This window comes from Homo sapiens, chromosome 4 (assembly GCF_000001405.40).
Source record: "Homo sapiens chromosome 4, GRCh38.p14 Primary Assembly".
Classification (NCBI taxonomy): Eukaryota; Metazoa; Chordata; class Mammalia; order Primates; family Hominidae; genus Homo; species Homo sapiens.
This window is the reverse complement of record NC_000004.12, coordinates 13,318,972-14,466,816: the sequence shown is the minus strand read 5'-3', so window position 1 is coordinate 14,466,816 and position 1,147,845 is coordinate 13,318,972. Positions and strand designations below refer to the sequence as shown.

The window sequence follows — 1,147,845 nt, the reverse complement described above, 5'->3', positions numbered from 1 at the left end:
GTGGTTTTGCTTTCCATGGTTTCAGTTATCTATGCTCAACCATAGCCTGAAAATATTAAATGCAAAATCCCAGAAATAATTCCTAAGTTTTAAATTGCACACCGTTCCTATGAATGTGCTGAAAGCCCACACTGTCCCATTCCAACCTGCGTTGGAGGAGAATCATCCCTTTATTCTGCGTATTTATGCTGTATTTGCTACCCATCCATTAGTGTCTTTGCAGCGACCTCAGTTATCAGATCATCTGTGGAAGTATCAGTCCTTGTGTTCAAGTGAACCTTATTTTACTTAATAACGACCCCAAAGTGCAAAAATAGCAATATTGGCAATTGTAATATGCCAAAGAGCAGCCGTAAAGTGCTTTCTTTAATTGAAAAGGTGAAAGTTCTTGTCTTAATAAGGAAAGAAAAAAATCACATGCTGAAGTTGTCAAGGTCTAAGGTAAAAACAGATCTTCTAACTCTGAAATTCTGAAGAGGGAAAAATTAATTTATGGTAGTTTTGCTGTCATACATCAAACTGCAATAGTTACAGCTGCAGTTCTCAGTTAAGATAAAAAGGGCATTAAAGGCTAACAATATATAGGGTGTACCATTCATGGTTTCAGGCATCCACTGGGAGTCTTGGAACATAGACTCCACAGATAAGGGGAGACTACTGTAATGCATAATAAATTAAAACATACTTAGATCTTTAAAACCACATTTTCTGAGGATCAGAAATTCAACCAAGGATTAGCTGGGTCATTCACTAGGAGTCTCACAAACCTACAATCAAGCATGGGCCACGGCTGGATTTTTGTCTGCAAGCTCAAGTTGAGGGGTTGTGGGAGCATTTCCTAGTTCTCTCTCAGGACACTAGTAGTAGAATTTATTTCGTGTGGCTGTAGGATTCGCAAAAACTTGCTTTTTCAAAGCCAGCAATGGACAGAGAGAGACTTTAGAGTGGGTCTGCTAGCAGACGGTTTTATGTAATGTAACATAATCACGAAAGCAACGTCCCATCACTATTCACATTTAGTATAATCACAGGAGAAACATTTCATCACCTTTGCTATTGGTGGTTGGTGATTACTATTGGTCTGTTGCCTAGAATCAAGTCACAGGTCCTGCCAACCTGCCAGGGAAGGAGATTATACAAGGGTGTTATTATCAGGCGGTGAGTACCATGGGAGCAACCAAAACATATTTCCTCTAATTACAGAATACACTCAGCTCTTCCCCAGTGAAGAAAATCAAACATTCCCTTCAGTCACTGTGTTTAGTTTAAAGTTAAGGATTTTTTTTATTTAAGCGTAGTCCTTGTCATCAGACTGGGGTGTGGCTGCCCTGCATCCAGCAACGTATGAACTAAAAATATAAGTTAACTGCTCACACCCACTAACACATATAGCTCAGATACAAGATTAAATGGGTTTAGGGTGACCGCAGTAAAATATTTCCTTCAAATAACAGAAGACTGAAAGATCCACAGAAGACAGAGGTCAGTCACAGTTATAGAATCTTGCTGGGCATGCATTGAAGACTGGTTGTCCTGGGAGTGAGATATTCACTCAGCTAGGCACTGCTTCTGACCTCTAGGTGGGAGAGGGGCATCCTAGGCTGTAATGCTTTCTTTCCTCTGGCTCTGCCTGCTTCCTTTTTGAAAGCTCTCTTGGACACATTGAATAAAGACATGGGTTATCTTGAGGGATCCCTTGGATGATAAACCAAGGTCTAAAAGTTTCTTTTGGTCTCAACTAGTCAAGAGGATTATCTTCAGAAACACTTTTCCTTTGATACCTTACTAGGCTTCTGATCTATTGGCTTCCAGTTGGCTCCACATGTTGGGAACCACACCTAGATTATTTCCCGGGGCATAGTTTTTCTTTGTGCCTTTACCTTTCTTACTCTACCCACAGCTCTATTCCCCCACCTCTCACTTTTCCTCTTAGCTTAATGGCAACTTTAAGCTATCAAGATTGAATGAGAAGGCTATACCCTTAATCCAATCTCTATTGCAATACTGGATTCTGATTGGCCTTTGCTTCCCAAAGTCTTTTTCAATGTCCTTCCCTACGGTTTAAGCCTAGAAGTTGGCTTTTCTTCCAATTTAAAGTCTGAGATGCCTAAACCATTCCTTTTCGTTTATGCTTGAAAACCTGTTGATTCTTTCCTGAATTAATTTCTCTCTTACATACCTTGGTAGAGTCAATAACTACCAGCACATATAACTAACATTGTGTGTTACCACTTCTTCCTTAGAAACACAAATTGTTTAGTCACAATGTAACATGCTTACTGTCTTTCCACCCTATAACATCCTTTTCCTTGCCATCCACTAGGCCAAAATCTCAGAAAGAAATATTATCTTAGGAAACTCCCTATTTCTGACACCATATATTCAAGTAATCAGATTTGTATTAGGAAAATACCACTCAATAAATTTTGAACAAAATATTATACAATACAGAGATTTAGAGGCATATAAAACCATTGAAATAGTTGAGGGCATTGGAATCAGAAATTTTACATATACATTTACATATTACTTGGCAAAGCTTAATCTTCTTCCATAAAGGGTTAGTGGCATCAAATGAAAAAAAGACAAAAATTGTACAGTGCAGGGCTGGGTGCGGTGGCTCATGCCTATAATCCCAGCACCTGGGGAGGCCGAGGTGGGCAAATCATGAGGTCAGGAGACTGAGACCATCCTGGCTAATGCAGTGAAACCCAGTCTCTAATAATTATACCAAAAAAAAAAAAAATTAGCTGGGCATGGTCATGTGCGCCTGTAGTCTCAGATACTCAGGAGGCTGAGGCTGGAGAATCGCTTGAACCCAGGAGGTGGAGATTGCAGTGAGCCGAGATTGGACCACTGCACTCCAACCTGGGCAACAGAGCGAGACTCTGTCTAAAAAACAAAACAAAAAAAAGTATAGTGCATAATATTTATTGGATTAATTATTCATAATAAATATTAGATAATTACTCATGAAGCCCACTTCTATCCCAGAGACTTAGAGAGCAACTTAAAGTTCAGCATATCTGCCACTTGGCCTGCAGAATTAACCCAGTTCAACCCAAGAAATGTCTGATAGAAGAATGATGATGAAGAAAAGACAAAACAATATTCCTATTGATTATTTAACTACCGGTCATTGGTATTTCTACAGGATAATGTTTGCATTGATGTATTTTGCCAAGGGGAATAAAAACATCCATGATCTCTTCTTAAACTTTTTCATACCTAATGAGCCAGAGGGAAATTTTCAATCTATAGCCTAGCGGTGTCACTCAACTAAATAGAAAAAGAAAGAAAGAATGGCCTGAAGTCACATGGAAGCTTCAAGAGCCCACATTGGCAGAGTTCACAATTTAGCCAGCCTCATAAGGAAGAAGCAAATTTTATGCTGTTTTATATCTATGGAAATACAAATTTGAACCAAGATTTGCATGACTCTGCTTCTCATGAGCTGTGTGATATTGACAAAGCTACTTAAATTTTTAAGCAAGTTACCTTCATCATTGAGGGTGGGAAATTCCTGTATTTCAAAAATATAATGATAATTAGAAAACATGAATAGAATGGGTGTTCAATAAAAGGTAGAAGATTTTACATTACATAAGGGTGAAATGAAGAGATGAAAAAAGGAAGGAAGGAAGAAATTTAAAAAGGAAAAAATAAAATGTAAAAGGAAACTGCAAAACATGAAATCATAGACAAAGATGTAAAACAAATAGTGTTTCTAAATAGTGAACCAGAAATTAACATCAAGGCCACCTATTTGTTGGATGGATTTTTATACGTAGTTGGCTCTTTAAACATTACATTGTTTCAATTCACTTCTATTCAGAGACATTTATTGAATATCTATTACCCACTTGCCATGCAATCCATCAGGCATCATGGTGCAGGTGGCCCTGAGAGGCTGGAGTTGGGATCTGAGACAGATGCAGTTATGGGTAACTCCAGGAATCTACACTATGGTAATCAGAGAATTTTACTGGATTAAATAAACATCATGACTAGACTACAGACTCAAGAAAAAAGTTACAATATGAATGGAGTGCTAAGAAATTAATTTTTCTTTGCCAACCAAGTATACCATCTAAACAAGATTCCCAATATGTGAAAGCCACCATCAGTTAGGACACTGCCCACTTTTCAATAGAGTGATAATAAAATATTATTTTATACAACTTGCTGAGAATTTTCAATTTCTGAATATAAGATGCTAAAAAGTTTGGCAATCACAAAACTAAATGAACAAAAATAATAGAATACTATTATATTCAATTCAGAAATAGGTCCTGTATAGTTCTTAAGGGTCTGAGAAAGTATTTTCCTTGTGGCTTAAAGGTATGTTTTAAATTATAATGAAACTTCTTATTTTTATAAAACTCTTCCATGGCTCCTCCTAAAAATACCCTGGAAAATTTGTTAACACAACACAAATTATTTCCACAACTGTTTTGGAAAATGCTTAAATGATCCATAAACCCTTTAAAAAGTGTTTCCTTTCTGGAGAAAAAGCAAGATGTAATAAACAGGCATTAGTTTTTTACAAATGAAACCTCAAATCCTAATTCTTCTATGACTACTTTCATTTCTTGATTATTTTACTTAAACTTCACCACAAAATGAAGAAAATGGTGGTGCTGAGAATATTCAGTGACAAGGAATGCGTGGAAAACACCTGTTACAGTGTACATGCTCAGTAAACAGTAGCCATAATCATTCCACTTCTGAGTTCCAAATTCTGGTGCACACTCTGCAATTTTATCGTTCTGCTACATCTACTAAGACTCATGTAAAAAGAGATCAATAAAATGGCTAATATCCCTCCTCAATGTGGCTGTTTCTGTTTGTTTCTTATCTCCTTACTCTCTATCAAACAAAACTCATTTTCTTTGTTCATCCCTAAAATAAAATGGAAGTAAAATAAAATGGAGCTCTAATCTTTATGGTTCAAAATAATTTGGTTCAAAAGAGAGACCAAGAGAAGTCACCCTGTGCCATACATGCACCAACTCTCCTTATTGGACCATAGCAGAAAATGTGGAAATAAAATTTTAAAAATAATGCATTAAAAACAGGAAAGGGCTTATCTCTGTTAAGAAATGAGCCTTTTGTGGATTTGTCAAACTGCTGGCAGGTAATTGTGTTGATGAGTACCGAATTCACTGAATCATCGAGTCTACAAATAGAGCATCAATTTTTCATTATTTTGACTGGGTACATAGTTTGCCCTTCATTATACTCTTGTGACAATTTTCTCAAAGAAAATACCAACAAATTGTATCAGAAAATACTAATGCAGAAAATACAAATGGCTTTTTAATGGGAAAGCCAAGCTTCAACATACTCGGGTGCAATTATTTTCATCGTCATAAATTTGCTATTTGTTCCTTTCTTGCTCCTTTCCTTAATTAACAAAGTTTTTAGAAAAGCATTATAAATTTATGGCCTCAGCTTCCCCTGACACAGTTTTAAACTCTTGTATGAGACTTTTTTTTCCCCATCCATTCTGTAGAAACTTTTCCTCAGTAGGTTTTTTCATCCTTTAGCAATTGCCTCAGCCAGCTATTTTCCAGTTTTACAAGTTCCTTCAAAAGCTATTCCTTTTGTGGGGCATTAATGATACTGCTTTTGTCTACTTCTCCTTATACATTTGAAATTATTTCTTCTCAATCTCCGTCAAGTTTACTTATTTCTTTATTTGTTCATTCTCATGATGTTCCCAGATTAGTCTGTTCATTCTCTCTCTCTCTCCCACATTCTTCTCTCTCATTTGACCATATTATCTACCCTCAATGTGTTTATTATTACATTAATCTACAACTTTAAAACTCTCTTCTCAGCTACAGATACGTATTTCCAACCAATTTCTCATTACCTCCTCTGGATCATTCAGCAGTAACTGAAAACAAAATTATTAATTCCTTCCCTGGCCCTTTCACCTCCAAAGAGGCATTGTGTCACAGCTCTTTACAAGAAGAACTACAAACCACTGCTCAAAAAATCAGAGATGACACAAACAAACGGCAAAATATTCCATGCTCATGGATAGAAAGTGCTGATCCACTCAAGAAGGATTAAAGACTTACATGTAAAACCCAAAACTATAAAAACCCTGGAAGACAACCTAGGAACTACCATTGAAGACACAGGCAAGGGCAAAGATTTCATGATGATGAAGATGCCAAAAGCAATCACGACAAAAGCAAAAATTGACAAATGAGATCTAATAAAACTAAAGAGCTTCTGAACAGCCAAGGAAACTATCAAGAGAGTAAACAGACAACCCATAGAATGGGAGAAAATTTTTGCAAACTATGCATTCAAGAAAGTTCTAATACCAACATCTGTAAGAAACTTAAACAAATTCACAATTTTTAAAAAAATCCCATTAAAAAGTGGGCAAAGGACATGAACAGACACTTTGCAAAAGAAGACATACATGTGGCCAACAATTATATGAAAAAAAGCTCATCACTGGTCATTAGGGAAATGCAAATCAAAACCACAATGAGATACCATCTCACACCAGTCAGAATGGCTATTAATAAAAAGTCAAGAAATAACAGATGCTGGCAAGGTTGTGGAGAAAAAGGAATGCTCATATACTGCTGCTGGGAGTGTAAATTAGTTCAACCATTGTGAAAAACAGTGTGGAGATTCCTCAAAGACCTAAACATGGAACATTCGACCCAGCAATCTCATGACTGTGTATATACAAAGGAATACAAATCTTTCTATTATAAAGACACATGCACACATATATTCATTGTAGCACTATTCACAATAGCAAAGACATGTAATCAACCTAAATGCCTATCAATGATAGACTGTATAATGAAAATATCATACATATACACCATGGGATACTATGCAGCCACAAAAAGGAATGAAATCATGTCTTTTGCAGGGATGTGGATGGAGTTGGAGTCCATTATTCTTAGCAAATTAATGCAGGATCAGAAAACCAAATACCACACATTTTCACTTGTAATTTGGAGCTAAATGATAAGGACACATAGAGGGAAACAACACACTGTGGGGCCTATCATAAAGGTGGAGGGTAGGAGGAGGGAGAGGAACAGGAAAAATAACTAATGGGGACTAGGCTTAATACCTGGATGATGAAATAATCTGTACAACAAACTCCCATGACAAAAGTTCACCTATGGAATAAACCTGTACATGTACCCTTGAGCTTAAGGTAAAAGTTTAAAAAAAAACAAACGTCGTGTTAAGTCCATCTTGGTTGGTGGTTGGGAAAGGGGTCTTTTCTCTACCTGTCTGTACACATAATATTTTGTCCAAGGGGATTGCAGAAGTCTAGCTTCCTTAGAAGTCATGATGTTTATAGGTGTGAAACTCCAGAGACCATGTCCCTAAAAATTGCATTCTACTGTCTTTTGAATCATCCATTTACTCCTTCCTTGTTTAGTCAGTGTACAAATATTGAGTGCCTACCATCATGGTACCAGATGCTCAATTAATTACCATTCCTAAACTCCCCAAATACTTCATGTACTCCTTATTGTATCACATATAATAGTTGCTTTTGTTAAAATTGATTACAGAAATGTTATAGCTCCACAATATCATGTCTTCAAGTCTTTAAGATGTCTTATCTATTTTTATGTGTGCTATAGCAACTGTTTGCCCCTAGCTAATTGAAAAATACTTGTCAAACTTAAATGCAAGTTAGTGACATATTTGATAGTGATAGTCACCAGTCATTGGTGGTATAGACAACCTGATTCTTTTGCTCTGAAGAGCAGAGCTGGTGAAGGACACAGGATTTTCTCCACCATGTATCTGACTCTTTGAACAAATTGGGTTTTGGTCATGGTATTTATGCACTCAAGAGAAACATTAATTCAAATTATGTTTGGGGTAATTTATGCTCACTTACACAATACTGGGCAGAATCCTTACTTGATCAAACTTTTTCTTCATACTGATCTCAAGGTAAATTATAGTAAATTAGAACTGCAGTGTTATGAACTGAAGTGTGTTCCTTCAAAAGTCATATGTTAAAGCCAAAGCCCTTGCCCCCAGTGCGATGGTACTTGGAGATAGAAACTTTGAAGAGGAACTAAAGTTAAATGTAGTCATAAAGGTGTGGCCCTAACTAACCTAAGCTTGAGCGTCTTTATAAGAAAAGGAACAGACACCAGAGATCTGTCTTCCTTTATGCTATTACAGAGGAAAGGTCATGTGAGAACATAGTTCCCAATAAGGCCAGAAGCAAGCCCTCAGTGGAAACCAAATTTGACAGCACCTCCACCATGAACTCTAGCCTCCAGAACTGTAAGAAAATAAATGTCTGTTGTTTATACCACCCATCCTGTGTTTTTGTTATAGCAGCCTGAGCAGATTAATGCATGCAAAATAGCATTTAGAGAGCAGGGAGGCACCATGCACTTCTTTTGTTTGTTTTGAGATGGAGTCTCGCTCTGTCACCCGGCTGGAGTGCAGTGGTGTGATCTCAGCTCACTGCAAGCTCTGCCTCCTGGGTTCATGCCATTCTCCTGCCTTAGCCTCCAGAGTAGCTGGGACTACAGGCGCCCGCCACGACGCCTGGCTAATTTTTTGTATTTTTAGTAGAGACGGGGTTCCACCGTGTTAGCCAGGATGGTCCTGATCTCTTGACCTCATGATCCACCTGCCTTGGCCTCCCAAAGTGCTGGGATTACAGGCCTGAGCCACTGTACCCGGCTGGCACAGTGCACTTTTTTTAACAGTGAGCCTTATTCTTAAAGTCAACATTGATTTGTTAATTGCTTATTCATTGCTATTGTTTTCTGATTCTAAATATGTTCTTTGTAGAAAATCTGGAAAAGACAGGAATAAAAAGTAAAAAAAGTAGGCTAGGCTAGCTTATCTCATAATAAACATTCTAAATTCTTATTAAAATCTCCAAGGCACCAAAAAAAATTAACAGTTTTGAAAGTTTACCAACCCAATCGCAGAATCTAAGAGAAAGTTTAATCAAACATCTATCCTATTTAACATAATTTAATCTGCAATTGTTGGCCCATCTACTCTAGTGGTTCCAGCTGAAAAGAAAGGGAGCAATTATTTGTTAGGGTGGGTGCTCTTATCCTCCTTTCCTGTTTCTGGGAGTGTTATACTGTCGACACCCCTTATTCACTCCTCCGTGTAGGAAACACATGCTCTCTTCCTCCTTCAGGCTTAGGTCATACAGACAGTACCACCAGGTGAAGGCCTGAGCTTGTCTTACTCCACATGAGAAGGTAGGTCCATCTAGTTCAGGGTACAATAACAGTAATTCCACTTGGCTGCAGATCTTAATCCAAGTTCTCCACCAATTTTATTATTAATGAAGTGAATTTTAATCTCAATATGCCTGGATTCTATGCCAATCATCCACTGATTCAGAAATCAGGCAGAAAAAATTGTTTTATAACAGGCCCCTTAAAATAGCTAGGAAGACTTTTTGTCACCTTTTCCTAGATTTCAAAGGTACAATTTGTTTTGTAATAGAAAACTGAGTTATTGTCACTTTTTCTTGGCTTCTTATCGTGTTCTCCAATTGGTGCCTCCAAATTCAGAAAATGCAAAATGAGAAACAACTAATTTAGAGATTGGGATAGGGATTTGCATGTGGCCAGCAGTGGTATATTCTATGATAAGAAGAGAGGTAGGGTAGAAGAAGATTACACATTATCTAAGAAGACCTTCTAAGTGAAAATTCTTTAGTTTCTGTTCACTGGGCTATGAGATGAGAAGATGACCTGCTTTTGATCCACAAAGGGAAAGTGATTTTCAGCCAATCAGGGATGGGATGGAACCCAAGACAAGATATACGGTGTGTCATTTGACAAATGCTGGTTCTGGGTAGACACCAACTTTCAAAAATGAGTAAAATGCAATTTTCAGATAAATGGGCAATTGTAATAAAATGTGAAATGTGCAATAATTGGAACAACTTGAGGGTCATGAAAAATGTACTGCAGACAAAAGTAAAAGACTGGGTACTTTAATGCTTGTGGATGACTCACTTCTGAAAATTATTTATAAAGGGAACTATTTTTATGTTATTACTTTTAGAGCTCAGTCAAGCAGATTTCTACAAGAAGGCATTCTCTGAAAGAATGCCAAACATAAGAGATAAAAAGACAATACAATGACATTGAAAAGATGATTGATATAGTATGGATATTTATCCGCGCCTAAATCTTATGTTAAATTGTAATCCCCATTGCTGGAGGTGGGGGACCTGGTGGGAGGTGTTTAGATCATGGGGGTGACCCCTCATGAATGACCTGTGCCATCCCCTTGATAATAAGTGAGCTCCTGCTCTGAGTTCACACAAGATCTGGACATTTAAAAGTGTGTGGCACCTCCCCCCTCTCTCTCTTGCTCCTGCTTTTGCCATGTGAGGTGCCTGCTCCCCCTTTGCCTTCCGCCATGATTATCAGCCTCCCGAGGCCTCTCCGGAAGCAGATGTCTCTATGCTTCCTGTACAGCCTGCAGAACCGTTTGCCAATTAAACCTCTTTTCTCATGAATTACCCAGCATCAGACATTTCTTTATAGCAATGCAAATGGACTAATAACAATGATAGCTAGGATATGAAAGTGTTTTATTTGTATATGGAGAATAACAATAAGACAGAGATAAAATTCTAAGTTTAGAAAATCAAAATCTGACCTAAAAGTTGAGGGGTTTTGCTTTGTTTGTTTTGGGATAGTATAAGAATACTTAGAAAAGAATAAAATTGAATGATATATTTGTTTTTCCAAGATCCTGAGGTTGAAATGGACCTAATGTATTGCTTTAAAACACTCATTAAAAATAAAACAAAGAAAAAATAACAAATAAGAGGAAATACATCTGAGCATATTCTGAGAGAGATGTGAAGTGGAATTTAAAGCAGAAAAAAAAATTTACAACTATTAAGAAAACTATTAGGCCAGGCACAGTGGCTTACGCCTGTAATCCCAGCACTTTGGGAGGCTGAGTTTGAGATCAGCGTGGCCAATATAGTGAAACCCTGTCTCTACTAAAAATACAAAAATTAGCCAGGCATGGTGGCATGCATCTGTAGTCCCAGCTACTGGGTAGGCTGAGGCAGGAGAATCGCTTGAACCCGGGAGGTGGAGGTTGTGGTGAGCTGAGATCTCGCCACTGCACTTTAGCCTGGGCAACAGAGTGAGACTCCGTCTCAAAAAAAAAAAAACAAAAAAACTGTTAATAAATAGCTACGTCTAGAAATAATAGAGTTATTATCAGACTTCTGTGTATCACTAAATGTTCAAAGATAAAGGAAGAATACTTCAAAATCAGAAGAAAAATATAAAGTAGTCAAAGAATGTTATACCAGCCAAGTTGTCATTTATATCTGAAAATAAGTTAAAAGTAAATAATATGCAAATACTAACATATATATGTTAAATTACCTCAAAAAATCACTTAATGATATGTTTCAATTGGTGGAGAGACAAATACAAACTAGAAAAATTATAATAGAAAACTTGGGGTTTTCAAAAACTTTTAGGTCTTCTCTTTCTTCGTTTGTACCCCAAATTCTATAATAATAAAGGCCATATGTTTTTCAGAGTACTCTGTCCATGGGGAAGAAACTTGGCCCTGTTTTACTTTTGTCTTTTGGTAGTATTTACAACTGTCCTTCTTAATAGGCAAGCTTTACTCTTGATGTGTTTCATATCACTTAAAACCATTATTGATATTGCTTGTTTCCTCTATTTAACTATGACCAAATGTTTGACACACACTGCCAGAAAAATTGTCAGACAAATTATGTTTTATTTTTGCTTTTCTCTCTCACCAAATAAAGCAGGTATCATTGAGCTACATATGGCCATTTTTATAATCAAGGGAATGAAAATATTATTTTCTGCAACTCTAAAACACCTTTGAATTAATTAAAGTCATTTTTAAAAATCAGGTAAATAAAGCAGACAGGAAAAAATTCTCCAGTATCACTCACTTGTTCACTGCATGTTCTGAGTGCCTGCAAATGCCAGGTATTATTCTAGACTTTAAGACTATATCTGTGAGCAAAATATATATGATACCTGTATGAGGAACTTTATAGTCTAGTGGGTGTGGGTGATACAGATAAATACATTGGCAATAGTAATTATTGAAGGTAATCACAAGTGTTTTTAGATAACGTATCTCCTATAACTAATCTTGTGTTGACATTTTATGTTGTTGTTAAAATAACGGTATACGGAGCCTGATTTCAACCATGAAAATATAATGCAATGAAAAGCTGAAAGAAACACTCTAAAATATTAGTGGTGGTCATTTCTAGTTGGCAAAATTACGAGCTTTTTGTTTCCTTTATTTTCTCTTTTGTATGTCTTGTTCAAAATGTTTAAAGTGAGAACAAGGAAATCAAATAAGTATATATACAAACATTTGTCTATCTCATAGTATGAAGATAAAAAAAGCTAAGCAGCAGAAAGTTCAGGGCTATCATTTTTCTTCACCTTTTTATTTTGAAATCTTTTCCAAGTTCCTATAAAATAAGAGATAATATCTTATATACTATATCTTAAAAAAGAAAATGAGATAAAAATACAAATATTTAATTTGCATAATTTTATATTTTTCAATTGCACATACTTCTGGATGTTCATTTTTTATACTTCTCTTACATGAGGAGTTTTCCATTTTTATTACAATCACTAAAATGTCACTTGGAGTGTTTTTTGAGAATGTCTCTTTGTGGGTATGCTATTATTTAATTTGTCATTTCCCTTTTATTAGACATACGGCTGATAATAGTGTCAAGTAGGAATACCATGAGCAGTGTGTGCCTAAATCTTTATCCGGATCTCAGAATATTCTCTTTCAATAGAGTCTCAGACCCAGGAAAACTGAATTCAAAGACACAAACTCTGAGCACTTTTGAGATACAGCCAAGTAACCCATCTACGAGTGTTTTCCATCTTTAAACAATTTGGGATTGTGTGCAGGCTCTGCTCCAGAGTATCTGCATTATCTTGGAAAATAACCCCTGTAAGCCTCAGTTTCTTCACCTATAAAGTAAGGACTAATACTACCTCATAGTTTAGAGTGCAGATTAAAGGAGAAGGTGCATTCACTGGATTTAACACAGTACTCAGCAAAAAGCAGATGATCAGCAACTGTTCTCTCTTCGCCTTTCCTGGAAGATAACTACCTTTGCTGCGATCTCACTTTTCTTTTTTTTTTTTTTTATTATACTTTAAGTTTTAGGGTACATGTGCACATTGTGCAGGTTAGTTACATATGTATCCATGTGCCATGCTGGTGCACTGCACCCACTAACTCATCATCTAGCATTAGGCATATCTCCCAATGCTATCTCACTTTTCTACCCTAAATCCTTTCTGCAGTTCCCTTTTCATCCAGCCATCAGCAATGCCCCTGGAGCTCTGCTTTTTGCAGCTCTGCCTTCCTTTTTACATTTCTTATTCCCAGCTACATTGCCTGTGCCCCATCTATATTAGAAGGAGCTTATCTTATTTCTCCGCTCTATAAATAACAGACTGCTGATAAGAATAATAATGGAAAGTCAGATTACAGCAGAGTAGAATCAGGGGGAAATAAAGGTAACATTGAGTGAAGTTCAAGCGGGAAGAAAGGAGACATAGTGGATAAATGATTCTATACCCAGAGGTGATGAATGCCATCAAGCAATAAATAAGCAAGAAAAAAAAAAAAAGGTCAGCATGAATACAGAGGAGTGAAAAGAAATCAAGGAATAGCGAGAAAGCCAAACAGGATACAAAAAGACAGGTCTTGAGCTAAGGGAGTGGAAAAAATGGCTAACGGCATGGATTTCAGGATAAAAGGCAGAGTGCTCAGGGGTGAGAGAAGATCCAGTCCATCATGAAAGCATTTCAGGCACAAAAGGAAGACAAGGTCAATGAAGAGCCAGGGACGCCAGCAGAGAGCGGCGTTGATAAGGTATTGATGTTCGAGTCCTGAAAAAAACAGATAGGATTTTAATCACCTGGAGATGAGCACAAAGGACAAGAGCAAATGTTGAAAGTTGGTATTTAAAAGCAACCACAAACTTGTGTGAAGCTGCAGACGACTGTGTATAGCACCCAGTCGGATGCGCCGAGTTGCAAATTTCAGAAAATAAATAAAATTTTAAAAGTGAGATATGTCCAGCCCTTGAGTGGCCCGTGGCCACTAGTTGCCCTGAGAATGGTAATTCTTTTATGGTTAACTTCTTCTTCTCTTCCTAAGGGTGGAGTCCTAAAACAAGTTTCTGACCTGTCCCCCTACCTCTGACAGTGGCTGTCTGATGGATGTTTTTGAAGAACAGCTTGGAGAGTGCCACCCACTTACTGCAACCCCTTCTGTGGTTTGCTGCTGCCTGCGGAGTAGAGCCCAAATTCCTGGCTCTGGTACCAAGACCTCCACCATGCAGCACAAACTGAACATGCCATTTGGATTCTCCATATTCCCTGTAAGATGTCTCAGGCTCTGGAGTCTATAATTCTCTCCCTTGTGTAGGCAGATACCACTGCCCTCTGTCACTTGAATACATTGAGAAGCAGGGCCCGCAGACTGGGCCAAGGGCTTCACACGCCCGCCGTTATGTGCTGAGAAGAGACGGCTCATCCCGGCTTACTTTGTGCGAATGCTTCTTGTCCCAAACACATCCGCACATTATCACCTATAATCCTCGCGGCAGCTCCATGAGGGAGAAATTGCTTTCCTCTTTTTACAGATAAGGTAGGAGTCACTATCCTTTGTTTATCACAGAGGAGTTAAGTGATGTGCCCAAAGCATCGCTTTGGGCAGTAAGTGTCCGAGCCAGTCTCTGCAGTTGTCTTGCAAAGTCTATGCTTTAATGACTGACTGTTGTGTTTCTGCTTCCCAACCAAACTTTTCTTGAAGTGTTTTGTGCTGGACCAAACTGTTTGTTTTTGCTTGATGTTCAAACTGGCATTCTGACCATTTGTTATGATCTTCTTCTCCGTGACTCTTTTAAAGTTGATATTATCATCCATTTTGGAATAGTCTATTAACTTGGTAATAGTTTTCTGTCTTAGGCTTTGACATCAGACAGAGCCTAATTTCAATCTCAATTGTGCCAATGACTTAAGTCATTAAAACTGTTTGTGCCTCAGTTTCCAGAAAAAATAGAGTAAGAGGCCAGGCATGGTGGCTCAAGTCTGTAATCCTAGCACCTTGGGAGGCCGAGGCAGGTGGATCACCAGAGGTCAGGCGTTCAAGACCAGCCTGGCCAACATGGCTAAACCCCATTTCTAATAAAAATACAAAAAAAAAAAAATTAGCCAAGTGTGGTGGTGAGTGGCTATAATCCTAGCTACTCAGGAGGCTGAGGCAGAAGAATCACCAGGACCCGGGGGGCGGAGGTTGCAGTGAGCCAAGATTGTGCCACTGCACTCCAGCCTGGGCAACAGAGCAAGACTCCATCTCAAAAAAAAAAAAAAAAAAAAAAAAATAGAGTGAAAAGAGAATGAAGATCTTTTTCCTGTCTACCTCCCAGGGTTGTTAGAAAAATCAGATTAGACAATGAATGAGAAGGTGCTTTCTAACATAGAACATGCTCTGTAAATGTACAGAATAATTAGGACATCATCTTGCCATCATCATTTTTGTGTCTCTTAATCCAAGCACAGACCAAATCTGTCCATAATCCTTGATTGGACCTTTCAGGCACTTAACTATCACTAAAGTACCATAAGTTCCTGTAATAATCTTAGGATATTGAAAAACACTTCCAAAATGCTTCATTCCTAGATTGAATTAAAAATTTCAATAATTTTCTCACCTGATCCAAAAGGCAAATCATTATGCCAGGAGTCATATGTGACTTTATATTTTTCTTCACCCTTAAGTGTTGGTACTTCTATAAATTTGTGAAAAAGAAGAACCAATAAAGATGAAACAATACCACATGAAGTGATTTATTTCCAGATCCAATAGAGTCGTCCTGAAATACAGAAAGAATACATTTTCACTGATTTATTGCTTTGCCAATTAAAAAGCAATTTAGTCAGATTTCATTATAGTTTCTCCACTGTGAAGAAGCCAGAGGAAAAGCTTTAATTTTTAAAGGCTGACCTTGTTGCATCTCATCTAAGAAAACTAGAAAATATCAGACTTTTCTCTTAAAAGTTGGAGTCTCCAAGCCTCAATTTCTTTTTTCTTGCTAAAACTCAAGGTGGGAAATAGGGCAACTTTACGTCTTCGTAACTATTTTATATAGGTTCAGAAGATGACTAGGTAATCATGAAGAGATTGTGAAAAATAAATCAATAATCAAATTCTGATAACAATGACACTTGTTTTCACTTCTGTATAGTTTATATAGCATGATTTGGATTTATTTTTACATTAATCACTATGACATACATGACTTTCATCACCTTTTTTAAGATGAAAAATCCAGCCTCAGACAGGAGAAATTGGCATGCTGAAGAATCCAGAATTAAATATGTCAAAATATGAGCAAATAGTCTGAAGATTAGAGAGCGAAGTTGTGCAATGCAGTCCTTCTACATATAGTACCTCACATCCTCATGACAACAATCTCTTTAGATAAAACCAATAATTTCCTTTTGAAATTATGGCATTGATGCTATAAGAATCAGGCAGCTTCCCTTTGTCTCCCAACCTAGGAGAGCCAGAGCCAGAGCCCGAGCCAGAGCCCGAGCCCGAGGGTGAATCCAGGGTTTTCTGCCCCTAGAGGCTTCGATAGTCCATGGGGCCACAGCATTTTCTTATTGAAAATCAGAAAAAAGTCAAAAGAATTCATGAGTAGAATTTGTCTATATGAGAGAATGCCACTGTGGTCACAGCAGGGCATTGTAGGCAGTCCCATAGTGCCTCAGCCTTAATAAGGACCCTGATGAAGGCGTCAGGCGAAGTGGCAACTGGATTCCCCAGGCTGCCAATTCTGAATGTCTTTGACCATAATGCTCTTGGACACAGAAGGTTCATGAGTCAACCCAATAGACCTCAGATGAGCCCATGAAGTTCACCTGTGCAAAGTCCAGTGTGCATGTTCTCTGCAAAATGGAAGAGCCTTTCCACATGGAACAAGGTAGGAGCATAGCTTCAGAGGAGCCGAGCTGAAAAGGGCATTCAGAGAAGTCCCCACTGGCAAAGAGGACACTTTTGTTAGCTGAATTTCTAAGATTTATCTAAAAAGTGAACCTAATTTCCCAGGAAGAGCACCTGAAATGAGTATAAGGTATAGCTGTGGAGTCAGAAGCCTGCCCTCTGGCTGGCTGTGGAAATTTTAGGGCTTGGGTCTGTCCCATGTGCCAATCAACCTTGAAGGGTCCTGGCTAGAGAGGAATGAAGGGCTCTGTGCTCAGCCCCAGCACAAGGCTGCCAAGCCTCCCTTTTTTATTTTTTTCTGAGACAGGATCTCACTCTGTCGCCCAGGCTGGAGTACAGCCTCCACTTCCTGGGATCAAGGGATCCTCCCACCTCAGCCTACTGAGTAGCTGGGACCACAGGCATGCACCACCACACTCGGTTAATTTTTGTATATTTTTGCAGTCAAGGTTTTGCCATGCTGCCCAGGCTGCTCTCAAACTCTTGACCTCAAATGATCCACCTGCCTCAGCCTCCCAAAGTGCTGGGATTACAGGCATGAGACACTGCGCCTGGCCAGAAGCCTCCTTTTTATGATTCACTTATTTGCACTTGTTCTCTGCTTGCCCATTGGGTTCTGAAAAGGTCCCTTGCAGTCTAAGAAACAGCAACATATACAGACAGGTAAATGTATCCTATACTCTGTTCTTTCTCCCTTCTGGTCTGAGAGTGGGAGGATAGAGCCTTTTAGTAACTGGCCTATTCCCTGACTATCAAAATTGGACAAACGTATAGAGAGCATGTTTCTGCCTGCCTCTCAGTCCCCTCGTCCCACTCTTTGTGTCTGTTTTGGCCTCTTGTTTTCTCTCTCTGTCTCAATGTGTAGTGAAGAACTTGGGCACTGGGGTTAGTCTTGCCCAAGATAAAATTATTTATTTTGTTCATATCAATAATACTTTCATTTTTTTTCTACAAAAGTTGCAATACTGTTTTAGATTTATAATTCGTATTGCTATTGAAAATGGTATATTTTCTCTAGTTGGTGTTCTTGGTATATAGTGAAATTATTTCCAGAAACATTTCCAGACTCTCCAGTTATATTGAGTAGATCATCTGTAGATACTTTACATTTTCTATATTGACAATCAAATAATCTATTGAGACTGAGATAAATTCCTTGATATCCTAGACACTGGTTTGGAGATCTTTTAAAATTACTTAGCCTTTTTGAGACTTTGATTCTTTATTTTCAAAATGGGGCCAATATGCCTCTCACAGGGGAATCATGAAGATTACTTGAGCTAATGGATCTTGGGTGGTTGGCTCAGTGTGGATCCTGGCTTGGGCCAGAACTCAGGCATGTGGCCCCAGCTTAGATTTCTAAGTGAGGACAAAGAATGTAGTCTAGCTCTGTGCCCAGAAAGAAAAAATAAAGACATGTCTCAGTCTCTGCTACATTGCTAATGCTCCTGCACTATAGAGATTGTCTTTTTTCAATATTTTAATATTTAAGAGATTCAAGATTTTAATTTGGATCTAATGATTCCATCTTCTCTGTTGGATTTTTTTTTCTTTTAATAAGTGACATTTCTGCTGAGGGGGGATTAGTAAGAAATTAGTGGAAGCTAAATTAAACTGAAAAGGATTTTGAAAATAAACCATTTAAAACCTTAATTTCTATGTTTCCTAAAGGAAGATTATATACACACATGCACACATTTGTGTATATATAGGGTTCAGACTAACATAAAAAGGATTAATAGGAGAATTTTAGTAGATTTTTGAGCCCAAGTCCAAACTTAAATTCATGGCTATATCTTTAAACCGAAAGAGAAAACTGAATGAGTTTAGAAGACAAATTGGTAACCAACAGGGCATTGAAGATGTGTTTACAACCAGAGTGATATTAAAGCTCCTCTCACCAGATGGGTTCCAAATGAAACACTGTTTTCAACATGCATGGTTGCCTATCCACTGCTGTCCACGCGATGTGTGGCTCTACCACCATCCCCTAAAACACACACACACACACACACACACACACACACACACCCCACCACCACCATCCCCCCTAAAACGCACATACACTTAGGTCTTTTCAAACACACTGGATATAGCATGTGGCACTCTCTACTCAGTCCACAGCCAATGATTCATAACTGTATTCAAGGGTTCACAATGCTTCATACATAACTGCCTAAGAGGCAGAGGGCTGCTTACGAAAAGCACGGATAATTGTCGCCAAGCACACACATATACACAAAATACAGATCTGCAAATAGAATGTGCAATTTTTCTTGGCATGCCATTCCCAAAGTATACGATGGTAAGAACTGCAAACGGTCTTCTCTGTTATGCCCGCAGCTAGGAGGTGGAGCACACAGACTGTGTGCCATGTGCAGTGCTGGACAATTTAGGAGCACATGCTCATGAATTCTTAACTGCCCAACATGATTTCACATGATCATCTTCAATCTACAGATGATGAAATGAAGACTCTGGGAAGTTTGGGACACTCACCAAAGATCTCCCATGCTGAAAAGGTAGCACTTTTGTGAACGAAGTCCAAGTCCGATTACATAAGCTGTGTGTTTTTTTTTTTTTTTTTCTTCACCCTACATTGAGAGCCTGGATAAACAAAGTCTAGTCAGGAGCTTGTCCGGAACAAAAGCCAGAGTGAGAGAAGCCATTAACATATTCCAGAACCAGATAGCAGTTCAGCTCAGCCAGCACGTATGTTCCATGAAAAAGAACTAGTGGGGGATAAAATTGTGAAAGTAGGCTGGGATTCTTAAGAAGGTGTATTAGGAATCCCTGAAGATTAGGAGAACTGCAAATTGTCTGCTCGGGCAGCAAGGGCATAGTATCAGAGGAATCTGGGTTTGAATGGTGGTTACTGCTGACTTGCTGTGTGTTCTCCGGTGAGTTGCTTAATTTCTCTGATCCTCAATTTTCTAATCTTTAACAAAAGGGTAATACTAGCACCTACTAATGAGATGAGATAATGAGGTATTATTCTCATTATTTATGAGGAAACAAATGTCAACCCAGCAACTTTACACATGGAACAGAGGACAGGATCTGGAGTCAAATGATAAAATTAAAATGCAGTATCAACTAATTTCTGACTCTGATTATTCACAGATGACTAATCATGTTTGATTAGTCACATGTCAAACGGGGAGGCACATAAACCACGCTGTGCCTACTGCACAGGCTTGTGGAGAACAAGTCAAACCACAAGGAACAAAAAGCACTTTCTAAGACATAAATGTTCGCCATGTGACATTATTTCTCAAATGATGAATTCACGAGTTCTTCCTGCATGTGCTAACTGTTCTCATTTTCCTAAACCTAAGGAATTTCCCTGGACACAGGGCTTTCAGTGCTGGAACTAGAACAGTTCCAAGAAAACTGGGACAGTTGGTCACCTTACTATTTCCCAAGAAAGATCAGAGGAACTAGAGAAACACTGAAGATGAAATATCTATGGGCAGAGCCACAGACTGGGTTTCAGTAGAATTGGGAGGAAAAGTTGGCTTTACCAATTGACATACTCATGACTGTGACCTGCTCAAACCTGCCCCTGGTGTTGCTGAATTAGATAACCTGGCCAAGGTATGTCCTTACCGTCTTCAGATTCTGGAGCACTGGGAGTATTGGGAGCACTTAGATTCCCTTGGCAGATTGACAAAGCATGTCTCAACCAGTGAGTTTCTTGGGATTGTCTTCCTCACCCTAGAGCTCCCTTGATGATCTTGAAATTTCTCTTTCCATGACTCATAAATGACAGGCCCACGGAGGTGTTCCAAAAGAAAGGGTGCTTCAATATTAACAGCACCCCAAATCCTTGTACATTTTATTCATTCTCTGTCATTCTTGCTTCTTTCTGTATCCTTTCACCTCTCCCCTGTTCAACGGAGGTGGTGTCTTGAATACTGTACTCTCCCTTCCCTCATCTTCAGCCAGTAGCACTGGGCAGCTCTCACAGCCTCCACCTTGCCTTCAACCCAGATATACCCGTGACCCCATGGAACCTGAATTATCTCCACTTGCTGAATTTGTTTAATTTTTCATGCATTTGGCTTAAAATGAAGACAAAAGAAGTAAAATAGAAATAAAATGCAGCAACTCCCTACCTTACTCCTTTCTGCTTCTAGGCCCACCCCTCAGAAGAACAAAGGTAGTTAGTTGGGTGTTTTTTGTATTGCTCTTTCGTAATTTTAAAATTTTAGATATATTCTGCTGTGATTGATGTTGGTCTGGTTCGTTTAACCCCCTCTTCACTTCTCTCACCCCATCTACTCAATTTTCAGCTTGTCTATTGGTTTTGTCACTTTATGAATATATTTGCAACTTCATTTTCTTACTCATCAAATATGAATGTATCTCTTGACTCCCACCTGTATGATAAGAATATTAATGCCTCTTTTCTTTCCTTCAGCTGTCTTCCTGCTTTCACATTCCAAATGTCATCGTCTTGTTTCAAAATCAAAAATAGGTGTTTCTGCACCCTAGTCTGTAACTACCTTCCTTGCTTTGTTTTTATGTTGATTCTAAAGGTTAACAATAAGTACTTTACATAACAAACAACCCTAAAACTAGTAGCTTAAAATAATGCGTCTCCTCCTATGGAGCTGTGGGTTAACTGGGCTCATTTGCACAATGATTGCCTGGTGACTTTCATACAATTGCAATTTTATAACAGCTGGGGTCCTATAAAGAATTTGCTGGTTATGAAGTTAAGCCTGGTTTCTTCCTCCCCATATCTGAGTCCTGAGCTGGGAGAGCTGCAACACCTGACTATGGCCAGGAATTCAGGAATTAATCTCCACACAGACCCTCTACATGGCTACTTCGAGTTCCCTCACAGCATGGCAGACTAGATTATCAGAATAATTAAACTTCTTACCTGGCGGATGGCTTACCCCAAAGTGTGTGTGTCAAGAGCCCCAAGCAAAAGGTCCACATATTCTCTGTAACTCAGAAGTACCAGAATGACACTTTTGCGGCACTCTATTGGTCAAACAGGCCATGAAGTCCAGCCCAGATTAAAAGGGAAGGGAATGGGACTCCACTTCTTGATTAAAAGACTAGCATGAGCCCACAGGAAGACAGGTATCAATGGAGACCATCTTTGGACACTATCCACCACGATGTCGTAGGTTCAAGTGTCTGACTTCTAGTGGTACATTCATATTTAAGAGTGAACAGTAGAAAAGCTGACTTTGAGCTCTGTGATAATGGGTACAGCCTGTAAAGTAACAGGTCTCATTTTAGGAAGCTGGCGTGGCACCACTAGATACAAGAATAAGTGTGGTTTAGCTTTGGGATTCTGGTTTGCTCTTTTGCTGCCATGATTATCCACAGAATGCTCATTCTAATTTTTAAGAGGAGAATCTCTGATTTTGTTTTCTCTGTTGGTTTGTTTGTTTTGCTAGGCTTCTTGGTGTTCTATGCCTGAGGATGGGACTGAAGAGTCAGGCAACTGTCCCATATACAGGTTTTAAGTTAATGCCTCTTTTCAGACCCTCTTCTCCCTTCTGTTCTTTGTTGTACTTCATATTTCCAAGTCTGAAATCACCACGGGGTTCTGCAAGGTCCTACATATCGGTTCCCTTTTCATCTGTAGACCTAATCATGTATTGAAATCCAGGCTTTGGCTTATCTTCCCTGTTTCATCAATCACCTTCCTTCCATTGGGTACTTCCCAGAAATTTTTTTAAACCTATTTTCTATTGATTCTTTCAAACATCATTATTTGTTTTGCTGTATTCTTATGCTAGCATTTTTATGGTGTCTCTGGAAGGAGACAGAGAGGTGACATACAACAGGTGTGCATACTACCCAGATGTATTAGTCCATTTTCACACTGTTATAAAGAACTTCTCTGAGACAGGGTAATTTTTAAAGGAAAGAAGTTTAATTGACTCACAGTTCTGCATGGCTGGGAGGCCTTGGGAAACTTACAATCATGGCCAAAGGGGAAGCAGATGTCTTCTACACAAGGCAGCAGGATAGAGAGAATGTGAAGGAGGAACTGTCAAACACTTATAAAACCATCAGATGTAGTGAGAACTCATTATCACAAGAACAGCATGGGAGAAACCACCCCCATGATCCAATCACCTCTCTCCCTTGACACATAGAGATTACAGGTCTCTCACTTGACACATGGAGATTACAGTTTGAGATAATTTGAGATGAGATTTGGGTGGGGACACAGAGCCAAACCATATCACCAGAGCAAGAAGCCCTAATCTGCGTTGGTTAAATTGTGTCTTCCAGGTCTGAACTTCTGCTTCTGTGACACTTTTGATCCCTCCATATTTGATACTCATCTTGGCTCTCTCCAAAAACTCAGACCTTGGCTCTCCTGTCCTGACTGATTCTAGATTTGTGCACTAGTCAACTCCCACTCCAACTTGCTTCCTTTCAGATGTTTCTCATTTCAGCAAATATCATCAATGTCCACCTGACAATCATTTTCTCCTCTTTTCTCATTTGCCAAGTATTAATGATTCTACTTTCCAAATAACTCTTGCATTGCTATAATTCTCAGTGTCTTCACTCTCCCATTCTTTTTAAACCACCATCCACTCTTCTTTTGCCTTGTAACTGATTGTTTCTCTCTCATTCATAACCTTCTCCACTGATGTTTCACATCACCATCAGCATATTTTAAAAAATCAAATTTTAGCTTGTCTCTGCAAAATCTTTAGAACTCATCTCATAATTTCTTAGAAGAAAATACTAAATAGTTGGCCTGGTCTGTCTTTCCCTCAAGAGTCTCATCCTTGCTTGCTCTTACCTGGTATCTCTTTTCTACCTCATTTTCTATTTTTCATCTACTTTGTCATGCTCTTTTATTTTTTATTTTTTTGAGATAGACTCTTGCTGTGTTGCCCAGGCTGGAGTGCAGTGGTGCAATCTTGGCTCACTGCAACCTCCGCCTCCCATGTTCAAATGATACTCATGCCTTGGCCTCCCGAGTAGCTGGGATTACAGGTGTGTGCCACCAAGCCCAGCTAATTTTTGTATTTTTAGTGGAGATGGGGTTTCACCATGTTTGCCAGGCTGGTCTCTAGCTCCTGACCTGAAGTGATCCACCTGCCTTGGCTTCCCAAAATGCCAGGATTACAGGTGTGAGCCGCCGCACCTAGCTTGCTTTTTTTTTTTTTTGTAACTGCATCACAGAAACATATTGCTTCCTGTCTTATCTGTTCCTCTTTCTTACCGTTGTAAAAGTCAAGCTGTTTATAAAGGCTTAAATGCTGTGTATTTATATTTTCTTATAATATCATCATATGCCTGTTTCCATGTTATTAGAATCTTTTCCAAAACATTATGTTTAATGACTATTCAATTCTACTCCTAGAAATTTCCCTAATATGACAGATTCTTTTTATTTCCATGCTATTATAAAAGCATCATTTTGGGCAGAGGTAAATGTTTGAATATCTGACTTTTTATACTTTTTATAATGAAAAAGTGAACACCAATCATTTTATACAACTTTCTCTTTCTTGGCTTAGTAATTTTGTTTGTTGTTTTGGTTGTTGAGAGTACTGCTTAAAATAAAGAATGGTCCAGAGGACCATGTTTTAGCCCCTTCATATGGGAAACTGATATTTTATGCTTGTCTTATACTTGTCAAGATAAACAATTATCGGTTCATGGCCATTTTTTGTAAACATTCTCTACCATTGCAGATGATAAGTCTGAGACATTGATTTTATTTCTCTAGAAGTAACCTACATTTCCCTGTCTGGAAAGTTGTAAAAATTTTTTCCTGATTTTTAAAATTATATAAGGCTATTCTTGCATTGCTATAGAGAAACACCAAAGACTGTAATTTATAAGAAAAGAAGTTCAATTGGCTCACAGTTCTGCAGGCTGTACAGGTAGCATAGAAGCATCTGTTTCTGGGGAGGCCTCAGGGAGCTTTTAATGTTGGTGAAAGGCACAGTGGGAGCAGGCACCTCATGCAGGGAAAGTAGGAGCAAGAGAGAGAGAGCCAGTGGTAGAGGAGGTACCGCATACTTTTAAACAAGATTTCGTGAGAACTCACTCACTATCATGTGGACAGCACTAAGACCTGAGAGATCTACCTCGATGACCCAAACACCTCCCATGAGGCCCCCCCTCCAGCATTGGGGATTAAAATTCAAAATGAGATTCAGGCAGAGGCAAATATCCAAACTACATCAAAAGTTATTTTTAATGTGTCCAAAAATTGTTCAGTTTTTTGAATTTCCTTAGAATGTAATGAGATGTTTTTACCTTTCTATTTTCAGATATTCTTTCCTCTAGAAAACTTCAATTTTTTAACTGATCTCAAAGCATCTTCCAAAATTCAGATAATATTCCTTTTTTGTCAGGATTCTCTTCTGTCTCTCCTAACTTCTAATTGTATTTACCATAAGTTTTACCTCTTTGTTCTTCTATTTTATTCTTTTTTTCATTTTCATTATTTTCAGATATTATTTTCATTTTTTACTGCCCAACATTAATTTAACATTGTGCAATGCCAGTTCTATTCATTTTGGTACCCAAAGCAGAATTTAATTTTGCTTTGGACTTTACTGTCATCTTTATATCTCCTACAGATCTTTTTCCATTGTGCTTTATCTTTTTCTCTTAGCATTTTCCTTCAGTGTCCAGCTTTCTTTGATCCTCAAGACAGACAGAGTACCTGCAAAACCACCAGGGTTTCCTCCTCCTCTTTTCTAACCGCAGCTCCATTGGATGCATAATAGCTGTGACATTGTGAGTCTAAAAGTCAGAAGAATTATGAGAAAGTTTTAATTATGTGAAAATTTCACGAGCTGCCACCTTGGGGAATGTAATTCCATTATAATTAGTGATATTTGAGAGATATGAATTCAAATTCAGATCAGCTGCTTAGTCTATGAAGTCTGGTGTTGAGGCAGTTTTACCAATGATAATGCCTCATATGAGGGTCAAATGAGTTTTAACGATTATTAGTAAGAATTAGGAGGAAAAAAACGATTTAGGAGTTAATAAGAGAAAAACAGATAAAGCAAATAGAAGAAAATGCAGTTTTTCCAATGCAGCTTTGGTGGAGGGAAATGAGAAAAATATACCTCTGAATTTTTAAGCATGTCTCTGTCTACTAGCAAGGGAAGAGAGCTTGGATGAGACCTGAGGAGGCAACTGGTCATCAACAAGGCTCTGGTCTTCTTCAGCATGGAGTTGTATCCACTGCTGATTATGAGTGCTGACCTGTGCCTATCCTCTTCTCTTTTCTTCCACCGATTAGTTTTTCAATAAATATTCTGGCTCAAGGATTATTTTAGTGGCATACAGTAACTCTTATAAGAGTAATACAACAGTGTTCCAGAAAGAATTGTCATCTTTAATCTGACATGTTGTTTTATGGATCCTATTGCTAGGTACTCTCCATATGATTTGATGAATGGTGGGTCATTTAATGTGTGTATGTGATGGAAGTGGAGTTTTATATGGGGGGTGGTTAATAAAATTAGTTCTGGTTTCAGTTCTTGTATATCCAAATGTAGATTACCATTTACCTTCAGGAAATAAAACAGTACCACTTTAGAGTCTTTCATCTACCTAACCTCAACATCATTTGACCTTGTTGACTGTGCCTTCTATGGAAAATCATCTCATTTCTTGGTTTTTGTGCTATTCTCAGGGGTAACTAACCACTTTTTTTCTGTCTCTTCTCTGCCTTCTTGCTTGTTATTTCTTCCTCTACTTCACCAATTGCTTCTCAATATTCAGTTTTAGGCACTGTTGTTCACTCTAACACCCTTAGTATTCCTCCATCCCCTTGCCTCCAGCAATAGTCAGGTAATTCGCTAATAAATCGATTTCAAAGCTCACAGCCTCCTTTTCAAATCAAGGCCCACATATCTAAATGTCTACCTGACATCTACTTTTGTATTTGCTAAGTGCACCACAGTCCTAAGGTGACAAACTGACGACTTCATTATTCCCCAGCCAATGTGGGCTTCTTCTACTTCTCTTTATTTCACTAAAAGATTAAATCATCTACTTAGTTAAGAAAGCCAGAAATTTAGACATCCTCCAGATATACCCTTCTCTCTCTAGTGGTTATAGATAACCCAACACGAAGGATTGTTCGTTGTTTTTCTAAACATTGCACAAATCATCCTAGTGGTTCTCCTTTACTACCATCTATTACGAATTGCCTCCTAACTGCTTTACCAAGATATACGCATTCCTAAAAATCCCACTGTAACCAGAGTAACCTTTTCAAAACGTATATCTGCTCAGGTATCTTTACTGACCAGTTAAAGAACTTCAGACAGATCTCAGAACTTAGAAAATAACAAGAGAACTCCATACCATGACTTATATGGCAACGCTTCCTGCCTAAAGCTCATCTTCCACCATTTTTGGACACCAAAAACACCAGCATTGTCTCAGTCCCCTTACCTGCCTGCTGCCCTTGATATAAATCATGTGTGTTCTTTGTTCTCTCTTCCTTCCTTGTTTTTCTACATAAAACTGCTTCTGTTTCAGATTTCATCTCAGACATCACTTCTGGGAAATTTTTCTGGGCCTCTCTGATGAGGCCAACTTCTCCCAACTCCATAGCATAGCACTCTTCCATTTCACTGCACTTTGCCCAGTTAAAACTTTATTTCTGTTTGTGCAATCATTTCATGTTTTATACCCTGATTCCAGGAGGGCAAGAATCATGCTCAAGAGTTTGCTCCCTCAACATCTGTTCTGGTAACTGGCCCACAGCAGGAGCTCAAAAGTGTTTACTGGAGGAATAAGTAAATAAAAACAAGAGTAAATTAAATTTAGTACATACTGTCTAACAGTCTTCATTGAACATTCACATCCGATATATATTCTCATCTATTAACCCTACGAACATTTCATCTTCCATTATGTCTGGGAAAACAAAGTGGTGTATCACATTGTCATGGGTATCACTAAAAAATTATTTGGTTCTTCTAGGCCCTGTGTCTATGTGGAAGCAGGAAGTCTGCTAGGTGAATTTCTCTGCACTTCTAGTTAAGAAATTATCATTTAAGAAAACATCTATCAGGTCTCAGGCACATTGATAGACAATGTTTTGTCATTTAAAGCCTTTATGATCTTTCGAAATTGTTATTATGAACCCCATTTTATAAATAAGGAAATTAAGACTCAGAAACTTTACCAGACTTGACCAAGGTCATGCAGTTCTTTCCAGGAGATACAAAATCACATTCCATTAATTTTATGGGGCCTTTAATGTTAAGCTATTAGGTACAAACACTAGAACAATTCTTATGTTTTTTCTGGGAGATACCATTTGTCAATTTAAAATCTATTTTACCTCCACTGAGATCAACCCTCACAGCTAAGTAATAATGCCTTTCCCTGAAGCCAAAGTGATAGCTTTATTTGAGATGGGTTGCCGTATTTCTAATTCTGACGAGGGTATCTCGTCTTTCTCTGTACTTTCGCACTTCCCTCCATATAAAATGGGCAATAAATAAATAAATCCCTGGGCATTGATTATGCTGCAGTTTAATGTATTTCTGATGCTGCCTAGTCCATGAAAATGGACAAAAAGCTCAACTGACATCATCTATTAAACAACTTCTTAAAAAACGTTACATCAGCTTTTAAAAGGAGAGCCAAAAAAAAAAAAAAAAAAAAAAAAAAAGCCAGAACAGTCACTTTAGCAAAAGAACATGACCATAATGGAGCTTTACTGTCATAACAGCTTATACATCAGGGCTTGAATTCAATACTGGTACTGATGATGGTGTACCTATTTCTTTATCTCACGACTTGGGAACAGTTCTCACATGAGGCACCAAATATTGAAATAACTGGCACTCCGAACCAATATGCATAGGAAGATGAAACTCTATCACATATGCCTGCTGGTCATACAGAATCAGAAATTTTCAGCATATTGCCAAATCCCTGTAGCAACTGAATTTTTTATATGTGGGAGGAAAAATGAATTTAGGCTTTCACATCAGATTGAGCTTGTTTTGCCTTTACACTGTCACGACAAAATATGTGACATTATGCAGTCATTGAAAATCATGTTAATGATTCCCAACTTCTCAGTGACTGGGAGGGAGGATAGCCAACCTGAATGTAAAGGGTTTAGCTCCTATCCCCATCCTTGTTGTACAATTAGCAGTCTGTGGAATGATATGTAATGACAATAGTATTAATGATGTGTTGATATCAATATATATGCATATATACAAAGCTAAAAATAGTTGAGTCCCAACTCTGTGCTGGGTTGTACTTTATCTCATTTAATCCTCCATATACATCTGAGTTTAATAGCATTATTTTCAGTTTGTGGATGAGAATGACGTTAGGAAAAAAAAGTGATTTGCCCAAGGTCTCATAGCCATGAAGTGTCAGAGCTGAGACTCACAACCTATCTGATTACAGAACTAGGACTCTCAATTTTCTTATCTCAGAAATGAGGGTAGCTTAGATCATTTGTGCCTGGGCATTTAAAACAGCATGAAACAGACCAGTGTTCTGCTTCCACACTACACAGAGTGCTTTGTGGATGTTTATTTTTACTGGGGAGGGAAGCTGCTTTCTCAAACCCCCACTTCACCCTGGGTTCTTCTGTCTAGAAAAGTATATTATATTAAGCAGCTTCCTTGGACCTGAGGCAGTTGGAGGGCTGAGAGAGGCAGAGAAGAAAATCTTATGCTTGTCCAGTGCTTATCCAGAAATGGCAAACTCCTGTCCAAAGGTGTTTGTGCCTTTTTTTTGTTGTTGTTATCCTGAGGTTTGCTTTTGAGGCACCCAGACTCTCACAGCCCTTCTTCCTCTCCTCCTCAGAACTTACCAGACGACTATTTCATTATACTCTGTTGCCACTGAGAAGCCAAACAGAGGAAAAGGAGGTCCCTGCAGCCATTTGACATGTATCTATAGAAAATTTTCCATGGGCTCAGTGCTGTTAGATTGCATCGCCTACAATCCAAGAGGGGAGGGTTTTATCAGGGTCATAAGAATAGCACATTATAACTTCCCTTCCATTCTCTTGTCCACCTGTCATTCTACCAGACTTCCATCAAAACACCTTAGAATTTAGGTATCTTGACCTTCCCAACTCAATTGAAGTTTAGATCCAACTTCCTTTCAGTAGCTCCCACCTTGATCAGTTCATCATGCCCTGCTCATCTCAAGCAATTCCCTCATCAGCTGGTACTCATTTTTGGTTACATAAATTGCTTTTTTATTTTATTTTTTTATTTTGAGATGGAGTCTCACTCTGTAGCCCAGGCTGGAATGCAGTGAAGCGACCTTGGCTCACTGCAACCTTTTCCTCCCAGATTCAAGTGATTCTCCTACCTCAGTTTCCCGAGTAGCTGGGATTACATGTACCTGCCACCACTCTCTAATTTTTTTGGATTTTTTTGATTTTTTTTTTTTTTTGTATTTTCAGTAGAGGCGAGGTTTCACTGTGTTAGCCAGGATGGTCTCGATCTCCTGACTTTGTGATCGGCCTGCCTCTGCCTCCCCAAAGTGCTGGGATGACAGGCTTGAGCCACCATGCCCGGCCTGTTTTTTTGTTTTGTTTTTGTTTTTAACAACCTCAACTTCATCACATTCCTGTGTTCTACCACACCTGCCTGGCAGCACCTGGAGTCTACATTTTCACCAGTGTTTCTTCTTCTTAAACTTGGGCAAGTGAAAGAAAACGCTAAGTGCAGCAGAAAGCATGATACTAAAAAGGACACAATGGACAAAGTCCTCAGTCTCGCCTGTCAATCATTTTACTGCTTATGGTCAACTTTTACTCCCAGCAACTCTTCTGAAGCATCACCACTACTTTTTTTTTAAGTTATTGACTCAGTTAATCATCAGTGCTCCCATGTAAAATGCTCTTCTTCCTAGTTTATTAAAATAATTAAAGCCATTAAACATCCTCATCCTCCTTGTCCCTCCGCACCTAAGCACACAATCACCTGCCTTTCTATACATCTTCCCTTCCTCACCTCTGATTCAAACACAGATGTCCCCTCCACCATGCACCACTGATCCTTTCACGTGGGCTCTCCATCAAATTTACTCTTATTATCATTATTATTATTATTATTAGTAGTAGTAGTAGTATTTAGAGACAGGATCTTCCTCTGTCATCCAGGCTGGAGTGCAGTGGCATGATCATAGCTCACTGTAGCCTCAGACTCCTGGGCTTAGTTAATCCTCCCATCTCAGCTTCCTGAGTAGCTAGGACTACAGGCATGCACCATCACACTTGGCTAATTCTTTCATTTTTTTGTAGAGATGGTGTTTCACTACGTTGCTCAGGCTGATCTCAAACTCCTGTACTCAAGAAATTCTCTTACTTAAGTCTCCCAAAACACTGGAATTACAGATGCCAGCCATCACACCCAGCCCCTTTACTCTTATATCCTCCAGGACCTTCTTTCATGAACACTGGTGCCAACAGCCAGGGCTTTTTATGTTATCTACTGATTACCTCCCAGATAATCTAGGGAATCCTCACCGCTGGAATCTTCATGTCCCACTTTCGTTTAACAGATGTTCTGCTCCTCCTAGGCTGGTGTTTTTTATTGGCCACAGAACACAGTTTCCTCATCCAGTTTCCACATCTCATCCCTAAATTGCGGGAATGTGTGTCAGACTTTCCCAAGAATGTGCTCATGTGCTCTTTTCCACCAGCAAAACCTGACTTGGCTGCTGGATTTCTTCAGTTCTGCTTATAACCAACCAACCAATGAGTGAAAGGCCAATATCTCTTTCCTGCAGACACACCTGTATCAATTGGCTATTGACAGGTAATAACTCCAACCTTTGGTTAAATAAATAAATAATTAAGTCACAATTCTTCAGGTGGGCAATATTGAATAAATGCAGCTAGGCCCTTCTTCTGATATTAGTTAAGCTCCTTCATGCGTCTGTGATCAGCTATCAGTGGACTAAAAGGTTTGGCTGATCTTGTCTGAGACTTTCCACATGTCTTACTGGAACTACTGGACTAGTTCAGCTCTGTTGTGTGTGTCTCATTCTCCAGCAGACTAGCTTGAAGTAATTCACATGGCATCTGCAAGGGTTTAAGTGAGACCTGACACAATGGCATTCCATCAGATTCTACTGGCCAAGACGAGTCACAAGCCCAGCCAAGATTCAAGGGCTGGAGAGTAAGTTTCACCACTTGATGGAAGCTGCTAAGTCACATTGCAAAGGGCATAGATTAAGGGACCAGGGGAGGTCAATTGGTACATTTTTGCAAAAACTCAAACATATCCTTAATTTCTACTGGTAGTTTCTTTGAACAATCCTTACTTAGTTTTTGTGGGGTAAACATAATGAGAAGAGGAAAAATGTCATGTTGTTCTCCTTAATGGACAAATCCTTGGCCTAATGCAATCTATTTGCATTTCTAGTGTTCTGTTTCTTTGACCCAAGGGAGAGATTAGGTGATATCAGCAAGATGTTCTGTACGTTTTTGTAACTTCTGCAGCTTTAAATTTGTTTTCATCTTTGAATTCCACAAATGTGTACTGAGTGTCTATTATGCCCCCAGATACTCTTCTATGTAGTTGGATTATATGAGTGAATAAAACTATCAACTACCTGCCCACGTGGAGACAACATTCTAGTGGCGGAGAAAGGTAATGTATGATTGATACAATAAACAATTATATTTTGTTTAAAGGTGATAAATGTGGAAAAAGAAAAAAAAAAAACTAGAGCAGAGAAAGAGGCATTGGGGTGATGAGACAAAAGAGGGCTGGCTTAGGCTTCCCTGAGAAGGTAATCTTCATCTGAGATTGGAGGTGAGAGAGTGAGTCGTGGAGATACCTGGCCACCTGGAGTGTTCTAGGGTAACAGAAGGCCAGGAGGCAGGAGATCACATGACATGTCTGGGGCACAAGAAGAAAGCTGGTGTGGCTGAGGTGCAGTGAGCAAGGAAAAGAGTTCCAGGAAATAAAGTCAGGAACAAGAATAAGAAAACAGGCTAGATTCTGCTTTTATAAATAAAGTTGTATTGGAAAACCCCCATATTCATTTGTTTATGTATTGTCTATGGCCAATTTCACACCTCAGTTGTATAACTGAGCAGCTGTGATAGATCATAATGGCTCACAAGGCCTAAAACATGTACTCTTTGATCCTATACAGAAAAACGCTTGCCAACCTCTGAAATAGGATCTTCTAAGTTATTGAAGATTTTTCTCTTTTATTCTAATGGAAGTGGAGGAATTCCATCATATGACAGACTTCATTAAAAATCACACTGATTTCTGGTGAGAAGGGGCTCTAGAGAAGTAAGGGGACATGTCTAAGAGGGGCCAGTTAAGAACCATTGTGACAATCTAGGCAGAGGGCGGTGATTTGGATCAGAGTGAAAGCAGTAAGGTGGTGAAGACGAGTAAGAATCTGGTTATATTTGGAAAATAGAATAGTCTACAGGTTCTTTTGTTACAGGAGGAGCCCCACTCAACCGCCAGAAGAATAAAGGAACACAGTTGTACCATTTGAATTTGACATTAGGACAGCTACCGGGACCCAGGAGAAATGACTCACCTAAGCTCACTTGAACTCTTCAGAGCCAGAGGATCAGTCTCATGGTGTTTGGCTGAGTGGTCCATCAGCCTAACAGTCCCTGTGTGTGTTCCTGACCCTTTCTCTATTCTCACACCTCTTTTTGCCTCTGCTGCAGAGGACCAGTGGCTGTCCTTTCTAAATAGCTGTTTGTCCTTTTTATAAAATTTATATTACTCTAAGTTCTGGAATACATGTGCAGAATGTGCAGGTTGGTTACATAGGTATACATGTGCCATGGTGGTTTACTGCACCTATCAACTCGTCATCTAGGTTTTAAGTCCCGCATGCATTTGGTATTTGTCCTAATGCTCTCCCTCTTCTTGTCCCCCAGCCCTGACAGGGCCTGGTGTGTGATATTCCCCTCCCTGTGTCCATGTGTTCTCACTATTCAGCTCCCACTTATGAGTGAGAACATGCAGTGGTTGGTTTTCTGTTCCTGTGTTAGTTTGCTGAGAATGATGTCTTCCAGCTTCATCCATGTCCCTGCAAAGGACATGAACTCATTCTTTTTCATGGTTGCATAGTATTCTGTGGTGTATATGTGCCACGATTTCTTTATCCAGTCTATCATTGATGGGCATTTGGGTTGGTTCCAAGTCTTTGCTACTGTAAACAGTGGTGTAATAAACATATGTGTGCATAAGTCTTTTTTAAAAAAATCAAGCTCAGTGTTCTGTGTTTCATTAATTCAAGGCTTTGCTGTCTGCCTATAGAATTTCACTACAAGGAGCAAACGTGCCTTTGTGACCAGGTCCCTGACTGCAAGTCCCGGTTCTATGACCTCGGCTAAGCTATTTAAACTCTGTGTACCTCAGTATTTTAACCAATAAAGCAGAGGCCTAATTGTATCTGCTCTGTCATGAGAATTAAATGTGATCATTTCTATTCAGTGATGTTCTAGTAATTAGTTACTGGCACGTAGTAGGCTTTGAGTAAATATAAATTCATGGATGATTTTTCTTTGGGTTATTTTTCTTTTCCAAGGGAGGGATCCTCTGATTTGTATGGGGAGAGTGTTTTTTGTTTTTTTTATAGCCACCCTGGAGTCAGAATGTCCTCAGTTCACCCTGGCTGGTGGATTATTGCTTGCAAATTTGAAACTTTTACAGATTTGCTGTGAGGTAGGATCAAGTAATATCACAGGCCAGGCTGGGCTACTGCAGGGAGGACATCGTGGTGCAGGTTATTCATGAAGTGCTGCATAATCAGGGCCTGCAGACAGAGATACCAGGCTCTGGGAGCTGGTTCAATTGAAGAGCTGTGCAGTGAGACCAGCCCTGCTTAGAGAGCTGGAGGATAGAATCTGTTCCCGGAAGTAGGGGATTCTTGAGATCATTGGCCACCTATTGAGGGGTTGGGATAGGAGGTTGTTTGCAGTTGGAGAGGCAGTGGGAGAAGGAGCAGCAGGAAATGGCAAGTTTTTAATAGAAGGAAGAATAACATACCTAGCTCTTTTAATTTGAAAATGAGATCTATTCCAGGCTTTCTGATGATGCAGTCTAGATAGTAAAACCCAACGAGGTTGTGAAAAAAATTATGTGGCCCTGCATTTCCCTTTTCTCTTTTGAGAAGCTCTGAAGGTGTGAAAAAATCAGTAGAGTGTGACTTTAATTTTTATAACTTCAGCACTGTATTTCTTTCCTATTTTCAAGGCAGTGCATCCTCAAAGAAAATTCAACATCAAAAAATTTTAGAAAACATTTTCTGTCACCCAACACATATGGCTCCACTGTTAATGTTTCCATGTTTTTGTTTCAGTTTACTTAACATGCATAATCTGTAGACCCCAACTTTGTAAATCAAGGTTCTTGGGGTTTTCCACAATCACTTTTCTGCCAAGAGTCACATATTTCACAGATGTCTCCTCAGGACAAATTTAGCCACCTGTTCAAGTGTCATTGAACTTTTATATGTCACTGGAAAATGACTTGTCTTTTTCAAAGAAATAAAGTCATTTTTACTTTTCAAAAGTCACTTCCTTGCACAATACATTGACAGCAGCAAAACTTTGTGATATCAAATCAGAAATGTCAGCTAGGTTTAATAGGCTTTGCAAAATACGTTTTCTAAGTCACTTTAAGAAACATTACATATTATGCAGTTTTGTATCCTTTTCTTGTCGTTATAGTGAAACAGTTTTCTTAACAAAAGTACTTATGCAACCCTCTCTTGGTAGATATTGTGACTGCTTCAGATTTTGGCCACCATATATACTGTTGTAACGCACATTGTTGTGAATAAATATTTACTGCATCTTTAGTATCTCCTAAGGATAAATTCCTAGTAAAGAAATTAAAAGTCCCAAAAGGTATAACTTTAAAAAAAAACTCAGATAGGCAGACATAGAGATATTTAGATAGAAACAGAGCTATATAGAGATATGAATAGAAAATTGAACTACTTTTCAGAACAGTTGAATAAATACTCCCAAACCCACACCAAGCCCATGTGGAGATGTAGTAGGTTCCTCCTCACCAGCAACAGGATGAAGCAGTAGACTTGTAAAATAGCTATGAGAATTTCCCATAGAAAAATTGTTTCATCATTCCTTCTGTTTTCACTTCTGTTACACTGGTAAGGTTGAATATTGTCCTTATATTTATTGGCTATTTTTTAATTCGTCTATAATGTTCTGTTCAAGTCCTTCAGCCATTGATATTCCTAATTTTAAGTGCTTTTTCCATTGATTTGTATAAACTGTTTGAACGCTAACGATATTTTCTTCTTGTGCTTTAATGTCAAACACTCTATGAAGTTATTTTAATTTTGCACATGGTATCTTTGACATTTAAAATATGTAGGCATTCAAATCCTTCACAAGTCTCCTTTGATTTTCTCTACAGTTCTTAAGATACTTTCATCCCGAGATCATTCAAATAGCCACCTCTATGTTAAAATACTTTTGTGCTGTATTTTTGACATGTGGTGATGAGGTAGAAATTTCAGGTGAGAGATGCTAGAGAGATAGGCAGGAGATCACACACAAGGTAGCATTAAACAATTAGGAAAGAAGCAAAAGTGTCTAACACTGTTTCATTTCTTTGAGTCCCTAGTTGGGGGGGAGGGGGCGGGGTTTAGTTTTGTTTCACCTGTTTTGTTTTAAGTAATAATTATTGTTCTGTACTAGTTCCTTATCATCTCATTACTGGATTGTTACAACCACAACCTAATTTTCTCGCCACACTTCCAATCTTTTCCAACTCCAATCCCTTCTGCAATCCCTTAAAGCCAAGGTGATCTTTCCAAGATAAAAATCCAAACTTTTAACTTTCCAATTAAAATTTTTCATCAGATTTAATGTGCAAAGTCATAGCATGGCATCCTGGTCCCTGACATCTGGTCCCCATCTACCACTCCAGTCCCTATCCTGCCTTTCTTCATCTCCTACCTTATATCCTCAGGATACCATGCTGTTTAAGATGTGGTGTCTTTGCTCGTGATGTTCCCTCTGCTTGAAATGTTCTTAATTCTCAGGCCAACCAACAACTCCCCCAGAAAGTGACTACTTAAACATACACTATACTAAGTGACTTTCTTTTTATTTGTGGACCTTGAGCTGAACTTTATCTTATAATATGTTATATTGAAATTCAACTATGTGCATTTATCGCCCATTAGACCATAACTACCTAAACATCAGGGACTCTTACTTTCTCTGTGCGACCACTGCTGAATATAGTCTTAGCACACCTAAAGTGTTCAATATCATGCAACTCTTAAAAGACTGACATCCACTTAATGCCTATCAGAAGCCATGCCAAGACCCACAATCACCAACTTCACAACACCAACCCGTTGCTGCATCTTCTTTTGTAAAATGAGACTATCAATTCCTGCCATACCTTCCTCTAAGTTCAGAAGTGAAACTGAAAGCAATAATAGAAATAAATAACTGTGTAAATGGTAATTGTATAATTGTGATTATACAATTGTGTGTAATTGAAATAAGTGTGTAAACACAAAAATATTTGCGTGTGTGTGTGTGCACATATGTATGCCTTCGTGTGTATGTGAATGTGTGTAGCTATTGTTAATGTTATACCTATTATTACAGAGAGGTGGCATTAAATTACTGAATCACAAAATTTGAGCACGCCAGATGTACATGTGGACTTGACTTAATCTAGACCACTTGTTTGCAAACTGTGTTCCCAGGTGTCTTAAAGTCCCTTAGAGGTACCTTAGTGGCCATTTCTGAAAGGGATTGAAAAGCGGTTTCCAGGATCCATTCCAGCATCAATCAGAGCAACACCAGTTTTAACTATGTCACACATTGCTGTTTATATATGGCTTGTATCTACTTAAATATTTGGACACTGCTAATTGTTCTAATGCCCTCATGTTACAAATAAAGGAAATGGAGCCAGAGAAGGTCAACAGACTTGCCCAAGATCACACAGCTTGTTAGTGTTCTTTCCACTATACAACACTACCTTAGAATGCTCCCTCCTCTTCAGTCCCAGGATATTTTCCATGCATGCTTCTCTCACGGAGTAGTTTTGCAGCCTGAGATCATGCTTCTAGAATCTTAAGGTGGTGTGGGTTCTGCTCAGTGCCAATTCCTACCTGAATTTATATCTTTCAAAGAAACTTAAGCACATTCCTAATGCTTGTCATTCCGTCATTCACACTTTAAAAGACTCTCTGTCTCTCTCAGATATTCCAGGCACATGTCTTTTTGGCCACCAGGCTGTAAAATCCTCTCCCTAACAAAGGTTTTAGCAATAGCAATCTCTTCCAGTTTGGTGGCTTATTAATCATCACATTTTCATGAATTGCTCAATAATAGCTTAAAGATGATGGGATTACCCTTTACAGTGCTCTGGAATAGCTGAAGATTGATTTGCTAGATGAATGGGAAACCTGCCACTATTTGGAAATCAGAGCAATGAATCAACACACTGGCTGAGCATCTCTGATATGCCAAGTCTGTTGTAGTTTCGAGTACCGGAAAGTGTGTTGATATTGTCCCTGCACACCACAAACTCACATCCTAGTAGAAGAGAGATGCACATGTAAACAAGCAATTCTGAGTAAAACATGCAATTTAAAAAGGAATGTACAAGGTGAGAGCATGAATCATTTCCCCTGGTGTTGTCAGGAAAGCCTGAAGATGGAGACTAAATAGGATTTTAACCATGAACATTTATTTTAAGGTGGCACAGGGTAAAATTGCCTTCCATGTACAGGGAATGGTATTCCAAAGATATGAGAATTCTTTATTCAATCACCATTTTTAAATATCTAACTATGTGTCAGGAAATGGGTTTGCAAGCAGGACCAAAAAAATAGGTTTTACCATTATGGTGGAATAAGGGCTAGTGAGGAGTAATTCAACAATTAAAATTCTGTGTCAGTATTACAGAGAGGGAGAGAAAAGTAAATCAAAGTTTTTAAATAGAAGAGGCTTGAAAAAGCATGACAGTGTCATGGCACATGGCTGGAGAGATGGACAGTGGCTAGAGAATAGAGACTTTACATCCCACAGTGAGGGTTAACAACTCCATCCTGAGGATACTAGGAACCTACCAAAGGCTTCTGATTTGGGAAATATTACATCTATTCCTCATAGAGAAAGAGATCTAAAATAGTATGGACAATAGACAATGGAATGTAAAGTTCAGAGGTAAGAACAGTCAAGGCAATTGGTCTGGAGGAGATGAGTCTTAAAGGGTGTGTAAAACACCTGTTAAGGGAAATTACATTTGGCTAAATTAAACACAAATTGTGTTACTCAGCCAGGCAGTCATTAAAGAAACCAGTTGAGACTGGACTTTGGTTCAGTCATGTGATTATTCAACATTTCTTTGTTGAGTTTGAATTATATGAAAGGTACTCTTCTGGGCTGAAAAGGTAGAAGAGTTAAGATGCTGCCTTTATTCTGGAGGAGGTTTTGGTTATCTGAAAAGATAATCAAGAGCTCAGCTAAATGTGACCATTCCATGAGTACATCCTTTGTGTGGTGTTTTATGGTGAATTTTTATTAGTTCTCACAATATCCCCATGAAGCTGGCATTGTGATTACCAACCCTTTCCAAGTGTGAAGTCATGATGTTCAGAAAGTCAGAGTTAGAGACTGCTTGACAGAAAAATCCTAAACCTCACCAACTGCCCATGACTGCCTCCCAGGTAATTATGGCACCAGATAATCAAGGTGGCAAAGCTGTGTAGAGTTCAATGGGAACCAAAAAAAGTGGGTGGAGAAAAATATGGCCAGGACACTATGAGGTTAATTTTTGGAATGACTCAAAGGACTGCAAGACGTAGAGTCATTTCTGAACCTGAAAAAAATAAAGACTTGGCACAAAACATTAAACCAAAGCAAATACCACCTCCTAAAACTAGATTGTTGGTGTTCTCCCAGTCCCCAGAGACCAGGACAAAAGAAGACAGTGTTGAAAGTTTTTGAGGAAATTGCATAGAAAGGTGAGAAGGGGTCTTTTTTTTTTTTTGGCCTTCAATTATAAGGAAAGGCAGAAAGTAAATCAAAATATTCAATAAAAAGATCACGGGAGCCAAGATGGTGGAATAGGAACAGCTCCAGTCTACAGCTCCCAGCTTGAGCAACGCATAAGATGGGTGATTTCTGCATTTCCAACTGAGGTACGAGGTTCATCTCACAGGGGAGTGCCGGACAGTGGGTGCAGTGTACCGTGCGTGAGCTGAAGCAGGGCGAGGCACCGCGTCACCTGGGAAGTGCAAGGGCTCAGGGAATTCCCTTTCCTAGTCAAACAAAGGGGTGACAGACGGCACCTGGAAAATCGGGTCACTCCCACCCTAATACTGCGCTTTTCCAACGGGCTTCACAAATGGCACACCAGGAGATTATATCCTGCACCTGGCTCAGAGGGTCCTACGCCCACAGAGCCTCGCTCATTGCTAGCACAGCCATCTGAGATCAAACTGCAAGGTGGCAGCGAGGCTGGGGGAGGGGCGCCTGCCATTGCTCAGGCTTGAGTAGGTAAACAAAGCAGCCGGGAAGCTCGAACTGGAAGGAACCCACCACAGCTCAAGGAGGCCTGCCTGCCTCTGTAGGCTCCACCTCTGGGGGCAGGGCACAGACAAACAAAAGACAGCAATGACCTCTGCAGACTTAAATGTCCCGTTCTGACAGCTTTGAAGACAGTAGTGGTTCTCCCAGCATGCAGCTGGAGATCTGAGAATGGGCAGACTGCCTCTTCAAGTGGGTCCCAGGTAGCCTAACTGGGAGGCACCCCCCAGTAGGGGCAGACTGACAACTCATACGGCCGGGTACTCCTCTGAGACAAAACTTCCAGAGGAACGATCAGGCAGCAGCATTTGCAGTTCACCAATATCCACCCTTCCGCAGCCACCGCTGCTGTTACCCAGGCAAACAGGGTCTGGAGTGGACCTCCAGTAAACTCCAACAGACCTGCAGCTGAGGGTCCTGTCTGTTAGAAGGGAAACTAACAAACACAAAGGACATCCACACCAAAAACCCATCTGTACATCACCATCATCAAAGACCAAAGGTAGATAAAACCACAAAGATGGGGAAAAAACAGAGCAGAAAAACTGGAAGCTCTAAAAATCAGAGCACCTCTCCTCCTCCAAAGGAACATAGCTCCTCACCAGCAATGGAACAAAGCTGGATGAAGAATGACTTTGACGAGTTGAGAGAGGAAAGCTTCAGAAGATCACACTACTCGGAGCTAAAGGAGGAAGTTCGAACCAATGGCAGAGAAGTTAAAAACTTTGAAAAAAAATTAGATGAATGGATAACTAGAATAATCAATACAGAGAAGTCTTTAAAGGACCTGATTGAGCTGAAAACCAAGGCACAAGAACTACGTGACGAATGCACAAGCCTCAGTAACTGATGCGATCAACTGGATGAAAGGGTATCAGCGATGGAAAACGAAATGAATGAAATGAAGCATGAAGAGAAGTTTAGAGAAAAAAGAATAAAAAGAAATGAACAAAGCCTCCAAGAAATATGGGACTATGTGAAAAGACCAAATCTACATCTAATTGCTGTATCTAAAAGTGACGGAAAGAATGGAACCAAGTTGGAAAACACTCTGCAGGATATTATCCAGGAGAACTTCCCCAATCTAGCAAGGCAGGCCAACATTCAAATTCAGGAAATACAGAGAATGCCACAAAGATACTCCTCGAGAAGACCAATTCCAAGACACATAATTGTCAGATTCACCAAAGCTGAAATGAAGGAAAAAATGTTAAGGGCAGCCAGAGAGAAAGGTCAGGTTACCCACAAAGGGAAGCCCATCAGACTAAGAGCTGATCTCTCAGCAGAAACTCTACAAGCCAGAATAGAGTGGGGGGCAATATTCAATATTCTTAAAGAAAAGAATTTTCAACCCAGAATTTCATATCCAGCCAAAATAAGCTTCTTAAGTGAAGGAGAAATAAAATACTTTACAGACAAGCAAATGCTGAGAGATTTTGTCACCACCAGGCCTGCCCTAAAAGAGCTCCTGAAGGAAGCACTAAACATGGAAAGGAACAACCGGTACCAGCCGCTGCAAATACATGCCAAAATGTAAAGACCATCAAGGCTAGGAAGAAACTGCATCAACTAATGAGCAAACTAACCAGCTAATATCATAATGACAGGATCAAATTCACATATAACGATACTAACCTTAAATGTAAATGGGCTAAATGCTCCAATTAAAAGGCACAGACTGGCAAATTGGATAAAGAGTCAAGACCCATCAGTGTGCTGTATTCAGGAAACCCATCTCACATGCAGAGACACACAAAGGTTCAAAATAAAGAGATGGAGGAAGATCTACCGAGCAAATGGAAAACAAAAAAAGCAGGGGTTGCAATCCTAGTCTCGGATAAAACAGATTTTAAACCATCAAAGATTAAAAGAGACAAAGAAAGCCATTACATAATGGTAAAGGGATCAATTCAACAAGAATAACTAACTATCCTAAATATATATGCACCCAATATAGGAGCACCCAGATTCATAAAGCAAGTCCTTAGTGACCTACAAAGAGACTTAGACTCCCACACAATAATAATGGGAGACTTTAACACCCCACTGTCAACATTAGACAGATCAACAAGACAGAAAGTTAACAAGGATATACAGGAATTAAACTCACCTCTGCACTAAGCAGACCTAATAGACATGTACAGAACTCTCCACCCCAAATCAACAGAATATGCATTCTTTTCAGCACCACACCACACCTATTCCAAAACTGACCACATAGTTGGAAGTAAAGCACTCCTCAGCAAATGTAAAAGAATAGAAATTATAACAAACTGTCTCTCAGACCACAGTGCAATCAAACTAGAACTCAGGATTAAGAAACTCACTCAAAACTGCTCAACTACATGGAAACTGAACAACCTGCTCCTGAATGACTACTGGGTACATAACGAAATGAAGGCAGAAATAAAGATGTTCTTTGAAACCAACGAGAACAAACACACAACATACCAGAATCTCTGGGACACATACAAAGCAGTGTGTAGAGGGAAATTTATAGCACTAAATGCCCACAAGAGAAAGCAGGAAAGTTCTAAAATTGACACCCTAACATCACAATTAAAAGAACTAGAGAAGCAAGAGCAAACACATTCAAAAGCTAGCAGAAGGCAAGAAATAACTAAGATCAGAGCAGAACTGAAGGAAATAGAGACACAAAAACCCTTCAAAAAATCAATGAATCCAAGTGCTGGTTTCTTGAAAAGATCAACAAAATTGATAGACTGCTAGCAAGACTAATGAAGAAGAAAAGAGAGAAGAATCAAATAGACGCAATAAAAAATGATAAAGGGGATATCACCACCGATCCCACAGAAATACAAACTACCATCAGAAAATACTATAAACACCTCTACGCAAATAAACTAGAAAATCTAGAAGAAATGGATAAATTCCTCGACACACACACTCTCCCAAGACTAAACCAGGAAGAAGTTGAATCTCTGAATACACCAATGACAGGATCTGAAAACGAGGCAATAATTAATAGCTTACCAACCAAAAAGAATCCAGGACCAGATGGATTCACAGCTGAATTCTACCAGAGGTACAAGGAGGAGCTGGTACCATTCCTTCTGAAACTATTTCAATCAATAGAAAAAGAGGGAATCCTCCCTAACTCATTTTATGAGGCCAGCATCATCCTGATACCAAAGCCTGGCAGAGACACAATAAAAAAAGAGAATTTTAGACCAATATCCTTGATGAACATTGATGCAAAAATCCTCAATAAAATACTGGCAAACTGAATCCAGCAACACATCAGAAAGCTTATCCACCATGATCAAGTGGGCTTCATCCCTGGGATGCAAGGCTGGTTCAACATATGAAAATCAATAAACATAATCCAGCATATAAACAGAGCCAAAGACAAAAACCACATGATTATCTCAATAGATGCAGAAAAGGCTTTTGACAAAATTCAACAACCCTTCATGCTAAAAACTCTCAATAAATTAGGTATTGATGGAACGTATCTCAAAATAATAAGAGCTATCTATGACAAACCCACAGCCATATCATACTGAATGGACAAAAACTGGAAGCATTCCCTTGGAAAACTGGCACAAGACAGGGATGCCCTCTCTCACCACTCCTATTCAACATAGTGTTGGAAGTTCTGGCCAGGGCAATCAGGCAGGAGAAGGGAATAAAAGGTATTCAATTAGGAAAAGAGGAAGTCAAATTGTCCCTGTTTGCAGATGACATGATTGTATATCTAGAAAACCCCATCATCTCAGCCCAAAATCTCCTTAAGCTGATAAGCAACTTCAGCAAAGTCTCAGAATACAAAATCAATATGCAAAAATCACAAGCATTCTTATACACCAATAACAAACAAACAGAATGCCAAATCATGAGTGAACTCCTATTCACAACTGCTTCAAAGAGAAAATAAAATACCTAGGAATCCAACTTACAAGGGATGTGAAAGACCTCTTCAAGGAGAACTACAAACTGCTGCTCAGTGAAATAAAAGAGGATACAAATGGAAGAACATTCCATGCTCATGGATAGGAAGAATCAATATCGTGAAAATGGCCATACTGCCCAAGGTAATTTATAGATTCTATGCCATCCCCATCAAGCTACCAATGACTTTCTTCACAGAATTGGAAAAAAGTACTTTAAAGTTCATATGGAACCAAAAAAGAGCCTGCATTGCCAACTCAATCCTAAGCCAAAAGAACAAATGCTACCTAACTTCAAACTATACTACAAGGCTACAGTAACAAAAACAGCATGGTACTGGTACCAAAACAGAGATATAGACCAATGGAACAGAACAGAGCCCTCAGAAATAATGCCACATTATCTACAACTATCTGATCTTTGACAAACCTGACAAAAACAAGAAATGGGGAAAGGATTCCCTATTTAATAAATAGTGCTGGGAAAACTGGCTAGACATATGTAGAAAGCTGAAACTGGATCCCTTCCTTACACCTTATACAAAAATTAATTCAAGATGGATTAAAGACTTACATGTTAGACCTAAAACCATAAAAACCCTAGACGAAAACCTAGACAATACCATTCAGGACACAGGCACACAGGCATGGGCAAGGACTTCATGTCTAAAACACCAAAAGCAATGGCAACAAAAGCCAAAATTGACAAATGGGATCTAATTAAACTAAAGAGCTTCTGCACAGCAAAAGAAAACACCATCAGAGTGAACAGGCAACCTACAGAATGGGAGAAAATTTTTGCAACCTACTCATCTCACAAAGGGCTAATATCCAGAACCTACAATGAACTCAAACACATTTACAAGAAAAAAACAACCCCATCAACAAGTGGGCGAAGGATATGAACAGACACTTCTCAAAAGACATTTATGCAGCCAAAAAACACATGAAAAAATGCTCATCATCACTGGCCATTGAGAAATGCAAATCAAAACCACAATGAGATACCATCTCATACCAGTTAGAATGGCAATCATTAAAAAGTCAGGAAACAACAGGTGCTGGAGAGGATGTGGAGAAATAGGAACACTTTTACACTGTTGGTGGGACTGTAAACTAGTTCAACCATTGTGGAAGTTGGTGTGGTGATTCCTCAGGGATCTAGAACTAGAAATACCATTTGACCCAGCCATCCCATTACTGGGTATATGCCCAAAGGATATAAATCATGCTGCTATAAAGACACATGCACACGTATGTTTATTGCGGCACTATTCACAATAGCAAAGACTTGGAACCAACCCAAATGTCCAACAATGATAGACTGGATTAAGAAAATGTGGCACATATACACCATGGAATACTATGCAGCCATGAAAATGATGAGTTCATGTCCTTTGTAGGGACATGGGTGACGCTGGAAACTATCATTCTCAGCAAACTATCTCAAGGACGAAAAACCAAACACCGCATGTTCTCACTCATAGGTGGGAATTAACAACGAGAACACATGGACACAGGAAGGGGAACATCACACACCGGGGACTGTTGTGGGGTCGGGGGAAGGGGGAGGAATAGCATTAGGAGATATACCTAATGCTAAATGACGAGTTAATGGGTGCAGCACACCAACATGGCACATGTATACATAGGTAACAAACCTGCACATTTTGCACATGTACCCTAAAACTTAAAGTATAATAAAATAAAAAATAAAAAGATCACAAAGGAAAAAGAAATCAGTAGTACCACCCAAAACACTAAAAATAAAATATTCTTAGTTCATTTTGTGCTACTATAGCAAAATACCTGGTACTGCATTATTTACAGTGAATATACATTTATTGACTCACAGTTTTGGAGGCTGGGAAGTCTAAGAACAAGGTGCCAGCGTCTGGCAAGGGCCTTGTTGGTGCATCATCACATGGTAGAAGGTAAGAGGGCAAGGGTGGACGAATCTAGCCCTTTTATAAAGTCGCCAATCCCACCCAGGAGAATAGAGCCCTGATGACCTAATGACCTCTTAAAGGTCTCACTTCTTAACACTGTTACAATAGAAATTAAATTTCAACATGAGTTTTAGAGGGGATAAACATTCCAACCTTATCACAAAACAAAAAACCAAATACAAATAACAAAAAGCACCAGGAGCTTAACGTTAGCAGGCATCAAATCACAAGTCTATAAACTTCACACAGTGAAACTTTCCAGTAACGAATTCCATAAACTTCTAACTTTGTGGGAATTCTCCCCCGCTTCTCCTCCCACCTTATTAAACACTAGATTGGAGTTTTACAGGCTTTGCAGTAAATGCAAGTCCTTGTAGTACTCATGGTACTCGTTGAAGAGTTTTAGTTGTCATTATTTTACAGTTAATAGATGAAGTTGAGCAGGAGAGGGAAGAAGAGGGAAGAATTTGATTTATAGCAGCTGTTATTCCAGAGTGTCCTTGACAATCTGCTTTAGGATGCTCCTCCAATCGCCACAGAAACATCTGCCGAACATTCTACTTCAGGGCAAAAACTCAGTTGGTTTTATGTGCTGCTGAATCAATGGCCTATTTCTCTAGACTGTAAAGTGAGTTCAGAGTTTGCTGGAAACTTAAGAAAAAGAAAATAGGAAGCTCATTTGATGGCTGGTTGCATAAAGCCCAGCACCTGCTGCTTGGATTCTTTTTAATGCCTGGTTAAGGGAAAATGTCAAGGGCTTTTCAAATTTGCATCAATTTGAATAAAACCATTGTTATACAGCTTGCAAAAAGTCAAAACACTTTGGGAGAAGTTAGAACAGATTTTTTTTTTCCTTCAAGAGATTGGCATAAAAGCAAAACCTTGGGGATCTTAATCTGAATTAATCTAGCAAGAATTGCCCAAGCCTAAATATGCCAATTAAACTCATGTTCCAGAAGATAAAGTATTTGCTGAATTACAATATATAATTTCATAGATAAGGGTATCTCTCCTCGTCAGAAATATTTTATCAGGAAGTGAAAACATACAAGCTTGTACTACTGATAAAGCCATGAATATCAAGGAAAAGTGATATTTTTACTTGGTTTTCAAGAAAAGGGAGATTATTTTGATTGGAAATGCGAGTGCCATGGTATGTTTTCCAGTAAAGACAATGTTATATATCTGACAACAAAAACAAAATTAAAAAAATTGAACATTATAGTTACAAATAGATTTCATGTAAACAGGTAAATTAGAAAAAAAAAAAAAAGTAGGCCAGGTGCAGTGGCTCACACCTGTAATCCCAGCACTTTGGGAGTCTGAGGCTGGTGGATCACGAAGTCAAGAGATTGAGACCATCCTTGCCAACATGGTGAAACCCTGTCTCTACTAAAAATACAGAATTTAGCTGGGCATGGTGGCACACGCCTGTAGTCCCAGCTACTCGGGAGGCTGAGGCAGGAGAATTGCTTGAACCCAGGAGGCAGAGGTTGCAGTGAGCCGAGATCACACTACCGCACTCCAGCCTGGCAATACAGCTAGACTCCATCTCAAAAAAAAAAAAAAAAAAAAAAAAAACTTTAGCCCTATATGCTAGACACAATCAGAAAATTTACAGATGGGAAAAACATTCCAAAAATTTGATTTCTTTGCTCACACTAATAAGCCCCAAGTGGAGAACCAGAATGCAAACTCAGGCCCAGTTGATGTCAATTATTTTTGTGTTTGTCATGTAGAAGAGCACTTCAGAGCACACGTGTGCCTCTTTGGAAAGGAAAACCAGAGAGGAAGCATGAGTCTTGTTTTGAGTGTCCCACTGGGAAATGAATTTGAAACACTACAATTCTGGGGTTTTACAGTTTCTAGAGTCCTTTTCCGTGATAGGGAAATCTTCGTTTTTGTGCGAAGAAATATCCAGCCCTTATCAGCTGATAGGGCTGAGATTAAGGACCTTTTCTTTATCTGTTTAAGATTGATGCAGAAACAGAGCAAATGTGGACAGGTGAGCAGGGATGACCACCTGTCAACCCTGTTCCAGTGAGAGAGCTAGTGACAACAAAGGGAGGATGAAGCTGGTGTGGGTGCTGTACATCGTCCACTTGACAGATGCTTGTTGAGTGCCTGCCATTTTCTAGGCAATGTCTTAGGCACCAGAACACAACACATGCAGCAGGGAACTAAGCCACAGTGTAAAAGGAGCAGAAACTTTGGTGGTAGGCAAGTCCCAGCACAGTCACTAACCAGCTAAGTGGCCTTTGAGCATGTGACTTAACCCAAGATTGTGCCACCACACTCCAGCCTGGCAACAGAATGAGGCTCCATCTGAAAAAAAAAGTAACATTTATTTTTGTCCCTATGAAAGATAAATAAATTGAACCCAAAAAAAAAATAACATTCTGAAGTATCTCTAATTGCCATTGGCTTCATAATTAAGGCTCAAGCAGATTTATGTGGTCTTGAGTACTCTGAGATAAGCATCATGGTGGGAAAGCTTTCTATGAGTAGACTTTGCACTGCTAGCCTTCATGAAGTGTTCAATAATGTAAACAGCATTAAATTAGGAAATTGATATGGATAAAGGAGATTAGTAGTGCACAATTAATTTTTTCAAGGGGTTAAGACTCTTTTTCTTTGTGTAATAGACGTAAGTCATTTAAGCAATACCTAACTCAAAAAGCTGAATTTTAACTTCTTCCATCTTGGGTCATTAAATTTGCCTACTAATTGGTCCTACTAATTAATAACTATGAGCTATTAATGTGAATGAATTGGCTCTTAAGTTACTCCTTAAAATGACTAAGGTTTTCCAAAATTTTTTCGATGGGCTGCTTGGTTATCTATTCCTAAGGAGATAAGGATGTAATGAAACCCTCTGGAACCACATCTGGGACACTGTGCTAGGCTGTGAAGCTCCCACTTGCAGGATTAGGTAGGCTAACTGCTCTTACAGCCAGAGAGCCTTATTTCGTAAGGAAGATGGTGGGAATGGGAGGAATTGCTACACCCTTGTCATCTTACTGTTTTCTGCCTGTACTACCAGTGCAGTAACCCAGGCTTTAGGGATCTTCCTAACTGTTGGAATAATAGGACTGAGGAAGGTTCCAGAGAAGCACAATCAGAACTAAGATCACTTTGTGCTGGGCCCTACGAACCCTTTTTTCCATCATGAACCACCACTTCTTCAAGCACTAACACATTATTGAGTGTCTTCCATGTTCCAGGCACTATGCCAAAGGCTGTGGATTAATTACCTCCTTTATGCTCACAAAAACTCTATGAAGTAGATATCATCACTATCTCCATTTAAAATGAGAAAACCAAGGCACAGAGTTGTTAAGTAGTTTTTCCCAGCATGGGACAGAGCCAGGATTTTAATACAGGCAGCGTGATCTCACAGCCCTTACTTTTAATTACCACCCTAGACCTTACTGACTTTCTAGTTTACATTATGATGCAAATTGATGTTCGGAAAAACATCTCTAAAGGCCAGAACCAAAAGTGGTTTGTTACATTTTTTTCTATTTGATTTTTTCAAAACTTTAATTATCATATAGTCTGCAGAATTCACAATTACGTGGAATATTAGATTAACCAGAACACACAGTATCAAATCTGTCTCCCATGGCACAACAAATATTAAATATCAGAAAGAGCCATCATTTTTCATCTTTAGCTTTAGTTCTGATCCTGAAGCAACATCATTTATTTCAAATCTGGCTTCCTTGCTCTTCTGCAGTGTGAGCTCTTGGTAATGTGAACCCCGGGTGGGCCCCTAACTCCCCCATAACTGCAAGCTATACTTTCTATTTATTTTTCTCTCCTCCACCCTGGTTTTGGAAGGCTGAGACCACAACTTAGTATTCTTTTCGTCGATCCCCAATACCTAAGATAGTGCCTGGCCCAACAAAGCAATATTAATTCTGAGAAAATTAACGAGTGGGAGAGCCTCAGTTTTGACTTCTATTTATTAGTATGATAATATTCTCATTAACTATCTTGGAGGGATGTTATGAAGCTTGAATGAGATAATGCACAGAAAAGTGTGTAGAATTAAAATGTGGTAGAAAACAAGAGATTTTTTTTCTCATGGGATTACCCATAATCATTCTATTCCATAAGTGAACTTGACTATTCAGAGAGAATCACACCCTAGGAAAATGATTATTAGATAACAAATTTTCCAAAGCCAATTTAAAAACTTGATTATTCCTGCCTTCACTTCAATAAATCTAGTTTTGGTTATGAAAGGAAGAAATAAAGAATGTTTGGTTTCAGAGGTGCTAGGTAAGGCAAACTTTATAGAAGCAGAAGAAATACAGACTTCAAAGTCATCATTTGAAGAAAGATGCTAGAGCTACAACTCAGAGTGGGTCATATGAAGCACCTGCTATACCAAGGGCTCCATCGTCGGCACTTGTACATAAAATCTCACTAAAACTGTAAAGTCATGTAAGATAAAATATCCCAATTTTATATAGGAAGGAAATGGAGGCTTAGAGAAGTTAACAACTCACTGAAGTCCATACAACTATGAGGTAGGAGAATTAGGATTTAATCCCTACCTGTATGACTCAAAAAAACTTAGCACTTTCCACTCTGTCACAGGGCTTACTAACAACAGCAAACACCCACTTTCACCCCAAACACCCTCTACTCTCATTTTCCATAAAGCCCAGTAGTGTGGCCAACAGGCTCTGGAAGCAAGTGTGACTGTGTTGATGAGTGAATTAAAAGTATCCCACCTGCAAGTCATAAAAACCCAACTCTAATAAGCTTATAAATTAAAAAGAAATTATTTATTGATATTAGGGTACCCCATAGAATAGCTCTAAGCTGATGGAAAGACAAGAAAACAGATGGATATAAGAAAAATCCAGAACAAAGGACTTAAATACCTTTAGAGCTGCTTCTCCATTTCCTAATCCTGCTTCTTCTTCTCTGTATGCCAGCTTCAATCCAGACAGGACCATAGACAGCTCCCAACCACTAGCAACTGGTAAGGACCCTAAGTGGGCGACTTTGCTAAGAAAATGGAAGAAAATAAACTGTTCTGCTGTACAGGAGGAAGACTCACATAGGTCACTAGACACAGGTACCCTAGTCACTCCTGGAACCCCTGTGTATTGTTATTAAATAGGGCCAGGAGAGGAGACAGGGAGACATATTTGGAGAGAAGTGGCTCCAAGATGCAGAACATGTTGAAGTCCCAGATGCTTCAAGTGTCATTTCTTTTTCTTCTATGGATATTTTTTCTCCTACCAAAAAATGTTGGCCCTTGGCAAACTTTCACTAGCATTTTTGCTTAGCTAGTAATGTAACAATTTTTTAAAATTCTACATTATGTTCATGAAATCAGCATTTAATTAAGAGCTATGTGATTTGGGCTCATCCAGGAAAAATTAACCGTGCAGGTTCAGGGTAAAACACAAGGTAGAGTGATCTGAATCTTAAAGTTTACATGTTTTATTGAAAACAGGGGATTTCTGGATTCATAACATCTCATTAGCTATAGAAACAAATCCTACATAAAAGGCTCCCCAGTAATATCTCAAAATGGAATTTTTAACATGTATTCTTTGTAATTCTTACGTTAGTCACATTGGGTTACTTGTTAAAGCTGCAAACATGAGATATACTGAATCAGGTTGTATATGAGTTGTGTCTGAAACCTGGGGTTTAACAAGCTGCTCATATGATTTTTTACAAACAAAAAAGATTGGGAATTTCTGACCTAATATAGCAACTGCTCAAACGTGTCCTCAGGCACCTACATCCTCTGCTGGTGATGGTATACACTGGCCCAGCCTTTCTTAGAAGTAACTTTACTACATATGTCAATATCCTTAAAATGTTTATCATCTTTGTTCTTAACAATTTTACTTCTGGAAATCTCTCCTAAGGAAATATTATGAAATATGGAAAAAATAAATCTCTAAGTACAGAGAAGAGTCATTAGTTTATATTATGAGAAAAAATATCCTAAGACAATAAAATGAGAAGAGTTATGTAAATTTTGTTTATGTACTTCAATGCAATGTTATTTAGATTGTAAAATAGATGTTTGTGAAAAGTGTATTGTTATTTGACAAAATGCTGAAATTATCATGTTAAATCAGAAAAAAATAGCATGCAAGCATATTTTATAACTTTGTAAAGTAGCTTTATACCTGGAAAAGACCAGAAAAAAAAATACATATTGAAATGATAATGGTAGTTCATTGGATTATGAACAGTTTTTTCTTCTCTCTGCATTTCTTTACTTTTAAAATGTCACGTAATAAACAAATATTACTCTCATAATAAATATTTAAACAAAAAATAATATTTTACTACATTCAATAGAATTTTTATCCCTAGAAAGAAATGTGGAAAAGAAACAAAGACCCCACTTCCTGCCTGTCTTTGGGTCTATGAATATTGTGAAACCGCAACCCCACTACCTGGCTCCCATGGTAAGCCCTTCCTTATCTTTCACTTTATTATCTGTGACTGGGTCCCTAGATACCCCTGCTCTGGATAGCTTTCTCTGCTTTTCCTCCTCTCCCTCAAGGCTGCAGTCTTGCCTTAGCGTCCCGAGAGATAAAGCTGATACTCCTGATATCTACTCCCCTACGTTACTGTATTTGTACTTCTGCCCACACAGGTCACAGTTTACAAACCTAGTATTTCAGATTTGTTTGGAACAATATAGACATCCATGTAGTTCTTTCTAATGTATAACAACACTTGGTGAATAGAAGAATAACTTGGAAGTTGTTTTTCTTTTTATACACCTCTGCAGGTGTAATTGTTGAGGTTATTTTTACCCTTCATTCTCCATCATCCTCTGTATCACATTTCCTATGAAATATTGTAGGTCCTTTCTTTGCAGCCTCTGATCCTGTTAGTTTTCATAATATACCTTCCTGCATCCTATTAATTTATGTATTTTTAACCTCACATTGCATTACGTTGAATTTGTCATACTCCCCAGATTATTGTTGATTCCATTGATAAATACAATCTGGCTGTATTTATTTATTTATTACATTTTATCATTCTCCATTTTTTTTTTTACTTTAGGTTCTGGGATACATGTGCAGAAAGTGCAGATTGGTTACATAGGTATACATGTGCCATGGTGGTTTGCTGCACCCATCAACCCGTCATCTAGGTTTTAAGCCCCACATTCATTAGGTATTTGTCCTATTGCTCTCCCTCCCCTTGCCCCCCCACACCCTAACAGGCCCCAGTGTGTGATGTTTCCCTCCCTGTGTCCGTGTGTTCTTATTGTTCAACTCCCACTTATGAGTGAGAACATGTAGTGTTTGGTTTTCTGTTCCTGTGTTAGTTTGCTGAGCATCATTGTCCATTCTTATCTCCTCCTTTTACAAAACCAACCATTCTAGTCTTATTTTACTTCTGTCCTTTCATGTGTATGGGTTCTTACAGATTGTGGTGGATATTGTTGTTGTTCTATATGTTTAACATTTTACTTACATTATATGATAGTGAGCTATAGATCTTATTTTGTTCTTTTTTCCATTTTCTTTTCCTTTTTTTTTTTTTTTTTTGACAGAGTCTCGCTCTGTCGCCCAGGCTGAAGTGCAATGGTGTGATCTTGGCTTACTGCAACCTTTGTCTCCTGGGTTCAAGCAATTATCCTGCCTCAGCCTCCCAAGTAACTGCGACTACAGGTGTGTGCCACCATGCCCAGCTAACTTCTGCATTTTTAGTAGAGACAGGGTCTCATCATGTTGGCCAGGCTGGTCTCAAACTCCTAACCCCAGGTGATCCTCCCACCTCAGCCTCCCAAAGGGCTGGGATTACAGGCGTGAGCCACCGGGTCCGGCTCTTTTTTCCATTTTCTTACCGGGCACTACGTTTTGAAAATGTAGTCATGTTGCTATGAACATCTCCAGCATGTTGCTTCTAAGTGCTATACAGTATTCCATGGTTCATAGCATACATGGTTTATTTACTATTCCCCCAATCATCAGAACCTATGTTGACTGCAACTCCAACAGTTATTTGTGGTGTTTGTTTGTTTGTTTTGAGACAGAGTTTCAACTCTTGTTGCCCAGGCTGGAGTGCAGTGGCGCCATCTCGGCTCACTGCAACCTCCGCCTCCCTGGTACAAGCTATTCTCCTGCCTCAGCCTCCCAAGTAGCTGGGACTACAGCCGCCCGCCATCACGCCCGCTAATCTTTATATTTTTAGTAGAGACGGGGTTTCACCATATTGGCCAGGCAGGTCCGAAACTCCTGACCTTGTGATCCACCTGCCTTGGCCTCCCAAAGTGCTGGGATTACAGGCATGAGGCACCGCACCCGGCCAGTTATTTGCTTTAAAAATGCTTGTGATAAGGTACGTATTCTGCAAGTTTTTTCTTTAATATTAATGGAAATAAAAGCTGAAAAAATGTATTACCTAAAAGTGGTAAGCACTATCTGTTCTCTGATTGGACATAAATTAAGTTGAACCTTGGACCAAACTATTTCTTTGTTTTGCAGAACTCAGACTTCGGAAACCAAGTTGCTTCTTTGGACCAAAAGCTTATTTGTGTGTGTGTGCGTGCGTGTGTGTGTGTGTGTGTGTGTGTGTGTGATTTTAGATTAATCTAATCTTATAATTTCTCTTGTACATTGTAGTACTGTATTTGTTGTTTTTTCTTTGAGAAGTTGTTTGCAGTCAATGTAGAGCTAAGATGTCAGTAAAGACCTATAGGCATGGATGTAATTCACAAATTCAACATAAATTTATGAAGAACTTACTATGTCCCATGCATTAACTTAAGGACTGGTTTTATGGCAAATAAAAAAAAGAAAGCTCCTGCTTTCTTTAAGCTTATAGTTTTCATTATACCATGAAAGACTGAGGAAAAAATAGCACCTTCTCTTCATGTTCCTCTAAATAGACATGGCCATTGATTTTTCATGTCTAGTATTATCATTTATGAAGCCACTCATTTTGAATAGACTAAGTGCCTTGATGGGAAGAAATGTGGCATTACATAAACACCTCAATAGAAATAAACTTATTTGAGAGTCATGTTATTTTAAAACAAAGGAATTATGTGTAAGAATGACTGGTTGGGCTAATTAAATACGGTGAATTAAAGACATCTGTGGCCACTTTCCTCCCTTGACACTCGACAAAATAATTTAAAAAAATAAAAAATGAGAATATCATCTCCTGTTTAATAGCACAATACACTAACCACAGCTACAGATAACAAACTATAAATGATACCTGAAAGAAAGCATGTGAAAATGGGGGACAATGGGAGACTTTTCAAGCATATGGGTAGGGGTAAATTTCTCTGAAATAAATGCCATAGTGTGGAAAGACCCCTCCAATTATCTTTTCATTAGCATACAAGATGAAGATGTATAAGAAGGCTGAATGGATAGAAGAGACCACAGAGAAGCTTGGGAAATGAAGCAGAAGGAAGCCAGAAAACATGCCAACTTCATTAGCAATAGTATTGTTGAAGTAGCCACCTAGAGACAATCTGGAAGAGGGTAGAAAATCAGATAACAGAGAAAAACTGTGACTTCCAGAACTTCACCGTGAGCTCTAAAAACTTTTGAATGTTCAAACTGGGGAAACACATGCCCTCAGGCCAAAGGGCATTGTTTGAATAATGGCTGAGACCATTAATCAAAATGTAAGCTGTTGACTTTCTCAGCCCTTTGCCTTCTGCCAGCTTTCCCACTTGCTGAGAGCAAATAACTGGCTCAGAAGAAACTGATCTCTACACGTTTCAAACACATGTAATAGAAAATAAGTGGCTAAGAGCGTATGTATCAAATATGAAATTAAAATAATAATAATATTGATGAAAGGAATGTAAGCAAAATAATACATCTGAAACTTCTCAGAATTACTCCAGAAAACAGCAAAGAATCAGTCACCAGAATCATTTGAAAACAGTTTCCTTAAAAAAGAATATCCCAAAGAATACATCTTAGAGATTTAAGGAAAACGAAACTGACAGTGCAATAGAAGGAGGTTAAAGAGTGAGAGAGAATAGATATTTAAAAGTGAACGAGAAATATAAAACTGCTGCAAAAAATGTCAGCCACATTTGAAGCAACAAGAGCAATACTAAAAAAAGTTAAATAGCATGACTGAAAACATTTTTAGGAACAGGAAAACAGGTTTGAAGAAAAAGAACTCAGATGCAGAAAATAAAAAATAGTAATATAAAACAATTTTCCAAAGATAGGAATGGAATATGAACTACATGTAGAAGTATGTTTCACATTGATAGTTATGTTGAATTAAAGAATAATTCAGAATGATCTAAGTTTTACTAGGATAGCATTGTTGGGGCCAAAGAATAAAATCCAGATGGATTTTTCTTGAAGGAAATGGACACTCATCCTCTTCATCATTCTGGGAAGTTGTATTGTCTGAGCTGAAGAATCACAACTGGGGAAGATGACTATAAGATACTATGAGAAAACAGTATTTTTTCTTTTTCTCTGCAGCCTCATGGACGTATATTAGTACCAACTAACTAGAAGACAAAAGATAAGAAGGTAATAGGCTGCAGGGATGAAATGGAGTCAGTCTTTAGGGACCTCCTCAAGGTGGTCTGGGGATGTTAAACATAGCTACATGGTTTTTAAGTCGTTTTAAGTTTTTTTGTTGTTGTTTTGTTTTTTGGTTTTTGGTTTTTTTTTTGAGATGGAGTCCCTGCTCTGTCACTCAGGCTGGAGTGCAGTGGCGCAATCTCAGCTCACTGCAACCTCCACCTTCTGGGTTCAAGCGATTCTCTTGCCTCGACCTCCTGAGAAGCTGGAATTGCAGATACCTGCCACCATACCCGGTTAATTTTTTTGTATTTTTAGTAGACGCAAGGTTTTGCCATGTTGGCCAGGCTGGCCTCAAACTCCTGACCTCAGGTGATCTGCCCGCCTCGGCCTCCCAAAGTGCTGGGATTACAGGCGTGAGCCACTGTGCCTGGTCCATGTTAAATTTTAAATCATTTTCTATATTCCCTTTCTTTATCTATCATTTGCCATCTCAACTTTCATTGCAATCTCAATGTAAAGTCATCTCTAGAGTCTCACAGTAGGAACTTATGGCAAAGGCATATACTGCATCTGTTAAGAGCTGAATTGTGTCCTCACAAAATTGCTGTGTTGAAGCCCTAAATTCCATCACCTCAGAATGTTACCATATTTGGAAATGGTGCCTTTAAAGAGGTAATTAAATTAATATGAGGTCATTGGGGGGGCCCTAACACCATATGACTGGTGTTCTTATAAGAAGATATAATTTGGGCACAGACAGAGGGAAGATCCTGTAAAGACACAGGAAGGAGAGGGTAGCCATCTACAAGCAGAGAGGCCTTAGAAGAAATCAACCCTACCAACATCCCTATCCAGGACCTTTCAGCCTCCAGAACTGTGAGAAAATGAACATGTGTTTTTTAAGCTACCCCATCTGTGGTACTTTGTTATGCCATCTCTAGTAAGCTAATACAAAAACCACAAAAGAAGTTATAGTAGTTAGAGTAGCAGTCATAGCAGAAAACGAGCATTTACTGTATTCTGTGCAATGTCCTAAGCACTTACATGTATTGATTCACTTAATCTTTACCACAACTCTAAGAAAAGGATTAAATGAGTTAATACTTGCAAATGCTTGGGAAAGAGCCTGTACAGAATGAATGTTCAATAAATGCCACTCATTGGTATTTTCTGTATTTTAGCGTGGAGGATGCGAAGGCAAAGACCCAGGAAGATGAAGTCACTTCTGTATATTTTTATGAGTGGACATATTAGAGCTCTCACCCTCTTCCCCAGGGCTGGGTAGAGATAAAACAGTGATCACCAGGGCAGAATAGCTGTGTTCAGCAGGATAGAGTCCCACAATGGACATCAGCAGTAGACGCTGTAGGGTGGTAAGATGATGCTGGGCCCAACACTGAACACTGTGAGGGGTCATTCCTGAACACTCATGAGGAGGCAAGTTGGGGGTGGATTTGGGGGACTTTAGAAATATGCATATTAAACCCATTCACTCAAAGACAAATATTTTCCATAACTCACTTGCTTTCCTGAATGTCTTGATATACGAATGGGTCACTTGTTTCCACATTTAACTCAGTAGCAGCATTAGCCCAGAATCTATGCCTAGTCATACCCTGCAGTGGTTATTCCTCATACTATAAGAAGTTAGCCTTCCAAAGAGAGAAGAATTCCAAACTGTGGTTGTTATTGTTTTTTAAAGATAACAATCAAAAGTGTGGTCATCTGCTGTAGTCCAGGGAATCCCAGCCTTGCTTGCAATAGATGGAACTACTTCTTTGGGCTTGCCTGCTGATCGCTTCCAAGGCAAGTAGCTTCAGAAACTCTCATATTATCTGATATTACTATATCAGGAATATGTGTTGCACAGAACATACCTGCTCATCCCTCCTCTCTCACACTGGGGTAACAGGAACAGATAGAAACAGGACAATACAGGTACAGAGAAAGATTGAATTAACAGAGACAATGGGTGACTAACATGTCAAGGTCAACACCACATGCAGCTCATTCCTTTGTGGATTATGTGCAGCATCCTAATCTCTCACTCTGAAGAGAAGATGGAAAGTAGAAGCTCACGTATGTGTATGTGTGTTGGTTGGGGGTGGTTTCAGGGGCCCCTCCATGGCGACTGTGAGCCACCACCTGTTCCTAGAAGATGCTGCCATTATTACTCCATCAACAGTTGCCGATTTACTCTCCATACCCTCAGCACTCTTAGCAGGAAACAGCATGGTTTCTTCTGTGACTCCTGTGACTATTTTTCTTGCTGCTTGATGCAAGTGCCATTTTGAATTTTCTCTAGAATCACCATCTTCTCTTTCTTCTCTCACTGTTTGGGTAGTCGGTTATTTATATCTCAAGAGCAGGGTGGGCTTCCTGAGTAGGGAAACAGGGTGGGGTGGGACAGTGTGGACGTTGGTGCAAAGATCCACATTGCTCCTTCAGGCCATGGATTATCTATTTTATTTTCAGGAATAAACATGTGTGTGTGGTGTGTGTGTGTGTGTGTGCATGTGTGTGTGTGTGTGCTTGTGAAGAAGCATTTCCTGCAGAAAGACACAGAAATGCAGAATAGTGTCTGCTCCACTATAGAAGCAGGACATGCACAAAGAATCTAAAGGCACCATTTCAACTTTTTGATGCTGAGACGAGCTGTGTCATCCCAGAGCCCAGATAACAACAGATGATGCAACATGTAGACGAGGGACCTTCTTTATCAGGAGGGAGGACATACCACTCACCTCCTTGGTGCTTTCTCCTTTAATATTCAGATTAAGGGCTCAAACATCTCAAACATAAGTATTAGTTACACTTTACTGAAGACCAGGAGCTGTCTGTTTACCCACTTCCTTTCATTGACTTCACTCTTCTCTCTCCTGTTCTCTCTCATCTGGTTTCAGGGCTTTCTAAATCAGGCCAATAGAGCACTATTCAACCTGATAACCAAGACAGATCAAACCCAAACATACAGTGCTTATGGAAAGAAATACACAAAGCTGTTATCAGGATGTGATGAGTAGAGTGGAATAAAAGAAGGCTTTGGTTTTCTTAACTTTTCTTTTTTTCTCTTTTTAACTTTTAAGTTCAGGGATACATGTGCAGGTTTGTTACATAGGTGAACTTGGTTCACGGGGTTTGTTGTACAGATTATTTTATCACCCAGGTATTAAGCCTAGTACCCATTAGTTATTTTTCCTGATCCTCTCCCTCTTCCCAGCCTCCACCCTTCAATAGGCCTCAGTGTGGGTTGTTCCCCTCTATGTGTCCATGTGTTCTCATCATTTAGCTCCCACTTATAAATGAGAACATGTGGTATTTGGTTTTCTGTTCCTATGTTAGTTTGCTAAGGATAATGGCCTCCAGCTCCATCTATGACCCTGTAAAGGACATGATCTCATTCTTTCTTATGGTTGCATAGCATTCTACGGTGTATATGTACCATATTTCCTTTATCCAGTCTATCCTTGATGGGCATTTAGGTTGATTCCATATCTTTGCTATTGTGAGTAGTGCTGCAATAAACTGTTTTTAAATGCAATACTATAAGGATGCATTGCTTTCATATTATGAAAAAATAATACATCTTTTAAAATAAAACATATGCAATATAACCCTAAAATACAAAACTCAGACCAGAGGGAGCAGCTGCACCTATAACCCAGGAAAATTCCCTCAGCACTTTTACTTCCCTCCTGAGGGCCTCTTCACATAGGTAATGAACAACTATTTAGGGGGCTTCATAGTTTACAAAGTACTCTCTCAACCATTGCCTTATTAAGCATTCATAGCAATTCAATACGATTATTTATTTCCATTTTGCCGATGAGAAACTGAGACTTAGAGGGTTAAATGACTTAATTTCTGTTGACAGTCACAATCTGAAATGCTGAGGGCAAAACAGAGTCTCAGATGTGGCTATGATGCAGAGGAGCAGCACAGAGAGGGCAGCTCAGGACCCTTGGGCAGGGAGGGTGGAGGTACAAAATGGAGATAGCAACATGCCCCTCCTCTTGGATACACCATGTGCCAGCTCTTTCCACAGATCATCCCATAACCATACTGTGTAAACACACTGCTGTCCCATTGTCAGATGAAGGATTAAAGCTCAGTGAGGTGAAATCACTGTCTACACTGAGAAGCTAGTACGTGTTGAAACTGGAATTCAAATGTGGATACACCTAAACCTAAACCTTCTTCTCTAAACCATTTGACCCAGTCCCTTCCTAAGAGGCTGTTCACAGAGGAACGCCATGGTGCCCTGCAACCTGATGTTGCATCCAACTTCTTCAGCAGACTATGGGAGCCCCAGGAAAGTGGATTTAGTCTCATTACCTTCACATGCTCAGTGCCCATTGAAGTGTCTGCCTCAGAGCAGTCATTTAACACTCACTTGTGGAAGAGCCAAAAGAAAAGTGATTTGTCTGCCTAGACAGGTTAGGTCCCTAGCTGAATCCTTTTGTCTGTTCCCACAGCATGAAGGAAGACACTGGTTAGCATATCCATGCTTCACTTTTATGCATTTGTTGTAGTGTGAGCTGCAGCATTGCCACTTTTAATCAGACATTCGTTGTCCAATAAACACAGGTCCAAAGCACCCAGTGCAACATTTGCAGAGGTTGGCAGGACAGGATAAGAAGTCTGTTATTGGGACCGCCCCATCATAATTCCCATTTTCGCCTTTCCCTCAGCACTGCCAGCCTTGGGCAGGGTGCAGAAACTGAAGCCAACTTTAGAGAAATCCAAAAGGTTAAAATCTGTGTTTCGGCAATGGGCTTTGTGCAAAGTGGCTGCTAGTCTGTGGATTACGCTGTTCCCTGACCTTTCTGGGATGAAGCATTCTTCACAGCTGTCATTGCGTCAGTGTAAGAGCCCAGAAATATCATTAGGAAAGATGTCTTGGCTGGAAGTCTGTGCCAAGCCTGGGGGAGGGGGATTGTGCTGAGGAAGCATGACCAGAAATTTAATAATGGGAGCTGAATCCAGTTATGGACACTGCTGCAGAGACCAAGGAGATTTGCCTTTTCTGTGGCCCTCACTACACTGTACGCAATTGTCTATTTCTATGTCTGTCTTCCTTTCTAGTCTTCAAGGGCTTTAAGGGGAGAAGCCTGTCATATTCCAGCATCCTCCACTATAGTGCCTAGCACATGGTACAAGTTATGAAAATTTTTCCTAAAACAAAAGAAATCAAAGATGATAGAATATAAGGGGCTTAACATCAACTCATATGTCTTAGTTAATGGCTTGGTTTATGTGATGACAGAGGCTGAGAATTCCAAGATCTGCAGTCAGCAAGCTGGAGACACAGAAAAGCAAATGGTGTAGTTCCAGTCCAAGTCTAAAAGCCTGAGAATCAGAAGAGCTAACTGGGTAGTTTCAGTCTGAGTTAGAGTCGAAAGGCAGGAGAATAACTATACCCCAGGTGAATCAGGCAGAGAGGGAAATTTTGTCTTACTCAGCCTTTTATTCTATTTAGGCATTCAATGGGTTAGACAAGTTTAGATAAGGTATACTCACATGGGGAGACAGAAATTTGCTTTACTCAGTCTTCTAATTCAAATATTAATGTTATCCAGAAACAGGCTGTATACCAAGAATAAAATTTTAAACCCCCAACTGACTAAACAGAACCCTTCTTGGCCAAGGGGATCCCAATGAAACCTGAAAAACTAATTCAGGCCATGAAGAGAAGAGGAGGTCAGACACACCTCATTATTCCCTCCTCCCTTTGGAATTTAGACACAACTGACCAGCATTAACATTAAAACATGTTAAGACTGAAAAACAGACTGTAGCAATAAGACACCCATTTCCAAACTGACTCTGGTACAGCATTACATTACAGATAGCAAGCTCTGAAGGAAATCAGAATGTTTAACCCCAAATATATTATTTTTACTTATTTTGTGATGCCCCAGCAAAGCTGTTATTATGATTTGGCTCCCCACCCAACTCTCATGTTGAACTGTAATCCCCAGTGTTGGGGAAGGAACCTGGTGGGAAGTGATTGGACCAAAGAGTTTGATTTTCCCCTTGCTGTTCTCATGATAGTGAGGAAGTTCTCATGAGATCTGGCTGTTTGAAGGTGTATAGCACTTCCTCCTTTACTCTCTCTCTCTCTCTCCTGCTGCCATGTGAAGATGTGCTTGCTTCCCCTTTGCCCTTCTGCCATGATGGTAAGTCTCCTGAGGCCTACCCAGCCATGCCTCCTGTACAGCCTGTGGAATGTGAGCCAATTAAACCTCTTTTTTTTTTTTTTTTGGTAAATTACCCAGTCTCAGGTAGTTTTTTTATGGCAATGTGAGAAGAGACTAATACAGCTGTCTCTTGAGTGAGAAAATTGCATTCTGTGGAGAATCTTCTCCTACTAGGTCTTTTCTGGAGAGTCTGATACCTTTCAAGGTCCCATAAGAACCATTAAGCATCTATTATCTCTGAAGTCTGCTACCTATGGGCTTCATATACATAACAAGAACCTTAGCTTCTACAACTCCCGCTTATCTTAACTCAAGCTGACTTCAACTCTTCAGGCAAAGTTTAACTCTTTCAACCACTTGCCAATTAGAAAATCTCTGAGCCCACCTATGGCTTGGAAGCCACCCCTCACCCCAACCCTCCCCTTTGAGATGTTCTATCTTTCTGAGCCAAGTCAATGTATACCTTACATGTGTTGGTTTGTCTCTTTGCCTGTAACTTCTGTCTCCCTAAAATGTGAAATATCAATCTGTAACCCAGCCACCATGGGCACATGTTCTCAGGACTTACTGAGGCTGAGTCATGGGCCATGGCCTTTAATCTTGATAAAATAAACCTCTGAATTGATTGAGACCTGTCTGAGATACTTTTTGGTTTACAATCCTCACAGACACAATGAGAAATCATGCTTAACCAAACAGCTGGGCACCCCATTATCCAGTCAAGTTGACATATAAAATTAACTGTCACAGATAGAGATCCCATGAAACAGAGATAGGGAGACAATAATTGAGACAACAGAAAAGGAACAGTCAAGAAAGATTATGGTGTTAAGTTGGAAACTGAGGTGAGTAGCTGTGGTTCAACCCTACACATACTCACTGAAGAATCTTGTAGAGTATGCTTCACAATTGTCCCTCTGAAGCATAGGAAACTGGACATATTCATATTCTTTCACTTCTACCCACTATAGAAAGGGGTGATTATTACCCTCATTTTCACAGGCTGCACCTGCTCCTGGTCTAAGAAGTGCTACAGATATTAAAATAAACTCTATGGCAATAAAAGGAGAGGCGAGTGTAGCAGACACAATTAAAATATACACCATAGTTTCGCTTAATTCACATGGGCCAATATAACGGGTTGGGGGCACAGAATGTGTTTACTGTTCTTATAGGGTTACTCTTATATGATCCTGAGCTTGTGGAATGTTACAGTCCCAATAGCGCTTCAGAATTTGCAAAGCACTTACCCATTTATCACCTCATTTGACCTCTCTAACAACCCCATAAGTAGGTAAGAATGTTCTCTCTTCCTGACTTTTAGACAAGGGATGAACCACATGGGGCTGAGTGCCTCCCCAGGTGTTCAGATGGTTAAAGAGCTGGAGCCAGAACTGTAGTCCCTGGGCTCTGCTTCCCCTTTTCCTTCTGCTTCAGCAGCATTGGAGTGTTTCTGTCTCCTCTCCTCAGCCTTAGGATTCTTGGAATAAGAAAAAACTAACCATTGAGGAAACAGAGTCATTCCAGGTTAGATTTCTGGGAAATCAGCTTGGATTTATATATATCATAGGTGAGAGACAGGTAGACAAGAAAGAGCTCAGGTAGACAGCTGGGTTCCAATTTTAGTACTACCACCAACCAGCCTTATGGTCTTCTTTCTCCTTTCTGAGTCTTCCATTTTATTTCTGTCAAGTGAGAAAGTCTCACTAAGTAGTGGTGTGTGTTTGTGTGTGTGTGTGTGTGTGTGTGTGTGTGTGTGTGTGAAAAAGAGAGAGAGAGAATCAACTGAGCAGCCTATGCAGCACTATAGCAGCAATAGTCTGTTGAAAGAATGTTGGTTTCAAAGTCATAGAGACCTGGTGCCATCTTGGCTTGACGGGAGTGTGATTTTGAGCAAGTATCCTGGCGTCCCTGAGGTTTGATTTACCTATATGTTAAGTAAGTTTCATAGTTACTTTGTAGCATGAATGAAAAATTTATGATAATATATGTGCAATTACTAGGTCATTGCCTTACACATAGAAAACAAAAATGGTTATTATGGCTGCTATTATTTCTATTAGTTGTATTATATTCAATAAGCTAATTTTTAACTTACCTAACTCCTTTGAAAAGTTTCTTCATGGACCAATTTACCCACTTGGCATCTCTTTATATGATAAATGTAAAATTTATAACTGTATCATTTATTTTATAAGTATTGAGAAGGTACAAATATTGTCTATTTTCCATAGATAAATCCAGCAATCCATACTTGGCATTGTGTAACTAATAAAGTCATGAATACCAGCACCTCCTGTTTGGCACACACTCAATAACAACAACAAAAAAACTGATGATTGATAATGATCCTTTTCACATTAACATTTCTAACATTCTTCTAAATACCTGGATGTAAAAACCACTTGCCAACAAGTGGTTTAGACCAACAAGTCTAAAAATAGTTCTTTGTTTTAAATATACTACCACATTAAAATACCAAATAAAGGAAACATACCATCTGGACTAGAGGGCATTTAAGAGTCACATTAAGTTCACTTAAGATTACAGGAATGGTTGTTAACACCTGCAGCTCTGTCTACTGATACAGGATTTAATGTTTGAGAGCCAGAGCTATAAGTTAGAGAATAAAAGAATGCAGAATTAGAATTGGATATAGTTTCTTTTTTTGCTCATGATTTAGAATATTTATGTCTTCCTTTATGAAATAAGAAGCAAATTCATGAGGGGAAAAACATGGTAATCCGTGCAAAAGTCCTTCGAGTCCTTCAGAAAAACTCTGTCCTTTCCAAAGGCTCATCAGGGCATTTAGAGGATTATCTTTTCATTTTGGGTTCTTATGCAAAGTAAATTCTTGTTTGGTCTTGTATTCTTTAGGAGACATCAGCAATTCTGTTCTTTGAATAAAATGATGTGCTTTTAATCCATTCTCAATATACCTCCATGGAAGATGACTCAGATCCCAAATAGCATAATGTGAATAATTTTCAAAGGCTCTGAGATCCTATTTCCTGAAAGCCTCACAACCTACATCACCAAGAGCAGTGATTGCTGCAAAGAGCAAAGAAAAAGGAAGTGAACAAACAAAAGAAGAACAGGAAGTGGAGTGCAGACAGAAGTGGCAGAACTGTGAGGTCATCAAGTTGAAGACCTCTTCTTATGCATCTTAATACTGCAGGACCAGCCCCTGTGGTTCTAAGAACTGCCAAGCCTCTGAAACACTTGAGCTTTTCCATCTACAAATGAATGTAGTAGAAATAGTACTGGATTTTTAGTTGAATATTTGTGAACTTGAGTGTCATGTTACCACAGACTAGTGGAATAATCTTGAGCCAATCTAGTCAGCTCTCTAGATCTCAGTTTCTCTATCTGTAAATGGTGAATTAACAGAGGGAAAAATGAAGATCTGCACTGAATAGAATGTTACCTGCTATTCCATCATTGTTGGAGGAACTGAGAGTCCTCACAAAGTCTCTAATTTCTTCCCCAGCCTGGGCTTTTTCTGGTACTTTCTTCCCCTGTGTTGTGATGTCCCTGTGTTTTGTGACTCACAAAGAACAGATCTCAATCATGTGCAACTGGTGAATAAAGCTCTGACCCTAAGGTCTAAAAAATTTGGGTTGTGTCTCATGTCCATGAGTAACTAATTCCATATCCTTGAATAAGTTCTGCAACCTCTCTAAGCCCCAGCCTGTCCATCCACAAAAAAACCATAATGACAATCCAAAGGGTTTTATGAGAATTCAGTGAGAAACTGCATTTTAAGCACTTAGCCCAGGGCTCTGTACATAGCAAGTGGTCAATGTAAATTGGATGTTATTAGCACACATAATTTTAGGCCAGCTAATCTAAAACTTCAGAAAATCGCACATCTATGTTTATGCAAAAGAATAAATATATGTAAGGATGAAATATCATTGACTTAGTTCACATATCAAACATAGATAAAAATAAATAATATTAAATTTAGCAAAGACCAGAGATGGAAAGGTGATGAATACAAATGATACTTACGGTAGTAATATAACTTTCCCATTAGGGAAAATAAAGGTTTGGCAAAGCTATTGCAATGGCCTGCTAATGGTTCTTCACAATTGCAATACTGTACCCTTCATCCAGATTACACAGAGCACAAAAAATAGTCATAGAATCCAAATACAGCCACATTACTCACCTACTTAAATCTGTTGGAGTATTCCCTTGCCCCTAAGATGAAGCTTGAATTTTTCAACATGATTTATAAGCTATTTCCTAAGTATCTACCTTGGCAGTTTTCCTCTTGCTACTCTTCCACTCCTGTTCTACAGTCTTATAGTTACCCTTTCCAAGGACTTGGAGCAGAAAACATTTTCCCTTGATTATGGTTTAGCATCTGCTATTTTTTGGCTCATCCTTGACTGCCCTTGACTCTGAGCCCCCTCCGTCTTTTGCCTTTTCTACTCTATTTATTTTTCAGGTCTTAGTTCAGATAGTTTGATCCCATTCTTCATAGCTTGTGTTTCTCCATCTAAATAGCTCATGATCATTTTTGTTACTAAAAACATCCTTCAATTTCCAAATGTAATTGGTACCTAAAATTGTGTTGGATGGCAAATTTAGGGATAGTTTAAACCCACATTGTGTTTTCTTTAAATTGGGAGAAGGGTCCTTGCCTTCCCTTTCATGAAAGATGTTGTGGGTGCCCGGCCTATCATTTACTAATGCAGGTGCAGTATACATTGTATACATACAAATGTAGTTTGTATTGATACTGTACATGTTGAAACAAAGTACATTTTCCTCCTCTGAATACTGTAATAGAAACAAAAATAAGTTAAAAATACATGATGAGTTAAAATAGTGCTTAGCAAAATAAAATCAATTAAAACATAATTAAAATTGTTATCTGCCAATTGGAGAGCTGCCTGAGAAAGGTTTGGTGGTGAAAGATGGTAGAGAGAGCATGTAGTTACTGTGGCTATTATATTATGTTATAAAGGAGGGAGAAGCAGCGGTGAAAGGATGGCTGAAATAGTAAGTGTCTTTGGTTTGTCTATATGCAAATTTGCAGAGCCGGAAGAGTCTTCAGTTCTTGGAGTTTTAGATTCAAGAAGTAGATACAAGAAAAAAACAAACAACCTCATCAAAAAGTGGGCGAAGGATATGAACAGACACTTCTCAAAAGACATTTATGCAGCCAAAAAACACATGAAAAAATGCTCACCATCACTGGCCATCAGAGAAATGCAAATCAAAACCACAATGAGATACCATCTCACACCAGTTAGAATGGCAATCATTAAAAAGTCAGGAAACATCAGGTGCTGGAGAGGATGTGGAGAAACAGGAACACTTTTACACTGTTGGTGGGACTGTAAACTAGTTCAACCATTGTGGAAGTCAGTGTGGCGATTCCTCAGGGATCTAGAACTAGAAATACCATTTGACCCAGCCATCCCATTACTGGGTACATACCCAAAGGATTATAAATCATGCTGCTATAAAGACACATGCACACGTACGTTTATTGCGGCACTATTCACAATAGCAAAGACTTGGAACCAACCCAAATGTCCAACAATGATAGACTGGATTAAGAAAATGTGGCACATATACACCATGGAATACTATGCAGCCATAAAAAATGATGAGTTCATGTCCTTTGCAGGGACATGGATGAAGCTGGAAACCATCATTCTCAGCAAACTATCGCAAGGACAAAAAACCAAACACTGCATGTTCTCACTCATAGGTGGGAATTGAACAATGAGAACACATGGACACAGGAAGGGGAACATCACACAGCAGGGACTGTTATGGGGTGGGGGTAGGGGGGAGGGATAGCATTAGGAGATATACCTAATGCTAAATGACAAGTTACTGGGTGCAGCACACCAACATGGCACATGTATACGTATGTAACAAACCTGCATGTTGTGTACACGTACCCTAAAACTTAACGTATAATACTAAATAAAAATAAAAAATAAAAAAAAAAGTAGATTCATATGCATCAATATCCAAAGGCATAGAGAAAACAATGAGAATGAGAAACCTACTCTTGTGCCTTTTGCTTAGTTATACAACTAATGATAACATGTTATGAAACTTACAACTGCATTTTTAAACATGGTATCTTTGCCTATGTCATGATGATGTTCACTCACAACAAGTCATTTTGTCTGCATGATTTATAATTTTTTGTAAAGCATTGGCATTGTGTATTTTGTTGCTTTCCTTCCTCTTACACCTTCTTGGAAGATATTTTCACTTAATACTATTGTGAAGACGGTAGCAATAACTTCATGGTATGTTTACAAAACATGAGCACTGAATGGGATCCTTTTAAGAGAACATTTGAGATATTACTGCAGTACAATCGGCATTCTATTGACAGGATTTGCAAATAACTTGGATGTTTTCACTAGCACACAAATTCAGGGTTTGGCTTGTTGTTTGGCTTGTTGTTTGGCTTGTTGTTTGGCTTGTTGTTGACATGCTTGTTGTTGGCATGTTGAATAGCAACATTCACATAGAAATTCTGCAAATTGTTATAACAACCATTTGGATAATAAGACTATGAAAATTTAGTTAGGGATAACTCTATTTGTTTGTCTATCCAGGGCATTCTAAGTTGATCTCTGTGAAGTCTAACATTTTGTCACTATTATGGTGCCATAATGATGTCATATTTTCTGCTAACAATTCAGAACCACTTGTGACCCTCTTTCTAGACTCTCTCATATCATTATGGCTGAAACAGTAGAAACTACATGCCCCAGGCTTTCTTGCCAGCACGGTTCTGGTTTTGGTACTACTAATGGGAAGGCAAGGATATGTTATTAAAAGATAGGAGAGAGTCATAAGTTGTTTGAAGAAGAGTAGACACAGTGGACTAATGCAGTCTTGTGCGTCCAAGTTTTCTGCAGCAACAGTGGCAGCTGTTGCAGTAGCATCAGAAGACCATCAGCACTGCAGCAGAGACACAGCTATGTGGGTTCTTGAGTAGTAGTAGCAAACTAGATTCAGCATACTGAGGTCCTGGTGGTAGCTTCCTTAAATTCTCTAGCTCTGGGTAAGAGTAATCCTCACCTTAAAAAAAAAAAAAATCCTCCAGCCCTCCCAACAAGTCTGCCAACTATCTCTTCATATTAAATTTATCTTGTTTGATACACCTACAGTCATTTCCATTTCTCTGGCCAAATATGACTCATACAATCATTCAATGCCGGGTCCCCAGGATCTTGGACATAAAATACTGTTCAACGAGCATTTTAAAAATCAATACAAGAAAGAAGTGTTTCACAACCAGTGAGTATTCTAGCCAAGACTTAAACTCAGGTCTTACACAAATCCCTTATTTGGATTTATATAATTTCTTTCAAATATCTCATGCTGAGTTTCAAATAAGATGCATTAATGACACTGCCTGATCTCATGGAGTGTCTATTTTGGGCATCAAGATGAATGACAGAGTATGAAGGAGTCCAACAAGGAAGTGTCAGTCTCAGAAATGATGTTGACCATGCAAAGATTTAAAGTTACAAAATGAATTAAATCAGAGTTCTATCCATGATCTACTGATCTATTTTATTGAAGTTGTATATTTGCTTTAATTCTTGTAACCACATAAATGTGGAAAATGGTGATATATGTGTATTTCACAGATACTGAAAATACTACTCATCTTTCAGGTTCGGTAATATATTTTGGGTGGTCTGCAAAGTAACATTACCCTAAGTAAATCAAGCAATGAAGAGTAGAGTATAGGGATGAAGATTTTGGGGAAAGCAAATTTATTTACTTTAACTGATTCAAATTGTGATAGAGGATGAGATATAAATACATGCATATGTACTTATATACAAAATAAATATAAATTATGTTTCATTTTATACCATTGAATTCAGCACACATTTATTAGAAAATTCATATTGATGACAATATACCAGGACTAGACTAGCAGGAAGAACCCTGTTTATGCTTAGAGGAAGATGTATTTAGGTGGAAAGAGAGAGAGAGAGACAGAAACAGTGTTCCCATAAGGACATTGATTGTCATTTTAAGGAAGTGGGAGTAGTTTTGTTAAGCTGGAATTCAGGTGCAAGAGTGATTGGAGGGTTTTTGTACCCAAGTGAACCCGTACCCATTTTGTACCCAAAGTGAAACCAGTGACTGATACAGGCAAGACCTAGATGCCTCGAAGATGCTTGAGGTAACCGTGCCGACTCACTACTCATTGACTCTGCCCACACTTATTTGGATTAATTTCACCCCTAGCTTCTCCATTCTTGCTTTCATTAACATTCTTCGTTTTAAGACTTTGGTCTTGAGATTTGCTTCTGGTCTTTTCACCTACTAACTTTTGTCTCCAACTTGGACTTGGCTTACATTGGCTGTGTTTTAAGAACCATACTAATAAGCACTGCAGTCTCAGATGCTGGCCCGTTTCCATCTTGCCAGCCTCATGTTTCATTGTTGAGGGAGGAGTAAAATGGGGTTTTTAGACAGGTAGAGGAAAAGATAGAAAAAAATGTTCAAAATTATGCAAGAGTTTATGCATTAAATAGGCTAGGACATATAATAGTATAAAATTTATAAAATTGTGTATTCTTTCTGCTGTTCATTCTTTTAGCTCTGAGTATTTATAAGAGACTTCACCATGAATATAGGAATGGTACATCCTTTGCAGGGAAGGAGCAATGGTGTCCTGCCTTCCACTTGCCAACTACTCTTCACCATCCTCCACAAACCCAAGGCTGAACTCTGGTTCTCATAGAAGATTAATAATACCCTTCCTTGAGGTTGACAATTTCCAGCATGTGCAATTATCCTCAATGGAAAAAGGCCTGAAGCCTTGTGCAGAAAGGCTTAAATTCTTAGCTCTACCATTGAAGTGGCCACAATTCTACTTCACAGTGCTTGTGAGCAGAGATAATGCAAGAAACTACCTCCAAAATATTCAAAGTTGAATTACTTTGACAAAAAGAACATTTCTCTTTTCAATTCAGCTGCAGATAATTTCAGAAATGCTAAATCTTTCTGAATCACCTCTTAAATCACAGTTAACAGTTCAGATTTTTAACTCAAATTCAATTAAAAAAATGATGCCCAAGGGGAGGAGATGGGGGTTACAAGACAAAAGGAAGTCTATGAGAAGAAAAATCCAGAAGGTGAAATAAAAATGTGCATATGCTGTTTGAGTCTACCACAAGCATTTATTAATGGGTGGTGGGCCAATAGTCTAAGATCAATGGTTTGAGCCAGACTGACTAGAATAAAACCTGTTAGAGGGGACCTGCATCCATGCAATCAATCAACAAACATATATCAATTGCTTAATACACAGCAGAGGCTCTGTTAGTGACAGACTATTACAAATATATGTAAATTATATCTGATATAACTTGCATATATATGTAAATTATATTATGTTATTCCCCTCCCCATGGACTGCGTTAGAATAAAGCCTAAACCTCTTGTTCTGACCTATAAGACCCTATAGGACACAACCTATTCATCTTTTCAGTGTTATCTCCTACCTCCTCTCATTTGTTATGTTCCGGGTAGACTCATTTTTTGTATTGGCTCTAGCTCCTTAGAAAATAGAGTCAGAGGCGAAATCTTATACATCAATGCTTTATTTGAGCACTTCATCCCAGGGAAACAAGAGTAAGAAAAACACAGGACATGCAGTGGGGAAGAAAGGAGAGCAACTCAAGCTGCCCACTGCCCACAGCAATACAATAAATGTTGCTCCTTACTTAGGCCCTTGGACATCTCATACGAAAACAAAGGCCTGTCTTAGAGTTTGTTTTAAAAAGAAAGGATGAATGAGTAATTGGCTAGTTCCCTCTTGTCTTCTGTCTCTAATAGGTCAGAGTCTTCCTTGCAGAGTATTGACTCCCATTAGCTTCTGGATTGTGTAATTCAGCTACCTTGAATAGCCAGTGAGGAAACTGAGTCTCTTTTGGTTTTACTGGTTTCATTGCAGGGACTTCAGCAGCTCTGTTTCAGCTGGCTCAAAGGAGACCTTGCTCAGGGAGACTCAACGTCTGCTGGTATAAAGAAATGAGGCATGCTGGCACAGGTTCACCCCACAGGGCTTGGTGACTGAGGACCACAGAAACCATTTTAGGGGCTGAGATGCCAGGCAGGTAGGTGGCTGAGGCCATGGACATGCAGGGCTGAACAGATCTGATTAACACACAACCTGGGCCTGGTACACTTGCTTTCTGCCCTTGGAATAAGTCTAGTTCATTCTCTTCTTAGATCCTCAATGCTGTGTCCTACACCTGGGATACTAGCTGTGTCCTCTTCTGGGAACACTTTCTCCCGGATCTTCTTAAATTCAGGTCTTTGCTCAAATATCACGTCTGCAGAAAAGCCCTCCCTGACCACGCTGTCTGCAGTAAGTCCCTGTCTTGTCTCCTAAGCCCTCTTCTTCTTATTCCTCTGTTTTATTTGCTTTCATGCAATTTATCACTATGTGTAACATTTTATATTTGTTAAATTATTTACATTATTAGTGTCTTACTTCCTGCCCAATAAATGAGAAGATCCATGAAGCAGGGAATTAATCTGTCTTGTTTGCCATATTCTCAGCCTATAGAAAAAGATTGGGATACAGTATGTATTTAATATTTATTATATAGAAGATGGATAGAAGAGAAAGTGAATAAAACTGACCCAGTCTCTACCACAAAGGAATTCTAGATATAGTGGGGGAGACAAGGAAGTTTTCGATCTCAAAGTAGTGTGGCAAATGCTCTGTTTGAAGTAAATTTAGAGTGACAAGAATGACAACAGAGACACCATTTCAGATGGAGTGGAGGGGTCTGACACTGAATGACTGAGGCTTGAACAAGTCTCAGAGAACCAGCAGGAGTCAGATGATCGACTGTGGCAAAGAACCTTTTAATCATTTACGCAATCACAAGGTAAAGATTAAGAGGCTAAACCCTGCCTGAGTTTGAATCCTGTTCTGTCATCAGTGGCTGTGTGACGTCAGATTCAATACATAAACATCCTTTGCCTGTCTCCCCATCTATAAACAGACACCATATTAGCAGCTATTATCACCTTGGTATAAGGAATAAACAAGAAAATGTATGTGCAGCACTCAGCTCAGGACCTGACTCATCGTATGTGCTCAATACATATTCATTATATCATCAGGACTGACAGTTATTAGTTTGTGGATTACCTAGCAAGTATCAGGTGCTGAAATACCTTGGATGTAGGGTGACAAACAAAACAGAACAAGTCCCTTCCTCTTAGAGCTGTCATAAGCAGGTGATAAACAAGTAAACAAATATTTTTTTTTTAATGTGAGCTGCTATGAAGGAAAGAAACAGGAACGCAGAATACCCAGAGGAACAGCTGCTACCCCTCACTGCGGAGATGACATTTAAGCTGAGATCTGAAGAAGGAGCAGGGGCCAGGCACACAAAGAGCCAGAGCAGAGCGATCCAGGCCCAAGGAGCAGCGAGTACAAAGGCTGTGAGATTCGAAGGTAGAAAGAGAGAGTAGTGTCTGAGGCTCTGAAAGAACAATCGATGTCTGGAGGGCAGAGATAAGGGTAGAGAGGTCTGAGATGAGGCTGGAGAGGTAAGCAGAGACAGAGCATGCTGGGCCTTGAAGGCCAATGTAAAGGATTTAGATTTACTTCAAAGCACGGTGGAAGTTCATCAGATGGCTTCAAGCAAAGGAATAGCAAGATCCAGTCACCTTTTTAAAAGACCACTCTGGCTCCTGTGTGGAGGATGAATTGGAGATGGCCAAGAGTGAGAATGAGGAGATCATTTAGTGAGCAGTGAATAGCAACCCCAAGAGCTGGAGGTTGTCACCAGGAGACATTTGTCATTCAGATGGTGCCTTTGCAACCACTGGAGCTTTGCATCTCCTTTCTGGTGGCTGCTTCCTGCAGTGCATGAGGAGCCCATGATGGATGACTATGGTCCAGAACCCATTGGGAGGCCTATATTACAGAGCTGAGTGAGTCTTCTTTAGAACATTCACAGACACTGATTTTTACAGCCCTCCTGATTTTAATCATGAATTGCTAAGTCTTAATGCTCTGCAGTCATGGTGGTCAACTACTTTGGTGGTCAAAGTGATTAATCTGTTTAATTATTAGGTGACACTTGTTAGATTTTATTACAACTCTTAGTAACATTCTCTCCTATAAAACTTCTCCTGGGTCCAATGACAGAGCAGACCTGGTTAAAAATCGTAAGCTATTCATTAAATTACAATATTTCCACAGAGAGAAGCTAATGTCTTGGAGTGTCAAGACTGTCAAACATCAGTTGAAATACATTGAAAGCATATTATCTCCTGTGATCTTACAAATTTTAATATGTGCACATGTACACACACACATACAATCTTTGCCATTTGTGAAAATGTTTGAACTGTTAAAATATTATCATCCAAAGATTAAGTTAAAATAAAATAATCATCATCATCACATCACAGCAACAAAATCAATAGTTAACATACACTGAGCTCCTCTCATCACATGCTCTGGATTGCGCTAAGCACTCTGCTTATTCATCTCATTTAATCCTCAAAATAACACTGTCAAGTAGACCCTGAAATCCCCAAATTTTAAGTGAGGAAACTAAGGCCCAATGAGGTTATACAATGTCTGCAGTGTTGCCCAGAGAGAACGTGGAGTTGGTACTCAGATTCAGGTAATTATGACTCCAAAGGCCAGGCACTAACCACTCTGCAGCTGATTTCACTGCATCCCATTAAGGGTGTAAAGGATAACATCATAATTATGTGTGTGACTTGACGGAAGAGAAGGAGACCTCATTTTGGGCAATATTTTCAAATAAAATTGTCTGTCTTATCCTCATTTTCCTTCATTGTATAGAAAGAATGTTGAAGGAGATCTCTAGCGTTCTGGTCCTAAAGCTGTGTTGGACTGGAATTTTTTTTTTTTATTTATCCTCCTTATCCCAGAAGCTTTCATCACCCATAACATTTTGGGGATAGGTGTTTGACATACCATTTCTTTACCAGTTTTATGGAAGCTGGCACAGCATCCATGGTTCTTTTTGAGTGAAACACAAGAATAGCAGGTGCATGCTTCCAACTAGTCATGTGCCTGGGAATGGCTGCAGGTCAGTTGCAAGTCTCCGGAGGCAGTCCTCACTGTAGCTCACTTGACAACATGGAACATAAGGAAAATTGCTCACTGGATCTTTGTAACTCACAAGAGTTTGCACAGTATCAGGTCACTGTGTTAACATTAAATCAGAAACAGAAGACTTCTAAAATTAGTCTGTGTTTTCTCAAAAAAGAAAAGTTTCTCTGAAGTTAATATGAGAGGTGATAGCAACATCCTCACTTCTGACAGCATCACTGTGAAGCAGGGAGCCCTACTTTGTCACCTCTCTGTTCACCTTTGATGATTTAAGGCATTGACTAGAACTGGGGATTATCAGTGATGGCTTTTTCAGATCCATCTGTCATCAAACCTTGGGTCTTAATCTTCTGCCATTGTTCAAATCTGTTTTCACCTCATTTTCAACTCTGTAATAATTCTTCTAATTCCTCATATTTTTCACTTTCCTGAGCCTCCTATCTCTCTGAAAGACCTTCTCACTATCTGTTCCCAGGCATACCTTTTTTTTCCTACACATGCCTCAAAACTCAAGTTTCTCTGCTTAAAACTTTGTCTTGAAGACTCTCTTCTTGTTCTTCCAAAGAGCTCTCCTCTTTCTCTGTGCATTCATTTAACAGACATGTATCACACATGTTAGACCAGGCTTTGTGCTGGGTGAAAGGGATTCAGAGATATTATGTTGAGAAACATCAGCATGCAGTGATGTACTGGTAAGTGTTTAATGACTGAAACTCAAATATATATATATATATATGTATATATATATGTGTATATATATATGTATATATATACGTATATATGTGTATATATATATGTATATATATACGTATATATATGTGTATATATATGTATATATATATGTATATATATACATATATATATATGTGTATATATACATATATATATATGTATATATATGTGTATATATATGTATATATATGTGTATATATGTATATATATGTATATATATATCTACACACACACATATATATACACACACATATATATACATATATATATACACACGCATGTATATATACATATATATATATACACACACACACACATATATGTATATATTAGCCTTGATTCATTTGCAGAATTCAGCGGTGAAATACTCCCTTCATGGCCAATTTCAAGTTACCAGTTTGGCTTCACCTAACTGGAAGTTGAGTAGAGAGGTGTGCAATTGGCTCTTGCTGCCCAAAGCAAGCATACTGTAGCCTACTACAGCTAATGGGCATGTGCTAACATTCTACTTTAAAATACATACACTTAAGCCAATATTAATAATGTATAGATATAAATATAGTTCCCTTAATCCCACATATCTAAAATAACATATCTCACATGTTTAATAATAATATGAGGCACATGTGTGACTATAATAGGGAAGACTGGTTAACTTCTAACCCTTTCTCACTTGGGCACTGGGGAAGATTAGTCAGGGGACATTAATCAGGCATCTCGAGGAGGAACTATCTTGTCTGAGACTGTATCTTTTCTCCTCAGATGGGTTCTAGGGCATGTGGTAATTAGAGTTCTTGATGTCCCTGTCTGCCACTTTACAAATTTCTCTCTCAGAAGCACGCAGCCTTATTAATTTTATTCCAAAACAAAATTCAGAATCTACTATTTTTATTAATCATTGTTATTACATAAACCTGTGCAAGACAGAGAGGTTTGGAAGACAGAGATCTCCTTAGCTAAATCTCCTCTGAAACTGTCCTATCCCAGATCGTAAGTGTGAACCTAGAGTTCTTTCTTGTTATATGCAGAGCAAAGTCATCATCCAGGCAGAAGGCTGCTTTTAAAGTTTCTACTTTATTATTTAGGAGGTAAAATACCTGCTTCTGGTTTCCTAGTAAAACACCTCTGTGGATCCAGCAGCTGAAGTTAAAAAATATTCACCTGTTAGCTCAATGGGAATTGTCATGTCAGCCATTGTTTCTATGACTCTTAAATAACATGACCTCTACTTTTCTCCTGTACTGTGCTCTTCCATCACATGAAGTTATAGTGCATATGGAGTTGATCTTAAGAAAATTTCTTAAGAATGTTCCAGAATTCTCTGGGAGGTAATTTTCCTCCACACGCTGACAAGATGTTTTTCATCTTCAGAATAATGAATAATTTTAGTCAGACGTTAAAAAAAAAAAAGGAAAAGAAAATTGTTCACAGATGCATTGAAAATCCAAATTCACAATCCATCATTTCTCTTTTATGAATTTGTCAAGTACAAAAATCTAATTTTTAGCCTTGCCGGCTATTGTTCTAGGAAGCCAACTGCTTCTTGGAACACGTAACACTTAATGAAGACTTTCTCATAGTTAAAATTACATACAGTCCACGCTTACACACTGTGTCTCATTTTGTCACCATTATGGAAAGGAAATAATTATGTCCATTGTATCCCCTAACTCAGTCTCAAACCTTTCTCTCCTTTCCACAGCCACTGTCCACACTTGAGATAAGTCTCTGTGATTCTTGTCTCAAGCTTTGTGTCCTTGATTCCAATAATATCCCTCCCTCTAGTTCATGACCCAACCAACTGTCAAAATGATTTCATAAAACTCAAATCTGAACAATTTCCTCCTTCAAATCCTATTTATAGAACCTCCTCAAGCCCTAGGGTAAAGTCCAGCATACATAGCTGCTGTTCTCAAATGTCTGTTTCCAATCATTTACACCTGCAATACAACAATAACCGTCCACATCTCTCATTATTCTTGGTGAGTCTCAGACATGGAAGCAGGGTCAAGTCAGAGGAGAAGGAAATGCAGAAGAAACGAAAAAATTGGAGGAACCTAAATAAAGAGAAGGGGTTTGAAAAGAGGCATAGAGAGACATGTGCAAATTTCCTTTTATATTTGATCAAGAGAAGAAATGAAAGTTGTAGGTAATACAGTATTTGAGAATTAGTGCATGTTTGTGAAAATATTTGAGTGTGTTTATACAGAAGAAAGAATGAGCATTGGAGAGAGAGAAAGAGAATCTGTGTGTATGTGCACCCTTGGTGAAAAACTGTGTAAAATTATTTCAGTTGAAATGCAGAAGAAATGGAAAGGAGAATGGTGTTGTGCAACTCTTTCTAGCAGGAAAAACTAGAGGGCTCAGTTAGTCACATTAGTCTATTAACCCTAGCATGCTATTAACCTGGGACAGTTTAGCAGCCTTTTTTGTTTGTTTGTTTGTTTTCCTGAAGTGTTTGTAATGAAAGAACAGAAGTAGAGTTGAAAGTTTGGAGCCCAGGTTTTATGGCCAGGAGGGAGAGCAGTGTGACACTTGCTATTATCTATGAATGCTCATGCATTTCAGTTCTAAACTGAGTGGGGAAGATAAATGTGATAGCATTTGCAGGGCTGTTCATAAAGACTGAAATTTACCATTAACAAGTCCATTTCATAGAAAATCTGAGTCATGGGAAAGGCAAGGAAATTAGCTGGTAGCAGAATGTTAAGAGTATCAGGGAATACGTGCTACAATTGCAGGAAGTACCAGGTGTAAACTGCACAGGTGGGTTTCCTGGCTCAGCTCAAGTCATGGCAGGAGACAGAAAGTTCTTTCCTCACAACACAAAGAATCAACTAAGTCTTGAGGAACTTGAGGAACAAGTAGCTCTGTGAAAAAGTAAAGGGAACCTTCTAAAAAAAAGAAGAGGGAGTACAAAATCATACAAGGGCAAGAGAGCCTCTTGAAGCTGAGGCACCTATTGCTCCAGGGGATGTGGAAAACCAAGATTGAAAAAGGGAAAGTTACTCAGTCTCTTCCTTTTAAAAACAGGCTCTTGAAATGCATTCAAAAGCCAACACTATGCAGGCAGAGGCTTTTGCTTGTTAGAGTCAGACTCTTTTGAGAAACTAGTTTTCTAAAATTCAAAAGCTTTCTTTTAAACTTCAAGGAACACAGGTCAGCTAATTAAGGTAGGAGCATGTTACTATGAACTTTAGAAGAGGGAGGATGGAGGATAAGACCCGAGGCAAATTTCCTTTACACAAGATAGACAAAAGCCATTTCTGGGCTTGGGTGGAAATGTTTGGAGAGTCTTAGGGCACACAGTGGAGTGAAGTTGCTGCCTGACTCCCTCCAGTGGTTTGAATGTGCCCCTCAAATTCATGTTGGAAATTTAATCCCCATGCTATATTGTTGGAAGATGGGGTCTAATTAAGAGGTGATTAGGTCACGAGCATAGACCCACATGAATAAATTAATGTCATTATCATGGGAGTGGGTTAGTTATCATAAGAGCAGTTTGTTATAAAATTAAATATACGCCTTATACTCTCTCTGTCTCATGGGCTCACTTCCGCCTTCTGTCTTCCACCGTGGGATCGCCGTTGCCAGATGCCAGCACCATGCTTTTGAACTTCCCAGCCTCCAGAACTGTGAGCTGAATAAGTTTTTAGTCTTTATAAATTACCCAGTCTGTGGTATTCTGTTACAGCAATATAAGATGAACTAAGACATTCACTGAGATGGAACCAGAAAAGCTAAACTCAGCCTTTTCCAGAGTTAGGGGCAGGGCTTCATTAAGCCTTACTTAAAGATACAGCCTACAACAAGAGGGAGGATTCTGCCTTCTTTCCTTTTGGAATCCTCTGGGGAACACTTTTCAGGAGTTCTATACCCACATAGACTGACCCCTGGAAAGTTGAAATGGTGCAATGACTTGTTTGGGCTGAAAGAGGGTTGAAGTTTATTTCCTAGTTCCTCATGTGTACACAACACCCAAGACTTCCTATGCACCCCAATGAGTGGTTATGCAGGTGACAATAGTCTTATGGGGCTAAAATCAAGACATTCATAAGACTGTACTTCTTCCTCTAAGAACACATCTGTGTTCTTACCCTTTTCAGTATCCCTACCACATTTCTTGATTAGTGGCCTCCTTCTAACATCTTTAAAGCCAGCAACATGACATTACTCTTGCCATCCTTATATAATCACATCTTAGACTCTCCCTTCTGTCTTCTTCTTCCACTTTTAAGGATGCTTATGATTATATTAGGACCATCTTGATACTCCATGATAATCTTCCCATCTCAAGGTCAACTGATTAGCAGCCTTGATTCCATTTGCAACCTTAATTCCCGTTTGCCATGTAATGTACTGTAATCACAGTTTCTAGGGAATAGACATGGACATCTTCAAAAGGCCACTGTTCTGTCTGCCACAGAGGACTTCAAGGCCAGAGGCCATTACTGATACATGAAAGATCACTTCTATCACCAGCAGGAACAGCAAGTACCCAGAAACAGGGTTCAGATGAGAGATCTGCATCTGCAATGTCACGTAAGTATCCCACATAACACTCTGGGAGAAGAAAAAGGAGGAGGGAAGTTAAAAAAAAAAAGTTACAAATAGCCAGCATTAACCTGGGGAAAGTCTTTGACTTAAACTGGAAGAGACAGAAAATCTGATAAGTGGCAAGATTAAATGTTTTTGCTGACATCAGTGGAACTGAAGAGAGGGCTTTTTACCAAGTTATTTGAGTTCTAGAAAATACATAAAATTATATGCATGCATATGAGCATAGCAGTATATAAATTTCAATACTACCATATTTCTAAATTTTTATGTCTTTTTCTGCTCCCATTCTTGTACTTGCCTTTTTTCTCCTTCATCTCTTCTCATTTTTTCCCCTCTGCATCTCCAAACCCCGTTGATTTCATTTGTATTATTTTGCCATCTTTCCTTTCCTTTTCTTCTCATTGTATAACTTCCTTTTCTCATTTCATTCCTTCCTTTTGTTTTCTTACATCAAATCTGATTACATAAAGAGAGATGGGAGGTGAGACCATATCTTTTCAATATTTCTGTCACCAAGACTTAGCATGGGCCTGAAAGATAGCAGATGCTCAGTAACTGTTCATTGACTAAATGAACAAATTGAATCCTTTGTTATGCAGCAAGAAAAGGATCCTACAAAACAGCCAACAACAGTGCTAGTATTCTGAAAACACAGAGAAAAGATAGGTTGAATTGGAAATAATGTTAATTATGTTTCCTTTTAATGATCCTAGTTTCTCCAGCTGTCAAGTGAATTATCACCTTTTAAATATGCCTGTTTGGAAAAATGCTTTAAATTACAGCCAGAAGATGCAAAAGAGTCAGAGTAATTGGAATTAAATTTATTTGGATGAGTTTCCATTTTTACTGTTGTTTAAATGGGTTCACATAAATTGAAATAGGAAGAACCTTCCAAATGAATAAAGGCAACAAAGTGTGATTGCCTCACTCAAAGCTAAAGGCTAGAGAGGAGCTGATCAGAAAAGAATTATCCTCAGAAACAACAAGCCAGGGTGCTCTTAAATCTTCAGGTTATGAAGGTTTCTCCCTTTGAAAATTACCTGCTTTGATAATAGCACACCATTCCCTGAAGGGCAAGAATAGCTCCAAATTCTATGACTGTCCAAATTATGGACTGAACACCTCGTAGTGATTATATTCCTGAAAATGTTACTTTAAAAGAAAGGTATTCTGATTTCATGAAGCATTTACAAGAAAACCACAATCAAAATGAGCCTCTAGACCTTGGAACGGCGGCCATATAGGGCTAAAGAGGAAGGAGAACCACCATAAAGTGGGTAGGGAAACAGAAAATGACAAGAGGAAGCCCTGCCTTGTAGCTGAAGATCAGTACCTTGTGTTAACTGACCACAGGTGAGAAAGCATTGAGGAAGTCAGATAAGAGGATGCTAGTGGGTGTTTTTCAGTGGATGGAGAGGGCAAAATATTGCATACATTGTTTTATGTAAACTTTTATACAGCTTTCAAACCTCATGTTATGCTAATTTTTCAGAAAAGAAAATTAAAATTGATAAGTTTTTTCACAACTTGTCTACATTTATACAACTTAACGGTAGACCTAGAATTTGAACTTTAATATGCATTGCTAAGCCTGTATACTTAGTCACTATGCTATGTGAGAAAAAGCTGCCCTTCTTCTGTATGGTCATTTTTTGGCCCATTTGTTTGCTCTTACCTGTGTCTATACAGATTATATAATGTTCTATGCAGAACTTAGATATGTCTGCTGGAGCTGTAAGTTTAAAGCAAAGATCACCCTGGTTGTAGGTAGGTTTGTAAAGCAGGAGTCGGGAAGCCAGGATTAGAAAAACAACTACCACCATAACTCTCATCACAATTGCCTTCTTCCATCTAGAAAGTTGGTTATATGGGGCCTCAGACTGTGGAGTCTGACCATTGCTTCTTGTTGCAAATTCTCAGTGATAGCTCCAAGGCAGGATACTTAAAACAAGCATACTGCAGCGGGGGGACATATGAGTCCACAAAACAGCCTAGAGCAGCAGGAAAATCACCTCCAACTTACTTCTGCCTTCCAAATGTTAGGTAGGTGCATGTAATTGGCAAAAGTCTAATTTGCATTTAAAAATCAAGCTGTGAAGGAATTAGAAATGTAGTTTTTACTTTGTCAGTCTATGGATTTTTTAAAAAGAATAGAAGAAAATAAGAATAAATGCTGAGTGCCAGTTCTATATAGCCAACACATCTAGTAAATACAAAATATGGTTTTTCAGCCTCTACTGTAAAAAAAGAAAAAAAAAAAGCAAATGATGAAAGGTGAAAGCAGAAGAATGTGGGCTGATATGCCAAATAGAGTTCCTTTCTTAGAACATGACACATGTCCTCCAAAGAGAATTAATCCCAGGGTCTTCAAGGCAGCAAGCTGAGAAAAGTTCTACTATTTCCCACTGGGGCTGAACTTGGAAGCACATAGCCCTGAGTGCTTCTGGCAGGCTTCTTGCGATCTCAAAAGGAAAGCCTGTCAACAAAGGAGACATGGAGCTAAGAAATGGAGAGGCTGTAACAAATCCAGAACTAAGTTTTTCAACTCCCTTTATCCAGCTACATTTGAAGCCACATCTACTCTTTAAATATTTGACTACATACGTTGATATATCATTTTTAAAAATTAAGGCTTTCCAACTGTCCCCTTTATCCAAAGAAATCTTCTTAACCAGAAATTTTGCATTGTATTAAAAGAGAAAGAGGCCTCAGGTCTTCAAATTTCCAATTGAGATACAGAGTAAAACATAGTGTTAGAGCCAAGAATAGCATAATGATTCCAATAATTTCATCTACAAAATAAGCCATAGTAAACAGAAGCAGATCTAATTTGTAAGGAAGATAGCTAGATTGGTACATGGAGCAATTATGATTAGAAAGGAAGCTAGTAGGCAGGCTAATGTTTCCACCTAGAGCACCCAGACCCATTAAAGTCCTAGTCTCAAACGAATGAATGGACTAGAACTCTAAAAACACTGAGAACTGTTATCTTAACCCAGAAGAGACTGAGAACACCATTCTAACCAAAGAATATACAGTAGTCCCTCCTTATCTGTGGGGTTAGGTCCAAAGATCTCCAGTGAATCTTTGAAGCCAAGGATAGTACCAAACCCTGTATATACTATGTGTGCCCCTATAAATAATTACTTATGATAATGTTTAATTTCTAAATTAGGCATGTTAGAAGATTAACAACAATAACTAATAATAAAATAGAACAATTAAAACAATATACTGTAATAAAAGTTATTTAAATGTGGTCTGTCTCCTTCCTTCTCTTTCTGTCTCTCTCTGAATATATTTTATTGTACTGTGCTCACCTATTTTTGGACCACGATTGACCATGAGTGACTGAAACTATGGAAAGTGAACAGTGGATAAAGAATGGCTGCTGTATTCCTAGCTTTCTGGAAAGTAGCAAAAGAAGTCTATTTTTGGTTATGTTTTGGATTTTTGGCAGTCAGGCATAACTAATATTCACCAGTATTTTTTTTCTTTTCCCTTTCCAAGCACACAAATGATAGTAATTCTCTGTTATCCCGCAGTTGGTTAAAACCTGAAACCAGTTTTAGTTGATAAAATATAATCATAAATGGCATGTATCACTTTGAAGCAGTCACCTAGAAATGCACTTGTATCATCTCCTCTTTCTCTGAAAGAAAACCATGGATTGTGCATGGGGCGGTTAGAAGATGGTGCTTTTGTAACTGTCTGAATGAGACACATCATCAACCCATGCGAGTCATGTAATGCGAGCAAAAAAAAAAAATCAACTTTTGTAGTGTTAAGACACTAAAATTTGGGGGTATATATTGATGATACTGCAGCATTACTTAGCCTACTGTAACTAATATTGGGGTACTAATATAAAATAAAAAATATCTAATCCTATTACCTTTTGTTTGGTAGCCAGTGATTCCAAGGCAGAGCTAGATCAGGTACATTTACTTGCACTAACCCTGGAACAAGCTCCAGTGTTGATGAGACTAAATCAGGCAAGAGTTTGTTTTGAGACAGAGTCTCTCACTCTGTCGCCCAGACTGGAGTGCAATGGTGGGATCTAGGCTCACTGCAACCTCTGCTTCCCAGGTTCAAGTGATTCTCCTGTCTCAGCCTCCCAAGTCGCTGGGATTGCAGGTGTCCACCCCTACACCCAGATAATTTTTGTATTTTAACTAGGGATAGGGTTTCCCTGTTTTGGCCAGGCTGGTCTCGAACTCCTGACCTCAGGCAATCCACCTGCCGTGGCCTCTCAAAGTTCTGGGATTATAGGCATGAGCCACCATGCCTGGCCCAGATGAATTTTTAATAGTATCTTAGAATCTCTGCAGTCAATGGGAAGAAGCATGGTTGTATAAACAGCAGACAGCCACTAAAGCCAGACCAAACTGGGTTTCAAATGCCAGCTTTGCTACTTATTAGCTGAGTGCTATTCTTCAGAATTTTAAATATTTCTAAGCCCCAATACATTTATCTACAAGGCAGAAATAAAACTGTCATTCTTGTAAGAGTATTGTGAAAATTAAATTAGAACACATGAAAAATATGATAGGCATACAATAAATGTTCTCTTGCAGTTAAAAGCCAGTCTTCTCAAAAAGTGAAATTAATTACTCAAGATCAAACAGTGATTTTGCTTTAAAAGTCAGTATATAGAAAACAGATTCCAAACCCCAGAACACTTATCTATCCTCTAGTCCACTGACTGCTTCTTCATGTAAGTGTCGATTCCACATAATTGAAGATGTGAACAAAGCATTCTTATTTATATATTATTAGTGCCCAACTCAGTCAATCAACATGTATTGAATAAATGAGCAGCTATAAATATGTGGCAATTGGTGTCCTTACCTATCAAAAACCTGCTCCAGGGTTAATTTTTTCCCCCCCTTATTTAGTTTGGCCTTAAATTCTTCATTATACTGGGAAGAGAAAACACAGTCTTTCCATTATGTCTACAAAAAAGTACATGTATTTAATGTAGCTCATATGGGGTGAAATATGCTCTTTAGACATAGGAAATAAGTATCCCCAGACTAATAGGATAAATAATCCTTCACCCATACTTTATCAGTTCAAATCCTCCCTGATGAGGTCAATAGAGGGTCATTACTGTCTGCTGGCTGTTCAGCGACCTATGTAAAATGAGTTAGAGGTCTTATTTCCTTGCATAGAGGAACAATGTTTCAGAATAAATAAAAATCAACATTGACATCAGCATCAAAACAAAGCTTGGTGCCATATGACAACCTGCAATAAAAAGGTAAGAAGTGTTTATAGTCTATTCGGAAAAGAGCAATAGATGGACCAAACATTGCTTTCCATCCATTACGATTGAGTTATTCCAGAGAGAGAGGAAGCTGACACTGAAATTATGTGTCTTTTTACCCTAGGAAGAAATTCTGTTCCTAATTCCTTAAAAACAGTATTTATCGCATATATGGTAGTATGTTTTCTTTTTTTAAAGATACTATTACCCGTATAGTGGATTAATACATAAATCACCCTCAACAAATCACATTTTTTGATATTCACAACCTTGTGCAACCCCCTTCCACACTGAATCAGTGGTCTGCCATATGACTTGCTTTGGCCCATGGAGAAGGTATCAAATGTGATGCAAATAGAGGCTTGGTAAGTGCTTGCACGCCCTTTTAAAGCTCAGTTGCCATGTAAATTCTATTATGATGGAGAGGTCATGTGGAAGCCTTTTAGCTGATTGCCTCAGTGCTGTGAATAGGGTATCCAGGAGTAGCCAGCTCTCAGAGAATCTGCCATCTGATGATAAATGCAGCAATAATCCCATCAAATACCAAACAATGCTGCCATAAGCTGTTTCAGCTGAGTCATGCTGTCTCAGTCCATTTGTGCTGCTAAAACAAAATGCCTGAGATTGGGTTATTTATAAAGAACAACAGTTTATTTTCTCACAGTTCTGGAGGCTGGGAAATCCAAGGTCAAGGCACCAGGAAGTTTGGTGTCTGGTGAAGGACTTGGCTCTGTGCTTCCAAGATAGTGCCTCCAATTCCTTGTTCTCACATGGAGGAAGAGCAGAAGATTGCTAACCCACTCCCTCAAGGCCTTTTATAAGAACTCTAATCCTATCCATGAGGGCTTTGCCCTCATGACTTAATTACCTCCTCAAAGGCCTGAGCTCTTAATAGTGTCACACTGGCCATTAAGTTTCAAGACATTTTGGGGGATGCATTCAGACCATAGCACATGCCTAATTTGCCATATCACAGAATCATGAGCAAATAACTGGTTGCTGCTTTCAGCCACAAAATTTTGGGGTGGTTTGTTATGCAGCAATGCTAACTGATACATAAATTAATATTCTGACTCCACTTAAGATTAAGCTTTATACAAGAGTCCCTTCACAATCATAATTTACTCATTTGTTCATTCATTCAGCAATTATTTGCTGAGCACCTTCCATGTTCTACTCACTCTGTTAATTGCAATAATGCAGCAGTGAATAAAGCAGGTGAGATGCTTCTCCACATGAAGATTCCAACAGTGGTCACCAATCAATGTCCCATGGTGCAAGTCTGGTGCAATGTCTCATGGTGCAAACATGTCATATTTGGCCAATGAGGGGTTATTTTAAAATATTTATTCAAAAATTAATAATTTTTTCTTTATAATTGGGAAATACAGTTTCTTTTTCACACTAAAAAGAAACAAAATCTCTGGTCTTCAGCCCCACAAGATATAATTAGCTGAGTTAACTAGCAGCAGCCCATCCCTCAGATTAGGCACAGTCTCTCTAGGGCCCACCATCTCCAGCATTTTCTGTATTCTTCAGTTCTTCATTAATCTAAGGACTAGTGTTGAATAAAGACTAGTGTCAAAACAAGTTTGGTGACCTCCAAATAGACTTTTTTTGCCTGGGAGATATATATATATAAAATTGTAATGGTTAATACTGAATGTCAACTTGATTGGATTGAAGGATGCAAAGTATTGATCCTGGGTGTGTCTGTGAGGGTGTTACCAAAGGAGGTTACCATTTGAGTCAGTGGGCTGAAAAAGGCAGACCCACCCTTAATCTTGGTGAGCACCATCTAATCAGCTGCCAGTGTGGCTAGAATATAAAGCAGGCAGAAAAATGTGAAAAGGCAAGACTGGCTTAGCCTCCCAGTCTACATCTTTCTCCAGTGCTGGATGCTTCCTGGGCTCAAACATCAAACTCCAAGTTCTTCAGCTTTGGGACTTGGACTGGCTTCCTTGCTCCTCAGTTTTCAGAAGGCCTATTATGGGACCTTCTGATTGTATGAGTTTAATACTCCTTAATAAACTCATATATATTTGTGTGTGTGTGTGTATAGGATATATATAGGATACACATATAGGATACATACACACATATATGTGTGTGTGTATATATACATATCCTACATACACACACACACACACACACACACTAATAGGATATATATGTATATCCTATTAGTTCTGTCCCTCTGGAGAACCCTAATACGATAATATAAATATAAACATATATATATTTTATATATATATATATATATATGTATTTGCCTGTATGGTACCTGTTAGCATCTAAATCTAAGACTTCCTATGTTCAGTATTCATGCAGGATAGTGATTCACACATGGTGTGTAGATATGGCCATCCAGACAAATGAAAAAGAGGAAAAAATATCATTAGACATGGAGTATGACAATAAATAAATAAATAGAGATAGATAATCCAGCCTTTCCAAAATTCAACACTTTACTCTTTTAATTTTTCATCAAAGAGGTTTACAGTACTCAATATATCATTCTAAGAATTGGGTATATTATTTATATATTTAAGAAATAATATCAGTTTCTTTCTGCATCCATATCACGAAATACTTGTTACTTTGCAAATGTCCTCAGAAAATCATTGGCCTTCACTGAGGCTTGTTCAAACCTGAACCTCCAGGACCTAGCCAGGCAATATGAAAGGGTAAACGAAATATCAAAATCCTCAAGTCATCAAGCTTCAGGGAGAGACTCAAATGGAGAAGATTTCACTCTGACCTTGTGCTGTTGGTGTATGCAATCTGTCTTTCTCCAGGCCCAGAATCTGAACCTATTTCAAGATTAGAACCTGAAGAAAATAAATGTTTATTTCATTAAAATTGATTTATAGAGTTTTGAGCTCCCATTTCGTAAAAAATAACCTTTGGACATACCCTCACAATCTGGGGCTCTCGGTTGCTCAGAAGGCATTTTCAGCTTTCCATGCTGGCAACACTCCTACAATCATGTCACTTTCAGGTAATACTTTGGCTCTATCTTCAACTCTTATGGAAGATAAATTAGAAACAGAAATACTGGAGAAATTGTAGATATAAAATAAGGTCATCATTAGTCTATTATTTATAGTGCTGCTCAGCACAAAATATCCATTATTAACAGTGTCTCTCATGATGTGCTTATAACTGTTTAGATTTTGTTATAAAAGTCATGTTTTAAAATCGTGATTGGCTTCAGTTGGCCCTGGGAAAGTTTTGTTGTTATTGCTGTTTTTTCTCCACAGGGTTTTGTCATTGTTGTTGTTATTACAGATAGAAAAGTATATCTCTTGGCATTTGAGTGAAAGTTACTATATTGTAGGTTATTTCAGGGATCAGCAACTTAAAGGCCAGGGGGCAAATCCAGCCCACCACCTGTTTTTATATATACAGTTTCATTGAAATACAGCCACACTTGTTCTTCCAAGTATTATCTATGGCTGCTACAAGTACAGAATTGAGGAGTTGCAACCAAGACCTCATCACCCACAAAGCCTAATATATTTACTGTCTATTTGGCCCTTTACAAAAACAAGTTTGGTGACCTCTGGATAGATGGTTTTGTGCCAAGGAGAGAAAAAAGGAAGATTGTCCACATAAGATCAAATTCAAGATATAGATAAAAGTGAAAAGTTCCATAATTCTTTAAATAATTTAAAATAGACAATTTTTGAAGCAATAAAAAATAATATCAGATAATTTGTTATAATCTTCTTAAACACCTTATTGTATGTAGAAGAGGAAACCATGATAACTTGTCTCCAAAGACAACTCTCCAGTGATTCATGCCTTCCAGTGATTGAACTCTTCTGTAGTCCTCTCCTCTCGTATCTGGCTGGCCCTGTGACTAATTTGTGAGCAAAAGAATGCCGTGCACAAGTGAATGTGGCCATATGTGGTTTCCAGGGCTAAGTCATAGAAAGCCTTGCAGTTTTTGCCAGTAACACCCATCTTCTGCCCCCCACCTCCCAACTCCGCACACACCTTGCTTTCGATTTTCCACCACTATCTTTCTTCAAGCAACCGTTCATTCAGTTATTCATCAGGCAATAGTCATATTATTGAGCAACTTTTTTTACCCAGAACCTTGAGAGGCTCAGGAAGTACAACCAGGTACCTGAAGCTCTGCCTGGTATGGGAAACAGAATTGCAAACAATTATGACACAAGATGGTGTTGTGGAACACAGCATGGACAATATAGAGGGACACCAGCAGGAGTCCTTCTGGAAAGTCAGGGAAGGCTTCTCAGAAGAGGTGATCATTAAATTGAGTCTTTTTTTTTTTTAATAGAAATGGAATCTTACTCTATCACCCAGGCTATAGTGCAGTGACACAATCATAGTTCATTGTAGACTCCAACTCCTGTGCTCAGGTGATTCTCCCACCTCAGCCTCCCAAGTAGCTGGGACTACAGGCTTGCACCCCCATGCCCAGCTAATTTTTTTTTGTAGAGATAAGGGTCTTGGTATGTGCCCAGGCTTGTCTTGACCTCCTGGGCTCAAGCAATCCTCCCTTTTTGCCTCCCAAAATGCTGGGATTACAGATATGAGCCACTGCACCAGCCTAAATTGAGTCTTAAAGGATGAGTAACAGTTTTACAGACAGACTGATGAGATATGGCTAGTTTGAGAAAAGAAGGTGACCATGAAAATCTTTCTAGACAAACAAAAGAAAGTTATGGGGAAATGACGAAGGTTTTGTTTGTTTGTTTTTTCATGAAGTCAACACTTAATTTTTTTCTAGCTTCTACTCGTTAATCTGGTATCCATTAGTTGAGATTAACAAGATAAACTCTCAACTCTTCATTACCTTTGGAGGACAGAAAACAAAGTGTCTTTTTTTCTGCTCTATATTCATATATATAAGAATATTATGTATAACATTATGTATGTTTATATACAAACATATATTTCACCAATTATAGTTTTTTTTATGTGAAAGATTTTGTTAAAACATTTCTTGAGGAAATTTTGACCAAAATAAATTCTTTCCCAAAAGACAGCACTTCAGACACTTAAAGGTCATTACCATGTTCTGTCTGAATCATCTCTTCCCAAAGATAATTTTCTTGACATGTTTGATTATTCCCACATGTAGGAACTAAGTGTCTTTAATTCATTGACTTTTACCTTTGACTACCTACTATGTGCTGGACAATCTGATAGACACAAGGTGAACAACACTGAACCAAACAGAAAAAGGCTCCATGCTCAAATCTCTTGGATAGCCCAAGTGATTTTCTCTGAATAGGCACTAGTTTGCCTAAGTCCTACCTAAAGTAAAGTTGTACAACCTAAGGCTGGATCCCAGACCTGGTCTAAATTAACTTTTCTGATTAAACAGACACTACAGCATTTGCAAGATGAATTACTTTTCAGTTCAGGGATTTGAAGATTGATGTTGTCTCTTATTTCCATTTATCCTAAACTCAGGCACATTATGTCCCGGATCCATACAAATTTATTATAAGAAATACCCTCATACTCTTAATGACATTAATGAGTGCATTTAATTACTGCACTTAATGAAAGAAATTGTCCAAATGAGATATTTTTAAACCATGAATGAGACCTCGTTAATAAGGAGGTTGGATTGTGAAGGAACAATAAGAGTAGCTTTCTATGAAAACTTAACCCTTTTCTCTGAGATAGAGAGGATGTGGCTATTATTTAATTGAAGAGCTGTCTCTTATATTCCCCCTTTAATCTTATGGGTATAAGGAAAGTGAGTATTGATTGGTGTGCTTGGAGAGAATTATGTTGAAAAAAACTAGAAGTATTTAGCCTAGAAAAGAGAAGATGGTAGAAGATACAATAGTTGTTCTTTAAAGATCTGATGGAGTGTCACATGGAAAGACACTTGTTTTGAGGAAACCAAAGAAGCAAAATTAGGAACAATGTGTTTAAATGACAAAGAAAAAGCTTCAATTATTCATAATAAGTAATGAATGGTCAGAGCTACATAGGATTTATTGCAAGGGAAGAAGTCCTATGCCTCCCAGCGTAAGACATTTAAGAGAGAATTCAGATATGACTCAAATAATATTGGATTGGATGATCCAACCATACCATGCCAACCTGCTTATTTTGCATTTGTAAAAGAGCCATTTGCTCCAGTACTTGCTTTAAATATCTGATATAAATCCCATTAATAAAGTATTTCAGTGTGACAGTGCTCACTGTTCATTTTGTTGGGAAGTCAGCAGTTGCCCCAGAAAAGGATTTTGAAAAAGTAAAAACAGATTCAAGGCGATACTTGCTATCTGGACATAGAAATGCACACTCTATCCAAAGACGCATCATAGGAGATGAGGCCCCCAAGCCCAGAACAGTGGATAAAGCAGAGTTAAAGACCCAGTCAGAGGCCAAGATTTAATGCAGGTGGAGACTATTTTGAGTTACGAAATATTTTTCTAATTTTAATAACATGAACTGTTGGTGTCAATACAGAAGAGAACATTATCTTATTTCAGTATTGTAGAGTCAGGTAGGAGAGAGATATTCAGAACACCAACCTTATTTGATATTGAGATTATTACAGAATCAACTGTGAGGGCAGGGCTTTCTTTGCAGATTTTCACAGAAACATGATTAAATAAAGTAACAAGGCCATGAGGTAGATGTCCTCTTCCTCAGCAGAGAACACTGACATCAAATTTTCCAGTTAGAACATTTTCCTAATGACCCATTGCTCATGAAGAAAAGGCATGGAGAAAACATTGGCCTTAAAAAAAAAAAAAGCAAAATATTTAATGGTCAACTACATCTTGAATATATTCAAGCTTACAATGTGATGATTTGATATATGTATACATAGTGTAATGGTTACTGCAATCAAATGAACACATCCATCACTTCATACTGTCCATTAGAACTCCGGAACTTGCTCATCTTATAACTGAAAGTCTGTGCCCAGTATTAATCCATTCTCACGCTTCTGTGAAGAAATACCCAAGACTGGGTAATTTATAAGAAAAGGAAGTTTAATTGACTTGCAGTTCCATGTGGCTGAGGAGGCCACAGGAAACTTACAATCATGGTGGAAGGCACCTTGTCTCACAGTAGCAGGAGAGAGAAATGAGCGCAAGCAGGGGAAATGCCTGACTCACTCATTATCACGAGAACAGCGTGGGGGACACTGCCCCCATGATTCAGTTACCTCCACCTGGTCCCACCCTTGACATGTGGGGATTATGGAGATTACAATTCAAGGTGAGATTTTGGTGGGGACGCAGAGCCAAATCATGTCCAACCTTTGACCAACATGTCCCTGGGTGGTGCCCCAGGGCAACCATCATTCTACATTTGGCTTCTATGAGCTGGACATTTTTACATTTCACAGATGAGTGAGATCATTCATACGGCTTAGGATGGCTGTTATCAAAAAGACAAGTGATAACAACTGTCCGTGAGGGTGGAAAGAAACTGGAGCCTTTTTACGCTGTTAGCAACAATGTAAATTGGTATAGCCATTATGGAAAATAATGTGGCAGCTCCTCAAAAAAACAAAATTAGACCTACTTTATGATACAGCGATTGCACTGCTGGGTATATATCCAAAGGAAATGAAATGAGTACCTCAAAAAGGTATCTGGACTTCTGTTTTCATTACAGCATTATTCAGAATAGCAAAGATGGAAAACACGATGTGTGTGTTTGTGTGTGTTTGAATATATATGTATACAAAGAGGAATATTACTTAGCCATAAAAAGGAAATTCTAGCACTTGTAAAAACATGGATAAAACTGAAAGACATCATGCTAAGTGAAATTAACCAGACACAGAAAAACAAATATTATATCATCTCACTTGTATATAGAACCATTGGCTTTTGAATGAGGCAGATCTATACCACTTACTCACCAAACATAGAAGTATTTAACCTCACTGATTTTACTTGTCTTCTTTCAGAAATGATTTCAGAAATGATCCACATAGTTTTCCTCAAAAGTACTTAATATTAGCCACTATGTTAGGTGCATGCTCATTCTTTTGCCTAGAAAATAATCCTCATTTTCTTTTCTACTTAATACTTACATCACAACTCAAATGCCACTTTTTCAGAGAAACCTTTCCTAGCCCCTTGGCCTAGGACGGGGCCCATTATCTACTCTCATAACATCTTATACCTTGCCTCTTGCATCTTCTATGTTTTATAATTCTTCTCCTACTTTGTGTTATTTTATCATCATTTGCCATCTCTAATATCCTGTAAGCTTTGTGAAGGCAGGGCTTCCATGGGTCTTTGCTGAGCATCACATGCTCGGTATCCTACACTGTGCCTAGGTGAGAGTGTGCTCTCAGCAAATGTGTTTTGAATACATAAATGCATTTACACATGTGAAATACAAAACAGTGATTTGATTCAAATTGTAATTTAGAGGCCATTTCTTTATGGCCTCTTTTAAATTCCCTTCTTTCCCTTTATTTCTTCCTGGGCCCATAAGTCTAACTGATTCCAATCTGTGCTCCTGGGTTGATGCTCCAAAATGAATTCACTGTCAGCTTCCACTGTACCCACTCTTACAGCCACCACGTGGGCAGAGATAATTAGCTTGGCCAGCGTGGGGGCACTTCAGCTATAGACCGTGTTTAAGTGCTGAGCTGAATTAATCATTGCAATTTCAATTATAAGGGGGCCTGAAATTACCTCCTTATTGAGGCTTTTTCCCTATTTTCCATTTTCTTTCTTTTCCACACTGGAGCTGAAAAGTAGAACCTGTACACTAGCCCCGAATTCCTCCTACGGAAAAACCCAAACATTATAGACGTTAAATGAACATCCTCATGGCTCCAGGAGTTAATTTATAACTCAGTTACAGCTTATGAGGCTGCATAATTCAGTTCACAACAGTGGATGTTGAGAGAAATCTATCATGACTGTTAGTTTTTAACTGCACTTCTCCAAATGCAAGAAGAGCTGTATTTTCTTCTTTTCCTCTGATAGAGAATAGGCACCCTGCTATCCGAGCTGTCTGAAAGCTCAAAAGAGAAAATAATCCATTGTCCTGAAAACTTGCATGGAGTGTGCCAAAACAACAGTGAGATAAGATAGAGTTTATTCTTCTTTGCTTTCTACTTTTCTTTCCAACTGCATGACTTGAGGACTAGAACATGTTTTGTTGTTGTTGTTTCGTTTGTTTTTTTCTACTTTGTTTAAAGCCAGCGTGATTACTTAGAGGCACAAATCTACATTTTCATAGTAAAAGGATGATTTAGTGGAAGAGCAAGGACTAAGGTCAGGGTGAATGCGGCATTCGTCTTGGGCACAAAATTAAGGGGATACATATGTGTGTGTGTGTGTGTTATCAAAGTAAATAATATTTCAATGCAATATTTGAAAAAAATAAAAACTGAGGCCAATCATCCATGATGAGCAAAACATCAACATTTTAAACAAAAAATGAGATGAGTATTGCTGATTTTTCTTTTTGCCTCAGGCTACAGTGTTTGCTTAGTAGGTCAAGCTTTTATTTAAACTTTCAATATTTTGATCATCATGGAAATATTTTGCATTACTTTTTAAATATATATATATAATATTATTTTTCCTGATTACTGAGGTTTTTTTGTTTGTTTTTGAGATCTCTTAGATTTTTTGTCTGAGATGAATGCCACATTAGCTTCTTCTTATCCATGTCCTGGTCCTTCCTGGTGGAAAGGAAATTGGAAGATAGAAATGTTTCCAGATCCAACTCATATGAGGCAGGGGGACCTAGGGACATCATGAAACCTCTGAGTTGCCTGAACTGTTATCTCTGCAGTATTTGTAGAGAGGTTTATCACATAGAGACTCAGCCCCACCAATGTCTGAGCCAATCCTCATAAAACATGGGGAGCCCTAGACTCAATAGCAGATGAAATCTAAAATAATATTAATAATATCTGGTATTTATTTACTACATTTATATTCCAGATGCTTTTACATGAATAATGATATTTTTAAAATATCAAAACCAGTGTTTTTAATTTTCTTGTTTTCTGCAGTCCTAACGTCTTATTTTCCCCAAACAGGAAATGGCCAAGATTTGACCTTCTGAGAGAGGTAATAAGCTTGAAAGCCAGACTTGGAAGACCAGATTAAGTATTTCCACATTAAGAAAGTAGTAATAGTTACAATTAACCCATTTCATGTACAAAGCACTATTCCAAACACTTTTCATGTATAATCCGTGGACCCTTTTAACAAACTAATGAGATAAAGAATCCAATATTTTTATTTTCAGATGGGAAAATTGAAGTACAGAAGAGGTTAGTGACTTACCCAAGGGCAGGTGGTTGCTTAAGGCTCTACCTGTTCAATCCATATACCAGAGAGCCTCTTTTATACATGTAAAAATATCAAGAGGGAGGCAGCAAGCCTGTTCTGGCTCTGGGGAAAGTGAAAAGAGAAAGAGGGAAGTAACCAGCATGCATCATAATCTAGGATGGTAACAGATAACCTCAAATGTCTCCATCTAATTCCTAGACTACAGAGTCTCCTAATGTCTGGTGGTTTTTCAGGCCACTGTCCTTTCTCAAGAAGCTTCATGGACCAGGATGTTTCTATCTCATGGTTTTATCATTCCCATAAGTTCTCCATGATCATCCATATAGGAGGAGAGAGACATTGAAGAATCCTACATGGGTGTTTCCCCTCTACAGCCAAAAGGTGACCTCAATCACTTCTGTTCCCATTCTGCTGTTCAAAAATAGTAACAAGGCCCATTCTACATAAAAAAGAGTGGGAATAATAATCTCTCATATGCCTAGAAAGGAAGATAAGACTAGACATGGGGGGGCACTAAGAGAAAGGTAAAAGATGCCAGCTGCTTTGATTTTTCCACTCCCAGGTCCCAAAGCCATGAAAAGGAAGTAGGTGCACTGTACTATTTTAGGTGAACACTTCGGGAAGAAAAATGTACTTTCCTCCTTCCTCCATTGAGTGGGGGAAGACTTTTGGCAGGCTGTCCCCTCTGCCCTCACTCCAATTGATATGGGAGGGGAGCAGAGACAGGCAGAGAAGGTAGGTAGAGAAGGGCAGGGTCCCTGGTGAGGGCTCTATCCTCAGGCCTGTGCCCATGGACCTAAGTGAGGACAGGCACTCCTGTTGCATTTTTCAAGACCACTCTGACCTGCCACATGCTCATCCTGTGCGTATAAAAATCTCAAGACCCTAGTGGGCAGACACAAGTGGCTGAACATTGAGAGGAACACACCAGCAGAAGAACACACCAGCAGAACACACTGACAGATGCTGACAGATACTGGCAGGCCATCAACAACAGAACGACTCAGACGCCAAGGGGAAATCTGCCAAAAAACGGTCAGAAGAGAGCCTGGCTGCTGAGCAGCCCAACTCCAGGGGAAGACCAGTTTCCCACTCCATCCCCCTTCTGGCTCTCCATCCATCTGCTGAGAGCTACTTACACTCAATAGAACCTTGCACTCATTCCCCAAGCCCATGTGTGATCTGGTTTTTCTGGTACACTAGGGCAAAAACCCCAGGATACTGAAAGCCCTCTGTCCTTGCCATAAGGAAGAGGGTCTAATTGAGCTGATTAACACAAGTTGTCTGTGGTCTACTACGCAGAAAGAACACACTGTAACACACGCCCACTGGGGCTTTGAGAGTTGTAAACACTCAACCCTAGATGCTGCCATGGGGTTGGAACCCCATGACCTGCCTGTCTGCATGCTTCCCCCAGGGGTTTGAGCAGCAGGGCACCTAAGAAGTGGGCCACACCCCCATCGCACACCCTGTGAGGGGGATAAGGGAACTTTTCCCATTTCACAATCTCCAGGAGAGAAAGGGGCAGTTACACAGGGTGCACATGTTTGAGAGAGGTAGATGGGCCCAGGAGAAGGCCTGAGTTTCGCTCCCCAGAATCCCTTTGACTCCTGTTTGGTGTGGAAAGGATCGGAAAGTGCCTAAGGGACACAGAAAAGAGAGGATGATAGTGGCTGAGGGTTCTGGCTGCTGAACTTGCCAGAGGGACCCATGATAGGAACAAAGTGATGCCAAATAAGGCCTGTAGGAAGGGATCCCCTGGGCCAGGGACTCATTAGAAGCCATTACAACAACCTAGGTTTCCTAATTTCAAAGACATCAAGGTGAGTATCAATCAATCACAGATCATAAATAAACTCTAACAAGGAGAGAGAGAGAAAATCACATGTATGTCCCTCCTCACCTCTCAGCCCTCAACCCTCTATTTCCGCCTTGTATACACATTGCAGTGCTTTTGCCAAAGAGAAGCAGAAAGTAGATTGGTTAAAAGGTATCTGAGAACAGAGTTATTTTTTTCCAAATAAAACCAGACATTATGTGGAGAAATTGTGTGTTATCCAGAATCATGGCCTCCCAAATACGTCCACAGCCTAATCCCTGGAACCTGTGAATGTATTACCTCACATGGCAAGAGGGACTTTACAGATCCAATTAACCGTACAGACTTTGAGATTGGGAGGTAATCCCAGATTCATCTGGCTGGGCCCAGTCTAATCACATGAGTCCTTACAAGGAAATACCCTTTCCAGACTGTGGTCAGAGATAGAGAGTTGACAATGGAAGAAGGATCAGAGAAGTGTGGCATGGCATAGATTTAATTAGCCATTGGCAGCTTCGAAAATGAAGGAGAAAAGCCATGACCCAAGGAATGAGCCTTGACCAGTGGCCTTTAAATACTAGGTATGTCCCTCAGCTGACAGCCAGCCAGAGAAGAGGAATGTCAGTTTTCCAATTGCAAGAAATTAAATTCTGTCAACAACCTGAGTGAATAGGAAACACATTTGCCCCTAGAGCCTCCAGAAATGAACACAGCCCTGCCAAATCCTTCACTTCCGTCCAGTGAGACCTGTATGGACGCCTGCCTCCCAGACTGTTAGATAACAAGCGTGTGTTGTTGTAAGCTACTAAGTTTGTGGTAATTTGTTAGGATAGAAATAGCAAACTAATACAAACTCTTTAAATAAGAGTTAACTAAAACAAAGTGTTTTGTTGTTGTTTCTTTTACCAGGTGTTTGAGAGCTCATGAGAAACACCAGACAAAACTTTTTTAAATTTTTTGTTTTCTCTGTATATCTGTGTTGTGAACCTGCTACATATGCCTTTTATTACTTAATTCTCTCAATATCCCTCCAAGGCATACATTATTATATTTCCTATTGAAGATATGAAATTGACATTTAGTGAAGTTAAGTAGGCCATAGAAGTTCATCTCATTAACAAGTGGCAAAACTAGGTTTCAAGCTGAGTCCATCTGATGACAGAGCCCAGGCTCTCAACAATCTCAACAGATCATGCTGTTTCCACTTCTCTGGTCTCTCTGCTTAGAGGCTTGTCTTCCTCACACACTTCCTTCCCACCTACTATTTCTAAAATGCAGATGTAATGATTTCCCTTTGCTGTGTGAAGGTATAACCTGTTGATCTTGTCTCTGCATAGCTCTCCATCCTCATCTCCTAGTCCCTTTTCATCACTGCCCAGCTGTACTGACCACTTATAGTTACCACACACGGTGAGCTGGGCCTCAGATCCTGTGTTCAAGCTGCTTCTTCTGAGCTCATCTTGGTTTTCCAAACACTGTCTTCAAAGTGGCTTGGTTGAGGGTTTGTGCCCATTAGACCACAGCCATTTCTCCTTGAGACCCACGTCTCTGCCATTCCCCACCCCCAAGATTTCTCTTTGGCTTTCCATCTGCAGCCTGGCTGAGTTCCATCTTGAACCCAATGCACATTTGACATTTCCTTGATTCAATGCAAAATTTTGACCAAGATTCTCTCAATATCCTCAGTGATGAACTGTGTCCTGAACCAGATTCAACATGCCATCTAGATTCCTTATATCAGTAGTTATCTCCTTCAAGCCTTGTTGATTTCAAGGAAATTAATGATCTCATATTCTACCCACCACAACCACTCCATTCATGGGCCTTTTGGTGTTAGGATCATCAATGGGACTATATCAGAAGAGGCAAGTATCACTAGATATCAGCTTTATCATCAACATAATCATTAACAGAAATTAACAGATTATCAACAAAACACCCATCATGAAAATCCAATGATTAGCATTCCACCTTGTGGAATGAATGAGAATGAACTGCACTAGATCCTAACCAAGTCACAGAGGTGAACTATAAACACTGGTATCCACATAAATTACCTAGAACCGCCTGCCTCAAGCTCAGTCTTCATTATTTTTCAATTATTTCCCTCTACTCAAAACACTTGAGTTGGAATTTGTACACATTCTGTTCCTAACATTGTTTTAAAAGTCTGTTTCAAAGAATAGCTGATCCATAAATTTCCCTGAGGTGCTGCTTACTATAGCCCTTTCTTGGAGATTTGAAATGGTTATTAGGATATTAAAGGCTTGGCAAGTACTGTAGTAGAGAAAGTGTTAACTGTTGGGCCCACATTGATTTGCTCATAGATGTTTATTTTTCTCATGAAATCTATTTGTGTCCTTCTATGCTAATATTTCACCCCTTGGGAGCCACTATCTTAGTTTTGATCATTCTTATACCACTGTGTACTCTCTTGGGAGTTAATCCCACACAGACTTCTTGTTTGTGGAGCCCAATAGCAGCCCCAGCCTGGTGAGCTGCCCACCCAGTTCTGCCAGCTCTGTAGTACTCTCACACTTACTTAAGGAAGAACTTTTCTTTATCAGCTGCCATGATCAGCCAGCCCTCTATCACAAGCTGTTAAATCTTTTGGTGGAAACATTCTGTCCTTCACTGGGGACATTCTAAAACCTTTATTTGGAGAGTCCCACAGCACTTCCTGCCTGCCTAACATCACTTTAAATCCCATCACTTCACCACCTTTTATCATTTAATTATGGCTCTTCCTTAAGCACTTGAGATTTAAGAGCAAACTATCACAGTAGTGATTCTTGTATTTAGGCTGGGCCTAGAGTCCCCTGGAAGACTTGAAAAAAGGAAGAAAAAAAAAACAGTTGTTCGGGCCCATCCTAGAATTTTTGATTCAACAATTCTGGGGTACAGATCAATAAATTGCATTTCCTACAAATTCCCAGTTGATGCTAATTCCAGGGACCATATTTTGAGAACCACTGATATACAGAAATGGTTACAAGTACAGAATACCTTTGCCTTCAAAAAAGTTGCAGACAAAGCTATTCCTTGCCTTCAAAAATGTTGCTCAAGGTTGGTAAAAACAGTATACAGAAGAAAAATGGGAAAAAATTAACGGTAACCCAGAAAATTATTCAAATGTCTAGTGTTCTGTATGGGGCAAGGGAAAAAAAAGATCCTGTTTTATTGATTTTTAATCTGAAAGGTAAGAAAAAATTTAAGCTGTGTGACTATTATTGATATGGTTAACCAGGCATCCTGGAGGCTGGAGGGGGTCACTGGGACTTATACAGCACAGTGGGTCTGATAGGTATCCACACGAATGTATTAACTATTTTTTTGTTTTTTGTTTTCTATTTTTTGAGATGGAGTCTCACTCTGTCACCAGACTGCAGTGCAGTGGCATGATCTTAGCTCACTGCAACCTCTACCTCCTGGGTTCAAGCAATTCTCCGGCCTCAGCTTCCTGAGTAGCTGGGATTACAGGCTTGCGTCACCACGCCCAGCTAATTTTTGTATTTTTAGTAGAGACGGGTTTTCACCATGTTGGCTAGGATGGTCTCTATCTCTTGACCTTGTTTGTGATCCACCCACCTCGGCCTCCCAAAGTACTGGGATTACAGACGTGAACCACCGCGCCCCGGCCGAATGTATTAACTTTTAGCATATTGTATTAGTTGGGAATGTTCACTTTGTTGCTATAACAAAAACAAAAATATCAATGAGTAATAAGAGGTTTATTTCCAAGTGCCCTAATAGCATGGGTGTGAGCAGCCCAGGGTTCAAATAGTAACTCTGTGGTGTGGAACACTCACAAACTTACAATAGTATTGTTCAGCCATTCTGAGCATAAGGATTCCCTATTGTGAAAAAAAGATGGAAGCTTCAGCTTTTGCCAAAAAAAAAATTAGGAAGCACATATTCTTTTTCTATTTAGGTCGCACTCATCAATTTGTTCACATGTCACTATCCAGAACCTAGTCAAATGATTGAATTAGCAGCAAAGGAGACCAGGGTAGTATGTAATCTTCCCAACCAGCTAAAACTTCGGTTTCGTTGTTTTTTTTGTTTTTTGGTTTGTTTGTTTGTTTGTATTGGAGAGCACAGATATTCAAGGGGAAGCCGGGGACCTCTATCGCTTGTATTTTAATGCGCTGCAGTTTATGTGTTCCTGGTTAATTATATTTATGGGTTGCATGATCTTATGTCAACTATGCGAATGCAAGGAGTGTAAGCAAGTGGTTTAACAGTGTTTATAGAATGAAATGACTGATTGAAGGCAATGAGAATAGCACAAGAATATGTGAATGAGAAAACGGTAGAATTGACAGTTTTTCTAAGACTCAAGTCATCCCCAGCAGCCACATTAATGAATTAAAATAATGTTCCAAAGAATTCCGGCATATAGTAAGATGAAAACAAAACTTCTGAAATTATCTGGAAGAACATTTAAAATGTTGATCCATATCACTTTCATGAGCATCAGCTAATATCTTGCAACATAAGGCACAGTTAAGGTAAAATGCAAGGTGAATACTAACAAGGTGCACACATTATCATACATATATTACTGTGCATGTTGTATTATCATACCTATAAAAGCTACAAATATCCAATAAAATATGTACATATCCTATAAAATGAATACATATAGTTACTACACATTATAATCCCACTTTAGTAATCAGGAACAGAAAAATTATGTAAGAAGTCCAAGTTTTAGGCTGGGCGCCATGGCTCACGCCTGTAATCCCAACACTTTGGGAGGCCGAGGCAGGCGGATCACGAGGTCAGGAGATCATAGCCATCCTGGCTAACACGGTGAAACCCCGTCTCTACTAAAAATACAAAAAAAATTAGCTGGGCATGATGGCGGGTGCCTGTGGTCCCAGCTACGCGGGAGGCTGAGGCAGGAGAATGGCGTGAACCCGGGAGGTGGAGCTTGCAGTGGGCCGAGATCGCGCCACTGCACCTGCACTCCTGCCTGGGCAACAGAGCGAGACTCCGCCTCAAAAAAAAAAAAAAAAAAAAAAAAAAAAAAAAGAAGTCCAAGTTTTATATGGTTGCTATAATGCCATCAGGAATAGCCAGACATTTCAACATATTCTTATGTCATCTTTATCACCTCCTTTTAATGTCCTTTTTTACAACATACAAAATATATTAGTCTTTTAGCACAAATATACAATTCAAAATTTTTAAAAGCATGCATATATTGGGGACTCATGCTCAAAATACTTAACAACTTGGATTTGCAATTGTGTAAATGCTAATGGAATTGATTATTGTGGTTAACATACTTGTAAAAGGAAAGAAGTCTTTAAAAGGGAGCAGAGTGGGTGCTTTCATTTGACCAGCCAGAAAAGCCCTTCAATTGCCATGGCATCTGATACCTTCTCTCCATCACTAAGCTTCCTCCATTACCAATCTTATCACTACAAAAGACTACATTCTCTGATGTTTGGAGTTTCACATGATAGATCTTTCAATGTCTCCCATAAAAATCAAAATTATGGAGAACTGACATCTAGTATTGCTGAATCTAGCTGTAAGAAGAGATTGAACAGGTTTGAGAAAACCCATCCCTACGGCAGTGGGGATGCAGGTCAAGAGTTAGGTACAGTGAGGAGAGAGACCCTGCTAAAGGATGTGAAAAGACAGCAAAGAGGACAACTCAGGCAGTCTAAATGTGGGCATGGCACTAAAATGCTAAGCCTTGAGGGATTTTGATTCATTAACACTTGATATGGCATCTAGCTCTGAGGCTTAGGACTCTTGTCACTCTGCAAAGTTCCTTATCTTCTCTGTGTTCAACATCGCTGGTTTCTGTTTTGTAAGGGAAAGCCAATGCTTCCTTCATCTATCTCACGCTGTGGGTATGAACCATGCCCTCACATACACAAAAACTACTTTGCAAACTACAAATACCTGTATGTCCAGTCATACTGAAGGATGGTAAAACCTAAATAGTAGGAGATCATAGAAAAAGGTATTTCCTGTGGAATCAAAGAACAGTTATGTTTATAGGAAGAGAACTAGTATTTATTTTACATCATGATCCATCAGACACTTTCCATTCAGCATCTCATGAAATCCTCACCACAACTTTTCAGGTAGCATTATTTATTCCTATTTTACAGGTGAAGAAACTGAAGCTCATGAAGATTTCCTAATCTTGCCACAGGTAAGACTTGGTAAGACTGTGGCAGAGCTTACAGTCAAACCAAGGCCTAACTGTCCAAATCTTACAGATAGCACAGCTTCAGTGAAGCGACAGACCTGTCTTGCTCAGTGTGTTTATACCAGAAAACACATCTGAACTCAATGAAAGAATAAGCTAATTAGTCCAAAAGGCTAAGGTAAAGAACTTTCACATGATGTTTGAGAAATCAACATTTTATGTAGCACTCGTAGCAGAACACGTGTCTGTGTTAGAAAGATAATACACTGGAGGTATGTTCAACAGCCTGGAGGGGAGGGATTTAGATTAGACAGGCAGAGTGTAGTTTGAAGTTTTTGTCACGTGACCAGGGAAGTTGGTAAAAACTTGCCTTGAATGCTGGTGTCTGATTCAGCCACAGTCAGATAATTTGGCTCTGAGCACAGACAGAATGATTCAGAATATCCATCTAAAGTAGCTACAGGTAAGTTTCCAAAGGACAGAGGTGCTGTAGTTATAGAGACACACTCAATATAAATTGTCCTAAGTACTGAGCTCAATACTGTGTGCCACAGACTGAGGTTGATATAGTTATGGAGTACCATCTCTACAGATGGTGCTATTACAGATTCTGAAGACTAATAATAATAATAATAGACATGGCTCCAGCCTTCAAACGGCTAGTGGAGGTCAATAAGTAAAATGATCGTTCTAATGCACGATGATATGCTACGTGGGAGGAAGGCCAAGAACATTACTGAAACTAACCAGAACATATCTTTTCCTTTCCTAGAACTGATGCACAAGAGAGTTTGGATCATTGCTTGGACTTTTTCAACCGCCCCCCCTCCCGGCACACTGTGTGAAGACAGATTGCCACTGTTCCCACACATGTTAGAATGGGATGAATCCCACACTATGGCTATGGTCTGCATGTACTGACATGCACAGAGTAATTGTCCTGTATAATTGAAAACATGGGCACTGAGTTTTATATCCCTGACAGTCAACCAATGTCAACGAGATTTTATGGTGAATTTATGGTAGCAGGCTCTGGGTCCTAGGTTAATATGCCTTCTGCCTCTGTAATAAGGGTCCATTAAAAAAAGGAGAAGGGAGGATCTCCGAAACCCAGCCTGAGGCTCAAGCTCTGCTGCTTAATTAGTATTAAATGGCTTCCTGGCTCAGGAGTTACATTGAGGCTAACGTTTCCTTGAAGAGAAGCCCTGATTTTACCTTCCTGTGTCATTCAGCCCAACACCTGCACCCATGAATCATTATATCCAGAGGAGACCACTTCCCTCTCATCACAGACATCTGGGGAAAACTCCTACCTCAGTAATGCTTGATGTTTGACACAACTTTGGAAAATCACTGGCAGTTCTAAACCTGCTGTTCAAGAAGTTCAAACATTAAGGCTGTCAAATTTCCAGCCACTGTGAGCTACTTAATGAGCAAGAGATGCAAATTGGCTTCATGGGCAATGGTCGTGATTGCCACAGACAGCTTGTGGCAGCAAGGCTTCCTAGCAAACATAATAGCAACACGTGCATTTAATTAAAGTGATGTCTACTACTGAAGGTGGTTAAAGTGCCAGGCCTGATTCTTGCGAGAGATATATCACTCCCCGCATTTAAAACCTAGAGAAACAAATTTAGAGATGCTAAATACTCACACCCAACCAAGAACATGGAGCAGAGCAAGATTTTGAACCCAAATCTGTCTAGGCTCTTTGCAGGCTGTTATATGCCCTTTTCAAACATCCTGTTAAATGTCACAGTCAAATAAAGTTTTAAGAAATATAAAGAAATACCTGTGTTCGTAATTGGTGGGTTCTTGGTCTCACTGACTTCAAGAACGAAGCTGCAGACCCTCGCGGTGAGTGTTACAGTTCTTAAAGGCAGCGTGTCCGGAGTTTGTTCCGTCTGACGTCCAGATATGTTCGGAGTTTCTTCCTTCTGGTGGGTTCGTGGTCTCGCTGGATCAGGAGTGAAGCTGCAGACCTTCGTAGTGAGTGTTACAGCTCTTAAGGCGGTGCGTCTGGAGTTCTTCGTTCCTCCCAGTGGGTTCATGGTCTCGCTGGCTTCATGAGTGAAGCTGCAGACCTTCGTGGTGAGTGTTACAGCTCATAAAGGCAGTGTGGACCCAAAGAGTGAGCAGCAGCAAGATTTATTGCAAATGGCAAAAGAACAAAGCTTCCACAATGTGGAACAGGACCGAGTGGGTTGCCACCCCTGGCTCGGGCAGCTTGCTTTTATTCTCTTATCTGGCCCCCACCCACATCCTGCTGATTGGTCCGTTTTACAGAGAGCTGATTGGTCCGTTTTGACAGGGTGCTGACTGGTGTGTTTACAATTCCTGAGCTAGACACAAACGTTCCACACGTCCCCACTAGATTAACTAGATACAGAGTGTCCATTGGTGCATTCACAAACCCTGAGCTAGACACAGGGTGCTGATTGGTGAGTTTACAAACCTTCAGCTAGATACAGAGTGCCGATTGGTGTATTTGCCATCCCTTAGCTAGACATAAATGTTTTCCAAGTCTCCACCAGACTCAGGAGCCCAGCTGGCTTCACCCAGTGGATCCTGCAATGGGGCCGCAGGTGGAGCTGCCTGCCAGTCCCGTGCCCTGCGCCCGCACTCCTCAGCGGGTCGATGGGACTGGGTGCCGTGCAGCAGGGGGTGGCGCTTGTCAGGGAGGCTCGGGCCGCACTGGAGCCCACGGAGAGAGGGGGAGGCTCAGGCATGGCGGGCTGCAGGTCCCAAGCCCTGCCCTGCGGGAAGGCAGCTAAGGCCTGGCGAGAAATTGAGCACAGCAGCTGCTGGCCCAGGTGCTAAGCCCCTCACTGCCCGGGGCCGGCAAGGCCGGCCAGCACTCCGAGTGCGGGGCCCGCGGAGCTCATGCCCACCCGGAACTCGCGCTGGCCCACAATCACCGTGCACAGCCCCGGTTCCAGCCCATCTCTCCCTCCACACCTCCCCGCAAGCTGAGGGAGCCGACTCCGGCCTTGGCCAGCCCAGAAAGGGGCTCCCACAGTGCAGCGGCGGGCTGAAGGGCTCCTCAAGCGCAGCCAGAGTGGGCGCCAAGGCCGAGGAGGCGCTGAGAGCGAGCAAGGGCTGTGAGGGCTGCCAGCACACTCTCACCTCTCATACCCATTCACACTTAACAACATGTGGCAGCATGGCTGGGAAAGAGAAGGAAATGGTGTATCAGTGAATGCAATAGTTTTCCACAATCTCTTATCTGAAACTTGAGGAGCCAAATGTGCATTGGGGCTTTCTGGATTTTATGGTACCCAATATTATACAGCTCTGCTAGAGGGGCCTGGGGCAACACCACATAAGCAAACACATTAACTGTCTGTAGGGAAACTCGTAAGAATTTACACTACACTCAATACCTTAAGGCTATAAATCTACTCCCTTTAGGTTCAGGTCAAATTTTACTACAAAATGAATATAGGTCAGGTCAGAGGTCCCATCTAATGAGTTAAGAAAAGTACTATTTTTTTTCAAAGCTTTTATTCCTTTGCCCAAGACATCATCCTACTTAATTCTCAAAATCATTCTCTGGTGGAGAAGAAATCTTTCTTTCTAGAGACTACTTGATGTCTTTCTGGCATCACAAGATAAAGACTCCTGCTCAACATGTCACAGCTGTAATTTGAGTTAGGATTAGGCCGTGAATCCCAATGTTGAGAGCTCCCATTTTGGAAAGCATTTCTGTGCAGCAGTGGACAGAGCAAAATATTGTGGTCACACAGATCTGGGTTCAAATACAATCTTTAGTCTAGTTGGATTACTATTACTATAGACAGGGTGTCTTAATGAATAGACATTTATTTCTCAAGGTTTTGGAGTCTGGGCAGAGCAGTTCAGTTCAGGTTCTGGTGCTGAGTCTCTTTTGGGTTGTAGATGACTGGCTCTCATCATGTGCTCAATGACCTCTTATGTGCATGAGAGACAAAGAGTTAGAGTGTGTGAGCAAATGTGCATTCTAGTATCTTATTTTAAGGACACTAATCCCATTATGAGGGCCCCACTCTCATTCCACATCTAAACCCAATTACCTTCCAAAGTCCATACCTCCTCATATCATCACAATGTTGGTTAGGACTTCAACTTATATTTTGGGGGATGGAACACAGCATTCAGTCCATAACAAGAAGGCCCTTTTTCTTTCTTTCCTATTCAACCTGGAGCAGCCAGTTCCAGCCTCCACCCACAGCTTCCACATCTCAGAAGGAGTGTAGTCATCACACCTGCTTCACAGTGGTTGGGAGAGGGCAGTGCAGCACAATTCTATGGCACTCTTCTCTGAGCATCCTTACTTCCACTTCACCGTTCTCTTCACCTCATTCTGCCTCCATTGCCTGTGATCTCTTGGACTTTAAAATGTGATATCCGGTTACTTACTCCTGTCTAACAAATTACTCCAAACTAAGCAGCTCAAATCAGCCATTTAATGTGTTCTACAATTCCACGGGTCAGGAATATGGGCAGGGAATAGCCGGCACGACTGGTGGCTGGGGTTGGAATCACCTGGAGGAGTTTTTTACATAGCACAGGTCTGGGGTTAGCTGAGACCTCGGTGGGGTTGAAGACAGGAACACGTATGTTCAGCCTTTCCATGTGGCCTGGGTTTCTTCACAGCATGGCAGTTTCGGAGTTGTGAGACTCCTTACATGGTGGCTTTGGGCCCCAAAAGCAAGTGTTTCAGTGAACCAAGCAGAAGCTGCATTACTTTTATGACCTAGTCTTGGAAGTCGCACAGTACCATTTCTACCGCTTTCTGTTGATGGCGTGTTAGTCACTAAACTTGCCCCAGATAACAGGAACGAACACATAGACCTTTTCCTCAATAGGAAGAGGATCAACAGCAGGCTTAAAACTGCCACAGGAGCATCATTCCTGGTTACCACAGGCAACAATTTACTGAACCAATGAAATCAGTGATCTTCTCCCTGGCAAAGGTTCAGTTAGTTTACAAACAGTTTTCAAGGTGAACAACTTTGTTTTAGTTCACCTGTCTCCCTTATTCTACTCAGGCCAGGGTCCTTACAGAGTTGAAGATAATAAATGTTTTCTGATTTACAGTGAACAAAGCCATCTTTTATTTTGTGTCATTGTATTTCAAATTTTTATGATTATAATACCAATTGCACAAACCATATTAAACTGATTTATTTTTGCTGGATTCTATATTTTTCTTTTGTTCTTGTCCCCTAAAAATAATAATGTATTTTAATTTTTATAACTTGGTAAAATTTTTCTGATATAAAACATGTTTATCAACATTAATAATAATAGCAATAAACCTTGGTCAAACCACATGTTATTTGTTCTTAGGAAAGCAAATAGTTTATCATAATTTACTGACAGTTTTTCTCAGGAGAAATGAAAAAAAAAAACCTAGGCCACTAATTATTATACCAATGCTTACATTTATTGAGTACCTGCTGTATGCTATGTGTCGGCTAAGTATTTTGCACATGTAGCTCAGGCACTGTGTCATAAAAGTATATGGTATTCAGAGGAAGATGGAAATGCTTTAGCATTGGGCTCTATCCCTTATTAATTGCACCATTGAGGGCAGATTACTTCATCTCTTTCAGTGACAACATTAAAATAAAAAATGGCTATGAAGATAACATGAATAAATATACATTAGCACTTAGCAGAGTGCCAGACATCCAGCAAGCATCCAGTAGATGAGAGATCTTTCTGTTTCATGCAACAATCTCTTTGTACATAGGTTGCATTTACTGAGAGCTTACTAGGTGCTAGGTGCTGTTACAGGGTGTAGTATTTATTGACTCATTTCATTTTCATCACAACCTAAGTGGTGAGAACAGTTATTGACATGGTTTGGATATTTGTCCCCTTCAGGTCTCATGTTGAAATTTTGTTTTCAGTGTTGGAGGTGGGATCTGATAGGAGATGTTGCAATCAGAGGGGCGACTCCCTCATGAATGGCTTAGCACCATCTCCTTGTTGATGAGAGTTCTTGTTTCCGAGTTCCTGTGAGATCTGGTTGTTTAACAGAGTGTGGCACCTCCCCCTTCGCTCTCTCTTGTCCCCACTCTCATCATGTGATGTACTGGTTCCCCCACATTTTCCACAGTGATTGGAAGCTTCCTGAGGCCCTCACCAGAAGCAGATGCTGGCAGCACAGACTGCAGAACTGTGAGCTAATTAAACCTCTTTTCTTTATAAATTACCACGCCTCAGGCGTTTCTTTATAGTGATCCAAAAACAGCCTAACACACGTATCATCCCCATTTTATAAATGTGGGGACTGAGCCCTGGAAAGACTAGACAGCTTAAGGTCACAACTTACAGCACAAGTGGCTAAGTGGCAGGACAAGTTCCAAACCTACCTCTCTGGTTCCAAAGTGTGTTTCTTTGTACCCGACATGTTTTCAAGACTATGGAACTGTCCAAATGCATTACCATTGCAGCATACTGATCCTAGAAATCTACAAATATGTAACATTCTGCCTTCAACTGGACCAACACACCATAACAGTCAGGGTTTTCCAGAGAAAGAGAACCAAGAAGATGTATATATAGAAAGTAAGATATTCATATTAAGAATTGACTGACAGAATTATGGAAGCTGACAAGTCCAAAATCTGCAAAGTGGGCTGGTAGTCTGGAGACTCAGGAAGAACTGAGGTTGCAGTTCAAGTCGGAAGAATGTTTGCTAGGAGAATTTCTTCTTGCTCAGGGGAAGTCAGTATTTTTGTCCTATTTAGGACTTCAAGTAATTGGATAACACCCACCCACATTATGGAGGGTAATCTGCTATACTTAAACTCCCCCAATTTAAATATTAATCTCATTCAAAAATACCCTCCCAGAAAATCATCCAAAAAAAAGACCCCTCAAATCCAGAGTTCTTTCTTAACAAATACCTGGGTATTATGGTCCAGGCAAGTCGACATGTAAAAAAATTAACCATCACAACTACTGTCAAGATGGCTAACAACAAACATCCATCACAAAATATAAATAGAAAGAAAAAACCATAACATTTTAGAAGAAAAATGCAGAAATGGTGAAATGGATGTTGAATACATGTCCTACTTCTTTGTCTACCACTGCATTGAACGCTGGAAAACGTCTAAGAAAACATTCAACAGAAAAGAATAATAGCAAAGAAAATAATTTTCTGGTGCAAATATAAAACCATTTATAACCTTAACAGACATGTTGGTTTTTGTTAACAAAGGTGGTGGCAGGTAGGGGTGAGAAATGGCCCAGGAGTTTCTTCTCTCTTATTGTTGTGGAGGCAGAGACGCTGCAGAGACAATGGGGCAGTGTCTGAGCCCAGCAGTCTCAGAACAGGGAAGTGACAAAGGATCCATGCAATTTATACCACAGGTGGACCCTGGCACACAGAATGCAGTCTCCAGACTCTGCAGCTTGGCTAGGGATCACTGCACTGTTGAAGAGTTCAAGGCTCGGCTCAACCATAGTCACAACAGCTTCCTTATGGTTTATATGGAAATCCAATGCTAGCCACAAAGCTACCCAGTATATCCACTTGGGCTTAAATATTCATGAGTAGAGTTGGTACTTATTTACCTTGGCAGGTTACTTGGGAATCATTCAACCAACCAAAGTAAAAATAGCAGAACCCAGGTGGTGGAAAGAGGGGGCCACAAGGTATTAACACAGCTAGAGGGCTTTAGCTTGCTTTGGAACAGGGAACTCAGCTGTCTCCTTAGAGCCCTTTAAAGATGGAAACAGTTTTTTTAAAATCTCATATAATCTGATAAATATTGGAATGTGTGTAGTGTGATGAAATCCCAGGTGTAACTATGCTTTGTGGGTCGCTAAGTGCAGCAGAATACCTTGTCAAGATTCAATGAAGTATTAGTTCTAGTGATTGGGAAGAAACCTGGCTCACCTCTCTGTGAGAGGGGAAGGCTGCAAAGAGTTAAAATGACTTAGTGTAACTTCTTAAATGCGGAAGAATACATATACAGAGAATATTCTCGGCCAGGTGCAGTGGCTCACGGCTGTAATCCCAGCACTTTGGGAAGCCAAGGCGGGTGGACCACCTGAGGTCAGGAGTTCGAGACCAGCCTGATTAACATGGTGAAACCCTGTTTATAATAAATACAAAAAAATTAGCCTGGAATGATGGCACACACCTGTAATACCAGCTATTTGGGAGGCCGAAGCAGAAGAATCGCTCAAACCTGGGAGGCGGATGTTGCACTGAGCTGAGATTGCATCGTTGCACTCCAGCCTGGGCAACACGAGCGAAACTCCATCTCAAAAAAAGAAAGAATATTCTCAATACAACCAAACAAACTATAGAGATATTGTGCTACAGACTTTCTTGAAGTTTAGGGACAGTGCACTCTGTACATGCCTGCTGGACAGTCACAATTCCCTATACATGTCCTGTATGTCACAGAAATAGTCAAAGGAAGTACTCTAAAATTTCAGTATTTTGGCATCAGAATCACAGTTTTTATACTCTGTCCCCCAACTGGAGAAAAAGGAATTATTAGAGGCACTCAGTATACATAACTTCATTTAATCTTTCCAATATTCTGAGATATAGGAGTAAAAACTCCCATATTGTACGGATAAATAAGACAGTTTTAGAGGGTCTACTTAAAGTGCAGTAAGTCTTATCAGAAGTAAATGAAAGAGGTAGTATTTGTATTCAGAAATATCCCTCAGTGGACAGATGGATGAGTGAATGGGCTGATGAGCCCTCAGTTATTTACTTTCATTTTGGTCTCCATTTCCTGCAGAAGGAATAACACCTTTGACTCTACCTAAATAGGAAAGAAAAAAACAAAAAAAAAAAAAGAAGAAATGCTGAAGTTGTTTTCAAAACAAATGTTGGAAACCCATATAATCTTTAGAAATGTATTGACTGTCAAAGGTGTAGCTAAAGTGGCCAGCTATATGATGAAGACAGCGTGGCAATGTAGACATTGAAATGAAACTATTTATTTCTGTAAGTTGTAGTGACCATGTAACTCATTAGTATTGCTGAAGCCTGTAAATTTCTTAGGATTCATGTTACATTGTATCATGGGGAATAGCACATAATTCATTTACTGGGCTTCCTTTGGTATGCCTAGGCTGAATATTTCAGCATAAAATTTCTTTTCTCTTTGCAGAAATGGAAGTGCAACTGTGATTTTCTGGCAGCAGATTTATTTGTCTCGAGAATAACAGTGTTTTAGAAGTGTTTGTATACTTGGCTCTGTTTGACAGATGCCAATGGTGACAGGCAGGCCACAGGGACGCCTACACTGACGTCACTAGACCACCCCCGTGATGTTCCTGGTCTCCTCCAAAGTTCAGTGATCCTTCAATAATACATTGCAACTATATAATTACTACACTAAAAATAACATGCTTATACTTTTAAAAATGCAGTAGTAAATAATTATTAGGAAGACTAAATAATACAGAGTAACCAAAAAAAGGAAGAAAGCAAAATTCTTTCAAGGCTGTCTACATAAAATAATTATTTTTAATAAGTTCACAAATATACTTTTATAACTATATATTTGGGGCTCTGTAAACTCTGTTCTAGCTCAACATACACATGTTTATTTAGTTCAAGGCCCTCCCCACTTGGCCCAAATGCTCAAAGATGATGCTGGAAGCTTGCTCTTGCTGAATATGCCGATGTCTTGGTACAGTGAGGCAAACAGCATACCCGGAACAGTCAAATCAGGACTGGGCATGATCCACCGACAGGACTGGTCATTGCTCCTGGTGGGCCATAAGCCAAGGCAATGCTATGGACTAAATGTTTGTGTCCACCCAAAATTTATATGTCAAAACCTTTGCGAAAGGAAAATAAATATTGGGATACCCAAATCACTAAGTCAATGGGAAAGTCAAGTTGGGAACTGCTTGGGGCAAACCTGCGTTTCATTTTATTCCAAATAAGATAGCTAAAAAGGTAAGAAGCTACATACCTCCCTACAGTTTGCCCACAAGAAAATTCCTTGTGGACCACGGATAGACAGAACTCACCTAAGGTAAGTGTATATCTGATTGCTTCCTCTGCCATATTGTTTATGCAAAAATGCAGAATCACTGAGCCAGACTAAACTGTGTATTCCGTGGAAGACTTATCAAGGACTCAAAAGAATGCAACCATTTTTCTCTTATCTGTTTCTAACCTGGAAACCCCCACTTTGAATTTTCCTGCCTTACTGGACTGCACCAATGTTCATCTTACACATATTAATTGATGCCTCATGGCTCCCTAAAATGTATAAAAGCAATCTATATCCCAACCACCTTGGACACATGTCCTCAGGACCTCCTGAGGCTGTGTCATGAATGTTTCCTTAACCTTGGCAAAGTAAACCTCCTACATCTGAGACATATCTCAGATACTTGGGGTTCACACCTTAATATCTAATGTAATGGCATTTGGAGATGGGGCTTCTAAAAGGTAATTAAATTTAGGTAATGTAATGGAGGTGAGACCACCATGATGGGATCGGTGTCCTTATAAAAAAAGAAGGAGGCAACATATCTTTCTTTCTCTCTTCGTGTAGAAACTAAGGAGAAGCTGTATGAGGACCTGATCAGGGAGAAAGTCTCCACCATGAACCCGATCATGCTGGCACTCTAATTTTGGACTTCCAGCTTCCAGAACTGTGAGAAATAAATGTCTTAAACCACCTAGGCTATGGCATTCTGTTATAAACGCCTGATCTAACTAAGACTTGGAGAAGACCATGATAAGGCCTCTCCTGTATTTTTAATGGAACTTTTCTTATAAATATGCTGTAATTTATTTTAATAATACAATGTTTTGTTCATTTAACCCAAGCTTTTGCTTTGTTTTAATAAGCATGTTTCAAATATATACGATCCTAGCATCAGTGACCTGACCTCTTAGGATTTAAAAAATTATTGGTCTCAAACTTCATTATAGGACTTATGCAGAGTCCAATGCCCCTCCCTACCAACAAGACACTTGTTAATTCTTAGAGTGCTAAACTTCTCAAGTTCATATATGCCTTCGGATTTATGCTCTTCCTGAAGGCTTTTACTAGTGTGTTTCCTCATCATCTTGCGTGTGCTTTTCCTATATTAATCTTTCCAAACAGAGAATGCAAGTGTGCTTCTGGGTTTTAGTACCAACAAAAGCAACTAAAGTGACTCTCAGAAGGCCTTTGAGTGTGTAGCTAGCTTTACTGAAAATTTGTCCAGAGAGAGATATTCATAAGCCAGCTTCACAGTGGATGTTGGGTTTTAGGGCTGATTCTTCTTAAATGTTCTTTCTGGATCTCCACCATCAATGAATTGCCATAGCTGAGGTGTGCCTCTCAATACTGCAACCCATCCCTAGAAGTCTTTCTGGCTCTTTCTGCAACTCTTTACTCTGGGAATCCAACAATATTTCAAATCTTTTTCATTTTCTTATGCATAACAATTTTGCTCTCCTTTGTTCTCTGGAGTCTCTTTCCAGATTCCACACTTGAGTATGTATATTCACATGTAGATGGTTGACCATCAACTCATTTTCTAAATAGAAATATTCCCTTTCAAGAGGACGTACCTCATATGACATTGGTATAGTGGTGAGCATAGCTACCTTCTAGAGGAACTCCCATATCACTTATAATGATAATATATTCTTATACATTTGGTTATCCATATTGACTTACAGAAAAGCTGGGAGAAGAGAATAGATAATCATATCAGGAAACCACATATTCTCCTTCCTTAAGCCTCAGGGCCACTATCTCAGGACTATATCTACCTTTTTCCTATGATATAATTTCCAAGGTGTACCTTATTCTTATTGGCTCTTTGAGGTTGTCACCACCCATTTCATCCATGTGGTTTATTTCCCCCTGAGCCTTGTGGATTGATAAAATAAGGTTGTAAAGATCCAAAAATTCTCATTGCTCCTTAAAACAAGAACGTGGACCATTTTCACTTTCTTATAAATATTTTTAGTTATGTAAGTAAGCACACAGACTTTATAGTTTTATGAGAGTAATGGAAGCTCAGAAAACTTCAAAGTACTTTTCGTCATGCATTTCTTTCTAATGTTCCTGACTTGTTTAGAACAAGTTGTTTGTGACAACTTGGACTCCTGATATTTCATTCCTCTCTCTCTGAGACTAGAGTTCATTTTTCCTACCCTCTTTTTTTCAAAAACTGTATAACCTCCCTTAAAAAGGCTTCTCTCCCTGAAACATGGGCCCCAAATGACCAGAATAGAACAGTAGCGTCCTGATCTCAAGGAAAGTCCTGATCTCACGCACAGTTTAGCAGTGAGAAAAAAATGGATTAAAATCATGGCCAAAATATGGCATCTAGCAAAAACTGCTTAATTACACAGAACACATTTTTTTCCTCATCAGTAAAATGAAACTAGTCCTATGGTGTAATAAGGATCACATAAATTAAAGAACCTACAAAATGTTTGATATTTACGTGTCCCTAAAATACCTTAGCATGGTATAAAAACAATAACTGGCTTCTTTATAGCTTTGCTTTTAATTATGTAACCTTGAACAAATAATATAACTTCTCTTATGTCTCAGCTTCATCACCTGTCAAATGGGAATGCTAACAGCTGCTGGGGGATTCATGAATATGCTTTGATATCAGCTGGAGTGTCCAATCTTTAATATTCCAAGGAAATCTGCTTGAACTCTATTGCATGCACAATGAAACAACTACCTGTACACAATTCAGCCATTCTGAAACTTTTGCCGGATGCATTGAGGGTAGGGATGTAAGTGCTCACTGGTTACCTTTGTTCCTGGAGCCCCATTGAATGAGTTCTGTCAACCCATGATCTTATCATCTCTTGATGTTGACACATTCCCCCATGTTTAATCTTCAATTCCTTTCCTTTGGATCCTACCTCCAAATTGTTACTCATCAAGACTTGTGGGCATGTCACCAATTTTACTGAACTTTTGTAACAGCACCAGGAGAATTACACAGAACCTTGGATTTTTGCCTTCTGTCTGCTGAAATCTCTAGGCCTCCCACTGTCAGGCGCTGACCCTTCTAGCACCTACTGCTTCCTGAAAGCTTAATTCCTCTCAGTTTTGTTTTGGGATTTGGGGTTTTGTTGGTGGTGGCTGTGGTGTTTTTTGTTTTTTGTTTTTAATTTTTATTTTTAAATAAACCAACATAGCTCTCCATTCCATTTTTGCTTATGTGAAGATTCCTTAATGTACTCTGGTATGCAGTGCTCCTCTTGGCATATGCTTTCTCCTTAGAGACAAAGTAGAACTGTCTGACTTTTCACATTTTCTTCCCTTCTCTCTGCCCCTCTGTCTACCAAGGAATGGGGAGCTAAAGTTTATGTTCCTACTATGATGCCACCTGCCTGCAGGGCAGAAGCAGCTATTGCCAATTTGGGTTTGAAATATTCTTCCTAGCCCTCTTTTCCTGCATTTAAAGCATTTAGTACATTTTTACTTAATAGGTTCTTAATGAGTATTTGTGGAGAGGAGTTGGGGAAAGATGGGTGATGTGGATAGAGAGTATAGTAAGATCAGAAGGAAAATGAGTAACATAAAAGGAAAATGTAAGGAGCTGATGTGACAAAACATAGGTTTCCAGGGATCCTATTTTTACACACACTTAATGCCAAATTTCTAAATTTCCTTAATGCTGTACACATCATGAGCAAAAAGACTCTGTCTCAGACCCTGAGTAACTGCCCCTCTGCTTCTCATTACTTATGCATAGTTCGTCCTCTTTCTCCACTGACATATCTCAGCACCTGTTGTGAGTTAGGAGAACATCTCTCTCTTCTAGGTAGAAGCACAGATGTAGGAAGGCAGTGATTTCAGAGGGTTTATTTTAGAAACAGAAAACGGTTTCCTAATGACAGGCTGGTTGGAGGGGAGTTGCATCTCATTGGTGATGCTGGCAGATCACCCTCTGCTGATCTGTTTTGTCATTTTGTTGTCGGTTGAGGAGACAACAAAATGCTGGTGAGCAGCTGGTGGCGGAATTATGTTTTACGTGCGAAATGTGGGAGAAAATTCTGGCCCCGTGCTATAATTGCCTGATTTGGTGGGGTTGGGAAAATGAGCTATGCTTTTATCTGAATTAAATGTGCTTTCTTTCCTCCAGGTTCAGCATCCTTAACTATGATTGGAGTCAATGTGCAACACCCTTTGTACATTTCAAATGGGATTTTTTAAAAAAGAGAAAAAAACTGCTATGAGCTTCCTGGAATGTCAGAGTCCAGCAGGACTGTGGGGATGTGATATCTTGGTTTATCTGCGAGGAGTTAGGGCTCCCCAGGGAAGTGGACCCTGACAGTAGACATTTTAACAGAGGAGCACGCACACGCAACAGTGGGGAGAAGACCTACCAACAGGGCTTGGAAGGAGATACAGTTAGTCAGGCACAACTCAGTAGAGTAGAAACTTTTAAGGTTCTGATATCTTTTTAAAAAGTATTATTAATATCCGTGGCACAATAAGTGCTCAGAGAATTTAGTCAGTTGACTCATGCACCATATTATTTTTGCTACAAAGTCTGCTTCTTAAAAGTTATATGTGTTTGTTTTCTAAACTGTTATGACAATTGCACTTCTTGTGTTGTTACATAATTTAATAAAATATTATCTCAAGTAGTGGTATAAGAATGCAAAAAGAAAGTGTTATGTGTTTGAAAATTCCGTTGAAACTGTTGTTAAAGATGACTAAAAACATCCCTGTTGAATGTGGTAAGAGCACATTAACTTAAAGTTTGGAAGATAATCATGAGAATAACGATGATCCACCTTCAGATTCATTTGCAATCATGTAAAAGATATTACTCCACTTGAAAGTAATACAAGTTAAAAATTAAAAATGATACATTGTGTGATTTTATTCAAGATAAAATTAACAGAATGTCATCCACAATATCTATGCTCAAAGGAATAAACTTTACCCTCTAAATGATTGACAGACAAATGTGTAACTAAAATGCTAACTGCACAACACGCATGCGTTTGTATACCATGTTTTATGACTTCCCTCCTTAGCCATTATTTTGAATAGCTCAGCAGTGTCAGATCTGTATTAAAAGGAATCAGGAGTCTTGAACTTTGCTATGAGTGCACAAAATCATTCTGGATAGATAAGTGGATGATATCAGGTGGGACTGAAAGGAGATAACATGAGACAGGAGGGTGCAAGGAGGTGGAACCCGCGTGGACAGACTGTAACAGAGAGAGGCAGCATGTCACCAGGCAGCACAGTCACAGTCACTGAAGTAGGTCTGGGGGTAGGACTCCAGCCCATGTGCAAAGGGAGTCAGGATAGAGTAAGTCATGGCATAGCCCTAATGGTGTAGGAAGATGGGACGGCTAACGATAGAGAGATTTAGAGACAAAGGAGAAAATAAACACCTGTACAAATAGAGAGGAGGGTAGGAAGGCAGAAATACTGGGGACTTCATCATCTAGTATAGCTGCAACACTGGCATGCCAGTTATTCTTTCTGACCCTCAATTTCCTCATCTGTAAACTGTGGCTAATTGGAAGGGTAACTGGATGAACTAAATGTATAATATATTTATACCACCTATTATACATATAATAGTTAAACAAACTAAACATCTCCACCATGCAAGAAATTATTTTAGGTGTAGAGAATACCATAGAAAGCAAAAAGAGGCAGAAAACTACTCTTATGAAGCCCACTCTCCAGTGGGGAGACCGACACTAAATAATTAGAATATAATGAAATGGCAACGAAATGTACTCAGAAACAAATAAAGCAGGTCAAGGAAATGGAAAATCTTCATGATCGTATAAGGATAGATGGGAGTTAGGTGGGCTATTAATCTATTTACTCTGTTTTTATTCTAACTGGAAAGAAAAGGAGAATACAGCATTGTAGCTATTGCTATAATTAGTCACAATTTCTCAGCTGACTTCAGCACAAAACAGAAGTGACTCATGTCCAGCATATTAGGCTGTTCTCAGTGTGTTAGTTTGGTACTGCTATAAATAAATACCCGAGGCTGGGTAATTTATAAAGGAAAGATGTTTAATTGACTCATAGTTCTGCATGGCTGGGGAGGCCTCAGGAAACTTGCAATCATAGAGGAAGAGGAAGCTGGCACCTTCTTCCCAGAGTGGCAGAAGAGACAGCCTGTGAAGGAGGAACTGTCAAACACTTATACAACCATCAGATCTCATGAGAACTCAGTATCATGAGAACAGCATGGGGGAAACCACCCCCATGATCCAGTCACCTCCTTCCCTTGACACATGGGGATTATAGGTCCCTCCCTGGACAGGTGGGGGAGGACTGGGCTCCACACCATCCCTGGAAATAAATCAGTTGAGGAGAGACACCCACCTCGGGAAGTTTAGCAGGAAGAACACGGGCTTGTGGGGTGCCTCCAGCTCTGTCAGTAATATATCATTTTTAAAAGACTACCTAAAGCAAATATGGCCACATTGATATTTGTCAGTCAAATATAAACTCCACAAGGGAAGGGGCATCTGGTTCCCAGACAGACATGTCCTCAGTCCTCAGAATGGCGAATGTCTTGTCCCCAATCCATATTTGTTGCATGAGTTAAAATGTTAAATCTGGGAGTTGAGAACAATGCATTTTCCTTTTCTTTTCTGTATGTTTAAAATATTTTATTATTCGTTTTTTGTTGTTTTAAGATAAAGTCTACTATCAGAAAGAAAATGGTTAACATGCAGGCTTAGGAAAATGGAGAAGATGAAATTTGACAGATTCATCAACACTTTAAAAGGAAGATAAACATCGTCCTCTTAGTATCTGAATTTAGAGATAATTAAATTGATTCAACAAGGCGCAGATATTTGCAAAGGTCACATGGTGAAGATTGTGGGTCTGGGACACACACCCAGCATCTGTAGATGGTGAGAGCTTAAACTTTGGAGCCAAATGGACGTAGAGTTGAGTTCTGACCCCACAAACTTTCATGTGTGTGGATGTGAAAGGTTTAAAAGAGGTCAAAGGGTTTAATAATACTCATTCGGCACAAACAGTTGAGTGCCTATGCCAGATACTGCTTTTTATTACCATGTGCCAGATGCTATTTTCAATGTTAGCCTTTTAATCATCATATAAAGTATCTGAGATTCATGGATTAAAAAAATGGTACCTCAGAGATGTTTTGTAACTTGGCCAAGATCACACAGCAAATAAATCACCAGCCATTCCAAGTGTGGTGATTCTGTGGAACTCCAGCTCATGGTGCCAAGTGTCCAGCCTACCACCAAAATCAAACCTTGAGAAAGAGGTAGTGTTTTGAATAGAAACTACATCTCTCTCCCTCCAAAGCCATTTCCTGTGTGTTTGTTCTCTCTCTCTCTCGCTCTCTTTGTCTCTCTCTCTCTCTTCTCTGTCCCTGTTTCTGTTTCTCTCCCTCTCTGTCTTCTCCTCTGACTGTCTTTTTCTCTAGGATCTGGATGGTATATCTGAAGTTTTTATCTTGCTCCCCACCGAGTATCAGCAAAGAGATTGGCTTGAGCACTCTTTTCATCTGGGAATTCACACAGAGAAAAGATTTCTGAATATACACCAAAGCACACTTTCTGTCGTACCCTAAAAGCCACACACTGCTCTTCAGCTGTTTGATAGGTCAAATTAAGAAAGTCCTAAGAATTCCAAATATAGTTTAACTCGTATTATGTTGTACAAATAATCATGTTTTGGACATCAGACAACCCTTTGCCAACCTTGCTTCCTTTGCCTGTGTTTTATTACAGCATAAAGCCCAGCCAACTACGTATTTGTCAGTTGTTAAAGATTTATAGAAAAAAAATGATTATAAGTACAAGGATAACTGCATTGGATTTACAGGAGTGATTTTTGGCTGAGAAATCTTTCACCTCCTAAAGCCAATGGAAGAGTAGCTTGAGAAAAGAGCTGAAGCCCTCGTTCAACGTTTAATTTCCATCTTCAAACACAGATGTCAGCAGAGGTTGGGGGTGGTCTCACACATAAATATGCCAACCAAAGAAGTTTCAATGCTGTCTTCCTTTTCTGTCTTACATGTCATGGAACTCCTATTTCTACGTATCCTCCAAACCTCAATCTCCCTATGGGAACTAAAGCCCCATTATTCTTAAGTGATCTGGTTTGATGTCACCATAGCAGTAAAGTAATTACAATTCTCCATTGCAATATTCTTTCTGGACTAATAATGCTCCATTAGTACCTTTCAAAGCCAGAAGAAAATTTGATTTAGGAAAAAGAACAGTGGTAGCCAAAAGTGAGAAGCAGAATAAAATATGTCCCACTGGCTTTATATAATCCTTTGCTGACACATGATTTCTCATTGAGACAGTCCTGGACACCTTATTCACTGCTGGCGAGGAATGAGGAGTCCATCAAACTGGGGAAAAGGCTTGTTTTCTTTTGTGGACTCCGTCTGTCAGCAAACACACAGAAATGATCCTGACAGCTGCTTTCCACTCTATAAAGAACTTAGAGGTGATGAAGAAAAGGGGCAAAATTAAATGCAGTTTCAAGAAATTGGGAGTTCACTATGATTATACAATATAATATTAAATATCATAAAAATCATGGCTTCTTAAAATTGTTAAGCATTTGTGTTTAATAACATAGTGGTATAATAATTATATAAGATACAATTAATAATAATATGACATAAGTATATAAGTATATCCTTGTACCCTCTTATAAGTGACACTAATTCTAAATTGTTTATGTGTATATATTTGCATATATATTATATAAATTGCACTATGTAAATGTATGTGTGTCTACATATGCATATGCATATATACACATGGACTAAATCTTTTTCTTGCATTTTCACAAATTTTTACCATATCTTGCTCTTGCTTTATTTCTACTGTGCTTTTTCTTTAGCAGCTGTTGCTGTGTTGGTCAGAAGGCTGGAAAAAAAAACAAAAAGAGAGAAGATTAATTTGTACTGCTAGGGGCTGAAGGAGAATGTATCTTGGAAAGTAGGAAGACACGGTTAGAGAGAGAAGTGCTCTGACTACCTGAATTCTTAAAAAGAAGATTTCAGGAGATTCTGTCCTGCTCTAAATGCTTTAGATGTGAATGCAAGCCCACAGCAGTTATGAGTTAATATCACATTTTAATTATTTCTGGATATTGGACTGGTATATATGTCTTCTGATTGTTGCATCCTGCAGAGAGGAATTATTAAATGGCATTCCAGCTTTATGGGAGTACATATGTATTAATAAATATATGCATAAGTATACCAACCCAGGTTACAGACCCAATTTCAGAATGCTACCTATTGATGGTAGCAAATTAGTCATCTCTGTGCTAATGGTAGCATTTTTCTCAACAGAATTTATTTAAATAAGTAATATATTCATTGCCTTTGGAAATAATGTCATAAACAAAAACGTTGTTATATATTATGAAATATTCTCATAAGTTAATAATTTTAAGTGAGAACCACAGCTATGAGCTCAAAGAATAAATGCTTGTAACTGTCATTACTTTGTCATATAATATTATGGGTAAGACTATAGGCTTTAGAAACAGACTGCTTGCCTTCAAATATTATTTTATCACTTACTAGTTGTATGACCTTGGATAGTGACTTAGTCTCCCTGCACCTCAGTTTCCTCATCTGTAAAATGAGGATAACTCTACTTACGTCTTAGGGTGGTTAGGAACATGAAAATGTAATACATCTAAAGCATTTAGAACAGGGACAAGCAGGTAGTAAATGCAGAATAAATGTCAGCTACCTCTACATTATATACTATACAGGATGGCGTAATAATTGAAGAGAACATATTTTTAAAGTTTTTAGTACAGTGCGTGCCATAAAATGAATACTCAATCTGCAAAGTAGCTTGTCTGTTGCTTGTTAACATGTTATCTAGACTAACAGAGTGTGTAACAACTAAATGCCTCAAATTTATGCAACCCTTTATAAGTTATACTGACATTAACACTTATTACCTTATTTTATTCCTTTAATGTATTATCATATGTACACTATTACCTCTGTTTTAAAGTTGACACTCAATATATGTAAGTGACCTCCCTAAGGTTATATAACTACAAATGAGAAACAGAAGGGAGGTAAGTTTTCTGAGCATCCACTTATAGCAATGACTGCACTGGGCATCTAATCTTCATGACGCTATTTAATCTTTCAATGATTAATTTGGGATTTAATCAATCCCTTAACCAAGTTAGGGATTATTATCTGTGATGGTTAATGCTGAGTGTCAACTTGATTGGATTGAAAAATACAAAGTGTTGATTTGGGGTGTGTCTGTGAGGGTGTTGCCAAAGGAGATTAACATTTGAGTCAGTGGGCTGGGGAAGGCAGACCCACCATTAATCTGGTGGGCACAATCTAATCAGCTGCCAGTGAATATAAAGCAGGCAAAAAACGTGAAAAAGTTGAGACTGGCCTAGCCTCCCAGCCTACATCTTTTTCACGTGCTGGATGCTTCCTGCCCTCAAACATCAGACTCCAAGTTCTTTGGTTTTTAGACTCAGACTGGCCCTCCTTGCTCCTCAAGCTTGCAGACAGCCTATTGTGGGACCTTGTGATCATGTAATTTAATACTTAATAAACTCCCTTTATATATATATTTATCCTATTAGCTCTGTCCCTCTAGAGAACCCTGATACATTATCCATTGGAATACACACTACCCACAGCTACAGAAGTGCCAGAATCAGTCTTTGCACCTAAGTCTGTGGACTTGGTGTGTTAATTCTCTCTATTAAATCACATACCGTATTGCATTCATATGGACATTTTGTTTTTATGATTTTTTTACCTTAAAAATCAAGAATAGGATATGTTAGCTTCATGCCCCATGTATGTGAAATGAAAACTCCATCTGTAAGGTTTGAATTAACACATCTGCACAGCTCCCATTTCCTTCTCTTACCCTGAATTCATCAGAGTTTTACTAAGAAAATTAAAATAAAAACAACAAAAAAAAAGCAGGCAAGAAAAGCAAAGGCAGCAGCTATGAAGGCTGCCAGGGCTGTATATATGCATCAGGCCCGTCTCTGGTCTCTGGGGTCCCGATCAGCAATGCTGGTCCTTTTATCTCTCAGTGCTTTAAGCTACTCTGATCTGTTCAGCCTTCTGTGGCTACATATGTCTCCAAGCAGAGTGATCACTTCTAACAGCATGAACTCTGCATTTTCGTCTCCCCTGCCTTTTGAATCACTCTAAATTAAGTAGTGGTTATGTGCACAGGCAGGAGGAACAAGCCTGCTGGGGACCAATAGAACTAGTTGAAGTTTACGATGGTTTAAAACCTCCCCAACAAAAGAGAAAATTGAACTTCCTTTGTTTAAAAAAATAACATAAATAGTTCTGCATTTTGCACAGAGGCTCCTGTGCCAGGAGATTTAGAGCTTGTAAGAGATAAGTAAAATCATTTGTTCAAATGCCACCCTGTTGGATTCATTGCAGATGAATGAAGGGATGTGAAATTCTCAATGAGAAAAGGGACTCAGCTTGGCTATTGTTCTTAAGATCCGAAAGTAGGGGATAATGTAGGGAATGAGATTTAGGAGAGAAAGAAGAAAAAGCAAAGGAATGAGATGAAATTATCTAGCGTTATTGCTAAGTTGTCCCCAGGGAAAGGTGAGCCTCATTGGGCACCACTTTTCATGACATATGCTGGCACCTAGCGCTGTCGAAGGGGAACTCTGTGACCTTGTGGGAGCTCTTCTCACCTGCGAGTAGTGGTCATGGTCATGCAGCAGGTAGGCAGCAGAGGCTAGTTTGGAATCCCTGTGTCCTGATCTGTGCGTTAGCTCAGATAGACAGCTTCCCAGCATAGTTGGGGGATGTCTCTGATTCCTGAGTCAGGTGATGGTGCTGCTCTGAGTTCTGCTGCTGGTGAGCTGGCTCATTTTGTACCAGTCACTTTCCTCACTCCCCCACCAAAAAAAGTATGCAATTTAACTGATTATTCTTCAGCAACTCCTATAGGCAAAAGCATTCTTCTGGGCATGCCAAGAGAGATGAGGGACAATGAGACCATAACATGGGGTCCTTTTCAAGCAGCTTATGGAGCATGGGAGTAGAACTTGCTCAAATAATATTAAGGGACAAAGGAGAGTAATGCAGAAAGTTGCTGAGCGACAGAAGGTGTATATTGCCATTACAAATAGGTACAATTGCAGTCAGGATACCACTTCTTAGATTCCAATGCAGGTGCATGGTAAAGGGTCTTAATGGGGTCTGAGATTGGCCTTCTCTTTTTTCTTCCTGCCTCCAGTTCCTTGCAGCATCACCATGCCTGTCCCCTGCCCTCCCCCAACTCATACAATCTATACCCCAGACAGCTCTGCTAACATTATCCTAATGCAAATCTATGTTTCCTTCCCTGTTTAAAACCCTTCAGTCATTTCAATCATTTCCCTTTAAAATAACTTGCGAATATTTTTAACAGGATAGGCAAGAACTTTCATGGTTAGATCCAATCTTCTCTTCCACTTTACCTTTTCCCTGCCAGCTTCTCCTCTATAAAGCCAATTGAAGTTCCCCAGATGGACTGTACATTCTCTCCACTCCAGACCTTTGCACATGCAGAAGGTCCTCTTCCTCTTTTTCTTTGCCTGGTACATACTATTCTTCTGTTAGGTCTCAGTCAAAATGCTATATTTTCTAAAACAGTCTTACTGTACTCTGGTTGCATACTGGCATCCTAAATTTGTATCACCTTAGAGGCAATTAAGAAAACACCACGGCTGCTCTAACCACCGGTCCATTGAATTAGAATATCTTGGGATAAAAAGGGATAGAGTCCGAGCATCAGTGTTTTTAAAAGCTCCTTGGGTGATTTTACTCTGCAGCTAGGTTTGAGGGCTCTTGTGTAGATAGCCTTACTGTCCCTCTTCTCAATTCTGCAAAAAGCACTCTTTCTTCTACAGCAGGAGCTGTAAACTCTGTAAAGAGCTATGTGGGTCATACCCCATCACAACTACTCAATTCTGTCATTGCAGCTTGAAAGCAACCATAGACAATATGTAAACAAATGAGCATTGCTGTGTTCCAGTAAAATTTTACTTACAAAAACAGGCTGCATGACAGATTTAGTTTTCAGGTAGAAGCTTGCCAGCCTCTGCTTTAAAGAATACTCTGTAGTCCATAACACACTAGATTGCAATTGTCTGTATACACATCCATCATGAATACATGAATATTCACCCAACAAGCATTCATGAATACATGAATATAAGGGTGGAAGATTGCACAATACTTAAATCCTGTTAAAAGGCTGGATTCTTATGAGAAAGGCATCTGAGTCCTGGTTGTGAGGCTGGGTAAAGGGGAGAGGAGTCATTTTAAAACCCTATTCTACTGTATAATAGAGGTTGATTTTCTAAAGTCTTTCCCAGTTCTGATATTCTATGGTATGTGAATCGTCCCCTAGGAAAATACTAATGGGAAATACTTCTTTAGATAAAGAAAATAATTCCCTCCCAGTGTCCTTTTCTTCATTCTCTTAAGACTCACCCAGAGCAATGCTTGAAGGCAGCCACAAAATCATTCAAGGGATCCTAACCCTGTTCAAGACTTTCAAAAGCATTATATTATTTACATATACCACCCCTCCTCCCTGTGCCATGGATCTTAGATTCAGACAGCTGATTAATCTCTCCTAAATTGTGCCTTAGGTCTCACGTCCCAAAATTCTTCCACACTTAGCTGTTTCCTCAGGCTAAAGTCTAAAAGCATTATATTAGCCTTAGAGATCTTCCATACTCTCTTGATTCCTTCCTTTATTTTGAGATTCTCAAAATGCTGCCTCCACTTCAAGTCAAACAGAATCTAAGGTGAATATTGGATTCACAGTAGTAAACCCAACTTATCTTAGCAATAATGGAAAGATAGCTCACTCTGTCTTTCTCTTTCTCTCTCTTTCTCGCACACACACATACACACACACACACATGCACACACACGCGCGTGCACACACACACCCATCTACCTTAGAGATAACAAAATATTTCCCATGTGCTTATCCATGTGATCTTGAACACATTATTTAACCTCTCTGGGTTTTAGGTTGCAAAACCTCAACATTACCTGAATCATAAAGCTGTCATAGGGATTAAGAGATGAGCATGTTGACCATTTAACACTCTATCTGGCATATAGAAAGCAGCTATTACCAGTAATATATTATTATTTTTATATTCTATGACCCTCTCCAAAAGCCTGTGAGATAGTGCAGAGGCAATTATCCCTTCCTTGTAGGTGAAAAACCAAAGCCCAAAGAAGTTAGGATATTTACCCAAGATCGCACAGCATTAAGCCATAATTAGACCTAAGCATTCTCATTCCTAGGTCATTTCCCATCATACATTGCTCCTTTTGAGACTTTACCTATTTTGGAAATATTATCATAGACAAAATTGCACTTTTACTAACAGGAGGCTAGATTTTTTTTTTTTCGTTTAACTGCAAGGTACAGGGGATGAACATCAAGGAGCCACCAGAGCTGCCATTAGCAAGATGCTTGCATTGGGCCCTAAGTTTCCTCATCTATAAGTAGAGGAGATTGGAAAGTTATATTTACGGTGCTGTCTGGCTCCAGCATTTCATAAGTTCACTGGTTTTCCAGGCTCTGGATTCTTAATTATTCATGCTAATGGAGAAAAGAAGTGGGAGGGTAATTGAAATTCACAGATAATCCCTCAAATTGTCTCTGAATCCTTGCCCACCAGGCCTTCATCCTTTCATTTCAGTTACTGACAAGTAGATGTAATTGACTGATTTGAGCTTGATCTTCCTTCTGATCTTACTCATTCTCTGGAGGAAATGACTAATGAGCAGAAAAATTGCCAAATGGGGGAGGGAGACATCAAGGCAAAGGTGTCAATGGTCTGTAAGTTGGTTATTTGCTTCCGGAGTCACTGAAGATGTCTCTGCAGTTGCGCCTCTTGCTCTGGAAAGATGTGATCCTGAAGGACTCTTTGCAAGCCAAATATTTATAGATTAAATTGTATATTTCTATTCAGTGGTGAGTTGACTTACAACAAAACAAAACCAACCAACAAAATATCTTGTGCTGAAACTTTACCTCTTCCCTCCAGTCTTTCTGTTGCTTTATGGAATCACAGAGCACCAATTTCCTCTTCTGTCAAATGGAAGCGATGCTCTTAGGTGTCCTCTCAGAGAAAAGTGGCGGAGGGAAATTAAGTGTACGCAGCCAGGAGCACTCATAATGGTTCAAAGTGCCATGCCTTCCACTTGGATGGTGCAGATTGAAATTGATATATTTTTGGGAAAGATATATTTTAAAATGTGGATTTATAAAAAAGGAAAACCTTCTCTGAGTGAGAATGTTGGGTATATTTTAGAGAAAGAACAAAATATTAATTAGTAGACAGACAGAAGGTGATAAACTAGAAAGAACACAAAATATTTCCAGTAGAAAGAACATAAAATATTCCCAGATTGTAGTTTCCACCATATACAATGAGTGTAGAGTTATGTCAGTTAGGAAGCTACAGTTTGCTAGCTATTATTAGTTAGAACCTGTTTGCTAAGCTATTTATAAAGCTATTGTCGTAAGCGCAACAAGTGAAGTGACATAGCGTATAATTTAAGGTACTAGAACCACCTCCAAATCCAAGCTTTAGCCTTTGGTAGCTGTGTGAGCTTGGGAAAGTTACTTAATGTCCCTATATGTCAGTTTCCTTATTTGTAAAATAGAGATAATAAAATTAACTACTTCACAGCCTATTTTGTGAGGAATTAAACCAGTTAATATACATAAAGCCCTTAGAACGAGGTCTCCATGTAGTATGTATTACATATTATTATTCATGAGATTATTTATATTTAAATGCATATCACATATGCTTATCTTTCTGTACATTGATATCTCTTAAACTTCAAATATTGCTGGGAAGTAGAAATCATTATTATTTTCTATTTTGAGAGCAGAAGTGGGTCTCCAATTCAGGTCTTTCTGATGGTAAATATTCATGCTTATTTTAGAGTGCATCTATGTTTTCACACAGGCCAAGTTTGAAGTCTTAAGTAACTCAGCCCAGCATGGGCCTCCACCTCTCTGCTTATGAGTCTTGCCTCAGCTTCTGTCTGAGTCCTGGCAATCACAGACTTAATAAATGTCGATATGATTATTGCCAGACTTAAGAAGTGTTTGAAAACCAGTTCACCATACTTACTTGAAACTCACACGTTTGATTGCTTTCTAAAGAAATAAACAAACAAATATTTAGACAACTGACTATGGCTGATATATTATTCAACAGGAAAGAAAACTCATCTGGTATGGAAGGAGTGATTAATTCATTTTCTTCCACTTTTATTATATGTTCAGGGGGTACATGTGCAGGTTTGTTACAAAGGTAGATTGCACGAGGCTGAGGTTTAGGGTGCAAATGAATCTGTCTTCCAGTTAGCGAGCATGGTATGCTAAAGGTTGTTTTTCAGGCCTTGTCTCCCTCCTTCCCTCTTTCCTCTTGTATTTCCTGGGGTCTATTGTTCTCATCTCTATTTTTTTCTTTTGAGAAAATGTCTCGCCCTGCTGCCCAGGCTGAAGTGCAGTGGCAGAAACATGGCTCACTGCAGCCTTGATCTCCTGGGTTCAAATTATCCTCCTGCTTCAGCCTCCTGAGTAGCTGGGACTACAGGCATGCACTACGATGCCTGGCTAATTTTTTAATTTTTTAATAGAGATGCCATCTCACTATGTCACCCAGGCTAGTCTCAAACTTATGGGCTCAAGTGATCCTCCTAACTTGGCCTCCCAAACTGTTGGAATTACAGGCATAAGCCATTGCATCCAACCTATTTTCATCTTTATGCCCATGTATACTCGATGTTTAGCTCCAACTTTTAAGTGATAACAGGTGGTATTTGGTTTTCTGTTTCTGCATTAGTTCATTTAGGATAATGTCTTCCAGCTGCATCCATGTTGCTGCCAAGGACACGATTTTGTTCTTTTTTATGGCTGTATAGTATTCCATGGTATATATGTACCACATTTGCTTTATTTAATCCACTATTGATGGGTGCCTTGGTTGATTCCATGTCTTTGCTATTTTGAATAGCACTACAGTGAACATATGAGTGCATGTGCCTTTTTGGTATAATTACTTATTTTCTTTGGATATATACCCAGAAATGGGATTGCTGGCTTCAACTCTTAGTTCTTTTGAGATATCTCCAAACTGCCCTTCACAGTGGATAGACTAATTTACATTCCCACCCACAGTGGATAAGCATTCCTTTTTCTCTGCAACCTCACTGGTATCTGCTGTTTTTAGACTTTTTAACAAAGGCCATTATGACTGGTGTGAGATGGTATCTTATTGTGGTTTTGATTTGCATTTTTCTGATGATCAGTGAAGATGAGCATTTTTTCACATGTTTACTGGCCACTTGTATGTCTTCTTTTGGGAACTGTCTGTTCATGTCTTTTGACCATTTTTTAATGGCATTATTTGTTGATTTGTTTAAGTTTCTTATACCTGCCAGATATTAGGCCTTTGTCGAATGCATACTTTATAAATATATTCTTTCATTCTGTAGATTGTCTGTATACTCCTTTGATAATTTCTCTTGTTGTGCAGAAACTATTCAGTTTAATTCTATTCCACTTATCAATTTTTATTTTTGCTGCAATTGCTTTTGAAGACTTAGCCATAAATTCTTTTAAAAAGGAACCTCCTTTCAGGTTCACAGGAAGCTTCTACTCTTCTGATGTAACCAATTCAGAGTCTAGCCAGTAATGTTTAGGATGGCTTATTTCTTTACATTTTCACCAATTCTGGCTTACGCCATTAGCAATGGCAATAGCCACGGGCTAAGTAGTTTCTCTTTGTGACTCAAAGAGAGGTTGACTAGATCTTTTATGTTTATTATGACTAATTGCTTTTCATTTTCTGAAAACTGCCTTTAAAAAAACTGTACCCATATTTCTATTAGACTATATATGTACTTACCATTAGTCTCCTGGTGCTACTGACAGTTTAAGAATATCAACCTTTTGTCTTTCTTATATATATTCTTTTGAGCCCATTATGGTAGCTTTAGTCTTTTTAAAAGCCTAAATTCACATAGTCAAATTTGTTTTTGAGGAATTCTAAATGTTTTTATTGATTAAGATGTTTTCTCTCACTCAAAGATTTATTAATATTTTCTAAACATCTCTCCTACTATCTCAGGTTTTTGATATTTAAACATTAACCCATTTGGAATTTTTTAATATATTCTTTATTTTGTTTCTTTACATTATGCTTGCACTATTTGTAAATAAAATAGCCTCTTTCTATGGAATTGAAATGCTATTTTTACCATATATAAAACATGAAGTTGCATTGATTTCCTTATCTTATATTCCCTGCCTTTGGTTGATCTTGTTATTCATAGATAATATCAACATAGTTTTGGTTACCAGGCTTTATGGAAACTTCTAATATCTCAGAAAGGGTAAAATATGCCCCCTTCACTAATCTATTTTGCTCTTGTAATTTTTTAAATTTGCTTGTTATTCAAGAATATTCACTGCTATATTAATTTTAAAATTGCTGTATTCAAGTTAAAATAGCATTCCAACTAAAATTGTATAGGCTCATTAGTTTTTGAAATATTGACATCTTTATGATACTCGTTATTCCTGTGCAGGAAAATTGTTTCTATTCTTTAGTTCTGGCCTTATCTTATGTCCAACAAAAATACTCTGGTTATTTTTATGTAGGTTTTGTTTTTCTGTTTTTAAATTGCTTATTAGCTATTTATAGGTTGTGTCTATTTGATTTTTTTTTTTTTTTTTTTTTTTTTTTTTTTTTTTTTTGAGACGGAGTCTCGCTCTGTCGCCCAGGCCGGACTGCAGACTGCAGTGGCGCAATCTCGGCTCACTGCAAGCTCCGCTTCCCGGGTTCACGCCATTCTCCTGCCTCAGCCTCCCGAGTAGCTGGGACTACAGGCGCCCACCACCGCGCCCGGCTAATTTTTTGTATTTTTAGTAGAGAGGGGGTTTCACCTTGTTAGCCAGGATGGTCTCGATCTCCTGACCTCATGATCCACCCGCCTCGGCCTCCCAAAGTGCTGGGATTACAGGCGTGAGCCACCGCGCCCGGCCTATTTGATTTTTTTAAGAAAATATTTTCTAACTAGACATTGTTAGTATAAGAAAAATAAGTGTTTATTTTGTATATTTTCATTGCATTTAGGAACCTTATCAACTTACTATATTAATTCTAGTACTTAATTTTGTTTTCCTAGAGCTTTTCTTCCTTTCTTCCCTCCTTCATTTCTTCTTCAGTTTCTTTCTAAAGTCTTCAGTCATCCATTTCTTGAATAAATATTATTTTATTTTATAATCTTTACACTTATATCCCTTATCTACTCTTCTTGAATTAGCAAAAGCCTCCCAAAACAATGTAATATCTAACATCTCCACCTTATGCTTAATTTCAATAAAAGTAAGTTTGGGCATATCCACATTTAATTTGGTGTTTGCTATTGGAAAGTAGCCTTTTTTTTGTGTTGAATGATTTTCTTCAATTTTTATTTTATGTGGAGATTTAGTACAAATGAACCTGCCTTACTGATAGAGTCATGTCATTTGTTTTATTAAACTTGTTTTCTCATAATAATTTTTTTGCAATTCCCATCAAAATGCCACCATCATTCTTCACAGAACTAGAAGAAAAATCCTAAAATTCATATGGAACCAAAAAAGAGCCTGGATGGCCAAAGTAAAACTAAGCAAAAAGAACAAATCTGGAGGCATCACGTTACCCAACTTCAAGCTATTCTATAAGACTATAGTCACTAAAACAGCATGGTACTTGTCTAAAAATAGGCATGTAGACCAATGGAACAGAATAGAGAACCCATAAATAAAACTAAATACTTACAGCCACCTGATCTTTGATAAAGCAAACAAAAACATAAAGTGTGGAAAGGACACCCTATTTAACAAACGGTGCTGGGATAATTGGCTACCCACGTGTAGAAGAATGAAACGGGATCCTCTTCTCTCACCTTATACAAAAATCACCTCAAGATGGATAAAAGACTTAAATCTAAGACCTGAGACTTTAAAAATTCTAGAAGATCACATTAGAAAAATCATTCTAGACATCAGTTTAGGCAAAGACTTCATGACTAAGAACCCAAAAGCAATTGCAACAAAAACAAAGATAAATAGATGGGACTTAATTAAACTAAAAAGCTTCTGCACAGAAAAAAATCAGCAGAGTAAACAGACAACCCACAGAGTGAAAGAAAATCTTCGCAAACTACGCATCTGACAAAGGACTAATATCCAGAACACACTAGAAACTCAAATCAGCAAGAAAAAAAATCCATTAAAAAGTGGGCTAAGGACATGAAAAGAATCCTCAAAAGAAGATATACAAATGGCCAACAAACATGAAAAAAATGCTCAACATCACTAATAATCAGGGAAATGAAAATCAAAACCACAATGCGATACCACCTTACTCCTGCAAGAATGGCCATAATCAAAAAATAAAAAAATAATAGATATTGACATGGATGCAGTAAAAAGGGAACACTTTTACATTGTTAGTGGGAATGTAAACTAGGACAACTACTATGGAAAACAGTATGGGTATTCCTTAAAAACTAAAAGTAGATCTACCATTTGATCCAGCAATCTCATTCCTGGGTATCTACCCAGGGGAAAAGAAGTCACTGTATGAAAAAGATATTTGAATACGTACATTTATAGCAGCACAATTTGCAATTGCAAAAGCATGGAACCAGTCCAAATGCCTATAAATCAACAAGTGGACAAAGAAAATGTGGTATACACACACACATGCACACACTGAAATACTACTTAACCATAAAAATGAAATAATGCCATTCGCAGCCATTATTCGCAGCCATCTGGATGGAATTGGAGATCATTATTCTAAATTAAGTAACTCAGGAATGGAAAACCGGAAAACCAAACATAGCATGTTCTTACTTACAAGTGTGAGCTAAGGTATGAGGACACAAAGCCATAAGAATGATACAATGTACTCTGGGGACTTGGGGTGGTGGTGGGAGCATGAGAGAGAGGTGAGGGATAGAATACTACACATTGGGTACAGTGTACACTACTTGGATGACAGGTACACCAAAATCTCAGAAATCACCACTAAAGAATTTATTCATGTAACCAAACACCACCTGTTCCCTAAAAATCTATTGAAAAAATTTTTAAAAACTATGTGTAAAAACAACAAAGATATTCTATATAGGTCACCAGGTTACACTACTTCAATAACATTCACTTCTCATGAATGTATCAGCAACAGGTGCTTTCTAGAAAAAATAACAATAAATCTATTTTTAAACTAAAAAAATTATTAGCATGTGTTTCATGATGCTGAACTCTTATGGAATTTTGGTAATGGTGTATCATACTTTTGATGCATTTTAGAGATTCCATTTGAAATTTTTAAAAATTTTAACATCTGTATTTACCTCTATAATCAATATGTGTTTATATATTTTGTATTATGTTTATAAAGTTTTGATATAAAATGTATGTTTTATTCCTAAAATGAGTCAGAAAGCTACTTTATACCATTTAGAACATTTGAAAAAAAATGGGAATGTCTTCTACTTAAGGATTAGATAGAAAGATAACAAGGGATTAGAGCATGTTTTATTTTTATTGGAATACTTCTATCCAAGCTCTTCCTATTAGTTATTTTTTAAAAATACATATTGGTAGTTTACATTTTGCTAGAAAACATCAACTTACTCTGCAAAGTTAGATACATTCCCATGGAATTGCAAATCTGTTCATATATGCTATCTCATTTCTAATAGTCAGTTTTTAAAAAAATTCTTAATTGTACTTATTCATGACACTAATGATTTATATGCTTTATCAGCTTTCTCTCTCTCTCTCCCCTTCTTCTGGGTACTTTGTGATTCTTTTCCTAATTTCTTTTTAAAAAGAAGTTTACTCCCCCTCCATATCTTATTAAAATGTATTATGTAAAATGATCTATTCATAAAGTAATTATAGAATTGTGTGAAACTGATATAAATAAACATCCCAATATATTTTACATATAGCTAATTGGAGAAGAAAGAGATCAATGGGAGCAGGAATATGTGAGCAAGTCAGTCATGAGTGATGTGGCTTAAGAGTTGAAAAAGAGAAAGAGAAGATGTAACATTCCTAAAAGTATGTGAGCTAATAGGTACTTACAAGGGGAGAGTCCCCAGTTAGTTCATCATGGCATCAGCATTTACATTAAAGGGAACTTAGCTCTTACCTGAAATAAAGAAAGGTTTCTTGGGAACTAATTAAAACGAAAGGGTTGTTTTTGTGTTCTGACCCTGACCTTCATTAAACCTTCACTTAGTTTACTGGATCCAAGCAAATCCAGGCTCAAAAACAATGAAAATACAAAAAATGCCTGCTAGGTGCAAGGTCATAAATGCCGCTCACTATTTTGACAATAACGCTAGCATTAAACCCACAAAGATGGTGGCAACGTGCTGCAGCTCTGCTTCAGGTGGACAAAGACCATATGCCAAATTGGTAGGCCAAAAATTCAATGCAACAAAAGTTTTCAGAGTAAATGTTTCTATTTGAGATAAAAGAAGGGAAAAGGAGGAAGCAATTTCCTTCAGTTGTTTCTTTAAAAAAGAATAGCATGTGAAGAGAATATAAAAGTAAGAACACTTAGTGTTTTAAAGACATAGGTTTGTTTTATACAAGGAGCCAGTGGACTTTGAATGTTCACAAAATAACAAAACAACTACCTCTGACTTCAGTCTTTATTTCTAAGACATGTTGCCTCAAATTATAGGATAAATGGTTTTCATTCAGGGGAGAAAACCCCAAGGAAGCATTTCTGTCTTTAAAGAGCTTTTTTGCCTTCATTCAGAGGGAAAAAGAAAATGCAAAATGAAAGGACCCTTGTATGTCACGTCAGCAGATATGTGATATTTCCAATTTTCTTTTCATGACCTCGCAGAAAAACGTAATCTCAAAAGTGCTGTTCAGTTGGAAAAAGAAATTGCCCAACAATTATAGATTAATTCAATATAAAGTGTGTGGTTTCTGGAAAATGCAGCAACAACAACAAAATATTCTACACTTTGCTACCGTTTTAGTGAGTCATAAAAAATTTCTAGAAGGCCTAGTGCTTTGTAATAAAAAGTAATTTTTGCTAATATATTCCCTAGATATAATGCAGTGTGTTATATTGGATTGCATACATTAGACCCAGCTGCTCTCCTGTTGAAACTTTTATAATTCCAGAGACTTCCTGCAAGTTTTATGTATGTGAAAGCATTTGCTCATTACAAATTACAGGTCATTACAAACAAGTTTTTTGTTGTTGTTGTTTTCTTCAGGAAGAGTAGTGTAAAAGAACTGCTATTGGCATGCAGAAGGAAAAATACAAGGAAAAAGAGCAGTTGAAATTCTTGACTATTTTATTCATAAGATACTTAAATGAGAAAATCAAGAAGATTGAATTTTTCTGCCATAGCAATTTTTATTAACGTTCACAGTAATTTATTGAGGCATAATTTATTTGCAATAAAATGCATAATCATAATTGTTCATCTTAATGCTGCTTGCCAAATGCTTACACCAGCATATCCACCACTTTGTCAACAAACAAAACATTGTACTCACATTGTACTCCAGAAATTTCTTGCCTTCTTTTTTCAACCTAAGTCTCCTAAAAGAGAATCATTATTTTAACTTCCATTCTCATTGATTAGCTTTGCTTGTTCTCGCATTTTGTGTAAATGGCATGATACGGTAGGTATTTTTTTTCTGCATCTGTCTTCTTTCACTCAGCATGTTTTTAAGATCCATCCGTGGTACTGCATGTATTAGTAGTTTGTTCTCTGTTATTGGTATTATATTGTATGAATATTCTACAGTGTGTTTCGCCATTCCCCTGTTGATGGGCATTTGAATTGTTTCCAGTTTTTAGTGATAATGAATAGCATGCTTTGCATAATTTTATACAAACATTTTTGTGTATATATTTAATTATTTCTCTTGGCTAGAGCCAAGAGGGTCAGAAATAAACTTGCTGGGTCATATGACTTGAGGTTTTTTAAATTTTTTATTATTACTTTTTTGAGACAAAGTCTCACGCAGTCTGTCGCCCAGGCTGGAGTGAAGTGGAGCGATCTCAGCTCACTGCAAACTCCGCCTCCCGGGTTCAAGCAATTCTCCTGCCTAAGCCTCCTGAGTAGCTGGGATTACAGGTGTGCACCACCACGCCCAGCTAATTTTTTGTATTTTTAGTAGAGACGGGATCTCACCATGTGGGCCAACCTGGTCTTGAACTCCTGACCTCAGGTGATCTGCCTACCTTGGCCCGCAAAGTGCTGGGATTACAAGTGTGAACCCCTGTGCCCGGCAGACTAATTTTTAAAAAATACTTTTTGGTAGCGATGGGGTTTCATCATGTTGCTCAGGCTGGTCTCAAACTTGAGCCATCTGCCCGCCTCAGCCTCCCAAACCAGGACATGTTTCTTAATATAGTCTTATTAATATCTCTAGAGATACACTTTGAGAAATTGTGAAAGTGAGATCATATTTCCCAACTTAAATAAAAGCGCTAGCCTTTTGAAAAAGAAAACAAGTAAACTGAATATCAGTTTTGGACACAAATCATCCCATGTTACTAAATGATCTCAGATAAGCTACTTGACTTCTCTGAGACTAATTTTTTTTATGTATATATAACCTTAGGAACTCAAACTGTATTTCATCATTTCCTATAGGAATGTTTAAATCTAGACTCCTTATTCATAAATGGGAACAACTTCCTACTTGTTTTACAGAAAAATTGAGTTATTGTTATGTCCTTCAATCCTGGCTCACATCTGAGTTTATATTACATAGATTGTAACTCAAAATGAGCTTCAAGTAATGAGAAAGCAAAGTCTGTAATAAAAGGTGTTATCTATAATACAATTGAACTTAATAAGGAATGCACAGGGACAGGGAAAGGAGACAGCAGTGGGACAAAAAACATGCAGAAAATGCTTTTTTTTTCTTCCTGTCATCATTATGCTGTACATATCACTGGGTTGGCTGAGTTAGTATAACTAACTTTCAGGCAGCTCTGAATATTTTATACTTCCAGGTGAATTATCAGTGCCGTTTTAAACAATATACCCGTCTTAGTTTGCTCAGGCTTCTATGACAAAATACCATAGACTGTGTGGCTTAAACAACAGACATTTATTTCTCACAATTCTAAATGTTGTCAAGTTTAAGATCAGGGTTCCCACGTAGTCAGGTTTTAGGGAGGGGACTCTTCCTTGTCTACAGACTGCTATCTTCTCACTGTAGCCACACATATTAAAGCAAGATACTGAGAGAACACTAATCACTTCTTATTCTTATAAGGGCACTAATCTCCATCATGGAGGCACCACCCTCATGACCCCATCTAACCTTAATTATATCTTAAAGGCCCCATTTTCAAATGCTATCACATTGGAAGTTAGGACTTCAACATATGCATTTTCGAGGGACAAAATTCAGTCCATAAGAGTACCTAAAATCCATACTCCTGAACAGTGGCCTTGTTGATACCTATACTCTAGGAGACAACAGATTCAGATACATTTCTTATTTTTTAGTTTTCAACTCCTCATGACAAACCCTTGATTTTATTTCATAGCCTTGACATGAATAAATAATGTTGTTATTATTTTCATTTTAATGTAAATCGATGCTTCTTTCAGTTCTGTCTTACAGGAAAACAGGGAAGTCTGAATCTTTTTAGTCTTGAGGACATCATGTTTGCTCTCTTCCTTTAACCAGATAACAAAAAGACTTATAAAGGCAATATTAAAAAGGCCACTTATGACTACAGCAGGAGCAAAAACAGAACAACAACAACAAAAGAATATTAACTACCATACAACAAACCATGCTAGACCTGGTAAGGGATACAGGTCACAGAGATAACATTGCTCCAGCTCTCCGGGAACCTAAGATACAGTCAGCAACGGCAGTATGTCCCACTTTAGATGGGCAATATTACAAGACAGAATTTGGTTAAGGGTGAATGCAGAAAACAAAGTGAGAGAGGTACAGAGCTCTGATAAGTCATCAAAGTGAGGAATTAAATCAGCCAGGATGGAGAGAGAATAGATCAGGGGAAACCTTTTGTAGAGATAGAATTTAAATGAGTTTAAAAAGATGTATAGGAAGGGACAAGGGTAAAAAAGAAAAAAGGAAAACAAAGAGAAGCATTTCTGGCAGAATGAATACATCTAATACGTACTTGGATATAAGAATTTCAGGTACAAGTAATGTGAACAGCTTGCAGTCAGCTACAAGTCCTTCCACATGAAAACACATTGCAAAGATGCAGAATAAGTGACTGGCTAATGTATATGGTTCCAAAAAGAAAAAATTAAATAAGGTTTGCCTTTTATCTTTATGTTATATCTTTTCTAACTCTTCTGCAATGTTAATTGTAAATAAACAACTGTACACAGTAAGAAAATATTGAATGTTGAGGACACATAGACAAATAGAGGGGAAGAACACACAATGGGGCTTTTCAGTGGGTGGAGGCTGAGAGGAAAGAGAGGATCAGAAAAAATAACCAGTGGGTACCAGGCTTAATACCTGGGTGATGAAATAATCCTAAAACAAACCTCCATGACACAAGTTTACCTATGTAACAATCTTGCACTTGTACCCCTAAACTTAAAATTTACAAAAATTTGAATGTTTTTAAGCAAAATAACAGCCTAACCATGCCATAGAAAGATTAATCCACAGCAGTATGAAGAATGGACTTTAGCACAAGTCTGCAAGTTCACTGAGTTTTTGGATGGCTATTGCAACAGTGCAGGTGAGAATGAGGATGGTAGGAGTGTGAATGGAGAAGTAGAAGTGGAAATAGGAGGTAAAGCTTGAAAGCATGTTAAGATAGTGTGGGTGAAACAGCAGAGGAGTAAGTATCGGTTGTCCAAGCATGGAGCCTGGGTCACTGGAAAGATATTGAGATCCTTAAACATATTACTTGTAACAAACATGAAGACAGGGGAGGAAGAATGGCTTCCAGATTGGTTTTGAATGAACCAAGTTGGAATAGTTATAGTGGATTAACAGGTAGACAAACCCAGCAAGATATTGGAAAAGAAGAGGTAAAGTCAGGACTACATGTATTAATTTTCTCCTCTTCCCCATAAAATGAGAATTTTATTCATAGCATGGATGAGATTTTCAGAAGGCAGAGAATGTCTAAAGTTCAGCAATCCAGGAAAATTTTTCCTTGGAAGACAGTGAGAATCAAATTAAAACTACAGGCTGTTTCTTCTCCAAAGTGTTTCAGTTCATTTTTGCCATTAGATTTCAGTACAAACCTCAGGCCTCTTGACAGATCACTTGTTCTTGGACCATCAAAGTTACACCTGATCCCAGATGTTTAGAAGCTCAAGTAGTCTAATTTATTTTATAGAATATTAATGAATGGGGGTTGATTTCAGCAGCCTCTGAGGAATAATACCCTCTTATTAATCTGACCAATAACACCCTTATTGGATATAATGTCCACTAGTCTGTTACAATATATCAAATACACCTAAGTTCTCTTTTTGTAGTTTTATGGTGGACTAATCATAATGTATCTTCCTATGCCACTATTGTGATTATCTATCTATATTCTCTATCTATATTCTATGTTTTTCTATCTACATTCTCTTTGTACTCTTGTTGTCATATGTGGCTTATTTACTCCAATACATGCAATACAGACAGACACACTTACTTCAAAATGTCAAGGAAATAATTTTGAAAATTCCTTAGGGACTTTATCTCTCTCTCTATATGAGTGTGTTAGTGTGTGTGCCTGTGTGTTTGTGTGTGTGTGTGTGTTTGTGTGTGTGTGTGTGTAGCTCTCTGTGTAGATACATGACAGATAGATAGATAGATAGATAGATAGATAGATAGATAGATAGATAGATAGATAGAAACAGTGCATGTGTCTCTATTTCTCCTGATGATAGGTTTTCACCTGAATAAACAGACTGGTATTCACAGTGGAAGATATTCGAAGAATGTAGAATCTTGCTTTTAAGATGTCTATAACTGAGAGTGTTTGTATGTCCTGAAAGGTTGTTTTTGTTTGGTTGGTTGTATTTTTTTTTTTTTGGTAGGCAAATTGAACACTGCACTTCTATTACAAAGCAAAATGCACATAGAGATGGACACTGACAAGATGACTAGGATGTAAATTGAATTTCATTAACAGCATACTGGAATAGCAAGCTATCTTAAGTACTCTGTTGTGGCTTCTGATGACTAGCACTGGTTCCTTCCAACTGTCCCACCAGGCATCTGCCTCTCAGATTCAATCCCTCTCCTCACCTTGTTCTATAGTGCAGGGAACTGCATTTCCCAGGCTCCCCCGCCTTCTGGTTTCTGAGTAATTTTGGTCATTGGACAACAACATCACCGGCTGGCAGGGCATGAAGGAGGATGTCTCTCCCCATCTTTCTCCACTTTGGGTAACATTTCTAGCAGCAGCTTCACATCTTTAGCAGTTCTACGTCCCATTGTCTAGGACTTCCCTCCATATATCCATCATGAGTGCAACTTCAGCTAAGTGGCCCAAGTTTTGGATTCTGGTAAGAATACATCATCTCTAGTCCCCCCAGGCTCAGCGTCAGTTTCATCCATTACTTAATCACTATTTCCTCACAGACCCCAGCCTGGATTTTCTTTCTTCTATCACTCATGTAATCAATTCCTTTCTTACAATTTTTTTCAGTATGAAATACCAAGAGTAGTTCCTGTATTTTGACTAGATCCTGACAGATACAAATGTCTTCTTTAGAATTTCATTTTTGCTCAGTCATCTGAGAGGTAGAAAAAATTAAAATGAAGTTTTCTTTCCAAGGCAGTTGATACATAGTGAGAAGGCAGCATTTGACTTGGATTATAAACCTAGATTCAGATTTTTTAAATTCATTTAAAACTTTTTTCTGACCACAGAAAAGATACATGGTTATTGTTTATTATAATTCAGAAATAATAAAGTAAATAGCAAAAGCCACAGATCACATTTAGGTATCATGTATTAGGTATGGCTATGTAGATGTTTCAATAGTATTTACAGGAATGAATCTATATATCTATATATCTATATCTATATCTATATATATGGCATAACAAATTGTTATTCAAGAAATATTTTCGTTAAGCAATTCATCTTAGACATCTTTTAATCTCTTTTTAATGAGTATATCCATTCACCCACTCATTCATTCTACAAATATTTCTGTTAGGTTCCTAGTAAATGCCGGTGCTATACCAGGTACTGCAAATAAAATAATGGTCTGTATAGAAAAATTCCTTCCCTTGAAGAGCTTATATTCTAGTGTAGGTAGATAAACAAACATATAAATAGGTAAATATACAGCTTGTCAGTTGGAAATAGGTGCTGCAGAGAAAGATAAGCATGGCTAAGTTGGACACAGGATGTGGTCTGGAAAGGGGAAAGAGAAGGTGACATTTGAATGGAGATTTGAGGGAAGTGCATGAAGAGGAAGAGCAAAGGGCTATGGTCTGACTGAGGAGGAGGCAAGGATGCCACTGTGGCTGCATCAGAATGAGAGAGCAAAAGACTCACCAGGAGAGGACATAGGAAGGGGCTCAGGAATCCTTTGCAAGGACAGGCTGTAACTTATCTCTGCTGTCTCTGCTGCTGCTGAGCCCTGAGGCTCATCATGTCCATGTTTGCCTGCCCAGTTAGTGCTGCAATTAACTTCTTCGTAAATATTTTTATGTTCATATGTGAATATTTCTTTAGCATAAATCTCCAGAAATAGAATTACTGGGTTAAATATACATATTTTCCATTTTGAAAAATATGGACAAATTGATGTATTCTCTTGTAAACTGCTGCATTCAGATACTTGGTATAATAGGCAGAATAAGGATCCCCCAGTGATATCCTATTAGTTGGTGTAATAGGCAGAATAATGGTACCCACAATGATATCCTCATCCTAAACCTCAGAATCCGTGATTGAATTATAAATGTTGAGATGGAGAGACTGTCCTGGATTTTCATGGTGGGCCCAGTATAATCACAAGGTGAAAAACAAAGGCAGGAAAATTAGTCTTAGGGTGATGCAATGTGAGAAAGACTCCATTGGCCATTGCTGGTCTTGAAAAAAAAAAGGGAACCACAACCCAAGGAATGTGGGCAGCTACTAGAATCCAGAAAAGACAAGATAACAGATTCTCCCCTAAAACCTCCAGAAAGGAATTCAGCCCTGCTGACTCCTTGATTTTAGCCCAGGGAGATCCGTTTCAGACTTCTGACTTCCAGATTGTGAGGTAATAAATTTGTGTTGTTTTAAGCTATCAGGCTTATGATAATTTCTTTTTTCTTGAGGTCTACTTGTAATACTTTTATTTTTTTTTATTTCAATAGTTTTGGGGGGAACAGGTGGTGTTTGGTTGAATGAATAAGTTCTTCAGTGGTGATTTCTGTGATGATGATGCACCCATAACCTGAGCAGTGTACACTTTACCCAATGTGTAGTCTTTTATTCTTCATCCCCCTCCCACCCTTCCCCTTGAGTCTGCCAAATCTATTGTATCATCCTTATGCCTTTGCATCCTCATAGCTTAGCTCCCATTTATAAATGAGAACATACGATGTTTTGTTTTCTATTCCTGAGTTACTTCACTTAGAATAATGGTCTCCAGTTTCATCCAGATTGCTGTGAATGCCATTATTTCATTCCTTTTTGTGGCTGAGTAGTATTCCATAGTATATATACACCACGTTTTCTTTATCCACTCTTGTTGATGAAGAGCATTTGGGCTGGTTCCATGTTTTTGCAGTTGCAAATTGTGCTGCTATAAACATGCATGTGCAAGTGTCTTTTTCATATAATGACTTCTTTTTCTCTGAGTAGATACCTAGTAGTGAGACTGCTGGATCAAATGGTAGTTCTACTTCTAGCTCTTTAAGGAATCTCCACACTGTTTTCCATAGTGGTTGTAGTAGTTTACATTCCCAACAGCAGTGTAAAAGTGTTCCCTCTTCGTCACACCCATGCCGACATACTACTTTTTAAATTTTTAATTACGGCCATTCTTGCAGGAGTAAGGTGGTATCGCATTGTGGTTTTGATTTGCATTTCCCTGATAATTAATGATGTTGAACATTTTTTCATATTTCTTGGCCATTTGTATATTTTCTGTTGAGAATTGTCTACTCACATTCTTAGTCTACTTTTTGATGGGATTGTTTTTTTTTCTTGCTAATTTGTTTGAGTTCCTTGTAGAGTCTGGATATTAGTCTTTTGTCGGATGCAGAATTTGTGAAAGTTTTCTCCTACACTCATCACCTGAGAAACCTGCCACTTTTTAATTGTGAGGACCATGAACAGGTCTTTTAATGTCTCTGTGTCAGTATGTCCTCATTTTAAAATTAGGAACCATTTTAATAGTACTCATTTCATAGTTTTGTTTTTGTTTCTGTGCTTTCTTTGGTTTTTTTTTTTTTTAAGGATAAATGAGTTAGTGTATCAAAGAATGCTTGGAGCAAAGACTATTATACAGAGAACTCCATATCATAGTTACCTATTTTTTTATTATAATTATATAATGATTTCATTTTCATCTTCTATAAAACTGAACGGATGCCAAATTTTTGGAGACATTGTAAAACTTTTCATTATATTACTATGTGACATGGTAAATATATATGTATGCATATATACATATATATATATATATATATGTAATTTTTACCCTTCCTCTCTTTCTGTGTGTGTGTACAGGTGTATGTATACACACACACACGCAAGGTATGTACAAGTATAGATATTGATATTGATATGTGAAAGCAGTAGGCACTAAACATAGAATAATGCAAGTACTCAAGAAATATTATTTTGAGCCACCTCAGCTTTGAGGTAGAATTCATGCTGGGTTCAGTCCACTGAAGGCCAAGAATACTGCCTTCCTTTTTCTCTAAACTTCATCCAGAACAAAAGAAAAAAAAAAAAAAAGAAAACATGGGAAAAGCAGCAAACTTTAGTCATGCCTAAGAGCTAACTCGTCTCACAAAGACAGCTTCCCTTAGGATGTGCTTTTCCTCACTTTTTTGGAAACAGGGAATTACCCTGAAAGAATCAGAATTGTTCTCTTGTCTTGTGCCATGAAGCTCTCAGAAGCCCCTTCCTCAGAACTGCAACTAGGCCTGTGTTTCCATTGCCCCTGGGTCTCCTAGATGCCAGCATGTAAGGTGGCAACCTTAGGTCCTCATTGCAATTAATTACTGGTTTCATGAGGGACAGAGAATTGTTGTTATTCTTCAGTCTGAATTGCAATAGTTTTAAAGAAGATAAATATATCATGGGATTATTCATTATTAAAAAGCTCCCTTGATGGAAAATGCCAGCTGCCACCTTTTTCATGAATCTGGGCCTAGCAATTATGTTCTAGAACCTTCTGCTGAGAGAGACAGGATATTCTGAGGAACATAGAATTGTTGAAAGTCTGCTGTGGAGGAAAGAGATCAAGGGGAAGATCCCAAATAACCAGAGGATTGTCCAAGATTTGGCCACTTATAAACTATAAGACGTTGGCCAAGCACTGACACTGTGGTAAAAGTGTGAAGAACACCTGCCCTGCCCTCCTGAAAAGGCTAGGGGTGGGGGGGCAGAAACCAAATCAAATGAGCTCAGTGTCCTATGGGTAGAGGCTCTTCCTTCTCCACTGCATTCCAAGGTTTGTGAGGTTAATGATCTCACCTTTCTATCCCACTACTAAGCAAAGTATCAGGAACATCATAAGAACTCAATCATGTGTTAATGCCTGATTAAATTCATCACATGGACTTGCATTTTGAGTTATAAGGCACTGGGTAAGCATAATGATATTGTGTTTTTCATTAGGTCTCTACATATTTGCCACAGCTTGTCAGAAACACCACAACTTGACAGCTTAAATGAATAATAGAGTGTTCTTTGCTGTAGACACTTCGGGAAAGTCATCCAGTTCCTATTTGAGTATTGCTGGAAAGAGGATGCCCACCATGTCCCCAGCAGTCTCTGGTCTCAGAGGTCCCTTCCTGAAGGAACCGTCTGAGTGCCTGTATTTGAGGTAAGATAGCATGCCATAGAGCAGGTGTGTACTCTTTCTGAATCTGGGCTCAACATGTGAGAACACTTAACAGGTGTTATTGTGCATGGGTGACTTTTAAAAAATCCTACAGCTTTACTATAACAGTTTAATTAGAAGCTATTAGAGGTGATAATGAATTTGCCAGATCTTTGAACAACTGTTGAGGATTTTTAAAAGGAGGCAATCTAGTTCTCCAAGGGCCAGCAGGTGGAAGAATTCCTTAGGGATAATCATTCACAGGCTTTTATCTCATTTGATGAACATTTTTGGCTATTTTCCTTCATGTATGAAATAAAATCAGCTATTCATTTGAGTATGTTGTCCACCTGCCTCAAAAAACTCCCACTGTGTTGCTTGAGCTCTTCTTTAAAAAAATTTAAAATAAGAAATATCTTAGGTTTTTACTTTTCTGATTATCTGCTAGACTGAAAATGATCTCTTGATCATATCACAAGCCTTTAAACTTTCATTCCTCACTCCACTGCTCTTCCCCCTTAATCACTTTTCACCTTACTACACATCTGTTCTTTCTACTACCAGGCATGTCCCCATTACTTTTCTTAAGAACTATCTTTAAAACCCTAACGTCTAAGAAAAGCTTTTCCCTGAAGTTTTCATTTCAGGGCCCATAGAAAATAATATCAATGTAGAACTCAGGAGCACACAGATAAATTTGCCCATGGCCAGAGGCAATCATCAACATTTGGTGCACACAGTGGGCAACTCTGGACTGAAGAATGCTTCACTTCCTCAGCATGAAGTCCACGCTCTTTTCCACATCATTCCAAGACCTCTACTCTGCCAGGGGCTGGATTTAACTTCCTGTGTAAAACAACAAACACGTTTTTTAAATGACAAAATACATGGAATTACAATTTTAAAAACACTGTGCATGGGGCAAGACAGGACATGGCTCTCTGACAGATGCAAAATAAAAGAGATGAGTACATAATTGCCTCACCTTGCTAGTTTTTCAGGCCCAGGGTAGGAGAACCAAGATAGAGCTATGTGTACTCCTTGAGCAGAGGAGCAGAACTGAGAGTCCAGGGAAAGCAAAATAGCTAGGGTTCACAAGACAGACTACTAGGGAGATGGAAGGTGCACACAGAGAGCTCTGCAGAAACCAGCAGAAGGTACCCTGCAGATGTTCAGCTGAGTACTGAGAAGCAAATGCACATGAGGAAACTACCAAAGGCCAAGGAAAGAGCCACCTTTTAGGGTTAAATAAAACAGTGTCCTGAGCTAATACAGTCATAGTGCCTGTTCTCACCAGCCAGACTGTAAAAGCCTCAGGATTCAATGAGAATTGGATAGGGTACAACGGGCCTTGGCCTCAGTAATAATAATAATAATAATAATAATAATAATAATAATAATAAATTAACTCTAAGCTCTGTGCTGCTAACTAGTGCTCCATGAACTAATAATTTTTGAGTCTGGCTAGGAGGAAACAGACACTATTCCTGGTCCTTTATATTGAGTACCAGGTATGTACCCTCTAATTCTCTTGGATGGCACTTTCCCTGGCCTCGGATGGTTAAACTGCATTTCAGAAGAAGGCTCAAGAGTATTTACAGGATGACAAAACTATTAATCACTTAACAAGATAAAATTCACAATGTTTGGCATCCAGTTAAAAATTACTAGGCATGCAAAAAAGAAAATATGATCCATAAAGAGGAAAAAAAGACAAATCAATTTAAACTGACTCAGAAGTAGCACAGATATTGAAACAGAGGACACTAAATAGGTTATTATAATATAACATATTATTTACATTATTAAAATAATATATTATAGAACTAATTTAGTGTCCTCCTCTGCTTATTCAAAAAGTAAACTCAAGACACAAAAGATACTAATTAAAATTTAAGCCTAACTTCTAGAGATAAATAAAGCTATGTGAAAAATTAAAAAAATATATAAATGAATTGGACCAATTGCAGATTTAACGTTGCAGAAGAAAAGATTAGTGAACACAAAGACATACCAATAGAAACTATCCAAAATAAAACACAGAGAAAAAAGAAAATCAAAGGGAAAAATAAACAGAACACTCTGAAATAATATATACATAAACAGTGTGGCTGTGTTTCAATAAAACTTTATTTACAAAAAAATGGTTCACAGATCATAGTTTGCTGATTCTTATTTTAGATGAAAGAAGAGATAAATGATAAACTCATGCTCAATCTTCCATGCTGACCTAAAAATTTAATAGGCCTCTGCTCCCTGTAAAATATTCTTATTTCTTAGAAAGGCTCTTTACAGAATACGTGGCAAATGAATTAATATTTAGTGAATAAATGTTCCACAAACTTTTGCTGCATGAATAAATGAAACAATGAATCAATCAATTTGGAGAAATCCTCAAAAAATAACCCCAGAATTTCTTTCTTTGAAAAAATTGTTTGAACCTACTGTCTTCCTTCCCCTCAGAGGGTATAGCCTGGTCTAACATGTTTACATTTGGCCTAATGTTTTTATGGGGCAAGAAAATAGTTTTCAAGCACATTCTGCAATCAATTTCTGGAAATGGAGAGAGAACTTGCTTTCCATTTAACTTGAATGAGGTAGATGCCCTTCATTTGAAATTCATCAGTGTGGTGAAAGCCATTCCTGGTGAAAACACAGGTGCTGTTTTTCCATAAATTATTTGGGCCTCTGTGGAGCCCGAGCAAAACAGAAACGGCAGGGAGTTTACAAAATTGTTTTCTATATTTGAAAATGCCACCTAAATGGAAAATGAAAAGGAGAAGCATCTGGCCAAATACAAGTCTTCGTGGAGAAAGGAGGGAGGAGCCAGAGCCCGGGAGGATTTTATTTCTGTTTGAAAGACATCTCTACCCGCAGGGAGATTATTCAATAAGACAGCAAACATCATATTATGGGATCATAAAATTACAACATTTCATGAGTGAATGGCTTCTAAAGACCACCTCTTCTAGTCCAAACGTCATTCATGTTTGAACTCTCTATACTGTATTCTACCCAACGGACAGTAACATTTGAGCACCTTAGAAACAAAGTGTTTACTGCATCTCAGAAGCGATTCCATATTTAAACACTTGCGTATTCTTTTAAAAATCTATAAAAAGACTATCTTTACTTTATTCAAATCCATTTTCTGTTTCCCTGTTATACACCCCAAAAATGGTGAGAAGTGCTAGACAAAGGTTTCAGAAGCAATCATAACTAAAGGTCAGGCTTAGAAGAAAGAACCAGAAAGCAAGTTCATTTGAAAACAGAACATCTGTTTTGTTACTTGCAAGTTGTTTGAACCTGGCATGCTCTAAATTTTCTGACATTCAGTTTTCTCACCTATAAAAAGATAGTATTAAGCTAGATCAATACTTCATAAAATTCTAATGTGTTTAATAATCACCTAGAAGGATTGTTAAAATTCAGACTGTTAGGCCCCATACTCAGTTCTTGATTCAGTAGGTTGGGATAGGCAGTATAATTTGCATTTCTATCTTGTTCATAGGTGATGTTAATGCTAGTCCTTGAAGTACACATGAGAATCACCGAGCTAGGTAATCCTGAAGGTAGCTCCTCCACATGTGTTTGAGAAGCACATGTTTGGTGAAATAGTCTCCAAATACAAAGATGGTTAAATAGTTTTTGCAAGATGTTAATAATCCATCTACCTCTTAGAGGTTCAAAATTTCACATTGGCAGGATATAGGTTGTGAGAAAATCCTGAAGTTAAAGAAAAAAACAAACAATTTGAATTTATTTACCAAACATTCACAAACATTGTCACCAGATTTAACATATTTGTTGATATTTGCTGACACTTGATCTTTGGATATTATTACTATTATGGAGTAAAGGGAGTTAACCTGAATTTCTTACAGATTTTAAGTTTTTTTCAGTGCTCTAAATTGTGTGGAAAACAGCTGGAATTCAGAGGGCAAATATGTGGAAAGGAGAACACTCAATTCACAGTAGTTATTGATCCTTCAGTCTTGAGTATTTTACCATACAGGCAGGGTCCAATCGGAAGAGAGAAACCACACAGAAATTTGAACATGATAAGTTTAATATGAAGATTCATCAACTATAAAGGGTCACTGGAGTAATTTAGGATTATCAACAAGAAGAATGAAGTCCACAGTATACAGAAATAGCAGATATAAGCAGCAGGCTGACCCTAGGTTTGAGATAGAGAGCCCAAAGGAGTAGCCTCTCAGGGCTGAGATGCAGACCTTCTTATAGAAGGGACAACCATCATTCACTAGATAACAGAGAAGTCTCTCTGTGATGCCATGCCAGAGAAACTTTCTGGTAATTACTCTCCAAAACTTGTTAGAAAACTTCCCTGTATAGTCCTGGAGAAAGCTGTTCATAGATAGGTGTCTTACTGGAGACACTCAATTATAAACCAGACCAACAGAAGAATGGCTGTGCAGGAAGTTGCTAGCTACTGGGTGAAGTTGACCATCATGCATTACAGTAGCTGGGCAATGGAGAAGCTGCACGTGCTGTCGGAGCAAAGCATTGGAAAATTTTGGTGCTGCAGAATCCAGGAGTTGGATAAGCCGAGTGCTCTACAAGATCCTGCCAGGAGAGCTTATCAGAACCAGGAAATTCTCTTCCTCCTGCAGTGTCTCTCCAGTACCCTCTACTTAAAAGCTTAACATTGTGTCAGGTAGTAAAGAAGTTGTATTCACCAGGCCCATCTCTAGTTTTATAGATCAGGCAATGAATATTATATTAAGAGCTGAGAGAATAAATTGATCCTTGGCACCTGTGTCTTCCTCTGGTGTGTATCAGCTTTTAGGCATTCTATTCATCAATTAACTCATTTACTATGAGTCAAACGTTGTTCTAGGCACTTTGCATAATAATTTTTTTTAGTGATCCTGATCCACAAAAGTTCATAGTTTAATGAGGAGGCAGATATCTGTACAACTAAATATAGTCATTCATGCCCATATACATTTATTACACAAATATTTAAGGAGTATTAATTATGAGCTTGGCAATTTGTTGCATCATGGGCACTGTCCTTACCCATAAGAAAGCACTGTCTAAAAGATTAAACAAACAAGTAAACAGACACAACTCAAATACTGCTTAAGATTTCAATACGATGAAATACCAGCACCTTCACTGGAGATTATATTACCACGGTTACCAATGACTCTGAGTTCCTGATTCCTATATATTTGATACATTAATAGATCAGCTTCCTACCTGTTCTGTATTTTATCAATTCAGATATGACCCTTTTTACAAAAGCTACCATATAAGATCTCTGTAAATGGCACACTTCACTGGATGTTAAATAAAATGAAGGAACAATGCACATAAGGCAAACAATGTAAAATCCCACGTCAGTCATCCTCGTTACTCCTTCTTCTGATCATGCTGCCACCAGAATTCTTCTAGTGGTTTGCTTTACCTCATGTAGCACCAGTAAATGGTATAAATACTGTTTTCTGATCTGTTTCTCCTTCTCTGGCTTATTTTTCACTCTCCTCACTTCCTCTATCGTTAGTTCCAGGAAGTCTCACATTTTCTCACTATTTTAAGCTGGGCCAATTGAGATTTCTCTAACCCAAATTCACCCATGCATCTCTAAGATTTGACTATTGGAATGAATCTCGGTGGTCAACAGAACAAAAGAGCCATTCATGAGACAGTAGGCACCTCCTTCCCTGAAAGAGTGGTTCTTTAGGAAGTAGACTCCGAGACAGAGTTCATCAAGAAGAATATTTATTATGGAGTGCCCTTGTCATCATCAACAGCTGTGGAAAGAAAGTAGGATCAGGCAGAGGGAGATGTTGAGTTGAGATGTAGGCTTTATAACCTCAAGTCAACCCACAGGAGCCTCTGGTAATAAAATGGCCCCTAATGTTTTCCTTTCTTAGGCTGAAATAGCTGGACCTTCACAGACCCCACCTCAACCAGCCATTATTAATAGATTGCCCTGGGAAGAGGATGACTTTGAGCAAGATGGATCTCTTGAGACAAGACTTGAAGGTTCTGACACCTGAAGGCTATGACCTCAGCACCTCCAGAAGCTAAGGCAATATGTTTTTCCCAAGAAGGACATCTTGGGGATTCATCACTATTTCTTCTGAAGTCCACCCCTTGTGCCGCTCACATTCACCTTTTTATATTCATTTGGGTATAACATCTCCTAGGTTCCTGAGAGGTAAATTAAAAGAGTAATGTTAGTGAGAAGAGCTACAATTCTTCCCATGCAGTTAGTCTTAGGACCACAGATGAAACTCATTATATCCATTCTCCATGACTTAACCTATATCACCTTTACCTGTAGCTGGCACCTATGCTGAACTTGGAGGCTTACCTATGGCAAAGCCCAGACCCTGCTTTGGAGGAATATGAGCCCCATAGTTTCTTACTATGCTCTTCTCAGGCCAGAATTTTGGTACTTGTGCATTTGTCAACACCACTGGGCTAGTGGATCATGTGGGCACCAAACATACTCCATTTTAGCTTTAGAAAATGAGTCTTCTTTTTCCCTATGATCCCTAGACAGTAGGAACCTAAAGTGCCCGGGCATAGCCATAGCTCCATATCTAACCCTTGCTTTGGTCCCTTGAGGGAATGTTCCCCTTTTGAAGATGAGGACTTGTAATATTGCACAGCATAGCATTGCATGTACAGGAAGCTCAAATTTTCTGAGTGGGTCATTGGGAATTATAGTAAGAGAGCCATACCTGCTTCCATCTCTTGGTTCCTGGCCCTGTGTGTTATTCCTACTGAGGACATGGTATAATATAAAGGTCTTCATTCAAGATGTGTACACAGAAATCTCTAAAAATATATTCAAAGACCTCTAGTATGTCTTCATCTCACACAGGGTATAATCCAGCAACCTCACCATGACCTAAGCCTAGCTCCCTGTTATCTCTCTGACCTCATCTGCTACCACTTTCTTCTTTTAGAGATTCCTGTTCCCACTACCTTGGTTTCTTGATGTTCCTGAAATGTTCTAGACGTACTCCATCTCAAAGACTTAGTATTTTCTGTCTGATATGCCATTCTTGAGATACCTTCTGCTTCATCCTTTCATCTATATCAGGTACTTCTTCAAATGTCTTCTTCCCAGTAAGGCTTTCTCTATTTTTCCCTATTTTAAAAGTTTACACTCCCTGGACCCTGAGGACTTTATATTCTCTTGCTGCTTTTTTTTCCTACCTTTCTCCACAATACTAATCACCATATAACATCTTACGCATTTATTTATTTGTTATCTATCTCACCCTCCTGGTATGTGAGCTCCATAAAGGCAGGTGAGCCTTTGTGTATTTGTTTTGTTTTATTTTTGTCTGTTTTGTTTGTTACTATTTCTTCAGTGCTTAGAACAGTGCAGGTGATCAAAAAAATTTGTTTAATAAATAAACACAAATGGAAAGTTTTGTTGTCATTATCATTGTTCATTTATGAGTATTAGAGTAAGAAGATAACCAGGTCTGTGGAAACACAGACTAAAAATAATCAGCTGGATATGAAAATGAGGCACAAGATTTGAACAGATGTCAAGGAACCGTACTCTTTCAGCCCTTTTTTTTTCCTCAGGATTGTCTTTATTCAATTATTTATTAAAGGAACAAGATAAAAACCATGAAACTAGGAGCAATGTTCAATTTTCAGTAGCTTCTGCTTGAATTTGGCTTAGAATTACAGCCTGTTAGAGCCCAAAGGAACTTGTAGAAGGACAAAGTGATTTATGAAGAATAGCATCTAGTTTTCATTAGCAGTGCCTCCCCACGAAAACCAAGGACAGCTATTTAACTTGGATTTCAAAAACCTTAGTCTTTGAGTCACAGGCTGATGCTGAAAATTTTGAGAAGTTTTGAGTGTTCTAGATTCTACTCAAGCAAAGAAAGTTCAGCTGTTCCAGCTTGAGTGCTATTGTGGCTCATTTTATTCCTGCATTGCTACTAAATCAATACAATGCATATGTGCTAACATCCATTTTCTCAGAAATTAAAAAAAATATGTTATTGGCCTCTAAAATGTGCCAGGTATTGTGCAAAGTACTACAAACACATACAAAAAAAAGTGATAAAAATCTAAGTCCTTGAAGGACTCAAGCATTGGAGGTAGCAACCAATAATCAGTGGCCCCACAATGAGATTAGTGTTAATAAAAGTTGTAGGAGGATGGTATACATGGGACTGTAGGAAGAAAAGGGAAGTGAGTTAGAAAAGGCATTTCATAGATGATGAATTCAGAGCTGTACCCTGAAAGGTCATTATGACTTTCCATGGTTGGAATGAAAAGGGAGTGGGTTTTTTTTTTTTTTTTTTTTTTTTTGGCAGAGGGGATTATATATATTTAAAAGAAACTGACTAATGATGAAAACGTGACAGTGTATGCTATACTTCATGCAAGTGTATGCTATGTTGAGTAGCAAATTAATAACGATGCTAATAGTAGCAAACAATTTTATAGCACCTAGTAGACATTGGAAACTTTTGAAAGCACTTTATAGCTATATTATGTTTCGTCTTTCTTATAGTCCTATAACATAGATACCATTATTATATCAATTTTACAGATGAAGTAGGTTGATCCAGGTTCTTCAAGAAGCAAATGTTGAGAGGTTAGATATGCAAGCGATTTATCAGGGAAAATACCTGTGAGGGAGAATGAAGTGGGATCCAGCGGAGGCCAGGAGAGCAGGTCAGACCATAGTGCAGGTCTATCCTTTGTGAAGGAGTAAGAAAGGAAGAACTGTTGAGTGGAAGATTTTAAAACTGCAATACGGTCAGAGGAAGTTCCACAAGGTCAATGGGAAATCTTCATGCCAGAGACAGCTATGAGAGAAGTCCTGTGATTCCCTGCAGCCAGAGATCTGAGAGGCACATACTCATGGTCACCACATGAGTCGATTGAGGAACTGAGAGATAATTCCACTGAGCTCACAAAGATACTAAGTGGCAGTTCTCAGGCAGTTTGTTTCTAAAGCCATGTTTAAAGTATAGCACACCTTTGAGCCAGGATGAAGTCCTATTAGATTTCAATTTAAGAATACCTATTCTGGTAACCAAGTGATAGATGGAATAACACAATGAAAATAAATTGAAATTGGAAAGACCAGAGAGAAGGCTGATGCCGTCTTCCAGAAAATAAAATTAGAAAATCTAAATTAAAAAAGGCTGCAGCAGAGAGTGGGAGGATTTCAAAGCTATTTAATCAGTAGAATCAATAGGGCTTGGTTACTGACAGGCTGTGAAGGAGAGGAAAGAGTGAAAAACATCCTAGTTGTTTCTACCATTAAGAAATTGAGACTATTTGCAGAAAGTAAGAATATAATAGTGGCTTAGCAAGAAAAGTAGTGAATTCTGCTTTGGATGTGTTTTTACATATCCAAGACTTTGCTAGGCACGGTGAAACTTCTGAAAAAATACAAAGCTTAACTTTGTCCTTTGCTACATTTTTATTACTTATAACTACTTTGTATAATTTTTAAATTAACACTGGCGGTGGGCATGTTTATAAGAGTAACCATTTTGTTGGCACTGAGATTGATATTCAATAAGGTGGGGCAACTCTTCCAAGATCATATGGTTTATGAATGACAGGATCCATATCGCTTGAACCCGGGAGGGGAAGGTGGCAGTGAGCTGAGATCGCGCCACTGCACTCCAGCCTGGCAACAGAGCAAGACTCTGTCTAAAAAAAAGAAGAACAGACTAAAAGATTAAGTTTCATCATAGAAGGAGATTTGCAACTTATATCAAATCGCGTATTGGAGTTTACAAACTCTTTCACACACTTCCAAATAAATCTTAATGATTAGCCTGTGAGATAAGAAATGTAACCATTTTACAGAGATTGACACTAAACTTGATGATGTAAGTAACTTGCCCAAGTTCACACAGATTCTGGGTCAAGGAGCCAAGATGTGATGCCAAGTCTGCAGGCTCCATGTTCAGTAGGTGAATTGTGAAAAGTTCTTAATTTAGAAGCAGGAAAATCATAGTTGTGACAGAGGAAGACTTATCTGGTTTCCAAGAATAGAAAAGACTAGCAAGTGGGAAGGCCAAAGATGAAAGTGAGTAGGGTAAAGACTGGCATGTACTTATAATATGTACACAACTTTATAAATATAATGAAACTGCCAGCCTTACTGGAAAGAGCATAAAACCAAAGGACAGACATGTCCCAACCTGACATATTAAACTTGGCAGGTGATTCACATTGGCTTGGCAGGGTTGCAACTCACAAAGAAGGTGTGTGACTTTCACAAGTCTATTTTTCACTGACTTGATGAAGGCTGAAGTCTTACCTTCAGTCACAGACATAAAAGCTCAGCTTTCTGGATAGAACAGTAGGAGCAATAAAAACACAGTCTCAAGGCGATTATCAAAGGACCAATTCAATTTTTTCCAAGAAGATATTTATTTATGTTTGTGTATAATAAAAACAGATGGTAAATGAGAAAGGAAGAAGGAAAAACCAGTGAGAGAAGATACGACAGGGAGCAAACTCATGATGTTCAAAGCCGATTTCAGGAGAAAAAAAAAAATCTGTCTTACACAAGAGCTCACCATAATAGACGTGTTTGGAGACAAAGTCAAAATGTGCCAGAGTGACACGGAGATCATTAAACCGTCCTGTATCAGGGCTATAGAAGATTCCTGGTATTAAAGAAGTGTCCAATAAGAAAGGAGGTGCAGCGGTCTAGAGAAAAATGAAGGTGAAAGTTTAAAGCCAGGGAACAAAAAAAATTATAAAAGAAAGTGGCAATTGAGAATTACCTATGGCAGGTGTAATCAAGAGCATTTTTAAATAGCAGAACTACTTAATATTTGATATTCAATTATGAGTTATGCGTTATTTCCTTCTACCTCACATCTGCCACTGCATCCAAATCTCTTGTAAAATTCTCCTGTGTGAATGCCTTCTGTGAATCGTGTTTGGGGGGAAATCTAGGCAAAGGAGTAGTGGTCTGTGACTAAGGCCAACTGGAACAAAGAGGGGCATAGACCAGAGAGGAGAGACAGAAAGAAGAATAAGGAATCCACGGGAGAAGTGGCAATGAGCAGTGAGCAAACATGGCCTTCCAGCCACCATTTCATGAAAACTTCCTAGAAGCAGACTATAGTGTCTCACCATGTGACCTTGGACAAAATATTTAACCACATTTAGCGTCATTTATTTTCCTAATTTGTAAAATTAGCATAATAATACTTATTCAATAAAAGGTGATTATTATTACTATTGCTCTGTACACGTTGATCTCTGGGTTATGTATAGCCTTAGTACCTTTTGACTACACTTCCCTAACTATGTTAAACGCAAGTGTGTTCTCTTCAGTTCTGTTACATACAGGAGTTGATCCCATTACTCTTAAGAATCATCCTAGAATTACCCTCTTGTTCCTCACTCCACATGCTGTCACATCCAGTCCATCAGTGAATCCAAGTGAGTCTAGCTGAAAACTTTTTGCAAAATCAGTTCACTCCACTCTATCTCCACTCCAGACACTCTTGTCTCAACCACTGTCACCTGGGCAATGGCATTTTTCTCCATGCTGTCCTCCCATCTTTCTACTACACTCCCTTCTCCATATGGCAGTCCAGTGGTCTTTATAAAAGGTAAATCAGCCAGGCACTGTGGCTCACACCTGTAATCCCAGCACTTTGGGAGGCCAAGGTGGGCGGATCACGAGGTTGAGAGTTCAAGACCAGCCTGGCCAACATGGTGAAACCTCGTCTCTACTAAAATCACAAAAAGTGGCCAGACATGGTGGCATACGCCTGTAATCCCAGGTACTGGGGAAGTTGAGGCAGGAGAATTGCTTGAACCCGGGAGGCGGAGGTTGCAGTGAGCCTAGATTGTGCCACTGCACTCCAGCCTGGTCAACAGAGCAAGACTGCGTCTCAAAAAACAAACAAACAAAACATTTTAAAAAATAAAATTAAAAAGTAAATCACGCCATGCCATGCTTCCATCTAAGAACAGTCCATGGCTTTCTGTCATGACTGAAAAAAAACTTTAAATTTTTACTATGACCTATCAGGCTCTACTTAATGACTGTGGACCCGGCCGGGTGCTGTGGCTCATGCCTGTAATCCCAGCACTTTGGGAGGCCAAGGTGGGCAGATTACAAGGTCAGGAGATCGAGACCATCCTGGCTAACACGGTGAAACCCCATTTCTACTAAAAATACAAAAAATTAGCCAGGTATGGTGGCGGGTGCCTGTAGTCCCAGCTACTCGGGAGGCTGAGGCAGGAGAATGGCGTGAACCTGGGAGGTGGAGCTTGCCGTGAGCTGAGATCACGCCACTGCACTCCAGCCTGGGTGACAGAGCGAGACTCTGTCTCAAAAAAAAAAAAAAAGACTGTGGACCTAACCTTATCTCACTTCCTCTTCTCACTCTGTCCTGACCACACAGGCCTTTTTCTCCTCTCTTTTCCATGGCCTGTTTTGCTGCCTCTTTGTCCTCTTCTTCCTTTTTTTTTTTTTTTTTTTTTAATTCCTGGAATAAGCACAGCTTGATTCTTCTTGGAGTCTTTGCATATTCTGTTTCCTTTTGTGAGAAGCTCTACCCCGGTGCTGTCTCATGGCTGGCTGACTTGTGACATTCAGAGCTCAGTGTCTGAACTCAAAGCCCAACTCTTCATAGAGCCATTCTTTTTCTTTTATTGTGGAAGGAACACTTAACATGAGATCTACCCCTTAAAGTTTTTTAAGTGTTGAATGCATTATTATTGACAATAGGTACAATGTTATACAATAGATCTCTAGAGCTTAAATACCTTGATTGACTGAAACTTTATGCCCATTGATTAGTAATAATCCATTTTCCCTTCCTCCAGCCCCTGGCAACCCCGTTGCATTCTTTCATTCTATAATGACTATTTTAGGTACTTCATATAAGTGGAATTATGTAGTATTTGTCCTTTTGTGACTGGCTTATTTCACTTAGCATAATGTCCTCAAGATTCACCCATGTTATCACATATTACAGAATTCCATTCTTTTTCAAAGCTAAATAGTATTCCATTGTATTTTATTCCATTCCAGGTGATTTAACTAATATCTCACTGATGAGCACTTTTATTGTTTCCAGTCTGCTGAAATGCAATAGTGTATGTCTGTGTATAAACACACACACAATGTATGTACATACCACATTTTGTTTATCCATTCATCAATAGACATGTTGATTATTTCCACATCTTGGTTATTGTAATGGATATAGGAACACGAATACTTCTTTGATATCCTGATTTCAATTACTTTAGATAAATACCAAACAATTGGATTGTTAGATCATTTGGTAGTTCTATTTAAAATTTTTAAGAAACCTCCACATTGTTTCCCAGAGTGACTTTACCATTTTGCATTCCTACCAAAAATATGCAAGGGCTCCAATTTAGCCATATGCTTATCAACATTTTTTTTTAAGATAGCCATCTTGACAGGTATAAGGTGATACTTCGTTATGATTTTGATTTGCATTCCCTGATAATTTGTGATGTTGAGCATTTTTTCATATATCTATTGTACATTTATATGTACTCTTTGGAAAAATGTTTATTTACTCCTTTAGCTCAGTTTTGATTAGATTAACAGGTTTTTTGCTGTTATTTCTTGAGATTTATTTTACTGTTGAGTTGTAGGAATTCCAGATATATTTTGGAGCTTAACCCTTTGTCAGATATACGGTTTGCAAATATGTTCTGCCATTCTGTTATTAGTGGCCTTTTCACTGCATTGATTTTTTTCTTTGTTGTGCAGAATCTTCTTAGTTTGATGTAGTCCCATTTATTTATTTTCTTTTTATTGATTATGATTTTGGTGTAATTTCCATGAAATCATTGCCAAGACCAATGTCATGAGGCTTTTCCCCTGTGTTTTCTTGTAGGAGTTTTATGGTTTCAGGTCTTACCTTTAAGTCATTAGTCCAGTTTGAGTTTGCATACAGTGTAAGGCAAGAGTCCAGTCTCATTCTTTTGCATGTGTATGCTCAGTTCTCTCAACATCATTCATCGAGTAGACTATCCTTTCCTCATTGTGTATTCCTGGTATCCCTGTGGAAGATCAGTTGACTTTACATGTGCTCATCTATTTCTAGACTCTGTTCTGTTCTATCAGTCTATACTTCCACCAAGGGTTTCATTTTGCCCACTGTGTGCTGAGGAGAAGGGACCAGCCCAACCTGCTGCCTCCGTTCTAGTCTGTGCCACATCCATCAGAACTCCAAGACTAGTAAGACACAGAGCCAGTCTTTTGACATATCCCTTGGAAAATGTGGGTGCTGAGTGTATGAATCAGCCCCTTCTCTCCCTCTGGGTAAAACTGGCAGATTGGAGTTTCTTTCTGATTGTATGACACTGTGCCAGGAGCAGGACCTCTGGAGAGAGGAAGCTCTAGATCTCCCCACCAGCTCCATTAAGTCTGGCTGTGTGTTCTCCCGAAGTGCACGAGCTTTTCCATTAGTTTCTGATTTCTCACAAAAGGAATCTGTTAATTGTGGCTGAATTGGTATGTCTGTGGGGAGGAAGAAGAATTCAGGGCTTTCTATTCTCCTATGTTGCTGTCATCACTTTCCCACAGGCTCAGTCTTGATTATTGAATCTAAACGCTCTATTTTCCCATCACTCTATAATGTACCATCCTATTTTACTTTACTTTTTAGATCACTTGTCCCCATTTGAATTTAGCTTGTTTCTGTATTTGCTTGTTAATGTTTGTTGTCTATTTCTCTCCTAAAGTGCAATATCCATGACAGAAAGTATCTTAACTATTTGACTCAATTACATAAATACCAAATTAGTTTTCAATAACCAATTAAACTAGTAGTTCTAAAGTTTTGAGAGTCCCAGTCTTCCTTATGAATCTATTATAAGCATTAATATCTTGCTACAGATAATTACACACATTTCTAAAATAAAATTTTAGAGAATTATTTGATTCCAAATATAATTTTCATGCATATGAGATAGCCTGGAAGGCAGAGATCAGAGAATACAACACTACAGAGCCTAGCTCAAGCCACCTTGGCATAGAGAAGTGTGTATTTAATAAGTATATATACATGTATATATACTTTTAATATAATACTTATTAAATAAGTATACGTATTTTTAGATTTATTTTATTATTTCAAAGTGTATATATATATTTATATATATATTCACACACACACACACACACACACAGAGAGAGAGACAGGCAGACAGAATAGCAGCACAGCACAGAAAAAGATTATAAAGAATTTCTAAAGCAGCATACAAATTTTATATGTAAGGCAACGGAGGTCCAGAAAGGGAAAAGAACTTTTCAATATCATGCAGATAATAAACTGCACTGCTAATAGTAAAACCCAGTTCTCCTCATTCATGATCCAGTGCTCATTCTCAGAACTCATAATGTTATCTGTTTCCAACTCTGAAAACTGAAAGAGTTGAATCAATGTCACTAATATCCCTGAGCACTGAAACACCCAAGTTATCTTTAATGAATCAAAAGGCAATTAAAAGTTGTACTTTTTAAAGTAGATCATGTATAATCTTGTCTAAATTTGAGAACTATCTAAAATGAAGCAAGAAAATCAAGAATGGGATGGTCAGGGAAGTAGAGCATTGATTCTAGGTGCCTGACTCCATTTGAGAATTAAAGCAGCTCAAGTTCTAAAAAATTTCTAAACTTCTTCTATCAGATATGTATGGAGAAATGGAATTTATCTCTGGAGGGCTTATCATTTCTCCTGAGGTGAGCTGAAATGAAGATACAGGATTTCTTAACAATACCAAACAAAAGCTAGGGAGTGATAGACTTGGACATTTTCTCTGCTAAATTTTCATTCTGCCCTAAAGCTAGTATCTTCAATTTGCTGAGGGAGAAAACAAAAACAAAAACATGCAAACAACAAATTTCTTGTGGGGATAATTTTTTAAATTCAATGGGCTTACTAAGCTTTTCTGAATCTAGGAACATAATTCTCTTGTCTCATTTGTGTGTGGTCATAAGTGTTTTACTGCAACTGTGACTCGCAATTTAAAGCTTGTTGATTTTTTCCCCATCTCTTTACCCCTCTAATGAGAAAGTTTTATGTCTGTACATCATCTCAGGTTACACATGCAGATATATGTGAATATTTCATACAGAAAGGCAAATCATTATATTGATTTTCAAGTCTTTTTTTAGAACAAGTTTCCTATTTCATCTTCTGTACCACAAATATGTACTCATCTACAATCATCCAGTGAGGTTACAAGAGTGAAAACAACTAATGCCCATGTATATTCCATGACTTTGCTCCAAATACATAATGATATGGTTTGGCTCTGTGTCATGTCCCCACCCAAATCTCATCAGGAATTGTAATCCCCATAATCCCCATGTGTCAAGGGTGGGACTAGATGGAGGTAATTGGATCATGGGGGTGGTTTACCCCATGCTGTTCTCATGATAGTGAGTTCTCAAGAGATCTGATGGTTTTATAAGCATCTGGCATTTTCCCTGCTTTCACTCACTCCATCCTGCCACCCTTTGAAGAAGGTGCTTGCTTCTCCTTTGCCTTACATTATGTTTCCTGAGGCCTCCCCAGCAATGCAGAACTGTGAGTCAATTAAACCTCTTTCCTTTATAAATTACCTCGCCTTGGGTATTTCTTCATAGCACGGTGAGAACAGACTAATACACATCCTCCCTTAAAAATGTAAACTTGGGGGGGTTTCCCCAAATTAGGAGTGGGGAAAGACTAACATGGTGACTTGTAATATGTGATCTTACATATTTTAAGTGGTTAAGAGAGAATGGTGGAGACTTTAATGACTCCATTTATTCAAGCTACAGAATAAAATACCAATTTTTTAGCATCACACATATATTAGTGTTCTCCAGAGAAACAAAATGTATTACAACACACACACATGCACATACACACACATACACACATATTTACGCATACAGAAACACACATATATATCTTTTTATATATATGAGGAAATTTATTATAAGGTATTGGCCCATGTTATGATTATGGTGGCTGAGAAGTCCCACTCTCTGCTGTCTGCAAGCTGCAGACTCAAGAAGGCTGGAGGTGTACCTTAAAGTCCTGAAAGCCACAAAAATGATGGTGTGCATTCCACTCTAGGTCAGAAGGCCTGAGAACTAGGAATGCAGAGGCCAGGAGAAGACGAATGTTCTGGCTCAGTCAGGCAGAGTTAATACAAAATTTCTCTACCTTTATATTTTATTCAGCCCTCAATATGGCTGAATGATGCTTACTCATTGGGGAGGGCCATGTGGTTTGCTTAATCTATCAACTCAAATGCTAATCTCTTCTAGAAACACCCTCAGTGACACATCCAGAAACAGCTATCTGGGCATCTCCTGGCCCAGTCAAGTTGATACATAAGATTAACTGTCACAATACATATTTGGTTAATCATAATACTCTTTAGGGTCCACTTTTATTTTCTTGAGTTTATAGTCCCATCCCAAACATTACAAGCCCCTTCCTCACACTATCCACCCTTGGTTTCAGCCATACTTAAAAACTTAATCACTTCCACCAAACACAGTTATAATTCTTTATGCCTTCACACATGCTAGACGTTTTCTGGGATTTTTTTTCTTCATATCTACATTTAATCATTCTTAAAAATCCAAAGAAAGAATAGTCTCCTCTTTAAAGACTTTTCTGATGCTTACAAACAGTGTTCATGGCTGTTTCTCTTGTACTTCCCCATTATTGGACTGTTGGATTTATAAGTTCTGCAAGCTCACATCTCCTACCCTGAATTTTCCTTACACACACTGTCATATAATGTCTTGACTAAGGTTAATGTCGATATCCCATTGACCTCTGTCCCCTAGTGTATGATACACTATTAAAGGAGAAAATAGAGCAAAGTAGTGCTGGAGAAATGGTGGTCATCTGGAGAAGAGGGAGGCTGTAAGCTTCCAGTGGATGCATCCTTGAAGGGCAAGTGTTCTGGGCCCAAGCAGAGCTTCTAAAAAAAACCCCTACTCTTTACAATGCCTCATGACCCACCAGTTACAAAGGTGGAAAGAAAAGAAGAGAGATAAAAGAGGAAGGAGTGTGGGAAAGGGGATATCAGGACAAAAGAAGATGAAGAAAATCAGGGAAAAAAAAGAAAGAATAAGAAAAGTGAGAGAAGAAATGAAGGAAGGAACAAAAAAAGACAAGGAGAGAAGAAAATCTAGTCAATACATGAGAATAAGTTTAATGAAGATTCATCTGTCTGAACAAATTTTATTTTTTTGTTTGTTATTATTCACATATTTCAACATCCAAAAGAGATGGTCATATGAAGTCAATGCTGACAAATTTTTATAACTTTATTATTTCTTAGTTATTTTATACATATAAAACATGTCTGTATTTCCTTTCCCCATAATTTTTACCCATATACTAAATGGTAGTGTATGATACATACATACTATTCTTTGTGTTCTTTTCACTTAAAATACATCCTCAAGTTCATTATCACTGCATAAAGAATCTCTTCAATTGGAATGATTACTTAAATTCCATGGAATGGTTTTATGCCAAGTGATTTAACCAATATCTCACTGATGAGCACTTTCGTTGTTTCCAATCTGCTGAAATGGAATAGTGTATGTCTGTGTATAAACACACACACAAACATAGACACAATACTTCATACATGTGGTGGTATATTTGCTGAATAATAAAATTGCTGCATCAAAGCATATGGGCTTTTTGGTTCAGGGGAATATGTTAAATAGCCACCAAGGACGAGGTGCCGTTTTATATTTCCATTATTGCTGTGATGTGGAATTTTCCAATAGCTGCACTAAACAGTATGCTACCAAACTCTTGGTTCTTTGCCAGCCTTGCAGGTGGAGGACAGTATCTCTGTTCAGTTGTTTACAATTTTAGACAATTGGATGATTTTTTTTGATCAGTTAATTAATTAGTATAATTATACTCATGATCCTCAGAACACAATCACAAAGCTAAATTGTGAGCTGAGAATACATGTAAGTAAATAGACATACTTGGAAATTCACTGGGCTTCCTTTGCCACATTTTCAGGAACTAGCATTCTCTATCCTAAGGGAGAATACGAGGTTTATCTTACCATTTGCATCCCATTTGTACTCTGCAAAACTGGGACAGAATCCAGAGTATCTCTGCCTTGCCTGTGACATCTCACCTGCTCACCCACACTTATCGTCATCAGCTGTATTCACCCTAATTTTTCCCTGGAAGTTTCCTCTCCTATGCTAAGAGAACAGAACACAGGGACAGAGGATATCAGAGTTCCCTGCTGCAATGATGCTGAGAGAGACACCATCATTCTTTTTTTTTTTTTTTTTTTTTTTTTTTTTTTTTTTTTTTGAGACACTGTCTTGCTCTGCCACCCAGGCTGGAGTGCAATGGCACAATCTCAGCTCACTGCAACCTCCACCTCCCGGGTTCAAGCGATTCTTCTGCCTCAGCCTCCCAAGTAGCTGGGATTACAGGTGCATGCCACCATGCCTGGCTAATTTTTGTTCTTTTAGTAGAGATGGGGTTTCACCATATTGGCCAGGTCGCTCTCGAACTCCTGACCTCGTGATCCGCCCGCCTTGGCCTCTCAAAATGCTGGTATTACAGGCGTGAACCACCGCACCCGGCCTTTTATACATCTTTCACTCACTTTCTCTTGTATTCCCTGCCTCAGATGTCAATCCCAGGACCATTTTTCAAGATGTCGTACTTGGAAGCAGCTCTTCCTGTGAAGGTGCTGATGTAGATCCCACATTCTCTGCCATAATCCACTAATGTTACAGTTCGCCCACCAGTCTGCATTTAATTTTCTGCCTCATCAGAATATCTAGTTCCTTGAAACCCACAGGAAATTACTGCATCTATTATGCTCTCCTTCTAGGTTGTATTTTAAAGCCTATCTTTTTATACCCATGTCTGCACCAAACCTTATATTGGTTTACCCCTTTTGTACATTCATTAAGCATCCCGTTGAAAAAATTTGAGATGGATAAATTCCAATTCTTTCTTTCTTTCCTTCCTTTTTTTTTTTTTTTTTTTTAGACAGAGTCTCTTCTGTCACCCAGGCTGAAGTGCAGTGGTGCAATCTCGGCTCACTGCAATGTCCACCTCCCAGGCTCAAGCAATCCCCCTGCCTTAGCCTCCTGAGTAGCTGGGATTATGGGTGCCTGCCACCACACTTGGCCAACGTTTGGTATTTTTAGTAGAGATGGAGTTTTGCCATGTTATCCAGGCTGGTCTCAAACTCTAGCCTCAAGTGATCTGCCTCATTGAGTGATCTGCCTGCCTCGGGCTCCCAAAGTGCTGTGCTTACAGGTGTGAGCCATTGCCTGGCCACCAGTTCTTCACCTTCATGTAATCTACTGAGTTTCCTAATCTGATGACTTGTACAACTGTACATTTATAGATCCTAATGCCAGTTTTAATTTAAACCCTGCCAAAAATACCTTACGATTTATTTTTAGTCACCCTGTTTTTTCAATATTTGTAAAGTCAGACCCTTTCCCTTCTCTTCTCACTCTTGGTGGATATCACTTCCTCCCAATTTACAAAAAATGAAGAACTACAACACTGAAAATATTTGAAATTTGCATCATTAATTTACAAGCTCTCCTTAATCTAGATTCATGCATCTTTCTCCCTTTTTGTCCATAATGAGGACAAGAAAGACACAGTAAGTATTCCCCTTATTCTACGTTTCATTTTAATTATTATTTATAATTAATCTTAAAATATTTTAGGTGAAAATTTTATTCCATAAATTTTTTCTTTTTCTTTTTTCTTTTTCTTTTTCTTCTCTTTTTTTTTTTTTTTTTTTTTTTGAGATGGAGTCTTGCTCTGTCACCAGGCTGAAGTACAGTGACACAGTTTTGGCTCACTGCAATCTCTGCCTTCTGGGTTCAAGCAATTCTCCTACCTCAGCCTCCCGAGTAGTTGTGACTACAGGCATGTGCCACCACACCCAGCTAATTTTTTGTGTTTTCAGTAGAGATAGGGTTTCACCATATTGGCCAGGCTGCTCTCTAACTCCTGACCTCGTGATCTGCCCACCTTGGCCTCCCAAAGTGCTGGGATTACAGGCGTGAGCCACCGTGCCCAGCCTCCCTAAACTCTTTTTAACCCAGTCCAACTTTGGCTCTTTCACATCCACCACTCCACTGAAATTGCTCCTGCTAGTGTTGCCTGAATTATTTAATACACTAAATCCAATGTCCTCTTTTCATTCCTCCTTCTGCTTGACCTTTCAGCAGACTATGGTAAGAAAACAGCATACAAGGACAGAGGATATCAAATTTGTCTTCTGCAAGGATGATGAGAGATTTCTCCATCTCCGAACACTCAGTTCTTCTTCCGGTCCTAGTTCTCTAGCTTCCTCTACTCAGCCATTAAATATTAGGGATCCTTGGAATCTCTCATAAACTCTCCTATGGCCTCATAGTGCTTGCTCAGTGGATAAGTATATTCATTTCTTAAGGTTCATAAATAACCCTTTTTTTTTCTTTTTGAGACAGAGTCTCTGTTGCCCAGGTTGGAATGCAGTGGTGCAATCTCATCTCACTGCAACCTCCACTTCCCGAATTCAAGCAATTCTCCTGCCTCAGCCTCCTGAGTATCTGGGATGACAAGCGTATGCCACTACACCTGGTTAATTTTTGTATTTTTATTAGAGACAAGGTTTCACCATGTTGGGCAGGCTGGTGGTCTTCAACTCCTGACCTCAAGAGATTTGCCCACCTCAGCCTCAAGATTCATAAATAATCTATTTGCCAATGATTTTCATGTTCGCATACCCTACACAATCTTCTCTTTGGATGTCCACACCCAGTTGTTGACCTGACATTTTTACTAAAATATCTTGCAGTAGCTTAAAATCTCTCAAAGTTCCCTCGGTGACATTAGGGTATAGTCTGTGTTCTAATTTGCATGATTTGGGCTCTTCTCTGCCCTTCCTCCTCATCTAATTCCAATCGCTCTTTCACCACGCAGCCTCTGGCCACACTTCATCTCCCCAGACATGCCACAAACTCTCTTGTGCTTTTTCCATTACCCTAGACACTCTTCTCATCTCATCAGCCAGCGCTTCGTCTTGTTTCTTCTCATCTCTAGGCCTCAGCTCATGCACACTTTCCAGGAGAAGCTTTATTTGGCTCCCCAGAGGCAGTAAGCCTTTCTGCTTTGTATTCCTGTGGCATGCTCTACTCTGCATTACATATTTACCTCTCTTCTAATTACTTTTCAAGCTCTGTCTTCTCTAAACTATAAACTCCACAAGAGTGATGCTAATGGCTGTCTTACTTACTGACATATTGCCAGTCCCTCATCTTAGTGGTCACCACTATCTCCCAATTCTCATGTTTCTCTAGGGCAGGGCCTGCATCAGTAACACCCTGGTCTCTCTCTTGCCCACCTTCCCTGGACTCAGTTACTACACTTACTCTCTCTCAGAGGCAGCGAAGGAACTCAGCTCATCAATGAGTTTGGAGAAGGATGGGAACATGTTATTCTCTCCCTTTGGGGACTTGGCTAACAAACTAAAAGCAGCATCTTCCAACAGTTTTATCAGGATATTTTGATCTTCACCTCTCAATTTTTTTTTTTTTTGTTATATGTGTTTCTCAACTAGTTTCAAACTCAGGCAAAGAATGGGAATTTTATTTATTGGGCCCTTTGAAATCCCAAAACATCCTAGTGCCTGGCCCACTGTAGCTATGTATTTGCTGAATGAACTTATGACACAATTTACTGATGTATTAAATTTGAGGTTGCAAAACAATAAAGAGTAAATAGGACTTTGGAATAGAGAGAAGGATAGAAACAAGGTGGTATAGAGGAAAGGGAGAGGGCAGAATAAAGGATTGACAAAGAAGGTTGATTACAAGATATTCAATGCAGATGATTTCATTAAACTTCAAAGCAATCATAGGTAGAAAATATGACAGAAAGAGACATTAAAGTATTAGTTAAATGGAAATAAACAAAAGTTGAGTGAAGGATCTATTTCTTAAGATAGTGGGGGAAAGCTCTAGATAAAAATTAGAAATTAGAGATAGGATTACAAGTGATTTGGAGATTGTGTGGTGCATTTTGCTTCTTAACAGGTGAGAAAACAGGTTCCCAAGCTTATAAAGCAAGTTGAAAGCAAATTTAAGATGAGGGCCAGGTTTCTTGACTCCGAGCTCAAAGCCTTTTTGTCTCCCCATGCTGCCTCCTTTAAAATGTAAAGAATCTAAGGAAAGGTCAAAGAGAAGAATATACGAAGAAATTAGGAAAATCAGATGAATGATGGAAAATGTAGCATGGGATGAGATAAGTGAATAAAATAATAAAAGGATTCATTTCTAATTCATAGATATTTTACTTTATTCAACATTTAGTGTCTATGATTTAGTGGTGGTTTGGCACAGGGAACAGGAGAACAAAAAATAATGAAAATATGATGCCAGTAATACCATCCATCAATCTGAAATATAGAGTACTGGCAGGTCTGCATTCAAGATCAAAAGTCTTAGTCTGGAACAGCCCAGTATGCTCGACCAAATACCAGTATTTCAGAGTTCTTTCATCTAAATTAGAAAAAGAAATGTCATCTGTCTATAACATGCACCCTATGGTGATCTGCTTCCCAAAGAAAAATGAAGCAGTCCAAAGTTAAAGGGACAAACACGTCATTTTGGAGGAATGCTGTTGCTTATTTTCATTTCCCAAAAGAAGTAATGGAATGAAGGGTGAGTGATAATAATTTTCATTGAAAAGTAAAACTTGCTTTGTTGTTCACATTCTTTGTGGTTGTTGGGATAAAAATATGAGGACATTTACAATAGGGCAGAGCTTTTTTTTCTGGATGTAATTTGATTGCATTGCATATATAGTATATTAAAAATGTATACTGCACCATGCCTAGTTTTTGGCTTTGCAAAAATATAGTAGTTGTCATCAAGTAGTATACAGTGCTTGAGGAATGCAAAGAACATGCACAGGTGTTTCTATTTCAGCTAAGCTAACTCAGATAAACATGGAGCAGAGAAGAAAACATTTTTTGATAAAAACAATTAATTGGTTTAATGAGATGTTGATATTGGCAAGGTATTGTTCTAAGATTTTCATATAGATATCCTCATTTAATCCTCACCACAACCCTTTCAGGAATGTCTTATTATTAAACCTGTGACCTGGCTGAGAATTCTGAAGCAGAGACAGTGAGTTTTCCAAATTTCCAAAGCTAGTAAGGGGCACTGATTATACGCCAAAAACTTCCTAAACATGACTTGACTTATACAGAAATCATACCAAACAAATTGTTAAGCTTCATTTTACAGAAAATAAAGCTGTAATAGTGTGCCTTAGTGATATGGCTTCTGAGAACTTATGCAAAACATCAACTCAGACATTTCTGGGGACTAATTTATGTACTTCTCCCTAAATTATCTGAAGGCCATAAAAATTAGCGTAATAATGGAGGTGATATTGAGCTTAGCCTATCAATTTCAAAAAGGCAGTTGGTACAGTGGAGGGAGGGTGTTTCAGGCCAAGGGGAAAGTAAGAGACAAGAGAAAGAAAATGGCAATTAGGGAGAAACCAGGAGAGGAAGAGGCAGGCCAGTGTCGCTCTTGTGGGTTGAGAGATGGACTTGACAAGGTAGGTGGGGGGCCGATCAGCGAAGGTCTTGACTGTGAAGCTCAGGAGTCAGGGAACAATTGCAGATTTTTGAAAGCTCCTTTTGATTTTGGATTAAAGACTGGGTAGTTCTGAATTGAATCCAGGATTCCCATTGTTCAGAATAGACCAACACTTGGCAAAGTTTCAGAACCTTTTAGAAGTTCATTACAAATCTCAAAAGCTTTTTCAAATACCAAAAGGCCCCAGCACTCTATTTAAATGTAAATATACTTGAGAGTTTAAATTCTAAGATTTAAGAATGATTAGGGAAAAGTGCTTGGAAATAAATGTTTGGAGGGAAAAAAATAGAGAAGTGATGAACAGCAAGGGACCCAGGAAAGATTTGAATGCATCTTGTGCTGCAGGTTTTCAGAAATCATTTCTGCCATTGTTGCAGTTCTCTTGATGGTGATCATAAGTCAGGAAATTCAGAAGTTGACATCAGATAGAAGGGCCATTGGACACTGAGATACAAGAGAATTAAAACCTCAGAATGAAAGCACAGCTGGGTTAGGCAGAGTGATGCTTCCAGGTGGACATTTGTATTAGAAATTCGTCAGGTCTGGATCCGTGATGAAGGGGTGACTGAGCTGACTTGGGTCCACAGAGAAACTCTAGTCCCATCCAGATGGCGCTCCCGTTTACCTGGTGACAATCTTCATTTTTTTTCTGCTTCTTAGTCACATCCATATAAGTGTACCCTTCTTGGACTTCAACAGAGAATCAGTTTTACAGTTTTCCAGAATATTATCTGGAGACAAAGAAGATGCAGATGCTGAGCTTCTTGATATTGCCATTTGTAAAAGAGAATGCAGAGAAACTAAAGAGGCAAGGCTAGAGGGCAAACTTGCCCTTGTTTACAATGAAGAAATACGCACCATGGGTATTTCTAAACCTTACTGCTCCCTTCATCACTTAATCCATTATAAAACATTTTAGTTTTATTAAGTTCTATACGGTTTATATGTTTATAAACAATATAAAATTTTGTCTGTTTTAATAAAAATATATATTGTATTAAAATCCTATATTTTATATGCTTTTATAAAACAACATAGTTTTTAACATAAAATACGAACTTAATAATTTTAGAAAATACAAAATAGACAGTAATAATTTATCCATCAACATACCACAAAGAAGTAACAATTAATGCTACATTGTTTTATATTTTTCCAGGTTTATACCATAAACATACCCATATAATTTTTGACACAACTGGAATCCTGCTATATGCAAATAATGCTTTAAAAATTGTATTATTTATATGTCTCTATAAAACAAAGGTATAAGGATTTTTAATACACTATTTTTTATTAAAAAGTAGGGGAAAGACCTTTGTTAGAGGTGGATTAATATCTAAGCAATTATTCATCTTATCTCTCAAAACTATTATTATAAAGAACTTTTAAATATTAAATATGATGTATATTTCTAAGATACATCATAAGAAATGATCCTTAGCATGCATTAAAAATTACATGTATAGTTTGGAACAAAAAAATCAAATATCATATTTTGACCTCAAATGCCCGTTTGGGTTTGGCTGGACCAATCAGATAGTTCAGAAGATCATTAGCATCCATTTTGAGGATTTTCAAATTGAAAACAGAAGTTTTCTTTATTAAACAGCCAAATCTATGCACCAATTTAGTGCAAAAAATTATGATATTGTAACCTTAAGTAAAACTCTCAAGTCAATATATTATTGTCCTGAGAAGTTAAAGTGAATTCTTAGATAATGACATACATTTCACTTTGAGAATTTCAGTATTCTGTGGTTTGGGGCATACACCTGGTGGTCTGGGATCTGCTTCCCACTTTTCTATTTTAACCTAATCACAGCCATATTATTCTCTCCAACCTTTTACTATCTCCTAAACTTTACGCACTTCACCAGGGTATTCTCAGTAATGGGAGATAGCAATGGGTTACTCTCAAGAATTAGATGAGACTCTGGGCAGTGAAGACATTTGCCATCTTTCTTTAAAAAAGGAAGTTTCATTTTTAGACATTTCGTGTTGGGCCAAAATATCCCTGTAAACAACACGGCTTCATGTAGGCGACCCACCTTGTCTTGGGATGTGCTGTGGGAGAAAACTCAAGCCTTGGAGTAAAAGAGCTGTAGGCTTTCAGTGCAAGTCAACTGACACCCTTGATCTTGGTTTCACAACCTTATTTTACACATAGTATTTTAGAAATCCAAAAACAAGCAAACAAGCATTGCATAAGCTTAGTAATATTTCCAATAATTTAATCATTCAGAGATAACTACTTTCAGAGTGTTGATGTGTTTCTATCTAACTAAAGATACAAAATTGGAATAATATAAATAGTGTCTCATTTCTTTTGTTAAAGGTCATTTTGTCTTTATTCTACATTAGAAAAATATGCATACTATTTGTCATATATTTAAAATATAATTTTCTGAAGCATTCCTGAGATATGAAGTGTATAGGTTGTTTACCATCAGTTAGTATGAAAAATATTCTGGTGAATATAACTTAGGTACATCTTTGAATTCCAAACTAAATCCTCAAAATAGATGACAAAAAGGATCCTTACAGACTTAAAAAAAAACAGCATAAGTGAAGGTATTAATGCATACTGACAAATTGGTTTGTAACAGATTATTTTACATTCTCACAAGTCATGGATAGGACTATTTCAATACACATCTTCAGTGTGTCTGTTGATTTTCTTCAAAATGCCACTTTGACAATAAATATTACATTTTTATTGTTATTTAATTCACAATTATTTGATTGCCAGTGAGGCTGAAGTATTTTTATATGTCTATGAATCATTTGTATTTGTGTCTCTCCAGTCTTTGTCCATATACATTGTCCACTTATTAACCTGTGTATTAGTAGTTTTAATAATGTTTTAAATATATGATTATGAAGGTACTATGTGTTTGTTAATAATTTTATAAAACAAATAAATAAATGGGCAATAAAATTGTCTCTAAACTCACCACATGAAGAAGACAACTGTTAAAATGCCAGCTCCATATTTTTTCAGTTTTATACCACAAACAAATGGACACATTAACTCACAGACAATTATTGGCAAAACCAGAATACCCTCTATAAAAGTTAATCTTATATTTTCACTTAATCTCAGGGTTTCAGCATTTCTCCCATTATTAAATATTTTGTTAAAGCACAGTATTAAATATTGAATAATATATATGTCTTCATGAGTGTGCCATTACATAGTTAATTAAATCACCTTATCGTATGTTTGCATTTTCCACCCTCTCACTGTCATGAATATCCTGGTGCCCAGAAGTTTAAGTGCAAAGAAATGTAAGACAAAATTTCTCCTCTCCCAAAGTCAACACAGCTATTTATATAGCATTCGAAGATGAAAATCATATTTAGAGACAATAACGGAAGATAAGTTACAAAGCAAAGTTTGAAGTAGACTATACTTGGATCATTCAAACAACAGAAGGAGACTTCTTGATTCTGCATGTGTTCTCCCTAGGATTATTGTTTTTCTCACTTTTTCCACTAAAGAACATTTCTCCTCATCTCAAAACTAATTGGTCTTCCTGCCTCAGGATTCTCTCCTCTACAAAATGTCCCCCTTCATCATGAGACATCTGATCTTAAAAATATTTTGCTTTTGTAAGATGCATTTGTATAAAATGCATTCACTCTTAAACAATCTCCCTTTTAAAAAATACCTCCTATACCTTATCATTTATTGGTATTGGATAAACCAATACCAGGCTAGGCTTTCTTCCTTCTCATGGAATGTATTACCACCTAACATAACATGATATGAATGCTGTTTTTGCTACTATATTATGTTTATTTTCTACCAGATTCCCAGCTACCACAGGTTAGAGAAGTAGTTTATTTGATGAATCATTAAATTTCCAAAACCCGAAACTATCCCTAACACAGAACAAATTGCTTAAAAATATATTACTCACCTTTAGTTTCCTTTTTATTTCAATTGTGTCTTTGCCAGGTTTTGGTATCAGGGTGATGCTGGATTCTTAGAATGATTTATAAATGAGTCTCCCCTTCTGAATTTTTTTGAAATAGTTTCAGTAGAATTGGTACTAATTCTTCTTTGAACATGTCTGGTAGAATTCAGCTGTGATCCATCCAGTCCTGGGCTTCTTTTGGTTGGTAAGATTTTTATTACTGATTCAATTTAAGAACTAGATATTGGTCTGTTTTGGGTTTCAGTTTCTTCCTGATTCAATCTTGGGAGGTAGTGTGTTTACAGGAATTTATCCATTTTCCCTATATTTTGTAGTTTGTGTGCATAGAAGTGTTCATAATAGTCTCAGAGAATCTTATGCACTTCTGTGGGATCACTTGTAATGTCATCTTTCTTATTTCTGGTTATGCTTATTTGGATCTTCTCTCTTTTTTTCTTTGTTAATCTTACTAGTGGTCTACCAATGCTGATAATCCTTTCAAAGAAACACTTTTGGTTTTGCTGATTCTTTGTATAGATTTTTGGATCTCAATTTTGTTCAGTTCTGCTCTGATTTTAGTTATTTACTTTCTTCTGCTAACTTTGGGGTTAGTTTGCTCTTATTTTTCCAGTTCTGCTAGGTGTAATGTTAGATTATTGATTTGTGATCATTTTAACTTTTTGTGGTAGCTATTTCACACTTTAAACTTTCCTCTTAACACTGGTTTGGCTGCATCCCAGCGATTTTGGTATGTTGTGTCTCTACATCCTGATGAACATAGACACAAAAATTCTTAATGAAATACCAGCAAACCAAATCCAGCAGTACATCAAAAAGTTAACTCACCATGACCAAATAGGCTTTATTTCTAGGATGTATGGTGGCAGGTGGGGGGGGGGGGGGGGCAGGGAGTTCAACATACACAAATCAAATCAATAAATGTGATTCAACACATAAACTGAATTAAAAACAAAAATCATGTGATCATCTCAATAGATGGAAAACATTATTCAATAAAATCCAAGATCCCTTCGTGATAAAAACCTTCAATAAAATAGGCATCAAAGGCACATAGTTCAAACTAAATAAGAGTCATTTATGACAAACCCACAGCCAATATCATACTGAATGGGAAAAAGCTTGAACCATTCCCTTGGAGAACTGAAACAAGATAAGGATGCCTACTCTCACCACTCCTATACAAAATAGTACTGGAAATCCTAGCCAAAGCAATCAGGCAAGAGAAAAAATAACAAGCATCCAAATAAGAAAAGAAGAATTCAAACTCTCTCTTCAGGGATGATATGCCTAAAAAACCCTGAAGACTACAAAATGATCCTTGAACTAATAAACAACTTTAGTAAAGTTTCAGGATGCAAACAAATGTACAAAAATCAGAAGCATATCTATACACCAATAATGTTCAAGCTGAGAACCACATCAAGAATTCAATCTCATTTACAATAGCCACAAAAAATAAAATACCTAGAAATATATCTAACCAAAGAGGTGAAAGATATCTACAAGTAGAATTATAAAATACTACTCTAATAAATCATGTATGACACAAACAAATGGGAAAAATTCCATGTTCATAAATTGGAATAATAAATATTATTAAAATGACCAAACTGCCTAAAGCAGTTGATAGATTCAATGCTATCCCTATAAAACTATTGAAGTAATTTTTCACAGATTTAAAAAAAATCTCAAATTCATGTAGAACCAACCAAAGAGCCTAAATAGCCAAAGCAGTCTTAAGCAAAAAGATCAAAGCTAAAGGCATCATATTACCCAACAAACTATACTATAAGGCTACTGGAACCAAAACAGCATGACACTGGTACAAAAACACATACATGGAGCAATGGAACAGAATAAAAACCCAGAAATAAAGCCACACACCTACAGCTATCTGATCTTCAACAAAGTTAACAAAAATAAGCAATGGGGAGAAGACTCCATATTGAATAAATGGTGCTAAGATAGCTGGCTAGCCAAATGCAGAAGAATAAAACTGGACCCCTACCCTTCACTGTATACAAAAATTAACTCAAGATGAATTACAGATTTAAATCTAAGACTTCAAACTGTAAGAATCTCAGAAGCAAACCTAGGACAAACATGATGCCTAAACCTTAGTATCATGCAATATACCCATGTAACAAACCCGCACATGTACCCCCGAATCTAAAATAAAAGCTGAAGTTACTTTTAAAAATAATTTAAACATGTAAATAAGTACATGTAAAACACCTTATGTATGTCATGAAGAATTTTCTCACGTAAATAACACATTGCATTTTATCCAGCATCCCTGTGGGATGAGCTGCTAATTTCCATAAGCTATTTCTCATGCATGCATTGTCTGCCACACGTCAGCTTCTGTTAGAAGCACTGATATGGTTTGGCTGCATCCCCACCCAAATCTCACCTTGAATTACAGTAATCCCCATGTGTCAAGGGTGAGGACAGGTGGAGATAATTGAATCATGGGGGCAGTTTTCCCCATACTGTTCTCGTGGTGCTGAATAAGTCTCACAAGATCTGATGGTTTTATAAAGGGGAGTTTCCCTGTACATGCTGTCTTGCCTGCCGCCATATAAGATGTGACTTTGTTCCTTATTTGCCTTCCACCATAATTGTGAGGCCTCCCTAGCCATGTGGAACTGTGAGTAAATTAAACCTCTTTCCTTCATAAATTACCCAGTCTCAGGTATCTCTTTATTAGCAGCATGAAAACAGACTAATACAAGCACTTTTGATGAACCTTACACACTCATCGATGTACCAGCCTTGTGAGGGGTACTGACACCAACAGTGCTCCTTTTCATCATTTTCACACATGCTCCTCCTACTCATTACTGTGAATACTTCTCCTATCCAATTCCTTTCTCTGACTCAGCTTCTCCTGACTTTTGGCTACAGTCAATATGGTTCCCCATATCCATAGGCATCTCCGAGATGGGCACCTTCTTCCTTGGAGTCTCTTTACTTAGTGCTTAGTGCTGGTCTTATAGGTCATAGTTACACATATTTCTGCCATGCCTCCATTACTTTCTTAGATGCTGTCATCAGAACACCCAACCCTCATTTTCTGGCCATTTGCATTCACTTTGGCTTGTGCAAGTGCCTCACCATATCTTTCATCCACTTGAGATATCCAGCATCATTAAACCAAAGTGAAAATACCCAATAGTAGCAACACATGTGTGTCAATTTACTGAATCATGAACAATAAGTAAATGAATGAATGACTAAATAACTGAAGGCATTTTTGCATAAGATGAATTTTTTAGCTAAAGAAATTCCTTACTCTTTGATTAATTTTGCCTGAATTTCCAAAGCTAGAGTTTTTTTTTGGGGGGGGAGGGGTGGAGGGGTTGTAATTTTTGGTGATGTGAAATCATTATTTATTTGATTATTTTTCTGCATTTTATAAGGGCACTATGCTAAAAGGAGATCTAGTAAATTTTATAACTCTCTTCTTGGTCCTAGATATAATGTTCAGTACTTCCCCCCAAAAGTTTTTATAAAGCATGCAGACTAATTTAAGAAAGTGTGATTTCTGATAATAATATCTAATGTTATTGGGTATAGACTATGTGGCAGGCATTGCATGAACTCATTTAATTTTCACAGAAACCTTACATCGTAGAACATGGATCAGGTTAGGCTACGTTATTCTAAGGTAATAAACTAACTCAAAAGCCCAGGGGTTTAGCACAGCTAAGCTTTATTTCTCATTCATGTTACCTGTTCAATGGATACAGGCAAAGGATGCTGAACCACAGTCACTCAGAGACTTAAGTTCATAGATGCTCTGCCATATTACATCTACTCCATCTGGAAAATGTGCCTCTACCATCATCCTAGAAGGGGGAAAGAAAATGTGTATTTTTTCTCAGAACCATCTACATTCACAGGATTTGAATTGGTACCATGTTTGCCATAGAAGATGGGTCCAAGTTTAACTAAAGAGCCAATTTCAAGCCCACTTGCTACGTATTTGCACTGATCTTGGCATTCTTGCTTGGATGTGGTATGCAAAGAAGAATTTAGTTATATCTTTTGATGGTTGTATATCTCACCAAAATTTTATAGTGAATTATTTGTGTAACATTTTGGAAATTCCTACTCTTCCCCAAATCCTATCACTTTGGTTTTAGAATCAACAATGTTGTATTCTGCTTATTACATTTTTTGGGAATATGTGAACTTGAATTTTGCTTTAGTTACTTAAATTATACAACATTTCTAGATTACTTTTTTTCTGAGTGAGCCTCATTGTTTTAATATTTAAGGCATAGAAATAGCAACTGCCTCATATGACTGTGGCTAGAATTATATGTAAAAAATGTATGTACTATATATGCATAAAATACATGTAAAACATTTATTATCTAGTATATATCTGGCACATAATTGTCAACGCTCAATAATGTTGCCTATTATGAATATTATATAACCAGATATTAGTAGATTTTTGTAAAAGTGTTTTGATAATTCTAGTTATAGAATTAGATGATCTGTATGATAAAAATTCCAAGGACAGACTCTTTTTTACAGAACTCATAAACCAAAGAGAAAATTTTATGTTTAAAGTAAATATTGAATAAGCTGATGCTAATATACTCCTTAGAATTCAGCCTTTGGAGTCTCAATTTTTGGCAAAGGACTAGAAGTTTTGGTACCTTTAAAAGTTTTATTTTGTTTTTAATTGACACGTAATAATTGCATATATTTAAAGGGTACAATGTGAAGTTTTCATACATGCATATATTGTGTAATGATCAAATCAGGTTAATTAGCATATTCATAACCTCAAACACTTATTATTTATTTGTAGTGATAACATCCAAAATCCTCTCTTCTTGCTACATTGAAATATATCATACATTATCATTTGTATTTTTACATTAATATTGTCATAATTATCTAAGAAACTGCCAAAGATGAAATAAGATAAGGAGTTGCTGATGATTTAAATAAAGACTCCTATGAGATTTCCAAATATACTTTTGAAATATTAGGAAATGCTAAGAAGTTGGGTTTTGAATAATGGTCAAAAATGTGTGGCCTCTTCTATCAGCATGCTAAGTCTCACCATATTTTAGCTTATTCAGCAGATCTTGATAATATAATTTGGAGAGCACATTGACAAGTTCACTTTTTAAAATATCTATCAAATTACAAGTGTTTTCTTTTTTTAACTCAGAGATTACACTTCTGGAATTTATACAATTTATACCTTCATGTACTTTTGAGATCATATTACAAGTTAATTTCACAGCATTATGTATTAAAACAAAATAGTAGAAGTAATTTAAATGTCTATCATTATGGTTACTGGTTAAGCTGCATTTACAACATGGAAAACATTTTTAAGTGTTTATTGTAGAAAAAAAAAGCTAGTCCCTTATATTCCATCAAAAATTATCTCTTGGTAAAACTTGAATTGAATTTACAGTCCACCAATGGGGCATATGATGTGAAACTTTAGAATACATTAAATTTAACGTTGCAGGGAATATCCCCGTAGAAATGCCACAGGTTCTTTGAGCTTAGTGTTGCTCTACTGGGAGCTCTTTTATCCTCAGGGCTTTCAGTGACTGGCTGTATTACTTAAGTTTGAACTCAGATATCAACCCCTCAATGTAGAGCTAATTTTACTCTTACACATTCTTGGTAGGGATATAAAATGATACACCCATTTTGTAAATACCATTTGGCAATTTCTAAGAAAGTTAAACACATACCAACAGTATAACCCAGTAATATCATTCTTGGTTTATATCCAGGAGAAAGGAAGACATATGTTCACCAAAATACATGTATAAGAATGTTTATAGTAGTTTTATAATAACCAAGAACTAATAAAAATGGAAAAGCCCCTATAATCTTAGCTCAAAAAACTCAGTATAATTAATCGCATTTTTCTAATTGTTGCAGTGTGAACATTGGCCTAGAGTAAACGATCATATTCTTTCTAGAAGCATAAGCTGGAGACACTATTTTCGTTTGTCAGATTGTTAAGAAAATAACAAATTTTGGTAACTCACTATGTTGGGAAAACTGTGAAGAAAAAACATTAATATATTGCTGATACAACCCACATGGAGGGCAAGTTGTTTACAGAAATTAATATTACAGATGTTTTTTCTTTGATCCATCAATTATACTTCTAGGAACTTTACTCATATCCTTGCAAAATGACATATTACAAGAGTATTTATTGAAACATTATTTCTAACAGCAAAAGATTAGAATCAATCCAAGTGTCCATTAGTAGGATTGGAGAATTGAATAAAATATTAAGCTAACAAATTATTACAGAGGTTTTTTTGTCAAATGACATAGAAAGATAACTAAGATTTATTGTTAGGTGGAAAGAGCAATGTGCAGATATGAATGTGAGGATGTTAATGTCTGTAGAAATTGGGTAATTTAGGGAATATATATTTGAATTTAAGTGTACGAAAAATAGCTAAAGATACACAAGAGCCCAGTAACATTGAACACCAATTGAGGGATGAGAGAATAAAAACTGAATAGAAGAAAAATGGAGTAGAGAAAGGAAATTTTTACTGTATACTTTTATAGATAGTTATAGATAAACCATGTGAATTAGTAACTCATTCACAAAATTTAATATCTACATCTACAAATGATAAAAATAGTGAAGTTTAAAATACTTTAAAGAGAATAATAAGTAATATCACAAATTGCATTTAAAATAAGTACAAGTTGTCATGACTCCAGAATTATGAAGTTTATATTTTTCTAAGACTGATGAAAATTTGGAGAAAATACAGAGAATGGACTATGAGCCAAAGAAATGAGGATCAAAAATATACAGGTGACATTTGGCTTTCCTCAGGTACATCAGCAATTTTAACTTCTAAAACTTTTCATAATAACAACCACACTCCCTTAAAGAGAGGAAAATATTTTCTTACCCAAGGAAATAAACATTTAATAACCTAAGTCTCCCACTTAAACAACCAAATTGTATTTTTCAGCATTGCTTTCATGAGTAAACCTCCTAGAAGGTAAAGACATTTCAAGATAAAACAGGTAATATGCTTCATGAAATTACCAGAGAAGACTTTCTGGAAATGTAATGAAACTTCTAGGCATTAGGCCAACTCACTCACAAAAAAGAAAAGATTACATGCCGCAGGACTTAGCATCTTAGAAGCAAAGTTTGCAAAGATTGTCTCTAGCATGATATTTCTCAGTGGAAAATAAAGATGAGAATCTTGGCTTTTGTCAAATAAGGAACTTACAGCTATTCATTCTTAATATTTGACAGTGTATCAGAATCCAATTACTTGTCTCTCAATGCCTCAGCATTCTTTAAGTATTCTATTTTAGTTGACAGAGCACTGGTTTGAGATGAGGAAATGGAGATTCCAATCTGAGCTGTGCCATTAGATGACCTTGGGACAATCTACTTTTCCTCTATGTGCATTCATTTCTTCCTCTGGAAAATAAGGTTTGGATCTAGATTATCCCTATAATGCCTTCAGGCTTCACATACTATAATTCTAAATAGGAAAAGAAATGAAACAAATGAAAGTCCTAGAGAGTGAACAATTCAAGTAACACCATTCCTTATGTTGAAATGGATAGAGCAGATTACATAGATTCGTTGGTTCACATTCTTGGAAGCAAGCTGGATTGGAGTCTGGTTGAGTCACCTTCCCTCTAGGTTTCAGGAGTCTTAATTGTAGAATAAGGAAATTGGATTAGATAATCTTAGGATGTTTTAAAGGAGATACTTTGTTCATGAGCTTGAAATCAATGTGTTGGAGAACTCTTTGGCCTTGGTCAGTTTGTGATTTTATTCATATACAGATGTTCCTTGACTTACAAAGTGTTTACATCTCAATCGACCCATTGTTAGTCAAAAATATCCTAAATTAAAAATGCATTTAATACCCTGATAAACCCATCATGAAGGCAAAAACCTTAAGTTAAATCACTGTAAGTCCTTATTAAATAAACTCTATTTGGACCCAAGGTGCCCAAACATTGAGGGTACTTTTCTTCTGCCTTTGTCCTTTCCAGTTCAGCTAGTCCTGATCATTTCAGTGCCTGCGGAATGAGAGTATGAAAAATTGAGAAAGAGAGAAATCTGAAGTCTCCATAATCTCTCAGCATGCCTCTAGACATGAGCAGAAAATGAGAGCTATAAAATATTTAATGTGATCTTTTTTCACCAACTAGCAATCTCTCAGAGTTAACACAATATTGTCTGCTCATTAGCCTTTAGTGGTTCAAAGAATCATCTCTCCTAATGTTTCCTTCCTTTTGATTTAGCTAACCTGTATTCAACACTTAACTAGCTGCCTATATATTATTCTAGTCCCTTTCTGTATCCATCTTACTTAATCTTCATAACAACCCTGAAATGTTAGTATTTTAAGCTCCATTTTACAGTCGAGAAAACTGCGATTTAGAGAAGCTAAACCTCTAGCTGATGTTACACAGTTATCCCCAGGCTACCAGTAGCAGACCCAAGTTTCAAAGTCAAACTTATAAACTCCAAAGACCACATTTCAAATCACTGCATTGTGGCAGATAATGGAAACATTATCTATTATTATCTTCATTTATTTTACGTCTCCCTCACTATCTGAGCTTTCACTAGCCAAATATGTTCTGCAGCAATTTGCAAAAATGTTTTATCAAAAACTCAACATCCAAATTGAAAAGCCATGCTAACAAATTTGTCACACATGCATGCGTTTATGTTGTTTGCCAGTCTAGGCTAGAGGAGCCAGGGTATGCTGAAGTCTTATCTCAGCTATTCTTCCCACAAGAGCACATCAAGAGCTTATATTGCTCTAATGTGTCATGCTTTAGTAATATCATCTTCCCCACATTATTAAGATAAAATGTTTGAAAGAAGGTGCAAAAAGCCAATGAGTAAAATAAGAAAACTGAATAGACTAACAGACAATTAATTAAAAGGCCAAGAAAAGTCTATGCATTGGGGAAAAGTTGGAAGTGGTAAAGTGAATTAAAGGAGAAGAAAAGCTGTCATTCTCTCCTAAACATATTCCAATGTGACCCTATCCCACCAATGACACCAATGACTTCACATGTCAAAATAAACAGTTAATGTCGTATCACTGTTTGACTCAGCCTTTCATCAGCATTTGACACAGTGATTTGATTCTTCCTTCCTGAAATATTTTCTTCACTTAGCTTCCAAGATAGCATGTTCTCATGGCTTTCTTCTAAAGTGGCTACTGCATCTCATCTTTCCAATGTCTGTTAAATCTCAATCTTCAGTCTAAATCCCTGTTGTACTTCATCCCAGCTATCTCTATACTTGTATCCCTATCTGCTCTGACAAAAAACGCTGGTGTGTAATATTTGTTGATATTTGTGCTGCAAATGCTCCCACCTTTGCCAATTTTAAGGCACCATTGTGACTTGTGACATTGTGTTTTTTCAACTTGTAGTATTTGGTTCCACAAAACTATTGGAAATATCAACTATGTACTTGAGCTGTCCCTGAATGCCAAATAATTCTCTCAAACATAATATGTACAAAACACAATGATGAAATTCTCTCTTTCCTTAAACCTGGTCCTTTACTAATATTCTTCTTCTTCATAAATGGCACCACTGTTTATCCAATTTCTCATCCAAAATTCTTGGCAAAAGCCTACCACTTTCCCTGTTAACCTTCAGTGGTGAAGGGAACTATTACTAGAAACCTGGAGGTAGAATTACAGTCATGTACTGCCTAATGACATTTCAGTCAACAGCAGACTTCATTTATGACAGTGGTCCCATAAGATTATAATACTGTATCTTTACCTTTTCTATATTTACATGCACAAATACTTACTGTGTTGCAACATTCAGTATAGCAACATGCTGTCAAAGTTTGTAGCCTAGAAGTAATAGGCTCTACCACATAACCTAGGTGTGTAGTAGGCTATACCATCTAGGTTTGTGTAAGTGCACTCTGTGATGGTCATATGATGAAATCACCTAACAATGCATTTCTCAGAATGTATCCTCATCCTTAAGTGACATATGTATGTATTCTGAGACAGCCATCACTGCCCCAGGTGTTTCTCCTGAATAAGGATTTAAGTTTGTAGACTCAGAGCTTGATTCTAGAAAGAGGAAGTCTCAACATTAGAAAACATCTCTTAAAAATAAAAACATGCAGCATTATTGGAAGTGTTTCTAGATGCATGAGGTATGGTCATATATAAAAAGGGCAATTATATGATAAGAATTCAACTATACACATCTTCTAATAACTGCCTTTACAGGAGAATGACATAGACAGCTTTGATTCCCCACCAGGGACTCAGGAACCGAGGAGAGCCATGCTAAGTTACTGCTATGCCCTATGTAGCCACATCACTGCTGATAAGATTTTGGGTTTGGGACTAATTAGAATGGATACTTAATCAACTCACATTTCTGTGTGCTTGCAAACTGTTTGTATGAGCCTGTGTCTTTTTCATGTCAATTCACAATTCACCAGAAAACCTGTCTTGCATATTCAAGCAGGATTAGAAACTGAAAATAGATCTGGATTCTTCCTATGATAATTATTAAAAAATTAAACATAGAGAAAACTGCACATGGTAATATAACAATGTACCCATCAAGGATATTTAACACTTCATAACAGTTTTGAATTGTTTATTTTGGATCCTTTTGTTAGCATAATTATGCATAGTTGCAGCTGTTTCTGTACTCCTTAAATCCATTTATCTCTCTCTCTCCACATATAACCATTAGTATGAATGTAATATATATTCCCAGAAAGAAGACTTATTGTGAGGATGTCTAGTAGTCATGTACAAGAAACTCAGAGCATGATGCTACTAAATGATGAAGGGAATATGTGTGCTTGTGCATCTCTAAACCTCTTGTGGTTATCATTGTATTAATCTTACTGCTAATATGCCTCACTGGGGTCCAGCATATATTTCCAAGAATAGTCACTGCAATATAATCTACCCTGCCAGAAATGTCCTCCTGTCTTTGGGAGAAGTTCTTTAGACAATCAGAAATCTGTACTTGGACATTAAAAATGACCTATGACAAACTTCTCTCCTTACTTTCTTCCATATCACTTGCATCCTCAGAGAACTTAAAAAAAAAAATAAAAACATTCTATGATATACTTTCAAAGTCCGCTATTTCATGAGTGTCTCTCCTGTCTCAGAGTTCAAAAACAGCTTTTTCAAAATAACTTTAGTCAAAGCATAGAGTGTTCAGTGTATTTATGGTGCAGACCTGCCTCCTGAATGAGCTTCAGATACTCTCACTAGCAATCTACATGTAACAAATTGGAAAAATTCACAGCTACAAGATCAGATACGTAAAAAGGTGAAGAAATACATTTTTTAAAAAATCACGTATTATATTCTTTGCTAATATATTTGGCACAAACATTATACATTTTTGGTATTTTTATTTAAAATACAAAGTGTGTATATACACATATATATTTTTAAAGTGCATATTTTGTTACATATTTATAAAAATGAGCTTCTATAACACCCTTTGTTTTTTGTTTATTTGAGGCTTGCACAGTAAGTTACTGTCTCAGATGTAGGTATGTTCTATTATCAAGTCGAATATGAGCCCCTTAGGGGTAAAAATTGTATTGATATAATTTATGATTTCTGTACTGTGATGTGCAGTGATTCCTGGAAGATAGTCAGTGTAGAAAAAAAGTTACAGAATTATACATTTGTAACCAGAAGGCAAGGTGAGCAATGGCAATATTATAAAATAATAGATGCTAAAAAGAAAGTAGATCTTCAGAAGATCTAGGCATCTTTCCTGTGCTTCAGGGATGAGCTGAGGCATACAGACAACTGAGGGTCTGAATTATGATACCTAGTCATCTTATGAACTAAAGGATAAACCATGTTAGATTGAGAAAAGAAGAGTCAAATTTTAGAGTAAAAGTCAAGTCAAGTGGTCAGCAGTTTTGATTCCATGATGGAGACAGCTAGAATAAGCATGTCTCTCATTCTCACAACAACAACAAAATATGCTGGGCAAACGATTTTTTTAAAAACTGTATCAGAGAACTGAAGTCACAAGGACATATGACTGACCCAAAATCTGGAAAGAAATTGACACAGGCAATGAAAAGCAGAACTTAATATTTGCTGACCATTGCCACTGAACGCCATTCAAGTCATAGGAAGAACCAACTAGACAATTTTATGAATTGCTAAAGACTAAATGTAGAGTGACAAGAACATGTAAAGCTACTATGGGCCACAGGCTTATGACGTTCACACTCTTTCAGGCTTTTCTTTCAGGTGCTCACCAGGAACATGTGGGAGGAACTCAAGAATGCTTTCCCACGGTACTTTAAGGGGCAGAAACAGGAGTCACTGCTGACTCTGCTCAGTTCCAAACCCACGTTGTTTTCTATGAAACAAAACACTTGACCTGTGTAAGGAAAAGCAATCAAACTTTAGCCTGAGGATATTGATGAAAACCTACTGGGGGGGAAACAGAGAAATAAAAACTCTACCACTGGGGGATGAGCAAGACTAAATGTAAGACCCAGCTTTACATCTTGAGAAGAGCAGGGATAGTTGTAAAGGCCATACCCGCAAGGTCCAGGTTCACAGTGCCTGACTAAGACTGACATCAATCATTAAATAAAACAAATAAAACATCAATGATTACACATCATATGCACGTATCAAAATATCAGATGTACCCTATAAATATGTATTGTTATATATTAATTTTAAAAATTAAAAACCAGAGAATGCCTCCAGAAATCACTCCCTCACACTAACAGACAATAAGTAAAACAACATTAGAACAGTTAAAAAAAAAAGAGATGGCTGCAAGAGACAAATTTTCTTGGAGAACCAGAGTAAATGGAAAGCCCAAAGACAAATGGGAAGACCCAAAGTCAAGTAGGGAGCAAACTTCAAACCCAGTTTGACTCCTCAAGTAGATTAGAAAAAATCACTACATTAAAAGGCTAGAAGAAGGAAAGGCATGATTATCTCCAAGCATCAAAATTATTTATGTCTGGCCGGGTACAGAGGCTCATACCTATAATCCCAGAGGATGGGATTGGGAGGATGAGGTGGGAGGGTCACTTGAGTCCAAGAATTCTAGACCAACCTAAGCAACATCACAGGACCTAATCTCTACTAAAAATTATCAAAAATTAGTGGGGTGTGGTGGCATGTATTCCCAGCCACTTGGGAGGCTGAGGCAGGAGGATTTCTTGAGCCCAGGAGGTCAAGACTGCAGTGAGTTATGATGGCACCACTTCACTCCAGCCTGGGTGACTGAGCAAGACCCTGTCTTAAAATATGTAAAAACATATTATATATAATAAATATATATTATATATATGTATATATGTAGTAGTACCTACTGCCCTGCGCAATGTGTCAGGCTTTTAACATTTCAAAAAAATGTATGAGGCAAACACAGAAGCTGAACAAACATAGTCTCCAGAAACAAAGCAAACATCAGAGTCAGACTCACATGTGAGAAAGATGTTGGAACCATCAGATAAGAAATTTAAAATGACTGTGATTTGTGTGTTAAAATTTGATTGGAAAGAGTGGAAAAATTGCAAGGTTAGCAGGGACATGAAACCCTCAGGAAAAAAACAAATAATGATATTAAAAATAAAAACAAATAAACAGTGTCACAAATAAAACAGTAATAGATGTGAAAAATGCCTTTAATGTATGTACCAGTAGATTCATCACAGTCTAGGAAAGAATCAATGAGCATAAAATAGGTTAATAGAGATTACTCAAACTGAAATGTAAAGAGAAATAAAGGAGTGGAGGGGAAAAAAACAGAATGGAATATCAGCGAGATGAAGGACAATACCAAATGGTGTAGCCTATGTGGAATTGGAACAATAGAGAAGAAAAAGAAAAAAATACTTGAAAAACTGATGGCTGAAAAATTTCCAAAATTAGGGACAGACAACTTCTCCAAGGTGAGAGGACACAAAGCAGAATAAATACAATAAAACGATGCCTGGTTCTGTCATAATCATATTGCTGAAAACCAAAGACAAAGAGAAAATCTTAAAGGCAGTCAGAGAAAAAGGATACATTACCGAAAGAGAAACATTTAAAAGAAGTACAGGACATTTCTTATCAGAAACTGTGCAAGCAGGAAGGCAATGCAGTGACATATTTACAATGCTGAAAGAAAGAACAGAGTCAACCCAGAATTCTATATTTCCTGGGAAAATCCATTAAAAATTAAGAAGAAAGCTTCTGATGCCAGCTCCAGCATGTAAAGAGCTCTGGACACTATTACTTCTATCTTTACCATAAGAAAAAGGCAAAGAAAATGAGTATCAGTGACTTGTTTTGAGCCCATCATTGAATTGAGGTCACTCACAGAGCACACCACTTCCCCAAATCTGGAGAGACAAGAAAATGCAGAAATTGATAACTAAAATATGCTCACCGGGAGCAGAAGCCACTGGAGACAAAAACTGGAAAATTTAAGTAGTGATGTTCAATAATTGCTGGAGACTGAGTGTGGACTAACATGAAAGAGAAATTCTTGAAGACCACAGATTTAGGGAGGAAGCCACGCTTTACTGAGTTTTACCTCTAGAAATTTCAACAAATTCCAACAGTGAAGATCCAAGAAGTCTGTCATGGGAGGAGGGGAAGAGTAATCCTTGTGAAATAAGCATAGAGTGTTCTCCATAACAAAACTTGAGTCTCCAGTGGTAAAGACTATCAAGTAATATTTTGCAGTATCAAGTAATAGTCCTCAGAGCACATTTTGGAAAAGATAGGTTGAAATGATTAACATAATTCATCTGGTACAGAGGGGGTACAGAGAAGTTACTCTATCCTGGCAGCTAGTATTGTTGTTATTGGATATTGGTATCTATTCTTCTCAACTCCCAGTTGAAAACATTTGAATGCCACCTAATTATCTATATCCCCCCCCCCAATTGTGTAATTTAAAATATATGCTTCGAGAAGAGTCAAAATGCAAATGCTCTTATAGGGAAGACTTAGTAGGGTAGGCACTATGATGTCAAGATGTCTAAGACGGCCTTCTGTCTTCCTGAACAAAATACCTTTCCTACTTGTTCGCAGGTTCCAAAGTCAAGTGCAAACATTCCTATGAGAAGAAAAAAATTATCAAGCTAATTAATATACTTCTTTTCATAAGAAATCAGTTTTGTAGGAGAAATGGGGTTTTAAATGGCTTCCAGATGCATAGAATGTATCATGAGAGTGTTTGTTAGGAAGCACAAAAGGGGGAGGCTGAGGATGAGTTCAAAGATTAGTTCTATCAATTTCACGATCCTCTGCAGGCCTGTGAGTTTCCTCTGTGGTTTACTTGAAGCTATCAATAATTTCAGAACAACAATCTGTGCTTTTGAGAATAGAAGCATGTGATAAACTAGGGCCTTGTTAATTTGCATGAAAATTCTCAAATGCCAACGACACCTCTCCCCAGTTCTGTAAGTGTTCCCGAATTTATTTTGTTCTTTACAGCAATCTCTTCTGCTGGAAAAACAAACAACCCTTTGAATCAGACTCATGTTTGTTTACACCCCATGGAGAGCTGGAGAATAGATAGATTAAATCAAAGGCTGACTTTGCACAGAAAGCATAAAAGAAAAAGAAAATGCTTCTACAGTCAGAAGCACTGTCATGTTTAGTGGTTCTCCATGAGATGTGTGGTTCGCTTTCTTGTTTGCCTTCTTTATTATTGCCTAGAATATCATCTATCCCCAAAACTCAGCCATATCTACCTACACTTCATGGCCAGATCCTCTCTTTCAGGAAGTCTCCACTGACATTTTTTTCAATATATAATACTGATTTCCCTTTCTGGTATAACCTCAGTGAAGAGAATGTCTCCTGATAGGGCACACTGACTTCACTATGTTCAGTAATTCAAAATTGGATCTCACTGAAGCCTCAGGCATTGATCTTCTGCAGTGCTCATTGGTATTCAGCATGCACTAATTGCTATGGCTATTTAGTGGTCTCCATGGGTATAGCTCTGACTGTCTAAGTGATGGCAAGAAGGAAATCTGCAGAGAGGACCAGCTATCCTTACACTCTATTTGTTGCTTCCTATGTAGTCTCTCCTTCTCACATTTTATTACAATATATAACTTTTTGCTTTTCACATTATCTAAGTTCTTTCTCAGGCATCAACTCATTGAAACTGCATAATAGCTAACTACGGAGTTCCTCATCATTGTCATTGTCATCAGAAACTAAGGCTCTGTTAGTGAGACAGAGCACCTCGCTGAAGCATGCTCTGCTGGACAGTGGTGAAGGCAACTCTGTACCAAAGATATAAATATGACCCGCATTCTTCTCACTAGGACAATGCTATTCTGTCTCTCCTGTGTGCCGCTGGTGACTACAGCAAGAGCTTAGGCTTTTTCTGGAGCCAGAGGAGGATGCTCCAACTACAAGAGTAGAAAGAAGGCAGAAAACCTGGTCATTGATCTGAAGCTTCTCAGATAGCTCTGCCACATTGGGTCTGTGTGGTGATTCACGCATCATCCTTTAGAAATGTTAAGTTCCAGAGGAAAGGAAAATATTCAAGAAACAGGGACCAAGGGTATTTTGTTTGATTTTTAAATGGTTGAGATTCAGAGTCTCTGTAGTATTGTACTGGGAAAATATACAAGGCTACAGAAACCAAAAAATCTTTAGTTTGACCTCCATGCCCTTTTTCTCACACCTCTTCATCCCACCCAATTAATCAGCTGAAGCTCTTGGGCAAGTTAAGTATCTAAGTCTCAGGAACCTTGTGAGTCTCCTCAACTGTGGAATGAGTGTGGTTTCAATAAATACCACAAAGGATGATTATGAGAATTGTGTTACCTAAGGATGTGAATCATTAAATAATTATAATATACAAATATGAGTATTTATAAAGTATCTAATAATACAGTACAACACTCTTAACCATGTACAATTAATTGATTCTCCAGATTAACCTACATTACCCACTGCTTTTGTAAAATATATTGACAGATGCTCACAGTACCATCAGTATACTTATTGTTTTTTAAAATAACAATACTTTATTAGTCCATACTCCAGTATTTCCATACAATTTTGCTCCCCAAAATCAGTTTGTATATTTAGCAAAACTCTGTTGTGTTTACTTCCAGATCTATTTATATTTGGTCATACTTGCTTCTGTAATTACAGATGTAATTAAATGTCAGGTCAACTGAAACATCATGGGTATGAGTGAAACGTTATTGATTCTATTATTTCTACTAAAATCAGATTAGTTTCCTGCTTTGCAAAGAATGGATAATGGTAAATCACTAAAAACATACCAGACTAAATGGCAGCAAGACCACAATGGGAAAAATAGAAAAGAAATAGTATTAATCTAGAAAGAGCATGAACTCATATGATCTCACAAATGTCTTTAAATCTTAGTCCACTTTAAGGAAACTGAAACTAGATGTCACAAAGGATTCATGAAGATTGAGGTTTACACAGGAAATACAATAGGAAAATTCAATCGGATGGCCTGTATTTGAATAAAAGGGCTTACTCCTACTTCAAAACCTTACTGAAGGAATGCACACTAGTCTGTTATGAGTTTTAATAAAATGTTTAAGGTAGACATGTATTTTTTTATGATTCTTCAATTTAACTGACCTTTATGATTAGTCAACCAATGCCTGGTCTCAGTGACATTAAATAAGAGGATTTCTTATTTAATGCAACATAAAATAATGAACAAAAAATTGGTCTCAAAATTGGTGCTAAAGGAGAGGAAGGGGAGGTCAAACCTGCGATGAGGACAGATACATTTTTATGTTTGGGCTTTGTCTGTACCTCTTGGGTGTTTCCATCTGATGGTCTCCTCACAGTTGCTCACTCATGCCAACCTTTCTGGCATTTCTCCCAAGTCAGCCATACAGACATGGCAGCTGTGTGCAGGGGGATGTCACTCTCTGAGAGATGCTTCTGAAAGAGCGGGCAGCTCTTGTCCTTTGCCTCTGGAATAAGCCGTAATTGCAATGTGTTATAAAGTTGTTACGGACAGCTCAGCCTAGAACTGCAACAAGAATAAATAGGAAGCCCACAGTAAGTCTGGCACCTACACTTTAGCCTGGGCTCAGATGTCCAAAGCAGATCCTAGTCCATCATCTAGGGTCAGTGAAGCTTGAAAGTGAGAGCCAATCCCACAGACACCATCTGGGGAAGTGGAAAAAACCTGTGAAGCGGAAGTCAGAAAAAATGGCTTTGAGGCTTGGCTGTGACTCTTTCCAATAGGAAGATTATTGGGAAGGAATAAAATTGCTCTGGGTCTAAATTTCCTCCACCTATAAAATGTGGATAATAATTTCTACCCAGCCTTCCTTAGAAGTTTCTTGTGAATGCAGGGACCAGAGAGCTCTCCTGATTCTCACGAAGGAGGCTCTGCCCATCTCCCCATGCTATTCCTCTCTGCATGCTTCCATTACCAGCTTCTTCAATGTGTGTGAAGGTGCTAATTCATGAATGTAGGACATTTACCAAGCCATGTTGACCAGTGGGCTTTAAACATCAATATCGACATGCGGTCTTCATCTTTGCTTGTAGTAGATTGACTTTGGTAGGATTTTCCTCCTAGTAAAAGCAGACCTTCTAAATGACAGACCTTCTAAATGGCCCCAGACATTCCTATCTGGGACAGAGTAGACATAGGGGATAAGACTCCACACTTCATTCTTCCACTCCATTCTACACAGAATTTTGAATCTTGAAGTGAAAGTCCAGCTATCAGTAATGTGTTTTTTATTTCTCATCTAGCTATTCATGGTTTATCACAAACTCAAAGGAGAATAGAAGTAAATAATAAGACAACAAAAATTCACTCAAAACACCTACTAGGAAAATCAAGCAATGTAAGATTTACTAAATAACTAATTTCATGCAAAATAGAAAAAAAATTACCAATGATTAATATAATCACTTCAGTGTCATGAATGTGTGGAGATCGGTGTTTACATTGTGTGTAAGCACATATAAAATAAAAGGGTAAGGGAGGAGACATCAATTTCTCATAAATATCCAAACTGCAACCTTGACTATGTTTTTTTGACCCCTGCAGAGTTGTACCTACTAACTAGTACTGCTCACTATCTCCAAAGATGCAACTTGGCTTAGATGAATGATATCTACACTGTCTGTTGAGTATGTTGTTGTTGTTGTTCAAGCAGTCTCAGACAAGCAACTAATTATCTTATGCCTCAGCTTCCTTATCTGTAAAATGGACTACGATAAAGCAGTTCTTGCTTTAGCAACGGGTTCAGGGAATAAATAACAACTACAAAGTTCTTTGTAAAGTCAAAAATAGAAATATGTATGTACATGCACACACAAATATGTATATATTCATGCAAATACATATATAGTTTTATATATATTTTGAGAACATTTATGCTCTTATTCCTTTTTTTAGACATGCTTTCTGATTGCTTAATATGAGCCAAGCATAGGGTTCACTTTTATAACATGTATTCATTGGAATCTCATACCAACTCTTTTGAGGCAGGTATTTTTGCTATCTTCATTTTTTTTTTTTAACAGATAAACAAACTCAGGCATGGGGAAGATGCTCTCTACTGGCCATTAGGCCAGATGTGTTGACCTTACAGAGCTTCTTAGTGAGTTGCAGTGTGTAAAGTTTGGGGAAGTGTCATCCATGTACTCCCTAACACCTGTTTTAAATACATTATCTTAGGCGAGGTATGGTCAGGTCAGACACAGATCAAGAGAAAGAAATCAAAAAGAGTCTTAGAGTTTCGTTACACTCACACTTCCCTAGAGAGACACAACATGCCATGCAGGGCCTCATGGGGAAGCACCAAAGTCAGTCACAGGCAGAAGGCAAGAGGAACTTTGAGCTGGCACTTTTATTGTGGTTTCCGCAGGAAAAAAAGGGTGAGGCTAGGCTCTGGGACATAGAGATGGTCCTTGGTTTTCTGGCAACTGCTCTGAGGCTATTAACAAAAATGTGTCATGGCCTGAAATGTAGGAACCTGATAAAGGAAGATGATAGTACACACACAAAACTACAAACTACATTGTACCATCTGATATTTATAGGATGGTTTAAACAATTTATTACAATTTTTTGAAACAAAATACTTGAGAAAATAGTATATATAAGACAGCAATATAAAAAGGTAGTAAGAGATCCAGTCCATGTTAAAATCTCAGCTAGTCTGCTTATTAGCTATATGAACTTGGATGAAATATTTAACTTCATTATTCCCATTTCTATATATGTATGTGTGTAAATAAAATACTAGAACCTAACTAGATAGTGACTTCTAGTGAGTGCTGTACATATCGTAGCTTAAAAAAAAGTGTAGCTTCTAAATAGAGTTATATGATGCTGCATTTGGTCATTCAGAACAATTCATAATATTTTGCTACCTTAGTCTACTCAAATGATAGATTTTAAGTGAGAAAATATCACAACTAATTATAGGATATAATATCAAGTTTACTGGAATGAAGCGAGTATATACATAAAGTTAAAACTTTTTTAAAATATTAGAATCTCAAAACAAATTTACTGTGTTAACTAATGAATGTTTCTGCCATCTCCATCTTATTAAGAGAGCCACTGAAAATTTGTGAAGGTTTGTCATATAGTCAAGATATCTTTAATATGTTTTATTAATGCATCATCTCATTACTAATGTAGAAATAAATTGCAAAGAAAAAAATGTTAGACTTGAGTAGAGCCTTGGGAATCGTCTGGTTTAGCACTATCATCTTAGAAATGGGCTTTTATGGTGACAGGGGAAGTCCCATCTTTAAATATTTTTGAAGAGGCTCAGCATTCAGGATCTCTGAAGCAGAGAACAGATCCAAATCCATTTCCCTTAGTAAGGCTTTGGATTTTTCAGGAGGCCAAGCATCAGACACCTATTTAGAACAGAATAAGAAATAGCCCCATTAAAATAGGAGTGTATGACATCCACCTCACCCTACACATTTTATAGCTTTCTATCCAACCATGCTTTTCTTCAGTATACAAAACTGAAAAAAAAAGCACTGGATGAGGGTTGCAGAAGCTGTGTACATTTGTAGGAGTCACTTTCTATTTTGATAGTCACTATCAAAATGGGCTGCATAATGATATTCACCTCCCAAGAATGTCACTGAGAGTCAATTCATGTGGCCGACACAGTGACTGGCACACAGTAGGCCCATTATAAGTGCTTCTTCAATCTTGGTAGGTTTTCTCTAAATGTTTAATGGAACCTATATTTTGTTGCCCTCTCAAACAACATAATCCTCTTTGAGGTCTTAATGGAAATTTCCATCAATGCTCCAAAGCTCCTCACCTCTACCTCAAAATGGATAGCGGTGGTACATATGGAAGCGACCTTCACTTAACATGCATCAAACATGTACTGAGAGGGTGTCCCCTATGCTCTGTATGTCATGGGATGCTCCCTTAGATCTCTATTCTCAATCATTCACCACTTTACAATTTTTTGTTGTCATTTGTTAACATCCAATTGCTTAATTATTTTGGGGGGAAACAGAAGTTTCAGACATAGAGACAAACACTGTGCATCACTGGACTCACCTTTGAGGTAAAGCCACTGGAATTACAGGAGTAACGATGCCTTTTTTCTTGTCAAACTCCAAGAGCTGGGGTCAAAAAAAACCTGCCACATATCCCAAGCCAAGCTGTGTGGAGATCGGTGTTTACATTGTGTTTAAGCACATATAAAATAAATGATGTGGGAAGAAGGTTCACCATCTATTTTAAAATGCTACCTTCTATTTTAGATCAAACATGTACAATTTCTGTTTAGCAATTTCAGCTAATTGTTGGATTAACATTTTGGGGAACAGATTGCAAACTTCAAAATGGAAAAGATCATTTTAGGGAGGGAAGCTAGGCAGCTGTCAGGGAGTCGGAATTAACATACATTTGCATAACAGATGTACAGTAAGGTGTCTATGACAGACAATCACTGAATATTAATGCTACAGACCATGACATCATTTGCGTAAATGCTGTCTGCTGGGTATTGAGGTTGGTGTGCTCTTTGCAGAAGACAAAGGGCCAGAGAATGGAACAGATGCACCAGATACGCCAATGCATCTTAATTTATGACATCCTCATGAAAGACCTTGTGGTGTGATTTCAGATTTTATTACAAATAATTTGGAGATAAAGGAACTAAGTAATTATCTTTTCCCCTACAGTTAGTCTCTCTCAAAGGAGAGGGATCATTTGTGGACTGCCATTGTGATGCTCTCAGGAGAGTGACATTCGTTTTATGAAGTGGGGGTGGGGTGCGGAAGAAAAGGAAAGCGTCCCTGAAAGTCAACATTGTGCGTTGAATAGATGTGGCTATTAGCATGTTGTCGGACACCTGTCACAGATCAACTCACCCCCATACACACACACTTGAATGAAGCAGCAGGTGATTCCATGGCAGGTTTCAAATGTTTTTTTTTTTTTTTCGAAGTGAATTAACGTTGAAGTATAAAACTCATTTTGTCAAGTCAATGTTATGAACATATGTTGAGCTTGTACTATGTGCAAAGCACTGGGTTTCCTTTCTTTGGTATCTTAATCAATTCTTCACTGTATTCCGGCCAGTCTCCACTGGACACCCTCTCCAGTAATTACAATCCATGAAGCTGCTTGCCTTTGTGACCTCTCATTGCATAACTAGCCCCTGATTGGCTGATTTTAAATGTCATGTACTTGATCAATATATATTTGAACATATAACAGGTGCCAGACCATGCACTAGGTATTGAATATGTAAAGACCTCGGGAGCTTCTGTTCTAAAGACTCTCACTCCCTAGTGGGAATGACAGTCAATCAGTCAACAAATGTTTATTGAGATGTTACTATGCATTAGACATTGTCAAGGTGTGGAGGCATAGCAATAAATAAAGCTGACAATCACTGCCCTCAAGTCACAATCTTTCTAGTGAGGAAGATAATAAACTGATAACAAAATAAACAGTATGGTATTAGATTCACAGGTAAAATAAGATAATGAGAAAGAGAGTGGCAAAGAATGACTGGTAGTGATTGGGGTGGGAAAGGTCTGCTTTCTTTTCAATCACTAAATACCTATTTTATTATCTTTTATGACCTAATACCTGAATAATGAGAGGGAGGCAGCTACACAGAGCATCTGAAGCAACATCATTCAAGTAGAAGAAATAGCAAATTAGAAGTTCCTGAAACTGAGTGCACAAGCATGCACATAATTTGATCAGGAGGAGATAAGTCCTAAGAATTACATCGTTAATAGATGTAATGGATGAGAACAAGGGAGAGAGCCCCTGATTCAACAGCTGTATTGTAGTCAGGTCCGAAGCAGTCAGCAGAAAGAATAGAATTCCACTGAATCTTTTCATCATTGAAGCCCACAAGTAGGGTAGAGATTGAGTATTCAAAAAAGAGAGCACAGCATATACAGAGACCTTAGAGAGAGATGCAAAGTGAAACGTTTCCTGACAATTGCATTTAGTGTGTATGTAGCTAGATCATAAATTGTATAAAGGAAGTGTCAGAATATAAAGCTGTAATTGGGGCATTAGGATTAGATTGAAAAGAACTCGTGTGTCAAAATATGGTGATTCTGGCTTAAAGGAGAGGTCACACTCCTGCTTCAGAGCTCTCTTCTGAAGACACTATGGTTGATCTGCTGGAAAGGATAAAACATGCTAACATGTGTGTCCCCTTTTTAGGGCGTTATCTCTAACCTATGGGGATAAATGAAGCCAATTTGATATAACTCAAATTCCTTTGATTCTCATCACACTGGCTTACCCAGGATCTTTAACAACCCCGAAATCTACCAGGGAGTTGAGAGAGAATGTCCAAGCTAATCCATAGCCATCTCTCATTTCCCTTATTAGTGTTGTTTGTTCACAAGTAGTTCAGAGGACTCATCACTGCCCACATATACAATGCTCCCTGAAAGAACGTCAAAGTCTATCACCGGGCAGAGGCGTCTATTGGTACTTCCAACAAGACCTTCCCCGGAAATGCCAGAGTTGAACTGCATTTCCTGGAGCAGAAGTTGAACATTCCAATCTCACATAATGTCACACTTGGCACCAAAGCAGTAACTATCCATGTCTCTGTCTCTCAAGAACTCTCTTGTGTGCTGCTTCCTTAGTGTGTGCTTGAAACATCTCTCTCTAAAGTCCCTAATACTAACTAGTAATATGCATTATGCACATACTCTGTTCTAAGCTCTGTGCTACGTTCTAAACATGGAGGATATTGTTTCAGCCTCACAACACCCCTGTGGTATAATATGATCATTTAGTGGATAAGGAACAGAATTCAGAGGGGATTAGCTACTTGTCTGGGTCTCACAACCAACAGATGACTGGGGTCAATTTGATATCCATGCAATCTGACTGAAGTGCCCTCGCATATCACTCGTGTTCTATACTGCCTTTCCAAGACCTCAGGGATGGGCTCATGAAGTTAGAGCAAGCAAAAGGCCCCTACTAGTGTTGTATTCTTTCTCTTTTGTCTTCTGTTACATACTAAAACCTCTTCCTCCAAATATGAATACTTCATGAGAATCCATTCGTTACCATTACATATCCAATGTCATAGTCAGTTTGAGCTGCCCTAAAAAAAATGCCATACACTGTGTGGCTTACACAACAAACATTAATTTCTTGCAATTGTGGAGGCTGGGAAATCCAGGATCAGTGCACTGGTAGATCCAATGTCATCTGCTGAGGCCCATTTCCTGGTTTATAGAGAACCACCTTCTCACTGTGGCCTCACATGCTCCAAAGAAAGATGATCTCTCTCTCACTTTCTTATAAGAATATAAATTCCATTTCTGAGCATTCCACCCTCATGATCTAATTACCTCCTGAAGTCCCCACCTCCAAATATCATCACATTGGGGTTCAAGCTTCAACATGTAAATTTGATGGGGGAGCTAGGAAATTCAAGCTTTCAGGACATGTTACCCAGACATTCTTAAATCACAGTTCACTTAGGTTCGAGAGAAGAGCTGCTTACACAGAGGTTGCGTACTCCCAGAAGGCACATATTACAGAAAATGCAGTCCTTATTTTCTGTAGCACAAGCCTACCTAAGCCAACTTTAAATTTATTGCTCCAAGCCTGTTTGGTGAGCTCTTCCAGTTTCCCTGCCCACATGAGGATGAAGTAACCCATTAAGACCATTGACTAATGGGGGCAGTATGGTATGGAGGAAAAGCCTAAATTCTGCTCCACCTTCACACTGCTTTATCACGGGCATGATGCAAGAGCTGGGGCAGCAGCTGAGAAGCAGATAAGAACTAGGGGCCAGGTGCAGTGGCTCATGCCTGTAATCCCAGCACTTTGGGAGATCGAGGCGGGTGGATCACTTGAGGTTAAGAGTTCAAGACCAGCCTGGCCAACATGGTGAAACCCCACCTCTACTAATAATACAAAAAAAAAAAAAAAAATCAGCCAGGCATGGCGGTGGGCACCTGTAGTCCCAGCAACTCAGGAGGCTGAAGGAGGAGAATCACGAACCCAGGAGGTGGAGGTTGCAGTGAGCTGAGATCGCACCATTGGACTCCATCCTGGGCAAAAAGAGCGAAACTCCATTAAAAAAAAATAGGATGCATTATTCTCCTAGTACCTTCTCTCCTTTGGTCATCTTAATTTCCTACTCCCTATGCCAAGCATGTTGCCAATGGTAACATATTAGGTGAGTGCAAAAGTAATGACTGTTTTTGCATTCGTGGAATCTGTCATTTGATATTGAAATACATTCTGAAATAAATGTGGTTATGATATACATCATTTTAGTGGGCATTTCTTGCTTTATGTTTTTTTGCTTGCTAATGACTTATTACTTGCTGTTTATTTTATGTTTATTTTAGACTATGGAAATGATGTTAGACAAAAAGCAAATTCAACTTCAAAGTGGGTCTTAAAACAGCCAAGACAACTTGCAACATCAACAACGCATTTGTTCCACTGAGAATGAACGTACAGTGCAGTGGTGGTTCAAGAAGTTTTGCAAGGGAGACAAGAGCCTTGAAGACAAGCAGCATAGTGGCTGGCCATGAGAAGTTGACGATGACCAACTGAGAACAATCATCAAAGCTGATCCCCTTAAAACTACACAAGAAGTTGCCAAAGAACTCATCATTGGCCATTTGAAGCAAATTGGAAAGGTGAAAAATCACAATAAGTGGGTGCCTAATGAGCTGAGTGAAAATTTTAAAAAATCATCATTTTGAGTGTCATCTTCTCTTATTCTATCCAACAACAATGACCCATTTCTCCGTTGGATGATGACATGCGATGAAAAATGGATTTTATATGACAAGCGGCAATGACCAGCTCAGTGGCTGGATCAAGAAGAAGTTTCAAAGCACTTCCCAAAGCCAAACTTGCACCAAGAAAAGGTCATGATCACTGTTTGGGGGTCTTCTGCCAGTCTGATCCACTACAGCTTTCTGTAGTGGATCAGGAGGCTGAAGGAGGAGAATCACTTGAACCCAGGAGGTGGAGGTTGCAGTGAGCTGAGATCGCACCATTGGACTCCATCCTTGGCAAAAAGAGCGAAACACCATTAAAAAAAAAATAGGATGTATTATTCTTATTATTCTCCTAGTACCTTCTCTCCTTTGCTCATCTTAATTTCCTACTCCCTATGCCAAACAATGTTACCAACGGCAACATATTAGGTGAGTGCAAAAGTAATAACTGTTTTTGCATTCGTGGAATCGTCATTTGATATTGAAATACATTTTTGTATTTCATTGCCAGTTGTCATCTAAAATCCATTTTTCATCGCACATCATCATCCAATGGAGAAATGGGTCGTTGTTGTTGGATAGAATAAGAGAAGATGACACTCAAAATGATGGTTTCCCGGTGAAACCATTACATCTGAGAAGTATGCTCAGAAAATCGATGAGATGCATCAAAAATTGCAATGCCTGCAGCCAGCGTTGGTCAACAAAAAGGGCCTAATTCTCCACATCAATGCCCGACCACATGTCGTATAACCAATGTTTCAAAAGTTGAATGAATTGGGCTATGAAGTTTTGCCTCATCCACCACATTCACCTGACCTCTTGCCAATCAACTACCACTTCTTCAAGCATCTTGACAACTTTTTGCAGGGAAAGCACTTCCATGACTAGCAGGATCCAGAAAATGCTTTCCAGGAGTTCATCGAATCCCAAAGCATAAACTTTTATACTACAGGAATAAACAAACTTATTTCTCGTTGGCAAACATGTGTTGATTGCAGTGGTTCCTATTTTGATTAACAAAGATATGTTTGAGCCTAGTTATAATGATTTAAAATTCATAGTCCAAAACTGCAATTACTTCTGTGCCAACATAATAATAGCCAAAGCCAGATTTAAGCCTCTTTCCTGAAACCCAGCCAAGAACTAGCCTCATCACTTTGTATTTTCTAGCTAGTGTCTCGAGGCTTCACATTCAGATGATCCAGTGTGTGAAGTGGCAGGGTGCCATTTTAAGCGAGAATCTTCTTATTCTGCCAGTGCCATAAAATTGCCTATGAGAAACTGGTAGGTTTTTGCGAGGGTCAAGAATCTCCCCAGGTCACTTCACTACCCAAGCACCAGACTTTGAGTTTCTTTTTGTGTTTGATTTCAGGGAATGGATACCCAACCTCATCAACTATGCATTAAAGGAATAAAGACAATGATGCAAGTTTAGATGCCACCTCCACAAGTAAGGACGCATCATTCCTGAGTCCTATGATATCTACAACAAGTAAATTTTTTGTTGTTGTTAAGAGTGGTCGTCTCTTAAAAGTGACTGGTGCTTAGGGAATTAGAATTCACCTGTGATAGAGGATCTTAAAGATGTGTGGATGCCTAGAGCTAAGAGCACACATAGGAGAAAGGCAGGAAACTGTAATACAAAAGGGTGATAGATTTCGGAGTGGCATTTAAGACTGATCAACAAGATTGAATTGTATAATAAAGGCAATGGGAAACCACTGAAGAGTTTTATGGAGAGAAATGATATGCTCAATTTTGCTTTTAAAAAAATCGCTCTCAGAACAACATGGGTAGTGGGTGGGAAGAGAGTAAGAGTGAATTTAAAAAACAAAGAAAATTTAATGAGTGTTTGCAATAGTCCAGATGATAAATGATGACAGTGGACTAGATTAAGGTTCTAACAGTGGAGATAATAAGGATATTTATGGCATATTTGAGATACAATCCAGAACATTTGGAATTGATTGAATATGGATGTAGGGAAGAAAGTAATGACCAAGATTAACCCAAAATTTCAAATTTGCATAACTTGGTGGAAAGTGACATTATGTTCTGATGGTTCAAAAGGTAAGGAATTTAATTTTAGACATTTGACCTTTAAAGGAAAATGCTACTACCAAGTAGACTTATTAACCTGGAACTCAGCAGAGATTGAATTGTATCTAGATATGTAAAAGATGTTAACATAGAAAGCTCAAAATAGTGATTGTATCTTTAAGAATAGTACGTATAGGCCTGGCACGGTGGCTCATGCCTGTAATCCCAGCACTTTGGGAGGCTGAGGTGGGTGGATCACAAGGTCAGAAGATCAAGAGCATCCTGGCTATCACGGTGAATCCCGTCTCTACTAAAAATACAAAAAATTAGGCAGGCATAGTTGCAGGAGCCTGTAGTCCCAGCTACTCAGGAGGCTGAGGCAGGAGAATGGTGTGAACCTGGGAGGCGGAGCTTGCAGTGAGCCGAGATCAACGTGCCACCGCACTCCAGCCTGGGCAACGGAGCGAGACTCTGTCTCAAAAAAAAAAAAAAAAAAAAAGATTAGGGTGTATAGAGTAAAACAGAGGAAAACAACATAAGAATAGAATTCCATGCAGCAGCAACATTCCTATGGCAGGTTGATCTAGGACCGCTCCCTATCCTGACATTAGGTACAGCTAAATAAGTAGGAGCACACAGAGTCGAAGAAGGACAGCCAGGCAGGCAAAAGTAAGAGAAAAGTGTGTGGAGTCACGGAATCAAAAGGAGAGGCATGCATCCTGGCAAAGAAAGCAGTGAATAATGAGAGCTCATTCAGAAAAAAGCACAAGTGTCCTTTTGATTATGGATGGAGTGGCATTTGGTGACTTCAGTGAGAACAATTCCAACAGAATGGTGGTACTAAAATCTAAATTGCATTGGGTTGAAGAATAAGTATGAAATAAGGACATAGAGATGCCAGTTTAGGTGATGCATTTGAGAATATTAATATTTAAGGTAAGGAGAGGAAGGGTAATAGCTATAGGAAGATGGATGGTTGTGTTTCAAATGAGTGAGACTTGAGTGGGTTCAAATTTTGGTAGAATGTGTCTATAAAGGGAAAAATGTTGAACATATTGAGGAGAGGATGCCAAATCAACACAATAAGGATCCCTGAGAAGGCAGGAGAAGTTGCCCTTATGAAAAAGGAGATAAACCTTGTTATTTTAACAGTAGGAAAGGAGGAAAGGCTGGGAAAGCAGATTTGTAATTTTAGTGACAGATACTTGAAGAATTTTTATCATCTTCAAGAGCTTCTAATTTTCTTTAATGTAGAAAAATAGCATCTGCTAAGTGTGATGAAATAAGATGACAAAGATTTAAAATTTGTGAAGAATCAAAAGAGTCTGAAATCATTGTTATGAAGAAAGAATGGAGCATGGAAACCTAAACGTGTCAGGCAGAGTCGAATTTTCTGATTCTAGTCTTTAAGCATTTTCCACTGTGTCCCCCACCCCGGAGGCCTCTTGCAGAGCCATAATGAAAACCATGCCATCCAAACTAAGAGAGAACAGCCCTTTTATTTGTAAAGCAAAATATTCTAGTCCTTATATTTGATCACTCTCCAGCCTTAAGCTTCTTCACTTATTCTCTTACTCTCCTTTCAAATAAGTCCGTGGCTCTGTTTTCTGTTGTGTTAATCATACCATGAACACATTCATGTAAGCGAGTGAATTATACTCTGGCAAAATGACCTGGAATCAACATATGCCATCATTGTAAACATCCTGGATTGGCTTTCCAGTGGCTTTGACCCCTCCCCTACTCATCACCTCATTCTCATTTTATGTCTCCCTGTACCCACAAAATAAGACAGGCTCATACCTGATTGTTTGACAGTGACTTTGATGGGCTGAGGAGGCACTTGAATCTGATGTCAACTATTTTAGCAGTTGAATCTGATCTCAACTATTAACCTCATGACACATGGAGTCAAGTTGCTGTTTATTACAGGATAAGGAAGCAGTTGGTATTAACAACACAGGTGATGCCGTAAGGTCACGAACCATCAGACACTGCTAGTATTAGGTAGGACTTTGGAAGATCTGCTATGGGAAAACTCAAAGGACATTCCTGAGCTAGGGAGAAGGAAGTTGAACTAAGCTATGTCACAAGTCTCTTTTTCAATTCAAGGATTATAGCATCAGAAGGGGTATTTAAAATAAATGCAAAACTGTTGTACTTAAGGGAACTAAAGTATTCACAAATGTTAACGTTCTCAGAAGCAACAGGGTGAAGAGGAAAGAGCATGGTCAGGAAATGGGGCAAATCCCAGCTCATGTGTTTGCCAGCTGAATAACCCTAAACAGGTCACCTAACATTTCTGGCACTATTTTCTAATCTATAAAACGAAGATAATATTGTCTTTGATTGTTGTTCTAAGGCTGCGTTGGGCAACATAGTAGATACTAACCACATATGGCTATCACAATTTAAATCAGTTAAAATTAAATAATGTTAAATATCAGTTCCCTCCTTGGACTAGCCACATTTGAAGAGCTCAACAGCCACATGTGATTGGTAGCTGTCATATTGAACAGAACAGATATAGAAGATCTCCATGATTACTGAAAGTTCTATTTGACAGCAATGTTCTAAGGATTAAATAAAATCTGCAAAAAAATAAATAAATAAATTCCCACCATATATTAGGTATTCACATATGATAGTTAACTTTTTGTTAACTTTAACAGAATTTTAAGACCATGTGCCAAAATCTGTGCTAAATGTGTTACAAATATTTAATAGAATGTATACTGCCATTGTGGATAGAAATGGGAATACTCCCATTCTATGGATGAAGAAACAAAGGAGTAAGAAGGTTAAATAATTACCCAAAGTTACAAAGATTAAAAGCTCTTATGTTTAGGAAAGTTTTAAAATCAGAGGGAGAAATTATCAGAAATTTCTTTCAAACACTTGTTAATCTGACCACAAATTTATGTGGATGCCTGGCTGTGTGTTTTTATTTATCCTCAGACTAATGGAAAAACTTCAGCCCTGGTAAAAAGGAAGGCAGAGAATTTTGAGTATTTTATACAGGAAAGAGTAGAACAGGGTAGGGAAAGCTCTTATGTATAAAGAAAAATGAGGGCTAAAGTGATGGCCTCTAAGCTCTATAATCTTGGATGGTCGGATTCTGAAAGGACTCATATTACATGTCTATTCTGTCAGAAATAATTGGAAGGTATAGTTATTTATTGCAAGAAATAAATGTATTTTCTCTTTGTGTCTTTGCCAATCAATACCTGCTTCTTCGAGGAGACCTATGTTCTGAGGAACATGTGGAGAGTAGCAATTTTATTTTGAAATAGGTTGGGAAATGGGTCCAAGTAGTTGAGTGTAGGATCTCATCAATAGGACAAATTGCACTCTCAAGAAGTGCTGTCTTTGTCTGCCTAAATCCTATGTTTCAGACCTTTATTCATTGTTTTCCAAAAGCAATAGACAAGACATTCAGGAAGAGGCACAATAGTATCTTGTCAAACGCATGCCTGATTCAAAACAACACAGAAACAACAACTACAAGGCAAAAACAAAATGAAACAAAACACTTTATGAATCTAGGAATAAATGAATACAACATTGTAGTAGTAATTATATTAGTCAGGAAGGACAAGCTAGTTTATGTAACAGTAACAAATATACCAAAAAACTCAGTAACTTAAGTGGCATAAAAATCCATTTCTCACTCAAATCACAGTTAAACTGAGTAAAACTGAGTAATCATAGCTGCCCTTGGGAGTCTCTTCCATATGGTGACTAAAGGACCCCAAATCTGAAACTAGTGTTTTCCAAGGGTGGAGAGTCATGGGAGATACTTGCAGAAGCCAAACCTGGAAGTATTTTACATCACTTCTGTGTATCTTACATTCACCAGAACCCAGACACATGGTGCACACCACACTATAAGAGGTCCTGGAATATGTTGGTTTGCTGAGGGTTCAAGTTTGGTGAACACATTGCCTTGTCTCCGAAGAGGTCAGAAAACAAGTATAGCCCCAAAACAAGTTATCCATTTATTTTAAAAATAGTCTCTTTGTTTTTAAATGGCTACCCATTTTACATTTCCCCAGACTCTTCTACTTAAATGCTACCTTTCTCATCCTTATCAAATACACTTGTCTCTTACTTCATTAAGAATAACAACTCCCCTCTCCTCCACACCCTGACAAGTTTTCCACTGTTCTTTTCAGCCTTGTATCCTCCTGTTCAGAGGAACAGTTTTCTTTTTCTTATCTAACGCCAAATCCTCTATGTGAACCTTGAGCTCCTTTTCTTCTTCCAGACCTTGAAATATCACTTATTGTCTTTTTTCCTATATCTTTACTGCTATGTATGTTTATCTCTTTAGCCCACAAACTCATTAAAATCTCTTTCATCCTAAAAATGCATCCTTAACATTCAGACTGGACTCCTCCCATAGGTGCAGTTCAGTCCCTATAGGACCCTGTAGAGTAACCTATCATTGTATACTCTTGGAAGAATAATCTGCAGTGACTTCTAATTTATTTCTAAATGTTTGTCTTTACAACACATCAAAATTTAACTATATATTTTTCATGTGACTGTTATTGTTCATATCTTCCACTAAACTTCAAACTCCACAGGGGCCTAACTATATCTGTTTTGTTAACTCTCATTCCTAATGCTAAACCCAGGGCCTGACACATGGTAATTACTTAATAAATAAATATTTGGTGATTGTATAAATAAATCCACTGCAGTTGATGCAAACTAAGATGGTCAATGACATTGCTATTAAATCTGATAGATATCTTTCCGTCTTTACTTTCCTGGATTGTTCTGCTGCATTTCACACCACCGATGAGCCATCTACTTTAATGCCTTGATGTCCTTAACCCATCACAACTCTTAGTTTCTTTATTTTTCCTACCTCTGTGATGGCTTCTTCTCAATCGACTCAATTGTCTGCTTCATCTTCCACTGTGCACCACTCAAGTGGAAGCACTACCTGGAGTTTTTTTGTCAGGCTGCTGAACCTCTCAGTAAACAAATTGCTAAGAGTGATGTTATGTACTTTAAAGACTGATATTGCCACCCATAGGCTGATGCCTCTTTAAATATACATTCATATCGGACTTTTAACATTAGTTACAAAAATTTTGACCAGACTGCCTACTCACATTATGTTCTTATTGGTGTCTTATTGAGGCTTCAAATTCATTAATCAAAATCTGAATTAATTATACTCCCCCAAGATTTTTCATCGTCTTTTAATCTGTATTCCAGAGCCATTATACATGCAGGTATCAAACTAAAAACCAAAGATCCATGCCTCCTTTCCCTTACCATTCTCCATCCTGTCAATCACTAAATGTGCTCTGCCACTGCACTTTCAAATATTTCTTGGCTCCTTTCTCCCTCTCCATACTAACCAGTTTCCTCACTCATAATCTCCACCATGGATTACAGAAAGCCTCCTACCAATTTCTTTGCCACCAGACCTTTCCAACCCATTCTATTCTCCACAGTGCAGTCAAATGTATCTTTTTAGAAACAACAGTCAGATCATTTCATACTCTGATGCAAACCCCTCCAAAGACTCCCCACTGTGTATAAAAACCTAACATTTTAAGATAACTTGAAGCTTCCATAAATTTATCCCTTTCTACCCTTATTCTTTGTCTTTTTGCATCTCTAACTTCATGATTAGTGATACCAGTTTTCTGCACAAACCCTTGCTTTTTTTTTTTGCTTCGGTAATTTTGCTTAAGTTAAAGCAACTCTTGCTAATGGCTTCTCATATTTGAAGTCTTATCTCAGGCTTCACGTCTTCCAGAAAGTCTCTGTACTTCAGTCCAAGCTAGGTTAGGTACCATTCCTCTGTGTTCATATAAAGCTCTGTAGATATTTGTGACACTAAATTGGATGGAGCAGAAGCCTGTGGCAAAGCATGTTGGACATGAGGTGTGGCTGGGAAATAACTTCATGTGGTGTTAAATCATTGAGATTTGGGGGTTAATTGGTTACTGCAGCATAGCCGAGCAAACTCTGAATAAACCATGGTCAGCATACTACAAATGAAGAAAAGTTATGTCCCCCACTCTGTTCATGCAGACAAAGCACAATTCTTTTATTCTTTCCAGCTCTAATATTCACTGGAACTATCTTATGAGAAAATGTTCAAAGAGAGCCAATTTGACTCTAGAAGGAAATGAAGAAATTATGGGAAACTGCTTTGCCTAAGCACAGCAAACATTTGTAGAATAAATGAGTTTGCAGTTTATAATCTGTTTTCCAGTCTAGCAAAGCCAGTGCGGTTCCATCTGAGCTGAGAAACTACTGGAGCTTGAATTATCCATAAAGGCCCTGCCTGTTTGTCATGCAGTCTAGCCCACAGAGAACAGAATTTTCACATTGAAATGCAATGAGGTCAAATTGGAGACCCAGCAAATGCTGCTGCACTTTGGTGGCTAGCACATCATGTGACTTTCCATGTTCAGACCACTTCAGTGCCCCTTGGGGAATAGCATCAAGAAAATGGGCCTTGCAGTGCCTATTCAGGACTCACCAGATATTCACAGAATGGCTTTGTCTCTCACAGTTCCACCACAGACATAGTCAAGGGAGGAAAAGGCAGTGGGATGCTGAAGCTTAGTTTGTGCAATGTCACTTCTAAATAAAGAGACTGACAAATGTGTCCTGAGAAAAACAGGCTGCATATGCCACATCACATCAAATGTTTAATCCTTTGACAGATGAGAGGGATCTATAACAGGCTCTATTCCATTGTGAACACTTTGATTATTGCTATATTTTATCTCTTAATTAGTACATATTAGTTGCTTTGGGGCATTCTGGAATCTAAACTATTTTCTATGCTTAGTGAATTCACCAATTCACCACCATATGGTCCAGGTGAAAGGCAGAGTCTGCCTTTCTTTTAGAAGCCAAAAGACCAGATACACACTTTTCTAGCCCCACTTGCATTTTGGAAGTTGGCACATGTCCTGGTCTCAGCAAATTAAATGCACACATCATTTAATTGAAAAGAAAGAATACACAGAAATGGGGCTCCAGAGAACACATTCTGGCCGACAGTGGCAATGGTGGCAGCAATGTCCATATACCAGGGCAGCAGTACCCAAGGTGACCACAGGAGGGGTGTAAGCTGGAATATCTAGCATTCATGAGTAACAATAGCAATGCCTGCCAAACTCATATTGGGCACAATTTTAGCTGAGGTCCTGGTGGCCGAGCCTTCCTTGCCGTGGCTCATTTTCTGCAACCGGTTCTCCAACCTTCCTGGTGGTGATTCTGTAGTTCTCTAAAAGCCCTTTAATAAAGTCCTTTCCTTCTTATGTTGGTCAAAGAAAGTTTCTGTTGTTGCTATGTTACAATTCTTGGCTGATAAACTCTCTCATGTTCATGGCAAGACAGGAACATTACTAAAATAATTATTATTAAAATGATTGTTAATGAAATCTGTTCATAAAACAGACAAAGAGAAATGGTCTCAGTGTTCAAAATCAATGTACCTTGTAACCTGCTAACATTTTACTTTTTCTTGCTTTAATTTGTCATATTAGATCAGAGGTTTTCAATCAGGGGCAATTTTGTTCCCTAGGAGACATTTGACTAAGTCTGCAAGCATGTTTGATTGTCACAATTGGTGGCAGAGATGCTAATGTCATCTAGTGGGTAGAAATCAGAGATGCTGTTAAGCATCCTACATTGCACAGGACAGCCCCCATCACAATGAATTATCTGGCTCAAAATGTCAATAATGCTGACATGAGGAACTCTGTCTTATTTCAGGTTGAACAGACCTTAGGACCAACTAATCCCTTGGATTCTTCATATTCTTAGCAGTTTCTAAAACTAGTAGAGAACACATCAAAATTACTTTCCATGTTTTATGAAGGCTTCTTATTTTAAAGTGTTTCTCCACCCAACAAATAGTTATTGTCAGCTTTATGCCAGGTATCATGCTAGGATAGACTGGTTAAACCTAACAAAAAAACAAGCAAACATGGTGCTGTCTTTCAAGAGGTTTCACACAAATGGGGAAAAGATACAACAAATAAATAAATTAACAAATATATCCATAGATATAAAAGATAACATACGTAAAGATAACAAACAGAAAAAATGCTCAATTAAGTTATACAAATTAGCAAGGGAAAATCAACTTGGATAATATGGACCCAAGGACTTCTCTGAGGAGGTGGCACTTAAACTAAAGCTGGAAGAAGAACAATATAAGAAAACAATCTGAATAAAGCTTAGTAATGGAAAGTGCTTGATGACTACAGAATTTAACAGAAGCTTGTGTTGTTTTGGAACAGTAAGTGAAAGGAGAGTAGCAGCACATAAAATGAGAGGTATCAAAAGAGACTCTAACACAAAGAGACTCTAGGCTGTGAAGAAGAGATAGTGAATTTTTATTTCTTTACAGATTGTTTTGTTTACTCCCTGTCTAGGCCATTCTTGCGTTGCTATAAATACCTGAGACTGGGCAATTTATAAAGAAAAGAGGTTTAATTGGCTCACAGTTCTGAAGATTTTACAGGAAGCATGGTGTTGGCATCTGTTCATCTTCTAGTGAGGCCTCAGGAAGCTTACAATCATGGTGGAAGACGAAGGGGGAGCTGGTATGTCACATGGCAAAAGCAGAAAAAAGCAAGAGAGAGAGGGGTGACTCAGGAGGTGCCACATACCATTAAACGATCGTATCTCCTGTGAACTCAGAGCAAGAGTTCGCTTATCACCAATGGGGTGGTGCAGGCCATTCATGAAGGATCCATAATTAAAACACCTCCCACAAGGCCCCACCTCCAGTATTGGGGATTACAATTCAATATGAGATCTGGGTGGGAAAAAGACACCCAAACTATATCACTCACCCTAAAGATTCTTGGACTATCTAAATATGGGGTTGCTTTATACTTGTCCAGACTGATAGGAAAAAAAATTGGGTTATTTTACTATGATTAGATGTTCACATTGACAATTTTGTGTCTGATTAGTAAAAATGAAGAACGAATTGTGCGCTACTGGGTGTCATTATTTAATAAATTAAAATAATAAAAAGTATATAATCTGTGAGGGAGAAGTTTGAAATCATCTAATTAAGCCCAACTACTGCAGTTATCGCAAGATGAAACAGAAATACACACAGCAGATATAACTTGTCTAAGGTCACACAACTTAGAGAACCAACGTTTAAGATCAGAATCTCTATGTGTCTAACTTGACAGTCTTTCCACCAAACCACCAGGCTTAGATGTAATGCATTTGGAGTCCAAGGAGAACTTAAGCTGGTTAAAGGAGAGAATCTGGTTTTCTCCTTTTGGGTAAAGATTTTCCTTGGATTCTGAATGCATTTGAATTTGTTACATTTCCCCTCATTGTCCAGCACAGATCAAATATACTTCAAAAATTACCCTTTCCTTCTGCATCATGAATAATTATTGCCATCAGATTCGAGGCCTGGCTTTACCTTTTCTATATACTTGATCCAAATGACTGCCTGGAGGTTTTTGGGTAAATGAACTATGCAGTAGGTAATCATTAGTTTCCATTCTATCACCCATGCATAGAAGCCTATGCTAGTGTTCAAGATGCTTTTGCTTTAGCTGACAAAAAATTGTTCCCACCTTGTTGTCTATGACCTGAATTTGTAACTACTGTTAATTAATATCATGTGTTTTGCCATACTTGATGAACACAAAATAAATAAGAGTTCCAAGGAGACCAATACAGCCAAAAACCTTCTAAATACCCATTCCCTGCTGGTGACAAGCAGTCCCACACATGAACATCTCCTGGGCTACCCTGGTCAAATTCTGCAAAGAGACAGTTTACATTTAGAGGACAGCCTCTGATTGACGTGAGATTAAATCCTAACCTTTTTTATTCACTATTTGTGAGCCCCTAGAATATTTCTTAAGTGCTCTAAAGTTCCCTTTCCTCATTTGTAATGGAAGATGATAATATTCAAAATGATTCTAACATTTATGAAGCCCTTACTTACTATGTGCCTGACACTTGTCAATATGCTTAATAGGAATCAGCACAAGGTATATATTATTATAAGATATTGATTATAAAGGGAAGAAAAATAAGTTATCTGAGTGACTTGCCCAAGATCACACAACTGGAAAATAACAAAAGAATCATATTCCAAAACTTTGTTCTCTTACCTGCATAAATCCTATAACACTGTGGCCCAGCTATTCGATTCTTTTTCTTCTGAAAAATATGTAAAAACTAAGTTTCAGAGAGATGAAAATGTCAAAGCTATTCCGTGACCTAGATGGGTAAACAGCCTCAGCCTTGCTCTTCATCCCAGTGCATTTTCATGAAAATCATGTTGCCTCAGGAGGGTTCTGTTTTGGTTTTGTTTTGTTTTATTTATTTGCTTCTTAAACTATTAAAGGTTACCTGAGCTTCATGAATTTGCCCAGAAATATGCATCTTCTAGAAAGCTTCAAATAGGCCTTAAATTCTGCAGCACTCTCTTGGATTATGAGACTGGCCATGGTGCTGCATCACGCTTATCTTCGTCACTGCCACTTTTTCCTCACATTTGGCCAATTACCAAGCTACCTCGAAACTACCTTGTAACCAGCTCTAAAGTCCACCCTCTTCTTTCCCTCATTGTTCTCACCATGTTGGCCCAGTTTACCATTACCTCTCTCCCCCAGTAACTCCTAACCGGCCTTCTTTCTCCCTTTCTACCATTTTCTACTCTGCAACAAGGGTGCCATTTCTGACATTTGTATGAGATCATGTCATTCTCCCTCAAAAGCCATTCAATGGTTCCTAAGTGCTCTTAGATAAAGGTGAAGCATGATCCACAGCTATGTGCATGATCTGATTCCTTCTCTGTTCTCTAGCCATTATTCTCACCACGCTACTCTCCCCTTCTCCTCAACCACATCACTTTTCTTCCTGCCTGCCCTTCACACAGACTCTGAAACATAACCAGGTTCTACCAGTAATGAGAGAGAACATATAGAAATGTGTAGACTTTTATTACGTTCTCTACTTGTTTCAATACAGGAAAAGTAGCTACCCTTGGAAAATGTGTTCGTTTCTGCTCTTCTCCCAGATATAACACTACACGTTCATTTTCTGTTTTAAAAACATGACTCCCCAGTCTTCACACCTATCCCAACTCTTCTCTTCCTATTAATTCTGTGTTAGTCAAGACTCTTTTTTTTTTTTTGTAAGTCATAGAAACCCAACTCAAACCATGGCATAATAGGAGTAACAACATTATATCATGGTTACTGTCTACCAGTCTTCTTCAGGAGCTGCCTGACCCCTATCCCTATCTTTCTCTGACAGAGATGGCTTCATAGAGATAGGTTTTCTATGTCCAGCTCCTGCACCTTCCTACCTCACCAGCCCTGGGCCATAGTAGATCAATCCAAGGTAAACATCTAACCCAATAAACCAAATATTATTTCTTCCTCCAAGAAACTGGAATTCTACTTTACCAAGTGGAAATAGCATGTCTTCCTCTTTGGCTAGGTCCAAACATCTTCTGCCATGTGTACCAGAAGCAAGAGAAAGATAACTTAGAGAAAAAAAAGGAGTTAGACACACTGAAAAAGAAAGAAACAAACAAAAATTCACAAGAAACAGAAGAGATGCCCATATTTTTCTAGTACTTCTTTTCTATCTTTCCTGATAAAGAGGCACATTTACACTTGGATTCCAAAAAATATCCATGTTTCCTCTCTTTTGTCTGCTGAAGTTTCCTCAAATTTACTTCTATTACCTTAAAACAAGAGTCCACAATAATATATTGCCTGCCTGTGACATATAATATTACATATAGACATATTTACATATATAAGCGTATATAAACGTATGTATATACCTATATGTGTATACACAGGGAGAATCATATGTAATTATCACCATAACTCTGAAGAGTTCATGTTCATTTCCCATTTTATAGATGAAAAATGTGAGAATCATAAAAGTTATGTTACATGTCCAAGACCCCACAGCTAAAAACTGTGAAATGAAGATATTTTTGATCTTCAAGTGCATCTACTTGTTCGGATTCTAGTATCAATCAATTGTTCCTTCATTCTTTCATTTATTCACTCATGAAACATGATTGATTTTGCTCTTAAGGCAGACACTATGCAGGCAATTTTCTCATAACACTTTCTGACAATTTGATAATCCTTTTGGGAGACAATTATCCATGTGTCTCTCACATTTCTGCATGTCTTGAATAAACCATTGTTCTGAATTAGCTTTTAAAGGATGTTTGTATAGCAAACAGCCTTGTGAGATATAGTCTACCTCCAGATTAGAAGGAAGATTTGTTTTTTGGCTGTTATAATAAAGATAACATCTCCCTCTGGAACAAATGTTGAGCATGCTTGTTAGTAGTCCCCTTTAAAAGGTAGAGATTTTCTAATCTCGAAGTTCCTCCACTATGATGCAGTCTCATCTACGTAGGCCACTGTGCGTTGCCCTATGGGACTTGGGGACAAGAAAAACCAACGTGAACATTAAGATCTTATTGTCTGCTATGTAGTGAGTAATTAACTTCTTTGCCTCTGATCTAGAAGTCTCCTCTTTCTGCCAGCATCTATGTATGGCAAGCTAATTTGTTAGCTTACAAAATGAAAGTCTCAGAATCTTCACATTCCTGACAAATATGACATAACAATTATACGTTAATAATTATGGACAATGCAACTTGATTCACCAATGTCCACGTAAACTTGTAAGTGGTAGAGACAATATTTGAATTCATATCTACCTGATTTCTAAGCTATCAAAGAAAGTATAAGAAAGTTAAAGAAGAGGAAAGAAATTAATAAAACAGAGGAACAGCTTTAATCAGTCAGCTGGGTACTGCCATATAGTAAATGTGTAATGAGAACTTTTAGAATGGCTAGAATTATAAAGTATCTCAGAGCCTGGTACAGGGATTAGTGAGTAGCAAGTACAGGAGATAAATGATCCTAAAGGTTAAGAGATTTTGGAGTCAAACAGCCCCAGGTTCAAATCTGACACTCTGCATGACACTGAGCAATTTATTTAAGGTGTTTGAACAGTAATTTTCTTAACACTAAGGCAAGAATAATAGATCCTATCTCACAAAAGAATCATAAGCATTAAACGAGGTGATGTATAGAGCATTTAGCATGAAGCTACACACGTAGAAAATACTCATTAGATAATAGCTATTAGTATTCCTAATAAGTTCTCAATAAAGAGTAGGTAAGTGATTGAACTTTCTTCATCAATTTACCTACACCTTAACTATCAGATAATTTACCACTAGTGCACCCCCCAGTAGTTAGCAGTGCAATCACGTTTACAAATACAAGTCACTACCTGAACTATTGCAACTTTAAGAGCTAAAGGGGCCCCTGATTTTAAGTGTGGTGGATACTAATGGTTCCTTTCTTGTAACAAAAAAATACCTTCAGGCTGCAATTTTGAGATAGCATTGAGGCTGAGCACTCACTTTGTACTTTTCTACAAATGGTATGAGAAATTACAAGGCTTGGGGTTTTCTTGGTTATCCATTTGTCTCTTTCCCATCTTCCAAGTAGAACAAGTACTGCTGTTGCCAAGCAACGGTGCAGTGGTGGGAGTGATGGTGCATGTGTAATGTGGCACTCGGAGAGTGAGGAGCTTAGTTCTAGAGCTGGTCCAAGGGCATTCAAAAGCAACACTAAAGAGAGTACTTTTCCTCATGTCATTCATGCAAACCCTCCAATAATTAAAAGAGCTGCTTCCACCGAGCAATCCACCAGCTTCCTGTGAACTGTGGGAAATCCTAAGAACCACAGAGCATAGAAGCTCAGGAGAGCTGCCATTTGCCCTCTTAGTGCCTTGGTCTGAATACATGCCGTAAAGACAGAAATCCTTCTTGGAAAATAATCAGAACTTAAGATCAATTCTGAAAGGGGGAGGGGGATTGGAAATCTCAACCCCAAGCATGGATCCTTTCTATGAAAATAATAGGAGAAGGATTCCTTTACTAAAGTAAAAATATTTTTAAAAAGGAATTGGGAAGTACAAATGGAGAATTAGAGAGAACACCCAGTTTGGTAATTGGCAGTCATCTGTTCCATGTTATTAAAGAGAAAAAAATGAAGGTTTGCAATGCCTCTGTTAACACCAGTAACTGAGCCCTCTGTAGTTAATTTTAGTCAAATTTCACTAACAAGGAATAATATATCAACTTGCACAGTGGGATAAGCAGTATTATAGAGCACTTACAAGCACAGGCTCAAGAGCCAGCCTACCTAGGTTTAGATTCCAGCTCTCCAATTTATTGACTGAGTTCTGACAGGTCCCTGAACCTCTCTGTGCCCTACTTTTTATGTATGAAATGTAGATAATTATAGAAGCTATCTTACAGGACTTTGTAAAGATTGAGTTAATACATTTTAAAAATCTAAACTGAAGCAGGCATAGACTAAGTATTAAATAAATATTAGCCATTACTAATAGTGGTTTCACATATTTTTATTAAGACAGAGGCCTCATCCTATTCCTCTATTTTTCTCATCAAGAACTATACCTAGCCTTTATTCAGTGTATGATAAATTTTTGTAGAATAAGCAAATGAGAGGGCAGTCTAAAAATTCAATTACCTCACTTTTGTTCAATACATTTTAATGCTAGCTAAAGGAGATACAATTCCAAATGAGAATAGGAATAATATTAGAAGTTTAGAGAGTAGCTTCACATCCCTTTTTCCTTGCCTAAACTGTCAAGTCAGATTATACCCTTGGTATGCCATTTATCTTAAAAATAACTTTGAGGTTGAAACTGTTAAAAAAGTGATTTTATCCTTCTACTTATTTTTCCTAGCTTTTTATTCTCCACCATCATTCCCCTTAAGAAGGTAAAACAAATAATGAAAAGTCAAGAAATAGTGAACATATAGTTAAGAAATGTTAATTTCAAAATTAGAAGTTAACATTAACCCCCTGTCCCACAGTTTATTCTTACAGGTGACTATCTCTGTCTTCCTGAAGGTCATCAAGAGTGTCCTGTACTTTAGGTTGCATCTTTAAATATGATGTTCTTGTCGTGTATTAATTCGTAATGGAGAAATGTCTAACCTAAACAGGAAGTGAGAAATATCTTGAATAATATCTGGCCACCTTATACCTTAGTAAGAGCCCTGGAACCCATTTGAGTTTTATCCTGGTTTCTCACTTGGGCAAACAGCTTTACCTCTTGGTATATTGCTTTTTCTATCATTAAATTGTGGATCATAATTTCAACTCTTCATACTTCATCAAATGTGACCATGTATTTCACAATGTATTATTACTTGAGAGGTTCTCAAAAAATTTTGTTCCTAGAAAATGCCTCATTTTGAACCTTACTTTTTAAATGAATAATTATAGTTTCCAGATCAATTAGTTTTATAATTTTTTTCTTACTTTTGGCATCTTTGAGATTGTTTTATACTTACCATATAAAATTTTCTCAAGAAATACTTTATACTTACCAAATAAAATTTTCTCAAGAAATAGTTACTATTTTGAGACAAGCAGTATTCTAGGTGCTGAGATAAGGTAAGTATATGTAAAAAATTAAAAAATTAAAACTGTGCCTTCTATATTACAGATTACAAAAAAGTCCCTATTTCTGCACCCATTGCTATATCCACTTCTTCTGTCATGTACATTTGTGGTATCCTGTTTCTCTGGCTCTGGATCTAGTCTAGGAAGGTGCGATGATAAAAATCAATAACTGGTTTCTTACATATAATGCATCTAAAACATACCCATGCACTGACTATAGTATTGTGTTAGTTTCCTATCACTGCATAAGAAATTATCACAGATTTAGTGGTCTAACACAACACCTACACATTAACACATAATTCTGTAGGACAGAAGTTTCCCATTGCATGGCTGAGTATTCTGATTAAGGTATTACAAAGATGAAATCAAGGTGTCTGTCAGGCCAAGTTCTCATCTAAAGGCTCTTGGGAAAAATCAGCTTCTAAGCTCATTCACATTGTTGGCATAATTCAGTTTCTTCCAATTGGAATAAAATCTCTGTGTCCTTGCTGGTTGTCAGCTGCAGGTCATCTTCCACTTCTTGAGGCTGCTCTCAGGTCTTTGCCATGTGGCCCTTTCCATCTCAGCAAAGGAAAATGCCACTCATGTTAAACTCCTCTCATGCTTCATTTTTTTTTTTAATTTTTTATTTCTGTGACCAGCCAGAGAAAGATCTTGGCTTCTAAAGGGCTTATGTGATTAGGCTGGACCCACCCAAATCACCTGCATATATTAAGATCAGCTGTGCCATATAAAATAACAGGAGTAAAATCCATCATGTTCACAGTCCTGGGGATTACACAGGGCATGTTACACCAGGATCAGGAAACCTGGAGGGATATCATAGAATTCTGACTATTAGATGTGCCAAGTGGAGGTCACAAGGTTGACTCTGTAGGAAGATCTTGAGAGAAATAAAGTGTGAGAAAAGAGAACATTATGAAAGTTAACCTGACAGTATTACAGCCATCCCAAGGCAAATTTGCTTGTTTCCATTTCCCAGAAGGCTAATGATTTTAAGAATTGAGTGAAAAGTGGCACACACACACACACACACACACACAAACACACACACACACCATTTTCCAGAGTGCTGGAAATGCTGTAGATCTTCTCTGAGTGTTGTTAGCTTGTATGTGTTTGTCAAAATGCATTGAGTTGCATCCTTAATACCTGTGTATTATAATTATACTTCAGCAAATAAAAGGATACCTAGGAGCAAATCAGGCATTGAAGAATATGTAGTCAGGTGATAGAGTGCCTGTGAATCCTAGAAGATGAAGAGATTGGCCCAAAACTGGGATGGAGGAGAAGCAGCCTAAGAAGATGTTCTGTTTCTTAAGTGACTTTGAGGGTTGTACACTTTTAATATTCATTTTGAGGAATAAAGAATTTAGATTTCCGATTAAATACAGATATTATGTATGTATGTTTTATTTATTCAATATCCCTTGAGATAACTTTCTTATAATTGGAGTGCCTCCAAAATTGTCCTGTGTACTGTTATTAGATATGATACTAAAAACATCATGTCCACAGACACACCTCAAATGTGGAAATGAAGTTACAATAAGACATTAGCACCTACATGATCATTACAGCATGTCTATTCTATGAGAGATTTCAAATGGGCCAAAATAAAAAATCCTTTTAATGATTCTCTCTGATCAGGTAGTGGGTGTATTAGTCCGTTTTGATGCTGCGGATTAAAAACGTACCCGAGACTGGGAAGAAAAAGAGGTTTAATTGGACTAACAGTTCCGCATGGCTGAGAGGGCCTCAGAATCATGGTGGGGGCGGGGAGGTGAAAGCACTTCTTTCATGGTGGCCGAAAGAAGAGAAAATGAGGAAGAAGCAAAAGCTGAAATCCCTGATAAACCCATCAGATCTCATGAGACTTATTCACTATCTCAAGAATAGCACTGGAAAGACTGATCCCCATGATTCAACTACCTCCGGTTGGACCTCTCCCTCCTGGGAATTCTGGGAGATATAATTCAAGTTGAGATTTGGGTGGGGACACAACCAAACCATATCGGAGGATTTCCAAGAAAAACCAACCTCACAAGTGGAATCTTGAAACAAAGGGAGATGTAGTATTAGATTGGTGCAAAAGTAATTGTGGTTAATTAGTTTTGCACCAACCTAATAGAAATAATGGAAACATAGGGAAGATTTCTGATCACTCTCCTGGCCGATTAATAACATGACACTTTTGTCCCGTTTCTTGTTCTGAAAGAATCAACATTAAATTTGGCTTCAGCAGAAGAAAACTGCCCCTAATTTTTCAAGCATGTATCTGTTCTGAGTGAATGAGCTCAGAGAGGCAGAGAGATGCAGAGCTTTGGAGATGGTAAGTTTTAGAACAGCTAGTGTAGAAATAGGAAAAGGGCTCTAGTGAAAAGGAGTAGGTGGAAGAACCATTTCTGTGAGATTAGAGTTTAAAATGGAAGCTGTGAAATCTCCCTTTTCCAAGCTCTTACCTATTTTCTGGTCCCAAACGGTGTTACTATCACTAACAAAATGGTTCCGAGCATTAACATGGCTGGAACTCAGTCTTTGTATTTTCCTAGTGCCATTTACAGAGACCTCTATGAGCCTCACATATTCCCTCTGAAGAAATATTCCTTCTGGTTCCCTCATACCCAGCCCCTCTTCCATCATTTTTTATTCTCCTGCAGTGGGGACCCTGATCATTGTGTTAATATCTTCTTCAGTTGTTTAATATTACTCGAGCACAACAAAAACAGGGAACATATGGTCAATGCCAGTATATTATTATGTATTTATTATTTATAAAAATAATTTATGGACTATTTATTATTTTGGCCCATTTTGAAGTCTCTCATAGACTAGACATACAGCAATTATCATGTAGGTGCTAATGTATTATTATAACTCCATTTCCACATTTGAGGTGTGTCTCTGGACAGGATGCTTTTAGTATTATATTTAATAATGTTATACAGGACTATTTTGTCCGAGTAATTTGTTGCTGGAATTTTGCTGTTAATACCCAGGCTATTGAAAATTTAAAGCTATTATCTAGGTGTTTAGTAAGTGGAATAATGAAAAAGACAATTGAGGGTTCTCCATCATCCTCCCCACAACTCCTAAAATCTCATGGGAATAGCTCAAATATGAAGGAAGCACTCCAATTACAAGAGTTATCTCAAGAGACATTGAAAAAAATAAAACATACATAAAAGCTGTATTTAATTGGATGTCTAAATTATTTATTCCTCAAAATGAATATTAAAAGTGTACAACCTTCAAAGTAACTTAAGAAACAGAACAACTCTTTGGCTGCTTCTCCTCCATCCCAGTTTCGGGCCAATCTCTTTATCTTCTAATATCAAAATGTATCTGATGGTGCAAAATCCTGTCAGGACAAAATAAAAATAATCAGTAAAACAAGCAAATAGAAAATCCCACAAGGGGCTTGTCTTTTGTCAAAGATTAACTCTGTACCCTAGATATGTCATTTATCTTCAAAATAGCTTTGAGGCTAAAACTGTTAAAAGGTTTTGATTTTATCCTTCTACTATTTCTCCCTATTTTTCTATTCTTCATCATCATTCCCCTTAAGAACTTGAGAGAAATAATGAAAAGACAAGGAGTAGTGATTTATAACATATAAATCTTTTCTTCAGTACAAGCACCAGAATGCTGAAGAATCAGATGCTTGTTAATGAACTGCATGACATTGAGATTCTTCAGTGAACGATTGAACCAATAATTTAATTAAGTTCTTTTGGCCACCTTAGTCTAGAAATGCAGGAATGCACCACTCTATGGCTGAAAGTTCATGGCATCTGTATTTTCACAGAGCTGAATAGAAATCCTGGCCCAACAGTATCTACTCTACGGGTATAAGTACTGGATAAATTAGTTAGCCACTTGGAGCTTCAGTTTTCTCATCTCTAAATTAAAAATACCTAAGTTAGCACTTATTTTGTAAGGACTTGTGGAGATTCAATATATATGAAGATTTTGGAACAGCTGTTTTCTTTCCACTACAGAAAGCTGTTATTACATAAGTTATAGGGATAAGGCACAGATATGTTAAAGTTTCCCTGATCACGTAATTGTCATGGAGAACTGGGTTCAGGTCTCTCAGGAATCCTCTAGGACACCAAGTGAAACATATCTCAAAAAAAAACCTCATCGGAGGGTTGAAAGGCTAGAGCATTTATACACTGACTCCAATTTCCCATTTGTTAAGGTTTGCTCCTGAGGCTTTCCTAGGGTTACGCAATTCTGGATTGTGCCTACTTACCCACTGAAGAAAACCTTCAGGCAAGGAAGAAGAAAAAACTGGATGCTTGGGGTGGGAAGCTGAGACCATGCTGGAAACTGCCTTGATGCATAAACTAAGGTGGGTCAAGGGATTATCAGGGCAGGTTATGGATAGCATCTAGTAAAGTGGTGAAGGGGCACTTATGCTAGGTTGGAAATCAGAAAACCTGGGACAAATTCCAACTCTAAATGTAACTAAATATGAGTCATTCACTCAACAGATATTAATTAAGCATCTACTAATTTCCAGATAATGTTCTCAGCAGTGAAGACAAAACAGTAAACAAAATAGATAAAATTTCTGTTTTTATGTTACTTAGAGTCTTTTGAATGCTCAAGTCCTATACTTACTAATTTGGAAAAAAGAAAAGGTAGTTTTATATTAGAATAGGGAACACATATATAGTGCTTATTATGAATAGGAAGATAAAATAAATAAGTAAGGCTGACTTGGTAGGGAAAGAATAGAAAATTCTTCTGTTTTTTACAGCTTACTCATTTGAGTCAGGATTCAAATAAAGCACATTCATAAGTCACTTTTAAAACATTATTTTATTTTAAGTTCCTGGATATATGTGCAGGATGTGCAGGTTTCTTACACGGGTAAACATGTGCCATGGTGGTTTGCTGAACCTATCAACCCATTACCTAGGTCATAAGTCACTTTTACTTTGTAGGCTTCCATCTCCATCTGTACTTTTTTTGCCTTGCAGGTCATTTGTTGAGGAAAAAGAGTTGTCTGACTTGTAGAATTCCTCACAAGCTGCTCCTGGTGATTGCATCTCCATGGTTGCTTGTAATGGTTTCTTATTAAATAGTACTTAGATCTAAAGGCTCAATATGATTCAGGGTGCATTGTTTCCCAAGATAACTTCACACATGGTGTTGTATGATTTCTTCATGAACTATCCAATGCTGGTTTGTCTCTTTGGGATGTTGGTAGCCATAGATGATTATTGCCTAGATCCATAAATCCATGAGCAGTTACAAAAATTGTCATATTCTAGTTCTGTCATTCCTAATCCTTTATTAGCTGAAACAAATGCTATTAGAAAAAGAAACTTATCAACAAATAGTTAACCTGAGATATAGATTATTATGAAAGGCAAAATAAATACTGTATTCTTTCTCTTTATTTACCAACTTTCAAAATAACAAGATAATTTTCTGATATCCTTCAAAAATATACAATAATGGAAAAACATGTGGAAAAATGATAAAGTATTTTTTATTTTTTGTTTTTTAACCTATTATAAACTAATGCATTTAAAATTTTTAATAAATATAAATACGTGACAATTATTATCTTTAATGATGCTCCAATTGTTCTGTCTTTGGCCAGGAAACATTTTCATGTCTTGAATCTTTTAATGTAAGGATATTTTGATATTTCTTGATTTCTGGAATGACAAGATGCTCCAATCAACTGTGACACAACTGCAATTAGCAAAGGATTCTTGATTCATTTTTTGACAGAAAATGGTAATTAGAGACCATAATCTGTATGTTAGAGGAGTTCATTACTATTAGATTAGCCATTGTTTCTAGATGTTTTCAGTGTGCAAAGCTAGAAGTCAACTTTGCTTTTGTTTATGTCACCATAGGTTTATTCTGATATTTTTTCAATTCAAACACAGAATGTAATTTTACTTAGTTTCATTGACCTTACATTTATATCTCCTTTTAAAATATGCTGAAACTCCACATTTTAAATGATATCCAAATAATTATTCATTTTATTTATGAGACAAAACAGCCCCAAAATTATAAAATCAATACTATATCCAACAAAATATTAAAAAATGTTTCAGTTAATTGTGTCCTCAGGGTATATCTCAGTACAGTCAAATTACCTTAAATTATTAGTTTAGTATTTTCTGTATGGTTTTCCACCACTGTACAGACTATTTTTTTATATAATTTATTTCATTTTCAATTATGAGAAACTATATTTTAAATATTGTCTTTTAATAAAATTACATAAAATATTTATCTAGTTACAAGGTCAAATCTATATATTAAGGTATATTTTTAAAAAGCTAGCTTCTCATAGGGAGCCTTCCACTCTGCTTTCTCCCTCCTATAAACTTTTTTTTAATGTAGAGCTTATCCTGCCATTGCTGTATTGTTTTAAATAAATTATTATACATTGACCTTCAAATACCACTTTCTTAAATAAAAGGTAGCATCCCCATATATTTTTTTCCAGCTTGCAATTTTTCTTTAATAACATATCCTGGAGATCTAACAGAATATAGAAATTGTCCTAATTCTTTTTTTCAACTATATAATATTCCACTGTGTGGTTATTTATTCAACCAGACCTTTACCAATGGACATTTGGATTGTATTCAATCTTTACAAATTTAAGATATTAACTCTTTTTTTCTGTGGTATAAGTTATAAAAAATAGATGTCAGTTTGATTTTGTATTTTTACTTTGCTTATAGTATTATTGCCATGCAAATATTGTAAAATCTTTTAAGCGAAACTTATCCATGGCTTCTATTATCATTTTTTATTTTATAGTCAGAAAAGTAATCTATTTTCCAAAATTTTAAATAGAGTCACTCAGGTTTTCATCTAGTACTTGAAAGGTCTCATTATATTATTTTTGTTTTGCTTTTACAAATCTCTGATGCATTTGGAACTTATTCTAAAATGAAGTGAAAAATGATCCATTATGCACTTTGATATAGCATATTAAAATAGCTCATATTAAAAAAAATCCCTCTCTTCACTAATTTAAGATGCCACATTTATCATATACTAAATTTTCATAAGAAATTATTTCTCTTGTGGGTTTTCAGTAGTTTTACATTAGCCTATTTACTCATTAAATTCCTGGACAAACTCAGTTATAATAGAGGCATTATGATATGTTTAATGCCTAATAGGGCTAACCTTCAGGTCCTTTTGTTATTTTTCTTTTTCAGAATTTTGCTTAATAGTTTTAATTATTTATTGTTTTAATTGAAACTTATAACCAATTTGTCCTGCTCCAAATCTGAAATTTTTTGTTTATGTTTTTCAGGTGTAAAATATCCTCTTCATAGAACTTTGGGACATCTTTTGTAAAATTTACACCCAGGTATTTTATTTTTATTTTTGCTGTTACAATATATTATTTTGTCTTCCATAATATCATCTATTAAGTTTTTGTTGGATAAATAAAGGCTGTTGATTTTTACATATTAACTGAACAACTTAATGCTTTATTAAGTTACTGTTTTTATTGTAGTTTTTTATTTTTTGGATTTTATATATAATCTGATAAAGTTTTACCTCTTTCCCTCCAATTCTCATGTTTCTAATGAATTTTCTTGTCTAATCGTATTCATTAATACTGCCATCACAATATTAAATACGGTGCTGGAGATCAAGTATACTGTTTTCTTGTTTCTGACATTAGTAGAAGGTCTCTAATGTTTCCACATGATGTAAGATGTTAGCTATGATAGATTTAATCATTTTCCCAAAGTCTTCACTCCATCCCCTTTGCAGACTATTTAGTCACACTCTTTGTCATGTGATTCAGAAAGGCCTGCCAGTAAAGATGTAAAGTGCACATGGTCTCCCCATTAGCCTTGAGTTTGTACATGTGACTTGTTTTATTGAAAGGATTGTTTGTCGATGTGATGCAAATACAGTTTTAAATATACTTGCATGGTTTGAGTTGGTCTTTTATGTTGCTGCCTTCTTTGATGAATAGAAAATGCCCCAAGTAATCAACTTTGCTCCCGAGTAAGAAAAAAAAATGACCTTATCCTATCCTGCAGACTGGAACTAAGCCCAGTTGATAACTACTGAGCCCAGTAAACTACAAATCTCCTGCAGACTTGTGTTTTTGTAAGCCACCGTGTTTTGGGTTTGTTCTTTACACAGCACTGTTGTAGCAATAGCTAATTAATATATTGTCCTTGAGGCTGAATTGTATACAGCAGTCTTCCCTTTTCCATGGTTTCTACTTTTGCAGTTTCAGTTTCCTGCGGTCAACTGAGGTTCAAAAATATTAAATGAAAAATTTCAGAAACAAATATTTCAAAAGTTTTAAATTGCATACAGTTTTGAGTAGCATGATGAAATCTCATGCCATCCCATTCCAACTTGCCCAGGCCATAAGTCATCCGTTTGTCCAGCGTATCCACAATATCAACATTATTTGTGCATTATTAATCATTTAATAGTTATCTCTATTATCAGACCAACTGTTGCAGTATCACACTGCTTGTGTTTAAGTAACCCTTATTTTACTTCGTAATAGCCCCAAAATGCAAGAATAGTGATTCTGGCAATTCAGACATGCAAAGTGAAGCTGTAAAGTGGTTATTTTAAGTTAAAAGGTGAAAGTTTTTAATAAGGAAAGAAAAATATATGTATATATGCTGAGATTGCTAAGAGCTATGGTAAGAACAAATTATCCATGTGTGAAACTGTAAAGAAGGAAAAAAAATCTTGCTTGTTTTTCTGATGCCCCTCAAACTACAAAAGTTACAGCCACTGTTTATAAGTGCTTAGTTAAGATGAAAAAGTCATTGAATTTGTGGGTGAAAGACATGAACAGAAGCACCTTCCAATTGATGACAATCAGGTTTGCTAGTATCTGAGGTTTCAGTCATCCACTGGGGGTGTTGGAATAAAACAAGGTATTGCAGATAAGGGAAGGCTACTGCATATACAATTGTGTGTGTGTGTATGTAAGTGTATGTGTGTATATATACACACATATACAGTATGTACATATATCTATAAGTTTTTAATAAAATCTTAATTACTTGCTATTTTATTATGTGTTTTGACTAAAAGGGTGTTAGATTGTATTAAATGCTTCTTTCTGCTTATAGAAGAATAATCATAAGATGTTTCCATGTCCAACTGTATTCTTGCTTTGAAAATATGAAATCTCAGGACAATAATTCATCTATAATATGAGATAATAGAAGAAAGTGAGTTTAAATTGTCCCTAATTCTCCATATACTCCGTTCTTGCCAAAGTGATCTTCAAGAATTCTATTGCTATAGTTTCAGACCAAAAGAAATTGCAGTGCAGCTATAACAAAAACAAAGTTTGAGGATCATTTTCTTCTGGAAAACAAGATCATTTAAAATTTTTATTTTGAATATTTATGCACTTCCAAAACAAGAGTTACTATGACATCATCAAGTTCTACCTTTTGACATAGGAAAAATACCCTCCCAAAATCATCAATTATTTTTCTCTATACCTCTATTTCAGCTAAATACCTAAGAAACGTATCATTTTCTTCATGTTATCATTTTACTTTTGGGTTTTCATTTTTTTCTTGCTCTAATAAAAATAAGGCAGAAACAACAGGAAAATTTTTCTTGTACATTTTTTCAGCCTTGTAGCAAGGCTAAAAGGAAGAAATGGATTATAAAATTAAAAGCTCTGCCTCCTTTATTCTTCAAAAAATGATAACACCTATTTCTTCAAAATAGAAAATTACTATGCATACATACAGAAAATTTGAAAAATATGGAAAAATAGAATTAAAAAGATGACAACACATACCGTAGAAATTTAATCACAGTTTACTTGTTAGTATTCTTTCTAGTTTTTCCTGTGTTTGCTACCCATAATACAATTGTATCTTAATTATTTTCACAAAACATTTCATAGTAAATCTATGCTGGCATCATTAGCAATACTTACAGATATCATTTTCAATTGAACTATAATATTTCTACTACTTCAAAGTATTAATATACAGTCAATCAGTCTTCTATCATTGGAATTTAAGATATCCCTCCTGTTTTTGTTCTTTACATAGTATTACTTGACAGGAAATTTAGAACATAAATTTTGGTTCACATTCTAGGGTATACTTTTAGGGGTGATCTCCAGAGAGGAATTACTAGTCATTAGATTACTAATATGTTGTGAGATATCAGGCAATCTCAATTAAACTATATACAAGCATAAAATGGCATCATCTTTACCTTTTGAATTTTGAATGAACAAATGGTGATGGGGCTGAAAAGGAAGGAAAACAATTAGGTATTTCATTACCTTCTAAGAAATATTGGTCAAATTTCCAAATCCTTATACCAAATTTTGGATGGTGCAGTCACAGTAAGCTGCCAGCAGAGAAGGTATGGTCCAAAAAATTATCCCAGTCTCTTTGCATTTCTCCTCCTGACCCTTTCTTCTCACCTTTTCTTAGCTTTCCCTCTCATCTTTCTTCTTTCCTCTCTGCAGAAGTAAATGAAACATGTAAAAGTATATGGAACAGCTTGTGCTTATTTGGACAACAAACGCAGTTATAGTACAATTTCATGTTCTCCTCTCTTCTGTCATCTGCTTCCCCACCTGACACTGACAGCCATTCAGGCTTCTTGGTGCAGCCAGCATCAGATGGTGTCCTCTCACTGCTTCTTTGGAAGTCTGTGTAGTATCTTCCTGCTTTGAGGCTTTCTATGTTGGGTTATTCTTCTTTCTGTTACCCCACATACAGTGAGCAATTTATACCAAATCTCATGGGTCTCCTCACTTATCTGGGCAGTTTTTGTAGGTAATCGATGAGATGTCTCAAGCTCTTCTTGCTTGACCCAATGGAAACATATCTTCTATTTTCCAGCTGAAACTCCGACTATTACCTGGCATGGTATCTCAGTTTTACCAACTGTCCTCTGTTCTAGTATTCATGCTCTGGAAGCAATAGATTCATCTCCTGGTGGTATCAGAGACACAATTCCAGGGAGAAAAAAAACAATCTTCAAAATTTTCAAAAAATATTCCCAGCCACATAGGCAGAACAAAGTACCCTATTGCTGTTTTCATTTGTACATATTTGATTCACCAATATGGTTAAAATTCTTGAAATAATTTTTATTGGTTTTAAAATATGTATTAGTCATTGTATTTTTCAATAGTAAACAATCTGTTCATGACTGCTGTTCATTTACTCTTTTGTCTACTTTCTTTTGGGAAGTGGAAATATATACATATGTATTTTGGCATAACATATATAATTTATATAATATACTTATTATTATAAAAGATATAAATAATAATTTTCCATATCCCTACTACCTGGAATTCACTGCTGTTAGTATTTTGCAATACACATTTTTTTTCAAGAGCTCTTGTGGTTTGCTAACCAATTTGTCAGAACTTGTTACTAAGGCTATTAAATATTTGTCATACTCACTGAAAATATTCCCCAGTTCTGTTATCATCAATAAATCTTTCAGATTTGTGCTGCTTTAGGTAGGCACCATTACAGGAAGGTTTTCTCTGTAAGTGAATATGCATGTGTGTTTTGCATAACTATGTGCAGTTGCTTCAGTTAAGCAACTGATGATGACAAGTCTAAGCCAGCAGACAGCTATTCTGTCCTGGGATATTTATTGAACCTTCATTTTTAAATTTCTACCCAGAATTCCCATCTGATTATTCAAAAAAAGAATAGGTGAGATATGACTTGGAATAACTAAATGAATAAATAGAAAGAATGAGAGCAAGAAACATGGAAGAAAGGGAGGACTCACAGATGCCCTATACATGAATAATGTTACTTCTATTTTACTTAAATAAATCAGAAGTACAAAACAATTACATGATTTGCCTAAGACAGGAAAAGGCAAGATTCAAATTCATGTCTGCTTGCTTTCCTAGTCTATTAGTCGATTTTCATGCTGCTAATAAAGACATATCTAAGACTGGGTAATTTATAAAGGAAAGAGGTTTAATGGACTCACAGTTTCACATGGCTGGGGAGGCCTCACAATCATTGTGGAAGGTGAAGGAAGAGCAAAGTCACGTCTTACAAGGCTACACGCAAGAGAACATGTGTAGGGGAACCTCCTTTTATAAAACCATCAGATCTCCTGACACTTATTCACTATCACGAAAACAGCACAGGAAAAACCCACCCCCACGATTCAATTACCTCCCATTGGATCCCTCCCTTTACACATGGGGATTATTACAATGTAAGGTGAGATTTGGGTGGAGACACAGAGCCAAACCATGTTACCTAGGGTCCTCCCACTGTAATAGTTGACTTTCCATCTTTAATGCCATTTTTAATCTTAAGTAAACTTTCAGTGCTTTTTTCTTCTCCCCTTTATTCATTTTGTTCCTTAGGTAAGAATAATACATTAACATCTGGGTCATGTTTTTAGGTTTACAGAGGACTTTAACATATACCAACTCATTTAATTTTCTCATCATCTCTATAAACAGATTTTCTTTTCTCCATTTTCAGCTCAGGACACAGGGTGGAAGAGATGATATCACTGGGGCACCCAGCTGGTTAGCAACAGATGTGAGACTCAAATATGGGTCTGATTCTTTATTTTCTTTTTCTTTCTTTGGTGCCTCCACCTCCTGCTTCTCAGCAACTGCAGAGATCTTTCAGTTCCTGGCACAAACAGCTTAGTGGAAACTTGGCTTGGAAACGATCACAGCAAAGCATTTTAGCACTTGCTGAGTTCTCTATCCACTACTTACTATCTCTGTGCTATGGCAAATTTTTCAGTTATCTAATTCAGGACTATGGGGATGATAATCACAGCTTGTCCATAAAGTGATTGTAAAAATATTAGAAAAGATATTAGGTAAAGAGATTGACCCATAGCCAAGCATATAGTAAAAGATTAATATGTACAAGCTAATGTTATTAGGACTATTTAACTAGCATCTGGAAATCAAAGTTTTAAAGTATTGGAGACTTAGAATAAACATGGAATAGGAGGAGTTGACCTAGAAGCTATCACCTGGAATTAACTACTGTTAGCCAAAGTGATCTCTATGTATTTGAAGATACTAATGCAAATGAATGCACTACAATACTGGAGATAGTTGCTCTTACCACTTTACCAAACATTTTAAACAAGGTTATTTGCCACTGTAGTGCACAGAGATTTCTGTAACATTTAGCACTTTGGTCATTAAATTTTATAAATCCAAATATACAGTTTCTCAATAAAAATGAGATGTCTCTAACTACATGTGTTCCTAGAGTTATTGTCCCTTAGCAACTCTAGTAAAGATTGCTAACGTTTACTGGTTGCTTTCTATGTGCCAGGCACATGTGCTAAACATTTTACAAGTGTTGTCTCCATAGACTCTCATGATAAATATCTCACAGATAGCTATCATTTTAGTCATTTTGAAAGTGCTGATCAGGCTTAATGAAGTTAAATTATTTGTCCAAGTTTTCATAGCTAATTAATAGTAGAGCAACATATCTATAAAGGACAATTGTTATTTTTTTTTTCCTTCTATGGAGAAACCCTTACTCCATGGAATAATCTAAAAACAGATCATTTCTCAAAAGAAAACAGAGAAGTCCAAATTTTTATTTTCACAGTCCCCTTGGCAACAAGAACATGGAAGGTGTGTCATCAAATCACACACCAGTCTTTGAATCTGTACTTCGTTTTGCAAAGATTCAGGGACGGTGGAGAATTCATTTTAGCACCAGAGACAGTGGCCAGAGGAGCAGAAATGTAGTGTCTACAAGGTACATTGGCCCTAGTGGTAGGAAGAGTACCCACTGTCTAATAACTTCAGTGTTTTAAGCAGAATTACCAAGCTGTATTAGTCAGTATTGACTTCGTTACTTAAATGGTTTGGCTCTATGTTCCCAACCAAGTCTCACCTTGAATTGTAATAATCTCCACATGTCAAGGGTGGGACCAGATGGAGATAATTGAACCATGGAGGCACAGTTTCCCCCATGCTATTCTGGTGATAGTGAGTTAGTTCTCACAAGATCTGATGGATTAATAAGAGGCTTCCCACTTTGCTTGGCACTCATTCTCTCTCCTGCCACCCTGTGAAGAGGTGCATTCCACCACAATTGCAAGTATCCTGAGGTTTCCCAAGCCATGTGGAACTGTGAGTCAGTTAAGACTCTCCTTTACAAATTACCCAGTCTTGAGCAGTTCTTTATAGCAGCATGAGAATGGACTAATACAGTCACTATAACAGATCTAACACCACCATCTAAACAAGCTTGTCCAATCTGCCGCCTGCCAGCCACATGCAGCACAGGATGGCTTTGAATGCAGCCCAACACAAATTCGTAAACTTTCTTGAAACATTTTGAGGCTGGGCACGGTGGCTCATGCCTGTAATCCCAACACTTTGGGAGGCCAAGGTGGGTGGATCACCTGAGGTCAGGAGTTTGAGACCAGCCTGGCCAACATGGTGAATCCCTGTCTCTACTGAAAACACAAAAATTAGCTGGGTGTGGGGGTGCATGCCTGGAGTCCCAGCTACTCGGGAGGCTGAGGCAGGAGAATCACTTGAACCTGAGAGGCGGAGGTTGCAATGAGCAGAGATTGTGCCGCTGCACTCCAACCTGGATGACAGAGCAAGACTCAGTCTCAAAAAAAAAAAAAAAAAAAAAAAAAAAAGGGAGATTTTTCTGTGATTTTTGAAGCTCATCAGCTATTGTTAGTGTCAGTGTATTTTATTTGTGGCCCAAGACAATTCTTCTTCCAATGTGGCCCTGGGAAACCAAAAGATTGGACACCCCTGAGTGAGCCAGAAGTGGGGGCTTTGCTCCACAAAGTCATTCAGGGACTGAAGTTCATTTCATCTAGTGATCCAGCCATTGCCCATGTGTAAGTTTGCTAAAGCTTTCATAACAGAGTCCCATAGACTGTGTGGCTTAAACAACAAAAATTTATTTCCTTACTGTTCTGGAGGATAAAAACCCAAGATCAAGGTGTTGGGAGGGTTGGTTTCTCCTGATGCCTTTCTCTTTGGCTTGTAGATAGGTATCTTTTTCCTGTGTTTCCGTATATGTCTGCGTCCTAATTTCTTTTCCTTAAAATGACATTATTCCGATTGGATTAGGGCCCACTCCAAAGGCCTCATTTTCATTTAATTATGTCTTTAAAGTCCCTATCTCTAAATGCAGTAAGATTCTGCATTATTTGGGGGGTTAAGACTTCAACATATGAATTTGGGGGAACACGCTAGCACTGCGGCACCTCAGAGTCTTCCACTTAATCTTCTGCATCTGGCCAGTAGATGAGCAGAATTGGAGACAGTGGTAGAGGATCATGCAGATTGTTTAGGGGCCACGTCTAGAAGTGCCTTACATCACCTCTGCCCAAATTCCATTGACTAGAACTCAGCCACATGGCTCCACCTACCTGCAAGGAACATGGAGCCCAATAGGCAACTATAGCAGGAATTTGGTGGTTGCTGCCTCTGCCATACAAAGACATAGCAGTAGTGTCCACAAGACCAATGGCTGTGACTCTGGCTACCTACTTTCTCTTCCTGAATGCCATGCTATTCAGAATTTTCAGAGTATTTCTTCAAAGAACTTCAAGTGAGGATGTTCCAGATGCTCCAGAATTAGTTAGTGGAACCCATAGAGGAAAACAAGAAGCACTAATAATTCCAAATTCCAAAAAGGTCTACCAGCAACTGGGTGAGATGACAGCATTTCCAGACTTTAGAAGGAGATGGGGGAATAAGCTGTACCACCATCAAACAGAAACCTAATCTACAGTCTTCCTGTTTGGGGCTGAATTGTGACCCCTCCAAATTCATATGTTAAAGCTCTAACCATCAGTACCTCAGAATGTGAGTGTATTTGGAAATAGGGTCTTTAATAAAGTGATTAAGTGTAAATAGGCTGGTACAATGTGTGTGGGCCCTTAATCAGTCTGACTGGTGTGCTTATAACAAGAGAACATTTGGATACACCAGGAGCATACATGCACAGGAAAAACACAGCAAGAAGGCAGCCATCTACAAGCTGAGTAGATGGGTTTCAGAAGGAAGCAAACCTGCCAATACCTTAATCTTGGACTTCTAACTTCAGAAATGTGAGAAAATGAATTTCTATTGTTTAGGTCAACCATTTCAGCAGTACTTGGTAATTACACTTCTAGGAACCTAAAGCACCACTTTTTCTATAAAAGATAATGAGGTGCTCAGTGATGGAGGGTTACTATCAGAGTTGGGGTTAGGGTTAGGCAGAGAGGACTGGGTAAGAGTAAACACTGCTCTAAATATATCCAACATCTACACATTGACCTGAACATTGGCAAAATTCTTCAGCTCCAGATGTAACCCTATGAGCTAAAGACAGAATAAGTCAATCACCAGGTACCTTCCTACCACTGACATAGAGCCAGTTACAAGACAATCCCAAGTGCTATGGTTTGAATGTGTCCCCCAAAGTTCATGTGTTGAAAACTAAATCCCCAATGAAACAGTGTTGAGAGGTGGGACGTTCAAGAGGTGATGAATGGATTAATGTCACTGTCACAAGAGGAGAATCATTATGGCAAAAGTGGATTTGTTATAAAAGAGTTCAGTCCTCTCTTCATCACTTTCTCTTGCCCTCTCATAACCTCTCACCTCCACTATGGGATGTTGCAGCAAGATTCCCCTCACCAGCTGTGACTCTTTAATCTTTGATTTCCCAGTGTTCAGAACCATAAACCAAATAAATGTATGTTCATTGCAAATTACCTAGTCTGTGGTATTCCATTATAGCAGCCTAAAATAGACTATGACATCAAGTCATTCCTTAGATGTCCTATCTCCTTCCAATATAAAGATAAAAAAAAAAAAGCAGAACTGAAAAACAAATTGCAGCCATCTTCTAACCCTTGGCTCAGTCCTTATTCTAACAGCCAGTAGCCTGTGATGAAGAAGAAAGCTTTAATTGGATATGACATTACAGTTTTAACTTAGAATGGGCTGAGTTTTAATGTTATCACTGACAAATAACCATAAATTTTATAAAATACCAAAAATGTCATCAAGAAAAAGGAATGCACGTTTCATATAGTACAATTAAATCCATGACTGGAAACATATAATACCACTTCATGTTTGCACATAGCTAAGTATAGACTCCTCAATAATCCTCTTACACTTGCACCAAGAACCTTGAGCAGTAGTTTCAAGTTCTGCTAGTGGTTTCTACAACTGGAACCATTTTCTACCATGCTTCTTTCCTGCTCAAATATTCTCTATAAACACCATCTGCTCATCAGATTAAATCCAAATTTCCCCTCTCTGGGATTCCCAACATGGCCCCAACCTGGCTCTTCAGCATTAGTCCACATTCTCCTCTGTCCATGCTCCAGGTTCCACCTGCCTCCTCCCAATCTATACCTTCCAGTCTCCAAGTGTAGTACTTTGCTAGACCTGCCATAACAAAGTCCCACAAACTGGGGGATTTAAACAAAAGTAATTTATTATTCCACAGTTCTGGATGTCAGAAGTTTGCAATCAAGGTGGCTGCAGGGTTTGTTCCTTCTGAGGGCTGTGAGCCATTTTGCTCTTAATATCCTCTGCCTCTCAACAAAATATACCATCTTCTTTCAAATATCCATTATACTTAGCTTTTATTTTTCTCGTAGCACTTATTTCCGACCTCTTATCATATGTTGTGTATGCCTCTTCCCCTTAACAAGCAGTGGCTGACTTCTGCATTGTCCAACTCTCATCCTGTGTAGTGCCAAATCCAGGTATTGGTATTTGGGAATTGAATAGGGAAATGTTTGTGTACATGGCTATTCATTTGACAGACAATTAGGGCAACCAGTCTGAAGAGCAATAGTTATCATTCACTTGCATTTGTATCTTCAATACTGGATGCAGTGCCTGGCACAGAAGCATTACATTAAAATGAATGAATGTTTGCTTTTTTTTTTTTTTTCTAAAATACTATATTCCAGGGAAAAGAGAGGAAAACAACTAACACAGAAGTTCAACAAAGCTAAATCCTTGCTACACAAGTCCTGCCAGCATCTCATTGCCATGTTCCTCTGGACTGCAGAGTTAGGCTTGCAGTCTTGGGTGGAGTGAGCTCCTTTCAGGAAAGGCATCTATAGGGATCACTTTGGCTAGCAGTACCTCATAGTAAGTGAGGAGTCTGCCTCTATAACATATTCCTTTAAGGTTTGCATTGGTGCACATAGAGGGACAGAATGAAATGACCAAAAAATCATTTTATACTGAGATGTGTTGGTTTGTCTAGCAGAAACTCATTGGGAATGATAGCATGAATAAAGAGAAAGGTGAAGAGAGATTTCATTAGTTATCATGATTCCATTATAGCAAGTCAGGAGAGAAAAATCTATGATTTTCTGGACCTGAGTGGGTCCTTGCCTCTGCCCAGCATGCTACACTCTTTTTACGGTTCTGTGATGGTGGGGTTAAGATGCAAATGATCTGAACAATGTTTTAATATAGGTTTCATTCTATTTTTAATAGGTATGATAAGGCCAGGGAATCAAGAGAGGATGCTATTATTTTGTTTTATTATTTATTAATTTTTTTTTTTTTTGAGACGGAGTTTCCACTCTTGTTGCCCGGGCTGGAGTGCAATGGCACGATCTCAGCTCACTGCAACCTCTGCCTCCCAGGTTCAAGCGATTCTCCTGCTTCAGCCTCCCTAGTAGCTGGGATTACAGGGATGCACCACCACGCCTGGCTAATTTTTTTGTATTTTGGTAGTGACGGGGTTTCTCCATGTTGGTCAGGCTGGTCTTGAACTTCTGACCTCAGGTGATCCGCCAGCCTCGGCCTCCCAAAGTGCTGGGATTACAGGCGTGAGCCACAGTGCCCGGCTGAGAGGACGCTATTAAAAAGATAGTTTCTTGTACTCATAGATCCCAAGAAGCGGGGATATACTACCTACACTATGGGGGGTGGGGCACACAGGAAGCACCGGGGTTGGTTAGAAGGCAGAGGGAGGGGGGAAACTGGGTAAGAGCCTTTATTGTGGATTCCACTGGAATCAAGAAACAAGCAAAGCAATTTGGTTTAGAATTGGCTAATTTGAATAAATAATTTTAGGGCTCTGGGACATAGGGACTGTCCCTGTGATCTGATATTTGGCCCTGGAGTGATTAGGTCAGGTGGCTCCATAGTGGCCCAGAATGTGAGAGCCCAGTAAAGGAGTTGGCTGGGAAGTGTACTCTAGATCGGTTGCTTTGCATCTGAACAGAGGGCTCAGCAGGTAGTAGTTTACTGTCTCTAGGAGTTAGCTAACCCTGGGAGGGGCAGGCCTTTCAGAGTAAGCAAGGCCTAGACGTCAAACCATAAGATACAGAAAATAAGGGACATGGTTCATGCAAAGAGTCAAGCTCTGAGCTGCCACCACCCCTTTTAAATACAGCACCTAAAACATAAATTTTACTTACCTGCATGATTTCCCTTGATCTTTATACTAAGCCTTCAAAACAGGTATTTATATTCCCATTTTACACAAGAGAAATTCAAGACTTACACAGGTCAAATAATTTTCCCAAGTTCCTACAGACGAAGTGCTTAGGAAGTTACTTCACCTCTTCAAGTTGAAGGGTAATTTTGTTTTCCATGTTACAATATTACGGTCATATTTGCTTATTGTTTCTAGGGGCTGTTGATAACAAATCTGTGTGAAAGTAAGTGGGGTAAAGTCTTGAAAACCATGATTTGGCTTACATATGAGGCAGAACCAACACCTCAGTGGCAACAGAAAAATCTCCATGTTATTCTAAGAGCCCTAAAAGAACCAGGGCCTTCAGAGCCTGTGTCAGTGGTTCTTCATCTGTTTTATTTTATTTTATTTTATTTGCATCTTCAAAGATTTTAAATAGGGACTATTTAATGGTCTAGAACATAACTAGTGTTTTTTTTATTTCCACAGTCCCTTGGCCACGAAGTCAGCAGTTATATCCAGACACACAAGTTTCACTGCTTCACTGACATTTGGTTTGTTTCTGTGGTTAGTCATTACAAAGGTGGGTTCCAGCAATCTTGCAAATGAGATTGGTTTTCTCCCTACTCTCACCTGCTATGAGCATCAAATATTGACAAAGCGAGGCAAAATAAACAATTGAAGGGCTCTTAATGGCCCTGGGATACACTCATAATGGAGTTACACAGATCGGAGTGTATACATTACCTCTTTATCCACCATTTCCACAGAGGACACAGAGACTTTTAAACAAACTATAAAAAGATGTTAGGAGGAATTTCTGTGCTAAGAAGCTCAAGCCATTGCCTTTCTACAGTTGCTCAGTATTACTGTTTACAAGTGCTGGCAAGTGCTACAGACACAGAAATGAGTTGAGACAAGATGGCAAATAAAAGGACTTTCAGGTGCCTCCAGACACAGCATTCCATACTGTTACAAACGTTTCATTTTTTTCTTTTCTTTTTTTTTTATTTTTTTTTTTTTTTAGATAGTCTCGCTCTGTCGCCCAGGCTGGAGTGCAGTGGTGCGATCTTGGCTCACTGCAAGCTCCAATGCCATTCTCCTGCCTCAGCCTCCCGAGTAGCTGGACTACAGGCACTCGCCACCAAATCCAGCTAATTTTTTTTTTTTTGGCATTTTTAGTAGAGATGGGGTTTCACCCTGTTATCCAGGATGGTCTCGATTTCCTGACCTCGTGATCCACCCGCCTTGGCCTCCCAAAGTACTGGGGCTACAAGTGTGAGCCACCGCGCCCTGCCACAGACTTTTCATTTCTGTAAGAAAGTGCCAAATGGTCTCAGTTTTATGCAGGTATTACATAGCCACAGGACACTCTGTTTTAGGGGAAATCAAAGGCAAAGAGGCTGTAGATAATATTGGTATGGCGCAAAGGCTTTTATGTCTGAGTCTAGGTTTCAGTCTAAATCCTTACACCTTCTAGTCGTATGACCTCAAACAAGTTATAGCTGTGAGCCTCCATTGACTCAACTGTCAATTGGAAATTATATTCTCCAGGGCTGGCTGCTTTGGGAGCTAAATGAATGTGTAAATATAAGGAGTTTATTTCAGTGTCTGGTATGTATGAAGCACACAATAAAATTTTAGCTGTTGATAATTATGTGTGTGTATATATATATATTTATTATGTATATATATCTACATAATTACATATATGCGTATATCTACATATTACCTATATCTACATATATATGGCTTTCTATTGGGAGTCGGTGATAACAGCCAGCTTTTTTGTTGTTTTTCATTTCTTTTTTATGTATTGTTTTGTTACTAAAGAAAGAGAATTTAAGTTTCCAAGGTTTGCCTCATAAAGCAGGGCAACCCTAGTGTGCTCAGGATTGTTATGAATGTTAGAGCTAGAAGAATCCTCACCACCCTTTAGTCCAACCTCTTATTACACAAGTGGAAAGTAGAGAGCATGATCTAAATATCACTTTGTTACCATGGAGAAAGTGGAGCTAAAATAATGATATAAATGTTAGTTTGGTAGAGACAAACATGCCTCGGGAAGAGTATAAATTCTTTAACAGAGCATAAACACAAAAGTTGATCAGTCTCAAAGCTAGTACCTTTGAGCAAAAAGCTACAGAGACTTAAAAGGAGCAAAATTCTGAATCTTGTGTCATAGCCTTCTACTTCACACTTTACTTAGAGAAATGTTCTTCTATTAATATTAAGCAAGACGATATTGTTATTTGAGACTGCCTTTGCAGTATACAGGATATATGTGGTAAAAACACTTTCATAACCCTGTTGAGAGAAAAATGTTTTATTCATTCACACTGGAGCTCTGCTGGGTCCTCAAGGATGTGGCTGAAGCAACCCCTTACGATATTTGCAGGGGTAATAATTCCTCTGTTTTGCAGACTTCTTGCTGTGTGCTCACAAGGCCGAAAGGTCCTGCTGGCTCTCTGGCCTCTTCTTATAAGGACACTAATCCCCTTCATGAGGGCTCTGCTTCACAATCTCATTACCTACCAGTGTACCAGTGATCCCATCTCCAGATGCTCTTACATTGGAACTAGGGTTTCAACATATGAATTTGGGGAGGACACAAACATTCAGTCCCCTGCACCGCTTCTCCCAAGAAGAGAGCTGCAAAACATGGCAACACTGAGAAAAACCTAGGTAAAGTGGTTTTAGCATTTCTAAGAAAGAATCAGAAGTTTCTATTTGTTAACTCTAATGATTATATATTGATTACATATTGATGATTAAGCTGATCACATAGCAAATATAGTAACATTTTCTTTCTAGTGTACATACTTTTTCAAGAAAAGCATATTGGGCCTTCATTCATCCCAAGGTTTCATTATCAACAGTTATCTGAAGTGAGTAACTCTCTGAGTTAATCTGTTACTATTAAGTCCAGAATTAATCAAGGCTTATAAATAGCCCATACAGCCATAGTTTCTTTTTAAAGGTTTTATTACTGCTAAGTGGTAGTCCCACAAAAATGAACATAGAATAACAGTTGATATATCAGTACCAAGAATATGTTCTTGTTTACATGTCGGATATAATCTAAAAGTCTGGAAAGAGGCAAATTTTGACCAAGCATCTGCAATTTAGCAAGGCTGAGTCTGATTTTTGGCAATGAACCCATATTGAGCAAGGAGAGACCTGGCCATGCCCATGGGCAAACTTCTTCCACAATGTTCTTCAGGTTAACTTTGTCTCTAGTGCTTTCAGCAAGATTGCTTGCATGATAATGGTGAGATGCAAGAGAGATAATTAAAAAAAGAAGGCTGTTATCCAAAATAGTCTTAAAACCCAGTAGAGATTGTCATAAACCCATGTCCAGAAATTATATCACCTGTCAGTCTCTATGATGCAAACAAGAAGTTGTAGAGAACATCCAAAGAAAGGCAGTAAACAGAAGTCTTGAGCTTCGAAGAAGCTAATGAGTAGCATAACAGGAAGAGATAGCAGGCAACCAGTGGCAGAAATGAAGAAATTAAATTACATGTATATTAAACTATTAGAACCTCAGCTGTATTGTGAATAGTGATACCCAGTTCTCTGGACAACTATTGGATTGTTGCTGGAACTATTTTCAGTCTTCCTGAATTCCTTTACAGCCTTATCAAAACAAACAAATACAAAAATAGAAACCACCATATCTTTCACCATATCTACATGGATTCTCAGGGTTTGGCCCCTGCCAACTCCCCAGCGTCACCTCTTCCCATTCTATCTACAGCCACACCCACTCTGGCGACAGGCATCACACAGGTCCCTGCTAGCTCATTTTTATTCCTATTCATCCTCCATATCTCAACTTACTTCCTCTAAGAGGCCTTCTCTGAACCATTGAGCTGCATTACATGTTCATAGGTATTAGGCAAGCTTCAACCAGAGCAGCTGAATTTGACACATGTAGCATGCATACACATACATATTTATATACATGCATATGCATATACAAACATGCACCTGTATATGTGTCACGCATATCATGGGTATGTATATATTCATGTGTGTGTGCATGGATTTATTATAGGGAGTTGCTATACACAATTGTGGGGGCGGACTAAGCCAGCTTGACAGGACAGGCAGTTAGGAAGGGAAGATCCAAGGGGAAAGGAAAGCAATTACAGGCACAGATAATGCTTGGAATATCTGATTATGAAGATGCTTTTTAAAGTCTCTTTGTGAAACCACACTCATCTAGAATAACTATCTCTTGATCAACTAAAAAGTTCAATTAATTTGGAACTTTATATCACATTGATAAAATTCCTTTAATGAAGCACTGACGCTAGCATTTGATTAACTGGGAAAAGGTGTGTGTTGTTACAGCATGGCTGAAGCCTCCCTTCCTGCTCTCTAATCTGAAAAAAAAAAAAAAAAAATCTTTGCAGCAAAACCTAACTGGAAACCTGGAAACAAACGCAACAGAAAGAGAATTCTGGGGAGTAAAGCTTAGCCAAGCTGATCTTTCACAAAGCCGCCATATCACTGCTTTCAGTCCCCTTGCTTTAATTGCACTTCTCACAAAATCAAATCACTCATGCACTTACATCCGTCTTCCCCAGAAAACTCTGTGCTCTCTGAGGGCAAGTGCAGTATCTGTTTCATAGAATATAATATCCTGACCACCAGCACAGTTTCTGCACAAAACAGAAGTCAATAAATATCCAATGAACGAACAGAAGAATGAATGAATGTAGTTATGTGATTGTATCTCAACCTTTTTGTCAAGCCTATGCGACCCTAACTACCACCACAGCAGCCAGGGAAATTATCCATGTAATGAGGAAAATAATCTCCATGGGATGAGTGGACACATAAATATAAAGCCACATCCATTTTAGTTAATTCTTTTTTCATCTCTTCTTCCAGACCAGCATAGTTCTTTCAAGCTGGCCAAGGTTTTTGAAGCAGAAACGGATCCAATAACTGATTCATTGAACCAGTATTGACAGAGCACCCAGTTCATGCCAGGGACTATGTGAGGCACCTGAGAAACAAAGATGACAAAGAACAAGGGCCTGTTCTTCAGTGGCTCACAGCACAGTGAAGAACAGGCAGGCAGGTCTAATGACCCATTAATAACTACAGAACTATGCTGGTTGCCCACGCAGGTTGATATGGTTTGGCTCTGTCCCCACCCAAATCTCATCTTGAATTGTTGCTCCCATAATTCCCATGAGTCATGGGAGGGACTGTGGGAGGTAATTGAATCACAGGGGTGGGTCTTTTTCATGCAGTTCTCATGATAGTGATTAAGTCTCATGAAATCTGATGGTTTTATAAATGGGAATTGCCCTACACAAGCTCTCTTACTTGCCACCTTGTAAGACGTGACTTTGCTCTCTGCCGTGATTGTGAGGCCTCCACAGTCACATGGGACTATGAGTTAAACCTCTTTCCCTTATAAATTATCCAGTCTTGGGTATGACTTTATAAGCAGCATGATAACAGACTAATACACGGGACATACTGGAGGGAAGAATAAGTCATGAATTCTCTCTGCTCAGGAGTCAGAGAAGATGTTACAGAAGCCATATGCTAAAAAATGCTTCACTCTAGTTTGGTAGTCCAGAGTGGTATAAGGGGCTGCAGAGGGAGGGTGCAGCATGAGCAAAGCCCCAAATGTACTGGGAGAATTGGAGAATACGTTTATTTTATTATGCATTTATTGGGGGAAGGCTGGATATAGGAGCCACTGAGCCAGTTAAAGCTAGAGGTGGAGTAAGTCACAGACAGTTCTCCCACATCACAATGACCATAAGAATCTCTGATCCTAACCTATCCTTTTGTCATACACACTGAGAAACCTGAAAGCTTTGGAATCCTCTTTGACCCCCAACTAGGTCTGCATAATTTTTTTCCTTGAAATAATTGAAAGACATCATGTTCAATCTCCCTCCTAATCTCTGGTGCACAAGTCCATTTCGCACATGCTGCAGGATCAGTTTCCTGAGTGCCCAGGGCAAGGTCAGTAGGATGTGCTCAATTTTTATTAATGAATAAGTAAGTTCTGGATCAATGCATAAACATTTATCAACTATGCCTTGAGGCAATCAAAGTAACTCTTGTTGACATGTTTCATATCATCCTAAGCAGATGTCTGGAGCTAATCCAGAGGTTCTCAAACTCAACTCTTTTATTTATTTATTTATTTAGAAACAGAATCTCACTCTGTCACCCAGGTAGGAGTGCAGTGGCACAATCTCAGCTCACTGCAACCTCCACCTCCTAGGCTCAACCAATTCTCCCACCTCAGTCCCCCAAGTAGCTGGGACTACTGGAGTGTGCCACCACACCCAGCTAATTAAGCTTAACTCTTTTAACATTTTTGGGCCAGATGATTCTTTGTCATGGTGACCATCTTATGTTTTGTAGGCTGTTCATCAGCATTTCTTGCTTCTACCTACCAGATCACCAGCACCCTCTTTCTTCCCAAATTCTGAAATCTGGAAGTGTCCTCTGATGTTCCTAAATGACCCTTGTGGGGCAAAATCACCCACGATTGAGAGCCATTGACCTAATTCCATATTTTTCCAGTATATTTGATATATGCCAATGGCCTCTTCTTATAAATGCAGTAAGTTTTCATGGAGTTACTAATATTTTTTCACTGTCACAGATGATATTAATTAAATGCTATTTTCCAGAAACTCTATGAAGGGGTGACTGTTATTCACATCATTTTATAGATAGGAAACGTAGGGCCATGGCATTTAAATGTTTCCTATGGGATACAGCAAATGAGGAGTGAAACCAGAATTGGATCCATTCTGTCTGATTTCAAAGATGAATCTCTTAGCATCTCTGATACACTATTTCCCAAGCAAGAAAAGCCTAGACTTTTAAGAGAGTTTTATAGGAATGCCAGGAAACCCATTAAAACCTAGTCTAACCAACTCAGCATGGAAAGCAGAATCCACCAGATGTTTAATGGTTTGCCAACTTGAATATTAAGTGTTGAGATAAAATGAGTGAAGACCAAGTCAGAGGAACATCTGCTGAAATGTCTTATCTGACGGCCAATCCAAGCCAGGATAAGTTGTGTCTATTTCTCCTAGGGGACTCTGCACTTTCCTCATCATAACACATCACCCATTACATCGCCAATGTATCCTGATTTACATGCCTGTTCTGCTAGACTGGGAACTTCTTGAGAGCTGAAACATTTTTACTCTTTTTTTTTTTTTTTTTTTTTGCAAAAAACAAGTATTTTTTTCCATATACACATAGTAGGAATTCAATCAAAGCTGGTTGAATGAATGAATAAACAAAGAAATAAATCCCAGATATATAGAGAACTGTAAACATGCAGAATGGGAGTTACAAATGGCTCCTGGCAGCCCAGGTACGAATGAAAGTCTGTCAACCACTTACAGAAAGAGTTTTCTATTATCCAGACAGGAAGCTGCTGGGAAAAAGTACGTACATTTAAAGCAACAAATAAAGAAAAAATTGGACTCAAATCAATAAAAATTGTCCATCCTCTTTTTAGTTTCATAATTTAGGCCACAGCTGACCCAAACCACAAAACTCAATTCCACCTTCATTTAGGACAATTACCTGCCTTGTTAAATATTCAAAGGCACTGCCCCTCCGGAAAGGGCGTGCGTACTTTAGCACCACAAATCCATCCACAATGCCTCTGTGTGTACAGCCTGTTGAAAGAGATTACAAAACACAGCGCCTGGTTTGACAAGTTTCCCAGACTTGAAGCTGGCAGCTGGGGGCAATTAGGTGGCCCTCTCTGTCCCCACCACCCACAGCTCTGGACTCAGAGAATTGCTCCTTTATTCTCAGAATGAATTGCTGACTTGAAAGATTTCCTGATATATCCTTCCCTCCACAATTTTCATTTTGTCTTAAATGATGATCTGAATACTCTTTTGTCAGAGCTGTTGGAGCCCAGAGTTACACTGTCTTGATGAGACACCTGAAGAACAAGGAGGAGAGATGACTTGCCCAACATCCCTCAGGGAGGTAGTACAGAACTGGAGTCAGCTCTGAAAATGTTGGGCAGAAAGAACTGGTTGAGCTGAGAAACTAATGGGTCAGATCTTCCACTAGACCTAAAGGTAGGCTCATTGGAAACACTGATCAAGCAGGCTGGAGTCAGGTTGGGAAATCCTGTAACTGGCAGTGGTAGTTATTCAGGATGTCTGTAATTATTTATTCATTTATTTTTGCACTTGTCAAATATTATAGTACACCTACTATGTGCTAGGTAACATGCAAGTTTCTGGAGATAAGTGATGAACCAGGCAGACACAAACAGAGCAAACAGGCTAGCAGAAAATAGAGATAATATAATATACAACATACTACATGATACAATGCAATGGAATATAATATATTATATTATGGTATATAATAGCATATATAATTACATGTGATATCATAAGATACATATTATCTTAATACACTCAGGCTGCCATAGTAAAATATCATAGACTGGGTGACCTAAATGACAGAAATTTATTTTTTCACAGTTCTAGAGGCTGGAAGTCTCAGATCCTTGTACCAGCATGGTTGGGTTCTGGTGAGAGCTCTCTTCTGCTGGCAGATGGCCTTCTTCTTGCTGTGTTTTCACATGGCAGAGAGAAAGAGAACAAGATCTCTAGTGTCTCTTCTTGTAAGAGACACTATAGTGTCTCTTACATGATGTTGCAGGACTTTTCCTTAGTTTAGCTAAAGATAGGGTTCTTCTCTGTCCCACAGCCACAGAAGTTTAGGCTCGTAGTTTAAGGGGTGAGTAAAGCAGGTTTTTATTGGGTGAAAAGGAAAAAAAAAAAAAAAGAGGGGGAAACAGAGATCCTCCGCAAGGTCAGAGTCCCTGCTAGAGTGTTTCCCACCTGCCATTGGAATACCAGATTCCACACAGGAAAGGGTGAGGCCAGGCTCCTCCCTGATGCAAAGGGCAGGAACTTGCAAAGGCTCCACCTCATTGGGCAGGCTGGTTGGAGTTTGTCCGGGGACCCCCTCCCACCTTGGTGTCTCTGTGAGGGCCCCACCCTCATGTCCTCATCTGAATCTAATTATCTCCCAAAGGCTTCATCTCCAAATACCATCTCAGTCGGGGTAGAGATGTAAGATGCTTAACATATGCATGTTGGGGGAGGGTGGGGCACAAGTCAGTCCATAGCACAGATAATTGGATATGATATGATACAGAAAATAAAACTACTGAAAGAGGAAAAGGCCAGAGAAGGGTCCATGGAGGAAGTAACATTTAAAGTCAAGTGTGATCTTGAGTTCAAAAGACAAGCATGCAAGCCAGAAGCTACAGATTGATGCAAAAGATCCTGACTACATATAGGAATTGATAAGGAAGCAAGTAGAAAGGCAGGAAAGTCCAGCTGCACAGCTCACAGGCTAGAGTCAGGCAGAAGTCAGGCTCTTACCAGATATGACCATGAACAAATCATCTGAATTCTCTGAGTATTGATTCCCACAGTTATAAAGTGTGGAGAATAACTGTAGCTTATTTACAGGGTAGGTGTGAAAGTTGTATGAGATTATTTACGTAAAGATTTTAACTCTGGCCAGGTGCGGTGGCTCACGCCTGTAATCCCAGCATTTTAGGAGGCAGAGGCAGGCGGATCACCTGAGGTCAGGAATTTGAGACCAGCCTGGCCAACATGGCAAAACCTCATCTCTACTAAAAATTAAAAAAAGTAGCTGGGCATAGTGATGCACACCTGTAATCCCAGCTACTTAGGAGGCTGAGGCAGGAGAATCCCTTGAAACCGAGAGGCAGAGGTTGCAGTGAGCTGAAATTGCACCACTGCACTCCAAAACTTTGTCTCAAAAAAAAAAATAAAAAAAAATAAAAATGATCTTAACCCTGAAGCAGTCACATTATAAATGCTTGATAAATGGGAGCTATTATTATTGAAATATTAAAAATCTTCCATCAACACATCCTGTTGGCTCTATCTTCCGAGTGCATTCTCCGTCCAACTGCCTCCAAGTCCACCACCCTGGTCCAACACACCAGTAACTTTTGTGACCTTGGATTGATTATTTAAATACTCTATGCTTTAGTTTCCTCATCTGTAAAATAGACACAATATTAGAGCCTATCTCATAGAGCTGCTGTGAGTACTTGTAAATTAACATACATAAAGTAATTTAAAGGATTTCTAGACCCTAGCACATTATAAGTGCTAAATAAATGCTATCTATTATTATCATCTCTCGTCTGGATTGTTGCAATAGTCTCTCACCTACTCTCTCTCCTTCCACCCTTCCTCCTCTGGTCTCTTCACGAAGTGGCCAAAGCAATTCTTTCAATAAATAAATCACATTACTTCCCTCTTTGCACAAAACCCTCCAGTGGATTATCATCTCGCTCAGAGTGAAAGCAAAGCCTTCTCGCTGAACCAGACCCCATGACCTTTTGAGCCTGATTCCCACTGTCTCTGCACCCTGGCCTCTCACGCTGCCCCTCTGACATGCTTGCCAGCCTGCATGTCACGGTCTTTGTTCTTCCAGTTGTCTCTCCGGGAATGCTCTCGCCCAGGTCTGTTCATGACCTGTATGTTCATTCCATTCAGGTCTCTGTTTCAATATCACATCAGCAGGAAGGCTGTCACTGACTAATTGACCTAAAATAAATAGCATACACCACCCTCACACATCATATCACCCTGACCCTTCCTCATTTTCCTTATCATCTGACGTGTGATGGATTTATACAAATAATTATTCATTGTCTACTGTCTCAACAAAGTAAGCTCCATGAGGGCAGGCATTTGATCAGTTCACTGCTGTGTTCTTGGCAGCAAGAAATGTGCTGGGACATTGTAGAAGTTAATAAATATTTGTTCAGTGATAAATGAATCAGAGACATCATTAGGGCTGAGATGCTTAGTGTCCCCCCGATTGACTACTGACCATATGGATAGGGGTGGGTTCCTGGGGCCAGAAGACACACTGGCTGTTCTCTTCAGTGAAAGATTTATGGACCCAGAGTCTTTCCTAGGAGCATCCTGCACATCTAACAGGACAGTTTTCCAGGGCAGAAGGCAAATAATATACATTGTTTAGCAATTCAAGAATTACTTTAATGACCCAGTAAATCACCATGAAAATCTGAATATCTGTAAAATATGGTGACCTGAGAAACTGCTGACTCCAACGGTCTCCAGGGGGATTCTGTTAGTGATCTGTTTTGGATGGGCCTTTTTAAGACATTTTATGTTCCACTTAGGTCAGGCTGCGAGGGAATAAAGGGAATGTACTTCATGCAGAGCACTATAATCCATTCACAGGCAAGGCAGGGCTGTAAATCCTGCAGAATGTGTGCGTGCATGTGTGTGTGCTTGTGTGTGTGTGTGTGCGTGTTTGTGTGTGTGTTTGGGATAGGGTAAATTTTGTGGTATTATTTTAAGCAGAAACTTCAGTCCACGGAAGTCATAAAGTTAAGGCTTTTTGTTATATCAAATATCACTGAAGTCACTTCTCAAAGCAGATTGGCTTCCTGCAGCTTTTCTTCCTCACCTCCTTACTCCAAGGGCTCATCTTCCATTTCATCCCTAGCGCAGTCACTGTCTAACCTGTCACTGTGTAGCCCTATCCTTAGATCTAGGCAACAAGGGCTTCTACCCTCAGTCTCATGCTTTAATTTATATATACAAACTAATCAGAAAATATATTTATTAAAGAATATACGATCACCTCTGCTTTTTAGCATCCAGCTCTCTGCTCTGACATAGCATGATCCCTAACCCTAAACCTTCTCCCTTATGTGAGTTCAAGCCACAGGGATACGCTTCTCCACACCTCTCGCCCTATATCCTCAAAAGGAAAGGTCAGTGCATCCAAATGCCATGAAGGTCTGCAGGTGTGTCACTCTCGGTGTCAGAGATGAATGCTACTGGGACTGGAGCAGCAAGAGCACCTTCAGCAAGAAAATAGACACATTAATTAACTTGTGAAATCTTGCCTTATAACCAGTAAAAATGCAAAAGATTTGTGCATGAAAAAGTGGTGCAAAGCATCTATTTTTTGCTTGTATTTAGATTCCATCTTATGATTCTAGAGCTAAGGATGAGTTGGTGAGGTATTCACATCAGTTTCACAGGGTAACTAAGAAACACCATCTTGTATTAAGCAATTCATGTTGCTCTTAAAGTTCTATATGTTTGTATGTAGATGAAATGGGTACAAAGAATAATTCCAGTTCTTTACATTATTAACTAGATGGACATTACATGCTTGAATACTAGAGAGAATTATGGCCAAAAAACATTGAGTAAGATTTAATTAAATTTGCAAACAACCAAATAAGATATTCAGTGTTATTTAAACAATTTAAATTTAACTATTCATATGTGATATAATTAAAGTAACTGCATTTTGAGTTTGGAGATTTCTCAAAGAACTTAAAACAGAACTACCATTCATCCCAGCAATCCCATTACTTCATATAGTCCCCAAAGAAAACAAACTGTTCTACCGAAATGCCACATGCCCTAGCATGTACTATGCACAATAACAAGGACATGGAATCAAACTAGGCACCCATCAATGGTGGACTGGATAAAGCAAATATGGTACATATACACCATGGACTACTATGTGACCATAAAAAAAAATGAAATCATATTATTTGCAAAAACACAGATACAGCTGGAGACCATTATCCTAAGCAAATTAGCACAGAAACAGAAAACCAAATATCACATGTACTCACACATAAGTAGAAGCTAAACATTGAGTTATATGTAGAACTTATAAGTAGAACATATAAGTATGTCACAAATTTTATGTCATGAACATACATATGACAGGAATAGACAATGGGAACTACTGTGGGGGAGGTGGAAAAACTAATTTTGGATACTGTGCTCAGTACCTCAGTAATGGACTTCAGATCCTGGCCACATTTTCTAATCCACCTGAATCAAGAATAAAGTCAATATTTTGATCCCTGTTTGACCCCTATGAATGTGTCTCAGTTGATTCTGAACTTCCAAGAGGGAAGAGATTGAATGAGATCTGTTTTTTTACAACTCTCTTCCAAGCAGGAATGATTAATTTTAAGCAAGCCTTCAAGTGTTAAGCCATGTAACTTCATTGTGGTAGACCCCCACTCTCACTTTATCTGGCCCACTTTTCAGAGAAGCCTTCATTTATTCCCATATTAGAGTGTGTTCCACTTTCCTCCCCATGGCTTTGCCCTTAGTACCCTCGAAAATAATACTCACCACAGTGAGTACTGTATTATCATGTTATATGTTTATTCTCAGTCTTCACAGTCCCCAGATTCTAAGCTCATTAGAAATAGATAAAGGTGGAGCCAAGATGGCCAAATAGGAACAGCTCCAGTCTGCAGCTCCCAGCGCGAGCGCCGCAGAAGATAGGTGATTTCTGCATTTCAAATCTGAGGTACTGGGTTGATCTCACTAGTGACTACCAGACAGTGGGAGCAGGACAGTGGGTGCAGCGCACCGTGCATGAGCCGAACCAGGGTGAGGCATTGCCTCACTCGGGAAGCACAAGGGGTCAGGGAGTTCCCTTTCCTAGTCAAAGAAAGGGGTGACAGACAGCACCTGGAAAATCGGGTAACTCCCACCCAAATACTGTGCTTTTCCAATGGGCTTAAAAAACAGCACACCAGGAGATTATATCCCGCACCTGGCTTGGAGGGTCCTACACCGACCGAGTCTCGCTGATTGCTAGCACAGCAGTCTGAGATCAAACTGCAAGGCAGCAGTGAGGCTGGAGGAGGGGTACCCACCATTGCCCAGGCTTGCTTAGATAAACAAAGCAGCTGGGAAGGTTGAACTGGGTAGAGCCCACCACAGCTCAAGGAGGCCTGCCTGCCTTTGTAGGCTCCACCTCTGGGGGCAGGACACAGACAAATAAAAAGACAGCAGTAATCTCTGCAGACTTAAATGTCCCTGTCTGACAGCTTTGAAGAGAGCAGTGGTTCCCCCAGCACTCAGCTGGACATCTGAGAACGGGCAGACTGCCTCCTCAAGTGGGTCCTGACCCCTGACCCCCGAGCAGCCTAACTGGGAGGCACTCCCCAGTAGGGGCAGACTGACACCTCACACCACAGGGTACTCCTCTGAGACAAAACTTCCAGAGGAACGATCAGAGAGCAGCATTCGCAGTTCAAGAAAATCTGCTGTTCTGCAGCCACTGCTGCTGTTACCCAGGAAAACAGGGTCTGGAGTGGACCCCTAGCAAACTCCAACAGACCTGCAGCTGAGGGTCCTGTCTCTTAGAAGGAAAACTAACAAACAGAAAGGACATCCACACCAAAAACCCATCTGTACATCACCATCATCAAAGACCAAAAGTAGATAAAACCACAAAGATGAGGAAAAACCAGAGCAGAAAAACTGGAAACTCTAAAAAGCAGAGCACCTCTCCTCCTCCAAAGGAATGCAGTTCCTCACCAGCAATGGAACAAAGCTGGACAGAGAATGACTTTGACGAGTTGAGAGAAGAAGGCTTCAGATGATCAAACTACTCCGAGCTACAGGAGGAAATTCAAACCAAAGGCAAAGAAGTTGAAAACTTTGAAAAAAATTTAGACGACTTTATAACTAGAATAACCAATACAGAGAAGTGCTTAAAGGAGCTGATGGAGCTGAAAGCCAAGGCTAGAGAACTACATGAAGAATGCAGAAGCCTCAGGAGCCGATGTGATCAACTGGAAGAAAGGGTATCAGCGATGGAAGATGAAATGAAGTGAGAAGGGAAGTTTAGAGAAAAAAAGAATAAAAAAAAATGAACAAAGCCTCCAAGAAATATGGGACTATTGAAAAGACCAAATCTATGTCTGATTGGTATACCTGAAAGTGATGGAGAGAATGGAACCAAGTTGGAAAATACTCTGCAGGATATTATCCAGGAGAACTTCCCCAATCTAGCAAGGCAGGCCAACATTCAGATTCAGGAAATACAGAGAACGCCACAAAGATACTCCTCGAGAAGAGCAACTCCAAGACACATAATTGTCAGATTCACCAAAGTTGAAATGAAGGAAAAAATGTTAAGGGCAGCCAGAGAGAAAGGTTGGGTTACCCACAAAGGGAAGCCTATCAGACTAACAGCAGAACTCTCAGCAGAAACTCTACAAGCCAGAAGAGAATGGGGGCCAATATTCAATATTCTTAAAGAAAAGAATTGTCAACCCAGAATTTCATATCCAGCCAAACTAAGCTTCATAAGTGAAGGAGAAATAAAATACTTTACAGACAAGCAAATGCTGACCGATTTTGTCACGACCAGGCCTGCCCTAAAAGAGCTCCTGAAGGAAGCACTAAACATGGAAAGGAACAACTGGTACCAGCCACTGCAAAATCATGCCAAATTGTAAAGACCATTGAGGCTAGGAAGAAACTGCATCAGCTAACGAGCAAAATAACCAGCTAACATCATAATGACAGGATCAAATTCACACATAACAATATCAACTTTAAATGTAAATGGACTAAATGCTCCAATTAAAAGACACAGACTGGCAAATTGGATAAAGAGTCAAGACCCATCAGTGTGCTGTATTCAGGAAACCCATCTCACATGCAGAGACACACATAGGCTCAAAATAAAAGGATGGAGGAAGATCTACCAAACAAATGGAAAGCAAAAAAAAGGCAGGGGTTGCAATCCTAGTCTCTGATAAAACAGACTTTAAACCAACAAAGATCAAAAGAGACAAAGAAGGCCATTACATAATGGTAAAGGGATCAATTCAACAAGAAGAGCTAACTATCCTAAATATATATGCACCCAATACAGGAGCACCAAGATTCATAAAGCAAGTCCTGAGTGACCTACAAAGAGACTTACACTCCCACACAATAATAATGGGAGGCTTTAACACCCCACTGTCAACATTAGACAGATCAATGAGACAGAAAGTTAACAAGGATATCCAGGAATTGAACTCAGCTCTGCACCAAGCAGACCTAATAGACATCTCCAGAACTCTCCACCCCAAATCAACAGAATATACATTTTTCTCAGCACCACACCACACCTATTCCAAAATTGACCACATAGTTGGAAGTAAAGCTCTCCTCAGCAAATGAAAAAGAACAGAAATTATAACAAACTGTCTCTCAGACCACAGTGTAATCAAACTAGAACTCAGGATTAAGAAACTCACTCAAAACCACTCAACTACATGGAAACTGAACAACCTGCTCCTGAATGACTACTGGGTACATAACGAAATGAAGGCAGAAACAAAGATGTTCTTTGAAACCAACAAGAACAAAGACACAACATACCAGAATCTCTGGGACACATTCAAAGCAGTGTGTAGAGGGAAATTTATAGCACTAAATGCCCACAAGAGAAAGCAGGAAAGATCCAAAATTGACACCCTAACATCACAATTAAAAGAACTAGAAAAGCAAGAGGAAACACATTCGAAAGCTAACAGAAGGCAAGAAATAACTAAAATCAGAGCAGAACTGAAGGAAATAGAGACACAAAAAACCCTTCAAAAAACTAATGAATCCAGGAGCTGGTTTTTTGAAAGGATCAACAAAATCGATAGACTGCCATAAGACTAATAAAGAAAAAAAGAGAGAAGAATCAAATAGACACAATAAAAAATAATAAAGGGGATGTCACCACCAATCCCACAGAAATACAAACTACCATCAGAGAATACTACAAACACCTCTACACAAATAAACTAGAAAATCTAGAAGAAATGGATAAATTCCTTGACACATACACCCTCCCAAGACTGAACCAGGAAGAAGTTGAATCTCTGAATACACCAGTAACAGGCTCTGAAATTGTGGCAATAATCAATAGTTTACCACGCAAAAAGAGTCCAGGACCAGATGGATTCACAGCCAAATTCTACCAGAGGTACAAGGAGGAGTTGGTACCATTCCTTCTGAAACTATTCCAATCAATAGAAAAAGAGGGAATCTTCCCTAACTCATTTTATGAGGCCAGCATCATCCTGATACCAAAGCCTGGCAGAGACACAACCAAAGAAGAGAATTTTAGACCAATATCCTTGATGAACATTGATGCAAAAATCCTCAATAAAATAATGGCAAACCGAATCCAGCAGCACATCAAAAAGTTTATCCACCATGATCAAGTGGGCTTCATCCCTGGGATGCAAGGCTGGTTCAATATATGCAAATCAATAAATGTAATCCAGCATATAAACAGAACCAAAGACAAAAACCACGTGATTATCTCAATAGATGCAGAAAAGGCCTTTGACAAAATTCAACAACCCTTCATGCTAAAAACTCTCAATAAATTAGGTATTGATGGGACATATCTCAAAATAATAACAGCTATCTATGACAAACCCACAGCCAATATCATACTGAATGGGCAAAAACTGGAAGCATTCCCTTTGAAAACGGGCACAAGACAGGGATGCTCTCTCTCACCACTGCTATTCAACATAGTGTTGGAAGTTCTGGCCAGGGCAATCAGGCAGGAGAAGGAAATAAAGGGTATTCAATTAGGAAAAGAGGAAGTCAAATTGTCCCTGTTTGCAGATGACATGATTGTATATCTAGAAAACCCCATTGTCTCAGCCCAAAATCTCCTTAAGCTGATAAGTAACTTCAGCAAAGTCTCAGGATACAAAATCAATGTGCAAAAATCACAAGCATTCTTATACACCAATAACAGACAAACAGAGAGCCAAATCATGAGTGAACTCCCATTCACAGTTGCTTCAAAGAGAATAAAATACTTAGGAATCCAACTTACAAGGGATGTGAAGGACCTCTTCAAGGAGAACTACAAACCACTGCTCAAGGAAATAAAAGAGGATACAAACAAATGGAAGAAAATTCCATGCTCATGGGTAGGAAGAATCAATATCACGAAAATGGCCATACTGCCCAAGGTAATTTATAGATTCAATGCCATCCCCATCAAGCTACCAATGACTTTTTTCACAGAATTGGAAAAAACTACTTTAAAGTTCATATGGAACCAAAAAAGAGCCCGCATCGCCAAGTCAATCCTAAGCGAAAAGAACAAAGCTGGAGGCATCACCCTACCTGACTTCAAACTATACTACAAGGCTACGGTAACCAAAACAGCATGGTACTGGTACCAAAACAGAGATATAGATCAATGGAACAGAACAGAGTCCTCAGAAATAACGCCACGTATCTACAACTATCTGATCTTTGACAAACCTGAGAAAAACAAGCAATGGGGAAAGGATTCCCTATTTAATAAATGGTGCTGGGAAAACTGGCTAGCCATATGTAGAAAGCTGAAACTGGATCCCTTCCTTACACCTTAAACAAAAATTAATTCAAGATGGATTAAAGACTTAAACGTTAGACCTAAAACCATAAAAACCCTAGAAGAAAACCTAGGCATTACCATTCAGGACATAGGCATGGGCAAGGACTTCATGGCTAAAACACCAAAAGCAATGGCAACAAAAGACAAAATTGACAAATGGGATCTAATTAAACTGAAGAGCTTCTGCACAGCAAAAAAACTACCATCAGAGTGAACAGGCAACCTACAAAATGGGAGAAAATTTTCACAACCTACTCATCTGACAAAGGGCTGATATCCAGAATCTACAATGAACTCAAACAAATTTACAAGAAAAACCAAACAACCCCATCAAAAAGTGGGCAAAGGATATGAACAGATACTTCTCAAAAGAAGACATTTATGCAGCCAAAAGACACATGAAAAAATGCTGGTCATCACTGGCCATCAGAGAAATGCAAATCAAAACCACAATGAGATACCATCTCACACCAGTTAGAATGGCGATCATTAAAAAGTCAGGAAACAACAGGTGCTGGAGAGGATGTGGAGAAATAGGAACACTTTTACACTGTTGGTGGGACTGTAAACTAGTTCAACCATTGTGGAAGTCAGTGTGGCGATTCCTCAGGGATCTAGAACTAGAAATACCATTTGACCCAGCCATTCCATTACTGGGTATATACCCAAAGGACCATAAATCATGCTGCTATAAAGACACATGCACACGTATGTTTATTGTGGCACTATTCACAATAGCAAAGACTTGGAACCAACCCAAATGTCCAACAATCATAGACTGGATGAAGAAAATGTGGCAAATATACACCATGGAATACTATGCAGCCATAAAAATTGATGAGTTCATGTCCTTTGTAGGGACATGGATGAAATTGGAAATCCTCATTCTCAGTAAACGATCGCAAGAACAAAAAACCAAACACCGCATGTTCTCACTCATAGATGGGAATTGAACAATGAGAACACATGGACACAGGAAGGGGAACATCACACTCTGGGGACTGCTGTGGGGTGGGGCGAGGGGGAAGGGATAGCATTAGGAGATATACCTAACGCTAAATGACGAGTTAATGGGTGCAGCACACCAGCATGGCACATGTATACATATGTAACTAACCTGCATATTGTGCACATGTACCCTAAAACTTAAAGTATAATAATAATAAAATTAAAAAAAAGAAAAATCTGAAAAAAAAAGAAAGAAAAGCTTGGGAATTCGGGTTTCTCCATTGTCTGATGTCACCTTTTAAAAAACTTGTTCTACGTGGTCATCCATGGAAGAGGGTGAGAGAGAAAAGAATCCAGCTGGGAGTTTTAGCTAAAACATAAAAAGCCCACATAATTTTACCTACAGTCTATTGGCCAGAGCCTTGCCATATGTCTGTCCTCATACTAATTTCATTGAAAGACTGGAAATGTAGTCATCTTTTTGTCAAGGAGAAGAAATAAGACTGATAGCGAGACTCTGTCGTGTCTTATAACTGGTAAAGGTGGGGCTTAAGTCATACATTTAGGGGTTGAAATGAGAGGAAAAGATGGAAAAGAAACCTCTGACGAGTAAGAAGAGACTCAATATAGGTTCCATGTCCTGGAAGCCAAGGGAAGAAAGAGCCTCTCTCTTTTCAGATCCCTACTATGTGTCAGATTCTGTGCTGCTTCAATGTTAACTCGTGAAGAGACAATATTTGGTGAATATTTTGAAAAGTCCGTTGGTTTTAGAAATTATACATATAAGAGATTTGTTTCAAGAGAGATGAATAAAGAACAGAGAAAAAAAACAGATCAGTTGTCAGATTTTGCTATGGCAGAGGCATGGAACACACAGTTCTATCTCTTGAAAAGAGCAGTGTTGGTTATTTGATCCTTACTATCCTTGTGAAGGAAGAACTCTGTGAGACACCAAAGACCTCTTGAAGAACAGTGATGACTTATCCCAGGTTAGAGAATGGGAAACGTATCTCCCCTCTATCTTCCTGTGAAAATACAGGAGACACTGAAATGAAGAATTGAAGAATAGGGGTTGGGAGGAACAAAAGATTACACAATGCCAGTGTTATCTCTTTATACTTTTATGTTTCTTCTCCCAATTGAGAAGCGACCCTTAAAGGAGAAAAACCAAATTAAACATTAGCCAAAGAGCTGGGGCTGATGGAATATTTTATTGGAACTACTTTTCATACTCAAGAACTGAGAGAATGAAAGTAGCCATCTAACCTTGCCAGAGACTTGAAGACCCTCTCCTGCCACACCCAGAACTTCAGATTCTCTAAAATATGCAGTGGCAGATAACTATTTCCCATTGGTCAGTTTCAAACTCTTAGTCTATAATGGCATTCCTAGTTTCTACCTCATTGCCTTTTCATCTCTGTTTCCCTCTTTAACACTTGTTAGTTAAGGATTTCTTTAGATAGTCTACCTGACTTCTAAGCCATTATGTCACTAAGATATCACCTATCAGTACACTTCTACAGCTTGCTGAAATCAATGTGCTATACCCATCCTAACCCAGAGTCCAAGATACTTCATTCCATATGTAACTCAACACCTTTTCTTTAACCCACCTCATCTGGGAGAGGAGCTCGGCCAGATATGATCCAGGAAAGACAACATGACAAGGATCTAGCTGAATATGCCTGGCTGCGCTCTTATCTTCAGTAAAGAAATGAATAAGGCCTCATAACTATCAAATGTCCAGTCCAGCTGCTCCATAGGGAAAGAAATTAACTGGTTCATTCAGAAAACACATCTGTGTGCACCAGAGAGTTTGCAGGCAATACAATAGTAAAGAAAACAGATCCTATTCCTGTCTTGAAGTAATTCACAGTACAATGGGGGAGATGGGTAAGTGGTTAAGTGATTACAGAACATTTACAACACAGAGACAGTAGTGGATGATAAGGCAGCTCCTATCCAAGCCTAGCAGGAGGGAATGTGCTCAGGGAACATTTTCAAGAAGGTGAGGCTGGAAATATTGAGGGAAAATTACTACTGAAGAATGGAATCACTTGTTGACATAGCTCGAAATCTGAAGGGAAAACAAGCAAGCAGGCTAACAAAACAAAAACAAACAAGAAAGTCCAACAGTCAAAAAGCAATGACAGGTAGCTGGTTGGCAACCAAGGAAGAGGAAACTCTAGTAGTTGAAAGTGAAAAATATGGGAGATACGGGGGCCAGGTGCAATGACTCACACCTGTAATCCCAACACTTTGGGAGGCCGAGGTGGCGGATCACCTAAGGTCAGGAGTTCGAGACTAGCCTGACCAATATGCAGAAACCCCATCTCTACTAAAAATACAAAATTAGCCAGGCATCGTGGCGCATGCTTGTAATCCCAGCTACTCAGGACGCTGAGGCAGGAGAATTGCTTGAACCTGGGAGGTGGAGGTTACAGTGAGCTGAGATTGCGCCATAGCACTCCAGCCTGGGCAAAGAGAGTGAAACTCTAACTCAAAAAAAGAAAGAAAGAAAGAAAGAAAGAAAGAAAGAAAGAAAGAAAGAAAGAAAGAAAGAAAGAAAGAAAGAAAGAAAGAAAGAAAGAAAGAAAGAAAGAAAGAAAGAAAGAAAGACATGGGAGATATGCTAACTTTACAAGAAAGAAATCGAGCCCATAGAAGTTTGTATTTAAGGAAAAAGAAAAACTGAACATGTATGTTGACTATAGGCAGTAAGTCAATAAAAAGGACATGCTGAAGATGCCACAGAGTGAGAGGGGTGGAGTACCACATCCCTGAAGGTGCCAATTGGATTTGTAGACAATTTCCTCCATGTAGAGCACTTGTCAGGAAGTGAGAAGTGAAGTGACAACACAGAATGCAATCCCAAGGGATAGAAGATAATGAAAGTTCATAGTCTTTGCAAACACTTTGGTGAAATGGAAGAGGCACTGTATTCTGATTCAGAAGATCTGGTTCTGCCATACACTGACTCCAGGAATTTGAGAAATTTCCCACTTTCTGTATCATCTTTTGCATAATGAAGAAATTGGAAAGAAGAATTCTATGGTTCCTTTCCAGGAACCAACCTGCAAAGCCTTTTTTCTCCCTATAGTTTTGCACTTACGAAGTAAATTTACTTCTATGTAAGCTAACATCTACAATAGATTTTTTGATGACCTATGAGACTCCAAATACCACATACGCATTTTCATCTGAGTAGCATGCCTAATTCAGAGTCATCCAATCAGGCATGACAGTTGCAGGCTGAGGAAGGGTCAGAAATTCCTCATTCTAAAACTCCCCAGTCTATTAAAGAATCAAATTGCTTTTTGTTTGTTCCATTGCAGTGGCCATTTTCTTTCTAATTTCAAAAAAAGTAGATATTACAGAGTTTTATAAAAACTCATCTTGGTGCTCACAAGACTGAGTGAATCTGGCATTTTCTTCTATTAGTTGTTGAAAGTGAAGTCTGTTGACTGGGAAAATGTTGACTTCTGCTGCTCTGAGTCAAGGTATGTGTAAGTGTGTATGTGCTCCCAGTTCAATAGGTAATAAAAAGATTAAATCTAAAAATGGTTCCATTCTACTAGATATAACATTTCACATTAAGTTGTATTTTACAACATTTTTAGGTAGAATTTTATTACTGTGAACAATTGACTATTGATTCATGTTTCTCAGAACTCAGCAGGGCATGGAGAAAAGTCTCAGCCAATTGCAAATTCTTGGAAAGTGTTCTCAGGCAACATGGCTTACAACCAAAAGTGCTGGGAATTTAAGCAAAATCTTAAAGGTTTAGTCCTGTACTCTATCAATGAAATAACTTACTCGTCCATCTTGAGCTTCCTTGGGACAAGTATAGCTGACTCCTGCTACATCAAATGTCACAACCATATAAAATCTGTTCAGTGTGACCCTGGCATTTTCAATAGTACAGTCCCAGCTGAAAATAATATTAGATATTATCTTGCATCTACAGTTAAAGCCATCTGAATGTAGCCTTAATCTTTCCTGTGCCAAATCAGCTCTGATGATCATCACAAATTAACATATTAGAAAGCTATTTTAAAAATTCAAGAGATTCATTAAAGTTCAATAGGCCTGTGTTCAAATCCTAAACCAAGAGGCCTTGAAAAAACTATCTTAACCCATCATAAGTGTCATAAGTAAAACAGGGATTACCTTGCAGGTTTATTGTGATGTTTAAATGAGATAACAAAGGAAAAAATGGAAAATAATTATTTAGCACTGACTTTGCATTCACTATAATCTTACTGTGAGAATTTACCAAGTACTTTATCAGTATTAATTTATGTAATCCTTTCAACAACCTTATACATTTTGACACTGGTATTATTCCCATTAATGGTAGAAAATACTACCTATAAAATAACTAAGTCCAAGAGAAGTTAGGTGATTTACCGAAGTAAGTAGGTGGTAATAGGTGGTAATTTTAAGCTTTGAATATGCTAGATCCTATGCTCTTAAATACCATACTATGTATGACATTTTATTATAATCCTGTGAATGTGAACTTAGAATACATTTATGACTTAAAGCTTTCCCTGATTCCTATGCTAGATTTGGTGCTTATTCTTTTATTTACTGCAAATTTGATTTAGGTATGTATTTGGCTATTTTTAATAATATAATAAACAGAAACTTAAGATGGAAAAACCAAACTAGAAACTTTGCAATAACTTACATCTCACTGCAAAGTTTATTCATCAGCTCAGACCTCTACTTCTACTAACAGGATGTAAATACTGTAAATACTAGAATACTGTATTTATCATTCCCTTGCTTTTCTTTCTATGCACTGCCATCTCTGGATTTCTAAACATTAAATGCAAAACATGCACACTTACATTTATTAAAAAATTTATAAGTAATATGTTTTTTGTTTGAGACAGGGTCTTGCTCTGTCACCCAGCTGGAGTGCAGTGGCACCATCTCTGAAATTTCACTACAGCTTTGACTGCTAGGCTAAAGCAATCCTCCCACCACAGCCTCCTGAGTAACTGAAATCACAAACATGTGCCAATGCACCCGGGTAATTTTTGTATTTTTTTGTAGAGACAGGGCTTCACCATGCTGACCAGGCTGGTCTCAAACTCCTGAGCTCAAGCAATCTACCAGCCTCAGCCTCCCAAAGTCCTGGGATTATAGGCATTGAGCCACCATGCCCAGCCAATAATACGTAATTTTTGAAGGTTACTTTTTTCTTTATATTATGACACTAAAAATTCATTAATATAATTGCTATCACTTTGATTCTTATATAATACTCTATGTGTGACTATTCCATAGTCTATTCATCCACTCCCCTGATGATAGACAACTGTGGTACCAGCTTATCATGATCACATTTATCATAGTACTCATTACAACACTGTTGGAAAACACTTTTGCATGTCTTTTGCTACACATGAGTAAAGGTTTCTCTTTTAGTATTACTCCAGAAGTGGGTTTTCTGGGTCAGAAGTATGACAAAATTTAACTTTAGTAAATAACACTGAGCCATTTTCAAGAACAATTCTACTATCTTAAATTTCCATCAGAAAGGATGTTGTGAATCCACATCCTCTTCAACACTTTTTATTGTAATTTTTAACTGTGCTAATCCAATAGGTGCAGAATGATATGTCATTGTGGTATCGATTTGCTAATAAAGGTAGCCATTTTCTTTCTCTTTTACTTATGTGCCAGATATGTTCATTTGAAACATATACAAAATGCAGGTGCTTTATCTTTTATGAAATGCATCTTTATGTCTCTTATACATTTTTCAATTGGGTTATCTATGTTCTTATTGTATAATTTTGATAGGAATACTTTGTTATTGTAAAAAACATTTCTACCTTCTCTCAGGTAATTTAGATTTTCACTTTCTTTCAGAGTCTTTCAATGAAAACTTTTTTAAAACTTTTAGTAATGTTTAATTCACTGTGTTATTTCTCTCTATTGATTGAACCCAACTGATACACATGCATGTTAATGCTAAGGAAGATTAAACCCTAAAGAAGTAATTAAATACAAATTGATTCACAGATTCAAAAATCAGATAAAATCACAAGAGAGAGGGTAGACTAGGATAGGGGACATGTAAGACATCAGTACTTGCTATACAGCTGAGATTAAGAGAGTGTATAGTATTAATATTTATGTAGGCAGAGAATAGAAAAATGACCAATGGGATAAACTGGAAGATCCAGAAACAGATCCTTATTAATATATGAAAATTTAGTATGTGACAGCAGTGATGTGCCACATTAGTGGTGAATAAAAAGTCTGTTCAGTAGTCACAGCTGGATAAAATGTACCCATAAAAAAAACTATCTCTGACTTATACATTATGCTAAAATCAACTCCAGATGGATTAAAGACCAAAATGTATTATAAACAACCAAATTTTAATAATTTTAGCACATTTTATTGGTATCATTTAGAACCAAGGATAAATGCATATTTCTTAAAAACAACAAAAGCTTGAATCTTTTCACCATGTTGTAGAGAATCTCTTCTATGATAAATTCTCTCTGATTAACATCAACATGAGATATTCCCATTTGTTCACACACGTATCACTTCCCTAGGACTCATTGTTTCCAATCTTATATTTTTATTCCATCCAGTCTCCTGTCTCATCAGCCATGTCATGTATCATTATTAGGAATGAATATTAGGAGATATTCCCATTTTTCCACATACATATCACTTCCCTAGGACTCTCTGTCTCTAACTTTGTATTCTTATTCCATCCTGTATCCTGTCTCATTAGCTATGTCATGTATCAATATTAGGAACCAATATGCATATACACCATGCTAATTCTCGCTTTACAAAACAGTGAACTAACATGAGGCTTTTGTTACCTGCTAAATATATTGCTCTTATAAATTCAGATACCAAAAAATAAAACTAGCAAGCTAGGTTTATAGATTAATTACACACAATAGAAAGTGGACTTGGCCTCCATAAGTTCCCAGTCTAATCACAGGAGCATGGGGACACTTCCAGATTATGTGGACACTGGTATGCAAACTCTGTATTCAACAGTCTCTAAAATATGAATAACCCCCAGCACTGTTTTGCTGGCAGTTAAAGGTTTTTATGTGAAGTTATTAGAAGTATATTTATTATAGATTTGTGATGGCATTACAGGGTCTTTTCTTAAGGGGTTCTGGCCTCTGCCTTTAATCAATTGGCTTTGGATTTGTGAACCAACTTCTATCTCGAAGCTGGATGAGAGGCTATAATTTTCTGTTGCCTTGGTTGATGTTAGCCTTTGTCACTCTCCATTGACTTCCATTACTCAAAGTTACAGGCACAGAATTTCAATTGTCTTGTACTTCCAGGTTGTATGGGCACGGAGCCATCTCTCTCACCTCAGCAGGAACAGAGAAACCTGAGATTAGAAGATGCGAAGAGTACAGTGCCATCATGAGGTTGTATGATTTTAGGCTGTGCCTATATACATCATTTGTTATAAGTTTTTAAGTAAAGTGAAAGGCAAAGAGTCCTAGAAATAGCTGTGGCCAAGAGACCATGAGAAGAGTAATAAGAAGCATCTAATATAAGTGGATATAAACTTAAAGAGGAATGGAAATCCTCTTAGTAGGCAAAATTATGAGTAACATCTGTTTTTTTCCTATAATTTTTTAGCCTGGATTTATATAGTACACATTCTATACAATGTAAATGCCCAGAGAGGACATCTACTGTGGAAAAGTTTTCACTAGGACAAGATAATTCATACTGTTGATGTCAGCATCTTTCTCGAGCTCTATTGATATTTGTTCTGTAGGCCAATGTACAAAGTATCCTTCGCTATAAGGCTGATCCAGATATTGTCATAGCAGAATGTCTATCTTGACAAGAATGGATGCTAATATTGAAGATCAGATATAAACACCATTTCTTGAGATAACCAGCCAGTCACCTATTGGCTAGTTGATAACATTGGATCCCTTCCATCATTGAGGTTTTAGTAATTTGTATTCTTGGGAATAGATACCTATTCTGAATAAGGATTTTTTGTGCCTATCATGGTCTGTCAGCATCATTATTTTTGGACTTGCAGAATGCCATTCTCATCACCTTGGACTGTAATAACAGATTACCATAAACTGGGTGACTTGAAAGACAAACATTTATTTCTCATAGTTCTGGAGGCTCAGAATTCTAAGATTAAGGAGCTAGTAGACGTGATGTCTGATGAGGACTTTTTTGTTGTTGTTGTTGTTGTTGTTGTTGTTGTTGTTGTTGTTGTTGAGACAGAGTCTCACTCTGTCACCAGGCTGGAGTGCAGTGGCATGATCTCAGCTCACTGCAACCTTGACTCCCTGTTTCAAGTGATTATCCTGCCTCAGCCTCCTGAGTAGGTGGGATTGCAGGCACGTGCCACCACACCCAGCTAATTTTTGTATTTTTAGTAGAGACGGGGTTTCACCATGTTGACCAGGCTGGTCTCGATCTCCTGACCTCGTGATCTGCCTGCCTCAGCCTCCCAAAGTGCTGGGATTACAGGTGTTAGCCACTGTGCCAGCCGATGAGGACCTTCTTTCTAGTGTGCAAATGACTGTCTTCTCCTTGTATCCTTACATGGCAGAGACGAGATAAAGGAAGTAAACTCTATCAAGTTTCTTCTTATAAGGAGACTAATCTTATCATAAGAACCACACCCTCATGACCTCATTTCTACTCAGATACCTCTGAAGCCTCCCCTTCAAATACCATCATTCAATATATACATGTTGCGAAGATATAACGTATTTAATCCATAGCATATCCAATATAACATCTCTTTCAACTAAAGAGCTCATTATATGGCAAAAATGAGTAAAAGAAGGCTTTTGTCTAAGCAATTTGCTTGTCTTATAGTATCTAATTCTTTAACCATAAACATTTGACCTAACAAAAACTGAAGCTTATGCATAGCCTCCTTCCCTGTTGTCAAGGATACTATTTAAAGCTTATTCATAGAATGACATGTAAGAAAACACCTTCCAGTATAAATGCTATCTTACATAATATAATATTTGATTTAAACCAATAACTGTCATGTGGTGTTATTTTCCCCAAGATCAAAATATAGAGGCCTGGGAACCAAGTAATGGAAGTAAAGCGGGCCATTCTTACTGTATTACACTCAATAACTCAGGGAACTTTTGAATTTCAGTGACTGAATTTCTTAAGAAAGGAATGTTTCCCTTAGGGGTCATAGCCAAGTTTCTATTAACTTAGAAGCCAAGTAAATACCCTGGACATTTGGGCTCCTCATGCCACTGAACTGACAAACATAAAAAGTGCTTAACATAAGCTTGATTTCATTTACTGGAGAGAAATTTAGTTGCTTCTAGTCAATGGAGAAAATAAGAAATATGGTTGGAACACAGGGAAATTATTACAGTAACAATACTCTCTTGCCAATAGTCCTGGTCAATGAAAGATTATGGCAACCCAATAAAGACAGAATATTTGGTAAAAATATGTGGGTCTCTCATAGAAAAAGGAGCACTATTCAAGGGGTTGAGGGAAAAGACAAGGAAATTAGACTAAGTAATAGGAAAATGAAGTTTGGATTACCAATATGTTTATCTATGCATAACCTAAGGTATTGCATTATTTATTCTACCCCTCTCACCTCTAAGCTACCATTTTTTGAATACTGCTGCTGATGCCTAACATTTACATCCCTGGTGGCAATATAACAGAATTGGAACCTCTGCCACTAGAATTGCAACTAGGGTGAGGTATATAAGACTCTTAGGACACAAAATTTAAGAAGTTATTCCCTTTTAGAGTCATAGAAGTTCACAGTGCCATCTGTGCGGAATTGGAGCCCCTGCTGTATCTTTCCTTAGGGACCTCCTGTGGATACTTCTATAATACTAGATTGACAATATACATTGTGTCCTCATATTAATTTGAGCTCTTAAAGATGAGGATCTCTACCTAACTCAAGTCAGTGTTCTTAGTGCTTATCATAGTGCCTGGCACATTGTGGACCCTCATTAAGTGTGTGTTCAATGTAAGTATGTATGGTCTCAAAAGATAAGATAAACTTTTTGTTGTTGTTATTTGTGTGTTTATATAGGTTTTATTACACCAATGTTCCCAAACCAACACCAGCACTCTTTATATGTTCTTAGTAAAGAGCAGGCATACTGCTTATGATAAAATAAACAGCATAAATTTGAAGTTAAAATATGAATAAAATATTATAGGGGAAAAGTTTAATAAAAAAGAAGACAGTGGGAAATACTGATAGTAAAACCTATATTTAAAGAATAAATCTTTTATTTACTAACTCTTGGACCTGAGGAAAGTTACTTAATTTTACTGTTAACTTCCTTTATTTGTAAAATAGTCTATATTATCTAGAATGTCAATCTTACAGAGCTGTTATGAAGAATTAAAATGAGTTTTAAGTACATGTGGAAATAATCTACCAATTTTTAAATAATATATAATTGTAAATGATTTATATTTACTTTAATGATTTTCTAATGTAGCACTAATCACAGATTACTCAGTGTGATAGACTGTTCTGCACATGTTGATCTTCTCTTTATAATAAGGGTCCCTGATGTCAGTGGAGATTCTCTCTCTCCCTCTATCCTCTCTCTTTCTCTCTCTCTTTCCTTAGTATCTATCCTTAGAATGTACCACAAGTTAAGGGCTCAATGATGTCTATTAGGTGAATTAAAGTCCACTTGTTTAGAATTTTCTGTCAAGTGTTATGCATGTTTATCTTATGAGTCATGATCCAAACCAACTAAGTGCTTAAAATTATAAAATAAAAAATAAAACCAAACGGGCAGTTAAATTGATATGACATGAAATTAAATTATATTTTGTGGTTTCAATGAAGAAAGCTGGGGGGAGTAAATACTTAGAATTTCTGCGAAAAGATAAATAACACTGAGCAGAGGGAAAGGAAGAAGGAGAGAGAAGGGAATTGGTCTAACACAATGAGAAGCTGTGGCACTGGTGCGCTCCGTGGTGCTGTCCACGGTGCTGACACGTTTCTTAATCTTGGGGAAGTTAGTCCATCCAGTTTCTCCCTGATTTTCCTAACCAGATACGTGGGGAAATCATAAATGCAGGCAAGAGAGGAAACTCTAAATAAAGAAAATGGGTAGAGGTTGTTGGTGATATCTATATAGCTCTACAATATTGAGGGAAACAAGTATTTTTTAAAAGATCATTATTTGAGCATCATTATGAAATCCAAAATTACCAAGACAGGAACCAAAATATAATATTGTTAGAATTTCAAAGTAACATAGAATAAGCAATCTGTAAGACAAGGACATAAGGACTGTGCTAGTGTTTTAGAAAAACAACTTTTCACCATGCCGAGACTGAAGTTACATCACCAATGAAAATAGTTTTTTTTTTGACAAAGAAATATTTACTTTTTAAATGTTGCATTTTTCTTTTTGAGAATTAAATTATGACTTATATTTTGAAATATACCTTATTAATTTGTATTAGTATGATGGTTTTATTAAACTCTTGACTATTATAATTCCTTTTAAATCTATAATTTATTGTGTTGGGGGGAAAATATAGGAGACCCCACCTTTCTTTCTTTATCCTGTGTCTGATACTAATGTGAGAGTTATTAGCAATAAATTGTCTCTTTCCTTCATGTGCTTTTAACATCTATTATCATTAACTGTCAAAAAAGCTAGAGGTCATACTGAAGTCCTGTTTCTGTTGAAATTGTTTTCTGCTAGGCCTTTCCAAATATATAAAATTACCTCTCTATTGGATATGGGCTACATTCTTTACAATAAAGATAAACTCCATATTTATTTTACCAAGATTAATATTTTCCTTCTTATAACTCACTACTCTCATAAAACTATTGTAGTCCACTTACTGTTACAAAAACATGCCATGCTTTTTATGTTTCCAGGTTTTTGCTGATGCTATTTTCTCTGCTCAGGATGTCTCTTTTTTTGTTTTTTGTTTGTTTGTTTTTTGTTTTTGCCTAGATAAAACTCTGGTCATTTTCAAAGACCCAGTCAAAAAGTTATCATGAAATGTACCAGCAAGAATTATTTATTTTATTTTTGATAATGTCACTGTCATAGTTCTTATTTAGTCCATGTAATTATAGCAGACAATTATAGAATATTGTACACTAGGAGAAAGCATGGACCATGGTATTAGAAGATATGGATTTCAAGTCAGCACACATTCACTCAGCAAACATTTGCTAGAACTTTTCTAGGCACTGTGACAGTGAACAGAATAGTAAAAGTACTTGCCTTCATAAAGCCAGATTTTTAGTCAAGAGTGGTACAAAATCTTAGTGTAAATGGAAAAAAATAAATTAATGAACTAATTTTAGATAGTAAAAAATATTATGAAAATAATAAACCATAGTAATAGTAATAGGCCAGTAAGCTTCCATGCATGACAAATGCTTTGCTGCAATGACTAGGAAAGGCTTCTTTGATAAAGCATGTTTATTCTGTGTGTGCGTGAGTGGGAGTGTGTGCATGTGTGTGTGTGTGTAACCAAGAGCCTGAATAAAACGAAGGAGCTAATGATGTATAAATGATACTGAAGAGGACAAGAAGGAGTTGGTGGATGAGTATCAAGAGAATGAGGATTATGGTAACAATGATTATGATAACCAATATTTGAAAGTTTAGTCTTTCAGCCACCTGATTAAAATTGTGAAATTATGAGCTCGGCATTACCACTATTTCTATTTGTGAATGAAGAAAAATAAGTGTTCAAAAATTTCAAGCACAACTTAAGTCAAAAAACACAATCAGGTTATTTAAAAAGTGATTTTGGTCTCAAGATGCCTATATGGCCCAGTAAAGGGAATTACTGTCTGAGGTCTCCTGATGGTTTCTATTTGTAACCAGCATTTTTATAACTGATAATTTACAAGTGATGTTAGGAAAAAGTGCAAAAATTAGGAAATGAATACCAAGATATAAAAAGGCATTCAAAGTATAAAGAAAAATTATTATAAATTATTGAGGGCTGAATCTACATGTACATATCCTTTTAAAAGTGTGCCTGTGTACATTCTATGCACAAAAAGACTGAGTTCATGTACATAAAAATTGAACAGGAAAACCAAAATTATTTTTAAAAAGGTTAAATTGAAGAAGTTTATAATAATGGATACAATAAAATATGGCATATAATAATAAATATAAATTTTTAAAAAATATATGTCAAAATAAAAAGTCAAGACAGGAAGAATCAAAATGTGTGTGGTGTGTGTGTGTGTGTGTGTGTGTGTGTGACAGCTATTTATACATGTGATTGTGCATTCCAATAAATTGCCTGTCTGAAATTGTCTGCAGATAAATGGTAGTGAAAAGATAACATTAGGAAAAAATTCAGGTATTTTGCTTTAGGCAAGTGATTATTTTGTGCATGTGGTTTTTTTTTTTTTTTTTTTTTTAGTTTAACATTAGTCTTGCGTATTGCTCTCTTTGATCTAAGAAAAGTTATTTTCAAATCCTGAAGCTTGCCAAGGCTTCTTTTTGAAGAATTGCTTCTCATATGAGTCATTAACCCAGGATTTCATTTTTCAGAAGGGCTCTGAATCTAGCTTTTCAATAACTAGTTGATATTACTTCTGTTTTGTTAACAGCTATGTAGTTGATGCACAGATAGTATATTTTTGAGATTTACTTGCATAGACTTAGCAGTTGTTTATGACAAAATTTTTTCTCTTTATTTATGAGGTATCTATTTATGAGGTATTTATTTATGAGACAAAAAATAATGTTCTCTTGAATGTTGATTTTTTTCTTAAGTTGAATTGCTTGGAGATGGTTTTTGTTTTAAGTAACTATTCCTCTCAATTCTGAATGATTGGTTTTAAATCATATAAAACCATCATTTGGTAGTCTATTTTCACACATATCAAAAAGTGAATGTAAGATCAGTGTATCATGATTTATTATGCTTCTAAGGAAAACCCAATATAGAATAAACAAGTTACTCAACAATATCTGTAAGTCTGGAGTTTGTAGTAATTCCACTGACTGATGCCCATGGGCTTTGAGCTATCACCAACCCTATCATCAGAGCTCACCAATAAGGAAGTATCTTGCTATTTTAGGCAGTTGGAGCCCCACTTCTGGAAGTGTCTAAGCCACTAACTTCTAGACTGAGCAGGATATAATAGCAGACATGCATTCTTTTATCTATGGTCAGGCAGGATAAACTTCATGAGATTCTATGCCCTGATATTCTGACTGTTTTTTTCACTGTGACACATTACATTGAAACCAAGTAGAATTCTTTTTCAGACAATTTCCCAATAGAACAGTAATCAATGAATTGAGGTTAACTGCATAGCATAATGTAATCAACATATATTTGAACATGAAGTATCTAACAGTAATAGCTTTAGAAAACCACAGGCAAGGGAATGTTTGATAATACAGAATAAAAAATAAGACAGAATTAGTTACTTCCGTGCATTATGGGAAAGCTTTTTCAGATGTTTTCCTTCTTTTCCTTTTTTCACAGAACAACTAATGAAGTTGTTCACTTTTCAAAGGCAGAGATTATCAATTCAAGTGGAAATGCCTCTTGTGCAGGCAGAGTCCTATATAGTCTTCAGTTTTCTAGGTTCATTTATTCTGGGTATCAGAATTTTTATTCAGTTTTATTCACATGCCAGATTATCTGAATAGTCTATCTGAATAGTCTTGTATCATCTGTCTGAAACTCCTCAGGTCTTTCATACATGCACACATAAAATACTTCATTGTGACCTTAGACACATGAGAGATCCTACATATGGAATTAAATGCATACCAATGGCTGGGTGTGGTGGTTCATGCCTGTAATCTCAGCACTTTGGGAGGCTGAGGCTGGTGAATTGCTTGAGCCCAGGAGTTTGAGACCAACCTGGACAATGTGGTGAAACCTCATCTCAACAAGAAAAAAAAAATATATATATATATATATATATATATACACAAAAATTGGCCGGGTGTGATGGTGTGCACCTGTAGTCCCAACTACTCAGGAGGTTGAGGTGGGAGGATAGCTTGAGCCTGTGAGGCAGATGTTGCAATGAGCTGAGTTTGTGCCAATGCACCCCAGCCTTGGTGACAGAGACAGAGCCTATCTCAAAAAATAAAATAAAATAAAATAAACAAAGAAATGCATACCATTAGTTAGTTAACATAAAAATGTATAAGAATTTGCAGAGAAATAAATATATAAAATAAACATACCCAGACACAAGCACATATATATGTGTATCCTACAGTCCATCTGATACTAATTGCCAATTTTGCATCACAACTACATTGGTGAAGAGACTAATATTAGCAGAGGTACTACAGGTAGAAAGAATATTTAGCGAGTACTGTCATGACTAATGCATAAATTAATGAAATGTCTGATGTGATGAACAAAATAAGATGTGCCAGTGGGTGATGTATGACATGCAACAGGCAGAATTTGAAATCTGACTGTGTTTAGAAGTGAAGGAAAGAGAAACTTCAGGAAATGGCTTTGAATTATTTGTCTTCCCCACCTAAAGAGCCAAGATGTTAGATAGATATAAAGTCTATCTAAGAAAAAAATAGAGGCTATTCTTCAGCTGCAAAGATTGCTATTTGAGAGTTCAAGAAGCAGAGAGAATGTGGAGAAATAGGAATGCTTTTACACTGTTGGTGGGAATATAAATTAGTTCAACCATCGTGGAAGACAGTGTGGCAATTCCTCAATGATCTAGAACCAGAAATACCATTTGATCCAGCAATCTCATTACTGGGTATATACCCAAAGGATTATAAATCATTCTACTATAAAGACACATGTACACGTATGTTTATTGCAGCGCTGTTCACAATAGCAAAGACTTGGAACCAACCCAAATGCCCATCAACGATAGATTGGATAAAGAAAATGTGGCACATATACACCATAGAATACTATGCAGTCATAAAAAAGGATGAGCTCATATCCTTTGTAGGGACATGGATGAAGCTGAAAACCATCATTCTCAGCAAACTACCACAGGAACAGAAAACCAAACACTGCATGTTCTCACTCATAAGTGGGAGTTGAATAATGAGTACGCATGGACACAGGGAAGGGAACATCACACACCAGGGCCTGTTGGGGGGTTGGAGGCTAGGGGAGGGGTAGCATTAGGACAAATACCTAATGTAGGTGACGGGTTGTTTGGTGCAGCAAACCACCATGGCACATGTATACCTATATAACAAACCTGCACATTCTGCACATGTATCCCAGAAAAAGTGTAATTAAAAAACAAAGAATTCACAAGAAAGTCTGATGTTAAAGAGGACTGTGGGAAAGAATACCAACATTTGCCCTGAGTATATTCCAGGACTACTTTAATATTAGGAGATTAAGATAGATTGCAAGAAAAAATGGCTCTACAATCTCAATGCTTAAAATAACAAGCACATAGTTTTTATTCATGTTACATGTCTAAGCAGGTCAGCAGAGAGATGGGAAAAGGTGGGGAATTTTCACATTGAAAAGTGGCTTTTTCTGCCACTCAGAAACCTGGCCTGATGGAGCAGCCACTGTCTCAAACATTGGCAGTAAACATACCACAGAGAATGAGCGAACTGTAGAGTCTCAATCTAGTGATTAAGAGTTTGTCTCTTATCACATTTTCTCACAATCTTCTGGTTAGAAATATTCACACAGCCTCACCTAATTGCAAAAGCATCAGAAGTTCTGTTATGCCATGGGCTCAAAAACAAGAAAGAAATATCCATTAAGTAGAATTTGAGGCTACTACAACTTCCATGCTTCACTTTTGTGAACATTCCATTTTTACCTATAAATAAACGTATTCTTTGATTTGTATTAAAGCTTTTGTCTGGCAAACACTGATTTCCTGAATGAAAGTGATTTTTCTTTGTTTATATTCAGCAAGAAAATATATAGCATCTCTGCTAGGAGAGTTGTCTTTATTTTCTAGTCTAGAGAAAATATTCTATTCTATAGAGTCTATTCTATCAATTCTATTCTATTCCATAGAGTCTGATCCAATTGTTAATATTAGCAGAACCAAAAAAGGACCAAAGCTTCTATAATTACAGAATGCCAATCCCTTGATATTCACTAGTGCTTGTCGTCGATCTGCATGATGACACGCATTTACAAAGAAAAGAGAAATTTAGTCTTTATCCTAAGAGCTGACACTGCAATACTTGCTGAGTCTCAGAAATAACCTCTTCTTCCAATAGATACCCTTTTCTGGGGATAGACATGTGATGTGGTAGAATGAACCCAGGATTGAGGATTTAAAAGGCTTGAATTTCATTCCTTGCTATATCACTGACTAACTGTGGAATCTTGAGCAAAACAATTTACTTCTCTTTGCCTTTTTTCTCTCTGCAAAGCCAGAATAAATGTTTTAAACATAGAAGACATGTAATACAATTTTATATGGTACCTTCATCCTTTCCTTTCCTAACTTTCCTTCAACCCAACTAGCACTTCAGCTATACCTTTTCTTTGTAATTTTAACTTCGCGATAATAATTTTTGCAAATATGCATGAGATTACATTGTCAAGAAATAACTTATTTAATTTACTATAACACTTGGAAATCCTGTATCAGATACTATATCAAATGGAAATCCATTTTAGAGATGAAGAAACTGGAACTTCGAAATAGATTAATCAATTCGTACTATTTTCTGCCTCGCCAGGTGGTTGGGATGATGACATTTAGCAATCTAAACTATAGCACTGTAAATGGTAAACTACTATTTCCTTATGAATTATGAATCCCTTTCAGGTAGAATCTATATTTGCTTTACCCCTTCATTCTTACAGAACCAAGTTCAATGCCTGGTAATGGTATGAGTTTGAGAAGCCAACGAGTCTTTGACAACCCTCTTCCAGGCTCAAGAAGGTCTATATATGAAGACACATATATTAATAGTAATGCTTCAGCTATCTGTATACTTACAAGGATTATGGAAAGCCAGTGTGATCAAGGAAAATAGCAATCTTTTTTTTTTTTTTCGAGACAGAGTTTTGCTCTTGTTGCCCAGGTTGGAGTGCAGTGGCGCAATCTCAGTTCACTGAAGCCACTGCCTCCAGGGTTCAAGTGATTCTTCTGCCTCGGCCTCCCAAGTAGCTGGGATTACAGGCGTCTGCCACCATGCCTGGCTACTTTTTTTGTATTTTTATTAGAGACAGGGTTTCTCCATGTTGGCCGGGCTGGGCTCAAACTCCAGACCTCAGGCGATCCAACTGCCTCGGCCTCCCAAAGTGCTGGATTACAGACGTGAGTTACTATGCCCAGCCGAAAATAGCAATCTTCAGTCACACACACACACACACACACACACACACACACACACCTGTATTCGAATTCTGGTTCTGCTTCTAAAATCTCAGTGTTCTTAAGCAACATGGACTTGATTTTAGATTGAAAAGAGCAAATAATGTATATAAGATACTTTGCACAGCTTTTGGAACACAGTGGAACCCAATAAAAATAAATGGTAGAACTCATCCTTTCTATGATTATTTTAGATGTATATGATGTATATGAAAGGAATTGATATAAGGCATTAAAACAAGGCATTCATAAATGGTGATAGAATCACAATTATACAATGTATTGGATTAGTGGTTATTTCCTTTCTTCCCGACCCAGGATGTCTATATTCTTGCATTTGCTATGCAAGTATTGACAGTTTTTTATATATTGAGCTCAGATGGTTTAGGAAGAAAGATTTATACCACTGTCATAACTAAAATATATTCACAGAGATTAAGGAAGCTACTTGTAGAACAACTTACACAAACCAAAAAAAAAAAAAAGAAAAGAAAAGAAAACCAAAAACCTCAAAAAGGAAAGAAGAAAAGCACTCACTTTTTGGGAATCCCCTTGAACAGAAATTACCCATGCAAATCCATTCTTTAGATAGCAATTCTGTATTAACTTGCTTCAGGTTCTTTATAAACCTGTATCACCTATATTCAGCCTTGGGATTTTTTCCATTTCAGTGAGTCCTTTACTTTCTGAAGGAAAGAACACCCACACAGGGTGGGACAGAACTACTAAAGATATTTTGGTCTGCTCTCCTGCCTGGGAGCAGGTGTTGCACTGAAATTGTCTAGCCAAAATCCAAATCATAGTATTTTAGGCTGATTATAAACAAGATAATTTTCAGTTGGCCTTTGATTGTTGTGTTTGTTTTGGCTGGCCATTAAAAGCATCAAGTGGAAATGTGTTAAGCATTGAAGTAAGAAGATAAGCATTAAGTCAGGAAAGTTGATGAGAGAGTCACCTCTCCTTTAGGGCCTTCAGTGTAGGAATGGGGGGGCCTAAGGAAATTTGTATGAAACATTTTCTCTCCCTTTGTATTCAGGCGAGAGAAGGTTATAATAAAGTCCCAAGATTCAGGTCATGTAGGACAAAGATTCTGGAATCAGATGGTCCCGGTGTCAGCCCTGATTTTGCCCATTACTAAGTCTATGACTTTAGGGGAAAGTCACCTAACGTCTGTCGTCTTATTTATTACTGACTTCCCCCAACCTTGTACCGTTTCTAAAATACAATAATGCTGATTAGCTACTTTTTGATGTAGTAAATGAGTGAATATATATTTATTCTTCTCCTCTGTAATGTGGGACAATAGTTATTTCTTCCTTATAAGAAATAATAAAAGTGAAATGTGCTGTAAAAGGCATACCTAATAAAAGAAAAGGAAGGTAGTGGCAATGCTATGTTAGAAGACTTGTGACTTGAAGAAGAGTAGGTTGTGTAGTTGGCTTTGGTAAGAAGGACTGGTTGATAATTGGTGGTGAATGGACAGAACATTGGACTATAAACAGTAAAATTAGTGTTCTTCCACTTATTAATGAAACTGCAACTTTTTTCATCTTTAAAGTAGGGATAATAATTGAAGCTTTCTTATAAGTTTGCTATAACAATTTTTGAAAACTTCAGGTAAAGTACCTTGAATAGTGACTACACGTATGCATAGTAAGCTTTCAATAAATATGTTTATTATCATTATTTTTATCCTGAGCTCTGAGAGGTAATCCAATGGATAGCCTCACACATCAGCATCCTATAGAGATTGCCTTCACTAAATACAGCTTCTGCCCAAACTCACATCCTCTTCCTTGGACTGTCTGCACTTGATAACTGCTCAATGTAAGGATAGAAACTAGACTTGGATTTCTGATTCTTAACTCGAGACAATGCTGAAGGATCATCCAGTCTTAGCGCTCCCCAGAGGGTGGGCTGAGGCTTCTGATGGGCCTGCGTCACTAATCTTTACCTACTGCATTTCCCTAGGAACTTGATCTACCACATTATTATAACTCAAAATGTCCGTCCCCTCTACATCAGCCCCCAGAAGGAACAAACTTCAGAAAGTCTAAGTGTCATTCAGGCAATGCGGAATAAGCCATTTATCTGTTTTTCTGCTTTCCGGTCCATTTCCTGTATCTCTGAATCTTGAACACCTCCCTCTTGCTTCCAGTCTATAATGTAACTCTTAGAAATGATATTTGACAAAAAAAGTCATATTTTATTCAATTCTCCCTGTACTTGTTTCCCCAGTCATGCAATTTCTATGAAACCAAAAGTCAAATTAATTTTTAAAATTCATTAATGAAGTAATCATATATAAAGTGAGTAACTCCTCACATACACCTTTCTTCTAACATTAGCATGTTTCCTGACCTATTGTATCAAGATCTTATTGGTTAGACTGTCAATGATTGCCAGGTGTTATAAATGTATCTGTTGTTTAGAGATGATATTTATAACTTGAGGAATATAATACAAAGTAATTGTAAAAGAATTGAGAATTTTACAAGAGATTTCATAAAATTGATGAAAGTAATAAAAATGATCTTGGAGAAGGCCCCAGTTCTCATAAAATCATTGACTGATAAGAAGATGGAAGAGTTAAACCAGACAATAATTGAGGAAGAGACAAACTACAAAGATAACCTAAAAGTATCTCCAGGGAGCATAATGTGACTGTTAAAAGATTAAGAAGAGACCTTCAAAAAATGGGTGAAGTACTAAGTACTTTTGAAAACAGTACTTTCTTTAAGGTGATGCTTAAGGTAATGTTGGAAAATGAAGGACATTTTATCCTGATCTCATATGTGTATAACAAAAATTATTTACTCACCTTCAAAACAGTAAAGTCTGCTTGATCCGTTCTTTGCTTATTCTAAGAATTAGATCATGATTGCATTTGCAACTTACATTTTTAAATAAGATAAGATAAACTTATAATCGTTAGTTTGATTTATCATGCATTTTCTCAGTCAAACTTGCTTTTACTATTTTTTCTAAATAGGTATCTCCATTTTTGTGGGTTCCCTTTAAATAACCTTTTCCTGTATGAATTATCCTGAGATAATGAGGTGCCCCTCTCCTCCCCTGAGTTGATCTCCTGCTTCCTCAGCATGTCTTTATTTCTACTGCTCCTCTAGACCATATATTACCTCCGTTCAGGGACTGTTAAGGTGTTACATCTTAGCATCTTAAACCTTATCATCCAGGCTAAGAGCATCCTAAAAAACCCAGACCTTTACTATTGATCTTGCTCTCAGCATCGGAAACCTGGCACTAGGAACTAAATTTCTTTCTCCCTGGCTCTTTATAAACAAAAATATTATTATTTTCATGAATATGAATAAGAACAAAAGGACTTGCAGGTGCATAGCACTGAAAAATGAGCATAGGCCAGGCACGGAGGTTCATGCCTGTAATCCCAGCACTATGGGAGACCAAGGCAGGCAGATCACTTGAGCCAAGGGTTCAAGACAAATCTGGGCAACATGGCAAAAACCCATCTCTACAAAAAATACAAAAATTAGCCAGGCCTGGTGGTGTGCACCTGTAGTCCCAGCTACTCGGGAGGCTTGGAAGGGAGGACCCCTTGAGCCCGGAAGACGGAGGTTGCATTGAGCCATGATTGCACCACTGTACTCAAGCCTGCATGACAAAACAAGACCCTGTCTCAAAAAAAAAAAAATTGCATAGATGTACTTTGTATATATGGAATCTGTTTATATAAATATATGTATGTGTATATATGTGTATATATATGTGTGTATATATATGTATATATATAAAAAATACCCCCACAGATTTCTATTTTTTATCATTTAAAATTCCATGAAAAAGACATATTCATATGGGTGTGTGAAAATGTTATGTCATACAAATTTAGTAATTATAATCTAAGTGCTTTTAATTCCCCCAAATCCTGAACCATAATACGGCTAAGTTACTAGAGTGACTGTGGGAATGTGGTAATTTACCAGAATTGGCTAAGAAAAAAGATATTCTGCCAATTAGATCTTGTTTGCATGACAAACCGCCTGGACATTCATCAGATTAAAACAATGTTCAAAGTGAAATCCTATTTGTGTGACAAACAACAGAGCATAGTCAGAACACACACTAGTGCTTAGGATCTGGTAAAAATTCTGCAGGAATAAAAAGCAGCAAAGGAAAGTGGGTACCAAATTTAGGGTAAAACATGGAGGTCAGAGAGAGACATAGGACTTTTGAATAAAATGAGCCTGGTATACAAGTTTCAGCAAAAAGCATTCAAAACAGCATGTTTATGGTTTTTATCTTTATAAAATGAGAACAAAGTCTAAACTAAAAGAGGAAAGGGAAGGAGAGAAGGAGAGAGGAAGAAACAAGGAGGGGATCGACAAGTAGGGGGAGAGAGAGAGAAGAGATCTTTCTTCCCTGGAAAGGAGATGCAGGCAGCTCCCTCCCAGGTCTGAAGGGAGATAATTCACCAGCCCAGCAGTCAGTAGCTAAAGGGTTTGGAAGGCTGCAGGAAGCAGATGTGCTTGGCTATAAAACAAGCATTGCTCGCCAGGTCCCGGCATCTTCCCAGACTCATGTGTAACTTGCAGACATATGTGGCTAATGATAATGAGGGACAGACAGGAGCTGGGAGCTCCAAATCAGGGTCATACACAGAACCCAGCTGTCTCATATATCCTCAGGCTTCTTAAGCTCTCTCCTTCTAGGAATTTGAGGAAGAAACTTTGGAGTCTGCCTTATCCATGCCTTGGCCCAGTGTTAAAGAGTCAGTTTGTCATCACGGAGAGAATATGAGCTCTGGATTCAGGCAGAAGTGGCCCTTATAACTTACCAGGTCTGTGGCCTTGATTATCTTATCTTCTGAGTTCCAATGTCCTCATTTAAAAATGGGGACAAGAGTATATTTTTCGTGTGGATTAAAAGAGATATAGGTGAGCATGCAGGGTACACAGTATGTGTTGAGTACAGGGTAGGCCACTTCCCTGTCTTGGATATTCGCAGGGCCTGTCTTTGGTAGGGTTATGGCTGCCAAATTTAGGTTTCATGTTGTTTTGTAAAGGAGATATCTAATCTGCTTCCTTTCCTCTTTAATTATGAAGTAGTATTTATCATGCGAGGCAGCAGGAAGAATTACACAGAAGCAGCTCTGAACTGAGAACCAAGAACTATCCTTTCTTCTTCCTTGGGCACTAGCATAACTTTGGGAAACTTCCGTCTCTGTTTTTCAGTACCCTCATTTGTTTAAGTCGGAGTTCTCCAGGAAGACAGAACTAGTAGGATGTGTGTGTGTGTGTGTGTGTGTGTGTGTCTGTTTGTGTGTGTGTGTGTATTATAAGGAATTGACTCACACAATTACAGATGGTGACAAGTTCCAAATATGTAGTTGGCAAGATGGAAAACTAGAGGAGCCTATGGTGCAGTTCCAGTGTAAGTTTAATGGCCTGATAACCCAATGGTGTAAGTTCCAGTCTGAAAGCCAGTGGAGTCAAGACCCAGAAAGAGCCAGTGTTTCAGTTCAAGTCTGAAGGGAGGCAAACAACATGTCCCAGCTCAAGGCAGTCAGTCAGAAGGAATTCCCTCATACTCTTAGGAAGGTGAGGATTTTTGTTCTAATCAGGTCTTCAACTAATTAGCTGAGGGCCTGTACCCATTAAGAAGGACAATGTGCTTTACTCAGCCTATGAATTCCAGTGTAGTATTCCATTCAGAATCTCCCACATGCACATCAAGAACAACGTTTGACCAAACATCTGAGTACCCTGTGACCCAGCCATGTTGACAAACAGAATTAACCATCACATCAACCATACCATGTGGGAGGAAAGAGGAGGGTAGAAGGTGTGTAGAGTTCAGGAATGTAGAATTTAACATCCTGGGAATCCACTGATACTTAGCATCCTCCAGGAAACACGGTGAAACATCTAGATTCTGTAGAAAACTTGCAAGGACTTAGAGGAAGTTGGCATTGTGTTGCCCTGTGAAGAAACTGGGCATGAACTTTCTAAGAGGAATTAAACCCTTAACAATTAATAGGGTTATTATTACTGTTTAATTGTGTGTCTACTATGGGCCAGGCATTTTATGTACATTATTCTTCACAGTGACCCGCAGAGCTGGGCTTCATCATGTCTCTCTGAGATGAGAAAATGGAGGCTTGGAGGGGCTAAGTCATATGCCCAAAAGCCACTTAGCTGGTTAGTGACTGTGCTGGGACTTGCCTACCACCAAAGCTTCTACTCCTTTTACACTGTGGCTAAGTTCCCTGCTGCATGGGTTGTGTTCTGGTGCCTAAGACATTGCCTAGAAAATGGCAGGCACTCAACAAACATTTGTCAAGTGGACTATGTACAGCACCCACACCAGCTTTATCCTCCCTTTGTTGTCACTAGCTCTCTCACTGGAACATCTGGTCAACGCTGCTCACCTGTTCACATTTGCTCTGTTTCTGCATCAATCTTAAACAGATAAAGAAAAGTTTCTAAATCTCAGCCAAATCAGCTGATAAGGGCTGGATATTTCTTCGCACAAAAATGAAGATTTCCCTGTCACAGAAAAGGACTCTAGAAACCGTAAAACCCCAGAACTGTAGTGTTTCAAATTCATTTCCCTGTGGGACACTCAAAACAAGACTCATGCTTCCTCTCTGGTTTTCCTTTCCAAAGAGGCACACCGCGTGCTGTGAAGTGCTCTTCTACATGACAAACACAAAAATAATTGACATCAACTGGGCCTGAGTTTGCATTCTGGCTCTTCACTTGGGGCTTACGAATGTGAGCAAAGAAATCAAATTTTTAGAATGTTTTTCCCATCTGTACATTTTCTGATTGTGTCTAGTCTATACGGCTGCTGTGAGAATTTTTTTTTTTTTTTCTTGAGACATAGTGGAGTCTCACTCTGTCTCCAGGCTGGAGTGCAGTGGTGCGATCTCAGCTCACCACAACCTCCGCCGACCAGATTCAAGCGATTCTCCTGCCTCAGTCTCTGAGTAGCTGGGACTACAGGCATGTGCCACCACGCCCAGCTAATTTTTGTATTTTTAGTAGAGACAGGGTTTCACCATGTTGGCCAGGATGGTCTCGATCTCTTAACCTTTTGATCCGCCTGCCTCGGACTCCCAAAGTGCTGAGATTACAGGCATGAGCCACCATGCCCAGCCTGCTGTGAAGATTTAACGTGCAGATTAATGCAAAGTACATAGCACAGTGCCTGGCACATGAGATGTGAGGATAAAGAATGATCTACTAGCTATTATTATTGCCTAATAACAACCTTTAGTTTCTGTCTACACAATATTTTTTGCTTCTCAAACAAAACAAAACAAAAATTTCTAGTGCTAACATTATTCTAAATGCTCCCTGAGTTGTATACACTTTTTGGATTCTGCATTAGAATGGCTCCCCTTGCCGGGTCTCTTTTGCTAGTTGAGTTGGTTCTCTCACTTCATGCCCCTCTTTTGGTTTCTGACTCATACAGAGTCAGCAAAACACTCAAATCCTATGATTCTCACGTCCCCATACCTTGCACTGTCTGCCAGTCTTGGAAGCTGCGTTCTCCATATTTACATAGTGATTTGTCACTCTCTCTATTAAAAAGTTCCCTTTTATCTGAATTAACAGCGTAATTGTCCCAGCTCACCACTTCCAAAGTAACTCCAATAAATAGAAACCACAACATTTGGAAATCACCTCCAGCCCCCACTGTGCAAGCCTTACCCGGAAATCTCCGGCAGCTGCATGTTTTCCTAATGACCTTCAGTTGCTCAGAGAATGTATAATTCATTCCCTACCTATCTTCACTAATCCCACTTTCCTAAAATAAATATTAACTCAACTTATCTGCTAAAACAAGCCCAAATCAAGTCTCTTATCAAATGAACTCAGAGGCAGAACAGAAAGGTGAGAGTCTGGTCAATAGGAAATTGCCTTCATTGGAAAGGCAGGGCTAAAACTCCCTTTGGCCTTCAGTTTTATTCAATCTAGTTCAGCAAACCTTTATTGAATACTCTATATGCAGGCACCAACAGTTCCATAGAGGACAGAAAATTGGATTCAAAGTTAGGAGGCCTGATATCAAAAGAATTGGATTCAAACTCTATCTTTACTCTTGACCAATTGTGAACATCAGGAAAGTCACTCTGAGGCTCAGTTGAGCTGTGATAATAACATCATTACTATTACCAGAATCCCTCAACACCCTCACTGCCTCCCTAATAGACATAGCTTTTAGTAAACACTCTCTGAATTTGCCAATGATAAGAGAGTGAGTGTCTTGTGGAATATGAAAAAAATTGACATCTTCATGCATGGATGGATCATGAGAGTGGATGTTGAAATGATTCTACCTCAATTCAAAGGAGAAAGTTGTTTGTTTTATTTCATGAAAATGTATAAGTGTCATTGACCATTGGAATATCTTTCATAATCCAATTTTATTTTAGCCCACTTCAGTCCTAGTACTCTAACAACCCACTTGCTTGCTGCTAGCACATAAAACTGGAAGATCATGCCAAGAAATGTGACCTGAACCTCAAATTCAGAGGCTTATGCTCCCACGGAACCAATCTGGTGATGTTGCCTTTTTGTTTGAGCTTCCTTCTGCCTTAGGCCAACTGGATCATCCTGGCACCAGGGATGCTATGTTGAGCCATAAATACCTGACCCATTTTCTAGCAGCAACAGGCAAGGGGAGAACCAAGATGACATAGATGACACATGGGGAATGGTTCCAGTTTTGTCCTGCTAAACCACAACTACAAAGGTAATTTTAAAATGTTCTATGAGAAAAGGGCATGCGGGATTCCCTGTGTTGAGCTTCATCCCAGTGAATTACACTGTCTGAACAGATAATAAATATTTTCAGATAAACAAAAGGAGTGGGAATAGCAAGCAGAATACTAGGAAAGCTTTAAGACAACTGCTGATTGACCTGTACCTTCAACCTGGCTACTCAATATTGTTCCCAATGTGTGGATTCCCCTTGTATCACCCTACCTAATAAAATTCTCTCCTGTTTCCTCCACAGGGAGGTGATGAACAACTTAGCAAATGTTTGTGAAAGGGCAAGGTAGATTGTCAAATCCTGAAAATGCCAGCTATCAGTGGCATTCTTAGCAACTGGGATAGATGCTATAAGGGGTAGAAGATAAAAATCTCATGACCCCCAGCTCTGTATGAGTGAGAGCCAGTGAAAACTGGCAATAGGATCTCCAACAAGAAAAATCACTGAGCATTGTGCAAGAGGATTAATAACAGAAAAAAATGCAAATGTTTAGGAAAATGCCTGTGCTATTAAGAGAGTCAAAACCCAATGGGGTAATTATGGAGAAGAGGATACAAATGTCTTAGAAATCGTCAAGGAAAATCATTTTTTTGCCCTCTGCAGGGACTTACCAATGCATTCTCTGTAAATCATCATTAAACCTGCATGGGCCTAATGAGGTAACTCCACATCATCCAGTTGTTAAACAAACAAAAAGGTCTGCTCCCACTTTCCAAAGAGCTCTCCAGCCCACACACCTTTACTTGAGTTCAAATTTAGGAATTAAATACTCTCACTTCTTGTACCAGACTGTATTCAAATCTTTGATTTATGGAGTTGGGAACCAAGAGGTAAAAAGAGAGGGTATATTAATAGTTTATTTTTCTCATTGGCATCTATTCAGTAATGCTGTTTTTCATAAAGAGAATATAAACTGGAAACACATTTCACTGTTCTAAACACTTGGGGGATAAAACAACATAGTAGAAAAAAATAGTAAAAATGCTAGAATGAAAAAGACGAAATTGTGTAGGTGTGTCTCATGTTATAGGTTTTTGCCTCTTCATTATTCACTGTTAATTTTTAAATATATTTTGATAGCATAGGAATAAACTAACTCCTATTAGTTTATTTTTTTGTTCTAAAAATCTTTGATAGACTGTATGTGACCCAGGAGTTTCAAGTTGGCTTTCTGCTGCTGGAGTGTACCATTCCTGTATATTCTAAGGGGCACTATATATGGAAAGACACAAAAATGGAAAGTACCACCTTGAGACAATGGGTACTTGAAATGTATTATTTTAAAAATACTCCCCAAAAGTTTTCAGAAGTGGACAATCAGACTATATGATGAGTGTGGCCACTTGGATTCTTAAATTAATAACACTGGTGTATGAAATTTTACTCCTGAAATCCTAGTAATGCACAAAAAACAAAAGACAAAGGAACATGAAGGTTTTATCCAAGACCATTTTTCTTATGTTAGGAAGCTTTTACAAGGCCTCAGTCTCATGATGTAAATTCAGCAGAATGAAAGACTTTTAGATACAGTGAATTCAGCCAGGACTCCTGTCCTTGCCCCTCCCTTGCTTCTTTCTCAAGGAATAGAAACCATTTCCTCTTGGGCCTTTGTCAGGAAATGCAGATGACTAACCAAGCAGGAAGTGCCTCTACCTTTGACATTTTACTTCTGACACCCCGGTTACAGAGATAACAACAGCTGCTACTCTGTCAAAATGCATAAAAGCTAAGTCTTCTCCAAATCACCAAATAGCAAAAATTACAATTTTAATTCTACTTGCATGACCCATTTATTTAGGCCACTTTTTCCCTACTAGTTTATTTTTTGTTGTTCTAAAAATTTTTGGTGGACCTCATTTGTCACAGAAGTTTCAAGCTGGCTTTCTGCTGCTAGAAAGCAGTGTACGTCGAAAGGGGTGGTATGGATGGCAAGTCACAAAGATAGAAACTACCACCTTGAGACCAGTGGGTACCTGAAATGGCATTAATTTGAATGTTTCAGTTCTGCCTAAATGCTTAGTCAAAGCCTGCATACTGGAAAGACGGCATTCAGAAAAAAATGACAAAGGAGACCAAGACTACACTGGTGTGCTGAAACCAGCTCACACTGGGTCACACAGGCAAGCAAGACCAATTGAATGCAGCTCTTCCCAATTCCTTGTTCAGTGACTTCTTGATGTTAGCTAGAAATGAGCCATGTGAAAGTATTCACACCATGGAGATCAGTAAACATCACAAATTAGAGGGTTTTGTTTTGTCCCAGAAAGTCAGTTGTTAAATTTTTACTAGCACAGGACTTCCCTGGCTAAAGGCCTGAGGAAAGTCCATGTTTAAAGAACCATCTGGCTCTCCAAAGCCTTAGAAAGGCCTCTTCTTTCTTGTGATTTCTCAAAGAAGTGCCAGCAAGAAAGGAAGATCCATCCTGTGACTGTTTTTCTTTCCATGCTCTAAAACAACCAAAACTAGAGTTCTGGCCAATTACCTCCTCTCTTTGCTTTGTGTGGTGTATAAACTTCAAAGTGGTTAAATTCCTTTAGCCATACAACTTTTTACACCTTTAATTGTGCTACAATCTGGCCTGTCAAGTTCTGGAATCATTCTGTGAAGACAGTATTTAAATTTTCCTTTTCTTCTGCTTTACCTATCAGGCCCTAACTTTCATTCCTTTCTAAGCAAAGCTTCCCCAAATTGGTTTTCTCTCCTGCTCCACTGACTCACCTTCCATCCCTCCTTACTCCCAGAGGTCAGCCTGCCTCAGTTTGAGCCTCTGATGCTAGTCAATAATTGTTGCTTCTCCCTGGGGCCATGGCTGGCCCATATCCTCTTCTTTCTCTCTTTTGGGAGTTATGTCCCTAAAATTCTTCCCTTACCAGCACAGCTATTCTAAGCTGTGAGTCTCAGCCTACATTTCTGAATGATCTTCTCTCCCTTCTTGATTGGGTTGTTTTTCTACCCCAAGTCCCTAAATGCAAGGCTTTTCAAGGAGTCTGAGATGAGGATCAGCCATTGAATCCACATGGAAATCTCTTTTATAAAAATCAATGTTTGTATTTGTAAATATGATATTCTGTATTCTTTACAGATCCTTTTAAAGTAAGAAATGTTATGTGGAACAACAATTTCCACTGATGACCTCTCCAGTGTCCTCGGTTTCCCAACGTATCATATAGCAGCGGTTCTCAAACAGGGATAATTTGCCCCTGAAGGGACATTTGACAAAGTTGGCTATTTTTTTTTTTAATTTCACAACACGGAGGATGTGCTACTAGCTTCTAGTAGTTAGGCCTGATGGATACTGCTAAACATCATACGATGTACAGAACAGCCCCACAAAATAATGACTTCTCTGGCATAAAATACCAGTGTGCTGAGGTTGAGAAACCCTGACTTAGGATGACTCTCATTGCAGTTTCCCATAGCAGTTCACTGACTAATGGGAATAAGAGTTGGGTGGTAGCTAAAGGGTACTTAAAGAAACACTTGTTCTTGAGATACATAAGCACAATTGCATTTTGTTGATTTCTTTAGTCACACTTGTTTAACCACTCAATACTTCAAAGGCATAAGGTTTGTTGTACTCGTGTAATTATCTCAACCTTGGGAAAGGAGGGTACCCCATTAGATTTCCGAAAAGTCTTGGTTCTGACCCTCAGTCTTCACTGAGTTCACAGCAGATGAGCAACTCAATCCGTGGATGTGTTTATAATATGCAATAAATAAGCCATAGTATTAGAACTATGTGTATGCATGCAGAGGCAGGAATCTGCATCCTTAACAAGTATGTCAAATACATCACAAGCTTACCCACATTTGGCAATTACTAATTTAGGGGAAATATAAGTCAGTGCCTAGAATCAAAGAGCTCAAAGATTGAACAACAGTTATGCTCCTAACTGCTTGAGTGATTGAGTCTTTGCTAAATCTCTTTCAGTTTTCCTGTCTGCAAAATGAGAATACTAATAAAACACTCCTCTTGGGATTCTGAAAACTAAATGAGGTAAGGCAAGCAAAGTGCTTAACAAAAATGCCTAGCAGCCAGTAAGCACTTAGCAAATATGAGATGTTTTTAGTAAACCAACCTTAGGTTTTTTTTTCTTTGGTTGGAGAAAAAAAATGGAAGATAGATTATTTTAATATGAGGGGATTATGGATTATCATCAAATAACCTACTTTTATAAGTACTCCATCAATGTTTGCTGTACTGAATTTAAATGAACTGATTTTAGTAGAGTATACATTTTGTCAGGCCTCTGTGCCCAAGCCAAGCCATTGCATCCCCTGTGACTTGCACGTATATGCCCAGATGGCCTGAAGTAACTGAAGAATCACAAAAGAAGTGAAAATGCCCTGCCCCGCCTTAACTGATGACATTCCACCACAAAAGAAGTGTAAATGGCTGGTCCTTGCCTTAAGTGATGACATTACCTTGTCAAAGTCTTTTTCCTGGCTCATCCTGGCTCAAAAACCACCCCCACTGAGCACCTTGCGACCCCCACTCCTGCCAGCCAGAGAACAAAACCCCTTTGACTGTAATTTTCCTTTACCTGCCCAAATCTTATAAAACGGCCCCACCCCTATCTCCCTTAGCTGACTCTCTTTTCAGACTCAGCCCACCTGTACCCAGGTGAAATAAACAGCTTTATTGCTCATACAAAGCCTGTTTGGTGGTCTCTTCACACAGACGCGCATGAAATTTAGTGCCGTGACTCGGATCGGGGGACCTCCCTTGGGAGATCAATCCCCTGTCCTCCTGTTCTTTGTTCCGTAAGAAAGATCCACCTACAACCTCAGGTTCTCAGACAGACTAGCCCAAGAAACATCTCACCAATTTCAAATCCGGTAAGCGGGGAAGTACCCCAACCCCTTATCTCCGTGTCTCTACCCCTTCTCCGCCTTTCTGGGGGGCAAAAAACCCCCCAACCCCTTCTTCTTCACCCTTAGAGGCAAGTCCCGCTTTTCTGAGGGAGGGACAAGTACCCCAACCCCTTATATCTCTGCGCTCCAATCCCTTATTTCCATGCCCCGACCTCTTATATCTCTGTGCCCCGATCCCTTATTTCCGCACCCCAGCCTCTTATATCTCGGTGCCCTGATCCCTTATTTCTGCGCCCCCAACCTCATATCTCTGTGCCTCGACCCCTTTCCCGCTTTTCTGGAGGGTAAGAACCCCCGAACAGCTTCCCTCTGTGTCTCTACTCTCCCTTTTCTTTCAACTTGGCTCCTTCACTATAGGCAACCTTCCACCCTCCATTCCTTCTTCTTCTCCCTTAGCCTGTGTTCTCAAAAACTTAAAACCTCTTCAACTCACACCTGACCTAAAACCTAAATGCCCTATTTTCTTCTGCAATGCCACTTGACCCCAATACAGACAGTAGTTCCAAATAGCCAGAAAATGGCACTTTCAATTTTTCCATCCTGCAAGATCTAAATAATTGTTGTCATAAAATAGGCAAACGGTCTGAGGTGCCTGACGTCCAGGCATTCTTTTACACATTGGTCCCTTCCTAGTCTCTGTGCCCAATGCAACTCATACCAAATCTTCCTCCTTTCCCTCCTGCCTGTCCCCTCAGTCCCAACCCCAAGCGCCGCTGAGTCTTTCTAATCTTCCTTTTCTACAGACCCATCTGACCTCTCCCCTCCTCGCCAGGCCGAGCTAGGTCCCAATTCTTCCTCAGCCTCCGCTCCTCCACCCTATAATCCTTTTATCACCTCCCCTCCTCACACCTGGTCCAGCTTACAGTTTGGTTCCACAACTAGCCCTCCCCCACCTGCCCAGCAATTTCCTCTTAAAAAGGTGGCTGGAGCTAAAGGCATAGTCAAGGTTAATACTCCTTTTTCTTTATCCAACCTCTCCCAAAACAGTTAGCATTTAGACTCTTTTACATCAAATATAAAAAACCCAGCCCAGTTCATGGATCGTTCGGCAGCAACCCTGAGACGCTTTACAGCCCTAGACCCTAAAAATTCAAAAGGCCATCTTATTCTCAATATACATTACCCAATCTGCTCCCGACATTAAATAAAACTCCAAAAATTCTAGCCCTCAAACTCCACAACAGGACTTAATTAACCTCACCTTCAAGGTGTACAATAATAGAAAAAAGTTGCAATACCTTGCCTCCACTGTGAGACAAATCCCAGCCACATCTCCAGCACACAAGAACTTCCAAAGGCCTGAACCGCAGTGGCCAGGCATTCCTCCAGAACCTCGTCCCCCAGGAGCTTGCTACAAGTACCAGAAATCTGGCCACCAGGCCAAGGAATGCCTGCAGCCCAGGATTCCTCCTAAGCTGCGTCCCATCTGTGTGGGACCCCACTGGAAATCAGACTGTCCAAATCACCTGGCAGCCACTCCCAGAGCCCCTGGGACTCTGGCCCAAGGCTCTCTGACTGACTCCTTCCCAGATCTTCTTGGCTTAGCGGCTGAAGACTGATGCTGCCCGATTGCCTCAGAAGCCCCGTAGACCATCACGGACTCCGAGCTTCGGGTAACTCTCACAGTGGAGGGTAAGTCTGTCCCCTTCTTAATCAATACTGAGGCTACTCACTCCACATTACCTTATTTTCAAGGGCCTGTTTCCCTTGCCTCCATAACTGTTGTAGGTATTGACGGCCAGGCTTCTAAACCTCTTAAAACTCCCCAACTCTGGTGCCAATTTAGACAATACTCTCTTAAGCACTCCTTTTTAATTATCCCCACCTGCCCAGTTCCCTTATTAGGCCGAGACACTTTAACTAAATTATCTGCTTCCCTGACAATTCCTGGGCTACAGCCACACCTCATTGCCACCTTTTCCCGCAGTTCAAAGCCTCCTTCACATCCTCCCTCTCGTATCCCCCCCCACCTTAACCCACAAGCATAGGATACCTCTACTCCCTCCTTGGCGACCGATCATGCACCCCTTACCATCTCATTAAAACCTAATCACCCTTACCCCACTCAACGCCAATATACCATCCCGCAGCATGCTTTAAAAAGATTAAAGCCTGCTATCACTCGCCTGCTACAGCATGGCCTTTTAAAGCCTATAAACTCTCCTTACAATTCCCCCATTTTACCTGTCCTAAAACCAGATGAGCCTTACAAGTTAGTTCAGGATCTGCCCCTTACCAACCAAATTGTTTTGCCTATCCACCCTGTGGGGCCAAACCCATATACTCTCCTATCCTCAATACCTCCCTCTACAACCCATTATTCTGTTCTAGATCTCAAACATGCTTTCTTTACTATTCCTTTGCACCTTTCCTCCCAGCCTCTCTTTGCTTTCACTTGGACTGACCCTGACACCCATCAAGCTCAGCAAATTACCTAGGCTGTACTGCTGCAAAGCTTCACAGACAGCCCCCATTACTTCAGTCAAGCCCAAATTTCTTCCTCATCTGTTACCTATCTCGGCATAATTCGCATAAAAACACACGTGCTCTCCCTGCCAATCGTGTCTGACTGATCTCTCAAACCCCAGCAACTTCTACAAAACAACTCCTTTCCTTCCCAGGCACGGTTAGCGTGGTCAGAATTCTTACACAAGAGCCAGGACCTCACCCTGTAGCCTTTCTGTCCAAACAACTTGACCTTACTGTTTTAGCCTAGCCCTCATGTCTGTGTGCAGCGGCTGCCACTGCTTTAATAATTTTAGAGGCCCTCAAAATCACAAACGATGCTCAACTCACTCTCTACAGTTCTCATAACTTCCAAAATCTATTTTCTTCCTCATACCTGACGCATATACTTTCTGCTTCCCGGCTCCTTCAGCTGTACTCACTCTTTGTTGAGTCTCCCACAGTTACTGTTGTTCCTGGCCCAGACTTCAATCCGGCCTCTCACATTATTCTGGATACCACACCTGACCCTCATGACTGCATCTCTCTGATCCACCTGACGTTCACCCCATTTCCCCACATTTCCTTCTTCCCTGTTTCTCACCCTGATCACACTTGGTTTATTGATGGCAGTTCCACCAGGCTTAATCGCCACTCACCAGCAAAGGCAGGCTATACTATAGTATCTTCCACATCTATCATTGAGGCTACCACTCTGACCCCCTCCACTACCCCTCAGCCAGCTGAACTAGTTGCCTTAACTCAAGCCCTCACTCTTGCAAAAGGACTACGCGTCAATATCTATACTGATTCTAAATATGCCTTTCATATTCTGCACCACCATGCGGTCGTATGAGCTGAAAGAGGTTTTCTCACTACAAAAGGGTCCTCCATCATTAATGCCTCTTTAATAAAAACTCTACTCAAGCCCGCTTTACTTACAAAGGAAGCTGGGGTCATTCACTGCAAGGGGCGTCAAAAGGCGTCAGATCCCATTGCTCTAGGCAACGCTTATGCTGATAAGGTGGCTAGACAAGCAGCTAGCTCTCCAACTTCTGTCCCTCACGGCCAGTTTTTCTCCTTCACATCGGTCACTCCCACCTACTCCCCTGCTGAAACTTCCACCTATCAATCTCTTCCCACACAAGGCAAATGGTTCTTAGACCAAGGAAAATATCTCCTTCCAGCCTCACAGGCCCATTCTATTCTGTCGTCATTTCATTACCTCTTCCATGTAGGTTACAAGCCACTAGCCCGTCTCTTAGAACCTCTCATTTCCTTTCCATCATGGAAATCTATCCTCAAGGAGATCACTTCTCAGTGTGCCATCTGCTATTCTACTACCCCTCAGGGATTGTTCGGGCCTCCTCCCTTTCCTACACATCAGCTCTGGGATTTGCCCCTGCCCAGGACTGGCAAATTGACTTTACTCACATGCCTCGAGTCAGAAAACTAAAATATCTCTTAGTCTGGGTAGATACTTTCACTGGATGGGTAGAGGCCTTTCCTACAGGGTCTGAGAAGGCCACCACAGTCATTTCTTCCCTTCTGTCAGACATATTTCCTCAGTTTAGCCTTTCCACCTCTATACAGTCTGATAACAGACCAGCCTTTATTAGTCAAATCAGCCAAGCAGTTTTTCAGGCTCTTAGTATTCAGTGAAACCTTTATATCTCTTACAGTCCTCAGTCTTCAGGAAAAGTAGAACAGACTAATGGTCTCTTAAAAACACACCTCACCAAGGTCAGCCACCAACTTAAAAAGGACTGGACAATACTTTTACCACTTTCCCTTCTCAGAATTCAGGCCTGTCCTCGGAATGCTACAAGGTACAGCCCATTTGAGCTCCTGTATAGATGCTCCTTTTTATTAGGCCCCAGTCTCATTCCAGACACCAGACCAACTTAGACTGTGCCCCAAAAAATTTGTCATCCCTACTATCTTCTGTCCAGTCATACTCCTATTCACCGTTCTCAACTACTCATACATGCCCTGCTCTTGTTTACACTGCCGGTTTACACTGTTTCTCCAAGCCATCACAGCTGATATCTCCTGGTGCTATCCCCAAACTGCCACTCTAAACTCTTGAAGTAAATAATCTTTGCTGGCAGGACTACGCTGAATCTCCTTAGGCACTCTCTAATCAGATGTCCTGGGTCCTCCAATTCTTAGACCTTTTATACCTGTTTTTCTCCTTCTCTTATTCCATTTTTTAGTTTTTCAATTCATACAAAACCGTATCCAGGCCATCACCAATAATTCTACACGGCAAATGTTTCTTCTAACAATCCCACAATATCACCCCTCACCACAAAATCTTCCTTCAGCTTAATCTCTCCCACTCTAGGTTCCCACGCCACCCCTAACCCCGCTCAAAGCAGCCCTGAGAAACATCGCCCATTCTCTCTCTCCATACCATCCCCCCAAAATTTTCGCCACCCCCCACACTTCAACACTATTTTGTTTTATTTTTCTTATTAATATAAGAAGGCAGGAATGTCAGGCCTCTGAGCCCAAGCCAAGCCATCGCATCCCCTGTGACTTGCACGTATATGCCCAGATGGCCTGAAGTAACTGAAGAATCACAAAAGAAGTGAAATTGCCCTGCCCCGCCTTAACTGATGACATTCCACCACAAAAGAAGTGTAAATGGCCGGTCCTTGCCTTAAGTGATGACATTACCTTGTCAAAGTCTTTTTCCTGGCTCATCCTGACTCAAAAAGCTCCCCCACTGAGCACCTTGTGACCCCCTACTCCTGCCCACCAGAGAACAAACCCCTTTTGACTGTAATTTTCCTTTACCTGCCCAAATCTTATAAAACGGCCCCACCCCTATCTCCCTTCGCTGACTGTCTTTTCGGATTCAGCCCACCTGCACCCAGGTGAAATAAACAGCTTTATTGCTCACACAAAGCCTGTTTGGTGGTCTCTTCACATGGACGCCCCTGAAACATTTATCTCATCATTTGTTACCGAGCAACAATTCAAAACAACAATGCAGTGTCTGAAAGGAATAATTCATGGGGCTTTAAAACAATGAGAGAAGAAAAAAGGAGAATACAGTACATAGAATACAAGATGTATTGTTCTGAGGCAAGTCTTGGATATCATCTATTTCTACATTAGGTGTGTCTCAAGAGTCCAAAGCTTCTTGCTAATCTGATGACTCCCCACAACATCCTGGTATTATCATTCCATTTTTTTGAAACCTGAGCAAACTGAACCACAGAAAAATTGAGTGAATTGAGAAGGTCACGTGGAAGTCAAGCCCAGAATAGAACTGATGTCTGCTGGTTTCCCATCCAGTCATGACCCTTCCCAATACACATTATTTGAAGCAGTCTGGTCAGCAGTGGCTAACGGCTTTAATATTTTTGAACCATTAATTTTTTTTTTCTGAGTAACATTCCTGGCAAGCTTGCTTATTTTCCAGGGTGAGAGATATGTCTGAAAATAAAGTTAATGGACAATGTTGATTGTCACCCTAAAAAAAATAGCCTTAAAGCAGTGAATGGATTTTAACTTAAAATGTGGATTTTTAGGTTGCATTTAAATTTATATAAATGTCATACTAATATCGTGCATCTTGAAAAATAGAAAGGTTGAATGAAAAATATTGAATATCAAGGTAAGAGTTTTTGAAAAGGTTACAAAACCTGGATTCAGAATAACAGCAAGGCCTTTGGCAATGAGCTTGAATTCTTGCCAGGAAATGTAGTTCATCTTGGCATCCTGCCCTGACCTCACAATCCTGGGCATTGGCTTATATCTCGTGCTTCAGCCAACTCATTTCCTCCAGCCGAATCGATGACTTTCTAATAGCTGAGCATCCTGCTCTGAATCACTTGCAAACCACTAAGATACACTTTCTCTGTTTATTTTCTGACTTGAGACAGAGAACAGCAAGGTCAGTTGATTCTTTCAATGATTGCTCTTAAAATAAAAACTTTCACTGCAGTCGTTTGAACTTTTGAAAACCAATGTCCAATAATACAGCCATTTCAGCAAATTCAGTTGCTCATGATTTCATAGTTTTTCTATAGCTTTATCATCTCTATCTCTATGTATATCAATACATATATTAATGCATCAGTAATTAGTTAATGGGTATGTACTTTTATGTCTGTCAACCATAGTGCCTTATGCCACATAAATACTCAATGGATGCTAAAAAAAAAAAATGCATATAAAGGTAATAAATTGTTCTTTTGCAATTAGAGAGTTATTTTCATGCCAGCTGGAATGTTCATATTAAAATCAGAATAATCATGTATTTATCATTTGATGGGAAGAAGAAAAGTTTCACTAATTGGAAAGGAGCTTGTCTGAAAGCTGTGGAAGACAACATTGAATGGGCTTGTTAGGCACAGAACATAATCTTGATGTTGTAAGAGAATACGAGCAAAAGAATGGAGAGAAAACAAGTCACCATGTGAAAGTTTTAGTGTAAAATTGCAGTAGGAAATAAATTCACTGCTCACAATCTTCTTGATAGCCAACATTTTCATAAGCTTTTCCACCGTCATCGTCAACGTCATCACCATCTTACGACTATAGGTCAAAGAAAACTAGCCAAACTGGCAATCAACAAGTCAGGAAATTGGAACATCAATGTTATTATCAGTTAGCATTAGTAGGATTTCGTAGTTGATGTGTGTTTAAGACCACTTTTACATCAACTGAGACAAGACTGCTTACCTTCTCAGGATTTTAAATATCATAAAGTATGTGGCAAATAATCTGCCTTTGGGCACTTTATTTTCAGATTTACTTAGTCATCATGTACTTTGTGTGAATGTGATGAATTCGAAGACATGAACGAAAGGCTAGATTAAACTGCTGACTAACCATGAAGAAAATGGTCAAAGTATGTAGTAAAACCAGTTTATCTCTCTATTTTAAAGCCATGTTATCTTTAACTTAGTTGCTGTTGGAAAAACAAGATGCTTTTTTCAGATGCCAGTCCCTGTAAAACAGTGACTGGAATAACCTGAGATTTTTTTTTTTTTTTTTTCAAACTCTAAATTCTGTCTCAAATGTTAGTTGCTAGTTGTGAAGGAAATCATTAAAGGCCAATTATCATTAAAACAGTCTCTGAAATTAGATATCTGATGAAGGGAGAATTGTTCTCTCTTCTCTTAAAGGCCAATGCTTGGACAGGCATTTTCTCTGGTTAGAAAATCCCATTTGTGTTCAGTTACTTTTCAATTTCTGCCTGTTTCTTAGGAAAACAGTGAAAGACAATTTCAAAAAAAAGAATCCGTGGAGAAGAGAAGGCAATAAGATTGATAAAATTGATAAGCTCTTAACATCGGGGTGAATCTATAGACTCTTGATGGCTACTGTAAAAGGAAATTCCATTTAAATTTGGGAAAGGGTATGAAGCATTTTTCTTTTACCATTTTTTTAAATGGGGCACAATTTACATATAATAAAAAGCAGATTTTATGTGCATTTTGATGAGCTTTAACAAATGCATAATAAATTTGTGCATCCAAACCCTCAAGTAACAGAATATTTTCGTCATCCTATAGAGGTCCCTTCTAGTACCTCATTCTGGTCAATTCTCTAGGGTCATGCCCTAGAGACGATTACTGCTCCAATATCTGTCGTCATAATTGTTTAATAAATAATAACAATCTGTCATCATAATTGTTTTACCTATTCTAGAACTTCATATAAATGGAATCATACAATATACAGTTCTTTGTTCCAGTTTCTTTTGACTAAACATAACCTTTTTGAGATTTGTCAATTTAGTTATGCTTATGAGTAGTATGTTACTTTTCGTTGCTAAACAGTATTCCACTGAATCAATATGCCACCCTTTTATGCCCATCAACTGTTGGTGAGCATTTAGTTTATTTTTAGCTACTGAAAATAAGACATTTTGTCTTATTTTAGTTATTTTTAGCTAAATATTCGTATACATATTTGTGAACATCTGTCTCCACTTCAAGTTTAGAATTGTTAGTCACAGATTTGCTCTGATGATCCTCTTTAGGAGAGACTTAAGTGGGGAGAAGGCTATTCTGAGCAGAAGAGCCTTTTCTTCATCGTTAGTCCATTGGTTGTCTCAGCCCAGGACTTCAAACCATTCCACCATTACCAATCTCCAACCTTAATTATGCATTGTAGGCATACCCCAAATTCTATGTTTCCTGGCATATGACAGCCAAGCAGTATAATAAAGTCAAGGTCTCTTCCTCCTTTCCATTCTCATTTGAAAAATTAGGACTTCTTTTAACATCTCAACATTTTGCAGCTGGTAAGGAGGGCCACTGTAGGCAGTGTCACTGAATAGATTAAAAAGTTGCCTGGTATTTTCAGAGTAGTTACTTCAAAAACTTACCTGGGAGTGAGCACTTTGGTAGGCATAGGTGGGCAGATGACTGGAGGTCAGGAGTTCAAGACCAGCCTGGCCAACATGGTGAAACCCCATCTCTACTAAAAAAATACAAAAATTTATCTGGGCGTCGTGGCAGGCTCCTGTGATCTCAGCTACTCGGGAGGCTGAGGCAGGAGAATTGCTTGAACTGGGGAGGTGGAGGTTGCAGTGAGCCTACAGAGATCGTGCCATTGCACTCCAGCCTGGGCAACAGGAGCACAACTCTGTCTCAAAAAAAAAAAAAAAAAAAAAAAAGAAAGAGAAAAGAAAGGAAAAAGAAAAGGAAAAAAAAAGAAAAAAACATACCTGGGAGTGATATCATCAAAATGGCAAAGTAGAAGAAATCTGATTCAACAAGGTGAGCCCAAGTAGTGGCTTACATTTTGCAGTCATGGTAAAAAAAGAATCCAGATTTCAACATTTCATATTTTAGGAAGATTCTGAGTGCCTCTCTAACTTTTCTGAGTTTTCGTAAGGGATCTATTAATAAGGCCATCCCAATGCTGTTTTGAGATCCTTGCTGAGAAAGATGTGCTGAGATGTTTGCTGTAATCCATAATAAGGCCATTCTAAAAATTTAAGGATTTTGTCTCAGTGGAGAACATTTTCCTGGGGAATGGTGGTGTGGCATAGAATCACCAGGGCGCTTCTGCTTCTGATGAGTTAGTAAGCACCGTGTCAGCTCTTCAACTCTGTTATGCACAAGTTAGGCCTGAAGCTCTCACATGCTTCTGGGAGTGCCACATCTTTGATCCCCATGAGCTCATTCTTTCTGTTCCTCTTTCTTAGATGAACTGAGGGCACCATTTAAACACCCTTAACTGTTTCATCTCCTCCTGGTTATTTTTTGTTGTTATTACTGGTCCCAATTTTAGCCACCTTCTGGACTTAGGCAAATTGCCATGCAGCTCTTTGCCTATTTTACAGATTGTAAAATAGGCATCCAGTGTAAAACAGGCATCCAGATTGTAAAATAGGCATCCAGATTGTAAAATAGGCATCCAGTGGCTTGTCATGTTGCATGATAAATTATGTAGCTTTGAGCATTACCTTTTTCTGGGTGGGGACAGCACGTTGTCTCTGTTCTGAGAAAAAATCACTAGAACAGATTTAAATTTCAGTGGAAGACAGGGGGATGCATGTATAATGAACAAGAAAGTGAACTCCCAATTCCCATTGATATGCATAGTTGATAAGGCAAGGACAAGTAAATTTGCATAGGGGCCAAGAAACCTCCTGAGATAAAAAGAACCTAGATTCTGACTCCTTTTGCTCTTAGGAGTCAATATTTGAACGTCTCTGATGAATTAGGATGGTCAGAACTGAAGGGTGCTAGCAATAAAGAACAAGTTCACCAGAGAGGAAATTATCATGGGGAAAGATGTAGTCTATGCAAGTAACCTGAAAACACCAAAGACTAAAATAGCAATGTCCAATAGAAATATTATGCAAGTCCCATATGCAATCTTGAATTTAGTAGTAATTGCATTTTAAAAAGTCAAAATCAAAAAATGAAATTAATTTTAACACTACCTTTTTTTAACCTAGTATATCCAAAATATTATCATCTCAAAAAATAACTAATATCAAATACTATTGATACACCATTTTATATTATCCTTTGTGTACTAAATCTCTCAAATCCAGTGTATGTTATATTGACAGTACATCTCAATTTGGATTAGCCATATTGCAAGTATTCTAGTCCTTAAGTGCTCACCATATTGGACAATGCAGGCCTAGATATTCACAAGGCATCTGTGTCAGAACTGTGCCATGCATTTGTATGTAATACAGAGAGCTGTAACTATGAAATGGTGAAATGTTACAGGCTATAAGTCAAGGACACAAAGGTGAGTGAAAATATTACCAGAGACCAGTAAAAGACGAACTATAGCCACATACCAGTGACCCCAAGGGGCCTTATAATTTTCCTTTTCTCTCTTCCTGTTTTATGGAAATAGAGTTGATCCCAGAATTCTTGGCAAGTTCGTGGAGAGAAAAGAAGGACTCAGGAGAGTATTTGATCTTTCGGCAAATTGAAGCAAATGAGACTTTGGCCAAGAATATGAAAAATAAGAGAAATATAATGTCGTCAGTTCTGAACACTTTTCCTATAAATTTGTTCAAATCAGTCACAACTATCTGGTTGTACATCAACCTTTCTTTCCCAATGTGCTATGAGCACCTTGAGTCAAAAAATTAGGACTAATTTTTTTTTAATAGCTCCAAAACCTTATGTAGCTCCTCAGTTGTGGTAAGTAGGGCACAGTCTTCTTCAACCTGTTCCTAGCACTTAGAAAAGGACCTGGCACAGAGTCACATGCAGTAAAAAATTGCTGAAAGATTGACCAGAGAGACCTGATCTCCCTTGTTTTCCAACTGCAGTTTCTTCCTTGAAAAATGGGCATACCTAGATGGTTCACTCTGTGCATATCTCAAGTAAGTTGCTGTGCAGATACAAGTATTATTATCTTTCGTGGGAAAAAAAGTGATAAGAATAAAAAATGTTACATTTTCATATTGCTTTTGATCATATAGAAAGGTTTTATATGCAAATCCCATTTACCTGTCCACATTTTACAGATACAGAGAGGGTAAGATACTTGATTAAAATCATGTAATGAACAAGCCATTCAACTGAAAATTAAACCAAGAATGTCCAACTCATTTTCAGTTTCCCTTTCTCAACATCACGGCCACTGCCAAATCCAGGCCCACATTTTGCTGACAATAAAATATTCTTCACAAATGCGTGTATTTTTATCATGTTGTTATCAGGAGTATCTCAGTAATCCCTGACTAAGAAAATGTCATCATTATTTGCAACTGCCTTTGATCTATCTTTACATATATTAAATATAACTATTGACCAGTCAGAAAATCCAGAGCGGTTCTACATAAAGATTTTTCATTTCCCAAGTTGTACTATGATAGTTTGTCTTCCATGATAAACTAACTTTGTTGGAAGCAGGGGAGAATTGATTTTTAAATCTGACCCAGACATGGGATGGTGTGGTTTATTGTATGAGTCTAACTGAATGCTTTCTTAGTAAGATCTCCTGTTATAAGAATAAGTAGATTTTGCACAATTTATTCATCAAGGCACGGGGGAAAATAAGGCCAGCCGCACAACTGGCTTAGAAAGCAATATAAGTGCATTTTTTTTCAGTAAACAATTGAAGAGGGAAAATAATTTCCTCCCAAGTCAATACAAAGTAGGAAAGGACAAACATTTGCTCTTGCCAAATTCAGTCTGAATTATTTATTACCTGCTACAGATCAGGGTATGCTAATAATATTGTAAGAAGCAATGAAGTTCTGACACCTTCTGAAGACATAGTTTGTAAACATCAGTAAATTATTGCACATCAGCCATTGCAAGGGTTGAGTTATGAACAGTAGTAACCATCGTTAAACTCTTGTAGGATCTGCATTTTTGGAATAATGAAATCTTAACACTTCTCAACAAGCTGTTGAGAAATATTAGTGGACTTGAAATCCAGAGACCCAGCTTCCCTTTGTAGCTGTGTCATCTTGCACAAATTACTGAATCTTTATTAGGCAGGTTAATAATATCGACTTCATAGGGTTATGATAAGAATCAGTGAGTAAATAGAAGTTAAATGCCCTTGTATAATGCCTAACCCATAGTAGAACACCCACAGGTAGCTGACCCATAGAAGAACATACAAACACCATTTTTCTTATTTAAATATGGTTGATATATAGGTGTTTAATTTTTAGTAACCTGTTATAGCTGTTCCATACTGGACTTGAAATTTGACAGTAATACACCGTTCATTCATTTATTCTTTCATTTTCATAGTCATTAAACAAGGATTTAATTTACGGTCCACTATGTTCAAAGCACTGTACTACATCCTGAAGATATACTAGTTATCAAGGCAGACAATATTTCTCTCTTCCATAGCTTACAATCAATAGGCTACTGTTTGGTAAATGTTGTTCTATAGGAAGAGACTTGGCTTCCTAGTATGGGAATCTCAATCTCTACTATGAACACTAAAGGACTTCATGAAAAAGGGTGTTTAAGTCACCAATCTCCATCACCCCAACTTGTAGTTACAGGATACTAAGGTGAAAGAGCTGCAATATCCTACAGCAGTTCCGGTTGACAAGTCCAATAGGTAAGCTGCTATTTTATGTGGCATGTTAAGAAGCAAGAGTTCATTGGTGATTAAGTTGAAAAAGCTCTGTACTTAAACAGTATTTTTTGAGCAAAAGTAAAAGAAGAAAGTCTAATATCTCACTTTTATTAGATAATAAATATCCTGAAATAGCAGAAATTCCAGAATCTGCTTGATCATAGATGACACAGCAATCAAGACAAACCCCAGGCAAAGATGGACTTTAAAATACATGGTGCTAGGAGAATTGGGTAATCATATGGAAAAAGTAAAATAAAATTCATATCTCACACCCTACACAAGGATAAACTCCAAATGGATTAGGGATCTAAATATAAAAAATGGAACTGTACAAGTATTACATGGGTGAATTCCTCTTAAATTCAAGATAGGGAAAGAATATCTAACCATGATGCAAAATCCAAAGGCAACAAGGAATGAAAAGATTGATAAATTTGACTGTGGACAAATATTATTTAAATGCATGGCAAGAATCACCATACACAAAATTAATAGACAACTGAAAAAAATGAGAAAATATTTGTAATAGATACCATATACAAGGTTAAAGGTTCTCGAGACATAAAGAATTCTTAAAAATTGAGGGACAAATAATCAAAATCAACTCACACAAAATATAAAAATGGACTTCAAACAGATTTAAAAGCTCAAGCTGACTCATAATTAAAGAAATCCAAGTTATAACAACACTGAGGTACAATCTCTCACCTTTCAGATTTACAAAGACTGAAACGTAGGACAGCAAATGGTGCTAGAACAGTTGGACATTCACAGGAAAAAAATGTGAATCTAGACACAGACATTATACCTCACAAAAATATACTCAAAATAGATCATAGATCTAAATGTAAAACTCACAACTGTGAAACTCCTAGAAGATAGGAGAACATTTACACAAACTTGAGTATGTTGATGCTTTTTTAGATAAAATGCCAAAGCCATAATCCATGAAAGAAAAATTGATAACCTGGACTTCATCATAATTAAAAGCTTCTAATGTCCAAAAGACACTAACAAGAGAATGAGAAGACAAACCACACACTTGATGAAACATTTGCAAAAGATAGATGGGATGAAGGACTGTTTATCAAAATATACAAAGAACTTTGAAAACTCAACGATTAGAAAGTAAACATGCTGATTTTAAAATTTGACCAAAGACCTCAGCAGACACCTCACCAAAAAAAAAAAAAAAAAAAAGATAGATTAGATTATAAATAAGCATATGAAAAGACACTCCACATCATATGTCATTAGGGGATTGAAAATTAAAACCAAGTGAGATACCACGATACCCCTATTAAAATGGCTGAAATCTGAAACACTGACACCACCAAATCCTAGTGAGCATGTGGAGTAAAAGAAACTCTAATTCATTGCTGATGGGAATGAAACATGGTACAGCTACTTTGGAAGACAATTTGGCAGTTTCTTACAAAACTAAGTATCCTCTTACTGTACAATCTATCAGTCACACTCCTTGATATCTAGTCAAAGGAGATGAAAACTTACGTCCACACGAAAGTCTGCACAAAGATTTTTATAGCAGCATTATTCATAAGTGCCAGGAGTTGGAAGCAACCAAGATGTCCTTCAGTAGGTGAGTGGGTAAATATGCCACCAGTAGATTCTGGTGCATCCAGACAATAGAATATGATTCATAGCTAAAAAGAAATGAGCTATCAAGGCATGAAAAGTCATAGAGGGAACCTAAGTACTGTCTGATGAAAACCTAAGTAAACTCTGATGGAGTGACAAGGAGGTAGAGCAACTGGGGCATAGCCCCCACCTTATTTCCAATGACAACCTGTGTGATCTTGGTTGAATAGCAAGTATCTTGAACTTCAAGTCCTCATCCGTAAGTACCTAAGTCATAGAGGAAACCTAAATGCATATTATGAAGTGAAATAAGCTGTTCAGCAAAGGATATATACTGTATGATTCCAATTATATGACATTTTAGAAAAGGCAAAACTATGGGGATTGTAAAAAGGCCAGTGGTTGCCAGGAATTAGTGGGGAGAGAGAGATGAAAAGGCAGAACACAGAGGATTTTAGGGCAGTGAACTGTTCTGCATGATACCATAATGGCAGATACATGTCATTATACATTTGTCAAAACACAAGCAATGTACAACACTAAGGTGGAAACTGTGGGTTGGAGTAGTAATAATGTGCCAATGCAGGCTCGTTGATTATAACGAATGTACCGCTCTGGGTTGTGATGTTGATAGTGGGGAAGGCTGTGCTTGTTGGGGGCAGAGGAAATAGGGGAACTCTGTATTCTTCGTTTCATTTTGCTGTGAACCTAAAATTGCTCTAAAAATAAAGTGTATATATTTTTTTAAATGCAGGACAACACATCTGGTTAGCAAAGCTGCAAGGAAACAGGCTTTCTTCAAACATTTTGTCAAACAGAACATTTTCTGAGTGCATGGCCAACAAAAAACTACGGTGCACGTATCTTTTAATCACACAGATCTACTTCTAGGAACCTACAGTATGAAAATGCATATATGCACAAGGATATGCATTGAGGATTTTTTGTTATTACAAGATATCAGGAACTACCTCATACCCATACCTAGAAGAGTTAGTGAAATAAAATGGTACATCTACACAGTACAGTAATTTGTAGCTATAACAAGACATAAAGGAAGATCTTTATTACCTAACATGAGGTGATGTTCATGATAATTGTTAAATGGAAAAAGGAAATTACAAAGGTCTATCTATAATAAGCTACCCTTTATGTTAGAAAGGAAGAAATATAAGAAAATATACATATACATAATTTGTGCAAAAGGCATACAGGAAAGATAAGCCAAAAACTAAGCTGAGTTACGTGCAGGATATGGGTAAGAAGAGGCTGGAAAGCAGCAGGGAATTAGAACAGGTAGTAGGGATAAAGAGAAATGCTTCTCTAAGTAGAACTTTTGTGTATCTCTAACTCTTAGAATCACAGGATAATATGGCAAACCCCCAAATTAAATAACTAAAATCATCGTGAACTCAAGGGAATGTGAAATGCCATAGACACAGTACTAAATGAATGTAGTTGCATGGAGAGGAATAACAAAATCACACTGAAGTGGGTGGTGATGAAAAGAACTAACCCAAGAAACTTTGAAAATTTTATTTTTTCTGGACAAAATAGTTTGTAAAGAGAAAGACAATAAGAACTGTACGCAAATGCTGTAATGTACTTAGTTCATTTGTTTCTCATTTGGATGTGGGTTAACAATTCAGAAACTATGAGTTTAGTAGGAGTGTAAGGATTATCTATTATAAGAATTAAATGTTTGTGATGAGAACCAGATTTCTTGCAGCTAGAGAGCTGGGTGATGGATCATGGTATCTCTCTGCATTATCTTTGCAACTTTCTGGAAATTTATACATTTTTTAAAGTTAAAAAACAATAGAATGGCAAAGGTATCAAGTAATTTTAAGGACTGGATTAAGATGTTTATTGTGGTTAGGCTAAGGGATCCTAAGGCATTTATAAGAAATCACACTTGCTTTTGTGGGGAGAGATGTGTGTGTGTGGACACACACTCATACATGTGTGCATATATTTATAGAAAGGTGATGATTTCTGCCGGGGGTGGTGGCTCACGCCTGTAATCGCAGCACTTTGGGAGGCCGAGGCGGGTGGATCACGAGGTCAGGAGATCGAGACCATCCTGGCTAACCCGGTGAAATCCCGTCTCTACTAAAAATACAAAAAATTAGCTGGGCGTGGTGGCAGGCGCCTGTAGTCCCAGCTACTCGGGAGGCTGAAGCAGGAGAATGGCATGAACCCAGGAGGCAGAGCTTGCAGTGAGCCAAGATCATGCCACTGCACTCCAGCCTGGGCAACAGAGCAAGACTCCGTCTCAAAATAAATAAATAAATAAATAAATAAATAAATAAATAAATGTGATGATTTCAGGAGGGATTGTAATTCGTTTTTAGTTTGTGCAATTTTTAATTTTTCTACCATGAACATAGATTATTTTTAGTTAGGAAAAATAAGGGCATGTTTTAAGTGTGTTAGAGAAAAATTTAGGAATTACTTGTCCAGCTTAACATTTACATATGGGGAAACCAAGGCTCAGAGAGCTCAAATATCTCGGCTCAAGTTGTCCAGTGACTCTATGACAGGGCCAGGACTACTGCCGTCTGTACAGGGGCTTCATCCACTGGGACTGTGACACTTTTTTCTCTGATGGGATTCTAGTATTTTTCTCCTCACAGAGTCCATGTTACTCCAGAAATCTGAATGGCAGGGCCAAAGAACTATGCACAAAGTAAATAAAAAGATATAGTTAATATTTCAGAAATATATTTTCAAAAACTAAGTTGGTAACCAAAAGCATTCCAAAAGAACTGTCTCTACTTATCAAATTCTAGCATAATTTTTCAATATGATGTTATTTTTTCTATTGATGGAAATGCTTTCCAAATAAGGTAAATCATAGTTGTAAGTAACACAGTAATGCAATAATCTTCAAAGACTTTTAAAAGTCCCCAGTGCATTCTTATTTATATAGGGTTGTTTTATTTCCCAAAACTCAAGTTACAAAATAATCTTAAGAAACTATTTCTAAAATTAAATACAAAATTAAAAGTATTTTACTGAGATTCTTCAAGTTAGAGATTTTAATTATTCCTTGAACGTAAGAACAAAGAATGTTAAAAATAAAAACAAAAATTCTAGCAGCTTGAATACCCTAGATTTCTTCAGAAATTTCTGAGACTATTTCCATCACAAGCTAAAAATCTGATATGAAAGTTTCACTTTGAAAGTAGCTATTTCTCAGGTGTGAAGAAAAGTCTATTTTGTAAGAAGTAAAATGAGTATAATTGTTTTCAAACATAGTTATTTTGTTTTTAGGTTCCATTTTCAATATGAGTGTTTGACAAAGACCTATTATGCGTTTCCTTTGGACAAGCTCCATTTCCATTCTAGGTTCTGAGCATACATAAATGAATTAGCAACAGTGCTTAAACTATAAAAAATGTCTCCAGGAATTTGGAGAAAAGACACACTTTTTTCCCATATTGAAGGAGCTGTCGTGGCAAGTATGAGAAGAGCCCTCACTCTACTTTATTCTTCACCCAAAGGGAAGGAGTATTGATGTTGACTGAAGAGCCTGGCATTTCACTAAGCACTTCACAGACAGTCCTTTGTCATCATCACAACCACCCTCTCAGGCAGGTGATTTTCCTACTTTTTTACAGACCTGGAAACTATGGTTCAGAAAGCTGAAATAAGTAAATAGGAGTAGACATAGTTAGTAATAGGGACATGATGGGAAGAGGTTTCTGACTTCAGCAAGTATCCAATAGGTCCTTCATTCTCATTGTCCTATTGAAAATTTTTAAAAATGAATGAATGAGTAAATGAATAAGTAGATGAATAAATGGAAAGACATAGAGATTCTCATTCTACAGCAGTTCCTTGTTCACGTATGGGCAAGTTTCATGTTGTGCTTTAGAGAATAAATATCTGTCCCTTCAGTTTCAGGAAGAAGCCTTCTATGGAGCAATAAAGCATCAGAAATTAGAAAGGATAAGAATGTTGCACAGCTCTGATGCAGTGACAAGGAGGTAGAGAACCTGGGGCACAGCCCCCATCTCATTTCCAATGACTAGCTGTGTGATCTTGGTTGAACAGCAAATATCTTGAACTTCAAGTCCTCATCCATAATATCAGAATAATAAAACATGCCTCATAGTACAGTTGTGAGGGAAAAAAATAAGAAGCATATTGCATACAAATCGACCAGGGGGTTAGTTGTCACTGAGTTAACATCATCTCTCTTCGTGGGTCCCCTCCTGAGGTCAGAGAAGGATCATCAGAAACACTGACTTTGGGTTACCTGAAATTCGAACCCAGAACAGGAACAAGTCCAGAGTTGAGGGGGGCAATGGGAGGAAGCAGCTAAAGGAATTAGGATCCAGATGGGCAGAATCCACACAATGTGTTTGAACAATTCTACAGATGTCATGATTGAATTTTGGTGTCAGCCTCTGAAGGTCTTTAAAAGTCAAATTGAACCTAATCAAATGAGGTATCACCTAGAAGGAGCAGATTGTCTTGATGGTTTTCCAAGACCCTTTCTAGCCCTAATGTTCGATGCTAGAATCATCTTAAAACTAGTCGGCCTTTAATTTTTTTCCAGTACTTTTTTTTTTTTGTAAAGTTGGAGTGTGCAGCTGATTGCTTATCTTCCATTGCCTCTCAGTGGGGTTTATTTATAGAATACCCACATGACAGCCAGAAATACCTTTAGACCAGGAGGGACACCAACCATCTGTTCCTCCGATAACATGCTTCCAGTGATTTCTCTGGGACTGTGGTACTTAACAAAATGTTGCCACGGCATCCTCCAATCTGTGTATTTATAGGAGAGAAAATGTGTGTGTGTTACATATTTGGACTTGTTTCTTTCAGCAGGAGAAATATAGCCTCTGCCATATGTTTGCCACACACATAATTACCTCCCCAATCCACACATCCCATTTTAAATATCTCACCATTCAGAGAGCAGCAGGTTAGAATCTTCCCCTTGAGTCCAGATACACTTAAACCCACCATCCTGGAATAGAAGCCCTTTGTGGGATTGCCATTAATCAGATAACTAGTAACTTTCAGCTGATTCTCTAAATAACATTCTCTGATTTGTGATATCTCCTGCAGCCTGGGAGAAGGCCATGTTTCCCATGTTGGCTCCTAGGCATGAGCCCTCACAACCCACTCTTTCCACCTCCTCTCAACGCCCACTGCCCCTCATGTGTAAATAAAGGAGTGGATAATGATAATGAAAATCACAGGTCTATTTACTGAGCTTGCTCCTTAGAGCATGCTGTGCTAAACATGTTATGTGCATTATCTGATTTTGTTTCTCAGAAACAGCTCCAGATAGTGGGATTTATTATTCCCATCTTACAAATGAGAAAACTGAGGCTTAGGGAAGGTAAATAGCTAGTAAGTGACAGAACTGGCTCTCTATCCCAGATCTGTTTCTCTAAAGGGAGGATCATTTTGTTAAATTCTTTCAATATTCATCTATCCAACCAATATTACAAGAAGCCTTCCAAATGCCACACCTGGCTTTAGGCTCTGGGAACATAGCATTCCACAGAGGAGGCAGCATTTTTTTTGTTTCTGTCTGTCTCTGTCTCTGTCTCTCTCTCTGGACTAGTAATTATGGTAGAAGAGGACATATGATAAAGAAGAAAATGGCAGGTAATAATGAAGCTGGCGAGATGGGACAATACATGGAGAGAGCCCTGTGGCTGCTTGGACTTTCAGTTTGGAGGAATGAGCTGAGACCGGAATGAGAAGAGGTCTGGCAAGTGAGGCTCTTTGGGAAGAACATTCTAGGCAGAGGAAACAGCTCACGGCTTAAGTGAAACAAGCTAATCTGCTTCCAGGTTCAGGTGGAAGGCTGGTGGGACCAGAGCCTGGGTGAGGAAGGGGAATACAGTAGGGAAAGAAATCCCCAAATCAGGCAGGGCCATGTTGCGTGGGCGCTGTAGACCAGGATAGGGAGATTGGCTTTTTTTTTTTTTTTTTTTTTTTTTTTGAGATGGAGTTTCACTCTTGTTGCTCAGGCTGGAGTGCAGTAGCATGATCTTGGCTCACTGCAACCTCCGCCTCCCATGTTCAAGTGATTCTTCTGCTTCAGCCTCCCAAGTAGCTGTGATTACAGGTGCCCAACACCACACCTTGCTATTTTTTTGTATTTTTTTTTAGTAAAGACAGGGTTTCATCATGTTGTCCATGCTGGTCTCGAACTTGAGACCTCAGGAGATCCACCCACCTTGGCCTCCCTAAGTGCTGGAATTACAGGCAGGATCCACTATACCTGGCTGTGAGTTTGGCTTTTATGAAGGTATTTGAGTGGCCACTGGCAGGGTAGAGATGTTAAGTGGAGGAGTTTTATATTATTTACGAGTTTTAGGATTCAGAATTGATTACAAGATGGGGAAGGACTGAGTACAGAAGCAGGAAGAACCATAACTGGGCTGCCACGGTAACACCGGGGCAGTAGGAGTGTTACTTCTGCCTGGGTGGGCAGTGTCCAGGAAGGGAACAGGATGTGCCTCTCATTTGAGATCTTTCTAGAAAGTTCAATAGGATTTCATCAGGCAGAGAAAAGATGAAGGGTGCTTTAGTTAGAGGGGACAGTGATTGCAAATGTACAGACATCTCTTAAGTACACAGTGTGTGTAGGAAACAGTAACAGTTTATCTCCAGATTGTGGTGGGGTCTAAAAAGTCAGGAGCAGACAGTGAGGGGCCTGGAGCAGGTGCATCTCCTTCCCATAGGATGTCTCTCACTGTGCTAATAAGCAAAAGGCACTGCTTCCTCCAGGTGGATGGGGCCCCAAACCAGAGTACATGGGAAGGAAAAGCAGTAATGATAATCAGTTCTGCCTTTCTTCCTGAGCTCAGTCAGAGCCCCATCAAGAAGAGAGTGCAGAAGTCTCTAATTTCGCTTACCTATCCCCACCCCAACCTCACCCTAACACCCTCTCTCAGGGCCCATTCTGGGCACTTGCTCAGTCTACTGGAATCCATACTGAAACATACCTCATGGAATCAATATCTATCCCATGTATGCAATAGTAATCTAAACCTAGTCTGTGGTCCCAGGACTGATACCATCATCAATAGCTCCATTCCAGAAGTTTGTTGAAGATCCTTGCTCCTCAAAATGTGGCTCACCAAACAGCAACATTGGCATAAGCTAGGAGTACATTAGAAATGCAGAATCTCAGGCTGGACTCTGGAACAATTAAACCAGAATCTACATTTTAATAAGATTTCTCAGATGAGTTGCGTGCATGTCTGAGTGTGAAAAACACCAGTCTAGATAAGCCTGTCCTTGCTAATGGTAAATCCTGCCTGAGAAATCCAGAATGGGTTGGAAATGTGCAGAAACCCACAGTGTGCTGTAGGGGGATGAGCTGTGGTGTGTCGGGGCAAAGATAGACGATGGATTTTTTATTCCCCTTACCAGCTGTGCTAGTGACACAGAGATGTGGGTCAAGAAGTGTTCTCAGGCCTGTGTCCCTGCCTGTGTTCCCTGCCTGTGTCCACCTGAAAACATACTTGGTTAAAGAGATGCAAACTTAAGTTTAAAAGGCTATACTAACAAATAAATGAATTTCCTTGAAGAAAAGTATAAGATTTTCCCTCGTTGTCTCAGAAGATTGTACACTGAACAGAATAGATATATAAAGAAAGTGAGAAATGTCTAAATCACTGAATGTCTGCAGGAAATACCCAGTGAGTTAACTATTCACATGGAGTTTGAGTCACTCTTGTGCACCTGGGGAATCCACTCTTTCATTATGCTGTGTTATTGATGTACAGGTAGAAACCCCCTCTATACAATATTTTTTTTCATTAAACTTACCATCTTTTAACACATTATATAATTTCCTAATTTTAATGTTTGGGTCTGAATATTTTCAGTGTGAAATCAGAGTGAGGTGGGCTCCAGTCTGAAGCATTAGATCAGAGGGAAGACATTTTTTAAAACCCTAAAATATTAAATTGCCACTCATTGTATGTGAAATGTGCCTTGAAGCTCATGCAACTTTTTTATTTTAGTGTTAGATGGGATGCTGCTGTGTCTTAAATCTTTGCAAGAAAAAAATCAATTAGCATTGTAGAGCTGGTAATTCTACACTATATTCTGCAACAAGGGGAATGACAGAGAAAGAGCAATTTAGGCTGATAGCTACATCAACCATAGTACAGTTGATTAAAAATTTAACAGTTTTTCTGATGAATGTCCTAGCTCAGATTTGGAAAACACTGACGAATTTAATTTTCCACTGAATAAATAATCATTTTATAAGCCATGTATAATTCATGTAATGGCAATGTTATGGGCTGTTTAAAAACAACTGCTACTAAACAGTTAACACTCTGTAGCAAGCAGAGGCTTGTAAAGGATCATTATTGGAATTAGTTGGCACCCGTTAACAGAGAATGGGTTTCCATCTTCTGAATTTTTAAAATGAAATGACTTCAACCTTTTAATATAAATAACATCCGACCCCTCAACCATCACCAAACACACACACACACACACACAAAATTGTGAATTGGGGAAAGCATTATTTGTTTTGTTCTAACCTGGTTTTTCAGTGGAATAGCATGGAGCAAAAGTTTCAGCTTTCCCAAGCTCAGTTTTCTTACCTGGAGGATGGAAATGGGAGTGCCTACCAAATAGCATTATTGGGGGAAGTTAATGAAGTGATGCTTCTGAATTCACAGTGAGGTCTGGTGTTATACCTTTACACCAGCTGTCCCTTCTAGCCATCTCCTGGGTATCTACAGGAACAGTCCTTCACTTTTTGCAGAATTTGCTCAAATAACCCAACAAAACACATGCAGGCAACCCAATTTAAAATTTCAAACCGAATTTTGTACCACCGCCCCCTTTATCTTCTTTCTCTGTTTTATTTTCCTTGTCCTATTTACTGTTAACATACTGTAGAACTTATTTTACTTATTATTATTACATATTTTATTCTTTATTAATTATTTGATGTTGTTCCTCTTTCTTTCACAAGGAAAAGGTAAGCTGCAAAAAAAAAATACTTTTTTATTGTTTTATTCCTTGATGTCCTCCAGGACAGGGCTTGGCACATAATAAATGCTCAAAAAATATTTGATGAATGAGTGAATGCTTCAGATATTTTTAATAATATTCTGTTTTCCGCACTGTAACAGAGGTTATAGACTCACTAGATGGAGTTATAGAAAATGCAATTTCTTGGGAAACATTCCGAGATATTCTACAGTCAGGGTAGTACCTAAGAATCAGCATTTTTCATGCACATGGGCAAAGGCCACAGTTTGAGAAGCATTACAATCCTGGCTGTGAGGCCTTAGCTCTGTACCCATACCACCTAACCCAAGGCCTGGCACATATGAACTTACCAATCCACAACCAGTCTTTAGTATTAATTTTTCAGACATACCTGGAGCATGAAGTATGTGTTCATTTGGATTCCGTACCCATGTGTTGGCAAACCACCCAAACCCTCACACAGAGGCAAACCTTGCTGCTACCTTCCTCTACCAGTGGACAGGGAGGCAGCCTGAAAATGAAATACAATTCTTCCAAGACTCTTTTGTTCAATGGAACTTCCTCTTCTTGGATCCCTTACAATCCACTCTTTCAACTGTATTAAGATCTTGGAGTTTGAACTTAGATCCGTGTGATTTTGATCAAATTGCTCAATCTCCCAAAGGCTTTATTTTTCTACAAGAGTGACTGATGAGTCTAGACCTTCCTCTCTTCTTCTCAAGATTGTCACAAAGATCAAAATATTTAAAATAATGTGATCTATACGATAGCAGTATGAATTGTAAAATGCAAAACAATAATATGAATAGCGGGGCTCCTACATGGAGACCTGTACATCATTTTATCAATGAATTCAGTTCACATGTCAGAGAGAACTTTGTAGCAGAGATGTAAAGATTTAGAGATATTCCTGTTTAGTGGCTCCTAGATAGCACTGCACAGAGATCTGCCTGGAGATTATTAGAGGTGGATATTCCAGGGCCCCAGTGCTAGAGATTCTCGGTCCATTGGTCTGAAATAATGCTGCGGATCTCCATTTTTACCCAGCACCTGCCACAGCCAATTCTAAAGCTGAGCTTTTAGATGCTAACTTCTGAAACATAGCTTGGTGAGCTCTGGGCTAATCAACTTTTCTTTAAGAGGAGGAACCTAGGACAAAGGAAGGGAGTCACATGTAGTGAGGTGACAGTGCATGGGGAACACAAGAGTAGGGATCCACTGGGCATTTCATGTCAGATTCTAATTCACCTCTGAGTGCCACTGAAGCTTAAAGTCACGTAAATCCACTGGGAGAAGTGATGGCGTGAAATGGGAAATGAAATCACAAAACAGGACCCAAGACTACAGAGAACAATTTTTCTTGTTTTCACCATGTAAAAAGGTAGATGCCTGAAGAATCTTTGGGCTGCATACATGGCATCAGCTAGGATTAAAGGGAGCATCCCAGGGCAAACTAACTTACCTAGATGAGCTGAAGGAAAAGAAGTTGCAAAAAAAGAAGGTCTGTGAACAGTTGGGTTTGGAAATCACACTGGGGAGAGAGTAAGATTGATTTGTTGTTGTTGTTTATTTTGTTAGCTATAGCAATCAGTATGCCTGTAAGCCTTTAAGGAAACCATATGTTTACCTTAAAGTATAAGACTTCTCTTTTGTACTTGGCAAAAGATGTGGATTCTTATCTAGCTGGACTCATGAAACTAGTATGGCCAGCAAATTCTAGTTTGTGCTAACAATCAACTAGCTTAGAGGACCCCATTTCTCTTTCAACTGATGGAGTATAAAGAAAAAGGTACTTAGCAACTCATGACATGTCAGATAATAAAACTGAATTGCTCAGTTGGAATTTTCATCTATCACATCATTATCTTGGGATTATGCAACCGTGTGATTTGTTTCTTTGCCTTTGCATTTTCCTGCTTGCTTGTTTCATTCTGCTTTTTTGTGCTGGGTACCGTGCCAGAGCTTGGGATACAAAGATGAATAAAACATGAGCTTCAAGGATCTCTCAGTCAAGTGGGGGAAATAGACATTTTCAAATACTCAAAATACAATGGGGTAAGTGCAGAGAGACCACACAGGAGGAAGTGATTCCTTCTTTCTTTTGCATTCAAAGAAAACTTCTCAGAAAAAGGACCTTTTAGTTGTCTGTTAAAAGAAGAGTAAGAGTTCCACATTTATTAAAACAAAAAAACAAAACAAAAAAAAAAACAGAGAATTATAGCTCCTGCAGAGACAGAAGTGTACCAAGGGCAAGAAGAAGCTTCGTCTTGCTGGAGCTGAGTGTGCATGCTTATTGAAACTTTTCTCATTATGGTACATTTAAGAAATCCTACCAAGAAGCACGCACTATTCCAGAGAAACACAAAGATAAATGCAGGCCTACTCTTTGGCTTAGAGTTCATACTTGGGACAGATAGCAGTCATGTGTGCACATATGGTACAGAATAAACAGTGCACCTCTAGAGGGATGCAAGAGTTGTCACGGGAACACGGATATGTGGAGAAACAAACTTGGCCTTAAGAAGGGAGATAAAGTTTTACAGAGAGTTACCCATGACCTGTGAGGAGTTTATCAGGAAGGGAAAATGTAAATGGTGACCTTCCAAGCAGGTGGAGCATCATGTGGCAACAAGCTTGGGGTTGGGGCAGCCCATGGCTTCATAAGGGATCGTGAAAAAATCATTAAGAATTTCAAAACAGGGACAGCAGAGCATTAAACTAAGCAATAACCCTTCTAAGTGTGAGGGCCTGTGAGACAAAGTCACACTGCCTACGGATGGATGTGCATGAAGTTTGCCTCTGCTGTTTTTATGTCTCAGAGTCTTTTGTTCAAATCTGTGTGATGATCATTAGAAGCACGACTGCAGGGATGTTATTTTTCTGCAAAATAAAACTCTTATGTTGGAAAACTTTCAACTAAATAAGGCTTTATTGCTACCAAAACCAGTCTAAGTAAACTTTATTAAAACTCAGTGCAATAAGCAATAATGAAACAAAAGGAAATAAGAGCAACCAGAGAGAATTTTAAAGGAACCAGGAGACTAAAATCCCAAGTAGACTAACTCCTGTTGAGCAAAGTAGTTGTCTAAGATCAGAGTCAGCAAAGAACTCGAGTTCCAGAATTCCCTCATTATAATTGAAAAACACTTTAGACTTTCCCGAAATCACTGATTTTTTTTTCCCAAACAGGGTTTGAAAATAGAATGCAAGATAAACAGAAATATCATGAAAAATTGTCTAGGAATTAGAAACATAAAACCTTTTATGTTTCAGAAATAAAGGCAATAAAAACAAAATATCTATATATTTTTTTAACTGCTCCTATGGATGGTAATGAGATATTTGTAGAAGAGAAAAAGCTTATAAGGCATCTGTGCGCTGCCTTGTTTAGATCAGGTTAGATTACGATGTAATGACTAACCAACTGCAGGTTTTATGGTTAAACAAAATTTCATCTTATTTATGTGTGTGTTCTCTTTATTGCTCTGCAAAATTTCTGCTTCTTAGCATTGAATATGGACCGAACTCTCATCTACTTAACATTCAGGAAAGCAGGGTCATTTTTTCTTAAGGGATCAAGTGTACCAATTGAAATAAATTACTGAAGTAAAGTAGTTGTGGGGGTCTCAGAAGAGGTTCCAGTCTTCCCACTCAACAGCCTAGGAGATGTGCTCATTAGCTAAACCTTGGGACCTCTGCCCAGACCTCAGTTTCTCTTGGTTTCTTCTGAGTCTATGACCTCCCCTTCCTGTAAGCATGTGTCTTGTTGGGATCCACCTCCACATCCAGGCCTACCACAACTCCTGTGCAAGTCCTTGAGAATGAAACAGCAGCCTGAGCCTTCCATTCAATGGCATTTAGAACACCAAGTAGGAGTTGAGAAGATGTTACTTATGTTATTAGAGCAATGATTAGTAATAATTGCCATTTACTGAAAAGTCACAATTGATTGCCAGAGGGTTTAGCATTTTGCATGGATTATGTATTTCATTTACTCATCACGACAACTCTATGGGGTAGGTACTGTTTTAGCCCCATTTTAAAATGAGGAAACTGAGGCCTAGAGGAGCCAAACCCTTTCCCAAGGCCATTCAATTGGTTTATGTCAGAGCCAGGATTAAAACCCAGCCAGGTAAACTACAGAGGTTGTGTGATTAGCCACTGGGTCAATGTTTCCCAAACTTTGGTCAGTTTCATACCACTGTAAATGTCTTTATTTATTTCCTTAAAATTCCATTTTCATTAAATTATTTGAAATAAATAATATGTTTAAAAAGATGTAGCTACCATAAAGTTACCTGAAGTTTTTATATAGTAGTTAAACATTTTTAATGTTTAATAGTAACAGATTTATTGGATTTTACTATGCTAGAGAAGAAAACTTTGCAATCATTACAGATGAACATATATATATTAATAATTTCAGTTTGTATGTTCAGTGTCTTTAAAAAGACATTAATCTATTGAATCCAGTTATATATCTTTCCTACAGCATTAAAGTTAATATATGGAAATGTAAGTTGTTTACCACATACCTTCTAAGATCATCTTGAACACCACTCAAATTCATTTGACAAACATTTATTAGGTCTTTGCTAATGTGCCAGGCATGGCATATAGCAAGAAAATAAGAAAGGCAAAAACCTTTGGAGAAAGACATTATTATTGAAGAATAGAACACTCTGCTGATGTCCCATAAGGAGCCCAAGGAGACAGTTATTCTAGAAGAGCACAGCTGGGTTGGAGTGGACAGATTTGATGGGAACAAAGGAGGCATTGTCCCATTTTATGTTATGACTAGTTGGGGGCTCTCAAGGCAGGACACCAGAAACAAAGCATAGGACACAGCCCTACTGTAAGTGACCTCCAACTGAGAGAAGGTAGGACTCAGCTCACTGGTGGAGCGTACTTGTTCTCCTCAGGTATCCATCCCCGCTGGTTTCTGGATGTGTAGTCAGAACCAGAATGGAGCTCAGCTTTTCAAAAAAGAAAAATGTCCAAAGGAACGAGTGTGTGGAAAGGCCTAAGATCTTTCCACCTAGGCAGAAAGCAAATGAAATGGATTAACCATTTTCTTGTCACCTCTGCCGGGTTCTTACCTAGCCTGGATTTCTACCTCTTAATCATCTTTGAAAGAAGCACAACAGCCAGGAAGCACAGAGATAAACATTAACAACCACTAAAGTGAATCCTACTGGAATGGACAGTCCCTGTGGGCAGGAACTTGCTGTATCTTGATGCCTGGAACATCCCATGGCATAGGGTCGATTCTCAATAGCTATTTGTTGAATTAATAGATAAATTAGAACAGGTACCTTCCTTCCTTTGTAACAGTAAGTTGAAGAGGTAAACAAGTGATGTGAGTCAAAGATTCACTCATGTATTTTGTAGTTTAGACTTTTCCAGTATCCCCTGAAGAAATACGCCTGCCCTAAGAGATGTGATATTCAATCTAGTTTTATACTGATGCAAGTTACTACACTTTCCCAGATTACCTTATCTCCCCAAATCCTTCTACCATAAAAAATTCAAAATTTATTGGGGATTTACTGCTCTGAGTGAATCATATATATTATTTAAATATTTTAAAACTTACAACCCAGGAGGCAGGTACTACATTATCACAACTTTACAAAAAAAAAAAAAAAGAAAAAATTTGATTACAAAAAGTTTTCAAAACATGCAGCTTGTGAGTGTTAGAAACAAGAGTCAAACCCAGGCAATCCATGCTCTTAACCACTGTTTTATTGCCCTCCCAATGCTCTCAGCACCAGCTCTAACCCCAGTGCAAAATTGCAAGATACCGGCACCCACCTTCAGGGCTTCATCCTCTCTTCTCTGTGACCATTCATCCATTTCAGCCTTTAATACCACCCTCACTGCTTTGTCTAGAAACAGCTTGCGATGGTTAATTTTATGTGTCAACTTGACTAAGCCACGAAGTGCCCAGACATTGGTTAAAGATTATTTCTGGATATGTCTGTGGGTGTTTCTGGATGAGATTACCATTCAAATCAGCAGACTTGAGTAAAGTAGATTGCCCTTCTCAATGGGAGTTGGCCTCCTCCAATATGTTGAAGACTTAAATAGAATAAAAGGCCTCACTTCTTTGACCTGGGGTATTGGTCATCTCCTGCCTTCAGACTCAGGCTCAGACTGAAACTACATCATCAGCTTTACTAGGTCTTAGCCTCTTTAATTGTGTAAGTCCATTCCTCCATTCCTTATAATAAATATATTTATATATATATAAATAAACAAACACACACACACATCCTATTGGTTCTGTTTCTCTGGAAAACAGTACATAGCCCCACCAACCTATTCTTATTTCTAAATAGGAAGATAGGTCATTTATCAAAGCATACATTTACTAGGGCGTGATTCCCAGGTTAACTGCCATGCATCTGCTGATGAGTAGAAAGAAAATGGACCATTTTTTAGGTTAATAATTTATATTCCCTCTTTCTCCTCCCATCTCATTTGAATGAGAGTGATGTCAAGTCTTGAGCAGTGCACCAAGATGGAAACAGCATGTGTGGAATAAACTAGACCTCTGCAGTTAGACCCAGTCAATTGGAGCCAACTCCATGTCTACCAGATCCCATCTTGTTCACTTCCTCTTGTGCTTCTCCATGATGGTTTCTCATGTCAAACTCTATGCTCAGCTCTAACGTGGTTCATCCTGTGTCTTGGGTACCATCCTAGTGGTCTTTTTACCTCCCTTAGTTTGTCAGCCAAGAAGATGGCTTTCCTTTTTGGGTCTGATCTCTCTTCCTGGCACCTGATTAGTTTAACACTTTGGCTTAAGGAGCTCTCCAGGAGCTGATACATTAAGGCCTCACCCCCCAATTCCCTTCATAAGTCAATGTTTTGACTAATTAGCTGCAATCACGATGGCTTTTCCCTGTCTCAGGTTCTACAATTCTACACACTGAGGGAAAACTATTAAAAAGTTACTGATTTTTCACTTTCTTACCTGTATAATCAGAAGCAGCAATGAGTCAATGAAAAGGTCATTGAGATTAAAATCAAAAGAACTAAATTTGAATCTCTACTTTATTACATTAAGTCCCTTAGATTCAGTCATCTCATCAATGTAAATAATAATAAAGCCTCACTCACTGATGTTTTAAGGTTTCATTAAGATAATGTGCTTGAAAGTGTGTGTTAATTATTATAAACTACAAAAAAATGTCAAATGCATTTTTATTATTGTCAGCTTCATCCTGTACTGAGATTTTCTAAACATCATTGGAACTAAAAGAGAGGATCAATTCAAAGCAGCACACATTTCCTCGTCGCCTGCTTCTATGCCAGACTTTGTGTCTGCTGCTGGGCACAATGCGCACACAAGGAGCTCACAGCTTGGGTGGCACCAGAGATGGTAAATAACCCCAGTTAAGATTTGGAAATACCTAGTTCCCAATTGGTATTTTTTCAAAAAGAAAGAAAAAAAAAGACTTGGAAATACCAAATTATGCCTGAAGATCAGTGAAGACTCATTTGTCATTTGGAAAAGCAAGTCAGGCATGAGTCTCTCCAAACAAAAGTCTTTTTAATACCTGTATACCACCTTTAAAAACAAGTGCTTCCTGGAGTGATGTCTGGTATGTCTTCAACTAGATTCGATTTGTAGTAAGCCCTCTAGAGGTAGGTTGACATTATCATCTGCATTTTCTCCTAGGAGCCATTAGTTCTTGCTTTAAGTAGTAACTAATTTCCAGGTGTGGACTGCTAGATCTCAGAGAATTCAGTACTCAATATCAGCTTTTAAAAAGAAAAGTAATATTAACATGGTAAAAATATTAATTTACTTGAACTTCATTTATATTTTCAGAAAAATGAAAACCTTGGAAGCAAAATTTGAAGAAGCTTAATACTCTCGTATCCTCTGGTATGTTTACTCCTAACTTGCAGCTATCTTTATTCTTTGTTTAACTGAATTCTTATTTTCTCCCCTTACTACTTAGCAAAAACATATTCTTATGAACTTTGAAGTTTATAAAGAATACTGTCTGTTGAATGTTTGTTCAGGTTCTTGATTAACCCTTACATGTTCACTTTCTTTTATCTTTCAGAAAAAATAAAAAAAAAAAACTTTTAGGCTGTAGAAAATAATGAGCTATTTTAATGCCTCATAAATTCTAGTGCTCCACTTTATCTTTATTTTGTGACAGGTATAATTTTTGCACAAGAAAGTAGTTTTTTAAGTTCCCTCCTCTATCATTATCTATGGGCCATATAGTTAATCTGGCAGTTGATTCTGGGCCATCTTTTGATAGTTGTATCTTGGATATATTTTTTTTAAAAAGTGTAAGAATCAAACTTAATATTACTCTTTTTGAGGTTGATCAGGATTTATACATGGTAAAAAGTCAGTGAATGGCTGGTGATTGAGTTGAAATAATTCTAGGTTTCCAGCTTCTCTTCCCACCTTAAGCATCTGAAAGAAAGAAAAAGGTTTTAGAATTTGCTTGTGCGCAAGAATAGATTCTCAGTGATAGCCATAGATTTTCTCCGACCTTGATGGCCTTGAAGCTGTTTAGTAATTATGTCTATATTGGAATAATGAATGTTGAAGCTGTTTAGTAATTATATCTATACTGGAATAATGACTGTTTGAACTGCAAATGATAGACTTGATATCCTTGTCAGTTTCAGGTATAATTTTTAAATGTCACTTGTCCCAGGAAGAGGGAAAGAATATAAAGACACTGGCACAGAAACCCAAAGTCCATGTGAGAAAGAAAGAAGTTGCTGAAATGGAATGAGGGAAGGGCCAGAGGCTTGCCATTTATGCTAGCTACCTTGATGGAATAATCAGATCACTACTTGATTTTGTCTTTTTATTTTCTGGAATATTTTCTTTCTTCCCTCTCTTCCTCGATTTCTTTCTGTATACCTGTTTTGGAAGAATTTTCACTCCCCTGAAAGCTTTGGTTTCCAAAAGAAGGGACTTATACTAGACAAAGAGGGTTGACCTCTTTTAGCTCTCACTGCTTCCCAGGTATATTCATCAGGGTTCTCTAGAGAAAAATAACCTTCTTTAAGCTTCTCCAGAGAAACATAGCTTTCTCTTATAAATATATTATCATAGGTAGCAACAAGCTGGAGCCTGTGGCATGGGCAGTAAAGGAATTTACCAGACAGTTGTAGGTAAAAAAAAAAAAAAAGACAGATTTTTTTTTTTTGGAGAAATTATGAAAATACATTACAAGGGCCAGGCATGATGGCTCACATCTGTAATCCCAGCACTTTGGGAGGCCAAGGTGGCCAGATCACGTGAGGTCAGGAGTCCAAGGCTGGCCTGGTCAACATGGTGAAGCTGCGTCTCTACTGAAAAAAAAAAAAAAAAAAAAAATACACACACAAAATTTGACCAGGTGTGGTGGTGGGCAACTGTAAGTCCAGTTACTTGGGAGGCTGAGGTAGGAGAATCGCTTGGACCCAGGAGGCGAAGGTTGCAGTGAGACAAGATCACGCCATTGCACTACAGCCTGGGGGACAGAGCAAGACTCTATCTCAAAAATAAAAATAAAAAAATATAGAAAATACGTTGCAAGGATGCAAGGGGCAGGCAAGCAAGAGAGGAAAGAGAGGAGCTGACTGCAAGGAGACAAAGGCTTGCTGGGAATTTTATAGGATGGTGCTTGTGCTGGAGAGGGCTACATGCAGTACTGATAATGTCAAAGTTGCAGTGAGCCAACTTGTATTTCTCTATCAGCTGAGGGTCTCGTGATAAGTCAGGTGCAGGATGATTGTGAGTTAGTTGTGCAGGAGGGCTCTGAGTCCTGGACAATGAAAAAGGCAGATTTATATCTTATCTCCTTTTTCTTTTTGCTTTCCTGTGCTCCCACGAGCCTGAATCCTTTTTGTTATTAGTACTCCACATATATCTATAAGAGAATATTTTATTAAATATAACTGTAAGAGAAGATTTATTATAGGAATTGACTTGCAAGATTATGGAGGCTAAGAATTCCATGATCGGCTATCTGCAAGTTGAGGAAACATGAAAGCCAGTGGTATAATTCAGTCTGAGTCTGAAGGCCCAAGAACCGGGAGCACTGAGGTGTGAGAGGAGAAGATAGATATCCCAACTCAGAGAGAGAGAGTGAATTTATGATATTTAGGCCCTCAAGAAATTGAATGATGCCCACCCACACTGGGGAGGGTGATCTTTTTAACTCAGTCTACTGATTCAAATGCTAACATTTTCCAGAAACACCTGCACAGATGTACCCAGAAATAATGTTTCATCAGCTTTCTGGGCATCCATTAGCCCAGTCAAGTTGACACATAAAATTAGCCATTACACCAGCAGAAGAGAAGTAGTTTATCTAAGAGGTGAACATGTGAGAAGTAATTAAAAAGGATTAGCTCAGCTCTTTCCAGGAGGAGCCTGTGGCTACCTATCTGTGTCAATGGCTAGGTTTATAAGTCTGTGTAATTTGGGGGTAAAATATAAGCAAGTCTATTTGCTTATAAATCTAAAGTCATATTCTACCCCAGACTTTCTCCTGCATCTTACCCTCAATGGTTCTTGGGAGTATTACTTACAGCTACCTGAAATCTGAAATTTCCTTCCGTGTCCTTTTGATTTGAGGTGGATTTCAAAATTACATATAAAACAAGTAAGATAAAATACTAGTAAGTAGAAAAACAGAAGAGAAGGATAAAAAGTTAGAAAAAAATAGAATAAAGTGAGTTGATCCTTTTTCTATTTTTTATTTTTTATTTTTTTTAATATATATTTTTTATTATACTTTTAAGTTCTAGGGTACATGTGCACAACGTGCAGGTTTGTTACATAGGTATACATGGGCCATGTTGGTGTGCTGCACCCATTAACTCGTCATTTACATAAGGTATATCTCCTAATACTATCCCTCCCCCATTCCCCACCCCACAACAGGCCCTGGTGTGTGATGTTCCCCTTCCTGTGTCCAAGTGTTCTTATTGTTCAATTCCCACCTATGAGTGAGAACATGCGGTGTTTGGTTTTTTGTCCTTGCGATAGTTTGCTGAGAATGATGGTTTCCAGCTTCATCCATGTCCCTACAAAGGACATGAACTCATCATTTTTTATGGCTACATAGTATTCTATGGTGTATATGTGCCACATTTTCTTAATCCAGTCTATCATTGTTGGACATTTGGGTTGGTTCCAAGTCTTTGCTATTGTGAATAGTGCCGCAATAAACATACATGTGCATGTGTCTTTATAGCAGCATGATTTATAATCCTTTGGGTATATACCCAGTAATGGGATGGCTGGGTCAAATGGTATTTCTAGTTCTAGATCCCTGAGGAATCGCCACACTGTCTTCCACAATGGTGCGTGCTGATTCTTTATTCATTCATTTGACACATGCTTTTTGTGACTCCATTGTGTCAGGTTCTATTCTATGTTGGGCTGTGTAGCAAAAGACAGACAAGGTTCCTTCATCATGTACTTTATAGAGCACATACACAGGACCATGAGATCCTACACTTTCTTGTAGAGGTATGAGGTAAAGTGTGTACTGATCTTAAAATAACAGTCCAAGAAAAGAAAAATCATGATCAATAAACATGATGTGTGGAAATTTTTGCCTACTCATAGGACAGTTGAACAACTATGTGAGGTTCATTTCCACTCTTCCACTAGGACACTGAGCTTTGAATAAGTTTAACTACAACCACAGAGAAGTACAACTATTTATTTTCAGTACTGATGAGTTTCACACAACTTTTTCTACTTATCTACCTGCCTCATTTACTTTCCCAATTAAAAAAAATATCTAAAATCTGTGAGTCTTGACACAATGAACAGTAAAACCCTAGAGCAAATACTGCACTTTGGCTTGTTCTTAATATCTATTAGAATGCATCCCTTGCTTCTCTTTTCTTCCATTTCCTGCCATGTCTTTTGTTGATTTTTAAAAGTGCTTTTCATTAATTTATTTATCACTTTTACATCCTGGACTCTTACAAAAACGTACCAACTGATGTAAGATGGTTATTTAACTTTTCAGAACACATTGGGGGCTTAGCATTTCATCTCTTTGTCTAATTTCTGACTTGTCATTAAGACAGATTCTGAACAATCACTTCTGACTCCAAACAATCTTCAGCATTTGACATTGTAAATATTTCTTCCTTGTGTAATTTAAACCTCACGAGAGGCTAGAGATGAAATGTGGTCATTGACTTTTTGCAACTTAGAAAAAAAAAGCAGAAAGATATTTAGATTAAATAAAATGCTATGTTCACCCTGTTGGAGCCATAGCAGCTAAAACAACATTCCAGATAAAAGAGTAAAACAGTCTCGGAAACCCAGGTTGCTTTTCCACTCTAGGATGTCATACTTTCATGACAACACCTGGATATAGTTCACAGTGATGGTCTACGATTCTGATAATGGCTTCTAAGTGGTTTCCTAATAGGAAACCAAGCCAATTTTCTTTTGTCTAGTCTGTGATTAAGGAAACTAAAACTGAAGTATAATACACAAATCTTTCTCATATTAAAAACAAAGAACATCAACAATAAAAGAAAAAAAAAACAGAATCACAGCCCAGAGGGAGTGGTGAAGCCAAAAACACAACTGTGTTGCAACATCTGGATAATCCATACATTCTTAATAGTTGGCAATGAGAAAGCTGAGATGGAAGTCACCATTAGAAGTTCTTCAGCAGTGATGATCAGAAGCCTTGGCAGTTCAACAAATTCATGGGACTTTACCACAAATCTGCATTGTTTTTTCTCAGTGGTAGCTCTCTTGATCTAAAATCTTCATGAAATTTTGCTCTTTAACATCAAAAGTATTCAGTTAGCTATTTAAACTATTGGATTTTGTAGCAGTAATGCAAAAACAGGCTAAATAAACCTAATGAATTTTGTTCTTAGAGGCTTAATATTAGTCACTGACCAATTTTAAACAATTCGATAAGAATACAATTATTGAAATGTGGTGTCTTCTGTGAAGCACCATCTCCATGTTAACCCCAAACTTGTATCATTGAAAGTGGTTCAAAATTTCCATTTCAGTCATTTCCAAAGGGAATACCTTCCCACAGAGCCCAATAGACCCAATATTACAGAATCTCTTCACATAGTTACTAATTTTGTTGGATATCTCTGGGATGTTTTTATCAATTTCCAAGATTCTTATGCTATGCCATCTTCTTGGCTACTGTCTTTTGCTTCTGGTTGAATCAGGTCTTCTGGAAACTCAGCCTCAAAGATAGAGCAGATGCTAAATGACTGAGATATACCCATAGAGTTGGAACCTAAAGGCAGACACAAAAACATAAGGTATGATTCATGCCCATCAAATCTATGAATTGTTTCTGAAATTAGGTTTTCATTTCCACTGAATAGCTCTACAATTCTTTGACAGCTGTGATTCCATTGACTTCAGGGTAGTTTAGCAATGGGAATTGGCTATAGTCTCAAGTCACCATCTGTTCAATCCTCATGTCCAGCTTTCTCTTGAGTGGCTTTACTTTCTGAAACCAATCAGCCAAATTGAAATATATGCTGTCTTTTTACAGCATCAAGTCTGGTGAATCCATATCTCTGCCATGGCACTGAAAAATTATAATTGAGGGTTTAAAGATGTGAGTTGTTTAGTCATCTGATTTACCAAACTCCTTAATCTGAAAAAGCAGATGAAAGAACCCCTTTCAAATATTTTCCTGACTAAATCATCCACCTATATTAAATAAACAAATTTATATTTCAAGTTTTTTAAAGTAAGTAGTACTAAGTATGCAGAAAATCTACAGCCTTTATCACCTCCTCAATTAAAATGCGCAATAAACTAGTTTTTACAAAATTCAGAGCCCTAACTCTCTTGATGCTTGGAATAATTGAAACCAAGTTCACTAATGTACTCTTGTGACTCACATTTATTACATAACTCTTTTTTTATTCCTTCATCATAAGTCTTCCTATAATAATTGAATTCTGCTTTTAGTGCAGACCAAAATGCTTTAATTTCTTATGGGAAGCTAGGTTCACACATTCTATGTCAGTAGGTAGTGTTTATGTTTTGTAGCATCCTCAAGGTAAATGCATTTGGCCTTATGTTGATTGTCCCTCTGAGGTGGTCAGACAAGTGAGTATAGAAGAGCTGGTGTCATAGTGCGTTTTGGTCTGCCGTAACAGATGACTGGGGACTGCACAACTTTATATAGAAAAGGGATTTATCTGTCACAGTTCTGGAGTCTGGAAAGTCTAAGATCAAGGCACCAGCATCTGTGGTGTCTGGTGTCTGGTGAGGGCCTTCTTGTTGCATGCTTACATGGCAAGTAAAAAGACAAGCAGAGACCAACATTATGTCTTCATATGGCAGAAGAGCAGAAGAGAGTGAACCCACTCCCATGAACACTTTCTATAGTGGCAATATCTATTCATGAGGAAGGAGATCTCATGACCTAAACACTTATTAGGACCCAACTCCCAATGCTGTTGCATTGGGAATAAGTTTCCAACACATATGTTTTGAGGGACATTCAGACCATAGCAGCTGGCTATCAGAACTGGGGTTCCTGTGAATGCCCTTGACGCATTGGTATCTGATTTTAAACTGTGAGGTCTGCTACTTTATAGAGCTGCAGAGGGGACCCCAGGGGAGCTAAATCAAAGCCATTCACAAATGGTTTCCTCCAGAGGTCCCTCCTTGTTTCTGCAGCTCCTTCTTTTTATCAACACCTGCTAGCCTGGCTTGTCAACCTCTTTTGGATATGGATAACTGTTCCTATATTTCCCCTGTGTTCATATTTGGTAACTCACTTGCCAGTGATTCTTCACCCTACTTTTCCCACACGTTTTTGGTCACTTTTTGTATATTGTGCTTTGGTGAATTGCTTAAAATCTATTTGTAACTGAAACTGGCCAGGATCCCATTTGGAACTTTGCTGTTCCTGCATGCTGGTGGTTACCCAAAGGGCCATTGTTTTACCCAGGAGGGGCCATGAGAGTCCTGACAGTGTCATGCGGAAGGGATTGAGTTGGGGTGGGAGTGAGATGCAGATGGTTTCTAGCCATGTTCACTTCCTACTAAGGAAAAGCAGGCTTGTTTGTTTGTTTGCTTATTTATTAGTTTTTATTCTACTTGTGTCTGAGAAGTCAATACCTGAACAAACACTGTGAAGGTAAATTCAGACTGTTTTCTGTCTGGTGTTAAACCAAAACACTTTTCTTTGTGCTCCCTAAAATAATGCATCATATTAGGATAATGAGGTTAAAAAACAAGCCTTTAGAGTCAGACAGGCCTAAGCCCGACCTATCCCATCCCTTTCACTACTCCTCTGAAGCCATGAATGCTTAACCTAGGTCCTCAGCCCCTCTGTGTCAGTTCCTGTCTACAAAATGGGGATAAAAGTAGCACCTACCTCAAAAAGTGGTATGAACGTTATATGTAAAATCACATACAATGTGTCAAGCCAAGTACATGGAATACTTATGATAATAACATACCACATTCTGTTGACCAGCTTTTATTCTCTAACACTTTACATAGATTTGCTCATTTAATCCTCACAGGTGCTATCTTTGTCTTTACTTTATAGATGAAGAAGCCAAGTTTAAGAAAGATTAATATATATTACCCAAGATCACAAAGCTAGCAAGGAAATGGGCTGGGGTTTGACACCAGATCTCTTTTATTCTATAGCTTCTGTTCTAAAGATAGTGCTTTAGAACAGAAAAGTAAGGCATCCTGTAGAGCTTTCTATTAAGTGGTGAAGTGAAGGCAGACCTCTAGTGAGAAATTGAATCTGGAAGCCAATTTTCAGGTAAGTGTGCTATACAGTGTACCAGGAGGAGAGTGCGAAAATTATTAGTGAGATATTTGAATTATCAAAAGCAGTCTTTCATTGCTATCAGTGTCCTTGATGCTTTGTGTGATTTTCTGCATTGATGAAACAGGTATTGGGTGTCTACTCAGTAACAGGTGTGTAAAGTACCATTTATACCAATAGAAATAATTGTTACCCCAACCCTCACCTTCTTAGCCCCATTCCCTAAATCACGTCTTTTACCATGGCTTTTTAGGGGACCACATGAGCATTAGTTAAAAAGAAGTTTTCCAGAATGGTATAATAAGAAAAATTTCATTAGGACTGGGGCCTGGGATCAAATCATGACAATAAGACCTGATGTTTGAATATCCTAAGACTTGGTTTTCTCAGAAGTAAAATATGAAAAACTAGCAGGTAGTGAAACATCAGATCTCACCCTACGGTCCGGAGTCAAATCGCGTCCTCCCAAAAAACATATGTTGAAGTCCTAACCTGCAGTACCTGTACAGGTGATCTTCTTTGGACGTAGGGTTTTTGCAGATTTAATTAAATTAATATGAGGTCATTACATTGTGCATTAATTTAATATGACTAGTGTCCTTCTAACAAGAGAAAAATTTGAACACAGACACAGAAACACAGGAATACTGTCATGTGAATATACAAAGACATACAGACACAATGAGGAAGGCCATGTGAAGACAGAGTCAGAGATTGGAGTGATACATCTACGAGCCAAGGAATACCAAGGGTTGTTCATCTACAGCGATCAGAGACTATGAGAGAGGCCTGGAACAGATTCTCCTTCAGAATCTCTGGAAGAAATCAGCCCTCCCAACACCTTGATCTTGGACTTCTGGACTCCAGAACTGGGAAACAATAAATTTATGCTGCTTTAAGCCACAAACTTTGTGATGTTTTGTTACAGGAGCAATAGGAAACTCACACACCTGCCGCATAATGAAGTCAGGAAATAATTCCTTAGAAAGTTTAAAATGATAGCTGCAGGAGGAGAGAACCCGCTCTTAGGTGGCCTGCTGCATCAAATAATGGAAGCCAAGTCACAGTGATTTGAAGTCCAGTTCCTATTGGGGATTAGAAGATTATCTGTTAACACCTTCTCCCTTAGTCCAATTCTTCCTAGAGGAATATAATCCTCACGCCCACTAACCCACTGTTTTCAGCTTCTTCAATATGTGTAGTTGTCTTCACCCACCTGCCTTTTTCCTTTTTTCTGTTTATCTTTCCACACTACTTTTTTAGTCCACCTGTACCTCAACTCAAACTTCATCTACTTTCTACTATCCCTTGTCACTTTAATTTAACTTGAGCACAGATACGCTGCTTCTGTGCCCAATAATTGATTTTATTCTATTTGTCTTTAAACATGGCCATGTGTAGGGTCCCATCAACTCACACATTTCACTCACTCCTTCTTGAAAAGCCTGTTTCAACAGTTTTGTAGATACAAGGAAGCTAGTAGCTTAGTTTTGTATCTAATGTGTTTTAAATTGTCCCTAGATGTTCCATTCTTTGTTGAAGAAAGAAGCTAAAGGGAGGGGAAATGAAAGTGTCTTTTCCAAATTAGGTGATTGGTGAATCTCAACAGGCCCAAGATTCCTTAATAAGAATAGTAACAGCCAGATTCAGGCAAGCTGGCTTTGAATTCCCAAATCTCTGCTCTCGCACTGACTAGCTCGGTGTCCTTGCAAGAATTCCATAATTTCCATATGCCAAAATGGTCAGGCTATAAAATGAGGTAACAGTGCTGCCTTTCTTAAAGAAGAGTTGGGCCGGGCATGATGGCTCACACCTGTAATCCTAGCACTTTGGGAGGCCAATGTGGGTGGATCTTCTGAGGTCAGGAGTTTGAAACCAGCCTGGCCAACATGATGAAACCCCGTCTCTACTAAAAACACAAAAATTAGCTGGGTGTGGGGACAGGGGCCTGTTATCCCAGATACTTGGGAGCCTGAGGCAGGAGAACTGTCGGGAGGCAGAGGTTGCTGTGAACTGAGATCATGCCATTGCACCCCAGCCTGGGCGACAAGAGCAAAACTCCATCTCAAAACAAAGCAACAATAACAAAAATTTGGAAAGGTAAGTGGGTTAATAATGCATGTGTATTTTATGCCTGGTTCTTAGTAAGGTCTCAGTAAACATTAGCTCTTCCTATTTGTCTCCTAGATTTTTAGCAAATATTTCATTTTTACGATAATGCATTCACACAGTTGTCTTCATTATTTGTTTAACTAAGTCCTTTGCATACTTATTTTTATGCAGTCTCTTAATAAGAAATTAAAGCATAAAATTGAAATATAAATCTAAAAAAAAGTGGAATAAATTTTTTAAAATTCCATGCTAGTAAATCTTAGTGGAGTGTTTTTTTTTTAACGGCTTGCCACAGTTGATTTTACACCAGCATTTTATGAAGCATATTTTATTTTTTCTAAATATTCAATTACATCAAATAGGTATACTAGTACAGGCTGATAGCTAGAACTGGAAATAACAGTAAATTTTAAAAAGCTTTTATTTAAAGAAAAAAAAACCTTTCAAAGTTACTGTCAAAGCTTTTCCTGTTTGTCTGAGATTGTGCACTTTAGGAATGAAAAGAAAAATTGAAATATACTGGAGGGAAGTTATACTTATTGGCATGAAATATAGGAGAAAAGCATGCAAAGAAAGCAGTCCAATATATCAAGGCAATTCTAGCTCTGGTCATTATACAAACTTAACATTACATCGTGGATATAAATTTCTTGAGTGAGTAGTTGATTCCTACTGGGATGGAGAAAACGTAAATGGAGCCGATATGCTTTCAAATAGACAATCTTTAGTCTTAATTTGAATAAATTTGGCCCAGAAGGTTTTTATTTGTTTCCTTTGATGAGGTTTTTTTCTTTTCCTCTTTTATTTATCATTTTTTGGAGGGGGCTAGTATATTATATGATTTAGCAATTAAATGATTTAGGCTAATTAATGATTAAATGGAAAGATGAGTGAATCAATATATTTATAAAAGTCTGTTTTCTCCAAACAGTCTAAAATACAGACACCAGATGTCTAGCACGTAATAGGCACTTGATAAAACATTTTGACTGACTAATTCAATTTTATAGATCCTTTATTCTCCCAGATACCTGGTAAATTCTGCATCCAATAGGCATCAAAGTTGGCTGTCTATGTACTATTGTTTAGCATGTATCTGTCTGACGCAAAGACAAAGTTACATGAGCCAGTGCCAATGTGAACAGATTCTGATCATCAAGATCTACTCCTAAGAAAAGGTGAGGATACAGGAGGTGGAAGTACCAAAGGAAAGAGGAAACTTCCCTCTTCCCACCACTCACTTTAATGGAGGAAGTCAAGCATAAGACTAAAATTAGAAGGAATGAATTTAGTGTCCATATCTGTCACTTACTTGCTGTAAGATATTGGGCAATTTTCTTAGCTACCCTGAGTCTCATTTTTCTCACTCATAAAATGGGAAGTATGCTTTCTCAGTGTTTTCCCAGTGGTGAGGATTCAATCAAAGAAATCTCATGAATGTGTGCATTAAAATTTAATGTGCTTCACAGATATGAGACAATAACCACATCATCCACATTGGATGCAACAGAGAAGGTCAACTCCGTAAACTGTAAAAGCATAAAAGGTGAGAGACCTTCCACAGACAACTGAGGTTTAGAGACCTGTGAACTTCAGGACCACATGACTCTGTTGAATGAATATTTTAATCCTTTGTTTTTAAGCAGTTTGTATAATGTGAAATTAAATAGCAAAGCTTGACAGCAAAAGGAACAACACAGATATATTTCAACACACCCAACCTCTTCCACAGTCATTCCTATAACTCCCAATCATACTTTTACTAAGTAATAAAAAAGGTGCTTTCTTCCTAGCAAAACCCAAACAGCCACGATCTGGACTGTGCCTGGAATCTCAGATGTTGAGTAAGACAGAAATGCATTATAAAACATGAGCTTGCCTCCCGTCAGTGCATCTTTATTGCATATTTATGCCTGTAGTTCCTGGGTGCTTCTGAGACAGGAGATATGCTTGTTTACCATTGGGACTGGTTGCATTTCTACACACCTGTGTGGAGTTTAATCTGGAAACCCCCTTCTGAGCCCCTTAAAGCTTTTTTTAATTTATTTTTTATTTATTTATTTTTGAGCCAGAAGGAACCTGGGGGGTCTGCATAAATCCAAAGACTCTACATCAGGCACTGGCAGGAAGAATGTGTTGAGCTACGAGGCTTTTCCAGAACTTGCAGGATCAAAAACACAAGGGTGATATAGCAAGTGCACAGTGTCACAAAAGACAGGCACCAAATCACACATGCTAATCAGAATGCCTGAAGGTTGGCAGAATTCAGGCAGCAATTTCTCTTCCACCAATCTCCACTTGACTTTTCTTGGGAACCAACAGGGAGATGTTGGATTTGACTATTAATGAGTCAGTACACACTTTATTGGTCCTAAAGCACATTTGTCATGGCAATTTACATGAGTTAGCACCATGTTTCTAAAGCTTGCTACAGAATCTAGCAAGCATTTGTTTTAATGAGCTAACACACCCAGAATGACTTATACTTTTTATGGTATTTATTACATATTGTCATAAACACTATTAACTTAAATTATGGAACCATTTGCACACTCAAAGAAAAAACAAAGTGTTCATCATTAGAGCAAGAAAGAATCTTTAGAGACACCCACTCCCGCACTTTGTATTCTGTTGTATATAGAAGAAAATCTGGTGGCATTCTTTGTCTCATCTTAGCTAAAAGGAAATCTGAAGATCTGCAACTTGGCTGGAGTCCTGGAAGTCTGTGATGGAGAGGGAAAGTCCATGGACTACAGTGGGTTAAACATAGGGACCTCCCAGTGGGTAGAACCCATGAGAAAAACTGAAGCCAGCTTTAGATAAACAGGGAGCCAAGTTATCAATCCTTAATAACTAGGAAGGAAAGTCCAAGTCATGGGAAAATTTAAGGATAATCCAAAGATTAATGGAGTCTGGAGAGCCCCCTGGAGTAGGCAAAACGTAGCACCAGGCACATTTCATGTTAGACTGTACTCTTGGCTGTGTGGCAAGAAGCTCTGTCAACTTGGACTTAAGCTTTTCATAATAATTACTAATTTCCTGGCTCTTAATATACATGTCCACTTGCAACTGGCATAAACTGGTTTTAAAGGCCGTATTTTGATGTGATGTGTCTCTCTAGGATTTTCTGGAATGCTAATATTCATCATCTCCCACATTTCTTTAATCTCTCACACTCAAAGCTCTTTCTTGATGATGCTGCCTTCCTGAGAGTTAATGTGAAATGGTGATTTAAGAGTGTAGACACTGGTTCACCAATAAGCTATTTGTCCTTGGGACACTTACTTAACCTCTGTGTTGTAGGCAAACAACTCAACCTCTGTGCTGTATGTAAACGGGTACCATAGTAATCTCTTTAGGGTTAGTGTGAGGATTGAGTTATAATACGCCAGGTCCTTAAAATAGTGCCTGGCAATTAATGAATGCTATTTAGGAGTTTCTAATATTTATTAATTTTAACTATGTATCATCCCTCCTCTATTGTCTAAGGCTAGCAGAGTGCAGGGAAGCAAGCATGTAACAGTGATTTTAAAAAAATTAACAGCATTTGATTTTCAGCTTAATGGGTTTTTTAAAAACTGTTTTTCATTTTGAAATAAGAGAACGAGACACATTGGTGTAAATAAGCAGAATCCCTTTGAATGTAAACTGATGCAGTTATGTTAAATTGGTGACTCAAATTACATAACATTGTTATTACTTTTTTCCACATTTTATTAAGACTATAAACCTTTGGATTGAAAAAAGTTCAATGAACCCCAGATTGAGTGAATGTAAAATTCAAAATCACACAAAACATATCACTATATCATTTAGAAATAGATATATATATATGAATAAAAACAATAAATAGGAAAGGCAAGATTAACAAAAATTTAGGATTGCAGTTACCCCTGGAGAGAAGAATGGGGGACTCAAAGGCTTTAAGTGTATTGGTAAATGTTTTCCCTCAGGTGACCTAAGGGGTAACTAAGTAGTATTATTATTATTTAAATTGAATATGTACAAAATATGTTTTGCAAGTATGCTAGATATCACAATAAATAGAAAATAAATTAATGAAGTTCATCCATTCTTTTTATGTGTTACTTATAATAACACTAGCCAGAAAACTGGGAGTCATTCTTGACCACTCCCTCACCAAGCAAATCTAATTAATTATCACATTCTACTTCTCCCTACCTTCACTATCACACCCAGGCCCAAGCCACGTTGACTCTCACCAAAAACACTGAAGTCCCTTCCTGTCTCTTAAACGCCTGCTCTAATCCAGTCTCCAGATAGCAGCCAAAGGAAGCGCTTTAAACCTTATATCTCTTCAACTTCTCTATCTCTCCATCCCCTTTGCTATCAGAAGCAACAGGTGACAAGTAAATTGCCCAAAGTCGCACAGCCAGGAAATGGCAGAGGCAGGACTTTGGGTGATATTGGGAAAGGCTTAGCCACTGCCTCATACAGGGTAATCTCTGGCTAAAGGACAGATTTATTTCTCCTTGAATTACTATCTCACTTTCTTTGTCTGCTTAGTTTTCCTTAACTCTGACCTCAAACCACAATTTCCAAGAAATGCCTTCCTAAGTCCCTGGCCCCATTGCAGTAAGTCTCCACTGTGTGTCCTCCAGCACTTTGTACATTTCTAGTAACATCCCTCCTCCATTCTATTGTGACCTCCACAAGGGTAGGAGCCTGTTTTGCCCACCATCATAGTGCACACCGTACACCCTTGCTCACTCTGGTACTCTCCATGTCCATCTCTCAGAGAAAATGATAGGTTACCAACCAGATCTCTCATCTTACATTCCAACAATAAGCAATCTGGTCTGCTGATCCTACCCACAGGGCTGTGTGTGAGACAGGTGGGCTGGGGGACAGAGATCAGCCCTGGCCTATGGAACCCGAGATAGCCTGCCCCATGGAAGGGTCCTGGTGCCCAGCTGGAAATGAAAGTGAGTTTGGATACCCAAGACCTCAATCTCTGGAGCCAGTGAACAGGTCACACATTAGCCCCTTCTGCCTCTGTTCTTTCAATCATATCCACTTCTCTCACTTGGAGATTGGGTGGAGGGCATCTGATGTCCACCCCAAGTATGCTGGGGCTACTAGTGACACAGACCAAGGTGGCCAAGCAAGATAAAGTCAGGATAGGGGTGGGAGGGCAGGGGCAGGTATGGCCAAGGCTGTGGAACTTCTCCAGAGAGCTGAATAAGCTTGATCCTGCTGAGGTCTGGCTCTTTTCCTTGGCAGCACTGAACATATTTACAATTATTGTCCATGATATTTCTGCCCCACAATAGAGGCAGGGTACCTTCATGCTCCTCTGAATTCTTGTGTCCAGCACAGAGCATGACCAAGGGCATATGTTCAAGAAATGGGTGGTGCGACCAACCCCCATGAGTCCTTCAGGTCTGACTCAGGTACTTCATTGAGAAGTCTTTATTTGTTGACACATTTTTTAGTTGTTTTGGTGTTCTTCACCATGGGACCCCATAGCCTTGGTGCTCTTGTATTGTGAGCTCAAAAGACATCTGCCAAATGAATGAATGGACACTTGCAGGCTGACTCTCTCCTGAACAGTTGCCAGGTCCAATGCTCTCTGTCTGGAATCCTCTTTCCTCTTCATTTACCTGCTCAGTTTATCTCAACATTTGAGGGATTGCTAGATACTTCACTCTCTTACTGGGCTCAAGGGTCACTTCCTCCAGAAGGCCTTTCTGACTCTTTCCTTTAGGGGCTCCTCGACTCCATGGCCACTGCACCTAGGTGGACCTGTCTGCCCCAAGATCAAGATGGTACCTTGAAACCAGATCTGATTCATCTCTCTGTAGCCATCATGTGGCCATGCTTGGCACCAGTATGGGTTCAGGAAACACCTACTGACGGCATCATCTTTTAGGAGAGAGACAAACTCTGAAGTGGACTGATCCTGATTGGGATGCCAGCCCTGCACTTGATAGCATAGCCAAGTTCCTTTCTTTCTATTAGCTTTCTGGAGTAAAACAGACTGCTGAGCCTGGAAACGAGGTCTAAACTATCTGGCAGAGTTGCCAGGATAGTCATTATCCCCTCAACCTCAGGAGAGAGCAGGACAGGATAAGCCCCTTAATATCTGGTACTTGGTAGTCCAGATAGCTGGGACAGGTGGGAGGAGGAGGAGAAGTTAGAGTGGAATTCATCCTTTTCTGCCCTAGTCTAAGGTTCTCCTTTCCCTCCACCCTCAAACTCACCTAGAAAACAGAGCCCAAAAACTAAGTACTGATGTTTTATTTGGGGAGGTAAAAACTCAAGGCATTAGGAGTGAGAAGCAAGGGAAGAAGCAAGAGAGGAAATAATGGGAAGTAATACAAGATGATGTATTACCAGGCTGGGCACTGCTTCATGACAAGCCTTGAGGAGGGATAGCAGTTGTGTCCACCTGCTACTTGGGAAGTTTCCCCATAGACTGTGTTATTTTGGAGAAATGGCGCTTTGCAGCAATTCATGGAAGGGAGGGAAGAAGAGGGAATTTATCTGCCTGGCAGTTAGCTATCTCCCATTTTCCATTAGTCAAATTTTATCCCATAAGTATTAACTCACCCACACTTCTAGGTTTGCTGGTGGCAACTTGGGATGCCAGATCTCATGCCCTGTGGTATGGCATTTTATCAATGTCTTTAAAGTGGTGGGAAAAGACAGAGACTCTATGCATGTGGCCAGGGAGAATCTGATATAGTACATATGTCCTGTCCAGTACAGTCCAATATTGGTTTTCTCATTTTCTGGAAGAGAACACAAGGCATAGTGATCAAAGATCTTTCCCAGGGTCACATGCTTATTAAGGATTTGAGTGCTGTTTGGCTCTGGAAACTGTGGAAGACCAAGATAAATAACTTGAATTTTATGTAGCAGGTAAAGGAGTCACTAAAGGGTTTTAAACTTGAGAGGCACATGAGATAAAGAGCTTTTTAATGAAGCTCCCAATCTCTACTGTGCCCTACCTTCCCACCTGGCTAAACTCCAGTAGAAGGAGGTGGCCACAGAAGAGTTAGAGCATTGATGACAGGTTTTGAGAAGTCTCCGGGTTCAGAGCTTCATTTGGGCTTCAAGTATTGCTCCATAATCATCCTGTGTTCATCTAAGCCTCCACCTACCAAAGAGAAGGTAGAGAAGCCAAAATGAGAAGAGATTGACCTAAAGACAAGGAGAAGGAGGACCATCCATCTCTTCATTATCAGCCTATGGATCTGAAGATCTTGGCATCTGCTGATGAATCCTTTGGTGCTGCCTGAGGTGGTCAGATCTCATGAACTGTCAGCCCCACTGATCACATCTATGCGATCTATATCTGTTATATATCCACATATTTCGCCCAAGCTCATCAGAAGGGAAGAAAGGCCATGTACAGCCTTCCTACCTGCATGTGTAGGGCCTCTTACTTGGGCAGCCTGGTGCACCACCTGACACTGGCTTAGTTCCTCAGCCTCCTGATCCACTTCAGCCTGGTATCAGCTGTACATGGGGACTGTGTGGGGTCCAGATCCACTTCAGGCCAGACAGGAGACCGGTCACCGCAGTGTCACAGGTGGGTGTCCGGAAACCACCACATCCAATAATGCCATTTGGATCAACTACCCCTAGTAAAGTTCTGAAAAACTAAAACAACAATTGCTTATTGATTTGTACATACATTGCATTTCTGGAATTCAAGCATATAATAAAAATAAGCAAAAAAAAATACTTTAGCATTTTATAAAAACTAGACATATGTTCTAGGCCCATGCAATTATAATCAGGTTTTTTACTTACATGAGTGTCAGGTTGGCCATTCAAAATCATGTGGGGCACAGGATAATTATCTATTTTGTGGGAGGGACTATACAATGTATTACAGGACGTTTAGCCTACCTAAGCCCTGCCCTCCAAACACCAGTGGGCCCCTTCTGTCATTCATCATCATAATAAAAAACCATCTCCCCAAATTTTCAAAATGCCTCATTGGGTAAATTATTGCCCTAGAGAGTATCCAGGACTGGGAGGTAGCTTATTGGTGGAGTGAAAGCCACAGAGTGGGCAAGATTGCCCAGGAAGTTCAGAAAGAGTAATAAAAGACCAGGGACAAGGTCAAGTGAAATACAAACATTTAATAAATAGGAAATGGTAAGAAACAGCCTGAAAAGACTGGAAACAGACAGAAGGAGAACAGTTTCAAGGCCAAAGGAGAAGAGGAACAGAAAAGGGGAAATAATGTTTTCTCTAGAAGAGATGAGTCAATAGTATCAAATGAAATAGATAAATTAGGTGAAATGAGGAACTGATGTAAGTCTACTGAATTTCACAATTAAGAAGTAATTTCTGAATTGTCCCAAGGCTGTCAGTGCTGCCTTTGTGGATTGAGAATGTATTGCAGCAAATTGGAAATTGGACATCAAAACTGGAGACACTACATTGTCAAATCTTTCTGAAAGGGGGAGAGAGATGGGAATTATGATTGACATGACTCATTGGATCAAGGCAACTGAATTTTAATTCACATTCCATTGCATTTCCTTCAGGAAGTACCTTATCATTCAATGCTTGTAAAATGCACAAGCAATGCCTGGCCTCAATCAAACTCTAAAGAAGCGTGTTTACCTGTTCATATATTTGCTTTTAAAACAAAAAACATTTCTGATTTAAACAAGTGAGACTTTCTTGAATAAATTCTACAGTGGGAATTGAACATGCATAGACCTCTCTCTTCCTCTTCTTGAAGTCCCTGGCAATATCTTAAAGTATGGTCTGTGTACAGCTACAAACTACAGCTCATGTAAACAATAGCATGTTTCTTTCTCTTTCCCCAACATTAGCGACTCTGACACTTCTTCAGTTTCTTTCCAGGGGACAGAGGTCAATATTGCTGTGTCTGAAATCCCATTGCAGAGCTTCACTAGGGCTCTCCACAATAACTGCACCTCTTTTCAGAAACGTCAACAATACCTGGGCTGTAAAGAATCTCTTTGCCAAAATGTGTCTTTAGTCTTGAAGTTGAATTGGTAAAGAATAGCATCCTCAGCATTTCATGTTAAGAGTAGAAAACTTGAGCATGTTTATATGCCAAAGAGGGCAAGATAAAGAGGGGAAGGCTGATGGAACAGGTGTTAAAATGATTTAATGATGAAATAAGAACATCAAGGCTGGAAGAAATTGAACTAAAACTCATAGATAGAAGGAGACCCTCTTTCAGTGTATAGAAGGAAAAAAGAAAGGTATAATCACACCTCTAGGGAGTGGGGCTTGGAGGGTGAGATGGTGCTTTTTAGAAGCTCATATAAAAGGGCCATATCACTTGAGATGCATTAGACTGCAAATAATAAATGTCCTAAGTAAACAGGTTAAACAATAAAGATACTTATTATCTCATTTAAGAAGAAATATATCCAGATTTATTTAATAATAATGTGAAACAGTGAATCGAATTATCTGAAAATGACCATAAAAACTCACTCTCAGTTGCTAGGAAAGCAGGCTGGCTGTCATGAGGGAATGCAGAGTGCTTGTTACCTTCTCTAAGTGGGCGGAACAGTAACCAGCCTAAGCATTCTGTGGAGTGTGACCATTGGCTCCCTTCCCCTAGCATTCCCAGACAATTTTTGTAAACTTATTGTTTTCAATAGATGATCCATGGTCCCTAAACCAGCAGCATCCACATCACCTGGGAACATGTTAGACATGCAAATTCTCAGAGCCCACCTCGGAACACTGAATTAGAAGCTCTGGGGGTGGGGTTCGGTAATCTGTATTTATCAGGCACTACAGGTTCATGCTAATGGTTAAAAAGCACTGTTGTGAACATCTGACACCCAAAATCCAGACGCAGGGACTAGATCATTGAGGGTTTCAAAAGCAATGAAGAGAACTTATGGAGTCAAACAAGAGAACAGTTCTGTGTGATACCTATACCATGCTGCTAGTAGCCACCCTCCTGGAGTCATTTCAAATTAATTCTCAAATTCAATTAGGAAAAGCAAAGGTTGCTGTTTTTTAGCAAATGTTGCACAAATTTGATCAATCACAAGGGTATTCACAAGAATACTGCAGAAACAATGCCCTAAAGGTCATGCTGATTCAGTTTTACCTGATAATTTGCCTCAATAATATAAATCTGAGAAGTATAGTAAGAGAACACGAGACAGACCTAGACTGGCATCCGAGATCTATTTTTGACCATGTGTATCTTAACTTCTCTGAGATAACTTTACTCCTAAAGCTTATACACACTGATCTCTTAAAGTTACTGCAAAAGAAAGAGGATAACATGCACTATACATAGCACAGTGTTCGATGTGTCAGAAGAGCTTAGTAAATGATGTGAAAAAAAGCTCATTGCTGTGTGGCTTTTGTTGTGACTCTTGTAGTTATTGGTGCCTGGGTGTGATATTGAAAATGTAAAGAGGAGGAATGATAATAGCTGAAGTGAATGTCTTAGAGCTTTCGTAGGAAGTGCAGACTGGGAGAGGAGGGACACATAAAAGGCTTCCAATGCTAGAGATGCTTAAAATAAATCTTGAAGAATGAGTAAGAGAGAGAAGAGGCTCAAGGAAAGGTGATTCAAAGCTGAGGACACAATATAGATATTGGCATGGAGGCACAAACAACTCTGCCTTTTAGGGAATATCTAAGGAGTGTTGTTGGGATGAAGAGTAGGACCCATGACAAAGAGAGGGATGAGATGAAATTGCAGGCTAAGCCAGGGTCCTGACATGAAGACCCTACTTGGTCTACCTAAGGAATTGGATATATATTTGAAGAAAATGTGAGGACTGGTGTGTTTTTAGCAGGAAAATAAGATCTGCTTTCAAAACCCTATAGAAGCTGAAGGGAAGAGAATGTATAGAAATGAAGAACTTGGAGTCAGAGGACTTGTTTGGAGCTTGTTATCATAAATCAGGACAGCAAGATGAGGGCCTGGGAAAAGCCATGAGGGGAGTGTGAGCAATTACAAAATAACAGATTTGGCAAAAATTTAGGGAAAAAGGAGCTCTTATACACTGCTGGTGGGAATGCAAATTAGTACAACCTCTATGGAAAACAGCATGGCTATTTTTCAAACAACTAAAAATAGAACTACCATAGAATCTAGCAATTCTACTACTGAGCATCCACCCAAAGGGGAAAAAAATCATAGCAAAAAGATACCTGTACTGGTATATTTATCACAGCACAATTCACAACAACAAAGATACAGAATCAACTTAAGTATCCATCAATGAAAGATTAGATTAAATGAGGTATATATACACAGTGAAATAGTATTCATTCATAAAAAAGAATGTCTTTTACAGTGACATGCATGGAACTGAAGGCTATTATCTTAAGTGAAACAACTCTGACACAGAAAGAAAAATACCAAATATTCTTGCTTATAAGTGGGAGCTAAAGAATGTGTAAACATGGAAACAAAGAGTAGAATGATGGACAATAAAAACCCAGAGGGGTGCTGGGGTGGGAGGGGGGTCATGATGGGAGATCAGTTGGTGAGTTCAATGTGTGTTGCTCCAGTGCAAGCCTTGACTTCACCACAATGAAATATATCAATGTACCAAATTGCACTTACACCCCTTGAATGTATATATTAAAAAAAAAAAAGAATAGAATACAGCAAAAGTAATAGAAATAAATTTGCAAGTTTGGGTTAGGAAAAACTAGAAACTCTCACACACTCTCTCTCTTTCCTCTCATTTAATCCCACCGATGAAGCCAGTTTTCATGTTCTCAGCTGCCCTACTGAGAAGACCACCTGGTCAGAAACAGCCAGCAAAGAACTAAAGCCCTCAATCAGACTATCCACAAGGACTGAACCCTGCCAATGAGTAGATACACGAACTTGGAAGCATATTCTTCTGTATTCCGGTCTTGAGATGATTGCAACCCTGGCTGACCCTTTGATTGTAAGAGATCCAGTGACCCCAGTTAAGGTGTACCTGGATTTCAGCCCCATGGAAACGATGAGATATTACAGGTTTGTTATAGTGGTAATCTGTTATGTAATGCAACATACACAAGGGATCACTTTGGGCTGTGGTCAGAAACACCCACTGAAATAGTTTTTCCCTTGTCTCTGCCCTTAGCAGCAGTTGGTGGAAATGTCTGTGAAACATCTTTAAGAAGAGCAACCTTTAATGAGGTGAGGGTAAGTGAAGGAGTGTTCCATTGAAAGGGTGACCTCAGATTCCAGATCTCTAGAAAAAAACTTCTCTGGGTGAGAAAGCGTTTATTTCTGCTGCTCTTTCTCAAGAACTTTTTGAAATAAATGAAAGTAAGGGAGATTTGTAAAGACTGTCTTTAGAGATAACAAGTGAAATTATCATTGGCATCCATAACTCAAAGACAATGTGGATGAAGATGTGTAATGTGAATGTAAACTGTGCAATTTTATATGTGTTTTATTTCACTTTAACGTGGAGGTGTGGGTTGGCAGACAGATGTATATGGGTGGCAGATATTTCTTATAATTAGCAGAAATTATTTACTAGTTTGTGCTTATCATAGGAAAAATGGAGGCTCTAGAGCAGGACAATCTGAGTTAAAATTCCAGCTAAGGATCAAATGAGTTAATTTTTGACATAGTATATAAATTATCTATTACTACCTCTATGTAACAAACAACCTAAAATTTAGTGGCTTAAAACAACAATGTCTTTTTGCGTGTGAGTCTACAGGTCACCTGGATGGCTCTGCTGATCTGAACTAGTATTGGTAGATCTCAGCGGGACTGGCTCATGAGTCCGAGGTCAGCTGGTGGATGGGCTGAGGGCTGGTTTCTCTAGGGTGTTCTCATTTACATTGTCAGGAAGTGGATAACTGTTGGCTAGGGTGATGGAGTTTGAATGGGCCACATGTCTCAGATCTTTCAGTAGCCTACCTTGAACTTGTCCATAAGGTAGCAGCAGTGTTCCAAACGAAAAAGTGGAAGCATGCAAGACTCCTGACACCTAGGCTTCTAACGGGTAGAACACCATTTCTGCCGTGTTTTATTGGTCAAAGAAAACCACAAGGCCAGCCTAGACTCTACCACTTGATAGAACTACAACCTCATACGACAAAGGGAAGGGAATAATTGTCACTATTTTTGCCAACAATCCGCCATAGTTGTTGGAATTGAAATGTTAGCTATTGTTATTGTGATTAGATGAGGTTGTGGCATAATAATACATAAAATCCTAGAATGTCAGAGTTTTAAGAGCCTTCAGAGAACAATTAGTTTATATAGTCAATGCTTTTATTATATAAATAGGGAATGTAAAGAAAGCCAAGCCATTTGTTTTAGGTTTCCTGGTTAATGATGAACTTGGACTAAAACCCAGATCTTCTGACACCTAGGCAATATTCTTCTCAAAGACTCTGAACCCTAATATATATGACTATCTATGAATGTACATGACTACATTATTATTATTTTTATATATATGTAATTATAGTCATATTTTTACTTAGTCTACAAAATGTTTTCTAGATATTTGCTTCTTTACTTGTTAGTTTAAGGCATATGAATGCAAAGATTTTGTTTTGTTTTTTTTTGTGTGTGTGCTGATTGTTTCAGTGATGCCTAAAGGATGCTATCAAGGATCTTTGGACAAGGATCACAGAATGCTGAATTGAAAACATTTCCCAAAGCCCCAAGACATATTTCAACACTCACCTCCAGAAACCATTGTTGCATGGCTGCCCAAGATAAGACGAGCCCTACTTTATAATTCAGCTTTACTTCGGGGCAGAGGGAGTGAGGCAGAGCATCATAAACCCAGCCAATGGAATGTGTTATAAAAGCCCTTGTTCTTTCACCCTAAGGACAAGCTGTGGAGAAATGATATGGGAAATGTTGATAGAGAGTCCCTGCTTCTAGAGAGCAGTGAATTCTTCGAAAAGCTAGTCCAACCCTCCCAGTGACTATAATTGCCATGGAAGCCCAGAGAGCTACGCATGGAGACATAATTGTGTTTGCTGCTGCTGTTGTTGTTGTTGTGTTGCCATTTTTGGTTGTTGTTCTAATGGTCCTCGGCACATGGCATGGTGTCATTCATCCATTTAGGGAATATCTCAACAATGGGGAGCCAAGTGTTTTTTCCTTGTGTGTTGCTTTTGTCAGGATGATCTAGATTATGCAGCAGTAACAATCAAAAGTTCCCAAACCCCAATACGTTAAAACAAGAAATATGTGTTTCTTACTGTCATGAAATTCTCATTATGGATGAGCTGGAAACTGTACTGTTTCTCTCTTCAGTGCCCGGGCTGTTCGAAATCACTGCAGATTGTTGTGGCAGAGGAGAAGACAACATAGTGATTGAGAACTGGTTCTAAGGTGTTTTCCCAAAAGAGATAGCCTGGCATTTAACTGGGTGGGCAAAGCAACTCCTACAGCCATGCCTAACTGCAAGGGAAGAGAGAAGTGCAATTTTATAAGATGCCCAGAAAAAAAAACCCAGAAACTATAATACTTTGAGGAGTTTGAATGTCTACTAGGCACATACCCTCAAGTTAAGGTTATAGTAGAGGCTAATGAGTGGCAGGTATATGAATACGTGCATCAACATTAAACCCTCAGATTTTATGACAAAGCTTACAATGTCCCATTCTCTTTAGGCAAATGAGATTCTCCCTCATTTCACTCCTACTTATTAGAAAGAATACAGACAAGGCAGTAAGACTTCTGTTCATGGGTAATCTGTTCTTTACTCCCATCCCATGGTAACCACCTCATCTGCTATTTTTATGGGATTTTGTTTCATGAAATTCCCTTTCTCTTCGGTATCTCCGACACATCATGTATCTGATGTCCCCATTCCCAGCGATCACCCTTTCTCTTCCCATCTTTTCACAATCAAGAATCTTAAGCATACTCAGAATCAACTCTGTCCACTCTCTAGTCTCACATTCATCACATTTTCAGGTTCTACTCATACTCTAAGGGAAGTGAATAAGAAAAGGGTGAGAGTCAATGAGGTTATCTTAGAATTCTGCCTGCCACAGCAAAGGCCAAAGAACAACAAATGTCAAGTATAGGTGGGAGCACTATTTCACTTGCTTAAAATGTCTAACCCAATAGGATAATGCCTGTTGAATGAAAAAAAAAAAAAGTGAATGAATGAGCACATGACTGAGGCCTCTGAATCATCCTCTATAATGCTACCTTTATCCCTAACAGATAGTATCTGTAGTACTTGTTAGTAGTACCCTGGAGGGGTGTACTACCTGTTAGGGGTAGACTACCCAGACATCATGGATATCTTGGTCATATGAAAATCCTGGTAACCCAACAGGAATGCTTCTCACTATCTTACCTTTAATGTAGCATAATGCCCTGGCATAAAACCTCTGCCACTGGATGGTCAGGGTTCACATTTCACCTATCCTTTTACTATTTTGTCATGCTATCCAAAGTCACTGAACCTCAGGTAGACTCAGCCTTTTTTTTTTTTTTGTAAATATAACAATAATAACTGTTTCATAGTGTTTTCACAAGGATTAATTAAAATGTCGTAAGCACACATCTAGGCACACACTGAGTACTCAACAAATGTTAGTTAACATTGTTATTATTGCTGTTGTCACTTTCATCTATTCCTTTAAAGCATCAACACCTTGTTGTTCACCTCTTTTCTTTTTCCTCCCTTTAGTCTTCTTCTTTCACAGAAATGATCAGAAGCCTATTACATTTGCTAAAGTGCTGATACCAAAAAAACAAAATCACCTTTTAGCCAGCTCACTCTGCCAAAAAGTGATAGGATTAATTTGTGTTCCCTCCCCATCACCCACTTCCTGGAACTAGACCACAGAAAGTGGCAGAAAGTAGAACATGGGGGCTGAGAAGGCCTATTTTTTTTCTTCGTTTGAATACAGTGATGTGGATAGAAAGGGCCTAAAGAGAGGGTAAACTTCTCAAAAAGAAAATCACAGATGGTTTATTAGAAATGGCTTTTCCATTAACCATCAGGGTGACCTTGGGTATGTTGCACTTCACCACTGCAGTCCTGTGTCCCCTCCTCTGCAGAAAGAGGAGATTACCCTGTGGTATCTGGCATCTCACACTGACATTCTGACATCCATGATACGAGGGCAGCACTGCAAACAGCCCAGAGCCTCCTGTGCAGGAATGGAACACACATTGTCCTGATGGCTGGGGAAGGCTCGGCTCATTGATTTGACCAGCCTTGTATTGCCAGCAAAGAAAATGATACCTCCCTCCATGAGATAAAGGTGAAAGTCATGGAGCAGAAAGGCAGCAGGAATGGGAACTCATTAATACCAATACTCTCCAGGTCTATAATATTACATTGGATTCTACAGAGCGCTTCCACATATATCATCAATCTGGATTTCACAAACAATGGCATGGGGTAGGTAGAGTGGTTATTAGTATCTGCATTTGTGACAGACCTAAGTTCAGGCGTCTGCCCAAGATGAGAGAGCAAAGGTTAAGTCCCAGATGTAGCATGGTAAACAAGTTAAAGAGATTTTAGGTCTATAGCCTTAGATTTTTGTCTATTGTCTCTCTGGTAGTTGACCTTGGAACATGACCTTTTACAAATTCTCTACTCTGAGATTTGCACTTTCCTGACCTATAAAAGAGGAATAATAATAATAATAATTAAAATATCAAAGGGTGGTTGCAAGGTTCACATCAGATCACATATATGATTCCACTTCACGGACTATAAAATGGTGAGCTTAGTTAGTTTTTTTTTGAATTGCCTTGGCACCTGGCACTGCATTGTATTCACTCTTTCAGAAATGATAGCTCATAGACAGGCAAAACAGTCTGCATCATGTGTCTGGCAGATTTATACTCCTGAAACTACTCCTTCATCTGTCTCATTCAATGTGTCACATCACAGGCTTAGCAAGCCCCTAACACTTCTCTCCCCAAATCTACGTCCCTGTCTTAAAAACTATCACAAGCTTCAACCCCACCAAGGACTTTTACGGTGATTAGACCCTCTTAATTCAGCCACTGCCCCCTCTACTGAACTCAGAGATGGATGGTCGCCTGTCAGTCTGTCCAGTTGGGCAATATCTACCTTGGTAGAGAGACACTACCTACCTACCTTGTTATTGGCAGGCCGCAGGAAACAGAAGGAACGCATACTTGGGAGGGGTGAAAATAAGTAATTCCAACTCTAAGTTGTTGGAACTTTAAATTATTTTGAGCCTTAAAGGAATAAGATCACAGGGCCTGAGTCAGGTGATAGGCAGCTGCAACATAGGCAGCTGTAACATAGGCAGCTGTAAACTTTGTTTCTGTTACTATGGATTAGCCTCCTCCTTCACCTATATTGTTTTATAAAATGTTAATGACTAAAGGGCACCAGGGAAGGGAAGACCCCTACCCTCTTATTGTTGATTTTTGTTATAGAGTAACTTCCCTCTTACCTCTCTCACACAAAGACCACAGCTGTCACATTATCTAATCTAGTAGTCCTAACTTTTTTGACACCAGGGACCAGTTTCATGGAAGATAATTTTTTCATGGGTAGGGGTAGAGTGGGAGGAATCGTTTCGAGATGAAACTGTTCCACAAGAAGTACGCATCATAGATCCCTCACATGCACAGTTCACAATAGGGTTCGTGCTCCTATGAGAATGTAATGCTACCGCTGATCTGACAGGAGGCAGAGCTCAGGGGGTAATGCTTGCCCACCCACTCTCACCTCCTGCCAAGTGGTCCAGGACCACTGGTCTGTAGCCCAGGTCTTGGGGACGTCTAGTCTACTGGAATGTTAAATATACTCTTTTAAATTGGAAAGGAAATGAAAAGTTGTACAGAAAAGAAAAACTGTAACTAATTAAATTGTTATAACTCATAAACCAGCCTTGTATAGAAAATGTTGTAATCCTGTTAAATTTTTTTGTTTGTTTTCTTCCTTTATAGGCAAAATCTTAACTTTTAACTTCAAAGAACTGACCTCACTTCTCTGATGTCTGTGTTTTCCAGGTGGCCATTCCCAGCTTTTCATGTGAATACACTCTTTAAACTGGATTCTGATCTTTCTGATTATTTCTCTCCCAGCTCTGCCACTGGCCAGCTGGGTGACTTTGGTGAAGTCACTGAATCCATCAGAAGCAGTTTCCTTTCCTACAATGTAGAAAATACAATTCCTGTCCTCCAATACCACAGATTTCTGAGCATCAGTAATGGAGGTGTTGTAGAATCGCTTTGTGAATTCTTGTGCTATGGAGACAGTCCTTGTTCCCGATTTGTTATTTAAACATTGTAATTTTGTTTGATTGTTTACTGAAGTCATGTCTGAAAACTCCCATCTGTAACTAATCTCTGACTCAATGAACTTCCATGATAATGTTTTAAGAGAGAAAAAGAAAAAAAAAACCATATTCTTAATACCTACTAAAAGCTAGATAATGTATTAAATTGACTTGTATTGCTTATCTCATTTTAGTCCCACAACAACCCTCTGAGGAAAATAGGATTCTCACTGCCCAGAAGGTAAGCAGCTGTCTTGGGTTTCTGGCCTGAGTAACCACAGGCTTAGTGATGCTAATGACAGACAAAGGAGGACTCACAGGCTCTGAGCAGATCCTGGGGGGTTACTTGCTGATATACCCAGAGGGAGCTGTCCCGCAGGTAGGCAGAACTCAGATCTGCACCTGGAAGGGGTCTTAGCTGAGCCTGGACACTTGTGGGTCATTCATGAGGAGGAAAATGAGACTGAGTGTGTAAATGTGGTCAGTCAGGGAAAATGTATAGACTGAAATATGGAGACCACAATGGAATACTTGGAACTAACATTTTAAAAATGGACTAAAGAAGAGAATGAGATGGAGAAAATTGAGGAGCTGCTAGAGAAGCAGGGGGAGTATGACAGTGAAGAAAGGTCTCACTTAACATTGTCAATAGGCTTTTGGAAATGGCAACTCTAAACAAAACAATGTGTGAGTGTGACAAAACCAGTTTTACCATAGGCTAATTGATATTAACAAGACTTAAGTTTGTACTCCATATTCTGGTCAGAAAAACATCATTATACTTCTAAATGGAAACTCCAAACACTTCTAATATTAAACATTGAAATAAATGTGAGATATGCATGTGTTTAAGAAAAAATAATAAAAACAAGTTAGATAATTATTTACTTATTTATTCTAGTGCAGGATCTTGGGTGGCTGGAGCCTGTCCTAGCAGCTCAGGAGCCAAGTGGGACCCGACCCTGGCCAGGATGCTGTCCCATCACAGCACACACTCATGCCCACATCCACACTCATTCAGACTAGGACCACTGAGACACACCAACAAACCTAATGTGCACAGCTTTGATGTGTGGGAGGAAACTGGAGTACTCAGAGAAAACACAGGCAGACACAGACATGGGGAGGACTTGCAAACTCCACACAGACAGTGGCCCCAGCTGGGCATCAAATTTTTTTTCATAAACATTATAATGAAACATTGTTGAATTAAACAATATTATTTGAGAAACTGCCGTATGCCACTGCAGAATTCAGCAAGAGGAATTTCAAGTAGGAGGAAGAGTTTGACAATGCTTACAATTGTTTGATTTTTATAATATAAGGATTAAAAAGCGTCCGGTGAATTTGGCAGTTAGTTCTTCATTAATCACAGTGAGGCCATCTTCAGTGGAGCCATGATGGCAGAGGAAGGCTGCATCACTGCAGTTTAAGGAATGACAGGGAAGTGAGGAGCCTGCAGAGGAGAATTAGTTGACAACCCCATGAGAAAGTACAGACTGGTGAGTGATAACCGGGAGAGGATGAAGGCTCCAGGGAGAGATTTGTGCATGCAAAATGGCTGATAAACTTGTAGAAACCCAGTGGTTGTTTGCAGAGGAATAGTGAGTCTGGAATCCTGCCGTCTGTGCACTACTCAGAGATATCTGAAGAAATGTGGTTCCAGCAGCCCAAAGCTGAAAAGAGACATTGGTAAGCTAGAGCACGCCCAACAAAAGTGATGAACATAAGAAAGTAATTCAACATTTCCGATGATGCACATACACACAATACACACAAAACACATATACAACATATGTATCACACACATTGAACACGCAACACACACAACACACAAACATATACAACACATGCATATTACATGCATACACACAACATGCATTAACCATGTATACAATGCATCATATGTACATCAGACACACATTACATACACAACACATCCAGTACAGGTAAAATACCGCATACACATATACATCCACACACTAGACAACACTCGTAGCATATATGTGACACACATGTGCATATATGCACCACGTGCTTGTATGCACAAAACATCCACATAACACACACACAGACACACACAGACACACACACACACAGTAGAGTTGCCTAGCAAGCCAAGGATATACATACCATAGTCCCAGCAAGAAGCATGGGAGGAAGGGAAGAGACTGATGTGTACTAGTCTTTGAAGGGCTACAAGCTCACATGTTTAACCAAGCAGAGAGAAGAGAAGGCAACCAAGAAAAAAAGGCATGAGAACAAGATATGATCACCCTCAATCTCTGCCAGTGCAAGCCACAGTACCATTGTGGGAGCAGAAACTGTAACCCTCTGAGCATACTGTTGGGTGTCCAGCACTGCATCAGAGTGAGCTACTATTCCTTTACAGAAAAGAAAAGACACTCAAACCGCCCCCCCACCACCTTTATTTATTTATTTATTTATTTTACAATGAATGAGTGGTCTCTTGGAAACTCTCCCATGTCTACTTCAAATGTGCTGTTTGAAATGTTGAATATAAATCATTGTACTATAAAGACATACACACATATGTTTATTGCAGTGCTATTTACAATAGCAAAGACAGGGAACCAACCCAAATGCCCATTAATGATAGACTGGATAAGGAAAATGTGGCACATATATACCATAGAATACTATGCAGCCATAAAAAGGAATGAGATCATGTCCTTTGCAGGGACATGGATGAAACTGGAAGCCATCATCCTCAGCAAACTAACACAGGAACAGAAAACCAAATGCCACATGTTCTCACTCATCAATGGGAGTTGAACAATGAGAACACATGGACACAGGGAGAGAAACAACACACACTGGGGCCTGTTGGGGGTGGGGGTTGAGGGGAGGGAACCTAGAGGATGGATCAGTAGGTGCAGCAAACCACCATGGCACACGTATACCTATGTAACAAAGCTCCACGTTCTGCATATGTATCCCGGAACTTCAAGTTAAAAAAAAAAAAAGAAAGAAAGAAAATGAAAAAAGAAATACTGAAGGCATGGGAAGACCATTACATATAGTTGCTACAGACTCAATTTCTGTTGACAGAAAAAAGAGACTTAGACAAAGGGCACTGGGCCAAACCTGAGGTAGAAAGAAAAGAGGTTTTCTGCCATCAGTGGGCATCATCATTTCACACTAAGGCCACCCCTCCACGATGAGTCTTGGAAAAAGTTTTTGTTTTATCTGACTGAGTTCTTTTTTTGTTTTCTACATAGGAAGAATCCCAGACAAACATGAAAATTCATTCCTTTCCTTGTTGCCTCCAGTGAAAAGAGATGGAGATGAGGGAGAAATTTACTGTTTACTCTTTTTTTTTTTTTAAGGTTTTTCCTATTTTCTTACTCCCCCCTGAGCAAAATACTCTGCAAATGGTCTCCAGGCTCTCAACAACAATACTCTGTTTCCATTTCTTACCGCATTTCCTTTCTTTCCCAGGACTCTTCTGACAGTGCCAAGTTGCACGCTGGGTTGTCATAGAATGTTCTGAAGTCGTGTAAAAGGAACTGGCACAAAGGAAAAAAAAAAAGAGTTTTTCTCCTACTCTGCTTAAATTAGTCGTTGCCTCCAGCAGCGATATCCATTTCCTTTCACTTTCCTGGTCTGGCTTCTTCTTCTTTTTCTTCTTCTTTTTTTTTTTTTTTTTTCCTGCAGATATTCTGATTTGAGCTCAGCACACACATTCACCCCAGAAGTTCCCAGGATGCCAATAAAGATCCTTGCCAGCAGATCTTATCATGTTCCTCTTGAAACGGTTTTGTCATTCTTTGGATGACTGTAGAACATCTAGTCTCATACATGCCTGTTTTTTTATTGGGTTTCTGCACAGTCACAACCCAATAATGCACAATGGTAAGATGCCCCAACTGACACAAAACTAAAGAGTCAAAATGCTCTCCGTTGTCAATTGCTGCTTAGCTCAGAGGCTGTTCCAAGATTTGCCTTGAGTTCAAAGAATTGACCCGAGGTGCATTTATCTTTGAAAATACATATTCTGTACAGCGCTTCTTCCTTTTGCCTGGGAAAGTCCTGGTTTGTGCCTATCACCCAGGAGTAATCATTTATAGCACCCATTTCATTCTCACAAGTGTCTCAGTTTGCACAGCAAGTTCCATAGTCAGCAAGGATACAGTATACATTGGAGACACAAAGATACAAAAGACAGTATCCTTGCCTTAGAAGAGCTCAGTCTTTTTAGAAAGACAGGTAAGTAGATGATTATAATATAAGAGCTAAGATAAAGATATGAATAGAGTTATATGACTTTGTCCCACTGTCTCTATGTCCCTTCTGTCCAGCACACTGTCCAGAACACAGAGGCGTTTGGTAATTTTATTGTTGCTGCTTTTGTTTTAACCAATCACAGTGTTCTTTCTATAGACAGAATTTTCCCAATAATGGGCCATTCTCCCTTTCTTCTGCTCCATCTTTTCTTGCTCCATTATTTTCTTCCATAACTCTTGAGTCTCCTGGACATATAACCTCAAAAAAAAAAAATAATCAAGAGCATGGACGAAAATCACAAGGGTAACAAACTGACATGCTAGCTCTGAGTCCCTCCTCAATCTTTGCATAAAAATCACAGGAGGTGCTGTTGCTGCCTCTTTCCACATGTTCTGTAGCCCTGAGTGCCAAGATACATCTGCCCCTGATGGCCCCAATTTGTAGTTTTTCCAGCTGTTTCTGCTTCTGCTGCCTTGGCTACTGGTAATATAGGCAGGTCTCGCTAATAGTACTTAAGATCAATACTGATGTTTTATCCAAATATGGTCAAGTTAATGCTAGGATTGAACTAATGGCTCCTGCTACCCCCAGGGAGGGCATGATCAGTGCCAAAATCACGGGCTATGGCCTCAGACTTCTGTGGCCATGCATAGGGCCCTTCTTGAGATGAGGGCAAGTGCTTCTCCACCCCAGTTATAACTCTTCTTATTCTCTGAAAAGGATGACTTCACTTATCATTTACTCATAAGATCCTCTTGCAAGCAACTCTTGTGTATGACTCCCACAAATGAATCATTCAAGCTGGGAGGTTCCATCTGAGTAAAAATGCAGCCTCCATGTACAAATGTTAAATGTTCCTGGGTTTATTTTCTATGTTTAATTTTTATCAACTTTTTAATTAAAATGTCATTACAAATTTAAGACAGAAGGAAAGGGTAGGAGAGAGGCCAGGATGGGAGAAGCGTGTTAGAATGTATTGAGTTGTGTAAGCTGTTTCTTTATTTCTTTACGCTAAAGTGTTCTGAATTTCTGACATTTTGATATTTTTAGTAGCTTCAAATCCTGAAGTTTGTGAGTAGAAAATTGTGAGGCACTGACTTGCCAAGTGGCAAAGAAATAAAAACAAAGATAAAAACCAGAAAAGTTAAGTGAACAACTGCAATTCTGTGAGAAAAAGGCTAAAGCTGAGATGAGAACAGAGACTTTTGAGGGCACAGAGGCAGGTGTCTAAATGGGGCATGGAGGGACACAAGAACATAGGATGTTATCATCTCTCAGTTTCTTCTTGTGTTGTTCCCTAAGATATCTTGTCTCCTAAGATTGTTAAGTTCTTCCGTGGAAAGGACAGTATTTTATTTCTCTGCCTCATTTGTCCATATTACTTTGTAGTGCTTAGTACAGTGGAGAAGCTTCAGACACAGGTGGTTGCTCGCTTGTTTGATTGATTGAATAAAAGAAAAGAGAGAGGAAATGAGATAATCTGGAAAAGTCCTAGAGTGGTTGAGTATTGCTGTCAAGTCCGCCAGTAATTCTCCGTGTGACCTTGAACAACCATTTACCTCTTAGTTTTTTCAACTGTAAAATAAGTATGACCAGATAATCACCAAGTTCCAGACTAGTTTTAAAACTTCATGAGTCTATAATTGTGACTGTTAGATCAAGTTAAAGGAGACATTGTAGGGCTTGATAACGCATACACAAAAGCCATTTTAAGGGCTGAACTTGGACCTTGGTTTCTCTATTATAAATCAAAGATATTAGAATAGATTATCTTTTTTATTGCCTCCTTCCAAAATACAAGAAATATCTGAATCAAAACGCTAATCTTCATCTTCAAAAACCAAATTCCAGTGACATAATATCAGTCCTCAATAAGGAAAAGGAATAAACTTTATTCACATATAATTCACTGGCCCATGGATAAGAAACCTGTATTTTCAGTAGGTTCATTTTTATCTAAACCGTAAAATCTCAATTCTGTCTCAAACATGGTATTTTCCCTTTCAATATAAGAGGCAATTCATTTTATTGTTACTTGAAACTAAAGGAATCCAATAAACTGGATTGGAGCCAAAGAAGACCATAATGACAAAATGATTGATCCTTTTATAATGCTATTCTAAGATTGGAGAAATGCAATATAGACAATATTCATTTATATCACCAACAAGTATTCATCTCTGTAATAGAATGTAATACTCCTTTGCATTTATTAAGTACCTGTCACCACTAGAAATACAAAGTAAAAGGGCTTCACTGTTAATTTGCAGGCATGGTCAAATATTATTTGTTATGCCCCCACTGACATGAAGAATCTATATGGGAACTTGAGGCAGAAATGTCAGCTCTATTGCATAGTGAGAACAATAAAAATGGTGTATCTGGGATCCATTGGTGGAAGCAGAAATTAAGTAAGCAGATAGTATTTGAAAATAAGGACAAAAAATGGATATTTTAAGCAACGGGAGCTGCCCAACAATGGAGGCTGGCAAAGGGTGTTAACCCCAGAGATGAGGCTCTAGACTAGTTGTATTACATGCCACCTTGGTAAACCTTTGCAGCACCCATCTGAGACAAATCTTAATTTCCATCACACAGATGAAAAAGCAGAGTCTCAAGAGAGTTAAGCCCTTTTCCTTGAGCTATTGAGCTATTACATGATTAAGCCAAAACTTGAAATGAATTTTGACTGATCCTAAAAGCCTATGTATTTTCATTATGTTACAGTGCATTCATGAAGTAGTTTCATTTCATCACCTAATATTCTCAAAGAAAGGCCAGCTGATAAAAAACAATAGGAACAGTAAATATTTTTTGAGTTCTTAGAGTCTACCATCCTTGGTTGAGAATGGTCTTGGACTATTTGAGGTCTTCAAGAACACCTCCCTCTCAATTATTCTGTGCTAACTTAATGGGACAGGTGTCCCATTAAGAGTTGACTACTCTTCCAAGCCTTCCTCAGACTCACTAAGATCCTGTGATTTTCAAGTTTCTCCCAGCCATCTACCAAGGCAATGCTGGGGAAACATCTCTGAGCTTACCCCAGCTCAGACATTCAAGAATGTCATGCCATTCTTGAATCCTTGTAGTTAAGAGGACTTATCACCTCCCCAAAACCATGCTCACTAAATTTTGATCTATGATGTGCTGACTTGTTCCATCTTTGTACAGCTCTAACTCCTAGAAAATGTTCTATATATTCATTTGAGTATTTTTTTATAATTTCAAACCACTTAACTCTTTTGTCATTTGAAGTCAAACAGAAAAAATTAACATGAGCCTTTAAAGTACTTCAGAAAAAACATATACTTTCCCAAGAGCATGATGGTGGAAATGATGAAGGTGTCACCCAGACACAAGCTCACTCTTAGTTTGCTTCTTGCCTGTGCTATGAGTACTTGATCATAGGTAGGTTATTTTGCCTGCCAAACCCTTCTACACGAGGCCATAGATTTCTTCTCTGAAAAATGAATGGGTTGGATGTAATGAATTTCTGAAGCTTCACCCATGATGTATTCTAGGTGAGTCTCTTTGATCCTTCAGAATAAACAGAGCTAGTTTATTCATGCCCTGCTCTTGCTGTCTTCCAGGATTTTCACTGGGAAGAGGAATTTAGTCCTTGTACACATTTTGCCACATAACCTAAGGATCCTCCCATAAGGCACTTTTCATCTTGTTCTCACCACCTAATCTCAAGGACCCAGAGCAATAAAAACTGTCTCATCCCCTTCTCCCACAAAGATATAGCATTGCATTTCAAATGTGCTTAACTCTAAACACACACCATTACCATCATCATTAGCAGCCTGGGCCTGAAACTTTTATTAATATTTCTAAATATTCTCCGATCAGAGTCTCTTTTATGTATTAACAGCTTTGTTGAGATATAATTGATATATGTGAATAAAAATCACACAGCTAATATAATACTCAATGGTGAACATATGAAAGTTTTTCCTCCAAGAACAGGAACAAGTTGAAGATATCCACTTTCATCAGTTGTATTCAACATGTACTGGAAATCCTAGCCAGAGCAATAGGACAAGAAAAAGAAATAAACATCACCAGAATTGGAAAAGAAGAAGTAAATTTTTCTGTTTGCAGATGACATGATCTTACATGTAAAAAAAAACTAAAGACTTCACAAAAGAACAATTAGAACTAATAAATCAATTCAGTAAATTTCAGGACACAAAATCAGTATATAGAAATCAGTTATATTTCTATACATTAAGAATGAACTACCTAAAAATGAATTTTTAAGTAAATCCCATTTATAAAATTTCAAAAAGCATAAAATACTTAGGAATAAACTTAACCAAGAAGATAAAAGACTTGTACACTAAAAACTACAAAACACTGATGAAGAAATTAAAGAGGACACAAGTAAATGGAAAGACATCTTGTGTTCAATGATTAGAAGACCTAGTATTCTTAAAATGTTTATACTACCCAAACTAATTTACAGATTCAATGCAATTCCTTTCAAAGTACTTTAAAAAATGAATGCTTGAGGTAATCTTTATATTTTGAAATACTTTTTTATCATAAAATGCATTATAGGTAATAATTTTTAATTTCTTGATTACTGCTTGTACTAATCAATGATCCATGTCACCAAACTTTGAAAATTCTGACCTTCAGGAAGGTAACCCACACAAGGAAATTGTTATAATTCCAACAATAAGTGGAGGCAGTTATTATGGGCATTGACCATTTTGATATTGATGCTGGCCAACATCTAATTCTGTTTGATATTTTGATACATTTAATGGTTTATAAGCCCTAACTCATCTCTTTACTAATGCTCAGGGACTGAAGACAACAGATGGGGAGCTTCTGTTCAAAGCCTCCCATGCCCTACTGTGCACTCTAAACTTACAACAGCCTTGTGTTATAAAGACTTCAGCTTAAACTACTAAGGGAGATCACAGGTGGGTGTAGGAGAGGGTAGGCAGCGGTACTGTCTGAGGCAATCACTTACCTTTGATAGAGACAAACAAGGACAGAGCACTCCAGGTAGTTTGTGCTCTGTCAAGTGGGTGACTTTTTGATGCCATGTCAGGCAAAGATTGGGTTTTTCCTGATCACAAATGTTGAAAGTTGATTCTACTTCCCCAAAAATTAAGGTTGAAGAGCCTGAAATTGGGAAAGGGAACAGGTTTCCCTTAGCCCTGTGCTGACCAAGTTCTGGAATTAACTGCAAATGCTTGATTCTTATTCCTCAAGGCACTTTATGACTCTGTAAGGATCAGTGTGGTTTCTCCATGCTCAAATTGTCAGGGGCTGTATTACCCAGAGAAGCTCACTCTTTAGAGCTGAAGAATCCTTAGACTTCTCTTTGCCTTTCATGTTTATTTGAAACAAAATTCAGCCTCCATTCACAATTGTGCTGACATTTTAAACTTCACTTTTCTGTTGTGCAACAAAAAATACTTTTCCCCATCCATTTTATGACTGCTGAAATGTTCCTGGGATTTTCTCTGGTAAAAATGCCTCAAATGACCCAGTACACCATCCAAGAATTTGACTGAGAATGGAAGATGAAGATTTTACATTGAGTTTAACCAAATCTCCTGTGATGGACATCTAATGTTTTAGTCTAACCGCTATCTAATTACTTCTTTAGTGACAGCCCTCCCTCCTTTTCTTCACTCCCCCTAAAAGATAAGCATCTGACCCAAGATGGAACAATGATACTATCTCACATCTCAGGTGACAAGAATTAGTTCACAGAGTGGAATGGCATTCCAACATAGATCAGTCAGTGACCTCCCATTGTATGAAATGCGTTTTTTCCTCTCAAGTGGTGAAGACCTGAGTGACCGAGCACAGAAACTTCTAGAAGTTGTCTTTCCAGCCTTCTAAAGAAAGACGGTCTGCAAGAGGAAAGGTTGAAGCCAGATGCAGAGAAAAGCAAAGATGAGTTGAGGAAAGAGAGCCCTTCTACATAACCTTCTACATTCAAATTCCTACCTTTCCCACTATAGATATCGATTTCAATTAACTCAAGTTTGAGTTATCAATCTTGCTACTAAAAGGTGTCATGAATAGAATAGTTGTTTGGCAAGAGATGTTCTTGATACAAAGCAAAGGGGAAAATTTGCGGACTGTGGCCAATATGCCCTCCTGAGGTCTAGGTTCTACTCCTATATACTTTTTCCAGCTGTCTCCACCTCATCAAGCCACTTAACTTCTCAGAATCACATTTTTCTCAACAGAAATACATAAATAAATACATATATATATTAACCATGTCTTTTTGTTTTCTATATTTTTGATGCTTTGACATCTTGAAGGCTTGCTGACTCTGGAAGGATTGCCTTTCCCAAGACTAGCTAATTCCTGCAAATAAAGGACTTGCCTAGGAGTCCTTCATTTGCAAACCAGCCAATACAGAGCCCATACCCTTGACCATCTCATTTATCAGGCTCTAACACTTCAGGTCACTATTCCTCTGCCCTAATCACCCCAGTGCCAACACCAGGCAACTAGGGACAGCTCCTATGCCCCCAAAGCTACTGAAATGATTCAAACTAGACAACCCTAAACTACTTACTCTACTTCACCTGTTCCTTCCTAAGAAAGCAACAATAAAGGCTCTTACCCCAGTTTTCCTCTTGCTCTCTCTGCCTCCTGATCAATCTTAGTGCTTTCCCGTGTGGCCCCTGTGGCATGGTGGGCTTCCTCTTTTTGGGAACTGTAATACATTATCTTATCTGGCAATTTTCTCCTGGTCTGTTGGACTCACCACCACACCTGAATATTAATAAAACCTAAATTTTAAAAGACTACCTCCCAAGACTGAATGAGAGGAAAGCACCTGGAGTTATGCTAGGTGTGGTGGATTTTGAATATTTAGCTATTCAATCAATGTGAGGAAAATACTAATGACTGTTAAGATTAGAAGGCAATTTGAGAGTGACAAAAGCTGTTGCACTTTGGATCACAGTGGTTGATACTCAAATTGTTTCCTTACAAACCTTGAGAGAAATACATTCTTTAATAAATGTGTGTGATAAGTTTTATCTCATTTACTCATGCTATCGATATATATTAAGGGCCTTTTCTGTGCTAGAGCAATGAACCAATCAGATATTTTGTCCTGCCCTTGTGAAACTTAATCTTATGCTTTAAAGATGTTGAAAAGTGTAAGGCTACAAAAGTGATATATACTGTGGACACTAAATAAACACTGTAAATGATGACTGGGAACTCCCCTTCCTCTTGCTTAAGGGGATATAGAAAAAATAATAATGTTTAAGATTATTTTCTGTACTTTAAATAGTCCATTCTTCTATTTGTCCTATATTTTTCTGTTATTAATTTTATACCTAACTTAATAATATAATCGTCTAAGTAATAATAACCTATATATAATCTAAATAATAATGCTTCAAATGCATACAGTGCTTTACAGTTTACAACCCACTCACAGGTACTAGAAACTGTGCATGTTGAATATTAACTTACAAAGTACTTTAGTCTGGCCCACCCCTAACATCTGCTTTTTGTTTGTTTGTTCGTTTGTTTTTTTGTTTGTTCTGAGACGCAGTCTCACTCTGTTGCCCAGGTTGGAGAGCAATAGCATGATCTCGGCTCACTGCAACCTCTGCCTCCCAGGTTCAAGTGATTCTCCTGCCTCAGCTTCCCGAGTAGCTGGGATTACAGGCATGCACCATTGCACCCAGCTAATTTTTTTTTTTTTTTTTGTAAATTCAATAGAGATGGGGTTTCATAAAATCTTGATGCTCAGATCTGAGCAGTTAAACCGAGTACTGGCTAGAACCAAAGCTCTGACTTCATCCAACCTCAAATAGAGAGTAATTAAGGTTTGGCAGAATGGTGCTGTTGCCATTGTTGAATTAATACATAATAAATCACTGGGCCATAGTTTGGATATCTCTGAAAAACAGACAGATGGTGCCTATGATATTCTCCCTGATATTCTCTGATCTTGGAAAAGTTACACATCACACTGTACCTACCAAAAATTAAGTCTATAGAATGTATGGAGGGAGCACCATGAAGATCAAGATCTCTCCAGCTGTGATGGTTAAGGATGAAAACTGTCTTACCTACATGCTCAAGTCATACTCTCTTTACTCAGCTGTGCTGTAGAAGGGAGGTGGACTGTCAAATCCACGTCTGCAGCTGCTGTCTCAATGTTGTAAAAATTAGCATTTCAGAAGACAAAAGATACTCACTGTCCAAATCAGATTTCTTCACAGGTGAAAATAAGGAATTTTCTATTAGAAGCAACACTCTTCTGAAAAGCCAGTCAGAGCAGCAGCCTGAAGGGAAATATTACCGGATTCCAAGCAGTCAGCACTGTGCTCGTTTTCTCGGCCTCAGGGACTCTGCTCAGCCTGAAAGCAGTGCAGAATTACACCACCAATTTGCAAGCAAGGGGTCTTGAATATTACCAACCAAATACCTGAAGCTACCCCTGACCCCTGACCTGCCATCGTTGAAGTGGATCTTGGCTGCTCCAATTTTGTGTCAAGAGAGTGCACGCACAGCAAAAAGAAGGAGGCTGTCCTTCTGCTGGAAGAAGAGGGCCCAAGGGATCCCAGTGGAGGAAACTCTCAGAACCAGAAAACCAAGACTTTGAAAAATGTTGGTAACTGACACACTTTCACACAGGCAAAATTCATGCACGTAAAGCTCATAAGTTGTTTGGGGAAAAAAAAAATGCTGATATCAAACCACTTAAGCAATCCTTGATGGCACCATGCTTGATTGAAGAATAAAATATGGTGCATCCCCGTGGGCACACTGTGCTGACTTCACAAAATTGCTACAGCTGAAAGCCCAGGGAGGCCTTTCAGCACAGTGATGGGTGAATCTCCTGAGGTTTAGAGTTCAGGTTCAGTTTGGGTAATGGCTTAGCTGCTTTTATGCTTCCTGAAGCTTAATAGAGTCTGGGGGAGTAAGAGGGGGTCAAAACAAGGGAATTGCTTTGAGCAGGGGATTGCAACTGCACAGATTAGAAAAACAGAAAGGATGGCCAGAGAGGCATGACCTTAGCCCAGAGATGGCACGTGGGGGGATTGCCAGGGCACTAGTCCTTGGCTACAGCAAATGAAAATGGAGAAAGATAAGGTGCCTGCTCTCTTGCTTCTTATTCTTAGGCCTTGAGTCAAGTTAAAAACATGAAGGTCATATATACAGTTCCCTTTGATCCCACCTGAAATGCAGTTAGAAATGTGCCTCATGTTTTCTGCCTGCACAGTGTTTCACCCATTCCTCTGGACTAGCAGTGACCCACAGTACCGTATCTTTCATCCACTCAGCAAATGTATTGTAGGGCCCATCCCATGCTGTACAATGTTTTAATTGCTGGCTTTAGAGCCAAATTACCTAGGTCCAAACCCCAACTCTACCACTTATTTCTAAGTTACCTTAAATAAGTTATTTTACCTCCCTATGTCTCAGGTCCTTTCAGTAAAATGACGATAATAATGTATCTGCCTCATAGAGTAGGTTAAGAGGATTGTTGAGAAAATTAAATGAGTGAATATATGAAAAGTGCCAAGAATAGTGCTGGGCATATAATCAGGCCTATATCGGTGAGGAAAGCAGACACTCATCAATTAATTACCAAGAAAGTGAAAAATTATATCAACTGTAGTCTGTATTATGAAAGAAAAGCATATGGCTCTATGAAAACACCTAAAAGGGAGACATGGATTAATCTGAGAGCGGGAGAATTGAAGAGAGTTACCCAGAAGTTTGGAAGTGGTCTGGTCCACTTAATTTCAAGCTGGTCCACAATCATCTACCTTCCCCTAGACAAGTGGTTGGTAAACTTTTTCCGTAAAGGGCTTGCCATAAATATTTTAGGCTTTGCAGAGTATAAGGTCTCTGCTGCAACTTCTCAACTCTGCCACTGTAATGTGGAAGTGAACATGGGCAATGTGGATTGCCTACCCCTGCACCAATTGTATTTCCAGGCCTTAGACCCTGTCTTAATCATCTTTGTATCCACAGTCTCTGATACCGAAAAGGCTTTCCACGAATGTTTGATGAAGAAATAAAAGATTAAGTAAGCAATACAAGTACCTACTCAGGAGAATACCTTAATCCCAGGTTTCTATTAGGAATATTGAGGGGTCAAGATACACTATAACTTAACTCTTGCCTGTCAGAGAATGTTTCTCTGATAAATCCACCCTCAATGCTCATTATAACAATTACTATGATATTGTTGCCTCTATTTTCAGCACTCCATCTCAATGAAGTCATCACAGTATTATCTTATTTCACATTTAATTTCAACCCAGGAGTTTAAAGAAGGGGTTATTTGCTCCTTTGAAATAGGGTAAAGGAAACCTAAAAAGAGATTGATATAGTTTGGATAAGTGTCACCTCTAAATCTTATGTTGAATTGTAATCCTCATTCTTGGAAGTGAGGCCTGGAAGGTAATAGTATCATGGGGGCAGGTTTCTCATGAATGGTTTAGCACCAGCTGCTTGGTGCTGCCCTCGTGATAGTGACTGAGTTCTCATGAGATTTGATCATTTAGAAGTGTGTAGCACCTTGCCTTCCATTCTCTCTCTTGCTCCTGCTTTCACCATGTGATGTACCTGCTTCTGCTTCACCTTTTGCTTGAGTAAAAACTCTCTGAGGCCTCTACAGGAGCTAAGCAGATGCCAGTGCCATGCTTGTACAGCCTGCAGAACCCGTGAGCTGATTAAACCTCTTTTCTTTACAAATCACTCAGCCTTGGGTATTTCTTTACGGCAAGGCAAAAATGGCCTAACAAAGAGATGTTGCTTTCTAATCCTGTACTCTTGGACCAAATCCAGCATATGTTTCTAGCTGAGATTATCAGCTTTTGTTCAGAGATAACATGCTTTTCCTTCCATAGCTTTATGTTGTTGCTGGGAAACAGCTGCTCAGAATGATTCTATCCGTCTGCGACCCCCCACCCTTGCATCTGAGATGATTTGACTAATTCTCACCAATAAAATGTGAACAGGAGAGACAATTATTACTTTCAGGACAAGGAGCTACAGATGTGGCATGCCTTGCTCACTCTTTGTCTCCATCTCCAGATGAAGGTGGAGGTTTTCAAGGCAAAGAGGAGGATGGAGCCACAAGATTCACTCACTACATAGAAAGCTACACATTGACCAGGAACACTCATGTATTAGAGTTCTTCAGAAAAACCGAGCCAATAGGGCACACGTGCACACACACACACACATACACACACACACAATGTTAGCTCACAAGGTTGTGGAGGCTGAGAAGTCCCATGATCTGCCTTCTACAAGCTGGAGACCCAGGAAAGTCTCTCTTGTAGATAGAAATATACTGTTAAAATGTGCCTCTAGTTAATGCATCCAAATTATTACTGTAAAAGCATGGGGCCTACCTCTTTAAGCCAGTGCAACTCAGTTGTTCTGAGCGCTGAGATTCTGGATTTCCATGGCATCCTTGGGAAGCCTACTTCCTTATACAGTAAATAAGGGCTTTGAGAGTAGACAATGAGTTTTGCTTCATAACACCATGTGCAAATGAGGGTTGCTTGTCTAAAAAAAAAGCAAAGTCCTGAAATACCTGCAGCAAAGGTATCTCCATAAAAGATTCCAAATAACAGAGGTCTTCTGGGCTGCCTAGAGTCTAAAAAAAGGTGTTAAGCACCTTAGGTGTCTGTGTGCCCATAGTATGGCAAAATCTCCTCACCATAGAGGGTACTAACTCTCTAACCTACACACAGACTCACACTTTGATAGCAACAACTGCAGTATTAGAACAAGGAAATCAGTCTGGCTCTGAATCGCAGCTTTGACGTCAAGTTGGAGTGTGCCTTTGGGAAAGTCACTTTTTGGGGTGGAGCTTCATCTTCCTCACTTCTAAATAAGATGTACTCTATTCAGCTTTTTATTGGAGGAAGTGGGGAAAGGTTCTATATCACATGCCCTTTTGAGATTCTGAAGAAAAAACCATAGACTCAGGAAAAATACATCTTTTTCATACAATATCACTGAGAAACAGATTTCCTGAAGCCCATCCATCAATCCCATATCTACCCCTGGAATTCAGGTACAGAATCTCTGGGATAGACTCCCATCTGGCAGTAAAATTCTATGACTCTAAGGAGAAAAGACGCAAAAGTAAGCAATAAAATCAATGGCAAAACCCTGGGAAGCATGTAACGCAATCCTGTTTTTCAAAAGGTTCTGATTTCTGAGCGGGATAGTTGGCTTTAATTTGCATTTGATTTCTGTATGTGCTTTACAGTATAAATTCTAAGTAATTTGATGAATGGAAATCTCCCCTGTGTCCACCTGTCCCTCTCCATAGCTCACCTGTAATTCTCTGCAAGCCTCCTAGCGTCCCCTCCCTACCCTGAATACCATAGCACATGCGACGCAGCAGGCCTGCCCCATAACTTCCCCAACACCCTCCAGATCCTTTTCACTCACCTCCCTTCATCTTCATTGCCATTGCTATCCCACGTCTGCTGTCCAGATACAGTCCCATTTTTAATTTACTCATTTTATTTATTATTATCTCTTTTTCAAATATATTGAGGGTGACTTATAAAATGGAGAAAGTTCTACATGTATTCTAAACATAGAAAAATAAACTTGAGATTACGGAAAGATGCAGAAGGGAGACATTTGAATCATAGCTGTTAATAACATAACTGCAATTCCTTGCAGTTAGGACACAAAAGAAAATCTAACATGATTTTCCTTATAGGAAAAATAGAAACAGACACATTCCTCATGGGACAAAATTACATTTTTAATTCTGCTGCTAAATTCTGAAAGAGATTTCTCATGTGAGCCCTTATGAAAATAACAGCATGATATAATAAGCAATATTGTTAGAATATTAACATTTATATGCACACACATTTCCTGGATGTTTGTTGAAGGCCTAGCAAGCCACTGGTTCCTAAGGATCTGAAGCACAACCCAGACGTTCTAGACCTCTGTTGAGATTTGTGCAAGATACTGACTATAAACTAGTCAATTCCAGAACATTAAGATAAGTGCAATGGGAAATACAGAGAAGGAAAGTTGAGGACACACCTGCAGAGAACAGCACATTTCATTCAGTCATATGCTCATTCAGTCAGTGAGTTATTACAAAACATACGTTGTCTTCCTGGGCCAAGCAATGCTGGAAGCCCATAGGATATTTCAGTGAACAAGATGGGAAATGTCCTCACCCTTGGGGAGCTTAACTTACAGTGAGGGAGATAGAAAACAAAACAATTAACGTGTGTGTGTGTGTGTGTGTGTGTGTGTGTGTATGCATGCGCATATCTATGAGGTCAATGATGTTTTAAAAATCAGGAAAAATGAAGCAAGAGAAAGAGAGGGAAAGGAAGAGAAAAAAGAGACCAGAGTTGCTAATTTAACAATGACATTCAGCCAATTCCCACCAAAGAAGATTATTTGAGCAGAGGTCAGAATAAAATGAAAGGCAAAGCATGTAAATATCTGAAGAATAAAAGTTCCAGGCAAAAGGATCAGAAATCACAAAGGCCCTATTTTGGGCTGAGTTTTTGTTTTTTTGTTTTTTTGTTTTTTTCAAAAATGTTATATGTTGAAGTGCTAAACCCCAGTACCTTAGAATATGAATGTATTAGGAAGTAGGGTCTTTAAAGAGCTGATTAAGTTAAATGGGGTCAATAAGGCGGGCCCTAATCCAATATGACTGGTGTCCTCGTAAGAAGAGGAAATTAGGACACAGTCACACACAGAGGGAAGAACACATGAAGACACATGGAGAGGAGACATAGCTGCATGCCAATGAGAGGGGTCTCAGAGAAAACCAACCTTGTCGACATCTTGATCTGTATCTTCTGGCCTCCAGAACTGGGAAAAGATAAATTTCTGTTGTTTAAGCCATGTAGTTTGTGGTATTTTGTTATGGTAGCCTACAGAAAAAGAATACAGATCTAAATATAGAAATTTGTTTGGCATTTATGGTGATGATCCGATTGCCACAGCAGAGTAGGGGATAGATGGAGTGGAGGTCTGAGTGGAGGTCCTCGGAGGCTGTGAGGACACTGTGGGTATCCAGACTCATAAACCTTTGTCCCAACTCTGTGTTCACCTGCTGCTATAGGGGGACTCATCATCCATGCTGATAGAGTCACACCCTAAAAACCTGCCTTCTCTCCCCTTGGCTGCCTGGCAGTTTTCTCCCACACCATGGAGAGGTGTTGAATCCAGAGTCAGGGCAGGCTTCATGTGCCAGAAGTTTAATGTGCCCCAGGTCAACCCTCCACCAATGAAGAAAGGACATGGTGGATAAGTGCCCAGATTCACCATCCCTTGATGGAACAATTCTTAGCATGTTCTATGAGGTTCCTCAGAGAGTGGTGAAATCCCAGTTCCCCACAATGATAACCTATTCATCAGGATACTCTTTCCCGGCTTTCTTTCTTCCCTGTCTCATTTTCATCCCAATATGCTATTTGAATTCAAGCCCTTGTTTCAGAGTCGGCTTTGGGAATATCCCAAACTAAGAAACCATTTTGGACTTTGTTCAAAAATTGTTATTTTTGGAGAATATTGAAGAAGGACTTAACATGACCGGATTTTTCATGATTTAAGAATGTTTTTGGCTATGCCTTGGAGAGATGAGCAACTTAGGTTGGAACTTGAACAATGCATAAGATTTTTAGGAATTTCAGTTAAAAGAATGCAGCATGTAAAAAAGTTATTTTTAGATCAAAGTTGGGTACATCTGCAGGGAGATGAGAGCCAGCTCCAGTGAATCTGCCTGAGAAAATCACAACTGAGTGTGGGTGACAATGCCATCTCCTCCTCTAGGCAATGCCTTCCCTTGTCTCTAGCAGTGACATTTAGACCCGATATCTGGTACAAGATTCAGTTGCCAAAAGTTAAAAGCAAGTAAACTAGCAGTTAGCCAAGAAAGCTGTTATTTATAATGTATAGATGAAGAAACTGAGTCCTCAAAAATAGAAGTAACTTACCCAAGGCCAATCACCACAAAGCCAGGCAAGTTTTGAAGAACTTACTTTTCTTTACATTTCTTCTAGTACCTAACAGATATGGCACTGGGTGCTCAGCAATATTGATTGATAAATAAATGAATGAGCAAGTTATAAGCAACAATCCTAGTTCACTCTCTATTTCTTGATGCCACACTAATGTCCAGTCAAGTCGCAAATATCTGTTCACTACATTCTCTAACTCTTCCTTCTCCCATCCTGTATTGCAGCCCTCAAACTAGGGCTGTGTCTTACAGGGACTTCCTGAACACAGCTTGGAAAGAGGCCATGAAGACAAACAATGAAGGATATAAGTGAATTAACATTTCATGAGAGCCCACTTGGGGGTCTGGCACTATTCCTGGTACTTTATATACTTCTTTGGTCTTCCACATTTTAGAGATAAGAAAACAGTGGCCCAGAGATGTCAAGACTTGCACAATGACACAAAACATTTGGAATTGTGAACCAATGAGTCTGACCCCAAAGGTCAAACACAACAGATACAACAGACACTGTGAACAAAAAGTGCAGCTGAACATAGACTGTGGTGCCTGTGTAAGACCAAAATAGTTTCCAAGAATCAAACAAAATATAATAGGTGAGAAGGCAGGCCCATAGAGGACAGAGAACAGGACTGAGAGTGAGGCAACAAAAGTTCCCATCCAAATGTCACCAACGACCACTGTACGACATGGAAAAGTTACTTAAGTTCTCTATGCTTTTGTTTCTTTATATATAATATGGAAACTTTAATATCTGCTTTAACATAGAGTGAAGTTGTACTGATCTGCTTTGCTAATAATAAGGCACAATTCAAATAACAAGACAAAGGTGGACAAGATCATCTATTTCAATTTTGCCCTCTTCCCCAGCACAAGCACACATGTCCCAGCTCAGATATGTGAGACTCCTCTATAGCAAACCTGACACACAGTTTTCAGTCATTGTGTTAAAAGACATTTTCCTTCATGAAATTATTCATTTCACTGAGGAGTAGCTGTTAGGAAGGCCGGTTCATCTGCTTTCAATGTGGTCATCTCCCTTTGTCATCTACACACTGATTTTTCTTATAGCTTAGACATAATTCATGTATCACATTTGGGAAATTGCTTAGCCTTTCTGTGCCTTTGTTTCCTCATCCACACCATGAGTGTCTGCTTAGATATTCTGTAAGTGTTCCATCAGCTATAAATTCCACAGCTCTGTGTAAGGAGAAAAAAAGGAGAGATGTTTCCTTTGAATGACCCTGCTGTCCCCAGTCTAGTGTCTGGCATTAATCAGGAATATCAGACACAAGTGGCTTCTGTGGGATAAAAGGCAGGTTCATTGTCAGTCCATGGGCAATGGATTCCAACACTTGTTTGGAGGGTTGCTTGGGGCCTTTGATATAATTGATGGAATTTCTGTTTCATGAAAGTCAGAAATGAGCCAGAAACCAATTATGAACATTTTGAACATGGTCTAGCCTAATCCCATCTTTCTTCCTGCCAGTAACCTAAAATTGACAAGCAAAGGAGCTCTCAGTTGCCCCAATATAACAGGAAAACAGCACCAGAATGGGAAGGAACACCCAGGATTTTATTAACTCAATTAAATGTCTGACAAATAAGGTGCTAAATTCACCTCCCAGGGTTTCCATTTTTTCGTTTGTCAAATGGGACCCTGATCCTGCCTGGCCCGCCTCACGTAGCTGCCAGAAGAGTGATAATAATTGGCCCAGTTTACATTGTATTTTACAACCTATGATACACATGAAACAACCACTAACATGAATTGAATGCATATAGGCCCATTAGGAGGAAGCTTTTCACAGATCCCTTTTGGCCCATGTTCAGGGGAAAAAGACCTTAGTTAAATCAATGTATAGGAGGGCTGGTGGGAAAGGGGAAGGATTGGCATTTGGAATGTGCATCAGTCATTAACACTTTAGTAAGAATAAATTTCCAACCTTTCCCTAAGCAGGCTTGGAAAAGGGATATGTGAAGATGAGGCCACATTGGCTACAGAAAGCTCTAAGGAGGAGAGGGCGAAGGGAAAGTGTAGATAATATAGGGAACAGGACCCTCTTGCTCCAAGAGGCAGCCTAGAATCATAGCATTTTGGAGTTAGACTAAATCTCATCTGAGATGGCAGCTCCAGTGTTGTAGAGTCTGCATTTAGTCCATTATGTAACCCCTCTGAGCTCAGTGTTCTTATCCATAAACAGGGCTGTATTCGGGGCTGCTGGGAAAATAAAACAAGTCAATGCATGTGGAGGGCTGCCCAGTGCTTGGCCTGGAGAGATGCTGGTGTGTCATGACTCTTGATCCTCTTGCAATGCTGCTTGGGCTAACTGCACTGCAAGAAGTGGACTGGTTTCTAGATTATTGGAAGATTAGAACCAGGAAAGAGCTTCAACACTGCATAATTCTGGCCCTGGGTTCAAAAGTGCATCCTGGGCCCAGTTTTGCCCATAACTTGCTCAATGTTCTTTGGGGAAGCCCAACCATCCCTCTGAGGCTTCACTTTTCAATCTCTAAACACAAAAGTTGGATAATTTCCCCCATTGAGATCCCTTTTGCTTATAACAATCACAGAAACCATTGTGCGCATGTGTGCTAAGAATGGGCTTGTGAGAGCAAACATTTACTTGGGTGTTTACTATGCCATACCCCAGCACTTGACATGTTGAAGCTTTTTAGTCCTCAGTACAGCCCTATGAGACAGGCCCCTTCATCATCCCCATTTCTCAGAAGAGGAAACAGAAGCACAGAATACTTAAACAACCACCTTGAGGTCAAGAAAATAAAGTCTTCCATATTAAAAACCAGGCAGTGTGGCTCCAGAGCTCAGACTCCCTTTTACACAAATACTCCTTTTGAGGTAAATATTCATCTATCCCCATTTCACAGATGGATAAAACTGAGTCTCAGACATTCTCCAAGAGACTCAGACAAGTGGCAGATCCAAGACTCACAGCCAAAGTTTTCTGGTCCCAACACTTGCTCTCTTGAACAATATGGGAGAAGATGCCCTTACCAGGAATTGTGCTCCATCTGGGATCCCACTGAGGTTTTCTCTGTATATGGCACTTCATCTCCTGGCTTAAGTCTGCCCTGACCAGGGCTCATGTTGTTCCATCCAGCTTCCTCTTCCACCCGACTTCTAAGCTGGTTGAGGGGGAGGGAGTCTGCAGGTGAATGAGCAGATGCCTTTATTTTAGATTTATGAGATTCCGGATCAAGTCCCCGAAGAAGCAGATTAATCACAAGAAGTTATTTTCCTTTTAATTAAAAAATACTATCAACAGAGGCTCCAGACCTGCTGATTCTTGGAGCAGACAATAAGGGTGAGCATAGCAAGTGAGCAATATTAATTTCCCCCAACTAATTTAAAGATAATATCCCTCACATGTGCCAGTGACTCACAAATCTGTTTGTGTACCAGCCGTCCTTTACCCCGGGGCTCTGTTGGGTTTCCTCTAACTTCTTGACTATTGGAAGCATCCCCAAGGAAGGAGACGTGCAGAATACAAGGCAAGGGATGCAACTAGATAACCAGCATCTGCATTGGGAACAACAGTCATCTGGGAAGCTGAATGGAAGCACTTTTAGTAAAAACCTGAGAGAGCACCTTCTTCTCAGGGAAAGCATGAGCTTCTGGGCTCAGTGCTGACATGATGTGACCGTGGGCTATGTGTTAAATTGTGCCCTGCTCCCCCATTGATATGTTGAAGCCCTAATGCCCAGTACCTCAGAATGTGACTGCATTTGGAGACAGGGTATTTAAAGAGGTAATTAACTTAAAATAAGGCCATTAGTGTGGGCCTTGGTCAAATATGACTCTTAACCTTATAAGAAAAGGATATTAGGACATAGACACACACAAGCTGGGGGACCATGTGAAGACACAGGGAGAAGGTAGCCATCTGCAAGCCAAGAAGAGGGTCCTCAGAAGAAACCTACTCTGCTAACACCTTGATTTCAGACTTCTAATCTCTAGAACTATGAAGAAATACACTTCTGTTGTCTAAGCCACTCAGTCTGTGGTAATTTTGTTATGGCAGCACTACCAAACTAATAAATTCGGGCAGGCCTATCTCTGGGAAAGTCTTCACATCTGCACAGTAGGAAGACGAATAGAATTGATCTCCAGGATCACTTCTTGCCCTGGATTTCTTAGCTGTGCTATCAGAGTGACCATGAAGTTTGCCTGATCATCCTCTGACACCCTGCCAAGAATAACATAAAGATTTTTAAATACTTAGTAGACTTCAAAGCAGGACTGCTTCAGTAAAAGACAGCCATTCCCTTCTGTTCTCCAGGCAGGCTCAGAAATCCAGACATCCCCAAGATCCACACCTAAGTGAAGCTTTCTCTGACCTCTTTTCATGCTACTCCCCTCTCCCCTTCCTCTCTGTCCCAGGTTCATAAAGTATTCTTCCTCTGTACCCATAGCCCACCACATTTACCACACTATAATGACATTGCTTGCTTGGCACCTTTGATAGGTGGATTGCATTAGTGGCCACAAATAATTGTCCTTCTATATCTCTGTACTTGGCAGCAAGACTTTGTACCTTCTCCTATCAAAGCATAGAGTCTATTTCCCAACCTCTTAAATCTAGGCTGGTCTTATACCTTGCTTTGCTCAATAGAATGCAGCAGAAGTGACTTTGCCCCAATTCCAAGCCTATGCCCCAGCAGGCATGCACAACTTCTCTTACTCTCTTAGACTTCCATATCTGCTACTAAGACAAGCTAAGGCTGTCTTCCTGGTGAATAAGAGTTCACATGGAGGACAGACCAGATTTCCCAACCAAGGTTATTCTAGACTAATCTTCAGGTAGTCAGTACCAAAACAAATGAAAGAGCCTAACCAGGATCAGCAAAACCACCCACCTCACCAAAGCTGACCCTTGACTCATAGGTGAGTATAGTTGAAACCAGAAGAACATCCCAGCAAAGCCCAGCCTAAACCGCTAATACACAGAATTATGAGCCAAAGGAACAGTTGTTTTTAAGCCATCAAGTTTTGAAATACTTTGTTACACAGCACAAACTAACCAATAAATCATTTTTCTTGCCTCTTCTGCTAGAAAGTCAGCATCTTACAAGCAGATGGTGTTACTTAGTCATTTGTGTAAAGTATGCATTAGAGTAGATGTGTGACGAAAATGTATAAGTGAATTGTTTTCATATACTCCTCTGTTCCTACATGATTATGGGAGATTATAGTTTTCAAATTGGAAGCAACGGTATTTCTCATTTCAAATATTCTTCTGTAATATAACTTTGCCTCATTCCCATCAGAAGTTGCAGTCCATTCTCCAACCCCTCAGATCTGGATGGTCTCTATAATTGTTTCGATTAACAAAATATAGCAGAAGTGACACTGTGCAAGGTCTGAGCACAGCCTTTAACTTATTTGGTACTCTTGAAAGCGAGCTGCAATAGAAGAAGAGACACTGCCATGTAGATAAGCCTAAGTCATGTGGGGAAACCTTGGAAGAGAAGTGACATGTGAAGGGAGAGAGGGAGGCAACAAGGACCACCAAGGCACCAGGCATGGAAGTAAAGATGCCACTGTGGAAGTGGACCCTCCAGCCTTAACTCTCCCAGCTGGTGCCGTGTAGACCAGAGACAAGTTGTTCAGGCTAGTCCTTACCAATAACCTGACCCACAAAATTGTGAGCAAAATAAATGGTTGCTTTAAGCCACTAAATTTTGTGATTATTATATGGCAATAAATAAACAAACATGGATAGCATGTTGCAGTAGGAAATCCAGCTCTAGAGCCATTAAATATAGATTCATATGCTGTCTTAACTTTTTACAACAATGTGCTGATGGGAAGCTCACTTAAATGTTCTTATTCTCAGTGTTCTCATCTACATGATAGGGATGGATTCAATCACTCAGTAAAAGTCCCTTGAGAGCTTGGAGGCAACACAGTAAATAAGCTTCAGTTTCTGCCTTCAGGGAGTTTACACTCTGCGGAAACAAGGCAAGAGGCCAGAAACTCACAGAGCAGGGATATCAGTCCTTCTATTGCACTAAGTACAGAAACACTGAAATACATGGTAGGGGTGGGAAGAGTACTGGATTCACTCCTGGGGCTGGTAGCAGAAGTGATATAATATAATCTAGACTGAGACTAATAATGCAAGGAGTTAAAAAAGGGGAGGAGAGAGGGTGAGGTCAGAAAGAGGATATTTAGGAGGAAGAAGAAGCATGTCTAAGAGTTCAGAGCTAGGAAAAAGCATGAGATCTTAGAGAAGAAAGACCTTACTGAATTGGGAATTGATGAATACATAGGATATATATTCCCATTTCAGGTTCATTATTGCAGATTTGACTTATCTAACAGAACCTAAAATGAACATCCTAGACATAGATTATGTGGTCATTTCTAACCATTAGGAAGGACATGACTAGATGAATGTACCATGGAAAAGTCATTTTAATCATTATTGAGATAAAAACAGAATTTGGAAGAGAAAATGGTTTCACAATTCAGGAAAGGATTGGGGAGGCAGCAGAGAATATATAAGATGGTTTAGAAATATAAACTTTTGTTTTTGTTTTAAATAGAAAAATTAGGACTCAGAGTGCTAAAAAAATGGAGTCTTTTTGAGTTGGGAAGTGTAGCTCCCTAGAACAATTATCAAGGAGAATGAATGTTATATCATGCTGTTTCAAGCTCTGTGTAAATTATACCAGCTTCAGGAGTATATCCATTTAATACAGAGACAGAGAATAGAACAGTTGAACAATCATTGAATTGGGGTCTGAAGGTTACAGTGAGAAGTTGCAAGCACAAGAAGTATGATGCCCAACCTAAGAGGGGAAGAACAATGTCCACACAACCTGCTGGGAATGGAGTTCCAGAAAAGCAGATCCTCAACCCAAAGGAAGTAGGGTTAGAGGAAACCCCGCCGCTACCACCTTTACTCAGAGGCTTTGGGTCAGACCGGAAGATGAGTTTACCAGTATATCATTCAAGAGAGTAATCCTGGAGAAGTTGCCTGGGCTTTTGCCTTGGATCAGCTATAAACCTCTCAAGAGGAGAAAATATCAGGAAGGTAAACATTGCAAGTAAATGACCTTAACAAAGTGAGAAATCAGTGTTACTTTCTTGGGCATGGCAGGTGTCCTGTCTGCACAATCCCTTCTAGACCATATTCTGGATTCTAGGAACCTGAAATTATATCCCCAAATGGCCCTAAGCCTGCTTCTAGAGTCTGCACAGGCCTCTTGCTTAGGTCTGCCCTAATAAAAATTAATCAGGAATGAACCAAAAGCACTTCACACACAATTATGTGTTAACCTCAGATCCTCTGAAATTGTATCATCTACTCAGACGTAAGTCATTCCCTAAGAAAAAGAAAATGCAGAGAAGTTTTCCTGACTTCCACATACCCCAAATATCTGGACCAGTCTCAGAGTAATTCAGTAGGTGTTGTGCCCCTAAATATTAAGTGAGAGGAGCTGCTTAGTGCAGAAGAACACATGCATAGAACCATTAAAGCCTGCCAAGATGAAGAAGCAGAGAACAAGTACCTTTGTTTAAGTATACCTTTTCATGAATGTGTGAAGAGTATGGACAAGAGCAGATATTTGCAAAGTACATTGTGCACAGAGACACACAGAAAACAAACTAACTTCCCCTGCACAAAGGGGCCACAGTTATGTCACCCTTCCAAATGTTCAGGTCACCCTCTGAGGTTTAAAACAGGGAAAGTGCAATAGATGAGGCCATCCATAAAAGTAACTAGGTATTAACAGCTAAGTTTCCCAGGAGATTTAGGAAGTCTCAAATAGAGACTTGGAGAAACATGACAGGAATGTGATTATCCCTTTAAAATTTGAGCTTCACAAAGTGAAAAGTTCTGTTTTTGAATTACAAAAGAGGCAACAGAGAAATGATACTTAGCACAAAAGCAAGAAATAGATGAGAGGGAGAAGTGACATTGATAAAGTAACTATCAGGTGCTGGGCATTTAGCACAATCACTCAATAATTCAGTGAGGTGGGTGATATGATTCCCATTTTATAGGAGGCAGAAGATTTAAAAACTTAAGACACTGGGCTAAGATTACAAATCTCCTTATTAGCGGAATTGGGATTTTAATCCAATGACACAAAATAAGAGTTAGACAGAAATGTCTGGTCTGGAAGAAAAGACATCTGGATAAAGCATTTGACAATTAGGTACTCATGACTGGCATCATCTGTCTCTCATTGCTGAGATGTTATTATCATTCACCAAATAACAATCTGAATATCATTTGGATTCCCATGGAAACTAGCCAGTAGGGAAAGAACTGGCTGCTCAGTGAGGCCACATATAGCAGATGCACTTGAAGATGACCTCTAACAAGTCATGCCCTTGTATGTCCCCTCCCCTTGGATGTGAGTGGAACCTATAACTTACTTATCATCAGTGGACTACAGCAAAAAGAATGGCTGTCATTCCTGTGATTAAATTTGTTACATAAGAGTGCCTCAGCAGACTGGAGTTACAAAGCTTCCTCTGACAGCTACTAAATAAAGTTTAGCCTAAAGCTGCCCCCTTAAATATTTTAAGTTCAGCCTATATGTTTCTTTGTACATAGTAAACTATAACCTAAAAGGAGATGTAAACAGACTATAACCTACTCTTGTGCCAATCACCAAGTTTCGGCCAATCAAAGGAAGTCAACTGTTCAAAACACATTCACATATGTTAAACACAGAGTTGTAACCAATTTGGCTATTTCTGTACCTCACTTTCATTTTCTCTACATCACTTGCTTTTTTTCTGTCTATAAATATCTTTCCATCATGTGGCTGCACTGGCATCTCTCTGAGCCTACTCTGGCTCAAGAGGCTACCTGATTCACAAATCATTCTTTGCTTAATTAAACTCCGTTACATTTAATTTGGCTAAGGTTTTTCTTTTTTTTTTCTTTTTTTTAACATGCCTTTGACCAATATACCTGATAAACATCAATGCAAAAATTCCAAACACAATATGGCAAATTGAATCCAGCAGTGTATCAAAAAGCTTATCAACCACAATCAATTAGGCTTCATCCCTGGGATGCAAGGTTGGTTCAACATGCACAAATCAAATGTGATTCATCACATGAACAAAACTAAAGACAAAAACTTCATAATTATCTCAGTAGATGCAGAGAAGGTCTTTGATAAAAATTAAACATCCCTTCAGGTTAAAAACTCTTAATAAACTAGATATTGAAGGAACATACCTCAAAATAATAAGAGCTGTCTCTAACAAACCCACAGCCGACATCAGAGTAAATGGGCAAAAGCTGGAAGCATTCCCCTTGAAAACTGGCACAAGACAAGTATTCCCTCTCTCACCACTCCTATTCAACCTAAATCAGGCAAAAGAAAGAAATAAAGCACATCCAAATAAAAAAACAGAAAGTCAAACTATCCCTGTTTGCAGATGACATGATTTTATATCTAGAAAACCCCATAGTCTCAGCCCAAAGGCTTCTTAAACTGATAAACAACATCAGCAAAGTCTCTAGATATAATATCAATGTGCAAAAATCACCAGCATTCCTGTACACAAACAAAAGCCAAGCGAAGAGCAAAATCATGCACAAACTCCAATTCACAACTGCCATAAAAAGAATAAAAAACCTAGGAATACAGCTAACCCTACAAGAAGAACTACAAACCACTGCTCAAAGAAATCAGAGATGATACAAACAAATGTAAGAACATTCCATGCTCATGGATAGAAAGAATCAATATTGTTAAAATGGCTACACTGCGCAAAGCAATTTATAGATTCAATGTTATTCTTATTAAAATACCATTGACATTCTTCGAAGAACTAGAGAAAACTATTTTAAAACTCATATGGAACCAAAAAAGAGCCCAAATAGCCAAGGCAATCCTAAGGAAAAAGAACAAAGCTGGAGGCATCATGCTACCCAACTTCAAACTACAGGGCTACAGTAAACAAAACAGCATGGTACTAGCACAAAACAGACACATAGACCAACAAAACAGAATAGAGAACCCAGAAATAAGACTGCACACCTACAACTATCTGAACTTTGACAAACCTGACAAAAACAAGCAATGGAAAATGCATTCCCTATTCAATAAATGGGGCTGGGATAAGTGGCTGGCCATATGCAGAAGATTGAAACTGGACCTCCTCCATACACCATATACAAAAATTAACTCAAGATGAATTAAAGACTTAAATGTAAAATGCAAAACTATGAAAACCCTGGAAGACAGCCTAATACCATTCAGGACATAGGCACGGGCAAAGACTTTATGACAAAGATGCTAAAAGCAATTACAACAAAAGCAAAAATTGACAAATGGGATCTAATTAAACTAAAGAGCTTCTGCACAGCAAAAGAAACTATCAACAGAGTAAGCAGACAACCTACAGAATGGGGAGAAAATTTTTGCAAATATGCATCTGACAAAGGTCTAATATCCAGCATCTATAATGAATTTAAACAAATTTACAAGGAAAAAAATCCCATTAAAAAGTTGGCAAAGGGCATGAACAGACTCTTGTCATAAGAACACATACATGAGGCCAACAATTATATGAAAAAATGCTCAATATTACTGATGATTCGAGAAATGCAAATCAAAACTACAATGAGATACCATTTTACACTAATCAGAATGGCTACTACTAAAAGTCAAAAAAATAATGGACACTGGCAAGGTTGTGGAGAAAAGAGAACACTTACACAGTGTTGGTGGGAGTGTAAATTAGCTCAGTCATTGTGGAAGACAGTGTGGCAATTCTTCAAAGACCTAAAGACAGAAATAGCATTCAACCCAGCAACCTCATTACTGACTATTTACCAAAGGAATATGGATCATTCTGTTATAAAGACACATGTACATGAATGTTCATTGCAGCACTATCCACAGTAGTAAAGACATGGAATCAACCTAAATGCCGGTCAATAATAGACTGGATAAAGAAAACATGGTACATATACACCATGAAATACTATACAGCCATAAAAAAGAATGAGATCATGTCCCTTGCACAGACACAGAGGGAGCTGGATGCCATTGTCCTTAGCAAACTAACTCAGAAACAGAAAACTAAACACCACATGTTCTCATTTACAAGTGGGAGCTAAATGATGAGACCACGTGAACACATAGAGGGGAACAACACACCCCTTTTCAGAGGGTGGAGGTTGACAGGAGGAAGAGGATCAGGGAAAATAACTAATTGGTACTAGGCTTAATACCTGGGTGATAAAATAATCTGTATAACAAACACTCGTGACATAAGTTCACCTATATAACAAACCTGCACTTGTAACACTGAACTTAAAAGTTACATAAATAAATAAACAAACAAACAAAAACATGCCTTGAAGAAGCAAACAGCCATTGAGTGAGATTCCTCTGGAAAGGGCCATATGACACTTAAGGAAATTAAAATATTTCTTTGATATATTTTGAAACAACTGCTACTTGGGTAGCAAACAGAAGTGGCCTTGCAAAGCCATGCCCCCTCCCCTTTCTGGGCCTTTCCGTAATCTGAGAGAGATTGAGAGTCTGACACCTAAAAGTCTGAAAACAAATGCTTACCGTCTATTCTGAGGGAGGCTTCATCTACATAACAAAGCCACCTTTGCAAGGCAAGCTTCTTCCTTTCTCTCCCTCTTAACCTGTCTTGCCACTAAACCTGGTTTACCTAGTTAATCTGTTCTGGGCATATTCTGAGTCTGAATTCTTTACTGTGGCCTTAGGATGGTATCTATGTTTCCATAATTCACTGGGAAGTTGGGTCTTCATTCTGAAGGCTCCCATGTATATGCATTAAATAAATTTATATGCCTTTTCTCCTAAAAATCAATCTTGCCTCATGCCAGTGATTTTTTCAGGGAAACTTTAGGGGACCAAAGGCCTATAACCCCCACAACTGGGAACTGTGGGCAACTCATAGGAGCTGAAGGTGGTCTCCAGCCAACATCCAGGAAGAATCTGGGGCTTTTAGTCAGACAGCCTCAAGGAAATTAAGTCACCAACAACCTCAGTGAGCTTGGAAGTAGATGCTTCCCCAGTCAGGCTTCCAAATGGAAATGCAGACTGCACTGACATCTTGATTGCAGGCTGAAGAGACCACTGGGCAGGCCAGCTCAACCATGCCTGGACTCCTGACCCACAGAAACTGAGATAATATATACGTGTTGTTTTAAGTTGCTAAATTTGGGATAATTTATTATGCAGTGCTATAAAACAAATACAGTTCTACTAGTTACAGCAAAGACAAGGAAGGATGTGCTGTCTGCATACTCATTATAGCAAATGACAAGTGTAGTGTGTGTGTTTGTGTGTGTGCATGCACGCACAAGTGTGTGTGTATGCACGCACAAGTGTGTGTGTTGACAAACTTTGCACACGATCATGGACTGAATGATGGCCTAGTACTTAGAGTAGCTGAGAGGATGGGAGAATGTCGAGAAAAAAGAGTAAGGTCAATGAAGGGAAGCACTTGGCATTCATAATTCTAAGATGTTTCCACTGTGATATTGTATGCAATGTTTAAGACCTGGCTTTTGGAGTCAGAGGATCTGGTTGAATTCTTATTCCCCTGTGTAACTTTAGGATAATTGCTTAAGTTCCATGTCTCAGCTTTCTTGTCTATAAAATGAGAATAATCGTAGTACCCAACTCATAGAGTTGGCATGTGCATTAAATGAGCTAATATAAGTTAAATGTTTAGAAGCAGGCCTGGCGCAAACTGAACCCTAAATGAACATTGCTATTGTAAAGCCACAGCTAAAATGTTAGTGTTGCTTATGCCTCCTGGAATTCTCAGATTCAACCTCTATGTCACTGTACTTATAAAAAGGCTCATGAAGAGGCCAACAATTTTCATCATCATGGATGAAAAACTGGGTCCTTTGACTTGGCACAAACCACACATTTATCACCATTGAGATCTGTTTTCTAACTGTCTACTGTGTACCCACTAACAGCAAATAAAAACAAAAATAACATAAGCATAAAACAACTCTGTCTCCTGTGCATAATGGATGGTAATCAACCATGAATAAATCGTTCATCAGAAGCAAAGCAAGCTAATGGTCACGCATTTCAGCAAATCAATCACCCACAATGTTTCTGGAAACTGAAACGAGAAACATCTGCAGGGAATCTAGCAAGCCTACCAAGATTAAAAAATAAAAAGGCAGACACAACATTATTCTGAACTGATTTTAGGGTAAAGTTCATCTCCTGGCTGACGACTTCAACTTCGCAAGTGACTATATAATGTGACCTTGTCTTACTAAAATCAGAGCACCAACAATCTGTTTCCTGGAAAGTAGGAGGAATTCACTGGTATGAAAAAGCAAACTTCGGCATCATCAGCTAGGAAGTTGGTATTTCCAAGTTCATTTGGACCAGATATACATTCCTGACACATTTTAGATATAATTTGAGGATCAATTTGATTCTGACAAACTAAACATAATTTTAATGATTAAATCTCTTGTTCTAAGGGAAAGAATTGCCTATCAAAGAAAGTCATAAAATCCTAAAGCTAAAACAAACCTTAAGAAATTAATGAGATTAACATAGGTGCTAGAAGATTAAGTGGTTTTTTTTTGTTGTTTTTTTTTCCCCCAAGATTACAAAGTAAATGGGTGTCAAAGTTGAGAATAGGGCCCAAGTCTCTAACTTCCCAGCGCAGGCTGAGATGTGGGCCTATTCCTGGATGCAGTAGAGGGACACTCCATAAACAGTAAATGAAGCTCAGAGAAGGTAAGTAAGTTGCCCAACATCAAACTGTAAATAAGGGGAAGATTTACAACTTGGTGTTAAGTCTTTCTAACTCTAATAATCTTGCTTTTAGTCTCTTCTATGGTAATACCACCATTGTGAGAGTAAGAACGATGGCTTATCGCATGCATTCAATATATACTACTTAATATTAAAGTTATTATTAAATTGAGTAAGTAGAAACACTATATTGATTTCTTTTTTAGTACCTTGGAAATCAGTCTTGATATTTAACCAATTTCCTGAAAAAAAAGATAGAGTTATATTAAGAAACCTATGCTGCATATTATGAACCACAGAAAGTGCCTCATTTGTTGCAAGTTCATCACATTTTCTCAAAAAGATTATAGTTGAGGCCAACTCCAGAATGCATTGCTCAGACTCACTATCCAGAGGAGGCTCACTGCCTTGTCTCCTATAAGGTCTGCCTTCTCTTTTGAGCCAAGGTCTCACTTAGCTTTTCCTAGAATTGTCTTCAGGTGGTGACTGAGAAAAGTTATGGTGTTATAAGGACCTCACCATTTCAGTCAAATATGGGGCTCCTTTAAGAGGTCATCTTTACTTTGGAACTCCCCATTGGGCTGACATAGACTTTGCCTGTCATCTGTCTCCCCTTGTCCAATCCTGTTTCCTCCCCTTTTCCTTTCATAGGTGTTACTTCCAAATAAAACTTCTGTACTCCAAACCCCATTTATTTCAGTGCTTGCTTCTCAAAGAACCCATCTTACACTAGTTAGACCAGGAGAGGTCTGAGAAAGTAGGTGATGAGATGAGTTTTTGCCCCAAACTGCTCACTGCCCAGCTGATAGACAGCCTGTATCCCTGGTGGTAGGTGGTGTAGGGGTACAAGGTAATGACCCATTACTAAATCTTTCACAGTGAGCTGAAGGAGCTTGCCAATAGAAGTGGATGCATTGGTTTGTACAAACATTCAGGTATATAACATGTATTTGGGAAATGATGGGTATAAGAAAAATAAAATTGATGAATGTTACTAGGTTGCATTGCATTGATACCCTATAGACAAATAATTAAAAGCTAAGGGCAATTAACAAAAATTGAAAACTAAGTATGCGAGTCAGAGGCATCTCTTCCATAGCTTGTCAAGAAGTTCTTATCTCATGAAATGGGTAAAAAGAAAAGCTTAAAGAGCAAGCCCAGGTCTGAATAGTCAGATTGGCTTATTGTAAATGAGTACTGGATGCTCTACCCAGGAAGGTCTGATATGCAAAGTCAGAGTCTTAGTTGGGAAACTGGAACACTGGCAGATGTGATAAGGACCTCAGGGTAGATGTCCCCAAAGACTTTAACTCTCCAGGCCTCTCTGAACCATCCAAACCTATCTAAGTGACCACTTGTCCCTCTTTAAAGCTAGCACTCTGCTCTGGAAGTAAAACATACAGAGGTCTCTCCCAAATAAGATAAGAAATTCACCTTTCAAATAGCTGCTCCACATCCTCTTCTGGGCATCAGGCCTGTAAGTAGGGCCAAATAAGAAAGAAAAGGAACTATATCCAAAAGGAGCTGCAAAGCCCAGCCATCATGAACCAGCAAAGGCTGGGGAAACACATATGAAACTGTATTTCAAGGATGCTTGATTAAGGGTCACTGGAAAATAGGACTGAATGGGGGTGAGTTTATGTGACTGGAACACATTGTCAACATTCTGGCAAGAACCCCAGGAGGTGACACAAAATTACTTTTGGGGTAGCTCTTAGAAGCCTGGAAAAAGCAATAACTCAAACAGAGTGAGTTTGAAATGCCTGAATTTCCAGAGGAAAGAATTCAAAATTCTCAGGAAGTGGATACGTTAAAATAGATATATTGTAAGGGAACGGAACATCTTCCAGAGGATTATATTCCAAGAGAAGTCCTAAAAGATGTACCATTCACTAACTGATGAATGCGGCCATCAAAAACATTCAGGAGTGTTTTCTATGAGCTAACAGTGGGAGAGTCTGTCCTAAAATTGTGTTGCTGATAACAATGGGGTGATGGGGCCCAAAATAGAGGTCAGGTAGCATCACTTAATAGCCAGAAGCCAGGGATCATACTTACAACCACCAATAAGATGGGAATGTCCCAGAACCCATAGAGAGTTATGGGGATAGTAAATAAAATATAGTGCTCCTAAGGGCAAAATCTGTTGGCAGCCTACAAGAGCAATGCTTAATATATTATAACCATAGAAGAACAAGAATGGATGATCACGAGGCTGAGGAAGGTGCCTTAATAAAATGTCATGACCCCTTGCTTAATTTTCAGTCCTTAGTCAGTTTCCAGACACAGAACTAACTGGCTAAAAAAAAGGGCTGATCCCTAGGAGAAACGAACCTGCAACACTACAAGTATGTACTGTAAAAATTTCACCAGGTCCTTTCCCCAGAAAACCTATGGTCCTTCATTCAAGTGGTAATGTACCAGGGAAATAGAAACCCCCAGATGTCTCAAGGATTGAGTTGACATTGAGACCAGAGACCCAAAGCATCATCCAAGCCAAGCTGTTAGAGCAGAAATATAGAATTTAGAAAATAAATGAAATCTTTAACAAAATTCAGTTTGCACTGGATTTGCTGCATTTGTGGACCTAGCTGGAGATCATTTTTCCAGTCCCCAGATGAATAACTGTGACTGATATACTTAGGTCCTTGCACTGTGGATTAACAGCTGTCATTGTGAGGAAAGCTGAGTGGAAGCTTCAGAAACTGTCTATCCTAGCCAAGATGGTGAATGAATTACATACATCTCAGAATGGCAGAAATGAGTCAACTTCTTAAAGATCTAAGGGGTGCAGGCTAGTGATCTCTTTTTTATCTCGATTTGATTCAACAGTCTGGCACCTGTAGAAATGAGATGAATAATTAAGAACAACTATAGACTAGGGCAAACTTAACCAGGTAGTAGCTCTAATTATGACAGGAGGATGTAGTAGAGCAGTTTGACATAGCTTCAGGTCTATGGTTTATTGCCAACTATTTGGCACATTTTTTCTATTTCTTACAGGAAAGAAGATCAGAAACAATTTGAAACACGATACCTGGTGGGCTTCTTTGAGTTCAGAGGAGACACCTTCCACAACTAGAACATCACTGTAACCTATACACTGGATGCTATGAAAGAATGCCATTTTAGAGCAGAGCCTAGATCAAGAAAGGATTCTTCATCAGGTTCAAGCTGCCATGAAATCAGCCCTGCCAATTGGGTCATACATCCTGGTAGATTCTATAATGGTGGAGATCCAGAGGTGGGAGATGTGCAATGTGGTGTTTATAGCAAGCCCCAGTAAGAAAATCACTATAAAGCCCCTTGGGTTCACATGCAAGCCATACCATCCATAGGGGAGAATTGCACAATTTTTATAAACAATTCCTAGTGTGCTGCTGGGTGCTGATAGAAATGGAACTCTTGACCATTAGGCCCAAAATGACCATAAATCTCGAAGTGACCATGAGTTATGATTTATTGGCCATGCAAAGTCAGGGAATTTGGAGGGCCCAGCAGCAGTTCATCATAAGATAAAAATGGCACATCCAGGACAAAGCATAAGTGATAATGAGAGCATAATCCAGCTGTATGTGCAAGTAGCCCAGAACCCTATGTAACCCATCATCTTGGCATCAGTGCCTCTCCCCTTTCACACATCCAAAGACATATAGGGGAGAGGGAGAAAGTCTTGTAGGACCAGCTGAAGACATATGAAAATGACTGAGCTTGGTTTACAGATGGCCTGGCTCAGAATGCAGAGGGAGGCCTAAAATGGATCATGGCAGCATTACATCTTCACTCAGGGATGTCTGAGAAACAATAGTGAAAAAAGTTCTTCCCATTCCCATTCAGCAGAGTTTGCAGACCAAAACTGGTCATCTACTTTGTGCGCAAGAATTTTCCAGAGTCAGAAAATGACTTAGTTACCATGTCAGGGACCAAATATGAAAACAATTAGAGGGTTGTGTACCATAAATTATGAAATAGAGGTCTGTGAATGACATATGGGAACATATCCATCATAGAAGAATCCCTGAGTGACCAAGTAGGCAAAATGATTTATTGTCATTAGCAGCCTTTGTCAGTGGCCGTCTCAGTACTGGCATGATGACATGACCACACAAACCAAGAAGCCAGAGTGGCAGAGATAGAGGCTAGTCACGAATCCAGAAGCATGAACTCCCTTCCACATTCCAAAACTGATGTAGCTACTGCTGCCTATGACTGACTTGACAACAGCAGAGACCAAGAGTGAGTCCCTGGAACAGCACTATTCTTTGAAGAAAATATGTGGTGGTCATTCAATGACACTGTAGCCTTCCCATTTGGAAATGACCAGTAGTTCATCCTACAAGAACAGATACCTATTCAAGGTGTAGAATTTTCCTTTTTCTGCCTGCAGAGACTCAGCCCATATAAATATTCATGGGCTCACAGAATGCCTGATTCACAGACACAGAATCCCACACATGTGGCATCTAGCCAGAAAATTTACTTTATCTTTTTACAGAGAAAGAGGCACGGGAGAAGGTCCAGGACCATGGGGTCTACTGGTTGTATCATCTGAAAGTTGATGGCCTGATAGCGTGCTGGAATAGTGTGCTAAAGGCACAGTGATGGGTCAGCTAAGAGACAACATCCTGTGTGGATTGAAGGGAATTCCCCTGTTTTTAGTATACACATTGAATCTGAGACTTTTCATGTGGCTCTGTGCCCCTATAGGAAAAATATATTGTTACAGAATAAACAAGCGGTGGAAGCAGGTGTGGTCCCACTTACAATCATCTCCAACAATCCACTGGGAGAAGCTATGCTTTCTTGACTCATACCTTTGGGATCTGCAAGATTAGGGGTCTTCTTCCCGAAAGAGGTGCGACAATCCCAATGAACTCCAAGCTACAGCTGCCACTTGCACGCTTTGTGTTCCTTGTACAGTGGATCATCAGAAAAAAAGGTGTCACCATCTTGTCACAGGCAAGTGACTCTGATCAGTAGGAGGAGGTAGAGCTGCTGCTACACATTAGGGTCAGAGAGGAACAATTGTCCATCTTGGATGATCTACTTGGGATCCCAAGTAGGAAATAGTTTTCTGGATCTGAGGTCCCCACTCAGAAATCAGGGCTTGAGTCACACACAGATAGGCCACAGAACACAAGAGGTAAATACTGAGAGTGAGAGAAATTTAGAATAATAGTGAAAGAGAGAGATAGATGATGGATACCAGTTGTGGACTCACAAACATCTGCAGTACAAGGATCTGCAGTTCATCCCACTAACCTCCTCAGAAGGAGAGGTTTACCCTCAGAAGAAGAGGACCACCAGAGCCCTTGAAGTGTTGGCCTTCACAAATGGAGCAAGAAGTGTGTCTGAATGGTGCAAGAGGTGGACACTGTCAGACACAGAAATGGGCCCACCAGTTCCCCTCTCAAGAATGAATGTGATGCCCAGATACCCCCAGCTATTAGATCCTCAAAAGCCTCCTCTGCTGAGGTCACACTCTTGTTGGGGATTAGCTAATAAGTTGTTAGCTAATAAGTTAACAACTGAGCGGGACAATGGTACTAGGATCTGGCCACGTTCATCAAATGCAAGGTTCCTCTAACAAGCAATCTACCGAGTTCTCCTTTCCACTGGTAGAGGCTTTGCCAAGCCTGTGTCAGCCTGACAGCTTCTCCTGCCCAACCCTCCTTGCTTCCCTTCTTGTGCAGCAACAGCCTTTTGCACTCTAACACCATCTCACAGCCTACTTCTCAGAGAACCCAACTTATGACTCCTGAGTACTTACCAAAAGAGAGCTGAGACTTGCCTTTCAATAGTATTTACAAATCTATCACCAATGTAAATTCTGCCTCTGCCCTCAATGAACTGATTTCACTCGTGTCTAAATATCCATTCATCTATGAGCTTAACCTAGATTTTCTCATGTGCTTTAAGCTCTTGGGAAAGTTAGAAATGACCCATATCACTCAGAGGTTATGCAGAGAGTAAAAATCACATTTATATCAGTCACATTTATAAATATACACATTTAAGCTATAGGAAGTATGTATTTATATTCTTATATATTTGAGAATGCTGTAGAAATAGAACATTTAATCAATCATTTCTATCATAAAATGATCTAAATAAAGTGAGTGATGGCTTCATTTCAAATAGACAAATATTTCATGAAAACCTGGTATGGGTTAGGTTCTAGGCTGGTCAATGGGGAGACTGTGATAATAAGACAGAGTCCATAACTGAAATAGCTCTCAAGCCAGGATACAGAGGCATACTAACAGATCATTTCCATTTACTAAACACCGCATTTTTAGTTTGGAACTATTGGGGTGTGTAGAGATTCCAATTTATTTTCACCCACATCTTTTTCTGGGCTCATACGCCAGTTATGCCTGAACGAATGTAAGAGCTAGCAAAATCTGAGTGCTAAATGTGAGACAAGGCCAGGCGCGGTGGCTCATGCCTGTAATCCCAGCACTTTGGGAGGCCGAGGCGGGTGGATCACGAGGTCAGGAGATCGATACCACGGTGAAACCCCGTCTCTACTAAAAATACAAAAAAAATTAGCAGGGCGTGGTGGTGGGCGCCTGCAGTCCCAGCTACTGGGGAGGCTGAGGCAGGAGAATGGCGTCAACCCGGGAGGCGGAGCTTTCAGTGAGCTGAGATAGTGCCACTGCACTCCAGCCTGGGCGACACAGCGAGACTCCGTTTCAAAAAATAAAAAAATGTGAGATAAAAACTTTGATGTCAGGCATAATTTAGTTACCCATATTTGGTCATCCTCATTGTCAAATAGTGAGTTATTAATAAACACTCGTTTTAGTGAGCTCCCCAAGAGAGAGCCCTCCTCCCAGTTTTATTACAGAGTAACTGGTATCTGAGATAATTAAAACCAACAGTGCATCAAAAGAAGGTGGAGTGGAGATGACCTAGGTTCCAGTTTCTAATTTTGGATGGGGTGGGGTTAGGGGAACTGAAACAAAAGAGCTGGGACCAGAAGGGATAAAGAGTTATTTTGTGCCATCTAAAGCAGTGCTCCAAGGGAGAATATTTTGCATCGTAAACACTAGGGCTCTCTAAGGCAGCAACATCCTCTCATTGCCAGGACTGCATGGTTAGGTTATCACCGAACCCTTGGCCAGCTGACTTCTACATGGGATCTGCTTGAGTCTGGGCCCCCTTTGATTTTTCACTTGCCTCTGAGTGATGAGTTAACTGAGCTCTGTTGCTTTCAATGTTCATATCCTTGTGATCTCATGGAGTTGATGGGGTTTGATTATTAGACTTGTTCTAAGAAAGTCGAGGTAAAGTCCCTTTACCAACAACCATTCTTTGTTTGATAGAGTAAAATAAACATTATTCTAGTTTCTTTCCTCTCTCAACTTTGTAAATGCAGCATCATTAGGAAGCATCATTGACTGGGGAGGCATACAACATTACTCCTATCTTCCCTGTTCACTGAATTGTTTCAAAAAAATGAAAGGAGAGGAAAGGAGAGAATGGAAAGTGAGCTGAAGTAAGGGGACAGGAGAGGAAAATATAATGCTGTCATTCTAGCTATGCCCTAAGGACATATTCACCTTGTAGTGGAGGCTCTTAAAAAACAGTCCCCCCAAAAATCCTTGGAGGCTTTGAAAAGAACACACTGCTACCAGAAATTCCTACATTTATATCTGAATGGAAGGGGGTTTTCCATGTATTAGGTATATGGGTTTTATTATTTTCATTAGGACTGCGCTACATTTTCAAAAACAGTTTTGAAAAATAGTATTCAGATAATGCAATAAGAAATGTGCAATTCTTCAACTCTCAGAGAATAAGTAGAAAATCTATTAGTATTGCATTCCAGTGGAATTTCCAGGAAAGCTTCACAAACACAAACACTTCTTAAACTTCCAAGGAAATTTTGCATTATGCAGGGAAAAAAAAATAAAAGAAAGCAGTATCACCATTTTCTTTTAAAGGATACTTCACAATTTTAACATAAAAACAATTCTTTTTACCAATGCTTGGGCTGAATTAGACGTGAAGAAAACATTGGGGGCAACTAACATTGCAAAGAAGGGATGTTATCAGATTATAATTTATTCTGTTTTCTTATAAGCCAAATGTAAAGTTGATTGTAACAGAAAGGCTTAGTTTCAGATTAGCTCTTCCTGCAGGATTTATGAATATCATTTTAATCTCTCTAATAAAGCCAGGCGCGGTGGCTCACGCCTGTAATCCCAGCACTTTGGGAGGCCAAGGTGGGCGGATCATGAGGTCAAGAGATCGAGACCATCCTGGCTAACATGGTGAAACCCCGTGTCTACTAAAAATACAAAAAATTAGCCGGGCGTGGTGGCAGGTGCCTGTAGTCCCAGCTATTAGGGAGGCTGAGGCAGAATGGCGTGAACCTGGGAGGCGGAGCTTGCAGTGAGCCAAGATCACACCACTTCACTCCAGCCTGGGTGACAGAGCGAGACTCCGTCTCAAAAATAAATAAATAAATAAATAAATAAATAATCTCTCTAACAAGAGAGAAAAGTAAATTATTTTCTGATAGCCATGTGGTCCATGTGCAGGCACAGCCCTCTAAACCAACCTGCTGGTAGGTTTCAGAGACTCCAAGAAGAATTGCTCCAAGTCTAGACTGTGCCCACTCTTCCTGCATCTAGTAGCCCCTCAGCAAAGACTAAGATAAATAAAATCTCTCTGACCTTCTCAAAATTAAGGATGTGGAGAAGATGAAAAACAGACAAAGCTGACCAACTTTTCAAGTGAAGAAGGTAAAAGAGTGGCTGTATTGGTCTGTTTTTACACTGCTATAAACAACTACCTGAGACTGGGTAATTTATAAAGAAAAGAGGTTTAATTGACTCAGTTTCACATGGCTAGGGAGGCGTCAGGAAACTTACAATCATGGCGGAAAGCAAAGGAAAAGTAAGCACGTCTTACCATGGTGGGAGGAGAGAGAGTGAGTGCAAAGGGTAAGGCACTATACTTCTAAACAACCACATCTTGTGAGAATTCCATCACAAGACAACACTAGGGGGATGGTGCTAAGCCATTAGAAACTGCCCCCATGATCCAATCACCTCCCACCAGGCCCCTCCTTCAACATGTGGGGATTACAATTTGACATGAGATTTGGGTGAGGACACAGAGCCAAACCATATCAGTGACCAAAAGAAATGACAAAGGCATTCTCATAATGTGAGCACCTACCATGTAACAGTCACCATTATGGGTGTTTTTACATTGTGGAAATAAAGAAAGGCCATCTAAATAAGAACAGACAAAGGCTATTTATTCAGAATTTACTGTAGCAAGAGAGTCAACCACTGTCACTTGCATTTTGGCAGAGATAGAGATCCAAAGGCACACAGAGGCATTGGAAAGCTTTATAGTGGAAAGAATGGAAGGCTTCAGGTGTGCACTGATTAGGGGCAGTTGGCCTGGGAAGCCATAGGTGGGCTAACTAGGAGCAGGGTAACCTGTACAATTGGTTGGGGGGGTGCATATTTGGCTTTCTCTGGTTGGTACAAACTTGGAAATGTGGATATAAATTAGGAAAAATGTCATTTATTAATTAAGTCCAGGCCATTTGGGATTCATTGTTAGAGAAGTTGTTGTTTGACTTTCTGGATTGCCACTAGAGCTAGTGATCTGGTTTCCTAGAAGTGTGACTTACAGCAGCCCAGCTTCCTGGGCTGGTTACTATAGATATTGATTGGATTCCTGGGTTGGTTACTGCAGATATGGGTTGAATTCCTGGGCTGGTTACTGTAGATATGGGCTGGATTCCTGGGCTGGTTACTGTAGATATGGGCTGAATTCCTAGACTTTTTACTGTAGGTATGGGTTGGATTCCTAGGCTGGTTACTATAGATATGTGTTGGACTCCTGGGCTGGCTACTGTAGATAAGGGATGGACTCCTGAGCTGGTTACTGTAGATATGGGTTGGATTCCTGGCTGGTTACTGTAGCTATGGGTTGGATTCCTGTACTGGCTACTGCAGATATGGGTTGGATTCCTGGGCTGGTTACTGTAGATATGGGTTGGATTACTGGGCTGGTTTCTGTAGATATGGGCTGGATTCCTGGGCTGGTTACTGTAGATATGGGCTGGTTACTGTAGATATAGGCTGGATTCCTGGGCTAGCTACTGCAGATATGAGTTGGATTCCTGGGCTGTCTACTGTAGATAGGGGTTGGACTCCTGCACTGGTTACTGTAGATATGGGTTGGATTCCTGGGCTTGCTACTGTAGATATGGGCTGAATTCTTGGGCTGGTTGCTGCAGTTGGTGGGTCAGGGTTTTATTTCATGTGGTCTGGCCATTCATTGTCTGCTTGTATATTCAGCCTCTCCACACAGATTGGCTCATTTCATTCTCACCTCTACTCTGTGAATTAGGGATTGTCTTCCCATTTCATGACAAAGTAAACTGAACTTCAAAAGTTGACAGAATCTTGTTTTAACAACTCAGCTGTTAATTTCCGAGTCACAAATTTAATTCGGGTTTAGCACCATATTACTCTGTACAGACATGGAGACCCTTAGCCTGATCCACTGTTTTAAATCTTGGATGATCAAGAAACACAAGCTTTCCTACTGATGAGAGTGCTTAGGGGAATGTTCCCCCAGGCAACTCTCAGAGCCAGTACCGCTGTACCACATCCTAACTGCTTCCAAAGAAGCTTCTAGATACAAAAATAAGTCTAACAGATGTTGAGTTTCTCCTCCCATTCTGTGTGTCTGTCCACTGTTCATCCCTCCTCCCTCAATTTATCAGTCTAGTACGACAAATGCTAATGCAGGATTTAAGGGCTGGGGTACAGCCAAATGAATTAATTCAGAATTATAACCTATGATTATTCCACATCCTAGTAGATTTGAGAGATATTTAAAGATATTATGATAATCAGCTGAGTACCATGTGAGAAATAGGCTAGGGCATTCATTACAAGAGCTCCCAGTCAATGTTTATCACCCAAGAAGGGGGGATGAGTTTAGGGTTCAGGAAAGCTTAGACACCAAAGATGGGCACCCAGATGGAGGGAAGGCATGCACCTTTGTCCTCAGCTGTTTTCTCTCAGGGCTACTTCCCACCTGTTGCTTAGGTAACTCACCCTTTCCCAGGGCGAAGCTATTCCTTGCATGGTTTGATATCTTCCTTTGCTGGTATCTGTTTCCAGGCCTGGACTAATATTTCTGCATGACCTCACATGGCTCACAATAGCTGATGATAGGCAGGGTTTGGAGTAGAGCTTTGGGACTGCAATCCCATCAATCTCCTCACTTCCAGGTTTTTCTGCCCCAGGAGGTATGTCCTTAAGCCTGTAGTAGAAAAGCCAATATAACTTTTCCTCAGAGCGAGGCAAGTATTTAATCATTACAATTTGTTGCATGGCTCCTCTGGTAAGTGGAAACCTAAAATCAAGGTTTGATAGGGCTGCCATAACAAAGTAGCACAGATTGGGTGGCTTAAACAACAGAAATGTATTTCTTAACAGTTCTGGAGGCTAGAAGTTTAAAATTAAGGTGCCAGCATGGTTGGTTTCTCCCGAGGCCTCTTTCCTTTAACTGCAGAGGGCATTTTCTTATGTCTTCATGTGATCTTTTCTGTGTCTGTGTCCTAATCTCCTCATAGGGACACCAGTCACACTGAATTAGGGCAAACCCTGACCTTCATTTTAGCTTAATTATCTCTGTAAAGGCCTTATCTCTAAATATAGTCATATTCCGAGGTACTGGGGATCAAGACCTCAACAAATGAATTTTGGGGGATACAATTTGTCTTGAAACACAAGGCTCCAGCTTGCATACCAAATGGGACTCCTGGAAGCACCATTTCTACATCTCAATGGTTGGGTCTGCTTGACCAGCTCTGAGTTCTCTCAGACAGCCCCAGCCACCTGGACCAGTAACTGGCACAGAGAACGCTGGAAGTTTCCAGATAAGCCTTATCTAAGAAGATAAGGGCTTGCCCAGTACAAATATTCCCAGGAAGTCAAAATGAGAAGAAATGTCCTGCCCAGTAGTAACGATAAACTAAATAAATATTCAGTTCTGAGCAATCTGATGAGCAACTCTGCCCCCATGAAGGAAGAGTGGGAGTCTAAACGTGGGCTGGGGAAAGGAGGAAAAACTGAAGTAGAGGTTCTCTCTTCTTAGGTTAGAGGCTAAATCAAGGTAGCCTGTAACCTTCTCCCAGCAGCTATTACTGCTCTGCTCTTGGTCCTAGCCATCATGCATGGGCCCCAAGAGCATCCACATTCTCCCTCCATCTTCCCCTCGGCTTCCCAGCTCCAGCACCTGCCAGAGCCCAGTCACTCTTGCTCACTGCCCAGCACGACATCCTCTGTCTCGAGATTTAGGAGCAAAGCATCCTTATCAACTCCTCAAGATCAAAGCTCTGCCAGGAACTTGCTCTCCATGAAATGTATAGATCAAAACCCTGAGGATTTTGACATTTATGTTTTTAATAGATTTTTTTCCTTCTTAAAACACCCACAGGCTGTGACTGAAGTGGAAATGTGTTTGCTTTTAATTGCACTGCATGCTTCATCTGCTCTGAGGCTGCAAATCCTCCCTCTCCTCAGAAGCTTAGCGTTTGTATCAAACAGAGCTGGGAATGTGAAGAGGAACAAAAAGTCTGAAATGCCACACGATAAGAAAATTCTTTTAAAACTCTTCAATAACAGGAATCTAGAGAGAGTTTAATTCATAGATGAAGAAGATTTAGAGGACAAGGTCACTGCAAACCTTTTAATAATTGTTTCTTGCAAACCCCACCCCCCATTTGGAAACTGGCTGCATTTCTCTTCATTTAAAAGGTAAATATTTCCAAGTCTGTGGCAACATCAATCTATAACAAGCATTCAGTGAGTGCCTCATAGGTTCTTTGGGGCACAGAAGGATGAACGAGGTGTGGCTCTCATTTCAAGTTGCTTAGAACCCAGTATTTTCAAAGTGGTTCTCCAGACTGCATACATACACCAGAGACATAAAACTGGAAACCTTTTCCCATCCGAGTCCAGCTGGTCTCGTGCCTGAAGTTCTCCTAAAGGTTTTGCTTAAAACATTCTCAAACCACCTGTTCACACATCTGAATTAATACTCTCTTCTGTGTTCTGAATTGGGATTAGTTGGAAATATTAATAATCCTGCTTTCCTGAATAAGAGGATTATAAGCATTCTTTAGAGGTCTCAGAGTTCAATTACTAACTTCTCTGCATAATAATAAGTATCATTCCTTCAACAGCAATATTTTCATTAGAATGAGCAAGGCTGAGTTGCTTGCTCTAATACCTACTCTGGAGATATATATTTCTAGTTTCAAACATATGCATCTAAACTAACAGACTCTGAGAATCACTTTTGGAATAGCTCCCTGTAAAGGAGTCAAGTGCAGGCAAGAGATCTTCCCCATACCTGTCCCTCTCTCCCTCCCTCCCAGTTTCTGACCTTAGTTTCTTCCTCTTTCCTGCATAATTGTAAACCAGAGCATCTCAATATGAGGTAAGTCTGAGAGTGTATACATTGTTTCTCAGGTTTTTACACTAACCCCACCTTGGATTCAGGCTAGCCAATCCCTAACCTAAAATGGCACAACTATCTCAGGTGTGTACGAGTTGACATTTATTTTTAGGCAAGACACATTGATCTGGCACCTAATGTGCACTATAGCCTGTACTGGTTCTACCTTGGATACGAGTTATGGAAAACAAGGTGTCTGTCCTGTTATAGCATCCTGGTAGTACTGTCATACAGGACACGATATCACACAGAGACATCTGTCCTCTGCTGCAGCTGGTTCTTTTCTTCCCATAGCTCAACATTTGCTCTCTCTTCTTCTCCACTTACCTACCTAATCTCTACCATCTGGACCAGGAGATGTGCTTTGCTAACACTGTAAAATAGATCATGCATATAACCATATTACTTCCATTTTAGAGATGAGAAAACTAAGGATTAGAGACTATAAGTGATTTATATGTAGTATTCACATTCACGGTGAGTAGTTGAAATAAGTTTAGTTATTCTAAATCCAAAGCTCATGGTCTTTCATCAATATAAAGAATTGATGGTGAAATTATATCTTGCAATTTAGACCTTTGTGGGAAATGCATATTTTTAGGAATATTATCTCATGTTGCTGTCACCACAGCTCAATGGGAAAGATAACATAATATCATGCATGGATTTCAACCTACCTCAGAATAACTCAGAAAATTAGGACAATCCTTTATAATATCACAGACTCACTTTCCTCATCTGAAAAGAAGGATAGATTTAAATAACCTTCCCTTGAAATGCTCGAAAACAGAATGAGTTAGAATAGAACTTGAAACATCTTTCCTAGCACTTTCTACTGGCCACTTGATTTCAACTCCCTTTTCATCTGTCTTAATTTCATACCAGCCTAGGTTGAATCAGATCATCTCTAAAGTTCCTTTCCAGGCTTAAAATTTTATTTAAACATACGTAGCCATTTCTTATTCCCTTCTTTCTTGTAGCCACGTGACTATGCTATTTGGTTCACAGCCAAATTATGCAAAGAATTTGTAAAAGATTGATAGGATGGTCTTTTCATCCAAGCATACATCCATGGGCTATAATTGTGTTGATTCCAGATGACTTTAAGTGACATCAGAGGAAGTTTCCTTTCCCCCTTCCCCTCTACCTCCCAGGCTATTATTGTTAACATCAGCCAGAGGTAAGGAAGTGATAGGTACAGGCAACAGACACAGTAAATGAATTATCTTAAGCAAGTTATTCCTTGGCAGTGAGGCAAGCAAACCAGCAATTTATCTGCAGTACAACTCCAAGTTTTTCCAAATCAGCTGGCATAGTGTCTTCACTGGCTTGCATATTCTACCTAGTTTTCATTTTTCTAAAAAATACGGGAATTCTGTTCATGTTTTTTTTTCTCCTTCTTTCTTTTCATTAAAAAGTAAGTACTTTCTAATTCCAGAGACTGATTAAAGAGTAGACAGGAAGTCTGACAGTTATCAAATATAGAGAATTTGAAGTTAAAATCACGGTCTGTAGTAGACTTGCTTTTACATATTGATGCCAGAGTCACCTAAGGTTATTTGAGGTTAATAGTTGATGATTGAGCTGTTCAGTTCCCCTCAATTTGGAGATTAATTCTCCTTCTTTGCAAAGAACTCCACCATTTAGTCAGGGTTCCACTCTACTGGGCTTGTTTTCTCTCTTTTCATTTAATCTAATTTGATGAACCTAATCCTTTGCACCAGACCACCTCCATCACCCAGCTCCCCAAACCCAAGGGGGGGGGAACAAGACAAAAAATAGTTGAAAAATGTATCTAATCAACCAGAAGCAAATGCATTTCTAATTCAAGATTATGAATATGGGTCACCCTTTAGAACAAGCAAACACAAGTCAAGCATCATTCTTCTTAATTTGTTCCAGGTCATTGTTCTCCTCTGCCTGGCTGCAGAACGCTAATGGATCATCTTGATAAAAATTCATTTTTTCATCCATCTGTTATATTGCACTTTTAATGTCAATTTCTCCTAATGTATCTTGACTTTGCCCCAGCCCCAGCTGCAAACACACTACATTTTATTAGAATAAAGCCTCATGTCTTGTGTCTCTAAATGAGAGAAGTAGCTACAAGATCATTTTCTCCCCCTGCATTTGCAGTTTTAAATTTCAACATATGTTAGCATAATGCTTTCATGCAATACTATTTCTAAAGACAGAGGCCCTTCTGAATCAATTTCTTACATTCAGAACCAGGTCAAATCAAATAAGCAGTTTATGCACATAAGAAAGGTGGTATCTGATGGCAACAAATGTCAAAGGCAATAGAGAAGAGAACATTTCATTTGGGAAACAATTCTTAAAGCATAGAAAGTTTTCTTCTATCCTAATCAAATGAGAAAATGGAAGGGGTAAAAACTCTCCAATTTTTTCCATAGCCATCTGACAAAACTAAGACCAATTAAAGTTTTTAAAGTAAGAAATGCACAGACAGATGACTTCTCAAGTTCATATATGAATTATAAAGTTATGCACTCAGAGTGGGAACATGCTTCTAAGCAAACCCACACCTCAGCAGCCCTTCTCTGGCTGTAACTCCAGATATCAGAGCAAGACTAGGGGAAACTTGGCAAAGTGAGATACAACACTGTGATGGCAAATGAGGACCCACAGCCATATAATAGGAGAGACAAGACAGATAAAGTCAGATTCCAGTTAAAAGTGAAGAAACTGAAACATGAATAATTTTAAGGATTTGCCCAATATTAACATTTGCAACAAAAAAGACAACAGCAAAACTCAGACTGTTGGATGTAAGTCATAACTTGTAGACCTTGGGATACCTTGAAAGTGTCTTAAGGGAGAACATGACAGAGTCTGTATACAGCAGTGTTTTAGGGAAATGAGTGAATATAATGCATTGTTTCTCCAAACCACTGAGTCCTATCTGCAGGGACTTAGGAGAACAGCCTATCAGTTTCTATTCATTCTGGCATTTGGGGGACCCCAAAGATGATTATTGTTCTGTTGCTTCCTGGAATAGCATCCTTACTCCTTCCCATGATCTACAAAGCCTATGAGATTTGAGGCCTTCCCTGACCTTTCTGCAGACCTTACCCTTCCTCCTATGCTGCTGCCCCAACACTGGCCTTGTTACCACCACAGTACTGTGATGCTAGCTATTCCATCAACCTGGGAAGCTTCCCCCCACCCACCCCGAGCTTTGCACAGCTGGCTCCTTCTCATTTGTTTCTCATTTCAGATGTTTCTTCCTCAAATTGACCTACCCCCAACCACCCTATGTAAAATACCTCTCCTCATCACTCTTTACCAGTAGTAATTCTTTGCATTGGGATTAACGCTATTTGATATTTCCGTGTTTGTTTGCTTACTGTCTTGCTCCGCACAGAACACATTTAGAATGCAACCTTTTAGAGCAGAAAATGTATCACCAATGCCTGGCACATAATGGAATCTTGACAAATGTTTGAATAAGTGTAGCACAAACCCAGACAAACAGATTGGAAGGCAAAACTCCCTTCAGTGTTGGTATGGATGCTGATTTGAAAAAAAAAAAAAAAAAAGGATTGCGGGGGAGATTATGAAAAAACTATTTCTTCCTTCCTGGCATTGTTTTATTACCATTCCCCACTTCCATTAACTGCCCTCTCACCTAGCGTAGTCAGTATTCATCTTTTTATTTGTATGTCCTTGCAAGGCAGTAGCTTTATTATATATTTAAATTTGCCTAAATGATTATATATATATAATTCTGTTTCTTTGTTCATTCAGTAACATATTCTTAGACATATTCTTGGTCATAATTTCATATGTAGCGTATTATTTCTAGCAGCCACATGCTGTTCTATAGCATGCCTTCACCAAACCTTACATTTCCTTTCTCTTGTGCTGAGAAACTCCCTGCTGCTATGAAAAGCACTGTGACAAATCTGCTCCTTTATGTCCCATTATGAATGTGAATGGGGATTTCTCTAGGATATCTGTCCAAGAATGGAATTTTGGGGCCATAGGGCATTTGTATGCCCTAATTTGACTAAGTTCGACATGGAAACCTGCAGTTCCTTGGATTTCTGAATGCCAAATTGCCCAATACACCTGCCAATTCCAGCTTTCTAATTTGTATGAATCTGATCATTTTAACTGATAAATCTTTGTTATCCTATTTTTTAAATTTGCTTAAAAATAAGTTTGAGAACCTTGTTATATGCCATACGTATGCGTATATGTGCATGTGTAGACATACATATGTATATGCCTGCATATTTTTATATATTTTTTTCTATTCATTTTGTTATTTTTTTCTAGGCTGGTTACCACATTGTCTACAAAGAATAACATTCACATCTTCTCCTAAAATTCTAATTCCTTTGGCGTATTTTCTTATAATTGAGTGCAATGCATCTGGTGCACATGAACAATCATTGTGATAACTTGTTTTGAATTTTAGAGGAAATACATCTAACTTCTAAGCATTTTAGCTTTAAAACTAGCTTACTTGTTGTTAATCATTCCAGTTTTCTGATAAGTGTATTGAAAGGTATAATACTGTAAAACATTCACATATGCTTTAGCCATGTCCCACAACTTTTGATATGTGCTGTTCTCATTGCCCATTGTTCTTTTTTTTTTAGACAGAGTCTCACTCTGTTGGCCAGGCTGGAGTGCAGTGACATGATCCCGGCTCCCTGCAACCTCTGCCTCCTGAGTTCAAATGATTCTCCTGCCTCAACCTCCTGAGTAGCTGGGATTACATGCACCACCCCTGGCTAATTTTTGTTTTTTTAGTAGAGATGGGGTTTCATCATATTAGCCAGGCTGGTCTCAAATTCCTGGCCTCAAGTGATCTGCCTGCCTCAACCTCCCAAAGCGCTGAGGTTACAGGCATGAGCCACCTCACCCAGCCCCATTGTTCTAAATATTTCATAATTGTTAAGACTTTCTTTGTAATTCAAAATTATTTAGTAATATGTTACATATACTTATAGGATTTTAAGACTATATTTATACTCCTTATTTCTAATTTGACTGCATTGTGGCCATAGAAGGTATTCTGTATGATACTGAGATTTAATTGGTAGTCTAGCACTTGGCCAATTTTTGTCAGTGTTCCACATATGTTTGAGAAAAACGTGTATTCTCTGAGCAGTGAGAGTTCGTTTAGATTTCTATAATTTTTCTTCATCTTTCAAGCTCTAAGTGAATTGTGTTAAATTATTTACTTATAAATATTGAGTTTTTTATTTCTTCTGCCATTTTGCTTCCGTTTATATAATTATATTAGTAGTGCATATATGTTCATGAGAGTTATAATTTTTAATGCTTTTGGTTTATTTTTTAATTTTCATAAAATATCCTATGATGCCATAGGAATGTTTTCTCAAATTCAATTTTTTAGATTGATTGCCACTTAAGCACTTTTTGATGCTGTTGTTTACAATTGCTTGATAGTTTTCAACCTTTCTTTTCCCCAAACATTCTGTGTCTTTCTGTATTAAGAATGTCTTGACCAGGCACGGTGGCTCACGCTTGTAATGGCAGCACTTTGGGAGGCCGAGGCAGGTGGATCACAAGGTCAGGAGATTAAGACCATCCTGGCTAACACGGTGAAACCACGTCTCTACTAAAAATACAAAAAATCAGGTAGCCGTGGTGGCGGGCGCCTGTAGTCCCAGCTACTCGGGAGGCTGAGGCAGGAGAATAGCATGAACCCTGGAGGCGGAGCTTGCAGTGAGCCGAGATCACACCACTGCACACCAGCCTAGGCAACAAAGCAAGACTCGGTCTCAAAAAAAAAAAAAAAAAAAGTCCTTTGTTGGAAAACATGTTCCTAGATTTTGTTTTTGCCTTTCTTTTGGTAAGTTTAACTCATTTACATTCATTGTAATTTTTAAATTATGCATCATATTTCATATTTCAATTTACTACATTTTCATTTTATTTGTTTTCTTATTTTCTATTTTCTATTGATATGTCAAATTTATAATCAGTGGTTTAAATTCATATTTTTTTATTATGGTAGATTACCTTAAACTGATGGCATTTACTAATATTTAATGACCTCTATTGATTTTTTTAAGATTACAATTATCTATTATTTTCCTAAAACAATACAAGTAGCTTACAATGTATCTTTGATTGTCCCTATGTTCACTTTTTTGATATTGCTAATAATTCTGGATTGTTATAAATCTCCTTCTATTCTTCTTTAATTTTCTTTGATCCTTGCTCTTTTAAAATATAATGAACTTTACTAAGTGTTTTCATCATCTTTATTTTCTTTAACTCTTGTGGCATCCCTCTAGAGTTATTTCTAGTATTGGAGTACTTTCTGTAAAAGAGTTTCAACATATGTATTCAATTTACAAAATTTTAAAGACTTTGTAAGCTGGAGTATCTATTTATTGGATCCACAAATTTTAATAACAGCATGATTGGATACAAATCTCTAGATGCAGAGGAATTTTTCTTCAATACTTCAAACATATTACTTCATCATTTTCTTGCATCAAATAATGTGATTCACAAATCTGTCAATTAAATTATATATTTTTTGTAAGAGAGCTATTCTTTCCAGAAGCCTTAACTTTTTTTTTATCTGTTATGTTCTTAAATTTTACTGTAGCATATGTATGAGTGGGTGAATTATTTAAGATAGATCAGCTATGGTGTGGTAACCCCCAAACACCAGTAACTTAATACAATAAAGATTTATTTACTTACCACACAAATTTCAATGTAGGTTTACATGGTCTCTTCTCCACCCCATGACTCAAACATCTAGGTTCCTTCCATCTTCACAGGTTCTCATCTCAACAGATGGCCTCCTTGGTTGCAATGAAAGACAAAGAGAGAGATTAGAGAATTGCATGGGATATTGTCAATGACTAATTCTAGGAGTGCCTTATATCAATTCTATCTACAAAAATATTGTAATCTTATTATAAGGAAGGGAGAAATATTATTTTCCTTTGTGTCCAAATAGAATACTCCTAAACCTCATCCCATCACAGAATCCAGCTCAAACCCTAGAGTCTCCAGGTAATGCTCAATCATTTCTCTCAGATCTAGATGTTAAACCTGACCTGTAGTTTGGTATAAACCAAAACTACAGATAATCCTTTTAAAACTCACATAGAGAGTGGAAAAGGAAGAGGAGAACTGCAATAAATAATCTTATGTGTATAGTAAAAGAATAAAATACACAATAAGTAGCCACCGACCCATAACAATTTTGAAATCCAACTGAGTAGACATTAAGAACACACCTACACCAAGGTTGGTGAAAATTTATTGGTTTCAACCTATGACCAATTATATATATTTTAATTAATTTTAGAGGTGCAACATATTTTCCATATTAGTCAGAACAAGACATGTTTGGAGTTGAAACAAATTTACTTGTCACAGTGACTTACCAGAACAAAAATAAGTTTCTTATTTATATCAGCAGTGGCTCTCCCCTATCCGATATCTCAGAGACCCCAGCTTTTTCTATCTTGTGTTGCTGTCATATGAACAAATTATATAAGTAAATAATCCTATTGCCCACTCTAGTGCTTAAAATCTACACGTACATTGCCTCTGAATCATTCCTTACCACCAAGCAGCCCGTAGAACTTCTGTTAACACTAGTTCTAGAGAACAGTGTTATTAATTTGGATCTAAGTCAATTCACATCTTTAGTATGGCTACCTCATTACAGAATTATGTCTAGAGTAATTTCATATATTGCACAAAAAATTCCCACTCATTTCTATGGTATGCCTTTTCCCCAATCTCTTGATTCTTTCAAACACTCTAATTTTTACAAATGTCCCATATTGCATTTGACATCTCTTATTAGACTAAACTAGCCTCGGGTTCTGATCTACTATGGACCTTCTGTTTCCTCGTAAACAAGGTTTGATGGCCATATAATCTTTCTCTCCTGCTTTTGTTATTGTTGCTGTTTTAGTCTTGACCTTTATCAACTTCCTATTCCTATCATAGCTAGGAGATAGAAAATTCTGTGAGAAATGTCTGTAAGTTAAGTTAATATACCTATAGTAAATATATTAACTTAGCTTACATTGCTTAAAGATGAGGAGTTCTTATGCACTGCTTTTTATTTCAAGTCATTGCAGACCATAAACACTGTTTATTGATCATATGGTCTTATTTCTCCCAACCACCTCTCCACTTCTGATATGATATGGAAATGGTAACACTGTATAACTTCATTTATGAGAGGTTAGAAAAGTAATATGATTATAGAGTTAAATATCAGTGTAATTAAAACATGTATTTGACCAGTGTATTGTTGAGAATACACTGGTCCTGGCCTTATGCTTGATAGTGAGAATTTAAGGAGGAATAAGATACAGTAAGAAGGTGCTCTCAATTTAGAAGGGAAAGACCCACACATAGCCAGTGATTTTTTAAATGAGTCCAATGAAAGATGTATGCACTGAGGACTGGGAGATTGTAAATGAGGGCACCCAGTCCATAAGGAAAAATGTGACCAAGATGAATCTTAAAGGTAGATTAGGTAAGCCCATTTTAAAGAGCAAAAAGAGCATGAGCAAAGACACAAATATGAGAAACAGTATGATGTTGACTTCACCCAGCATTAGATATCATGGGAAATGAGCCTGAAGGAAGGAGTGGTGGAAAATGGAGCCAGAGATATTACACAGTCCAAAATCACTAGAGTCCTTCAGTGCCATGCTAAGGCTCTCAGACTTCAACCCAAAGGGACTGTGAAGCCCTTAAAGAAAATTAAGCAGAAGACTGATCCAGATGATGCAGAGCTTAGATAAATTCTTTGTGCTTCACTCTCCTTACTACATGTGTGCAGAATATTTCCAGAAACAGTCCTTTTTAGAAATCACTTTCTCAGCACCCCTTTGTGTTAAGCATCTGTATTAGGCCCTTCTTTCATTGCTGTGAAAAAATACCTAAGACTAGGTAATTTATAAAGCGAAGAGATTTAGTTGGGTCACAGTTCTGCAGGTTTTATATGAAGCATAATTCTGGTATCTTTGCTTCTGAGGAGGCTTCAGGAAGCTTAAAATCACGGCAGAAGGCGAAGGAGAAGCAGGTGTCTTACATGATGGAAGTAGGAGCAAAAGAGAGAGAGAGTCAGGGCACGGGGGTGGAGGTGCTACACACTTTTAAATGAACATATCTCACAAGAACTTACTGTCATCAAGATAGCACTAAGCCATAAGGGATCCATCTCCATGATCCAATCACCTCCCACAAGGCCCCACCTCCAGCATCAGGGATTACAGTGCAACATGAGATTTGGTTGGGAAGAAATATCCAAACTGTATTAACATCATCTTCTCGCCTTCATCAGCCAAATAATCTGAGTAAACAGGCACCCCTGTGCTACCTGACTACAGAAAGACTGCCTGGAGCTCCTTCTTACACCTGTTGCGCATCAGTCAGGGCAAACCTCCAAAACAGACCAAGAGCAGAGCTCCTCTTTATCACACTGCTCATGGTGAATCCACTCAAGATTTGGTGGAAGTGTATCACATTTACCCACAGTAAAGTCAGGCTCTTGGATATTCGCCATGTTTCCACATCTAAATATGTTCTGAGTTTCTCATTTATTCACTCCACAAGCATTTGCTAAGTTCCTACTATGCCAGTGAAAACCAAAATGAATTTTAAAAGGCAGGCATTGTGAATTTCTCCAGGAGCAGACTCTGACACAGGATTCCTGTGTATTCGGTTCTTAAGGAAGTGCTCCCAGGAGAATTTCATGAAAAAGTAGAAGAAACAGAGGAGGAAAGAGGATAAAGTCAAGCAAGGGTGATTTCAGGCAAAGTCCGAAAGAAGAGAGTTACAGCATGATCCTGCATAGCACTGGAGTGTAAGTTAAATTCCAGAGCTTACCACAATTCAGAGCAAGAAAGCCGGACTTGCATAATCCCACACAACTCAGTCATTGATGAAGCCCTCCCTGAGGGGTGTACCATCCCAGGATCCTCAGAATCTCTTTCCTGCTCACAAACCAGCGCTAGTAACCTAAGGTCTCAGGTGTAGGTCCTTAGAAACAAAGAAACACCACAGCTGAGGCATATGTATTAAGAGAGGGTAAGAAAGATCTGAATGCATCTGAGTAGAATAGCAATTAGATGTTCTAGGGCCATCAGGAAACACATAATTTAATGGGGAAGACAGGAATGTGATCAGAAAGATATACTAAGGAATTTTACATACTCTGAATAGAAATCGGTATATGACACCATTCAATAAATAAATACTGAAGTCATCAGCTCTCCTGTCCATATGAACGAAGTCTTCATCAAAGTGAAGGCGCTGGCTTTCTCTCTGTGCCACAGTGTTTTATCTTATCACCTTCCAGCATGATGAAACTTTATCTTTTTTTAACGACTTCTAGTTTACAATCAGCTGCGCAACAAAGGAACTCTTAGACTTTGTGTGATCTGTGATCAATGTGACTAGCAGGTATTAATTATTTGTCTCCTTTCTTCACTTGATAAAGCCTTCTTGTCACCAACAATCTTCTTATATTGCAAGTTGCAATTGGTCATAAACATTCAAGTTTACCTACAGGGCTACTTTGAATATTGCTATAATCAATGAAGATTTCTCTTAGTTTTTTGATTGACAAATAATTATATATATTTATGAGTTCCATAATGATGTTTCAATACATATAATGTATAGTAAATGAATTAGGATAATTAGCATACCCACCAACTCAAATATTTATATCTTTGTGTTGAGAATGTTCTTTATCCTCCTCCTAGCTATTTAAAACCATATATTTTCAATTACACTCATCCTAGAGTGGTATAAAACACTAGAATTTATTCCTGTTATCTAGCTGAAATTTTGTATCTTTTAACAAATCTCTCCCTATATTCTCTTCCCTCTACCATTCCCAGACTCTAGAATCTTCTGTTTTACCTTTTTTTAAAAAATAGAGACAGGATCTTACTATGTTGCTCAGGCTGGTCTTGAACTCCTACTCTTGAGCTATCCTCCCACCTTGGATTCCCAAAAAGCTGGGATTATACATGTGAGCCACCATGCCTGGTCCTATTCTACTTTTTATTTCTATGAGATAAACTGAGTTTTGCTTCTTTATATGAGTGAAAACATGTAGTGTTTAGCTTTATGTTTCTGGCTTATTTCACTTAACATAATGTCCTCCAGTTTCATCCATGTTGATTCAAATGACAGGGTTTCATTTTTTATAGCGGAATAGTATTCTTGTGTGTGTGTGTGTGTGTGTGTGTGTGTGTGTGTGTATTTCTAAACTCTCACCTGTCACTAGAACCAGAACCTCTTTGTTTTATATGTTTATCAATGTCAAATTGCAGATCACAAATAAAATAATTGTTATTGACTTTCACAAGTTATGGGACTGCTTTCAACCTTCTCCGGAGTTCCTTACCATCAGTGTATAACTCATGACTAAAGATGAAATGCCTGTTTCCATGTTTAACATGAACATCCAGTGAGGTTATTTTCTTTCCTAATTAATTGATTATGTTCCAAATAAAACCAGACAAGATTAAGTGACTCTCCCCAAAATGCTCCTTATTTTAATTGTACATATTTTGACTTGAAAATTGTCTCGTCTCTGGAGGACATAAAATTGTATTCAGTTACTCATCAGAGCACAAGAAATTGGAGTCCTTCAGAATCCTCAATGAGATATCATCTCACGCCAGTTAGAATGGCGATCATTAAAAAGTCAGGAAACAACAGATGGTGGAGGGGATGTGGAGAAATAGGAGCACTTTTACACTGTTGGTGGGAGTATAAATTAGTTTAACCATTGTGGAAGACAGTGTGGTGATTCCTCAAGGATCTAGAACTAGAAATACCATTTGACCCAGCAATCCCACTGGATATATACCCAAAGGATTATGAATCATTCTACTACAAAAACCGATGCACACATATATTTATTGCAGCACTGTTTACAATAGCAAAGACTTGGAACCAACTCAAATGCCCATCAATAACAGACTGGATAAAGAAAATGTGGCACATACACACCATGGAATACTACGCAGCCATAAAAAAGAATGAGTTCATGTCCTTTGCAGGGGCATGGATGAAGCTGGAAACCATCATTCTCAGCAAACTAACCCTGGAAAAGAAAACCAAATACCGCATGTTCTCACTCATAAGTGGGAGTTGAACAATGAGAACATTTTCACACAGGAAGGGGAACATCACACACCAGGACCTGTCAGATGGTTGGGGGCTAGGAGAGGGATAGCATTAGGAGAAATATCTAACATAGATGACGGGTTGACGGGTTGATGGGTTGATGGGTGCAGCAAACATGGCACATGTATAACTATGTAACAAACCTGCACATTCCACACATGTATCTCAGAACTTAAGTATAATAATCAAAAAAAGAAAAAGAAAATTGATGTAAGAAATTTAGACTTGATATTTGTTACATTAAGATGATATATTTCTGCAAAATGATTTCCTCACAGGGTGATTTCTCATGTGCTCAAATAAACATTAGTTGTGTGATTATCTTTATTCCCACAAATTTCCAGAGGGGTTTTGGGGTAACTTATAAGGAATCTTAAGAGCTGATAGGATTAGAAATATTAAATGTAGAAATAAAGAATGTTGGCCAACAAGGGTATGGACAAGGAACCAGTTAAACCATGAGAAAGCATCTTATAATGGCCTACAGCAGTACTGGGATAAAACTAGCAATTAAACATTAATTGAGCAAGTTAGAATATTCTTTATTTTTTTATTCTACTTTAAGTTTCAGGGTACATGTGCACAATGTGCAGGTTAGTTACATATGTATACATGTGCCATGTTGGTGTGCTGCACCCATTAACTCGTCATTTAACATTAGGTATATCTCCAAATGCTATCCCTCCCCCCTACCCCCACCCCACAACAGTCCCCAGTGTGTGATGTTCCCCTTCCTGTGTCCATGTGTTCTCTTTGTTCAATTCTCACCTATGAGTGAGAACATGCGGTGTTTGGTTTTTTGTCCTTGCGAGAATTTGCTGAGAATGATGGTTTCCAGCTTCATCCATGTCCCTACAAAGGACATGAACTCATCATTTTTTATGGCTGCATAGTATTCCATGGCGTATATGTGTCACATTTTCTTAATCCAGTCTATCATTGTTGGACATTTGTGTTGGTTCCAAGTCTTTGCTATTGTGAATAGTGCCACAATAAACATACGCGTGCATGTGTCCTTATAGCAGCATGATTTATAATCCTTTGGGTATATACCCAGTAATGGGATTGCGGGTCAAATGGAGTATTCTTATGATCTGAGAGGAAACAGATTTGCTGCAAAAGCAATGAAAGTAAAAACCAGTATCTATTAGATGTAAGAGAATATTAATTTCTGATTGTACAAATTTTAAGAAGTATAGCATGGCTTCCCCATACTTGGAAGAAAAATCAAATTCTATTAAAGTTAATGTTGAGTGAGGACCAGCTGAGGAACCCAAAGAACTTCTCACTTTACAAAGATAGGAACATTTAAAAAAATTGAAATGGGCAGTTTAGTGGCACCCTGATAAGGTGGCATACATTATCCTAAAGAAAGCTAAATGAAGCCAAAACAGAGATCTAAAAGGAGGGGTTTTAGGTTGCAAACAAATGTGCGTGTCTTAACATGGGTGTGCGAACTGTTTGGAGTTAAAGAATTAGTTATTCATAGATGCATATATAACATACTTTTTACAATGAGTTAACTCAGTTGCACAGAAAAATGTGGAGCCTCCTACTGGATTGGATGAATTGACTCTATAAGTAAATCATACTGTGAGTCAATCACAAATTTAGCTCTAAGCTTCCTAGCAAGCAACATGAAAACAGACAACTTTTATCTTAAATGATTTGAAATACTCATGAAACAAAAATAGGACAATGGCACAGAAGAAGTACAACTTTCCTTGATACTAAGATCCTATAGGAATTTATCCCAATGGTTCTTATAAAAGAGAAAGAGAGAAAGTTTGTGATATGATGAATAAAATGACCTACACAACATCCTTTCTATAAACCTCACTAAGGTTTTTATAAGGGTATTTCTCATAACATCAAAATAGTCTGAATAGATATTACAGCAAAATGAAATTCAGTTTTAAAATATCCTTCAAGGCAAGGTCTTGAATAAAATTATCTCGTTATTTTATGTGATCCACGTGTATGTTCAAGGCTATCTGAGGAGGAGACAGGCTGATGTATCTCAAGCAATCCTCCCCCAATAGCATTTCCCTTACCTGATCTTTGTGCAAAGGTGGAGTAATAGTGGTGAGCTTGGCATTGTCTCTCCCTGTGAGATGCCCAGAGTTTGGCACATCTGTGATTTCTGTTTCATGCAGACCTGTGTGCTGGGAAATCAGCAAGCCAAGCTCCAGGGAAATAAGCTTTTCTGGGAACTGAAGAGCCAGATTATAACAAATGCTTGGATGCTAGCCTGCCCATTTCCACCCAGACATGGGATTAGGAAGAACTTTCCTGGAGTGAGATTGACTCAGAAAATTGTTTCCAATCTGCTCACATGACTCACTAATTAAGGCTTTCAAATCCCTCTCTATACGATTGTGGAAAAAAAGACAAGGCTAAATAGATACCCATGTAGGACAAAAACAAACTAATTTTTAAAAACACTTTGGTAAATCACCTGCCAAGTATCCAAATTTGGGCTACTCTACTTACTAAAGGATCCTCCAAGGTAAAACTATTTGGGAGACGTACAACCTCATAAGGCAATTTATTAATGGAGTTATAAGATTATAAGCAATGTAAAGTGAACCCCCAGAATTCCCCACTAATTTACAACTCATCCATCAGTGTATAAAAGTCTCTAGCTAATCCTGACCCTTGGATGTGTACATTTAAAAGGTTAATTGTGCTATATTTTCCCAAAAGGAAACTTTTCTGTTTACCCAATAATTTCATTTCTAGAAATTTACCCTACACATATACATGTAAATGTGTGAAAATCTGTACCATCTAGAATGACTGCTCCAGCAAGAAGCTGGAAACTATTTTAATGTCTGTCCAGAGAGGACTGATTAAAGGTGAGGAATTCTGTACTGTCATCAGAGAGGATAAATCTATTATATATTGACTGATGGAGAAATAATATAAATAGATTGATTAAATGTCAAATGACTAAAGTGCACAAGTGTTAATGGTATAACTAATGTATGTGTGTGTGTGTGTGTGTGTGTGTGTGTGTACTGAAAAACTGTTACAGCAAACTGTAAACAGAGGGAGGGACACTGGTAAATAGCAAACCACATTTAAACAGCCCACCTAAGCCTCTCAACACCAAAATCTGTGCTCTTTGCACCACATGAAAGACTAGACACTTTTGGCCTCATTTCCAAAGGACACACACAACTATTAAATGGCACGTGGGCCTTCATCAGTTAGCAAGGCCCACACACACTCTTTCCTTCTACACATTACTTTCTACAATCATTCAGTTTTCTTGAATGTCTTTTTTTGAATTGCTATAGAAATGTATCTCCTAAGACCCACACCCATCTCAACCTCTTTCAAGCCATGCTTTTTCTGGCAAAGGGCCTCATTTGTAGCTTTTATTGCCTCAGTTCTTGATTTATTACCACACCCTGAGCTGTCCTGTTGGGTGAATGGTCTGGCTTTTGATCTCAGTATGAACATCCCATGACTGCCCTTGTCCATCTTCAGCAACTCCTTTGTTTTCTCAGGATTATCATTCAGAAACAGATAAGCACTCACACAAACACCCAATTTGCCTGAATACTCACATTGAGCTTACATTTAATAAAACTTCACTCATGATATCAAACTTGTACACTCTGTACAAAGCTTTAGGGAGTTGTTGACTTATCACATAAGGCTTTATTTTTAAAGGAGTTTTGTATCAAAATCACTGAACGAGGTAAAAATCAGATATGGCTCCAAGCAAACTCTAACAAACACAAGATAAAGTCATTGGCTTACTTAAGGGACATGTTTAACCAAAATAATGATAATCTTAGAATCATACTGCTTTTATAGTACTCACCCTATAGAAAGAACAAGGGAAGTAGAACTGATGGAAGGATGAGCAAATTCAGTTAGGACAGTTAGGATAATTTGCAAAAGTTCTTCAAAAGCTAGAAAATTTCTTTCTTTAAATTATACTTTAAGTTCTGGGGTACATGTGCAGAACGTGCAGCTTTGTTACATAGGTATACAGGTGCCATGGTGGTTTGCTGCACCCATCAACCTGTCACCTACATTAGGGATTTCTCCTAATGCTATCCCTCCGCTAGCCCCCCCAGCCCCCGACAGGCCTGGGTGTGTGATGTTCCCCTCTCTGTGTCCATGTTTTCTCATTGTTCAGGTCCACTTATGAGTGAGAACATGCGGTGTTTGGTTTTCTGTTCTTGTGTCAGTTTGCTGAGAATGATGTTTCCCAAGCTAGAACATTTCTAAAATTCAGTTGATGGTGGGGAACAAAGAGCAAAACACGCTGAGATGCTGAACTCTTTTTTGTATTCAATATCAGATTTGTCCCCAAAACAAAGCTGTAGTCTATTTATTCTCAATGTAATATTGAATCTTTTTTGTAACTTCTGCCAACCATTGCTTCTGTTTTTACTGGTAGAACATTTAAGCGTATTTGGATGCTATTATGTTGATGTGTGCCTAAAGACAACGCTATATTTGTAGTTGATCCATAGATCTCTTACTTCCCCAAAACATGGCATATGCCACAATGCTATGAATGTTCCATCAATATTTGTCTTTAGATTAGAACCACAAACATAAATTTTCTTCACTGTTTAAATTTTAATTGTATTTATAGTGGTATTAGTAATAATGTCAGATGTGTGTCTTTGACAGGACAAAACTCCCCAAGCTTTCCCCGATTGTATTTAACAAATGATAAGAACAATTTAACAATTATTGGAATTATCCTGTTTTTTATTGTTTTTTTTTTCTGTTAATTTGAAAGATGAGACATTATCAGACGTTTGTAAAGGTCTTTTTTTTTCCTAATGGAGCCAACGCAGTCACAGCTATGCTTTTATTTTTAATTTACTCAGTTTTGGTACATGCACAAGAAAAATTGAATTTAAAATGAGGAAAATAAATTTAGAATAATCATTGATCTAAATAAAAAGCAATGTTTCACACTTTCTGTAATTGGGAATGTTAATTTGTCTTGTATTAGTGGAGGCTGCAATCAGTGATATTACTGTGGTCCTCATGGTGGATATTTAAATGTCAACAAATATTTTAGGCAAGTTCCACAATTATCATCAGCTTTCTAGAGAAATGAAAATCTCATTCCAAATGTTTTATTAAACATGAACTTTTGTTTTTTGACTCATGATTGTCAAAATAAAAGCTTATACCAAAAAAAGAGATTGTCAAAAATAAAATAGTGTTAATGATTTATGCCACAATATAATGGCAAGGCTACTGCAGCAAGGAAAAGGAGCCCAATTACTCTCTAGACACTCTTTGGCAGTGATCTTCAATCATTACAGCCACAGGTAGTTCAGGAACACCTGGCCTGTAATTCTTCTTGTTCCTCACTGACCCTACTGACTGGTGAACCCAAGTGGCTGACAGGAAAAGCAGCCGCAAGTACTTCTCATACCTCCACTGGAGAGCAGAACAAATTAGCTGTCCCTACCAACCTTCACATCCAAATATTTCATTTCACTAGTAAGTGCCATGCATGCTGTCTTTAAAAAGGAGGTCTTATTTTGTTACTGGAAGGAGCAGGAAAAGAGAGGCAGGCTATCACTGGTTGTTATTCAAAAATCTGTTAAGGAGATATCTCTGTTAACTGTATACTATTAGACATGATGGCAGCAATGCAATTTTTTTTACATAAATCTGGCATGATTATGTGGAGGTTCACAGAGTATCTGGTAAACTGGAGTGTGGCCTCTCTTTGGACTGAAGAACCCACTCACATGGGGTGCAACGGTGGGCATGTGACCCACTGGTCCTTTCATAGAAGCTACTAGCCTAATGAAACAATGATATGGCTTCTTTAAAGACCAACCTAACGTGCCAACCTTGAGATGATATCCTGAAATAAGTCAGCATATGGCTTAAATCAACAGTATATGGTTGTTTTCTCCAATAGGTAAACTACACAAGTCCGGGAACCTAAGTATATAAGTGGCCTCACCATCATTCTCAGTGACCCAGTTGAAGAATTTACCCTTCCTCTCCTTACAAATCTTAGCTCAAAAGTGTAGAGCTTCTGGTTCTCAGGAAAGAGAACATTTTCACAGGATAGAAAGGAAGTCTGCCACCAATTTAAGCCTCTTGACACCTTGGGCTTTTCATGCCTTTACATGGAAGGCAAAGAAAAGAATTTCCATCTTGGCAGAGGTAATGGATACTAAACATCCCAAGGAGGTGGGATTGCTGCTACAGAGGGGAATAAGGGACAAAAATATTAGGAGATCCACTGGTATCTCCATGCCCAGTTTTACTGTAATTGGGCAAATAGAGACACCAGGGCTAAAGACTGAAAGCAAGGTCAGGAGAGGAGTGGATAATAGTGAACTAATAATACCATCTGTCACAGCAAGTTAAACAAACAAAAAAAATCATTTTGATGTGCTCTGGATTGGAGCAAACTTCCTCCATGTTTTACTTTGGGCTTTTAATTACTTTCCATTATCATTAATAGGTGCTTTACTAGAAGCATTAATTTCCCATTTATCCTCTTATAATACTAGAAAAATGCCAGATAAAGCTGCCCAGGCTCAACATAACATTGTAGAAGGAGATTAGAATGCTGCACAGATTATTATTTTTTATAGAATTGCTTGCAAGACAAATTGAATTTCATTGCCTGAAATGAATTTTTATGTTTTTGCAGAGAGGGGACAAATGGGTGTCAGCCATTACAAAGCACAAGGCAATGACATAATTGGAAGAAATCAAACATATTTTTTATACATGAGATTTAATGCTATCTTTGAATGAGCTTTAGGAGGTTTGTGTCAAGGTCCAAACACATGATTCATCACTGCAGAGTACAAGTGAAAAAATTAAGATTACTGTGTTTCAATGTAAAGAGGCTAATTCTCATAATCACAGCTATTTTTCAAACCCAAATATCAAGATAGGGGAAGCCAAAGGTATTGAGAGGTCTCCAACCATGATTCCACCCTGAAATCCAGATATGATCAACAATATTGATTATTATGAATATTAAACAGTGTTTCCTTAAAAACCTGAAGGTTGCTGAAGATGTAAGCCAAGGAAAATAAGAAATGTCTTTGTCTTTTCACTATGGAGGCTGACCTAGCTGTGTTATGCTTAGTTAATCCTATCCAAGATGTATCCTTCCACTGCTGGAGGGCCACCAAGGCTAGTCGGATGCTTCTCGTTAGACAAATCAGACTAACTCAGCCTGACTGGTGTTGGACTAGGGGAGGATTTTTGTGAGTGATTTTACAAAAAGAATTGAGTATTTCTCCCAGGTTTTTAGCTTAAGCTACTAACTGGATAATGATGTCATTTGCTGAAACAAAGGGAGCTGGGAAAGAAAAAGTGTCATAAATCCATTGCAAATATACCTGCCTCCTTACTACTCTGAGCTAAAAGCTCTGCTTTTTTGTTAGGTTCTGATGATGGACTATTTAAAAGATAAATACTTACCTTTCTCTTCTGTAATTTGCACATGGGACTGTCCTTCTGGAACATTCCAGATGGTGATTCTGCAGCTTGTTTCCTCCCTTCTCTGGATTCAGCAGAGTCTCTCCAATCATTCTTGTGATTTTTAAAAAAATTTCTTCTAAGGAACTTGTGGTAATATTGTTGTCTCTAATTGCAACTAACTTCTCTCAAACTAAAATGGATGCATAAATTTGCAATATGATGTTTCAAAGGCCATACTTAGTGATAGGAAAGAAAAGGCAAAAACAGAAGCTTTCTTTTCATACAAGAACAAAGAGAAATGACATATCCAGTACCAGAAGGGGACTTTTTGATGGCCAAGAAAATATGTTATAATTAGAAGATAATTACAGCTTTCTTCTCTCAAATATCAATTCTATCACTTCCCATTGCTCACTTCAGTTTTGTTCCTTTAATCCCTAAAGTTGATCTTCGGTGAATGAGATTTTCTCTTCCTTGACAATCACTGCAAAGGCCATGGTCCAGAAAACTGAATGCACCTATCTTTGAGCATAAGTTAGGCCAGAAGATGAGATCTAACCTTTATTTTTTTTTAATCCAAAACTGTCTTAAGAAAGTGGGCCACTCAAAGTGAAGGCAAGAGGTAAGATCAAGCAAATAATGCGATGATCTAACCATGAAGGTTTCACTGATAGTGGTCTTAAGACATTTCATTCTTTCAAAAAATTGCCAGCCCTTTACATTCTTCTAAGGATTGGCAGCCGTTCAAAAAGAAAAAAGGAAGAAAAGAAAGAAAGTATTACAATAAGCTAACCAAATAACAGAAAGCTATTAATAATATGTTTCACAAAGTCCTTTCATATATGTTAATTCCCTTAAACTTGACAGCAGCCTTTTCTGAAGCAAATGCTGGAGAGAACTAGAGGAGATCAGAAAGGCTATAAAAGCCACACACTTAATACTGGGGAAGGCAGTAATCAGATCTAGACGTCTTGATATCTCAGGATCTTGCTCCTACCACTTTCTCAAGAGGAGAAATGAATGAGCTACAGATTCTGGCCTTAAAGGCTTTGGAGAGTATTAAATGCAATTATTTTCAAAAGAGGAGATAAGTCTGCCCACCACAAATGTGAGAACTAAACTCTCACCTAACACCTACTGGGAGTATATAAGTCAGAGTTTTTCAGAGAAACAAACAATAGGATGTGGATAGATAGATAGATAGATAGATAGATAGATAGATAGATAGACAGACTCTTATAAGGAATTGGATCACAGAATTAAGGAGACTAGCAAATCAAAATCTGCAGTGCGGCCTCAAGACTTAGAAGAAAAATTGTGCAATTTCTCTCTGAGAGCTAGCAGGTGGAGACCCAGGAGAGCTAATGATGCAGATGAAGTCTGAAGGCTGTCTGCTGGAGAATTATTGCTTGCTCATGGAAGCTGGGTATTCTATTCTATTCAGGCCATAAACTGATTGAATGTCCACACTGTGGAATGTATCTATTTTACTCAAATTTATCCATTTACATGTTAATCTCACCTAAAGAAATAAAACTCCCAGAATAACATATGATCTACTATCTGAGCACCCTGCAGCCCAGCCAAATTAACACATAAAATTAATAATCACAATGGCCCACAATATAAAGTAGCTAAGTGGAAAAGTCTGCATTTTGGAGGCAGGTAAGATAAAGGGGCATATGAAAAGCAAACATATTAAGATATAGACATGTACGTGCATGTGTGCATGCAAGCTTGGCATGGAAAAAACAAATTTTATCTCTATCCTTCTCCAGAACAACCTGCTAGGGCTCAAAAAGCACATATCAAGCAACTGTAATGCTTGATATACTGAGTGAAAAAAGGAAGAAAAGAAGGCATTTTCTCAAGGCATTATTTATATCAAAAAGAAGATGCTCTCTCCATTGAGGCAAAAGCCTCCAGAGAATTGCAATTATAAATGAGACTTAGGGCTTATCTAGTCAAATATTTTACCCAACACAGAAATCCTATCTACCTGTCTCATAAGGAGTTCTTTGGCTCCTGCTAAGTGCTTGTAATGAATGTAAGATCACCTCACCAGGAGACCTCTCAGGCCTGCATTAAGTAGCGCTAGTTATTAAAAAAACCTTTACTTTGAATGTAAACTTCCTTATTTGTAACTTTTACTTACATCTGTCTTCCACAGCCAAATTCTACAAAACTGCATTGTAAATGCCTACTTATTAAATGAATAAACATTGTTCTTCATGACTTTATCTTCTTGCCTGGCTTCCTTTGGCCTTATCACCATCAACTCTTATTTTCACTCAGTATATCAAGCATTACAGTCCTCAAATATGCCATCTTCCAGATCCATCTCTATGCTTGCTTTCTACCCATTTAAAGGAATAAAAATGCACAGATCATAACTATACAGGATATTGTGGAAGGAAACTCACTGAATCATCACTAGAAGAAGCACTGGACTGAATAGCCCTAGCTCAGAAATTATTTTCCAAACAAGAGAGGACTGACAGAAGGGTTGCTGAGTTAGAGAATAATGACAACAGCTTGGAAAAGAAGCTCTATTCCTTCCACAGTCTCCATTGTAACAGGACTGTAAATTAATTATCAATGGTTTCCAAGGGTTACTAGAGCCTACCTAACAGGCATGTTGTAAGAATATAATGACATGTCAAATATAACACACACAGAACAGTACCTAGCATAAAGAAATCACAAATACTTGTTAAGAGAACATAAGTGAGAGAGAAAATATAGACACATTCCAGCAACAGGGAATGTAGTGTCTGTCTGGCTTTAGCTACATTTGTCTTCCCTGTCCTTTATAGAAACTAACTTCACCAATTGATGTAAAAACTGTGGACTGAATATTTATATTATTTTCTGTTTATTAAACCTCTTTCTGTAGCATTACACTGTCTGATCTTTCATTTCATTTATTCTTCTTTTCTTGAATAAATATTCATTCGGCACCAACCAAACACCAAATATTATATAAGATCATGGTAGGGTGTGGACGGATCTAAGTTTCAGAGAATGAATTTCTAAAAAGCTAGAGAGATCATGAGTGAGTGAATACTCAAGGGTGGTGTATGATAGGAAGAAGTTTCTTCTTTACCTGATACATGGTAAATCAAACTCTACCTGGTAGCAGAAAGAGCATTCTTTATGTCTGAGTGAATGTTTTGTAGTCAGAGTCTATACCCTTTAAAGCACAAAGGGAGAGTTGTGTATGTTTGTTATATACAGTGTTGGGAATTTCTGGTAGTCAATTTATTGGTACATATACTTGATAAATTACCTGAAAATTGTAGTGACTTAAAATATTTATTATCTCACAGGTCTGGGGTCAGGAACCCAGCTGTGGCTTAGCTGCATCCTCCGGCTCAAGGTCTCTCACAGGCTCCAATCAAGGTGATGGGCAGAGTGGCACTCACCCCAAGGCTTAACTGGGGAAGGGTCTGCTTCCAAGCTCACTCACATGGCTAATCACAGGAGTCCTTTTCTCATGGGCTCTGAGAACAGGAGACTCAATTCCCCACTGGCTGTTGGCTAGAGGCTACCTTAGGTCCTTGCCATGCAACTCACAAGGTGACAACAGGCTTTCTCAGAGCAAGAAGGCAAGAGAGTTCTAGTAACTTGGAAGTCACAGTCTTTGCCATATACTTTTTGTTAGAAACAACTCATTAAGTCCTTCAGCCCAAACTTAAGGGGAAGGGACTATGCAAAGACGCAAGTACTAGGAGGTAGGAACCATTCAAGGCCATCCTAGAAGGCTGCCTACCAGACTCCATTGAGCATTACATGAAAGCAAGCCATCAGCACATCACCATGTCAGAATAGTGCCTAAAGGCATGACCAACGTGAGATTCATAGTGACTTCCATGTTTTCTTTTCCCTGTCATATTCTTGCTCTCATGTATTCCATGCTTGTTGAGTAGTGTTGGTAAAGAGGCTGAGAGATTAAAAAAAAAAAGGTCTAAATATTTGGCATCTCTAATCGTAAATGCATTTAGTTCAGTGGCTTATACCTTAGAGAGTTGGATCACAGAAATAATGCATGGAGGTTCAAGTAGAAATTCTAGATTTTTTTTTCTAGTTTCTGTCTTCTGAAATTGTCCTGGAATTCAGAAATGCTGTGTATTGATAAAGAACAACAGAAGCACTCCAAAATCATGACATCCCCTTACACACACACAATCAAGAAGATACATGAGAGATAGATATAGATGATATACATAAAAATGATATAGATAATATACAGATATATGATGATGGTGGTGGTGATGGTAATGAAGAATTGATACAAATTAGTAGCAAATGAAATTTTTTTTTCATTTACTACTTATCATTTCATTTTAGAAGAAAATCAATTTTCTTTCTCCCTGGCTTTCTAAAAATCAGGGAGTTGGGCATTTTAAGAGATTTCAAGGGAGGATAATTTAAGAACTAATATGACCTCATATCATTGTTTGGATTTGAGGGAATATAAAATAAAATAGAGTGAAACATGAGTACAAAGATTTAGCAACCATTGACTGCCATGTAAAGAAATTTGAAATTTATTTAGATGACAGTAAGGTATCATTGCAGGGCTTGAGCCTTTACGAAAATAATGAAAAGGAAGAGAAGGAAATGAGTGACACTAGAGGCAGAGACTAATCAGGAGGCTTTGGCTTTAATTAGGACCAGAAGAAAGGAGGGCACATGTTATGTGGCACTGTAAAGCTTTCTCGTATATTGATTCACTTAACTTGAAATAACCCCATGAGGTAGATTCTGTTCTTATAGCCTTTCCACTTTACAGATGAGAAAACAAAGCACCAAAAAGTTAAGTAGCTTCTCAAGTAATGGGACTAAAAATGGTAGATCTGGAATTCCAACCCAAGTAGCCTAACTCCAGAAACCATATTCTGAACCACTAACCCATGTTAAGTTCTAATAGTGATGATGAAAATGAGACAGAACTTAGAGACTGGCTAAGATAGTGAGGGAAGGAAAGAGAATCTTGGTTAAATTTCAGGTTTCTATGTTAGATGTCTTGGAGAATTATAGTGTCATTAGGTGAGAGGCTATAGTGACGGCAAAGATGTTGCAAGAGGCAGGAAAAGAAAATAAATTTAGTTTGGAAAATTGAACATTCTGTAAGACATCCAAGTGGAGATGTAGAAAAACAAGATTTGCATACAAAGCTAGAGGTCTGGAAGGATAACGGCTAAAATTAATCATTTGTAATCATGCAAGAAATGGACTGCTACTCAAAAACATTATTCTTTCTTCTTAGACACACTCTAGACTACATTTCCAAGTCTCCTTTGCATTCAGATGTGGCTGTGTGACTAAATTCTAGCCAGTGGAATATGATTCAAAGTAACAGATACCACTCCAGAACTGATGCATAAAAAATCTCCCTCGTGCAGTCATCCATACACGTTCTTGGTGACCTTGAAGGCACTATGTTGAAGATTGTGGAAACACAAAATGAAAGATGACTTTATGTGAGTGAGAAATAAACTTCTTTATAAGATTTGGAGTTGGTTTGTTGCTTCAACTAATGCTAACCTAACTAGTAAAAAGCATTATCAGGGGATACTTGGGTGTAGAAGGAGCATAGTCTCAGTATGGAAATGCTAAGTTGGTAAATACATCTGGTCCCCCTGATGAGACAAATAATGTACAGCAAACATTATTTTGCTCAATATGGGACTGAGTTCCAAGAAAGTCTGCAAAGAGCTGAGAAGTAACAAGTGCAAAAGGCTAGACAGCTTCACAGGCAAGTCCACACAAAGGGCAATACCCTACTGAATTCACCACAGTCTGAGCTTCATATCCACAAGCTCAAATCCTTGATTTGTCAGCTCTCAGAACTGAGATTGTATTAACCAGTTTTGTGAAGCCAATGTATCAATCTGATGCCCATTTGTTATCTTTCAATGAGAAATGTAACCTTCAAGTAGAACAAACTCAGGTAGGCTGATCAGCACTTTCTCTCCCTGTAGACCTGCCATGTGGGAAGTTAAATTATACTCAAAATATTGCTTAGTAAGCATAGATTTCCATCAAAAATAATTATTCATAAGATTTGAGAATAGTAAGGCACCAGACTAGGGGGGCCTATCAGGCTCTGGAGTTTGAAAGATCTCATTGGAATTTCAATTCTGACACACACTAGGCATGTCAAAGTGGGGAAGTCATCCCAGTTTCCTTTAGTGGCAATACCAAATGTATCTAGTATCTATCTAGTGTCTATCTAGTGTCTAGTATAGATACTCGATACATGTATCGAGTATCTATCTAGTGTCTAGTATCGAGTGTCATGTATCGAGTATCTAGTAATAATAAATGTATCTAGTAGAACTGCTGTAAGAATAAACTAAAATACTGTATATTAAAGCATTCTGCTAACATCTTATGAAAACTATTGATTAATGTATACTGGCATTATTTTAATGATGATAATATAATTAGTATCCACCTGCCCAAAGGCATGTCAAAAGGCCACATTGTTCTCTGCCCCAAACCAGGCTCAAGTGAGATCTTCTAAACATGCCTATGTCTCCTTTCTGATGAATATAGCTCTCCATAGATATAGTGAGAATCTCAGCCAAAGTCAAAGGAGTAGGGCATGAAATACCCTGTAGCAATAAAAAATGATATAGATGTATATTCAGTATTTCAAAATCATATGTTTTGTCCATTATAAAAACAGCTTTCATGCTTAATTATGATATGGTGTGTTCTCTAATCTTTCTGAATAAACCAATAGTAAGTCTGTGATCAAAATTAAGGAGAAAAATGTAACTCTAAGCTGTATTTATTGGAATATCAGGAGTAGGATTTTTAAAAATCTCTGTGCATGAATATAATGACTAGCCAAGATTGTAAGCTATCACTTTAACTGAAAACTATTTAGAGGAAACAAGTACTAAATGATATTTTGCACAGTTGAATCTAAGGTTTCTTGGTGACAATCCTATGATTTCCATACTATTATTATAAAATCTCACTTTTATGAATGATGAAACTGAAGCTCAGAGAGGTTAAGTAACTTGCCCACAAATACACAGCTAACAATTGGCAACTGCTATCTCAGGTCAGTGCTCACCATAGCCTCCATGCTAAGTAGCTTCTTGATAAGAAATGTATAAAACCAAAAAGTTTAAAATATTGGCACACACAGCGTGAATTTAAAACTGTCTTCATCTTTCTTCCCAAATTTCTTAAGCCTGTTTCACCTTTCGAATGGACACTTATAGCTTTGGAGCTGGAAAAAGAAAGGAGAAGGGAATGATGAAGAAAAGATGAAAATATATGAGGAAAGACCTCCTTCAGATCTGTCTGTGACATTTCAGAAGAAGAGGAGCTAAACAAAAGTCATCCTTCCCTCTCTAGCAGTCATATTACTCCCCTATAGTCAATCAAATACATCTGTTAAATTTCACAGACTTACAAAAAAGATAAATAAATCAAGGCTAACATTTTCAGAAATGAGAACTGTCATGAATAGGTGAAGTAATGTTCCCAGTTGAAACCCCCAAAACAATTTTTAATTCAGTTGTTTATAAAATATTTGTGAGGCTCTGGATCAGCACAGGAGATAGAAAGAGACATACCTTTGAGGGGCTCACAGCCCCACGGATAAATCCCAAAACCACTATGGAATGTAGACAGTAATAGAAGTTTATACAATGTACAAATAGGAAAGGAGGGATAATTCTGATTTGGACATGAGGAGAGTCAAGAAAGTCCTTATGGAAGAGTGTGACATCTGCAGAACATCAAAATGGTCCTAGGATTTTATCAAGAGGGATAGATTTTCGCTCCAAGGGGAGAGAAAACCAATGCTAAGAACTGAAACATTGAGGGCAATTTTAGCTGCATACCATGTAGATAGAAGGCTGGTGTGGCACAGGCCCAAGTACTCTTACCGTGAGTGGTGACTACGTTTTCTAGGATGAATCACTTAATCTTTCAAAAAGTTACGTTCCCCATTAGTAAAACAAGAATAATAATTCCTATTTCATAAAGTTATTATGGAGATTAAATGTGTACATGGAAAATGGCCACTAAATTATAGCTATTATGATGATCATATATTTCTCATACAATATACACCAGACAAACCATCTGGCTGAGCCTCGTAACATGTCCACAAACGTCAGGACCACAGCTGGCACAAAGGATGCTGCAATGGCCTTTCAAAGAAGCTGATCGTTGGCTTCCCAGGTAAGAAGCCAATGAGGGCTGAGGAAAATCAGAAAGGTGTGTGATATGGAACTTTCACACCTCCAACATGCTTGGAGCCATAAATCTACTCCTTCTCTCCAACCCTGATCATCTTTTTCTTTAGGAGACTGGAGACTATGGTTTTCATCCCCAAACCAGTTTACCTTCTGCACATGGCAATAAGTTATTGATTCCATGATGTGGAGCCATCTCTGATGTCCTTTCATGCAGCAGGGGAACTGGTGTGGAAGAGAATATGCATCCATGGGAGAAATCTCAGGCATGATATAGAAAGTGAGCTTAAAAAAAAATAAGACCTCCAGAGTCCCAGCTTTCACCTCCAGGAAGGAAATTCCAGCAACCTTAGCCTAGTCCAATCTGGACCTTGCAATCTCCCTTAGCTTGGTTTTGTCTGAGACTTGCAATCTCCCAGGTCTGTCTCCTACCTCCTCCTTTCACATCATCCTTTTGAAATCACTTTCAGGTCCTTGCACATTGACTTCTAGTCTCCACCTCTAAATGTTTGTACTGGACATGTCCTTGGGATGGAACACCTCCCTCTGCTCAACGTTTCAGGTAATTAAATCCTATGAACCTTTCTAAAAAACACTCAGCCCAACTTCATCCTTCTCCAGGAAGTTTCCTTGACCTCTCCCATCCCATTTAGATTCTGATGCCCCACCTCTGAGCTTCATATTCACTCAACAAATATGGAGTAGTTACCCATTGGCTAATAAGCCCTGCCTTCTCATGGCTTTCTGTGGATGTTAACTATCAAATAATTTCACACTATTTTATAATCATTTGTTTGTCTGCCTTTCTCACTTGAATGTATGCTCCTTAATGGCAGGGATCATGTTCCATTCATCTCTGCTTCCTCAGTGCACAGCATAAGCCAAAAATAAAATTCCCCCCAAACTAACTGATGGATCCCTTTCTCAGCCAAGGACAGTCTGAAGTAAACTTGAAAATCTAGTTCAGGCCATGATGGGAGTAGGGGTCAGATATGCCTCATTATACTCTCCTCTCTTTAGAATTCAGAAACAACTGACCAGCATTAACATTAAAACAGAGATCTAGATACCTTAAGAATTACAAAATAGATTTTTTTGTAGGAATAAGACACCAAATTTCAGCCTCACTCTAGCATAGTATCACATGACAGATAGCAGGCCCTGAAATAAATTGAAATATTTCACCCCACAATGTATTTCTTTGACATATTTTGAAATGGACCTGCAAACCTGTCTTTCATGGGGAAAATCTACATTCTGTATGGAATCCACTTTCTTTTCTGGGTCTTTCCTCTGATCGGAGAGAGAATTAACTAAGAGTCTGGGATCTTTGTAAGTCTGATAAGAGCTCTGAAGCTGGCTACTTGGGGGCTTCATCTGCAGGATAAAACTTTTCAACCAATTTCCGATCAGATAATCTTTGAATCCACCTATGATGTGAAAGCCATCCTTCCCACACCCCCAACCCCCACTTCCAATTGTCGTGCCTTTCCAGACTGAACCAGTGTACATCTTACATATATTGGTTGAGGTCTTATGTCTCCCTATAATGTATAAAACCAAGCTGTAGCACAGCCATCTTGGGCACATGTTCTCAGGATCTCCTGGGGCTGTGTCATGAGCCCTTGGTCACTCATAAATCAGAATAAATATTTTTAAATGTTTTACAGAGTTTGACTCTTTTTGTCAACACTAGTATAAAGCATTCAATGTACTTTTTGCTGAATAAATACATACCTTCTGCATAACAAAAGTAAATTCAAATTAGTGAGAAAAACATCAAGTTCATAATAAAAAAAATAGGCAATGCAGATTCAATTCATGCAAGAGGACAGATGATCAGCAGTGAGGCCCAACAGATCCATGTTCCAGGCTAGGAGCCATCTATTCAGCAATAAGTAGAACGAAGGAAGTAGGAATGAAGGAAGAAGAAGGAAGGAAGGAAGGAAGGAAGGAAGGAAGGAAGGAAGGAAGGAAGGAAGGAAGGAAGGGAGAGAGAAACAAAGAAAGAAAAAAGGAAATAAAAATGAAGGATGAACGTGTCTTTCAAATCTCCCCTCCCTGCCACCATGTACCACCATGGTGGACAGATCGAATTTCGCAGCCTGTCTCTTGTTATTGAAGTGATCTACATCTAGACTATTGGTGCCACTCCACTGAAGCTTCCTCAAGCCTATAATTTGCTTTAAACAAGCACCTCTGTAGACACCTTCTGATATATATTGCAGACATAGCATGTGTTTGGGACTTCTCCAGATATCTGTTTAATCTCTTCCCACTACTTAAAATCTCTCTGATGTTAGTAAAGCTATTTTGCATCTTTGCCTCATTTTCCTCATCTGTAAAAACTCTATTTATTATATCCACTGTGAAGGTAAGAGTAAAAGGACATAAGGAATATTTGAGTTGCAGGGAGTTTTATTAGGGCCTAAAGCAGTCAACAGGGGATCTCTCAACTCTTGGAGTTATTAGGTTTTTCTCAATTTCATTCCGTTTTTGAAAACCCAAGGAACTCTTATAAGTAAACATTGTAAAAATATCTCCTTCTGCTTCTTGCAATCACACACCTAGTACACTAATAAAATTAGACCTGCACTTTTCTCAACTTATGACTCCCTCAGCTTTAATATTTCCTGCTAAATGGATCTTTTAAAAGTCCTTGGGAAAAATATTTGCATTAAATATGCCTAGAAAATAAATACATACCTTCTGTGAAACAAGAGTAAATTCAAATTAGTGAGAAAAACATCAAGTTCATAATAAAAAAAATAGGCAATGCAGATTCAATTCATGCAAGAGGACAGATGATCAGCAGTGAGGTCCAACAGATCCATGTTCCAGGCTGGGCTCCATCTCCCCTCACTCTCTGACCATTAGAAAATTATTCAATTTCTCTCCATATCAGTTTTCCCACCCATAAAATAGATTCAATAACAATATATTCATAACAGAGCTAAGGTAAGAATTAAAGGAGAATTCATACTAAACCCATGACCAACTGTTTCACGTCCATGAAAAATAAAAAAAGCTGCAATTTATGGAGCATTTCCTACAATCTAGACAGTTGGTCATAGTAAATGCCCAATAAATTTAAGCCTTTTGTTTTCATTGAAATGATAAACTTCCCTTGTATTAAAAGAGACTATGGTTGTTAATTTTAGATTTCATCTTGAGGGGTTACTAAATGTCCAGATAGGTCTTAAAACATTATTTCTGGGTATGTCTACAAGAGTGTTTCCAGAAAAGCTAGCATTTGAATCAGTACACTGAGGAAAGAAGATTTGCTTCTTGCCAATGTGGCCAAATCCAATCCCTGAGGGGCCCAAACAGAACAAAAAGGTGGAGGAAAGGTGAATTAACTCTCTGTCTTTTAGAGCTGAACATTCATCTTCCTTATTCTTCTGCCCTTGGACATTGGAGCTCCTGGTTCTTGAACCTTCAGACTAGGACTGGATTATGCCACCATCTTTTTGGTTCTTCCATTTGCAGATATCTTGTGAGACTATTCAGACTCCTTAATCTCATGAACCAATTTTCATAATCTTCTCCTATATATCTACATATTCTGTTGGTTCTGTTTCTCTGGAGAACCCTGGCTGATACAGATAACTATATTAAAATGAAAGTGAGATGCCATTGATGCCTACTTTATTAACAAAATTCATTAGAGTGATAATACCCAGTGTAGTTGTTAATTTGGTCTGCTTACAGTTTTCTAAAAGCAGGGCAAAAGGATTCAATTCTTTAAAAAAAATACACAGATTGAGAGTCATACAGAGAATTTGAGAAATAATTTTAGGCTTTCACTCAAAATTCTACCCAGCTCCCTATATTTATTTATCCTAAAGCAGGAATTTCCAGCTTTCCTGAAGAACGATGGGGTTACCACTCCGAGGTGGATGACCAATAAACTTAATTTTTGCCTATTATACATACATTGTAAATCTATGCAGTATTTCGTTGGGAGGAAAGGAACTTTTCTTCCAACCAAAAATTATTCTTTTAGAAACCCATGTTCAAAGGCAAAAATCTAAAAGAAAAAAGATTATAAATACAACAGTTTAATTAAGCAATAACTTATATAAGATTGGAAAAAAGTAACTAGCCCAAATATCCAACAGAGTGTAATGATCTTTAAAAATGGATTATTCACTTGATAAAATCTTTTGCAAATTTTAAAAATAATCCCTATGAAGGCTTTATTCTAACACAATAATGGAGATACATGGAGGAGGAGCATTAAAAGAAAGCCAACATTTTAACATACACTGCTGATTATATGTCAAACACTGAGCTGAGCATTTACATAAAACATAGAAAGTACTGTGGTATCTATTACTTGAAAGAAACAGAATTCAATACACTATATATCCATCATTATTACAACTTTAACCAACTCTTTATGTTCAGAGTCAAGGACTGTAAGAGAATTGGGGAGAAAAAGCAGCCTTAATTTTCTGACATGGAGAGGTGAATTGTATTCTGTCTTTCTTCAGTTTCTTTTTTGTTTCTTTGATACTGGTTTTGCAATAAAGGGAAATTACACCCAACTCTCAAAATAAATTTGTAATAAGACATCATAATTTCCAGTCTAAACGAGTACAAGCAAAGTGCTTCCCAGTTTCCAAAAATGCCTCATAAACAGGTTGTTGAAAATAAACTGTTTTATATTAAACATTCTTTCTGTTGCTGTTATTTTTAAAAAAATTAATAGAAATGCACCAATTTCAAGACTCCAAATAGAAACTAAAAATTGCAACAGCCTACCATTTTCCAAGCTTGCTCTTCTCCAAATGATTCTATTCAGCAGCCAGAGTGATGTTTTGAAAACATAAATCAGATTGTGCCACTCTCCTGACAAAAAAAAAAAAAATCCAAAGGCTTCTTACTGCATGTATAAAATAATCCAGGCTCCTTATGGTGGCTCATGGTGCCCTCTCTGATGTAGTTCTCGTCCCTCTCACTGGAGTCCTCTCTTCTCATCATCTCTTGGGTTTGTTTTGTCCTCATTCTTCTTTCTCAAACATGCTTCATGATTCCACCTCAGGGCCTTGCACTTGCTCTTTCATGGCCTTAAACATGACTCTCCCTCATATTTTCCCAGAACCGGGTCCTTCTCATCTTTCAGTGTCCAGAAAGAGAAGGTGGGTGAATTAGAAGTTCTTGCCTACAAATCTTTATTGAACAGTCCAACTCTTAGGATGTACCAGGCTTTGTATTCAGTGCTAGTTGTGAGTCCTAGTATTCAAAGAGCTCAAGATTTCATGGAGTGCTCAGGAGGAAAACAGGCAAAAACTGTTCCCTGTGATGTGTGCTTTGGTGCTGGGAAAAAGGAGAGATCTGGTGTTGAGGAATTGGAATTACAGAACCAAGATTTGCAGGATTAGGGAAAAAAAATCCAGAGGAAGTAACATTTAAAGTGAAGGATGGGCAAGCATCAGCTGGAGGAAAGGTAAGAAAAATTGCTCCAGCTACAGGAAATCAGAAAGAGTGTGTCTCCTTCGGGGGCCTGCAAGTGGTTTACTTTAGTCACTAGAGTCTACTGGGTTCATCTAGAACTCTGCATAAACAGATAGAGGAGCAGCAAGTCATCTGATTTAAGAGGTAGGAATTTGGAGATCTTGACCAAGGGTGCTGCACACATACAAGGGCCAATTGCAAATTGAGTTATGTGCTGCTTCCTTCATAGCTGCACAGACACCGAATGCTCACTGTATTTTCATCTCATCCAGGATTTTCAGAAAAATGATCATAAATCCTAAGGCCTCTGAATGAGATGCTAACAAAGCTCCCTTTTCCTTCTAGACTAATCAAGAGTGTCTGGGATAGTCTACTCACCCAACCTGCCCAGGGATGAAAAGGGCCAGAAGCCCCACAGGCTGTTATGCTTAACAGCCAGGAAACCACAAGCAATAAGACAAAGGCAAGACCGTCAGCTTTGAAAGGCCCTCCATCCCACAAATGTCAGGTGCAGCTTCTGAGTGGCATGGGGAGAGAGGGGTTGTATATTCAAGGACTGGATGTGTTTTCTTATGTTCTATAGGCTAATCCTAAAATGAGGGGCAGCTGGGGTGGAGTGAAGAGCAGAAACAACTCCCGTCCCCTCCCCAACCACAAGCAGCTCCTGGGAAAACACTGAGATGCCATGAAACCTGGTCCCTACCCTGCTGACTGTGACTGTCTTGAAAATTTCCTCTCTTCTTTGTTATTTGTGATTGTTTCAATAACAATTACTTACAGTTATAAAGTAGTGTGTGCCAGATATTAAGAGTTTGATGCATATTAACTTTTTTTTCTTTACTAACTACTTTTTTCTCAAATTTGTTATTTTTTATTGACAAAAATGGTTTGGGAATATGTATACATTGTAAAATTGAACTAATTAACATATGTATGATTTCACATCTTATTTTGGGTGAAAACACAAACTCCACTCTGTTAGCAATTTTCAAGAACATAATACATTGTTATTAATTGTAGCCATTGTGTTTTACAACAGATCTTTTGAATTTATTCCTTCTAACTGAAATTTTGTACGTTTTGACCAACATCTCTCCAGAACCCCCTCTCCCACCTCACCTCCACCATCCGACTCTCATTTCTGTGAGTTCATCTTTTTAAGATTCCACACATAAGTGACATCTTGTAGCATTTTTCTTTCTGTGCCTGGCTTACTTCACTTAACACGATATTCTCCAGATTCATCCATGTTGTTGCAAATAATATTTCCTTCTTTTATAGCTGAATAGTATTCCACTCTCTATGTCTAACACATTTTTTTTAATCCATTCATTCATTGATGGACACTTAGGTTAGTTCCATATCTTGGCTATTGTGAATAGTGCTGCAATAAACAGGGGAGTACAGATGTCTCTTCCAACACACTGATTTTATTGGCTTTAGATAAATACCCAGTATGAGATTGCTGGACAATATGGTAGGTCCATTTTTAATTTTATGAGGAACCTCCATACTGTTTTCCATAATTGCTGTAATAATTTATATTTCCACCAACAGTGTATGAGTGTTCCCTTTTCTCCACATCCTCATCAGCTCTTGTTACCTTTAATCTTGTTGATAACAGCTATTCTGAAAGGTGTGAAGTGTTATCTAATTGTGATTTTAACTTGAATTTTACTGATTATGAGCATTTGAATTTTTCATATTGAGAATTTTTTAAATACTTATTGGCCATTTGTCTTTTGAGAAATATTGATTTAGGTATTTTGCTCATTTTATTTTAATTTATTTATTTATTAACTTATTTATTTATTTATTTTGAAATGGGGTCTCACCCTGTCACCCAGGCTGGAGTGCAATGGCACCATCTCGGCTCACTGCAGTCTCCACCTCCCAGAGTCAAGTGATTCTCCCACCTCAGCCTCCTGAGTAGTTGGGACCATAGGCATACACTGCCATGCCCAGCTAAATTTTTGTATTTTTAGTATAAACAGGGTTCACTATGCTGCCCAGGCTGGTCTCAAACTCCTGAGCTCAAGCTATTGCCTGCTTTGGCTTCCCAAAGTACCAGGATTATGTGCATGAGCCGTTTTCTCGTTTTTAAATCAGATTGTTGATTTTCCTACTATTGAGTTGTTTAAGTTGCTTATATATATTCAATATTAACCCCTTATAAGATATATGATTTTCAAATAGTTTCTCCCATTTTGTGGGTTGCTTCCTCATTCTATCCATTGTTTCCTGGCTTCAAAATATATTACAAAGCTGTAGTAATCAAAATGAATGGTACTGGCATAAAAACATACACCAATGGGACAAAACTGAGAGCCCAGAAATACATCTATGCATTTACCGTTAATTGATTTTCAACAAAGATGCCAAGAACACAATAGAGAAAGGACAATATCCTCAATAAACAGTGTTGGGGCAGCTGAATATCCACATGCAAAAGAAGACTGGAACCTTATCACATACCACATACAAAAATCAACTCAAAATGGATTAAAGACTTAAACATAAGACCTGAAACTCTAAAGTCACCAGAAGAAAACATAAGGGGAAAGCTCCCTGATGACTGGCTGGGTAATAATTTTTTGGATATGATCCCAAAAGCATAGGCAGCAAAAGTAAAAATAGACAAATGTGATAACATCAAAGTAAAAATCTTCTGCACAGCCAAGGAAATAATCAACAGAATGAAGAGACAACATATTAATTATTAATTCTTTTATTCCTCAAGAAACCCAAAGAGGTAGGCACCATTATTATCCCAGTTTTAGAGATCAGAATATTGAGACACAGAGAGGCTAAGTAACTCAAACAAGATCAATCAAATAATCCCCCCAGGAAAAGAATTCTAAACATGCAAGGAACACTGAGTTTGAGAGACCCAGCATAAAATGAGGAGGGCAGGGCTGGCTGGGGAAAGGCAGTGAGCATGGCTATGACAATTGAAAGCCACAAAACACACGATCAGTGCTTCGTAGATAGGTATTAAATGACTGGATCATCAGTGACAAGATCCAAACTCTAAGTTAAGCTCCTTCAGGAGGTCCAAGTTCCATATGCCAAAAATAATTTTCTACTCATCTCATTTTTACAATACCTGAAAAGAGAAACCTATTAATAAAATAGATAAGGAAAAAGACAGGTCAACTTGAAGTTAACTTCCAAGGAAGCTATATGCTTATTCATTCAACTTTTAAGAGGCTGAACCGATATTTGTGGAAAGGAAATTCGGTGGCCATGGTCCGGGGAATTGTTGCTGTTTTCTGAAACACAGTAATTGGAAAAAGAGCGTTTTGTGAATGCTGCTCTAAGCAGGACTGTCAGGGGTGCAGCCCCTGCAATTAAGGCTACTGTAGATAAAGGATGCATATTCAAAGATGTCATTGTGAAAATTCAGATGAAGGAGTAGAGTTAGTGAAATAATGGAAGTTAATTTCTATTTTCCTCTGTCTGAGTGAATGAGGCTTATAATTAAATCAAATCACCTTCACCCACTCACACATATGCCAAGCACGTGCGCATGTGCGCACACACACACACCACCTCCTGAGTTCACAGCCACTCAGATTAGAAGGGCAAGGACACACAAAAAAATAGATATACATGAAAGAACTACACTTTCTTTCATTTCACACCCACCACCATTTTATGGTATTAGTTAGCTGCTTTACTAGGAACATATTTGTTGTTACCTTATGGCAGGTAATTTAGATAGATGTGGATACCAGTCCTGGGTACATCAAAAGGAGATTTGCTTATCCTAACCCTAAATTCCCTCACCGTACAGTTGATATGACAGCATGGAAAGGGACAGCAATTTCAGCGTTGCAGCTACTCTTACCTTAAGAATGGAGACTTTCTCAATGAGGCACCTAAAAGCTGTTGTAAGGAAAGAGACCATATCTTCTCACTGTGAAACTGCCTAGGCTAGAACACCTGCCCCCAGGGAAGGCTTCCTTCTGGTTTGTACATTTGTTCAGCTGGACGTGCAGCCTTAGCACATTCCTGAGTCAAATCATCTGGCAAACCTACCAAATCCTGAGCCCCGAGGGGCTAATGAAGACCAAGAACTCTAGTATGGCCAACTCAAGCCTCTGTATTTCTCAGGTGGGGTTAAGGGTAAGTCTAGTGAGGTGCCTTCACTGGAACATTAAGGAAGTAGCTGCCTACCCTCAGGTTATGTAGCTACCTACCCTTCCTTACATTTTATACTCTAGATGCCTCATTCATCTTACCCTAGTCTATGCCTGATCTTTCCCCAGGTTTCTAATGTTCCATTCCTAGAGTCACACCTCTTACTGCATCATCCCTTACTGCTTTGGCAGGAAGCTGCTGATACACCATTTTCCTTATTCAGAATCTCTCTTCCTCACCAAAATGTTCAGATAAGCTTTCAGTAGTTTAACCCACAACTTAAGCAAAGTTCCTTTTCTTCTCTTAAGCTATCAGGGCTGGTACTATTTACTGGATAGAAGTGTCTTTCGGTCTTTTGGTTTATGACTTCAGAGCTTTCTGTGGCAAAAGGTGAAATACTCACTTGTGGTCCCAGGAGCATATACATCAGAGACAAGTTTAGCATGAGGGCGTTTCTCTCAATCTTTTTTTCATTATCACAGTCATCTTCTGGGCCAGATCCATAACACATGTATTCTCAATGAAGGCAATATCCCATAGGAGCTTTATAGATTTTGTTTCTGTCCCACCTGACCCATGAAATTTTAATACTACAGACATACTATATATCTGTTTATGTTGTCAGGTAGAGTTCAGCTTTGGAACACTAAAAACTATGATAATGCTTAAAGATTATTTTTACTAATTTTTACTACCCTAAGAATCACTTTTAGTGGTGATTTTGCCACCATCCAGAATGCATATATTTAGGAGTTGGCCCAGGAAGATGGTAGCCAGACTCTCTCTATGGGCTGTGGATCTCCTCCCACAAAGGAGACAGATTTACTCTTGGTTGACCACGGTCTCAGGGGTTAAGTTAATAGGTTAAGAGAACTGAAACATCAAGGAAGTGTCAGGAGGAGTACCGGCCTTCACTTTCTTCCACTGTCCCCCAGTCTCCCAGTTCCATGTGGGAGTTTCTCTGCTTTATCTCCCCACAAGTCATAGGGGGTGCTTAGCCACTGGTCCACATTTCTTTCTTGGTGTAGCTAATCCACCAAGAATTTGCAAGCCTTGGGGATTCAGTCGCCCATTTCCTTTCTTTCCAGATCAGTCATGAGGTGATAATTCCACTCGCCTGTGTCTGCCAAATGGACCTAAACTTCAGTTCAATTGGAATGGCCTTAAATGTATACTCAAGGAAGAGGATATTAACACACTTACCTGGCTAGAGCTCTAAAGCCATTAGCCAATCATTTAGTGATAATTTGATCCCTATCTTTCTCATGTTTTATTTTCTCATGTGGTTTTAAATCCAGGAGTGGAAAAATAGGTTGTTATTTCTATGAACCCTAACACTCTAGCACCTAGGGTTTTCACATAGGTTGTGGGCCTCTGAGAGAACACACCATTTGTCCTAGAACCTAGTATAATATATTGCAGATAGTAAATTTTGTTGAATATTTGTTGGATGCTTGACAGAAAGCTTAATGAATCAAATATTTCTTTGACCTGCCATTCAAACCTTTTTATTCCAGTCTTGACTCTGGGATAAATTATCTGTGTGCTCTTTAATAGATCTTTTCCTCTTCCTGGGTCCTTGGTTTCTCCATGTGAAAAATGAAGAGCAGCTTTGTCTACATGTTCTGAAGATCCTTTCAGCTCTGCCATTCTAGGATGCTGGAACACAGATGCATAGATGTAATGCTACTGAAATGTTTAAAGGGATAGGGTAGCAGGCAAGGAAAGAAATCTCATGATATTTCCTTGGACCTAAACCATAATTTCTCACTGGAGTAATGCTGCTTCTTCTCAGTTTCTCAGGATCTGGGTGACAGCTGTTCAACCTTTTCCAATAATCCTGTAGCAACTAAGAGAAGAAAACAAGGTAGGAGGGAGAGGATGAACAAGAGAGGGAGGGGAGGGGAGAAAATGAGGCAATAAACACAGAGATGATCAGAGAGAGGCAGGAACAGAGGGTCGTAGGGAGTCAGAGAGAGGCATAGAATGAAACGGAGGAGAGAGTCAGAGAGTGAAACACCGACATAGAATCACAGAGAATTCGAGAGACATAAACAAAGGAGGAACACGCACAGAAACACAGGCAAGGAAAAGGAAAAGGAGAGACAGAAAAACAGAGCTAAAATAAAATAGAAGCAAAAGAGAGCCACAGAAAGAATTAGAAATAGACACAGGCAAAGAAATTCAGAGATAGAGACAAACAGGAGAGAAAGTCTTCGGGGCTGATGACTAGACACAGGTGCAGAGATTTCCAGGGTGGAAAAGGACAAAAAGAGTTATTTGTATCACTTTTCCAAACAATCACCATTACTAGATTTTTCCCCTCTCAGGTAGCATGGGTTGGGAGGGAGCCTTGGGCCCCTCCTGTCTCTCTCCTCCTCTAATGCTCTGCGTATGCACAAAAGACAAAGTTATTTGAATCCTGAGTGTCATTAAATGCTCTCTTGCCTTCATTTACAACGTGCTAGAACATAATGTTCCTCGGGAGATTTCGTGTAGGAGAGAGTCCCCGCAGCCAAGAATAGCAGGGGCTGCCAGTCGTCCTCTTGAAACCATAGCGCAGCTCAGAGTGGGAGTACGTTCACACTTCAACTTCATGCGTTTGCAACTTCAGTTTAATAGGCCCAGCAGGGCCAGCACCAAACAAATCCACCCCTGGCCCAGAAGCAACCCCACCCCCGGCTGAGCTCCTAAGAAAGCACTTGCTTAAAATGTGATACCCGAAGCCTGGTGAAGACTCCACATACTACAGATGTTTGTTGATTCTTGGATTTCCTTCGGGGAGCCTATGAGCTCCTTGAGAACAGAGGGATTTATTTATTCATCTCAGCTTTTTTGAACTTCAGGCTCTCACAATTTGAATGGTACCTTCAGTCAATTGCCTCAAGTTGTGGCTCAGCATCCACATCAGTCCACGCATTGCCATGCTTCTCTTTGTTTGCTTTTTTAATCCCACATTTTTCACCAACATTTCTTTTCCCTTCGGTCACTCAGGCATCCATTTTCATTTCTGTTTCGTGCATGTCTTTTCCAAACCACCCTCCATACGTTGAATTTCAGACATGTGCCTCCAGGAACATGGGCTGTACTGCTCTGCATGTACCATCTCATTCTTACCTAAGTGACATTGCAGTCTGCCTTTCATGCTACCTTGTACTCATGGCATTTCTGTTTTAAAAGCATCTTGCATGGTGCTTGCCACTTAGTAAGTGCTCCACAAGTATTTTGAATAAAGTCATGAATTTCAACATCTATATATCACTCTTCTTTACAACAGTATATGACCACTGCATATGGTTTACACACAGGGCTTCAGTGCTTTCTACAAGTGGGAAGGCATAAATTCCCCTTTTTACTTTCCAAGCTTATTCAAAGAAGGCTTGAATCATCCTGGGAACTCCAAGGGTAAAGTGGAATGACCATTGGAATAGGAATCTGGAGATCTGAGTTGGTATTCTCAAGTCTACACATTTGTTACTTGAGAGATCTCGATTTCATTATTTCTAAAATATGGACAGCAAAATCTACCTTGCTAACTTCTCATGGTGGTCAAATGTGCTAAAAGGTGGAAAGGTTTTGGTAAATGGCAAGAACTTAACCCTCCACCCTTATATTAGGTTATTTATACTATCATTAACTTAGAGGTCAATAAAAATGTGTTCATGTTAGGCTCCATGGGGAATAGTGCCTGGCCGCATAGTAGAAATTTAATCTTTATTGAATGGAGAAATGATCTTGGTCCTCTTTGATAACTTTCTCTCATTTATTTTCTACATTCTAATACCTAGCTTCCTGCTATTCAGCTTTGTCTTCTTTTTCAAGCTAGACTCACGTCCTTGAGGTAGAAGACTGAAGAGTCACCATCTTTCTCATGACCTTCATTGCTCGATTGGATATGGGAGGTACTTCACCTCTGATTGCATGAATATCACTGTCTCTAGAATTCAAGTTCTTTGGGGGATTTTGACCACAATATCTTCCTTAATTCACACTCACATTTTTACATCAAATCAATGACCAAAAAAAAAAAAAAAATCTCTGTGCAACAGGTCATGAGAAAGGAAGAAATTGATATCAGAGTTGGCACCGGAGATTTAAAAGGCAATGCTCTGCTCTGAAGTCTTGGAGAGGTAGGAGAAGCAGGTGTTACAGGCCTAGCACCAAAAGGAAGGGATACAGTTGAAGCCACTTGACCAATCTCCGTCCCACCTAAATATTCCTTTCCAGTACTTTCGAACCCATGCCTGAGGTTCAGGGGTCAGTCCCTTACAATATCAAAGGAGATCAGCAATGCCCCACCTGTGGGGATGAAGAAGCTTTCTTTATATCTACAAAATTCCCAAGGAGAAGCAGCACTGTTTTTGTTTCCTCTGAACACTTCCCCTGAAATACCCTGCAAATAAAAACAGCTTTGAAATTCAGGCTCCGTTTAAGTTCAAATTTCCAAACCTTCGCTGTTAATCCTTTTTTAATTGACGTGGAATGTATCCTCAATTATTAACAGAAAGTGTACTTGTTGGAGTCTAATTAAATGCCCTAATCACATTCCTACCATTAAAAATGGTTTTAGGTTTTTGTTGTTTTTTTCTTTTAATGAGCTATTTACTCTGCTGATAACTATAGTGTGGCCAAAAGGGGAGATTCAAAAAGAGCTCCACATACTCAAAATGAAATAGCTTTGTTATTAATAAAAATAATAACCTCATGTACAGCAGGGGGTGGTAAGAAAGCCTAAATTTATGGCTGCTGTGTTGAATGCGCAAATGTCACTTCCTTAAAGAGGGAAAATTAGTTTTTAAGCCTGGTTTAGCAGCCAGAATCTCTGGCTGTCTGCATAATATTGGATTTTTCAAGGCTTCTATGATGCCCTGGGGTGGGCTGTTTTGCATGCAAATTGCAAATTATATAATGTTAAAGATGTTATTTAAGGAAAAAATGAAGACTGAGTTCTCATTCTTTTTTTATTCATTCTCCTTTCCAACCTTTCTTATCCTTCAACTTTATCTGACATTTATTGAGTACCTACTGTGTCTTAGGTGCTCTTATATCATTTGAAACTCATGACAATCTTTTGAAAGAAGTGGAGTTATATAATTTCAATGGATGAAGAAACTGAGGCTCAGAGAGTCTAAATGGTTTGGCTCAATGCTCAGCTACACCAGAGCTTCTGAAACTTGGGCACGTATTGGAATCCCCCAGAGGGCTAGTTGAAACAGAGATTGCCTAGCCCCACTCAGAGTTTATGATTCAATAAGTCTCTGAGTGAGGGCTGAATGTGTCTTTTCAACAAGTTCCCAGGTAGTGCTGATATGGCTTATCGGGGGCCACACGTTGCAAATCACTGCTCTACAACACACTACCTTTTCCTCGGACTTTTACGCCTTGGAGCTGGAAAAGTTTCCAAGAGGTCATTTGATCTGTGTCCCTGCTCTCAGATAAGATATTAATTATGCCTATTTTATAGATGACTCATTAGAGAATTGTTATGGGCAGCAAAGGGAGAAAATGTCCTGCCCAGAGTCAGCCAGGTTGTAAGTACTGGGCTACTCTCATTCATCATTAGGTTGACATTTAGCAGATAGGACACTTTTAAAGTATAAACTCATCTTGTAAGCTAATTTCTCACTCTACCTGCTGCCCTGTAGGCCAAGCCTCAATTGGAAGCAAGTTAGCTGGTTGGAGCCAGTCCCTTCCGGACACCAGGATCAATGCCCATCACTCACAATGGGGGTGAGAGGAGTGGAAGAGGAGGGTGTGGGAGGCAAGAAGCATCCCTCAGTCTAAGCCTAGGATTCAACTTTGCCAAGGCCTTTGTCCACTCAAGAGGAGGTTATTCAGGTGGCTCACAAAGTTACAGTGAGGGTCTGGGGCTGAAGGAAGCATTCATCATTTCGTTTTACCTTGTGTATTATACTCCCTGTCATACCCTATTTTAGTAATTTAGTAAGTTATTGTCTTCCTTTGTATTTTTGCACCTGCAAAAAGTTTAATTGAAAAAGAAAGGCTTAAGCGTTTCAACATACACATTTAAAATGAAATATGATTTCTATAAGTCTGTTGTCATATTTCTTCACTTTTTTAAATTAGAATGACCTTCACAAGAGTGGCCTCTCCACCTCTGAGAGACGCTGACCAGGGTACCCACGGCTGTATAGCAGCAAAACTGCAGGAAGCAGCATTTATCAAAGTATAAATGAGAGGAGAATTGCAGGGAAGTCCTGGATATGTGTTCAGGGCTGCACATCTCTGGGAAAGCCCCATTCTATTCTGGAGAAGTAGGAGGAGCAGAGCCTCCAGACAATGCCTGATTATGAAATCAGAGAAACCTCGATCTGCAGAGAAACCTCCAATCAGCCCCCATCCCAACCCCTATTCTTCTGAAACCTGTGCTCCACCCTGCACCAGGGTCTTTGCAGGAAAGGTTAGATCTGAGCATTTCATGCCCCTTGTCGGATCTTCCACAGGAACATCGCTCTAAAATAAAGCCCTCATCCCTGGGCATAGATCACAAGATTAGGCACACCATGGGCCAGAGCTGAGACCAGCTAATTCTAATTGTCACTGATTAATGGCACTGGTTTTGGTTGCATACCATCTCCAGGTTTTTATTTTAAAAAAAGCTGTGTATAAAATCCCAATCACGGAAAAATGACATTACCATGTAGGATTTTACATCCATTGTTTGGATATGATTGCAAGGAAGATGGGGGAGGTTCAAATCTAATTGCTATGGAAACATAAGTACTTTTCATCTTGTGTTTTTAATAAAGTCTCAGTAACTCTCCTTACATTTTCATTAAATTTGAACTTGCACATTTAAATACCAGCACATCTCTAGAACTGAGAGTGCTGAATCTAGAGACAAAAGCAGTCCAAAATCAGAGGACTGGAGGCATTTATCAGAAAACATGTAGCTGGAAAAATATAAGACTGAGATCTGCTCCAGGTGCCTCTCATTTCCAAGTCTGTGCTCTTCACTGCCTGGCCACACATGGCATGAGGTGGGGCAGAGGACAGGTAGGGTAGAGTATGTCCTGAGAGCTAGACCTGTGACAAGCCCATCATCATGCACAATAAGGCTGGCATGCTGAACTTATTGTATGAACCTGGCCAACTTCTTGATCCAATTTGAGCCTTAAGTTTCTTTTCCCTTAGTGTCTTTTCCACTCTGAAATCCTGATTCAATAAAAACATTTATTTGTATTCCTCTTTACAGACTTCATAGTCAGGAGATAAAGAAAATGTATTGATGGTTTAAAAACTTCTTGCAGACCTAAATTAGAGGTTAATTTCTCCCACTTTCTTTCTGCTTTTCTGTCCCTCTGTTGTTCGACATCCTCCTCTTTCTCTATCTTTTCTTATTTTTCTCTCTATGCTTGCCCTTTGGTTTTTCATTCTTTCTCCTTTGCATTCTGTAAACAGCCAGCATCTTCCACAGCTCACTACCCCTCAGATTGCTAAGTGAGCAGAACTACTTGAGCAAAGGTCACAAGGGTGCTGGGTGATTATACTAATCAGCTTGGCCTGCTAGAGCAAAATACCACAGGCTGATTGGCTTAAACAATAGAAATGTATTTTCTCATAATTCTCCAGGCTGAAAATTCAAGATCAAAGTGCCATCAGGTTTGGTTTCTGGTGAGGCCTCTCTTGCTGGCTTGCAAACAGCTGCCTTCTCTCTGTGTCTTCACATGGCCTTTTCTTTGTGTGCTGAGAGATACAAAGAGAAAGAGAGAGAGAGAAAGAGAAAGAGAGAGAGAGAAAGAGAGAGAGAGAGAGAGAGAAAGCACTCTGATGTCTCTTCCTCCTTTAAAAGGACATCACTCTGATCAGATAAAGATCTCACCCTTATTATCTCACTTAACCTTTATTAACTCTTTATAAGCCCTCTGTCAAAATGCAGTCAGTCACACTGGGGGTTAAGGCTTCAACATATGAATTTGAGGAAGGGCATAATTCAGTCCCTAATGAGGATCTAGAAGAAGCATGAACCTTTTTGCATCTCTCATCCTCATCTACAAAATGGGAATTTGGGGCCAAGTGATCTCTTAGATCCTACATAACACGTTCAGCTTATTCTTCTCACACTAGGAGCCAGAAGAACCATTAATGGCATCTCTGTGCTCCTGTCCACCTTCCCCACTGTCACCTTCTCTTTTGTCTTCCATCTGACTCCATAAAAGATGCAAGATTTCCCAGAACTGCGGAGGGTCCCCATTCCACCTGGGAGGAGAGGAGATGAAGGCCTCAGTCACTTCCTGGCAAGCAAGCAGCCGGCTAAGTGGCACCAACAGTGACTGATGAGCAAGTTCTGATTCAGCAACCAGGGCAGCTTAAGGGTACTTCAGTAGCTCTCAGACACTGGACCCTAGAGCAATGAGTAATATGAATCTATTAATGACAAATCGCATCACAAAAAATGGATCCATCTTGGGATGAGCTTTGTAAATGAGGGCATGAAAGGAACAGAGAGGCTTTGATGTTGTAGACCTGAGACACCCTTCCAGCCACAGTCTGGTGATATCATGGGATTGGCAGGCATAAGTTTAAAGGAGAATGCAGTGACAGATGAAAAAGTACTTGTGCAAACAATTAAATTAACCAGAAGCTCAAAATCATGTCATATGGAAGTCTTTTTTACTGCTTTCAGATTGAATGGTTCTTGCTGACCATGTTCCCTCTCCTCAGTGTCTTGGGTTTGAGTTTGTTCATTCAGAGGATGTCCACCATGCTGAGGTCAGGCTACAATCTTTGCTCAGCAACAATTTGATTTATGGTGGAAAGTGCATTCAATAGTGGTTCTGAATCCTTGTCAATAGGATATGAAATGTGAAGCTTCAGATAACAAAATGAACCCTTCTTTATCTGATCCTTGTTCACTCCTCAGACCTTGTCTACTGACTCAGCCATTCCAACTGAAATGCTTTTCACTGGTTGCTAAATAGTCACAGCGTGTGTTCCTAGAGTAACCTCCCACCACTTAACTGTTTATTTCCCTAAAACTTTTCAGCATTTCCCAAGACTCATTAACTAGTGATGCCTGGCCCTACCAGGCATGTCCTGTTCTTGTTGGTTGGAGTTTGTGGCAGACAGAGATAGTCAGCCCAGATCCTCCTTCAATAAAGAATTTATCATTTCATTGCCAGGAATCCAGTCATCAGACACTATCCAATATTGGGTTTGGCTGTAGAGACCTGGGCCATGCTCCTCTTGGAATAATCATACCAAATAAATGAGCAGGATGGAGCTTAAGGGTCTGGCCATTTCAGCTCAGTGGCAAATACCCCTAGAGGCAGGAATTTCTTGGAACAGCCTTTGATTGGCCAAAGCTTTGTTAGGTCTGGACCTTGGTGCAACATCATCCCCTACCCAATCTTCCTCCCTCTTCCTGCCACAAGTCAACACCTAACAAACCTTTGGGAGAGCTAATTCTGCCCCAGAATCTGCTTCCAGAGGACCTGGACTGCAACAGTGCAGGTTTTATGAGTTGCTAAATGTTTTTACTGTCAGTCCTGCTTATATAAACTGAATTGCTTTTAGTTCCCAAGACACCCCCTATTCACTCAGGTTTTCAAATCTTAGCAACTGTTGCTCTTTCATCTTGATATATCCTCTGTGCCATCACTCTTTATCTGAATTATTCTCATTCTTTCAAAACCCACCCTAATAGTCAAAATATTTCAGTCCTGAGAAGCCCCTCATGATGGTATTAGAGTTCTATAGCTGTGCAACAAACTTAAGACAGATGAACTATCTCAAAGTTTCATATGGACATGGGCTTGCTGCATCCTCTGCTCAGGGATTCGCCAGGCTGAAATCAAGGTGCTAGCCAGGGCTGCAACCTCATCTAAGGCTTAGGGTTCTCTTCCAAGCCCATTTAGGTTTTGGGCTGAAATCAGTTTCTTCTAACGATGTAATTGATGTCCCATTATGTTGTTGGCTGTTTGCTTTTTTCTAGGAAAGCAGAAAAGTGTCTCTTTGACACTTCATCTTCTTTTAAAGGGCTCACCTGATTGGGTCAGGCCCACCCAGGATGACCTCTCTTTTGATTATTGGGTCAGGCCCACCCAGGATGACCTCTCTTTTGATTAACTCAAAGCTGACTGATGAATAACCCAACTACAGAAGTGATATCCTATGATATGCACAGATTCTAATCACATACCAGGGAAATAACCCCTATCCATAGCACAACCAGCCACCCTGGCAGAGGAAGTAGAGTTTTGTACTGATAATTAAATTCTCTGGCCTGAAAGTGACAGCATGCACTTTAGCTGACAACTCGTTGACCAAAGCTAAACACATGGCCCATCCAACCACAAGCAGCCAGGAAGTGCCTTGGAGGTAGGTAACTGGAAATATTTGGTAACTATTACCACGGACTATCACACAGGGTAGAGATTGTATCTTTCATTTCTGGATCATTGGTACTTATTCGGTGACTGAAAGACTGTCAACAAATGTGGACATCAATAAAAAACATTCCCATAAACATTTTTTTAAGAAAAACATTTTCAAGATATCTTACAGAGATTGTTTTCTTCCCTTCTACCACCTTGAACCCTAGAAAATGAAAATTTATTCAACTGTGTTTTCATGACTGTCTTATATTTACTACTGGCTTGACAAAAATACTATTAGGAAATTTTTTTTAAAAACCCACATTTTTGAAATCAGAGAACATAAAAACATTTCAATGCTTCACATTTATGTGAAACCATGGATCTCTAATATCCATGGTTGTTAACTTCATCATGTATTTTGGGCCTTAGGGGTCTTCAGGGGACTGTCCCTTCACCCATGTGCTTTGGGTAGCTACTCTTCCTGCAACCCTAAAAAGGAGACATTAAAATAGGGTTGAAATTAGGCATGGTGTGAATTAAACATTCATAGCAATAATTTTTATTATTTTTGTAAGAAAATGCCCTTGAAGAAGCAAACTTGGAATATTTCCTACATTGTATTTTTTAATCTTGTTGTCAGTATGACACAGATAAACTTCAGGGCAACAGTGCACATACAGTTCATTTAAGCAGCCAGAGCATTGGAATTATGCATTTGGGAGGAACAATGAGCAAATTGAGGCTATATCATCCTTTTCCCAAACCACTGATTTAAAATAGAACATTGTAGTTAGTCCAACATTTTGTCCACCTAAACTATGTCTAAAGAATCCTCACCAATGACTCTTCTTGTACAGTAGTAGATTTTAGGCTTCATTATCAAATTAATGAATTTTAACATCCCATAGAAATGGGAAAAGTGGAATAATAAGTAAATATGGAAAAGGTAGTCTCTTCTAGTACTAATAGCCAAGGCTGCCACTATGTCATCAGACAAGTCCAATTCCTGTTTTGTAAAAGCAATACTGTGCATGAGGAGGGGAACCAGGGTTAAGGGGTGGCTAAGTAAACCTAATGGGCTAGTGCCACTCCCTCAGTACTGGAGCTAGAGAAGACAGTGTCATTATTCAAAATTCCAGATGATACCAGAGGAAAGGAGCCTCGAGTATTCAGATTCTAAGAAGCGGAGATCTCAGATCCAGGCTAAGAAGTCCAGGGAGAGATGAGTCAAGTCAGTAAGAAGCAAGACATGTAGGAGTCTAGGTGAGCAACACAAATCCAGACTTGTAGACACGCTCCACATAGAAGGCCTGGGGTAGGTGCTTACTTAACACATCACGTGGTGAGACCAGACCACATGTGGCAAGCTAGAGCATCAGAATTGGCAGACAGGGGCAGAATATAAGACAGACCATGAGGGCAAGAATAAAACAATGTGAGACCAGGGCTCACAACTTGGCAAAAAAAAAAAAAAAAAAAAAAAAAAAAAAAAAAAAAAAAAAACCAGGGAAAGCAGTCAATGGCTAAATGGAGAAAGAAGAGGAATAAAAATGTCATAAAGACCCAGGGTTAATGCTAAGAGGAATGACGAACAGGTATGCCACAGGAACTAGGATCCAGATGGAAGGAAGTCTAGATCAATTTCCTGAAATAACACATTGAGTACTCGGGGATTCTTTTTGCTTTTTGTGCCCCAAAACTTAACAACAGTTTCTAAAACTTTGTGTAAATAAATGAACAGGCGTAAACACCAGTATGTCTGGTGAATGAGCTCAAGTCCAGCATGAGAGTTCCTGGGTGATAGCAAAGCCAGTCACTAAAAGCATCAAGTCCTAGAGAGGCAAAGCAACCTCCAATCCCATCTAAACCAGTCTTAGTACTTTAGAGGAATTATCTGAAAGTGAAGTCTGGGGTGAAGAATGAATACTTTTAGCAACTGTGGCTCTCAACATGGAGAGCAAAGGATCAGTCAGTAAGATGTCACTCATTACTCAACAATGAATACTCATTATTCAAACTCATTTTTCTAAGGGGTGACGCAGGTGGAAAAAAAATAGATTTCAAGAAGCACAAGAGTTAGGAAAGCAACACTTTCTTGAATTTCCATGATATTCCCATTTAATGTCCCATTAAAACCTGGGACAGTGAAAGACCTTTCCCAAACGTGGTTACAGGCAAGTAGAAAAGCAGTACTGGCAATGATCCCTTTGTAGACTCTAATTCTTGTCTGAGGAATCCAAATCTAAGGAAGGTTGGACTACACGTGTCCCTCGTATGGTGATGCCCTTAACCTACATTTATCACCTCTTCTCCAGGCATTTGAGTACCTGACTTATGCTCCAGACATAGTGAACTATTGCTTGATGAGTAAACTATCTCCTCTCATTACATTTCGTTTGCTGAAGCTGCCCTTGATTTTTCAATCTTTCTCCCTGGATTATTTCTGAGTGCCCTTCAAAACTCAGCCTGAGAGATTTCTTTTCTAGTTACACTTCTTTGGCTCTCCAGAACGCTGATCTGTCCCTTCCAGAGCACCTTGGACTTAGCCCTCTGCTCATATTTTCCATCCTCGATTATTGATGTTTACTTGTCTGTCCCATCAGACTCTCTGTACCATCTGTTTACTTGAGCAGCTGTGAGTTGCTCAAGTTGCTCAAGACCACTTCAAAGCACAGTGTCAAAAATAATGTCTGATGCCTTAGTAAGTGCTGAATAAACTTTAATGGCAAAAACCACAATTACTTTTGCACCAACCTAGTATCTGTTGGGTCTCTAAATGAAAGAATACATGAAATGTTACTGAGGCTGAGTTTCTAAAATCCTTCATTTTACCACTGTAGGGAAAGATTCCAAACACTTCAGGATTAGTTTGGTTATTACGTCATGTATGTACAGAACGAATGCAGTTTCTCAATGTTGCCATCACTGACATAAGGCCTCAGTTTCTCAAAACAATGAATTGTAAGTACCACACTGATTTAGAGGCTGTGTTTGCTAAAACCAGTTTTATTATTTGGAGTCACACCTTCTTCTCTGCGAGTTTGTTTTGTTTCAACTACTATAAAACTAGTAAATAGAATCCTAGGTCTTCAAAATTATAGAACCAGAGGTCAGAAAATGTGGATCCCAACAAGCAAAAGAAAGGAATTCCATGTCCAAGGACATTTCCCTAAAGGATAAATCTATCTTACCACTATCTTTGTGTTATATACTTTGAACTTTCTAAAGTGACATATAAGCAACATAGAGGAGAAAAGTGGTTTGAATACCATGTTGTATATAATTTCTATAAAGGTCTTTCAATCATTTCTTCATCAAAGAGTCCATTTCTTTTTGGGTCTAGCCAATCTTGCAGACTCCCCAGGAGACCTAAGTTTCATCATGGAAACAGTCAATAATGTGTCCCAGGTTCAGAACCTCAATCTATACCCAAGTTCCCAGGAAAAATTTCTTGTGACTCTCATGACTTCTATTTACTTGTTACTTGGGAATCAGAGAACCAAGTTCAAGCTCTTTCTAAACTTATACTTTCAGAATGTTTCTCTGACAAATCCAGATCCAAAGCCCAAATGCTTTCCTTAAAATAAATTTTTCTTTTTAATTTCAAGTTTTGAAACTTGAAACGTTATTTTCTAATTAGTTATGTTATTAGAAGAATATAGCTGAAAGAATAACATAAAATGACAGAAAACCCTCAAATAACTTTTTTTTCCTAGCAAGCAACCTACATATTTATGTTTGGCTAACATATGAGCATGAGTTTGTATTCAATGACTGTATGGTACTCTAGGGCAGGAGAGTGGGAAAGAGGTTCTAAATTACATTCATAAAATAATGATGATGCAGTATATTTAAGTAGGTTTCAGAATTCATAGCATGCTTTCACATTTTCATTTCCTTTAACTCTCACAATGGTTCTATAAGAGTTGGCTGGGTGGAGAAGTAAGATCATTTACTAAGAAGAGCAAAGGTTTTAAAATTAGACAGCGCAGCTTCCAACTCCAACAGTGCCATTTATTTACTCTGTAATCTTTATCTAGTGTCATGACACATCCCAGTATCAATTTCTTTTCTTTTAAAGAACAGAAATGGGGTCTTTCCATGTTGCCCAGGCTGGTCTCAAACTCCTGGGTTCAGGCAATCCTCCCACCTCGGTCTCCCAAAGTGCTGGGATTACAGGCATGAGCCACTGCTCCCAGCCATCACATCAATTTCTTTATAACTAAGGTAGTAATAATACCAACTTATGCCTGCATCATTCCCTCAAGAGACACTTACTGAGCATCTATCATGTTCCGGGTCCTGTATAGGTTGGGGAGACAATGATGGAAAAGATATATTTACACAAATTAATACAAAGATTAAATGGGTTAATGTACAAGAAGCGCCTAGCATGATATATACTCACTAAATGTGATAATTTCCTACAATTATATTTATAGGTGAAGATATTAAATTCAGAACAGTTATGTGATTTGTCCTTGGTTGCATACCTGGTTAATGACAAAAAAGCAGCATTTTAAATATATCAGTCAAGGTCCTAGCAGAAAACTGAAACTTCAGTTGGGATTTTAGAAGAGATTGTGTAAAACTATAACTATTTACAGAAGTGTCAGTCAAGTTAAAGGAACCCGAAAGAAATGTTGAGGCATCCAAAGACTAATAGCAGTCCAGAGATCGGGCAAAAGCAATTGCGGTTTTTGCTATTACTTTTACTGACAAAAAAACACAATAAATTTTGCACCAACCTAATAGTGGTCCTCAGTCTTGAAAGAGAAAGGGTTGAAGTGTGGGGGTTGTAAAACAGGAGGTCCACCAAAGGTAGCCACACAACCTCTGCAAAACCACTCTGAAGCAGTAAGGGAGGAAAAAAAAAAAAACCTCAGAGTTGCTCTCTTCCCACCCACTAATCTCCTACTGGCATTGCCCTTTGGTTAAACCTAAAGAAAGCCAGAGGACTAAGGAGCCCTTGTGCTGCAATCTGTGGAGCTCAGCCTCTTGAAGCAGACAGATGTACAGAGAAAGCCAGAATCTACCCTTTTGCCCCAGTAATTCACACTCATTGATGTACAAACTACACTTATCTTTTCTCCAGACCCACCAAATCTTATCAGTCATGCCATCGGACTTGAAATCCATGGTTCATAATCTGTATCAAGTCTGGATATAATTGAGATTATTTTAGTACAGTTCTCTGCATGAGGGTCTTCTTGAACCAAAGAACTACAAACTAAAAAGATAAGTTATCCGTTCCCCAAACACCCCGCATGCAATAGTGAGATAGGGACAAAATAATTAAAATAGACATATTTAAAAGGAGAGGAACATGAGGTGTGTAGCATTCACTGGTCCATAGCAATTCTGAAATCCAGCTGAGCACAGGTCAGGTTCTCTGTTTTCAAACTAGGAAATTTTCCTTGATTTGGGCTGAATTTTGCAATCCAAGAATGATTCCCTAGTCTACTGTTCTTTTCAGCTCTTGGCTCTAAGGTTTTCAATGAGTGAAAATGAAAGTGGCTTATCCCACTTTAACTCATAATGAACCAGTAAAAATTGTGTCTTCCTGTACCACCACTTTGAGCTCAGCTGGTTTAGACATCTCAGTTCTCAAGGGACAATGTCTCCACAAGAGATCACAAATATAATACCACTAAACAGGAAGCTGAGCCCAGAACCTGACCACTTTGAATTCCTCATACCGCTGAAACTATAGGCAAAAAAAACGGGACTGCTGAACAGATGAGGGTGACAGATTCTATCAAAGAATGTTATCTGGTGGAGGAGCCAAGATGGCCGAATAGGAACAGCTCCGGTCTACAGCTCCCAGCGTGAACGACGCAGAAGATGGGTGATTTCTGCACTTCCATCTGAGGTACCGGGTGCATCTCACTAGGGAGTGCCAGACAGTGGGCGCAGGCCAGTGGGTGCGCACACCATGCGCGAGCCGAAGCAGGGCGAGGCATTGCCTCGCCTGGGAAGTGCAAGGGGTCAGGGAGTTCCCTTTCCGAGTCAAAGAAAGGGGTGACGGACACACCTGGAAAATCGGGTCACTCCCACCCGAATATTGCGCTTTTCAGACCGGCTTAAAAAATGGCGCACCACGAGACTATATCCCACACCTGGCTCGGAGGGTCCTACGCCCACGGAATCTTGCTGATTGCTAGCACAGCAGTCTGAGATCAAACTGCAAGGCGGCAGCCAGGCTGGGGGAGGGGCGCCCACCATTGCCCAGGCTTGCTTAGGTAAACAAAGCAGCCCCAAAGCTCCAACTGGGTGGAGCCCACAACAGATCAAGGAGGCCTGCCTGCCTCTGTAGGCTCCACCTCTGGGGGCAGGGCACAGACAAACAAAAAGACAGCAGTAACCTCTGCAGACTTAAATGTCCCTGTCTGACAGCTTTGAAGAGAGCAGTGGTTCTCCCAGCACGCAGTTGGAGATCTGAGAACAGGCAGACTGCCTGCTCAAGTGGGTCCCTGACCCCCGACCCCCGAGCAGCCTAACTGGGAGGCACCCCCCAGCAGGGGCACACTGACACCTCACACAGCAGGGTATTCCAACAGACCTGCAGCTGAGGGTCCTGTCTGTTAGAAGGAAAACTAACAAACAGAAAGGACATCCACACCGAAAACCCATCTGTACATCACCATCATCAAAGACCAAAAGTAGATAAAACCACAAAGATGGGGAAAAAAACAGAACAGAAAAACTGGAAACTCTAAAACGCAGAGCGTCTCTCCTCCTCCAAAGGAACGCAGTTCCTCACCAGCAACAGAACAAAGCTGGATGGAGAATGACTTTGACGAGCTGAGAGAAGAAGGCTTCAGACGATCAAATTACTCTGAGCTACAGGAGGACATTCAAACCAAAGGCAAAGAAGTTGAAAACTTTGAAAAAAATTTAGAAGAATGTATAACTAGAATAACCAATACAGAGAAGTGCTTAAAGGAGCTGATGGAGCTTAAAACCAAGACTCGAGAACTACGTGAAGAAAGCAGAAGCCTCAGGAGCCGATGCGATCAACTGGAAGAAAGGGTATCAGCGATGGAAGATGAAATGAATGAAATGAAGCAAGAAGGGAAGTTTAGAGAAAAAAGAATAAACAGAAATGAGCAAAGCCTCCAAGAAATACGGGACTATGTGAAAAGACCAAATCTACGTCTGATTGGTGTACCTGAAAGTGACGGGGAGAATGGAACCAAGTTGGAAAACACTCTGCAGGATATTATCCAGGAGAACTTCTCCAATCTAGCAAGGCAGGCCAACGTTCAGATTCAGGAAATACAGAGAACGCCACAAAGATACTCCTCGAGAAGAGCAACTCCAAGACACATAATTGTCAGATTCACCAAAGTTGAAATGAAGGAAAAAATGTTAAGGGCAGCCAGAGAGAAAGGTCGGGTTACCCTCAAAGGGAAGCCCATCAGACTAACAGCGGATCTCTCGGCAGAAACTCTACAAGCCAGAAGAGAGTGGGGGCCAATATTCAACATTCTTAAAGAAAAGAATTTTCAACCCAGAATTTCATATCCAGCCAAACTAAGCTTCATAAGTGAAGGAGAAATAAAATACTTACAGACAAGCAAATGCTGACCGATTTTGTCACCACCAGGCCTGCCCTAAAAGAGCTCCTGAAGGAAGAGCTAAACATGGAAAGGAACAACCGGTACCACCCGCTGCAAAATCATGCCAAAATGTAAAGACCATCGAGACTAGGAAGAAACTGCATCAACTAACAAGCAAAATCACCAGCTAACATCATAATGACAGGATCAAATTCACACATAACAATATTAACTTTAAATATAAACGGACTAAATTCTCCAATTAAAAGACACAGACTGGCAAATTGGATAAAGAGTCAAGATCCATCAGTGTGCTGTATTCAGGAAACCCATCTCACGTGCAGAGACACACATAGGCTCAAAATAAAAGGATGGAGGAAGATCTACCAAGCAAATGGAAAACAAAAAAAGGCAGGGGTTGCAATCCTAGTCTCTGATAAAACAGACTTTAAACCAACAAAGATCAAAAGAGACAAAGAAGGCCATTACATAATGGTAAAGGGATCAATTCAACAAGAAGAGCTAACTATCCTAAATATATATGCACCCAATACGGGAGCACCCAGATTCATAAAGCAAGTCCTGAGTGACCTACAAAGAGACTTAGACTCCCACACATTAATAATGGGAGACTTTAACACCCCACTGTCAACATTAGACAGATCAACAAGACAGAAAGTCAACAAGGATACCCAGGAATTGAACTCAGCTCTGCACCAAGCAGACCTAATAGACATCTACAGAACTCTCCACCCCAAATCAACAGAATATACATTTTTTTCAGCACCACACCACACCTATTCCAAAATTGACCACATAGTTGGAAGTAAAGCTCTCCTCAGCAAATGTAAAAGAACAGAAATTATAACAAACTATCTCTCAGACCACAGTGCAATCAAACTAGAACTCAGGATTAAGAATCCCACTCAAAGCCGCTCCACTACATGGAAACTGAACAACCTGCTCCTGAATGACTACTGGGTACATAACGAAATGAAGGCAGAAATAAAGATGTTCTTTGAAACCAACGAGAACAAAGACACAACATACCAGAATCTCTGGGACGCATTCAATGCAGTGTGTAGAGGGAAATTTATAGCACGAAATGCCCACAAGAGAAAGCAGGAAAGATCCAAAATTGACACCCTAACATCACAATTAAAAGAACTAGAAAAGCAAGAGCAAACACATTCAAAAGCTAGCAGAAGGCAAGAAATAACTAAAATCAGAGCAGAACTGAAGGAAATAGAGACACAAAAAACCCTTCAAAAAATTAATGAATCCAGGAGCTGGTTTTTTGAAAGGATCAACAAAATTGATAGACCGCTAGCAAGACTAATAAAGAAAAAAAGGGAAAAGAATCAAATAGACACAATAAAAAATGATAAAGGGGATATCACCACCAATCCCACAGAAATACAAACTACCATCAGAGAATACTACAAACACCTCTACGCAAATAAACTAGAAAATCTAGAAGAAATGGAAAAATTCCTGGACACATACACTCTCCCAAGACTAAACCAGGAAGAAGTTGAATCTCTGAATAGACCAATAACAGGATCTGAAATTGTGGCAATAATCAATAGTTTACCAACCAAAAAGAGTCCAGGACCAGATGGATTCACAGCCGAATTCTACCAGAGGTACAAGGAGGAACTGGTACCATTCCTTCTGAAACTATTCCAATCAACAGAAAAAGAGGGAATCCTCCCTAACTCATTTTATGAGGCCAGCATCATTCTGATACCAAAGCCGGGCAGAGACACAACCAAAAAAGAGAATTTTAGACCAATATCCTTGATGAACATTGATGCAAAAATCCTCAATAAAATACTGGCAAACCGAATCCAGCAGCACATCAAAAAGCTTATCCACCATGATCAAGTGGGCTTCATCCCTGGGATGCAAGGCTGGTTCAATATACGCAAATCAATAAATGTAATCCAGCATATAAACAGAGCCAAAGACAAAAGCCACGCGATTATCTCAATAGATGCAGAAAAAGCCTTTGACAAAATTCAACAACCCTTCATGCTAAAAACTCTCAATAAATTAGGTATTGATGGGACGTATTTCAAAATAATAAGAGCTATCTATGACAAACCCACAGCCAATATCATACTGAATGGGCAAAAACTGGAAGCATTCCCTTTGAAAACTGGCACAAGACAGGGATGCACTCTCTCACCACTCCTATTCAACATAGTGTTGGAAGTTCTGGCCAGGGCAATTAGACAGGAGAAGGAAATAAAGGGTATTCAATTAGGAAAAGAGGAACTCAAATTGTCCCTGTTTGCAGACGACATGATTGTATATCTAGAAAACCCCATCGTCTCAGCCCAAAATCTCCTTAAGCTGATAAGCAACTTCAGCAAAGTCTCAGGATACAAAATCAATGTACAAAAATCACAAGCATTCTTATACACCAACAACAGACAAACAGAGAGCCAAATCATGAGTGAACTCCCATTCACAATTGCTTCAAAGAGAATAAAATACCTAGGAATCCAACTTACAAGGGATGTGAAGCACCTCTTCAAGGAGAACTACAAACCACTGCTCAAGGAAATAAAAGAGGATACAAACAAATGGAAGAACATTCCATGCTCATGGGTAGGAAGATTCAATATCGTGAAAATGGCCATACTGCCCAAGGTAATTTACAGATTCAATGCCATCCCCATCAAGCTACCAATGACTTTCTTCACAGAATTGGAAAAAACTACTTTAAAGTTCATATGGAACCAAAAAAGAGCCCGCATCACCAAGTCAATCCTAAGCCAAAAGAACAAAGCTGGAGGAATCACACTACCTGACTTCAAACTATACTACAAGACTACAGTAACCAAAACAGCATGGTACTGGTACCAAAACAGAGATATAGATCAATGGAACAGAACAGAGCCCTCAGAAATAACGCCGCATACCTACAACTATCTGATCTTTGACAAACCTGAGAAAAACAAGCAATGGGGAAAGGATTCCCTATTTAATAAATGGTGCTGGGAAAACTGGCTAGCCATATTGAGAAAGCTGAAACTGGATCCCTTCCTTACACCTTATACAAAAATCAATTCAAGATGGATTAAAGATTTAAACGTTAGACCTAAAACCATAAAAACCCTAGAAGAAAACCTAGGCATTATCATTCAGGACATAGGCATGGGCAAGGACTTCATGTCCAAAACACCAAAAGCAATGGCAACAAAAGACAAAATTGACAAATGGGATCTAATTAAACTAAAGAGCTTCTGCACAGCAAAAGAAACTACCATCAGAATGAACAGGCAACCTACAAAATGGGAGAACATTTTCGCAACATACTCATCTGACAAAGGGCTAATATCCAGAATCTACAGTGAACTCAAACAAATTTACAAGAAAAAAACAAACAACCCCATCAAAAAGTGGGCAAAGGACATGAACAGACACTTCTCAAAAGAAGACATTTATGCAGCCAAAAAACACATGAAAAAATGCTCATCATCACTGGCCATCAGAGAAATGCAAATCAAAACCACTATGAGATACCATCTCACACCAGTTAGAATGGCAATCATTAAAAAGTCAGGAAACAACAGGTGCTGGAGAGGATGTGGAGAAATAGGAACACTTTTACACTGTTGGTGGGACTGTAAACTAGTTCAACCATTGTGGAAGTCAGTGTGGCGATTCCTCAGGGATCTAGAACTAGAATTACCATTTGACCCAGCCACCCCATTACTGGGTATATACCCAAAGGACTATAAATCATGCTGCTATAAGGACACATGTACATGTATGTTCATTGCGGCATTATTCACAATAGCAAAGACTTGGAACCAACCCAAATGTCCAACAATGATAGACTGGATTAAGAAAATGTGGCACATATACACCATGGAATACTATGCAGCCATAAAAAATGATGAGTTCATGTCCTTTGTAGGGACATGGATGAAATTGGAAATCATCATTCTCAGTAAACTATCACAAGATCAAAAAACCAAACACTGCATATTCTCACTCATAGGTGGGAACTGAACAATGAGATCACATGGACACAGGAAGGGGAATATCACACTCTGGGGACTGTGGTGGGGTGGGGGGAGGGGGGAGGGATAGCATTGGGAGATATACCTAATGCTAGATGACGAGTTAGTGGGTGCAGCCCACCAGCATGGCACATGTATACATATGTAACTAACCTGCACAATGTGCACATGTACCCTAAAACTTAAAGTATAATAATAAAAAAAAAAAGAATGTTATCTAACAGCAACCCAAGGGTAAGAAGGAGTGGGCCTAGAATACAGAAACTTCTCTCTAGTACACCCATGTCCTGTGACAAAAGTTAATAGAAAACGAAAATAATCCAATATAGACAGAATAGCAAATAGTATAAGACCCTGAGGAATAAAGGTTTGAACATATAGACAAAAACCATGCTCACTTGAGGTACTTACTGAGGGCAAAAGTAATATAAAATAGGGTAGTGGAAGAAACTATAAATGCCAGCTGCAACCATTTGATCATTTGCAGGTCTGAGGACTGTGCAGTTTCATCTTTGCTTCCATATAAATATATTTATTTGCACATGTAGTAAGTATTTTCCCTACCCTACTACCCTATTTGATAGAAAATGTTTTGAGAGTTGCTAACTTTATTTCTCAATATTTAAGTTATCAGCTAGCAAAGGGAGACTGTGATTGAACTAGAAAGACGGGCACCAACAAAAGGATAAAATGAAGTATGAGATCTTGTGCATTCTATTGAAATAACTGCATTATGTAGAGTTGAAAGATGATTTTAGTATTACTTAATTTCCAAGTTAAATATTAAAAACATACAATAGAGTATGAATGCAAAGTTCACAAGGATAGACCGTGCTACATTTTGGTCCATCAACCAAGGTGGAAGCTATGTTTCTTTAAATCATCTTCCCTATGCGGTGCTAGACTAGAATTGGCCAAAAGAGGAACCTGTATGAGGTTTGGAATAACATTAAGTGAAACTCTTTGTGGTCAGATACGTGACAGATGCAGAGACAGTAGACAGTTTTATATCATGCTCACTCTCTTCTCCATATCTCACTCTTCCTGATTTCTGGCCCAACTGACAGTCAGCATCAATTGCCACATAGTTAAGGCCATCTTAAACCTTCCAGTGTTTGCTATTTCTCTCTCAGGTGAGACCAACAAAATAATTACCTGTAAGAGTGCAGACCCATGAGCTTGAGAGCAAATAAAAATAGTCTTTGTTTTAGTACACAAACCACTAAGTTTTGGAATGGCTTTTTATGAAGCAGTAGGTAAATAATATGCTTGGTATTAATAGTGGCAGATGCTAGTAAATAGATATTTCAAATAGATAAAATTAATATTTAAATACATTTGACCCTGGGAAACACAGGTTTGAACAATGTGAATTCATTTATACGCAGATTTTTTTCAATAAAAATTACATCAAGTATTTTGAAAGAAGTAGGGCTAACAATGCAGCCTTTCTAGATTGTTCAAGACTCTAGCAGAGAGGCCATAAGGAGTTTGTCCCCTGCCCTCTTCCAGTGTGGAGACTGAGGAGATTGGAGCAGAGAAATAATGTGACCAGAACTTGGCTTCTCCATTCCTCATTCCCCTTTTACATCTTTTTTTTTCTGATGTTTTTCCAATCAAATGTATCCAAAAGACCTATGTTATAGGTCTTATTAGAACTCTCACTTTGCAGATGAACAAACTGTGGCAGAGAGGGACAGGGTAGTGAAACTAAGGCTTTTCCCTAATAACAAATGCTTTGGAAAGAATATGTCACTATCTCTTCAGCACATGCATCTAACTCTCTGCTTTGGTTGTTTCAAACCTCTTGGGGCAGGGAAAAGAAAAGAAGAGAAATAAATTTTGGCAGGCCTTTTTCATGCAAAGAACACTTCACATGTGTATATATATTCTTATCTGATATTCATATAATATTAATATGAATGGACTTTCCTTGGTTGTAAGGCCTAGAGGCTCCCAGGTTTGGGTTGATGAGTGGAAGAAGTGTACTTGCACTTCAAGTGTACCTGTATTTCCTGCCTCCCCTTCCAACTCCTCTACTGAGATAAATTACTAGATATATTAATGGGCACTATAAACCTTAACAGACCTTTTTTCACCAGCTCAGTGATGGCTCACATTGAGCAGTGTATGTGAGTATGTGTGGGGGTGGGGTGGGGGGTGGAGGTGTGTCTGTTGGTGAATCTCCAACACCTATCAGAAAGTCCAGCATACACCAGGCAGTCAATACGTTTTTTGAATTGAATTGATTGCTTAAAAACATTTTGAACCTCATGGATTAGTGGAAAGTTCATGATCTTTGGATTTAGGATATTCTATGACGCATCAATTCTATGGCAACTGTTAAATCAATGCCAAATATAGTATAATGATTAAACAAGTGTACTGTAGAGTCCGATTTTTTATGTTTAGTTACCAACTCATACGTTTACCGCTTATTTCACATTGGGCAAGTTTCTTAGCCTTTTCTGTACCATTAATTTTCCTGTGAGAATTGAGTAGTTTAGACCCAAAAAATGCTTAGAATAATGCCTGACATTTGGTAAGTGTCCAATAATTGTGAATTCTGTGTATGTTAAGTTATGTAACAATCTTCAGCCTTGATTTATTCATCTATAAAACGGCAATCATTACATCAACATCCTAGGACTGTGAAAATTGCAAAGTTTTAAATATGTGCCAAAGGTCTTAGCACAAGGTTCATCTCAAACGAGACTTTAATTGTTTTTGCCTCCCTGTTTTCCCCTCTTCACTCCTTCCCCTCATCAATACAAGACTGGGAGCCTCTTGGCCCCACAACCAAGGAAAGTCCATTCATACTAATGTTACATGAGTATCAGATAAGAATATATATACACATGTGAAATGTTCTTTACATGAAAAAGATCTGCCAATATTTGTTTCTCTTCTTTTCTTTTCCCTGCCCTAACAGGTTTGAGACAACCAAAGCAGAGACTTAGATGCATGTGCTAAAGAGATAGTGGCATATTCTCTCCAAAGCATTTGTTATTAGGGAAAAGCCTTAGTTTCACTACCCTGTCCCTCTGTGCCACCGTTTGTTCATCTGCAAAGTAGGAGTTCTAATAAGACCTGTAACATAGGTCTTTTGGATGGATTTGATGGGAAAAACATCCCCCCAAAAAAGGGGAAGGGGGAAATGCAGAAGCCAAGTTCTGGTCATGTTATTCCTCTGCTCTAATCTCCTCAGTCTTCCCACTGGGTAAAGGCAAGGGACAAACTCCTTAAAGTCTGTCGGCTAGAGTTTTGCACAATCTAGAAAAGCTGCATTGTTAGCCCTAGTTCTTTCAAAAGACTACATTCATCATCAGCATCAAAATACCTGCTATTCTCTGAATATGTGCTGGATTTCCAGGCTCCCAGATCATGATTCAAACCTTGCTTTATTGAAAATGGGAGAAAATTTTTGCAAGCTACTCATCTGACAAAGGGCTAATATCCAGAATCTACAATGAACTCAAACAAATTTACAAGAAAAAAACAAACAACCCCATCAAAAAGTGGGCAAAGGATATGAGCAGACACTTCTCAAAAGAAGACATTTATGCAGCCAAAAAGCACATGAAAAAATGCTCATCATCACTGGCCATCAGAGAAATGCAAATCAAAACCACTATGAGATACCACCTCACACCAGTTAGAATGGCAATCATTAAAAAGTCAGGAAACAACAGGTGCTGGAGAGGATGTGGAGAAATAGGAACACTTTTACACTGTTGGTGGGACTGTAAACTAGTTCAACCATTGTGGAAGTCAGTGTGGCGATTCCTCAGGGATCTAGAACTAGAATTACCATTTGACCCAGCCATCCCATTACTGGGTATATACCCAAAGGACTATAAATCATGCTGCTATAAAGACACATGCACACGTATGTTTATTGCGGCACTATTCACAATAGCAAAGACTTGGAACCAACCCAAATGTCCAACAATCATAGACTGGATTAAGAAAATGTGGCACATATACACCATGGAATACTATGCAGCCATAAAAAATGATGAGTTCATGTCCTTTGTAGGGACATGGATGAAATTGGAAATCATCATTCTCAGTAAACTATCGCAAGGACAAAAAACCAAACACCACATGTTCTCACTCATAGATGGGAATTGAACAATGAGAACACATGGACACAGGAAGGGGAACATCACACTCTGGGGACTGTTGTGGGGTGGGGGGAGGAGGGAGGGATAGCATTAGGAGATATACCTAATGCTAAATAACGAGTTAATGGGTGCAGCACACCAGCATGGCACATGTATACATATGTAACTAACCTGCACAATGTGCACATGTACCCTAAAACTTAAAGTATAATTAAAAAAAAAAGAGATCAAGACCATCAGATAAAAAAAAAGAACCTAGCTTTGTTCCTTGAAGACTCTTACCTGAAATATTTTCCTGAGAAAATCTCCTATTTGAAGTCCTCCCAACACCACTGTTAAATTGTTGTAGCTCCCTCCTACTTAATCCCATTGCAGTTGACTTGTGCCACCATGAAAGCAGTAATTTTATTCTATCTAGAATTAAAAGGCAAGGGAAGTTTCTCCTAATCCTGTCCAAATGCAAAAGATACTTCTCTTCTAGTTGTCTATCAATTCTTTGAGAGCAAAGATAGTAACTTATTAATTTGTGAATTCCTCAGTTTAGTTAGCATATTGCCTTACACATTTTATAGGTTTAATAAATACTTCTTCCATAAATTAATAAATGAATAAGTGGATTTGAAGAAAGATTCCACATATTTCTTAATAGTTTTGTTTGGGGATGAAAACTTGAAGTCATAAATCAAGCAATTTCAAAGTTGTTTTAAAAAAGCTAAGGTCTAGAACCTGCACCTAATCTACCTAAAGAAAAGTGAATGTAATTGAAAAATAATAAATGATAAAACAAGGACTTTAATTTTCTTTTTAGATTGTCTTGTTGCAACTTGACCATTATAGACAAATAAACAATTACTGTCAGCCTTGGTAAGGTGTAAATGCTAACTAAATATAGCAATTTGAATGAGATTGCACTACATAAATAGTATTGATTTTTTTTGTTTGCATTAGAGTAAATCACCATTAGAAAATAGCCTTCCAAGTCAATGGTTCTAATTTAAAACCTAATTATTTTAATTATTGCTCAAAGCAATCACATTTCTTCTATTCATATATCCCAGGAAATTGTACCGAGCTTACATATACACACATTGCACTAGAATCCCAGTTAAAGTTTGCAGCTCATCACTCTTTATTTGTATGAACCCTACTCAGGTCAAAACCCATCTTTTTTTATCTTTCTTTTTTCTGAGATGGGCTCTCACTCTGTCACCCAGGCTGGAGTTCAGTGGTGTGATCACAGCTCTCTGCAATCTCCTCCTCCCAGGCTCAAGCAATCCTCCCACCTTAGGCTCCTGAGTAGCTGGGACCACAGGTGCTCGACACTACCCCCAGCTAATTTTTTGTATCTTTGGTACAGAAGGAGTTTTGCCACGTTGCTGAGGCTGATCTTGAACTACTGAGCTCAAAGGATCCACCTGCTTTGACCTCCCAAAGTGCTGGGATTACAGGCATGAGCCACTGTACCTGTCAGAAACCATCTTCTTATGGAAGCACCCCTTTTCACTCCTACTTATGTGTTCTTGTGGAGCACTTCCTGTCACTACTACAGATTGGACCCAACATCAACATTTGCATCATCCTTTATTTCATGGTAATTAATTCCTGGTTCAGAGTCAAGGTAAGGTAATGTGAAGGTGACAAGGCCTACAAAGCTTTTCATGTGTATTGGGGGTCCTACCTTGAGTTCAGACTGGGTCAGATATGTTTGAGCAGGTGGTTGAGTGTATTAGTCTGTTCTCATGCTGCTAATAAACACATACCCAAAACTGGGTAATTTATAAAGGAAAGAGGTTTAATTGACTCACAGTTCCATATAGTTGGGGAGGCCTTACAAACATGGTGGAAGATGAATGATGAGCAAAGTCACGTCTTACATGGTGACAGGAAAGAAAGTTTGTGCAGAGGAAATCCCATTTATAAAACCATCAGATCTCTTGAGATTTATTCACTACCATGAGAACAGTTTGGAGGAAATCACCCCCATGATTCAAGTATCTTCACCTGGCCCTGTTCTTGACATGTGTGGATTATTACAATTCAAGATGAAATTTGGGTCGGGAAACACCCAAACCACATCATTCTGCCCCCAGACCCTCCCAAATCTCATGTCACTTTCACATTTCAAAAAACAATCTTGCCTTCCCAACTGTCCCCCAAAGTCTTAACTCATTACAGCATTAACCCAAAAGTCCCAGTCCAAAGTCTCATCTGAAACCAGGAAACTCTCTTCCACCTATGAGCCTGTAAAATCAAAACCAAGTAAGTTGCTTCCTAGATATAATGAGGGTACTGTCATTGGTCAAATACAGCTGTTCCAAATGGAAGAAACTGGCCAAAACGAAGGAGCTACAGACCCCATCCAAGTTTGAAATCCAGGGGGGCAGTCAAATCTTAAAGCTCCAAAATGATCTTCTTTGACTCCATTTCTCACATCCAGGTCATACAGATGCAAGAGGTGTGTTCCCATGGTCTTGGGCAGCTCCATTCTGTGGCTTTGTAGGGTACAGCCTCCCTCCTGGTTGCTTTCATGGGCTGGCATTGAGTGTCTGCCACTTTTCCAGGTGCACGGTGCAAGCTATTGGTGGACCTACCACTCTGGAGTCTGCGGGATGGTGGGCTTCTTCTCACAGCTCCACTAGGCAGTGCCCAAGTAGGGACTCTGTCTGGGGGACCCCACCCCACATTGCTCTTTCACACAGCCCTAGCAGAGGTTCTCCATGAGGACCCTACCCCTACGGCAAACTTCTGCCTGGACATCCAGGTGCTTCCATACTTCTTCTGAAACTAGGCAGAGGTTTCCAAACCTCAATTCCTAACTTCTGTGCACCCACAAGCTCAACACCACATGGAAGCTGCCAAGGCTTGGGGCTTCCACCCTCTGAAGCCACAGCCTGAGCTGTACCTTGTCCTCTTTTAGCCACAGCTAGAGTGGCTGGGACACAGAGCACCAAGTCCCTAGGCTGCACAGAGCAGCGAGGCCATGGGCCCAGCCCACGAAACCATTTTTTCCTCCTAGGCCTCTAGGCCTGTGATGGGAGGGGCTGCTGCAAATCTCTCTGTGATACCCTGGAGACATTTTCTGCATTTTCTTGGTGATTAACATTTTTCTCCTCATTATTTACGCAAATTTCTGCAGCAGGCTTGAATTTCTCCTCAGAAAATGGGTTTTTCTTTTCTATTGCATCATCAGCCTGCAAATTTTCTAAATTTTTATGCTCTGCTTCCCTTTTAAGCATAAGTTCTGATTCCAAACCATATCTTTGTGAATACAGAAAACTGAATGCTTTTAACAGCACCCAAGTCACATCTTGAATGCCTTGCTATTTAAAAATTTCTTCCACCGGATGCCTAAATCATCTTTCTCAAGTTCCAAGTTCCACAGATCTCTATGGCAGAAGCAAAATGCTGCCAGTCTTTTTGCTAAAGCATGACAAGAGTTACCTTTGCTCTTCATCTCCATCTGAGACCTCCTCAACCTGGACTTTATTTTCCATATCACTATCAGCATTTTGGTCAAAACCATTCAACAAGTCTCTAGGAAATTCCAAACTTTCCCGTATTTTCCTGGCTTATGAGCCCTCCGAGTCTCTATAAAGCTCCAAACTTTTCCACATTTTCCTGTCTTCTGAGTCCTCCAAACTGTTCCAACTTCTGCCTGTTACCCAGTTCCATAGTCACCTCCACATTTTTGGGGTATCTTTACAGCAGAATCCCACTCTACTGGTACCAATTACTGTATTAGCCTGTTCCCACACTGCTAATAAAGATATACCCAACACTGGGTAATTTATAAAGGAAAGAGGTTTAATTGACTCACAGTTCCACATGGCTGGGGAGGTCTCACAATCATTATGGAAGGCAAATGAGGAGCAAAATCATGTCTTACATGGCAGCAGGCAAGAGAGCTTGTGCAGGGAAACTCCCATTTATAAAACTATCAGATTTCGTGAGACTTTTTCACTATCATGAGAATAGTATGGGGGAAGCCACCCCCTGTGATTCCATTACCTCCACCTGACCCCACCCTTGACATATGGGGATTATTACAATTCAAGATGAGATTTAGGTCAGTCCATAGCCAAACCATATCAATGGGACCATAGACAGTGACCTCATGCACAGAACAAGGAAAATAGTTTTGCATATACATTTGAGGGCAGGAGCAGGAGGGACTGACCTCATGCAAGAGGGCCTGTCCTTTGTTGTTATTCATCCCCAAGCCCCATTGACTTTTTGTGTCAGCCCTGAAAAGAAAAAGGCTGCCTCCATTTACCCCTGAGACACAGGGACACAACATCATCACTTCAGTGCTCAGTGGAGATAGTGTGGGAAAGTGAGGCCTTCATGTGGAGCTTAGCATGCTCTCACGCCCTGAGGTAGCAGCAAATGTGCCATACTGGCTGATCCCAATGCTCACAGCTCCCAAGAGGCAGCAACTTTTATGAAGACATCAGAGTTCTGTACCCAGCTGTAGCAGGATGAGGTGCTTTCCTTATAGTGAGTCTCAACAAGAATGAACCAAAGCAGATGAATGAGAAAGGAAGAGCTTGGGAGCTCATGTGACGCAAAACTCTGAGGCTCCAGGAACACAGGGGCAGGAGTGATCCAGGGAGTGGTCATGACCAGAACTTCAGCTTTATTTATACAGATCCAGATGGAATGATGAATCCTGGAGAAATTCTTCACATAAGGAGCAGTTGAAAGAACCACTGTCCTGGAAAAGACAAAAGGGGACTCTCTTTTATTATCTCAAAGCCCATTTGGATTAGGAGATTTGAAGTGTTAAGCAAATGTAGGGAAGACAGTGGGTGCAAGTTACAAGGAAAGTCTACTCAGCTAGGCTGAAGGAGGAATATCTAACTATAAGAGTTGATCAACAAATAGAGAAGCAGCCTCAGGCAGTAGTGAGCTCATATTCTTTGGAAGTATGTAAGCAAAGAGACTCACTCTTCAATGATGTTGAGCTAATGCTTTGGCCAGGTGGAAGACTGTTGTATGAAAGTAAAAGTGGCTAACATTATATGATTCCAGAGAGAATAAATAAGGTTAGATGGATGAAACCTACAAATAAATCGATTTTAGCTCATTAGAAAGAGCTTATTGTCAACAAAGCAGGCAGCCACATGAGTTGGCAAAATAGCCCTTTATCACCAGGCATGTTCAAGCAGAGCTTAACTGACTATGTAACAAAGTTGTTTTGTTCTGGATAAAATTATAAAAATACCAGTGTGTGAGAGAGAGATTGTTTAAGTAGGTTCTTAACAGCAAAACCTTCTCATCAAGTGAACTGATGTATAAAATTTCAGTGATGATGATATACATGCTATTAGTCATAGCAGAAAAAATGTACATAGCACTTGCTATATGCCATTCATCGTTCTAAGCACTTTAAATGTACTAACTCATTTAATTCTCACATCATTATTAGGTAAGTAGTGTGATTATTATTCCCATTTTATAAATGAGGACCTTGGAAACAGAGAGTTTAAGTAACATGCCCTGGCTTTGAGAGCTAATAACCAGGTCATAACAGTGAGCCTAACTCTACTCTCCATGCTCTGAACTGCCTGCAATATCACCTAAAGTAAGACTGGGGAACTCATAGACTCACTCATTTAACCTTGACAACCTTGAGGTATCCAAAAATCCAACTCACCTTGGAGCACACTGACCTAAAAGGACTGCAAGGTTCCTTCTGACTCTAATTTCCATATGAAAAAATTTACAAACGCAAAACTCAGATGACTTGGGCTCTGTTGAGGAAAACGAATTAGTTCTCCTCTTTACCTGGACGGCATGCCCCAGGAGGGGCCATCCCTTAGCCGAGAGTAGGCTCTGGCCTGGTTACAAAGAGAACTATGTTGCCTGTGGCCTCTCTGCTTTTCATGACTTTCCAATAAATAGAAACTTGTCTCACAGAAAATCTCTATTCATCTTCTGGGTCACAAATTAGCCCCCAAGGAACTCATTAGCAAAAAAGGAAAGGAGAAAGGGAAGAAGGGGGAGAGAGAGGAAGGGAAGGAGGGAGAGAGAGAAGGCGGGAGAACAGACTTAAACCAAGACAGGTAGACACAAAGACAAACACAAAGAAAGAAAAAAAATATGATTCAAGCTTCCAAATGCTAAATGTCAGCCCCCTCAGTGGAGAAAAGCAGCCTTCACTTATATAATACCCCTAACTAGACTAGTCCTCTCATTATACTCTCTTTTCTGTCATTTGCAAGAACTAGGAAGATGCACAAGCCAAGGATTTTAAAAAGAATCCAAAATTTATTCCAAAGCCACCATATGCTAGGCTTAAAACCAAACTCTCTAGCATATGTGCCCAACAGCAACTGATTTCGAACAATTACACTGAAACATCAAGTGCAGAAGGGCTTGGTGTATTTGTCTTTGGGAATTCCCAGAGCCCTTCAAAGCTTTGCAAATCCTGCCAGCTTGCATTGGTCCACTTTGGGGTACTTCTAGTTCAGAGACCTTGGGGCTAAAATGCTTTAAACTCTCCCGGCATTCCTTATAAGTAAATACAACACACCCACTAAACCAACATTAAACAAACATATTACAGAAAAAAGCACAAAACGTGAGTGCTGAAAGAGAGGGATTTCAGAGACCATCAAATACAACAGCCTCATTTTTCAGATGAGGATATTAAGCTCCCAGCATACTAACTCAAGACTAGAACTTGAATTTCTGGTCTCTAATTCAGGATTTGAGTAATTTGGAGAGTTATCCCCCCTCATTATTCCAGATAACATATACGTCTTTCCAGAACATTTCATGTCTCCTACTTCTTTCAATCCCTCTCTTGAAGTCTCACAAAAGATTCAGTCAATGTTGATGACTAGCCCTATGTTAAAACATAAAAAGATATTTTGAAATAAGACAAAATCTACAAGAGTTCTTTTTGGTCAGAGATAAATTTTATTACAGAAGAACTCTCAATTATTGCATTTTTTAAATGTAACCAAGTTTCCTAAAGGTGTACACACTCTTCCTCAAGATAAATAGGTAACTTCTTGTTCTACTTACTCAAGAATAGCATAATGGGTCGCTAGTGCCTGCCTCTATTCAGGAAGCGTTCTAGAAAGAGCTACTCTCTTTTCTCTCCTAACTGTTTTCATGTGGCTCTTTGGTTACTTTTTGTTGTTTTTCTCTCTCCCTCTCTTTCTCTGTCTCATATTTTTATGCTCCATATCCACATGCAGAACTCAACATGCTGATATAAATATATAATTATTTCAATTCATGATGGAGGGGTAGGCTGAGGCCTTGAGCTTAGTCTGCATCTCCACTCATCTTTCCCAATGCCATTTCAAACCTAGTCAAGGCCACTGTGAAGTGAATGCTACTTGTACATAACAAATAATGGTAGTGTGTTGGATTTTAACCCACAGAATTCCACAAATACACTCTACTGATATAATAAAATAAAATAAATATGAAAATCAGGAAGAAGAGGCAGTAGAATTCCAATTAATAAATATAGAAGGAAAGAAGGAATCTGGAATCGCCAATACGCAAATGCCACAGGAATAAATGATGTAGACACGATCCACAAATTAAAGTGTGAGAGTTAGAAAAGAAATGAGATTTGCATAGTCTCTAAGTATCTCACCTAAGATATTCATCGACATCAAAGGGAAAGATACTAACTTTACAATGGAGAAACTTGGCAGACACAAGCGTAATCAAGTGACTGAGGGAAGCATCATCAGTAATAAAAAATGTCAACACCATGAAGCCCTGGATATTTTATACTGAGAAGGATGCCACCATGTTATTTTTGTGGCATTCTTGGAAAAAAATACATAACCTCATTTCAAAAATAAGAATATATTGCACAAACCCAAACCTTGGGGCATTCTACAAAATAACTGATCATTACTCTTTAGAAGTGTGAAGGTCATGAAAGACAAGGAAATACTAAGGAATTATTATAGACTGAAAGCAACTAAGGAGAAATAACAACTAGATGCAACGTAGGAGCTTGAATTGGACTATTTAAAACAAAACAAAACAAAACAAATAAACAAAAAAATTACCAGGAGCAATGGCTCGCACCTGTAATCCCAGCTACTCCAGAGGCTGAAGCAAGAAGATTGATTGAGCCCAGGAGTTTGAGACTAACGTGAGCTATAACCATGCCACTACGCTCCAGCCTGTTCAACAGAACAAGACCTTGTCTTGAAGAGGAAGAAGAAGAAGATGAAGGAGGAGGAGGAGGAGGTGAAGGAGAAGAAGAATAATTGGTGAATTTTGAAAAAACTATAATTTAGTTAATAATATTGTACCAATGTAAATTTCCCAGTTTTGATCATTGCACTACAGTCTGTAAGATGTTAATATTGTTAACTTTAGGGCAAATGGGATAAGGGATATAAAATAACAGTTTGTACTCTTTTATAATTTTTCTCTAAGTCTAAAATTAGTTTAAAATAGAACATTTGTTGAAGAAGAAGAAGAAGAAGAAAGAAAGCATGCCACTATGACTTCCCTTCCACTCTTGTACCTTGCATGTGTTTTCTGGAAGTATGACATACCTGGTCATGGTACTAATAAAATAACAATCAAACTCAATGCTGGTTTTTTGGAGAATTCATAACAAAAATAAACAGTAAAGAATGTCAGAAGAGTCATTCAAATTGTTCACCCAAACTACAATTAATAAATGCCATGCAACATAGTGAAGCTCCATCTCTACAAAACTAAAAAATTAGCCAGTGATGGTGGCACATAAAAAATTAGCCAGGGATGGGCCTATAGTCCCAGCTACTCAGGAGGTTGAGGCAGGAGGGCAGCTTGAGCCCGTAAGTTCGAGGTTGCAGTGAGCTATGACCATGCTACTGCACTCCAGCCTGGACAACAGAGCAAGACCATGTCTCTCTGAAGATAATAAATAAATGAAATTAATTAATTAATTAAAATGTCATGAAGGGAAATGAAACAAGTACTGCACCTTTCACTTTACCTCTCTAAGCCTGTCCTCATCAATATAATTGTGATAACAGCACTGTCTGTAGTGAAAACAAGCAAGATTTTAATCTTAATGAATCACCTGTTTTGAAATTAAATGTCCTTTACAACATTCATTTGCTTTTTAAAAATACCTGTAATGCCATTTTAATTGTCTATCCCATAAACCCATATATTTTATTATATCTCAATTTCACTAGTAACAATTACCAACAATGATATTTTTCATGAATATGATCCTTGTGGTTGGCAAAGTTATCATTCCCAAAAAGATGGAGTAGCACATGCAGTTAGGCTGTTTCTATGATAAGATACATCAAGGACCATTTTGTACAAAAAGGTTTTCATGTGTGTTTAATGGGAAGTGAACTGCCATTTCTTGGAAAGGCACCCCAGAATGTCCTGTAAGGACAGAGAACTTTATGATAACTACTGTTTAGTCAGTGTCTACTGGCTCCCAGAGGCATGCTTGATACTTGAAATACATTATCATAGTTGATCTCATGTCACACCTTCAAATAGTTATCATTATATCCCTTTTAAAAAATGGGAAAGTTGGCTGGACATGCTGGCTCATGCCTGCAATCCCAGCACTTTGGGAAGCCGAGGCAGATGGATCACCTGAGGTCAGGTGTTTGAGACCAGCCTGGCCAACCTGGTGAAACCCTGTCTCTACTAAAAATATAAATATTAGCAGGGCATGGTGGCAGGCGCCTGTAATCCCAGCTACTTGGGAGCTTGAGGCAGGAGAATCACTTGAACTCAAGAGGCAGAGGTTGCAATGAGCCATGATCATGCCATTGTATTCCAGCCTGGGCGACAGAGCGAGACTCCATCTCAAAAGAAAAAAAAAGAGAAAGTTGAAATTTAGTTTTCCTTCAGCTGAGAGGTAGCGCGAACCAAGAGCCAAGCCCTGGCTCTTCTTTATCCAAACAACACACATCTGTTCCTTGTAATGGGAAGCTCAAGAAAACAACAGTTTAAAATCCTTATAGATAGGATTAAGACAATTTGGCCAAGTGAACACCTTTAAACTATCTAAAGACCTTTTTTCTGAGAGTACTGATGGTGTTGTTTGTCCTGGCTGTGTCAGATTATCTGAGCACTTGCTGTTCTCTAGTTGGTGTGCCAGTGGGTAGTCTTGCTTCTGGTCTGAGAAATCCCAAGGCATCAACCAGCCTTCCTTGGGTGGAAGCAGCCCCCCTTCCAGAGGATGTGGCATTTCAGCATAGTCTTGAGAGATGACTTAAACAGCCAGATACATGTTTTCCTGGCAGAGAAAACAATATGGACAAAAGCACAGAGGCATGAACTGGGAGAAACTGCAAATGAAACGGTATGAACTGGGTGTGGTGGCTCACACCTGTAATCTCAGCAATTTGGGAGGCCGAGGTGGGAGGGTCACTGGACCCCAAGAGTTCAAGACTAGTGTGGGCAAAATGGCAAGTCTCAAAAAAGAAAACAAAACAAAGACACACACAGTATAGATAGGTAAAAAGACATTTTAAATAGTACGTAGGAACAATATGTATGTGCAAAGCAAAGAAAATTCTAATCACAATTTGTACCTCTATACAATATGCAATCTAGCCAACGAGGCTTACACACACAAAGCTAGTGAGTTTTAAAATAAATAGCTGGCCGGGCGCGGTGGCTCATGCCTGTAATCCCAGCACTTTGAGAGGCCAAGGTGGGTGAATCACTTGAGGTCAGGAGTTCAAAACCAGACTGGTCAAAATGGTGAAACCCCGTCCCTAGGAAAAATAGAAAAATTAGCCAGGTGTGGTGGTGGGCGCCTGTAATCGCAGCTACTCGGGAGGCTGAGGCATGAGAATCACTTGAACCTGGGGGGCAGAGCTTGCAGTGAGCCAAAATCGCACCACTGCACTCCAGCCTGGGTGACAGAGTGAGACTCTGTTTAAAAAAAAAAAAAAAAATGAATAGCAGAACTCATCTCTTGATACACTATAAAATGCCTTTCAAACACGTCACCTCCTCCTGTACCTTTCTTTATCCATTCTCTTCCACTTCCCCAGCACTAGGCAAGTCATTTTGGAAAAGTCAAAAAAAAAAAAAAAAAAAAAAAGCTTTCCCTACTTCCCAATATTTTTTAGGTTGAAAACACAATGGTAGATTTTACATTTTTTAGTGAAGGTAGCACATGAAACTCTTATTTCTGCCAACTGAGTTTCTTAAGATAGAAGCCTGATTCTGATGAGCAGATTTCTCAATTTTACTCTGAAGAAAAAGTACTAGGGTACTGTACCCATGACTTATGCCACCTTACAACCAAACAGTGGGAAATATGATTGCTATTTATCATCAACTACTGTGTCTTAGGTACTGAACGTAATAATGGTGAACATTAACTGAAGGTTCTCTCTGAGTCAGACACAGAGCTAACTGCTTAACAGAGATCTTCTTGTTTAATCTTTACAACCATTCCATTTCCAAGAAGAAGTTTCTAGAATTATTATCCTCAAATTGGAAGAAGAAACTGAGGCATAGAATGGTTAAATAATCTTGCCGAGAACCCTGATGAGTAAGTAGCAGAACCAAGAATTTATCCCAACTGTGCCCAATGCCATAGAGCCTCATGCAATCTATTTGAAAGCCTAACAATATAGTCAGTGATTTTCCTGGGGCAGAAATGTGACCCTTGACTTCCCAGACCTCACCAATTATAGACAAAATTAAGAATTACTATTATAATTGTGCTCTACCCTAGTCCCCATCCGATTTTGTTCTAAGTAGTAAATGTGATCAGTTAGAAACAGCCATAGGTAACTTGAGCTTAAAAAAAAAGACAAAACTCTGTGTTCTGGTGGCACATCTTTCCTATGTGAAGAGACCACGAGAATATATCTGGTGGCATAAGCCCTCTGGGACTCAGACATCTCCGCTTGCTGGGAAAGAAAGCTAGATTGCATGCCTCCCAGGGATATCTCAGGAGGCAGGCTGTAGGGAGGCAAACTGAATGTAGGGCAAAGGAAACATTTCAGGCAAAATGCCTTAATTCTATTTATCTTTCACTGAGTGTCCAGCCTGCACACTCCTGCACTCCCATTCCTGCACTCCCATGGTGTTGTCTAGGATGTGAAGAGTTTGAGTAACTTGTTCAGGATACATGGTTGGGTAAGTAGCAGAGCAAGTACCCCAAAAGCTTTCTCTTTCCTGGTCTGTTGTTCTAATGCCTGTGTTGTGCTGTCCCTTAGCTGAGGCTGACAACCTTGTGGGAAAGAAGAATGTGTTGCTTAGGAGCCACCCTGCCATAAACAAGTCCCATTATGCCTCAAACTTTAGTTTATACTCCCTCTCCTTGCTCCATAACAAGAACATAATAATCTCTCCATCCAAAGGCTTGCAGAGATTAAATAAGTTTATTGTGCAATAGTGTGGTAAATAATGTGGAACACGTTCATAGCAAAAGAGGCTCAAGTTGATGCTCAGACTTCAGGAGATCTAAATATCTCTCATTTTTCTTCTACTTGGAGAAAGTTAAAAAGAATGGGCATAAAAAGATAAGGAGAAGAAAGAGATGGTGGGGAAAATAGCAAGAGAAAAGGAAGGAGAAAAATCAGCACACTGGCTAAGGAAATCCTGACCAGCTGAAGCTGTAACACCGTCATTCTCCTTCTCCATATTCATTAGGCTTTTCTCTCCTTCCTGGAGTGAACCTAAAACCAGCCCCTTAGGAGTTCTAAGAATCATGTTCAATAAAAAATGTTGGAGATGATGGGTTAGCAAAAGTATGAAACCTATGGTTCATACTTTGGCAATCTATGGTTTTAAGAAAGAGAAATGGGCAGGAACCAGGGTTACTTGAAGACAGACTACATAGCAGTGCTGTGGCTGCTTTGCACACAGTGTTGGTGAAACACTGTGTCAGTCAGAGTGCTCAGCTACGAAGAACAGAACCTGATTCTGGGGGATTTAAGTAGGAAACAAATTTATGAAAAGGTTTTTGAGATCGTAGTATCACCAGGAAGCTGGACAACCAGAGTTTGAAAACGGACAGGAACAAAAGATGGCAGACCTCATCATTGCCATGAGAAGTCTGGTAAGAGCCCTGCTGCCCAGGAATCCACAGGAGCTTAGCAAGGTAGATTTAGAGATCAGCGAAGGTAGAATATTGAGTTTAGACCTGTTTCCAGCTTCATCTCCTTTGGCTCAGGTTGGAACAAAAAAATGACAGCTACCACTGATATAAGCCCTTCTGTTCTCTAAAACACAGAGTACAATAGTCTAGTGGTGGAGTCAGAAGTTCTGAGTTCTAGGAATGTCTTGATCACTAATTAGTTGGCTTTGGAATCACTTAACCTCCTTCCAAGCTCTACGTTTGCCAGTGGGAGGTAGTCATCCCCAACCTGTTCCTGCCCAGGGCTGCTGTGAGAAGCAAGTAGAAAAGGATATAAGTGGTCTCAAAACTCTTATATCCCTGTGAAATGCTAAGAAGCCTTTTCATGACAATTAATTTTTAATTATTACTGGAAGGTGACATAGTACATGTAGAAAGCAGTGATATACGTCCAAAGATATATAACTCTAGAGTCAAACACTGGCTCCACCTCTTATCACCTTTGTGGCCTTTGAAAAGCCTTGTTGACTGTCTTGGCCACAGTTTTTGCATTTTTTAGATGGGAATAATGTTGTCTATCCCAAAAATTGGTGTAAAAATCAGAGGAGATATCATATGCAATGCAGAATTCCTGGAACTGAAAGAAATGGTAGCTAGGAATAATCACAATAAGCACTAGTAATAATAAGAGTCATGGATCACACCTCCTCTTCCCCCTACTAACCTTCTCATCATCTATAACAATTAATCATATATGATTTGATAATCCCTCTTAAATTATTATTTGGAAGTGATAATTAAAATTTTATTTACATTTTGTCACTGTTGTTGTTCGGCCATCTCTAGAGGTCTATTTAATTGAACTCGTTTTAACCCCAGCCAAGAAAGCAAAAAGTCCTTTAAAAATCCCTGCCTTTCTATGTGTCATTTTCAGCAAGGAAGGGGTTACTGAGGATTCTGAGCACTTGCTGAAGCACAAGGCATCTGACCTCGTCAGGAGCCCTCGGGTTTTGCCAGCACTCTGCTTTTTTTCTGCACGCAGCCTTCAGTGGAAAAATACTGCCCAGACTCTGTGAATTATTAATCTCATCATGACATCAAATACCTACTAGATAAAAAGAACAAGTGGCCCTACAATAAGGATCTTAGGGAAAACCAGAAGCTGAAGATAGTTGGCCACAATCAGAATTTTTCTGCTACCCTCTGGGGTGGGAGACAATCTCATTCATTCTCAGCACTCCATACACAGAACTCTCAAGAGGCATCAGTTTAAAATGCTTCTGTTTGGAGGGGCTCAGGGAGCTGATAGAGAAGAAAAGCCTTTAAATTACTCTCAGCTTTCAGCTGATGATGCCACACTAACTTTAAATGAGTTTGTGTTTTGAGTTCATGAGAACTGGAGTACAAGAAGGAGTTCAAGGTCTTTCAGTTTTCTGTTTTCCCTTCATGGACCAGGCAAGGAATCTGGCTAGATCAAAATCTACTGGAGGGTAGGAAATTATTGACACATGGAAAATTCCAGGAGTAAAAGATCCATAGGAAATACATCTGTCATATTTCACATTACTTGGCAAGGCTTTGAACCAAATTTTTAGTAAGGCTAACCTCTGAGAGAATAGATTTAAGTCAGAGAGAGAAAATGACAGATAGGAAGATCATTGCTCAAGAGATTCGAGCTCTGGAGCTTTGAGCTTTCATTCAGAAAGCACTTACTGAACACAGTTGTGCTGCAGTATACACACATACCAACCAGTGAAAAACCATCTACCATTTCTGCAATACCCAGTATCTGTCAGGCACTCTGCCAGGTGGTTTATTCATCATATCTAATTTACCCTCACTACAACCAAAGGATATATAGTTTTATGCCCCTTTTGCTTTTTTTTTTTTTTTTGATGTTGATGGACACTGATAAAGTATGCATTTATTAAGGCCACAAGAGTTGAAATTCAAACCCAGATTTGTCTGGATTTCAATCCCCTAAGAAACATGTAATTGGCAGCAGAGCACAATGAGCAAACAGCTAATGCCAATGCAACACACATGTGGAAAGACAAAATCTGTAATAGCCGGAGAGTATCTGTAGCCAAAACATGCAGAAAAGTAACAGGGTGAAAACTGGCTTGTCCAGGACAGAAGGGTTTCTCAGGGTGCAAAAATGTTAATGCTAATACCAGGGCATTCCAGGACAAACTGGGACAGTTAGTCACCCCACAGGTAAATGAGGGGCAGCTCCTGAAAGAGAATTTGTGTGAAGGTGAGAAATTTGACCTTCATCCTAGGAAAAAAAAGATGACTGATCTGGACAGATGATTGTTCTAGAAAGGAGAAGATATTAGGGAGAGAACACTGGATGCTGAGCGAATCATGGATTAGTGAGAAGAGTGGCTAGGAGGCTTGGAATAGAGGAGAAAGACGAAAAAGTAGACTAATGAAGCCAAATAAATTATACATTTCCCAAGTGAAATCTAATCAAGACAGAAGTTTGTATTTTACACTGACTAAATAGACTAAAATATTTTAGCATATAATGTAGTATTTACCTCGTATAAGCTGAATCGTGTCAACAATAAAAATATGTTGAGGTCCTAGTCCCCAGTACCTCAGATGCGACCATTTTTGGAAATTGGGCTGTTGCAGATGTAATTAGTTAAGATGAGCTCATGCCTAGTGCCCTTATAAGATGGCATGTGAAGACAGAGACACATGGGGAGATCTCCGTGTCACAACAAGAGCAGAGACTGGAGTTAAGCAGCTGCAAACCCAGGAATGCCAACGATTGCCAGCAAACCACCGGAAGCTAGAAAGAGGCAAGGAAAAACTCTCCTACAAGTTTCAGAGGGAGCGTGGCCCTGCCAATGCCTTGATTTAGGACCTCTGGCCTTGAGTACTGTGAGACATTTCATTTTTGTTGTCTTAAGATGCCCACTTTATGGTACTTTGTTACAGCTGCCCTAGGAAACTAACGCACTAGCCAAACTCTATCCAAACATGGTTTTATCACAAAAAGACAGGATGGAGCTAGCAATAATAGGAACACTGCTGAGAAACCTCTAGGAAGTAGGCATCAAGCCGAGTGCTTTCTTAGGAGTTTATGGGTGGGCTGTCTCAATGGTCCTCTAATAACCCAGGTCATCAGTAAGAAACAGAGACTCAGAAAGAGGCTGCAGCTCGCCCACTGCTACCCAGCTAGGAAGTGGCGACCCAGGGCTTAGACTCATGTCTCTCTGACTTCAGAAACAGATTATTCATTTCTCCACCCTTGGATTTCCTAAAAGGAGAGGCAAGGCAGCCAAGGCAGAAGGCCAGATAAAACTGAAAAGCCTGGCAGAGCTCTGAGCAATTCACAAACATGAGAAAACACAACCTTGAGGGCTCTGGGGTTGGGGTGGTGAGAGGACAGCTGGAAGAAAGGCTTCTTACCCCACAGCTCTGAGTCACGCAAATGTGATCCGCATCCATATCAGCAGGACTTGCTTCTCATCTTCCCTTTGGGCTCTACAGCTCAGGGGGAGGCAAATATCAAGCAATGCTCAGGGAGAATTGAGAGTAAGGAAATCTTTTCAGAAGCCTCTAGGGCCTTTACTTTCCTAAAGTTAATTACTTTCTGGATGAACATCTGATTAGAAATATCATTTGCAAGCCCCACCTGCCGCGGATGTCTCCTGTTTTCAAAGTGGATATTCAAAGAATGTTAAAATCCTAATATATATCTTCATCTCCCATGGAAAACAGAACAGTGATTATTTTGAGCCTCGGGAAGTTGGGATCCAGTCAAGGAATTCATCATTACCCTTATGCAATCTAGGAGATGGGGAACAGATCGGGTGAGAAATCTCAAAGGAAAACATGCCGCCTGCAAAATTAGCCTGAGTCATTGCTCCAAGTGAGAGGCTGTGTTGAAATCAGGAATAATTCTTTAAATTTCAACCCATGACCCTGACAATGAGATTGTTGTCTTTGGAAATGAACCAGTATGTCTTTGTCTGTGTGTGGCAGATGCACTTGCTGAAATATTCATATACAGTGGAAAGGCATAGGGTCGGCAGCCAGAAAACGAGGTTTTGGTCTCTCCTGTGTGACTTACGTAAGTCACATTCCTTTCTCAGTCTCAGTTTCCTCATCAATGAAATAAACTTTTTTATTCTGATGTGATTACCTCTTCCTGGCTACTCCTTCTCTGTTCCTCCCTCCCTCATCCCATTTCTCTTCCTTCTAAACTTCCCACTTCCTATTGCCATGATAATGAAAGAGTATAAGTCGAGTTGATGCATGGGCTTGGAAAAGACACTGGAAGGGGCTTTGCAATGCTACGCAGAGCTCTAGGTGAGTAAATGAAGGAAAAGACAAGGAGGTTAAAATTGTGTTATTGCAAAATGTATTCATTCATTTATCCAGTCATTCATTTCACTAGAAACCCATTATGTATCTCAGTCAAGCACTAGACCTTAAGGCTAAGAGAGTAAGAGTAAAATATCATTCCTGGCCACTAGGAACACACAGTCCTAGTAATAAGAGAGAGAAATGAGTCGCTAAAAATAATTGGATGTTATATACAAGAAAACACTCAAGGTACAATTGAAGCAGGTATTAGAGGAACTTATCCAGTCATTTTATGTGGTAGAAAGCTTCCCAGAGGAAGTAAATCTGGGGAAGAGAGTAGGACAGAGAATACTCTAGAAAGAAGGAACCCAGGACATAGGCAGAAGTTCAGGTAGTTAAGTACATCTGCAATTCAAAGCTCTAAGACATGTGGCAGAAGCAGCAAACAGCGTCAAATGACAGAGAGACTCATGCGGGTTGTTTTTGTGTGTGTGTGTTTGTTTTCAGTTTTTTGAGACAGGTCTCACTGTGTCACTCAGGCTGGAGTGCAGTGGCACAAACATCGCTCACTGCAGCCTCAACCTCCTGGGCTCAAGGGATTCCCCCAGCCTCAGCCTCCAAAGTAGCTGGGACCACAGGCACATGACACCACACCTGACTAAATTTTTTCTTTTTTTAAGAGATGGGGTCTCACTATGCTGCCCAGGATGCTCTAAAACTTCTGGGCTTAATGAATCCTCCCTTCTCAGCCTCCAAAAGAGCTAGGAGGCATAAGCCACTGCACATGGCTCATAGACCTTGTTAAGGAAAACAATTGACTTATCAGTCATGGTCTGCATGAAGATGGCCATAACCTCTTTCCTGGTGCTGGCATATCTAACAGTGAGCCCATCACTCTCATATCCCCATGGCTGAAAGGCATCACTTGTAATAGTAACAAGAGCCATTGTGTGACGCTCCAGAGAACTTGAACCAAAGGTTAAAAACTACAGAAAAGCAGAAACTTTTAATAGCCAGTGCTATTCAATTGGAAGTAACAATAAATTCTCCATGAATGATTGTTCTGCCACTCTCTGGAAAGATAGAATAGTTAGGCAACCTAAGCTTAATTTGTATTCACGGTAAACCTTAATCTACATTCACTTTTCCTCCCAGTGGACATCAGTTGAGTCATCTATAAAAGAGCAAACAAGACCAAATTGGTATTATTTCTGAGTTTTCACCAAAAAAATTTTTTTCTTCTCCACTTACCCCACCATGGGTCTCTCTACTAGACAAATTATACTCATCAAGTAATAATTGTTTAACTTTATATTTGAGTTGTACAAACCAAACAGTGCTGTGATTTAACTAGATATTTCTGAATATTGAAAACAGCTGGAAGTCGACTATTTGGAGACTCAAGATTGGCAACATCCAGAGAAAATAATCTCCAAGGCCTCCTGCAGCAATGACAGTCTGTGACGTCAGAGATTAGAGAGACAAAAAAAGAAAAAAAAGAGTAATTGTAACCTTGAAAGATTTTGAAGACAGGCTCTGAGTAGAGAAAGCAAAGGTGAATGGAAATCTCAGGGAGAAGAAAAAGCCTTTCGAAGGGAGGTAGTCGAGAACAGTCTGGAATTAAAGGGATGCACAGAATAAAGTGGGTGAAGCTTGGGATGCATGAATGTGCAGGTCTGCCTTAGAAATAGACTTTGATTACGGACATGTGCTTTAGCACTCTCGGACTCCTTTCGTTTTCTGTATATTCAACGAATGACCCTCAGCTTTAAAGCACTGTTGCAACAATTAAGTGAAATATTTTATGTAAAGCTATTAACTATGCCTTGTACACAGTAGGTTTCCAAAAAATAGTAGTAATCATAAGAATGACAATGATGCTTTAATCAAGATGTTCAGATACCAGGAGCACTTTAATTTGTTTACTGTGCAAAAAGATGCCAGCCTATATTGCTCTAGTGACAGTTAGATGACTTTAGAAGCAGCCTAGGGATAGTGTGTCATTGTCATTGTAGATAATAAAAGCAGAATTGAGAGGAGAATTAATAAGGAAAGCAGACAAATCCAAAATGCTAGGCCATCATCCGTCTGGACTGCATCAATGCAGGGAATAAACGGATGACGTAAGTGTCTATTTCTAACTCTCCCTCTCTCTCTCTCAGAATGCTGAGTGTTTTCAGTCTGGCTTTTGCTTTTAGAGCTCCCAACACACCTGGACTCCAAACAGCATTTTTTAAAAACCTGTTGTTGGCCTGAATTCCTAAAGCAACTGTGTGTATGATAATATTTTTGGTACATGGGTATCAAGGTAATAGTGATATTCACCCCAAGAACTAAGAAATTGTACCACAAAGAGTTAAACTAGAAAATTAATACAGTTAGAATGAGATATGCAAAGTCACCTCCCAGAAACAGAGTGGGCCCGAGGCCAGCAGGATGAAGGCTAACCTCAATGAAGACATTAACGTATCTAGAGAAAAAAATACTTTGGCCACAAGTAAGCTGACCAGCATGGAAACATAAAAAAGGGAACCACACAACCGCTGAGTACAGTGTGATCCAAGCCCTCTCCAAGGTCATGCTAATGATCAAATACTCTGGAATCTGTAGCAGCTGCCTATCACCTTGAGGACAAACCCCCACACTCCTCACATGACCCATGAAACCCCATGTGATTGAGCCCCAGTATATTTCATCCCCCACCTCTCTCCAACTCATGCAATTCCACTCTGGTCCTGGCCTTCTTTCTGTTTTTACAATGACTAGTCTCTTGGCCTGGGATTCTCTTTTCCCAAATTTTGAATGATTCCTTCCTTCATTTAATTGCTTAAATTTAATTCAGTCTTCCCTAGCCACCTTATCTAAAATCCATCCAAAAGACAGTCAGAGCCAGGCAATGTGTTTGTAACTTGTGAAACAGCTGGACATTTTTTTGAGATCTATGAAAAAGTTACACACACACACACACACACACACACACACACACATGCAAAAGCCAACAAATACCATGCCAGAAAAAGCTGGTTTAAAAAGCTGAAAGAGAGGTACACACTGCACAACATAAAGCTGGTGAAATATTTGGTCTCAGCAGATTGCAATGCTGCAGTAATATTTCCTGAACAAGGAAGAAAGCAATCCAGGAGAAGCTTATTTATTGGAGCAGGGTTTCATAGCCATGAATCTGGCTTACAAAGCAAGTGAATACTTTTACAATACCAATCCATTCTGTCTTTTAAGTGTATTTAGTAAAATATTTAAATTGTTTTTCCCCTAACCCCTTCTATTCTGAGAACTTGATCTTAGCAACTGAGGTTTATGAAATCATAGATCTTTAAGGAAGGAAAGAAATAACACTGTTTCATTCTCATTTGGCAAAAGCATCCCAAATGGAAGATGGAGATATCAGACTGTCCCATGATGTTACTATACTTCCAAATCCATTAAACAGCCTTTGCTCTGATTTTATTCCCACCAGGCAAAGTTCTGATTATAATTTGGCTTTTTATGTAGGTCTGCTAGGAAAAGAAAGAACTAGAAATGTGAACCTAAACTTTCCGTCTCCCTGTGTCAATTGTATGTCCTGCTGTTCATCAATATATAGCACAAATGACTTAACTAACTTGTGCTTTCATGTATGTGTGTGTCTTTAGACTGCAGCAAGAGGCTTCCTTGAGGGACCTGATGGGACTGGGAGGGAAGAGTCTCTAGGTCTTTTTTTAAACTTTTGCTTTACATTCAGGAGTACAAGTGCAGGTTTGTTACATAGGCAAACTTGTGTCATGGGGCTTTGTTGTACAGATTATTTCATCACCCAGATATTAAGCCTAGTACCCATTAGTTATTTTTCCTGATCCTCTGTTTCCTCCCACCCCGCATTGTTCAACAGACCCCAGTATCTGTTTTTCCCCTCTATGTGTCCACGTGTTCTCATCATTTAGCTCCCACTGGTAAGTGAGAACAGGCAGTATTTGATGTTCTGTTCCTGTGTTAGTTTGCTAAGGATCATGGCCTCTAGCACCATCCATGTCCCTGCAGAAGACATGTTCTCATTTTTTATGGCTGCATAGTATTCCATGGTGTCTATATACCACCTTTTCTTTATTCAGGCTATCATTGACAGGCATTTAGGTTGATTCCATCCATGTCTTTGTTATTGTGAACAGTGCTGCATCTGTAAAGAACTTAAACAAATTTACAAGAAACAAAAACAACCCCATAAAAAAATGGGCAAAACTCTCTAGGTCTTTACATCAGAGAAAAATGGAAGGAGAGAATAGGATAAGAGCTTTTTGGTGGAGAAACATGAAGCATGTAGTGTGCATGTGTGTGCATGCACACACGCACATGCGTGTTGCTGTTCCAGAATTTTCTTTGTTGAGCCAGAAGTGAGGGAATAAATGTGGCAGGGTTTCTAGATGATCTCTTGAGACCTGGTGAAAGAAAAAATCAGTCCATGTGCCAGCATGGTGTCTTTAAAGGAGTGAGGTTTTGGAGAAGAATGGCCCTCTGAGAGCCAGAGGCTTAGGAGCCAAAGTCCAGGACACATGTGGTCAAACTTGGCACAGGGGAACAAAGCTATCCTTCTTTAAAGGACCATGACAGTCTGAACAGGGAACTGGATAAGTAAAAGCATTCAGAGAGAGAAGCTTGAGTCAATTCTAACAATTTAAAGATCAAAAATGGGTGGTGACATAAGCCTCATGAGAACATAGAGACCTTTACACCTGCTACAAAAGAACTGAAATCTCATGTACCATTCTCTGACCTCAGTCAGCATGCAGACAAACCAGGATCTGATTCTACCTGGTGCAAGACCAACACCGAGAGGTCATTTTGCTAACTGCTGCCCAGCCTCTGGGAATAACACTCAACCACTCTGAAGTCTCTTCTTTGAAACTTCAAACGAACTGAAGACCAGAGCCAGTCTTAGAACTTACGCAAATAAATACAGTTTCTAGGAATATCTTCCAAAATGTGCTCCCTATTTCCTCTGAAAATGTTTTTGCTAAGGAAAAAAAATTCTAATGCAGAAAAGCACAAAACAAACAAAACAACTGTGAGGCAGGTGTTATTGATCTCACTTTATAAGTGAGCAAACTAAGGCTCAGAAAATTGGAGGAAAGCATCCACCACCACTCAGCCAGTGGATGACAGATCTGAAACACAAACCTGAGTCCCTAAGTCTAAAGCTGTTTCAACAAGACCCAGTCACTTTGCAGTCATAAAAGAACTTGACAATTATACAAAGGCATACTCCACTGACCACTTCACAAGTAGACACCTACTGTGTGCAAGAAATCATGTTAGGTCCTGGTGATTAAAGTTCCACTTCTGAAGAGTATAGTTGTTCCTAGGTGGGGGTGAGCACCTGCTCAGGACTTTTTCATGGAAGGTGCTTATAGGTTCTTCTAGGAGAATGGGAAAGCCAGGAGGTGGAGGAAGGCTTCATCAAGAGAAGAATGTTTCTGCATTTCAGGCATAGGCATTGAAAGCAGGGAGAGAGAGAAAAAAAAAAAAGGATGTAGAAGTTTGAACAGGCTGTGGGCAAGGTCAAAGAAAAGCAAACTGCTTATTCTACTTCAAGAATAAAGTACAAGTTATGGGAGGAACAGGTAAAAGAAAATTATGTACAATTTTAGAAATAAAAACAGAATATTGAGTTCTTGAGACTTCCAGAAACATCCAGAAAGAAGACAGAATCTAAAGACCAATAACTAAAGTCTAAGAACTCTAAAATTCTAGAACCCTGGTTGTTTCCTCACTGTTGCTACTTGCACTATTTTCATAGCTTTAAAATTCTTAAGTCAAAAAAGACTTTGCAGGCTCGTCCTTAGCAGCATAAACACAGGGATCTGAATAGATTTCTAACTCGTGTGCAAAGAAAGTAAACTGGTGTGTGGCAGCCATTTTGAGGATCAGGAAGAAACAGAATGTCTGTGGCTGGTGATAAGAAACCGCAATGAGCACAGGAGGCAGATTTGGCTTGAGAGGGAGCCCTGGGGAGGAACAGGTGATAGGCCCAGGGGCTCCTGGTTAATAAAAATGACTCCTGCCAAGTCCACCTCCTAGGGTTCAAAGGAGATGCACGAGTGGAATCACTACCTGGTAAGTTCTGATGATGATCTTTCCTAGGCTGTGGACGAGGGACTTGGGAATCCTGCCATTAAACTCTTACCTCTGAATGTTCCTGCTTTGTTTTTTAATCCAACATTCCTAAAGCCTTTCATCTGCATTTCTGGACTCAGCCTATTGCTGCAGCAGATTCTCGTTAGCTGTTTAATGATAGTCTAATGAGGTCTCAGAGTGTCCTGAAGGAACGCTTCTGGCCAGCAGCTTTCCCTTTAAGGAGGGGGCCTTTGAATCTAGGTCTGCATTAAGTATGAATCAAGCTTTCCGTCTGTGTCTGGTGCACACGAGTGAAATCCACCTCCGTATCACTCGTTCCTGGAGGGGATTTTCTCTCTGTATTACACCTGCAGAACGCCATCCTCTTTTCTCTGGCAAGCCTGGATACATGATTAATATTTTAAGCCTCCCAGGTTCCGCTTTCCCTAGTTTCAAAAGTGCCTGAATGTTGGACTTTTAAAAAATGTATTTATCTCCCCATCCAGGCTGCTGAGGAGAAATTGCAAGTAGAAGTCACAGCCAGGGGGGCCTAAACAAATCCGGGCAAATCTTTAAATTGCTTCTGCAGTCATTGGGGTTTTCTTTCATTAGCATCTCGAATGCTACTTCTCTCTTGCTGACCTTCATTTTGGAGCGGAAGGCAGATCAGTTTTAAGAGGGCATTATATCTTTTCCTTTGGAAACAGAGACTTGAACTGTATGGCCAGTGGTAGCTCAGTTCAGAGAGAAATGTGTCTGGCTTCCCTTCCTCTCCTGGGCACCACCATCTTCCCAGCTTCAGTCCAGGAAGACTCTTCTGATTTTTCTCTCCTGAGCTCCCTCCTTCTGTTCAGGAGGCACTGCAGAAACATCCCCCACAAGGCTTCTGGCATTCCCCTCACGAAGGGCTGCAGGCACCTTGTTATCTCCCCATCCGCAGTATCCTTACAGCAAGGCTCCTTCGCCCAAAAAGCAGAAAAAGCCTTAGATACGAGGGCAGGAAGGGCGGGCTACACACCCCTGAATCTACAATCGGACTGCTTATGTTCAAATTCAGTTCTGACACTAATTCTTAACTAATTCCAGTCCTAGGAGACTTGGGCAAGTCCCCTAATTACTTTAAGCTTCAATTTCTTTACCTGTAAAACCAGGGATGGTAATAATAGTTAATGAATAATAAAGAGTCAATAAATAATAAATGAGAGTAAAAATAGGACTCACATGTGCAAACATGTATAATATATTACAAAGATATGCTGTATGCATTTATTACACAGATGACTGGAGTTTAGGAACCCTTGCAAAGATACTAAGTTCCCATCTACTTCTAAATCCCTAAGCATCAATCCCTATAATAGATAAATATTGAACAATCATGTCTCTGTTAGGTAGTAAAGACACAAGAAAGAATGAGGAGCAGCATTTGCTTTTGTGGTATTCATGACTAGTGAGTCACACAGACCCACAACCACAAGAGAAGCCCTGATCACTGACTTTCACTTAGCCCAGTAGCCAGGACAATGAAAGGGCTTTCTTCATTGGGTAAAGCATACTGACTCCTCAGAAATGTTAAATGTTTGCAGCTGGTAGATTCCTCTCTATTATACCATGTGTTTCTGCCCCCAAAAGACTTTGGTTGAACACAGCTTGTCCTGATTGGATTGAATCAGAGATCTCTATGTACTGACAATGCATTATGACGTGTTGGAATGGTGAACGCAGGTGTAAAGTATGAGGGGTGCCTGCTTCAAAGAACAGTGCTGCAGAGCAGAACAATTACAGGGCTTAAGAGCGGAGGGCCCAGTGCAAGGGATGATCCTTCTTGGTTCTATGGATTTGGGCAATGCACTTGACTTATTTGAGTGCATGTCTCCACTTGTAAACATAGAGATAATTCTATCTGCCTGTTGACAGTAATGTGGGAAATAAATTAGAGGATGTACATGAAAATATTTTTTGGATTATAAATTTTTTTCTGGCTGTTTTGTTTTTTTAATCTTGAAATAAGAAGAGGAGATGATGCTAATGTCTTATTTTTTTAGGGGGGGGGGTGTTGGCTCATGCCTGTAATCCCAACGCTTTTTATTTATTATACTTTAAGTTCTAGGGTACAGGTGCACAACATGCAGGTTTGTTACATATGTATACATGTGCCATGTTGGTGTGCTGCACCCATTAACTCGTCATTTACATTAGATATATCTCCTAATGCTATCCCTCCCCCCTACCCCCACCCCACAACAGGCCCTGGTGTGTGATGTTCCCTACCCTGTGTCCAAGTGTTCTCATTGTTCAGTTCCCACCTATGAGTGAGAACATGTGGTGTTTGGTTTTCTGTCCTTGCAATAGTTTGCTCAGAATGACGGTTTCCAGCTTCATCCATGTCCCTACAAAGGACATGAACTCATCATTTTTTATGGCTGCATAGTATTCCATGGTGTATATGTGCCACATTTTCTTCATCCAGTCTATCATTGATGGACATTTGGGTTGGTTCCAAGTCTTTGCTATTGTGAATAGTGCTGCAATAAACATACGTGTGCATGTGTCTTTATAGCAGCATGATTTATATTCCTTTGGGCATATACCCAGTAATGGGATGGCTGGGTCAAATGGTATTTCTAGTTCTAGATCCTTGAGGAATCACCACACTGTCTTACACAATGGTTGAGCTAGTTTACAGTCCCACCAACAGTGTAAAAGTGTTCCTATTTCTCTACATCCTCTCTAGCACCTGTTGTTTCCTGACTTTTTAATGATCACCATTCTAACTGGTGTGATGGTATAAATCTTCCCATAATGTCAGTTTCACAGTCTAGCATAAAGAAGAGGCTACATACTATTCACAATAGGAAAGTCGTGGAATCATCCTAAATGCCCATCAATGGTAGACTAAATAAAGAAAATGTGGTATATATATACCATTGAATACTATGCAGCCATAAAAAAGAATGAGATCATGCTCTTTGCAGCAACATGTATGCAGCTAAAGACCATTATCCTTAGCAAACTAATGCAAGATCAGAAAACCAAATCCTGCATGTTCTGACTTAAAAGTGAGAGATAAACAATAAGAATATTTGGACACAAAAATGCGAACAATAGACTCTTGGGCCTGCTTGAGGGTGGACAGGGCAGGAGGGAGAGAATCAGAAAAAATACCTATAGGGCACTATGCTTAGCACCTGGATGATGAAATAATCTGCGCAACAAAATTCCATGACATGAGTTTACCCATATAACAAACACACATGTACCCCTAAAACTGAAATAAAAGTTAAAAGAAAAAAATAGAAGAGGCTACAGAAAATTCATGGAAGGCACAAGGAAAAGATATGAGAGAGGAAGAGAAGAAAGAAAGAGACAAGATACACAGGTGGCATTTTTTAAACTATAAAGTAGGAAAATATGTGTCAAGGGCTAAGAGGCTATGGGAATTCAGAGTAAGAAGAAATCATACAGAAGTAACACAACGAGGTTCGCATTTGATATGTTTCTTCTTTTTGCTTTGTTCTTTTTAACGAAAAGCAACAGGTGATTTTGTGAAAGTCAGAAAACACCAGTATCCTTGTGATCTCATCCTAGATTTTTCTGTCAACTGGATCCACTCTAATTAATAAAGAATGCATTTCTGACCCCATTCCAAATATGTGAAATTAGAAGACATGATTGCATATATAATAATAAAAGCATAATCTAAAGGATATTATCACACTAGGAATACAGAGTTGTTTCTTCTTGACCTGGAGAAAATATTAAGAGAAAGTCAATGTATTTACAAACAAGATTTAATAATGTTCACAAAAATAGAGTTTGCCCCCAAATGAGACATTATGCATTGCTTTTTTCAAAAAGTTACCAATTTAGTGCTTAAAAAATCCAACAGGTAAGCAGCAGGCCTAATAGAGTCTGTTTCTGGAACTCTCTGCTAGCAACTGAGCATTCTCAGTCCAGGAAGCCATTTTTCATGGGAGGAATGGAGAGAGGGAGAGGAAGGCAATATTTACATCCCATTCTGCACAGCTCAGTACTGCCTGTTCATCTTCTTGACCTTTTTATAACGATAGTCATCAGTGGCCTTCTGCTTATCAGGATGCTTGTGGTTAGGAGGGGACCTCTCAGCCTCTGCCTTCTCTGTGTCACCTAGCTTCTCCGTGTCGCCTACCCTCAAGAGTCTGGTTTTGGGTTCTTCTGTGTTTCTCTGTATGGGAACGTTGAGCTCCTCATGATAAAATCTGTTCTGCTGCACGTAATTCACAGACATGTTGGTAGGCATGAAGGATAGCTTACTGTCTTTTTTCTTATTCTGCTACTCTGCCAGCAGATGGACCTTGGCATCCTCTGAAGAAATGATATTTTTTATTCTAGCATTGATGCCAAGGTCCAACTCAGGAATGCCACTCAGCATCTGGTTGGAAAACATCTTCTTGGTCTTCTTTGCTGAGGAAATGTGGATGTTTTCTGGAAGTTCATAAAGACAATCCTCTGCATTCCTTGGCTTGACTTTCTGTTCCTCATGTTCCACAATCCCTTTCCTCTTCTTTAGCTCTGTCTCAGTGTACTTCATCATGTCTGCATCCTCATCCCTTCAGTTGGTTTCTGCAGAAAATGATGTCCCCAAGTGAAAGTCTTCCTCTTTACTGATTTTATCTTTGCTCTTTTCCTTCAGTTTCTTCATATCCACATCACCTATCTTCATCTGAAAGGGATCTGATTGGTCTCTTCTTTCCCAACAGCAGGGCCACAGCACCCGTTGAATCTCTTCCTTCTATTATGTACTTCTCTGGTCTATTCAAGTTTTAATTGAACCTCCTCTGCATCATCTTCATCTTCCTCTGACTCTGAGTTATCCCAGTGCCAACAGAAAGTCTTCCTGGTGACCAGCATGGTGGCACCAGCCCTATGGTCCAGCCACAGTGCCTCTGTGCCTTGAGATTTGCATTTAAGTATGAATTTTTAATAAAACAACTTCTAGTAGCTCTAAGTGAGGTAGACTTGTGAGACTGATAATAAAGATAAGAAAAACAGTTTAAAAACAGCTGCAATGATCAAAAATAATAAACAGGCAATGTCAACCAGAATGGACAAAATATAGTGGAGCAAGACTAAAGAAGAACACATTCCAAGATATGGGGAGGGAGGGAGGTGATACAGTCTGTATATTTATCCCCACCCAAATATCATGTTGAATTGTAATCCCCAATGCTGGAGGTGGGGCCTGGTGGGAGGTGTTTGGATCACGGGGGCAGATCTCTCATGGCTTGGTGCTATCTTTGTGATAGTGAGTTCTTTCAAGATCTAATCATTTAAAAGTGTGTGGCAACCCCTCCCACAACCTTTGCTAGCTTCTTAATTTTGCCATGAGACATGCCTGCTCCTCCTTTGCCTTCCACCATGATTGTAAGCCTCCTGAGGCCTCCCCAGAAGCCAATCAAATGCCAGCATCGTGCTTCCTGTACAGCCTACAGAATTGTGAGCCAATTAATTCTCTTTTCTTTATAAATTACCCAGTCTCAGATATTTCTTCATAGCAATGCAAGAACAGCCTAACACAGCAGGTTTTAGGAATAATTTTCAGGTTCCCCCTGGGGCAACTGGCTGGTTGAGGGCGTCATTCGACTATGGCAGGGAATATTTGAGGGAAAGAAGATTTACAAAAAAAGGAGTAAATTCAGTTGTGAATATGTTGAGTTGAAGTTTAAATAGGGAAGCAGATAAAGACAGCAGCAGGTAGCTGGATACAGAAATATGAAGCTGAAAAACATAAACATGGAATTTCATGCAGAGGAAATAACAGATCAACCCCCCTGTAAGTGTGTAAGGTAAGAATCATAAAAGTGGGCTCAAGATAGATCCATGAGGAGCACCAATATTTTTACATGTCTCTATGAAGCTGTCAGAAAAGGTAGACAATTCATGTGCAATTGCCAATGATAGTTTAAAGCACCAAATTCTGAGTCAGGCTCACTGGCCTCCCTTCGCAGATCCACCACTTAACAATCTGGGCAAGTCCATTCAATTCCCTGAGCCTCAGTTTTTCCGTGTGTAAAATGGGAATACAATAGGACACATTTGCTGTGAAAACTCAATGGAATAATGTGGGTAGAGTGTTGAGTCCAATGCCTGATACATGCACATATAATTATTTAATAAGTATTAGATACCTTAAGTGATTTGGGGGAAAAGGGCTTAATATGCTTGCATTTTAAGATTTCTTCAATTCTCCAAATGTGATTTGTTCCCCAGGCCACCAGTGTAGGGAAAGATCTTTAAGAGGTTCTTTTGCATTTTGTCTTAGATGGATTGCTGAGCAGCCTCCAGGAATCCTTCACCTTTTCCCCTCTCTTGACAGCTTCCTGCTCCACCTTAGGGATCATTCCATGTTGTCCTCACTAGGCAAAAATATAGTACTCAACCAAACAAATAAATAAAACTGTAAGATAATTTCAAATAGTTCTATAGACTGACTGTTTATGTGCCTCCAAACTTCATACGTTTAAACCTAATCCCAAATGTGGGGGGACATAATATAGATGTGATAGTATTTGGAGGTGGGTTTTAGAGGTAGATTAGCATCTATACTCAAGAATGGGATTAGTGCCATTATAAAATAAGCCCCAAAGAACTCCCTTCCCCTTTCGCCATGTGAGGTCACAGTGAGGAGATAGCTGTCTGTGAATCAGAAGGATGTCCTGATGGAAATGGACCATCCCAGGCACCGAATCTGCACTCACCTTGATCTTGGACTTCACAGCCTTCTAAACTGTAAGCAATAAATTACTGTTTTTTATAAGCCACCCATTCTATGGCAGTTTGTAATAGCAGCCCAAATGAAGTAAAACAAATAGTGATAAAATAATGAAAAATAAACAAAGAGCAGTCATAGAATAAGTCCAAGGTGGATCTTTCCATCAGTGACACTGAACAGAAACTTAGACCCTAAATATGTGAGTGAATGTGTGGAGAGGTATGGATGGATACTAGACTTTCTTATTTGAGCAATTATTAAAGCCAGGCATGAAGCTAGATGTCTTCCTAGATTTGCATTTCTCATTTGTGACTTTCTTTTTCCCTCTTGAATTAAGCAAACCCAACAAAAGAAGTGCTCTCCACTCCCTTTCCAGTGAGCTACAAAGAAAACGATGCTTTGAATTAGATGATAGATTTTTCTGTTTCTGCCACTCTAGGCACCTCCACAGTTTAAGGTGTTTGATGAGTGAGAATATAAGGTTCAAAGATTCTACCATGTAGAGCATGAACTAGTAGAATTTCTTTCCACTAAACTAAAATCCACAGTAGCACTGCCTACTTAGAAATAACATAACAACCTCTCAAATCTGCACAGGGATTGACAGTTTGAAAACTGCTTTTGGAAACTTGATTATATTTAGGACCCACAGCCACCATATGAAACAGTATTTTCTCCAATTTGTAGATGAGGAAACTGAGGCTCAGAGGTTACGTGACTTTCCAAATATGCTACTTAGTGTTGAAAGTAATATTTGAAGCCATTGCCCATCTGTCTCTGGGTTCACTTTCTACCACTGTTATCCCAGGGCCCCTGAAATAGTCTTGGGTAAATTTATAACATTGGGTCTGTCTGAAATTGCTAGCATTGACTCTCAGTCAGCCATAACATGATGCGTATGTTTACTGTGGTTTCCCTGGCCTAGGGGTAGAAAAAGACATCACTGTTTTTCTGGCTCACTCCATGCTGAAAGACAAGACTTGACTGAAAGTGTGTCCCCTACCCTCTGGACAGTCTCAAGAAGGTTTCTAATGTGGACTTGCTCAGGCTGCCCCTACGCAATGCCTCTGCTGTCCTTGAAGATCCCTTGGACATTTCACTCTCGCCTCTCATGCCCATGGCTGGTTCCATCCGCCCCTTCCCCTGTTGGCTCAGAGAAGGAAACTGCTGCTAAAGGCCCTGGTATTTGTTTTTGTACTATTTCTGTTAAGCATTTTATTCCATGCCCACCTCAGGCCCCATGGTGTCAATGCAAGTTACCCTGGAGTGGAATGCTTCTTACATCACTTCATTTAGGCCTCCCATAAGCACCCTGACATGGTCTTAACTCTGAACATCTCTGCATTACATATGAAGAAGCAGATGTAATCACCCAACAGGTTCTTCTTGACCACTGCACAGACCAAATCAATTCACTGTGACCATTGTATTGCAGTAAAGAGTTGAATTAATGTGAGTCCAGCCACATGAAACAACTAGAGTTGTAACTCAAATCAGTCTCCCTGAAGGCTCAGAGGTTAGGGTTTTTCAAGGATAGTTTGGTGGGCAGGGGTGTGGGGGATGGGTGCTGCTGATTTGTTGGGGGTGCAGTCATAGAGGTGTGGAAAACAGTCCTCCTGTACTGAGTCTGCTTCTGGGTTGAGGAGCCACAAGATAAGTTGAATCATGAGTCACAAATCTAGGTGGAATCAGCAGTTGATATGCAAAAGTCTGAAAAATAGCTCAAAGATCAATCTTAGGTTCCCCAATAGTGATGCTATTTATAGTAACGATTGGAGAAGTCACAAATCTTGTGACCTCTGGCCACATGACTCCTGGTCAGTAAGGGATTATGGAAACTATCACTACATTTTAGCAGGATTCAGGCTCCTCCCATAATCCCAATCTAGTAGCCTTTTATTAGTCTTACAGAGGTGGTTTTAGCACCCCAGAGAAAGAGGGGATCAGTTTTAGGGAGGGACTGCTATTATCCTTGCTTCAAAGTTAAATTGTAAACTAAATTTCTCCTGTAGTTAGCTTGGCCTATGTCCAGCAATGAGTGAAGACAGCCAGGCTGTGAGGCTAGAGGCAAAATGGAGTCAGCCATGCTAGGTTTCCCCCACTGTCATGATCTTTGCAAAGACAGTTTCACAGAGACTCAATGAAGTTAAGCCATTTGTTCAAATCCAAATAGGTAGTAAATGGGGGATTTAAACCCAGGCCTGTCTGATCAGCGAGTCCATGTGCTTAACCTCAGTACTCCATAGGATATTGTGATTTATAAAAAGGAGTATGTATTTGGTCTTCATCCAGTTCCTGGTACAGAGCTCCAAAAACCTTTGGAATTTCCTAAGTGAGCTAAGCAGTAAAGGTGAGAGTAGAGTCTACTGTTATTCATTACAAACTCTTTTCACACACACCTGAGCTTACGTGAATGAGGTGATTATTGGAAAAACCAGAGACAACTACAGGATGGGGTCTGGGTGCCAGGGGAACCAACCACATAATTACAGGGTTGGAACTTCCAGCCCCACCCTCTGACCTCTGGAGAGGGAAGATGGGTTGAAGGTTGAATTGATCACTATTAGCCAATGATTTAATAAATCATGCCTGTGTAGTGCATCCTCCAAAAAACCCACAAGAAGGAGACAAAAGAAAGAGGTTCACAGAATTTCCTTTTAGTGACCACGTGGAGGTGCAGGAGGGTGGCCTTGCCCTGAGAGGGCACAGAAACTCCACACACCTTCCCTATCCCTTGCCCTACATGTCCCCTCATTTGGCTGTTCCTGAGTTGTATTTTTTGGTAATAAACTGGTAATCCAATATGTTGTGTTTTAATGAGTTCTGTGAGCTGTTCTAGCAAATGATTGAACACAAGGAGGGCATCATGGGAACCTCTGTTCGGGAGCTCTAGGGGTTAAGAGAAACCTTCCCCTTTGCTCTTTAAAGATTCACTAAAAGTCAACTGATTGTAAATTAAAAATAGAATCCTAAGCCCCCCACCAACTGAACAGACACGCTTTTGTCCAAGGGGACTCCAAAGAAACGTTAAAAAATTGAGCTCCTGGCCATAAATGGAAAGGAGGTTGGACATGTCTCATTGTACCTCTTCCTTTTTGGAGTTTAGACATAACAACTGACCAGCATTGATGTTAAAATAGAGATCATAAGGCTGACAAAAAGACTATTTGTGGCAATAAGATACCAAATTATAAACAAGACCTAAGGCCACACAAGGTAAGGGTTAAGTCACATCCACAGGCCATCACCCTTGCTACATAAATCCTTATCTTAAGAATTTCTTTCTGCTGACTCCAAGTTTTAGACAGAGCCTTACTCCTTTAACCAATTGCAAATCAAAGAATGTCTGAACCTATAAGGTATAAGCCCCTACTTCAAGACATCCCGTCTTCTTGGTTGAACCAATATATATCCTCCACGTATTGATTTATATATTTTCCTATAACTCTCACCTTCCTAAAAGGTATAAAACTAAACTGTAATCCAACAGCCTTGGACACACTTTCTCAGTATTCCCTGAGCCTGAGGACCCTGCTTCCCAGGCCTGTGGTCATTCTTATTGTCTCAGAAATAACTTTTAAAAAATATTTTTGCAGAGTTTGTGATTTCCATTAACATGACAAAGGCAGATTAATAGGAGAAATGGCATACACGTTTATTAACATGCAGCGGGAAGAATCATAGAATGATTACCCCAACCCCACAATTGGTTACGGAGGCTTATCTACTATCTTGAGGATACAGAAAGAATGGAGGCTTGGAGGCTTGTAGCATGGCCAAAAACAGGTTATGGTGGTAAATTGAGTAATAATAACAATATAGGTTATGGGAGGGAGAAAAGAGAGGCCTGGCTAGCAAAGGTGGTTTTGTTATGTAGGTGAAACCTCACAGGTAGCAGCCCTCAAAGAGAATAGTTGGTAAACATGTCTTTGAGACCTTTAAAGGTGTCAGGCTATTGGTTAATATTTTCTGGACCTGGAAAAGGGAGGACCTCAAAGAAAGCCTGGCAGCATCAATGCAGATATATTTTCCCAGGTGCTAATCTCCCCCGCGAAAGACAGCTTTTTCAGAGATCCTTCTGGTTGCATACTCTCTGAACAGCCATCTCAAAATATGTCAAAGCAGTATATTTTGGGGTGCAATATTTTAGTTTCATTCATAGCCAAGTTAAACAGGAGCTGTGGATAACCTGGGGCTCCACCACTTGAGATTGGCGTCTGAAATGGGGTGCAGTCTTGTGAAGCTTACCCCTTTTGGTGGAATCTGATGCTATCTAGAGACAGAATCAGAACTGAGTTAAATTAGGACACAGTCAGTGCCCATTGAGGAGAAGAGAATTCCTTAATGTGGGTGAGAAAAAACCTACACATTTTGGTGACCAGAAGTAAAGTGTAATGAGTAAAGAAAAGAAACAGTATTTGTTTTCTTTTTCACTCCCCTATTCCCCTAAGGGAAAGCACTTGGTTTCAGGGAAGGGACACAAGCACACAAGTTTTGTCGAGCCACAGCAACTCTGTTGCCTAATATGGTGCTGCACTCAGAATTGTCCCTTGATCATCCTCACAGACTCATGTCAAAATGCCTGAGATCAAGAGGTTGCAGGTAAACAGCTGAAGTAAAGAAGCAAACAGTGCTCAGTCATCAAAACATGAGGGAGCTCTCTTACACACACACACACACACAATCACACACACACACACACAATCACACACACACAGTGTCTATGGGATATTTGGAGTGTAAGACAATGGCATTTTAGTAACCTGACTCACCCTGCTCAACTGATCTGAGAGTGTGTCTAGAGGACCAGTGTACCTTCAGCCCGTAGCACAGCATGTGATACAGAGTAGGCGCTCAAAATACTACTTTCAGTGAATAAATAGAAGACTGGAGTGTCTAGATATTGCTGTCTTATTATTGAAGCTTTTGAATTAATTTTTAATCACTCATTTTCTAAAAAGGAGCAGTGAGTTTTAAAGATGAGAGCCAAGTTGAATATATGCCTGAGTTCAAACGGGATCTTTCACAGGCTATTTGGTTTTCTGAATTTCAATTTACCAAACTGCAGTAAAGAGCTGGTCCCAGAACAGTGCTCACCCAGAACAGCGAGCACAGAATACATACTCATTCTTTCTCCTTCTTTATTGGTAACTTTGATCCTCAGTGACCTCTTTTTATCTGAACAACAGGAAATAATCTTAGGAGTCAGGACACCTGATCTTAGCACTAAATCTCTGGGCAGTCAGTTAAATCATTCAGGACAGCCACCTCTCACATGCCTAATCAATAAAATAAGACAGGAATAGGCATCTTAGCAGGTCTTTGTAAAAAGGAAAATAGGTTTTACCTTCAGCAGAAAACATAACAAATCCCACTTTTTCAGTCTTGCTGTAGGGGTATCCTGTGCATTGTGGAATGTTTAGAACCATCCTGGGCCCCTCCTTTCTTTGTGTTAAACAAAAGATATTTTACATCCTATATCCCTACCCTTCACTTGCAAGCAAATGTATACCCTACTTTGAATAAGAATTAAAAACAAAACACACTCCTGGGTACAAATTTGAGTCCTCACCACATTCTCATCCCTTGCCATCTGAAGAGAGGCAGGAATCCTTCTCCCTCCTACTCTCATACCAGCCAAGGCCACAGGCTCTTTTCATAACCTCTGGAGGCTACTCCATAGTAAGGACCATACTGCCTCCCTAACCCTTCCTTACTGCTATTTAAAACCTTGTCACAGCCGGCATGGTGGTTCATGCCTGTAATTCCAGCACTTTGGGAGGCAGAGGTGGGTGGATCCTTTGAGCTCAGAGTTTGAGACCAGCCTGACCAAAATGGTGAAACCCCATCTCTACTAAAAACACAAAAATTAGCTGAGCATGGTGGTATGCGCCTGCATTCCCAGCTACTCGGGAGGCTGAGGCACAAGAATCACTTGAACCCAGGAGGCAGAGGTTGCAGTGAGCCGAGATCATGTCACTGCTCTCCAGCCTGGGCGACAGAGTGAGACCTTGTCTCAAAAATAAATAAATAAATAAATAAAACCTGGTCGCTCATCCCCTGGGAAAGCAGAGCACATCCATTCTTACTCTGCAAACCTGTAGATTTCTGGTCCCCAAATTCTACTTAATCTTTTGAGAACATCAAGCTTTTTTGTCAAAATTGCGGGGACTTGATCCAACAGTTCAATTTCTGGGTGTATATGCAAGATAATTGGAAGCAGGATCTGAAGAGATATTTGTATACCTATGTTCCCACATTTCTAACAGTGTTACTCACAATGGCCAAAAGGTGGAAGCAACCCACATGTCCACTGATGGATGAATGGATTAACCAAATGTGGCCTATTCATGCAATGTGGTTTTATTCCACCTCAAATAAGAAGAAAATTCTGACACGCGCTAAAAAATGTATGAAACTTGAGGACATTATGCTAAGTGAAATAAGCCAGTCACCAAAAAACAAATACTGTGTGATTACACTTATAAGAGGTACATAGAGTGGTCAAATTCATAGAGACCTGATAGTTACCAGGGCTAAGGAAAATGAGGAATGAGGAGTTAGTGTTTAATAAATACAGAGTTTCACTTTTGCACGATGAAAAAGTTCTGGAGATTGGTTGCACAACAACGGAAATATACTTTATCCTAGTCAACTGTACACTAAAAAAGCGTCAAGATGGTACATTTTCTATTATATGTATTTTACCACAGGCAAGAATAAAGTTAAAATAGAAAACAAAAATGGAGGATCCTATATCCTCTCTCCATCTCTGCAGCATAGATTCCACAACCTACTCAGTAGTTTTGTGTCTGCATTTTGCTTGCACTCACTCTTGTTTCTTAAAGTTATAGGAGAACATTTCTTCCTCTCTGCATGATCCTTCCTTGGCCATTGCAATAGGAATGTTCATCCTCTCCTTGTCCTTTCCACTTCTCACGAGGAGGTGAGGCTTGTCTTACTAGGACAGGACAACACATCTCTTCCTTTCTTCTTTCCCTCTCCCTTTCTGGAGCCCAAACTCTGTGTCTTCTCTAATTCCCACCTTTGTCTTCATCAGGGTCACATGTGAGCTGTCTTCTGCATCCTGCCCCCGTGGGATATGCTTTTTCCAGGTCCTGCATTGGGTAACGTGGTCCATTTCAGCCGTGGTGCCAAGTTCAACTGTCCAACTGCAGCTTTGCTGGCAATAAAACTGGCTTCCTTAGAATTATTATCTGGTTCCTGGGGCTATTTTTTACTTGGTTCAGAACCCACAGAGAATCAGTCATGATTAGTTATTGCCCTCTCTACCCAAAGGTCCAGAAACAAAGCACTCTTTTTGGTTTTGTATCAACCTTGAAAAACATGAGAAGCAATGGCCTAAATTAATACCCAAATAATATAGTGTGTTCCACCCATTATTCAACAATTATACTGGTAGTTGGTCACTCTCTTAATATGTTTTTCATTTTTTTATCATTTTTTTAAGACAGAATCTCACTCTGTCACTCAGGCTAGAATGCAGTGGTGTGATCTTGGCTCACTGCATCCTCCATCTCCCGGGTTCAAGCAATTCTCCTGCCTCAGCCTCCTGAACAGCTGTGATTACAGGCACCTGCCACCATGCCTGGCTAATTTTTGTATTTTTACTAGAGACAGAGTTTCACCTTGTTGGCCAGGCTGGTCTCGAACTCCTGGCCTCAAGTGATCCACCTGCCTTGGCCTCCCAAAGTGCTGGGATTACAGGCATGAGTCACCATGCCTAGTTTATCTTAGCATGACTTGAAGTTGTCACTTCACTGAGAAGATCTTAGGTTCCCCTTTACAGCTCCAAGCTCTGTGTCAGGTGCAGAGTAAAGCTCATGTCTGTTCATTGATTGATTGATGGTTATTAGAACACAAAAGAGAAAATAATTCTCCAAGGACTGCCCTTTTTGGTCACTTTTACATGGGCTTGGGCAGATGTCACCCTTAGTAGTTGGCAGCATGATAGAGCAAAAAGAATTGGAAACTGGGAATAAGAAATGTCTCATCTAACTGATTTAGATGAATCATTCATTTAAATTTGGTGAATTTAGGCATCAAGTTGTGTGGCAAATTGCTCACCCTTCTGAGTCTCCATTTCCTTGTCTATAAAATTAGGGTCTTTGCATTGATGTCTAAACTCCCTTCTATTTTAAACATACTCTTAATTGTATGACTCAATTGTACTTTCAGCTCTGTATTTAAGAGATTAAAGCAGAAAAAACTCTCCCTTCCCCTCCCACTGCCTCTGGCCTGCAGAAGTGTCCAGCAAGCATTTTCCTTTTTGCAGGCATATGGAGGATCCAGCAGGCTGTTGAACCATGATATCAAATGCCAGTCAGAGGATCCCCCACTGGGTTTTTAAATCAACATGGAATGGTTCTGACCCAGTGTGAGAGCAGCTGAAATTGACAATCCAAGGGTATCTGTGGGAGGTAGCCCAAGGAGCACTCTTGATAACCAAAAGGAACAAACATGTTCCTTTCATCAAACTATCAAAAACAAATCTAAGCCATGGGTTGTTTTTGGAGGAACACCATCCCTCTCTCCTTATTCATCCCCGCATTCCACAGTTCTTCCCTCCCTGGCTCAGCAGCTTGCCACAGGGGGAGTAAGCCGCCGTGGGTTATGAGCTGTCAGGCTCCGCATTTAAATATTACTCACCCAGCTCAGTTGAAGGTACAGGTCAGCCAATAGTATTAAGTTAACTACATTGGGAAATACATTATCTTTTGGGTCACAGGGGTACAATTCAATGAACAGCAACAGGATTTCCTGGTTGATAAATGGTTCCACAAGAGGTTATAGCTTGCCTGCCCTAGAAATAATAGCAATAATCCCCTACATTCATATTCCACTCTAGAGTCTATAGAGGATTTTCACATCCATTATCTCTTAGGACTTTCTCGAGGGAGTCAGCCCAGCTCAGGAGAGAGGGCAGAGCACAGACATCAGCTCTCATGCCTGCTTCCCGGTACACCATGCTATGACTGGGAAGTTCTGTTGCCTCTTGGCGCCTCAGTTCACGAACTATAATCAGGAAATACCAATAATATCTGCCTTGTAGAGGAACCAAGGAGATCAAATGAGGTGATGTTTGTGCATATTAAAAAAATGATGTCATGGAAAAGAATCTATTAGAAGTGCTCTATAGAAGCAAAATTAAAAATCATAAAAATAAGCTTTAATTTATCTGCTAAAACCTTATAAAACTACAAAACCAGTAGAGCTAAAAATCACTTAAAGATATTTCTCTTTTTTTTATTTTGTTTGGCATTCATTTATTGGGTACCTTTGCACAATACCTGTTAAAGCTAATCTCTGCCATCTAGGAACTTGGGACATTAAGATACATATAGATGTAACTACAGCTATGACTTAAGATAGAGACTAGAAATCAGGAAGCAAGGTCAGTCTAGTAAAAGTTACAATGACTGCAACTTATATGATGCCATTAAAGGAATCCTGAGGAATGAAATTATGCTGGACTGCGGCACTGATACAAAAGAGCTATCAATTATCAATGTCCCATAAATACCTATCAATTATCAATGTCCCATTATATGGCAGCTACTAGAAGTACCTCTCTAATCCTGGCCATCACCCTAAAAGATATTATTATCACCGTCATCCCCATATTACAGAAGAGATAATTGAGACTAAGGAAAGTTAACTATCATGTCAGCATATAAAACATCTGAGCCTGGGCTCACAACGTTATCTGTCTGAAGCCAGCGCCTTTGTCTCCTGCCCTGCACTATGCAATTTGCTTTCTTAGAAATCAGAGAAGATGAAACCCCTGATATAAGTTTTTTTAATTTTTTTGTTGGGCCCTGAAAGACTCAGAGAAACAGATTATGAAGTAAGCCATTTCAGGAGGAGGTCACAGCATGAATAAAATGAATAAATTATGAAAAAATATCTTTGGAGATATTGAGGTGTCCAGTGTGCCTAAAGAGGTGTTTGGCAATGGGCTATTCATTACTAGAAATTCTAACCACCTTTTGAGCTCAGATCTCCTAAAGACCAAGTGAACAGATGACTTCCAATGATTCCTTCCTCAAAAAATGCCCAGGCCCTTGCCTCTGTAACCCTCCCTGTAATCATTACAATCACTCTGTTGCTTCCGCTTGTCCCCATCTGCTCCAGACCAATCCCCAGTGCAAGTTCCATATTTACAATAAGTACTTGATTGTTTACTAAATGGTGAATGACACTGTCCTATGCTACACTAGCCTGCTGGTTTGGTTTGATTTCCATCTCCACTTCTAGGGTAGAAATAGGAAGCTCAAATGCCAATATTGGCAGACCGCCGCCACCATGACATCCCACTGAAAATATCAAATGGAGTTTTGTGCTTCCAAGCTAACATATACTGGGGACAAGCTGATTTTTCCTTTTTTTTTTTTTCTTGACATTGACATTTCTTTCTTTTTTTATGTTGACACTGATTCCCAAAAGATAACTTAGTATGTAACATCCATGCTTGATAGGGTGCAATTATGGAACATTCAACAGAGAAGGACAAATGAGGTAATGCATGACAAGGACAAGTGGGACAGGGGCTCCAACAAATAGTAGATATAGTTGGTCCTTGAACAACATGGAGGTTAGGGGCACTGACTCCAAAACCCTGCACAGTCCAGCATCCACATGCAAATTTTGTCTCCCCAAAGACTTAAATACTAATAGCCTTCTATTAACCAGAAGCCTTGTCAATAACATAAACAGTCCATTAACACATATTTTGTATGTTATATGTATTAATATACTGTATCCTTATAATAAAGTAAACTAGAGAAAAGAAAATATTATTAAGAAAATCATAAAGAAAAAATGTTTACTATTTACTAAGTGGAAGTGGATCATCATAAAGGTCTTCATCCTCATCGTCTCCATGTTGAGTAGGCTGAAAAGGAGGAAGAGGAGGGGTTGGTCTTTGCTGTCTCGGGGTGGCAGAGGCAGAAGAAAATCTGCCTATACCTGGACCCACACAGCTCAAATCTCTGTTGCTCAAGGGTCAATTGTATAGGCAATACCTATACCTCCTTTTCTACTCCAAAAAAAAAAAAAAAAAAAAAAAGCCCTATCAATAAGAGGAGTCAATGGCATCCATTTTTATCAGTTTAGAGTATCCTGGCTATAAAACAGGTGAAATAGACTCTGCCTAACTTAACGGAAACATTCCTGGAGTTCAGAAAATTAAAGAAAGATTTGGATAACCAGGCTTTGGACAATACATGAACCAGAGATACTCTGAGCATTGGTTCATTCATTTGCTTGTCCATTCCACAAGTATTTTTGAGTGCCTGCATTACCTGGAATTGCTCTAGGTACTAAAAATGTACCACATCCAGTGGTGATGGATGTGGTTGCAAAAACTAATGAGCACATTTTCAGGACATAACTGCTGTATGCTCAAATTCCAGTGCCTGCCATCACTGTAAGGCTCTGCTCAAGTTTCCGTTCTCATGAAAGAGTCTGAACAAACTAACCTGGATCAGTGCCTACTTCCTTGGCTAGTGTTGGAAGGGCCAGGCGGAGTTCTTGCAGAGAAACTGGATGAACACTCCCACCATGAACACATCCAGAAACAATGAGGAAAGGGTACTTAACCAGAGGAAAATTGTGATGCTTTTACCAAAAAAAAAAGGGGGGGAAAGGGATGCTGAGAAAATAAAAACAATTCTTGTCTACTCTTCTGAGAAGATAGCATAAGATCAGACATGTGAAGATGTTGGCATAGTCCCTAGCACAAAGTAAGCGCTTGATGAATAAACAACAAAAATGATTAAAAATTCATCTACTATGTGATGAGACATCAGAGCATGTGAAGTAATTAATTAGGCTATTGACTATGGCTTTACCTACAAATATATAGTCAACATGTCAGCACTAAGATGTCAGCTTTAAATTATTTATGAAATTTGGAAAAGCATTAATAAAAGTATCTGAAGTGAGGAAAGTGTTGGTCCTGCTTTCCTGGTGCTGGTCAGACTTCAATTTGATTGAACATATAATTAAGCACATATTATATATCAAATCCTTGGAGCAGTGTACACAGATTTTAAGAGGACTCAGCAAACAGGGAACTATGACCACAGCCTGGGTGACAGAGAGAGAGACTGTATCTCAGAAAAAAAAGAGAGAGAGAGAAAATGGATAGTGGTAATAGTTGTACAACATTGTGAATATCCTTAATGCTACTGAATTGTACATTTAAAAATGATTAAAATGGTAAATATTACATATATTTTACAATTAAAAAAATCAAAGAAAAAAAGTAAAAACAATCTGAAAACTATGACATATGTGAAATGGTTGAAAAGATGAGAGCATTTGGCCTGAGGTCATGGTACTTAATATGCATGTCTAATTATATGCAATTCTAGTTGAGGAAGAGCCTTCCTCCTGGAAAGGAGAGAAAGTTTCAGGCCAATATCTTGTGACTTGTGAAAGCAAAGATTTGAAGCAAGGGCAGGAAAGTAACTTAGGTATGGCAAGGACAAAGGTGTATGCATGCACACTCTGGTGCCTGGTGTACATGTGTGAGCAAAACAAAATCTCTAGAATGCTTGCCATTGCTGCTTGCAATATCCACCACACCTTTGATTTATCCCAAAAGTACTGTAAATGAAGCTCAAATGAGTTCTAGTTTTAAATGGCTATTCAAAGAAGGAAACTTTTGAGAAGTGGGAAAAAAAATCTGAAATAAATATCATAAAATGGAGGTTCAAACCCTCCTTCTGTCACTTGGCCAATTGTGTAACCTTGACAGCCAATGAATGTTATGCCTAGCATTCCACATCTTCCACTATTTCTGAGCTTCCAAATATGTTTCTATTTTTTATTGCTGTGAAACAAACCACCCCAATCTCCCAGGCATAGAATAATAATCATTTATTATCATCTCCTTGTTAGAGGGTTTACTGGGCTCAGCTATGTAGTTCTCACTCAGGGTGTCTCAGGCAGTTGAAGCCCAGCAGTGTCTGTGCCTGGATTCATTAAGAAGGCTGGTTCACATGTCTCTTGGTTCATGCAGGCTATTGGCTAAGACCACGCTAGCAACTGTAGCCAGAACACATACTGGATCCTTTCCACGCGTCTTGGGCTTCCTCACAGCATGGCAGTTGGTTTCTAAGAGTGAGCATTGCAAGAGAGTCAGGCAGAGACTACATAGCCTTTTACGACCTAATGTTGAAAATCTTGATGGGTCACTGCCACAACATTCTATGTATTATGGAGTCACTAAGGTCAGCCCATATTCAAGGGGAGGAGAATTGGACTCCATCACTTGATGAGAGAAATGCCAATGAATTTGCAGACCTGTTTTAAAACCACTACAGTCCATCCTCTAGCTGCACACATTTACATTCCTTCCACATAAAAATTACCTTCCTATGCTTCGAAGACATCTCCCACCACCAAGCAGTTTCATTTATTATTACTACAGTCTCAAGCTTTTTTTTTTTAGCTTTTACAACACATGAGGTATTTTAATAACCTACTTTTTATTTTTACTTTTACAAAAGCTTTGGGTTGGTGAAAAATTAAGCAATCTAGGCATGATTTATGGGATGCAGGAGGATGTGGATAGGTTACATGCAAATGTCATTTTATAAAAGGAACACAGCATCTGTGGATTTAGGTATGCTTAGGGGGTCTGGAACCAATCCCCTGCATATGGTTAGGGGATAACCATATTCAAAAGAAACATCAAGCTTTAAGTTCAAGGTCTAATCACCAAATTTTTATAAAATGGAAATGACGCTTTCCCCAACTACATCACATGACTACATCAAGGATCATGTTAAGTACAGGTGAGTATATATATATATATATATATATATATATATATATATATACACACATATATAGATATACACAAAATAATTTATACACAAACATAAAATCATGAAGGCTTTTTAAAAATAGGAACTGTTAATTATACATAAAGCATCTCCATTCGTGCAATTTTTATGTCTTCTTCCAGGTAATTAATTTTATGGAAATATACAATCCTCCTCCTGCCTGCACCTCTCCCACATACACACTACCTTCCTAGTACTCTGGGGAATATTGGGCAAACATTCTCACCACAAAATTATATTAAGAAGTTAAATAAACATTAAATATTGTATGATACATGCATCACACAGGGAACGTTGTTTATGGATGCTGAGATTTTCTAGGCAACCTCAGAATGCTAATATGTTTAACATCAACTATTGCCTCCTTGTTCTGAGATGGCATCTAAGATATGGAGATGTGTCTTTTTCTGTCTTTACTCTCAAGTACTTCTGGAATTTCACTATTTTTCTGAGTTTGGGCAGTAGCTAGGAAAACATCTATGAGACAAAGATAGCTGGTTACTTCCCCAATATCTCTTCTCCCAGATGATAAATATTTTTGCTAAGCATAGGGCCATTCAGCCAAAGGGTTGGTTTCCTAATTTCTCTTGAAGCTAGGTGTAGACACGTGTCTATATTCTGGTCAATCGTATGGAGTAGAAGTGCTGAGTTGTAACTTCTGAGTCAGGCCCTTGGCATACAATAAGCCTAGGTTCCCTTTCTCTTCTTGACTTCCTATTGGCTGGGATGTGGACTCGATAGTGGGAGCTCCCATTATCTATGTTAGACCACTATCTATATTAAACCACTGTATTAGACCACAAGGTGAAAAATGCATGTTGACATTGGCAGAGCAATAAGAACTTCCATATCAGCCTGACATGGTATACTTGGCTACCTACATACTCAGTTACCTAAGAGAGAAAAAGCTTTTATCTGGCGTGACTGTGTTGTAGTAGGCAAAGGGAATGTTAACTGGTGAACCCTTTCCGATTCTGGTCCACAGTCATCTCTCAGAGATGCCCAGCATTGGCCCAACCTCCATTCCTTCTGTCCTCCAGGAAGTCATGGGCTACCCAGGGACTGTTTCCTGTGTGCCTTGCATTCCACCTGACCCACATCTGTCACCAAACTGCTCAGATTGATCAGAGGGAAGGAGACTAAAAACTAGCTTGGTTGATTAACATGTTGCTTCTAGTTTTCTCATGTCTCAAACAGTTCTTCCAAGAACCTATTGACAGGAACAACACTGAAAATATTTACAATTGAAAATTTCCAGGCAATGAGCAATCGGAATGGGCCCCACCAAAAGCAACCACCTCTTCCACTGCCCTCAGTAGGAGCCCAGCCATCAGTGTACACCTGCTGATTGCTGCAGACAGTCCCTCCTGCCTCCTGCTTCCTGCTTAGCTCTCCAGCACCCATTCCCCTTCACAGAACAGCACTGTAGTTGAAACTTTCTATCAACAGGAACAAAAAAGAGACATTACAATTAGATAATGGATTTTGTCCTTAATTTAAAATCATAGCACCTTAGGGAAGACTGCAAGACAGAATCTCTCTTCTGGGTTTTTGTATACACCTATGGAGTTCCTGGACTCATTTTAGCATTTGTGTATACTCAGACTTGTTGCAGACCAATGACGATAGGCCTTGCAGTCCTGGTTTTAAATTCTGGCTTAGTATACCACAAAACAACACACTGTGGCCACAGGCAATCATGCAATTAACAAAATACTTCAACACTCAAGTGGGGATACGGCATTTGCACAAATGAGGTACACTGATTTGCCAAGCAGTAACTGTAACAGCAAAGCAGAGAGACCAGCCTTGTAAGAAATAGCTATTTCAGCCTCAATGACATGATAGCTATTCTGAGCACCTCTATTTAATCAAACTAAAAATTCACTGAGTGCTTATCCCACACCAGACACAGACTCTACAGGTGAAAGGGAGACAAAGATTACTATGATAAAGTCCCAACTCTCAAGTGAACAGATTGATAAACAAAAGACTGTAATTCTGTAGAATTTTCAAATGTCTGGAAAGTGTTACAGGAACACGGATGAGGCAGCAACCACCTCTGCCTGGCATCAGACAGCCTAGAAAGATTTAAAAAGGCAACACTTGAGTCAGGTCATAAAAAGTGAACCAGTACTCACCAGGTAGACAAAGAAGGAAGAGTGCACCAGGTAGTCAGGGATGAAGGCTATGTAGACAGGAAAAGGCACGGTGTCTGCAGGAGGGCAGCAACCAGGGATGAAGCTGCAAGGTGTGGTTGTCAAACACCAGCGCATAAAGAACCCCTGAGGGGCTTACAGGAACTACTGTGCCAGCACCCACCAATATTAAATCAAAATTTCTGGAGATGGAGATGAGCTTCAGGACTTTGTAAAAACTCCTCCAGGAACACTAATATGCAGCCAAGGTTAAAACCAAGATAAGTCTGTGTGTGTGTGTGTGTGTGTGTGTGTGTGTGTGTGTGTGTAGTGAACACCTAGGTCTGCTCTCTTAACAAATGTCAGCTACATGATACAGTATTATTAACTGTAACCACCATGCTATCCATTAGATCTCCAGAACTTTCTCATCTGATAACTGAAACTTTGTACCCTTTGATCATCTCTCTGTTCCCCCTTCTCACACACCCTGGCAAATACCATTCTACTCTTTGCTTTTAGGAGTTCAATGTTTTTAGATTCCCCATAGAAGAGAGTTTACATTTGTCTTTCTGTTTCTGGTTTATTTCACTTAGCATAATGTCATGTGGCTTCGTGCATGTTGTCCCAGGAGGAAACGATGTGAGGCAATAGATATGTTAATTAGCTTGACTGTGGTATACATTTCACAATGTATACATATATCTTTGTACATTACACTGTACGTCTTAAATATCTATACTTTTATTTGTCAATTATATCTTCATAGAGCTGAGGAAATAATAAAAAATAAAAACCAAGATCAAGAAGGGCTCCAAATGTTGCCCTGAATAATGATGTGGTCTTCTGGGACACAGGAATCCTAGGCAGTCCTGGCCCCCTCATCTGCAGGTTTTAGGTGATAAATATCTATGTAAGGTTATGTAATGTCATGCTGTCTGGGGGCAGCAGATGGGTGACGAAGAAATTCATTTCTTGGAGAAAATCCAGGTATCAGAGTTATCGACAGAGCCAAGTTCCCCTCATCCCAGTCCCGTGAAACTGTCCTAATTCTAAAACAGTAAAGTTCATACACTTTAGACTGGCCTCAAATATAAAAGAAAGAAAAAGGAGGAGCGGGGAGGGAGCAGAAGAGAGGGACACCCTGTGATGACAGGTAACTTGACAGGAAACCCACTTCACTTTTTTTTTTTTTTTACAGCATATGACACAGCAGAAAGTATCTCAGTATTTATGTGCTGGGACTGATTCTCAGGCAACGATGGTGGGCAGGTCTCTTGGGCTATACCCTGCTACTGATAGAGCAAAGAAAGGAAGCTAGATATGCTGTCCACTGGGCTCAAACTTCTTTTTATTTGGAAAGTCATTTTCACCCCACACCCACGCCCTGGTCACAACCTGCAGCCACTCGGTCTGGCCTCATCTCAGGTCATTTGTGCTGTTATTCACATAAGGGAATACCTGAGGCTGGATAATTTATAAGGAAAGGAGGTTTATTTGGCTCACTGTTTTGCAAGATATACAAAAAGTATGGTGCCAGCATCCGCTTCCAGCTAGGGCCTCAGGCTGCTTCCACTCGTGGTGGCAGGTGAAGGGGAGCTGGTGTGTGCAGAGAGCACATGGCCAGAGAGGAAGACAGAGACAGAGAAAGGGGAGGGAGGTGCCAGGCTCTTCTAAGCAACCAGTTCTCACAGGAACTAATAGAATAAGAACTCACTCATTATCATTAAGATGGCACCAAGATGTTCATGAGGAATCTGTCCCTCGTGACCCAAACACTTCCTGTTAATCTCCACCTTTAGCTCTGGGGATTCAATTTCAACCTGAGATTTGGAGCGGTCAGATATCCAAACCACACCCTTTGGTCTTTGAACAGTAAGCTGTTCCCCATCAGTCCTTCTTGTTGTCCCTCACATCAGGGTTGCAGAGAAAAACTATGGAAAGTTGGGAGTGCAGGAGGTCATCACTGTAATTTACTGGAAGGACTCACAGAACTCAGCAAAGCTGTGAGACTCAGTTATGGCTTATTATAGAGAAAAGATTACAGATTAAATTTAGCAACAGGAAAAGGTACATACAGGAAGGTCTGGGAGAGTTCCAGGTGCAAGAATCTGGTTGTTGTCTCCCAGGAAAGTCACATGGACAACAATGATACATGTTGTCCAGCAATGATACATGGCAACATGCACAGAGGATTGAAAACAAAGGGAGCTTGCTTGAACATTGGTGTCTAGGTCGATTCCATAGACCTGACTGCTTGCCCACATGGCTGACCTTAGCCTTCAGTCCCTCCAGAGGTCCAGCCGATACAGTGTGGCCCAAGGTCTCCATGATAAATCACATTATTGGCATAGAAATGGGCCAGGCATGGTGGCTCACGCCTGTAATCTCAGCACTTGGGAGGCCGAGGCGGATGGATCACCTGAGGTCAGGAGTTCAAGACCAGCCTGACCAACAGGGTGAAACCCCCTCTGTACTAAAAGTACAAAAATTAGCTGGGCACAGTGGCTCATGCCTGTAGTCCCAGCTACTTGGGAGGCTGAGGCAGGAGAATCACTTGAACCGAGGAGGTGAAAGTTGCAGTGAGCCGAGATCACACCACTGCACTCCAGCCTAAGCGACAGAGCGAGACTCCATCTCAAAACAAACAAACAAACAAAAAATGATATTTGATATTCCAGGTGCTTAGAGGTGATCTCCCAAGAGACAGTCAAGGCCCAAACCTTTCATTGCTCAAGGTTAGTCCTTTACTGTTCAGAACTGGTCGCATCTTGAAGTTCAGTAGAGCAGGGCTAACATCCTTCTGCTCCCACTTCCTGGCTGAGTGGCCTTGGGAAGATTCTTCAGGCTCTCTGAGCCTACTTTGCTTTACTTGCAACATGGAGATAATATCTTAGCTGACTGTTCGGAGCAAGGATGAAGCAAGGATGTGATAAACTGCAAAAGTAGTGAAAATTAGTTACATCCTGACTCAACCCAAAATGAACCAGAGGTTATTCTTGGGGGAAGATCATAGATTTGCAATACCTGGGGCATGTGCACTTGCAGAGAAAAATATCATTTCTATAGGGACACATCATCATTTCACTCAGCAGGCATTTCTGGGGTGCCTACGTGAGCCATATCCTGAAGAGGCAGGAATGAGAAAGGTACGTTTCTGGGCAAGTTGCTGTGATTTGGAAAGTGGTGGATGTAAGGATATTAGTTAGCCTGCAGATTAGCTCTGTCCCAGTGAGATGAGAAGCAATCTGCCTGTCCCAACTTTCCAAATGCCCAGTCAGCTTCTCTCACTAGGCACATCTCGTGGTTGCGCTCCGTGTGCTGGAATACACTATAACTGTGGCCCCCAAGCTTTTTGGCACCAGGAACCAGTTTCGTGGAAGATGATTTTTCCGTGGACTGTGGAGGGGGGCAGTTCAGGATGAAACTGTTCCACTCAGAACATTAGGCATTAGATTCTCATAAGGAACTCACAACCAAGATCCCTCACATGCTCAGTTCACAGTAGTATTCATGCTCCTATGAGAATCTAATGCCACCACTGATCTGACGGGTGGCAGAGCACAGGCAGTAATGCTCACTCACCCCCACCCCGCTCACCTTCTGGTGTGTGGCCCTGGTTCCTAACAGGCCATTGACCAGTACTAGTCTGTGGACTGGGGGTTGGGGACAACTGCTCTATAAGATACAATTGCTGGCCGGGCACGGTGGCTCGCACCTGTAATCCCAGCACTTTGGGAGACCGAGGAGGGCAGATCGCAAGGTCAGGAGATTGAGACCATCCTGGCTAACACAGTGATAACCCATCTCTACTAAAAAAAAATACAAAAAAATTAGCTGGGCATGGTGGCACATGCCTGTAGTCCCAGCTACTCGGGAGGCTGAGGCAGGAGAATCGCTTGAACCTGGAAGGTTGCAGAGAGCTGAGATCACGCCACTGCACTCCAGCCTGGGTGACAGAGAGAGACTCAGTCTCAAAACAAACAAACAAAAATACAATTGCTAGATATAATTGCTTTTTCTCCCCTTAACTACAACTTTAAAAAAATACCCTTAACAATGTAACAGCACACACACACACGTACACACACTTCTCATATTCTTAGAATATTGCTTTCACTTTATATACAACACCTGGCATCGGACAGCTTGGAGGAGGCGTTTTAAATATACTGTGCTCCCTTGCAGATGTTTTGAAAGCTAGTGGATTACAAAATATTAAATTGGAAAATTTTCCTTCTATGTTGTATTTTTGGGGGACTCAAAAATCTCTAGTCTCCAGGTCTTAAGACCTGTGATATAGTTTGGATGTGTGTCCCTGCCCAAATCACATATTGAAATGGAATCCCAAATGTTGGAAGTGGGGCCCATTGGGAAGTGTTTGGGTCATGAGGGGAGGCGGTTTCTCATGAATGCTTTAGCGCCATCTCCCTTGGTACTGTCCTCATGATAGTGAGTTCTCATGAGATCTAATCATTTAAAAGTGTTTAGCATCTCCCCACTCTCTCTCTTGCTCCTGCTTTCAGTCACGTGCCTGCTCCCTCCTTGCCTTCCTTTATGACTGGAAACTTCCTGAGGCCTCCCAGACGCAGAAGCCGCTATACCTTCTGTACAGCCTGCAGAACCATGAGCCAACTCAACTTCCTTTCTTATAAATTACCTAGTCTCAGGTATTTCTTTACAGCAATGCAAGAACAGACTAGTACAGCCAGTATAGTTTTGTGTCAGTCACTCATCAATTCAACAAAATTTTATTGAGTGCCTACTATGTGCTATCAGTATTATAAGCAATAGCAGGGAAAAAAACAAAAACAAAAAACAAACAGATGTTTAAAATCCCTGCCTTTGTGGCACTTACATTCTGGTGGACTCTGACAGAATATTGGCTTTGGAAAGTTATGCACTAAGCACAAGTCACTTATCAACTGTGAGACCCTGAGCACCTGACCAAATCCATCTGAGCCCCTTTCATCATTTTGAAACAGACCTAAAAATACCAGCTTCCTAGGGTTATTGTGAAAATAAACTAAGCAAACATAATAAAGCACCTAGAACAATTTTGGCTTATAGAAGCTGCTGGATGTCTATTAGGTTTTCTTTCCCTTCTACCATTTATTTCCAGGACCCCATGCTATACTGGTTATAAAGCCAAGGGAAGAGAAGGCATTATTAGGTGCAGATTAATTAGAAGGAAGACATGCTTGCCACTGGACAAACTCAGGTAAAACTTAGGTCTGGTGTCTTGACCTGCTTACCTACTATTTCATCTTTACTCACTCAAACAAAGAAGATACTGACAGATAGAAGGAAAGACTCCAGGGCATGGTGAGGAGACCTGATTTTAATTCTAGCTCCTCAAACAATAGCTATATATCTTTGTGGAATTTACTTTTCAGTCTCAATTCCCTGACCTGCAAGATGAGGGGCAGTACTAGATCCATGTTCTCAAGCAAGGCTACCCACTAGAATCCTCTGGGGAGTTCTCACAACCTACAGAGTCCTAGAAAATTACACCAGAATCCTTGGAGGAATTCTGTAAAAGCTGCCCTGCTATGAAGCCAGGACTGAGAACTTCTGGGCTGCCCTTCAGCTCTAATACCCAGGACTACTGGGCTGGCAAACTCATATTACTTTTAAGACAATTACCAGGTTTCTAGATTCTACTCATGTATTATCTTATTGAATCCTCAAAACAACCTCAAAATATAGGTATCATGATCCTCAGGATACAGGTTAGAAAAAGAGAGATTCTTTAACTTGCTGCAAGTCACACCCAGTAAGTTCTAGAGCTGAGATCTAAACACGAGTCTCTAGGATAGATGCTCAGACTAAGGAAGTGTTACCCCTCCACATGTCTCCATTCTGTGTTGCTCTCAGGTCAGCTTCTGTAACATCAAAGTCTGTTAGACACACAAATAAGCAGGCACAGTATGCAGCCAGGAGCCTAGAAGTGGGAGGGAGCCCAGTACAGCCAGCCAGCAGCAGCAATCCCAGCCCGGAGGGCACGGTGTCGCTGTGCTTCAGGATGCGCTGTCCTCTGTGCATTCCATCTGTGGAGGACACTTACCGCCTCTCCTGCACCTCTCCTTAGTGACTCCAAACTCATCTGGCTTTTTGGTCTTAATGCAGGATTTCTTAACATCAGCACCACTGACATTTGGGACTGGGTTATTCTTTGATGTGGCGTTGTCCTGTGCACTGTGAAGGGTGAGCAGCATTCCTAGCTTTTATCTACTGGAGAGATGCAAGTTGCACACCCATCCTCCTCCCTGTGTCTTAACCATCAACAGTGTCTCCAATAGTTTCCAAAAGTCGCTTAGGAGGCGTAAAATCACCCAGGGTAAGAACAACTGCCCAGGGTTCCCACATCCCTGATGGGTGCTTCCCCTACTTCCTGACCAAGTTTGATTTTACTCTGATGGTTCAGCTCTCCCTTCTTAGCATCTGCTGCCTCATATGATTTTCCGTCTCAGCATTGTCCTCAGGAGGCTGGCCTCTTGACCTCCCAGAAATAAGCTGTGCTCAGTCAAGGGAATAGTCACTCGGGGAGGAGTGTGTTCCTCTGCCTGGGGCCAGCCCTACATTTTAACTGGTGCCCTCTGTCTATTGCTGGTGGGTAGGAACTCCAGCCAGCCCCACTCTCAGAGAAACTCAGACATACCATGGGCCACTTTCCTTTAATACTTGGCATTCCTCAGCCAAACTCCCTACATTTTGACTGCGAAATTTCTCAGACTTTAACTTCTCATTTTTAAGAAGGCACCCAGCAGGTGGACACTTTATGTATTCCTATTGCATCTGCCAGGGCTTTTTTAAAACCAGCATGAAGGGCCAAATAATGGGTTTAACTCTGTAAAGCATCATGCAAATGGCTCATTGACACATCCCCCAGACAAGTAGAGCTGGTAGCCAAACTCCAGCAGAGCCTGAAAAGGAAAGTCCCAGGACTCAGTTTCCAGGACTGCAGGCCACCTTTACCCTCGGCAATCAAGCTGCTCCCTAAGCCCACCCCCCTCCTTTCTACCCCACTTCCTTCATCTAGAGGATAAAGAAGGAAAAGTAACATTTCAGCCCTGACTCTCTCAGGATGTGACTGTTGGTAAGACCCTACCCTGGATGTAATGACGCGGGCCGTCCATTTTTCGATCGTTGGCACTCATGCATCTATGTTGGCCTTGTGGCGTCTGGTGATAGGAAGACTGCACTTTGCAATCACACAGAACTTGATTTCACTTTTGCTGTGTGTCCCCAGCAAATGTCTTAACTTCTGAAGACTTTCATTTCTCCTCTATATACTGAAATATTATTACATCTGAGGTTTTCTTGAGTGCCACTGAAAAGATGAAATAAGTTAACACATGCAAGGTGTCTAGAAGTTTCTCATTGATTGATAGTTGCTGCGAGTGGAAGTGATGGTGCTGGGGTTAGAACAACATAGAAATAATGTGTGTGAGTTTCTTTACCCCTTGGACAGACTCTACCCTAGATAACTGAATCTTTTTTGACCCTGGAGAAATAGGCCAGCCTAGAAGGAGATTTACCTATTAGGTCTCCTTGTTGCAATTAGAGTTTTCCTTTTGAGTCAGCCTTAAGCCTTGGGTTTCTTGTTTCTTCTTGCCTGAGAAGACCTTACTAAATTACAGGAATTTCCCAAGAAGAAAGTACTTCAGACAGCACCCAGAGAGTCCATCCAAAAGGCCCCCACAATGATCCTAAAACTGTCTTCCAAAATGTATCTCTCTCTCTCACATACACACATACATATATATGTGAGAATATATGTGAATATATGTGTGTGTCTATATGTATATATGTGAATATATGTATATATGTGTGTGTGTACATGTGTATATATACACATGTACATATGTATATGTGTATATGTGTATGCATATATGCATATATACACACATATATGTATATATGTTTATGTGTATGTGTTTATATGTGTATACATATATATGTATACGTATATGTTTATGTGTATACATATATGTATACACACATGTATATGTATGTATGTATGCATACATATATGTATATGTATACACACATATATGTATATGTATACACACACACACACATACAGAGTCAAGTCAATCAATAAATATCTCTACTCCTTTCCGGCTCCTAGAAAGGATTTCTGCCTCTGCTTTGGGGTGGGGGTGGAGGTAGTTGTTCTATTCTCTTTGAATACCATCAACAAATACCATCAACATTGTTTTATCTAAAAGCAAGACATAAATAATTAATTGACAACCTACTGCTGTCAGTGCTTTAACTGGCCAGTGGGTTCACCTTGCCCGCTGCTTAGACAGAGTTGATTTATCAAGACAGGGGAATTGCAAAGGTGAAAGAGTAATTCACGCAGAGCTGGCTGTGCGGGAGATCAGAGTTTTATTATTACTCAAATCAGTCTCCCCGAGCATTCGAGAATCATAGTTTTTAATGATAACTTGGCAAGTAGGGGCTCAGGAAGTGGGGAGTGCTGATTGGTTAGGTTGGAGATGGAATCACAGGGGGTCGAAGTTAGGTTTTCTTGCTGTCTTTTGTTCTTGGGTGGGATGGCAGAACTGGTTGAGCTGGATTACTAGTCTGGTGGTGTCAGCTGATCCATCAAGTGCAGGGTCGGCAAAATATCTCAAGAACTGATCTTAGGTTTTACAACAGTGATGTTATACCTGAGAGCAATTTAGGGAGGTTCAGACTCTTGGAGCCAGAGGCTGCATGACCTTTAAATTGTAATTTCTAATCTTGTAGCTAATTTGTTAGTCCTGCAAAGGCAGATTGGACCCCAGGCAAGAAGGGGCTTCTTTTTGGGAAAGGGCTGTTATCAATTTTGTTTCAGAGTCAAACCATGAACTGAATTCCTTCCCAAAGTTAGTTCGGCCTACAGGTAGGAATAAATAAGGACAACTTAAGGGTGAGAGGCAAGATAGAGTCAGTTAGGTCTGACTTCTTTCGCTGTCATAATTTCCTCAGTTATAATTTTGCAAAGCTGGTTTCAGTGCTGGCCAGTCTACATTATTTACAGTATATTGCATAATTCACATGAAAACTATGTGCAGTAAGGATTATCATTATTCTCATCCCTTTTCCATATTAAAGCAACTAAAGCTCAGGGCAACAAAGCAAATACTCCCAAGGGGGGGCGGGGGGTGTCAAAATGTTTATTCCAATCTCAGGCCCTAATTTAAAGTCCACTATTTTTTACATGGCATCGCATTGCTTCTCAGTCTTCTTTCTCTCAAATCTCTTTCACATTGTATTAACAGGGTTTGAAAGTGGAGAGCCTTGCATGGTACCACAGGATGGACTTTGTTACATGATAGAGAGTTTGATGCTAAGAATTATGACACTTGCCCCAGAATAATTAGGGCTTTTATAAGACATTGCAGGCACAAAGTTCACAAAAGAAAAACTAGAATAGGTTAATTCGTAAGCAGATGATTTCTATTTTCTTGCCAAAATATTTCATTCCTTTGGTTGTACATCTCTCTTTTCCTCCCTTTTTAAGACTTGATTGGCATTAAGTTGCAAGTGGTATCAGATACCTGACTCAGACTGGTTGAAGTGAAAAGAGAATTTTTTGGCTCATATGACTAGGAAGCTCAGAAATGGATAGATCCTAGAATATGTCTTTCTCTTCATGTTTCAACCCTGCTTGGTTTCATCTACTAAAAGATTTCCCTCAGAAGCCTGCCTGCATATCTAAACCCACATCTTCCTAGTTCTTCCATGCCAATGGAAAAAGAATCCTACTGACAAAGTTCATGTGTTAATTCCAAGAAAGACACTGGCTAGGCCTGCATGGGTAGTATATGAACACCTGTAAGCCAATCACTCTACCTAGATGGATGGGATGCTCTGCCCAGTTAAGGTCATATGCCCTCTGTTGAGCTAGGGGTAAGGACAGGAAATTAATGTCTATACTCTATCAAGACTGCATGGATGGAGGGAGGGATTCCCCAAAGGAATCAGATGAAAAAGTGTTAGAAAGCATGCTGGATACACACACACACACACACACACACACACACAAATGTGACTAACACTGTCTTCTATCATAATAAAATGGGACAATTTCAAGATCTTTACATCTTACGTAAGCCTCCCAAAACTCTCAAAGGTATTGCCACTGATGAGACATAGAAATGCTTTCTACACAGTTCAGAGTTGTCCTGAAGGCTTTCTGAAGCCACTCTGCCCCTTTGCTACTTTTCCTGCCTCTACCAATCCTCCCAGCATTTGAAAACCTGGGAACACACAGTCTCATCCCTAATTCCCACAGTCCATAAGCAAGATGCCCCCAGGTATTTAATCCCTTACTGTGTCTGCCCCATCCTGTGGCCCAGTGTCGTCTATAGGATATGGATTTTATGAGATTCTGTTGCTTACTCATGAAGATCCTATGGAAGGCTTTCTTGACAGTGAGACATAATAAAGCCTCAATCCTTCGCTCAAAATAAGTTGAGATGATTCTGAATGATAAACTGCAAAAATTGGAAAAACATTGCTGTATAAACCTCATTCCTTTAGAATTGGTTCTGGTGGAGATATACTAGGGAGAGTCAGTTTAATATGCATCCTGAGGAGCAGGACATGGGAATTGAAGTGAGGTGATGAAGAAGAAAGTCCAATGATTACGGAGACCACTAAGGAGAGTTGGTCACCCTGCTTCAAGAAAGAAATGATGACTGTTAAAATTGTACAAAAGAACCATACAGCTCATTTCTATGAACCCAGAAAGAGCAGTATTTAAACTCAAGCTTTCCAGGTACTTTAAATCTGCCATTATGGAATATGATACCCAAGTAACATGAAAGGTGACGTGAAGGAGAGGTTTCATTACATAGTTACACTTGATTTGCTCAATTTTTTTTTTCAAAACACATATTGGAAGTGTCACTGCCAGTGCCACTGCTCCATATACAGTCCCAGCAACTGAAGAGAGTCTCAGAACCAGTTACAGAACATTGAATCGTACAATGTCCCCTTTTTTGCTTTGGCTACCAGGAGACCAAATTTTGTCCTCAATTCTTAAACTTTACATACAATTGTTTTTACATTTATTATCCCAATCTTCACCACAAACATAAGGTAAGTGCTATTACACAGAATTTACAGATGCAGAACTGAGACTCAGAGGGATAAAGGTCAGATGGGGGCAGACCCACAGCTGGAATCTGGTCTGGTAGGCTCCAATTTCACTTCTATGTCAGTGCCCCTCTTCTGAAATTTCCATTCTGAACCCCATTTGAATGTGATCTCTTCCCTAAACTCCCCAGATCACATGCTTGTTGTATTAGGCTACCACAGTGATGAATATCAATGGGCTACCACATTGTGCCAAGGCTTTTAAGAGTTTTTGAACATCACTAATGTATGACCTTTTCAAGAACTAAGCAACTGTTCAAATGTTGTGAGATCTCCATGCTTCAAGAGAATTCTGTTTCCCACACATTTATTGCACCTGGATAAATAAGCTGAACATGGGTTTTCTGGAACAAGGGTTTTATGTTATTAATGTTGCAGATGCAAAAATATCTCCAAAATTAATGCTAGGGAGAGGTCAAATAAATGACTCTGGACACTGTGCCAGTCGGATGCTCATTATTATATGAATGTTGCCCATTCAAAGCCTTCAGTGACATCCTCCAATATATGCAAATATGCATTGGAAAAAATGGAAATGTATGTAAATGATGCAGAGGTTACACTGGCCTATTAACATCACAAATCCCCATTTACAGTCTACTTTTAATTTAAGTGATCTTTCTATTAGGAGAACCATTTATGAAGTTAATCTGGAATGAAATCACAGCGTGTCAATTAAAAGGGTGGGACAGTGAGACCACCATCAATTGGTACCTTTTAGCAGATGTCTTAATTAGGCTTCTCGGTGGCAGATTGACCAACCACACTCTGTGAAAGTCATTTTCAAGTTTGCCTCTGAGGGCTCTCTTTTTCAAACTTTCTCTTTTTCTTCTTTATGTTTAAATTCTGCCTATTACAAGGTTTCCCTTTGTGCATTTTTTCCCCCAAGATTTTATTCTTTTTCTCTTTTCTTCTTACTATAAGAGTATGCCAGAGAGAATATTTCACCCCTAGGGGCTGGGGCACTGAAAGCTTTCATTTATTTGAAGTATTTGTGTTATCTTAAACATTTATTTGAAATTTGCATTCTCCCTCTTAAAACAGCCAGGCTTATTTTAACATAAAATTTTGTTTAAAGTCATATAGCATCTAGTAAAATTGAAGCCATGTTATTCTGTATTTTTGTCTATCTGTGGCTCATGATCTAAGTGGTAGGGGTAGGCCTTACATACCTAAGTTTGAAAAGCATGAATTGAATGAGAAGAGCTTCAGGACCATTCAAACTGAGCTCAAAACTTGATGCTGCTATTTATTAAGGGCGTGACTTGGGGCAAGTTATGCAGTCCAGACTGAATTCTTCAATGCTAGCAATCCTACTTTCCTACTTTCTTTTCACTCCATCACCTAGCTCAGGACCTGACACACAATTAATGCCCAGACTTTTTTTTTTTTTCAATAAATGCTGTCTCTATGGCTAAATAGTTTTTTCTTTCTAAATGGTGATAACATCTTAGCATCTACATCACAGTGTTTTGGTGAGTATTTTAAAGAAATATTTCCCCTTCTTTTAGAAAGAATAATTTCCCTGTAGAAGTAAATAACTATTTTGTGACAAAAAAAATGCCTTAGCAAATTTAGATGCTACTAATTAAGACAAGCGCTTTATTGCTTTTCTTGGGAGAGAAAAAATAAAATGCCATATATAGAACATAATTAGAAATTAAGAGTGAAGTATCTCCTGTTGTTATCGACCAGAGGCTAACATACATTTACTGAGGAGTGAGATAGTAAATATTTTCAGCTTTGTAGGTCATACTGTCTTTGTTGCAACTACTCATCCCTGGCATGTACTGCAAAAACAGTCATAGACAATGCTAACCAAATGGGTTAGGTAGCTGTGTTCCAATAAAATTGTATTTACAAAAATATGTCGCAGGTTGGGTTTGGAAAGCCACACAGACTGTATAGCCCCCTCTACAGACTATTCAAATGTTACATCCTGGAAATTGCATTAGACATATTTAAATAGTTGGTTTTAGTTTTTAAAATAAAGATATCAGATGAAATTAATTTAAGCTTAAGAGGATAAATGTAAACCATAAAGCACAATCTGAAACACAAGTAGGTCATCTCTGAATGTTGAAGACAAGTAAGACAACAACATTGTTCAGACATAAGACATGATATTTAGCCATGTAAGATGCAATATGTAGCCTGGCCTTCCTTTTTGAGATGGAGTTTTACTCTTATTGCCCAGGCTGGAGTATAATGGCCCAGTATCACTGCAACCTCCACCTCCTGGGTTCAAGCAATTCTCCTGCCTCAGCCTCCTGAGTAGCTGGGATTACAGGCACCTGCCACCACTCCTGGCTAATTTTTGCATTTTTAGTAGAGTTGGGGTTTCACCATGTTTTCCAGGCTGGTCTTGAACTCCTGACCTCTAGTGATCCACCCACCTCGGCCTCTCAAAGTGCTGTGATTACAGGCATGAGCCACCACGCCCACTCCCCTCTTTTTTATTTATTTATTTTTTGAGACAGGGTCTCACTGTCACTCAGGCTGGAGTGCAGTGGTGAAATCAAAACTCACCTCCCAGGTTCAAGTGATCCTCCCACCTCAGCCTCCCAAGTAGCTGGGAACACAGGTGTGTGCCACTATGCCTAGATGGTTTTTGTTTTTGCTTTTTGTAAAGACAGAGTTTTGCTATGGAAGTGCTGGGAAGGGAAGGGCATGGTCCCTTTAAATGTTATGGAAAGAGGTAGCAAAGTGCTGGGAAGAGGAGGGCATGGTCCTGGCTAGGGCTCCACCTCCAGGCCTGTGCCCACAGACCTAGGTGCGGACAGATATTTTTGTTTTCCTGCTTAAATGTTGCATTTCCACCCTGGCCTGCCACACCCCCATCCTGTGCTATAAAATCTCCAACACCTGGCAGGGCATGGTAGCTCATGCCTGTCATCCCAACATTTTGGCAGGCTTAGGCGGGCAGAACATGAGGTCAGGAGTTCTAGACCAGCCTGACCAACATGGTGAAACCCCGTCTCTACTAAAAATACAAAAATTAGCCAGACGTGGTGGTGTGTGCCTATAATCTCAGCTACTCAGGAGACTGAGGCAGGAGAATCGCTTGAACCCAGGAGGTGGAGGTTGCAGTGAGCCGAGATTGCACCACTGCACTCCAGCCTAGGCGACAGAATGAGACTCCATCTCAAAAAAAAAAAAAAAAAAAAAGCAAGCTCCAGGAGCACATCAGCGGAAAAACACACGAGTGGCTGGACGTCGAGAGGGATGCACCAACAGGCACTGGCATGTCGACAGGCCACTGACCATCAGAACAATGGGAAGTTTGGCTGGGGCAGTCAGAAGAGAGCCTGGGCTACTGGGCGGCCTGACTCCAGGGGAAAACCATCTTCCTTCTGACTCCCCCATCTGCTGAGAACTACTTCCACTCAATAAAACCTTGCACTCATTCTCCAAGACCACGTGTGATCCAATTCTTTCGGTACACCAAGACAAGAACCCCAGGATTTTGGGAAAGCCCTCTGTCCTTGCAATAAGGCAGGGGTCAATAAGCCCTGCAATAAGAGGGCTTTCTGTATCCTGGGGTTCTGGTCTTGGTGTACGGAAAGTATTGGATCACACGTGGTCTTGGAGAATGAGTGTGAGGTTTTATTGGGTGGAAGTAACTCTCAGCAGATGGGGAGCCAGAAGGGAGATGGTTTTCCCCTAGAGTCAGTTCACTCAGTGGCCCGGGCTCTCCTCCAACTGCCCCAGCCAAACTCTGTGTCGTTCTGCCAGTCAGTGACCTGCCGGCATGCCAGTGCCTGTTGGTGCATTCCTTTCGACATCCAGCCATCTGTGTGTTCCTCCGCTGATATGCTCCTCTCGACATCCAGCACTTCTGTGTCTGCCTGCTAGGGTCTTGTGGTTTTTATAGGCACCGGATAGGGGCGTGGCAGGCCAGGGTGGAAATGCAACATATGGGCAGGAAAACAAAAATACCTGTCCTCACCTAGGTTCGTGAGCACAGGCCCAAGGGTGGAGCCCTAGCCAGAACCATGCCCTCCTCTACCCAGCACTTCCCTGCCCGCTTCTGTATTATTTAAAGGGACCACACCATTCCCTTCCCAGCACTTCTGAATCAGTTTCCCCATGTTGCACAGGCTGCTCGAACTACTGGGCTCAAATGATCCCTCCACCTCGGCCTCCCAAAGTGCTGGGGTTACAGGCATGAGCCACAACACACAGCCTAGCCTTCCCTATTTAAATAAACTTTATCTCAAAACATTTTGCACTGACTTCAGTGAAGACTAATGTGATGTTGCAGGGCTGTTTCTGCAGAGATTTGAAGCCTAATATATCATAGGCTTCAGGGCGTAGGACTGTTGTCTAATGGCAAAGAGAAACAGATCAGGCAAATGCTTGGCTCTCAGATGACCTTAGTTAAGTCACCAACCCATTGTCCAAAACAGAAGAATATAGGAATAATAAAATTTAAAATGTTTATCTTGGGCCCTCACAGAGCAACGGTTGAAATGCCATGTCAGGAGAAAACACAATAATCTTAATTATATACCCCAGGGGACAGTTTGGTGGAATAGAAAAAGCATAGACATTTGGAGACAGAAATCGAAATTCAAATCTCAGTTTTGTCACTTATTTTATGATGAAGAGCGAAGTTCTTTAATCCTTCGAACCCTGTTTCTTCATTCATCTGTAAAGTAAAGATGACAAAATCTGTCCTTGAAGTACGTGGTTGGTTGAGAGGTTTCAGTGAGCTGGACGCATGAGCTAATATATGTTCATAGCACAGTCGATAATGCACAGTATGAGCTCCGTAAATGTTCATTTCTTTACTTTCCCATCTCCTTTCCCCAACTACACATAAAATAAGACCTTTCGGCTGCTCTCAGCCAGACCATCCATTTCCCCTGCTAATAAATGAGAGTTTTATTGTTCCTTCTCAGATGTTGAATTATACTGTTGGTATCACTGCTACTGTATCTTAATCCTTTTGCTAATGTACCATTTTACCTTGAATTGTTACACAGTGTCCTGCCCCTCCTACTCCTCTCCTGCCTTGCTGCAAAGTCATGAGTCAATTCTTTTCAAATATTATCGTCCTAATAATAGCAGTCTCTTATAAGAACATCTAATTGCCCTCACTCATTATATTTCACTTTTTTAAGTCATTTAGCTGTTTACAGTTGTTCCTTTCTTTTATCCAGTTGTATTTATCCATTTAAAAGCCTAGTGTTATATGTATTTGTGCATAAGTATACTTTATACTTACACACACACATTCACACACACACATATCCTTTTTCCTAATTTCCTGAGACTCTTTTTTTAGTAAATAAGTTATTATTTGGTAAATAAATAAATTATTAGCAAACAAGATTTGAGATAAATGCATTAATGTAGTTAGAATATTTAAGAAAATGCAAACTTTTCAGGCCTGGTGAAAAGCACGCTTTAGTAGCATCCATCTGCATTCTTTAGACATTTAAAATTTCAATTGCTGCTTATCTATTCATTAGAGAAGATCAAATACGACTTGTTTTAGCAAGTTTTGACTTTTCTATTTCATTTTCAGCAAACCATAAAATCTCAATGTCTAAGGATTTCACCTTCAAGGTTGATATCATATACAAGCATAAATTTGAGCTCACTGGGCTGAAGGTCTGATGTGCAAAAGAGAATCTCTCAGATGGAATACAAGATTAGTTGACTGAACACTGAATATTTGGAGACTAACACAGGTGCTCAGAAATATGGGGGTGGGGTGTCAGGAGTCTACTGAATTCTTAGAAATAATTATTATTCCAAGCAGCACTAAGAGACTGGAGATGAGCTGACCTTAACAAAACAGCACTCTCTGGTCCTGCTGCCCCTAATCCCATTCTTCTCCCATGCATTCTTCTCACTGTGGCAAGAATTATCTTTATAAACTGCAATCTTGCACAACATACTTCAATGGTTCTCTATTATAGACAGCAAGACATTCAAACTCTTTGGGATGATTTTTAAAATTTCCTTATCACTGTCTAATGAGGATATATCTCTATCCCCATTTCCTAATTTTCCCTTACATATAGGGTTACTAGACTTAGTAAAGAAGAAAGAAAGAAAACCAGTTAATAACATTTCGTATGTCCCAAGCAATATTTGGATGTACTTATACTAAAAAATTATATCTTGTTTATCTGAAATTTAAATTTAACTACATGTTCTGTATTTTATCTGGCAAGCCTACTTACATGGATATCATTATCCATCCAAACTGAACTGTTCTTGTAGTTTCTTAAACGTACTTTTCTACTTTTCTACCTTGCTTAATTATTTTTGCAAGAGCAGGACCATGTAATCAATCCCAAATATTTTGCACATTGTTGATACAGGCAAGAAGTAGTTGTTGAAGGAAGAAAGGGAGGGAAGAAAGGGAGGCAGAAAGAATGGGGTAAGGGAAAAGAAAAATACTTTTAAATATCACAGAGGCTTATATTCTCCCTAAAGTAAAAACCTTCTACTTCTAAATTTCTCTGGAAATCCTTTCCTTGCCCCTGTTGATGGAGTTAAATGTTTCTTCATCTGAGCTTCCATAGCCTCATAATATATACCCCTAAAAGAATGTGTTACAATTCTGCTATTATTATTTAGTCACCTTAATCTCCTACTAGACCAAATTTATCAATAGCAGGGAGTAATCTTTCTTTTTATTGTTTACTTTTTCCCATGGTGCCTGGGACATCAGAGGCATTCAATAAATGTTTGGATAAATGCTTGGTTAAATGAAAATTGTACTAAATTAATAAGATCAGTTAATTTTTAAAATAGATCCAGAAACATCTCAGGCTATTTTTTAAAAAAACCAAGGATAATTGAGATACTTTGCCTAAAAAGATCCTTCAAAGTCAAAATGAAGCATTGCTACAGCCTTCTTGGTCCTATCCCATGAGGAAGCACTTGATTTTAGAGATTCATGCCAAGCAGCCTGGCAAAGCTACCACTACGTTGAGGGATCCTTTGTAAGAGAATCCATTTAAGGCCACCAGACACAGCTTTTAGTGGTTATAGTCGTGTCAACAACATCCAGGTGTGCTTCATGGTATGCAGCCAAGATGGCATGGAAGCTACCATCTGGAAACACAGCTCGATTTTCCCAAGACAGGCTTCCTCTACAGACAAATACTTCTTCTTGAGTTCCTGAGGCCTTTTCTTTCCTGGACACTTCTGGCATGTGAAGTCTGGAACCCATCTGGAGTCCCAAGTCCAGTGTCCTCTGACTCGACCAGCCTGAAGCTGAGGGATGAGTGAACTTCTTATATCCACATGTCTGTGAGATATATACATATATCATACATATATATATGATATGTATGATATATATATCATATATATATGATATGTATGATATATATATCATATATATAGGTTTTTGTCCACAGTTCCTGACTCATAACCTCCATAGCCCTTGTTATAGACTTTTGTTACAATGTTGGGTGTGTTAGAACTCAGGGGCAGGCCTCAGGAAACACAATCTCTCTGACCTTCCTTTGCCTTTCTTTCACCTGCTCCAAATCTCTCCTACCTTTCTGATTGTGGGTCTTAAGGCCCTCCCCAGAAAGGTTCCTGCCCTTTAGCATTGAAGAAAGAGTGTGGATGTCATGGAGTTTCAGTAAAAATCCAACAGGACTTGGTTTGGGGAGCTGCCAGATAGCTGACCATACGGAGGTTCCTAGAGGGTGGTGCACCCAGGGAGGGTATGGAAACTCCACATCCCTTCCCCCATACCTCGCCCTATTTATCTCTTCATCTGCATCCTTTGCAATATCCTTTATAATAAACCAGTAAAGCAGGCATGTGTTTTCCCTGAGTTCTGTGAGCTACTCCAGCAAATTAATTGAACTCGAAGATGGGGTCCTGGGAACCCCACCTTGAGGCCAATCATTCAGGAGTTCCATAGGCCTGGACTTGTTACTGGTATCTGGGGACATCGGAGGTCAGTCTTGGAGACTGAAGCCTCAACCTGTGGAATCTGACACTATCTCCAGGTAGAATGCCTCCAGGGAGAATGCCACCCAGCTGGTGTCTGCTGCTTAGTTTGTGGGGAGAAATCCCCACACATTTGGTCACAAAAGTCTTCTTTTGTGTCGTTTATTGTGGTGGTGGTGGTGGTGGTGTGAGAGCAGAGGAAAAATTTGGTCTGAGAGTTTTCCCAAAGCAATGTCTAATAAAGATAGCCCCACACAAGCCTACATGAGCACCTGCTAGAGTGACCCTGTTAACATGTGAGTCCGATCTTATCAATGTCTTTCTCAAGAGCCTCCTGTGGTCTCCATCTCACCCAGAATAAAAACCAAAGTCCTCACAATGAACCATAAAGACATACAGGACCTGTCACCCTGCTACCTCTGCAACATCCTCTTCTCGCATTCTTCCTGCCACAATGGCCTCTTGCTATTGCAGAAACTCTCCTGCATGCTTCCATCTCAGGTCTCTTAAAGTGGCTGTTCCTGTGCCTGGAGCATTTCTCCCCATGAAATCCACATGGCTGGCTCCCTTACCTCTATAGGGTCTTTCTTCAAATGCCATCTTGTCATTGAGGCCATCCCCTCATCCCTCCCTTTTTATTTTTCCTTATAGCAATTATTACCTTCTATCATACACATTCCATTATATATTTTATTTTATTTTGTCTTCCTCCTTTAGAATGTAAGCTCCATGAGGGTGCAACTTTTGTCAGCTATATTTACTGCTGAATCCCAAGAGTATAAGAGAATACCTGGCAATAAGTTCACATAACTTTTGTTGAGCAAGTAAGCATCTGCACTCATTGGTCAAATAATCATCAACAGCAAAAGCAGGGAGAAGTAAAAAATAATAGCAGATATCAAAGTCCAAAGAAAAATCAGGACTGCTTGACTTTACTGTTCTTGAGTTGCCTCTCCAGAGCATCTGTGAGTTGCAATTTTCCTCCTCAATGGAATTGGAACACTTCCTTTTCTAGTTACTTTAATTATAGCTCTGCTTGTCCCAGCCCTTCAGAGCGGTAGGTATTAGCAATTCTGCAATCAAGATTCTGCAGTGCCTCTGAATTTTAAAGTGGGGTCTTCTCATCAGGTAGAGTCTACATTTGGTCTGGCAGTCACTAGCAGAGTGACTAAGTGGCTGATCTGAGTTGCTGGGAGCTATTAAGCCGAAGTCTTTCTCAGTGGCCCCTTTGCACATACTCAGTTGTAGGATTCGGCATCTGTCACAATGAATAGACCTGAGGTCCACTGGAACTCAAGTCCTGAAAACCCACTTAACTGTGTCAAGTTCCTCTCTATAGAGACTAAACCCTGCCTCTACAAATCCAGTTACTTGATGACTGCCATTCCAAAAGGGACCAAGATGCCACTCTGTACCTGGAAAAGGATGGTATAGAGTCAAATGCGCTTCAGTTCAAATTTCAGCCCCTTCATTTCCCATCAGAGTTGTCCTGAACAAGTTCACTCCCTCTGGGTCTCTGCTTTCTCAGTTGTGAATGGAAGTATTGTTCAGATCGCGGGACAATTATGAGAATTACAGAGACAATACAGGAAAATCTCTCAATATGACAGCAGCATAGATAAGTCGTTCAGCAAATCTGAGGTCCCTTCTAACTTTTGGAAAATTCAAACTACTCTACTCTGCCCCCTGGCTGACCCTTGGCCATCAAGCCCAACCTGGCTCTGTCCAAAGTTCAACATGCCACTGTGAACCCTGAGAATGAGCCTGCTGGTCACCCCACTTGGGAGCACAACCTGCAGCCTGCTGGGCTGCTATTTGATCCCATCAGAGCCCTGGACATGGTTCTTGATACCTGTAGGCTTTAGTGAGAAATAAGGATAGGCTGTGTGAAATTGGGTTACAACCTTTAAAGTACTGCTTCAAATATGAGGCACTAGCTTTTTAATGTAAATTTTAAATCCTGCAGAAAAAGGCAAAGAGAGAATTTCCCATACATCAGGGACCCCTACATAATCACTGTGATATGCAGTTTTCCATACTTCGTTCCCAATGACTTAGCCAGTTCAATATAAGCGTTCACGTTTTTAAAACAGAAACTGCGGCCCAGATATTTTAACACCTGGGTTCATGAAGCAAACTTGCAATGAAGGAGAGTTTAAATCCAAATGGCTCTGATTCAATAGATCATGCTTTTTGAACTTCATCATGCTTCTCACAAAGATATGTTTAACAAACCAAAAATTATTCTAAGCCAATTCACCAAGTTGACCAAAATTAACCAAGAAGCCCATCATATGAACTTTCTCTGTGAATAAAAAGTGACTTCTCTTTTACTTTATTTTTATATGGACAATTAAGGAAGCAGTACCTCAGGAGAATGGAAACTCCTGGCATAAGGTGGCATGTCTCATTTATTTGTCTAACCACAGAGTTCCTTTCACACAATAGGTTATGAGAATTTTTGTTAAATGCACTCTTTATACCTAGAATTTTAAATTGATTTCCATAATTGAAAATAATAAGGCTGGCTGGGCATGGTAGCTCATGCCTATAATCCCACCAATTTGGAAGACCTAGGTAGGAAGATTGCTTGAGCCCAGGAGTTCGAGACTAACCTGGGTCCGAACATTATGAGACCCTGTCTCCACAAAAAAAAAAAAAAAAAAAAAAAAAAAAAAAAAAAAAAAAAAAATTAGCTGAATGAGTGGCACATGCCTATAGTCCCAGCTACTCTAAAGGCTAAAGTGGGAGGATTGCTTTGGTCTGGGAAGTTGAGGGCTGCAGTGAGCCATGATCACACCACTGCACTGTAGCCTGGGTGACAGAATAAGACCCTGTCTCAAAAGGAAAAGAAAAAAAAAAGAAAGCTCTTTATAATATATGAAAAAAAGACCAAAAAATCCAACTTTTACTATCCAGACAACTACTGTGAATATTTTGGAATACTTTCTTCTATCTGAATAATGTGTATATTTTTCATTGCAATATTATGGTATGTTAAAATTAAATATAGCTATTTTTAATACTGTCCACTTACTTTTCATTAAGCAGAGCAAACTTCTTTCCGTAGAAAATTTTAAAAATAAAAAAACACAAAGAATATATAAGACACAATTTAACTTTATGAAAACAGTGATCAGTATAATCAATCATATATAATTATAATCTATCATATATAATGAAGTATATAACTAATGATAACCAGAAATAACTACTTTTGTTTATGTCCTCCACTTTTTCTATGCATTTTAATGTGCTTGAAATAATGACCTCCATACTGCTTTTAAGTGTAAAGAACTGAGACATGTTCATAATTCCTAGATGAAAGATAAAATGGAGTGGCTTAATGACAGATAATATCTGCCAGTGGGTGGTTTATTTCTTTCCAAAAACTTGGGCTTTTTCTGATTTTACTATAAATTTTAAAGATGCAGAAAATTATTATTCAAGTTCTGTGGCATTGAAAATGGTCATATGTCACTCTCTGCAGCTCCACTTTATAGAGAAGAAATGGATTGTTTTGCTATTAATTTTCTCAGTGGTGTTTTAAACATTTCAGTATTTTAGCAATCTTTATCAAGTACTTGAAGAGAATAGTAGGAATTATTGTTTAAAATGGGCATCGATCATGGACACAAATTCTTTCTTTTTTTTTTTTAATTTCACTTTAAGTTCCAGGATACATGTGCAGAGCCTGCAGGTTTGTCACACAGGTAAACGTGTGCCATGGTGGTTTGCTGCACCTATCAACACATCACCTAGGCATTAAGCCCCACATGCATCAGCCATTTGTAATCATGGACCCAATTTTCACATCAAAGGTGGAATAAAGGATTCTGGAAACACATTCCCCTGAAAGTTGGAGGAAGAGCAAAACCAATGAGGGTATCACATCAAGGCCAAGCTTTGCCCTTGGATACACAACTGCACTATGACTGAAATCCTGAGAGTGGAGTCCAATTTGAGTGAAGGCAGATCCACCAGGCTCTTCAGGCCCTGCCTTTCCCATTCTTGGCCTCTTCATTTGTAATCAATTTTGGTAATGTAGAATATGTCCTTAGATACTTTCCCTTCTCCCACTTACCCCCAATCAGTAATCAGGAAATAAATTGTCTGAGTCTCAGTTTATCAGGGAATGACTTTTTCATACAAAACATTACTTGGAGGAGAACAAAATTCTTGGTGCACAATATTGCTTTTCCACTTAAAAATTCTGCAGATGCAATTCTATTCAAAGACACTTTGGCATTCAGTGCTGCAGAAGGAAATCCCAAAGCCTTCCTGATTTCTGTTTCTTTGTAAACAACCAGTCTGAGGGTTTAGTTTTGTTTGTTTCATTTCGTGCCTGCATGTATCCTTGTAGGATTCCTTTGTCTTTATACTTTGGTCAAACTTTTCACCAGAGTAATTTTACAACAAAAAACGTATTCTGTAAACAGCCTAGCAAAAACTATTTACAAATAGTGTGCAAAGATAAGAGTATTCACAGTACCAGTTTTATAGTTGAGAAATAAAAAGGAAACATTTACTGAGTTGGATAAATTACAGTGCATCTATACAAAAAATCCCTTCAACAATTTCAAATATTAACTAGAGCCTCATGTTCTAATAAGAAGAAACATCTACAATATATTGCTAAATGAAAAAAAAAGCTAGGTGCAGAAAGTTTACTGTGATAATCTTGTTGTTCAAAAAACTAATGAATATTTGTAGGAGCTGGTATATGCAGAGTGAAGATCTGAAAGGCTTTTCAGCAAAATACTAACACTCTTACCTCTGGAGAACAGAAAAGGAGAAGCAAAGAGAAGCTTTTGTTATTTACATTATATCCATTTGAGGTGTTTGAATATTTTATAATTTTTATAATTAAAAATAAAGAAAAATTACATGCAATTGCATATTGCAGTAATCTTTTTGGGGTTTTTTTGCTGCTTGTTTTACTAACATTACTTGTAACTTAAAGAACCAATTTTAACATTTATACATTGGTTTTTATAAGTAGGAATTTTTTTGGAAGTATTTTTTATTTGTCTTTTCTCTCTCAAGTAGAAAGACTTATAATTCTTAAGTTAAAGCTACTATCTCAGACTTTTTAAACAAACACATGCTCTCTCATCATTTTCATCTCTGTCCCATACTTTCTAGGAGAGTTCTAAAATTTGTCCCTTATAATACAATATGATTTTCCATAATCTCAATTAAGTTTTCCACTGCTTGTTAATGCTAATGTAATTCTGCTGTTGCACTTTTGGCTGCCTATAAATTCTTCCTTATCTTATCCAGTTCTTTTTACATGACATTTTGTTCTTTCTTTGAAACATTTGTCCTATTTCCAACAGAAATCCAAAAGAGATGAGATGCAAGGTTTGTCCTTGAATCTCAGGACTCCAAATAATTTCCTTAAAACAAAAATCTATTTCCTTCAGCAGATGGGTGTCAAGGATTTGATCTTGCTGGGAGCTTTCACAATAATTTTGGATGACCAGTGCTCAATATTTCTCCACTGTGATTGCTGTCCTTGTTGAGGCTCATATTCTTCATGTTTTGTAGTTTTCTCATCCCCAAATAAAATAAAATGTATCAAAGTCTAGTGTTTACCAGAAGACCTCAAGGATGAATGTTCCTTGACCCTACTTCCTTCTGGTCAAATCTTCTGTTTCAAGGTGTAACAGATATGGGAGGGGGGCAGAAAATGCTGGGTAGAGAAGGGTGGGGTCCCCAGTGAGGGCTCCACACAGGTAAACGTGTGCCATGGTGGTTTGCTGCACCTATCAACCCGTCACCTAGGCATTAAGCCCCACATGGATCAGCCATTTGTAATCATGGACCCAATTTTCACATCAAAGGTGGAATAAAGGATTCTGGAAACACATTCCCCTGAAAGTTGGAGGAAGAGCAAAACCAATGAGGGTATCACATCGAGGCCAAGCTTTGCCCTTGGATACACAACTGCACCATGACTGAAATCCTGAGAGTGGAGTCCAATTTGAGTGAAGGCAGATCCATCAGGCTCTTCAGGCCCTGCCTTTCTCATTCTTGGCCTCTTCATTTGTAATCAATTTTGGTAATGTAGAATATGTCCTCAGATACTTTCCCTTCTCCCACTCACCCCCAATCAATAATCAGGAAATAAATTGTCTGAGTCTCACGAACCCAGGGGAGGACAGGCACTCCTGTTTTCAGATCCAAATGTTGCATTTTCCAAGATCTCTCTGGCCTGCCATGCCCCCTATTCTGTGCCTATATAGCCCCCGAGACCCTAGCAGGCATACACACAAGTGTGTGGATGTCAAGAGAAACACACAGGCAGAAGAACACACCAACAGACACTGGCAGGCCATTGATGGTGGGATGACGTGGAATTTGGCTGAGGACAGTTGGAGGATAGCCCAGCCACAGAGCAGCCTGACCCAAGGGAAGACCACTTTCCCACTCCATCCCTCTCATGCTCCCCATCCATCTGCTGAGAGCTACTTCTACCACTCAATAAAACCTTGCACTCATTCTCCATGCCAACACGTGATCTGATTTTTCCAGTACACTACTGCAAGAACCCCGGGATACAGAAAGCCCTATGTCCTTGTGATAAGGCAGAGGGTCTGATTGAGCTGATTAACACAAGCCGCCTGCAGATATCTAAGCTGAAAGAGCACACTGTAACACACTGGGGCTTCCAGAGCTGTAAACACCCAACCCTAGACACTGCTGTGGGGTTGGAGTCCATGATCCCCACGATCTGCCCATCTGCATACTCCCCCTAGAGGTTTGAGCTGCAGGCACCAAAGAAACGAGTCACTCCCCCCATCACACACCCTGCTAGTGGGATAAGGGAACTTTTCCCATTTCATAACTCACCAGCTGAATGCCCACAGCTCCTAGATCAGCTCCACATTCCAGCAGGCTTTACTAACCGTGGTTCTGGTAGACTAAAATAGTATTCTGTGCAACTTCTTCCTGGACTTCTGATAAGACAGACAGTTAATGAGTGGAAATAACCATCAGGCAATTATGCTATGCATCACTGCCACAAAAACCCTCCTGCTTCTGCCTTCCAACCCCTGCCCTGTGGTCTTTGGAGCAGGATCTTCTCTGAGGCTGGAAAATAAATAATGGAAGAGGAGAGGAACACAATTCTCCCTCTTATAAAATGGGGAAAATGCACAGGACAAGGATGGCTAAAAGGGACCCTGATATGGTTTGATTGTGTCCCCACCCAAATCTCATCTTGAATTGTAGCTCCATAGTTCCACATGTCATGGGAGGGACCCGGTGGGAGGTAATTGAATCATGGGATCAGGTTTTTCCTATGCTGTTCATGTGACAGTGAATAAGTGTCACGAGATCTGATGGTTTTATAAAGGGAGTTCCCCTGTACACACGCTTTTGCCTGGTGCCATGTAAGATGTCCCTTTGCTCTTCCTTCATCTTCCACCATGATTGTGAGGCTTCCCCAGCCATGTGAAACTGTGAGTCCATTAAACCCCTTTTCCTTTATAAATTACCCAGCTGCGGGTATGTCATTATCAACAGCATGAGAACAAACTAATACAGACCCAGACAGGAGGCACCATACTGGCTACCCATGACTTTCTCAAACATGTTTGACACGGTTAGTACCACATTTGAAATAAAATTAGGGCAATGTTAAAAAAAAAAAAAAGAGCACACAAATGAAATCCAAATTTCTAGCTTCTTCTGAACTGTAAAAATATTTGGCAAGTCCATGTCTGCATTCTTAGAAGACAACAATTGGATGTGTCTTCATAGACCATGTGGCCTCTCAACTTCACCTCTGTGCCTCCCTGGTCAACCCACTCATTTTCATTATCTTAGGCATTTCCATTTTCAACACTTGGCATAAACTTGAGTTTTCCATTGTATTAGTTTCCTAGGGTTGCCCATAATACAACAAAAATATATCCTCTCACGATTCTGGAGGTCAGTCCAAAATAAAGTGCCAGCAGGGGCATGCTCTCTCTGAAGTCTCTACGACAGAGTCCTTCCTTGCCTCTTTGAGCTTTTGTTGGCTCCTGGCATTCTTTGGCTTGTGACCCCACCATTCCAGTTTCTGTGTCTGTCTTCATGTGGCCTGAAACATATTCTGTCTGTGAGTCACTGTATGTGTCTTTCCGTCCCTTATAAAGATGCTTTCATTAGATTCAGGATCCAGCCTACCCAGTATGGTCTCATTTTAAATCTTAATCCATTGTATCTGCAGATAAGGTATTTACAAAAAAAAAAAAAAAAAAAAAAGGCACATACTAAAGTTCTGGGTGGTCATCAATTTTCACCAGAGAATCCATTCAAGTATACACAATTGAGGGGACCCATCATCCAGGGGATCCCCATCCAGGAGATGCACAATGAAAATAATAGTCCTTCTTACCTCTTGCCTACAGAGCATTTCCTCAGTAACACACCCACACCCATAGAATGTTCTTTTCTTTTCAGTTTCATTGGCAGTACTATTGGCAAAAAGTCCTCCCAGATCCAGTCTTCAGGGGATTGTCAGTCCAAGTTTATGGCTGTGTTCTGAGTTTACATCTTCTTCTAAGCTTTTATAGGTATTTTACCTCACATTACAGAGAAGCTGTACCAGCAACTGTTTGTTAGCAGACACCATTTCAAACCAGCAGTCAGTGAATCAACTTTATAAGCTGCAATTAGAAAACAAGGATAGAGCTTTTATTCCCTCCAAGTAAAGTCCTCATTTCCTCCACATTCTCCCCACTCTAAACTCCTCTACCCAAAACTATCAATCACATTGGCGACTTTAGAGTGATATGGGAAGAAGATGAGGTTGCCATGTGAGTTTAGAGCAAGAGACTAGATAAGATTGAGTGAAGCATTGTAATATAGCTGCTAAGATCTTTTAATTCTGAGCTCTGAAGCCTTCATTTGTTAATGTTGATTAAATAATGAAAATAACTCCAGGTTAAGAAAATGTTAGTAATCAGCACCACACAATAGCTATTCTCAATGATTTGCATATTTAATGAAAAAACGAATGGCTGCATATTCATTATTGTATTACGGTTAATATACCATACCAAATGTGGAAGAATGAAAGTCTTTGAAAACAAGAAAAATGTTTTACTTCTAGGAAGACTGGAGAAAAACATGAAAGACATAACAAATACCTTAAAATTTCCAGAGCTCAGCTGTGGAAACTGAGGTCTAGATAGGCAAAATTACTTTCCCTAAGTCATCCAACTAATTGGCAATAAAATTGGAACTATAAACAAGAACTATAGCCCTGCCTTCAAGATCACTGTTCTTGCTAGAAATAACACAGTTAAATTATTTTAAGCAAGTTGAGAACATAACATTTTCTATATTAATTCCATCTACTCATATATTACTTTGCAGTTTCCAAGTGCTTTGTTAACATTTTTACAAAAGACATTGTGTCATTTGATCCCCACAATGATTCTCCTGTATGTGAACAGAAGGTATTACGGTTCCATCCTATAGGTAAGGAAATGAAAGATCAAATTTTCCAATCTGAAACATTTATTCAGTGAACACCATTCACCTACTCTGCAATAAATTCCCAAAGGCAAAGATGGCTCAGAGCCCTAAGGGTTGTACAGTCTGAAGAAGGAGAAAGAATTGGCTTGGCAATACCATTGCAATAGAGGAGGGTCCAAGGTCCTCAGAAAGTGAAGAAGAAGCAGGTAATGAAAGCACAAAAGTTCGAGAAGGACTTTTTTAAAGTATGAGCTGATACTAAGGAGAAGACATTTACCAGATGAAAAATTGAAGAAAAGATATTCAGCTAAAAATAGGACATTAGAGCAGGCAGAGGACAGAGGGGTACAACAGAGCACCGCCTTTCAGCATGGCTTCTGGGCAGAGTGTGAGCTAGGAAGAGCCACAGAGATAAAAGATTAGGTTATGGAGGCCCTTCTATGCTAGGGTCAAGTGTTTGAACTTTATCCACCAGGCAAGCAGGCTGGCGAAGGTTTTTAAACATGAGAGTGACATGATCAAATTCGTGTTTCAGAGAAATGAGTCTGTATAAAGCATTGAAGTAATGTCTTTAAGTTCAAATACCTCCCAGGCTCAGGCAGGTAACAAAAAAGAAGGGTTTAAAACAATAGTAAAGAGGAGAGATTGTGATGAACTGGACAAAAATCCGATGCCTGAGCTAAAAAAAAAAAAAAAAAAAAAAAACCAAAATGGCAAGATTTACCCAGTTGTTGCTCGGTGTGGACCAGTGAGGTCAGATCATTCAATTTTTTAGCATAAACAGGAAATATGGATTTTTACATAAAATCATCTGATTTTTCAATTTTTAAATCTTATTCCAAAGAGTGTTATGGACATTAAAAAAATAAGTAAAATGTATCTGTGGACTGTAAAACAAACCATCGTTTTGTCACTGGACCTGTATACAGTATAAGAGTCTGGAGGCAGAGCAACCAGTTAGGAACCTATTTCAAAACTATAAACCTAGAATAGTGCCAGTGAAGACAGAGAAGAAGGGAGATGACTGGCAGTCAGAACACAGAGCTGAGAGGAGACCCACCAGATGGTAGATGAGCAACGTGACCAGATGTTTGGACTCTGGTCTGTGATTTATTCCTGGTGTCATTGTTGTTGTGACTATGAATTAGGCTTTACATTTTTATTTTCAACATAGAAAGGGGTAGCAAAGAGTAGGCTCTGAAAAACCAGCTTCCAATGCCTTCCAAAAGTGGCTTCCTCTGAGCCCTCCAAGCCCAAACTGGTTCACAGCGTTGCCAGTTGGCATCCAGAGCCAGGTTGAGAAGGAAGATGAGTGTTCTCTGTTTCTCTGCTTCGGTCTCTGACATGATCAGAGTCTCTGACGTATTCAGTTAATGTTCTCTGCCATAAAAAAAAGAAATGGTTGGTCTCCTTTCCCTAACTATGCTGTCGCTTTGATTTAAGTACTTTTCACCTGTAAATGTCCTTGGTTACTCCTGAACCATATTCTCTCCTATAAAAGGCACTAAATTAAAGACTGCTTTGGCTCTGCGTTTTAGTGATTTTGAGAAGTGCTACAAGATTGCTCCTTCCTTCACAGAGCCAGTGAAGTTCACCTCAAATGTCACCTCCTTTCTGCAATTTGCTCTAAGACTTTATCCATTTCAGACCCAGCTCACGTGCCCTCTCTTTCATGAAGCCTTTTCTCACCACACCAGCAACCCCCTGTAACCCCAGACTGGGCCAGGGTGCCTTGACCGTGTACATCATCATCGTCTGTTACCATTTAACTCCTCTCCACTCCTGAAAACCTTATAGGCACACAGTAGTCACAGTGGTCTTCTTAAATAGAAGTCAGATCTATCACTGCCCACTTAAATTCCCCACTCTGTGGAGTCAGAATAAAATCTAAACTCCTCTAAATGATTTACAAAACCCTGGACTGTCTGGTCCTGCCTACATCTTCTGCAATTCTTTTCCTTTTTTGATTACATTCAAATTATGCTGGACTTCTGAGGGACCCTCAGATACCACCACAGGGTCTTTGCATTTGTTGTTCCCTCCACTTACGAAGCTTCTGCAAGGTTTTTCACATAGCTGGATCTTTCTCATCCTCTGGTCTTAGGTTAAACATCATCTCCTCAGAGAGATCATCCATCCCTGATCATGTAAATCTCACTCTCCCAGGTTATCCTCTCTTGGCAACTGGATTACTTATTCCATATTTATGGCGGCTACAGGAAATGCTTTGCAGCCTTCCAAATGCCAAAGCGTAATTGTCCAAAGGCTTTTGCTGTTGTGCTTTGTAATCCACCCATTCACATGCTCCAAAGCCATACTTCCCATGAGATGCTACCACCCAATGGCTAAGTAGGGCACGACAAAAAGGCAGCCTGTTCCTGGAAGATATGGGACTCCTCTGACGGGCAACTTTGGCTTGGGGACCCACAATCGTCTTCACTGAAACTTCCATTGACTGCACAGCTGTCGGAGACTTCTCCCACGCAACCTTCCTACTTTCCCTCCCTGCACCATGGAGTCAGACCAGCATTGAAGTCTGGTGGCTCCTCCAGGCTCCTTCAGCATCTTCCACATGTTCCCTCACCAACCTGTATCTTACTTCCGATCTCCCAGAACCCAAACTAGCACATTGGAACTTATCCAAATCTCTGTCTATTTTAATTCGTTTATTAGGTCCCCCAGTAAAATGCTACCTATTTGAAAGAAAGGCTCTTATTAGACTCGCTTGCTGCCAAGTCCACTGCACCTAGCACCATCCTGGCATAGAGTAGGTGCTCACCAATATTTGTCCAATTAAGTAATCTTCTTCTAGAACCTTGCGCATAGGTCTATTGCCACATGGACACATCATCCTGAAATTATCTATTCACCCTCTTCCATCTCTCACTAGACTTCGGAATTCCTTGAAAATATTCTACACATGGGGTTTGGTCCCAGCATATAGCCCAGAGCCTGAGGCACAGTAATAGCTCAATTAATGTTTGCTAAATTGACATTCCAATTGCTCGTTCTTCACTCACTTCCTCACACCTTAAACTCCCTACACACCCAGGCAACATAAGCTGTGTCCTTACCTGTCTTCCATAATGTAGTCTGCTTTACTCCAGGCAGTTCCTCCTCCTGTGTCCTATATCTCTATAACTGTCTTCACTATTCTCCCAGTTTTCCATTTTTATTCTCCATCACTAGCCTTCTATCTCCCCACAGAATTCCAGGCCATTCACTCACCAAGTCCTCTCTTCTCACCTCCTAAATAAGTGCTCATTTAATGCACTTTTAATTTTCTCCAATTCTACTGTCTCTACTCTGGTCTAAGCTCCCCTTGATTAATACAAAACATCCTCCTGATAGGTTCCTCTTTCTCTTTGTTTGCATCCTTCCTATATATTCCCCACCCAGCAGCCAGATGCCCTTTCTAAAAGGCAAATCTGATCAGGTCTCACAGTGCTGAAAGCCCTTCAAGTCTCAATGGTCTATTGAGGAGGCCTTTCAGGGCTTGAACAAATCCACCCACTCCTGCTTCGTGCCCATCCTCACTGCACACACAGTTGCCTTATCTTCCAGTCAAACAGAGCAGTCTGCAATGCACCAAATCTACTCTGTCTTTCTTGAAGAATTGTCTTCCCCTCGCTCACCCCCACCTTCATCATGCTAATTCCTGTTGATGTCATTTCTTCCAAGAAGTCTTCTGCAGACAGGCCCAGTCTGGATAAAGTGGTTTTTCTTTGAATTCCTATGGGAATCCAAACTACTTCCCTTATGGTACTTATTACACTGGTTTGTTTAGTGGTCTGGCCCCTAATGTGTGACCTTGATTTCTGAAACAAAGATTTGATAAGTCGCCACATTACATCCAATGCTTTAAAAGTTTCCCTTTTTCAGACGTGAAGGACCTCTTCAAGGAGAACTATAAACCACTGCTCAATGAAATAAAAGAAGATACAAACAAATGGAAGAACATTCCATGCTCATGGGTAGGAAGAATCAATATCGTGAAAATGGCCATACTGCCCAAGGTAATTTATAGATTCAATGCCATCCCCATAAAGCTACCAATCACTTTCTTCACAGAATTGGAAAAAACTACTTTAAAGTTCATATGGAACCAAAAAAGAGCCCGCATCGCCAAGTCAATCCTAAGCCAAAAGAACAAAGCTGGAGGCATCACACTACCTGACTTCAAACTATACTACAAGGCTACAGTAACCAAAACAGCATGGTACTGGTACCAAAACAGAGATATAGATCAATGGAACAGAATAGAGCCCTCAGAAATAATGCCACATATCTACAACTAACTGATCTTTGACAAACCTGAGAAAAACAAGCACTGGGGAAAGGATTCCCTATTTAATAAATGGTGCTGGGAAAACTGGCTAGCCATATGGAGAAAGCTGAAACTGGATCCCTTCCTTACACCTTACACAAAAATCAATTCAAGATGGATTAAAGACTTAAACGTTAGACCTAAAACCATAAAAACCCTAGAAGAAAACCTAGGCATTACCATTCAGGACATAGGCATGGGCAAGGACTTCATGGCTAAAACACCAAAAGTAATGGCAACAAAAGACAAAATTGACAAATGGAATCTAATTTAACTAAAGAGTTTCTGCACAGCAAAAGAAACTACCATCAGAGTGAACAGGCAACCTACAAAATGGGAGAAAATGTTCGCAACCTACTCATCTGACAAAGGGATAATATCCAGAATCTACAATGAACTCAAACAAATTTGCAAGAAAAAAACAAACAACCCCATCAAAAAGTGGGCAAAGGACATGAACAGACACTTCTTAAAAGAAGACATTTATGCAGCCAAAAAACACATGAATAAATGCTCACCATTACTGGCCATCAGAGAAATGCAAATCAAAACCACAATGAGATACCATCTCACACCAGTTAGAATGGCAATCATTAAAAAGTCAGGAAACAACAGGTGCTGGAGAGGATGTGGAGAAATAGGAACGCTTTTACACTGTTGGTGGAACTGTAAACTAGTTCAACCCTTGTGGAAGTCAGTGTGGCGATTCCTCAGGGATCTAGAATTAGAAATACCATTTGACCCAGCCATCCCATTACTGGGTATATACCCAAAGGACTATAAATCATGCTGCTATAAAGACACATGCACAAGTATGTTTATTGCGGCACTATTCACAATAGCAAAGACTTGGAACCAACCCAAATGTCCAACAATCATAGACTGGATTAAGAAAATGTGGCACATATACACCATGGAATACTATGCAGCCATAAAAAATGATGAGTTCATGTCCTTTGTAGGGACATGGATGAAATTGGAAATCATCATTCTCAGTAAACTATCGCGAGGACAAAAAACCAAACACCACATGTTCTCACTCATAGGTGGGAATTGAACAATGAGAACACATGGACACAGGAAGGGGAACATCACACTCTGGGGACTGTTGTGGGGTGGGGGGAGTGGGGAGGGATAGCATTAGGAGATATACCTAATGCTAAATGACGAGTTAATGGGTGCAGCACACCAGCATGGCACATGTATACATATGTAACTAACCTGCACATTGTGCACATGTACCCTAAAACTAAAGTATAATAATAATAATAATAATAATAATAATAATAATAATAATAATAAAATAAAATAAATAAAATTCACCAATGAAAAAAATAAATAAATAAAAAATAAAAATTTCCCTTTTTCCTGCAAATATGGGTGCTCCCAGCCACCTTGCAAGCTTAATCCTTCCACACCTGCAAGATCTTACCACTCCCAGCTGTAAGCAGAGCCTCACCCATGTGCTGCCTCAACTACCTCTCCTGCTCTTCCTTCTGGTCAACTCATCTCCATCCTTAGCTACCCATCTCTCTTCCATGAAGTCTTCAGCTCTCTTTCTCTCTTCTATTTAGAATTGATTACCTCTTCTTCCCCTATGGCCCCATGTTATCTGTTCACATTTCCATCATTTACTTCATCATGTTTTTTGGTGTATAATTCTCTGTCTGCCACTGGTCTATAAACTTTTCAAGGTTAGAGACAAGGTCTCATTCAGCTTTTTTTTTTTTATCAGTGCCTGCTATACACAGGGAAGGTGCTCAGTACATATTCATTGAATCAACAAATGAGTAAACAACTCCATCCATTCTTCAGGGCTCCTCAATTTTTACCTCTCCAATTATTCTCCCTTTTGTGAACTACAATAGATCAGATTGCCTTATTTTCCGAGCTCTATACAGACAGCACTATAAAATCTTGCTTATTAGGTTCTAAACATCTAAAGAGCAGGAATAAAACCTCACAGCCTCTCTGTCTGTACCGCCATGCCTTGCACAATATTCTTTTGCTGATTGATTGTTACTGCTCAATCTACTATTCACTTTTGATTTCTTTAAAAAAGAAAACCTTCTCAGAAATCAAACAACTAAAATCACAAAATGTCCTTTTCTAAAAATAACACATTCCCAAAACACTTGAGGCAGAGCTGTGCTTTTTCTCCTCTCCCATTAATGAGAGAAAGATGCTGCTTCCTCTGTTTTCATTTTGTCTGCATCATGTCTGTGTTGCCTGGAGATTTGTAGCTGTTGTTTCAAGAAAGATCAAGTGACAATGGGAGATAGACGGTCTTCTTGATTAAAAAGTGGCACTCAGATACATCAGCTTCCTCCAAATTCAAGAAGGAGAAGCTTGTTTCACAGCTAGTGCCTGCTTCAGGGGCACGCCTCCCTGGGGTCAGCTGAAGCTTGCTGTCCGCTTTCCAGGTCTGTCCAAGCAAGACCTGTACTGTAATAACATGTAAAATAAAATTTAAGCCTCAAGGGAGGGGTTAGAAATTGCCACTGATTGACTCAGGACCATCCTTTGAGAGACAATGAAAAAACTGGCATAGCATGGTTAGACTAATCTGCATTCTGAAAAGTCCTAGTCCTGAAAGTGACTAACTGTGTGACCTGGGAAAGTTCCTTAGCCTCTCTAAGCTTCAATGTCATCACTTGGAGAACAGAGCTGATGAAAACACACCTGATGGAGTTGCTGATGCCATGGGATGAGATGATACAAAGTGTTTGGCATCACCTCTCACTTAGCGTTTATTAATGGTCATCATTATCATGAAGTAGCCAGAACCCTGCCTATTGTAACAGCTATCAGTTGTTGAATACTTACTCTGTGCTGTGTACCAGGCTCACTTTTTCTATGTCAGTTTTCTTACTTATACATCTTATAACAGCTGTTCAAGCAGATAGTGTCCTAGCTGGTGACTCTGAGAATAACTGGCTGCATTCCCTATCCCTGTGCTCAGCCTATGCATGGGAAATATTTGGGACTTGGTAAATACATTTTGGAATGATGTTGAATGAGTTCACAATTGACATAGTTGTCTAGGGACTGCCAAACCATGGACCGCTTCCCCTATCTAGCATAGAGTGTACTTGTTATGCTTAGAATTATGTCCCCTAAAGAGTTATGTTTGACCATTAACTCCCAGTACCTGTGAATGTGACCTTATTTGGAAATAGGGTTTTTGTAGATGTAATAAGGTAAGAGGAGATCATACTGGATTAGGGGCTACCCCTAATCTTATAAGAACCATAGCAGGTGTTCTCATAAGAAGGTGAACATTTAGACACAAATGAACAGAGGCACACGGAGAGAACTCCACATGGTGATGGAGGCAGAGACTGAAGTAGCACGTGCAGGAGCCAGGAGATGCCAAGGATAGGTGGCAACCACCAGAAGCCAGAAGGGAGGCACGGAGGGACCCTTCTTTAGAGTTTCTGGAGGAGCATGATCCTGCTGATCCTTTGATTTGGGGCTTCTGGCCTTCATAACTGTAACAGAGTACATTTCTGTTTTTTTAATCACTCAGTTTATGACAATTCGTTAAGGAATCTCTCAAAAATGAATACAGCACTTTATTCCTTTCTCGGCACAGCAAAATGAAATTTCAGGGCACCGACAGAGAGGGTTTAACACCCCTTATTCTCTTTCAAAAGAGCTGAAAAAGCACCCAGTTACTATTTATACTACTCCCAGTTCTCTGTCTGAAGATGAGACTTTTCAGTCATGCCAACAGTTCTGGGTTTCAGAACTTAAGGGCACACCATGGAGGGATTGCTGGTGAGTTTAGCTAAAGCTCTGCAGCCCCACAGGGTTTCTGTTCCAAGTAATAGAAGAGAGAAAAGAGAGGCAGAAATTATGAGTACACCTCAATTCCCTCATGTAGAACACTAAGCAGCAGCTTTCTCCCTAAATGTTTCTGTAAAAATATATATTTTAAAACATCATCAGTTGATCTCACGTGCTACCCAGGAGAAGGGAAAATCATGACGTGTAAGTGTTAGAGAGTTTCAACACCTCTCCTTCCCACCAAAAAGGGGACTGTTCTCAGGGGCTTGCCTTCTGAGGGCCCTGTCCCCCTAGACTAGGAGCCTCATGATAGAGGAACAGCCCCTTTTTGTCCTTAAAAAGATCTGGGGATGGGAAGGTTGGAGACAGAAAGGGTCCTCCCAGGATCTGAAAACCTAAAGATTGTCTGCTCCTTTCTCTTTCTACCAAAGTCTTTGAAGACACAGAGAGAAGCTTTCCCTGACTTTCCCATCAGATAATATTCATTGAGGGTTAAATCCTCCAAAAAAGCCCATTCATACACTGACCAGGTTTTAATCATGCCAGATGTGCTGCTCAAAACCACAAGCTTAAAAATGCTTTCAGTTTAACGGGACAGAATAAAATGAACAGAGTATTTTTCAAACCTGCCTAGTTCCAGGACAATTGCTGCCAATCAGCCTCACTCCTTGCAATCTCTTTGGATCCAGCATTGACCTTGGGTCTCTGAGTAACTATTTGCTGACTCTCTACACAGCCTGGTATGTATGTTTTCTTCCCAACAGGGCTACTTGAAAGCCCCCATTTGGCCCAAGTCCAAGTCCCCAAATTCCCTCTGATTAGCTCTTGGCCTTCACCCTACTAAGCATGAGATCTGCTGAGTAGAATGGCTGCTGTACCCATCCTGACTCTGGCAATGGGAGCTTCTGATTTTGCTGAAGAGAGGGAGAGGGTCTCAGGAGAGCAGTTTGGTTCTCCAAAGCTTCAACTTGGATGAAGTCTTCAAGCAATAGTCTTCAAGGAACTGCTCAGAAACAAAGTTCTCTTTCATTGCATCATTTAGATTTTAAGGACAATATGAGCCTCTAAGAGAATTGACTGGGCCAGACTCTAGAGAAATGTTTACATTATCTTGGCTAAACTGTTGGTGGTGGTTAGAAGAAGAAGGAATCAATAAATGAAAAGAGAGAAAAAAGGGGAAAATGACTGGATCTATAGGAGCAGCAGCTATTGCAAATCAGATTTGGAAAAGAGCAAGGAACTACATTTCTATCTTGGAAAAGGGACACTCAGATATCAGTAAGCAATCAGGTCGTGGCCAGTTCAAATATTCTGAAGTGTTCTGATAAGAATTTAATAAGGACCACCTCACACATGCACATGCATGCACACACACACACACACACACACAAACATACCTTTCCCTAACTGAAGCATGCAGTTAGGGAATCTCTGGAGTCCAGAAGATGAGTCAGCCTAAATGACTCAGCAAGGAGGAACCAGCACTGAGGTTGTTGGTGGAAACACAGCTGGAGCAAATGCAGATGGGACTGTGAAGACATTGTGTGAGGGCGAGTGAGGATGTGGCTGGAGTTCCTTAGTAGTGACCATCATCCTGTTACCATAACAATAACATAAACTTCCCAGGAGGAGCCTGAGGCAGGTCGTTTCTGAGCCCAAGTTAAGTTCATCTCCCAAATGGGTTGATAATGGCAACTTTCCTGCCTATTGACGGGACTCTTGGAAAGATTGTATGAGACAATGGTTGCTAAGGAACTTAGAAAAGTACCAATTTCAAACATGTGGAAAGGATTATAGCATTCTCATGACAAGTTCTCCACCACCTACTGAAGGCACAATGCCTGCTTATGGGAAGAAATGGGGCATCAAAAATTTGAGGTGTGGGCTGGGTGAATCAAGGTACTTGCAGAGTGAATCACTGCAAGCTCAGGTGACTTCGTTATGCAACGTCAGGTGAAAATGTATTTGGTGAAATCGGGTGGAATTTCCCTCGAACCTTGGGATTGTAAGCCAGAAGAGCACCCTGTGAAAGCTGAGTCACAGCGGGGTGAGTTAAAGAGCCCTCAAAGAAGAAATCAGAAGAATTGGATCTCATCCCCAGCATGGCAAAGCCTGTGCCTGTGCCATCAGCTCTCTCTGCTTCTGTTTTCTCACTTGTAAAATAAAAGTGTTGTCTCATAATCTTTTCTGCCGGTAATACTTTTTGAGTGTGTGTGTGCACACATGTATGCGTGCAAGGCCCTGCTTTATGCTGATGCAATGCTTTGAAAAACATCAGCTTCTCTTCTACAACATACACTCTGACATCCACTCAGCTCCCCAATCTCTGCAGCTCCAAAGTGTACTCAAAGAGTCAAGAAGTACAGAGACATCATCCTGATTTGCTAAGTCGGGGCAGGGCACCCCTTCCCCCAGACTCCACCTTTATGGGCTATATAAACTTGGGCAAGTTACTCTCTCTGGGCCTCATGTACTTTATTTGTAAAACAAAGATAGTAACTGTACCTAACTACAGACTTGGAATGAGAGTCCAATAAGATACTTCACACAAATCATTCAGCACAATGCGTGAGTCTTTAAAAAGACTAAAACAACATTCTCCCAGCAATAAATATTATCACAATGCTTATTATCAATCCTGCTATTACTGTCATAGTATTGTATATTCCTGTATCAAGATATATCCCTCCAAATTTCAGCTGTGTGTTTACTTAAATGGAGAAATCCATGAAGGCAAGGATTGGGCCTGTCCCATTCTTCACTTTATCCTCCATCCTCTGCTGAATACGTGGCTGGTGGCAGGTGCTCAATATTTGTCCTGTTAGATGAATGAAGGGTGTGAAGTAGAGGTTCTCAACCCTGGCTGCACATCAGAGTCGCCTGGATACATTTAAAATCCTGATGTCCACCCCCATCTCCAGAAATTCTAATTTAATTGATAAAGATTAGAACCCTGGCATTAACAGTTTTTAAAGGGTCCCCAGAGTCTCTAGTTGGCAGGAGGAGGTGAAGCTCACTTGTATAGAGTCTCAAAGATTAGTAACGCCATTGATTTCCAAACTTTTCCTTTTATAATAAAACCATTTTTTTTCCACAACAAAGTCTTAGATTGAAATCTACCTCATAAAAGAGAATGACGCAGCATCCTCTGGTAGAAGTGCTGGAGGTGGGCCCTGGGGCCCTCCATCCAATTGTGTGGGTCCAAGGTGGTCCACAAAGCCCACAAGCCCCTGGAGACACAACTTCCTAGGATTCGAACTGTCCTCTTCTGAGCTCTCAGCGGTATCTTCTCACTGCACTGCACTGCCAGCCTTGCTGACTCCTCACGTAACATGATGCTATCCTCACCCTGAAACTTGGACTAAGACATACCGCAACTGTTTTCCTTTTACAGCCAAATTCAGACACTCAGCTCCCAGTGAAAATCATTCCCAGGCCTTGTGGATTGAGGAGAGAAAAAAACCGCCTAAAATATATAAATAATTCAAGGCTGAGTTTATTCATGATGCTATGTTTTCTCCAGGCAGCAGTTTGTATAATCTCTCTTACACTGCCAGTTGGGCAGCCTCCGTAGCATTTATTACTGCAGACAACCCGTTAGAAGCTGTTTTGATTTACACATCTACATTCTATTACAGAGATAAGTTTAACAGCACACTGCAGTTTCTGCTGCTGACAATGTAGGAGGGGAAAGAAAAAGAAAAAAAAAGACAGTGGAGAAAAGAATAGGAAATTATTTCTGCCATTCCAGAGGACAGCAAGGAAAATGGGCCTGATATTTTAATGACACATTTAATTAGTTATCTGGAACACAGACACACACATACTACACTCACATACAACAACATATGTTTATTGCATCATTATGTCTTCATAAGAGAGCAAATGTTTATTGAACATCTACTAAGTGCCAACTTACTCTATTAGGTCAGAAGGATATATTGGTGAATAAACGAGACAGTTGTTTGTCTGCTTTGTTATTATTGTTTGCTACCACCAAACAATGTTTCCCCAACAACGCTTAGCCCAGCGTTGATACATGATAGATACTCGATGCCTGTTGAGTGAATGAGTGAATTCAAAATGATAAATAAAATGAAGCAATATTGCAACTGTTCAGTTATCTGTCTTCATGGCAATGCTATATAAGATGAACCACACAAAACCTCATGCAACAATAAGCCTTTATTGTTCATGCATCGAGGATGTTAAAGCCGGTTGGCTCTGCTCATCTGTGCTCATCAGCCAAATAGCTCAGAAATGGCTCACAGTCCACTGATCAGTTCAGGCTTCTGCTGGGTCCAGTGGGATGACTCAGCTCTGCTCCATGTGTTTCTCATCCTTCAGCAAGCTACAGCCAGCATGTTCTTATGGCCAGGATGGAGAGACAGAGAGTAAGTGTAATAGAAACACATGGGCCTCTTGAAGTCTAGACTTGGAACTAGGAAACCATGACTTCTTGAAGTGACTTGATAAAACAAATCACAGAGCCAGCCCAGATTCAAGACATGGGTAAAAGAGTCCATCTTTAGCATGAAGATCTGCAAAGTCACATAGCAGAGACAAGGCTAAAGAAATTAAGAATTGAAACCACCTTTGCAATCTGCCACAGGAGCCCAGCAAATTAGACAAAAGGCAGTAATGAAAACCCATTTCTCAAATGAAATCTATTGCCTTTTCCAGTATCCAAGTGTATCCCCACCCAGCCCCTGAACAAGGCTCTTTGGTGAGTTTAGGGAAGATGCAGATATCTCTCTGAGAATAGTTCATTGTGTCCTGAACGTCCTCCCCTCTTTGACCCTAGGTCTTCACCCAGGCCCTACCTGGGGTTGACACCTGACTGTGATCCATTGTCCTTGCTTGCCCTAGTTCTTCCTGCTCCATTTTAACCCATCACGTTAGGAGACAGAATGTGTTTATAGTACAATGATGAGACAGTATTGTAGCTACCATATATTGGGAGCTTACCACGTGTCAGGGCCTGTGCTGAAGAACTTTGCTTACATTATCTCATTTAATTCTTATAATGACTCTATGAGTTAGTTATAATTATCCCTCCTTTACCGCTAAAAAAGAATATTCACAATACTGAAAGAGATTAAATAACTTGTCCAAGGTTTCACAGCTAGTTATTAATCAAGCCAGGTTTCAGCCCTAATTTATCTGAATGCAAAGTCCATGTCCTTAATCACTATGCTATGCTCCCCCTTCCTTAAACCAGTAGTTCTACTTCACTAAACCATTATGCTCACATTGGTAAAGAATTACTTCCTTAAAGCAAAGAGATCATGATATTCTGCCCAGTCCCCTCCTATGAGACACTGGAAAAAAAGGGTTGAAGTTCCCACAACAATTTGAATTATTTTCCCCTAGAGAGAAGAGGTTGGAGGGTGGGAAGGGCAGGTCATTAAGTTTTCAGTCTTGTGTAACTTCTACCGGTTTCCACCAGAATATCCTAGGCTTGTTAGAGTTAGTACCAATGAGATCATAGATCATAGATTCCATCAGGAGGAAGAGGGATTATACAAAGACTTAGTGGTGCTTATTGGTATAACATGCACTAGGTTAAATCCAACTGGCCCAAAAAGAAATGGAATATATGATCTCATTTGCATATTATCTGTCTTTGCATAATCCCAGGTCCAGAAGGAGGCTGGTTCTGGATGAAAGAGAAGCATAAGAATTCCATCCACACTATTGCAAAAGCTTCAAGTTCCTACAGCAGCACCTTAATGTGGACCAATGGGAGAATGTAACGCAGTGGAATAAATGGAAGCTTATTCCAAAGCCAAGCCATAGAAGAGCACCAAATTTCCCACAGATTGTCTGTTCAATCCCCAGCATCGACAGAGTAATGTCCAGCCTCCCTCCTCACCTCCGCTTGATATTTACACCCAACGAACAATGGTCAAATGGAAATCTACTGCTTAGTTTATAGGTTTTCGGGCTTGTGACAGTTCCACTGTAGATCCCTAATCAAAGTTGGATTCAAGAGCATGGCTTAGGTTTAAAGCCCTGCGAGGAGCAAGCTTAGGCATGCTGGAGAAGAAAGATATATAACCAGTCAACAGCACAACTTGGTTCACTGAGCCAGAAGACTGTACAGGTGAGAATGAAAAACCTGCTTCACCCCACTCAAGAGGGAGTTCAGTGGGCACTGACTTACACTGAGGTTGGATGGAATCCTCAGTATGAAATGTTTACTAAGTCGGCAAAAAAGATGAAAGAGAGCCGATTATGTTCAAGCACAAGAAGAAGTGGAGATTAGAATCCTGCTTTTAAAGTACAGTGAAGGCTGGGCACAGTGGCTCATGCCTGTAATCCCAGCACTTTGGGGGGCCGAGGTGGATGGATCACCAGAGGTCGGGAGTTCGAGACCAGCCTGACCAACATGGAGAAACCCCATCTCTACTAAAATTACAAAAATTAGCCAGGCTTGATGGCACATGCCTGTAATCACAGCCGCTTGGGAGGCTGAAGCAGGAGAATTGCTTGAACCCGAGGAGGCAGAGGTTGTGGTAAGCCAAGATCATGCCATTGCACTCCAGCCTGGGCAACAAGAGTGAAACTCTGTCTCAAAAAAAAAAAATTAAAATTAAAAAATAAAGTGCAGCGAACTCACTCACTAATAAACATGTCCCAGAAAGTGCTAAGTCTGGATCAATCTGACTGGCAATCCCTCCCTCCTTGAGACAGAGTGAACGAGGGTGTAGGAAGAGGAACATACTCTTCGTCCTCAGCATCCCTCCCATGAAGAGGATGGGCAGAAGTCACCTAAACCTTGAAAAGATGCTATACTATGAAGAAATGGACATCAGCATGGCATCTCTCAGCAAAGCCAAGGGAAGTGTTGCTAATCCTGAAGACTACAAAAAAACCCGCCAGATGTATGAGAAAGCAGAGAGGAACAAGCTAATAGGATTGAGGGGCAGCCTATTCATTGTAGCTTTTGCCTCCTGGGAAGCCAACCTGTCTTTCAGGCACAGCTGTAAAGTGTGGGGGCAAAGTTGGGTCCATGAGAGAATTCAGAGGCATAGCTAGAGGAGCAGATGCCAGAGGGGTCTGCAGATGAGGCAGTAGCTGAGGTGTGAGCCAAATGGGAGGCAAAGGACCAGAAAGAGGAGGGAGGAGATCACCAGAGAGGACAAAAGGGAGGTGGTGGGGACTCACTCGACATAGGACATCTTCCCTTGCAGGTGGATTTCTACCTCCCCTGGAGGGCTCAGGCCAGGGTAGAATGGACAGTGTCCAAAGGATGCTTAATGAACTCCTCATTTTGATTTCTTTGTTCTATGAAGGCATGTGCAACTGCATTAGTATGCTCAGCAAAAGGCCTCCTTTTGTTGTGGCAGGTGCTGCAGGAATTCAGAAAGCTGATGTTTCGTAAAATCATGAGCCTGCAGAGAGCCCTGGGAGGTCAGAAAACCCAAGCCCCTGCCTCTCACATCTGTTCTATCAGTGGAATGGTGCTGCAGTTTTAAAATCATGTTTATTGTACTTCATCTTCTTATTTTAAGAGAGACACACTGGGTGTACTTTTGTTGGAGAAAAGGTGAAGCAAGCAGTAAAGCACAGAGAAGATGGGAAAAACAGTTTCTAATCTTACAGCCCAATGGCAGCCACTGTTAATATTTCAGCAAAGCCCCTGCTACACTTTCTCTCTCACACCCATGGGGTATGGGTGTGGTATGTGTGTGTGTGTGTGTGTGTGTTGTAAGTATGTAAAAAGAAAGTGGGAATTTTTCTGTTATTCCAGAATTAACAAATGAAACTGTGAACAAAGAGGCATTAAGTGCTACACATTCTAAATAAAGCCAAACACCTTCCTTGAGTCTTTCCATGAGGTATATAATCCAGCAATCCTACTTCTGCATATGTATCCAAAGCAATCGAAAAAGTATCTTGAAAAGATACCTGTACTCCCGTGTTCACTGCAGCATTATTCATAATAGCTGAGATATGGAAACTCTATGTCCACTGAGGGATGAATGGATAAAGAAATTGTGGTATATACATGCAATGGAATATTTCTCAGTCTTAACAAAGAAGGAAATCCTGCCATCTGTGACAACAGGTATGGAACTGTAGGAGATTATGCTAAGTGATATAAGTCAGGCATAGGAAGACAAATAATGCATTACCTCACTTAAACATGAAATTTAAAATAGCCAAACTCATAGAAGAAGAGAGTATGATGATGTTGCCAGGGGCTGGTGCAGGGGCAGGCAGGAATGGGGAGACATCTGTCAAAGGGACAAAGTTTTGTTATTTAGGATAAATAAGTTCTGGATATCTAATGTAAAGCATAGTACCTATAGCTAAAAATACAATATTATATTTTTTAATTTGCTAAGAGTGTAGGCTTACTTTAAGTGTTCTACCACCAAAAAAAAAAATTATTATTATAGTAAAAATAACTAAAAGAAACTTTGAGAGGTGATGGATATGTCAGTCTTTTACCTTGGTGGTGGTGATGGTTTCACAGCTGTATATGTATCCTCAAACTCATCAAGTTATGAACATTAAATATGTACAGCCTTTTACATGTCAATCATACCTCAATAAAGTGGTTTTTAAAAAGAGGTGGCTGAACCTCACTGCTACCTGCAGCCATAATTCAGCAACACCACCAACCACCACCTTACATTCTGTAAAAGTAGACTGGAGAAAGGGGCCATCTATGATTGCAGGGTGGAAATGATGGTCTAGAGCACATCTGAGAGCTAAACAGATGGTCTTCCTAAATAATAATTCATAAAGATTGGGAAGACTTTCAAGAAGGGAATGCTGATTTCTCATTACCATTGAGCACCTGATTAGAATGTAGCCTCGTTGATTTGCTCTGTTCCTACTTAAGTAGGAAAATAGAGCCTCACTGAGAGAGCGGGGCAGAGGGAGACTGTCCATGGAGCAGCCTGTTCCTTCATTGTCATGGTAGAGAGGAGCCCACCTTCTGGAGGTCAAGTGGACACTGAAGAAAAGACTCACACAAGCATGTGGGCTGCCAAGGAGGAGAACCCAAGCAGCAGGAGGCTGAGAATGAACCACAAGGAGGCATCTGAGAGAGGGCTGGGATCTGGAGTTACATCTTCTTTCTGCAGTTGGGAGGGGGCTCAGAAAAGTGACCAAGCACTGACCACGAGGGAGCCACAGAGATGGAAACCTACCAGAGAGGGCTATAAGGACCTTCAGTGTGAGCCAGAAAAAGAAAACCACTAATAGAGTGCACTGTGCCTGCCATGAGTTAAATAAGCAATGCCTGTCCTTGGCCTCTTTCTCCTCCACTCACCCACACACTGCAGCACCTATCTCTATACAAGGGGTTGAGGAGGACTGTTCCCAGAGAAAGGATACAGGAGGAAGGGTAAAGAGCAGATGAGGTCCCTCCCAACCACCTCCCCCAAGCCTCAAGCCCAGATAGCACTGGAGTGACAGGAAAAGATGAGACTGGTCTCTTAAGCCAGAAGAACTTGTGCAACCAAGGGGAATGGGAAATTATGAAATCTGCTACACTATGAGTGAGAGATTTAATACAGCATTATTGGGAACAGGGACTAGGGAAAAAATCCTTTGATGTTTGTAACTCAGCAAGTTTATATACTTCAATAAACCCAAAATACACACACATACACACACACACACACACACACACACACACACACCTGCATATACATATACAATTTTTAAAATCCAGTCAAAGTAAAATATAGCCAAAAGCCACTTTATTTTTTCACACCCTGCCTTTCTTCCTTGACCTTGTGATCCTCCCTTCAGTGAAGTTAAAGAATTTAAACTTAAACCTGGTGGAACTTTATATTATTTTGAGCCTTGAGAGGAATGTGGCTATGTGGCCTGGGTCATGTGGAGCATACAGCTGCAACTTCTGCTTCTCCAATCATAGATTAACTCCCTTACTTATTCTTGTACTATAGAAGATTAGGAAAGACCAAAAGGCATGAGAGATAGGACGATTAGGAAAGACCAAAAGGCATGAGAGATAGGACCCCAGGAATCTATTACCCCTCCTTATGGAATGTTAAAGCAATCTACCTTGGAATGTAGGAACCTGTAACCAATGAAATCACTGTAACATATGTATTGGTCTTATAAGAAAAATATTGCGACTGTTAAATTTCTCCATCTCTGCCTATGTAAGTGAAAGCCTTAATTTCCCTACTTTGGAACACTGACCCATTCTTTTGGAATCCGTGTTTCCTCCTGGGTTGCTACCCTGAAGTTTTGCACTTGAATAAACTCTGTACTTAATCATATTTTCTGAATCTCATTATTTAAGATTGATGCTTCTCAGCACTTGCATGAAATCTCATGCAATTTCCATCATTTCTCTATTCACTTTCACATATAAAAAAGTTCATAGTCTCTCTCTCAACCAACTTAAAGCTCTTCTCCACTCCACAGTGCATACATGCCTTAGGCTGGGAACCTGAGCGAGGAAGGACATTGTGGTTTCAAGGCAGGTTTCTTCACTCTCACTTGCTTCTTCAATCCACATTGTCCCTCACTTTCTAACTGTTGTTTGTAACTCTCTAAAGAGATTAAAGGGCACGGTGGCTTTGTAACATGTCAGCTTAGCTAAGCGGGAACTCAATTCCCAGAGTTTCATCTCCATGAGGTTCCAGGTTGAAGAGGCTATTAGAAAAATGTACACGAGATATAAAAGACCATAGTGAAGAAACAGCCATGCTTAGCACCTTCAGGTTTGGTGTAGGGTGCTAGACACTGGCAGTGCATGCATGTGGCAGCTCACTGATCTACCAGCTTGTGTTGCTGGTATGGGGCAGCACCTAGGCTTACAGCTCCTACATTGCATTGCTGTGTGGGGCAGGACCTGGGCTTACAGCTCTTAGAGTGTGTTGCTACTTTGGGGCAGCTCCCGAGCTTGTAGCTCCTCTAGCTCTCCCTGGATCTCTTCCTTCAGCTTCTTCAAGCCCTGGGTCAGGTATATGTGCAACTCCATGTGAAGAGTACCTGTTTCCCCATTAAGTTTGGAGGCAGTGGGAGACAGACAAATGCTTCAGCTTGTTATGGTGGAATCCAGTACCTCTCATGGGTTTCCCTTGTTCTCCCAAATACCTGTCCATCTCCCCTCTCAGCTGCTGGCTTGGGTGACCTATAGTGACTTCAGGCTCAACATCAGACACAGACCACTAGTCTTGCATGACATTCCCACCAGCTCCCATAACAGTGTAAGATCTAATTCCTACTCATAGTGGTTCTGCTTCTCTGATTGAGCCCTAATGGATACTCAATTATAAAGAGCATCCAATAAAGATACTCTTTAAATTTATAAATATTTCTTGATAAAGAAGAACCAATTCCTGCTGCTTCAGTGCTTGCAGTAGCTGGTCATGCACAACAGTCTTTCAGGCCCTGCCTTCCTTTCTACTTACACATTATCTCATTTGGTCACTTCATCTCTCCAGGTAGCATCCTCTTAGAAAACTTTTACAGTGCAGCCTATAACTAGCTCCCTTCCATAAAGTTCACTCCTGGCATACCAGGAACACACATAAATCTTAGGCTAACTAAATTCTGCAACTATCATAACTTCTCAACATAGTCCTCTATAAACATTTTCAATCCAAGATCAGCTACTGGTGCTTATGTTCCCCAAATACCAACAGAAACATATTAAGTTCTACAGTTAGTTTTCTTTGGCAAATTGTTGTTTAGTAAATACATCTTCCCCACATGGTAGAGTTTATTTTTCCAGTCTCATTGATGTAGAGCAAGCCATCTGACTTGTTTTGGCTAATCAATTACAGAAAGAAGCAACACTGTGCCAATTCTGAGCCAAGATCTTAAGAGACACTACATCTTTCAGCTAATTCTTGTATTTATCCCACCATGTCCTGGGCAACCACTGGTTGCAGAAAAACAAGACACAGGGAACAGACTGAAACCCAATCTGCATCTAGGAACAAGACTGACAAAACCACAGTCTGAAATAGAGCTGCCAAGAGGAGCTCAGCTTAGATCTTCCAAACTGCAGCCTGCCTGCAACTTCATGAAAATAAATGTTTATTTTAATAACAATAAGATTATGAGATTGTTACACAGCATTATTATGGTGATAGCTGACTGGGACACTTTGCTTATACTGAAGTGAGAAGGAAGTATTTGCCTCCAGTAATTCTCCCCAGGTCATTTTCCCAGATATCCAATCTCCTATCAATTCTCAGCATCCTTTATATTGAGGTGGGTGATGAGCTGATGCTGAGACAACCAGCTCTGTGATGTCTTCCTTGCAAATGCTTAATTGATGGCTTAGCACATCATTTTAGAAAATGAGAAGATTTGGGCACTTATTGTTTAGTTTGGGCACTGGAGTCAAATCTGAGAAGATAGAATAAGTTATGTTTACTATTCTCCTTCACACATACAAAATTTGGATCATACTATATATATAGATCTACAACCTGACTGCTTTCACTTAAAAATAGATTGCAACATTTTTCCATGACACTCAATTTTCTTCTAGGCCTTCAATTTTCTCTTTCTTTGAAAACCTATTAGAGAATAAATGAGAATATCAAGTGGAGTAAGAATGGCAGAATTATGCACTTGGGCCCTTCCCACCTGCATTTGTAGGGTTTTCCCTGGGCATTCTGAGTGTTTATGTAAACTGAGAGAACCTCAGTGTTACCCACTTGTAACTGAGGTTCTCTTGGTTTACATAAGCACTCAGAATTCCCAGGGAAATATGAGGTTCTGCCACTTGTTTCTTTTCTTTCCCCATTTGGTTAAGACTAGGTACAAACACATAGTCAATGATAATAAATTAATTAAGCTACACTGAATTAAATGGAAATAAAATATACTGAATTGAATTGAACTGTAAAGAAAACAAAAAAAGAGGTGTAATATTAGTCTGCACTAAATCCAGGACGAAGAGTCTCCCAAAACAAAATGTGGCAGGTGATTTTAAAGAAGATTTGTTTTTACTCTCAATAACTTCCGAAAAGCAGTAAAGAAAAACATCCTCCAAATGTTTAGAGGTTTCTCTCTTCATCCCACACCAGGTCTTTAGATCTTTAAAGGGAAAAAAAAAAGTTTATGACAAATGATTTATTTTGCTAAAAGAATAAAGTTAATTTATATCTCCAAAGGGCATTATAGATGAAATTGCAATATTTCCATGTTCCCAAAATTTTTACTCTTTTTTTTCCACTCTAACACTACTCCCAAAGAAAAAACTATTGCCTTGAAAGTTTTTCAAAATATCCTATCACCCTACCTTTGTCCTTGGTCATTTCCAACCATGCAGAGCTTTTAATGTCAGGACCATCAACATGAAAATGCATGGCTATTATCAAAAGATGTTTTTCTAAGCCTACATATTCACTGTAAAGCATCCCAGAATCCTCTAGAGTGAATGTTAATAAGCACAATAGAGTTGGAATTGATGGTCTTGAACTCTTACCTTTCTACACTGATCTTCAGGAACTGTAATGTGAAAAGCACAAAGCTTCCCTCAACAGCTACTATACAATCATGGTAGTGTTAATAATAACAACTATCAATCAATTATACAAGCTAGACTTGATTCCATCATTTAACTCTTATGACCAACCACACTCTGTGAAAGAGACTCTTAACATCTGAACCATATAGATGAGCAAAGGGAGGGTTTAACGACTTGCCTAAGAGAACAAAGACAGTAACTGATGGAGCCAACAATGATATTCTTGCTTCTGACTCCAAAATCCACACTCAAGTTTTGTGCCTGAAACCCTATCTCTCTTTGAGAGAGAATAAGAATAATATTAGCTATCATTTATTAAGCCTTTCTGAGTAGGCCCTACCTTACTTGTTGCTTATAGATATACTCAATTTGAACTTATTCCACATTAGCATCCAAAAAATGCCACATCATTTATTAGTCGAAATCGAGTAAAGTTCATCTGTGAGCCCACAGTGGGAAGAATGGCAGGAAGCCCAGTGGATGTCATTAGTGAGGGGCTCCTCCTCCTCTCTACACTTAAATAAGCACACCATCATAGTTCCTGGCCCAGAACATTTGGGAATGAGCCCTGTAGACATCACCTTGTCTATGTTACTTCTAAATTGTACTGCCCAGGGTCTGGCCTCTGTGGGTTTGCACCTGGCCACACCCTATCCAGGGTAATACATGTCAACAGTGCCCAGGCCTCTGCCATTTTCAGAAACCCCAAACCCCTTTTATCTTCCAAGGCAGATAAATACCCAGCATCAGTGTATATGCCAGTGTTAGGAAACCAGTCTTCTGGGGTTAGTGCTGAAGAACTAACACCTTCTACCATAAAGGCCTGAAAGAGCTACTTTAGGAATTTGAACACACCAAAGGAATCTTCCATCCACCATGAAAAGAAAAAAGAAAAAATATGTATGTGTAAAGGAACTACATTATGCCATACACTTTGCCATGTCCTGCTGTACTTCGCCTACAAAACTGCAAGGTAAAGATTATTATAATTGGTTTTTAAGATGAGTAAACAAAAGATTAGAGAAGTTTTTTTTTTTAAAAAAGTCCCTAAATTGTACAGCTATTTCACTCTTTGCAGACAGCCTGAGGAAAACTTTTAGCTAATCTTAATAATAATTACCATTTCTTGGGCTCTTAGTCTGCACCAAGGCAGTATACTAAGCACTTTATATCCATTAGTTTCCATAACAATTCTATAACTTACTTCATTATCTCCACCTAAGAATGAGAACCACTGGAGCTCAGAGAAGCTAAGTCTTTTGCCCAAGCCACACATCTGGGAATGAGGGAGTCCAGATGTGAGCCTCTATGTTAGAAGTCAAAGTCGGATTCTTAACCCCAGCACAGCACAGCCTCCCCTCAAGGCTTTCAAGGGGAAGTGTGGCCCCAAAAGGACTGCGACTGTAGGGGAGATAGGTGGATAGAGCAGGCAGGGAGAAAAGTGGAAAATACCAGCTAGTATTCCTGGTACTCTCTGCACCTTACCACTGGAGCCCAGGGTACTCATTTTACAGGAATGACTCACAGGACAAAAGAGCAGAGGCCTTGCTTACTTTGTTTTGCAAACCATACCCTGTAGAATGAGAATAATTATTAGTCATCTGCAGGCCTTGTGATGCTTGTAGCTTAGTCATTGAGTAACTATTATAGATCACACATTCCTATTCCTTTGGATAGAGTCTCAAGCCACCTACACAATCCTTAAACAACTTCTCAAAGTCCCTTGAGCTGGGGGTGGTGGAAGACACACTCTCCAGAAGCTATGCATTCTTCCTACTGAGAGATGGACACCTTGTGGCCAGTAGCATAATGAGAAGTCTTTCAGCAGAATGAACAGGCATCCCTCTCCTGCTTTCAATGACCCACACACTCTTCAAATTGTCCTTCCAGCAAGAAAAGATACTCCAAGCAGTTTTAAGTCTTCCTTGGGGGCATAGGAGTTTCATGTCAACTAGGTTTGGTTTACATTTATGAGAGATGCTGCCTTATGTGAATGAGATAGGAAAAGAAAATACAGCAGGCATATGAGTGAGTAAAGGTACCAAATTCTAATAAAAATGATATGAACACATATGTGGATGTCCATACGCGCACACACACACACACACACACATACACACCACTTAATACCTTAATGAAAAGAGTCACAGCAATCTGGTGAATAACTTACTTATTTTGTTTTCCATTTTGAATTCTAAGAGTGGAGCTACTGAGATGACTAAAACAGTTGCTGTCCTTAAAGAACTCAAAGCTTAGTGGGAAGACAGAAACAACATTAATACAATAAAACCAAAGAGGTTATTATGAAAGCTCAGAGGAGAAACATCCAAACCAAATGGAGTTGAAGGTTAGGCAGAGGATGAGAAAGATTTCCTTGAGGCGATGAGAGCAAAGCTGAGCATTTTTTAACACACACCTGTCCAAAGTAGAAGCTGTTAATGCAGTACCCTGGCAATCTAGATGAGCTGGCCCCATGATTGAGGATATCATTCACATATACTATAGCAGTAAAGATGCTTTGAGATTTAAATAATTGAAAGCTTAATATCAACTCATTTAAACAATGAGGAATAATTCTGCCACATAACAAGAGGTGTAGGGAGGCTTCAGATATAATTTATCAACTCAAAGACATCATTTGAAACTCAGTTTTTTCCCCCATTATTCTACTACGAAATCCCAACAGATTTTCCTAACTGTCTTCTGGATCACAAGGTTGCTGCTGCAGTTCTGGACACCACGTGCAGACACAAAAATATTCAGCAAAAGAAGATATCTTTTCCATGTAACAATTTTTTATGAACAAAAGTATTCCCAACAGCTTCCCAGCAGGTTTCCCCCTCATATCTTATTGGTCATAATTGGGATACTATGATTGGATTACTAAGAAGTGAATAGAGGGAGGCTGTGATCTCCCCAAGAAAGGCTTGGAAAGCATGAAGAGGGAGAAGTATTTGTTGACTAGGTAGATACATTTTTTGGTACATTGGGAGTGGGATATGTGGGAAAACAAACCTATCAAACATGGTGCAAACCAAACTCTTCCCATTGGAAATTCTGACGGAACACTGTCTCTGAATTGATTGACTTATTTGAGGGAGTGTGCCATACTCCTGTAAATGGGGCTGTATCAAATGCTAAGAATTCCAGGTCTAAGCAGATAGAGCCAGAGGACTAGTCTTGGTACCATAGAACTTTTATGCTAGAAATGACCAAGAGGTGATGATTTTAGAGATCTGAAAACTGCTCTGCCATTTACTCAATACATGCTTTGTCCTGGCCTTTGCTGCCTGCTGTAAAATGCTTTGCCCATCTGCAGCTTTGGGCCAAGACTGGATGCTTTTCTGAGGGTCCTTCCAGCTCTGAAAGTCATGAATCATCACGATACGTGATGCAGAAAGTCTGATTCATCATGATACGTGACGCAGGTTCCTAATATTCCTCATCACCAGCACTTTATGATATTTCATATTGTTTTTAGCGATCTCACTAGAATGAAGATTCTTGAGTCAGCCTAGCAGATAACCAGACAAATTGTTGGTACTCTAAAACAAAAACAAAACAAAACAAAACACTTAAATTGGTTTTATGACAGAAGAGCTGAAAAGTACATGTGATCTTTCATTTAGTAGCAGCACTCCTGGAAAATCATCTTATATAAATTATTTGAATTTTTAGAAAAACTTGAAGCACATTTTCATCAAAATGTTATTGATCAGGTGTGAAAAGTACAAAACAACTAAATATCCAACTCTAAAGCCTTGTTTATATTAAGTGTGGTATATTCAATGAGTGGATTATAATCATGAAATGTAAATTTTAGAGACCTTATAGCATGTAAAAAAAAAAAGTTACATGTTACAAAGTAAGTGAAAAGTGGTACTAAGTTTTATTTACACTATACTGATAATTATGTAAACCAAACAACCCAAGCATTTAGAAGGGAAGAAAAAAAAACTTAAAGGAAAAAGACAAAATGGTGCATAGTAGCTGCACTGAGAAATAACTCAAAGGTCAATTTTTTTCTTTCTATTTTTTTTGACACTCCCAAAATGTTTATAATGAGTACGCACTGGTTTTATCATGGAGAAACACAATAAAAATCACTGATGGATTATTTGATTATCTTTATTAACTCAGTCTTACCTATTACTGTTGTTGACAGGAATAAATCCAGGTGTTTAAGAATGAATTTCATTGGCAGAGCTTGATATTCCAAACCTTGCTTCATGTTATCAAGCTTTCCTCCCAATCCAAACTTCTCTCTTATTACGGTTCAAACGACAATGCACAAAACTCTTTGCAGAACCTGATCTGGCCCTCCCATCTCCCCATCACCACCCCCTGCTTTTGTTATACCAATAATTCTTCCCAAGGTGCCCTTTCTTCTTTATTCCACTTCTCTCTACTGGCCAATATCAGAAAGCTCAGCTCAAACACTCAATACCTTCCTGAATGATCTTAGGCAAATTATTTCACTTCTCAGAGTTTCCACTTCTAAATTTCTATAAAATGGAAATGATTTTTAAATTGCTTTTTCTCACTACTATTACACAAAAGTTACTGTACCTGGCACATAGTAGGAAAACACACACAAAAATAGAAAGGGCAGCTTTTCCTCTGAATCCCTCTATCCCCAATTTATAGCTGTCTCAGTGCCTGGCACTATAGAAATAACTTAATTCATGTTTATTGGATGAAAAAAATGCCACTAGTGCTGCTACCAGGCCCTGACAGATAAGGACCTGTGGCTGTGTGATTTTTAGATGACTTATCTACATAAGAAAGCACAAAGTAAGAAAGTAGTCTAAAAGAGAGCTTCCTTCCCACATAGAGAAAGAGCTTTATTGACTTTGGTCAGAAACGGACTCTGGAAAACCGCCTGCAGGCATCTCTGTAAGTATTCGCCTACAAAGCAAAGAATATCAGAAAATAAGACGGAAAAATTTCTCATCCTTTTCCTCCCCACCCCCACACAAGGCGCCTCTCTCAAAAGGAGGATTTGGTTGTGTTTTTAAATGGACTTTTGCACTTTTTCAAAAATCAGCTAGATACCAATGCATCCCCACAGCTGAATAAGCACCATTAGGATGAAAGATGCATCCTGGGGGCAGCATAAACTGTGATCCAGCTGCCCCTCCAGCTTGTGCAACTTCTCTTGTTTGATGAGAACAGGGAGGGAGTGGAGTGGCCTGTAGGCTATGTCATGCAGGGTTGGCAGCCTCGAAGTTCATTTTGAAAGGAGAGCCACAGTGCTTGGAGACATTACTGAATTTCAGCTTGTCCACTCAGAAATTCCATTGGTATAGAATGGTGAAGGTGCTTCCATTCTGCTCTTCTAGAGAAACCAACCCTATTCACAGGCAAGGAAAGTAATCCTCTTTCTTCAATCTGCAAAAGTTTGAAGCAGCCCTTTAGCATAATCACTCTTAAAACAAATAAAAATAGAATACTGTACAAGCCATATCATCTTGTTGGTAGATGGTTCTAAGGGAGGAATATTTAATGGGACAGTGAGTTTAGGAAAGAGCAGTTTCTTTTGGTTCTGTGAAAGAAGTGTGCTTGAGAAATGTTATTCCAAATCCATTAAATTATTCATTCATCCATTCATTCAACAAACATTCAAGGATGAACTACTTTTCATTTGCCTTTTTATGTATTCATTCAATAAACATTTACTGAGCACAGAATGGATATACCATGCACTTTCCTGTGTGTTATGAAGAATATAAACAGTTAATGCTTACATTGTTGAGTGATTATGCTATGCCAGTAATTGTCTAAGATCACACAGCTGGTTAGTAGTACAGCCCAGAGTGTATCCCGGAGCCTGACCCCAGGCTCCATGTCTTTGACCTCCTGCTATATTGCCTCGCAAAGATGCAAAACACCCAGATGTTAAGATGCAAGTCCAGGCCTGAAGGAGCTTACACTTTAGGAGTGCTGAGGCATGTAAGTGCCTTAACAGAGGTTCAGGAAAAAGTATCAGGGACGTTCAGGGAAAGAAGAAATGATTTCTTCTTTGCTGAGAAAGAAACTCCTTGGAAATGGTAGGATTTGAGATGATTCATGCTAGACAAATAGAATTGAACAAGCATCAATGGGCAAAAAGGCATTCTAAGCTAAGAAAACTGTATCAGTAACCCACAAATGAAAGAAAGCAAAAGTTGTCAAAGAGAGCAACTAGTTTAGTTTGATTGGAGCATTAACGTATATAAAGAGTGATAGTGGGGAAAATGCCGGACCAGGAAGTTGAGACAAGTGTGTATGTGATACTAATTTTCTCTGAGTACCTTCACAGGTAACATTTACTCTGCTAAAATACATTCTCCAAGCAGGTGCTGACACTTGATGAGGGTATTTGCTTCACTATAATGAGTGACAAAGCATTACTCTAAAAAGCCCATTTAAAAATCACCATCTTAAATATGGGCTAATAGACTCAAGCAACACAGTCGTTCTGGAGTCTAAGTCCTTCTATTTATCTTGAGAAACTGTTGGGATAATAACAGCTCTGTAAGTCTGGACAAGAAATTTGAGGAAAGGCTCTTCTTTCAGGGAAGGTTTGCCTATAGGGTCTGACAAAGAAGCGCCTACTGGGTTCATTTCCAGAGCAGAGAATAATAATAGTGCTGTATTCACAATGTGTCTCCAGTCCACTGTATTCTTCCTTTGTGCCCATGGGACAACACTCTGAGACCTATTTGACCCTCCTAGAGCCTCTGTGTTGGGGGGGGAAGACACTGCTCAGCAGATTCTTGTTTTATGTATCACCATACATGAGAGAACTAGCCTTTGAGTTAACTCAGCATGGATTAGTCCCCAATAGGCACTATGTTACTCAATCTGTGCTCCTACTTTAAGGGAGAGAAGGGACTTTTCAATGGGAAGAGGGTGCACACTCAGTTATATGGTCCATAATTGATGCTCAGACTGTGTAAGAGAAGAGTAAGAAGTGGGAATGGAGAGGGCAAATGTTGTGTTCCGGTGTTTCAGATATGTTCATATGCAAAGAAAGACACTGTGACTCCAAAGAAAAGAATTCAAACAAATAGGTAGACTGAAATCCATATGAATTATGTACTAGGCATTGTGATAAATAATTACATGTGTGATGCTCTCTAATTCTCACAAAATCTCCACAGTATTATGTGCATTACCATTCTCATTTTTCAGCTAAAAATCTCTATTATTCAGGGTTCTCAGAAAGACTGAGAAACTCACTTGAGGTTTCACAGCTAACAACAAGTGATGGGTTGGAACTCAAACCCATATCAGCCTAACTATCTTTTAGCTCCCCAGGCCACACCTTCACTATGGTAGGCCTTACACTCTTTTCTGTTATTTACCTTAGAGAAGAGATAGGGAGGAACTACGGCATAACAAATATAGCTCAATATAAGTTAACTCTGTCACACTTCACTGAATGACCTTGGGCAGAAATATGTCCACTCTCAGACCTCAAAATCCCCTCTGAAAAAATTGAGTAGTACAAATGATCCCATTATACTGCTTCTGATATAGTTTCCCATGATCTCTAAGACTCTATTGGATAAATAGAGACTCCTCAGTAGCTCTTTACAATCTATGAGAGTCCACTGGAAGAAACAGAAACCTTTCTACAAGGCATTCATGCACCTTCATGATCCAGCTCCTGCCCATCTCTCCTCCATCACCTTCCACCCACTCAAACTCACATTCACTGTTCCAGCTCCACCAAACCACGGGCTAGTCTCCAAAGGGAGGGCCACACCTCTGGGCCTTCATGCATCTTATTCCCTGCACTTGGAAAAAAGAAATAGGTGGCTGGCCTTACTGTAAGCTGCTATTCTTAAACATATTTCAATATCTATTTGGCATCAGTGAAGAGAAAATACTTTTCTATTCACTTAAATGTTAAGTACATACATTCTTTCTTAGGTCAGTAAATAACATATCAATTACTATGTCACTTTCTTATTTAAGCTCCTTTGAAACACACCACTCCTATAAGTGTATCGGTGACCAAGGAGAATCTACTCAACATCACAGAGATGATGGAGGAGGGCATTCATGTCACATGGAACATCGCATGTCATAGAAAATAGCTCCATTCCACAAGTCTCTCCTTGAAGGCATATTTTCTGAGCCAGAGCAATGCTGGGCCTTCTCCCAACTCTTCCCCAGCTCCCGTTCCCACTACGGCAGCCCTCTTGGATCTGTCTCTGCCTCTTCAATGCAGATTAATGAGCTCTGTCTGTTCTTCTACCCTAAATGTGCTTACCTCCCACTTCTTAATACTGTTTCAAGGGTCAAAAGCCACACAGCATATTAAGGATGAAGACTGTGTTTTGACTAGAAAACAGAACTTCTAATTGTTTATAATATAGTAAATGCAAAATAAGGCTTTCATTATATTCATCAAATAAGAGGAAAAGCAAGGTGCGTTCCTCCAAGCACAACAGGAACCACAGGTAGAAGCCTAGGCCAACTGGAACCTCATTCCCGTTTGCTTTAGAGATATTTTGTGCCCCTCACAGTGTAGAATCTCAGTTAACTCCCAGCTGACACGTATTTTTATCCAGACTTGCACCTGACAAACTCCTGCTCTCACTGCAAAATTTAGCAGAATGAGGCACCACCTCTCTGTGAAACCTGTCCTGACACCATCCAGTTCCTAATTAAGCCTCTCTTCAGTGTTCTCCAATTTTCATGTGGACTTCAGTATGTCAAAAGAAAAATGTCAGCTGAATTAAATGTAAAGGATTTTAATTGAGCAATGAATGATTCAGGAATCAGGCAGCCTTCCGAGCAGGAGTAGGCTCAGAGACTCCAATGCAGCCACGTGGTGGAAGATTTATGGACAGAAAAAGGAAAGTGACTGCAGAAAATGGAAGTAAGGTACAGAAACAGCTGGATTGGTTGCAGCTCACCATTTGCCTTATTTGAACACAGTTGCAACCGTTGGCTACATTTGATTAGCCAAAACTTGGTGATTGGCACAAGCGTAGGCTACCATCTGTTGCTATAGTTCACGATGTACAGAGAAAACCTTGGGCTGAACTTAAAATATGTAAGAAGGCAGCTTCAGGCTAAACTTGATTTAACAAGTACTATGATTATTTTATGGCATCTACCAATAATGAGGCATTTATCAATTTATCTTTCTTTCTCCTCCCACTAGACTGTGAGTTCCTTAGGACAAAGATTTTGTCTAATCCATCTCTGACTCTGCATAGTCCCAGATTGGATTTGTGTGTGTGTGTGTGTGTGTGTGTGTGTGTGTGTGTGTGTGTGTGTGTGTATGTGTGTTTCCTCAAGAACTTGATTATAGGCCAAGCTGACAGTAAAATTGACACTGAAGGCAAAGCCTGCCCAGTATTCCTCACTTTTAACTCAGGAAAAGGAAGCTGGTCTTGACCTAGTCCTGAGTACAGAATTCTCTGCAGGTGGGAGAAATATGAAGGCAAGGAAACAGGAGGTGATTTGTAAGGGAAAATGAAGCACATGGCAAGTTAGATTCCCCAAGGTTCTTAAACTGGTAGTTAATTGAATCCAGTGTTCCAAGACCTTAATTTCAAACAAGGTCTTTGGGAGAAACAGTCAGTTGCTCTCCCTCAGGCAAAATGAAAGCCCTTTTCCTTAACTCGGAGATGTAACAAAGCTCCTGACTTCTTTCTCCTTAATCCTTGTGCAGTCGGGCTGAGGCCTCAACCTGGGGGGCTTTGGAAGGCAGTTTCTGAGCCTCACTTCTTCCTGCCTATCCCACAACCTAGATTATCTGCAAACCCCAATAGGTATTTTTAAATTCAAAGCTCCCTGCATAAAAATGCCAGACTTGCCAGGAGTGAGTCCTCACCAACCTGACCCAGGCCATATGTAGCCCCCAGGTCTTGATTTGGAGCCAGGGTCCAGGATAAATCTTTCCATCTCTCATATTGCAATTTGCTTTGTCCTTATTAGCATCTCTATATTCCCTTTTGCATTACAGTGACCTCATTCATTCATTCATTCAAAAACAAATATTTACTGAATGTTCACTACAAGTTAAATCTGAAGAAACAGAATAATAGTAGTAGCTGGCAGGTATTGAATTTATCATGCACTGTGGCAAAAATTAGATAAAGAGAAAAATACCTGGATGATTCTCTATTTTATTTATTTGTCACAAAAAATCCTATGGACTAGGTACTATAGCATTGTTATGTTACAGATGAGGAAATGAGGGACAGAGAGAGAATAACTTTCTGAATCAGAATTATTTTGTCTGAAAGTAACAGAAAAATCAACTCAGCATGGCTCGAACAATGAGTGAGATGCATTATCGGACACAACAGGAAGAACAGAGGGAGACAGCTTTAGGATTTGTGAATTCAGTGACTTCACACCTGGGTTATTTTCAACCTTTCATCCTGCCAGCCCCAGAGAGTCACCATAATCTTCAAGTTTGGTCCACAGAGCTACAACCGGGCTATGGAAGTTTCAAGAGCTTCATCCAGACATAAAAAATCCAAAGGGAGAGACCAAGGGCACATATTTTCTTTGTGCCTGTATTAGTTTCCTAGGGCTGCCATAACAAAGTGCCATAAACTGGACAAACTGGATGGCCTAAAACAACAGAAATTTATTTTCTCATGATTCTGGAAGCTGGGAGTCTGAAATCAAGGTGTCAGCGGGGCCAGACTCCCTCTGATACCTCTAGAGAAGGAGATTCCTTGCCTCTTCTTAGGCTCTAGAGATGACTAGCAATCCTTGACGTTTTTTGCATTGTAAATGCATCACTCCAATCTCTTTCCAATTGCTTTTTCTCTGCGTGTATGTCCTTCTGTCTCTTCTCTCATTATAAGGATACCAATCATAATGGATTTAGGCCACACCTTACTCTGGAATAAACTTACCTTAACTCAACTACATCTGTAAAGGCCCTATTTTCAAATAGGGTCATATTCACAGGTACCAGGGGTTAGGATTGAACACATTTTTGGGAAAGACAAAATTCCACCCACAGCAATGTCTTATTTTAAGAGCTAGAAACCCTTTCCTGAAAGTCCCCTAGCCAACTTCTTAGATCTTACTGGCCAAAATTGCATCACATGCCCAGACCTAAGCTAATCACTGCCCAGGGGAATGGGAACCACCAAGATCAGTTTAGACCAATTCGGACCCACCCTAGGGCCTGGAAAAGGTGTGCAATCCCTCCTAAAACAGCACATGATGAGGAGAGAGCAGGTACCAGAACACGGTTGAGGAAGAAGGAAGTGGAGAGAACTGATATCTCTAGGAAGGCAACCAACAGTGTCTGCTACACTTGCCCATAATTCCATATGTATCTGACTCCAGAGCTTGAGGCCTATGAGCTCACAAATCCCCATTTCAGGATTCACTATGGCACCATGCCTCATGTTCTACAAGGCCCTGTGCTGTGGGCTTTGTAGGTGTCTTCTCATTTAATCTACAGGTACACATCATTATCACCACTATCATAGATATGGTAAAATCACAGGCATCAAGCCCGGGGTTGCACAGCTCTTGGAGGTAGATGCTTATGAAATGCAGAAGTCTACAACACCAGGCTGTGAGAAATATAAAGTAAATGTTTACTACATGTGGAACCTGGCCCCTTCCATTTCAGAAAATTCTTTTATTTATTTTCAGAATATTTGAATTTTAATTTACATAAAGCATTTGTATCTCTTATCCCACAATCATAACTAAGAAATCCTGCTTTGTCCACCTAAGTAAATTTTTTTTCTTTTGATCAGTAGAAATTAAAGTACAATGTGAGGGCCTTTGCTCCTCTTGGCTTGCTTGAGCCTAAAAGAATGCCTCTCTCTCAAAGATGAGCAGCTGGTTGGTTTTTGTGGGGAAGGCATACTTATCATGTAATCCATTTCCCAATTTCTTACAATGAGAGCTTTGGTGAGAAAGCCATATGTTCCATGATCAAGGAAGAGAGAGGAGGGTATGGTAAGAGGCGCAGTCTGAAATGGAACATTCAGGCATTTCTTTTGTCACGTGAACAAGGAGAAAAAGCACTGGTCTTAGAGTCAGAATAGATCCTTTCTTAGTTCAGCAATTAAATAGCCTGGCTCTTGAATTTGGGCAATTTGTTTCCCTCGTCAGGGCTCAGTTTTCTCATCTATGAAACAAAGTGGTTAAATTACATAATGTTTAAGTTTTCTTCAGCTATGACACTCAAAGTTGGGGAATATTGTTTTCTGGGTTCACTATGAGCATGTCAACTCTACTTCATTCTCTGCCCTTCCCTCTCTACCCTTCTTACTCTGTACATCTGATAATTTATGATTCTGAGTGGTGACTGTGAAGTAGAGGATAATGAGTTAAAATTATGCTTCCACTGAACAGTTTGGTTTAAAAACTGCTTTCATGGTCACTATGTTGCTTCTTTCTTACAACAGCCCTGTGAGGGTATTAATTTTCTCATTTCTAAAAATCAAGAAACTGGAAAATGTTGGAGCTTGCCCAAAGTTACTCAGCTAATGAGTGACAAATTCAGACCTAAAGTCAGGCATTTGGCTTGCAGTTAGTAGCCAACATATGATAACTCAGCTCATGGGACCCCACAGCACAGCAGCCTCCCCTGCTTCACCAATGCTAAGAGAGCCTTGACTTGATGTTATCTGAAGGAGATATAAGGATGAAGATTAAGTGGTTTACATGGAACACATCTATCTTTGTTGTTTTATAATTAAGCTATCACTTATCCTCAAGAAATCAGGTATAAGAAAAAAACCATCTAACAACAACGTTGTCCTAGAGACAATGCATTACCTTGAGAAAGAGTGAAGGGTTCATCATAGACAATATTTAAGCATAGGATAAATAAACTCCTGATGGGACTGAAGGAATCAGACTTTGGATGAGAATTAACCTTCAGTCTCTGGTGAGGTGTTATTTGCACTAGGGCAATTTAAGCTTGTGTGGAGGGTTATTTTTTTCTGACAGGAATAAATAAATCTGTATACCAGCAATGATCAATTGGAATTTGAAATTATAGATAGAACACCGTTTACAATAGCACCCAAAAAACTAAAATTCTTAGATATAAATCTAACAAAATATGCACAAGATATATATGAAGAAAACTATAAAATTCTGACAGAAGAAATCAAACATCTAAGTAATTAGAGAGATAAACCATGTTCATGGATAGGAGATGATAAGATGTCAATTCTTCCCAATGATGACATGGATAAGATGTCAATCTTCTTAACAAATTCAAAACAGTCCTAATCAAAATTCTAGCAAGTTATTTTGTGGATATTGAGAAAATGATTCTAAACTATATGGAAAGGCTAAAGACTCAAAGTAGCCTATAAAATACTGAAGAAGAACAAAGTCAAGGACTGGCACTACCCAACTCCAACACTTACGGTAAAGCTTGTACAGCCATCAGGACATTATTGTTTTGGTAAAAGAATTGACAAACAGGTGAATGAAACAGAATATATAGCCCAGAAACAGGCCCAAACAAATATAGTCAACTGATCTTTGACAAAAGAGCAAAGGCAATTCAATGAAAAAAGGTAGTCTTTTCAACAAATGGTGCTAAAACAACTGGACATCTACATGCAAAAATAAATACATAAATCACAGATCTTATACTTTTTACATAAATTAACTCTAAATGAAGCATAGATCTAAAGAAAGTGCAAAACTAAGAAGATAACAAAGAAAAGTACTGAGGTGACCTTGAGTTTGGTGATGAATTTTTAGATACAACATGAGCAGCACAATCTGTGAAAGAGAAAAATGAACAAATTTGACTTAATTAAAATTTAAAACTTCTGCTTTGCAAAATATATTGTTAAGAGAATGGAAATAAGAGCCACAGACTTAGAGAAAATATTTACAAAACACATATCTGATAAACACCTTGTAGCCAAAAATATACAAAGAACTCTTAAATCTTAAGAATGAGAAAACAAACTACCCAATTTAAAAAAAAAGGGGGTAAAAGATCTGAACAGACACCTTACCAAAGAAAATGTACAAATGACAAATAAGCATAGGTTTAGTAATCATATTAGGGAATTACAAATTAAAACACTAGGAGCAAACACATAAGATCCTATTATACATTTATAAGAATAGCTAAAATTTAAAATACCAAATGCAAATAAGGTGCAATATGAACTCTCATTTATTGCTATTTATTGCTGGTGGAAATGCAAAATGGTATAGCCACTTTTGAAGACAATTTGGCAGTTTCTTGCAAAACATGAGATACTCTTACCATATAATCCAGGACTCATGTTTCCTGGGTATTTACCCAAATGAGCTGAAAGCTTATGTCCACACAAAAACTTGTACATGAATGTTTACAGCAGTTTTATTTGTAATTACCAAAAACTAGAAGCTTGCAAGTTGTCTCCAACAGGCAAATGAATAAATAAACCATGGTACATCCATATAATGGAACATTATTCAGTGATAAAAGGAAATGAGCTATCAAGCCATGAAAAGACATGGAGGAACCTCAAAAGTATTTGTTAGGTAAAAGAAGCGAGTCAGAAAAGACTGTATGATTGCAACTCTATTACATGCTGGAAAAGACAAAACTATATAGATAGCAAATAAATCAAAGGTTGCTAGGGGTTTCAGAATTTAAGAGCAAGGAAGAGGTGGAGCACAGGGGATTTTTAGGGCAATGAAATTGTTCTATATACTGTAATGGTGGATAGTTGAAAATATGCATTGGTCAAAGCCCATAGGACTGTACAACACAAAAACTGAACCTTTATGAAAACTACAGATTTCAGTTAATAATCATACCAATACTGGCTCATCAGTTTTAAGAATAATGTACTACACTAACGCAAAATGTTAATAGCTACATAAGGATGAGGGAAGGAGAAGATAGTTAATGTGCTCTGGGGTGATCTAGCTGCAACTACTTGTACACATGTTTTGAAATCTTGACAGTTAGAAGCGTGCCCCTGACATTTGAAAGCTGCCAACAATTCTTCTCTTTCTTCCAAGGAGGTGGCTTAGATTCCTCTATGAGGGAAGAGAGAGGCCTTGTTTAGGAAAACACACTTACAGGGCATTTTAATTAGACAAATGTAAAGTAAGAGCCCCTTTTGAAACAGAGAGATCTAAAACAATAAAAATTCAGTTGTGTCTGTAAGATCTGTGACTGGGTGGCCAGACCAGGCCCAGGGTTTAGAGGGAACCTTGGTTATTCTCCCTTAAGGTATCTAGAAAGCCAAGGGCCTGAATCTAGGGTAGGAGAAATGCACTAATTTTGCCTACTCCCTCTACAGGTGCTGTATTAGTCTGTTCTCACACTGCTATGAAGAAATACCTGAGACTGCGTAATTTATAAAGGAAAGAGGTTTAATTGACCCACAGTTCCACATAGCTGGGGAGGCCTCAGGAAACTTACAATCATGGCAGAAGGCAAAGAAGAAGCAGGCACCTTCTTCGCAGGGTGACAGGATGAAGTGAGTGCAAGCAGGAGAAAATGCCAGATGCTTATAAAACCATCAGATCTCATGAGACTCTATCATAAGAACAGCATAGGAGAAACTGCCCCCAGGATCCCATTACCTCCACCTGGTCTTGCCCTTTACACGTGGGAATTATGGGGATTATAATTCAAGATGAGATTTTGCGTGGGGACACAGCCAAACCATACGGGTGCTACTCTGGGCATCACAACTGGAAGACAGGCAAGAGCTGAGGATGCTAGGAGCAACTGTATCTGGTAATACTCATCTGCATTGTCATTCCTTTCTCATTCCACAAGTCTTCAATAGTGTTTTATAAACCACATTATAGAACATTAAAGGACAGACCTGACTTGTGTTTAAGGGAAAGCAATATGAAGAAAATCACAGCTATGAGGAAAGTCAGGCTTGAGGAAGCCAGAAGCAACCTGAAAATAGACTGTTTATTATAATTTATATGTTGAAATCTTTACCCTCCAGGTGATGATAGAATCCTCTCACCCTCTTTCTGCCATGCGAAGACACAGAGAGAAGCAAGCCATCTACAACCTGGAAGAAGACCCTCACCATAACCTGATGATGCTGTCACCCTGATTTGAGACTTCCAGTCCCCAGAATTGTGAGAAATAAGTTTCTGTTGTTTATAAGCCACCCAATTTACAGTACTTTGCTATAGCAACCTGTGTTTGACTAAGTGACAGAGACGATAAGGGCTGTGGGGTTTCTGAAGAGAGAGGGAATGCTCTGTGAGCTGGAGGAAACAGGGCAGATCCTGGCCACACACTGAGAACAAGTAGGATTCAGTTGCTAGTGGGAGAAAGCACTTTCCTGGTAGGAATCAGGGGTGAGCAAATGTGTCAATTTCATAACAAGTAAGTTCCATCTTTAAAGGCTATGTGATATGTTTTTACCAGTCAGTTTGGTAGCAAAGAAATTGTCTCCTTGTACAAATTTTGGAACCAATTTGCCAGCCAGAAGATGACCACATACTCTCTCTCTCTCTCTTTCTCTCTCTCTCTCTCTCTCTCTCTCACACACACACACACACACACACACACACAAACTTTCACAATCTTATGCTGTGTAGGTCTTGCTGTGTAGATGCTGAAAGAATTCCAAAATATGTCTGGCTCACTCTGAAGTTATTTTTCCTTCCCAGGCTTGAACACAAAATTGTGTTTTCATATTTCTTTCAATCCAAGTCCTGCGGATCTGCTTAATAAGATTCAGACTCATTCTTTCTGTCTCAGGAACTGAAGAAAGAGAAGTATCTGGGGTTGGCCCTGCTTGAATTCTCAGCAGACTTCACAATAAAAAAGTTCAAACATTATGGCCTCCAGTCATTTTCTAAAACAAACAAAACCAAAGCAAGCCTGGTAGGCTCTTTGATGACTTATATGACTAAAATCCTCTCTCTCTCATTTTTTCCCTCCCTCCTCCACATACTCTTCAAATGCATGTGAGTCATGCATATGCTTGGAACTCAATTGATGAGTCCCCGCACATCAGTGTGAAATGTCAGTAAGCAAATTAAGCAAAAGTTCTGGCTGGGGAGATAAGTCGAGGTGAAAAGCTGCAGGAGCTGCCTGCTCAGGTCTGGTTTCCTCAGAGGAGGGAGGGCTGGTAGGAGTCCAGGACCAGAGACAAGGCAGTTGTCAAGAACAAGGCTCATGGTCAAAATCAGGACACAGTCAGAGAAGATGCAGGAAGTTGGAGTAAAGCCAAAGCCATCAACCCTCACATGAGGCAAGCGGAGACTCAGTGGAGGAGGAGAATGCATGAGACCCATCCTGGGGTCTCATCTAGCTAAGGCGCCCATCCATACAACCTTCGCCATGTGATTCACTGATACCATATACCCCCAACCTCCTCCTGAGACTCCCCACCATGTCCTGGCCCTAACTAAGAATCAGCTCTTCCCTGGTAACCTGATTCCTTTGCAGTCCTCTCATGTGGAGTCAGCCTGTTCTCAATCTGTCCTTCCATGTTCCTCAGAGTTGCTCTCAGCATGCTGGCCCCCAGCACCAGTCCCAGCTGCCTATGTCAAAGCTTCTCTCCCTCTTGAGTCTCAGGTCCTCCAACTACACGGACCTCCACCCCGCCGCTGCTTTCCCTAACCACCACCTGATTAGTACTCACTCTCATGATAGTCTGATGATGACAGTGGTATCTGGTCCACAGTCTTCCCTTCATCCCATATCACCACCCCAGGTGACATCACGGTCATCTACAGTGGCCAACCTACACCATTTCCAGACTTCTCAGGGTCCTAGCTTCTCATCTCCCCTCTGCATGCAGCACTCACCATTCATCATTCAACAAATAGTTACCAGTACCTACTACTCACTGTGCTCTGAGCATGGTGCTGGGATACCCCTGCCCTCTAGAAGTGCATAGTTTAATGGGAGAGACAGTCACATAGGAGAGGGAAACATAGGAACTCGATCTGGTGGGAAGGATGTGGCAACAGGGCCCCATCCTGCAGAAAGGCAGGATCTACAATGTTGAGATGGTAGATAATCTACCTGGGCTGTATCAGGATCCCATCAGCAGTGGGGGGTAGAACAAGAGGGGTCTAACTCAAGTGGAAGGTAGGGGGAGGCTGGCATGAACTATGTCATGTCTCATAAATCCTTCTACATTAAGTTTTAAATGAGGAAAACCTGATTACCAACCAGAAATCAAGGCAGAAGTTCGATGATAAACATGGGAACTTACTCATCTTTATAGACTGGCATCTAGTGCTATGCTGGATCATGGCAGGAGCTCAGTGAGTGTTTTTCCAACAGAACTCAACCATCATGAACATGATAAGCATAAGAAGGGCAGGAGGGGAAAGCTACAGAGCAATCCACAGGGCACAAAGTGGGCAGGTTGGATACCTAAGCACGACCAATTCTAGATCCCACTTACCTTTGCAGATGGGGCTCATAAAATGCTCCATGATTGGGTTTTCAGGGTCCAGGCCTGGCTTGAGTCCAAGTGGGAGGTGTGAGCATGAGGAGCCAAATAGGCCTGGCACAACAAAGATCAGCCTATCATGGGGTCAGCCTCGCTAAAAAGTAACATGGGGCACTAAGAGGAATCCACAGCAGAATCAACCCTGTCTTCTGCCTAGAAGCCTCTTCTATAACCTTTTCTTGTGGGACAACCACCCAGCTTCCTGGAATATGGACCATCAAACTCTAGAGCAGGTATGCCCAGCCTGGGTCCCCAGCAGAGTCCCCAGACTCACAGGAGGCTTCAAAGACAACCCAGGAATCTATGGGACATTACTATTATCCTTAAAATACTAACAGACATTGAGGATACACATGTGAACCAAAGTATTCTTATTTTTTACTGAAATTAGAACCAACTCAGGGAGCTAACCCTGGACACGGAGATCGGAAACTATGATTAGAGGCTATATGTGCATTTGATTAAATGTAGAGGGGAAAGTGATTCAATATTTATGTTAAGTGTAGTTTTTTAGACAAAAATCTTTCAAAACATGTTGTACTTTGCAAAGTTAATAAAAAACAAAAGGACACCTTGCTATAGAAAGGTTGGAAATCATTTGACAAGAAGCAGGAGACAGTTTGTATATTTCATCAGCTCATTACACCAGGCCAGAAGCATCTCATTCCCTGCCTGAGGAGATGCTGATAATGTAGGGTAATCCTGGGCTCTTAGTCAAGGAACCATGCAGCCTTGGACATGGGGAAGCTGGCTTACCAATCAGCCATTTATGCCGCCTTCTCTGTACAAAGCATATCTGAGGGTCATTAAAGACTTAATGAGTGGGTTCTCTATACAGAAGTATCCAGTTGTATTCCTTGCCCATGGTTCTTTACATTATTTAGTAAAATCACAAGTTTTAGATATTAAGAAGCCTAAATTTAAAACCAACCTCTCTCACTTATTGTGAACATGACTTTGGACAAATATATTAGTGAAGACATGTGGCTGCAAGTATCAAAAATGCTAATAAATAGTGTCTTTAAAAAACTAGGGGGTTTTCTTAAATAAGTAGAATTTGGGTAATCTTGAGATGGAACAATTCTTGAAGGGAATCATCAAGGAACTGGGTTCCTTTCAATTTCTATTCCACCATCTGAGGGAGTATCTAAGTGTTCATCCTCTTTGCGGTATCATCTCTGTTACCCCTCTAGCCATTGCATTCACATGCCAAGTAGGAAGAAGAAAGATAAAGGGCAGAAAGCATGAAATCAACTGAATCTGTCTTTCTTTTTGTCAGAAAAGCTTTTGCTTAATTGGAAGCCTCATTCAGATTTGTGCCTGTGTATCTTCATTAGCATATTGCAGGGACAGTCTGGATAAAAACCAGTTGACAAAGAATTGACATTTAAAGAAAGTGTTACTCAAGGAGTGGTATATAAGGATTTTCTTCAAATAGAAACAAGTGTTCTAAAATTTAAAAGTTACAAATCCTACTGAAGCCCATCAAATACATTTAAATTATTAGTTAAATGTAGTTAAATGCATTAAGATGTTTTTGTTATAAATATAGTTAATAATAGTTTGAATGAGCTAATAATGAGAAAGAAAGAGAGGAGAGAGAAGGTCAAAGATGGAAGGAAAGAAAGAAGAAAAAAGAAGAAAGAAAAAATGAAAGAATAAAGGGAAAAGGGTAGGGAAAAAATCTCATTGTAACTTTTAAAGGTTTAAAAATTGGTAAATAAAAGTAAAACATAAGCATTAATTCTGTCTTTTCTATACCAAGTATACCTGAGGGTAGTCAATGGACTATTGAGGGGGGTTGTCTTCACAGAAGCATTCCAGCTTTAAGAAAAATCAGCGGGCACCATGGCTCAGGCTGTAATCCCAGCATTTTGGGAGGCCGAGGTGACCTCCGATCACCTGAGGTCAGGAGTTCGAGACCAGCCTGACCAACATGGAGAAACCCTGTCTCTACTAAAAACACAAAATTAGCCAGGTGTGATGGTGCATGCCCGTAGTTCCAGCTACTCGGAAGACTGAGGCAGGAGAATCACGAACCCAGGAGTCGGAAGTTGCGGTGAGCCAAGATTGTGCTGTTGCACTCCAGCCTGGGCAACAAGAGAGAAACTCCTTCAAAAAAAAAAAAATGATAAAATTAGAAACTCACATTTTGTGAACTTTAGTAAAATAATGGATCAAGGAATGTCCATGAATGGCTACTATCATCACAAAAAGGAGTCCATTAGACACAATGGAAAAATAAACCATCATCTAAAGATTGAGATATTCTTGCTAAGATCTTCAATCTGAATCTATCAAGCTTCAAGACTGAACTACCAACTTGCAGGAAATAGAGTTGCAGAGGAACATGTTAAACAATGCCACAAGCATGCAATCAGCAAAATCCAGAGTGTGGGAAAGAATGCAGGCCAAATGAGTCATTTTTTGTTTTTTTGGTTTTTTTTTTTTCAACGAATAAGTTGCAAGGGGAAATATAAAAAAAAATAGAGGGAAAAGGAGAAGAGATTTTAAAAGACTGGAGGTACATCCAACAATTGCAATATATAAAACTTATTTGGCTACTGATAAAAACTACTAAAAATATAAAATAATTAGGAAAATTTGAACATTGACTCAATATTTCATTATTATAAGTAATTATTTTTAATTATTTAGATATGAAAATAGTATTGTTATTATATTTCCATAAATAGTACTTACCTATAAAATACATGGTGAAATTCATATAGATTAAATGATATAATGTCTAGAAGTTGCTCCTAAATAATCCAGGGAGAAGGAGGAAATGGATGGAGATGCAGATAATATAATATTGGCCCTGAATTGGTAATTGTTGGAATTGGATTATGGATATATGGGAATTTACTATACTATTATCTCTACTTTTTTATATGTTTGAAATTTTCCATAATAATTTTTCAAACATTAACCAACCTCAGAATGAATCGCATTAGACAAAAGTACTACTGAACTTGGCTCAAAGTGAAGAAGAAACCACTCCGAGTCAATGGTTTTCTTCATGGAACTGGCTACAGTTTCTTCCCAGTGTCCTAATGAAGAGGGCTCAGAGTTGACATCAGAACTAGAGGGCCCTTGTGCTGAAAGTTAAAGTAAAACAAAATGTAGAATTTCCATTCCAGTCCCTGTATCATCTTCACAAAATTCTGAGTTTAAATTCATTATAAACTCCTAAACTATATGATCCTACTCAACCGTAAAAATCAAAGTATGATTGCTGCAAATGATCAAAAACAGGTAAATAGCATCTGGTTAGAGTATTGTGGTTTAGCAAAACTTCTTTTTTTTCTGAGTATGCTCCCAGTTATACATTCATATATATTTCCACATAATTATGAGGTTTTTTAAGGAAAGAAAATATGATCATAGAGAAGTAAGGTTATTTGAAATTCATCCCAAATTAAATGTTTGTTCACTCCATCAACAAATATTTGAGTGTCTACACTCTGCTGGACATTGTCTTGGGTTTACAGAGGCACTGCTGAGGACAAACAAAAGGTACAGCTACTGCCTGGTGGAGCTCACAGCATGGGGAGACCTAGGAAAACAGAACATATATTGTAAACACCCAGGAATACCTATAAATTACAACCTAGGTCCATAGCAGCATTATTCCCAATAGCCAAAAGCAGAAGGAACCCGAGTGTTCATCCACAGATGAAAGGATAAACAAAACGTGGTATAACATACATGGAATGTGTATAACATACAATGGAATATTATTTTGCCTTAAAAGAGAAGTACACTCTGACATATGCTACAATATGGATGAACTTTGGGTACATTATGCCAAGTGAAATAAGTCAGTCACAAAAGGACAAACACTGTATGATTCCACTTATACCAAGTGTTTAGAGTAGTCAAGCTCATCAAGACAGAAAGTAGAATGGTCGTGACCAGGGGCTGGGGAGGAGTAGGAACATTGTTTAGTAAATACAGAGTTTCGGTTTTACAAGATGCCCTGCCTTCCATAGGTATGAATGGTGGGGGTGATGGTGGCACAATCATGTGAATGTACTTAATGTCACTGCATTGTACACTTAAAAATAGCTAAGATGGTAAATTTTATGCTATATGTGTTTTACCATGTAACATTTAATTGTACCACAATTAAAATGTTTTAAAAATCACAACTTAAGGCAACTGCTACCAAGAAGCAGATAGCTATTTTAGTAGGCACTATTTCTTCCTTCTAAGCATCCATTTCCCACTCTCTCCTTCCTAATATTACCTAGATTTTATTTAGAAGTCCATTTCCTCTCCACATTATCATATGACTCAGGAGACACTAATACCTTTACACCTCTACTGGTGAATTCTGATTAGTCTAAGCCAATCACACCATGACACTTCCCTGTCAATTTATGCATCTGAGGATAGGTTGGGCACATGAACCATGTTGGTCCAATTATACTGAAGTAACACATTTATATTTATATTCCATGGTAGAAGGAGATGGAAACACGGGTGCATATTGGCTCCATTGCTGCTGGCAGCCATATTGTGAGCAGGAGGATTACCTGCTTTAGGCTGAAGGTAATGTAGGGAACAAATCATGGAAAAACCCAAAGAATTTGGTTACAGAAACAATTCAGTGAGTGACATTGCTGAGCCACTGAAACAACCAACTCGGTGGTCCTTCTACCCCTGGGCTTACTGTTATGTCAGATAGTGCATATTCTTATATAAGCCGGTTTAAGTCTGGTTTCTGATAGTTCAGCCCACACCATCCTATGTTAAGTATTAAAGCCAAAAAAGCAATGAATAGGAGTAACTGGTCTAGCTGTAGAGCTCAGGATAAACAGCATCTGGGCTGAGGCAATAGAATGTGGAAGGGTTCTGTGGCAAAAGGAAATGGAGTTCTGTCCAGGAGTTCCAGGAAGTGAAAGAGTTCCAGCCTGGCAGAAGCCTAGAGGGAGGGGCTGCAGGTGAACTATCATACAAGATGAGGTTGAGAGACAGAGGGGAGCCAGACCCCTCCATGTAGGTCCTCTTAAGATTTTAGTCTTAATCCTAACGAGAGTCAGAAGCGATCGGTGTGTTTTATGATGTCGTGATTAAAGGACCAGATTTGCTTTTAAGTAGATGCTATAATGTGGAGAAGTGATGGGAGAAAGGACAAGGTGGGGGCAAAGAAACAAATATTGCAGTTCAAAGATGGCAGTGTCTTAGGCTAGGGTCGAGGCTGTGAAGCTGGAGGAAAGAGACAGGTTTGGGAGCTTTCTGAAAGGCAGGTTCAATGACTCTTGGTGCTGAATCAAATATATGTTGTGGAACAAAGGGGTGTGAGGCAGAGGGAGGTATCAGGGATGACTTCTAAGTATCTGGGTATAACAGGATGAATGAGGAGCCTTTTAGTACAAAAGAAAGAGTTTGAACTTCAAAGACAGAAGTAATCCTAACTTAAAATTGATTTAAGTAGCACTCTTAATTATAATTAATAGATATAGTAACCATTTGCTAAGCATTTAATATAGGACAGAATCTATATAATGCACTGTACTTTATCATAATCCTCATAGCCGACTTTGTTTTCTCAGGAAGGCCCAACAACATCTCTCATCTCACATGCTCTCCTGCAATGTGACCATGCCCTAGTCACATCAAGAAGTAGTGTCTACATCCCAGCTCTTAAATCTGGGAAGGCTGGTGACTGTTTCTATCAATAGAATATGCCAGTTTCATCTATAAAATGGAGATTACAAATAAGAAAGAAAAATAAAATTAAAATGGAAAAATAGAATATGGCTGGGAACAGCAGCTCACACCTATAATCCCAGCATTTTGGGAGGCCAAGGTGGGAGGATCACTTGAGGCCAGAAGTTCAAGACCAGCCTAGGAAACATAATGAGACCTTCATCTCTACTTTTGAATGGTATATTTTGCTTTTCTATCTTCCCTCTATCTCTTGGACTCCTTTCTATCTCTTGGACTCCTTTCCATATAAGTTTATCTCTTACATTTTTTGTCTTTATTATGAATGTAATATGTAGTCATGGTTAAAAATTAAAACTAAAGTCCTAAGGTGATTTCTCAGCTGTACTCCCCAGAAGTAATCCCTGTTAAAAGCTTGTGTGTCTTTTTATTATGTATGTGTGTTTCTTTTAGTATAGATATGTACTATGGTTTATTTAGTCACTTTTCTATTGATGTCACTAGTATCTGCCTTCTAAAAAAAAAATTAGCCAGGTGTGGTGGTGCATGTCTGTGTTCCCAGCTACTCAGGAGGCTGAGAAGGGAGGATCATGCAGCCCAGTTTGAGACTGCAGTGAGCTAGGATCACTTCACTGCACTCTAGCATGGACCAGAGTGTGACCCCACCTCCAAAAAAAAATTGAAACTGGCTGTTTTTGACTTTTTTTAAGTTTTTGTTTTGTTTTGTCTTTTAAAGAATATGTTAGAACTGTTGCTATTTGATTTCTGAGGTTAAGTCATAAAAAGCCATATAGCTTCTGATAAGTTTTTATGGAACTCTTATTCTGGGAAAAGCTAGACCATGTAAGTGGTCCAACTAAGGCAGGACAGTAAGGTCTGGAGGCAGGAAACCTAAGGCCAATTCATGCTGACTTCCTAGAACTAAATCAAAAGGAAAATCCCAACTTTTCATGCACAAGTAACTAAACCACCAGAGGCTACTCCCTTTGCAACTCACTGCCACCGCACTTTTTCTGCCTGGCTGATGAAAAATTGAAAGTACCTCTGATCGGTCCCCTCCTGCAACGAATCAGACTGATTGCAGGCCAAGTCTTCATTCGCAGAGGAGTATAACTTTGTAACTTTACTTCAGCCTCTGATTGGTCACTTTCAGCAGCCAATCAGACGTTTGCATAGGGAATAACTTTGTAACTTCACTTCAGCCTCTGATGGATGGCTTTCCATAACCAATCAGACTGATCACAGGCCACTACTTCGTTTACATAGGGTGTAGACCAAGTAACCAATGGGAAACTTCTAGAGGGTATTTAAATACCAAAAAAGTCTGTAACCAGGGCTCTTGAGCCACTTGCTCAAGCCTGCTCCCACTCTCTGTAGTGTTCTTTCATTTCAGTAAATCTACGCTTTTTTTCATTGCTTTGTTTGTGCATTTTGTCCAATTCTTTGTTCAAAATGCCAAGAACCTGGACACCCTCCACCGGTAACACAACTACTCTGAGACCACCAAGCTGGGGTGGCCACACGGAGGCATTCTGGTTGTCAGACTCCACTGAACTCCCTGCCAACAGTCAGCATCAACTCACCAGCTAGGTTGATCAAGTCACCTTGGAAATGCATCCTCCAGCTCCAATCTCATGACTATTTCTGTTGCCATGAGAAGCAGAAACAAGCCATGTCCATTGAGCCCTGCCCAAAAGAAAATAATTGTGTACAAAATAACTGATCGTTGTTGATCTTTTATGGCACTAAGTTTGAGGGGTGGCCAGTTACACTCCCCTGCCATTGTATAGGTAAAACAAAATAAATAAATAAGACTTGCTCAGGATCACAGAACCAGTAAGCACAGGAGCCAGAATTCTAGCTAATCTGTTTGATCCAGAGTCTGTGCTATTTCTTCAATCTCATTGCTGCCATCTTTTTGGTCACATCTCAAAATTAAATTGCTATTTCTATTCAAAACATCTTCAAACCCTAATCTCAAGCACATGCATTTTGAAAGTAATCTATTCAGCTTAAAAACAGCAACCCACTAGTAGAAATAAGACATGGACAATTGCAAGTGCTTAAAAAAGGGTTTTGGTGGGTTTTTTTTTTTTTTTCTGTCCCCTATTATTTTTTCCCAAGCAGTAAGGAATTGATAGAAAATTAAAACAGACAACTTCCATTTTCTTTCAAGGGAGATTTATGACCACTGTCTACAGAATTTCTAACCGTAAAGTGAATTGCAAAACAAAATGTTTTAAAATAATATATTTAAAGCAACACAGTGTTATGTACAATTAATGTAAGAATAATCAGAAGTGATAGTTGCTGAGTAAAAGTAAATCCAGAGAAATATGAGCTATAGGGGTAATAGCATTTCATGAAACACTAATCTGTCAGTGAAGAGAACAAATCAAGGGAATAATCAGGCATATTAATGACTCCAGAGTAACTTTCTCTTACTCATCAGACGTCTCCAAGTGGAACTCTATCTCTTTGCCACTGCCTTCTTCCAGGCCCTTAGGACTCCGTCCAATGTCCCTGCAGCCTCTCTGAGCTGGTCCTCGTACCCCCAGCCTCACCACCACAACATTACACCAACATCCCATAGCCCATCTTACCTTCTCCCCTTTTCCAGGGCCACTCCCTCTGCCTAGAATGCCCACTGACTGCCCCTGACCAGGATAAAGCTTGCTCTTGCTAAACATTTCCATCCACATGCCATCTCCTTGAAGCTGCCTCTCCTGGAGTGTTTTCCAACCAGAGATGGGGTACTTCTCTTCTGAGTTCCTACAAAACAGCAAACTTAGCTCTGCAGTAGCTCTTCAGTCTACTTGCCAACGTACATTTACTTAGTGACACTGTGTAAGCACACTATTCCAGGCGCGGGGGAGACAAAAGAGAACAAGATAGACAACCCCTGCTTCAAGACTCAGGCCTAAAATCAGTGCCTCTCAAACAGTGTAATTCTTCCCCCCAGGGAACATTTGTCGAAGTCTGGAAACATATTTTATTGTTATGCCTGGGAGGAGTGCTGCTGGCATCTAGTGGGTAGAGCCCAAAGATGCTGTGAAACTTTCTACAACTCACAGGACAGCCCCAACCACAAAGAATTGTCTGGTCCAAAATGTCAACAGTGCCAAGGTGGAGAAGGCCTACTGTAAATAAGCAAATAAATACATAGGATCATTTCAGGGAGTGTTACAAGCCATGAAGAAAATAAATAGGAGAATGTGTTAGAACACTGGAGTGAGAGAGGAGGGAGACTCTCTAAGAGAGGCAGTGAGTAGAGGTTGGAGAGGATGACACCCTCACACAACCAGTATGATTCTACTGTCTGTAATAGGTCCACCACTTCACCTGTTGTTACTCACAATAACACCTTGTGATACCGAACACCCACCAAGTGCTAAGGACTGGCCCAGAGACTCATTCTGTTTGCCACAGTATTTAATCTACCTCTTGCTGCAAATTTCTTGTTTCCCCAGATTGAAGTTAACTTGATAACATGAATTCGTTTGTATTTCTTATAAAATGCCCAGAACAGCCATGCACATGAATGAATGAATGAATGAATGAATAAGAATGATTTTTCCAGAGCATGCATGAGAGATCCAAGAGCTGAGCACTTCATCCTATGGTGATTTCGTAGAGTATATTAGTTTCCTGGGGCTACTGTGACAAAATACACAAACTGAATGGCTTAAAACAACAGAAGTTATTCTCTCCCAGTTCTGGAGAGTAAAAGTCCAAAATCAAGATGTCAGCAAGGTCATGCTCCTTTGTAAACTCGGATAGAATCCTGCCTTGCCTCTTCCAGCTTCTGACTGGGGCCAGCAAGCCTTGGTGCTCCCTGGCTTGCAGCTGCATCACCCCAATCTCTGCCTCTGTTATCACCCAGAATCCTCCCTGTGTGTCTCTGTCTCTTCTTTTTAAAAGGACACCAGCCATATTAGATTGGGGCCCACCCTAATGATCTTTCTTAACCCAATTATGTCTGCAAAGACCCTATTTCCAAGTAAGGTCACATTCACAGATAACAAGGGTTAGGACTTCAGTGTATCTTTTTTGAGGATGCAATTCAGCCTATACAAAGCAGAAGGGTCTGGATGGACCACCTCTAAGCCTCAAGCATTTCAGCTGCAAATGAAAACCACACTAGCCAAGGCCCACCCAATAAAAGTGCCTGTAAAGCACTTAATACAATTGGAGCCAGCTGCAGTGAAGAAGCAGTAGGATGAGCTTTGGAGTCCTGTGGTACTAACACTCCAACTGACTGGGCCAAGTAGAGGCCACAATTCCCTTGCCATTCTTCTCTCTGCTCTGGTTCCTTATTTGGAAAATCTAAAAATGGCAATAAATCCTTGCATTTTCCCAGGGCCTAGCAGCAACCAAGCAACTTTTCACATATTATCAAAAATGATCCATCCATTCACCAGTGAGGAGGCAAGACCAGGATTAATGCCCCATCTCACAAAGGCTCAGCTTCCTCATCTGTCAGGTGTTCATCATAACACTCAACCTTACCTGCTAGGCTAGGATCCCATGAAGTAATATATGAAAAGTATCTGACACATAGTGGGAACTCAATACACCTTTTGTAAATAGATCAGTAAACTGCCTGGCATGAATGTAACTTAAATTTCCTCCTTGTAAACTCACAGTTTCCTCTAATTTTTAGATTACTCAAGTCCCCATCCTGCATTCTGCAGGGAAGAAAGACCCCTCCTGAATATGTCTGGACTGTATTGGGTGATATGGAATTTCTCGTGTGTGTAGACTCCTGATGGTAGCCTCTCACCTCGTATTCCAAACGCCTCCTCTCTGGTTCCTATCTGGGAATCTCATTTATGCCCCTTCTGCCTAATTCCTGTCCTGTCGCTGTATGTCTTTACCCCAAGCATGGACAGAGCCCTCTCCCCTTCATTCCTCAAAGCACTCAAACACAACGCTTTTATGTGAGACAGATTTTCCTGAAAGCTTAGGAACCAGAAAAAAAAAATTACAGCATAAGATAGAAAAGAAACTCAGTCTCAGACATTGCTGCTTCTGTGGTTCATCAGTCAAGCCCTCCCAAGCCATCTCTCTCCTGGACACGCACCTGCTGTTATGTTGCTGGGATCTGCATTCTGTCAACAGATTCTCACACCACTGGCCCCAAACCCCAATAATCAGGTTCCAACCATTATCCTCACCCAGCTCACTGGCACCTATTCTCCAAGTTTCTAAGATCCCCAGGAAGAACCTAAAAGATTGTATTATTTATTACAAAGGACAATTTTAGATCCCCTAAAATTAATTAATCTCTTCATTCATTCCGAAGTAGGCCCAGAGGCCTTACCTTTTATGATCAAAGGCCCATTGAATAATAAAAAGCATGATTTCTGTCACTGCCCTCTTTGACCCTCAGGATGCAGAAATTACTGCAGCCTGATTCTACATAGGAATTCTCACTTCACACCACAAAGGGTAGGTCCTTCATACCTATCAGTTTCTCAGTGCCATTTGGGAAGTGAAGGCTAGGGAAGTTAGTTGACTAGCCAAAGAGCTGTTTAATTGAATAAACATAAAGCATCAACCTACCAGGAGCAAAGCTCAGGTCAGTAGCTTACCTGACTCAAAACTCCTGTGTGAATACTCGCCACCACTCCAGCTGTGTATATGTGGAAATGCCTAAAGGACACTTTCCTCCTCAAGTCAACTAAGTACTCTCAGCTCTGCTGTGCCAAGCACGTGTCTCTTCCTGGTCTTCAGATGTCCGTTCAGAAGACAAATTCTCACTTTAGTCTCCCACCTTGAGCCTTATTCTGCTTTGGGTCTTCTTTGAACAAACCTCACCACTCATCACTGCATACTATATTCACTAGAGTTCTCGGATGCCAGCAACCAAAACAGACACTGGCCACTTTACACAGAAAAGGAATGTACTGATGGATATTAACAGTGAATCGAATTTTAGAGAGGACTGGAGAGCCAGGGTTGGAGTGGCACGGCCAAGAGCTGTGCCCCCAATCAAAAAAGTAGACTCTTGAAAAAGTCGGAGGTTACTTGATCAAATAAAATGATGGGTGGAACCAATGGGGAAGGGAACAATACTGAAAGCCTGAGGACAGGTGTGATGGTCCAAGCAAGAGATGATGAGGGTCTGAACTCATGGCAATATCTGCAGACTAATAAGATGTTGGTGAGAGAGCAGAGACATTCTAAGACCACTTCTAATGGCTAGTTGGGTAATGGGATGCACAATAGTGCCACTGACTCCAATAGGGAACGCAGGTGGAGAAGCAGGGATGGGAATGAATGGCAAGGGGAGAGGATGAGAGCTGCCTGGGACATGCAGAGGCGTAAATAACTCTGTGTGTCCATCAGCAAGTGGACCTCGGTAAAGGGGAGATGCTGGGAAGAAAACACAGGAGTTTAAGAACTTGACTGTAGAGAATGAAAATTGTTCAAGACCAAAACTGGGATGACCAACTCTTTCCAGTTTGCTTGGGATTTTCCTGGTTTTAGAGCTAAAAGTCCCACATCACAGAAAACCTGTCAGTCTGAGGCAAGTCAGAACCCACTGTGTAGGGAATAAGAAATAACGTGAAAGGAAGAAGATTTGCCCAGGGTGATTGAGCTTGTTGGTTTCAAAACCATAGCTGAAACTCAGGCTTTCTACCTCCTAGGCCATTGCACTTTCTTCACACTCTCTCTGCCAGTCAAGAGCTAAATTGAATGAATAGACTAGAAAGGTAAAGTATTAGGATTCAAATCCCAGATTCCTGACCCACCAGGTATATGACCTCAAGCAAACTAGTTACTACCTCTGAGCCTTACTTTTCTTATCTAAAAACCCAGAAGTAATATAGGTACACTCCCTAATCCCAGGATGAAATGTAGGATCAAATAAAAACATAGAGGCAGTGAAAGATGGAGATTCTGCCAGCATGCTGACGAGAGGGAAAGAGCTGCAAAAAAATGAGCCTCTCCGCTGATTTTGAAATAAACCCCAAGAGTGCTGGGTCTCCCACAGCCCAGCCCTCACACTGGTTTAAAAAGTTTAACCCTCACTGAAGTGTCCTCACAACTCCTTTGAAAAATATAGTTTCGCTACTAAAACTGTCTGGAGTAAAATATATTTCCTCCAGAAAATGCTGGTGAATTTATCACAACTGGGCTGTTCATCTGCTCAAAAGCAGAATGGCATTTATTGCCAATTGCTCGCTTTATGGATGAAAAGAAACAGGGAGCCTAATAAGTTTGGTTAATTTTTTTCTTTTATGGCTCCAGCAACTGCACTAAATATTCCGTCTGCTTTTCTTATGTAGTTTGGAGACTGCTCGAAGCTTCAGAACTGTTGCTAGGAAGGTTCCAGCAGAATCATGTGCTACTGCTTCAGAGGAGACCCTGGTAGAGAGGGGTTCTGAGAACTGCCCCCAAGAGTCATCCCTGCTGGGGGTCTGCATAATCTCTGATCAGTTCTACAAAATTGAGAAAATAACTTTTAAAAAATCACTAGGCTGGAATGTAGTTATCTAAATTTACATTTATTACAATTGTATAAGATTAAAAATTCGGTTTTTCAGTCTTACCCCAGTCACCCTTCAAATGCTCATTAGCCACACATGGCTAGTGACTACTACATTGGACAGTGTAGATCAGAATATTCACATTGTCTCAGGAAGTTCTTTTGGACAGCATTGACCTGGAAGGTCGCTTAAATGTTAGAGCTGGGATTAAATGTTAGGCCTTCAATGTTCTTTGTACATTATCGTGCTCCAGAGATGCTCCATGATCAGTAGATGTGCGCATTATCTGTAATGATTTGGCTGAAATGATTTTGACTTCTGTTGGGATTTCACTGTGCTTTAAAGACACAGAAAGAAGCAGAATGGCGTTCTAAAGGGAAGAGTTGTGGACTTTTACCCAGGTCTGAGCCCTGACACTCATTAACCATGTGAATTTGGTTAACATCTGGGGCCAGCCAGAAGGCCTATTTCAAGTGCTCACCCCCGACTATCCCGCAACACTCACACATCCACCCTGATGTTCCCGCTCGTTTCATTCATCAACTATTTAAGGAGTTCAAGAGCATCTGCTATAGATCACACACTGCTTTCTCTGGAGCATGATAATGTACAAAGAACATTGAAGGCCTAACATTTAATCCCAGTTCTAAAATTTAAGTGACCTTCCAGGTCAATGCTGTCCAAAAGAACTTCCTGAGACAATGTGAGTATTCTGATCTGCACTGTCCAATGTAATAGTCACTAGCCATGTGTGGCTAATGAGTATTAACCATGTGTGGCTAATGAGTATTTGAAGTGTGACTGGGGTAAGACTGAAGAACTGAATTTTTAATTTTATATAGTTGTAATAAATGTAAATTTAGATAACTACATTCAAGCCTGGGCAACATAGCAAGACCCCATCTCTGCAAAAAAAAAAAAAAAATTAATAGCTGGGTGTGATGTCACACATCTGTAGTCCCAGCTACCCGGGAGGCTGAGGCAGAAGGATTGCAAGAATTCTGCTCATGGATCCATCTTCATTTGGCCCTAGAACCAGTGCTTCAAGTTCTGATATTAACTGGGGGTGTCAGGCAGCATAAGGATTCTGATCAGCATTTGTCCTGAGGCCACAGGAAAGCAATCCATCTTTTAGAGAACTTTTCCATTGGTGACCAAGAATGTTCTGCATGAGGAAACCTATTAACCGCTTCATGTGAGAGAATATTTACAGGAAGTTAGAAAATGCTGACTTTAGCTAAGGAAAATGCCTCTCTGTGGAGCTTTATGGCCGATTAATGCCCTGGAATTTCATTGAGGGGATTTATAGATAGAGGTTACTAACTAGCTACACAGTGTATTTTTAAGTATGTTCTTACAAACCAGAGGTGCTGTTTAAGGTGAGGCATGGGGTCTCTAAGGGACGAAAGAGAGCTCTTTAAATAGAATTTCATAGAAAAACAAAACTATAATGCTCCAAGGTTGTCAGCCACAGGCAGTATTTCACAAAGTCTAAGACTCTCAACTTCAGAAGCACCTTAAAGGTCATAGCATCCCAGCTCCTTCTAATGCCTGAATTCTCCTGACACATTGATTTCAGCTTGAACAACTCCTATGGGGGATCTCCCGGCATCCTGAGGCAGCTCATTCATTTCACATTGGATGTGTGATATTGTTAGAAAGAGTTTTCAATGGTGAGCAAAAATCTAGGGAAAGAATATGGTATCTTAGAAGTATTTTGGGCTCTGCCTTTTTCAGCTCTGTGAGACATAAAATAGAGAGATAATAAAACAGTAGTGTAGGGTTGTTGGGAAGACTAAGCCAGATAGAGAGGCAATGTGGTCTGTTCCATACCATTTCCTTCCACTGGCTCTCCATCTTCAGCTCTGGGAGTGAACTCATGATTAACTTTTCATAATGTCTCCCTATCGTGGTAATAGCAGTAGTTGTAGTGGTGGAAATAGTCATACAACTACTGTTATAACATTATTTTTATTAATATTATTATTCCTAACACCTCTTCCACAGACTTGTAAATATGTGACCATGGGCCACATTGCTTCACCAGGCTCAGTAACCTTAGTTCTTTTCACAACTCTCATCTGTTAGATTTCAGGTGTCTTATGGTCTTAATGATTCAACAGGAATCTCTCAATGTGCCAGTGAGTGGCTGGCCCTGATAACAGCAATGTGAATGACACCTAGAACTTGCCCATTATTCCAGCCTTACTTCCCTGATGGTATAATGATGTTGATGGTGGTGGTGGTGACTGCAATGATAATGATGTTGATGGTGGTGGTGGTGACTGCAAATTATTGATTTTCGAGGGTGACCATGAGTCAGTCACTGTGTTAACTGCTTAGCATAGATAATTGCTTTTAATATTCATAACAATATTGTGAGGTGCGTATTGTTATTATAATCTACATTTGACAGATAAGAAAACTGAGCCAGACAAATTAAGTAACTTATCTCAAAAACATATGCGGAAGCTGAAAACAATCTGGGCAAACCCATCCCAGACTGTGCTCTTTCCCACTGCATAGTAAAGGTATTAAGAGTGCAAGTTCTGAAGCCAGCCAGGAGTTGCTCCCATCCCAAAGGCAGAGAGAAAGGCAAGAGATTATCACATAGTAACAGCACCAGGGACAGCAAAGGGACCTTGACCTGAAAGTGAAGAAAGAGAGGAGCAGATGGATGGATAATTTTGGAAGATAAGATTTATAAGATTTGGTGTTTGATTGGATGTGAGATGACGGAACCTTTTCCTAAGGGAGAGAATGGGGGAAGGATAGCAAGGCCAGTGTCCATCAGGGATGACAATAAGGTCCCTGCAAATTTGTAAAATGCTGGAAAATCAAGCCATTGGACAAGAAAACGCAAATGCTTTTAAAAAGAAAAAAGTCAGTTTAAAAAAAAATAAATTTGACCATTGGGATTATCAGAATGAATAAAATTCTTCCCAGAGACCTGGTTCTTGGGCTCCAACATGTTTAGCCAGTTTTCACCCGACCCCTCTCCCTCTGCCCTTTAAACATGCCTATCTCCCAGATAAAGCTGAAACCTCTTCTAGTGGTCCAGAGGATTCTTTTTCCAACTCTTAAGTCTGGTCCAGTTTCCCGCTAAGTTCTACTTCGGGTCCTACATTCAATTTTGGTTTACTGAAACCATGGGTAAACATCAGTGTCTGCATTTCATGTGCAAGTATGTTTCAAATTTCTTTTTTTTTTTTTTTGAATCGGAGCTTCACTCTGTCGCCCAGGCTGGAGTGCAGTGGTGGCGCCATCTTGGCTCACTGCAAGCTCCGCCTCCCAGGTTCACACCATTCTCCTGCCTCAGCCTCCCGAGTAGCTGGGACTACAGGTGCCCACGACCACGCCTGGCTAATTTTTTGTACTTTTAGTAGAGGCAGGGTTTCACCGTGTTAGCCAGGATGGTCTCGATCTCCTGACCTCGTGATCCTCCCGCCTTGGCCTCCCAAAGTGCTAGGATTACAGGCATGAGCCACCTCACCCAGCCTCAAATTTCTTAACCAACAATTTACTGACCAGCTGCTAGGAACCAGGCACTGCTCTAGCACCTTACATTTATTACCTAATTTACTATTTGCCTTTACTCTTTGCCTGTGAAATGAGTGCTGTGATCATTCCCATTTTACATATGGTGAAACAAAGATCAAGGAATTTGCCAAGACACAAATAGTTAAGCCAAGATTTGAATGCTCACAACTTGATTATGCCAGAGCCTGTAATTCAAAGCAATTAGTGTATTTCTAGTTCATTCAATAATTATTTATTGAGTCCCTAGAGTGTACCTTTTAACCTGTGAGGTACTATTTCTTCTAGTTTAAGGCAAAGTATCAAAGCATCATAGAAAATCAAAATTTGGGTCAACTAATCAAGCTCCCAAATTATATAAAAAATTTAATGCAGAAAGAAGGACAGAAACTTATCTAAAGTCAGTCAGTCATGATAAAGCCTGAATTCAACCTTGATCTCTCATTTCACCACTCTTTCAATATGATGCAGTACATTAAAAATACTTTGACAAAGATCTGCTCTACAAATTTATAATACGGTTATTATTGTTACTGCCATTCCTATCCCACGAGGCAACATGTTTTTCACACAGTAGATAGCTAACAGATATGTTTAGGCTATAAAAAGTCGACCTAGGAATGTTATTTAAAACTTGAGGTCTTAGATAAGAAAGGCCTTTTTGGAAATATATACGAAAGGTGTTTTTTTCAGGGCCAACATTCCACTAGTACTTCAACTCATTAATTGTATTTTGTGGTTAAGGTCAACCCAATACCTTTGCCTGTAAAGTTATAACAGATTGAAAACAGGTGACCTGCTTTCCGGACTCTCTTTCAGTAGTGAAGCACTTGGAGAAAATTGCAGTGGATTAGCTCCTCAGGTCCAGGCTAATGAGGGCCTGAACTGCCTAGGAAGCTGCACCATGGTATTGGGCAGATGTGTTATGGGAGTTCACGGCTCAGACTAAAGAAGTCAGACAAGGAAATAAAACTACCACTTTATCAAGCAGGAAACTAAGGCTCCCCAGGACTTATGAGCATAGTGACTGAACTAAGAATTGAAGGAAGTACAAGCCAAACTCACATCTTTCAACTGTAAAATTCTAGAGTATTAATCCAATAACTTCATCCTAAAAATATCCTTTCTCCATATTCCATTATGGAGAGATAATAATCAATAGTGATTTCAAAGTTATATCTATGGAGCAACTGCCTTTTGTCCAGAATTGAACTGGATGTCTTGAGATTTCCTAGGAAGTGCTTGATATGTAAAGAATGTCTAGACCACCAATTAGCATAAGAAATGTGATGAGCAAAAATCCAAAGATCCTTTTAATTCTTGCATAGTTCTGATAGATCCTAAAGTTATACAGCAGAGTAGTTAAGAGCATGGACTCAGATGCTAGATTTTTGGGGGTTCAAATCCTGTCTCTGACACTTATTAGGTTGACCTTGGCAAGTTACTTAATCTCTCTGATGCTCAGTTCCCTCCATCCCTGAAAAATGGCATAATATCAGTACCTGTCTCCAAGGGGTGCTGCAAAGATTAAATCAGCATATGTAAAGTCCTAAGTCCAACTCAGGATCAGGCATGTAGTAATAATTTTATGAGTGAGTGCTCATTGTGTCTCCAGAGATTGGAAAACTAAAGCTGACAAAGTGTCAGTGAGCCTAGAGGCAGTGCAGACAGCAATGATAGTGTGAGTCAGAAACTGAAGACCTGCTGCTGTAATGATACACCAGATGTGATACTCTTTTCCTTGACTCTTTCAGGATTGCAAAAACAATTCTCAAGCTATCCTTCTTGTACTGGAAATGGGCAATTCTACTTAAGCTGCCTGCTGTAGGTAGTTGTTTGGAAGTAATAATCTGTTTTTAATCTTGTGTATAAATGAATACCGAGGTTAGTCAGTGGATGCATATTAATCCAAAATAAATGAATACATTTGAATTAATCAGATCTTGAGTTTTATAATGATATTAGCACAAATTGCAACAATAAATCTTTTAAAAATTAGATCCAATGCTGCTTAAGGCTATAATAGAAAGTATATTCAAATATTTGAATAGAAAGTATATTCAAATCTGGAGATTTGAATATACTTTGAGACAACTTTAAAATGTAGATTGGTCTGGCTGTAGCTTGGGGGCAGAAGCAGGGGACAGGGCTGCAAGAGGACACTGTTGAACCACATTCTATGAAAGGGTGATAGCAACAGGGCCCGCAAAGTCATAAAAACAAGAAAGAGCAAGAGAAAATCAATGAAACAGGTGCATTCCACAATTCATAGTTCATTTTCTGGCTTGAGACAGAGGACCTTGGGACTTCAATTCAGTGCAATGCAACAAGCAAGAATTAAATTAAGGCAGCATGATGAAGAGGAGGGATTTCGGCTGGTTCTTCTACTTACTTATTGTTGATCTTTGGACAAAATAACTTTGCTAAAGCTATTGATCTCATCTGAAAAATAGGCTTTATCATCCCAACTTGGAAATAGTGGTATGAGAACCCAATAACGTTCATTGTAAAGTGAACGTCTTGTTTCATAAAGATCAGGGTAGTAATTAAAAGAATAGAGTCAGACTGCCTGGATTCAAATCCTAGCATTGCCATCTGCTAGCTATGAGACTTTGGGCAAATTTCTTAGCCTCTCTTGAGCCTTAGTTTTCTCACTTATAAAAAGGGGAGATAAATTGAGGATTGGTGTGAGAATTAATTGCAAACATGCAGTTCTAGTAACAGGGAAATACTTAACAAATGTTAGCTATTAGTCTAAACGATGGTTATTGATGTTATCTTGTTTCATGTGTGGTGATTCTTGCTTAAGAAGGAAGACAGGAAAGATGGAAGAACTATGGAGAATATACCAATGCAGAAGAGAATATGTCACCAGAGTATCAAGAAGAGGAGGAAGAGAATATCTCTGCAGGGAGGCAAATATACGACACCCAGAGCCCCAACCTCTCCTTCCCCCATGCAAGGAAGACACTGCTAACTACACAAGCCTCTCCCCTACTAACCCAAGACTTAACCTTGAATATTTTTTTCTTATGTGGAAGGTTAGAAAACTGTACTGAGGATTACCTGAAGGCAAGAAACTGAGCATTACTTGTCAAAGAGAAGAATGAAGGGCCAGGAGAACTCTAAGCTCCCTCTCATGAGAATGGGTCCTGTGTAAAAAAAAAAAAAAAATTATGTTCTGTGATAAGCCTAAAGATGGAGAAAACTTGCCCTGATGTCCAAAGCTGTGATTCCTACCTGTAATTGTTTAGAAATTAAAGTATCAATGCCCTGAGATCCAATCAGAATATTTGAACCATCTGGCAGATGACATAGTTTTGGAGCCTTAAGAAGAAAATCCCAAGATGGTTGTAGAACACTGTTTTTTAACTATAATGGATGGAAAAGGAGACTGGACAAAATATGAACTCTGTCAGTAAATCATTAACTACAAGTTTGCGACCCAGAAGTAAATATATGGGTAGATGTTATAGAAGGAGGTGCTGAGGCCATTCTCTTAAGGATTTGGGATGAAGATGGGGTAACCCCACTTTGTTATGGACTTAATGTCTGTATCCCACCCCCACCCCAAATTGATATGTTGAAGTCCTAACCCCAAATATGATGGTATTTGGAGATGGGGCCTTTGGCAGGTAATCAGGTTTAGATGAGGTCATGAGGGCGAGGCCCCCATGATGGGGTTAATACCCTTAAAAGAAGAAAGAGCTGTAAGTGCCCCTCAAAGAAGTATCTACCAGAGTTCTCTCTCTACCATGTGAGGACAAAATAAGAAGGAATTCTTCTGCAAGCCAGAAAGAGGGCCCTCACCAGGAATCAAATCACATACCTTGATCTTGGACTTCCCAGCCTCCATACTGTAAGAACTAAATATCTGTCGTGTAAGCCACCCAGTCTACATTATCTTGTTATAGCAGCCTGAGCTGACCAATACACACTTATTCTATGACTAGCACTTGCCAGGATTGGGGAAGAAATTCAGGAACATGGAACTTCATCTTTAAGTTAAAATCATTTTCTTATATATGCAAGTGCACCTGCAGGTAAACACACACACACACACACATACACAGATCCCACACACACACTCATAGATAAAACATGCAAATGTGACTGTCACTTGCAAAATTACCAACATTCACTAAATGTTTATTCATTCTTCCTGAAGGAATTATGCTTTCTGAATGCTTACAACTTATGATAAGCAAAAATAGACTGTTTTCCTTCAGCCAAAATAAAATCTCTGTGACCTTGGTGGTCAATTGACAGATAATCCACCTACCACCAAATAGTTCCTCATCATCACCTAATGCACAAATGCAAGAACTTTTAGGCATTGATTCTAAATCAGCAAAGTGTCAATAGATTTTCAATAGGGTCAAAAATAATTGAATCAACACTAAAATTTCCAAAGGCATGTGGCAGGTACTTTCAAGGATACTCTCCCTAGAGAAGTACTCCTACATGGGTCTGAAAAAGCATCTTCAAGGACATTTATTGCAACCTTAGTTGAAAAGATAGCTAATTAGAAAGAAACCTACATGGGTTACTTCAATAGGGAAATTGAAAAACAGGAGTATTTTGCTTGATTTTGTGTTTAATGAGGTAGCTCTATAAGTATTAGATCTACAAAAAAGCATTCACTGAAGAAAAATAAGTTTCAGATAAATACGCAAATATAATGTTTTTCATGTCAAATAAAACCAAAACACAAAATAACACTTTATATTGTCTCTGGAGATGTATATATATGTAAATGCACTTACTACAGACGGAAAATTACATAATAAAGAAGCACAGTGGTTTATTCTGAGAGGAAGGGAAGATAAATTAGATTGGGGAGGAAATGGACAAAGAAGATTTTGACATCTATAAAATTTCACTTTTAGTAAGAATATGCAAACATTATTATCATGTAATGGAATATTATTTTTTTAAAGAAAAAGCATGTAAGGTCATCTAGTCAATTGCAATACTGCAATGCAATCTGACACTACCTGAAGGTAGTGTCAGACCTCACAAATTAAAGATACAGTCCCCAACATGACTACCCTCACATCAGACAGCGGCCACAAATTCGGAGATCTCAGATTACCCGCCCTTCTGATCAACTGACTCCAAATCTGGGGTCTTCTCAAAACACCCCTCAGGTTAGATAGTTTATTAGAACTCACAGAACTCAGAAAAGTGCTATCTTTATCATTACAGTTTTACTGTAACAGACACAAATCAGTACCTGCCAAATGAAGACACACAGGGCAAAGTCTGGGAAAGTCCTAAAGGCAAAGCTTCTTGCCTTCTCCCTGTGGAATCAGGACATGTTGTTCTTCTGGTACATCAATGTGTTCAACAACCAGGAGGCTCCACAAAGCTTCAATGTCTAGGGCTCTCATTGGGGATTTATTATACAGTCATGATTGATTAAATAACTGGCTACATAATTAAACTCAATCTTAGGAAATTCCAAAGATTTAGAGTCCCCTTCCCAGAAACTAGAGACAAAGGCCAAATTCTTTGTTATGAAATACCAATTCTCTAGAGGCCAGCAGAACTCCACCTAGCTCATTTCAGCCTAGGGATCTCAAAGGCATCAGTCATAGCAAGAAGTCACACTCTACCAAATTTGGGCTCATGTATGACAAAGGAAGTTATACATTAGACACCACTATGGAGGTGCTGTCCTGTATTACTTGCGTACATTTTAGAAAACCTATTTTGTTCTTATAATGAAAATTTTTTCCCCTCTCTCTCACTGTTACTATTCTTTGTTGTAATTACATCTTGGTTAAATAGCAGCTGATTTTGCAATCTTTCTAGGTAACCCAATCTAATGCCAAAGAAAAGTGCTGTCTTATATCTGCCTCCAGCTTACCTACAGCAATAATAATACTGTGAAGACTAGCAGAGTGGACAAGACCTCTGGTTTTCAAGTCAGATAGAACTGGGCTCAAACCCCAGATCTGCATCAGACTCTATGACTCGACTCAGCTCCACACATCTCTTATCTCCCCAGCAGGCGAGGATGTGCAAATTTCTCACAGAGATGACCAAGATGAAAGAGACCTGCAACTGGCATACTGCTATGTCCACCTCATAGTATTGGCTAAAGCAACTCATGTGGCTGAGTCTAAAGGTAGAGCAAAAGGCACTTCAAAGTTACATGGTAAACAGTGTCAATATAGAGCCTGGTGAGGTGGCTCACACCGGTAATCCCATCACTTTGGGAGGCCAAGGTGGGAGGATGGTTTTATCCCAGGATTGCTAGACCAGCCTGGATAACATGGCAAGAGCCTGCCTCTACAAAAACACTTTTAAAAACATAGCCAGGCATGGTGGTACACACCGGTGGTCCCAGCTACTCAGGAGGCTCAGGCAGGAGGATTGATTGAGCCCAGGAGTTCAAGGCTGCAGTGAGCCATGATCGCACCACTGCATTCCAGGCTGGGCAAAAGAGTGAGAACTTGTCTCAAACAAACAAAAAAACAACAACAAAAAGCCTCAATACAGAGAAAGAGAAGAACTAAGGCCATTTTGGAATCCACCACAATAGCCAACACTTTTTGAGGACTTATGATGCACTGGGATATTTGCTAAGTAGTTTATATTCATTAATATACAACAGCATTATTACAATTTTGCAGATCAAGAAACTTGGGCTTAGACAGCTTAAGTAACTCACTGAAAGTGACACAACTAATAAGAGGGAGAATTTGAGTTTGAACCAAAAATTGTCTGACCCCAGGCCTTGAACCCTTAACCCAAAGTTATGTAGCTTTTATCAATCCCACATACTTTTATAAAGCTGAAAACTTAGGCAGAAACCACAATCATGTGGCATGAGCCATCATAATCTACCTCTCAATTACTGTGTAATATAACTCTCCTTGAGGCCATGTAACATTTCTCTCATTATTTGATCATATTTATCCAAACTGCCGGTTCTGAATTCCAATTCAACCACTTACTAAATGTGGTTAGCTTGGGTGAGTCACTTGACCATTGTCTTAGTATTCTCATCTGTAAAAGGGAAATAAAATGAATATCTACCTTACATAAATAAATAAATAATAAAACATCTACTTTAGAGAGGTATTGTATAAATTAAATGAAGGAAAACAATAATGATTTATAACAAAGCTATCTAATATTTATAGGACTTACTATGTCCTAGGCACTATTCAGACTACTTTTCATAAATTATCTTACTTAATCCTAACAAGGACCTGTAGGGATAGTACTATTATTCTTTACATACAAGGAAACTGAGACATTAATAGTTTAGGCAACTTTCCTCAGCTCACAGAGCTAATAAATCTCAAAGATCAAATCCTAACTGGGCTATTTGCTTCTTGGTATGTACTTTCAAACCAAGGGTAGTCGGATTACCAACAGCAATGACTTTTATTCTGGTTGATGTTGTGTTATTTCAGAGAAGGTACTCAGGGGTTATGCCCACAAGAGGGTTCTACCCCTGAGCTCATTAACCCCGTTTGTAAACAGGCAACCGAGTGACTCAAACAAAACCAGATTATGGACTTTGAGGACTCTCATTTCCTAAGGAGGAGAGCTCAAATGCCAGGCAGGCACGGCTCCCTCTGAGTCGTTCCTCTCCTGCAGATTAAAAACAGATGACTCTCAAGAGACCCACTTCTAGCAGGAAGCAGAGGAGGCACTTAACACCTAAAGTTGTGTACCTGAAGTGTTTGCTGATTCTACAAAGATTGATCTGAATGGTTCCAAATAAATAAAAATTAGCTGGAGATGAATGTGTGCCCTGCTTCCTAGCCTGAGATATTGAGTGTGGATTACACACACACACAAACCTAGTGCTCCCTTATGGCTCAGACTCCTGTCTTGTCTCAAAATCAAACCCTATGTTTTCTGGTGATTTTTTAAAATGGAGACTGATGAGGCACAATAGGACGGAATCCATTTTATCCAATCATCAAAGCTGTTATACCACTGAAACCACAGAGGTACAGAAAGGTTCCATAGTTCACCCAAAGTCATATTACTAAGATGTAGTAAAACCAATGTCCATCCCTATTTTTGTCTCTCTCCTGCCGCTACTATGTGAGCTGCAATAGTGTTTAGAGAGAACTTGCCTCAGTAAGTATGACCATCTCTAGCCAATTGTGAACTAGAGCCCTTCTGAACCCCTCCTATTATCTCCTTCAATCAAAAGGAATAAGTAACTATCAGGATAAGAAAATAAGAAAACTAGATTCAGAAATGCAAAACAAAACTGTCTTCCTTTGAGGTTCTATCCCTTAATACATTTTTAAGAAGTCAAAAATTCATTCAAAGGGAAAAATCCTAAAAGATTTTCATCTGTTGGTGACTTATGTGGTATTTTTGGATAAGTGATAAAGCAATATAGAAGAACTAGTTAGAAAGTAATTAGTAGCAAAAACAATGCTGCATTTACATCATTTCCTCATTCTATGCTTAGAAAAGTTCTACATTTCCAAGTCTATCCTGAAATGAGGTGAGTTCTGGCTAATAGACAATGGGCAAATTGATGCAGGCCATCTCCAGAAATTCCAGTCTCAGCAATTGATTCTAAAGAAATAATTGTACAGTTGCACAAAGCCGTATCACAAGAATGTTCATGTAACATTGTTCATAATAGAGAAAAGACCAGAAGTCAAAAAGGGGACTAAACAATTAATTGATAGTACATATACATGTACATATACATATACAAATAGATTTGAAGTTCTATGTACTCTTCAAAATGAATAAAGCAGTCACCGTTGTTGAATAGCTTGTGCCATACTAAACCTCCTATTGAGAACAACCTAAAAGTTGGATAATATATTTATTTAAAAGACATTTATTTATGATCCTTAGTATTTACTTAAAGAAACTGAAAACTTATCTCCACACAAAAGCCTGCACATAGGTATTTACAGCAGCTTTATTCATAGTTGCCAAAACTTGGAAGAAACCAGGATATCCTTCAGTATGTAAATGAATCCATAAATTATTCCATAAAATAGAATATTATTCAGTGCTAAAAAGAAATGAGCTCTCAAGCTATGAAAAGACATGGAGGAAACTTAAATGCTTGCTTAATAATGTGAAAGCAGCCAATTTTAAAAGGCTATATACTATAGAATTCCAACTATATGACATTCTGAAAAAGGCAAAGCTATGGAGATAATAAAAAGACCAATGGTTTACAGGGATTAGTGGAGAGGGAGGGATGAGTAGGCAGAGCACAGAGAATTTTTAGGGCAGTGAAACTACACTGTATGACATTATAATGCTGAATACACATCATTATACATGTCAAAACCCACAAGATGTACAGTATCAAGAGTAAACCTTTATGTAAACTATGGACTCTGGGTGATAATGTGTCAATGTAGGCTCATCAGTTGTAATAAATGTACCACCCTGGTGTAGGATATTGATAATGAGGGAGGCTGTGCATGTGTGGGGGTGGGGGATACATGGAAAATCTCTACATCTTGCTCAGTTTTGCTGTGAACCTAAAACTGTGCTCAACTTTGCTGCTCTGTACCTCCTTTTCAATTTTGCTGTGAACCTAAAAGTGCTCTTAAAAAACTAAAGTCTATTTTAAGCAAGGAAAGAGAAAAAAGCAATACTTTTTGGAGGTATCAGAGAACAACCAAGGCATATAAAAATTGAGGGGTCATACTCCCCAGAAAAAGGAAAAGTACTAAAATAAGCCCTCCTTCCAAAGTTGCTTTTTCCTTGGGGTTTTGCTAATCTGCAGCAAGGAGCACAGAAGGCAAACAGAAAGCAATGGCATAGAGTCTGCAGCAGTCTCACTGAAATAGAAAGGTAAGAATTGGAAGTAAGGGTAACTAAAGCAGCCAGGGATAGAGGAGCCCAGATCACAGAGAAAAGAGCTCTGAAGAAAAGTGAGCCCAAAAGAACACATGTTATTTGTCATTAAATTACTTCCTGATTCCTAAACTGTACAGTCGTAGAGCTACTTAATGAAAAGTAAGGCAGAAATCAGCTGCTAAGAAGCTAAAAAGCTATGGAGAGATTTAGGCAGTCTCATGGTGATGGGGAGAGGAAAACTGGAGTCCAGAGTCCATCATGGAAGAAAGGTCCTGATAGAAAACCCAGACCTTCCACTGAGAATACTTCAGGGGTGTCCAATTTCTGGCTTCCCTGGGCCACATTGGAAGAAGAATAAGAATCTCATAAGGTTTTAAGAAAGTTTATGAATTTGTGTTGGGCCACATTCAAAGCTGTCCTGGGCCGCATGCAGCCCACAAGCCACAGATTAGACAAGCTTGCTTAAAGGGTATTCCCAAGAGGAAGGGAACTCATAAACAGATAAGTCCTAATAAAACCAGAAACTCAGGTTTAATTGGATCAAGGAGTTCTCATATTTTATATAACTGCCAGAAGAAAAGTAAATGCTCCTTCAGGAAAGTAATGATATCCAGAGCTTCTAATGCCGACATAATGTAAGGCATTTAATCAAAAAATGCATGTCATACCAATAGAAAAGGACAAATGATCAAAAATCAATGAATAAATAAACCATAGAAACTTACCCAAAGATGATCACACAATTGAGTTCTCACATAGGGACTTTAAAGAAACTAGGATTAATGAATTCAATAAAATGTGAAAGGGTGAAAAGTATTACCATCTAAACATAATATTGAAAAAAAAGGAAAATTCTAAAATGGAAAAATATAATAACTAAATTAAAAGTCAAAGGCAGATTAAAGAAAGCAAAAAAAGAGAATTAGTGAACTGGAACACAGATCAGTTAAAAAAAGTTTATATTTATTGTTTTTGTTAAAATATTTGAGTTCTTTGTAGATTCTGGATATTAGTTATTTGTCAGATGCATAGTTAGAAAATATTTTCTCCCATTCTACAGGTTGTCTTTTCACTCTGTTGATTATTTCTTTTGCTGTGCAGAAGCTTTCTTTACCACTATGCAATATATCCATGTAACAAAACTGCACTTATACTCCCTAAATCTATAATTTTTAAAAAACAAAAAGAGTTTACATTGATGCATCAAGTAGAGAAATGAATATAGAGAGGAAAAGTAAAAGATACTTGGAACATAAATGGAAATGTCTAACATATGTCTCATTAGAGTCCCAGAAAAAAAGAGAGAGAGAATTGATCAGATGAGTATTTAAAGACAGACTGGCTCAGAATTTTTCTAAACTGGTGAAAAGACACAGATCCAAGAGTATCTCAGAACTTGAGCAACATGAAAAAAGAAACATGAAAGAAAGAAAAAAACACAAAAGAAACATCATAGACAAACTGTTAAAAAACATAGAGTGAAACTCTTAAAAGCAGAGAGAAAAAAATATATCCTCTGATTTTTTAGCAGAAATTACGGAAGCCAAAGACAATATAATGAATGTTTAAATACTGGACAAAAATAACTTATCAGTCTAAAATGCTTTTGCTAGTAACTAAAAAAATATCTTTCAAAATGAAGATCCAAACCAAAAACCAAAAACCACCTTGATATGGTTTGGTTGTGTCCCCACCCAAATCTCATCTTGACTTGTAGCTCCTATAATTCCCATGTGTCGTGGGAGAAACCCAGTGCAAGGTGATTGAATCATGGGGGCGAGTCTTTCCTGCACTGTTCTCATCATAGTGAAGGACTCTCAAGAGATCTGATGGTTCTATGAGGGGGAGTTTCCCTGCACAAGCTCTCTCTTTTTGCCTGCTGCCATCCATGTAAGATGTGACTTGCTCCTCCTTACCTTCTGCCATGATTGTGAGGCCTCCTCAGCCACATAAAACTGTAAATCCATTAAACCCTTTTTCCTGTATAAATTACCCAGTCTCAGGCATGTCTTTATCAACAGCATGAAAACAGACTAATACACAACTCTTCCACAAAAACTGTTGAAATAAATAAATAAATAACAAAAATAAAACCTACTATACCAAGTATTGGCAAAGATATAGAGCAACTGGAATCCTCACACATAGCCTGTGAACACCCGAATTATTTATAGTTGCTTTGGCAAAGCTCTTGGTGGCAGCAGCTAATGCTGAATATGCACATTATTTACATCAGAGCAATTCCACTCCTAGGTATGTATTCAAGAAAAATTTGTGTGTGTGTGTGTGTGTGTGTGTGTGTGTGTATTTATCAAAAGACACATAAGTAAACAGTCATTATTCAGAGCAACTCAAAACTACAATCTAAAAGTCAACTAAAGGAAAATGAATAGATTATGGTACATTCACACAATAGAATACTATATAGCAATAAAAATGAACCACTATACCACTATTCCATGCTATAATGTGGAAAAATTTCATAGCTATAACAAGCAAAGGAATCCAGACACAAAAGAGTTGATATTGAATGATTTCACTTATATTAATCTCAAGAAACGGCAGAACTACTCTGTGGCGAGATAATTTAGAATAGTGGTTACATTCAGGAAGGATGGGTTAATGACTGGGAGGGATGTGAGGGAGAATTCAAGGACAGTGGTAAGTAGAGGTTACACAGGTATATTCACTTGTGATTAAAAATAGAAATCACAAAAATTATGTATGCTTTGCAGTATGCTTATAATTTTAAAAATATTTTAAAGTTTAGATCTAAATGTGTAGACATAAAACGATGTCTAAGCTATAATATTGAATAAAAAGAGCAAGTTGTAGAACAGTCCATATAGTATGAGTGTTTGTTAGAAAACTAAGCTTTTAAAGTGCTATATGTGTGGATCTGGAGGAATATATTGCCTCTAGTAAAGGCTGTGTGTGACAATAAGAGACTTTCCCTGCTGTAATTCTATATTCTTTATTATTTTAGTTTTTCACAACAAGCATTAACTGCTTCACTGTTGGGGATTTTTGTTAGAATAAAGCTTCTGAAAAGCTTTTGGGAGGTGAGGACTTGAAGTGAATCGTAACTGAAATAAAGACATGGCATGGAGAAACAATTGGTATAAAAAAATAATTTGAGTTTGATCCTTTTGCTCTGATGACTGCCTGGGCACAGGAAGTCAGAGAGGAGTTGAAGTGTCTGCAACGTCTCAAGCAGGGGCCTTAACCACTTAAGCAGTCAGTGAAACCCCAGTATCCAAAATACATATTTTCACCCAAAGCCAAAAATTAAATGATATGTCCGGGACTTCTGTTACCCTTCCTCTCCACCCAGCTTCCAACTCTTTCCTATATGCTATATTTTAACCAACTTTATTTCCTTCCAAAGTCTTCTGTATTATCCCCCTCAGGAGTAAAATGTATTCTGCCATATTACTTTCAATTACCACTTAATAATTTATGAAATTACTCAGCATCATACCTGCAGTATTTCAGTCAGGCCCCATGGCATTGTAATGAGGCTTGATTTAACATGGTCATTATAAATGCTGCTAAAGGTTAATAGGGAAAAAAGTTTCATTCCAATGCGTTTGATTTCAATCACTTAGAAATAAAATAAGCATCTGTCACTAAGCATAGGACTTCCTTTTCCTGTAAGCAGCAGGGTGTGATTATTTCCCTCACAAAAGTTTAGCAGAATATAAAGGACTATGATCCGGCAGAAAGCCAACCTGTGGGAAGCATGGTGCAGAGCAGAATTTTCCAAGGATTTCACCATAGACTTTTTGGTCAGTACAATTCTTTGTTGTGCAGGACTGTCTTTCATGTGGAAGAATACCCAACATTCCTGACCTTTGCCCACTAAATGTCTGTAGTATCCCAGTTACTGCTACAGCCCCAGATAGCCCTGAGAATTTTCAAATCCCCTCTTGGGGGCAGCACTCCTCCCAGTTTATTACCATTAGTTTACAAGTTTAGAAAGTCTAGTTTATGCTGAATAGCTTTTTTTTTTTTTAATGTAACAACAGAAAAAAGAGTAGCTGTATGTGATCTCAACCATCCTCTGAGGAGGACAGATCCTTTGGTTTTTGAGCCCTTCAGTGGAGGACTGGAACCAGCTCATCATAGCTCTCAAGAGCTCAATCTCTTCCTGATGCAATATTCATTGACTTTGCATTAGTAGTTTGAAATCATCCACGGTGATAATTTTTGGAAAGCAAGTTGTTAGGCGTTCATCAGTGCACCCTTTTTAACAGATGTATAGTTACAACCATAGGAGCTAGGGAGACCTGAATTATTACCCATTATGGAGAAAAAAGAATTTGCAGCTTTCAGGGAACAATGGAGAAAGAATTTGAGAACAGGGATAGAGAAAAGGAACAAAGTAGAAAATTGCAGCCTTACTCTGTTGAGACCATCAATCTTCAATAAATTCCTCTTAAATTAAAAAACGCTTAAAGCTAGAAAGAAGCCAATGAAAATGCTGAATTGTACCTGAATCTATTCATTTCAATGAATAAATTTGAGTCTATTTATTCATTCAAAAAATATTTATTGGGCACCTACCACATCCTGTTCTACGCACTAAGTTGACATAGCCATTAAAAGACAAGACATATAACTGCAGAAATATGAGACAGAGGAGCTTCATAAGAAGTAAATTCCAGAAAATATATAGAAACTTTATGGAGAATTTTGAACATTTCTTTGGAATCAGTGAAGCCTTAAGAAAATCATACCTGGATACGAAAGGAACAAAAAACTGAATTTCAAATGGAAAATGGGAATTTCCACAGAGATGAGCGAAACATCCAATTTCTTGGCATCTGAGGCTGAATTGCTTCCCCACACTCAATCCTAAAAACAGCATACCTCTGCCAATCCCTTAACCCTGGCACTTGGGAGGTGCTCATATCAAGGGAAGAACAGGATGATAAGATGTCTGGAGGCCACATAACCAGGAAGATACTACCCTTGGAGAAGCTCAGGGAACATAGGCTCTATCTTCAAATATCTGAGGACTGTCAGGAGAAATTAGATGTTTCCTCACTAGTTTTAAAACCAGGGCTAAAAACAACAGACAGAAATAATAACAGGGTTGTGGATTTAATCTTAATAGGAGGAAAAGAAAAATGCATTTCCAACAGTCACAGCTGTCATTTGAACCACTATATTGCATTCCTACTTCACCATGTCAACAAGAGAAAATCTGAGCTCTTTAATGGCTCCTAGAGATTTCTGATGACCCATCTGGTTCCTGCTTGCTGCACCAGCTCCGATATCTTCCGCTTCTGCATGGCATTTAATGTTCAACAAAGATCAAACTTCTTGTACTTTAGTACATACCAAGCTGTTTGTTCTCTCAGTGCCTTGCTTCTGCTTGAAATGTCCTGTCCCTTCTTGATTTGTTTATATTCCTCTTATGCCTTAAGACTCTGCCCATGTAACTGAGAGAACTTGCCCCTCTTATCTGTTCCCATAACATGCTATATAGATCTCCATCATTGGTCTTCTGTATGCATATAACTAAAATAAATTTCTGAGAGTGTATCTATTACTGTGATGGTTGAAAAGAGCTAAATGGATTTTCATCTAAGTTGCTTCCTTATGGAATAGTCTATATTCAAAAATGGACTATGCTGTAAACATAACATTTACTTAGGTGTGCATGTTGACACTTACAAACAAACAGTCATTGTCCAGAGCATCTGAAGCTGAGGTGCAAGGAAAAGCACATAAAACTATAAATTGTGACAGGTGTGTCATATAGATTTAAATATTATGACTAGAGAAAAACAATGACAGCTTCAAATATGAATCCCAAATCAAAACTCACAAGGATGGACACTCCAAATCAAAATTGTTGGTTTAAAATTGAGTTGTTTTTCACAAGTGTAACTTTCCACCATAGATGAGAAGTGTTCTTGATCAGTACTCAGTAGACTAGCTGGTTCTATTAAACCCATCTGATTGCTTCTTCTCTCCCAATCAGTGAATTAGTCAAAGGCAGAGACCTGGTATGTTGTGTTCACCATTGTATTTCCCCTACTTAGCCAGGGAGGAAGAAATTCAAATAACTGGCCAGTAATCCATTTCTCTCCCAGTTATCAGGAGAATAGTCTAGGGAAAGAAAAAAGGAAGCTAACCCAATCTAACCTCCTGTAAACATGCTGATAACTGGAACTCCTGGCAAATGAAATCATGATGTTTCCTAGAAGTGGGTAATTATTTATGCAATCTTTTTAGCAGGATGTTCCTGGTTTAGAATCACTTGTGGTAGATAGACCTAGAATCTAAAGATTTATGTGGTATAGTTTCCCAGAGCATGTCACATTGATTATACCACACTCTGGGGTATAAAATGGAGATGTTTCTTAATCTAGACAATCCACTGTGGGCAGGAACTCACAGACCTCACTTAGAGACCTTCTCCATTACGTTGGGCCAGAGATTCTATATCTGATTCTGGAAGGAAAGACCTGTGGAGTCCCACCAAATGCTCTGGACTGCTGTCAGCTTTACCTGTGCCACTTGGTGGTATGTGTCCATGAAACTATTAGTAAACATTGACACCAGGTAAGATCTCCGAGTTGTGTAAGTCTGATTTGACAATCCAGTCTTCTGTGTTAGCTCACTAGCATCATGCCTGCCTCAGTAAATACAGTTAAAACAAGTATTCAGATCAAATGTGCCTTTTTGTCAGTTAGTTCTCATTGCTGGAATTATTACAATTAAAGCTAGAAGACAATCTTTCAAAGATACCATCTAGTGGAGTTCTAGGTTTGATGGCAGCTTGTACTACTTTAAACATTAAAAGCCTCCAACATTAATAGTCCACAGCAGAATACTATGCAGCCAGAAAAAGAAATGCAATTATGTCCTTTGCAGGGACATGGATGAAGCTGGAAGCCTTCATCCTCAGCAAACTAACACAGGAAGAGAAAACCGAACACCGCATGTTGTCACTCATAAGTGGGAGGTGAACAATGAGAGCACATGGACACAGGAAGGGGAACATCACACACCACAGCCTGTTGGGGGTTGGAGGATGAGAGGAGGGAACTTAAAGGATGGGTAAATAGGTGCAGCAAACCACATGGCACATGTATAACTATGTAACAAACCTGCACATTCTGCACATGTATCCCAGAACTTAAAGTAAAATTTAAAAAAAGAGAGAGAGGGAAAATAGTCCATAGCATAATAATCCATTTTTAAAAGCTTGAATCTTAGGCACCCCAGCCTCACCTGAGACCTCAATTAAATGTTAAGCAAACTGTAACATAAAGCTCCATTGGCATGGCTCTTGCAGCTTTAGAGGGACAGAACCAAGAGTGATTGACTCATCAAACCCATAAAAAAAAAAAAAACTCTGAGATATTTTTGATATATAGATGTTATGATCCTATAATAACCCGGTGAGATTATAAGGGAGAGAAGCTATTATTCTATCTCCCAGGAAATAGAGGGTAAAAGTCATTTTTCCTATCTCAAATAGTTAATATTTATCCGAAGTAGGCCTCAAATCCAAGTATTTGGCCTCCTGAGTCAATGTTCTTTCCTCAGTATTCTGTGTGTTGCCTGTGTTGCACTAGAGCCTGCCAAAGAGTGGCAGGGGTGGCCCTGCCTGGGGTGGCAAAGAAGCACAGCACCAGAGGAAGCAGCGGTCCTTTTTTCAAAACCATCCTACTCCTAGGGCTCTTCCACTCTGTGGCTGCGATGGTAGTGGCAGCCCTGATGATTTCTAAATTGCCTTCACGGTCATTCTCCCATTGTCTTGGAGAATAGCCCTGAACTTCTGTTCAGATGGCAGATCTAAACTAATCTCCTTATCAAGTTGATTGGGCACACCCTTTATGTTCCTTCCCTGAACAGGTTTTATCATTCTTTTCAATAAGAATAGGCTGAGAATGTTCCAAATCTTTACATTCTGCTTTCCTTTTGATTAGCAATTTCATCTTTAAATTATTTCTCTCTTCTCACATTTTACTATAAGCAGTCAAGAGGAGTCAGGTCGCTCCTCCCAAACTTTGCCTAGATAATTCCTGGGCTAAATATCCCATTTCACAAGTTCTAACTTCTACAAAACACCAGGGCATAAACACAATTCAGCCAAGTTTTTTTGCCCCTTTATAGCAAGAATGGTCTTTGTTTCACTATCCAATAGCATATTCCTCATTTCCATCTGTGATCTCAATAGAATGACCTTTACAGTCCATATTCCCACCAACATTCTGTTCATTACCACTTAGATACTCTACATTTAAGAATATTGAGGCCTTCTCTACAGCTCTCCTCCTCTCCTTCTTGGCCCTTCCCAGAATTACCCTTAACAGTCTGTTCACAGCAATGTAGGCTTTGTTTCACATGCACTTCAAAACTCCAAAATGGCTTCCACATTTCTAGGTCCTTGTTATAGCAACACCCTACTCCCCATATCAATTTCTGTGTTAGTTAGTTTGGCCTGCTATAACAAACTAATATAGACTGGGCAGAAATTTGGCCAGGTGCGGTGGCTTACGCCTGTAATCCCAGCACTTTGGGAGGCCTAGGCGGGCAGATCACAAGGTCAGGAGATTGAGACCCTTCTGGCTAACACGGTGAAACCCCGTCTCTACTAAAAATACAAAAAATTAGCCGGTCGTGGTGGCGGGTGCCTGTAGTCCCAGCTACCCGGGAGGCTGAGGCAGGAGAATGGCGTGAACTTGGGAGGCGGAGCTTGCAGTGAGCCGAGGTCGCACCACTGCACTCCAGCCTGGGTGACAAAGCGAGACTCCATCTCAAAAAAAATAAAATAAAATAAAATAAAATAAACAAAAACAAAAAACAGGAATTCATTTCTCCCCACTTTGGAAGGTGGAACAGGCAAGATCAAGGCACTGGCAGATTTGGTGTTGGGTGAAGGCTCATACTTCCTGATTGGTAGATGGTCATCTTTTTGATTCGTAGATGGTCATCTTTTTGCTGTATCCTCACATGGCTGAGGGTATGGGGGAGCTCTCTTTATATAAACGCTAATTCCATTCAGGGGGGCTCTGTCTTTATCAACTAATCTCCTCTAAATGCCACCATTTAGGGATTAGGATTTCAAAGGGACACATTCAGTCTATAGCACCTACCTCACATACAACATTGTAAATGTTCCATGACAGTGAATGTGTATTCAGTACTCTGGTAAAATTCAGAGTACTGATGGATTATCGTAATAATGATTCTATGTCTCTGCATCAAATTTCGTAATTTCTTATCCCTTTTACATTTATTATCTCATATTACTTACCCCAACTGTCTTCTAAGACAGACAGAATTGATAGATAGATAGATAGATAGATAGATAGATAGATAGATAGATAGATAGTAGGTAGATAGATAGATAGATAGATAGATAGATAGATAGATAGATAGATAGGAGATACAGCATATAGAATTTTTTTAAAAAGAAGGAAACAATATGACTTCTTTTAACATTGTTAAATGAACTGGCTAAAGATGAGTAACTGAGAGTAAAACTCCTCATGGTCTGATTTTAAAACTCCATGCTAGATGTTACATAAATTCTATAAAACAGCAAGAAATTTCACTCCATCCCTTCTTGAGAAATTTATAGCCTTATGAACATGTAGGGCTTTTTAATACATGATGTGTATTATCTAAAAAATTTAATCCACCCTGGAAATAGGGTATATGATTAAGGGTTTCAAAGAGTGCTTAAAGATCAAAGGTAAAAGAATCCTTCAACATATGCAGAAATTACTCTTTGATCACAAAGCCAGTAGAACTATGACCACCACGGAATTCCAAACATGTAACACAGACACAGACAGACCTAGGCATGTTGTAGATATTCTCTAAATCCTTGGTTTTATACGTAATTTCATTTTGGCTGAAATATAGGGAGGTAATGAAATGACCTTGATTTTTTCCCAGGTCCATGCATTGGTCGCCAATGTTTTCAAAAAGAATTCACCAAACCAGAGTTTCATTATCTTCATCAGTAAAATAGAGGCTTTCTGGAAATAATTTCAATTGTCCACTAAAATCTATTCTTCCTTTCTTCCTGGGTACAGAGATAATCTGAATGTTCCAGCTTCCTCTACAATTTGGTGTGGCCAAATTTTGGTGTGTCTGAGCTGATGGATCATGAGTGGAAGTGTTGAGTGTCACATGAAGACCTAACCTAAAAAATGCCCAGACTCTTGCATAGTCGTCTCCTTTCCATGACCGGAAGCCAATAATAATAAGTGAGCAAGCTTTGGAAGCCATACACTAATGATAATAGAGCCACTGTCAACCTCAGTCCCTGAAAGACGGTGTGGAACAGAAATTTGCTCCTCACTGCCAACCTCCAACCCTTTGCTGACCTGCAACATCCCTGCTAGATTCTTAGGTGAGAAGGAAACAAGCCTCCATTGTTTTGAACTACCACACTTTTAGCTTCTTTCTTGTAGGAGTTAAGCCCACATAAACTAATACAAATGATAAGGTACTCCGTAACAGTAAAGAATTGTTTTTCTTAAGCATCTTTCAGCAGTTTAATTTTTAAAACATATGTCAACTTTAACATCAACCTGTTTATTTTAATAATATGTTGTTCACAGTAATGAAAATATCTCTCTGCCACCACTCTACAATTTCTCTTAAACTATCGCTTTCATCATGTCAACTCTAAATCAAGAAAATTCAGTGATTCCGAACACCAACTATACACCAAGTTTGGCATGGTTTGATCCAAAAAAAAGAAAAACTAGTCACACCCTGTAAAAAGGGGCAATTTATGGAATAGGCTAATTCCCATTTAGAGCCAAGTAAACTGACATCCAGAGAGGTAAGTAACATGGTGTGATTTAGGAGCACAAGGAAGGCCCATCTCTGTTAGCCTGTCTGCATTTACAGATCATTGCTGGAGTAAAATGCACTACTGAAATTTTAAAAGCATGGTAATTTGGACTGCCAACAGATATAACAGGGCTTCTAGCTTCTCCTACTCTAATCTGTCCCAAACATCACTTTCAAATTATTTTCTGTAAAGCACCACTTTGTTCTGCTGTTTGCAAACTCAAGAACTTATCATGGTTCTCTATTGTTTTTTACTCTGTCTGTCAAGAATTCCATCTATGATCTGGCCCTACTTTGCCCTCAACCTTATTTTTCACCACTCCTTATCAATCTCCTACTGAGCAAGTCATGTAACCTCTATGATTTTTACCTTCTCATTTGTAAAATGGGCATAACCCCAACCAGCTTTGCCTTCTCCTGCTAGTTTTCCAAAATCATGGTGAGAATTCAGTGAGATGCTACATATGATAGAATTATGAAAAAAACAAAACATCCAAACCAAAATACAGTGTCTTGGGCCAGCGGTCCCCCACATAATGAGCATCAGAATCACCCAGAGGGCCTGTGAAAACCCAGATTGCTGGAGCCCACCCTCAGATTCTCTGATTGTCTAGTTTGGGGCCTGAGAATTTAGTTTCTAACAAGTTCTCAGGTGATGCCGATGCTGCTGATTCCAGGACCACATTCTAAGAACTCCCACCTTATCCTAACCCTGCTGTGAACACCATGCCCCAGGCATCTTTCAAAGTCACCTCCCTTCATGTCAGGGAATGTGTCACTCCAGGCTGGGTCTCAGTCCTCATTAGTCCTCCCAGGAACATCACACAAAATGGAAGGGAAGAGTCAGGAAACTGTACTTTCTTCTCAAAGAAGTTATTTATACCTGGCCAGCCTCTTGACAAGGTCCTGTGAGGGTGGAGGTCCAGAGCTGAAGCACCTGGGGAGGGCTGAACACAAAGGTGGGTGAGAGGGATGGGTGATATTGAGGCAGCCACCAAACAGAGAGGCTGCGTGAGTCACAGCAGCGATATCCAGGAAACAATATTATGATGGGACAGATCACAAGGCCATGGAGAGCTAGCTCCCTGACAGACCCTTTCATCCGCAGGAACAAAAGCACATGGTGTGCTCAGAGGAAACCTCCAGGGAAGGCTTCAGCCCAGATGTCCTGACAGGCTCATAGGAATATTTCCTTTTCATGGCAAGGGAGCCATTCTCTCTCAATGCCTTTCTGAGTGTGGCTGTGGCTGATAACAACATAATTTCCCTTGAAAAATGTCCTTTCCTTCTCTCCCTCTCATTCACCATCATATGCCCCCTAAAGGACAGAGAGACACAGAAAGAATGAATAACAATCTTCTACAAGGTTCCTTTAGCCATCTCATCATGCTGATGCACCCAGAATATTAAGCCAAGGCCAAGGTACACTCTCCCACCTGCCCCAGTCACCTGTCCACAGGTAGGATGCTGTGGCCCCTGGTGATGAGGACACCTGGGGTAGCCTTGCACACCCCGCTATGGGCACCAAGCTGCCGTCATCCCCTGAATTAAGCCCTCTCTCCTCTCAGCCTTGGGGAGCTGATGCAGCTGCTGCTGGATGCCCCTGGACCACCTGATGGCAGTGGAATCTCCATGGGAAAGGGGAACAGGTGAAGCCACCCACCGGTGTGGCTTCTCCTTGATATTCTGCCATCATAGTTCTCCTGGGTATTCCACCACCGCCTTGCCTGGTCACAGAACAGCCTGGGCTTCTCAGATATGCAAGTGACTCATTTTCCATCCATCAGAGATGAGACTTAAATAAATTAAAAGGTACTTCGTGGGGCGGCTGGGCCTAATGATAAGCAATTATAGGAAGCCAAATGAAGGCAGTGCTTTGTGCGGGGCCTGTGAAATTGGTTAAGCAAAAAGAATAATGGCCTGTTTCAGTGATTCATCCCTTTGCTCATTTCAGAGGGAGCATTATCTCAGTTAAGTGATGCAATTAATATGAAAATGAGGGAATCATTGTTTAAGGAGATGAGGAGAAAGTGAGGAGGGGGCTGGAAGCCACAGTGGGGAAAACTAAGGGCCACCGAGATGGAAATTTGCATAGGTCAGTAGCAATGTGATGCCTTTAGCACGCACTCAAAGCTTAGCTAGCATTGTAATACGTCGCCATTAAATTCTCATTACGGTGACCTGTGTCCAACACAATTCAATTTTTCAGAATCTTAATGATAAAAAGTTAATTATGCTAAGGTGAAAACCTTTTGTACTGGGCCCTAAAATGAAACAGAAAGGGCACTGTGACTACCTTCAGGATACTGCAGGTAGAGCCAGGAAGGCTTAATTTACTGCTTTATTAACCATAACATGATTTGCAGGTTGATTTTTTTTGTGTGAGCTTTGCAGATCTTTTGTAATGAAGTCAAGAGGGATAAATAGGGTATTTGTCTCTCCTCTTCACTTTTTTTTTCCTTCCTAGGTTCTCATGGTATTTTTCCACTCGTAGCTTCCAGACCATATTTCAAGGACTGGTTGATATCCTTGGACATTGAATAGGAAGAGAGCAGGGCATGAGGGTCGAACAGGTGGCAAAGACAGCAGAGGATCCAGAGCCACCAGGCTGGGCTTGGTGGCAGGGTTGTCACCGGCTCACTCTATGCCTTGAGTGCAGCATTTCATACCCAGAGGACTCCCAAGCAGAGCAGGAGAAAGGACAACAGTCTGATTGTTGCAGCAGAAGATTGCAGCTAGTTTCTGCCACTTCTCTGCTCTGTGTCCTTGAACCAGTTACCTAACCTCTCAGACCTTCAGCATTCCCATGGGCAAGAAAACAATAATGTTACCTCCCTTGCAGGAATTGTAGTGAGGATTTGGCATGGAGTGAATACAGTGTTTTATATCTGGTGGGGGAGGAGGAGGCATTGTTGTCATCATCATTGTCATTATTATGGTGCTTAAACCTCCTCCTCCACAATAAGAGGTCTGCAATAAACATCAGTTCCCCTCCCATGTGGTTTTCATTTATAAAACCATGGGGGGAATCCTGGCATTTAGATCCTGACAAGATAGAAAGGTAGCAAAGATTGCTGGCTCCCTCCCTTCACAAACTTAGCCCTGAAAATCCCCAAAATAAGGAAAAGAAAGTTGAAGTATCTCTCAAACTAGCATAAGAACTATGAGAATCCAAGGAGCAGGAGACGGTTGTAACCAAACCGAACTGGGTTCTGCTCACCCAGAACAGTGAGGACAAACATCTGCACCAAGGTTTGCAGCAGGAGAAAGGGCTCCAAGAAGAATCAGACAGCTCCTGCTTAAGAACAAAACTCCCACATGGCTAACAGGCAAGAGTTTGTAAAGGCAGAGAGGCAGAGGTTACAGGCAAAGTCATAAATCAAGACATGGAGGAAATACATTGGTTTTGTAAGAAGACAAAACATCTTGAGAGGGGAAGTCAGGGGGTCCTTAGGTCATAGGTGGGTTTGAAGGTTTTCTAATTTGCAATTGGTTCAGGAGGCAAACCTTTGTCTAAAAATTTGGGATAGGAAGAAAAGAATGTTAGCTCTGGCCTAGGAACTTCCTCCAGGCCCCTCAAGAAGAAATTTAAAACAAAGAAATGTGATCAGAGTTCAGTCTTCATTTCCTTCTGATCTGAGGTCTACGTGCAGCAGACCCGGTTGGTAGCAGTTCAGGTTTTTAAAAAACAACTCAGGGACATATGTTAAGATGTGAACTTTGGTTTCTATAGGGAACCATACATCCCATGACTCCAACTTCCTTGGCTATTGTTTTAAGCTACTATTACCTTCTTGCTTATTAAGTTGCATTTACTTCTCAGGGGTAACTAGGTACTTGAAATTTCCCTTGAAAAAAACTCAGATTTTCCTTCATTTCCATGCTTGGTGGGAGGTGGGTGTCTGGCAGATACCCAAGAGGGGTTCCTGCTCCATCTTGGGGTGATTGAGTCCTCTGGAGATAAAGTGGAGGGGTAGGAGATGCAGCAACCCAGAGGAGAAGATGTCCAAGGCAAACCATTGCAAGGCAACAGGCAGTGGGGTAACATCAGAATGGCACATGGGCCAGCTGAAGCAGAAATATTTATAGTAGTAGATTATAAATAATGTATGGTAATAGTAGTACCAGTAATAACACTGATAGAAATGCTAATAATAAAAGGAGTTACAGTTCTTGATGCTATTTTTGTACTTTTTATAGTGCCGATGATCCTTCATGGTCAATCTTATTAAGTATATAAAAGGAAATGTATTATTTCCTCCTTACATTGCTACAAAGAATTACCTGAGACTGGGTAATTTATGAAGAGAAGAGGTTTAATTGACTCATGGTTCTGCAGGCTGCACAGGAAGCATGGTTGGGGAGGCCTCAGGAAACTTACAGTCATGGCAGAAGGCGAAGGGGAAGCAGACATATCCTACATGGCTGGAGCAGGAGAAAGAGAGGCAGGGAGGGTCCAACACACTTTTAAACAAGCAGATCCTGGGAGAACTCTCTCACTGGACAGCACTTGAGGGACAGTGCTAAACCATTAGAAACTGGCCCCATGATCCAATCATCTCCCACCAGGCCTCTCCTCCAACACTGGGGATTACCATTCGGCATGATATTTGGGCAGGGACACAAATCCAAATCATATCAGCAAGGGATACATATTTTTTTTAGTAGCAGGAAAACACAATTTATAACACTAGTATCGTGAGTAGGCAAAACACCCATAGATATCTACCCTGACAGATTGCTCTATCTACCTCTGAGGTAAAGTATTTAATATTATGAAGCAATGGTCTCAGCAGAACTTACTCTGAATATATTCAGATGAGGGTTCATACAGTTGGCTCTACAATGTTTGGATGCCAAGAAAAATACCAAGACCTGGATAACAACGGATCAAACAGAAAAGGCAAGAATATGAAACCAGAGTGAAAAAATAAAGATTCTTTATACAGTAGGAAGAAGATGTGTTCATCAAATAAGAAGTTTAGGGGTATTTTGAGGATTAAAAAAAGGGATGTGCAAACATGATAAGCAGTGAAAAACCAACAAGTCACAAGAAATCGAAAGGATTAGATGAGTATCAGAAAACAAAAAAAAATGTCAAAACAGGAAGAAGACCGAAATCAAAGCACCCTCCTGCCCCAGTCAGGAAGCTACTGATATGCTTCCTGCAGTGACACAAAACACTCCTGAAATTCACTTGTAAGCCTGAGAAATTTGTGACAAAGGGAAGTATTTAAAAATAGGAGTCCCCTGTGTCATGAGTGAATTTAGCCCAACTTCAGCCAACTTGACTGATTTTATAGATCAAAACATCCATAAGTCAGGTGCAAAAAAAAAAAAAAAAAACACTACTATATGATCTCATTTATGTGGAACCTAAAAATGTTGACCTCATAGAAGTAGGGAGTAGGAGAGTGGTTATGAGAGTCTGAGGTGGTTAGGGCAGAAGGGAGATGAGATGTTGGCCAAAGGATATGTAATTATAGATAAAAGGAATAAGTTCAAAAGATACATTGTACGGCATGTGACTATATTGAATGACAATATATTGTATTCTTTTAAATGCAAAGATAGTGGATGTTAAATGTTCTCACCACACAAAAAAAAACTATGTGAGATCATGTATTTGTGAATTAGCTAGATTTAACTGTTTCCACAATGTACATATATTTCAAAACATCATGTTGTTCCATATATACAGGTTTCCCTGTAAATTTAAACAAATTTTTAAATTAATATATATACAGGTATCTCTGTAAATTTAAACAAATTTTTTTGAAGTTCACAGTATTTTACACCAGTGGTTCCTAAGCATGGGTTAGCATACAATTCACCTGGGAAATGTGCTAAGTTTCATATTCCCAGACAAAAAGTTCTGGAGTTAGAGCCCAGGACTCAGTATTTTCAACAAGTGGTCCGGATAATTTTTATGTAGCTAGCCAGAAAGATGCCTGAAGGACACAAGTAATTTGGAGAATCACTGTTCTGTAGAGCCCAAATGGTCTGCTTTTCTAGAAACACTAAATATGTTTCCTTTTAACAAGTTTATTCATTAAATAAATGTTTGCTCAGTATGTACCATGAGTGAAAATGAAGAATAAGGCAAAACTCCTGACATCCTTCAAAGACCTGAAAGTGTAGGATGGGTGGTTCAGGCCTGGGCACTTGAACTGTAACACAAAATATAGTAAAACAAGTTCTATAAGGATGTACAGCAATAAAGAAAAGGGCTGTTGATTTTGGCTGCAGCCATCTGGGACGATTCTGTGAAACAAAGGGCATTTGAAGTGAGCCTTGAAGGATGAGCAGGGTTTAAATAATGGATGAACAAAGGAAAAGTGCTTCATGAAGAAAAGCATAAGCAAATGCATGGAGATGTGAGAAGGTAGAGGGTAGATCTGGCTAATGACGGGTAGAACAGTGCTAAAATATTCAGGGTGCACTGTCTGAGACAGAGTATCACAGGCCCTGAGCATACTGGAAGGATGTTGGGCTTTTGTGGATAGGCTATGGAGAGAGACATTAAAGATTTTTAAAGACGAAAGTAGACATGATTTAAGCCTTGTTATGGGAGGACGATTCTACTACAGTGTAAATCAAAAATTAAACAGGAAAAAGACTAGAAATGGGGACACATTTAGCTAGCTATTATAATGATCCAAATAAGAAAGAATGTGGCCCAAATTTGGAAAACAGCCCTGGGGTACAGAGGAGGGGGTGTCACAATACTGATATCAGTTTTGCCACTTACTAAATGCCTGTCCTTGGGCAACACTGAATCTCTCTGGGCCTCAATTTCTCCCTCTGTAAAATGAGATTAATAATGACCTGCCAGGTCTTCTTACCATGACTGTTATGGAATATGTAATCATGGAAATCACAGGAAGTGCTTTGTAAGTGTAAGGCATTACTGGCATTAATGATCATGATGAAGTCTTTACCAAAGGTGGGGAAGTCAGTAGGAGACAGCTGTGAGACCAGCATTGCTGGGGGAGGCAAGGCAGCCCTCGCCCTTTTCTAAAGCCCTTTCACCTTTAAGCTGTTTGACGTTCTTATTAAGTCTCTTAACACACAATTCAGACAAATCGTAAATCAATTGCCCGACTTTGTCTTAAGTCATTTTGGACTTTACGCTTGTCTTCTATAATATGTGCTTCTTAACCCACATGTTTTCCCCATAGGCACACATTTCAATAGCTGGGTATATTTAGAAGTAACAGAAACATCAGAGAGATAGCAACATCTTACCTGAAGCTTAGTGTCTATAGGCAAATGAGCGAATGGTACAGATTTCCTGATTAAGCAAACAGGCCATCTTCCCTGACAGGAGAAAAGCGGGTAGTACAACATGTAGATCCTTGGGGACAAGACTTGGGCTATTGTGCTGAATGTGTATTTTAGTCTTTTCTGGAAGGCAAAGGTGACTGCAGAAGGTGACACTATTCAGCCTTTTAAGTGATGTATCCAGCTTCAGCATGAGACCGTAAGAGGCCTTAAGCAGGAACTTCTATCAAGATCACCTTTTCTTCCTCATCTGTCTCCAAGAGCCCTGCTAAACACGTCTCCCAAGATCCAGTGCTGATTATCCATTTGCACATGAAAATTGCAGAAACTTCAGGTTCTGAAACCCAAAATTGTGATTTTTTTTGGCCCCAAATCTGCTGCTCCTCCTTTGTCAGCTCTTTAAAAAGCCCACCTACAGCCTATTTTCCCAGGTCAAAGTCAAGCTCTACTCCTCCTCATTCTTATTCCCAAAGCCCCCTGGCCATCAGACCCTGTCAGTTCCCAAGACTGATCCCAAAGGCCACATGGATGTCTGCAGCAGGGGCTCAGCCAGGACAAAGGGTCTGACTTTGTCCCATTACTCTTTTTCTGCCACACCACAGAATCCCTTGACTAATGTCAATGTGAAGACAAAGGTCAAGAAAGAACAAAGGGGACTCCAACTAGCCCTGAATCAAGTCATGATATTAAAAACTGCAAATGCAAAGTAGCTAGCTAGGCAATGGCCTACTGATTTATGGAGAGACCAGAAAACTGGGATATTAATTAGGATCATTTTGTTCCTTAATAATGAGTTTCAATTGACTTATAACCAGTTATAAGCTTACTGTCTTTCGCTCTGCATTGTTAATTGTACTTATTCATTTTTACAGTTGCTAAATTATAAGATATGCCATAGTTGTGAAAGAAAAGAAAGGATTTATGTGTGTTGTATGCTAGGCTGTGCAGGAGAAAGTGAAATTTAAAGTGTTAAAAATGTTCATGAGAAAGTCAATGTGATTCTCTCCAACTCACAGTTCCCAGAGCAGGGAGAAAGCCAGGGCAGCCTCTCCACTCTGCAGCTATTACCACTGAGATTCAATTTGCTGCACAGGTCTCCTGAAGTAGTTTATTATTCTGGGATTGGGCCAAAATTTGTTTCACAACAACCTTCCAAGAGTCCCAAGCCTTCTTAGCTACCCAAACTATATTATGAGAGAACTGTCTTCAAAGACCAAAATGATCACTGTCATCATCATCATAATTATTTCTCTCCACATGAGAAAAGTTACTTAACGACCTTGAGCCTCCATTTTCTGGTTTGTGACATATAAATTTGCTTCTACCTGCATAACACAAAGCCTCCCACACAGAAAGTACTTAATTCATGTTAGCTGCTAGTGGCATTTATCAAGTAGGATGTCAAGCCAAAAATTGCCCAAATTCAAATCTTCTACCGGACTTAAGGACCTCCCATTATAGTCCAGTTTCTGTCTTCCAGGCAAGCATCTTCTATTTGGCTTAGAAAAGGAGTTTAAAACAACCAAGGATCTTACTCCTCAGACACAATTCTCCTCACTACATACAGGAAAGCCTTGCCTTTTCAGCCCCAGGAGAGCATAGATGACCTCTCTGATAATTGTAGTGTTATACGCATATATACACAGCATTCATACACATAGACAGTAACATCAGGGAAAAGTTGTCTTAGCAGCTCAGCTAAATCTCCTTTGTGAAAGGCTCTGAATTTTTGCTTTAGAAGAAATTGCAGATCAGATATTTCAGCTAAAGCATGAGGCCCCAAGGATCATGCACAATTAAAAATAGATGCTTGCTGTGCTGCCTTCAAAAGAAAATAGGCTTTTTAAAAATAGAAAAACAGAAAAAGAGAGAGAAGAAAGGAAGAAAGGAGGGAGGGAGGGAAGGAGGGAGGGAGAGAGATGGGAATGGAGGAAGGGAGGGAGAAAGGGAAGGAAGGAAGGAAGCAAGGAAGGAAGGAAGGAAGGAAGGAAATGAGGAAGAGAGGAAGGAAGGAAGGGAAATTTTTCTAGATGGGGGAATTTTGTTTTGTTGAACTGCTCGTTCTTGGCTCTGGAAATCTGGAAACACAATATGAGAAGGCTCTGCTTAATAAAGAATTGAAGAATTTGCAGTTCTCCCAAAGAAAACCCAGGAAGCAGAGGGATTGAGGCTTTGCTCTAGTTGGAGAAGAGAGAGAAGGGAATCCCACAGGCAATGGGCATTCAGTGAATGACACCTCTTCTAACATTTAGATTCAAACTAGTAGAGTCACTGCTTCCATCTGCCTGCAACTTGCTACAGAGTGGGTAAAAACGTAGACCTAAGGAACTAAATGGAATCTACAAAATTTTAACAGAGAGGTTACATTCAAGTAAGTTTTTAGTGAGATCTTTTCATAGCTTAAGTGGCAATGTATAAGCTAACACTACAGTCATTCATCCAGTCCAAGATGCATGTTTTTCACATTTTGATGTCTCTACAGTTCAGATTCACCTTGCAACTGATAATGAGTTAATATTAATTGGCAATGCCTTATTTTTATTTTCTTTCTTGGAGGCCAGGAGAAGAATGTTATGTCTTATATATGGCCTCTCAGAATCTATGAATATGGCAGCTCTGTATTAGTCCATTTTCACACTACTGTAAAGAAATACCCAAGGCTCAGTAATTTATAAAGGAAAGACTCACAGGCTGCAAACTTTCTAAAATTTTATGTTCTGCTTCCCTTTTAAACATAAGTTCCAATTTCAGATCATCATTTTCAAGTTCAAAGTTCCACAGATCTCTAGGGTGGGGGCAAAATGGCGCCAGTATCTGCTAGAGCATAGCAACAGCGACTTATGCTCCAGTTCCCAAGAAGTTTTTCATCTCCATCTGAGACCCCCTCAGCTTGGACTTCATTGTCCACATCACTATCAGCATTTTGATCAAAACCATTCAACAAGTCTCCAGGAAGTTCCAAACTTTCCCACATCTTCTGCCTTCCTCTGAGACCTGCAAACTGTTCTAACCTCTGCTCATTAACCAGTTCCAAAGTTGCTTCCACATTTTCAGGTTATCTTTATAGAAGTGCCCCTCTCCCGGTATAAATTCACTGTATTAGTCCATTTTCACACTGCAATTATGAAATGCCTGAGACTAGGTAATTCATAAAGGAAAGAGGTTTAACTAACTCACAATTCCACATGGCTGGAGAAGCCTTGGGAAACTTACAATCATGGCGGAAGGAGAAACAGTCACCTTCTTCACAAGGTGGCAGGAGAGAGAAGAGAGAGAAGGAGGAACTTCCAAACACAAAAAACCATCAGCTCTTATGAGAACTCACACCATCATGAGAACAGCATGGGGGAAACCGCCCCTATAATCCAGTCGCCTCCCTCCTTCAACAGGCGGGGATTACAATTTGAGATAAGATTTGGGTGGAGTCACAGAGCCAAAGCATAACATACTCCAACAGATGTGCCAATGACTTTAACGCTTCAGACTATGTTTCACAAATACTGGAACTATCACAGTCCTCAGGTTGAAATGTCAGACTACAAGCCAGCAAAAACAGACCCAGGTTTATTTTTTTAATTGGTATCTCTGAGAGTTCAGAAAGTCCTTATCTAACCTCCGACATGCGGTAGAGCACAGAGAAGAGTCCAATTTAATTTTCCTGATACCTTTTTCATAAGCTGATGACCCAGCTAACCATGTGCTTTGATTAACTCACTGGGTCATAAATATCTTGAATCCTTCCACCCTCATCACCACAGAGAAGGCAATTCAGAGCACTCCACCTCTGTAAACAAATTTTTTTAAAGAAAATATATTTATTTGGAAATAAAGCAATTCAATGGGAATACATATGCCATGCTAAAGCATGTGTGTTTTAGGGAGATAAAGGAAGACAAAGGTTTTAAAAGAAAAAAAAATGCAGCATAATCATTTTGAAATAATTATCCATGGCTACAGAGAGAAATAACAAGGTTGATGCCAGTCCAGGGTTGAACAGGCAGTTATTGGGCAGATGTCCTTGTAGAAGTAGTTTTAGTGTAAGGCTGTGATGCCCTGTGTTTAAGGTTGTGATTTTTGCATTCTTTTTTAAATTCTAACTTTTACTTTAGATTCAGAGGGTACATGTACAGGTTTGTTACATGGATAAATTACATGTCACTGGGGTTTGTTATACAGATTATTTCATTATCCAGATAATAAGCATAGAAACTAATAGGTAGTTTTCTGATCCTCACCTTCCTCCCATTTTCCACCTTCAAGTAAGCCACAGTATCTACCGTTCCCCTCTTTGTGTCTATGTGTACTCAGTGTTTAGCTCCCACTTACAAGCAAGGACATGTGATATTTGGTTTTCTGTTTCTGCATTAATTTTCTTAGGATAATGGCCTCCAGCTTCATCCATATTGCTGCAAAAAAATGTGATTTTAATGTTTTTTATGGCTGAGTATACTTTCAGTCCAATTAGATTATTTCCTTTCTGCAAGAATCATTGTCCATTTTTAACATTCAGTTGAGTCTAGGAAACTTGCATAATTTTTATTCCACATTTTTCTTCTTGAAAAAAAGACTTGGACTTTCTAATTCCATCTTAGCCTAGTGGATAGAGTAAATACTCCGGAAATAAAAAGTGCCAGACAAGGGTCTTTAGTAGAATGAGGAGCATGGCACAGAGAGAACCTTCTTCAATGATGCTACAAATCTTCAGTAAAAACTCCCATGTGCGCTCCCGCACACACAAACACACAAACACACACACTCTTACTTATTTGGATTTCTTGTTAAAGATTATTATTTTGTAGCTAGATAATAATGGAACAAAACAGTCAGTGTGTGTGGTGGAGAGAACTGATTGTATCTGTAATGCATGAGCGTTAACTAGAGTCATTCATGTACAAAGGTTAAAAACGATGTGGTATACAGGCAAAGGAGGATATGTGCATTTTCACTGGATCTTGTTGTTTGGGCACCTGAGACAAGCTGGCAGTCACTAAATCTCAGCGATCACTCAATGTGTGCCAGGCATTCGCACACAATATCACTAACACCCATGACAGTCCTTCAAGAGAGGTTCTGCTGTCTGAGAGATTATGTGACACGCCTAAGGTCACAGGATCAGCAAATACTAGGGCTGAGATTTAAACCCAGAACTGTCTACTGCCAAAGCTTTTGCGCTCTCCCTCGTGCCACGTTGCTTCTCATTTTGGGCTTGGTCTCCACTTCCCAGTCCTTGAAGGAGTTCTCCAGGTCTGCCCCATTAGCACTGCATCTCAGAAGGAAGCTGCAGCTGCGCCGCCAATCTCCCGGTGGTGAGTAACCTTCCTGCTTTGCATCTAACCTTGTGTTCTCCATTGAGTGCTGACAGGTAGCAGTAGTCCTTCCTTTCTGAAAATGTCACTGAGCCATCTTCACAGAGAAAAGGCAGCGCTGACATTCTACTTTTCCTGTGACTGCCTGGAGAATGTTTAATCCCCATGACCTTGTGGCTATTTAACAAGAGCCAATCCTCAGACCTTGTCAGTCAGTGACAGCCAGCATTTTGTTTAATGGGCCCGAGGGTGGGCTTGGTTTGCAGTGGGGAAGGGTAACATCTGGTTGGAGTTTAAAAGGCAAATGGGGTTTCTCAGTGATTATTATTCATCAACAGTACTCAGATGCATGTTTTCCCTGTGTTTCTGTTTATAATCAAAAACAAATCCCAAACACAGATATTTAAAATCTACATTGTTTTTATGACAACCTAGCATGATGCCTCCTTCTGACTGACTTGGAGGATACCCCCCACCCTTGTTTGAATTTTCTGACACCAACAATTGAGTATTAAAGTATTATTTAGAATTATTGAAGCATAACATCTATGGACATTAATAGTTACCAGTTACTAAGCCAATGCTGACTTTGGTGATTTATTTATATTACCCAATTGTATCCTTCTAATAACTCTCCATATATAAAATTATGTCCATTTCACAGATGAAAAAATTAAAACTAAGTCAGAGACTCAGGACTTGAGCTGTTCTGAGAACTGTCTGTCATCCATCTATCATGAGATTAGCGTAGAAATTGAGAGTGTTTAAGAACTTTTATAGGTGTTTAACCCTGCCATGATAACCAAGCAATATTAGATTTCTCTAGTAATTTGTTTTTACTGTATTTTACAAAAGTTTCAATCCACAATGGTTTGGAATTAGAAAACAATTTTCCCTTTATCAAAGATGGTTTTAGAAGCTCTGTTCCAATAAAACCCTCCCTCTGGAATAATAGTCCAAGGTGTGGGGAAAAATAATTCAAATGATTCTAACTTGCCATTTAATGATTAGCTGTTCTTCACCCAAGTGGCTTGGCTTCTGGAGCGGCTGGTGGAGCCCAGACATCTATATTATTTAAAGCTCTACCAAAGATGTAAGCTCCATGAGGGTAGTGTTTGGGGTCTGTCTTGTTCACTGACGCATCCTGAGTCGAACTGTGTCTGGTTCTAGGTAGGTGCTTAATAAACATTATGAAGTGCATGAACAAATGAATAGCCCCTGATGGACAGACATGCTTGAGAAACACTATTTTTCACATTCCTATCTACACTCAAGATTTTACCTATGATAGCAGGCTGAAGATTCCCAGGATCTTACATCCTAGCAGGTAAGACAAACAATTAACCAACAGAATGATTAAGGTCACAGACATGCTAAGGAAGAATTGAAGCCAGATGTGATAAGCAAAATAACACCTCCATCCCTAAAGATGTCCATGTCTTCATACCTAGAACCTCTGAATATGTCAGGTTATGCAGCAAAGGAGAAATAAGGTTGAAGCTGGAATTAAGGTTGCTAATCAGCTGACCCTAAGATAGAGAGATTATTCTGGGTTGGCTGGGTGGGCCCATGATAGTCACAAGTGTGCTTAAAAGTGAAGGAAGGAGGCAGAAGAGGAGAGTCCAAGGACAAAGTGACTACAGAGGAATGGTCGGAGATACAATTTTGCTGGCTTAGAAGGCGGAGGAAGGGGCCATGAGCCAAGGATACAGGCAACCTCTAGAAGCTGGGAAGGGCAAGGAAATGAAATGTCCTTTATGAAAAGTAATGCAGCCCTGTAACACCTTGATTTTAGCCCACTGAGACATATGTTGGATTTCTAACATACAGAACTGAAGACAGTAAATGTATGTGTGTGTGTGTGCGTGCATGCGTGTGTTTCCTGAGTCAGGGTCTTGCTCTGTCACCCAGGCTGGAATGCATTGGCACGATCTGGCTCATTGAAGCCTCAAACTTCTGGGCTCCAGAGATCCTCCTGCCTCAGCTACTCTGGCTATTTTTTTTTTTTAATTTGTGTTTTTTAGAAATGGAGTCTCTCTATGTTGCCCAGGTTGATGTTGAACTCCTGGCCTTAAACGAAGCTCCCACCTCAGCCTCCCATGTTGCTGGGATTACAGGCATGAGCCATCACATCCAGCTAAGTCTGCATTGTTTTCAGCCACCATGTGAGTATCACTTTGTTACAGGAGTAATAGAAAACCAATGCACTGAGTGATGATATTGATTGTAAGCAGGGAAGGTCCCTTTAGAGGTCTCACAAAATGTAACAGTGTAATGAAATGCGAAAAAGCAAGAACTAACCTTAAAAGAGCTGAGAGAAGATTCCAGAAGAAGAAAGAGCTGGTATTGAGTTCCAGAGGGAGGACACTCCTTGGCAAAGGAGACCCAAGTGGCTGAGCTGGTGGAGCAAGAAACAGAGAGAGAAAAGATGAGATGGAGCTGGAGAGGTTGGCAGAGGTCCTCTGCAGGACTGGGAGGTCATGGCAGGAGGACTGGAGTTTATTTTAAGAGCAATAGATGGCTATAGAATAGAGCAGAAGGGTGATAGGTTGTTTTTCACTTTCTTAATGATATCCTTAGAGGCACACAATTTTTAATTTTGATAAAGTAAAACTTAAAAATCTTATCCTTCATCACTTGCAGTTTTAGTGTCATATCTAAGAAATCATTGCCAAACCCTAGACCACACCGTTTTACTCTGGCATTTCCTTCTATGAGTTCAACAGTTTTAGCCCTTACATTTAGGTCTATGATCTACCTTGAGTTAATGTTTGTGTATGGCATGAGGCAGGGATCCAATTTCATTCTTTTGCATGTGGATATGCAGTCGTCCCAGCACCATTTGTTGAAGGGATAAGTAACATTTTATTGCAATAAAGACAGACTCAGTAATAATGCTATGCTGAGCCATGTTGATGCCCAAGGCAAAAGAAAAAAATCAGTAACATAGTGTTTTGTAAATATTAAAGATACAAATTCTTTCTAATTTGGTCTTGAAGTCTCTCCCTGGAGAGTGGCTATAAACTCTAGCCCTGCCCTGACGACAGGGCTCCAGGGAAGGCAGTTTCTGGATGTTTACAGCATGCCTTTCAAGGGATACATCTTTATCCTGGTAGACTGCCTAATGCCTAAGTGTCCGGCCATGGCCAGGTGTTCCCCATACAGAAAACTTGCTTTTATTCACAGATGTCCCTGTGGCTCTTGTCTAAGCTGTGTTTAGTTTATTCCTACCAAGATAGCCACTCCATAGGAGAGCCCTGACCAGGAAAGAAGTTAGGCTCATGTTTGTCTGTCAGGGGAGACACAGGAGGAGGCAGCACAACACCGAGCATGAAATAACAGACATATTTATTACTTACAGATTCCACAGTGCAGGGGGCAGTATGCCTCCCAGGGTCACTGGAAAGGGGGAAGCCACTGAGGACACGTGCATTCAGCCAGCAGGTGGGGAGCAAGAGAGAGAGAAGGGGACCTGTAAGCCAAATTCTTTATTGGGTCCTGGGAGTTACTCAAGCAGGTTTCCTGTGGGGAGGTCTAACTGGTGGTACAAGCAGGCATTAGTTTCATGGGGGTCACGCTGTGACTAAGAGGTGGCCACTGTGGCACACCTGCACAGTCCATGTGGGGTGTGGAGGTCAGTGGGGCTAATTAGGTCAGTTGTATCTGGCTGTCTCATGGAGAGGTAACTATCACGAGTTATATAAGCCAGAGAGCTGAACTGACCACCTTAAGGAACTAGGAGGAGTTGTAAAACTGGATACTGCACCAAGGGTGACTAAGCCTGCTTCTGGTATGAGAAAGTTAAAGTTATATTCAAAATGGATACTGAAGCAACATGAAATTATAAGAATTCACTCAATACTATTTATCTTAAAATTTTATTTTTTTTTCACTGTGGGTTTTTGCATTAATTTTGTTTAAAATATTGCATTTAATATTACTTATCCTAGTTACTGAGACCTTGAAGCCCTTTTACATTTTGTGCCTAAAATAGGCCTTATTCACCTCACTCTAGTTAATGTCCTACAAAGTCCCTAGCTCAGCTTACCATGCCTTCCACACCCTAAACCCTGCCTGCCCCTCCATCTGCCTCTCACCCCCCATTCCTCAACTGTTATCACTAATAATACAGATTAGTTCATGTTTCCTTGCACACATCATGCTATGTCAAGTGTCTGTCATTTTGATCTTGCTCACCACTTGACTTGGAATCACTTATCTTTAATATCTTGCTCTTTCCCATCCTACAAGATCAGGTGTTAACTCCTCCAGAAAGCTTTCCTTGCGCCTCCGGGTGGGTTGGCGCTCCTCACCCAGGCTCCCACAGTGCCCTCCTCACCCATTGTGCTCCCATAATTATTATAGAATAATAACATAATAACATAGCATGTATTACCCTGTAAAATAATTATTTATTATTTGTCTTCTCTCCTTCTGGACTGCAGCACTTTGTCCCTTATGTCAAACTGTATCTTACCCACTTGAACATTCTCATGTCCTAGCACAGTGCCTAGAATATGACAGATAAGTAATAGATATTTGTTTAACAGTTAATCTAGCTAGAAGTACAGCAAGGAGAAGCCAATCCAATCTGCCTAAAGTGAACAGAGAAGGTTCCTCATGGAATCTCCCTGGTAGGAGGACACAAGTTAAGCATCTGGCACAGAACGCTTCCCTGCTAAAAAGGTGAGACATCCCAGAGAACAGAGGCTGTGCCTGAGGCAAGAGCTCCTTGTCTGGACTCCGAGGATGGAAGCAAAGACTTACAAGACCTCATTAGAGAGTCAGCCCCATAGACAGAAGGATAATTTAGAAATTTAATAACTGGATCTGGCCTACAAGTGAAGCAGAGAAGTGGCTACTTCCAAGGAGTGAAACAGTGAGCAAAATTAAGGGAAAATTCCCACTGAGCTCACTTCATTTATTCATTCATTCATTCACTAGTCATTTCATAAACATTTATGGAGCATCTTTTGGGGGTACTGGGATAGGCCCTGGAATACAGGGATCAAAGATCATCTCCTTACCCAAAGAAATCCATGGCCAAGTCAACTGCTGCAAACCTACTATGTGTGGGATGGGAAACCAAAAAATACAGGTATTAACAACAAAGTCTAGCCTTCAGTGTTTTTACTGGATTATTCTATTTGCCTATCCAAATCCACTCTCTATCTTTGTCCACCCTGCTATTCCCTGGGGAAGCTGAACCTGAACCACACTCTTGGGCTCCCTTGACCACTGACTACCAACTGCACATGGCCAGTGTTGTGCATCAGCAGGAGATTGGAAGGAGAGAAGTGAGTGAGGGTGTGGCATTTATTACTATTGCCGTGGGGTTTCCATGGGCCAGTTCTGTTGAAAGCCAGGAATCCTATGTTTCTTCCGCATAGCCCCCGCAGTCTTCTGGCTCTCTTTCCCCTCTCTCCACTCTTTCAGGCCTACAATAGCACCTAGATTTCATAGTCCTCTGGCATTTGACTATTCTTCGTGGTTTCCCTAAGCCCTGCTCCCAGCTTTGTAAGTAGTCCTTTATTAAATTCATTTCACATTATCCAAGTGTAAGTGTGCCATCTGTTTCTTGCTGGGACCTTGACTGACACAACAAGCTCCTAAGGGAGATGTGACAAGAACATCAATAAACGGGGGATGGAAGGAGGAATCCCCTTGGACATGTGAATGAATATATATGGCCACCCACTGGGAAAGGAGGCCATGAGAAAAAGTCAAAGCCAAACACGTTGGGATTATTTGCCTTTATGCCCAGGAAGCTGGAACAGAGCAGGGAGCTGGTCGAAGGTACCCGAGAATCCATCCCTGAAGGATAGCAGATTTGGAGGGTAAGGAAAGATTTCTTTCTACCTGAGAAGTGCCTAGGAGACAGTGACTCTGAGTTTTCTTGGGGTAGACAGCAATGAAGGCTTAATAAGCAGACCCCCCAGACTGGTCTCCTCTCCCCTTGCCACTGTGGGACCTTGAGGCAAAGGGAGGAGCAGACTGATGCACCTCGAGTGCTATAGAGAAAGGGAAACAAGACTGTTTCCTGAGTTGCAGAATATGTCAAAAAATAAGAGGACAAAACCACACTCTGTCAAGTCACCTTAAAGACACGAAATAGGTTCTAGGCCTATAAAAGTGCCTGTGGCTTAGCATAGCTAGAGGTTATCTAGATGTTTTCAGTCTGAGAACTTTCACCTGAGGAAGAAGGACACATCAGACTCTTCTAACAGCATTCGAGTCACACTACTCACATCCCTCTTTTCAGTTCCATCCTCCTCAAAACTCCTTAGAGGTATTATTTGGTTCCTCATGTGGTTTTCTTACATGGAAGAAGAACCATATGTATGCTGATCAGGTTTAAGGTACCTAACAAGTAGAATTCATGCTGAAAATCAATACTTTCGGCATCTGCAGTCTCCTAAAAGCATTGTTAGTGAGAGTCAGCCTCCCCAAGTCCAGGAAACTCAAACACTTTGAAAATCTAAACCCACAAAGCCAAGGTCAAAATCCTGGCTTGGGTGAAGTCATGAATATCAGTGCTGCCTGGAGGCTCCTTGGAAGCCCACCATCCACCAGCCTGGGACACACACAGACACACTGGTACTTTGATGAGCCCTGCTGCCCACTAAAGTGCTGATTTGTTAGAACAGCCATTGTACCAGGTCTCTCTCATCCCTTTCTTGAACAATGGATTGCTCTTCCAAACTTTTTTCTTTTTTTTTCTTTGACTTTTAATTTTAATTTTAATTCTTTAGTTGACACAGATCTTATATATATTTATTGTGTACAGCATGTTGTTTGAAATAAGCAGGCTTTCTGAAATGGCTAAATAGTGCTAATTAACATATGCATTACTTCACATACTTATCATTTTTGGGGGTGAGATACCTTGATCTGTTTTCAATTTCATAGCCTGGCATTGGCTCATTGTTCTATTTGACTGATTCTGCCTGTCACTGTATCTACCACCTCTGTCAGATTAGAGTAATCCACAAATTTGGTAAGCAGGCGTGACCTAAGTGACTGATAAAAATGTTAAATATACAACCTGAGGATTCTTCAATCCCATCCTGGCTTCTCTCCTTTTAAAACTTTGGTCTGTCCTTTTCAGAACTACATGCAGCATGACAAGTGTGGTCTAGCCTGTGCATGGCAAAGCATGCCTCTCACCTCGTTGAAATTCTCTGCTCCTGCAGGCTGAGATCAAAATAACTCCCTTACACATTATGGCTGATATTACTGAAGTGCTTCTGTCATTTTTATCCTGAAGATACTAAGTCACATCAGTGCATCTTGTTAGTTTTCTTTTGGACTCGGGTGTAACATGTTCTGTTCCTGTTCAGTTTCAGTTTTGCCTCATTATGCTTAGACCATTGCTGCAGCCTGTTAAGATCTATTAGGATCCTGTGCAGACCAGACTCAACCTCTCATCACTCGACTTGTGCCTAACTCTCTAGTACCATCCCATCCCCACTTCTGTCTCTACACTTTATTTCTAGCAATAGTAATTGCTTCAGGGCCTCCCCAATGTCTTCTAGACTGTGTGTAGGATACAATCTCTCCCACACAGAAAAAGTCTCAGACTAACACAAAGATCCACATCTCAAACTCCGACCCATTCCACTCCATGCAACAGAAGGTAAAAGGATATGGGAGATCTCTGAGTCATGTGACCAGGAGGCTGGGGTCTAGTCCTGTCTTCACCCTTAAAAGGCTCTTGTCTGTCCTGTGAGCAGGCATAGGGTACAGCAGTCTGAGGATACACCAGGGTCTTTCTGCCCCTCTCTAGCTGGAGCAGAGGCTGCTCTTGCTTCCCAATATCCATTCTCTCATTCTTTTCTGCTCGTAAGAACAGACCCCAGTATTTAGAACAGCACATATAAACCCCTGAAATGATGGCATTGCCAGCTGCTTTATAGCCAGGAGTGGTCAAGAGATAAAGTTTTGGCCAATGAAGTGGGAAAAGTCATGTGTGACTGACTTTCAGGAGGGTCTTAAAGGGGAGGGAATAAATGATCTTTGTCCTCATCCACTTGCGCCTGCTGTCTGCCTGGAATGTGAATGTGATGACAGGCTTTCCAGCAGACATCGTAGGACCATGCAGTAAACTTGAGGTTAGAAACTGGTCTGATGATTCTGGAGGAGAAAGATTGAAGCATGGTCTCGGAAACACCATGCCAAGCCTAGACTGCCTTTACGCCAACTTCTTTTATGGGAGAAGGGAAGTAAGCTTTTACACATTTAACACACCTTTCAGAAGCCACTTTCTTCTATATTTATGATGTTATCTCTAGCTGCTTAACTCTGGAAAAGCCTCCTATTCTCTAACCCTATTTATCCAACTGCAAAATGAAACTAACAATATAACAGGAAGGGGAAAAAGATCATATGTCAAGCATTGACAAGACACTAGGAATATGAAGGCAAAAAGATAAAGGCAATTCAGTCTGCAGATTTTATGTGATGATCACCTCTCATTGCTCACTCACTATTTCTTTCTTTCTTTCAACAAGTATTTATAAAGCCTCAACAGAGATGACAGTTCTGAAGGGACTAGGGTTGCCATATTTAGTAAGTAAAAATACAGGGACAACAAATCTTTTTTTTTTTAGCATAAGTATGCCCTGTGCAATATTTTTTTATTAAAAAGATAATTGTTGTTTATCTGAAATTCAAGTTTAACTGGTTGTCCTGTATTTTATCTAATGACCCTACCTGGGGCTACCATGGTGAATAACACTGAAAAAAGCCCATCCTGCAAGGAGCTGTCTTCCAGTGGAGGGGATGGTGCACAAACCATGAAGCTCAATATCAGAACTGAATGTAGGGATAAGTGGCATGAAGGAAATAAAACCACTACAGTGTGACAGGAAGGTGACTCTTCAAGATTGTCAGGGAAGTCCCGTGAGGATGTAACATTTCCCCAGATGCCTGGACATTGAAATGGAACTAGCCAAGCCAGGGGAGGACCAGTCCAGCCTCAGGGGCCAACGAGAGCAAAGGCCCTCATGTGGGAACATGTTTGGGATGTTCTAGAATCCCAAGGCCAGTGGGGTTAATGTTAAGTGGAGAGAGGTGTGCTGGAGCCCAGTCATGTAAGGCCCATAGGTGATTTTTTTTTAAAAGAGGCCATGGATTCTATTTTAAGAGTAAGTAGCAGCCATCAGAGGGTTAAGAAGGGAAGAATATCGTCCAATTTATTTATTATTGTTTATTTTTTAAAGAAGGTCTTGATTGCTTGGTGGGGATGAGACAGGGTTGGAGAAGTAAAGGCAGCTGCAGGAGAATGAGTAAGGGGCTTTTCAACAGCACAGCTGAACTGACAGAGGCTTCAGCTGGAGAGCTGCAGAAGACCTGGTGAGAAGGATCCCACGGGCTATGTGTTTGGGAGTAGGGCAGACAGGACCAGTGAAGAGATTCACTGTGGAGGCTGCAGGAGAGAAGCGAATCAAATATGATGTGCAGGGCTGGGTCCTGAGTAACTGAGTAAAAAGTTCTCATTTACTGAGATGGAGACACTATTCCTAGGGCAGGTTTGTGGACAGCATGGGGCAGAATATTAAGGAGCTTGTCTTGGCCAGATTCCTTAGATTAGATAGTCAAATGGAGATGTTAACAATTAAAAGTTGCTTTTATTATCCCTAATTTACAGAAGAGGAAACTGAGGTCTCGCAGGTTAGAAAAGCAGGACTCATAACAAAACCTGTCCAGACCCAGCTTGCTTCCCCAGACCACACTATTATAAACCTCCCTGCTGCAGACGCGAAACAAGCACCAAATGAGATCATAGACTTTTAAATTATAATGATTATTAACGTGGGACAGTGTCTGGAGACAGGCAGGGCATGGAACCTACAGGATCTAGGGAGCAGGTAAAATGTGCTCGGCTCTGCTTTGGAGCTGAGTCCTCCGCACGCCAGGGTCAGTTACATTTCCACAGACAAGCTGTTCCACAGCCAGACTTCACGCCATCCCCTCTGAATCATTTAAATTGCCTTTGCTAAATAATTTACCTCCATGTAGACAAAAGGGTTCCACAGGCTCCCCAAACATTGTGGGACTGGTGCATAATTTACAAAGCATTGCTTAGCCGCCCCGTGCAGGGAGAACAACAGGGCTTGGACACCTGCCAGAGCCAAGGAGGGCACCAACTGGAAAGGAGGCAAAACACAGCTCCATCAAACAGAGGCAAAGGCACCTACTGACACCTGGATTCTCAAGGCCAAAAGCAAGACAGGAAAATGTGAGGGTCAAACTGCCTCTGGGCACAGGCTGAAGCCAGTGAGGGAGGGGCACGTAGCTAGCATGCGTGCTGGAAGTCTGAGGAAAATATCATCAATGCTACACTCTTCCTGATTACCAATATCCTGAGACCTAATTAATTATGTCCTTTAAAAAAGCAGCATTGCCTCTGGTAAGAAGCATGTTTAGCAAATACCTGAGCATTTTAACACAGGCAAGAACGATGTGGAATTCAGACAGGAAGGGCAATTTTCTGTGCCTGGAATGCCTTCCTCCACATCCCTTATGCACTTGACAAATTCCTGCTCCTTTTTCCAGAGCTGTCCTCAAGGGTTACCTCCTCCAGGAAGCCTACCTCACTCCCAGAGGCAGACCAAGGCTTCCTTCTCATCGTGAACTATGTTTTATCTCTCATTTCATTGTATAATAAATGTTGTTTTCCTCCCCTGGACTCAGGTCCTTGGTAACAGAGTTTCTTTAAATCTGTAGTCACAGTACATGATTCAGTGGTAGCACATTCTGTATTCATTGTAGAATGAAGGATGAAACAAACAAGACATGCACCATAACTTACAAGATATTTTCCCCAGCATTGCATGTAGTATTGTTGCTTTAAGCATAAAAATTCATATCCCAAGAGAATGGCAAAGTGTGTATAAAATAAGCAAACATACCAGAAGTTGCTCAGCATCTTCAAGAGTCGTTCTGCCCCTTGCTCCATGTCTTAGCCCATTTTCTGTTGCTGTAACAGAATATCACAGATTAGGTAACTTATAAAGAAAGGAATTTTATTCATCTCACAGTTCTGGAGGCTGGGAGTTCCAAGAGCATGATGCTGGCATCTGGTGAGAGCCTTCTTGCTGTGTCATAACATGGCAGAGGGTATCACATGGCGAGAGGGCAAGAGCACACATGCCAGCTCAGGTCTCTCTCCCTCTCTTATGAAGCTGTTGTTCTCATAGTGGAGGCTCCACCCTGACAACTTTATCTAATCCTAATTACCTTGCAAAGACCCCATCTCCAACTGACATACGGATTTGGGAATTGAGTTTCCAACACAAGAAATTTGGGAAACATATTTAAACTATAGTGCTCCACTTGGACTAATACTTCCCATTTCTAACCACCTGTCAGCTTCAGCTCTTTGAGTTTGGCATCTAATTCATTTTACAATGCCTGACTCTTAATAGGATGATTGGGTTCTTGAATCAGACAGATATATTTTTTTTGGAAGTTTCCAGCCATGCCACTTAGAAGCTGTGTGGCCTCAGTTTAGTAAGTTAACCTCTCTGATCTTCAGCTTCCTTACTTATAAAACAGGCACAGTAGAAGTATAGAGGTATTAATAATGCCTACCTCATTGTAATGTTGTGAATATTAAATGAGATCAGTGTATATAAATATCTTAGTGCAGTGCCTAGAACTTAGTGATCATTGAATGAATGTTAGCTATTACTACTGTTTTCACTTTACTACAAGATGTATTGTCCATTCTGTCACTGCACCTGCTTTCTATGTTCTCTACCAGTACACACACCTTCAGTTCAGCCCTGGACTTGCTGCCATGTATCCAATACCCCATGATCAGACCCAGAACACATTTGGCAATCATAGGTTCTCTTCTTGTGATTATAACAAATTTCCTCTTCCTGGATGCTTCTCAAGATCAAGAGTAAAAATCTGAGTTATCTTAAGCTATGTTTGGGTTGTCAGTCTGTGCTGCTTTGAATATAACTCCCCCAAAATACTGCCTCATATAAAGCCCCAGCTTATATTAGGGTTACTTGTGTTTGAGCCTAAAGATACAATGGCAGTTAGAATTTAAATGGCATTTACTATGTGCTTGGTACTTTTTAAAAGTCATTTATATTTAGTACTTAAAACCGAAGAGGTACCAGTATATCTTCATTTTGCTTATGAGAAATTGAGGCACAGAGAGGTATCGTATGAGGGTGGGAGTGTGTCACACTCTGCTCAGGAGGGCTTGCTAGTCAGAGCTGTAAACTAAGTTTACATCCTTGGGAGAAGAAAAACTTTGTCCATTCTAAAGGGTCTGACTTTTCCCAGTTTTAGACATCAAGGAAGAGGCAGGTTCTGTTATAGAAAACCCAGCCTTGTAAGGCAAGGATTAGATGGGCAGGACCAAGGAATGGTCATCATTCTCTGAGCCCACTCTCTTTAGTTAAGATTTTAATGCATCTGAACATATTGAAAAAGAAGGTGGCAGAAAACTGGCCCTTGACTCAAGATAGCTTTTAGACTTAGGGCAGGGTAGGGAGATAGGTTGTAGGAAAATTGAGACTACTGTTAGGTAGCAGGTATCCCATACAATAAAATGTCAAGTGGTACCCTCTAGAGTTAATTCGCTTCTGTTATCTGGGAGCCCTGTTAATCATTCTTTCATGCCTTGGTTGTACCATGGGGAATAAAGGAGTGGATTTAGGTTCACCTTGGACACTTGTGTGAAAATAAGATCTGCAGTCTCTGGAACCAGCTTTGTTGGATGCAAAGAGAAAGTGTGTCTCAGGGATAAGAAAGAACTCCCTGCTAACCATGGGGAGCTTCTCCATCTATTGCTAGCCAAGGTGGATGAAGATTTGATTTCATTAAATCACCCGGCACATTTCTTTACCTGCCCATAGGTGAGTGAGTCCATAGGAGAGTGAAAATGGAGGCCATTTCCAGCCAAACCTGGAGGCTTCCGTGGGTCAGACAACTAGGCCCCAAGAGAAGAAAAATAAATAAGTTAAACTCCCTTCATCGGGAAAATAAACATCAAATGGCATGTGATAGTGTGCACTGCATAAGTGAATAAAGGAGGTTTAATTCTTTAATTATTGCCTCTAGTTTCCCCATGGTAACAAAGGGCAAGTTGATGAAGAGAGATAATCAGGGCATAAAATATTGTGTCTCCTTGGTTTATTTCACTTAATAAAATAATAAAAATATTTCTCCTTAAGTTCCCAGTCTTGCTTAAAAAAATGAGACAGTATTTTTATCTAAACTCATTTCAAAACAGATCCATAAAGATTTACTGAGTACCTACTATGACACTGGGTTCAATATGATGGTCTCTGCTCAGAAAGCACAATTCTGACTTCCCCTTGACAGTCCCCACAACTCACATTCACACACTTTTAAGAAATTTCAGGCCAGACATGGTGGCTCACACCTGTAATCCCAGCACTTTGAGAGGCCGAGGTGGGCAGATCACCTGAGGTCAGGAGTTCGAGACCAGCCTGGCCAGCATGGTGAAACTCTGTCTCTACTAAAAATACAAAAATTAGATGGCCATCGTGGTGCATGCCTGTAATCCCAGCTATTCAGGAGGATGGGGCAGGAGAATTGCTTGAACCCAGGAGGCAGAGGTTGCAGTGAGCTGAGATCATGCCACTGCACTTCAGCCTTTCAGTCTGGGTGACAGAGCGAGACTCAGTCTCAAAAAAAAAAAAAAAAAAAAAAAAAAGGGAAAGAAATTTTAGTTATCTAGTGGACTCTTAGAAGATATTTTCGTTTACAACATTCACCATCAAGAGTCTATGACTTCACTAATATTCACCTATATTCCTTTGAAAGATTGTGTCTAGCAATCTTTTGTGTTCATGTTAAGCAAACTATATTTATTAAGAAATACTTTGTTTCCCCATTTTTGTATTTAGAATTTCCAATAGGAATTTCTTTCAAGAAATAACCCATGTGCTTTTACTGAGTTAATAGACTTCCAGCCAAAGTGTCTCCGTTCACTCAATAATCATGAATACAGTAAATACCTGCTATGACCCAGGCATTGTTTGCCATACTTGGGATACAACAGTGAACAAAATTCTAGGTCCTCGTGTAGCATTAATTCTAGTTTAAACATAAAGTCAAAACAAAATTTACCAAGAAAAAGCAAATTACATTGTATATCATGTCATGATTAGTGCTACTGGAAAATGCAATGCAAGGTAAGAGAGGGAGTCATGAGATGTCAGGGGATAGTGGTGATGAATGTGGGGAAGGGAGGCTGTAATTTAAGAGTACTGAGCATAGGTGTATTAGTCCATTTTCACACTGCTGATAAAGATGTACCCGAGACTGGGAAGAAAAAGAGGTTTAATTGGACTTACAGTTCCACATGGCTGGGGAGGCCTCAGAATCATAGCAGGAGGTGAAAGCCACTTCTTACATGGTGGTGGCAAGAGAAAATGAGGAAGATACAAAAGCGGAAACCCCTGATAAAACCATCAGATCTCATGAGACTTATTCACTACCATGAGAACAGTATGGGGGAAACCACCCCCATGCTTCAAATTCTCTCCCACTGGGTCCCTCCCACAACACATGGGAATTAAGGGAGTACAAATCAAGATGAGATTTTGGTGGCAACACAGAGCCAAACCATATAATTCTGCCCCTGGCCCCTCCAAATCTCATGTCCTCACATTTCAAAACCAATTATGCCTTCCCAACAGTCCCTCAAAGTCTTAACTCATTTCAGCATTAATCCAAAAGTTCATAGTCCAAAGTCTCATCTGAGACAAGGCAAGTCCCTTCCACCTATGAGCCTGTAAAATCAAAAGCAAGCTAGTTACTTCCTAGATACAATGGAGATAAAGGATTTGTATAAATACAGCCATTCCAAATGGAAGAAACTGGCCAAAACCAAGTGGTTACAGGGCCCATTTGAGTCCAAAGTCCAGTGGGGCAGACAAATTTTAAAGCTCCAAAATGATCTCCTTTGACTCCAGGTCTTACATCCAGGTCATGCTGATGCAAGAGGTGGGTTCCCATGGTCTTGGGCAGCTCTGCCCCCGGGGCTTTGCAGGATACAGTCTCCCTTCCAGCTGCTTTCATAGGCTGGCATGAGTGTCTGTGGCTTTTCCAGGCAAACAGTACAAGCTGTCAGTGGATCTACCATTCTGGGGTCTGGAAGATGGTGGCCCTCTTCTCACAGCTCTCCTAGGTAGTGCCCCAGTAGGGACTCTGTGTGGGGGCTCTGACCCCACATTTCCCATCTGCACTGCCCTAGCAGAGGTTCTCCATTAGGACCCTACCCCTGCAGCAAACTTCTGCCTGAGCATCCGGGCATGTTCATACATCTTCTGAAATCTAGGAGGAGGTTCCTAAACCCTGCTTCTTGACTTCTGTGGACTTGCAGATTGAACACCATGTGGAAGCTCTCAAACCTTGGGGCTTGCACCCTTTGAAACCACGGCCCGAGCTCCATGTTGACCCCTTTCAGCCATAGCTGGAGTGGGTGGGACATAGGGCACCAAGTCCCTAGGTGCACACAGCATGGGGACCCTGGGCCAGGCCCATGAAACCATTTTCTCATAGATGTCCTGGCCTGTCATGGGAAGGGCTGCCATGAAGACCTCTGACATGCCCTGGAGACATTTTTCCCATTGTCTAGGGGATTAACATTTGGCTCCTCATTACTTATGCAAATTTCTGCAGCTGGCTTGAATTTCTTCTCAGAAAATCGGTTTTTCTTTTCTATCATATTTTCAGGCTGCAAATTTTCTAAACTTTTATGCTCTGCTTCCCTTAAAAAGTTGAATGCTTTTAACAGCACCCAAGTCACCTCTTGAATGCCTTGCTGTTTAGAAATTTCTTCCACCAGATACTCTAAATCATCTCTCTCAAGTTCAAATTTCCACAAATCTCTACATCAGGGGCAAAATGCTGCCAGTCTATTTGCTAAAACATAGCAAGAGTCACCTTTGCTCCAGTTACCAACAAGTGCCTCATCTCCATCTGAGACCACCTCAGCCTGGACCTTATTTTCCATATTGCTATCAGGCTTTTGGTCAAAGCCATTCAACAAGTCTCTAGAAAGTTACAAACTTTTCCACATTTTCCTGTGTTCTTCTGAGCCCTCCAAACTGTCCCAACCTCTGCCTGTTACCCAGTTCCAAAGTTGCTTCCACATTTTCAGGTATCTTTTCTGCAACACCCCCACTCCTGGTACCAATTTACTATATTAGTCTGTTTTCATGTTGCTGATAAAGACGCACATGAGACTGGGAAGAAAAAAGAGGTTTAATTGGACTTGTAGTTCCACATGACTGGGGAGGACTCAGAATCATGATGGGAGGCAAAAGGCACTTTTTACATGGTGGTGGCAGGAGAAAATCAGGAAGATGCAAAAGCAGAAACCCCTGTTAAAACCATCAGATCTCATAAGACTTATTCACTACCATGAGAACAGTATGGGGGAACTATCCCCATGATTCAAATTATCTCCAACTGGGTCCCTCCCACAACACATGGGAATTATGGGAGTACAATTCAAGATAAGATTTGGGTGGGGACACAGAGCCAAACCATATCAATAGGATTCATGGGGTGCTAGTTAAAGGAGGTAAGAGTCATTCATACAATATCATTCTAAGGTAAGCATTCTAAGCAAAGGCTGGAAAACCAAAGCATGCCCAGAGTATCTGAGAAACAGTCACTTAGTGCAGACTGGGCAAAATCCTAGGACAGTCTCAGATGATCCACAAAGGTAGTGGGGCTGAGGAAAAAAAAAGATGGTGCAAGACCATGTATGGTGTTGGAAAGACACTGGCCTTTACCCCCAAGAAAAATGGAGAGCCTTGGAGAATTTTAAACAAAGGAATGATACAACAAAAATCATTTTTCCTAGCCTGTGTACTTTTATTTAGCCTACCCATAAGGTATCCAGAAGGCTTTTTGGAACAATGAAAACACCTGGAGCAGCTTCTAGGACCTCCTCTGGGCTACAGAAAAGGTCTAAGCACCCAGGTTTGGTGCCAATATTCATTTTACAGAGGAGAAAATGGAAAGAAAGAATGGGCAATCGACTGGCCTATGGCCATTGCTGAGTTAGGGACAAGCCCAGGACTGGACACAGGGCTCTTTCTCCCCACAATGTGCCACTAACCAAAGCAATTATGCAAGAAGAAACCAGTCTTGGGTGCATTAATTTTATGTTTTCAGCTGTCCTTCATTAGCCAGGCATCATGTTAAGTGCTTTATAAGCATTATCCCCAAGATGTAGGAAATGTTCTTCCTAACTCATAGATGAAGGACTGAGACCCACAGGGTTTACTGCACTTATTTGAGGCACACATCTAATACATGGAGGAACCAGGGTCCAATGCAGTCTTTCTGCCTGACTACAGAGCCCACTCTTTGTTACTGTAGGGGAAGGTTTGTAAAAGAACTGAACTGAATTTCATATTGGTTGCATTTCTGCATCCTGTCACTCAGCTGCCTTTTTATGACTCTCACTTTCAATATGTTGACATGAACTCACAAGTTCCAGAATAAAACTTTTCTAATGGGAAAGTAATGTCTTTACACAAAAGACTTGTTAAATGGGTCTCAATCAAGTATTTTTCTAACAGATAGAAAAAGATCATTTCCCAAGAATAGAGGCCTGTCCTGTAATGCCCAAGTCAAGGTAACCTCCTCTGAGAAGGTTTCTCTGCTCCTGTCATCCAGTGGGAAGAAATGACTTCTAATTCCAAGCCTTTACAGCTGTTCATGCGCAGTGATAACAATTGTCCTTTATCGAGTCCTTGCTGTGGGCCAGGTATTTGACCTCCATAATCCCTTAACTTCTCAGCAACCCCTTGAGTCAGGTACAGTCATTTTCTGTATCTTAAACAGAGATTCAAGTGAGTTCAGTAATTTGACCAAGATTACACAGCTATGGAGTGGCAAAGCTTCACTCTAAACAGCCTCAGAAATCATTCTTGTTGCACTTATCACAGGAAACTTGAGTACAAGTCAGTTTCCAGAATGCCTTACTTATGAATACGTTCCAGGAAGGCAGGGAGTTCCTGTCTTCTGGTTACACCAGATCCCCAGCACCTAGAATAATACTGGTCCCAAAGAGGATGCTCAGTGGATATTTTCTGATAGAATAAATGACCTTCTCTCTATGGCTCAAATTCCTAATCCATAAAACACTGATTCCATGTAAGAATTGTACTACATAACAAAGGAGAAAGTGTTTTATGAGCCACAAGTACCTACCTAATGATTATTCCAAATCTGAGATGCTATGATTTGACCTTTTGTTGCTGTAATGTCTGTGCCTAAGAACACATAAGTAAGATGGTATTGGATGTAACATTGTGCCACTATGTATTCTCATGAACAAATAATCAGGAAGAGAGTTTTGTTTTGGTGATGATGTGAAAGGAATAAAACGATTAAACCAGAATAACTGTGCATTCCTCAAAGAGGACCTGTGTACTATATCCCATAGGATCTGGCACTTTAAAAAAAAAAAAAGAAGAAGAAGAAGAAAAAGAGTGGTTACTTTCAAGAGTCTGAACTCCTTCCTCAAGTTCAGAACTTCAGACCTGCAGGTCTTTCTCCTTCAGCACCCATACTGACTGGCAAAAACAGCTATAAAAATCAATAGATGCTACATGCTGGATGGAAAGAGACTGCAAAACAGAGGATTATCCTCCCTCAGGAAGAGATAAAGGGGAATTGATTAAAGGTGTTCCAGGCCAGTCCTTTCATCAGAGCTTGGAAGGGCTGAGCCCACGGGAGGGCAGGTTGCCACTGTGGCAGCACAGGTAGGGCCCTGGAAATGCTTTCTCCGAGAAGCCTTTTGACTGATAAGGCTGCCAGAGCTACTTTTGAGGCCCAAACTGGCTTTCTGTTATTCTCCAGGGACTTGGCCTGTTTTCTTTCCCAAAACTGTACTGTTGGACTCCACACTCTCTCCCAGTTATCTCCCTGAAAACCTGCTTAGGACAGGGACTCTGGCTCTCAGCCTCCAACCACCTTTATTACTGCCACAAGAGGGATGCACAAGGGCCTTTGCTGCCTCCTGTAGGGAAATTCAGATAACTTACGGTGGTCACGACTCGACAGAGGGCTGATGAACAGCATAGGTTTCTGGTTCCCCAGCCAAGGCTTCTGTCAGTGGAGCTGCCCGGTGCTGGGTTGTCTCTGGCTGTCTTCTTTCATCCCTGCCATATTCCCCAGGATGTGAGCGCTGCTCATTTCTGCAGCCTTCTTACTCACCACATCCCTCTCTCCCTTCAGGCTCCATCCTTTCTGAAATCCAAACAGTTCCCTAAACCCTTTAATCAGGTCTTTTTTCAATGGGTACCCGGGACTGTTTTAATCAGGTATGGTAAGACACACAGGCAGAGAAATGACTGTCATGAAGGAAGAAGTCCTCTCACAGTTCTCATGCCACTCTATGCAAGGCCATGCAGGGAAGCAGCAGGGTCTGACCCCTGGGCAGAGGGGAGAAGGGGAACTGGGGGCAAGAGCCTTTGTTGTGGTTTCCAGAGAAATGGGTGAGACAGGGTAAGCATTAGGACTGGCTAGTGTGCATAATTTTAGCAGGTTCTAGGGCATGGAGGGTGCCCCTATCTTACTGGTACCTGGCCCTAAGGCGATAAGGGAAATAGTGGCCTGAAGTATAAAATCTCTGTAAAGGAGGTGCTAGGGGTATGGGCTCTGGATTTGTTGGTTTGCATATGAAAGACATGCTCAGAACCAGTTTTTAGTAACCACTAGGAATTAGCTAGTCCAGGGAGGTGCAATCCCACCAACGTTAGCAAGGCCTCAAGTTGTCAAACCATCAAAAATACAGAATACAAAGGCATGATCAGTAAAGCTCCACACTTTCTCAAGCATCCCAAAAGGACTGGTCTCAAGTATGTGAGCACTCTGAGGGTTGCAACTTTTTAAATATTTGCACAACATTTACCTTCAGAAAAAGCTGGGAGTGACGGCAGAGCAGCCACCTCCTCCAGGAAGCCTTCCTTGACCAACCCTTCCCCACCTCGCTGGTGCTGAGTGTGAGATGCTCCTGTTTGTGTTCACACAGTGACTGCTCTGTGCTTGCTGCTATCCAGCCCTGAGCACACATGGTTTAGCAGCCCATGACTTGTCTGTCACCCCATGAGATGGGAATATCCTCAAGGATAAGGTCAGAATTTGACACAGTGACCAGAACAGTGAGGATCAGTAATAGGAAAATTAGTTGGAATCTTATTAAATCTTCTTTCTTACCAAGCAAACCACAATATTTACTCCAGGCTGAATGTTAAGGCTCATATCCAGGCCACTGCTAGCCCATACCACATCTCTGCATGAATTCACAAAAGATGCTCCTTCTTCAAATTTACAACAACAACAAAAAGAATCAATATAACTTTGGATAACCTGAAAAATAAACAGCATATCCAAAAACAGAAGTCCAAAATCAAAGTGTCAGCAGGGCTGCCCTCTCTCTGAAATCTCTAGGGAAGAATCCTTCTTGCCTCTTTCTGGCCTCTGGTGGTTGCCCAGCAATCCTTGACATTCTTTGTCTTCTAGAAGCATCACCCCAATCTCTGCCTTCGTCATCACATGGCTGTCTTCTCTATGTGTCTGTGCCTCTGTGCTTTTTCATGGTGCTCTTCTGAGTGTCTGTGTCCAAACCTCCCTCATCTGAGTAGCACACCAGCCATTGCATTCCAGCCTGCCCTGATCCACTATGACCTCATATCAACTTGATTACATCTGCAAAGGCCCTATTTCCAAATAATGTCACCTTCGTGGTACTAGGGGTAAGGACTTTAACATATCTCTGTCAAGGGCACAAAGCAAACTACAGAACTCTCCCCTGATGTGTTCTCCCACTGGCCAGAAAGAAAGCCACATCCACAAGTCACCTGTGATACTTTTTTTGAAGAAAAATATTCAGAAAAGATTTGGGTATTCACACCTTGATAAATTATAAAGTTCTTTATTCACTCTGTCTTTTTACTTCTCTCTCATCACCCTCTCTTGTGTCAGAATGTACTTTCAGCCATGGCTTAAAACAGTATGTCTGTGTCCTTAGAGAATGCCAATCAAGGTCACTGTGAAAAGCAACACAAAGAAACGCTGATCACGTCTCACTTCTTGCCAATATTGCTCAGAAGAAAAAACGACCAGTGAATTCTGTGTTTGAAAAAAGCATCTCAAATAAGTACAACCTAGAAAAACTGAAAGTCCATTTTTCGAGAAACTAGAAATGTCAACTGTTAAACTGTACTGCAGTGAATGTGGCAGAGAGAACATGGTATGTTTGCCATCTCCATTACCTTTGCCTCGGCACACAAAGACAGACTACATTTCCCAGCCTCCATCTTTATTAAGTGGAGCCATGACACTGAGTTTGGACAGAGAAATGTGAAGGGATGTGACATATGCCTCATTTAAGCCTGGCCAGCCCCTAAGCAATCTTTCCTCTTCTTTTGCCTCTGATCAGTGCAGAGAATCCCATCGATTCCCAAAGGCCCTGGGAAATGGCAGGTCCGCTCTAGGGACGAAGTGTGGGTCTTTTAATCACAGCTGCATCATAGCAGATCCACACTCTTAGATAGAGACCTATATTGCATTGTGACAGGGTTGAGAACAAGGGTTCAGCCACTGGAATTGGGGGATTGCTCCGAAAATAAATTAGCAAACCCTAAAGAAATGTGTCCTTTATAGAAGACACAGTAGTGTGGCTGAAGTCAAAGGATGAAGTTAATTGGAGGAGATAAGACCAGCATTATGTAGTTTGGATTTACGTAATTACATGGAAAAAGACTAGCAAAGGTAGGGAGACTGGAAAGTTTAAAGCACCTCATAGAGAAAAAATAAAAGCCATTCCACCCAATGGGAATGTGGTGAAGGTGGAGCAGGTGGGCATGAATAGCACTAAATATCCTTAAGCAGCTAAAGGACAGGACGGCTCAGGAAAGGTAACTGGAGAACTTGGGGCTAATGCAACAGGCAAGAGAGAGCCATCAAAGATGACTGAATAAGTGAATAAATTGTTAAAAACAAAGTGCCCAAAAGACAGAAATGCAGGTCGTGTGCTGGATGGATTTGAGGCAGGTGGAGGCAAGAAGTCCCATTAGGAAGCTATTGCAACCGTACAGGTGAGTGATTGTACAGACGTCACCTGAGGCTGGGGACCAGGGGTGAAGAGGAAGGCATGGGGGAGATGACAGCAATAACAACTTTGTCTTGGGACACCTACTATGTGCCCGGTAATTTATATACACCATACAATTTAATCCTCAAAATTGTATGCAGTAGCACTATGGCCTTATGGGACAGTTGAGGAAACTGAGGCACAAAGAAATTACAAGGCTAGTAAGTTGTTAAACGTCTCAGCTTGGACCCAAACTCAGGCATTTGACTCCAGAGTACTCGCTCTTAACCACCATGTGTAGATTAAGGTAGTTAACAAGGAAGAAATTCAGGTGCCCTGACAGGCTGATCTCGCTTAAACAACCTCCACAGCCCACCACCCAGCTACAACCTCCTTCTCATTCCCAAAAAACAATGTGAGTTTCAATGACAAATTCCGAATCATTTGTATTACCTTCAAAGCATCTGCCTGTGATCACATAATACATCCTTTTCAACAAATGATACAAATGCAGTAAAAATGCAAATTCTTCCCTGGCCAGGCTGCTCAAGGCCATAAACACAGGTGCACCATTAACTTTGAGCACTGAGCAAGGATTCCAGGTACAAAGCTTCCCCAGAGAAAAAAACTGCTCTCAAATTAAAGGGAAAGGGGCAACTCTGTTCCTCTGGCCAGACAGGGAGCAAATAAAATAGAAACTTAGCTCAGAGCTATCCCAGAGGTTGTGTTTCTTAGCCTTGGCTGCACATCAAACTCATTTGTAGAGTTTCCATTAAAAAAAAAATACCAACACTCAAGCCTCATGCTAGACCAGCTGAATCAGAATTTGGGGAGTTCAGGCCCAGGCACTATATGTTTAAAACTGTCCCCCGGGATTCTAATGCAAGGTGAGAGTTGAGAGGCACTGCCCTTGCTGAGCAAAGTAGCTGTTTCTGTGTCATTTGGGTGCCCTCCTTCAACTACGCGTTTGTCCAAAATGTATTGTGCATCTCTCTGTGCCCAAAGTCATACTATATTCTGGAGATACAGAAATAAATGACATGATCTTGTCCTCAAGAATTTTAGTGTGGAATGTGTGAAAAAGCCAAATATAATGGAGCGTAGGAATTGGCTAGGTGTTAGGACAGACTGAGGGCAGAACACCAGGGAGGCACAAAAGGAGGCACCCGTCTTGGGGATCAGAAAGGACCTTGAACAGGAATCAACACCTCAACTGAGTATTAAAAGAAGAATAAAACTGAGCCAGGTGAATACGAGGTGGGAGAAAGCATTCACGGCTGAGAGAACAGCTTGTACAAGAGAAGAGAGGTAGAAGGTGCAGCAAAAAGAACTTAAGGATTTAAAGAAATTCAGGCCAGCAGAAACATTTGATGCATTTGAGTGGACCACAAGTGAGGCTAGAGACTGGGGCAGGCAGGGGAGTTCCATGGGACCTGGATCTAGCAAAGGCTACTGGATTTAGCACCCTTGAAAAGGTGTCGAGGATCAAAGAAGGAAAGTGTGAAAAAAATATTGAGATGCATAAATACAAAGTGGATGGTATCATTTGCACATTTATTATACCGTTTAGTGTACAATTATAATGAATCAGGCCCTTTTCTGAGCATGTGGTCTTCATTCATTCAATAATTTAGCATGTATTTATTGTCCATCTACTGCTATTGATCAATAATAGCATGGTGTAGGCTATTTCCCATATACACAATGTATAGGCAAATAAGATAACAGTGAACAGTCAAAAATCCCTCTTTTCATGGGATGTACCTTTTAGTAGAGGAGACAGACAACTGGAAAAATAAGTTAAAATAGTAAATTAGAGGCTGATAGCTGTGGTGACAAAAATAAACAGATGAAGAAAACAGCCAGTATTGTGGTTTCTGGTCTTTTGATGGGTCAACCTGTCAGGGCTTCAGTCCTCTATAATTCCATCAATCATTAACCTAGGTGTTACTATGAAGGTATTTTGTAGATGTGATTAAAGTCCATAATCAGTTGGCTTTAAGTAAGGAAGATGATCCTAGATGGTCTGGGTGAGCCTGATTCAAGCAGTTGAAAGGTTTTACCAGTAGAGCTGAGGCTTCCCTGAGGAAGAAATTCCATCTGTGGGCTGCAGTGTCAGCTCATACCTGAGGGTTCCAGCCCACCCTTCCCCATGGACCTGCCCTATGGATATTTATCATGCCTAGCCAGCTTCCACAATTGCATAAGCCAATTTCCTGCAGTAAATCTCTTAATATGTGTTTCCTACTGCTTCTGTTTCTCTCGTTGAACCCTGGCTAATAGGGGGAAGCTGTCATTTTAAACAGGGATGTTGAGATAGACCTCACTAAGAAGGTACTACCTGAGGAGAAACCTAAAGTTGGTGAGTGAATGAGCAAGTAACTATCATGTGAATGCAGGATCAGAATGTATATGTTGGGAGGCGAGACAAGGATACCAGACAAAGTAGCAGCAAGCACAAGGGCATTCTTTTATTTAATCCTCACAACAACACTGTGAAGTAGGAACTATGTTATCATCAAAAATTGTGAAGGACAAGGCAAAGATATGACATCAACCTAAGTGGTCATCAATGGATGATTAGATAAAGAAAACGTAGTTTATATACACAATAGAATACTATATTCAGCCAGTTTTTAAGTTAAATAATGTCTTTTATAGCAACATAGATGGAACTGGAGGCCATTATCTTAAGTGAAACAAATCAGACACAGAAAGATAAATAAGGCCTATTCTCGCTTATAAGTGTGTGTACACACGGACATAGGGTATGGAGTGATAGACAATGGAGACTCAGAAGGGTGTGGGGGTGGGAAGAGGGTAGATGATGAGAAATTACTTCATGGGTACCATGTATGTTATTCAGATGCTGGATACGCTGAAAGCCCTGACTTGACCACTATGCCATCTACCCAGGTAACAAAATTACACTTGTACTCCATAATTTATATTAATTTAATAAGCTTAGCATTAATAAATTTAATACATTTAAAAAATAAATACATAAATATAAATAAAATTGTGAAGGATCTGATATTTTCCCCTGCTTGCCAGCTAATAAGTCAAGCTGCCACACACAGATGCTGGCAGAAGATATGAGACTCCCGGGTCAGAAGCAAAGATGTTATTACTCATGGCACAGCAGACGGCATGAACTTCATGTTCATATCAGTTCCCTTTGCTCCACCCAATTTCCACACAGACAATGGAGGTGGGCCTGTGTAGACACTGCACACACTTTGGACTTGTGTCACAGCCAAGGAATCTGACCCTAGGAAACCCCTAATCTTATAACCAGGCCACTGGCAAACCTGCTCAACCTTTGTCTCAGAGGAAGACATTATTTTTATTATATTGGTCAGGAAATAGATCTGCCCTGTCCATGGAGGGAGACGCTATACTAAACTCATCCAACCCACAGCCCACAGGGCTGCATGTGGCCCAGGACAGCTTTGAATGTGGCCTAACACATTTTATAAATTTTCTTAAAATATTACGAGATTTTTTGCAATTTTTTTTAGCTCATCAGCTATAGTTAATGTTAGTGTATTTCATGTGTGGCCCAAGACAATTCTTCTTCTTCCAATATGATCCAGGGAAACCAAAAACTGGACACCCCTGTGCTATACCTTCCAAGGCTATGTGCTATACAAATATACTTTAAAGGCCAGGCATGGTGGTTCATGCCTGTATTCTCAACACTGATTGGCTGAGGAGGGCAGATTGTTTGAGCCCAGGAGTTCAAGACTAGCCTAGGCAACATGGTGAAACCCTGTCTCTACAAAAAAATACAAAAATTTGCTGGGTGTGGTGGTGTACACCTGCAGTCTCAGCTCCTTAAGTGGCTGAGGCAGGAGGATTGCTTGAACCAGTGAGGTCAGGGCTGCCAGTGAGCAGTGATCACACCACTGCACTCAGCCTAGGCAGCAGAGTGAGACTCTGTCTCAAAAAATATATTTTTTAAGTAATTTTTTTACTTTATATATATATATATATACACATACATATAATAACTATATGTATATTTAATATAATTATAAATATATAAATAAATATATATACATATATATATACCTAAAAAGCTGGCCCAGAATAACAGCTGTTCACAGGAGCTAAAAAACGTGAGAAACCTATGGATGATGATCTCTTATTTTGCAGATAAGAAAACTATGGCACAGATAGGTCGTGTAATTTTCCTGAAATCACACAGCAAGTAAATGGAGAAGCAGTAATGTATGATCATCTGTTTCCTCCACTAGAACAAAGCGCTATAGCCAGAGATTTGTTTTCTGTAAACTGCCAGACACCCATGGCCTAGAAAAATGTTTGGCACTTAAACTAACATGCAAAAAATAGATGTAAGATTAATTTTTAACAATCTGCAGGTACTCACATACAACAGCGAACAGAGCAAGAATGGTCCTTATTCACATGAAGCTTAGAGTTCAGATAGAAAGTTAGGCATTAGGCAAATGTTTAAATAAATGTTTACAACTGCAATAAGTGCTACAAAGGAGAACATTTAAGAGTATGTATGTTTCTACACCATAATTATATGTGTGGGGGTGAATATATGCACCTATATACATCTCTCAGCCCCCTCAGTTACAGCGAGGAGATGAAATCAGCTATATAATTTGTCCAAGGATGAAAGAAAGCAAAATAGGCAAAAAAGGAAGTGAGCATGTACAGAATGCTTGATGCTATTAAATACGTTTTCTTACCTATTTTCACCACAACTTTGTGACATAAACACACTATAGTATGAATATTATCTCTGTTCCACATATGGGGAAATTGAGGCTTAGAGAAAAGCTAGCCTCGTTCTTTGCATGCACAAAGAGCTTGGCAAGTGGATACTCTCAATGACTAGATTTTAAATACGAGAGGTAAAAGCTTCTGGATGCCTTCAACGTAAAAATGTCTGCCTTCTTTTATGCCTGAAGTTTCTTAAGAGAAAGAAAGATTATATTATTCTCCTTGAAGAATAAAGATTAAACTCTAAGTAGCCATTTTTACAGTGTCTTTCCTTAAACTTATTTGTAGGAACACACAGATGACAGAGTTCCTTTCCATCATAGTGCAGAGGAACATTTGAAGAGCAAAAGATCATTTTAGTACAAGGAAGGTAAATTTGGTCTACCCACAATTATACCTAAGAAAAAAACTACTTACATTACAGGTAAACTGGCAAGATCTGTGATCTTAAGAAATCATTTTTCTTCCCTGAACCACTGTCACCTCATCTTCCAAAGGAAGAGGTTGAATTAGATGACCTCTGAGCTCCCTTTCAGCGCTATTATTCTAGCACAAAAGAAAGGAAGCCCTTGGACTTCTTATTTGTTCATATTTTTCTAAATGGTCTCCTTTCTCCCCAATATTCCCTTAGGAACCATATAAAATAATATTGTCTACAAAAAGCACAAGTGTTACTGGAAAGCGGTCTCAAGACTCCAAGGGAGGGTTCTTGGACTTTGCACAAGAAAGAATATATATTATATATAATAACTATATATAGTTATATATATGTTATATATTATATATAATATTATATATTATATAATATATAATATTATACATATAATTATATATAATATATTATAATATATATAATATATAATATTATAATATAATATATAATCTATTATATTATATAATATTATATTTTATATATTATAATATAATATAATATATATTATATTATATAATATAATATATAATATTATATAATATAATATATTATATATAAAACTATATATAATAACTACATATATAATAGTTATATACAGTTATATATATTTATTAATATAAAGTTATATATTATATATTATATATAACTATATATAGTTATTTCTAAATTATATGGTTATATGGTTATTATATAGTTATTATATCATATGGTTATTATATATAGTTATTAATATATATAGTTATATATAATAGATATATAGTTATTTCTAAATTATGTGGTTATTTCTAAATTATATGGTTATTCACGAGTTTTCTGGGAAAGGGGTGGAGATTTCCCAGAACTGAGGTTTCCTCCCCTTTTTAGAGTCCCCTTTTTACCCCTATAGGGTAACATCCGGATATTGCCATGGCATTTGTAAACTGTCATGGTGCTGGTAGGAGTGTCTTTTAGCATGCTAATGCATTATAATTAAAGTATAATGAGCAGTGAGGATAATCAGAGGTCACTTTAATCACCATCTTGGTTTTAACAGGTCTTGTCCAGCTTCTTTACTGCATCCTGCTTTATCAGCAGGGTCTTTGGGACCTGTATCTTGTACCAACCTCCTATCTCATCCTGCAACTGAGAATGCCTAAACTCCTGGGAATGCAGCCCAGTAGGTCTCAGCCTTATTTTACCCAGCCCCCTTTCAAGATGGAGTCACTCTGGTTCAAATGGCTCTGACACAAACAAAAGGACATCTGTGTTTCTGGCATCACAACTCTGAATTCTTCATAGTTGTCTGGCTTTTGTAACACAAAGAAATGTTAAACTCCAGAACATTCTGGCAAAAATGATTGGCAATGAATAAGAGGGTCAGTGATGAATTAGATGAGATTGGGGAAGAGGGGCAAAGCTCAGATCATGGAGGGTCTTGCAGACTGTAATAAAAATGTTGGATTTTATAGAAAGTGCCATTGGAAACCCAAATGAAGGATTTAAAACTTAGGAATGGTATAACCACTTTGAATTTTCTGAATATCACTCTTATTGCTGTTTGAAGAACAGAATCAAAGACAACAGAATTACAAGTGGAAAATACAGCTTGGAAAGGAGCACCATAGTCCAGGTGAGAAATGATGGTGATTTGGACTAGTGACATAAATGAACCTAAACAGAAGTGAGCAAACACAAAGGTGCTTTGGAAGATGAATTAATAGGACTTGGTATTCAATTTAGTGTGAGGAATAAGGGATAAGGAGGTATCAGGAATAACTCCCAGCTTTCAGACATAAGCAAGCAGTCATTTACTGAGCTGGGGAGGCCTTAGACAGAAGCATATGTGGAGGAAAAAAACATAACTTCTGTTTTGAACATGTTCATTTTGAGTTGTCTGGAAGATATTTAAGTAGAGCTGCTGAGATACTATTGAAATCTGAGCCTAGATACAAGACAAGGGAGAGGCTGGATGATGCAGACTGAACTGGGGAATTTTGGTATAATAAGGGTTTTTGATGTCAAGTAAGTAAATGGGACTGCTAGAGGAGAGTGTGGACCAAGAAGAGAAAAGGCCTAGGACTGTTCCTCGAGATATTCCAAGATACCGAGATTGTGAGGAGGAAAATGAACCATCAAAAAAGGCTCAGAAGGGGCTTCCAGGCAGCTAGCAAGAACACCTGGAGAGACTGAAGTCACAGAAGCCCCAATAAGATAGTATTTCAAGAAGGAAAGAATATTCAATGTGAAAACAGCTTCATTATATGAAACTAGAAAGTTACACCAGTTTCTGCACTATGGAATCCATTTGGTCTGTTAAAATGGGGAGGGATAGAGATGTGGGAAGTGGTGGGATCCACACTGAAATGGGTGAAGAGCTTTGGAGGTAAATAAGTGGAGACAGCTTGTGTAGACATATCTTACAAGAATCCTGAAAATGAAATGAAGAAGAGACTTGGGTGGTACCTAGAGAGCAACTAGAGAGTCAAGAGATGTTTGAAGACTCCCAGGAAGAATCCAAAAATAAATGACAAATTGAGGGAATGCAGAAAGGCAGAAGTAAACAACAGAGTGAAAACCAGTGGAAGAGGATGAGATCTAGGCATCAGATTTAGAGCACACTTGGAAAGATTTGCCTCAGAGGAGCAACACAGGAAATTTCAGAGAGGGGATGGAAACAGGTGAGGATTGTGTGTTGACCTACCAGTAGGGGAGGAGGGGTTAACGATGTCCACATTTGCATCATCTTTACATCTGCAGAATTGTTCACATTCACCATCTCAATTGATCCTACAGTGTAAAGTCTGATGTCTTTCTTCCCACTATATATGTAAGAAAACTGAAGTTCAAATTGCTTTCAGTGATCTGCGTGAAATCTTATAAATGTTAATAACAGAACTAAGATTCAAACCTAAATCTTCGGTCTCTAAACAAAGATCTCTCCCTCCCCTTCTTTCTCTCTCTCTCTTTTGCTCTCGGTCCTGCTCTCTCTCTCTCAATTTCTCTCCACCCCCTCCCATCGTCTCTGTATCTCTATCTCTTCATCTCTCTCTCTGTCTCTGACTCTGTCTTCTCTTTCTTTCTTCTTCTTCCCTTCCCTGCCATTTCTTTTTAGAATGCCAGTCAGGTTCTTTTGCAAAACCAATCTTGGAATTAGTTGGAATTAGTGTACTGAAACCCTTCAGCACACACTTCTCAGCCTAGATTTTACATGCTATCAAAGAACAGATTCACTAGCAGATTGAAGCTGTTTGAAGCCTTCTTGAGTTTTATGCCTCAGTTGTTTGTAGTTAGGGACCTCTCCAGTTCTGGATTTTAAAATATGCTTTCTTTTTTTCTTTTCTATTTTGTTGACAATTTTCATTAAAGCCCTGTTTTCCCTCTGGATTTCTCTAATATAACTACTTTAGAGGTTAAAGAATGCATTTGCCAAGGTTGGATGCCAACTGGAGCTTACAAAGTTCAAGGCTTCATCCTAAATTGCAAACTTGTCTATGGTTCAAATTCATTTACCCTTGACATCAAAATCAACATGTTCTGTTTCAAAGAAAAGGGACTTCAAATGGCCTTTAAGAAAAGGATCTTAAGCAGTGGGCATTAAATAATTCATCCAAATATATTTCATGAGCATAAACATGTAAATGAATAAGAATCATTTAGGTTACATTTTACTTGAAGTCCACCAGGAAATAAATAAAGGGTTTGAAAGCCAGTCTGAAATTTCATAAGCTCTAAATACATCAATTTCCAACCACCTCATTAGTATAAAATAGTACATTAGTCCAATTCACTTCGGGTGTTCAAGTGGAAAACTTTGGTACAAATAAATTATTTGTATGAAAAGATATTTGCTTCATTGCACTGAACAGTACTCTTGTGGCCCAAAGCTTTAACAATGCTCCCAGCCACTTCTAATGACATGCACTAATATCACACTGTTGTCTAAATAAAGATAGAGGACTATTATCAGTACTGGGTATTGCAAAGCAGAGGGGAACAAGCATGCACGAATTCAGAGTTTCAATCCTGGATCTGCCATATTCTAGCTGTCTGCCTTTGTGCACATTATTTAATCTCAATGAATCATTTTTTTTTGTTTTTTTCTTAAAAAAGAATGATAAATAAAAATTATCAGCCTGGGGATGGTGGCTCACACCTGTAATCCCAGCAGTTTTGGGAGGCTGAGACAGGTGGATCGCCTGAAGTCAGGAGTTCGAGACCAGGCTGGTTAACATGGTGAAACCCCGTCTCTACTAAACATACAAAATTAGCTGGGCATGGTATCGGCCCCTGTAATCCCAGCTACTCGGGAGGCTGAGGTAGGAGAATCACTTGAACCCTGGAAGCAGAGGTTGTAGTGAGCCGAGATGGCACCATTGCACTCCGGCCTGGGTGACAAGAGCAAAACTCCGTCTCAGAAAAGAAAGAAAGAAAGATTATCTTCAGATTGTTGTAAGGGTTACTTATGTGAAAGTGTCTAGTACTTGGCATAAAAATCAACACTTTCTGTATCTAAGAAAAAGAACTTCAATTGGCCTTTAGGAAAATGCATCCAGTAAGCTCTAGATGTTATTTCCCCCAAACCCATAGCTTTTCTTCATCCCCGTGTTGCTGCTGAGTCAATTTTAGACTCTGAATTGTTTTCCGTATGAAGCAGCTGGCTTGGTAAGGCAGCATTTCCTGTTGTCTCTTGTTGTCTGTGCCTGTGCTCAATTCCCTTCTCCAGGTACCTGGATTGGATGGACAGAGTTTTATACAACAGGGAGAGAACCCCAAGATCACACTGTCTTTCCTACTTTATTTACAAATGGGGAAACTAAGTTCCGAATAATGGAAGTAACTAGCTCAATGTGCCTCAGCCAATTAGCATAATTCCTTAATGCTATATTTCCATGGCTAAATTTAAGATGAGGGGGACATACTGTGCAATGCATAGCACATCCTTTGTAATCTAAGCAAGTTCACAGGACAGGACAGGGAATGATTAGAGAGCTTATTTGGTGGAAAAGAGCCAATATCTGATCATCGTTCAATGTTTATTAAATTTCCCTTTAGCACAAACCACTGCTGGAGGTGCTGAACAGAGTGCCTTAAAATAAACACAGTCATAAGTCTGGGAGAGTTGACAAATATCTAATAACTAAAACACCAATGAGGATAAATGATGCAGCAAAGTCAACATGACCTACCTGAAGAACCCAATTAGAATGTTATTGTAAATTGCACGTATTTGTTTTCTTTTAAAAAGAGAGGAGTAATTTTAATCATCGACTAAACAAATATTTTTGTATACCTAGTCCTGCACAGAGTATTGTAGGAGAATTAAAAAATAAACTAACATTATATAGCATTGCCGGTGACTTCAAGGACTTTATGATTAGCTGAAAAGATAAAACACAGCCTTAAAAGCTAGTTAACAATGCCGTAGATACTAACCAGATGGTCACTGAAGTGAATTGCAGGAGAGGCTGTGTGGGTTATTCAATCAACAAACTATATATATATATTTACATATATAATATATATATATACATATAATATATATTTATATATATTATATATATTTACATACATATAATATATATTTATATACATATTATATATTTATATACATAATATATATATTAATATATAAATATATAATATATATATTTTTATATATTATATATTTTTATATATATATATGTATTTTTTACCAGCTACACTGTGCAGGGACCTGCATTAAGCCCTGGAAATATAACGAATTAAAAAGCATGACCTTCATTTTCAAGATGACCATACTCTCTTGGGAGATGTCAAGTAAATGGACAATTAGGATACAGGTTACAATGATAGAAATAATGCATAAGGCTTTAACAGTAGCACAGAAGAGGACCACCTACCACCACCAACTGGGGAGATAAGGGTGGGCCTCATGGAAGAAGTGACTTACTAAATGCTGAGCAGTAATATTTTGAAAGATCTCAGACAGGAGCAAGAGACTACTACATGCATGAGCTTCATGGGGAAAAAGCAGCATTTAGAACAGAGTCAAATTCTCAGATTTGAAAAGCCACTTTTCTAGGGAGAAAACTTTTGAGGATTTGGTTGGCTGGTTGTGTCTGAGAAAATTTCAAAAGCTTACCTTTACATACGTAAAGAAAAATGATTAATGCAGAGCATAGACTTTATACCATAAACTTCAGGGTAGGGAAGAATGAATAATGACCGAATAGCTTTCCTGCCCTAAAGGAGGTACAGGTCTAACCAACTGGAGAGAGGGGAAAGATATGTCATGTGTAGACCCGGAAATCGCAGAACAAGAGCATGATCACAGGTCACAGCAGCAGATGCTGCCTCCACAATAAGAAGTCAGCCACCAGAAAGGCCCGAAGCCAGCAGGTGCCCTCCTCAATGCCTGGGAGAAACATCACTCCCTGGCAGCTTAGATCACCTTGGAGGAGAGGGTAGAAAATGGAGTCTTAAATGGGCCAAGCTGACATTCTGAATCGACTGTGCTGAAATCCAGAAGTGACCGGCTTGCCATGAAATGACAAGAGTTATTTTTTTCACCATGAGCAGAAACAGGGATTTCTGAGATAATTAAAAATAAAGAAATGGGGGGCTCCTGAATAATATAGAGAAAGGAGAGTTACATTCTTGCCCACATGAGTGGTACAAGTTGACACCCCAGTCAGGGCTATCCAAGTGATGAACCCACGGCCTGAACACAGTGTGTGCTCAAAGCACTTTGGTATTACTGGGGCACTAGGTCCCCATCTGCAAACATCAGCAGAGTTGGTGAGGGCTTGCAGTAAAGGAACTCAGATTTTATCCTGAAAGTCATGGGAAGCTACTGAAGGGTGCTAACCAGGGAAAGCCACATCAGATCTGCTTTTAGAATACCTCTCATGTGGCTGTGTTTGCAGGGGGAAGCTCAAGGGAAAGCCAGGAGGAGAAAGCCTTTGGGGAGGAAGTGAGACATGCACTGAACTTTGAGAGAAGGACGTATGGATTGGTGAAGGTAACTGGGAGAACTCAAGCAAAGGCACAGAGTGGGGAGTTCATGTGTAATGTCCCAGAAGGAAGGTAGCTGTGGAATGACCAGAGCCATAGATGCAAAGAAGGAAGTAAAGGAAAGGGATGGAGTGTTTGCCACAAGCTTCTCTTTATTCTGAAAGCCAGAAAACTCAAATCCAGGGTTGGAAACTACTGTTTCTATAAACAAAGTTTTATTGAAACAGAGCCATGTCCATCCATTTCTGTATTGTCTATTGCTACTTTCACCACAAGGGCAGAGTTGAGCAGTTGCAATGGAGACTGAATGGCCCACGAAGTCAAAAATATTTATTATCTTGCCCTTTACAGAAAAAGTTTGTTGACTCCTGCTTTAGATCCACGGTTTCAATGATCACATGTCAATTTTGCTACCTAGTCACTGGGTCATCAAAGCACATAGTTTCTTTCATCCATGAAATGGAAAGCCCCCACTGGGAGACCAGTACTCAGGTGAGCAGATTTGAGCTAGGATTCCACATTACCGCTTATTAGTTGTGTGACCTGGAGCACTTCTCTGAACCTTGGTTTTCTCATCTGTATAACAGGTAAAATAATAGTATATACCTTATATATAATATTTATAGTATATGTATTTACCATATATAGTATTTACCATAGCCCACCATATAGGGCTGGTGTGAGGATTGAATAAGGCAACAAATGAGTTAACATAAATTCATGAGCACAGTGTTTGACACATGATGGTTGTCCAAGAAATGTTAACTATATTTCTGTTGGTGTTAAATTGTTGATTATTTAGCTTCTGTTTAAAACCTGAGAGATTTATGAAAGATCATTTAAAAGACAAGCCATCTATCTTTTCTCCTAGGAAAACGTTCTTCATATTTTTCCCAGAACCCACCAGCATCACAGTCATCTGGAGTAATTGTTTAAAAATGCAGATTTCTAGGCCCACCTAAGACCTCCTGAATCAAACCTCCTGAGGTTAGGGCCCAGGAACATGGAATGTATGAGCTCCCTCGGTGATTCCTATGCACAGTAAAGTTTGAGAACTATCGCTGTGATTCTGCACTTCTCAAACTGGGAAATGAAGCATTTCCCAAAGGAAAACATAGGTCCCTGTTGGTACCCTCCAGTTGTGATATTTTATGTTCATTTTAACGAATACAAGAAATTGAACATGATCTGGAATTTAACATTTCATGGATACTACAGCTTAGTATGAAAATGAAAACTGTGACCGGGCGCCTACAATCCCAGCACTTTGGGAGGCCAAGGCGGGTGGATCACGAGGTCAGGAGATCAAGACCATCCTGGCCAATGTAGTGAAACCCCGTCTCTACTAAAAGTACAAAAACTAGCTGGGTGTAATGGCACACGACTGTAGTCCAAGCTACTCAGGAGGCTGAGGCAGGAGCATCACTTGAACCCAGGAGGTGGCTTTTGCAGTAAGCCAAGATCACGCCACTGCACTCCAGCCTGGCAACAGAGCAAGACCTCATCTCAAAAAGAAAGAAAGAAAAAAAGAAACGAAAAATGTATTTGGTTTTAAAATTTAGTCTATTTCAAAGATATCAAATTTCAGAAAAAGTAGTAGTGTTGCATAACTATGAACAAACTAGTAACAGTAATCCTAGAATGACACAATTATGGGGAAACTGACAAGAGAATCCCTCCATGTGCTGGAACTCCATTAAACCACAGAATGAGGCATGGTACATTTTCCCAAACCATCTATTTTACTCAGAGATTTATGGGAAAACTTTATTTTTATATTAAAACATGCAGAGGTCTATTAAGGAGAAGAATGTAAAGTGTATGGGAATTTTGAACTTGAAATACAAGATTTCAAAGGAAGTGTGTGCTACTCCCTCAGATTTACCCATCTCTTCAGCTTCTTTTTTATTTAATTATTTATTTATTTATTATTGTACTTTAAGATTTAGGGTACATGTGCACAATGTGCAGGTTAGTTACATAAGTATACATGTGCCATGCTGGTGCACTGCACCCACTAACTCATCATCTAGCATTAGGTATATCTCCCAATGCTATCCCTCCCCCCTCCCCCCACCCCACAACAGTCCCCAGAGTGTGATGTTCCCCTTCCTGTGTCCATGTGTTCTCATTGTTCAATTCCCACCTATGAGTGAGAATATGCGGTGTTTGGTTTTTTGTTCTTGCGATAGTTTACTGAGAATGATGACTTCCAATTTCATCCATGTCCCTACAAAGGACATGAACTCATCATTTTTTATGGCTGCATAGTATTCCATGGTGTATATGTGCCACATTTTCTTAATCCAGTCTATCATTGTTGGATATTTGGGTTGGTTCCAAGTCTTTGCTATTGTGAATAATGCCACAATAAGCATACGTGTGCATGTGTCTTTATAGCAGCATGATTTATAGTCCTTTGGGTATATACCCAGTAATGGGATGGCTGGGTCAAATGGTTTTTCTAGTTCTATATCCCTGAGGAATCGCCACACTGTCTTCCACAAGGGTTGAACTAGTTTACAGTCCCACCAACAGTGTAAAAGTGTTCCTATTTCTCCACATCCTCTCCAGCACTTGTTGTTTCCTGACTTTTTAATGATTGCCATTCTAACTGGTGTGAGATGGTATCTCATTGTGGTTTTGATTTGCATTTCTCTGATGGCCAGTGATGGTGAGCATTTTTCCATCTGTCTTTTGGCTGCATAAATGTCTTCTTTTAAGAAGTGTCTGTTCATCTCCTTCGCCCACTTTTTGATGGGGTTGTTTGTTTTTTTCTTGTAAATTTGTTTGAGTTCATTGTAGATTCTGGATATTAGCCCTTTGTCAGATGAGTAGGTTGCGAAAATTTTCTCCCATGTTGTAGGTTGCCTGTTCACTCTAATGGTAGTTTCTTTTGCTGTGCAGAAGCTCTTTAGTTTAATTAGATCCCATTTGTCAATTTTGTCTTTTGTTGCCATTGCTTTTGGTGTTTTAGCCATGAAGTCCTTGCCCATGCCTATGTCCTGAATGGTAATGCCTAGGTTTTCTTCTAGGGTTTTTATGGTTTTAGGTCTAACGTTTAAGTCTTTAATCCACCTTGAATTGATTTTTGTTTAAGGTGTAAGGAAGGGATCCAGTTTCAGCTTTCTACATATGGCTAGCCAGTTTTCCCAGCACCATTTATTAAATAGGGAATCCTTTCCCCATTGCTTGTTTTTCTCAGGTTTGTCAAAGATCAGATAGTTATAGATAAGCAGCGTTATTTCTGAGGACTCTGTTCTGTTCCATTGATCTATATCTCTGTTTTGGTATCAGTACCATGCTGTTTTGGTTACTGTAGCCTTGTAGTATAGTTTGAAGTCAGGTAGTGTGATGCCTCCAGCTTTGTTCTTTTGGCTTAGGATTGACTTGGCGATGCGGGCTCCTTTGTGGTTCCATATGAACTTGAAAGTAGTTTTTTCCAATTCTGTGAAGGAAGTCATTGGTAGCTTGATGGGGATGGCATTGAATCTGTAAATTACCTTGGGCAGTATGGCCATTTTCACGATATTGATTCTTCCTACCCATGAGCATGGAATGTTCTTCCATTTGTTTACATCCTCTTTTATTTCCTTGAGCAGTGGTTTGTAGTTCTCCTTGAAGAGGTCCTTCACATCCCTTGTAAGTTGGATTCCTAGGTATTTTATTCTCTTTGAAGCAATTGTGAATGGGAGTTCACTCATGATTTGGCTCTCTGTTTGTCTGTTGTTGGTGTATAAGAATGCTTGTGATTTTTGTACATTGATTTTGTATTCTGAGACTTTGCTGAAGTTGCTTATCAGCTTAAGGAGATTTTGGGCTGAGACAATGGGGTTTTCTAGATATACAATCATGTCGTCTGCAAACAGGGACAATTTGAGTTCCTCTTTTCCTAATTGAATACCCTTTATTTTCTTCTCCTGCCTAACTGCCCTGGCCAGAACTTCCAACACTATGTTGAATAGGAGTGGTGAGAGTGGGCATCCCTGTCTTGTGCCAGTTTTCAAAGGGAATGCTTCCAGTTTTTGCCCATTCAGTATGATATTGGCTGTGGGTTTGTCCTAGATAGCTCTTATTATTGTGAAATATGTCCCATCAATACCTAATTTATTGAGAGTTTTTAGCATGAAGCGTTGTTGAATTTTGTCAAAGACCTTTTCTGCATCTATTGAGATAATCATGTGATTTTTGTCTTTGGTTCTGTTTATATGCTGGATTACATTTATTGATTTGCATATATTGAACCAGCCTTGCATCCCAGGGATGAAGCCCACTTGGTCATGGTGGATAAGCTTTTGGATGTGCTGCTGGATTCGTTTTGCCAGTATTTTATTGAGGATTTTTGCATCAATGTTCATCAAGGATATTGGTCTAAAATTCTCTTTTTTGGTTGTGTCTCTGCCCGGCTTTGGTATCAGAATGATGCTGGCCTCATAAAATGAGTTAGGGAGGATTCCCTCTTTTTCTGTTGATTGGAATAGTTTCAGAAGGAATGGTACCAGTTCCTCCTTGTACCTCTGGTAGAATTCGGCTGTGAATCCTTCTGGTCCTGGACTCTTTTTGGTTGGTAAGCTATTGATTATTGCCACAATTTCAGATCCTGTTATTGGTCTATTCAGAGATTCAACTTCTTCCTGGTTTAGTCTTGGGAGAGTGTATGTGTCGAGGAATTTATCCATTTCTTCTAGATTTTCTAGTTTATTTGCGTAGAGGTGTTTGTAGTATTCTCTGATGGTAGTTTGTATTTCTGTGGGATCGATGGTGATATCCCGTTTGTCATTTTTTATTGCTCTATTTGATTCTTCTCTCTTTTTTTCTTTATTAGTCTTGCTAGCGGTTTATCAATTTTGTTGGTCTTTTCAAAAAACCAGCTCCTGGATTCATTAATTTTTTGAAGGGTTTTTTGTGTCTCTATTTCCTTCAGTTCTGCTCTGACTTTAGTTATTTCTTGCCTTCTGCTAGCTTTTGAATGTGTTTGCTCTTGCTTTTCTAGTTCTTTTAATTGTGATGTTAGGGTGTCAATTTTGGATCCTTCCTGCTTTCTCTTGTGGGCATTTAGTGCTACAAATTTCCCTCTACACACTGCATTGAATGCGTCCCAGAGATTCTGGTATGTTTTGTCTTTGTTCTCATTGGTTTCAAAGAACATCTTTATTTCTGCTTTCATTTCGTTATGTACCCAGTAGTCATTCAGGAGCAGGTTGTTCAGTTTCCATGTAGTTGAGCGGTTTTGAGTGAGATTCTTAATCCTGAGTTCTAGTTTGATTGCACTGTGGTCTGAGAGATAGTTTGTTATAATTTCTGTTCTTTTACATTTGCTGAGGAGAGCTTTACTTCCAACTATGTGGTCTATTTTGGAATAGGTGTGGTGTGGTGCTGAAAAAAATGTATATTCTGTTGATTTGGGGTGGAGAGTTCTGTAGATGTCTATTAGGTCCGCTTGGTGCAGAGCTGAGTTCAATTCCTGGGTATCCTTGTTGACTTTCTGTCTCATTGATCTGTCTAATGTTGACAGTGGGGTGTTAAAGTCTCCCATAATTAATGTGTGGGAGTCTAAGTCTCCTTGTAGGTGACTCAGGATTTGCTTTATGAATCTGGGTGCTCCCGTATTGGGTGCATATATATTTAGGATAGTTAGCTCTTCTTGTTGAATTGATCCCTTTGTCATTATGTAATGGCCTTCTTTGTCTCTTTTGATCTTTGTTGGTTTAAAGTCTGTTTTATCAGAGACTAGGATTGCAACCCCTGCCTTTTTTTTGTTTTCCATTTGCTTGGTAGATCTTCCTCCATCCTTTCATTTTGAGCCTATGTGTGTCTCTGCATGTGAGATGGGTTTCCTGAATACAGCACACTGATGGGTCTTGACTCTTTATCCAATTTGCCAGTCTGTGTCTTTTAATTGGAGCACTTAGTCCATTTACATTTAAAGTTAATATTGTTTTGTGTGAATTTGATCCTGTCATTGTGATGATAGCTGGTTATTTTGCTCGTTAGTTGATGCAGTTTCTTCCTAGTCTTGATGGTCTTTACATTTTGGCATGATTTTGCAGCGGCTAGTACTGGTTGTTCCTTTCCATGTTTAGCGCTTCCTTCAGGAGCTCTTTTAGGGCAAGCCTGGTGGTGACAAAATCTCTCAGCATTTGCTTGTCTGTAAAGTATTTTATTTCTTTTTTATTCTTTTTTCTCTAAACTTTCCTTCTTGCTTCATTTCATTCATTTCATCTTCCATCACTGATACCCTTTCTTCCAGTTGATCGCATCGGCTCCTAAGGCTTCTGCATTCTTCACGTAGTTCTCAAGCCTTGGTTTTCAGCTCCATCAGCTCCTTTAAGCACTTCTCTGTATTGGTTATTCTAGTTATACATTCTTCTAATTTTTTTTCAAAGTTTTCAACTTCTTTGCCTTTGGTTTGAACGTCCTCCCGTAGCTCGGAGTAACTTGATTGTCTGAAGCCTTCTTCTCTCAGCTCGTCAAAGTCATTCTCCGTCCAGCTTTGTTCCGTTGCTGGTGAGGAACTGCATTCCTTTGGAGGAGGAGAGGTGCTCTGCTTTTTAGAGTTTCCTGTTTTTCTGTTCTGTTTTTTCCCCATCTTTGTGGTTTTATCTACTTTTGGTCTTTGATGATGGTGATGTACAGATGGGTTTTTGGTGTGGATGTCCTTTCTGTTTGTTAGTTTTCCTTCTAACAGAAAGGACCCTCAGCTGCAGGTCTGTTGGAGTACCCTGCAGTGTGAGGTGTCAGTGTGCCCCTGCTGGAGGGTGCCTCCCAGTTAGGCTGCTCGGGGGTCAGGGGACAGGGGTCAGGGACCCACTTGAGGAGGCAGTCTGCCCGTTCTCAGATCTCCAGCTGCGTGCTGGGAGAACCACTGCTCTCGCCAAAGCTGTTAGACAGGGACATTTAAGTCTGCAGAGGTTACTGCTGTCTTTTTGTTTGTCTGTGCCCTGCCCCCAGAGGTGGAGCCTACAGAGGCAGGCAGGCCTCCTTGAGCTGTGGTGGGCTCCACAAAGCTCGAGCTTCCCAGCTGCTTTGTTTACCTAAGCAAGCCTGGGCAATGGCGGGTGCCCCTTCCCCAGCCTTGCTGCCACCTTGCAGCTTGATCTCAGACTGCTGTGCTAGCAATCAGCGAGACTCCGTGGGCGTAGGACCCTCTGAGCCAGGTGCGGGATATAATCTCCTGGTGTGCCGTTTTTTAAGCCCGTTGGAAAAGCGCAGTATTCGGGTGGGAGTGACCCGATTTTCCAGGTGCCATCTGTCACCCCTTTCTTTGACTAGGAAAGGGAACTCCCTGACCCCTTGTGCTTCTGGAGTGAGGCAATGCCTCGCCCTGCTTTGGCTCACGCACAGTGCACGCACCCACTGACCTGCGCCCACTGTCTGGCACTCCCTAGTGAGATGAACCCGGTACCTCAGATGGAAATGCAGAAATCACCCGTCTTCTGCGTAGCTCAGGCTGGGAGCTGTAGACCAGAGCTGTTCCTATTTGGCCATCTTGGCTCCTCCCCCTCTTCAGCTTCTTAAAGCCATACCATATATAAATACTGTGTCCTCTATTGTGAGCAGACTTGGACAAAAATGTTTGATCAAAAGCTTACATGGACTTCCAACTTTAACCCTAACCTACCATCCCAATAGGGCTGTGCCTGGGCCTCACCGACTCTGCCCTAGCCAAAATCACCATCTCTAAGCTAGGCTTTCATCTCATATACCAGGAAATTATCAAGAGACAGGACATCAAGCAGTCTAATGAAATATATCACTGCTTTTGCAGAATGTAAGGATCTTATTAGAAATTGTGCTCTGTCATTCAGTGATAAATTTGAATGTATTTTGCATGTAAAACCCCATGAGGGAATTTCCTTTATAATTCAATTATGAGGGGTAACTTGGTCACCCTGAGGGACTGGTATATTCCTTGCTGTACCTAAAAGTACTATGTATATTAACATGTATATCATATTACATGTTACATTAGAAGTAAATACACACACACATGCATAAGAAATGCTCCACTCTCCTTATCTCCACCTCTGCCATCTGCAGACATAGACAACAACCTCCAAGTGTCTCCAGGGACCCTGAGGACCTGGAGAACCCTCAGGCAGCAGAGAATCTTGTTAGACTGTGGCTATCACTGGTGTTGTTTACCCATATCTGCACCCACACAACTCCAGATTAATTAAGGTATCCACTCCAGTACTGTCCTCAGATTATGATTATTTTAAGCCAAATGGCACATGACATTATCCCATCTCTAGAGTGGGCATGTGACCTAAGTAAGCTCTGTCAGTCTGCTTAAGGCAAAGGTTTCTCTATCTCCTGGCTGCCCCTCCTTCCTTTCTCCTCTTTTCTTCTTCTACCTCTCTCCCCCTCCTTCTCTTCCTCCTCCTCCTCCTCCTCATTCTTATTCCTCCTTCTGACACCTGCTCCTCCAGCTCCTCTTACTCCTCTTCCTCCTCTTCCTTCTCCTTCTTTCTCCTCCCCCTCCTCCTCCTTCTTTCTTCTCCTTCTTCCTCTTCTTCTTCCTCTCTTTCTCTCTATCTCCTGCTCTCTCTCTTCTTCCTTCCCTCTCTTCCTCTTCTCTCTCTTCTCTCTGTTTCACTCTCTCTCTCTCAATCCCTCCCTCCATCCCCCATGTCCATAGAAGATTGTATGGACCTTGAAGGGATCAATTAGAGAAAAAAAATTAAAATGCCATAACATACAAGAAGAAAAAAGGTAAGAGAATCACAGAAAACAGCCATATCTCTCAGTTCCATGCTCAAGACCCATCTTAATTCTGGCCTTCCTGTTCAATGGGATATTTTGTTGTTGTTTTAGTCATGTTGAGTTTCTATTACAGCCACCAGCACTCTAATTGGTACACAGACCTCCAGTAAATGTCTCTCATGGAAATTAATGCCATAGAAAGTTACTAAAAAAAGAAAATCCCCCAGCCAAGGATCCTCTGCAGATCTCCTGGGACAGATTATTGCAATCTGTGTTTTTGTCATAACCAACTCCTCATTCCTGTCCAGAGCTCACATGAACCTTCTCCCAAGTCTGCCAGAAGAGCTATACTGATAGATTGCGTGCATATTAGGTATGAGTCCAAGAAACCAAAGTCATCCGTTCTCCCAACTAAAAATATATCCTTTACTGGCCTTGCTTTGGTGGTAAACATTCCCACATAATACATCATTGTAGGAAACTAATGAATGTTTCTGTGAAAAGAGCAATGTAAGAACTCTGTAGTCACGACGAGGCAGCAAGAACTGTGGTATTTCCAACCTCACATGATGATAGGCTGATGAGGTGGAAGCCAGCGTGCCGGGGCGATAGGAAGGGCTTACAGACTGAAAGGAAAGAGGGAAGGGGCTGAAATTGGGATGACCACTGTGTGAAGGAGGACACATGTTCTAGGGTCAGAGTGGCAGCATGGAGAAAGCTGTGCTCACATGACCAGATGCACATCCGTCCAGTCCTGGGCCTGACGCTGCAATAGCAGCATCCTGTCCTCCAGGACCTGTCCTCTCTGGATCTGTGTAAAGAGAGGAGAATATGGGAAAAGGCAAGTCCAGAGGATGCACTTTGACAAGGAGAATTTGGAGCTCCTGGGCATCCCCAATATCAGAGCAGAGGCCTTAGGAAGGACAGAATGCCATGAAACTTGGCCCTGGTGCAAGAGAAAGAGAGCTGGACTTAGATTCAGGAGATCTACATCTAAACTCTGGATCTGCCACTTAGTAGCTACATGATCTTGGACAAGTGTCCTTAACCAAGTCTTTAAAGCTTCAGTTTCCTCATCTATAAAGGCCGTAGAGTTGTTGTGGGGATTTGATGAGCCTCCTTAGTGATTTCAGGCATAATATATAAATATAGCAGACTCAGTGAAAAGTCAGCCAAGACAGTGGGCTGTATTGGATCCATGTGCCAAGGTTGCTGCCCCCTCGTCTAGTCACTCTCCTTCTGACATGCCCTCCAGCTACCCCTCCCAGGCCTTACTAGTTGACCTTCATAGAACATCGTCTCTCCGTGTTTTCTCCTTCTACCTTAACTTTTGAATTTCTATCACACTTAGCTTAGTCCTTTTATTAAAGTTTGCTAAGAAAAAAAAAAAAACTATCCCCCAGCCAGGGATCCTCTGCAGATCTCCTGGGACAGATTCTTGCAATCTGCTTAGAAAGACAGATTCTTGCAAGTGCATAGAAAGCACTCACTGCTTTCTAAGTTATTATTTAAGAAATATAAATATAAATATAAATCCCATGCTAGACGGTGAGCTCCCCAAGGAGGCATGATGCATGATGAGGCACAGGTGGGATTTACCCAGCTTTATCCACATGTTCTGCACATAATAGGTTCTTGTTAATGACCTTGGACAATGGTAGTGCTCCAAAAGCTGTCTCCCTTTTGTTGGCTTCCAGAACCTGCCAGAGAGAATACTGAACTTTAACTTTACTTGAGAGGTTGAATCTTATGCCAGAAGCAATAAGGAGCAATAGCAAGTATCAGAAAAAAATAGGAACTGATCCATGTTTGGAACCCTAAATGAGCAAATATCCAGAAGAGTAAAGCTATTCTTAAAAAGCTCATATTTGCTTTAGTTACCAAATGGTCATCTCTCCAGCAACAAATATCATCCTATAGGTCTGTCTTATCTCCAGTGAGATCAAAACATCTTGGGGATGCAGTAAATCCAGTGATTTGGACACTGACATTGGAGCTGGTTTGACTCTTTCCTCTACTTCTCACTAATTCTCATATGAAAATTATTTGACATCCCTGAGCAAAGGGTTTTTTTTTACCTGTAAAATGGTGATAACAAAAATACCTCCTTCACAAGATTCTTGCAAGGATTAAATAAAACAGAGCATGTAAAGTCCCCAGCACAGAGGCTGACCAAGAGGACATGCTAATCCATGTCAGGTGTCGTGATTAGCATGACTGCTTCCATAATAGAGCCAGGCACCCAGCTTTCTAAGAAGCCTTTAATGTCCACCATTAGCACTTTTACCTTTCTCTCCTGGTTTCCTGCCTGCAAGATTTTCCTAGTAGTCACTGGGGGTTCATCTTCACTTGTCTGCTAATGATATTGAATTTACACATTCTTGCCAGCCTCCCACTACACTCAGGTCAGCTGAGGAATTTGTTAGTATCTCAGGCAGATGTGTTACTTCACCCACAGGAACTTCCTGAGTCAAAATCTGAATAACCCTGAGGTCTTCTGGATCAAAGCTGATAGCCCCTGCCCCCTTTTCAGATCTCATTTTCTTAGGGTCATTTCTGCATAGTTATTTCTTTTTTGATCAAATTACCAGCACATGGATCATAACACTTACCCAGCACTTTTCATCTCCAAAATGATGTAAAGGCCTTCGAGTCCATCTGTCTATTCAGTGAATTTTCCATCCTTAATCAAAACAAGTTTCAGGCACCAACTTCAAAAGCTGATGCAGGCAAACCTGCCTCCCAGGGAGCAGGTGCATTACATGCATATTAATGTGCAAAAATCAGAAGTGGGAGGCAGGGAGGAGACTTCAAAGGCACAGAATGTGGAGTCAGAAGATAAAGATTCCCTGTAGAAATTCTGCCTTTTGGCAAGTTATTTAACCTCTGAGTCTCAGTTGCCTGGTATGCAAAATGGGGATAATAAATATACCTCACCCATATCACAGGCGGTTTCAAGAATTAAGTGAGATAGGGGCTGAAAAGGATGATTTATAATATGATGTGGATGCTATGCATTAATTATTACTGACTAAAGGGATCATTTTATCCAAGTGTTGGGCCCTTATCAATAAATCCAGAGGTCTGCCTCTTCTACTTCTCAAACAAAATGTTCCAAAGATCTCTCTTCTGCTCCAAAGGAAAAGGGGAGAGAAAAATTCTTTTGTGGTGCATTCAGTAAGCAGTAATAGTAATTGATTTTGATCACTTACTGAATTCCACACTATCTTAAGAGAACTGATATAATCCTCAGAGCAGACCTATGAAACAGCTATTATTATTATCTCCATTTTACAGATGAAGGAACTGAGACATTTAATATCTTGCTCACATTTACTCATTTAGAAGGGAAAGAGACTATTTTCTTAACTAACAGTCCTCAATATCTGGTCCAGGAACCCCCAGGGAAGTTTGTGAAATCACAAACTATTTTCATCATAATACTAAAGCATTATTTGCCTTTTTCCTCTCTCATTTTCTCACAAGTACACAGTAGGGTTATTCAGAGCCTAAATGACATGTGATATTACAACAGATTGAATGCAGAAATGCACAGGAAAATCCCGCTCCCTTCTATTAAACTGTAAGAAATCTGCAAAAATGTACAACAATGCCACATTTTCACCATATTTTTTGTTTTAGAAAATATATTTTTATTTAAAATGTTACTAATTTAACATGCAATGCATTCTTACTGTTATTTTAATGAATTAATAAATACCTTTTGAATTCTCAGTTTTAATTTTTAATATGGTAAATATCAATAGTTACAACAAATGTAAACAAAAGTGCTTAGGGATCCTCAATCATTCTTAAGGATTTAAAGTGGCCCTAACACCTAAATCTTTGAGAATTGCTGCTCTTAACTAACTACAATGGCCATCTTATTATTCCTGGTTTTTGACGAATAAACTAAAAATAATAATAAACAAGAAGTTATAACACAATAATAAACTAGAACTAATAATACAGATGGTTAATTGCTAATCACCCACAACAGTTATATTATTATTTCTAGTTTCTAATGAAGAAATTGAGGCTTAGAGAAGTTAAGTGGATTGTTCGAGATCACACAGCTCACAATAAAAGTTTTCAAGAATTAAGAGTCCACCAACTCTATCATTGACTCACATTCTCATTTGTTTTAATTTATTGTGACATTTCCTTCCTTTTGTGCCCCAGACGCTTCTGCTGATATAAAACTCAGCAACTAAATTGTCTCTGTGTTTAAAAAACCACAGAAACTAGACTTCACAGAGGTCTTATGATTTGCTTCTAAACCTCGCTTTATGATTTGCTTCTAAACCTCTCCTTGTTTGAGATCTAGATAATATTAGAAGTTGCCCATGTTGCTCTTGGCTCTCCTCTCTCCCACCAAGTTTCCTACAAGATGAAGATCAAATGCCATTCTGAGAGTGAACCTTACTTTTTGGCACTGCAGCATATGAGCAACACTGTCTAGCCTAGCCTTTCCTCAACATCCATTTCCCTGTTATTCGAGCTCCAATTTGTTCATGAGTCCAAGGAAATTTATCACTGGTCTAAATCAGTCGTGACAATCTTGTTTAACTTGATGAGTGGTTAGTCCATAGGAAGTCATGTGACCCAGTCTTGGCCAATTACATGGAAAGCCACTAGGTTGAACTTCCAATAAACCACTGCTTTCAGGGGAAAAAAATAGATTTAAGGCATAACGTTTTTCCTACTTAGAATACAAGTGTGATGTCTAGTATCTGGAGGTTTGCAGTTTTCTGGAAACAATGAGGTTACCAAGATGAGAAAAGCAACAAAAAGAATTATACTAATCTCTGCATTACTGAGCTATTGAATCAGAGCCAGCAATTGCTTACCTCCAGACACTTTTATGAGACAAATAAACCTCCTATTTCTTTAAGTTACTGTCATTCTTTTACTTGAAGCCAAATGTGCTACCAACTGATACAGAGAAGTTTTCTACATTGTACCTTGTGGGTACAACATTTCCATGAACAGGCAGGACTGTCATTGCCAATAAAAATAGATCCAGAAATGACAGAGTGAATAGCAGACAGGGACGTTAAAGTAGCTAATATAAATATGTTCTAGAATGTACAAGAAAACAAAAATGATAAAGAGAGAAATTAAAGAAATAAAAACAAAATTAAGAGGTCTTCTAGAGCTGAAAAATTCAATATTTGAAATAAAATTTTTACTGCATAGGACCAATAACAGATTAGACATTATAGAAAAAGGAAAAAAAAAATCAGTGTAATCTGAGAATGTAGAAATAGGAACTATCCAAACTTAAGCATAAAAAGAAAAGAGAAAGAAAATAATTAACAGAACCCTCATAACATGTAGAACAGTTTTAAGTAGTTTAGTGTAAATATAACTGGAGTCAGAAAAAAGGAAGGGGCAGAAATATGTATTCAAAGAAATAATGCCTGAAATTTTATTCAAATTTGATAAAAACCATAAACACAGTCAAAAAATTCAATAAGCACAAAACAAAATTTTAAAAAAATAAAAATGAAAATTATACGAAAGCACATCATAATCAAATTGCTACAAACCAGTGATAAAGAGAAAAATCTTAAAAGAAGCCATATAAAATTGGTCATATAAAATTGGCAGATTATATTCAGAAAACCAAAGATAAGAATTACTATCAATTTTAGATCACAAACAATGCAAGACAAGAAACAATAAAGCATCTTCAAAGTGCTGGGGAAAAAATGTCATTCTATCTCCAGTGAAAACATCTTTCAAAAGCTAAGAGTAATTTAAAATGTTTTTAGATAAGCAAAAACTAAAAGAATTTACTTGTAAAGAGATCTCAACTACAAGAAATGTTAAAGGAAGTTTTTTGCAGAGAAGAAAATGATACCATATGGAAACATGGATCTGCTCAAAAGAATTTAGAATCATTTAAATGATAACTATTTATATAAAGGGAAAAAGTTTTTCCTTGTGTTTCAATTCTTTAAGAGAAAATTGCTTTCTTAAAAAAAAGTAAAGAATGTATCATAGAGTTTATAACATGTAGAAGTAAATTGCATTACAACAATAATAGAAAACCTTGGGGTGAACAGAAGAGTCTCACATTATAAAAGTAAGAGGATAGAAAATTATAAACAATGCATACACTAATAATAAGAAAACTGGAGTGGCTACATTAATATCAGATAAAGTAGACTTCAGGACAAGAAATATTACCAATTTTTGTGATAAAGCAGAACATTTTATAAAAACAAAAGAGTCAATGTATTAAGAAGACCAACAATGCTAACTGAATAGGCATGTAGTAATAGGCATCAAAATACGTGAAGTGAAAACTGATAAGACTGAAAAGAGAAATGGACAAATTCCCAATTATAGTTGGAGACTTCAACACTCCTCTTCTAGTAGTTGATAAATTAGACAGAATAGGATCATAGAAGACTTAAACAACACTTACCTTCAACCTGATCAAATTGATATCTATAGTACAAGTAACTAAACAACAGAATGTAGATACTTTTCAAGAGCACATGGAAAATTCACTAAGATATGCCATACACTAACCCAAAACTGGGTCATAAAACCAGTCTTAATACATATCAAAGGACGGAAATTTTACAATCCATTTTCTTTGACTACAGTAGAATGACAACACATTTCAAAAACAGAAAGATATCAAAAAAATTAAAATACCTGGGAAATACTCATTTCAAATAGCCCATTTTTCAAAGTGAAATTGACAAAAGAAATTAGAAAATATTTTGAAATGAATGAAACACATATCAAAATTTATTAGATGAAAATAAAGTAGCAATTAGAAGAAATTTCATAACATTAAATGCTTCTGTTGCCAATTTTTTAATGTCCAAAATTAGTTAGTTATCAGAGCTTCCACTGTAAGAAGCTAAAAGAAAAAAAAAAAAAGAACTGAAACCCAAAGTACAATGAAAGGAAGAAAAACAAAAGTGTAAAACAATGAAATGAAAAGCAAGCTAACAATGGAGAAAAATCAATGAAACCATAAGTTGCTTGTTTAAAAAGATCAATACAAATGATAGATCTCTGGCTAGACTGATCAAAAACAAAGAGACAAACATTTCTAATATCAAAAGCAAAATAGGATGTCACTGAACGTTCTCTGTACGTTAAGTAGACAATAATGAAATGTTATGAGCAGCATATGACAAATGTGAGAACGTGGGTGAAATGGACAAACGTATCAAAAGACCAAACTTGACACAAAAAATTTGCCAAACCTGAAACAAGAGAAAAGAGAAAATCAAAATAGCTGTATATCTCTTCAAGGCATTGAGTTTTCAGTTAAAAACATTCCCAGGGAAGAGGAGAACCCTCCAGACTGAGATGACTTGACTGGTGAATTCTGTGAAATTTCTAGAAAAGAAATACCAATCTTGTGCAGATACTTTTCAAAAATAAAGGAGTGCAGGGCACGTCTCAGTTCATTTTACAAGGCTAATGTTACTGTGACACTATGAAACTACCATTTCATGAACAGAGATGGGGCAATCCTTTATGAATATGGGCATTTGGAATCTAACAATAATCAGAAAAGATAACTCAATATGAACAAGTGAGATTTATATTTTGAATGAAAGGTAGGTATAGCACTCAAAGATCAATAAATGTAATTTATCATATAAATAGAATAAAGGAGAAAACCACAACACAGAAGAAACTCAATAGATGTAGAAAAGACACAAATAGGTTGAATGTTAAAAATGGGGAAAAAAAAAGATATTCCATGCAAGCTGTAACCAAAAGACAATTAGAGTCACTATATTAAGATCAGACAAAATAGATGTTCAAACAAAAATTGTTGTTAGAAACAAAAAAGGACATTTTATAATTTAAAAAGTTGAGGTCATCAGGAAGACATAACAATTGTGTATGAACCTATCTAGAGAGCTCCAAAATATATGAAGATACAAAAATGACAGAATTAAAGAGAGAAATAGACAATTCAACAGTAACAGGTAACAACTTTAATACCTCACTTTCAATAATGGACAGAACAGGACAGGCAGAAGATCAACAATGAAATAGGAGACTTGAATAACTCCAACTGCATTTATTAAACTAAATAAGCAGGAAGCCATTGACTCGAGGCTATCTCCCTACTTTGAGTTGTAATGTAGCACAACCTAACATATTTTATAAACAAACTGAAACCAGACTTGATAACTGAGTTTCAGCCATCACAAGCAGCCAAGCTTCAGCAAATCAGTTAACTGATCACACCGTGCCCAAATAAGGCGTATGTCTACATGTAACCAATTAAGTGATCTTTCTACTTTGGTTCCACATTTAGCCTATAAAATCTCACTGCTCAGGCTGTTAGGTAGAGCTTTCTGAACCTCTTCTTGTTGTGAGTGCTGCCTAATTCATGAATTGTTCTTTGCTCAAAAAACTCTGCTAAATTTAATTTATCTAAAGTTTTTGTTTTAACAGACCTCTATAGAATGATCCACCCAACAACAGCAGAATACATATTCTTCTCAAGTGCACAATGAAACCTCTCCAGGGTAGACCATATGTCTGCCTATAAAAACAATAAATTTTAAAAGATTGAAGTTATACAAAACATGTGCCCTGACCACAATAAAATAAAATTAGAAATAAAACACAGAATAAAACCTGGGAAATTCACAAATATATGGAAATTAATTAATACATTCCTAAATAACCAATTGATCAAAGAAGAAATTACAAGACATATTCTCTAAGTGAATATTTAGAGATGAATGTAAACAAAAATGCAACATACCAAAACTCATGATACGCAGCTAATGCAGTGCTTAGAGAGAAGTGTATAGCTGTAATCATCTATATTTTAAAAAGAAGAATAAGAAATATTTCAAATGAGTAAGTAACCTAACTTTTCATCTTAAGAAATAAAAAAGAAGAGCAAACTGAAACCTAAGCAAGTAGGGGAAAGGAATAATAAAGACTGGAAAATATATAAATAAAATAAAAAATAGGAAAACAATAGAGAAAAATCAAAAGCTCTTTCTTTAAAGAGACCAACAAATGACAAATCTTTAATTAGACTGACAGAAAGTGAGAGAGATAACTCAAATTTCTCATAACAGCAATGAAAGACGAGCCATCACTACTTATAGGAATTTAAAAAATTATAAAAGGATACTATAAACAGCTATGCCAACAAATTTGATAACCAAGATGAAATGGACAAAATCGTAGCAAGATAAAAATTACTGGAACTGACTCAAGAAATAGAAAATCTTAATTGAACTATAATAAATGATGACATTAGTTATTTTAAAACTTTCTACAAAAAGAAAAATTTCAGACCCAGATATCTTCACTGATGAATTTTACAAATGTTTAAAGATGAATTAATACCAATCTTCAATATTTGACAAATTCTTCAAAAAAAAGAAATAAAAAAACACATTTTCTCACTTATTTCATGAGACCATTCTTACCCTAATACCATACCTAAAGATATTTCAAGAATATAGAACTTTGACCTCATATCCCTTATAAATATAGATGAAAAATTCTCAAAAAATAAGCTAGCAAACTGACTTCAGCAACATAGAATTATACACCCTTTCATGATTAAAAAAAACTAGTTCGTTAAACTAGAAATAGAGGAAAATGTCCTCAACCTCATACAGAAGTTGAGGACATACAGGGCATCTACAACCAACCCACAGCTAACATCACACTCAAAGGTAAAAAACTGAAAGCTTTTACTCATGGGATCAGGAAAAATACAAGGATATCCATTCTTGCCACTGTTATGTCAGCATTGTACTGGAGCAATTAGGCAAGAGGAATTAGGCAAGACACAGAAATAAAAGGCAACCAGATTGAAAGAAAAAAAAAAGAAGAAGTAAAACTATCTCTATTCACAGGTAATATATTTACAAGTATAGAAAATTGTGGCCAGGCGCAGTGGCTCATGTCTGTAATCCCAGAACTTTGAGAGGCTGAGGCAGGAAGATCACTTGAGTCTAGAAGTTCAAGACTAGCCTGGGAAACATAGTAAGACCTTATCTCTACAAAAAAAATAAAATTAGCTGGGTGTGGTGGTGCACACTTGTAGTTCCAGCTACTCAGGAAACAGAGGTGAGAGGATTGCTTGAGTCCAGGAGTTTGAAGTTGCAGTGAGCCACTCCAGCCTGGGCAACAGAGCGAGATCATGTCTCATAAATAAATAAATAATAAAAATTTAAAAAGAGAAAATTGTGAGGAATTCACTAAAAAAAAAAAAAAAAATTTAATAAATGAGTTCAGCTAGCTTGTGTGACATAAACCATTTATTGACCAGGCCTGTGGTGCCTAGAAATATTCTGTAACCTGGCTGGGCGCAGTGGCTCATGCCTGTAATCCCAGCAATTTGGGAGGCCGAGGCAGGCGGATCACGAGGTCAGGAGATTGAGACCATTCTGGTTAACACAGTGAAACCCCATCTCTACTAAACAATACAAAAAATTAGCTGGGCGTGGTCGTGGGCGCCTGTAGTCCCAGCTACTTGGGAGGCTTAAGCAGGAGAATGGTGTGAACCCGGGAGGCGGAGTTTGCAGTGAGCTGAGATCGCGCCACTGCACTCCAACCTGGGCAACAGAGCAAGACTCCATCTCAAAAAAAAAAAGAAAAAAGAAATATTCTGTAACCCTAGGCAATGCCTCTGCATCCTCATCAGCGAAACCGGATTGATCTTGCCTGCTTCCCTGGCTTTGATGGATGCAACAGAAGAATATATGCAGAAGTCCCTAATGCAGTGCCTGATGCATGATAAATGCTCAAATATGTTAGTTTCTTCCTTCCTTCATTATTTAGCTCACTATTTTGCTAATTACAGATGGTGGTTAATAACAACATGTTTGTGATATGCAAAAATCCTAGCACAGTTGGATTATCTGACATTTATACATCAAGACAAAATAAGCTAATCTAAATGAGTTTGTCTCATCACATCTAGCTGAACTGGATAGGAACATATATTGCATTGTCAGGCCTGTTTTTTCTTCCCTCCTACCACCTCTGTGTAGTCCTCACCACATTCCGTTTCTGCACTCAGTTCTACCTGAGAATTACACACTTTCATTCCCTTCAGTTGAGAAGAATGGGGTAAAGGGAGACGAAAAAAATTAAACTAAGAAGGAAAGTTTAGACTTCCCACCTGCTCCCTATTAAGTTATACTCACTACACTCTATTCCCTAGGAAGAGAATAAGGCTTCTTCCTTTCACTGTACCTCCTCTTCCTTAACAAAAAGGAAAAAAAATGAAGAAGGAAAAAAGGGAGGGAAACAAGGAGGGAGGGAAGGAGAGAAACCCTGTTTTAAAGAGAAATCTCCATGACATAGTCGAAAAAGAAAATGGAGTTTCAAGTTCACACACAGGGGTCAGAAGGCAAGAGGATGGCATTGTCAGGAGAAGGGAGAAGAACTATAGGTATAACTATCATTGATCTCTTCCCTCTGTTTTCTCCAAGTGCTGCCAGTCCCTAGGTGTTCTTAAGTTTCCTTTACTAACTAGTGTGCAAAGGCTGGTGCAGGATGAGAGGGTGGCAGGGACAGGAGAAGACATAGGATACTGTTGGAGCTGACATCTCCTGAAGTCTTACCTTCAAGGGGCACAGCTGCCTCATCAATCTCAAACGGCCCAACTCATCTCACAAAAATGTTTTGGGACCAAAGGCCAAACTAGTAACGATTGTGTGTTTTACTGGGATGTTCCCTGTGTGGATTCAATTATGTCCCCCTCAAAAATATTGATGCCCTAACCCCCAGTGCCTGTGAATGTGACCTGATTTGGAAATAGGGTTTTACCGATGATGAAGCTACAATGAGATCATTAGGGTGTACCCAAATCCAACATGATTGGTGTCCTTATAAAAAGTGAAAAGTTAGACAGTGACGGAGGTGCACACAGGGAGAATGCATGTGAGGATGAAGGCGGAGATAAGGATGATGCATCTATAAGCCAAGAAATGCCAAAGATTGCCAGAAAACTACCAGTAGCTAAGAGAGGAATCTGGAACAGATTCTCACAGCCCTCAAAAGGAACTAACGCTGCTGACACCTTGATTCTCGACTTCCAATCTCCAGAACAGACAGAAAATCTGTGTATGTTGTATAAGCCCTGCAGTGTGTGGTACTTTGCTTCAACAGCCAAAGCAAATGAATACAGCCTCCATGGTAGGCAATGGGACAAGGATTCAGCATTCAGGATCCTACCTGTGTCTTCTTCAGGAGGTATGTAAACCAATATCCCTCTCTCAGCTCCAGTAGTTGTACACAGGGACCTCTTTTCCTTCTCCCCTGCCTCTGCCCCTGGGAGGATGGTTGAAATAATATTATGTTCCTCCTTGTTCCTTATCCCTTAAATTGGGTCAGATCTCCCAGACTCCACCCCGAGGTGTGCCCTGTTCAGAGTGGTACATACCTCAGTGGTTCAAATCCTGAGTTCTGGGGTCAGACAGGCCTGAATCCTTACCTTGGCCCATCTACATTCCAGCCAAATGACTTTGAACAGGTAACTCAACCGCTCTCTACCTCCATTTCCAGAATGGTAGAAACTGTTGCATGGATTTGTTCTGAGGCTGCACAGCCCCGTGTCTGGCTCATAGCTAGTGCTCATTAAATGTTTGTCTAACAAATGTCTCTACAGGCAGTGACTCTTCTGCTCAACCACCTCTGATTCCTTCCCCATGCTCTCATTTCCCCTATCCAAGAGTGTGGCTCAGTCTCTGGTTTTAGGATCTGCTTTTGGAACTTTTTTTTTCTTTGAGACAGAGTCTTGCTCTGTCACCCAGGCTAGAGTGCAGTGACGTGTTCTTGGCTCACTGCAACCTCCACCTCCTGGGTTCAAATGATTCTCCTGCCTCAGCCTCCTGAGTAGCTGGGACTACAAGCATATGCCACCATGCCCAGCTTATTTTTGTATTTTTAGTAGAGGCGGGGTTTCACCATGTGGACCAGGATGGTCTCCATCTCCTGACCTCATGATCTACCCGCCTCAGCCTCCCAAAGTGCTGGGACTACAGGCATGAGCCACCGCGCCCGGCCTGCTTTTGGTACTTTTACGGAGAAAAATCTTTACCCTGTTCCTCTGAGTTTCAGTTTTTTCCTTCCACACTGTTCCTCCCTGCTTTCTCCTTCTCCTGTAGTCCAGCCCCAACCCCAAAAACTCCACCTGCTGGGCCTACCCAGGGTGTCTCTTCCAAAGTCCCAAGAAAGAGATACTGGTAATGCAGATAAACCACTCAAACCTACTCTGCAAAGCTTAATCACCATGGAAAACGCCTTTCAGAATGTTACATAAGTGTTGTCTGTAGAGGTGGACTCTGAAAATGAAAGGGTGAATCGATGCACTAGCTGGTAGGCTTGTAGCAAATAGAATATATAATCAATTTTGCTACTCAAGCTAACGTTCTGAACTTCTGATGCTGGTCAGAACAAAACAAGCCTTGGATCACAGTGTTCCAATTGTCATGCCCTGGCAAGCACAATGCGGAGATGTAATTGTGCACCCGGCATGCTTTGATGGTTTGGAGGCCACACCTCCTTCAAACACACAAGGGGCCTTGTCAGAACAGATAACCGACTGACTCCCACAGACTGTATCTGTATGAGTCACCTTGGGAAAATCAAGACCCCAGCTGCTGAAATGAACAACTTTAAAGCCGAAAGTTTGCTGGAGACAATTTTGTGCACAGCAGAGAGAATTTCTCCTGGCTTCAGCTCTGCTCATGCAGAGCAACAAGCCAGTGCCTAGCATAAGCCTGCCTGCAATGGTGGTTCCCAGCTGGGGTCACTCTGCCCCCAACCCCAGGGACATTAAGAAATGTCTGGAAACGTGTTTGTTTGTCACAAACAGGGAAGGAAGTGTTACTGGCGTCTCGTGGGTAGAGGCCAGTGATGCTGCTAACAGTCCCATAATGCACAGAATAGCCCTGCAGAACAAAGAATTATCCAGCCTAAAATGTTGATACTTCTGCAGTCAAGTAACTCTAACCTATTAGGAAGAACCAGCATTCTTTCCCTGACTGGTGGGAGGCATAGTGCTCCTCTCTATCCATAAACTGGCCCCAGTTCGGTTTTGGGCAAGATACTTCATTCTCTGTGCTTCCTTTTCCTCATCTGTAGAATGGGGATAATATAATAATAAAATTTATCTTGCAGAGTTGGTTAAGGACTACATGAACTACAAGTAATAATGCGTATAAAGTGTTTTATAAGTACCTAGCAGTTAAGAAGCAATGTTAACTATGATTTTGCTTAATCACTCCTTTATTTTATTTATTGTTATTTTGTAGGGGACTCCTGGTTTTTGCCTTTCCCTGACTAAGATGGCCTCCTCCCTTTCACTGTTTCACCTGTGATCATTCTCCTCTTCCCGCAAAGTTTGATTTAAACATCATTTCCTCCAATTACCCTCAGACCTGCAAGTAGGGGTCACTCAGTCCTGCTGTGAGCTCCTGGCATATCGTTTACTGCTGGGTCACCTAAGTACCTAGTTGGTCTGCCAGCTCCTAAATGGCAGAGACCACATCTTAACACCTGTGTGCTCTCATTAAGGCCACAATGAACATTTCTTAAATTAAACCTCATTCTGCCTTTATCTTAGGTCTCCTGCCTGTCTGAAAGTGTTTGCTATATGCATAATGATCTCTCCAGCATGCTAAGGTCATCTGCAGCAGCAAATGTCTCTTAAGGGTTGATTATGGGTCCAAGGATCTGAAAGATTTTCTATGTGATGGAATTAGGGGGTTTGAATTCCAATGTAGATACTCTGGTGAGGAGGAATAAAGATCCTTCCCCTCATTTAGACCCAAGAGACAGAAATACTACCACCAGTTGGTGATCACTGAGGATCCGTATTTGTTAGGCATTGTATGAACCTTCTCCATGAACTATCTTCTTGGTGTCTCAAAACAATCTTTTGAAAGAGGTACCAAAATTATTCCCATTGTTATAATTATATGCCCAATGTCACACAGCAAAGATAACTGTCCAGGTAGGTCTATCTTACCCAACATCTGTGCTTCTTATCACTCTACTGTAGATCTCTCAAACGGTAAGTCAATTGGTATCATTAAAAGGAAGGTACAAAAATCCAGGAACACATTCATAAAACTCTTTAGACCCACAACTGGAAATGCCAGTTGGATGGTCTTTTAATTTTTCTGTTTCCCTAGTAACAGAAATCATTCTTCAAAAACAAAACAAAACAAAACAAAAAACAACCTTAGAAACAAGTCTGCTTTGTAAAACAGGTAACACAGAACTGCTCCAGGTTGAAGAAGGTTGGGGGAGCTATGAAATCTCACCCACCTGTCACTCCCTTCCCACCCAGGTGCCCTTAAAGGCACTCTGAGGCACCAGCTGATTACACCTTCATAGTCTGTAGATGTGGAAAGAAAGGCCTGGAAAGAGGAAATCATTTACTAAAGCTCACTCAGCTCAAAAGCGGCAGGGCCAGGAATTCTAAGTCCCCTGGCTCCGAAGCCAAAGCTCTTTTGACAGTATTTTGATGTCTCATTTGTGACAACTAGGCTTTCTTACTAAGAAGTGCAGAATTATAAAATAAAGTCAACAAAATCTACAAAGGATTACTATACTTCATCTGATCTAGGATTATATCAGTTACAAGATTCACTCCAATTTGTGATGTTAAAAATTCTAGACCTCAGAATCAATACAATGAAATGTGTCAAGAGTGTTTATTCCTCTGTCATTTGGTGCAAGGCACTTCTGTTGATTCTCCTTTTGTCCTTCACCATTCTAAGACATTGGTTCCAATCTTTGTTTTTGGATTCAAGTTTCCTTTGGAATCTGGTGAAAGTTATGGACACTCTAGCTAGAAAAATTCACATTGCATTGACATGGTGTGGGATACAGCCTGACAGTCTCCTGAAGCCATTCCACAGAACCTATATATTTTATGTATTCCTGATAAGACGTAAGTCCCATTTGAAGAGCTCAAATGTTTCCCACTTATGCTGTTTCTATGGAAAGGAAAAACAATCTGCTATCCATTTTACAAACACAAAATTAACCTCTATGCTAAAGGGTGGAGCTTTAGGGTGAAAGAACAAAGGAGTCAAAGTTACCTCCTGGCCAAGCTAACAGTTTCCCAACCCCCACTGTCATTCTCTTAGGCAAGGATCAAATTTTTTAAAGTTCTTAAATTTTTGAAATGAGAAATCCTAACTATCAAAAGCAAAATGAAGCAAGTGAAGCTAATTGTGTTTAGAGTTAGTGCTTAACCACTCAGAGAAAAGAATTATTTCCATTGACTTCCGGAGCACAGTAATTTTACAGTACATCCCTCTAAGAACAAAAATAGCAACTGGAAAGGAATTGTAAACTCTTTTCAGTAATTATATTTTCAGTTTAATATTGACATTGTTATTTCAAACTATAAGCCTTCAGCAAAGTGTTATTGGAGATTTTCATTGCCTGGATTTCTGTTAGTTTTAAAGTAGAGAACCATGGAAGATGGTCTTATGAGTTGGAAAAAGAGAATGAGTGTTCTAAATCTATATCCATCTCCCAACCAGCTTTGTCTGTCTCTAGGCAATTACTCCAGAACAAACATGCTGTATCACAAGAATTATTAATTTTATCCTAAAGTAAACAGACTCATCTCCAATGATAAAAGAAATTATCTACCCACATGACTTGACCGATATCTTTTTAAGAAATATATCCTTGGTTTTACTATTGTGTGATCAATCTGTCCAGGCTTGCCTGGTACTTGTCTGTTTTTAGCTGGAAATCCAGTGTCTTGAGATGAGCCTCACTTCGGGGCAAACAGGGATGGTTGATCACTGATATGGTTTAGCTGTGTCCCGACACAAATCTCAAATTGTATCTCCCAGAATTCCCATGTGTTGTGGGAGGGACCCAGGGGGAGGTAATGGAATCATGGGGGCTGGTCTTTCCTGTAATCTTCTTGTGATAGTGACTAAGTCTCATGAGATCTGATGGGTTTATCAGGGGTTTCTGCTTTTGCTTCTTCCTCATTTTCTCTTGCTGCCACCAAGTAAGAAGTGTCTTTTGCCTCCCATCATGATTCTGAGGCCTCCCCAGACATGTGAAACTGTAAGTCCAATTAAACCTCTTTTTCTTCCCAGTCTCGGGTATGTCTTTATCAGCAGCATGAAAATGGACTAATACAGTAAATTGGTACCAGTAGAGTGGGCCATTGCTGAAAATATACCTGAAGATGTGGAAGCAACTTTGGAGCTGGGTGACAGGCAGAGGTTGGAATAGTTTGGAGGGCTCAGAAGAAGACAGGAAAATATGGGAAATTTTGGAACCTCCTAGAGACTTGTTGAATCGCTTTGCCCAAAATGCCGATAGTGATATGAACAATAAGGTCCAGGCTGAGGTGGTCTCAGATGGAGATGAGGCACTTGTTGGGAACAGGAGCAAAAGTGACTCTTGTTATGTTTTAGCAAAGAGATTGGCAGCATTTTGCCCCAACCTTAGAGATTTGTGGAACTTTGAAGATGAGAGAGATGATTTAGGGTATCTGGCAGAAAAAATTTCTAAGCAGCAAAGCATTCAAAAGGTGACTTGGGTGCTGTTAAAGGCATTACATTTTAAAAGAGAAACAGAGCATAAAAGTTCAGAAAATTTTCAGCCCGATGATGCAGTAGAAAAGAAAAAAACATTTTTTTTAGGAAAAATTCAAGCCAGCTGCAGAAATTTGCATAAGTAGCAAAGAGCCTAATGTTAATCCCCAAGACCATGAGGAAAATGTCTCCAGGCTATGTCAGAGATCTTCATGGCAGCCCCTCCCATCACAGGCCCAGAAGCCCAGGAGAAAAAAGTGATTGTGTGGGCCGGGCCCAGGGTCCCCATGCTATGTGCAGCCTAGGGACTTGGTGCCCTGTGTCCCAGCCATCCCAACTGTAGCTGAAAGGGACCAAGGTACAGCTCCGGCTGTGGCTTCAGAGGGTGGAAGCCCCAAGCCTTGGCAGCTTCCATGTGGTGTTGAGCATGCGGAGGCACCGAAGTCAAAAACTGAGGTTTGGGAATTTCTGCCTAGATTTCAGAAGATGTATGGAAATGCCTGGATGCCCAAGCAAAAGTTTGCTGCAGGGGTGGGGCGCTTGTGGAAAACCTTTGCTAGGGCAGTGCAGATGGGAAATGTGGGGTCGGAGCCCCCAAACAGGGTCCTTACTGTGGTACCGCCTACTGGAGCTGTGGAAAGAAAGCCACCGTTCTCCAGACCTCAGAATGGTAGATCCACCGACAACTTGCACCGCACCGTGCACCTGGAAAAGCCGCAGACATGCAACACAAGCCTGTGAAAGCAGCCAGGAGGGAGGCTTTGTACCCTGCAAAGTCACAGAGGGAGAGCTGCCACGACCATGGGAACCCACCTCTTACATCAGCAAGACCTGAATGTGAGAACTGGAGTCAAAGGAGATCATTTTGGAGCTTTAAAATTCGACTGCACTGCTGGATTTCAGACTTGCATGGACCCTGTAACCCCTTTGTTTTGGCCAATTTCTCCCATTTGGAATGGCTGTATCTACCCAATACCTGTGCCCCCATTGTATCTAGGAAGTAACTAACTTGCTTTTGATTTTACAGGCTCCTAGGCAGAAGGGACTTGCCTTGTCTCAGATGAGACTTTGGACTGTAGATTTTTGGGTTAATGCTGAAATGAGTTAAGACTTTGGGGGACTGTTGGGAAGGCATGATTGGTTTTGATATGTGAGGACGTGAGATTTGGGGGTGGCAAGGGACAAAATGGTATGATTTGGTTTTGTCCCACCCCCCGCCCCCAAGATCTCAACTTGAATTTTATCTCCCAGAATTCCCACATGTTGTGGGAGGGGCCCAGGTGGAGGTAACTGAATCATGAGGGCCAGTTTTTCCTGTGCTATTCTCGTGATAGTGACTAAGTCTCATGAGACCTGATGGGTTTATCAGGGGTTTCTGCTTTTGCTTCTTCCTCATTTTCTCTTGCTGCCACCATGTAAGATGTGCCTTTCACTGCCTGCCATGATCCTGAGGTCTCCCCAGCCACGTGGAACTGTAAGTTCAATTAAACCTCATTTTCTTCCCAGTCCTGGGTATGACTTTATCAGCAGCATGAAAATGGACTAATACAGTCACCCTATCATGCAAACAATTTATTCATCTTCCCCTGGGCTGACACTCTTTTTAAAGCCTCCCATATTAACTGAGGATAGTTCTTGCCAACCCCTCTGGAAAAGATGGCACCATGCCAAAATGCCTCTTTTCCAATCTTTATATTTCACTTTTGATAGAAGGCATGGCAGAGAGTTGGGAATGGGGTAGGATGGGAACTTTCAATTTACCCAACCATGTGTGCCTTCCCTAGTGCCTTATGTTCTTTACTTTTCTTAAAATTATTTGCCTTCCCAAATAAGTCATACCTCCAAGACATATTCTATTGGCTACATGGAAGGAAAGGAAAGAAAATGAACAATTTCCAAACCCAGTTGAGTGAGCACCTGGGACAAAGAACATAGGCTCTGAAAGCATGGGGTTGATACTTCTGTTAGTGTATTTGAGGGTGGGGCAAGGCCTGGAATAAAGCTGGAAGCTGGCCTCTTGGGGAGAAAAAAAAAAAAAAACAGGGACAGCATTCAAGGGCAAAATGGAAATTAAAACCAGACAGCTTGTCCAACTAAGTCATCAACCTGCGGGACCTGGAGGAAGAGGACATGACCAGCAAATGGAAGCAAGATTGGCACTAAGGAGCAAGAGGGTTCAAAGAGAAGCTTGGGAAGCAGGATGTGGAGAAATTCCATGGAAAGACAGTATGGCCACTACTGTTCTTCTGTTTGGTTTTAAAATTTTTATTAGGAAAATTACAGACATATATAAGAGCAGGGGGAATAATATAATAAAATCCTATGTATGCATTTTCAACTTTCAACAATTATTAATCATGATGGCTCTTGTTTCATTCATATGCCCCCATTTCTTCATTCCAGATTGCTTTGAGACATATTCTAGATATATTATTTCATTTATTATTTCAGTATTTCTCTCTGAAAGATAAAAGTCTCTTTATAAAAGTGTATTAATAATATTATTACGTCAAAAAAATACACTAGCTGACATGGTTTGGTTGTGTCTCCACTCAAATCTCATCTTGAATTGTAGCTCTCATAATTCCTACATGTCATGGGAGGGACCCAGTGGGAGGTCATTGAATCATAGGGGTGAGTTTTTCCCATGCTGTTCTCATGACAATGACTAAGTTTCCTGAGATCTGAGGGTTTTAGCAAAGTGAGTTCCCCTGCACATACTATCTTATCTGCTGCCATGTAAGACATGACTTTTCTCCTCATTCAACTTCAGCCATGATTGTGAGGCCTCCCCAGCCATGGGGAACTGTGAGCCAATTAAACTTCTTTCTTTTGTAAATTACCCAGTCTTCAGTATGCCATTATTATCAGCCTGAGAACATACTAATACAGTAAATTGGTACCAAGAGTGGGATGCTGCTGTAAAGATATCTGAAAATGTGGATGTGACTTTGGAACTGGGTAACAGACAGAGGTTGGAACAGTTTGGAAGGCTTAGAAGAAAATAGTAAAAAGTGGGAAAATTTGGAGCTTCTTAGAGACTTGGAGGGCTCAGAAGACAAGAAGATGTGGGAAAGTTTGAAACTTGTTGAATGACTTTGACCAAAATACTGATAGTGATATTGATAATAAAATTCAGGCTGAGCTGATTTCAGATGGAGATAAGGAACTTGTTGGGAACTAGAGTAAAGTTCACTCTTGCTATGCAAAGACACTGGCAGCATTTTGCCCCTTTCATAGAGATCTGTGGAACTTTGAATTTGAGAGAGGTGATTTGGGGTATCTGGCAGGAGAAATTTCTAAATGGCAAAGCATTCAAGAGGTGACAGAGCATAAAAGTTTGAAAAATTTGCAGCCTGATGATGCAACAGGAAAGAAAACACCCATTTTCTGAGAAGAAATTCAAGCTGGCTGCAGAAATTTGCATAAGTAATGAGGAGCCAAATGCTAATCAGCAAGACAGTGGGGAAAATGTCCCCAGGGCCTGTCAGAGAGCTTCATGGCAGCCCCTCCCATCAAAGGCCTGGAGGCCTAGGAGAGTAAAATGGTTTTATGGTCCAGACTTAGGGCCATCCTGCTTTATGCAGCCTCCAAAATAGTGCCCTGCATCCCAGCTGTTTCAGCTCCAGCTATGGCTAAAAGGGGCCAAGTATAGCTCAGTCCATTGCTTCAGAGGGTACAAGTCCCAAACCTTAGTGGGTTACATGTGGTGTTACACTTGTGGGTACACAGAAGTCAAGAATGGAGGTTTGGGACCCTCCACCTAGATTTTAGAGGATGTGTGGAAATGCCTGGATGTCCAGGCAGAATTTTGCTGCAAGGGCAGGGATCTCATCAAGAAACTCTACTAGGGCAGTGGGGAAGGGAAATGTGGGGTTGGAGCCCCTACACAGAGTCTCCACTGTGGCAGTGCCTAGCAGAGCTGTGAGAAGAGGGCCAATGTCCTCCAGACCCCAGAATGGTAGATTCACCAACAGCTTGCACTGTGTACCTGGAAAACCCAGAGACACTCAATGCCAGCCCATGAAAGCAGCCAGGAAGGGAGGCTGTACCCTGCAAAGCCACAGGGACAGAGCTACCCAAGGCTGTGGGAGCCTGCCTCTTGCACCAGTGTGACTTGAATGTGAGACATGGAGTCAAAGGAGATCACTTTGGAACTTGAAGGTTTAATGACTGCCCTATTGGATTTCAGACTTGCATAGGGCATGTAGCCCTTTGCTTTGGCTAATTTCTCCCATTTGGAATGGATTACCCAGTGTCTTACCCCCATTGTATCTGGGGAGTAACTAATACTTACTTTTGATTTTATAGGCTTATAGGCAGAAGATACTTGCCTTGCCTAGTCTCAGATGAGACTTTGGACTATGGACTTTGAGTTAATGCTGAAATGAGTTAAGTCTTTGAGGAACTGTTGGAAAGGCATGATTGGTTTTGAAATGTGAGGACATGAGATTTGGGAGGGTCCAGGGCAAAATGATATTGTTTGGCTGTGTCCCCACTCAAATCTCATCTTGAATTATAGCTCCTGTAATTTCCACATGTTAAGGGAGGGACCCAGTGGGAGGTAATTGAATCATGGGGGGCAGGTTTTTCCCATGCTATTCTCATGATAGTGAATAAGTCTCACAAAATCTGATGGTTTTATAAAGGGGAGTTCCCCTGCACAAACTCTTTTGCCTGCCACCATGTAAGACATGACTTTGCTCCTCATTCGCCTTCAGCCATGATTGTGAGGCCTCCCCAGCCATGTGTAATTGTGAGTCAATTAAACCTCTTTCCTTATAAATTAGCCAGTCTTGGGTATGTCTTTATTAGCAGTGTGAGAACAGACTAATACACTAACCCTAATGTATTATCAAGTATCCAATCTGTTCAAAGCTCCTCCTCTTCCTTATTACAGTGGTTAATCTGTCTTTTATTATTTTTTTCTTTATCTATAGGCTTTTTCATCTCTTTTGTTTTCCCTTACAACTTATTTGTTGGAATAATCTGTAATTATTTCAGCAGAGTTTTTCACAGTCTAGATTTTTCCAAGTGCATGCCTGAGATGTTGTTTAGTATGTTCCTCTATCTCCTGTATTTCCTAGAAGCTGTTAGGTAGATTTAGAGGTTTGATCACATTGAAATTCAATTTCTGTCAACTTTTATGATAAAGTGAGGTTCTATCAGGAGGCACCTAATGTCTGATTGCTTCTATTTACATGATGTTAAGATTAATCAGTGTTGTCAGTTGTTGTACCTTTCATGAAGTCCCCCATTAACATTTCACCTAATGGATATACAGATGCTCCCCAACTTATTATGGGGTTATGTCATAAACTCATTGCAGGTTGAAAATATCATAAGTCAAACATGCATTTCATACACCTAAACTACAGACATCATAGCTGAGCCTAGCCTACTTTAAAAGTGCTTAGAACACTTACATTAGGCTACAGTTGAGCAAAATCATCAACAACACAAAGCCTATTTTATAATACAGTGTTAAATATCTTATGAAATTCATTGAATACTGTACCAACCCTGTAATATTACCTGTTACATTACCAACCCTGGTAATATAACAAAACAAGGCCTTTCAACACCCCAAAAAAATCACACTAGTTCACCAGCAATGGATCCAAACCAAGAAGAAATCCCTGATTTACCTGAAAAAGAATTCAGGAGGTTAGTTATTAAGCTAATCAGGGAGGCACCGGAGAAAGGCAAAGCCCAATGCAAGGAAATCCAAAAAAATGATACAAAAAGTAAAGGGAGAAATAGTCAATGAAATAGATAGCTTAAAAAATTTAAAAATTCAGGAAACTTTGGACACACTTTTAGAAATGTGAAATGCTCTGGAAAGTCTCAGCAATAGAATTGAATGAGTAGAAGAAAGAAATTCAGAGCTCAAAGACAAAGTCTTTGAATTAACCCAGTCCAACAAAGACAAAGAAAAAAGAATAAGAAAATATGAACAAACCCTCCAAGAAGTCTGGGATTATGTTAAACTACCAAACCTAAGAATAATTGGTGTTCCTGAAGAAGACAATTCTAAAAGCTTGGAAAACATATTTGGGGGAATAATTGGGGAAAACTTCCCCAGCCTAGATAGAGACCTAGACTTCCAAATACAAGAAGCACAAAGAACACTTGGGAAATTCATCACAAAAAGATCTTCTCCTAGGCACATTGTCATCAGGTTATCCAAAGTTAAGATGAAGGAAAGAATCTTAAGAGATGTGAGACAGAAGCACCAGGTAACCTGTAAGGAAAACCTATCAGATTAACAGCAGATTTCTCAGCAGAAACCTTACAAGCTAGAAGGGATTGGGGACCTATCTTCAGGCTCCTCAAAAAAAAAAACAATTATCAGCCAAGAATTTTGTATCCAACAAAACTAAGTACCATATATGAAGGAAAGATACAATCATTTTCAGACAAACAAATGCTCAGAGAATTTGCCATTACCAAGACACCACTACAAGAACTTCTATAAGGAGGTCCAAATCTTGAAATGAATCCTGGAAATACATTGAAACAGAACCTCTTTAAAACATAACTCACACAAGGCCTATAAAAGAAAAATACAAACTAATAAGCAAAAACAAAAAAACAAAAACAAAAAAACAAAGTACACAGGCAACAAAGAGCACAGTGAATGCAATGATACCTCACATTTCAATACTAACATTGAACGTAAATAGCCTAAATGCTCCACTTAAAAGATACAGAACTGCAGAATGGATAAGAACTCACTAATCAACAATCTGCTGCCTTCAGGGGACTTACCTAACACGTAAGGACTCACATAAACTTAACGTAAAGGGGTGGGAAAAGGCATTTCATGTAAATGGACACCAAAAGTGAGCAGGCATGCAAACGGACACCAAAAGCAAGCAGAAGTAGCTATTCTTATATCAGACAAAACAAACTTTAAAGCAACAGTAGTTGGCCAGGCGCTGGGCTCACGCCTGTAATCCCAATACTTTGGGAGGCCAAGGCAGGTGGATCACGAGGTCAGGAGATCAAGACCATCCTGGCTAACACAGTGAAACCCCATCTCTACTAAAAGTACAAAAACAAAATTAGCCAGGCATGGTGGCGGGCGCCTGTAGTCCCAGCTACTTGGGAGGCTGAGGGGGGAGAATGGCATGAACCCGGGAGGTGGAGCTTGCAGTGAGCCAAGATCATGCCACTCACTCCAGCCTAGGCTGCAGAGCGAGACTCCATCTTAAAAAAAAAAAAAAAGCAACAGTAGTTAAAAGAGACAGAGACATTAGATAGTGATAAAAGGCCCTGTCAAACAGGAAAAATATCACAATCCTAAACATATATGCACCTAACACTGGAGCTCCTAAATTTATAAAACAATTACTAATAGACCTAAGAAATGAGATAGACAGCAACACAATAATAGTGGAGGACTTCAATACTCCATTGATAGCACTAGACAGGTAATCAAGAGAGAAAGTCAACAAAGAAACAATGGACTTAAACTATACCTTGGAACAAATTGACTTAACAGATATATACAGAACATTTCATCCAACAACTGCAGAATACATATTCTATACAGCAGCACATGAAACTTTCTCCAAGATAGACCATATGGTAGGCCATAAAACAAGCCTCAATAAATTTAAGAAAATTGAAATTATATCAAGCATTCTCTCAGACCAACTCCAATAAAACTGGAAATCAACTCCAAAAGGAACCTTCGAAGCCATGCAAATACATGGAAATTAAATACCCTGCACTTGAATGAGCATTGGGTCAAACACTAAATCAAGATGGAAATTTAAAAATTCTTCAAGCTGAATGACAATAATGACACAACCTATCAAAACTTCTGGGATATAGCAAAAGTGGTGATAAGAGGAAAGTTTATAGTCCTAAACACCTACATCAAAAAGTCTGAAAGAGCACAAACAGACAATTCTAAGGTAACACCTCAAGGAACTAGAGAAACAAGAACAAACCAAACCCAAGCCCAGCAGAGGAGAGGAAATAACCCAGATCAGAGCAGAACTAAATGAAATTGAAACAAAAAAAAAATACAAACGATAAATGAAACAAAAACTGGTTCTTTGAAAAGATAAATAAAATGGATAGATTCATAGCAAGATTAATCAAGAAAAGAAGAGAGAAAATCCAAATAACCTCACTAAGGAATGAAACAGAAGATATTACAACTGACACCACTGAAATACAAAACATTATTCAAGGCTGCTATAAACCCCTTCATGCACATAAACTAGAAAACCTAGAAGAAATGGATAAATTCCTGGAAAAATACAATGCTTCTAGTTTAAATCAGGAAGAATCAGATACCTTAACAGACCAATAAGGAGCAGCAAGATTGAAATGATAATTTAAAAATTACCAACAACAAAAAAGTCCAGGACCAGACAGATTCACAGCAGAATTCTACCAGACATTCAAAAGAATTGGTACCAATCCTTTTGACACTATTCCACAAGTTAGAGAAAGAAAGAACCCCCCTTCCAACTCCTTCTATGAAGCCAGCATCACCCTAATACCTAAACCAGGAAAGGACAGAACCAGAAAATGAAAACTACAGACCAATATCCTTGATGAATATAGATGCTAAAATCCTTAACGAAATACTAGCTAACCAAATCCAACAACATATCAAAAAGATAATCCACCTTGACCAAGTGGGTTTCATACCAGGGATGCAGGATGCAAGTAAATAAATGTGATACACCACATAAACAGAATTAAAAATAAAAATCACATGATCATCTGAATAGATGCAGAAAAAGCATTCAACAAAATCCAGCATTCCTTTATGATTAAAACTGTCAGCAAAATCGGCATACAAGGGACATACCTCAAGATAATCAAAGCCATCTATGACAACCCCACAGCCAACATAATACTGATGGAGAAAAGCTGAAATATTCCCTCTGAGAAATGGAGCAAGACGAGGATGCCCACTCTCACCACTCCTCTTTGACATAGTACTGGAAGTCCTATCCAGAGCAATCAGACAAGAAAAATAAATAAAGGGCATCCAAATTGGTAAAGAGGAAGTGAAGCTGTCCCTGTTTGCTGATGATACGATCATTTACTTTGAAAACCCTAAGGACTCCTCCAGAAAGCTCCTGGAACTGATAAAAGAATTCAGCAAAGTTTCTGGATACAAGATCAATGTACACAAATCAGTAGTTCTTCTAGACACCAACAACAACCAAGCAGAGAATCAAATCAAGAACTCAGCCCCTTTTACAATAGCTGCAAAAAATGAAAATAAAACACATAGTAACGTGCCTAACCAAGGAGACGAAAGACCTCTACAAGGAAAACTACAAAACACTGCTGAAAGAAATCATAGATGACACAAACAAATGGAAACACAACCCATGCTCATGGATGGGTAGAATCAATGTTGTGAAAATGACTGTACTGCCAAAAGCAATCGACAAATTCAATGCAACTCCCATCAAAATACCACCGTCATTCTTCACAGAGTTAAAAAAAAAATTCTAAAATTCAAATAGGACCAAAAAAGCCCGCATAGCCAAAGAAAGACTAAGCAAAATGAACAAATGTGGAGGCATCACACTACCTGATTGCAAACTATACCATAAGGGCATAGTCACCAAAACAGTATGGTACTGGTATAAAAATAGGCACATAGACCAATGTAACATAAGAGAGAACCCAGAAATAAACCCAAATACTTACAGCCAATTGATTTTCAACAAAGCAAACAAAAACAAAAGTGGGGAAAGGACACCCTTTTCAACAAATGGTGCTGGGATAATTGGCTAGCCACATGTAGGAGAATGACATTGGATCCTCATCTCTCACCTTATACAGAAATCAACTCAAGATGGATTAAAGAATTAAACCTAAGTCCTGAAACTATAAAAATTCTAGAAGATAACATTGGAAAAACCCTTCTAGACATTGGCTTAGGCAAGGAGTTCATGACCAAGAACCCAAAAGCAAATGCAATAAAAACAAAGATAAATAGCTGGGACCTAATTAAACCAAAGAGCTTTTGCATGGCAAAAGGAATAGTCAGCAGAGTAAACGGACAACCCACAGAGTGGGAGAAAATCTTCACAATCTATACATCTGACAAAGGACTAATATCCAGAATCTACAACAAACTCAAACAAATTAGTAAGAAAAAAAACAAACAATCCCATCAAAAAGTGGCTTAAGGATATGAATAGACAATTCTCAAAAGAAGATGTACAAATGGCCAATAAACTTATGAAAAAATTCTCAACATCACTAATGATCAGGGAAATGCAAATCAAAAAACCACAATGTAATCTACCTTACTCCTGCAACATTGGCCATTATCAAAAAGTCAAAACAAACAAACAAACAAACAAAAACAGTAGATGTTGGCCAGGATACAGTGAACAGGGAACACTTCTACACTGCTGGTGGGAATGTAAACTAGTACAGCCACTAATGGAAAACAGTGTGGAGATTCCTTAAAGAACTAAAAGTGCTACCATTTGATCCAGCAATCCCATTACTGGGTATCTACCCAGAGGAAAAGAAATCATTATTTGAAAAAGGTACTTGCACACGCATGTTTATAGCAGCTCAATTCACAATTGCAAAATCATGGAACCAACCCAAATGCCCATCAATCAACTAGTGAATAAAGAAACTGTGATATATACATATATATACACACACACACACACACACACACAATGGAATACTAAGCAGCCATAAAAAGGAATGAATTAACAGCATCTGCAGTGATGTGGATGAGACTAGACCCTATTATTCTAAGTGAAGTAACTCAGGAATGGGAAACCAAACATCGTTTGTTCTCAGTGATATGTGGGAGTTAAGCTATGAGGATGCAAAGGCATAAGAATGATACAACGGACTTTGGGGACTTGGGGGGAAGAGTGGAAAGGGGACAAGGGATAAAAGACTACAAATATGGTGCACTGTATACTGCTCAGGTGATGGGTTCTTTTGATGTTAAACTTCCATATTTAGCCTTTGGAAGCAATTTCATATTGTTCCTAAGTTAATTTTACATGGTCCCAAGGGCCTTTGATAGCTTCCTTGCTTTCTGATGCAATGAGATGTTCTAGTGAGATGCAATGAGACACATAACTCATCTTATGTGTTTTTTGTCCCACACTTATAATCAACCATTTCTCAAAGAAGCCCAAGCTCCTTAGTAAGAAATGATATTTGGAGACCACAATTTGGATGTCAAGGGTCCTCCTTGTTACTGGGTTGATCATTCTGTCTAGACTTTTTCAGTGGACACAACTAATTTGTTTTTTTCTTACTGGAAGAAAATATATTCCAGTATAAAATAAGAAAATATATTTTACTTATATCTTTCCTCTCTAATGAGTAAAAGCCTCAGTTCCTAATGATATTGGAATTATTTCTTATACTACATACACATATAAGTGGGTGGGTGTGCATATTTCTATATCTATATGACAAAGAAGGGACATAAGCATAGATTGTGTTTTTATGTCAGAGGGAAGTAGGACATCAGTAGGAGGGATACTTAAAGAGGAGCTTCTGAAGGAAGACAAGGAAATATGGAGGGCAGAAAGTAAATTAAGGAGTGAGAGAGCCTTTACATGGAATACTTTCTGAATGCAAAATTGTAGTCTTGTGCACAAGATAAATATGTTTATATACCAGTAAAAAACTTGCTGAGAGTAAGAAACTCTAATACCATATACCTTGACCATCACCCAGAGTAATAGCAAACCTTTATATAGCATACCATATGCCAGGCATTGTCTAAGTAATTACTATATAAACTCATTCAATCATACAACACTAAGAGACATTATCATTATTATCTCCATTTTATGAAAGAAAAAATTGAAGTACAGAGACATTAAGCCACTTTCCCAAGGTGAAATCACTAGTGAATAGCAGTGCTAAGATCCAACCTGGACATTTTGACCTTAGAGTGCCTTCATTATGCAATATAACTCTCAAGATAGTGTATTAAAGACCATCACATGAACACATGCAAATATTCACACATACAAGCAAACACAAATGATTTGAGAAAGTGAAGTACTGGTAATCCCAAGTTATAAACATCTCACTGTAAAATAGGATTTTGAAAACCCATGAGATTTCCACACAAATCAGCACAACTTGTAGAGCCAAAAGAGCATGTAGGAATTAGAATTAAAACTCAGAGACACAGAGAGAGAGAGAGAAACAGATGAATGATTAGATAGATAGATAGATAGATAGATAGATAGATAGATAGATAGATAGATAGATGATAGATAGACATCGATGATAGACACATAGACAGATACTAGATAGATACATACATACATGTATGTATCTATCCATTTATTCATTCATTCTTCATTTCACAAATGAAGATGCTGAGAGAGTAAGGAAAGTTAAATAAGTAAGTCTGAAAAGTCAATGAATCCAGAATCATGTGGTCCAAAGACTTTGCAATGCCTTTAGCGTTGAGGAACCCAGTGTGACAGAGGTGATGAGTGGCCAGTCTTGAACATGGGATCCAGGCTGTCTCCTCTCAAGATGCAGCACTAGCGGTATCCATGAGGCTTTCCTTCTCAGCAGAGAATTCAATCCAACTACATCACTAAAATCAGCTAGAAATAGTCCATTTGTAAAAAGTCATCTCAGCATAATGGGTGAGAGGGGGAAATCCCTAATACAAGCCAGAGCAGGTGCAGGAAGCCATCCACCTCCTTCCTTCATCCCAAAGGGGCAATCATCACAGCTTCACTGCCAGGATGTGTGAGAAGCAGGGCTTACAGCTGGGCAGCCCTCATGCCAAAAGTGCATAAACCCAAAATGGAAGCTGGAGGGAAAAGAAAGGCAGGCTTAGCACATCAATCCTCCCACTTGCTCCCCATTGGAGTTGGAGCTGGGGCGAGCAGACGTAAAAACATCACCAGCTGGTGTGTTTCCTGGCAGGGACACCAGCCGTAGCCTTGCCCGCCCCCAGACATAATACTGCAGCAAACAACTTCCATCTGTAGCTCCATTTCCTTTATTTACTAGCACTACTAGGCAGGAGAGGAGAACAAACCAATGTTTTGGAGGCCCATCAGGACCTGGGCGTTGCCTCCAGCAGAACAGTGTTGATGGATGGTAGACAGTCAACAGACAAAGCCTCATTATACTTGTAAACCCAAATACAAAATAAATGATTCTTCTTTTGCATTACTGCTGCAGCGCCTGCTCTCAGCACCTGCCCTCATGCCTACCCTGTTCACACTTCTCTCTCTCAACAGCCCTAACAGTTCAGCTGAGCTGAAAGGATGAGGAGGAAGCCCTTGGCGATGGAACTTCTAGACAAGCCAAGGCCTGCCTGGCAGAGCTGGGAGCAGATTGAGGAAGACACCACTGCCCCTCCACCCACCCCGCCGCCGCCTTCATGTTGCCTTGATCTTCTATCCTCAGCTGACATTTTTGTCGCTCATCTCTGATTGAAGAAACCTCAGTTTCTTATTTGATCTTTCCTGGACAACCGTTTAATAGGCAGCAAGAAAAAGAGATGAGAGAAAGTGATTTTTCATCCCTGACTTGACATGATATTTTCCTTTTAACAATTTATCCATACCTCTCCTCTCAGTTTCTCTCCTTTCATATACTCACATACTATCTGCCTCTCTGCATAGCAAAGCAACCTTTTGAGCAGTTCTCTAAGAAGATTCTAAAAAGCAAGGAAAAAGCAGGATCACAATAGCTCCTTCCCCAGTTCAATTCAGCAAGCTTTTCTGAGCACCAGTCCAGATGCAAGGCACAATGAGAGGCAAGATGAAGAATGGGGGTTACTCTATCCTCATCGGACCAATTTAGAATCCAGTACATGCACATACAGGAAAAATCCAATGTGTTCATCATCTGTGTGTTCCATAATCATTTACTGAGCACCTTTTATCAAAAAGAGAAACCATTTTTAAAGTAAACTGGATTCTCTATTATAACAACAGTGAAGTTTGGCAAAATGTTTTCCTCATGTGAAGGCTTGAATTTAAAGAATTTTAATTTATGTTCATTATGATTCAATCCAACATTTGTCTTTTTGTATGTATTAGATCTTGCGAGGGACACAAAGATAATCAAGTTGTGGATCTAGGTCTTAAGACGTATAAAATTGAGTGGGTCTATGTCTTCCAATACACAAAGTCAAGTGGAGAGACATAAATAACACTAACTTCAGTGCAATGTATACTAAAGGATACGGAATGACTTATTCAGCAGCTACTATGTGCCTGGTGCTTTACCCATATGATTAATAAAGCATCTTTTGGTGATATTTACTGTTCATGTAATCTATGGTCTAAGCCTGGTGACATGGTCTTGAGAGGGATACAAACATGTAATTACAATGTAACAGGAAGTAGTGACAGGGAAAATAAGAGAGAATAGCCGGGACATCTAATCTGATTTGGCAAATCAAAGAAGGCTTCCAGGAAGAAGTGACTTCTGAGCTGAGTCCTGAAGAATGAGTCATCCAAATAAATCAGAGGAGGAGATTGTTTTTGGCAGCAAAAATAACATGCACAAAGTCCCAAAGGCAGCGGGGAGACTTATGTTCCTCATCCAATAAGAGAGGAAGCTGAGGTTCCAATGAGTTATTTAACTTACCAAAGATCACACAGCTGGTGATTGACCGAAGTTGGATTTGGATCTGGCGTGAGTATCTTCCACCTATAAATGTTAATAACAGAGGAAGAGAGATAGATTTTGATTGATGACAATAGGGAAGCCTTTGTTAAATTGGGTTTTGAAGAACGAAGTAAAAATGGAAAGGGAAGAATTGACAGAAACCAAGAGAGTGTTGAGGGGCAGCAAATCCCAGTTTGACTGGAATATAGAGTGATGTCAGGGTTGGAAGGAGGTGCTTTGAAAAATTAAGTTGGAAAGATGGAAATGTTTTAGATGGAAAGACCCATCAATCAAGTAAAAGATACTTCATTCCCACCGCAGGATTAAGTCAATAAGGCACTGGACACTTTAAGTGTCAGAGGAAAAGAGAAGACAAAATACTGAACACTGCAGTATAGCGACAGAGGAGCCCTGTAATGACAGGCACTCCTCTGACCTGAGGTGAATGAACACAGAATCTTCAATGTGTCCAAGGGAAGGGGACCCAGAGCTACTGGTAGACTATCACTCCCAGAATGCCTTTCAGTGATCCACTTTCTTAGCCCACACTTCCTTCTATTCTTCTTCCTTTTTTTTCTTTGTTCCTTCTTTCCTCCCTTACTATCAAAATCATATTTGAATCTATTGTTTCTTGGGATAGATATGTCTGCTTGAATAACAAAGAGGCTTTATAACAAAGTCACCAAGAGAACAAATTGCTTCAAAACCAGGTTTGATGGACTATCTTAATGTATGTTGGACTTCTCATGATTGTGTCTGGCTACCAAGCAAATAATAGTAAAAAAATTAAAACTCATTCCTCCCAATTCATGTTTTAAGAGCAAATTAATAATGAAAGATCTCTTTACATCACAAAAAAGAAAGGATTTTTTATTTACTGTTGTTTGTTGTTTAAGTCCAGCAAAACTGAAGTTCATGTGAAAGAATAGGTGCAAATGGTCCAAAATCTCCTAAAGGAAGGCAAGGGCCTGAGAGGTCAATGGCTGAGCAGCACTTGCTAGCAATTACCAATCAATCCTCTTCAGGGCAGGATAATGGAAACCTACATGGTATAGCCTTTACAACCAGCAGACCTGTGGGCCCCACCAAGCTCTCTAAGCTTGGCAAATCACTTCTTTCTTGATCTCATTTGGAAGATGGGGACACTCCTTCACATCTTCTTACAAGATGGTTTTAAGTATTTAATAAAATGATGCATACCAATTCCTAGCTCAGGGTTTGGAACATGAAGTTATTCAATAATAGATGCCTCCTCCATAGTCCCCCACCCAGCCATACTCATTTCCACTTCTCTCCTAGGACTTTGTACATATTTCTATTTTACAGCACTTATAACAGTGCATTTTGGTTTTTAGATTACTGGTCTGTCTCTACTACTAGATATGAGCTATTCAAGAATATCAGCCATGGCTCATACATTTATCTTTGATAACCAATAAAGTGAATAGTAGTTGTTCAATTAACGATTTCTCACATGGTTGAGTTTAAAAGCTCTCAACTCTGTTAAGGATCTAAAACTGACATTTCAAAAAATGACCACAAGCCAGTGTATAACTTGGTGCTAAACCCTGTGGTACAACAGGCTTGTCAGAGGTGTTAAAGTTGAAGGCAGAAGGAAAAGGTGGGACAGCATCAAGGGGCTTTCGTGGGGGAAGTAGAACCTCAGAGAGGCTAGAAGATTGGGCAGCCCTGAATGAAATGAGGACAGCCACTTGAGAAAGGGTGAAAATGGGCAAGAGTATGGAGGCAGAAATGAGCATGTCACATTCATGGCACAGGAAGAAGACTGTTATGATGTGCTCAGGACCAGGAAACAAGGGTGTTTGGAGTTAATGTCATAGAAATAGGGAACCACAGGGGTGTCAAAGGAGGGAGTAACTTGAGTTGCTGATGTTTAATCAAGGCCGATGGGCACAAGGTATGAAGTTTCTAAACATCTGGAGGAGAGATGTAACTTTGCCTGAAGTTGCTGGAGAAGGAAGTTCATGGAAAGGGAGTGGGAGCCTCAGAGCTTCCTACTCGAAGAGTTCATTGGTACTAGGGGGTCAGTTCTCATCATGCTGCAATTGTGTTCAAAACAGGAGGCCTGCCTCAGGATCAGCAAGTGCCAGCAGCTCAGCTCAGCATCCTAGTGGACCAAGCAGCCCAGGGACTCTGATGAGAGAGCATCGCTCCTCAACTCAAAGGCAACTTCAGAAGGATGCTGTCCTAAAACCAGCCCAGGCCTTGCAAGAAAAATGACAAAGAGCAAGTTGAAATGAGTTTTAGGGATGAGCACTTTGTTGGAAATGAAGAATCCATTTAAAAAAAAAAACCATAAATGTGAAAAAGACACAATAATTAAGACAGTAGTGATCTATTTTGGGAGCGAAGTGCTTTCATATAGAGCATCACATTTCACTTCCTCAACAACCTGGTGAGACAGACCTTATTTCCATTTCACAGATGAAGTGAGGCTGGTGATGGTATGTGAATCTCCCAAGAGTGCCCAAGTATATAATGGAGCTGGCATCAGACTTCCAGTGTTGCATTTCCTAAATCTACTGTGTACTTCTTTGAACCAAGCTGCCTGCCTCCAGAGGAACGGAAGTGTGCTGAGACCAAAACATAACTCAGAGAAGGAAAGGGGACAGAAAAGTAACCCCCACCACTGAAACCCATGGAAGCAATAGTGTGTAATTATTGGCTAATGACCAACTCACAGGTAAACTGTGTCTTAGCTCCCTTGGGTAAGAAAAGGAAGATGTGCCTTCCAGCACCTTTGCTGGCTGCAATTTTATGTGGGAGATGTTGATTGGAAGGCCTACAAAGATCCTCCTGTGTGGGGAGCTTTTTTCAAAGAATGTTAAAGTATCATAATTGCTTGGATCTCCTGAGAATTGCCTGTCTCACAGTCTCATTTATTACAATTTCCAAATAACTGAAAAATGTTCCTTCCTTTGTGATAGTCTGAAAATTGAACGAACTGAAAGGACCCTCTTCTCCACCCATGACTGCAACCCACAACTAGGTTTTCTTACAAAGCACAAAGAAAGAAAGAAGAAAGGGCATCTTTCCTTTCCAACAGGGAAAAAAAATTGTGAGATGATATGAAATTACATTGTTACTATTTTAAACCTCACTATAAATCCATGTATCTGCTGCATTAGCTTACAGTTGGTATACACGTGGTTGAGCTAATCTGAGAGTGTCTCATTATTCTACATACGAGCAAAAAGAACAGACTTAGTCAGGCCTTTAACCAGCAGGGAGAGCTTGAGTGAGTAATGCAACCCTTGCTGGTCCCTGTCATGCCTGCTTCCCAGGCATGTTGACACATAAACAAGTGCTTTGAAATCTATAAACCATCACATCAGTGTAAATTATTATTATCACTGTGGTTAAAAACAACAACAGATCTCAAAAAAAAAAAAACAGCCCCTCTCCCTCTCCCTCTCCCTCTCCCTCTCCCCACGGTCTCCCTCTCCCTCTCCCTCTCCCCATGGTCTCCCTCTCCCTCTCTTTCCATGGTCTCCCTCTGATGCCGAGCCGAAGCTGGACTGTACTGCTGCCATCTAGGCTCACTGCAATCTCCCTGCCTGATTCTCCTGCCTCAGCCTGCCGAGTGCCTGCGATTGCAGGCGCGCGCCACCACGCCTGACAGGTTTTCGTATTTTTTTGGTGGAGACGGGGTTTCGCTGTGTTGGCCGGGCTGGTCTCCAGCTCGTAACCACGAGTGATCCGCCAGCCTCGGCCTCCGGAGGTGCCAGGATTGCAGACGGTGTCTGGTTCACTCAGTGCTCAATGGTGCCCAGGCTGGAGTGCAGTGGCGTGATCTCAGCTCGCTACAACCTCCACCTCCCAGCCGCCTGCCTTGGCCTCCCAAAGTACTGAGAGTGCAGCCTCTGCCCGGCCGCCACCCCGTCTGGGAAGTGAGGAGCGTCTCTGCCTGGCCGCCCATTGTCTGGGACGTGAGGAGCCCCTCTGCCTGGCTGCCCAGTCTGGAAAGTGAGGAGTGTCTCTGCCCGGCCGCCATCCCATCTAGGAAGTGAGGAGCGCCTCTTCCCGGCCGCCATCCCATCTAGGAAGTGAGGAGCATCTCTGCCCGGCCACCCATTATCTGAGATGTGGGGAGCGCCTCTGCCCCGCCGCCCCGTCTGGGATGTGAGGAGCACCTCTGCCCGGCCGCGACCCCGTCTGGGAGGTGAGGAGCGTCTCTGCCCAGCCACCCCGTCTGAGAAGTGAGGAGACCCTCCACCTGGCAACCGCCCCGTCTGAGAAGTGAGGAGCCCCTCCGCCCGGCAGCCACCCCCTCTGGGAAGTGAGGAGCGTCTCCGCCCGGCAGCCACCCCATCCGGGAGGGAGGTGGGGGTCAGCCCCCCGCCCGGCCAGCCGCCTCGTCCGGGAGGTGACGGGCGCCTCTGCCCGGCCGCCCCTACTGGGAAGTGAGGAGCCCCTCTGCCCGGCCAGCCGCACCGTCCGGGAGGGAGGTGGGGGGTCAGTCCCCCGCCCGGCCAGCCACCCCGTCCGGGAGGTGAGGGGCGCCTCTGCCCGGCCGCCCCTACTGGGAAGTGAGGAGCCCCTCTGCCCGGCCACCACCCCGTCTGGGAGGTGTACCCAACAGCTCATTGAGAACGGGCCATGATGACAATGGCGGTTTTGTGGAATAGAAAGGGGGGAAAGGTGGGGAAAAGATTGAGAAATCGGATGGTTGCCATGTCTGTGTAGAAAGAAGTAGACATGGGAGACTTTTCATTTTGTTCTGTACTAAGAAAAATTCTTCTGCCTTGGGATCCTGTTGATCTGTGACCTTACCCCCAACCCTGTGCTCTCTGAAACATGTGCTGTGTCCACTCAGGGTTAAATGGATTAAGGGCAGTGCAAGATGTGCTTTGTTAAACAGATGCTTGAAGGCAAAAAAAAAAAAAAAAAAAAAAAAAAAAAAAAAATCAGCACTTATTTTAACTCCAGTTTGTAATTTTATGCAATATTCAGTCTGGGGTCTATTCTGGTCTGTAGCTTTTGGAATCTTTGTGGTCGGTTACAGCAAAGCTAGAGGAAGTCTGACTCTAGGCAGGCAGGATCTGCAGGCTTCCCAATTATCATGGAGCCTTTACTTACATAATCGCACTGGTTAGGATTTTTATATCCAATTGCAATAGTAATTCCTGCAACCATAAAAACATACAGAAATAGAACAAGGTGATTATAGATTTTAGAGTCATACAGCCATGATTTAAATTATTTCTCTACTACATAATAGCTAAATGATATAGGCTAGTTATGTATCCTTTCTGGATATCAGTTTTTTCACCTTAAAAAAAAAACCAAGCAATTAAAAAGGATCCTCTTAACAAATGTATTTAAAGTACCCACACAATGGATGTCACATAGTAAATGCTAAAGACATGTTAATTCCCTGCCATTTATGTATATATATTTTTATATATGCTCTTTCCTCCATAATGTACCAAAATAGAAATTACATTATTCAGTCTACACATTCTCAAATTACCAGGGACTATTTCTTTCAGATGTTTATTGTATACCTTGTATGTGCTAGAAGTTGTGCTGGATCCTAGGCATACAAATGTGAATAAAATAATTTTCAAAGTATATAATATTAGACGAATGCAATCAAGCTGAGTCTACAATATTTAGTGAAGTATCAAAGCATACTCTATTGTGCAATGAAGGTTCCTATTGGGCTGCCTCAGTGAAAAGAAGGTGATAATGTCCGTGAAGTTAGAGCTGAGTCTGTCTTGGTGATTATCATATTTTTTAGCACCTAGCAGACAGGATAATGTTTGTCAAGCAAATCTGTTAGTAAATAGGAAAAACAGTAAGTAATTAACATAATACATGAGTGGCTACCTCTAATTTGTTGGATAACATCTTCTTCCTGCCAACTGAATCCCCTTTCACTCTATATCTTCAAGATGCAAGAATTCCTTAGGGAAGATCTTGTATTGCAGGTGATTGGAGAATTAAATGGAAATTACCAAATGCTGAGTCCAGACCTCTCCTTCTCCAGATCTTAACTAAAATCACACAGCTAAATGGTAAAGGAATCAATATCAACCCCAGAGAGTTGGCTCTCCCTATCCAGAGGTCTTTTTGTGATAGCTTTAAACATACATTTAACTAAATATCTACATAATTTCAGAAACTGAAATTTTCCCTCCCATAACTTCAGACAGCACACCCTAAAAGAAGAAATCACTTGAACACCAAACAAATTTTACACAAAACAAGACATACTACCATGTTTCAAGAAGGTGACCTACCAAACAGGCAGCCAGCTTCAGAGAACCCACCATACTTTTTGATGGCCAGTTCCAAGAATCTGAGAGATTCTGTTCAGCCTCACTTATTTGTAGTAACCAGCAAAAGGACAGTCTAAACCAGTGCCCTTCATTCTAATTTTAAGCCAATTTTGCCTTCTATGCAAATGCCAGAAGAAGAAGGGAATTGTGAGTTTTTGGTTCCTTCTCCCATTATTCAGAATAGCTCTTGCACAGTAAGTATCTTCATTACCATCCCAGTACCACCATCCCCTCACAGAACCACCAGAAAATTGAGGGACTCAATATGTACACTCTTGACTTCCTACCTACTCATACAAACCTATATGTTCTATGCAACATGACCTCGTGCTCATTGAGCTCTGTGCTGAGTGTTTTATATGTATCATCTAGTTCTCGCAACAGTTCTACATGTGAGTAATGATATCATCTTACCAATGAAGAAACTACAGTTTAGTGGGTTCCATCACTTGTGGTGCTGTGAGGTATAGTTTTGTTTAGTGTGCCACCTCCTGGCTTGGGGCCAACCAACTTAAGCCATTAGAGCAATTTATATAAAACAATAACCCACTTCAACAAAGGAGAAAACAATAGCTAATTCCATGGCCTATAACATCCTGGCTAACCAGAGATCCTGGGTCTGTCCACATGACAACTTCACTGCTAGCACAACCAGCATCCAAGAAAACCAGTGCACTAAACAAAACTACAACCAAGGACACTTACAGAGTCCACTTTGTGCCCCTGATACTTCCGCCAGAGTACGTGCTGGTAGCCACGGCTGAGAAACCTGAAGACACATCACATCACAAGACTCTTTGCAGATACTCCCAAGCACCAGCCTAGAGCTGGGTAGCTCCACTGAGTGATTAGACCCAAAAGAGCAATAGCAGTTGCTGCAGTCTGGCTCTCAGGAAGCCCCATCTCTAGGGGAAAGGGAAAAGCACCACATTAAGAGAGCACCCTGTGGGACAAATGAATCTGAACAGCAGTACTTGAGCCCTAGATCTTTCCTCTGACATAGTCTACCCAAATGAGAAGGCACCAAAAAACAATTCTGGTAATATGACAAAGGAAAGTTCTCTCGCCCCCAAAAGATCACACTAGTTCACCAGCAATGGATACAAACCAACAAGAAATCTCTGAATTTCCAGGAAAAGAATTCAGAAGGTTGATTATTAAACTACTCAAAGAGGCACCAGAGAAAGATGAAAACCAACTTAAAGAAATTTTTTAAATAAGGCAGGATATGGATGAAAAATCTCCAGAGTAATAGATAGCATAAATAAAGAAAAATTACCATGTCTGGAAATGAAAGACACATTTAGAGAAATGTAAACTACACTGGAAAGTTTCAACAATAGCATTGAACAAGTAGAAAAAATAACCTCAGAGCTTGAGGACAAGGCTTTTGAATTAACCCAGTCTGACAAAGACAAAGAGAAAAGAATAGAAAACAAAATAAACGAAGCCTCCAAGAAGTTTGGGACTATGCTAAATGACCAAACCTAAAAATAATTGGCTTTTCCAAGGAAGAAGAGAAATCTAAAAGTTTGGAAAACGTATTTGAGGGAATAATCAAAGAACTCTTCCCTGGCCTTGCATACAAATGCAAGAAGCTCAAAGACTGCCTGAGAAATTTATTGCAAGAAAGATCATCGCCAAGGCACATAGTCATCAGGTTATCTAAGGTCAAGATGAATGAAAGAATCTTAAGAGCTGCGAGACAAAAGCATCAGGTTACTTATAAAGGAATACCTATCAGATTAACAGCAGATTTCTCAGCAGAAACCCTACAAGCCAGAGGGGATTGGGATCCTATCTTTAGCCTCTTTAAACAAAACTATTATCAGCCAAGAGTTTTGTATCCATCAAAACTAAGCTTTATAAATGAAGGAAAGATACAGTCGTTTCCAGACCAACAAATGCTGAGAGAATTTGCCCTACCAAGCCAGCACTATAAGAACTGCTAAAAGGAGTTAAATATCTTGAAACAAAACCACAAAGTACACTAAAATATAACCTCCTTAAAGCATAAATCTCAGAGGGCCTGTAAAACAATAACATAATGGAAAAAAAAAAAGGCATTCAGGCAACAACTAGCACAATGAATAGTAAAGGACCTCACATCTCAATACTAATGCTGAACGTAAATGGTCTAAATGCTCCAATTAAAATATACAGAATGGCAGAATGGATAAGAATTCACCAACCAAGTATTTGCTGTCTTTAAGAGACTCGCCTAACACATAAGGACTCACATAAACTGCAGGTAAAAGGGTGGAAAAAGATATTTCATGTAAATGGACACCAAAAGTGAGAGGAGATTCTTATATCAAACAAAAAAGACTTTAAAGAAACAACAGTAGAAAAAGACAAAAAGGGACATTATGTAATGATAAAAGGACTAGCCTAATAGGAAAATATCACAGTTCTAAATACATATGCACCTAACACTGGAGCTCCCAAATTTATAAAACAATTACTACTAGACCTAAGAAATGAGAGAGACTGCAACACAATAATAGTGGGAGACTTTAATACTCCACTGACAGCACGAGACAGGTAATCAAGACAGAAAGTGAATAAAGAAACAGTAGACTTAATGTCAATAAATGTGATATACCACCTAAAGATAATTAAAAACAAAAATTACATGATAATCTCAGTAAACACAGAAAAAGCATTTGACAAAATCCAGCATCACTTTATGATTAAAACCTTCAGCAAAATGGGAATAAAAGAGACATACCCCAAGGTAATATAAGCCATCTGTGACAAACCTACAGCCAACATTATACTGAGTGGGGAAAAGCTGAAAGCATTCCCCTTAAGAACTGAAACAAGACAAGGAGGCCCACTTTCATCACTTCTATTCAACATGGTACTGGATGTCCTAGCCAGAACAGTCAGACAAGAAAAAGAAATAAACGGCATCCAAATCAGTAAAGAGGAAATCAAGCTGTTGCTGTTTGCTAATGATATGATTATATACCTGGAAATCCCTAAAGACTCATCTAAAAAGCTCCTAGATCTGATAAATGAATTCAGTAAAGTTTTAGGGTACAAAATAAATGTACACAAATTAGTAATACTGCTATATACCAACAGTGACCAAGCTGAGAATCAAATCAAGAACTCAACCCATTTTACAATAGCTGCAAAAAAAAAAAAAAACCTTAGGAACACCTACCCAAGAACGTGAAAGACCTCTCCAAGGAAAACTACAAAACACTGCTGAAATAAATCATAAATGACACAAACAAATGGAAACACATCCCATACTCATGGACAGGTAGAATCAATATTGTGAAAATGACCATACTGCCAAAAGTAATCTACAAATTCAACCCAACTCCCATTAAAATGCCATTATATTCTTCGCAGACCTACAAAAAAAATCCTAAAATTCATATGGAACCAAAAAAGAGTTCACATAGCCAAAGCAAGACTAAGCAGAAGAGCAAATCCAGAGGAATCACATTGCCCGACTTGAAACTCTGCTATAGGGCATAGTCACCAAAACAGCATGGTACTGGTGTGAAAATATGTACCTAGACCAATGGAACAGAATAGAGAACCCAGAAATAAACCCAAACACTTAACAGCCAACTAATCTTTGACAAAGCAAACAAAAACATAAAGTGGCGAATAGATACCCTTTTCCAAAAATGTTGCTGGGATAATTGCAAAGCCACATGTAGAAGAATGAAATCGTCATCTCTTACCTTATACAAAAATTAACTCAAGATGGAGCAAAGGCTTAAATCTAAGACCTGAAACCATAAAAAATTCTAGAAGATAACATTGGAAAAGTTGTTCTAGACATTAGCTTAGACAAAGACTTCATGACCAAGAACCCAAAAGCAAATGCAACAAAAATGAAGATAAATAGATGGGACTTAAACTAAAAATCTTCTGCAAAACAAAAGAAATAATCAGTAGATTAAATAGACAACCCACAGAACGGGAGAAAATCTTTGCAAACTCTGCATCTGCGTAAAGACTAATATCCAGAATCTACAAAGAACTCAAACAAATCAGCAAGAAAAAAACAAATAATTCCATCAAAAAGTGAGCAAAGAACATGAAGAGACAATTCTCAAAAGAAGATATACAAATGGCCAATAAACATATGAAAGAATGCTCAACATCACTAATATCAGGGAAATGCAAATCAAAACCACAATGTAATCCCACCTTACTTCTGCAACAATGGCCATAATCAAAACATCAAAAAACAGCAGATGTTGGCATGGATGCAGTGAACAGGGAACACTTCTAAACTGCTGGTGGGAATGTAAACTAGTACAGCCACTGTGAAAAACAGTGTGGAGATTCCTTAAAGAACTAAAAGTAGAACTACCATTTGGTCCAGCAATCCCACTACTGGGTATCTACCCAGAGGAAAAAAAGTCATGATTCAAAAAAGATACTTGCACATGCATGTTTATAGCAGCACCATTCACAATTGCAAATTTGTGGAACCAATCCAAATGCCCATCAATCAATGAGTGGATAAAGAAACTGTGGTATAGATATATGATGGAATACTATGCAGCCATAAAAAGAAATGAATTAACAGCATTTGCAGTGACCTGGATGAGATTGGAGACTATTATTCTAAGTAAAGTAACTCAAGAATGGAAAACCAAGTATTGCATGCTCTCACTGATATGTGGGAGCTAAGCTATGAAGACATAAAGACATAAGAATAATACGATGGACTTTGGGAACCTGGGGGGAAGGATGGGAGGAGGGTAAGAGATAAAAGACTACACATTGCGTACAGTCTACACTGCTTGGGTGATGGGTGCACCAAAATCTCAGAAATCACCACTAAAGAACTTATTCATGTAACCAACCACCTGTTCCCTAAAAACCTATTGAAATTAAAATAATAATAGTAATAATGCACTTCTAAGAAATGTCATATATGTCAGAGTTAATATTGTAGATCACATGGGAAAATATGGATCATTTAATAAATGCTGCTGAAAGAACCATTATCTGTCTTGGCAAATATAACATAGTACATGCCTATATCACAGTACACACATATGTTAATTCTAAATAGCTTTCATATTCAAATATAGAAGGCAAAACTTTAAAACTATTTAAAAATATTTAAAAGAGCATACTTTGCTGATGAAGGTTGAAGACTATTTCTCAAACATGAGGCATATTAAATACTATAAAAGGAATATATGAGCCATTGATATAGATCTATATAGTACATGTCGATTTTATATATCTTTATGCCTATGTGTAATATACATATGTGTGTTTATATATACAAATGAGAATACATGAGAATAAGTATGTAAGGGAATATATTTGAAAAACAAAACCTACAAAGGATTAGTATTCAGAATATATGAACATTTGTATAAGTCAATTAGAAAAACACAAACAACCGAAACAGAAAAATAGGCCTACATCATGAACAGGTATGGCACACAAAATATAAATTGTCGAAAACATATAAGAAGATACTGAACCTCATTAGAAATTAAGGAAGTATGAATTAAGACCAAAATAAGATATCTTTTTATACCCACTCATTTGGCAAAAATTAAGAAGATAATACCAAGTGTTGGTAATGGATATAACTGTTTAAGAAGACACTTTGGCTTAAGTGAAACATGTTAATAATTCCAGGTGCTTAGATATGCTGTGGCCTCTGCTTAGAATGTGTATCCTCAAATTGTCTATCTAGAAAAGCTATTGCTTATGCTTTAAAAGCCTACTTTGACAGCATCTACTTACTGAGACCTCCTCAAATTGCCAGAAGCAAAATCAATAATTTCTTTCTCTGTGCTGCCTATACAAAGTTGTATTATCCCATATTACACTGTACTATAATTTTGTATTTATGTCTCTCCCCAAGTTAGACTAGTGACTTTTAAAATAGAAAGCAACGACTGTTTCGTTTTGCTGCCCCAGGTCTCAATATATGGCAATAAAGGCACTGAAATGATGAGGACCCCCCAAGTCTTCTACATCTCTTTCCATAACTACCATGCCCCCGTTAATTCTGTGACAGCTGTAGGTTGTGGTCTGAGACTGCTTTCCATGGAAGCACTGGGCTCCTGCATACTTTTCTGCTTCTCTCTCAGCTTCACATATTGCAGCACTCATGTTTCTGATGCATTTTCATAAGACTCAACCCACAAACCAAATCAATCAAGGAAACTTCTCCACATTTTGAATGGGATATCAATTTAAAATATCTCACTCGAGTTGACTTCAAACTCCAAAGCTAGTTTTTATTCTAAAAGGACATTAACTTCCTAATTGTATGAACGCCTGTGGGAGACATTTTACCGTCCAGGACTTGGATGAAGGTGACTGCCTGCAACCAATTAAGATGTATATTTGGTGTTTGGCAGCTTCCTGACCCACGCCTTCTGTCTCTTCATCACCAGGGACCATGTATTGAGTGGCAGATGTGGACAAAGCAGCAGTGACTTGGTGGTGCTGCAGCCTGTGTCATTTGGCTCTGTTTACAGCCAGCCCACCTGCAGCCAGTCAGCAGCTATGACACTTGGGGAATAACAGTTGCTTTTCCAAATCAATATATGAGACTTCATGGCATAAATAGAAAGAACATTGTAGAAGAAGTTCTGAGGTGGATTTCCAGCTCCACTACTCTGAAGTTCTGTGACTCCTTCAAAAAATCTCCCTGGACCTCACTGTCCCTGACTGGAAAGCAATAACTATTCTGCCTACTTCCCTGAGGCAGAGAGAGATTTTAAGGACTAAATGTAACAATGAATTTAAGCTGTCAGGTGCCATTCAGATACCAATTTAGTCAACATTTTTAATGCTCTCTATGTGCTAGATGTGACTCTACGGGCTTTATATTTGTTGATTAATTTCAGCCTACTGGTAATCATATGAGCTAAATACTATTAGTCCCATTTTAAATATGAAAAAAACAAGACGCAAAACATTTCAGGAATTTGCTAAGATGACAGAGCCAGTAATGCAAGATCCAGGATCTGAGACCATGATGCCACATTGAACATCCTAGGAGTTGTTTTTCTGTTGCTTTAGATTTCCTTGTAATACTACCCATTACACCAAGAAATCAGTACCTTCCCCATGCCTCTACAAAACCATTTGCCATTTGGTAATAACTTAGTTTTTATATACCTCTCTTCTCCATTAGACTGTGAGCTCCTTACAGGTCAGAACTATATTGTAGTCTTTTGTAATAGTCCCAGCATCCTGGGTCTGATATATTGTAAGTAGGCACATTGCCCTCTAGAGATTTGTTGGCTGTATAGATGGAAGGAGGGAAGGAGTAAAGGTCAGGCGGGCAAAGTAGATGGATGGTTGGATGGATGGATGGATGGATGGATGGATGGGTGGATGGATGGATGGGTGGATGGATGGATGGATGGATGGATGGATGGATGGATGGATGAATGGAAGCATAGGTGGGTGGGTAGGTGGATGAAAGGATGGTAAGCGGGTGGATGGATGGATGGATTTTTGCAAGGATTGGTGGGTGGATGGATATCTGAGTAGATGATTAGATTAATCATAAATTGCCAATTTTAGAGAGTAATAGCTCATCATTTTGAAACAGAATTGTGTGTTTTCTCCGTCCTCACTGGGTTTGCCCATAATTTTAAATCATTTTCTATCTGAAGTCATACAGAACCCATTTACTATTGTCATAGTCTAAAACAAACCCATAATATTTGAAAAGGACAAAAACTGTGTCTGATTCAGCAAAGAAGAAAATACTGCTGCTACTTCTGGGAGCAGGGCTGATTCTAGAATTTTGCCTCATATTTTAGGCATTTTTGTACTTCAGTCCCCTTCATCTGCAGGGGAAATGCTCCAAGACCCCCAGCGAATGCCTGAACTTGTGAACAATACAAACCCTATATACACTATGTGCTTTCCTACACATGTATACCTATCATGAGGGTTAATTTATGACTTAGGTACAGTAAGAGTTTAACAACCATAACTAATGATAAAATAGAACAAATAACAATCAGCTGCAATAAGTGTTGTGTGAATATGACCTCTCTCTTCTCTCTCTCTCTGCCCCCTACTCTTTCTAAATATCATATCGTACTCTACTTACCCTTCTCCTTCTTTGTGATCTGTTGATCCAATAACTGAGATAGCTACTGAGGTGACTAAACGATAAATGTCATATATGCCACATGGATATGCTGGACAAAGGAATAATTTACATCTTGGGCAGGACAGAGCAATAAGATGCAAAATTTCATCACTTTACTCAGAACAACATGCAATTTGAAACTTATAAGTTGATTATTTCTGAAATTTTTCATTAAATATTTTCAAACTGTGGTTGGCCATGGGTAACTGAAGCCCAGGAAAGTGAAATCATGGTTAAGGGGAGACTACTGTTCTAGCCTTCTTTGAGCACTTGGAGAATGAGAAAGTGTCTTCACTTCTTAGAACACTCAGCACACCTGCTGCAAGGCAGAAGTAAACAAGCAATAAATTTGAGGTCAAACTAATGAGTCACCCAAGGCCCTGCCTCCCCTCTGTTTGTCCTCTTTTCTAGTTACAACCAGCAGGTATCTCCTTTGTCTCCTCTTTCCCTCCTTTCTAGGAAAGGTTGCGTGCATTTATTCTGTTCCTTTCTGTTCCACACCAGGTAAAGCTCCTTACCTGGACAGTCGCAATTTTCAGTTGTCCCCTTACCCCCCAGCCTGCCATAACCCCCACACTTTCAACATTAGCCTTCTTATGTTCTCTCAGAGACACTAGTACCAGCTGGACAGTGCCCTCTCCCAAGAAACCTGGGTCCTTAGCTTTTCCCCCAAGCTTCTAGGTTCTGATCTCACCCTCATTCATTTTCCCAGTTAATATCCCTGTGTTACCTTAATGTTTCACTCTGCCTGTTGAGTCCTCCAACCCCTATTTAACCCATTCTCTACATTAAGTTGCCCCTATTAAAATATCAGTTAGAGCTTCTGCTTTCCTGAATGAAGAATCCTTACTGACTCAACTTACTATGTATCAGACACTATGCTAAGCCTTTAAACATATCATTATATTTGCTCTTTATGGAAACTCTATGGGTACATTGTCTTCTTTTTACAAGCAGGTAAACTGAGACACAGAGATAGTAAGGTTTTGACCAAGATCACACAAGCCTGAATTGCAGTAAGAGAAGCTTCTAAACTCAATGCAGTCCTGCCTAAAAGTAGCTATTTGCGTGAGACATATGGTTCCTACAGTGAATTCATGTCCTTGTTGCCAGGGTCCTTCTTAGAACCAAAAGTACATGCAAAGTTCCCTGAATAAAGGAGTGTGGTGTCCTTGCCATCCACCCACAGGTATCAATCGCACACAGATTTACCACCAACAGGTGGCTACAATATAGGACTCAGACAGGAGTGTTCCTGGGACTCTTAAGACTAACACAGCCATCCAAGGTTATTTCCCACCTACACAGCTAAAAACCAATCAAATTCCAATAAAAAATGATTATGTCTTTCCCTAGAGTTTCTGATGAAAAGAGCAAATAAACTTCGTTGCATTGGCTGGGAGCCATCCCAGACCACAATGTTTTCTTGTCCCTCATGATAGGTAGCACCTACTCTCTACCCTAGTGTTAATATTTCTTCTCCTTTTGTGCTTCTCTCTAGCTCATAGTTTCCTTCAGCAGTTTTCATTCCTTCTATTTATTATTTTGTCTTCCCATCTCTCTGTGATATAAGTAAAATAAATTCTTGAAAGACAGCTTAAGCCTTTGAGGGAATGATTTGGGTGACTTTTTGAACTTTATACAAAAAAAATTCCCAGTACTGACTTGTCTCATCAAAAAGTTACTCATAACTCAAAACCTCTGAAACACTAGTAATTCGTGTGTGTGTGTGTGTGTGTGTGTGTGTGTGTCTGGGGGGGAGTTGGCAATTGAAAGATGTGTGCTGGGTGTGTAATGACAAAGTTACTCCTACTCAGGGCCACCTACCTTGGGAGATCTGTTGTGTTTTTCCTTTATACCAGAAACCATGATCAGCCATACTTTTATCTTTACATTCTATGCCATCTCCGACTATAAATAATTAAATAATGTGTCTCACATGTCTATCTCCATTCACTTACTATTACATTGCTTTTTTTGGTTTTGATAATCATTTCTAATCAAGCTGGGATTCTTGAATTTGCCATTAAATAGCCATTTTAATGGGGCCCACTGATATCTCAAAAAAAAAGGAAATGGTATAATTTCTTGTTAGAAAGTGTATCACCAGACGTTGAAATTTGTCTTGGAAGGAGCCTAGAATAAGCTAGGCATTCTGTCATTCCTTAACAGTCACCTTCTTTTGGTTGACAGCTGTTTTCTGGGAGGATATTGGGGATGGCACCAGCAGCCACCTCAAATAGCACCCCATCATTGCAGATGCCATGAAAGGCCGCAGTTGAGGAGGCAGAGAGTGTAATGTAATGGGAGTAAGATCAGTCTGGATAGGAATTACAGATCTGTGCTTTGCTTAACCTCTCAGAGCCTCAGCTATTTCATATTATAAAATGTAAATAATTCCCACTCTCTGTAGTTAGCAAAAGGGAGTTAATAATAATATACATAATTATGCCACACACCATATTAGATACACATATGAGCACATTATTATTCATACAGAAATTCCTCAAGTCAGGTATTAATCAGCATCTTTTATTTTACTTATGAAGAAACTGAGTCTCCAGTAGCTAATTAAGTTTATCAAGTCTCCAGAACCTGTAGGTGGTCAACCCAAGTTTAAACCCAAGTTTAAAAGCTATAAGCCCAGAGTTATAGCTTTCTTGCAAACCATGCTGCCACCCATCAAAGAACAAACAGGTGTATAGGAGACAGGCAGAATGGTGACACATAGGAAGTTTTCTCCAGGGGTCTTTAAGTTACAACATATACCCCCTTCAAGAACGTGACATTCGTGGCAGGAAAAAGGATGTGGAAGAGAAGCAGAGGGAGAGAACAATGTCAACATCAGGGAGAAACTCTTAGACAGTAGGGAAGTTGGAGGATTTGGGTGGAAAAACCTGTCTTCACTTGCATCCATGAAGTGTGCCACCAGACTGCATCTTGGTCTAGTGCTATATATTTTGGGGGTTTGACTCTGTCAAAATACCAACTGATAGCTGATACTTTAACACAAGATTCTAGTTCCCAAATGAATCCAAATCTTTAGAGGAGAATATGTGGAGTAAATATCCTCCTCTAAAGATTTGGATTCATTTCGGAACTAGACCAAGCAACAAGACAGAGGGTAAAATCCAGTGCCTGCTTTTTTTTACTGATAAAGCTGGATCATAGATGCTTTTTGGACCCACAGCCAAAATGGGCTTCTGGAACAACTATCCTTTATTTTCTCCCACATTCTATTTCCAGAGGGAACTAAGTGATTAGGCTGTATACAAGAATCACTTTCAATTCTTTGACATGGACCCTTCTTTAAGAGGGGAGAAACACTGCTGGAATTGTCTAATTTTTGAGTCAAAATAGCTACAAGGAAAAGGAGACACTTCTCTCTTTCCAATTATATTAACATAGTATTATAATAAGCATACAGTCTTATTTATTAAGATGAAATAATACTCTTTATCTTGGGTACATTATGATTAAGTAGCTTGTCTAGGAACCTAGCTTCCATATTGAACATTGTTTGTATGCAAAAATACATTCTACAACCTACACAACCCACTCACCAAAGATTGGAAACACAATCCATTTATCAGTATAAATATAGCAATACGTTCTCAAAGTACTCAGTATTTCTTATGAGAGTATCAGCTCTAAACATCTCACTTTTAATTGAAAAAAAAACACACTATGTTAAACTCTAGGGACCATGATAATGAAGAAAATCCAAATTCAACTGACTCTTTTCCCATTCATCTTCTCTGCACATAATACCTTCTGCTTATTTTCATCTTCTTTCCAAACATCCAATTATAAAGGAAACAGAAATATTTTTAAAGAGAAAAATGCTTGTAGATGTGATGTGAATTTATTCTGTTAGGGCTCTGGAAAGCTAAATGCTCTCAGGATACAGGGAGAGAGAATTTACCAAGAAATTCCCCCAAAGAACTAATTTGCTACTCTATTTTTAGAGATTACTACCCTCACTTTTGCTCACTTCAGAATAAGATTAATCTACTTCTGCCTTACCTGTGCACATAAGAAAGTAGTTTCAGATTGCAATTTGATTTTTATTGTGGAGCAACTCTTCATTGAACAAATATTCCCTGGGAATCTACAGTATTCCTGTAAGTATCCTAGTAAGTGGCAATACAGATAGTTTAAATTGATGATTTCAATATCCATATAGATGATCTATCCAAGACCCAGACTGCTTGAATCTTTGACTTCCTCCCCTATAGAAATTGTGTCCTCCATCCCACTTCAGCCACCCACTTTATTGGTATTTCCCAGACTACCACACTCTACTACTATTCCTCTAAATTATTAAGAATACCATACTTACTACCAGCTCCATATACAGCTTCTCCTGCTGTGTCCACATTGCAACAGTTCCTCCCACATAGATTAAAACTGATTTTTTTTGCACTGTCCTTCCTCACCTCTTCTTCCTACTCAACTTGAAATTTGTAGTCCATCAATACTCTACATACTCTCAGCATCTCTCCCTTTTCTTGCCCGGGAAGGGAGGGAGACCTAAACCATGTTCAAGGCCAATTTGCCACCCATTCTGTGCCTGCAAACATGGTTTAGGAAAACACACAACCACATGGATTGGTTCTGCTTTGAATTCATGAGCACTAACCTTCAGAAGGTCCTCACTGCTGTCCAGGAAACATACCACAGTGCCTTAGTCAAATGTCTCTCCCACTCTCCTGGTTGTCTATTTCTCACCTTCTTGTCTCTCCTCAAAGTTCTCTCATCTGTCCCCATCTCCTGACTCTTAGCTGGCCTTGCATCTCATTTAACTGAGACATCAGAGTAATCAGAAGATAATTTTCACATGTTCCCATACCACACCTACCATACTATCTACATCTGGACCACACGTACTGCATTCTTTTCTGTATAATGGTGACAGGATATGCTCTATCTAAAGCCACCCACTTCATGTGTCTGCTAGATCCTATCCTATTTCACTAAATCCCATTTCACCAACTCAAGAAAATTGCTGCAGCAAAGTCTCCCTCTGTCTTCTCCATTACTGTTTCCTCTCTTCCAAATCGTCACCAGCAGCATACCAATAGGATATAATAACCCACGTCAATCCCTTCCAGCTACGGTCTTGATATGGTTTGGCTGCGTCCCCACCCAAATCTCATCTTGAATTCCTACGTGTTGTGGGAGGACCCGGTGGGAGGTAATTGAATCATGGGGGCAAGTCTTTCCCATGCTGTTCTCATGATAGTGAATAAGTCTCACAAGATCTGATGGTTTTAAAAGAGGAGTTCTAAGATTTTTAAAAATATATATTTTAGGTTCCGGCAAGATGGCCAAATACGAACAGCTCCAGTCTGCAGCTCCCAGCAAGAACAACACAGAAGGTGGGTGATTTCTGCATTTCCAACTGAGGTACCCTGTTCATCTCATTAGGACTGGTTAGGCAGTGGGTGCAGCCCACAGAGGGTGAGCAGAAGCAGGGTGGGGCATCACCTCAGCCGGGAAGTACAAGGAGCAGGGGAGCCTCCCTTTACCAGCCAAGGGAAGCCATGAGGGATTGTGCTATCCAGCCCAGTAGCTTTTCCCATGGTTTTTGCAATCAGCAGACCAGGAGATTCCCTCGTGTACCTATACCACCAGGGCCCTGGGTTTCAAGCACAAAACTGGCCAAGTGTTTGGGCAGACACTGAGCTAGTTGCAGGAGTGTCTTTTTTTTTTTTTTTTTTCGTACTCCAGTGGCACCTAGAACCCCAGTGAGACAGAGCCATTCACTCCTCTGGAAAGGGGCTGAAGCCAGGGAGCCAAGTGGTCTTGATCAGAGGACCCTACTCCCACAGAACCCAGCAAGCTAAGAACCACTGGCTTGAAATTCTCGCTGCCAGCACAGCAGTCTGAAGTCAACCTGGAACAATGGAGCTTGGTGTGGGGAGGGGCGTCCACCATTACTGAGCCTCGAGTAGGCGGTTTTCCTCTCACAGTGCTAAGAACTGGGCAGAACCCTACACAGTACAGCAAAGAGGCTGTAGCCAGACTGCCTCTCTAGATTCCTCTTCACTGGGCAGGGCATCTCTGAAAGAAAGGCAACAGCCCCAGTCAGAAGCTTATAGATAAATCTCCCATCTCACTGGGATAGAGCACCTGGTTGTAGGGGCGGCTGTGAGCATAGCTTCAGCAGACTTAAACATTCCTACATGCCAGCTCTGAAGAAAGCAGCGAATCCTGACAAGGAGGGTTCTACCAGCACAGCGCATGAGCTCTGCTAAGGGACAGACTGGCTCCTCAAGTGGGTCCCTGACCCCCATGCTTCCTGACTAGGAGAGACCTCCCAACGGGTGTTGACAGACACCTCATATAGGAGAGCTCAGGCCGGCATTAGGTTAGTGCCTCTCTGGGGAGGAGCTCCCAGAGGAAGGAGTAGGCAGCAATCCTTGCTGTTCTGAAGCCTCTGAGGTGATATCCAGGTAAATAGGTTCTGGAGTGGACCTCTAGCAAACTGCAGCAGACCCGCAGAAGACAGGCCTGACTGTTAGAAGAAAAACTAACAAGCAGAAAGCAGTTAACACCAACATCCACATGAAGAACCCCCACACAGAAACCCCATCCGAAGATCATCAACCTCAAAGATCAAAGGTAGATAGATCCACAAAGATAAGGAATACCAGCATAAAAAGACTGAAAACTCCAAAAACCAGAACGCCTCTTCTCCTGCAAATGATCACAACTCCTCTCCAGAAAGGGCACAAAACTGGACAGAGAATGAGTTTAAGGAATTGACAGAAGTAGGCTTCAGAAGGTGGGTAATAACAAACTCCTCTGAGCTAAAGGAGCATGTTCTAACCCAATGCAAGGAAGCTGAGAAGATTGACAAAAGGTTACAGTAACTGCTAACTAGAATAACCAGTTTAGAGACGAACGTAAATGAACTGATGGAGCCAAAAACACAGCACGAGAACTTCATGAAGCATGCACAAGTATCAACAGCCAAATTGGTCAAGCAAAAGAAAGGATATCAGAGATTCAAGATCAACTTACTGAAATGAGGCATGAAGACAAGATAAGAGAAAAAAGATTGAAAAGAAATGAACAAAGCCTCCAAGAAATATGGGACTATGTGAAAAGACTAAATCTACGATTGATTGGGGTCCCTGAAAGTGACAGGGAGAATGGAACCAAGTTGGAAAACACACTTCAGGATATTATCCAGGAGAACTTCCCCAACCTAGTAAAGCAGGCCAACATTCAAATTCAGGACACCACTAAGATACTCCTCAAGAAGAGAAACCCCAAGACACAGAATGGTCAGATTCTCCAAGGTTGAAATGAAGGAAAAAATGTTAAGGGCAGCCAGAGAGAAAGGTCAGGTTACCTACAAAGGAAAGCCCATCAGACTAACAGTGGATCTGTCTGCAGAAATCCTACAAGCCAGAAGAGAATGGGGGCCAATATTCAACATTATTAAAATAATTTTCAACCCAGAATTTCATATCCAGCCAATCTAAGTTACATAAGTGAAGAAGAAATAAAATCCTTTACAGGCAAGCGAATGCTGAGGGATTTTGTTACCACCAGTCCTGCCTTACAAGAACTCCTGAAGGAAGCACTAAATATGGAAAGGAAAGACCAGTACCAGCCACTGCAAAAACACACCAAAATATGAAGACCAATGACACTATAAAGAAACTGCATCAACTAACGTGGAAAATAACCAGCTAGCATCATGATGACAGGATCAAATTCACACATAACAATATAAACCTTAAGTGTAAATGGGCTAAATGCCCCAGTTAAAAGACACAAACTGACAAAGAGTCAAGACCCATCAGTGTGCTGTATTCAGGAGACCCATCTTACATGCAAAGACACACATAGACTCAAAATAAAGGGATAGAGGAATATTTACCAAGCAAGAGGAAAGCAAAAAAAGCAGGGGCTGTAATCCTAGTCTCTGATGAAACAGATTTTAAACCAACAAAGATCAAAAACGACAAAGAAGGGCGTTACATAATGGTAAAGGGATCAATGCAACAAGAAAAGCTAACTATCATAAATATATATGCACCCAATACAGGAGCACCCAGATTCATAAAACAAGTTCTTAGAGATCTACGAAGAGACTTAGACTCCCACACAATAATAATGGGAGACTTTAACACCCCACTGTCAATATTAGATCAACAAGACAGAAAATTAACCAGGATATTCAGGACTTGAACCCAGCTCTGGACCAAGCAGACCTAATAGATATTACAGAACTCTTCATTCCTTCATTCCAAATTAACAGAATATACATTCTTCTCAGCACCACATAGCACTTATTCTAAAATCGACCACATAATTGGAAGTAAAACACTCCTCAGCAATTGCAAAAGAATGGAAATAATAAGAAACAGCCTCTCAGACAATAGTGCAATCAAATTAGACCTCAGGATTAAAAAACTCAAAACCACACAACTACATGGAAACTGAACGACCTGCTTCTGAATGACTACTGGGTAAATAACAAAATTAAGGCAGAAATAATGAAGTTCTTTGAAACCAATGAGAACAAAGGGACAATGTAGCAGAATCTCTGGGACGCAGCTAAAGCAGTGTTTAGAGGGAAATTTATAGCACTAAATGCCTACATCAGAAAGTGGGAAAGATCTAAAATTAACAGCCTAACATCACAATTAAAAGAACTAGAGAAACAAGATCAAACAAATTCAAAAGCTAGCAGAAAACAAGAAATAACTAAGATCAGAGCAGAACTGAAAGAGATAGAGACACTAAAAACCCTTCAAAAAAATCAATGAATCCAGGAGCTGGCTTTTTGAAAAGATTAACAAAATAGATACGCTGCTAGCCAGACTAATAAAAAAAGAGAGAAGAATCAAATAGACACAATATAAGATGATAGGGGGATATCACCACTAAACCCACAGAAACACAAACTACCATCAGAAAATACTATAAATGCTTCTACGCAAATAAACTAGAAAATCTAGCAGAAATGGGTAAATTCCTGGACACATACACCCTTCCAAGACTAAACCAGGAAGAAGTCGAATCCCTGAATAGAACAATAACAAGTTCTGAAATTGAGGCAGTAATTAATGGCCTACCAACCAAAAAAAGCCTGGGACCAGATGGATTCACAGCCGAGTTCTACCAGAGGTACAAAGAGGATCTTATACCATTCCTTCTGAAACTATTCCAAACAATAGAAAAAGAGAGACTCCTCCCTAACTCATTTTATAAAGCCAGCATCATCCTGATTCTAAAACCCAACAAAGACATAACGAAAAAGGAAAATTTCAGGCCAGTATCACTGATGAACATTGATGTGAAAAGCCTCCATAAAATACTGGCAAACCAAATTCAGCAGCACATCAAAAAGCTTATCCACCACGATCAAGTTGGCTTCATCCCTGGGATGCAAGGCTAGTTAAACATACACAAATCAATTAATGTAATCCATCACATAAACAGAACCAATGAAAAAAACATATGATTATCTCAATAGATGCAGAAAAGGCCTTTGATAAAATTCGACATCTCTTCACACTAAAAACTCCCAATAAACTAGGTATTGAAGGAACATATCTCAAAATAATAAGAGCTATTTATGACAAACCCACAGCCAGTATTATACTGAATGGGCAACTGCTGGAAGCATTCCCTGTGAAAACTGGCACAAGACAAGGATGCCCACTCCTATTCAACATAGTATTGGAAGTTCCAGCCAGAGCAATCAGGCAAGAGAAAGAAATGAAGGGTATTCAAATAGGAAGAGAGGAAGTTAAATTGTCTCTGTTTGCAGACATGATTGTATATTTAGAAAACCCCATTGCCTCAGCCCAAAATCTCCTTAAGCTGATAAACAACTTCAACAAAGTCTCAGGATAAAAATCAATGTGCAAAAATCACAAACATTCCTACACACCAATAATAGACAAGTGGAGACCCAAATCATAAGTGTACTCCCATTTGCAATTGCTACAAAGAAAATAAAATATCTAGGAATACAACTTCCAAGAGATGTGAAGGACCTGTTCAAGGAGAACTATAAACCACTGCTCAAGGGAATAAGAAAGGACACTAACAAACTGAAAAACATTCCAGCTCATGGATAGGAAGAATCAATATCATAAAAATGTCCATACTGCCCAAAGTAATTTACAGACTCAATGCTATTCTCATCAAGCTACCACTGACTTTCTTCACAGAACTGGAAAAAACTACTTTAAATTTCATATGGAACCAAAAAAGAGCCGGTATAGCCAAGAAAATCCTAAGCAAAAAGAACAAAACAGGAGGCATCATGCTACTTCAAACTATACTACAAGGCTACAGTAACCAAAACAGCATGGTACTGGTATCAAAACAGATATATAGACCAATATAACAGAACAGAGGCCTCAGAAATAACACCACACATCTACAACCATCCGAACTTTGACAAACTTGACAAACATAAGCAATGGGGAAAGGATTCCCTATTTAATAAACGATGCTGGGAAAACTGACTAGCCATATGCAGAAAACAGTAACTGGACCCCTTCCTTACACCTTATACAAAAATTAACTCAAGATGGATTAAAGACTTAAATGTAAGACCTAAAACTATAAAAAAGAACCCTAGAAAAAAAAAACATGGGCAATACCATTCAGGAAATAGGCATGGGCAAAGACTTCATGATAAAACACCAAAAGCAATTGCAACAAATGCCAAAATTCACAAATGGAATCTAATTAAACTAAAGAGCTTCTGCTCAGCAAAAGAAACTATCATCAGAGTGAACAGGCAACCTACAGAATGGGAGAAAATTTTTGCAGTCTATCCATCTGACAAAGGGCTAATATCCAGAATCTACAAAGAACTTAAACAAATTTACAAGAAAAAATCAAATGATCCCATCAAAAAGTGGGTGAAGGATATGAACCAACACTTCTCAAAAGAAGACATTTATGTGGCCAACAAACAAAGCTCGTCATCACTGGTCATTAGAGAAATGCAAATCAAAACCACAATGAAATACTATCTCACCCCAGTTAAAATGGTGATCAATAAAATGTCTGGAAACAACAGATGCTGGCAAGGATGTGGAGAAATAGGAACACTTTTATACTGTTAGTGGGAGTGTAAATTTGTTCAACCATTGTGGAAGACAGTGTGGTGATTCCTCAAGGATCTAGAACCAGAAATACCACTTGACCCAGCAATCCCATTACTGGGTATATACCCAAAGGATTATAAATCATTCTACTATAAAGGCACATGCACACATATGTTGATTGCAGCACTATTTACAATAACAAAGACTTGGAACCAATACAAATGCCTATTGATGATAGACTGGCTAGGCCAGGCACGGTGGCTCACACCTGTAATCCCAGCACTTTGGGAGGCCAAGGCAGGTGGATCACAAGATCAGGAGATCGAGACCATCCTGGCTAACATGGTGAAACCCCGTCTCTACTAAACATACAAAAAATTAGCCAGGCATGGTGGTGGATGCCTGTAGTCCCAGCTACTCCGGAGGCTGAGGCAGGAGAATGGCATGAACCCAGGAGGCGGAGCTTGCAGTGAGCCGAGATCACACCACTGCACTCTAACCTGGGCGACAGAGGAAGACTTTGTCTCAAAAAAAAAAAAAAGACTGGATAAAGAAAATGTGGCTCATATACACCATGGAATACTATGTGAGTTCATGTCCTTTGCAGGAACACAAATGAAGCTGGAAACCATCATCCTCAGCAAACTAACACAGGAACAGAAAACCAAACACCACATGTTCTCATTCATAAGTGAGAGCTGAACAATGAGAACATATGGACAGAGGGAGGGGAACATCACACACCGGGGCCTGTCAGGGGTTAGGGGGAAAGGGGAGGGAGAGCATTAGAACAAAAACCTAATGCATGGGGAGCTTAAAACCTAGATGACAGGTTGATAGGTGCAGCAAACCACCATGGCACATGTATACATACCTATGTAACAAACCTGCACATTCAGCACATGTATCTCAGAACTTAAAGAAAGAAAGAGAGAAAGAGGAAAGAAAGAAAGAAAGAAAGAAAGAAAGAAAGAAAGAAAGAAAGAAAGAAAGAAAGAAAGGAGAAAGAAACAAAGAAAGAAAGAAACAAAGAAACAAAGAAACAAAAAGTTCCACTGCACAAACTCTCTGTCTTTGCCTGCTGCCATCCATGTAAGATGTAACTTGCTCCTCCTTGCCTTCTGCCAAGATCGTGAGGCCTCCTCAGCCATGTGGAACTGTAAGTCCATTAAACCTATTTTTCTTCCCAGTCTTGGGTATGTCTTTATCAGCAGCGTGAACACTGACTAATACAGATCCCATTTCTTTTTTTTTCTCTCTCTCTCTCTCTGTCACCCAGGAGTGCAGTGGCACAATCTCAGCTCACTGCAACCTACACTTCCCATACGGCCCCATTTCTTTTAAAGAACAACTGTTTCTAAGAATAGTCTTTATTCCTTCTCCACTTTCTCTCTTTCAGTTCTCTCTTAAACATAGGCCAGTAGGGCTTTGAACCTTATGTCTCCACCAAAACTGATTCTGTCAAGGTCACCCATGGCCTTCACAATGGCATTCTCAATCAATTCTTAGTTCTTACCGGACTTAACCCACCAGCTTCAATTCACAGGATTGACCTCTCCCTTCCCCTTAAGTGCCTTTTGCCCTCACTTTCTAAGCATCACGTGGTTATTCTCCTAGCTTCTCCTTCTCAGGTTCCTTCACTGGTATCTCCTCTTTTTCCTGACTTCTGAATGGTGAAGTGCTCAGGACCCAGTCCTTGGATCTCAATTCTTATTTATTTTATCTTTATCTTATTTAAACTTACTCCCTGGGTCAACTCATCTAATCCTATGGCTTTATATATCATTGATATGTTTATGATATCCATACATTCATCACTAACCTAGACATCTCTGAACCCCACACTCCTAATCCAACTTCCTATTTAAAATCTCCTAGATGTTCCATAGGCATCTCAAACTCCACAATTACAGAACTCAGTTCCTTAATTTTTTTTCCCATCCACTCTTCCCATCACCTTTCCTACATCAGCAAATGGCAGTTCCATCTTTTCAGTTTCTCAGGCTAAAAACATTAGGGTCATTCTTTACTCCTATCCCACACATTACTTGTCAACTGTTGTCCTTAATTTTGAAGACTATCTAGAAGTGAACCACTTCTCACAACTACCCTAGGCCAAGCTGCCAACATTCATTCCCTAAATAATTAATGCAATAAATCTTTGAATGAGTCAACTAGTCCCCCTATTTCCATTCTTGCCCCTTCACACTCTGTTTCCCACAAAACAGCCAGAATGACCTTTTAAAATCAAACGATTTCTCTCCTGTGGTCAAAACTCTCCCACAGATTCCCATGTCACTCAGAATAAACCTAGAAGCCCTTACCCAGTCCTAAAGGCCTTTGGTATCCCAGCCTGGCTCCCTCCGTCTCTGACCCCATCTCCTACCTGTGCCTCCTCTCTCACTTTGCTCCTGCCACAGTGGCTTCCACGCTGTCCTGTTCCATCCATCACTTATCTGCCTCTAGAATGTTGTCCTGAGTGCTCTTCATGACTAGAAACCTCTTCCTCTTGATATCCTCTCTTAGCTTCCTCCTCCATTTCACACAGGTCTATACCCAAATTACCTTAATGGAATGGAACCCTAAGTAATCCGTGTAAAATAGCTGTGCACTCTCACTCTTGTCTTCTACCCTGGCTTTGTTTTTCTTCTTAGTGTCTATCCATCCTGACACCTTGTGTGATCTCTTGTTCGCCCCACTAGAATATGTATTCCATGAGACTAGGCACTTCATGTCTTTTTGTTCAATACTACCTTATCAGTGCCTACAACAATGTCTCTAGAGGCATTCAGAAAATAAGCTGAGTGAATGAATGAATGATGAGTGGATGAATGGACTTTTGGGTTATGAGGCTGTTAATGTTTTCTGGAAAGACCTTTCACAAATCAGGGCCACAATAAAAATGTGAATAAAAAATCAGAATCAGCTTTCATACTATGATGTTGAGGAGATTCTCCATGCTCTTAACCAGAACCTTCAAGAAATGCAGAGCTGAGGGTCACTCAGGACTGAGATAGTTTATTCTGTTATATTTTCTAAGTCAATTCAAATAACAAATATCAACTATGACTTGAGTCTCACACCTCCATAAATATTAATCTTGCTTTAGCCAAGTATGGTGGCATGCACCTGTGGTCCCAGCTGCACAGGAGGCTGAGGCAGAAGGATCACTTGAGTTCAGGAGGTCAAGGCTGCAGTGAGCAGTGTTTGCACCACTGCACTCCAGCCTGGGTGAGAGAGAGAGTCCCTGTCTCAAAAACAAAAACAAAAAAATTTAAGTAGATTAACTTTGCCTGATCATGGACAATGATCAAAAGGATCAGGAATGTTTTAGCTTGTTCCCTCCTTAAGATCATACCAGGCCATGAATTGTTCCTAGCAGGATCTCTCCCTTCCCAGTTGAGCCAGCGCACATATGCCTCATCTGTCATTCTGATGCTATTTTCTTTTCTTTCCCTGGGTCAGTTGGCAATTATTCCTGTGAACTGCATAATATGACCATTCTTCAAAGGACTCACACTCCAGATCCACACTTTTTCTGTAAGGGTGAAGATCTGAATGTCTCACCGGTGTTAAAATAGACAGACTTAAAATATTATCAATGCCTCTTTTACTGACCCACCGGGTGGGAACAAGTTCACAGACCAAAACTTGGACTTATTCCTCTATCCCCCTAAACTGAAAAGCATCAAGTAGATGACTATGACTCTCTACTAACAGAGGATTGAACATCTTCTGTGTCCAGTCCCTGGATCTATCCAACGCTCAAGCCAGTCCCTTTCTTCTATTCAGAAAACATATTTCCCTCTGCTCTAGGTAGCTGCTACAAACACATGGACCATGGATAAGACCACAAGTTTGGTAGTCAGAGATGGGTTTGCTTCCCAACTCAGCCCCTTATTGACTGTGTGATCATGGTTAGTTACTTCACCTTTTTGAAATTCAGTTCTTTTATCTGTAAAGTAGGGATAACAATCATACCTACCTCATAAGGTTGCTGAAAGGTTTACTTAAAGTAACATGTAAGAGCCTAATACCATGCCAGGCATGTAGGAAGGATTTAATAGATCAATTTTTTTATTTTTACTTTTCAGGGCTCTTCTCACTATGATATGTTGTCTCCACATAAATAACAATGATTTCTTATTCCACGTGCCCATTTGCAATATGACTTTGACAATCTCTCCCCCTATCAAGAAGCAGAATCTATTTCTCACCCACCTCCTCGCTTGAATATTCTGGACTGGCCCTGTGACTTGCTTTCATCAATAAAATGCAGCAGAACTGATGCTTTGTGACTTCAAGCCTAGAACTTAAAAGCCTTGGAGCACCTGTTTTACTCTCTTAGACAGCTGGCCTGGAAAAAAGCTGGGGCTAAGCCATTGAAGAGTGCAATATCACATGCAGAGAAAAGCCACTTAGAGAAAGACTGAGGCACTGCAGCCAGCAGCCACCAAGGCCCAGAGGTGTCCAGGAGCCATCTCAGATAGAAGAGTTGGATTATCATTGTCTGTCTAGTGTAGCCACATCTGAACATTTCCATACTAAAATATTACAGATATTACTTTCTCTTAAATTACTTTCCTTTTGTTATGTTAGGGAATTTTGTGGATTTGGTTTTGAAACTATATTATAGGTGGGTTGTATTACCTTTTCAGTAAAGTGAAGAAAGTGTTATGTAATATTTGTTATAAAAAGAGGGCATAAGATAGCAAATCACTGCCTTTAGACAGCTTAAACTGGCTCACCCAGACCCAGAAGCCCCCTGACTAATGTTTGATTACCCATTTATAATCTGAATAAAAACTACGTATAATTTCTCACAAACTCGCTGATTCATTTCTTCTCTCACAGATCTCTTTGTCCAGGCCAGAGTTTCTCAACATTCGCTAATCCAGGACTTTTTGAGTAACATAAAAACAATTTCTCTCTCCCTCTCTCTCTTTCTCTCTGTGTGTGTGTGTGTGTGTGTGTATGTGTGTCTTTCTCTCACATGCACACACACACAGCAGATTTGCTGAGACAGCCTCCTTCCTGTGTCTCCAGCGGAAGGCCCACCCCTTCCAATCACAGCACTAGATGATGAGAAGCTCCTCCAGGAACTGAACAGTCAGGTGCATCCCCAGGCACCATCTCTTTTCCCAAAGCACCTAGAACAGAACCCAGTACTTAATAAATATTTAGTTTATTTATTCTGTGTTGACTTCATAAAGTAAAAGAAAACATTGCCTGAAATTAGTATCAACTCATTCAAAGTTCTGGCTCACTCCAATCTCCAGAGGAAATATTTACCTCCAGGCTTCCCTCCACACATATGTGGAAATCAAAAGCCTGAAGAATTCTCCTACAATACCAATATCTTCACATTAAATGCAATTTTGCACAAAACCAAGTTAATTGCCTAGAAATATTCAGAGGGGTTGTATTAATTATTTTGTATAATAGAGTTTTATAAAGTATCTTCATTTGTGGAGAGAACTAACATTTATTGTATCAGGTACTTTATAATAATATAAATTGTATACTTTACCTCAATGCTCACAACATAGCTAGTGCAATTCCCACTTCACAGATGAGGAAATCAATGGACAATGAGTATGAAGTATCTTGAAGGTCAAGGTCATACACTGCCAACTGGCAGAGCCCAAGTCTCTGAAGGCTAAGTCTCATGTGCTTTTTGCTCCATCTCAACTGTTAACAGCTATAGAAAGGTCACATGGCCTGGAGCAATTACTTAATCTCTTTGGTCTTCACTTTTCTATCTGTAAAATGGGGAAGATAATATCACCAACATAACAGAGCTTTGCAGATCACGAGTTGCTACAAGTAAACTGCTTAGGCCAGCATCTGGCATATAGTAAGAACAAAAACACAATTTGGTAATCATTATTTCTTGGCCTCTGGTGTTTTCCACAGAAGGAATTTCTGTGTGTTCAGAACGCTAAGGAGAGACCTCATGGGTTCATGGGAGATTGAGCTCTGATAAGGATGGGAAAACAGGAAGTAAACAGGCTGTACCAGGTGTCTCCTATTACAGCCTGTTTTGTATTTCCCATGAAAAGGGCTTTCAACACTTGGTATATCATCAATGCCTATTTCCATGATTCATTTATTTTTTCTGACTTCTCAATGTGTGTTCCCAGCACCTGGAGGCATAAAAACCCACATAGTGAAACCCCAACATTGAGACATCACAGAAACAATACTTTTCAATCAGGACTCACAACCTGGATTTTTTGGGAAATGCAGAATGGAAGCGATCTTAGTGATGGTATTGCAATACCACCCCCCTATTTTACTGAAGAGGAAACTGAGGCATGGAGAGGAAAAGCGGCTGTTTTCTCAAGCTCTTCCTCAATAGTTTGGTGAAGTGATCACCCTCCTTATTTTACATGTCTCACTGCTCCCCAGTGCACAGCCTATACTCCAGCCATTGCAAACTCTGCGAGCCCCCAGATAGACCATGTCCTCAACCCCAGGCCCATCTGCCTTGCACATGCGGTTCTTCAGCCCCCCAGAATCTCTGTCTGTATTGTTCACCTAGCTATTTGCAGCTTGTCCATCCAGCTCAGCTCAAACCCCCATGACACTCAACTAACTGGCTTCTGTCAACAGACTCTTCCTCCTGCCAGGACTGCCTTCCGACTTTCCTAGTTTCATTTGCTTAATATAGTTCAGATCACAACACTGTCCTGCTTAAAAGTCTGTGGCATATAGTAAGAACAAAATTGGCCGGGCGCGGTGGCTCACACCTGTAATCCCAGCACTTCGGAAGGCCGAGGCAGGCGGATTAGGAGGACAGGAGAGCGAGACCATCCTGGCTAACACGGTGAAACCCTGTCTCTACTAAAAATACAAAATAAATAGCCGGGCGTGGTGGCGGGTGCCTGTAGTCCCAGCTACTCGGGAGGCTAAGGCAGGAGAATGGCGTTGAACCCGGGAGGCGGAGCTTGCAGTGAGCCGAGATCGGGCCACTGCACTCCAGCCTGGGCGACAGAGCGAGACTCTGTCTCAAAAAAAAAAAAAAAAAAAAAAAAAAGAACAAAATGGCTTCTAGACACGATTAAGGTCTAATCCAAACAAGATCCCCCAGGGGCATGCCCTGCCAACCTCTCTGACCTTACGTCTACCATCTCCCTGACACTGTGCTTCTTCCATAAGATCTTTTCTTCTGCTCCCCAAACACCGAGAGTCTTGCGAGGGGCCTCAGGGCTTGTGCACCTGCTTTCTCTTCTCCCTGAAACCCTTGACCTCAGACTCACCTCACAGAGGTAACCCCTTGTCATTCTGATCTCAAGCCAAATCCCTGTCTCAGATTCCTCCCATCACCACATGGTTATCCTAACTTCCCATCCCCCTGGGTATTTTTCTGTAAAACATTTGCAACTCTGTAAATTTATTGTGTGTGTGCATTTACTGCCTGTCTCTCCCACTAGATTTTCTACTCTGTAAGAGAAGGAATATGGTCTTGTTTGCTGATCATCTTCGGAGCCTAGCACAGTGTCTGGTACAGAGTTGGTGCTCAAAAAGTCTGACCAGATGGATGGATGAATTCATACCTAACCCTGCCAGACTACCCCTAAAGGCTGGTGTTTTCAAAAAAATACAAATGACAGCTAATAAATTATCTGTTATCTACTGTCAATCAGCTGGGGTTTCCCAGAATAGTCTCAAAATATTGGTCTCATCATTGAAATGTTATGCATTGTTTTTCTTGAAACAATTCATTGTTCTCTCCACTCATCCTTATCTGAGAATTCTATTTTGATCTTCTCACCACATTTGGGTTTAAATTCAAAAAAATGGACAGATGAAGCATCTTCCTTTTGGTAAAAGATGCTAGAGATTCAGCATCAATGTGCCTACTGCATTGACACAGAAGAGCCCCTGACCCAGGGATGCCCTGGGTGGGAGGGAAACAGACCCCCAGGGAAGGGAGTCAAGGATCACAGGTTCTTTTTCCCTCCGAGGTGTGACTAATAATTATTCAATGTCTCATTCTCTTTATATTCTAAAATACATTGGATGTTCTCTGAGGCCTCTTCCCAGGCTAAAGTTAATTAACATTCATTCACTCAACAAAGACAGACACATATATATATGCCATGTGTTTGTGCCAAGCACTGTCAAGATGCAGTAAATACAGCTGTGGAAGAACAGCCAAGAATATATCTACCTTCAAGGAGTTTATGGGATTCTCTGGAGCAAAATCTGCTATTGAATTCTCAAAAGGTTTTATCTTACTTATGGAATATTTTAATTCCAAGAGAGTGAGTTTCTTACACACTGCCACCCTGGAATGAGACATTTAATCTTTGCCTTCCAGCCTCATCCTCTGCTTCCTACCATGAGTGACAGAAACCCCACCCCCTGCCTCTTCTCTTATCTCTGCTGGGTGTTTTGTCCAGCCAGTGTTTAGGCTTTCCCACTGTATTAGTAGGGGTTCTCTAAAGGGACAGAACTAATAGGATAGACGTATATATGAAGGGGAGTTTATTAGAAGACTTGACTCACACAATCACAGGTGAAGTCCCACAATAGGCCATCTGCAAGCTGAGGAGCAAGGAAGCCAGTCTAAGTCCCAAAATCTCAAAAGTAGGGAAGCTGACAGTGCAACCTCCAGTCTGTGACCAAAGGCCTGAAAGTCCCCGGCAAGCCACTGGTGTAAGTCTAAAAATCCAAAAGCTGAAGAACTTGGAGTCTGATGTTTGAGGGCAGGAAGTATCCAGCAAGGGAGAAAGATGTAGGCTGGAGGACTCAGCAGTCTAGTCCTTCCACATTCTTCTGCCTGCTTTATTCTAGCCACACTGCCAGCTGATCAGATGGGGCCCACCTAGATTGAGGGTGGGTCTGCCTGTCCTAGTCTACTGACTCAAATGTTAATCTCCCTTGGCAACACCCTCACAGACACACCCAGGAATAATATTTTGCATCCTGCAATCCAATCAAGTTGACACTCAATATTAACCATCACACCCACCAAACACCACAGATCAGATGGGGAGGGGGACTTAGCTGCACAAGTGAAGCTGCAGTGTATGCAAAGAGAGAACATGGGTTAGGATTCAGGAGCTGGGCATTAATCCCCACTCTGCCACTCACTTGGAGTCTCTTGAGAATGTCTCTTATCCTCTCTGGCTCTCAGTTTCCTTACCTACAAATAGGGTGTGGTGGCCATGAGAATGCACCTCTGAGAACTCCCACTACATGAAGCAGAATTGACCAAGAATCCCAGCCTTACTGTATGAGATCAGTTACCACATAGGCACCACCAGCAGCTCCCAGCTAAAGTCCGTGTGTGGCAGGGACACTTCTGAAAGAGGTAGGTGCATTTCTAGGAAACAGAGAACTCCTCTGATCAGCAGCTCTGACCCAACTCTCCACCAGCTTTGCTAAAACTTTCTTCACACTGCATGGCAATCTAGTACTTTCCCCACTCGAACTTCTTGCCTCTCTGCTCCCCATGAATAAGACCTATATCATGGCTCTTATTCCAGTCTCCATGTTTCTTCACTGTTTCCCCTCGAGAGTGGTTTTTCTAATCAATCCCTTGCATACTTAATACCATCCTAACTCCTGCTTCTTGAACCAACACACTGGGAAAACAACAACATATTTTATCTCACATGTTATGAAGATGGTGTCAGTGAAAATGTCTTATAAAGTATATAAGGCTTTACAAAATACAAAACATCCTGTGAAAGAGACAGTATCATTCATTCATTTATTCCACAGTTTGGTACTGATCAGCCCACCATGAGCTGGGCCCTGGGCAAAGGATCTTGAAGTAAGGAATGATGTCCTTTCTTGACCAGATCAAAGGCTAGAGGAGACCCCCAGATTCAGCACGGCCTTGTTTTAGAAACTAATATCTTAGGCCAGGTACAATAGTTCATGCCTGTAATCCCAGCACTTTGGGAGGCCAGGGCTGGGGGATTGCTTGAGCCCAGGAATTTGAGACCTGGACAACATAGTGGAAGCTTGTCTCTAAAAAAAAAAAAAAAATTCAAAAAATTAGCCAGGTGTGGTGGCACATGCCTGTGGTCCAGCTTCTCAGGAGGCTGAGGTCGGAGGCAGGATCACTTGAGCCCAGGAGGCAGAGACTGCAGTGAACCATGATCACACCACTGCACTCCAGCCTGGGTGACAGAGCAAGAACCTGCCTCAAAAAAAAAAAAAAAATTAAAACAAAAATAAAGAAAAGAGAAGGACAGGAAAATTCTTGGTTTATAATTTCAATTTTTATCTTAGATTCAGGGGTACATGTGCACATTTATTACATGGGTATATTGTGTGATGCTGAGATTCGGGGTATGATTGATCCCGTCACCCAGGTGGTAAGCATAGTACCCAATAGTTAGTCCTCCAAACCTTTCTCCTTCCTGCCCTCCCTTCTACCTCTAGTAGTCTTCAGTGTCTATTGTTGCCATCTTTATGTGCATAAGTACTCAATGTTTAGTTCCCACTTATAAGTGGGAATATGTGGTATTTGGTTTCCTGTTTCTGCATTAATTCACTTAGGATAATGGCCTCCAGCTGCATCCATGTTGCTGAAAAGGACATGATTTCATTCCTTTGGATGGCCGCATAGTATTCCATGGTTTATATGTACCACATTTTCCTTATCTAATCCACCACTGATGGGCATGAAGGTTGATTCCATGTCTTTGCTATTATGAATACTGCTGGGATGAACATATGAGTGCATGTATCTTTTTGGAAAAATGATTTATCTTCTTTTAGATATATACCCAGCGATGGGGTTGCTGGGTCAAAAATAATATCTTAGATAATAATTTTTGGTAGGGAAATGGGGAAAATAAAACAGTAAGAGAAAAGATGAAGGAAAGAGGGAAGAAAGAAGCAGCCATTACACCAAGGAACTGTGAGTGTTAGTGGCTACCTAAGTGAGAGTTTTTTAAATTGCACTCAAATGCAATTTGATGCTCTACTCCTGCCAGAGTCTTGCAGCACCAGCGTGACTTGTTGGGATGCAATGGTTGTAACACTTCTGCGGGGAAACTTCCACTGTTGTTACCATTTCATGGTCCAGAATATTCAGCTAGACAAAAGACCTCCAGGAGAATATGTTCTGTGTTGTAATTTTCCAAAGGCGATATGATTATAAAACCCAAGCAGATGGAAAGACGATTGCAGTGGACGGGGAAAGCTGTTAGCAGTTTCCATTTGTAGACAAAACCATTATTTTTGGACAGATCGCTGCCAGAATTTGATGAATCTTGTACTCTTTGCACCCTCTGCTTTGCAGAAAGCCCTGTAGCTCTGTCAGACTTTGCAAACAGTTGTGGGATGCTATTTTTTGTACATTTGCTTATGTCAAAGGCATTGACTCATAGAGTTTCACATTTAGCTTGCTGTTAATCTCCAATCTGCCATTAATGTATAGTTCCCAACTCTGAAAATTGGACTTCAAAATAAATGGCGACCTGATCATACTTTATTTAAAATATTACTGCACCCCATCATTCTATGTCAAGGCTCAGCTTGTTTATGGGAGAGCTTGATTACATAATTACATATTAGAAATCATTTGTAAGGAAAATTGATTAGTGTATTTTACAGCAAGGATTTCACCAGAAATAACCCTGTCTCTCGCTGCAGGAGCAGAGCACCAGGTTGAAAATGGCACAACCTCAGGAGCTTGTCACTATCCTGTTTATTTCTTGTCACAGGAAGGAGTAATTGCCCATAGAGCAATGAGAAACAAAACTGTCAGCTTCAAACACTGTGATCCACAAATCAAGTTTTAGGCAATATGATGGGGTTCTGGAAAGAGTGCTCAGCAGGAACTCACATGTCCCTAGTTCTCGTTGCAAGCCTGGGGGTAAATTGTAGGCAAATTGCTCACCCTCTCGAAACCTTCACTCCTTCATCAATAAATGGGAATGCAACAGTGGATTGCCAAGGGTAAGAGGTAGACAGTGTCCACACACAGATGCATGGGAGTTGAGCAGAAGCTCAAGGCAGAGATGAGCATCGCTTCAGACTGGAAGATTAATGGAGGATGGGTGGATGACCATCATTTGGTGGTCCTTCCTCTTCAGTGTCAGGAGCACTAAGACAGTGCCCACTCAGCTTCCACACAGCCCCAGGATTCCCAGGTCAAGTCTCTCCATTTCTGTCTATCATGCTTTCCTGTCTGCATGTTCTCACTCCTGTCTGTGGCCTCGTTTTTGTTTTTCATGATCTCTGGGAACAGAAAAATTTGTTTTGAAAAAAAGAAGTCTGAATCTTTCTGTTCTCATGTTTGCAGCCTTTGTTTCTAGTTCTGCAGAAGATGACTTGCGTCTTTTTTTATGAGTTGAGAGTAAAGAAAGCACACTAATTAAAACCTCAAAATAATACCAGTCCATAGAAATATAATAATAACAACAACAAAGCTAGTAATAAGATCTGACCTTCCAATAGCATGGACTTTTATGAGGAACAATGGAATAAATGGTGAATTGTCACAAATATGAACTGCTTATTTAGATTAAAGAATTTTTAAATTAACTTTTACTTTGTTTTTTTCTCGTTTGTGAAGTCAGATTCATCATAAAAAAAGGAAATGCGCATGAACAAATTAAAAGAAGAAGAGAAAAAAGAGGAGTAAAAAACGGAAGAAAGACAGGACAGAAATTATCATTCATAATCTCTCTTTCTAATTCCTTCATCCAAAGGAAAAATTTGTTAACATTTTAGGGCATCTTCTTACACTGTTTTCTGTGAATGTGCAATATAAATTTACCAGAATAGAGTCACACCATATGTACTTGTACTATTACCTGCATCTTTAACTCAACTATATATCATAAGTAATTTTCCATGTTATAGTATATTTATTTGATCACGCCATTTGAAACAGCTGTATTTTATCTCATTGCACATATGCACCATAATCCAGAAAAAAACACCCTGGAAACTTCTTTGTCACCATATCTTTGCACTTGTCCTTATTTATCTCCAGTTCCCTAGCATTGTTTTGAAAATGTTTCTGCCATTATGAGAGCAAAATATAACAACTAGGACCAGCCCAAAGATTGTCTTAGAAACCAGGCATGTTGAATGGGTTGCAAACGAGACCTTTTCTTAGAAACTTGCTCATCTCTTCTATAAGGCTATGGCTTAAGCCCTTTCAGGCTGCTGCTTCCACTTGATATGATACTTTTGTGCTTCCTGAGGGTAACAATGTTTTATTCATCTCCTTAACACCAATGCCCATCTCAGGGTCCAGCCCATAGTAGGTCTCAACAAATAATTGTCCAACTGAACCAAACTAAACCCTTTTCTACTTGTGAGTAAATGCCTACTCATGCTGCAGGAAGTCCTAACTCAAAAATCGCCTCCTTTTTTCTGTGAGCACGTAGTTTTTGTCTCCATCCACAATAATTTCAGATAATTTTATCCATATTCTTTATGGATAAAGATTTTCCAATAGATTTTCTGTGTCTGCTTATCTTCCTCACATATCAGACATGTTTATTCCCAGCACTTAGCAGAGTCTGGCATGAAATAAACTGAATGAACATTCAGAAGTTGGGGATTTTCTGAAGCTAGCACAGTCATACACAATGTTGGTACTTAATAAATGCTTGTTGAATTGAACTGAACTGAACTGAATTGGTGCTAGGATTTCCAGCAGTGAAATTGGATAAATTGCTACTTCTTTACCTCTCGTTTTACCCTTAATGATCTTACTGATGTCCAATGACGGATGAGCACAACACAAACTGTTTCCCCTTTATCACCTCCCAAAACTGAAAATGCTGACACTTTTCATGCCCTGTTGATTCTTTTCCTTCTTACAAACGATAAGGTCAGACACGGTTTACTTGCAGTCATTGTATCGATCTTCATTCTGGAGATGCAATTGGATCTTTCCCTCACAGGCAAGTTGTCACTGACTTTTACTTGGAGAGACAGATACTGACCATGGGATGCACTGGGAGAAGCCAAGACTCAGTATTCAATTGTGACTGGCCCAGTGAGCTGGAATTTTTAACCAGACAGAGCTAACTTTTATTATCTTGTTGGATGGTCTCTTCCATGTTGCTTCCAAAAGAGGCTTATACAAACACAGATTTGTACTGTGAGAAAAGGGACATTAAATTATTTAAACTTTTAAATTAAATAAAATTTGCATCCTTTTTAAACTCACTGTTGTTTTAAGTCATATATCGGGTACACCAAAGAATAGTGAAGACAAAATCTATCTGAGTGAGCAGATTCAGATGAAGTAAGAGTATAGCTCTTTACCTTGGATAGGTCTGCCCAGTTTAAAAAACACATTCATAAGCATTGACTCAGTTGTCCTTGAGAAAACCCTTGCAAGAACAAAATACTTATTCTCAGAAGGAGAAACCAAGGCTCATAGAGAATAAGGAATAAATTGAATGTGGCACAGCTGCTAAGAGGTCAAATAGTCAAAGTCTTTGTTCTACTATATCTTGCCATTATTGGCTTTTGTGAAGTAAAACTGTTCCTAAACACTTTCCTATGCAATATCTCACTGGGTACTGACAATAACCCAGTGAAAATATTTTATGATCCCGCTGCAGGGTAAAAATTTGTGTATCAGTAAGTGATTATTTTTAATGTAAAATTGAGCTAGATCTAACAACCATGCATAGGATTTGCATGCTAAAAACTACCAATGCTGATTGTTTAAAAATCAAATAAGGTCTACATGAATGGAGAGACATACTGTGTTCAGGTTTTGGAAGGCTCGACATAGTAAAAATGTCAGTTCTCCCCAAATTAATATGCAGATTTAATCACAATGCTCATCAGTATCTCAGCAAGAGTTTTTGTAGATACAGACAAGAGTATTCTAAAGTGTATGTGGAAACGCAAAGAAACTGTAATGGCTAAACAATATTGAAAATGAATTAAGTGAAAAAATTAGCCTACCCAGTTTCAAGACTTATTTTACAGCTACATTATCAAGATTGTGTAGGAATGGCAAAAGAATAGACACATGAATCAATGGACCCAAATACAGAACCTAGAAATAGATCCACACTAATATGGCCAACTGATTTTTGACAAAGCTGCAAAAGTAATTCAATGGAGAAAAAATAGCCTTCTCAAGAAATGGTCATCCATTCTTGGGCCAATGGAACATCCATAGACAAGAAAAAAAAAAGAATCTAAACCCAAATCTCATACCTTACTTGCCTTATTAAAAAATTAACTCAAAAACGATCATGGATTTTAGGTAAACAAAAAATTACATAATAAAAAAATCTTTAGATCTAGACCTAAGCAAAGGATTCTCAGGGTTGACACCAAAAGCACAACCCTTAAAAGAAAAAAAATGATAAATTTAACTTCATCCAAATAAAAACATTGCTCTGTAATAGACTGTTAAGAAATGAAAAGATAAGATTGGGTGCATTCAGGGTGGTATGGCCGTAGACAGCATGGACAGAACTGGAGATCATTATGTTAAGTGAAATAAGCCAGGCACAGAAAGACAAACATCACATATTCTCACTTATTTCTGGGATCTAAAAGTCAAAATAACTGAACTCGTGGACATAGAGAGTAGAAGTTACCAGAGGCTGGGAAGGGTAGTGGGAGGGTGCGGGGTTGGTAGTGGGGATGGTTACTGGGTACAAAAAAATATTTAGAAAGAATGAATAAGACCTACAATTTGAAAGCATAACAGAGTAACTATAGTCACTTAATCGTACATTTTAAAATAACTTAAAGAGTATAACTGGATTGTCTGTTAATCAAAGGATAAATGCTTGAGGGGATGGTTAACTCATTCTTCATGATATGCTTTTTTCACATTGCACACCTGTATCAAAACATCTCATGTACCCCATAAAAATATATACCTATTATGTACCCACAAAAATTAAAAATTAAAAATGTTTTTAAAAACAAACAAGAAACGAAAGGAGAAGTTACAGAATGGAGGAAAATATTTGCAAACCACACATCCAACAAAGAACTAGTACCTAAAATGTGTAAAAAAAAAAAAAAACTCTCAAAATTCAACAGTAAGAAACTGTATAAAATGGATATAAGACATAAAGAGATATTTCTTCAAAGAGAATACAGAGTAAGCAAATAAGCACAAGAAAATATGTTCAACATCATTAGCCATTAGGAAAATGAAAATTAAAACTACAAGGCGATAATACTACACACATATTAGAATGGCCAAAGTAAAAATAGCAACACCGCCATTGATAGTGAGGATGCAGGGAAACTGCATTTTCATACATTGCTGATAGTGATATAAAATGGTAGAGTCACTCTGAAAAACAGTTCGACTGTTTTTTAAAATACTAAATATACAGCCACCATACGGCATGGAAGTAGCACTCCTGGGCATTTATTCCAGAGAAATAAAGACTTATGTTCACACAAAAATCTGTAAACAAATGTTTACAGCAGCTGTGTTCATAATAACCAAAAACTGGAAACAACCCAAATGTCCTTCAGTGGTTAAACAAACTGGTACATTCATACCATGGAATACAAAGCAATTAAAAGGAATTAATAATTAGCAATAAAAGGGAATGAATTATTGTTATACACAACAGCCTAGATGAATCTCCAGAGCATTATGCTAAGTAGAAAAGTCAATCCCAAAAGGTTTCATACTATATTATTCCATTTATATAACATTCTTGAATGACAAATTTATCTAAATGGAGAAGAGACTAGTGGTTCCCAGGGTTTATGGAAGGGACAAGGGTAGGGGAAACTGGCCGTGGCTACTAAAGGGTAACACAAGGAATCCTTATGGTGATGGAATATTCTGCCTCTTGACTCTGTCAATGATAATCTTAGTTGTGGTATTGTACTATTGTTTTGTAGGATATTATTACTGGGGGAAGGTGAATAAATGGAACACAGGAATTTCTTACAACTTCACGTGAATCTACAATTATCTCAAAATAAAATGCTTAATTTAAAAAATAGAAGTGGGGAAAAAAGCCTAAAAAATAGAACAATATTCAGGAGGATGTCAGAGTTTGGGTTTCTACTAATAGTATAGACCACTTCTTGTGACCTCTTTTGCATTGGTTTAATTTTCTCTAAGATATCTGGATGAGACAACCACCCTTTTGACCACTTAACCACACCCAGAAAGTCATGGATTTATACTTACTGATTCTTCTGCCCAGATTGTACCTTCACTCACATTCTTCCATCAAGCTTCGCCTTGTGATTAAAGACACACCTTATGTAACTGATGTATTACACACAGCAAGCACAGTAAATCATTAGCTCCTTTGTGCTACTACTCTATCTTTTATATACTTCTAGCTGGCACACTGTCTTTTGATGGTGTCTTGAAATTATCTCTATGTTCTTCTACCTTAGTAATTCCTTACTTGTCCTATAAGAAAGTTTTGAGCATCAACTAATACAATGACTTTAAAGAGGCCGTGGGTGTGATCTGCACACTGCTCAGATCCTCCTGATCAACAGAAGCACTCATTTTTCCTCTCCTGCCCAGCTTCTGTGAGTAGTGGCTGCTGATGTCTCATAGCTGAATCCTTCTCCATACCCCTTGGCAGAGCTGAGCAGCCTTACCCCATGTTATACTTCTTTCTTAGGGACATCAGGTGATGTGAGGGTGCTGTTTTAGTTCTTCTGTTGCTATAATAGAATAACGCAGACTGGGTAATTTATTAAGAAAATTAATTTATTTCTCATAGTTCTGGAAGCTGGGAAGTCCAGGAGTATGGCACCAGTAGCTAGCAAAGGTCTTTCCATGGTAGAAGGGCAAAAGGCAAAAGCAAGAAGGCAAGACAGAGAGACGAAAGTGGGCCAAACTCACTTTTATAACAGGTCTCACAGTAACTAACCCACACCAGTGATAACAGCATTAATCCATTCATGACAGTAGAGCCCTCATAACCTCACTTCTTAGAGGCCCCACCTCTTAATACTGTTACAATGGCAGTTAAATTCAACATGAGTTTTAGAGGAAGCATTCAAACCACGGCAAGTACAAAGATCAACCCCACCTAGATTTGGCACAATTCTGAAGGGCCATCCCAGCTCCAAACTCCATGGAATCATCTAAAACCTCTATTGCAAGTGCACTAACTTCTCCATCTGACCAATTATGTTTTCCTTATTCCCTATTAAGTGTTGTTGCAAAAACTACTCCTCAGTAAACTCCCTATGTATACATCTTGATCTCAGAGCATTTCCCAAGAAACCCAGAGATAGTTAGTGCTAGAAGTAGTCTAAAGAATAGAATTTTTTTTTAATTTTTGTTTTAAGTTCCGGAGTACATGTACAGGATGTATAGGTTTGTTATACAGGTAAATGTGTGCCATGGTGGTTTGCTGCACCTATCAACCCATCACCTAGGTATTAGGTATGCATTAGCCAGCATGCATTAGCTATTTTTTCCTAATACTATCCCTCCCCACACCCCACCCCTCAGACAGGCCCCAGTGTGTGTTGTTCCCCTCCCTGTGTCCATGTGTTCTCATTGTAAAGAACAGATTTTTTAAATGGGATTTTGGAGCTATATCACCTGCCAGCTGGTTGACACTATGGACTTCATCACAAGTGACAGATGAAGTGCTAATAGCCCTCAGTATACTATAGCTGCAATTGTTACAGTTTTCACTAGTGGAAAACTGAGATGGAATATTGGTGGATGAAAAAAAGCAAGTAGGGGCAATATCTCAAGTGTTGCAGATGTTCAGAAAACGCAGTAATTTCAAGGATTATAAAAGTAAGTGGATTTTGCAGGTTGGGGGTGGGGGATATTGATGCACTAAAGAAATACAATGAAAGGCTAAGATGATCAATCACAAATGTAAGACAGAGTACCAAAGACAAAAGGCCTCCCTGGCAGCATGTAAGGAGACTCTCCTACTTCTATAGCTAGAGGACAGAAAAAAACTAGGGCTCAGACCCAGCATTTAAGCATAGTGGTAACGGAGTTCCCGAGAAGACCGAATTCTCAACCCCGGCAAGTCTGCTCCTCTTAGGTGAGAGCTCTGATTAGAAAGGAGATGTGGGATAAAAAGACTCGTGTCAATACACTCAGAAATCTTGAACTTCCAGATTCTCCTGACTACTCCAGGCCTGGAGAAGCATCTTATTCCTCCATATTCCCAGCCGAGACTCCCCTTGATTAAAAATGATGCAGAAGCCTCTGTCTTGCATCATTTCCAACATATCTGAGTCTGTGCTAATGAGGGGACTCTTGCTAAGCCCCTAGAGAGCTTCAAGATCAGGTCTGGTTGCCAGAGGAGCCAACCATGTGATTAAAATGTTAGAACTTTCAGTCCCACTCCCCAACTTCCAGTGAGGAGAGAGGGGCTGAAGATTAAGTTAATTACCAATGGCCGGTGATTTTACCAATCATGCTTATAGAAATGGAACCTCCATTAAAAGTCTAAAAATTAAAGTTTAGAGAGCTTCCCAATTGGTGAAGACGTGGAGGAGCTAGAAGGGTGGTGTGCCCAGAGAGGGCATGGAAGCTCTGCACTTCTTCCCCTATGCCTTACCCTATGCTTCTCTTCCATTTGATGATTCCTGAGTTGTACCCTTTGTAATAAACTGAGAGGAACAAGTAAAGTCCTTTCCCGAGTTCTGTGAGCCATTTTAGTAAACTATCAAACATGGGAACCACCAACTTTGTTTTTTTGCATAAATGCACACACAAAAAGTTTCTGGTAGAATACAAAATAAACTTCTAATATTTAGCTCTTCTCTGGGGGCCACGGGTAGGGGGGAAATGCACTTCTCAAATATAAAGAAGATTCATATTTTAGCTTTCAGAATTTTGTACCATTTGGAGCCGGGCACAGTGGCTCATGCCTGTAATCCCAGCACTCTCAGAGGCTGAGGGGGATGGCTCACTTGAGCTCAGGAGTTCAAGACCAGCCTGGGCAACATAGGGAAACCCAGTCTCTACTAAAAATACAAAAATTAGCCAGACATGGTGGCACATGCCTGTAGTCCCAGCTACCAGGGAGGTTGACACCAGCCTAGGCAAAGTGGCGAAACCTGGTCTCTACTAAAAACACAAAAATTAGCCAGGAGTGGTGGCATGCACCTGTAGTCTCAGCTACCTGGAAGGCTGAGGTGGAAGGATCACTTGAGCCTAAGAGGTGGAGGTTGCAGTGAGCCGAGATAGCACCACTGCACTCCAGCCTGGGTGACAGAGCAAGACTCTGTCTCAAAAAGAAGAAAAGAAAAAGAAATTTGGACTATTTAAATGTTTCGCCCTATTCATTTATTTGATTATTTTTAAATAATAGAAAAGATTATGTTTTGTAAAGAAAAAAGCCAAGAAATCTGAACTAATTTTAAATAAGAAAATAAAATATTGACTAGCATAGGGAAGTAATACTCACGGCTGAGCAAATTGGCCCTGAAATTCAAACTCATCACAAGGAACCAACTAAGCAGTAGTCACTAGCCTTGACAGATGGACATTGCCCATAGAGAGCATTGGTCCTCAGCCTGATCACCGGGAAAGAGAATGAAACAAGAGATCATTTTGGCCATATCCCCATGACACTCAAGTGTCTGATGAAAACCAAAGCATTCAGGTAAAAAGATCTAGTTACTCTGCTCACCTGACATATTGTCTCAATCTCGAGACACTATGGACTATTAACTGGTTTTTAAGTTTCCACGTGGACACCTAGAATAGGGAAACATAGTCTTTATTTGCAAAAAGAGAGATGACATTGGCAATTGTTAAAATTCTCAAGTGGGGTCAATGCTTAGGGGTGAATGCCATTTTCTTTCACATTCTTGATTGCAATAAAAATGGAATTTGAAGAGGTTTACTATTCCCCAGAACCAACAGGATTCACCTGTACCATGTTTACTGCTTAATTCTCCAAACAGGATCAGCATAATGTAGTAGAAATGCCAACAAATGTGGGATCAGGAGAGCTAGGTTCAAACCTCAGGTGTGCTAAATAACATTTGGTTAAGTCACTTAAATAGTAGGCCTTGACTTTTTCATTTACTGAAAAGAGAACTATAACATTTCACAAGTAACTTATGTATTGTTTAGAAAGAAAAGGAATCCAATATTCACACATTGTCAACAATTGAAACAGGAAAACCTTAGCCTACCTAAGGAATATTAAACAATGAGTGCTCTTTCAACACTTTGATACTTCACTTAAATAGCTGTGTTAGGGGATATTTAGCACTCTATCCATTTTTTAATGAAATATCCCTATCAGCCACAGGATAATTACTAAGCAATACAATGCTTTTTATTTTCTCTTACATTGCTTTCAGATGAAATTAAGCTTCACAGAATAACATCTATCACATTCAGATCACGTTTTTGCACGTCTAACTTGATTTTTTCTCCTGAGTTTTACTAAGTGATATTGATATTAATCAGTTTCAATTTTGAAACAAAAATAAATTCACATTGCCTCTTAATTCTTAACTTAATATGGTGCCATACTTTTCTTCATGCCATGCTGTCTGCTCCCAATGCCCTGCCTTCACCTGACCCTACATACACTCTGCTACCTGCCAAATTTTTAACCAGTTAAATTAAGCCAGAACGCAAAACCTCATAAGGACACCTCTTTTTCGGAGTCCCCTGCCTATAGTAAAAATAACTCCCCTCCTTTTTCCATTGAGTTGGGAAAGTAATTTTGATCAATCATGAATGATGCTCATGGGCAGGGGGAGATCAAGAGTTTTGTTTCCAACATGCCAAAGGCAACTATAGAGTTGGAGCTCTCATCAGCCATCCCAGGGTACTGGTCTAACCCTGGGATGTCAAGGGTGAAACAGCCTGCTCTTTGCTCACAGAGGGCCATGCAGCTCTGGCATATCCATCCTCGCCTTTCTCTCCAAAAAGGAGGGACAAAAGATGCTCCACACACCCCATCTCAATTTATCAAGGGTAAGAGAGTAAGATCAAGGAGAGAGATTAAGGGGAGGCTTCCATGTAAGCAACACTCACACAATGTAGCTTACAGAGACACATAGCTCTCTCTCATCTGCCCTTCCATCAGGAGAAAAGCTTTTGCTGCATGAATCCTCTTTCTCCCCAGTTTTCTCCTGTATATGAGAAAGGGACAAGGCACCTGAAGTGCCAGTGGGCTAACCAGAACACTGCATTCAAAAGTAACCAAAAGATGACATTCACCTGTGGCTGATTGTCTCTCCCCCTGACACAGTTGCATGGGGCCAGATATGGTCCATGAAGCCCCAACTCTTACACACCATGCATCCTCATCATTGTGCCAAACTTCTAGCCCATTTCTTAGTTCTTAGTTCAAGCATCCACTTCCCAAACGTATTTCCTCAGACATCCCTTTCCTCCAGTTGGGTTTGGTGCTCTTTTCCTGGGCTTGCCCTTTGGGCTCCCTTTGCTTCTTATTCATGCCATGATTACAATTCTTTTCACATTATATTGCAATTTTGTCCATTTCCCCTAAAGACTGTGAGCTTGGTTCTGAGTCCCAGTTAAGAAAATAGATAAATTTAGCTGAATACTCACACTGTGCCAGGCATCATGCTAAGTTCTGCACATACTGCTCATTGACTTCTCCCACTATGCACACAACTCAGTACTACCTCCCATTTCTCAGATTGGGAAAAGTCAAAGCATTTGCACAAAGTTATGAAACTAATCAAGATTTGAACTTAAGCATCCTGATGCCCAGCCCATATGTTTAACCACTATATTATATCTCAGTCCTTCAAGATACAGAATTCTGAAGGATGAAGAATAGCCCACGGGGTGGACAATGGCGAATGGGCATTCTTTGTCTAATAACCTACAGATGTAAAGACTCCAAAGTACAAAATAAAATGATGCATAAGAGATGGAGGAGGGAAGAGTGGCTGGTGAGTCAGAGAACTAGGTGAAAACAAAACCTCCAAAGAATTGTTTTGCCAAAATAAAGGATTTAGAACTTGGACTTTATCCTTGAGCTAGTTGGGATCGGAAAGAGTTTTAAGTAGAAATAGAACAAGATTATATGTTTATTTTAGAAATATATTTCTGTTGGCAGTATAGAAAGTGGCTTAAAGGAGTAAGGTTGAAAGTTAAACTGGGCAATATAATTGAATGACTATAAGGTGTCAAGCATTGTACCAGGTTTTAAAGTGGGAGGTGTGAGGTAGGGAGAGTACAGTAATAAAGACTGACAGTCCCTACCTAACTTCAAGACTTCTACAATGTGGCAATGGTCTACCAATATCCTACAAGAAAGTAAAAGGTGGAATGAAGAAATAGGCACTGTGATAGAAATCTGGAGAATCAATAAGATGAATGGTAGATTGTTATGGGAACCATGTGGCACCACGCCTCAATCCAAACCCACAGCAGACATCATACATTGATCATGGCCTTTTTGCTGTGGATTCCAGATATGCAACCTCAGACATCTTCTCAACAAAGCATCACAGGTCCCACTACCACTTGATCAGTTTGGCTTCCAAGTTAAGAACTATTTGCCCTCTCAAGAGGGCTAGATCTTGAATGCAATTGTGTTGAAGGACGGCTACATTGGGAGGAGTAAGAAGGTAGATTTTCCCTCTTCTCTTTATCTTGGCATTACTATAGGTGGCCACACATTAGAAAGTAACTGAGAAATACCTGTTAGTCGGGAATTAGAAAAATGAATATTCCTTCTCTATCCCAGGCAGGATGGCCAAGCAGATGTTCATATGTAACTGTATGGTGGCAAAAAGTGACCTCGTCATGATGAATTAAACCCAAGACCTAACAGCTCATACATCTGTATGATTATCTGAAAGCAAGTGTGTACAAGAATAAAACAGAAAAATAATCTTAGGATTGAAGAGCATTCAAACAAAGCCACTTTCAAAGTCCTTTTTGCCCTGTTGCACCTTCTAGGAGTATAATACACAGGGTGCATTGATGATGGGCTCTCCCTAGCTACTGCCTCTTCTAGAAATCTGCAGGAACATTCTCCCAGAGCAAGGGAATGAACTTCATTTATTAGGCCATCCAGGAGCTTGCATGTTCCATCTTCCCACCAGCTCTATAAAGTTAGCAGGAACATCTCCATTTAACAGATGAGAGGAACCAAGGGAAAGATTTGTTCAGTAACTTTCCCAGGGATGTCCAGCTCTGCGGCAAGACCAGGATGTGAACCCAGTTTTGTCCACTCCAATGTGCAATCCAGCCACTGACCTCACACACCTTTGGTGGTCTCTGTTAGGAAGGCCTGTCTAGAATGCTGGGCAAGAAAAATAAGATAAGCAGGAGAATTTCCCACAGGTGGTTACTTTGTGAGAGAAAAAAAGGGAAAATCCAAGACTTCGCCCTTGGGAATGAGCGTTTGGCAGCCTCCTGGGACTGGAGAAGACCAGGTCTCCCTTTCTCAACAATCCCATCCACTTTCTTTCCCAGAAGACCCACATTCTGCTTTGTTGTGTTTCTAACCAGCTGAGTCTAACATTGGCTTTCTTTTACATTACTGCCCCAGACAACACTTTGTGGCAGAAATGAAGCTGCAGCAAGAATAAATCCTGTTTGGTTAATAGGATTTATTAACTGGGTTAGCAAGGTCTGCCTGAAACAGCTGATGACTGTCCAGCCAAATGCAACCCAGTGCCATAACATCCATTCATTTATAATTGTTTAACTAAAATAAAATGAAATAAACAGAGAAATTTCCTCATTTACCTTATCATCCATCCCCCTGTCCAAAACAGCCTTTAGTCCTATTAGATAAAGGATGGCCTCAGCTGGAAAAGCAAGAGAAATAACAGTTTATGTGGCAGCTTTTATTTATAGAGGGCCCAGGTAATCTAAGTATAATTTAAGGAATGGTTTCCCCATGTTTTTCTCCCAAGGGTAATTTTAACTATAAATGATTTTCACTTTATAAGCAAATTCTAGAATCTTTAACTCTTTTCTACCCCTACGTTCATTCCTGTGTAGGATTAGACTCTACTCTTACCTAGGCAAAAGGACAAAGAGAAGTTGGGTGGATTTGAGAGCTCTCCAGATGCAGATTTTAGGACTTGGTAATGGATGAGATGCCACAAGGAAGAGGAAAAAATTCCAGGATGACTCCCAGGTTCCACTTTTGGCAACTGGGCATGTCCATGAACTTCCTCATCTTCCCAATGCTTAGCACGTCAGGAACAAGCAATCGCTCTAAATCTGCAGAGGAAACCAGCCTCAAAAAGGTTCCATTTGTCCTTGATGATCCAGAGGATAAAATAGTACACACCTACATATAATTAACTAAAAGAAGAGTAATATAAATATGAACATAGGTTTGTAGCAGAAAAGTTACAGACACCTAACTTGAACCAGATGAATCTACACAAGAAAACCCACTGTAATTTCAGGCTATTTAAATACCATGCATTTCTTAGTTAGAAAGCCTTGTCTAGATAAAGGTAAAGTTTTCATATTTGCACTGGGTTTAAGTTCTTCTTGCCTTGATATGCCCGAAGTGTCTGCAAGTTTGAGAATCATCAAGCACTTCTTACTATGCACAGCCCCCTAGCACTCCTGAAAACACCCTCCCTATATGAGTTTTCTTTGTTTATAAACACACGGGCCAAGGTGCAGACCCAAAGAAATGCATCACTTTTTTTGGACTTTCACTCTCACAAAAGAACTACCAAATGTCTAATGAGTGCCTAAATATGCAGGCTTAGGGCAAGGGACATATCTTAGAAATGATGGGAATATTGTCCAGTTCTTTACAAGCCTTTTCCTTCAGTGATTCTCCAACTTTCCAGCAGTGGAGATGGCCATGAGAGCACATGAAAGTGGCTGTGTACTGCTGGGAAATGCTAAAAGCCTGAAGTGAATGCCACAAAAGAAAAACTTTCATAATCTCATGTTTTAGATTAGCATTCAGGAAAGTTGTATATTATACTTCTAAACATGTGTTTGTTTTTGTATTATGATGATAGAAGAAGATGCACCACCCTTGTGCTATAGGTTTATATAACTCCTGTCAATCACCATGTGTCCAGATGTAGCCATATCTTAGTGTAAGGAACAATAACTTCAAGTTTATGTAAAGATGTCACTCTGCCACACAGCTGGCACAACACAGACATGGGGCTTCACCCATCCCATACTGATATCAGCCATATTCCCAGTCTCTTCATCCGGACCCATCTTACTCTCTGCTTGCCAGTCTATCCACAATTTAATCCATTTCTAATCCACCATTTCTCTTCCTTTCATGACTTCACTTTAAACCAGTTCTGGGCACTGTTTTCTAACTTTGACCTTTAGCTTGCCCCTTCATCCTCATTTTGGAGACTCCATCTGGCTATATTGTTTTGATATGCCTTGGTTTCTCTTAGACTCTGTTTCTGCCTTTGCCAAGACCTTCATGTCTCCCTGGATCCACATTCTCCCTAGAACCACAAGTGAATCCCAGAAAACCAAAGAAGTTAATATTTGTCTCCTAAAGAATTAAGAAAGCAAAACCTGGCTTAAGTAAATATTCAATATATCCATACCCTTGGGCTGTCATAACAAATTTCCACAAACTGGGTGGCTTGAAATAATACAAATTTATTCTCTCACAGTTCTGAAGGCTAGAAGTCCAAATTCAAGATGTCAGCAGGTCCAAGCTCCCTCCAAAAGCTCTAGAGAAGAATCCTTCCTTGCCTCTTCCAGCTTCTGGTGGTTGCCAATAATCTGCTTATAGCTGCATGACTCCAATCCCTGCCTGCATCTTCACATGTGTTCTCTTGTATGTCTGTCTCTGTTTTCTCTTCTTAAAAGGACACCATCATAGGATTAGAGCCCATCCTAACCAAATATGACTTTCTATTAAATTATTACATCTCCAAGGACCTTATTTCCAAGTAAGGTCATTTTTGAGGTTCCAGGTAGACATGAATTTTAGGGGGAAATATTTGACCCAATATTCCAAGAAGTGTTGATTCCTTTCTTTATAATGGCAGGAAAGGGAGAGATGATGGGCTACATGATATGTATTAGAATCTAATTTGTCAAATACTGTTTTATAGGTCTGATGAAGTTCTTCAGCTCCAGCGTCCTCTCTGAGACACCTTCTTGTCACCAGACACCGCATATGCTTTAAGGTACCTGAGTTAATCACCCCAATTTGTAATGTCTCATTAATAATTCTGGTAGCATTTCATCTTGCATTTGTTGTGGAAATGTGGACTATGCCAGGCACACACCACAGTTCTAAGATGAATCAAATCCCAAATATTCTTGGTTACTTCTTTTGCCTTAACAAGACTTTAACTACCTCAATGGAAGATACACTAGCTAATCAATGACTGATGTTTATATCCTTCATAGCAAGTGTTCACTAAGTGCTTTTGAATTAAATAATACCAATAACAACATGCTAACAGTCACTGAGAGTTTGCTATGTTCTAGGTCAACACTGCCCAGTAGAAATAAAATACGAGCCACATCTGTTATTTTCAAATATTCTGGTAGCCTCATTTGTAAAACAGTAAAAAGAAACCAATAAAGCTAATGTTAACAATATATTTTATTTAACCTAATATTCCTAAAATATTATTTCAATACAATATAGTCAAATTATAATTTTAATATTTTAAAATTATTAATAAGACATTTTGCATTTTTATCCTAAGATTTAAAAATTCAGTGTGGATTTTATATTTATAGCACATCCCAATTCAAACTAGCCACATTTTCAGTGCCCAGCAGCCACACACAACTAGTGACTACTGTATTAGACAGTGCAGTTCTAGATGCTATGTTAAATACTTTACAAGCATAATTTATTTAAACATCATAATAACCTGCAAGGGGATATTATGTGTGTTCCCAATTTTCAGATGATGAAACTGAGGTTGAAAGAGGTTACATAATTTGCCCAACATGACAGAACCATTCTATGCTTTTAACGGCTGTGGCTGTGCCACATTGCCACCAACCTGGATAGATGGATGAGTGGATGAATATAAAGTTCTTTTTTAGGTTATTCCTTGGATTCTGAGGTTTTTTATTCCCTTTCTCCATGATTCTTTCTCTCCATCGAGAGAGTACACACACACACACACACACACACACTCATACACTGGACCAATATTTTTCCATCTTCCTCAAATTAATCACCACCTGTGTCAAAATCGCCTGAATTCCCCGGTTTCCCAGGCCCTACTCCTAGATTATTCTCATCCAACAGATCAAAGAGAGCTTAGAAATCTGTGCTACTAATTTCCAGGATTAGGATTCTGATGCCTGTTAATGCAATGTTCACAATTTTGGCTCATCTTAGGTCACCTGGAGCTCATGCCTGAGCTCCGTCCACAAAAATTTTCCTATAAATAGTCTGGGATGAGACGTGAGCATCAGTTTCTTTTAAACGGACAGCTGGCGTTGAAAATCCTACACTGACATTTGAGTTCCACTCTCAGCCATGCTTCTCTGCTCCTTGCCAGTCTGGATAATTATGCATGATAATGTTTAGAAGAACCCAGAGGGATGAATTTAAAATTGTCTAGTTGCCAGGTGTCCAGGTGGTCAATTAGGACAATGAGCCAAACTGAAAGTAACAACTAAGCATTTATTCACTTACTACAACAATGCAAGCAAGATGCAAAAAGAGGTGCTGGCTCCCCTGTGGTCCGTTTTTCCCTACAGAATGGCACTGGGCAACAGTCGAGTGGATGCAGCACAGATAGGTGAGGTTGTCTCACAACTGAGGAGTGCTGAACAAAAGCCTCCTTCCTCTTATGAACATGTCAGCTGGGAGAAGAAGGGCTAGGAGTAGAAAGATACTGAATCAAAGTGGATAAAAGTGCCTTAGTCAAGGCTTTCAGCAAAGAGGCTTCTGAATGGATGTACCTGTCTAGAAATGCAGATATTCAGGTGAGCGTGGCTGGCCCAAGGGGGGCTAAGTTCTTTATTATTATTTTATTTATTTATTTATTTATTTTGAGACCGAGTTTCACTCTTTCACCTGGGCTGGAGTGCAGTGGCGCGATCTTGGCTCACTGCAACCTCCGCCTCCAGGGTGCAAATGATTCTCCTGCCTCAGCCTCGCGAGTAGCTGGGACTACATGTGCGTGCCACTACACCCGGCTAATATTTTGTATTTTTAGTAGAGATGGTGTTTCACCGTGTTATACAGGATGGTCTCAATCTCCTGTCCTCGTGATCTGCCCACCTCGGCCTCCCAAAATGCTGGGATTACAGGCGAGAGCCACCGTGCCCGGCCTGAGTTCTTGACTGCATCTCCCTCCAGAGAACTGCAATGCACTGTCTGTGCACCAAGTCTGGTGTGGGGAGGGTAGCTTTCCCGCCATGAGGCCTGCCGGACAAAGCCTTGTAACGGCCTCGAGTTGGGCCTGAAAGATCACACATAAGATTTTGGCCTGGAACCAGTCTCCCCAAAAAGTCCACAGTCCAGCTGTGTTGGATGAGCATCAAGAATCAATCTGTATGCCCTGAATTCTCTCTGCAAGTCTGTTTTGAAAAGCAAGCCAGATCCTGACCATGGAGATCTGGCAGAGCTGATCATCAGGGACCCACTTTAACACCTCGCCGGCTTTCTACACAGACCCCTTAGACTATATGCTTCCTAACAAGACCAGAACAACTGACTCCTCCACCCACTCCAAGTACCCACTAGGCTTGCACCATAACTAGCTTGCACCATAACGGAAGTTCTTATCCTAAGGAAGTAATCAGTCAGACCAAAGAGCTGAATTTAAGAATGGTCAGATAGATACAGAGGTTGAAATATGTCAAGAAAAATCTCTCTTTCTAATGTTTCTTTCCATTTTCCAACATGGGGGTTTCATCCTCAAGAGGCTCTTTCAGCATGGCATCAAAGACAGCCACCAGCAGCCCAGGCTCAACCTTACCCACAGGCAGCAATCTCAGAGAATAGTGTTGCTCTTTACCCACCAGTGACCAAAGCAAACTCAAAGACTGTGATTGGCTCCTCTAGAATCACATGTCCATCCTTCAGCCAATCACTCAGCAAGAAAGGCAGAGCCACATCATTTTCAACCCCACCAGAAATACATTGAGAGGGAAGAGAGTTCCCAGAAGGAAGGAATGTTGAGTATACAAAAAAATGGAACAACTGATAGAGCTTGATGTGAGGACATAACTTGGAAAACTTGTTTTAAAAAATCTATTATGTTTGCTAATCCTGTCTTCTTTTTTTTTTTTTTTTTTTAGGCCTGTTAAATAAGAACATACATTACTTTTTTAAAAAAATGGGTTTTGACCTTTGACCAGGTGTGGTGACTCATGCCTGAAATCCCAGCACTTTGGGAGGCCAAGGTGGATGTATCACTTGAGGTCAGGGGTTCAAGACCAGCCCGGCCAACGTGAAATTAAAAATACAAAAATTAGGCAGGTGTGGTGGCACACCCCTGTAATCCCAGCTACCTGGGAAGCTGAGGCATGAGAATTAGTTGAACCCGGGAATTCGGGGCTGCAGTGAGCTGAGATCTTGCCAGAGCACTCCAGCCTGGGTGACAGAGTGAGACTCTGTCTCAAAAAACAAAACAAAAGAAATGGTTTTATCCCAGAATATTTTAATAGGAATCAAGTCACTAACTCAAAAGAGAGGTGAGAAGAAAGAGGAATTTCTCATCTGAGACTAGAAAAGACCCAGGTATTAGGTCTGGGATTTTACTGAGATCATTTCATTGAAGACTTAGAAGGCAAGATGGGAAAACTGAAGCTCAATAAGATAAGGCACTTGCTCAAGAATCCAAAACTAGCAAGTAGCAGAACAGCTTTTGCACCCTAGAATAGCAGTCTATTCTCTCATGAAACACAATGTTGGTTTCTTACTATGACCGGTTGACTGTATTTCCACAATATAATCACATACGTTTTGTCATTTGTCCTCACAACAGAAAATGAGGAATTTAAGGCAGCACTATTATAGCTATTTGAAAATACTTCCTACAGGTTAGTCTCTAGAGCTATCACTGTGGGCCCAGCTACCAGGGAAAAAGACTTAAGAGTATCCACAAGGAATTCTTGGCATCTCTGAACATCACCCCATCCATTCGAGAGAGAAGGCAATGTCATTCCTGGCTCCTCCAATTTTCTAGTGGTGTCTTTTACAGAGAAACAATATATTTCCTACACAGCTTTCTTCATTCCCCACTCACTTCCCATGGAAGTTCCCTGGAAGGCACTAGGAGAATGATCCCAGCCCGATGCGATTCACATCCTAAGCTCATAGCTTAGTGAAGTTCTGTTATGTGTACACATCAAAATTGAGTGTGTTCCCACATGTTCTCACTCATAGGTGGGAATTGAACAAAGATCACTTGGACACAGAGTGGGGAACATCACACACCGGGGCTGGGGCCTGTCGGGGGGTGGAGGACTGGGGGAGGGATAGCATTAGGAGAAATACCTAATGTAAATGATGAGTTGATGGGTGCAGCAAACCAACATGGCACATGTATACCTATGTATCAAACCTGCACGTAGTGCAAATGTACCCTAGAACTTAAAGTATAATAAAAAAGAATTGAGTGTGTTCAAGTTGCCTATAAAACCAAACTAATTTAATCTATTTTATGTAATGGCCCTTGGTATTCACCATTTGCTTCCAGTCATTAAGGAAGAAATATCGGGCAATGTAAAGAATTTCATCCTCAGAAGCAAATACATTGTGGTTTGAATCCTGACTAGTATATCCAGCACATAGTAGGTATACATGTTACATTATTTTCTTTCTCCATCTGGACAGTTTGATTCAAATGTAATATAGTAAAAGAAAACTTAAACTAGAAGCCAGAATATTTGTATCCATTCCTTCCTCTGCCACTAATTTACTCTGTGACCTTGTTAAGGTGATGTAGCCTCAATGTTCCTTGGCTTCCTCATCCTTCAAATGAGAATAATAATGCCAGTCTAGCTTATCTCCAGACTATCAGGGGGAATTCAATAAATGAATGTTCATGAATTCATTGTGAAAACTATAAAGAGCTACAGAAATACTAGGAATCACAATGGGCCATACTCCTCATCAATAATCTCTGGGGCAGCCTTTGGGGAGCATGCACACTGGCAGAAAGAAATACAAAGTGGCTATTTCACTTTGCAAGGTCACTGCTGTGCTATAAACATTGACAAGCCTGAAGAACATGGAGGTCAAATACCAGGGAAATCCTTCATGGAACAGAAGATTTTGTCAGCAAAACTGAGCAGAATACCAAGTCACAGACGGTTCCCTAAAAGCACACTTAACTCCCTGGTCAACATTTCGAAGCAATTTAGAAAAGTCTTCACAAACCATAGACTCCTAGATATTTAAACTTGGAAGAGAACCTCAGAAGTCATAAGTCCAAATGCTTCATTTTCCACTTGAGGAAACTGAGGCCTAGATTCACACAGCTAATTTAGTTTTTTTTTACTTATTTATTTATATTTTTTGAAATGGAGTCTCGCTCTGTCGCCCAGGCTGGAGTGCAGTGGCGCAATCTCAGCCCACTGCAAGCTCTGCCTCCTGGGTTCACACCATTCTCCTGCCTCAGCCTCCCAAGTAGCTGGGACTACAGGCGCCCGCCACACGCCCAGCTAATTTTTTGTATTTTTAGTAGAGACATTGTTTCACTGTGCTAGCCAGGATGGTCTCAATCTCCTGACCTCATGATCCCCCCATCTTGGCCTCCCAAAGTGCTAGGATTACAGGTGTGAGCCACCGCGACCGGCCTCACACAGCTAATTTTAAATCCACAGTTCTTTCTATGATGCCAAGTATCTCCTTGAAACACAAATAAGGAATGGAAAATTCTCAAAATCCCAATACACCTTGTTTAAGTAGAATTGCTACCACACTGAGCCTCAACCTGTACTCCAGAGGTGGTTGTGCCTCAGTAGGATTTGGAAATTGGGAAGAACAGTGGGCAGGATGCAGAAGCCCCACAGACAGCATAATTTATCAAATTACTGTGGCATTTGAGGTACTTCAGATGAAAGTCACCACAGAAATGCTCATCTTTTCATGAAATAACTAAAAGAAATACTGTTTCACATTATAGTACACCTCACAAGATTTCTATTAAATTTCAAAGCTGCTCTGTTTAGTTAAAAGAGTTCAGCCTTTTCTGAAATGACTGACGCCAGGGTTTTAACTTTCCTGTGGTACTTTTAATATGACTGTAATTTTTTTCCCTCCAGGCTGGAAACAAGAGTTTTGTCATGGATGAGGTGTTACAGGAATGAAGGAACCCTAGAATACAAGCCTTGACTCAGCAAGGAGAAAGAAGTCTTCTTTTTCTTTATTTGTTGGAACACTATAATCTCATAAAAATAAGAAAAGAGTTTTGTTCACCCAAACGATTGTAGCTCACAGACGACATGTTCAAAAAACATGTGTGCACACCACTAGCTTGAGTTCAGAGCTCAGCCACCCTCTTCCTACCTACAAAGGAAACAAAACAGCTCCCAACCAGTCTCAGACCTGAAAAATAATTAGGAATAATGCCCCAGCTTTCATAAATAAGGTATGCTTGGATATGTTTTGTTATCATTTGAATCATGTCCCCCTAAAAGAGGTGAAAATCCTCAGCCCCCAGTACCTTATAATGTGACCTTATTTGGAAATAGGCTCATTGCAGATGGAATTAGTTAAGATTAGGTCAAAGTGGGGTAGAGTGGGCCCTTAATCCAGTATGACTGATGTTTTTATAAGGAGAAGAGACACAGAGACAGACACCTGGGAGAATGACATGTCTCAATGCCATGTGATGACAGAGGCAGAGAATGAAGCAAAGCAGCTGCAAGCCAAGGCATGCTGAGAATTGCTGGCAACACCAGAAGCTAAAAAAGGAAAAAAAAAAAAAAAGCATGGAACAGATTCTCCCCTAGACCCTTCAAAGAGAGCATAGCCCTGCCAACACCATGATTTCAGACCTCTAGCTTCCAGACTATGAAAGAAGGCATTTCTATTGTGTTAAGCCACCCCCTTTGTGGTACTTTGTTACAGCAGCCCTCAGAAAATAATACGCTTTCCGGGGACAAAATACCAAGACCAGGACAAGGACATGCAAAGGGAAAAGGGTGCAAAGCAACTCAGCCTGAATATTCAGTGCCTTCCTCTCCTGGCAGGCTGGGCACTCAAACTCAGGTTTGAAAAATAGTCTCTTCCATCACGTGGCTCTGGAGAAAGAGCGAAGCAGGAAGGCCACCTTTACTGCTGACCTGGCATCATAAAAATAATTAGCGAATTGCCACAAGGTGCTTCCGGAAGGTGATTCAGACACTGCTGCTGTTCAGCCTGAAAGAACAGCAGGAATCAGCCAGCCAAGCTGCTAATGCATTACTTTCTGAGGAAACGACTGCGTTTATGAGCAAATATTACTCCAAATTGTTCTCACAGCAAAGAACATCTATTCTATGCCAGGTACATCCATATTTGGCTCACAGAGAACAGCCTCAAGTGTGGAACAAAGGTCATGTGGGTCCCAGTAAGTGGATGTGACAGCTCCAATCCGGTTCCAAAGCCAGAGGGCGGCCAGTCTGCCTGCCTGGAACCAGGAAGCTCAATCATGCAGCTTCGCAGAAACAGACCATTATCCAGGAAGTTCAGTGCATGGAACCCAGACCCTTAAAGTTGGTCACTGTAGAATTTCACAAGGCTATAAGCATTGAGAAAGTGAAAAATTAAGTACCTTGCTTTAAATAAGTCTATTAAGATGCTCTTAAACTTGATCTCCAACTTCTCAACAAGTTCTAAAAATCAAAATCTCTCATTTTTTAATTTAAAACTCTCATTTTTAATTTAAACGAAGTATGTTTATTTTACACAAACATACACACAAACACATATGTGTGTGTGTATGTATATATGTAAGGGATCATTCTTTGGCTATCACTTCAATTTTCATTTTCTATTATTCACTGAAAAGATAAAACATTGACCTTGAATGTAAGAACACCAGGGCAAGACAAATAGGATAAATGATGTTCCTTGCTACCATTTGTTTACTACTTTGACATTCCAGACACCATGCTGAACTCTTCAGGTAGACTATGTCTTTCAATCCTTGCCCAGGCCTATGAGTTAGGGCCCTTTATTATTCCCAAATACAGATGAAGAATGAGGCTCAGATGATTTACATGAATGGTCTAACCAAAGTCCCACAGCAAGTTCAGACAAAGCTGAGATTCAAGCACAGGTCTGCTTGTCATCAAAGTCTGCCCTCTTATCCACTGCACTAGCTATACTGCCTCATCTTCAAAATGGAAAAGAATTCCAAACACTGGGTCTAATTTGTAATTCCAACACCTCAGAGACATCTCTATCTACCTTTCCCAGAGCAGGTAAGGATTTGTAAACTGTAAAATACTATGCTCCAACAATAAACACGTTTCTCTTGAGCCTTCTCTGTCTATGCTTGGCATGTGCCCAGCAGGAACTTTTTCTGCTTCAAGAGGATGTTGATAAAGGATGGTCACTCTAGTTCATAATAATCTATTACACACTTGAAAATTGCTGAGAGAGTAGATCATAAATGTTCTTACCACTAAAAAAATAATAATAACAATGCTAGGTCATGGATGTGTTCATTAGGTTGTTTGCATAAACATTTCACAATATATACAGGCATCATATTGTACGCCATAAATATACAGAATTTTTATTTGTCAATTATATCGCAGGAAAGCTGGGAAAAGAGAGAGAGAGAAGAAAGGGAAGAAAAAAATGAAAGGAGGGAAGGAGGTAAGGAAAAGAGAAAGGAGGGGGAAAGAACAAGTTAACAAAACTAAAAATAAAAAAGGAGAAGTATTTTGAGCAAAGCCAGTGGGGTGGGTGATCCACATAAGGCAGGCAGCACGAGCAGCCACTGGTTCTTAAGATGAAGACTGGTTGCAAGAGGAGGAAGCACAGAATGAAGTGGACTCTGTACCCAATCAATGTGGGAACATAAGAGGAACGGAAGTCACTAGACAATGATGGTAATGAAAGCAGCACATTTAGAGTGCAAAAGCATCCTTTTTCTCCCTTGTGAGGGTCTATAAACCATGGGAAGGAAAAACAATGGGAAGAAAAATTGAAAGCTATGAAGGAAAAGCAACTCATTCAGAATTGTTGGAGTTCTCTCCCCTCTCCTTTGGGACGTATGAAGTGTCTCACTCACCTGCTTTTAAATCAAAAACAGAGAACATTATTCAATAAGTGCCACAAGTAGTTAAACAGATCATGCAGCAGCCATAGATTGAAATAGTATGCCTCCATCAAAAGTCATATTTTTAAGAATATTCACTGCCATGATGAAGCAGCTATGTTGTCTGGGGTATATACCCTGGGGTACATTGTCATGTGCCAGGAAAATTTTGGACACGGACATACACGAGCAGTTTAGGAGTGGAGGTTTAATAGGCACAAGATAAGAGAAAAAGAAAAAAAAAAAAAGACAACAACAACAAAAAAACAGCTATCTCTATAGAGAGAGGGGTCTCCGAGTGGAAAAGACTGACTGGCCAGGGCCAGGCGTGGTGGCTCATGCCTGTAATTCCAGCACTTTGGAAGGCCGAGGTGGGCGGATCACGAGGTCAGGAGATCAAGACCATCCTGGCTAGCACAGTGAAACCATGTCTCTACTAAAAATACAAAAAATTAGCCAGATGTGGTGGTGGGCGCCAGCAGTCCCAGCTGCTCGGGAGGCTCAAAAGAACTCCGTCTCAAAAAAAAAAAAAAAAAAACAGACTGACTGGCCGGACGTGCTGGATTTTATAGTCGGGTTTGAGGAGGCAGTGTCTGATTTACGTAGGGCTTACAGATTGGTTGGATCACGTATGACATTTATACAGTGTGTGGGGAAGGCTGGTGGCCCCATCCTAATCTTATTATGCAAATGAATTATCCTTGGCCGGCCCATCTTGTCTGCTCCTTACTGTTCATGTGGCTGGCAGACAAAGAAAGATGGAGCTGCCGTCTTAAACATGTCCAGTCCCTAGTTCCTGCTGGCATTCACCTGTGCAAGCTCCCAGCTTGCTTGTTTATGTCTGCAGCTCGATTTTACAGGCTGCTCTTTGTTAGAAAATAATTTGGGGCTGCTTTTCCTTAAAAAGAAAAGCCTTACCGAGAACTTCCATACCCTCACATCTGCCCAATGATTTCTTTTTAACTCCTGTATCAATGAGACAATGCTAAAAAGCAAAAAGTAAGCATAAAAAAACAGGATCAAATGTGCCCTTACAGTAGAATCCTATTTCTTTAAAATAAATGTAATGTCTGCTCATTTGAATGGAAAAGAGACTGAAAGGAAATATACCCAAATTGTTAATAGTGGTTATCTCTGGGTGAAGACATAGTAAGTGATTTTTATTTTTTCTTTACAGTCTCTGTATTTTTGAACATCTTTTACAATGGCCATGAAATATTTTATAATATGACAAAAAAATAATATTTTTAAATACTTTTGGTAAATGCTATATAAAAATATTCGGTTGGTGAATCCAAAGAGCCAAGTTTCCATTCTGACTGCTTCAAACCCCTTTTCCATCCTGTGCCTCAGTTTCCTCATCTGCAAAACCCAGGGTTTGCTCTTAATATCTAGGGTTTGGTGCTTCCATTATTCACTGTGACCAATTAGAGAATGCAAGTGAGAGGAAGAAATGTGGGAAAAAAATTGAAGGGAGAGGGGATGGGAAGGATTCCAACAGAGAAAAGAAAGGGAATGCTAAGAAAAGAGGTGTGAACTCAGAAGTTTTTGAGGTGAACGCTGATTGTAAGAGACTGCATGCTGTTCATCAGGGCTCTGTGTTTAAAACTCCTGGTACTTTGAACCTTCGATTAGTTACAGATCTTCATCTGCTTTAATTATTAAACCTTCAGACATCTTGTGGAATAGTTTTTTCATACTAGTCCACCAGGATAGAAATTAATCTCTAGGCTAAAGCAGAAGTGACTGTAAGAATGTGATGAAATCAAACTGAAATCTGGATCAAGTGCCCCAGGCCAGAAATGACTCACCTTTGAAATAAAGCAATTATTTGTGTTATCTGCCCAATTCACCTTTAGCCCTTGGTTTATGTGGAAAACAATTCAGTTAAAGATGGTACTGATTAACTCTACTTTACCAAACACTCAGAGGTCTCTTCTTTCCACACCCCTAGGCACTACATAGTGACTTGTGGACAAAACTTTCCTCTTGTCTAAACTGATGACTACCAAGGCCTCAATATTCCCAGAGGCACGATGTGGGAAACCGTAATTTTCACTCTACTGATAAAATTAGGATCTCCATATTCTGTCTCTCTTATGTCCCTTACAGCATTCAACTGTTTGAAACATAGAATACATTCAGTAAATATCTTAATTCTAGGATAATTATGATATTTCAAGCCTAGAGAACCTCATGGAAAATAAGAAGCCCATCAAAATTAGGGAGCACAGTATGGCAGATCTTTAGTTAGAAGCCATGAAATGACTGGACCATTGTAGTATCTGAAAAAAATTTTTCAATTTCTTATTTGTACAGACTGCTTTAGAGTTTACAATTATATATAACTTTGGAGTAGGCAGTAATGCATTAATTTCCCAAATTTACAGGGGCCATGCAAATTTCAATAATAGATTCAGGGAGGTTTAAGGCTGAATTCCCTGCTTGTAAGATTTTGCTTATTTCTGTGATAGGCACTGAGTGAAGTATTGAGAAAGCAGGTTCTGGGGCCAGATTAAAATTATGACTCTGGGTTAAAATTCTGATTCTGTCATGTACCAATTATTTAACTTCTATGTGCCTCAATTTTCTCATGTGTTAAATAGGGGGTGATGGTGGTACTACATAGGTTCATCATGAAAATAAAATAAACATAGATAAGGCACTAGCGAGACTAATAAAGAAGAAAAGAGAGAATATCCAAATAAACACAGTTAGAACTGGCAAAGGTGATGTTACCACTGACACCCCGGAAATAAAAATAACCATCAGACACCATTATATACACAAACACGTATACAAACTGGAAAACCTAGAATAGATAGATGAATTCCTGGACACATACGCCCTCCCAAGACTGAACCAGGAAGAAAATGATTCCCTGAACAGACCAATAATGAGCTCCAAAATTGAATCAGTACTAAATAACCTACCAACCAAAAAAAAGCCCAGGGCCAGATAGAATCCTAGCCAAATTCTACCATATGTACAAAGAAGAGCTGGTACCATTCCTGCTGAAACTATTCCAAAAAACTGAGGAGGAAGGACTCCTCCCTAACTCATTATATGAGACCATCATCATCCTGATTCAAAACCTGGCAGAGACACAAACAAAATAAAACTTCAGGCCAATATCCTTGATGAACACTGATGAAAGAATCCTCAACAAAATACTTTCAAACTGAATTCAGCAGCACATCAAAAAGCTAATTCGCCGTGATCAAGTAGGCATCATTCCTGGGAGGGAAGGTTGCTTCAACATATGCAAACCAATAAATGTGATTCATCACATAAACAGAACTAAAGACAAAAACCACATGATAATCTCAATAGATGCAGAAAAGCCCTTAATAAAATTTAACATCTCTTCATAGTGAAAACCCTCAATAAACTAGGTATTGAAGGAACATACTTTAAAATAATAAGCACCAGCTATGACAAACCCACAGCCAACGCCATGCTAAATGGGCAAAAGCTGGAAGCATTCCCCTTGAAAACCAGCACATGACAAGGATGCACTCTCTTATCACTCCTATTCAACATAGTATTGGGAGTCACGGCAAGGCAATCAGGCGAGAGAAAGAAATAAAGTGCATCCAAATAGGAAGAGACAAGTCAAACTATCCCTGTTTGCCAACAACATGACTCTATGTCTAGAAAGCTCCATAGTCTCGACCCAAAAGCTCCTTCAGCCAATAAACAACTTCAGCAAAGTTTCAAGATACAAAATCAACGTACAAAGGTCACTAGCATTCCTATACATCAACAACAGCCAAGCCGAGAGCCAAATCAGGAATGCAATCCCATTTACAATTGCCACAAATAGAATAAAATACCTAGCAATACAGCTAACCAGGGAGGTGAAAGATCTCTATAATGAGAACTATAAAACACTGCTCAAAGAAATCAGAGATGACACAAATAAATGGAAAAACATTCCATGCTCATGAATAGGAAAAATCAATATCCTTAAAATGGCCACACTGCCCAAAACAATTTACAGATTTAATGCTATTTCTATCAAACTACCAGTGACATACTTCACAGAACTAGAAGAAAAAAAACTATTCTGATATTCAAGTGGAACCAAAGCAGAGGCCAAATAGCCAAGGCAATCTTAAGCAAAAAGAACAAAGCTGGAGACATCATGTCACCCAAGTTCAAACTATAGTACAGGGATATAGTAACCAAAACAGCATGATACTAGTACAAAAACAGACACATAGACCAATGGAACAGAATAGACAGCCCAGAAATAAGGCCACACACCTACAGCCATCTATCTTCAACAAAGCTGACAAAATAAGCAATGGGGAAAGGACTCCCTGTTCCATAAGCAGTGCTGAGACAACAGGCTAGCCATATGCAGAAAATTGAAACTGGACCTTTTTCTTATACCATAAGCAAAAATTAACTCAAGATGAATAAAGATTTAAATGTAAAACCCAAAACTATAAAAACCCTGCAGGACAACCTAGGCAATGCCGTTCCAGATACAGAAATAGAAAAATATATCATGATGAATATGACAAAAGCAATCATGACAAAAGCAAAAAATGATAAATGGGATTTAATTAAATGAGAACTTCTGTGCAGTAAAAGAAACTATCAGTAGAGTAAATAGACAACCTATAGAACAGGAGAAAAATTTTGTAAACTAGGCATCTGACAAAGGTCTAATATCCAGCATCTATAAAGAACTTAAGCAAATTTACAAGCAGAAAATAACCCCATTAAAAAGTGGACAAAAAACATCAACAGACACTTTTCAAAAGAAGACATACATGTGGCCAGCAAGCATATGAAGAAAAGCTCAACATCACTGATATTAGAAAGGCAAATAAAAACCACAATGATATACCATCTGACACTAGTCAGAATGGCTATTATACAAAAGTCAAAAAATAACATACTGGCGAGGTTGCAGAAAAAAAGGAACACTTATACACTGTGGAAGGGAGTGTAAATTAATTCAACCATTGTGGAAAGCAGTGTGGCAATTCCTCAAAGAGCTGAAAACAGAACTACCATTCAACTCAGCAATCTCATTACTGGCTATATAACCCAAAGGAAGATAAGTCATTCTACCATGAAGATACATGCACGCGAAAGTTCATTGCAGCACTATTCACAATAGCAAAGACATGGAATCAACCTAAATGCCCATCAAAGACAGATTGGATAAAGAAAATGTGGTAATATACACTATGGAATACTATGCAGCTATAAGGAAAAGAATGATATCCTGTCCTTTGCAGGAACATGAATGGAGCTTGAGGCCGTTATCCTCAGCAAACCAGCACAGAAACAGAAAACCAAATATCGCATGTTCTCACTTGTAAGTGAGAGCTAAATGATGAGTACTCATGGGAACAAAGAGGGGAACAACTGACACTGGGACCTATCTGAGGGTGGAGAGTAGGAGGAGGGAGAGGATCAGAAAAAATAACTATTGGCTTAGTACCTGGATGATGAAATAATCTGTACAACAAACCCTTACAACATAAGTTTACATATCTAACAAACCTGTACATGTACCCCTGAACCTAAAACAAAAGTTAAAAAGAAGAAAATCAAACAATTAAGTTCTTTTTCTAGTCCCTGGCATAGTCCCTGAAATTGTTTTACAGAAATGGAGGAATCACCAACACCTATTTGATTACAGACACGTGCTATAGTCTGAATGTTTGTCTCCCCTCAAAATTCATGTATTGAAATCCTAATTGCCAACCTGATAGTATTAGGAGTTGTGGCCTTTAGGGAGGTGATTAGGTCATGAAAGCAGAACCATCAATAATGAGATTAGTGCCCTCATAAAACAAGCCCAAGGAAGAACATTCATCCCTTTTACCATGTGAGGACACAGCAAGAAGTTGGCAGTCTGCAGTCCAGAAGAGGGTTTTCACCAGAATCCAAACATACTGGCACCCTGATCTTGGACTTCTTAGCTTCCAGTACTGTAAGTAATAAATTTTCGTTGTTTATAATCTACCCAGTTTATGTTATGGCAGCTTAAATGGGCTAAGACAACATGCTTGTAATTTATCCCTCCACCTAGATCCTAAAAATTTGAGAAGACTTACAATAAAGGCAGGTATACTTAGCAGGCTGGTCAGTGTGATTATTATTCATATCAGAAGGTAGCGGAACCAAAATGCCTTTCAACAGGGCAACAGACAAATTAAAGTATATTCATACAGTGGAATATTATTCAGCAATTGAAAAGAATACTGCTGCTATATATAACAGTAGGGCTGAACACACAGAAATACAGTGTTACATAACAGAAGCCAGATGCAAAAGAGTACATAAAGTCTGACTCCGTTAAATGAAGTTCAAAACCAGGCAAGATTAACCAATGATGATTAAGGTCAGAATTGTGAGGACTGGGATGTCCCAATGTTCTGTTTTGCCCAGAACTTCCCCAGTTTTAGCACTGAAAGTCCCACATTCCAGGAAACCCCTCAATCCTAGGCAACTCGTGTCTCAGGCAAACTGTGATATCTGTTCCCCCTAGTATTTCCCCAGAAGTGGAGGTTAGAGACTGAGAAGGATCACAGGGGAAACTTCTGGTGGACAGTGGTGTGGTTAGAAATGTAGAATTTGATTTAGGAGGTGGTTTGCATGCTGTATACATGTGTCAAATTCATCGTGGATAAAAGTGCTCATCAAAGATTACAGCACTTTACTCACTTTACAGTATGTATGATACTGCTCATTTAAAAATAAGAAAGGACCTGGGCCTTAAAAGGGTGAGCAGTTGCAGGAATGAGAGAGACAACAGTGGAGGAAATGGGCACCACAAAGGGGCATTTTCTCAGGCTGTCAGTGGATCCTTTCATCTCTGCCTTCTCTGACTTTCTCTCACATCTGACCCAGTGGTCAGATACTCCAGTATCTGGCACCAGACCTGTTCTCAAGGAAGGAAGACTAGTTAAAGGATCTGGAATTCAGCAATCCATGGCCTTGGATTCGTGGTCCAATCCAGTTGTGCACCCTGACAGCAGCACCCCACCCACAAAGCCTCTGGAGCTAAACCCCATCCAGTCAGGGAATCCAGGGCCACCTCCTATACTAGCCAAAACTCACTTCCTCTGCCCCCATTTTCTCTGGCTTCAGTCATCTTTTCACAGGCCTGGCTTCCACCTCTGCCAAGCCCCTTCAGACTGATGCTTCAGTCAAGCTGTTTGGTTCCTTTAAGCTGGCTTCACTCCTGGAAGCTCTGGAAGAAATGGAATATGATCTCCAAATCCAGTATATGTAAATATGACCAGCACCACCATAGTCACTAAATAAATTTCCTTGTGGTCTTGAGCATCCAGCCCCCATCCTCCTCCTTCCTTCAAAAAATTGGGCCAGGAGTGCTTAGTAAATACTTGGCATACATGTCTCCAATCCACCTGCCACCCCTAACAGGCACCACTAATCAATGCTGACTCTTCCATTTGAGCATGGGTTGAGGTCTTTATCCTCATATACGCAAGGCTTCCTGTGTGATTCATGAATGAGAGAAGATGAGACCTATTTGTTATCACCACACTGGGTTGCAAATTTACAGTGATTTTCTTGGTTTTATGCCAAAGGCATAGATGATACCTCTACTCTAGCCAGTCTATCTGCTACTCAGAGATGACCTGGACACCCCCCACCCAGCTGCACTAAATGAATTTGGCCATTCCTCCAAGCAGTAGGTCTGGTCCTGACAACTCCAGATCTGATCTGCTCTACTACCTAGTGGATGTTAATTTGTCATTGAAATAGTGGCAAAGAGAAGAATAATCTTCCTCTTCTTCTTTGTTTTTTTACTATTAATATTATTTTTATTGAGGTACTGATATCAATAATATGCACTGATCTTAGGTGTTCAGTTGGATGAGTTTTGACAATTGTACACTGTCATGTAACTACCACCCAAAACAAGACAGAACATTTTTCATCCCCTCAGAATTTCCATTGCTGGTGGAACATTTCTTATCACAGTGAAAAGCCAACGAAAAGTTATCCTTCCATTTCCTTTATGTGGATGGGTTCAGATTCCTAGATGCTTGTTAAATTTCACTCCTGCAAGGGACTACTCCAACTCCAGCTATAATCTCAAACATCACCTTGTAATTTTCTGTCTAAAACAAAGAAAACTCCATTCCACTTCTGCTCCTGAACTATTGAGTTTTATCTCCCCAGGCTTTGTTGACCTTCTAAAAGTTTTTATATGTTTTCTTATATCCTGGCTCCTCCACTCATCTTATTTATTGAAGTACCAGTTTTTCAGAATAGACTGTGTAAGACCTTTTATAGCATTGCACAGCAATCTTGTATATTAGGTATCTTGTGGGAGGGCTGTAAACTCAGGAGATTGTGTTAGATATAGTCTTGTGGCTGCTGTAATATTTTTCTTGTGTCTTGTTCTCCATAATATTATACATTATTAGAGTCTATGACTTAAAATCCATTCTTGTCAACTTAAAAGATGTGTGATACACTCCACATAACCATTTTTTACTACTCCAAATTTGTATCAACTTCATCAGCCCAGAGAAAGGAGAAGTGTTTATTATGAATTTTTAAAATTAAGGTAAAATTAACATATAATAAAGTACATGGATTTTAAATGTATGGTTCAATGAACTTTGGTAAATGTATACACCTATGTCGCCACCATTCCAGTAAGGGCATAGATCATTGTACCATTCCAGAAAACTCCACCTCTCCCACTCCAGTCACACCCTAAAGAAGCAACCATTGTCCTAATCTCTACTACCATAGCTTGTTAGCCCACTCTAGAACTATGCATAAACGGAATCATATAGCATGTCCTTTTTTCTGTCTAGTATCTTTCCATGAACTTCATGTTTTTGAGATTCACCTATGTTGTTTTGTTTATCAGTATTTTGTTCCTTTATATTGCTGAGTAGGATTCAGCGATACAGAATCTACAGCAATGTGTTTATTCATCTGTGGAAGGATATTTAGGCTGTTTTCCAGTTTGAACTATTATTAATAAAACTGCTATAACAATTTTGTAAAACTGTGCATTATAATATTATTTATAATAGCTAAAAACAAGAAATGACTTGAATATTCAGCAATAAGGGATTAGTTAAAGCAGTATACAGTAATACAAAAAAACTGAAATCATTAAAAATTACATTACTAAATATTCTTTGTGGAATGAAAAATATAATAGAAGGTTTAAGGGGAAAAATAGAATGCAAAATAGTTTTTGCAGTATATTCTCAACTCTGTTAAATATATATGTATCCATAAATATATATATATTTTATGACAATATAGCAAAATATTAATGAAAAAATTAAATGTGGCAAAGAATTATGAACTGCCTCCCACTTATTAATAGTGGGAGGCAGTTCATAATTCTTTGCTACATTTCACCAGATGATGTAGAATGTGCCAGGTTCTGTTCATCAATCTCTGTGCCAAAGCAAGTTAAAAATAAATCATCTCCACGTATTCTCATGTGCTAGCCAGCAGTGACCTTGACAGCATAAATGTGAAAGATATCTAACTTGACTCATCCAGAAGGAGACACACATAGGCAAGAGTGTGAAGGAAATAGTTATGAAAACCTGTCCCTGCCATTTCTCCAGTCTCAATGCAGTGGCTTTGTTTGGACCCTCATTACTTCTCACCTGGATTATTTCAATTGACTTCTACCTACTCCCCTGCCACTGATCTCCCCCTACCTCTATCCTTCATACCACTGACAATGTGATCTTTCTAAATTATTCTCTGATCAAAGAACTTCCTTTGTAATTCTGCAATGGCTTCCCCATGTCTGCAGAATGATGGCCACACTCCACATGCTGTTAAAGGCTCTCCATGGAGCAGCACCTACCTCTTTGTCACTTCTAATAATATACCCAAGTGCTTCCTCTTGTCATTCTTCAGAACATGCCCAAGACCAGCAGGTCCAGATTACATGGGGTCAGTTAGAAACCAAAAACAGAGATGGGGTTCAAAAGACGAGAATGCAGACCTAAGTAGTTGCTTTGCATTCTGGCCAACAAAGGCACCATACCAGAGATACTAACCAACGCTATAACGCTGCAAGAAACATGGTCCACATGTCTTCCAGGTTTGTCCTAGCCAGCTTCCCCACAAAGCCTGGGGTGCTCTTTTTAACTTTTCCCCTGTCAAGAGGCAACCGCTGGTCAGCAACTACCCACAGAGGAAGCATCTGTCCCTTCCCAATCCTAGCAGTGGAGAGGTGATCCAATTAACTCCTGGTGTTTGCATTAAGTCTTCCTCATTAAGGGAGGTCTATCTACGTCTGGAAGAAAAATGATAAAACCTATCATCACAAAAACAAAGGAAAATATAAAACACGCTAGTAGGTCGGACACACAATTTAGAAAGAGAAAGAAGCCAAATGTTAGTACTACAGAAAACCACCAAACTGCAATGAAACCTAATAAGAGAGAAGTAAAGGAACAAAGCGTATTCAAAACAACAAGAAAGTCACCAAACTGTGGTGGTAGATTATAACAGAGAAAGAAAGGAACAAATGATAATCAAAACAACCAGAAAACAATTCACAAAATGACAGAAATAAGTCATCACCTACCAATAATAACCTTGAATGTAAATGAATTACAATCCCATTTAAGAGATGTAAACTAAATGAATTTAAAAAATTATCCAAGTATGTGCTGACTACAAGAAACTTACTTCACCTGTAAAGACAGATACAGACTGATAATAAAGGAATGGAAAAAGATATCACACAAGTAGAAACCAAAAGCTAGCAGAAGTAGCTATACTTATATCAGGTAAAATTGAATTAAGTCAAAAGCAGTTAAAAAAAAAAAGACAAGGAAGGTCATATTATAATGATAAAGGGTTCAATTAAGCAATACAATATAACAATTCTCAATATATATGCACCCAACACTTGAGCACCCAGATATATATAGCAAACATTATTAGATCTAAAGGGAGAGATACACTCCAATGCAATAATATTTGGGAACCTTAATACCCCACTGTCAGCATTAGACAGATTATCTAGACAGAAGATCAACAAAGAAACACTAGATTTAAAGTGCGATTTAGACCAAATGGACCTAACAGACATTTACAGAATGTTTTAAACAACAGCTGCAGGATACACATTCTTCTCATCAACACATAGAACATTCTCCAAGACAGACCGTATGTTAGGCCACAAAATGAGTCTCAACAAATTTAAAAAATTGAAATTATATCAAATATCTTCTCAGACGACAGTGAAATAAAACTAAAAATCAATAACAAGAAGAACCTAGAAATCACATAAACACATGGAAATTAAACAATTTGTTCCTAAATGACTATTGGGTCAGTGAAGAAATTAAAAAGTAGAATTTTAAATTTCTTGAAAAAAATATTAAAAGACAGCATACCAAAACCTATGGGAAAGGGCAAAAGCCATGCTTAGATGGAAGTTTAAAGCAATAAACACCCACATCAAAAAAGCAGAAAGATTTCAAACAAACTAATGGTGCACGTCAATGAACTAGAAAAGAAAGAACAAGTCAAACTCAAAATTTAAAAGAAAACAATAATAAAGGTCACAGTAGAACAAAACAAAATAGACACTAAAAAAATACAAAGGATCAACAAAATAAAAGTTGGTTTTTTTGTAAAGATAAACAAAATCAATAAACTGCTAGCTAGACTAACCAAGAAAAGAGAGAAGACCAAAATAAAATCAGAAATGGAAAAAAAGATGCATTGCAACTGATACCACAGAAATACAAAGGATCATTATAACTACTATAAACAACTATACACTAACAAATTGGAAAACCTAGAGGAAATGGGTGACATACAAACTACCAAGATTTAACCATGAAAAAGTCAAAAATCTGAACAAACCAACAATGAGTAATAAGACTGAATAAAATGTTTCCCGAAAAAGAAAAGCCCAAGATAGCTTTACTACTGAATTCTACCAAACTTACAAAGAAGAATTAACACCAATTATCAAATTATTCCAAAAAATTGAAGAGGAGGGAATTCTTTCTAAATCATTCTGTGAGACCAGCATTACCCTGATACCAAAATCAGACAAGGACACAAGAAAAAGAGAAAACTACAGGCCAATATCTCTGATGAACATAGGTTCTAAAATTTCAGCAAAATACTAGCAAATCAAACCCCACATACATCAAAAAGAAAATAGGCCATGATCAAGTGGGATTTATCCCAGAGATGCAAGGATGGTTCAACATATGCAAATTAACAAATGTGATACATCATATCAAAAGAATGAAGTAGAAAACCAATAAGATGGTATCAATAGATGCAGAAAAAATATTTGATAAATTCAATATCCTTTCATGACAAAATTATTGACAAATTAGGTATTAAAGGAACATACCTCGATATAATGAAGGCCGTGTATGACAAACCCACAGGTAACATCATACTGAATGGGGAAAAGCTGAAAGCCTTTCCTTGAAGAACTGGAACAAGACAAAGATACTTATTTTCACCACTCCTATTTAATGTTGCACTAGAAGTCCTAGCCAAAGCAATCAGACAAGAGAAAGAAATATAAATTGGAAAAAAAAAGGAAGTCAATGTGTCCCTATTTGTGGATGACATGATGTTATAGAGAGAGAAACCTAAAAATTCCAACATAAAAACTCTTAGAACTGATAAAAGAATTCAGAAAAGTTGCAGGATACAGAATCAACATAAAAAATCAGTAGTCTTTCCCTACACTCATAATGAACTAGCTGAAAAAGAAATTTAAAGAGCAATTCATTTACAGTAACAACAACAACAACAAAAAATACCTAGGAATAAAGGTAACCAAAGAGGTGAAAGACCTCTACAAGGAAAGCTATGAAACACTACTGAATGAAATTGAAGACCCAACAAATGAAAAGACATCCCATGCTCACAGAACAGATGAATTAATATTGTTAAAATGTGCAAACTACCAAAAGCAATCAACAGATTCAATGTAATCCCTATCACAATACCAATGACATTCTTCACAGAAATTTAAAAAATAATAATAATTCTAAAGTGTGTATCAAACCATAAAAGAGCCCAAATAGTCAAAGCAATCCTAAGCAAAAATAACAAAGCTGGAGACATTGCACTACCTGACTTCGAAATAAACTACAAAACTATACTAACCAAAAACAGCATGGCACTGGCTTAAAAGCAGACACAAAACCAATGGAACACATTAGAGAATCCAGAAATAAATCTACAGATGTACAGCCAACTGATTTTCAGCAGAGGCACCAAGAACATGCATTGGCAAAATAACATCCTTTTCAATAAATGCTGCTGAGAAAAATGGATATCCATATGCAAAAGAATGAAACTAGATGCCTATCTCTCACCACATACAAAAAAATCAACTGACCTGAGGTCACCAGTTCAAGACCAGCCTGGCCAACATGGTGAAACCCCGTCTCTAATAAAAATACAAAAAATTAACTGGGCATGGTGGTGGGCACCTGTAATCCCAGCTACTCAGGAGGCTGAGGCAGGAGAATCGCTTAAGCCCAGGAGGCGGAGGTTGCAGTGAGCCGAGATCCTGCCAGTGCACTCCAGCCTGGGTGACAAAAGCGAAACTCCATCTCAAAAAAAAAAAAAAAAAAAAAAATCAACTCAAAATTGATTAATGGCTTAAGCATAAAGCCTAAAACTATAAAATTACTAAAAGAAAGCGTAGCAACAATGCTCTAGGACAGGAGTTCCCAACCCATAGGCCATGAATCAATACCAGTCCTTCAACTGTCACAAACCAGGTGGGCAGCAGGCAAGTGAGCATTACTGCCGGAGCTCCACTTCCCATCAGAGCAGCTGCAGCGTTAGGTTCTCATAACAGCATGAACCCTATTGTGAACTGTGCATGTGAGGTATCTAGATTGCACACTCCTTATGATAATCTAATGCACCCTCCCACCCCCTGCCACTGCCGGTCCGTGGAAAAATTGCCTTCCATGAAACTGGTCCCTGGTGCCAAAAAGGTTGAGACTGCTGCTCTAGGACATTGATCAGGGCAAAAATTTTATGGCTAAGACCTCAAAAGTGCAAGAAATAAAAAACAAAAATAGACAAATGGGGCTATATTAAACTAATTTCTGCACAGCAAAGGAAACAATCAACAGAATAAAGGGATAACCTTTTGAATAGGAGAAAATATTTCCAAACTATGTATCTGACAAGGGACTACTTTCCGGAATATGAAACTCGAAACTCAACTCAACAAGAAAAAATAAAAATAATCTCATTAAAATGTGAGCAAAGGGTCTGAATAGACATTTCTCAAAAGAAGACATACAAATGGGCAACTCACATTTTAAAATGCTTAACTTCAATAATCATAAGGGAAATGCAAATCAAAGCCATGATGCGATATCCCCAGTTAGAATGGCTATTATCTGTCAATTATTAAAAAGTCAGAAAATAACAGATGCTGGTGAGGTTGTGAAGAAAAAGGAATGCTTATACACTGTTGGTTGGAGTTTAAGTTAGTTCTGCCATTGTGGAAGACAGTGTGCTGATTATGCAAGGATCTAAAGACACAAATACCATTCGGCTCAGCAATCCCATTACTCAGTATATAACCAAAGTAATATAAAGTGTTCTATTATAAAGATACAGGAACGTGTAAGTTCATTGCAGCACTATTTGCAATGGCAAAGGCATGGAATCAACCTAAATTCCCATCAGTAATAGACTGGATAAAGAAAATGTGATTCTTACACAACACAGAATACTATGCAGCCATAAAAAAGAATAAGGTCATGTTCTTTGCAGGGACATGGATGGAGCTGGAGGCCATTATCCTTAGCAAAGCAACACAGGAACAGAAAAGCAAATACTACATGTTCTCACTTATAAGCAGGAGCTTAATGATGAGAACATGGACACATAGAGGGGATCAACACACACTAGGGCCTATTAGACGGTGGAGGGTAGGAAGAGGGAGAGAATCAGGAAAAATAACTAATGAGTACTGGCTTAATACCTAAGTGTTAAGTAATAATCTATAAAACAAACCCCCATAACATGAGTTTACCTTTGTAACAAACCTGCACATGTACCCTGAACTTAAAATAAATGTTACATAAAAATAATCACTATTATTAAAAAGACAAAAAGTAACAAATGCTGGTAATAATGCAGAGAAATGGAAACTCTTCTACACTGTTGGTGGGAATGTAAATTAGTATAGCCATTAAATAAAATAATATGGAGGCTCCTCAAATAACTAAAAATAGAGCAACTACCTGATCCAACAATGCCACTACTGGGTATTTATCCAAAAGAAAGGAAATAAGTATATCAAAGGGATACTTGCACCCCCATGTTTATTGCAGCACTATTCACAATAGTCAAGATATAGAATCAACTTAAGTATCTATCAATGAGTGTATGGATAAAGAAAGTGTGGTGTATATATATATACACAATGAAGTACTGTTAAGATATAAAAGAGAATGAAATTCTGTCATTTGCAGCAACATGGTTAGAACTGGGGGTCATTGTATTATGTCAAATAATCCAGGCACCAAAAAACAAATACCAAGTTTTCACTCATATGTAGGAGCTAAAAATGTTGACCTCATAGAGGTAGAGAGTAGACTGAAAGTTACCAGAGGCTAGGAATGATGTGAGGTGGTGACAAAAAGAGGTCAATAATGAGTACAAGCACATAGTTAGGTAGAAAGAATAAGTTCTAGTGTTCAAAACACAATAGGGTGATTATCATTAACAATAATAGATTGCATATTTCAAAATAGCTAGCAGAGAAGAAATGTTCTCAACACAAAAAAAGGATGAATGTTTGATATGGTGGGTAGGTAAATTAATACTATGGTTTGAAAATTACACGTTGTATGCATGTATCAAAGTATCACATATACCCTCATAAAAATGTACCCATATTATGTATCAGCTAATAAACAAAGTCTTCCCCAGACTAGGAGGCAACAACAGGTTAGTGATTACCCACAGAGGGAGCATCTGGTCTCACCCAACCCAAGTTGCTAAGTAATGACCAGCAATCCATGGTGCCTGCTTATGCCTACCCTAGGCTGGGAGGCAAGTCCAAGTCTACATATAAACTGTGGAGCATAGCCTTTGGCCCTGCCCACTCTGTGTGGTTGAGCATCAATCCCAGAGACCTCACCCAGCCTTACAGCCAAGCACATAACCCTGTCCAACTACAGATTCCAAATAACAGCACTGCCCAGCCAGGAAGACAACCTGCCCAATATGCAACCCTGTCCCAGCAGAGATTATTACAAAGCCCAGGCAATAGTTCCACCTCACTACAGAGTCCGGCCAGTGTTCTCACCAGACCATGGAACACAATAAACAGTACCAATCAACTTTAGAACACAGAAAGCAACCAAGCCCAACTAGAGAGCTTGACACCAAGGTCTGCTTTCCTTAGATTCCTACTAGTGGCCCATCCAGAATTTCAGGCTAGGCTAAACAGTAAAGGTCTATTACCACCAAATAATACCTGCAAAGGCCAAAAGTTGTGGTCACCTCTTCAAATGACCAGACATCAATGAATGTACACAAAGATTATGAAAAAATCAGAGAAATATAACGCCACCAGAAGAAACATAAATCTGCAGAGAATATGGAGATCTAGGAAATGATTAACAAAGAATTCAGAATAATTATTTTAAGGAAGTTCAGAAAATGCCAAGAAAATATGGATAGAAAATTAAATAAAATTTGGAAAATTATTCATGAGAAGCTTGACAAGGAAATAGAAATAACAATAAAACAAATAGAAATCCTAGAAATAAAGAATACAATAACTAAATTTAAAAATTCATTGGAAGCTTCAATAGTAGAATTGATCAAGCAGAAGGAAGAATCAGTGAGCTTAAAAATAAGCTATTTGAAATTATTCAATCTGAAGAGCAAAAAAAAATAGAATGAAAGAAGTCTATAGGAATTATAGAATATCAGGTGAACAAATATTTACAGGTTTCTGAAGTAAAAAAGAAAAAAGCCTAGAAAGCACATTTAAGGAAATAATGATTGAAAATTTTCCAAATCTTAGGAAATATGACAATATCCAGGTACAGGAAGCTCAGATGTTGCCAATCAAATTCAGTTCAGAGTTTACCAAGATACATCATAATCAAATTAGCAAAAATCAAAGACAAAAAAAAAGAGAATTCTAAAAGCAGCAAGAGATAAGAAACATTACCTTTAGGGGGATCTCAATCCGTCTTTTAGTGGATTTCTCAGCCGAAATTCTTTAGGAGAATAGAGAGTGGAATAATAAATTCAAAGTGCTAAAGGAAAAAATACTGCCAACCAAGAATATTTTATTGGGCAGATCTGTCCTTCAGAAATAAAAGAAAAATAAAAATTTTCTTAGAAAAACAAAACTTAAGGGAGTTTATTACTACTAAGCCTGTTTTACAGGAATTGCTAAAGGGAGTTCTTTAGGCTGAAAAAAAAAGGCTGCTAATTAATAACAAAGAAAATGAAGGTAAAAAGACTTAATGGTATAAGTAGCACATCGTCATCCTCAGAATTCTCTAATACTATAAATGTGGTGTGGAAAGCAATTTTATCCCTAGTAGTAGAGTTAAAAGATTAAAATATTAAAAACAACTATTGCTACATAAATTGTTAAAGAATATAAATTATAAAAGCAAATGTAAATTTGACATCAAAATCATAAATGGTGGAGGGGAAGGGAGGGAAAATATCACTTTTGTATGTGATTAAAGGCAAGTTATTATCAGCTTAAAGTAGCCTGTTATAAGGATAAGGTATTTCATGTAAGCCTCAGGGTAACCACAGAGCAAAAAATTATCGTAGTTGCATAATATAAAAAGAAAGGATTAAAAGGATATCATCATAAAAATCATGAAACTACAGAGGAAGTCAGCAAGAGAGGAAGAAGCAAGAAACCTACAAAACAATCAGAAAACAAATTACAAAGTAGCAGTAGCACATCCTTAGCTACTAATATTTACCTTGAATGTAAATAGATTTAATTATCTAATAAAATTATATACAGTGAATAAATGAAACAAACAAACAAAATTCAATGTATGCTGCCCACAAGACACCCTCTTTACTTGTATGGACACACACAGACTGAATGTAAAGGGATGAAACAAGGCATTCCATGCAAATGGAAACCACAAGAGAGCAGAGGTGGCTATACTTACATCATACAAAAATACACCTTAAGTCAAAAACCATAATGAAAGACAAATAATGTCATTATGTAATAATAAAGGGGTTAATTCACTAAGAAGATATAACAATTATAAATACATATGCACCCAACACCAGAGCATCTAAAGCCATTATTAAATAATTTAAAGGGAGAGATAGACTGCATTACTATAATAGCAGACACCTTCAATACCCCATTTTCAGCAATGGATATATCATAAGACAGAAAATCAATACAGAAACATTGGACTTGAATTAGACCAAATAGACCTGACAGACATATATAGGACATTCCGTCCAGTAGTAGTAGAATACACATGCTTCTCAAGTATAAATGGAACATTTTTTAGAATAGATCTTCTCTTAGGCCCCAAAACAAATCTTAACAAATTTAGGAGGATTGAAATCATATCAAGTACATTTTTGGATCACAGTGGCATGAAAGTAGAAATCAGTAACAGAAGGAATCTTAGAAAATACACAAATACGTAAAACTTAAACATGATCCTAAACAACCAACAGGCAACAGAAGAAAGCAAAAAGAAAATTAAAAAAAAAAAAAACTTAGCGTGTAATCCCAGCACTTTGGAAGGCTGAGGCAGGCGGATCACCTGAGGTTGGGAGTTCAAGTCCAGCCTGACCAACATGGAGAAACCCTGTCTCTATTTAAAAAATACAAAATTAGCCAAGCATGGTGGTGCATGCCTGTAATCCCAGCTACTCGGGAGGCTGAGGCAGGAGAGTCGCTTGAACCCAGGAGGAGGAGGTTGCAGTGAGCCGAGATTGCACCATTGCACTCCAGCCTGGGCAACAAGAGCAAAACTCCATCTCAAAAAAAAAAAAAAACCTTAAAACAAACAAAAATTGGAACACAACATACCAAAACTTGTGACGCCACAAAAGCCGTCCCATGAGGGAAATTTGCAGTAATAAATGCCTGTATCAAACAAGAAAATTACAGATAACATTACACTTAAGGAACTAAAAGAGGAAGAATAAACTAAGCCCAAAGTTAACAGAAGAAAGGAAGTAACAAAGATCAGAGCAGAAATAAAGAAACTAGAAAAAAATAGAAAAGTCAACAAAACTAAAGATTGGTTTTTTGAAGACATAAACAAAAATGACAAATCCTTTGCTAGACCAACCTGGAAAAAAAGAGTTTAAAATTATATATAACCTTGGAATTGATGGAAAAACATTGATTTTCCAAATTTATAAAGGCCATGCACACTCTTTTCAACCTTTGAACATACAATGGGGAAACAATTTTTGACCTTTACACCATATAGAGAAATCAATTCAAAATGTATTAAACACTTAAATATAAAATCTGAAATTCTAAAACTACTAGAAGAAAATATAGGAATAAGCTCCATGGCATTGCTCTGGGCAATGCTTTTTTTGGTATCACCCCAAAAGTGCAAGCAGCAAAAGCAAAAATAGACAAATGGTATGGCATCAAACTAAAAAGCTTCTAGAAAGCAAAGAAAACAATTAACAAAGTGAAGACAACCCAAAGAATCATGGAAAATATTTACAACCATACATCTGATAAGGGGTTAATATTTAAAATATGTAAGGAACTTGTATTAGTTCATTGTCATGCTGCTGATAAAGACATACCCAAGACTGGGTAATTAATAAAGAAAAAGAGGTTTAGTAGATTCACAGTTCCACGTGGCTGGGGAGGCCTCACAATCATGGCAGAAGGCAAAAGGCACATCTTACATGGCAGCAGGCAAAAGAGGGAATGAGAGCCAAGTGAAAGCAGAAACCCCTTATAAAACTATTAGATCTCATGAGACTTTCTACCATGAGAAGAATATAGGGGAACAGCCCCTATGATTCAATTATCTTTTGTCAGGTCCCTCCCAAAACATGTGGGAATTATGGGAGCTACAATTCAAGATCAGATCTGGGTGGGGACACAGCCAAACCGTAATAGAATTCAAACAACTCAGTAGTAAGAAAAAAAAAAAAACCTGATTGAAAAATGGGCAAAGGACTTGAATAGACATTTCTCAAAAGAAGACATACAAGTGGCCAATAAGTACATGAAAAAATGCTCAGCATCACTAATAATTAGGGAAATGCAAACTAAAACCACAGTAAGATGTCACTTTACACCTTTTAGAACGGCTTTTATAAAAAGATAAAAGATACGTGTTTGAGAAGATGCAAAGAAAAGGTGCTATTTTACGTTGTTGGTGCAAATGTAAATTAGTATAGCCATCATGAAAAACAGTATGGAAGTTCTTCAAAAAACTAAAAATAGAACTAAATTATGTTCTAGTCATCCTACTTCTAGGTATATAGCCAAAAAAATGAAATCAATATGTGCAAGGTATATCTGCACTCCCATGTTCATTGCAGCAATATTTGCAGTAGCCAATATATGGCATAAACCTAAGTATCCAACAATTGAACAGACTTTTTAAAATGCAGTATATATACAGAATGGAATTCTATTTAGCATTAAATGGGGAGGGGGGAAAGTCTGCCATTTCTAACATCATGGATGAATGTGGAGGACAGTATGCTAAGTGAAATAAGTCAAGAAGAGAAAGAAAAATATCACATGATCTCACTTATATGTGAAATGTAATAAAGTTCAACTCATAGAAGTAGAGAGTAGAATGAGAGTTACCAGGGGTTAGAGGACAAGAGAGGGAGGGAATGAGGAGCTGTTGATCAATAAGCACAAAGTTTAAAGTAAACAGAAGGAATATGTTTTGAGACCTATTACACAGTAGGGTAACAGATCAATAATAATAATGTATTGTATATTTCAGACTAACTAAGAGCAAATTTTAAATGTCTCACCATAAAAAAGACAGGGAGGTAATACATATCTTAACTAGCTTGACGTAATCATTCCACATTGTATACATATATCAAAACTTCACATTGTGCCCCAGAAATGTATACATTTATGATTTGCCAATTGAAAATAACATAATAAATTAAAATAAAAATGTTAAAAAGAATCTATGAGCTAGTTTTGTTGATACTATTATTACACATTTTCTGTAGGCCTGAGATCAGAGTTGCTAACAAAAACCCTGGAAGAACTAGTCATATAAATGCCCATTTTAAAGCCTGTAATCAATAGACACAATCTTTTTGACAGGGGGTATTCCTTTTTATTCTTTTTTTTTTTCTTTTTAATTATACTTTAAGTTCTGGGATACATGTGCAGAACGTGCAGGTTTGTTACATAGGTATACATGTGCCATGGTGGTTTGCTGCACCCATCAACCCGTCATCTATATTAGGTATTTCTCCTAATGCTATCCCTCCTCTAGCCCCCCACACCCCTGGACAGGCCCCGGTGTGTGATGTTCCCCAACATGGAGTATTCTTAACAGTGTATTAAATTGCAGTCTTTCTTAGGTTTAGCGTTGCATATTCTCAGTTTATTTCCAGAGACATAAGGATGGTAAAGTTTCTCAAAATTATATATTAACAACAGATGGGTCAGTGTAGCGAGAATGGGAAGAGCAGAGTATAAAGAGGCTTTGGTTTTATTTCTGAATGTAAATGAGCTTCATTCTCTGTTCTCAACCTTGGTTCTGCAGCCACCTTGAATCTGCAGCTTCCTGGGACAGCTCATAGCCCTAATGAATCAATCTGCCTGACTAAATTTTTCTTCATTTAAGAAATAAATAAACTTTCTCTTTTGAAACCTCTGATGGCCAAGTGAAATAATCTATCTCTTGCTTTGGAGTTCACAGACTCCTAAGTCATTATAGATGGCTAAGATGTCTGCCTGTAGTTCTTTGTTCAAATTTCAGACCATATTCAGTTCTTAATCTTTCATCATAAATTAGTATGTCAGGCCTCTTCATCACTCTTGTGTGTTGTGTTCTGAACTGGTTCCAGAATAATAAATCAATTAGTAAATGTTTGTAAAGTGCTTTAGAAGATGAAAACTGTGGATAAGCGTAGCAGGTTATGGAAACAGAAAAGTGCACTTAAAAGTGAATCTGGTGTTCTAGGTGTGGCCCTTGTATGCATGGAGGCTTGTTTCTCAGAAACTTCTCAGTAATCTCACTGAGGTGGATTGATTCATTTCCCCATTGATATCTCCCTTATTTCTTAGAAGCAAAGCACATCATATTTCTTTGCAATACTTGTTTGAGTTGAAGGACAAGGACGGCCCCATTTTTACAGCAAGAGAGCTTATACTTGGATACTAAAACTTTCTGATGGCCAAAAAAATGGGAACAAAAAATTAATCAGCAAATGAGACTGTGGAGTTTCTATTAATGGAGATCCTCAGGAAAATAAACAAACATGCAAAATAAAAAAGAGTACTCTTGAATTAAGACTATAGATGGCAAATAATCTTCAATGTAAGTGCCAATTTTGAACAATTGGTATTAGCTGCCTATAAAAAATGGTTTTAAAATAACATGAAGGCCATGTAAAGGAAAGTATCACAATCAATTAATAATGTTTGCCCTGCATTTGGAGGAAGCCATTTGCCAGTAAACAACTTGAAGGCAAGACATTGATGATGGTCTTACACAGGACAGGCCTTCTCCTGCTCTAAAAGATTTCAGATTTTGATGAAAGCAACCTTACAGTATGCTCTACATTCCTTACAAGACATAGGACCTATCAGTGAACATCAGCTTCATACCTGTTCTATATAGAGATTTATGCTAAGCTCTTGGAGGTGAGCAGAACAGAATATATTTCATTTGTATCATACCCTAAGTTTACAAAGATTTGCATCTATGTCCTCTTATTTTACACTCTTTCATTTTTCAACAGGTATTTATTGTGTTTATTACATGTCAGTAGTATACTATGAGTTAGATATAATTGGTAAATTAATAAATAAAATAAATATTGACTCTACCTCTCTGGGGTTTACGTTCTCATGAAAGATAAGAAATAAGAGTTAGGTATGGACTCCCTTTTGAAGATGAGAAAATTCATGCTCAAATAACACGTAAGTCACCCATGAAGAAAAATGACACTTGCAGGGATCAATACTGCAGCCAAAAGCTCCCACTGTAATTTCTCTCTTCCACTTAGTTATCCTGAGCTCCTATTCCATTGTCTCATGTGGCCCCTGATCTCAGACTGACAGCTTCTGGATTGCACTACTCTGGTATCTTTTGGACAATATTAACTTTTGGGGGCTTTACATGGTACTATGAGGTCTCTCCAATGATGCCCCCCATTCCCCAGGTCCTGCAGCTCCTTCAGAGAATGGTCCTCCTGGTATGAAATAGGGAAAGGGGGTTTATAAATAATCCTGAATCAAGCCAGACTTCCAACAGTTACATTATAGGTGACTAAGATGTCTGCCTATAGTTCTTTGTTCACATTTCAGATCATACTTGGTTCTTAATCTTTAATCATAAATTAGTACACCAGGCCTTATCATCACTCCTGTTTTGTGTTGTGTTCTGAACTGGTTCAGATCCAAGATGAAGAAGAGGGGGAAAGGCATTGCAGGTGGAGAGAGTCGCAGACTAGAAAGAAAAAAAATGATATAAGCTACATGTGAAGATAGAAAATCACAAAATGAGTGAGTTCAGGGAAAAATGAGTAGACAGCTTTGGTTAACCCACAGGAAAAATGAAAATATTATTTAGTGCATATGTACCAGGTGCTTTAAGAAAAATGATTTCATTCATTAATCTTCATAACAACTGCATGAGCTAGAAAGGCAGACATCTTTTCTCTGTATATGCAGGGTAACTAATATTCATTGTGGTCAAGTAACTTGTCCAAGGTCATAACCTAGTAAGTGTCAGAGCCAGGATTCATGCCCATGGCCTTTCCATCTCCATATCCAGAGCTCCCTCCACTCAAAACATTCACAGTGGGGTGTACAAGGTACTCAATGCACAATAGGGTGAGATTTATGGAAAGAGTAAAAGTAGACATCAAATTTGGGCTGGAGAGAAGAAAGACAATATTTGCCAATTTGACAATGTTGCTCTTACCTGCTCTTGCATGACATAATGTGTTGAGAGGAAGGCGGGAGTCAACTCTATCAACAGAGCCAGGCCTTCCATCTGCCACAGAAAGGATATCCTTAATTGTTTTTACTTTGAAAAATGTTTAAAAGCCTGAAGACAGACTCTTCATAAATCCTCTTCTTTCTCCTGCTCCCTTTTCTCTCCCTACCCCTTTGCCTGTTGGTGAAGATATCACTGGTTGGCTTCTCAATATCAACCCTCTCTTCCTCAACCTTCCTAAAGAATCTAAATTCATTCATTCACATCTACCCTCCCCTGTAAAACTATGTACATCAGAGAAGACAGGATGCATCCCCAGCCTCAGCAGGTGACTTCTGCTTGATCTCAGCCAATCACGGCGATTCCATTGCCCTTGGCAGTGTTGACATAGGTATGAGTAGGTAATGCAATTGGCTAAATGAGACATGAGGATGAGTCTGTTGCGAAGCTTCTGGGAGAGAGCTCTTCACTCTTAAGGAGATACAGGCAAGAAATGGCCTCTACTTTCTCTGGATACTATTTTTTCTCCTTGTGATGCCTGGAACTATGGCAGCCATATTGTACACACAAGGGTTCAAGGCTAAGGACAGACCACCTTTGCCAATTTGACAAGGTTACTCTTGCCTGCCATGTGATGTGTTGAGGGAATGATGATTCCTTGTGCGTGGCAGAGGCTTTCTTTGGGGGTTTTAGCAACTAAGAGGATCTTAAATGGGAATATGGGCTATAAATGGGAGTATGGGCTATAGAGAAATGAGACAGAAGGAAACTATGATGAGAAGTATTGCTTTAGTAATTAAATGAGTGCTAATACCTTTTGAGAGGAGGGGAAAAATAATATTTTAAAAAATTTTTGGTTGTTGAACTATGTTTTTTTAATATGATGCCACTTTGAAACTAGACTACAATGATCACAGCTTCAATAGCATTAAGACAGACCAAAAGGGAATGAATCACAACATAGGAGGAGAGAGTTGCTATTTGCACATTTGTTGATTTTGTGCAAATTCTTCAGTCCAGAACAGGGGTCAGTGAACTGGGGCCCTAGGGTCAAATCAAGCCTGCTGCTTGTTTTTGAAAATAAAGTTTTATTGAAAGATGGCCAAATCCATTTGTTTACCTATTGTCTACTGCTGCTTTTGTGCTTAAGTGACAGAGTTTAGTAATTGCAGCTGAGATTGTAAGGCTCGCAAAGCTGAAAATACTTTTTTTTAATCTAGCTCTTTACAGAAAGTTTGCTGGCTCCTGATCTAGAAGGAAGAGAATTGAACTGACAGAATATGCAATCAATGGCCAGACTGTAGATAAATGAGTCCTAAGAGCCCATATGAACTCTGACCCACAATCTGCAGCAACCAGCTCAGGAAATCACACATTATCTCTAGTAACCAGCCCAGGAAGCCAGCCTGCTGTCTATGAGTCACACCTACAGGAAGTCAGACAGTTATTAGATTGGTACAAAAGTAACTGCGGTTTTTTGCCAGTACTTTCAATAGCAAAAACCGTGATTACTTTTGCACCAACCTAATATCTCTACCAACCAGTCCTGGAAGCCAAATAATAACCCCTGTAACAATTGGCCCAAAACAACTAGGACTTGATTAATAACTGACAGCTTCTCTAATTTTTATTCCTGCTTCCAACTTAGGACCAACCAAAGAAGTCAAATACATACCCCTAACCAATCTCATAGGATGCTCACTTCTGGTTAGCCACTTCCAGCTTTTCTGGGCCAACAGTCTCCAGCCAGGGCATATCTGAAGTCTTCCCTTTTTTCCACTATTAAACTTTCTCATTACTCTGCCTGTCTTTAACAAGTGACAATGGTTGTTGACTCCCTTGCTATTGCGAGCTCTGAATAAATAGCCTTTGCTTATTCTCATTTGGGGGGTCTTCATTTATTTCCACAGAACTTTGAGTCAAAGGATCTGAGTCCTAATCCTGGGTCTGCCACAGATTCCATATGTGACATGAATAATTCACCTTCTGTTAAAACAAAAAATTAAACATGTAGTATCCCTGCCCGTAAGTTGCTCATTGGCCATATACACTTTCAGGGTGAGATTACGGCCATACCTGAAGTATATGCAAAGGACAGAGGCAGCTCTAAGGAAAGAATGACAGATTGTATCTGGGTCATTTATCTAGTGAATGCCTGGCATTGATTAATCAATTATTATCTTTGACCGCTATTAATATATTCATCAAGAAGATATCTTTCCCCTAAATTCACAAATCTCTTCTTTTCTAAGGAAAATCTTAAGCCACTTATTTTAAAATGTGGACTAGCCATTTTGCTTGAAATCTAATTTCACAAATGGCTCATTTGTTAAAGAAATATTTTAATGGGTCCTGATTCAAACAGAGTCCTTGACTCAAACTGTCTTTTCTATGGTTTCCTTTAGTGGAATAATTTTAGTTTGCCTAAAGTACTGTCTAGTTTGGTTCGTAGATGGTTGCAGACTTCAACAAATGATACAGTTTAAATGTTTTGAATTCCTTTGATCTTTCATAGAACACTTACGTGATTTATGATGTGCAAAACAAAGCTAATTGTACAGAACTTTCACTTGAGGTCCCATCAAGTGCCATTAAATTGTAATGTCTCAGCTTTATTGTTCATAAGCATTCTATAAATGTCCTTATACAAGCCCTAAAAATGTTCATTGTTAAAATACCCTCTTAAAACTACAGATTTCCATTTGTTAACAATGCAGTAGACAAATATTTGTTTCGATTTTTCAGCTTTATTCAAATGTTCTGTGATGTATTAGTAAAGCTCATCTTGTTCATAATATTCCAAGTTTTCTTTCTATATGCAAGTTGAAAAAGACACGTACAGTGTTGGGCATCCTGGCTTCTAGTCTGTAATCTTCCCCTGACTGTGTAAGCTCCAGAAAGTAACCTCACATCTTTGGATCTCTATTTCTTCTCTTGTGGCCTATCACTAAGTTTCATTTCAAGACTAAAAATCTATGATCAGATCTGCACTTATATATTCATCACAGCACCATTCACAATAGCAAAGATATGGAATCAACCTAAATTTCCATCAATGAGGATTAGATAAAGAAAATACAGGGTGTGTTTGTGTGTGTGTGTGTGTGTCTGTATGTATACAGTATATATATATGTGTGTGTATATATATGCAAGTTCAGTATGTGCATATATGTGTGTATATACATACAGTGTGTATATGTGTGTACATGTGTGTGCATATGTACCATGTCATATATGCAGTGTGTACATATGTGTGCACATATGTATGGTATGTACATATATGTGTGTAAATATGTGCAGTGTGTATATATGTGTACATACACATATATACATGTACACTGTACATGTCCTTTTCAGCTTGCATATAGAAAAAAACAGAATATTATGAATTTTACAATGTGGGCTTTACCAATATGTCATATATTTGAATTAAAGCTGAAAAATCTAAACAAATACTCATCTGTTGCTTTGTTAACAAGTGGAAACTGTACTTTTAAAAGGTTATTTTAACAATGAACATTTTTAGGACATACATAAGGATATTTATAGCATGTTCATATATACATATATATATATACACACACACACCATGGAATACTACTCAGCCATTAAAAAGAATAAACTTATGTATTTTGCAGCAACATGGATGGAACTGGAGACCATTATCCTGAGATAACTCAGAAACAGAAAGTCAAATACTGCATGTTCTCACTTATAAATGGAAGCTAAGTAATGGGTGCACATGGATATACAGAGTGAAATAATACACATTGGAGACTACAAAAAGGTGAGAGGGTGGGAAGAAGGTGAGGGTTGAAAAATTACCTATTGGGTCCAAAGTTCACTCTTTGGGTGATGGGTTCACAAAAAGCTCAGATTTCACCACTGCAAAATACATGCATACATGAAACCTTCCCTTGTACCTCCTACATTTTTAAAAAGTCTATGACCAGGGAGCTCCTGATAAACACAAGTGGAAAATGGTATTTTCCAGGTGCTCAGCTGGATGGCTTCTGTTCTAGAGGCAGCCTAAGGTCCTGGAATTTCAACAAAGTATACTTCAAGCAAGAAGCATTGGATTCAAAGTGGAATCTAGAAAGACTTCCAACCAGGTGGTGTTCCCAGATGGAACAATGCTTTATTAGCATCATTAACAAAAATACCATGATCAAAAAGGTAAATAAGGGGATGAGATTGACAGCCATTCATTCATTGAGCAAGGGTTGAGGTTAGTGTTGAAAACTGGGGTAAGACACATCCCCTCCAGATGCCCACAGAAAGTAGGGAGAGAAATGGTTTGCAAATGAATAGAGACCATTCACTTGGCCATCACTTTCAACTTATTGTATGATGCCTTTGGAAAAGAAAGGTGTGTGCTGTTGTTATTATCAGAGGCAGTATACTAGTTACCAGTAAGATGCCTACAAGCAGGCTTCCTGGGTCCAAATACCCAATCTGCCACTTACTAACTGTGATTTTGAGAGTTAACCTAAATGCCCTGTGCCTTGGGCTTTTCTTATTTATAAAATTACCATTATCTACAACTATTAACTACCATTAGAGATAACAGTAGTACTTACCTTATGTGGCTTTCTGAGGATTAGTCAACGTATGCAAAACACTTCATATAGTGCCTAGACAATTATAAGCACTCTTTAACTAGTAGTAATTATTAGCTATTTATTGAACATTTTCTACACTGCATATGCATGATGTCATTTAACCCTCACTAAAATAGGTCCTATTATTCCCATTTTAGTGATAAAAGAGGTGAGGTTTAAATAGCTTAGGTAGGATCAACATTCACACTTGTTAATCTGCTTCTAGTGTTAGCAACAAAATGTGTACAGTACAATATTTAAGGATGGTGAAGTTGATGTATTCCTTTGCTTTAACCATAGCAGCTTGCTACTTCACATTCTAATTTATGGTAATATATATAATAATGTATAGTTATTGGAGGACTATAGTTTCAAAATATAAATGACAAAAATCTTTTCATTTCCCATAATAAAAGTAACAAACCACTATAAAATTTTGCTAACAATGTACAACAATCTAAATTAACATTGATGAAACAAACAAGCTGCCATTTATCTCTAACAAGCATGATAGCAGCATGTGACAAGCACAACCATCTACCTTTGATATACAGCAAATAAGAGTTCATCCAGTGGGAGTGCCACCACCTGGATGCAGCCATGCACAGAAGCTTCATGAGGCTGCCTGACTTTTGGCTGAGCACCAATTTCATTTTTCCTCAAATGCCAGTCCTGGCAAATCTCAACTTTTAAATGCTAAAGTTTAATATTCCTTGATGATTCACTTGAAAGTAGAAGTATGTCAGAGGAAGGGAGTGAGGGAAAGAAAGCCTATGGAATCTGACATTATCCACCAATAAGAAGTAAAGATAAGGATGCTCTCTGAAAATTTTTTAAACCTTTCTTTCCAAAGTCTAGGGTGCAATCCTGACTAAGTTTATCTTATCTTCTCATTAGTGCTCAAAAATTCAGTAAGGTCATATCACCCCAAATGAAATCCCATCTGGCTCTCTTAAGATTCCTGTCACCTCCACTTCACCAACCAATTAACAGCTCATAATTAAGTCCAGAGTAGAAATTTATTTTGCCATTGGCCATTGTGAAATGAAATTATCAGTAAAGAAAGAAAAAAAGTCGTGTCACACTTTCCCACTTTCGGTCAGATAAAACGTGTAGCAGATATCTGGACAGTTAACATGGTTTCCATTACTACAAAATCTTACTTTTGAGCCAGCTTGTGATACAGGAAACAAAGACATCTGTTCATTCCAAGGTTCACATGGCTTTTTATTATACCTTTAAGAACATCACTTCAATGCATCTTTATTTATATCCTCACCCTAAGCTTTGCTGGCCTGATTCCCCTCTCAGGCCCTCTGATTTCCATAAATCTGTCTTTTGTTCTTGTTAACACAATTTCCTCCCGATGTAATAGGTATATTCTTGTTTCCGTTTATACCAAATAGTAATTTCCAGCCCACTTTTTGGTGACTTTGAAATATCACACCTACCGCCTTTTTTCATTACTTTATTTTATATATTATGCCCCAGCCAATTGTGTGAAGATTCTAAGACCAGAATTTCTATCTTCCTCTAAATGTGTTCTTTCCTGTAAGTTCCCAGACACATCCTGCACCTCTATTCTTCGCTCTGAGTCATATTTATTATCATCCAAAGCAATTATTTCCATCAATGCTTCTCCCTTCCCATCTGTACTAGTTTCCCAAGGCTGTTGTAACAAAGTTCCACAAACTTGGTGACTTAAAATTACAAAAATGTATTATTTCACAGTTCTGAAAGCCAGAAGTACAAAATCAAGATATCAGCAAGCTTGTTTCCTTATGCAGGCTCTGAGGGACAATCTGTTCCATGCCTCTCTCCTGGCTTCTGGTGTTTGCTGGTAATCCTTGGTGTTCCTTGGCATGTATTACCATTGAAAGTAATGGCAAAAAATGCAATTACTTTTGTATCAAACTAATAGATGCATCACCCCAATTTTTGCCTCCATCTTCATATAGTGCTCTCCCTGTGTGTCTCTGTTTTTACATGGCCTTTTTATAAAGACACAAGTTATTGGACTTACAGCTTCACTAACGCTGTATAATCTCTTCTTAACTAATTACATCTACGAAGACCCTATTTCCAAATAAAGTCACATTCACAGGTTCCAGGGTTAGGACTACAACATATTATCTTGGGGGACACAATTCCTCCTACAATACCATCCATATTTATTTCATATCCTTGAGTGTTTGGTCAGCTAGACTTCAGGGGGAAAAGTGTATTCTTCATCTTCAGTGATGTAGCCAGCCCAAGAAGCCATCACCATCTCCTCCTTTGCTCAGGATGTCAAATCCTATTGTTCAACCCCATCGGCGCAGCCAGCCCTTCTCCTGCCAGACCTGTATCTCCATTCCAAGATCAAAGTTCCTGTCAGAAAAATAAAAATAAAAACCCACGTGTGCTCTCAACTTCTCTAGCCTTCTGGATCCCTTTCCCTGATGGCGCTGCTTTTCCATATACTATTAGGAGGAGCTGATAATAAAGTGCAACAGGCTCTTAGCTGCACCCAAATATACCTATCATGAAGGCAGCCATGTTTCATTTGGCCAGTTTGGGTGGCAAGAATGAAGACTCTTCATGGATGATCTATCTAATGCTGTCAGTGGTGTATTGAAGTCCTCCACTATTATTGTGTGGCTAAGTCTTTTTTTTTAGGTCTAGTAGTAATTGCTTTATAAATCCAGTTGCTCCAGTATTGGTGCATATATATTTAGGATGATTAAACATTGTTGAATTGGACCTTTTATCATTGTGAAATTTCCTTCTTTTTTTCATCTTTACTGTTATTGGTTTAAAGTCTGTTTTGTCTGATACAAGAATAGCAACCCCTGCTCTTTTCTGTTTTTTACTTGCATAATACATCTCTCTCCACCCCTTGACTTTGAGCCTATGGCCGTCATTACATGTGAGCTGGGTCTCTTAAAGATAGCAGATGGTTGAGCCCTGGTTTTCATCCAATTTTTCACTCTATGTCTTTTAAGTGGAGCATTCAGGCTACTTACATTCAAAGTTAACGTTGATATGTGAAGTTTTGTTCCTGACATGGTGTTGTTAGCTAATTGCTGTGTAGTCTTGATTGTGTAGTTGCTTTATGAGGTCTGTGGGTAATGCACTTACATGTATTTTTGTGGTAGGAAGTATCAGTTTTTTGTTTCTATGTTTAGAACTCCCTTAAACATCTCTTGTAAAGCCAGTCTGGTGGTGACAAATTCCCTTAGAGATTGCTTGTCTGGGAAAGACTATAATTTCTCTTTTGTTTATGAAGTTTAGTTTGGCAGAATATGAAATTATTGGTTGGAATTCTTTTTCTTTTAAAATGCTAAAAATAGGCCCCCAATTTCTTCTGGCTTATAAGGTGTCTGCTAAGAAGTCCACTGTTAGTCTGATGTAATATCTTTTATAGGTAATATGGCCTTTTTCTGTAGTTGCCCTTAAGATTTTTTCTTTGGTGTTGACTTTGGAAAATCTGATGAGTACAAGCCTTTGGAATGGTCGTCTTGTATCTTTCAGGAGTTCTCTGCATTTCCTGTATCTGCATGTCAACCCATCTAGTGAGATTGGAGACATTTTCCTAGATTATACCCTCGAATATGTTTTCCAAGATGCATACTTTCTCTTCTTTCTAAAAAGTGCCAATGAATCATAGGTTTGGTCACTTTGCATAATTCCGTATTTCTCATGGTTTTATTCATTTTTCTAAATTCTTTTTTCTTTATTGTTGCCTGACTAGGTTGATTCGAAAGACCAGTCTTCAGGCTCTGAAATTCATTCCTCTGCTTTGTCTAGTCTGTTATCAAGGCTTCCAATTATATTTTAAATTTTCTGCAGTGAATTTTGCAAAGGAATGAAGACTCTTATCAGACAAAACTGTGTATAAATAAATTCTGGCTCTGCATTACCAGTTGTATGACCTTAAAGAAAATACCTGATCTCTTTTTGCCACAAATTTTATATCTGTAAAATACATTTACTGATAGTACTAATCATTAAATTATGAAAATTTAAACTCGTTATATAAAATATATAGCTTGATGTCTTTATAGGCTGGATTGTGCCTCTCCATCAAATTCATATGTTGACAGCTTAGCCCCAGTACCTCAGAATGTGACTGTATTTGCAGACAGCCTTTAAAGAAGTGGCTAAGTTAAAACACGGCTGTCAGACTGGACTCTAATCCAATCTGATTGGTGTCCTTATAAAAAGAAACTTGGACACACAGAAAGAAACCAGGGATGTGCTTACACAGAGGGCAGACCATATGAGGACACAATGAGACTCAAGTAGCCATCTGCAAGCCAAGAAGAGAAGCCTCAGGAAAAATCAAACCTGACAACACCTTCATTTTGGTTTTGTCACCTCCAGAGCTTTGAGCAAATGAATTTCTGTTGTTGAAACCACCTCCTCTGTGGTCTTTTGTTATGGCAGCACTAGCAAACTAATAAAAGTTCCAACACCTAATAAATGTTTGATCACAGTTAGCAATTGTTGTTATCATGGCGATGATGACTAAAGCTTCCTGTAAACCTGTGACATCCAGGAAGGCAACAACTGCTCACATGTGTGTATTGAGTACTCAAAACATGGTTAGGCCAAACTGTGATGTACTTTATGCGTAAAATGAACATAGGATTTCAAAGATTTGCTATAAAAATATAAATATTTCCACTAATAACTTTTTTAGTATTGATTGCTGTTAAAATGATATTTTACATATATTGAGTTAAATCAAATATATGATTAAAGCAAACTCCACATGTTTCTTCTTCCTTTTTTAATGGAGCTAATAGTAAATTTAAAATTGCCTATGTGGCTGGAATCATATTTTAGAGCAGTGCTGCTCTAAAGCCTTCAATGGGAACTGACCACCACAGCTCCAAGCTTGCCTTCTAAGGCCAACAGCAGTGTTCTTTCCACTGCCAATTCCTAGAAAATCTCCTTCTAGTACCAAAGTGTAGTGAAAGAAGCAGAAGGTTTAGAGTCCAACACACCTGGAGTTGAAAGCCTACTTCACCCCTTACTTGGCCTGTGACCTGGAACTTCTCTGAACCTACTGGCTTCTCCCCTGCAAAATGGGAATAATCAACACTAGCTCAAAGGCAATACACATATAAAGTGCTTACCGTTGTCCCTAGCACACAGAAAGTGCATGCTATAAACTGAATATTTGTGTCCCCAAAATCATATGTTGAAATTCTCACCCCAATCTGATGGTACTTGGAGGTGGGGCATTTGGGAGATGATTAAGTCATGAGGCAAGGCCTTTAAAAATGAGCTCACTGCCCTTATAAAAAGCCCTGGAGAGCTCCCTTGTCCCTTCTGTCACATGAGGTTACATAAAATGGTACCATCTGTGAACCAGGGAGTGGGCCTTTTCCAGACTCCAAATCTGCTGGTGCTTTAGCTTGGACTTCCCAGCCCCCACAGCTGTGAGAAATAAATTTCTGTTGTTTATTAGCCACCCAGACCATGGTGTTTTTGTTATAGAAGCCTAAATGGGCTAAGACAGTGAACAATAAACGTTGGCTTTTACTGTTAACTTCGTGAGACATGAAGGGTCTCTTCATTCTCTGAGGAGATGTGACAGGTAAAGGTTTCCAACGAGCCGGGCATGGTGGCTCACGCCTGTAATCCCAGCACTTTGGGAGGCCAAGGCGGGTGGGTCACGAGGGCAGGAGATCGAGACTATCCTGGCTAACACGGTGAAACCCCGTCTCTACTGAAAATACAAAAAAAATTAGCAGGGCATGGTGGCAGGGACCTGTAGTCCCAGCTACTCAGGAGGCTGAGGCAGGAGAATGGGGTGAACCCGGGAGGCAGAGCTTGCAGTGAGCCGAGATCGCACCACTGCACTCCAGCCTGGGTAACAGAGTGAGACTCCGTCTCAAAAAAAAAATAAAATAAAATAAGGTTTCCAACGGTGAGATTGAGTGGAAAGCCCCTGCTGAGGCTACCCTATCTTCAGAGAAGAGCATCCAAAAATTTAAAGAGTCACATTTTCCTCTGCTGCAAACAGAAATATTAAGCTTATCTGAAATGTCCTCTGCCTCCTTCAGCTCATCTTGACCTTTCTGACCTCCATGCCTAGGCTCAGGTGGTTCTGGATTTCTGAGCTATACTTCCTTCTCCTTCTATCAAAATCCAAGCATCTTTCAAGTCATGGGTAAAATATTACCTCATTCATGAAAGAATTATCTGCCATATCCCAGAGACTTGAATATAGAGTCTGAATCCCCTTCAGTTTGCTTTCTCTATGTTACTGGGCACAGAGCCTAACAGATAAAATCTTTGTGGAATAAAGCAAAGTGAACAAAAAGTTGCAGCCTGGACTAGAGAAGAGGGAATGCCAAGACATTATCTACTTAGGGAATAGCTTTACATTTGAAATTTTCACAAAATGCAAAATAGAAAACCCCTATGATTTAAATTTCAAATCCAGTTGTGCTCATGAGTATGGAATTCTAGAAACTCTTTGAAAAATCATCCATCACTCAGGCACCACGAGTAAAAAATCCTCCTCCTCCAAGATCCCAGATCCTCAGACCTTCCTAAATGAGAAAGACATGAATTGGTTCTAGGGAGGAATCACAACTGGAAATCCAAAGCTAAAATGACTTAAAATAGAAATTTGAATAAAAAAGAAAGAACCTCTAAGTATTGCCAGAAACAAGTCGCAAAAGACTAAAACTCAGCATGTACTGCCCACAAACACACACTGAGACAACCCAACCATTACACAGGTAGGCAAAGTACATCATGGATAAGAGCTAAACCACATAACCACATGGCCTGTATTCAGATCTTAGGGCCATTGTTTACCAACTGTGCAACTTTGTACAGGATACTTAACCTTTGTGGGCCTCAGTTTTTCCTTATCCAAAAATAGAGTCATTTAAATTAACATTAATTAAATTATTACCATATGCTAGATACTGCCAAATTATTTCTACACAGCATGCAACAGGATTAAATGGGTTAATATATATGAATCTCTTGATTCAGAATCAGGCTGCTATGGTCTGAACGTTTTTGTCCCCTCAAATTTCATATGTTGAAATTTTAAACCCCTAAGGTTATGGTATTAAGTGGTGGGGCCTTTGGGAGGTAATTAGATCACAAGAACATAGCCCTTATAAGTGGGGTTGGTGTCCGTGTCCTTATGAAAAAAAGAGACCTGAGAGAGACCCCTCACTCCTTCCACCATGTGGAGACACAGCAAGAAAGCACTATGAACCAGAGAGCAAGCCTTTACCAGACATCAAGTCTGCCAGCACCTTGACCTTGGACTTACCAGACTCCTGAACTGTAACAAATAGATTAATCTGCTTTACAAAGCTACCCAACTTGTAGTATTTTGTTATAACAGCTCAAATTCACAAAGAAGATTGGAATCAAGAATTGGGGGTGCTACTGTAACAAAGATCTAAAAATATGGAAGCAGATTTGAAATGGGATCATGGGTAGACGCTAGAAAAGTTTTGAGGGGTAGGCTAAAACATAGCCTACATTGCCAGGTGGACTGTTAAGGGTGACCCTTGTGAGGGTCAGGATGAAAAGAAGAAAGCTGTATAAAGAGCCTCAACCTTCTAAGGAAATACTTAAGTGGTCATGAACAGAATGTTTGTAGAAATATGGATGGTAAAGGCCATCCTGGTAAGGTTTCAGATAGAAATAAGGAACACGTCATTGGAAACTGGAAGAAAGGTTATCCTTGTTACAAAGTGGCATAGAACTTGGCTGAATTGCTGTGTCTTAGTGTTTTGTGAAAGGTAGAATTTGCACACAAAGAATAGGATATTTGAGGAAATTTCTAAGCAAAGTGTTGAAGGTATGGCTTGGCTCCTCTTGAATATTTATAGTCAAATATAAGAAAAGAAAAATGATTTAAAGACAGAATTTTTAATCAAAAGGGAAACAGAATTTAAAGGTTAAGAAATTTCACAGCCTACCCATATTAAAAGTATCAGAAAGTATATTCAGGAATAGGGTGTGGCCAAGCAACCTTTTGATAAGACTAGTATGGATCATCCAGGACCTATTGTCTGAGACAAGGGAAAAGTAACCCCAAAAGCATTTCAAAGATCATCAAGGCTGCCTTTATCTTCTCAGGCCCAGAGTTCAGAGCCTGGAGGACAGAACAATTTTAAAGAAAGAGCCTCAGACACCTGTGGGCCCTCAGCACTGGCTGCCTGGCACTATCTTAGGCTCTACTCCCTACTTTCCAGTGGCAATTCCTGGGTGGCAATTCTCAGCCACCCAGGTGTGGCTCCAGTGAGGCCAAGTGTGTGATGACTGCCATGGTTACTACTTGAGACCATCATTACAGCACTTACTACTGTTACTGCTTGAGACTGTCATTATGACTTCACGAAGGGACGAACGTAGAAATGATAACAAAAAACAAAAGTAACTATTTTAAGGAAAGGCTAGCATGGGGAAGAGGAAGAGAGAAGAAGAGAAGAGGATAAGGGCTCCCTGCTTCTAGAGAGCAAAGGCAGCTGCGCAAGCTTCCACAGCCCTTCTTATTTATTGGGTAGAATGAGCAGGAAGGAGGAGGTAATGACTGGTCAGCTGCTTAATTGATCACAGGTTCATATTGTTACTAACAGGCTTCAATTATGCCTAATCATAAGAAACACTTGTGCCTGGGTCATGACTGCCTTCAGCAGTCCTTCTGGGTGGCAGATGCAGTTTGTCAGTTTGCCAAAATTCTGCATTTATGAGCAACAGTTTGCTGCTTACTCATATAGTCTCCAGTGGTATACTGAGTTGATCACGACCCTCACTCTTTAAGCCTCCAACAAGGTGTGGTGCAGGTCACTGTGGCTGTCCTTCCGGAAGGCATAAATAATAAATCTTGGCAGCATCCACAAGGTACCATATCTGCCAATAACAAAGTGCATGAGCCATGGGTGTATGGCCGCCTCTACCCAGATTTAGAAAGATGGAGCTGCTCAGAGCCTCAGGCTCATGACTCATGAGAGGGGCCATAGGGTACAGCCACCACAGGGAGCCCCGACTAGAGCAATGCTCAATAGAGCCATGGGATCAGGGTCACCATCCCAGTAAGACTAGAGAACAGGGCCTGGAGTCAAAGAAAATCATTCTCAAGCCTTGAGGTTTTAGACTAGCCCAGGACCTGTCACTCGTTTTTTCTTTTCTATTTCTCTCTTTTGGAATGGGAATGTCTTGCTGTGCCTGTTCCACCATTGCATTTTGGAAGCATATAACTTGTTTGGTTTCATAGTCTCACAGCTAGAAGAGAATCTGTCTCATAATGAATCATATCTTCAGTCTCACCCACATCTGATATCTAAATATCATATTTAGATGAGACATTGGACTTAGACTTTAAAGTCAGTGCTGGCACAAGTTAAGACTTTTGAAGCTATTGGAATGGAATAAATGTATTTTGCATGTAGGAAAGACATGAATTTTGGGGGAAGCCAGAATACAATGCTATGGACTGAATATTTATGTCTCCCCAGAATTCATAAGTGGAAATTCTAGCCTCCCAAGGTAATGGTATTTAAAGGTGGAGCCTTTGGGAGGTGATTAGATGATGGGTTTAAAGCCCTTATGAGTGGGGATTAGTGCCCTTATGAAAAAGGTCCCAGAGGGACCTCTCACTCCTTCTATCATGTGAGGGCATGGTGAGAAGGTGCCATCTATGAACCAGAGAACAGGCCCTCACCAGACATTGAATCTGCCAACACCTTGATCTTGGATTTCTCAGCCTCCAGAACAGTGAGAAATAAATTTCTATTGTTTATAAGCCACCCAGTCTATAATATTTTGTTATAGCAGCAAGAATTAAGACACTGGCACAGGGTAAATATGTATAGCAACAAGTAGTAGTAATTGTGGTGGTGGTCGTAGTTGGCTTTGTTTTTAAGAAAGACACTATGGGGTGGGGGGAGCCAAGATGGCCGAATAGGAACAGCTCCGGTCTACAGCTCCCAGCGTGAGTGATGCAGAAGACGGGTGATTTCTGCATTTCCATCTGAGGTACCGGGTTCATCTCTCTAGGGAGTGCCAGACAGTGGGCGCAGGTCAGTGGGTGCGCGCACTGTGCGCGAGCCGAAGCAGGGTGAGGCATTGCCTCACTCGGGAAGCGCAAGGAGTCAGGGAGTTCCCTTTCCTAGTCAAAGAAAGGGGTGACAGACAGCACCTGGAAAATCGGGTCACTCCCACCCAAATACTGCGCTTTTCCGACGGGCTTAAAAAACGGCGCACCACGAGATTATATCCCGCACCTGGCTCAGAGGGTCCTATGCACAGGGAGTCTCGCTGATTGCTAGCACAGCAGTGTGAGATCAAACTGCAGGGCGGCAGCGAGGCTGGGGGAGGGGCGCCCACCATTGCCCAGGCTTGCTTAGGTAAACAAAGCAGCCCAGAAGCTCGAACTGGGTGGAGCCCACCACAGCTCAAGGAGGCCTGCCTGCCTCTGTAGGCTCCACCTCTGGGGGCAGGGCACAGACAAACAAAAAGACAGCAGTAACCTCTGCAGACTTAAATGTCCCTGTCTGACAGCTTTGAAGAGAGCAGTGGTTCTCCCAGTACCCAGTGGGAGATCTGAGAATGGGCAGACTGCTTCCTCAAGTGGGTCCCTGACCCCTGACCCCTGAGCAGCCAAACTGGGAGGCACCCCACAGCAGTGGCACACTGACACCTCACACAGCAGGGTACTCCAACATTCAAAGATGTTCTTTGAAACCAACGAGAACAAAGACACAACATACCAGAATCTCTGGGACACATTCAAAGCAGTGTGTAGAGGGAAATTTATAGCACTAAATGCCCACAAGAGAAAGCAGGAAAGATCCAAAATTGACACCTTAACATCACAATTAAAAGAACTAGAAAAGCAAGAGCAAACACATTCAAAAGCCAGCAGAAGGCAAGAAATAACTAAAATCAGAGCAGAACTGAAGGAAATAGAGACACAAAAAACCCTTCAAAAAATTAATGAATCCAGGAGCTGGTTTTTTGAAAGGATCAACAAAATAGATAGACTGCTAGCAAGACTAATAAAGAAAAAAAGAAGAATCAAATAGACGCAATAAAAAATGATAAAGGGGATATCACCACCAATCCCACAGAAATACAAACTACCATCAGAGAATACTACAAACACCTCTATGCAAGTAAACTAGAAAATCTAGAAGAAATGGATAAATTCCTCGACACATACACTCTCCCAAGACTAAACCAGGAAGAAGTTGAATCTCTGAATAGACCAATAACAGGATCTGAAATTGTGGCAATAATCAATAGCTTACCAACCAAAAAGAGTCCAGGACCAGATGGATTCACAGCCGAATTCTACCAGAGGTACAAGGAGGAACTGGTACCATTCCTTCTGAAACTATTCCAACCAATAGAAAAAGAGGGAATCCTCCCTAACTCATTTTATGAGGCCAGCATCATTCTGATACCAAAGCCGGGCAGAGACACAACGAAAAAACAGAATTTTAGACCAATATCCTTGATAAACACTGATGCAAAAATCCTCAATAAAATACTGGCAAAACGAATCCAGCAGCACATCAAAAAGCTTATCCACCATGATGAAGTGGGCTTCATCCCTGGGATGCAAGGCTGATTCAACATACGCAAATCAATAAATGTAATCCAGCATATAAACAGAACCAAAGACAAAAACCACATGATTATCTCAATAGATGCAGAAAAGGCCTTTGACAAAATTCAACAACCCTTCATGCTAAAAACTCTCAATAAATTAGGTATTGATGGGATGTATTTCAAAATAATAAGAGCTATCTATGACAAACCCACAGCCAATATCATACTGAATGGGCAAAAACTGGAAGCATTCCCTTTGAAAACTGGCACAAGACAGGGATGCCCTCTCTCACCACTCCTATTCAACATAGTGTTGGAAGTTCTGGCCAGGGCAATTAGGCAGGAGAAGGAAATAAAGGGTATTCAATTAGGAAAAGAGGAACTCAAATTGTCCCTGTTTGCAGACGACATGATTGTATATCTAGAAAACCCCATTGTCTCAGCCCAAAATCTCCTTAAGCTGATAAGCAACTTCAGCAAAGTCTCAGGATACAAAATCAATGTACAAAAATCACAAGCATTCTTATACACCAACAACAGACAAACAGAGAGTCAAATCATGGGTGAACTCCCATTCACAATTGCTTCAAAGAGAATAAAATACCTAGGAATCCAACTTACAAGGGATGTGAAGGACCTCTTCAAGGAGAACTACAAACCACTGCTCAAGGAAATAAAAGAGGATACAAACAAATGGAAGAACATTCCATGCTCATGGGTAGGAAGATTCAATATCGTGAAAATGGCCATACTGCCCAAGGTAATTTACAGATTCAATGCCATCCCCATCAAGCTATCAATGCTTTTCTTCACAGAATTGGAAAAAACTACTTTAAAGTTCATATGGAACCACAAAAGAGCCCGCATCGCCAAGTCAATCCTAAGCCAAAAGAACAAAGCTGGAGGCATCACACTACCTGACTTCAAACTATACTACAAGGCTACAGTAACCAAAACAGCATGGTCCTGGTACCAAAACAGAGATATAGATCAATGGAACAGAACAGAGCCCTCAGAAATAACGCCGCATATCTACAACTATCTGATCTTTGACAAACCTGAGAAAAACAAGCAATGGAGAAAGGATTCCCTATTTAATAAATGGTGCTGGGAAAACTGGCTAGCCATATGGAGAAAGCTGAAACTGGATCCCTTCCTTACACCTTATACAAAAATCAATTCAAGATGGATTAAAGACTTAAACGTTAGACCTAAAACCATAAAAACCCTAGAAGAAAACCTAGGCATTACCATTCAGGATATAGGCATGGGCAAGGACTTCATGGCTAAAACACCAAAAGCAATGGCAACAAAAGACAAAATTGACAAATGGGATCTAATTAAACTAAAGAGCTTCTGCACAGCAAAAGAAAGTACCATCAGAGTGAACAGGCAACCTACAAAATGGGAGAAAATTTTTGCAACCTACTCATCTGACAAAGGGCTAATATCCAGAATCTACAATGAACTCAAACAAATTTACAAGAAAAAAACAAACAACCCCATCAAAAAGTGGGCAAAGGACATGAACAGACACTTCTCAAAAGAAGACATTTATGCAGCCAAAAAAACATGAAAAAATTGCTCATCATCACTGGCCATCAGAGAAATGCAAATCAAAACCACAATGAGATAACCATCTCACACCAGTTAGAATGGCAATCATTAAAAAGTCAGGAAACAACAGGTGCTGGAGAGGATGTGGAAAAATAGGAACACTTTTCCACTGTTGGTGGAACTGTAAACTAGTTCAACCATTGTGGAAGTCAGTGTGGCGATTCCTCAGGGATCTAGAACTAGAAATACCATTTGACCCAGCCACCCCATTATTGGGTATATACCCAAAGGACTATAAATCATGCTGTTATAAAGACACATGCACACATATGTTTATTGCGGTACTATTCACAATAGCAAAGACTTAGAACCAACCCAAATGTCCAACAATGATAGACTGGATTAAGAAAATGTGGCACATATACACCATGGAATACTATGCAGCCATAAAAAATGATGAGTTCATGTCCTTTGTAGGGACATGGATGAAATTGGAAATCATCATTCTCAGTAAACGATCGCAAGAACAAAAAACCAAACACCGCATATTCTCACTCATAGGTGGGAATTGAACAATGAGAACACATGGACACAGGAAGGGGAACATCACACTCTGGGGACTGTTGTGGGGTGGGGGGAGGGGGGAGGGATAGCATTGGGAGATATACCTAATGCTAGATGACGAGTTAGTGGGTGCAGCGCACCAGCATGGCACATGTATACATATGTAACTAACCTGCACTATGTGCACATGTACCCTAAAACTTAAAGTATAATAATAATAATAATAATAATAATAAAAAGAAAGACACTGTCTTCATAGGCTATGGTCAGGTGAATGAACAGGTTCTTTATTTATGAAAAAGCTCAAGCACTAGCCGTATGGCTTTGGCTAAACTTATGAAGCATCTCAGCCTTTGTTTCTCTGATCTCCCAAACATGCAACATGCATAGCAATCAGTTTTACAAGGTTGTTGGGAGACCCAGGTGGGATATTGGAGGTGAAAAGCTGTGGAACTTATCCTTTGTTGATGTTATTCTTGCTTCTGCCTCCACCACTGGGTCATTTTCTGCCCCATTCCCACAGTAAATGGCATAACTTAATGTTTAAAAGACAAACTCCCAGCTTCCCCTTGGGTGAATACATGGTAGTGAGTCATTACTCCATGTCATGTTATCCCAGAGTCTGAACCATGTAGTCTTCAAATTCAGGGAACATCAATAAGCCACATCCTAGAAAGGTCAGCAGAGAAGTAAATGGACCAAATGCATATAGCCAACCTGTCTGCACCTCCAGTCACTCTCACACCATTCTGGCTGCTAGAAGGGCATCCAGTTAGAAGGTAGTTGCAATGACAATGAGCAATATGGTGGTTTTCACCAAACAATCGTGGTGCAGGGGTGGGGTGAGTGGAAAGAGGAACATGGATCTTAGAGATACATGAGAAATGAACACTTCCAGCCCTGCTTATCTGTCACCTCCCACGGAAGTCTTTCTTGGCCACACTGTCAAAAATGCCAACTGCTCCCCATTGCTTTCCAGCTCTTTATAAAATGTAATAATAACTTTATTATTTTTTGAAAGAATAGGGTGTTGATAAGGATTAAATGCGTAATACAGGTAAAGGTTTAAAACAGTGTGTGGCTTATAGTATTTAATAAATGTTAGCTTTTATCATTATTATTACCATTAGTATTTTTATCTAATTACTATTTCATTCTAGCATGTATGATATTCTAAAAGTTTTATTTCGGTTATCTATTTATTCACATAATTGTTATCTGACTTCCCCACTACTGACCTCTATATGGAGGTGTCTATGTTACATCCCTACTAAGTACTTAACAAATAGCAGTTGGTTGGATGAATGATTTAATGAGTGAATGAATAGGCAACTATCACACTCAGCAGACTCATTTTGTCCCATATCCCAATAACCTATTTGTAAGAAACACTTTCTTATCTGAATTTTAGGCATGAAGAAATAATGACACTGAAAACATCGAGTGACTTATTCATACAGGATGAGGATGAGCAGGAGATGAACCCTTATCAAATTCTGGCTCTACACCAAGCACTGTGAGAGACCCACTGATTTATCCAGGCTTCTGGTCATTCATTCCACAAAAACATATTAAGTTTCCACTCTGGGCCATGCATTTGGCCCCTAGACCCATCTGAAAAGAGGAGCTTTAATCCTGGATTACATCTCATTTTTGTAATCTCAATAGGAAAGCAGGTCTCAGAGCAGACCTCACGGTGAGGAGGAGGCAGGGGTACCCCCTCCCCAGAAGCACAGGCCCTGAAGCGTCGTTGGGTCCTTTCTCCCTTTGACATCTGATTTCCTCATAGATGACTGTCATAGCCATAATTCAATTGTCCCAGGACCAGCACATGTGGGTCCAGTTTTGTCAGCCTGCAAGGACATTGTGCAGCTTTGTTTGTTCCAGTGTGGGGAAGGGAGGTGTTGATAAGCATCATCATAATCAGGATCTGCTGTCCATGACTTACCATTCATTTCCTAATCAGTCATCACATTTTGTTCAAGCTTAATGCTGACCTATTGAATTTAACGCCACATTCTGCAGCAAAAAGCCACTGCTGTGTTTACTGGGGGAAATCAGCTAGCTCTTACCCTTGTTGCTGTAGCACGCACAGGAAACTTAGATTTTCAGGATATTCCCCCACCCCCGTGTTATCTAGGAGTTCTCATTTTGTTCAAAGAATGTCCCCTCTGTCTTCCCGCTTTCCCTCCGTGGTGCCAAGACAACCTGAATTACATTAAAGCCCAGGCGGCTCGATATTTAGGCTGCTTTCCTCCTCTCTCCCTTACCCCATTCCCATCAACACACATGCACACATACACCTGTGTGCACACACCCATGCACACACACAAATGGGATGTGAGCCAACAGAACACTGTGTGACCTTGAACCAGTCACATCTTTCTAAGCTTCCATTTCATCAGCTGTAAAATGAGGAGGGCAGACTCAGTTATCCCTTTCTTTTCTAATATTGTATGATTCTAATCTTCCCATCATTCTCAAATGATGGAATTAGAATTATAAAATGTCTGAAATGGAAGACATGCTGAAAACTAATCCACTAATGAAATAATATCCCCATATTTCAATTCTTCCTTATTTTTTGAGACAGCGTCTCACTCTGTCTCCCAGGCTGGAGTGCAGTGACACAATCTTGGCTCACTGAAGCCTCAACCTCCTGGGCTCAAATGCTCTTCCCATCTCAGCCTCCCAAGTACCTGGGACTACATGTGCTCACCACTACACTAGGCTAATTTTGTTCATTTTTTTTGTACAGAGAAGGTCTCACTTTGTTGCCCAGGCTGGTCTCGAACTTCTGGGCTCAAGTGATTCACCCACCTCGGCCTCCCAAAGGGCTGGGCCTACAGGTGTGAACTGCTGCACCCAGCCCACATATTTGAATTATTTTAGTGACACTTTCATCCTTTTTTTCACATCTCCACATTACTATCATTCACTTAACTGGTTTTTCTTTAAATTGACTTTTTTTTTTTTTTAGACAGAGTCTCGCTCTGCCGCCCAGGCTGGAGTGCAGTGGCATGATCTCAGCTCACTGCAAGCTCTGCCTCCTGGGTTCACGCCATTCTCCTGCCTCAGCCTCCCAAGTATCTGGGACTACAAGTGCTCGCCACCACGCCTGGCTAATTTTTTCTATTTTTAGTAGAGATGGGGTTTCACCGTGTTAGCCAGGATGGTCTCGATCTCCTGACCTCGTGATCTGCCCACCTCGGCCTCCCAAAGTGCTGGGTAAATTAACCTTTTTACTTAAATACATATATTTAAAAGGCATCCCTTATCACTATCACAAATAGAAAACCATAATCATTTGCTATACATGTAATCATAATTAAAGGAAAATAAAGCAATCTAAGAAAATTTTGGCTGGGCCCCACTGCCTGCCCAAGGACCCCAAGCTGCTGCTTGTCCCTCTCTGTGGAAATGGCAGCATAGTATATGTTTAAAGGCACTAAGGTCATGTTGGCATCAAAGGAGACTCTTTTTGCCCTAATCAGAATAGAAAAGAGCCACATTCTCTCCCAAGGGATGTCCATTTTATCTAATACAGAGGCTAGGTGCCACCCAAGATCTCTCTCAAGAACTTCACTTTGGATAAAATGGTCTCACCACTGTTCCTTAGGTTAACGTTGTAATTAGTTCATCTAATGCTCCAAATTGCCAATATCTGCATCTTCTTCACCATGACCTTCACCTGCTACCATTGCCAGGCAGCTCCTGTGAGAAAACAGATATGCTCAGAAACACACACACGCACAAGCACATGCTCCAAAACAATTTTTTAAACAACATAATGCTTCCCTGGCACTTCCCCAAGTCCACTGCTCTAGGAATCGCTGACCTCGGGCAGGTCTACGTCACTACTTTTTCTAAAGAAATCGCTGCCCATGTACAACAAAGAGCAACTTCCATTGAGCATTTGGGGAGCTCTTGAAGCGACTTCCTTTTTTCCTTCTCTCTCTTTATAGACGCGATGTGGAGTAGGGAGCAGGTGGTACACCCTTGTGGGAAAACAGGTACAGAGACTGTGGGGGGCAGACAGGGACAAAAGAGAGAGAGACACTGCCTTCTGCTTATTTTGTGTGGTATAGGAAGAAAATATTTAAACGTTTCTACTTTAGATACAGTCTGGCTTCCAATTCCAGTTCTATCATTTTCTAGCAACATAAATTTGGGCAAGTTGCTCAGCCCCTCTGAGCTTTAATCTCCTCCTTAGCAAAATGGCTCTGGTGACACACCCTTCCTTGCGTTGTGAGTGTGTAAGGCAGGTATGGTACCAGGCGCCGAGATAAACATTCATCTAACAGTCCCTTCCTCTTTTACCTTTTGTTTGTTTGTTTTTACTTTGGCACCATTTATGAAGGTCCAAAATAAATCCCTTTTTTATTTGTTTGGTTGTTTGTTTGTTTTGCCTTCTAAATCCTGAGTCTCATCTACAAAGTGGAAAAAAAAAAAAGGCTGTGAATTTCCATAATGTAAGTTTCGTTTTCTATGACTCGATTATGGCAAGTGATGTATAAAGGCTGAGTGGAGTGACAAGGAGGGGCACAGAGAAGAGGGAGGACAAACTTTACACCAGCAAATCCAACAATCGGCCCCTTTTGAAAAATCATTAGCAGCCTGCTGGAAGCTCCAAGTCTCCCAGATTTGGGATATGAGAGAGTAACAACATGAATCTAGAAAATGTGGTGCCTTTCGTGCATAGATTTGAATTAGAGAATTCTTGGTCAGTTTTGCATATGAAGTTGGGGAGAAGGCGTGGGCGGCGCAAAGAAAAACAGAGAAACACCTCCCCCTGCTGCCTGGATGGCGAATAGCAGCAAAGATGCAAAAAAAAAAAAAAAAATTCCATGGTCATATAAAAACCCTCAGCCTATTCCGAGGGTTTGCAAAGGATTCACTATGTGCAGGCAGCTGAATTTTATGGAATGCATTTTCCTATCCTAAGTTACCTTCAAAGGTCATAAAAAATGATCTTAGGACATTATTACAATGATGATGCTTTCCACTGGGCATGTTGTTATTTGTTTCTTGAACAGGAAATATATTAGCGTAACTTTTAAATTAAAATGATATAAAAGTTATAATTGAAAAGTCTTGTTTCTGACTGCCTTACGTATACCTAGCTACTTTTATTAGCTTTTCATATAAATATAAGTAAATGTGACTAATGTAGTCTTCTTTTTTTCCTTCTTACACAATAATTAGCTGTTTGACACTCTTCCGGATATTGTTTTTGTCACTTAACAACATAACTTGGTGATCCTCCCAGAGCCGAAAAGCTCTCCCAGATATGTTTCAGGGCAGCGTAACCTTCCTTGTTCTTCCTTCACTGAGCATGTTATATGTGGAAAGAACACATCCCCACTTGGGGAAACCAGATAAATTGTTTAAATTATTGCAAATGTGAATGATTTTAATGTAGAAATAACCTTTTTCATTCCACATTAATCACAAATACTGTTCACAACCCTTCGTAATAAACTTGTCTCCTGCTTATTTTTTTTTTTCTGGTATTCCTTGTGATTAGAATCTCTCGCCTTGGTATCCGCTGTGTTCAAGAGCAGAACAGAGCTTTGAACTTTACAGGCTAGTGCTCAGAATTAAAAGTGCTTAATGCCACCAAGATTTCTATTAAAAAACCCAGGGTAAAGGAAAAAGCCTTTTGCTTCAGCTGAAATGTTCTTGTAAAGGGCAAAATGGAAAATACAAACACCACTGCCGTTTGCTGGTTGGATACCACAGCCATCGGCACCTCCTGGAAATGGCAAGCCCATGAGTTCCTGATGGAAGCCAAGGTTAGTCTTATTGCATTTGAGAGAGTTAGAAAAGTGTCTTTCAGTGTGGACAGAGAGCCAGCAAGATTGTGAAGGTCAAAGAAAAATCCAATTATCCATAGCAAACACTGACCATACAATTAAATTACACCAGTCAGGAAAGCATCTGATCTTCTGCAACGGACTTCTTCCAGCAAATTTACCCTTGAATCAGTCTGGGCCATTCATTGGCAGCCAGCTGATCAGTTTCCTTCTGCTGCCCTGCATCCTGCAACATGTCTGTAGCAGATGTATCACTGCCCACCTACATCCCCTTGGCCCACCCCAGAGGTCACCTGCAGCTGCAGTGGTCAACTCCCAAGCACGCAGACATCTCAGCATCAAGAACCTGCTTCTCTCTGCCCAAGGGCTTTTTCTGGCCATAGAAGTATCCCCTGCACAGTCCAGATATGCAGGCTGGACAGAAGTTCCAGGGAGCTACCATTCCCAAGAGCAAGCCTCAAGCAATGCCTGGGAGATAAACACCCAGCTCCCTTGCTTGCCCCTTGCCTTGCTGGGGCAATGCCAAAGTGTGTGGTGCCCATACTCTCAGAGGGACACCAGTGCGACTGAGCCCCAGGTGGGACCTACTCATTAACATGCTGTTTATTGGCTTTTCTCTCTTCCCTACTGTCTCATCATTTTTCTGGGATTGACTCCTGTGAGAGCCTTGATCCAGTCAAGAGACAGAAACTACACAGTAAGTTCAACAGGACAAGTGTAACACAGAGTCATTAACTACAATGAAGAGTATAGATATAAGGAAACTCTACAAAGCAACCTAGAGCTACGAGGGAGAACTTAGGAAAAGACGAACTTGAGAAGGATTCAGACCTCTTGGGAAACGGTGAGGTTCAGCCCACGAGACAGCAGAGAAGTTAGCTGCTTTGGCTAGGCTGGAGCCGGCCTGGAATTGCTGGGAACCTCCAGGTGCAGCCAGCCTCCGTTGTGCACGCAGGGGGCGCCAATCAGCAACTGATGGTGAGGGATGGAGCCCGGGAGCTGGCGGGGGCTGCAGGAGGCTGCAGAAGGAGCGGAGCGGCTACTCAACGCCTGACCCTGCCAGCTAAGTGCAGCTGCACACAGGCCGAGCAGAAGCTTGCAAAGGGAGGCTGAGTCCCGGACCCAAGTGTAGCAAGCAGGGAAAGGGAGGGTAGGGCACCGGTAAGGGCAGGAGCCCTTCGGAGGCTCACTCTGTGCTGGGGAGCTCTGCTTTCCATGTCAAGAAGCCTGCACAAAAATTATCACCAAGCCGGGGCTGCAAAGTCACAGAAGGACCAGTTCCACCCGCTGTCCTCGTCCACCCACACTACTGAGCCGCGGTCCCCGCACAACCGGCGGAAACCCTCCTCCAGCTGCGGTGTCCTCCGGCGCCCTCTACTGAGGAAGCCTAGCATCGCGCGCACTTAAAGGAGACGGGCTCAAAGGCACGCCTTCGTTAGTCCCAGAGCATAAATTAATAAAGGGTCCATTCAGAGCTGAGAGGCACAAAAAAAAATTTTTTAAAAAGATAAATACACCTCCAAAGTCCCACTTGCACTCAAACCCTTGTCTCAGGATCTGCTTTTGAAAGAACCCAAATCACGACAATGTCAGACAGAGATGTGATTTTTGTTGACAAAAAGAGTCAGACTCTAAAATATTTAAAGAGATTTATTCTGAGCCAAATATGAGTCACTAATGGCCCATGACATAACCTTCAGGAGATCCTGAGAACATGACCCCAAGGTGATTGGGGCGTCACCTAGATGTATACATTTTAGGGAGACGTGAGACTTCAATTAAATACATTTAAGACATACATTGTTTCAGTCCAGAAAAGGGAAAGTGGGGAGGTCTGCTTCCAGTTGTAGGTAGATTTAAAATTTGTCTGATTTGTCAATTGGTTGAAAGAGTTACTATCTCTAGAAAGAAATGTCTCGGTTACAATAAGAAGTTGTGGAAACCAAGGTTTTATCACGCAGATGAAGCCTCCAGGTAGCAGGCTTCAGAGAGAATAGAATGTAAATGTTTCTTATCAGACTTAAGGTCTGTGTTGATGTTAAATGCTGGCCACGTTTCCTGAATTCCTAAAGAGAGTAGGGTATAACGAGACATGTCTGACACCCCTTCCCGTCATGGCCTGAACCAGTTTTTCAGGTTAACTTTGGAGTGCCCTGGCCAAGAAGGGGTCCATTCAGATGCTTGGAGGGGCTCTAGAATTTTATTTTTTGTTAATATTTTAATCTTGGCTCTGTATGACCTCAAGAAAGGGTTTTATCAGCTTAGAGTCTCCACTTTCTCATCTGCAAGATGGAGGTGATAATAAACAGTCCACCTCACAGGGACTATTCTTGAGAGAATGAAACAAAATAGACCACCTGCTATGCACTTGGTACAAAATAAGTGCTCAAAATAAGTGCTCAATATCACCTCCCTTCCTCCTTTTCAAACCAAATCAAAGCCCCAAAGTTTCTTCTTCCTTTCTTTAAGTAAGAGTCAAGGTATGAGAATGCTCCAAGCTACTCTGCTCAAGACATTTTTCCCTTAAATTTGGCCCAGGCCATCTTGGAGGAAAATGGAGAGATTAGAAGGAGGCCTTGACCTGAAAAGGAATGATTTGAAGTATTGGAAACAAATGATAAACAAGTATTTCTCTACAGAGGAAAAAGTTCCAGTATAGAAGTTCTCTAGGATATGACAATTTCTGTTGGCACTTAAATGAATGAGCTTTAAAGGGAGGAATAGCAGTGTGATAATTGCTACCATTAATTAAGAGTTCACTATGTGCCAAGAATTCAAAGTCATAACCTCTCTTAGTCCTCATAACAATTCTTTAAGGTAAATGCTATTTTTAATCTCATTTATGCAAATGATGAAACAGAGGCTCGAAAAGATGAAGCAGTTTTCCCAAGGTCAGAGCCAGGATTTGATCCCAAGCCTACTTGACTCTAATCCTTGGCTTCAATTGCTATGGTGGATACAACTGGGATTTAGCCTAAGAAGTCAGAAGTCTGCGGTCCTGGTCCAGTCTTTATGTTTAAATCCCTATGTTTTCCAGAGAGTAATTCTTCCCTCCCCAAAGGGATGATTCCTTCAACTGTAAAATGAGAGAGCTGAGTTAGAATCAGGGTTTTTGTAGGGGTGGCACCACACCCAAGGATATTTTGGAAAAGTGTGGGGATAGTTGGTGCTATGATGAGAGGGCACTCAATGGTATTTCATGGTTGAGGACCAAGGTGAGTAAATGCCCTACATGTCCCAGAAAATATCTGTGTAGTTGAAAAAGTTATGTGAATGTAGAACCTTGCTCCATTTTACATCTAAAAACAAAACATTCTTATACCATTTTAATATCCAATGAATTTTCCAGAGTCAATTGAAGAAAGATTGTACTTTATTTTATGATAAATTTTACCAGGAGTTGGTCACTATTTGGTAAATCATATCACCAACAACAGTGCAAAACATGATATGCATTAGCAGAACATCGCCTCTCACTTTGCATTTGTACTGATTATCGATATAGTCACAAATGTCTGTGTATTTCATGAGGCCTTTGAGTGTAGTATTCCCCAGTTATTTGTATATTGAAACACTCATTACCTTATTATAAATTATTTTCTTTAGAGTTTTCTTTTGTAGAATGGTTAGGATACCATATTGATTAAAAATAAAATACATGTGTAAACAGGTTGTATTATCTGTGAACTTCACTTCAAGATATTTAAGGAGGTATTAAAAGATACTTGTTTCAAAAGAGGAATTCTGGGTGCAAGGAGGAATTCTGGGTGCAAGGAGAAAGGTTCTAACTTCTCTATTCACTGAAACAAAAGTCCTAATACAAAGCCAAGAATCAGGATGCCCAAGATACAGATATATTAATTTAATCAAGAATGACTTATTAGCACTGACTTTGAGCCAGGTACTGCTGTGGATTCTGGGGACACAGCAGAGAATAAGACGACCTGAGTCTCTGACCTTGTGAAGCATTCCCGGTAAAAAGCAAATGTCTATGTCTTAGTCTCTTGCTTGTGTTATAACAAAATACCATAGATTTGTTCATTTATAACAACAGAAATGTAGTGATCGTAGCTCTGGAGGCTGAGAGGTCCAAGATAAAGCACCAGCAGATTTGGTGTCTGGTGAGGGCCCGTTCCTTATAGATGGCACCTTCTGTGTGTCCTCACACACTCAAATAGGCAAAAGGACTCCCTCAAATCTCTTTACTAAGGGCATTAATCCCATTTGTGAGGGCTCCACCCTTATCTTATAACCTTACCACCTTAAAAAGGCCCCACCTCTTAATACTATCACACTGATGATTAAGTTTCAGTATATGAATTTCATTAGGACACCAACATTTAGACCATAGTAGCTCATATCTACTAAAGTTAAATATCCACCTAAACTATGGCAGTTTCACTACTAGGTATATGCTAAAGAGAAATAAGGTCACATGCCCACCCAAAGACATTATAAGCAAGTTCATAGAAGCTTTGTTCATAATAACCAAAAACTGCACAACCCAAATGTCACTCAAGAGGAGAAGGGATAAATAAATCATGGTGTATTCATAAAATGGAGTACTACAAAGTAATTTTAAAAAACAACTACTAACATGACAACATGGATGAATCTCATAGACATTATGTTGAAGAAAGAAATCAGACACAAAAATGAAAATACTATATAATTCCACTTGTATGAAATTGAAGAAAAGTCAAAATTAATTGATGGTGGTAAGTATCAGAATAGTAGCACACCTCCTGGAGACATTTTTGACCAGGAAGGTACCCAAGAGAAGCTTCTGGAAAGGTAAGAAAGTTCTATGTCATGGTATGAGTGATGGTTACACAAGTATATACAACTAATTAAAAGTTCATCAAGCTAGACTGGGCATAGTGGCTCACGCCTGTAATCCCAGCACTTTGGGAGGCCGAGGTGCGTAGATCATCTGAGATCAGGAGTTCAAGACCTGCCTGGCCAACATAGTGAAACTCCATCTCTACTAAAAGTACAAAAAATTAGCTGTGTGTGGTGGTGCACACCTGTAGTCTCAGCTACTCGGGAAGTGGAGGCAGGGGAATTGCTTGAACCCAGGAGGCAGAGGTTGCAGTGAGCCAAGATCATGCAATTGCACTCCAGCCTGGGCAATAAGAGCAAAACTCCATCTCAAAGAAAAAGAAAGAGTTCATCAAGCTGAGCACTTAAGATCAGTGCACTTGGACACACCTTAAAGTACCGACATTTTACCTGTTTGTTTTTTTTAAGACTCCATTTGAACACCCGAGTTTAAATAGTCACAAACAAAAGGCTTCTGGAATCAGGCATCTGGGTCCAAATCTCAGATTCTTCTTACCACTTCTTACTTTGTAAGATCTTGAGAAAATGACTTACCTTGTCTATGATTTCATTTTCTTTCATACAGCATGAGAATAATGGGAAGCAGATCACTATGCACTGGTTGCCAACTTGTCTGGGTGCAGTGAGACAGAACACATTCACACACAAGTTAAATGAAGCCGATTTATTACTTATACATAGGAAGCAAGGATAACAGAAGCCTGGGATTCATTGTAAGTGGGCCCCCAAGGCTCAGAAAAGCTTCCTAAGGCAGATGATGCTTCGTCTGCCTGTGCTCTAGTTGCACCGCAGCTAACGAACCAGAGAAAGCAGCCCACCCTGGGTTGTATTCCCTATGGTCACATGACATGCTGGGCTAAAGCACTGAAGGACACCCTGTTTCTTTCTCTTTTTTTTATACTTTTAAGTTCTGGGGTACATGTGCAGAACATGCAGGTTTGTAACATAGGTATACACATGCCATGGTGGTTTGCTGTACCAATCAACCTATCATTTACATTAGGTATTTCTCCTAATGCTATCCCTCCCCTAGTCTCCCACCCCCGACAGGCCCCGGTGTGTGATGTTCTCCTCCCTGTGTCCATGTTCTCATTGTTCAACTCCAACTCCCACTTATGAGTGAGAACATGCAGAGGACACCCTTTTTCTTTAGGAGGTCGGGGCAGGACTGGAACAGAACTCAGGTTGTTCCAGCCATCTCCCTCTTTATCTCAGATGCTACATTCCTGGCACATTCTACAGTTATTCTCAAGAACTACAAGTGGAAAAGGAGTAAAATCTGGGTTGGTCCAAGGCCACCTGGAGCACTGTCCTGCAAAGAGTAATTCATCCCTCTCTGGTTTGTTGAGTGCATTCAAGACATAACACGTGTAGACATAACACGTGTAAAAGTGTCTACCACTCTCCTTATTTTCAATAGCTATTTGTTTCTTCTAGACAAATTTCACACTCCATTAGCTCTGACTTCCCAAAACAAAGCTGTGTCAGTGATGGCAAATTTGTGACATTTGTGTTCCTCAATGCCCCCTCCTGAGCCTTGAAGGATATGGCTAATCTACTATGTCACTCTTCCCTGCTGACCCTTAAAATCCATCTCAACACAGTACTCCCTGAGGCTGCACCACTTCATGAGAGCTGGGCATGAAAGAAAACTTATTTGCCATCCTGGCCTATGTCATATTCATCTTTGCTTTGGCTGTAGTATCTGGTACAAGCACTTGTCAAGCTTGTGAGAAATGAAAAAAGAGCTGATATTTATTTCACATCTAAACTCAACACACTGAAGCTGGAGATTTTTTTACACGTCGTCTCTTAAATCCACACACAAAAAATTCTGTGGGGGCTCATGCCTGTAATCCCAGCACTTTGGGAGGCCCAGGCAGGCAGATCACAAGGTCAGGAGATCGAGACCATCCTGGCTAACACGGTGAAACCGCGTCTCTACTAAAAATACAAAAAAAATTAGCCAGGCGTGGTGGCGGGTGCCTGTAGTCCCAGCTACTCAGGAGGCTGAGGCAGGAGAATGGCATGAACCCGAGAGGTGGAGCTTGTAGTGAGCCGAGATCGCAGCACTGCCCTCCAGCCTGGGCAACAGAGAGAGACTCCATCTCAAAAAAAAAAAAAAAAAAAAATTATGTGGGGGGAAAAAAAGCATAATTCTTGTTAAGAAATAAAAAAATCAAGCTTATTTAAATAAGAAATGCCTGTCCACAGATGACGGACGGTTAAGCCAAGTTTAAATCCAGGTTTGCCTGCCCCAGATGCCCAAGGTCTGTCCACCATGGCATGCCACACTTCATCAACTGTGGACACCCAGTGCAAGTCCAACATTAAGAAAGTAAATATGTTCTCTCTTCCTTGGCACTGCCTATGGAGGCGGCAGCCATCTCCTCCTCAGCATCATGGCCACCTTCATACCCCTTGTGAAGCCCAAAATAGTCAAAAAGAGAACCAAGAAATTCATCGGGCACCGGTCAGACTGATATGTCAAAATTAAGCGTGACTGGCAGAAACCCAGAGGTAGTGACAACAGGGTTCATAGAAGGTTCAAGCTCCAGATCTTGATGCCCAACATTACTTATGGGAGCAACAAAAAAACAAAGCATATGCTGCCCAGTGGCTTCCAGAAGTTCCTGGCCCACAAGGTCAAGGAGCAGGAAGTGCTGCTGATGTGCAACAAATCTTACTGTGCTGAGATTGCTCACAATGTTTCCTCCAACAACCCTGGCCAGCTTTCTTTGGAGCAGTTATCTGTTGGACAGATTCAGGTCCATTAAAATTCTAAAGTATTTCCACTGATAAAAAAACAAGCCTAGAATCCAATGAACTATCAGTCTTTCTCAATGTGTGATGCAGGTCCCACTAGGGAGATACGAGCTTATATGTGATACATGCATGAACATTTTAAGTTTTCATAGTTATATTTATTTTAAAGTCTATTAGGAAAAAATATATAACCATCACATCAGATATGTGATTTCATTGATATTATTGATTAAGATGAGGCTACATTTAATTGAACCGCAAAGCCATCATGGAAAGGGCCACCCCGCTGGCCATCAGAGTCACCAACCCCAATGCCAGGCTGTGCAGTGAAGAAAATGAGTAAGCAGCTCATGCGCATGTTTTGTGTTTAAATAAAACTGTAAACACACACACACACACACACACACACACACACACACAAAACAGAAAAAAGAAAGTAGATATGCAATATCTACTGTCTTCCCTCAACAATAAAATCATCCAGAATTCAGAATGAGAAAAATAGATGTGTTATCCTATTAGAAGTGAGTTAAAAAGAGGATATAGGAAATTATTTCATGCCAAAAAGTAAATAAAAATAAGTGAGTTCTGATGGTTAAAAAAGAGCAAGACAGAATCAACAGCCTGCAAGACTAACAATTCACTGGCTGCTAATTCTGCAGACTGGCTTTTCAAATACAAGCACATTAGGGATTCTGCTAATGGAGCCAAAAGCACCTTCTCTAATTCCAAGTGAAGTGCGGATAGCCGCTCTCTGCCAAGCCTTGTTTTTCTTGCTTTCACTTTGGTTTGCTTCCTGTGGGTTTCATGTACCTCATCAGAAACTGAAGGTGGGAAAACAGAGCTGCTCCCTGACCAAAGTAAAGCTCTCGTAGGGAGGGCCAAGGGGACACACCGAGCACAGACCTCACGCATGTCAAGGCCACTGTTTTGAATCTGAAAGTACACATTGTAATGCCCTCTCCGCTGAGGAGGACATGACCACAGAGAGGAAACAAGAGAAAAGATGGGGAGGAGAAGGAATGCTAGAATGTCAGAGCCAGGAGGGCCTGTGGAGGTCACTTTGCCCATTTTCCCAAATGTCAATCATGTTGGCCATAATCCTATACCACCTGTACTATTACTTACTTATTCTCTTCCTTCAAGTAAGCTCACTTATTCAATTAAATGTAGCCTCATCTTAATCAATAATATCAAAGAAATCACATATTTGATGTGATGTTTATATTTTTTTCCTAATAGACTTTAAAATAAATATAACTATGAAAACTTAAAATGTTCATCCATGTATCACATATAAGCTTGTATCTCCCTAATGGGACCTGTCCCACACCTTGAGAAAGACTGATAATCCATTGGATTCTAGGCTTGTTTTTTAGCAGTGGAAATACTTTGGGGTTTTAATGGACCCCAATCTGTCCAATAGATAACTGCTCTGAAGAAAGCAGGCCAGGGCGGCTGGGAAATCTGGCCTCTTAGCATCTACATTGCTGACCACCTTGCTCAAGACCCCAGAGGTCACTTGGCTCAAGGCTCAAGAAGAAGCATTTGAGGCTAGGCACAGTGGCTCACACCTGTAATCCCTGCACTTTAGGAGGCCAAGGTGGGCAGATTGACTGAGGTCAGGAGTTCGAGACCAGCCTGGCCAACATGGCGAAACCCTGTCCCTACTAAAAATACAAAAAATTAGCCGGGTGTGGTGGCATGTGCCTGTAGTCCCAGCTACTCAGGAGGCTGAGGCAGGAGAATCACTTGAATCCAGGAGGCAGAAGTTGCAGGGAGCTGAGAATGTGCCACTGTACTCCAGCCTGGCAAAACAGCAAGACTCTGTCTCAAAAAAAAAAAAAAAATTTGAAACTCTGTTCCAGCTCCAGCTTTTGTTTTACAGAAAAGTAAATTAAAGCATGAAGAAGAGAAATGATGACAAGAGGTTGCACAGAAAGTTACTGCATAATAGATCTGGAAGCCAAAGTCCTTAATGCACATCTAGAGATCACGGCACTACCCTGTACCCTGGAAAATCTTCAACATGGGCCAAAAAGATGGCACATAATCTTCCTCCACCTCTCTCCCTCCACACCTACTGGTTTGAAGAAACATTTGAGCTGAGAGGAGAGGCAATCTGTGGCTAGGTAGAAAGGCAATGAGGTAGAATTTGGACAATTAATTGCTAGGGTGCTACTCGGGCTGAAAGTTGTTTGGACTGAGAATAGAAGACCAATGCATGGGAGCGTCAAGCTGACAGACACAACCCAAATGCACCTGCACCATGTGGACACCTTTGTTTCCCCAGTTTTCTTCAACTGGCTGAAGCATCTAGAAATGCACCCAAATGTCCAAATCCTACCTGAGAAGCTTTGAAGAATAATTTGATACAAATTCTACACCTTGATTCCTTTCTCACCTGCAGCTCCTCCCTCACCCACCGCTGTCCAGCCATGCCCCTCTAGCATCTTTGTGGGGTCTTTATGTCTAGGGACATCCAGCATCTCCATGTAGAGCAAATTTGCCATTGAAGCATCTTCAGGTCTCCTACCCATCCATCGTGCTGATCCATACAACACAAGCAGTGCAGCCCATTCTGCTGGTGATGAAGTCTTCCTCCTTCAAAGGCTGGAGAGGGGGTCATAAATAATAACACTTTAATAGTTTTTCTCATCCACCACAGCCTAGTTCAATATAAGAAATCATTTTCCAACAACCAGAACTTCCCCCAAAAAGCTGAGTTGACCACTACACACAATGATGTGCCTCCACCACTAGGGGATTGCTTGAAGGGGCACCATTGGGAGATTCTGGCCTCATATGAGGAATTGCACTGAATGACCACTAATATCCCCTTCCAACCCTGTGTTCTCTGGTTCTACAAGGGTTTTGTGGCCTTTGGGTCACAGTGAGGGAGATTATGAAATATACGGCAATTTGGGGGAGTATTTTTGATTGAGAAGCATCTTTGACTCTGGAACAGGAATCAGGAAACCTTTTTCATAAAGAGCCAGAGGGTACAAATAAGTTCTTATTGCAATTATTCAATTCTGTCATTGTAGCATGAAAGCAGCCATGGACAATATGTAAACAAGTAAGAGTTGTAATATTCCAATAAAACTTTATTTATAACACAAGTGGCAGCTGCGTCTTAAATCATTTCAAAATAAAAAGTTAATAAATGCTGACAGCAGGTGAGATTTGACCTGTTGGCTGAGGTCGGCCAACTCTTGCTCTGGAGGAAACCTGTCTACCTGGATAGCTCCCCTCTTCCTTCCTGCTTCACCCAGTCAATCATTGAGTGAGCCTAGTCAGTACCACCTCCTGAATATTATGCGACCACCCATAAGAGAGATAAGCCAGTTTCCTTAGGTAATCAAACCCACATCATCCATGAGGGAGGATCCCAAACTGACCTCCCCTTTTACAGACATGCACACATTTCTTAAAATGTCAATGATCCAGCCTGGGCAACTTGGCAAAACCCTGTCTGTATGAAAAATACAAAAATTAGCTGGGTGTGGTGACACATGCCTATAGTCCCAGCAACTTAGGAGGCTAAGTTAGGAGGATAGCTTGAGCCTGGAAAGCAGAGGTTGTAGTAAGCCAAGATGGCACCACCAGTGCACTCCAGCATGAGTGACACAGTGATGCCCTGTCTCCAAAAAAAAAAAAAAAAAAATCAATGGTCAGTAAAACTCCAGGTTGGAAGTGTTTTAGTCTTTCAATCAGGAGAACTATTGTCTATTTAGTAATGCTAAGTACAACCCTCCTCCCTTCCAGATTCCTAACTAATAGAGGGCAGAGGCAAGGAGCTCCATGAAAATCAAGAGACAGTACTACACTTCCATTAGGGAAGGCAAGTACAGAATAATTCCAGTACTTAGTGTTTTGGCTTTACTCTGTTGGAGAACATGGATGAATACAGACCTTCTCCAGTATTCTCCTCAACCCCTGAAGACCTTTAGGCCAATCCAGAGGAAAACCAATGCTCAGGAACCAACCCGAAGTTTACCTGAGCAAGAGCCGCTTTCTTGAATTTCTCTCATAACCAAAGCAGGAGACAGCAAGAGAGCAAGTACCACTGATCCCACAACCCTGCATTTCAATGCAGAGGCCCCATCACCCTGGTTACTGTGACCATAATCTTAGTGGTGATGTGGTGAGAACCTGGAATCCACTGGATTGTATTGACCAGAGGTCAGGGCCACTACACTGACTACAAGAAGGGGGCAGGAGGAGCAGGAGGAGGGACGTTCACTGCCCACAGGGGCAATTCTAATGAGATGCTGATTAGCTTAACCAATTAGCAACAGTGTCAGTAATAAAATATTGCAAATTGATCTATCTACATCTTATCTCATGTATTATTCTCAACAACCCCGGGAGATCAACATTCATATCAACGGCATTTATATATAATGAGTTGACTAGCGGAGAATGAATCCTAAAACTGGTTGAAACTAAGAAAACCTGGGTGTTTTATATGTTCATGGTGAAAACTTGAACTTACCTTTGGAGTCGTCCCATTGTTCTGGAAATAATCACTTAGTGATCCCTTTGAGTTACACCCGGGTAAAGTAATTTCATTCCTACCCACTGGTTTTGGAATAGGGACTTTTTATTATTGGATATGCAGCTTGGAAACAGCATGGGTTTAGAAGAAGCTGATAAGTAAATTGATGAAAGATCCTTTTTCATACTTTTTTTACATATATGAATCTACACATATATGTAGAAGGAACCAAGGACGCTTCCGGAAGAAGAGAGTTTAGTATTTAACTATTTATTAGAACACATCTGATGGACACGAGTGGACCCACCTGGGGCCAGGTGGTGGGAAGAAATGAAAGAAAATCACCAAGAGGAAGAGGGAGTGTGGTCTGGGCAACCCAGACCTATGTTTCTGGAACAAAATGCTGGTTCTAGGCAGTAAGTGGATGGTGCTGTAACTCACTGCAATGTGGCTCCGCAGGTGCTGAGCTGTGCCTTGGGAAGCCTGGCTTCACTTGGGTGAAGTGGAAGACCTGATCTCTTATGGTCAGGTCTTATGGTCAGGTCAGGTTACCTCTTATGACATTGATCAACTTACCATTTCTAAGCTTCTGTTTCCTTGTCTGTAAAATGATGATATTAATGATACTGTCAAAGCAGTTTCTAATACTCTCTTCCCTGGCAACCCAGGCCAATTGGGGAGAGTATTCTCGACCAAGGATTACCCAGAGAAAGACCAGCATCCACTGTTCTCAGATGAACCACAGCAAAAGCTGGCATTTCTCCAGACCACGAGGCCTTCCAGCTTCAGCAAGGGAACAAGGATCTCAGTAGCTATTTTTCTCATCTGCAGAGCACCAACAGGGGTTCTTGGGCATTCCATGAAAGGGCTCCTGAAGACAAGAAGTTAGAGATGACTGCACTGCCTGCCAATCTGAGCAGGTGGAGGGTTGGAGTTACAAAGTGACTGTTAGCAGTGGTTAGCAGTGAATTGTTTTGTATTTTGTATTTACATAAGCTGTTGTGGTCCAGGGACATCCAGGTAATGAGCATGGGGGCCAGATGGGGTCCAGAGAGGCTTAATAAGAGAAGCTCAGCAGTTCTTAACACTCACTACACATAGTATTTCACAGAGAGTTTCTAAAATAGATGGATGTTTGTGCTGAAACCTAGTCCAATTGAATCAGTCTTTTGGAGCAGAGCCCAGGAATTAACTATTTTTGAAAAGCTCCCCAAGTAAATATAATGTGTAGCCAGGTTGTGAAGTACAGAGCTAACCCAAGACAGATAAAGAGAGAGACAGAGAAAGAGAAAAAAAGAGAGATGCATTTTGTAGACCAGGAAGCTAAAGATTAGACATTCAGATGACCATCACAAGGTCATTCAGCTGATAAGTAGCAGAATCACATGTCATATTCAGGTCTGTCTGATTGCTGACCACATATTGATTTAACTCTAACATGGTCTCTTGGGGATTCTGGAGAATGAGGAGAGAAACTGACAGACAAAAGGGAGGAGAAAAGCACACCTTCTCCAACCTCAGCTTTCTCCTTGACCTGAAAAAAACATCCTTGCAGTAAATAAAGGGGGAATCTTGCATACAGACACAAAATACTACTTCTGCATGTCAATGAAAAGCCATCCAGCCTAAATCAACATATTTCAAGAAAAGTCTCTTCTCACACCCACCCCTTCCTCCCACCACCACTTATTTATAGCTGAAAAAGTTGTCAAGCTCAATACACTTGGGGTATCACTGGAAGGCAGGCACTGAAAGGAATGGAGAAAGTATGTGCCCGGTGTGACTTGGAATGTACTGGAATCACACCTGTAATGGGGCTCCCAGCCCACATAGAGCAGAGGGAGAGAGAGAGCGAGATATTGAGAGAGAGAGAGAGACCTCAGTGGGAAAATGCTGCAGATCAGACTGGTTCAGAGGCATCAGACATTACCAGAAAGGCCTTTATGAAATAGTCGTTTACAAGTGACTTCTGTTAAATCAAGTTTAGCATAAAGCTGCCTCCTTACATATTTTAAGTTCAGCCTAAGGATTTCTCTGTACATCATGAACTATAACAAGTGGAGGTGTAAACGACCATAACCTACACTTGTGCCAGTCACGAGTTTTGGTCAAGCAAATGTACAACTGTTCAAACCATGTTCAAATAAAGCAAACACCAAGCTGTAGCCAAACCAATTCTGTAACTCACTTCTGTTTTCTGCACCTCACTTCCATTTTCTGGGCATCACTTTCCTTTTTCTGTCCATAAATCTTTTTCCACCACGTGGCTGTGCTGGAGTCTCCGAGCCTACTCTGGCTGGGAAGGCTGCCCGATTCGCAAGTTGTTCATTGCTCAATTAAACTCTTTTAAATTTAATTTGGATGAAGTTTTTCTTTTATTACCTCTGAGCATGTGTGAGAACTTACTGAATAATATAATTAGAGCTATTATTTATTGACAGCCAATGCACCAAGTCTTCAGCAAAGACTTTAATGGGAACCATATCATTTACCACCCCATCCCATCCCCAACACCCCCCACCCCACAGCCCACACACAGATACATCTACACACAATGAGGTTGGTGGTATTATTCTTATTGTAATGATGATGAAACTGAGCCCTAGAGATGTAAGTAAACTGATCAGCCCAAGTCCCAAAGCAAGTAGTTATGGAGCTGGTATTCAACCCTAGGGGGAAAAATGATAGCAAACCTCATTTGTTACTAGGAGTGTGGGGTCGATTTGACTACAGAACTTCTGGCAGTTTCTGATGGCAGTAAAAATGCAGGCAAGAAGCCAAAAAAAAAAGCCTATTGGCAGCCTCCCCTCTTTCCCTATCTTCTCCTTGTCCTATAACTAGGAAAAAAACAAGGAGAACCTGCAAGGCACTTGCACTGGTGTACTGCTATAAGCAGATTGAGAAGGTCTCCAGAGACTATAGGAACTCAACCGGCTTTACCAAAGCACCTGCTTTACAGCTCCCTCTCTTAACAGCCTGTTTGTTTCAGGCCCTGTGTGGAATGCAGTCCCCTAGTCAGTTGAAACCAGTTTCTGACAGACCCTAGCAACTTACAGATGAACCCAAGTGAACTTTCCTCATTACCATGCTAATGTCTCCCGCCCAGAAGGAGCTATAAAGCAGAGGACCTATGTGCTGGCATGATGACTCACTGCATCTGCGCCACTGGGACCCCTTCCCTGCATGAGATGACGCACTCTCTCCCCCTCCATCGCCCCATAAAACTCTCCTGTCACTTTCCCTCAGGGAGACACTGCTTTGGAGAACACTCCCAGTGCTCTCCTTACTTGTGATGAGTAATAACACTCCTATGGATCGAAACCTGTGTTCTCGTGGAGAGTTGTTGGTTGCTTGCCAGGAAAATTAACCCTAGTTTTGTTTGGGTAACATTGCTAAGTGTTTAAAAACAGACTCTATGGGGAAAGAAAGCCCTGATCTGTGGCATTTGCCAGTTTTTGTGGCATAAATACAGCCACCATGGCCATTTTAAAGCTACAAAGTCGTCATGAACTATTTCACAAATTTCCTGAAAATGTAACAGGAGTTGATTGAACTGACTCCAGTACACCATGGAATTGATTTCATTCTAAGAATATAATGCTTGTTAGTTAGAAAAGGGATCCCCCATCCTCCAGTCCAAAAGCATCCAGATTGTTTTAGCATCCCTCAGTGATCTCATTCAAGGTTCTTCTCACAAGAACCAATGAGTAATTTACTTCAGCTCAGCAGACCCACACAATCTGGTTGAGTTGATTGCCATAAGCCATATACACTAATGAATTAAAGCTCCAGCCTTGATGGGCTGAAGATTCAAGGAAGTGGCACTCTAGACCATAAAAATAGATTAAATGGCTCTTGATAAACTGGAGAAAAGTTTCACCCAAGTCAAGATTGGGTTCAGTTACTGAAAGAGCAAATTAGAACTTTTAAAAGTTAGAAAGCAGAGTGAGAATGAACTGCACACATACGTCTTGGGGGCAAAAAGAAGGCCCCAATGAATCACAGACTACCAGTCTTTACAAATCAATATGAAATAAAACAGATAATAATGGGATTCCAGTAAAAGAAATGAGTGCTTCTTTTTTTTTACTGGATACTGAGACCTCTCGGGTTCAGATTTGCTTTGTTGCTTCCTAGAATGCTGGGTTAATTTGCTCTTCCTGGGGGAAAGTACGATGGAGTGCTTAAATGCACAGGCTATGGTTTTCTTGTCTGTAAAATAGTGATATTAATAATACTGTCAAAGCAGTTTCTCAGATAAATTCAATGGAATATTGACAAACATTTTATTTCAAACTTGGTGGAAGGGAAGAGACTTCAAAAAAAACTAGTTCAAAAATTTACTTTTGGGAGAAAAAATGACTTAATAAATACTATTCAACTGGCGTTTGAAAAGAGGAATATCTGGTTTAAAGGTTATTAGGACAGCATAAGGCTTAAAGAGTGTTGTGTCCTTAAATGTCTGATTAAAGGTTACTGAACACATCTAAAAAATAACAGCACAGTGGTGCCAATCTAGCTGCCCAGAAGGACTCTAAATCTCATTAAAATCTATCAGAAAGGCAAGGAAGGCATGGTGGTTCACGCCTGTAATCCTACAACTTTGGGAGGCCAAGGTGGGCGAATCATGAGGTCAGGAGTTCGAGACCAGCCTGGCCAACATAGCAAAACCCCTTCTCTACTAAAAATACAAAAAATTAGCTGGGCATGGTGGTGGGCGCCTGTAATCCCAGCTACTCGGGAGGCTGAGGCAGGAGAATCGCTTGAACCTGGGAGGCAGAGGTTGCAGTGAGCCGAGCTCGCGCCACTGTGCTCCAGCCCAGGTGACAGCACGAGACTCCAACTCAAAAAAAAAAAAAACTATCAGAAAAATACTACAGTGCTTTATCAGGAATGCTAGATCCTTCCCAAAGAGGCTGAAAATCCTATTAGCCTACAAAGTTCTGCTCCAGCTCAGGTTTGGGATAATTTCCTTTCATAGTAGCCATTACATAGGGCTGGTGTGAGGATTAAATGAAATGGCAACAGCTAACATACACTTGGGTGTTTCTCTTGTGCCAAGACTGGCAATGAGCTCCTTAATTCTGTTATGAAGTCATGCCACTCCCCACTTTAAAATTTTTTAGGGGCTTTGCATTGCACTTAGTAGAAAACACACTTCCTTATCCTTGTTTTCAAAGCCCTACATGATCTAATTTCATCCACTACCACTCTGCCTCTTGCCCATTAACCTCAGCTGCAATGACCTTATTTATGTTCTTCAAATACATTAAGCTGATTCCTGCCCCAGGACCTCAGCACAAGCTCTTCTCCCTGCCAGGGCTGCCCCTCCTTATTTTCTCATGGCTGATTTCAATGTGACGTTCGGAGGTGAGAAAGGCCTACCCTAACCTGTAAGTTGCTATCCAGTCACCCTTTATCATATCACTCCACTTAATCTTCTACAGAGTACTTATCTCTATCTGATATTTCAGTTGTGCATTTCTTTTCTGACTAGCAATTCCAGTAGAATGGAAGCACCTTTAGGGAAAGGGCTTTGTCTGTTCTGCTCAACTGCTTCCTCTCCCATTCCTAGTACAACACCTGGCACATAATAGGAGCCCAAAACATATTTGTTGAATGAAAAAGTGGTCTCAATCAACAGTCCCTAAAACCCTATGGCAAGGTCTGTTATTGTTACAATTTCACAAGAAAAACGGCACAGAGAGGTTGAGCAATTTGCTCATGGTCATAAGCTAGAAAATAACAAAGCTGAAATGCAAAGCTGAAATTCAAAGACCCCAGGCTTCACCTCTTCATCCTTACGCCTGTAAAAATAAACTTCTTCACCGATTCTTCCTGTTTTATATTAATATATTTCACATTTAGTCTAAGAAATGAAATACGTCTGCCTTTGCTTTAGATTTCATTTAAATTAGTTCCTCTACCATTCATTAATCAAAGAGCTAATGTTTTCTGTAAATTAAGAAAACGGAATATACCTATGAATGTCTGAATATATATTTTCTTATGACTGATCTTGAAAATTAAGCTGCTTATGACTTGTTCCTGTCTTCTCCCCATATGTGGTTCAAGGCCATTTTCTCCAGAGTGCTTCATTGGTTAGCTTACCCCATCTCAGCCACCCTTCTATTAGGTTGGTGCAAAAGTTATTGCGGTTTTTTTCCATTGAAAGTAATGGCAAAAAAACACAATTACTTTCTCACCAATACATAAATGCACATCATTTTCTACCACTTTGTCCTCATTTCTACTTAACCAACTACTCCTGTTGTATTTTTTATATGTATTGTGTATATAAGAAGCATGTTTTATACTTACAATTAGCACATTGGCTCCCAGAGACTGGGGCACATGCCCACTGGGCTTCCTATCCTAAGCACATGTACATGGGCACCAACAAGATGGTAAGAATCCCTGTACAGTTGCCTAAAAACAGAAAATGTGAATATATAAATAAAGTACATCTCCTTCTCCCTTCTCTGTTGAAATGCTTTAATGAAAAATTGTTTAACCACCATTATAATTTGTTCAACATATTTGCCACATCAAAGTGCATTTCTAATAACTTAAAAGGGTAGAAATTTAAATTTGTGTCCAGTCAAGAATCATAGCTGTCACTCAGTCTTTTTGTAATGATTATTTGAATCTCACCTTTCAATCATCGTCTCTTATTCTTGTCACAGAAAAAGGGATTCATTTAATCACAATCATTTCACTTAAATATAAAAATGTACAATTGTCAATTTAGTATTCATTATCTAAAATAATCATTGATGAGTATTTTTATTCACTTTTCTTTCAAGAAATAGGCATATCTTCTTTTCTTTTATTATTTATTTATTATCTTAAAAAATGAACAGCCTAATTCCAACTTTTGAGGCATATGGTTAAACTCCATAGAAATCATTCCTGAATCAAATCTTTCTACCAAGACAGTTCTTGTTTTAAAAGACTTCTCCCCATCCAATCCCCATGGCCTCTCTAGAGCAACTGAGGCACCAATATGAAAAGAACAATCCATCTGGCTTGAAGAATATCAGACTTCTATTGATGTTTTGATGCACGCCAGTACTGGTGTGTCAAGCCAATGTTCAGTTTGCTTATAAAGGGGTAAATGATGCTGGTAAATGTTGACATTCACTAGATGCCTATCCACACTGCACAATTCCTCACAATCCCTTCCTGTGTTAGTTTCCACCCATTACCATAATAATGCACATTTCCTATTAAAAATAGGACTTTTATTAGTTGTGAATTTGTTTCACATAATCAAATGACGGTAGAAACAAGCATACCTGGCCCTCAGGAATATGTGGACCACAGGCAGGGTGTTCGTTGTCCATCCTCATCTGTGCTTCACTCTGTGGATTAGTGGATTTTTTTTTTCTTGGCAGATTGGCTTGATACACATGACAGAGGATCTGGTTATTACCGACTCCAGACACCTGCTTACAATGTAGCTGAGAGGGATACCAATTACCTTCAAAAATCCCAAGGAAGGGTTCTAATTTGTCCATCTTGGGTCAGGTCCTCATCTCCAGCCTATTCCCTGTTGTCAATAGACTTCTTTGTCTTTTCCTAGTTTTCTACAAGAAAAACTTTCTTTTCCTAGTTTACTAGTAGTCTACTCGTTCTCTACAATTTAAGTGGTAATCAAGACAACTTATATTTAAAATATGGCCAATAAAATTAGATGTTAGGTAAGCTGGTCACCCTGACTGGACCCCCACAGCAACACTTCAATTTGTTGACCATAGTGTGGGGTCCAGCCTGCAGTCTTGCAAGGTAAGAGGTGACTATCAGTACAAAAAGAATAGATCTGAATCCTGGGTGGTTTCAAAATTCGCCAAGCTCTTAGGGTTTTATGCATAAAAATCATTCATGGGGAGAGATATAACTACCAAGTAGACAGCTTCCTATATTTACTACTCAGCACTTTTTCTTCCTATAGGCAAATCCAAATGTGAAGCCAAATGTGATCCAAAAGTTACTTAACAATCACAGAATCAGAGGAGAAATGAATGAGATCATCTTAATGGCTGGCACCCAATAGCAAATGCATGCTCTCCAGAGACAGTGCCAATTCTAGACACTTTGAATTCCTTCCTTTCATACATGCATGCCAACCACCTCTTACTCTTAAAACACAAAACAAAACAAAAAAAAAAACAACTCTTTCTTCAAATGTAGAATACAATCTTTATTTAGGTATACAAATTTTTATTTATATTTAAATAAATCCCTCCCAGAATTTCTACCCAGATGACCTGGATTAGATTTGAGGTATTCAGATAATACTACATCATTTCTAGAGACCTCCCTCCAATTTCTGCTTTTCCTAATTTTATTCCTGGAGGTGTGACTTTCAGTTTTCAGAATACCATGTACCATCTAGAATACTCAGGAAACACACACACACACAGACACACACATGTTAGGGCTATTTTTAAAATAAGAACAATTTTCACAAAGCCTAAATGGAAAATGCTAAATGCAAAGCTTCTTTCCATCTTTATAAGCATATAAAAGATACCTTGCATTTCAAGCCATCTGCAATATTGACATCTCAATTTTCAAAATAGCCAGCAATTCAGTAGCATTAATAGGCACAGGCTACCTAACTTCATAATAAATCTTACTTTTATAAATCTGATTGCTATCACTACCAGGAGTTTAAACCTTATGAGCAAAGAAATGTATAAAAATTAATGGTACTTGCATAAAAGGAGTATCATCTTACAAAAAAAAATGTTCAAACTAGAAAGTACGGTTTCAGTAAAACTTTGTTTATAAAAACAGGTAGACTGGATTAGGCCTGTGGGCCGTGATTTGTCTAGTCCAGTGTTTCTCATATAGTGTTCTATCAGCATTTGTTAAATGCATTTGTTAACAATGGAAACTCTCAGGCTCTGTCCCAGACCTATCAAATCAGGGACTCAGGATGGCGTGCCTAGTACTCTATTTTAACAAGTCCTCTAGGAGATTTTGGTGTAGGCTAAAATTTGAGAACCACTATTAGTCTTCCAGATTACCCACAGAGGAATCTCCCATCCCATAAAGTATTAATAACTAATGTGACTGATAGGTCCAACTTCACCAAATACCCCCCACCACTCTATTTCCCTCCTCTTCTGAAGTTCCTACTCCAATATCCCAGGGGCTTATGTATCCCAATCCTCGTCTCAGTTGACATTACTCCTGTCTTGCTGCCCCAGACACATCCTCCTTTTTCCCACCAACTAGAACTTGGCCACTCTCTTGAATTCTGCAGCTCCTCAAGGTAATATATTCTCACAAAGCCACCATTTCCAAAGCACCCCTACCCTACAACACTCCCAGACTGGCAGGGAGCTGAAGTTTCCAGTCTATGCCAAATGTCCCAGAATCACCCTTCGTCCTCTCTGCCTTACTGTCCCCCTGTACCACTCCACTTCCATGCCCTGACCCTAGGGCAAGTGACAATTCTTTCAAGGGAAAAATCAGTACCCGCTTTTCACATTAACATTGTATAACACTCTGCAGCCCCACCATCATGGTAGTCCTGCCTTATTTGAGGTTTTGCTTTCTGCAGTTTCAGTTACTCATGGTCAACTGTGGTCTGAAAATATTAAATGGAAAATTCCAGAAACAATGAATACATTTTAAGTGTTGCACCATTCTGACAAACATGCTGAAATCTTGCACCATACCATGCCATCCCTTTGTCCAGCATATCCACTCTGTGTATGTTAGCTGCCTGTTAAGTCACTTAGCAGCCATCTTGGTTATCAGATCAGAAAAAAATATAATATACACAGTATAGACTTTTGGGGTTTTTGTTGTTGTTTTTGTTTTTGAGATGGAGTCTGACTCTATCACCCAGGCTGGAGTGCAGTGGCACGATCTCAGCTCACTGCAACCGCCGGCTTCCGGATTCAAGCAATTCTCCTGCCTTAGCCTCCCAAGTAGCTGGGATTATAGGCACGTGACACCATACCCGGTTAACTTTGTATTTTTAGTAGAGATGGAGTTTCACCATGTTGCCCAGGCTGGTCTTGAACTCCTGCCTTCAGGTGATCCACCTGCCTCACCCTCCCAAAGTGCTGGGATTACAGGTGTGAGCCACTGAGCCCAGCCCATGGTATAGTTTGTTCCTCCATGGTTTCAAGCATCCTCTAGGGGTCTTGGAACATATCCCCCATGGATAACAGGGCACTACTATACTGCAACAAAAATAGAATATGTGTGACCATGCAGCTTGCATTGGAAAGACAAATAATATTAACACATGTCCTCTCCCCCTCCTCCGATGTTTTCCGTTATCACTGAAAAACGAACTTTCAAAGTTTCTACTAAGCTTTGGGTTGATGGAGATTTAGGAAATATTGATTTCCCTTTGATTATGAAAAGCCTAGTCGGGAATGGAGATGCCAAAGAGTGGGGATCCCATGGGGGTACAAGGGGAAGAAAATAAGGAAACAACTCTGACGAATAATCAGATGGGATCCCTGGTGTTAGGAGATCAATGTTTGACTTTCACTGGACAAGCTCACAGAAGCAGTCTGGAGGATTGGGTAGGGGTGGGGGACAGGCTGGACTGTAGAAAGGAAAAGAAATTCCTGACAAAAACCATTTGTCAGGAATCTGGTGCCTAACCATGCACATGGCTACCAGTAACAGGGGCCATCATCACCTATTGTTGCTTCCCTAATTCGCAAACTATAAACTCTGTCACCTTGACATCAGACTTGGGGAACAGAATGAGAGTCAATCCTGTTAAGGGAGAAAGTACCTGACCTTTGTTGGAATGTTCTGAACTCAGACAGGCATAGAGTAGGAGAATGATGGCAGTTTCTTTTGTGAAGATCTCACCTCTTCTATGCCCTAACTACTGCTAGAAATTATATACTCTTTTCCTTTCAGCCGGAACCGCTGTCTTCCAGTAATTCGCCAAAATGACGAACACAAAGGGAAAGAGGAGAGGCACCCGACAGATGTCCTCTAGGCCTTTTAGAAAACATGGAGTTGTTCCTTTGGCCATGTATATATGAATCTATAAGAAAGGTGAGGCCAGGCTTGGTGGCTCACACCTGTAATTCTAGCACTTTGGGAGGCCGAGGTGGGCGGATTGCCTGGGCTCACAAGTTCAAAACCAGCATGGGCAACACAGTGAAACCCCATCTTGACTAAAAATACAAAAAATTAGCCAGGCATGGCAGGGCATGCCTGTAGTCCCAGCTACTCAGGAGGCTGAGGCAGGAGAATTGCTTGAACCCAGGAGGCGGAAGTTGCAGTGAGCCAAGATAGCGCCACGGCACTATGGCCTGGACGACAGAGTGAGACTCTCTCTCCTGTCTCAAAAAAAAAAAAAGGTGATATTGTAGACATCAAGAGAATGGCTACTGTTCAAAAAGGAATGCCCCACAAGTGTTACCATGGCACAACTAGAAGAGTCTACAATGTTACCCAGCACGCTGCTGGCATTGTTGTATACCAACAAGGGCCTGATTCTTGCCAAGAGAATTAATGTGCGTATCGAGCACATTAAGCTCACTAAGAGCCGAGATAGCTTCCTGAAACACATGAAGGAAAATGACCAGAAAAAGAAAACAAAGAGAAAGGTACCTGGGTTCAACTGAAGTGCCAGCCTGCTCCACCCAGGGAAGCACAGTTTGTGAGAACCAATGGGAAGGAGACTGAGCTGCTGGAATCTATTCCCTATGAATTCATGGCAAAATAAGTGTTAAAAAAATAAAAGACCTCTGGACTGCAAAAATGTTTCTCTTCGGCTGGGCGAGGTGGCTCATGCCTGTAATCCCAGCACTTTGGGAGGCCCAGGCAGGCAGATCATGAGGTCAGGAGATCGAGACCATCCTGGCTAACACAGTGAAGCCCCGTCTCTACTAAAACTACAAAAAAAATTAGCCGGGCATGGTGGCGGGCACTTGTAGTCCCAGCTACTCAGGAGGCTGAGGCAGGAGAATGGTGTGAACCTGGGAGGCAGAGCTTGCAGTGAGCCAAGATCGCACTACTGCACTCCAGCCTCGGCGACAGAGCAAGACTCCGTCACAAAAAAAAAAAAAAAAGTTTATCTTCATTGAGTAGAAGTGTGGTGTCTTCTCCCTTAAAGAAATATTTAAAGCACATTTTAATTGTGTCCTAATTCATTATGTAATGTCTTTACTGTTCAAATTTAACGTATTTCTTGCTGAAAAATGTGAGGTAGCTTATTGTGGAACAAATTACTCAATTGGTTAGAAAATGGCAAGATATTATTTATGAAATATTTGTACTGGTTTGAATATAGTCCCTCTAAATCATCATGGAAGAAATAAAATAATTTACCAAAAAAAAGAAATTATATACTCTTTTCTAGAGAGACAATCAGGAGGAAACACAGCAAAGACGTCATTGGTAGGAAATGCTGACTGCTTAAAGCAGTCTTTTAAAAAGATTTAAATGTATGCTTTTTGTTGTTGTTTTTTGGGTATTTAAAACACTCATCCCTAGGACCTGTATTCATACGAAAAGAAAATCACCTTGGAACAGCCAAGGCAGTGCAGATCGGTGACCCAGATTCTTTTCAATGTATCTAGAATGTTTTTCAAGGCTACAAAATTGTTCAAGTTACATTGCAACCAGTATAATGTGTCTACCCAGTGTAACTTGAACTCAGAGATACAAAGATGTATCTTTTAGATTCAGTGTGTGTTATTCAATAAGGCAATTAGGGCACATTTGAGAAAATGGATTGTGAACCATTATAAAGTTCTCATCTTCTTGCATTGTAGAAAATATTTAAGATTTTCTATATACTGTTCACAAAACAAATTATTTATTAGCCACTGACCCAATTCATTTTTAGCAGTAAATACTTTATTGTCTCATTACTTTTTTAAACTTGGACATTATGCCTAATTAAATTTGTAAAGTTTTTCAGAACTTTTATGGATGATTTCTACTTAGTTATTCCCAAAAAGCTGAATAAATTTGATTCACACATCCAAATATACCAAAGAAATACCATGTCTTTTTATCATACCACACACTTAAAAACTTATAAACTTAGAATATAGCAACATATATTATATTGTATTGTTGGTAATTAAGTAAATGTTATAGTCTCACCTTTTCATAACTAATTTTTATTTTTTTTTATTTTTTTTTTGAGACCCAGAGTCTCACTCTGTCGCCCAGGCTACAGTGCAGCGGTGCGATCTCGGCTCACTGCAAGCTCCGCCTCCCGGGTTCCTGCCATTCTCCTGCCTCAGCCTCCCAAGTAGCTGGGACTACAGGCGCCCACCACCACGCCTGGCTAATTTTTTGTATTTTTAGTAGAGACGGGGTTTCACCGTATTAACCAGGATGGTCTCGATCTCCTGACCTCATGATCCGCCCATGTCGGCCTCCCAAAGTGCTGGGATTACAGGCGTGAGCCACCGCGCCCGGCTCATAACTAATTTTTAAAATGAATAAAACATTTATATTTTACGCTATTTTAGTCTTGTAATCTTGACTGCTTTTTTTTTTTTTTTTTTTTTTGAGACAGGGTGTCACTCTGTCACCAAGGCTGGAATGAAGTGGCACCACCATAGCTTATTGCAGTCTTAACCTCCTGGGCTCAAGCAATCCTCCCACCTCAGTTTCTCAAGGTCTGCAACATCACACCTGGTTACTTTTTTGTTTTGTTTTGTTACTGGTCTTGAACTTGTGGCTTCAAGCCACCCACCTGCCCCAGCCTCACAAAGCTCTAGGATTACAGGGGTTTGCTGCCACGCCCAGCCTTGACTGCATATAGTAATTAATCTTTTAAGATTCATATCCATGACTTTCTCCTCTCTGCTATCTTCATCAAACTCCTCAAAACACACAGGATACTCTGAATTGAAACAATGAAGTCAAATTGTTTCTGATTTAAAGTAAATCTGATTTGTCTAGTTTGACAATGAAAATGGGCTCTGTTAATTAGGTTATAAGGTAAACATTTAACATTCTTAACAAACCTTTTTTTTTCTTGTTTTTGAGAAGGGTCTCACTCTGTTGCTCAACCTGGAGTGTACTGGCCCCATCATGGCTCACTGCAGACTTGACTTCTTGGGCTCGGGTGATCCTCCCACCTAATCCTCCCAAGTAGGTAGGACTACAGGTGCACGCCACTACACCGCCTAATTTCTTTTATTTTTTTGTAGAGGTGGGGTCTTGCCATGTTGCCCAGGCTGGTCTTGAACTCTGGACTCAACCGATCCTCCCGCCTCAGCCTCCCAAAGTGCTAGGATTACAGGCGTGAGACACTGTGCCCAGTGACAAAGATTTTGAACTTGAATGAGCTAAATCTGCAGTTGCAAATTTTGACAAAAACATAATTTAACCACCTGATAACAAAAATAAATCTTATCCAAAACTATTTATGAAAATGAAAAATGTTTAGATATTCTCCAAACTTTCAGTATATCAGGTGAAAGGTACACCTCATTGAAAAAATCAGGTCTAATTCATAGTCATTTGGTATCTTGGTAAAACCTATCTGGTATATTTCCCAGAATCTGAAAGAGTGAAAAAATAAGGATTAAGTAAACAAATCCTTTGGCAAGCCAGGTGGTTTTCAGCTCTTTGCTTTCCATAAAATAGAAGGAGGGCCTAATTGAAGTCAGCTCATAGATAATCAAATCTAATTTTTTGAGGTCAAGAATTGAATGATATTGCTACAACAAAACTCTTCCATTCCTAGGCACAGTACTTGTTTATATGAACAAGGTTTCTCAGGGCACACAGCTATAAAAATTACAAATAGGAATAGAATTGATGCTCAACCCTTCTTTTCCTACTAATAAGATATATTCAGCCACAGATGTAGGAACTTTAAAAAGCAACAATATGCATTTTTCAATAAAGTTACACACACTATTTAGTAATTATGAAATTTTCTAATATTTATGTTGCTTTGACCACGTACTAATAATAATTTCAAAGATGATGCAGTCCAAAAGCAGGTGATTTGCTAGCTGTGTAATCTTACTCAACATACTTAATTTATCTGAGCCTTGGTTCCCTGATTTGCAAACTGGGGACAGTAATCAGACCTAGCTCTTAGTGTTTGTCCAAAGATTAAATGCGTTAATACATGTAAAAGCACTTAACGCCACGCTTGGTACATAATATGTGCTATAGATGTTTTACCTGCTATAATCATAGTAATCAATAGCAAATCTCCTAAAAATAAAAGCCTGTCGATTTGTCTTCACAGATAGGAAGAACGGGCTGGAGGGATCGGATCTAATCCACAGGCACACTGCCAGAAACAAGGGACCCCCACGGGGAAATGGTATGTGCAGGCAGAAGAGAGACAGAAGGAACTTGGAGCTACCTGCTGGGACAAGAATAGTGCAGGATCACAGGCTAAGAACGAAGAGGGTTGGGCGAAGTTAGAATGAGCAGATCCACGTAGGGTTCGCATTACAAATGTCTATGGATCTCTATGCACTGCTCCGGGAAACTGGAGCAAGAGAGGCAGGCCTAAAATGCCGTCGCGGATGAAGCGGGGCCAGAAACGCACTGCCCCCGCTCAGACCTAGGGCCCCAGGTGTCGCGCGGGTCGAAGCCCTAACCTCCAGGGACTCCAGACCCCTGCCGGTGACCTAAACCCCACAACCCGCGACCAGCACAGTCTTGTCGTCTCCGTCGCCACAGTCGCCGCCACTTCCGGCGCAGCTCGGCCTCGCGAGGGCGCTTGCGCCCGGCGACGGTCGAAACTGGCTCTTCGCGGCCTCCGTCGCCGGACTTTCGTCAATGTTGTCACCGTCTTTTCCTCCTTTCCCCCAGTTCCCTTTCACTTCCGGGGTTGCTCTGGATCCGCTGGTTCCGTAACAACATCCCGTTGGCTTCCCTCAGGCGGCGGGACCAGTGCAGCCGCCGCCTCCCAGGATCGTCCGCCGGTCAGGGCCCTTGCCCTCCCCGGCACAGGCCACCATGGCCACCAACCCACAGCCGCAGCCGCCTCCTCCGGCGCCGCCGCCTCCCCCGCCGCAGCCGCAGCCGCAGCCACCGCCGCCGCCGCCGGGCCCCGGGGCTGGCCCCGGCGCGGGCGGGGCGGGCGGCGCGGGTGCGGGCGCCGGGGACCCGCAGCTCGTGGCCATGATCGTGAACCACCTCAAGAGCCAGGGGCTCTTCGACCAGTTCCGCAGAGACTGCCTGGCCGACGTGGACACCAAGGTTAGGAGCGCGCCGGGTTTGGGGGTCTGCGAGGGAAGGGGAGGACCCAAGGGCGCGCTTCTTTTGCAGTGGCTTCCTCTTGGAGCTGCAGCTGTGTGCCACGGACTGTGCAAAGCACAGAGTGTTCATTCCTTAGCGTGTCCTTTGGTTCGTTTTACCGACTAGTGTTTAAGTACCTACTACGTGCCAGTCATGGTTTCGGCACAGTGATTACCCCGGTCTGATGAGCAAGACTAAGGCATTGTTCTTACAGGAACTGGTTTGGAAACAGTGGCGCTAACAGTAGCCAGTTTTGTATTCATTCTCATATCTGATGATTTTACTTTGTATCGAAGTTATGTTTGCCTTCTTTCTTGAAGGTTTCTGGGCGGTAAGGGCCTTTATCCTTTGGAGAAATGACTAAATGGTAATTGAATCAAGTTATGTGTAATATGCTTTGCTGGACATCGTGGGGGTGGGAGCGCAAAGATAAGGAGGCAAACCTGAGACAGGACTTTAGTATTGTTTCTAGCAGTGATTGCCTGATTTAGGTAACTTAGGCCATGTCACCATTCTAAGGTAAGAAGGGACAGGAAGGTGGGGTAGAGAGAACCGAGTCATTCAGTGGAGAAAAGATGCAGGAGAGGTGACAGCAGATACTGAAGTGGAGAAAGGACAGGAAAGAGAGCAGATTCAGGAGAGTAATGTAGAGAAGGGAAAGGACAGCAACAAGGTTCCCTGTCCAGAAAGAGAGGCTGGAAAGGGGAAGGGATTTTGTACCAAATGTCAGAGTGAAAGGGACATTAGCAGGAACAAGTAAACTTAGCTGGATTGGCAAAGAATTAGCCAAAGACACCAGGAAAGAGCAGTCAGTGAGATGGATGGAAAACCACAGTACAGTCTAGAATTCTGGAAGCAGAAAGCATGTTGGAAAATTAACTGGTTTGTAGGGGTTGTTTTTGTCTGCTTGTTAAATCTGGTTGGGTCCATTGGATTGGAGTTTTGATGAAATGAGGGTTTCCTTTTTTTTTTTTTTTTTTTTTTTTGAGACAGAGTCTCGCCCTGTCGCCAGGCTGGAATGCAATGGCGTGATCTCGGCTCACTGCAACCTCCGCCTCCCGGGTTCAAGCGACTCTCCTGTCTCAGCCTCCCAAGTAGCTGGGATTACAAGCGCGTGCCACCACGCCCTGCTAATTTTTGTATTTTTAGTAGACACAAGGTTTCACCGTGTTGGCCAGGATGGTCTCGATCTCCTGACCTCGTGATTCGCCCAGTAGGCATGAGCCACCGCGCCCGGTCGAGGGTTTTCTCATAGTATGTTTAGTTGTTCTGAGGAGCTTTGTATCTTTGAGAAATGCATGTTTACAACATCCACAGTTTCTTCTAAAGCTTTCAGGTGAACTGCACACAGTTCCACTATGTCTTCTGGGGAAACTCTTGAATATCCTGGTACATCTTCCTTTATAAGGACTCATACTGGGCCCACTATGTAAAACGTGGTTTTTCGGGATATTGGAGGTTTTGCACCACAGAGAATTCAATTCACTTGGGAGTGTTCATCTATTTAGGAAGTATAGTTTTTTTTACTTTTGTCTTCAGGAATATGCACTGCTACCTTTTAGAAATAATTTCTATTGCCTTTATTATTTTTGTTGTTATTTAATGGGAAAAGGTTAGACATGGCCAGGTAAATGTTATCAAATAAAGTTAGTTATTCGTATTCAACAAGTGGAATTTTTACTTTGCTGTTCTCAGAAACCCATGAATCTGTGTGTTCTCAGAAACCCATGAATCATTATGTATACAAATTAAAAATTGTAATGTACTGCTGCAATGTCTGAGGCTCAACTTTTTTATTATCCTATTCCCACAAAATGTTATTGGTATGTGTCTATAATATCCCTGCCAGACCCTTCAAAGTAAAGGATTAAAACCTTTTTTGGAGGGAAGGAGGGAAGCACAGTATCTCTGATCATCTAATGAAAGTTAGGACCTTCTCTCAAGAAAAATGCGCAAGTAACACATTAAAACGCTGTTTTTCTACTTCAGAATGGTCAACTATAGGCAATTTCATGAGAATCAATCTAATAACATATACAGTTTCAGTGAGTTCAGGAACCATGGAATAAGAACCTATTTTAATGTTCTTAGCCTCTTTTTTGAGGTCAAGAATTGAATGATATTGTTACAACAAAACTCTTCCATTCCGAGGCACAGTACTTGTTTATATGAACAAGGTTTCTCAGGGCGCATGACTATAAAAATTAGAAATAGGAATAGAATTGATGATCAACCCTTCTTCTAGTAATAAGACATATTCAGCCACAGATGCAGGAACTTTAAAAAGCAACAGTATGGCCAGGCCCGGTGGCTCATGCCTGGCCACCGTGGGCCAAAGTAGAAGATTCCCTGTTCATGCAAAGAACCATCACTTTAATGGAATCCTTGAGTTTCATCTGCCACTTGAACCTCAAAGACTGACCTGCTTTCTGTCAAAAAGTCTTAACTTGTAGCATATAGAGTTATAGTGGATTATGTCTGTCACGTGCATATTTAAGAATGAAGACATTTGATACCTGCCAGGTGCTAAGAGCAAAACTGTCATCCAGTTTAGTGTGTTTAAACCAGGATGAGAAGTACCAAAGTCTGCTGCTACACCAGAAGACCACAGAACCCTGGTCTTCTGGGAGGCCGAGGTGGGTGGATCATTAGAGGTCAGGAGTTCGAGGCCAACCTGACCAAAATGGTGAAACCCCATCTCTAGTAAAAATACAAAAAAAGTAGCCATGTATGGTGGCACATGCCTGTAGTCCCAGCTACTCGGGAGGCTGAGGCAGGAGAATTGCTTGAAGCCAGGAGACAGAGGTTGCAGTTAGCCGAGATTGTGCCAGTGCACTCCAGCCTGGGAGACAGAACAAGACTTGGTCTAAAAAACAAAAATTTTTAAAAAGCAACAATACACATTTTTCAATACAGTTGCATATACTATTTAATAATTATGAAAATTTCTAATATTTCTGTTGCTTTGAGAAATTAGAACTGAAATGACACCCTCCCAGACAAAAAAGAACACTCAGCTATGGTTGAAGTTCTGGTGCTCAGACGCTAGCTTAAACTCTCCCACAAAATCTCTCTCTCTCTCCCCCTCCCTGCCACTAACCTCTGTACCTGCTCCTGGTTATGTTACAGGTTATGTTCTGGTACTTCCTTTACCCCATGACTCTCTCCTTCTCTTCTACTCCCTTAGTTAGCAATTAGGTAGATTTTAATTTGATTTAAAAGATTTGTTCTCATTGAATACCATTTTATACTTCATTTTCTTATTTGAAAAAAAAAAAAATATATTCCCCCCTGCTTCCCAAAAAGCCAAAGTTTTCTTCATCAGAACATAACATTCATATCAATATGATGAGTGGGCCAAAGTAGAAGATTCCCTGTTCATGCAAAGAACCATCACTTTAATGGAATCCTTGAGTTTCATCTGCCACTTGAACCTCAAAGACTGACCTGCTTTCTGTCAAAAAGTCTTAACTTGTAGCATATAGAGTTATAGTGGATTATGTCTGTCACATGCATATTTAAGAATGAAGACATTTGATACCTGCCAGGTGCTAAGAGCAAAACTGTCATCCAGTTTAGTGTGTTTAAACCAGGATGAGAAGTACCAAAGTCTGCTGCTACACCAGAAGACCATAGAACCCCCCTCCAAACTGTCCAGGGTCATTGATAGTCCTTAACCAGGAGAGAGATCTGACTGTAACAGACCAAATCAGCCCTTCCCACCCAAAGAAATGGAACCATGGGCAACCCTAAGCTCCAACTACTGCAAAGACTCCTCCGTTATAGACTACCAGTTTCCAGATCTCTGGAGCAAGCTTAGTGGTTACAAAGCCATTCTGTCTCCTTTGCACTGATTAGCATCTGGAGCGTGTGAGGAGGGATGATCAAGAGGCCCTTCAGGGAGCTCGCCAGCCAGGTAAATATGGTACCTCTCTTGTCAAGTAAGAAAGTCTGATTTTTTGGACACTTTCTTAGTTATAAATGGCCCCTGGTCAATTTATTCACCCAACAAACATTCATTGAGCAACTCTTATGTACCAGTCATTTTTTTAGGTGCCAGGGATACAGCAGTGAACCAAACATCCCACTGTTATGGAGCTTACATCCTAGTAGAAAAAAAAAATAGACAACAAGTAATGTATGGTAGGTCCTATGGAAAAAAGCAAGATGAGGGATGGATGGGCTTACTGTTTTATTTCGAATAAGCTGTTCAGGGTAGGTTTCAATGTGATGATACTTGAGCCATCTGTGAAGGAATTGAAGGGGCAATGCAGCTGTCTGGGGCTTGAGCATTCCAAGAAGAGAGCATAGCAAGTATAGAAGAGCTGAGACAGACCCACTAAGGGGAAAGTGACAAGAGGTGAGGTAGGTATGCCTTCACAGATCTGGCAGGTCTTGGGAGCCATCAGAAGACCTTGGCTTTTACTCGAGCTCAGAAGCCATTGGCAGGTTTTGAGCAAAAGAAGGACATGATCTGACTTCCATTTCAGATGGGTTGACCACGTGTAATAGCTTCCCCTTTCTTGCTAAGTTGTGATTTGAATGGGTCAATAAATTACATGGTTACCTGATTTTTAGAAGACAACTTTGTTGTAGGTAAGGATAGAATTCTGCATGAGGCCAGTTGTTATAATTCAGACAGATGAGAATGCCTTGGAACAGATTGAGGTCAGTAAAGGTAGTGGGAAGTGGTCAGATTCTGGGTGTATTTTCATGCTACTGTTGAGAGAATTTGCTAATAGTATGCATGTGAAGTAGAAGACAAAGGGAGGACTCAAGGATAACTCTAAGGCTTTTCACCAAAGCACTGGAAAAGGAAGAAAGGGTGGAAGTATGTGTAATATATGTGTGTGTGTATATATGTGTACATGTGGGTACATACATGTTCCTAGGAGAATACTTCTCAATGAATACTTAATATTTCTCTAGTTGCTCAACTTTTTACTGAAAGGAGAGCTTGAAAACAAGGAAAATTACCTGTTGAGTAGTTCAGATTTGAACTTGTTCTGGGAAGACTAGACTAGAATGCCAAATGCATTGTGATGTTAGAGCCTAATGAATGTGTGTTAGATTTGGGAATACCGGAAAGAAGAATTAGGCTTTAGAATCATTGGGGAGAAAGAATTAAGAATTAGTTTTAGGGCTGGGTATGGTGGCTGACACCTGTAATCCCAGCACTTTGGGAGGCCGAGAAAGGTGGATCACTTGAGGTTAGGAGTTCAAGACCAACATGGCCAATATAGCAAGACCTTGTCTCCACTAAAAATACAAAAATTAGCCAGGTGTGGTGGCGCATGCCTGTAGTCCCAGCTACTCAGGAGCCTGAGGCACTAGAATCACTGGAACCCGGCAGGTGGAGGTTCCAGTGAGCCGAGATCACACCACTGTACTCTAGCATGGGCAATCGAGCAAGACTCTGCCAAAAAAAAAAAAAAAAAAGAATTAATTTTAGTTCATATCGATTTTGGATAAATGGACAGGCACATAGGAAATGATCATGTAGGACAGGAAATAAGTATCAGCAAAGGCCTGAAAATTGGAACTGATGAAAGGGCATCAGAGGGATAAAATGTTTGTCATTCTGTGTTAGAGATAGTTACCCATTCAGCTAACAAGTATATTTTAATTGCTCATTTGCCAAGCAGTGTGATAGGCTATATGAAAACAAATTGTAAGAGAGATAGAGGAGGAGGCTTACACATCAATGGAGGATAAATATGCCTTGCTTCCGAAAATACAATGTAGTGCAAGAATTGCTCGAATGGTAGCATGTATAGAAAACAGTAGGAGCGTGGATGAAGAGCCCATAAGCCTACCTTCGGTGTCAAGATGATTTCACAGATTAGGGTGAGCTCTGAAGGTGAGAAGTTTGTCAGATGGACAACCAGAGGGAATGGTAGTTGCAGGATGGTAGGTGCAGATATGAGAATTTCTCACTGGAGTGTAAACTTTGAAGCTAAAAGGAGGCAAATGGCAGAAGGTGAGGCTATACAGTGCTTGCTTAATATCAGTCAGGGACACTCAAACTCATCCACATTAAAAGCTGTATAGAAGAAAGGTAGAAAGAACATCAGTGTTGGGAGACAGCCTCTAGAAATGGAGTGCAGTGCTGAGTGCTTGGTCACATATTCCTTCCAGGCAATGCCCCTTCAGGTAGAGATGATGTAATATGTGTTCCCCTCCATGTTCCCCTCAGGGAGCACATCAAGGGTTCTCAGACTCAGCACTGTCGACATTTGGGGCTGGATAGTTCTTTGCTGTCGGGGGATTGTCCTATGCATTGTAGGATCTTCAGTAGCATCCTTGCCCTTGACCCACTAGATGCCAATAGCACTCTCATCAGTTGTAACAACCTAAAATGTCTCCAGACATTGCCAAGCGTCCCTTGGGGGATGAGAGTGAAATCCTTCTTGGTAGAGAACCATTGCCTTACCTCAGATTTAATGCCTAGTTCAAGTAGTTGTCCCTCAATAATTTCTCTTGGGTCTATGCCATTAGCTGGTTTCTGCCACCCCAGTAAAGACCTTCCTCACTGTAGTTTATTGCATGCTTTCCTAAAGTATTTTGTGTCTCTTTACTCTTGCACTGTAGGATGATTAACCATCAGAAAGCTTAGCTGTTCTATCACTCTGCCCATATGTGCAGTGGGCTCCCATTCTCTACCCTGTAATTCCAAACTTGTACAAGTAACCAAAGCTTTTTAGCACCTGGCCCCAACCTCTCTGTCTTAACCTCATTTCTCTGCTTTTTGTATTCTCTTCTATAGCCAAATTGGACCACCAATTTGGAGGCTCACTAAATGCTCCTGGCCTCCAGTTTGCTCATCCACTTGCTCTTTGTTTACATTGACTGTATGAGCAAAGCCAGCCATTCTCATTCCCAGCTTCCTTGTGCAATTGATTTTTCCAGCTCAAATGGCACATTTTCAGTGAAGGCATGCTTCCTCAGCTCTTCTCCCTTTTTTACTCCAAATCATCTAATAATAACACTTGTTCGTGTCTTATTTTCCAGTCCTTTGTCTATAAATAAGAGGTGTATCTTTCTTCTTTATATTCCTCATATCTCCAAACACCTTGTCTTACACAAAATAAGTAGTATTTGAATGAGTGTAAGTTATCTTGAAGCAGAATTGTCAGAAACTGTGAAACTTTGTTGTCCCATGGTAAAAATACTTTTCTGAGAGGTGAATATTGATACTGTATAACCTTGAAGACTTACCTTCGTTTTTTTCTCTCTAGCCTGCGTATCAGAATCTGAGACAGCGTGTTGACAACTTTGTTGCAAATCACTTGGCAACTCACACATGGAGTCCGCATCTCAATAAGAACCAGCTAAGAAACAACATTAGACAACAAGTCCTCAAGTAAGTCTCAGAGATAGAGTTCTGGGCAGGTTTTAAATGTCCTAACCTACTTTGCCTGAAAGCGGAGGCATTACATACATATTTGTTCACCTAATGATGTTGACAATTTTACTGGATTTGGTGTGGCTATTTCGTGTGATGTAGCATAATTTTGGATTTGGGTCTAATCACTTCACATGTTCTTATACATTTTAACAGTCTGATTGTTCCTATAGACCTTTGGAAATATTTGAAGGAAGGAAATAACAGTATGACTTTCTAAAAAATCTAGATATAATATTAATAGATGATATATACAGTTGCCTTCACAACTATTTTCTTGACCCTAAGAGAGCAAGCAGGCTTTATTATTCTTATTTTACAAATAAAGACATTAAAGATTACTGAAATTAAAATATTCTCTCTTGATTTGAGGCCACGTCTTCTTTTAATACAGTGCCCCCGTCTTTTGCATTTTACTATGACTTTTAACTGCTGTTTATGAATGATATAGCTCCCCACCTCCCCTCAAAGTGTTTGGACTTGTCAGAGCCATTTTGAGTGAACATAAGGTAATGACAATTATAAGAACTCGAATATTTGGAGCATCCTTAGGAAACTAGATTTACGGTCTTCTACTTTTTTTTTTTTTTTTTTTAAAGAGTCTCATTCTGTTCCCCAGGCAGGAGTGCAGTGGCATAATCATAGCCTGCTGCAGCCTCAATCTCCTGGGCTCAAGCAGACCTCCCAACGTCATCCTCCTGAGCACCTGCCACCATGCCCAGCTTATCGTTGTATTTTTTTGTAGAGACAGGGTCTCATTATGTTGCCCAGACTGGTCTCCAAATCCTAGGCTCAAGGGATCTTCCCTCCTTGGCTTCTGAAAGTGCTGGGATTATAGGCATGGGCCACCTCACCTGGCCACTACTTGTTCTTGAATGTAAATATTTGCAAAGACAAGAAAGCCTTCTACCCTTGCTATACCCCTCAAAAAAAGGGTGACTAAGTTATTTAGAGATCATCCAGTCTCCCTGACTTGACAAGTATTTATGTTCAAGTACATCTTTGAGAATGAAGTGTAGCTTTTTTTTTTTTTAACAGTTAAACAAATCTGTTTTATACCTGCCACCTCTTAATTTCCTTTTGTCCCATAGGAACCTCTCGAAAGCCTATCTAGTCTGATAGTTTCAACCAACAGGAAGCCCCACAAATCAAAATTCACACCCTGACTAAAAGACAAACCTATTTAGCCACAGGTAATACTAGAAACCAGAAGCCTGGGGGCTCAGACAGTGTCTCCTTGTGCATAAGAGAAGAGGGAAATTCACAATAGCTTTGTTGTCTACATTTTAAAGGATGTCTGAGGAACCTGTAAAAGAGTCCAGGTGAGATCAAAAGATGCCATTAGAAGGCTGCATAATAATACCTGGTGGGAAAAGGTCAAAGCTGTTTCTAGAAAAAGTAGAAACAAAAAAGATCTGTTGGGTGACAGGCCCGCTGCCTGTAGTTTCCACAAAGGCTTTCAAAGAGAACAATGACCAAAATAGCTTAGGACTAGGGGATAAGGGAGTGGAGGTAGGGTAGAGCACCCCTTCACACACATTTATACAGAGCCCTACTGATTACTTTCATTCAGTGATTTGCATAGCCACCTCCCTGTTCACAAATGATTGCATTGCTTTAAAAGCATGTTTTTTTGGGAGTCTGGCATTTTTTTTCTTCATATATTGACACTCAGATTGAAGGCAAACTTCTTAGAATTGCATTTACTTTTATAGCGTATAAAATCTATAAGGTAAGGGAGCAGTCATTCTTTTATTTAAGGGAACTAAGTCTTACACATGTGAAAATTAAGCACTTAAAATTATTGCTGTACCAGTAAGATATTGTGATCACAAAATCATGTTTGGTGCGAGGTCAGGGGTTCTTGTGGCTGTGTCAGTGATTAAATGCTGGAGCAATTTGCCTATGAGTAATGAGGAATCTCTTTTTCTGGAGACATTTTGAAAGAGGGAAGACAGCTGCCTTCTCTTGGATGATACTGATAATAACATTTTAAAGCTTCCTTAAAGAGATTATTTAGTTATGTTCAATCTGAAGGTATAGGGGTGGACTAGCCCCTGTAAATAAATATAATTTCAAACAGTTTTTTGTACGTATGCTTTGAGACATACTCACTTGACTCCATTAGGTTGAGCTATCTGCACTTGCCATTTTTGTAAGACAAAAATGGTCTAATACCAGTAATTTCAGATGGTTCAACTTAATAGCTGATCTGCTGACTCAGTAGGAGGGAAAATTTTATTCTACTTAAGCTTTTATTTGTACAACAGAATCTGAAAATCCTAGGTAACTGAATAACGAACTTAGCTAAACATAATTTGAAAGGAAGACAAGGAAGTAACTTTAACCAGAAAAACGCCAGCTGTTGGCATTTTGGCTTTGCCGTTGACCTAGGGCTGTAGCTTCTCCCCACTTGGGTGAGGCAGTTATGGCCGCTAAGTGCAGTATGATCATTGGTACTGGACTCCATTTTTCTGTAAGATTAGAGCTGACCTCTGTGTGAGAAAGGACTAAAGCAGAAGTGTTTTGTTTGTTTGCAAAACAAGAGGCTGGAACATAGGCAAACAGAGAAAGAGACTGAAGCAAAAATTTGGGAGTGGATAGTTTAATTTTTTTTTGGTACTTTTTTTTCTATTTTCTATTTTTTTTTTTTTTTTTGAGACGGAGTTCGCTCTGTCGCCAGGGTGGAGTGCAGTGGTGCCATCTCAGCTCACTGCAATCTCTGCCTCCTGGATTCCAGCAATTCTCCTGCCTCAGCCTCCCAAGTAGCTGGGATTACAGGCACGTGCCACCACACCCAGCTAATTTTTGTATTTTTAGGAGAGATGAGGTTTCACCATGTTGGCCAGGATGGTCTCGATCTCCTGACCTTGTGATCTGCCCGCCTTGGCCTCCCAGAGTGCTGGGATTACAGGCGTGAGCCACCATGCCCGGTCCTTTTTGTACCTTTTTACTTGTACCCTAAAACCTTTTTTAAGATTGCTTTTTCTTATTTCTTTTCTACCTACTACATTTTAAATACACCTCTAAGATGTAACAGTGTTTGCAAGATTTGCATTTTTTTTTAATCTTTAAAAAGCAGGTAACCTACTTTGTGCTGAGTTGGCTCATTTTTCTCTATGGCCCACATAAGTAGAATTATAGTTTCACAAGGCGACAAGGTGCTTCCAGAAATGAAAAACTAATCCATCCTGCACTCCAGATGGAAGTGCACTCAAAAATAGCATTTGTAAAGTGTAAGGAAAGATGGCTCCTCATCCATTCCATAGAGAGCAGTTGAGGCTTAGAAGCTAAAAATGACGAGCACTTTGATCTTCCAGCACTATCCTGACTACCTTGACTCCTCCACTTCTTTTTTAGGAAGAAACAAGATTTAAGTGTGTTTCTTAAAATAAATTCACGTTCTCTTATTTTACTCAGATGCCTTTGTGCAGAAGCACATTTCACAGATTGTTGTCCTCATCGCTCTTTTGTCTCTTGTATATGATATTTCCTTAACTCCATGTGTCTTTCTTCCCCTTCTCTTCTGTAGAAATGAAGACTTGGCTCAAATGTCTTCTCCTTTATGAAGCACTCCTAAATTATCTTCGACATATCTAATAATTTCTTATTCCTCTAATAAGCAAATAATTTCTTACTCCTCTCTTTTCCTATAGTACATGTTGTGTACTAGTGCCTGTCATCTCATGTCTTGATTGTTTGTGTCTACATCCCCATCCAGAACAGGGACCAGGTCAATTTGTAGCTGTCAGTGGCCAGCATAGTGCCTGTTATATAGAAGACACTTATAACGTAATTGTTGAATGAATAAATCATCCAGTTTTTACAGCGGGAAGATAATAGAAAGCCAGAAGTCTTGTTTCTCCAAATTTTTTTCTCTAAAGTTTTCCTTCTTTGATTTTGCAATTTGATGAAATCATATTTTGTATGTGTTGTTTTTTTTCTGGGGACTCTAATGCTTATAAAAAGCTTACATTTTTTCTGTTAAAAAAAGTTGTAGAGACCATAGGTTTATTTTATACCCAGAACTCAGCTTTTTAATGAGCATATTCCTATATGCCATGAGCAGAGTAGGGGTGAGATAAGCATCACCTCTATACTGGACCCTAGGCAGTGTACTGTGTCTAGTTCTAAGGGTGTTTTGTTTTGTCTGTTTCAGTATTTCCACTAGTGACACAGTGGTAGAAAAGTTTACAGACTTGTATAGTATGGTATATCTAAATGCTACTGTAGCATGAAACTTAGTTTCCATTGTCTATATCCAAGTAAATGGATTGGGACAATTTAAGGTTGGATGGATGGATAGATAGATGACAGATTGTAGAGTGTTATTTTAAAGTAATTAATGCAAATAATATATTATTTTTTCACCTTTCCATAAATTATCTTGTGTTTCAGATCAGGAATGTTGGAGTCTGGTATTGACCGAATTATTTCTCAGGTTGTGGACCCAAAGATCAACCACACATTCAGACCTCAGGTAGAGAAAGCTGTGCATGAGTTTTTGGCCACGCTAAATCACAAAGAGGAAGGAAGTGGCAACACAGCTCCCGATGATGAGAAACCAGACACTTCCCTTATTACACAAGGTGCTTTGCTTTTACTCTTGGTCAGTTCCATTGTTTTTCTTCTTGAACTGAATATCAAGTTAGGGATACTTGGCTCTTTAACACATTTTTTAATTTGGCTATTCCAATGAAATTGTACTTTAAATATCACCTAAATTCCTCAATTGCCATAACATTTCGTTTTCTAGATTAATAAAAATAATAAGCATTGTAGTAATGTGATGTGAGTGTGAGTATGATAATAGAAGGAATAACTAAAATAATTAGAGAATATAGTCTTTTTCTAGGAAGTAGACAACTCCTCAGATTTGCATGGTGCCCTCGCTAAGATAATATATTAGAGAGGTAGATAATTCAGAATATGGTATATACTAGTACTGGTACCTGAAAGTCTAAAAGAATATACAGATGGTCTGCACAGCATATGCATCATATAAAGATGACAATGGCATGTGGTATTGATTTAGCAGAGGTATTTTCCTTCTGATTAAATGTATTCTAAAACTTCTGTTTTTCTTTAAGGTGTTCCTACTCCTGGGCCCAGTGCTAATGTAGCCAATGATGCCATGTCGATATTGGAAACCATAACTTCTCTTAACCAAGAAGCCAGTGCTGCTAGGGCTTCAACAGAAACATCAAATGCCAAGACCAGTGAGAGAGCGTCAAAAAAACTTCCATCTCAGCCAACCACTGATACTAGTACTGACAAAGAAAGAACTTCAGAGGACATGGCTGATAAAGAAAAATCTACAGCTGACTCTGGAGGTGAAGGACTGGAAACAGCCCCAAAGTCTGAAGAGTTCAGCGACCTCCCCTGTCCAGTCGAAGAAATTAAAAATTACACAAAAGAGCATAATAATTTAATTCTGCTAAATAAGGATGTTCAACAGGAAAGCAGTGAGCAAAAAAATAAATCAACAGACAAAGGTGAAAAGAAGCCAGACAGCAATGAGAAAGGAGAAAGAAAGAAAGAAAAGAAGGAAAAGACTGAAAAGAAATTTGATCACTCAAAAAAGAGTGAAGATACACAGAAAGTTAAAGATGAAAAACAAGCAAAGGAAAAAGAAGTAGAGAGTTTAAAACTTCCTTCAGAAAAGAACAGTAATAAAGCTAAAACTGTTGAAGGGACAAAAGAAGGTATATAAAAACTTGCAAACATCTACAAAGTTTAAAGAACAGAGTGTTTTGGGATCAGGGAAGTATCAAATTTGCCTTCATATTTTAATAAGTTTATTTAATACTTTTGGAAACTTATATCCCCTTTGCTTAAGAAAAAAAGCAATAAATATTTGTATTTTTGTGTACTCATATATCTGTTCACAGAGTAAATTAACAGAAGTTATTAATTTATAATTTGTCTTATAATTTATTCACATACATTATTTTAAGCAACTTAGTTCATAGTTGGATATCCTAATTTTTATTAGGTAGTAAATACTTCAGTTACTTAAAATTCATTTTATTATTATATCATACATTATAAATTAATAGTTTAGTTATTTTTACAGAAGTCTACTTTGCCTTTGTATTTTCTGGAAACCACTCTGCCTTGTTTGATAGTTTGACACGTATTTAAAGCAGAAAATTTTAAGTGTAATTTAGTAATTGAGCTCTGAGTATGTTCTTATAATAAGATGATTTTTTTTTCTGTGTTTTATTTTCCGCTTGAAGATTTCTCTTTGATAGATTCTGATGTGGATGGACTTACAGACATCACAGTTAGCTCTGTTCATACCAGTGACCTTTCATCTTTTGAAGAAGATACTGAGGAGGAAGTTGTAACGTCTGATAGCATGGAAGAAGGAGAGATTACGTCAGATGGTAAAGCATTTTACATAATAATGCCTCTGAAGCATCCTGTCAAGCATTATTTGTATATTCTGATGGCTATATCCTGAGAAACAGTGTGGTATAGTAGCAAGAGCATGGGATTTTGTAGTTGGAAGATTTGTTTCTGAGTCCCAGCTCCAAAGTTGTCTGTCTGAGCAAGCTTGGTAAGTTACTAAATCTCAACAACCCTTGGTTCTTCATTCCTTAACTCTATCCCCTAGTATTATTATTAATTTAAAATTTAGAGGAGATAAATATATGAAGATGCTTTTTATTTGTGTGTGTCACATTTGGGGACAGCGTAGTCCACAACACTGCCCTCAATTAATGGCACCAGTTGCAAGTTCCGGGTTCCCTAAGACCACCGTTAGATTTGATAATTTGCTAAAAGGGCTCATAGAACTTACCGAAAGGTGGTATACTCACAGCTATGGTTGTTTACAGTTAAGGTGCTCAGATTAAAATCAGCCAAGGGAAGAGGCACACAGGGCAGAGTCCAGGAAAGTTTCAGACAGTTACTTCCAATTGTTCCCCCTTGAATTACTTCCTCTGCATTGATGTCTGACAACATATGCAGAATATTGCCAACCAGGGAAGTTCACCAGAGCCTTGGGATCCAAAGTTCTTAACCGAGGCTCTAGCATGTAGTCAGAGTTGGCTGCCCATATGGCTGATCTCAGTCTCTACCCCCTCTAGAGGTCAAACTCTTACTCCATGACCCAACACTCCGACCCTAAATCACATCGTTAGACTGTTTAGCTTGACTCAAGAGCCTTCGCACTCTGAAACACTCCAGTCAGGCATAGCATTCCAGAGGCTTAGAGATTACCTCCCAGAAGCTAATGGTAAAGGCCAGACCTCTCTGGGCAAGGCTGAATTCTTTATAATACAGTTTGTTTTTCAGAAAACCCCTCCTGAGCACTTCCTGTCTTCCAGGCACTGTGCTAAGGACATTCATGTAATAACTCCTATAGTCCTCAGAACCACCCCAGGAAGTAGGTACAGGCAAGGAGACAAAGTCACAGAGAGACCATGTCTTGTCCAGTCATGTAGCTAGTGAGCACCAGTGCAGATTTCAAACCCGAGTCTGTGCTTCTTACCAATATCTTATGTTGCTCTTACCACATGATTAAATTCTGTTTAGGACTATTAGTTTAGGAGTAATAAAAATATTGAGTTTTATTTGCAACTGCCTGTAGAGAGCATCTTATAAATTTGTTGCCAGCTTTCGGATAGGCTACCTAGAGAGAAAATCATAGAGGAGAAAAAGTATAAGCTTTTAACACCATAGAGGTATTTCTCAATGCCTCCCATTTTTTTTTCTTCAATTTCACAAACTAAAAAAAGCAGCAGCAGTAATTCCTAATTGTCATATCTGTCCTCATGAGGTCAGCTCTGCATTACCTGTGTAGGAAGAGTGCTCCCTATTCTGTGAACACTCCACTTTCTCTGCCCTAACTAAAATTAATTCTTGTTGCCTTTTTGGGTCTTCTTAAGTTTTTTCCTGGTAAGACTAGATTTTATATGTATGGGATTTAAAAAGTGAGAAGAAGATGGCTATTTTAAGAGTACATGGTAGGAAGTGAAAACCTTGTTTACTTTTTTTTTCTTCTTGCTGTGTCAAAGCAAAGCAAATTACCTTCCAGTTATTAATTCCCACCTCTTCCCTAAATGAGAAATTCAGAGGTGGTCATTAAAATCTCAAGTTTATTTTAAACTACAACTTCCAGTGGATTTGTTGAACTTAACAATGGTAAAGCATAAATATCAAGTCCAGTGACAAATAAGAATTGTTTGTCAAGAGAACTCTGAGGCGCAGATGGAGGCTGTTAGGCTGAGAGATAGCTCCAGTGCCTTGGGTTCCTACAAAGGCAAACTGAAGCCCAGTCTAAATAGTAAAACAGAATTTAAACTTAGCTCATCAGAAACCTCCAATTAACCTCTAACTAGGGACTTTCCACCAGATCATATTCAAATAAGGCAAACATCTGGCTGCAGCCAGTCCAGTCATGTGTCTCCTCTGCTTTTGTGTTCAGCCTGTGAAAGCACACTGCTGGTGTTGCGAAGCAGAGCTCTCAGAACCTCTCCTGGTTCCAACGCCTGAGTCATGAATCATTCTTTGCTCCAGAAAACTCTGTTACATTTAATTTGTCTGAAATTTTCCTTTTAATAGCATAAGTAACTATAATGTCTAATTTTTCTTTGTCTTATTTATGTGTGAGAAGCTGATAAGAAATAAAAATATGAATTATAGCTTTTAAAAGTCAATTTCTGAAATCTTCACATCCTGATATTTCCCCTTTTGGACCTCCAATTCATCTTGCCTTTACTGCTTGTACAGCATAATGTTGATTTTATGCTAATTCACAGACATACTCCTCTTTCTATTAACTTTCTTACAGATGAAGAGAAGAACAAACAGAATAAAACAAAAACTCAAACTAGTGATTCTAGTGAAGGAAAAACAAAAAGTGTACGGCATGCGTATGTCCACAAACCATATCTTTACTCAAAATACTATAGTGATTCTGATGATGAGCTTACTGTAGAACAACGACGACAGTCCATTGTAAGTCCAGTTTGTTCTGTTATTTTAACCTACTACATCAGGTTAACAAACTTAAATAGTCTATCTGCAAGGTACTGATGTGCATATGAAGCAGAGACATACAGGATTTGCCTTCAGGAAACTTGTCATTTAACTAGGTAGAGTAGATGTAAACATGTGACAGAGATGTTTGTGTCATCATTACTAATACAAGTGAATATCCCTTATCCGAAATGGGTGGGACCAGAGGTGTTTCAAATTTTGGAATTTTTCACAATTTGGAATATTCGCATATACATAGTGACAAATCTTAGGGATGGAATGCAAGTCTAAACATGAAATTCCTTTGTGTTTCTTATATGTATATGCACATAGCCTGAAGAGTATTCGATACAATGTTTTTCATAATTTGGTGCATGAAACAAAGTTTTGACTGCATTTTGACTGCCACCTGTCACATGAAGTCAGGTGTGGAACTTTCCACTTGTGACAGCATGTCAGTGCTCAAAGAGTTAAGATTTTCAGATGAGGGATGCTCAACCTGTAGTAGTGAAACTGGTAACAACCTGAGTGCTTCACAGTATGGAAATGTTTAAATCAAGTGTAGATCCAGTCCTGCAAAAATACAGTATGCAGCTATTAACATACTATTGATATGGAAATGCTATTTACCTATTTCTTGGATTCAAAAATATTTCCAATTATAAAATGTACCACTGAATTAATAACAGCTTTTTAAAGAAAATTACTACCTTATTGTTACATATGTATATTGGTTTTAAGATAGCTTACAATTTCAGAAACATTAAAATATGAAAAGTTGTAAAATATGAAAAGTTCAGAATCAGGAAATATTGTCACATAGGAAAATGATTTGAAGAAACTACCCCAAAATGCTAGTAGTGATTAGCCTTCCCTTCAGGCTTATCTTTTGAAAACATTACTTGGTTAGAAGTTATGCACCTGCTTAGGATTTTTGGCACTCTGAGCCAGAAAGAGATAGTAGGAATAGCACAATGACTGTGAATTCTTTCTGCTGTAAAAGACCTGCAAGTCCTGAGTCCCTTGGGTCCCAAGCATATAACCAGCAAGTCATATATGTTGTAGAACTAGCCTATCACTTGAATTTTTATTTCAACTGTTTTCTATAAGAACAGTTGAAAAGTTATAAACACCTACCTATATATACTTGATGTTCATAGATATTTTCACAGCTATCATTTTAATTGAAACAACCAGCTTATTTAATCACTTTTCCCCAAAATTATACCTTTCCCTTTCTTTAATGGCATTCTTAAAGAGTAATGGCAAATTTTCACATCTGTTTCTTCTATTCTGGTAGCTTCTAGATTGAAACATACACATACATATGTATGTATACACACAGAGATAAATGTGTGTATATATATGTAGTGTATGTGCATTTTTTCAGAGCCCGTTAATTTGTAAGAACATCTGAAGGGTAAACTAAAACTTTAAAAAAAATACAATTTTTCAGTGTGTTTTTGCCTTTGCCTAATAATCTGTTAGGGTATTTTGTGGTTTTAGGCCAAAGAAAAAGAAGAGAGGCTTTTAAGAAGGCAAATCAATAGAGAAAAACTTGAAGAAAAACGAAAACAGAAAGCAGAAAAGACAAAGTCTTCAAAAACCAAGGGTCAAGGTATAGATGTCAACTTTTAATATTTTAAACTATCTCATATATTTCATTATTTTCTGGGTACTCTTATATTACTTATGAGACATGAATATAAAATAAAATGATCTAGTCTCAAATGTGGAAGATTTCCTTACGTTTTAATCTCATGTGTTTCATCATTTTTCTTTTTTATTAAATTGCTAAATCTAAATTAAACATTTTACCAGAAACCAGCTTATGCAACTCATTTGTTAGCAGTATATTTTTCTGTAATGATTGAATCACTGGAAAGTAGATTGTTAACACATGAGTTATCAACCCTTGCTGGTGATTAATGAAATTAATCTATGCTTATGTTAACTAAAATGTCAAACATTTCCCTGTAATATTGTGTTGAACAAAATTGTATTCCCTCTGGGCACTAATCCTATGTAATATATGAAATCACACATACACACACTTATGTGATCATTTGAAATAAGAGAGATAAGACTTCTTCATCCAAAATATTATATCTATTCCAGCACAACTTAAGAATATTAAAGCCATTTTGGCTTTAACAATGATTAGAAAAATCTTAATGAAAAATTAATATTACATTGTTTGTAAAACTTTTCTGAAATACGTTTTATTGATTGCTTCTTTTCTAGGCAGGAGTAGTGTGGACTTAGAAGAATCATCAACAAAGAGTTTGGAACCTAAAGCCGCCAGAATTAAAGAAGTCCTTAAAGAACGGAAAGTTTTAGAAAAAAAAGTAGCCTTAAGCAAAAAGAGAAAAAAAGATTCAAGGTACATATTTTATCTGGTCATGTTTCCCTTATAACACTCCCCTGGGTGCTTTCAGAAGAGAGGAATTGAAGTGACAGTAAAGAGTTGTACTTTGGTTGTGTATGTTACTGCATGTTTATGAAGGACCTTAGGGTTTCATATTTAGTATCAAAATGTTAATATCTATAACATTTCTAAGTAGTGTATCCTAATCTTTTTGGGCGTCCCAGATCTTTTTGATAATTTGGTGAGAGCTTTAGACCCTCTCCCCTGAAAAATGTACATGCATAAGCTAACAATTATCCCTAGACTTTAAGAGTTTATGAATCCTCTAGAAGTTCCCTGGAGGTATTCCTCTTGTTGGTGTTCAGTAACCACTTATTTTCAATTATTATTTCCAGTCTTTCCATGCCGTTATTTTTACCAGTATTCCATGATTCTCCCCCAACCCAGAATCTGGGCCAGATTCCTTATTAACCCTGCATTATCATCGTTAACTTTTTAAGAATTAGAAAGCTAAAGAGACTCTTGAGGGTAGCTATGAAGTCATGTGAGCCATGGGCTGCAATTTTGCTATTCCATCAAGTTGCATTTATGTAAATTTATCACAGACTTCAGGATAACTGATTTGATAATTTGCAGAACTTGGTAAGAGTAGTAAGCTCTCAAATTTCTTACTATTATTACCTCTCATCCTTATTGATCTGAATAAATAAGACTGCCCTCTTTACTCAAAAGATAGTAATTTTGAAGTGTAATTATAGCCCATAAAGCATTCATCTTTAAGCAACAAATTAGGAATTTTTGTTTCAGCTGTACTTTCCTTTAGCACCAAGAACAGTTAATGCTATGTTTGGGATTGTGCTCTCCTTTGTTGACCAATAATTGATAGGATTTAAATTGAAATGTAACAAGTCTGCATTTGTCGATCAAGTGTATAAATTATAGTAAACAGCTGGGCGCGGTGGCTCACGCCTTTAATCCCAGCACTTCGGGAGGCAGAGGCGGGTGGAACACATGAGGTCAGGAGTTTGAGACCAGCCTGACCAACATGGTGAAACCCTGTCTCTACTAAAAATACAAAATTAGCCAGGCATTGTGGCGTATGCCTGTAATCCCAGCTACTTGGGAGGCTGAGGCAGGAGAATTACTTGAACTCAGGAGCGGAGATTGCAGTAAGCCAAGATTGCGTGATTGCACTCCAGCCTGGGCAACAAGAGCAAGACTCCACCTCAAAAAATAATAATAATAAAATAAGATAAATAAAAATTATAGTAAAGGAAAGATTTTTATTGTTTTCAACCTTCCTGAAAAATTTTCGTATTTGATTCATGCTTTATATTTGACTCTTTCCCCCTTAGGAATGTTGAAGAGAACTCCAAAAAGAAACAGCAATATGAAGAAGATTCCAAAGAAACCCTTAAAACAAGTGAGGTATGCCTTAATAAAACCTCATTTCAAATGCTGTTTTGTTAGATATAGGCTGTTTATTCCTTTGGAGTAAAACTTAGAATGTAATTTGACTTTTTTCAAGTCAAATAAAAAGTCAACTTACATTCAGCATTTTTGAAACCCCATTTTGTTATGTCCCAAATTGCCCATTTTGTTGAGTTGATTTATATATTTGTCGTTTATCTAGGTAATAGCTACTCTTCTTCTCTTTTCCCATTTCTTATAATTGCAATAACAAAAATGCCAGTAATGACAAAAAAAGAAAAAGGGAGGCTAAAATTAAAATCTAAAATCCCTCCACTATAACAAATTATCCTTTTTATTCCCTCTCATTCCTTATCCACGGGTCCACATAATTTTTTAGAGTACAAGTAATCTGGCAAACTGTTTTTAACATTTTACTCATTTCATGTTACCTTCTAGGCATCCTAATTATTTAATGATTGTCTAGTGTTACATATAATGTACATACCATAATTTATTTAAGCATGTCCTTATATTTTAGCGCTTAGGTTGTTTCCAAGATTTGATCATTTTAAACAGTAAAAGTAACGTACAATGTTTTCTTCCCCCTTTCAGGATTATTTTCGTGGGACAAACTTTTGCTTTCACTGTTTTAAAATTCTTTTTTACAAAAACCACATTATCTGTAGTTCTGTAGCTAAACTATCTTAATATTTCCAGAGGGAAAAAGCAATGTTAGTGATTATTTGTTCATCATCAGCAAACATAAATTTAATTTATTTACTCAGAAATTAAAGGCGTATTTAGAAGTATATAGTGATGGCTTAATGACATATTTTTAAATATTTAACTTTCTTTTATGATAATTCTCTATAAGAAATTATCTCATAAAATAGTATTCACATTGCTTAGAATTAGTTTTTTATTGTGAAGTTGATGCAAACTCCTGTTAGTTCTTTGAGGAATTTTATTTTAAGCTATTTAATAAGGTCTTGTTATGTCCTGGACCCTGTTATTAGTAGAAGTACATTAATCTTTGTGTTGACATTTAAGGAGATGAAGTGTTAAACTGACCTAGAGGCACAAAGGTCCGTCTGAACTTTGGCCCATTATTTGCATAAGAATAATTATAGCTAGTAGTCAGTGAGTATTATTGAAGTGGATTTAGTCAACCTCCACTCATTAATATTAATCGCCTACTTAGTGCCAAACCACAGGGCCAGAAGGAAGGTTTAGATGCTCTTGTCTCTCCGTATCTTTTTTTGAATACATAAACATATACATATGTTATATATGATATGGTTACTGTGCGTTATTGTGTACATTTGAAGCTTCATGTGTAGAATATTGTACAAGTAGCCTAAATTCATGAGGTTTCCATACATAATTCAGCTTTTTAAATTAAAATATAGGAAATCTATATTTCAGTATATTTCAATTTTAAATTGCCTTCATGTATTATGTTTTTGACTGAAAAGGACATTTGACTGTCATTTATTCAGCTCATATTTATTATTGAGTACTGGGCATTAGTGAGTTCTAGTGATTCAGAATTGAAGAATTCATAGACAAATCAGTGCCTGTGATATACTGGAAGGAGTACTAGACTCGGAATGAAATAATCTAAACTCATTCCTAACACACCTACTTGTGGTCTGAGTGTCAAGTTATAGAATCATGCTGAGCTACAATTTCCTGATGTTTTAATGGCATATTTTTAAGTATTTAACTTTATTTTGTGATAAATCTCTATGAGAAATAATCTCATAAAATTGTTCATATTGTTTAGAATTAGTTTTTTTATTGTAAAATATGGTTGTTGCAAACTCCTGTTAGTTCTTTGAAGAATTTAGCTTCTTAAAATCAAGTTAATAATACTTATTTTTTAAAATCAGGTGAGTTTTTGACACCTACACAGGCTGTTTGTAAGAATTAAGTGAGATGTTACATATGTGACAGCACTCAACATATTAAATCCACCCAAATGTTATGTTTTAATCTAAAAATTGATTTTGGTATTTCTCATATTTTAACCTTTGTTTTCTTTCAGCATTGTGAAAAGGAAAAAATTTCTTCTTCAAAGGAGCTGAAGCATGTTCATGCAAAAAGTGAACCAAGTAAACCTGCCCGGAGACTTTCAGAGTCTTTGCATGTAGTTGACGAAAACAAAAATGAATCCAAATTAGAAAGAGAACATAAAAGACGGACATCTACCCCTGTTATCATGGAGGGGGTACAGGAAGAGACTGACACAAGAGATGTAAAAAGGCAAGTAGAACGCTCAGAAATTTGCACCGAAGAGCCCCAGAAACAGAAAAGCACACTTAAAAACGAAAAGCATCTAAAGAAAGATGATTCTGAAACACCACATTTGAAAAGCCTACTTAAGAAAGAGGTGAAATCCTCCAAGGAGAAGCCTGAAAGAGAGAAAACTCCATCGGAAGACAAATTGTCTGTGAAACATAAATATAAAGGTGATTGTATGCATAAAACAGGTGATGAGACTGAGCTTCACTCTTCTGAGAAAGGTTTAAAAGTAGAGGAAAATATTCAAAAGCAAAGTCAACAAACAAAGCTTTCTTCAGATGATAAAACCGAACGAAAAAGTAAACATAGGAATGAAAGGAAATTATCAGTATTAGGCAAAGATGGAAAGCCAGTTTCTGAATATATTATAAAAACAGATGAGAATGTTCGTAAAGAAAACAACAAAAAAGAGAGACGCTTGTCAGCTGAAAAAACTAAGGCAGAGCACAAATCAAGAAGGTCAAGTGATTCTAAAATTCAGAAAGATTCTCTGGGTTCCAAGCAACATGGTATCACATTACAGAGAAGAAGTGAAAGTTATTCGGAAGATAAGTGTGATATGGACTCCACTAACATGGATAGTAATTTGAAACCAGAAGAGGTTGTTCACAAGGAGAAACGACGAACAAAGAGCTTGTTAGAAGAGAAACTTGTGTTGAAGTCTAAATCAAAAACTCAAGGCAAACAGGTAAAAGTTGTAGAAACAGAATTACAAGAAGGTGCCACAAAACAGGCAACCACTCCAAAACCAGACAAGGAGAAGAACACAGAAGAAAATGACTCAGAAAAACAGCGTAAGTCTAAAGTTGAAGACAAACCTTTTGAAGAAACTGGTGTTGAACCTGTATTAGAGACTGCTTCTTCTTCAGCACATAGTACACAGAAGGATTCTAGTCATAGAGCCAAGTTACCATTAGCAAAGGAGAAATATAAGAGTGATAAAGACTCCACTTCCACCAGGCTTGAGAGAAAGTTGTCAGATGGCCACAAAAGCAGAAGCTTAAAGCATAGTAGTAAAGACATAAAAAAGAAGGACGAAAATAAATCAGATGACAAGGATGGTAAAGAAGTTGACAGTAGTCATGAAAAGGCCAGAGGTAATAGTTCACTCATGGAAAAGAAATTAAGTAGAAGGTTGTGCGAAAATCGGAGAGGAAGCTTGTCACAAGAAATGGCCAAAGGAGAAGAAAAATTAGCAGCAAACACTTTGAGCACTCCCAGCGGTTCCTCCCTTCAGAGACCAAAAAAGAGTGGTGATATGACATTGATCCCTGAACAAGAGCCAATGGAAATTGATTCTGAGCCAGGTGTTGAAAATGTGTTTGAAGTATCTAAAACCCAAGACAACCGCAATAATAATTCTCAGCAAGACATTGACTCTGAAAATATGAAACAAAAAACTTCTGCCACTGTTCAAAAGGATGAATTGAGAACTTGCACAGCAGATTCAAAAGCAACAGCTCCAGCTTATAAGCCAGGCCGTGGAACAGGAGTTAATAGTAATTCTGAAAAGCATGCCGATCATAGAAGCACCTTGACCAAGAAAATGCATATACAAAGTGCTGTGTCCAAAATGAACCCTGGGGAGAAAGAACCCATTCATAGAGGAACTACTGAAGTGAATATAGATTCTGAAACTGTTCATAGAATGTTACTGAGTGCCCCATCAGAAAATGATAGGGTACAGAAGAATTTGAAAAACACAGCTGCTGAAGAACATGTTGCTCAAGGAGATGCCACTCTTGAACATTCCACAAATTTAGACTCCTCACCATCCTTAAGTTCAGTGACTGTTGTGCCTCTGAGGGAATCGTATGATCCAGATGTAATTCCTCTGTTTGACAAAAGAACTGTTTTGGAAGGTAGCACAGCCAGCACCTCCCCTGCGGATCACTCTGCTCTCCCTAACCAAAGTCTGACTGTTAGGGAATCAGAAGTCCTTAAGACAAGTGACAGCAAAGAAGGTGGTGAAGGTTTCACAGTAGATACACCAGCAAAAGCAAGCATCACTAGCAAAAGACACATTCCAGAAGCTCACCAGGCTACTTTATTGGATGGTAAACAAGGAAAGGTAATCATGCCTCTTGGAAGTAAGTTAACGGGCGTGATTGTGGAAAATGAGAATATTACCAAAGAAGGTGGCTTAGTGGACATGGCCAAGAAAGAAAATGACTTAAATGCAGAGCCCAATTTAAAGCAGACAATTAAAGCAACAGTAGAGAATGGCAAGAAGGATGGCATTGCTGTTGATCATGTTGTAGGCCTGAATACAGAAAAATATGCTGAAACTGTCAAACTTAAGCATAAAAGAAGCCCAGGTAAAGTAAAAGACATATCAATTGATGTTGAAAGAAGGAATGAAAACAGTGAGGTAGACACCAGTGCTGGAAGTGGCTCTGCACCCTCTGTTTTACACCAAAGGAACGGACAAACTGAGGATGTGGCAACTGGGCCTAGGAGAGCAGAAAAGACTTCTGTTGCCACTAGTACTGAAGGGAAGGACAAAGATGTCACCTTAAGTCCAGTGAAGGCTGGGCCTGCCACAACCACTTCTTCAGAAACAAGACAAAGTGAGGTGGCTTTGCCTTGCACCAGCATTGAGGCAGATGAAGGCCTCATAATAGGAACACATTCCAGAAATAATCCTCTTCATGTTGGTGCAGAAGCCAGTGAATGCACTGTTTTTGCTGCAGCTGAAGAAGGTGGGGCTGTTGTCACAGAGGGATTTGCTGAAAGTGAAACCTTCCTCACAAGCACTAAGGAAGGGGAAAGTGGGGAGTGTGCTGTGGCTGAATCTGAGGACAGAGCAGCAGACCTACTGGCTGTGCATGCAGTTAAAATCGAAGCCAATGTAAATAGCGTTGTGACAGAGGAAAAGGATGATGCTGTAACCAGTGCAGGCTCTGAAGAAAAATGTGATGGTTCTTTAAGTAGAGACTCAGAAATAGTTGAAGGAACTATTACTTTTATTAGTGAAGTTGAAAGTGATGGAGCAGTTACAAGTGCTGGAACAGAGATAAGAGCAGGATCTATAAGCAGTGAAGAGGTGGATGGCTCCCAGGGAAATATGATGAGAATGGGTCCCAAAAAAGAAACAGAGGGCACTGTGACATGTACAGGAGCAGAAGGCAGAAGTGATAACTTTGTGATCTGCTCAGTAACTGGAGCAGGGCCCCGGGAGGAACGCATGGTTACAGGTGCAGGTGTTGTCCTGGGAGATAATGATGCACCACCAGGAACAAGTGCCAGCCAAGAAGGAGATGGTTCTGTGAATGATGGTACAGAAGGTGAGAGTGCAGTCACCAGCACGGGGATAACAGAAGATGGAGAGGGGCCAGCAAGTTGCACAGGTTCAGAAGATAGCAGCGAAGGCTTTGCTATAAGTTCTGAATCGGAAGAAAATGGAGAGAGTGCAATGGACAGCACAGTGGCCAAAGAAGGCACTAATGTACCATTAGTTGCTGCTGGTCCTTGTGATGATGAAGGCATTGTGACTAGCACAGGCGCAAAAGAGGAAGACGAGGAAGGGGAGGATGTTGTGACTAGTACTGGAAGAGGAAATGAAATTGGGCATGCTTCAACTTGTACAGGGTTAGGAGAAGAAAGTGAAGGGGTCTTGATTTGTGAAAGTGCAGAAGGGGACAGTCAGATTGGTACTGTGGTAGAGCATGTGGAAGCTGAGGCTGGAGCTGCCATCATGAATGCAAATGAAAATAATGTTGACAGCATGAGTGGCACAGAGAAAGGAAGTAAAGACACAGATATCTGCTCCAGTGCAAAAGGGATTGTAGAAAGCAGTGTGACCAGTGCAGTCTCAGGAAAGGATGAAGTGACACCAGTTCCAGGAGGTTGTGAGGGTCCTATGACTAGTGCTGCATCTGATCAAAGTGACAGTCAGCTCGAAAAAGTTGAAGATACCACTATTTCCACTGGCCTGGTCGGGGGTAGTTACGATGTTCTTGTATCTGGTGAAGTCCCAGAATGTGAAGTTGCTCACACATCACCAAGTGAAAAAGAAGATGAGGACATCATCACCTCTGTAGAAAATGAAGAGTGTGATGGTCTCATGGCAACTACAGCCAGTGGTGATATTACCAACCAGAATAGCTTAGCAGGGGGTAAAAATCAAGGCAAAGTTTTGATTATTTCCACCAGTACCACAAATGATTACACCCCTCAGGTAAGCGCAATTACAGATGTGGAAGGAGGTCTCTCAGATGCTCTGAGAACTGAAGAAAATATGGAAGGTACCAGAGTAACCACAGAAGAATTTGAGGCCCCCATGCCCAGTGCAGTCTCAGGAGATGACAGCCAACTCACTGCCAGCAGAAGTGAAGAGAAAGATGAGTGTGCCATGATTTCCACAAGCATAGGGGAAGAATTCGAATTGCCTATCTCCAGTGCAACAACCATCAAGTGTGCTGAAAGTCTTCAGCCGGTTGCTGCAGCAGTGGAAGAAAGGGCTACAGGTCCAGTCTTGATAAGCACCGCCGACTTTGAGGGGCCTATGCCCAGTGCGCCCCCAGAAGCTGAAAGTCCTCTTGCCTCAACCAGCAAGGAGGAGAAGGATGAATGTGCTCTCATTTCCACTAGCATAGCAGAAGAATGTGAGGCTTCTGTTTCCGGTGTAGTTGTTGAAAGTGAAAATGAGCGAGCTGGCACAGTCATGGAAGAAAAAGACGGGAGTGGCATCATCTCTACGAGCTCGGTGGAAGACTGTGAGGGCCCAGTGTCCAGTGCTGTCCCTCAAGAGGAAGGCGACCCCTCAGTCACACCAGCGGAAGAGATGGGTGACACCGCCATGATTTCCACAAGCACCTCTGAAGGGTGTGAAGCAGTCATGATTGGTGCTGTCCTCCAGGATGAAGATCGGCTCACCATCACAAGAGTAGAAGACTTGAGCGATGCTGCCATCATCTCCACCAGCACAGCAGAATGTATGCCAATTTCCGCCAGCATTGACAGACATGAAGAGAATCAGCTGACTGCAGACAACCCAGAAGGGAACGGTGACCTGTCAGCCACAGAAGTGAGCAAGCACAAGGTCCCCATGCCCAGCCTAATTGCTGAGAATAACTGTCGGTGTCCTGGGCCAGTCAGGGGAGGCAAAGAACCGGGTCCCGTGTTGGCAGTGAGCACCGAGGAGGGGCACAACGGGCCATCAGTCCACAAGCCCTCTGCAGGGCAAGGCCATCCAAGTGCTGTTTGTGCGGAAAAAGAAGAGAAGCATGGCAAGGAGTGCCCCGAAATAGGACCATTTGCAGGAAGAGGACAGAAAGAGAGCACTTTACACCTCATAAATGCAGAAGAGAAGAATGTATTGTTGAACTCCCTTCAGAAAGAAGATAAGAGCCCAGAGACAGGGACAGCAGGGGGCAGTAGCACAGCAAGTTATTCAGCAGGAAGGGGCTTAGAGGGGAATGCTAACTCACCTGCCCACCTGAGAGGACCAGAACAGACGTCTGGGCAGACGGCTAAGGATCCCTCTGTCAGCATTCGCTATTTGGCAGCAGTAAACACCGGTGCTATAAAAGCTGATGACATGCCACCTGTTCAAGGGACCGTGGCTGAGCATTCCTTTCTTCCTGCTGAGCAGCAGGGGTCTGAAGACAACTTGAAAACCAGTACCACCAAATGTATTACTGGCCAAGAATCAAAAATTGCTCCTTCCCACACAATGATCCCTCCAGCTACTTACAGTGTAGCTCTGTTGGCTCCTAAATGTGAGCAGGACTTGACTATAAAGAATGATTATAGTGGCAAATGGACTGATCAAGCATCTGCTGAGAAAACAGGAGATGATAACAGCACAAGGAAATCATTCCCTGAGGAAGGAGACATAATGGTTACTGTGTCTTCTGAAGAAAATGTGTGTGACATAGGTGAGAATCTGTACCTAATTGCAAATTTTAATATTTACAAGGATGATTGTACAACAGAGTGCATTTAGGACAGTCTTCCAAAAGATGGTTTTGGTTCCAGAAAGATAAAATATCTATAAATTTTTTTCTCATATCATAATGTTGCAAAATAACTCTCATCAAACTTGAAGGTCAAACTTCTCTAAAAGCTACTTGTGTTTAAAAGTTTAAAGCCTTTGGCCCATTTCTCATGTGTGGGGAGAGAAAAAGCAGGAGGCTGAGGCATGGGAAGTCCACATGTTATTTACATGACTGCTGCAACTTACTAAACCTTTTTGACCTACAGGTTTTTTGTCAATCAAAAAGAAGAATACCCTACCACAACCCAATGAAAGCAATACATTTTTTTTTTACCACCCTCATTTTACAAACGAGGAAATAGGGTCAGAAAATTTAAATAGCATTCATGGTCCTCGGGTGACTTTTAGAGGAAAAATCAGTTTCTGAGCCTCCATTTCTTGTTGTATAAAATGGGGATAATAAGACGGGATGATAATACAAAGGCAAACACGATTCCAACCCTCATCTGATCATAGGTTTGCAGTATTTGTTTGTTCAGTCTGTTAGTTCCTTTGAATCAAAGGAGCATGTTATTTTTAACTGAGCTTATTTTTCAGGTGAAATGAGTTTCTAGTTTAGAATATATTTGAAAGTGAAAAGAAACATTTTTCCCTGCTGACAGATTTTGGACAGTGCTGGTCTTTTAGAAATAGTTAATAACTTTCAAAGATATTATCTCAGTCATGCCTTATACCGTCCAACTTCAGATACTTTATACCAGTCCAGATTGGAGAAAAGTGGACAGTGACACTTTAAAGCATGACAATTGCATAGACTGGGATTAAGCACAGGATGCTGTAGGAACAAAAGGGTCCTCATGGGCTGGACTTGAAGGGACAGAGGAATTCTTTTCCACTCTGGCTATATAAATTGTAGCATCCTGGACTTTTAACTGAAATAGACCTTAGCCATCATCTAACCCAGTCTCAGGAAGCTGAGGCTAATAGATTTAGTCTTGTTCATTATAGAGACTTAGGAGACTTTAAGAAATGCTCCAAGGGTTGAAACAAGTAACTTTACAAGTTTCTGTTGAATTTAGCCTGGAGTAAATTGAATGCTCCAGAAGTTTTTATGACTCAATCATTGCTACAATTACTCATTCCTCCTTTTTTCCTGAAGAAGTGAAAATAGAAGGGTTTCCACAGAAGCTTCTACACAATCTAAAGAAGGATATAAGAGGCAAGACCAGAGTAGAACTGAATCTCTGCACCTGAGAAAATTTTTTCTTTTTGTCTACCTCACAGTTTAACTTTGTGTTCAATTTTTCTGTGTTCAGTGTGAAGCAAGTAAAGTGAATCTGTTAATAAATCACCTTTACTGAGAATAGACCTTAGTGACTCAGAATATTTTTAAGGACAAACTTGATGGAGATCACTGCAGAAAAATACTTGGAAATGAAGATGTCTCCACAGATAATACTTTTGTCATTCTTTCTGGGCAGTTATCTTACTGTGCAAATAAGAATTTCACTCACCCAAAATGAGCAAATAATCCCTGCCTTTCATCCAGATTCTTTTATACAACATATTCCTTTTGATCATTTTCTACTGACAGCAAAATAAACCAGAAAAGGAAGGTGCAACAGCATGTCAGATAACCACATTCCATTACTTTTTGACCCCAGATGTATTTTGCAAGCAAATTCTTAAACTGTACTAAATGGCTTGAATTTTATTAGGCAATGAAGAGTCTCCATTGAATGTTTTGGGAGGATTGAAACTGAAAGCCAACTTGAAAATGGAGGTATGGCTTATAATTCAGCTGTGCTGAACTGTAAGTGATTAAATACTGTTTCATCACATATACACATATATATACTTATGTGGTATATAGGTCCTGTTCTCATTGTACTTATGATATTTAGTGTTGTTATTGCCATATCCTGTGGGGGGAAAGCTAAGAACCTCAGTAATCTTAGTAAATAGTGCTATCATCAGTTCATTTACTCAAGCCAGAAACACAAGAGTCACCCTCAGTTTCTCCGTCATCCCACATTTAATCTATCGCCATTTCTTACAGGTTCCATTTCCAAAATATAACATGAGTCCATCTATTTCTGTTTCTACAGTCATCACCCTAGGCTAAGCCACTACTTCAGTAGCCTCTCCATTAGGCTTAGTTCACTCCAGCCCTCCTCCAGTGTGATTCACACAGTCCTGCAGGTAGTCATTAGAAACATAACTTAGGCCCTGTCATTGCTCTGCTTAAAATTTGTGGTGGCTTCCCATCATGCTTAGAATAAAATCTGCTTTTTTTTTTTTAAGCATGGCTTTGGTGCTTTACACAATTTAGTCTCCATATCCTCTTTCTAGCCTGATCTGAAGGCACCATCCAAGTATATGTGACAAAACAGCAGTGAACATGGGGGTTATGAACACTACAGAGGAAACACAACTTGCCCAATAGTAGCAATAGGCAGGTAGACAGGAGGGCTTGCAAGGAGGACACTGGAATAGAATTTTGAAAGTAGAGTGGAAATTTCCCAGAAAAGAAAGAAAAGAGCCTTCCAAGCAAAGAGAATGTTGTGTTCTAGACTCAGAGACAGGAGGGCACGTGGTGTGTCTCAGGCGCTGCAGTGGTTCACGGTGAGCTGTGATGAGACTTGAGCCTGGAAGGGAGTGGGAGCCCATCAGGAAGAGTCTTGTGTGGTGTGCTGAGTTGGGGTTTTTACCTTTAAAGCAATAGAATACCCATTGATGGATGAAATACGAGATTAAATTGATTTTTTACTTGGCTTTGTTTTTAAAGGTTGATGTATTTATTTTTAAGTTTTGTGTACTCTTGAAAATAGGCTTTTATATTGTTTCAGGATGCTGGGTTTTTTTTTGTTTAATTCACTTGAGGTTAGTCTTCTTGTAAAAACCCTGGTTAACTTATTTTTATGGTGCTTTGGATTTTTTAGGCTTATGTGCCTTCAGAGGAAGAGAAAAATGGTGAAATTCTGGCACCACCAGAAAGTCTGTGTGGGGGAAAGCCAAGTGGAATAGGTGAGCTCTTTAGAATGGTTGTTCACATTGTTTTTGTTTTTGCCTTGCATGTGGTTTTACCTTTCTAAAAATCAATAGCTGATGCATAGTAACATACAGGCTCTATTAACTTGCCTCTCACTTTTTAAAATAGATTAGGGAGAATTCTTTACTATTTTATTTTTAACATACACTTTTCCTCATGAAATGTCAATCAACATTATGTAGGGTAATTGTTTAAATCTGATTACCCCCAAATAATAATGCAAAACGAAAGTTGTTTTGGAGCAAACTCTTGCTCTATCCCAGAAATGTTTCTCCATACCCCTGCCTGTCCCCAGATGCTATTGCAGCTTACTTCCAAAAGGCTAGTCTGAGGATAAGGGCCCACTTTACACCATTTGCTCTTGTCTCTTGCTCAGGCTTTTCCCCAGTGGCTGCACAGATACTGCTCTCAGCTTGTATAACCTCATCTCAGTCTCTCTGTGCAACATTCTTCACTGTGGACTACAGATTTTAAGGGAGATCCTCAATATCAGAAAGGATAAAGGCAGGAGCTCTTAAACGTTTTGGTCTCAAGGACCAAAAATTACTGAAAAATTACCGAAGACCCCAAAGAGATTTTGTTATATGGCTTATACCTGTTGACATTTGCCAAATAAGAAATTAAAATTGAGAAAAGTAAATATTAAGTCACTATTAATTCAATATAATTAACTCACTATAAGTTAACAACTCTTTTTTCATGAAAAATGGCTAGATTTTCCAAAAAACCCAATTAAGTGATAAAAGTGACATTGTTTTGCATTTTTGCAAATCCCTTTAAGTCTGGCTTAATAAAAAACAGCTATTTCTCGTATCTGTTTTCACATTCAGTCCTGTTGCTGTTTATTGTTTTGATTAAAGTAAATGAAGAAAATCCAACATTACAGATAGACGGTTGGGTTTTTGTTTTTTGTTTTGTTTTATTTTGTTTTGTTTTGTTTGAGATGGAGTCTCACTCTGTTTGCCAGGTTGGAGTACAGTGGCGTGATCTCGGCTCACTGCAACCTCTGACTCCCTGGTTCAAGCTATCCTCCTGCCTCAGCTTCCTGAGTAGCTGGGATTACAGGCACACACCACCATGCCCAGCTAATTTTTGTATTTTTAGTAGAGATGGGGTTTCACCATATTGGCCAGGATGGTCTCGATCTCCTGACCTCGTGATCCGCCCGCCTTGGCCTCCCAAAGTGCTGAGGTTACATGCATGAGCCACTGAAAGCCACTGCGCTCGGCCAATGGTTGGGTTTTAGTAGCCTTTTCAGATAATTATGGGTACATCTTAGCCTCTGGAAAATTCCATTGAGCACTCATGAGTCTGTAAGACAAATAATGTTAGTTTGGCCCTTGTGGATTCCTTGATGGAAAGCCTCAGGAATTCCCCAGAGAGGCTGGACCATACTGGCTTAAGGAAATGGAAATGAGAAGAACTGTGACAGTGAGGAATTATTTCTAATTTGTATTACAAACATGATTGTGTATTTTCTTCTGTTTCCCACAATATTTTTTTCTAAGTACTAGGAACTATAGAGTATGTGACCAAATTTAAGCCAGTCCTCAATTTTTTTCCACAATGTTAAAATGTCCATGCAAGTCAGGTGGAGTAAACAGTCAGGGTGATTTTTGTTGTAAATACTTATAACAAAAAACTCTATAGGCATTTGCTTAAAGGGACTTTATTAGCTCACAAAACTGAAAAATTCAGGTAAAGCATAATCCAAGAGGATGCAGATAGCTCCAAAGACACATCTAGTAGAAACTCCATTTTATGTCTTCTTCCTCATCCCCTGAATAAGGGTCATTGCTTTCTCATTCATAGCCTCTACTTTTAGCTTTGGCTTACCATTCCTGGCCAAAAACCTGAGACTTATTCTGATTTAGCATAAGTACATGTGTCCACCCTAAACGAATTACTGTGACCAGAGGAATGTAGCTTACTAGTTGACTTAAGTCAGGTGCTGTGTTCCTGGATCCACATGGTATTCCAGACCACAGTCTGGGCTCTTGGGAAAGGTGCCAGGAGGGCAACTGTAATGTCTACTGTAGTTGGATTGGCTCTTTAAATTATTTCCCTGACAAACATCAAGTCTGCTACCTGTGAGTACTAGGGAAATCAACATGGAAATGACTGATGGAAGTAAGTCATTCACTGAAATCAACGTGCAAATAAGTAAGGTACTATAATAAAGATACGTACTTGACTGTGGGAGTCAGCTTCCCTGAGGTAGGGCCTCAGGGAAGACTTGTGTTGGCTCAATCAATCTCTTCCCCCACCCCATCTTCTTTAATTATAGAAAGTAAAATATACAGAAATGCATAAAAAGTTTCCCACTCCCTATGAGTAACCACCTTCAGTACAATAAAATTATATTTATATTGTTATAGAATTTTTTTTCACTCGATCATGTATTGCAGGCACCCATCATTACTTTATTAGCATATACAGATCCACTTTCTTTGTTTTAATAGCTAAATAATCATCCCTAATACCAATTTTAGGTCTTTTAATGGCCTCGGGGTTTCTACTGTTACAGGGCTGCAACGAACTTTCATAATGCATATCACTACATGTGTTTTACCAAGTATTTTCATAAAATTGGATTGGGGGAGGGAGGGTCAAAGAATATACAGGTTAAGTATCCCTAATCCAAAAGGCTTGGGGTCAGAAGTATTTCGAATTTCAGATTTCTTAGGGTTTGGGAATATGTGCATTATACCTCATTGAGCATCCCGTATCTAAAAATTCAAAGTCAAACTTCCAGTGAGCCTTTCCTTTGAGAGTCATGTTGGTACTCAGAGAATTTCAGATTTTGGAGCATTTCAGATTTCTCATTTTTGAATTTGGGATGCTCAACCTGTATACGTTTTGAATTTTTATAAGTACTTGTTACTCATTTGAGGCTAAATATTGAATAATGAGTAGGTATGCATTAAGTGTACAAGGCAAAGAGAAGGGCAGTAGATGTGGAATGATTCAGATTAAGTGAATAGTGCATATAAATCCTCACCCATGACTATCTGGGGAGGTTTGGGGAGTGGGAGCAGTTGAGGACCTTCTTACACAAAACCATCTGAAAGGGTCTCAGAAGACTCGTAAGAAGTGTCAGCCAGTCCTGGAAGACCACACCAAGACTTGGTAAGTCATTTATACTGACATGTTAAAACCCTGAAGATGACTAATCTATTCAAAACTTGGAAAGATACATTAATTAAAATGTGCATGGGTGTTTTATACTACAAATAATTAACGTCTCATTTGTTAATTGTCAAGAAGCTAACATTTTTGGATTCTGAAGTCCGTTGTTCCCACAGTTATATTTCAGATAACTTTACTGTGTTTAGGTACAGTTCAGTAAGAGATCTACTTACGTAAAAGGAAGTTGTTTAAAAGAAAAATGTGTGTTCTGTCATTGTTGAGTAGAAACAGTAGACTTTGTACTTCATGTTTCCAAAGCATATAAACAGACCATTGCTGTTGGAGGGGATAGGATCTAACTTTTCATTTGACGCTATTATTTTAAATGAACCAGTGTTATACTGCAGCTTAACAGCTACATTAAGGTCTTTTACTTTTTTTCTAAGCTTCAGATCACCAACATAGTTAAATCACCATAGTGATGTAATATACCACTGCCGTTATTATAAAAAATGCAGGCAACATTAATTTATGTTGTCTTTTTCTGGTAGTATATTCTGGTAGTACAACATGGATTGATTGTGGGAAATAACTGGTCAGATTTTTATAATTTATGAAAGCAGCTAAGCCACTTGGTGACATAGGATAGGTTCCCTATCCTAAAAATCTTCAAATTTGTTTCTCTGCATTTCAGAAACAATATTCAGTTTCTTTACATCTCATTTTTATTTTTGAACAGCTGAACTCCAGAGGGAGCCTTTGTTGGTGAATGAATCACTAAATGTAAGTCACTGTAATGGTTTTGATTTTTGTGGTTATTGGGTTTTTTAATTTTATTTTTTTGGAGAGCTATTGAGGAGGAGCCATCTGAAGGGGTTGCCTGTGTATTTCTGTAGTAGCCAGGAGGCATTTGGTAGTGTACTCTTCATTTGAGTTCAGCATCCTGACAGCAGCTTTCACTAGCTCTTTTCCATGTTCACCTATACCCACTGATAAAGAACTTTGAACTTTCTATTGTTTATTATTATAACGGGATTGAAAATTAGATTTTGATGTCTTAAATCATCCTGGTGCTATAGACAAAATAGATTTTAGTTTGAGAATTAAATTTCACTTTATGTTTTTAGAAAGCTTTTCTCAAGATACTAACCTGTAACTGCTATGTGTACATATTTTTTCCCAGATGTGGCTCTCATAATCCCGTTCATTCTTGAAAGAGTCTTGTTTTTGGTCTTTCTGTCTTAATGTATTTATAAGGAACCTTGTATTGTACCAGGAGTGAACATTTTATAAAATGTTTCCAAATGTGCAGACAACTGCATTCTTTCCAATGCTCCTAGAGGAATTGGGGTACTATCAGTGAACCGCGGGATCAGAGTACTTCCTCATCAAGCACTCTGTTTTGTAGCTAGAAACTCATACACCATATGCTGAATAAGAAGAAAGAGAAAAGCACCACTTGGTGTGGTTCAAGTTTGCCATCCAAGAGTTAAAAAGATTATGGCTGGGCACAGTGGCATGGCCTATAGTCCCAGCTACTGAGGAAGTTGAGGTGGGAGGATCATTTGAGCCCAGGAGTTTGGGTCCAGCCTGGGCAACATAGCATAATTTTTTATTTAAAAAAAAAATTTTTTTTTTAATAAAATACACTTTAAAATTTAAAAAGACTTTAAATGGGGTTGGAGCTTACCGAGCCAGCTGGCATGTTCTCCATCCTACCTCAGTCCCTTGAGTCCACCAGCAGCTGTCTTTTCCCCAGTCGAGCATAAATGTCCTTTCCAAATTTGTGCAAAAGTCTGTAGCTAGGACTTAGGATATTATAGGATATTCTGAGCCTTTCCCCTCAGTTTAAAAAAAGAAAAACAGTAGAATTGATAAGATTTGCCAAATAGGAAATCTTATTACAGAATCCTATAGAGTTTTTAAATAAAGAAAAAAGAAAATCATGCAGGATTTGGATGGGAAGGGAAATTTATGGAATTCAGAAAATTTTTCTCTTATTTATTCTTACTCTTTTGCCATTGGCTGCTTTAAGGACAGGCAGAATAAGCACAATAATTTGTTAAACTGAAATTTTTTCAAAAAGAAGATGCTGCATGCTTTTGAGCTTCTGGGTGAAATTAAAAAGAATATGTACCCCAATTCCTTTTGGCATTTGTACAAATAGCCAGGTTATGTAAATTACCTTCTCTCTTCTTTCTTTTTGCCTTTAAATTTTTGTGAGACTATCCATAAATATCTTTTATATTGTATATTTAGGTTGAAAATTCAGGCTTCAGAACAAATGAAGAAATTCATAGCGAATCTTATAACAAAGGAGGTAAGTTAATGAATTTCATAGTTATAGTTTTAATATTATAGTTAACATTTATTGAGTGTGGTCTGTATACCAGGCCTTGTGTTAATTATTTTACATACTTTCTCTCATTTAATTCATAAAAATTCAGTAAAGTGATAGTTAACAGCATCAGGAGTATAGTTGAGGAGAACGAGTCTTAGGCCAGGTGACTTATTCCAAGCCATACAGCTTAAAAGTGATGTCTTGCTTTAAATAGCTACTAGAACTTTGCCATTAATCTCCCAGTTGACTCAATCCAACATAAATACAAAACGAATAGCCCCCTGTGGATTGCAAGTACCCAACTGTGAAATGTGTTAACTTCTGACAGGCAGTTTAGGATGGTAGCATATCAAGGATGTCACATTTATGTGGGTCTTCTCCCAGGGGTGAGGTCTGGTGGCCACACAACCCGTGCAGGCTGCCAACTCTGAACAGAAAATTCCCTTCTCAAACAGAACATAGAATTTTCTTGATGCCTACTAATTTTGTTAATTTCCTATTATAGGAGTGGGGAGAGAGGCTTATTTACTTAGACAGTTATTTTTATAATGTATACCATATTTCAAACAAAAGTAAAGCAGTAATAAACACCTATGTGCCCCCAACCTAGTTTTGCCCTATCTTACAATTTAGTATATTTGCTTCACATACCTTTTAAAAAATGTTAACAGTTATGGTGGAATCCCCATTTACCCCTTCCCAATCCCAATCTCTTTCCTTTTAATCCCACTCCAAAAGGAACCACTATTCTGCATTAATTATATATAGGTCCATAAACAATATGTAACCTATGTTGCCTGCTTTAGGTAAATATGTGGTCTCACGTTACATAAACCCTCCCCACCTTATTTGCTCATTCAGCAGCGTTCTAAGATTTTGTTCTGTTGATTTATATTAACTCTAATTATTTTAATTGCTTTTGAATATACCACAGTTAGTATTTTTTGCTTCATTTGTACATTATTTTGCACATGTAGGTATTTTGAAACTTTTCCCAATTACAAAGAATGCTACTGTGTATGTTCTCATACCTTTCCCAGTGCTTATGTAGTGTACTTGTAATTCTGGGTATGGAATTGCTCAGTTATAGGCACCTCTTCAACTTTACTGCATGTGCTAAATTGACCCCAAGTGGTGTACCAGTTGTCACTCCACACCATCTGCCATATTTGGTATTGTTTGGTGACTGTTTGTTAGCCTGATGATTATGATGCAATGATTCATTATTTTCAGTGATGCTTCTTAATACTGTGTTGCTACACAAACTGGGGGGAAGGGCCTTGAAGTCTTCTGTGTAAAGTCCAGTGTTGTTACCCCAGACATGTTACTGACCTTCTTGAACCCCATTCCCTCACATCTACAAGTGGAAAAAAGAGAATTTAACTGACAGAGTTGTGTGGAGGATCCCATCAAAAATCATTTGTGACTATCTACCACAATGCCCTGTATATAACTGGTACTCAATAAAGTTACTAACTCAGTTTTCTCCCAGCCCCCTAACACATACCTAAGTAAGTATTGGAATATAAAAATATTTAAGATTTTTTTTTCTTTTTTGTATTTATTACTCAGAGATATCCAGTGGTAGAAAAGACAACGCAGAAGCCATAAGCGGTCACAGTGTTGAAGCAGATCCTAAAGAGGTGCATTTTAATAAACTCAAGTGTTTGATATTTTATACATAATATTTTCACTGTACACAAAGAAGGGCTTTAGAAAGGCTTTATTTCTTTGTATAAATTAAATATTAAATGGGTATACTGAGAGTTCCACATGTCACTTTTACCTGTATATGCCCTTTCAATGTTTAGGCAATTTGGCAGTTCCCAGGACTGTTTGGAAGTGCCCACGTTGTACAGTCAGAATGGTTTTTCATGCACCTTTCATCAACCATAAGAAGTCCATTTTTAATAAGCCACTAAGACAGTAGAAAAATACTAATTGTGATGTGCCATCAGTTGTAAGATATATATAGCTTGACTTCAGAAATGGTGAAATGATAAATAATTTTTTTAAATGCGTTTTAGAATTATTGAAATATAGTATGTAGCTAGAAACAGCATGTGTTGTATGAATTTGCATTCAAACCCAGAAAAGAGACTGAAGTTTACAAAATTAGTCTAATCCAAATCTAAATATCAAGTGTTCTAGATTTTTTTTTCTTTTTTTTTTTTTTTTTGAAACAGTCTCCCCCTGTTGCACGGGCTGGAGTGCAGTGGTGTGAACGCTTCTCACTGCAAGCTCCGCCTCCGGGGTTCACGCCATTCTCCTGCCTCAGCCTCACAAGCAGCTGGGACTACAGGCACCCGCCACCACGCCCAGCTAATTTTTTTCTGTATTTTTAGTAGAGACGGGGTTTCACCGTGTTAGCCAGGTTGGTCTTGATCTCCTGACCTCGTGATCCGCCCACCTGGGCCTCCCAAAGTGCTGGGATTACAGGTGTGAGCCACTGCACCCGGCCAAGTGTTCTAGATTTTTAAAAAATTTATATATCAACTTATTCCAAAGGTTAGAATCTAGTACAGTGTGCTCCTCTTTCAGTTTATTTGAATCAAGATTCTATGGCCTTTGATATAGTCATTCTTAATTCCAGGTTGAAGAGGAAGAAAGGCATATGCCTAAAAGAAAAAGAAAGCAGCATTATCTCTCTTCAGAAGATGAACCAGGTATTTATATTTATGTTTCTGTTTTAGACATCTTTGAAAATCATTATTTTTATATCCAAAAGAGTGAGCCAAAAACATAGAGAATTTTTGAGGATAGTAACTCTCTACTTTACAAGTCTTGAGGCTAATTTGTTTCTAGACTGGCTTGATACCTCCGGAGTCCTTTCTGGACCCCAATCTAGAAACTAGATTGCTTCCTGCAGAAGACCCAACCGCTGGATCTCAGACAAAGACAGGCTCTCTCTGGAACCACACCCTGGAGCCCAGCCAGGTGCCACTACAGTCTGTATTTTATATCATAAGCAGATACCCTACAGAGCTAGTGAAGCACTTTAGTCCAAAAGTGCCTCTAACACCCATTCTGTGCTTCATACTGTTGATTTTCTCATGGTCTGTAACGGTGCCCTCTAGTAGAACTACAGTGATAGAAGTCTTGTACATTTATTTTGTCTAATACAGAAGCTACTAGCCACATGTCACTATTGAGCACTTGAAAGTGGTCAGTGGAAATGAAAGACTGAATTTTTAATTGTTTTTTAATTATTTTATATTTCAGTAGCCAGATGTGGTTAGTGACTATCATGTTGAACAGTGCAGTGACCTTTAATACTTGACACAAAGGAGAAGTTCAATACTTATTGAATGACTACATGAGAAAGAATGAGTGAAGAATGAAATATTTATATTTTATATTATTTGGTAGCAATTTAATGAGTTCCTGATGTATTCAGGTACTATCCATGGTACATTATACACATTCCCATTTAATCTTTACAATAAACCTGTAAGTTAGGTGGTGTTGTCATCTTATAGATAAAGAGATTAAGGTTCTGAAAAATTACGACTTTATCTTCACCACATAAATCTGATTCCAAAGCCCATGGTCTCAATTACTAAGCTATACCTCTTAGGTGGTAACTCATTTAGAAAGTTAAAGTATCTCTGGAAACTATACGCTAAGCCCTTCCCATAGAACCCACTACTTCATTGGTGTCATGTGAACATATGGGGATTTTTGTATTTTGTTTTATTTTTACTTTGCCAGGGCGAAAGGCAAGTGTTCAGTGCTCAAATCACATGATATTATAAATATAGAGTAACTTTTGGCTTCTCTGTATCACAGGCCTAAGAAAGAAGGCTCAAACAGTCTTAAAATAGAACTATGCATTTCATTTTTCATTTAGCTTTTGTTCCTTTGTGATTCTGTCTAAACTGATTTACAGATGATAATCCAGATGTCCTGGATTCCAGAATAGAAACAGCACAAAGGCAGTGTCCTGAAACGGAGCCACATGACACAAAGGTATTTTTTCCACATATTAGTTTTAAGTTTTGGGTGGGGGTAGGGAGGCCTAATTACAGCATTGTAAATACTTAGTATAATATTTTTTTCATTTTACTATCCCTCTTTAAATGTCTCTAATAATAATCACTTTATTATAAAAGGTGTCTATTTTTTAGTCTCCTCCCAAAAATCAAATGTTGCACTTTATAATTCTTAAACTGCAAGATCGTGTTAATTATTACAATTTAGATATAACATTGCTTAGGTTTTTGTTCAGTAGTAGTATTGATTTCTTGAGGTTTCTAAATGCTTTCTTCCAAAAGTATAATGTGCTTTATCACAGATATACTTGCACCAAAATATTGAAATACAGTTATTATTAGTACTCTGCTCTCTAGCTTACCTCCTGTATTAGTCTGTTCTCATGCTGCTAATAAAGACATACCTGAGACTGGGTAATTTATAAAGGAAAGAGGTTTAATTGACTCACGGTTCCGCATGGCTGGGGAGGCCTCACAATCATGGTAGAAGGCAAAGGAGGAGCAAAGTCACGTCTTAACATGACAACAGGCAAGAGGGCATGTGCAGGGGAACTCCTCTTTATAAAAGCATTAGATCTCAGGAGACTTATTCACTGTCAGGAGAACAGCACAGGACAAACCTGCCCCCCGATTCAATTACCTCCCACTGCATCCTTCCCACTACAAGTGGGGATTATGGGACCTATAATTCAAAATGAGATTTGAGTGGGGTCACAGCCAAATCATATCACCTCCTGCCTCTAAAATCTGGGTACTCTAAGGATTGGCCTCACCCATTGCCTTTTTTCCTATGGTTTTATTTTCATCTTATGACTCACAGAACCTCCTCACAAATTTGTATTTGTGTTCTGCCGTCTCTTGTTGTAGGCCCAGATTTTTTCATTCCCTACTAGATACCTCTTCTTGGGTGTTCTTCCATTTCTGAGACTCAGTACTCTAAAATTTCTCATTATCTGTCTAAACTAGTTCCATCTTTTCCTCTCTCTTTCTCTAATTTATATTTTTATAAATTATTAGACGCCTTATTCCAAAAGTGTTTAAGTCCAGTTATGAAAATATTTGAGCTGACTTCCAGTTCTCTAAAACCAGACTTTGGTCTCTTTTTTTCCCCAGTAACCGAAGAACTAAATAAAAAGTAGGAAAAGGTTTAATAACCTAAGAGGGAAAGTGGCATATTGTCATGAATTTTAGTTGGTTCTGACCAAAGGAAGAAACAGGCTCTTAAACTATCCCTCACCCTGCCCTGTCCAAAATCAAAAATCCTGAGACAATACTTCTAAATTTGAAGAAAAGCAGATTGAAGGGGTATCATTTCATTTTCTCTTAAATTTCGTGATTTTTTAATGTTAAATTTAAATAAAATCAATTTATTTTCATTAAGCAGTTTTATAGACACAGTATTTTCAGTTACTACAGAAGAATGTTACATGGAAAGCTGTCTGCAATAGCATTTATTTAATATCATCTTAATATTAGTAATTTTTGGACAGTAAATTGGGAGTGATTTCATCATTTCTGTTAAAGTTTTCTGTGTAGTAAATATGTGCCATTTTATAAAATCAATAAAGTCATTATTCTAAAATGTGTATAGTAAGACCAAAAGACCAAAATTGAATACGTGAAAAAATTCCAGGCACTGGAAAAATAAAAGCAGGAAATAAAAAGTGAGTTGCGTGCGTGTCATCAGGATCTGATTAAGTGCTTACAGGACCAAGTGTTGGCTCTGAAAGAGCCAGTTCAAAAACAGAAATGCAGTTCGTCCAATGGTTTGAAGACTTTTGTGCAGGACATCTTCAGCCCACTATATGAAACAGATAAAAGTGTAGATGTTCTGGCTGAAATGAGGGAGAAGACCCCAAAAACTTCTGCCTGCTCCTAAACTCGCTCCAACACACACACACACACACACACACACACACACACACACACACTCTCTCTCTCTTTCTCTCCCCGCCACACACGCACACATGCTGACTCTCTCCATCTCACACACTCTGTCTCTCTCTCTCACACACACACACACACAGAGCACTTGAAGAGGTCCTGAGCTGAAAATGGCAGTGCAGCATGAGTGTCTCAGTGAAGCCTCAGTGTTGATGTGCTGATAACAGAGCAAATAGGTTTCTCCTTGGCTTTCCCAAACGAGTTGACCTTCCATCCTCTAAATCAACACCCTCCCAAATTGGATGTACGACAAGCCATCAGAATGTGAGAAGAAATGGTAGAACCACGATTTATATATGCCTTTTATCTAAAAATCTTAAAAAGTAATCTCTACTAATATTTACTGTATAGATTGTTGGCCCTGGTGCCATCACTGAAAGTGAGCTCTCCTCTGACATCACCTGTTAGTCTTGCACATTATTGCATGTCTTGGACCTAGTTATGTAGTACTGTCAAAGTACCTTAAGGGTAGCTGGGAGTCCCACAACACAGAGGACTTGAGAATGAGCCCCTCACTTGTTTGTTCACTTTCAGCATTATATGACTTAATAGTTTACAGATGCTCAACTAAATGAATTTGCAGAGTTTGTTTACCTTGTTTTAATTGAATTGACCCTCCCAATACCGACACTGGTTTGAGGTTTCGGCAAAAATAACCACAACAAAAAACCCCATAAGACAAAGATAATATTTGTAATGCAGATACAAACAAATAATAAGAGAAATGGCTGAGCTGACACTTCTTTTACTAGGAAGTAGCAGAAGCTCTGTGTCATCCTCATTGTTAGGTAAAAAAGAATGAAGATCTAATCATATCTGACATGAAGTGGGCCAGAAATTCCACTGTTTCAGTAGACTGTGTGAAATGTGGAATTGCTTTTATATCCATCCCCTTCCAGTCCCTGAAAGGCTATATCAAAACCCAATGACATTGAATGCATCCAAGTAGGGAAATCGGGGGTGAGGGCATTTCATTATAGACCCCTTTAAATTTTGAACCACAAGAATATATTTCTATTAAAAAATAAGTAAAATTAACATTAATAGAAATGAGGATTTACAATTTTTTATAATGGGCCATTAAAGTAAAATTAAAGCTTTAGTTTCCTATTTCATCTTGATCTTATTCTACTTTATGTATTTTTGTTTATATACTATATTAGTATTATAGTTGAAACATTTTGGCATTTCATGCTGAGAACTTTCTTGCCACTATGGGGGGATAATTTAATTGCTGAAAGATCACTGCTCCAAGTCAGCCCATCTGGATACCCAGAAATTCCCTTTGGCACCTCCCAAATTATTGCTTCCCCACATCTCTCCCCTCCATCACTCCACAAAGATAAATATCTGTTGCCAGTATCTGTCCATTCTTCCTTTGGAGTTTGTCTTAAAAAGACAAAATCCAAGTAGAGGGAGGAGAAGAACAATTTCTATTTTGCAGGAAAGAAAATGGCCTTGATATGTTGTACTTGAACCTTATCTCATGCTTTTCTGTTCTCAGAATGTTTATTTTTTTTATGGTCTCACTAGCAGCAATAATAGTTACACTTCAAAAACATTTTCCAAAAACTATCCTTAAAAAGAGCTAGGAAGTTTTTTTGAAATAGAAAGGCAAACTTGTGTGGGGAGGATGAATGGACGAAGGCTTCAGTTTGAAGAAGGTTCTAGTCTTTTTCAACTTCTCTATAGGAAGAGAACTCCAGAGATTTGGAAGAATTACCTAAAACCAGTTCTGAGACAAATAGCACTACCTCAAGGGTCATGGAAGAAAAAGGTGAGTAAAATATCTGCTTGGGTAAATTGACTGAGCCTTCAAAGCAGCCAGCGTGTCTCTCAACCGAAACGTCTATTTTGCTCATTTACTTTTCCTGTGTAATAAAGTGCCTCATGCTTAAGATTAATAGGGCTAGGGAATCATTTTTAATTTGGATCCTGCTATACTCAAAGTGTGCTGTTTACTAGTCACCCAAACTCAGGCTTGTTAATTTTGATGGTAGAAACATGAAAATGGAGTGTGTGGTTATGTGTGGCTGCAGCTGTGTAGGTCACCTGGGTAAAGGTGGGGAAGGCTGACCATGGTCACTAGCATTGAACAAAGTTCTTCCTTTTCTACAGATGAATATAGCAGCAGTGAAACTACTGGTGAAAAGCCAGAGCAGAACGATGATGACACCATAAAATCTCAGGAGGTGAGATGTGCTTTTCGTATTTGTTTGTTCACAATTATTTAAGCACTAACCAAATTAAATTCATTAAATACTGTTATCTTGAGTTTTTCTTAAGTACTTTGAAGAAGCTGCGGTTTTTTTAGTGCAATGGAACACCATTTCATACAGTGCATTTTATCAGTGTCATTTTGATTAATTTTTTTCTCTTCATCTTTGTTTCTTCAAAACATTTGTATGAGACCCACTTATGTCATAGCCAGATAGGATCAGCTTAGTGCTCTACGTCAGCGGCAATGTCAGGTTCCTGGCCTGGCAATGCTGAGCTGCCAGGCCAGGCACATGGCAGCAAACAGGAGGCTGTCTGAGCCATGGAGTCCAGCTAGGATGAAATAGGAACAGCAGCAGGGTGTGCAGAAGGCATGCAGGGAATACTCGAGGGGACCTAGTTCATGAGGCAAGGTCATGGATTCCTGGAGGCTGCATGCACAGACAGAGCATCCCAGCCCTGCCTGCTGTAAGCCCATAGATTTTCAGGGAGCCTGTGGAGCAGAGAATTGCAGTGGCTTGAGACTGAGCACCATAAATCAAGAGACACAGCCTGTGCACTAGCCGGGTCTAGATAACCATTGCCAGGTTTGCCCATTGTTAAATCATTTGTTATTGTTCTGTCTGTATGATATATTCAGTGGACCCCTTTATTTTTTATAAGGGTATCATTTGGTCACAACTAACTTGGGCCAAATCCCAAATTAAATGGACATACATACTTATTACAGAAGTAAAAGGTTACACTTTGATTACTTCATTGTCTCAAAATCCTCATGGCTCCATTAATTTATGACAGTTAGTGATATTTATCAGGTTGAAGAAGCAATGGTGAGATCAGTAAATAAAACACTAAGCCCTACATCACATATTTTTAAAGTGACAAAGCTAGGATTTGAGGTCTCTTAGACAGGAACTCTAAATCTGATTTTTGAGAAAACTTTATATAATAAAGGATAAAATTTTTTTTCTTATTGCTGTTGTTGTTTTTTATTTCCCCCTTAGGAAGATCAGCCAATAATTATTAAAAGGAAAAGAGGAAGACCTCGCAAATACCCTGTAGAAACAACGTTAAAAATGAGTAGGTACTTGGTGTGTTTTCAGTTCACACACAAGAAATTTTCGAACCGATTTTCTAAGTGAATTTTTTTTTTTTAGAAGACGACTCCAAAACAGATACTGGCATTGTCACTGTAAGTAATTGCAAAACATGACAATTTCAAATACTTGCTCTTAACCTGAAAAACGGTATAATGCAATATCTAGTATTTTGAACTTTATTTTTTTTACTTGAAAAGCTTTAAAAGACTGAGTAACCATTCATATATTTTGATTACTAGTATCTTTGTGTAAACAGAGTTACATTAGTTGTTCTTCATTCTGATTCCATTCTAATTCAGGAGTTTGATTATTTAAAAATTATCTAGGGATTTAACTTCTTGTGGCCACCCTTGGTTAAAATATACAAATTAGCTATTTTATAAGATTTTGAGATAGTGGCTTCTTTATAGAGACTTGTGAGTTGTCTTACCATCTTACTACTTTCTTTGGAATTCTTTTTGACCTAAAATATTCACTGAGTTCAGTGCAGGAAACTCCTTAGTGATATTTTATGTTTGAACGTTCTTTATCTTTGACCCTGACGTATACCCACCAAAATCATTGTATCAGGATTCCATCGCATGCATTTCAATGGATTATTATAAGGAGGACATTACAAGAAGAGCATTGTAAGGAGGACAGACGTGTGTTCACTGACCTAACAAAACAACATGGGATTCAAGCCTCAGCTTTGTCACTTATCCCGAGACCTGTGACTTAGGGCCAATCATGGGACCCTCTGGTGACTCAGTTTCCTTGAATGTGAAGTGGTATGATGCCTGCAGTACTTATCTCATAGAATTATTATAAGACAAAACCAGAGAAGCACATGTGAATGCATTTAGCAACATGTAAAATGGTTTGCCTTGGGAAACATTAACCACAGTGGCCATGCTGCATTGCCTCACTTCTCATCCTGTAGCATCACAAAAGGGAAGTTACTTATTGGAAAGTCTGTATTTAGAAGCTCAGGCATCCATGTTTGCTAGGTATACTTAATCAATTACAGAAAATAGGTCTCAAATACGCCTATGTAAATAAAGATCCTATACCACCTTTACATCATTGATTGCATTTCTATGTGATGATTATAAACTGCTGATTTAAAATTTTTTTTTGTTTGTTTATTTAAACATAGGTAGAACAATCTCCATCTAGCAGCAAACTGAAAGTAATGCAAACAGGTATGTACCTACCGCATTCCTCTGTGTGTTATCTGAGGGAGGGGCAGGAGAGGCTGGCTGTTGGAGAAGGTTTGGAACTTCCATTCTGCCTCTCATTGAAGTGGGTGGCCCCCTTGGTAAAAATAATTGTCCTTGTATCTGGGAGAGACTGTATCTATTGGCTTACAGAGCCCAGGACTCAAGAATTGAAATTGTTTTGACTATTTTTCTCCTCATTCCAAGGAGAAGAATATATTCCAAAATGTTGATAATGATTAGCTCTGGAGGGTGGAATAATGGGAGCATTCCATATTATTTGTCAATATTGCTTGCATTTTCCAGATATTTTTTGCAATGTATATGTATGCATTTTGTGGTCTAAAATTTTTTACATAAAACAAGAGGTGCCATTAGTGAGCTTTGAAGTGTTGATATCAACAACAAAGATTAATGTGACAGCTATTTTGTATCAAATAAATAGTATGGTCAGACTGAGAAAGTACATATTCTCATCAGCAAATAAAGCAAATAGGTAATATATAGTTGTTTCCACATTTAACTATGTGTGATCGTACTTCATTTTTTCTTGTGTCTTGGTAAATTAAGGTTCATTTATTTTTTGAAAGAGGAAGGAGATTATGCACGTTTGGTCTTAACCAGTTTTTATTAATAATTTTGTAGTATTTTGAATCCATACAAGAAATCTTTATAACTTCAGTCCCCTTTAAGGACTCCAATTAAAGCTGTGTTATTCAGAATGTTTTCTGAATGTGGGTAAAATGATGACCATTTTAAGACAGTCCTCTTTGTTGACATTTCTATTGGGTTAACTTTTTCATCTTCATTGGTATTTTAAACTTGCAAAAAAGGACAACTACTACCGTCACTAAAAAGAAGTACCTTTGAGTTTTTGAGTGCCTGATGAACATCCCCATAATTTCAGCTTCAACTAGTGCATTGAACTAATCTTTACTTTTCTTACCATGATACAGTCTCAGAAAATTGTAACATCTGCAGAAAGCAAATGCATAAAGAATGTATGTATGCACCCTACAAACAGGTCATAAAATGTACTTTTTTAGCTACCATGATGTATTTGGAGTCAAAAGAATTCTACCTGTCACTCTACTTGTTAGTTATGTGACTCTAAACAGATTACTCAAGCCTGGTTTGTTCAGACTATAGGCTGGGATCATAATACTTGCAGAGCTACACTGAAATTGAAAAGTCCATATTAGCCAGGTGTGGTGGCTCACACCTGTAATCTCAGCACTTTCAGAGGCCTCCACAGGAGAATCACTGGAGCCCAGGAGTTGGAGGCTGCAGTAAGCTATAATTGCACCACTGCACTCTAGCCTGGCCAACAGAGCAAGACCCTGTCTCATAAAAATAAAACAAAAGTACCAGTTATATATCCTTATTCAAAATGCCTAGGACACCAGAAGTGTTTCAGATTTTGAATTTATTCAGATTTTGGAATATTTGCATTTCCCAGTTGAGCATTCCTAATCAAAATTCAAAATGCTGCAATGGCATTTCCTTTGAGGGTCATGTTGGTGCTCAAAAAGTTTTGGATTCTAGAACATTTTAAATTTTGGATCATCAGATTAGGGATGCTCCGCCTGTATATCATTCCAACTTGCAGTTACTGGTACATATTGTGGGCTCCTTATATGCCCCCTTTTTTCTTCTTTTTTGGGGTCAGAACATTTAAGCTGAAAGGGAATAAGAGTAGTCTAACCCAGCCGGGCGTGGTGGCTCACACCTGTAATCCCAGCACTTTGGGAAGCCAAGGCAGGCAGATCACCTGAGGTCAGGAGTTCAAGAGTAGCCTGGCCAACATGGTGAAACCCCGTCTCTACTAAAAATACAAAAAATTAGCTGGACATGGTGGTGGGCACCTGTAATCTCAGCTACTCAAGGAGGCTGAGGCAGGAGAATTGCTTGAACCCAGGAGGCGGAGGTTGCATTGAGCCAAGATCACGCCACTGCACTCCAGCCTGAATGACTGAGTGAAACTCTGTCTTAGAAAAAAAAAAAAAGTAGTCTAATCCAACTTCTTATTTTGCAGCTGAAAAAACTGAGGGTCAGCAAATTTAAATAAAATCTGAAATGAAAACTTATGTTTCGTGACTCACAATCCAATGTGATCTCTGCTAGGTATTCTGATTCTATCTTTGCTTGACTGATACAAGATAATGATGAAATGTATAACAATGTATTAATACTGATACATTGACAGACAAGCCAGGCTGATTGTTGAAATTTAAATTTACAGTAATAAAATATTAATGCAGAGATTTCCCTTTTCTTAAAGATGAATCCAATAAAGAAACAGCTAACCTACAAGAAAGAAGTATAAGCAATGTAAGTGTTAAATTTCTTATCAAGATATGTTGTTTAGAAATCAACTTAAATGCTCAGCTGACCACCCTTTTGACTTTAATTTTATTGCTTCTAGGATGATGGTGAAGAAAAAATAGTAACAAGTGTGCGTCGGAGAGGAAGAAAACCCAAACGTTCTCTCACTGTATCAGATGATGCTGGTATGTTTCTAGCAAATTCTTAATAAGTCTTATTGTTTCAAAACCACCTTTTTAAAGAGTTTTTCTTTGAATGAGGAAAAATCCAATGGGTACAGCTAATATTAATATTATATAAATATGTGTGAAATAGGTCTAATCCCGTGTCAGAAATGGTACATCCCAGATGCTTTTCTGAGTACATGTCAATTTTTTATGAACGCTGGCTGTGAACTGCATATGTAAACTATCCAAAATGTGTTTGAGATTAAGTTAAACAGTTGTGAATTGCAAGTGCTGAAACAAAAAGGAAGTGGAAAACCATTTCTCTGCCTCCAAGTCCCTAATATCCTAAGTTCTAAACTCCATGACTCTCTCTCTTGGAAGTATCTTTGGGAATTGTAAAATCCAGGTGTTACCCTTCTATTTGAACAGAATCCTCAGAGCCAGAAAGAAAACGCCAGAAATCAGTTTCTGATCCAGTGGAGGACAAGAAAGAGCAGGAGTCTGATGAGGAAGAGGAAGAAGAGGAAGAGGACGAGCCTTCAGGAGCCACCACAAGATCCACCACCAGATCAGAGGCTCAGAGGTAATGGGGGCAGCACAGAGCTGCCAGAGACCTTCACCAGCTTCTCCATCTGAAAATTGCTCTGGGTTTTCTGGGATTCTCTTTGAACTGAATCATTCATGCTGCAGTGGAAGTTCTTCCCTTTCATTTTTATTGTTAGCAGTGGGCACATAGTTCTTGGAGAACACATTTTCTGTCCTAAACCATTTTGGGGGATTGCCTCAAAGTCTTTACCAGGTTTTAAATGCCTATTTGGTGGAACCCATTCAATTCCTTACAAATATATTTTTTGAGCATCTGCCATCCTTCAGATGTCGTATTGAGCACCATTCATGAATATGGACATACATAAAACATCATCCCTGCTCTCAGCATACTTAATTCAACCCAGAAAGCAGGAGGAACCAGGCCCACGCACCGTCATCACATGCATCTCACCAGTGCTATGCAATAGGTTGATCATAGGAAAGTGCCCAAATTTGACCATTTTTGAGGTAATTTCATATATTTCCCAAAATGTGTTCTCTCAAACCCTATTGTAGCCAGAAACCTCTGAGAAAAAGAGTACCACGGTCAGATGAGTTTGGGAATGTCATTGAATTCTCTCTCCTTCCTCAGTTACATGTTCATTAAAATATTAAGGGTTTGGCAAACTCCAGGGCTGGGCGCGGTGACTCACGCCTGTAATCCCAGCACTTTGGGAGGCCAAGGCAGGCGAATCACGAGGTCCGGAGATCGAGACCATCCTGGTCAACATGGTGAAACCCCGTCTCTACTAAAATACAAAAATCAGCCAGGCATGGTGGTGAGTGCCTGTAATCCCAGCTACTCGGGAGGCTGAGGCAGGGGAATTGCTTAACCGTGGGAGGCGGAGGTTGCAGTGAGCTGAGATGGCTCCACTGCACTCCAGCCTGGTGTTAGAGCAAGACTCCATCTCAAAAAAAAAAAAAAAAAAAAAAAAAAGGGTTTGGCAAACTCCTAAAGGAAAGAAGCCTGTTGAACTTTGTTTAAACAAGCATTATTTGCTGATACCACTTTTCTGTTGTTGGCCTATATCATTATACCTGTTCACATCATCCAGTGTTCCTTTCCCCATGGCACATTTGAGAAATGGTACATAACTGTATTGTCTCATCCTAACCGTTAATCACTTTCCCAAACATGAATATTTTCCAGGCTGAGCACGGTAGCTCATGCTTGTAATCCCAACACTTTGGGAGACCAAGATGGGAGGATCACTTGAGCCCAGGAGTTTATGAGACCAGCCTGGGCAACACAGGGAGACCCCATCTCTACAAAAAAATTAGAAAATTAGCTGGGCATGGTGGCATGCACCTGTAGTCCCGGCTACTTGGGAGGCTGAGATGGGAGGATCGCTTGAGCCCAGGAGCTTGAGGCTGCAGTGAGCTGTGATCGCACCACTGCACTCTAGCCTGGGTGACAGTGAGACTCTGTCTCTGAAAAAATATATATTTTTTTAATTTTTAATTAATGTGATTTACAAGCTATTAATCTTGGTATCATCTTGTTTAATTTCATTATTCAAGATTGATCAAAAAGTTCAGGAAGATTTATTTCAAAAATAACACTAACAGCATAATATAATAGTATCTTGTGTTTACATAAAGAACTAAAATCGGGGCTGGGCACAGTGGCTCACACCTGTAATCCCAGCACTTTGGGAGGCTGAGGCCGGCGGATCACGAGGTCAGGAGTTCGAGACCAGCCTGGCCAATATGGTGAAACCCCATCTCTACTAAAAATATAAAAAATTAGCTGGGTGTGGTGGCACGTGCCAGTAATCCCAGCTACTTGGGAAGCTGAGGCAGGAGAATCGCTTGAACTCGGGAGGTGGAGGTTGCAGTGAGCCGAGATCACGCCATTGCACTCCAGCCTGGGTGACAGAGTGAGACTCCCCGTCTCAAAAAAAAAAAACAAAAAAAAACAAAAACTTAAAATCAATCTGTTTCTAATTCCTCCAGACTTAACACAGTATTAGCCATTTGTGCCATGGTTTGATTTCTCAAAGAATCAGATTTTAGAGCCAAAGGACTCTAGAAGCTCACACGGCTAAAGTTATAAGGTGGTCTCATATTTGTTTTTTTAGGTGGAGCAGCTCACATAAATAGAAAAGAAGTCACAGAATCCAAATTGCTGCTGCTAGGAGAGGGTGAGGGTGCTGGAGCCCAACACCCATGCATTTGGGTATAGCATCCATCCCACCAGAATTACTGCTTCCCTTTAAAACAGTTGTGGAAAGTAGGGCTCAACTCAGAGAAAGTTCCATAGGCCTTCTAGCCATCTTCGAGTGAGTGTCTAGAAATTGCTCTCAGATTTGCCTTTTATAAATTCTTTAAAAATAAATCTTATTTGATTTATATGGTTCTGTAATCACCTGGATTATCAAAGCTCTTCCTTCATGCACTTTATAATATAAACTTTTGATTTACAAATGAGTTGTTTTCTCTCTAGTTTAGATTCCTTGGCATTGGTTGATCAGTCCCAGGGCTCTGGTGTCTTCATAATTTTACAAATTGTCTGAGTTGGGTGGGCTCTCAGTGGTCATGTAGTACCAATAGCCAGTCAGTGCCTGAGTCACTGCACCTGCAGCTCCTCTGAAAGGGTCTTCCTGCTTTTGCATGGACCTCAGTGGCAGGGAAAGCCACATCCTCCTTAGCATTCTCTGACTTGTGTTCAGTAGAAGCCGGCCTCCCTGTGGCTTCTACTCTTGATTCTAGTTCGACTTTCAGAACCTTCTGTCTAATTTTGCCTTACATATTTGAGGGCAGCTTCCAGGTCTTCTCTGCTTGCTTATTGAGCCCCTTCATCATCCCTGTTTGTGCTCATCAGTTACCTTTATCCTCTTTTAGAAGCAAATGTGCAGCTGGGCGCAGTGGCTCATGCCTGTAATCCCAGCTACTCAGGAGGCTGAGGCAGGAAGATTGCTTGAGGCTGGGAGTTCGAGACCAGCCTAAGCAACATAGCAAGACCCTCTTAAAAGAAAAAATTAAATTAAATTAATAAAATATAAAAGAGGCCACGCACAGTGGCTCACGCCTGTAATCCCAGCACTTTGGGAGTCCAAGGCTGGTGGCTCACTTAAGGCCGGGTGTTCAAGACCAGCCTTGCCAATATGGTGAAACCTCATCTCTACTAAAAGTACAAAAAGTAGCCGAGCATTGTGGCAGACTCCTGTAATCCTAGCTACTTGGGCAGCTGAGGCAGGAGAATTGCTTGAACCCGGGAAGTGGAGGTTGCAGTGAGAAGAGATTGTACCACTGCACTCCAGCCTGGGTGACAGAGCGAGGCTCTTTCTCAAAAGAAAGAAAGAAAGAAAGATAGATAGATAGAGGCTCTTTCTCAAAAGAAAGAAAGAAAGAAAGAAAGATAGATAGATAGATAGATAGATAGATAGACAGACAGACAGACAGACAGACAGATAGATAGAAGCAAACTCTGTATACCAAGTGTGGTCTAATGAATCCAGAAGAGGACTGTTCTACCTTATTTTCTGGATATTGTTCTTCAGTGTGCATCCTCATTACTGAGCCTCAAATTGAAAAATACACCAGCTAAACAAGTTCCTTTTTCAGAGTTTTTACTGGAATCAGAATTCCTTATCTGATTCTTGTGCAGTTGACTACTTGGGCCTTAACACTTAGCCTTGTGAATTGTACTTTCGTTAATCTTGGCCCTTTATTCTACCCTGATGAGCTCTTTTGTAATCTTTATTTTGTCGGCCAGTATATTTTCTATTTTTCGCAGATACATCTTTTTTCTAAATCACAATAAAATATCATGCACAGTAAGAACAAAGATAGTGTCACACAAGCAGAGGTAGTTGTAGATGACATTAAGATCGACTTATCAGCAGTGGTCAGGAAAACCAACCATTTTTCTGATTTTAGTTCCTATTGTTCTGACTTGCCCACAAGGAGCCTCATACTTCCTACAGAGTTCCAGGGACTGGAGTATTCAGTGCTACCATTGCCCAGTGTTTCTATAATCTGTTTCAGAAAGCAACATAGCAAGCCATCTGCACGTGCAACATCCAAACTTGGCAGCCCAGACACAGTTTCTCCTAGAAATCGCCAAAAATTAGCAAAAGAGAAGTTACCTACCAGCGAAAAAGTTAGTAACTCTCCCCCATTAGGAAGGTAAGTCCCTGCTTACACTTCAAGCCATTTTTAACCCCCTAAGACTATTTTTGGTACAATAATGCTTTCTTCCTAATTTCCTTTAAGATTTTGTCTCACCAAATAACTGTTTTTGGGGATCATTGGTTTCCAAGAAGAACAGGAAGGGCTGCAGAAGGTGTCTGTGTGGCCTCACCAGTCTGGCCTTGCCGCAGTGGACTGCCACACAGGCTTGTCCTTGACACCTGTGAGCCTTATCTGCCTTCTCCCATCCACCAAGACCAAAGGCAAGGCAGTGTGGTAAAGCATTTAACAGCCCAGAATCATTTCTGTTTTAGCTAGAGCATTGGAGAGGTGATGAGGTGATAAAGCTTCCTCTTTCAGGCACGGCCCCTGCCAGCTTACACCTTTCACTGCAGCCTTACTGGTCTTACTGCTTCCCAGAGGTGGTCCTGAGCCTTCCTTTCTTGCCTTTGCTTGAGCCAGTGAGGAGTGTCCTCACCACCAGCACCCCTAGTAAGTCAGATCCTTTCCGTCCCGCTTCAGCCCATTTTCATCTCTTCTTGCTGCACTTCTGGTCAGTACTGGGCACTTGAGATGCCACATAGCATTGGTTTGGTATATTCCTTTTATTTACCCCTCTGAGCTCTAGGTTTCTTTCTTGAGATAGGAATTTGTCATACTTTCTATACATTATCATATTCAAAAATAAAAGACTCTTCACTGTACACAAAAACTGTTTTGACCTCTTACCACATTTTCATCTTCACAGCATACTTGTATGTATGTGCTGTTTTCCGCACATTCTAGAAACGAAAGCAAACTATAGTGCCAGGCAGTTTCACATACATGCTCTCATTTAACCCTCAGTGAGTGAATTGTAATAGTTACTCTTATTTTATATGTGAGGGAAAGAATCTCAGGAAGGTTTCCATGCATACTACTCAAAATTGAACATGCAGTCAAATCACTTGAGGCTGTTGGTAAAATGCAGATCCTGGGTCTGTAAGTCTAGGCTGGGGCCTGAGAGTTGGCATTTCCAACAAGCTCCTCAGTGACCAATGCCCCTCCTCACAGACCACATTCTGGGTGGACTAGAAGGGCCTGGATAAACTACGAAGCTCACATGGCTGGGGAGAAGCAGCCTGACTCAGAGCTTCTGTTGGCTGCCACTTGGCCCCCAGCACAATACTGCGCACGGCACCTTTACTGAAGAGGTGTTCATTGAGTGGCTGGTGGCTTTCCATGGAAACAGTTTGAAATGGATTATCAACAAACACATTTTCAGTCATTGTCAACACATGTCAAAACCACATCATCTGCAACAATTTTTGACTCAGTTTATTTACTTTTGCTGTCAAACAAGAAACGGAAGACGTGTCTTCATATCACTAAGAGTCCCATTTCTCCATCTCCTGCAATTTTGGTTTTCCAACTCTTTGATTCATTGACAGGACATTTACTGCCCGCTTGCCATGTGTTGGGCATTGCACTAGGCACTGGAGTTAGAAAAATGAATAAATCTCAGCAGCTGCCCTAGAGAATCATCGTGTCTAATGGGGGAGATATATGTGTATAAGACTTTCAAACTTTTTTGGCAACAACCCACTATAAGAATATTTTGCAATACAGCTGGTGCTCACATTCCTGCTGCTGTAACTGAAACAAAATTTCATGAGTCAAATTTAATAGATGTGATATGAGTGGTATTTTCTGTTGTGTCCTATTAACATGTTGTTTTAAAATATTGATTGTAACTTGCAGTTTGAAAAAACACAGCAGATGAATCACAATGGTAAATGCTGTGGTAAAGACCTAAAGTCTTCATATCAATAAAGTCACATTTCTCTGTGGGGGATTCCAAAGATGGGGCATCTTGCTTTGTGATGTGGAAGGTGCAGGACTACAGGCCCAGATGGTGCACAAGTAGAAGGCAGAACTATAAAAGGCTCTGGATGATTTTCTCCTGAAAGCATCAGAGACCCAAGAGGAACTTCATACATCTCTAGGACAGTAACATGATTAATTGGAGTTTCCAACAAATAATTTTAATCACAGACTATATCAACAGGGTATGCTGGTGATAGGGAGATTGGTTAGAATGTTCTTCTGAAATTCCCGTGCCTTTTCTAACACAGGTATTTTCTGTAATACTGTGCTACGAAACATGATTTTGCACTTGGTCCAACCTAGATTGCAGTCCTGCTGTGTTCTTGCTAGTTGTTTGAACTTGGGACAGTCTGTATATTGGTGGGACCCGCTGTTGATGTCTTTGTTTTCTAGATGAAAGAACTAGGGCCCAGAGAAGGAAGTGGATTTGAGCACCATCAGCACCTAGAGTGTGGTAGAGCTGGAACCAGAGCACAGGCTTCAAACTTCTCTTCCAGTGTCCTGTGTTTGTGTGTGAGGTTGACAGCAAATAACCAGTTAGTTCAAGCTCTTCGCGAGGTAGCTCCTTTTCATGTATAAATGTTACTGGGTTTTTCTCTTCTTAGCTGTCAAGTTCAAAACTCTTCTGTTTTTTAAGGAACTCCCAAGTTATTTGAAGCAGCTGCTTTTAAACCTCACCATTGCCTTGACTTTGCTTAATGCAGATCAAAGACACAGCTCTCCCCTTCTATCAAGCGCAAGAGAGAAGTCAGCCCTCCTGGGGCCCGAACAAGAGGCCAGCAAAGGGTGGAGGAAGCCCCTGTGAAAAAAGCGAAGCGATAATCCTGACCACTGCTGCCCTAGGCTTATGGAGGAACACGGTGGAGAGGAAAGAGACATGCCTTGGTGGCCATAGGCTTCTCTTTAACCAGGAAAAAGATATGCATGTGCTGTAAGTCCCTAGGTGCAAGCTTTTTCTTGTTATGTTTTAAACAGCTTTATAAACTATTGTTCATAGAAGATATTATGTACATTTATTTCAGATAAAGGACAATAAGTTTACTTTGTATCTGAACTCAAAACAAAGTAGTTGTATATTTTAACATTCAAAATTGGGATTTCCCAATGTGACACATCATGAATGCAAACCCCTCCAGCCCATCAGACGCCAGGCTGCCTACTGGTAATCTGTGTATAGTATATAAACATGTAAAAATAGGTTGTATTTTACTCTATGTATGATGCTAATCAATGAACACTTTATTTATTTTACAGAGAAAACTTATCTGTGAACTTTACTATATATCTGTTTATTTTACTTTATTTTTTTTTTAAATAAAAAGGGTTTTAAATGCTATGCAGTCATTAGTAGAAAATTTTTTAGGACTCTGCCTGCTCTGTAACTATCTTAATATGATCTGGCAGAAACTCGCATGTATCCAAGTAAAGTAGTTTAGCTAAAGAAAGGTTCTTCATTGCTTTTCTGTTCACAGTTGTGGCTCTGTTTTTTAAGAATGTAACTTGTTTTTAGATTATACTTGCATCTGTGACTTTACTACCAGCCACGTTGACACAAAACAGGTTCTGGTTCAGGTAAAGTTGCGTCAGTCACCTGCAGCAGAAATCCCTCTTCATTCCTCTTCTCTGTGTTCATTCCTCTTCTGTGCTGTTCTGAAGCTTCTACCAATACTCTTTCCATATTGTCTTTTTCAGTGAAGAGAAATGCATTCAAGATTAGGTCCCTCCTGTCTATCCAGTTTCAGGATTTTATGTTGTTTTATACACAGTTATTTCAGTATAGAAACTGGCTTTATTGCCAAGTGTTTTTTTAAACATGTTTTAACTCTCATATGAGCAAACTGTCCAACTTCAGTTTTTCATAAGATTAAACTTCTTACGATCAAATTTGTCTCTTGCAATGATGTGATGAGTTGCCAAATAATTGAGATTATTTTAAAATGTTTTGTTCATATTCTTGTTTTATAATTAAAATTTACATTCAGTGTGTATGGGTTTTTTTTTTTATTTTGACTCTTAATGTAAGGTGGATATTTCTGTCATTTTACATGGTTTCTTACTGAGATTTTATATATAAATTATAAAATGTTTACCAAAATTTGAGTGGTAAGAATTTTATTTGTGTGTTTTAAAATGTGTCTGCATGAAAACCATTTCTTCTCTCTAAATAATTGGTCTTAGCTGTATCATTCCATGCTCACATTCAAATTTGAGTCAGTGATGGCCTTTCTCAGTAGAACTGAACTCGGTAGAACTGAACTTGGAAGAACTGAACTTTAGATCCAGAAAGGCCATTAGAGATGAGGAACATGAGAGTTTCTCATTTTTATGTATATGGATGATTTTTAACCAAAACTCAAAAATCTAAAGTGATTTGTCTTAAAAGTAAGAAATGCAAATCAAAGCCACAGTGATGTACCATCTCACACCAGTTAGAATGGCTTTTATTAAAAAGTCAAAAAATAACAGATGTTGGCGAGAAAAGGGAATGCTTATACACTGTTGGTAGGACTGTAAATTAGTTCAGCTCTTGTGAAAAGCAGTTTGGAGATTTCTCAAAAAATTAAAATTAATTACCGTTTGACCCAGCAATCCCATTACCAGGTATATGCCCAAAGGAAAGTAAATTGTTCTACCAAAAAGACATCTGCACTTACATGTTTATCACAGCACTACTCACAATAGCAAAGACAAGGAATCAACCTAGGTGCCCATCAACAGTGGATTGGATAAAGGAAATGTGGAACATACACACCATGGAATTCTCTGTAGCCATAAAAAGGAACAAAATCACGTCCTTTACAGCAACACTGATGCAGCTGCAGGCCATTATTCTAAGTGAATTTACTCAGGAACAGAAAACCAAATCTAAAATACAAAATATAAGTAAAAAATGTAAAAAGTAAAAGGGTAGAAGCTGAACTAGTTTCCAAGGTTCCTGATTCCTTTGGTCACAGTCTTTGCACTGTCAGTTTTAGATTGGTTCACCAGGAGTGCATGCTGAAATTGCAGTCTTACTGTGACACTGATGTTATTCAGTTTAGTAATGGCTGCTGTGGGCATGACCCTATAGGGACCGAGTAGTTGGAGTGTGAAGAAATGCTGCCTCTCGATAAAACTGGAACTAAATCGTGGAAATAAATGAAAAATTTTATGATGGGGAAGTCAGTTAGACCACATACCTTCCAATGGTTCTAATACAAGACTTTGGAAACAGGTGGAAGCAATTCTTAGTCATCACAATGATTTGCTACCACTAGTATCGAGCAGAAGGAAGGAGGTCAGGAATGCCAAACATCCTGCAATTTACAGGACAGTCCCTGACTCCAAAAAAAATATCCAGCCTAAAATCCAGTAGCTTCCACTAACTCACTGAGAAGCACTTGCAGACCATCTCCAGATTTGACATTTCTCAGGCCTTGGCTTGTTACCACTGCCACTGCCTCACTGCTTCTCCATGAGCAACCTGAACAAGAGCCCATCTGCTCTTCCCAACCCGGAGTTGAGACAAGGCTAGGAGGATCACACAAGACTTAGTGAAGGCAGCAGCATGCCCTGTGACTGAGGGCGATGTGGCTTACAACGATGGCCGGTTCCTCCTCAGTTGAAGTTGGTCATCCACAACCACAATCCTTCCCTGCCTGTTTCAGGCCTCTTTCCTCAGGGTGGTACCACTTGACCCCTACGACCTAGACTTTACTTAAATACTAGAATCTACTGACTGAGGTTTACCATAACCACACCAATTAGGAATGGCCATCAGGTAACACTCCTCTTCCCAATGAGATCTCATGGCAAGTTGGTGGCAACACAGACTGAACTCTTTGTCTTCCAACCCCCAGGCCAGGGCTCTTTATATGAAAGCCCACGGGAGGGAGGCATTGATCTTTCCACCTCAACGGCAAGCTCACTGCTCTTAGGACCATAATATATCAGAGCCCTTCCCCAAATATCTCTGCCAATGATAAAACCTAACTGATTTGAGGTCAGAGGGAGATAGTTCTAACTAGAAGAAATGCTGGAAAAGGTTGCTTTTTTATTTTTTGGTTTTTTGGATTTTAGGATGTCTTGTTCATCATTTGTACAAGAGTACCTTACATTTACTAAAATTACTGTGTAGCCATCTTTGTATGACTTAAATCAAGAACAAGATGCTTTTCAGAATACACTGACAGATACTGTTCTCAGGGGAAGAAAATAGTTCTAGAACCAGCACTTTTCCCACTGAAACTGCTGTGCTGGGAAAGGACACATTTGTTGAGCTACTACTCTGCCCAGCACTAGGGACTCAAATGTTGGCTCAAGTCTCAAGGGCACAACCTCATGAAGCAAACAGCTGGGCTGCACTTGCATTGTCACAGAACAGCAAACGGGAGAAGAATACCTTCCTTAGAGAAGCAGGACAAAGGACTAACTCCTGGCAGATCAAGGGAGGAGTTTATTTTTAAAAGTCTAAAATGGAGTTTCAAGCAAGGTTGGAACCTAAAGAGAGTATTTTAGAAGCTGAAGAGCGGGGACGACTGGAGACAATAATGGATGCCATTTTTACCAGTAAGTCAACCTTTCAGAAACTTCCTGGAGGAAGATACAGACAATACTATCAATATATCTTGGCATTACACAAAACACTAGTTCCAAGAGATGCTTCCTCACGATAGCCCTTCTTGGAAGTTCATTGTGCACATTAGCAAATATAAATTCTAAGAAATTATGAGAGGAATCAGGTTAACTTTGTTGAACCCAGAATTTTCCAAGGTTATTAAACCTTAGAATACCTGCTTTCTTTCCCTAAACCACACACACAGAAACTTAACATCCATGGAAACTGATGTTGCACAAAACTTTGAAAACCCTTAAGAGTTTCAGAATAGCCCTGTGAAAGAGTATCATACACCCAATTTCATAGTTGGGAGAATTTAAGCACAAGGCCGTTACATAGCTTGCTTAAGAACATACATATGAAGCATAACTAGGATTGGAACCAAGGTCTTGTTTGAGGATATCCTCCACTTCATTCACCTAGCTAATGCCCACAACAGATCTAAGTGGAAACAGCTTTCCCTTGACATTCTCTTGGAATATGTTTGATTTAAAAAAAAAAAATAGTAGCGGGCATGGTGGCTCACACCTGCAATCCCAGCACTTTCGGAGGCCAAGGCAAGCGGATCACTTGAGGTCAGGAGTTCGAGACCAGCCTGGCCAACATGCCAAAACCCCATTTCTTATGAAAATACAAAAATTAGCCGGGCGTGGTTGTGCGTGCCTGTAATCCCAGCTACCTGGGAGGCTAAGGTGGAAGGATTGCTTGAACCCAGGAGGCAGAGGTTGCGGTGAGCTGAGATTGCTCCACTGCACTCCAGCCTGGGAGACAGAGGGACACTCCGTCTCAAAAACAAAACAAAACAAAACAAATGTTATAAAATCTTAATTTTAATTATGTGAGCAATGTTTTGATTGTAGAAAATTAAAAATAAACAATAAAGAGGAAAAAAATCACTGGTAGTCCCAAAGTCAGATATTATCACTATTAACAGTCTGATGTGTAATTCTTCCAGGCCTTTTTCTATTTACCTATATGCAGAACTCATATACTACAAATCATTGAATCTAAAATGCTGTTGACTATAAAATGCCCATGCACCATTACTTTGTATACTATTAGGAAAGAGAAACACCGTAACACAAAAATTAATGATATTCTTAATGGCATGCATGAATCAGTTACATCAGCTTGTTGCTTTAAGATGTTTCTCCTCAGTTACAAGGGATTTGGTGATTTCTCCACCTTTAGCTGTATGATTTGTCATGTTTTAGGCAATTCCTTGCATATATCTCAGGAACAAAATGTAACAACATCACCTACTTGTAGATATCTTCCTTTCTTAAGTCACAGAAAGCACTTGGTTGTTGCTTTCTGAGAAAACATAGAATCATACTTATTTCTCCTTTCCAACACTGAATATTGGCCTCATTGATATAAAATGTATTTCTCAGTCCTGTGACTTTCCAAGTATACAGTAACTCTGTTTTGATGCCAAGTCATACTCTAACCTTTTAAAAAACTGTAATTGGTGTTTAAAATCAAAGGATCTAGAACCAATGATACACATAATTCAGTTGAAGTGATATATGAATAGTTAGGAACAATATCAAGCATGGCAATGACAACTATATCATAATTGTCACTTGTTCAATAGCAATTTCAAGACACATTCTAACTTCAGAGCTGTTAAAATACAGGGGAAAAAGCTGCCTTTGAATTGATGAAATAGTAGATTCTTTTTTACATAAATGAGATTTTACATATCTACCTTTTTGCCCTTTTAAAAAATATGTCCATCCCGGGGCCGGGTGCAGTGGCTTATGCCTGTAATCCCAGCACTTTGGGAGGCCGAGGCGGGCAGATCACGAGGTCAGGAGATTGAGACCATCCTGGCTAACATGGTGAAACCCCGTCTCTACTGAAAAAAATAAAAATAAAATAAAATATGTATGTCCATCCCTTATCCCAATTGTACCACTCTTTTTCCCCCTCAAGATTACTACCATTCTAAATAAAGGTTTATTATTTTATAGCTGTTTATCAGTTTTACTACATACGTATATATCCCTAACAATATATTCAGTTTTAAATTTTTTTGCTTTCCAAATAGAATCATTTTTTGGATCATTTGAGACTTGCTTTTGTCTTCTACATTATGTTTTAAAATTCATCTATGTTAATATGTATAGCTCCAGTTGGATTCATTTTCACTGCTGTATAGTATTCCATTGAAGGAAAAAAAAAATATATATATATATATTATCTCAGTATACTAAGCCATTCACCTCTTACTGGTCCTTGGATTATTCACAGATTAATTTGCTTTGTTTTAAACATTTTTATGAAGCTTCTCTATGGTACAGTTTCCTAAACTTACAAATTTTGTGGTACATATAGAAAGTGGTATTTGTAGGCACAGGATATAAGTGGAAGGACCAGGCTGGTTGCTGCCTAAAGAGACTATCAGCCTGTTAACCAGAAAAGCAGGCCACTCAGCTACTTTGAAGCTAGGGAATTAAAATATCTTTACACCTGCATCCATTCTTTGCACTAAGATATATACAGCTTTCTGCTCCATGGTACAACTGCTAATTCCTAGGATAAGCATATTTTCCGTTTTGGAAAATAATGCCAAAATTTTTCCCAGATGCTTGTACCATATTGTACTCATACCAGTAGTGTTTAAAAATTACTTCGCTTTCGAATATTGAGCAGTACAGGACTTCTTGATTTTTGCCTATCTAGTAGGGATAATATATCTCATTGTGGCCTTTATTTGCATTGGTTACAAGAAGGTTGAGCATGCTTTCATGTGCTTATTTTCCATCCTTATTTCTTCTTCTGTGAAATGCCGGTTCATGGTTTTTGTCTATTTTTCCATTTGGTTATTTGTGTTTTCCTTATCAACTTTTAGGAGTTCTTTATATATCTTTATATATTCAGGATATTAATCCTTCATGTATATGTGTTGCAAACATATCCCTCCCCCAAACACACACACACACACACACACACACACACACAAACACACACGGCTTATGTTTTCACTTTCTTTATGGTACTTTTTGATGAATGATTTTTAATTTTAATGTAATTGATATAAATTTAGTCTTGTGGCCAGCTTTTTTTGAGTCCTAAAGACTTAAGATCAAATAGATATTCTAAAAGTTTTAATGTTTTGCCTCACATTTAGTAGACAGAGAGGAAAGGAAGAGCTTTGGCAGCAAGCCAAGTATATAAAAGAATCTATGTCAAACTCTCCCAGGTACCCCTAGATACTAAAAGATGGTCCAAGGCCAGAAGGCATCTTGCTGAAGACAACTGTCCACCTGTTTCTTGAGTCCTCCTCATGCAGTCTGGACTGGCTGCCATCTCATCCTGGAGGCTCCTCTAATCATTGTCCTAGGGTTACCCTTCACTTCTCTTCCCATTGGATCTCTTAATACCTGTATCCTATGTCTTCCTCTTGCTTGTGTACTCCTGTATTTTACTGAAGCACCTGTAGCATTCTGAGCAAAGGTCTATGCAATAGCATAAAGGATTAACTGTTAAATCAGACTCTTGAATCAGAGATCTTACCCAGCATCAAGCTTTACAAATAAGTTCAAGGATATAAGTAGTTGCTAGGCACAAGTGAAGCACACAGGTCCAAGCTAGCCAACTTATTGCCAGGCCCTTTCTCATCAGGATACACATGTGCCTAGATTAAAACCTGAGGTCTCAAAAAAAAATCTGGAGCTCCATTACTTAGAAGAAAGCCATTTCAGTCACAGAACTTCTCTATTCAGATGGTTATATAACTTGTGTGATACTTTCCAGGGAGCCATGTCCCACATATAAATAGATTCTAAGGGATTTTATTTGGTTTTTTGTTACCATAAGCAATTCTGAACAGACAGGTATATCTTGCTAAAAGCATTTCATAAGTGCCAACTCTCCTACTAGTAAACACGACTAGCTGTTTTCCTGGAGGTCTATCATTATTAGCAAGTTTACAAGGATTCGTAACTAAAGGTCACCTTTCTTTCAGAGGGGTGTACCCCTGGTATTGGATGCAAGGCCTGATTCTAACTATATTCATGTTACCATATTATAGGAAATAAATTTTGGACCTTGTTTCAGTTATGGTCCAGTCAGTTATTAGAAACTGCACCAGCTATTTGAATAAATAACTGCTGTTTATTTTAATGTGTCCTCCAAAGTTCATAGGTTGGGAACTTCATCCCCAGTGCAACAGTGTTGAGAGGTGGGACATTTAAGAGGTGATTAGGTCATGAGGGCAATGGATTAATGTCATTAACATGGGAGTAGGTTCGTTATTGTGAGAGTGGGTTTGTTATAAAAGCGAGTTCAGCCCCCCTCTTGCTAGCTCATGCTCTCTTTCCTTTCTGCCTCCCACTTTCCATCAAGAGATGACTCAGCAAAGAGGCCCTTGAAAGATGCCAACCCTTTGATCTTGAACTTCCCAGCCTCCAGAACGATAAGTAAATCTCTGTTCTTTACAAAGTACCCAGTCTGTGGTATTCTATTATAGCAGCACAAAATGGATTAAGACAATCATTTAATGGGAACTAGTTAAATAGCTATTAGAGAACTAAGAGGGGAAACGGTAACACTGATATAATACAGAGTTATTTCTGAAAGCAACCAGGACTATCTCCGGGCTTGGAGAACAGAAAGAAAAAAATTGAGGTTATTAGAAGTTTGAAGGAGAAGCTCCAGGGCTGGGATTTAGAACCTAAGGAGAGGTGCTACCCAGATAGTGCTGGTTATCTTTGAGAGAGGACAACGTGGCTTGTCCTAGGAGAGTGGGTGGAAAATTGGAAACTGGAACAAAGTGCAACTGCCATCATCTGCCATTACTGAGATGAAGAACTATTGCTGGAGTGATGCTAACAAAAGAGTGACCAAACAAGAAATAAGACGTCTTTTCAACCTCAGCCTTCTGGACTTCTTCAGCATCCCCTATTGACTGAACTTAACAGTGGTCCTGCTGGCTAGGGAGAAATCTGGCTTGCAGAATCCCAATCCTAGCACTGTAAAGCAGAATACAGAAGAGTGAGTTTGGAGTTAAGAGACAATAGCTTAACAATCAGCACAGCCACACTTCTGACTCTTCTCATCTATCCCATCTTTCAATACATATTTCAACTTCAATATAACAAGAACAACCTGTGGCGGCCAGGCACGGTGGCTCACGCCTGTAATCCCAGCACTTTGGGAGGCTGAGACGGGCAGATAACGAGGTCAAGAGATTGAGATCATCCTGGCCAACATGGTGAAACCCCATCTCTACTAAAAATACAAAAAGTAACCGGGCATGGTGGTGTGCACCTGTAGTCCCAGCTATTTGGGAGGCTGAGGCAGGAGAATTGCTTGAACCTGGGAGGCAAAGGTTGCAGTGAGCCAAGATCATGCCACTGCACTCCAGCCTGGTGACAGAGGAAGACTCCATCCAAAAAAAAAAAAAAAAAAAAAACCTGTGGCTAGTGGATATCGCTTATTCTTTAGTAAACCCAGCAGTGCACATTAAGTGTGCAATTCAAGTATGTAATTAATCCAGCATATGGGTGTTTCGCTGCAGTAGGGTCATTATAAGTACCTAATATTGCCATGCTATGTAAAGTGGAAACTCCAAATACATTTTCCAAATTCTCCAGAAATCATTTGTGTCCTCATTTGCTCAGTTTACATCTGAAGGATCAGCTTCTCAATTAGCTTTTAAGTAATGCATTCCTTATGACCACTAGTAGAATTTGTTCAATGCTGTTTTAAAAAATGTCATTGATATGGTTTGGCTCCGTGTCCCCACCCAAATCTCATCTGAAATTGTAATCCCCACAATCCCCACCTGTCAAGGGAAGAACCTGGTGGGAGGTGATTGGATCATGGAGGTGGTTTCCCCCTATGCTGTTCTCATAATAGTGAGTGAGTTCTCATGAGATCTGATGGTTTTATAAGTGTGTGACTGTTCCTCCTACACATGCTCTCTCGCACCTGCTGCCACATAAGACGTGCCTGCTTCCCCTTCTGCCATGACTGTAAGATTCCTGAGGCCTCCCCAGCCATGCAGAACTGTGAGTCAACTAAACCTCTTTCCTTTATCAATTACGCAGTCTCTGGTAGTATCTTTATAGCAGTGTGAAACAGGTTAATAAAGTTATCCTTTCCAAAATTAGTCGTTCTTATTTGAAGACACCAACTTGTCAGTCTTCAATGAGTCTTACTTAAAATAGTTAAACTTTTTTTTTTCAGCCAAAAATAAGTACAAGAAGAGCTTCCCTTTCCTTCTTTGAACATTGATGTTAATTTCATCCTTGTCATTTTGGGTTCTCCGGCTCTTCAAAAAATTATTTTCCAGTAAACACTGATGGAGTGTCAGAGGATATAACTGATCATTTCTAATTCCTAAAAGTAAATCGATGGGAACCTACTGGGCCCCTACTTCCTTCGGACCCAAATGCAGACTGACTTTAAAGAGATGACTTGGACAGAGGTGCCTTTGCTTGTCCTTTTGATGCTTCACTCACAACTCTTTTTGACTTTACAGGAAACACACATCCCCATCCCCACTTCACCTGCATTTGTGTAAGGATTCCTCTGAAGGCTCCTCAGACTTCCTCCTTTGACAGTTGCCAGGACAGCTCCAACCCATCTGTTCATCTGACATTCCATTAAGCCCGTGCGTTACCACAATATCCTGTTTTTCCCTTCCTGTTTCTAGCCACACTTACTCAGATGGAATGACAGAGTTTGCTGCAAATTCCTTGACATAAATCTCTCCAGTGAGCTCTCTCCCCTTACCTTAAGCCTTTTTTTTTTTTGAAAGCACAGCCCTCTGGCCCTTTCTCTTTCAAATCCCAGTCCAAAATATCCCATAATGGAAATAAACATCTCCAAGTTAGGCCCCAGAATATGATTTAACAACAACAAAAGAAACTAAAATACGCTATTCGTGCTAAAAGGCTGAGGGAACAGCAATGTTACTTAGAATGATGGCGAGTTAACACACATTTCACAGAGCTAGCTGTTTTAGCAGGGATCCTAATGTAGTGACCATGATCAGGGTGAAAGGGAGCAAATCACTTGACCTCTCTACCTCTCAGAAATTCTGATACCTGCCCTGCCAATCTCATGGGGTTGTATTGAGGGTAAAATAAGACCATTCATTTAACAAATATTTGCTAAGAGCCTACCATGTGCCAGGCCCATTCTAGGCCCTAGGGACGTGACAGTTGAGTCATCTAAAACATTGCATTTATGAACTTCCATCATATGGTTGCATGTAGATTTAGACTGGTTGTTCTCATTGCTATATAATATCCTATTCTGTGAGTATACCACACTTGATTTATCCATTCCACTGTTGAGCATTTGCATAATTTCCAGATTTGGAGCTGTTATCAAAAAATGAGGCTATGAACATTCTGGCATATGTCTTTTGGTGAACTTATGTATGCATTTCTGTTGTGTCAATTCTCTTTTAATCTGGCTAATCATGTCAAAGGAAGGTCCAGGTTGGTGCTAGCATTCGGTGACATCTCTGTAGCCCTTGTCAATGTGTCCTTATAACAAATAGCCAACTTCATGTCCAGAGCCTTCAGCATCACACTGTAGCTAGCTAGAGATTGTAAACACTGTTTTATTTATTTAGTTAGTTTTGAGATCGGATCTTACTCTGTCACCTAGACTGGAGTGCCATTGCTTGATCTTGGCTCACTGCAGCCTCGAACTCCTGGGCTCAAGGGATCCTCTAACCTTAGTCTCCCAAATAGCTGGGACTAAAGGCACGTGCCACCATGCCCGGCTAATTTTTTTTTTTTTTTCTTTGAGATAGGGTCTCGCTATGTTACCCAGGCTGGTCTCGGATTCCTGACTGCAGGCAATCCTCCCAATGTGCAGGGATTACAAGCGTGAGTCACCACACCCAGCCCCAAACATTGTTTGGTCTGCATTTTTTTTTTCTTTTTAGAGTCGGCGGTCTCACTCTGTCATCCAGGCTGGAGAACAGTGGTGTGATCATAGCTCACTGCAGCCTCAACTTCCTGGACTCATGAAATCCTCCCATCTTAGCCTCCCGAGTATCTAGGAATACAGACACAGACCACCATGTCTGGCTAATTTTTATGCCTTTAGAGATGAGGTCTTGCTATGTTGCCCAGACTAGTATCAAATTCCTGGCCTCAAGAAATCCTCTTGCCTTAGCCTCCTGAGTAGCTGGGATTACAGGCACAAACCGCCTCCTCCAGCTTGCTTTATTTATAAGATTAAATTACATATGGCAAGAGATTAATTGTACTCTATTTACTTATTATTTATAAATATATCTATATTACTCATACGTTATTTATATAAAGGTTCCTTAGGAAATAAGTTCTTATCAGACTTAACAGCAAATTAGAGATGGCAGAAAAAAGAATCAGTAAACTTGAAGGTATATCAATTCATCTGGCAGTTTTTAAAAGTAAGTCATTTAAAAAGATCCATCTGTCTCACCTTCTCAAGGATTTTGCTACTGCAATTTTCTCTTCTGTCCTGGATTATCAATTGTCACTCTCTATTGGCTTACTTACTAGCATGTATAACAGTATATTATAGTATCTTCTATCTAAAAATAAATCTCTAGAAGCAGGATCCCCTCCATCTTCCATCTCACTGCTTTGCTCCTCTTCATGCCAAATTCTTTAAAGAGTTACCTGTATTCACTAACTCTGCTTCTACCTGTACTATGTTCTCCTCAATGCATTCCAATCTGATATGCTCCCTTCACTCTGCAAGATGGTTTCTATCAAGGTGACCAATAACGTCCATTTGACCAAACCCAAGGGCCATTTCTCTATCACATTGCTTGACAGCAGCACATTTTACCACTGATCATTCTCTCCTTATGGCAACAGTTTCCGGTCTCAGCTTCCTCAAGTTCCAACCTCCCCTGGTTCTTCCTACAAAACTAATGATTCCTTCCCAGTTCCTTTGGGTGAATGTCCCTCTACTAACAAATCTGTAAATGTTGAAAGACCCTGGTTCCTGCACCTGTAGTTCTCTCTGGCCAGGCTACAATCATTTTCCTAGGTGACCACATCCAGTTCTATCAATATCACCTATCATCTTAGTGCTCCCAGATTTATATTTCTAGCATTGAACTTTTCTTGAAATGTCATTTTCACTGCTGATTATTTTACACCTCCAAATGGATGTCTAATAAGCTTCTCAGACATAATACATCCCAAACTGAACACCTGCCTCCCACCCTCGCTCCCACCAAGTCTTCTCAGGTCTTTCCTACCTAGATCAATAGTACCACTACTCACCCAATCTCCTAAGTCCAAATCCAGGAGATACCTTGGATCTCCCAGAGTGAAGGACTCTTTCCCTCATCTCCATCTAATCTATCTAGTCCTTCAAGAATACTGACAACTCACAGAATGGGAGAAAAGATTTGCAAACTATGTATCTAATAAATGATCAACATCCAGAATATATAAAGAATTCCTGAATCTCAACAACAAAATAATAAACAACTAAATTCAAAAATGAGCAAAGGCATCATCACTGGCCATCAGAGAAATGCAAATCAAAACCACAATGAGATACCATCTCACACCAGTTAGAATGGCGATCATTAAAAAGTCCGGAAACAACAGGTGCTGGAGAGGATGTGGAGAAATAGGAACACTTTTACACTGTTGGTGGGACTGTAAACTAGTTCAACCATTGTGGAAGACAGTGTGGCAATTCCTCAGGGATCTAGAACTAGAAATACCATTTGACCCAGCCATCCCATTACTGGGTATATACCCAAAGGATTATAAATCATGCTGCTATAAAGACACATGCACACATATGTTTATTGTGGCACTATTCCCAATAGCAAAGACTTGGAACCAACCCAAATGTCCATCAATGATAGACTGGATGAAGAAAATGTGGCACATATACACCATGGAATACTATGCAGCCATAAAAAAGGATGAGTTCATGTCCTTGGTAGGGACATGGATGAAGCTGGAAACCATCATTCTCAGCAAACTATTGCAAGGACACAAAACCAAATGCTGCATGTTCTCACTCATAGGTGGGAATTGAACAATGAGAACACTTGGACACAGGAAGGGGAACATCATACACTGGGGCCTGTTGTGGGGTGGGGGGAGGGGGGAGGATAGCATTAGGAGTTATACCTAACGTAAATGACGAGTTAATGGGTGCAGCACACCAACATGGCCCATGTATACATATGTAACTAACCTGCACATTGTGCACACGTACCCTAGAACTTAAAGTATAATAAAAAATAAAAAATAAAAGAAAAAAATGAGCAAAGGACTTGAATAGACGTTTCTCCAAAGAAGATATACAAATAGCCAAAAAGTACATGAAAAGATGCTCACCATCACCAGTCATTAGGGAAATGCAAATTAAAACCACAATGAGATGCTCTTCATAATGATTAGAATGACTGCTATCACAAAAACAGAAAATAACAAGTATTTTGGTGAGGAAGTAGAGAAATTAAAATCCTTTTGCACTGCAAATGGGAATGTAAAATGATACAGCCGTTATAAAAACAGTATGGAGGTTTCTCAAAAAATTAAAAATAAAATTATATGATCTAGCAATTCCATTTCTGAGTACATATCCAAAAGAACATTAAGCAGGATCTCTAAGAGATATTTTCACACACATTTTTATTGTAGCATTATTCAGAACAGCCATAGGAGGGAACTAGATCAGAACCTGAATACTAGCAGGCAGGGACCACTGGGGGCCATTTTGGAGGCTGGCTACCATACGAGGTACCTCCATTTTATAAATGAGAAAATTAAGGCTTAGAATATTTACGCAATTTGTCCAAGGTTGCATAGCTATTAAGTGGTGCCATTATTACATAATTATAATGTATTCAGCAACTTATTTTCCTTCATAAATGGATGTAAGATTATAGAATGTAAAACTTCTTTAATGTTTCTATCACTTGAATTCTGAAATAGGTCTTTGCTTTAAAACTATAACAAATATTAATTAGGCTAAAAGCAATATATCATTGCAAAAGACTTTTTCAAAGCGCTTATACATATATTATGGCATTTTGAACAACATCACTGGGTTCTAAAATAGAACCCATTTTTCGTTTTTAGGAATCTTTCAAAATTTATTTTAGTTCAACAAAATATCCTAAATGGTAATATTGCAACCTTGCTCCTTCTTTCATTTTGCTGTAAGTTTCCATTCTAATATTTCATATTAATTTACTTTGATAAATAGTGTAGTTAGAAGTCTTAACCCAGTTCATAAACTTTCTTCTCCTCTCCAACCCCACCCCTGGTAACAACCGTTTTACTCTCTATCTCTGTATATTCAATTTTTTTTACGATTCTACATATAAATGAGATAATGCAATAAAAAAAATAAGAATAGCCAAGAAGTAGAAGGGGCATTAATTCAACCCAAATGGATGAATGAGTGAATAAAGTGAATAAAGAAAATGTGATATGTACATACAATAGAATATTATTCAGTCTTCAAAAAGAAAGAAATCCGGCCATATTAATGCTACAATATGAATGAACCTTGAGGGCATTATGGTAACTGAAATAAACCAGTCATAAAAATATAAATACTGTATGATTTCATGCATATGAAATATCTAAAGTAGTCAAACTTATGCAAACAGAAAGTATAAGCTTGGTGGTTGCCAGGGGCTGGGGTGAGAGCGAAATAAGGAGTTGTTGTTCAATGAGTATAGAGTTTCAGTTTTGCAAAATAAAAAAGTTCTAGAGATCTGTTCCACAACAATTTGAATAGGTTCAACCCCACTGAGATGTACACTCAAAAATTGTTAAGATGGTAAATTTTATGTCATATGTTTTCTCCTACCATTAAAAAAATATAAAATAAGAAGCGTTGGGAGGATGTGGAGAAATGGAATCCTTGTGCACTGCTGATGGGAATGCTAAATGCTGCAGCTGCTGCGAAAAATCATATGGTAGTTCCTCAAAAAATTAAACAGAATTATCGTATGATCAAGCAATTGCATTTCTGGGTATACACACACACACACACACACACACACACACACACACACACACACACAGATGAAAGCAGGGTCTCAAAGGGATATTTGTACATCCATGTTCATTGCAGCATTATGTACACTAGTTGAAATGTGAAAGCCACACGTGTCCATTGACAGATGACTGGATAAACAAAATGTGGCATACGTAGAGAATGGAATATTATTCAGCTTTAATATGGAAGGAAATTCTGACACGCGCTACAACATGGATGAACCTTGAAAACATCATGTTAAATGAAATGAGCCAATCACAATAGGACAAATATTCTGTGATTCTACTCATATGAAGTACTTAGAGTAGTCAAATTCATAGAGACAGAACATAGAATAGCGGTTGCCAGGGTCTGGGGAGAGGGGGAAATGGGCAGTTAGTGTTTAATAGGGAAAGAATTTTTTTGCAAGATGAAAATGTTATGGAGATGGATGGCAGTGATGATTGCACAACAATGTACTTAGTTTCTGATGTGCACACTTAAAAATGGTTAAAATGGTAAATTTTATATATATATATATTTTTACTTTTAGGATATTTTAAAAAGAATAGTGCCAAAATAGGTGGCAATTCTGGCCATTCCCTCCATCTCCAATACTACCTAATCCAAGCCACCATCATCTCTTGTTTGGACTCTTGCACGAGCTTCTAGTTTGTCTTCCTGATTTTCCTTTTTTCACCCCACAATCATCTTGTCATAGAAAAGCCAAGGTAATTTTTTAAAAATGTAAATCATAGTCTGGTTCCCCTTTGTGTACAATTTTCCATGGTCTCCCATATACTTAGAATAAAGTTCATGCCCTTCACTGAGGCTTAAAAACCCTGCTTGATCTTGGACTCCAACTCTCATCACTCTGCCTCTCTCCCACTGTCCTCCGGCCACAGGAGCAAGCTGTTATGTCTGTGAGAACACTATGACTGCATCTTAGTCAGCTAGGGTTGCTATAACAAGCATACCATAGACTGGAATCTTAACATTTATTTCTCACAGTTCTGGAGGCTGGGAAGTCCAAGATCAAAGTGCTGGTAGATCCAGTGTTTGGAGACAGATGCTTTCTTGTTGTATCCTCACATGGCAGAGAAAAAGAGAGAGACAGAGACAGAGAGAAACAGATAGATGGGGGAGAGAGGGAGGAAACAAGTTCTCTCTTGTCTCTTCTTGTAGGGGCACTAATCCCACTCATCAGAGCTTCACCTTCATGACCTAATTATACTCTGAAAGCCTTATATCCTAATCCCACCACACTGGGGATTAAGATCTCAATCTATCACTTTGAGGAGAACACTTTCAGCCCATAATGGAGGTTCCCACCTAATGTTTATTGCACTATTTCTTCCTCTCTCTGAAAATCTCTTTCTCAGTCTTCACAAGGTATCTCTTTCAGATTTGAATCTCACCCATGAAAAGTAGCCTTAAGTCACCCTCTATCATATCACTCTGTTTTTTGTTTCTATTTTCATTTTTAGCTTTTCTTTTACATACAGAGGTACATGTGCAGGTTTGTTATATAGGTAAACTCATGTCATAGAAGTTTGTTACACAAATCCGTCACCCACATATTAAGCCTAGTACCCAACAGCTATTTTTCCTGATCCTCTCCCTCCTCCCACCCTCCACCATCAAGTAGGCCACAGTATCTATTGTTCGCCTCTTTGTGCTCATGTGTTCTCATCATTTAGCTCTCACTTATAAGTGAGAACATGCAGTATTTAGTTTTCTGTTCCTGAATTAGTTTGCTAAGGGTAATGGCCTCCAGCTCCATCTATGTTCCCACAAAGCACATGACCTTGTTCTTTTTTATGGCTGTGTAGTATTCCGTGGTGTATATGTACCATATTTTCTTGTCCATTCTATCACTGATGGGCATTTAGGTTGATTTCATGTCTTTCCTATTGTGAGTAGTGCAACAGTGAACATATAGGTCCATATGCCTTTATGTTAGGACAATTTATATTTCTTTGGGTATATGCCCAGTAATGGGATTGCTGGGTCAAATGGTAATTCTATTTTTAGCTCCTTGAAGAATCCCCACACTGCTTTCCACAGTGGCTGAACTAATTTACTCTCCCACCAACAGTGTATAAGTGTTCATTTTTCTCCAGCTTCTGTTTTTTGACTAGTAATAGCCGTTATGACTGGTGTGAGATGTTATCTCATTGTGAGTTTGATTTGCATTTCTCTAATAAGTGATACTGAGCTTTTTTTCATATGCTTGTTGGTTGCATGTATGTCTGCTTTTGAAAAGTGTCTGTTCATGTCCTTTGCCCACTTTTCAATGGAGTGTTTGTTTTTTGCTTGTAAATTTAAGTTCCTTATATATGCTAGATATTAGACTTTTGTCAGATGCATAGTTTGCAAATATTTTCTCCCATTCTGTAGGATTTGCTCTGTTGTTTCTTTACTCTGTTGTTTTGTTTATTCTGTTGATAGTTTCTTTTGCTGTACATAAGCTCTTAAGTTTAATTAGATCCCGTTTGTCAATTTTTGCTTTTGTTGCAATTGCTTTTGGCATCTTCATCATGAAATCTTTGCCCATTCCTATGTTCAAAATTGTATTGCCTAGTTTTCTTCCAGGACTTTTGTAGTTTTGGGTTTTACATTTAAGTCTTTAATCATCTTGAGTTGATTTTTATATGTGGTGTAAGGGAAGGGTCCAATTTTAATCCTCTGTATATGGCTAGCCAGTTATCCCAGTACCGCTTATTGAATAGGGTGTTACTTCCCCATTGCTCATTTTTATCTGCTTTATTGATGATCAGATGATTGTAGGTGTGTGGCCTTATTACTGGGCTCTCTATTCTGTTCCATTGGTCTATATGTCTGTTTTTGTACCAGTACCACACTGTTTTGGTTACTGTAGCCCTGTAGTATAGTTTCAAGTCAGTTAGTATGATGCCTCCAGTTTTGTTCTTTTTGCGTAGGGATCGCCTTGGCTATTCAGGCTCTTTTTTGGTTCCATATGAATTTTAAAATAGTTTTTTCTAGTTCTGTGAAGAATCTCATGATAGTTTAATAGGAATAGCATTGAATCTAGAAATTGCTTTGGGCAGTATAACCATTTTAATGCTATTGATTCTTCCTATCCATGAGCATGGAATGTTTTTACATTTGTTTGTGTCCTCTCTGATTTCTTTGAGCAGTGTTTTGTGGTTCTTATCATAGAGATCTTTCACCTACCTAGTTAGCTGTATTCCTAGGTATTTTATTCTTTTGTGGCAGCTGCGAATGGGATTACATTCCTGATTTGGCTCTTGGCTTGGCTGTTGTTGGTGTATAGGAATGCTAGTGATTTTGGCACATTAATTTTGTCTCTTGAGACTTTGCTGAAGTTGTTTATCAGTTGAAGGAATTTTGGGCAGAGATTATGGGGTTTTCTAAATATAGAATCATGTTGTCTGCAAACAGGGATAGTTTGACTTCTTCTCTTCCTATTTGGATGCCCTTTATTTCTTTCTATTACCTGATCACCCTGGCCAGGACTTCCAATACTACGTTAAATAGGAGAGGTGAGAGAGGACATCCTTGTCTTATTCTGATTTTCAAATGGAATGCTTCCAGCATTTGCCCATTCAGTATGATGTCAGCTGACATCACTCTTTTTAAATTTTCTTCATAGTATTTATTACCACCTGATGTTTTTTTCATTGTTTTGTTTAGGCATTTGTCTATTTATAGGTGTTCTTCCAACAGAATGTAGCCTGTGGAGAGTAGGAGTTTACAAGACCTTGAACTACAGATCCTAGAATAATGCCTAACACAAAATAAGAACTAGCTGGAAATTTCCCAAGGAGAACTTGGCTTAGCACTGCAAGGGCTTTCAGAATAGTGTTTTAGAGAAAAAAATATATAATAAATCCAGAAGACTTTCATTTTGTTTCACAAGCATCTGAAACTCAGCACAAGCAATTGACCACAGCATGTTTCTCTTTACCTATTCAAGCTGGCTCCTCCCCCTGCTCTCCTCCTCAAGCCCCCGAATACAAATGCCATCCACCCACTGTCAAATAGACAACCTAAATAAGAAAATAAAACCCTTCCAGGCGCGGTGGCTGTAATCCCAGCACTTTGGGAGGCTGAGGCGGGCGGATCACTTGAGGTCAGGAGTTCGAGACCAGTCTGGCCAATGTAGTGAAACCCCTTCTCTACTAAAAATACAAAAATTAGCCAGGCGTGGTGGTGCATGCCTGTGGTCCCAGATACTCAGGAGTCTGAGGCAGGAGAATCGCTTGAACCCGGGAGGCAGAGGTTGCAGTGAGTCGAGATTGTGCCACTTCACTCCAGCTTGGGTGAGAGAGTGAAACTGAGGTTTGTTTTCAGTGCCGGAAATTTCTGATCTTTAGGGTGAAATACCTCAGTTTCTATCATGAATAAATTAGTTTCTAAAAAACCATTCCTAGCCGGGTGCGGTGGGTCACGGCTGTAATCTCAGCACTTTGGAAGGCTGAGGTGGGCGGATCACCTGAGGTCAGGAGTTGGAAACTAGACTGGCCAACACGGTGGAACTCCATCTCTACTAAAAATACAAAAATTAGCCAAGCGTTGTGGCGGGCACCTGTAATCCTGGTTACTCGGGAGGCTGAGGCAGGAGAATCACTTGAACCCGGGAGACGGAGGATGCAGTGAGCCGAGATTGCGCCATTGCACTCCAGCCTGGGTGACAAGAGTGAGACTCCATCTCAAAAACAAAAACAAAAACAAACAAAACAAAACAAAACAAAACATTCCTTTGGCGCCAATAAAACACACAGGGATGCCTGTGCCCTAAATGATCATCCAGCGAGAGCTCTGGTTATATACTCACAGCAAGCAGCTGTGGAATGCAGGATAGGGTAGGAGGTGGGCCAGGGGCTTGCTGTGGCCTCCGTTCTGAAACCGATCCCAACACGCCCGCGTCCTGCTCCAGTCCCTTCCCCTTGGCCCTGGAGCGAGGTGAGTCTTCAATGGAGGTGTTGATCGTGCCTGGGTGAGTTTTTAAAATGAAACATCTCCGCTGTTAGATCTCTGGCAGCGCGAGGCTGTGTACACGAAACTAGAAGCAAAACAGTCCGTTTCGTGTACTACTTATTCCAGTACCTCCCCATAAAAGTACGCACAACCCTAGAGGGATGCCCGCTAGGTGGCGCTCGTCCTCCACCATACCCAGGAGGGTTCGAGGCTGGCACGTCTTTTTAACACCCTGAGGGGTGATCTCCAACCCTGGCTTTTTAGGTAAGAAAACTAAGCCCCAAAGAGGGTCTTGCGTGAGGTCGCTTGGCTACGTCTCAGAACCGCGCGCACAATCTGGTTTCTGAACCTAATGAGTTTCCATCACCTGGCTGTCTCCCTCTACACACGGTTTAGTTTGTTGATTATAATAAAATGGTGTGTTTCCTTCTTTCTACACAACGAGGTTTACGTTCAGATCCGCAGGCCTTGGTGTGATTTGTTTTCAAATGCGTGGAACAGAAAAAAAGTCATTAGATTTGTCTGACTAAATTTTTTCTTTGATTACCTTAAATCCGAACGAAGCTCCTTTTCCAATGAATAAGCAATTAAAAATGGGTAAGGTCTATGATGGGAAACAATTAATAAGGTTAATGAGAAAAGCCGATTAGAGTAGAAAATCCAACTGGATTTGACATCAGACAAAGCCTGATTTAAATCCTGACAGCCACTTACTGATAGTCAGGAGTCTCAGTTTCTTCATCTGTAAAACGGGCATAACAATGTTTTCTACTCATTCCAATCCCAGGGGTGTGTACATTCAATGAAACAATAGGCTTTGGTTCCTGGCACACTGTCAGTGAGCAATATTTGTTAAAATATAAAACTACCTTTTATATTATTATTTATAGTATTATAAGCTGGCCAGTTACAATACAGCCTCTCTCTGCAGTCTGATATATTTTGATCGTGTGCATGAAAAACGCTGCAGGGCGCTGGATTACTCAGGAACGCAGGCGCGGGTGCTGGACGCTTGGGATGCTTAGGCGGTTTGGATCGCCCTCGGGAGTCTGCGGATTGGGACCGACGGTCAGTGCTGGGCGCGACCTCTGCCTGGACCTGGCTCTGGGGAGCCGGCAACGCTGCCCCTCCCTCCCCTCGCCCCCGCCCCCACCCCAAACACACACACACACCCTTCACTTGCTCACTCAGTGAAGCACCGGGTTCAGAAGGCACCGGGTCCAAACCCTCGTTTTAAAGGACTGGAAGCTAGAGAAGGCAGGTGACTTCAATCAAGGTCACCGGCATCTGAGGGACGAACCCCGCATGGCCTTTCGTTGCTGGGCAGCACCCGGCGCGCGCGACCTCCGGCCGCTGGCGTCAGGGAAGGCGGCCCAGGGCACAGGTGGCGGGCGTCGGGGGCGAGGCGCGCGGTGGCGCAGCCAGGAAATCCCGAGCCCACTGGGCGCCCCCCTCGGGAGCGCGGGCACGTGTGCAGCAGTTTACTGCGCGCCCCCGAGGGCCGGGGCTTCCCCTTCCCCGCCCCCTTGGCTTTCGCAGTCAAATCCCGCTCTCCGCCCGCCGCCCGCGGAAGTCTCACCGCGCAGCAGCACCCCCAGCCCGGGCGGTTCCGGGGACCGAAGGGCGCGGCACGTAGGGGGCCCGTAGGATCCAAACTGCGGAGGAGAAGCAGGAGGAGGGAGGAGGAAGAAGACAAAGGTGTGGAGGAGGAGGGGAGGGAGGAAGAAGGAAGAGAGGCAGAAGACTAGGAAAAAATGGGCCCGTGGGCGCGGAGGGGGCGCGGCGGGGTAGAGAGGCGCGGACGCTGAGCGAGCCCGGTGCCTCTCGAAAGCCTCACCGGCCGCCCGGCCGGGCCGCGCAGCTCCGCCAACTCCCGGGCCGGCCCAAGCCGGAGCGTGGCGCCCGTCGGGAGGTTGCAGAGTTCCTGGAGCTCACAGCTGAGCCCGAAGGAAGTCGCCCTCGATGGGCAGGAAGCGGGACCCAGGCACGCCCGCGCGGTCGCGTCCAGATCTGCCGTCCTCCGACAGGCGCAGGCCTGCTGCGCCTTCGCCACACACCGCCACTCTGGGCCTGGACTCCGTAGTTACGCCGGGATATCTCTGGGCATACAACCACCTCCCCTTCCCCACAGTCTTTTCATCTCCACCCGACCCCTTGCTAGGAGCAGCTTCTAGTTGCAGCTCAAGACCCGCGAGTTCACCCTCCGCGCCAAGCACCCAACTCCCGGCTCTGCCTACAGTCACCCACAGACCTAATGATCGACTAAGCGCCGTAATGGCCCGAGATGACACCAGGAGACTCCCTTGCTGTGCGCCTCCGGAAGACGCGGAACGTAGCCCCTTTCTCACACTCCTGGGACACAAAAATACCCGACAACTCAAAGTCGCCAAACCACATCTTTTCATGCTTTGAAGACTTCTGCCCAAGGCTGTGGCAGGAGTATGTCCAACTGTGATTTGGGATTCTTTTTAAACATCGAATCAAAGGGAAGAGGGGAGGGATTCGCAACTAAATGGTAGTTGTTTTCAAGCAAGTCTTTACGTAGCCCCAAACCTACTCTAGTATTCGGTGATTCAGCCCCAAAACATCTCTGCCTGCCTTTATGTTCGGATCTCACTCCATTATTTGTCAGCACCAAGTACTAAACCCACAAAGCGATCGCTGTACGGGACACCAAACCCATACCTGCCCGTCCCCTACCTTCCAGGCAACCAGTGTCAATCTCCTCACTATACATAATTCCCAACATCCCTGCCCGAAGTGAGGAGAACGGTAATTTAAATAATACAGCGGGGGAGGAGAGGACACACTGTTTTTGAAAGACTGTAAGCATTCTGCTGTTCCACTCTGCGTCCTTACACTTGCTGAGCACTGACACCAAATTTAAATGGCGTTCCTTCAAAACTGATGTAATTGTAAAGAGCTGTAAAGGGCAATGACCTCAAGTGGATGTTTTTTCCCAGGTACCCTACAAGGTTTGCACAAAGCAAGAAAGCATCATGTAACCGAAATGCTGAAAAGTATAGATGCTGCAAAACCTCATTCTGAGACTGAGAACTATGAATAGTCAGTGTATTTCCTTCTGCGGTGCAGAAAAAGAACAACCAAAAAGAAAGCAACAAGGGGAGATGTTATTTATTTTAATGACACCAAAACTACCAATCCTAGCAATTTAATAAATTAAAATCATAGTCCTTTAAATGTATTTAATGGTTCAAGTTTGTGTATTTGGTGTTAACTCTCTGGTAAAGTTTATGGAAAACAGTGAAGTACGTTAATTGAGCAAATTTTATATTAAAAAAGGAATAACACATTTTAAAATGTTTTTATATACCCACAATATTTGTGTTTCTTAGCTTGGTTCCTACTATTACATAATACAATGCATTTCTTATTTTTTAAAGAGCAAAAAGTGTTGTCACTTCTGGATCACTTTATGGTAATTCCTAGGTATACTTCTAAGCAAACAAACATATCTATTTATAATTTTATTCAACTCACAAGTAAGAGATATTTAAAAAAAACAAATTGAAAGTTTTTTTTTTCTTCCTGATGCAAAACTTAACAAACTCCAATTAAATTCAATATTGGTCTGCCAGGGAAACGACCATAAAATTTACAGAAATTCTCCCAAAGATGCCTTTCAATTCTTCTCCTGACTTTAGTTCTAACTATACCATTTTTTTATAATTCCTCTATAAAAATCGAATCAAATCAAAGACGACGAGGAAAGAAAAATATTTCTAGAGTGATCTTAATTAACTGATCATTTCAGCAAAGAGCATTAGCAATGAAGAAGCGGCGAAACTGTAGGGAGAAAAAAAAGGATGCATTTTGTTCTTCGTGTTTATAATCCTTCCTAGAGAACAGAAACTACGAGCATGATTTATGGAACTGCATTATCTTGGATTTTCTCCGCAGATTTGACTCAACTTAGTATCAGTGTTCTGTTAAAGCGCTGGAATAAGTGGATACATCTGCAGAGGTAAGAAACGTGGTTTGGGTCGGATGAGCCTCCTTGTTGCTGGAGGGTGCTTCGAGGACCAGGCTTAGGAGAGAAGGGGTTAAGTCAGACCCTGTCTTTAGCGGCGCAACGTGCCCAGTTTTGTCTGTTAAAGTCAACGTCGCCCAACTGGAGCCAGCCAATGGACGGCCGGGAGCGCCCGGGACAGCCCAGTGGAGGGGTGTGGCCTCAGGCTGTCACTCAGCAGTGAGGAATGACACCCGGGCGGGAGGGGGGTGGTACAGTGGAACGCAAGGGAAGGAAAGAGAAAAGAAACAGATAAAACCAGGGCAGGGGGTAAAAAAGTTCCCCGCGCCTCTCGGAATCCAGCGGCCGCGGCCGCGGCTACCGCCGCCGCCGCCGGGGGTGGGCTCCGGAAGAGCCTGCCCAGCAGGGAAGGGGAGGACGGGCCAGGAGCGAAATCCTGCAGGCGAGGAAGGGACAGACGCGCAAAGAAAAAGTGACTCGGGCTGTGCGCCCCGGCGGCGCTCGGGAGGGGACTGCTGCCACGGAGGGGCCCCCGCCAATCCTCCTTCACGTCCCCCGAGGGGGCAGACCCCAGCCCGCCCCTAAGGGCGAGAAGCGATGAGATAATCCAGCTGAGCTGCGAAAGGAGAGCGTCTGGCTCTGGATTCGGGGGGAGGGGGTCTCCGGGCGGGGTGGGCCTCTAAGGTGGGGGCGAGGGTCGGCGCTGATCCTGGGACGGAGTGGGGCGGGAGCTGCTGGGCCGCGCAGCAGTGGGCGGCGGCGGCCTCGCACACCCAGCTCACTCGCGCTGCGGCCGCCGGCGCTCTCTGTCCCGCTCGGAGCTGCTCGGCGCCCCAGCTGCCCGCCCCGCCGGCCGCTCCTGCCCGCGGCGCAGATGGCTGTGCGCGGCGCCAACACCTTGACGTCCTTCTCCATCCAGGCGATCCTCAACAAGAAAGAGGAGCGCGGCGGGCTGGCCGCGCCAGAGGGGCGCCCGGCGCCCGGGGGCACAGCGGCATCGGTGGCCGCGGCTCCCGCTGTCTGCTGTTGGCGGCTCTTTGGGGAGAGGGACGCGGGCGCGTTGGGGGGCGCCGAGGACTCTCTGCTGGCGTCTCCTGCCGGTACCAGAACAGCTGCGGGGCGGACTGCGGAGAGCCCGGAAGGCTGGGACTCGGACTCCGCGCTCAGCGAGGAGAACGAGAGCAGGCGGCGCTGCGCGGACGCGCGGGGGGCCAGCGGGGCCGGCCTTGCGGGGGGATCCTTGAGCCTCGGCCAGCCGGTCTGTGAGCTGGCCGCTTCCAAAGACCTAGAGGAGGAAGCCGCGGGCCGGAGCGACAGCGAGATGTCCGCCAGCGTCTCAGGTCTGCTGCGGCTTCGCGGGGATGGGGGCCGGGCTGAGGGGATGGACGCGGAGGGCAACCACGCCGAGTGGGGTGGTCGGCTTGAGCACCCTGCGCCCTGGGGCTCGGAGGCTGGCCAAATCCCGAAGTTCTGCGCTCTGGCGCGAGCTGCTCTATCACTTCGGGAACTGAGCCCGCGAGAGACCGGAGTAGCTCCTCAGAGCCCTACGTCCTGGGGTGAGGCCTGAGACATCCTGGGCCAATGTGCATTAGACTGGGTTGGGAGAACCGCTGCCCCTTGCGTTCGGGAGTTTTTGAGTTCGTCGCCAGTGCTTTCTGCCGTGTCTGTCCCCAAATCCCCAAAATCAGGGAAGCGGAAAAGTGAGGGGTTCAGAGACCTCAGGTAGCCAGTGACCTAGCTCTGGACCAGAGACCTGCCAGTTCAAGGTCCCAGGGCCGGGCCCCACAGTAGGTGGATAGGTGGTGAAGAACACCTCCGAGTGGGCCAGAGCTGAGAATCTGCAGAACTAGAGCTTTGGGGAAAGGGCTGGTTTGGCTTTCTCAGACCCCAGGTCTGGGAGAGCAGCCCTAGGCCGAAGATCCCGGATTGGGTCTTTAGTTCATCCTGGAGGCAGGAGAGAGGCCTCCTCAGCCGTGGCCTGTCCTGTCCTGTGGTCTGGAAGACCCGGGTGCCTGCCCTAGTTGGGTACAAGCTTCTGTAGGCCTCAAGCACAGGGGACCGCTGGACCTTTCTGCTGGAGTTCTTCGGAAGGGCGGGTACGAGACCGAGAAGCTGGTGTGGGATCAGGGTCCAAAAACTCGATGCAGGGGCAACCCTCCCTCTTTACTCTCCAGTCCATCCTCTCATCTAAGGCCTCGGCTCAGCCTGTTTCCATGTCTCTCACAGCAATCCCAGGCGGCTGAGGGTGAAAGATTCTAAATACCTTTGGCCCCAGGATCCGCCTCCACCTTCCCTTACCTGCACCAGACAAGTGTGTGCTGCGAGGACGCGCGCGTGTGTGCGTGTGAACTAAGTGTGGAGAGGCGCGTGAACCCAAGCAGAGAGACGGAAATGCAGTCTAGAATCCCAATGCTCAACGCTGAGAGCCGGGAGGGCTTTCGCGGATGCTCGGGTCGAGTGCCCCAAGTTACTGAGGGGAGCCTGGGGCCCAGAGAGGGTGGGGAGCTGGTCTCGACAACACAGCGTTGACACAGCGGCTGAGTCTGCCGCCCTCCCCAGAAGAGGCCTAGATGGGATACCCAGTGGGGCAAGAGTCTAAGACTGGTCTCCCGGGCCCAGGGCCTCCCAGACCTCCGCTCCGCTTGAGTGGGATCAAAGTGTATTTCCGCCCCACTCCCGTGACCCCTGCAGTTGAGGCCCGGCCTCACCTCGTCTGTGGCGCTGACAGTCTCTTGTTTCTGTTCCCACCGGGGTCCGCAGGCGACCGCAGCCCAAGGACCGAGGACGACGGTGTTGGCCCCAGAGGTGCACACGTGTCCGCGCTGTGCAGCGGGGCCGGCGGCGGGGGCGGCAGCGGGCCGGCAGGCGTCGCGGAGGAGGAGGAGGAGCCGGCGGCGCCCAAGCCACGCAAGAAGCGCTCGCGGGCCGCTTTCTCCCACGCGCAGGTCTTCGAGCTGGAGCGCCGCTTTAACCACCAGCGCTACCTGTCCGGGCCCGAGCGCGCAGACCTGGCCGCGTCGCTGAAGCTCACCGAGACGCAGGTGAAAATCTGGTTCCAGAACCGTCGCTACAAGACAAAGCGCCGGCAGATGGCAGCCGACCTGCTGGCCTCGGCGCCCGCCGCCAAGAAGGTGGCCGTAAAGGTGCTGGTGCGCGACGACCAGAGACAATACCTGCCCGGCGAAGTGCTGCGGCCACCCTCGCTTCTGCCACTGCAGCCCTCCTACTATTACCCGTACTACTGCCTCCCAGGCTGGGCGCTCTCCACCTGCGCAGCTGCCGCAGGCACCCAGTGAACCCGCTTGGGCTGAGGCAGCGAGTGATTCCCGCGCTCCGGCTCCGGACCGGCGCTGACAGCTGTAGGCTGTAGCCTGCACGGGGCGCCCCGCCAAGGAGGCACCTGGAGGTGAAACCCAGCTCCAGCTCCCGTTAGCCAGGACTTGTCCCCTGGCAGCTGGGCTGAGTCTGCCCTGAGGGGGCGCCTTTTTCTAATTTGAACAGAGGCACCCTATGGCCTAGGGGCCCTGATCGCCCACCTGCCTGGAAGCCCCTGGGCTCTATTTATTATCATGACAATGTTGGAATTAAATTTTGATTCGAATATGTCTGCCTGGGGGTGGGGTTTTCCCTGAGCGGCAACTCCTGGAGACCACATAGCCTGAATCCTCAGAATTTCAGGCCTGCTGGGAGCTTTCTGCACTAGGCCACACTAGTTCATGGTATCCATGCTACCAATCTATGTGTATCTACATATCTTTTATTTTTGGAAATTGCATTTGTAACCAAGGGGTGCGAAACCCTGGCAGTCCCAGGCAGCACCAGGCCAGGGGTTGATTTGAAACGTGAAGGATTGGGTTTTCAGGCCCTCTGCTCCACCCCTCCTGTGTGTCAGAGCTAGGGTGGGGGTGCCCGATTCGGGTGCTGAATGTAAGGAGGGGAGCCTCCAAGTGTGGTGCAAGCCGGGGGTCTCCACATCTTCCTTCTCTGAAGTCCAGGTACCTGCACAAGCAGGAAGCGCCTGGGAGTCCCGGAAGGAGGAGAGCGCACACCCAGGCAGCCCTCTGCGGAAACTTTCCTTGGTTTCTTTTTATTTGTGTAAAGGAGGTTAAGACGTGTCGCACTTTTCAGTTGTTTGTATTCAAATGACGATTATTTTTCTACTCAATGTGAATATCCCTGGCCAGCCTTTCCACGGCGCCCACCGCAGTGCCGCTGCCTGGCCCTCAGTGTCTACCTTCTGCCCTCTGCGACTCCAGTGCTCTGGCCCGGGACTCCCCTATCCGCCCCTCACTTACCCTTAAACAGGTGATCCCACCTGTCTTGTCAACCTCGCCGCTTTTCGCCTCCTTAATGGCACTGTGCACTCAACTAGAGTATTAACTGTAAAAAGATTTGTGAAGTTTGGAAGCTCTATTCGCTGTATTTTTTCTTTAATTTATAAACTTTTAGTTTAACATGCCCTCCTGGACGCCGCGTTTTCTCTGAAACTGTCTTTTCCCGACTTTTGGGGAACCAGTAAGGCGAGCTGGAAATAGCTGGGGCTTTTTCCAACCTCCTTTTAGTCTCGGACCAAGGATGCTTAGTCTCTCCTGGGAGCAGCCCTGCTGCCCGCCCACTCCTCAGGCAGGTTATAAACCTGGGCAGCTCAGAAAAATCATGACTTCGGGGGCTTTGCAGGAGTAATGGATGAATCCCACTGAAACCGGGAACAAATTCCTAGGATTTCTCCCCATCCTCCCTGTGAGCATTGGTTTCAGAGCCTAGTAAGAGTCCATGGTTGAACCCCCAGCCAATGTCCATCCCCCATCCCAATGTACCGACCCTTTCATCTCCCCTCACCCCACCCCACCCTGTTCTCTGCTTTCGATTTTAGGAGCGTTTCTCTACCTTATCTAGTGTTTAGTTTTGAGAGTGGTTTAGTGAAAACTCCCGCTAAAATTCTGAAGCGATTAGTTGCAAACCAGGCGTGAATAACCTGTCTCTCGGAGAAGGGTCACCCGAGCGTTTTCCTCGGACGGGTGCAATTGGGGCTCTACAAGGTTTCAAAGCGCTTCCCCGCACTCAATGAAAGGGCGTCATTTGGTACACACCGAAGCCCACCCGGGGAGCAGAGAATGGGCAGGGCACCGTTATTTATTACCCCATTTTACAGATGATCATACGCAGCTGGCGCTCCCAGACTCCCCAGAATGCTACGGATTCACTGGAGCTAAATGCTCACTTTCACTGGCAGCTCAAGCCGAGTTCCCGGCGAGCAAGGAAGAGTTAATGCCACATTGCGGGCGTTGAGGCCTCCAGTCCGCTGGACCCGAGTCGGGAAACACCAAAACCCTGGCCAAGGCTTCTTTCAATTTCACCTGGGGCCGAAAGGTCGATTAGCTCTCCAAGGCAACCGCGACTTTTCCCAGCCCCCGGGCCTCCAAGCTTTGGTACCCTAAAGGCCTTGGCCTGGGGTCCCTCAAGCCCTCGGATCTGGCCCGGGCGGAGCGTGGTGACCAGCGTTTTACAAAATTATCCCCGCTTCCAGAAACAGCAAAATGTAAAGGGAGAAGCAAAGGCCCTCGGGATATGCACACTCCCACCCGGTCCCCCACTGGAGTCCAACTACCTTCCATATGGTTCTTGCAATCATCTCGTTTCTTTATAAATGCAATCATCTCGTTTCTTTATAAAATGCTTTACAGTTCTATTTAAATTATACAATTAATCATGACTGTGTTTTTCTTGTAGAGAGTTGGAACATTTCCGATAATACTAGAATCTCCTCCCTTCTTCTCCCCAGGGATCACTACTTACTGAGGGGTTTTTTAGGAGGAGGGATTTTCTCCCTTTCTGAAAAGGCAGTTGCTTGTTGCTGCGTCTTAAGAGGGTAGTTTGTTCTCCATCTTTGCCGATTGGGCGGTGAAAGAATCCGGGAGTTTCTTTAGAGTAGGAAAAGCCACAGAGGTCCCGGTCGCACCCCTGGCGGCTCCATCTTCCACCGCAGACTCCACCTACCCTGCGGACCCGGGCGCCCCTTCCCTTTCTCTCCCACTCTCGGGCCCCCTGCCTGGGCCAGCTCCGCGGACTGGCTCCGGCTGCCCGGGGAAAATGACTCAAATGAATTCAGTTTGATCCAGATTATGGCTGTTTCCCTCCAAGCTGTCCCGCGGTTTGCCTTGGCGAGAATGCCCTGAGGTCTGATTCTGGGAGCTGGAGGCGACCTCTGGGTCCAGCCTGTCCTCCAAGGAGTTCTCGCCGTATTTTGCGACCCAGACCAATGTCTTTACCTGGGTCTTCTGCCGCAGACGCGGCTCCCGTTGAAAATTTGCAGTATTACTTTCTTCCTTTTCTTTACTTTCTCCTCTATCTTCTCTCCGCCTTTCTCTCTTTTTTCTTTCTTTTTTCTTTTTTTTGGAAAGATGAAGAACAGTCCTGCTCCCTACTCGAGGGTATCTCTGTTCACCCACTGCCTGCATCCCTGTGCTGCGCTGAGCCCTCTCGGCCTTCTCTGGGCTTGGTCCCCGGAGCAGTAGCAACTGCCGCCTGGGCCCAATGAACCTTGGGCCTCTTCATCGTTCTCAGTCCCTTTGGCGCTTAGCGAATCTTAGAACTTGGCCTTGGGGATTTTCGAATTAGATCCACCCACTCTACAGATGGGTAAACCAAGGCGAGGGGAATGGCTGGTAAAGGGGGCGGAACATCATGTCACTTGCACTGAAATTGGTCCCAAGGATTCAGGCCGAGCCCACAAATCTTACTCCTAGCAGCAAATTTGGGATCAACCAGCTGCCAAATGTAGCTGGTGGGTCTGCGTGTGTGTATGTGTGTGCGCATGCGTGTGTGTGAGAGAGAAAGAGAGAAAGAGAAAGAAAGAAAAAGAAAGAAAGAAAGAAAGAAAGAAAGAAAGAAAGAAAGAAAGAAAGAAAGAAAGAAAAAGAAAAGAGAGAGAGACAGACCTGGCTAGTCCCAAACCACATCTCATTTCAAGAGATTGGGTATGAGGGCCTCTTGGATCGCCAGAGAGTATCTTAGATGAGCAGGCTGAGTTGAGACTGGGTTCCGGTTTAGAAAATAAATGGTTTCCAGGCTGCACCGAATCCCAGCACCCTCACTGCTCCCCCACGCTGGTAAAGGTGACAGGGTGACAGTGAAGCATCATTCGAGAAGATTGTAATCGGGCTCAAACACAAGTGCCTGCCCTCTGAGTTGGGGCTCAGGCATGTCAGTGCCCAGAACCCTGAGAAACTGGGCCCGTGGAAGGGTGACATCTGGGGGCTTTTGAGGAGTGGGGAGTGTGCTGAATGCCGGCTCCTGGTTTCCTCTCAGGGAAGCGCTCTGGAGCAGACCCCGGCAATGGCACACTGAGCATCCTATAAAGGCAGAACCTCATCCCGGGTCTTCAGAAGTCCTGCCAAGCGGGGGTTCTAGGGCTCTAACTCCCTAACCGGCCGCTGGAGCTCAGCACCAGCCAGGCCAACAATCCACTCTCCTCTACCCACATTTCAGTCCGTGTTTGGGAAGAAAATGTGGAATATGGCTTTCTCAACGCAAAGTTCACGAAGTTTAACTCGCTTTACAGAAAGGCTCCTGCGTTGCAGAGGGAATATGAACAACAGAGAGAATCAGACAGTTCTCCTAAACCGGGGAACTGTCGAAGGAGCTCCTGGACCCCAACGGAGGAACAAGGGGCGTTTGGGCAGCACTCTTTCCCAGAAGCGTGGCAGATCCAGGCAAGGGCCCAGGCAGCTGCCCTGGTACTGCAGGGCTTCAACCTTGCAGGCCACCCACTTCAGCCTGCCAGCCACCTTACTTGGCAACCGCACAGACCTGCGTGGGGTCTCCAAGAGATGCCAAATGCTTGGTGGTGCTTTGTAAGTCGGAAAACGCTGAAGGCAGGTAGCTGCGCCGCTGGTTGCAACCGCTCTGGGCTCACAGCTGCTGCGGAAACCACCGCGATGGGTGAAGGCCCGACCGTAGCCTCGAAGGAAGCAGCAGCAGAGGCTTCTAATCCGAGGGAGGGCCGGGGGAGCAACCAAACAATATTGAACAATAAGAAGAACAACAAAAACAACTCCATTCTTTTGTCTGGAACGTTACAGGTGATGCGTTTCCAAATCCTGTTCGGATCCGGTTCGCAGAGGCTCCCTGTAGCCTGGTGCACATGACATCCATTTTACAAATGGGGAAACGGAGGCTTAACGAGGTGATGTAACTTATCCATTGCCGCAGTTCATTTAGAAGCCAAGTCATGGTAGTCCAAAGCGTATGGCAGGGTAGATTGTCCTTTAGTGCTGGCATCTGCCAGCTTTGTTTCTGGAATGGCCAGATCACAAAAGTGTGCAAACATTTTGAAAACCATCAAACACTGTACAACTGGTATGAGCTCATTGTTATTTTTACCATTATTATTATTATGAACTTCTGGGCAATGCTGGATTGGCTGGCGTAAAGCAATCTGCCTCGAACTCCTGTGTCCTTCAGGGGATTGCAAGGGTCCTGTAGGTTGCTGAGCTTAGGATCTCTCAAAGGTCTAGAGGCCCTGGCCTCTGCCAGTTTTTGCTCTCCCGATACGTTTTAGAAAGGAAGAAATGCCAAAGTACGGTGCAAAAAAATTGTGTTGTGTTATACATGCTTACATCACCTAATAAACAGGGGGTTTTGTAGTCACATACAGGAGTTATTCAACATAAATTGGGTCGTTCAAATTATTAAAGCATTTATAAAAGATTGATTCCCAGGCCCCTGCAGGCAGGGGTGGTCTAGTGTGGGGTATAGGTTTAAGTTGAACCATAAATTGCTTTTAAACATGCTGGGTGTATATCTGAGGTTGTGCCTGCTATGAAGAAAACGTCAAAAGTCTAAATGTGGGGCAATTCTGGAATGTAAGAACTGGGCAAATGGTCCTGCAGCCCCGCACTCCACCTTGAGTCCTGCCGTTTCTGCTTTTTGCTTGGAGGCGGTCGGGGAAAGGTAGGAGCGTGGCTTCTGGCCACCCAGAGCCGACCCGGAATCTGCGGCCACTGCGAAACGCACCACTCTGTTCGTGTTGGAATTTAACGGTTTAAAGGGAACGCACGGTAGCTGCGGGAGTGAGGGTGTCACCTTCCCTTGAGCCTCCCGCGAGGTAAGCTCGCTCCTGAGCTCAAATGTTTCCTCCAAGCTTGCGTGAACGTGCGTGACGAGTTCTCCAGGCTCAAAGCCCGCTCTCCTCAGCTTTCCCTCCCACTCCATGCCCCTGCTCGCAGTCCCTGGTGCCGCCAGCAGTTGCGGTTTGTGCGCCCGCGGAGCCAAGAGCACCTAGTCTCTGCAGCCCTCCTGGTCCCCTGTGAGCGCCTGCATTAATCCGCACTGCTTCTGCAATCTCGACTTTAAACTCTCGGCATGAGGATCCGGCGCTGGGTTCTGTGCTGCGGACCTGGGGGGCTTTTTGGTGAGTTCTTTCCGTCTCTGTCCCGGCCCCCTTCTGTGGCTACACTCAGCCTCTCTCCTTAGGACCTTGGTGTGTGCCCTTGCGCCTAGGGGGAGGATGCACGATGTGGAAACTTCTCTGCTGCCTGAGTGGGAGGTGGTCGAATGGGGCTCAAAGACCCCATAGGTACATAGAGTAAGGCCGCCTGAGGACCTGAGCGGGCTCCTCAGGTCTGAGGCAGCTCTACCACTGACTTGGTGAATTTTAGGCAATTAACTTCTGTTCTCTGGGCCCCCATTAAAAAAAAAGTTGTAAGACTCCTGAGTAACGGTTAGAGTTCAGACTCACCTCTGGCTTGTAGTGGAGTAAAGGACAAAGGCTTTTTACTTTAAATATTGAGTCGTGCCTTTCCTGAGCACAATTTTTGTTTGCGCGCGGGGGTCGGGGGGTTGTTATTTTAAAGATTTGGGTCGCCCCAAGTTGCTGCCCCGCAGATCTCCCCAGGAAGGTCACTGTATCTTTGGGCCTCCGCCATCAGCCTTCCTGGGCCTGAGCGGTCAGCTGTTTCGGAAAGTCCAGGTTTTCCTCGGGGAGGACTTCAAACTCACTGCGCTCGGTAGGGAGAAGGCCTGAGGCTAATCCTCCTCTGTGGCCGCACCAGTCTCTGGAGAACCGGAGAGTCCCCTGTCCTTAGATGAAAAACGCGCTAAGACAAAAAAAAAAAAAAAAAAAAAAAATCCCAAGTGTGTTCTCGCCAGTGGTCCACCAGAAAGAGAGGGTGGGCAGCCCGCTGTAAAACGAGAGCCAATAAAGCCGCTCATTTTAATAAGCTCATTAACATTTTTGAGTGGCTTTCCTTGTGCGCACCAAGGCCTCCCAGGGAGGCGCGGGAGAGCTGGGCAGCGGGGTGATTGCGCACCAACACCCACAAGCACAAGCGCGCTGGGGTGCCACCGCTTTCCTCACAGAGGACCTGGCCGGGCAGGAGTGGCTGGGCAATGCCCACAATGCCAACTCGGAACCTCAGCGTCCCCCAGCGGTCCAACCTCATTGTGCGCCGCACGCTGGACTGTGGCCATTGGAGATTACCAGGCTGCGTGGGTTCAGAGGTCGCTAAGGAGCTTGGGTGACCATATAAATGGCCCTGAATTGTCCCCGAAGCTTCGAGGGATCGGCAGGCCTGGGGTTTGTGCCGGTCTACTTCCTTTTGGCTTGTGTTTTTGGGAAGGGCGTCAATGGATTTGATGCTCTTGAGAATTCAAAAACCAAGTAGTAAACCTGCTCACAAACGGGTCGAGAGTATTCCTGCCAAAGTCAGGCTGCAGCAGGACGTCCTCCGTGTGCATCCTGGATGGGGTGCAGAGCTGTCACCAAGGTGACTGGCTTCTAGGAATCCCTGTTTGCGGAGGAGGCCGGGGGCACTGCCCCTCCTCTTTTCCGGAGAAGTTGAGCAATGCATTCTTGGACCCTAGGACTGCGAGAAAGGAAGCTAGAGACACACCCACACAGAGGTGGTGAGAAAGAAAAAGACGTTCCGGGGCAGAGCAGATAGAGAGAGCGGGCTGCAGGGAGGACCTCACTTGGCCAAGTTCTCCATATGCCTTCAGGTACTGATTTGCAGGTCTTAGGTCTTCACTGAGTCACCCACTCCCCTAGTTTGAACTAACAGTCCCTCCTGAGCAGGTCCCAGAGTCCTGACCCTTATCACCTGGGCTCAGTGTCGGGCTCTGGTGCTGTCTGGCCTAGGGACCTCTGAGAATACAGGGATGGGACCTCATACACTTACTACCGCCACAGCGCATCTAGCACGGGGTTTGTTGCTTTTTGGCGTCCAAACCATACTGGAAGAACACACGAATAAGGCCAGGATCCTTCAGCTTCATCTATGTCTGTTGCCATCACACCTTTTCCTACCTACCCCTCTGAGGGCCTGGAGACCCTTGCAAAGCTGGTGTGGGGGCAGCACGACCAGCTAGCAGTCTCCAAGCCTGGCCAAGTTCTCATTCTTGTTCTTCTGGACTGCTGGGGGCGGGTCCTGGGGGGCAAAGGCCCAACGCAAGAGCCAGGCTTGTTTCTGGGTCAAGTTCTCCGGCCTCAGCCCTCAGAATTTTTCCTGGCGCCTAGGCAGGGAGCAAACCTCATATGCCATCATTTCATACTTGACCGCATTAAAATGCACATAACTTCCCCTGACCAGCTAAGGGCTGAAAAACAAGGTCCCTGAAAACACACTCCCCGTTTCAGGTTCATATTGGAAAATGGTTTTAAAATTGGAAAGATACTGTGGTGCAGTGTGGCAGCTGGGGTGTGTGAAGACACCCTGGGAGTGGCTGTGGCTGGCAGTGGAGTGGGGGACTGTGCTGGGGTGGCCGAGGCGTGGGTGGGGGGCGGGTGGGGGGCGGGGGTGCAGGGAGGGGGAGGAAAGGAGGTAAGGTGAGGGAGGGGATTAGACCTCTTGGGGTCCTGGCAGAGCAGCTTCTCCCAGATGCCTTGTTGAGGCTAGAGGGATTTAGACCCCCGTACCCATTGGGATCATGAGCTTAAGCCAGTGCTGCATGTTGGAATAGTTGTTTTCCAGCAATTGCTCTTGCTCTCTGGATTTCCAGCGCAGGGTTTGACACATAATAAGCCCTGAAATGTTTTCAGATGAAATATTCCTACGTGAAGCATTTTATGTTTCAAGAATGGATTCTCCACGCGGGCGCGGTGGCTCACGCCTGTAATCCCAGCACTCCAGGAAGCCTAGGACGGAGGATCACCAGGTCAAGAAATCGAGACCACCCTGGCCATCATGGTGAAACCCCGTCTCTACTAAAAATACAAAAATTAGCTGGGTGTGGAGGTGTGTGCCCATAGTCCCAGCTACTCGAGAGGCTGAGGCAGGAGAATCTCTTGAACCCGGGAGGCAGTGAGGTTGCAGTGAGCCGAGATCGTGCCACTGTACTCTAGCCTGGCAACAGAGCAAGACTCTGGACGGACTCCACCTCAAAAAAAAAAAAAAAAACCAAACAAACACAAAACAGATTCTCCGCCGCCAGTTCTCTTGAATCTGAAGGCAGGTAGTATTGATTCCCTGAGAGTCAGAGAGGCAAAAGAAGCTGATGACTCGTCCAGGAGCAATCATTTGGAAAAGCTGAACCCAGTGACTCAGGCCTGACATCTTTTTGATACTCTCAAGAGGGAAGGCAATGAAAGCTTCCTCCTGAAAAATCCCCATTGAAACAGAGGTGGATTTGGAGCCAGGCTTTCCTGAAGACCTAGTTCACAGTTCTTTGCTGAAAAAATGAATACCTCCGTTTCCAAATACAAAGATGGGGTAGTGAAAGAATTACATGCTTCTTGAGTATTTGGCACCACTAAATACTTGTAGCCTAGCTGATAATAAGTTTTGCAAAGTTAAACAAGGACATGTACCATTTAAAAAATATATTTACGAAGATGGTAAGAGGTGGACAGAAAGTGTGGAGAGACTGTAACAACAGCCCAAACAGTGAGAAGTCAGCCCCCACTGGAAACCTTCTTTGAAGTAATAGGTTATGTGTATCCCATCTGCAACTGCAATTGTGGTTTAAAAATAAATTCAATATATAGGCTTTTAAGGTTTAGAAAAGAAATACATTGAGGGGGAGCTTCATTTTCCAGGGCATTCCCTCTGTCCAAAAGAATCTGCAGAAGAATTTTTAAAAACAATTCTTTCCTAAGATGTCTAATATTTTATTTATATTATTAATTGTTTTCCATGAAATACTGCCTGCAGTGAGGCACTTCCTAAATACACTTGTCTCATTTATAAGAGGCTTGAGCCCTGCTGTCAGGGCTCAGGCCTGAGGAGAATTCAAGCCAAGCACACATTGGGAAGGTGGCCACAGGATGCAGGAAGGAGAATTGGAGTCCTATCCTTCAAAAGGTGGCCAGCCAGGGGAAAATCTCAACAATGAGCTCCGAGGAAATGCGTAAACAGAGATTTCTTTAAAGAGAAAAATCTTTGTTGTGAAATCCTTGTCTGTTCTCTCTTTCCTTCTTTCTTTGCTCGTTCATTTATTTAGTGCTCAGATATTCAGCAAAAGTAGCTGAAAGCCTACTCTGTGCCAGGGATGCAGAGAAGAAAGATTGCCCGCTTGGTGGAGTTTACAGTCTAGTGGGAGACAAGAAATGGCAGTGCCAAAAGAAAAATAAAATATGCTGCGGATTAGCGCCTGTGAGGCGCAGTATTATTTAGGGAGTTAGTGAAGGAAGGTCACTGGAATATCAGATGTTTGTAAGAGCGCTTTTCGTGGCTGCCGATCCTAAGGCCATGTCACTATCTCTCTGTCTCCATGTCTGCCTGACTGATCGTCGCTATCCTGGACTTAGTCTCTGTCCCTCTGTGTCCCTACGTTTCAGTCCTGATTCGCTGGTTGCCAAAGGCAGGGCGGTGGGGGCAGAGGCCAGGCCCCAGCTCTAGGTGCTAGCCGTTCCTCCTTACCCCGCCCCCTTTCTTAACGACCGGGCCTCTTCCGGAGGCCTGCGGCAGAGTCGCCTAAGCATTTGAATGGACCTCAGCCCTAGGACCCTGGCGCCCTCGGAAACCGGATCTGAGGTCCGGATCACTAACGTTCAGAGATGCAAGGGAAGCCGAGAAGTTGCCGAAAGGGCCTGAGAGCTGCTTCTCCTTCTCCCTGGGCAGCAAACCTCCAAGCCTGTGCGGGCCAATCTTTGCATCCTGGTAACCAGCGCTTTATTTAGCGCCTAATCGCTTTCCTGTCCTGCAGTAAGTGCTTTCCATGAATTATTTCATTCATTCCTTCCAGCAGCTCAACTTCCATTACCCCACTTTGGGGATCAACACTACCCTGGCCGCGGCTATTTCCGGTGGAGCTGGGGTTCGAACCTAGTCTGTCTGGCTCCAAACTACTCAGCGCGGGCCACACGTGCGTTGGTTTCCCCAGGCAGCGATAAGGGTACCATTTACACAGGAGAAAAATGAGGCCCGGAGAGAGTAAGTGACTAAATGGGCATCAATGTTATGTCAGGCACAGAGCTGAATGTTTTACCTTTAGCGCATTTCATTTTCCTGAGCCCTTTGAGAGGTGGAATTTGAGGGCCCATAGGAACCATGAAAAAGCCAGATAGAAGACTTGGTGGGTTGAAGCCTTGCAGCTCCAAATGGCAGAGTGGTGAACAGGCTTTGGTGGCAGGGCCAGGCTTATCTTCCACTTCTGCTTCTTCCCAGCTTCCAGACCCTTGGAGGAGTTCCCTAAACTCAGGCCCTCATTCTCCCCAAGGAATAAGGAGACTCATAGGTTGGCTTGGAGATAAAAGGAGATAACGTAGTTAAAGCCCTTTGGAGTGGGTGCATGGCACAGAGCAAGCTCTTAAAAGATGATCAGGCACACAAGGCTGGATGGAACCCGCCTTTCTAGACCCTGCTCAGCCTCTTCTTCCCTTCCTTCCTATCTGCAGAAGAGGGAGATGATCTTTCCAAAACTCCCTACTGTGAATAGTAAATGGCTTTTTTTTTTTTTTTTTTGTCTCCAGTGGAGACCGGGGCAGCAGCCTGAAAGGGAAGGCTTTTAATCCTGGCTTCATTTACCACGTGCCACTCCTTGGTGACAGTGCAGATCCTAGTGTGCAGGTAGCTCTGGCGGGCCTCACAGGCAAGGCGGAGGACCCAGGGCCGTTCCTCCTACCTGGGGTGACAGGAAGGAGGGTACAAGGCCCAGCAAGGCACATCAGTTGCTCCGTGCTCACCCTCCTCAGTTTCAGAGATTCTGGCCTCCTTGCTCAATGCCTGATTGGCAAGTTTCCCAGTTCTGGGCACTCAATCCCAATGCTTCAGCCCCAACACACACACACACACACACACACACACACACACACACACACACTGCAGTCCCCACCACTTCACCAGGGTAAGGCAGAGACTGGAGCTCCAGGAAAGGAAAGAAGGTTGAACAGATTCTGCGGTTTCCACGTGCTTGCACTGACCATACCTTTCGGTGAATCCTGGGGAGAACCCATGAAGTGTGTGGGATTATACCTTTTTTACAGAGCAGCAAGCAAAGTTCAGGAGGGTCAAGTGACTTGGGCAGGGTCACACAGCTTGGAATTGGTGAGGCGGGAACTGGCCCGGGGGACCTGTGGGACTTCAAAGCCTCCAGTTAATGTTTGCGACGCCTCTGCGCCCCCTCCCACTCCTAGGGTGGGGACTAGGCTGTGGGAAGAGGAGGGGAGAATCCCACAGGGGTGCGGGGAAGGGAGTATTAATTCTCTGGACAGTTTCCTATTAAGAAAACACCGACTCCGGCTGCCTCCTCCCGAGTGCCGCCGCTTGGCCTCCTGAAGGCGAGGCCTGTGTATTTGTAGTTTGATTCTGCCCGTCAAGGCTAATTTCTCCCTACAACTTAATGGACTCGGCTTGACGTGCGTAATGATTCCTAATCACGAACATTATTTTCGCTAGCGCGGAGACATGTTCCAGTTGTTGTGACAGATCGCATTTCAGCCATAATGACGGAAAATTACCATTTCTAATTCTCCGGTTTTTGACACCTAAATCCACAGACCATATGTGGCGGCGGGAACTCTGGGCCCGACGGTCCTCCTTCCCCGCCGCAGCGAAGCTGTGCTGTCGCCCAGGGCTTCCACCCCCGAGCCGCGCCCAAAAGGGGGGAGTGGGAGGGGCCCACGGGACGGACCCAACTTTAGCCTTTGAACCACTTCCTCCAACCTGAGGGCCCCCTACACCAAGGAGCAAAGACCAGAGCTTGGACGGGGCCTCAGAGACTGTTGCATCTTCCGTGACTTGTTTTATAGATGGAGACTGAGGGCAGAGGAGAGTGCAGCTTATCCAAGATCTCAAGGCTAGTAATTGGTGAGAAAATTCTGCACAGAACCATTCCCAGTGGTGAGACTGTTTTTGTCCTTCAGCCCGGGAAAGGCAGACCTGGCTCCCTCCTTTTATTTGCAAGCCTCAAAACCATCAAGACAGGCAAAGGTTTTTGTTTGTTTGTTTTTTGTTTTTTGTTTTGCGGGGGGGGTTTGGGGGGTGTTTCGGGGAAACATTGACAACGTGCCAGGAAATTTAGGCACAGAGAGGGTAAGTAATTTGCTCAAGATCACAGCGCTAATACGAGATGATGCAATTCACCTTCCTCTCACTTTCGGCACTCACACAAACCAGGCGTGACTAATTATGGCCACTTCTGGTGTGAGGAAACTGAGGTTAGTAGACGGAAAGCCGAAACTAAGACTCTCACATCCGTGTCCCCGCGTGTTACCCAATTTAGTAGGTCCAGGGGATACTGCGAACCCTACTATATACCAACATTTTGTAGGTTGTTTTGGGGGTCACTTCCTCTCCCCCATTCCTCCCTCCTCACCCTCTACCCACTTGAAGCTAGACTCCGGGCGAAGCTCTTGAGATACAGAAGTAGAGACGTAACCCCGTCTACCAGGGCCTCACTGTTTAACTTGAAGTTCTAATATAGATCAATGCATTTTTTTCTTGGGGAGTAGGGAGATCCACGCGGGGGCCAGTGGAGTTAGCTCACAATTTACTAACCCTGCTTTTAGGAATACATCACAGAAACCTCAGATACCGCCTCTGTAAATAGGGTTAAAGATGCCCCACTCCAAAAATGGTTGCAAGCTCAACACGGCTCCTTTCCAGACACTCGAAGGGCGCGGACCTTCGCTGAGACGCCACCCACGCAAGTGGAGGAAGCACTTGCGCCACTGCTGAGCGGTTGGAAGGGGAACACTGCAGGTACGCCCCAGTCAGGCAAGGAGGCAGGACCAAAGCCCTGAGCTCTCCGGAGGCTGGCGGGGAATCCCCAGAGGCTATCTGTAGTCCCGGCTGACCCCTGAGCGGGTGAGGGGGCGGGGGGCGGGATGTGGGAGTGATGGGGGGCGTTGAGCGCTGAGAGGATGTTGTGGGCGAGCCGCAGGCCCTCCCTGCGTAGCCCACCCTGAATTTGCGGGCGCAGCTCGAGTCTCAGAGCACTTCTCCTTGTGTAAAAGCAGCGATGACCCACGAGTGTCAACGAGACCAGGTGCCCATTAGGGAAACAGAGATGGAGAAGAAATCACGCGCCAAGGTCTGAAATTCGGCGTGGCTCTCACTCGACATCTCCCCATTCTCGCCACCCGTGCACCCGCCTGCAGCGGCGCACCGGGCTCGGTGCTGCACCTGCCTCCTGGCGCCTGCGCCACTGCCCCCGCGCGGGTCCCACCGCGCAGGACGCCCCTTCCTGCTTCCGACGTCTGCTGTGGATCACACGCGGTCGCTGCCAAAGCCTCCATTTCGGTTCTGACCCAGTGACTTTGGGGACGCCCAGGGAGGAGATGTGGAGAGGATGTGGCCAAGGTGAACCAGCCAGTGTAAGTGCTAATGCTTCTGGCTTCTCGGTAACACCTACCCTGCCCCACCACCCAAATCGGGCCTTGATCAAAAAAGAAGCGTCTTGACAATACATTTTTAGACATAAATAAGTTGAAGGTGCCCACGGAGGGAGGTTGAAAACATTTGATTATCAGGACAGAGTAGAAGCCTGTTTGGCTCATCCTTTTGGCCAGCTCTAAAGCAGCAGTGGACACTTCTTTGCGATTTTGCAAGGATGTTTGTGAATGTACTTTGTAACTCCTAGAAAATAGGCAAAAAACCGTGAGTGGATGTAGTCGCACCGCTGGCACCTGTAAGAACGCGCCCTAAAGCTGTGGAACTGCTATTCAGGTTCCAGGCACACGTCTCAAGCCTCAAACCTCCAAGAGTTGCCTTAGCTGCTCATTTTACTGGTAAGAAGACGGAGGTCAAGCCTGAAGATAGTGGCTCTGCTGTTTTCTTAGGCTGCTTGAAGCTTTAGATAAGCAGGAAAATTCCATCAAAGAAATCCCTGTATGTAAATTGGGAGAAAAAGATATGATGAATATTAATGCAGAGGCCTCTGAACAAATGGAACCTCCATTTTCACATCCAGCACAGGATCATTTGCAGCCAGACAACCTGAGAGTCAACCCCAACTCTACCTTTTACTAATTGCATGATATTGGGCCTCAGTTTGCTCATCTGTAAATTGGGTGCAGTGATAGAATCTATCCCACAGGGTTTTGCTGAGCATTAAATGAGTTTAAACTTGTAGATGGCTTAGAATAATGCCTGGCATGTAGCAAGTACGCAGTTACTGGCGCCTGGTGTATATAGTAAGTACTCGATATACATTAACTATTTTTCAAAGACACCACAGCTCACCTGGGAAGGAATCTCAGGTATTTGCCTGAGATTCAAGCAAACAAATATGGAAGCTACCAAAGGCTCATGAAGCCTGAAGGATCCTTGCAGAGAGATGTTCTAAATGTTGCCTAGAAAGGCAGTTTGGAGGGAGGCCTCTCCAGTCAGAGGTCTGGATGCTAAGTTTAGCTCTGCCACATATTAGCCAGGTAATTTTGAAGTAATAAACAATCTCTTTGTGCCTCCATTTCTTCTTGTGTAAAATGAGGGGCTGTTGTGAAGATTAAATAAATACATGTAAAGCATTTAAAGCCAGACCTGGCAGAAAGGGTGCTTTATGTTTGCTTTAAAAATATATATGTACAACATTTTTCTCTATGCCTGACATTCAGTAAGAGCTCACTATTGTCAGCTCTTATTCCTTCTTGGTATGTAAGCGGCCTTTACAGACATTACCAGTGTAGGGAAAGATGAGGTAGTTAGTAAATGTTCTGGTAATTGTGTGTGATTGCTCAGAGACAAGGACTTTAGGGATATAATCTGAGTTCAAGACTGACAAAACCACTCACTAGCTGGGTGGCCTTGCATCAGTCACAGCCTGGCGGAGCTGGCTGCCACCTGTTCAAGGAAGATAACAATTTCCACTTAGCAGAGGAGGCTCCAGAATTTCCCTATAGGAAGAGATTGGGGGTCTGGGGGATGGTTGGAAGCTTGTCTTCAAACTGTTCTGGCAGAGAAAACAGGCTCTTGACTTAGATTGATTGTACGCTTGTGATCTACTGGAAGGACTTCAGGACATGGAGCGGTGCTTTAGCTGCCCTTTGCTGCCCAACCTATTCCTAAAGGGCAAATTGCTATGCTAACATTCCTATTGTAATTATCATAATTCCCCAGATCTCTGGGTGAGGCAGAAAGACTGCCTTAAAGTCTGATTGAGAAATTGAGTGGGACATTTGGTTCTTAGTCCTTCATAAGAGGCCAGTGGAAGGGCAGAATTCATTTGGAGTTCACAAATGTCCCTTCTGGGAAGGCAATCCTGATCAGAAATCCTGATTGCTTATTCCATCTTATCAACCACTTACTGTGTGAGTGCCAGCTATGGAAAGATCTACAGGCTTACTACCTATTTTGTAGACTGAGATTAAAATCATGTAAAATGGTTGGCAATGTGCTTGGTGCACAGTGCTGGAAAAATGGGAGTTCCTATATTAAGTCAGATCATAACTGCCTGAAAAAAGGGTGAGGCGGCCAACAGGACCTTCTGGGACATAGTCACAAGAAGGCTCAGGTGTATTTTTAAGCCATCCCAGAAAAGCTTTCAAAGCACTTGTGAGGCAGCTTCTGTCCATTTTACTGAATAACGTCCTGAGGCAGAAGGGGCTTTTCAACTGGAATTTCCCTCCCTCTCTGAGGCTACTCTGGAAATTTTAATTTAAAAGCTCCTCTTGGCGCTTGCTCCCCGGCTCCCCAGTGCTCAGCGCTGGTGTCCGGGAAAGCTGGGAAGAGCCATGCGGTTGGAGGCCCCTGAGGCCCCTCCTGGCTCCGTTGCGTCTGCGGAGGTGGTTAGTTCTGGAGCACTTCAGTCTGCGCCGAGTGCGGACCTCACTGACTAATCGCCTCGGCGCGTAGCGGCGACCCAGCGGCTTGGGAGAGCGAAGGAGGTCACTGTGCTTTCAGCTTTCCCGGCCTGTTTCGGAGAGCCCAAGTTTGGCTTCCGCAAGAGCACCTCGGCATGCCGCCTAGTCCTTCGGTTCTTCTCGTCTGCATCTCCTCCCTTTGGTCCTAAGGAAAGGTTGTCAGCAAGACTGGGGGACACATGCGCGGTCTGAAGCCAGGTAACACCACGATAATTGTTGAGCTTTCCATAGGGCCAGCCCACCATGGCAAGCTATCTATGCCCATTAGATAATTGGTCTCGTCCATTCTACGGGGGTCATAATATTACCACTCCCATTTAATAGTTGAGGGGGCCGAGGTACCAGGAACTGGATTTCTCCGTGGTCCTACAGCTAACCAAGTGATGGACCCTGAATTTGAAACTCGTGTCTAGCTTGAGAGTTCGCATCCCTATCCAGGCCTGTCTGCTACCTTCTCCTGTGTTTCAGGACCCAGAATGGTGCCTGGTATCTGGTAGGCTTCTCTGAATATTTGTGGAAAGAGAAGGTATCGTTCTCCTACTGTTACAGGTGGTGAAGCAGCTTGCAAAGAGAACATTTCTTTCTCCAGGGCACGGAGCGAGTGAGCGGAATTGCTGAGCTAACCCCGGCCTCTCCAAAGGGAGGAGGCCCGGAAGAGGCCCAAGCCCGCGTTGGCGTGCGTCTTCCCCTCTGCGTCTCGAACGGGAAACGGTGATCACAGTGGCTCAGAGCCGCTAGCCGGTCACACCTTGCCTTCAACACCCGGGTCCTTCTGTCCCAAGCAGAGCACTGGATCTGTGACATCCGCATAGAGACAGAGCTGATTGCACTCGACACCCGGCTCCTCGACGCTGAGGGTTCTCGGCCTGGAGGGAGGAACATGCGGATTTAGTTTTAGTTATATCACGCTCCAGTTACTCACCACTGACTTCACACTTTCCATTCCCTAAACGCGGGATGTCCAAGGTGCCGGAGGCCGAGAGCGCGAGCCAGGAGTGTAGGGCTGCTCGGCGGCGGCGGCGCGATCCCATTGATGATTCCAGCAGAAAGGACAAGGCCAGGAATCTGGACGCCCGGGTAGAGATTGCGGTAGCCAGCACCGGTGGAGTGGGTGGGTGAGGGGCATAGCCCTGGCACCAGTGGAGTGGAACCCCGCGATGGGGAAGGACGGGGGCTCAATGGGATAAAATGGGCTAGTGGCCGCAGGCGGGGCGTGGTTTGGATGGGATGGGGCTGAGAGGCGCAGCGAGGGATCCTGAGAAGGCCACCTGGCAGTACAGCGCAGCCAGGCCAGTGTTCCGCGCCCCCCTACCCCGCACCCCCCCACCCCACTTCCCTCTCGGCAGAAGCAGTCCCAGGTGAAGCTGGCTGTCACCGGCTTCTGCCCTCGACACTGGGAGCTCTCTTTCCGCCCCGCAACAATCACCCCATTCCCCCGAACGCCAGCAATTAATGGGGGTGGGGGCAAGTGCCAGATAAGTTGGTTCAAGTACGCGGGAGAGGGGACCGTGAATTTCCCACATGCTAGCAGCGCTTGACCGTGCCGGACGCTGCGTTTGCGGAGGAGCCACGTCCTGCGTGGGTCCTTGAAAAGCCCTTAACCTTCTTTCTGCCGCAGGTCCTTCTGTGAAGACGGAGCTGGTAATGTCTACCTCGTGGTGAAGCTAAAGAGGGATGAGGGCGCTTCCAAAATGAAAAAGCCCGGTGCAGTGTTAGGGCCTTGCAAGCCCCAAACTTCAGCGCGCGAGAAAATACAGTGGAGAGATTGCTTGGTTTCAGCAGATGAGGGCGAGGCCCAGAGATCTGCACTTTTACTTTTCGGGTGGTCCTGGTGCATGTGGTTCGGGACCTCACAGCAAAGCCTAAGGCTGTAGGGCGCGTAGGCAAGCGAATGGATGGTGTCTGGCCTCTGCTCGATCAGCGTGTTCTGGGGGCCACTGTGCCATGGGCTCTGGGAACACGGCATGCCCAAGGCCTCCTCTCAGGGAGGTGATCGTTTATCTAGCTGGGCGTCAAGCCTGGAGCCAGGACTCTTCATTTAAGCCACTTTCTCCTGCGAGGCCACCACGGCAGCGAAGTCCGTAGCCCCAAGGTGCCTCCTCAAGCCCCTGCTCCCGGGACCTCTCTCGGCCTCCCAGTAGTTTTCGCATCCTTAAGCCTCGTGGCGCACGCTGTGCTAGGCCCCGGCAGCCCTGGCGCCCCCAGATCTCCCAGAGGAGAGGGAGCTGCCAGGCGCCACGGCTTCCCTGGGGCTCTGAGCGCTTTGGCGAGCGTCTTTGCAGCCACCCAATCCGGGTGCGGTCTTAGAGGGGCGACAAGGCATCTGCCAGCTTGGGGCAGGGGGCGAGACGGGGGTGTGGATGGGTGGACGGCAGGCTGCTGAGTGTTGGGGGTCGAGTTCTGCCTCACTAGGACTTTGCAGCGGTTTGCCCCGGAGCACAGTAGCCTGGCTGCGGCCGACACCCGGAGGCCGCCTTCTTCTTGCGGAGAACCCCGGCGTCGCTTCCTGCCAGGCTTGGCGGGCGGGGGTCACGTCAGGCTTCCCAAGCCAGCGGGTTTGCGCCTTGCCTCGCTGCCAAGGAGAGCCACCTGCGGAGGCCTGTGGCGAGTGCCGAGCTGAACCCACACCTGGAACGTGCTTCTCCCCAGTTCCCTTCTCAAAGCCCTTTCCTTGCAGGTCTGAAATGGAGCTAGAGGCTCTGCCTCTCCCTCGGGAGGAAGGTAGGGAAGTTGTCAGGGATTCACAAGCAGACAGTGTTTGCTCGCCTTTACCTATCCAGGTGAATTATTTGCGGTGATTTCTCATTTCCTTCCTCAAAGAAAACCATGTCCTCCCATCTTTCCATCCCTTTTCCCTCCTTTAGCTTAAATGCTTATGAAAAATTAATGGAAAAACATCTTCAGTGGCCTTTGGCTTGTCCTAGAAAAACAACCCAAACCCAGAGCTCACTAGTAATAACGAAAACTTTAAAATTCAACTCTTTATTCCAGGCTTCCCTAGTTTTCAAACTGACAAACATGTTTGGATTTCAAAATATCAAACTCGGTATCTGGCTGTTGTACAGAGATAACTTGGGTGAGGCATGACAAAATGTGAAATGTTAGTGCCCATAGATTTGGAACATTCCATGGGGCTTTTTCCTTTTGCTAAGCTATAGGCTTGCCGAATGATCATGCTAGAATTGAAAGTTTTGTGTTAATATATTGGCAGTTTATAGGGGAAAAAAGGTGGAATATCGAGCTCATGAAATTCAGTAAGAATACCATTAGAATTTTGCCATATTTGTCGTTCCCCCTTGGTTTCTTTTACATGAAATTCCATATAAAATATAAACTATTTATATAAGTTTGCAGTTTCACACTAACCAAAAATATAGGGAATGAAACAATTATGGAGCAAATATAGGCATATTAATTAGCCCACCTTGTACATGCACCTATATATTCTACATGGCATTTTTCATTACTACATGAGCTGTTAAATATATAAAGTAGGTACATTTGTGGGCACATTAACACACTATGAGAACTTGAACTTGTTCATTTCCTGGCTTTTATGGGCCTGGTTGGGCTGTGTGGGCATGCTTTACACATGCTCATGTGCCCTGAACTCCCACTGACTTCTAGAGTCCCACCTCCATGGATGGAGGGAGGCAAATAGAAAATGGCAGCATTGAGTGTAAGCTGGCCAAATCTATGTTATCTGCATATGCGTAATAATAACTGCATCCCACAGTGACCCTGGCCCCAACACATAAGGAAGCTCTAGACTCCTCATGACACTGGGCCAGTGTCCCTTCCTTCACCAAGTGGTCATTTCAGGGACCACATGGCAAGTCCTTCATTATACTGGAAAGGTTTTTGTTGTTGTTGTTGTTTGTTCGTTTGCCATTGGCTTGCCTGAGCTATACTCAAAACTATGTTATAAATATGAAAACTAAATTGAGGCTGCCCTGCTCCCTTAATGCAAATGAGTTTGAAATAATTTTCACCCCCTCCTCACACAAAAAGCCATTTGTACCTTTTATGTTGGATTTCTATACTCCTTTATTCTCAATCATAAAATTGAAAATAATTGTAATAAAATAATTATATCCCTAGAAATGGATTTCTTGGTAAAGAACAGGCCTGATATAGAAATAAATACTCTTGGGTAATGATGGGTGTTGCAGTGTAAAAGAATTTATATTACCTGTATTTAAAAAAATTGCTTATGTGTTCAAGAGAACTGAAAAAAAACTGTACAAACTACTATCTCCCATATATATTTTTCACAGATTTTTGTTTTATTTTGTTTTTAGTAAATAGGAATCTAGCAAAAAAGTAGTTTGAATCTGGAATTAAAATTAAAAATAAGACTTTAGAATTCTACTTAACTGTGGACCATGTAAGAAAAAAATTAAAGTCAGCTTCAAGATGAATCTTGAAATAAACGTTAAAATACCATTTGGTTTACATGCAAGTAGCATAAAAAGAAAAACATACTTGTTTTTCAGATGGCAAAAAGCTGGGAGAAAAGTGAAAAATGCCATTTTTCATTTTGATAACCAAATATTTTGGAGGGAAAAAATCATCATTTTTTTGTAGAAGAGTATTTTCTTGCATGATCCAGGTTTTCACCTTTTACCTGGTATGTATAGGCAGTGTATGATTAATCAATTAACATCTGAATTAAATATTGATAAGTGAGCTTTAAAAAATATGTAAATGGTCGTTTTGCTCTAATTATCTTATTTAATTAAAAAAAAAGTCCGCTTGAATATAGAGATAACACCTGCCATTAACTAGTGCTTGCTTCATGCTAGGTTCCATGCTTGGTGTCTTCCACATATTGTTTCATTTCATCCTTAAGAAAGTTGTTGAGATCATTCCCACTTAACAGATTAGGAAATTGAGCCTTAGAGAGTATAAGTGACTTGCTTAAGGTCATATAGATAGTAAATAGTAAGACTAGGATCAATTGACTTTGTGACCTAAATTTTAGCCACTACTCTAAACTGCATCCTTCCATTGATATGAATAGCCATGTTTCACCGAGCAGACAAATGAATTCACAGAACCTTGATATTTTATAAAAAATGCTTACTAAATTAAAATGGTTCAAGTTGAAATGGTAGAATTGGCTGTGAACTTAGACTTTGAGAAAAATGACCTGGCTTTCAAGAAGGTGGTCTTATTTGCTAGGCCTAAAATGTTTTACTTTACTGTTCTGTTTTGAAATGTTATTTTTTGGAACAAAACCAATGGTAAGGTTTAGAAATGGAAATGCCAATATAAAGGACAAATTGCTGGAACTTTTTCAAGCTATAAACCAGAGGGAGCTCAGCTGGGAAAATTAATATGCATATCAATTTCATGTCAGACAGTTCATGACACCGATATATTTTGTGTAGTCTCTCTATTGAAAAAATATATTTTAAAAACATTTGTTTGCTAAAAAGTGTAACTCTAAGGTTCACATTCCCTGGCTTGTGTACTGAAGATATTCAGCGTTTGAGTGTTAAGAAGAGCTGCGAATTAATCCCTGAGACAAATTCCTTCCATTTCCAAGTCTGCCAATACAGGATTTTCAGAAAGGAGAGTTGACCAAGGAAATTAAACTCCCTTTTACTATGCAGATGTCAAGAAAGAGCATACTCTTCAAAGCGAAGCTATGAAACACAAGAATTTTTTCTTCACTTTGAAATATATTTTCCTCTTAAAGTTCTTTCAAAGTTTTAGTTTCTTTATTCTTTGTTACTCTGCAGTACTGATTATTTATACCCGAGGAACATAATGTAAAGGCAATTTAAAAATTTGGCAACAATCTCTAATTCTCTACAATTGAAAAAAAAAAGTAATTGGAATTAACATACATGCCATTGCAGGGTGGGTTTTAAATTTGGTCCTAACAGTCCCAATATTTAGAAATGGCAGAATTATTTTGCCATCGAAGATGCTTTATTGAATAGTATTTATTGAATGTGATGAATGCCTGTTAAGCAGGTTAATGTGCTGCCTTTTTAATAGGGAGCTTTTCTACTGGCTTACCTTCCATAGGCATGCATTGGAGTTGTTTTTCAGTGCCGTGAGAGCTAATGAAGGCCAATTTAGAGCAATTTTCTTGAAGATTGCTGCTCAGCCCTGTCTGACTTGTAATTCCAACCCTTATGCCAGGCTGAAAGGAGTAGCAGGAGGTTAGTAAATACAATTATATTAATATCGATGTTATTTTAGTTACTTAAAGTTCATTTATCTTGAATGCAACCAGTCAGATTAATAGAGACCATATATATCCAATGCATATATTACACCAATAAACCTAGCATTTAAACAAACATTGAAATCAAGTGTTTGAGAAAAGGTTTCAAATTAATGTTTAGCCTGAGCTCGCCCTGAACTAATGACTGAGGGCAAAAGATCCTCTTCTATTATATTTTTTACTCTAAACTAATTTTTTACATTTATTAGTCAATGAGTCATTGGCATTTGTTATCTTAGATATGTCACTGCTATTTTTACCATACTTTTTGAAAAAGTGAGATTATCTTACTCTGTTATAGATATTATTTTCATCCACATATTCTGAGCAGTGTGTACTATTTCAGAATGGACTTTTTAACAGGAAAATCAAGTAACTTAAGTTGTAGAGAATGAACATACATAATTCAAATAGAGGCCAGTTATGTGATGTTGGCACAGTGAAAACTCAGTAGGGTTCCTTTAGCTCAGTGATTTCATTATTCAGGAGGAAAACAGAGAGAAAAGATGACTTACACATTCTCCTGTTATTTTGTAGCCTCTCAGACATTTTCAGATTTCACCTTTCATTTTAAAAACAAAAATTTTCTAGGCCTCTTTCCAAACTATTTAATTCACCTCTGGTAACTACAAATAAAAAAATGAGGTATAAATTGCTTTTAAAAACTTAGAAAGGTATTACTAAACATATTATTGCATCAGACTTAATTGGCTATAATATATTTTATGCCTTCAGTTCTTTTGAGACAAAAATCAAAAAAAAATTGTCTTAGAAGCAAAAGATACAAAAGTGATTTCAAAGGCAATGATTAAAAGGTAATTTTACAAAATAAGGTTTTTGTTGTTGTTGCTCTTTCTTATTTTAAATAATGTCACCTTGTCTAAAAGAGGATAAAAAGTTCCAGAGCGGACAGTTTAAGGTTATCTAATTTGCAATCAAAACTAATGCTTAGTATTTGTAAATTCTTTTGTAATTTTTGAGCTGTAAAATGGAGATTATTCGGTTTATCAAAGACATTTTGTGGGACTTAACATACGGAAAGAAAATGGACTATGAGTGCCACATAAATTTTGATATATGAAGAGAATTACTTAACCTGTTTTGTCTCCAAGTTGCAATTTATATCAGCACATTATAATTTGTCCTTTTATATGAATGCCACAATTATAGAGATAATTTAAATAATATTTAAAATGAATCAATTTGAATTTTCAAAGTCACTAATTTGCATTTAGTACAATAATTTAATTTTTCATATTTGAATAATGGCAAGGTAAATCGGCATGAATTTTCTACTTTCGGACTCTTTTTCCCATTTTGTATTTTGACTTAAATACAAAACAAATGCATTCTAAAAATTAAAACTTTGAGTTTGGCATTCAAACTTTCTTTGAATATTAAGAAAAAATTAGATATTCATAAGTGTAGTGAGCATTTTTTTCTGATGCTCATTTGAAAGGAATATTGGATTAAAATTGACAGGAGTTCGAAGACATTTTATTAAAGGTGGTTCTTATAAAGCTGTGAGAACACATCCCGTCAGAGTTTCTCCTTGTCTTTGCATTTACATGGAAAATAAGGAAGTGTGTATAATTTATTACTATTAAGGAACTTTATGAATGGTCCTTCTCATATTTCCCCCTTGGAAGCCATTAGATAATCTGTTTTTGTAATACTGAGTCAAACATTTAGTTTAATATTCTTTTTCAGAACAGACCACATAATCATAGGATTATTAGACATCTCATAATTTTTAAAGTTGTCTAAAACCCATGCAGGTTTATTCCTGTGCTGAGAGTTTCCTAAAGTTACAATCTTTAATTCTTGTTCTCAAAAGCAAACAAACAAAAAAAATGTTACCCAAGATGCACATAAAACATGCATTAAAGGGGTTTCCTACTCTATGTTTTTTTATTATCCCTCTACCTTACCACCCACCAGTGTTGTGGATTTAAGAGAGTCGACATAATTGAGTAAGTAAATTACCAAAAAACCAGGCAGCTGCTGCAGACACCTAGCAATAGACTGTACCTTGGTTCTAATGTTCTCGTATTAGCACTACAACAAGCAGAAAGGGGCTCTTAATTATGTCTTGCTTTATAGGAGCACAATAAATTCCTTTTGTTGATCTTACTGCAAACTCAATGGTGTTTTTGTGCAGTGTTGAATTAAGAGATATCAAAAGTCATAGATTGAAGGATTATTCTGAGTATTTAAGGAACGTGTAAGTAGGTAGTAATGAACCCCCTACACAACCAAATCTGCTCTTCTGAATGCAAAAGTACCAGTTATTCAACATTTCAAACTGACAGCTTGTAAATGTAAATTTTATTAAATGCACAGCAATAAAAATTTGTAGGTTTCTGTCACTTTGAATTTTAGTGGCTTAAAATGAGGCCTCTAGCCTTTTAAATCACAGCAGGTAAAAGCAGAGCTCTCTAGCATTCAGCATTTAAAAACTGGAACCTTTTTAGGTTTCACTATGTGCATTTGCTCACATAATATCCTTTGCAGGATTCAAGAATGGATGTGTTATGTCACTAACAGGCCTGCATTTTCCATCACCTTTATATCACAGTTCACAAAATGTTTCTCTTACAATTCTGGGAGAGAGAGAGAAAGAGAGAGAGAGATGAAGTGGGAGAGATTTAAAATTCAATTATTTAAAATAAATGAGATAAAAAGAAAAATAAATTTTAAGAGAAATAAGAAACAGTATTATAATATTTCACAGCATGGTTTAATTTGTACATTTTAAAAAACTAGTCAAGCTCATTCTTGTGCAGATTCTGGAAAATATAAAACTGAAGTCATATAAAATAAGCATATAGTAAGAAAATATTGTGGAGGACAAAATCTTGGTTAAAATTTTATAAAGATTTCTAAAACTTAGAAAGAAAATTTAAAACATGCATGTATCAAGGCTCAGTTTATTGGCCAAAATGATAATTGATTTTTTCATTTAAGGAAAGTCCAATGCTAGATTTAAATTACGATTGTTTTCTATGTTCTAGCTTTGGTTAATAACAGGAACATTTCATTTCTATATTTTTCGTCCTACAGAGAGGTAGTTTTTTTAATTTTTTTTTTTTAATGTAAAGACTGGGTCTCGCTATGTTGCCCAGAGAGAAGCAGTTTCAACTGATACCTGACAAATGTCAGAGTTTAAACATAGTAATTGAATATGCAGTTTCTCAAGTGATATTACTTTACCTTGGTGAATACTGTTGCTATAAATGACGTTTCTGATGAGACTTATGAGAAAGCATTTGGCCACCTGCAGTTGTTAAATATCCCCCTGGCACTTTTTCTAAGAGTTGAAGTATTACCCCGTGTTTTGGCCACATTCCAGTTTGGGCTAATGGCATTCGTCCTCGCGAAGTTTCCTTTGCAATTTTAATTGGATTTGACCCTTTTCTTCACTGTAAGGAGCCTTCCCTTGAAACAGTCCCATTCTGGCAGAAAGAGAGCAGACAATCATCCTTTCTTTGGCTAAATTTTTGGAGGGTATTACAATGCATTATCAAAGTGAATTTCAACATTGTACATGAGTATTAGAGGGCTTTAGTAACTATAATTACAAGTATTATGCGATGTATGCATAGACTCTTCTTTCAAAATATTCACTTTTAGGGTACCTTAAAGGATGATGTAAAGCAACTATTTTAACTTCAGACTCAACAGCTTGTTTTTAAAATTGTGGAAACCAAAAATCCCTTATAATAATTTATACATATTTAAAAAATATGATTACCAAGATAGTAATCACGTTTTAGAAGACTAATTCTCCTTTCCATATTAAAAGTCAAAATCCTTTCTCAGAGACCAGTGTGGATCAACTAACATCTATTTGAAACTATTACAAGTTTAGTACTTCTTGCTGTTGCGACATCTACTGAATCGAAACTAGAGTTAAGTATAAAGGACATACTGAATAAGTTCTTAAGGTTTCCTTAGCTAACATCTTTAAATTTGAGGGAGAGTCATTTCTGAGATTTTTTTTTTTTTTTTTTTTGAGACAATGTCTTACTCTGTCACCCAGGGTGGAGTGCAGTGGCATGATTACAGCTCACTGCAGCCTCGACTTTCTAGGGCTCAAACAATCCTCATTCCTCAGCCTCCTGAGTAGCTGGGACTACAGGCATGCACCACAACTCCCAGCTAATTTTTTATCTTCTTTAGAGACAGGGTTTCACCATGTTGCTCAGACTAGTATTGAACTCCTGAGCACAAGCAATTGGCCTGACTTGGCCTCCCAAAGTGCTGGGATTACAGGTGTGAGCCACTTCACCTAGCCACTTTTGAGTATATTTCTATTTCTGGTTTCTCACCTTCCTCTATCACTTCAGGGTGAATTGGCTGCCAAGGAGAACCCCTCATCTTATAAGGGTTACCAATAGTTTGGCGGACCATTGTGGAAGAGGGAGAGGTGGAGTTAAAATAGAGGAATGGTCCTTACAATCATGGCATTTCAGAGCTGAACTTTTGGATTTCACATTTAGTAACTTTACATTAATCTACTTTATATTTATTATTTTTCTCTCAAATTACATAAGTAATATGTGCCTATTAAAAATACATAAGCTGTATAAGGTAAAGTAATTTACTTTCCTCTCCCCTGCCCTGCTTTCTTTCCCAATCTTAGACAGGTTTCTTTGGTTTTTGTCCTTCCAGACAGAAATACGTTTTCATACATAGTTTCGTGTGATTTACTTTACAGATAAATGGAATCATACCATACCTTTTAAGCAAGTTGCTTTTTTTGTGCGTTGCAGTATTACTTAAAGAGCTTTCTATAATTAATACATATAGATATATCTAATTCTTTTAAATTGGGGCGTCCATATTATTAAGCACCCAACCCTCAAATTGCTGAATATTTCATTATTAGAACCATGTCTCTCAGATGCCCCTTTTTATGCATATGTGGTATTACTTCTCTGGAATAAATACCTGTTGACTGTGCTGCAGTTACCTTGTTTTGTGACTGAGGCAAACAGTGTCCATAAAGATAAAGTGATCTATCTAAGGATACACAGTTTTGGCAAAGCCAGGACCAAAGCCCAGATCTCTCAACATTTAGTTTACTGAACTTTCTGTTTGATATCATGTATAGTGGCCACTCTGGTGCTTTGCCCATATTCTTCGTCTATTGCAAATGTCCTTATCCTCAGAGGTTGGGGCATCAGCTTTCAATAGCTCATGGGTGCACCCCTCACTGAGAATTGTTCATGGCTGCAGGGCACTGTTTTGGCCAAGGTTATGCTTCCTTCCAGAGCTTCTCCCATGATAAATGATTCACTGATGCAAGAATAGAAAGATCTGGCTCCTTTGGTTCTATTTGGAACAACTTTGAAGAGCCACTCCAGCTCCAGAGCACCTTGTAGAAGGGCTGAGACCTCAGCTATAACTGTATTCAGGAACAGCTTCTCACTCTACCCATTTGGAACTTTCTTACAAGAACGCCTCACAGGAGCACTTGCCAATAAAACTTCTGCAAATGATTCTCTGGCACAGAGTCTATTTCCAGTGTAGAGGAGAAAAAAAATTATTTTTCTACCTTTCTATGTTCTTGGCTGGGCCCTCTATAACAAATGACAGAGTGATGAGAGAAAAACAAACAGAAGTATATTAACATGTATATTTCAAATATACATGGGAGAAAATCAGGGATGAGTAACTGAACAAGGTAGCTAAAATTTGAGCTTATATACTACTACCTTTGGCTAAAACAAAGGAAGAAGGTGTGGGGAGGCAAGTTACAGGAAGGTGACCAGGAAAACTAGAATGTGGTTTGTAATGCAGATTTAAATCGGTGCCTGAGACTCTTATCCATAAAGAAGGCACCAATTTAAAACTGCGTTACAGATTTAAGAGAGGAGTACAGAGAGGGAGACAGCCTCACAAATGGTAATTTCCTTTACAAAAGATAACTTACACTCTGTTTTCAGAGCTTTTCCTGTCTGTGTTGTTGTCAAAATAATCAACTCAAAACAATTACGCTAAAGATGCATGTTTGCGGTGCCATATTTTGGTCTCTTACACTAGAGAACACAATTCAAGACACCAGATGGTTTCCCATAGGCCTTTCTGAATGTGAATTGGAAGTGGAAAGACAGAAAAAGAAATGATGTTTCGAACTGGTGATGTCAATGGAATGAGTAATTCCTGTAGAGTTTAGAGCCACCATTAAGGCTACACATCGACTTAGCCAATACTGGAAGAAAAGGTGCAGAAAGGGAATAAAGAATGAAAAGGATATGTAAAGATGAGGGAAGCTGCTTCAAATCACTTTTAAGAAGAGAGAGAATAAACATCAAATATTAATAAGTGAATAGATGGAGAAATTTTGTTCACCAGCATACCTTTTAGGTATAGTACTATATTTAGGAATAATATAATAATAAGTGTGATGCTTTCCCATTCCCCCACCCCCACCCCATACACACACACTCAACTCTAACACATAGATGTAAGCTGACACCAAAAACACAGAGAGGGAGAATGTTTAGGATACAGACAGAGGAAACTAAAGTTCTAGCAGAAATGAGAAAGAAAGAAAAGGAAGACAGGGTAGTTGGCTGCTACACAGAATAAGACCAAACGGAGAGATCCAGGTTAGAAGGGAAGCTCAAACAACTTTTGAAGGAAGGATAGTGTAAAAGATTTGTGGCCGGGTGTGGTGGATCACACCTGTAATCCCAGCAATTTGGGAGGCCGAGGCGGGGGATCAAGAGTTCGAAACTAGCCTGGCCAATGTGGTGAAAGCCCATCTCTACTAAAAATATAAAAATTAGCCAGGTGCAGTGGCAGGTGCCTGTAGTCCCAGCTGTTTGGGGGGCTGAGGCAGAGAATCGCTTGAATCCAAGAGGCAGAGGTTGCAGTGAGCTGACATTATGCCACTGTACTCCAGCCTGAGTGTCAGAGCGAGACTCTCTCTCTCTCTCTCTCTCTCAAAAAAAAAAAAAAAAAAAAAAGATTCGTCCCCAATGGAATGAACAATTTAAACCATGTTGCCATCACTCCTTCTCAGACTACTGTTCTTCCCTATACAGGACCCTATCTAATAACCCTGCCCCCCAGCTCAAGTTGATTTGACCTGGAATGAACCCCTGAGCCAAACAGCCAGTCAGATTCTTTCCATCAATAATTTGGAATTGGGATTCACTCAGAGACAGATAATTCATTAAAACAGCAATTGGAGTTACAGTATTGTAAGTCTGAGAGCTGGGGCATGGCTGTCTTCCAGGATGGGACAAGGAAACAGAGAATACCAGGCTGAATAGAGAGAGTGGAATAAATTACATAAATGAAGAAAAATTAACATGAGAGGTAAAATACTCTTGGGTTTCCTTATGGATATCTGGGTCCTGCTTAAAGTCTCTTGTGAGGCTTAGCTGTATTCTTGTTCTTTGGTTTTGTAGGACATTCTTGTAGCCTGGTGACAAATTACTAACTCTATTTTTTTTTTTTTTTACAGACAGGGTATCACTCTGTTGCCCAAGCTAAAGTGCAGTTACATGATAATGACTCACTGTAACCTCAAATTCCTGGGATCAAGTGATCCTTCTGCCTTGGCCTCCTGAGTAGCTGGGACTACAGATGTGTACTACCATGCCTAACTTTTAAATTTTTTGTAGAGATGGGGTCTTGCTATGTTGCTGGTCTCAAACTCCTGGCCTCAAGTGATCCTCCCACCTCAGTCTCTCAAAAGTGCTGGGATTACAGGCGTGAGCCACCGAGCTCAGCATATACTACCACTTTAATAAAGATTTTAAACTAAGGGTATTGGTATATAGGGGTTGGGTTGCAAACATTAACCCTTTGAAGAAAATGTAGAATTGGCTTAGTTGAAACGATATGAAATAGGAGTGAATAATGAGGATTTATCCTGAGTGGGCCAGGGAAATAGCTTGATTTTGTTTCACAGATTTTCACTAATGATGATCAGAACAGGAAGGAGAAAAATGCCAAGAGAAAACCATTTAGCATAATCCTATAGAGACCAATAGAGAAAATAACTGGATATGGAAACAAAAATCCAGTGAATTTCAGGTCAAAAGTGTTCAGAAAATAAGTTGATAAAAATATCAATGTCTTCAGATGGAGAAAATATAAGAAGTAAAACATGCATTCACTGCAGTGTCTAAAAAAAGAACAAAAAGAAGTAAAGCAAAATTCACATTTTAGTGTAATTAAATATGAGAACATATAAGTGAAAAAATAAAGTGTAGAATGGTGTATACAATATTTATGTTAAAAAATGAAGGGATGGTGTATTAGTTTCCTTGGGTTGCTGTAACAAAGTACCACAAATTAAGTGACTTAAAACAATGGAAATTTGTTGTCTTACAGGTCTGGAGGTGAGAAATGCAAAATCAGGTTGTTAATAGAGCCATAATCCTTCTGAATGCTGTAGGAGAGAATCTTGCCTTGCCTCTTCCAGCTTCTGATAGCTCCTGGCATTCCTTGGCATTTGGTAGCATAACTCCAATCTCTGCCTATGATTCTAAAGACTGTCTTCCTCCTGTGTATCTGTGTTTTCTTTCACATGGTATTCTTCTCTCTCCTCTTCTTATAAGGACACTGGTTATCTAGAATTAAGGGCCCACCCACATAACTTCATCTTAACTCCATCATCAGCAAGAATCTCATTTCCAAATAGTCACAGGTACTAAAGATTAGGGCATCAACATATCTTTGTAGAGGATGCAATTCAACCTATCACAAAAGGCATGTTAATATATATTTCATTATTAAGTAGACAAATGTTTGTCTTTTTGGTTATTTAATTATTTTAGAGACAGGGTCTTGCTCTGTCTCCCAGGCTGGAGTTCAGTGGCCTGATCATAGCTCACTGCAGCCCCAAATTCCTGGGTTCAAGCAGTCCTCCCACTTGATCCTCCTGTATCAGCCTCCCAAGTAGCTGGGCCTACAGGTATGCACCAGCTAACTTTTTAAATTATTTTTTTAGAGATAGGGGTCTCACTCACTATGTTGCCCTGGCTGGTCTCAAACTCCTGGAGCTGCAGCTGGAGCAGCCAGGATGTAGGGAACATTGTCTCAAGCCAGAACAGGGCACGGGGGCCCTAGGCCTGGCCCAGGAAATCATTCAGTTCTCATAGGCCTCAGGGCCTGTGATGAGGGGCTGCTGAGAAGATCTCTGAAATGCTTTTGAGGCCTTTTGCCCATTGTCTTGGCTATTGGCACTTGGCTCCTTTTTAGTTATGCAAATATTTCTAGCAAATGGTTGCTCCACATCCTGCTTAAATTTCTCTCCCAAGGATGCTTTTACTTTCTTTGCCACATGGGTAGGCTGCAAATTCTGCAAACTTTTATGCTCTGCTTCCCATTGTATAAGTTCCAACTTTAAGTCATTTCTTTGCTCCTGCATCTGAGCATAGGTTTTTAGAAAAAGCCAGGACAGATCTTGAATGCTTTTCTACTTTTTTTTTTTTTTTTTTTTAATGTCAGATACCCTAAATTATCACTCTGACATTCAAACTTCCACAGAACCTTAGGTCTTGAATGCTTTTCTAACCCCCCCTTTTTTTTTTCTGTCAGATACCCTGAATTATCACTCTGACATTCAAACTTCCACAGAACCTTAGGGGCAGGGCACAATGCAGCCAAGTTCTTTGCTAAGGCATAACATGAGTGACCTTTGCTCCAGTTCCTAATAAGTTTCACATTTCCATTTGAGACCTCATCAGCCTGGCCTTCACTGTTCATATCACTATCAGCATTTTGGTCACAACCACTTAACCAGTCTCTAAGAAGTTTAAAACTTTACCTCATCTTCCTGTCTTCTTCTGTGGCCTCCAAGCTCTTCTAGCCTCTACCCATTACCCAGTTCCAAAGCTACTTTCATATTTTCAGGTATCTTTACAGCAATGCCCCACTCTTGGTACTAATTTCCTGTATTAGGATGTTCTTGTATTGCTGTAAAGAAATATGTGAGACTAGGTAATTTACAAGAAACGTGGTTTAATTGGCTCACAGTTCTGCAGGGTGTACAGGAAGCACAGTCCTGGAATCTCCTTCTGGGGAGGCCTCAGGAAGCTTTTACTCATGGCAGAAGGGGAACAGGAGCTTGCACATCACATGGCAAGAGCAGGAGCAAGAGAGAGTTGTACGGGAGTTGCCACACCTTTTTAAATGACCAGATCTTGTGTGAACTGATCAAGAGCTCACATATCACCAAGGGGATGGTCCAAGTCATTCATGAGGGATCCACCCCCGTGATCCAAAGTCCTCCCACCAGGCCCCACTTCCAACATTGGGGATTACAATTCAACATGAGATTTGGATGGGGACAAATATCCAAAGTATATCAGGCATTAATCCTTTCATGAGAGTGCAGCCCTCATGACCTAAACACTTCCTATTAAGCTCCACCTCCCAACATTGTTGCATTGGGGATTAAGCTTCCGACACATGCTTTTTGGGGACACATTCAAACCATAGCATCTATATTTTGGGATTTGACGTAAAAATATAAATAATGCCAATTTGCTATTTAAAATGATCACACTTAGTCACTGCAATTTAGAAGGCAGTGATTCAGAGATGTAATTGTTTAAATAAAATGGTCAGTAGGAGAGATGTGAAGGGAAATCTACAAACTCAAGGACAAATGCCAAAAAGAGGATTTTTGACAATGAAAGAAAGAGAGAAAAATAAGTATTTGTTGTAAGAACAGATTCCAGTTTGCAAAGCCAGCTGGAAGCTAAGAGAATTTGTCCTTGATAGACTACATACAGGAAAACTGGCCAGAGAGAGTTTAGCAGGGTGGTTAAGGAGGACTCTCAAGATAGACAGGACTTGGTTTGAATCTTTGCTCTGCCATTTTTATCAAGGTAACCTTAGAGAAGTCTCATCATCAACCTAAAATTCACCATTCTCATCTATAAAATGGGGATAGTACCTATTTCATAGAGTTGTTAAGACATTAAATAAGCTAATATGCATCACCTAGCAAAGTGTCTAGTCCATAAAATAAGGCCAAGTATAAATAAATAAAAGTAGAAAACTCAAAACTCCATTTTAATTCTAAACAATTGGGAAAATTAGCGTGAAATTAAAATTTTAAGATGGCTCTCGATATCCCCACACCCTAGTTTATACGCCTTGCATATGACTATGATGAGATAGTCACTCCCGGGATTAGACTCTGTTCTAAGGTACAATTGACTTAAAGAACAGATTATTCTGAATGGACCTAAACTGATCAGCTGAATCCTTAAAAGGGACTGTGCTTTTCCTAGTGAAAGATTTCAGAAACATGAGAGGGATTCAACACAAAAACAGATTCTCTTGTTGGTTTTAAAGATGGAGGGAGCCACAGGGTAAAGGAAGCAGTTGGGAAAGTTGCCCCTAGCTGCCGGCCAGCAACAGAATGAAGCCTTCAGTTCTACATCTGCAAGGAACTGAACCTTGCCACAGCCACAGGAACTTGAAAAAGGACACTGGGCTCCAGATGGGAAGGTAGCCTAGCCATCACCTTGATTTCAGCCTTGTGAAACCCTGAGTAGAGAACCAGTTATATTGTGCAAAGACTTCTGGCCAAGAGAACAGTGAGCATAAAAATTGGTGTTGCTATAAGCCACAGTTTGTGGTCACTTGTTACGCACTGAAAGAAAACCAACACATTTTTGTTTTATAACTGATAGGATCTTTGGAAAAGAGTGACCAGGTCCTTTGGAATTTGGAATTTGGAGATGAATATAATGTATTTTTAACATTATTATAAAATGCTGAACTATTATATAAGTTAGTTAAATCAGTTCGCATTTCCATCAGTAGTGTATGATAGCTCCTGTTACTCTACATCCTCTTCACGATTTGGTATTGTTAGACTTTTAAATTTTTTCCCATCTGCTAGTTACAAAGTAATAACTGCTGTTTTAAATTACATTGTCTTGATTTCTAAGAAGATAAATAAATTTTTATATGTTTATTGATGATTTGAATTTCTCCTGTTTCAAAGTACCCATTCCAAATCTACTGCTCATTTGCTTATGGATATATGTCATACATTCTGGGTACAAGTAAGTCTTTTTTTGGTTTCTTATTTAGATGTAAAAATTCTATCTGCACTACAAATGTTCTTCCCCACTCTGGCTTGTCTTTTCACTCTCCTTGTGGTATCTTCTGATAGACAGAAGTTCATGATTTAAAGTAGCTTTATCAATCACATTTTTATTTATAACAATGCTTATTATGTTTGATTTATGAACTATTTCTTTCTTCTGAGGTAATACAAATATTTTTCCTGTATTAGCTCCTAAAATTGTATAGTTTTGCTATTTATGTTGAAGTCTTTTACTTGTTATGTGTAGGGTGTTAGGTAAGGGGTTCAGTTTTATTTTTCTTTTATTTGATTAGCCAATTGAACCCCCTCTTGAAACAGCCTATATTATTTAAACTTTTTGTTATGAAAATTTTCAAGTATATATAAAAGTAGCCTTGTATATCTTTTCTTAGATATATTCTTAAGTGCATGATACTTATTACACTATTGTGAAAGTTACCTTTGCCTTTTTATTTAATTTTCTACTTAGTAGCTGGTATATAGCAACTAACTGCATTGATTTTTGAGTATTGATTTTTGTACCCAAGAGATTTGCTAAACCCACTTTTTAAAGTTAATAATTCATCTATAATTCTTTTGGATTTTCAGTGCACATAATTATATCAGCTTTGGATAATGAAAGTTTTATTTCTTCATTATAATTACTTCTTTTTTAAAGTTATGTTACTAGCTAGGATTGCCAATATATCATCTTAATCTCAATGGGAATACTTCTGACATTTTACCACTAAGTATAATATTTGTTGTAGACTTTTTGTAAATTATTTTTATCAGGTTAGGGGAGTTTCTTTTTCTAGTTTGCTAAAAGAATTTTTAAAAAATCATGAATAGATGTTGAATTGTACTGAATTATAACTATTTCCTCCATCTATTGAGATAGTCATAATTTTTATTCTTTAATACATTACATTATTTACTTTTTTAAACTTTTGAGATGGGGTCTCACTCTGTCACCTAGGCCAGAGTACAGTGGCATGATCATAACTCGCTGTAGCCTCTACTTCCTGGTCTCAAGTTATTTTCTCACCTCAGCCTCTCAAGTAGTTGGGATTATAGGCACCTGTCATTATGCCCACCTAATTTTTAAATTTTTATTTTTTATTTTTTTTGCAGATATGAGGTCTTCCTATGTTTCCCAGGGTGGTCTCAGACTCCTAGACTCAAGAAATTCTTTCACCCTGGGCTCCCAAATCTTTGGGACTATAGTCATGAGCTATCATGCCCGGCCACATTATTTAATTTTATAATGTAAATGTAAGCCAATCTTACATTCCTTTCCTTTGTCATGGTCTCACTATGTTGCCCAGGCTGCTCTGGAACTCCTGGGCTCAAGTCGTCCTCCCACCTCAGCCTTCTAAATAGCTGGGACTACAGGTGCCCACCACTGTGCCCAGCTATGACTTTAAACCACTTTCACTCCACTTACGCCTTTCTTTCTTGAGCTTATATGTTATTATTGTCATGTATTTTAATCCTACCCTTTCAAACACCACAGGATATTATTTTATATACTCAGTGTTCACTTATTTATCCACAAAATTATCACTTTCTTTGTTCTTCACATGGGATTGGTTTTTCCATCTAAAATCTATCTTTTAAAATTTCCTTTCGAGTGAGTCTAATGGTGGTAAATAATTTTTTAGTAGCCTGAAAATACCTTTATCTCCATTCTTGCATAACATTTTCTCTGTTTATAGAAATGTAGAATATTATAGATCCCATTTCTGAGTCTGAGTTTCACTGTGGCTGTTGAGAAGTCAACCGTTAGTATGCCACATCTATAATGATAATCCAACTTTAAGGCCCTCTCTGACTTTGAGGTTCTGCATTTTCGTAGGATGTGCCTGGGTGTGGATTTCTTAATTTTTTTTTTTTCTTCAGAGACAGGGTCGCCCAGTCTGGTGTGCAGTGGTGCAATGATGGCTAACTTCAGCCTTGACCTCCAGGTCTCAAGTGATCTTCCTACCCCCTGACTTCAAGGGATCCTCCAGCTTCCCAAAGCATTCGGTTTACTGACATGAGCCATGGCGCCATACTCGGATTTTTAAAAATTTCGCTTGTTTGAGATTCACTGTGATTACTGAATAAGTAAATCAATATCTTTCATCAATTTTTGAAAAACTCTCACCCCTTATCACTGCAAATATTGCATCACCCCTATTTTTTCTTTCATTGTATTCTGTAACTAAGATTGAATATTTGTTAGTCACTTTATTCTACGTGTCTTTCAACATTTATTTCATGTTTTTCTTCTCTTTTATTTTTGTGCTCCATTCTGGATACTGTCATATAGATCATCTTCTAATTAACAAATTCTTTTTTCATCTGTGTTAATTCTGTTGTGTGTGTGTGTGTGTGTGTGTGTGTGTTTCCTTTTTTTATTTTTTTTTTTTAAGAGAAGGTCTCACTCTGTAACCCAGACTGAAGTGCAGTAGTGTGATCATGACTCACTGTAACTTCAAACTCCTGGGCTTGAGTGATCCTCCCATTTCTGCCTCCCGAGTAGCTGAGACTACAGGTGTGTACCACCTCACCTGGATAATTTTCTAATTTTTTGTAGAGACGGTGTCTTGTTTTGTTTCCTAGGCTTGTGTTTTTAATTTCAATTATTTTAATTTTTGTGTTAAGAAATACTATTTGATTTTTTAAATCTGCTACTTGCTTTTTAATAAATTCTTCCTTACAAGTATGTTCAAGCTTGTCTTTCACTTCTAAACATAATAAGCATGATTTCTTCATTGCCTGTGTTAACAATTTCATTATATTAGTCATTTTAGATGTTCATGCTGTTTGTGGTTTCAGCTAATTGTCATTTACAATGCTTTATTTCCATGTGTTCAGAGCTATCTGTGTCTGTCAACTGCCCATTTTTCTTAGAAAATTAACTGGATTCTCTGTGGCATAGACTAAAGGTGCCTTCCTCCAGAAATGATTGCTTTTATTTCTTCTGTAAGTCTAGGGGCATTAAGATTGGAGACCCACTTTAAGCTAATTGTTGGCTTGAATTTAATCAGTGATGTAAGTGTCATATGTCCTCCCTCCTAGTTTGCCTTTTAACTTTGTTTACGGTGCTTTTAAAAATTGAACTAAAGTGTTTTTTTAATTTTAACATAGGCATATGTTAAAGTATTTAAGTATTTCTAACTAAACGTACCCTTTCTTCATAGTTTTGTTTGTATGTCTTAAGACTTCCTTCTCTACTCCAAGTTATATATTCTTTATTGTCATCTAAAATATTACAAAGTTTTGATTTTCTCATTTGTAAAATATTTTTATTTACACTGTGAGATAGAAACTTTATTTTTTTCCCTATAGATATCCATTAGTCCAAGTACCGTTTACTAAATACTTAATCCTTTCCTCACTGAATTGAAATACTAAATTATCATGTATGTCTGAGTCTTTCTGGGTTTCTACTCTGTTCTACTGATGCCTTTACCTCTATACTGTCTGCAGGCCGTCTTCTTCTTTTTCAAAATTATTTGACAACCAAAATTTGGGATCATTTTTTTCAGTACCACATTAAAACAAGATTACAATCTCAATTGCAATTGAATTTATGTGACTTTATATAGAATTGGGACTATTTCACCATAATAAATTTTTTTTTTTTTTTTTGTGACAAGGTCTTGCCCTGTTGCTTGGGCTAGAGAGCAGTGGTGCAATCACAGTTCACTTCAATCTCTAACTCTTGGGTTCAAATGATCCTCCTGCCTCAGCCTCCCAAGTAGCTGGGACTACAGGCATGTGCCACCATGCCCAGCTATGTCCACAATGTTTTTGAACATCTTTTGTTTCTCATTACCTTACAGTTTTTGTGTTTGTGAATGATACCGTTTTTCTTTATACTTTCTGGTTGCTTTCGCTGGTGTAGCTGGTGTTTAGAAATATCACTAATTTTTGTATGTTGATCTTGTATCCAGCAAGCTTAATGAACTCTTTTTAGGTCTATGAGTTTATTAAGAGATTTGCTTGTCTTTTCTATCATGGTGATCATATCATCACAGAGACAGTGTTGTCTTTTCCTTTGCAACGTTTCTTCCCTATATGGTGGTGAATACAGAAGATAATAGCAAGCAAACTTGCTTATTTATTCCCAATTTAGAAATGCTTCAAAAGTTTTCCCATTTAGCGTGATGTTTACAGAGGCTTTTGCGAGTTATTTTTAAAAATCAGATTAAGGAAGTTTCCTTCTATTCTTCATTTTCAAGAAGTTATTATTTTTTAAAATCATGAGTGAATACAGACTTTTGTTGAATGCACTTTAGGTCTCTGTAATTTTTTTTAATGAATAGATAGAATTTATTTCAGAAATTATTAACTCAATGTACTAAACAACATTAATAGGAAAAATCCTCACTAAAAAAGTTTGATAACATTTAGTATTTATTTAGAATTAGGATTAGAAAGAAAATGTTTTAATGTTGAAAACCTTCCCTCCGACAGTGAGATGATACAAGGATGCCCAACATTTATACAGCACTGTTCTATAGTTATTATTGGTCCCTGTAATATTGAGTTAAATTCATTTGTCTTTTCAAGAAGACCTGAAGTCATTTGCACCCATAGTTTCAGTTTTATTTATTGCTTTTTTTTTTTTTTTTTGAGACTGAGTTTTGCTCTGTCGCCCAGGCTGGAGTGAAGTGGCGTAATCTCAGCTCACTGCAACCTCCATCTCCCGGGTTCAAGCAATTCTCCCACCTCAGCCTCCAGAGTAGCTGGGATTACAGGTGCCCACCACCACGCCCGGCTAATTTTTGTGAAATTAGTAGAGACAGGGTTTCACTATGCTGGCCAGGCTGGTCTTGAACTCTTGACCTCAGGCAATCAACCCACCTCAGCCTCCCAAAGTGCTGGGATTACAGGCGTGAGCCACCGCGCCCGGATATTTACTGCTTTAATCTTCTGATTCACTATGATTTGCATCTTGAATTGTTTTTATACTTTCTCTATTTAATATTACATGTTCATAGTAGAGGAGATTGCCTCAAATTAAAAGCTTCTATAAGCTTTTAACTAAAAATCTGATAGGCGTATTGTGTTGAATTAGGACCCAACCCCACAAAGATATACTCATGTTCTAACCTCTGGAACCTATAATGTGATCTTATTTGAAAATGCGTCTTTGCAGAAGTGATTCAGTTAAGAATCTCAAGATAAGATCATCCTATATTATCTAGGTGGGCTGTAAATCCAACAAGTGTCCTTCCAAGAGACACACAAAGGAAGAACATAGGGCAGATGGAGGAGAAGGTCAAGTGCAGATGGAGACAGAGACTGGAATGATGTAGCCACAAGCCAAGGGGTGCTTTCCCCTGGAGCCTTCGACAGCTTGATTTGGGACTTACTACCTCCAGAACTGTAAGAGAATTGATTTCTGTTGTTTTAAGCCACTCAATTTGTGGTAATTTGTTGTGGCAGCCTTACGAAAGCCTAGTGAAGTTGGCATTCTTTATTCTGATTATTGATTCTTTTTCTATTTTACATGTTGTAAACCTCTTCTATAGTCTGTCATCCTTTAACTTTGCATAGGGGTGATTGTCATCTCTTTTCATACAATAAGAGTCTCATTGCCTTCTAAAACATCTCTTTTTTTTTCTGGAATGATTTGAATTCTTTTTCTGAAATTAAGGTAAAGGAGGACACATAGTGATCTCATGGAAGGGTATGTTTAGTTAGAAATACTTAAAGTAGAGAAGTTAACATCGTCTCCGCATAAACACAAATCAACTTCATATTTGACCTAACATTATTGACAGTATTAAATGAGGAAGGACTGAGCCCATTGACGTGGAACACGAACAGGACATTTTTATTATCCTAGCAGAATCAGGGAGGGAAAATAAGTCTGTAAGATTTATGGAAAGGTATCTGAAAATCTATACAATCAGGCAGTCCTCAGGTGAAAAATTCTGTATATGTTCCTCTGTGTGTTTTAAAGAGCCGTTTCATTTCTAATATTTAAGATGTGACTTTTCCTAACTCTTAGTATGATATATAACTTGGTATTTATAAATATTTTCCTTTATACCTTTTACCTGCGAAATCTCAAATAATGTGGCTCCACTGTTAATAGATAACTATTTAGTAACTGAAAAATTAAGTATATTATCGAATAAATAGAAAATCATTTTCAAGCTTTCTAGGATGGGTTTTAAATTGCCAGTACACTCTGAAGGCATGAATCTCCCCTGCGTGGGTCACCAGTCAAGGACCTGCACGTGCATTCACATCATTAAGTATTTTTCTCATTAACTAAGAAGAATATTGATCTTTGGGTGAGGGCTTTGGAGAGGAGAAGCAGGAGTCTTGTAGCTTACTGTGTCATACAGTGGAGCTCTGAGATAGGTATTTTTCCCTTCAGTACTTCAGCCATGACCTGAACTACTGGAGTTCAGCTTCAACATAATTGCAGCACAGCAAGGAGTCCCTTCTGGAAACCAGCTGCTTGATCAGGGATTCATTTATCAGGGGGATTATGACTCCAAACATTTTTCTAGACTGTTGTGGCCATTTAAAGGGGGAAAAAAAGAGGAGTCTGGGGAACTAATTAGGAAGGAGTGGCTCCCCTCAGAGTCTTGACCTTAACCCTACTGAGAAAGTATGGGATTTACTTTACCTAAGTAAGGAAAGAACATAAATAGTTGGCAAAAATGCTTTGTGGTATGACTTCCAGCAAGTAATGAATTGGCCTGATACAGAGAGAAACATACACACACACATACACACACGTGCATGCACGTACACACCTATAAGAAAAACAACAAATGCTTTAAAATTGCAATTAAATGTATCATTATGACATATGTTATTATTTTGTATTTTCCTGGTTACAAGAAAAATAGATTAATTTATGATTAGCATATAGAGGATTTAATCTGTGACTAGCATATACAGGATATAACCTAAAAACTTTTTTTTCACATTTTGGTAGGTTATGGAATGTTAATACAATGAATTCAGGTGTCACTTTCTATTATTCTGCTTAGAATATTGTGTTTTGCTTATGTGCATTTAATGTCTTTCATTAATTCTAGAAAATCCTTAGTCTTTACATTTCAGCATATTACCTCTTCCATATCCTTTCTCTCTTCTCTTTCTTCAACTGTAGTTACATGTTACACCTTCCCAGGTTATTCTCCATGTTTTTCAATGTCTCTCCCATTTTTAAAAAATATCCTGATACATCTGTGGTACATTCTGGGTAATTTCATCATATTTATTTTCCAGTTACTGAGCTGTTTCAAATCTACTACTTAATCCAGTCACTAAGATTTTAATTTCAATGATTATAATTTTCATTTCTAAAAGTTTCATTTAAAACAGCAACAGAGGTTTAGTTTGAAAAAGTTTTTGGTTTAGTGTTGAGAAGAACTTAGAGCTTGTATACAGTTTGCAGAATTGCAAAAACTTCAGAAACTTGGCTTTTATTGACAGCATTGTGCTGTCCTCTCCCTTGCATTTCTTTAAAATACTAGTATTTTGATCTTCATAATACCCTTGTGAAGTGTTTACTCTTACTTCTATTTTATGGGTAACAAAACTGAGGCTAAGAAGCCTACCCAAGGCCTATAAATTAGTAATAAGTAGAGCTGAAATTAAATTCATGTTTTATTTCTCTCCTTATAGCCATATTTTTTCTTATTTAAGTATATATTGTTAAATAGTTGTCATGAATATACCATGGAGTAGTGGAGGGTCAAGTAACTAGGGAAAGATGTGCTAAATCCATTATATAAAAATTAAGATTTTTTTTTGGAAAAAGCTAAGTAGGCTTAGCCCAGGATAACTCAAAATTTTATTTCAGTTTCAAAGTAATTTCTTTTTCCTACTTATTTTGTTCATGTCTATGAATTTCCTCACTTCTTGCTTTATTTTTTCTATATTTGTATCCCTTCTTTCGGGGTCTTATATTCTGTAAAGTAATTCACAAATTGCAGTTTCTAATATTTAAGATTTACTTCTTACTTTTGTTGGATCATTATAAAGAGGAAGTTAGACAATATATGCTAAATTTCCTCATGAGGTGTCTGTTTCATAATGGGTACTCAAAAAAAAGAGGAATTGGAAAAATTCTTTTATTTGCAAAGGCAGCATAAATACTAATCAAATAAAGTCATAATTCACCTTGGTATCCCTCACAGCATGTATCAATCAGGGTTCTCTGGAGAAACAGAACCACTTTGTGTGTGTGTGTGTGTGTGTGTCTGTGTGTGTGTGTGTAGTGACAGAGAGCAAGAAAGAGAAGAATTTGAAAGAATTGGTTCATATGATTGTGGGTGCTGGCAAGTCTGTAATTTGTAGGGCAAGTCGCTGGCTGGAAACTCAGGCAGGATTTCTAGACTGTTACAGTTTTAAGGTAGAATTTCTTCTTCTCCAGGAAACTCGTTTTTCAATGTTAACTATCACACAGCGGGTAGTATTAATCTATGGCTTTGTGTGTGCAGGGGCTATATCTAGTGTTTTTATTGAATTCAGTTAAATTTCTTCAGGAAAATGATTCTCCTGTATCATACCAAACTTTAATTTATCCATATTTAGTCAGAAAGCTTACTCTTTCTCCCTTTACTCATCTCGCAAAAAAAGATATTTCAAAATATTAGCATCACTGGCTTAACTGGATAGGTTGCCATCGCGAAGTCTTTATAGACAAAATTCATTTGAATATTTATGTACTAATGTGCTTACTTGATATGAAAATGAGACACTTTAATAAAAGGTTCTAATATAGATTTAGTGTTATACTAAGCACTGTATATGTATTGATAAGCTTTTTAATAATCCTGTTAAGTACTATTACTATAATCTCTATTTTATAGGTGAGAAAACTGAAACTCACAAAATTTAGATTACTTGTCCAACGTCATAAACATGACTACAAATGTAAATCAGATCTATTCAAATCTATGCTACTGCTTTAACCACCACGCTTGAGCTTCTCTTCATGTTCTTATGATACTAATTTATTTTAGTAATAATGACTAAGGCACTGAGAAAGTTTTAAACATTCTGAATCAAAACATTTGTATATCATAATACTGAGCTCCCCATATATTTAAGGAGAAATTGAAACCTTTTGCATATGAGCCCTTCTATAATGAGGATTTAAGTATTAGAACTAAGTTTCTTAACTATGCATATGATTTATTTCTTTTCTGGAATTTTTAAAAGTAGGGCTTCTAAAATAATATTTTATGTGATATTAGTTATATTAGTTCTATATATTAGTAAATATTATTTAGAAAATGGGTTCTTTGGTCAAATAAGTTCAGGGAATTTCCAGAAATGTATTTGACTAAATAACCCTTTTTCAAGTAATGTTGGGTTGTAAAAGGTCAACGGAGATTATTTATTGCAGTATTTCTCACAATATAGTCTGTTCAAGTGTATTGTCACCTTCCAAAAGTAGAGTAGCTATAGCTGTTTTCAAACTAAACAGCAATTCATTGGACTAATGTCCAAAGAACTCACTTTTGGGAAATGCCCTCTCAAAATTAAGATAATACTTTATAGCAGTATCTCACTTGTCTGAATGTCTTAAATTTTACAACGTAGATACACTGAAAACCCAGATGACATAGCTAAGGACCATCATAGATAAAGCAGTTATGCAATGGAGGAGGGCTGTATAAAACAAGGTTTCAGAAGAGATCAAAGTAAAGGATATTAGGAGTTAGAGAACATTTGCAGCGCTGCCATTCCATGGACTCCGGAAATGCCATTTCCCTAGTACCACTGGAATCTTTATGCCGGCTTTTGATGGTGAAGGAAATTCACACCTTCAAAGCTCCCACAATCAAGCTTCAAATAATGTTTTGTGTTTGTACCACAACTCCTATTTTTCAGAACACTTCTACACATATTACCTTATCTAACCATGCCAGCCTTGCTGGTGAGTTGTGATAGGTCTGGTTTTTACAGCTGTGGAGGTGATTTGAGAACTCTTCTGCTCTACAGATTTTTGGTTTTGTCTGGAGCTATGCTTTAGGAATCAATGAAGCACGTCCCCATGCAATGAGGCAGAACTGTGGACAGATGGAAAATTGCAGCTCACAAACCAGTTTGGGGTTCTGTTACAAGCAAGAGTTATTTCTTTTCAAACAAAGGCTTTTAGATGATTATTAAACTAGCAGGTTTTGTATGTATTAGCAGAATATACTAATCATATGACAAAGTTCTCATCTACCTACTGTGAAAAGGACTGTTGTTTATTATTCGTCTTTTGTTACTGTTGAACTATTTTTATCCTTTCTTTTCCATTTTTAAATCAAATTTATGTTCACTGTAACAAATTTCATACAATATCAAAATGTTTAAATGGAAAGGGATAGTTCTCTATAATCTCACTACTATTAATAGCTATTCATAATTTGGTTTGTATTAGTCTAGATATTTTATATGCATTTGCTATCAATTATATATGTATATATTTATAATTATATAAGCAAAACATACAGAAGATTGTACACATCAACTTCATAGCTAAGTGAATTATAAGAAAGAACACACATCCATGTGACCACCATCCAAGTCAAGAAATAGAATGTTATCAGTAATTCGAAAGTACTGGTACCTCACTCATAGGTAGCCAGTACTTTACTTCTAATACCAATGTTTTGTTTGTTCGTTTGTTTGTTTGTTTGTTTTTACCTTATGAAAACAGATTCACAGAAGATGTTCTCACTTGTCTCTGGCTTCTTTCACCTAACATATTGTTTTTTTTTTCATATTGTAATATGTAGCAATTCATTCATTTTCATTGCTGTATAATATTCCACTGTGGGAATATGCAACATCTCAATTGTGGATGGACATTTAGACTGGTTCCAGTCTTGAGGTATTATGCATAATACTGCCATGAACATTCTTGTACATACCTTTGGTTGCCTTTTGTTTGGGTAGATACTAAGAAATCAAACTGCCCAACTATAGGTTGTGTATATTCAGCTTTACTAGATGATGCCAAACAGGTTTACAAAGTGGTTACAGAAATATATACTCCTATCAGCAGTGCATGGAAAATTTAATGGTTTCACATCTTCTCCAATTCTTGGCAATATCAGCCTTTGTAACTTAACCATTCTGGTGTATGGGTAGTGGTAACTTATAATAGTTTGCATTTGCATTTAACTGATTACTAATGAAGTTAAGAACCTTTTCATGTTATTGGCCATTTCATGAAGTGCCTATTCAAGCCTCATGTCGAACATTCTATTGGGTTATTTGTGTCGATTTCTTATAGCTGCAGGTAAACTTTCCAATTCTAGATACAAGTGTCTGCATTATATGTACTGAAAATATTTTCTTCTGCTCTGTGGTTTTCATTTTAATTTGCTTAAATGTATCTTTTGATGAGAAGAATTTTAAAATTTCAATGTAACTCATTTACTCAACTTTTCCTTTAAAGGTTGGTTTCTTCATTTCTTCTTTAAAAACTCTTCACCCACTGCAAGGTCTCAAAAATATTTCCCTATGTAATCTTTTAAGAAGTTTCTCACCTTCGGACTTAGCTTTATGAAATGGCCAGAACTGATTTTTGAATATGGTATCACGTACGATTCAAGATTCACTTTTGTTCTAAATGACTATCCAATTGGCCCAAGACAATTTATTGAAAAGAGGGCCCTTATGCTGGGCATGGTGGCTCCCACCTATAATCCCAGCACTTTGGGAGGCTGAGGCGGGTGGATCACAAGGTCAGGAGTTCAAGACGAGCCTGACCAACATGGTAAAATCCCGTCCCTACTAAAAATACAAAAATTAGCCGGGCATGGTGGTGCGCACCTGTAATCCTAGCTACTCAGGAGGCTGAGGCAGGACAATTGCTTGAACCTGGGAGAGGAGGCTGTGGTGAGCTGAGATCGTGCCACTGCGCTCCAGCCTGGACGACATAGCGAGACTCCATTTCAAAAAAAAAAAGAAAAGAAAAGAAAAAAGGGCCCTTTTTCACTGCTCTGAAATGCCAACTTTGTGATGAAGCAAGAAAACAATATATCTCTCGGAACTCCAATTATACATTTCATACATGTTTCTTACTGTATATTCTGTATTTTCTATTCCATTGTCTTTGTGTCTGTTAGTCTGAATATTTTATTGACTTACTTCTACCTTATTATTTCTCTCTTTGGCTATGTGTAACCAGGCATAACACTTATTTATTGGGTTAACTTCAGTTATTATATTTTTAGCTAATTTCCATTTGGTTCTTTTTTATAATTTCAGCTTCCCAGACCAAATTCTCAGTCTTGTCATTTAATCCCATAAATATATTAGCTGTTTAAAGTTCATGGTTTATATCTCCATAATTTAGGTCCCTGTGCCGTACTTCTTTTGTTCACAATTTCTTTTGATTTTCAGTCAGAAAGTCTTGTTCTTCAATGCAACGTTTTTGATTGAGTGCCAGATATTAATCATGGAAAATTATAGAGATATTTTTATATTATCTTCTTCCAGAAAGAATACGCTTTTACTTCTTGTATGTGATTCACTTAAGAAAATTAGCAACCCGAGATTATCTTAATGAAAAATTGAGATAACCAAAAATTTGGCTTCACTTCCTATGGGGACTGCCTATTTCTGGTTCACTCACTCTTTCTTCTAAGATGTAGCTTTTCAGGGTCCCAACCCAAAGAATGTAGGCTGGTTTACTAAGGCTCTTTCCTCCTTGACATGGCCTGAACTCCCATGTTTACCCCTTCTCCTCCCAGTTTTATGAGGCTGTTAAAAATGCTACTTATCCTATGTCTCAATTCTACTTCCTGAATCAGCAGATACTATCTGGGGACAGTTGCCCCTAAAGCTGTCTCCTGCTCTTTGGGCTTTTTTCTTCAACTAAATCTTAGCCCCATAAATTCTCATGTCATAATTTGGTAACTCTGATAATTTCAAGCAGATTAAAAAATATTATGTCTAGATTTTCTGGGTTTCCTCAGCAAGAAGACTGGCACAAATCTTCTGTCTTTGCTGGAAGTTTACATGATCCTAATAGTGCTTTTGGCCACATGAATATTTAAAATTTTATGTACACACATTATCAGTCTTTAATTTAGTGACTTGACCTTCATGCTATGCTTAGAGGAGTTATTTCCACTTCAGATTACAGAAATCTATGCACTTTTTTTCTAGTTTGCTGTGACTTCATTTAAGAAATATGATTTAACTTCATGTGGAATTCATTTTGAAGAAATGAGAAAATATTGTTTTAAAAATTACCCCCATGTTTTCCCCACTGATTAGAAATATCGCCTTTACTAACCAGTTAATTTCTTTCTATATTGAGACCTTTCTAATCTTTTCTGTTGAAAAAAACCCATCTATTTCAATGCCTACTCCACACAGTTTTAGTGTTAGTTTAATAATACTTTAAAAAATATCTGGAAGTTCTTATTTCTTTTCAATACTTGAAAACTTAGGGAAGCTTCACTTATTTTTCTTTTAGATATATAGCAAATAATTTAATAAAGTTATGAGTAAGTTACATGGCATAATAATATAATGAATACTTGTGAAATCACCATCTGCTATGGTTTGACTGTGCCATCCAAAACTTCTTCAAACTTAATCACCAAGGCTGTATTGAAAGGTGGGGCCCTTAAGAGGTGATTGGATCATGAAGGCTCTGCCTTCGTAAATAGACTTATCCATTCATGGATTAATGTGTTAATGGATTAATGGATTATCATAGGAGAGAACTGGTGGCTTTGTAAGAAGAGGAACAGAGCCCTGACCTCATACGTGAGCACACAAACACATGAACACACTCAGCCCTTTCTCCATGTGATACTCTGTGCTGCAAGAAGGCTCTTACCAAATTCAGCCCTTTGACCTTGGACTTCCCAGCCTCCATAGCTGTAAGAATTAATTTTTTTCTTTACGTATTATCCAGTTTCAGGTATTCTGTTATAAGCAACAGAAAATGAATTAAGATAACACACAACCTAAAAAAAAATTATAACCTGTATCTCTTTTTCTGTTTCTTCTTTTCCATCTTCTTTTACCTTCCTCTTTATGGACAGTTTTATTACTCATACATGTACATGTATAAGTGTATATACATTTACTTTTGTGCTCTTGTTTTAGAGCTTGATAAATATGGTATCATACATTAGGTAATCTTCACCCCCCCTCCGCCCAACTCAATATTGTATTTCTAAGATAAATCCCCGTAGCTGGAGTTTATTCATTTTCCCCTGCTATATAGTATTTCCTTGTACGAATATGCCAAAATCTATCCACTTTGTTGTTGAATGGCCTTTGGATTATTTCTCTAATGAATATGAGCCTATGACAATTTTTGCACGTTTCGCCTGCTGCATTTTTTACACGAGATTTCCAGGGTACGTACCTAGGAGTGCAATTGCTGGGTCACCAGGCTATGCACATCTTTTAACTTTACAAAGTAATGACAAATTTCTTTCTTTCTTTGTTTTTCTGGGAGGGAGTCTCACTCTGTTGCCCAGGCTGGAGTGCAGTGGCTCAATCTTGGCTCACTGCAACCTCCGCCTCCCGGGTTCAAGCAATTTTCCGGCCTCAGCCTCCGGAGTAGCTGGGATTACAGGCACCCACCATCATGCTTGGCTAATTTTTTTGTATTTTTAGTAGAGATGAGGTTTCACCATGTTGGCCAGGCTGGTCTTGAACTCCTGACCTTGAGTGATCCGCCCACCTCGGCCTCCCAAAGTGCTAGGATTACAGGCATGAGCCATGAGCCACCACGCCTGGCCCAAGACAAATTGTTTTCTAAAGTGATTTCATGTATTCCCTTTGTTTGTTTTTGTTTCTGTTTTTGTTTTGGATGGTGTCTGGCTCTGCCGCCCAGGCTGGAGTGCAGTGGCACGATCTCGGCTTTCTGCAACTTCCACTTCCCAGGGTTCAAGTGATTCTCCTGCCTCAGCCTCCCAAGTAGCTGGGATTACACGTGTGCGCCACCACGCCCAGCTAATTTTTGTATTTTTATTAGAGACAGGGTTTGCCCATGTTGGCCAGGTTGGTCTCGAAATCCTGACCTCAGGGTGATCCACCCACCTCGGCCTCCCAAAGTGGTGGGATTACAGGCGTGAGCCACCGAGCCCAGCTGGTTTCATGTATTCTCTACAAGGAATGTGTCAGAGTTCCCACTGATCCACATTCTCCGCAACAACTGGTATCATGCAGATTGTAAAGGTATGTACTGACTTATTGATGGAGCTAGTACGATCAAAACTATAGGTTTTCGTTTTTGTTTTTGTTTGTTTGCTAGCTTGCGTCCTTTTGGTTTCTGCTAAGGTTGGGTACATGAGAGAGTTTGGAAAGTAGGAGGAGGCATGAGGGACTTTCTTTCTTGTTTGTTTGGCATTCTTGTCAATGTAATTCCAAATATGGGATCTCACCTTAGCAGCAGCAGTTGGTTATAGCTGTGGTTTTCTAGTTTCCACATTCTTTCTAACTTCACGAATCAGCATCACTATTGTGTTCACTTGGAGGCACGAGAAGCAGCTGAGCAATATCCTCTTCTCAGAGGTGAGTTCCAGCTCTGTGGGAACCGTCCTCTGATCTCCCAAAGTATGGCCAGTAGCAGCCAATGGAACATCCTCCTCAGAATTCTGTGTCTTGCTCCTTGGATCCTTCCTCTGTACTCCTGAAAAACAGTAGCAGTAAGGCAAAAGTCTGGGTCCTAACTCTCTAGTTTGTCTCTTTCAGCTTCGAAGTTATGATAACCCCTACCACTTTCTTTCATTCCTCTAGTCTAACAGGTAAGAGGTAGTAACTGCCTCCTGCAGTAACTTTGTGCTACACCCCTGTATTTCCTTTTTGTTTTTTCTGTACTTCAACACCATGTAACAAATTCTCCATATTAATTCTCTCTGTTAACATAACTTTATGTTTTTCATTTTTTTGACTGATAAAGATATTGTTTGACTTCTTAGTTTTTGCTAATCTACAGGTATGAAATGGTACCTCATTAAACCCTTTTTGTGCTTTTCTGGTTACATTAAGACGGGTTGAATATTTTTGTATATGTTTATTGACCACACTGTTTCTTCTTCTGTAAAATGTCTTTTCATTTTACTTGCTGATTTTTCTATTTTTTTTTTCTTACTGGTTTGTAGTTCTTTGGAGGTTCTGGATACCAATTGGTATAAGTTTTATGTGTTGGATGTATCTCCTAGTTTGTGGTTTATACTTTCACTTTATTGTATATTTTGATGAACAGTTTTAAATTTTAATAAAATTTTCTTGATGTTCTTTTATGAAGAACTCTTTGTGTCTTCATTATGAAATTCTTCTCCATCCTAAGATAAGAAAGGCAGTCTCCTCATGGTATTTGAGGTTTCTTTCACATTTGGATTCGTATTCAACTGGAATTTATTTTTTTGTGTGTCTAATGAAATGTAGAGTTCCAATTTCATTTCTTTTCCTATATGTTTCCAACTGTCACCCCTTTCCTCTTTGATACACTACTCGATACGCTCTCTCATATATAAAGTTTCATGTATCTGGCAGCCTATTTCTTGGCTCTCCAATGTTATTGTGGTGAATTTGTTTATCCTTGCACCAATAATATACTGTATCTTAATTATAACTTTATACAAAGTCTTGATATACGGTAAGGAAAGTTCTAGGATCTTCTTCTTCTGGAATATCTTGCCTGTCCTTGGATCTCTACCTTCCATATGTGCCATTTCAAATTCTATGAAAAATCTTATTAGAATTGCATTAACTTTGTAGATCATTTGGTAGAATTGATATATTTTATTGTTTTTCTATCCATGGATATGAGATGTCTCTCCATTTATCTAGTTTTTATTTAATGTATTTTATTGTTTTTTAAATTTTCCCCCATAAAATACAATATTTGCTTTGAGATTAATTCCAGACATTGCACAATACAGTTGCAATTATAAATAGTCCTAGAAAAATATGTTGCCCATTAATGATCCCTTCATTTCTTGCCCCTCCTCTTGCTTCTCCTGGCTATTGTCATGTGTTTATTCTTACACATGAAGTTCAGCATCATTCTGTCAACCAGAAAAAAAAAAAAGTCAGGAAGATTTTGATAGAAAGTGGGCTCTCTCTCTCTATATATATTTATGTGTATATATACATATATTTATGTGTATATATATATATATTTTTTTTTTTTTTTTGAGACGGAGTCTTGCTCTGTCACCCAGGCTGGAGTGCAGTGGCGCGATTGGCTCCACTGCAACCTCTGTCTCCCGGGTTCAAGAGATTCTCCTGCTTCAGTCTCCCAAGTAGCTGGAACTACAGGCATATGCCTCTATGCCCAGCTAATTTTTGTATTTTTAGTAGAGACGGGGTTTCACCATGTTGGCCAGGATGGTCTCAATCTCCTAACCTCGTGATTCGCCCGTCTCAGCCTCCCAAAGTGCTGGGATTACAGGCGTGAGCCACGACACCTGACCGGGCTTAATATATTTTTGTGTACGGAAGTCACGTTTTTATAATGGTGACAACAATATGTGAAAATTGAAGTTTCAAGTAGAGCCCATGAGATATAGTAGATGAGCTACTCCTAGATTAAATCATCAAATGCAGATGTCAAAACTTATGTCCAAGAACCAGTTCCATGACTGTTGTTGCATGCCTCACCCATCTCAAGAGTATAAAATGTAGATGGAGGATTTGTTTTTTTTTTGTTTGTTTTTTTTGAGAGAAGAGTGCTAATTGTGGACAGAGATTTTCTTTGGAAGAGCGGTAGGCTGTACTGAGGAGCACTCATCATAGTATTCCCAAATTGGGAACAACCTGTGTGTCCATCAACAGTACAGTGGATAAATTGTAGTGGATTCATACAATGGAATAGTACATGGCAATAGAAAATATACACTTCTGATGCACATAACAACATGGATGACTTTATAGAATACTATTGAGTGAAAATAGCTAGATGCCAAAGAGAACATACTACCTGTAATCTATTTGTATGACGTTTACAAGCTGGTAAAACTAATGTACAGGACTAGAGATCATAATAGTAATCATTGAGGAGGTAATAACCGAGAGGTGGCATGAGGGAGTCTGCTGGGATTCTGAATTGTTCTATGTCTTGATTCAGATGGTGGTTAAACATACAACATGCACATGTATATCTATGTAGATGTGCATACAACCCATGGGAGAACAGAATTTTAGGAAGAAAGCCTTATTTTTTAAAATTTTGTCCTCAAGGAGTTTAACAAACCAATTAATTCTAGGGATTAGTTCTGTATTTTTCTTAGTTTTTCAGCAGAACTATACAAATACAGAAATACCAAGTGTACAACCTGGAAGCATGGCCAGTATTTAGCCTTACTCAGACATTAGTCCTAGGATCTACATCTTCAAAATTGTGAAATAGTGCAAAAAGATGAAAACTGATGGATGACATTGGATTTGTTGAGAAGATGTCAGAGACTGGTAGTTTCTGAAATTAGTTCCTTCCTTGATTCGTTTACCATTTTCCCACCTTCATTATTGATGAATAATAATGTTAAGATATTTTTACTCTATTTCATCTGTCACCTGTTTTACTATCTTTTTAATGTACCAGAATATGAAACTGTCTTGATGATTTACTAAATATCTGTGTTCATCCTTATATTAGTTATCTATGGCTATTGTAAAAAATTACCATAAACTTGGTAACTTAAAAGAACATAAATGTATTCTCTCACAGATCTTGAGGTCATAAGTCCTAAATCAGTGTCACTGCACTGAAATCAAAGTGTCAGCAGGGCTGGGCTACCTCCAGAAGCCTGAGGATAATTTGTTTTTTGCCTCTTCCAGCTGCTAGTGGCTGCCAGCACTCGTTGGCTAGTGGCTGCATCATTCCAGTCTCTGTCTCTGTGGTTATATTGCCTTCTCTCTTATAAGGATACATGTGATTGCATTGAGGGCCCACCAAATAATCCTGGATAATCTTCCCATCTCAAAATCCTTAACTTAATCACACCTGAAAGATGCTTTTCCAAATAAGGTAACATTTACAGTTTCCAAGGATTAGGACCTGATATCTTCATGTGGCTATTATTCAGCCTACATATCCCTCTACCAGAATGTAAATTCCATGGGAACAGAGCTTTTGTATGTTTTTTTTCACTTATGTGTTTTCAGTGTTTCGAGGAGTTGTGAACAAGAATGCCTGGTACACAGTAGGCAGTCACTAAATATTTGTAAATTTAATGAAGTTTTGTTTGTTTGTTTATTTTTGGAGACAGGGTCTCATTGTGTCATCCATGCTGGAGTGCAGCGGCATGATCACTGCTCACTGTAGCCTTGACCTCCCAGGCTCAAGTGATCTTCCTATCTCAGCCTTCCAAGTAGCTGGGACCACAGGCGCCTACCACAATGCTTGGCTGGGTAATTTTTGTTTTTTAAAGTTCTTTTAGAGACAGGATCTCCCTATGTTGCCCAGGCTGGTCATGAACTCCTGGGCTCACGTAACCCTCCTGCCTCGGCCTCCCAAAGTGCTGGGATCACAGGTATAAGCCACCATGTCTAGCAGTCACTAAGTATTAATGAATCACTTTGATCATCTTCCTGTGGAATGGGGAGTTTTCGTTTTATTGAGAAAGACATACCTATTATCATTAGCTGTAATTTATAGTGATAAGCTTTGGCTCATCATCAGAGATAATATTTTAATAACCAGGCCTATCCATCTACAGGCCAGGTTGCTTCATAAAGGAAGAAACTCCTTGAATGTGGACGTATTCAAATAAGGTTTGAATAATTATCTGTTAGAGATGCTATAAAAGATATTTTATACAATGTCTAGAATTCTTATAAACCTTTTGTCTATTAGTTTTAAAATGACTGAAGACCATTCCTCTAATTTTTGACCCTGTTAAGAGCATTGTACATGAGAATCCACAAAGATATATTCTTTTTGGTGGATCAGCTCTATGTTTCTTTAGTATGTCAGAGTATCATACTGGAAGCTCTCAATGCTAAAATGGTCCTCCTCACATAGAAAGTTTTTTTTTCTTTTTCTTTATAAAAATGGCTCTAAGTCTTTAAATTCTAACTTTTAACCCAGAAACTTGCCATATGTGTAAAATATGATCCCTAAAATAGTGCAACTTTTTGTTTTATATAACACTATCCTATTGATGTACCCATATCCAAATGAATGTTGTCTCTCAATCAAAGCAGTCATCTCAGAAATTGATGAGTGGAAAATGAGAAGCTTTCTTCTAGATTTCCCTTCATATAAAACCACATATGAAAATCAGGCCTATGAGTTCAGCTAAATCTAGTTTTTGGCCGAAGTAGTTATGTCAGTTGGAATTTTTTTGTTTGTAGGTAACACAATTCATCGCCAAAGTACCATATTATTATTTCCCATAACAAGAAACCGAGAAGATAGAGTGAACAAAGTGTAGTAGTTCCAAAAATCCTGTTCTTACCTAATAATGACAGCAAAGGAAGGGAGGAGGAGGACTCCCCTGTAACTCTCCTTTTTTCTTTTCCTTTTTTTTAAATGGTGGGGGGAGGGTTCTTTTACAAATGTCTTCCAAAGGACACTGTCTTCTGTCTCATTAGTCCGGTGGATCACATAGCTATCTAAGGAAGACTGGAAAAGAAATTTTCTTGCATTTTAACTGCCCTCATGGACAAGAAGTGGTTAAGTCTGTCCTCACTGGAAGTAGATTCTTCTCACTAACAAGTACATATCCTCTTTCTTCTAATTCTTATGAATAAATCTGGTGAATAGAAAATTGGTGGTGGCAATGGTGGTGCGGGATTGGGGAAAGAATTGGGTACTAATACTTAACTGGGTACCTATAATTGTGGGCCAGCCCTCTCTGCAGATGAAGAGACTGAGGCTCTACATAAGAAACTTGTATAAGGTAAATTGGCTAGAAAGTAGTGACACTTCCAACACGGACCATCATCTAATTATGATGATGATGAGGGTGATAGTTACACTGGTTAATATTGAGTGCTTACTACACACCAGGCATTGTGCTATCTACTTTATGCCGATTATTTCATTTAATTTTCAAACCTACACAAAGGCAGTAGTCTGTTCTACAGGTGAACTAACTGAGGCTCGAGGACACATATCTAGTAAACATGAGATTAAACTCCAGTGATGCCTCTAGGTCTGGGCATTTCTTTACACTGTTCTGCTTTCCTGTTCTAATGCCCATATGGTCTCCAAGACTACTGCCTCTGGGCTAAGCATTTTGTTAACTTAAGATACTTCATCTGCAAAATGGGGATAATTATACTTCATAATTCCTAATAGTAGTAAAGGTAACAATAAATTTTAAGTGATTAACAATGAAACAACCATAGCAGGACAGCATTATTATTTTTGAATTTACCTCACTAAATTGTAAATTTCATTTATGCCGTTTACCTAACGCTCCTGGACTGAGATTATCCAGGGCAGCAGTTCTTAAATTTTTTGGACTCAGGGCCTCTCTATAATGTTAAAGAATTACTGTGACCTCCAAAGAGCTTATGTTTATGTGGGTTACACCTATCACTACTGCATTGAAATGAAAACTGAGAAATGTTTAAAAACAACAAACGCAAGCTCCCTTAGCTGCCAGTGATGACGTCGTACACAAAGCGTATCCTCCAGGAAACGGTATACTAGTGAGAGAAGGAACGTGAGAAAGACAGACAAGGTGTCCGTATTATTATGAAAATTGTTCTGAGGTCATCGGGATTTCCAGAGGTCCCTAGACCACACTTTATGAGAACTGCTGCCTTAGGGTAAAGATGGGGTGCCAGGAGGTTGGCGATCAGTAGCGTCTGATGAACGAACCATGGGAGCCTGGGGTTGTTCAGATGAGGAAACCAAGAGTTAGGCCGAAATAAGCAGCGCCGGAGCTCCACTGTATTCACGGCCGCTACTGAGGCTTCCCAGCAGCCTCGGCCCTTAGCAGCTGTCCCCTCATCCGCCCCGAGGTACCCTCTTCCCTGGTCCGGTTTTTCAGGGGCCCTCTCTGGCGCTCTCCGCCAGGCTACGGGCGTCCCGGGTGCCCGGAGACAGGCCCCGCCCCGCCGCCGGTCCTCGAACTCCTGGCTGCCAGGCAACCCTGGCGCGTAGCCCGGGCGTCACTGCTCCACCCCGTCAGGCTGAACCATTCCCTTCAGAGACTTTCTCAAGAGGGAAGGAGAAAAGGGAATTTGATGGAACGCCTGAAAGCTGCTCTGCTCCCGTTTTCTCTCCTTAATTTGAACGAACACTTCTTTTCTTCTTCTAGCCAACTGTCTCCTGAAGGGAAACGCAGCGCCTCGCCTCTCCCGCCGGAATGTCCCCCACACCAGTCCAGGGCCGCGAGTGGTTCGGCTCGTCAGGCGGGGCCGCCGGTCGGCGCGGGTTGGCTCTGAGGCGGGGGCGCGCGCCCGACGTGCGCGTAGGGGGCGGGGCCGCGCGCAGAGGGCGGGGAGGTGGGCAAGATGGCGCTTGCCGAGTGATTCTCCTCGAATACCTCCTGCCGGCGCGGAGACACCGGGGCGGGGGTCCTGCCGCAACTACCTCCCTTCCTCCTCTCCCCCGCCCCCGGAGCCTTCATCCTTCCCTTCCCCCCCCACCTCGAGGGGCGGGCCTGGTTCCCGGGACACCATGTCGGACTCTGAGGAGGAGAGCCAGGACCGGCAACTGAAAATCGTCGTGCTGGGGGACGGCGCCTCCGGGAAGGTCAGTCCTCGAGCAGGCCCGCCGTCCCAGGCCTGCAGGAACCCCGGCGGTCCCCGGCCTCCTCCCCGCCGCCCGGCGTCGCCTCGTTACCCCGAGCCCTCGGGCTTCTAGGCCCGGGCCCTTCTGGTTGTGTGGCCTGAGGCCGGACACGAAGTGGGCGCTTGGTGAAGGCCGACGAGAGCTGTCCAGCTCCCCCTTAAAAAAGAGTCACTTCCTAACTCCCCGCCTGGATTGCGAACTCCTGCAAGACTCGGGCCAGCCTTTCAGCTTCCCGCCTCTCAGGACTGGCAGGGATTTGCCAAGGCATCTTAGCTCCTCTTACTTGTAGTCTGGGTCACACTTACTCCTCCCCTCCCACCCCCTTTACCGTTTCTGATGCTTCTACTGCATCGTGAGCTCCCAGGAGCGTAGCTCTGGAATCAGTATTCCCCGGGTGAGAATTGGGGCTCTGCCACTTAGTCGTCGGGTCATTGGAGGGCAAATTGCTAATCAGTTTAAGCTTCATCTGTAAGATGGGTATTGAAAAGGGCCGCCGCAAAGGGAGAAATGTGAAAATACATATTAAATGTGAAAATACACATAAAACCTTTAGAGCACAGTGTCCACTCAGTACACTCTAGTTGCTATTTTAATATCATACCTGTTCATCACCTCTGTTTCCAGCTCAGCACTCGATACAAGCAGTCAGTCAACAAGTGTTTATGGAGCTCCTGTTACGGGTAGGATGCTGAGGGTAGAGCTGCTTGCGTGACAAAAGGGATCCCCTGTTCGAATGAATGAATGCGGGCGTGAGAATATCAGGCAGCGTCAGTCTTATTATCTCCTAGGCAGGGGCTCCTACCCCAAGGCTGTGGAACTCCTGAAATGGAGTAAATACTGCCCGGTACGTGCTCTGGGGAGAGGGTCCATAAGATCTCAGAGGGGTCTATGATCCCTCCACCAGCAAATAGTGAAGAGCCTCTACCCGGATGCCTTCTTTCCCATGCTTCTGTCAAAGGCGCCAACACTTTCTGGGAATATTGCTAAAGTTTATCACCCCTGTACTCCCCTTCCTTATCCCAACCATAGTCTAAAGAAACCCAGGCTTTTATTTCCTGTTTAAGGCTTCACATTTCCCTGTTGCTGGTTGCATTTCGGACCCTGGTTTCTCTGGTGACGACTTCTCTTTGCATCCTCCCTGACAGTTGGCACTGCCCAGATACCTGCTTCTGCCTTTGGTTCTGACATTTGAGTTTCGAGGTCACCTGGGAAAGATGTAAAATTTTATATGCAAAATTTGAAGTATTTTTTTGTTTCTTTCTTGTCTTCTTGGATCCTTTGTTACAGATTTTTAAAGCTGAGGAAAACAATATGCTCTGATTACCTTTAAACGTTGGGGGAAGAAAGGAACTTGGGGTAACTTTTCTTTATAAAGTATATTAATTTTTGTATACTTAGTAAACTTTTCGAATGAATGAATTGCTATAAATAAATCATTGTTTCTAACACCTTTATTCAATAAAAAGTTTGTTAGATTTTTATAGTTTTCTCATCATTTAGATTTTCTTTTGAAGGCCGTCTAAGGTTTTGGCTCTTAAATTTTACTGTATTCAATTCATAACTGATCTTATTTCCCATTTAAAATGATAATGACAACTCATAACAATACATTTGTAAAAAGACACAAAAATTGCTGGTTATCCTATATGCTATCATAATTCTTTAAACTGTTGTTCATTTTTCTAACAGTATTTATTGTACATATATTACTTAGTGAAATTTGTTCATAATTTTGCGTCTGAGTTTTTTATTTAGCCTATCATACATGTTTCCTCTTTGTTGCTAATTTAGTGTGAATAATTATGGTTTTTTATCTCTGTTTAAAATTTTTTCTTGTATAGGACAGGATAATTTTTTCACTTCCATGTTTTTGAATTAGTATTATCATTCTGCTTCAAAGGATAACAGTTAATATTTTTTATGGTGCTCTGACTTAATCTTCATTATCTTGACTAAATAACTTATTTTAAAACTGTAACAGCTTTTTCTAACAGGAACTTCCAGACACAAACATCTGACACCTAACCTTCTTTCATTATTCTTAAATCAAGAATTTTTTTCTCCATACCCTATTCAGTTCTCAAATACTTGGCAGCCACCAACATTCCCATTCTTTTTCCTTTATTGTTCTTTTCTTTGTGAACTCAGCCTCTCTTTCATTCTTACTTGTATCCTGATTTAACTCTTGGCTCTTTTTTCCTGGCATTTGTTTTTCCTGCTCAATCTAACTCTGAGCATTTTTCAACACACTGACAGATGCAATAGAGTATTGAGATGATGACTAACAGTTTCTCCAAGAGAAATTTAGCTCCTCCTTCCAGTATCACGTGTTTCTATTTCTTTCCTTTTCTGATTCATATTTTTTCTTTTATTACATAGTCTCTTAAGAGCTTTTTGAGGCAAAATATTCTTTTTTTTTCTGTCTTTTCAGTGTTTGTAAATGTAGCATGGTTAAAAAATGTTAGTAGAAATTTACCAAGTCAAAAATGTTAGTAGAAATTTTCCAAATCAAAAAATATAAAGATTCAGATAAAAATATTTCTGATATGGGAGCTAGTTGTTCACTTAATACCTGTAATTAAGAAGGGTATTTATACAGTGACTTGAGAAATTATTGAATGTGAAAGATAGCATGCAGTCTAGATAAGTGAAGAGAAAGTGACCCCCACTGATTCAGTTGATTCTCTGTTCAATTTTTATCTCAAGACATCGGGAGATGATATAGTAAGAACTTACTTTAATACTCTGTATGTTCCCAGTAACCTGTATTTTTGACAGTTTACACTCGATTCCAGTTGAAAATCCTAGCTTTATGTTTGCCTCAAAAGTGTGAAAGCAGGGCTTTCAAAATCTAGAAGTCACTTTTTCAGGAAAAGAAACTTTCTTAGAATTTTTCTGAATATTCCTTAACATGAAAATATTGAACTCTGAGATTCTTTAAAGTGAAAAATTATCTCAAATGACATTACGTGAATGTTACACATGCCTTCAGTTTCTCTTTGACCTTTAAGTATTTCAACCATCAGTCTATTAAATATTTTGAAATATCTGTAATAGTATAAGTAGTGATAGTTATTTTTTTCTAGAATTCTGAACCTCTTCAAAGATGATTTTGTGGTCTAAGTTAGATAAGATCAGTAGAATAATATAGTGTAGATGAGAAACAATGGTCTGTAAAAAGAAATACCTATCTTTTCAATTCTGATCTCTCAGTTTTGATAGTGTTACATGTGTCAAAAATATAACAAATGTGTTTGTTTCTAGATGTCTAGCAGAATACCCTTTATATGGTAGTGCTCAACAAATACTTGGCCAATTATCTTCGAAATTTATTACAAATGCTGGGTATTTAAACCCAAAAATATTTGGAGTTATGGTGTCCAAATTGCCATTTGTGTGAAAAATATGGTTCTGTGTAAAAGGAATTTTAGATGATCTTGCTAAAAGGAATTGAAGTTTGGCCAAATTTTCTTTTGCACTATTGTACTGCTTATGTCATAAGGAACTGTAATAAGCTATCTTGGAAATTTATCTTAGTTTTCATTATTTTAAGAGTTGACATGTAATTTTAACTTTTAAAATAAAAAACGGCTATTTTCTCTTAAAGTAGGGAGTCTGTCTTGAAGAGCATAAAAGCTTAGTGAAGTTGCCTTTCTCTTTTTTGGAGGAAGTTTATAAATAAAAATAGTGCATTTAAAATGTTTAAGAATTTGTTAAGTTATTGTTATTCAGTTGTTACTAGAATAATTATTCTTTTGCTTTGATAAGAAATGGTACTTTAAAAAGAAAACTCCAGAGTTTTTGACTAAAACTTTCAGTTTCTATTAAAAAACAAATGTATATCTGTTCTGGTTATGATAGCTTGTGACTTCTTGGCATTATGGTTCTTGGATGGAAAATATTCATTTTGTCTGCTTTATATTAATCTTAAAAATACGTTTATTTAAGAGGTACATATTGTCACAGTCTTTCTTTAGGGTCATTTTCATTTAGCATCTTTAAAAATAAAGAAAAATTACATACGGTGCTTTTCTTGTGGGAAAAAGAAAAATTCTGTAAGCAGATTTCTCCCTCCTTAATGAATGCTTCTTATTATTAGCTTAGTGCTCAGCTACCCTCAGAATATTTAACCTCAGAAGCTGATCTAAGTTAGATTAGATCTTTAATTATGTTTTAAAATAATTCAGATCTTTATTTATTTATTTTTTAGTTTTTTTTTCTGTTGATAACTCTCAAATTCTAATTTTCAGCAAGGAAAAGGATCTTGACAAGCAGGGGATTTAAAGAGATCTAACTCATTAGTTCGTTGTCCCTACCGATAGCTGCTGGCAAGTAAAATTTACCTGGTGGTGTTAAGTCTCTCCCCTCCTTGTAACTGATTAGAACTGCTTAAATTTGCTTGTTGGATTAATTGCAATATACATGTTAAGATTGCTTAAGATTTATAGTGGTCTTATGATTACATTTCTTTAATGAATTAATTTTGACATTCTGTGCATCAATTTTTTAGACCTCCTTAACTACGTGTTTTGCTCAAGAAACTTTTGGGAAACAGTACAAACAAACTATAGGACTGGATTTCTTTTTGAGAAGGATAACATTGCCAGGTAAGAGACTAAAAAGTCTTAACGTAGAAGATTATAAAAAAATCTTAACAATAAGTGGCATAAGAAAGAAATGTGTAAAATTTTGGGGCTGCTTCTACATGAAGATGTATATAAACAGTAAATTTATCTTAGGGATGTTAACTTTCATCACAATCTATCATGAAAGCATATTGTCCATGGGTATAAGAAAAAGTTTATATACTCTCCCACTCCTTCCCTGTTTTTGGCTACTATACATTTTTTGAGGATAAACAATGGTTGCTTATAAAATTGTGAAAAGCTTTTAAAAAATTAAGTGCTGTACATTTGTCAACAGATATTGTATTAACAAAATGTGAAAAGATTGGGAAGGATTATTTTTTAAAATATTATTTTGATTTGCCTCTGTTTTAGTTTTTTGTTTAAAGTTGGAACAGAAGTATAATGTAGCTATGGAACTTCTGTGCTCTAATATGTGAATGCTGTTTTATGCAAGGCAGCATGAAATTGCTGGCATTTAATAGACCACTAAAATTTAGGGTCCCTAGGCACTCATAAAAATACAGTTTGAGCATTCAAGATGTTTCACTTCACCATGCAAAGAAACTATTTAGATGCCAGTTGCAGCACATTTTGTGGGAAATACGGGGAAATAATAACAAAGAAAGAGTGGTTTATGTTTTAAGTTAGTTTCTGAACAATTGGGGCTTTAAAATGCTGTCCTTTCAATTTCAATGGTTAAATTATATGTTTAAAGTATTTTATTAAAAGCAGTTTATCTTGATTGACTTTATAAACCATCCATCTCTCTCCTCTGTGAGGAAGCACATTTGGAGAAAATGGTTGCAAGTGTAATGTCAGATTCATGTACTGAAATGTGAGTGATACAGTGGGAAGGGGTTTAATACATTCCAATTATTATTGAAATATGTTAACCTCTCAGACACCCCATCTATCAGACAACTCCCCATGAAAGTTTTAGAGTAGGTAATGAAAACTCTTGGTAATGGAGGTATTCTTCTTATCTCCTTAGTAATATACTCTGCTATATTTTGTGATAGTTTGTATTTGGCTACCAGTGAAAAATAGATTAGGAGATATCCCATGAGAAAAAAAAGAATTCCAATTTTTCCATTACTGGGTTATTGTTCAGCAAGAGGTTTAAGGAGAAACATATGCGTACTTTGTTTCATTTGTATTTTCTTTTATTGTATCCAAAACTGAAAATGTCATTTTAATTTTATTATTCTCACTCTTACGGATAATCTATGCTGCATTCAGAATACTTAACAGCAGTCACTAGCTGAATACATACACAGATCACATAATACAGATGCTGGAAGCTTATTTTTGCAGGAGTTTTTTTCACAGATGCCAGTTGTACACAGAGAATCTCAAATGTGGCATTTCATTATTAGCTATTTTGTTTTGATGCTTAATTTGAAAAGCCACCAACTTCTTGTCTCATTACTTTATTATTTCTCATTTTTTAGTTGAAAAGCTTAAATAAACAAGTACCTACTCAAATATTAAAAACAAAGACTGGTTTTCAGACATTTTATACAGGTGATATGATGATTTCTGACCTGTGGCCCAGCACTACCAATTTAAAAATTTTGATTACTTTGTAAAAAATATTTGATATTCTTGAAATCGAGATTTATAGTATAATATTTTAGACTTAGTAATTAGGTTAAAAAATGACATTAGGGCATGTATACTAATGAATGTATATTTTAATTTTCCTAATTAAGTTTTTATTTTGATGGCAAAGTTCCAGAAAAAAACTTCTATTTTTTTTTTAAGGCAGTTGGTTTTATGCTACTTAACAGACTCAAACTTATGGTAGAAATTTCAATAAGAAAAAATATTTTAATGTATTTTGTTTTTATATAATTAATAGGTATATTAAGAAATGAGGTGAATAAATTACAAGGTTTATAATTATCCTTTATATACTTTAATGTACATTCATTATAAGTGTCACATGTAGGATGATTAATGTATCATTAGCTGAATAAAACATTACAGGTAGCTTTATTGAATTTATAGCATAGTCGGTGAATCTAATATTTGTTACTAGTCTGGTAAGTCCTCTGACCAGTTAGATTGTTAGGGGTGTAAACCTCCTGTCCATCTATTTACATTCTCTTCATGCAAGTTTTCAAGATCATTACTTTGCAAATACTCATCCATTTTAGTATATTTCATGATCCGGTATGCTGTATAGTCTGGATGCAACCACTGTGCAGATTTTACTGCTTAAAATAGTGTATCTGTTAGTCAGAGATTCTGCTGATAGAGCTTCTTAAGAGCCTTAGTCAAAATACTTTCAGGAAGCTTGTGGGTACAGTCCAGTAAACAGCGTTCTACTGTGAAAAAGATTTCTAAGTCTTTAGTACAAGAAGTGGGCAGACTTGTGTTTTTAGTTCCATCTTGACTATGCAGCACTTTAAGTAAGGTTAACCAAGGCACCAAGTGTACTTTTACAAGGTCACTGTTGAACCCTCTTGGTGGCTTTAATTCATACCAAAAGCAACTTACCTGTGTTTTGTCACCTCATTTATTTTATTTTTTCTCCTAGTTACATGTCATTTCTTACAGAGGAACAGGAATTTTGCAGCATTTTGTGTTTGGGATTAGATTTCTGACAATTTCCTTAATGTTCTTTATTGGTTAGAAATTTGTATTAGATATATTCTTGATTTAAACAAAATTATAATATTATTTGAATATTCTTATATAGCTTTATAGGTATGTCATCTTGAAAATATACTAGGAGAATTCATATGTTTATGCCTGCAAAAATGAAAATGAATATTGATTTGAATCATATCCTCATGGGATTTTGCTCCTCAAATAAGGAATCCACATTTTATTTTTAGTTTTATGTGTTAATAATCCTAAAATTAAAATGTGGAGTTAAAAATATATTTCTAGATATAAGAAGTAATATTAAAATATCATTTATTGAAACTAAAGATAGTCATTTTTTGTTAGCATTCTATATTAGTGGACTATCAGTAATTCATAGCTATTTTTATTTCTGAGTCACTGGAATTTGTATGTTAAAAAAAACAGGCAAACACTGATAACAGGGTTTATTTAGAAAGGCATGCATTTAAAAAGTATCCTCAACACATGACTATGAACCTCTTAGATGGGAGACAGTTGGATAGATAGATGATTTAGGGTCTTGATATGATTGTAGTCAGAATTTGAAAACATGTAATGAAGATCATGTTCCTAAAATTACAGTCAAAGTGTTCACAACACCTAATTCAGATAGGATCTGAATATCAGAACTTAAAAAAGCTTTATATTTCTTGATGTGAGGTTAAGCAATAAGGACCATTGGCTCTGAGAAAAATGGGATTAAACACCTTTTAGCACTTACTAAGTATTGCCTAAAATCTTACTCTGTAAAAGTTAGTATTGTTAAGCACTGTCTTTTGAAGTAATCAAATAACCCTAAAGAGTTGTGCAAGTAAAATGAATAGACTACTGCCTGCTTAGGGGTTTCTGAAACTAGTTTATATACTTCTTAGTGATGGCTAGCCCTTTCTCATCTGCTTCATTTGAGACAGCATTATAGAAGAATTCAGCCTTGAATCTCAAAAAATTTAGATTTTTGAGAAATTCGATTTGTACAAGTTTTTGGACAAATCTTAGTCTGTGACATTTTGGTTTTCATATTCATAGGGCTTTAAGAACATTTTAGTCATTAGTCTAAGTGTTGAAAGTGTGTGTCTGTGGTAATGATGGTGATAAAACATTAGCGCTCATTAATGCTAATGGAAGTTCCTCATGGAAATCCTCTGCGCAGTGGCAGATGGAACAACCTATGTTTAAATAATGGAAAGATTGTAATACAAACCCACCAAAATTTAGAAAACTGTGCTGGTTAATCAAATGTCTTTTTCTTTTCAGTTGCATAGTTAAATGGTATGACTAACTTTCTCTGATTTTAGTATTTTATGTTGGCTTATAAATTTATATCTTTATAATCTTTTTTTGAAATGAGATCATTTTTCAGTTTCTAATCTTTTATTTTCTTTTGATTTGCAAATCATTCAAAAAGTGCTAATTGAAACTGGAGAAAACTGCATAATTATATGAGGGGAATAGTTTAAAATGTTCAACTAAAAAGCATAGTTTGGCTTTTGTAAGCTTACTCATCAGTTGCATTGAGAAGGGAGAATAGCTTATCTCATAAATTTTTGTATCAACCAAATATTTTATAAAATGCACAAAAGGATTTTTAAAGATTGCCTTTTAGAATGCTTTTACAATGCTTGTATGGGGAAGATGATTAGTTACAGTATTTTGTGAAGGCTTGGAAGTATACATAGTTTGTTTAAATGGAAATACTTTGAACAGGTTTGAAAGCATTGTAATATTTAGTGATATACATGGTATGTATCCTACGTTTGTTCTGAATAGGGCTATCAAATGCGTTTCTATTTTGTGGGTTAAATTTGAAAACGTAATTTTTTGACTATGTTTGCCATATCCGATAGTAGCTGACAATCACATTATAAAAAGATTCATTAATTTGAGCTGAAATTATGGGTGCATTTTTGTAGTTTGCTATTATTCCATGAGTTTTAGAAGCCATAGAGTTTAGAACCTACGACAGAATTCATATGTATGATTGGATGGTTGAGTATATAAAGCTTCAGTTTTTATTTTTAAAGTATATTTCTTGCTCCATGGACATGTGCTTCATTCTGTTCTCTAAGAAAAACATTTTTCTAAGGCTTAAGTTTACAAATTAAAGCTTACTTTATTTTCTTTTGTTTTGAAGGTGATTGTAAATATGGTTCCATGGAAATGGAGTAAAAAGATAAAACTAGATTCCCCACTATAATTTCTTTTGACGTTGTTTTCGCAATTCCAAATATCATGTGAGCCTGCACATAAAGGCAAATTGGGCTCAGAGTTTCTTATTGTGACTTAGTATTCTGTGATACTGTGTCACTTGTTGTATTGTTACTTAATTTTTTTGGTATTCTTATTTTTATATTCATTTTTTATATTCTAGGAAACTTGAATGTTACCCTTCAAATTTGGGATATAGGAGGGCAGACAATAGGAGGCAAAATGTTGGATAAATATATCTATGGAGCACAGGTATGATATGAATTCTGATTATTCCAGTATTGAAAGTATACCACTTACAAGCACACATGCAAATCTACTCCCAAATGCACACACACACACATTCTTTCTAACTTTTTATCTGATACGTAGAGAGAATAATTTTATATTTGTGCTAGTTCTTTGGTTTCATGCTCTCCTAATTATGTTTGGAGTGATTTGGGTGAGGGAACAGGAAAACTCTGAACAGCTTTCGTATGTTATTTACATTACTAGGTGTTATTGTTAGCAGTTCAATAAATGCAGTGATAAATGATATTTTGATATGTATTAGCTGGTTTTGTTATAGTGACTGCTTTCAAATAAACTGAATGAAAAACACAGGGATGAAAATTTAACTTCATTTTAAGTTACAAGGACTGAAAGTATATCTATATGTCTATGTTTTTGTGCAATGAATATTGATAGCTTTTCAGATTTAATAGACATGTCTGTATTTTCTATCAGATAACTAAATATGACAGTGTATATGTGAAACACATACAATAATTTACTATGATAATGCTGTATTTTCAGAAGAAAATCCATGTAGAGCAAGAAAAATGAAAATGAAAAATGACCTGAATAATTACATAAATTTCGCAACATGAGCTTATATTCTCCATGAGCTTATACTGATATAATTTATAAGATTTTAAATAAAGTTATTATACAAATAGAAAATATGCAGGGTAGTAATATACTTTAAAAGTTAATCATTTCTCTCTGAGCATGTTCAGTGAAGAATTGTCTTTTTAATATTTGGCAGATTGCTTTTGATTAAATGACAGACTTTAGAAATGCAGTAATACCATTGAAAGTAATCATCTGATGAAGTAGAGAATATGGTATATAGCCGAATATTAAGTAGGTTGTGCTTACTGAGCTCTGTATGTAATACTTGATGTGCTATTTCTTTATTTTTGCTTTTTTTCTCTACTTTTAATTAGTGTGTATCTTCTACATCATCTGGAGACTTAGGGGTAATAGTAAAAATTTCTAGTTCTTTATTGGAGTTTGGTATTTTAAGTGAGACAAATACAACTTGGTTATGTGGAAACATGTTGCTCATAATAAATGATTCTATAGGATGGAGATATAGTATATTAAGCACTCTGCTGTACAAAGTTTGGTTCATGTCAAATACCGTTGCCTTGATTTTGGATGAAAAATAGATTCTGATTTATTTTGTAAAATATTCGGAGAAGGACAGTATGGCTATAGAGGCTAATATGGTTCTGAATCACTTATAAAGGCCCCAGAGTTTTGATTTTTTGCATTGCTGATGCAGAGATTTGGCTCTTAAAGCTCTTATCTTTTATACATTGTTCTTAGTCTCCTGCAAAATTTTTCTGTTCACATTTATAGCATTTTCTTCTGTGGTTAAGTGACTTGATATTTTATGCATGTTCATTTTTCTCTTAAAAAGTACATCTCAGAATTTTGTGTATGGCTTTTTTGTTTTATTTATTTATTTATTCATTTTCTGTTTTAAACTGATTAAAGTGGATACTAAGCTAGAGACAACTTGCTGGACAGAGATTTGTGGGAAGCCACAGTTCTTGTTTCATTCATGTGGTTGATAACATGGGAAAATAACACTCTTCTCTTTGTTCCATAAAATCTGTCTTCAAGGCTACATATATGATTTTAAGAAAATGAAGATTAGATCTAACTTCTAATGAAATTTGACTCTTGGTGTCAAATAGAATAGTCTTTTATGATTTATAGGTGTAACCAGAGTTAGTGGAGAACAGGAGGACTTTATGCATTTCAGGGTAAATAATAATATATAATTCAATTAATACATTTTTCTTCACTTAAAAATTAGGGGAGTATTATGCCCATGTGTTGAATTCTGTTAATTCTATCTTCAAGTCATTTAAAAATTTATTATCTAATTTATTTAAATTATTTAAAATTTATTACTATTATATAAAAATTAATATTGATGTGAAATTTGTGTATTATAAAGTTAACCATTCTGAAGTGTATAATCAGCTAGGCGCAGTGGCTCATGCCTGTAATCTCAGCTAACTGAGAGGCACAGGTGGGAGGATCACTTGAGCCCAGGATTTTGAGGTTGCAGTGAGCTATGATCACACTACTGCACTTCAGTCCAGATGGCAAGTGACACTCCATCTCTAAAAAACAAAATAAATAAAAAATAAAGTATATAATCGGTGTCATTTAGTACACTCACAATATTTTGTGACCATTTCCTTAAGTCAGTTTTTGACAGTATATATTTTATGTTATTACAAAGCTGCCTACAGTAAGCAGACATTAATGAGAACATTTGTAGAAATTTCAAGAATTTCCATCTTTTTTGAAAGTCCGTAAGTTTAGTAAAATGTCTTCATTATTTTTTAAGGTACTTTTTTTCTTGGGAGAAAGTGAATGTTATAGTTCTTAGAACTTGTATAAAGTTTCTGTCTTGAAGGTACATATCGACTTCTTTCTCTTTTGGTGGTGCATTTTATCGTTTACACTTAATGATTGCTATGACTCTTATAAGGATGTACTGTGTTTTTATTAAACAATAATTTAGTACAGTATTTCTGAGAAATTCATGGATCTTTCTATGAAATTGTCTGACAAAACTGGGAATTCTGAGATGATGAAATGAATTGTCAAAAATAGATGATAGGTCATGGTGGCAGGCACCTGTAGTCCCGGCTACTTGAGAGACTGATATGGGAGGATCACGTGAGTCCAGGAGTTTGGGGCTGGAGTGAGCTATGATCATGCCACTTTACTCCAGCCTGGGCGAAAGAGTGAGACTCAGTTTATAAAGAAGAAAAAAAAAGGATGATAATATAATAACTTTTTTCTGCTTTCCAGAGATTCCAAATAAATGCTATGTTAAGTACATAAAGTACATTGACCAGTGGTCTATTTTGTTAAACTATTTTTAAATTCTATATCCAGGCTAGAGAAGCTGTGACTCATTATTTACTACTATAAATTGGAGAAAATGTTACTTTTCAAAACCAGTGCTTTCAAAAACATCCTAATAGCATTTTAATAAGCTCAATATCTTTATATAATCATATAATTATTCTTCAAAGTAGATCTGTATTGCTTCTGGAGTTATAGATGCTTTATATTACCTATCTCATGAATACTTTGGATTTTGATATACTACAGGACAGAAATCTTCAGAGATGTTGAGACAAGCTTTTTCAGGATATCAGTTTAATGTGTTATTTAGGGTTTTGTTTTAGGTTCTCTAACTTCTGTATTGTGTATAGAAAGAATTATACATGTCTGGGTCATTAAACTAGTCAATCTGTTTCTTTAAAGCATTTCTTAACATCTGCGTAGAAGCTTATATGTAGGCTGGGAGTTAACTTGGATCCAAATAAAACTGATTATTTTACCCTCTTCAGTCCCTTTGCCCCCAGCAACATTAAATGTTAGCAATAGCCTGTTGAAAGTGTTGATGAAAACTAAATTGAATTGACACCCCAAAAAGAATTAGTGAGGTATTTTGACAAGAACTAGTTCTAAGAATTGAAATATGTCCCAGTTAAATTCCCAGATTTTAAATTAACTTAAAAATTTCTAGGAGTCTTTAGAAAGATGTTATAGGGGATTTTTCATAGTGGTTAGGAGCAAACACACAGTACATAGTGTTTAGTGCCCTGTAACCTGTGGCTAACAGAGGCTAATAACAAACCTCAGAGAAGGACTGGATGTTTCATTTTTGTAGCTCTTTCTGTCCTGGAATCTAAGTGGTTTGCAAACACTGACCCACTGAGCATAAACTCAATGAAGTGTAGTCACTTGTGAGGTAGAACATAACTACTATTGTGTGCCAGTGGCCCCACACAGATGAGCCTACTTTTTAAGTACCAATGAAAGGATTTGGTGCCTACATGACAGCTATGGAGAGAGTGCATCTCAAAACTGGACTCTCCAAGACCTTCTGCTCTCTTTTACTGTAAGTTTTTTAGTTGGATATTTGCCAACTTATAACTGATTATGTTTGTAGACTTTCTTTGTGTTAGTGTTTCTTACGGGTTATACTTATAAAGCAAGATCTATGTTGTTATGGCTATTATATAATCTGTATGATTTAATTCATTTCTATATGTAACTAAATAACTAAAGCAGATTATTTGTCTTGCGTATTAGAGAGAAAACAAATAACCTGCATTTTGGGAATGGGAGAACCTTTCATTTTTTGAGAAGGTTAAATAGTGTGTGTACTGTGTTTATTTAGTACGTGTTACACTGACGAACTATTATCTATGCAATGCTTTACAAGACTGTTACTTGGTAGGCACCAGTGTTTGTTCTTTCAAAACTTCTGTCAAGTCCAGGCCATTGGGTCATTCCTGTAATCCCAGTGCTTTAGAGGGCCAAGGTAGGCCAATTGCTTGAAGTTAGGAGCATGAGACCAGCCTCAGCAACATAGTGAGACCCTTTCTCTACAAAAAAATTTAAAAAATTAGCTGGGCACTGTGGTACATGCCTGTAGTCCTAGCTACTAGAGAGGCTGAGATGGGAGGATTATTTGAGTCCAGGAGTTTGAGGCTGCAGTGAGCCATGACTGCGTTCCAGCCTGGGGAACAGAGCAAGACCCCATCTCTTAAAAAAGAAAATTGCTGTCGATTATTACCTTGAAAATGGTATCCATTTGATTTACTCACTCATCATGCTTATTAGATATGGTAGTAAGTGAAATAGATGAAAACGAAGTACTATATAAACTAACATTATATAATACTTACTAAAAATCTTGAAGTTTACAAAATACTACGGATGGTAGTATTTTCTTGGAACTGAAGTTGGAGGAAGGCAGTTAAGGCATAAAATGAAGGAAACTATTGTTGAAGAGGGATTTATTAAACTTGAAATCTGATTTCCAAAGGTCATGTAAAAGATTTGGGAAGAAGAACAGCAGCTGGAACGTAAATTGAGAAGTGGAAGGAAAGGATGGTATGGGGATGAAGACATGAAGACATAGGAGAGAGATAAATGTCAGATATGTGGTTGATAACAAAAGTTATCTGGGACATGAGACATGGTGATGGATTTAGATGACCATAAGATTGCCAAGAAAATTAGATCCAGGAGTTCCCAAGTAGATTTCAAGATATATTCCATGTTTGAGGAAGTTTTACTTTCTTGTGGCTTGGAAGATTCCAGTAGTTTTCTGGAAGGGATCAGAAGAGTTCTGGGTTGATTGACGTGGTCAGAAACTTAGGGATTTGAGGGTGCTTGTATTATGGCTCCTGAAGAGGTGAGTACTTAGAGGTCTGGCTTTGAGGCTGGTGAGTAGAGGCCCTGAGAGTCAATAGTTTTGGTAATGTGTGTCTTTTAAAGATTTGGTCCATTTTATTTATATTGTCAAATTTGTGGTCACAAAGTTGTTTATATTATCTTTTTAATGTCTATGGGATCGGTAGTGAAAACCCATATTAATTACTGTTGTTAATATGTGTCTTCTCTCTCCCTCCCTTTGTTTTTGGTTAGCCTGACTAGAGGTTTGTCAATTTTATTGATCTTTTTTTTTTAAAAAAAAAACAGCTTTTGGCTTTGTTGATTTTCTCTGTTGTTTTCTTCTTTAATTTCAGTGATTTCTTCCCTAATTTTTAATTACTTTCTTCTACTCGCTTTTGACTGAAATTACTCTTCTTCCTCTAGTTTCCTACAGTGGAAGCTTAGATTATTGATTTTTTTGCTTTTCTAATATATGCATTCAATGCTAAACACTTTCCCTAAGCACTGCTTTTGCTGTATTCCACAAGTTTTGGTAGGTTGCATATGTTTTTTTTTTGGTTCAAACTATTTTAAAATTATTTTTGAGACTTCTTTGATGCTTGTGTTATTTAGAATATGTTGTTTAATCTTCACATACTTTGAGTTTTTAAAGCTATTTTACTGTTACTGATTTCTGGTTATAGTTTGAGAATGTGGTTTGTGTGATTTCTGTTTTTACAAACATATTAAGGTATATTTTATGGCCCAGAATGTAGTTTATCTTGGTGAATGTACCGTGAGAGCTAGGGAATAGTACGTATTCTAATGAATACCGTAGTCTATAAATGTCAATTAGATGAAGTTGATTGTTAGTGTTGTTCAGATCAACTGTACCCTTACTGATTTTCTGTTTGCTTAATGAAAAAAGTCTTCAACTCTAGGGGGATCTGCAGATTTGGAACTCCTTGCAGTTCTGTCAGTTTTGGCCTCATATATTTTGATGCCCTCTTATTAGGTGCATATATAGAGAGGATTGTTATGTCTTCTTGGAGGACTGACTTATTATGCCAGTCTTTAAACTTGTTAATTTTCCTTATTCTGAAGTCTGCTTTGTCTCAAATTATATAGCTACTCCAGCTTTCTTTTCATTAATGTTTTCATGCTATTTTTCTATCCCTTTACTATTAACCTGTTTGTGTCTTTATATGTAAGGTCAGTTTTCCGTAGGCAATATACAGTCAAGTCTTGTTTTCTCATCTCCTTTGACAATATGTCTTTTAATTTGTGTATTAAATTCACATACAAAGTGTTTATTGATATAGCTGGGTTAACATCTGTCATGTTTGTTTTCTATTCTTTGCACATGTTCTTTGTTTCTTATCCCCTCTTTTTCTGCTTTCTCTGGTTTTATTTGAGTATTTTCTCTCCTGTTTTAGCATATCAGTCATACTTCAGAATTTTTTTAGTGATTGTTCTAGAGTTTGCAATATACATTTTTAACTAAATTTAGTGTTTAAATGACACTGTATTGCTTCATGTGTAGTGCAAGTCCCTCAGAATATTCTCAGTTCATCCTTTTTGTCCCTTATGGCATGGCTGTCATTCATCTCACTTATCTATATGCTATAATCATCCAGTGCATTATTATTACTTTAAACAGTTGTATTTTATATCAATTAACAATAAGAAAAATAATTGATATTATGTTATCTTCATTTTTTCCTTTTCTGATACTCACTTTTTTTTCATCCTGTATGATTTTATTTAAAAAATGTTAAATTTTATTGTAAACTGGAAGTTTATAATCGGTTATATTTATGGAGTACAGAGTGATGTTATGATTTATCAATACAATGTGAAATAATTAATTCAAGCCAATTAGCATATTCATTATCTCAAGTACTTATAACTTTTTTATGTTGAGAACATTTGAAATTTAGTCTTTTAGCAATTTTGAAATGTATGATACATAATAATTATTAACTGTTTTAACCACACTGTGCAATAGTTCTCAAAAAAAAATCTTTATATCTCCTGAGATTTTGTACCCTTTGACTATTTCCCCATTTCCCCCAACCCCTAGTCTCTGCAACCACCAGTCTACTCCCTACTTCTGTGAGTTTGATTACTTCAGATTTCACATAAGTGAGAACATGCAACATTTGTCTTTTTGTGCCTGGCTCATTTCACTTAGCTTAATGTTTTCCAATTCCATTCATGCTGTTGCAAATGAGAGACTTTTCCTTTTTTTAGGTTTATGGTATTCCGTTATGCATATATACATCATTTTCTTTATCCATTCATCTGTTGATGGACACTTAGGTTTATTACATAGCTTGGCTATTGTGACAGTGCTGCAACAAACATGGGAGTGCAAAAACCTCTTTGACAAACTGATTTCAAATCTTTGGGTAAATACACAGAAGTAGGATTGCTGGATCATATTCTTAGTTTTTTTGAGGAACCTCCATACAGTTTCCCATAATGGCATTCTTATTTACATTTTCACTGAGAGTGTACAGAGGTCCCTTTTCTCTATATTCTCACTGATACTTGTTATCTTTCATCTTTTTGATAATAGCCATTCTGACAGGTATAAGAGGGTAATTTATTTTGCTTTTAATTTGCATTTCTCTGATGATGTTCAGCATTTAAAAAATATATCTGTTAGCCATTTGTCTTCTGAGTAATGTCTTTATGGGTCTCTTGCCAATTTTTAAATTTAGTTTTTTGTTTTGCTTTGGAGTTGTTTGAGTTCCTCGTATATTTTGGATGTTAACCCCTTATTGGATGTATGACTTGAAAATATTTTAATTTGTAGGTTGTCTCTGCACACTGTTAATTTTTTCCTCCTTTGCTGCACAGAAGCTTTTTAGTTTTCCTCTTTGCTTATTGCTTTTGTTGTCTGTGGTTTTGGAGTCAAATTCAAAAAATTATTGCCCAGACCAATATTTTGTAGTTTTCCTCCATACATTTTCTTGTAGTAATTTTGTAGTTTCTGTTCTTACTTTGAAATTGTTAATCAATTTCGAGTTGGTTTTTGTATATGTTGTGAGATAAGGGTCCAATTTTGTTCTGCATGTGGATATCTAGTTTTCCCAAAACCATTTATTGAAGAGGCTATCCTTTTTCCATTGTGTATTTCTGGCTCTGTTGTTGAAAAATCAATTGACTGTACATGTATGGCTCATTTCTGGACTCTCTAATTATGTTCTGTTGGTTAATGTGTCTATTTTTTGCCGGTACCATGCTGTTGTAATTACTATAGCTTTGTAGTATAGTTTCAAATCAAGTAGTATGATGCCTGCAGCTGTGTGTGTGTGTGTGTGTGTGTGTGTGTGTGTGTTCATGATTGCCTTGGTTATTTGAGCTTTTTCATGGTACTCATTTTTTTCCTATGTAGAGTTTAGTTTCTGACCCATATCATTTTCCTTCTCCCTGAATAACCTCTTTTAATATTTCCTTCAGAGCAGGTTTGCTGACAATGAATGCTCTCAACTTTTGTTTTTCTGAGAAGATCTTTATTTCTCCTTTACTTTTGATAATTTTTATGGGTATAGAATTCTAGGTAGTTTTTTTTTTAAATTTTCTGTCAGTACTTTAAAATTTCACTTTGTTCTCTTCTTATTTGCATGGTTTCTGATGAGCTATTCTCTGTAATTTTTATGCTTTTTCATTTATAGATAGGATATTTTCCCTATTCTTCTAGCTTCTTTCAAGATTTCTCTGTTTTTTTTTTCTTTTGAGCAATTTGAATATATGCCTAGGTATAGAGTTTTTGGTATTTATCCAAATTGGTGTTCTCTGAGATTCTTAAATATGTGGTTTGGTGTCTAATTAATTTTGGCAGTTTCTTAGTGACTGTTACTTCAAATACTTCCTAAACTTGATTCTCTCTTCTTCTGATATTTCAGCTGTGCGTATGATGTACCTACTTGGGACTGTCCCACTGTTCTTTAATGTTCTGTTTTATTCGTTGTTTTTTTCTTTTTGCATTTCAGTTGTAGAAGTTTCTATTATCCTGTCTTTAAGCTCAGTGAGTTTTTTTCCTATGCCGTGTCCAGCAATGTACCCAACAATGGCATTCTTTATTTCTGTTATAGTGTTTTTGATATCTAGCATTTTGTTTTTATTATCCCTTGTTTTATTATCCCTATCTGTGCTTGCATGTTGTTTTCTTTTTCCTTTAGAACCCTCAACATATTAGTCATAGTTACTTAAAATTGCCTGTCTAGTAATTACAAAATCTGTTTCATATCTGAGTCTTGTTCTGATGCTTGCTTTCTTTCTTCAAATTACCTTTTGAAATTCCTTGTAATTTTGTATTGAAAGCTGGACATGATATACTGAGTAATAAGATTCAGGTAAATAGAATTTTAGTGTGAGGCTTTACACTGTGCTGCATTTAGTGTTTACTTTAGCTGTGGGTGCCAGAGGCATTGATTCCTCTAGCATCCTTGTTTTTGCCTCACAGTCTTTTTTGGTGTCTCCAAGAACTCTTTAGGTGAAATCTGTCTTGCAGCTCTTTCAGATGTTGGTGCCCTGGTAGTGTTGTGGTAAAGTATGGGGGAGGAGAAGCATACTATATTCTTATGATAAAGTTTTAGTCTTTAGTGGGCTTGTATTTCGGGACTGTGACCTTCACTAGTGTTTCTTTGCTCCTCCCAGTTAGATGAGACAGACCGGCTACAGGGGGCTGGAGTTGGGAACTTCCCTTTCCAGATGGAATACAATGTTCTGATTAAGCCATTTATTCTGCAGAGTATGCCTTTTTTATGGATAATGCTCTGGGCATATTTCACAATGGTTACTTTTTTCCTCTCTTCATGCCAGAGCCTTGAGAGGATCTTTCTTGGCTCTTTACTGATAATCTGGTGGGATATCTGGAATCTGGTGGTATATCCATGCAAGTGTGGAGGTAGCCCCTAAGACTGAGGGGGCCCCTAGGAGTTCCTCACTCTTAAGCTAAACCTCAGTCAGCCTCCAGCAGTTCGTCAAAATTATCATTACTGTTACTAGTGGCTGCTACTCCAGGTAGGCAGATCTTGGCTGTAACTTTTTGGATTTGTTTGTCTCTCCAGATTTCAGGGTGATGATTTGCCTTGCAATATCAGTTTTCTGATCAGTCCAAGAAAAGTCACTGATTTTTCAGTTTGTTCTGCCTTTTTCTTATTGTAAGGTCAGGAGTGATGACTTTCATGGTTTTTTTTTACATGTCAGAGCTGAAAGTGAAGGTCCTATAATTCCTTTTATATTTTAATATTTTTAGTTTTCTCACTTTTTCGTCTCAGAATTTCACCACAGTGGTACTAATTATGATGGCAAGAACAAGGAAAAATAATAGTTTTTACATTATAAATGGTACTGATAATATGAACAGGGAGATGTTTGTGTTGCTAGATAGCTAGGTGAGTGAACAGGAGTTTATCCTTCTATATTTTTTTGTGAATCCTGGAAGATTTCTAGGAATCACCAACTGAAAAATGTTGGGACACATTTGTCTAGACCAGAGATTGGCAGATTTTTCCTGAAAAGAGCTAGATAGTAAATATTTTATGCTTTGCAGGCCATGTTGTCTCTGTTGTAGCCACTCAGCTCTGCAGTTGTAGCACAAAAGCAGCCATTGATAATACTTAAACAAATGATTGTGACTATATTTCAGTAAAAGTTTATCTACAGATACACAGTGTGGGCCAGATTTGACCCATGGGCCATAGTTTACCAATTTGTGGTCTAGAACAACAGTTTTTAATGTTTGTTCCATATCTCTCATCCTGTACTGATTATCAGTAGATGGTGGCCATGTTTTATTTGCATATATTTTACCATATTCAGGTGTTGTCCCATGTTGGGATAAAGGTTTTCATATATTAATCAGAAGGGTTCAAAAAGTCTTAAGAGGCATAGGCCTAGGCTTTATTTGTGAGTTTAAAACCTACCTCAAAGTTGCCATGAAAATGTGATTCTTGTTCACTTAGTATGATAACAAGAAAAATCTACAATTGCATGTGGTATGTTAATTTTAAAATAAGTACTTTTGTTATTTCACTTTATAATGTAGGCATATCAGGTATTTTAAAAGTGAGGTAACGAATGTTGCCCAAGATCAATAGATGGGGTCAGGACTGGAATCCAACAGCAACCTGAGTTCCAGCGTAGAGCTCTTTTCAACAAATAATATATCACCCATGGCAGTTGGAGGTGGGGCCAGTAGCTTGAAGATTAATCTTCTTCAGATATCAGTTCTGGGGCTTTATTCTTAATAAGAAAGTGAGATACTCTTTGTTTTAGATAATTCTGTGTTGGGCATTATTTCAAAGCGTCTTGGAAGACAGACAGATGTTCAAGTGACCAAAATGAACCAGACGAGTGATTTTGTATATTATAGAATATTTAAAGCGAAAGGGATCTTAGAGACCATCTAACTCAAATATCGAATTTTAGAGATAAGAAACCTGAGACCTGGAGAAGCTAGGTAACTTGGGGACCAATATGGTTTAATAAACGAGAATAATAATCCTGGAAGGTCATAACAGAAGTATGCTAGGGCTGGCTTGCTCTAGCTTCAGAGAGTTAATTGTTAAATTTTTAGCAGTTTTTGTGAGCCAGTTATTAAAAACTTTTACAATGAAAAATTATGTATAAAGTCACACATTATATTAAAACAAAGGTATTATATGCCTAATCTCTATCACTAATTATTTTACTATGTATTTCTGTTATCTGTGTTCTCAAGGTTGTTTACATCTGCTGTATCTATATGGTGGAAATGTTTTATAATGGTGACCTCCCCAACTCTGTTCAGTGGTATCACATTGATAGCTTAAAAATGACCGCAGGCTAGCATTTACACCATGAAAATTGGCAAAGATTACGGCAAACTGTCACCCCTGCTGGGCCCTGAACCCCAAGCCAATTGATTAATATTTACCAGTGTCTCACTAGTTATGACTACTGTGTTCTATACTTGTTTGTGTGTTTAGTTTTGCTGCAAGACTGTGAGTTCCTTATGGTTTGGAACTTAAATCCGTAGGAATCCAGCACAATGCTTGGAGTTTAGTTGACAGACAAATGTTTTTAATTATTTAGTCTTTGGTTCAAATACTGGCTCCATCACTTACCTATCAGTATGACCTTGGTTATTTTAACCTCTGTTTATTGTTTAAAATGGGAATAATAATACCAGCCTTTCATGATTGGTGTGAGGATTAATGAGGAGACCTTGACGTGTGTCTGGTATACAATAGGTGCACAAAAGTAGTTGATTACTACTGTTACAACCTAAGAAGTCGACATAAATGCCATTAGGGTCCGGGCTTATACTGTATGTAGAGCTTTGTATTAAGTGTTTGACCACAAACTGGATGAGAATCAAGAATGTGGTAGTTATTTCTGTGTGCATATATACTTCTCCTTCCCACACAAAATAATGAGATAAATTAAAAGGAATATGATATATAAGAGGCAGGAAGCAATCCTTCTGTTGTATTTGGCATTGCTGAGACTCTTAGTACAGTATTACGTCCAGTTTTACATTGCTTATTTTAAAGAGGATGTCAAAAAACTATATGTAGTGTGTCCTGGGAAGAATCAACAACTATGATTAAAGGGATAGAAAAATAGGCCCTTCGAGGCAAGTTTAAGGAACTGAGTTTGTTTACTCTGGAAAGGAGATGGTAAAGGAGTTACTTAACTCTGCTCAAGTATATGAAGGGTTAGTTTAAGAAAGATACTCTCAAGTTCTCCAAATGCACAGTGGACTAAAAGAGGAAATCGACATTTCATTTAAAGAAAATTGTGTTAAACACTTAAATTGTCTATCAAGGGATATCATGGAATCTCTGTTTTTGAAAATATTTAAAAAGAGTAGCAGCAGATGATTATTTATTGAAAGGTTTAAATGCTTGACCTCATGAAAGTGAGAGGTAGGATTGTAGATGTTGTAGCCTTTTCTACTTCTTTGATATGATTTTCTTATATTTACTGTAACTTACCAAGCATATTCCAGATATCTTATTGGAAGACCACTTACAATTTTGATAACATTATGTTTTAGCTTGCATTGCATCTTAGTTGCTGGATTTATCTTGAATGAAAACATTCAGTATTATCAATCTGCTAGTAAGCAATTTAAATGGAAGTTTATATATAAAACACTACACATTTGTATTTTTATACCCATTTTGACATATCTGAAGCATTACGCAAGTATTCATTAAGATTTTTTCACCAAATAATACATTACAGATATTTTGTAACTCTTTTGTGACAGGGAGTCCTCTTGGTATATGATATTACAAATTATCAAAGCTTTGAGAATTTAGAAGATTGGTATACTGTGGTGAAGAAAGTGAGCGAGGAGTCAGAAACTCAGCCACTGGTTGCCTTGGTAGGCAATAAAAGTAAGTTATTACTGCTTGTTTATGTATGGTACAGTTTACTTGCTGTTGTGGACAGAATGTTTGTGTCCCCCCACCACCCCCAATTTATATGTCAAAGACCTAATCCCCAAAATGATGGTGTCTGGAGGTGGGGTTTTGGGAGGTAATTAGGTCATGAGAGTGGAGCCCTTAAGAATGACATCTGGCAGGGCGCAGTGGCTAATGCTTGTAGTCCCAGCACTTTGGGAGGCCAAGGCAGGGGGATTGCTTGAGGCCAGGAGTTTCGGACAAACCTGGCCAACATAGTGAGACCCTTGTCTCTATTTAATTAAAAAAGAGAATGGGATTAATGCCTTCATAAGAGACATGAGAGAGATAATTCTCTCTGCCATGTGAGGATAGGCAAGAAGGTGGCTGTCTGCGAACCAGGAAGAATGCCCTCACTGGATACTGAATCCGTCAGTACCTTGATCTTGGACTTTACTTACCGAAGTTTGAGAAATAATGTTTGTGGTTTAGGCCATAGTCTATGCCATTTGTTATGGCAGCCCAAACAGAGGACTTATTGAGACATTTGCCTATCCTGTAGTTTTAATTCCTACAAAGAAATATTTGATATTTGGAAACAGCTTTTCTGGAGTGAGCAAATTATTTGAGTAGAAAATTCCTAAGAGTGTGTACAATCTTTTCAATAACTGTTTTGATGCGTGGTCTATTATAACTGCTCCGCTGCTTTGGTCAATTCCTGTGAAGGTAAGTTTAGTTCTGACAGTGTGTGTTTTGGCTTCCTGTGGTCTAGGAAAGCAGCATGGATTATGAAGAACAGCAACACAGCTGCAGATTTTATGATATTGCATTGCAGTTTCAGCTCTGTCCCAGAGGTTTTGAGCGATGCATTTCATTGAATGATCTCCTATTTTAGGGAAGAAAGAAGTGTCTACATTGGAATTTTATATGCATTGTTTCTTGCTCCTGTCTCTTATAAACTTCCTCTTCTAAATTTTTGTTTTTTTTCTGAAATATAATTTTTTTTTTTTGAGAAAGAGTGTACTAGGGAGAAGAGTGGTTCTTGGTAAAAATTATGGGTTTGTTAGTAATTTTGAGACCTGTCTCAAATGATAGATAGCAGAGAAAAATTATAAAACTGAACTCAGTACATGACTGGTTTTTGGTTCCTAGTTCTGCAATGCAGTGACTTAGAAAAAGAGACATTAATAAAGGTTTTCAAATATAGTCATGTGTTGTTTAACAACAGGATATGTTCTAAGAAGTGTATTGTTAGGCAGTTTCATTGTGTGAACGTTATAGAGTATATATTAGGGTTCTGTAGAGGGGCAGAACTAATAGGATAGATGTATATATGAAAGGGAGTTTATTAAGGAGAATTGACTCACATGATCACAAGGTAAAGTCCCACGATAGGCCATCTGCAAGTTGAAGTGCAAGGAAACCAGTAGTGGATCAGTCCGAGTCCCAAAACCTCAAAAGTAGGGAAGCCAACAGTGCAGCCTTCAGTCTGTGGCTGAAGACCTGAGAGCCGCTGGCAAACCACCAGTGTAAGTCCAACAGTCCAAAAGCCACAGAACTTGGAGTTTCATGTTCGAGGGCAGGAAGCATCCAGCACAGGAAAAAGATGGAGGCCGGAAGACTCAGCAAATCTGCTTTATTCTAGCCATACTGGCAGTTGATTAGAGAGTGCCCACCCAGATTGAGGGTGAGTCTGCCTCTCCCAGTCCACTGACTCAAATGTTAATCTCCTTTGGCAACACCCTCACTGACACATGCAGGAACAATACTTTGCATCCTTCACGCCAATCAAGTTGACACTTAATATTTACCATCACATAGAGTGTATTTACACAAACCTATATGGTATGGCCAACTACACACCTAAGCTATATGGCACAGCCTATTGCTCCTAGGCTACAAACTTGTATAGCATGTTCCCATACTGTAGGCAGTTATAACACAATGGTGAGTATTTATCTGTCTAAGCATAGAAAAGGTACAGTAAAAATACGGTATAAAAGCTCCATTATAATCTTATGGGACCACCATCATATATGTAGCCCGTTGTTGATAGAAACATTGTTATGCAACACATGAATGTATGTGAAATATTATATGATTCGTTGTTTTCTAACTTATTTGAGGTCAGAAAAAGAGAAAATGATTTCAGATTTTACCATGGAAGATTTAGGTCAGGTATTATTTCCTGACAACAAGAGTTGTTAAATCAATACCTACATACATTACCAAGAGAATTATCTTTTCCAAAGGTCTTTAAAAATGTAGTACATTTTTTTTTCTCTGTAATTGTTTAGGAAGCAGTGCTTCCTGAAAGACCAAACCAAGATTTTTGCATTATGTGGCTTTGCACACTAGATGAGTATTTAATAAGTTCAAGCTTAATTTAAAACCATGATGACACAGGTGTGAATGTCATTTCTCTGAGGAGTTAAAAATACAGGCATTGTCATACTATCATACACTCTGGAAAATGGTATTACATATCATAAAATGTTATGGCTTGGGTAGAAATTGTAGTTTGCTTTTTTAAAAGCTTTAGTTAAATTTTGCTCATTTGTTTTGCAAATGATTCTTTTTAATTGAGTGAATCAGATGCTTTTCAGTTCATTGAAAATCCCCCTTTGACAAATCATGTTTTGATGAGCTTACGTTCTGTTTCTGGGTTCAGCTTCTCATTTTAGTTGTCATACAAAGCGTTGGCTTATATTATGGTTAAGTATGTGCTTTATTGGAGGTTTTGCATTACCTTATGAGAAATTATAGAGTGTTTGTGGGAGAGGCGTTATGATTTGTTTTAATTTTTTTCAGGATATAATCTAACTACCACTAGGGATAATGTGTAGTGGTACATAATTATATACATTATGTTATATGTATGCTATCCTGTGAGGCATCCATCATTGGTCACTGTCAAAGACAGGCTGTTAGAGTAGATGGGCTATTGGACTGGACTGGTGGTGGCATGCCCATGTTTTAAAAACAAATATTTGTACAAGTTATTTGAATTTATGCAAGAAATTAATACAGTGTTATGTTGGAGATTTAATAGCATAAAAGACAAGAGGTTTTTTTTTTTCTTTTTTCTTTTTTTACTTTTGGCATAGCTATAACCCCTTTGTATGTATTTATAATACACTCTTTCAGTATGAGATTATATATTAGTGTATGCAGTCACACAGAATGTTATATATGTAAGATAAAGAGATTATAGATAAATATTTTCCTGAATATTATTTACTACATAATCTGTCACTGGCCCAATTTCATGTGATCATGTAATGAAAGATCCTTCTGCAGTTAAGCCTATTAGGGCTTTAACCCTAAGTCTCCTGAATATATTTTAATTTCTATTTCCAAATTAATGTTATATTGGTATGGTATAATAGTATGTACTTATTTTCTTTTGGGAGGGATATAATTATATTAAAAGGCAATACAATTAACAAAGATTTTTCACACTGGTTAAAGGCAAAGCAAGAGATGTGATGGAAAGACATGTGAAGCTGGGTTATTATACTCATTACATAAACATAGTGATCTTCTTCCTAAATGTGGTTTTAAAATTTATCCTTGTGTCCCTTTCTTTACAACTTAGATAGAATGCATATGTTGAAAAGAAATGTGTAGGCTGTGGAAATACTGGTAGCAGTAGCCAGCTTTTAGTTAAAGTTAGTAGAAGGAGGGAGAGAAAAAGAGAGGGTGAATACACATTTCCGTACAAGTTACAGGATTATTTGCTTTTTATTAAAATATATTAAACCTTCAGAAATTTGGGCTGAGGATAGAGGATATTCTGATTATGGACTTATTTTTATTAAAAGTTAAATTTTATGGTTAACTATCCAGAGTAACTAGAGTAGGTTAATGAAATGGCAAATAGAGGAAGAGATTTCTTTTAATGAAATGAAAGAATGGCAACTAGTACGTTAACTATTTCAGTATATAATTCTTAAAAATGTACAGTTATTAAAATGAATTATTCCGTGTTCTATTTTTAAAGGCTATCAGATGCTAATTAGTGTTATTTTGTTTTACTATTTAAGTATTAAATGAAATAATGAGGTCATAGAGCTTTGGATTTAGACAGACTGCTTACAAGCCCAATTTCTTCATTCAAGAGCAGTGTGACATCATACAAGTTACTTTACGTTTTTATGCCTCAGTTTCCTGCATCTGGAAATCAGGGTAATAGTTTATGTTGGATAAAGCTGATTTAAAGATTAAATGAGATATTGTGTGAAAAGCACTGTGCTTGTGGTCTTTTGCATAGTAAGTGCCCAGTAACTATGAATTAGTTTATTAACCATAATGGCCTTCTAAAAGTACTGAGCATAGATAGCTTCAACTTGATTTATCACAAATTGCAAATTAGTAGAGCTAAAATTCATGTTCTGTGAAACTTTCCTGGAGAAAATGTTTATTAGAGAATTTCCTTATTACCATCTTATTTCTGTTCTCCCCTACCCCACCCCACCAGAGATTGATAGTTCTTATATTATGTGTTGGGTAGGGCCATTCTTTCACTGAACATTTTTGAGAATCTGTTATGTGTATTAAGCTAGCCATTGTAAATTTGCTGAAAGGTTGAGACAAAGAGAGTCTTTAAGGAGTGATGGGAACCTGCCAACCTAGATCTTAATCTTATTCTCTGCCATCTTCAAATTAAAAAAAAATTTCTTTGTTTTGCTGTGTCTGGTTGTTGAGATTAATAAATACACTTATGGACTTTAGCAAGATGGCTTTAGCAAGATGAGTGAATAGAGACATCTGGCACTTGGTGATCGGAAGTCCAGAAGGGTGGTGTGGAGACACCCAGCCTCTGCAGCTCCATCTCCCCTGTCCAGATCAGATTGGTCCAGAGACAGGAGAGACTTCCCCTTGTGGGGAAAAGGTAAGCAGAAGCTTCCTACTAGTCCCCATTGCCACCACAAACATCTACATTCCTTACTGCAGGAGAATCCCACAGTTCTTGCAAGTCCTGACTCTAGTTTGGAGAGATCCTAGGAATTCACACAGCTGCCTTGCTCCGGATTACTAGCACAAGATGTGCATTCCTCACTCCCCACCCACGCCTTGTGAGTCAAGCTGCTGCAGCATGGTGCCATCTTGAGACGAGAGCCACCTCTGGAGTGTGCACTCTTCTGGGGGTCAGTAGCATTTGGACCTCTCCAGCACTGGGATTCCATCTTCATTCCACCAAGCCCAAATGTGTGGCTGAACACCACAGCCTCAGCTGCTCAGAGCCTGGGCCCATGATCGGCTGTGACTCTGGTCCTGCACAGCAGGGGAACCAGTCCCCACTGCCCACACTCAAGTAAGAGGAAAAGTCTGGCAGTCCTCCCCAGGGCAAACCTGCCCTTGAGCCAGCCAAACTGCTGTGTACCTTCCCCTGAGCAGGAGAGATCCTTGAACCACTGAGTGGCTTACATACCCTCAGGCTGGTAGAGTGGCTATGTGTCTGTGCCCAGGTCCGGAGAAACAGCCCACTGGGTGACTTCTGGCAGACACAGCCCCAGGCTGACCGAGCATCTGTGTGTCTGCATCCCCTGCCTGAGAAACAGCTCCATAGGCTGCCCCTGGCAAATACATCCCCAGGCTGACCTAGCAACTGTGCATCCTTGTCTTAGGTCTGAGAAACAGCCCCATGGGCTGCCCCTACCAAATATCCTCCTAGGCTAGCCATCAATATTCTGGGTCTGAGAAACAACCCTGCAAGCCACCTCTGGCAGAAATGCCCCTAGGCCAGCTGAGCAGCTGTGTGCACCTGTCCCAGGCCTGAGAAATAGCCCTGTGGGCTACCTCCAGCAGACACACACCCAGGCCAGCTGAGAAGCTGTGTAGCCATGTACTGGACCTTAGAAACAGTCCTTGGCAGGTACTCCCCCAGGCTGGACTAGCAGCTGTGCACTTATGCCCCCAGCCAGAATAACAGACTGCAAACCAGACCCTAAGTTGGCCAACTTACCATGTGCATGTATGCACCCTGACCTGAGAAACAGCCCAGCAAGCCCACCCATGGCAAAGTTGCACCATCGCTGCCACATACTCTCTCAGCCTTGGCCACCGAGCTACTCATAAATGTCATGAATGTGGATTACAACTGAAGAAACTGCATAGAGAAACACTACTGTGTCCAACTAGAAACAAACCCAATGCACCTTCACTAAACTGACACCCAGGGCCCATCTATATGAGTAAGTCTCTTCTTATCCTACTCCATAAAATTAGAAGAGGTGACTCTTCTACCAGATGCATAGAAATCAACATACGGACACATCAAACATGAAAAAGCAAGGAAACGACACCTTTAAAGGAATATAATAATACTTCAGTAATAGACTTTAATCATAAGGAAATATACAAAATGCCAGAAGTGGAATTCAGAATAATAAGGAAAGTCAGTGAGATACAAGAGAATATAGGTAGAAAATTCAACAAAATCAGGAAAATAATTCATGATATGAATGAGGAATTTAACAGAGAGATGGATATAACCCATAACCAATCAGAAATCTTAGAGCTGAAGAATTTAATTAATGAAATAAAAAATACTATCAGGAGCTGCAACAACAGATTTAGACCATGCAGAAAAAAGAATTCTGCAACTTGAAGACAAGCCTTTTGAAATAGCACAGACAAAAATAAATAACTAAAAAAAGAAAAAAAATGAAGAAAATGTATAGGATTATTGTGGCAAAAAATATAGGATTATTAAGTGAACAAATACTTATATTATGGAAGTTCCAGAAGGAAAAGAGAAGAGACAAGTTGTAGGAAACTTATTTATTGAACTAATAGCCAAAAACTTCTTAATTTTGAAAGGCAGATGAACATTCACATCGAGGAAGCTCAAAGAACCTGAAGTAGATTTAACCCAAAGAGGTCCTCTTCAAGGCACATTATAGCCAAATTGTCAAAAGTCAAAGAGAATTCTAAAAACAGCAAAGAGTAGTGTCAAGTCACATATAAGGGAATTGCTAGTGGACTAACTGTGGATTTTTCAGCAGAAACCTTACAGGCCAGGATAGAATGGAATTACCTATTGAAAGTTCTGAAAGAAAAAAAAAACCCGTCAGCCAAGAATATTAGAATATTAAACCCAGCAAAGCTATCCTTTTTAGACAAGCAAGAACTGAGAGAATTCATTGTCACCAGACTGGCCTTAGAAAAAATGTTCAAGGTACTCTTACATCTGGAAGTTCAAAGACAGTAACCACCATCATGAGAACACGTGAAACTAAAACTTGCTGCTAGAGCCAATACACAAAGGAAAAAGAGAAAGAAAGAAATCTTTCCCAACAGAAAACCATTCAACTATAAGAATAAGCAATAAGGAAGTAAGGAACAAAGGGTATACAGAACAACCAGAAAGCAGTCAATAAAATGACAGGTATAAGTCTTCACCTGTCAATAATAATTTTGAATTTAAACTAATTACATTTCTTATTTAAAAGATAGACTTATTTAATATATTAAGACAAATAAACAAAACAAGACCCAACCATATGCTGCCTACCAGAAACTTAAAGACACACATAGACTGAAAGTGAAAGGATGGAAAAAGATATTCTATACAAACAGAAACCAAAAGCAATCAGGAGTAGCTATACATAAATCAGACAAAACAGACTTCAAGTCAAAATCTGTACAAAGAGACAAAGGAGGACATCATATAATAATAAAAGGATGAATTCAGCAAGAGAACATAACAATTGTAAATATATACATATCTGATATCAACACTCAAATATTTAAAGCAAATATTATTAAATCTAAAGGTAGAGATAGACTCTAATACAGTAATAGTTGTTGACTTCAGCACCCTACTCTCAGCATTGGACAGACAACCTAAACAGAAAATCAACAAATAAACATTGGATTTAAACTGCATGATAGACCAAACTGCACCTAACAGACGTTTACAGAACATTTCACCTGCCCAACAACTACATAATAAACCTTCTTTCCATCAGCACCAGGAAATTTCTCAAGGATTGACCCATGTGTTAGGATACAAAATAAGTGTCAAAAAAATTTAAAAAAATTGAAATCATATCAAGTATCTTATCTGACTATATGGAATAAAACTAGAAACCAACAGTAGATGAACATTCAAAACTATACAAATAAATGGAAATTGAACAATATTCTAAATGACCAGTGGGTGAGGGAATAAATTAAAAAGGAAATTTAAAAATTTCTTGAAAGAAATGAAAGTAGGAACACAATATACAAAAAGTTATGGGACACAGCAAAAGCAATACTAAGAGGCAAGTATGTATCAATAAATGCCTGCATCAAAAAGCTGGAAGGATTTCAAATAAACTGCAATGAATCTCAAGGAAATAGAATGCAAGGACAAACCAAACCCAAAATCAGTAGAAGGAAAGAAATAATAAAGATCAGAGCAGAAATAAATGAAACTGATACTAAAAAAACAAACAAAAATTTCAACAAAACAAAAAGTTGTTTTTTAAAGATATAATCAACAAACCATTAGATACACTAAGATAAAAGGGAAGACTCAAATAAATAAAATCAGAAATGAAAAAGAAGATGTCACAATAGATACCATAGGACCAAAAAGGATCATTAGAGACTCCAGTGAACAACTATACACAGTTTTGAGCTTAATAAATAAATAAAGCAAGCAAGCAAGCTGAAGATCTGACTGCTAAAGTTGAAAACATACTACAAAGCAGTAGTAAGCAAAATGGCACAGTACTGGCATTAAAACAGACACATAGACCAACGAAATGGAATAGAGAATACAGAAATAGATTCACATATTTACAGTGAATTAACTTTTAACAAATGTTCAAGAACACTCAGTGGGGAAAGGACACTCTCTTCAATAAATGCTGCTGGGAAAATTGGATATCCATATGCGAAATAACAAGACTAGACCTTCACCTCTCACCCTATACAAATACAATAAATATAAAATCAATTAAAATGTATAAAAAACCTAAATGCAAGATGTAAACTAACACTACTAGAGGAAACATAGAGAAAACACTTCAGGACATTTGTCTGGGAAAAGATTTTATGAATAAGACCTCACAAACATAGGCAACAAAAGCAAAAATAAACAAATGGGATTATTGCAAATTTAAAAACTTCTAAATGACAAAGGAAACAACCAACAGAGTGAAAAAGTAATCTACAAATTGGGAAAAAATATTTGTAAACTACTTATCCAACAGGGGATTAATAACCAAATTATAGAAGGGATGCAGACATCTCAACAGCAAAAAACCAAAACAAAAGACAAAAACCAAAAAAAAAAAAACCCACCCCAAAAACCTAATCCAATTTAAAAAATGGGCAAATGATCTGAACAGACATTTTTCAAAAGAAGACATAGAAATGGTCAACAAGTATATGAAAAAAATGTTCCAACATCACTAATCATCAGGGAAATGCAAATCAAAACCACAATGAGGTATCATCTCAGCCCAGATAGGATGGCTATTATAAAAAATACAGAAGAAATAACAAATGCTGATGAGAATGTGAAGGAAAAGAACTCTTATACACTGTTAGTGGGAATCTCATCTCATATAAACTACAACAGTAGCTTCTTAAGTGGTCTTCCTGCCTAGACTTGCTTTCCTACAGTTCTGTTCCCAAATTGCAGATCAGATTATAAGACTTTTCTGCTTAAAACTCTTTGGTTGGATTACATCAAATGAAATCCAAACTCCTTACCCAAATTTACCAATGTTAGGGGATTGAGCTCTTACCTACTACTCAGACTTCATCTTCCACATGCTTCTTCGCCCATTATAAGTGCAAGGCATGTTTATTTTTTTTTCTGTTTCCAAAACATTCCAAATTCATTTGTATCATACTTAGAATTTCCTATGCTTGAAATGATTTTCCCTCTTGTCTTTGCTTTTAGGTAGCTCAATTTTGTCATTCACATCTCACCTTCAACATCATCTTTTTAAAGTTTCGTTCTAAAGGAGCCACCCAGTCTTCCTTTCTGTCAAGCCATTAAGTTTCAGTTATCTGCATATTCTTATTGTCATCTGATATATTGTTTCTTGTCTGTATTTCCCCACTAAAATCTAAACTCTGAAAGCTAAGGATCTCATCACTTACAACAGTGCTTTAACTAATACCAAATGAATGAATAAAAGCCTTTTCATGCAGACTGTTGGAATTATAAGTGTTTATGGCCCTGGATGTGTTATTCAGGGAAAATGATTTTTTTAATGGGGGAAAATACATATGTAGATATAGGGAATCCATTAGATGGCCTTTAGGGCCAAGTGGCCTATTGAATGCCACCCTGATGAATAATGTCAGAGGGAGTTCCTTGGGAAATACATCATAGTTTTATACTAGATCATGTTTGAAATAAAATTTCATGGATTTTATGTTATAATTTTAGGTTAAATAAATATGAAAGACTTAGGAAGTTTGCTTCTTAAATCCTAACTTGTGGCTTTTACATATATGTTAGAAATCTAAGCTTTTGACTTTTTATTTACAATTTTTTGTGTTTAGTTAAAAAATCATAATCTGTACTGAATTACAGTTTTAATTTTTCAGTGTTTCAGGCAAGGGTATAATTGAAATGAAGTGGAAATTCAGGAATATTAACTTCTAAAAAATTAATTTTTAAAAAGATTAACTTTTTAAAAAGATTAATTTTAAGTTCAATGTTTTATAACCACATGGCATTTTAATTTGTCATTTTGTTATTTTCTATCTTTAATCCGTTATGCCTTTATACTATCTGATCCATCAGCTAGTTTCTCTCCTGACTAGCTAACATTCTCAGTTGGATAGATTATAAACAGAATTAACAGGGGTTACATAGAAGCTGCCCTCTTCCTGATTTATAGCTTCTTAGTTAGTGGAGGGGTGGTGGTTATCGGTAACTTGTATTGGGGGTGGGAATTATCATGCTCCAGTACAGAGTGGATGGATGAATGATTTCTACTCTTAAAGATGTTAACCAGATCCTTTTGCAAATAAAGACTAATAACTCAGATTTTTAAACAATCTTCATGACAGATGAGGGCATAGAGAAGAGTGCATCAACACTAATTAAGAATGTTGAGTGTATATTCTTCTTAACAGTGATTGATAGTTCTTGGAGTACTATCTCTGCCCAGGAAGTGATGTTTTACATTGGAAAGTTTAAAGGTTACGTTTTAATGTACCCTATAAGTTGTGTTCCCTGAACTCAGTGAAAATGTATTAGTAAAATAAGTAAACTTCAAGTTGAAAATTTTACTTATGGTCTCAATACAATTATCAGCAGGCTTTTAAAAGAGACTTTTTTCCTCAGTAATAGGGAGGTATAAGAAATGGTTATATGTCCAGTTTGAAAACCATTGGAATTTATATGAAATTACTTGCCTATACTGTGACTCTTTTGAGTCTTCAAAAATTCTTTATCTGTAAAATAGACATGTGAAACTATTAAATTGGTAATATTTAATTTATTTTGAAGGATTCATATCAACTTGTATAAAATTTATCACCTATAATATTATACCAAAGTGAACAAGTCATTGTTACCAATTTGTTTAAGAGAGCTTATAATTTATGAAGCATAAACAGAAACTTTTTCGGGGATTTGAAAAGTTCATTCTCTTTATACATTTTAAGCTAAAACATTCTGCCCTTTTAACCATTTCTTTTAGTACTTTGCTTCTTTTTTGTTCCAGATAATACTAATCCCAAAGTATCAGAACCAAGTGTCTTTTTCAGATGGAGCTAATATTTCTGTCTCTATTGCTGCTGCTGCTGCTGCTGCTTTTTCTTTTTTTAACTTCTTTTCACATGTAAATTTTTCAAATAGAAGTGTGATCATTTACTTACTGGAACATACTGAGATCATTCTATATATTGAAAGAGAAAGTATTTTGTTATATATACTTAAAGCTGTTCCCTCACATGATACTTCACACTCCTTATTGTATTTTAAGGACATGTTGATAGCATTTCAAGTTTAATTGGCTGAGTAGTATCTCCAAATCAAATGCATAAGCTTGCCTTCAGACTGTTGTTGTTACTGACAACTGTTGGGGAATAAAATAGCAAATGAGTGCTGTTTCATAATATCAATCAAAAACTGTTTTTCATCTGACAGTTGTTGTAGTGATGTTATTTTGTTATTTCATAGTTACTTTTTTGGATAGCCTGCCCCAAACCATTTTGACAGTACTGTAATTTACTTTGTCTAAGCAATATTATGGTTTTTGTGGTTATGTTTTCATTGGTTTTGGAGGAGTTGTATAAGCATTTTGATATAACAATTTGTTTATATGATATCTCTCCATCTTTTTGTCATAATAGAGAAGATTTATTAAATGCTAATAAAAGCATAATTCATCTTATTTGTTTTCTTTTAGGATGAATCTTTGATTTTAAATTTTAGAAGAAATTATTAAATGTTAGTATCAAATAAAGAACACAGAGCTATAGAAACATTTCTTTGTGAAAAAGGAATTTGGAAAATTTTATTAATTTAAGCCCCTTTAATAATGTATTTTAGTCTGTATTTGCAGTGGTTGTGGAAAAAAGCCAAAATAATTTAAAGGAATACTAGACTGGGTATCAGAAAACTTTAGATATTTTTCTAGGTGCTGTAATTTTATCTAGTTACGTGAGCTTGGACAATTCCCTTAACCACTTATGGTCATCCTCTTGTATAAAATGAGAGGATACTAGTGAATAATACCTAAGCATCTTTGACTCCTAAAATTTGATGACCCAAACTATGTTTAGTTTTAAGGTTGCTTAATTGAACATGGTTATTTCCAGACAGTTTTAAGAGCATTTAATTTTAACTTCATTTGTAGTTTAAACCTTGTCTTCTTAGTTTTTGCAGAGATGACTTTTTGGCTGTATTTTATCATTCAATTGTTAGATTATTAAGATCCTGTTTGCATGTATGGTATATGATGGATAGGTACATATACATCATCATAATAAATATAGCTATTAATAATAATAAATCTGGATTTATTGAATTCTCACTATTTGCCAGGCAAACCCTGGACATATGGCCAACTTTAAGGGTATTTTGGGGGCTCTAAATCGCTTTTTTAAAAAAAATTTAAATTGTTCCTGAAGTTAGAATTTAAGTATTTTCCACTTTATGTGACATTGTTTTCTGAAATTTCACATGAATGTGTAGTTTTGCAGTGTAAGTAAATCAATTCAACAGGTATGGTCTTTCTCTCTCTCTCTCTTTTTTTTATAACAGAAATTTATTATCCCAAGGTTCAGAGGTACAAACCAGGTTCAGAAATATGAAACTAAGGCGCAGGCAGGGCTCTTTAAGATATAAAGAGGGAGGGATCTAGGAAAAGGACAGATCAAGAAAGACTTTGTGGGCCATCGTATGGGCTTTTGGCTTTTACTGCAAGTGAGATGGAAAGCCTTCAAAGGTTTTGAATAGTGTGCAGTGATTTAATTTGTATTTGGAAAGGATCACTATGGCTCTTGTTTTGAGAGTATGCTATAGTGGATAAGAGTAGAAGCAGGGAGACCAGATAGGAGGCTTTCGATGTAATCTAGGTGATAAATAATGGTGGCATGGACCAGAGTGATAGCAGTGGAAGTAGTGAGAAGTGGTTGGCTAGGAATAATAGATTCTCTCACAGTTGGTTGTGGAGTAGAGGGGAGAAGAAGCAACGTAATGCCAAGATTTGGGGCCTAAGCATCTGGCAGGCTAAAGTTGCATTTACTGAGATGAGTAAAACTGTTAAGAGGAATAGGTTTTGGGTAAGGATTAAAAGTTTGGTTTTAGATATGTTAAGTGTGAGGTGCTTATTAAGCATATATGTGGAGATGTTTAGTAAGCAGTTGGATATATGTATCTGTAATTCCAGGGTAAGATGTAGTCTAGAGGGAGGGGCCAAAATGACCGAGTAGAAACAGGGTCCTGTCTGCAGCTCCCAGCGAGAGGAACACAGAAGGTGGGTGATTTCCGCATTTCCAACTGAGGTACCAGTTCATCTCATTGGGACTGGTTAGGCAGTGGGCGCAACCCACGGAGAGCGAGCAGAAGCAGGATAGGGCATCGCTTCACGTGGGAAGTGCACGGAGCCGGGATCCCCCTCCCCCAGCCTAGGGAAGCGGTGAGGTCCTGTGCTACCTACCCCGGGTGCTACGCTTTTCCACAGATTTTTACAATCCATGGATCAGGAGATTACCTTGTGAGCCTACACCACCAGGGCCCCGGGTTTTAAGTACAAAACTGGGTGGCTGTTTGGACAGGCACTGAGCAGCAGGAATTTTTTCATATTCCTGTGGCACCTGGAACTCCAGTGAGACAGGAAAACTGTCCACTCCCCTGGAAAGGGGGCTGAAGCCAGGGAGCCAAGCGATCTTGCTCAGTGGATCCCACTCCCACAGAGCCCCGCAAACTAAGAACCACACTAGCTTGAAATTCCCACTGCCAGCACAGCAGTCTGGAGTCGGACTGGGAGGACCAAGTTTGGTTGGGGGAGGGGCTACCGCCATTACTGTGGCTTTAGTAGGCGGTTTTCCCGACGGTGCTAAGGAGACTCGGAGGTTTGAACTGGGCAGAATTCACCACAGCCAGCAAAGTGACTGTGGCCAGACTGCTTCTCTTAATTCCTCCTTACTGGGCAAGGCATCTCTGCAGGAAATCCAGCAGCTCCATTCAGGGGCTTACAGATAGAACTCTCATCTCCCTTGGATAGAGCACCTGGGGGGAGGGGCGGCTGCAGACTCAGGTTCAGGGGACTTAATCTTTCCTGCCTGCTGGCTTTGAAGAGAGTGGCTGATCCTGACAAGGGAGATTCTCCCAGCACAGCATACCAGCTCTGCTAAGGAACAGACTGCTCCCTCAAGCAGGTCCCTGACCCTGTGCCTCCTGACTGGGAGAGACCTCCCAACAGGGGTTCACAGACACTTCATACAGGAGAGCTCCAGCTGGAATCAGGTCAATGCCCCTCTGGGATGAAGCTTCTGGAAGAAGGAATAGATAGCAGTCTTTGCTGTTCTTCAGCCTCCACTGGTGATACCCAGGCGAACAGGGTCTTGAGTGGACCCCCAGCAAACTGCAGCAGATCTGCAGAAGAGGGGCCTGTTAGAAGAAAAACAAATGGAAAGCAACGATAACAACAATATCAACAAAAAGACCCCACAAAAACCTTATCCACAGATCAACAGCCTCAAAGAGCAAAGGTAGATAAATCCACGAAGATGAGGAAAAACCAATGCAGAAACGGTGAAAATTCCAGAAGCCAGAATGCCTCTTTTCCTCCAAATGATCGCAACACTTCTCCAGGGCACAGAATGGGGCTAAAGCTGAGACGGATGAACTGACAGAATTAGGCTTCAGAAAATGGGTAATAATGAACTTCGCTGAGCTATAACCCAATGCAAAGAAGTTATGAACATTGATGAAAGGTTACAGGAGCTGCTGACTAGAATAACCAGTTTAGATAGGAACATTAAAGACCTGATGGAGCTGAAAAACACAGCATGAGAACTTCGTGAAGCATACACAAGTATCAATGGCTGAATCGATCAAGCAGAAGAAAGGATTTCAGAGTTTGAAGACCATCTTGTGGAAATAAGGCATGCAGACAAGATTAGAGAAAAAAGAAAAAAGGAATGCACAAAACCTCCAAGAAATATGGTACTATGTATAAAGACTGAACCTACGATTGATAGGATTACCTGAAAGAGATGGGGAGAATGGAACCAAGTTGGGAAAAACACTTCAGGATATTATCCAGGAGACCTTCCCCACCTAGCAAGACAGGCCGACATTCAAATTCAGGAAATACAGAGAACACCACCAAGATACTCCACAAGAAGATCAACCCTAAGGCACATGAGGTCTAGAGATAAAAGTTGGGGAATATATTTAGAGCCACTGGGATTGGATGACCTTAAGGAGTGAGTTTAAAAAGAGATGAGGTCTAAAGATTAAGCTTTGGGTTACACCCATGTCTTATTAAAACCACAATTAAATATCACCACACACTTCTTAGATGGCTGTTATCAAAAAGACAAAAGGTAAGTATTGGCAAGAATGTGAAGAAAAAGGAACCCTTGTATACTGTTCGAAATGTAAATTAGTACAGCCATTATGGGAAATAGTGTGGAGGTTCCTCAAAACATATGATCCAGCAATTCTAGTTCTAGTTATATATTTAAAGGAAATAAAATCAGTGTGTTGAAGAGAATCTTTACTCCCAAGTTCATTGCAGCATTATTCACTATAGCCAAGATATGGAGTCTGCCTATGTGTCCATCATTGGATAAATGGATAAAGAAAATGTGGCGCATATATATATATATTTGTATACACACACGCACACGAATACTATTCAGCCTTAAAAAAGAAGGAAATCGCGGCTGGGCGTGGTGGCTCAAGTCTGTAATCCCAACACTTTGGGAGGCTGAGGCGGGTGGATCATGAGGTCAGGAGATCGAGACCATCCTGGCTAACACGGTGAAACCCCGTCTCTACTAAAAATACAAAAAGTTAGCTGGGCATGGTGGCGGGCGCCTGTAGTCCCAGCTACTCGGGAGGCTGAGGCAGGAGAATGGCGTGAACCCGGGAGGCGGAGCTTGCAGTGAGCCGAGATCGCGCCACTGCACTCCAGCCTGGGTGACACAGCGAGACTCCGTCATGATAAAAAAAAGAAAAAAAAAAAAAAAGGAAATCCTGTCATTTTTGACAACATGGATGAACTTGGAGAACATTATGCTAAGTAAAATAAGCCAGGCACAGAACGACAAGCACTGCATGATATGACTTGTATGTGGAATCTAAAAAAGTTGAACTCTTAGAAACAAAGAATAGAATAGTTGTTGTCAGGGGATGGGCCAGCTGGAGACAGTGGGTAGATGTTGATCAAAGGGTACAAAGTATCACTTAGGATGAATAAGTTCTGGGGATCTATTGTACAGCATGGTAACTACAGTTAATAGAAACATAGACATGAAAATTGAGAAGAGAGTAGTTCTTTGGAGATCTTAAATGTTCTCACCACAAAAAATGACAAGTATGATAAGTGAGGTTATGGGTGTGTTAATTAGGTTGATTTAATTGTTTACAAGTATACACATGCCAAACATCATATTGTCCAAGGTAAATATATACAATTTTTATGTCAATTATACCTTAATAAAGCTGAGGAAAAAATAAGCACCTCACTTAGTGCTTATGATTTAGTAGCACATAAGATTATGTAAAAAGCATTTTGGCCAGGTGCGGTGGCTCACGCCTGTAATCCCAGCACTCTGGGAGGCTGAGGCAGGCGGATCATGAGGTCAAGAGATGGAGACCATCCTGGCCAACATGGCGAAATCCTGTCTCTACTAAAAATACAAAAATTAGCTGGATGTGGTGCTGTGTGCCTGTTGTCCTAGCTACTCAGGAGGCTGAGGCAGGAGAATTGCTTGAACTCAGGAGGTGGAGGTTGCAGTGAGCCGAGATCGTGCCACTGCACTCCAGCCTGGTGATAGAAGGAGACTCCGTCTCAAAAAAAAAAAAACCATTTATATTACACACATAGTTGTTGTTTTAAGATTTTTATTTTTTCTCTTTCATAGCCCTAACTTGAAGCTCAACAATTGTTTTGAAAATTAAATTATTAGCTCTAGCTAATCTCTTAATTTTCATTCAAAATTTCAAGTTTAAAAGATGAGAAATTGTAATTTCCTATAAGGATATTTATTTTATACTATGTTCTGCCACTTTGATATCTCTAACAGAGGGAGACTGTGGATAGTGGTTAAGGACACAGACTCCTAATCAAGACCACATCAATTCTGATACGGGTTCAGTTACTAACTGTGTGACTGTGGTAAGGTCCCTACCCTCTTTTTACCTTAGTTTTGTCATCTGTAAAGTGGGACTAATAATAGCACCTACCTCATAAGGAAATTATTGTAAGAATTTAAACTATATAAAGCTTCTAGAACCATATCTGTTATATAATAGTGCTATATGTGTTAGTTGTTATTGTCCTTCCCATTCTTGCTTCAAATCCTGTCTTCTCTTATGGGTAATGGGAGGAGGTCCTGCTAAATATATATATTTTTCTAATATAAAGATTTAAAAATAAAAAACTTGACAAATATTATGAAATATCTATGAAATACATAAATAATGATTAAAATTTTGGTTATAATTAATATTTAGAAGCCAAGCCTTCATTTAAATTATAGTTTAGAAGTTTTTTTTTTTTGGACATTTGCTTAAATTCTGCTGATGGAGGTGATATAATTTGATATCTAATCTGAATGGTGAAAGCTCTTGTGCTATTGCCATGAATTTTTATCTCAAGTTTATTTTGCTATGCAGACACGTGTGTAATAAAAAAAAAAGATGCTGCATAAACCATCATTTGAGTTTGAATGTGCTTCTGTTTTTGGTTGAGGTACAAATGTTATTTCTGGCTGTGTCCTTCATACTTAGCTCTTCTTACAACAAATGGAAAGTCCTTAATTGTACCTGAGGGAATAGTTAATCCACAGTGGACATATGGTGGACAAAAGCTGAGTCTACTAAATGAAATAAAATTGTAAATGGTGAACGTGAATGCCTACAAAGTCTTGCAGCCATGTAGGATTGACTATTTGAGATTACCCTGTTTTATGTATAACATAGTTCTTTTTTGGTGAGTTTGTGTGGTATATGTATTATAAATTTGATTTTAAAACGTGCTCTCAAGTTATGTATAAAGCATATTTATCTTTTTTACTGTTCATTGAGTTCGTGATGTGACTGATGTCAACAATAGAGGACGATGAGCTCACATTTTTGGAAAGTTACTGCTCTTTTGATTGGGGGCAGTTAATTAGCATTAACCCAGAACAGCTCTTGGGCTTTATGGATTTGGGTGTTATGTGGTTGCACTGCTCCAGCTAAAGGTTAAGTATTAATGGAAAATGGTCACAGCCCTTTTACTTAAAGAAAACATGTTACTTGTAAGTTTTCTTTTGATTTTACTTTTACAGTTACATTGAATGTCTTCATTCATTTAGCCATCCATAAAGCAAATATTGTTGCACATGCAATGGATAATAAGTCTTTTTAGGATTACTTGTGTGGTATGTCACAGATCATTAACTGCAAGTAACCACCTGACTTGAGGGAAGCCTGGAAGCATCATTATAGTGAAATAAGCTTTTATTTAGGTATCACTGTAGCACATTGATTTACAGAATTGTCACCAGTGGCTACTTTGAAAATATATTGTCATTATCATTTAAGGAATGGTAGAGATTAATTGCTGTAGACTATAACAAAGTTATGTTGATTACAGTGGAAAATATAAGAAATATTGTGGTCTGTATTTAATTACTTTTTAAAGGATTTTTAGGTAATTAATTAGGCTAAATCGAGTGATTCTTTAGGATGCTTTCAACTTTGTGTATGATTGAATATATGTATTAAAGGCATGTTTTCAGTTTTCCCTACTTTGAAATGCCTTTAAATTAAGAAGCATAGCAAGGGCGTAGCAAACTTTATGTAACTATTTAACACAGTTAATGCGTATTAACTTTCCTTTGTGAGTACATGGCATTATGTTCATCTTACTTCCACAACAAGACTTTAAGTCTACAAAAGAAAGACAACATCTAATTTAGTACTTTTGTATCACAGCGAGGGAAAAAATCAAGGATTTTTTCCTTCCTTCCCACTTATGTATTCAAACCCTACCAATTTTGCAAAGCTCCCATTTGAGTTCCACATTCCTAATCTTAATCCTTATTCCACATTCCTAATTGATTGGTTTCATTCTAAGGCCTTTCTCAGTGGCATGTACGTAGCTGTCTTCTCCTTTTGTCTTCTCATGTTTTTTTTTCTGTGCATGTGTCGTGTCCTTATCTCTTCTTACAGCGCTAGTCATAGTGAATTAGGGTCCATGCATATGGTCTCATTTTACCTTAATTACCTCTTTAAAGGCCCTGTCTCCAAATGGACTCACATTCTGAGGTACTAGGTATTAGGGTGTTAACATTTAATTCTGGGGTGATACAATTCAGTCCACATCAGAGCCATTGTGATCTGATGTTATAAATAAATCTCACATAATCATAGAATGTTGAAGCTAGAAGCATGTAGAAAGGTAATACTTTCTAATCTTGTAATTTTATTTTCTAACGAGGAAACCAAAAATAGAGCCCTTTGGTATGAAAAAGGGAATTAAATTTTTAGACAGGTTTTATATATATAAAAATATTGATTATTGTGATTAATTTGATTACTTAAATTATTTAAATAACTTTTTTGATAATAGTAGAATCAAATACAGATGCTGTGCAAATTAAAGAAGAAAATGTAAATGTAAAAGTAAATGGTGCCTCCTCACTTTTTTTTTCTATCCTCATACTTCTAATGGATGCCAAAAGAAGAGTGAAAGTGAGTTGATTCCAAATCTTGGTTATTTCTCTTCTTTTTGAACTATTACTTTTCTAATGACTTGTATCATGCTTAATAAATATGAAGCATATGAAATATCATCTTTAAGTTATTTTTGGAAGATGAGGTATAAATTAAGAATCTATTGGACACAATAAATTCATATTGTTACAATCTTTCAGTCTGTATATAAACAAAGGTTTTGATTTAGATACTTTTTTTCCAAGTGGATTGTCCTGGAGAAAATTTTTAGGTGCAGCAAGGCAGTCATGACACATTTAATATGTTATGATTAGTTGTGTTCTGTATTATGAATAATTTACTAATAATGTAGATGTAAATATATAAATAATGCTACTTTGTATTCTGATATAATTTCTAAAGAGAGAAATGGATGGAGATAACAGCTAGTGCTTTGGGAATTGTACGTATATAGTTGTGTTTGAGGGCATTATGGTACTAGGCTCACTCTTTGGGTGATGGGTTCAACAGAAGCCCAAACCCCAGCATTATGCAATATGCTCATGTAACAAACCTGCATATATGTGTTCTCTGAATCTAAAGAAGATAACAACAACAAAAAATGGATCAAAGGCCTAAACTTAAGAGCTAACACCATAAAAATCTTAGACGAAAACATAGGTATAAGTTAACATGACCTTGGGCCAAGTGCTTATGCCGGTAATCTCAGCACTTTGGGAGGCTGAGGCAGGTGGATGGTTAGGGGCCAGGAGTTTGAGACCAGTCTGGCCAACATGGTGAAACCCCATCTCTACTAAAGATACAACAATTAGCTGAGCATGGTGGCACACTCCCAGCTACCCATGAGGCTGAGGCATGAGAGTTATTTGAGCCTGGGAGGTGGAGGTTGCGTTGAGCCGAGATTGTGCCTCTGCACTCCAGCCTGGGTGACAGGGCGAGACTTTGTCTGAAAAACAAAAACAAAACCAATATGACCTTGGATTAAAACAACAAGTGTCTTAAATACTTAAATATAAAACCTAAAGCACAAGCAACCAAAGAAAAAAATATTACATCAAAATTAAAAATTTGTGTGCGTCAAAGGACATTAGCAAGAAGATAAAATCAAGTCTGTAGAGAGAGAAAATATTTACAAATCATGTCTGATGAGTATAATATCGTATAGAAAATACTTGAACCTCAACAATATAAAGACAAATAACTCAATTTAAAAATGGACAGCAGATTTGAACATACATTTCCCTAGAGAAGATATACAAATAGCCATTAAGTACATGAAAATATACTCATCATTAATCATTGGGAAAATGTCAGTGAAAACCACAATAAGACAACATGTCACACCCAGTAGGATGGCTATAATAAAAAAAAGAATAGAATAACAAGTGCTGGTGAGGCTGTGGATAACTTGGAACCCTCATATATTGTCCAGTAGAAATGCAGCTGCCGTGGAAAACAACTTGGCAGCTCCTCAAGAAATTGCAGTTAGGCAGCTCCTCAAAAAGTCAGTTACCTTATGACCTAACAGTTCTACTCCTAGGTATCTTCCCAAGAGAAATGAAAATGTATGCCCACACAAAAATTTATATACAAATATTCAAAACAACATTATTCATAGTAGCCTAAAAGTAGTAACAGCCCAAATTTCTATTAGCTGAAGAATGGATAAATCGGGAACAAAAAGTAATATTATTCAGCCAAAAAAGGAGTGACATACTGATACATGCTATAACATGTATGAATCTTGGAAAGATTATTATAAATAAAAGAAGCCAGGTAGAAAAGGCCACCCATGTATTTCATGATTCTATTTATAAGAAGTTTTCAAAATAAGTAAATCCATAAAGACAGAAAAAGTAGGTTGGGGCTGAGGAGAAAGCAAGAAGGGGAGGGAAAGGTAATGACTACTAATATGTGTAGGGTTTACTTTTGGTGTGATGAAAATGTTCTGGAATTAGATAGTGGTGATGGTTGCACAACCTAGTGAATATGCTAAAAACTGTACGCTTTAAAATGTTCAACTTTATGATATGTGAATTATGTCTCAATTTTGAAAGATTCTATAACTATAACCTTAAACAATTTTAAAAATAATATGGTTTATAGTCTTATAGGGTGATATAAAGTGTTTTGATTCGTATTTTACCAATCTGGATTAATACATGGACAACAAAACTTTGGATCATGCATACGAAACTCGAAGATCCTCTCTTAATATTTTAATTTTTCTCCAATACATTTGACTTAGGGTAATGGCCTCCAGATGCATCAATGTTGCTGCAAATGACAAGACTTTATTCTTTTTTATGGCTGTGTAGTATTCTATGGTGATTATTTACCACATTTTGTTTATCCAGTCCACTTTTGATGTGCGCCTAGGTTGATTCCATGACTTCACTATTGTGAATAGTATTGTGATAAACATAAGAATGCAGGTATCTTTTATGGATGAATTATTTTCCTTTGTGTAGATAGTCAGTAGTGGGATTGCTGGGTTGAGTGGTAGTTTTATTTCTAGTTCTTTGAGAAATCTCTGTACAGTTTTCTGTAGAGGTTGAACTAATTTCCATTCCCACAACAGTGTATAAGTATTTCCTTTTTTCTGTAGCCTCTCCAATGTCTGTTATTTTTTGATTTTAAAATAGCCATTCTGATTGGTGTGAGATGGTATCTCATTGTGGTTTTAATTTGTATTTCTCCGAAGATTAGTGATATTGAGCATTTTTTCAGGTTTGTTGGCTGCTTGCGTGTCCTCTTTTGAGAAGTGTTGTATGTCATTAGTCCACTTTTTGTTGCGGTTATTTTTTTTTCCTTGACTTAAATTCCTTACAGATTCTGGATATTAGTTCTTTGGCAATGCATAGTTTGCAGGTATTTTCTCTCATTCTGTAGGTTGCCTACTTACTCTGTAGATAGTTTATTTACCCATGCAGAAGCTCTTTAGTTTAATTAAGTCCCATTTGTCAGTTTTTGTTTTTGTTGCACTTGCTTTTTGAGGTCTTAGTTATAACTTTTTGCCTATGCCAATGTTCAGGAGGGTTTTACCTATAGTTTCTTCTAGGATTTTTATAGTTTGAGGTCTTACATTTAAGTCTTTAACCCATCTTGAGTTGATTTTTGTATGTGGTGAGAGGTAAGGAAGGTTTCAGTTTCATTCTTCTGTATATGGCTAGCCAGCTTTCCAGCACCATTTGTTGAGTAGGATATCCTTTCGCCATTGTTTATTTTTGTCAACTTTGTCGAAGATTAGTTGGTTGTAGGTGTGTGGCTTTATTTCTGGGTTCTCTATTTTGTTCAATTGGTCTATGTGTCTATTTGTTAACCAGTACCATGCTGTTTTGGTTAGCATAGCCTTATACTATAGTTTGAAGTTGGGTAATGTGATGCTTTTGTTGTTCTTTTTGCTTATGATTACTTTGGCTATCCAGGCTGTTTTTTTTGGTTCCATACGAATTTTAGAATTGTTTATCTAATTCTATGAAAAATGGCATTGGTAATTTGATAGGAATTGCTTTGAACTGGTAGATTGCTTTGGGTAGTATGGTCGTGTGGTCATTTTAACAATATTGATTCTTCCAATCTTTGAGCATAGAATGTTTTTCCATTTATTTGTGTCATCTGTGATTTATTTTAGCAGTGTTTTGTAGTTTTCCTCAGAGATCTTTCACCTACTTTGTCACATGTATTCCCAGGTATTTTATTTTATTTTTTGTTACTATGGCAGATCTGATTTTGTTCTTGATTTGGTTCTAAGCTTGAACATTATTGGTGTATAGAAATGCTGATTTGTTTACATTGATTTTGTATCCTGAAACTTTACTGAAGTCACTTATTGGGTCCAGGAGTCTTTTGGAGGCATCTTTAGGGTTTTCTAGGTATAGGATTATGACGTTGGTGAACAGTGACAGTTTGACTTCCTCTTTACTGATTTGGATGCCCTTTATTTTTTTCTCTTGTCTGATTGCTCTGGCTAGGACTTCCAGTATTATGTTGAATAGGAGTAATGACAGTGAACTTCCTTGTCTTGTTGCAGTTCTTACGGGGATTGCTTCCAGTTTTGCCTGTTTAGTGTGATGTTGGCTGTGGGTTTGTCATAGATGGCTCTTATTATTTTGAGGCATGTTTCTTTGATGTCTAGTTTGTTGCAGGTTTTTATCATTAAGGGATGTTGCATTTTATTGAATGCCTTTTCTGAATCTATTGAGATGATCATATGGTTTTTGTTTTTATTTCTTTTTATGTGGTGAATCACATTTATTGATTTGTATATGCTGAACCATCCTTGAATGCAGGAATAAAGCCCTTTTAGTGAATTATCTTTTTGATATGCTGCTTGATTTGATTTGCCACTGTTTTTGTAGAGGATTTTTGCTTCTATGTTCATATTGGCCTGTAATTTTCTTTTTATGTTGTTCTTGCCACATTTTGTTATCAGGACGATACTGATTTCATAGAATGAGTCAGGGAGATATCCCTCCTTGACTTTTTGGAATAGTTTCAGTAAGATTGGTACCAGCTCTTCTTTGTATGTCTAGTAGATTTTGGCTGTGAAATGCATCTGGTCCGCGGCAGTATTTGTTTAATATATTTTTTATTGCTGATTCAATTTTGTAACTTGTTTTTGTCTGTTCAGGACTTTAATTTATTTCTGGTTTAATATTGAAGGTTGTGTGTTTCCAGGAATTTATCCAATTCCTCTAGGTTTTCTAGTTTGTGCACATGGACGTGTTTGCAGTAGTCTTTGGGGATCTTTTGTAGTTCTGTGCTGTCAGTTGTAATGTTACCTTTGGCATTTCTGATTGTGCTTATTTGGATCTTTTTTCTTCTTGGTTAATTTATCTGGCAGTCTATCAGTCTTGTTTATTTTTTCAAAGAACCAACTTTCAGTTTCATTTATCCTTTATATTTTTTTTTCTTGGTCTCAATTCCATTTAGTTATGCTCTGATCTTAGTTATTTCTTTTCTTCTGCTACCTTTGTGTTTAGTTGGTTCTTGTTTCTCTAGTTCCTTTAGGTGTGACATTAGTTGGTTAATTTGAGAGATATCTGTCTTCTTGATGTAGGCATTTAGTACCATAGCTATACTCTTTGCACTACTTTTGCTGTATCCCAGAGGTTTGGGTATATTATCTATTTTCATTTATTTTAAGTAATTTTTGGATTTTTTTTTTGCCTTAATTTTGTTTTTTACCCAAAAGTCATTTAGAAGCAAGTTGTTTAGTTTCCATGTATTTGTTTGGTTTTGAGAGTTCCTCTTTGTATTGTTTTCTTTTTTCTTTTTCTTTTCTTTTTTTTTTTTTTTTTTGAGACGGAGTCTTGCTCTGTGCCAAGGCTGGAGTACAGTGGCGTGATCTCGGCTCACTGCAACCTCCACCTCCCGGGTTCAAGTGATTTTCCTGCCTCAGCCTCCTGAGTAGCTGGGATTACAGGTACCTGCCACCATGCCTGGCTAATTTTTGTACTTTTAGTAGAGACAGGGTTTCACCATATATGCCAGGCTGGTCTCAAACTTCTGACCTCAAATGATCTGCCCAGCTTGGCCTCGCAAAGTGCTGGGATTACAGGAGTGAGCCACTGCACCTGGCCTGTGTTGTTTTCTAATTTTATTCCATTGTAGTCTGAGAAGATGCTAGATATGATTTTGATTTTTTTGAATTTTTTGAGACTTTATGACCAAGCACATGGCAGTATTAGAGGATGTTCCATGCATAGATGAGAACAATGTATATTCTGTGGTGGTTGGGTGAACTGTCTATAGACTATGCCAAGAGTCTAATTTAATTCCTTTGTTAGTTTTCTGCCTTGATCTGTTTAATGCTGTCAGTGGGGTGTTGAAGTTCTTCACTACTGTTGTATAGTTTTCTGTCACTTTACTTAGGTCTGGTAGTATTTGTTTTATAAACTTGTGTGCTTCTATGTTGGGTGCATATGAATTTAGCATGGTTAAATCTTGTCAAATTGAACCCTTTATCATGATGTAATGCCCTTTTGTTGTCCCAACTTTTATTTTATATTTGGCGGGGGCACATGTGTAGGTTTCTTAAATGGGCATATTGCATGATGCTTAGGTTTGGGGTATGATTGATCCCATCACCCAGGTACTGATTGTGGTACCTAGTAGGTAGTTTTTCAGCCTTTACCCCACTCCATCTGTCTCCTCTTTAGTAGTCTCCAGTGTCTTTTTCTCCCTTCTTTATGTCCATGTGTACCCAGTCTTTGGCTCCCACTTGTAAGTGAGAACATGTGGTATTTGGTTTTCTGTTTCTATGTTAATTCATTTAGGATAGTGGCCTCCAGTTGTATCCATGTTGCTGCAAAGGACATGATTTAGTTCTTTTTTATGGCTGCATAGGAGTCCATGGTGTATATATACCACATTTTCTTTATACAGTCCACCATTGATGGGCATCTAGGTTGATTCCATGTTTTTGTTATTGTGAACAGGGCTTCAATGAGCATATGAGCATATATATATATTTTTCGGTAAAATGGTTTATTTTCCTGTAGTTATATACCTTCATAATGGGATTGCTGGGTCTAATGGTAGTTCTATTTTTAGCTCTTTGAAAATTCTCTAAACTGCTTTTCATAGTGGCTGAATTAATTTCCGTTCCCACCAACAGTGTATAAGTGTTTCCATTTGTCTGCAGCCTCTCCAGCATCTATTATTTTTTTTTAACTTTTCAATAATAGCTGACTGGTGTGAGATTGTATTTCATTGTGGTTTTGATATGTATTTCTCTGATGATTAGTGATGTTGGGCATTTTTTCTTATGTTTGTTGGCTACTTGTCTGTCTTTTGAAAGTGTCTGTTCATGTGCTTTGCCTACTTTTTAGTAGGGTGTTTTCGTTTGTTTGTTTCTTTGTTTTGCTTGTTGAATTAAGTTCCCTATAGATTCTGGGTATTTGACCTGGATACATAGTGTGCAAAATTTTTTTTGCCATTTTGCAGATTGTCTGCTTTCTGTGTTGATAGTTTTGCTGTACAAAAGCTTGTTAGTTTAATTAGATCTCACTTGTCCAGTTTTGTTTTTCTGTTGCAATTGCTTTTGAGGACTTATAAATTCTTAGCCAAATATAATGCTGTTCTTTGTCTTTTTTTTTTTGAACTGTTGTTGGTTTAAAGTCTGATTTATCTGATAAAAGAATAGCAACCCCTGCTCTTTTTTTTCTTTTTTTTTTTTCTTTCATTTGCATGATAGATCTTTCTCCATACCTTTACTTTGAGCCTATGGGTGTCATTAGAGGTGAGATGGGCCTCTTCACAGCAGCATAAGGTTGGTTCTTGTTTTTAAATTCAGTTCCTTGTTACTTTAAATTCCGTTTCTTTTTTTTTTTTTAAATTCAATTTGCCACTCTGTGTCTTTTACATAGTTTAGGCCATTTACGTTCAAGGTTAATATTGACATATGAGGTTCAGTTTTTGTCATAGTATTGTTAACTAGTTTCTTTCTAGTCTCAATTGTGTAATTGCTCTAAAGTGTCTTTGAGCTTTTATGATAGCAAGTATTGTTCTTTGGTTTCTATGTTTAGAACTCCTTTGAGCATTTCTTGTAGGGACAGCCTCATGGTGAAGAATTGTCTTAGTGTTTACTTGTCTAGAAAAACTTTATTTCTCCTTTGTTCATGAAGCTTAGTTTCCGAGATATGACATTCTTGACTGGGGTTTTTTCTTTAAGAAGTCTAAAAATAGGCCCCAGTCTCTTTTTGCTTGAAAGATTTCTGCTGAGAAGTTCACTGTTAGTCTGATGGAATTCCCTTATTATGTAATTTGACCCCTTTCTCTAGCTGCCTCTAAGATTTTTTTTCTTTTGCATTGATTTTGAGTAATCTGATAACTATATGCCTTGGGGATGGTCATCTTGTAGAGCATCTCCCAAGAGTTCTCTTAATTCCTTTCTCTGGATGTTGACCTCTCTTGCAAGATTAGGGAAATTTTCCTGAATAATTTCCTTAAGTATGTTTTCTAAGTTTCTTACTTTTTCTTTTTCTCTCTCAGGAATGCCAGTTTGTCTTAGGTTTGGCCACTTTATATAATCCCATATTTCTTGAAGGCTTTGTTTCTTAAAGTTCTTTTTTGTTTATTTTTGTGTGACTGGGTTAATTTGAAAGACGGGTATTCAAGCTCTGAAATTCCTTTTTCTGCTTGGTCTAGTCTATTGTTAAAGCTTCCTGTTGTATTTTGAAAATCCTGTAGTTAAATTTTCAATTCCAGAGGTTCCACTTGGTTTTTTCTTAATATAGCTATCTCATCTTTCATATCCTAAATTGTTTTTCTGGTTTCTTTGTATTGGATTTCAGCTTTCTCTGGATCTCAGTGAGTTTCCTTGCAATCCATAGTTTGAATTTTTCATCTGTTATTTGAGACATTTCAATCTGGTTAGGATCCATTGCTAGAGAGGTAGTACTGTTCTTTGGAGGTGTCAAAACACTCTGCCTTTTTCTACTGCTTGAATTCTTCTGCTGATTCCTTCTCATCTGAGGTATTGTCGCTTCTTATTTTTGTATTTGCTGTTGTTTTGGGGCTTTTTACTTTTTTAATTCTTTTTTTCCTTGAGGGTATTACTGTAGTGTATATTGTGTATGATTGTTTGGCTTCGTTTCTGGGTGCTTTCAGGGGACCAAGGCTCTGTGTGGGCTCCTTGGTTGTGGGTAGTTTCTGTGTGGTGGCTTTCTCAGATGCTGCTTGTTGTAGCGATATATTGGATATAAGGGCTGACACACTGTCTCCTGTGGGCCTGATGGTGTGGAGGTCTCCAGAATCTTATCTCGTGGACTAACACTAAGCTCTTCTGGTAGCAGGTTTTTAATTTCATGGTGCAGTTCTGGGTATAATCCAGTAGATGGCGCTTAAAAATAAGAGCTGGCAGGTAGGCTGGTGCCATGTGGATGTGCCCACCCTGATGGGGTTGGTGAGAAAATCGTGAGGGCGTGCACCAAGGTCTTGGGAGAAGGGGCAGCGGGTGCACCAGCTCTTCATCTTGAGCCCTTAGGAATGTGATTTGCTTCTTTATCATGCCCTTGTTGCAGGGCTCATAACCTTCAGTTGTTTCTGGATTCAGTGTGGCTGTGGGCCACAGATAAGCCTTTCTGACTACTACTACTAAAATGGGGCTGAGGAGGCAGAGCCTCTTTTCCCAGTCTAGGGCAGGCAACTCTGTGTTCTGTCCTCTGTTGCTGGGTTGCTGCCACTTTTTGTAAGAGGGTGGTGTTCAGCTCGCCCTTTGTGAAAGCCTGAGTGGTCATGGGCTGACGGTGGAGCTACCATGAAAAGCACAAAAGACACTTTCTTTGAGGCATGCCCACTAGCCTGTGGCAGGAAGAACACTGCTGACTCCACAACAGTGTACTGGGGGAGGCCAGGAGATGACCCTCTCTCCACGTCTCTTCATGGGTGTCACTGCTGGCCCATTCAGTGGTTGGTGCTGCACCCGTTTCCTTTGTCCCAAGGTGGGTTTTGGTGGGCTGTTCTTCCCTCTTCCTTTAGGGGTGGCACAGGCTTAGGGTTAGATCTTTGGGGTACCACAGCTCCCTGGGGAGCTTCTGGTCTCCTGTGCTTGCCAAAGTCAGAGTGGGTTATGGGTGTATTTGTGGTGCATCTGGTGAGACAGTGGCTCAAGGGTGGAGATACCCTTGGCACCATGGGTGGAGATTGCTAGGCAGGGTTGTGGCACCATGGGTACACAACCATCATGACACCCACTGTCTCAGTTCAGGTCTGAAGGGAATGTGGGCACATCTGTGCAAGCTGGTCACCTGGTTCTCCATTCCCGGTAAGTACTCAAATCGCCACCAATAGTGTTGCCCTGGGTCATGAGGACAAAGAGTCTACCCAACAGTTTGGTGGTCAGCAGACTGTCACAGAGGTGAGGGGAGTGGAGAAGCACCCCCACCTACCCTTTCCATGGGACTCTGAGTTTCTTGGGTGTCAATCTCTGTTATCCTCATTCTGCTTTCCTTTTTTGCACCCCAGCTTCTTCCTTTAGGCATTCCAACAGATCCTGCTCCCCTCCTTTAGTTTTCCTTTTGGAATGTGTCTATTCACTGATACCTTTGGTCTTCTCTCTGAGGAGAACTGACATCCGATGTCCCTAGATAGCTGTTTTCTGCTCCTTGTTCTCTTTTGATCCATTTTGAGTAAAAAAAAAATTTTTTTTAATATGATGTGAGCAGGGGTTCTGTTTTTTTGCATACAGATATCCTATTTTCTTAGCATTATTTGTGGAAATGACTATGCTTTTCCCACGGAGTGGTCTTCACATTCTTGTCAAAAATCAATTGACTACAGTTGTTTGGGTTTATTGCTGGACTCTCACTTCTGTTTCATTGACCTATATGTCTGTCCTTATACCAGTATAACACTGTCTTGATTACTGTAACTTACTGTAGATTACTGTATCAGTTTTAAGATTTATTAGATTAGTATTGAATAAACTAGATTACTGTAGTAAGTTTGAAATCAGGAAGTATGGTTCTCTCTACTTTTCTTTTTCAGATTGTTTCGACTATTCTGTGTCCCTTACATTTCCATGTGAATTTTAGGATCAGCTTGTTATTTTTCTGGGAATAAGTCAGCTGGAAATTTGATTGGTACTGTGTTGAAACTGTAGATCAGTTGGGGAATATTGCCATCTTTACAATATTTTCTTCCGATCTATTAACATGAGGAGTCTTTCTATTCATTTAGTTTTAAAATAATTTCTTTCAATGTTTTTTCACTTTTGAAGTATAAAATTTGCACTTGTTAAATTTATTCCTGTGTAATTTATCATTTTTAATTCTGTTGTAAAGTTGTTAATGGAAATGCTTTCTTAATTTCATATTTGAATTGTTCATTGATAGTGTATAGAAGTAAAACTGATATTTGTATGTGGAACTTGTATTTTACAACCTTGCTGAACTAGTTTATTTCCTCTAATAGTTTTTTTTGTGGATTCTTCAAGATTTTCAATATATAAGACCATGTCATCTGCAAATAGAGAAAATTTTACTTCTTCCTTTTCAATATGGATGCCTTTTAATTTGTTTCTTGTTTAATTGCCCCAGCTAGAGCTTCATTGAATAAAGAGTGAAATTGGCCAGGCGCAGTGGCTCATTCCTGTAATCCCAGCACTTTGGGAGGCTGAGGCGGGTGGATCACTTGAGGTCAGGAGTTCAAGACCAGCCTGGCCAACATGGTGAAACCCCTGCCTTTGCTAAAAATAAAAAAAATTAGCTAGGCGTAGTGGCAGACGCCTGTAATCCCAGCTACTCGGGAGGCTGAGGCAGGAGAATCACTTGAACCTGGGAGGTGGAGGTTGCAGTGAGCTGAGATTGTGCCACTGCATTCCAGCCTGGGCAACAGAGCAAGACTCTGTCTCAAAAAAAAAAAAAAAAAAGTGAAATTAGAGTATTAGAATTTTTGCCAAATGCTTCTTCGGCATTTATTTAGATGATCATTTATTTTTTTTCCCCTTTATTTCAGTGTTATTATGATATATGTAGGTGTAAATCTCTTTGAGTTTATCCTACTTGGAATTTGCTGAACTTCCTGGATGTGTGGATTAATGTTTTTCACCAAATTTGGGAAGTTTTTGGCTGTTATTTCCTCAAATAACCTTTCTGCTTTTTTCTTTCCTCTACTGGAGAGGAATACTTGGTGCTCTCCCACAGTTTTTTGAGGCTTTGACAATTTTTGTTCACTTCTTTTCTTTCTGTTCCTTAGACTATAATCTCAACCGATCTATCTTCAAATCCTCTGATTATTTCATCTGCATTCTAGAATCTGCTGTTGAGCCTCTCTTTAAAACTTTCATTTAAAAAGTGCTTATTGATTAGTTCAGTGATTTTCATCCTTTCTGGATGTTTCTGACTGATTTTTATCCTGTTTATTGCTCATATTTTATTGTACTTTACATGTGTAATACCCTTTTATTGAGTCTTGAACATTTTATACTCTTCAGGACTGGATTTTCTTCTTTTTTACTTTGGCAGACACTTATTTGTGGCTTGATACTTTAAGGCTTGTTTTCATGCTTTGTTAGGGTGCTTATAAGGGAGGAGACCACCCCTCATATTGTCTTATGCCCAATTTCTGCCTCCAAAGAAAGAAGAAGTAAAAACTGAAAGACAAATGAAATCCACAGGCAGACAGCCCGGCGGCGCGCCCTGGGCCTGGTTAAAGATCGACCCCTGACCTAACTGGTTATGTTATCTACAGATTCCAGGTATTGTATGGAAAAGCATTGTGAAAACCCCTGTTCTGTTCCGTTCTGATTACTGATGCATGCAGCCCCCAGTTATGTACCCCCTGCTTGCTCAATCCATCACGACACTCTCACGTGGACCCCCTTAGAGTTCTAAGCCCTTAAAAGGGACAGGAATTGCTCACTCGGGAGCTGCGTTTTTGGAGACGTGAGTCTTGCCGAAGCTCCCAGCCGAATAAAGCACTTCGTTCTTTAACTCGGTGTCTGTGGGGTTTTGTCGCGGCTTGTCCTGCTACACTTGCATTCTAGGGTTACTTTAGCCCCATTCCAAAAGTGTTACTCTTCTCTGTTCTCCACTGAATGCCCTGAGCATTCAATGAGTTTCTTCCTCTCTCCCGGGTCCGTTTGCATTCTGGGAATTTTTCTGATTGCAGCTTCCTGGTTCTTATTTGCTCAATCTCATGGAGTTCTGCCATATTCACGTGCAGCTTAGTAGTAAAAAATATACTGAAGGAAACCCATACAGATTTCTGGACCTTTTATCTCTGTAGATCTCTCATTTTTGGTAATTTGCGCTGCACAATCCCATGTGTTTCCACTAATTTTTAATTGTTACCTTGGCTTCCTCTATTTGCAAGCTCATACATACTCTCCTTGTTTTCTCCTCTTTAGTAGGTCTAGAAAGTACCTGTAGGCAGAAGGAGTGACTATAAAGCTTACCTTGTTTGTTTCTTGTCTCAGGGATCACATGCTTGTCTTGTCTGACATTCATTGTGTGAAATCAATTGCATTATATATTTTGTCCAATTTGCCATTTGTTTATAGCAAGAGGAAAATCTTGTCCTAGTTATTGTGTCAAAGCTGGAAGCAGTAGTATTTTAAGAAGGCCCTTAAGTCTTCAAATATTTTATATCTTCAGAATGTTCATATCAAATACAATATAGATTTCACCTACCCACCTTTTGGGGTAGCTGTTTTAATGAAGAGAATTTCAGAAACTAGAAACAATGAGAAAAACCTCAATAATGGAAAAGTTTGCTTTAAAATATCAGGTCTATGGGGAATTCTGATCATTTGGATCATGAAACTGAGCCATTTTCTTACACTATACACCTCCTGATTTCAGGCAAAATAAGGAGGTAGAGGAGGATGTTAATGATGATTAATAACCCACACAAACCAAACTTTTATTAGGCAGTTGCCTTGAAAACTCAAACCTCTAAAGTACATGTTATATCCTCTGAATCAAATTAAACTAGGTGTATGGGTGAAAATATTCTCATTAGTCATAATCTTGAGAGTAAAGGTTACCAACACTAAAACTAATAGTAAAATATTTTGAAGGTCAGCCAAATGTTTTGATTAACCCTGTTGAATAATGTGAATGTAATCTCATCAGTATAATAAGGTAATATATTTATTTAGCAAATACTTGTTGAGGACCTGTTATTTCTAGGAATCATGCTAAATACTAGGAATTAAAAATGAATAAGTCATAGTTTCTATTCTTAAGGGCCTGATAGTTTTCAAGGTATAGCCATAAAAATATGAGGAAGGTTGGATTTTTAGTATTAAAAATGGACAGTTGCCAGTTTATGGACATGGAAGGTGGGATATTAAATATGAATCAAAGTAAAGGATCAGTACTTTGTAAATATTTTGGAGCAAAAGTCAAAGCTGTAGACATGGATATAGCATGCTTTGAGGTCTTTTGAAAGCATCTATTTTTTTTTCTTCGTAATTCTCATTGTTTCAAGTTGTCCCTTCATGGTCTCCTCCTCAGAGATTCGTTTCTGATGTTGCATCCTCATTAGTATGTGAAGCTTATAAAATTGGATGAGATGAGGTGGTAACCTGAGACTAAGAAGAGGATGAATTTCTTTTTGCCCTCCCTTCCTCAGTAAGGCTTTTGCATTGAATCTTTATGAAAATCTCATGAGAATTTTGTCAAAAAGATGAAAATGTCAGAGATGATCTCCAGTTTTAAGTTAAGCAATTAGGCAAATTTTTATTCTCTTCATTTTAGAATATTATCTCAAGTTTAAATCTCCAGAGATAAATTTGATGGTAATACAGCCATAAAACTTAAAGTTATCAATGTGATGTTTAAAATCTCATCTTGCTTTTAACCTAACCTTTAATTTCTTTTTCTTTTATATTTCACTGCTATAAAACAAGCAGGTGTTGAGCAGGAATGGATGCAGGAAGTAGTACCTCAAAGTGCTAATCCTATGAGGACAATCACATGTATATTGTTTAGAATTGATGCAGTTCCAAACTGTGATTGCTGTACTGTCATATTTTTGTTGCCACAGAACTTTGTATACATGTGTTACAGCCAAACCAAAACAAACAAACAATACAACTAAAGCAAATATAAGCAACTAAAGCAACAGTACAACTAAAGCAAAACAGAACAAGACTGCCAGGGCCTAGAAAAGCCAAGAACTTTGCCAGAGGTTAAATTAATCCCCCTATAATGACAGTATCTTCAAGATCTTGAAGAAATGCATATGGACCAAATTTGCCGTTTGCTAAGAATTTCTCCTTTTCAATTGCATGTGTACATATGTGTGTGTATGCATGCACACACCCAGCCACAACTTTAATGTAGGATCTTGAGTCCTTTTCATGATGCTAGATTGAATATACCAATGTTGGGGTTTCTGAAGCAGAAATATTGTGTTAAATTATTGTGAAGGACTTCTAGGAAACAGTGTTTGTTGAAATAGTTTTACATGGAATTCAGTCTTTAATTTTAGTATTAGTTTAAGGGAACTTCTTTGATTCCAGAATCAATTGCCTGCTTGCTGATCTTCTTGATAAAATTCATATTGTAGCATCAAATAGTTTCTTAAAAGTACTACATTTGGTACACTTCTAAAACATCAAAAAATGTTTCTTGTCTAGTTTTGATACCAGGAGTGTTGGTATCAAAAATCTTTGATACTGAGTGTGTAACTCTGGAATCCAGATGAAGAAAATGTTCCAAGGAGGAAGGATTCAATATGTCAAATGCTGCTGATAGGTAAGTAAAAGAAAATCAATAATTTACTGCTGGATTTAGCAACAACTCATTTCTTATCTGTATAGAGCAATTTTGGTAAAGTGGTGAAAATAAAAGCCAGATTAGAATCAGTAAGTGTAGATGATTCTTCTGAGGAGTTTGTTTTAAAGAATTCAGGTAAATTGAAGTGGAGGTGGGGGTCAAGAGTTTTTAAATTGCTTTGCTTTCAATTTTAAGATAGGAAAAATATGTTTGCATGCTGATAGAAATGAAATAGTAGAGAGAGAAATTGATGTAGGAGAGAGAGGTTAGAATTGCTGGAGTGATGTCATTAAGTAATTGAGAAGAAGGTAGGATCCAGTCTACAAAAAGAGGGTTTAACTTCAGGAACATGGATCACTTATTGGTTCATAACAGAAGTATAGGCAGTTGCCTGTATACTATGTTAGGTGTATAGATCTGGTGACATTTGGAAAGTCTCTTGACTGTAGTTTCTCAGTGAAATAGGAAGCCTAGTTTTTTTGTATGGGTTGAATTGTCTCCTTCCAAAAGAGATGTTGAAGTCCTAGCCACTAGTACCTGTGGGTGTGATCTTATTTAGAATTAGGGTCTCTGCAGATGTAATCAAGTTAAGATGAGGTAATATTTGATGAGGGTGGACCCTAAATCCAATGACTTACGAGAAGAGAGACATTTTGGCTGAGACCCAGACACACAGGAAGAAAGTTATGTGAAGATGGAGGCAGAGATTGGAGTGATGCAGCTACAAGCCAAGGAATGCCAAAGTTTGTGGGTAACTGCAAATAGCTAGGAAGAGGCAAGGAAAAATTCTTCCTTAGAGCCTTCAGATGGCACTTGGCCCTGTCAACATCTTGATTTGAAGTATGAGAAAATAAATTTCTGTTGGTTTAAGCCACACAGTTTGTAGTACTTTCTTATGGCAACTTTACGAAATATAGTCTTGAACTGAAAATGAGGAAAGGATTGATACTTGATTTCTCATAGATACTTAAAAAACTTTTCGTTTTTTCATCCAACACTTTACATAATAGTAAGCTTCCTTGACATTTTTATTGGCCGATGAATAGAATGTTTTTAGCCTATTTTTAACGGACAGAGCATTTGTTATACCTTCCTCAGCTTTTTACTAGTCTTGGTATAGTTTTTTTTTTAACCTTTTGTACCTCCAAGCTTATGACTTTGTCCAAATAGGTTTTCAAAAAGCTGGTTGCAGCACTTAGAACTGATAGAACTCCCCTTCCCTCCCCAGTGATCTACTGTAGAATCAGCTTATAATTATTGCTTTGATATTTTTCAGTATCCTATTAAAAATATCAAACATACAGAAATGTTGGAAGACTTTTACAGTGAACACTTACTTGTATTCTCACTATCTAGAGCAGGGGTTGGCAAGCTTTATCTGAAAAGGGCCAGATAACAGATATTTTAGGCTTCAAGGGCCCTACAGTGTCTGTTGAAGCTCATCAACTGTCCCATTGTAGTGTAGAAGCAGCTATGGACAATACCTAATGAATGAGTATGGCTGTGTTCCAACAAAACTTTATTTATCGGCACTGACATTTGAATTTTATATTTCACATCATGAATTATTGTTTTGACTTATTCTCACCTTTTTTTTTCCCCCCCGAGACGGAGTTTCACTTGTTGCCCAGGTTGGAGTGAAATGGCGTGCAGCCTCCCGAGTAGCTGGGATTACAGGTATCTGCCACCACGCCCAGCTAATTTTTTGTATTTTTAGTAGAGACGGGGTTTCACTCTGTTGGCCAGGCTGGTCTCGAACTTCTCACCTCAGGCGATCCACCCTCCTTGGCCTCCTAAAGTGTTGGGATTACAGCCGTGAGCCACTGCGCCTGGCCTCTCACCTTTTTTAAAGGTTACAACTGTTCTTAGCTCATGGGCCATAACAAAAAGTGGCAAATTTGGCCCACAGACTACAGTTTGCTGCACCTGATCTAGAGTCCACAATTAAAAGGCTGCTTTGTTTGCTTTTTCATATATGTATCCATCTAAACATCCTTCTATCAGTCTAGTAATTGACCCTCTCTTTGATGCATTTCAAAATAAGTCGCAGACACTATACTTTAAATACTTCCTCGAATGTATCATTACTTAGAGTTTAATTTTTTTTTTGAGGTAAAATTTACATTGAAATGAAATAAAGTTTATGTACTTTTTTTGATAGGCATTTTATTTTTTTTTTCATTTTTAAAAATTATACTTTAAGTTCTAGGGTACATGTGCACAACATGCAGGTTTGTTTTATAGGTGTACATGTGCCATGTTGGTTTGCTGCACCCATTAACTCGTCATTTACATTAGGTATTTCTCCTAATGCTATCCCTCCCCCGTCCCCCATCCCATGACAGGCCCCTGTGTGTAATGTTCCCCACCCTGTGTCCAAGTGTTCTCATTGTTCAATTCCCACCGATGAGTGAGCACATGCAGTGTTTGGTTTTCTGTCCTTAAGATAGTTTGCTGAGAATGATGGTTTCCAGCTTCGTCCATGTCCCTGCAAAGGACATGAACTCATCCTTTTTTATGGCTGCATAGTATTTTCCATGTTGTATATGTGCCACATTTTCTTAATCTGGTCTATCATTGATGGACATTTGGGTTGGTTCCAAGTCTTTGCTATTGTGAATAGTGCCGCAATAAACATAGGTGTGCATGTGTCTTTATAGTAGCATGATTTATAATCCTTTGGATATATACCCAACAATGGGATGGCTGGGTCAAATGGTAATTCTAGTTCCAGATCCTTGAGGAATCACCACACTGTCTTCCACAATGGTTGAACTAGTTTACACTCCCACCAACAGTGCAAAAGCGTTCCTATTTCTCCACGTCCTCTCCAGCATCTGTTGTTTCCTTTTTAATGATCACCATTCTAACTGGCATGAGATGGTATCTCATTGTGGTTTTGATTTGCATTTCTCTGATGGCCAGTGATGATGAGCATTTTTTCATGTGTCTGCTGGCTGCATGAATGTCTTCTTTAGAGAAGTGTCTGTTCATATCCTTTGCCCACTTTTTGATGGGGTTGTTTTTTTTTTTCTTGTAAGTTTGTTTAAGTTCTTTGTAGATTCTAGATATTAGCCTTTTGTCAAATGGGTAGACTGCAAAAATGTTCTCTCATTCTGTAGGTTGCCTGTTCACTCTGATGGTAGTTTCTTTTGCTGTGCAGAAGCTCTTTAGTTTAATTAGATCCCATTTGTCAATTTTGGCTTTTGCTGCCATCGCTTTTGGTGTTTTAGTCACGAAGTCCTTGCCCATGCCTGTGTCCTGAATGGTATTGCCCAGGTTTTCTTCTAGAGGTTTTATGGTTTTAGGTCTAACATTTAAGTCTATAATCCATCTTGAATTAATTTTTGTATAAGGTGTAAGGAAGGTATCCTGTTTCAGCTTTCTACATATGGCTAACCAGTTTTCCTAGCACCATTTTAAATAGGGAATCCTTTCCCCATTTCTTGTTTTTGACAGGTTTGTCGAAGATCAGATGGTTGTAGATGTGTGGTGTTGTTTCTGAGGCCTCTGTTCTGTTAGATTGTTCTATCTCTCTTTTGGTACAGTACCATGTTGTTTTGGTTACTGTAGCCTTGTAGTATAGTTTGAAGTCAGGTAGCATGATGCCTCCAGCTTTGTTCTTTTTGCTTAGGATTGTCTTGGCAATGCAGGCTCTTTTTTTATTCCATATGAACTTTAAAGTAGTTTTTTCCAGTTCTGTGAAGAAAGTCATTAGTAGCTTGATGGGGATGGCATTGAATCTATAAATCACCTTGGGCAGTATGACCATTTTCACAATACTGATTCTTCCTATTCATGAGCATGGATTGTTCTTCCATTTGTTTGTGTTCTCTTTTATTTCATTGAGCAGTGGTTTGTAGTTCTCCTTGAAGAAGTCCTTCATATCCCTTGTAAGGTGGATTCCTAGGCATTTTATTCTCTTTGAAGCAATTGTGAATGGGAGTTCACTCATGATTTGGCTCTCTGTTTGTCTGTTATTTGTGTATATGAATGCTTGTGATTTTTGCACATTGATTTTGTGTCCTGAGACTTTGCTGAAGTTGCTCACCAGCTTAAGGAGATTTTGGGCTGAGATGATGGGGTTTTCTAAATATACAATCATGTCATCTGCAAACAGGAACAATTTGACCTCCTCTTTTCCTAATTGAATACCCTATATTTCTTTCTCTTGCCTGATTGCTCGGCCAGAACTTCCAACACTATGTTGAATAGGACTGGTGAGAAAGGAATCCTTGTCTTGTGCCAGTTTTCAAAGGGAATGCTTCCAGTTTTTGCCCATTCAGTATGATATTGGCTGTGGGTTTGTCATAAATAGCTCTCATTATTTTGAGATACGTTCCATTAATACCTAGTTCATTGAAAGTTTTTAGCATCATGGGCTGTTGAATTCTGTCAAGGCCTTTTCTGCATCTATTGAGATAATCATGTGGTTTTTGTCATTGGTTCTGTTTATGTGATGGATTACATTTATTGATTTGCATATGTTGAACCAGCTTTGCATCCCAGGGATGAAGCCGACTTGATCTTGGTGGATAAGCTTTTTGATGTGCTGCTGGATTCGGTTTGCCAGTATTTTATTGAGGATTTTCACGTGGATGTTCATCAGGGATATTGGTCTAAAATTGTCTTTTTTGTGTGTGTCTCTGCCAGGCTTTGGTATCAGGATGATACTGGCATCATAAAATGAGTTAGGGAGCATTCCTTCTTTTTCTATTGATTGGAATATTTTCAGAAGGATTGGTATCAGCTCCTCTTTGTACCTCTGGTAGAATTTGGCTGTGAATCCGTCTGGTCCTGGCCTTTTTTTGGTTGGTAGACCATTAATTATTGCCTCAGGCTCAGAGCCTGTTACTGGTCTATTCAGAGATTCAGCTTCTTCCTGGTTTAGTCTTGGGAGGGTGTATGTTTCCGGGAATGTATCCATTTCTTGTAGATTTTCTAGTTTATTTGCGTAGAGATGTTTATAGTATTCTCCGATGGTAGTTTATATTTCTGTGGGATCTGTGGTGATATCCCCTTTATCATTTTTTATTGCATCTATTTGATTCTTCTCTCTTTTTTTCTTTATTAGTCTTGCTAACGGTCTATCAATTTTGTGGATCTTTTGAAAAAACCAGCTCCTGGATTCATTGATTTTTTTTTTTGAAGGGTTTTTTGTGTCTCTATTTCCTTCAGTTCTGCTCTGATCTTAGTTATTTCTTGCTTTCTGCTAGCTTTTGAATGTGTTTGCTCTTGCTTCTCTAGTTCTTTTAATTGTGATGTTAGGGTGTTGATTTTAGATCTTTCCTGCTTTCTCTTGTGGGCATTTAGTGCTATGAATTTCCCTCTACACACTGCTTTAAATGTGTCCCAGAGATTTTGGTACATTGTGTCTTTGTTCTCATTGGTTTCAAAGAACATCTTTATTTCTGCCTTCATTTCATTATTTACCCAGTAGTCATTCAGGAGCAGGTTGTTCAGTTTTCATGTAGTTATGTGGTTTTGAGTGAGTTTCTTAATCCTGAGTTCTAATTTGATTGCACTGTGCTCCTTAGAGACAGTTTGTTGTGATTTCTGTTCTTTTACATTTGCTGAGGAGTGCTTTACTTCCAACTATGTAGTCAATTTTGGAATAAGCTTAATGCGATGATGAGAAGAATGTATATTCTGTTGATTTGGGGTGGAGAGTTCTGTAGATATCTATTAGGTCTGCCTGGTGCAGAGCTGAGTTTAACTTTTGGATATCCGTGTTAACCTTCTGTCTCGTTGATCTGTCTAATATTGACAGTGGGGTGTTAAAGTCTCCCATTATTATTGTGTGGTAGTCTAAGTCTCTTTCTAGGTCTCTAAGGACTTGCTTTATGAATCTGGGTGCTCCTGTATTGCGTGCATGTATATTTAGGATAGCTGGCTCTTTTTGTTGAATTGATCCCTTTACCATTATGTAATGGCCTTCTTTGTCTTTTTTGATCTTTGTTTTTTTAATGTCTGTTTTATCAAAGGCTAGGATTGCAACCCCTGCTTTTTTTTGCTTTCATTTACTTGGCAGATCTTCCTCTATCCCTTTATTTTGAGCCTATGTGTGTCTCTGCACGTGAGATGGGTCTCCTGAATACAGCACACTGATGGGTCTTGACTCTATCCAATTTGCCAGTCTGTGTCTTTTAATTGGGGCATTTAGCCCATTTACATTTAAGGTAAGTATTGTTATGTGTGAATTTGATCCTGTCATTATGATATCAGCTGGTTATTTTGCCGGTTAGTTGATGCAGTTTCTTCCTAGCATTGACGGTCTTTACAATTTGACATGTTTTTGCAGTGGCTGGTACTCGTTACTCCTTTCCATGTTTAGTGCTTCCTTCAGGAGCTCTTGTAAGGGAGGCCTGGTGATGACAAAATCTCTCAGCATTTGCTTGACTGTAAAGGATTTTATTTCTCCTTCACTTATGAAGCTTAGTTTGGCTGGATATGAAATTCTGGGTTGAAAATTCTTTTCTTTAAGAATGTTGAATATTGGCCCCTGCTGTCTTCTGGCTTGTAGAGTTTCTGCCAAGAGATCCGCTGTTAGCTGATGGGCTTCCCCTTGTGAGTAACCCGACTTTTCTCTCTGGCTGCCCTTAACATTTTTTCCTTCATTTCAACCTTGGTGAATCTGACAATTATGTGTCTTGGGGTTGCTCTTCTTGAGGAGTGTCTTTGTGGTGTTCTCTGTATTTCCTGATTTTGAATGTTGGCCTGCCTTGCTGGGTTGGGGAAGTTCTCCTGGATAATATCCTGAAGAGTGTTTTCTAACTTGGTTCCATTCTCCCCATCACTTTCAGGTACACCAATCAAATGTAGATTTGGTCTTTTCACATAGTCCCATATTTCTTGGAGGCTTTGTTCATTTCTTTTTACTCTTTTTTCTCTTAATTTCTCCTCTTGCTTTATTTCATTAATTTGATCTTCAATCGCTGATACCCTTGCTTCCACTTGATCGAATCAGCTGTTGAAGTTTGTTCATGCCTCACATAGTTCTTGTGCCCTGGTTTTCAGCTCCATCAGGTCATTTAAGGTCTTCTCAACACTGTTTATTCTAGTTAGCCATTCGTCTATAATCTTTTTTCAAGGTGTTTAGCTTCCTTGCGAGGGGCTCGAACATCCTCCTTTAGCTCAGAGAAGTTTGTTATTACCAACCTTCTGAAGCCTGCTTCTGTCAGCTCATCAAAGTCATTCTCCATCAAGCTTTGTTCCGTTGCTGGCGAGGAGCTGCAATCCTTTGCAGGAGAAGAGGTGTTCTGGTCTTTAGAATTTTCAGCTTTTCTCCTCTGGTTTCTCCCCATCTTTGTGGTTTTATGTACCTTTGGCCTTTGATGCTTGTGACCTATAGATGGGGTTTTGGTGTGGATGTCCTTTTTGTTGATGTTGATGCTGTTCCTTTCTGTTTGTTAGTTTTCCTTCTAAGAGTCCAGTCCCTCAGCTGCAGGTCTGTTGGGGTTTGCTGGAGGTCCACTCCAGACCCTGTTTGCTTGGATATCACCAGCGGAGGCTGCAGAACAGCAAATATTGCTGCCTGATCCTTCCTCTGTAAGCTTCGTCCCAGAAGGGCACCTGCCTGTACGAGGTGTCGGTTGGCCCCTACTGGGAGGTGTCTCCCAGTTAGGCTACATAGGGGTCAGGGACCCACTTGAGGAGGCAGTCTGTCCATTTTCAGAGCTCAAACCCTGTGCTGGGAAAACCACTGCCCTCTTCAGAGCTGTCAGACAGGGACCTTTAAGTGTGCAAAAGTTTCTGCTGCCTTCTGTTCAGCTATGCCCTGTTCCCAGAGGTGGGGTTTACAGAGGCAGCAGGCCTTCCTTGCAGAGCTGTGGTAGGCTTCACCCAGTTTGAGCTTCCTGGCCACTTTGTTTACCAACTCAAGCCTCAGCAATGGAGGATGCCCCTCCCTCTGCCAGGCGGCTGCCTCACAGGTCGATCGCAGACTGCTGCACTGCTAGTGAGCAAGGCTCTATAGGCATGGGACCTGCCGAGCCATGTGCAGGATATAATCTCCTGATGTGCCGTTTGCTAAGACCATTGGAAAAGCGCAGTATTTGAGTGGGAGTGTCCCAATTTTCCAGGTACAGTCTGTCATGGCTTCCTTGGCTAGGAAAGGGAAATCCCCCGACCCCTTGTGTTTCCTGGGTGAAGTGATGCCCCGCCCTGCTTCGGCTTGCCATCCATGGGCTGCATCCACTGTCCTACCAGTCCCAATGAGATGAACCATGTACCTCTTTTGGAAATGCAGAAATCACCATCTTCTGTGTTGATCACACTGGGAGCTGCAGACTGGAGCTGTTTCTATTTGGCCATCTTGGAATGGAATCTTCGTTTGTGTGCATTTAATGAGTTTTGACAGATCATATACTTATATAATCTAAATTCTTATCAAGATATAGAATATTACCATTACTTCAGAAAGTTTGCATTCAGTCTTCATCCCCACCCCCATTCTTAATTATTTACTCCATGGGTTGGTTTTGCCTGTTCTAGAATTTCATATAAATGGAATCATCCATTATATTGTTCTGCCTTTAATTTTTCTCTGTATTTCTATTCTCTTAGAATTTATCTTTTAAACTTGGCTATGTTGTTAAACATACTGTGTCCGGAATTGGTGGGTTCTTGGTCTCACTGACTTCAAGAATGAAGCCGCGGACCCTCGCGGTGAGTGTTACAGTTCTTAAAGGCGGCGTGTCTGGAGTTTGTTCCTTCTGATGTTTGGATATATTCGGAGTTTCTTCCTTCTGGTGGGTTTGTGGTCTCGCTGGCTCAGGAGTGAAGCTGCAGACCTTCGCAGTGAGTGTTACAGCTCATAAAGGCAGTGTGGACCAAAAGAGTGAGCAGCAGCAAGATTTATTGCAAAGAGTGAAAGAACAAAGCTTCCACAGTGTGGAAGGGGACCTGAGCAGGTTGCTACTGCTGGCTTGGGCAGCCTGCTTTTATTTTCTTATCTGGCCCCACCCACATCCTGCTGATTGCTCCATTTTACAGAGAGCCGAGTCTGTTTTGACAGGGTGCTGATTGGTGTGTTTACAATCCCTGAGCTAGACACAAAGGTTCTCCAAGTCCCTAACAGAGTAGCTAGATACAGAGTGTCGATTGGTACATTCACAAACCCTGAGCCAGACACAAGGTGCTGATTGGTGTGTTTACAAACCTTGAGCTAGATACAGAGTGCCGATTGGTGTATTTACAATCCCCTAGCTAGACATAAAGGTTCTCCAAGTCCCCACCAGTCAGGAGCCCAGCTGGCTTCACCCAGTGGATCCTGCACTGGGGCTGCAGGTGGAGCTGCCTGCCAGTCCCATGCCGTGCGCCCGCACGCCTCAGCCTTTGCGTGGTCATTGGGACCGGGCGCCGTAGAGCAGGGGATGGTGCTCGTTGGGGAGGCTTGGGCCACACAGGAGCCCAGGGTGGCGTGGTTGGAGGGGGCGGGGGAGGCTCAGGCATGGCGGGCTGCAGGCAGCTAAGGCCCGGCAAGAAATCGAGCGCAGTGCCAGTGGGCCGGCACTGCTGGGGGACCCAGCACACCCTCTGCAGCCACTGGCCTGGGTGCTAAGCTCCTCATTGCCCGGGCCGGCAGGGCTGGCCGGGCGCTCTGAGTGCAGCCCGCTGAGCCCACACTCACCCTGAACTTGCACTGGCCTGCAAGCACCGCGCAGCCCCGGTTCCCGCCTGCGCCTCTCCCTCCACACCTCCCTGCAAGCTGAGGGAGCCGGCTCCGGCCTCAGCCAGCCCAGGAAGGGGCTCCAACAGCCCAGCGGCGGGCACTTCCTCAAGTGCCGCCAAAGTGGGAGCTCAGGCAGAGAGGCCCCGAGAGTGAGCAAGGGCTGTGAGGGCTGCCAGCATGCTGTCAACTCTCAATACTACTTACATATTTTCAGCATTTATATGTGATTGTGAATTGAGTCAGCATATTTTAAAAAGTCAGTCTCTGATAGTCTCTTTTGATGATGTCATTATATCTGCAATTAATGATGATTCTTCTTCCTTACCTATAGCTTACATCTTATTTTTATCTTACTGAATTGTCTAAAATTCTTGAACAGTTTTGAATAACTACTGTGATACCAAGAACCCTTAATACTGACTTTATAAGAATTGCCTTATTTAGTATTTTATCATTCAGTAGGAATTTTGTTTTTGGCTTCTAATTGGTATTCTTTATCAAATTAAGGAAGTTGGTTTTCATCCTGTCCTATTCATCTTCATATTAAGAACATGAGTTAAATTTTATTTAATGAAGGCATATATGATGTTTTCCTCATTTTGCTTATTCATAATGGATTACATAAAAAGATCTAATGTTAAACCAGCCTTGTAATTCCTAAATTAAACTTTTTTTGTCACAGCATATTTTCTTTTATATACTGCTAGATACAATTTAATGTTTTATGTACAATCTTTGCTTTTAAATGAGATTGGTCTGAAGTTTGTACCAGCCTTGTCTGGTTTTAGTACCAAGATTATGTCAGCTTCATAAATGAATTGGGAAATACCCCATATGTTTCTGTTTACTGTAGTTGGTTGAAGTGACATAGGAACTATATTTTCGGAAGGTATGGTATAACTTATTTATAAAATCATCAGGATTTTGGTACCTCTTTTGGAGTTAGATCTTTTACTACCTGTTATAGTTCCCCTTTGATACGAGAATTTGGTGTTGCTTCTTTTATTCCCAGTCAGTTTGGGTTATTTATATTTTCATGGATGATTTGATCTAGATTTTTGAATTATGGGTGCATGGCCAAATGACTTTCCCTTACAGCTTAAGTGTCTGATCTTCAATTAAACAATGTAGCTCTGTTCCCGTGGTAACCTGTTAAGGTAGTATGTGTCAATAACATTACTGCAGAACATTTTTATGATAAAAATGAAACCTGATTAGTTAATAACAGCTGGACTGGGAGGGACCAGAGATGAACTATAAATACTGTTAGAAACCGTAGCTTTTGGGCTTTTCTGAGTGCAGAGACTCGTGCGTGGCTTGTCATTTGGAGGGGCTCTGGAATCTTTGCTTATGGAATGTTACAAGAGAAATTGGCTCTTGTGGAACGGGGCTTCTGAGCTGACCATATACCCATGTGTCATTGTCATATGCTCATATTTGTGCTGTCACTTGAGGAGAAAATAGCTCCTAGACTGCTGTGTAATCTGTAGTTTCCCTCTGAGAAAGACTAGATGCTGGCCAGCTGGCAAGCTATAGTTCTTGTCTTCTATATTTTGGAATAGACTTATGCCAAATGTGGCCTGTGGTCATTTTTGTGGGTCTGAACATTTTAGCACAAGTTTATTGGAATAAAGTTATACTTGGCATTCTCTGTCTTTAAAAATCCCTTCCTCATCTGGGATTATATCCCCTTTTTTCCATTCCTAATTTATAAAAAAACTATCTCTTCTTTTCTTATTTATTACTATCTTTTGTTTTTATACATCATGCATAATTTTTAAAACATTCATTTTCTCTCTTAAAACTTTATGCTTTTTCTCTGCGGGTTCATTAATTTTGGGTTCATTTTCTCTCTTAAAACTTTATGCTTTTTTCTCTGCGGGTACTATTAAATAGTGTGACAAGAGCCGAATAAAGAGTAGTCTTCTTTTTACAAAGAAGGGCTGCTAGGATCTTTATTCCTTGAGTTACTGCATGTGCAGAAATATTCTTGGTTTTAAGTTTAAATAACATACTGGCTGGACAGCAGATTAGTTTGCCACACTTTATTTCCTTCAGAAGTCTGTGTCACCATGCTGTTTTTCAGTATTGAATTTCAAAAAGTCTAAGGAAAGTTTGATTTTTTAATATTATAATTAATGACTTAAATTTTTTGTCAGTATGTCCCAAAGATTCTTTCTTAGATTTCAAGATAAGATACATTGATATGTATTGATTATTCTGTATCTGTTTATTGGGGTGGAGAGATTGATGGATAACATATACCTTTCAAACAAATAGATTTAAATCCTTCCATTTTTTTGTGAAATTATTTTTTTCTGTTCTGTTATTTTTTCGGGGACACCAGTTATCTGCATATTAGATATTTGCTTGTCTTCTATATTTTTTTCTCTCCTTTTTACACTTTTTAAGTTTTTATTTCCTTGTAGTTGCATTTCTCAATCTTGTCTTTCATGTCCCTTATCTTTTCAGTAGTGTCTTTTTCTGCTGCTTCTAATTTAGCTTTGATTTCTTCAGTATCTTTTTAAGCTATTTGCTCAGGTTTCATCACTTCCTATTATCTTACCATAACTTCTCTGAGTTTTTGTATCTCTGCTTTCTTATTTTATAGAAGTAGTTGTGTAATTAAGTTTTAAAAATATATGGTAATATTTAGTCACAACTTTCATTTGCTCCATGGCTACTCATTTCCTGTAAGTCTCTTTGTCTTTAGTTTTTTTCTTATTCTTTTTGTTTTCTTGTTGTGCCTTTGTATAAAGTCTGTGCTGATTCCTGTATTATTATTCTTCACTTTTTAGTGAGGTAAATTTTTTCCCGCAGCAACTCACCCTCCTCCTACTCCCCCAAATCTTCCCTACTTCTCTCTCCTTTTTTGCCAGTCTTTTTAAAGAGGCTCTTAGAACAGAGAGGTCAAGGCCATGTTCTAGGTTAAGAATAATTTTTCTTACGACACAGGGTTGTTTGTGTGAGAATATATATTTTAATTGTTCTTCCCCCCAGCCACAGATTGACATTAGATAGTTGCTTGCGGTGTATAGATCCCCACTTCTCCTCCCACCCCCAGCTCTCCTGAATATATGAACAGATTGCTTACTAGCAATCTGAGCATTGATGCTTTGGTCTGTTGTGATCTAGGGAAACTCTTGCGCCACCTGGATCTCAGAAGTTCTGGATGTTCTAAAGGAGTTTTCTGTGTTTTGCAGTCTGGATAGCTCTCCTCTGTTAGCTTTTACGCTCTTAACCATAGTCATCCTTTCTTGATTTTACATGTGTCAGCCCTTTTTGTTTACCTTGACTGAATTTGCTCCCTTCTTCAACAAATTGTGGTGTAGGGGCTGTAGATGTTTCATAGGTTCAGCAAAGGAGAAATTTTCATTTATCTTTTTTTTTTTTTTGACTTTTGAATGGAAAACTAAACTATCTGACCCTGACACAGTAAAATCCTAAAAACATTTTAGAATCATTTTGTCTCTCATAATTTATATAGATAAAAGCCTTGTGTTTTTTCTTTGCCTGTTAAGTGGGTTATTGAATTCATTTCATTAATTAGATCATGGTATATTTGATCTTATTTTTCAGTCTATCATTTGTCTAATACATTTTTCTTTTTTCTCCTCCCTTGTTTTTGTAATCAATTAACATTTTAAAAACTTATTTTTCCCCCTAGAGATTTGGAAATTTTTCTTTTAAATTATATTCTTTATTTTCCAATTATAATTAATCTGATTTTATTTTTAAAATATGTTTTAACAGTAAATTACTCTTAGTTAAATAACATTTAATATTTGTGTTAAATTATTACATTTAATATGTAATTTGGAATTTCCCTAGCAACATAAACAATCAGTGTCTATGGCCTTCAGCCAAAATAACACAAGTATGCTTGTACTTTTGATTTTTACCTTCTACTTCATATTTAGATTTTTGTTAATCTTAATTTTTCTTGTCAGATTGTTATTAAGTTTACATTAGTTTTACAATATGCTTCATATCATATCACATATCACTGGGTTTCCTTGGCTTCTTTTTTCATCAGCTTTGCTTGCATTCAATGAACTTTTTAATGGACCAACTTTTTGTTTTGCCTGAGTACATCAGCTATTTATTCACAAAAGTTGTATTAATTAATGTTTCTTCTGTCTTTGTTGTCTGAAAATTTATTATTTTGCCGACATTTGAACAATAGTTTGGGCTGTTTTTTTGTTCAGAATCTTTTTCTCCTTATAACCTATAGTCATTGTTCTGTTGTGTTTTGGTATTTAATATTGAAAATGAAAAAAATCTGATAGTAGTCTTGATTCTTATGTATTTTTCCCTCTCATTGAGTTTATAGGATTTTTTTCTCTGTTTCTTTGGAGTATTGGGAAATTTATCATGTTGTTTGGATCTTTTTTAAATTAATGCCTGTGGTATCTGGATGGCTTTTATCCGTCTTTAAAACCTGTGTCTTTATATCAGCAGGAAAATTTAGGTGCACTTGTTTTATTATTTCTCCCTTTCTTTTATTTTTTCTTTCTATTACACAGGCATTTGAGCTGCCACAGACATTCTTTATGGCTCCTAAATTAACCAGAACAATACAGAGACCTTTAAGTTCTAAAGACTTTACTTATTCCTATTTAAATATGAAGATGGAACCTTCTTTTCCTTACCTTAGCCTGTTCTTGCCTTATTTTTACAATGTTGATTGTAACGCTACCACACACACAGTTTTTTCTTTTGCATTGTTCTTTATTTTCTTTATTGACTGTTTGCTTGAGGGTTGACAGCTCTGTGGCCTCACATTCATATTTTTGATTGTTTAAGATCTGATAGGAGCTGATAAGGCTTTTAAAATTTATTACCAAGGTCCCTGTTGAGTTTTATTTATTTATTTATTTTTTTGCAGCTCTTATCTTGAAAGCAAACTTTCTAAGTTATTACCTTAGAAATTTTTTCCTGAATGCTGACTTGTGGGGTTTGCAATATATTTCACCCTGAGTGTAGAGTATTGGTAACATACCGGCAATCAGGCTTCTAATGGTAGGTAGGTACTAGATTGGCAAACTAAGACCCTTATCCGTTGTAGGAGTCAGGAAGGAATTTCCTTGGACTGATTTAGGGGATTTTACTGCTCTATCCAGCTGTTCTTCCTTTATACGTGTTTATCAGCTTATTGTTTCATGGGGATACTATATTAGACTGTTCTTACACTGCTATAAAGAACTACCTGAAACTGGGTAATTTATAAAGAAAAGAGGTTTAATAGACTCAAAGTCCCGTAGGCTGTACAGGAAACATGGCTGGGGAGGTCTCAGGGAACTTAAAATCATGGTGGAAAGCAAAGGGGAAGCAAGCATGTCTTCACATGGCAGTGGGAGTAGGGGGAGGTGCTACACACTTTTAAAAACAAGCAGATCTCATGAGTATTCCATCACGAGATAGCACTAGGGGGATGGTGCTAAACTATTAGAAACCACTCCCATGATCCAGTCACCTCCTACCAGGCCCCACCTCCAGCACTCAGGATCACAATTTAGCATGAGATTTGGGTGGGGACACAAAGCCAAATTATAGCAGGCAGGGACCTGTTTCTTTCTGTGGTGGCACTGTATTTGGTTAATTTGGCTAAAGTGGAAATATGTTTCCAAAATTTCTTCATCTGTATTGTTCTGGTTAGCATTGGCCACAAGAGACATTTTGCATGATTTATAAGGAGGAAGTGAAGTGTTAGGCATACTTTTTGACCCTTTGAGGGTCAGTCCTAAGTAACAGGTATGGTAGTAGCTCTCACTCCTTGTAACTGATTTGCTAGCTGACCTTATAGATGTGAGAAATCATGTGGACCAGCAGTTCCTGCATTTCCTCCAGCTCCTGCCAGATCTCTCCCATCAGCTTCTCTGAGTACTTGCACTGCTTGTGCAGCTCTCCAGTGATTGGTGCAAGCTTCTCTCATAGGTCACCCTTGGTATCAGGATTAGAGTTGGTGAGAGCCAGGTGTGAGTTCAGGTTTGTCATTGCTAGTTCTTGTTAACAACTAACATTCAGACATATTTTTACGTTATGCTATAGACATATAATGTATTATGATGGAATCAATTATAATGTACCGCCTAAGACTTATCTTTTTGGCAAGTGTGAAATTTGAGCACCTTTTTCAGTAACAAGTGATTCTTCGTTGGAATTGATTTCAGTGTCTTGTTTTTTCATGATTATTTACTATCAGAGGTAATGTATTTTGCTTTTTGAGGGTGACTTGGATTTGTTCGAAATAGGCAGAATTGTTTGTAGGCATACTGGTTAATTAATGTCACTTTTGACCCCACATGAGATTTTAGTATAATGCTTTATTTTCCTCTGAGGTGCTTATGTCTAAAAGACAGTATAATAAAGCAAATAGAGAGGTCCCAAAATATTAAATTTTAATTAGAATTACTATTAAATATTTGTGGAATAACTTCATAACTTCTTAGCATGCAAGATATCATTGATATGCTTTTTAATTAACTTATCAAAATATATTTATATCATTGAAATGTTAGCATGGCAAATTATTTAAAATACATCATTTGTATAATGTGTTCTAAAACACTGATGGAGTGGGAATTATTCTTTAATTATTTTGTAATGCCTTTTTTAGGATTTTAAAGTAGAGAATGATCAGTATATAGTCAATTTATAAAATTTAGAAAATTCAGGAACTTATGAAGAAAAAAAATCACTCATACTTGCATCTCATACAGCCAATCACTTGTTAGTACTTGAATTTTTTTCATTTTTTTTGCACATGCAATTTTTTCCCTCAAGGATTTTAGCCCGCTTTTTTTTCTTATTATGCAGAGTTTTAAAAAGCTCTGTTTTGCTATTCCAAGCAATAGAAAAAGTGCGACTCCTCCCTTAACTCATTTTATGAGGCCAGCATCATCCTGATACCAAAACCTGGCAGAGACACACACAAAAAAAGAAAATTTCAAGCCAATATCCCTGATGACCATCAGTTTGAAAATCCTCGATAAGATACTGGCAAAGCAAATCCAGCAGCACATCTAAGAGCTTACCCACCACGATCAAGTTGGCTTCATCCTTGGGATGCAAGGGTGGTTCAACATGTGCAAATCAATAAATGTATTCCATCACATAAACAGAACCAATGACAAAAACCACATGATTATCTCAATAGATGCAGAAAAGGCCTTTGACAAAATTCAACAACCCTTAGTGCTAAAAACTTTCAATAAACAAGGTACTGATGGAAGGTATCTCAAAATAATAAGAGCTATTTATGACAAACCCACAGCCAATATCATACTGAATGGGCAAAAGCTGGAAGCATTCCCTTTGAAAACCAGCACAAGACAAGGATTCCTCTCTCACCACTCCTATTCGACATAGTATTGGAAGTTCTGGCCAGGGCAATCAGGCAAGAGAAAGAAATAAAGGGTATTCAAATAGGAAGAGAAGTCGAATTGTCTCTGTTTGCAGATGACATGATTGTATATTTAGAAAACCCCATCATCTCAGCCCAAAATCTCCTTAAGCTGGTGAGCAACTTCAGCAAAGTCTCAGGACACAAAATCAATGTGCAAAAATTGCAGGCATTCCTGTACGCCAATAATAGACAAACAGAGAGCCAAATCATGAGTGAACTTCCATTCACAATTGAACTCCCATTCAAAAAGAGAATAAAATGCCTAGGAATACAACTTACAAAGAATGTAAAGGACCTCTTCAAGGAGAACTACAAACCACTGCTTAAGGAAATGAGAGGACACAAACAAATGGAAAAACATTCCATGCTCATTCATAGGAAGAATCAATATCGCGAAAGTGGCCATATCGCCCAAAGTGATTTATAGATTCAATGCCATCCCCATCAAGCTACCATTGACTTTCTTCACAGAATTAGAAAAAAACTACTTTAAAGTTCATACAGAACCAAAAAAGAGCCCATATAGGCAAGACAATCCGAAGCAAACAGAACAAAGCTGGAAGCATCACGCTACCTGACTTCAAATCCTACTACGGGGCTGCAGTAACCAAAACAATGTGGTACTGGTACCAAAACAGATATACAGACCAATGGAACAGAACAGAGGCCTCAGAAATAACGCCACACATCTACAACCATCTGATCTTTGAGAAACCTGACAAAAACAAGTAATGGGGAAAGGATTCTCTGTTTAATAAATGGTGTTGGGAAAACTGGCTAGCCATATGCAGAAAACTGAAACTGGACCTCTTCCTTACACCTTATACAAAAATTAATTCAAGAATGATTAAAGACTTAAATGTTAGACCTAAAACCATAAATACCCTAGAAGAAAACCTAGGCAATATCATTCAGGAAATAGGCTTGGGCAAAGACTTCATGACTTCATGACTAAAACCCCAAAAGCAATGGCAACAAAAGCCAAAATTGACAAATGTGATCTAATTAAACTAAAGAGCTTCTGCACAGCAAAAGAAACTATCATCAGAGTGAACAGGCAACCTATAGAATGGGAGAAAATTTTTGCAAATCTATCCATTTGACAAAGGGCTAATATCCAGAATCTACAAGGAACTTAAACAAATTTACAAGAAAAAAACAACCCCATCAAAAAGTGGGCAAAGGATATAAACAGACACTTCTCAAAAGAAGACATTTATGCAGCCAATAGTTATATGAAAAAAGCTCTTCATCACTGGTCATTAGAGAAATGCATATCAAAACCACAATGAGATACCATCTCATGCCAGTTAGAATGGCGATCTTTAAAAAGTCAGGAAACAACAGATGCTGGAGAGGATGTGGAGAAATAGGAACACTTTTACACTGTTGGTGGGAGTGTAAACTAGTTCAACCATTGTGGAAGACAGTGTGGCGATTCCTCAATGGTCTAGAACCAGAAATACCATTTGACCCAGCAGTTCCATTACTGGGTATATACCCAAAGGACTATAAATCATTCTACTATAAAGACACATACACACCTATGTTTATTGCGGCACTATTCACAATAGTAAAGACTTGGAACCATCCCAAATGCCCACCAATGGTAGACTGGATAAAGAAAATGTGTTATATATACACCATGGAATACTATGCAGCCATGAAAAAGGATGAGCTCATGTCCTTTGCAGGGACATGGATGAAGCTGGAAACCATCATTCTCAGCAAACTAACAGAGTAACAGAAAACCAAACACTGCATGTTCTCACTCATAAGTGGGAGTTGAACAATAAGAACACATGGACACAGGGAGGGGAACATCACACACCGGGGCCTGTAGCGGGGTGGGGGGCTAGGAGAGGGATAGTGTTAGGAGAAATACCTAATGTAGATGACGAGTTGATGGGTGCAGCAAACCACCATGGCACATGTATACCTGTGTAACAAACCTGCATGTTCTGCACATGTGTCCCAAAACTTAAAAGTATAATAATAATTTTAAAAAGGTTCTGTTTTGTAGAGCTACCTAGAGTTTCCATTGATTGGATTTCCCATAGTTTTCTCATTTTTCTATTTATAATTATTTTTGAACTTAAAAAATAACTTTTACAATATATTATAAAGGTGAAAATGAATCAGAAGGCAAACTTAAATGAATAATAGATCTCAGTAAACCAAGAAAGTGAGAGAATTGGCTGTTGAGGAATAGAAAATTCTTGTTAGTGCTCTATCATGAAAAGCTATAATGTTTATTTGTTCTGAATTCTCACAGTGTAATCTTCCTCTGTTCTTCAAATAGTGAATATTCTGAAAAATGGAAATCAGGGTTCAGTAGTTCCTCTTTTATTGCTCTCCCATGATTACAATATTTATTGAGAAATTTATGAATTTTATTCATAAATGCTGATTGTATTTCTGACAAATATTGGGAAAGACGCTTGTCAAGTTTTCTGATTTAAAGTTTTTAATCTTGTAGTCAGTGAAAGGAGTCTATGTTATGAGTTTCAATTAGGACTAGATGATTCATTAACATAAGAACAGTTATCTATCCAAAGAACTGTAGTTTTCAAGTATATTATCTTTAGTTTCTTTAATTTACTATGTATTTCTTATAGGCTGACAGCTTTCTTTTACTGCTTTTCAGTATCAACTCGTATGTTTATTGTTTCAGCTTCATAGAACATATTGCACCCATGAGATACACTTCTCGGGCTTAATTTTAAATAAGCACAATGTGCTATATGTGTTTCAAAGTTAAAATGTATCATTTAGTAATATACCCCAGTAAAAGAAAGAAGGACTGCTAGTTTTAAATCAGATATTCTTAGATTGGGATTTTGGCTATGTTTTTCTCCTCCCAATTTAGAAAATTTTCAGCTGATTTTCCAGCACAAACCATTTACTTCTCAAGTATGGGTTTAAATTCTCGTTAGGAGACAGAGGTATTCTACACAAATATGTTGGATCTTTTAAAAATAAATACCTGAATGTGGGGTTTAAAAATCTTTAGGAGTGATTATTAAATTCTGTTTTAGAATTTTCTGTAATTTGGGAATAACCAAAAAAAAAAAAAAAGTACAGAGTGACAGTTCCTTCTTAACAAAAACGAAACAAAATGGTGGGTAACTGAAAACCAACAAAAAAACTGGTTAGTATTGTTAAAAGATATTAACTGAATTTGTTCATTTTAGTTTCTGTAAAAAAAGTATTCTTTGGTTTAAAAATGGACATCAGAGTTGATTGGTATAATTTTGTTTCCTTCCATATTCCAACTTCCTCCCTACCACTGCCATTTATATATCCATAAGTTATAATTTGATATGCTAATATATTGAGACAATGAACTGAATTCTTTGCAATGGAGATGTTTGAAGCCTAGAATATTTCTAGGTTTGAAATTAAGCTCCTTCTTTCTTCAGGATTTTTTCCTTTTTATGCAGTATAGTTTACTGATCATTATTCTATATTTTTATAAAAATTTGTGAAAATTGATTAAATTTTGTGTTTAATTTTAGATTGAGGAATGGATTGTTCCTCTTTCAAAAGTGGTTTTCTGTTAGGAATATCTTTACTTGTAACTTTTCCTTAAGTAGATCCATTATTTATTTTATTTTATTTTATTTTCTGAAATGGAGTTTCGCTCTTGTTGCCCAGGCTGGAGTGCAATGGTGTGATCTCGGCTCACTGCAACCTCTGCCTCCCAAGTTCAAGTGATTCTCCTGCCTCAGCCTCCCAAGTAGCTGGGATTATAGGCATGCGCCACCCCGCCTGGCTAATTGTGTATTTTTAGTGGAGATGGGGTTTCTCCATGTTGGTCAGGCTGGTCTCAAACTCCTGACCTCAGGTGATCCTCCCGCCTTGGCCTCCCACAGTGCTGGGATTAGAGGCATGAGGTACTGGCCCGGCCAAGAAGATCCATTATTTTTTTAGAGAAATCATTTTCTTGAACAGTTGTCTTATTATTTATTTATTGGCTTATTGTCATATTGAACTAGCACCATCTTCTGAGAGTTTGTTACATTACAGTTTAATATTAAAATCTAAGGAATATTTTATAATTGAGACAATGGTTTCATTTTTATGGGAATTTAAAAACTTTTCTAAAATTAATTTGGCTAAATGCATTTTGATGATTATACATGTATAACTATGTTGGAATTTGACTTTGTTCTTATGTATTATAAACATTTGCACACATTCAATTTTCTTAGATTTTAAAGTATTCATTCATTTATTTACTCATTCATGATTGCCTTTTATATACCAAGCATAATAGTAGGAGACACAGTATGATAGCATTATCTTAAAATGATGTACTTGGTACGCCGGGGCACTTTACAGGAAGCAGTGGGCAAGGAAGATTTTATAGCATACATAATACTGAAACAGAATCTTAAGCAATATGCAGGAATATGCCATAAAGAGAAGGGTGAGAAAGGACAGTCTAAGAAGAAATAAAAGAACGAATAAAACTGCTGAAGTTAGCAAATAGTCTGGAATATAAGGGGACTTGGCAACATTTTGTGACAAGTGGAACAGAGTGCAAGGCAGGAACAGTTGAGAAATAGACAAAATCGTTTAAGGAGTTTGGATTTTTCACAAGAGCTATAGAAAGCCACTAAAGGTTTTTGAGCCAGAGGTATAGACACAAGTCAGCAAACTATGACCCATGACCTGTTTTTCTATGACCTGCTATCTAAGAATGCTTGTTACATCTTTTAATCACAGGAAAAATGTAAACAAAACGTGTAATTTATGACACCTGAAAATTATATGAATATCAAAATTTAATGTCCATAAATAGTTTTATAGGAATAGAGCCACACTTATCTGTTTCTGTCTTTCCTAGGACTGCTTTTTCACTAAAAAAGCAGAATTCATTAGTTACTTCAAAGAATATGTGAGCCAGGGTCCGGGCGCACTGACTCACACCTGTAATCCCAGCACTTTGGCAGGCCGAGGTGGGTGGATAATCAGAGCTCAGGAGTTCGAGATCAGCCAAGGCCACATGACAAAACCCCTTTCCTACAAAAATATACAGAAATTATCCGGGTGCAGTGGCATGTGCCTGTGTTCCCAGCTACTTGAGAGGTGAGGCGGGAGGATAGCTTGAGACTGGGAGGCAAAGGCTGCAGTGAGCCGTGATCACGCCATTGTACTTCAGCCTGGGAGACAGCGTGAGACCCTGTTTCAAAATAATAATAATAAAAAAATAATAATAATATATGAGGCAGAAAGCCTAAAATATTTACTATCTGGCCCCTTACAGAAAATGTTTGCTAATATCTGGTCTAAATATATCAATTAAAATATAGAAATAATCATATTGGATAGAAAAGCAAGACCCGACTACTATATACAGTCTATAAAAATCTACTTTAAATATGAAGATACAGGTAGCTTAGAAATAGAAGGATGGGAAAAGGTATATTTTGCAAAGACTAATCAAAAGAAAGTTGAAGTAACTATATTAACATGAGAAACAAGGAATTTTGTAGCGATAAGGGAGGACATTACATATTGATCAAAGGGTCAGTTCACAAAAAGGTATAACAATTCTAAATGTATATAAACGCAGCAGAACTTGCACAAAGCAAAAACTGATAGAACAGAAAGGTTAAATAGACAAACCTACCATTGAATCTGAGATTTCAACAATCCTTTATCAATGTCTACATGTTTTATCAATAACTGGTGTAACAAGTAGACTGAGAATCAGTAGGGATATAGAAGGCATGAACAACATCGGTCAGCTAGACCTAATAGACATTTACAGAACGTTCCATCTGACAACAGAAGAATATATGCTTTCAAGTGCAGATGAAGTATTTATCAAGATAGACCATATTCTTCCATATAAAAAGAACATTAACAAATTTAAAAGAATTTAATGTCTTCTCTGACAATAATGGAATTAAGCTAGAAATCAGTAACAGAAAAACATATTTGTAATATTCCCAAATATTAAGAATTTGAACACCTCCTAAACAGCCTGTGGGCCAAAGAGGAAATACATTGAATTGAACAAAAATAAAAAGACTACATTTAAAACTTTATGGCATGCTGCCAATGCAGTGTTTAGAGAAATATGTCTAGCATTATTAAATGCTTATACTTGAAAAACTAAGTTTTCAAAATCAGTGATGTAAGTTTCCACCTTAAGAATATCGAAAATGAAAGGCAAGTGAGCAGAAAAAGAAAAAAGTAAAGGTAAGAGTAGAAATTAAAAAAATAGAGAAATCAATGAAATCAAAAGCTGATTCTTTGAAAAGATTAATAAAACTGATAAATCTCTAGCCAAAATGACAATAAAAAAAGAGAGAACATACAAATTACACTGTCAGGAATGAAAGAGAAGAAATCATTACAAATTCTTAGGCATTAAAGGGAATGTAAGCAAATATCACAAAAATATTTACTTCTGTTAATTGACAATTTAGATTAAACGAACAAATTCCTTAACAATTTTTTTTAAAATTATTTTACTTTAAGTTCTGGGGTACATGTGCAGAATGTGCAGTTTTGTTACGTAGTTTTACACATGCCATAGTGGTTTGCTGCACCCATCAACCCGTCACCTACATTAGGTATTTCTCCTAATGCTATCCCTCCCCTAGCTCCCTCCCCGCAACAGGCCATGGTATGTGATTTTCCCCTCCCTGTGTCCATGTGTTCTCATTAAATGAACAAATTCCTTTAAAGACACAAACTAAGTTCACTCTAGAAATAGATAATCTGAATACTTCTGCATTTATGAAAAAAGTTGAATTCATAATTTGGAATGTTTCCACAAAGAATACTACAAAGAATACTGTGGATCCAGAAGGTTTTACTGGTAAATTCTACCAAACATGTATGGAAGAAATAATACTAATTGTATATAAACTTTTCCAGAAAACCAAAGGTGTTGGAATACCTCCCAACTTATTTTATGACACCGATATAATAATCTATTAAAATCAGATAAAGACACTGTAAGAAAACTACAGACCAATATTCCTCATGAACATAAATACAAAAGATTCCTTTGACAAAATATTAACAAATTGAATCAAGCAATACAAAGGGTACTATATTATGACCAAGTGGAGTTTATCCTGGAAATGCAGTGCTGGTGTAATATTTGAAATTATTTAATGTAGCTTACCATATCAGTAGGCTAAATAAGCCATATGGTGATCTCAACAGAAACATAAAAAGCATTTGATAAAATTCAGCATCCATTTATAGTTAATAAAAGTCTCAGCAAATCAGGAATGAGAAAATGAGAAGAAACTTCTTCAACTTCATAAATGGCATCTGTGAAAACCCTACAATTAATGTCATACTTAATGATGAAATAGTGAATTTGCTTTCCACCTAAGATTAGGTACAAGGTAAGGAGATTCACTTCCACCTCTCCTATTCAACACTATTTTTAAGGTCCTAGCTATTATAAAACTGCAAGAAAAAGGTATATAAAACATACAAATTGAAAAGGAAGAAATAAAACTACAAAATTCTCAAATGATAAAACAAGACCTAAATGAAAGACAGCAAACACCATTTTCAAGGATACAAAGACTCAATATTATAAAGATGTCACTTCTCTTCAGATTGATTTATCCCTTCAGCATAATTTCAGTCAAAACTCCAAATGGTATTTGTGTGTGGTATTTAAGCAAACTGTATCTAAAATGTATAGGGAAGATGAAAAATCCAAGAATAAGAATATGCTTCTGAGAAGCATTTGCCATGCCAGTTATCAAGACTTACTAGCAACAGCTTTTATAAAGACAATAGGGAATTCATCCAAGTAAACAGGATTGAGACACTGGAAACAAATCCTCACATAAGTGGAACTTGGATATTATAGTGGAGGTGATATAGAAGATCTTTGAGAAAGAAGAGAATGCTTAATAAGTAGTCCTAGGATAGCTGTTATTTTTATAGAGAAAAAGAAAATGGATATTACCATGCACAAAAATCAGTTCCAAATAGATTAAGGGCTACAATGTTAATGGCACAACTTTACAGAATAAAAAAATAAAAGAATATCTTTTCTACTTAGAATGTGGAAGGGTTTCTTAAACAATACATAATTGCTAAATTTAAATATGGGATATATTAACTACAGAAGATAAACATTTGTTTCTATGAAATGATACAGTAAAGAATTAAAGACAAGCCACAAACTGGGAGAAGGTGTGTGTAACACAAAATAACTGAAAAAGACTGGTATACTTTTTCAAATCTACAAGAAAAAGGCCGTTCGTTAAAAAAAGGACATAAAACATAAATAGAAATTTCATGGAAGAAGAAAGACATATAAATATAAGTGGAGTCTCATCACTAATCAAGGAATGCAAAATAAGATCATGAGATTCTTATGCTTTCTAGATTGGCACAAATCTAGAAGACTAAGAAAAGCAAGTGACAGATAATGTCAATCTACAGGAACTCATAGTCACTACTAGATGGATTATAAATTGGTACAGCTACTTTGAAAACAATTTGACATTCTGCAAAGTTGAACATTCATAGAGTATGATTCAGCAGTTCTCTGCTATGTATCTTAGACAGCTAGGCATATTATCAGGTGACATGTACTGAGTAAGAATATTCATGGCTTTGTTGTTAGTATCTTAACAGTTGGGAACAACTTGTGTTCATCAATTGGAGAAAATATTTATAGATTGTGGTAGACTTATAAAAAGGTATGTTATATGGCAGTACAAATGCATGAACTGTATATACTTCATTGGGATGACATGGATGAAACAATACGCACGAAAAATGCCAGACGCAGATGACTACACATATGAAGAGAAAGCAGTGTGATAGCTAAGAATACAGACTCCGGAGCTAGACTGCCTTGGGGGTGAGTTGTGGCTCCACTACTTACTAGATGTGTGCCCGTATATAAAGTCTTTTATCCCTTTCTCTGCAGTTTTCTCATTTGTCAAATGATGTTTTTAGTGAGGATTAAATGATTTAATATGTGTAAAATGCCTATAGAATAGTGTGATGCTGTGTAAGTGCAATTCTTATTACACTGAATTCTGTTGTGATTGGGCAGTTTTCTGTTTACTCTTTGTTGTTACTTTAAATAATGTTCTATCTCTCCCCATCTTCCAGTAGGGCTAATTATAATATATGGTCATTGTTGGTAATGGGAAAATATAAAGAAGAATTAAATAACCATAATATAATTGCCTAATTGAGGCAATCCTTTTTTTTTTTTTTTTGAAACGGAGTCTTGCTCTGTCACCCAGGCTGGAGTGCAGTGGCGCGATCTCGGCTCACTGCAAGCTCCACCTCCCAGGTTCACGCCGTTCTCCTGCCTCAGCCTCCCGAGTAGCTGGGACTACAGGCGCCCGCCATCATGCCCGGCTAATTTTTTATATTTTTAGTAGAGATGGGGTTTCGCCGTGTTAGCCAGGATGGTCTCTATCTCCTGACCTCGTGATCCGCCCATCTTTGCCTCCCAAAGTGCTGGGCTTACAGGCGTGAGCCACCGCGCCCGGCCGACAGTCTTACTGTGGCTTGTGTACTTTGTGAGATGCCAGGGTATGCTAGTGTCTGGGTAAGACAAATACACTCTTTTTTTTATGCAATTCTATGTATAAATGGTATAAGTGAACTTGGGCCTCATTGTATCTACCTAGTATGTGGAAGTTTGCAAATGAACCTCTATAGCACTGTGCCAGTTTGAAATTGTCTGATAGGAATTCTTGTGGTAAATGCCCAAAACATGAATAAAATAAAAAGACAGTTTATTAATTTTCCAGTTCCTTTAGGCTTTTGATGATATATGCACAAATTTTTTACAAGCAACAAAAGTTGTAGATAGCCACAAATATAAAAAGGATTTACTTACTCAATAGTGCTTTTAGACCTATTATTTCCTCTAACCTGAGGCAAGAGGAGAAATAGTTATGCATTATCCATTACTAAAAGGGATTTAGGTAACCTAATTGATGAAATTGAGGAAATAATGTGACTTCTTACTTGCTCCCTCCTCTGTCTGCTTGATACCGGCTGCTGCTCTTGGTGGTGTTTTGGTGACTCTTTGGAGTTATGAAGATTCATTATGATCCCCTTAGAATCCTTATAGGTTGGTTTGTGGATATGTATGTGATTGTACACTATAAACACAATGCAATTTGAGTAGGAAAACCTTGCAGCAATATGCAAAATCTGTAGAAGTGCTGGAGAATTGCTAGAAGCAAAGAAATTAACAAATGAATATCTGGCAGAGTCAGGTGATAATAATTGTAGAGAAAATCCGCAAGTTTCATGACATGTTTAGATAGGTCACAAGAGTATGATTTGAGGATTTAAAGGATTAATCATGGTCCTTGTGAAAAATAATAAAAACCAAGAATAAATATTACAACAGTGACCTTTCTTTATGATCATGTAAGAAATTGGATTTGAAGAGAAGAATGTCATATTGTTATAATTTTAGTAGGACTTTTATTATAATTAGTAGGAATATATGTTAATAGATTTAAATTTAAATTTTAATGGAAACTTTTATATATGTTCTTCTGTTTTACATACAGAAGAATATGGAAAGTGGTTTAAAGAATAACTATTCCCAGGTCATGAAATAGAGCATTGCTAGCACCCCAGAACCAAACAGGTGCCTTTATCCATCTCCTTCTACCTTCAGAAGTAACTGCTATCCATAGTCTTGATCTTTTTCTTGCTTTTCTATTTTCATAATATGTGTATGTGTCATCAAATAATGTTGTTTTGCCATTTAATATTTTTATATAAATGCAATTATTTATGTGTATTCCTTTGCATGTTGCCCTCACCACCTTTGTGAGATTCATTCTTATTGTGGTGTGAAACTCTAGTTCATTAATTTTCAGCCCTGTGTAGTATTCCTGTAAAATGCAGCCATGCATATTATTTTAGACACAATTGATTATTTGTATTTATTTTAAGAGCCTAAAAATATTTCTCTTCACTCAACAAATACTTTGTGAGTGGTTGTTTTATTATGTGCTTTGTTAATTTGTTGGTTTTTGTTTTTAGCTGCATGTAACAAAACAACCAAATAAGTATAGGCTAAAAGTAGCAACCTTATTATCTCAGAATATTTGACTTCATAAAGTCTTAATTTCTATGTCTCAAAACCCTCATGAAACGTTTAAAAGGAGAATGCCAACCTAAGGTGAATGTTTGGAGTGAATATGGCAGATATCCTTAATATACAAAGTGCTTACACAGATTGATAAGGTAAACACTTAAAACCCAGTTTTGAAAGTGGGAAATAAGAGGCATCTTATAAAGAAATGTAAAAACTAGTATACAGGAAAATTTTTAAACTGCATTGAGGTCTTTAAATTTATACCAGAAACAAAAGTACTTTCTCTGATGAGAACTTTTTTCTTCATCTGTTTGTGGAACACGTGGATTTTCCAGGCAGTTATATTTATAAGAAGGTTGGTTTAAGAATCTACAGAGTCAAAATCAAGTTCTGCTAATTTTTTATTTTCTTGCATTAGCAATTCTTCTAATATGGCATGATTTACTATGTCATCATAGAAAGACAGCATTAGAGAGTGTACATGGCAGGGTAAAATTAAACACATGCTCACAATCAAATTAATGTATTTCATCTGTCTTCAACTAATAACAATCTGTCATGTTATCTATCTGAGTAGGGGCATAAACAGTTTATTTTGTGTTTGGAGTAACTTCCTGGAGGTAGTTAATGTGACAAGTCGTTTGTTTGAATTGAGTATAACCAGATCAACACTCAAGATGTTTCCCTGATAACCTAAAAATTACTGTGAAATCTGTACAAGTGCTATATTTATATTTTGCTTTTACTTCTTTTAAGTTAGACAGTGACATTTTTTACTAGTTTGCTTTTACTTCTTTTAAGTTAGACAGTGACATTTTTTACAGTCATTTCACTGAGAATACTCTGTTCCTGCCATTATGTATGGACTGAAGAGCAAAAATAGTTTATAATTTTAATTTTTTTTTCCATCGACAGCAAGTAGACATTAATAATACAATTAATTGATAATATATTCCCTTTTTAAAATACATGGAATAACATTCTGGTTTGAATGAAAAAGTCTTGTTCATTATAGAATATGTTCTTACAGCATGTTGGAAAATAAATACTTGGGAAACTAGGAACATTGTGAAGCCTCAGGCCAGTGTAATATAGATACTCTTACAAAGTGCTTCAGAATTTTGAAATTGTACTTAAAACTTCATAACATTTAGTCTGATCAGTAGCTCTGATCTGTGAAATGTACAGAGCTGATACAAATCTATCAGTAGCTCTGATACATTTGATATGTCTAGTTTAAAAATATTTATTACATTTAATACTGTATCTTTTAAGACTGTTCGTTCTCTCCCTTGTTATCAGTAGTCATATAGGTGGATGCAGTGGAGATCCTGAGTAAGGAATCTTGAATGCCAGTAAACAAATAGTACCTAAAAAGAAAAGTAATTGTATACTTGGCTGTTTGTATTAGTGTGTGTGTGTTTTAGAAGTCAAAGTGTATATATAATTTTAACCACATGTGAATCAAATTTAATAAATTATTAAGGGAATTTTGCTTGTTATGTTTGGGCTAATCATGGATCATTTTTAAACTTTATGTAATTTCACATAAAGTTTCACAACTTGTATGTACAGCTGCAAGTTCTTTTTAAATAACTGTGTAATCAAGTGATGAGGCAAAGCATATCATGTTCTGTAATGCTTATGGGCCGGTTTTTATGATTTATTGTTACTAATTAATACTTTTAATGTTTTACAAATATAAAACCAGCTATATCATAGTGCGTATTTTTAAAGTAGTGATTATTTAAAGTTTGTCTTTATTGTTTTAATTAAAAATCTAAATAAAACTTAGACTGTTAAGTGACTGTTAATTCATCCCTAAAGTTGATGTTCTTTCTTCATTGAGAACCTCCAGCTGGATTTGAATCAGATAGCATAGTTCTAATTCTGGTGCTACTAATGACTAGATTTGAGACTTTCGTTAAGTCATTCTAAACCTCAGTTTTTGTGTGTGTGTGAAATTGGAATAATGCTTACCTATTCGCCAAGGTTGTTATGAGGCCCCAAAGGGTTTTGTAAATGTTTAAACAGAGTTAGATTGTTTCAAAAGTCTCTTAAAGTGGTTTCTCTGCTTGTTTTTTTGTCCTCAGACATCGTTTCTCCTCATGGTAGCTAGAGTAATTTTTTCAAAATGCAAAATCATATTGTGCTGTTGGTTACAACCTTACAATGGTTTTCCATTATTGTATTTGAGTAATATCCTCATTATGCTATAGGTACCACTCTTGCTTATTATACTTCTTTGTTTTCCTCAATTGTACTCCGTCTTTTTCCTCTTCCAGGTTTTCATCCCTGTCCCAATGACTTAAACAGTTTTTTCGTCCAACTACCTCTTAATTTGTTTGGTTTATTCTTACCCTTTAGATCAGGGGTTCCCAACCCCTGGGCCATGGACTGCTACTGTTACATGGCCTGTTAGGAACCCAGCCATACAGCAGGAGGTGAGCAGTGGACAGTGAGCATTACTGCCTGAGCTCCACCTCCTGTCAGATCAGCAGCAGCATTAGATTCTCATAGGAGCGTGAACCCTATTATGAACAGCACATGCAAGGGATCTAGGTTGTGTGTTCCTTATGAAAATCATTATTAATGCCTGATGATCTGAGATGAAGCAGTTTTACCCCAAAATTATGCCCCCCTACTACCCCATCTGTGGAAAAATTGTCTTCCATGAAACTAGTCCCTTGTGCCAAAAAGGTGGGGTCCACTGCTTTAGATCTCAGATCAAAGAGGTCTTCCATGGCTATCCTATGTAAAATTGTCATTGCTATCCTGATTCCTACTCCTCTCTTTCACTCTGTTACTCTCTTATCTGGTCGCCTCCTCCACTTTCAGATTATGATAATTGTAGTAATTGACTCATTTATTTACATGCTCACTTATTCTTTCTACCTCATTAATGTGAGGGTAAAGATAATGTCTATATTGCTCCCTAATTTATCCCTTGTGCTTACTAGCACAGTACTTGACATATAATAGGTGGTCATATTTATTTAATACATTTGAAGTATTGTTTTACTTCTTTTAAAGAAGTGCATGTACTGTTTTTTTTTTTTTTTTTTTGTAGCCTGTGATTTTATAGCTCTACAGTTAATCTGAATAAACTTTAGGTTGATTAGTGTGCAGAACTGTAGTAACTTTCAGGAGGAAAAATAGCTGCATGTATATAATATGTATAAAACTTGCCATCTTCTATTTTTAAAGTTATGATATAGTTAATTATGCATACAAGATGGGTAAACCGAAGAAAATGTCATAATCAGAAAACCTATAGGAGGGTAACATTTTTTGTCATTTAAAATTTTCTTTTGAATAGATTCTAAATTTGGAACAAAGAGTTTTCAGTCCGTGTAGTCAATGAAAGTAATTTAAATCCAACAAGGGAAAATGTAAGGTTTGCTGATATATGTCACCTGCAAGAATTCCCTTTTTGTGCTTATATATATATTTTTCTTGGGTAAGCTGGAATATGTGAGTAACTTGTAGATGATCACCTATTCGCACGTAAACTTCTTAACGCACACAAAACCCTTAGGCCTAGGCCCTGCTGATTTCACTAGCTCTTGGAAGCCAGGTTCTTTCAGATGCTTTTGTACATATTCCTTTTGAGAAGAATGTACATCCTCTCTATCCTTAAGGCTATCTGACTGATTTTTTCTCCTCTTTCAGTATGTAACTGAAGCATCACTTTCTCTGTGACATGGCTTCTATCATCCCTAAGCAGTTGTAGAAGTTTCCTGTCTCTGTACTCCTGTTATAGATTGTCTTATACAGATCTTTGTTACTCTCATGATTTCAGAATAGCATCTTTTTATTTGTGTCCCTCTTAGCCTTCCCAGCTTTTAGCACTACATAAATTGTTGGTGAGTAAATAAATGCATGGACAAACCACAATGACACTAGCTAATACTTATTGAGTATATGCCAGGCACATACAATATGTCTTGCTATATGCTAGTCATTGCTTTTTGTGTATTTATTCATCTTATCCATTATAGCAACCTTATGAGATAGGTATTGTTATTGTTTTCATTTTATAGATGAGAACACTCACTATATTTATTGTTTACAGCATTATGTTTTTAAATATGTGTACATTGAGTAATGGCTAAATCAAGCTAATTAACGTATTTATTTCCTCACATACTTATCATTTTTTTGTGGTGAAAACACTTAAAATCTATTCTCTTAGCAACGTTCAAGAAAACACTTATCTTTTTTTGTGGTGAGAATACTTAAAATCTATTCTCTTAGCAACTTCCAAGAATACAATACCTTATTATTAACAAGAGATTACAAGTGCTGGCCAGGATATGGAGGAAAGGGAATGCTTGCACGCTGTTGGAGAGTGCATTCTTTATCACTTTGCACTACTTTCTTTCCAGATGAATCTGTAAATAACTGAAGAACTATAACTATATTCAACCCAAGTTTCTTCTGTATTTACCTTAATGCAAAGTCAAGAAAAGTTATTTCTTGTATGGGACAAATTCTTGTATATAATCTATCATCTCTGGATTGGTAAAATAATAACAGAGGTCATCTCTTGGGATATGAAAAAATTTTACTGTTAGGACATTTTCTTTATAAAGATATTTGATATAATGTAATTTTAATCAGAATTATTTACTATTTAATATCATAATCTTCCTGTTACTCATCAAAATCTGTCTCTATATCCTAATATACAGGCCACTTTATCCTGGAAGTTATCCAAGTGAATAAATTCTGAACCATCACATAAATTTAGAGAGTTAGTGTTCCACTAGAATCAGCAGGGCCAAATGGAGGATAAAAGTGACAACTTTAGATTCAGAATTTTTTAAAAAATTATACTTTAAGTTCTAGGGTACATGTGCACAACATGCAGGTTTGTTACATAGGTATACATTTGCCATGTTGGTAAATGTATACCTAATACGTTCCTAATGTAATGAAATTCCTAATGTAAATGCCTCATCATTTACATTAGGAATTTCTCCTAATGCTATCCCTCCCCCAGCCCCCCACCTCCCGACAGGCCCCGGTGTGTGATGTTCCCCGCCCCGTGTCCAAGTGTTCTCATTGTTCAGTTCCCACCTATGAGTGAGAACATGCGGTGTTCAGTTTTCTGTCCTTGTGATAGTTTGCTGAAAATGATGGTTTCCAGCTTCATCTGTGTCCCTGCAAAGGAAAAGAACTCATCCTTTTTTATGGCTGCATACTGTTCCATGTTGTATATGTGCCACATTTTCTTAATCTAGTCTATCATTGATGGACATTTGGGTTGGTTCCAAGTCTTTGCTATTGCGAATAGTGCCACAATAAACATACGTGTGCATATGTCTTTATAGTAGCGTGATTTATAATCCTTTGGGTATATAGCCAGTAGTGGGATCACTGGGTCAAATGGTATTTCTAGTTCTAGATCCTTGAGGAATCGCCATACTGTCTTCCACAATGGTTGAACTAATTTGCATTCCCACCAACAGCGTAAAAGCGTTCCTATTTCTCCACATTGTCTCCAGCATCTGTTGTTTCCTGACTTTTTAATGATTGCCATTCTAACTGGTGTGAGATGGTATCTCATTGTGGTTTTGATTTGCGTTTCTCTGATGACCAGTGATGATGAGCGTTTTTTCATGTGTCTGTTGGCCGCATAAATGTCTTCTTTTGAGAGTATCTATTCATATCCTTTGCCCACTTTTTGATGGGGTTGTTTGTTTTTTTCTTGTAAATTTGTTTAAGTTCTTTGTAGATTCTGGATATTAGTCCTTTGTCAGATGGGTAGATTGCAAAAATGTTCTCCCATTCTACAGGTTGCCTGTTCACTCTGATGGTAGTTTCTTTTGCTGTGCAGAAGCTCTTTAGTTTAATTAGATCCCATTTGTCAATTTTGTCTTTTGTTGCCATTGCTTTTGGTGTTTTAGACATGAAGTCCTTGCCCATGCCTATGTCCTGAATTGTATTGCCCAGGTTTTCTTCTTGGGTTTTTATGGTTTTAGGTCTAACATTTAAGTCTTTAATCCATCTTGAATTAATTTTTGTATAAGGTGTAAGGAAGGGATCCAGTTTCACCTTTCTAGATATGGCTAGCCAGTTTTCCCAGCACCATTTATTAAATAGGGAATCCTTTCCCCATTGCTTGTTTTTGTCAGGTTTGTCAAAGATCAGATGGTTGTAGATGTGTGGCATTATTTCTGAGGCCTCTGTTCTGTTCCATTGATCTATCTCTCTGTTTTGGTAGTAGTACCATGTTGTTTTGGTTACTGTAGCCTTGTAGTATAGTTTGAAGTCAGGTAGTTTGATGCCTCCAGGTTTGTTCTTTTTGCATGCAGGCTTTTTTTTTTTTTGATTCCATGTGAACTTTAAAGTAGTTTTTTCCAATTCTGTGAAGAAAGTCAATGGTAGCTTGATGGGGATGGCATTGAATCTATAAATTACCTTGGGCAGTATGGCCGTTTTTCATGATATTGATTCTTCCTATCCCTGAGCATGGAATATTCATCCATTTGTTTGTGTCCTCTTTTATTTCCTTGAGCAGTGGTTTGTAGTTCTCCTTGAAGAGGTAAAGAGGTCCTTCACATCCCTTGTAAATTGGATTCCTAGGCATTTTATTCTCTTTGTAGTAATTGTGAATGGGAGTTCCTTCATGGTTTGGCTCTCTGTTTGTCTGTTATTGGTGTATAGGAATGCTTGTGATTTTTGTACATTGATTTTGTATCCTGAGACTTTGCTGAAGTTGCTTATCAGCTTAAGGAGATTTTGGGCTGAGAAGATGGGGTTTTCGAAATATACAATCATGTCATCTGCAAACAGGAACAATTTGACTTCCTCTTTTCCTAATTTAATACCTTATATTTCTTTCTCTTGCCTGGTTGCTCGGCCGGAACTTCCAACACTATGTTGAATAGGACTGGTGAGAAAGGAATCCTTGTCTTGTGCCAGTTTTCAAAGGGAATGCTTCTAGTTTTTGCCCATTCAGTATGACATTGGCTGTGGGTTTGTCATAAATAGCTCTTATTGTTTTGAGATACGTTCCATCAATACCCAGTTTATTGAGAGTTTTTTAGCATGAAGGTTGTTGAATTTTGTTGAAGGCCTTTTCTGCATCTATTGAGATAATCATGTGGTTTTTGTCATTGGATCTGTTTATGTGAAGGTAGATTCAGAATTTTAATTTGTTGCTTCTGAATAAAAGCTGTAAACCTCAATGAAATAAAAACAAAACATGGTACTAAAATATCTATGCATGTAGTGATATATGTGTTCAATTTGCCTTCAAATAATCTGAGAGTGGTGGTATGGATGAAATAGGATTGGTCATGACTTGACAATTGTTGAGGGTAAGTGATGAGTACTTCAAGAGTCATTATACTATTTACTTTTGTATAAATTTGAAATTTTCCATTAAAGTATTTCAGAGTGGTGGATTATCAATAACTGTAGCTTTGGAAAGCTATGTTTTTTCAAATGGTGGTTAAAAAACTACAAAATTTACCATCTTAACCATTTCAAGTGTACAGTTCAGTAGTGTTACTGTAGTCATATTGTTGTGAAACAAATCTTCAGAACTTTTTCATCTTGCAAATCTGGAATTCTATAGCCATGAAACAACAACTTCTTTTTTCCTCTGCCTACATCCCCTGGCAACCACTATTCTACTTTCTGTCTCTGAATTTGACTAGTTTAGTTAACCTCATAAGAGTGGAATCATATGATATTTGCATTTGGTGACTTGCTTATTTCACTTAACGTAATGCGCTCAAGGTTCATCCATGTTGTAGCATGTGACAAGATTTCCTTTCTTTTTAAGGCTGAATAATATTCCATTGTATATATACACTGCATTTTGTTTATCCAGTCATTCATCAGTGAACATCTGGATTACTTCCACCTCTTAGCTATTATGACTAGTGCTGTTGTAAACTTGGATGTGCAAATAGCAAATATCTCTTCAAGACCCTGCATTCAGTTCTTTGGGATATATACCCAGAAGTTGGATTACTGGATCATACAGTCGTTCTATGTTTAACTTTCTCAGAAACCCCATACAGTTTTCTGTAGCAGTTGCACCACTTTACAGTCCCACCAACAAACATTAGTGTTTCAATTTCTCTACATCTTTTTCATCCTTGTTTTTTTAAATTTAGCCACCTTAATGGTGATATTTCTTTGTAGTTTTGATTTCCATTTCTCTGATGATGTGTTATCTTTGAGGAAATATCTATTCAAGCCTTTTGCTTATTTGTAAATTGTGTTTTTTGTTGTTGAGTTGTAGGTGTTCTTTATATATTCTAGATATTAACATTTTGTCAGATATATGATTTGCAAATATCTTCTCCCATTTTGTAGGTTGTGTCTTCACTGTGTTGATTATGTGCTTTGATACACGAAAATTTTTAAGTTTGATGTGGCCCTGTTCGTCTGTTATTTCTTTTGTTTCTCTGCATTCGGTGTCATGTCCAAGAAATCACCACCAAGTCCAATGACCTGAAGCTTTTTCCCTGTGTTTTCTTCCAGGAGTTTTACAGTTTTTGGTTTTTATGTTAAGGTCTTTAATTGATTTTGAGTTAATTTTTGTGTGTGGTGTAAGATAAAGGTCCAACTTCATTCTTTTACATGTGAAAATCCAGTTTTCTCAACATAATTTGTTGAAGAGATTGTCCTTTTCCCCACTGAGTTGTATTGGCCTCCTTATAGAAGATCATTTGGCCATATATGTGAGGTTTATTTCTGGGCTTTCTATTCTATTTGGAAGACTACATTTTAAACCAATAAAATGTAGCTCTTAATTAGCATTGCTTTTATGGCGTATCCGACTCTCCAAGTAAATCTTGCTGTCTGAAAGCAGAGATGTTAGAATAACACCACGTTTGTTAAAAGATCTTACAAAATACTGAATGATAGTGATGGGTGAAAATTGACACTGGGTTACAAAATACTGAATGATAGTAATGGGTGAAAATTGACCCTGGGAGTTCTTGGGTTATCAAGTTTATAATTTGACCTGGGGAAAGTCAGGGAGGAAAGATAAGCAGATCCCTCAACAAGTTTTGCATTGTGTGGACAATGTCTTTAGAAGCACATATACTTTGTCTGGCATTCAAAAATGGTGGTGCTATATTTTCAGAATTGTATTTTCATTCCAGTCAAAAGTATCCACTCCATGCAAATAAAATTTTTTTTGAAATTGAAGAATCAATCATGTTGAAAACATACATTTTTTCTTTAATTCTTCACAGACAGCTATTTTCTTCAGATTTCATTGTTGAAGGAGAATCTAGCAAATACCAAAAGATGTCATGTTCAAGCCATCTGTACTTTTACCTAAATGTGTAGCAAACCTCCACACTGTATAATTACTTCTCATACTTCAGCATTGCTTTCCTTATATCTTCCAACAAAATGTGTTGACAATGAGGTATGGATTTTTGTTTTTGTACTATTTTCCATTATCACTTGAGCCATTAAAGGGCAACAGAAATAACATTTCTCCAATGGTACAAGTTTTGTTAATGTTTTTCCCTAATATGTGAAAATGTAAAATAGGCTTCACAATTTATAATTAAATTTAATGTAATTTTATGACTATTTGATTACATGTGAGATGACCAGAATAGCAGAGACAATTATGATGCTTAGATTTCCATTGTCTTGCTAATCATGTTAACTTCCTATATTTTCTTTTAACTTTTAAGTTCGTGGATACATATGCAGGTTTGTTACATAGTTACACTTGTGTCATGAGAGTTTGTTGTACAGATTTTTTCATCACCCAGGTATTACACCTAGTACCTATTAGTTCTTTTTCCTGATCCTCTGTCCCCTCCCACCCTCCATCCTCTTGTAGGCCACAGTGTCTATTGTTCCCCTCTATGTGTCCATGTGTTCTCATCATTTTTCTCCTACTTATAAGTGAGAACATGTCATATTTGATTTTCTGTTCTTGCATTAGTTTGCTAAGGATAATGGTCTCCAGGTCCATCCATGTTCCCACAAAGGACATGATCTCCTTTTTCATGGCTGTATAGTATTCTATGGTGCATATGTACTGCATTGTCTTTATCCAATCTGTCAATGACAGGCATTTAGGTTGACTCCATGTCTTTGCTATTTTGAATAGTGCTGCAAGGGACATACACTTGCAAGTGTTTTTAAGATAGAATGATTTATATTCCTTTGGGTATATACCCAGTAATGGGGTTGCTGTGTTGAATGGTAGTTCTGTTTTAAGTACTTGAGGAATCACCACACTGTTTTCAACAATGGTTGAAGTAATTTATACTTCCACCAACAGTATGTAAGCATTCCCTTTTGTCTGCAATCTTGCCAGCACCTGTTATTTTTTGGGTTTTTCCATTCTGACTAGTGTGTGATGGTATCTCATTGTGGTTTTGATTTGCATTTCTCTAATGATCAGTGATGTTGAGCTTTTTTTCATGTTAGTTGGATGCATGTATGTCTTCTTTTGAGAAGTATCTGTTCAGGTCCTTGGCCCACTTTTTAATTGAGCTGTTTTTTTTTCTTGTAAATTTGTTTAAATACCTTATAGATGTTTGATATTAGATCTTTGTCAGATGCATAGTTTGCAAACTTTTCTCCCATTCTGTAGGTTGTCTGTTTACTCTGTTGATAGTTTCTTTTGCTGTGGAGAAGTTCTTTAGTTTAATTAGGTACCATTTGTAAATTTTTGTTTTTGTTGCAGTTGCTTTTGGCATCCTCATCCTGAAATATCTGCCTGTTCCTATGTCCAGAATGGTTTTGCTTAGGTTGTCTTGCAGGGTTTTTTGAGTTCCTTGTGTATTCTTGATATTAATATTTTATCAGAGTTTGTAAATATTTTCTCCCATTCTGCAGGTTATTTCTTCACTCTGTTGATTGTTTCTTTTGCTCTGTAGAAGGTTTTTGTTTGATATAATTCTGTTTGTCTATTTTTGGTTTTGTTGTCTGTGCTTTTGAGGTCTCATCCATAAAAATCTTTGCCCAAACCAATGTCTGTAAGCATTTCTCTTGTTTTCTTCTAGGAATTTCACAGTTTCTGGTCTTAAATTTAAGCCTTTACTCCATTTTGAGTTGATTTTTGCTTATGGTGAAAGATAAGAGTCTGTTTTTATTCTTTCGCATGTGGATGTCATCATGAGGTTAGCTGGTTATTATGCAGACTTTTTTGTGTGGTTGCTTTATAGTATCAGTGGTCCGTGTACTTAAGTGTGTTTTTGTAGTGGTTGATAGTGGTCTTTCCTTTCCATATTCACTGCTTCCTTTAGGAGCTCTTGTAAGCCAGGTCTGCTAAGAATTCCCTGAGCATTTGCTTGTCTGAAAAGGATCTTATTTCTTTTTTGCTTAGTTTGGCCAGATATGAAATTCTGGGCTGGAATTTCTTTTCTTTAAGAACATTGAATATTAACCCTTCTGGCCTTTAGGGTTTCTGGTAAGAGGTCTGTTAGTCTTATGGGCTTCCCTTTGTATGTGACCTGACCCTTCTCTCTAGCTGCTTTTAACATTTTTCCTTTTATTTCAACCTTGGAGGATCTGATGATTATGTGTCTTGGGGATGATCTTCTTGTGAAGTATCTTACTGGGGTTCTCTTCATTTCCTGAATTTGAATGTTGGCCTCTCTAGCTAGGTTGGGGAGATTCTCATGGATGATATCTTGAAATATGTGTTCCAATTTGCTTCCAATCTCCCCATCTGTTTCAGGGACACCAATGAGTTGTGGATTTGTTCTCTTTATGTAATCTCCTATTTCTCAGAGATTTTGTTCATTCCTTTTCATTCTTTTTCCTTTATTCTTGTCTGACTTATTTCAGGAAGCCAGTCTTCAGGCTCTGGGATTCTTTCCTAAGGTTGATCTATTCTGCTATTAATAGTTGGAATTGCATTATGAAATTACTGTAGTGTATTTTTCAGCTCTATCAGGTCAGCTATATTCTTTTCTGTACTGGCTGTTTTGTCTGTCAGCTCCTGTATCATTTGGATCTTCCTTGGATTGGGTTTCAACATACTCCTGCATCTCAGTGACCTTCGTTTCTATCCATATTCTGAATTCTTTTTCTGTCATTTCAGCCATCTCAGTCCAGTTCAGAACCCTTGCAGGAGAAGTAGTGCCGTCATTTAGAGGAAAGAAGGTACTCTGGCTTTTTGAGTTGTTAGAGTTCTTATGTTCATTCTTTCTCATCTTTGGGGGCTTATGTTCTTTCGGTCTTTGATGTTGCTGATCTTTGGACTTTTTTTCTTTTATCCTATTTGATGACCTTGAGAGTTTGATTGTGGTATAAAGTGGGTTCAGTCAACTGGCTTCATTTCTGGAAGATTTTAGGGGGCCAAGCCTCAGCTCCCAGCTCCTGGACTGCATGCTCTAAATCTGGGGGACTTGTATCCAGCCCCAGATTTGTTCTCTGACTCCTCGAGGTTAGGAACCCACTGTGCTGGTGGGACCTACGTATTCCTGGACCACTGGTCATTACACTTCAGTAGGTGGTACTAGCCAAAGTGTTTCGTAAGGCAGCGGCAGTGGGATTTGTCCTTGTTTGCATGTGCTAGCAGCAGCAGCAGCAGCAGCACGGTGGGGTACACACTCATCAACTGCAGCAGGGTGCTAGCAGGTGCCTGCCTCCCTGCAGGCATTCACAGCAGCAGCAGAGGCAATACTGCTTTGAGGGCCCCTGCTGGCTACTGTGCTGGTGGTGGTATTAGCATGGGGGTCGGGTGCTGGCGGGTGCAGGTCTGTGCCTGCCCTCTGTGCATGATCACTCAGGTGGGGTGGCTGCTCAGGGTAGGGGAGGTCCATTGTTCTCCCTTCCTAGTTTCACTCTTGCGGCAGTGTTGGTGCAGGGGTGAGGCTCTGGAGGTGGTGGGGTTGGCAGGGTTCACTGGGGCGAGGGAGGCTGGTGCATGGCGGTGAGTACTACTTTCCACCAGTCAGGTGCAGTGCACCAGTGCAGAGGTATAATGTGGACCCCCAGTACATCCAAGACTGCACTGCAAGCAAGTATGGCCAGGCTGGGACCTCAGGAGAGGGCAGCAGACCAAGGGATGCTGAGGTTGGACTAGCCCTGTGTGATAGGCAGGACTGCCCTGCATCATTCAGGTCTGACAGTTCCCCTAGGGCTAAAATCTCCTGTGGGAGCACAGGCACGCCTTACATGGCGTCAGGCAAGATGGCATGTGCAGGGGAACTGCCCTTTATAAAACTATAAGATCTCATGAGAACTTATTTACTATCATGAGAACAGCACAGGAAAAGCCGTCTCCATGATTCAGTTACCTTCCACCAGGTCCCTCCCATGACCTGTGAGGATTATGGGAGCTACATTTCCAGATGAGATTTGGATGAGGACACAGCCACCCAAGATGAGATTTGGGTGGGGACACAGCCAAACCATATCACTACCTGCCACAATACCTGGCATATAATAGATGCTCAATAAATGTTTGTTGAATAAGTTCTTTTTTTTTCAATTGAACAATGGTACTACTAGTCTTTCCATGGTTATATTTGTTAGGAAAAAAACTTTTGTTTGAGTAGTAAATGATAGATGGAGATTTGGAAGGAAGGAGGGAGAAAGAGAAATAAAAAGCAATAAACCATTAGAAAAAACAAATGTACACACACATTAAGTGACACAACTTTTATTTTTATTTATTTATTTTTTAATGGATGGTGATTTCAATGGGTGGCGATTTCAATGGGGATTTTTCCTCGTGACAAGATTTGTTCTTACTCTTGTTGAATTAGAAAAGTTAGCTCCAATATTATGATAAATTGGATATATAAATGTCAGTGCTAATAGCTTAGTATTTTAGTCTTCCACAAATTGATGCCTGTGGTATCTGGACATTCCTTGCCTGTTCTTGTAAATAAGGAGATAGTGATGTTTAAGGAATAGCACTCTGGCCAGAAGAGCAAAAAAAACAAAACAAAGCAAAACAAAAAGACCAGGTGCTGTGGCTCACGCCCGTAATTCTAGCACTTTGGGAGGCCGAGGTGGGTGGATCATTTGAGGTCAGGAATTCAAGACCAACCTGGCCAACGTAGTGAAACCCCATCTCTACTAAAAATACAAAAAATTAGCCGGGCGTGGTGGCAGGCGCCTGTAATCCCAGCTACTTGGGAGGCTGAGGCAGGAGAATTGCTTGAACCCAGGAGGCAGAGGTTGCAGTGAGCCGAGATCATGCCATTGCACTCCAGCCCGGGTGACAGTGCAAGACTCTGTCTCAAAAAAAAAAAAAAAAAAAAAAATTCCATATTTTCCAAGGTAAGCAATATAAATGGGGCTCAGGAATACCCCATTAGATTAAAAAAAATCTCCTAGAGAGAGAACCCTTGAGCCTACAAACTAAAGACTTTCAATATAATTTTAAATAAAGTCTTTTATGTAGTATGAGTGCATTTTTTAGTTGATAATCAATTGGCACTATTATGTAGGCTTACTAGATTTGCAAATTTACAAGTTTTTACAAGTCATTTGGGTCCCTTCCTCAGGAAATCAGTTTAAGTTTTTTTTTTCCTATATTGACTCAAAGAGCCTAGTTGTCCTTAAATCCTGTGAATATATTTGCCTTATAATTTGACGGCATTGAATCAACACCCTTATAGGGTCTGTAGTGTTGTAAAAAGAGAAACTGTTAAATAAAGGATCACATTTGGAAAAATACACTGTGCTGGATAAAACCAGTATTGGATATGAGTACTGTGCCTTGCTTTAAAGCACCTACAACTATTTAAGGAAATACATCCTTGCCCCTTACTCTCAAAATGGATACTCTAGATGGAAAACAACTGAACTATGTCTTTGTGAAATTAAAGTATGGCTATAAATTAATGTAAACACACAATGTAATATTGATCTCTTAAGCAGAAAGTTATGTATTTGTGCTAACATTCAAGCTTATAGAGATTACAGAGCTAATTATTAAAGTAATTAAACTCTTTCAAGCCAAATATGCTTGGGTAAGTACAACTTGCCTTCAATTAATCACCATGTTTAAATGTACTATATTAAGTAGATCTTTGTTGAGCATCATCAGTGTGCCTGAACTTATACAGATGATAATAATAATGATAGCGCACATTTTTTTTTTAGCACTTCTGTGCTGGTCTTTGTGCATTATACATAGATTAATTATCAAATAACTCTCTACAAAATAGGTATATTTATTATTCCCAGTTTATAGATGTGGAAACTGAGTCATAAAGAGGTTTAATAAATTGTCCAAGGTTGCACAGCTGATGTCGAAGCTGGAATATAATATTGGAAAGCAAGTCAAATTTAAACATGTTAAAAACGTTTTGATAGACTCTAATATTGAATTATTTTCTTTCTTTAACACCTTTCTAGTTGATTTGGAGCATATGCGAACAATAAAACCTGAAAAACACTTACGGTTTTGCCAGGAAAATGGTTTTAGTAGCCACTTTGTCTCAGCCAAGACAGGAGACTCTGTAAGTAAAATAATGAATACTGTATGTGATGTTTTCCTTTTATTTACTAACATTCCTAGGAAGTATACTTCCACTATTTAACTTTTGGAGCAAATTAATTCCTATTGAAAACATGAAATTCCTTAGATTAGATATAACATGTTTATTCTGGTTATATTACTTTTATAATTTATTTAACATAATTTTAGTTATTTTTAAAAGGGGAATTAAAATGAATATAAACCACCCGTAATGTCAGTATCTAGAGATAACCACTCATAACCTCATATGATTCCATCTAGTCTCTTTTCCTGATGCTCACACTAGTGCTGCTGCCTGTGGCTAGGAGATGGCATTCATTGAGTGCTTACTTTATTATAGATATTGTACTACTCTGATTATCTCCATTTTATAGATGAGTCTTAGAGAAATTATGTAATGGGGTCCAGATTACACGGCTAATAAGTGGAGGAGAGAGGATTTGTGAAGGCAAATAGTGACACTCTGGGGCTCACAGTCACAACCCTATATTTATTTTTAAAAATTAAGATTATAATATAGAAATAATTTTATATTTTACTTTTTACTTAATATTTTTATTGTTCCCATGTCATTTAATAATAGATTGAATAATTCATTTAATAAATGTTCAGAAATTTATTCAATCTTATTCTTATTGTGGAACATATAGGTTGTTAAGTTTTGAACATAATGTTCTAATGTAAAATTTTGTCCGTAAGCTTTTGGTGTTTTGATTATTTTCTTTAGGTAGATTCCTTGAAAGGAGATTGAAACATTGCCAAATCACCACCAGAAAGACTAAATTCATGCTATCACCAGCATTGTATGATTGCCATAACTACATCCTTTTAACATTCAGGATTTATCTATGTATTTATTTTAAAATCTTTGTCAAATTGGTAGGCCCCAAAAAAGAAAAAAGATACTTCACTATTTAAATTTGAATTTCTTTGATTATAATTGAGGTTGAAATTTTAAAAGTTTTATTAGTTATTCACTTTCTGCTTTTTACTTGTTATAACTTTCTATTGTATTTAGAAATTTTCTATGACCATTTTTATATTAGTGCTAATAGTCATGTATCATAATTTTTTCAAATAATCATCACTGACCCCTATTTGACTATTTTTCCAGTTGACATTTTTCAACTAAAAGAAGTTTGAAATTTTTCTGTGGTTTAAGATTTTTGATGTTTTTCTCTGTAATATCCTTTATAGTTTTACACCTAAAATAAATAATATGATGGGGGTTTATTCTTTCTTTTGGTAAGACCCATTAAAAAATTTGGCCTCCTGGAATCCTTTCCCCTCAGACAATGTGAACATGGGCACATACTCACCCATCCATGCCTTTTTAAAAAATGTAATGTCAATAATTGTAGATAAACTCATCCATGGATTCACTGGGCTTCTACCCTCACTTAATCTTCCCAGGGGCTTTTTTTGCCATTTCAGAATTATTTTAACTTGTAGTATTTTAGCTTGTTTTTAACCACTTAGTATTTTTTTGCCACTTAGTGTTTTTTGTTTGCTTATATTGAACCACTATTAAAAAACTTCATTTTTTTTAAGTGGTACTTTGAAATGGTTTGTTCTTATGAAATTACTTTAAGACTTGTAATCATTTCTAGCTCCAGGTAACTTTCTCATTGCTTGAGGAGATGAGCTCCTGGGTTACTATACTTTCTCTGATATTCCTATGTCATAATTCTTAGTGATTTCAGTATCCTTGTTTCTCCCTGATGCCACCTTAGTCACTCTTGCATACTACAGATCACATCATTACAAATTACTGTGGCTCTTCTATTATCTCAGTATCAGGCATCCTAATCACTAACCACCAACCATCTTCTATTTCACACCTTTGAGTGTCCTAACACAACCATTCTCAACCCTAGCAAGACCTACAAGACATTGATCCTAACACCTTTGCAAAATCTTAACCTCTTTTCATGTCTTCATTTTTCTCTCTTCTGAGCTTAAATCTCATGGCCAGTCCAAATCATTGCCATGCATATACTCTCAGTTCCCTTTTCCCTCTTTCATTTTGTCAGATCCGCTTGGCTAAACCTTAATTCTGGTTTAAACCAAGTCTCCACTTTTTCATGGGTGTACCCATGAACATGACCAGAGAAAAACACAGAGGCATGCTGGAGTTTTCACTTTAAGTTCACAATCACTAATCTCAAGTGGGCCCTTAATGCTGCTCAGTAATTATGCTCTATATCCCTAGTCTATCACCTCTTCCCCTCACCTAGGTGACTTTTTTTTTTTTTTTTTTTTTTTGAGACAGAGTTTCACTGTGTCCTCCGGGCTGGAGTGCAGTGGTGCGATCTCAGCTCACTGCAGCCTCCGCCTCCTGGGTTAAAGCAATTCTCCGCCTCAGCCTCCCGAATAGCTGGGATTACAGGCACCCACCACCACGCCTGGCTAATTTTTTGTATTTTTAGTAGAGATGGGGTTTCACCATCTTGGCCAGGCTGATCTTGAACTGACCTCGTGATTCACCCGCCTCAGTCTCCCAAAGTGTTGGGGTTACAGGTGTGAGCCAATGCACCAGGCCGATGACTATTTCATAGCTTCTCTTCTCTCTTCAAATGTTCAAACTATCCTCCTCTATTCTATCAGCTGATGACCTTGTTTCCTATTTTATAAGAAATTTGAAACAAACAGAAGACAACTTCTACATACTGCTGCTACCAGGTCTAACCTCATCCTACTTACCCCATCTGTTCTCATATCTTCTGTCTTCTCTGTGGTTACTATGGGATCTATTCTAGCTAGGGCCAACTTCTCCATTGTGTACTAGTCCCATTTATCTTTGCTGAATCAAGGATATTGCTTTAGCAGTTCTCTCTCTTTCATATGTATTATTTTTTTTCCACCTACTGGATTATTCTTTCAACACAGAAAATATTATGACTTCTTTTATCTTAAAAACAAGAAAACTCTTGATGCCACATTTTTTCTCTAGCTGTTGCCTTATTTCCTTCCTTCACTTTCCAGTGGATGTTTTAAAGAATTGTCTCTAGTTCTTCTTTTGCCAGTTTCTCTTCCAGTTCCAGCAGACTTTTGCCCTCAGTATTTTACCCAAACTGCTATTATTCACGTCATCAATGGCCTCCTTTTTGCTGAATCCAATGGTCAGTACTCAGCCCTCATCTTATTTTATTAAGTAGCAACATAAATAATTGCTGATCACTCTCGTCTCTTTGAAATACTCTCTGCACTTAGCTTCCAGGATACAACGCCTCCTGGTTTTCTTCCTGCTTCACTAACTACTCTGTCAGTCCCCTTGACTAATTTTCTTATGTCTCCAGCCAACTAAGGTTCAGTCCTTTGATAATCTCTTTTTCTACACTTATTCCTAATGGCTTTATTTAGTCTTCTGGCTTTGCTCAGACTTTTCCCCTGAACTGTAGACTCTTATATCCAACTGCCCGCTCAGCATCTCCTCTTAGATGTCTAATAGGCTGCCCAATTTAACATGTTTAGAACTGAGCTCTTGCTATTCCCTCCTCAAATCTCTCACAGTCTTCCTCACTTTAATAAATAGCAGATCTACCAGTTGCTCAGGCCAAAAAAACTTTGGAGCCTTTCTTGACTCCTCTTTTTCTCTCACACCCCACATCTGTCACCAAATCCCCTTGGCTGTACTTTGAAAATATATCCAGAACCTGATGACTGTTTCTTACTTTGTCCACTTCTACCACTTTGGTTCAGCCTCCATAATATTTTACATTAGTTTCTTTGCTGATTCTGTTTTTGTACACTTGGTCTCCTATAGTGAATGTTCAATACAAACAACCAGACTAATGCTGTTAAAATAAAAGTCACATTGGGCCACCCTCCCATGCCTTCCATTTCATTTGGAGTAAACGCCAAAGTCCTTCCAGTAGCCTACCAGATTTTACATGGTTTGTACTCCCTTCATCTCTTTGCTCGTCTTCTTTTATAACCACTCTTTCTCTCCACTCCACCACAGTACTTTTCCTGTTGTTCCTTGACCATTGACCATCAGTGAACTAAAATATGCTTCTTAGGGTACAAGTGGCATAAGGCTATCAGGAATATGTATCCTTTTTTGTTAGAAGTAAAAATTAATAAAGTTTTGATAAATATTCTATAAGCATGTGATGAATAGGGATAAGAATATGGTAGGACATTTATGAAGAAAAGATAAGTTATACTACAGTAAATGTCAGGATTGGAACTCTAGTAATTACAGCAGACCTGACATAAGCTAACTATGTGTGGAAAGGCTATTTATAGAAAAATATTTGTCTATTTTTGTTTAATCGTAATGGCATATATTTTTCCTTTGCTCTGAACTGATAAAATATAGTAAACAGTACCAAGTTGCTTTACTCAAGAAACATGGAGAATTTGCTGGAATGATATGAAAGGCACAGAGAGTATTAAAGTGTTAGAAACTAAGACCTTTTGAGATAGGCCAAAGGTGGCTAAAAGGACCAAGATAAAACCGACAGTGAAAAACTAGGTTGGTAAAGTATAGATTATTTTTATTTTCTTCAGGAATTATGGGAGTTTTTATAGTAGTAAGTAGGATTGTTTTGTTGTTTTTTAAAGTGGTAGCTGTAATCATCATGTTAAATCTTTCATGTGTGTGTTTAGAGAAAATGATCAATTCATTGAATTGCATGGAGTTTTAAATTATGGCTTTATAATTTAAAAATTATTATATTTAAAATGTTGCTACATTTGACAAATAAAGCTATTTTTGGAATCACCTGCTATATCATATTTTTGCAATTATTGCTGTTTATCATTTTTAAGAAAATTCTGTTTATTTGAAGATAACTTAAGCATGCCTCTTTTAAATCATTTAAACCCATTTTTGTTATGTAGGTCTTCCTGTGCTTTCAGAAAGTTGCTGCTGAAATCCTTGGGATCAAATTAAACAAAGCAGAAATAGAACAGTCACAGGTGATTACCTTGAACTTTATATTTAAAAAATTAATGAATTTCTTACAAGGCATTAATTTTCACCCATAAATTCTTTCCCATTTATGCCTTCTGTGTACGTATCTCTAAAAGCTTTGGGAATAGATTGTATGTATGAATCAGTGTTTATTGCAGAAGATGGAGAATGTTAACTTTTTGCCAAATTATGATACCCTTGAAACCTCATTTTGTCTCTTTTGTTGGGAAAAAGATACTAGTATAAGAAAATTTTTATTAGTGGTTAACTAATGAGTTAAGGTGCTGACCACATTGTTTGGCACTTCTTTATTTAAATCCTTTTGGAGCCTCTATTCAATTTTAAAACATCCTTGACTGTAGTGATATTAGTTTTTGATGTTATTTTATTGTCAGTTTAGTAGTGTTATTAATTAGTAAGGATTTCTATGTTTTTTCACTATTCCTAGATAGTTTTCTTAGGCTAAGAAAAAAACATGCATAGCGGCAGCCAAGAAATTTAAAGTACCACTATAATTTCCCACTAATTCATATGTTTGATAGAATGAAAAATCAGAGTAAGAGCCTATAAAGTTATGCTTCAGAAGTGGTTTGGTTAGAAGTAACAAACTAATTACATTTTTGCTCAATTTCTTCCACCCCATTCGCACCCTGTGCAACTAAAAAAGTATAATTATCTTTTCCCATCCTTAAATTTTTCTTGAATTCTTTTAGAGTTAGTTCTGTATCTTTTTCTCATGGTCTCTCTCTCTCTCTGTGTGTGTGTGTGTGTGTGTGTGTGTTTTAAAACAATTGAAGCAAATATTTGAAATTGTTACACTGATATGGCTGTTTCTAAGACTTGATTAAAACATTTGAAACTCTAAAAGTTTGCTAGTTTTAATTCCCATCATTCAAAGACATTTGTTTTAGCACTTGGTATGGCCAAATACAGTGCTAAGATACTTTGTGATGTTTAAATAGCTCCCAGACACAGAAAAAGTGGTTACTTGTTTTGGGCCTAGGAGAATATAGGAAAGAGAAGTCACCATGATTTGCTTGATCACACAGACCTTGGATCCCAGAGGTCAAGTAATTTGTTTGCTTTTTAGCTTCTCTGTCTAAATAATGTTTGTCTCTGCTTAGTTAGAGAGTCTATGATTATCATAAGTGATTTATTGGTCATACATTGTAAACTCAGTATAGTGGTGGGTCTAAAAAAGAATTAAAAGACTTTAAAATGTCCCTGCTTTTAGTAAAGAAAATTAATAGGTTATGTGCCAGGGGGACTGTGTTATCTCAGTTATCCTCATAATAACTCCCTGGATCAGGTGAAATTTTATCATTTTATGATCAGGAAGCTGAGACTGTGGAGAGACTCAGTAACTTGATCACTAACCATTAATTGGGCAGTGGTGGAGCCAGAATTTGCACCCAGGTCTCTCTGACACCAATGCCCTTGGTATTTCCACTCTGCCATACTGGGGGAAAGTGTACTGGGCAGTTTGGAGTGGGAAGGGAGAAAATGGCTGAAAGAGGAGCTGGTATGAATAATATACCTGGGTAGAAAAGGTTAGGTTGTATTTTGGAAACAGAAGAGCAGTTTGGTTAAAATAAATGACCATTTGTGTTAGAGTATAAAGAGTTTGAGAACAGATTTTGGGGATTTATGAATGCCAAGTTGATTAATTTTATTAGACCTATAATCATTTTGAGGTAGGGCAATAAATGAAAGCAGTTTTTAGGTAGAATTAATCTAATGGGATATTTTTATATGTCGTTGGATGGGAGGGAGATTGAGGTAAGGAGACTGAGTTACTGCTACCATGTGAAAAAGACCAAAGTCAAGATGGAATGGAAAGGTTGGATGGATGTAAGGGAGATTTTAAAGAAGAACCAATAGGGCTTGTGGAATTATTGGATAAGAGAGGATAGAAGTCTGAGATAACCCTGAGGTTTCTTGCCTGGAGGAATGAAGACAGGAGAAACCCAATGATTGGTTGTCTTTCTGAAAAGGGGAATGGTGGGCTGGTGCTTCACAGGTGAGAGGGCTGCACTGAGGAAGGATTCCTTGTACTGCCTGAGCTGTGCAGTGGTGATCAGATACAAGGAGACCTCTGGAGAAATGAAACAACTGGAGGCAAAATTTGGGGGAAGCTTTATTAACATTAGGTCCCTCATGTTGCAAGATCAACAGGGTTACTATTTTGACTTTAGATATGGGCTTAATATCCTAGTGTGTTTTAAATAAAGAGATATTAGATGTGTTAACTACATAGTTCCCTACCCTCCCTGCACATCTACTTTGTTTATTATGCTTTGAGGTTTAATTCTATCTTCAGTTTGTTGGTGGCATTTACTCTTAATGCATTCATTTGAAGGTGAATTCAAGTTACTGCAGCACTCTTCTATATGTTTGTCAAAATTCTTTGTGTATAGCAAGAATCCTTATTAGTCTTTCTTGATCCTGATGAATTTGGTGTTTTTGCCAATTAAATTATTGATTTTACAATTCATATTTCTCAGTGGAAACATTTTGGCAAGTTCATCTAAAAGACTAAGAAGTGCAGATTATATATATATACACACACACATATATACACACACACACATACATACATACATACATATATATACACACACATACACACTGCATGTGGTTGTTGCGACATTTGAAAGATTACTGGGGGGATTCAAGGGAATGTTTGAAAGTACTTTGTATTATTCTATAGAGAAGGAGTTAAATGGCAGACTCACCAGTCCCATTGATGTTGATGCTCTACTATAATAATTTAGTTTGTGACATAAATATTTACAGTGAGGTTTTAGTCCTAGTTTCATTCACTGACAATTTAAAGAGATTCTGCTAGTTTATTTCTAACCTAGATTGCTCCTATTTGGGAGTTATATAAAATGAGTTATCAACACACTTTGCAAGCTTTGCAAGGAAGAGGAAGAGAGAGAAAAGAAAGTGAATGCAGTTTATTAACACAGTAACCATATTTTGAGGGTCTGTGTAATGCCAGGGGGCCACACTAGAATCTGGGGATACAGAAATGAATAAGAGAAAGTCCCTATCCTCAAGGAGCTCCCAGAATAAGTGGGGCAGCCAAACATTTAAACAATGAACACTATAGATCCATTTTTCACAATTCCCAATTTGGTTAATAGTTTCATTTGCATCATTTATGTAGTCTTCCCCTTCTCCACTACCAACCATTATCCTCTAAGGTAGTGTAAGAATTGATACTGTTGTTAACAAGTGTTCTAGTTTCCCAGATTGTTCAGATTTTTTATTTGCAAAGTACATAGACCTTTAGGAGAAAAAATAAATTTACAATTGCCGTTGTTTAGGAAATCCAGCAATCGGCTCTTTAAGAATGCATTAGATAATTGATAAAGAAAAAGCATAGTCCTTTCAGTCCTGTCTTGTGTCCTTCAGTCTGAATTGCAAGGAAGTTTTGCCATATCTACTTGGTGTTAAGAATTCTTAATACATTTTTAAGCCTCAGCATTTTTACTTGCCAATTAATAAACTGTGAATTTCTACTTGGTTTGAACTAGGTATGTATTAGTTTTTAAAATACCAAAAATTTCTATCATGTCTGAGATATTCATTAAACTTGCTAAAAATATATATTCCTTATTGTCCCCTCAAATTATTTTCAGACTGTATCTGAAAGTATCTCATGTAAGGCTTGGCATGTAATAGACATGCTCAAGATTTTAGTTACCTTAATTTGCATATTATTGTACAGTACAAGTACCCATTTAACCTTTGGTATTAAGAATCCTTTCTGCTTTTTAGCTTTACCTGAATGTTGATCTTCCTCAGATTCTTCTTACCCACATGTTAATTTTTTACGATCATTTTCTCCAGTATGTTTATTAAAACTGTACTGGGATTTCTTTCTTATCCTAAAGACCACTTGTTTTCTTGAGGGGGATATTTTCTCATTTTGTACATACTACTCTAACCCTCAGATATTGAACGTTGCTTAATGGATTTTCATATTACATAACATTTTTTCTTTTTCCTATTCACCTTTTAAATTAATTTTTTAAATAAAATTTCAAAACCAGATGGGACTTTAGAGATCATGTAGGTAGACCTTGTTTTTATAGATTAGGAAATTGCGAAGACAGAAGACATGAAATAACTTGCCCAATGTTTTGTTACTGGCAGCATATAATAGCCCATTCGTTATATAGAAGAGTAGCTTTTAAAAAACTCCCACTCTGTGCAAAGTACTATGCTTTTTAACATGTTATATCCTATATCCATGCTTTAAATTGTGTTCTGTAATCTTGTTGCACTTTGAATGTATGCCAGTCAGAATATTCTTTAGTAGTTTACACATCTGTTTTCTGTGCTAGACTCTTAGCATCTCAAAAAAACAGAGATTATGCATTATTTACCTAAATGTCTGTAATATCTGGGATGGTGGTTGGCTTTGAATGAATGACAGTGACAGATGTTTTAGCCTTCAGGGTATGTTTACTCCATATCCTGGCCATGACAAACTATGGCTTTTGCACAGAGTCCATCTATACTCCTTACACCTTGTGCCCCAACCCATAGGTTGCTTTCTTGCTTATGCCCTCCATGGCTGCCACTTCCATTTCCAGTATACACTTGGCAAATGCTCTTTGAAAATATCAGGGTTAAGCTTGTATTCACCCATATAACTCTTTTCCTCTTAGGGCCATTTCATTATTTTCATTTCATCAACTAATAGAGAATAATCGAGTGTGCTTTGTGGCTCTAAAAATAAAGGTTGGTATTTTATAGGTAACATTTTCTCTAAAAACATCAATAAATGGCTTTTAAATAAGCTGACTACAGTGAAACCACCTACCATGAAGTTTATGACATGGAAATTATGTTTTTCTAATCATAGAAAGTGAAATTTGGAATCTGCAGAGCCTTGGTTATGGCTTACAGTTCGGAAACATTTTACAAAGCTTTATGTCAAAGAGTCAAAGCCCCTGAGAATGATGCTGTCTTGTTAATTCTTCATTAATTTGATGAAAATTAATAATGAAATCCAAGTCATTTACATTAGTCAGTACTTGGACCAAAATGTTTTGAGCACAGGACAGTAATCTGGTTGTGTTTATAGGATAAGACTTAAACCAACATTTTGTTGGATTAATGAGTTGCTTACTGATTATGAAAATCCCATCTCTTCATTGTAACCCATAGTTTGGCATGAAACAGTTAGGTTTGGGGAGGTTAGATAATGGTATACAATATTTCACTGATGTACCCCCCGATTCATACCTCATTTGGCAGTTGGTAATGCTTCTGTTGATAGCATCAGGCAGAGTGCCTAGTAAATCATGAGTCTTGTCCAAAAGTTAATGCTGCTTGTTGCTAAAGAACTGAAGCAGAAGCCACCCAAGGCTAATATGTTCGTATGCCTCAGCATCCTATTCATTTACTCTCGATTGTTTATAGGATCTTTATTTATAAATGTAGTCACACACAGCAGCTCATATTAAGATGCTTTTCTATCTTAATAAATTAATAGATGCTATTATGAAGGGTATGTGTCCTGAAATAAGTTATTTGCAATCACATGGATAGCGAGGATAGGTTTAAATCTAAAATATTTGGGTAACATGTTATCTGTGTCATACATATTTGTCACATATGGTCTTTTTATCCTAAGGGTAGCAGCAATTAAGAATATAACAAGGTAAAAATAAATAGTTTCTTATTTAGTAAAACTCTTAGATATTTGAAAGCAACAGTTATTGTACTTAAATATTGTACCTTGTGATTTTTTTTTTACATGACCTGCAACTGCATTTTGAACTTGTTTGTTTCTGTATGGAATTTGGAAGTATGGAGGTTAGGATCGGGAGGAATGGGGGAGCGAGCATCATAAGGAAGTCTTGGACAAGTAATAAATAGTATTAAATATAAAAATTGTAAATGGCATATGCCTTCCTCTGATGTCTTCATTCCTCTCCCCACCTTCAAAGATAATTAATTACTCCTTCCTCTGTGTTCCCACAGCATATTATAAGTCCACTAGTTAAGTGTTTAACTTGTATGGCAATTAGTTGTATATGTGTTTCTCTTTCCATTAGGGCCTCAGCAACTTGTGAATAGATTCTGTGTAAGTCGCCCATACTTTCACAGTATAGAGTGACTGGCACATAGTATATCTTCAGTAAAGCTTGTTAATGGAAATGGAATTAATCCTTTTATTGCACTTTAACATAGAAAAACCTCATAATTCTTCACAGTCTTCTGAAATTCTGGGCATTATATATGTTATATATAATTGTGTTATCAAAAATGGAACTTACAATTTGGGAAGTTCAGTGGTCATATCTATTTCAGTAATTAAATAGAATTACAAAGAATAATGTTTCTTGGGTCTTTGTTCCTTTCCTTTTCTTTCCTTTTGTATGTGTACATTCTGCTGTTTGTGTGTGCGTGTGTGTGTGAGACATGTTTACATTTATATGTTAATTTTATTTTTCTACTTTGGTGTTTCCTTCTATATTCAGTCATTGAACATACTTTCCATTTTGTCTTTTTTTTTTTAATTCTTTTTTCTTTGTCTCATTTATGTTGTATGGAATTGACAGCGTATTGTCAGGGCAGAAATAGTGAAGTACCCGGAAGAAGAAAATCAACATACCACCTCTACTCAGAGTAGAATCTGTTCAGTACAGTAGTGCAGGTATTAAGTGATAAATTATTACAGTTTGGGGAGGTGGGAAGGGAGAACCATTGAATGCTATCTTGTTCTTTATTCCCTATGAATAGGGAAGTTCAGATGATTATTGTACATTATTGGAAGTTAATATCACGTCTACGTCTTGATTTAGAACTAAAAAATTGGTCCTCTGCCAGGAGACATGAATTAAGAAATTGGGAACAAATTAAAATAACATTTCAGTTACTTTTAAACATATTTGTCTTTATGGTTGTGTTTATTACATGTGCAGTGAAGTGGAGAATTGAGGCAGTTATTTCATTATTCATTCCTTACCATTTTTCCTGAAATAGCTTGGTAATTGAAAGAGTATTTTTAAAATTTGCTTTGAATTGCCCTTCTTTGTCTGCTTGTGTGTGCAGACTTTGTAGAGTTGAAAACAGTAAAGGATTTGTTTTAAAGTATTACTTAGAGATGAATATTAAGCATATTGCTAAGTGTATCATTTTAGATGTTCCTTGAAGTGTGTGTTAGAGGGAAGGAGGGAAGAGTTAAAATTATCTTTTGGTTTAAATTATTTTAAAAACATGAATATGAAGTAATTTTCTAAATTTTTTCATCATACTCTTTTTTGTTAGAGTTGTATTCATAACCAATAGTGAGCCATTTGGAAATAGGGATTTTGGAGGAAAGGTTTAGAAGTTGGAAAAGATTTAAAAATGGGTTGCTCAGAATATTTCTGCTTTATATGTGAATCCTCTTTAACATTTAAATGTCTTCTTCCAAACTCACAAACTGCTGTAAACATTCAATGAAAAGTTTTCGCTAAATATAATGGCTTATGGAAATATTAATCAATAATGCTATTTTTTACTTTGAAATGATGAGTTCTTTTCTATGATTTAAAATATATGTGAATGATTTATTTATTTTGCTCTAAATTATTATCAGGGTTTAATTTTTCATTATTGATTTGTCAGTTTTTCATTAGACTTATGATAACCTCAAGTTAATGTCATAAAACCAGGGACAACTCAGTAGCTGAGTTGCCATTCTCTTCTTGAAAAAAAAAAATCCACTCTTTGTTTGTTTGTCTGGCTTATTCTTTTAATATCAACTCCTGCTTCATTTATGGTGTCCATCATCAGAAGTTCAGCAAAGTTCAGAAAATAAAAATATACTTTAAGGAGCTCTTTCTAAATGTTCTGATATCCTGATAATAACTCTGTTTTCTTTTATGACAGAGGGTGGTGAAGGCAGATATTGTAAACTACAACCAGGAACCTATGTCAAGGACTGTTAACCCTCCTAGAAGCTCTATGTGTGCAGTTCAGTGAGCGCATTTTTCTTTTGTGTTGATAGTTCTGGCTGCCCTTCACCTCTGGGTGGGCCCGAGGACTTCTAGGAACTTGTTTTATCAGTGACCATCTCTGTAGTTCAGTTAACACTTTACTCCCAACTTGCTTCATCATTGCTATTGCCTCACAGTGGCAGGCAGCTCCTTGGATTTGAAAGAATTCAACTTTGGGACCACACACTTTGAATTCAAAATGGAAAACCCATTCCCTGGAATTAGACTGCTTCATTGCAAAAGAATGATGTTGTTTCTTTGTATGTCCTTGCTTCTTTTTTCATTGATGTAAATTTTTTTAACTTAATATGAAAACTCTCCAAGTCTTGATCATCAGCCAGGATTTTGCCACAGCAATTTCATTCTCTTATCGGAACTTGTATGTGTCAAAGTATACTTCAGAGTGCAAACATTAAGCAAGTAATATATTTTACCTACAGATACTTATGAAGACATTCTTTCGCTATCGTGAGTAAAAGTATATAAAGCTGTTTCTAACTGAAAATGCTTGAAATAAGCCTGTAATAGAAATATTTTTTCATTTTTTAAAAAAGGGCCTAAATTGTTTATATTGTAGTTTGTAACTCACAAAGTAATATTTGATATTGTATTTTTATTACTGTATCGTTGTCGTTATGTATTGTGTAATACTCAGGTTTGAAGGCTTTCTGAATTCTGATAAATGTTCAGCTGATGCTCCACGTGGAATTTCTCTTGCAAACTGCATAAGAGTACTCCCGAGAATGAGTTATGACATTGTGGATCAGACTGTACCTGATGTTCAGATGTTTTTCTTTCACAAATAAACTTATTTAAATTACTTCTTTTGGCAATTTTCTTTCAGACATCTTCCTTTTTGTTACAGAAAGGCAGTGTGCATTTGGATACAAAATTAGTGATTCTGTGAAGTTTAGTATATAGTCAGTCACTTAGAATTGTTAGGTTATTTTGTTGGACCAATTAAAATCCAGACTCCATAGCTTGGCATTTCAGGGGCTCCACATCAGCTGCCTCCTGCCTTTCTACCTCTTCTCATGCCACTCCACTGTACCATCATCACTTCTCTGCAAACAGAGCTATGGACTCATTCCTATTTGTTTTGTGATGCTCCACAGGACTCTGTTTGTCTTGGTCATAGTTTTTTTTTTTTTTTTTTTTTTTTGTGCTAAGACACAGTGCCTGGCATGACTGGTGCTCCATATTTGCTACATTGAAGTGGGAACAAAAGCCACCCTTCCACAAAGCCAGTGCTTGTCTCCACAGCTCACAGTTCCACATCAGTACCTCTCTGATAGCCACTGCCCCTTTCTGCTTTGAATCGCTGCTATTTGTGCCCCTGTTTTTTATTGTTTAATAATCCATGAGCTCATTGAAGGGCTGCTCTAGTCTCTTCTCTCTCATGTCTCTTATGGTGCCTGGCAGCGTGCCTTTGTCATAGATTTGCCACAAGTGTGTGTAGAAATTTGGATACCTAATTTTAGAGGTGTAAGGGATTTTGGAAAACTTTGTTCCCTTCCTTACGTGGCTAAGGAAACCGAAGTGTGGACAGAAAAAGTAACTTGCCAGAGATCATTGAATCATAGAGCTAGACTTGATAGATCTGTCTCTAGGCTGAGAAATTAAAAAAAAATTAATTAAAAAATTTTGAAAACTGTGACTCTAGTTGTTAGTGGGTCCAGCCTCTTTCTATTTTGATTTTTATATTTTTCATTTTATAATAATTTAGCAGACTTTTAAGACCTTCAAGTGATAAACCCTTCAAGCTATTGCAGCTTATCTTCCTAATATGTGCAGGCCAGTTGACTAGGGATGTTAATAGAATATAAAGTTGAATAAATGAGCTCTCAACCCTCGAGGACTTTACAATCTAGTGGGAGAGATGTTTGTTGTTATTGCTGCTATTTTAAAAGCTGTGATTGATTGAAGCCTTCTATTAAACTAAACTTGCCCAAGGCTTTACATTTAGTAAAAGGTGAGGCCATGCTCCGCTTGGTCATTTTGTGTTGATTTCACCTCCATCTATGTGAAAACTGAAGGATTTTCAAAAAATTTTTTTCCGGCCAATACAATTACTACAGTACGATAAAGTATGACTTCACACATATGTATGAATTTCAATTTGCAATTTCAGAGAGAAATTGCAAAAGGTCTATGAGACCGAATTTTTTTAGTGGTGTGTTTATAAACTTAGAGCACTGCGTGGGACTGAGCAGGGGCCAGGGAAGAAAATGACGTTGGTAGGCGTTCTTTGGCCTGAACATTTCTAGGTATTTGTTACATGGACTGTTTTACTTTCACACCCGTCTGTGAGAGGGGAATTATTGCCTCCTCTCTTAGAGGAAACCGAAGCTGAGACTAAGTGATGATACGAAAGGCCTTCCTTCAGTAAGGGGTAGAGCCAGGGGCTACACAAATTGGTTCTGTGACAGAATGGACTACGCTGGTGCTGGTTTTAGGCTGCCTTTCATTTGTGAAGATCACATAACTGACGCCCTTCCTGAGAGTTAAATAGGTCTTAGTTTAAGCTGTTCTTTTGAGAAGTGGCGATGGGCCTGTGTGGTCCATCCGCCCTCGCACAGTGACTACCTTGACCAGTAGCATGTGTCCACAGGGGCTGGTGGTGGGAAGTTTGCCCTCTGATCACTCAGATGAAACAGGAATTGCCCCTCTGTACCCTCCTGCCTGCCTTTAGTCTCGTTGGCATTATGTCTCTCCCAGCTGAGCATGAGTGGTCGTTGAGAGCCTTTTGCCTCAAGGAAAGCAGATGCAGTACAGCATATGGCCAAAGCGGATTTCTGAATTCCATATTACAATTTTCCCCATACCTCGGGTTTTATTTTTGAAACAGAAATGTAGGATTCATGCTTATTTTACTTTGTTACCTCTCCTGTCTGTAGTTTTTAATTTAAAAAATTACAAGTCTTTCCATCTAGTTTTAGGCACTTTGTCTCCTGAAGACACATGCTATAAAGTTTCAAACACATTGTGGTCACTTCTGCTGCTTATTGAGCTTTTGAAAAACACAGAAGTCTTCAACCAGAACTGGTCATTGGATGCTGCCTTTCAAGTGCACCCTCTATTATGTGTGGCCAACCACTCTGGAGTGGTTTTTGGAGTGGCCCAAAGAACTCCTGTGACTGCTTTATTATTCCAGGAGGAGGTAAGCCAGGGCCCTTTAAAGTTGATCACTGAAACAATGTGATGGAGCAGAATAGTTTGTGTGTCGTCTAAAAATAGAAAAGTTTTCTGGCCATAACCTGTGCTAGTGGTTGCTGTAATCTCGGATATCCTGAACAACAGTTGCAAGATTTAAAGGAAACTGAAATGCAGACCTGTTTAACATTACGGTAGACATCCATGGGTCACCTCCCCAGCACACATGTCGCCTCTCCAAACAGTTTCCTAATTTCCTGATAGAACCCTCCCTCAATTTTCAACTGCTTCTAGCTCCTCATGAGGGAGTCCTCACTGAATTAAACCCATCAGGATATTAAACCCCCTCGCCCCAGTAATTCGCTCTGAAATGAACTGATAACTCCATCATAGCTAATGAAATTGGAGGGGACATTTGCTAAGGTTTCTGAAAAAAGGAAAGAAAAAAGAAATGTTTGCCCCCATAAGTTTTCAGAAGACTCTTTGCCAGCTGGACTGGAATGAGAAAGGCTGTGGCTCTGAGTGACACTGGCGGCCATCTTGAGGCCACAAGGGGAGAGCTCGACCGAGGATGGTGCTGATGACAAGAAAGCAGAGGTGGAAAGTGGCGATGATTGAAGTCCCTGTCACCATCTTTGAGCCCTGGATCCAGCCATGCCTTGAACTGTTCAGCAGAGAATTAATTTTTATTTATTTATTTATTTTTATCATTTAGACCAGTGTTATTTTATTTTTTGGTTACTTCTTATATTGGCACCTATTATGTACTAGGGCCTTTGCTTGGTACCAGAAACAGAGATGAATATGATCTGTGTTTTGCCCACAAATTCATAGTCTAGGACTCATCAAAATGTAATCAGATTGTTACATGCTGCAATCAAACTAATATAAGAAGATGTAACTTAGCAGTGAGTGTGGGAAAAAAACAGGAATTTCAAATAACAGGAAACAGGGATGACAGTGTAACACAGTTGCTCTCACAAACTAGCATAATCGTAGCCTGCATTAATTAGGGGTGTGCCTATGAATCACCTGTGGATCTTGATTCAGTAGGTGTGGGGTGGGTCTGAGGTTGTGCATTTGTAACAGGCTCCCAAGTGATGCAAATGCTACTGGCTTTTGGATTACACTTTGAATTGCAAGGGATTAGACCATGCCTGTATGGATGCCCCTCTTTAAGGGGATAATAAATCACATTCAGATTATAGTGAGGGGATTCAATGTCATAGGAAATAGTGGAAGGAAGACAGTATGTTTAATATGGAAAAGAGAAGGCCTCACACAGACTCTGCTGATAGTCTTCAAATAAGTAAGAGAGTGCGCTTTAGAAAAACATTGTATTTGTACTATAGGACCTAGAGTACCCCAGAAATAGGAGGGGTAGAGAGAGGCTATGGGAAGATTTCCATTCAGCCTAATAAAGAACCTTGAAAACAGTTGCTTCCCAAAGATGGAAGGGATTGCTTTATGAGGTTTCGTATCATGTTGCAGGGTTTTAAACTTACAAGCCTTCCGGGGCTAGGTGGTAAATAAATATAACAGAGGTTAAGAGTGTAAGATCATAGGGAGTGGTGGGGATTGACAAGCTGGAGAGCATGTGCCCTGCCTAAAGTCATTTTGATTCAGTTTTTAAAGTTATATTGACCAGCTAAAAACTATGTATGGATAGGGCCACGACTAGCTTATACAGAGCTTTTGTGCCAGTTAGAAAAAGTATGTTTCTTCCGCAAGTCATTTTATTTCCTTCTTTTAGAAAATTGTCTGACTATTTCTTTTTAAAAACAAGGCATTTTATTGTCCTGGAAAATGGGTGATAAAAGTACAACATTGGTGGCCCTACGGTTGGTAGGACCCTATGGATGGACTGGATTCATAGCCCTATGGTAGTAGCCCTATGGATGGACTGGATTCAGCCCTCTGGAGCCCAGGTTACAACCTTTCTGACTGTAAACCTGTTTCTGGATGTAAAGCTGATGAAATTAGGAGAGAAAAGTATTTGTCTAACATTTTCAGAGAGCAAAATCATAGTGTTCAGGCTAGGAAGGCCCTAGGAACATGGGAGGCACAGCGTCTACCCTCAGGGAGATTTGGGGCTGGAGGAGGAAGCAGGTAAGTTAGCAGGGCATTGTGGCACTCGAGGTATCAAGAGAGAATCCATCTGTGGTGTGTGTATTCAGGGCAGACAGCAGGTCAGTTCTACCTAAAGAGTAGGGGGACAGATTTAATAGAGGAGGTGAGGCTTGGAGAGAAAACCTTGAGTGTAACAACCTTCACATCATAGCATCCTTTCTCCTGGGAAGTGAGCCTTTCAGTAGAGGAGGGCCCTTTGGGCTGAGCTCAGAAGCACATACATTCCATTTTGCCTAGCCTTTTGTAGCATCAGTTTTTCATGCTGGAGAGCTGGAAACGAGGAAAGGCAGACTATTTGTTTTAAAGCCCTTCTTCCAAGTCATATTGAATGTTCTTAGGCCTCCCACATGGTAGATTGAGGCTGACTCAGGCCTGTAGGCTGGGCAGAGATCACTGGCACAGCCTATACACCAGCCTTTAGCTGCCCTCACCTAAGCCTCTTGACTTGGTCCCTTAATCCTTAATTAATCTGGAATCCACAGGTTACACAGGGATATGTTTCCTAGATACTGTGACTCTCAAGCCCCTTCTCCTTTCCCACTACTGCTGCTTGTGTCCCCAGATGCCTGGACTTCTCCAACAGCCTTTCTCTTTAGAGACCTCCACAATCTGCTGAATACACAGCTGTGTTTAGGTCACTTTTGCATTCAAAACCCCTCAATAGCTCCCTACTGCCTTTCCCATCAAAGGAAGACAGATTCCTCAGCCTGACATTCAGAATCTTCTTAACATCTTCCCTACCCTTCTTTCTAAAACATCTGTTCATCTTCAACTCTGGTGAGCACTTTGCTCTAGCAAGTGGTTCCTCAGTCTGCATCTTTGCAGAGATTTTCTCTACGGGAAGAAAGACCTTGGATAGGGCAAGGTAGAAAACCTGCTTTTTCTCCTAGCTCAAAAACCAACTCCATGTGTGACTAGTCAAACCATTTAACCTCTCTGGGCTCAGTTTCCTCATCTGAAAAAAACAGGACGTTGGACAAGAGCAGGGATCTGGGACCTATTTGTTGAGTACAGTTATATGCACTCTTTCTCATCAGTATGGCTTATTTATTATGGGTGCAGTACAGGTGCACTGAGCTCTTTGTAAGCATTTTCTCATTTCACATAGGTGGTAGTCAGCCTTCAAGATGGTTCCAATGATCCTTGCCTCCTGGTATTCACCTTTGTGAATCCCCTCTCACATTAAATCAGAACTAACCTGCCATCCATAGAAACGGATGTGGTATGTGATTTTCGAGGCGAGATCATAAAAGGCATTGTCAACTTCCTCCTTGGCCCCTTCAATTGCCCCTTCTGAGGAAAGCCAGACACCATGCTGTGAGGACACTGAAGCAGCAATGTGGAGACTGCTATGGAGAGAAGACCTCCCACCAACAGCTACCACCAACTTGCCAGTCCTTTGTTAACAGCCAGCTTGGAAGCAAATCTTCCGGCCCCAGTTAGGCCTTCATGTGACTGCAGCCTCACCAAAGACCCAGAACTAGTTGAACTGCCCCCCAAATTTCTGATCCAAAGAAACTATGAGATAATAAATGATCATTGTTGTTGTAAGCCCCTAAGTCTTTGAGTAATTTGCTTCACAGCAATAGATAACTAATACCATGGGTATTTGTATTATCTCTGACAGATGAGGAAAATGAGGCTCAGAGCAACTGAATAGCCCATCTGAGGTTGTGAACTGGTGAGTGATGGGAAAGGGATGCAAATCCAGGTCTGCCTGACTTCTCACCCATCACGTTATACGCCTCATGCTGCAGTGACCCTCTGTCAGGTTCAGAGTAAGTGCTTATTACACAGTTTCAAGTGAACGAACAAACTGTTTTCATGACTGAATATATAAATCTGTTACACAAGTATATATTTAGAAAAGGAGCCCATAAAAATAAAGAATGAATATTTTCAATCTCATTAAATCAGGTTGAATTTTCCTGTTGCTTAGGACTAATTTCTTCAAAAATGTTAGTCTCCTAAAATGAAAACTTTATGCTCAAGAATAAAATAAAGAACAAAAAAATTTTAGTCTCCAATGAAAGTAATCCTATTATTTGTTCTGATTACATAAATATTGTAAAATAATACACAGAAAAATAAATTAGAATCACCCCCTCTCCTGCTCAATATTACTGACGTTTTGGTTAAAAGCCATCTTCCAGGTTTCTCTCTAGATATAAATACACATATCTGGAAGCTATATTTACACATAAGTTGCATTATATTAAATAACTAATTTGAAATTTGCTTTTTTCACTGAGTGATACAAGCATTTTTCTACATCCCTAAGTATACATATCCATCATTATTATTGACTTAATGGTTTTCAAGTATATAGTTTAATGATAATTTAGTTCATCATTCTCCTATGTCCCCAAGTTTTCACTATTATTAGAAACTATGTTTTGTTGAATACCCTATGTATATCTTTCTATATTTTCTTTTATATATTTACCCTCAGGATAAATTCCTAGAAGTAGAATGGCTTGTTCAAAGAGTATTTTGAAAGTATCTTATATCTTCATAAATTTTGCCAAACTGTCTTTCAGAAATATTGTCCTAACTTATATTGCTAATTGCACATGAAAGTGTCCACTTCCCTGTGACCTTGGCAACAGTAGAAACAGTAAATTCCGCATGTAAAGTTTAGTGGGTGTGCTGACTTGTTTGGTCTCCTACACGGCACTAATGAGAACTGACTTTTGTCAATAATTGTGAGCAGAGGCAGATATGATCTTTGCACGGTAGTGAAGATCCATGCCTAGAGGGACGTCTTCTTGTGCCTCTATTTTGGTCTGAACATATTTTAGTAATGTCAGATTGTTTCTTTTACACCCAGTAAATATCCTTAGAAACCTTTCATTCAAAATCGTTTATTCTAACTTGAGTTGTATAAAGTCACAGCACACCAGTGGCTTATTAAAACAAAGGTAACCAACCTTCCATATAAGGAGGCTTTGTTTTCCTGATGTTTTTCTCCCTTCCTCTGAAGCCTGCTTGTCAGAAGTTACCCCTCTTACACCCCCTTGCTTGTATATCATACCTCCTTCTCTGGTAGCACTGTTATGCCATCCTGCAGCCATAAGGCTACTTGTCCCATTTTCTTTTAGACCATGAACTCACTAAGGCCAAAAATCTGGCGCCTGGCACCAAAGATGTCCCCAGTAAAGGTTTATTGAATGAATAAAACCTATCTATATTGTAGGTTGTCATGAGTAACTAAACAGCCCATGGAGTGAGCTGGCAAGAGCTCTGTCATGGAGACAGTAAGCAGAAGGACTAAACTTGTCTCAGCCACTCATTTGAGTGACCTTGGGCAGATTCTTCCACCTCTGTCAGGCTCTGTTTCTTTCTGCAGTTAGTTTGTTGAGTGATATCAATGGTCTCCAAACCTGGTTGGTCATCAGAATCACCTGGAATCCTCACTGGGTGCAGGGCTCTGGGTTCTTTTAAGAACCACCGGACAAACTCATCTTTATATCTACCTTTCCATTACTTGACCAAGAACATATTGCCAGCAGTGAGCTTCAGTTGGCAAATCTATAAAATGGGGATGATAACCATGGTGGCTGCCCTGAGAACTTCATGGGGCTGAGGAGAAGTTCTAATTATGGGGGGAAGGACCTCGAAACATAGCAGTTCTAAACAAGTATGTGAACTGCTGGTCTTTTCTGTCTGCTTTTTTCAATGGGACTTGGAGTGCAGTTTTGACTAAACAACCCTAATTGAGAACTCGTGGCTCCCTTGATTATGGATAGGAAATCCTTTGCTGAGGCCCTGTCTTTTGCTTCTCTCACTAGCAGTCCAGATTCCCTTGAAATATTCCCTCCCTTGCGGAAATCCGCTCTAACCTGGGTGTGGAAGATTATCTCTCTCCAGCTTCCCAGAGACACTTGGCTCTTGAGCCAACTTAACCATTTCTTCTCACTCCACTCTCCCCCTTCTGTCCCTTACTCTGATCCTCTGACTTTTTCTCAAATTTGTCTTCCACTTGGCAGATGGCCCACTAGCAGAATGGCTAGCTTCCCTATGTTGGGTCAGGGTGTAGGGATGATGCTGTAGAAAGCTGCCAGAATGCAGAGCAAACCAAGATGTGGGTGCTGTCTCATTACTCCTTTCACAACCAAGTACAGAAGGACCTCATCCTGTTTGGTTTGGGTTCTGTCTTTGGAGGCCCACCCCTGAAGACAGTTGAAGATGAGGAACAGAAAAGGGAAGATAGAGGGAAGGGCTGAAAGATTTATCAAGTAGCTGCTATGCGCCAGGTTCCAAGCTGGACCCTTTGTATATATTTTAATAACAGCCAACCTTGATAGCACTCCTGATTTGCCAGGCAACTTACACAGAGTATCTGATTTAATCCCCGTCCCAGGCATGAAGTGAGAGTTGTCATTCTCATGTTACAGATCAGGAAGCTGAGACTTGGTGGAGGGAAATGTCGTGTCCAAGGTCACACGGTCAGCAAGAGCCAGAACCAGATTTTGAACCCTGACCTTACTGATTCGAGTCTGTCCTACCTGACAGAAATGGCATTTTTTCAGGCTCCATATTTAGCATTCAAATTTCCAGAGAAAGACCTGAACCTAGAATGGGATTTCTTTTCAATTTTTGGAGCCAAAATTATTTTAATTTTATGGCTAGGAAAATGTAAACTTACATTTTCAGCAGACCAGAGATGATAAAGTATGCATTTGTCAAATAAAATTCTTTGCTGTGATAAAGTAAATCATTCCTTGGCGTTGTAAAAAATTAGGCCTCACTTGAACTGTTTTCACTTCGGCCTTTGCTAATATTTCTGTTATCTCCATTAGGGATTACAATGATGAATGCCTTTTATTCGCATAGTTAAGCACTTCAGTGAATGTGTGAACACACAGAGCTTCATAAGTCATAGGGAGATGAAACAACATGGTCACCACAAGAAATATCTTGAGAGTCTGACAGATTGGGGTTAGCATCCTGTCTCTGCCACTCATGCGCTATACGACCTTGGCCAAATTCCTTAGCTTTTCTGGTTCTCAGTTTCCTAATGTGTAAAATATGGATAATAATACATATCTCCCTGGGTAATTTTAAGGATGGAATGAGATGACTTACTTATAGCACTTTGCACTGTATAATACCTGGCATGAAGTGAATGCATAATAAATGTCACAGTTATTATTGGAATAATTCTCAAGGCAACTAGTTATTTAATGGCAATGCCCAGGGTTCACTGAACTTAAAGTTTTTTGGCCATCAAGACTGAGTCTAGGTCGTCTTGTTCTGTGAGCCCCAGCTGCTGATGTACTTATGCTCCTCTTAGAAATAGTGCAGGCAGTAAGCAGGTGAAATTCATGAGTAGCTATCTGTTGAGATTATTTTGGCTGCAAATAATAATACCCAACTTAACATGTCTTAAATTAAGAATATTAATCGGCCGGGTATGGTGGCTCACGCCTATATTCCCAGCACTTTGGGAGGCCGAGGCTGGCAGATCATTTGAGGTCAGGAGTTTGAGACCAGCCTGGCCAACATGGTGAAACTCTATCTCTACTAAAAATACAAAAATTAGCTGGGTGTGGTGGTGCACACCTGTAATCCCAGCTACTTGGGAGGCTGAGGCAGGAGAATTGCTTGAACCTGGGAGATGGAAGTTGCAGTGAGCCAAGATTGTGCCACTGCACTCCAGCTGGGTGACAGAGTGAGACTGTCTCAAATATGTGTGTGTGTGTATATATATATATCACCTCTCATAAGAAGTATGTTCAGGGTAAGATGATCCCAGAGTTGTTTAATTAACCTGCCCAAAGATTCCACCAAGTTCCCATTTTCTTTCCTTTCTTTTCTGCCATCCTTAGCCTGTGGCTGTTAGGCTGGCTCCTTCATGATCCCAAGATGGCTGCAATAACTCCAGGCATCACATCTTTACATCACAAAATGCAAAGGTCAGAAAGAGGAAAGATGGCTCATCCTATCCTCACATCTCTTTCAAAGACAGGAAATAAATTTCCCCAAAGCCCCACCTTCCAGAAGATCTCTCATCAGTTTTTTGGGCCAGAATTTTATCAAATGTTTATCCCAGACCAGTGGTAAGGGAAATGGGCAGGGCCAGAAATTCTCAATTCTAGCTGAGAACAAATTGGGGACCTTTTAAAATAATTACAGATGTCTAGGTTCTGCCCTTAGAGGTTGATTTAATTGGGTTAAATTAAATTTAGATTTAATTTAATTTCATTTAATTGGGTGGGGCCTTGTACACACATGTGTGTGTATGTGTGTGTGTGTGAACATGTGTACACTCTGGGGAGCTCTGATGCGCATGTAACATTGAGAACCATTGGTTTAGACCATCCAAGTTTCACCTTCTGGGAGAGAGAGCATTTTAGCCTTCACTGAAGCACATGGCCACAGGATATCTGGACCAAATTGCCGTTCTAGAAAGAGGACCATGACTATTGGGTGAACATCCAAAAGAATCTGAAAGAAGCAATGGGACAGGAATGGATAACCTCTCCCACTGAGACCGTACAGTCCTGGAGTGAATGATACCCCCTAAAGGAATGAAATGCTTTCCAGTCAACCAGCACTAGAATCAGTGAAGCTGCTTATTGTTGAAAATGCATATCCCTGGGCTAAACTACAAATCCACAGTCTCTAAATCTCTGGGAGTTTGCACTTTTCACAAGATCCCTAGTTGATTCTTATGCTCACTGATGATTAAAAATAGTTGCCTAGTGGATTTCACTGCCAGCCCAATTACCACAAGCATTCTGGAAACAACAAACATCTTTTCCTAGAAAATTTAGGATATCTGGATTAGGCCATGTGGTATTGTGAAAAGAACAAGTGTTCAAATCTGACTGATCTGAGTCTGAATTCCAGTTCTGCCACCTGTACATTGCACCATTTTGGTTAACATCATCTCTTTGAGCCTCCATTGTCTTATCCACACAATCAAGAGAGTAATACCTACTTCTTAATTTTGAGATTAAATGAGATCAAGGAAATGAGAGCAGCTGACACAGATTAGGGCACAATGGATGTCAGTTAGAATTTGGGTCTTCTAACTTTCAGGCCCACACTGCCTCCCAAAATAGTTTACTGAGGTTCTTCCAAAAGCAATAGAATGGGAGCGCTATGCCCTAGGCTGCAAAGAGCCAAAGCATTGAAGTTGAGACACTTCCCCAAAGTGAAATTGCTTGGTGTTTTAGCCTTAAGGAAAAAGTCTTCCTGGGAAAGCAAAGCTAAAAAACTAAAGCTTCCTGGAGGGCCAATTTTTTTAGTCCAGATCAGAAAATGTAATGGGCCTGCTCTGGAGTCTCTGGCTTGTCTGACATGGTTGTGACCTGAATACATGATCAAAGCAACAACAGTACTGTTCCTCTGGGTTGTTAGGCAGGAACCTTGGCACGAATTGTTCAGAAAGGGTCATAGGCAGGGTTGGGTGGAAGGTTTTCTATCACTATTTAGGAAAGAGTGAAGTGTGAGGTCTGGCTGTATTCAAGGCTATGCCAGACTCCAAAGAGCCCATGCTTAACTGCTTAATGGAAGCTCTGGGCTTGGCCAGCCTCCTCCCTGTCAACCCGGTGGCCTCTCTATCTGCCTACTGTACAGGGAAAGAGTCAAGTGTAAACTAATACTTCATGTAAATGGGCTGTCAGGTCACTGAACCAGTATGTTACAGTTAATCTGTTAAAAACAGCAAGGTCCCCCATTTGTAAACATCCCCTTGATAAGCTCTTCATAGCATATACAACCTAGGAAAATGAATGGCATCCCACCAGCTGCCCTGGAGTCAATGCCCCTCTGTGCTCGTCCAGATGACCTCTCATTTCAGCTCAGCCCAGACTATCCCAGTCCAATTCATGTGGACACACCTGAGCCGAGCTCTGTACTGTTCCTGGGGTGGGGGTCAGGGGTTCCCAAGGGAGAGCCAGAGAGAACCTCCAGCTTTAAATGACTTAGATAATGGGAGATGTGGTAACTTTGGAATACTGCCTGGTGTAAAGGCCGGAATTGTGGACTGAAAAGTTACGCACCCCTGGCCTTGGATCCTAGTTCCCAAGCTCAATGCTGTATGGCTTTGCCAAGTTAATGAGTCACATCTCATATGTTTTTAACTCCTATGGATTTAACTCCATGCACGTAGTAAAAGAGAGTGAGGAGAGAGACTGCTATAAATAGTGTGGATGATTTTGACTTCCAGTCTATTCAGTGAACAATATAACCTGGAATGAGAGGTGATGTGGAACTCAGTTGTCTGAGTCAATTTTGGTCCTTGCTTGTCACTTATGCCATTAATATCTTGTGTTGGGTGTGATTCAAGTATTTAGGGCATACATAGTTGGCTATAGGACTTTTTTGCCTGGCTTGCTAACTTCAGAATCCAATCCCTGTGTAAGATTGGATTTCATTCTATCTACCCAACATAGTGGTGGCACTTGTCAGGCCATATTATGTCATTTTCCCTTTTAATGTGGGAGGCCCTGTGAGAGAAGAATCTGGTTCTTCAATTTTCCGATTCTCTTGCTTCCCTTCTCTCCCAGAACCTAGCACAGAGCCCTGTACTTAATAAATAGTAAAATTAGCACTTGGTGCCTACAGTGGTCCTCTCTGCCCCTACCTCATCCTTAAATGGAAGCAAAAGCAGGAGTACGCCAGTGTGACTCACCCTTTCTAGCCAAGGTGGTCAGCTCAGGGCTGAATCCATCTCTAGGATTACAGAACTTAAGAATAACACAGTGGCTTGGAAATGAAAGATGGAGGTAGAGCTTTTGATGGCATTCAAATCTCTGGTTCCATTGTGTCCTGGAGTTCAAACACATATCTATGCTTAAGTTCTGTGAGGCCCAGCAGCCATGTAAAAAGCTCATAGGCTTACCTAAGCTAGTTGAGGGCAGGTTTCCGTCACTGCAACTAAAATAGTCCTAAGCAACACAATAATTTAGATTATTAAATGGTCCTGTGTCACTTGCATCAAGAGTTCAAGACAGACTCATTAGCAGGGATTCTCAGAGCAGTCCTGTCTTAAGAATAAACTTTGTTTATTCTTAAATGGCCACAGAGCTGAAACAATTAGTTGATAGTCATAGGCCCAGGCCATCACTTGTTTGAACCAAACCTTATACAAGTATACTCTAGAAATGAAAATTCCTCAGGCCAACCATTGCGATGCACTGGTTACCTGTCCTCAAACATAACTAAAGGATGAAGTGTAGAGACTGTTAGCTTTGCTTTCCCAGGAGGACTTTTTCCTTAAGGCTGAAACACCAAGCAATTGCATTTTAGGGAAATGTCTCAACTTCAGTGTTTTGGTTCATTACAACCTAGGGCACGGCACTCCCATTCTATAGCTTTTGGAAAAACTTCAACAAACTATTTTGGGAGACAGTGTGGGCTTGAAAGTTAGAAGACCCAAATTCTAGTTTGCTATATGATTATGAACAATTTGCTTCGTCTCCCAGGCCCTCCATTTACTGGTTTGTAAAATGAGGGCATTAGATTAGGAATGAAACATAAGTTTTGTCTGGCCGTCTGCCTCCACACTTGCCAGCTAACTCCACTTCTACCTTCCCACCCAAATTACCATGTAATGTTCAGTGCACAAACTCACAAACTAAGGAATGAAAGAAATATTCCTTTATTTTTGTCTGAAGCCCTTCTTGTACCTGTGTGGTCTGTCTCATTTATTTTCCCAGGGTCACGAACAAGTTCTGGAAGCTTTTTAGAGAGGCAGGTCCATTTGGTCTTCACAGGCATCCATCTTCACCAGCATCCACAGAGACACCCCCATTATCCTGTTTCATCCTCAGTCATTGGTCTGAACAGGTTGCCTTGGAGATGTCTCATTGCCCTGAGTAAGGGTCCTTCAAGCCAGCAGTTCTGTCCTCTACCCCTGGGCCACTCATGACACATGTGTATCATTCTGATACTACCAAGGCAGTCAGACTTGAAGAAATCAGTGGGTTGTCTCAGTCTGATTGCTGAGACATCTCCACAACCATATCTATATTCAGACCTTGCTGCTACCCTGGTTCTGATCCAGGTGAAGAGGAATAAATCTCCCTTTCTCTTGGATCCAACAAAGTGTCTTTGGGACTCATTCCAAGAATCAAACCCAGAGCCTTTTTTCAGAGACACTGCACCTCTTCGCACTCCTCACTTTCCTTCTGACTCACTGCAATTTCTTAAATTGGAGTATCTTTATCATGCAGGTGTGCACCTCTGTGTAATTCCTTTTGTCCATTTTGCTTTCTCCTCAGTCTATTATCTATGCTGAATCTTATCAATTTCTTTCACAACCTAGGATCTTAACACTGAAAACCTAAAAAGACACTTTTTTGGCCTTTTTTTTTTTTTCATATAACTTCCCTAAAATAATGGACACTGACTGGTGCTACTTTTGATGGAATACGAAGAAGGAAGGCACACATGTAAATAAGAATATGAGAATAAAAACCCAGTTCATTTTTCTAAATATTATCCCACAACACAACAAAGTGAAGTGTGAGCTGTGCTCCAAAGGAAGCACTCTCCCCATTTGCATCAGTCGGCATCTCAGTTGCAAACAACAGAATCCACTGTGTTTTAAACAGAGAAAACATTAATTCATTGCCTTCAGAGTCTTTGGGAGGTCCAGAGAGCCATGCTCAGGGATAATGCAAGCAGGAACACTCACATCACACCCCTCCATGGTTCACAGCTGCGATCTCATGGTATTGGGGCCCAGATACCACAATTGACACCATACATGAATACGGGGCACTATTTCTAAGATCTCTGCCCCTCTGCTGAAGTGTCTCTGCCACATGCTGCTATTCTCACCCTGAAGTTGATTCTGCGTGGCACCTCCTTCCTCACATTGCTCCCTCCGGATAGAAAGAACATGTCTGATGGACAGAGCTGAGGTCATGTGCTGACCTCCTAACTGCAAGGAAGCCTGGGAAGATAAGCTTTCTGGCTTAGAACTTGAAGAGGTGGGACTCATAATGTAGGAAATTACCAGAAAGTGGGAAAGATATTCAAAAGATAATTAGTGCCATTGATAACAAGTGTCACAATGCTCTTCTTTGCAGCCAAGCTCAATATTTGACCTGCTCTAGGGAGATTTCCCTGCATAAGTCTCTATCATATGCTTCCTCTCTCCAATTTGTCATAGCCTTTATAGTCTGACACTATAGGGTTTTATTCTCACTGCTGGCTGATATGGTCTATAACACATCCGCAAGCTGGCATAGTCAGTTTAGTTTAGTCAGTGTTAGTCAGTGTTCTGACTCTAAAATAAAAGATGACTTGAGAACAACCTTGTTATGCCTGCTAACTCTGGAGACTAAATCTATGTTCCTGATTGTAATTGTATTGGTTTTGTAAAAAGACATAGTATTACCCTTTTTTTTTTTTTTTTTTCTTCTTCCATGTGCTAGGCACTTTTATAATAATAAAAGCCATTTAGGCTGGGTTCAGTGGCTCACGCCTGTAATCCCAGCACTTTGGGAGGCGGGTGCAGGCAGATCACCTGAGGCCAGGAGTTCAAGACCAGCCTGCCAACATGGTGAAACCCTGTCTCTACTAAAAATTTAAAAATTAGCCAGCCATGGTGATATGAATCTGTAAGCCCAGCTACTTGGGAGTCTGAGGCAGGAGAATCACTTGAACCCAGGAGGTGGAGGTTGTGATGAGCACTCCAGCCTGGAGTGTCACCTGGGTGACAGAGCAAGACTTCGTCTCAAAATAAAATAAAAGCCATTTATTAAACAAAGTGTCAAATGGAACATAGGTTAACTTCAGGGCTGACTGGCACCTCGGCCACCTGCCCTATGGTGAGAACAGGTTTCCAGTGGTTTGGCCACGGGTCTCTGGACACACTGACTAAAAACTTGTATTCATGCCAGGGCAACCTTCACATTCTCCAGGGGAAGGACTGTGAAGGAAAAGGTGAGGAGAAACTTACGAGGCGGAAGAGAAGATTTCATCATGCGTTAACTTGAAGAATGGGAGAAAGATTTCTAGGGAAATCTTTAGAGGGAAGTGCTGCCTGAAGCTCTGATTCTTGGATAAATTCATGTAAAAGAATGAGAACTATTGCAGATGGAAAATTTGACTGTCGAGTCAGTCCAATTATAACTGTTTTTTAGAATTTTCAGAATGAAGTTAAGAAAATTGTAGAAAACAAAAATGCACTAGAAGCACCCACAAAACCTCTATACCTTAATGGTTATACCTCACAGTTGGTATTAATATTTTTATTCTAGAACTTGTATTTATAATCTTCCATCCTTTTCACTTCATATCAGTTTGTAATGCCTTTTAAATATGGCCAAATAGTTTCATAATTATTATTTTTAATGAGTTAAAATGTTTCTTTGAGTAAATATGTCATAATTATACAACCTTTATCCTATTTTTGGAGACAGAAGGTTTCCTCAACTTTTTAGGTATGGTAAATGATGCAACTTCCATCCTCTACACTCACAGATGAGTCTTCCTGCCCACCCTGTATTTGCTCAGTCTCAGGCAAAGCTGCATCACCCATTCTGTCTCAGGCCATTACCTCCACATGTGTTGCCAGTCTCCTGCCTGTATGAGGTCTTATAGAGTATTCAATCCCCTATCTCTCCTATATTTTCAACTCTTAAACACCTCCAGTCATGTGTGAGGCTTTCCTGTCTTAAAATAAAAGGCTCCCTTGGCCTTGATTCTCCCTCTTGACCCTAGAAACCCTCCACTCGAGCCCGGGTTGCATCTCAGGGCATCCTGGCTCCTGTCCCCTCCAGCCCATGGGAACTGCCCTTGCAAAGGCCCCCAGAGGGCTCATGCTGACCTTTCTCAGGCTATATCATAAGACTTGGCTTCTTCATCTTATGATATCCCTGCATCCTTGGCTTCTGCTCCTCTCCAATGGCTCTGTGTCTTCAGTCTCTATCTCCTTGCACATGTCTGCCTTTCCTTACATATTGGTTCTCCCAAGGATCCCATTCTTGGTTTACTTCTCACCCAAGAGATGTTCTCTCTTTCTCTGGAGTTTTATTCATTCTCAGTTTCAACCACTCTTGGTGTCTTAGTCAGGAGTCTCCAGAGAAACAGAGCCAATTAGATAGATAGATAGATAGATAGATAGATAGATAGATAGATAGATAGATAGATGACAGATAATCTAGGAGATTAATTATGGGAATCCGCTCATGTGATAATGGAGGCTGAGACACCCCAAGGTACTACTGTCTTCAAGGAGGAGAATCAGCAAAGTCAGTGGTGTCATTTGGTCTAAGTCTTGAGAAACTGGGAGGTGGCTGATATAAGTCCTGGAATCCAAAGGCCTGAGAACCAGTAGCTCCAAGGGCAGGAGAAGATGGATGACCCAGCTCAAGGAGAGAGAGTAAATTCACTCTCCTCTGCCTCTGTGTTCTATCTGGGCCCTCAGTGGATTGTGTGATGCCCACCCACATGGGCAAGGGCAGATGTTCTTTACTCAGTTTACTTACTTAAATGCCGCTCTCTCTGGAAGCATCCTTGCAGACACACCCCCATAATGTCTACCAGCTATCTAGGTGTCTTTTATCCCTCTCAAGTTGACACATACAATTAACCAGCACACTCAGTGAGTTGCTAACTCTAAAAACCTCTATTTCTAATTCTAACCTTTCTCCTACCTTATCCTTCTCCTATAATCAGGCTTCCATCCTTCCATTTTACAAATATTTGTCAAGAGCCTTTTGTGTGCCAATATTTTTTCTAGATTGCATTCAAAGACAAATCAAGCAGAATCCTCCATGAAAACTCATACATCCATTTGCGGTTGGATATCTCCAATTGAATGACATACACTCGACTTACATTGAACTCATTCTATAACTCTTCTCCCACACAGATCAGCTCCTCCGCCTGTGCTTAATTAATGGCACCACCACCTAGCTAGTTGCCCAATCCAGAAACACAGGGATTATTCTGGGCTAGCTCTAACCTCAGTCCCTATATCTTCATGATTCAGTCAACAAATATTCCTGAATCTCTATGCTAGCCCTCTCCCCTCCCACCACAGCTATGTCCTTTGTCTGCATCCAGTACTTATTGTTTTGCAATGACCTCTTAATGGATCTTGAGGCCTCTAGGATGATTCCTAAACACCAACATGGCTATGCCACTCCCTAATGAAAATTTCCAGTGGCTTCCCATTGCATGTGGGATACAGTCCAGTTATCCTAGTATGATGTCCAGGTTCTCTCCTGGCTTACCCCTCTAGCCATCTTTCTGCCTTCTGTATCTTACACTTTATGGGTTGTGACACTGAACTACATGTAGTTTAACCAGTTTATTGCTTACTAGATGCATTTCCTCTTTTTCTATAATGACCTTTTCTACTTTCTCACCATCCAGTTCCATGTTTTTTTCTATAAGCCCAACCTCAGGCATCTTCTGTAGAAAGCTTTTCCTGATCTCTCCTTTCCCACCTCCCTGGGCTTAGCTTCAGGTTCTGTGTGATCCTAGTAGCCTGTACGTCTCCTTTTAACTACACACATCATGTTGTTTATCTGTTTATATGTCTGTCTTCCTTAGGAATTCAAATAAATGTTGAATACATTCATTTTAAAATCCTATATGTGTGCCTAGCAATTCTATGTTAGTTACTCAACACTCTTGTTCAGAATAATTTGGTGGGTTTCTCATCATAAAACCAGGGGAGAAACATGTCTGCAGGATTGTCCAAGATTTCCCAACTGGACAGAGAATTGCTACTTCACCTTTGACCTCTCAACTCATCCCAGTCACTGACTTTGAGACCACAGCAAAGCTCCCAGAATTTCAAGCACTGGACAGAGTCTCTGACCAACAGATTAATTTTAGAGTCATTGAAATTCTGCCAACTCTGGGGGGAATGATTGGGAGCCAGGCTGACAACCAGCAAAGGAGGAAATTACTCTCTGTCTCTTTCAAGATGAGAGAGTTGTAACCACGGTGCCTCCCCCGGTGATGCTGTTCAAAAAACATAAATTTAATACTTTTATGAAACTCAATCTTCTAACCATAAGCATTTCAGGGATCTCTTTGATGTTCAGGAAAGGCAGCCCGGTGCCAGTGTCTTTTGCACATATGGGGAGGACCCCGCCTTGCACATGAGCTGAGAATTTTGGGTCCCCCAACGCTCTGGAAGAGTTATCTTTTGTTTAAATGATTCAACAAACATTTATTTAGCCCCTACCATGTTCAAAACATGTTTTTTTCTTTCCCCTGGAGAATGAGCACAGATTTCTGAATCAGACGAAAGCAAGTTCAAATCCTCTCTTGGCCCCTAACTGGCCACAGATCGTTAATATACCCCTGGATGACTCAGTACTGGTTTCCTCATCTGTGAAATGTGGTTATAATATTTACCTTTCAGGAAAATATCAAGGATTATGTGAGGTAGAATAAGAAAGAGGCTGCCTTGCCCTGTGCCTGATACCTAAATGTTTATTTAAAAGAGAAACCAGGAGAATCCAACTTTGTATAAATATTATTTGCATTAACAAATTGTGGCTTTACTATAAGAAGCACGTTCAGTAAGAAGACTTTACAAACCATTATGGATGCATCAGTTAGGAATGTAGTTGGCTGCAGAAACAATAAGCCAGTGGCAGGCCAGTAAGTGTTTAATAATGGACTCTCTGGGGGAAAAATAAATCCGTGATTTTTAGTGTTTACTGATTTCTGTAAAGTAAATACTCCCACCAAGGCTGATTTCAAGCTACCAATGTGGTGTCACTGAATGCAGAGTTGGGAAGATATATGGTATCTAGTATATGGTATATAGCAATGAAGATATATGATATCTCCACCATTCATACACAATAGATGCACATAAACCCAAGAGCAGAGAGAACAGACTAGAGCACAGTTATAGATAATAGTACATTTTGTGAAATATTTAGGAAGCAATGAGTTTTTGAGTATTTACAACCTTCATTTTAAATATAATTTAATTGTAAGATTCCACAACTTAATTTTTAATAATGTCTGTGTTAACAATTGACTATAAAGTTCTGAAAAATTTAACAATTACCTTTCACAAGTTGATGAGAGTCAGCTCTGACACACTACTACACAAAATCCTAGTATAGTGACTTAAACACAACACATTTCCTTTGTTTTGTGTGACAGGAAGTTCAGGGATGAGCATCTGAGGGCTGGTGGCTCATCAGGAACCAAGACTCTTTTTTTCTGCTCTGATGTCCCAAGCACAAAGGCTTCATCCTCATTCAAATGGCTTCCAGATTGCGAGGTGGCTGCCATCCACTCCATGTCTGCATGCCATGGAGCAACAAGGGAGGAGGAAAAGGGTGAAGTGTGTTTATTTGGTAAAAGACACTGTATTCGTTTCCTATTGCTGCTGTACTGAATTATCACAAATCTTAACGCAAAACAACAGTGGCTAAAAACAATGCAAATTTGTTATCTTACTGTTCTGGAGACAGGAAGTCCTTTGTTAGGAGGGATGGGCTCCTTCTGGAGTCATTAGGGGAGAATCTGGTTCCTTGCCTTTTCCAGCTCTAGAAGCCACCCTTATTTGTTGGCTTGTGGACCTTTTTTGTCTTGAAAGCCATCAATGGACAGTTGAGTCTTTCTCACATCACAGCACTCCGACTCTGCTTTTGTTGTCACTTCTCTTCCTCTGACTCTTCTGCTTCCCTTTTCCACTTATGAAGACCTTTGTGATTACATTGGGCCCACCTGGATAATCCAGGATAATCCCCCTGCGTTAGTCCATTTGCATTGCTAAAAAGGATTCCCTGAGACTGGGTAATTTATAAAGAAAAGAGGTTTATTTGGCTCATGGTTCTGCAGGATGTGCAAATATGGCACCAGCGTCTACTTGGCTTCTGGTGAGGCCTCAGGAAGCTTCCAATCATGGCAGAAGGCAAAGGGGGTGCTACTGTGTCACATGGTGACAGAGGGAGCAAGAGAGAAAGGGAGGAGGTGCCAGACTCTTTTAAACAACCAGATCCCACGTGAACTCATAGAAAACTCACTCATTACTGCAAGGACAGCACCAAGCCATTCATGAGGGATCCATTCCTATGACCCAGACACCTCCCACTGGGCCCCACCTCCAACACTGGAGGTTGCATTTAAAGATAAGATTCGAAGGAAATAAAACATCCAAACCATATCACTTACCATTGAAAGATCCTTACCTTAATTCCAGCTGCAAAGTCCCTTTTGCCAAGGAAGGTAACATATTCACACGTTCCGGGGATTAGAATGTGAACAACATTGCGAGTCATTATTCTGCCTGCCACAGACACTCTCCTCAGGGACTATTTTCCATATCTCACTGTCTGGAGGTGTGCTGCCACGAGGCCACCCCTAGTTGCATGGCAGGCTGGGAGATCAAGTTTTAGCTTTTAGAGCAATTTTGAAAATGTAGGTAAGACATTAAGGGCTGGAAATAATATTTGAGTCACCCAACCAATATTGGCTGCCACACTAGGAAATAATACATAGTCAAATGGGTCTACACCTCATAGCCTGCTGCTTGACTCAATGGAATTATGTTTTAAAAATAGACTATTATCCCAAATTAATAATTGTTGGGCTGACTATACCAAAGGTCATTGCTCACGCGTGTTTCCTTTCTTCCTCTCCACCTCTTCCCCTCTCTTCCCCTCTCTTCCCTTTCCCTCCCCTCCTTTCTCCTCTCCTCCACCTCTGTGGGCCTGCAAGTTTCCCAGCCTGTCTTTTGACTTGTAGTAGACCAAAGAGATTAGTTTCTATGCTCACTTTTGTGTCTGACACAGAGTGGTGGGATGTTGTTCACTATCCCTTCAAATCATGGAACACGGAATCGAATGCAGCATTTTGACCAGTTGCCTTCATCAATCCACAATTAATCATGTTGGAAAATTTATCCCACATAACTCTTCTGCCTGCTTTTCAATTTTTGGACATTTTAATGGGAGAGGGCATTGGATAAGGGCTTAGGCAGCCACAGACATCTGATAGCCAGGTATATTGACTTAAACAGTAGAGTTACCTACAGGGAGGAAGAACTTTATGGTTCAGGCTGATAAAATAGCTCCTTACTGGCTTTGCCATGGTACCTGAATTTTTCAACATGATAGGAAGTATGGCATGTTGTTTCTACATGACAGGAAATATGATATATTATTATTATTGAAAGATCTTTTAATTTCCAACTTGGCCACTGTAAAGAGGATAGACTCTAAAAGAAAATGGTCTTGTGGTGTCACTTAGGTAAGTCTCCAATAGGAAAAGAGTAGATATTGGAACAAGAACCAGATAACATTTTTCATATTCCATAGGAGTGTTGACAGTGTCCACCATGCCATTGAATGTTCCTTTTATAAAAAGGTGAGACATTTTAGAATTTACTACCCACAAAAGCTTTACTTCACCTCCAGAAACATAAGTTTAGATATTGAAAACAGGAGGTGTTTCGGTTACAAGCTTGGCATCTCTATATAGTGCTAAGGTTGGAGGAGGCCTGGAAAGAATTTTCAAGGAAGACATATTATAGACTTCCTTTCCTTTCGAGGGATTCATAAACAAGGGCTTCATAAACATATGGAGTGATGTGAGGAGTTTTTGCTGTTGCTTCTCTTTCTTGTAAACCACATGTGCTGCATATATGAAGCCAGCATCTATGAGAGATAACTGAACAGGATAAGAAGTTTGTTGACAAAATACCTGGCCCCTGGAGTAGGCTCCAAGTCTCTAATGGTGCCTCCAGCCACTCAAGACAGCAGGGGCTTAACATTTTGACATTGTTGTCTAATTTTTCTTTGTCTCTTCCTGTTCTCTGCCACTTGGTGGTAGCCTAGGTTGCACAGGATCATGTGAATCCGCTTAGTCACATCTGCAAATGAGAGCCTTCGAAGTGTAAACTTTATTCATCAGTGTGATTTAAGCCACATCTTGGTGACAGGGCATCCATCTCAACAAATGGCATAGGGCCAGCAAAAGTCAAAGACTCAACCAACATGCATGATCATTGTTCAAAGACATGTCAAAAGGAAGGGAAGTACATTTTAAACATTTTGGTATATACATAACATAAAATTTACTGTTTTAACTATTTTTAATTATGCAGTTCAGTGGCATTAAGTATATTCACATCCACTGTTGTTCAACCATCACCACCATTTATCTGCAGAACTTTTTCAGTTTCCCAAACTGAAACTCTGTCCCCATTATACACTAGTTTTCCATTTCCTTCCCTTCAGCTTCTGGCAACCACCATTCGGCACCATCCTTTCTGTCTCTATGAATTTGACTACTCTAGGTACCTCAAAGTTAGTAGAACTATATAAGATTTGTCCTTTTGGGTCTGGTGTATTTCACTTAGCATAATGTTTTCAAGGTTCATCCACACTGCAACACATGTCAGACTTCCATTCCTTTTTATGGCCAAACAATATTCCATTGTATGTATATACTGTATGTTGCTGATCTATTCATCTGCTATGCGGTATAATCTCATTGTGGTTTTGTTTTGTGTTTACCTAATGATTAGTGATGTTGAACGTCTTTTCTTGTGCTTATTGGCCATTTGTATGTCTTCTCTGGAGAAATGTCCATTCCATTCTTTGCCTATTTTTCAGCTGTTTTTTTTATTGTTGTTGTTGAGTTGTATAAAGTACAGATTCTCGAATTATAGACCACGTAACAATGATAACCATGACTTGGAGAGTATTAATTAACCAACAAACTGACCTACCCACCCTTCCCTCATTTCAAGCCCAAGGTTATAAAGTATCATTTACATCGATGTGTGTCTGCAATCTCATTTCAACACCTTGACAGTCACCAGGTGTTTCTGTAAAAAGGCATCCGTACAAACTGTAGCATCTGTGTAGAAGTAGGGAATCCAGAGAGGAGGGAAATTTAGAAATCTGGCAGCTGGTCTCAGTTTGAATATTTAATGTCAATTTGGACAGTGGGCCTGAAATGCTAGAACCCAAACAAAGATTTCCATGTTCTAATTATCTTCCGACCACTGTTGTGCTAAGCTCTACTTGGCTTTCCTTACTGGCACTTCAACTCTCCAGGCTGTACCATTTTGAGGGAAAACAGGGTGGCTCTCTGCATAAAATGCCATGGAATATGAAAAGTAAAGCAGCTTTGTCTTCTTTACCAGGGGAAAACTCCAGACTTTCTCAGGTATCCTTCCAAGTTTTCCAAATAGTTCTGAGAATACTGAGAAGCAGGTTCATCTTGTATGCTCTAGAACCTGTTCTCTTGGAATTGTTGCCTTCAGCTTGTTCCTCTATCACTCTTGATTTCTGAGGCAGCATGTCTTCTGCCCAAGCTTTCACAACAGCTGCTAATACCACCAGTGCCTGCATCAAGGCTGCAGAGACTGGTCACAAACACATCATGTCCAACTGCTGCCTAGGCCTTTGGCTTCAAGGTTTCAGACACCTTGCACTTAACTTGTGTTATTCTTTTAACTTGTATTGCTCTTTTACAGCATCTGCTTTACCACAAATCAGGCCTGAGCCCTGTGTACAGGACTAGGGGCTGTCTTGTAACGAGTGGCCCTTAGACCCACCCTACTGATGCGAACACATTGCTCTCTGGCCAAAGTTGTAGAAAGGAGTGTACAGTCCCTAGGGTGAATTTTTCCCTACTAGGATACTCTTATTTTCTCCCGTATTAAATGATATCCTGTTGGGTCCACACTCTTCCTCCATCATTGCCAGCTATGAATAAATCTCAGGGTGGGCATACAGACTGGGATCCTACTCCATGATTTTGAAAATAAAAATACTATATTTCAGCTAGTTATTCATTCACTAATTTTTCTCTTGAGCTGAATCTAGCACAAAGGTACTTCCATGTTTTAAATAGCAAAATCTAAATTTTATTTTTCCAATGAGAATATTCCAACATATTCTGGCATTTCATCTTAAAATTCTTTGCTTTGCTTTTTAATAGGTTTACATATACATATTAACACATTCATTTCCAAATGCTCCTAGGGAGATTGCTGAACTAGAAGATTGAATTGAGATTGGAGTCTTCCTGGAATAAATAAAAGAACAGCCACTAAAGGGTAATGTGATACACTTATTATTCTGCCAGGCTCCTCTGCATACTATTCTAACAAACTCCTTGGGTGAATAAGAAACCAAAGCTAGTCTTTATAACACTGGGACTCACAGATGGGGGATGGGAAAAGTGCTGTGCTCATGGAAAAAATATTTCATTTGTTAACTCGGCTTTAAATTGTATTACAGTTGAAAACGGGAGAAGCACTTGTGGTTAATTTAACAGATCCATTAGTGAAAGGACCCTTAGAAATCTGTCAAAACTTTTTATTATATAAATAGGGAAATTTCTCAGATGGGAAAAATAACTTGCTCGAACTCAAATCGTAAGAGCCAAATGTCACTTGTTCATCACTTTGTGGCCAAACAACTCTATGCAGGTTGTTCGGAATCATAATTATTATCCTTGGACTGTTTGTTAATGGTTGTTACTGATTATTAATGGTCTGTGGTGTTTACCTTCCAAGGGTCTAACATTTTTACATGTAAAAGAACCTTGTAGCGTAGGAAGAAGAAGGTTTCGATGGTAAAATCAACCCTAAGGCCACCTAGTAAACTCAATGAGCAGGGGCTCTTAACCTGAAGTCCTTAGAAGGGCTTTAATCTGCTGGGTGCGGTGGCTCATGCCTGTAATCCCAGCACTTTGGGAGGCCGAGGAAGGTGGATCACCTGAGGTCAGGAGTTTGAGACAAGCCTGGCCAATGTGGTGCAACCCCTTCTCTACTAAAAATACAAAAAAAAAAATAATTAGCCGGGTATGGTGTCAGGTGCCTGTAATCCCAGCTACTTAGGAGGCTGAGGCAGGAGAATCACTTGAACCCGGGAGGTGGAGGTTGCAGTGAGCCCAGATCGTGCCATTTGCACTCCAGCCTGGCCAATAAGAGTGAAACTCCGTCTCAACAACAACAACAACAACAACAAAAGGGCTTTAAGCTTTGATATTATATGCATTAAGCTCTTGGAATTATATAAATTATTTTATGCATGGGTAGTTATATGCATTTTCTTTAGAGAGGGGATCTGTTTAATTCTGGACTTTCTTGGCTGGATAAGACAAATCTTGAACATAAAAGTAATTTATTGGCTTATTTTCCTGGAGCTCATACCCCACTCCGTAACAACTTCCAGCGTGGCTGAATCTAATTGTGCTGTTTCTGTTTTTGTCTACCTTGCAACTCAGTTTGCCCCTGACTTCATTCTGATTTGGGGATCTTTTCACTTTGTGAACAAAAAAGCCACAAGGATGACTCCATACACTCACACCTCCCAGCTTGGTACTACCCACTGGTAAGATGACTCTCAGTCCCCACATGGGTCATATAGATGGCCATCACCACTCACTGGGTCTAGGGTGTTGAGCCATTCTGCTTGATCAGCCTGAGTCATCTTTGCACCCTTCCTCTAAACATTGATATTGACATTCCTACAGAACACATAGAGTTGGGGAAGAGTTCTCTAAAGGCACCAGGAGAAGGGGGTTGGGAAGCACATGGAGCAGATAAAGCTCTAGCAAACAGATTTCTGTGGGGTCCACCATTCCCCAGATTCTCAAGGGATCTGTTTCAGAAAAGTCAACAAAAGTGTTCTTAGGAGTAAGGGCTGTATTATGGGTCTCCTAGTAGATTACAGAGTACTTGGTTTTCACACAGTAACATATTTTTTCATCTATACAAGTGTGCTTTGAATACTCCCTCTGCAATATAAATGCGTTTGGCCTTTGGGTTCACTTCATCTGCACAGCCTACTGATAGGAAAGTTGTCAATTTACTTGGAATAAATAAAGACAATTCTGTTTTCTGTAAAATATAATTTGCACATGATATGATTTGATCATGGCTGCCCTTCTGTGAATGTGCATTCCTGAATGACTGTCACGAATTTTATCAATCAGAACTCAGGAGAGCACTAATCCAGAGAGATGTCAAATCCACAGTTGCTTGTTCTTGGCCTCGGTCTCAGTGCCTGGGAATTCTTCAGTAGCAGCACATGCACCATGGCTTAATACCTTTACAGAATTATGTGAACACTCAACTTTTTGGCCTTTCTTTTTGGAATTAAAATAAGCAATATTTTAGGCCATTCTAAAGTGGGGACTAATCTTTCCCAGGACTGATAAAAAACTTCTCCCCAGGAAAATAGAAATGAGACAATATTTTGTGCAGAGGGGGCCTTCAAAGAGAAAAGAGTCGGCTTCCATTGCTCTTAATTAGGGGGTCTATTTTAATGCTCCATTGAGGCTCTTTTTGATGGCACATTAGGGTCCTTGGGAAGGATATTAAGCTCCAGGGTATTCTGTGTTGGAGTTCAGATGGGATGAGTTGGCATGATTGAGCAGCAAGGAAGAGAGGAAAAGTGGGAAAAGATCCTGAAAGCCAGGTGTATTGGTTCCAGTGCTGGTCAACCACTTTGTCTGAGGTGAGCAATGTTGTATCAATAGCCCACCAGCTGTCCAGTCCTTCAGGGAGTAGAGTTCTACAACTGGGAGAATTCTACCTGCTATTTCCTCAGGACAACTGTAACATTCAGGGGACCTGGGGATACCTAGGTGATAAAAGCTATATTTCTCAACTTTGGGTGGAAACTGAGCTTTTGGGCTTACCCTGAGCTGTGATAATAGGGAAGGAACTTTACTTTCCATATGCAACATTTTCAATTGAAAATTGCAGGGACTGTGCAATTGACTGTGCAGGAGAGTCGATTACCAATGTCAGCACCATTCCCATTCATCTGGGATAGACTCCATGCTCTTCCCTAAATCACAGGGGCTGAAGCCTGGGGATGATATTTTCCAGAATTTCTTGCAGCAAGATTTCAGATTAGAATTAATCCATGAAGGGCACTAAGGTGTGATTAGAAAGTGGGCAGATGAGATCAGATGGGTTCAGGGTGGGAAAAGGTCTGTGGAAGGATACAATATTACAGCTAGATGGGAGGAATAAGTCCTAGTGTTCCATACCACTGTAGGATGACTATAGTTAACAAAAATATATAGTTTCAAATAGCTGCAAGGAAGATTTGAGATGATGAATGTGCTAATGACCCTGATTTGGTTGCTCTACGTTATACATATAGAAACATTACTATGTACCCCATGAATATGTTCAATTAAAAGTAGTTTTATAAAATAGTCCAAAAAAAGAAGAAGAGCAGAAGCAAAATCAATATTATTGCTCCTCTGGCAGTTGTGGGCAGATGCATGGGTTTTGGCCTTTGCTTGTGAGCCTCTGCAGTGGCCTGCAGGTGTTAACCTCGAATGACCTGTCTCTTGCTGCTGGCAGTTGTTCTATCAGTGATTGTTCTGAGACTTCTTTTTGTATAAAAATGACATATTCTTTATTTTGCATACTGTAATTTCAGAACAAAATGAACAAAATAAACAAAAAGCCTCATAATATATAACATCCAATCTTGCTATCAGAGTAAGGAGGGAATGGGGGCTTGACACCCTTGTTTCTTGCCTTCAACACAAGGACAGGAGAGAAAAAAAAAACACTAGACATCAGCAGGGGGAGCAAAGTGGGCACTCGATGATGCCATGGGATCCATGGGGACACTATACAATGGTGAGTTTTCCAACTATGAACTCCTAATCTACTTCTTCCATGCGAGATGCATCACACATCCTCGTCACCCTCAAGAGGGGTGATCTCATCAGGAACCACAGCACTGTGTTCCTCTGCTGTCACTTAATCTTCATCGATACCTAGACCTAGCTTGATCATGCAGTAGATGTGGTTGGAATGGGTCTGGGGATCCTCAAGGGAAAAGCCAGAAGACAGCAAGGCAGTTTCTAACGGCAGCACCACCAGGTCCTTGACTGCCTTGTCATTCTTGTGTGTCTCAGCCTTCTGCCGCAGCGTCTCCACAATGGGGTGGTTGGGGTTGATCTCCAGGTGCTTTTTGGCCATCATATAGCCCACGGTGGAGGTGACCCGAAGTGCCTAGGCTTTCATGATCTGCTCCATATTGGCTGTCCAGCTGTAGGTGCTGGTCACAATGCAGCAGGATGAAGACACAAGCCTGTTGGAGACTGTCACCATCTCAACCTTCTTATCTAAAGTTTCTTTCATGAACTTGCAGAGGTTCTCAAACTTTGCCTTCCTCTCTTCCATTCTCTTCTTCTCCTCCCCATCCTCAGGTAGCTCCAGGCCCTCCTTGGTAACTGAGACCAGGCTCTTCCCATCAAACTCCTTGAGTTGCTGCACACGTAGCCATCAATGGGCTCGGTCATATATACCACCCTGGAGTCCCGCTTCCATACTTGCTCCACAAAAGCTGAGTTGGCAACCTGCTCTTTGCTCTCACCAGTGATGTAATAGATGGACTTCTGTATCTCCTTCATGCGAGAAACATACTCTAACAAAGATATCATCTCATCTCCAGACTGGGAGGTGTGATAACACAGCAGCTCAGACGGGTGGCATCAGTTAGTGGAGTCCTTGTGGATTCCAAGCTTGAGATTTTTAGAGAATGCCTCATAGAATTTCTTGTAATTCTCCTTGTCTTCCACCAGCTCAGTGAAGAGCTCAAGGCACTTCTTAACAATGTTTCTGTGAATGACTTTGAAGATTTTGCTCTGCTGGAGCATTTCTCAGGAGATGTTCAGGGGAAATCCTCAGAGTCAACCACACCACGGATAAAGTTGAGACACTCTGGTATCAACTCAACACAGCTGTCCCTGATGAACACACGATGGACATAGAGTTTGATGTTGTTCTTTTTCTTCTTGTTCTCAAAAAGATGAAAGGGAGCCTAAGGAGGAATGAATAGCAATGCCCTGAATTCCAACTGACCTTCTACAGAAAAGTACCTGACTGCCAAGTGGTCTTTCCAGTCATTGGTGAGGCTCTTATAGAATTCTCCATACTCCTCTTGGGTGATGTCTTCAGTGTTTCTGGTCCAAATAGGCTTGGTCTTGTTTAGTTCTTCCTGATCAATGTATTTCTCTTTGATCTTCTTAGTTTTCTTCTTCTTATCCTTACCACTGTCATCCTCCTCATCTGAACCCACATCTTCGATCTTGGGCTTTTCTTCGTCATCTTTATTTTCCTCTTCTTTCTCACCTTTCTCTTCCTCTGCCTTACCATCACTAATTTCTTTCTCTCGTTCCTTCTCCAGATAAAGGGTGATGGGATAGCCTAGGAACTGAGAGTGCTTCTCCACTACTTCTTTGACCTGCATCTCTTCTAAGTACTCTGTCTGATCTTCTTTAAGGTGGAGGATCACTTTGGTACCCCTACCAATAGGCTCACCATGGTCAGCACACACAGTGAAGGAACCTCCAGCAGAAGACTCTCAGGCATGCCATCATCATTGGGCTTTGTGATCACAACCACTTTCTCTGCTACCAGGTAGGCAGAATAAAAGCCAATACCAAATTGCCCAATCATGGAGATGTCTGCGCCAGCCTAAAAAGCCTCCATGAATGCTTTCGTACGAAACTTGGCAATGGTTCCCAAATTATTTATGAGATCAGCTTTGGTCATGCCAATGCCTGTGTCTACCAAAGTCAGGGTATGTTCCTGAGTATTGGGGATGATGTCAATTTTCAGCTCTTTACCACTGTCCAACTTGGAAGGGTCTGTTAGGCTTTCATAGCGAATCTTGTCCAAGGCATCAGAAGCATTAGAGATCAACTCCCAAAGGAAAATCTCCTTGTTGGAATAGAAGGTATTGATGATAAGAGACATGAGTTGGGCAATTTCTGCCTGAAAGGCAAAAGTCTCCACCTCCTTCTCTCCAAGGTGCACTTCCTCAGGCATCTTGAAAAGAAAAGGCTTACACGTATTAAAGAGCAAGGTAGGCTGGCTCTCCAACACACAGGCAGCACAAACGCTGTGCCGGAGTGACTCCAGAGCCGTTCTGTGACTTTTTCAACTTCCAGGTCCTCCAAAAGCTGGGGAGAATCTGAGAGCTGGAGGGAGCTCTCTCTAGTTCTTTCCTCCTCGTCTCTTCTAAGGATTTTGTTAGCATCTATCTCCCTTTTTATGTGAAATACCTGGAGTGTATTTTTCTTTTTTTTTATTTTTTATTTTATTTTTATTTTTTAGTTATTATTATTATTATTATACTTTAAGTTTTAGGGTACATGTGCACAATGTGCAGGTTTGTTACATATGTATACATGTGCCATGTTGGTGTGCTGCACCCATTAACTCGTCATTTAGCATTAGGTATATCTCCTAATGCTATCCCTCCCCCCTCCCCCCACCCCACAACAGTCCCCAGAGTGTGATGTTCCCCTTCCTGTGTCCATGTGTTCTCATTGTTCAATTCCCACCTACGAGTGAGAACATGTGGTGTTTGGTTTTTTGTCCTTGCGATAGTTTGCTGAGAATGATGGTTTCCAGTTTCATCCATGTCCCTACAAAGGACATGAACTCTTCATTTTTTATGGCTGCATAGTATTCCATGGTGTATATGTGCCACATTTTCTTAATGCAGTCTATCGTTGTTGGACATTTGGGTTGGTTCCAAGTGTTTGCTATTGTGAATAATGCTGCAATAAACATACGTGTGCATGTGTCTTTATAGCAGCATGATTTATAATCCTTTGGGTATATACCCAGTAATGGGATGGCTGGGTCAAATGGTATTTCTAGTTCTAGATCCCTGAGGAATCGCCACACTGTCTTCCACAATGGTTGAACTAGTTTACAGTCCCACCAACAGTGTAAAAGTGTTCCTATTTCTCCACATCCTCTCCAGCACCTGTTGTTTCCTGACTTTTTAATGATCGCCATTCTAACTGGTGTGAAATGGTATCTCATTGTGGTTTTGATTTGCATTTCTCTGATGGCCAGTGATGATGAGCATTTCTTCATGTGTTTTTTTGGCTGCATAAATGTCTTCTTTTGAGAAGTGTCTGTTCATATCATTTGCCCACTTTTCGATGGGATTGTTTGTTTTTTTCTTGTAAATTTGTTTGAATTCATTGTAGATTCTGGATATTAGCACTTTATCAGATGTGTAGGTTGTGAAAATTTTCTCCCATTTTGTAGGTTGCCTGTTCACTCTGATGGTAGTTTCGTTTGCTGTGCAGAAGCTCTTTAGTTTAATTAGATCCCATTTGTCAATTTTGTCTTTTGTTGCCATTGCTTTTGGTGTTTTAGACATGAAGTCCTTGCCCATGCCTATGTCCTGAATGGTATTGCCTAGGTTTTCTTCTAGGGTTTTTATGGTTTTAGGTCTAACATGTAAATCTTTAATCTATCTTGAATTAATTTTTGTATAAGGAGTAAGGAAGGGATCCAGTTTCAGCTTTCTACATATGGCTAGCCAGTTTTCCCAGCACCATTTATTAAATAGGGAATCCTTTCCCCATTGCTTGTTTTTGTTAGGTTTGTGAAAGATCAGATGGTTGTAGATATGCGGCATTATTTCTGAGGGCTCTGTTCTGTTCCATTGATTATCTCAATAGATGCAGAAAAGGCCTTTGACAAAATTCAACAACGCTTCATGCTAAAAACTCGCAATAAATTAGGTATGGATGGGATGTATCTCAAAATAATAAGAGCTATCTATGACAGACCCACAGCCAATATCATACTGAATGGGCAAAAACTGGAAGCATTCCCTTTGAAAACTGGCACAAGACAGGGATGCCCTCTCTCACCATTCCTATTCAACATAGTGTTGGAAGTTGTGGCCAGGGCAATTAGGCAGGAGAAGGAAATAAAGGGCATTCAATTAGGAAAAGAGGAAGTCAAATTGTCCCTGTTTGCAGATGACATGATTGTATATCTAGAAAACCCCATTGTCTCAGCCCAAAATCTCCTTAAGCTGATAAGCAACTTCAGCAAAGTCTCAGGATACAAAATCAATGTACAAAAATCACAAGCATTCTTATACATCAATAACAGACAAACAGAGAGCCAAATCATGAGTGAACTCCCATTCACAATTGCTTCAAAGAGAATAAAATACCTAGGAATCCAACTTACAAGGGATGTGAAGGACCTCTTCAAGGAGAACTACAAACCACTGCTCAATGAAATAAAAGAGGATACAAACAAATGGTAGAACATTCCATGCTCATGGGTAGGAAGAATCAATATCATGAAAATGGCCATACTGCCCAAGGTAATTTATAGATTCAATGCCATCTCCATCAAGCTACCAATGACTTTCTTCACAGAATTGGAAAAAACTACTTTAAAGTTCATATGGAACCAAAAAAGAGCCCGCATCGCCAAGTCCATCCTAAGCCAAAAGAACAAAGATCGAGGCATCACGCTACCTGACTTCAAACTATACTAGAAGTCTACAGTAACCTGGAGTGTATTTTTCTGACTGATGCTGACTCTCCCTAATAAGATTTTACATAGGTAAGCAAGTCTATGAGTGAGATAGAATGTGAAACATCAGATGTTTCAAAAAGACAGAAGCCTGAAGAGGGCTTTGGAAAAATATAACCTGCCATGAATATTGCTTTTGATAAGACAGCTATTTGCGGGACAGAGAGGCTATCAGCATTTCTAGGAAGTCACTGGTTCATGTGAAAGAATGTACCAAATTTGGAGTGCTACAAAAACAAAACAAAACAACTCAGGACACTGTTTTGTTAATGGAAATTCCTGAAAACAAGCTCAACAAAATCTTGGGAGGTGGTGATACTTGAAAGTCAAAAGTGATTCTAGAGGATTTTAAGGAGAGAGGGCCAAGAAGGAATTTTACAATCTCCACTGGTCTGGGGATGCTCCCTTACCTTTTTCAGCCCTATGCGCAAATGCTCTCTTGTCAGCGGGGTCCTTGCTGAATGTTGTTTGCAATAGCACTCACCTTTCCCCTCCACCTTCACATCTGGCCCCAGCTTCCATCTCAGCTTCATGTTTCTCCATGATATTGGTGGAGTGTCTTGACTACAAGTTGTCCAGGTTCTTGGTGTTTTGAACAATGAATTGGACAAAATGCACAGGAAAGCAAGGAGAGAATGAAGCAATGAAAGCAGAGATTTACTGAAAATGAAAGTATACTCCATAGGGTAGGAGTGGGCTGATCAACAGCTCAAGGGCCCTGGTTACAGGGTCTTCTGAGGTCCAAATATTCTCTAGAAGTTTTCCATTGGCCACTTGATGTACACCCCATGCAAATTAAGTAGTGGCCTGAGATCAGTCTGATTGATTGTGGAAAGCAACCAATCAGAGGCTGAAGTTACAAAGTTATACCCATGCAAATGTCTAATTGCCAATTAGAGGATAAATTGAAGTTATAAAGTTACACGCCTATGCAAATGAAGACTTGGCACACAATTTGTCTGACTGGTTGTGGAAAGCAACCAATCAGAGGGACTTTCAATTTTCCATCTGCCATGCAGTAAAAGGGGAGGGAGGGAGTTGCACAGGGAGTAGCCTCTGGTCCTTTTGTTACTTAGGTGTGAAAAGTTGGTGTTTTCCTTTCAATTTAGTTCTAGGAAGTCAGTGTGAATCAGCCTTAGGTTCCCTGCCTCCAGACCCTATTCTTCTGCCTCAACCGTGGTACATGGAACAATCTGATACACTAACTATGTATTTTGCTGCTTGTCTCTCCCCGCTGAATTCCATAAAGTTAGACATGTTGCTCTGTTGTGTTTCACTGCCATATCTTCAATAACTTAAATTGTACTTGGCACCTAGAAAGCACTCAATAAATACTTGTCAAACAATTGAACCCCACTGCCCAAGATATAACCACAGCTAATTTGTTTTCTTTCCTTCTTGTATAAATGTATATTTAACAGTTCTATATGGAGGGAATCTTGGATTCTTAGTTTGTTTCTATTTATATTTTTCCCCAACTCAGCCTGAAGGAATGTACCTCAATGGAAAAGAAAATGAAGATGCTCATTAATTTTCAAGGACTTTAGGTGTGGAGTGGATGGGTGAGTGTAGCATGGTACTTAGCACTTGGTTAGTCTTCTTGCCCTGTTTCTTGCTGGGCTCTTATGATGGTGTCTGAAAAGAGAAAGATACAACAATTAAAAATAAAGTAAAATTACTTGTTGCTGAAATGCCTGAAAGATGTTGCTTAATGAGACAAAGCCATACAGATAGTAGGTATTTCTTCTACCTTAGGAGGCAGCAATCTGGCTTCTCCAGGCTGGGGTTAGGCACAGGGGCCTGAGTGTGAGCCAGGGGATCCATCACCTGGAGCAGGAAGTGGCAGAGGGTGTCACCTGAGCGGGTGCAGCAGGGGAAGACAGCATGACAGGCTCTGTCCCACAGCCAAGAGGACTTGCTTTCCAAACAACAGCCTGTATGTTTTCAGGCACACAGGAGACACTCTGTGACTTTCTGAATGAGTTGGAAGGAATTTAGAAGGCAGGGGCTCCCGCAGAGCCTGACAGTCCTGTTTTCTCACTGTTATTGTGGACTCTATTTCGCTGTCAGGCTCGGGTGGCTTGAGAAGCCACAGATGATACCTTTGCTGCTGCTCCTACTGCAGTGGTTGCAGATACTTTACCATGTCCCTTCCCCTACCTGGTGTCACCCCTGTTCTCCCACCAATATGGTACTATGGCACCTTTTAATATGGCTGCTGAAGGGAATGTATTATGCTGATTAGATACTTGGTTCTCTTTAAGTTCTTTGTCAAAGTGGTATTATTGAGCTCTAATTTGTCAGTAAACACAAATCCTAATTGGAGGTCTGAAATCTTATGGCAACACGTGTTGTCCAAACAATCCAGATGACTGAGAACAGCCCTGTCTGATAGAACTTTCTGCACTGAGGGGTGCAGCAGCCACCAGCCACATGTGGCTGTTGAGCCCTTGTACTGTGGCCAATGGGATAGAACTAGAATTTAAACTTTATTAATAATTTTAATTAATATGAATTTAAAATGTTAGTATCCACATGTGGTAGTGCAAATCTAGAATATACATTTATGTTTTAAAGACTATAATCTAAGTGAAAACACAAAAATTAAATGCAAATGTAATTATTGGAGGACAGTAGTCTAGGCGACATCTGGCTTGAGACCTTCTGTACTTTGTTCTCATGACCATGTGATGATTTTGATGGCTGATCCTTGATATTTAGGAAAGGGATGCTTTTGTCTCATCCCAGTAAAAGGATAAGCTTATTTGCAAATTAAGAAAATGACCACAAGGTAATCCCAGCACTTTGGGAGGCCAAAGTGGGTGGGTCACTTGAGGCCAAGAGTTCCAGCCCAGCCTGGGCAACATGGAGAAACCCTGTCTCTACAAGAAATAAAAAAATTAGCCAGGCATGGTGGTTTGCTCCTATGGTCCCAGCTACTTGGGAGGCTGAAGTGGGAGGATTACTTGAACCAGGGAGGTAGAGGTTGCAGTGAGCTGTGGTTGTGCCACTGCATTCTAGCCTGGGCAACAGAGAAAGACCCTGCCTCAAAAAAAGAGAAAGTGACCACAGGATAAAGAAATTGTTATTAGTCAAGGTTTTCCAGAGAAACAGAAACAATGGGACACACACACACACACACACACACACACACACACACACACACACTAAGAGATTTATTATGAGGTTGGTTCACATGATTAGGGAGACTGAGAAGTCCCATATCTGCTGTCTGCATGCTGGAGACCTAGGAAAAGCCAGTGGAATAGTTCCAGTCTGGGTCCCAAGGCCTGAAAACCAGAGAAGTCAATAGTGTAGGTTTTAGTCCAAGGGCAAGAGAAGACCCATGTCCAAACTCAGACAGGCAGGAAGCAAAAGGGGCAAATTCCTCTTTCTTCTGCCTTTTTGTTATCAACACATTGGATGATACCAGCCCACATTGGGGAGGACAATCTACTTTATTGATCCACCAATTTAAATGCCAGACTCATTCAGAAACCCCCTCACAGGCACACCCCGAAATAAAGTTTAATCTTGGCACCCCATGATGCAGTCGACAGGGAATTAACTTTCATACCATCCATCCAGTGTATCAGCAAGAGATGGATTCTCTGGCTGTGCTGAACCAGTTTCTAAACCTCAAAGACTGATGACCAGAGCCGGGATCGTGATGCTTTCCAGAAGGAGATGCCCCATGAGGGCCCGCAACTGGCTGGTCACCCTGTGATGTCATCTTGACTTCACTGCCTATAACTGTTTTTAAAAAAATCAGTGATAATCAGTGTAACTAAGAAGACAATTACTGCATATTGAATTGCCACTTTAGACCAGGCATTCTGCCAGGTGTTTCACTATGAGTCATTTTAGTTTTCATTTAATTCAAGTTTGCAATGAGCAGTAATTTTACCCTTATGTATACATGAATCAACTGAGCCATTCTGCTCTGGTCTTGTAGCTAGAATGAAGCACTTGGCCTTGAACTTGGGACTTTGGTTCCCAAAGACAGGATTCTTCTTCTGTGCCACCTTGCCACCAAAGATGTGCTGAAGGTAGCTTGAGGAAGTCAGGAAATGTAGTTTTATGCACTTGCATTGAAATGAATGAGCTCTTCTAAAGCAACAAAGTATAAACTACCATAGTTCCCCTAAAGCATACACCCACTTAGGTTTTTGGCTTCCATTTTATAGAGCATATGTTTAAAATGAGATCCTCTGCAGAGTCCTCTTGTGAGCACTTTCGTTGTCTTTGAGAGATTTATCAAAAGATTCTTGTTTCTACCAGGCTCTTGTCTACAAAGAAACTATTTGTTGTTCACAGAGGCCCTCCAGTTGCAGGATGGGGGAAAAACCATAGTATTTCCTGGATAGTCTGAGTGAGCAGAAGTGGGTCCTCTGGGCACACAGGTTATATTTGATCTTGGACTTTGCTCAAGTGTCAGAATGCCAGAGCAATGATGCTGCCTTTTGCAGCTGTACAATAAAAGAGACATAAACCAGATATTTGATGTTACTAGAGGTAAGGGAACAGAGTGGTTGACTTTTTCCCAGCAGTCCTGGCCCCAAGAATTGTGGGTGGGTTATTGACAATAAGCAGAGAATGCTGCTGAGAGGAGGCATTCCCAGAGCATCTGATGTGATGTTTTCATTTTGAAGACATGCTTAAGTCACCTTGGTCTTCAATCTGGGGAGAAGCCTGATGTGATTTGGCTGTGTCCCCACCCAAATCTCACCTTGAATTTTAGCTCCCATAATTCCCATGTGTTGTGAGAGGAACTTGGTGGGATACAATTGAATCATGGGGGCAGTTTCCACCATATTGTTCTGATGGTAGTGAATAAGTCCAGTGAAATCTGATGGTTTTATAAGGTGTTTCCCCTTTCACTTGGTTCTCATTTGTCTTTTTGCTGGCCGCCATGTAAGACATCCCTTTGCTCTTCCTTCCTCTTCTGCCATGATTGTGAGGCCTCCCCAGCCATGTGGAATTGCGAGTAAATTAAACCTCTTTCATTTATAAATTACCGAGTTTCAGGTATGTCTTTATCAGCAGTGTGAAAAAGGACTAATACAAAGCCCTTCTGTGATGTGCTATGTGTGATCACATTCCTTTGAGCTTCCTCTGAACAGATTCTGGATAGTGCCCTCAGAAGTGCTTCTGAGTCAGATTTTACTCAGCAACCATTTGGATCTGAGATGAGCTTTCTTTAATTTTCAAAAGAGTCCTTTCTGGCAGAGTGGGTTGTGGTGGGAAGAGTGTGGATTTTGGAGTTGGGCAAACCTGGTGTCCATCCTGTCAATGTCCTTGCTTAGTCCTGTGACTTTGGGGAAGTCATTTCTCCTCCAGCTTTATTGAGGTGTAATTGACAAATAAAAATTGTATATATTTAAGGTGTACAATGTAGTGACTTGATATATGTATACATTGTAAAATAATTATCAGGGTCAAGCTAATTAACACATGTATCACCATTTTTTGTGTGTGTTATGATAATGCTTAAGATCTACTCTCCTAGCAAATTATACGTGTACAATACAACATTATTAAGTATAGTCATGCTGTACATTATATTTATGCTGTACATTAGATGCTCAGAACTTACTCAATTTATTTCTGCAAGTAGGAAAGTCATTTCTGAATGGACAACTGTAATAGAGCCTTCTGGTGTTATCCATATCTAGTTATTAGACCATGGAGGCGAAACAAAAACTGAGAAGCTTTAAAAACACAGTAATCAGAAGCACATGTTTCTTAGCGGTCCTAGTGCTCATGCCATCACATGTCATGTGGCTCCTGGGAAACTCCACTATACCCTTGTGAGGAGATGAGAATGAAAAAGGCAAATAACATGTCAGTATTATTAAGAAAGAATTTTGACCTTGCAGACTCTGAAAGGATCTTCAGCACCCCAAGGAGTCCCCAGATCACACTGAGAACCACTGTTGTAATATTTCAAATCCGTGTTTTAAATACAGATACCTCCGAGCCTTTGCACAGGATGTTCTCTCTGTCTGCAACACTCTTCCTCAGACATTTTCATCTCCCACTCCTTTAGCACCTTTGCATAAGAAAGGTCTTTGCTACCTTTCTTAATAAAGCTTATCCTGACCACCCCATTCAAGTTGCAGTTACTGCCCCCCTACCATCACCACTCAAATTGTTCCTTATTCTGCTCTGTTTTTTCCACAGCACTTACCACCTTCTAATAGTATATTATTTATTTATTGTAATATTATATAATTTACTTATTTACTGTCTATTCCTGTTAGAACATGAGTTTCTTGATGGATTATTTTGTACATAGATCTATTCCCAGCAACTGTAACCATATCTGGCTTGTAGTAGGTGCTCAACAAATATTTCTGGGAAGGAAGGAAGGAAGAGAAAAAACTCCATGAGTTTAGACATGTTTAAAAAATATTTTTATTGACGAATAATTGTATATATTTATTAAGTACAATGTGACATTTTGATATATGTATACATTGTAAAATGTTTAAATCAAGCTAATCAACATATCTATCACTTTACCTACTTACCATTTTTTCATAGTGAGAACATTTAAAATCTACTCTTTTAGTAACTTTCAATTGTAGAATACATTATTATTAACTATAGTTGACATGTTGTGCAATAGATCATGAAAACTTATTCCTCTAGGCACTGTTTTTTTTTTTTTTAACTTTAAGTTCTGGGATACATGTACAGAACATGCAGGTTTGTTACGTAGGTATACATGTGCCATGGTGGTTTGCTGCACCTTTCAACCCATCATCTAGGTTTTAAGCCCCGCATGCATTAGGTATTTGCCCTAATGCCCTCCCTCCCCTTGCCCCCAACCCTCTTGACAGTTCCCGGGGTGAGATGTCTCCTCCCTGTGTCCGTGTGTTCTCATTGTTCAACTCCCACTTATGAGTGAGAACATGTGGTGTTTGGTTTTCTGTTCCTGTGTTAGTTTGCAGAGAATGATGGTTTCCAGCTGCATCCTTGTCCCTGCAAAGGACACAAACTCATTCTTTTTATGGCTGCATAGTATTCCATGTGGTATATGAGGCACTTTGTTTTATCTCTTGCTATTATCTCCAGTGGCTAGAACAATTCTGTGAGCATACCAGTGAATAAATGAACAAAGTGAAAATCCAGTCTTTTTAGGTTGTCAGATCCCATACTTAAAACCTCTAGATCTTAGAGATGATTCAGAAAATTTTTACTGGGCCATGTTTTACTAGTGGTGGGATGAAATACAAGAGTTTCTGCATGCTTTTAAGTCTCATTTTACTTACTCATTTATTATCAAAGGAAGCATAAATTGAATGAGGATGAAAAACCAACAGATGCACCTGGCCTGTAGGTAGCCTGGAACCCAGCAATGTTAGTTCCCTTTCTTTTTCTTGATTTTTTTAAATTATTCATTTTTAATTTTTATATTTTCTATTTTTTTTGAGACTGAGTCTTGCTCTGTCACCCAGGCGGGAGTGCAGTGGTGTGATCTCAGCTCACTGCAACCTCCGCCTGCTGGGTTCAAGCGATTCTCCTTCAACCTCCCAAGTAGCTGGAACTTCAGGTGAGTACCACCATGCCCGACTAATTTTTGTAGTTTTAGTAGAGACAGAGTTTCACTGTGTTGGCCAGGCTGGTCTTGAACTCCTGGCCTCAAGTGATCTGCCCGCCTTGGCCTCCCAAAGTGCCGGGATTACAGCCATGAGCCACCACACCTGGCCCAGTTCCCTTTCTTTTTCTTCTCATTTTCCTCTTTGTTTTTTGTGATCTTAGTGCTAAGAGGGCCTGCATTCAAAGGTGTTCAGGCCTTCTTAGAAGAGAATGCCTTTGAAAGCTGATCAGCAGGGCAAGTTGAGTCTTGAGTATAAATGCTGTTGTTAAAAGCCCATTAAAGTTGGCCTGAAAACTGCGGCATGAGGTGCCTTAAAAGAGCAAAAGGCCTGCCACTTCCAATCAAAGCTGGTTGTCTCTTTGACCTCTCTTACAGTTCACTTCTCTGCACTTCCCTAGGGCATGTGTGTCAGAAGCCAGTGGCAGCCAAGCAGTGAGTGTTAGGAGTGAAGTCTTATCAGTTGTTAGCAATTGCCATGCAAACGTACAAGGTCGGCATTGTCATTTCCACATATGTTAGGTGCTAGAAACAAGGGCTCTTTGAAAAAGAGCTCTTTAAATGCCAATGTCTAAATTAGATACTAACTTTAATGGTCCTTAGACTTTTTTATGTTTATCATAATTATTTCTGTACATTCTTCCTCTGGAGTCGTTCTTTTATTTCTGTTATAAGTCCACATTAGACTTGCATCATTCATTCAAGGAAGGGAGAATGTAGAAGAAAGACTAGGAAAGACTTGTACCTAAATGATAAAAGATCTGTACTGTCACTGCTGCTCACAGGGACCACTCCATGGGAGCTTACTTTGTGTCAGACTCTGGTCTAAGCCTTTACACACATTAATACTGTACATTTATATATATATATATATATATATATATATATTTATATATATATATATGAATAACTTTAATGCTTATAACAAGGCAACTGGAAAAATATTATTATCATCTCTATTTTACAGATGAAGAAAGTGAGCACAGACAGGTTAAGTAAATTGTTCAACGTCACACAGCTTGTGAGCAGGGAAGAGGTTTCCAGCCAGGATTCAGAGCCTGGATGTTTAACCAGTAGAGATTGAAAAGATGAAAGATTCTGGAATTCTATTATACCGAGGGCTATATGGCTTTCATGTGGAAAGAATGTGGCAGTTAAGATGGTGACCTGAAAGGATAAGGAGGATTGGACAGGTAGAGATGGGAGAAGAAAGGGCACTTTACAGAAATGTTGTCCAGTAGCACATTCTGCAGTGTTGAAATTGTTCAATATCTGTCTCATCCCATATGGTAGCAACTAGCCACATATGCCGATTGAACACTTGAAATATGGCTGGTGTGACTTAAGAATGAACTTCTAATTTTGTTTAATTTTAATCAATTTAAATGCAAACAGCCACACATGAATAGTGACAATCATATTGATCAGTGTAGCCATAGAAAACACCAGCATAATGATCATATCATAGGATACCAAGAGTCCTTTATTTGTAGGTGTGAGTAGGCTGAGTGAAGGATAGTAAAAGAGCTGAGGGAGAAAGGCTGATGGTTGTCTGATGACAAATGTCATAAGAAGAATCAGATTTATTCTGAAGACAATGAAGGACTGGTCAAAATTTCAGATCTGGAAAATAACTTGATAAGCCATGTGCTTAGGGAAGAAACAGAGGGCAGGATACATTGACAGATGAACAGGTGGGAACCTGGGTGGCAAAGCTTGACAGTATGCAATCAGAATTCTTTATGAAGAGTTTTAGTACTATTTTTAGATTTATTATACAAACCAGGGAAAAATAATTGGTAAATAACTTAGGTAGTGTCTTATTTTTCATTCTTTTGGGTAGTGTAGCCTTATTTGCTCAACTGTAACTATAATGTTTAAATCTTAGCACAAACTGTTTATTGCAAGTAACCAGCATGAGTGGGCTTAAGCAAAAATGGGTCATTGTTAAAAAGACACTTAGGTAGTTCTTGGAATCCAGGAGCAGTGGGGCTCTGAAGGGACTGGAATTAAGAATTGGAAAGTGAGCAGGAACCTAGGCAGTCCTTATTCTCCTCTCATTTTTGCCTCTTTGTACATCTGTTTTTATTCTCTCTCCGCCAATTGCTTGCCCTGCTTCTCTCTACTGCAGTGGGAAAATGATGACTATTTTCAAGGTCTTGAGTTTACATCTCCTCGGTTGCAACCACATGAAAAGACTGTCTCAGAATCCTAGTTCAAAAACAACGAGCTTGGGTCAGGCATCCATTTTGGTTCCAGCAACCACAGACAGAGATGTAGAGTCAGAAACACAAACATGTTTGCCAGGGCAGCAGGAGAGGAGGTGAATTCTCAGAAATAGAAGGTCTTTGTGACTTGGGCAGTAGCATAAATGGTGCTTATTACAGTTCACTATTGCTATGAAAATGTTGACTGAGCTTGGGTCCCTATTGAGAAACACAGAACTAATAGGCATTTGGGCCTACAATAAATACAGACAGGAGTTCAAGCCACAATGAGAATTGGCAGTCAGAATTTAAACAGAACCCTGACTGATCAGCATTGCTAATTTTTCTTTCCTGCTGAGTCCATTAGCTTATCTTTGGTCTAATTTTTGTAACATATGCGCCAGTCTTAGAAAAGCATTTTCCCATGGTTAGGATAAAGACTGCTCCTGATATTTCACAAGTTACACAGAAAGTTTCTGAGCACTTAATAGTACAAGAAATAAGATCTGAGAGATTGGTCCTTATTTTGCAACATAATGGAAGAAGTACAGAAATGACTGCCACATGTTGAAAATCACCTCTCATATTTCAAACACCTTTTTAAAAAGGTGCTGAAAATTAATTATATATTAATAGTAGTAAATGCAAGTAGAACTATTTAAATAGAAGTTTGGAGAAGGTAGAGACCATGGTGGTGTCATAAAATATCAAAACCTCATGTTATTTTGAGAGGGACAATGACTCTGCCATTTTAGGCATGCCTTAATCCTTTACCACTTGTAGAGTAAAAAGGTATTTTTTTAAATATAAAACAATGTAGATTTTTAGGGTGTGGGCTCTGTAAGCATGAGGTCAAGATTGGAAGGAACAGGGTCATCAAGATGGCTGACTAAAGGTGCCAACACTCACCTACTCCATAAAGAAGAACCAAAACAACACATAAATAACTGTACCTTGAATAGAGTGTCTAAGGGAGAACACTGGAACTCAGCAAGGAAGAGATGAAAACCCTCTGAAGCACAGAAACTCAAGATGACAACATAGACAAGGAAGCAAAAACACCCAGCTGAAATTGGCTTGGAACCAAGAAAGACTTTCCATTGTGGGGAAAAAGGTAAGCTGGGGAAAAGATCTCCAGAATTACCCATTACCAATGTGAATACTTGCAATTCCAGCTACAGCAGAGCCTCATAATCTTGGCAGGCTTTGAGCCCATTGCAGGAAGCTGCCTGGAGTTCATGTGGGTGCATTACTCCAGAGAAGGAACTCATGCTAGTTCCTCCCCACACTCCACCACAACACACTCCCTGGAATGCAAGTTTTTATGGCTTGGTGCCATTTTAAAAACAGAACCACTGCTGGAATCCATTCTGTTCTGGAGCCAAATATCATCTGCATCTCCACATTCTTGGGGTTGTGCTATCATTTCACCACACCCTCACAAAAAGCTGAAATGCCATGGACCCAGCTAGACCCAGCAGTACAGCTGCAACACAGCTGTACAACCTGAATACACACAGCACCCTATGCTCCAAGTAATGGGCAGCTCAACACAGTGAAGAGGATGCCCCTAAGACTGAGACAGCTGACACATACTTTCCACAAGGTCTGAGAACTGGCACAAGAACTTGTCCAATGCCTGCAACTGCCAGCATTCTCACTCTCTGAACTGCCTGAGCCACAGTGCATTGTTTGCACTCTTCAGTGACTTGGATACAGCCCACCGGATGCATGCTACCGCCAATAACCTTGCCCCCACAACCAGTGTATCCACTGTGCCTGGCACACCCCAACTCCACCAGGGCTTGAGAAGTAGCCTGATTGGGAGCCCCCAGCCCCAGCAAAGCCACACCGTTGCTTCCACAAACACCCACAGTCTAAGCCACTGAGGCATTTGCAGATACTGCTGACATTGATAACAGTCAAGAAATCACAGGGAGACTATGCTACTGCACCCACCCAGAACCAAAGCCAAAGTGCCTTACCCAATCAACAGTGTAGGACACATCTATAGGAAAAAGTCTTTCCCTATGAAAACTACTCCATAAAATTGGAAGAGGCAACTTCCACCAGATGTGCAGATATTGAGAGATATAAAAAACTATGAAAAATCAAGGAAATATAATACATCCAAAGGAACACAATAATTTTCTAGTACCAGACCCCAAAGAAAAGAAAATCGATAAAATGCCTGAAAAGGAATTCAAATAGTGATCTTAAGGAAACTCAGAGACATACAGAGAAAATAAATAGACAATTCAATGAAATCAGGAAAGCAATTTATGATCTGAATGAAAAATTCAACAAAGAGGTAGATATCATTTAAAAAACCAAACAGAAATCTTGTGGCTAAATAATATCAGTGAATAAAATAGAAATACAATTAAGAGCTTAAACAATGACTAGATCACACAGAAGAAAGAATTTCTGAACTTTAAGACAGGTCTTTTTTTATAGCTGCATAGTATTCCAAGGTGTATATGTGCCACATTTTCTTTTTTCAGGCTATCATTGTTGGGCATTTGGGTTGATTCCAAGTCTTTGCTATTGTGAACAGTGCTGCAATAAACATACATGTGCATGTGACTGAAGCTGGAAACCATCATTCTCAGCAAACTAATACAAGAACAGAAAACCAAACATTGCATGTTCTCACTCACAAGTGGGAGTTGGACAATGAGAACACATGGACACAGAGAGGGGAACATCACACACTGGGGCCTGTCGGTGGGTGGGAGTCTAGGGGAGGGATAGCATTAGGAGAAATACCTAATATAGATGACGGGTTGATGGGTGCCGCAAACCACTATGGCATATGTGTACCTAAGTAACAAACCTGCATGTTCTGCACATATATCCCAGAACTTGAAGTATATCTATCTATCTATCTATCTATCTATCTATCTATCTATCTATCTATCTATACACACACACACACACACACACACACACATATATATATATACACACACATATATATATATGTATATACACACACACATATATATATATATAGAGAGAGGTCTTTTGAAATAACCCAGTGAGACAAAAACAAACAAACACAAATATTGAAAGCCTATGGGGTTTATGGGACACCATCAAGTGAACAAATGTTATGTAGTTAAAGAAGAAAAGGAAATGGGAAAAGACATAGAAAACGTATTTAATGAAATAATAACCAAAAAATTCCAAGCCTTGGGAGAAATATGGTCATCCAGATTCAAAAAGAGAATCTGTGATTCAACCCAAAAAGGCCCTCTCTGAGGCAAGTCATAGTCAAATTCCAAAAAGTCAAAGACAGAATTATAAAAACAACAAAGAAAAGCATCAAGTCATATGCAAGGAAATATCCATTAGACTAACAACAGCTTTCTCAGCACGACACTTACAGGTCAGTAGAAAATGGGATAATATATTTAAAGTGCTGAAAGAAAAAAAACTCAGCCAAGAATACTATGATCAGCAAAGCTATCATTCATATATGAAGGAGAATTAAAGTTTTTTAGACAAGCGAAAACTGAGGAAATTCATCACCACTAGACTAGCCTTGCAAAAAATGCTTAAGGGAACCCTACATTCAGACATGAAAGGGTGATAACTACCATCGTGAAAATACACACAAGTATAAAACTTACTGGTAGGGAAAATATATAAATGAGAAAGAAGAAGGAATAAAATCTTATCACCATAGAAACCCACCTAACCACAAAGATAAAAAATAAAAGACTAAGAAAGAAACAAGAGATATACAAAACAACCAGAAGACAACTAACTGACATGAGTAAGTCCGCACCAATTAATAATAACCTTGAAAATAAATGGATTAAATTCCTAAATTAAAAGTTACAGACTAGATGAACCGATTAAAAATACCCAACTATATACTGCCTAGAAGAAACTCACTTCACCTGTAAAGACACTGAAAGAAGACACTGAAAGAGAAGGGATAATAAAAGATATTTCATGAAAATGAATACCAAAAATGAGCAGAAGTAGTTAGATGAAATATACTTTAAGAAAAAAATTGTAAAAACATACAAAAAGGTCATTATATAATGCTAAAGGGGTCAATTAAATAAGAAGATATAATAATTGTAAATGTATGTGCACCCAACATAAGAGCACCTTGATATGTAAAGCAAATGTTATCAGATCTAAAGGGAGAGATAGACTCTAATACGAAATTCCCCTGAGAGTGGGAATTTCAACAACCCACTCTGAGAATTGAGCAAATTATTTAAACAGAAATCCAACAAAGAAACATCAAGTTTAAATTGCACAGTAGACCAAATAAACCTAACAGATGTCTACAGAACATTTCATCCACTGGTTGCAGAATACATATTCTTATCAGCACACGGGACGTTCTCCAGAATAGACCATAAGTCAGGCTACAAAACAAGTCTCAACAAATTGTTTAAAAATTAAAAACATATCAAGTGTTTTTTCTGACAAATATGAAATAAAGCTAGAAATCAATAACAAGCAGAACTTTGGAAATTGTACCAAAACATGGAAATTGTACCAAAACATGGAAATTAATGGCCAATGGGTGAAGAAAGAAATTCACAGAAAGAAATTAAAAAATTTCCTGAAATAAATGAAAATAGAAACACAACATCAGAACTTATGGGATAGAGCAAAAATAGTATTAAGAGGGAAGTATATAGCAATACATGCCTATATTCATTAAGAAAGATTTCAAATAAAAAACCTAATAATGGATCTCAAGGAATGAGAAATGGAAGAATAAACCAGTCGCTGAATTAGTAAAGAAACAGCAATGATCAGAGCAAAAGTAAAGAAAATAGAGACTAAAACTCCAGAAGATCAACAAAATAAAAGGTTTGTTTTCTGAAAAGATTAAAAAACTGACAATACATTTTCTAGATTAACTAAAAAAAAGAGAGACATTCCAAATAAATAAAATCAGAAACAAACAAATAAAGACATTACAACTGATATCACATAAATACAAAGAATAATTAGAGACTGTTATGAACAATTATATACCAACAACTTGTGAAACTAGAGAAAACTGATAAATTCCTGGACACATACAAACTACCAGCATTGAACCAGGAAGAAATAAAAAATTTGAACAGACCAATAATGAGTAACAAGATTGAATCTGAAAAAAAAGTCTCCTAAAAAAGAAAAGCCCA

General features: G+C 39.3%; 3 protein-coding genes, 9 long non-coding RNA genes, 1 other non-coding gene and 5 pseudogenes across 38 annotated transcripts, besides 46 other annotated features; 8 read left to right on the top strand and 10 right to left on the bottom strand.

The window, feature by feature from the left end:
• Positions 55,818 to 56,367: an enhancer, noted in NCBI's record as "NANOG hESC enhancer chr4:14412074-14412623 (GRCh37/hg19 assembly coordinates)". NCBI's record gives its function as "activates a minimal SCP1, AML or CMV promoter by ChIP-STARR-seq in naive H9 embryonic stem cells {active_cell/tissue: H9 hESC(naive)}" and the evidence as "EXISTENCE:reporter gene assay evidence [ECO:0000049][PMID:30033119]".
• Positions 63,199 to 63,845: an enhancer, noted in NCBI's record as "OCT4-NANOG hESC enhancer chr4:14404596-14405242 (GRCh37/hg19 assembly coordinates)". NCBI's record gives its function as "activates a minimal SCP1, AML or CMV promoter by ChIP-STARR-seq in naive H9 embryonic stem cells {active_cell/tissue: H9 hESC(naive)}" and the evidence as "EXISTENCE:reporter gene assay evidence [ECO:0000049][PMID:30033119]".
• Positions 101,486 to 102,044: an enhancer, noted in NCBI's record as "OCT4-NANOG hESC enhancer chr4:14366397-14366955 (GRCh37/hg19 assembly coordinates)". NCBI's record gives its function as "activates a minimal SCP1, AML or CMV promoter by ChIP-STARR-seq in naive H9 embryonic stem cells {active_cell/tissue: H9 hESC(naive)}" and the evidence as "EXISTENCE:reporter gene assay evidence [ECO:0000049][PMID:30033119]".
• Positions 129,445 to 130,644: an enhancer, noted in NCBI's record as "CDK7 strongly-dependent group 2 enhancer chr4:14337797-14338996 (GRCh37/hg19 assembly coordinates)". NCBI's record gives its function as "activates an origin of replication core promoter dependent on BRD2, BRD4, P300/CBP, MED14 and CDK7 cofactors, with strong dependence on CDK7, by STARR-seq in HCT116 cells {active_cell/tissue: HCT116}" and the evidence as "EXISTENCE:reporter gene assay evidence [ECO:0000049][PMID:35650434]".
• Positions 198,517 to 199,608: an enhancer, noted in NCBI's record as "VISTA enhancer hs842". NCBI's record gives its function as "enhancer in: neural tube[4/4] | hindbrain (rhombencephalon)[4/4]" and the evidence as "EXISTENCE:transgenic organism evidence [ECO:0001131][PMID:17130149]".
• LOC124900670 (uncharacterized) lies at positions 230,167 to 300,976 on the bottom strand. Its single transcript, XR_007058058.1, has 2 exons — positions 300,273 to 300,976; positions 230,167 to 231,780 (listed from the first exon to the last, which is right to left on the bottom strand). It is a non-coding gene; the product is annotated as an uncharacterized LOC124900670 (long non-coding RNA).
• Positions 239,528 to 240,332: an enhancer, noted in NCBI's record as "OCT4-NANOG hESC enhancer chr4:14228109-14228913 (GRCh37/hg19 assembly coordinates)". NCBI's record gives its function as "activates a minimal SCP1, AML or CMV promoter by ChIP-STARR-seq in naive and primed H9 embryonic stem cells {active_cell/tissue: H9 hESC(naive and primed)}" and the evidence as "EXISTENCE:reporter gene assay evidence [ECO:0000049][PMID:30033119]".
• Positions 282,298 to 282,592: a silencer, noted in NCBI's record as "tiled region #15154; K562 Repressive non-DNase unmatched - State 24:Quies". NCBI's record gives its function as "represses a minimal TATA promoter and a strong SV40 promoter by Sharpr-MPRA in K562 cells {active_cell/tissue: K562}" and the evidence as "EXISTENCE:reporter gene assay evidence [ECO:0000049][PMID:27701403]".
• Positions 288,018 to 288,312: an enhancer, noted in NCBI's record as "tiled region #1402; K562 Activating non-DNase unmatched - State 24:Quies". NCBI's record gives its function as "activates a minimal TATA promoter and a strong SV40 promoter by Sharpr-MPRA in K562 cells {active_cell/tissue: K562}" and the evidence as "EXISTENCE:reporter gene assay evidence [ECO:0000049][PMID:27701403]".
• Positions 290,696 to 291,338: an enhancer, noted in NCBI's record as "OCT4-NANOG-H3K27ac hESC enhancer chr4:14177103-14177745 (GRCh37/hg19 assembly coordinates)". NCBI's record gives its function as "activates a minimal SCP1, AML or CMV promoter by ChIP-STARR-seq in naive and primed H9 embryonic stem cells {active_cell/tissue: H9 hESC(naive and primed)}" and the evidence as "EXISTENCE:reporter gene assay evidence [ECO:0000049][PMID:30033119]".
• Positions 293,731 to 294,396: an enhancer, noted in NCBI's record as "H3K27ac hESC enhancer chr4:14174045-14174710 (GRCh37/hg19 assembly coordinates)". NCBI's record gives its function as "activates a minimal SCP1, AML or CMV promoter by ChIP-STARR-seq in primed H9 embryonic stem cells {active_cell/tissue: H9 hESC(primed)}" and the evidence as "EXISTENCE:reporter gene assay evidence [ECO:0000049][PMID:30033119]".
• Positions 294,397 to 295,062: an enhancer, noted in NCBI's record as "NANOG-H3K27ac hESC enhancer chr4:14173379-14174044 (GRCh37/hg19 assembly coordinates)". NCBI's record gives its function as "activates a minimal SCP1, AML or CMV promoter by ChIP-STARR-seq in naive H9 embryonic stem cells {active_cell/tissue: H9 hESC(naive)}" and the evidence as "EXISTENCE:reporter gene assay evidence [ECO:0000049][PMID:30033119]".
• Positions 296,121 to 296,692: an enhancer, noted in NCBI's record as "OCT4-NANOG-H3K27ac-H3K4me1 hESC enhancer chr4:14171749-14172320 (GRCh37/hg19 assembly coordinates)". NCBI's record gives its function as "activates a minimal SCP1, AML or CMV promoter by ChIP-STARR-seq in naive and primed H9 embryonic stem cells {active_cell/tissue: H9 hESC(naive and primed)}" and the evidence as "EXISTENCE:reporter gene assay evidence [ECO:0000049][PMID:30033119]".
• Positions 301,087 to 301,136: an enhancer, noted in NCBI's record as "active region_21329". NCBI's record gives its function as "activates an Ori minimal core promoter by ATAC-STARR-seq in GM12878 lymphoblastoid cells {active_cell/tissue: GM12878}" and the evidence as "EXISTENCE:reporter gene assay evidence [ECO:0000049][PMID:35858748]".
• On the bottom strand, positions 326,765 to 354,849 carry LINC01085 (long intergenic non-protein coding RNA 1085). The gene is made up of 3 exons (NR_033931.1): positions 354,640 to 354,849; positions 339,559 to 339,740; positions 326,765 to 328,356 (listed from the first exon to the last, which is right to left on the bottom strand). It is a non-coding gene; the product is annotated as a long intergenic non-protein coding RNA 1085 (long non-coding RNA).
• KLF17P2 (Kruppel like factor 17 pseudogene 2) lies at positions 340,153 to 340,478 on the bottom strand (annotated as a pseudogene).
• C9orf78P2 (C9orf78 pseudogene 2) lies at positions 488,715 to 489,692 on the bottom strand (annotated as a pseudogene).
• LOC107986182 (uncharacterized) lies at positions 530,319 to 633,942 on the bottom strand. Of its 4 annotated transcripts, none has more exons than XR_001741382.2 (4): positions 631,084 to 633,942; positions 629,416 to 629,473; positions 628,358 to 628,454; positions 530,319 to 535,273 (listed from the first exon to the last, which is right to left on the bottom strand). It is a non-coding gene; the product is annotated as an uncharacterized LOC107986182 (long non-coding RNA). The 4 variants fall into 4 exon arrangements; XR_007058056.1 differs by lacking the exon at positions 530,319 to 535,273 and adding an exon at positions 593,177 to 595,963; XR_001741384.2 differs by lacking the exon at positions 530,319 to 535,273 and having other exon boundaries at positions 628,364 to 628,454; positions 631,084 to 631,122; positions 632,305 to 633,942.
• LINC01182 (long intergenic non-protein coding RNA 1182) lies at positions 535,589 to 811,638 on the bottom strand. Its single transcript, NR_121681.1, has 4 exons — positions 811,466 to 811,638; positions 808,963 to 809,070; positions 636,970 to 637,037; positions 535,589 to 537,467 (listed from the first exon to the last, which is right to left on the bottom strand). It is a non-coding gene; the product is annotated as a long intergenic non-protein coding RNA 1182 (long non-coding RNA).
• Positions 558,652 to 559,851: an enhancer, noted in NCBI's record as "CDK7 strongly-dependent group 2 enhancer chr4:13908590-13909789 (GRCh37/hg19 assembly coordinates)". NCBI's record gives its function as "activates an origin of replication core promoter dependent on BRD2, BRD4, P300/CBP, MED14 and CDK7 cofactors, with strong dependence on CDK7, by STARR-seq in HCT116 cells {active_cell/tissue: HCT116}" and the evidence as "EXISTENCE:reporter gene assay evidence [ECO:0000049][PMID:35650434]".
• Positions 560,546 to 561,745: an enhancer, noted in NCBI's record as "P300/CBP strongly-dependent group 1 enhancer chr4:13906696-13907895 (GRCh37/hg19 assembly coordinates)". NCBI's record gives its function as "activates an origin of replication core promoter dependent on BRD2, BRD4, P300/CBP, MED14 and CDK7 cofactors, with strong dependence on P300/CBP, by STARR-seq in HCT116 cells {active_cell/tissue: HCT116}" and the evidence as "EXISTENCE:reporter gene assay evidence [ECO:0000049][PMID:35650434]".
• Positions 573,821 to 575,020: an enhancer, noted in NCBI's record as "CDK7 strongly-dependent group 2 enhancer chr4:13893421-13894620 (GRCh37/hg19 assembly coordinates)". NCBI's record gives its function as "activates an origin of replication core promoter dependent on BRD2, BRD4, P300/CBP, MED14 and CDK7 cofactors, with strong dependence on CDK7, by STARR-seq in HCT116 cells {active_cell/tissue: HCT116}" and the evidence as "EXISTENCE:reporter gene assay evidence [ECO:0000049][PMID:35650434]".
• Positions 625,912 to 700,884, top strand: LOC101929048 (uncharacterized). 5 transcript variants are annotated; one of them, XR_925415.3, is made up of 5 exons: positions 625,912 to 626,056; positions 627,227 to 627,383; positions 679,691 to 679,822; positions 681,124 to 681,270; positions 699,857 to 700,884. It is a non-coding gene; the product is annotated as an uncharacterized LOC101929048 (long non-coding RNA). The 5 variants fall into 5 exon arrangements; XR_001741387.2 differs by lacking the exon at positions 699,857 to 700,884 and adding an exon at positions 686,157 to 689,440; XR_925418.3 differs by lacking the exon at positions 699,857 to 700,884 and adding an exon at positions 683,334 to 685,913.
• Positions 801,313 to 801,850: an enhancer, noted in NCBI's record as "H3K27ac-H3K4me1 hESC enhancer chr4:13666591-13667128 (GRCh37/hg19 assembly coordinates)". NCBI's record gives its function as "activates a minimal SCP1, AML or CMV promoter by ChIP-STARR-seq in primed H9 embryonic stem cells {active_cell/tissue: H9 hESC(primed)}" and the evidence as "EXISTENCE:reporter gene assay evidence [ECO:0000049][PMID:30033119]".
• Positions 801,851 to 802,389: an enhancer, noted in NCBI's record as "H3K27ac-H3K4me1 hESC enhancer chr4:13666052-13666590 (GRCh37/hg19 assembly coordinates)". NCBI's record gives its function as "activates a minimal SCP1, AML or CMV promoter by ChIP-STARR-seq in naive H9 embryonic stem cells {active_cell/tissue: H9 hESC(naive)}" and the evidence as "EXISTENCE:reporter gene assay evidence [ECO:0000049][PMID:30033119]".
• Positions 812,064 to 812,113: an enhancer, noted in NCBI's record as "active region_21328". NCBI's record gives its function as "activates an Ori minimal core promoter by ATAC-STARR-seq in GM12878 lymphoblastoid cells {active_cell/tissue: GM12878}" and the evidence as "EXISTENCE:reporter gene assay evidence [ECO:0000049][PMID:35858748]".
• On the top strand, positions 818,362 to 819,167 carry RPL32P12 (ribosomal protein L32 pseudogene 12; annotated as a pseudogene).
• Positions 826,113 to 826,612: an enhancer, noted in NCBI's record as "H3K27ac hESC enhancer chr4:13641829-13642328 (GRCh37/hg19 assembly coordinates)". NCBI's record gives its function as "activates a minimal SCP1, AML or CMV promoter by ChIP-STARR-seq in naive H9 embryonic stem cells {active_cell/tissue: H9 hESC(naive)}" and the evidence as "EXISTENCE:reporter gene assay evidence [ECO:0000049][PMID:30033119]".
• Positions 826,613 to 827,114: an enhancer, noted in NCBI's record as "H3K27ac hESC enhancer chr4:13641327-13641828 (GRCh37/hg19 assembly coordinates)". NCBI's record gives its function as "activates a minimal SCP1, AML or CMV promoter by ChIP-STARR-seq in naive H9 embryonic stem cells {active_cell/tissue: H9 hESC(naive)}" and the evidence as "EXISTENCE:reporter gene assay evidence [ECO:0000049][PMID:30033119]".
• Positions 834,176 to 835,032, top strand: LOC100288683 (ribosomal protein L21 pseudogene; annotated as a pseudogene).
• Positions 838,202 to 838,932: an enhancer, noted in NCBI's record as "H3K27ac hESC enhancer chr4:13629509-13630239 (GRCh37/hg19 assembly coordinates)". NCBI's record gives its function as "activates a minimal SCP1, AML or CMV promoter by ChIP-STARR-seq in naive H9 embryonic stem cells {active_cell/tissue: H9 hESC(naive)}" and the evidence as "EXISTENCE:reporter gene assay evidence [ECO:0000049][PMID:30033119]".
• Positions 838,860 to 838,952, bottom strand: MIR5091 (microRNA 5091). Its single transcript, NR_049814.1, has one exon. It is a non-coding gene; the product is annotated as a microRNA 5091 (primary transcript).
• Positions 838,933 to 839,663: an enhancer, noted in NCBI's record as "H3K27ac hESC enhancer chr4:13628778-13629508 (GRCh37/hg19 assembly coordinates)". NCBI's record gives its function as "activates a minimal SCP1, AML or CMV promoter by ChIP-STARR-seq in primed H9 embryonic stem cells {active_cell/tissue: H9 hESC(primed)}" and the evidence as "EXISTENCE:reporter gene assay evidence [ECO:0000049][PMID:30033119]".
• Positions 838,936 to 839,095: an enhancer, noted in NCBI's record as "active region_21327". NCBI's record gives its function as "activates an Ori minimal core promoter by ATAC-STARR-seq in GM12878 lymphoblastoid cells {active_cell/tissue: GM12878}" and the evidence as "EXISTENCE:reporter gene assay evidence [ECO:0000049][PMID:35858748]".
• Positions 839,092 to 898,079, top strand: BOD1L1 (biorientation of chromosomes in cell division 1 like 1). Of its 10 annotated transcripts, none has more exons than XM_006713958.4 (28): positions 839,092 to 839,472; positions 846,750 to 846,874; positions 851,315 to 851,505; positions 852,007 to 852,621; positions 853,156 to 853,305; positions 855,717 to 855,883; positions 857,411 to 857,522; positions 858,149 to 858,287; positions 859,628 to 859,700; positions 861,733 to 867,871; positions 869,649 to 869,713; positions 870,873 to 870,957; positions 874,851 to 874,894; positions 876,371 to 876,431; positions 878,025 to 878,095; positions 879,046 to 879,118; positions 880,342 to 880,421; positions 884,081 to 884,165; positions 884,507 to 884,580; positions 885,610 to 885,685; positions 885,766 to 885,797; positions 886,844 to 886,889; positions 887,861 to 887,905; positions 889,186 to 889,235; positions 889,330 to 889,414; positions 889,826 to 889,979; positions 893,975 to 894,115; positions 896,689 to 898,079. In XM_006713958.4, the coding sequence occupies exons 1-28, from the start codon at positions 839,230 to 839,232 to the stop codon at positions 896,804 to 896,806; spliced, it is 9,339 nt and encodes a 3,112-aa protein (XP_006714021.1). In that variant the 5' UTR covers positions 839,092 to 839,229; the 3' UTR covers positions 896,807 to 898,079. The 10 variants fall into 10 exon arrangements, with proteins under 10 accessions (XP_006714021.1, XP_011512129.1, XP_047305993.1 ...); XM_011513827.3 differs by having other exon boundaries at positions 885,763 to 885,797; XM_047450037.1 differs by lacking the exon at positions 896,689 to 898,079 and adding an exon at positions 896,378 to 896,682 and having other exon boundaries at positions 885,763 to 885,797.
• Positions 839,236 to 839,435: a silencer, noted in NCBI's record as "silent region_15290". NCBI's record gives its function as "represses an Ori minimal core promoter by ATAC-STARR-seq in GM12878 lymphoblastoid cells {active_cell/tissue: GM12878}" and the evidence as "EXISTENCE:reporter gene assay evidence [ECO:0000049][PMID:35858748]".
• Positions 851,469 to 851,528: a silencer, noted in NCBI's record as "silent region_15289". NCBI's record gives its function as "represses an Ori minimal core promoter by ATAC-STARR-seq in GM12878 lymphoblastoid cells {active_cell/tissue: GM12878}" and the evidence as "EXISTENCE:reporter gene assay evidence [ECO:0000049][PMID:35858748]".
• Positions 865,492 to 865,561: an enhancer, noted in NCBI's record as "active region_21326". NCBI's record gives its function as "activates an Ori minimal core promoter by ATAC-STARR-seq in GM12878 lymphoblastoid cells {active_cell/tissue: GM12878}" and the evidence as "EXISTENCE:reporter gene assay evidence [ECO:0000049][PMID:35858748]".
• Positions 866,654 to 867,154: an enhancer, noted in NCBI's record as "H3K4me1 hESC enhancer chr4:13601287-13601787 (GRCh37/hg19 assembly coordinates)". NCBI's record gives its function as "activates a minimal SCP1, AML or CMV promoter by ChIP-STARR-seq in naive and primed H9 embryonic stem cells {active_cell/tissue: H9 hESC(naive and primed)}" and the evidence as "EXISTENCE:reporter gene assay evidence [ECO:0000049][PMID:30033119]".
• Positions 867,155 to 867,655: an enhancer, noted in NCBI's record as "H3K4me1 hESC enhancer chr4:13600786-13601286 (GRCh37/hg19 assembly coordinates)". NCBI's record gives its function as "activates a minimal SCP1, AML or CMV promoter by ChIP-STARR-seq in naive H9 embryonic stem cells {active_cell/tissue: H9 hESC(naive)}" and the evidence as "EXISTENCE:reporter gene assay evidence [ECO:0000049][PMID:30033119]".
• Positions 917,518 to 917,812: an enhancer, noted in NCBI's record as "tiled region #12016; HepG2 Activating DNase unmatched - State 4:PromP, and K562 Activating DNase matched - State 4:PromP". NCBI's record gives its function as "activates a minimal TATA promoter and a strong SV40 promoter by Sharpr-MPRA in HepG2 and K562 cells {active_cell/tissue: HepG2 | K562}" and the evidence as "EXISTENCE:reporter gene assay evidence [ECO:0000049][PMID:27701403]".
• Positions 918,857 to 919,156: a silencer, noted in NCBI's record as "silent region_15288". NCBI's record gives its function as "represses an Ori minimal core promoter by ATAC-STARR-seq in GM12878 lymphoblastoid cells {active_cell/tissue: GM12878}" and the evidence as "EXISTENCE:reporter gene assay evidence [ECO:0000049][PMID:35858748]".
• LINC01096 (long intergenic non-protein coding RNA 1096) lies at positions 918,993 to 920,741 on the top strand. Its single transcript, NR_015450.1, has one exon. It is a non-coding gene; the product is annotated as a long intergenic non-protein coding RNA 1096 (long non-coding RNA).
• Positions 919,073 to 925,987, top strand: NKX3-2 (NK3 homeobox 2). Of its 3 annotated transcripts, none has more exons than XM_047416050.1 (3): positions 919,073 to 919,235; positions 920,501 to 922,868; positions 924,289 to 925,987. In XM_047416050.1, exons 2-3 carry the CDS (start codon positions 922,403 to 922,405, stop codon positions 924,822 to 924,824), a joined length of 1,002 nt encoding a protein of 333 aa, XP_047272006.1. In that variant the 5' UTR covers positions 919,073 to 919,235; positions 920,501 to 922,402; the 3' UTR covers positions 924,825 to 925,987. The 3 variants fall into 3 exon arrangements, with proteins under 3 accessions (XP_047272006.1, XP_047272005.1, NP_001180.1); XM_047416049.1 differs by having other exon boundaries at positions 919,699 to 922,868; NM_001189.4 differs by lacking the exon at positions 919,073 to 919,235 and having other exon boundaries at positions 922,309 to 922,868.
• Positions 919,182 to 919,682: an enhancer, noted in NCBI's record as "H3K4me1 hESC enhancer chr4:13548759-13549259 (GRCh37/hg19 assembly coordinates)". NCBI's record gives its function as "activates a minimal SCP1, AML or CMV promoter by ChIP-STARR-seq in naive H9 embryonic stem cells {active_cell/tissue: H9 hESC(naive)}" and the evidence as "EXISTENCE:reporter gene assay evidence [ECO:0000049][PMID:30033119]".
• Positions 919,347 to 919,466: a silencer, noted in NCBI's record as "silent region_15287". NCBI's record gives its function as "represses an Ori minimal core promoter by ATAC-STARR-seq in GM12878 lymphoblastoid cells {active_cell/tissue: GM12878}" and the evidence as "EXISTENCE:reporter gene assay evidence [ECO:0000049][PMID:35858748]".
• Positions 919,683 to 920,183: an enhancer, noted in NCBI's record as "H3K4me1 hESC enhancer chr4:13548258-13548758 (GRCh37/hg19 assembly coordinates)". NCBI's record gives its function as "activates a minimal SCP1, AML or CMV promoter by ChIP-STARR-seq in naive H9 embryonic stem cells {active_cell/tissue: H9 hESC(naive)}" and the evidence as "EXISTENCE:reporter gene assay evidence [ECO:0000049][PMID:30033119]".
• Positions 924,384 to 924,513: a silencer, noted in NCBI's record as "silent region_15286". NCBI's record gives its function as "represses an Ori minimal core promoter by ATAC-STARR-seq in GM12878 lymphoblastoid cells {active_cell/tissue: GM12878}" and the evidence as "EXISTENCE:reporter gene assay evidence [ECO:0000049][PMID:35858748]".
• LINC01097 (long intergenic non-protein coding RNA 1097) lies at positions 935,400 to 940,498 on the top strand. The gene is made up of 4 exons (NR_034054.1): positions 935,400 to 935,669; positions 937,715 to 937,895; positions 938,571 to 938,666; positions 938,924 to 940,498. It is a non-coding gene; the product is annotated as a long intergenic non-protein coding RNA 1097 (long non-coding RNA).
• Positions 938,441 to 938,520: an enhancer, noted in NCBI's record as "active region_21325". NCBI's record gives its function as "activates an Ori minimal core promoter by ATAC-STARR-seq in GM12878 lymphoblastoid cells {active_cell/tissue: GM12878}" and the evidence as "EXISTENCE:reporter gene assay evidence [ECO:0000049][PMID:35858748]".
• A 1,461-nt stretch (positions 940,499 to 941,959) lies between the features above and the next one.
• Positions 941,960 to 975,699, bottom strand: LOC124900669 (uncharacterized). Of its 5 annotated transcripts, none has more exons than XR_007058052.1 (4): positions 975,468 to 975,699; positions 951,335 to 951,460; positions 947,795 to 947,921; positions 942,552 to 942,630 (listed from the first exon to the last, which is right to left on the bottom strand). It is a non-coding gene; the product is annotated as an uncharacterized LOC124900669 (long non-coding RNA). The 5 variants fall into 5 exon arrangements; XR_007058053.1 differs by lacking the exon at positions 975,468 to 975,699 and adding an exon at positions 969,966 to 970,153; XR_007058051.1 differs by lacking the exon at positions 975,468 to 975,699 and having other exon boundaries at positions 941,960 to 942,630; positions 951,335 to 951,541.
• Positions 942,328 to 943,527: an enhancer, noted in NCBI's record as "CDK7 strongly-dependent group 2 enhancer chr4:13524914-13526113 (GRCh37/hg19 assembly coordinates)". NCBI's record gives its function as "activates an origin of replication core promoter dependent on BRD2, BRD4, P300/CBP, MED14 and CDK7 cofactors, with strong dependence on CDK7, by STARR-seq in HCT116 cells {active_cell/tissue: HCT116}" and the evidence as "EXISTENCE:reporter gene assay evidence [ECO:0000049][PMID:35650434]".
• A 1,228-nt stretch (positions 975,700 to 976,927) lies between the features above and the next one.
• Positions 976,928 to 982,368, bottom strand: LOC105374495 (uncharacterized). 2 transcript variants are annotated; one of them, XR_925412.1, is made up of 3 exons: positions 981,414 to 982,368; positions 980,490 to 980,656; positions 976,928 to 977,096 (listed from the first exon to the last, which is right to left on the bottom strand). It is a non-coding gene; the product is annotated as an uncharacterized LOC105374495 (long non-coding RNA). The 2 variants fall into 2 exon arrangements; XR_925413.1 differs by having other exon boundaries at positions 981,863 to 982,368.
• Positions 981,595 to 982,502: an enhancer, noted in NCBI's record as "H3K27ac hESC enhancer chr4:13485939-13486846 (GRCh37/hg19 assembly coordinates)". NCBI's record gives its function as "activates a minimal SCP1, AML or CMV promoter by ChIP-STARR-seq in naive H9 embryonic stem cells {active_cell/tissue: H9 hESC(naive)}" and the evidence as "EXISTENCE:reporter gene assay evidence [ECO:0000049][PMID:30033119]".
• Positions 981,595 to 982,945: a biological region, named in NCBI's record as "Sharpr-MPRA regulatory regions 1971 and 3941".
• Positions 982,016 to 982,075: a silencer, noted in NCBI's record as "silent region_15285". NCBI's record gives its function as "represses an Ori minimal core promoter by ATAC-STARR-seq in GM12878 lymphoblastoid cells {active_cell/tissue: GM12878}" and the evidence as "EXISTENCE:reporter gene assay evidence [ECO:0000049][PMID:35858748]".
• Positions 982,038 to 982,332: a silencer, noted in NCBI's record as "tiled region #3941; K562 Repressive DNase matched - State 1:Tss". NCBI's record gives its function as "weakly represses a minimal TATA promoter and a strong SV40 promoter by Sharpr-MPRA in K562 cells {active_cell/tissue: K562}" and the evidence as "EXISTENCE:reporter gene assay evidence [ECO:0000049][PMID:27701403]".
• Positions 982,216 to 982,335: an enhancer, noted in NCBI's record as "active region_21324". NCBI's record gives its function as "activates an Ori minimal core promoter by ATAC-STARR-seq in GM12878 lymphoblastoid cells {active_cell/tissue: GM12878}" and the evidence as "EXISTENCE:reporter gene assay evidence [ECO:0000049][PMID:35858748]".
• Positions 982,298 to 982,592: an enhancer, noted in NCBI's record as "tiled region #1971; HepG2 Activating DNase matched - State 1:Tss, and K562 Activating non-DNase unmatched - State 1:Tss". NCBI's record gives its function as "activates a minimal TATA promoter and a strong SV40 promoter by Sharpr-MPRA in HepG2 and K562 cells {active_cell/tissue: HepG2 | K562}" and the evidence as "EXISTENCE:reporter gene assay evidence [ECO:0000049][PMID:27701403]".
• Positions 982,326 to 982,945: a silencer, noted in NCBI's record as "silent region_15284". NCBI's record gives its function as "represses an Ori minimal core promoter by ATAC-STARR-seq in GM12878 lymphoblastoid cells {active_cell/tissue: GM12878}" and the evidence as "EXISTENCE:reporter gene assay evidence [ECO:0000049][PMID:35858748]".
• RAB28 (RAB28, member RAS oncogene family) lies at positions 982,477 to 1,099,093 on the top strand. Of its 3 annotated transcripts, none has more exons than NM_004249.4 (8): positions 982,477 to 982,741; positions 987,291 to 987,387; positions 992,411 to 992,499; positions 1,005,989 to 1,006,118; positions 1,085,223 to 1,085,326; positions 1,090,195 to 1,090,272; positions 1,096,852 to 1,096,946; positions 1,098,167 to 1,099,093. In NM_004249.4, exons 1-7 carry the CDS (start codon positions 982,667 to 982,669, stop codon positions 1,096,939 to 1,096,941), a joined length of 663 nt encoding a protein of 220 aa, NP_004240.2. In that variant the 5' UTR covers positions 982,477 to 982,666; the 3' UTR covers positions 1,096,942 to 1,096,946; positions 1,098,167 to 1,099,093. The 3 variants fall into 3 exon arrangements, with proteins under 3 accessions (NP_004240.2, NP_001153073.1, NP_001017979.1); NM_001159601.2 differs by lacking the exon at positions 1,096,852 to 1,096,946 and adding an exon at positions 1,094,950 to 1,095,022; NM_001017979.3 differs by lacking the exon at positions 1,096,852 to 1,096,946.
• Positions 1,050,725 to 1,051,235: an enhancer, noted in NCBI's record as "H3K27ac-H3K4me1 hESC enhancer chr4:13417206-13417716 (GRCh37/hg19 assembly coordinates)". NCBI's record gives its function as "activates a minimal SCP1, AML or CMV promoter by ChIP-STARR-seq in primed H9 embryonic stem cells {active_cell/tissue: H9 hESC(primed)}" and the evidence as "EXISTENCE:reporter gene assay evidence [ECO:0000049][PMID:30033119]".
• Positions 1,082,127 to 1,082,626: an enhancer, noted in NCBI's record as "H3K4me1 hESC enhancer chr4:13385815-13386314 (GRCh37/hg19 assembly coordinates)". NCBI's record gives its function as "activates a minimal SCP1, AML or CMV promoter by ChIP-STARR-seq in naive H9 embryonic stem cells {active_cell/tissue: H9 hESC(naive)}" and the evidence as "EXISTENCE:reporter gene assay evidence [ECO:0000049][PMID:30033119]".
• HSP90AB2P (heat shock protein 90 alpha family class B member 2, pseudogene) lies at positions 1,127,886 to 1,130,430 on the bottom strand (annotated as a pseudogene).

What these genes read in the sequence shown, in the direction of transcription:
- BOD1L1 (XM_011513827.3), top strand. Translation starts at nt 839,230, where the DNA reads ATGGCCACCAACCCACAGCCGCAGCCGCCTCCTCCGGCGCCGCCGCCT. An exon ending in AGGAGAGATTACGTCAGATG is followed by an intron (nt 853,306 to 855,716) that starts GTAAAGCATTTT and finishes ACTTTCTTACAG; the next exon opens with ATGAAGAGAAGAACAAACAG. An exon ending in CTCTTCAGAAGATGAACCAG is followed by an intron (nt 879,119 to 880,341) that starts GTATTTATATTT and finishes ACTGATTTACAG; the next exon opens with ATGATAATCCAGATGTCCTG.
- NKX3-2 (XM_047416050.1), top strand. Translation starts at nt 922,403, where the DNA reads ATGGCTGTGCGCGGCGCCAACACCTTGACGTCCTTCTCCATCCAGGCG. An exon ending in GATGTCCGCCAGCGTCTCAG is followed by an intron (nt 922,869 to 924,288) that starts GTCTGCTGCGGC and finishes CGGGGTCCGCAG; the next exon opens with GCGACCGCAGCCCAAGGACC.
- RAB28 (NM_001017979.3), top strand. Translation starts at nt 982,667, where the DNA reads ATGTCGGACTCTGAGGAGGAGAGCCAGGACCGGCAACTGAAAATCGTC. An exon ending in GGGACGGCGCCTCCGGGAAG is followed by an intron (nt 982,742 to 987,290) that starts GTCAGTCCTCGA and finishes TCAATTTTTTAG; the next exon opens with ACCTCCTTAACTACGTGTTT. An exon ending in AATATATCTATGGAGCACAG is followed by an intron (nt 992,500 to 1,005,988) that starts GTATGATATGAA and finishes CTTTTGTGACAG; the next exon opens with GGAGTCCTCTTGGTATATGA.